This window comes from Papio anubis, chromosome 2, assembly GCF_008728515.1.
Source record: "Papio anubis isolate 15944 chromosome 2, Panubis1.0, whole genome shotgun sequence".
In the NCBI taxonomy this organism is placed as follows: domain Eukaryota; kingdom Metazoa; phylum Chordata; class Mammalia; order Primates; family Cercopithecidae; genus Papio; species Papio anubis.
Genome location: NC_044977.1, coordinates 77851279 through 79004711, shown reverse-complemented (window position 1 = coordinate 79004711; position 1153433 = coordinate 77851279). Strand labels below are relative to the sequence as shown.

At 40.7% G+C, this 1153433-nt stretch overlaps 5 protein-coding genes, 4 long non-coding RNA genes and 1 pseudogene across 15 annotated transcripts in view; 5 read left to right on the top strand and 5 right to left on the bottom strand.

Annotated features, from left to right (window-relative positions):
* Positions 1 to 147207: 147207 nt before the first annotated feature.
* LOC103882019 lies at positions 147208 to 148961 on the top strand. The gene is made up of 3 exons (XR_643684.3): positions 147208 to 147623; positions 147751 to 148037; positions 148324 to 148961. It is a non-coding gene; the product is annotated as an uncharacterized LOC103882019 (long non-coding RNA).
* Positions 148962 to 232740: 83779 nt separating this feature from the next.
* LOC101005903 lies at positions 232741 to 233267 on the bottom strand (annotated as a pseudogene). Its single transcript, XR_643685.2, has one exon. The product of XR_643685.2 is annotated as a 40S ribosomal protein S24 pseudogene (transcript).
* Positions 233268 to 286475: 53208 nt separating this feature from the next.
* On the top strand, positions 286476 to 1015759 carry PTPRG (protein tyrosine phosphatase receptor type G). The gene is made up of 26 exons (XM_031662790.1): positions 286476 to 287283; positions 475878 to 475982; positions 723474 to 723653; positions 737207 to 737355; positions 815462 to 815557; positions 868769 to 868835; positions 893325 to 893482; positions 904175 to 904367; positions 926778 to 926962; positions 930075 to 930183; positions 936208 to 936257; positions 937842 to 938619; positions 953465 to 953597; positions 965876 to 965962; positions 978421 to 978512; positions 990004 to 990095; positions 997924 to 998020; positions 1002502 to 1002584; positions 1002777 to 1002911; positions 1004087 to 1004221; positions 1006447 to 1006619; positions 1007996 to 1008131; positions 1008748 to 1008894; positions 1011234 to 1011327; positions 1012340 to 1012416; positions 1012901 to 1015759. Exons 1-26 carry the CDS (start codon positions 287199 to 287201, stop codon positions 1013081 to 1013083), a joined length of 3819 nt encoding a protein of 1272 aa, XP_031518650.1. The 5' UTR covers positions 286476 to 287198; the 3' UTR covers positions 1013084 to 1015759.
* LOC110742336 lies at positions 496636 to 521932 on the top strand. Its single transcript, XR_002519973.2, has 3 exons — positions 496636 to 498011; positions 520049 to 520086; positions 521433 to 521932. It is a non-coding gene; the product is annotated as an uncharacterized LOC110742336 (long non-coding RNA).
* LOC116273647 lies at positions 995729 to 1032661 on the bottom strand. Its single transcript, XR_004181949.1, has 3 exons — positions 1028435 to 1032661; positions 997891 to 997957; positions 995729 to 995958 (listed from the first exon to the last, which is right to left on the bottom strand). It is a non-coding gene; the product is annotated as an uncharacterized LOC116273647 (long non-coding RNA).
* Positions 1016470 to 1027753, top strand: LOC116273646 (receptor-type tyrosine-protein phosphatase gamma-like). Its single transcript, XM_031662791.1, has 3 exons — positions 1016470 to 1016645; positions 1026185 to 1026320; positions 1026872 to 1027753. The coding sequence occupies exons 1-3, from the start codon at positions 1016485 to 1016487 to the stop codon at positions 1027016 to 1027018; spliced, it is 444 nt and encodes a 147-aa protein (XP_031518651.1). The 5' UTR covers positions 1016470 to 1016484; the 3' UTR covers positions 1027019 to 1027753.
* A 16016-nt stretch (positions 1032662 to 1048677) lies between the features above and the next one.
* LOC103882016 lies at positions 1048678 to 1052319 on the bottom strand. The gene is made up of 3 exons (XR_001899760.2): positions 1051633 to 1052319; positions 1050554 to 1050640; positions 1048678 to 1049336 (listed from the first exon to the last, which is right to left on the bottom strand). It is a non-coding gene; the product is annotated as an uncharacterized LOC103882016 (long non-coding RNA).
* A 91-nt stretch (positions 1052320 to 1052410) lies between these two features.
* On the top strand, positions 1052411 to 1067162 carry C2H3orf14 (chromosome 2 C3orf14 homolog). 4 transcript variants are annotated; one of them, XM_003894231.4, is made up of 6 exons: positions 1052411 to 1052515; positions 1053178 to 1053289; positions 1053923 to 1053987; positions 1055390 to 1055513; positions 1064812 to 1064886; positions 1066771 to 1067162. In XM_003894231.4, exons 3-6 carry the CDS (start codon positions 1053935 to 1053937, stop codon positions 1066897 to 1066899), a joined length of 381 nt encoding a protein of 126 aa, XP_003894280.1. In that variant the 5' UTR covers positions 1052411 to 1052515; positions 1053178 to 1053289; positions 1053923 to 1053934; the 3' UTR covers positions 1066900 to 1067162. The 4 variants fall into 4 exon arrangements, with proteins under 4 accessions (XP_003894280.1, XP_003894281.1, XP_009198695.1 ...); XM_003894232.2 differs by having other exon boundaries at positions 1052503 to 1052692; XM_009200431.3 differs by lacking the exon at positions 1052411 to 1052515 and adding an exon at positions 1052522 to 1052615.
* A 35678-nt stretch (positions 1067163 to 1102840) lies between these two features.
* Positions 1102841 to 1106728, bottom strand: FEZF2 (FEZ family zinc finger 2). The gene is made up of 5 exons (XM_021934276.2): positions 1106453 to 1106728; positions 1105198 to 1106101; positions 1104719 to 1104853; positions 1104389 to 1104521; positions 1102841 to 1103514 (listed from the first exon to the last, which is right to left on the bottom strand). Exons 2-5 carry the CDS (start codon positions 1106041 to 1106043, stop codon positions 1103255 to 1103257), a joined length of 1374 nt encoding a protein of 457 aa, XP_021789968.1. The 5' UTR covers positions 1106044 to 1106101; positions 1106453 to 1106728; the 3' UTR covers positions 1102841 to 1103254.
* Positions 1106729 to 1132293: 25565 nt separating this feature from the next.
* CADPS (calcium dependent secretion activator) overlaps positions 1132294 to 1153433 on the bottom strand; it is a 494204-nt gene continuing 473064 nt past the window's right edge. For 2 of the 3 annotated variants that reach the window (XM_009200423.4, XM_009200406.4), the window contains 2 exons: positions 1137043 to 1137147; positions 1132294 to 1133535 (listed from right to left, as the gene is read on the bottom strand). In XM_009200423.4, the coding sequence (XP_009198687.3) occupies positions 1133356 to 1133535; positions 1137043 to 1137147 (285 nt within the window). In that variant the 3' untranslated portion in view covers positions 1132294 to 1133355. The remainder of the gene's footprint in view (positions 1133536 to 1137042; positions 1137148 to 1153433) is intronic. The other variant, XM_009200417.4, reaches the window with a different exon arrangement.

The window sequence follows — 1153433 nt, the reverse complement described above, 5'->3', positions numbered from 1 at the left end:
TGGCCTCTCCATGTGGCTACTTGGGCTTCCTAACTGAATGATGTCTGGATTCTAAGAGAGAGCCACCTAAAGAGAACCAAGTGAAAGTTTCAACACCTTTTTATGACATAGCCTCAAAAGTCAACCAGGGTCCCTCTACTGCTCACAAACCTGCCCAAATTCAGAAGGGTCATAAACCTCACCTCTCAATAGGTGGAGTGTCAAAGTCACAATGTAAACAAAATAATGTGGGATGGAAGATTGTAGGAGTTATTTCTGGAAAGTGTAATCTGTGTGAATTTCACCTGATTGATATAGCAACTTCGTTGTAGGAGTTATTTGTTCAGTCATACTTGGAGCAGATATTTTTTGAGTGTTATAATATGCTAGGCACCATTCTAGGCTCTAGGGATACAGTAGTGGGAAAAACAAAGTCCCTGCCCTCATCACAATTGTATTCTAGTAGGGGAGACAGACAATAAATAAATGTTACATACGCCACTGGGTAGTGATGAATGCTGTGAAGAAATTCAAGCAGAGTAAGGGTGCAGAAAATGACACAGTGTAGATGTTATTTAGATAGCATGGCAAAAAACAAACAAACAAACAAAAAAGGCTTTTCTAAGGAGGTGACATACGAACAGAGACCTCAGTGGTTACATGGACCAGCCATGCAGGAACTGAAATAAGAGCATGATAGGCAGAGGGAACTGCTCAAGCAAAGATGTGAGATGGAATAGGTTTGGGTTGTTCATAGCACAGCAATAAAACACATGTGACCAAGGATGGGTGCCGTGGCTCATGCCTGTAATCCTAGAACTTTGGAAGACCCAGCCAGGCAGATCACCTGAGGTCAGGAGCTGGAGACCTGTCTGGTCAACTTGGTGAAACCCCATCCCTACTAAAAATACAAAAATTAGCTGGGCATGGTGGCAGGTGCCTCTAATCCCAGCTACTTGGGAGGCTGAGGCAGGAGAATTCTTGAACCTGAGAGGTGGAAGTTGTGGTGAGCCGAGATTATGCTGCTACACTCCAGCTTGGGTGACAGAGTGAGACCCTGTCTCAAAAAACAAACAAACAAAAATGTGACTGGAGTAGAAAGATCCTGTAAGCGAGTCAGAGCCTACTCACAGGAACATTAGGCCAAGATAATGAGTCTTTATTTTTTTTTTCAAGGAATTTTTAAAGCAGTGAAAGTGATAAAGCATATATATATATATATGTTTGTTCTGGTCACTATGTGGAAAACAGATTGTGTAAGAGGGTAAGAATGAAAGTAGAGGTTATTCCCATATCCAGGCAAAAGGTAACAATAACTCAAATAGGAGAGTCACCCTGGAGATGGGAGGCAGTGGCCAGATCTGGAATCTGTTTGAAAGGTAGGATCAACAGGACCTGCTGATGGATTGGATGTGTAGTGTGAAAGAAAGAGGGCATAGAAGATGACTGTTAGGCTTGAGGATCTTGTTTGCATTGGAAGTTTCCTCAGCACCCCAAAGCTAGAGGCAATATGGTGCAGTGGTCCATATCCCTTGACAGAGACTCAGGGTCAAAGCATAAAGACTGAGACACTCTAGCAGTGACCTTGAGCTCCTCCCCTACCCACAGTCCGAGGGCAGAACTGGCCCCATACGCTGAAGTTTAGCTGGCAGGGGAGGATTAAGCTTCTGGGATGAGGAGAGAGGAAGGAAGCAGGTGGGTGGGAAGCAGGAGTGTTGAAGGTTATTTTTGCAGTAGCAGTGGCACAAGGGAATCAGGCACTCCCAGAGCAAAGCACAATGGAGTCCTGAGGAAATCAGGCCTGGTAATTCCCTCAGAATCACAGCTTTTGCCTCTTTTATGCTAGGCACCCAGTGGGCACTCCCTAAACACCATTAACCACAAAAATGATGTTGTTGACTGGGCAGTACTGCCACTCATTTGACCAATTATTTATGATCGTTCAGCTGATTTCCCACTCTTGCTAATAGTCTTCAATTTTACTGTAAACACAATTAGGGCACGCCAAGGCCAATGGTTTACCACCACAAAATTAGATCTCATCTACCACTGGATGCCTTTGTGCACTAAATTTATGGCTAACAGACCCACTAACAAAGTTCCAGGCAGGGTTCCCCTGCCTGCAGATGCAGACAGTTGTAAGAAAAGTCAATAGACTGTAGTCGGCTCTACCAGTGAAGGATGGAGTTGACATCCTCTTTCTTAGCAACTTTAGTCCACTGGCTCCTTCCTCCCCATTGTATTATAACCTTCATATATATGTGTGTGTGTATATATATACACACATATATATATGTGTATATACATGTGTGTATGTATGTATATATATGCACACACAGACACATATGATCAGCTTGCATTATAACCTTTATATATATGTATGTTTATATATATATACACACACATATATATATGTGTGTATGATATAGTTTGAATATATGTCCCCACCACATCTCATGGTGAATTGGAGATGTTGGAGGTGGGGCCTGGTAGGAGGTATTTGAGTCATGGGGGCAGGTCTTTCAAATACCTGGTAGGAGGCATTTGAGTCATAGGTGCTGTCTTCCCGATTGTGAGGCCATTCTCATAAGATCTGGTCATTTAAAGTGTGTGGCACCTCCCCCTCAACTCTCATGCTTTTGCCGTGTGAAGTGCCTGGCCCTACTTCGATTTCCGCCATGAGTAAAGGCTCCTGAGGCCTCCCAAGAAGCTGAGTAGATGCTGGCACCATGCATGTATATTCTGCAGAACCATGAGCCAATTAAACCTCTTTTCTTTATAAATTACCCACCCTCAGGTATTTTGTTATAGCAATGCAAGAATGGCCTAACACCACACACACATGCACACACACACACATTTCTTTTCAAATCTCAGTTCATTCAGAAGGGCAGTCTTCTTCCTATTTTTGCTCTCTCTCTTTCTCCCATCACCTTATGTTTCATACTCAAGTCAAATTGAGAAAAAAGGTTTGAAATTACATCCTTTTCCAAAGTCATATGATTGAACTTTTCCTCTTCAGGTCTATTTTTTACTTTCTGGATTTTCCCCTAGGGTTTAGTTCTTCAGTATAGTTATGGAACGTTTTTTCTTGATATCAAAATATTTTCCAACTTAGAGCCTATACATGTAACTATCCTTCTCCACCAACCCCAACAGATAGAAAACAAAACCATGGCAAGTACAAATCCAAAGTGAATATTAAGGACAGGCTGGCTTCCCTTTGTATCACACTGCACCCACTCACCTCCACTCCAAACTCCTTAACTCATGCATAACCTGGGAAAGCAATCTCCTGGTAATAATTCCAGAACACATTTAGAGCAAGAAAAGAATGGTGAATTCTCTAAATAATAATATCCAGAGCCAAGTGGAAAAATATTTTGGATAACTCAAACACCCTTGATTAGTACAGCTGATCAATATTTGACTTATATTTCTTTGAGACATTTAACCTATAGATTTTCTTTCCTACCTTAACGACCTGTCAAACACAATTTTGTAAAACCATCCAATATGTGACAGATAATCTCAGAACTTTCTCCTAGATGTGATGCTCTAAGCCTTTTTCCTAAGGCTTCGCTAGGCTTCATTTAACTGTTTCTGGTTTTATTTTTAAGTCATCAATGAAGGGACACTTTGTCTTATTAAAATGGATTTATTGTATATTTTGGAGTGAGTAAACAACTTGCTGATTCTCTAATCTTAGAGACTAAAGACTTGATTATTTAAACAAATGGAGACTCTAGTCCTCACTCTCTTCTTACTTCCCTGCTACCTAAGAAGTACCTCTTATCAACTCTACTAAACTCTCACAGCCTTTTAGACCCTAAGTCTCACTTTATTTGTCAATTGCATGTCAAAATAACAGTAAACTGAAGGAAAAAACACACAACATCAAATCATACTTTCTGCAGACTGATTGTTGTGGTTTTAAAATGTGTCCACAATTTTTATATTTTTTATATTCCTCCTTTGAGTGTAGACTGGACTTAGTGACTTGGTTCTTCTGCAGATAAAATATGCAAAAGTACCTGCATGTGACTTTCAGGATCAGGTCATAAAATTCATTGCAGTCTCCCCTTTACTCTCTCATGAAACACTTCCTCTGGGGTGTGGGAGACCAGAAATGCCTCCCTAAAATATGAAAGACTGTTGAGCTGAAGATTATTAGGAAGAAATAGATGCAAGAGAGCTCTTACCCTCCCTCTATTTGTCTGAAAGCAGGACATACATTTACATAGATTTCCCTGCTTTCTACCAGGGAGAACAAAGGTTAACCACTGACATCAGCTTTAGATACCCAACAGCCAGATGATACCAGAGGAAGATAACAGCCAGATGATACCAGAGGAATTAATACTAACAAGCATTATTAACAAACTTTTATCTGCCATTTGTTTGCCTTCCTTCCAAGCTGCTACCTGTTAAGAGTCAGAGTCCTCTGCCTTGTTACTTCTCTACAAATTTACTGTTTTGTTGAAGATGCTATAGAAGCTGGAATTCGAAGCCACCTCTTTAAGAACTATTCATTCCCTGGATGTCTCCCATACATTTGTGAAATATATACGTTAAGAAACTTGTCCTTGTTTTTCTCTTGTTAATCTCTTTTGTAACAGAGGTCCATTCCAGTTATGAACCTATGGGTATTATTATTTTCCCCCACAAAGGAACAAGCTATCATGTTATGAAGACACTCAAGCACCCCACTGGAGAGGTCCACATGATGAGGAACCGAGGCCTCCTGCGAAAAACCATGTAAACAAACTATTTTGGAAGTGGATCTTCCAGCCCCAGTCAAGATTTTAAATGACTGCAACCCTGGCCAATGTCTTGATCACAACATCATGAGAGACTGTAAACCAGAGCCACCCAGTTAAGCTGCTCCATAATCTTGCACCCACAGAAACTGAGATAACACACGTTTGTTGTTTTAAGCTGATAAATTTTGGGATAATTATTTTATTGTCAGGAGTTCAAGACCAGCCTGGCCAACATGGTGAAACTCTGTCTCTAATAAAACTACAAAAATTAGCCGGGTGTGGTGGTACAAGCCTGTAGTCCCAGCTGCTCAAGAGGCTGAGGCTGGAGAATTGCTGGAACCCGGGAGGCACAGGCTACAGTGCGCCGAGATTGAGCCACTGCACTCCAGCCTAGGCAACGGAATGAGACTCTGTCTCAAAAAAAATAAAATAAAATAAAAATTATTATGCAGCAATAGATAACTAATACAGTGATGGCTTCACAGATGTATTAACCTTTTCTCTATTTGGTAAATATATCTTATACTTACATTTTTTGTAAGCCCCTGTAATCAGGGCAGTTGACTATTACACAGAAAACATGTGCAACACTTAATTGACTCAAAAGGTAGTCTGTATTTTTTAAGTAAAAAAAAGTTTCTGCCAGGTACAGTGGCTGACACCTATAATCCCAATACTTTTGGAGGCTGATGTGGGAGGATCACTTGAGCCCAGGAGTTCAAAATCAGCCTGGGCAACATAGGGAGACCCCGTCTCTATAAAAATTTTAAAAATCAGCGGCGGGTGGTGGTACATACCTGTTGTCCCAGTTACTCCAGAGGCTGAGGTAGAAGGATTGCTTGAGATCAGGAGGTCAAGGATCCAGCAAGCTATGATCACACCACTGCACTCCAGCATGGGCAACAGAGTGAGACCCTGTCTCAAAAAACAGAAAAAATGTTTTAAAGTGTCATGTTTCTGATGGAAAATTGTTATAATAATATCATTTATTTAATACTCTTGTATGTGGGGCAATTATTATATTACATTCATAGATAACATATTATAAAAATATATGTTTATATATTACATAATCTGTAATCATATTATATTGTAAAATTATCTCATTTCAATCTTATTACAACTTTTGCAGTTGATATTATTATCACAATTTATGGAGTAGAAAAGTAAGTCACAGAGAAGATGAGTAACTCATTAATAAATGGCAAAGTTAGAACTCAAAACCATGTTTAGAAGACTATTTTCTGCTCTTTCTGTGACCACAAAAGATTCATTTTTAAAAACTTTTCCACCAGAAAATCATCCAATAAACATGTGTGACTTTGCCTTAAATTGTGTCTTATCAGACAAAGTATCTCACAATCTTCCCACAGTAATCAAGATCCTAAAATATTGTATTATTGTCTTCATCCATTTCGGTTGTTTTTGCATCCTTTTTAACACATTAGAACATATCAAATTGATGTGGAAACTGTTAACTCAGCTGCACCCTGAATTTTCCTCCTGTGGTGAAATTCTTTTACATTATAATGAGTTTACTGGTACCACTGCTTACCAATCTCATTCTGTATTACTCTCACATAGGCTATAAAAATCTTAGCAAGTTGTTGGGAAAAATTAATTCAAATATCTATACCATTAAAGTTAAGACAATGTTTCTATAAAAATCTGTCTCAATTTTTGAAATAAGCTATATGGAAATACACTTAATCTCAGTCTCAATAGAGGTTTTTTCACCATCAAAATGATCTTTCAGATAATTTAGGTCAAAATAATGCAATACAAGTGAGATAATTGTTAAAATTTTTTTCTCAAGCTGTTATTTTTTTTCATATCAAAAATAACTAACAATGGTTTCCTACATTCACAGGTGAATGATTTTCTCCAATTTCTAAAATAAATGACCTGAGATGAATTCTTTCCAGAGTGCTATATTATATTGTGTTTGTTTCTCTAACTACACATTTTCTTAATTCAAAGACTAAAAGGATTTTAAAATTTCTTAACAATAGGTCTCATTGTCTTAAATTTTTATTGGTATGATTCTTCATAGAAGCAGATTTTTTTCGTTTCTCATTTTCGATTTGACAGTCCAGACTGTTCAATTTGTTGAAAGACAGAAGGCCTAAGAAACACATTAATCTGTTTTTCCAAAACTGTGGAGCTCCTACAGGCTCCTCTTAACATTTGCATAATAAAAAGTACATCTGTGGTGTTTCTGGGAAATAAAAATGTTTCCCAGTTTAGCTATTAGGAAATCTTTTTCTATATTTTTCATTTCAAAAGAACTTAGTAACTGGGAGACCAAGCAAAGAAAATCCAATTATTACATAGTTTTCTCTACCCTTTTACTTACAATTGGTCTTTGAAGGACATCTTTTATCTTACATCTTGCTATGGAATTGTTTGTGTAAATGCCTTATTTTCTTCCTCAGTAGATTATAACCAGTGATAAGCAGATGTGTTTCATCAGATGTTTGGCTCTTCTTTAGGTCCTAACTGAATCTCTTAATGTAAATATCTCTCAAATTAAAAAGGCCTTTTATGAGACTTTTAGCCACCTAAGACTTCAGACACAGTGTTAACAACAACAACAAAAAAATGACTTTGGTCTCCATATGAAAACTGAAATTTGTCCCTTATCCTTTCTTCAAAGGTATTTATGATAGATCATATTTATTAGTTCCAATTCTTCTCTCTCCTGGGATAGAATATAAGCAATTTTACGATTCTCTCTCAGTATAAGTGAAACACATTTTCTCTGCCTTGTTGATATAAAACTTGTTTTCTGACATGCTTGCTTTGGCCAATGAAATGTCAATGGAGGCCTTAAATGTACTTGCACAGTTTGATTTGCCTCTTACATTCCTGCTGTTCACATGAGAGGAGCATGCTGCAAATAGCTGTTAGTTCAAATGGGAATGAGAGAAATGTGGAATACATTTGGATCCAACATGTGGGGTTGATTCAAGTTCAGCTGGTGCTAGCCAAGCACAACAGAATCTTAGCCAAATGTAGATTTATGAGCAAAACGAAATTAAATTCTTGTTATTGTAAGACATTGATGTTTGGGGATAGTTTGTTACACAGCATTATTGCAGTAATGGCTGTCTATTACAGTGTCCCTTACCCCGTTAGTTCTCCTATCTTTGTTGAATAACTTAAATGAGTTAATACATTTCAGGCACTCAGTGTTGATTGTTGTTATTCTGCTGTCTTATGAATATAGGCTGTAAATTGAAAGATACAAGACTCCAACTGTCCAAAACCATGCTGCCCCCTACTCTGTCATAGTAGTGCCATCCACTCATGCTTACAGTATGGTATAGTACATGGCACAGTTGATTTCAGAGACAAATGAATTTCATTACAGGAAAATTGGTTTCTAGTGCATAAAAAAATCTGAGTCCAACCTCTACTGCAGAGAAGTAGATTTCTTGAAATCACAGGCAAGCACTTTCTATAGGGGAAACAGGAAGGTTAAAAGGTATACCAATAATATGACTATTTAATTATTAATTTGGCTTCAAAAATCTATGTACAAAAACCAAAGAGTTCATTTCTATCCTAGCTATGCACAAAGACTTATCTCTATAGCTATCTCAGCATTATTTTGGAAGTAAAAATGTTGGAAACAACATAAATGCACAGTAGGGAATTAAGTAAATTTTGACACAGATATGCAATGGGATAGTATGGAGCCATATTACTTTCCTGTTATAGAAAAATATTAAATAATAGGGAAAGATGTCCACTATATGTTGCTTAAATGGAAAAAATCAAGTTATAAAATGATATTTGCTGTTTGATCCCATCTTTTTAAAGAAAATATGTATTTAACAATGTGAAAAGATATTCAACCACACATATTTAATGGAAATGCATATTAAAACCACGTCCAGAACCGTTTTCATGTATTAGATTGTAACAGATCCAGAGTTTGATAACATTGTTGGGTGAAATGCTGAGGAAAAAGACATGCTCATCCATTGCTCATGAGAACTGTAAATTCATATAACTTGCATGGAGAATGATAGGGCAATATCTATCAAAATTGCATACACATATTTTTTTGACTCAGCAATTCTAGATTCAAATTCTAGAATTTCAAATTTCTAATTCTACAAATATAGCCCCAAATACACTTATTATGTGTAAAACACTAGGTGTTTTAGGTTGCATTGCATCCCTTCAAAATTATATGTTGAAATCCTAAGCCATGGTACCTCAGAATGTGAACTTATTTGGAGATAACATCTTTACAGAGGTAGTCAAGGTAAAATGAGGTCATTAGGGTGGACCCTAATCCATTATGACTGGTGTCCTTGTAAATACAGGAAATTTGGACACAGAAACATAGTCATAGAAAGAAGATGATGTGAGAAGACAGAGCAGAAAGATGGTTATCTATAAGCCAATGAGAGAGACCTGGAACTAGAAACTTCTAGCTCTGAGACTTCTAGCCTCAGAACTATTATACAATAAATGTCTGTGGTTATAGCCACTTAGACTAAGGAACTTCGTTGGGACAGCCCTATCCAACTAATACACAATTCCCTCATCACAGAATTGTGAAAAGAGAAGATTGGAAACAACCTAAATAACCATTAATGGGGAACTGGTTAAGTAAATTAAAGGTATAATGAATTTATGTGTGTGTGTGTGTGTGTACATATATATTCATTTATTGAATACCATACATCATTTTAAAAAGAAAATACTTTTTGTATTAATATATAAATAGCTCCAACACAGATAGTTAAATGAAAAAACAAGACACAGAACAATATGAAGGCCCGGTGTGGTGGCTCACTCCTGTAATCTTAGCACTTTGGAGGCTGAGGCAGGTGGATCACTTGAGGTCAAGAGTTCAAGATCACCCTGGCTAACATGGTGAAACTGTCGTCTCTACTAAAAATACAAAAATTAGCCAGGCATGGTGGTGGGTGCCTATAGTCCCAGCTACTTGGGAGGCTGAGGCAAGGGAATAGCTCGAACCTGGAAGCCAGAGCCTGCAGTGAGCTGAGATCGTGCCGCTGCACTCCAACCTGGGCAATAGAGTGAGACTCTGTTCTAAAAAAAAAAAAAAGAACAATGTGAAAATTATGCCGCCATTTAGGTGGCAGGGGAATAAAAATATACACACATAATTATTTGAATCTACTTAGAACTAGAACATCTCTGCAAGATCACAGAACTTTGAAATCTCTGGAGAGAACTGGACAGTTAAGGTTCTGAAGAAGGAATATTTTTCACTTTATAACCTTTTACTTTTTGAATTTTGAACCATAAGACTGCATTACTTATTCAAGAATAATTTGTGTTTATGTGGATATGTATATACATATAGTAGAGAAATTAACTGAAAAGAATATAAACACATAATCTTAGGGCAGTAAGATAACAGGTTATTTTTTATTCTTACCTCCTTTTTGCTTAAAGTATTACCTTTGCAATTAGAAAAACCACTACACTTTTAAACATATTATATACCATTTAAGGATAGGAACATAGAGACAATAAAAAGAGAATTGTCTTGTTTTGCTTTGCTTTTTAATCAACATGGTAGGAAGTACATTAATAGAAGGACCTTAGAAGCTTCCAGCTGAGAACCAGAAAATAAAAGCAATATTAAGTAATTTTCATGGTTATCTTAACTTCCACATACTAAGTCAAGGAGAATTACTTTATTTCAACAGACGCAAATGCAACAGCCTATTTTAATTCACTAGCTTGAAATATAGAACTCATCATTCATTGGGATGCCATTAAAATAAAGCCTACATGTGTCTACCCTGAGATTCAGTCTTCAGTAATAGTCCACCACTATAATTGTGAAGAATCAGGTGCCTTACCTTCATATGTAGACTATCATTAACTACATTATATCTGAAAGACTCTCTCGCAGAGGAGAAAAATAAAATTGAGGATAGGTATTTGAGCCATTATACACTCCTGTGTATAATGGATAACACCGTAGGACTGACTGAGCTAAAGACAGCAATGATACTATTGTATGTGGAGCAAAACCACTCCCATAGGCATGCTCGAAGATAAACCATGAAAAAGAGAGCCCTGAATAATGTGAATTTTAATGCTGACTTTGAAAAGATTCATTTTTCTATAGGATAATCTGGGTCAGCAATAGACCTTTACAGATTTGCTAGTACTAAAGGTCTATGGAAAGAAATTGCTTATTAAAAGGGCTGAACAATTTGTATTCACTTGAGTTTACAAAGCAGACAACATATCATTCATAGCCCCATATTTATCTTTAATATGTGGCTATTCAAGAATGAGGTAGTTCAAATGGGTTTTTTATTTGCTGGGCTAAAAATAAAATCTTGTCAAACTCAGTAGAGAATTTACAAAGCATTGGGTAAGAATGGTTTTGCATTACAGGTGGATTTAAAATCCCAATTTTTTGAGTCAGATCCAAACACTTCTCAGTTTTTATTCTTCTCCCCATATAGCAGTTGGGATAAAATTCTTGGCTCTGCTTCAGAAGAGAAATAATACATTAGTATTTTACGATGGGCCTTAAAGAGGAATACTGAAGTAAAATCATGTCTCCATAATTTTCATCATTATGAAAAATGTTAAAGTATCTCAATGGTGGATACTCCCAGAAATTACCTTGGGCAACAGGAGGAAGGTATTCCCAACTACCCACTGCTGACTCCTTTGATAATTTTAAAATATGAGTACAACTTCTTTAACACTTCTCCCAGGATAAGTGAGGTCTATGTCCCCTCCCTTGAATCTGGACTGGTCTTAGTGACCAGTAACCAAGGGAATGCAGTGGAAGCGATGCTGCATAATTCTGAGGCTAAGTGAGAAAAGTTCATGCAGCCTCTTCTTTGTTTTCTTGGCATGCTCAGCATAGGGGGATGGCTAAGCTCCATATAACACATCTGATTACCCAAAGACCAACATGCTGGAAATGCCATGGTAGTCACATCCGCTGCAACCATGTGGGTAAGCCATCCTCATATGAGGATGCCCTGCCTAGTCAAGCTTCCAAATGACTGCAGCCCTGGATGACACCTGGCCCCATGAGAGATCCCAAATGAGAGCAGGTTAGCTAAGCCCTTTCCTAATTCCTGACCATCTAAATAATGAGCGAAAGAAAATGGTTATTTTAAGCTAATCAATTTGGGTAATTTTTACATAACAGTAATCAATACTCATAATCATAAAAGAGATAGATAATGTTTTAGCCTTTTAATGTCTCTAAAATCTAGGATCACAACCAACCTTTATTCCTTAAAAAGTAGCATCTTTCCAACCTGCTCTGATACTTCCAGGTTCTCAATATTACATTGATAGTCAAACAGAGTTTAGACTAAGCTAGTAAAGATTGGCCCGAGATGCCAATAACTTCAAGAACAATTGTTGGTCTCATATACCATCCCATACAATGGATCATTCATGAAAGCTGAACAAATGCTACCTTAGCAGAAAATCGGCACAGAGGAAGCCGTTGTTCAGGACATGCCGAAGGATCTGAGACTATTGACTACATAGAAACACTTCCCTTGAGCACATACGTTATACTCATGTCTTTCCTTATCCCTAAACATTTTTCATTCTCTGTATTATTCAAGCGCAGGACACAGTTTTGTTTTTTTGTATTGTCACCAAAGCACAGCCATGTCTAAGGCTAGTAACACAGGACACATCTAAAGATGGCAGAGTTTATGATAAAACTTAGTGAACGGTCCACAATTCATCACATAACTGATTGTTGCAGGACAGTTAAAGCCCCAAACCTAAATTTATTCTACATAAAAGTGGGATGATTCAATAGATTCACTGAGCTTCAGTTCTCACTTGGTTTGCCAATGAAGCCAAGAACTTCCTGAGATGGGTGAGCATTTTCAAATGATAAATGACAGAGCACCTTGACCACCACATCCATTTAGATAACCTCCATGTGGCGTTAGGATGAACTCGAGCAAAACAGACTGACTGAATTTTGCAGTTCTGGGTCCAATTCACTCATGACACTTGTCTTATCATGATGATAAATTCTCAAGCAGATAAGCAGGGGAGCCATACCTGTACCTCGGCTAAGGAGTGATTTTAAAAATCTTTCCTGAGTTGTAATATTCTATATGAATAATGTGATGTTCTGTTGCAAAGAAAATTCAAATTTCTTCCTTACAGACATTTTAATGATTTTCAATCACTTAACCTCTTTCTACATCACTTTCTCTATATATCAAGTGAAATTCAAGTTATTGCTTATAAGCAATTATTCAAAATTATTCAAAAGAAGAAATTTAATCAAAATTATAAATTAGTTTTAGTAATTGGAGGCATTTAAATAAAGAGCCCTGTATGATATCAATTGCATGCCCCATACCCTCTGAATGGTATTGATATAAGATGGGCATCCACTGTGTTTTCTTGACCAGCATCCACTCCCCCTTATTCTGGAAACTGAAACCTTATTTTCCTTGGAGAAACTTACCCTTTCCTCACCTTCAGGCCCTACATTTTGTGACGGCTTTAGGCAGGGAAGATATAAGACTATTTTTGTTTTTTGTTTTTTGTTTTTTTTGAGACGGAGTCTCGCTCTGTCCCCCAGGCTGGAGTGCAGTGGTGCGATCTCGGCTCACTGCAAGCTCCGTCTCCTGGGTTCGCGTCATTCTCCTGCCTCAGCCTCCCGAGTAGCTGGGACTACAGGCACCCGCCACCGCGCCCGGCTAGTTTTTTGTATTTTTAGTAGAGACGGGGTTTCACCGTGGTCTCAATCCCCTGACCTTGTGATCCGCCCGCCTCGGCCTCCCAAAGTGCTGGGTTGTATTTTTATAAAGTAAGTTGGTCTACATTGTGGAGAATGAGCTTTAGAGGCCCCAAGATGGAATCAGGAATATCAGTTGAGGGGATAGTTGTAGAAATCCCAGCATGTGATAATTATGTCCTGAACCAAAGTGGTAGTAATGAAGATGGAGAGAAGAAGTAGGATGAAGGTTAAAGTTATTGCAGATTGACTGGAGAGATAAGTAAAGAGAAGGAAGAGGGAGACATAGGTTGCTTGTTTGCAAATCTTGTGTTCTGTTGCAAACATCTTGAGGATAGAACCCATTTCTGGTTCATTCCAGTATCTCTCACTTAAGGAGGCCTTGGTTGAATCCAGCCTAGTGTGATGGTTAAGAGCTCAGATTCCAAAGCCAAACAGCCTGAGTCTGTCTTGGCTCTGAAACTTACTTAGCTGTATGACTTAAGCAATTTATCTAGTTCATTTGTGCCTCAGTTTCCTAATCGGCAAGATGAAGGAAATAATTAGACCTACTTCACTGGGTTGTCGTGAACATTAAATGAGCTATTCTATGAATAATACCCAGAATAGTTCTGGAGAATAGCAAGAACTATGTAAGTGGTTGATGGTATATTATAATATTCAACTAACACTATTTTTTAGTTTTATAATATTCAACTAACAAATATTATAATATTCAACTAACACTCCCCCCAAAAACATATATTTCAGGGGAAAATAAAAGGATCTTTTGACATAATTTATCTTGGTTATTTGCTTCTTGGTGCTGAAATGGAGAAAAGTTACAAGCTACTTTCTGTTAAAAATATTACAACAATATTTTAACAAGAATTCCCCCCACCAAAAAAAACCCTGACAGAATGAAAAATAACTGTTAACAGGCCAGAATCAAATTGGGAAAAGCAGGATGCCAGAAGGCAAAATCTGAAGCACATGCTATTTAATATCCTTATTAATGATCTGAAGCACAAAATAAATTGTACATTATTCTTATTTGCAGAAAATCATAAACAGTGAAAAATAGATCAACAGTACAGAATAATCCAGAGACCTTGGAGAGGCACACCAGTTTAAGTGTGATGAGTTCAATTTACAAGAACATAAAACAATACACTTTGGGAAAAATACTATGAGGCACAGACATAAACTGAGAATTCTAAAGAGCAAAAAGGCTTAAGAGGATTTGGGGTGATAGTCTACAACAAATTCACGAGAGCTTCCAATGTTATGCTAGTAGGAAAAAAAAGGCAGGGAGGTAAATATTCTAGAAGAGGAGCAATATGAAATTACTGGTACTGAGAGCTGAACACTACATGTAGTAATGGAAGTTATTCCAAGTCACTTTATGATTTTCCCATTTTTGCTTTAGAGAAGTACCTAATGAAAGCAGTGTGGCCATTCTTCAAAGAGGTAAAAACAGAAATACCATTCGACCCAGCAATCCCATTACTGGGTATATAACCAAAGGAATATAAGCCATTCTACCATAAAGACATATGCACATATTATGTTAATTGCAGCACTATTCACTATAGTAAAGACATGGAATAAACCTAAATGCCCATCAATGGTAGACTGGATAAAGCAAATGTGGTACATATACACCACGGAATACTATGCAGCCATAAAAAGAATGAGATCATGTCCTTTGCAGGAACATGGATGGAGCTGGAAGCCATAATCCTTAGCAAACTAACGCAGAAAACCAAATACCACATGTTCTCACTTATAAGTGGGAGCTAAACGATGAGACTGCAAGGACACAAAAAGGGGAACAACAGACACTGAGGTCTACTTGAGGATGGAGGGTGGGTGAAGGGAGAGGATCAGAAAAAATAACTATTGAGTACTAAGTTTAGTACTCAAGTGACAAAATAATCTGTATAACAAACCCTCATGACACAGGTTTACCTATATAACCAACCTGCACATGTACCTTTGAACCTAAAATAAAAGTTTAAAAAAGAAAGAAAAGTACCTAGCAATATTTCCCTCACTATGAAAATGTGTATCTTCATCTCTGTACCTCTGAATAGCAAGGAAACATAAAAAATAAGCCTGGGAAAACATAAACCAGGGTTTTTTTCCACAGCAGAAATAGGCTCCCAAGTGAGGAATTCCTTTAAGGAATTTAGATGAACAATAATACATCGTTGGAAGCTAGTTAGCTTCCCAAAAGATGATAGTTATTATAGACATCAGGTTTTGCCATAGTTATCTGTAAAGGAACATCAAGGATAAACACATTGCATTCATTAAATTACTCATTAAGCAAAAATTTATTGAGCAAAATGTGAATAATAAAGGCAGGTGGTGTGTAATGTCTAGAGATACAAAAATGAGTGAGATATAATTCTCCTGCATGAAACAGGCCCTTCAGCAGATCATTATAACCTGGTATGGTAAATACAGCGATGGACAAACACAGAGCAGGAACCCAGAAAGTGTAAGCTCTAACCCCAAGCGGTGGGGATAGCGGTGCAGAGCAGAGATGGGAGATGCCCTAAGCAGTTTTAGAGGCTGGAGGTGCAGGATGAGAAAGGTGAGAAGTGACACCAAAAAAAAAAAAAAAATCACTGAGTCCTTAAGGAGTCACTGACAAGTGTTAAGTCAAGAAGGGTGAGAGTCAATTTGAGGCTTTATAAGGATCACTCTGGCAGCCAGTTTGGAGGCTAAATTTGAAAGAAGTTTAGAAAGAAATGGCACCTAAGAGTCCAGGTGAGCAATGCTGTAAGTGATATCTGGCTTTTTCTCCTGGGCTGCATCCACAGGCGGCCTCATTTCTATGGAAAGAGCACCCTGCATTGGCCTTGGGGAAGACCCTTTTTGCAGGGTCTACACTGCACTGGCTGCATCCTTGGTTTAGAAAGAAATAGGCAAGAGACCCAAGCTAGGCTAATTATAATCATATCATCCTTTCTCTCTCCCTGGAACTTAAATCATGTGCCAAGAAACTAACAGACTGAAAGGGATGAAGCTACTTTACCACTATGGCAGTGTCCTTAGGAGACCACACTATTGTCTGTCACCAACAATCCCTGAACCCCCTTCTTGTCCTTCTATATCCCTTCTTGCCCCTCCTGAGGCCTCAGCTTTTTGCTTGGATTCTGAAACCCGCTCCTGCCCCCTCGCCTTTCTTTTTTTTTCTTAAGTTAGCCAAATCCCATTCTGTTACTTGCAACTACAGAAGTCAAACTAATAAAGGACTGAGTAATCCTTAGGAGGTTAAGTAAGTTTCTATACACAGAATAAATACATATTTATTAATAATATATAAAATAAAATTGTTTCTATATATTGAACCATTTTTTATTGAAGTATGGCTAGGAATACAATCATGTTCATACATACAAGTTTTTCTAAAGCAATATGTACCAAATTACAAATATTTTAAAGTCCTGAAACTGGCAAAAAAAAAAAAAAAAAAAGAGCAAGCATTTACAACTACAGTTGATCCTTGAACAACATGGGGGTTAGGAGCACAGACTCCTGCACAGTCAAACATCGACTTATAACTTTTGATTCCTCCAAAACTTAACTACTAATGTCCTACTATTGACCAGAAGCCTTACCAATAACATGAAGAGTAAACACATATTTTGTATGTTATATACTGTATTCTTACAATAAGATAAACTAGAAAAAAGAAAATGTTATTAAGAAAATCTTACAGAAGAGAAAATGTACTTACTATCCATTAAGTCAAAGTGGATCATCATAAAGGTCTTCATCCCATTGTCTTCACATTGAGGCTGGAGAAGAGGATGGAGGGGAGGGACTTGTCTTACTATCTCAGGGGCGACAGAGGTAGAAGAAAATTCATGTATAAGTGGACCCATGCAGTTCAAACCTGTATTGTTTGAGGGTCAACTGTATTTCAAATTAAACTTTTTTTTAAGTTTAATTGTAAAATTTATGTTTTTAACACACAAGTAATTTTACTTTCCAAAACACAATTAGTATTAGAAAATGTTTAAAGTTCTACTCCAAATCCCTTAAAAACTTATTGAAGAGGCACTAAAATCAAGTCATGACATCAAGAGAACTATTGAACGGTAGGCTCCCCAGGCATCTCCCCTCAGGGAAAATGGGTAGAGTACTTAAAATAATTTTTTCCATTAGGTATAGCAATGAATCAATTTAAAATTATTGCGTGGCCGACATTGTAACACAGAGGAATAATGTTCTGGAAGTCTCACTTAAATTACTGACATCAGATATTTGAAAATGAATGACTATGGAATCTGCCCACAGGTAAGACACCGTGTCTGCAATTATTCTTTCAATTTCAACTAGGGAGACATGCTTTTAAAAGCTTAAAATGAAAGGGGATTTTTTTTTAATTACATTGCCCATTGTATGTATAATTGTACAATCATAGACACAGACAGGGCCCTTCTCTTTCTCTAATAATTGGAGATTTTATAGTGAGGGCCACCTTCACCCAGGAGTTAAGTACTAGCTAGATACAGAAGGTCAGGTCACACTCCTGCTCAACAATCTTTAAGGGTTTTCCATTTCTCTCAGAACAGGTACACACTGATATGTAGCTATCAGGGACATCTCATCCTTTCTAGTTTCAAGCTGAGGCACTGACAAAAATATGCTCAATCTCTTGCCCATGGATCCCTTCCTGATGTATTCTCTCCCCACTGCCACCATTTCTGTTTGTCCGTCTATCTGTCTGTCTAAATCCAGCCAATGCTTAAAGATCACCTCCAAGTTTATCTCCTCTGTGAAGATCACTGCAGCCACATAGACCACTCTGGTTTATTCCTTTTCCAAATTCCTCCGAAACTTACATCCTTACCAGTCACTGGCAATCATCAAATATCATCTAGTATCATGACTTTTCTGGTTATCATGTTCACTACTATTTCCACGACTAGGACATTCATTCATCCATCAAATATTCCCTGAATTCCTGCTAAATGCAGACATGGTCCTCTGTACAGAGAATCCAACTACAAGCAAAGCAGACATAGATATAGTTTAGTTGAGACACTTTTTTAATTAGTATTCAATTAATCATTCAGTTGAGAATGAAATTGTGTCCACTAAGATAACTCCCGCTTTAAGTAATAGAAAATCTTCACTTCAAATTGACAAAAACAGTATGAACATTTGCCACCTCTCGAAGGAAGTTTGGTAGTAAGGTGACTCCACCTGCTTGCTGGTATCTCAGAGCTGCCCTCCTCTTTCTGTGGGCTCCATCTTCAGGCTGGCATCAGCATGACTGCAGCTGTTCCAGGCAACTGTTCCATGACTGAGGCCTCATCCTGGTCAGCAGACACAGAAATGGACTGTTTCCTTCTGAATCCTCTTCCTTTTTTTTTTTTTTTTTTTTTTGACAGAGTCTCGCACTGTCGCCCAGGTTGAAGTGCAGTGGTGTGATCTGGGTTCACTGCAAGCTCCGCCACCTAGGTTCACGCCATTCTCCTGCCTTAGCCTGCCCAGTAGCTGGGACTACAGGCACCTGCCACCACGCCCGGCTAATTTTTTTGTATTTTTAGTAGAGACAGGGTTTCACCATGTTAGCCAGGATGGTCTCGATCTCCCAACCTTGTGATCCGCCCGCCTCGGCCTCCCAAAGTGCTGGGATTGCAGGCATGAGGTCCGTGCCCAGCCTGCATCCTCTTCTTAACAGCAAGAAATACCATCTCTAAAGTCACCTAGCACATATTCCCTTTTGTGTCATTGGCCCAAAATGGGTTATGTGCCCACGTCTTAACCAATCATTGTCAATGGGATTTACAAGGAGATGAAAATAAGGTGATCCACCCCTGAGTCGTGCAGGAAGGAGCAGATACTGGAGCAAAATTTAGATTTGGTTATTACAGGAAAAGGTAGGAATGTGTGATGAGCAGGCAACTAGCTGTGCCTGATGCAATTACCTAACAACAAATTAGGGGCAATAAGGGGAAGAAACGTGATCTCTTGAGAGTAAGTACAAAGGAACTTACATAACAAAGGACACAGACTGGTGTACAATGGAGAGATGTGGTCACCTTTGCCAGATATTTAGGAGGTTAAGCTTCTAGGCCTTGACAGTGAAGGGTATAGCACGGTGAGAAGGATGGCAGCATTGGAGATGACCTCCAGTTTTCTGGCTTGCATCTGCCTTGAATCAGTCCACTAATTGTTAGGACCATTTTCTGAGCTAGGAAACTTTGGAAAGAGACTAAGTGGGGAAGGAAATTCAATCACAATCCCAGTTTTGTGCGTGCACGTGTATGTGTGTTTGATCCTTTGAGACATTCAAGAAGCAATGTCAATGCGGCAGTTGGGTGTATGGTTCTGGAACTAGAGGAGCTATCTGGGCTGAAAGTGCAAATTTGTGAAACATCTGTTTATTGAAGCCATGGGAATGGATGAGATTTTCCAGATGGAGAAAGTAAAGACTCAGAAAAGGAGATGGCTCTGGACTGAATCTTGAGAAACTCCAGTATTTAATGCCAAGAGAAAAAAAGATAGCTGAAAAGGGGGTGGAGACAAAGTTGCCAGAAGGTAGTAGATTGCAAACTAACTGGGGCAAGAACTTTTGTGTACTCCATCTGCCCCTCCAATAATAGCTAGCACATGCCGTACTCATTGCAAGCACTCCTATCATATTTCTTAATTGGCTACAAGTACTCCTTTCATTTAAACTCCTTTAACTAATAATGTTCATAATTCATACCCTTAAAAATACCATTATTACCAAATTGTATTTAATATACAAGGTAGCACTTCATTTGACCCATATGGATTACAGCCATGAGAACTGTACTTCTTCACATACTTCTGTGTGTTTCCCCAGGCACATAGTAAACTCCTCATTGGCAATGACCAGCTCTTATATTCTTTTTGTTCTCAAGGTCATAGCACAGTATTTTTGACAGTAGTCCTTCAGCAGATGCTTCTTGAAGGTACTTAAATTTATTCTGACATTTTCCATATATTTATAATGTCCATTATTCTAGGCAATGGAATAGCCTTACTGTTCTTGTATTGAGTTTACAGCCAGGCATACCTTATGTTTCAATAAAAAGATCTAAGATGAGGAACCAACTAGTCTATTTCTAATCCAAACCCATCACAGTTCCAAGGTCAAAATTCTCAAAAGGCTTTTTTTTTACTTAACTGTGCCTTTGCCATTTAATCTGCAGCTCCTCATTATTTTTCTAATAGAATGGTTAATAATTTACCAAGTACAAAAATGAAGATTGTGCCTTTGAAGAAACATGCCCCCCTCCCTTTTTTAACCAGATAATTGCTAGTAACATTAGACTGCTGTCAATCAAGCAACACCATTCTAATTTTATGCTTCTAAAATGCATTAGGATTCATTTATTCTCTGTCCCTTTAATAGCCAACATTTCCAATTAATTTTAGAAACTCAATAGATAATGACTGTAGGCTGTCCCACTTTTAAGAAGCTGGGTCTTAAACTCAACCTGTGGTCATTCAATGGACATCTGTTCACCTTGGGATCTCCAACAGAGACATGCCAAAGCCATTGTCTTGTGTGCCTCTAGAATCATTTTAAGTAAAGGAGCAAATAAATGCCTGTCTGTATAGGTAACATAAAAATATCACTGCATGCATTTTAAGGGAGAAATCCATCTCCAAGAAAACAAAAGCATGGCATGGTCAATAATGAAGAAGAGAGCTGGTGAACACCGATATTTAAGTCTTACCATGAAAACAGCCAAACCAGAAATTTCAGAATAGTTATCTCCAAAACTATTGGAATTTCACAGTACATCAATGACATTTTCAATAGGAAAACACCCAGCTCACATTTTTACCATTTGTGAGGACCCAAAACGAAAGAGCTGGATATAAGGTGCTTTGGTGCCAACCTGTATAATTTACCTGCTTTGTATCCTAAAGCTTTGTGTCTAACAGGTCATCAGTTAAGCTGTCAATAAGGCAGTAAAACCCATATCGAGAACCTTCTGCAAGTGCATGTGGAGAGGAAGCAAGTTTGCATCAGTGAGCTTTCCAATCCGGCGACTTTCATTAAATTCTAAAGTCACTTGTCTTTGTTTCTGTATTAAAAGAAATAATTTCATGTCCAGTCCCTCCTTTAAAAAGTGACAGAACTCAACCATTCAATATTCATTAGTTCTTCTTGGCAACCCCATTTAGCTAATGGAAAATCAGGTACATTCATGTGCAATTATTAGATATTGAAAAATTATAAAATGTCCAACTTCTCTTTTTACAGCACACACACTCTCCCAAGTTTTACTCTACAGTTATGAAATAAACACATGCAGCTGCAACATCTCAATAGACCTTCATATAATTGGCAAGTTCGCAGTTTGCTGCATCTACATGTAGCTTGAAAAGCAGCCAGGGATTAGAACTTCTTTATCAATTTAACTCTGCTGTACTTTTTCTTGCAAAGCTATATGCCTAGTTCTCACAATTGTACTCGAACTAGGTGAAAGCTTAGGAGAGTGGGCAGAGGTGGGGAACTGAAGTATCACTTCAACACTCTGATGGTTAATTTCAGGTGTCAACTTGATGGATTCAGGAATACCCTGATAGCTGATAAAGCATTATTTTAGGCCATGTCTGTGACGGTGTTTCCGGAAGAGACTGGCATTTAAATCAGTGGACTGAATAAATAAAAACCACTTTCATCCAGTGTGGGTGGGCACTATTCAATGTTGAGGGGCTTGTATAGAACAAAAAAGCAAAGGAAAGGTGAACTGGAGTGCTCTCTCTCTCTTTCTCGAGCTAAGACACGTTTCTTCTCTCGCCCTTATACCTCAGAACTCCAGATTCTTGGGTCTTTGGAGTCTGGGACTGACATCAGCGGCCCCCCAAATTCTCAGGCCTTTCAGCTTTGGACTCAGAGTTACACCATCTCCTGAGCCACACTGCTGGCTTCCCTGGCTTTCCAGTGTGCAGACAACATATCGTGGGACTTCTCAGTCTTCATAATCATGTGAGCCAATTCCCCTAATAAATGTCCTCTCATTTATCCATCTACCAACCTACCTACCTATATCCTATCAGTTCTGTTTCTCTGGAGAGTTCTAACTAATGCACACACTATCTTGACATAGCCACTAAAAGGCCAGTGACTGGGAAAGAGGTCCACATTGGGGGTTGATGTCATTCACTCTGGAGTCTCTGGGGTCACCTATGTGATTTCGAGCAATCTGCCTCATGTGTCTCAGACTCAGCTCTTTCGTCTGGAAGATGGAGATAATACTAAGACCAGGGCCTGGGCTAGGGTGAGGCAAGTGGGGCACTTGCCTCAGTAGCAAAATATAAGAGAGTGCCAAAAACTTAGTAGTCAAGATTAATAATATTGTCATGCAATATTTCTTTTGAAGTCAAATTCGTCATCTACAGCAACCTATTTTCATAAAGAAAGGTTCACTGGAGCCAGGGCCAGTATTAAGGTGATGCAAATGAAGTAGAGTCATGCAAGTACAAGGCTGGATCCTGTCTTTAGTTAAAATGTTGATTTTTTTTTTTTTTAGCATGAATCACTTTTGGATTAATTTTGAGTTTTTAAAGTGTTGTGTGAAAATATTATTTATCTTGGCCGGGCGTGGTGGCTCAAGCCTGTAATCCCAGCACTTTAGGAGGCCGAGACGGGCGGATCACGAGTTCAGGAGATCGAGACCATCCTGGCTAACACGGTGAAACCCCGTCTCTACTAAAATACAAAAAAAATTAGCTGGGCGAGGTGGCGGGCGCCTGTAGTCCCAGCTACTCGGGAGGCTGAGGCAGGAGAATGGAGTGAACCCGGGAGGCGGGGCTTGCAGTGAGCTGAGATCCAGCCACTGCACTCCAGCCTGGGCAACAGAGCCAGACTCCATCTCAAAAAAAAAAAGAAAATATTATTTATCTCCATGGCTCAGTCTTTTGGTGCTCACTCACCTCACTCTAGCCCTGACTCTGATGAGCACCTGGCATTACTAGAAAGATGCAATGAAATGGTGCATCCAAATCTTGGCCCCTTGGTGTCTCCTCACTCCATATCCTCTTGGCCCCCCTCGGCTGAGTGCACAGTCTCCATGCGTGCTTCCAACCTCATATACCCAGCGTCTCTCTATCTCTTCTTCAAAAATGCCAGGAATTTAATGCCTCCAGGGGGAACCCTCAACCACAGAGGACAGTAGTTGAATAATCAATTCCTGCATTCAACATGTGAAGCTTTCTTCTAAAAGGCTGCTGACAAGCAGGAAAATAGCGGGACTAGGATGAGGCAAGCAAGGTGCTTACCTTTGGGGAAAAAGTTCAGGAGGTGCCAAAACCTAAGTCACAAAACATACAGTGTTTTAATGCAATATGTTCATAAATAATGGGCCATCAAGCTTAAAAATAATGTGAAGACCCGCTTTGAACCCCAGAGTTGGTATACAGATTGTTCTAAGTTGAAGACATTTGAGATTCAACAGATGCAGAAAGAAGCCTTCTTGGAGCGTCCCTTATCTGACTAAAAGCAGAAACTTCTGGGAAATGAAGCTGCCATAAATTCCCTCTTCAGGGCAGCTTTTATTCCCAGGAAGGAGACCAAGAGTAAACCTATGACAAATCCCTTCTTGGGGGAGTTTTATGACAATGAAGAAAATGAAAAGACCACTCAAACTTGCATAAACAAGTATACTACAAACTTTCTTCTCTCCCATTTTTTTTTCTAGAAATCTATTTGTCTTTCCTAAAGACCCTCACCTCGTCCTCCCATAGAGGCCTTTCCTCCCTCCTCCCTTTTCCCTACTAAGTTAGATCTGCAAATCTCTAACCTTAACCATTAATCATCTATCCAGCTACTGCTTTTTTAAGATCATGTGTGCATATGAATAAACTCTTCTTTCTTCTGTTAATCTGTCTTTTGTCAGTTTAATTCACAGGCCCACGGGTAATGAACCTCAGAAGGTAGAGGAAACGTTTTTTTCTGCCCCAATCATTAGAAATTACGATGGTTTGATTTGAGAAAAGTCTTATGTTCCATGTCATTTCATCTCTATCTGAGAGTAGGGCTAGAAACATAAGAGTCTTTGAATTTAGCAGAAGAAAAGGGTAGGGAGAGATAATGAGAGTAAAAGTCCTGTCTAATGTTCAAATGAACAGAAACTTTCAACTTGCCAGGGACTCTCTTCATTTTCCATTTTCAACATCGTAACACTTTCCCCCAACAACAGGTTACTTATTACATATGAAAGTTATAGCTATGATGTTTTTTGCAAAGCAGACAATGAGACAAATGTAGACAAACACATTTGGCCCCAACATACTTTTTTCCCATTAGCCAAAAATCACTTTTTACTTTCTCATTAAGAGGAGAAAACAAATCCAAATATGTGAAGCAAAGAAAGGATCTATATGCATGTTTTAATTAATTTGTTTCTCCCATCAACCTCGTTTTTAGAAGAAAGCCAAGTAGAGTCTGTCAAGAGCATGTATGGTATGTATGTCTAGTTCAGAGTCTGTTGGAAGAACTCTCTTTCCTGTTTATACTCAATACCCTACAATGTAGTAAACCTAAACATAAGATTTTTCTCTGCATAATCTCACAGCGGCACAAGATTTTAAAATCTCTTGTCTTTGCCAGTTTTACCTCACTGTTTCACTGAGCCAAGTGCTCAGGAAAATGAGTATTCACTGCCAAGGGGGATTGGAGAGGCTGTCTGGGACAGAGGTGCATGGGAACTGTAGTTTGTTTTGTATTTAGCTCCCAGGCTTCCATAAGAAGCATGTTACCCTAAAACAAATAATCCTGGAAGGTTGGGAACATGAAACACATGTCTTTGCTCTATCAGAAGTACATCTTCCCTTCCTTTTTGATTTCGTGCTATTTCCTAGAAGAACCTATATTCCCTTGAGTAGCATCTCACTGAGCTGCTTCTGTTCAACATGGGACATAATCTTCCTCTTCCCTCTTGATTTTCACCATTGCTGCCTCTGTGATTATACCATACACCAGCCAGCACTTTTTCTCACCTCTGCACATAGCCACCAGTCAAGCAGGCATTAGCTTCATCCTATTTGCATCTAAAATCTAGAGACCCATTCCCAGAAGAGCCCATGCAGAAAATACTGATGAAAGTCAATAATAAGTAAGAGTAGTAGTGACAGCCCACTAAATTCAGCAACACTCTGGTAACCTTCCTGGAAATAAATGCAGGCTGTAAGGGGGTGTTTTTTCTTCAAATATATTTCAACATATTTTATTGAAACTACATGCACAGCTCAATAAGAAATTAAAAGATGAGCAAGATTTCTTTTTCCCCTCAGCAAATACCATATCCTATTAAGTTACATTAGCTTAATGTAAAATGAATTCTATTTTAATCTAAATTAGACATCAAAAATACATACTTTTTCCTAAGGAGCTAGGAAATATCTTAGTCAAAGTGTTAACCACACCATGTAACACCCAAGTAAGAGGATGTTGGGTAGTTAAAATGCCTAAAATTCAACAAGCTTAGCCAAGCATAAATGTTGCCTCAGAAGAATATATTCAACCATTCTACACACCTTGAAATGCAAGTCATTCCAATGTAGTTTAAGTCAGTTGTGGGGAAAAAAAAAACAGTTGGAAAATTAGTCTTAAAAACAAGTGATAAATTAGTGCTAGTAGAATAAAATCTGCAATGGAAGAAACTGGCTAGATTTTTACAAAATTGTATAAACAGAGTCATAATGTAAAACTTGTGTCTATTACTTAGCTCTTGTGCTTTCAAAAGTTGAATTTCTTTTCAACAGTCTCGAAGCCCTTAGGAATATTTTTCAAAATACATTCAGAGATGGATGAACCAGATTGCTCCAGGAATGACACTTTCTGGTTAATTTAATTAACCATCCCCGTATGCCAGCCCTTATTACTGAAATTCTTCCTAGATTGCCTTTTTAGGGAGCATGTACTGGACTTCATCTTCCCTGGAGAATCTAACATGCTGGATGATTGAGCATCATAACATTTTGCTTCTGAAAATGAAGCAAAGGTTTGGTTACATGGGTACAGAAATAAGGCCCTATTTGAAGGCATAGGGGGAAATATAGGCCATACTCATATCCTTCTTCTCCCTTGCCCTGTTGAGATGTAAAAGCCTACCTAAGTTGGTTGGGATCAGGCTTTTAAAATTGGGGGATAGGATGGTTTATTAGTCAGGGTTTTCCAGAGAAACAGAACCATAGGGCATGTACAGAGAGAGATTTATTCTAAAGAATCGGCTCATGTAATTGCAGGGACTGGAAAGTTTAAAATCTGCAAGGTAAGCCCACAGACTGGAGACCCAGGGAAGAGGTGATGTTACAGAGTCCAAGGGCAATGTGGAGGCAGAATTGTCTTGGGGATGTCAATCTCTTTTTCTCTTAAGACCTTCAATTGATTGAGTGAGGCCAACCCACATTGCGGAAGGTAATCTGCTTTTCTCAAGGTCTACTGATTTGAATGTCAAATCTTACTAAAAAATACCTTCTCAGCAACATTTAGACTATATTTGACCACATATCTGAGTACTGTGGCCTAGTCAAATTGACACACAAAATTAACCATCCCAGGTGGGGTGAGGCATTGTTGAAGAAGTCACAAAATCCTCAACAAGCATGAAAAATATGTGGATGAGAATCAGAGAGCGAGTTCATCTGCTTTACCCTAATAGGTCAAAGCAAGAGAAGGGAAGGGCAGAAAGGTTGATTTTATTCCTATTAGTCGAGGTATTTTTTCTTTTAATCACTAGCTGGTTTAAATATCTACTTTTGTTCTCAAAGTGTCAGGGTCCATGTTAATTGTTCTAATGTTCCATAGCTTTGCTCCAAGAAACTTGTGAAATGTCAGGGAGGTGGTAGAAAGATACCATAATGGATAATAATAGCGAATAATGATTGAGTACTAGATATTTTCTATGCATTAGTTTATTTTATCCTCATAACAACCCTCTGAAGTAGGTACCAATGTGTTATCGTTTCACACATGAGGAAACTGAGGACTAGAAAGCTAAAGTGACCAGCTAAGATCACCCAGCAATGAAAAGTCAGAATAGTGACTCACATGTCTATAGAATCCCAAAGCCCATGTTCTTACACAGCATATTAAACTGCATCCCTGTTTTCTTTTATTAACGCTCCAGTACATATCAACTGTGTGCTACAAATAAATTGTGTGCTGTTTGGGCTACAAATAAATAGGAAATGATAAGCTGGAGATGGTTGCTGGTCTGTTCCCTGCCTGTCTCTTTTGTCTTCCCACTTAAGGAACCAAGCCATGCCACCTACTGCATGCCAACAGTGGGAATCACTTCCTTATATATTTCCTTGAAGCGTTACTGAAAAATAAAATGAAATCAGCACTGAGGCACAGAAAGGCAATTTAGGTATAAACAGCCAAAACAGGCAAGGGAGCTAAATGTAACAAGTACAACGTGAGATACGATACATGAAAGAGTATTAAAAAATTGCCATCGCCCAAAGTCTGCCTTGCAAACAAATGCAAATAATTCTATTTATTAAGTATTCATGTAAGGATACAATGCAGTCTCCATCCTCAAGAAGCTCAGACTCAGAAAAACAAAATTCCAAAGTAAGGGCAAAAAAATTATTCAAACATAATTAAGCACCAATAATAAGTGTTTCAGGCACCTCTGAGAGGTAAGAAAAAAAAAATGCTGGCAAATAATTGGCTTCTGTCTTCTAGCTCCTCCAAGAAAACTCAAAGAAAATTGGGATACCTGCCAAGAGGCAGCGAAAATCAGTCAGTGCCACCTTTCAAAAGTGGTATACTTGAACGAGGAACTTCCAGCTCAATAAAGTCCTCAAAACAACTGGCTATGACTTTCCAAATGTTTCATCTTCACAAGCTTTGCTTACATAAGTTGCACTCAAGGAAATAGGAACAACCATGAGTTTTGACAACATTAAGTAATAATAGGGCCCAGTTGGCAGGAGCTGCTGCCTCTGGTCTCCAGCACAGGTGGGATTTCAACACAGCCTGGGGTATCCTGCCTCTGTTTCTAGATGTCCTGCAATGGCAGAGCCTGTGCCTGGCTCACTCCTGTTCCCTCAGCACCCCGTGTCTTGTCTGGCTTATAGTGGGTGCCCAATAAATAAGCAAATGAATGAAGTCAACAATCAGATGAGAAATTGCAGGGTAATTTGGGGATGGTATTCCCTTCCGTGGGTTCCTTCTCTAATTTTATGACGCTCATTTCAAACAGAGAAGCAGACTTTGGCTTTCTTTGTTTCAGAAGAGGTCTGAAGTCAGTTGTAATGACTGTCTTGTATGGAAATCCTGAGTCACTGAAATGACTATTATGGATCTTCCAGAGCTGACATAGAGAGGGAAGGGTAACTTTAAGGGCTGGAGGAGGAAAGAGGGAAATGTGTCTCAGGAAAGATGGTAAAGAAGACAGAGGTTGGGGGATCTGCTAAATAGCTAAGACTTAAGGCCCATTGTGACAGCACTCTGGGGGCACTCAAGTTCCACCTCAGCCCCAATTCCAGCACCTCAAGCTCAAGAAAGTCTGCAGGCTGACAAAATGGGGGTCTGCACTTTACCTCCATGCACTCCTTGAGACCATTTGAGATCCAGGAGACCTTTGCACGGCACCCTAGGTAGGGGACAAGAGCAGGAAACATAGAGAAGAAATGTATCCCAATAATGGCCAAGGTTGAAATTAAACCCACCTTTGCAGGATGAGAAAACTTAAGGCAAGATTTAAGAAAATTAAGAAAGGCAATTATTCTTCTGACTATGAGATTATAGATAGAGGGTCACACCTGCTACAGCAGTTTACAAATTGCAAACAAGTGTAAAGCACTCAACTGGTGATGCATTTATCATCCAGTGAAGGCTGATGAGTTAGCAAATATTGTTTTGCATAAAGTACATCCATGCAAAGTCATGCTAGGGTGTGTGGATGCCAACATCACATCCACACACCTGTCAAACATGGGGCTCCAATTTGGAAGGCAGGATCCACATGTGGCCCTATCCAGCAGTTTCTTTAGCCTGACTACTCAAATTACATGTCAATTCCCCAGGATTTATAAATTCATCCTAGTATGAGGATTTATCGTTCATCTTTTTGGCCATCCCACTGTCTAACTATTGGCACTCAACTAGTGCTGTTAACTAGTGCTATTAACCAACAATAATAATGATGAAAATAACAAAACTGAAAATATTGCTATTGTTATAGAGTTTTTTTGTTTGTTTGTTTGTTTTTGTTTTTTTGAGATGGAGTCTTGCTCTGTTGCCCAGGCTGGAGTGCAGTGGCCGGATCTCGGCTCACTGCAAGCTCCGCCTCCCAGGTTTACGCCATTCTCCTGCCTCAGCCTCCTGAGTAGCTGGGACTACAGGCGCCCGCCACCTCGCCCAGCTAGTTTTTTTGTATTTTTTAGTAGAGACGGAGTTTCACCGTGTTAGCCAGGATGGTCTCGATCTCCTGACCTCGTGATCCACCCATCTCGGCCTCCCAAAGTGCTGGGATTACAGGCTTGAGCCACCGCGCCCGGCCCGTTGTAGAGTTCTTACTCTCTGCCAGGAAATGTACTGACCTCTTTACGTGGATCAGTGAGGTGAAAAACAGGAAAAAAAAACTTCTTATTTTGTCATTTTACAGATAAGAGGATTGGTGTTATCTTCATTTTACAGAAGAGGAAACAGACTTAGAATGGTTTTTAACTTGCCCATGCTTATGGTAAAGGCGGGATTGAAACCCAGGCAATGTGACTGCAGAGCCCAGGATTTTTACATGAAATTTTACTGTGGTAAGACCACTTGACATGAGATCTACCCTCTTAACAGATTTTAAAGTCCACAATGCAGTATTACTACCTATAGGCAGTATTGTACAGCAAATCTCCGGAACTTATTCACCTTGCATAAGTAAAATTTTTTACCCATTGATTAGCAACTCACTGTTTCTACCTCTTCCCAGCTCTCTGGCAACCACAATTCTACTCTTTACTTCCACAAATTTCACTATTTTACATGCCTCCTATGAGTAAAATTATGCATTATTTATTCTTCTGTGACTAGAATATTTCACTTAGCATAACGTCCTCCAAGTTTATCCATGTTATCACACATGGCAGGATTTCTTTCTTTTTGAAGGCTGAATAATATTCCATGATATGTATACCACATTTTAAAAAATCTATTTGTCTGTTGATGGACAGTTAGGTTGTTGCCATATTTTAGCTACTGTGAATAGTGCTGCAATGAACATCAAGTACTGATATATCTTTGAGATCCTGATTTCAACACCCAGCAGTGGGATTGCTGGATCATATGGTAATTTTATTTTTACATTTTTAAGGAACTTTCACAGTGTTTTCCAGAGCAGCTGTATTCCCACCAACAGTGTGCAAGGATTCCAGTTTCTTCACATTCTCACCAATGCACGTCTTTTGGCTTTTTCATAATAACCCTCCTAAGTGATGTGAGGTGATATCTCATTGTGGTTTTGATTTGCATTTTTCTGACGATTTGTGGCATTGAATATATTTTCACATAACTTTTGTAGGTCTTCTTTCGAGAAATATCTACTCAAGTCCTTTGGCCATTTTTAAATCTGTTGTTTGGCGGGGGGGTTGCTATTGAGTCATAGGGAGGAATCCATGCTTTTAACTATTACAAAATATTGCCTCAATATGCAGTTATTAACAAACAAATAAGTGCTAAGTGTTCAAAGATGATTCCATGAAATATACTGTCCAAGCCACAAAGATCCAGAAGTTCCCAACCTCACTATGTCTCTTAATGTCCCAGTCTTCCCACCACTGGAGAAACAGCAACCATGACCTACCTTGTATTCCAGCATTCAGATAAACACCCTTCCAGCTAAACATTATTCCCTGTCCAGGCATACTCCCCTGTATAACGATGAAGGCAGCATTCTTCCTGCTAAACCCAAAGAACTCTGCCTTACTGATTTCCAAGGGGCTGGGATCAGAGACACTCCCTGGGGAAGAGATATTACATCTACAGGAGCAGTAGTTTGAAATAAACATGCACACACATGTGCACACACGCATGTGTATATATGTATATGCATATATATACACATATCTGTACATACACTATATATAATATTTTTATTTGGAGAAGTATAAATTACATATTATTCTATAATATAAACAACCACATTCATATATGGTTTATAAACCATATCAACCATATTCATATATGGTGTATAAACCATATCAACCATATATAAACCAAATTTGGTTTTTTATTCGTATTTTACTATGTGAAATATAATAAAATCATCTTGGATGGTGGGGAAGTCAACAAGATTGATGATTTTCAAAGATGAGAGGAGTAAGTTTTGATACTGGGAGCTAACTTACTTTATCTTCAGAACACCTCTCTGAGGAGAGCCCTTGTTTTAGTTTGGGCTCCCAAACTAAGAATTTGATTGGAAGTGTTAGGAAGTGTTCCCATGACTGGTGGTGGTGGGGAAGGAAGTGAGAAAGTACACCGGGTAAGGGTGTACTGCTTAGTACTGCTCAGTCCCTCAGGGAACTCTGGAGACAGTGTAGGCAGTGATTCTCAAAGTGGGGTCCCCAGACCAGCAGCATCAGCATTAACTGGGAATTTGCTAGAAGGGCAAATTCTCAGGTACCTACCCCAGACTTGCTGAATAAGAAACTCTGGGGTGGAGCCCAGCACCTTGTATTTTAACAAGCCCCGCTGGGATTCTGATGCACATGGGAGTGTGCAGGTAGCACACCTCCAGCTTGTCATAATTAGGAAAAGGAGCCAGAGTATTTAACCCACAGCTATCATTGGTTAAGTGCTAATGGGAGGGAAAGTGCACCAGCAGCTGGCATTTATGACAATTTTAGAGATCCACAGGGTCTGGAGAGGCACTGACTGTGTCTGCTAGAGAACTCTTACTCTTTCTTTTCCAAAGAGGTCAGTGAGGCCGGTGTGACTTGCCCAAGGCCACACAGCTGATCAGTGTCAGAATCAAAATTCAAATCTAGATCTGTCTGACTCCAGAACCAATCTTTTAACCAAAATGCTATACTGCTTCAAGATGGGCATTGGTGAAAAAAAATTGTAACACCTACACTTCTACAACAGCTCAAGGCCCCTTCCTCTTGCCTTCTCTGGCTTCTTTTGCTCAAGTAAACATTTTCACTGAATGAACCAATCACTTAGGTTTAAATATCAATGGCTTGTTTGCATAACAATCATTTTGTCGATAACAAATCTACCTCCTTCATTTAGAAAGCTTCAACACCACTAACCTAAAAGATCAGTTGAGGGCAGAATTATTTCCTTCTTAGAATTTTATGGGAATAGTGCATTCTACAGGGAGTATCCAAAATAGAAAAGCTTGCCTTCTAGTCTAGTCTGTAGTGATATCTATTTATATTTTGATGAAAGGAAGCATATATAATAAAGATTGTATAAATTTGTTTTGCAAGTAATCCAAAATAACTGCTTGGAAAGAATCATGATTAATGGAAAAATTTCTAAGTAATAGCCTTTCTTTTCACCAATGTAGCAACAACCAGCAAAACTTGGAGAATAGCTATTTCATAAGTGTGATGATTCAATGCAACTGATTTACAAACTGCTATGTAACATGTAGTATACTGTTCCTCAATTTGGGTTTCATTGACCCCCAAGACTTTATAGACTGTGCATTGCCTTTCACGAGTTGTACAAGTGTTTTATTATTGTCACTTAAATTATAATCTTAAAAAAAAATTTAACAGTCATAACAAGAAAACTGCTGTGATACTTTCTAGTTGAAAAAGAGTCTAATTATATTAAACTACATCATCACTGGTGTTTCTGCAATTAAAGTCTTCAAATGTATTTCAAGGAGTTCACCCAGTTTTTCCTATAAAAAATAGTCCATATAATACTCAAGTTTGAGAACCATTATATAGTAGATTGGACCCTTGCTACTCAAAAGTATGGTCCCTGGATCAGCAGCAGCAGCATCTCTCGGGAGATTATTAGAAAGGTATAATCTCAGGCTCCATCTACATCTACTGAATCAGAATCTGCACTGGATTCCAGCACAAGAAGCTCTGAGACTGGATCCCAACACTTACCAAATGTGTTTTTTAACCTTTCTGAATTTCAGGGTTCTCATCTGTAAATGAAGATGATAATGTAAATTCCTACCTCCTAGGTTTTCCATGGGGATTAAAGAATGCACATAATGTAATCCCAGCACTTTGGGAGGCCGAGGCGGGTGGATCACGAGGTCAGGAGATCGAGACCATCCTGGCTAACATGGTGAAACCCCGTCTCTACTAAAAATACAAAAAAAAAAAACCTAGCCGGGCGTGGTGGCGGGCGCCTGTAGTCTCAGCTACTCGGGATGAGGCCGAGGAGAATAAGCGTGAACCAGGTTGAACTGCAGTGAGCTGAGATCCGCCCTGCCTCCAGCCACCAGGAGCACAAGCGAGACTCCATCTCAAAAAAAAAAAAAAAAAGAATGCACATAAAAGATGTCAATCATATAGTGTAACACAAAGCACTCAATAAATATTAGCTATTACAGTATTTTCCTCAAAACAGCAAGAATTAAAATATAATATAGGTGGTTTTCTATTTTAGCCAATAAAATGATGCATCTTCAAAATGCTCATGGCTGACATTGCCTTTGACATTTGGGGAATATACACTCGGATTTCTTACTAATTTGTTAGTGAATGAAAGACCTAATATTGATTTGTTTAATGGCAATGTGTAACCTGATAGTTTGTCAAATTCTCTGTGCAGTACAAGTAGATTTCCAGAAACAGCATTTAAACTCCACTTGAGAGAAAAATACTTGTTTGCTGCAGAAATTAGGAGAGTAAATTGGAAACTCTCCTACTGAGAGACTTGCATTGAGAAGACTCAGTCCATACAATTCATATTTACATCTTTTCTTCAAAGCCCCTAAAATATTGACTCATATTTTAAAACACAACATCGAGCCCAATTCAATGTGACTGAAATTAAGACACACAGACAGCCTCATCATGTCGTTATGGCAACTTCTCACAAAACTGTCCTTTTAGTCATTGAACAATTGCTAATTTTCTTGCTTTGCAAGGAAGCCCCAGTTGCTTCCTCAGAAGGCTCAGCTGGGTATCAAAAGAAATTGTATATGATGGTGATAGAAGCATTCACAATGGTCACTTTTGGGAATATAACATTTTATTATTAGTCACGCTTTGCATTTCAACTTGTTTTCCTCTTCAGCATGCCATTTGTGGTGTCTCTGATTTCTGACAGTTTAGCAGACTGTCACAATAAAGAGACTGGTTGAAACTTTGCTTTTTTTCTAAATCCCAGGATGGTACAAAACCCCAAAATCATCTAAAACTGAGAGGGATTCTCAGATGGAAACTCTCTCATCTCTGTGTCCTTCGAGTCTAACTAACAGACCTACTGGATGAACAGCAGAGAATCACTGAAGTTCTAACATGTATTTTAAAGTTATTTACATATTTTCCAAAGTGCATAAGAATTATTTTAGTATTTTACTTTTGCAGGACTAACCTGGAATAATTTATGAAACAAATCAGGTAGTGGTTGTAACTAGAACCATGCTTGGAACTCAATGAAAGTGTTTAAAACAAAGATCTTTATTCATGAAACATTAAAAATTCAGAGAAACTGTTCTATATTAAAGGAAACTAAATAGATACAATAACTAAATAAAATGTGGTATCCTCAACTGAATACTGGAGTGAATAAAAAAAAGCAGTTTAAGGATACTCCTGGGACAATTGGAGAAATTTGAATATGAGCAGTATGTTAGATAATGATCTTAAGGTTAAATGCCCAAATATAATCACTGTACTGTGATTATGTAGGATAATTTCCTTGTTCTTAGAAGTTGATTGCTGAAATATTTGCTACAATGTCTGCAATTAATTTTCTTTTTTTTTTTTTTTTTTTTTTGAGACGGAGTCTCGCTCTGTCGCCCAGGCTGGAGTGCTGTGGCCGGATCTCAGCTCACTGCAAGCTCCGCCTCCCGGGTTCCCGCCATTCTCCTGCCTCAGCCTCCCGAGTAGCTGGGACTACAGGTGCCCGCCACCTCGCCCGGCTAGTTTTTTGTATTTTTTAGTAGAGACGGGGTTTCACCGTGTTAGCCAGGATGGTCTCGATCTCCTGACCTCGTGATCCACCCGTCTCGTCCTCCCAAAGTGCTGGGATTACAGGCTTGAGCCACCGCGCCCGGCCTTGCAATTAATTTTCAAATGGTTTAAAACATATATACACATACATACATACATATACACACACTATAAATAGATTAAAAAAGCAAATGTGGTAAATGTTAACAACTGACAAATCCAGGTGAAAAAATGTAAGATTTATCATCGTGCTATTCTTAGTAATAAAAAGTGGGGATGGAGAAGTCTTTTTTGATTAAAGGATTCAAATCTGATGGGAGGGAAATAGAAAAAAATAAAGATTCACGTAACAAGGGAATATGATAATCTGATAGTGTATGAAATTTTACAATAATTCTTTTAGGATCAAAAGCATCCATATAAGAGTCGTCTCCATAGAGATAATATTTGACCCGAAATACATGAATATATTTTGTTACACATAAGAAAATACCTTTAAAATAACACAACTAGAGTGAAATGATCCAAGACAGCTACAGAAGTGCCAGAAATAGTCATGAAAGCAAGCAAGAAAGAGGACTAGATATCTTAGACATGTCCTCTCAGATGACAAGTCTGTAGACAGATGACGGACAGAGCCCGGAACCTCAGCTTTCAACCACATGTGTAAGCATTGCGGCCATTGCATGGCCTCTTTCAAAATGTCTAAAACCACACAATCACTGAACTCATTAGCTCATAAGCTTTTGAAACAGCAGAAAAGATCCAATAAACAGTATAGTTTCTCAAATTCATCTTAATAATGGGTATAAATCTGACAAATATTCCTTTTATTCACGTCTATTTTTCTTATAAATTGTTTTCATATTTTAAAAAACTGATCAATCTAATTCTTCTTTCAGTCACATCCTTCAAATATCATTACACACACAGCATATGGACTAGTAAAGTGTGTGAGCTCTGAAGTCAGCTTGCCAGAGGTTGAAATTTACTAGCTATCCACTCTTAACCTTTTGGAGTCTCAGAGTCCTTATCTGTAAAGTGGGGCAAATAAACATCTTTTTTAGCTCACAGATTTCCTGTGCTGGTCAAATTAGGTATGCTTTTGAGATCGAGCCAGACAATATTATTTGTAACTCATTTCAATGTATCTATATCCACTTATTTCTTTAAAAAAAGAGATAGGAATATTTGAAAGCTACACATAGCACAACACCTTGCCTACAGTAAAAAGACTAGTAAAAATACTAACACATAATCATGTAGGGTTCCTGGGAACCCCATAGAGAGGAAGAAAGTATATCATAGACTTTGGTGTTTTTAAAACCTGAGTTTACATCTCTAATTTCTTCTCTTTAACTGTGTATTCTTTGAGACATTTGAGATCTTTCTGGTTCGTGCCCTCATCTGGAAAATGGAAATAATAACATCTCTGCATGGAGATGACAAAGTGTGGGTACAATGCCTACCACACTGTAGCTACTCAAGAAATGGAAGTCAATCATTCTAATGCCACCAGCCTACTGTGCAAGTAAGTTTGTCCAATAACATAAATGTATATACCAAATTTTAAAAATAATAATATTTCAGATAGCTTCAGACATAGTCCATAGCCATCGAAATGTTTACCACTTCTAGCAACTGGTTTGTAGACACATTGATTGAGTTTTCCTTTGGTTTACTTTTTAACTGAGGTATAATACATGCAGTAAATGAGTTACTTTTTTTTTTTTTTTTTGAGACAGAATCTCGCACTGTCACCCAGGCTGGGGTGCAATGGCGCGATCTCGGTTCATTGCAACCTCCACCTCCCGGGTTCCAGCGATTCTCCTGTCTCAGCCTCCCAAGTAGCTGGGATTACAGGCACACACTGCCACGCCCAACTAATTTTTTATATTTTAGTAGAGACAGGGTTTCACCGCGTTGCCCAGGCTGGTCTCAAACTCCTGAGCTCAGGCAATCTAACTGCCTCGGCCTCCCAAATGTTACATTTTTAAAGCGCACTAATCACGAGGCACAGCTTGATGAACCTGCATATATATACATATGTACACTCCCATGTACCACCACCTTGATCAAGATGTAAAGCATTTCCAGCATCTTCAGGCTGCTTGCAGTAAGTACTCATCCCTGGAGGGAACCACTCTTCTGACTTCTGCTACTATAATTTCGTTTTGCCTATTCTTGAACTTTGAATAAATGCAATGATATTGCATGTACTCTTTTCTTTCTTTCTCTCTCTTTCTCCCTTTCTTTCTCTCTCTCTTGCTCTGTGTGTGTGTGTGTGTGTGTGTGTGTGTGTGTGTGTGTGTGTAGGTGTCTAGTATACAGTATGTTTTCTTTTGAAAACACATTAAAATTTCCAGTGTTAACTGGGCACAGGGGCTCAAGCCTATAATCCCAGTGTATTGGGAGGCAGAAGTGGGAGGACTGCTTGAGGCCAGGAGTTCAAGACCAGCCTGGACAATAGAGCAAGACCTCCATCTCTACAAAAAAAAAAAGTGTGTTTCTGATGAGGCAGATTCCTGGACTCTTCCAGGAATTTTTTTCTTATTAATTTTTTGTTTTTATTGGAAGTCCTTTGTCTTGCTTTTATATTCATTTGTTGTTTGTTTGAGATCAATGTTCTGGTCACGTTCTGCATCCAAACCATCTTTCAAGAACTGAATGGTTACTACTTGCGTTGTTCTACTGAAAGAAAAAACATGGGTGTGGGCATTCAAGTATAGCCTCTAAAAAAAGAACACACAAGTGGTTGCTGGGTGCTGTTATATAATCACACATATTCTGACATACAAGGCTTAAAGCATGAATGTTTCCTTTTTGAAGGGGAAGAAAAGGAAAAATCCAATTGTGTAGAGTTTTAGGACAAGAATATTATATGAAGAAACTGTAGCTCCAAGAGATAGTGGCTGAAAGGACAGAATTAGAGAAGCAGAAGCAGCAAGAAATTACGGCAAAGTCTTCTAAAAATAAAATAGGATGATAAGCCCAAGAAAACAAAGGCTACTTTTGCTAAGTCAGGGGTGAGAGAAAATAATGAAAGATGCAAAGAAGAATGATTATGGAGCTACTATTTTGTCTCAGCCTTTAGCACAAAGAATGAAGGAAGCAGGAGCTCAGTAAGATAAATATTAATGAGTCTCTGGGAATATCAAGAAACAGAATTAATAAGAGGCAGGTAAAAGAATACTTATACAATTTAAATATTTATAAATCAGGAGAGCTGGGTGAGATTCATTTGAACATATTCAAAGAACCAGCTAAGGCAGGACATACCTACAATACTAGTGTTTGTCATAGAGACTTATGTACCAGGGAAATTTAAGCAGGCTGATTTAGTGTTGGAGATAAAGCAGCCAAAAGCAGATACGGGAAAAGGTGGGCTAGTTAGCGTATCCAAACTACCAGTCAAAATTCTAAATGAAATAATAAATCAGTCCATGAGCATCTTGAGAAAAATAACATAGTAAGTCATAGCCAAAGAGGTTCATAAAAAACAGAGCCTGTCAAAGCAACTTAATCCATTTTTGGATATGCTAAGAAATGTGGGTTGTAGACATAGTTTACAGAGGCCCTGCAGATGCCACCAGACAATTCAATTTGAACCCGTCTTGGTGATGGAATGGCTATTACTCCCACTGTTTCCAGCAGAGAAGGGCAATTTCACCTGCACATTTAATATGCAGGGATAGGGTTCTCTGTTCATTCCCCATCATAGCCCAGAATGGAGTTAATTTGGTTATTAGCTAAATAGAGTCAGTGCCCAGAAGTATCCAAATGAGAATGAAATATATTGACAATTCTGTTATCCAAATGAGAATGAAAGATAATGATAATTCTGGAGCAAACTGGACTGACATCTTTCAGAAAAACAATATATATGTGTATGTGTATGTCTGCAATTATCAGGATAATTCAAGGAAAACAAATACTATTGCTCGAATTGATCATATAATTATGGAAAATATAAGAAGACGTGAAAACAAAGCCCCTTTTATAAAATACAAAGACCTGATCGTGTCACCAGGCTCTGCTGAAACTGTTCAACGACTTCCCAGGGTTCTTAGGCCAGAACCCTCAGCCTCCCCTCCAGGCCTGTCTAGTCCGTCTGTGCTCTTCTCTGCAGCATCACTGGCACCACACCCCTCCTTGCTCTAGGTAAGCCAGCTCCTCTGGCCTTCTTTCAGCTCTTGTTCTTGCCACTGAGACTTTGTATGTGCTGCCCTTGCTTTTACTTACCCTAGCTACTCATTCTACAGTTTCCTCCTCAAATCCCACTTTGGGAGGTAAACCTCCTTTTACATCCCAGAACATAATATTTTCATTGTATTTGGCTCTAATAAAACCAATTTTCTTCCCAGAAACACTTATTTTAGAATGTAATTTTATACTCATTTTAAAATATTAGTGTAGTCCTCCTCCACTAGACTGCACACTCCATCAGAAAAGGACTGAGTATGAGTATTTCACAATTGTATGTCCAGGATGTAGCACAGTCCCTACTTACAATAAATATTTGTGATCAGATAAAAAAATAACTAGGAGTATGTGTGTATATATATATATGTGTGTGTGTGTGTGTGTGTATATACTGTATATATATAACTGTATATATATATACAAAAAACTGTGTGTGTGTATGTGTGTGTATGTGTGTGTGTGTATGTGTGTGTGTGTGTGTGTGTATATATACACACATATATATATACACATATGTATATATATATATATACACACACACAGTTGGGCTCCCTTAAGGTTAGATGGAAAGGACATCTCTCTATCCAGAATACTATTCTCTTCAGTTTCCCTTTCAAGTACAATAATAGGAAAAAAAAATTAATGAGGGTCCTGTTGACAGAGGTGTAAAAACATGAGGCAGCTAAAACTTGAATTGTTGAATTCTACATTTGCACATTATATTTACCTGTGATGTGTTCCAAAATTTCATTTCATGGTGATAATCAATCTGTGGGAAATTAGCATTCTATCACTCTTCACATGAGAGTGTTAGTGAAGGTTTTCCAAGCCATGTATCCTGCATAAAATGAAACATTTTTCAGGTAACCAACTTTGTAGCACACTCTTTCTATCTCAACAGTGTTCATCTTTACACCTCGGAAGGACCTAAGCCTAGAATTAGAGACAGCCATGAAGTTAGAGAATAATATTTTATTCTAAGGTCAATCACTGACAGGGAATTTTCTCCCATGATGCTTGGATGTTTATATTTTTAATAGGAATTTGTAAGTTAATAAGTAACCAGCCCCCTGCAAGCAAGGTTTTGACATATCCAAGGTCACACCAAAATTTGTGACCCACCTGGGACTAGAACTCAGACTTCTAGTTTCAGTCCACTGATCTTTTGTTAGTTCCTTCATTTATTGAGCAAATAAAACCTGAATGGCCCCCATGAGTCTGCCACTGTGTTGGTCACTGGGGAAACAAAGATGGAGACACTGCCCCTGTCCTTGTGGAATTTATTATTTGATGAAGGAGACCAAAGAAGAACGAATAAATACAACTGTGGCAAATGCTATTTGTAGCCACCACTCTTGGTGCCCCAGGTTGCATTTCCTCGGTTTGCCTCTGATTTCAGCTGCAGCTGTGGTGGACAGCTCCCGTGCCTGCTGACAGCTTCCCTCCTGCCCAGAGATGGCCCCTGCAGGATTTGGCTCAGACTCTGGCAGAGCAGCCCAAAGAGTGGTGTGACCCTCCCTGAGAGCAACCTTCAATCAGAATGGGATGCGATTAGGTAGATAAATATTCCATCCTTCCATCATTCAGAAGAACCATACAAGTTGTGTTCTACATGGTTCCTGAGAGGATCCCCTCATGATTGAGCCCCAGTGTCCACAGAAAGAACCAGCTCACTAATGTACCTATAGAGGCTTTTTCTACTTCCCAGTCTCTCTCTTCCCCACTTCCTCACTCCTGCTTCCTAATAATCACCTCTGCCCAAATAAACTTCCTGCTCCTAAACCCTCGTTTCAGGTGCTGCTTGTAGAGGAAGTCACACCAATACACAATATCAGTGAATGAATATTAATGCAGAGAAGGTACTGGAACCACAGTTGCAAACTGGAGTCTCTTTTGTTGGCTATCTACAAGGTCATTGTCTATAGTGCAATAGTTGTTTTTGTTTTACCTACTTGAAGATCATGTTGTTAAGTGTTGGGTGTGGGGGTGCAGGAGTGGAGTTTCCAGGTCAGAGCTGAATTGCTTCTCTAAAGAAACATAAATATATGTGTGGGAAGAAGGAAAACATTCAGGAGCAGAGAAGGCCAAGCTGGCACACCTAAGAGGAGAAAAGGTGAGCAGGAGAGAGGGTGGAAAAGATCTGAGTGTTGCAGATCTGAGTCAAAAAGATCTGAGTGTTGCTTTTGGAAAATGGAATGCTGGGGAGGTGTGATCTAAAATCCCCTGAGCTTTCCCCAGGCTTACACTGGGCCCTGTGTACCTTGAAGTTCTTGGGACCATACACAAAGGAGATAGCTTCAGAGTCAGTTCTGTGACTTCAGTCTGAGCGTCTACTCCTGGGAACTGATGCTGCTCACAAAGATTCCCACCAAACAAAGGACAGTGAACAAGAAGTCGAACAGCAAAGATGTAATGAAATGTCTAGCTAGGGCGAGCATTCCTTAGGCTTTTCTATGAAAACCACTACTTATTTACAAGTCATGCCTTACAGGGCAGGAAAAAAGATTCATAATGAGGAAAATATTCTCAACCATCATAAATCAGATCCAGTCACTCTCCTGTGATGCTTCCCACCGTATTGCAATGATGTCTGGGTTACAGCCCCAGCTCCCAGCCTAGTGCCTGGCATGCAGTGGCACACGGTACATACTTATGAGAAAAAACCAGGGAGAAAGAAAAGAAGGGAGAGAATTAGATAGCTGGCTATTCAATCAATGAGTCATTAATCAAAAGATTTTAACAGTGATGTAAATTCAAGATCAGTGCACCGAACCCAGTACATTAAATCTTCATGAGGATGAAAACAATAACATAAATCAGAATCTTCTTGGATCCTTTGGGTTAGGGATGGTTATGAAGGACTGGGGAGTGGGTGGATAGAACACTATGTAGCCATGGAGGAAGTGGGAAAAGGTTTTCTTTTTTTTCCTTTCATTTGAAAACATCAGTGGGTAAGAGGATGCTCTCTTATTAGTAATGAGATATGGGCTTCCTTCCAGAAAGTGACAGAGATTTTTCCAGCAAATCCATAGCCTTTGATGTGAGCACTACTGAGAAAATATCTTCAGCTGTGCAAGCATGGAAGAGAAATTTGAAGAAGGCATTTCATGTTCTCCTCTGTTGTATCTTTGATGTACACAAAGGATTTAGTCCTAGAAGATGAAGACCCTACCCGTTTTCTTTCCCCTTGAGGAGAGCTTTGTTCCACATTTTCCTGTGGGGGCATGATCCTGGTGAGTAGGTGGCACATAATTATTGGATGTTTTCATTATCCAAGTATTTGTTATCCAAGTCCCTGTAGACAACAGGTTGCAAAAAAAGCAAAAGTCATCATAACAGCAAAATATTTACCAATGAACTTACCACTTATTATCCCGACTTTAAAATTCCTTGCCAATTACAAATTATAATTACAAATTATATTACAGTACAAATCTAAAGCAAATCGACTGCTAAGACAAGTGCAAATCTTTTAAAGGATACAGAGTTTCATACAGACAATCAAAGTGATCTGGGAGAAATGCTCTATATATAAGAAAAGCCTTTGACAAATGACAGTATTGCCTAGTTATACTACTTAACAGCTGAAAAAGAAAAAGAACTCATAAAGGCGATGACATAATAGCACTTATCAAGAAAATGTTGTGTATACTGAAGGAAGAAACTCAGGGAAATTGACCAATACTGATTTTTTTCTCAAAATGACCTTTATTATGAACTTGCTGCTAAACTTAAACATGAAGTGAAAGATGCCATTAACATGCTACCATAAAATTTGTGTGGAAAGATTATACCCCCCAAACTCCTATTCATTCTTCATCTTCAACATTAGTTCATGATTGTAATTATAACCTGTATAATTATGGATTATATTAAAATAGGGGTTAAAAACTAAATTTAGTTTAATTTTTTAAGCCGAGTTCTAATCAAGTCTTTTGCCCCACTATTTACTTGAACAAGTGGCCCCTGTATCAAATGGCTTCACTCTCAGTGACCTCTGCATAAAGAAGACTTCTCCTCCTGAATCCGTCGATTTCTCCCACCAGCTCTGTCACTGCCTTAATTCAGACCACCATCCTTTCTCACTTAGATTACTACTACAAGGGCCTCCCATTGCCCCATCTCCTCATTTACCTTCTACAGTTCTTCCTCCCCACCGTAGCCAGATGGGATCTTCTCAAATGCCAAAATAGCAATGTCACTCTCCTACTTTCAATCCTTTCATGAGGTCCATCTTCCTTCATTGTGTATACTTCTTAGCACACCTTACAAAGTCCTTCATGACTGAACCCCTTTCTATGTTCAACTGGTTCTCTCTCCAACATCCTCAGCTCCAGCTCCTATACAGCTGTCCTCTTCATTCCAGTTTCTCATCATTCCCCAGTGCACTATTGTCTCACAGCTCTGGCTGTTGCGCCAGCCTAATGCCTGCTCAGCTTTCAGTTCTCAACTTAAAAAACTTCATCTAGGAAGCTTTCCCAGATTACCCAGGTTAGGTGCCCCTCCTTAATGGTCCCATAGCATCCTGTACAACTGACTATACTGAAGCACTTAATTTTATATTTATGGTTAGGGGTGAAGGCAAGGACTAAGCCTGACATATCAAGAGTCTGCAGCACCTTGCTTAGTCCTTGGCCCAGAGCAGATGATCTAGTAAGTGCCTAATCAAGAAATAAGTGGATGGATGGAGGCAACACCAAGCAAACCAAAGCGAAATAAATATTATGTCACAAAAGGAATGACACCAAGCAATTAAGCTGAGGCATCTTGAAGTCTTGTGGGTAAGAAATCGGAAAGACATCAAAACTGTTCACAGCGATAATTTCTGGGGAGTAAGATTGAGGGAGTGCAAGAAGGAATTTCTTCTTTTATTTTATTTTATACACCTAGTAAGTGTTAGACATTTCCATAAGTATGAATTACCACTATAATTTTTTTTTTTTTGAGACAGAGTTTCGCTCTTGTTTCCCAGGCTGGAGCACAATGGCACTATCTCGGCTCGCCACAACCTCTGCCTCCTGGGTTCAAGCAATTCTCCTGCCTCAGCCTCCCGAGTAGCTGGGATTACAGGCATGTGCCACCATGTCCAGCTAATTTTGTATTTTTAGTAGAGACAGTGTTTCTCCATGTTGGTCAGGCTGGTGTCAAACTCGCGACCTCAGGTGGTCCACCTGCCTTGGCCTCCCAAGGTCCTGGGATTACAGGCGTGAGCCACTTGGCCCAGCCAAGATTTCTCTGGAAGTATTACTTTCAACAGCAAAAACAGCAACTAGTTTTGCACCAACCTAATGTCATGCCTTTGAGTGCACGATTTCAGGTGCCTGCCTTTCAACCAACACTCAGTCAAGGAGCAGGAGAAACATTATAAATGCTTGTCCTGCCATGGCCCCCACTGTCGTGGCTCCTGCTCTGCTCTCCTGCTGCCACTGCAAGGAGGCATCAACTGTGAGTTTTAAATTAGAGGCGATTCGCCTCTGACACCTGCTCCCATGTCTTCATTTGAAAGTTTCTATTTTCAATTTTTTTTTTCCCTAAAATACCTGCAAATAGAGAAACTTAAAAATAAAAGCCATCAAAGAAATAAAATGTTCTGGCATTTTAGCTTACTTGTTAGGTTATGTTTATATCTCAAGGAGTTTTGACTGTCATGGAATAACGTATCCTGAGAATTTGATATATTTTCTTCAGGAAAGTGAGACTGATTTGGGGGGAAGGATGGGGTACCTGTGGAGGGAAGGGAATTTTTACTTTTTACTGTGTACCCTTCTGTACTGATCCAAAAAGTTTACAAAAAAAGCTCATATTACTTTTATAATAAAACAAAAGCTAATTAAAAATGCAAAAGCAAATATTGGCAAGCACTTCGTGAGGCTTTTAAAAAATACATTAACACTCCTGGCAACTCCGCAAGGTAGATATTATCTTCATTTTTAAAGATGAAGAAACTGAGACTCCAAGAAGTTCTAGGACTTGTCCAAGGTCATAAAGTTAATAAGCAGCCAACTGAGGACCAAAACACAAATCTTATTTGAAGGCTAAGGTATAGCTCCTTTAAAATGTAATACACAATGTTTTGTTTTATTAAACAAGCTGATAGTGGTTTGCTTGGAAGATAAGTGTGTTACTTTAGGAATAGAGTTTTTTTTTCTTAGTTTAGAGCAGTAATAAAGCTTAGGGATACAAAATAAATGCCTTTCTGGAATAAGGTATCCAAATAGGAATTATTTTAGCTGCCAAATTGAAAACAAATTTCCTTCTAACACTATTATTAGTATCTTAAGCATGATCATATTTCCTAAATATTATCTCTCACGTTTGGCAACAACAAAGCCTTAGACATAGAGCCTTGCATAGAGAAAACAATCAATACTTATTTTAAATTTGTTAAAGCATGAATATGTCTGTATTTAAATGCATGTGTGTGTGTGTTTTCATGTATGTATTTGCATATTCTAGAAAAATATACATTCAAATTTTAACTGTTGTTGTACTCCAATGATGAGATTAGAAAAACTTTTAATGCTCTGGAATTTTGTAGACTTTTTCAATTCTCTCTCTCTTTTTTTTTTTTTTTTTTTTTTTTCCTTTTTTTGAGATGGAGTATTGCTCTATCACCCAGGCTGGAGTACAGTGGCACGATCTCGGCTCACTGCAACCTCTGCCTCCCAGGTTCAAGTGATTGCCCTACTTCAGCCTCCCAAGTAGCTGGGACTACAGGCACATGCCACTACACCCAGTTAATTTTTGTATTTTTAGTAGAGATGGAGTTCTGCCATGTTGGCCAGGCTAGTCTCGAACTCCTGACCTCAGGTGATCCACCTGCCTCAGCCTCCCAAAGTGCTGGGATTACAGGTGTGAGCCACCATGCCTGGTCGACTTTTTCAATTCTCTAAAATGGCTATTTGTTACTTTTATAAGCAAAAGGAAAAGAGTGGGAATTGTGCTCCAAGATAAGGAAACATTATAAAACCATAGCAGTCATGTGTATTGGTTTAAGGATAGACAAACTGACCAATGGAACAGAACAGAGAACCCAGAAATACATATGAATATTTGATGCCTGACAGGTAATAGCAGCAGTGTGTGCTGGGGCAGGGTTGGGTAGAGGACAGGGAGAGGAAATTCAATAGATGAGCTGGCAAAAACAGCCTTCCATCATAGAAAAACATTATATTGGACGCCTACCTCAAATCATATTCAAAAGTCAATTATAGATATATAAAGGACTTAAGTGTCACAAATAAAACTTTAAATTTAAACTTTCAAAAGAAATTAAAGGAGATTGAGAGAAATTTGTTAAACAAGATACAAAGAGTGCTAATCGTTAAAGAGGAGATTGATAAGTCAATGCCATTAAAACCAAGAACTTATGCTAATAATACTTTAAAGAAATTTTTAAAAAACCAAGTCACATGCAGGAAGAAGATATTTGCAATTATATAACGACCTACAGATTAGTACACAAAATATAAAGAACTCCTACAAATCAACAAGATAAAGCAAACAACTCAATAGGAAACTGGTAAAAGACATGAACAGACATCTCACAGAAAAGGAGACACATGTGGCCAATTAATATAAAAAGAGATTATCCACCTTGTTAGTAATCAGAGAAATACACATCAAGCCAAAATGCTATTTTGCACCAATTAGCTTAAGAAAAATAAGAACCAAATGTAGGATAGGATGTGGCTCAATGAGTAGGCTTACACATTCTGGCGGGAGGATAAATTATTCCAGTCACTTTGGAAAATAATTTTGCAATGCTGGTAAAGTTGAACATTCACATACCTTCTCCTCAGCAGTTTTACTCCTGAGTGTATTCCCAAGAGAAAATCTTGTTCATGTGCCCATGAAGACAATGTTCAAGAAGGTCTATGCAGCACTCCCTATAATAGCAAAAAACTGGAAACAACTGAAATGCTGACTGACAAGAAAATTAATCAAATTGCCTAAGATAGTGCCTGGTATACAATAAACACTCAATAAATGGTAGCTGCTGTGGTTTGAATATTCATTCCCTCCAAAACTCATGTTGAAATTTAACCCCCAATGTGGCAGTATTGAGAGGTAGAACTTTTAAGAAGTGTTGGGTCCTGAGGGCTCTGCCCTTGTGCATGGGTTACTCCATTCATAGATTAATGGATTAATGGGTTATCATGGGAGTGGGACTGGTGCTTTGCAAGAAGAGGAAGAGAGACCTAAGCAAGCACACTCAGCCCCTCACCATGTAATGCCTTGAGCTACCTTTGGACTTTTCATAGAGTCCCCACCAGATGGGGCCCCTTGATCTTGGACTTCTCAGCCTCCATAACTGTAAAACATAAACGTCTTCGTCATAAATTACCTAGTTTCTGATATTCTATTATAAGAAACAGAAAATGAACTAAGAGAGTAGCCATTATCTTTAGTCCTGAGCATCAATTTCTTCATGTATAATATGGAAACAACAATACATATTTTATGGAAATGTGTAAAGAATTAAGTGAGAAATATATGCAAGCCCTGGGAATGTAAGAGATGTTTGATAAGTGTTACTGGTTCCTCACAAATCAGAGTGAGGGCTGGGAGTGAGCCACTGGGCTGACTCACTGGAGCCACACATACAATGGAAAAGTGTATATAATGCAATATTGCCAGTTAAGGCCCACCCTTGGCAGGTTTCCAAGGCTACTCATTTTGTTTTGAGTCAACATTTTAATGTTCACTCTATGCCAGGAAAACACCTTCTGAAGTGGTGATACTATTATATCCATTTTATGTATATGGAAACTGAGCCCTTGAGATTTGAGATGACCCCCAGGTCACCCACCTCCTAAGGAGTAGCTCTGGGTTTGAGCTCAAGTTGTCTGCTCCAGGGCCCACTCCCAAAACCATCACCCTCTTCTAAGCAAAGTAACTCAGGAATGGAAATCCAAACATTGGATGTTCTCACTTATAAGTGGGAGTTAAGCTGTGAGGAGGCAAAAGCATAAGAATGATATGATGGACTTTGGGGACTTGGCTGGGGGGAAGATTGGGAGGGGGTGAGGAATAAAATACTGCATATTGGGTAGAGTGTATACTGCTTGGGTGACAGATACACTAAAATCTCAGAAATCATCACTAAAGAACTTATCCATGTAACCAAAAATCACTTGTACCCTAAAAACTATTGAAATTAAAACAATAATAATAAAACGACTGCCTTCTACTGCTTTCCTAATGCCACCAGAGCCTACTGCCACCAGGACTAAACATCAACTCTAACAGAAAGTTGAACAAAATCTCAACTGGCAGAAACTCCAGGATCCTCCTTCTGTTCTCTAACCCCAACCAAGGTGTGGGTGTGGGTGTGTGTGTGTGTGTGTGTGTGTGTGTACTGAGGAGTGGGCCCAGTCTTGACGGCCAATGGGAGACCTTGAAGCAAATGTGAGCTCTGAGGAGCAGAAGCTGCAAATGGTTAAAAGTATTATTCCCAGAAGGGCACCAAAAAGTCAAGTAAGCAATTCTTGACCTTTCAGAAGCGATTATGAGGAAAACATAAAGAAACAATTCTGCAGGCTTAATGAAGGAAAGCTGTGAAAAGTGTAATGGGCTATTTGTACACATCTCAAAAGCATCATATAATTTGGCACAATTGGCAGTCTACTCTCCAGCATGGCCAAGCGGGGTGTTGCTGTTCAGGCCCAAATGGCTTTGGCAAAGCCAGGTCCCCACCTCTATCCCTTCTCTAAAACCCAGGGTGTCTATGATTTAATTTCCGAGGCTTAAACATCACTTGCTGAAATGAGATGTGGCACAGGCTCAGCCATTTTCCCCAACTGCAAAAATACGTTTTAGCTTCAAAATATGAGCCCTATTTTCGTTTGGTTTGGGGTTTTTTTCCTGCTACAATTACAGAAGTTTGTTTTTTTTTTTTTTTTTTTTTTAAATTACATTTTCAGGCAAATTGTTCATTAGGTCGACTCAGCTCTTCATGATTTTGGTGGAGGCTGGTGGAAGAGTGAGGTGGTAGGGTACTTCATTATTTTTAAAAATGGTTATTGGCCATGTTCGGCTCCCATATTTCATTCCCAACTTCATAAGGTCATTTAGTATGCAGCTCTGTGCATAAGCTCATCAGCTGCTACATTACCACAATGGCTCTTCTGGAGCCATAATAGTCTACTATGGAAATGATCCGTGGATTATTTAAGTTTATAAGGTCTAATACACTTACAAACAAAGAGGTTTTTTTTTTTTTCACCATGTTTCCATTATTTATTCCTCATTAGTCTCCCCACCATCACCACCACCACTTTTTTTTCTGCTTTTTAATACACATGCAAAAATAACAACCCAACCCAGGAAGAAATAGTCCCAAGTATGTTTAACTAAAGCTAAGAGAAAGCCGAGAAAATGATTCCACCAAAGCAATGATTTTCAGTTAATCCTGGGCTTCAGTCTATGTTTTGCTCCTGCACATTTTCTGTTCAGAGTCCATATTGGCTTCCAAATAAATAAATACATGTATGACTTTGGGGACCATGGTTTTCTACTTTTAGTGGTATTCCCACAATTTCCAGGACCGTTGTATGACTTCTCTATAGGGTTGCTGTGTTTGCCATAAATGATTTGAGTCTATCTCAGGTTCTTGACCATTCTCAAATGGAGTGATAAAAGTAGAAAGCAAAACTGGTGATCATGTATTTAATACAAGCATTTTTAATTAACTTACTTAAAAGATAGAAAACTTTGTCTCAGGCTGACAGAGATCACTAGGCAGAGAGCAAACTGAAATATCTCCAGCGGGCCAAGCAATGCTGGGATTAGAGCCCATGTTTGCGAGAGCAATAAAAAAAAGCAGCAGTGAAGTGAATTTAATGATAACAAAAACATGCCCTGGACAACCGTCACTGCTCATATTTGATTTAGATAATTCTTTGCCAGCAGTACAGCTTTGCCCTTCACTTCTGACACCAGAGAATAGATTGTTTTCTTAGAAATGGAATATTCAACTGAAAGGTATTTTTAGACATCTGTAGAAGAGCATCCACTGGGAAAAGAGGACTGACCGCAAGCATTTATCATCTCTCCCTGTCAAGACCCAATAAATGGTAGTAGGAGAAAAAACCCATAACAAAGACAAGCACAAATGGAGGACCATCAATGAATACCATCACACAATTTCTAATAGATGGGTAGAGAGTGGAAGTCAGTTGGTGGATGAAAAAGAGGGAGTCAGGAAGTGGGCGGTGATTACAAAGAAGGAAGGAGACAATTGCTAGGAAAGCCCTAGAGAACCTACAGAGTCACGATGGGCAGAGTCAATAAAGGGTAAGAATAAAAAAGAGGCGAATTGAATTTATCTTTAGAAGGTCTTTTTCCACTAGCTCCCTCCCTCTCTTGACTCCCCCATTCTCAATTCTGTTTCAAGCAGGGCAGCACTTGGTTGATGGGGCAACTGTGGCTCCCACACTCCCCTCGCAGTTCCCCCACCCCAAGTAAGCAAAGCTAGGTTTCACCCTACTGCCGCCACCTTCCCTCCCCAGCATTTTACCTCCAGGTTGAAAACCCAGATAAACCTTGTGTTTAAAAAGCTGAAGCAATTTCCTGGAGAGGAGGGAAGGCTAAGGAGGAGGCAGGCTCTGCCACAGCACAGGCGCCAACTTTCTGGCATTTGAGAGGCTCCAGTCTAGAAAGTGGCTCTCTGCCTGCTAACCCTGCAGTGAAACCAGCTGAGAAATCAGAGCTTGAATCCTCAGAGCTCCCAGACAGCCTTCCCATTCATGGGCTGATGGTACAGAGGCCTACGTGGACCGGTGTTGTCATCCCTGTTGTTGCCATTGTCATTATCATCATCACCATCATTAAACACTCATTGAGCACTATCTGACATCACTTCTTGGATCCTTAAAGGCACTGCAAACTTTTGCCCCACACTGGGCTCATCACATTCTCTCCCAATTTCCTCCCTAAATTGCTCCTTTTCCAATATCATACCAACCATCATAATTAAAATTTATAGAGCACTTACTCTATGCCAGGCATTGATCTAAGCACATTACATATAATAACTCATTTAAACGTAACAACAGCCCTTGGTGAGGGGAGAGGCTAGGCTGAAATCAACAAGGACACTCTCGTTAGCACGTGAGGTCAACCAGTTAAAGAGGTCTCTGAAAAAAGAGACTTGAATCTCTAAGACTCCAATTATTTGTTGTGATTTTTTTCTCTGATTCTAAATAAATTTCATATCAAATTTTTGATGAGTTTCTGTGTGTCTGTGAGTGTGTGTGTATGTGTGTGTGTGTGTGTGGGTGTCTAGTTTTATGATCTTTTCTATAAAAATTTTAGGCCTCCAAATCTTGAATTCAGCCCTGGGTTACCTACATAGAACAAAAATCAGACCTATTTGAGAGCTCTCATTAGTAACACTGATATCTGACAAGCGTATAATAGAACCCAGTGTATAGACAGTACTCAGAATCTGCAGACACTGCTCACAGTGCTTCATGTATCAGTCAGGGTTCTCCAGAGAAACAGAACCATTTATTATGGAATCTGGCTCATACAAGTTTGGAGGCTGTGAAGCTCCATGATCTGCTGTCTGCAAGGTGGAGAAGCAGAAAGCTGGTGGTGTAATTCAGTCAAGGACCAAAGGCCTGAGAACCTGGTGGAGGCTGGGAAGCACACTCAGACCCTGAAGGCCTGAGAACCAGGAAAGCTGATGTCCAAGGACAGGAGATGGGTGGTGCAGCTTAAGAAGAGAGAGAATTTGCCTGTCCTTCACTTTTTTATCCTGTTCTGGCCCTCAACAAATTAAATAATGCCCACCCACATTGGTGAGGGCAGATCTTCTCACTCAATCCACTGATCCACAAGCAATGTGAATCTCTTCCGGAAAGACACCCAGAAACACACAGCCTTATAGACACACCCAGAAATAAGGTTTTCCAGCTACCTAGTCATTTCTCAGTCTAGTCATGTTGACACATAAAATCAACCATCACTCTCAATCCACTTCCCCTGTTTTATAGATGAGGATACTGAGACACAGGATATTTCAGTGATCCGCCCAGATAAGCAGGTACAGTGGTTCAGCTGTTAACCACTACAGTACTGTCTCTTGGGTAATTATAAAGCCTACAGGGCTAAAAAATTACTATTAAAGTTTCATATGTACAACAAAACTGTTTTTTTTTTTAAATATGTGCTTTCCTCCAAAAATTAAACATAGAATTACCCTATGATCCACTTCTGGGTACATACCCCTAATAATTAAAAGCAGGAACTCAAGCAGACACTTGTACACCTATGTTCATAGTAGTGAAACGGGAGAGTTCCCTGGTCCCCCTCACAGGATGTGCGACAGGGGTGTGGCTCACCTGTTCGGTGGCCACTGCTGCTCAAACCCCCGAGGGGAGGAGGGCACACAAACAGATAGGTGCAGGAGCCCAAGTGGGCATGTGTTACGGTATCCCCTTTTAGCCCTCCTGTCCACAGACGGCTTGAGTGTTAACCAGCACAATGGACCCTCTGCCTTTCTACAAGGGCAGAGGGCCAGTGTGACAGCTTTCTGTATCCTAACTCTTGCCCAGCGTCTTGAAAGAATCAGGTCACTCAAGGATGAATGTGGAGTTTTGTTGAGTGGTGGAGATGGCTCTCAGTGGAATGGACAGGAAGTCAGAAGCAGGGGATGGAGTGGGAAAATGAGCTGATCTTCTCCTGGAGTTTGGCCTTCCAGCAGCTGAACTATTCTCCAACCACCTCCAGCTGCACTCCTCTCAGTGCCCAGACGTTCTTCCTCTTCTCTCTTTCTCTGCCACGTTGTTCCATTGTCCATCTGCTTGTCTGCTTGTTTCCTTGCCTACTCTTCTGCTTCTGGAGCCTGGGGTTTAGGGTTTATATGAGTTCAGGATGGGGGCCCTTTGCCAGGGAACCGTCCTCTTCTACCCAGTGTTTCCCTGTCTCCTGTGCACATCAGCAGTATACTTCACAATCGCCAAAAGGTGAAAGACACCCAAGTGTCCATTGATGGATGAATGGATAAACAAAATGTGGTATACGTATATAGTGAAATATTATTCAGCCTTAAAAAGGAAGGATATTTGGACACATGCTACAACATCGATGAACCGTGAACACACTATGCTGAGTTAAATAAGCCAGTCACAAAAGGACTCTATTGTGTGATTCTACTAATATGAGGTACCTAGAGTACTGAAATTCATAGAGACCAAATGTAGGGTGACTGAAAGATGGAGGGAATGTGAAGTTATTGCTTAATGGGTACAGAATTTCAGTTTTGGAAGACAGAAGTTCTGGAGATAGATGGGGGCAATGGTTGTACAACAATGTGAACGTATCTAATGCCACTGGATTGAGCACTTAAAAATGGTTAAAATAGCAAATTTTGTTATGTATATTTTGCCACAATAAATAAATAAATAAACAGCAAACCAACCCACCAAAAATAAACAAGTAAATGTAATAATTGGTAAAGGTGTGCTTATCTGTTATAAATAAGATCTGAAATATTCATAGATGAAAGAATATGCAATCTGAGATTTGCTTTAAAATAATCTGGTAAAAACAATTGCTATTTAGAGATTAAAAATAAAATTTTAAAAAACAAAAAAAACTTAAAAAGTTTTTAAAATAATAATCTGGTGAGGGGAGGGGTTGAGGAATGTAAGGATAATTGTGGAGCAGGCTGGAGATGAAACAAGATAGTTCAAATGCAGATAATTGTTGAAGCTCGGTGATGGTACACTGGAGTGCATGATACGATTCTCCCTCCTCTGTGTATGTTTAAAGGTTCTCATGAAAGAAAAAGAGTTTTAAAATATCTCATCCCAGTAGAGAATAAGACAGCAGCTGCTCTCATATTTATTAACCCTTCAGATAGGCACAGGGCCATGGAGAGAAGCTGCCCACTCTGCCCATTCCATGAAGTTCCCGAACACACCCCTCCTTCCTGCATCCCACTGCCCACTGTAGTGTTCTGAGCACTCACCAAGTCCTTACTACTAGCAGCTGCCCATCCGTGGTGATCTCAAGGGCTGGGAGAAATGAAAAGTAGCTCTTTCTGGACTACTATGTGCAGACAACTGGGCTTTTTCCTGTAAGACAAAAAGAAAAATGCCAGAGAAGGCCCACATATTCAAGCATCTTACCACTGAGCTACATTTGCATCAAGTCATGGGACTTACCAACTCTCCAACAAAAGAAACATGTATTTTAAATTATAAAATGAAGGCAACCTTTTCCTCTGGAGCATTGTGAATACCTTTGTTAGGGCTTTGACATAGACAACAATAATCTCCTCTTCATGTCACCCACTACACGTGCACACACTTCTACCTGGGACAAGCAATCACAATGGATTATTGGTCACCTAAGTAATTTCTCTACTGTTTCATTAATTCATATTCCAATGAATACTTGTTGAGTACTTACTATGCGTCAGGCATAGTACTTGGTGCTGGGATATGAAGATGCACTCAAACCCCCAGAGTTAATATGAAGATTATTTTGAACTAAAGACATTTGAGATTTGACAGATATAGAAAGAAGACTTTTTGGAGCTTCTCTTATCTGACTAAAGGCAGAAACATCTAGAAATGAGGCTACTGTAAATCTCCTCTTTTGGGGCAGCTTCACTTCATGAAGGAGACTGAGAGTGAAACTACCATCAACAAGATAATGTCTCACATCAGTCAGAATGGCTATTATTAAAAAGTCCAAAAATAACACATGCTGGCAAGGTTGTCAAGATAAAGGGATGCTTATGCACTGTTGGTGGGAGTGAAAATTAGTTCAACTATTGTGGAAGACAGTGTGGCAATTCCTCAAAGACTTGAAAACAGAAATACCATAGGACACAGCAATCTCATTACTGGGTATATACTCAAAGGAATATAAATCATTCTATCATAAAGACATTCGTATGCGTATGTTCATTGCAGCATTATTCACAATAGGAAAGACATGGAATCAATCTAAACGCCCATCAGTAACAGACTGGATAAAGAAAATGTGGTGCATGGAATACCATGCAGACATAAAAAAGAATGAGATCATGTCCTTTGCAGGGCCATGGATGGAGCTGGAGGCCATTATACTTAGCAAACTAATACAGGAAAAGAAAACCAAATACTGCGTGCTCTCACTTATAAGTAAGAGCTAAATGACAAGAACACATAGACACAAAAAGGGGAACAGACACCGGGTCTATTTGAGAGGAGAAGGTGGGAGGAGGTAGAGGAACAGGAGAAATAACTAATGGGTACTAGGCTTAATACCTGGGTGACAAAAGGATCCATGCAACAAACCCCCATGACACAGATTTACCTATATAGCAAATCAGCACAGGTACCCCTGAATTTAAACGTTAAAAAAAGAAGAAACTACTGTAAGTCCTCTCTCCAGAGGACTGTATACTGACCGGAAAGAAGAAGAAGACCACTTGCACCTGCATAAACAGACATTGCCACAAACTTTCCTATCTCCCATTTTTTCTCCTAAAAGCCCATTAATCTTTCCTAACAAAATGTCTTCCCATAGAAGTTTTTCCTCCCCTCATGCCTTTTACCTTATTAAGTGGTTACAAATCCCGTATCTTTGGCTGCTTGAGAGTCATCTTTTTCCATGAACTCCAGTGCACATCCATGAATAAAAATCTGTTTTTCCTCTTGCTAATCTGTCTTTTGTCAGTTTAATTCACAGACTCCCGAACACCGAACGTAAGAGGACAGAGGAAATGTCTGTCTTCCCAACAGTGACCAAGACACAAACGTGTTACTCTCATGGAAACTACTGGGGAATATATTCAGAAAGAACAAATAAACAAATAATAAATATTTACAGATTGTAACTATTGCCATAAATCAAACAACCAGATGGATCAGCAGGAGCTGGTATTCACACAGTTAGCCCCAGTTAGCCCCAGTTCAGGGAGGCTGTTTTTAAATATGTGAGTATGTTCTTATTGCCTGGTGCATATGCCCGAGGACAGTTAAATACAGCATCACTTCCAGTGGTCCAGGAAGGCCTCTTCAAAGAGGTAACAGTTAAGGCTGAGTCTAAAAGCATAAGAAACAACCACTACTGAGGAGCAGCACTGAGGAAACAACCGGCGGAGAGAGGAGCACATACCAATTGCCGCTGCACATCTGAGCTTAAAATGCTCAAGTGTGAGTACAGCAGAGGCAGTCAAGGTGGCAGCATTGGTAAGGTCTTGCCACACAGGACACAGCAACACCTCTGTTTGTTCAGGATTTCAGAATTTGCAAGGGTTCCACTGGAAGCATTGTCCTCCGCAATGGACGTGGGAAAGAAACTAGTGCTTGCAGACAAGAAAAAGGAGATTTCGAGTGTCCACTGAAGAACCACAAGGTTCATTAATTTGGAGAAGTGAGCTTTATTTCTTATAAAGGGTTGTAGCCTGCAGGCTGGCCAAGCAGGCACTCCGAAGAGGGAAGGAGAGACAGCAACTTTTGCAGAATCCATTGGCTAAGTATACATATTCAATAGGCTATAGGAGAAGCTATGAGTATTCATGAATGAGGGTGTGCACATGCATAGTAAGTTAACATTTGTGTTACATATGTCCCATGGTCACTTTGGGGTGGAGACTTTAACATTTAGATGTATTACAATTAGGCCCTGTACATCAAAAGGTGAAGCAGAGGACACAAAGCTGCTCCATGCACAACCTCCATAAACTAACCAGAACTATCCCATGGTCAGTGGTCTCTCATCAGAAAGGAATGCTTGTCAGTTGTTATGTTGAAACCGCAAAAGAGAGGGGAGTCTGATGAAATCAGTGGTGGAGACTTTCAAAGGGGCTGGTTTCTGTTTAATCCCTAGGAAAGAAAACCTAATCGTGGTTAGCAAGGTAGGGGGTACAATGAGGCATGTCTGCACTCCCATCCATCATGATCGGGAACTCGGTTTTTAAGGTTTCTCTGGGGTCAGGTAGGAAACTTCGGATTTTATTTTTATATCTTACAAGTTACAAGAGACACGGGACATCGCAGGTCAGGAGATCCAGTAAGTATTAGACAAGCCATTGAAGAGCAAGAACCTGGTGCTTAGGACATCACTTAGAAAATAGAAGCTATGTAACCCTTCAGAGACTTGGTGGAGGAGTAAACCTGATCATTGTTTTGGCCACTTCATCCCAGAACCTTACTTTCATGCGCGTCCGTGTGAAGAGACGACCAAACAGGCTTTAATAAAGCAATAAAGCTTTTTAAACAGGCTTTAAAAAAGCAATAAAGCTCTTTTCGGCTGAGTCCAAAAAGAGTCAGTGAAAGGAGACAGGGGTGGGGCCGTTTTATAGGATTTGGGTAGGTAGTAGAAAATTACAGTCAAAGGGGGTTGTTCTCTGGCGGGCAGGGGTGGGGGACGCAAGGTGCTCAGTAGGGGAGCTTTTGAGCCAAGATGAACCAAGAGAAGGAATTTCACAAGGTAATGTCATCAGTTAAGGTAGAAACAGGCCATTTTCACTTCTTTTGTGATTCTTCAGTTACTTCAGGCCATCTGGATGTATACATGCAGGTCACAGGGGATATGATGGCTTAACTTGGGCTCAGAGGTCTGACACCATTTTGTCACACATTAGAGTTGAATACTGGGGAAGGTGTGGATGAAGCTGAATTGAGAAGCAAAAAGAGAAAAATCAAGTGTATTTATCAACTCATGTAATCTACTTCCCAAACAGATCCAACCCTCCTGTGTGTTTCAGCTTTCTTTCATAGAAAGAGTATACAAAGCCAGGATCACACATTAACTTCTGGACCCAAGAGAAGTAATATTAGAAAGGTATTGTTAGCCCCCACCAAGCAAAGGATGTCCTGATATATGCCCTGAAGATAGACCCCAGCAGCTACCAGTTCCTAAAAGACAGGGGAGGCTACTTTAAAGCAGTATTTGACCAGGCACAGTGGCTCACACCTGTAATCCCAGCACTTTGAGAGGTAGAAGCGGGTGGATTGTTTGAGGTCAGGAGTTTGAGCCCACCCTGGCCAACGTGGCGAAATCCCATCTCTACTAAAAATACAAAAATTAGCCGGGTATGGTGGTGCATGTCTGTAATCCCAGCTACTAGGGAGGCTAAGGCAGGAGAATCGTTGCACCAGGGAGGCAAAGGTTGCAGTGAACTGAGATCACACCACTGCATTCCAGCCTGGGTGACAGAGAGAGACTGTCCAGAAAAAAAAAAAAAAAAAAAAACCAGCAATATTTATATGCAGCAACGAAGGGAGGAGCATTCAAAATTGCATGACTACAGTATTCCTAGAATTCTGTCTGGCATCATTTATTGAGAAACTTGGATTTATTTTCTGTAAAGCAGAGTGAATTTTATGTCATCCTCGAGGAAATGCAGTATTTAAAGTTAACCTTATTATAGGAGGAACTCCTGGAAAGATATAATAGAATCCAACAGTTGGTAGATTCAAACTGGAGGTCACTCTAATTAAGAAAGTGAAGAGTAAATGGAATGCAAACAATCCTATTTTACACTAAACAATTCAACATAAGGGAATGATTTTTACATAATGACTCAGGAGCAGATTACATTCTCAGATGCAGAGACAGAGCCCCCATTGACTTCTACCACAGACACTGATGCATATCTAGAAACAGTTTGGGGCCTAGAGGCTGGTGAAACAAATTGTGTGAATCAATTTAAAATGCAGCCAGATGTTTTTGACTCTGAAAATAAAAAGACACGGGATGAGAGGGGAAAAAAATCCACAGATAGCCCACAAAGCAGAGATGGGCAGAAGTTTTAGAAAGTCAGCTGTAGTTAGTTAACTCGACTTCTTTTCATATCTTACTATCTTTTTATTCCATTTAAGGAAGAATGTATACCAATAAACTCTTTCATTAAACAAACATTTTGGAAGGTTCCCTAATTTTGAAGTATTCTGAGAAAAACAAAGATGAATCAACCTGAATTTAAGCCTCAAGAAGCTCCAAGTTTGGTTAATAAAAGGAACAATCTGTGCACCTACAAGATTAAACAAGAAAGACATCAGAAGATAATCACAGGGGTGTGAAAAAAAGTTGCATGCGGAAATTTTATGAAAGCAGTATTGTAGCAAAAAAAAGTCCTAAATAGGGAATAGTTATGAATGATAATTTTTAAGCACTTACTAATAATGATGGAATCATTTGCAATCATTAAAAAAGGATTTGGAGAAAATATTTAAGAACTTGGAAAACTATTGATGAAATATTATTAAGTGAAAAAGCAGTTAGCTAAATATTATCTACAATGTGTTCCATTTTTGAAAGAAAAAATATTTCTACATTGGTTTGCTTGTATAAAGGAGAGAAGAAAAATATGTAACAAAATATTAACAACGCTTATCTTCTGGTGATATAATTATAAATGTTTGTTTTTCTTTACTATTTTTATATATTTTTGGCAAGTCTATATTTCCCCCAATAAACAGGCGTTATTGTTTATAACCAAAAAAAAAAAAAAACTAAATGAGGGTTTAAAAGAGGATAGAAATACAACACAGAGAAATTTAGAAGAGAAAAAGAATGTTAGTTAAAATGGATATGGAAATCAAGGAGTGACATTGCAAGCAGATAGGGAAGGTCTCCAGGGACTATAGAAATTTAATCAACTTGAGCAATCAGCCTATTTTACAGCCTCCTGCCTTGCAGCCTATTTTTTCCCAAACCCTACGTGGAGTGCGGTCACCTAGTCGGTTGGAATGAGTTTTTGAGAGACCTTGACAATTTATCTATGAACCCAAGTGGGCTTTCCTCATTACCATGCTAAACTCCCCACCCCAGTAGGAGCTATATAACTTCATTATCACAACATGTGACTTCTGTGCTTGCATAATGATTCACTGCATGCATGGAACCCTTCCTCTCCATGCAATGACACACCTCTTCCCTTTCCATTGCCCCATAAAAGCTTCCTATCACGCTTCTTTGGGGAGATACTGCTTTGGAGAATCCTCCCAGTGCTTTCCTTACTCGTGACAAGTAAGAAAATTCCTATTGATCAAAACCTACTTTCTAGTTGAGCATTGTTTGCTACTTGCCAGGTGATGGAACCCCAGTTTTTTTGGGTAACAGAATTGGAGACACTGGCAATAAAGGAGGAAGGAAACAGAGGCTAAAGAATCTAACATTGATTTCTGTCACCAAATTTTTGACCATTCATCTGTGTGGCCTTAGTATAGAAGTAAACACCCGGGGCCACCATGCTGCACCACGTTTAGGGGGCATCATCCTTGTAAATGGTGCCCCCGGGAGTTGTATAACCTGTAGCCTTGTAGGCAATGTTCTTTTCCTTATGGAACTTATGGTTCTTGCACGAAAGGAAGAAGGACAAGGAGAAGGATTATTTTGGATTTTACCAGCATGCCCTATGGACATCTAATAGAGGCGGCATCAGGCGTGGGATTCTGGACTTTTTTAGCCTTTCCCATCCAATTTCCATAGTGAGCTACATAATTTGCAGGGTCCAGCGCAAAATAAAATGTGGGGTCCCTTGTCATAAAAGTAAGGAAAACGTGCAAGATATTTGAAGGACTCCAGATTACACTACTGTGGCATAAAAATTATTTTGACCTGAAGACATTTTAAAATCAGCAGACACAGGAAGAGTCATTGTTTAAACTTACCTTTTCTGCCTAAAAACAGAGCCTCCCAAAAGCTGCCATAAATCCCACCCTTTAGGAAAGGCTTCCTGTACCAGAGGAAAAGAGTGACTCCTCTCATCAGAGATAAGAAGTTTATGTAGGGATGGAAAACTGCATAAACAGACTTTAGTAAAACAAAACTCACTTTCCATTAATTTCCCTCATATACGTCTCAATCATTTCCCACCACTGATTGTCACTTGAAATTCTACCCCCTTCCCTTGTAAGATGGTATTGAGGCCCCAGATTAAGCCACTTAAGTCACACTTTATTTACTTAGGTAAATACAAATCTCTTTTTGCTTGCTTATGAGTCTTTTGCCATTTCAATTTGCAGGCCCCCAAACACTGAACATAAGAGGGTAGAGGAAAAGGTTTTCCTTACTGACAGTATTAAAACAGAAAATTCTTTCCTTTGTTCTGTGGTTTCTCTCTCAACTTGTCATGATGTTTTTTATTCGGTTTTTTAATGTTATTCTAGGTAAAGAAAAATTAACAATTTAAATTATTAGTGTGAATTGTACCATTTATCTTTATACCATGCAATGAGTGCAGGTTTAAATGCAAATATAAAAGCACTTAACTCGTTGACAAAATCACTGAAATTGGGCAATTTATATTTTGTAGCTCATACATGCACATGTATTTTGTTTTTACAAGAACAATGGGGAATGCTACACAAAACTAATTCAACTTTTCTTTTTTTTTAATTTTTACTTCTTGATATGCACATATTCTACCAATACTCTCCACCACTGGCTTACAGATGAGTAAGGAAGGACTGCAAGGAAAAGGAGCTCCAGGTTGGTGTATTCTTTCTCTTTACTTGTTTCCATCATTTTCGGCATAAATGGTTGGCTGATACAGGGAAGTAACAGGAGTAAGGCAGAACATGATAGGACCTTGGCTATTTGTGTTTTTTAGCATTCTGTTGCCTTCTTTCCAGGTTAGAAGCCAGTTCTGGTTTGAATGAAGTGTGGCCTCTCAGCTCCTGCTTACTCAGTTGTAGACGGAAGATATCTTGTAATGGCTTTGAGTCTCTCTGGGCTCCCACACGAGGTGGGAGAACTAGAAAGCCATGCTTATGGGGCATCATCTCATCCTATATGCAAATGAGGCAGCAGGGAACAGACAACTCAGATACTGTGCCTAGTTTCTCTGCTCATGTGCATGCTCCATTGTCCCCCCCAGACCTCACTTCTAAAACATAAGTTCAAAAATAAAATTATTAAGAAGTTTAGGACGATGACAGCAGACGTTAAACCCAACGTGGAGCCCTTCCGAATGTGGGAGTCTGTGCCAAACTGCGTAATTCCCATATCCATGAAGACTGTCCCACCCACTTTCAGCAGAAGAGTTCCACATGGGGTTCCAGTTAAAATTTCATTTGAAAAAGAATTTTATATAATATTTAAAATAATAAATTTGCCAGGTATGGGATGGCACACACCTGTAGTCCTACCTAATTGAGAAGATGAGGCGGGAGGACCACTTAAGCCCAGGAGCTCAAGGTTAGAGTGAGCTACGATCACACCACTGCACTCCAGCCTGAGTGAGCCCCTGTCTCTAAACATTCTTTTTAATTAGTCTAGATTAAGAGACAAAGTCAAATACCAAAAGAGTTAGGAAGATAATGGAAAGGAGCCAAACAGATTTTCTCAGTCACTCTTTTCTCCACTATTGAGAATGTGGGGGGATTAGTGGGGGCAGGTCATTATTTCCTCTTAACTCTGCCATAAGAAAAACAGCAATGCTCATGCCATGATAAATAGCAACTGACCCTCAGCTTCAGTGTCAGGAGACACTGATGACCATTGGGGACTACTGGACAATAATGGGTTCCTGGCCCTCTGAAGGAACAGCCATTGCTCAGCCAGCTGTTGACTGCCATGTGGGAAAGGAAAGCAAGACCAGCACTCAGAGCTTCCAATTTTTCTCTCTTTCTTCTTTTTTTTTTTCTGAAACACAGTCCTGCTCCATCGCTCAGGCTGGAGTGCAGTGGTGCGATCTTGGCTCACTACAACCTCCGCCTCCCGGGTTTAAGCAATTATCCTGTCTCAGCCGCCCGAGTAGCTGGGATTACAGGTGCATGCCACCACACCCAGCTGATTTTTGTATTTTTAGTAGAGACAGTGTTTCGCCATGTTGGTCAGGCTGGTCTCGAACTCCTGACCCCAGGTGATCCACCCAACTCGGCCTCCCAAAGTGCTGGGATTACAGGTGTGAGCCACCGCGCCTGGCCGAGGTTACAATTTTTCAAGAGATGCTCAAAATCTGAACTCTTACCTGAAATCTCCCAACTTTTTAATGTTGTTATAGAACCAAACTGGGGACTGCTCACCAAGCACAGTAAAACCAGATACCTACACCAGGATTTTGCAGTGGCAGAAAGGAGGCATTTATTTGCACCAAGTAAGGAGGACCAGGTAGCTAACATGTAAATCCTCACTTCCTTGATGGCTTGCAGGTAAGAGTTTTTAAAAGCAGGGTAAATTTCAGGAAAGTGAGAGTTACAGGCAAACTCGTAAATCAGTACATGGAGGTTACACATTGGTTTTGGCTCAAAAGGGCAGGATCTCTTAAAGTGGGGGCATAACGGTCATAGGTACAATAGATTCAAAGATTTTCTGATTTGCAATTGGTTAAGCAAGAGAAGTTTGGTTTAAAATTTGGGGTCAGCAAAACAGAATGTCAGCTCAGACTCCCTTCAGGCCCCTTAGGAAGAAATTCAAAGTATGGTGACCAGAGTTCAGTCCTCAGTTCCCCCTTATCTGAGATCTATATGCCAGCAAATCCATTTGGTGGGAGGTCGGGTTTCTGAAAAACAACTCAGGGACATATGTTAAAATATTATATTTAGTCTCTGATACGGCTTGGATATTTGTCCCCTCCAAATCTTATGTTGAAACGTGATCCCCAGTGTTGGAGGTAGGGCCCAGTGGGAGGTGTGTGGGTCATGGGGCCAGATTCCTCTTGAATGGCTTGGTGTCCTCCCCATGGTAATGAGTGAGTTCTTACTCTGTTAGTTCACATGAGAGCTGGTTGTTTAAAAGAATCTGGCACTTCCTTCTCTCTCTCTTGCTGCCTGTCTCTCCTTGTGACACATCTGCTCCTCCTCCTTTGCCTTCCACCATAAGTAAAAGCTTCCCAAGGCTTCACAAGAAGCTGAGCCATGATTGTAAAACCTGCAGAACCGTGAGCCAAATAAACTCTTTTCTTTATAAATTACCCAGCCTCAGGTATTCCTTTATAGCAATGCAAAATGGACTAACATAGTTTCTAACAGGAAACTTTATTTACATCAATTTTCTCAACACTCAATTCCTGTAGAAACTATTTGCAAGATATTGTACATTTTTAAAATAATAAATCTTCATGTGTATTTTATGCTTCCAATATGTCTTAATTTATATTTAAAATATAAAACTCCACCAGGCACAGTGGCTCACGCCTGTAATCCCAACACTTTGGGAGGCTGAGGCAAATAGATCACAAGGTCAGGAGTTTGAGACCAGCCTGACCAACATGGTGAAACCCTGTCTCTACTAAAAATACAAAAATTAGCCTGGCATGGTGGCGTGCATCTGTAATCCCAGTTACTCAGGAGGCTGAGGCAGGAGAATCGCTTAAACCCGGGAGGTGGAGGTTGCAGTGAGCAGAGATTGCGCTACTGCACTCTAGCCTGGGTGACAGAGCAAGACTCTGTCTCAAAAAAATAAATAAATAACTAAATAAAACTCCACATGTATTCTGCACTTCCAGCATGTCTTAACTCAGACTAACCATATCTGAAGTGTTGGAAAGTCACATGTGGCTAGCAGTTACCATGTTGGACAGGACAAGTCTATAATACACAAGAAATTTCTTCAAATTAATAATAATAAACTTTGAATGTCAATTCCCATAAGAAAATGGGCAAAGGATATGAACAGGCAATTTACAATAGCAAAAATACTACTAAGATATGAAGAGGTGCTCAAAACCATTACTAATGAGGAAAACATCAAATTAATCCATTTATGCCTGGAAAAAAATCACAAAGTTGGATAATGCTAAGAGTTGGTGAGGATGTAGGTATAAAGAAGCCTCATTTGCCAATGGGAAGATAGACAGGTGCAGACATTATAAAGAGTGATTTCATCATGTTAAATGAATGACAGCAATTAATTCTGCTCCTAGGTTTTTATCCTAAAGAAATTCTTTTATTTTTTATTTTTTTGAGACATAGTCTCACTTTATTGCCCAGGCTGGAGTATAGTGGCATGACCTGTGCTCACTGGAAACTCAGCCTCCAAAGGTCAAGCGATTCTCCTGCCTCAGCCTCCCAAGTAGCTGGGATTACAGATGCCTGCCACCAAACCAGGCTAATTTTTGTATTTTTAGTAGAGATGGGGTTTCATCATGTTGGCCAGGCTAGTCTCAAACTCCTGACCTCAAGTGATCCACCTGTCTTAGCCTCTCAAAGTGCTGGGATTACAGTAGTGAGCCACTGTGCCCAGCCTATCCTAAAGAAATTCTTACACATCTTAGACATTTACTTTTCTGTTGATTGTCCTACCCCGGACTGTAAACTCTATGAAAGCAGGGATTTTTGTCTTGGCCTTCTCTGTATCTCCAATGTTGGGATCAGGGTTGGCACATAGTAATTGCTCAATAAATATTTGTAGACTGAATGGAGTATGCCATCTTCATCATAGAAACTCAGTGAGGCATGCATTTTATAGATGAGGAAAATGGACCTTAGAACAGCCATCTCTCCAGCATCACATGTCCAGTTGCCAGCAGAGATGGAGTTAGCACAAAGGCCAACAGCCCAGACTGACTCCCAGCCATTACCTATTCATTATTTTAACATTACTTGTTGAGCATCTCATAAAGAAAGCCAGCCTATAAGTAACTGGAAAGAGCAACTACATCACCACATTTTCAGGGTTTAAATTAGAGCATATCTAAACACAGAAAAGCTTTGCTTGATAAGGATTCCCTCTAAATTCCTACATATGTTCTTGGGTGATGCTTTTCCTGAGAGAGATTCTTTTTAAAGAAAAGAAGAAGAAAGAAAGAAAGGAATGGAAAGCAAGAAGACTATTTAATAGATTGAAAGCTTTTGTTCTCCTACACACATTTAGCCGTTCGGTAACAAAACAGGCAGTCTCAGAGAAACAAATCACAGCTTTATTTTACAGCTTTAATCTTAAAAGGGTTAACATCTCCCCACCAGCTTGCATGCTTTTTTGGTTTTTGCCTTTCCTTTTCTCTCCATAGCTTTGACGAGTTATCTTCAGAAGATCGTGTGAGTACTTGCTTCATTTTCTCAGTTCTTTTTGGCCATCCATTCCTTGGCAGGTTTCACCCTATTTGGGTATAAGCACCCACTCTACATCTCCTCTCCACCCGCTATTTCATGCATCAAGTGTTAACGAACTTTGTAGCAAAACAAATCCATCTGGAAATTGGCATTTCAACGATGTGTTTTTAAAACTGCTGTTCATCATTCCTAGCGTGTGTGCGCATGTGTGAAAAATTCAGAATACATTTAAGCAGGAAGCACTGGAAAGGCTGGGTGCACATTTTGAAGCCAAAATGCATTTCACAAGGTGGGAGGCACACGTAGACTTGAGAGCTCCGAGGGTTGACTATCGCTTGTATCAGGCATGCTAAATATTTGAGCATTTTGACTGAACTTTATTAGTCTGAACATGTTCCACATTCTCTATTTACTGAAAGATTATTTCCCAATTGCAAAAAGGATTACAGTTATACAAAGTCAAAAATACATATCCTTTTTTCTTCATTAGTTAATTTATTTATACCCATCCCCGCCTGTTGCAAAAAGGATTTGAGGTAGCTCATACAGGATTTGACGGGCTAGATTATTCGAGGGAGAACTCCTTTCCTACACTGATTTTTACTTCCAAATAAAGAATACCAGTAAAACTAATAACAAAGTAATGAATCAGAGTCACTGAAGTCCTTGAAGTGTCTGTTATGTGCCAGACTCTGTGCCAAATATTTCGCATTTAACCCTCACAACCACCCTTTGAGTAAACAGTATTTTTGTCCCCATTTCACAGATATGGAAAATTAAGTTTAGAGAAGTAGAGTGCAAAATAGTATATAACTAGAAAGGGATGAAGCTGGGATTGGAATCCAAACCTGTTTCAGAGACTCCGCTCCCTATCAACCCTTACCAGCTACTTTTCTGATGGGAGGTGTCCTGGCTGAAGAAAAAGTTCCTAGAGAGTCACCTGAGTCCAGGGAAGCCTTTGGTGATGAGCTGGAGCAGGCGGATAACCAAGACTGGAAGTGCAGAGATAAAATGTGTGATTGTCTCGAATTGCTCCTGTCCAGTGGGAGGAACAAAACATAGTGAGTTCCCACATACAGCTGTGCCCCAGGCAGTGACCATGCCCACTTTTCTTACCAGTCTATTCGCTACCCATTGCACATGCTTGGCACCCCGTAGGTGCTCATTGAATATCTGTCAATTGAATGACTATACTATTGGGCCCAACAACTCAGAAAAGAAACCTTCCATGGAAGCAAGAATGTCTGAAGAGATACTATCCTCCTCAGAAATTAGAGCACGGAGCAGGAAATCAAGCGAAGTTACCTGTGGGAGACATCCTCTAAGATGCCCGCAATGATCCTCCCTCCTGATGATCATGCCCTATATAACGCCTTCTCCTTCACTGTAGGCTAGGTTTATTGATTTGCTTCTAACAAACTGAATATGAAGCCAGGATGCGTGGCTCACACATGGAATCAGCACTTTGGGAAGCCGAGGCAGGAGGATTGTTTGAGCCCAGGAGTTTGAGGCTGCAGTGAGCTATGATGGCACCTCTGCCCTCCAGCCTGGATGACAGAGTGAGACCTTGTCTCAAAAAAAAAAAAAAAAAAACAACCAACAACAACAACAACAATAATAAAAAAACAAATGGAATATGATAGAAGTAATAGGACGTCGATAGAAGTAATAGGACGTCGCTTTTAAGATTATATAATAAAAATCTGTAGCTTCTGAGTTAGTGTCTTTCTGGTCTCTCTCTCTCTCTCTCTCTCTCTCTCTGTTTCATAACACCACTGTTATGTCACGTGAACACTCAGGCGGCCTATGGAGAAGTCTACATGGTGAAAAAATACTAAGGCCTGCCAGCAACCATGCAAGGAAGCTTAGAAGTGGAACTTCAGAGGCCTGTCAACAGCCATATAAGTAAGCTTGGAAATGGATTCTTCAGACGTCCAAAGGAGCCTTGAAATGACTACAGCCCCAGGTGTGGACAGACTGACTGCAACCTCATAAGAGGCCTGAGCCAAATGCACTCAGCTAATCTGTGCCCGTATTCCTGACCCACAGAAACTGTGAAACCACAAATAATAAATGTTTGTTGTTTTAAGCTGCTAGGTTTGGGGCATAAACATAGTAAATATCAAATTTGTTATGCACCAATAAACAACTAATACATTCCCCCATAACTTCCAAGAAAATGAACCAAGGCATATCCATGAGGACTTGTAGTTATGAAAATGGTATAAGAACACTTAATAACTGTCCTTTTAGTTATTTCTGACTGATTCTCCATGGTGATTAGCTATTAACATCCTTACAACAGAAAGGAATCGTGTGCAGGGACAGCAGAGGAGTGGGGAGGGCTGGGCCACTTGGTCTCATTCCACAGCCAGTCCTAGGAAGACGGGACCCTCAAGAAGTCGAACATGTCCTGAATTAACAGTTAGCCCTACAGAAAATTCATTTTTGGCTCCCCAACATCCATAACACTGAAGTTGGGTGATGTATCAAGTAGGATTAGATTCTGCTACGTGAAACAGGAAACCCCCAAGTAACAATGACTTGAAGGAAAAAGAACATATTTCCCTCTCATGTAGGAGGAATTTATGTGAGGGCTGCTTGGGCCTCTCTATTATGTCATCTGGAACCAGATATTTTGCATCCATCCTAGAGGACAAGCCTAGAGAGCAACCCCTACTTCCCAGTCTAACATGACCTCTGCACTTGTATCTTCATTCCAGCAGCAGGTGGAGGAAAAGGCAAAAAAGAGCACCCTCAGCCTTTTAAATAGACTTCCTGCAGTCCAGTGCAACCCTTTTGCTTATATCTCACTGACCAGCACTTACTCACATAGGCATACCCAGATGCAAGGGAGGCTATGAAATGTACCCAGCTAAAAAACAAAGTTCTATATTGAAAGGAAGGAGAAAACAGATACTGGAGAGACAACTGGTAACCTCTCTTCCAGGTAACAAGACTGATGGAGCACCAGAGGGTTTGTCATTCAAAGATCTCCATGATCTGACCAGCCTCACACTTTCAGAATTATTTCCAGCAAAGAGTATTAGACAACATCCTTTTATTTGGAGACAGAGTCTCACTCTATCATCCAGGCTGAAGTGCAGTGGCATGATTTCAGCTCACTGCAACCTCCACCTCCTGGGTTCAAGGGATTCTCCTGCCTCAGCCTCCCATAGACACCATCCTTTACGCCTTCCCATTCTCAAACTTTGGCCAGTGCTGGTGCTGCCACTGAAGTCCCAGCCCCTGCCGTCCTCACCTAGCTCCTATGCCACTTCCTCTGGGATTATTTTTTCAATCCTCGCCTTCCTCTGAAAACCCAAAGTACTGATTTGCACTTTTGTCCAATGGAAAAAAAAAAAATCATGCACTTCCAACTGCCAGACACTGCACTAGGAATGCAAATATGAGTAAGATAAGGACCCAGTCCTCAAAAATGTATAATGGTCCATTGATAAATCATTGTTGAATAATGATAGTTCATCCACTTTTGCAGTATCACATCAAGCTTTTATTATATATGGTTTTTATAATCATATGCATAACAAAAGATGGAATGTGGCCCACATACACTTAATTCAATAGGATTTTCTCACTAAGTCTCATGTGCTTGGCATTATGGTCTATACATGATCTTTCTCTGTCCTTCATTAGCACATTTATTTAATATCTACTATGTGCCTGACATTGCACATAGCACAAAAGAAAGGCCCAATCCTTTCCTCAGGGACTTGGGGGAGAGACAGAAAAGTAAATGGGATATTGCAATGAAGAACAATAAAGCACTAGGTTGGAGATGTATATAGAGTGATAAAAATACTAAATCTAGGCTGGAAGTGTTAGGAAAGCTTCCATGAGAAGCTGGCACTTAATAGTATTCCAGGGCAGAAAGAACATCATCTATAAAAGCCAAGAGGTGAAAAACAGAACATTGTGCTTTTACTGCACAGGAAGTATTTATAAATCAGTATGGCTTAGAATTGAGTACATGAAGTTGGGAAGGGAGAGGATGAGATTGGAGGTAGAGAGGTGTATCAAATCAGGAAGGAACTACATTATTAAATGAAAGTAAAAGATATCCCTGAAGAGTGCCTTACAAAATGAAAGTTTCTTTTTTTCTAATAAAACATTGACTTCCAGAGTAGGCAGTTGAGACTGAAACAAAGGCATCATGGTGCCATGACAGAGCTGGGGTCTGCTATTGATCTGCTCGGCCACCTTTAGTATGCACTGAACACTCATGGTCACAAGACAGCTACTATATCTTCAGCATCTCATCTGCACACCAGGTGGGAAGTAAAGGAAGTCAAAGGACAAAAGTCATGTACCGTCAAATCTGCCTAGCTTTCCTAGGAGTCCCATCTTACTACTGATTTTTATTTATTTATTTATTTTATTTATTTTTTGAGTCTTGCTCTGTCACCCACGCTGCAGTATAGTGGTGCAATGGAGTCTCGCTCTGTTGCCCAGGCTGGAGTGCAGTGGTACGATCTCCGCTCACTGCAAGCTCCACCTCCTGAGTTCACGTCATTCTCCTGCCTCAGCCTCCCGAGTAGCTGGGACTATAGGCATCCGCCACCATGCCAGGCTAATTTTTTTTGTTTGGTTGGTTTTTTTTGGTATTTTTAGTAGAGATGGGGTTTCACTATGTTCGCCAGGATGGTCTCGATCTCCTGACCTCATGATCCGCCCGCCTTGGTCTCCCAAAGTGCTGGGATTACAGGTGTGAACCACTGCACCCAGCCAAGCAATTCTGTTGCCTCAGCCTTCCAAGTAGCTAGGATTACCGGCATGCACCAACACACCCAGCTAATTTTTGTATTTTCAGTAGAGATGGTGTTTCACCGTGTTGGCCAGTCTGGTCTCAAACTACTGGGCTCAAGAGATCTGCCTGCCTTGGCCTCCCAAAGTGCTGGGATTACAGGCTTGAGCCACCATGCCCAGTCACTACTGATTTCTTATTGATCGGGACTATGCCACACATCCCTGACCAAAGCAACAACTGCTAGAGGGGCTGGTATATGGAGTTTCAGCTGGGCCCACTGCTGTCCTAACTATCAGGACTCTGCTCATAAGGAGGAAGGGGACAAGGGATGCTGGAAAGAGCCATCCATGTGCACTCCAGCAGGTCACGGAGAGCCAGCATGACCCAGTCGTAGCTTAAAGACCATTCCTCTGCCACTGGGGAAGGAGGAACCTGAAATAGTTTAAATAGGGGAGCAAGGAACTGACCAGATTTGCAATTTAGAAAGTCTTGAAAATGAAGTAAATGGTGGCTTGGGGATGGAAGGAAGACAAAGCTGGAGACAGAAAGATCACCGCCAGAAGGCTGTTGTGAGAAGGGCTAGAACTTAGCATGTGAAAACGGGATGAAAAGGTTTATAGTGGGCGAAATAGTGTCCCCCACCCCAAATTCATGTCTACCTGGAACCTCAAAAAGTAAACTTATTTGGAAATATGGGCTTTGCCAATGGAATTAAGGTAAGGATCCAGATGAGATCATCCTGAATTAAGGTGGGCCCTAAATCCAATGAGAGTATTATATCAGAAACATAAAAGGATACATACACAGAGACACAGAGAAGAGGCAATGTGAAGATGGAAGAAGAGATTGGAGCAATGCATCTACAAGCCAAGGAATGTCAAGGATGGCCAGCAACCACCAGAAACTAGGAGAGGCATGGAACACTGCTTCTTCAGAGCTGCCAGAAGGAACCAACCTTACTGACATCTTGATTTTGGACTTCTCGACTCATGAACCATGAGAAAATTAATTTCTATTGTTTGAAGCCCCTCAGATTGTGATAATTTGTTATAGCAGCTCCAGAAAACTAACACTTTTTTTAAAAAAACTAAGGTTTACAAAAACATTAAGGAGACAGAATCAACAGGCCTGAGTGGGCACAAGGGAAAATTCTTGGCCAACTGGGTAAAGGGTGGTGCTTTCGCAGAGTTGAGGAATACAAGAAGGAAAGGATGGGGAGAGAAAAAAAAATAGGTTCAGTTGCAGACAAGTTGCTTTGAAGGTGCCTGAGGGATATGCAGTGGATAAATCTGGGATGGAGATCAGATATAGGAGCACTTGAAACCATTAGAGTGGATGCTGCCAACAAGTTGTCTAATATTTTTATAGGTTTATGAGAATTTTTCTTTTCCAGAGACAGTCTCTCTCAGTCACCCATGCTGGAGTGCAGTGCTATGATCATACCTCACTGAAGCCTCAAACTCCTGGGATCAAGGGATTCTACCACCTCAGTCTCCTGAGTAGATGGGACTGCAGGTGCATGCCACCACAGCTGGCTAATTTTTAAAAAAACTTTTGTAGAGACAGGGTTGTAATGTTAATTACAATTACAATGCTATGTTGTAATGTTAATCTACAAAACATTTTAAAATTAAAAAAAAAATTTTTTTTAATGTTTTGTAGGGACTGTGTTGCCCAGGCTGGTTTCAAACCCTTGGCCTCTAGTGATCCTCCCACCTCAGCCTCCCAAAGTGTTAAGATTACAGGCGTGAGCCACTGTGCCTAGCCAGATGAGATTTTCACATAGCAGATGATTAAGGAACATTATAAGAAAGTAGATACTAAACTGCCAAATTGTGAAGCATAACAGTTTCAGGAAGCTTGAATTAGAGGAAATTAATATAAGGTGAAAAAAATGACCCACATCTCTATAGTAATTAGTAGGGTTGCTCCGTTTTTATTTTTAATTGGCACAAACCTGCATTAGCCTCTGACCAAAGAGGCTGTACCAACTCAGAGACTGGTTTGCACCACACGTGTGGAGGCTCACAGAATGCCAGAAAGGACATTAGCCTGTCCAACTTCCTCCCCTTACAGACAGAAAAGCAGAGGCTTGCAGGGAGAATAATTTGCCCAAAGTCAGTAAGAGGACCATGTGAGACCCCAGCATAGGCTTGGCTTCCAACCGGAAACTCACAGAATAAAGTGCATCACGAAATCCTCATGTGAGCAAAATGAAGTGTGGTTTGATCTATAAAAGTCAAATGATGAGGAAAATGAACAGATGAAAATGTTGTCAGTCTCTAGAGCCAGAAAGACTTGGTTTCAAACCCAAATGCCATCCAAGCATATCAGTAAGGATGATTTTGGTGAAAAAAAAGTCAACAGTAAGAAAGATATTGGTTGGCATAATTGAAAAAGGCCAGTAGCAGGAAGGGCTTTGATTGTGGTTGGAACAAAGCTCTAACTCTGTTTCTGCCATTTTCTGGGCTCTGCTCTTCTCTTTGTAGCCTCACCCATAGGCTGGTTTCCCCCAGCAGCCTTAAGTGGGTTCATCTTATCATCCAGAACACACAGCATTAGTACAGTGGTGTAACAAGACGGGTGAGGTGGGAGCCATCCACCCTGAGTGCAGACAATAAGGTGACACATTATTTGCAGAGAATGTGCAAACAAGAATAAAACAAAATGGGGTCAATGATTATCACCACCATGCAGTGGCAGTTCAAACAAGGTCAATGATAAAATGCTTCTCCCAGCCAGGCCAACTGCAACCACACCCAGTGCTTTGTATTATGCTCCAGAATTCCCAGCAAAAGTCCCAATAGCCACACTGTTAGGACTAAATAAAGTCATGTACCTACCCTTAAGCCAATCATGGCATGCAGGAGCGTGAAATACGCTGATTGGCTTAGCTTAAGTCACAATGTGAAAGGTGGAATTGACTTTTCCATACCCCTAGGGGCTCCCAACTGAAACCTAGGCTAGATGAGATGGGGAACGATGAACGGCTGCTGGTGAAGCAACCACCAGATGTTCCCTGATGACACCATATACCCTTGGGTAAATTTTTGACCCAAGTTTCAGTTTTGTGCCAGACACTCTCCTAAGCATTCTACTTGTATGTGAATTCATTTAATCCCCACACCAACCATAGATGGTAGCTACTCAGCCAGGACCCCAGCAGAAAACAAACAGCACACTCAAAATACTTTGAGGGGGGCTTGTTAGCAAAGAGGTTAGTTACAAAGGTGTAGACTGGGTGCAGGTAACAACAGGGGAAAGTCCAGAGCCTGAGCTATCATTATCCTTAGGCCTGCAGGGACATGGAGTGAGATGTCCTGACAGAAGGACATCTATCAAGTTCTAGGAACTTGATAGAAGCTGTGATGTTTGGCCAGGAGCAAAGTCAAACCAAGGCAACCTATCAGTGAGGGAAGCCAGGGAAAACTGGGAAATAAATACCCCACCCTCACTCTCCTCCCTCCCTCCCAGCTACAGCAGGAGCTTCCTATTGGCCAAGCTCATCAGGAAGAGGACATGGTAGCCTGCTGCTGATGCCCATACAGCTACCCTTTTGGAGAAGAAATCAGGGTATAAAGGGTGGAGAGTAGATTTGAAGGGTCAGAGAGAAGATATTCAACACACCCCATTTTACAGATGAAGAAACAGATTTGGAGAAGTTAAGTTACTTGTCTGGTCTAGAGCACATGCTCATAATCACTATACTATGCAACCTCTCAGAGCAAGTAATACACCAGACAGAGTTCCTTACATATAATGCATGCTTCACAGATGTTCTTGTTCTACATCATTGTAGCTTCCACTGACAAAGAGAACCCACTGATAAAATCAGTGTCCAGGCCTTCATCCGGTAGGGCGTTCCCCCCAGCAAATGAACTAAGGTGCCCCTCCATCCCCAGAGAGTCAACCCATACCTCCCAGTCCGTCCCTGTGGTTCCACAGCACCCAGAAGACCACACTATAAATGTCAAAGACATGCAGCTCTTCCTTTCTGCGTTTCTAAGCTAACTTGAATCGCTGGCTGCACCACGAAAATAAATCAAAATGTAAGTCTGTGAACAGTTTCCATTCAAGGTGCAATTGATTTGTTACACAATGCACACGGTAACCAAAGTCACAGACTAAGTAAACAGGGTGACTGACAATATGCACGTATTCTAGCAAGCAGTGCCTGCATATCCCCCCTCTCCAAGAAAATCAAAGTGTTCGACTGGCTTCTTAATCCAATTCATGCTCTCCTTGCTCTTGTCAGAAAGGTGGGTGGCAGATATTATTTATCATTCCAGTGTCACTAGTGGGCTCAGAAGGGTGACATGATTTACCTATTGTCAAACGAGTTTTCATAACAGCCTAACTCCGTTTGACACGTTTCTTTCAGCAAGCCAAATATGCTGTCGGTCCATACCCTGAATGTGTCAAAATAATTTGCAAGCGACACCCACATTCCCATCCCATTTGATAGAGTTGGGTTAGTCACTTGGGAGAGTTGCTAGGGAGGTTATTCAGAGAGGAAGAATGCTGGAAAATTAGTGCTACAGGGGCTTTGCCTCACATGGGTGAGGCTGATGATTAATTATAATACTGCTGCCTAGGGACACGGATTGAGGCAGGACACTGCTACTAAGCCCTGTGCTTGTGTGATCGCCTTTAATGCCCACAAGCACGGAATGAGGGGTACTAGCATTTTACCATTTTACAGAAGAGGAATTTGAGTTTAGAGAAATTAAGTAACTCGCCTGGAGGCAGGGCCATGAGATCTTGGAAAGGCCCAGCGCCTGGTTTAATGTTCTGCTGTCACCGTCTTGAATTTTTTAATAACTTTTGCACAAAGGGACCTGCATTTTCATTTTGCACTGGGCCTTGCAAATAATGTAGCCAGTCAGCCTGGGGGCATCTAGTCCACAAGCACTTACATGGAGTATGTCCTGGGCACTGTCTTACACAAAGGGGACCAACGATACAAGATGTTCAAGTTTCCACTCTCATGGAGCTGCCATTCCAATAGGGGAGAAAGATATCAATTAAGGGAACAGCAAGTTAATGACAGATCACGATGAATGCTATGAAAAAAGTAAACAGGGTGATGAGATAACGTAAATCGGGGTGGAGGTGCCACTTTACAGAGGATGGTCACATCCGAACAGGTGACACTTAAACGAGGTCTGAGGTGGAGAAGGAGCTGGCCTGGTAGGACCCTGGAGGGGTTCAGGCTGAGGGAGGATGAACAAGGGCTAAGGACTCCCACGGGGCATGAGCCTGATATGTTGAAAGGCCAGAAAGAAACCTCAGCGACTTCACCTAATTGATGGGCACTGAAGCAGACAGCGAGAGGAGAGATGCAAGGTGAAGGTGAGAATTAGAAACCAGATCGCACGGGGCCTTAGAAACCAGATCACACGGGGCCTCGTAGAGCACAGTTAGGAGCTTGGATTTGATGCTTCTGCCACGGGAGGCCAAGGAAGCATATTAAGCAAGGGAGTGACAGGCACTGATGCATATTTTAAGAAGATCACTCAGGCTACTACTGTGTGGAGAACAGATTAGAGGATGTCAAGAGACACAGGAGCATATCACAACTATAACCTGCCACCGCATGTCAGGACAAGCTGGAGAGTATGCAAGGATTCTATGAAGGCATCTAGAGGACCTGTACATAACTGGTTCACATTTTGTGTATCTGTGCATGTGCATATATATTTATACACAATATATGTACATAGATACATATGTCCATTCATAAGGCACCCAGATAATCCATACATAACTGATTCACATTTTATATGTGCGGATATAAATATACATATACACATATTTTAAATAAAATGTTAACAGAACAAAATGCACACACGAGTATATTCTACGTCAAATTTACATTGAATATGTTAATTTTGGGATTCAGATGAACTCATTTTGTGTAAATCTAAGATTTACAGTTCCCTTGCCATCTCCACTTAAAGAATCTCCAGAAACGGCAGGATGAGATGACTAACAACACCATCACCAATACCATTTCCAGGCTCTTCCTAACACCATTAAGTCAGAACAAAATAAGGTCATGCATCTCTCAACAAAGGGAACACTGAGCAACGTGTCATTAGACAATTTGTTAAGGTGATGCTTAACAAAGGGGATGCTCTGCGAAATGTGTCATTAGGCCATTTCGTCATCGTACAAACATTACAGAGTGTACTTACGTGAACCTAGATGGTATATAACCCACACTACACACCTGGCTGTATGCTATAGCCTGTTGTTCCCAGGCCACAAAACAGTACAGTAAGTTACTATCCTGGACACTGTAGGCAATCATGACACATATTTGCATATTTAAACATAGAAAAGGTACAGTAAAAACATAGAAGATAAAAATGGTAGCTCTGTATAGGGTACTTGCCACGATTGGAGCTTGCAGGACAGTAAGTTGTTCTAGGTGAGTCAGTCCATGATTGATGAGTGAATGTGAAGGCCTAGGACATTACCGTGTACTACTGTAGACTTTATAAACACTGCACACTTAGGCTACACTAAATTTATTTTAAATGTTTTTCTTTCTTCAATAATAAATTAACCGTATCTTACTATCAGTTTCTTATTTTATAAACTTCTTTTTAACTTTTTGACTCTTGCAATGACAATGTAAAACACAAACACATTGTATAGCTATACAAAAATATTTTCTCTCTTTATATTTCTATAAGCTCTTTTCAATTTTTTTTTTTTACTTTTTAAACTTTTTAATTAAAAACTAAGACACAAACACAGGCCTAGGCCTCCACAAGGTCAGGATCATCAGTATCACTGTCTTCCACCTCCACATCTTGTCCCACTGGAAGATATTCAGGGTCAATAATACATACAGAGCCCTCATCTCCTATGATAACAATGCCTTCTTCTGGAATATCTACTGAAGGACCTGCCTGAGGCTGTTTTACAGTTAACTTTTTATTTATATTTTATTTTTAGAGACAGAGTCTCTGTCATCCAGGCTGGAGTGCAGTGATACAATCACAGTTCACTCCAGCCTTGAACACCTGGACTCAAGCAATCCCCCCATCTCAGCCTCCTGAGTATCTAGGACTACAGGTGTACACCACCATGCCCAGTTAACTTAAAAAAAAAATGTTTTGTAGACACAGGGTCTTGCTTTGTTGCCCAGGCTGGTCTTGAACTCCTGGCCTCAAGCCATCCTCCTGCCTTGGCTTCCCAAAGTGCTGTGATTACAAGCATGAGCCATTGCAGCTGGCCAAACTTTTATTTTTTTAAATAAATAGATGTACACTCTAAAATAATAAAAGTATAGTATAGTAAATACATAAACCAGTAATATAGTAATTTATTATCAAATACTATGTGCTGTACATAACCATATGTGCTATACTTTTATCTGACTAACAGCACAGTAGGTTTGTTTACACCAGCATCACCACAAACATATAAGTAGCCAGGCACGATGGCACATGTCTGTAATCTCAGCACTTTGGGAGGTCAAAGCAGGTGGATCACTTGAGCTCTGGAGTTTGAGACCAGCCTGGGCAACATGGTGAAACCCTGGCTCTACAGAAAAAATACAAAAAATTGGCTGACACGCATCTGAAGTTCCCAGCAACTCAGGAAGCTGAGGTGGGAGGATGGTCGAAACCTGGGAAATGGAGACTGCAGTGAGCCAAGATCATGCCACTGCATGCCGGCCTAGGTGACAGAGCAAGACTCTGTCTTAATTTAAAAATAAAAATAAAAACCACATACACATGAGTAATGCATTGTGAGTGCTATGATGTTAAGAGGGCTACGACATCACTGGGCAATAGGAATTTTTTGGCTCCATTTTAATCTTATAGGACCACTGTCATGTGGATGGTCCATTATTGACCAAAATATTATTTCATAGTGCATGACTGTAAATAGGATGCTGGGACGAGTGAAAATTATAACATATATCCAAAGTCTGCATTTTCACATGTGTTGTTCCCCCAGCTTGTCACTGACTACTTTTAAAGAGAGTAAAATGTGGCTGAGTACGGTGGCTCACACCTGTAATCCCAGCACTTTGGGAGGTCAACGCGGGTGAATCACCTGAGGTCAGAAGTTCGAGGCCAGCCTGGCCAACATGGCAAAACCCCGTCTCTACTAAAAATACAAAAAAAAAAAAAAAAATTAGCTGGGCATGGTGGTGGGAGCCTATAATCCCAGCTACTTGGGAGGCTGAGGTAGGAGAATTGTTTGAGCCCGGGAGGCAGAAGTTGCAGTGAGCCAAGATCGCACCACTGCACTCCAGCCTGGGTGATAGAGAGAGACTCTGTCTCAAAAAGAAAAAAAAGAGAGAGTAAAATGCTATAGATTTAAAAGGTATCCTGTGTCTTGTATCCTTAAAGATTGATTTGTCCATCTGACGTCCATTCAGCAAAAATAATAATGAACACTGATATACAAGGCAGGTCCTTATCCTAAAGCTTCACACTATTCACTCATACAATCTTAACAACTATATCATAATATCTATCATGACCCCCTTTTTCATAGATAAGGAAACTGAGGCACAAAGAACTTAACAGCGGCCCATATTAATAACTTAATAACAAGATCACAGTGGTAGTGCCAGGATAAACACCTGGCAGACCAGGTGCACAGTTCATGTTTTAAACTACAGTCAGCAGATTGGATTGCTAAACTATGGCCCATGGGCAAAATCCAGTACTTTGCCTGTATTTTTGTCAATAAAGTTTTATTGGAACACGAAAATGCCCATTCACTTATGTGTTGTTAATGCCTGCTCTTACTACAACAGCACAGTTGAGTAGAGGTGGCAAAGACCATATGACCCACAAACCCTGAAATATTTACTACTTGGTACTTTATAGAAATACTATGCTAACCCCTGCTCTAAGCCACCATCCCGTACTGCTTCTACTATGTGCCAGCCGCTGTTCTAGGCACTAGGGGTGTGGTGGCAAATGGAGCTAACGAGGTTCCTGCTCTCATGGTGCTGCTCATTATATGATGGATTTGAAAAGATTTTGTGTATGTGTTTGTGCAGAGAAGGAATGTGCTGCTGCTAAAAAAAATTTTGACCATTCAAATGTAAATAACCCCTTACACCACAGTCTTTTGTTGAAAAAAAATTTAGTGGTAGCAGATCCATGGGTATCTTAAAACTGCTTTGGAAGGGAAACTGATATGATTCTAGGGGCTTCTGTCACCGGCAAGATACAAAGAGTGTGGCTTTGACCCAGCAGGGTAATTCTTATGTATAAAACATACCTGCCTACTAGAGTTGTACCACTTGCTCTTGTTCTTGACAAGTATGCCAATAAAAGCATAGTTAATAGAAACAAAGATTGCTAAAATTGATAAATGTTTGTAATAACCAAATCTGAGCTTGCAACTAGAAAGGAAACCTGGCTAACACCACAGAAAGTAAAATGTTCTTGAATCAAAACCCTACGTGCAATATTTGTTTTCCTCCTACACTCTCAGTAGTCTCTAGTAAGAGTTTATGAATGTCAACATTACCATGGCAACTTGTTTGAGAGGGGCTGCAAAATGATGCACCGCAGGCTTCCCTATAGCTGATGTTCACCAGTACTGCTCACCTTTGGCTAAATGAGTGAAGTACAAAGTCTTGATGTAACCAACATCCTATAACAAAGGGCTTGCTTTTGTTTTCTTTTGTTTGGGGGATTTTTTGCAAGTTATCAGATAATTAAGAAATTGCATTCCTAATACAAGTTGAATCCTAGCAAAATTTCACATTTGTAATCAAAACATGGTGAAAATCCATCAATAGAGAACATTTACTGATCATATTATCATAATTGTTGATTGAGTGATAGATGACATTAACAGTCGAAATGCAGATTTTCTTATTTTAAAAATTCACTCTTCATTCTAACTTGTGGCCTTACTTCATGAATTTTGAAGCCACTAATTTGGAATTTGTGATTCAAATTCAATCAGAATGTATTGAGTGTCTACCAGGTGCCTTCACATGCATCTTTCATTTAATTCTCTTAACTATACAACCATTGTAGGAAGTGGATATTATCACATCTGTTTTGCAGATGACTAAACAGAAGCTCAGAGTAAGTAATTTGCCCAAGATCACCCAACAAGAAAAGGGCTAAGCCAAGAGTCAAACACTAGACTGCTCATGACATTTCTAACTGCAAGCTGATATCTATCATTGCTTAGCAATATTTCTTTTATAGACTGTTGATTACATATAGTATGGTGGCGGGGATGGGGGTAGAGCAGGTATTAAAACAAAGGAAGAAATTATTTTCAAATATCTCTCTCTTTAAAATATAACATTCTATTCAAATTCCTACAAATTTGATCATTACAAATAGCTCTCAAATTGATTAAAGTAGTCCAGAGATTTTTCTAGAAAATATTTGGCTTACAATTGAAGTTATTTGCTAAACTCGAAAGAAATTGTGCTGAATATTCTCCATTTGTCTCTCCAAACCTACCCTCTACCCCTCTGCATCCTATTCTATGCTCTGGGAGGCCTCTCTGGATCAGCAAGTCTTCCCTGCCCTCTGGCTTCCTAATGCATTCAGTCAATGGGCAGCACTGTAGGATATCAGAGGGCACAAAGAGAGAGAAGCCACTGTGTTTATTCAATCCCTGGCTCCCTCCTTCCACATTGGCAGTGACTGCATTTCTCTAACACATACCAAGCTCCTGCCAGACTCTCTTATCCTAGAGCTACAGTTCACACCAGTTTTCAGCAAAAACTCCCCCTTCTTCTGCCTTCAGGCCTGAAGAGCACTAGCACTTTCTATTGCTGCTAAACTTGGATGCTTTGCCATCCTTTGCTGCCTTCTCTTAACACTGCCTTAAACCTTATCAACAGTCACTTCACTGAGCTCTGTTCCATCTAGGCTCTCAAAGTGGGAGTTTAGAATTTTTTTTTTTTTCTTTTTTTTTTTTGAGACAGGGTCTTGCTCTGTCACCCAGGCTGGAGTGCAGTGGTGAGATCATAGCTCAATGCAGCCTCCACCTCCTGGGCTCAAGTGATTCTTCCACTTCATCCTCTTAAGTAGGTGGGATGACAGGCTTGCACCACTACACCTGGAAAAAAATTTTTTTAAGACGGAGTCTCGCTCTGTTGCCAGGGTGGAGTGCAGTGGAGCGATCTCGGCTCACTGCAACCTCTGCCTCTCAGGTTCAAGTGATTCCCCTGCCTCAGCCTCCTGAATAGCTGGGAGTATAGGTGCACGCCACCATGCCCAGCTAATTTTCATATTTTTAGTAGAGACAGGGTTTCACCATGTTGGCCAGGATGATCTCGATCTCTTGACCTCATGATCTGCCCGCCTCAGCCTCCCAAAGTGCTGAGAATACAGGCGTGAGCCACTGCACCCGGCCAGCAATTTTTTTAAATTTTTGTAGAGACAAGGTCTCACTATGTTGCCCAGGCTGGCCTTGAACTCCTGGCCTCCAGCAGTCCTCCTGCCTCAGCCTCCCCAAGCGCTAGAATTGCAGGTGTGAGTGACCTCAGCTGGCCAGAGCTTAGATTACTGATCTGAGACTTCATCTCTTTTCTAATGTAAGCAGTAGCACTATAAATTTTCCTCTTAGCACTGCTTTTGCTGTGACCTACAAATTTTGATACGTTATATTTTCATTCAGTTCAATGTATTTTTTTTATTTCCCTTGAGACATCCTCTTTGACCGAAAAATAATTTAGAACTATGTTTACTTCCCAAAGTGTTGGGAAATTTTTGTGTCATCTTTCTCATGTTGGTCTGATTCTACTGTGATCAAAGATCACCTTCCATAGGGTTTCAGTTCTTTAAAATTTGTTGAGGTTTGCTTTGTGATTCATGATGTGGCTTGTCTTAGTATGTGTACTGTGGACACTTGAAAGGAATGTGTATTCTGCTGTTGCTGGGTATAGTGTTCTAGAAACTTCTGTTAGATTCTGTTAGTGGGTGATGTTAGAGTTCTTCTATATCTTTCTGGCTTTCTATCGAGTTATTCTATCAGTTGAGAGAGGGGTGTTGGCATTTTCAATCTAATTCTGGATTTGTCTATTTTATCTTGTAGCTCTATCATTTTTGCTTTACATATTTTGCAGCCCTGTCATTTGGCATCCCCATTACAGCCTGGCAAAGACGGGACCCAAAGTTTCCCACTCAGGCTTTGCCGGTGGGAGTAGGGGTAGAAATGGGACACTAATTTTTCTATGGGGTTTGGCTACTGTCAGGCAGTTATTTTCTAAAGTTTTATGTCTTGCAAGGCTGCCCATTTCGAGGTCCTTTGATTTGAGAGAGCAGGCTCTTGTTGGGGCTTGTTTATCTTCACCCATTATCAGCTCTGGGTTGCCAGTTTCTCCAGCATCCAGTCTCACATATATGAGGCAAAAAGGAAACCTGGAGACCCAGCACCATCACTGGGATCCTGACGTCCCTGGTCAGTCTGCCTTCTTCTCTCTACCTTTCAGAGTCTTCTTATGTGTTTTAAATATAATGTACAGGACTTTTAGTTCTACTTAGCAGAAAAAATATGGTAAAGTGTGTCTGTTCCATCTTCCTGGAAGCAGACATCTTTACGTCAGGCAGTTTTACAAACAAAATTTAATACAAGGAACTAGTTACAAAAGGTTGGATGAACGGAAAAGTCAAATGGCACAGTGAGGTAAAGCAAAAATTTAATAGCAGAAAGTGGCTATTACCTCAGGATCGGGGCAGACAAAGAGTGAGTGTTGGTAACAGACCCCAGAAGCTGGAGCTGCCCGACGAGAGATTGGACCAAATAGGGAGGACCCGTACCACTGAGAGCTTGAATCATGAAGGAGAAGCAGCCAATAATGGACTCCTACCCCTTTTCCCACGCCAGGTAGAAAGAAAGAGGAAAAAAAAAACCCCAGTTTCTCCCCTCTCTCTCCCTTCAGCCGCCTTCCAGTGCCTTTCAATGGCCAAACCAGTCAGAAGTAACTTGGGAAGGGAGCCAGGGAAATGTCATTGGCAGGGCCCAGCCTCCTGGCCACCAAGCAGAGCAAGGGGAGGTGGGGAACAGATCTGAGAGGAAACAGGGAGATCATGGGCACAGGATTAATAGTTATTTCAGAGTTGCTGTGGGTTTGGAGTCAGAAAGCCCTAACAAAACATGGGATAACAGCAAAAATATAGTAAAAAGGTCAGAGGCCACAGGAAAATAACATCATTAGCTGTCCCAGTGGGTGTCTGGAATAGAAGATCAGCCTGCCATACTCTAAAATACCCAAGTAACTTTCCTAAAATCCATCTGCTTTCCTCTAGCTATAACTACCTAGCTTGAAAGATAAGAAGCCCAAAATATTTGTTCTTGTAACTGTACTATCTTTAGACTCCAGTATTCTGATAATTGAGGGAAAAATAATCCTAAATGTATTGGGTGTGTTTCCCTTGGTAATTCTTCCTCATGGGGATGGATTCTTTGTGATGTGTCTTCACTCATTGGTGAAAGCAATTGCCTGCACAGTCGTTTCCATGTACAGTACTTGGGTGATCTGAGTAGAAGTTGGCCGTGCTTTCTCTTTTAGATGGAGAAACAAACTTGAATAGCGCACTACAAGCTGGGTGCGGTGGCTCACACCTGTAATCTCAGCGCTTTGGGATGCCAAGGCAGGAGGATTGCCTGAAGGAAGGAGACCTGCCTGGGAAACATAGTGAGACTCCATCTCTAAAAAATACTGTTTTTTTAAAAAATTAGCTGGGTGTGGTGTGCAAGCCTGTGGTCCCAGCCACGTGGGACGCTGAGGCGTGTGGATTCCTTGAGCCTTGAGCAGGACGAGGGAGGCTGCAATGATCTATGCTCACACCGCTACCCTCCAACCTGGGTGAAAAAAAAAAGCACTACAAAAATGTTATTTGAACAGGGGAAAAGGTCAACACTACTACAAATAGATGTTCCATGCCTAGAAGTCCCATGAATAGATGGATCCACAGAGAAGATCAACAGGCTTCAGAGCAACACTACACTGCATCAATGATGCTCATTTGGTGGCAACCCATGTGAAATTTCTGATACATTGGAAAGGGGCTGGGAGAAAGTTTCAGTTGGCAGAATCTGTGAAATTAACAACAAAGAACGATGAATGGAAGAACTTAAGTATTTTAAAGAATGCTTTCAAAGAATCCATTTTAATAAATAATCACTGTATTCATCAAAATTCTTATCCTTTTACAGTATTTTGGAAACCTATTTTTAAACCTGAGAGGACTAAATCAATATTTCTATAAAAATATTTTACAACTCAGCTTTGTTAGTGTACTTCTCTCAATAGTATAGGAAGTTAGCTCTACACTATATGAAGGAGTTTATGTATGAGACAAATGAAGCTATGTCTACTCTCTAAAGTGAATAACTTCTTTGATTGACAGTTTTTTCCTAATTAGCACAGCAAACTATAGCTGACCACACTGGTGTCGGAAGCCCAGCACAATAAATTATCCTTCAATTGTCATTCAAAACAAAGTTCAAGAAAGAACTAAACATCAGGCAGCAGGGAAAAAACACACATAGTACGCATGGTTTATTAATAATGTACGAGAATGGCCGGCACAGTACTTGAATGAGATGGGGGTGACAAAAGTCAATTAAAATCTTGAGACAGTTTTTTTGAGATATGGAATATTAATTAGAGAAAGCAACTGCAGAATTGCCTGGCAGAACCAGGCACACATTTGAAATCTTGTTTGTAGTTCAAGAAGCCATTTTTTAAAGAGCACTTTAGAGACTGAAAAGATGCATCTAGAAAAAAAAAGCAATTAAAATAATTCGGAGCGGGAAGACATTAGGTCAACTTGGCATGTGTAATGCAAAAGGATACAGTGGTCGGCACGGTGCTGCAGGAAACCTACCAGGACAGCTACTTCTGTGGGACTCTTTAGTGTTTTTATTTATATTTTTTTCTGACAAAGGCCACTTTAAAAACACAAATGTGACAAAGGCAGTTACGAGTGTGTAGTGTTGCGAACTATTATGAATCGCCTATTTCAAGCATAAGTGAAAGAAAAGCCATTTCTGCTCCAGTTAAACAAATCATATTTGTGTACAACAGGATTAGAGATGCAACAGACTCGGGAGTTTGGCTCTGTTTCTGGGAAAGGGTAGATATCCATCTACCCTTAAAAAAACAAAAAAAAAAAACTAACATCTTTTGAGAGCCTTCTGTACCAGACACTATATAGTATGCTTTCTAATGGTTTATTTCCTACAAAAAGTATGCTACATGAAGGCAGGGAAACTTGCTGGTTTTGAACACTATCATATCCTCCATGGCTGGCACACAGTAGGCACTCAACAAACATTTTACCGATGAAGGGCGCTTCTCTAACAGTTGGATTTGTTATGTCTGTTTTCCTCTTATAATCAAATATGATTTTAAAATTGGGGTTTACTTCCTCTTAGTATTCATGCTCTTGTGCCCTTCAGGGCAAACTAGACCTAGTGGCCCACTTCTAATGAATAAAATATAGGAAAATGATGGAATGTCACCACTGAGATTAAGTTAAAAAATGACTGGGAGTTCTGCCTGGCTGTCTGTTGCTCTCCCACTTGCTCATTCTGATGGAAGCCAGCTGACCTATGAAGATGCTCATGTGCCAGGAAACTGAAAGAGGCCTCTGGCCAATAGCCAGTGAGGAACTGAGAGCCTCGGTCTAACGGCCCATGAGGAACTGGACCCTGACAACAACCGTGCAAGAGAGGTCAGAAAACTCTCCAGCCCCAGTTGAGCCTTGAGATGACTATAGCCCTGGCCATGTAATCTTGTGAGAGATCCTAAGCCAGAATTACCCATCTAATCTGTTCCTAGATTTCAGACACACAGAAACTATGAGATAATAAATATTTGTTGTTTTAAACTGCTAAGCTTGAGGGTAATTTGTCATGCAGCCATAGATAACTAATACATACAGCTACGTAAAAGTCTTTATTTTTAAGTCGTTGGGGTAGTTTTTTTCCAAATGGCATTGTAATTTTCTACTTTCTGCTCTTACAGCGTGTACTAGTGTTTTTCAAAAAATAACCCTGCTTTGGCAGTGTGGTAACAGCTGCTTCTTCCGTGTCTAATGGATGGCAGTAACATTTCAACTGAAAATTTATTTTCCCATTCTAAGATGTTACCTTAGCATATTGACAGTAGGAGCCTTAAACAGTTCCAAGAAAATCGTAATTAAGTCAAAGTTCTAAAAAATACTTTAAAATCCATTAGATTTATTCAACACAGCATTCTACATGTCAAAACGATACTAAGTGCTAAAATTAATCTCTAGACACCTTCCTATTGAAGTTAAATGGGCTCTCTTTATCTGGTTCCATCTACAGCTCATGATATCTATAGGTTGGGTTTTTATAATATATAGTAGCCAGACAATAGTTATACAAATGAGTCCTGTGGATTCGTACTAATTCATCATTTCAATCTAAACACAGTTAACCCCTGGTTATCTGACCCCCAAATTCCAGTGATAGCTATACATTACAGCTTATTTTTGTACTACTAATGTATAAACTCTTAAATTCTGTAAGATACATCTAATGCTATCATGGAGCCAAAACAACTTATTCTTTGAATCTTGAAGGGTCTTATGAGTTACCATTATGTATAGCAAGTATTATTCTAACCAATTAATGTGGACTTCTTATCATGTAGCTTTATCCTGGCCCTTTTTCTTGTCTTCCCCCAGACTGTAGGTCTTCTGTTCTACCACTGAAGAGGACCTGACATACAATGAATACTCAGATATATATATGTCTGATAAATTAATACATAAATTCTACTCTTGTTTTTTTCACTCAAAGATACTTGAGCATGGTCTTAGCCCTCAAAGATGGATAAAGGAGAGGAAGAAATACACACGTAATCATAATGTTAGACAGTAATAGTAATCATAATTACTTCAGAAAGTATTCCAAATGATACTGGGTGTTTATTTTTAAATATGCAGATCCCTGGGCACCAGCCTTCAACTGAACATTTAATTTAACATTAAATGCTTACATTTAACTTGGCTTAAGAACCATAGAATAGATCAGAGGCTGTCAGACTTTTTCTATAAATGTCTAGGTAGAAAATGTTTTGGGCTTTGCAGGCCACATAATCTCTGTTGCAACTAAACTCTGCCATTGTAATACAAAAGTTGCTGTAGTTAATACATAAATAAATGGACATGACTGTGTTCCAATGAAACTTTACATATGGACACTGAAATTTTAAGTTTTTAATTTCTTATAATTTTCACACATCATGAAATACTATTCTTCTGATTTTTTTCTCAACTATTTAAAACTATAATAACCATTCTTGGCTTCTGAGGTGCACAAAACCAGACAGCTGGCCAGATTTGGCTGCAGGCCACAGCTGGCCAGTCTTTGGCATAAATGAAAGACCATGGACTCTGGAATCTTCTTGACCTGAGTTTGTATTCCAGCTCTGCTCTTTATTAGCTGGTGACTTGAGCAAGCTACTTAGCCTATGAGAGCCTGTTTCTTTTTCACCCAAGACAAGAGGGATTTCAGTTATACCTACCTCATGCTTGAGGTGGCAAGACACTTGAAGACAAAAAAAAAAAAAAAAAAAAAAAAAAGAGGGTGGGGGACAGGCTAAAACGCCTGTGTGCTAAAACAATAATCATGCTATTTCAACTATCATAGTAAACATGTTGTCTTTTTACATGCCAATCAGGGAACTAATTTGGACATGGGATTTAATTAAATGCAGTTGGCTGCATCACTAATATACTCTCTCTCCATCATATTCTATTACACAGTAGTCACTTCGTTTTGGCATTTGTTATTGTAATGTGATGAGACCTCACCATAACATGTCATGGAGTGTACCAGGCAGCATCTTTTATTTTTATATGACTAGGTTTTAATGGGATTTTACAATTTAGCTCTAGGACGTCTAGCCTGCCAAATCATTCAGCAAATGCTAAGAAAATTGTCTTAACTAGCATGCTGCAAGTAAATGGTTCAATTTAATACATCATAAAAATAATAAAAAGAGGAAAATAAAACAGGAAAAAGGGAAAAGATCATTTTAGAGAAAAGCCTGGCTTTCTCCTGAATTAAGATTTTAGGAAACAAAGTTTACCTTTTATTTTTGACAGATGTTGTAGCTACTGTGATTATGATTTCCCAACACCAGCACCCAAAAGAGGACACATTTTCAGTTTAATCACATTTACTTTATAGTATGCCTGACAAGTGTTCATTCATCCAGCCTCATTTCAGCAACCTGTCTCTGACAAAGGAAGGTCTTAAAAGAATAATGCTTTAACCCAAAAGAATGAACATCTAAATGATAGAATAAAATGCATTAAACTAGACACAAGTAAGTAGTGGTGGGGGCAGTGGAGCAGCAGAGTTATATGGACAGAAAACAAACACACCTCTCTTATTTGTGGGACCCAGAGAAAGAATATAAATTGTGACCACATAACTTGTCAAAATTTTTAGAAGTTAGAAATCAACTTAAATCCCATTCAAGGCCTTGCAGTCAACATCTGAAAATAGTCCTCCAGCCTGAATGTTAAAAGCCTGCTAGACTGTATGGTAGCACAAATATGCTGGGCAGGACAGGATGGAAGATGGACCTGGGCTCACGCCCAGGACTTCTGGGTAGCAACTACACTAAAAACTGTTAGAACTCATAATCAAGTTCAGCACAGTTGCAGGATGCAAGATCAATATACAAAACTCAATTGTATTTCTAGACATTAGTAATAATTCGAAACCAAAATTCAAGAAAACAACTGCATTTATAATAGCACCAAAAAGAGCAAAATACTTAGACACAAATTTAATGAAAGAAATCCAAAATGAAAACTCTGATTTTGAAAACATTTTTTTAAAGAACTCAAAGCCTAAACAAAGAGAAAAATATTCTATGTTCATGGATTGGAAGATTTAATATTACTAAGATGCCAATACTCCCCAAATTGATCTACATATTCAACACAATTTCTATGAGAATCCCAGCTAGCTTTTTTAGCAGAAATTTGCAAGTTGATCCTAAAATTCATGTGGAAGTGCAAGGGACCCCAGATAGCCAAAACAACCTTTAAAAAAAGAAGAGCAAATTTGAAGAATTCATACTTCCCAATTTCAAAACTAACTACAAAGTTAGTATAATCAAGACAACATAATATAAGTCTAGATGGATAGATATAGATCAATGGAATAGAATTGATAATTCAGAAACAAAACCTCAAATTTATAGCCAATTAATTTTCCACAGTAGTGCCAAGACAATTCAATGGGAAAACAGTAGTCTTTTCAGCAAATGATGCTAAGATATTCACATACAAAAAAAAAAATGAGGCTTATTCTCTACCACATTTAACTCAAATTGGATCATAGATCTAAATTTAAGAGGTAAAATTATAAAACTCTTAGAAGAAAACACAGGAGTAAATCTTCATGATCTTGAGGTATGCAGTCTTCTTAGATACAACACCAAAAGCACAAATAATGAAAGAAAAAGTAGGTGAAGTGGATTCATCAAAATTAAGACTTTTGTGCTCCAGAGGACACCATTAAGAACATGCAAAGACAGCCCACAGAATGAGAGAAAATATTTGCAACTGAAAGATAGAACTTTCCACCTCAAAATATGTCATTTGGGCACAAGGATTATTTTGAGCTGAAGGCAATTGAGAAGAAGCAGATCAAGAAATGCTCTCTTCCCTCTCCTTATGGCCTAAAAGCAGGACATAAATGTGGCAAACCTAGACCCTTATCAGCCCAGAGGTGGCACCACATGACTCTACATAACAAACTTATAATTAATTATTATCTTCTATTAGTTACTTACATATTCACCTTCCCATAATTTGTTGCCCTAGAAACTCAGTCCTTTTCCTGTTTTGTAACTTCTCTGAAAAGCTGTTGTTTATTGTTGCTAAGGTGCTATATAAGCCTAAGTTCTAGTCATCTCTTTGAGTTACTCAGCCCTGAGTTTCTCCTCTGTATATATGATACACACATGTGAATAAACTTCTGACCATTTTTCTCTTGTTAAGCTATCTTTTGTTACAGAGCCCCAGCTGAGAACCTAGAAGGGTAGAAGGAAAAAGATATTTTCCTCCCCTACACAATCATACATCTGATCAGGGATTTGTATCCAAAACACAAAAAGAAAAGCTTTTATAACTCGGTCATAAAAGACAAATAACCCAATTTTAAAATGGCAAAGAATTTGAATAGACATTTCTCCAAAGAAGGTATATAAATAGCCAATAAGATGCTCAACATGAAAAGGCACTCAACACCATGCGGGAAATATAAACCAAAACCACAATGAGATATCATTTCCCACCCGCTAGGATGGCTATAGTTGAAAAGACAGACAATAACCAGTGTTGACAAAGATGTAGAGAAACTAGAACCCTTATACATTTCTGGTGTGAATGCAAAACAATGCAGACACTTTGGAAAATAATTTGGCAATTCCTCAAAAAGTTAAACGTAGACTTATCACATGACCTAGCAGTTGTGCTCCTAGGTGCCCCAGGGAAGTGACAACACATGCCACACAAAAACTTGTACCTGAATGTTTATGGCAATAATACTCACCATAGCCCAAAATTGGAAACAACTCAAATGTCCATCAAGTGATGAGTGGACAATGGAATATCACTTGGCAATAATGAATGAGGTACTCATCCATGCTATAACATATATGAACCTTGAAAACATTATGCTAAATGAAAGAAGCCAGTCACAAAAGACCACACATCATATGAATTCATTTATATGAAATGTCTAGAATAGGTAAATCTAGAGAGATGGAAATTGGATTAGTGATTGCCTAGGGCTGATGGGGTTGGGAGGAAATGGACAGTGATTGCAAAGGGGTACTGGTTTTTTTCTGGTATGATAAAAATGTTCTAAAATGTATTGTGGTGATTGTTGCATAACTGTGAATGTACTAAGAACCAGAAGATTATACACTGTAAATGGGTGGATCATATGGTATATGAATATATCTCAATAAAGCTGTTAAAAAAAAAAAAAAAAAGACAAGAAACGGGGAGGTTCCAAGACAGCTGAATAGGAACAGCTCCAGTCTAAACCTCCCAGTGTGAGTGATGCAGAAGACAGGTGATTTCTGCATTTCCAACTGAAGTACCAGGTTCATCTCACTGGGGCTTGTCAGAGAGTGAGTGCAGCCAACGGAACAGGGCAGGGCATCACCTCACCTGGGAAGTGCAAGGGGTCAGGGAATCCCTTTCCTAGCCAAGGGAAGTCATGACAGATGGTACTTGGAAAATTGGGACACTTCCACCCTAATACTGCGCTTTTCCAATGGTCTTAGCAAACGGCACACCAGGAGATTATATCCCACGCCTGGCTCAGAGGGTCCCACACCCACAGAGCCTTGCTCACTGCTAGCACAGCAGTCTGAGATCGAACTGCAAGGCGGCAGTGAGGCTGGGGGAGGGGCATCTGCCACTGCTGAGGCTTGAGTAGATAAACAAATCGGTCAGGAAGCTCGAACTGGGTGGAGCCCACCACAGCTCAAGGAGGCCTGCCTGCCTCTGTAGACTCCACCTCTGGGCGCAGGGCATGGTTGAACAAAAGGCAGCAGAAACTTCTGCAGACTTAAACGTCCCTGTCTGACAGCTTTGAAGTGAGTAGTGGTTCTCCCAGCATAGAGTTTGAGATTTGAGAAATGACAGACTGCCCTCTCAAGTGGGTCCCTGACCCCCAAATAGCCTAACTGGTAAACACCACCCCGTAGGGGCCAACTGACACCTTATACAGCCAAGTGCCCCTCTGAGATGAAGCTTCCAGAGGAAGGATCAGGCAGCAACATTTACCGTTCTGCAACATTTGCTGTTCTGCAGCCTCCGCTGGTGATACCCAGGCAAACATGGTCTGGAGTGGACTTCCAGCAAACTCCAACAGACCTGCAGCTGAGGATCCTGACTGTTAGAAGGAAAACTAACAAACAGAAAGGACATCCACACCAAAACCCCATCTCTTTGTCATCATCATCAAAGACCAAATGTAGATAAAACCACAAAGATGGGGACAAACCAGAGCAGAAAAGCTGAAATTCTAAAAATCAGAGCACCTCTTCTCCTCCAAAGGGACGCAGTTCCTCACCAGCAATGGAACAAAGCTGGATGGAGAATGACTTTGATGAGCTGACAGAGAAGGCCTCAGAGGATCGGTAATAACAAACTTCTCCGAGCTAAAGGAGAATGTTCAAACCCATCGCAAAGGAGCTAAAAACCTTGAAAAAACATTAGGTGAATGGCTAACTATAATAAACACCATAGAGAAGACCTTAAATGACCTGATGGAGCTGAAAACCATGGCACGAGAACTACGTGACACATGCACAGGCTTCAGTAGCCAATTTGATCAAGTGGAAGAAAGGGTATCAGTGATTGAAGATCAAACTAATGAATGAGAAGAGAAGGTTAGAAAAAAAAAGAGTAAAAAGAAATGAACAAAGCCTCCAAGAAATATGGGACTATGTGAAAAGACCAAATCTATTTCTGATTGGTGTACCTGAAAGTGACAGGGAGAATGAAACCAAGCTGGAAAACACTCTTCAGGATATTATCCAGGAGAACTTCCCCAACCAAGCAAGGCAGGCCAGCAGTCAAATTCAGGAATGCCACAAAGATACTCCTCAAGAAGAGCAACTCCAAGACACATAACTGACATATTCACCAAAGCTAAATGAAGGAAAAAATATTAAGGGCAGCCAGAGAGAAAGGTCGGGTTACCCACAAAGAGAAGCCCATCAGACTAACAGTGGATTTCTTGGCAGAAACTCTACAAGCAAGAAGACAGTGGGGGCCAATAGTCAACATTCTTAAAGAAAAGAATTTTCAACCCAGAATTTCATATCCAGCCAAACTAAGCTTTACAAGTGAAGGAGAAATAAAATCCTTTACAGACAAACAAATGCTGACAGATTTTGTCACCACCAGGCCTGCCTTACAAGAGTTCCTGAAGGAAGCACTAAACATGGAAAGGAAAAACCGGTACCAGTCACTGCAGAATTGTAAAGACCATCAATGCTAGGAAGAAACTGCATCAACTAATGAGCAACATAACCAACTAACATCATAATGACAGGATCAAATTCACATATAACAATATTAACCTTAAATGTAAATGGGCTAAATACTCCAATTAGAAGACACAGACTGGCAAATTGGATAAAGAGCCGAGACCCATCAGTGTGCTGTATCCAGGAGACCCATCTCATGTGCATAGGCACACACAGGCTCAAAATAAGGGGATGCAGGAAGATCTACCAAGCAAATGGAAAACAAAAAAAAAGCAGGAGTTGCAATCCTAGTCTCTGATAAAACAGACTTTAAACCAACAAAGATCAAAAGAGACAAAGAAGGCCATTACACAATAGTAAAGGGACCAATTCAACAAGAGCTAACTATCCTCAATATATATGCGCCCAATACAGGAGCAGCCAGATTCATAAAGCAAGTCCTTAGAGACCTACAAAGAGACTTAGATTCACACACAATAATAATGAGAGACTTTAACACCCCACTGTCAACATTAGACAGATCAACGAGACAGAAAGTTAACAAGGATTTCCAGGAATTGAACTCAGCTCTGCACCAAGCAGACCTAATACATATCTACAGAACTCTCCACCCCAAATCAACAGAATATACATTCTTCTCAGCACCACATCACACTTATTCCAAAATTGACCACATAGTTGAAAGTAAAGCACCCCTCAGCAAATGTAAAAGAACATAAATTATAACAAACTGTGTCTCAGACCACAGTGCAATCAAACTAGAACTCAGGATTAAGAAACCCACTCAAAACTGCTCAACTACATGGAAACTGAACAACCTGCTGCTGAATGACTACTAGCTACATAACGAAATGAAGGCAGAAATAAAGATGTTCTTTGAAACCAATGAGAACAAAGACACAACATACCAGAATCTCTGGGACACATTTAAAGCAGTGTGTAGAGGGAAATTTATAGCACTAAATGCCCACAAGAGAAAGCAGGAAAGATCTAAAATTGACACCCTAACATCACAATTAAAAGAACTAGAGAAGCAAGAACAAACACATTCAAAAGCTAACAGAAGGCAAGAAATAACTAAGGTCAGAGCAGAAATGAAGGAGATAGACACACAGAAAACCCTTCAAAAAATCAATGAATCCAGGAGCTGGTTTTTTGAAAAGATTAACAAAATAGATAGACTGCTAGCAAGACTAATAAAGAAGAAAAGAGAGAAGAATCAAATAGACACAATAAAAAATGATAAAGGGTAATCACCACTGGTCCCACAGAAATACAAACTACCATCAGAGAATACTATAAACACCTCTACGCAAATAAACTAGAAAATCTAGAAGAAATGGATAAATTCCTGGATATATACACCCTCCCAAGACTAAACCAGGAAGAAGTCAAATCACTGAATAGACCAATAACAAATTCTGAAATTGAGGCAGTAATTAATAGCCTACCAACCAAAAAATGTCCAGGACCAGAAGAATTCACAGCCGAATTCTATGAGAGGTACAAAGAGGAGCTGCTACCATTCCTTCTGAAACTATTCCAAACAATAGAAAAAGAGGGACTCCTCCCTAACTCATTTTATGAGGCCAGCATCATCCTGATACCAAACCTGGCAGAGACACAACAAAAAAAGAAAATTTCAGGCCAATATCCCTGATAAGCATTGATGAGAACATCCTCAATAAAATACTGGCAAACCAAATCCAGCAGCACATCACAAAGCTTATCCACCATGATCAAGTCAGCTTCATCCCTGGGATGCAAGGCTGATTCAACATACACAAATCAATAAACATAATCCATCACATACACGGAACCAATGACAAAAACCACATGATTATCTCAATAGATGCAGAAAAGTCCTTTGATAAAATTTAACACCCCATCATGCTAAAAACTCTTAATAAACTCGGTATTGATGGAATGTATCTCAAAATAATAAGAGCTATTTATGACAAACCCACAGTCACTATCATGCTGAATGGGCAAAAGCTGAAAGTATTCCCTTTGAAAACCAGCACAAGACAAGGATGCCTTCTCTCATCACTCCTATTCAACATAGTATTGGAAGTTCTGGCCAGGGCAATCAGGCAAGAGATAGAAATAAAGGGTATTCAAATAGGAAGAGAGGAAGTCCAATTGTCTCTGTTTGCAGATGATATGATTGCATATTTAGAAAATCCCATTGTCTCAGCCCAAAATCTCCTTAAGTTGATAAGCAACTTCAGCAAAGTCTCAGTATACAAAATCAATGTGCAAAAATCACAAGCATTCCTGCATACTAATAATGGACAGAGAGTCAAATCATGAGTGAACTCCCATTCACAATCGCTACAAACAGAATAAAATACTGGGGAATACAACTTACAAGGGATGTGAAGGACCTCTTCAAGGAGAACTACAAACCACTGCTCAAGGGAGTAAGAGGGGACCCCAACAAATGGAAGAACATTCCATGCTCATGGATAGGAAAAGTCAATATCATGAAAATGGCCATACTGTCCAAGGTAATTTATAGATTCAATGCCATCCCCATTAAGCTACCAATGATTTTCTTCACAGAATTGGAAAAAACTACTGTAAAGTTCATATGGAACCAAAAAAGAGCCTGCATTGCCAAGACAATCCTACGCCAAAAGAACAAAGTTGGAGGCATCACACTACCCGACTTCAAACTATACTACAAGGCTACAGTAACCAAAACAGCATGGTACTGGTACCAAAACAGAGAGATAGACCAATGGAACAGAACAGAGCCCTCAGAAATAACACCACACATCTACAACCATCTGATCTTTGACAAACCTGACAAAAACAAGAAATGGGGAAAGGATTCCTTATTTAATAAATAGTGCTGGGAAAACTGGCTAGCCATATGTAGAAAGCTGAAACTGGATCCCTTCCTTACACCTTATACAAAAAATAATTCAAGATGGATTAAAGACTTAAATGTTAGACCTAAAACCACAAAAACCCTAGAAGAAAACCTAAGCAATACCATTCAGGACACAGGCATGGGCAAGGACTTCATGACTAAAACACCAAAAGCAATGGCAACAAAAGCCCAAATTGACAAATGGGATCTAATTAAACTAAAGAGCTTCTGCACAGCAAAAGAAACTACCATCGGAGTGAACAGGCAACCGACAGAATGGGAGAAAATTTTTACAATCTACCCATCTGACGAAGGGCTAATATCCAGAATCTACAAATAACTTAAACAAATTTACAAGAAAAAATCAAACAACCCCATCAAAAAGTTGGCAAAGGATATTAACAGACACATCTCAAAAGAAGACATTTATGCAGCTAACAGACACATGAAAAAATGCTAATCATCACTGGCCATCAAAGAAACGCAAATCAAAACCACAATGAGATACCATCTCACATCATTTAGAATGGTGATCATTAAAAAGTCAGGAAACAACAGGTGCTGGAGAGGATGTGGAGAAATAGGAATGTTTTTACACTGTTGGTGGGATTGTAAACTACTTCAACCATTGTGGAAGACAGGGCGATTCCTCAAGGATCTAGAACTAGAAATGCCATGTTCTCACTCACAGGTGGGAATTGAACAATGAGAACACTTGGACACAGGCTGGGGAACATCACACACCGGGGCATGTCGTGGGTTGGGGGCAGGGGGAAGGGATAGCATTAGGAGATATACCCAATGTAAATGACGGGTTAATGGATGCAGCACACCAACATAGCACGTGTATACATATGTAACAAACCTGCACGATGTGCACATGTACCCCAGAACTTAAAGTGTAATACAAATAAACAAACAAACAAAAAAATGATACCATCTAGTTATCTAAGGAACTCAGTCTATCTGGACATCTGCTTAGGGTGACTTGGGGCAGCCAACTTGAAAAAAGGCAGCTCTGTTTTCCCAGCACAGAGGCTGTAATTTTCTCCTCCCCTGTCACCCCTCCCCATACCACCACACTTACATGCCCCGGCCCTGCATCCTCAGGCTCTGGGGACTGGCCCAGTTAGGTTAAACACTCCTTCCTTCCTTGCTGTTTACTCAACTTTCTTTCAAGAGTGAAAAGAAAAACTACCTTTGTGTTTGGATATTTACAATACATGGGGTCCTTTAAAAGTTGGATTTTCTCTTGCCCATGTCTAAGGGCAGAACCTGAAGGAGTTTCTGGGAGGCCCACTACGGCACACAAGGAAGGCAGTGGGGATGTTTCTTGACTCAATTATTTGCCTTTCCTGCTCAGTTAACATGAAGGACCTGTCAATGTCATCCTGTTTGAAGGCTGAGCATCACAGAGTAGTTTCCTTGACCCCACACTACTCACCAATGCACATTTAATTTCAATGCACTTTAACTTAAATTCTAAGTCAACCTAAATGGTCTAAGCCAGGAATCAGCAAATATTTTTTTTTTTTTTGAGACGAAGATTTGCTCTGTCACCCAGGCTAGAGTACAGTGTCAAGATCTCAACTCACTGCAACCTCTGCCTCCTGGGTTCAAGCAATTCTTCTGCCTCAGCCTCCAGAGTAGCTGGGATTACAGTGCCCACCACTGTGCCTGGCTAAATTTTCTTGTATTTTCAGTAGAAAGGGGGTTTCACCATGTTGGCCAGACTGGTCTTGAACTCCTGACCTCCTGATCCACCCACCTCAGCCTCCCAAAGTTCTGGGATTACAGGCGTGGGTCACTGTGCCTGAACACATTTTCTTGAAGGAACAGCTATTAAGCATCTTAGGTTTGTGGGTCATACATAGATTTATATAGTATCAAGCTGATTTTAAGCCATGATAAAACTTAAACAGGTGTGGCTGTGTTCCAACAAAACTGTATTTGTAAAATCAGACAAGGGGCCCTGCAGGCTATAGTTTGCCAACTCCTGATCTAGGGCCCTGTACTGTCATAAAACCAAGGTTTCTAATACAACAGGGCAAACAGGTTGAGAAATCATCTACTTCTAACTTTCACTGTATTCTTCTCCTCTCCTCCTTAGAAAAGAGGCAAGGCTTTATGTCCTGGAGAACTGAGCTTCCCTTGCCCCAGGGAAAACTTGAAGACTTTGTTTTTAAAAACCTCAGATTAGGCCAGGCAGGTGGCTCAGCCTATAATCCCAGCACTTTGGGAGGCTGAGGCAGGCAGATTACCTGAGGTCAGGAGTTCGAGAACAGCCTGGCCAACGTGGTAAAAACCCGATGCGCACCTGAAGTCCTAGCTACTCAGGAGCCTGAGGAGGAAATCCCTTGAAGCCAGAGGGTGGAAGTTGCAATGAGCTGAGATCTTACCACTGCACTCCAGCCTGGGCTACAGCACAAGACTCCAGTCTAGGCTACAGTGCAAGACTCCAGCCTGGGCTACAGAGCGAGACTCTGTCTCAAACAAACAGTTCCTCAAATGACAGAGCAATATAATAATTATAAGAATAGTTGACCTTTACTGAAGGTTTACTAAGTACCAGGCATGGTGCAAAGAATGCCTCATGACAATTACATTATTTGTTCCTCACCACAACCTTATGCAGTAGGGATTTATTGTCATTCCCACTTGCCAGGAAACTGAGGCTTAGGGAGCTCCATGGCATAGAGAGCTCTGGGAAAAATGATGATTTCATCCCAAGAAGGCTGATAACAGAGTCTGTGGCCTTAACTGTCACAGGTATTAGAATGCTAGAACTGGTAGTGCCAGAGATGGAGGTTTTCAAAAATTGAAGGGAGGGAAAATAACCTGAATTCCCCCAAAACCAGGGAAATGAAAGGGCTTGGTGAAAATGAAGACGCATGCCTCATTACTTATGATTGACAAGAGCTCTGATGGAGCGAGTATGTGAATCCCTGGGGACTGAGCACTAAGCTTAATGTTAAAAGATGGTATGAAGTCCCAGCAACCACATCTGGCATGGAAGAGAAGAAAGAGGGGCTTCAGAACCATCCTCCCTCAAATGAACCCAGGTAAGAGAGAAACAAAAGAGTCACCACTAATTTATTTTTCTTTGTTATTTACTTATCAATTTGATTATTTATTTATTTCTTTTAACTTTTATTTTAGGTTTGGGGGTAATGTGAAAGTTTGTTGCATAAGTAAACACATGCCACAGAGGTTTGTCATCGATATTATTTCATCACCCAGGTATCAAGCCCAGTACCCTGATTTTTCTTAATACTCATTAAGTCCCTGGAACCATTTTCCAGCCCTGAGGCGAGGGGGTACCCAAAATAACTCTGATTAGACATCATGCCAAGTAGACTGATGAAGTCTGAGTTTGATGTTATTTAATTTGGCAAACTAAAGAAATATGAGTTTCCTTATCATCAAGAATCATAGGACAAATCCATCCTACAAAATTGGGGCTTGAGGGAAGGGATGGTAAAGAGATGCTACCTGTGGTGATGGAGCAAAAACTAGGAAGCTTAAGTTTCTGGTTTGCATGAGTAGAGTTGGTCATTGAAGGAAAGGGCTAGTTTTGAAGAATAAGAAGTGGGGTGGGGGTGGGCATAAATCATCTAATTCAAATTAGCAGGGCATTGTGGTGCATGCCTGTAGTCCCAGCTACTCAAGAGGCTGAGGTGGTGTATCACTTGAGCCCAGGAGTTTGCAGCTGCAGTAAGCTATGATTGTACTACTGTACTCCAGCCTGGGTGACAGAGCAAGACTCTGCCTCTAAAAAATAAATAACAATAACAATCTGATTCAATCTTCATGATCATAGCAAAAAGTTACTTAACACTGTCCTAGGAACCCATACTAAACCTGCCTTCTGTTTCTATGCTAAACAATGCTGGAACAAAGCAATAAATTACTGAGTTCTTTGCTCCAAAGAATAACTACTCCTGGAAGATTACACTGTGAACTAATTAAACAGCTTACTTATTAAAACATCAACATTTGGTTGAAAGTTTCACCTTTTTCCCACCAATCAAAAATTAGTATGCTGTAACCTCAGCCCAATTCCAATCAGTGTCTGCTTTGCAAGACTAGCCTGAAAATCACCCTAAACTCTACAAATATATTTCCTTGACCTCTTCCTTCTGAGACACGACTAGGAGTCTATGAAGGTGTTCTCCCTACTGGACTAAGTCTAAAAACTCAGCTGTGCTTAATCAACAGGCTTTTCTGATGGTCCTTCTGAGGAGTCAGCAGTTGACAATGCAATTGGAACAATTAAAAAATCGTAGGAAATGAGTATCATTTAGAGATACTAAGGTAATCACTTGAAAATAGAAATGGTTAAAAGGGTCTCCCTCTGGTGGTGGGGAGGGGACAGAGCAGGTGACAATTGCATTCATGACAAGTCTTTCTGTACAGCTTTTTAAACATGTGTGCATATTACTTCGATAAAAACATATCAAATGTTTTAAAGATAATAGTAATGCAGTGGCTGTTAGGTACTTTTCTCCAACCCAGAGAGCTAGCACTACTCCTTCTGGATTCAACCCTAAAAACAATATAATATGGAGGTAACAAAGAAACATTACGCGTTATGTCCATCCCTGTTGCACAGACAGAAAACTCATAGCATAATAGGTATGTTTTACAGGCACAGGGATGAGGCTGAGGGCATGGAAACATTGCCAGAGTCTGTGCTGTATGATTATCTTCCTTATTATGATTGTTTCAATGAATTGACCTAAGTGAGTTTGGAAGTGGGTCCTACTCCGTACCCCCACTCCCATCTGCTCAGGCTACACACATTCCCAGCCAACTTCTACTCTGAACTCACTTCCAACAAGAAAGTGTCACAAGGGAAGAAGTCATTTTTCTTATAGGACAGACTGTCCTCCTGGGCCTCAATTATTTTTTAATCTTAAATCTTAGAGACGAAATTACCTTTTCGAATTGGAAACCACTTTCTGCCTAGCGCCAGCTTGAGTTGACCTATGAGGCACTTTGCTATGAGGGTGCTGTGTTCTCAGTACTTGGAAAGCTGATGGAACATTGAGGGGAGGTTATGGAAGTAATTTGAGAGGTCTCAGCAGACCAAATGCAAATATACTTCTGTTCAAAACATAAATATGTATGTGAAGAGCTTCTTTGAAAGAACTTTTTTTTTTTTTGAGGCAGAGCCTCACTCTGTTGCCCAGCCTGGAGTACAGCAGTGTGATCTAAGCTCACTGCAGCCTCGACTTCCTGGGCTCAAGCCATCCTCCCATCTCAGCCTCCCAAGTAGGTAGGACTACAGGCATGTGCCACCAAGTCTGGTTAATTTGTTGTATTTTTAGTAGAGGCGATGTTTCTCCATGTTGCCCGGGCTGGTCTCAAATGCCTGAGCCTGAACTCAAGCAATCCGCCCTCCTTGGCTTCCCAAAGTGCTGAGGTAACAGGTATGTGCCACGGGGTCTGACCATGAAAGTACATTTTTATATACATCCATGGGCACACACACACACACACACACACACAAATACCATAGGCAAAGATCCTTTTTTCCCATAAAAACCATAAAACAAGTGGAGTCTGGATCTCCTTTCCCCCAGACATTGGAACAAAAAAAACCTATTCACTGAGTCAAGTTTGTCACCCCTACACTTCAGAATCCAACACAGAGTTGGCTCAGATACACTTGCATGACAGCAATGTGACTTTTTTAAAAACTTCACCCTAGTTGAGGTAAGGGATATACTAACAAGTGTTTACTCAATAGTCATTTGTTCAATAACATCTGCTGCACATCTCTACCTGCTAGGCACTGTACTAGAAACTGGAGATAGAGGTGGACATGATCAAAGTTCCTGTCCACAAAAAGTTCCGGTCTAGTGCTTTTTGTGTAGTGAGTGCATTATACAAATTTGATGACTAAGTGAATAAGTAAAAAATTAAGTCTAAAATATGATATAATCACACCTGAGTGGTAGACTTTTCTAACTCTCTTTAAAAATATTTTTCATGCCAATAAAAAGTAACTAAATTGGGAAAATATACTATGATAGGAGATATCTATGATACCACCTTAAGGAGAAAAGACAGATAACAAATCTCTATACACAGTTTTGCTTGTTAATGAGAAATGTATACATAATACATATATACATATTTCTTCCATGGAGTTTTATATATATATTTATATAAAAATATATATATTTAAAATATAAATATATATATGTATATATAAAACTCCATGGAAGAAAAAAGAAGTCTATAATGAAGCATCCAAAGTGTTAACTGTAATTTTCTTTAGAATTATAAATTACTTGTTTTCATATTTCTACTTTTCTGTTTTTTTCAATTTTTCTGTACTAAACACACATTCTATATATAGAAGGAAATTTTATTTTTAGTAGAGAAAAAAATCACTATGGTAATCCCGCACATAGTAATAGAACTAGAACGAAGAGATCTTCCGAAAACATACCAGACTGACAAGCTAACCTCATTTCTATCAACTTTTCCTCGGTATCACAAGACAGCTTTATTTTTGGTTCTCAAACCTTATCTCGGAGCGGTGTGGGAGTTGCTGATCTACAGAAAAGAAACTAGCAACTCTGGCTCTGGAAGAAAACAGAAGAAATCTTTACAGCAGCACAATCCAGGAAACAATAAGGCACTTGTTTAAGGCAGCATACACCTGGCACAGCAGAGCCCTTAAAATCACACAAGCCTAGAAATGTTGTTAAATGGCCTCTTGTTATTTATTTTTTTTCATAAGTTCCTGAACTCATGAAATTTGTAACACTACATTTCTTATTTAGTTTCTATTAAAGGAAGTTTTCGTTCAACATCAGTGGTAAGTATCATAGAAGAAATAAGACAATAGCAGTTACAATAATAGCTAATGATTTTTATATGCTTACTATGTTCCAGGCACCGTACTATCCACTGCACATGCAATTATTTCATGCAAAGGGGGTTCTGAGCCCCATGAAATAAGTCCCATTCTTATTACACTTAAGGAGGAGGAAACTGAAGAGAGATGATAAGGAACTCACCCAAGATCCTAATGCTCAGTAGAAAAGCTGGCCTCAAACCCGGGTCTGACTGCACTTCACATCCCTAACGACTCAGCCTCTTAATTATTTACTGTTGTTTTTCTGTCCCTGTACCAAGAAATTTTCAAATTTTCAATATTGTTTCTAAAAACTGAGTGGGGAGACAATGCAAGGTTTAAGCTTTAACAACCTCTTTTCACCCCTTTCCCATCTTCCTTTCATTTTTTTAAAGAAAGTAAGGCTTTGGAGAAGGAAACATTCTAATAACTTCCTTAAGGCTGAAAGAATCAGCTGTTACATATTATTTGATCGTTTTCACATCACTTTTTGTCTTCTATCTTTTACTGAAGAAACACATGCCACATCATATTTGGTATTTCCACCAGTCTCAAGGGGTTTGATACAGAGAACAGCGTAGGCAGAATAATGGTCCCTCTGATGAAAGTACTGCTTCAACTTAATATTTAGAATGTAGTGGAAAGAATCAATAGGCATATACTCTTCTTGGGAGTTACAAATGTTTATTTAAACAAACTCAATGTTTCCTTTGTGTATACTGCACACAACAACAGCTTGAAAATGGTTGGAAAAGTGTCTACACTCTTGAAAATCTCAGGTAAAATGCTAGTGAATGGGAGAGGAATTGTGTGCAACAACAACAGCATGTACACCCTTGAGGAGCATTATTCTCTTCTATTATTTGACTCTTGAGTAAACTTGGTACTTGCTAAGTTGGGTTTGAACAAAATGTCCCACTCTTATTCAAAACCATGACAGCAACGCGGTAGTGGTTTTTCTCAACCTTCAGAGCCCTTAAGAAACATGGAGACTCATAAGCTCCAACTTCAGAAATTCCAGCTGCACTGGACACCTGGGAATGAATACTTGACAAGATTCCCCCGCTATTTGGATGCAGGTAGCATAATTCATACTTCAAGAAATACTGCTGTGAATAGGAGTGAATAAAAGCATGGGATCTAGAGTTGGCCATATCTATATTTCAACAATGAACCCTCCACTCATGGACACAGTGTCCTGAGTTGAACAATATAATCTCTCTAAGCCTCAGCTTCTATATTCGTGAAATGGGAGGATAACAAGAGTATCTTTCAGAGTTGTGCGAGTGTGTGTGTGTGTGTGTGTGTGTGTAGAGAGAGAAAGAGAGAGAGAGAATGTTTGAATATATATATAATTATTATTTGAAAAGAGGAATCCTATAGGTTCTAAAATGCTTGCTGGCTTGCTGTATTTCTCACTCTTCTCTCAGGGATATTGATTCACCTTTGCATTTTTCTCTTACTTAATCTTCCATGAGTATTAATCGTAGTTTGCTTTGATCATGAAGTCCCAAAATTTGTAAAAGCCTTATTAGGCATTCAAACAGTTCCTTCTACACTTCAAAATATTAGAATATCAGGAGAGTCTACTGCCTAATTTGGTCTCAGTTTGTACAATAATTGTAACTGGTCTCCTTGGATCTGTTCATGCAGAGAATAAATCCCAAAGCATGGAAGACCAATTAATTAGTTATTAAAGTACAGTGCAGATGTTTTCTAATAAGTTATTAAAGTATAGTGCAGATGTTTTCTAACACACACACACACACATTCGCACAGCTCTGAAAGATACTTTTCTAAAAAGTATAGTGTAGATGTTTTCTAATCAATCTATGTATCTATTGATTTTTAAAGGATGCACACACACACATAAGTGAACACTAAAATCTTTCTATTGCTGGGCGCCATGGCTCACGCCCATAATCTCAACACTTTAGGAGGCCTAGGTGGGGGGATGACTTGAAGTCAGGAGTTCAAAACCAGCCTGACTAACATGGTGAAACCCCATCTCTACTAAAAATAGAAAAATTAGCCAGGTGTGGTGGCGCATGCCTGTACTCAGGAGGCTGAGGCACAAGAATCACTTAAACCCACAAGGAGAAGTTTGCAGTGAGCTGAGATTGCATCACTGCCCTCCAGCCTGGGTGACGGAGGGAGACTCTGTCACAAAAATAAGTAAATAAATAAATAAAATAAAATCTTTCTATTATCTTAGAATAATATATTAGTTGGAATTTCAGTTTCTACAACTTACAGAACTTTTACAAAAACATTATGCTATAGGCTAGGTGCAGTGGCTCACGCCTGTAATCCCAGCACTTTGGGAGGCCGAAGTGGGTGGATCCCTTGAGCCCAGGAGTTCAAGGCCATCATGGACAACATAGTGAAACCCCATCTCTAATAAAAATGCAAAAAAAAAAAAAAATAGCCAGCATGGTGGTGCGGGCCTGTAATCCCAGCTACTCAGAAGGCTGAGACATGAGAATCACTCGAACCGAGGAGGAGGAGGTTGCAGTGAGCCGAGATTGCACCACTGCACTCCAGCCTGGGCGATAGAGCAAGACTGTCCCCCACTCAAAAAATATGCTATAGTTTGTATCAATACTATAAAGCTGAGTGAAAACATGTTTTAATTTGAAATTCAGGTTTCCAGGGCATTGTGGGTTTGACTTTTTTATTAATATATAATAGTCATACAGTTAAGCACCTAAATCCTAAGGGCTTAATGAATCTTGACAAAGTGAACATACTCCTGTAACCACAAATGATATTGAGATATAGAACACCACCAGCACCACAGAAGGCTCCCTCTTGCCCCTCCTTGTCATTGCCTCCTCAACAAGTAACCACTATTCTAATCTTCATCACTGTTGATTAATTTTATTTACTTTCAAATAAATTGGATCATGAAGAATATACTCTTTTCTTTCTAGATGTTCCCCTCAACATTATGTCTGTAAGATTCATCCATATTTTTGTTTGTACAGCAGTTGCTTTTTTAAAAATTAATTTATAATATGCTATTGTATGCCAGTGTCACAAATTATTTACCCATCTATGGACATTTGGGTTGTTTCAGTTTGGGGCTATTAAGAGGAAAGTGATACTGAACATTCTTGTCCAGTTTTTTGTTGTTGATTTTTTTTCTTTCCTTTTTTTTTTTTTTTTTTTGAGACAGTCTTGCTCTGTCACCCAGCCTGGAGTGCAGTGGCACGATCTCAGCTCACTGGAACCTCTGCCTCCCGAGTTCAGGCGATTCTAGTGCCTCATCCTCCCCAGTAGCTGGGATTACAGGCATGCACCACCACTGCCTGGCTAATTTTTTTTATTTTTAGTAGAGACGAGGTTTCACCATGTTGCCCAGACTGGTCTCTAACTTCAGAGCTGAGACAGTCTGCCCACCTCAGTTTCCCAAAGTGCTGGGATTACAGGCATAAGTCACCACACCTGGCTCTTGTCCACATTTTTTAGCACACACGTGTACTTAGAGCAGGATTTCTGGATGGTAGTGTAGGCATTATGTTTAGCTTTAGTTAACACTGCCAAGGAAAATTTTAATACAATGATCTTATAAATTTACACTCCCATCAGTGGTGTATAAGTTCCAGTTATTCAACATCCTCAACAATCTTGGTATTCTGTCTTTTTCATGTAAGCCATGATGGAGGATGTGTGGTGATGATGCATTCAGGTTTTAATTTGCATTTTTTGGCTGGGTGCGGTGGCTCATGCCTGTAATCTCAGCACTTTGGGAGGCTGGGGCGGGTGGATCTCCTGAGGTCAGGAGTTCAAGACCAGCCTGGCCAACATGGTGAAACCTCGTCTCTACTAAAATACAAAAATTAGCCAGGCGTGGTGGCATACACCTGTAAACCCAGCTACTCAGGAGGCTGAGGCAGGAGAATCACTTGAACCCAGGAGGGGGAGATTGTGGTGAGCTGAGGTCGTGCCACTGCACTCCAGCCTGGGCGACAGAGTGAGACTCCATCTAAAAAATAAAATAAAAATAAAATAAAAAATTTTTTTAAATTGCATTTTTCTCATGATTAATGAAGTTGACCATCTTTTATTTATCTGTATTGGGCATTTGAATATTACCTTTTTTATGTCATTCTGAAGATTTTGCCCACTTTTCTAGAGTTATCACCTTTTCTTTTTATTTCTCATAAACTTTTTGGAAGAAATAATTTTAGATGTACAGAAAAATTGTAAAGATAATACAAGGCATTCCTATATATCCCTCAGCCACTTTCAGTTAATTTTAACATTTTACATTATCACAGTACATTTGTTAAAACTTAGAAATCCACATAGGTACTAAACACTCAATACTACTGTACTAAACTTCAGGCTTGATTTGGACTTCTGCAGTTGTTCCACTATAATGTCCTTTCTTCTTCCATATTTCAAACCAGATTACCACATTGTTTTCTATTTATCCCATCTCTTGTTTGTTCCTTTTTTCTCCTGTCTTGCATTCTATTTTATTAATCAAGTAATTATTTTACCATTACATTTTCTCCTTTTTATGACTAATAATCACATTATTAGTCATACTTTCTTTTTTGTTTATTTAGTAACATACATCCAGTTCTTATTAATCTACCTTAGATCAGAAAATGTTACCACTTCCCAGATAATGCAAGAATCAACTCCATTCACTCCCTTTCTGCCTTCCATACTGTTGTTGTCATGGGTTTTAATTCTACATATAGTTTCAGTCCACTAGACATTATGATTGCTATTTTAAAGAGTCAGTGTTTATTTAAACGTACCCACATATTTGTCTTTTTCATTGCTCTTCATTTCTTCCTGCATTTCTATGCTTCCATCTAAGATCATTAACTTCCTGATGAAAAAATCCCCTTGTGCTTAATTTTAACATGCATTTTCTGGCAACAATTTCTCTTCTGTTTTACTTGGATATGAAAGTGAGCTTATTTCATCTTCATTGTTTATTTCTTCATTTGCTATATTTCTTCATTTAAGGATGTCCAAATGAATATCTTCGTTTCATTTTCCTGTATCTGTTTATATTTCTTTTGAAAGGTCAACTGTCAGTTTATTGTAACTGTTTTAAAAGCGATTTGTCTTATTCTCTCTAAATATGACTCAGATTTTCTACTTATGAGTTTTTAGCTCTATTTGCCATGATATTTTGTATTTATTCTGTTTGGGGTTTGTAGAGTTTCAAGAACCTGCAGTTTGAGATCCTTCATTCATTTTTGAAATTATTTGGCCAGCACATCTTCAAATATTTCTTCTCCTCCATTTCCCTCTCCTCCCCTTCTGGAGCTTCAGATAAACATATATTCAACACTTGTGCCAATTTTTATATGTACCCTATGCTACTGTCTAGATTTTCCATTAATTTTCCCTCTCTGCACTTCAAACTTAATATTTTCTACTTACCTACTTTCAGCTTACTAATTCTCTATTCTGTTGTTTAATCTGCAGTTAGACTCATTTTTTGACTTCTTAATCCTTTCAGCTCTAGAATTTCCATGTGACTATGCTTTTATAGATTCTAATTTTCTGGTGATATTCTCTATTTTTAAAATCTACTTTTTAAATCTATTAATTATAGTTAGTTAAATAACCTCAATATCTACATCACCTGTAGACCTATTGCTGATTTTTTTTCCTTTTGCTTTTGTCATTTGGTCCAGTTCCCTGGCAAACCTGATAATTTTAGATTGAAGGCTGACAATACACATGAATGATTGGAGAGACTCTGGATGATATTATATTTCTCCAGAGAAGATTTTATTTTCTTCTGCCTAAAAGGCAGGAAATCCTGATCGAATCAGAGACTGAAATAATTGGAGGCTATTTTTAAGACTTTGTGAGGGCTGATCTATTACTGATTTATCCCTATCATCAGTCATAACACTTCAGAGGTCTCATTTAAAAGCCTGGGGAATTTACTGGGATCCTTGGCAGGCTCTAAATTATAATTTTTGTTTCTCCCCAGCACTGTGAGACTGCCAAGAGCTCTGATTAGTTTTTTAGCTAAAAGGCAACTACTTTTTTTTTCTGGGTTTCTTAGCCTCTCGTTCCACACATGCCCAGTTTAGGAATTAGCTAATGACTTGAAGGGAAATGGTATAGCAAAAGCTAGGATCACTTCTCTGAAGTTTCCATTTCTTCAGGATTTTGATGCCCTTGAGTTCTGGGTACTTAACTAGTCCTGAAGTTCAATTTTGGTCTCATCTTAGTGATACTGCTGCAAACTCTAGACCTCTGGTTTCTCTTCAGCCTCTATGTACCACAAGGCAAATTAGCAAAGATTCTAAAGGCAAAAGCATTGGCAAATTCAGGACTCACCCTCTGTTTTTCCTTTTTCTTTGAGATCCTGGCCTCTCAAGTTTCAGCTACCTTGGTTAATGTCTGATGGCTTCAAACAGCTTTTATTTTGTATTTTACTGAGAGTTTATATTTGGTCTCAGTGGGAGGGTTTGTCTAATTCTAGGGAATTTTGATTGAATTTATCCTACTATTTTCTTAGCCACTAAGGAAGTTGAAATCCACCTTCAAACAGGGCAATATCCTGTCCCAGTTTGCCTGGGGTGGTTCTGAGTTATATCTCTTAACCCAAAATAATTACTAATTATAACTGGTGCCCCCTTTCACTCTCAAAGGTGTCCAGTATGTGCAATAAAATACATGATTGTCCACCTCTAAAGATGATTGCACCTTCTCCCTGCTTCCATTAAAATAGCTATTAAATAATTACTTAATTTGTAAGACTAAAGAATGTTATATAACTAACCAACAAAAGAAAACAGGGTTTCATTTATTTTACCTGTGCATGCCTTAGAATTAGTATTTCTTGTACATACTTGAATATTATCTGGTGCATCATTCTGAATCCAACGAAACTTTTCAATTTTTAAAGATCAAGGATATTTTCACAGCGTCAAGTGGATAATCAATTCCAATGTTGAAAAATTCATCATATCATGCATGTAAACATGAATATACGTATGAGTACAATATGCCCATTCAAAAAAGTCACCTATTTTTCTACATGTATAATTTTCATAGTATCTTAGGACTAGAAGAAATCTTAAAGATGATTGAACTCAGTAAACGTATATATATAACAATTATAGCCGGGCGCGGTGGCTCAAGCCTGTAATCCCAGCACTTTGGGAGGCCGAGACGGGCGGATCACAAGGTCAGGAGATCGAGACCATCCTGGCTAACCCGGTGAAACCCCGTCTCTACTAAAAAATACAAAAAAAAACTAGCCGGGCGAGGTGGCGGGCGCCTGTAGTCCCAGCTACTCTGGAGGCTGAGGCAGGAGAATGGCGTGAACCCGGGAGGCGGAGCTTGCAGTGAGCTGAGATCCGGCCACTGCACTCCAGCCTGGGCGACAGAGCGAGACTCTGTCTCAAAAAAAAAAAAAAAAAAAAAAAAAACAATTATATATATTATATATACAATCTTCTACAGATAAAGAGACTGAGGTCAGCTTAGGGTGACCTAAGTAATTCATCCAACAGTTAGACAGTTATCACAGCTAGATCCTAAACTGTCTTGAGCCCCAGTACACTACAATTCCCTTACTACATACTGCCTAACCCAGATTTTTCCAATTGGTAAACTCCTCCTGCTTCTACAACAACAAACACTTCCTGTTTCTATATTCTAGTACACAATAATAAAAGGATTTGAGAATCCTTTCCTACTAGGATATAAAAGGCAAGATATCTCCTTCTCTGAATTTCATAAAGTAACCATGTATGTTTTTATTCATTAAACATTTGCTGGAATACCCATCGGGTAGCCCGCAAGGATTTGGAGATGCAGGTGGTTCATTAAGATTCTTTGTTTATTTCAACTGGAAGAATTTACAGAGTACATGATTTATTAGGTCGCTGTAGTAGATACATCTGGTGCCCTGAGTCATATCCACCCAGCCTTGTATCTGATTTTAACCAGGTTGGAATAGATAATTGAATGCATTCTCAGATCTGCTTCACCTGATGGCATCTTATCTCTAGGCCACACTGAGAATCTTTACTTTCTGCCCCATGGTCATGTTGGATTCCAGCAGGAGTTTTTTGGCTCATACATATGTGCAGCGAAAGAACAGGGAGCAACCTTAACCAATGGACAGGAGCTAATGAATAAGCACTCTTGCTGCTCTACCATTGTGTGGACAATTCTGGGAGGCATTCTTCATGCTGCTTAGGATGCTCCTGTAGAATTAAGCCGTGTTGCCCACAGCAGTAGTCTTGAAACATTATCCTCATGTTTCTCCATTTCTTCCTTTCCAGTTTTGTTCTTCTTACTCCCTTATTCCTATCCTCAAAATCATTTTATGTGGTTTGGAGATCATTTTATGTGTTTTATGTGGTTTGGGTTCCTCCAAACCACATAAAACTCAAACACTAAACTCTCCTATTTACAAAATGTCCCTATGTCAATGCCCTCTCATCTTCAGTTTCACACGTGGACGCTACACATCCTTAGCTCCTATTTCTATGGCATGTCTACCCAGACAGTAAAGCACAACTATGATGAATGTGTTCTATTATAGTGCCATCTAGTGGCAAGGATGAATCAAAGCTCATGGCATCTGAGTGACCATGGTATAAATATTAAACTTCAGCACTGGTAATTTCACATTACATGAGATAGATAGATGCATTCAAGAGCAGACAGACTTACCACAATTCCATTGAAGGTCAAAAAGATAAATGTTTGTGACAGGATATTAAAAGGTTGGGATAATTTTATGATATGTAGGTAACACAAGCTAAGACAATGATAAAGATAATCACATCTCACGCATGAAAAGGCAAAAGCTAATCGCCAACAAGGTCAGGTAGAGCTTTACCTCTGTGTTTTGATTTAGCTGAGCATACAGCCATATTAAACACACAAAGTTGGTTCTCACAGTACAGAAATCTGCCCCAATGGCCGGGCTAAAGAGATCTCGGAATAGAAAATATGAGTATTAACATGAAATAATAAAAGCAGCTACCATTCAATGAGTACTTACTATGTTCTGGGTGCTTTACTAAGCATTTTATCAACGTAATCTCATTTAATTTTCACAGCAACCCTATGAGGTGGGTACGACTGTTATCCTCATTTTTCAGACAAAGAAAGAAAGACTTAGAAAAATTGCTAAAGTTCCCAAGGTCACACACCCAGTAAAGAACAGGAAAAACATTCAAATGTAGGTTTATTTGGCTAAAAAGTCTGTTCTCTTATCCATTTCATATTTCATGCTGCATCATCAATCATGACTAATTTTATGCCAAGTATATTGTTAGTGATCAATGTTATCTATGAGGACCTTCCATTTTGGAGACAGAGTGCTGAAAACAGTCATGGCTAAATACCTTGCTTCAGGTCATCTAGAAATCAGTGGCCTGCCTGAATTAAGACTTCTTCTTGCTCACTGTACCCTAGTCAAAACATATAGTCTTTCTCTTGACTGACTTCTGCCAGCAATTACTTTATATCCTCAAGCAAAAGATGTGATTGCCTTATCTTAGATTGTATAACTGAAAATGCTATTATTAGATAAGATATTCTACAGAACTATTAAAACTATCTATTCCAGAGAATTAAACTTTGTGCCACCTTCTAACAGTGAGTTCAGCCAAGTTTTGGGTGAATCACAACCCAATCACCTTTGAATAAGAAAGAGGAAACATATATGGTCCTAGCAGTTCATACCAACACAAGAGATGGATTTACCATCACAGGGCAGAGGAGCCTGTCATAAGAGATAGAATCTCCCCAGGTACAAACATGTCCCTCTTCTTAAGAAAGAGGAAGGCCTGCTGGGCGCAGTGGCTCATGCCTGTAATCCCAGCACTTTGGGAGACTGAGGCAGGCAGATCACAAGGTCAGGAGATCGAGACCATCCTGGTTAACACGGTGATACCCTGTCTCTACTAAAATAATACCAAAAAAATAGCCCGGTGTGGTGGCGGGCACCTGTAGTCCCGGCTACTCAGGAGGCTGAGGCAGGAGAACGGCGTGAACCCGTGAGGCGGAGTTTGCAGTGAGCCGAGATCACACCACTGCACTCCAGCCTGGGCGACAGAGCGAGACTCCATCTCAACAACAACAAAAAAAACAAACAAACAAAAGAAAGAAAGAAGGCCAAATCTACCCATCTGACAAGGGGCTAATATCCAGAATCTACAAAGAACTTAAACAAATCTACAAGAAAAAACAACCCCATCAAAAAGTGGGCAAAATATACGAACAGACATTTCTCAAAAGAAGACATTTATGCAGCCAACAGACACATGAAAAAATGTTCACCATCCCTGGTCATCAGAGAAATGCAAATCAAAACCACAATGAGATACCATTTCATACCAGTTAGAATGGCAATCATTAAAAAGTCAGGAAACAACAGATGCTGGAGAGGATATGGAGAAATAGGAATGCTTTTAACCATTGTGGAAGACAGTGTGGTGATACCTCAAGGATCTAGAACTAGAAATACCACTTGACCCAGCCATCCCAGGTATATACCCAAAAGATTATAAATCATGCTACTATAAAGACACATGCACATATATATTTATTGTGGCACTATTCACAATAGCAAAGACTTAGAACCAACCCGAATGCCCACCAATGATAGACTGGATTAAGAAAATGTGGGACATATACACCATGGAATACTATGCAACCATAAAAAAGGATGAGTTCATGTCCTTTGCAGGGACATGGATGAAGCTGGAAACCATCATTCTCAGCAAACTATCACAAGAACAGAAAGCCAAACACCACATGTTCTCACTCATAGGTGGGAATTGAACAATGAGAACACTGGGACACAGGGTGGGGAACATCACATACTGGGGCCTGTCAGTGGGTGGGAGCTGGGGGAGGGATAGCATTAGGAGAAATACCTAATATAAATGACGAGTTAATGGGTGCAGAAAACCAACATGGCACATGTATACCTATGTAACAAACCTGCACATTGTGCACATGTACCCTAGAACTAAAAATATAATAAATAAATAAATAAATAAATAAATAAATAAATAAATAATAAAGAAAGAAGAAATCCCAGCATGGTAGTTCACACCTGTAATCCCAGCACTTTGGGAGACTGAGGTGGGTGGATCACCTGACGTCATGAGTTCGAGACCAGTCTAACCAACATGGAGAAACCCCATTTCTACTAAAAATACAAAATTAGCCAGGCATGTAATCCCAGCTAGTCGGGAGGCTGAGGCAGGAGAATCGCTTTAACTTGGGAGGCGGAGGTTGCAGTGAGCCAAGATGGCGCCATTGCACTCCAGCCCGGGCAACAAGAGCGAAGCTCCGTCTCAAAAAAAAAAGAAAAAAGAAAAAGAAAAAGAAAGAAAGAAAGAAAGAAAAAAAAAAGCTTCTAGACCCTGTTGAATAACCATTAGCACAATCTTGGATGAAATATATAACCTTTCTGAGAATTAGTTTTTCATCTTTGAATAAGAAAAAGGAAACTAACTTTACAGACTGGTGGTAAGGATTCATCTACATAAATAGCCAAGAATAATACATCATACATAGTAATGCTTGAATGTTTTCTATCTTCTTATATTTTTTTCTTTGTTTCATAAAGAATTTGAAGTTACTTATAAAAATAATTTCACAAAATGTTCCCTATCTTCCTCCTTCCTCTGGTCCAAAAAAGACAAATTTTTGCAGCAAGTTGAACACTGGAGACCTATAGGGCTCCAGAAATAAGTACTTTTGAAATATCTGGGCTTGCCAGTAGAGGACAATTTAGCAATATCTAACAACTTACAAATGCAAATGCTGTTTGATCTAGCAATTTCACCTGTGGGAATTTATTAGCGATAAATGATTTATGTATAAGCCTATTCATTGCAGCATTAACTTTAATAGGAAAAGATTTTTTTTACTCTAAATCAATATAGGATTGATTATATAAATTATGGTTCATGGTATTCCATATAAGGAAATAATATGCAGCTGGAAAAAAATTCCAGGATATATTTCTAAGTGAGAAAAGCACAGTATAGAACATTATGTATGATATATTACCATTATATGGAAAAAAGGGAGTAAACATTTGCTTGTGCATGCATAAAGAAACTCTAGAAAGACACCCCAAAAATGTGTGGTTTCTGGTGGGCAGGGGGAAAACTGGATCCATGGGTGAGAACAGTAGACAGGAGGTTTTTACTCTGTTTCACTTTCTGTTAAGCCAATGCAAAAATTTAAGAAAATAGGTGAATTTTTCAAATGTTTAACCTGGCTTTTATCTAAGTTAAAAATAAGATAAGAAGAGCATGAAGTATGCCGTCTTATCCCACATGGCTTCTCTAATAGACAAATAGAGGTACTGAGTCGTAAACTACTAGATTTGTCCGTGTAAAGATCTTCATCACATCCTGGGGGCACAGAGCTATCCATAACTATAACTATTTCTCACTGAGTTCATGCCAGAGATGGTTGTTGAAAAGTGTATGGCACCTCCCCCGCTTTTTTGCTTTCTCCATGCCTGATCCTCCTTCACCTTCTGCCATGACTGTAAGCTTCCTGAAGCCTTTGTGAGATGCCAAGGAGATGCTGATGTCATGCTTATATAGCCTGCAGAACTGTGAGCCAATTAAACCTCTTTTCTTTATAAATTACTTAGTCTCAGCCAGATGCGGTGACTCACGCCTGTAATCACAGCATTTTGGGAGGCTGAGGCAGGTGGGTCACTTGAGGTCAAGAGTTCAAAACCAGCCTGGCCAACATGGTGAAACTCCATTTCTACCAAAAATACAAAAAATGAGCAGGGCATGGTGGCAGGTGCCTGTAATCCCAGCTACTCGGGGAGCCAAGGCAGAATCGCTTGAACCCAGAAGGTGGAAGTTGCATTGCAGTGAGCCCAGATTGCACCACTGCATTCCAGTCTGGGTGACAGAGTGAGACTCTGTCTTAAAAAAAAAAAAAAAAAAAAAAAAAAACTTACTTGATCCCAGGTATTCCTTTATAGTAATGCAAAAACAGGTCAATACAATGAATAAGTGAATTTAGTAGGACTGCAGGACACAAGGTCAATATACAAAAATTAATTGCATTTATTCTAGCAACAAATAATCAGAAAATGAGATTTTGAAATATTTATAATAACATCAAAAATATAGACTGAGGAATTAATTTTGACAAAAAGGAGATTATTTACACTGAAAACACAACTCAGCTGAGAGAAATTAAAGAAAACAATAAATGGAGAGACATACCATCTTCAAATGAATCTATAGATTCAGCACAAATCCTATCAAAATTCTATCCAGATTTTTGTTTGGAGAAATTCACAAAGTAATTATAAAATGTATTTGCTGCCAAGAGTGGTGGCTCATGCCTATAATCCCAAGACTTTGGGAAGCCATGGCAGTTGGATCAGTTGAGGCCAGGAGTTCAAGAACAGCCTGGGCAACATGGTGAGACCCCTTCTCTACAAAAAATTGGCCGGGTGTGGTACACACACTTGTAATCCCAGCTACTCAGGAGGCTGAGGCACAAGAACTGCTTGAACCCAGGAAGCGGGGCTGGCAGTGAGCTGAGATAGCCCCACTGCACTCCAGTCTGGGTGACAGAGCAAGACTCCATCTCAAAAAAATAATAATATAAATAAATAAATGTATTTGAAATTCAAAAGGGTTTGGAGTAACCAAAACATTCTTTTTAAAAAAGGTAAAAAGAAAGAAAAGTTAAACTGGAAGGCTATATTGACTAATTTTAAGACTTACTATAAACCTACAGTAATTAAGACAAATGTAACAAAATAATTCAATGGGGAAAGAATTGGGTTTTTTTCAACAAATTGTCCTGGCGCAAACATATATTGTATGGAGAAAAGAAACAAAACTCAGCTTCTATGTCACATCATACACAAAAATTTACTTGAAATGAATCATAAACCTAAACATAAAACTAAATTCTGATACTTCTAGGAGAAAATATAGAATACCTTCACAACCCTGAGGTAGACAAAAATTTCTTAGACAAGACAAAAAAGCATTAGTCACAATTTAAAATTGACAAATTGGACTACAATAAAATTTAAAACATCAGCTCTTCAAAAGACCATGGGAAGAAATTAAAAGGGAAAGCCCCAGACTGGGTGAAAATATCTGAAAAAGATCTTGAATAAAGAGTATACAAAGCGGTTGGGTGCAGTGGCTCATGCCTGCAATCCTAACAATTTAGGAGGCCAAGGTGATAGGATTGCTTGAGGACAGAAGTTAGAGACCAGCCTGGGCAACATAGCAAGACACCATCTTTACAAAAAAAAATTAAAGAAAGAAATAAAAACTAAACAAAGTGCCACTGAACTGTACACTTAAAAAATGGTTGAATGGTCCAGGTTATGTCATGGATATTTTACTACAATAGAAAAGGCAAATATAGAAAGAGAAAGAGATGACTAGTTTTATTCACCACTGTATGCTCAAGGGCTACAGCAGTACCTGGAACATGGTAGACACTTTAATTACTTAATTGAATAAATATAAGTTGTGGCCAATCTTATTACTTTAGTTAATCTCTTTGTCTCCTTCTGGCCTTTATATGTATCTCCCTCTGACTAGAACGGTGGTTCTCAAAGTCTGCAGGCCCCTGGCAGTCCATAAGATCAAAAAGATTTTCATAATACTAAGATACGTGCTTTTTCACTGTGCTGACATTGGCACTAATGGTGCAACAGCAGTAGTAGGAAAAGCTATTTGTGCCACAGCATGAATCAAGGCTGTGACACCAAGCTGTACTCGAAGTTGTTGTATTCCTCATTGTCATGTAATTCCAAGGCTTTTTTTAAATGCCATTTTGACTTAAGAATGTCTTTGCTGATTGTAGGCTAGCTACCAAAGAAAAATAAAAATGAATGTCCTTGCTGAAGGACTATAAATGATTAGTTTTACTAAATTTTGACCCTTGAATACCTATCTTTTTAACATTCTGTGTGACAATATGGGAGATATGCATAAAGTAAGTATGTTGTGTAACAACATCCAATGGACGTGCCAGGATGGGGAGCATTTGTGTGGAGGTTTGAGTTGCAAGATGAACTATGTGCTTTTCTCATGGAATAAAATAAAGTATGTTATTTAGACGCGGGTGTTTGGCAGATATTTTGTTAAAACTTTCCTTTAAAGTGAACAAAATTAGCTCTTCTAAACAACTGACAGTATCTGTTGCCAATGGTAGAACTCAAGAGTTCCAGTAAAAATTAGAATTTTTGAAAACTTATATTCACTACTGTGAGCTTAACAATTTCCAGTACTTAAAAACTCTTCTGATAAGATTGGTGATAACGTTTATATATGTGATTTTTTTATTATTCAATGAAACATGTCAACGTTAGGAAGATCTGCAAAAGTCAAAGATCCACAATTTCCCAAATACTCAATGCACGATGTTGCAAAATTATCCACAAGTAAAAAAATACATTCAAAGTGCAGGAGAGATCAATGGATTGTAATTTAACAGCATACTTAATTGATATGTTTCAGATGCCACAGTGATACAAACTTTTAAAAAACTGTCACTTGTCCAGTTCTGATATAATATTAGAAAAGAATTTCCACAATTATCTGAAGAGGCCTTTATTGTTCAACTATATATATCTTTGAGGCTAGATTTTCTTATATTTCCACAAAAACAATATATCATAATACATTGAATGTAGAAGCAGATATCAGAATTCAGTTATCTTTTATCAAGCCCAGACATTAAAGAGATTTGCAAAAATATAAAGTAATACCACTCTTTTCATTATGTACTTGTTTTATAAAATATAATTATTTTCACAAAAGTGTTATTTATGTTAACATGCAATGGGTTTATTCTTTTATTTTTAAATGTAATAATAAATATTTTTTTAATTTTTCAATTTTACTTTTGAAATCAGCAAATACAGATAGATATAACTCATTAAGTAAAAAATCTCTGGGGTCCTCAATTACCTTTTTCAAAATTGTGATAAAACACACATAACATAAGATTTACTCTTTTAACCATTTTTAGGTGTACAGTTCAACGGCATTAAGTCCATTTGCAATGTTTTGCAACCATCACCACTATCCACTTCCAGAACTTTTAAATTATCTCAAGCTGAAGCTCTATACCCATTAAGCAGTAACTCCCCATTTCTCCCTCCTTCCAGCTTCTGGTAACCTCTAATCTACTTTCTGTCTCTACCCATTTTACTCACATTAGTGAAATCATACAATATTTATTGTGCCTCATATAAGGTACAATATAAGTGTCCTCATATAAGTGGAATCATACAATATTTGTCCTTTTGTGTCTGGGTTATTTCACTTAGAATAATGTTTTCAAGGTTCATCCACTGTTGTCACATGTATCAGGATTTCATTCCTTTTAAAGGCTGGAAATATTCCATTGCATGTATATGCTCCATTTTGTTGATCCATTGATCTGCTGATGGATATTTTTGTGATTAACGCCTTGTGAATATTGATGTACAAGTATCTATTTGAGTTTGTACTCTCAATTCTTTGGAATATATACCTACAAGTGGAATTGGGGGATTCTGTGTTTCACTTATTTTTCTTTTTACTTTTTCTTTTGTGTGTGTGTGTGTGTGAGACAAGAGTCCTGCTTTGTTACCCAGGCTGGAGTGCAATGTATGATCTCAGCTCACTGTAACCTCCGCCTTCTGGGCTCAGGTGATTCTCCTGCCTCAGCCTCCCAAGTAGCTGGGATTACAGGTATGCACCACCATGCCCGGCTAATTTTGTATTTTTAGTAGAGACGGGGTTTCACCATGTTGGCAACACTGGTCTCGAACTCCTGACCTCAAGTGATCTGCTCACCTCGGCCTCCCAAAGTGCTAGGATTACAGGCATGAGCCATCACGCCCAGCAGTGTTTTACTTTTTGAGATCCTTAACAACTCTCGAGAGTGCAAAAGGGTCTGAGACCAAAAACAAAACAAAACACCAAGTTGATGACTGTTAGTCTGGAACATCCCAGCTTTTCCTGGATAACTCCTGCTTGTTTTTCAAGACAAAGGCAGTCATCATCTATTAAGAAAAACATCAGGTCCAGCCCCCAGGCTGTGTTATGAGGCCCTCCTAAAGGTAGCCTATGCATATCCCCATCTTTGCTTTTAGTCCACTGTGTTTAATCATCCGTTACTTTCTCTGTTTCCCTCTTTAAACTGTTAAGTCTTTTGAGGGCAGGATTCAGATCTCTTCCATTTGGGTGTATGCCCAATGTCTGGAACATAATAGTGTGTGAGAAATATTTGTGACATGTTTTTACAATAAATTAAAGATGATTATTTGAAATGGTCTATAGGAGGATTAATAAAGAGTTCACTTGTATGTCACCTCTGAATGTCTATTAATTGCTGTCTAGAGCACCGTGTTGAGAATTCTGAGGTCACGTGGAGGCTTAGCAAAAAGGAGGTCAGGGACTAATTAGCAATACAAATGGAGTATAAAAAGATCTATTCCTAGACTGGATGATAAGTACTCTTGCAGGTCTAATAGTCCACGTAAGGAAATGCAATTAGTTTGGCCTTCAAATTTCATCCTTAATACTTTAGTCTGAAAATATGATACCTCTTTTATTAGTAAATTAAATGTGACTATGTTGCAGAATCTACTGGATAAAAAACACAAATATTCCCTCTTTGGTCTGTATTCCTACCCCTAGATCCTGCCAAAATCAAAAGTTCCTTATAGAATTCTTCATGGATTTTTACAAATACATCAATGCAATTTTATTTTAATATGAGGTTGTTAGATTTGAAATGACTCACATTATTTTCATCTGGGGACTTATTTCTTATCCAAGTAGCATTCAGAGACAAATATATACAGCCCACATATTCATTTTATTTCTAGCTTTGTGTCTTTGGTTTTATTTATAAAAAGCTATGCATTGTTCAAAAATGAAAACCATTTAAATATGTATTATTATATTATTTCTCCAATCTTCCTTTTACAAATGGACAGCTATTAGAGGTAAAGAAATTACTGGCTAGGCTAAAAAAAAAATTAATGATGCCTCAGAAGAAAGACTCTCAGGATACATTTGAATGGGGAGTGTAGAATCGGTACAGCCTACACTGCAGATAAAAAAGGAAGACATCTATAAATGAAGTGCAAGTATGTTATTATCCATGTGGGTGACATGATATGTTGGTATATGAGAGTGTTAATTTACCAAACCATTGATCCACAGGTGTTGAAAGCGGACTGGAGATGTTACTCCCAGAGAGATCCTTTCATTTGTGCTATTTAGATTTGTTCAAAAGATGACACGGCCTCAGAGAGTGAGCTATGTACTTTTCTTAAACTCACCCTGAAAGGTGGCAGAAACAATAAATGAAGAATTGAGAATTTTATTAAAATCTAGGTGATACTACCTTCATAGAGGAAGAGAAAAATAATTCCAACTTCTTGAGGATAAGAAAAGAGAATTATGAATACTTTTTTCATATGCATATACATGGAGAAGAGATAACGAATAGAATGGAAAACAATTTTTGCAACCAAGGCACAAAACAATACTACTTTGAATTTTATAACATTTTTTGCTTTTTAAAAACATGCTCACATCCCACTATTTCATTTTATCCTCCCAAGAAACCTGTGAGGTAGGTAAGGCAGGTTTCATTATCTTCGAGATTTATCGAACACTCTCACCACTACTATTTTATGATAGGGTTCATGGATCCAGAGAGAAGTATTACTTGTATTATGGCTATATCTGGTGACTCACAAGAACTGGAGAAGTGAATTAACCAGGATGTATTACGAAGGCCAGGAATACTCTTTCTTACCTTGGGACATAGATTTCCCTTATAAATATTTTACCAGATAAATGAGCAATAAACACATATCTTTTACTATATTGAAATCAGGATTTCCAGACAAAGCACTTTTGACCTTGCCAGGATGGGGGATAACTCTAAGAGGTGACCCAATGACTATGTGCAACCAAAGCTCTGGCCTGTCATTTCCATAGCCCCCTTCTCAACTGTTTCTTGTATTTAACCCTTTCTCTGTCCTCTAGAAGATCAAGTAGCAAAAGGACAGAATAGGAACAGCTTAAGTGAGACAATGAAAGCATTAGAAATTGCCCTGTGTAGACAGAGTTCATGTTTCTATTTAATTTAAAACTAATATATATGTATTATTTATTTCATGCCTTATTAGATATAGAAATAAAAAACATTTACTGAATACTAATAATGGACCAGGAAGAGTAAAGAAGTTTGCATATAAAAATACTACCTTAATCTCAACATCTGCTCTGCTGTTACAGTAGATAGAAACATTGCTCTGGGGGTGGGGGGAGGTGGGCAAGGCTCACAGCCAGCTCTGTTTATCCGTGTAGCCTGTGCACTTATTTTGGCTAACATTCTTCTGTCCGATGACTGGTATCTGTTAAATATTTTATATATCATCCCTGACATAAGTGTTTGCTATTTTATTCATTTTATCTTTCTATATGCTTGAAATTCCACATACACGTGTGTATACATGTATATATGAATATGTATATAGTATACATATGTTTATGCAAATACTGTGCATATATATGTATATGCAAATACTGTGCATATATATATATTTTAAACAAACAGGTATCAAGAAGCATTTCACCTTGGCTTGTAGAATGGAGGGAACTGCTGTATCAAGGAGTCTCTGCTCCAGGGCCAACTAGGTTCTGAACTCCCACCAAGTTCAGATGTTTTGGGCTAACATGGCTAACAGTCTGTCTATGCTGGGGCTTAGGAACAAATGCATTTCTTCCACTGATGGCTTACTTTTTTTGGAGGCAATAAAAATGTCATGTAATATTACATAATAAGACACACTAACTTAAATTTGACAATATTCCAGGATGCCCCTTTCAATAGTTTCACCTGAAGCTGAGCAAACCTGGCCAGAAGGTGTTCTTTCTCCCCTTTTCTCCAATCAGCTCAGTCTGGCTAGGCAGTTCGTTTTGGGGTCCATAGTACAGCAAGCATTGGGTTCCATTTATCAGCAATTTGCTGTTCAACAAGGAGAGGGGAAAGCCATCTCCCCGCCACTCTCTACCCCGATAGGCTTTATGGACTAGTGATTAAGAGCCTGGCTTCTGGAACCACATGAGCCTGGGAGTAAGTGTGTACTCAGCAGCATCTCCCGTTTCTCAGTGACCTTAGGAAAATAATTTACGTGAGCCTTAGTTTCCTGATTTGTAAAATGAAGGTACTAATGACCTTCCTCAGAGGGTAACTGTGAGAATTAAATGAGGTATGCTTAGGGTATGGTGCACAGCATGCAATAAGTTCTCAGTAAATGTTAGGAGGGCATATGTATTTTCTGTTCTAACATTGCTATGAAGAAATACCCGAGACTGGGTAATTCATAAAGGAAAGAGGTTTAATTGACTCACAGTTCTGCACGGCTGCAGAGGCCTCAGGAAACTTACAATCATGGCGGAAGGCAAGGGAGAAGCAGGCACCTTCTTCACAGGGCGGCAGGATGGAGTGAGTGCAAGCAGGGAAAATGTCAGATGCTTCTAAAACCATCAGATCTTGTGAGACTCACTCATTTATCATGAGAACAGCATGGGGGAAACCACCCCCATGATCCAATCACCTCTACCTGTTCCTACCCTTGACACATTATGGGACTTAGAATTCATGGCTAGATTTGCGTGGGGACAGAGAGCCAAGCCATATGAGCACATTTATACAGTTACAAAACTGTGTACCTGATCTTGACAGCAGGTAACTTTATGAGAGGTGAGACATACTAGTCTAAAAGCCTTATTTTCTGAGACCTTTACTAATGACCTTTACAGACAGAGCCCAAGGTGATTACATACCAATATTGACTTCTGACGCCACATTAAAATATAATGTTGCCCTTTTATACCTTATATAATTATTTCTTACCTCTATTCTACCATTGTACCTCACGTTCACCTGTGATTGTTTTGGCCTGTCCATCATTTTGCTCTGTCTCAGAGAAGGGACACCAGAGAACAATAATAATTTAATTAGTATTAGCTCCTGCTACTCTAGCTCCATATTTCATGGAAATGTTCTTCCACTGATGGCCTAGGACTTTCACAGTGCCAATAAAAAAAAAAAAAAATTTCAGTTCTGATTTTCCTGGTTCTTCCTTCAATCTTCTCCACTGAACCCAGTTGACTACTTATACCTTGTTGATACTTTCCCTTTCCACGATGCTGCTCATGGCTAATTTTCCTCCTATCTCTCTGAAGTTTTCTTCTTCTCCTTCTGCTCTGCCCAATCACCAAACATTGATATTCCCACTGGGCAGCAACTTAAAAGAAAGGAATTTCTCTATGTGTTGAGGTAGAAAGAGTTCCAAAATATCTAATGAAATTTTAAAAACAGGATGTTTTGACCTATAATTTGCTATCTGATATGGTTTGGTTCTGTGTCCCTACCCAAATCTCATCTTAAATTGTACTCCCATAATTCCCATGTGTTGTAGGAGGAACCTGGTGAGAGATAATTTGAATCATGGGGGTGGTTCACCCATACTATTCTCGTGGTAGTGAATGAGGCTCACGAGATCTGATGGTTTTATCAGGGGTTTCTGCTTTTACTTCCTCCTCATTTTCTCTTGCCGCCACCGTGTAAGAAGTGTTTTTGGCCTCCCATCATGATTCTGAGGCCTCCCCAGCCATGTGGAACTGTAAGTCCAATTAAACCTCTTTTTCTTCCCAGTCTCATATATGTCTTTTTCAGCAGCATGAAAATGGACTAATACACTATCTTTCTCTATTTTCAAGTATTCTTACAATGGATATGTGTATTAGTTTTCTAGGACTGCCATGGCGAAGTATTGAAAACTGGGTGGTTCGAAGCAGTAGAAATTTATTCTCTCATAGTTCTAGAGGCTAGAAATCCAAAATAAAGTTGTTGGCGGGGTTGGTTCCCTTTTGAAGGCTCTGTGGGAGAATCTGCCCCTTGCCTCTTTCTAGCTTCTTGTCCACACTGAAAATTCTTGGCATCCCTTGGTTTGTAGATACATCACTCCAGTTTCTGCCCCTGTTGTCACATGACATTCCTTCTATGTGTCTCTGTCCTTGCATGGTATCCTTCTCTCTGTGTCCAAATTTCCCTCCCTTTAATGAAGACACCAATCATCGAATTAGGACCAACCCTCTGTATTTCAGGATGATCTCATCTTAACTGGCTTATATCTGTAAAGACCCTATTTCCAAATAAGGTCACATTCACAGGATCCAGACATTAGAACTTCAACTTATCTTTTTGAGCAACACAATTTAACCCGTAACACTATGCTTTACTTTTTTTTCTTTGAAACAGGGTCTCACTCTGTGGCCCAGGCTGGAGTGCACTGGTGCAATCTCAGCTCACAGCAACCTCCATCTCCTGGGCTCAAGGGATCCTCCCACCTCAGCCTTCGAAGTAGTTGGGACTACAGTCTCATGCCACCATGCTTGACTAATTTTTGTATTTTTTTGTAGAGACAAGGTCTCGTCATGTTGCCTAGGCTGGTCTTGAGTGCCTGAGCTCAAGGGATCTGCCTACTCTGGCCTCCCAAAGTGCTGGGATTACAGGTATGAGCCACCACTTTACTTTTAATTATTTTTAAATGTTAAAAGAAATCTGAACAGTAGACTTTTTCTTTTTCTTTTTTTTTTTTTTTTTTTGAGACAGAGTCTTGCTTTGTCACCTAGGCTGGAGTGCAGTGGCACAATCATGGCACAATCGTAGCACACTGCAACCTCTGCCCTGGGTTCAAGCAATTCTCGTGCCTCAGCCTCCTGAATAGCTGGGACTACAGGCATGAACCACCACGACTGGCTAATTTTTGTAGTTTTTGGTAGAGACGGGGTTTCACCATGTTGGCCAAGCTGGTCTCGAACTCCTGGCCTCAAGTGATCTGTCTGCCTTAGCTTCCCAAAGTGTTGGGCTTACAGGCCCAGAGCAGTAGACTTCTATAAGCCATTTTCTTTTCTTCTCTATGCCTTATGTATTTATCTTAATCTAACAAATATTACACATGCACACAAATAGAGATAAGCTATATAGATACCAACACACAAACACATACATTTACATATTACATAATAATTAGTACCTTGTAACCTTCTGCCCTTGGGTCATCAGGGTCTCTACCCTGGAGTCATTGTTCCTCTCTATGCATTTTGTGTTATGAACCGAATCATGTCTTCCCCAAATTCGTATGCTAAAGCTCTAACCCCCTATGTGACTGGCTTAGTCAGTTCAGCCGCCTATAGCAGAATACTACAGACTGGATGGCTCAAACATTTATCTCTCATAATTCTGGAAGCTAGAAGTCTGAGATCAGGGTGCAGGCATGGTCAGGCGTTGGTGAGAGCCCTCTTCTGGATTGCAGATGGACAACTTCTCCTTGAACCCTCACATGGTGAAGGAGAGCAAGAGCACTCTGGGGTCTTTTCTATAAGGGCACTAATCCCATTCATGAGGGCTCCACTTCGATGACTTAATGTCTTTCCAAAGGCTCCACCTCCAAATACCATGACAATGTGGGTTAGGATTTCAACATATAAATTGGTGGGAGGTGGATATGACACAAATACTCTGTCCATTGCAGTGACTGTATTTGGCAATAGAGCCTTTAAGGAGGTAATTACATTTAAATGACCTAATCCAACATGACTGGTGTTCTTATAAGAAGAGAGAGAGAGACAGAGAGAGAGAGAGGATATGAGGGATGCTCATACACAAAGAAAAGGCATTGTGAGAACAAAGAGAGAAGGTAGCTGTCTGCAGGCCAAGGAGAGGGAACTCAGGAGAAACCAACCCTGCAGGCACCTTGATCTTCCAGCCTCCAAAAAAAAATACACTTCTGTTTAAGCCACTAACCCTGTACAATTTCATCATGGCAGCCCTAGCAGAGTTTCATTATTCTCATGAGTTTAGCTCCTTCCTCTGAAGAAGGATCTGAAGAATCCCAAATCAACATCTCTAATCCTGATCTTTCAACACCTTCAGATGTGCTTCCTGCTGAAGTATCACTTAATGTGCCCACAACAAAATTATCGCTGGCTTTTTCTACTCTGACCCCATCTTGCATTTAAATACCACTCTGGGCTGGGCGTGGTGGCTCACGCCTGTAATCCCAGCACTTTGGGAGGACGAGGTGGGTGGAATGCTTGAGGCCAGGAGTTTGAGACCAGCCTGGCCAACATGGTGAAACCCCGTCTCTACTAAAAATACAAAAATTAGCTGGGCATGGTGGCACCCATGTGTAATTCCAGCTGCTCAGGAGGTTGACGCATGAGAATCGCTTGAGCCTGGGAGACAGAGGTTATAGTGAGTCAAGATCGTGTCACCACACTCCAGTCTGGGCGACAGAGCAAGACTCCATCTCAAAAAATAAAAAATAAATACCACTCTATCCAGAGATGTTCAAGCCAGAAATCTGGGAGCGCCCCCTCTCCCTCAACCCTCACATCCAGTCAATCAGCACTCTGCTGAATCTGTCTCATTAATATCCCTCAATCCAAGTCCTCCTCTCCACCCTACTGCCATTGCTTTCATCCAGCCACTTCTTATTTCTTACCTGGGCCACTGGAATAGCCTGCTAATTGGTCCCCCTGCATCCAATCTTGACCCCTTAAATCCATTGCTTCCAAGGCGGCTAGAGTTATTTATATAAAAGACAAGTTGGATTATGTTGCTCTGCTGCTTAAAACCCTTGCCTCTCCTTCCCTCTAGTTTCTCAACCTGCACACAAGAACCCCCATCACCTGCCCTATCCATCCTTTCAGCTTTATGTCTTGCCTCTCCTTGCATTTAATGCTACACTACTAACATGAAACTGCTTGCAGATACTGTGTTCACACATCTGTTCCTCTGGTGCACCAGTCTTCCTGCCAGGAATGCCCTTTCTTCCCCTGCCTAACTTTTATCAACCTTCAAGATGCATTCCAGGTGTATCATGTCCTCCATAAAGTCTTGCTGAATCCCAGATGAGGTAAAGTGTTCTTTGTATGTGTGACCAGGATGCCCTGAACACACACATATATTAAATATCAAATTATGTGTCTGTCTCTCTGGCTGTAAGCACCTGCATGATAAATATCACGTACTTTAAACCATGTATCTATCTGTTGTGCCTAGCTCAGTCCCTGGCATAAAGTAGTAAAGAAAAGCTGGCAGTATGAACAAAGGAAGGCATATATCTTACTATTCAAGAATTTCCACAAACTGTTCTTTAACAAGGGAATAATAAATAACTAGTTGGCGGTAATTTAATACAATCTCAAAACACTTATTTTGCATAGACCGGGGTTTCTGAACCTTGGCACTACTGCTATTTGGGCTGGGCAGGTCTTTGTTGCAGGAGCTATCCTGCTCACCACAGACCTCTACCCACTAGATGCCAGTAGCTTCCCACCCCCTATTTGTGATAATAAAAAAGTCTCCAAACATTGCCAAATGTCCCTGGACAGGAAGGGGAGGGCTGTCGGGAGGTGGAGAGCTGTGAGACTGCCCACTGGTCTAGACAAACGCTCAATGTTGATTTTGAACTTCATAACACCTGTGAAGACAGGAACTCTCATAACATTTCATTTGGTCCCTCAGGATATCAATTATTCTTTCTGAGAACAAATCTGCCATAGTTTATCATGTTTTTAAAGGCATTTAGATCAACTGTGTATAAAACTTTTAAGAGTTTTTCTAACATAATTATCTTGTAAAAACATGAGATCATGTCACTTATTGTTCCATAAAAATATAGGGCTGTTTAAAAAAAAATACATATATATGCCAATTCTCATTTGGAAATGAAAGAGGCCTATAATTTAACTCAAAAGCTGCTCTCTGGCTGGGAGAGAGAGAGGGAGTGAAGACGCACAACGGAGGGAGACGGAAAAGGAAAAAGAAGGAGGGAGGTTGCTTTAAAATAAATTTGGGGGGCTTTTTATGTTAACTCCTCATTTCCTTTGCTCTCTGCATGATTCTAACCCACTGTTATTGATCAGCATGGTCAACATTAAACAAAGAACAGTGAACTCTATTACACAGCCTGGTCAGACAAAGGTCAATCCAATATTCTGGTTGACAGAGTTTCCAATATTCAAAGTACTCTACTATTAATAAATACACCAAACATAAAAAAACTATACTGAAATATTTTAGAAATTCTTTGAGGAAAAGGGAGCACCTCCTATGTGCTAGGAACTATACAGTTTTTTTAATGAGCCACACAGGCATCATCTCTAGTCTTTGAAAATATATGGTCTACTTGGGGGTTATAAAAAGGAACGAAATAGTCACACTGAAGGGAGTATAATTACAAATTGAATAAACGCTATGCAGAAAAGTAGTCAAAGAACATGACCTAGACTTGAGAAAATCACACTAGGGTTGAGATCTGAAGAAGGAATCTAAGGAACTGACTAAAGCAGAAAAAAGAGGGGCAGCTGCAGGTGGCAGGAACAGCGTGAGTAGATGCCCTGGGCTAGAGGGAACATACCTGGGAACTGAAGAAGAAAAGAGGGGCACTAAGGAACTGGGGAGGTGGAACAGGGCCTGAGGGGTCATGCTGACTTGGAAGGAAAGGCCATCCACTGACATACAGTTTAATAAACCATTCTGGGCTGGGCATGGTGGCTCACGCCTGTAATCCCAGCACTTTGGGAGGCTGAGGAGGGCAGATCACAAGGTCAGGAAATCGAGACCATCCTGGCTAACACAGTGAAACCCTGTCTCCATTAAAAATACCAAAAAAAAAATTAACCGGGTGTGGTGGCAGGTACCTGTAGTCCCAGCTACTTGGGAGGCTGAGGCAGGAGAATGGCGTGAACCCAGGAGTAGGAGGTGGAGCTTGCAGTGAGCCAAGATCATGCCACTGCACTCCAGCCTGGGCAACAAAGCAAGACTTTGTCTCAAAAAAAGAAATAAATAAATAAAAAGAAACCATTCTGGGCCAGGCACAGTGGCTCATGCCTATAATCCCAGCACTTTGGGAGGCTGAGGCAGGTGAATATTTTGAGCCCAGGAGATTGAGACCAGTCTGGGCAACATGGTGAAACTCCAGTTCTACCAGAGAAATACAAAAGTTAGCGTAGTGATGCATGCCTGTAGTCCCAGCTACTCAGAAGGCTGAAGTAGGAGGATTGCTTGAACCCAGAAGGTCGAGCCTGTAGTGAGCCATGATCATGCCACAGCACTCCAGCCTGGGCGACAGAGCAAGAACCTGTGAAAGAAATAAGGAAGGAAGGAAGGAAGGAAGGAAGGAAGGAAGGAAGGAAGGAAGGAAGAGAGAAGAAAAGAAAGAAAGAGAAAGAAAGAGGAGAGAAGAGAAAGAAAGAAAGGCAGAAAGGAAGCGAGGGAGAGAGAGAGAGAAAGAAAGAAAAGAAAGAAAAAGAAAGAAAGGAAAGAAGGAAGGAAGGAACGAAGGAAGGAAGGAAGGAAGGAGGAAACTATTCTGGCTATGTTGTGGAGAAGGAATTGATAAAGCAGGTCAGAGGGTGTATTAGTCTGTTTTCATCCTGCTGATAAAGACATACCTGAGACTGGGTGATTTACAAAAGAAAGAGAGGTTTAATGGACTTACAGTACCACATCGCTGGGGAGGTCTCACAATCATGGCAGAGGCAAGGAGGAGCAAGTCACATGTTATATGGAAGCCAGCAGGCAAAGAGAGAGCTTGTGCAGGGAAACTCCGCCTTATAAAACCATCAGATCTCATGACTTATTCACTATCATGAGAACAGCATGGGAAAGACCTGCCCCCATTATTCAATTACCTTCCACCAGGTCTCTCCCACAACATGTGGGAATTCAAGATGAGATGTGGATGGGGACACAGCCAAAGCATATCAGAGGGGATGCAGGAATACTTTAGCATCTTACTCATCAAGGTCCTCATTGTTCTTTTCAAGCACAGGCAAAAGATGTCCTGTTCTACAACATGAATCCTTGAAAACACTGTGTTAAGTCAAAGAAGCCAGCAACAAAAGACCACCTATTGTGTGATTTCATTGATATGAAGTATCCAAAGAGGCAAATCCTTGGAGACAGAAAGTAGATTAGTGGTTGCCAGGGGCTGAGATGAGAGGGGAAAGGGTAGTGAAGATGAAAATAATTCTAGAATTAGACAGTGGTGATGACTGCACAGCTTTGTTAATATTCTGAAAACCAATGAGTTGAACACTTTACAAGGGTGATATTTGCAACATGTGAATTACATCTCAATAAAGCTGTTACCAAAAAGGAAACACTCTTATTATAGAAGAAAATGAGTTCTAAATTTCCTAAGTAAATGCAAGGTTAAGAGCTGACTTCTAGAATTCTCATGTTTTTTAAAATGCTCCTTGCATTCTAAAATTTAATTAACTGAATTTTAAGAATATTGATATAGAGGCATTTTTTAAATTCTTATACTTTTAAATCCCCTATTCTGAGAAGCATGAAATTGAGGCATTTAAACAAGAACAGTTGATCGGTGATTGAGAGAGAGCTCCCTAATTTCCAAATCATAATTTTTGTTAAGAAAAGTAAAATCACTGGCCACTGGGAATTAGATCAATTGGAATTTTACTATTTTGTCAATTCAGTCAAATAGTGGACTTTAACTTCTAGCATGATTTTCATTTTCTACCCAGACAACCACTCAGCAGATATGTGATCTCAATCTTGATTTCTAACCTCAGCTTCCTGTATGAATTTAATGGGGAAGTAATTGTGCAAGAATGTGTTTTAAAACACAAATCTCAACTGTCTTGTTATTACATTTACAGCTGATTACCATATCAATTTCCTTTATGTTATGCTAGAACATAACTAACACTGTTCTTTCATGGAATACAGTATAGAACAGTACAGGATATATGGAACAGCCTCTAAGAACTATGACACTGCCTTAGATTTATTTCTAAACTCAGATTTGTATTAAAATTATTATCTACAACAAAAGAACTGTGTCTGGACTCTTTTTTGTGTAACAGAAAATCAAACACAACACAAATTAACTGAAAACAAAATTTTTTGGCCTACTTAACTACAAAATTTAGTGGTGGTGCTATCTTCAGGCACAACTGAAGACAGCACATTCAGAAGATCCCACATTCAGGGATCTCAGGTCTCTTTTCTGCTAGGTTGGTTTCATTTTCAGGCTCAAGATTATCCCTCTGGTTGGTAAAATGAAAGCATCAGCTCTTCTCTCCCTCTCCCTCTATTCTTAATGAGAGACTCACAGTGTCTCACGACTTCTAATTCAGCCATGTGCTTAATCATGAACCAATTACAATGGCCAGGAGAATAGGCCATGCTGACTGACTTGGGCCCTGGTCACATGTTCACCTTGGGGTACAAATCCCACTGGAGCAGACAGATTGAGAGTAGTGGGGGAATGAATCCCTATAAGAAAAGCAGATACTTTTGCTAGAAGAAAGGAGAGTGCAGGCTGGCAGAGAAAACAACAAATGTCCACAGAAACTTCTAGTTAAAATACAGGCCAATAGCCAGGGCAATGGAAGGCATACTAACAAGCAAGTTGGGGAAGTGTAGTGAACCCTTCTAGAGGTATCTTCCCAGCAAATTACCCTTCTCTGAGACTTTCTCCATTTGCCTCATGAGTTGAGACACATAACTTCCACTTATCTCTCTAGAGCCACTCTAGAAAAGCTGCTTTCTGTCCCAAGAGGCTGACTTGAATGGATGAAAGCAATAGGTTTTGGACCCTCTAGCATCTGGTCGGGTTTGGTGAGTGAGTAACACTGGCAGCAGAGGGAGGGAGGAATGAGGTCCCTTCCCCCTTTAACCAACCATCATGACTCTTCTCATGACCTCCCTCTCTATTGGAGCTTTCCTTCCTGGCTCTGGTAACTGCTCTGTTATAATACCTGGGGTGCTACACCATTCTTTGTGGGTTTCTCTAAACCTTGCCAACAGCTTTGAAAAGAATCCCTCCATTAAATCCTCTTTAAATTATTGTAATTTGAGTGCACCATCTGTTTCCTGCTGGGACTCTGACAGATATGTGTATTGACAGTGGCAGCCATAGTTTTATTGCATGGTCACACTTCATATATTATCTCTAATTCTCACATTTATCCTGTGAGATAGGTACTACCACTCCTTATCTCACAGATGAGGAAACAGAGACTCATCATCTCTGACCTGAACCATGACTTCTACCCTTGCCCTCTTACAGTTTTTCTCCACACAGCAGCCCAAATATTTGTTCTACAGATCTGCCAAGGCTATTCTGAAGAGCCAATGAAATAATAAGCAAAAGCACCTTAGTGGAGAACCTTACAAGCATAATATACTAGCTGTATTAATCCATTCTTACGCTGCAATCAAGAAGTACCCAAGACTGGGTAATTTATAAAGGAAAGAGGTTTAATTGACCCACAGTTCTGCAGGGCTGGGGAAGCCTCAGGAAACTTACAATCATGGTAGAAGGAGAAGCAAACAAGTCCTTCTTCACATGGTGGCAGCAAGGAGAAGTGCAGAGCAAAGGAGGGGAACATCCCCTCATAAAATCATCAGATCTTGTGAGAGCTCACTCATTATCAGAAGAACAGCATGGAGGTAACCACCCTCGTGATGCAATTACCTCCCACCGGGTGCCTCTCACAACACATGTGGATTATAGGAACTAGAATTCAAGATGAGATTTGGTTGGGGACACACCAAACCATATCACTAGCTCATTGAATAGATAAGTAGATTCTCTGGTCACTTTCAGAATTAGATTCCTTGGAGTTGGAAGATGTGGAGGAGATGCTAGATAAATTGAGTCTAGGGATTCAGTCCCTCTGGACTTGACTCAGCCATCATCTTCTCCAGAAAGTCTTTATGATACTTCAGGAGGGGTGAGGCACTCACTCTGTGTTCCCATAGTATTTATACCTACCATAGCACATAGCCCATACAGTGTTATTATATGCTTTCTCTTCCCAATCCCACATTCTACTCTATTATAATTGTTCATTTACTCCTACCTATTGCTAGACTACAAATTTCTAGAAGGCAAGAGCTATATCTATTATTTCTGTATTTCTAGTGACTGACATACATCTGTAGATAAGCGCCAGATACATGTCTATTGAATGAATAGCAATACTGTTCTTAACGAAAAATCATGCCAAAAAGTTACTTTTTTGGGGGAAGGGAAAATTTCCTAAAAAGATGGGCTCTCAAGAACAATAGCAAGAAGAGTCCCTCAACAGGAAAAGGATGGACTGTGATTGTAGACATTACATTCTTTGATTTTGGATAATAGGGGTTAAACTAATCAGGAAGTCAATTTCTCACAAGGGTATGTGTTAATAAATCTTAAACTACCATATGTAGTTTCTACTAGCAGTGATCAAATAACTAAACATATAATAGATAATAAGAACCAAATTTCTCACTGTTGGAATGAGACTTTAGTGAAAGACTTTAGTGAAAAAAATTGATACAATTCAAATAGGGTATTTAATTTAGCTAATAGTATCTCACCAATGTTAATTTCCTGGTTCTGATTATTGTACTATGGTCATGTAAGATGTTAACATTAAGGGAAGATGGGTGAGGGGTAATGAAATAGTCTTTTACTATTCTCAGAACTTGTCTGTAAATCTCCAATTAGTTCAAAACGAAAGTGTCCTATGGCACATTCTTTTAAGGCCATACTCTTAGAGTCTATAACATAGGTGATGAAATTTTACCAAGACGTTCACTGGGGTGTAACACCGTAATGCGTTACTCCAGATCACAGAATTTTAGAGTTTGGGTGTAATCTTGGCAGTCACAGTCCATCATGCTGCTCTTGATGGAATCCCCTTGGTATTGTACTTGACAGCCTAAGGCCTTTGCTGGGATATCTGCAGGGACAGCAGTGTACCACTGCCCCAAAAATGATTGCTGGAAGAAGAGCTTGAATTGCTGGAAACATCTTTCTCCACTCTCCATCAAGCTGAAATCTGCCTCTAGTTGATTCTCTGGGCCACTTGGTGACCTTTCAAATACATGAAGAGAGTTGGCACCATCCCTCCTGTGGTTTTTCTCCTTCAAGCAAAACAACCCAGTGCCTTTCTATATGACATCATGATGTTTTCTTTCCTTTTTTTTTTTAAGTTAAGATCATAGTTCAGGACATCATGATGTTTTTTAACAGAAGCTTCAATGCCTTGATGCAGCACTGTCCAAACTTTTTTCTTCAGCCACAGAACTCTTTGTCAAAGAAAGTCTCATGTGGAATCAGCATGTAAAACAGATAAAAATAAAACTTATCTACTGGAAGTGGCAGGTGAGGGGGCCCCAAGGACTATTTGATCCCCCCACCCATTCCCTTCTTTAGTGGTCCTTGAAATACAACCTTGGAACCTTCAAAATTTCCCAGAATATAATTAAACAAACTTTGATACCTTAAACCAAAAGTACAAAAGGACACGGGAACCTTATATCCCAAAGCAGGTTTGTGGCAGAAATGCTTTTCAGTACATGCCTTTACTGCCCCAAGTAATACTATGTGTGGATAATTCCTGATGTGGCCATTTGTCGGGCCATACATCTGATGTTTATAACAACTAAGAGGTAAGACTTGACTTTATATGTATCCATTCAAGAACCATATGATATTGACGTTAGGGTCATCTCATCTTACAGATGGGAAAACAGAGGCAGGGAGGTAAACCAAAGTCAATAGAAGTAGCAGAGCTGGGCTTTTAATCCTGATCTCTCTCACTGCAAAGCCATGTCCTTAACCACTGTGCTCTCCTGTCTTTTTTTTTTTTTAAACAGAGTCTTGCTGTGTTGCTCAGGTTGTAGTGCAGTGGTGTGATCTCAGCTCACTGCAACTTCTGCCTCCCAGATTCAAGCAATTCTCCTGCCTCAGCCTCCCGAGTAGCTGGGATTACAGGTGTGCACCAGCACACCCAGCTAATTTTTGTATTTTTAGTAGAGATGGGATTTCACCATGTTGACCAGGCTGGTCTCCACTCCTGACCTTAGGTGACCCACCTGCCTCTGCCTCCCAAAGTGCTGCGATTACAGGCATGAGCCACTGCACCCAGCCAATCTCCTGTGTTTTGAGAGTAGAAAAATACAAGGATTATGGAACCTCAGCCCTCTCACTTCACATTCTTACCTCTACACCTGGAAATCATCCCAGAACTGATTCATTAGGGAATTCATTGTGAACAGTCTGTCCATGACATCAATCCTCTACAAATACAGCACATATCCCTTCCCTCAGACACAGCTAAGTTTTCATTTCAACAATATGACCCTTAGCCAGGTGTGGTAGTGCATGCTTATAGTGTCAGCTACTTGCGAGGCTGAGGAAGGAAGATCACTTGAGCCCAGGAGTTCAGGGTTACAGTGAACTATATCACACAACTGCACTCCAGCCTGGGCAACAGAGGGAGACCTTGTCTTTAAAAAAATAAACAAATAAAAACAAAAAATTAAACAGCATCACCTGGAAACAAATTTCTCTGAGGTCCTGAGGATTAAACATTCTTAACATGGCATGCTTGCACATGGGGAAGGGTCATCTGCAAGCAGCCTCAGGCTAATGCCCAGTAGAGCAGAAGTTTGGACTAAGCCAGAGCTTCGCTGTGGCTCTGACCTATGGCTGCTCTTTCCCTTTATGCATGGCAGATGCTTGGTGAGCCTCAGTCAGCAGCCTCTCTCCTCTCCAACCAAAGGCTGGACTGGGGGTCATTTGTTGTGACTGCCTGTCCCGCACCTATCCTCCGTTTGCTAATAATAGCACATTTCCTATCTGTGGGATTCCGCCACCCCCCTTCACTCTCTATAATTTGGGTGAGCAGACCCCACTTTCCTAGCTCTCCCCCATGGGCAGACACCTAACTGAGCCTGGATCATCAGTGCATTCCCAGTTCCATATGATCCAAGCCAGACCAATGAGACGATGAGACTCAACATCAGGACATTTGTTGGAACCACTGGAGAAGATAATCTCTCTTTTCCCTAGGGCTTCTCAGTTGAGCTGTTGTAAATCTAGCAGCCATCTTGTCACTGGGAGAGAATCAGCTAGAGGTTGAAGCCAAGGAAAAGAAAGCAAAGCCAAAAGATGAGAAGAGATATTATAGATTTCAGAAAACTTCACTTTAAGCACTACATCCAGCTCTGCTAGGGGTGGATCCTTTACATTTATGTGAACTCATAAATTCCCTTTGTATTTTAAGTAGCTCAAGTTGAAAGCAAGGCCTCCAAATTCTGTATAGAGCTTCTCTTATTTATCCTCTATAAAATTATAACCCTCACCACACCCTGGCACTCCCTGAGTTCCTTCCCTCATTTATTATTTTTTTTTCAAAGCACTTATCCCATCTAACACATTATATATTTTTCTTATTTATCTTACTTTCTGTCTCGCCAAACTAAAATGTAAACTCCATAAAGGCAGAGATATTTTGTCTATTTGTTCATAGCAGTACCTGAAATGGTGCCTGGAACATAGTAGGTACTCAAGATATTTACAAAATGAGTAAATGAGATAACTTGCAACCGAAAGAGTTGTGACTAATTCACTTGGTTTACATGAAAATAATTCTTGCCCATTGTAGAAAGAGCCTGGCTAGAAAAGTCAGAATAGAAACTCATCCTGAACATGAAGCAATGTCTTCCCCAATTTCAAATATTCACTCAATAATCATGTATTGAGCACCCACCTTTGGTAGTTACTATGCTAAGCACAAAGATAAACAGAACACAGTCCCTGCCATCCAGTAGCTCTCAGTTTGGTACCACTGGTCTCATGCAACAGCAAGTAAACGTGCATGACAGAACAGCCAGCTTTGATATATAGATGTCAAAGGAAGCCAGGGAGTAGTCTGTGTGTGTGTGTGTGTGTGTGTGTGTGTGTGTCTGTCTGTCTGTCTGTCTCTCTCTCTCTCCCTTCTCTCTCCAAGTTTACAGGTTGACCTGCAAACTCAGAGTGAGGAGTCACAAATGTCTCAGTCTAGATACTGGCTAGACAAGCTAGAAAGATAGAGACACATCTCAGTTGAAAAGAGAGGGGTGAAAGGAAAAGCTAAATTTCAGTTTAGGTGGCAAATAAGCCCATGAAAGATGTGTTCATGTGAAAGCGATAAAGCAGACGGAATACCTGGTAAATCAGTCCCTCTGGACTGTACGGAAGCTATTTCTCGTAATTTGAGAAGGTGTGGGGATACACATGGCAGTGAGGGCAACAGAAATCTCGGGTAAAGATTAGTTAGCTTGATTGTCAGTCTTCACCAGCACTGAACTGTGGCTTATTCAGGATCCAAGGGGGATCTAGCCATCTGGTTGGTTATCCTGTGGCCTCCTCAAAGGGAATCACTTTTCTAGAGCTCTGCTGTTAGCATGACCCAGGTGCTCTTGGTCTCTGCTTCTCTTGGGTTCCTTCCCTTCCCTCCCACCTCCCTCCCTCCCTTTTTCCTTTCTGTCTTTCTTTCCTAACTTTGTTAAGGTATAACTGACATATTTTAAATTCAGTTTGAGGTTGGGCACAGTGTAATCCCAGCACTTTGGGAGGCCGAGGCAGGCAGATCACTTGAGGTCAAGAGTTTGAGACCAGCCTAGCCAACATGGCGAAACTCTGTCTCTACTGAAAACACAAAAATTAGTGGGGCATGGTGGTACACACCTGTAATCCCAGCTACTTGGGAGACTGAGACAGGAGCATTGCTTGAACCCGGGAGGCAGAGGTTGAAGTGAGCAAAAATAGTGCCACTGCACTCCAGCCTGGGCAACAGAGCAAGACTCTGTCTCTAAGTAAATAAATAAATAAATAAATAAAATTCAGTTTCATAGTTTGGACATATGTATATACCCACAAATCTATCATCACAATCAGAAGAATGAACGTATCTGTCACCCCCAAAATTTCCTGAACCCTTTTTAACCCACTCCTCTGCCCTTCCCCACCCCCATTCCCTGTACCCAGGCAATCGCTGATCTGTTTTTTGCTGCTAGAAATTAGGTTGCACTTCCTAGAATGTCTTATAAAAGGAATCATAAGTCACCTCTTTTCACTGTTTTTGTTTTCTTTACTCAGCATACTGATTTTGAGATTTATCTATGATGTTTCATATGTCCATTACTTTGTACAACTGAGTAGTATTCGATTGTGGGGATAAACATTTTTTCAGTCATCTACCTGTTTATGACTATTTAGATTGTTTTCAGTTTGGGGCTATTATGAATAAAACACTATGAATATTTGTTTACAATCTCCAGGTAGACATATCCTTTCATTTTGGTGCGTAGATACCTGAAGTGAGGCAGCTAAATCACTTAGTAAGTGCATATTTACATTTTGTAGAAACTGCCAAACTGATGAACCATTTTACATTCTCATCAGCCATGTGTGAGAGTTCCAGTTGTTCCACATCTCCACCAACACTTGCTATGTGAATACTTTTAGCTTTAGCCATGCTAATAGGTGTGATGGTATTTACTTGTGAACTTAATTTGCATCTTCCTAATGAATAATGATGATGAGCATCTTTTCAAGTGCTTATCTGCGTTCCACATATCTTTGGGGAGATACCTGTTCAAATCTTTTGTTCATTTTTATGTTGGATTGTTTTCTTATTAATGTGTTTTGAGATTTCTTTACATATTTTGGATATAAATCCTTTCTCAGAGATGTGATTTGCAAATATTTTTTCTAGTCTGTGGTTTATCTTTTCATTCTCATACCAATGTGTTTTAAAGAGCAGATGTTTTTAGTTTTGATAAAGTCCGGTTTTTCAGTTTTATTATGGCATGTGCTTTTGGTGTTATAGCTAAGACAGTTTGTTTAACTCAAGGCCACTTAGATTTTTGACGTTTTCTTATGCAATTTTTATAATTTTTGGTTTCATATTTAGGCTTATGTTTCATTTTGAGCTAATTTCTATGTATGGTATGAGTTATGGATTGGAGTCCATTTTGTCATATATGAATATACAACTGTTTCAGCACCATTAGTTGGAAAGACTATCCTTTGAATTGCTTTTATCAAAAATCGGTTAGCCAAATATGTGTAGGTCTATTTTTGCAATCTCTATTCTGTTCCATTGACCTATCTGTCTGTCTCGGTGCTAATTTCATACTATTTTGACTACTGTAGTTTAAAAATAATTTGTAACATTGGGTGTTGTTTGTCCTCCAACTCTGCTCCTCATTTTCAAAGTATTTTAGGCTGTTAAAACATTTTGTTGGGATTTTGGCTGGGATTGCATGGAACCTATAGATTAATTTGGAGAGAATTGTCATCTTAATAATACTGTCTTTCAATCCATGAAAGAATCCAGCTTTCCATTTATTTACATATTCTTACATTTCTCCCAGCAGTGTTTTATGAATTTCAGTATACAAGTTTTGAACTTCTTTTGTCAAATGTATGACTACGTATTTAATTTTTCTAATGTTGTTGTAGTCTTGTTTTTGTCATTTTGTTAAAGTTCCTTTTTGTTTCTTTGTTTTATTTCTATTTAAGGGTAGATTTTATAAAGCCAGGCTAGCTCTTAAAGTGCTAGCTTGAGTAGTTGTCCTAGGTCAGGAATCAGCCCAATCTAATCAGCTGTTGCTGAGTTCAGAGTTACATGGCATAGACCATGCTACTTGCCTGCCTCAAGAATCAGCCTGGGGTCACTGACCCTCAGTAGGGATAGCCCTTGACTAACCTGTTCCATACACAGGGTCAAATTATCACTAACAAATTGGTAAAAGGATTTAAACCAATTATTAATGTTGAGCTTTTAGATTTTACAGCAGGAAACATCTCTGTGGCTGTGGGGGAGGACCAGCAAAAAAGAATCTTGCACTAAAAGTCAAGTATTTATTTCTGCTGGCATCTCTAAATACAACCATATGGTCCTAGAGGCCAGGGTGTTACAAATTCCACCTACTACAGGAAAATCTCAATTCCTAGGAGACCATATGTCTAATGATGTATCCCAGTCCTTTAATTTACACTTTGGTCTGTCAACAACTCAGCTTTTAACTGGTCTGCTGAGCATAGAAGGCCATACAGTCCAAAGGACACTCAGAATAAATAGCAGGTATCTCTGGTGAGCACCTATCTTTGAGGAGAGTTGCAATTTTTTGACTAGGCCAGCACCTAGCAAAATGCAAGCACATCTGAAGCCCACAGCAATTTTAAAGACAGGCATTTAAAAGCCAAGTTTAATCCAAATGCCACATGTTCTCACTTATAAGTGGAAGCTAAACATTGAATACACAGGGACACAAAGATGGGAACAGTAGACACTGGGGACTGCTTGAGGGGGCAGGGTGGGAGGGGGCTGTGGGTTGGAAGGCTACCTGTTCAGTACTATGCCCACTATCTCAGTGACAGGATCATTTATACACCTAGCCTCAGAGACACACAATTTACTCATGTAACAAACCTGCACATGTGCCCCTGAACCTAAAATAAAAGTAGAAAAAAAAGCCAAGTTTACCTGGTTAATTATTATGTTTTTCAGCATAATTTCCTATTATTTGACTTGTCTTTTATTTTCATTCATTCATTCATTTATTCAAGAGATATCCATGAGACCCACTTTGGGTCTCAATGCTAGGGTGCCAGTAGGGGTGGGAAAGAATGCCAAGTTTGTAATACAGGATTCCTGCTCATAGGTAAAAGAAGCACACACTAATACAGAACAAATAAAGATACAAAGTGAAATATTTTACACTGTGATCTGTAAAATATAAGGCACTAGGCCGGAATTTTGTTATTTTATTTTATTCTTTCACGCTCTGTCGCCCAGGCTGGAGTGCAGTAGCGCGATCTCGGCTCACTGCAAGCTCCACCTCCCGGATTCATGCCATTTTCCTGCCTCAGCCTCCCAAGTAGCTGGGACTACAGGCACCTGCCACCACGCCCGGCTAATATGTGTATTTTTAGTAGAGACGGGGTTTCGCCGTGTTAGCCAGGATGGTCTTAATCTCCTGACCTCGTGATCCGCCCGCCTTGGCCTCCCAAAGTGCTGGGATTACAGGCCTGAGCCACCGCGCCCAGCAATTTTTTTATATTTTATAGCTCAGAAGAAGAAACAACACTATGGAGAGTTAAGGCAGGCCTCAGAGAGGATGGAGGGGCATTTGATCTGGCTTTACAGATGAACAGGCATTCCTTTGAGGTGAGAAGACACAGAGTCTCTATTGCCCATCCACTTTTCCAAAGAGCTTAGCTGTCATGTTGGAGGGAAACTGGAGACGAGTACCTAGTAGAGGGCTGTTACAGATTATATTTTCCAAAGATGGCCACATCCCCCATCAAGAAATGAAATCTACCCCCTCTTAAATATGGGCTAGGTTTTGTGACTGTTTTCAACCTATTGAGTACGGCAAACAAAACACTACTTGCAAGGTTAGGTCATAAAATTCTGTTTCCGCCTTTTTTACCAGAACACTGATGTGGGAGCCCCGGGCCCCCATGTAAGCACTTCCACTGCTTTGAGGATACCACATTGTGAGGAAGCCTAACCTAGCCCATAGACTGCACAGGAAAGCCATGAGACTACAGAGAGAGAAATGCGGGGTGAGTCCCCAGCTGCTCCATCTTTTGACTTAGCCGTCTTTTGACTTCAAATGCATGAGAGACCCCAATCCAGAACTTCTTACCTGAGCCCTTCCCAAAGTACTGACCCATAGAAAATATGAAAGACAAAATAATTATTGTTGCTTTAAGTTACTAGGTTTCAGGGTATTATGTCACACAGCAATAGATAACCAGCACGAGGAGAGAAGAATAACTTGGTTATTTCAGTTTTCTCATTTCACGTCAGACAGAGATGAGCCTGACCCGGGCGGTCAGGGTAAACCAAAGGGCAGGGGCAGGATCTAGGTAACTAGTTAAGGGGAGAGCACAGGACCAGACCCTACAAAGCCTAGGGGACAAGATAGAACCACCATCGAAACAGAGTTGCTCAACTGAGACCCAAAGCCATGACTCACATACAGCGGGCAGTCAGGAAGCTAGCAACTCAAATCAGGTGACAGAGTCACATGACAATAATCAAGAAGTAAAGTTTGAAGACGAACAAGAAGTGTGACTTGACATTCAGTTGTGAATCTTTGGCTATAGTGTTTCTCTCAACTAGAGAATCCAGAATGTTCTCAGTATCTAGAGTGGACGGGGCTATGATCTCACCTGTGTGGATTAGATGGTGACAGGATCAGTGTCTGATGCCAGACAGGTTATTTCCTTCTCTGCAGCTCTAATAACTACCCTCCACCTACCATCCAGCAAAGGGCAAAAAAGAAGAGTCCACAACAGATATCTAAAAGAAAATTGAGAGAAAGTAGAAGGGATCATGGATGATATCCTGAAATAGTTTGTATTCACTAAGAAATCAAATTAGGCATGCACCCCTAATCTGGCAACAGTTATCAAAACATCCCTGGAAATATTTTTCAAAAACAGAACAGTATGCAAACATGTAAGTAACATAGAAGAATAACCACTCCAATAATGTTCACAACAGCTACATTCACAGGTGAAAAGAGAACAACCAACAATCTAATTAAACAACAGATTAACTGAATTGCAGAATACTATGCAATCTGATTTGTCTGGTTTTGTTTTGTTTTGTTTGCTCTTAAGATGGGGTCTCACTCTGTCACCCAGGTTGGAGAGCAGTGGCATGATCAGAGCTCACTACAGCCTCTACCTCCCAGGCTCAAGCATCCTCTCACCTCAGCCTCTCGAGTAGCTGGAACTACAGGTATGCACCCCCACACCTCCCTGGCTGATTTTTTTTTTTTTTTTTTTAGAGATGAGCTCTCACTATGTTATCTAGGCTGATCTTGAATTCCTGAGCTCAGGTTATCCTTCCACCTGGGCTATGAAAAGTGCTGGGGTTACAGGCATGAGCCACCACACCCATGTTTGATGAAATGAATGAATATTCCTGAGATTTATTTTTACTTTAAAAAAAAGCTTCTTAAGAGCAAGGTTCTAGTTATCTGTATCTTTAAACATGTCTGTAACAATTCCTGTGCCAACAGAGCCTCAAGAATGTTGGTTGGATAAGTGAATTCTACAGTTCATTTTCAGTGCAGACATTTGTGCTAGGCATGATTTTAGGTTCTTTCTATAGGTAAATCTACAGGAGATAGCAACTAGTCTCATCTCTGTTTTGAAAAGGTGAAAACAGGGGCAGAGTGGTTAAGAAACTTGCCCAGTAAGTGGTAGTGCTGGGACAGGAAGGGACAGGCAGCCTGGCTGCATGCACTGTATAGCCTCTCATACTAGATGACTCTAAAAACAAGTGATCAGAAAAAACGTCATAAAACTTAAATTTAGTTTTTTCCTTACCAAGACCTTACCCACACACCATTAAGAAAAAAATGCTGCCTGTCCAACGTAGTGAAAACCCCTTCTCCACTAAAAATACAAAGATTAGCCAGGCCTGGTGGTGGGTGCCTGTAATCCCAGCTACTTGGGAGGCTGAGGCAGGAGAATCACTTGAACCCAGGAGACCGAGGTTGCAGTGAGCCAAGATCGCACCACCGCACTCCAGCCTGGGGGACAAGAGCAAAACTCTGTCTCAAAAAAAGAAAAGAAAAGAAAAGAGGAGAGAAGAGAAGAGAAGAGAAAAAAAGAAAAGGAAAGAAAAGAAAAGAAAAGTCGCTTGTTATATCTCATGATTATTGATAACAAACATTCCAGTACTACGGGCAAGGAGAATGGAAGCAGATTCCAGAATTAAGGGGGAGAGGGGAAGGACCCTAGGAATATTCTTTATTAACATTATTCATGTTTTCAGTGGCCAGAAATAAAGACAGCAAACAGGGAAAATAAAACGGGAGAAAAAAAGGAAAACAAATTTGTCATTAGGTAATTTGGAATCATACAGGAGAAAAGATATCTGTAAAATATAGTTTAATGTATTATTCCGAGGTCTTCTACTTCTGGATCTATTTCGTCTCCCTATCTTGTATGCATTTGTTTCAGCACCTATTACATGGGTATAATTCGTTTATAAATTAATGTAGGCCTGTTCAGGAAATTTTTAAAAAATTTTACCATCAAGAATTAAGATGAAATGAGAAGAGAGAAATAGCTGATCACCCCTTTCTCATGGGATTCTGCCTCATGCTGTTTCTCAGTTGTTTCTAGCCTCGAGTTAAGACCCCCAACTCTGATACAGGATTAATACTACATGCATTTACCATTTGAAATGGGACCGGTGCCAGCAAGCCCTTATTTCCCTCCCACACCTCCCCTTTTCTCTGACAGCACAGGAATTCGGACTGATTTGAAGTGTGGGCGGTGGGAGAGTGGGAAGTGTTAACCAAAATCTCTCCTCCCCCAACTCCTGCATGGCGCTATTGCATATATTATGCCCCCCTGCTGCTCACCATACCGTCCAAGCCAAGAGCATACGGAGCTTCTTGATGTGCTTTAATTCGTTTCTCCCTTCACTCTCACACTCAAAAGGAAACGGGTAAGGTTAGATAAAATTGCTGCTTAATAAGGGGTTACTGAGTGTGTAATTGCTCCCAGAGTGTTTTTAGAGTAATAGTCCGCTGGTAGGAGCCAAGCTTGCTGTAAAGAATCTTGCTAAACTGCCCAAAGATTGTAATTCCATTCACTGGTGGTTATTTGAGTAACGTACCAAAGATTAAGGAGCATCATTTATTAAAAGCCCTTTGCAGCTGGGCACAGTGGCTCACGCCTGTTATCTCAGCACTTTGGGAGGCTGAGGTGTGTGGATCACTTGAGGTCAGGAGTTCAAGACCAGCCTGGCCAACATGGTGAAACTCCATCTCTACTAAAAATACAAAAATTAGCTGGGCCTGGTCGGTGAGTACCTGTAATCCCCCTACTCGGGAGGCTGAGGCAGCAGAATCGCTTGAACCTGGGAGGCAGAGGTTGCAGTGAGCTGAGATTGCGCCACTGCACTCCAGCCTGAGCCACAGAGCAAGGCTCCGTCTCAAAAAAAAAAAAAAAAAAAAAAAAGGCCTTTTCTCTCACTTCATCTCAAACAGGTAAGCAAATTCAGACGTTCAAGGTTTCCATCTTTGAGTTGTAGAGTGATGGGTCCTGAAGTCAGTGCTGAGGTGCCTGTAGAACCCTTCCTTCCAGCTGTAGAATTTACTAGGAAGTAGATGCATTCTTTGTCAGCGTTTTTTAGACAGAATCACTGCATTATATTATTTTTTAGAGCTTAAGGGAGCTTAGGATCATGATTGCATTCGTGTGCCCTATGTCACAAACGACGTCAGCTAGCTGAGAGGACAGTTAGTTCGGCTGACTATTTGCCTACCGCTCTTACCATTTTCTCCCAAGACAGAGGCATGGCATAACCTGATCTGTAATGAGGTGGCCCAGGAGGGATGGGCACAGTCGGCCTTGACAGGTAAGCTTCTGTTCACGTTCTTACTTGGTATTCACGTTTCTCTTGGTGGAAACTCTGCCATTTTTCCATACTCCTAGAGTTGGTGTGAGGTTTTTTATTTATTTATTTATTTTCTCCCACCTTATAGCTTTCAAAGCTTTCCCTTCAAGGCTATGGCCCAAGTGTGCCAGGGGAAGATTGTCCCTACCTCCGTTTTCCCACAGAGGCTAGCGGAAGCCATGCAAGGCTGCCATTAAACTCCTTGAGCTGCGGTTAAATTACCTGAGGAACGGTGCCCACTCCAGAAGTGGATGCACTTAGACTTCCGTTTGTTTCCTCAAATCCGGTCACGGGATTTGTGTCTTCCTCGGAGAGGCATCCAGATCCGTTACTTCCAGTTCACCGCTTTCCCAGCACCGTTTCAAACGCGCTTTGGTAAGGAGAACAAAGACAATGAGACCTCTTGGTATGCCTGCGTCTCCAGGTTGGGGTGTCTGTGAAAAAATCTCGGGGTTCTGTGGACTCTCCAGTCAGTTTCTGTGCAGTCAGGGTTAGGGGTAACCCTCGCCCTGGATCTTTGCAATTAATCTAGAAACTTGGAGAGATTTTTTGCTTTTGGATTTTCCTTTTTTTTCCCTGGGGCCACCATTCTGGGAGTTTATTGCCTTCAATTAAGTCTCTCTGCTTGTTGTAGGTGAATTACTTTTGCTCATTTTTACAGTAATTTACTCCTCAGACCCTGGGGAAAGGATCGGCTCCAGGCAGCCATTTTCATCACAGCATCATTCACAAGAGAAATAACATCATCATGTGCCTGATAAAATACAATAATATCATCTCTTGTATCCATTTTGTGAACTATCCACAACATTTTTAATCCTTTTATGTAACTCACTGTGACTCAAGCTACCACCTAAGGAAATGTAAGCTCACTGGGGGCTCGCTGGGGACCTCCTCTTATTTGCCACTTTTTCCCAAGAGTATGTACAGTGCCTGCAATGTGTGGGCAGTTCACAAGTTTGTCGAATTAATTATAGTGAAGTATTCGGGTTACATTACTAATTATTTTTAAATCATATGGAGTATGAAATTTGAGAAGGAGTAGGTGGTCTGGTGATTTGGCTTACACATTTCACCACTTACCTTTACTAAGATGGAAAATAAAATGCTATCTGTAGGTCCACAGTCAGAAAGAAAAAAAATGATAAATAAGGGCAGGTTGGAAAGACTTATGAACTAGCATTATAATGGTTCTCTCAAAGCTCTTTTAAAGCACACACACACACACACACACACACACAGTTTTGCACTGTTGCCCATGCTGTAGTGTAGTGGCACCATCTCAGCTCACTGCAACCTGAGGCTCCCGGTTCAAGCAATTCTTGTGCCTCAGCCTCCATAGTAGCTGGGACTACAGGCAAGCGACACCACGCCCAGCTAATTTTTGTATTTTTAGTGGAGACGGGGTTTCACCCTGTTGGCCAGGCTGGTTGCAAACTCCTGGTTTCTGGTCTCAAGGGAACCACCGGTCTACACCTCTCAAAGTGCTGGGATTCCAGGCGTGAGCTCTTGGCTCACACTGAAGGCTCTTTTGATTATCAGCAGCACACCCTACTCAAAGTAGCTCAAGCGAAAATGGAAAGTGAGAGTTAGTTGTAATGCTACAGCAACCTCACAGACTCCAAAAAGAAGAAATGAAATTTAGTTGGACATTATGCAAACCAGAGCATGGCGAGCAGAATAACCAAGATTTCTCTGAGCAGAATAACCAAGATTTCTCTATGTGACTTTTCTCATTTATGCATCTCAGGGTCAGGTCCTTCATCTTTCTCTCACCTGGCTTCCTCTACCTACTCATTTTACACAACATAGAGCAGCAGTGATATCTTCACATCCTAGATTACATGACTTGTCTACTCTAGTGCCCATCTTCGATGATAACCTCTCTGCGTGAGCATCTAAGTAAACTTATTTGACTTTGGGAAGCACCTTAGAAGTCATAGGTAGGTGGCCAACCAATGCAGTGGTCACCTTTGAGTCGGGTGTCCATCTCCAGACCAACCTCCAGTGGCTGTGGTCATGGAAGGAGGTGGACATATTATTTAGAAAGCTTCAAGGGTATGGCCGACAATGAAATACATCAAGTACTTTTGTACTGCTGGTAGTCTATGAACTCCTTGGTGTTAAGGATGTTGTTTCATTCTTCTTTGTTATACGTGGTGCCTAGTATAGGGGCTGGTACATAATAGATATTCAGCAGTGATCTGAAGAACACGAGAATGATGCACGACTGAGAATGAACACCCACCAAACTCTTATGACATACCATGTCACACACACATGTAAGAATAATTATAAACAAAAAGACACAAATAACAAGTGTTGACAAGGATGTGGAGAAACTAGAACCCTCATACATTGCTAGCAAGTAGATAAAATAGTGCAGCCTCTTTGGAAAACAGTGTGGAAGTTTCTTAAAATGTTAAACATAAATTTACCATATGACAGTAAAAATCACTCCTAGGTATCTCACCAAGAGAACTGAAAACATACGTATACATAATGGCTTGCACACAAATGTTCATGCAAGCATTATTCATGACAGTTGAAAAGCGGAAGCAACTCAAACATCCATCAGTTGGTGAATGGATAAACAAAATGTGACATAGTTGTACAATGGAATACTATAAAAATGAACTAAGTATTGACAAATGCTAAAATGTGTGTGGACTCCAAAAATATTATGTTAAGTGAAAGAAGCCACATACAAAGATCACAGATTTTGTGATTCAATTTATATAAAATGTTCATAAAAGGCAAATCTACAGAATCAGAAAGTAGACTAATGGCTGCCTGAGGATGAGTGTGGAAACAAGGAGTAACTGCAAATTGGCATCTCCTTTGGGGGTAATAAAAATATTCAAAACTTAGAGTGTTGTAATGGTCACACAACTGTATATTACTAAAAATCATTAAATTATACACTTAAAATAAGTGAATTTTATGATTTGCAAAGTACACCTCGATAAAACTTTTTTTAAAAATCTATGGGATTGGCAGGGCACAGTGGCTCATGCCTGGTAATCCCAGCACTTTGGGAGGCCGAGGCAAGTGGATTTCTAGAGCCCAGGAGTTTGAGACCAGCCTGGGCAACATGGTGAAACCCTGTCTCTACTAAAAATACAAAAAAAATTAGCTAGGCGTGGTGGCACACGCCTGTAATCCCAGCTACTCGGGAGGCTGAGGCAGTCACTTAAAGCTGGGAGGCGGAGGTTTTGCAGTGAGCTGAGATTGCATCACTGCACTCCAGCCTGGGAGACGAACTGATACTCTGTCTCAAAACAAACAAACAAAAAACCCTTAGCCAATCTTTAAATTTACTTTCCCACTGTTTTCTGAGTATACCCAATCCACTGTTAGTTTCACATTCTCCATGCAATCTAGTTTGTGCCAAAATGATCCTAGCAAAATCAGAGTGGTCAACCTATTCATTTTGGTTGATAAAAAGCAAGTAAATTGTGTCCAATTATCACCAGCTGTAGCTAAGATAGTATTGATTGTGTTAGCCTCTTCTTTATCTTCATGGCCTAGATGACCAATAAGATGATTTCCCACAATAAACATAACTTATTTGTCTGTGGAGGTATTACATACTGTTATTATATGGGCCATTTGCTTGCCCAAGAAAATAGAGCCTGCTGGTCACTTTAGGCATCCATAAAAACTATAATGTCATTGCCCAATACAGGATGTACTATCAATGCATGGGAGTGCTTAATGTTATACATACTTCACCAATACATATTGTGATGCTTTTACAATCTCTTTAACATAAATATTATTTCCATGTGGTTAAGGCTAAAGATGACATACAGATACAAAACAGAAATGGTCAAAATATTTCTCAGCTACCAATATCCTTTTTCCTGAGTGGTAAAGAGAGGATGATGTTGAAGAAATAACCATTTTAAAAAATAACCATATCAGGGTCAGATCTTTATATTTTATTGACATTTTTCTAATTCAATAAAAAAATTACTCTTACACATTCAAGTGGCCCTAACTCCATCCTTGCCACTCACATGGTGCTTGAAAACATGTCTTGAAGTAAGGAATCACCCAACTACTCTCCCTTTCTACCCTTTTCCAAACAGACTTCTGCTCTAAAAAAAATTTTTGTAAGTTTTTTCCCAATCTCCTGAATGGATCATAAATTATGCCATGTATGATTTAAAGAAAACTAATGTCTTTCAAAAAAAAACCTATGGATTTTCTAGACAAGCTGAACAGTTAGCTAAAAAATAAATATTTTAATGTGTGTATGTGTGTGTGTGTAAATGTTTCTTTACACAACTGTTTTAGGTATTGTGATACGCTCTAAAGATTTTTTTTTCTCAAACTTAGCCAATAAATGTTTGATTAGTCCCTTTGGAGAACCCCTAGCACTATAAAATGTAGTTGTGGGACAAAGGATGGTGATAGTGATAGGAAGCTAGTTAAGGAGATGTTTTTAAGGTGATAGAGCGAGGCTTAGCATCAGATAGAAGACAAAAGAATAAGCACCAAAAGAGGGTGAAAACCCTGCCAAATACTAGCCATGGTCTCTGGAAATGCACAGCAAAAAATGAGTTAAGGATTCCTAAATAGAAAATCAAATGATAAAATGTTTCCTAATTAACCAGAGCACCTTGTAGGAACTGATAATAACTTAGGAAAATAATAAACTTGTGCATCATAAATCAAGCAGAATATATTCCTTAAGGCATGATGGATGGAAAACAATGGATTGAACTTATTAAAAGTTCACTGCAAACATAAAAAGATTTTGATTTAAAAAACTGTTTATATTTCCTGCTTATCGTACGATCTTCTTAAATGAAATAGATCTTGAAACACATTTTTCAAAGGCTAAGATACTGATTTTCCTGCACTAATAGAAAAATAAAGGAAAAGGAAGAAAAAAAAATTGGCCCAAAACATTACATGACTCAATGTCTTGGGGACATAATGGGATTGTAACTAATAAGAATATTTGATACCAAATTTTTTGGCTATAAACAGAATAAAGTCTGAAATTGAGGTGTTTGTCTTTATGAGTTGATATGCAAGGTATTTATCTTTATCATGATTCATTTAAAAGATACTTGAGCCTAAAATGGAAGAGCTGGAAATAATCACATTTTGGAAAACTAAACTAAGAAAATAGCTTTTGAATAGTGTGAGAACAAAAGAATAAGTATTCAAGAGTGTGTATGCTGTAATATTGCACTAATTTGGATCAGTAAAGATAATGCCAGTCTAACTTAGTAAAATATGAACAGGAAAATATTTCCAAAGAAAACAAATGTTATTTTTCTAGTACATGTGTCTGAAATGGAAAAACAAATGGCTAACAAAGTGCTGGACCTGATGTTAGAGCTGGTGTGAATTGATAAAGGAGATCCATTTGTAAATGTGCATTAATTGGGTTTTGTTTTGTTTTTTTTTTTTGCACCTAATCAACAAGTGTGTACATTCACTGAGCTCCTTGTTGCATGCCCACCAATGTGCAAAATACTGGGAAGGACACTAGAGAAACATAAGAGGACTTCATAAATCTGGCTTTCTTAAGGAATCAATGAATGTATTAAGTAGTCTATCCTAGTAGAGGGTCATATATTTCTAAAGTGGTCAGAGACTCCTCCGTCATTACAAAAGAACATATTTCCTGAAGAACCATTATTATGGGCATTTGTTGTTGCCCTGAACCATCATCCAATGATAACCTTCAAGAACTGTTCAGGAACAAACAGTCCTTGAAGTATTTTCAGTCACTTTTACTCAGCATACTCCAACTGCTGTTGGTATGTCATCAGTAACAATCCCAATTTCTTCGAATGTACCACTTATTCTCTCCTTTGTAATGGGATACCCGACCATTATTTTCATTTTAATCCTTTTGAAGTAATAATTGTAATAATAACAAACACTCTTTTTTTAACTTTTATTTTAGTTCCAAGGGTACGTGTGCAGGTTTATTATATAGGTAAATTTGTGTCACGGGAGTTTGTCGTAAAGATTATTTCATCACCCAGGTACTAAGCCTAGTACCCAATAGTATTTTTTCTGATCCACCCTCCATCCTCAAGTAGGCCTCAGTGTCTGTTGTTTCCCTCTGTGTGTACATGTGTTCTAATTATTTAGCTCCCACTAATAAGTGAGAACATGCAGTATTTGGTTTTCTGTTCCTGTGTTCGTTTGCCAAGGATAATGGCCTCCAGCTCCATCCATGTTTCTGCAAAGAACATGATCTCATTGTTTTTTATGGCTGCATAGCATTCTGCAGTGTATATGTATCACATTTTCTTTATCCAATCTGCCATTGATGGGCATTCTGATTAATTCCATGTCTTTGCTATTGTGAATAGTGATGCAATGAACATATATATTCATGTGTCTTTATGGTAGAATGATTTATATTCCTTTGGGTATATATCCAGTAATGGGATTGCTGGATTGAATGGTAGTTCTGTTTTTAGCTCTTTGAGGAATTACCACACTGCTTTCCACAATGTTTGAACTAATTTACACCTCCACCAGCATTCCCTCTATAACCTCACCAGCATCTGTTATTTTTTGACTTTTTAATAACAGCCATTCTGACTGGTGTGAGGTGGTAGCTCATTGTGGTTTTGATTTGCATTTCTCTAATGATCAATGATAGTGATCTTTTTTTGATATGTTTGTTGGCCGCATGTATGTCTTCTTTTGAAAAATGTCTGTTCATGTCCTTTGCCCACTTTTTAATAGGGTTGAACAAACATTTTTATATGACAGCTTTTATGATAATGTGCTCTGGTGGACACCAGATTTTTATCTGCTGGCATCCATTTCCCCTTCTTTTGGAAATAGAATCCAAATTTTATTTTGAGGAACTTCTCGTACTCTCACTACCACAAGCCCCTACCTCAAAACACACATACTTATAGTTCATATGGATTAGGTAACTTGTCATGTGACCCAGGCTGGACTTCTTGAAATATTCTGTCTCCCTGACCATAGTCATTGGCCAGGGATGACACATACTTATCCAAAATCCAAAAAAATACATACTAATCCAGTTTTTCCGCAACTACTGGGAAGGAGAAGATCGCTTTCTGCTGTGGTTACTAGCTATAAGGATAATCATGTAAACCTGGAGAAGCTGCTTGAGAATGAAACCAATAAAGAAAGCAAACTTGGAGATGGAAAAAGAGGCAGAATCTTGGTAACGTTAAGTCCCCTGGACTCAGCTATACCTGAAATCTACTCCTAGACCTGTAAATTATATTAGCCATCATAGCCTTTTTTTTTATTATGCCATTTTGAGTTCTGCATCTGACCCTTGCATCTAGAAATACCTGCTTAATAAATACACTCCACTTCATTTGATTTCTATAGCAATCCTCTGGACAAGATATTGGAGTTCTCTACCTTTTATGCATTGGAAATCTGAGGCTTGAAGAGATTAAGAATGTTTCCCAGGCCGGGCGCGGTGGCTCAAGCCTGTAATCCCAGCACTTTGGGAGGCCGAGACGGGCGGATCACGAGGTCAGGAGATCAAGACCATCCTGGCTAACACGATGAAACCCCGTCTCTACTAAAAATACAAAAAATTAGCCGGGCGAGGTGGCGGGCGCCTGTAGTCCCAGCTACTCGGGAGGCTGAGGCAGGAGAATGGCGTGAACCCGGGAGGCGGAGCTTGCAGTGAGCTGAGATCTGGCCACTGCACTCCAGCCTGGGCGACAGAGCAAGACTCTGTCTCAAAAAAAAAAAAAAAAAATGTTTCCCAGTGACACAGTCATTATGTGTTAGATTCAGGATTCAAACCCATGTTCATCTAACACCAAAGTTCATGTTCTTAACCCCCGCCATGATCTTTCCCTGTGCCTCATTCTCCGTGTGACCCAAGTGTTTTACAAAGCCTCTGACACATACTAGATACTCTGTCAATGTTATATGACTTAGTTGGCATTAGAAGAGAGAGGAAATGACTTTCCTGTCTAATGAACAAAGGTATATAATAAAATAGCATGAAGAAAATAAATTGGGGAGTGGGGGATTATAGGGGTAGGGAAGAAGAGTAAGACAGATTTGGCTAGAGTAAAGGATTTTGGAGAATTCCTGGAAACTGGCCCAGTCAAATCTTTTTAAAATATAGCTAATTGTCAAACATGGGTTAACCATTTACCTAGACTACCTTATTTATCTGATTCATTTACTTATAAAAGTAACCCACACTTCATAGATATCACAAAGGTAAACTTCAGAATGATTAAATTTGCCCAAATTCCTAATAAGTAAAGTCTGATCAATACATTCTTTTCCATATTTAAGACAAGCTTTTCCACTTTGCTACTATATCATGACACTAGATTTTTTTTTTTAACCCACACTAGTTAATGATCCCAAAAGGGCTCAGTTTCTGTTCATGTTCCAAGAGCTGGGATGCTTATCTAAGAACAAACCTCCTGCAGAGTTCAAAAGGAACTCTACCCTCAGATATGCTCTGTGGAATTGTGTAGCAAGATCAGAAACAGCCTCTTAAATGGAATGCAGAGACATCTGTCCTAATTAAATAATACCCCGTGCAGCCTCTGGCTTAATCATTTTACAAAACACCCCCCAAATATCATGAACCCCAGTGTACACAAAGACACATGAGGGCCAAGGCTGCAGTGTGCTCATGCTGGCAAGAACGTACAGTATAAAATTGGCTGCTAAATTATATCCATATCATGGATCTCTGCCAAGAATGGCTGACAAGCCTCACCTGTCTCGTTCACTCATCCTTTGCAGGTCTGAGTCCATTAGGCAGATGATGGGGGAGTGAGGCTAAAGCAAACTGAAGACTTTCAGACTCCACACGTCCATGAAAATGGATGATTGCACAGAGATTCCATCCCAAATGATAGCCCAGGAGGCAAAGAACTCATTGAGAAACTCCATAAATTGTCCTTATTATTTAGCATATGTAAAATACAGTAAATCATAATAGCTTTAACTCACCAAAGGCTTGCTTTAGTCCAAATACTTTGTTAAGTGTCTTTTTGCAATCCTTATCCTCATACCAACCCTATGGGGTTGTTGCAATTGTTATTATACCAATTCCAGAGCTAGGGAGAGTGAGGCTCAGTGAGGTCAGTGACCTGCCCAAGGTTACACACTCAAAAGTGACAAGCCTGGGTTCAATTTTATGGCTGATTGTCTTGGGAATGAGAGTATTTAACCCATTATGTTACACCACTACTCTAGAGACTACCCAGAGCACTAAAAATGTCTTCTAAAATGCAGTTAAGTTCAATTGCATTTCTTTTTATTTTTGTGTTGTGGTAAAATATGCATAACATAAAATTTATGCTTCTGTCATTTTCTTTTTTTTCTTTTTTTTTTTTTTGAGACGGAGTCTCGCTCTCTTGCCGCGGCTGGAGTGCAGTGGCCGGATCTCAGCCCACTGCAAGCTCCGCCTCGCGGGGTCACGCCATTCTCCTGCCTCAGCCTCCCGAGTAGCTGGGACTACAGGCGCCCGCCACCTCGCCCGGCTAATTTTTTGTATTTTTTAGTAGAGACGGGGTTTCACCGTGTTAGCCAGGATGGTCTCGATCTCCTGACCTCTTGATCTGCCCGTCTCGGCCTCCCAAAGTGCTGGGATTACAGGCTTGGGCCACCGCACCTGGCCGATTATGTCATTTTCAAGTGTATAGCTCTATGGCATTAGGTACATTCGCATTGCTGTGCAACAGTTACCACCCTCAATTCCAGAACTTTTCCATTCCTCTAAACTGAAACTCTATACACCCTTAGCAATCACTCTCCCATTCTGCTGGGGAAGATGGCTCATGCCTATAATCCCAACACATTGGGAGGCTCAGGTGGGCTGACTGCTTGACCCCAGGAGTTTGAGACCAGCCTGGACAACATAGCAAGGCCTCATCTCAACAAAAAATAAAAATTAAATTAAATTTTAAAATAACTCCACATTCCTTCCTTCCCCCAGCCACTGGTAATCACTATTCTACTTTCTGTCTCTATGAATTTGAATACTGTAGGTTCATCATGTAAGTACAAACATATAATATTTGTCCTTTTATGTCTGGCTTATTTCACCTAACATAGTATCTTCAAAGTTTATCTATGTTGTAGCACGTATCAGAATTCCTTTTTAAGGCAGAATAATATTCCATTATATGCATACACTATATTTTGCTTATCCATTCATCTGTTGGATAAATGCCTTCAATTCTTTTGGGCACACGCCCAGAAGTAGAATTGCTAGATCATCTGGTAATTCTATGTTTAATTTTTTGAGGACCACCATACTATTCTCCACAGTGGCTGCAGCATATTACATTCCCATCCGTAATGCACAAGGGTTCCATTTTTTCCACATCCTCACCAACGCTTACTATCTTCTGTCTTGGGTTTTTATTGCTTGTTTATTTTTTGTTTTTCAGTAATACTCATCCTAATGAGAGTGAAGCAGTATCTCATCGTGGTTTTGATTTGCACTTCCATAATTATTCATGATGTTGAGCATCTTCTCATGTGCTTATTTGCCGTCTACATATCGTCTTTGGAGGAATGTCATTTTGAGTTGTTTGCCCACTTTTGAATTGGGTTGTGTTTTGTTCTCGAGTTGTAGGAGTACTTTATATATCCTAGGTATTAATCCCATATTAGAAATATGATTTGCCAATATTTTCTGCCATTGTGTGGGTTGCCTTTCAATCTATTGTTATCTTTTCATGCATAAGAGTTTTTAAGTTCAATTGCATTTTATTGAAAAATGTTTATCATCTGTGTACACAGCACTTCGGTTACAAAAAGATGTTAAGACGATAACAAAGATCCTCATCATTAGAGAGTAAAGCACAGAGGAGACATCGTATGATTAAAGCCATGGGGGGACATATAAAAAGTGCTAGGGGCAAGAGACAGAAGAAGTGATGGTTCATATCAATAGCAGAGACCTGAAAAATCTTCCAAGAGTCATCTCATGTGGAATTATTGCCAAATAAGAGAGTCTGGAGAAGTTAGAGACCCTTTATGACCACCTGTAAATTCCCTATGAGACAAATAACAGGACCCAGCAGGGTTAGAGAGAAGGAAGGAAAATCCATTGATTGCTGTAAGATGTCGGTAGGTACATTAGGAAAAAAAAAAAAAAAGTCTTGATTTGGTGTCAAAAGACTAGCATTCAAGTCCCAGCTCTGCTAGGTGCCAAGAGTGGGGTCTGGAACAAGTCATTTAATGTTTCTGAATGTCAGTCTTCTCATCTTTAAAGTAGAGGCAGCAGGACCTGTCCTTTCTACATTCATATTTGCTGTAAAAATTAGGTGAGATCGTGTAATTGTCATAAACTGCAAGGCACCATCCTTATAGAATTATGAAAGCCAATAAAAGAGACATCAGTTGGAAGAGCATGTTCAGCTTTTTACAATTTGGCACAGTATGTAAGTTAAGACAGATCTGTGATGATCTGAAGGCCCTTGGTACCCCAGCAAACCTCTTTAGTGGCAGGGGAAGAATGGGGACCAGATTGCCATCAGTTGAAGAGTGACTGGGAGAGGAAGGAGCCAGGTTTACAAAACTAGAGAATATTTTCAAAATATTTGGATGTGGTAATTTGGAAAAGAAAGATGGTTATGGGAAAGTTGATTTTCCCCCCAGTAATGGATGGATCATTGCAAATCACTCCATACTTTGAATGATATAAAGTTATCCCAGTAAGACTCTCTTTTTAAAGAACAGCTTTCTTGAGATACAATTCACATACCATAAAAATAATCTTTTCTGAGTATGCTCCTGAAAGGGTCTTAAAGAATATTTTTTCCATCCTCCTTGTGGCAACCTTGTACTGTTTTTCTCAACATCCTTTGGCTCATACCTTTGAAGAGTGATCTCCTCTCTAAGACATCTGGCTCTGACGGGGCTGGAAAATGTATGGACTCTTTTCTCCAACAATGCCACAGGTGTTGGTGGCCACAAGAGTTTGGGCTGGTCAATCAGAATGTCCCGTTCCTTTACCCACAGTGGTTGACATCACATAAGCCATAAGCACATAAGTCAAATCAATCCAGTCATAGAGGATTTTATTTGCAGCCACTGGAAGACAGGAGAGGCACTCTTTCCTCCAAGTAACTGGGCTGGAATGGCAAGGCAGGAGTTCTCCCTGGCAATCTTGCTCCTCATCTCACTCCACTCATCTGGTCATGTGGAGGAAGTTTATCTGTAATGGAAAAGAATCAGATCAACAACAAAAGAGGACAGAGCCATGTGAGAAAGAAACACATAGAGAGACAACAATACCTAATGATGCTGATATGGTTTGGCTCTGTTTCTACCCAAATCTCAACTCGAATTGTATCTCCCAGAATTCCCACGTGTTGTGGGAGGGAACCAGGAGGAGGTAATTGAATCATGGAGGACTGATCTTTCCCGTGCTATTCTCATGGTAGTGAATAAGTCTCACGAGATCTGATGGGCTTATCAGGGGGTTCTGTTTTTGCTTCTTCCTCATTTTCTCTTGCCACCACCATGTAAGAAGTGTCTTTCGCCTCCCGCCATGACTCTGAGGCCTCCCCAGCCATGTGGAACTGTAAGTCCAAGTAAACCTCTTTTCCTTCCCAGTCTCAGGTATGTCTTTATCAGCAGTGTGAAAACAGATGAATACGGATGGCTTCTGTCTCTAGAATATGAGTCATCAAACCAACATCTACAGGTCCAATCCAGCCCTTTGCCTGTTTTTGTATGACCAGACAGCTACATAGGTGTTCACATTTTTATATGGTTGGGAAAAAAAATCAAACGAAGAATAACATTTCATGACATGTAAAAATAATATGAAACTCCTCTATAGTGTCCGTAAAGAAAGTTTTACTAGAGCATAATCATGCTCATTCATTTACATCTTATTTGTGGGTGTTTTTGTGCTACAACAGCAGAGCTGAATAGTTGCAACAGAGACCATAAGGCCCACAAAGTTGAATATATTTACTATCTGGCTATGGACAAAAAAAGTTCACCAGTCTCTACTCTAAAGTAAAGCCAATACCATGCCTGAACTGTTACATGAGCCCAGAAATCTCCCTTTGATGGCTTGCATTAGTGGGAGTTGGGTCTCTGTCACAACAAAGTGTTTCCTGAAAAAATATCCTCTTGGCTTTAAGGATGAGGAACATAAAGTTTAGGGAAAATACACAACTGGCTTGGTCACATAGTTGATGACACCACGGGACCAGAACCCTGGCATTACCAGACAGCCTGGCTTCATGGCTGTGCAACCTGAGCAGCCACACAAGGCCCCACACTTAGACAGGCTCTGCACTTGGTTTACTGCTCGGTTATCACAATCTTGAGATTCTTAATAAGTTTTGCACAGGGGGGCCTGAATTTTCATTCTTCACTGGACTCTGCAGTTAGGTAGCTGGTCTTGGTACCACCCACTCAGCCTCCCCAATTCTACAAACTTTACCCTTTTCTAATCACATTCTACTTCAGCATTGTAATTTCCAACCACCCTAGCACATTAATATTAGAGAAATTGATATTATAGCAACTTCTATGTTTTAATTCCAACATAATTTATAGTCAAAAGTACACACTTTCCCCACTTTATAACAGAACTACATTTCTCCAAGATTCAAGTAAAATAGCTATGATTTTATTTTTTATGTGTTTAATAATCCTCATCACCATAATTGTTCTGTATTTATTTTGTATTTCACTTGTACTCTGGGAGTGGTGTGGCACAGGGAATGGATTCAGTAATTCTACACATTCATAAATTGTGAACAGGATTTCAAAAATGGTTCCTGTTATTGAAGCATCTGGCTATGGTGATAATTGAAATGAAAACATTTATAAAGTGCTCATTAGATATCCCCATAGCACAGCAATGTTTGGGTCAAGTAATTTATAACACAGGGCAAACCACAAGGTCTAGTTGCCTAGTCAAATCTAAATCTCTCTGTCCAAAACAATTCAGTCTGCAAAAAATGAACATAAGAAATGCAAGAAGGAGGAAAAGTTTAATCACCAGGGATAATATTGTTCTCCATTTTTTGAAACGTTAACCTATTCAAGTTATATTAGATTTTTATGTTTCCTGGGCTCTTTATTTGTCTTAAAGCCCTTTAACTGGCTTTCCTTCTCCCTTCTGTTCTTCCCTCCCTCCTTCCCTTCTTCTCTCCCTCCACCCTGCTTTCTTTCCTTCCTTCCCTGCTTTCTTTCCCTCTCTTTTTTTGTGACTTTTGCTATTTTTATAAATTACCAAAGTAACCCATCTTTAGTGTAGGCTATGTTTTAAGTAAAGGTAGGGAAAAATAAGAACATAAAATTACCCATCGTTTCACCACCCAGTGATAAGCATGGTTAACATTAAGTTTTGTCATTGCTAACATTTAGAATATATCTTTTCTAATCAATTTTCTGTGCACATCTAAAACTTAAAAATACGGAATCTTGTTGAATATTGTGAGGAGTTTTCCTGTGAGCATTTCCCCACATCTTCATTAGTTTTCTGCATTGTCATTTTAATGACTACATGCTATATAATTTATTTTTAAAATTCCCTATTGGTGGATATTTGAGTTGTTTCTCATTTCCTGTCATTCAAAACAATACTAAAATGAACGTCCTTATAGCTATATTGATATGTACATCTGTATTTCTTTCTTTCATTTTACATTAAAGGCTAAGAGAAACAATCTTTAATCTCTGTGATTACACAACTTCTTATTTCCATAACACTGTTGGTGAAGGAGCTCGGATAAAAGTGTATATATAACTTCAAACAGTTGCATAACATAGTGCTGACATAGAATATTCTCAACAAATGATGGCTATTAACAGCTCCAAGAAAGCATAGCCTCCCTGACATCAGATTCAAATGGCAATTTTCCTTGGTTGTCATTTATAAACCTCAACACAGCCTTTTTAAAGAAATGTAAATATTTGTGTTGTACCGTCTTTTAGAATATGGGATTGTACAATATTCCATTAGTTTAGTACCAATGTGAAAAAAAATAGACTTATCTCTTTATCTCACTTATATCTAACTGTCCTCCTCATCTTAATATTTCAGGATAAATTCATCTTAAACAACTCAAAGTAGACATAATACTTACAAACTAATAGGAATATACTTGTATGCAAAACAGAGTTTGCTACTGGTCTTTTTTTAAAAATTTAATACCTTTAGAAACAAAGATTCAATTCAAACTCAATAAAAATTAATAAATGGGACTAAGGCTTTTTCATTTTTATGTTAAATATATCTAAAATATTTTATTATAACTGGCAGGTAATTTTCATTTTAAAAAATAGATTAAATACTACTAACAATAAGAGGGCTAAATTTCTTCTGTACTTGGTTTTATGATATCTACAAGGGACTTGTGTCTTTCAGACTTTTCAGTACCAAGCTTCCAACATGGTAAATGTTCATGTAGGTGTCAGCAGAGATATTTTCTATGAATGCCTAAAATAATCATCACTTTTTCCATGTAGATATTTTCTATGAATATCTAAAATAATCATCATTTTAGGCATATTAAATATTACCTTGGAGAGTGGTATAGCTTAGCACTCAACTAAAGGCTTAGAATGTAGGTTATAATAAAAATTTTATTAATAAATAAATAAATGAATCAATACCACCAGGTATTGCCTTTACTGTTAACATCCAGGACAACTTTTACTTCTCTTTATAATCTCCACTGATTCATAACTTCTCTTGGTTCCCTTATCTGTAAAATGGGAGTAGTAATAGTGCTTCATGATTGACTCAATGCCTCATTACTGAATTATTGTGAGGTATGGAATAGTGTATGGAAAGCACCTAACACCAAGCATGGCATTTGATAACCCCTCAACAAACATCAGCTATTACCATTAACAATAGCATAATCATCACCATCCTCATCATCATTGTCATCAGCAGCAGCAGCATTACCACCAGCATTATCATCATCATTATCATCATCATCATCCTTGAATGCAAATACCATCTGGCTTGTTCTCTTTTTAAGCAGGCGTGAGCCTTATTTTCTCCTTGAGGAGGAAATTATTTTACTATAGTTGAGTTTCCAATATATTCCCCACCCGAGGGTACCGTGTGGAAGGGGGTCAGGGAGGGAGAGCTGAGGGAGAGAGGGAACCTGTTAATTTGGAAAAAACAAGATGTTCCAGAAAAACTTGGCCTAGTGTATGAGAAAAATGGACTTAGCAATTACAGTTGTTATGAAACTTGTGTTTTATGAAGCCAGAGGCTGGAAATGTACAATAAAACAACTTTGAAATATCAAAAGATCACTTTGGGTGGCCTGCCAGTGGATTATAGACATGACTTTTATAGTGAGAGGGACTGTCTGGCATTGAATCAGAGGAACTATATGGTTTGAGCAGCAGGACATCGGTAGCTAGTTTGAGCTTAACTAAAAAATCAAAATGGCAAATCAGTACAGAATAAGAAAAACCTAAGAGATTTGTTTTGTGCAGTGTAAAGGAAGAGTGGGTTCTGTAAACATCAAACTCGGGAGAAAAATGCTGGGAGGTTTTCTTTCTACCATTTCTCTCAGTGCACTGAAGCTTTTCATGGACTTAATTGATTTTTAGGAAGATATTTAACATTGCAATCTGGATGGGAATATTCTCTGAGATAATTTAAGAACAAATTCATCATAAACGCTCATTTTTCTAATTATCGAGGGGAGAATTAAAAATTGCAAGTTGGAAAGAGACATGGCAGAGCCCAGAAAGAAAAAATTATCTCCAATTTCCTAACACAAAAGGAAAGGGGGAATGCAAAAACTGTCCTTAGTTGAAAATCACATCTACAAAAGTTAATGAGAGCATGGACTTGCTGTGTCTGTCAACCACCGATGGTTGATAAGCAGCTAGTCTTATAAACGTTACCAGTTCAAAATGGAAACGAAAGCATGCACAAGTTTTCATCTGTAATTGGTCAGAAAGACTGCATACTGCTTCCAGAACTCAGCTGCTTGCTGCTCTCTCTCTCTCTCAGACAGATTACTAATCCTCATGCTGTCCAAGTCCTATGTTCATTTTAGCAACAACAATAGCCATTTCTCATCCACTAGAAAGCAACCTACACAAAATGTACAAAGTGGCAAAAAGGAGTTATGTTTAGGAGCCAAGTCTTCTGTTAAAGCAGGTAAGTTATGAAATAGAAGAGAATACCAGTGCTAAAACTGAACACAAACAAGCCATCATTTCTCTCTGGAAACTTTCAAAATGATTTTGCCAATGAGTTACTCCAAGCTAACAGAGGAGACCTCTGGGCATTGTAAATGATGTTGTTATATCTGCAGAAGGCCATCTTCAAGAAATGGGTTCTTATAATATTAACACACATTAAATGGGTGTGATTGGAGTCTAGTCCACCTGCAGGGTTAAAAAGAGACAGCTTCTGTACATTACAATATTTTATGCTACAGTGTCCTAGCTGTTTGCCAGGAGATCCCACCGCTGGCCTTCTAGTCATTCTAGAGAGAATATCTGAATGATATCTTGATTGCAGGTAATTATCTCCATTCCCACCAGTATATTTATACGTATTTAACCCAGACTCTTTCATCAGTGCTGGAATTGTCTTGCTAAACACAGACTGATCTTGCTGTCATCAACCTGACCTCCTTCAATCAATCCTTCACAGTGCCATCAGAGATACCTTTCTAAAACATAAATCTGATATTGTCAGTATATAGTTGTTTGTTCGTGTTTTTCTCTTTTTTTCTTTTTTTAATTTTTTTATTATTAATTTTTTGTTTTTGTTTTTTTTTTTTGTGGGAGACTGAGTCTCACTCTGTCGCCAGGCTGGAGTGCAATGGCGCCATGTCAGCTCCCTGCAACCTCCATGTCCCAGGTTCAAGCGATTCTCCTGTCTCAACTGGGATTACAGGTGTGCGCCACCAGGCACAGCTAATTTTGTATTTTTAGTAGAGACGGGGTTTCATCATGTTGGCCAGGATGGTCTCTATCTCTTGACCTCGTGATCCGCCCACCTTGGCCTCCCAAAGTGCTGGGATTACAGGCATGAGCCACCGTGCCCAGCCCAGTATACTGTTTTAAAAATCAATAGTGGCAAACCTCTTCCTCCTGGTTTAAGTCCAAAATCCTTACAATAACCATATTTTTTAAAAATTATATGCTGGGCATTATGTAAATCTTCTATTTAGTAATATAACAATTATGATATTTTTAAATTAGGTTTAAACAAGGTTGTTTTTCAAATTTCCCTTAAATCATGTACCTTGTGGGTTTTCTTCTATTGAGTAAACAGTTTCCATTTTTCCCGAGTAGAGTAGATACACATTAGAGCAGTGGTTTTCAACCAGGGACAATTTGTCCTCTAGGAGATATTTGGCAATGTCTGGACATATTTCTGATGATCACACTGGGAAGAGATGACTGGCATCTAGTGGGTGGAGGCCAGGGAGGTACTAAACATCCTACAGTGGCACAGGACAGCCCCTCACAACAAGGAAATATCACAACAAAGCCCAAAATGTGAATAGTGCAAGGTTGAGAAACCCAGCAATAAAACAATAAAAAATATTGCTCAGCTATAACCATGAAATTGGGGTGTAGAGTCTTATACTGCAGGAGTGGCCCTCAAAGACTGATAGATGGGTGGTTGTGAGAACTTCACTTTGTTTAGGATTACAGTGAACACTAAAAAAGGAGATGGAACTATATTGTGCCTATATATATATAGAGAGAGCACACCTGGTAGGCCTGTCAGGCAGAGAAAGGGGTCAGGAGGTGTTAATAAAAATTAGAATGGTAGAGGAGCTTGTCATGCCTAACAGACTCCTCAGTCAGCCCAGGTAATATCATTCATTGCTGTAAGTTCCTGTGAAAAACTTGGGGGATCTGAGAAGCCCTCCTTCTGAGAGCAGCCTTGCTCAAATTCTGCTTGAGCTAACAGTCTGCTTCTATATCCTTAGCCGTATAGATTCCTGTATCCTCCAACTTCATCCATTGGTGTTTCCATTAATCATCACCCTTTAGGACAAAGACACGCCAGTGAAACAATGATCTTGGGAGCCAGAGTGAGATGAGCAAGAAAAAGGAATTCTAAAATCTGCCTTTCACTCATTGAAAGTAAAACTTTAAGATCTGAATGTATTTTTTTTTTTAACCACAAGCCAGAGGATAACCTGAATTTTCATAACCTGGAAAGCAGGATATGACATAAGGAAATTTTTCAGCTGCCCAGACAGGAAATGGGGTATATTTGCATGGTGGGGAGTCTGGGGGCGATGTGGAGGAAGAGGAAAGGAGGTCAGGCCCAAAGATACTGACTTCTATAGGCACAGAAGCCTGGGTGGGGCTGCATGAGAGACAGTAAAGATGCCAGAGAGCTTGACAGGGCAACTGGAAGCCTCAGGAATTTCAGACCAACTTCCCATTTGTACTCCTGGAAGGAGGACACTTTTCTCGGTGTCTTCAACAAATGTGCATCAGTGAAGGAAAAGGAAACATGGAATATTTTTGGAAAGGAGATGGCCTGGAGGAGTCCAGATGTTTCTACATGTGCACATCGAGGAATACAGAAGATTAGGTTGAGGGTCAGGAGTCCAGTGAGAGTTGACTTTAGAGTGAGGCTGGGTTGGCAACCACACCTTGAGTTCAGAGGGAAGATGTAGCTGAGATTCAGGGGATCTGCAGTCACAGCGCCCACATCAACACAGGAAGAAAGGAAACACACCCAAAAAAATAAAAGTTCTACTGTCTCTGAAATTCAGCAGCAGTTGCCAAGTGGGACCAAGCACATCTTCACGAGGTCAGCAAAGATAGAGATGAGCCTTGTGGCCCCGTGGGCCAGGCCCCAGTCCGTGACAAAACATATATTAATAATACATGTACACAGGCACCAGCTTATGAGGAAGAGGAGGAAGGGCAACCCTCTGAGAGAAGCAGAACTAAAGGTCTATTCAAATGTGTGAGCAAAGTTAAGGGAATCGACACTCATGAGGTTGAGGTAAGTTATGGGAAACAAAGAAGCTATACTTTTTTGCACATCTAAATCATAGCGTTTAAAGTGTTGGTGCTCATTTCAGTAGGAAACCCCTACTTACAGAGTGTAATTATGAGACAACTGAAGCACAGAAAAGTAACTTATCTCACCCAAGGTCACAGAGACAATAAGTGGGGGAGCCCTGGCTTCAAAGAGCATGATCTTTCCACTCTGCTTCTCCTTATAGCAACATTCCAGCCCACTCTTGATGGTCTGGCCCCACCCTAAATTACCAGCCTCATTTACCATTACCTCATACTCTTTTTGTTTCAATCACAAGATTAGTTCTCAAACATGCCATGCTTTTTCCTCCTTCATGGTTTTGAACACATTTCTCCTGCTGCTCCAATGCACTTCCGAGCCACCTTCTCTCTCCCCAAGTTGACTTTATATTCCACCCAACTTAACACCTTTGAGTAGACTGGAACCCTCTTTTTAGGTAGCAAAAGGTGAGAAATATTGAGGATCAAAGTGACAAAATTTAGTTACCCAAGCTAATTGCCAGAGAAAGAGCACTATTGTCTCTCCCAGTCTGGTTTTCCTCTAGACAGAGAGGCTACCTGGTTCAACATGCCTGACAGCATGGTTTTACAATCACACACTTGATTTTCACTGGCATAGTCACACCCGGAAGTTCTCAAGCTCAGAGACTTGGTTCAACCCTTCTGTTGACAGCCCACCAGCCACTTAGCATTCCATTATTTTTCCTCTGGCACACAACCTTCCTTAATTTCTCCCCAACTTTCCTGCACGATGAAACTAGCCAGGTCACTCACAATTCTCGTTTATCTGATTTGCATGTGGCTTTTCTCATTATCATGTCATTAGTATGAATTGAAAATTCCCTCTAACCAAGACAGTCAGAAGTGCCTCAGCTAATCCTCTGGTTCACTTGGTTTATTTCCAACTGGCTCATCTCACTCTTGTGTTCTCAAGAATCTAAACACCCTGCCGTCTCTTCCCTTACTGACCCTTACCAAGGTCTTTCTATATCTACAGATCAATTCATATTCTCCTAAAGCCAGTTAGGCTAGTACAGCACTTTCAAATAGAACTTTCTGCAGTAATGAAATATCGTATATCTGCACTGTCCAATATGGTATCCATTAGCCACTTGTGGCTATTGAGTCCTTAAAATGTGGTTAGTGTTACTGAGGAAGTGAAATTTTATTTAATTTAAATGTAAATGTATATTGCCTAATGGGGCTGGTGGTTATATGCTAAATAATGACAGAATTAGAACATTCTATTTAAATCAGTGTAGCATACAGATTATTTCCAAACATACTTTCCAAGCATACATGATATATTTGTATACCCACTAACCAAATTCATCTTATATACTTACTACTTAACCTAAAATATTTTCCTTCCTCCAGTACAGATTTCCCTCTTCTTAAACTATAGCCTCAGCTATTATAACCAAGACAAAAATTACTCCCTCAGCAAAGCTTTCCCTGTCGTCTCTACAGAAGCAGTCATGATTTCTTTTCTTTTTTTTTTTCTTTTTTTCTTTTGAGACACAATCTCACTCTCTCACCTAGGCTGGAGTGCAGTGGTGCAATCTCGTCTCACTGCAACCTCTGCTTCCTGGGTTCAAGTGATTCTCCTGCCTCAGCCTCTCGAGTAGCTGGGGTTACAGACACTCACCACCACACCAGCGTAATTTTTTGTGTTTTTAGTAGAGACGGGGTTTCACCATGTTGCCCAGGCTGGTCTCGAATTCCTGACCTCAAGTGATTGGCCCACTTCAGCCTCCAAAAGTGCTGGGATTACAGGCGTGAGCCACAGTGCCTGATGAATCATTACTTTTCTAAGACTCATATTTTTTTTAAATTTATCACTTATAGAATCAATCGCAGCATATTAGTTCACTATTTACATGTTGATCTCCCCTCCTGTTAGAATGTGCTCTCTCAGGAGAGAAGGGACTCTTTCATTCATCTTTGGTTCACCAACACCTAGAGCAAAAGTGGATGTAGCAGTTATCCAATTGTTGGATAAATAAGTGAATTAAAAATAACAATGGAGGACTGCTAGAAAGGATACAACTATTTTTATTAAATTAGCATGGGAAGGGTAAAATCTAGCTGGGGCGTAGATAAATGTACAGTCTTTTTCTTTCACATTTCTTTTTATGGAAATCTCTGTGATCTATTCGAGAGATGCCACAGAATTCTAATTGCTAATGACACCTCCGTAGAGGGCAGCATTAAAGACAGTATTTGAGCTGTCAGTTAGAAAATGTTGGTAATAGATGGGAGACAACATACCTGGTAGAACAGTTCTCTGTGTCATCTGCTACATGCAACAACACAGGACATATTTCTGCAGACTCCTGAGTCACAATTATTACACTGGGTGTTGCTGTCCCTGTAGCCTTCTCCAACACCTTTCCAAACTACTGCTTCATTCTCTTTTCAAATGCCAATGATGTTGGGTCATGTCCAAATCCATTGCTGACCAAACTCCTTAACATGGCCTACAGGACCCTGAATGATCTGACATCCAACCCAACTCTCCAGTCCCATCTCAGACCACACTCCCTGCTCCAGCCACACTGGCCTTTCCTCCGGTCCTCATGGTGTCCACCAAGTTCCTTCTGGCCTCAGAGCACATGCACTTTCAGCTCATGCTCCCTGGAACTCTTACTCTTTTTCTTGTTCTTTGTGTAATTCATGCCAACTCATCCTTCAGCTCTCAGCTCAGGCATCACTTGATGGGGGAAGACATTCCTGAAATCTGGACAAGGCAAGATCCTCCTTTTATAAACAACATGTGCCTCTTCCTAACACTCATCAGCGATGGTTTTACATATATTTGTGAGTATTTGATACATGTCTGTCTGTACCTCCGAATACTTAGTTTCATGTGGACCTGAGCTATGTTTACTCGTATTCACCATGTGACTCCTTGGCCCCTAGCACTGTCCCTGGCACAAAGTGGACACTCAATAAACATTTTTGGATAAATGAAAGAATGAATGAATGATTGATACAAATAATTTCTCTTAAGAGTATAGGTTCAGCAATTAAATATTATTGGGCAGAGATCCAATGAGACTGAAAATGGTTGATGCTCCATTCCATCTTTGGGACTGCATTCAGACCACACTCCTCTGGCTAGGCAACCATTTGAGACTTCCTTCTTAACATCCCATGCTCCCTTCACATCTATGAGCCCTGGATATCCTTCCAATAAGCTGTTTTTGCTACTAAGGCAATTTCTGTTGCTTACAACTCAAAACTAATAGTCACTGAAAAGATCACAAGACAGGTTGAGAAACAGGGTCATGAACAGCTAGAAAATGGTAGTAGGATTAGAACTCATGCAGTCTGACTCTAGAGCTCTCCTCACTGCTGAAAAAGGTTGTGACATGCCCGTGAGTACCATGGCTCATAGGGTGAATTCCAGCAGTTTCTGTGCTGTCCCACTTTGATCAAGGCTTTACTAATATGTCACCGTTAGACCAAAACATGTCCATGCTTCCCGCTCATTATTTAAAGGACTTCCCCAAGAAGAAACATGAAAGTTGGCTTCAAGGGTTGGTAGAGGTTTGTGCACAGAACCAGCCAGTCTCTGGGTCACCTACAACTATCAGTTCAAGCTGGACACACAGTGGCAGATGAGCTGGCCACTGGAAATTAATGGTTTTCCCAGGGTAGTGCCCCCAGATGACCTTGGAACTGAGTCAGCTTCCAGTTTGAATAATGCCCCCATCTCTTCTCCCCTCTTCCCTAGCCAGAGGCTTATCTAGTTCTGGAGAGTAGAATCACTCACGCTGCAAGCATACATCTAAAATCTTTGGGCCAGAAGCCTCTTTCCCTGAGTTTAAAGTCTCTGTTGTCACTTCCAAAGCAAATGACTCGATCTTGGGGGAAGAAAAAGGCCTCAAGAGAACAAGTTGGAAAGCACAGAGGGAGGGACACCATCCAGCTGGAGTTCTCATTGTGCCCTATGACCTTCCCACAAAGGAGCACAGCGATAAATTTTCCTTGTAAACCCACAAGAGAATGAAATGGGTATAAATATGTTGCTGGAGTCCAGCAAAGAATCCAAGAGAGTTTCTTTGACTGTGTTGGTTATGGATTTCTCACACATACAATAACAAGTTTCTGGCTTTCCTGGCACATATGTTTGAGCAATGTGTTGCTATATCTCTGACAGTTGGTGACATTTCCTTTGCAGTCAGCAAGATTCATACAGAGGCTGTGTGTCCAATGAAGAAATTAACATCCTGAGTCCCCATATTTGCTATTAGTCATCATTTATGCCTTTATACAAAAAATATTCCCCAAATACCTACTCTATGTTCAGCCCCAGCAGACACAAAGATGAATCCAAAGCAGTCCCTGCTCCCCAAAGGACAATACATGTATCTAAATAACTATATTACCCAGTAATATTATTAATTAGAACAATTGCAATTAACATGTATTTGAGGACTGATATCATGCCAGGGACTGTTCTCAATACTTTTTGTGGAAAATCTCTTCTATCTAATCCTTGCAGGAACTCTGTTATTATACCCATTTTACAGATAAGGACCATGAATAAGTTATATATTCACAAGATCGCAGTAGTACAGTAAGAATGGAGATCAAGTGCTTCTGGATTCCAGGAGAGAGATGTTAGTCCCACAGAGGGATGCCAGGAAGGTTTTGGAGTAGAGACAGTGTATGAGCTCATCCAGTTACTGTACAGTCTACTTAGCTGGTGTTAAGGAAATGTGAGCATACTTCTTTTGTGAGTCTCACCCTCACAAATCATTGTTAACCTACATCACTCATCTGAGAGTTGCTTATGCATCTGCAGGCACTGATAACAGACTTAACATGAAGACCTTAGGCTTATATTGATCTCTCTTCAAAGCTTGATAAAGTTTATTCTATTGGTCTGTTGTGTTTGAGATCTGAAAATTCAGTAAATCAATTAAACCCAAGGAGTGAATTGCCACAGAGTTAAAAGATCAGTTGAAGAAATGGATACCTTGACGAATTTACTTTTTTGCCCAAAGGCCCTTATACAATCAGAATTTTTCAAATGGATGAGACCTTAGACATAAACTGATCTATCACTTTCAACTTACAAATGAAACAATGAAGGTACATAGAAGTAAAAAGACTTGTCCAAGGGTACACCCTTATCTTGGCACCCTTATCTTCCAATTCCTAGTCCAATGTTCTTTTTATTAATATTTAAGAAAACAACTTGCCTGTAATTCCAGCACTTTAGGAGTCTGAGGCTGGAGGATGGCTTGAGCCCAGGAATTTGAGACCAGCCTGGGTAACACAGAGAGACCCTGTCTCTATAAATAGTAAAACAATTAGCCAGGTGTGATATCTCATGCCTGTAGTCCCAGCTGCTCAGGAAGCTGAGGCAGGAGGATCTCTTGAGCCCATGAGCTATGATCATGCCACTGCACTCCAGCCTGAGTGACAGAATGAAACCTTGTCTCAAAAAAATAAATGAATAAAATAAAATAAAGAAAAGTAAAAGAAAACACCTTTATCGAGGCAAATTAAAATACATTAAATCGCATATGTTTGAAGTGTACAGTCAGATCCGTTTTGACATGTGTATTCACCTGTGAAACTATCACAGTAAAGATAGGTATTTCCATAGCCTCAAAAAGTTTCCTTATGCCTTTTTATTCCTCCTTCTGCTTCCATTCCTGGCAACTAGTGGTCTGCTTTGATCACTCTAAATTTGCATTTTGACAATTTTATATAAAGAATAATATAGTATGTATTCTTTTTGCCTTGCTTCTTTCACTCACATAAATTATCTTGAGATCCGTTTGTGGTGGGTGTATCGATAGTTCATTCCTTTTTATTGCTGAATAGTAGTCCATTGTATAGATATAACACAACTTGTTTTGCCATTCATCCGTTAATGGACACTTGAATTGTTTCCAGGTTTGAGCTATTATAAACAAGCCCATAATAAACATTCCTGTTCAAGTGTTTGTGTGGGTGTGTGCTTCCATTTCTGTTGAGTAAATATTTAGGTGTAGACCAGCTGGATATGTGGTAGGTGTATGTTTATCCTTATAATAAACTGCCAACCCGTTTTCCAAAGTTGTTGTACCATTTTATATTCCCATCAGCTGTGTATGTGGGTTCTAGTTGCTCCACATCCTCTTCAACATTTAATACCAACTTTTGTTTCACTATTATTTTTATTAGCTAGTAACAATCCCCACTGCAACTAGTAAATTCTTTAATGCTGCACCGGTAGAGGAATGTCCATCAAGTGTCTTAGGCCTAACATGACTTTCTTTTTTTTTTTTTTGAAGTCGGAGTCTCGCTCTGTCGCCCGGGCTGGAGTGCAGTGGCGCGATCTCGGCTCACTGCAAGCTCCGCCTCCCGGGTTCACGCCATTCTCCTGCCTCAGCCTCCGGAGTAGCTGGGACTGCAGGTACCCGCTACCACGCCCGGCTAATTTTTTATGTATTTTCAGTAGAGATGGGGTTTCACCATGTTAGCCAGGATGTTCTCCATCTCCTGACTTAGTGATCCGCCCGCCTCAGCCTCCCGAAGTGCTGGGATTACAGTCGTGAGCCACCGCGCCCGGCCGCCTAACATGACTTTCTTACTCTCCACGCTTTTATTTACTCCACTCAATCGCTTTGGTGGAATATCACCTTTGGGAAAACACAGTAAAGACAGTAGGCATTTTTAGAGGAGAAGTCAACGTGAATGACAGAAAGGGCTGACTTCCTTGGAGGTGCTCCGGTTTGGTGAGTAGGAAGGAAGAGGAAGCTCCCTCACTCAAAGCACAAGAAGAATGTGCTATTACCACCAAGCCAGGGTTGGAAGTAGCACTCAGAAGCTGAAGGACCCGATACCAGGACCCTAGGGGCACCAATGAAGGGAGAGAAAAAGGAAGGAGACCAATGAGAAAGCTGTCCTGTCATCTATTCTGGGGGCTTTTCAGGGGCCACAAGGTGACTTTCCCTTTCTTGCCCAGAGTTTGAGACTGGACACCTTCTATTGGTCTTAGAGGGCCTGTAGAGCAATCCATATGTATCTGCTATTAGTTATATTGTCATAATAGATACTATTTAATTAGCACAGACCAGGTGTCAGGAATAGTGCTAAGAATTTTACATCTATTACTTTATTTTAATTCTCAGGACAACCATGTGAGGTTGGAATGACTAGTCCCATTTTACAGATGAGGAAAGTGAGACATAGAGATGTTAAGTAACTTGTTCATGGTCACCAAACTAACTGGCAGAGCCCAATTTGAACCCAGTTCAGTCTGATTTTAAAATCCAAGTAATTAGCCACTGAACTCCACTACCTTTTAAATGACTGAATATGAATGCTGTGAATGTGTGTGAATAGCAAATTTGTATGAAACTCCTTCCAAATCTAACCCTTCAATGAGTCTATTTTGTAATATCATGGATTGATTACAGGCATTGCATGCCAATTATTCAAGGAATTCCTGCAGTCTTTAAATGTTTGCCAAGAGTAGATCCTCCATGCCCCCCAGCAAATTCTGGAGGGAAGAGATAATCCATATTTAGAACTTTGGTTACTAATTGCACCAGTCTTTTATTTTTTGCCAACTTGTTCAAGCTCATGTTTCAGCAATTATAATTGTCCCTCTATATTTGCTGGGTATTGATTGCAGGACCTCCCTCAAATACCAAAATCCACGGATGCTCAAGTCCCTTATATAAAATGGGGTTGTGTTTTTCACATAACCTACAACACATCCTCCTGTATACTTTAAATCATCTCTAGATACTTATAATATATATAATGTAAATTGTTATTATACCGTATTGTTAGAAAATAACAAGAAAAAAGTCTATACATGCTCAATACAGATGCAGCCATCCATATTTTTTCCCAAATATTTTTGATTCACAGTTAGTTGAAACCACAGATACAAAAGGGCTGACTGTACTACAGTTGTTCAGATGTATGTATGTGCATGTACTCCTCCCACAATGTGCATAAGTCTTACTTGGAGAGCTTATTAAAAGCAGAAATGCTGCTGAGCACAGTGGCTCACACCTGTAATCCCAGCACTTTGGGAGGCCGAGGCGGTTGAATCACCTGAGGTCAGGAGTTCAAAACCAGCCTGGCCAACATGGCGAAACGCCGTCTCTACTAAAAACACAAAAATTAGCTGGGGGTGGTGGTAGGCACCTGTAATCCTAGCTACTCAGGCGGCTGAGGCACGAGAATCACTTGTACCCGAAGGCGGAGGTTGCAGTGAGCCAAGATTGTGCCACTGCACTCTAGCCTGGGCAACAGAGCAAGATTCCGTCTCAATAAATGAACAAATAAATAAATAAAAGCAAAAATGCCAAGGCCCCACATTCTGAGATTCTGATGCAGTAACATTGGTTTTCAGCCCAGCAGCTGTATCTTCAACATGCATGATAGATAAAGCATACAATTGTTATATAGTTATATAGTTGCCCATCATTCATTCCCTGATCTAAAATCAACCCAATTTTATTTGGAGAAATTGCTTCTCCCTGGCTTGGCTTGGTCCTGGTGGGAGGGATATTCCAGGCATTCACCTCCATAGAAGCCAAATCCCCTTTTCCATGCGTTGTTTTAACCAAGGATTTGGCATGTGACTTTCACTAGCCAATCATATTCCCTCTCTCAAGACTTTGAATTTTGAATAGAGGAACAAGCAGAGATGATGCAGCAGCTCAGCAGTGGTGTCCTGTTCCAATCATGAGAAAATTTGGTGTTTTCTGTTTTTTGAGTTTCCTTAGCACCTCCCTGGTATCTCAGACTCCCCTCAGTTCTATGAACCTCTATCCTACTTGTCCAAATATCTTTTCAGTAAGTGACTTTTTGCTCAAGTTACCCTGGTTGCTTTTTGATGCTTGCAACCAAAGCAATACTCCAGGATACCTCAGATGATTCCCTTGCGAGTGATGCAGAGGCAGTTTCTGAGAAACACTACCCTTAATTTTCAGTGCTTCCCTACTTGATCATTTGGAGAAAGAGCATGTTATTCCTCTTGACTAGTTATCTCTAGCCATCATTTTCACATAAGTAAACTTGTTAAGTATTTTCAAAAGCATGGGGAGATCCCATTTGTATAATATTTTTAATGCTTACAATCTCTGCATATAATACGGATTTTTTTTTTTTTTTTTGTCTTGTTCACTATTAAGTTAGAGCTCCAAAATGCTGTTCTTGTGCAGGCAAACCCAGAATTACCCTCACTAACTTTTCTTTATTGTGCACATCAGGAGCCTCTGTTAGTCTAAAAGTAGAGGAAGAGTTGGTAGAACCAAGTGGACATCTGACAAACCACTAATTAGCTGCCTGGTAGTGTGTTGATGTGGGCCATGACCTCAGGGAACTGATTACAATGTGAAGATCCCTAGGAAAGCATAGAAAACCAAAAGAGCACCATTTTTAGCAACTCCTGATGAAATGATGACATTCCAATGATAACAATAGATGCTAATTGTCCCCTCAAAGGAAGTTTCTATGGTAATAAGCCCTTGGTCACAGATTTCTGGCTAAAGAGTTAGTCATTGCAGAACAAATTATAGCAGAACAGAATAAGGACTGTAACCCTCTTTTCCCAGATAAAGCAATCTTATGTGCTTTGGTATTATATAGTGTTGTTAACAAGCTAGTTCTAGATGCAGCAGTTTGGTTGATCTTGGGGTGAATGGATGTCCAGTGGTCAGTGGACTTCAGAGGCCAGCATTCATTATTTCTTTCTCAGAGGATGGCATCTCAATATGCCCCTGGGAGACCTCCATTCCCCCATTGTATTCTATGTAATTTAGGTGGGGTTGATACCACCTCCTTAGCTCGAGGGGTGGCCACAGAATTTAGGCCTAGTTAGGGCATGCAGCTTCCCTGGGCACAATGATGGAGTCAAGATGAACATATGACACAAGCCAAATCAGTGAGACTCAGCTGGTCTTTTGCTACATTGAGAAGAAGCTACTTTCTGCTGAGTTTGTTGAGTTAGTTCAAGCCAGGCCGTGTTTACCACCATTGAATGAGAGTCCATTTAATAATCAAGTCAACTCAGAGGAAAGTCAAGCCACGAGACTGAGGAAGACAGATTCCTGATGTCACTATGCAAGCCCTTGAATGCCGCCATGACTGAGGTAGCACTACCTACTGGGCTTTTCAATTACATCAGCCAATAAAGTCCTTTTTGGTTTTGCTTCCGTTGTTTTTGAATTGGGTTTCTGTCACTTGCAACCACAAAACATTTGACTAATACACATAGGAAGCAATAGATTGACTTCTACAAAGGTTATTTGATGAGATCGTTAATCCATTAATCTGGAACTTCCTGAACTACTCTTTCTGATCTATGAGGGAAAAGTGATACAGGCATAAGAAAAGGACAGGAAGCTTTTATAATTGATTCCTCCTGCTACAAACACTTTCCCACACATTTCCCAAGCTATGTGGTAAAATCTTGTTTTCTTGCCTTCCTTCTGCACAATGTTTTCAAATTCGGAACATATGCTGAAACACTCCAAATGAACTTGACTTCTGTTGCTTCTCTTTCTTTGGGAAACCACCTCAGTTTTTGTGGTCTGGTTGGCCTCCCCTCTCATCTTGATGCCTTTCTCCAGTTGTGATTTCTTCAAGAAATCCTATCATGCCAAGGTCATTAGCTTTAGCACCACCATGTAATACCTTAAGCAAGTTCTCCATCAGAATGGATCAGAGGGAAGGCAGGTCAGGGTTGCCTCCTCAAACCCATCCTGGTGTTCCCACTCTGCTCCTTACTGCATTCACGCTCTAGTCTGTTAAGAACTCTAGTCTGTTAATATTGAATAGCCTTTCCCAAGTGATGGGATAGAGCTACTGAGCATCTCAACAAGCCTCACTAGTATCATATTATAAAGTCAATTTGCGGCTTATCACTATCCTGAGCAACGTATTGCCAAATGCTGTGATCTCTGTCCTCAAGGAGCTTAAAAATGAAATTCAGATTGGTTAAAAGAAAACACACAGGGGTTTTCAACACCATTGGCCCCGGGTGTGGATAACTCCAAGATCATCTACTTTAGATCTATAATAGAAAAATAAAGTCCAAAATCTTGAGGAGAATGGCTGTAGACAAAGAAGATTGAGAAAATGTAAAGGAAAAAATAGTAAAACCACTGGTCGTGTGACTACAAAGGAAAATCAAGTTGGAAATCATGCTGGAGTTTCTGGCTTAGGAAGTTAGACATAAAGTAGAAAATACAATAGCCATGGATAAGAGCTGATAAATTTGAAAAGTATTGCTTTTTTTTAACACAAATAATACTGACTCATTGTAAAGATAGAAATTACCTAAAATCACACTGCCCAAGTATAAACACAATTAAGTTTAACCTATTCATTTAAATGGAATACTTTATGATCATTCTTCCACATTACTAAAAATTCTAAATGACTTTTTCAAATTTATTTTTTCAGTTCATCGTTCAATATTTCAGACATACATACAGGTATAAAGAATAATGTAATGAACACCCAGTTTGAAAAATATATCATTACAAACACAGTTGAAGCTTTATGTATAGCCTTCTGTAGTAGCATTCCTCTTTCCCCAGCAGTAACCATTTGCTCACTAAAAATGACTTTTCCTGGTTGCATAATGTTCCATTATAGAAATGTAGCATAATCTATTTAACCAATTCCTTATTTTTGGGCAACTGGACTGTTTCAAATGTTTCATTATTATAAATAACAGTGTGATGAGCATCATTATATATTCTTGCACACGTATCTGTGATTATTTCCTGAAGACAAATTACTAGAAGTAAAATTGCTGTTCCCCAACGCTAAGGATATTGTGCTGCATGTTGCCAAATTTCCCTCCAGGAAAATTGTAACCAAGGACACCTTATCCCACCCCCACCCATTGTATGAAAGGACTTAGAAAATAGCTACACGTGAAACACTGGAGAAGCATCATAAATTATGTTTCTAATACACCTTTTCAACAGCCAGGCAGAGTGTTCCCTCCCGGGTGTAGGCTCTTGGCCTCTGAGGATACAGAGGCCACTAAGGCCCTGTTGATCTAGAAGAGAAGAATAGCACTGGAGTAGGGGGCAGGAGGTATGCATGCTAGTGGGCAACCAACCTTGTAAAGTGCTTTAGAGCAATGCTTCCAGGGACGGACCTCCACCTTGGGCAAATTATTTAACTTCTGTGTGCCCCAATTTTTCTTACTTGTAAAATAGGGGTCATCAAATTTAATCAGCATAATCCATAAATCAGTAGTTCAAAAGATACCATGGGCCATGCACCATAACTAACACATATAATCCCAGCATTTTGGGAGTCCAAGGCAGCAGGATCGCTGAAGGCCAGGAATTCAAGATAACTGTGAGCAACATAGTGAGACCCCATCTCTACAGACAAAAAGAAAAGTAAAGACATGAGGCACAGTGCCATTCACTTATTCACTTGGAGCATAGTGTTATTGACACTGCTGTATGCACAGCATCTTTGGAAAAGGCATGGGATAGAAAGGCAGGGCAGAGCAGCAAAACAAAAAACAGAGACAAGAGGCCGGGTGTGGTGGCTCACGCCTGTAATCCCAGCACTTTGGGAGGCCGAGGCGGGCGGATCACAAGGTCAGGAGATCCAGACCATCCTGGCTAACATGGTGAAACTCCATCTCTACTAAAAATACAAAAGAAAAAAAAAAGTAGCTGAGCGTGATGGCGGGTACCTGTAGTCCCAGCTACTCGGGAGGCTGAGGCAGGAGAATCCCTTGAAGCCGGGAGGCGGAGCTTGCAGTGAGCCAAGATCACACCACTGCACTCCAGCCTGGGTGACAGAGTGAGATTCCATCTCAAAAAGCAAAAAAGAGACAAGAAGGGAGGGTGGCAGGGAGGAGAGAGAGGTTTGTGCTCTTGGCACAAAAACACAATTACCCTCTTAAGTAAGAAGGAAATGCTCCACGCCAGTTTTCAGTGTCCCTGCCTATGTGTTGCCCCCAAAACGGATTAACAAAATGTTTCCCTACTGTGATCCACTCTGCTGGCCTAAGGCCACAGATGAGCCGTACAGAAGGCAAGTTACTAGAAGGGCCTTGGCTACTATGCAGAGGGATGTGTTTCCAGTTGCCAAGAAAGAAGGAAAACACTCTCTCATCACACATCCAATATAATCTATATGCATTGATATACTCTATATATCACTCATAGGAAAAGGCACACTGCAGAACAGTATGTTGCCAAAAATACCTTATATATGTAATACATATAATATATATGTATTTATACACATATACAAATAAACTATAGTTCATACACTCATACAATAATTAATATAAAAGTATTTCTTGATGGCCCACTATATGCCAGGTCCTATGCTAAATGCCAGGAGATACAATGAAAATAAGGTCCCTGCCCTCGGCAAGTTTCCATTCTAGTGGCAAGGACTAACAGGGGTCAGCAAACTTTTTCTGAAAAGGTCCAATAGTAAATATATTAGGCTTTGCAAGCCATTGGGTCTTCATCACAGCTATTCAACTCTGCCATTGCAGCATAAAAGCAGCCTGAGATAAGATGCTGATTAATAGCCAGGCTGTGTTAAAAAAAAAAAACAAAAAACAAAAAAAAAAAAAACCTGTATTTATGAAGGCAGGATTTTGAATTTCCTATAATTTTCACATGTTGTAAAGTATTCCTCTTTGAATTTTTTAAACCATTTAAAACTATAAAAATCATTCTTAACTCTTGGGATGGGTTTGGCCCGTGGGTCATAGATTGCCAACCCCTGATTTAAACAGCTACATAATAGCCCATTTCGTGGATATTCCAAAATACTTTTAAATAATCCCCCACTGGTGATATTTAGATTGTTTCCAGCTTCTTCCTATTCCACACAATGCTATGATGAGCATCCTTGTGTGTGCATCTTTGCATCCTGAGTATGTAAATGAGTACCTTCCACCTCTCTCTGAATCCACACTGATGTCACCAGCACCAGCTCATTTGAAAACAATGATATGGGAGGGGTTATGGGGACAGTCCCACTGAACTGCAAATGCAGAGGATCACGATGGCTCTTTTACTCACCAACTTAACAATTCTATTTTTAAAAGGCTGTCAAATTGCCTGACATGAGTTATTCCTTCTGAACCCTGCTGCTTGTTTTCAGTGATTCATTGTTCTCAATGTTTACTGAAAGGTTCTCAAGATGGCCTTCATGGTTTTCACCAGGAGGCTGTTAGAAACACTCTACAACCATTTGCCAGGCCGCCCTCTCCCAGCGTTTCTCACCAGGCTCCCTGCCCTATCTTTGTTTTAGATATTCAGTCAGTTTGATATAAGATTTCCTTCCTACCGCCACTGTAACTCACATACTTGGATGGGTGTTTCGTACATTTGTAGAATTTTTCCCAAGGATCCTCAACTTCTATTTATACACAGCTATCTCCATCCTGTCTACACAATTTCTATTTTTTCTGTTTGCATCGCTGAGAAATTTGAAAGAATAGGTTTATTTTAAAATTATTTTTGCAAAAGCAATACTTACTGCAAGAAAAACAAATACAAGCTCACTAAACACCATAAAATAGACTGTGAAGGTCCTCCCTTCTCTGACCCACCAGTAATCCTACCCCACCCTAGATGTTGCCATTATTCTCAGGCAGACTGGGACTTCAGATGCAGAACTGTGGATCTGTGTGACACTGGACAAGTCACTTAACTGGAGCCTTAGGTTCTTCATCTGTAAAAGGAGAATGATCATTCTTATTACTTTCAGATGGAAATTATGCTTATGAAGCACTTAACACTTACTACAGTGCCTGACCATACTAACCACTCAATGAACAATAGCTGCGTTAGAAATATTAAGAGATTTGTATTATCCTTCCTCTGTGCAAGTGTAGTCATAATTTTTTAACATAATGTATAATTTTTAACATAAATGGTTTCATTTTATGCCTAAGCTTTGATAATTTTCAGTTTATCTGGAATAACTATCTTGATCCTTTTAATGACTTTATAGAATCTCAATGCATTGGTGTCCCATTATTTGTTTAATCATTCCACTGTTGATGGTTATTTAGGTTTTCAATTCAAATTATCTTTTTTTTTTTTTCATTTTTTTAGAAACAAGGTCTCCCTCTGTTGCCCGTGCTGGAGTGCAGTGGTTCATTCATAGCAGCCTCAACCTTCTGGTCTCAAGCAATCCTCCTACCTCAGCCTCCAAAGTAGCTAGGACTACAGGCAAGCACCACCACACCCAGCTACTTTTTTAAAGTCTTTTTTGTAGAGATGGGGTCTCACTATGTTTCCCAGTGGTTTCAAACTTCTGGCCTCACAAGATCCTCCCAACTCAGCCTCCCAAAGTGCTGGGAATATAGACGTGAGCCATAATGTCCAGCCTCAATTCAGACGTTCAATGCTGGAGGGAAGATCCTTGAATATACATATTTGAGTATTTATGCCAGTATTTTCTTGGGACGAATTCTCCAAAATGGAATTGCTGTGTCAATGGATATAGACTTTTAAAAAAATTTTTAATAGCTCCCAGAATACTTCCAGCTCTTTGCCTTCCAGAGTCTCACAGGGCTGCAACCCCCTAGTCCTCTTGCCAGTAGAAAAGCCATGAGACCTGGCCAATAAGTTGTTGAGTGCAGGGTACATATGTCATCACCATTTTACTGCCAATTGAAACCTTCCAGGAGCTTCTTTATCTTCTGCCATGGTAATCAGCTATATTTCAGACAGACAGTGGCTGCTCCACCAGCCTGAGTTCTGTAGTGAGTTCCTTGTGAAAGAGAGCTTCAGCTGACCCGCCACAACCACAAAGCATGAATGAGCAATAAACATTTGTTGTTTTAAGCCACTGTCATTTGGGGGTTGCTGGTTACTATGGCATAACCTGATTGATAACACTGTGAAACTGCTCTCCAAAAAAGTTTCTATCAATTCACAATCCTACCAAAAGTAAGTGAAAGAGCTGTTTTACTACAGCCCTTCTGCCGTGTTTCCTCATTTTATAGATTTCTCCTTTCCATTAGTCTTATTAGACATGATCAGAAAAAAAGGTGTGTCATGCCTCAGCCACCTACCAAGGCTTTATTAATTTCACACACCTTCTTATTTATTAGCAAATCCCATTTCCTCAAATATGTGTTACTGTGCTAATATGCAAGTAAAAGGCCTTCTCATGCTCTTTAATTGCTTTTTCCTTAGCATTACCTAATTCCCTTTTTGCTCCCTCATTTTATGTCCAAGAGCCTTAACAAGTATACTGTAATCCCATCCATGTCTCTCTTCACCATCTTGGTATTCACAAAAGATCTTCCCCCTCATACAGAAATGAGCAGTCATTGTATTTTATATGTTACTATATTGAATGGCCCTTTTGAAAACCTCACATTAATACTTCTGCATATCTGTTACCTTTATTTGTAAGTACAAAGGGAAATAAGTGTAGATGTGCATCCAAACTCTAGCCACTCTTTAAGGAGCATCTCAAATGTCACCTCATCACCCTCTGCTTAAGGTAATTGTCTAAATTCCCATGTGCTTTTCTATACCTTTTTCACAACACTTGCTTTGTTGAATTGCAGTTCAAGGGGCCTACTTTGTGAACTCATGCTTCCTGTGTTCCCTTTGTAGTCAACATTGTTCATTTATATAGAGCATATTCTGCTATCACTGCGTTATGAAGTTATATCATGAGGTAGCAGCTCTCACTGAGAGCTCGGGAAGGCATGTGATCAGAGCACCAGTGTGAAAACAAGACCTTCCCATGAAGATTTGGGAAAAACCCAAAACCCTTAAAATATGAATGTTCAAACTCTTCAAACCCCAAGTGCATTCCTGTATTTTTTTCCTACAAGCTTAATGATTCTTCTACTGATGAAATCCAGGAAGAAGGGAAACAGCACATATTTGATGATAACCACTGGTAGATGTACAAACTCTCCACTGGGATGTATTTGTTTGTCTCCAGCTTGGAAAGTTGTAGTGGGACAATGTGAACTGACTGACTCAGGCCAGTTTGGTTAAGTACAACTACTAGGTTGCTTCTCTTGTAGAATATAGATTGCAAGAAGGCACAAAGTAGTTGCTAAATAATTGTTTAATACATAGTTAGAGGTAGGTCACTGTAAACTACCTCCCCCAAACTTGCTGCAATAAAAGTGAGTCTAGTACCAAATTCTGTCACACAAAAATTTATTAAATAAGCATTTATTAGCAAGCAGGCACAGAAACAGTCATATAACCTCCAAGCCCAATGAAATCCCAGTGCTCTATCCCTCTATGTGCTCCAACCATTCTTTGCATGAAACATTCTCTTGAGACAGACACAAAGACATTCTTGAAGCAGAATTCAGTTAACATCTTAGCCAGAATCAGGCAACCAGAATCATCTAAGTTAGTAGATGGAGGTAGGACCATATTAGAATCGAGCCTGAGGCACCACTTTGAAAGTCGAAGGGTGAAAAGCTCACTGGAGTTTTATGTGCTATTCGTGCAATATTGGGAAGTATCTGTAAAATATTTTAGCCAATCTACATATCTTGAACACTAGTCATTTTAGCATGAAACCTCACTTCTAATATTTATCATGCTAACTAACAAAACTTTTGGTACTAGTCACAGATAAATATAAAGTAGTTGAAACAATCGTGGTTAAATTTATCTAGAGTATGGCCTTATGAATAAATGCAAACTGATCATCTCCGGAGGATATTTCCAATCAGAGAGATTGTTGGTTCCTAGGGTGTAGCTTAAAACTAATCAACCACTTATTTAGATCACGCTCTCTCTGCTGGCATAATTTAAAATCAATTACAGACATCAAAACACAAGGGGTCACTCACGTAAGATTCTAAAGAACAAAAATTAGGGGGTTTAACTCAGCTCTGGAAATCTGGGGTGGTGGTGAACAATGGGTGCAGTAGGAACCTCTCTGTGTATTTCCAGTCACATTAACTTTTGTGACAGTGGAATAAAAAGGAGAATTTGATTCACCAAAGGGACATTTCTTCTGGTAAACTGCCTGTGTAGAATGGGAGCAGTTGCCAGGTGATTGCCAGGTGACCCTCACTCTCCAAATTTGTCAGGGAGACTACCCCACATGCCTCACCCGCCACCTCTACCGAACACCTCAGCACAAGCTTTGAAAGACAATTAACACACAACACTAAGATTGGAAAAAAAGAAATAGTAGATGCTTTATTCCTTCTTTTTTTAAGACTTTATTTTTTAGAGCAGTTTTAGGTTCATAGCAAAATTGAGTAGAATGTACCGTGATGTCCCAATATCCCCTGCCCTCACACAGGCACAGCCTCCCCAATTATCAACATCCTGCACTAGAGTGGTACATCTGTTGCAATTGATGAACGTACATGGACATATCATTATCCTCCAAAGCCCATAGTTTACATTAGGGTTTACTCTTGGTGTTGTATGTCTCCCCTATTATCAACATCCTGCACCAGAGCGCTACATCTGTTGCAACTGATGAACCTACATGGACACATCGTTATCCTCCAAAGCCCATAGTTTACATTAGGGTTTATTCTTGGTGTTGTATGTTCTATGGGTTTAGACAAATTTATAGTGACACGTGTCCATCATTATAGTATCACACGGAGTAGTTTCACTGCCCTAGAAATCCTCTGTGTTCTGCCTGTTTATCTCTCCCTTCCCCCATCCCCTAGCAACCACTGACCTTGTTACTGTTTCCATAGTCACCTTTTCAAGGATGTCATGTAGTTGGAATCATACAGTATATGGCCTTTTCAGGCTCACATACTGTGTTCCTTCTTTTGTCTTAAGACGGATATAAAGAAAGACAAACCTTCTCATAGAGCCTCATTAAATTTCTCCTTCTCACACCCAATCTGCCTCTCACCCCCTCAGTACCCACGTGGAGTTGATATAGATGCTGAGTTGAAAGAGGTGGCTCTGGACAATCCTTACTCTCCCCACCTCCTCTTCATTATCACTCCTCTCACTGAAGAATAGACTTTTTATGGTCATGGTATTTTGTACAACATCTTACTGTGTCCCCATAATTCCTCTACCAAGCCAAGGGTCAACATTTGAAGGTACAAATGATTGCATATGGCCTTTTATTATTTCTTTGGCATTTACATAATGCATTTAAGTGTTTTTGAAATGTGTTTTGGGTCAGTGTTAATGGATCAAAAGTGTTGAATGGTATGGCTCTGAGTATGTAGCTATATTTTTAAAAATAATTCTCATGGAAAAAAATTCCCATTATAAGTCTTTGAAATGTAAGTTGCATTTTTCCTGAGATATAGCCTTGACATGCAGTATGGACCCTGTGTAAGATATATGTACAAGCATATCCTGTCTCCCTCCTGGAGAGTCCAAACACAGGTCTGTGCCTCTTCAATGTCTGCAAGTCCAGCATCTAGCTCAGTGCAATGGAATGTAATAGGACTTTAAAATGTATTTATTGAGTAGATGTCACAGGTAACTGACAGCTATTTGTGCTTCGTTTGACTGTGATTCTCACCATATTTAGATTTGTCTTTCTTATGAAATTATGTTAACATTGCAGTGTACAGGCAATACCTTGGAGAAATTGTGGGTTAGGTTCTGGACTACTGCAATAAAGTGAGTCACACAAATTTTTTTGTTTCCCATTGCATGTAAAACTTATATCTAGGTGGGTGTGGTGGCTCACACCTGTAATCCCAGCAACTCTGGAGGCCGAGGCAGGAGGATTGCTTGAGCCCAGAAGTTTGAGACCAGTCTGGGTAACACAGTGAGACACCATCTCTGTTATAAAAAGATCTTTAGAAAGAGGAACTACTTTGCTCATTCATAAGAAGCAACCCCTCAAATGTAAAGTTTTATCACATCTTTAGGCTCCACTTCAAATTCTCTTTTTATTTCTATCACAGCTACAGTTACCTACTCCACTGAAGTACTGAACCCCTTAAAGTCATCCATGAGATTTGAAATCAACTTCTTTCAAATTACTCTTTATGTTGATATTTTGACCCTCTCCTGTGAATCACAAATGTTCTTCATGGCCTCTAGTATGGTTAATCGTTTCCAGAAGATGTTTAATTTACTTTGCCCATATCCATCACTATCTATGGCGGCTATAGTGTTATGAAATGTACTTCTTTCTTTCTTCTTTCTTTTTTTTTTTAGATGGTGTCTTGTTCTGTCACCCAGGCTGGAGTGCACTAGTGTAATCCTGGCTCACTGCAACCTCCGCCCCCCAGGTTCAAGCAATTCTCCCACCTCAGCCTCCTCAGTAGCTGAGATTACAGGTGCACACCACCAAGCCCGGATAATTTTTTATTTTTAGTAGAGATGGGGTTTCACCATGTTGGCCAGGCTGGTCTTAAACTCCTGACCTCAAGGTGATCCACCACCTCACTCTCCCAAACTGCTGGGATTACAGGCGTGAGCCACTGCGTCCGGCCTGAAATGTATTAAATAATAAGGCTTGAAAACTGAAATTATGGTCGGATGCAGTGGCTCATGCCTGTAATCCCAACACTTTGGAAGACCAAGGCAGGCAGATCACCTGAGGTCAGGAGTTTGATACCAGCCTGGCCAACATGGTAAAACCCAGTCTACACTAAATATACAAAAATTAGCTGGGCATGGTGGTGGGCACCTGTAGTCCCAGCTACTCAGGAGGCTGAGGTGGGAGAATTGCTTGAACCTGAGAGATGGAGGTTACAATGAGCTGAGATTGTGCCAGTGCACTCCAGCCTGGGCAATAGAGTGAGAACCTGTCCCTCACCCCAAAAAAAGAAAGTTGAAATTGCTCTTAGATCTGTGGGCTGCAGAATGATGTTGTGTTAGCAGGTATGAAAACAACATTCATCTCCATGTACATCTTTGTCAGAGCTCTTTGGCAACCAGGTGCATGGTCAACGAGCAGTAATATTTTGAAAGAAATCTTTTTTTCTGAGCAGTAGGTCTCAAAAGTGGGCTTAAAATATTCAGTAAATCATGCTTTACAGACTACAGACAGCATAACAGATGTGCTGTCATGCAGGTTTTGTTGTTCCATTTCTAGAGCAAAGGCAGGGTCAATTAAGCATAATTTTTAAGGGCCTAGGGTTGTTGGAATGGTCGATGAGCATTGATGTCAACTTGAAAGTCACATTAGCCCCTAATAAGAGAGTTAGCCTGTCCTTTCAAGTTTTGAAACAGGCCTTGACTTCTCTCTAGTTTGAAAAGTCCTGGATGACATCTTCTTCCAATAGAAGGCTGTTTCATCTACATTGAAAATCTGGGGTTTAGTGTACCTACCTTCATCAATGATCTTAGCCAGATCTTCTGAATAATTTGTTGCAGCTTCTCTATCAGCACTTGCTACTTCACCTTACATTTTTATGCTATGGAAACAGCTTTTGTCCTTAAACCTCATGAACCAACCTCTGCTAGCTTCGAACTTTTCTTCTGCAGCTTCCTTACCTCTCTCAGACTTCAGAGTATTAAAGAGAGTTAGGGCCTTGCCCTGAATTAGGCTTTGACTTAAGGGAGTGTTGTGGCTGGTTTTATCTTTTATCCAGGCCATTCAAATCTTCTTATCAGCGATAGGGCTGCTTTGCTTTCTTATCCTTTGTGTGTTCACTGCAGTAGCACTTTTAATTTCCTTCAAGAACTTTTCCTTTGCATTCCCAACTGGGAAAACTGTTTTGCACAAGGGATCTAACTTTTGGCCTATCTTCGCTTTTAATTTGCCTTCCTCACTAAATTAACCATTTCTAGCTTTTGATTTAAAGTGAGAGAAATGCCACTTTTCCTTTTACTTAAACAGAGGTCATTGTAGGGTTAATCATTGGCCTGATTTCAATATTGTTGTGTCCCCAGAAATAGATAGAGCGGAGGAGAAGGAGAAAGATGAGAATGGCCAGTCAGTGGAGACTTCAAAACACATACACCATTTACTGATTAAGTTTGCTACCTTATATGGGCATGATTTGTGGCACCCCAAAACAATTACAATAGTAATATCGAGGATCACTGATTATAGATCACCATCATAGAAATAATAATGAAAAAGTTTAAAATATTGCAAGAATTACCAAAATGTAACATAGAGAAATGAAATGAATTGTTGTTAAATGCTGTTGGAAAAAAAATGGTGTCGACAGACTTGCTCAACTCAGGGTTGTCACGAATCTTCAATTTGTAAAAAACAAATCTGTGAAGTACAATAAAATGAGGTATGCCTCTGTTTATTGTGTCCTGAATGCCCATAAAAGAAGTTTAGAGTGTGATTTATTTTATTTTTCTCTAGTACAGATTCTACTTTTTTACAGAAGGATGGTGGGTATTGCACCAACTCTACAGAATTTTTGCATAAAATAAAGTTAGTAGTTGCCATTTTTTAAAAAAGACTCTCAATTATGGGGAAAATTGGCAGCTAAGTAATTTTATAACTACAAGAAACCTCAGAGATTGTTTAATAATATGGTTAAAATGTTCATATACTTAGTATGTGCAAGGCTTTGTGCTAAGTACCTTACAAGCATGATCTCATTTAATCCTTTATTCTTTTTGCCTTAGCTTCCAATATGGCTTGGCACAGCACTGTTACTGATCATGTGTTTATTGAAAATGTTGATAGTTTTTTCATCATGAGTTTTTTTGCATTAATTTGGGTATTTTTTAAATGTGGTATTAAAATATTATTTATCTAAATTCCTGGTTTTCTCAGCACCTCCCTCAATTTTGTGCCCTATTTCAAGTAACAGCCTCAGGCAGTTGGGACTATTATTTTTCTCCCTTTTGAGATAAAGAAACAGAGGGTCAGAATAGTTGCATTTGCCCACAGTTTACAGGTGCCAGTAATGGTGGAATAAGGTCAGATTCCAGATGCCCTGACATATCAGCCCTCAGTTTACGCACATAATTTTACAGATGAGGAAACAGAGATGCAGACAGTTAAGAGGCTATGCACAGTCACCTAACAACTTGGAAACAGAACCAAACCAGAAACCCAGGATTCCTCATCTGTCTCAAAAATGCGGTGGTGTGAGCCATGCATTGTAGATGCATCATACTTGTTCCCCAGGCTGCACCAGGCTGCAGAGTTCATTCTTTCAATAACTATTTATTAAGCATCTCCTAGGAGCTGTACACTATGTAGTTGGTACAATGATGACTGACTTCCTTGGCAATGAAAAGCTGGGAAAATGTAGTAGAAAGCATTCGTTTCTTCATTCACTCTGCTAGGCTCTGGGATACACACCAGAATAAGATTCTGAAAAGTTCACTGACAAAGGGAGGACATAGATATGCAACTAAAAATTGAGATTAAGTATGCCAAGCTCAACCATAGAAGGGCCCAAAAGCTACAGAGCCTCTGTTTCAGGTTCTGAATGCTGAGTTGCTTTAGTTTAGTGAGCACCTTCAGTATTGAAAACACAAGTGTTACGGGCTGGCAGAAGAGGATTCAGAGAAATGTAAAGGAAGCTTCCTCTCCTTCAGTTTATATTCTACTTGAAGAAAAAGGTGATATACATATGACATATCCAGTATTTCTCTGACCTCCTAATTATTAATATTAGGTTGGTGCAAAAGTAATTGTGGTTTTTGCATGGGCTTATTTCCTTTTGTTCTCCAGGTTATTGTCAACACCCAGAATAGCAAATGGCACAGGATTGGTGCTCAGAGTTTTGAGAATCATGGAGAACAAGCAGAAATAAGTCTTTTAGGATTTGGGCCATTCTGGTTGGAATTTTGGACACATATTCCCTCTCTTAAAAGTTCATTTTTGCATATTTATTTTTAACATCTTTTTCTCACCTTGAAGGTGCCATCTTGTGCCTCTATGGGCAAAGGCTATAAAAGATGGATGGTGTCGGGATAAGAAGAGGTCTTCATGGAGAAGTTTGTCTTGGAATTTGACTTCAGTAAGGACAAATACGATACCCTTCCAATAGGAGGTTTTAAGAATCTGACAGATAATCAGTCCTTTGACTTAATCTAGTATAATGAGTCCCCAAGTCTGGGAAGTCAGTCAGACAAATATATACATATATGACAATCAATGGCTGTGTGTGTGTGTGTGTGTATTCTGTCTCCATTACCTGGACAATTTACCTAACCCTTCTAAGCCACAATTTCTTCATCTGAAAAATGGAGAGATTAACAACATCCAGCTCACAGAGCTGTGGTGCCAATTAAGTCTACACTATGGTGAATATGAATACACCACATCGCCTTCAAGGAAGAACTGGCTGACCAGCTGCAGGAGGGCAAGCAGCAGCTGCCATAGCTGATAATTCTCTCTGAGTTAGCCTCAGATGTAGAGAGCCTCCCTTAAGGTCAGGCCCTTCCTGGGGCAGCCTATACCCCACGGCTGAGTGAGGCAGAGTACAAGGGTGTGGCTATTCCAGTTTCACACAGGACCTCCTGGTAGTCAATACTCAGCTCACAACTCCCCAGCAAGCTGGCTGATAATTTTTCGAGCCTGAATCACAGTTTTTCTTCCTCTGCCCATTACTGCTTCCTCCTCCTTCCTTTCACTTCGTTAATCCCTAATAAACATCTTGCACCCCAAACTCCATTTCACCATCTGCTTCTGAAGAATCCAACCTGGAACATATGCCAACTGCTCAGAGCAGCACATGGATCTTAAGCATTCAAAAAAATTAGTCAGTATTACTATTATTATTATTATTAATGGGCCTCCTGATGACAAGAGCAAAACTTGCATGCCTGTTTTCAATATGTTTTCTGCAACTGTGTTGAGATTGTTACTTTTCAATGGAGTTTCCAGAACTTTTAAACCTAATCTTCTCTCTGGTTTTCTCTAGGGGCGAATGTGGATTCTTGCATTAATTTTATGTTGTGAGCAACAACTATGAGCCAGGCTCTGAGCTAAATGCTAGGAATGAGAATACACCTGGCCTTGCAAGAGCATTTTAACTGTTGTGAACTGAACACAAAAGTGAGGGTGAGATTTACTGCCCTGCCCACCAGGTGATATTGTCAATATGTAGCTGTTTATCCCTGAAACAGGGGTCCTGGTAAGGAATGTTAAGGATGAGACAGAGCATTTTATTATTTTATTGGCAGAAAGGGAAAAGTTACAGTCAGCCCAGAAGGTGCATCTTTTACTATTTCTATCAGTTTTCTCTCATGCTTATGATGATGGAAATGCATAGCTCACTGAGTGGATGGAAATTCAGACTCCGACTATGGCCAAAACCAATGAGCAGCAACATGGAAGTAGTCAAGAATATACAAAACACAATGAAGAGACAGAAACACTTTAAAGCCACCAGTTATTTTATTCAGTAATTTCCTGAGCATGCTGGATGCAAAGCCCAGCTATGATGCTGCGGGTAAGAGACACAGAAATAATTAAAGCAGACCTTAGCCTCAACAACTAAAGGTCTGTGAGCAAAGACTAAGACCTGTGCAGACTAGTGATATAGAACATAGAGTATTCTGGCTGGGTGTCGTGGCTCACGCCTGTAATCCCAGTACTTTCGGAGACTAAAGTGGGAGGATTGCTTGAGCCCAGGCAATATAGCAAGACTTCATCTCTACAAAAAATATGCAAAAGTTAGCCAGACATGGTGGCATACACCTGTAGTCCCAACTGCTTGGGAGACTGAGGCAAGAGGATCACTTGAGCCCAGGAGATTCCACTCCACTCCAGCCTCAGTAACGGAGTGAGACTCCGTCTCTAAAAAAATATAGTAATAATAATAAAGAGTATTCTAAGAGTGATCATGTAAGAATACTATATATGCATGAATATAAGGTAAGTTTATATTTTCTCAAAAATTAATACAGAAATAAGGGATTTGCCTTATATTTTAGTTCTTACCAAGTCTCTCATCACAGGACATGCACTCAAATTTTTTAATTTGAAGAGTGAATTGCTGAACCAGACTAACTTCAACAATGCTGGTTTAGGATAATTACAAGGGTCACCTATTTTTTAAAAAAATAAAAAGTGAAAAAGATTTAAGACAGATTTAGAAACTATTACTGGGTGTATAACCTCACAAATCCAAGAGTCAGATTATTTGTAAACAAAACTTTGAAAGACCATTTTAGAAAGAAATTCAGAACTTTCATGTCAGCAGAGCGGACACTAGATAAACAACACTGCTGAATGAAGCAAGGAAAAAGCTGGATTAAAAACATAAAAATGTCTGTTTAAGTGCTTTGCTGGGTTACAGTAGAAAGAAGGACTCTCCAGAGGCCAAGAATAGAAAATCAAGGTTCCTGGGAAACATTTTTCCCAGACTGGAGACCTTGAACCTTGGCACACACAGCTGCTCAGAGTGCACGCCAGAGGGTCGGGGGTGCAGAGGGGTGCTAATTTCATATTCCCACGTAACATTGAAACTCAAACAGGCTATATCCTCCATGCAAGGAGCAAGAAGAAATAAATCTAATGTACTGATAGGAACCAGAAGAAAACTGCTCCGGACAAAGGCAGGAGAAAAAAAATAAAAAAACTCCCTGGAGAATTTGTAACCACAAACTAGACTTCACCTGCCTGGGTTTGCAGTCTGAATTCTACTTGTATGATCCCAAAATACTTCCAGAATAAAATTTAATATAAAGTAGATCAGGATAATTTAAAGTGTTTTTTCATACATGATACTACAATTTTAAAAAACCATTTATTTCTGTATTACACAGGTACACTTAGCTATCATATATGAAAATATATATATAAAAGACAAGACATATGGACAATTATCAATGAATTCTACATATCCATCTGAATTAATAAGAAATCATACACAGTTTTAAGGAGAGCCAACCAAGGACAGCTATGATAGCAAAATGTTAAAGGCAGGAAAATATTAAAAATGGCTTGTTTTGACTATTTGCTTAACTCTTTTACTTCAGTTTGGCTTTCACGTAAGAAAAATGAGATAAAGCTTTTAGGGCTATGTTGGAACAAGCTGATATGATGTTCCTTGTTAATTTGCTAAGTTAATGGCAATCAGTGACTTTCTATATTAATATTAATATGGAAACTGGTCAGGAATGATATTAGACTTCCCCTGGATGCCATGGGGCTAAATCAAGTATTTAACACTGGGAAGATCTCAAAAGCCTTTACAAAATAAATAGGCAAGTCCAGATGCAGTGGTTAACACCTGTAATTCCAGCACTTTGAGAAGTCAAGGTGGGAGGATTGCTTCAACCCAGGACTTTGAGACCAACCTGGCAATATAGAGAGACCCTGTCTCTACAAAACAACAACAACAACAAAAAGATTTAAAAATTAGCCACGTGTATGCACCTGTGGTCCCAGCTACTCAGGAGGCTGAGGTGGAAGGATCTCTTGATCCTGGGAGATCGAGGCTGCAGCAGTGAGCCATGATCACACCACTGCACTCCAGCCTGGATGACAGAGTGAGACTCTGTTTCAGAAGAAAAAAAAAAAGATAAATGCCAATAGGCAAGAGAAAAAGAAGTTAGATCCTGTTAAGTATTTAGGTCACCAGGGAAAAATAGTATAAAGGGAACGATTATCTTGACATATCCATGTTTCCCTCTGGCAATCAACCTCAGTCTTCCAGATGTTCAAATTTGCTTTATTTGTTCAAAGAGAACCAGTGAAAGCCACACAGCACATCATTTAAATAGCTGGGCTCCAAATTTCATCCAAATTGATCTTTTTCCTCTATTCCACTATTCGCCTGCCTTTCAACATTCCTTTTCTGTGGATGATCTTCCTACACATAATATCAAGTAATTCATGCATCACCACAAATGAAGCTATTGACAGAGGAGATGAGGGCAATGCTCACCAAAACCTAAATAATTAGTGGCTGTATGATGGGAACAGGGCTTGGGAGTCAGGCTGGGACTATCACAAATCCAAAATCAAGATGTCTCAGCATGATTCCCTTAAAACTATAACAGGTCTGCATAGTATTTCATTAAACATAAAGGCTCTTATTTGGCAAACCAAAACTAATCTCATTTTTCTGATGAATGTCTTCAATAGGAAAACCTAGAGCCCACTGTTTTAATTTATTTCTAAGGCAGTCTATAAAAAGCAGGATGATTGTTCTCTAACTAAAATCAGACACCTAGCCACACTCACCAAAAATTGGCAAAAAGATTATACTTCACTGAAATTTAGAGAAGAACATAAAAAGAGTGTTCCTCGGAATAGAAAAAGAAGCATTTGGAGAGAACATTTGTCTGACTTCTAGCCTTTTAGCTTTCTGCCTTCTTAATAGGACATCAAAGTTCTTAGTCATGAGGTTTGGCTGAAATTGAACCCTCCCAAAAATTTAAGGGTAGGCCCTAACTGGCTAATGTCAACCAGTATATCTTTCTCCCAACCACAGTGAATGGCTTTTTGGAGGAATTCTGGGAAAGGAGTGTTCTCTTTGGACCACAGAAGCTACCAAGAGAATACTTTCTCCTCTCAGCTAAAACAAAAGTGGGGCCCCTGTTCCTGCCACCAGCTTTGTGTGACCATGATGGATGCCAATCTTTAAATGAAATTTATAATGGGAAAAACAATATGGAGCAACAAAAAGAAACTGGGCCTCTAGTGATGTGGTTGAGCCACTAGATCAATCTATACCTGAAGTCGGCCCTACCACTTAACTTTTCAGTTAAGTAAGCAGAAAGTCCCTCTTATTGTTTAAGCTAGCCTAAGTTGATTTTTCTGCTACTAGTTAATTAATAATTGGGGTTGGAACCATGTAAAAAGATAGGCATCCTTTTTTAAAAAGACTTGATTAAAAGTATCCAGATTTCTCAGAGATTCTCAGCTTACACAGTGTAAGGTATCTTACTCAATAAGCAACTGTGGCCTGACTATTTAGTAAAGTTGAATCTGTTACAATAAAAAGATTTTTAACACTAACATGTAGAAAAATCTATTATTGCTAGCACAGTGGCAAATTTTAAAACACTTTGAAAAGAGAGCTAAGGCTAATACCTCAGTTCATTCTTATGCATAGGCTGTGAAGAAAAAGCAAAAAAGAACAAGTGTATAATTTCCTCCATCATCTCCATGGCAATTTTTAGTCTCCATCATGAAATGTTTAATCCAAGAACCTTGTTTGTTTGCTTGTTTGTTTTAAGGAAACAGATGGGAAATCACAGAGACAATCTTTGGACATCCAAGATAAAATAAATAACTTTTTTTCAGTTATCCGTTTTCCTGCTGAATGCCACAAAAAAAAAAAAATATATATATATATATATAAAAACAGGCTTTGTGGCCAGGTATGGTGGCTTACCTGTGCATTGGGAGGCCAAGGTGGGAGGATGGCTTGAGGCCAGGAGTTCAAGACCAGCCTGGGCAACATAGCGAGACCCTATCTCTAAAAAAAAAAAAATTTTAAATCAGCTGGGCATGGTGGCACACACCTGTAATCCCCGCTACTCAGAAGGGTGAGGTGGGAGGATCACTTGAGCCCAGGAGTTCAAGGTAAGCCATGATCGCACCACTGCACTCCAGCCTGTGCTACAGAGCAAGACCCAGTCTAAAAAAAAAAAAGAAAGAAAAAGAAAAGGAAAAGAGGCTTTTTTTGTGTATGGTTCGGTTCTCAGTGTGTCTAGCCGATGAATCTACTACCTGTCCTCCTTTCCTCCATCCATGTGATTATAACACTGGGTTCTTGGCAGCTAGTTAATAGGTCCCTGCTTACTGGCTTCAGTTTATTAGACCATGAATGAATGCCTATTCCATTAAGGCAAACAATCTCTTTTCTAGAAATCTGGATTTGGAACCAAGAGAGTGCCAAGTTCATTTGTCCCCTGTGACTGGACCAAGGACATTAAAAATCAGTAGGATTTAGTGGTCATTCTTAACCGTGGAGGTTGGAAATTTAAGAAAGAAAGTCTTCTTATTTCTTAATTATGGAGGTTATCGAGGGCTTACTGAATAGCAGGCTCAGTAAGGACGGGGATAAGTCCTTCATACGCAGTAACTGCTTAATGCTCAGAACCACCTATAAGGAAGCACTGTTATTATACTCGTTTTAGCATTGAGTATACTGAGTGGTTAAGCAACTTATCCAATGTCAGAGGACTAGTAAGTGTGACAGCAAAGATTCAAATCTAAACTATCTGACTTCAGCCCATTTGCTCTAAACCACCAACCCTCATCCCTGTTGCCATTCTGTGCCCAAGATTCAGATGTATCTCTCTCTTGGATCCTATAAAACCATCCAGTATTTCTATAATAAAATTTCCCTTTTAGCTTTATATAAGTTGATTTCTGTTTCTTGCAAGCAAATTGTCTTAAGGAGCACATTACTGACAACTAGGAATCAACATTTATAGATCCCAGGAACTCCATAAACAGTGAGTAAATAGATAAATGAACACCACCAAGTCCCCTCTACAGTGGGCTACTGGGCATCTTAATTCACAACAACCTCAGACTCAGAGTCGCTGAGCAATGCGTCTTATTTGTGCCCTGTATGCAGCAGATGCTCTGTTCCCGGGCATTTTTGTAGTAGGTGGATAATTTCCTGGAACTGGAACATGTTCTTGAGAGGAACAGCAAACAATGCCCTCCTCTGCAGTCTTGGCATTTTGAAGGACAGATGTAGGACTCAGTCAGTAATTAGAATCCAGGGGAAAATTGCATTGAGATTGAATTTTTGAAAAACAAAGCTATATTACTTATGGAAAGATTAACTCAAGGCTGCGAATCGCCATTTCAAAGTCAACCAAATCTGAATTTGAACACTAGCCACCTCCACCACTAGAATGGTTGTTACCAGAGGCTGTGAAGGGTAGTGGGGAAGGAATTATAAAGAGGAGTTGGTAATTGGGTACAAAAAATAAAGTGAAATAGAAAGAATAAGATATAATGTTCAGTAGCACAACAGCTAACACTATAGCTAACAATTGTATATTTTGAAATAAGGAAGTAGATTTGTAATGTTCTCAACACAAAGAAATAAATGATAAATATTTGAAGTGATATATACCCCAATTCCCCAGATTTGATTATTACATATTGTATGTTTGTATCAAAATATCACATAGACCCATAAATATGTAAAACTATTATGTATCCATGAAAATTAAAAATAAAATAAAATAAAGGCCAGGCGTGATGGCTCATGCCTGTAATCCCAGCACTTTGGGAGGCCAAGGCGGGCAGATCATGAAGTCAGGAGACCGAGACCATCCTGGCCAACACGGTAAAACCCCATCTCTACTAAAAACACAAAAATTAGCCAGGCGTGGTGGTGCACGTCTGTAATCCCAGCTACTGGGGAGGCTGAGGTCAGAGACTCGCTTGAACCCGGGAGGCAGAGATTGCAGTGAGCCAAGATCACGCCACTGCACTCCAGCCTGGGTGACAAAGCGAGACTCTGTCTTGAAAAAATAATAATAAAATAGGATACTAGTTTGGGAATTTTTAAAGCACCTCAAGAAAGTACAAAGAAGGGATGGGTGCAGGGACTCACACCTGTAATCCCAACCCTTTGTGAGGCCTCAGGGGAAGAATCACTTGAAGCCAGGAGTTCAAGACCTGCCTGGGCAACATAGTGAAACCCTCATCTCTACAGATTTTTTTTTAATTAGTCAGGCATAATGGTGCACACCTGTAGTGCCAGCTACTCCCAGAGGCTGAGGTGGAAGGACCACTTGAGCCCAGAAGTTCAAGGCTATGATTGTGCCACTGTACTCCAGCCTGGGTGATAGAGTGAGAGCTTGACTAGGAAAAAAAACAAAACAGAAAGAAAGTACAAAGAAGGAAATATCAATTAACTATGTTTTGCACAGAATTAATTATCATACCATCTTGGCTTGTTTGCTTGTTAGGCTAGTTGGTTCATATCTTTTAAAATCACACAATGATGTTCATAAAAATGACACACATTTATTATTTTTAAAAAATCGAACCAATTCAGAAAAGCAAGAGGAAAGCTTATTTTAATGACCCAAATTCCACCACCCAGAAATTACTAATATTTGTATTAGGCGAACATTAATATGGAAAGTTTCTATATACATACAGGTAGTTGGCTACATAAACTAATTTTTTGATACATAGATTAGATAGATGAATAGAAATATTTTACTAAAATCAGATCTATTTTAGATCATTTTTTAAAATATTGAATTTAATTCTACTTGACTTTAATTTTTAAAAAATAAGCTGAAGAGACACTAAGGGCATTATTTCTGAAATGTTTAACTCCTAATTTTCTTCACTTAAGTCCTAGCTGATGCTTATGCAAATATTCCCGTATACTCACCCAACATCAGTGTCTCCTATACTTCAGAAGAAGGGAGACCCTTCAGATCAACCCATATTTTGTGGTGGTGGTGGTGGTAAAATATACATAACATAAAATTCATCATTTTAACCATTTTAAAGTGTACAATTTAGTAGCATTTAGTACACTCAAAATGTTGTGCAACCACCTCTATCTAGGTCCAAAACATTTCGTGGCCTCAAAGGGAAATCCTATACCCATTAAGCATACATCCCCCCTTCCTCCTCCCTCCAGTCCCTGGCAACCACTAATCTGCCTTCAGTCTCCATGGATTTGCCTATTATGGGCATCTCATATCAATGGAATTCTACAATATGTAACCTTTTTTGTCTAGCTTCTTTTGCTTAGCATGCTTTTAAGGTTCATCCATGTGGTAGCATGTATCATACGTCATTCCTTTTTTGGCTACATAATATTCCATTGCATGGATACACCACATTTTGTTGATCCATCCGTCAGTTGATGGACATTTGCGTTGTTTCCACCTTTTAGTTATTGTGAATAATGCTGCTATGAATGAATTTTGTTGCTGTGAATTTTGTTGAAAGACCTGTTTTCAATTCTTTTGCTGTAGGCATATCTCAGAGATATTGCAGATTTGATTCCAGACCACCAAAGTAAAGAGAATATCATAATAAAGTGAATCACACACCTTTTTTTGTTTCCCAATATATATAAAAGTTATATTTATACTATCCTGGATTCTATTAAGTGTGCAATAGCACTGTGTCTAAAATAACAATACACACACCTTAATTTAAAAATACTTTGGCCGGGCCCGGTGGCTCACACCTGTAATCCCAGCACTTTGGGAGGCCAAAGTGGACAGATTACCTGAACTCAAGAGTTCGAGACCAGCATGGGCAACATGGCAAAACCCCATCTCTACAAAAAAGAGCTAGGCATGGTGGCACACACCTGTGGTCCCAGCTACTGAGGAGTGAGGAGACCCCAGAGGTCAAGGCTGCAGTGAGCTGAGATCACACCACTGCATTCCAGCCTGGGTGACAAAGTGAGACACTGTCTCAAAGAGAAAAAAAAAAGGCCAGGCATGGTGGCTCATGCCTGTAATCCCAACACTTTGGGAGGCTGAGGCAGGCAGATCACCTGAGGTCAGGAGTTCGAGACCAGCCTGGCCAACATGGTGAAACCCTTTCTCTACTAAATTTATAAAAATTAGCCAAGTGTGGTGGCATATGCCTGTAATCCCAGCTACTCGGGAGGCTGAGGCAGGAGAATCACTTGAACCCGGGAGGCGGAGGTTGCAGTGAGCCGAGATCGTGCCATTGCACTTCAGCCTGGGCAACAAGAGCGAAACTCCATCTCAAAAAAAGAAAAAAAAATTATTTCTAAAAAACGCTAACAAAAATCTGAGCCTTCAGGAAGCTGTAATCTTTTTGTTGGTGGAGTGTCTTGCCTCAGTGCTGATGGCTGCTGACTGATAAGGCTGGTGGTTGCTGAAGGTTGTCATGGTTATGGTAATGTCTTAAAATAAAACAACAGTGAAGTGGACTCCTCATGAAAGATTTCTCTATAGCATGTAACACTGTTTGATAGCATTTTACCCACAGCAGAACTTCTTTCAAATGTGGAGGAAATCCTCTCAAATCCTGTCACTTTCATCAACTATGTTTATGTAATACTCAAAATCCTTTGTTGTCATTTCAATGGTGTTCACAGTATCTTTACCAGGAGTCGATTCCATCTTAAGAAACCACTTTCTTTGCTCACCCAAGAAGCAACTCCTTGTCCGTTCAAATTTTATCATCAGATGGCAGCAATTCAATCACATCCTGAGGCTCCACTTCCAATTCTAATTCTCTTGCTATTTCCACCGTATCTGCAATTACTTCCTCCACTGAAGTCTTTATCCCCTCCAAATCGTTCATGAGAGTTGGTATCAACTTCTCCCAAACTCCTGTTCATGTTGATATTTTGACCTCCTCCCCCGAATCAGAAATGTTCTTAATGGCATCTAGTATGGTTACTCTTTTCCAGAAGGGTTTCAATTTACTCTGTCTAGATGCATCAAAGGAATCAGTATCTATGGAAGCTATAGTCTTACAAATGTATTTCTTAAATAATAAGACTTGAAATTTGAAATTATTTCTTGATCTATGGGCTGCAGAATGAATGTTGTGTTAGCAGACATGAGAACAACATTCATCTCCTTGTACATCTCCATCAGAGCTCCAGGTTCATTGTCAATGGGCAATAATATTTTGTAAGAAATCTTTTTTTCTTAGGTCTCAACAGTGGGCTTAAAATGTTCAGTAAATCATGCTGTAAACAGATGTGTGTCATCCAGGCTTTGATGTTCCATTTCTAGAGCACAAGCAGTTGATTACACATCATTCTGAAGGACCTAGGGTTTGGGGAATGGCCAATAAGCACTGGCTTCCACTTAAGTCATCAGCTGCATTAGTTGCTAACAAGAGAGACAGCCTGTCCTTTAAAGTTGGAAACCAGCCTTTGACTTCCCCTCTCTAAGTAGAAAAGTCCTAGCTGGGATCTTCTTCCAGTAGAAGGCTGTTTCAAATATATTGAAAATCTGAGGTTTAGTGTAGCCACCTTCATCAATGATCTTAGCTAGACCTTCTGGATAACTAGCTGCAGCTTCTCTATCAGCACTTTCTGCTTCACCTTGTACTTTTATGTTATGGAGACATCTGCTGTCCTTAAACCTTATGAATCAACCACTGCTTGCTTCATACTTTTCTTCTGCACCTTCCTAACCTATCTTAGCCTTCATAGAATTGAAGATAATTAGACCCAGTGCAGTGGCTCACACATGTAATCCCAGCACTTTGGGAGGCCAAGGCGGGTGGATCACTTGAAGCCAGGAATTTGAGACCAGCCTGGCTAACATAGCGGAACCCCGTATCTACTAAAAGACACAAAAAATTAGGCAGGCATGGGGGCATATGCCTGTAATCCCAGCCACTCAAGTGGCTGAGGCACGAGAATTGCTTAAACCCAGGAGGTAGAGGTTGCAGTGAGCCAAGATTGTGCCACTGCACTCCAGTCTGGGGCAAAAGAGTAGAACTGTGCCTCAAAATGAAAACAAAAAGAGGAAGAGGAAGAAGAAGAAGGAGGAGGAGGAGAAGGAGGAGAAGAAGGAGGAGAAGGAGAAGGAGAAGAAGGAGAAGAAGAAGGAGAAGGAGAAGAAGAAGGAGAAGGAGGAGGAGGAGAAGGAGGAGGAGGAGGAGGAGGAGAAGAAGGAGGAGAAGGAGAAGGAGAAGGAGAAGAAGGAGAAGAAGAAGGAGAAGAAGAAGGAGGAGGAGGAGGAGAAGGAGAAGAAGAAGGAGAAGGAGGAGGAGAAAGAGAAGGAGAAGGAGGAGAAGGAGGAGAAGGAGGAGGAGGAGGAGGAGGAGAAGAAGAAGAAAAGAAGAAGAAGAAGAAGAAGAAGAAGAAGAAGAAGAAGAAGAAAGAAGAAGAAGAAGAAGAAGAAGAAGAAAGAAGAAGAAGAAGGAGAAGGAGAAGGAGAAGGAGAAGGAGAAGAAGACGACGACGACTGGGGCCTTGCTCTGGATTAGGCTTTATCTTAAGGGAATGTCATGACTTTTTGATCTTCTATCCAGACCAAACTATCTCCCTGTCAGCACTGTTCACTGCAGTAGCACTTTTAATTTCCTTCAAGAATTTTTCCTTTGCAGTCTCACCTTGGCAAACTGTTTGGCACAAGAGGCCTAGCTTTTAACCTATCTCAGCTTTTTCTTTGTTTGTTTTTTGTTTTTGTTTTTGTTTTTTCCTTGAGACAGGGTCTCACTCTGTCACCCAGCCTAGAGTGCAGAGGTACGATCATAGTTCATTGCTGTCCTGAACTCATGGGCTCAAGTGACCCTCCTGCCTTGGACTCTAGTAGCTAGGACTGCAGGCACATGCCACCATATCCAGTTAATTTTTAAATTTTTTGTAGAGTTGGGATGTCACTATGTTGCCCAGGCTGGTCTCAAACTCTTGGCCACAAGTGATCCCCCCCACCTCGGCTTTCCAAAGCACTAGGATTACAGACATGAGCCACTGTGCTTGGCTTGTCTCAGCTTTTGACATATCTTCTTCACTAAGCTTAATCATTTCTAGCTTTTAATTCAAAGTAGGAGACATACAACTCTCCCTTTCACTTCGACACTTAGAGGCCATTATCAGGTTATTAACCGGCCTAATTTCAATATTGTTATGTCTCAGGGAATAGGGATATTCAAAGAGAGAGAGAGGGAGAGAGAAAGATGGAGGAATGGCCTGTTAGTGGAGTAGTCAGAACACACACATTTATTAAGTTTGCTGCCTGATGTGCGCAGCTTGTGGAACCCCAAAACAATTACAATAGTAACATCAAAGATGAATTGTCACTGAGCACCATAACAGATATAATAATAATGAAAAAGTTCAAAATAATGCTAGAATTACCAAAATGTGACACAGAGACACAAAGTGAGCACAGGCTGTTGAAAAAAATGGTGCTAACAGACTTGCTCAACATAGGGTTGCCACAAACTCTCAATCTGCAAAAAACAGAGTATCTGTGAGGAATGATAAAGGGAAGGGCAAAAAAAAAAAAAAAAAAACCCCAAGGTATGCATGTATATACCTCAGAGTGGAATTGCTAGGTATTATGGTAATTCTGTGTTTAACTTGTTTTCTGTAGCAGCTGCACCATTTTATACCTTGTTTTGATTTTCATTACTCATTCTACACAGGCAAGGGCCTTCTTCTGAAAGAGGTTAAAAACCCTAAGTCAATTCTATTACCCTTATAACCATATTCTGCCCATTGCTCTGTATTTTACTTAAATGGGTGTAGTCATAGTCATGTAGGCAATTCTTAATCAAACACATGACTCTCTACAACAGCCTGCCTGAGGCACACACTGCCAATTGATCAGCCTTCTCTCTAACCCAGAAACAGCTTCACAACTTCCAACTTAGTACACTACCAATCAATCCAAGAGCAAACATAAAAAATGAACCTTTTGGCTGGGCGTGGTGGCTCACGCCTTAATCTCAGCACTTTGGGAGGCCGGGGAGGGCGGATCGCCTGAGGTCAAGCATTTGAGACCAGCCTGGTCAACATGGCAAAACCCCGTCTCTACTAAAAATACAAAAAAAATTGCCAGGCGTGGTGGCGGGTGCCTGTAATCACAGCTACTCGGGAGGCTGAGTCAGGAGAATGGCTTGAACCCGGGAGGCAGAGGTTGCAGCGAGCGGAGATCGCGCCACTGCACTCCAGCCTGGGTGACAAGAATGAAACTCCATCTCAAAAAAAAAAAAATTGAATCTTTTGTCCTCCTTGCCTGCACGTCCTCTCATCCCTGTTTTGTTCAGCTCACCCTGCTTACTTGGACAACCCTATCCATTTCCTTGGAGTTTCTGATGGCTGTTGCCTTTAAGACCCAGATCAGACTTCACCATTTTCATGGGTACTCAAGTCCTCTTAATAGGAACCCCCAGAGCCACCATATTGTCTCTACCCCATAGTTTGTGCCCATTTCGTATCTCTTAGTGTTATACGTTTTGTTCCTGCAATATAGATATTCTTCCCACAACTCATATTCTTCTTGAGTTTAGTGAGTGGGAGGCAGGAGGGCAGAGTGAGCAGGAGCTGGGCCATATGAGTCAGATGCAGGCCTGAGTTCATACTCCATTTAGCCATGAGACAGCCCAGCTGCCTTGCCTCCCAGGGCTGTCTCCATTCCTCTTCTATGACATGGGGGAAAATTCTGACATTGCAGGTTATGATCATGAGAGATGAAACCTACAAAGCTCATAGGAGGTCACTGGTTAATTGCAAAGATGCAGAGCAACACAGTCTGCATTTTCACATCTCTTGTATATCTCATGCATCACTGACAAACACTGGACATATTCAGATAGTGTCTGAACAGGAGCTCAGACAATATCAGCAGATTGCTGTGTTCATTCCACACTTACCCATAAGCCTTGGGCAAAGGGTGAGAACCAGGCAGAGCCTCTTCTTTTCTTGTATTTGTTAGTATTTTGTGCATATGACATATTCATTTTCTTATCTATTTACACCCGCCACTTTCCAAAAAGTTGATGAGACATAAATATCCTCTTGTCTAGATAGGCTTTTCCCAAAAAAAGCCTCCTCAAAATAGTCATGGACGCAGAAAAAATGCTAGGAGGTCTGTTTTACAACCCAGTGGATTGATAGGTAATAATGCCACTGTACAAATATTAGTTCCCATGTACTAAGTGGGCACTGAATGGCAGGCACTGATTACATTTCACATGGTTCCCCTTGAATCCTCACCACAACCCTGAGTCGAGATACACTATTCTCCTCCATTTCCTGTGAGAAAACTGAGGGTTAGAGTTGGCCCTATGGCTTCTTGCAAGAGGCCAAGGCCGAGATGGAATTTGAGCCCACCGCCTGCCTGACTGCTGAGTCCATGCTCTTAACTCCTATACTATACTCTCTTCAGCCCACAACTGAACTTCCAGAAGGAGCCGTTTTGAAGCATTCAGGATTTTGCCTCATCAAGCACGATACAAAACCGAGTAAAGAGGAGAAGTTTCAGAGAAAACAACTTCAGCATAAGCTTCATAAGGAAGAGATGAAATGAAATGCCATAAACTCTAGTACACTGAAATCATGAGCATCACCAGAAGTTATGTGGTGCTGATCAAATCACATTATCCCTAAATATATAGCAAATGACTTAACAGCTTTTGGGCCCATCTCCTGCCAACGTATTTCAACATTAATAAAACCTAGTGTGACTGTACAGTCTTTTAGTTATTTAACCAATAATCATGGGCCACTACTGTGTGCCATGCACTGTGCTTGGGGTGTGATCCTTTTGAATTTGTTGGAAGAGGATTTATTCCATAGATATAACTGTCAGATGTGTCATATGTTTCAGGAGAACCGTTGAACTTGCTGTAGACATCACTCTACTCTTCTGGATGGACCTGGTAATTAGGCTCTAGGAATGAGGTTAAAGAGGAGCTTGAGTTTTTATTAAAAACTCTATCAGTACTCCATCAATATTATTATCATTTGATAAATTCTTGTCACTTTTCTAATGTAAAAATTAAATGTTATTTAAGCTTACATATTAAAAAAAAATCAAGTCCATGGAACAATTCAAGCATATTATGAGAATGAGACCACACACAGTGCACATTCCTTTTTTTTTTTTTTTAATGGAGTCTCACTCTGTCGCCCAGGCTGGAGTGCAGTGGTGCTGTCTCAGCTCACTGCAACCTCTGCCCCCTGGGCTCAAGCGATTTTCCTGCCTCAGCCTCCCAGGTAGCTGGGATTATAGGCACCTGCCACCACACCTGGCTAATTTTTTTTTTTTTTTTAATTACAGACAGCATTTCACCATGTTGGCCAGGCTGGTCTCGAACTCCTGACCTCAGGTGTTCTGCCAGCCTTGGCCTCCCAAAGTGCTGGGATTACAGGCATGAGCTACTGTGCCCAGTCACACTGCACATTCTTACACCCTTACTGTGGTAGTTAGAATAATGGCCCCCAAAGATATCAAAATCCTAATCCCTGGAACATATGAACATGTTACCTTACATGGCAAAAGGGACTTTGCAGATGTGATTAAGGATCTTAAGATCTTAAGATGAGAGATGATCCTGGATTATCCAGGTAGGCCCGATGTAATCACAAGTGTCCTTATTAAGAAAGAGGCAGGCAGGTGAAAGGGAGAGGGAGATGTGATGAGAGAAACAGACGTTGAAGTGATGCAAAGCCATAAGCTAAGGAATGCAGGCAGCCTCTAGAAGCTAGAAAAAGTAAGGAAATACAACCTCCTCTCTAAAGCCTCCAGAAGGAGTGCAGCCTCACCACACCTTGATTCTAGCTCACTAAGACTGGTTTGGACCTCCAGAACTGTGAGATAATGTTTATGTTTTTTAAGCCATTAAATTTGTGATAATTTATTACCACAGCAATAAGAAATGTACAGACAGACCTGATGGTCAGATGTTAAATTTCCTTTGAACTTAATCATTTTAACAATGAGGGGGTCGGGGTCAGGGGTAGGGGGTGGGGCCAGGGGCGTCTTTTCTTGCTAGTCTTTTTACAAGCTCAAGAAAGCTAAACTGGCCTGGTGCCATGGCTCACACCTGCAGTCCCAACACTTTGGGAAGCCAGTGCAGGAGGATCACTTGAGTTCAAGAATTTGAGACCAGCCTGGGCAATATACAGAGACCCTGTCCCTACACAAAAATTAAAAATTAGCTGGCTGTGGAGGCTCATGCCTGTAGACCCAGCTACTCAGGAGGCTGAGGTGAGAGAATTGCTTGAGCCCAGGAAGTCGAGGCTGCAGTGATCTGTGACTATAACACTGCACTCTAGCCTGGGCAACGGAGTGAGACCCTGTCTCAAAAAGAAAAAAAAAAAGAAAGAAAGAAAAGAAAGCTAAACATAGTTTGGCTCTTGTGAAAGTATATTTTTTTTAAAAGCAATGACAGAATGGTACAATATGCAATTTGACCCTTCTAAAAGGTCAGGATAACTTCTAGAAAATGTGGATAATACTAAGGAATGAGGTTAAAGAGGAACTTGAGCTTTCACTAAAAACTGTATCACTACTCCATCAGTGATTATCATTTCATTAATTCTTACCACTTTTCTAATAGGAAAATTAAACGTCATTTAAGCCTAAAGATTTTACAAAGAACTGTTGTAAGTATAACCCACAAAAAATCTACACACAACTCTACCATGTGGTCCAGTTTGGACACAACATCACGTTCAAAGAAACAGCAAACCAATAGAAAAGCACAGTTGAGAACAACTCAAATCTTGATGTAAATATTCAAGAAAATTGTGAGGGGGAATATTCACTGTTGATAGATAACTTCTTGAAAAGTATTTTGGGACTTCTGTCTTTCTGAATTGTTGCAGCAGCTCCCCGCAAAATTCCCCTTTCTTTCTCTCCCAAAAATGGTCCTAAACATCCAGCTCTATCACCTCTCCAGCCTCCAAGCCTCAATCCTTTAACATATAGATACACGATTCCCAAGTAGGGGCCGGGAATGCTGCTAAACATCCAACAATACACAGGCCAGCCCCAAGCCAACGTACTGTTTGTACAAAATGTCAAAATATTGAAATGTGGCTCAACTGAAGTTCTCTGTCTCTTGATTTTGTTTACAACAAAGGTAGTTCCCTGAGTAAGGAGTCAACAAGACTCCACCCTTAAAAATGAGAGGAGGGGGCTGGGCGCGGTGGCTCACGCCTGTAATCCCAGCACTTTGGGGGGCTGACGCGGGCAGATCACAAGGTCAGCAGATCGAGACCATCCTGGCTAACATGGTGAAACCCCGTCTCTACTAAAAATACAAAAAATTAGCTGGGCATGGTGGCAGGCGCCTGTAGTCCCAGCTACTTGGGAAACTGAGGCAGGAGAATGGCGTGAACCCGGGAGGCAGAGCTTGCAACGAGCTGAGATGGCGCCACTGCACTCCAGCCTGGGTGACAGAGCGAGACTCCATCTCAAAAAAAAAAAAAAAAAAAATGAGAGGAGGGAAAACACTTGCAATCTCTTATGATTTGACAAATTTTCTTTTACTCCTGTGCCATCAGAATTAAATACAAAAACATACACAAAGTGCCCAGCATGGTTGCTCAAACCATGGGTGCTAAAGGGTGCTCAAAAAATACTAGCTCTCATTCCTTTTTCTAGAAGGGAATGAAGAATCCAATTTAATCTTAATACAGTGTCCCTAAGATAATCACATCTCTCCCTGATGTCACCTCCCACCCCATAGCTGCCTCAAAGTTTTGAATATTTAAATTACAAAAACTGTTCACCTGCTGTAAGGGAGTAGTACATTCCCCAGGAGAATTAGATTCTGGAAATAAGAACATCACAGAAATGGCAAAGAGGATTATCGAAACCCAGCGTTTGACTGCTGAATACTGAAGGCCTCAATTAATATGTTTTCATACTCAAACCAAACAAACCTTTTGTCAAGTAGCATTCACAATGAGTAAGCAAGGAAATGACTTCTACCTGTTTTCAAAAATGCCTCATTTTTACTGTGATGATTGTGAGGCCCTTTGCATTTTGGTTGAATATACAAAATTTCAATTTCTCAGCACATATGTCTTTTAAATTGTAGTATAATATAAATAACAACATTTACCATTTTGACCATTTTTAGGTGTACAATTTGGTGGCATTAAATACATTCACGTTGTTGTACAACTGTCACCATCGTCAATCTCCAGAACCTTTTTCATCTTGCAAATCTGGAACTCTATACCCGCCAACCACGATAATTCCCCATTTCTCCCTTTCCCCAGTCCCTGGTAGCCACCATTCTACTTTCTGTTTCTGTAAATTTGACTACTCTAGGTATCTAATATAAAGGGAATTATAAACCATTTGTCCTTTTGTGACTGGCAGATTTCAAGATGTCTTCAGGGTTCACTCGTTTTGTAGCCTGCGTCAGGATTTATTTCCTTTTCAACACTGAATAACATTCTATTGTATGGATATAGCACATTTTGTTTTTCCCTTGTCAATGGACATTTGGGTTGCTTCTACTTTTTGGCTATTGTGAATAATAATGCTGCTATGAACATGGGTAGAGCATGTATCATTTTTAAATGCTCAAGTCACAATGTCAAAATATGAACTCGTCCATATTTACTTTAGTTTTGTACATGCATAACATGGAACTCAAATTTTACTTTTACTGGCCTATGAAAATATACAAGATTTCTGAAACAAAATTAAACAACAACAAATTACATTATTATGATAATTATTACTATATGGGTTAACAGCATGGTGCTCTTTAGTCAGCCTAGCAACGTACAACTCTAGGCAAGGAACTTCATCTTCCAACCATAGTTTTTATTATTTATGAGTATGTACGATGCACCAGATGTGGAAGTAGGCACTTCATATGTATTAACTCATGAAATGCTCATAGCAACTCTATGAGAGACATACCATTTTCATCCCCATTGTCCTTAGCCTAGCAGTTGAGGGTAGGTAGTTGAGCCAGATTGCCTAGCTCTTCCACTTAATAGCTATGGGACCTTAGTCAAGTTAATTAACTGTGTATTAATTTCCTCAAGTGTAAAATAGAAATGATAGTATCAACTTCTGAGTGCTGTTACAAGCATTAAGTGAGATGATGTATGTGAACTCTTAGGACCCCACATGTACTTAGTATTCATAAATATTGCATGTGGATGTTTGCATCTACTTTTCACTCAGTGCAATCCTGATGCATTTCTTCCCCATCCCTAATAGTCATATCTGAAGAGAAAAATCAGAATTTGCAAACTAATGTTATTATCAGCTTAAACCAAACAAAATGTATTAAGTCACCTTAACTTTCTGAATTATATAAAAATAGTATAATGGCTACATAAAAAATCACATTCCAAGTCTGAGTAAAATGATTCGATCTTACCATCCAGTTATTTTTCCTAGTATAGATAATGACTGAACTGAAATTTGAGGGACTTCAGTTTGAGATCAAGGTCTTCATCAACCTTGCAGGTTGGCTTGGACAAGTCACATTACTACTCTGAGGCTCATTTTTCTCCTGAACAGAGCAAGGGCATAGGACTCATATCTTTACATATGGATTGGAGTCTCCTGAGTGAGTAAGCTACTATTTGAGAAAGAGTATCTACTCCAGCAAATGAGTAATCCCTAGAAGGCTTCTGTCCAGGGTTAACTCTCTTTCTTTTTTTCAATCCTCCCACTCCCCGGACAGAGTCCCGCTCTGTCACCCAGGCTGGAGTGCGGTGGCAGGATCTTGGCTCACTGCAACCTCTGCCTGTTGGGTTCAAGTGATTCTCGTGCCTCAGCCTCCGAGTAGCTGAGATTACAGGCATGTGCCACCACGCCTGGCTAATTTTTCTATTTTTAGTAGAGATAGGGTTTCACCATGTTGGCCAGGCTGGCCTTGCACTCCTGACCCTAAAGTGATCTGCCTGCCCTGGCCTCCCAAATTATTGGGATTATAGGCGTGAGCCACTGCACCTGGCTCAGAGTTAGCTCTTGATCAAACCTATCAACTGCTTTCTATATCTTCACTCTTAGGAAGGAAGGAGCTGGAATACTGAAGTTTTGCTGACCAGAAGACCATGCACATAGCCTATGACTTTGCAACTTCTAGGTTTTTGCATGTGCCGTTTTATCCATGTGGCATATCCTCCCTTCCTGATGGAAATGTTATCCATACTTCAAGGCTCAGCTCAAATACCATGTTCTGTCATGAAATCTCCTAGGGTCTGGCCAATTGGAAGGTTTCTCCCTCTTCAGTTCCAACAGCATTACTTTATGCTTCTTCATTGATCTTTATTATATACTTCTTTGCCTGATTTGCATACCTAGGTCTAGAAACCTTATCTCTTTCATGTTTGGAATTCTCAGAGTGTTAACGTGGCATGCTCTAGATGCCCAACAAACACTGATTGGTTGGATGTAGACTCCAGCATCTACCTGTAGATGACACCTTTGAGATTAAGTCTGATAATTCAATGCATATGCCTTGTTTGTGTCACCCACACCAACCCTCAGAGAAGACAGTGTTGAATATATTTATCTAAGCAGATTATTTCTTTTGCCTCACTTTGACACTATCTAAATCTTCTTGGTCAGAAAATGTGAGAATGAGAAACCCAGAAAACGGAATTGGAGGACTTTAATTTTTTCTATATGGAACAAGCTTCTTTGTATACTTGATTTGATGCTGTCCTTAATGACCTAATGGAAGGGAAAACCAGCTTCAGCTGGAACGACTTCAGTAGCTTGCTGTGAAGTTTCCAGGAGATAAACAGTCAAAAAACAGATGATTTCAAAAGCCATGATGGATAATCTCAACGGGCACTAAACTGGACCAAATCTCATCACAAATAAACAACTTTGGGTAGGAATAATGGTTGGAAATACACAAACATGGACCAATACCAATTTGCAACTTCTGTTAAGATAAAGTGGATGGTCTTTTGGAATTATCAGAGCTATCTTTTAAAGGTCACAAGGCTATGAATTAAGAATAAAGTATTAAAGAATTGGCAAGATGTAAAATCCATGCGCTGGTGTTGTCTGGAACTAAGGAGCTTACTTTAAATGTTGAAAGGGGAAAGCCCTCGGCTCACCTTGGAGAACTGAGTGATGCATGATGTTAAAGGTAGAGAAGCCACATTCAATCAAAGACTAGAATCATCAGAGTCAATATAAACAAAGATGTTAATAGGTAAGCAATAACTGCCATGAATAATTAAATCCAGGATTGGCTGAAGCCAGACTCCAAGTAATTCCCTGATGTAAAACCAAACTCACTGAATAACCTCAAGGGATGTTCCCCATGTGTTAAATGGAAACCACAGTCCCAAGATTCTGGATCTTGATTTTGGAAAAAGAAAAAGATGGCTATATTTCTGAAGTGATTGCCAGAGAGTACTGCCCACTTGCTCAGTGATTGAGATGCCCAGTCTTTCCTTTATTCTCAAATAAAAATCATATGAATACAAAATTGTATTTACTTTTAAACTAATGCAACACATTTTACTGAAAACATTTGTGATTGTGTTAAGGGACACAGAGATGGTTTTAAGAGAGGTCCCTTACTTTAGTAATAATTACAGTAAAGCATGATGAATACAATAATAGAAAGAGAATAGATGTGCTCCAATCCAATGTACACTGAGGCCTCCAACTTCATTCTTCTTTGTTTTGGCAATTCTAGTTTATTTGCATCTACATGTAATTTTAAAATCTGTTTTGTCGGCATCGGCACATTTCAAAAGAAGAAATACATGCAGCCAACAAGCATATGAAAAAAAAAAAGCTCAACATCACCACTGATCATTAGAGAAATGCAAATCAAAACCACAATGAGAGATCATCTAAAACCAGTCAGAATGGTTACTATTAAAAAGTCAAAACATAACAGATGCTGGCACGGTTGTGGAGAAAGAAATGCTTATACACTGTTGGTGGAAATGTAAATTACTTCAGCCATTGTGGAAGACAGCGTGGTGATTCCTCCAAGACCTAAAGACAGAATGCCATTCAACCCAGCAATCCCATTTCAGGGTATATAGCCAAAGGAATATAAATCACTTTATTAAAAAGACACATGCACATGTGTGTTTATTGCAGCACTATTCACAATAGCAAAGACATGGAATCAACCTAAGTGCCCATCAACGATAGACTAGATAAAGAAAATATGGTACATATGCACCATGCCATAAAGAAGAATGAGATCATCTCTTTTGCAGGGACATGGATGCAGCTGGAGGCCACTATCCTTAGCAAACTAACACAGGAACAGAAAATCAAACACTGCATGTTCTCACTTATAAGTGGGAACTAAATGATGAGAACACATGGACACAGAAAGAGGAACAACACACACTGGGGCCTCTCAGAGAGCGGAGGGTGGGAGGAAGGAGAGGATCAGGGAAAATAACTAATGGATACTAGGCTTAATTCTTGGGTGATGAAATAATCTGTACAACAAACCCCCATGACACAAGTTTACCTATGTAACACACCAGCACATGTACTCCTGGACTTAAAAGTTAAAAGAAACTGTTTTGTCAATAAAAACTCAACATTTTTAATTTAATTTAAATTTTTTTTTGTTTTTTGAGATGGAGTCTCATTCTGTCATCCAGGCTGGAGTGCAGTGGCACAATCTCGGCTCACTGCAAGCTCTGCCTCCCAGGTTCAAGACATTGATGTGCAGTTGTCTCTTTTTCTATTATCTTCATCTAGTTTGGTATCAGGGTAATATTAACCTCAGAAAATAGGTTGAGAAGTATTTCCTTTTCTGTTTTCTGGGATACATTATATAAAATTGGGGTTAATTTTTCTTCAAGTGTTTCACAGAATTCTCCAATGAAGCCGTCTTGGCCTGAAGATTTATTTTACAAGACATTTTCAATTATGAACTCAATTTCTTTAATAATTATAGGGTTATTCAGATTGTCTGTTTCATATTGGTTGAGTTTTGGTAGTTTGTGGCTTCTGAGGATTTGGTTTATTTCCTCTGAGTTGCTGAATGTATGATGATAAAGTTGTTAATAGTATTCTCTTATTATGTTTTTAATGGCTACAAGATCTATAGTGATAGCTTTTCCATTTCTGACATTGGAGATTGCTTTCTCATCTGTTTTTATTTTGGTAAGTTTTACCAGAGGTTTGTCCATTTTGTTGATTTTTTTTCTTAAGGATTAGGTTTTCTTTTCACTGATTTTTCTCTATTATTTTCTATTTCATTGATGTCTGCTCTTTTCTTTGTTATTTTATTTCTTCTACTTGCTTTGAGTTTATTTTGCTCCTCTTTTTCTAATTTCTTGAAGTAGGAATGTAGTTTATTAATTTTCTTTTTCTTTTTCTTTTTCTTTTTTTTGAGATGGAGTATCGCTCTGTTGCCCAGGTTAGAGTGCAGTAGCGCGATCTCAGCTCACTGTAATCTGTACCTCTCAGGTTAAAGTGATTCTCCTGCCTCAGCCTCCCAAGTAGCTGAGATTACAGGCACCCACCACCACGCCCAGCTAATTTTTGAATTTTTAATAGAGGCGGGGTTTCACTATGTTGGCCAGGCTGGTCTCCAACTCCCAACCTCAAGTGATCTGCCTGCCTCGGTCTCCCAGAGTGCTCGGATTACAAGGCATAAGCCACCACACCTGGCCTGTAGTTCATTGATTTTAAACCCACCCATCTTGAACTGAGTTTCTTATATGCGGCGTACAATTGGGTCACATTTTCTTATACACTCTACCAGTCTGTCTTTTTATTAGTGTATTTAGACCACTTACATTTAAGATATTTGTGGTCACATAAATCGGCCATTTTATTGGGTTTTTAAAATGTGTTTCCTCTAGATTTCACTTCACTTTTTCTCTGTTTTGATCTTTCCTCATTTATAATATAAGCATTAGTGCTATAAATTTCCCTCTCAGCCCTGCTTTAAGCTGCATTCCACAAATTTTGATAAGTTGTGATTTCATTTTCATTGAGTTTAGTTTTAAATTTCCTTTGAGACTTTCTTTTTGATTGATGATTTAGAAGACTGTTAATTCCCACATTTTAGAGATTTTCCTATTGTTTTACTATAATTGATTTCTAGTTTGATTCCATTAAATTAAGATCAGATGATACACTTTGTATAATTTCAGTTATTTTACATTTGTTGAGGTTTGCTTTATAGCCAGGATATGGCCTATCTTGATCAATGTCCCATGTATGGTTGTTGTTTTCTATGTATGTCAATTAGGCCTTGTTGGTGATTGTGTTGTTTAAATAGCATGTATAGTATGTGCCAGGAGGGGACATAATCATGGATTCGTCTATTTCTCCTTTCAGCTCCATCAATTTTTATTTCATGTGTTTTGAGGCTCTGTTGTTAGATTCATACACATTTAGGACCATTATGTGTTCCTGATGAATTCATTCTGTTTTCACACTATAATGTCTCTCTTTGTCTCTAGTAATTTTCCTTTTCTGAAACCTACTTTATCAGATATTAATATAGACACTTCTACTATTACTGATTGTTTGCATGGTATAGCTTTTCCCATCCTTTTACTTTCAGTCTACCTATGTTGTTGATTTGAACTGAGTTGTTTTTTTTTAATTTAATTAACTTTTTTTGAGGTTGGGTCTTGCTATGTTGCTCAGGCTGATCTTGACCTCCTGGGTTCAAGCAATCCTCCGACCTTGGCATCCCAAAGTGCTGTGATTACAAGCCCAAGCCACCACACCTAGACTAAACTGAGTTTCTTATATGCAGCATACAGTTGGGTCACATTTTCTTATACACTCTACCAATCTGTCTTTTTATTAGTGTATGTAGACCATTTGTATTTAAGGCAATTGTTATGTTCTCGCATATATATGTCATTTTATTTTTTTAATTATTTAAAGTTAATTTTAAGTTCAGGGATACATGTGCAGGTTTGTTATATAGGTAAACGTATGTCATGGGGGAGTATTGTGCAGATTATTTCATCACCCAGGAATTAAGCCTAGTATCCATTAGTTACTTTTCCTGATCCTCTCTGTCCTCCCACCCTCCACCCTCTAAAGACCCCAATGTGTGTTATTCCCCTCTATGTGTCCATGTGTTCTCATCTTATAAGTGAGAACATGCAGTATTTGGTTTTCTGTTCCTGTGTTAGTTTGCTAAGGATAGTGGCCTCCAGCCGCATCCATGTCCCTGCAAAATACATGATCTTATTCTTTTTTAAGACTACATAGTATTCCATGGCATATGTACCACATTTTCTTTATCCAGCCTGTTATTGATGGGCACTTAGGTTGATTCCATATCTGTGCTATTGTAAATACTGCTGCAGTGAATATACACATGCATGTGTCTTTATATTAAAATGATTTCTGCTCCTTTGGGTATATACCCAGTAATGGTATTGCTGGGTTGAATGGCATTTCTGTCTTTAGGTCTTGGAGGAATCACCACACTGTCTTCCACAATGGCTGAAGGAATTTACATTCCCACCAGCAGTGTATAAGCATTTCTTTTTCTCCGTAACCTTGCCAGCATCTGGTATTTTTTGTTTGTTTGTTTTGTGTTTTTTTGACTTTTTAATAGTACCGATTCTGACCAGTGTTAGATAATCTCTCACTGTGGTTTTGATTTGCATTTCTCTAATGATCAGTAATGTTAAGCTTTTTTCCACATGCTTCTTAGCTGCATATATGTCTTCTTTTGGGAAGTGTCTCTTCATGTTCTTTGCCCACTTTTTAATGGGGTCATTTGTTTCTTATAAATTAAAGTTCCTTTAGATGCTGGAGATTAGACCTTTGTCAGATGCATAGTTTGCAAAAATTTTCTCCCATTCTGTAGATTGTCTGTTTATTCTCTTGGTAGTTTATTTTGCGGTGCAGAAGCTCTTTAGTTTAATTAAATCCCATTTGTCAATTTTTGCTTTTGTTGCAATTGCTTTTGTCATCTTCATCATGAAACCTTTGCCTATGCCTATGTCTTGAATGGAATTGCCTAGGTTGTCTCCAGGTTTTTATAGTTCAGGGTCTTACATTTTTATCTTTAATCCATCTCAAATAGATTTTTATATATGGTGTAAGGAAGGAGTCCAATTTCAATCCCCTGCATGTGGCTAGTCAGTTATCCCAGTATCATTTATTGAAAAGGGAATACTTTCCCCATTGCTTGTTTTCCTCAGGATTGTTGAAGATCAGATAGTTGTAGGTGTGCGATCTTATTTCTGGGTTCTCTATTCTGTTCCATTGGTCTATGTGTCTATTCTTGTACCAGTACCATGTGTTTTGGTTACAGTAGCCTTGTAGTATAGTTTGAAGTCAGGTAGTATGACGCCTCCAGCTTTGTTCTTTTTGCTTAAGATTTTCTTGGCTATTCAGGCTCTTTTTTGGTTCCATATGAATTTTAAAATAGTTTATTTCTAGTTCTGTGAAGAATGTCAAGGGTAGTTTAATGGGAATACAATTAATGGGACCTATAAATTGCTTTGGGCAGTATGGCCATTTTAACAATATTGAGTTTTCCTATTCATGAACATGGAATGTTTTTCCATTTGTTGGTATCATCTCTGATTTCTTTGAGCAGTGGTTTGTAGTTCTCCCTGTAGAAAACTTTCACCTCCCTGGTTGGGTGCACTTCTAGTTATTTTATTTGTTTTGTGGCAATTGTGAATGGGAGTTCATTCATGATTTTGCTGTCAGCTTGACTGTTGTTGGTATATAGGAATGCCAGCGATTTTTGCACATTTATTTTGTATCCTAAGACTTTGCTGAAGTTGCTCATCAGCTTAAGAGGTTTTTAGGTTGAGACAATGGGTTTTCTAGGTATAGGATCATGTCGTCTGCAAACAGGGATAGTTTGACTTCCTCTCTTCCTATTTGAATACCATTTCTTTCTTTCTCTTGTCTGATTGCCCTGGCCAGAACTTCCAATAATATGTTGAATAGGAGTGTGAAAGAGGGCATCCTTATCTTGTGCTGGTTTTCAAGGGGGAATGCATCCAGGTTTTACCCATTCAGTATGATGTTGGTTGTGAGTCTGTCATAGATGGATGTTACTGTTTTGAGGTATGGTACTTCAATACCTAGTTGATTGAGAGTTTTTAACATGAAGCAATGTTGAATTTTATTGAAGTCCTTTTCTCCATCTATTGAGATAATCATATGGTTTTTGTCTTTAGTTCTGTTTAAGTGATGAATCACATTTATTGGTTTGCATATGCTGAACCAACTTTTCATCCCAGGGATGAAGCTTACTTGGTGGATAAGCTTTTGGTTGTGCTGTTGGATTTGGTTTGCCAGTATTTTGTTGAGGATTTTTGCATTGATATTCATCAAGGATGTTGGCCTGAAGTTTTCTTTTCTTTTCTTTTCTTTTTTTTTTTTTTTTTTTTGTAGCTCTGCCAGGTTTTGGTATCAGGATAATGCTAGCATCATAGAATGAGTTAGGGACAAGTCTCTCCTTTTCAATTTTTTGGAATAGTTTCAGTAGGAATGGTACTAGCTTATTTTTGTACATCTGGTAGAATTCAGTTGTAAATCCACCTAGTCCTGGGCTTTTTTGGTTGGTAGGGTATTTATTACTGCCTCAATGTCAGAACTCATTATGGGTCTGTTCAGGGATTTAATTTCTTCCTGGTTCATTCTTGGGCAGGTGTACTTGTCCACAATTTATCAATTTCCCTAGATTTTCTAGTTCATGTGCATAGAGGTGTTTATAATATTCTCTGATGGGTTTATATTTCTGTGGCATCAGTGGTAATATACCCCTTATCATTTCTGATTGTGTTTATTTGAATCTTCTCCCTTTTCTTCTTTATTAGACTAGCTAGTGGTCTATTTTATTAATTTTTTCAAAAAATGAGCTCCTGGATTCATTCATCTTTTGAATGGCTTTTTTTAATGTCTCAACCCACTTCAGTTCAGCTCTGATTTTGGTTATTTCTTGTCTTCTGCTAGCTTTGGGATTTCTTTGCTCTTGTTTCTCTAGTTCTTTTAGTTGTCACGTTAGATTATTAACTTGAGATCTTTCTAACATTTTGATGTGGACATTTAATGCTATAAATTTTCCTATTAACACTGCCTTAGCTGTGTCCCAGAGATTCTGGAATGCTGTATCTTTGTTCTCGTTAGTTTCAAAGAGCTTTTCACTTTCTGCCTTAATTTTGTTATTTGTCCAAAAGTCATTCAGGAGCAGGTTATGCAATTTCCATGTAATTGTATGGCTTTGGATGAATTTCTTTATCTTGATTTCTAATTTGATTGCACAGTGGTCCAACAGAAACTAAGATTGCAACCTCTGCTTTTCTCTGTTTTCCATTTGCCTGGTAAATTTTCCTCCATCCCTTTATTTTGAGCCTATGTGTGTCATTGCATGTGACATGGGTCTCTTGAAGTCAGCACACCAATGGGTCTTTTTTTTTTTTTTTTTTTTTTTTGAGATGGAGTCTCGCTCTATCCCCCAGGCTGGAGTGCAGTGGCGCAATCTCAGCTCACTGCAACCTCTGCCTCCAAGCTTTAAGCAATTCTCTTGCCTCAGCCTCCTGAGTAGCTGGGACTACAGACAAATGCCACCATGGCCAGCTAATTTTTTGTATTTTTAGTAGAGACAGGATTTCACCCTGTTGGCCAGGCTGGTCTCAAATTCCTGACCTCAGGTGATCAGCACGCCTCGACCTCTCAAAATGCTGGGATTATAGGTGTGAACCACTGTGCCTAGCCAGGTCCTGGTTCTTTATCCAGCTCGCCATTCTGTGTCATTTAATTGGGGCATTTGGCCCATTTACATTTAAGGTTAGTATTGATATTTGCGGATTTGATCCTGCCATCATGATGTTAGCTGGTTATTTTGCAGACCTGTTTATGTGGTTGCTTTATAGTGTCACTGCTCTGTGTACTCAATGTGTTTTTGTAGTGGATGGTAACAATCTTTCCTACCATAATTAGTGCTGCCTTCAGAAGTCTTGTAAGTCAGGTCTGGTGGTACTGAATGTTCTCAACATTTACTTGTCAAAAAGGACCTTATTTCTTCTTTGTCTATGAAGCTTAATTTGACCAGATATGAAATTCTGGGTTGGAATTTCCTTTCTTTAAGAATGTTGAGGGGAGGTTCCAAGATGGCCAAATAGGAACACCTCCAGTCTGCAGCTCCCAGTGTGAGCGATGCAAAAGAGGGGTGATTACTGAGGTACCAGGTTCATTTCACTGGGGCTTGTGAGACAGAGGGTGCAGCCCATGGAGCAGGGCGGAGCATCACCTCACCTGGGAAACACAAGGGGTTGGGAAATTCCCTTTCCTAACAAAGGGAAGCTGTGACAGATGATCCCTGGAAAATCGGGACACTCCCAGTCTAATACTGAGCTTTTCCAATGGCCTTAGCAAATGGCACACCAGGAGATTATATCCTGCACCTGGCTTGGAGGGTCCCATGCCCATGGAGACTTGCTCACTGTTAGCACAGCAATCTGAGATCGAACTGCATGGTGGCAGTGAGGCTGGGAGAGGGGCGTCCACCATTGCTGAGTGTGAGTAGGTAAACAAAGCAGCCGGGAAGCTTGAACTGGGTGGAGCCCACTGCAGCTCAATGAGGCCTGCCTGCCTCTGTAGACTCCATCTCTGGGGGCAGGGCATAGCTGAACAAAAGGCAGCAGAAACTTCTGCAGACTTAAACATCCCCGTCTGACACCTTTGAAGAGAATAGTGCTTCTCCCAGCATGGAGTTTGAGATGTGAGAACGGACAGACTGCCTCCTCAAGTTGGTCCCTGACCCCCGAGTAGACTAACTGGGAGATACCTCCCAGTAGGGGCCGACTGACACCTCATACAGCTGGGTGCCCTTCTGAGACAAAGCTTCCAGAAGAAGGATCAGACAGCAACATTTGCCATTCTGCAATATTTGCTGTTCTGCAGCCTCTGCTGGTGATACCCAGGCAAACAGGGTGTGGAGTGGATATCCACCAAACTCCAATAGACCTGCAGCTGAGGGTCCTGACTGTTAGAAGGAAAACTAACAAACAGAAAGGACATCCACACCAAAATCCCATCTGTACATCACCATCATCAAAGACCAAAGGTAGATAAAACCACAAAGTTGGGGAGAAAACAGAGCAGAAAAGCTGAAAATTCTAAAACTCAGCAGATCTCTTCTCCTCCAAAGGAACGGAGCTCTTCACCAGCAACAGAACAAAGCTGGATGGAGAATGACTTTGACGAGTTGACAGAAGAAGGCTTCAGATGATCGGTAATAACAAACTTCTCCAAGCTAAAGGACGATGTTTGAACCCATCGCAAAGAAGCTAAAAACCTTGAAAAAAGAGTAGATGAATGGCTAACTATAATAAACAGTGTACAGAAGTCTTTAAATGACCTGATGGAGCTGAAAACCATGGCATGAGAACTACGTGACACATGCACAAGCTTCAGTAGCCGATTCGATCAAGTGGAAGAAAGGGTATCAGTGATTAAAGATCCAATGAATGAAATGAAGTGAGAAGAGAAGTGTAGAGAAAGAAGAGTAAAAAGAAATGAACAAAGCCTCCAAGAAATATGCAACTATCTGAAAAGATCAAACTATGTCTGATTGGTGTAACTGAAAGTGACAGGGAGAATGGAACCAAGTTGGAAAACACTCTTCAGAATATTATCCAGGAGAACTTCCCCAACCTAGGGAGGCAGGCCAACATTCAAATTCAGGAAATACAGAGAATGCCACAAAGATAATCCTTGAGAAGAGCAACTCCAAGACACAAAATTGTCAGATTCACCAAAGTTGAAATGAAGGAAAGATGTTAAGGGCAGCCAGAGAGAAAGGTCAGGTTACCCACAAAGGAAAGCCCATCAGACTAACAGCAGATCTCTGGGCAGAAACTCTACAAGCCAGAAGAGAGTGGGGGCCAATATTCAACATTCTTAAAGAAAAGAATTTTCAACCCAGAATTTCATATCCAGCCAAACTAAGCTTCATAAGTGAAGGAGAAATAAAATCCTTTACAGACAGACAAATGCTGAGAGATTTTGTCACCACCAGGTCTGCCTTACAGGAGCTACTGAAGGAAGCACTAAACATGGAAAGGACCAACTGGTACCAGTCACTGTAAAAACAAGCAAAATTGTAAAGACCATCAATGCTAGGAAGAAACTGCATTAACCAATGAGCAAAATAATCAGCTAACATCATAATGACAGGATCAAATTCACACATAACAATATTAACCTTAAATATAAATGGGCTAAATACTCCAATTAAAAGACACAGACTGGCAAATTGGATAGAGTCAAGACCCATCAATGTGCTGTATTCAGAAGATCTATCTCATATGCAGAGACACACATAGGCTCAAACTAAAGGGATGGAGGAAGATCTACCAAGCAAATGGAAAACAAAAAAAAAGCAAGGGTTGCAATCCTAGTCTCTGATAAAACAGACTTTAAACCAACAAAGATCAAAAGAGACAAAGAAGGCCATTACATAATGGTAAAGGGACCAATTCAACAAGAAGAGCTAATTATCCTAAATATATATGCACCCAATACAGGAGCAGCCAGATTCATAAAGCAAGTCCTTAGAGACCTACAAATAGACTTAGACTCCCATACAATAATAATGGGAGACTTTAACATCCCACTGTCAACATTAGACAGAACAATGAGACAGAAAGTTAACAAGGATTTCCAGGAATTGAACTCAGCTCCGCACCAAGCGGACCTAATAGACATCTATAGAACTCTCCACCCCAAAGCAACATAATATACATTCTTCTCAGCACCACATCACACTTATTCCAACATTGATGACATAATTGGAAGTAAAGCACTCCTTAGCAAATGTAAGAGAATAGAAATTATAACAAACTGTCTCTCAGACCACTGTGCAATCAAACTACAACTCAGGATTAAGAAACTCACTCAAAACTGCACAACTACATGGAAACTGAACAACCTGCTCCTGAATGACTACTGGGTACATAACAAAATGAAGGCAGATATAAAGATGTTCTTTGAAACCAATGAGAACAAAGATACAACATACCAGAATCTCTGGGACACATTTAAAGCAGTGTGTAGAGGGAAATTTATAGCACTAAATGCCCACAAGAGAAAGCAGGAAAGATCTAAAATTGACATCCTAACATCACAATTAAAAGAACTAGAGAAGCAAGAGCAAACACATTCAAAAGCTAGCAGAAGGCAAGAAATAACTAAGATCAGAGCAGAACTGAAGGAGACAGAGACACAAAAAAACCCTCCAAAAAAATCAATGAATCCAGGAGTTGGTTTTTGAAAAGATCAACAAAATTGATAGACCACTAACAAGACTAATAAAGAAGAAAAGAGAGAAGAATCAAATAGATGCAATAAAAAATGATAAAGGGGATATCACCACTGACCCCACAGAAATACAAACTACCATCAGAGAATACTATAAACACCTCTACGCAAATAAACTAGAAAATCTAGAAGAAATGGATAATTTCCTGGACACTTACACTCTCCCAAGACTAAACCAGGAGGAAGTTGAATCCCTGAATAGACCAATAACAGGCTCTGAAATTGAGGCAATAATTAGCAGCCTACCAGCCAAAAAAAGTCCAGGACCAGATGGATTAACAGCCGAATTCTACCAGAGGTACAAAGAGGAGCTGGTACCATTCCTTCTGAAACTATCCCAATCAATAGAAAAAGAGGGAATCCTCCCTAACTCATTTTATGAGGCCAGCATCATCCTGATACCAAAGCCTGGCAGAGACACAACAAAAAAAAGAGAATTTTAGACCAATATCCCTGATGAACATCGATGCTAAAATCCTCAATAAAATACTGACAAACCAAATCCAGCAGTACATCAAAAAGTTTACCTGCCACGATCAAGTTGGCTTCATCCCTGGGATGCAAGGCTGGTTCAACATATGCAAATCAATAAACGTAATCCGGCATATAAACAGAACAAAAGACAAAAACCACATGATTATCTCAATAGAAGTAGAAAAAGCCTTTGACAAAATTCAACAGCCCTTCATGCTAAAAACTCTCCATAAACTAGGTATTGATGGGACGTATCTCAAAATATTAAGAGCTATTTATGACAAACCCACAGCCGATATCATACTGAATGGGCAAAAACTGGAAGCATTCCCTTTGAAAACTGGCACAAGACAGGGGTGCTCTCTCTCTCACCACTCATATTCAACATAGTATTGGAAGTTCTGGCCAAGGCAATCAGGCAAGAGAAAGAAATAAAGGGTATTCAGTTAGGAAAAGAGGAAGTCCAATAGTCCCTGTTTGCAGATGACATGATTTTATATTTAGGAAACCCCATCATCTCAGTCCAAAATCTCCTTAAACTGATAAGCAACTTCAGTAAAGTATCAGGATACAAAATCAATGTGCAAAAATCTCAAGCATTCCTATACACCAATAACAGAGAAACAGAGAGCCAAATCATGAGTGAACTCCCATTCACAATTGCTTCAAAGAGAATAAAATACCTAGGAATCCAACTAACAAGGGATGTGAAGGACCTCTTCAAGGAGAACTACAAACCACTGCTCAGTGAAATGAAAGAGGGCACAAACAAATGGAAGAACATTCCATGCTCATGGCTAGGAAGAACCAATATCATGAAAAGGCCATACTACCCAAGGTAATTTATAGATTCAATGCCATCCCCATCAAGCTACCAATGACTTTCTTCACAGAATTGGAAAAAACTACTGTAAAGTTCATATGGAACCAAAAAAGAGCTCACATTGCCAAGACAATCCTAAGCCAAAAGAACAAAGCTGGGGGTATCATGCTACCTGACTTCAAACTATACTACAAGGCTACAGCAACCAAAACAGCATGGTACTGGTACCAAAACAGAGAGATAGACCAATGGAACAGAACAGAGCCCCTGGAAATAATACCACACATCTACAACCATCTGATCTTTGACAAACCTGACAAAAACAAGAAATGGGGAAAGGATTCCCTATTTAATAAATGATGCTGGGAAAACTGGCTAGCCATATGTAGAAAGCTGAAACTAGATCCCTTCCTTACACCTTATACAAAAAATAATTCAAGATGGATTAAAGACTTAAATGTTAGACCTAAAACCACAAAAACCCTAGAAGAAAACCTAAGCAATACCATTCAGGACACAGGCATGGGCAAGGACTTCATGACTAAAACACCAAAAGCAATGGCAACAAAAGCCAAAATTGACAAATGGGATCTAATTAAACTAAAGAGCTTCTGCACAGCAAAAGAAACTACCATCGGAGTGAACAGGCAACCTACAGAATGGGAGAAAATTTTTGCAAGCCATCTAACAAAGGGTTAATATCCAGAATCTACAAATAACTTAAACAAATTTACAAGAAAAAATCAAACAACCCCATCAAAAAGTGGGCAAAGGATATGAACAGACACTTCTCAAAAGAAGACATTCATACAGCCAACAGACACATGAAAAAATGCTCATGATTACTGGCCATCAGAGAAATGCAAATCAAAACCACAATGAGATACCATCTCACACCAGTTAGAATAGTGATCATTAAAAAGTCAGGAAACAACAGGTGCTGGAGAGGATCTGGAGAAATAGGAAGGCTTTTACACTGTTGGTGGGACTGTAAACTAGTTCAACCATTGTGGAAGATGGTGTGGGGATTCCTCAAGGATCTAGAACTAGAAATATCATTTGACCCAGTCATCCCATTACTGGGTACATACCCAAAGGATTATAAATCATGCTGCCATAAAGATTCATGCACACGTATGTTTATTGCGGCACTATTCACAATAGCAAAGACTTGGAACCAACCCAAACGTCCATCAATGATAGACTGGATTAAGAAAATGTGGCACATATACACCATGGAATACTATGCAACCATAAAAAAGGATGAGTTCATGCCCTTTTTAGGGACATGAATGAAGATGAAAACCATCATTCTGAGCAAACTATTGCAAGGACAGAAAACCAAACGCTGCATGTTCTCACTCATAGGTGGGAATTGAACAATTGTGAACACTTGGACACAGGGTGTGGAACATCACACACCGGGGCCTGTCGTGGGGTGGGGGGAGGGAAGAGGGAGGAGGGATAGCATTAGGAGATATACCTAATGTAAATGACGAGTTAACGGGTGCAGCACACCAACATGGCACATGTATACATAGGTAACAAAACTGCACGCTGTGCACATGTACCCTAGAACTTAATGTATAATAAAAAAATGAATAAATAAAAAATAAAATAAAGAATGTTTGATACTGGCCCTCAATCTCTTTTGACTCATAGGGATTCCACTGAGAAGCCCACTGTTAGTCTGTTGGGCTTTCCTTTGTAGGTGACCAGGCCTTTCTCTCTTGCTGCTCTTGACGTTTTTTCTTTCATTTCAACCTTGGAGAACCTGATGATTATGTGTCTCACGGCTGATCTTCTCACAGAATACCTTACTGGGGTTTTCTGCATTTCCTGAACTTGAATGTTGGCCTTTCTAGTGAGGTTGGGGATGTTCTCATGAATGATATCCTGAAATACATTTGCCAAATTAGTTCCATTCTCCCCATCTCTTTAGGTATACCAGTTAGTCATGGATTTGGTCTCTTTACATAATCCCATATTTCTTGGAGGTTTTATTCATTCCTTTTCATTCCTTTTTCTCTATTCTTGTTTGCCTGTCTTATTTCAGAAAAACTACTTTTTTTTTTTTTTTTTCCTGAGACTGAGCCTCACTCTGTCGCCCAGGCTGGAGTACAGTGGCGCAATCTCGGCTCACTGAAACCTCTGTCTCCCAGGTTCAAGCGATTCTCCTTCTTCAGCCTCCCAAGTAGCTGGGATTACAGGCACCCACCATCATGTTTGGCTAGTTTTTGTATTTTTTTGTAGAGACGAGGTTTCACCATGTTGGCCAGGCTGCTCATAAACTCCTGACCTCAAGTGATCTGCCCGCCTTGGCCTCCCAAAGTGCTGGGATTACAGGCATGAGCCACCACACCTAGCCAAGAAAAAGTCTTTAACTCTGATATTCTTTCCTCTGTTTGATTTGTTCTTCGATTAATACTTGTGATTGCATTGTGAAATTCTTGTATTGTGTTTTTCAACTCTATTGGGTTCATTATGTTCTTCTCTATATTGGCCATTTTGTCTGTCAGCTCCTGCAATGTTTTATTGTGATGTTTAGCTTCCTTTCATTGGTTACAACATATTCTTCTAGCTCAGTGAAGTTCATTTTTATCCATATTCTGAATTCTATTTCTGTCATTTCAGCCATCTCAGCCTCAGCCCTATTCCGATCCCTCGCTGGAGAGGTGATGCAGTCATTTGGAGGAAAGAGGGCACTCTGGCTTTTTCAGCATTCTTACTCTGATTCTTTCTCATCTTTGTGGACGTACCTACTTTCAATCTTTGAAGTTGCTGACCTCTGAATGGGTGTTTTCTTTTTCCTTTTAATAGTCTGGCCACTTATCTGTAGGGCTGCTGCGGTTTGGTGGGGTTCTGTTCCAGTCCCCAATCATCTCAGATTTTCCAGTACCTAGACACATCACCAGTGAAGACCGCAATACAGCAAAGACGGCAACTTGCCCCCTTCCTCTGGGAGCTCTGTCCCAGGGAGGTATGGACCCATTGCCAGCAAAAACGCAGCTGTAGGAGGTGCTGAAGGGCCCCATTTGGGAGGTCTCAACCAGTCAGGAGAAATGAGACAGGAGACCTGCTTATAGGAGCAGTCTGGCCATGCTTGTGTAGAGCGGCTGTGCTGTGCTGTGCTGTGTGCTGTGCTGTGCTGTGCTGTGCTGTGCTGTGCTGTGTGCTGTGCTGTGCTGTGCTGTGCTGTGCTGTGCTGTGCTGTGTGCTGTGCTGTGCTGTGCTGTGTGCTGTGCTGTGTGCTATGCTGTGTGCTGTGTGCTGTGCTGTGCTGTGTGCTGTGCTGTGTGCTGTGTGCTGTGCTGTGGTACCGCCTCTGCCCCTGGTTAGCCTAGGCTCTCCAAAGAAAGCGTGGAAGCTGGAACGGCGAAATCACCGAAACAGCAAAATGGCAGCCCGCCCCTCTCACCAAGAATTCTGTCCCAGAGAGAATTCAAATCGCGGTCTGCTGGAGAACACCAGCAGGGGTAGCCAGAGGGCCTGGTTGGGAAGCCCCGCCCAGTGAGGAGGAATGGATCAGGAACCAGCTTAAAGAAGCAGTCTGGTTATGTTTTGGTAGGGCAGCTGTGCTGTGCTGGGGCATTCTGTATGCCCCCAGTCAGTTTAGACTCTCCAAAGCCCTCAGGCTGGAACAGCTGAGTCGTCCAAACAACAAAAATGGCAGCCCACCCTTCCCCACGGGAACTCCATTCCAGGTAGGGACAACACTGTTGCTGGTGGTTGGCTGGAATTCCAAGCCATTGGGTCTTATCCTGTGAGGCACCATGGAAGTGGTGCCCACAGACCATTGCCGCTTGGCCCCCTGGATTCAGCCCCCTTCCTAGGAGTATGAACAGAGGTACAACCTCCCACCTTGCTGGAGTTGCAGTCACTTTTGCTGGGAAGCCCGGAGCCAGAGTATGTAAAGCTCCTGGGCCTCCACATGTGCCTGAGCGGCTGCTCGGCTGAGACTCCATGCAGCTGTAGGTGTCACACTGAAGGCCCTAGTGGAGTGGGTTCATGAGGGGATCTCCTGATGAGGGTTGCAAAGATCCCTGGGAGAAGCATGATTTCCCAGGGTCGCATGTTCACTCACCGCTTCCCTGGGTTGGGGAGGTTCCCCTGGCTCGGCGTTGCTGCTTGTAGGTGAGCCATTGTCCTGTCTTGCTTTTCTTCATTCTCCTGGGTTGAGCTGTTTCCTTGATTAGTCCCAGTGAGAGTACCTGGATGTTTCAGTTGAAGGTGCTGTGTTTCCTAACCCCTTTTGTTCCTCTTCCTGAGAGCCACACACTGTAACTGCCTCTAGTTGGCCATCTTGAGTTGTTTTTTTATTTTTTTCTTCTAGATCTCACTTCACTGTTTCTCTGTTTTGACTTCCTGTGCATTACTTGAACATTTTTTAGAATTCCATCCTGACTTATTCATAGCATTTTTCAAAAAAATTTCAAAAATTTAAACCTGTGTCAAACAACTATATTAAACACAGGTTTGAACCGTGTGGGTCTACTTATATGCAGATGCTATGGTTGTGATGTTTCTCTATTCTAAACCTCATGTTGAAATTTGATTTCCAGTGTTGGAGGTGGGACTAGTGGGAGCTGTTTGGGTAGTGGGGACAGGTCCCTCATGAATAGATTAATGCCCTCCTTTAGGGGTAATGAGTTCTCACTCTGTTAGTTCCTCTGAGAGCTGGTTGTTTAAAAGAGCCTGGCACCTCTCCACTCTTTCTTGCTTCCTACCTCACTATGTGAGCTCTGCACAGCCAATTCCCTTTCACCTTCTGTCATGAGTGGAAGTAGCCTGAAGCCCTCACCAGATGCAGATGAACAATCTTAAACATTACAGCCATCAGAATGGTGAGCCCAATAAACCTTTTTTTTTCTACGTAAGTTACCCAGCCTCAGGTATTCCTTTACAGCAACAATAAAGAGACCAAGACAGTAGATTTTCTTCTGCCTCTGCCATCCCTGAGACAGCAAGACTAACTCTTCTTCCTCCTCAACCTGCTTAATGTGAAGATGATAAGGATGAAGACCTTTATGATGATTCACTTTCACTTAATAAATAGTAGATATATTTTATCTTCCTTATGATTTTTAATAACATTTCCATTTTTCTAGCTTGATTATAAGAATACAGTATACAATACATATAATATACAAAATATATGTTAATCAACTGTTTATGTTATCAGTAATGCTTCCAGTCAACAGGAGGCTATTAGTAGTTAAGTTCTGGGCAAGTCAAAAGTTTTACATGGATTTTTGACTGCCTCTAACCCCATGTTGTATACATATCTTTGTATAGTGTTACTCTGGGTAGTTTAACATACACATGTGTCATAACACCTACCAGTATCATTTTACTTTATTTATTTATTTATTTATTTATTTATTTTTTGAGATGGAGTTTTGCCCCTGTTGCCCAAGCTGCAGCGCAATAGCGCGATATCGGCTCACTGCAACCTCCACCTCCTGGGTTCAAGCGATTCTCCTGCCTTGGCCTCCTGAGTCGCTAGGATTACTGGTGCCTGCCACCACGCCCAGCTAATTTTTGTTATTTTTAGTAGAGACGGGTTTCACCATGTTGGCCAGGCTGGTCTCAAACTCCTGACCTCAGGTAATCCACCCGCCTCGGCCTCCCAAAGTGCTGGAATTACAGGCATGAGCCACCGTGCCTGGCCCATTTTACCTTTTTAAGTATAGAATCCCAATTCCATTTAGGTCCCTTTACTTTCCTTGCTTTTAAATATCATTGCCTGCAGCATCAAATGGTGTTATAATTGTATTTCAATCATTGAATATAATTTATTAAACTGCTGAGGAAAAAGCCTACAGTATATATTTATGTTTCTGCTTTTTCTATTCTTTCCTTTTCATTCCTGATGCTCCAAGATTTATTTTTTATTATTTCCTTTCTGTTTTAAGAAATTCCTTTAGCCAATCTTTAATAGTAGCTCTACCAGCCACAAAGTTTTTTATTTTTTCTTGTCTGCCACTGTTTTCTTTTTTCTCTTTATTCCTGAACAATAGTTCCACCAGATACAGAATTTGTATGGTTGACAGCTGTTTTCTTTCAACACTTTAGAAATAATGTGATACTTCCTTTGGCCCCCTTGGTTTCAGATGAAAAATCTGCTGTTGTTCGAATTGGTGTCCCCTATAAATAATGCACTGTGTCTCTCTGGCTGCTTTCTTTTTTTTTTTTTGAGACGGAGTCTCGCTCTGCCACCCAGGCTGGAGTGCAGTGGCCAGATCTCAGCTCACTGCAAGCTCTGCCTCCCGGGTTTACGCCATTCTCCTGCCTCAGCCTCCCAAGTAGCTGGGACTACAGGCGCCCGCCACTTCGTCCGGCTAGTTTTTTGTATTTTTTAGTAGAGACGGGATTTCACCGTGTTAGCCAGGATGGTCTCAATCTCCTGACCTCGTGATCCGCCCGTCTTGGCCTCCCAAAGTGCTGGGATTACAGGCGTGAGCCACCGCGCCCGGCTGTCTCTGGCTGCTTTCAAGATTTTTCTTCTGTATCTTTAGTTTGCAAGTTTAATTATAATGTGTCTTGGCATGAATTTCCTTGGATTTCTCATGCTTGGGATTTGCTCAGCTTCTTGAATGTGTAAGATTGTGTCTTCTGCCATATTTGGGGAGTTTGCAATCAAATCTCTTCAAATATTCTTTCAGCCCCACTCTCTTTCTTCTCTACTTCTGGGACTCTGATGATACAAATGCTGGATTGTCATATTACTTTCTTCAGGCCCTGAAGTGCCTTTTTCTTCTGTGTGCTCTCTGTTGTTCAGATTGAGTGAATTCTATTGTTCTGTTCTCAAGTTCACTGATTCATTTTTTTTTTTTTTCCATACACACAAGGTCTCACTATGTTGCCCACGCTGGTCTTGAACTCCTGGCCTCAAGTGATCCTCCTATCTAAACCTCCCAAAGCACTGGGATTGCAGGTGTGAGCCACCACACCTGACCTCAAGTTCACTGATTCTATCTTCTCTCATCTCCATACTACTATAGACCCCATCAAGCAAGTTTTTAAAATTTTTATTATATTTTTCAGTTCTATGATTCCCATTTTCTTCTTTTTTAATCTACTTCTTTTTGACATTTTCTATTTTTTCACTTTCATTTGTTTCAAGAGAATTTGTAATTGATTGTTGAAAAATTTTTATGATGGATGCTTTAGAATCTTATTTATCTCAATGTTCATGTCAGTTGATTGTTTCTTATTAAATTGTGATTTTCTTGGTTCTTGGTTTTTAGAGTGATTTTTTTTTTTTCACATGAAAGTTTTTAGTTTATTAATCTGCTCGTGAAAAATCCAAAATGGACACAGGTAGCCTTTACTGCAGCACCTTTACTCTTTCGGCTGTGATCCAATCTCCAGCTCACTTTTTGCCAGCACCAACATTGGCCTTTGCAGTCCCCCTGACTTTCTTCATTCTGTTCTTGCGTTCCTTTCGTTGCTTTCTTGAGGTCTTTTTCTTCTCATACAGGCCATGTCTCGCAAGTCTATGTTTGGGTTCATTTTTCTTTGCATAATCCAGGGAGTCATAAATCATGCCAAAGCCAGTTGTCTTGCCACCACCAAAATGAGTTCTGAATCCAAATACAAAGATGACATCCGGTGTGGTCTTGTACATTTTGGCTAGTTTTTCACGAATTTCTGTCTTAGGCACTGTTGCCTTCCCGGGGTGAAGGACATCAATGACCATTTGTTTCCTCTGAAGTAGTCGGTTGGTCATGAACTTTCTAGTGCGGATAGTTACGGTGTCGTTCATGATGGCGGCCTATCCTAGAGTGATTTTTAACTGTATTCTGTACATTTTTCTATTTAATTAGGAAACTCTGGGTCCTATGTTAATCTTTTATTTTGTGAGTCACCATGTTTAGGTTTAGTATGTAAGTCTTGGCCCACTTTTGTGGAGTGTGGTTTCGATGGGAGTATAATTTTCAGAGAGTTTGGGGTGTTATTTTGATGTATTTGGTTTATCTGATGCCTCTGGTGCTGCTGAAGGGACAGATGAGTTTTATTCAGACCAGGCCACCAGATGTCTCTTGGTGAGACAGGGATGAGGTGCAATTTACCTACTGTTGTCCCCAGCTGCCGTGGCGTCTCTGGATGAGGAAGGAGAGTTTTGAGCTCGTGGGAATGAAGAAGTTTTCTAGACCAGGCAATGTGTTATAGTTGGGGCTCTCTTGTAAGTTCCATATGCCTACCTTGGTATCTCTTGGCAGAAATAAATAGTCTCAGGCCTGGCAGGAAAAAAGAGACATCCAGATTGAGTTTGTGGGGGTTCGTTTGGTTGTTTCGTTTTGTTTTTGATGGAGTTTTGCACTTGTTGCCCAGGCTGGAGTGCAGTGGTATGATCTTGGCTCACTGCAACCTCCACCTCCCAGGTTCAAGCAATTCTCTTGCCTCAGCCTCCCAAGTAGCTTCGACTACAGGCGCCCACCACCATGCCCAGCTAATTTTTGTGTTTTTAATATAGACAGGGTTTCACCATGTTGGCCAGACTGATCTTGAACTCCTGACCTCAGGTGATCTGCTCACCTCACAGATTGAGTTTTGAATCTTAAATCAATCTTGTATTCATAGAAGCTGGATTTGATTTGCTAATTTTATGCTAAGGATTTGGCATCAATGTTCCTGAGTGATACTTATCTGTGACCTTCTCTTTTGTAATGTCTTTCCTAGGTTTGAGGGTTAAGGTTATGCTTGCCTCATAAAAGGAGTGGGGAAGTATTCTCTCCTCTTTTTCCTGTTAAAGATTGTGTAATAGAGGTTTTACATCTTCCTTGGATGTTTGATAGAATTCACCAGTAAAACCACCTGGACCTGGAGGATGTTTTATTTGTAGAAAGGTTTTCGATAATGTATTTAATTTCTCTAATAGCTATGTGGCTATTGAGATTTTCTGTTTCATCCTGCTCAGTTTAAAGAAGTTGTATTTTTCAGAAAATGTGTTGGTTTCATCTAGCTTGTTGAATCTATTGGCATAAAATTGTTCATAATAGTATATTATTCTTTAAAGCCTATAAGATCTGTAACAAGAACATCTAATCCTTGGTATTGGTGATTTGTATTTAATTTTTCCCTTGATCATTCTAGCTAGGGGTTTGTCAATTTTGTTGATTGTTTCAAAGAATCAACTTTTTGACTGGTTAATTTTCCTTATTGTTCATGTGAGATTTTTTTCATTGATCTGCTCTTTGTTATTTTCTTCCTCCTCCTTATTTGGGTTTACTCTGTTCCTCTTATTCTATCTTCTTGTAAATGTACAACCTTTAGTCATTGATATAAAAATGTAAACTTTTATCTTTCATTCTAAATACTGTTCTAGCTTTATCCCACAAATTTCACCAAGTTATAAATTCTTTATCATATAGTTCAAAATATCTTCTGATTTCTTCTATGATTTCTTCTTTGACCCATGAGTTATTTAGAAAAATGTTTATTTCAAAATATTTAAGAGTTTTCTGAATATTGTATTGTTATTAATTTCTAATTTAATTGCTCTGCAGTCAGAAAAATAGCTTATATAATTTAATTTCTTTGAATTTATTGAGACTTGTTTTATGGCCTAGCTTATGGTCTATTTTTATCAGTGTATCCTAAGCCCTTGAAAAGGTATATTCAGCAGCTCCTGGTGTATAAATATCAATCACATCAAGATGGTTGATAGTGTTATTCAAATTTTCCAAGTCTTTACTGATTTTTTTGGTCTAGTTTTTCTATAAATTGTTGTGATAGAGTATTAAAATTCAGTACTACAGTTGTGGAATTGTCTTCTCCCCTTTAATTCTGTTGGTTTTGTTTTTCATGTAATTTGAAGCTTCAAAGTAAGAAACAAAAAGATGTACTCAGGAAACGTACATTGCTACTAATTCTCATCTTTATTAAATAATGATTGTGTAATAATAATATTGTCTTGCTGTTCAAGGTTTATATGGTAAGACTTTATTATAATAAAAACAGTTATCAGGATAATCTGCAGGTACTTCCAGAATAAAATATTATTAGATGGAGTTTAAATGAGATCATTTATAGAAAATTGTCTTAAAATGTATAAACACAAGTAGGAGGTATCAGAACTAGAGTCTTCTTCTACCCAGTTCCAAGATTGTGTTTTATCAAGATTTTAGTACTAATAAAGTTCATTAGAGCTGTTTTTAAAACTCCTTAAAGTAACTATAATAAAGGGGAGCTGTTTTCTATGAAAAAAAGAGGCAAGCAGGAGATAAAAATATTTTGAAAAGTGCAAAGGATACATTATATGAAATATAATATCATGATGAAAAGGATTAAATATATCTATACTTAATAGATATATTTAATATATTACATACATAGGAAAAGTTGAGCAAGATACATTATTAAATTAAAAATAAAATTACAGAATAATGTATAATGTGGTTTTTTAAAAAGCACACAACTCTCTAACTGCTTATGTATATATGCTTATTTGTACAGGCCTAGATCAAGAATAAAACTGTTAACTGTGGACAGCTCTGGGAGGGGGACTTCAGGATAAGGAATTAGATGGCAGGACCCTTGGAGAGGTGGGATGGAGAGGGAGGCATGGATGGAGAGTGGAGGGAATTTTACTTTTTACTATTGTTTTATATTATTTGTATTTTCTTTTATAACCAACATGCATTGTTAAACAAGAGCTTTTTTTTTTTTAAGTTTAAGCAAAAAGGGTGGGAAATAACTCTCCACTGCTAAATCTGACTGGATTTGAAAAATGATAAGTAAATCATTTTAAAAATAATAACAATAATAATACAACAGAAAATATGCACCGAAAAATAATTAAAGTTTCTAACATTAGGACAGAATAGAACGTGGGAGAAAGATAAAAGAGAACTCCCCAGCAAATTTACCTCTATAATGCAAGACTAGATAAGATTACTGGAGTGTTTTTTTTATAAATTCATGAAGATAATCTGTGCTGAGATTAATGATAATTATGCATTGTAACCTGTTTGTGCTATTGGATTTTTAATCAAACTTTAAAAAAATAAGCAAACACAAAGCTACCTCCTGAGCATTGCAGCACAATAGCAGCCTTCTCCCGTGCTGTCCTTTATTAGATTAATTAAATTAAATTGGTTCTTAGGGGATCACAAATTCTACAGAAGCCTAAAGGAAAAAGACACACAGGGCTCCCTAGCCACCACAATATTGAATCAGGACGCGGTTTGATGGGGTGGTCAATGGAAAGACAGAAGGATTTGCTTGCAGACAGTAACATCTTTAAGCAGATCTATTTAGTCCCAACAAGATTTGTTAGCCTGCTGAAGGGTGGTCATTTAGAATGTAAAACAATCATATAACAGAAAGTGATATTATCAATGTGTGGCAGACACTTTCAATTGCCAACCTAACAGTCATTTTCTTGTCTTTCTTTTTTTAAGAGACAGGGGTCTCACTATGTTTCCCAGTCTAGACTCGAACACCTGGACGCGAGTGATCCTCCTGCCTCAGCCTCCCAAGTAGCTAGGACTACAAACATATGCCATGCACCCAGCTTCTAGCAGCCATTTTCCTACCCTGCTTTTTTTTTTTTTTTTTTTGCCAGTAGAGCTCTCCTCATATTCCAAGAAGCTGAAAATCCAGATACTCAATTTCTGCACCTCTTTGAGTCAGTGCTTAGACATGTGATGAAGTACCGTCCAATGGTACTGCAAGATAACATTTTGTGAAATAAAGAGAGAAATAAACAACAGAAATAGTCTCTCACACCCTTCCTACTTTTGGACATTACTGGAGATTTTTTCTTTTTCTTTTTCTTTTTCTTCTTTTTTGCAGCTGCATCTTGCAGCTATGAAGAAACACAGGTCACTGATACACTGAAGATGATAGGGCAGCAAGAAACAATCTGGACTCATCAGTTAGCTGGGAACCGTACTTTGGATTCACCTACCTCTATACTTCTATTTGCTCTGCCCTGGGATGAGGAGGAGTCTTTGGTCTGCTCATGGGTAGAGCAGAAATTGTGAGCAAAGAGGAAGGGTCAAGTGTTGTCCATATTCTCGTCATAGTTAAGAGGACAACCACAGTGTTATAGCAGAAGTATTAGACATGTGAACAATGAAAGGTTTTGGCTGGGCATGGCGGCTCATGCCTGTAATTCCAGTGCTTTGGGAGGCCGAGGTGGGCAGATCACTTAAGGTCAGGAGTTTGAGACCAGCCTGGCCAACATGGCGAAACCCCATATCTACTAAAAATACAAAAATTAGCCGAGCTTGGTGGCACATGCCTGTAGTCCCAGCTACTCAGGAGGCTGAGGTACAAGAATTGCTTGAACCTTGGAGGTAGAGGATGCAGTGAGCCGAGATTGTGCCACTGCACTCCAGTCTGGGTGACAGACTCCATCTCAAAGAAAAACAAACAAAAAACTATGAAAGGTTTTGAGTTACTCTCTGTGGTCTAGGAAGATTCTGAGCCACTGCAGTAGGAAATAGAGGTTAAAATCCCTCTTGGGAGGCCTCTTGCCCCTCCCCTAGACAGAGCCTCATTTCCCACAAAGAACCTGCAACTTCTAGGCCAATCAGCAGTGACAGAAACTACCAGGCTTTTCAAAGCAGTTACTGAATCCATCCAATCTACTTCCTGTGCAAGTCACTTTTTATGCAGAATTGCTCATTGCTAGCATCAAGGCCGCGTGTCCTCTATGGATAACCCTTCTTCAGACACTTTGTCCTCAGAGCCCCTGAAAACTTCTGTACCTAAATAATACTCTGGGCCAGGCGTGGTGGCTCACGCCTGTAATCCCAGCACTTTGGGAGGCCGAGACGGGTGGATCACAAAGTCAGGAGTTCGAGACCATCCTGGCTAACACAGTGAAACCCTGTCTCTACTAAAAATACAAAAAATTATCCGGGTGTGGTGGTGTGCAAGTGTAATCCGAACTACTCGGGAGGCTGAGGCAGGAGAATTGCTTGAACCCAGGAGGTAGAGGTTGCAGTGAACTGAGATTGCGCCACTGCACTCCAGCCTGGGTGACAAGAGTGAGACCATGTCTTAAAAAGAAATTAATAATAATAATACTCCGGCTGAGGGCTGTAACTCCTGGGCAATAATAACAATAACATAACTATGAAATACCTAACATTTATTCAGCTCTCATTCTTTGCCACGTACTAGTTTAAATGTTTTCATGAACTAATTCACAATAATTCTATAAAGAAGACACTCTCGATCCCTCCCATTTTACAGATGAGAACACTAAGGCATAAAGTAATTTACTCAGCATCTCGCATCTAGTAGGTAGCAGAGCTGGGCTACAATCCCTGGCAGCTTGGCTTCAAAGACTGTGTGCCTAGCTTCTACACAAAACTTCTTAGAAATAAGCTTCCATTAGAATCTAAGGGGAGACCCAGAAGAAAGGAATTAACCTGAAGAACAGATTTGTGGAGGGACAATGCAGGGAAAGAGGGAGACCACAAGTGGACAAATGATTCCAATATGACTGAGTGACTTTCCCTGTGTCACCAAGTCATTCCAAGTCTAATCCCCTGTATTTCTTTTTTCTTTCTGCAAAAGTAGAGAAGGCATCACTGTAGTCAAGCTATCTCCACGAACTTGCCAAGGTTACTGATAAGGTTTGGATCTATGTCCCCACCCAAATCTCTTGTTCAATTGTAATCCCCAGTGTTGGAGATGGGGCCTGGTAGGAGGTGATTGGATCATGGGGGTGGATCCTTCATGGATGATTTAACACTATCCCCTTGGTGCTGTTTTGTGATAGAGGGTCTCATGAGATCTGCTTGTTTAAAAGTGTGTAAAACCTCCCACCACCCACCACCCTCTTGCTCCTTCTCCAGTCATGTGACATGCCTGCTTCCCTTTTTTGGCTTCAGCCATGATTGTAAGTTTCCTGAGGCCTCCCCAGAAGCAGAGGCCGCTATGCTTCCTGTACAGCCTATAGAAATGTGAGCCAATTAAACCTCTTCTCTTTTTAAATTACCCAGTCCCAGGTATTTCTTCATAGTAGTGGGAGAACAGACTAATATAGTTACTAACCTTTTCTTCCAAGGCGTCTACTTTTGCTCTATCCATTCCTTCATTACTTTTAGTTAGTTTGTTTAATAATATATTTTCCCCCTGCTAGACTTGAGCTTTAAGTTGCTGTTTTTCTTACCAATGTCTTGAAGGCAAAAGACCAAAAGACTGACAAAAGACTGTTACCCTTTTGATGAAAGGACTCAGTTTCAGCTTTCTTAAACAGAAAAGAGTCACAGGGTTGGTAAGATACACATAAGACAAATATCCCCTGTTCCTAGTGTTCCACTCGCCTATGAATGCTTACAGCCAATATTAGACTGGGCTCCCAACATTACATCTCTTCAGTGACACATACTCAAAGCCACTTTTCCCAGTGAGAATCCCATAGCCCCCATGAGACTGGATCAGAAGCAGCTTCATTAGAACTTCCTCTAAGACAGCAATTCTCACCTCTAGGTGCAATTAGAATCACCTGGGGAGCTTTAAGAAAAAAACCCAAAGCCCACATTATGCCCCTGACCAATTGTAGCAGAATTTCTGGATTTGCAACCTAAGCAATAGTGTGGTTTAAAGCTCTCCTACTGATTCTAAATTGGTTGAGAACCACTTTCCTAAATAATGTGTGACCTAATTGTTAAAATATCACTTTCAAAAAGTAAAATCATGACTCTTATGCAAATATAAAATATATATGCCAAATTTATTCAGCTCACAATAAGTGAGCCAGTGGTATGGCAAAAAACCCCTCAAAGAGCATTTCAGGAGCTAAATATTTATAAGCAATGGGCCGGGTGTGGTGGCTCATGCCTGTAATCCCAGTACTTTGAAAGCCGAAGCGGGCGGATCACAAGGTCAGGAGATCAAGACCATCCTGACTAACATGGTGAAAACCCATCTCTACTAAAAATACAAAAACTTAGCTGTACGTGGTGACAGGCGCCTGTAGTCCCAGCTACTTGGGAGATTGAGGCAGGAGAATGGTGTGAACCTGGGAGGCGGAGCTTGCAATGAGCCAAGATCGCGCCACTGCACTCCAGCCTGGGCAACAGAATGAGACTCCATTTCAAAAAAAAAAAATATATATATATATATATATTTATATTTATATGTATATATACATACATATGCTGGTTGGAATGTACAATGGTATAGTTGCTATGGAAAACTGTTTGGTGCATCCTCAAAAAATTAAGCATTAACTACATAACCCAGCAATTCCACTCCTAGGTAAATACCCAAAATAATTGGAAACAGGTATTCAAACACACACTTGAATGTTCATAGTATCACTGTTCACAACAGCCAAAAGGTAGAAAAAACCTAAATGTCCATCAACAGATGAATGCATAAACGCAATATATATATATGCAATATATATATATGTGCAATATATATATACACACACACATATATATATGCAATGTTAGCTTAAGGTGGTTGTTTTAGATATAAAACTAGTTAATGTCACTCTCCAAAGCAAGCCACAGATTCAGTGCAATTCCTATCAAAATCCCACTGGTAGTTTTTGAAGAAATGAAAAAGGTCAATGGAATTGCAGTGGATCCTGAACTGTGATTCATATGGAATTACAAGGGGCTCTGAATAGGCTAAATAATCTTTAAAAGCAGAACAAAGTTGCAGGACTCAAACTTGCTGATTTAAAATCTTACTATAAAGCTATAGTAATCAGAACAGTATGGGACTGGCGTAAGTGTAGACATATATATCAAGAGAATTGAATAGAGAGTCCAGAAATAAACCCATTCATCCATAGTCAATTGATTTTTTTACAAGTGTGCCAAGGCCGTTTAATGAGGTAAGAACAGTCTTTTCAACAAATGGTGCTGGGACAATTGATTATCCACATGCAAAAGAATGAAGTCGAACCCTTCTTACCACATGCCATATAAAAACACCTCAACATGGATCAAAGACCTAAATGTAAAAGCTAAAACTATAAAACTTAGAAATTATAGGAGTAAAACTTCATGATTTTGGATTTGGCAGTGGTTTCTTAGATATAACACCAAAAGCAAAAGCAACAAAATAAAAAATAGATAAATTTGACTTAATCAAGTGTGAGAAGACAACCAACAGAATGGGAGAAAATATTTGTGGATCATATATCTGATAATGGTTTAATATCTAGAATATAAAAAGAATTCCTACAATTCAAAAACAGAAAGACAAAAAACCCAATTTTAAAATGACAAAAGACTTAAATAAACATTTCTCCAACAAAGACATACAAATGGCCAACAAGCACATAAAAAGATGTTCAATGTCGTTAGTCATTAGAGAAAAGCAAATTACAACCACAACGAGATAATACTGCACACCCACAAAGTTGGTCATAACCAAAAAAAAGGGGGGTGAGAGAGTAAGTATTGACAAAGATGTAAAGAAATTGAAATCTCCATACGTACATTGCTGGTTGGAATGTACAATGGTATAGTTGCTATGGAAAACTGTTTGGTGCATCTTCAAAAAATTAAGCATTAACTACATGACCCAGCAATTCCACTCCTAGGTAAATACCCAAAAGAACTGGAAACAGGTATTCAAACACATACTTGAATGTTCATAGTATCACTGTTGACAATAGCCAAAAGATAGAAATAACCTAAATATCCATCAACAGATGAATGCATAAACGCAATGTAGTATACACATACAGTGGAATATTATTCAGCCCGAAAAATGAATAAAGAACTGATACATACTACAGCCAACACAGAGGAGCCTTGAAAACATTTTGCTAGATGAAAGAAGCCAAATACAAAAGGTCACATATTACATGATTCTATTTATATAAACCATCTAGAATAAGCAAATCCATAGAGACAGAAATCAGATTAGTGGTTTCCAAGGATTAAGTGGATGGTGGGATGGGGAGTGACTGCTTAATGGGTACAGGATTTCAGGATTTCCTTTTGGAGTGATGAAAATGTTTTAGAACTAGATACAGGTGGTGGTCAAACAACATCGCAAAAATGATGAAAATGTTTTAGAACCAGATACAGGTGGTGGTCAAACAACATCATGAAAATATGAAATGCCACTAAATTGCATACTTTAAAATTGTTCATGAGGCCAGACACGGTGTGTCACACCTATAATCCTAGCACTTTGAGAGGCAGAGGTGGGAGGATTGCTTGGGCCCAGGAGTTCGAGACCCACCTGCACAACAAAGGAAGCCCTTGAATCTACAAAACAAAAAAATTTTTTTTTCCAGATGGGGTCTCACTCTGTTGCCCAGGTTAGAATGGAATAGCGAGATCTCTTGGCTCACTGCAAGCTCCACTTCCCAGGTTCACACCATTCTCCTGCCTCAGCCTCCCAAGTAGCTGGGACTACAGGTGCCCGCCACCACGGCTGGCTAATTTTTTTGTATTTTTAGTAGAGACGGGGTTTCACCGTGTTAGTCAGGATGGTATTGATCTCCTGATCTCATGATCCGCCCGCCTCAGCCTCCCAAAGTGCTGGGATTACAGGCGTCAGCCATCGCGCCCGGCCAAAAAAAATTTTTTTTTAATTAACCAGGCATGGTGGTGAGTACCTGTGGTCCCAGTAGGAGGCTAAGGTGAGAAGATTGGGAGGTCAGGGCTGCAGTGAGTCATGATTGCACCACTGCACCCCAGCCTAGGGGACAGAGCAAGACCCTGTCTCTCAATTAATTAATAAATTAAATTTTCAAATGAAATAGTTAATGATTAATTTATGTTATATTAATTTTACTCCATTTTTTAAAAAGAACTGGTTAATGTCCAGCGAGGCCATAAATTGTAACCCTTAGGGTTATCTGTTCCACCTGATAGAAACTAATTTCATCTGGCTAAACCCTATCAGACAAAAAATCTACAAGTTTACCTTTGCCCCTATGAGTTGTGAAATAGCCTTGACAAAAAAAAAGTTAATCCAGCACTGTACTGAAAGAACACCCGGTAATCTCTTCCCTCTTTCCAAGTTTTAGGTACTTTTTCCAACATCATATAGAGTCCAAATTACTAGTTCAGATTTCACTCTTACTGAGCGTTACTTTCACCACGGAAGTGGGCTCCCTTTTGTTTTTGTTTTTAAAGTCAGTTGGTCTTATTCAGGGCTATCCCAGTCCATTAGAAATGTACTTAAACTAGAAAGGGAAAGTATTGGGATCTAGATTTCTTTATTCCCTGAAGATTTCTGGGACTATATGCAAATTTTCCCACCTTTTCCCTGCAATCAACAAGCCTTCTGTGTGTGGATCTATCTACTTATCTATAGCATTGTTTTAGTCTGTTCTCACATTGCTGATAAAGACATACTTGAGATTGGGTAATTTATACAGGAAAAAGGGTTTAATGGACTTACAGTTCCACGTGGCCGGGGAAGTCTCACAATCATACTGGAAGCCAATGAGGAGCAAGTCACATCTTATGCGGATGGCGGCAGGCAAAGAGAGAGAGCTTATACAGGGAAACTCCCATTTTTTTAAAACCATCAGATCTCGTGAGACTTATTCACCAACATGAGAACAGCACGGGAAAGACCCACCCCCAAGATTCAGTTATCTCCTACCGGGTCCCTCCCACATGTAGGAATTATGGGAGCTACAAGATGAGATTTGGGTGGGGACACAGAGCCAAACCATATCAAGCATGTATTTTTGTATGCAACAATGGGTAAGAAAGAAGTATCATTCAGTCTGCCTGCAGAGCTGGATTCTCAGCCCTTTACAAGTAAAGCAAATAGAAAGTCCTACGAAACGATTTCACCAAAAGATTGGGGAAGGAGGGTGTAAAGAAAGAGAGAGGCCGGGCGCAATGGCTCATGCCTGTAATCCCAGCACTTTGGGAAGCCAAGGCGGGTGGATTACCTGAGGTCAGGAGTTCAAGACCAGCCTGGCCAACATGGTGAAACCCTGTCTCTACTAAAAATACAAAAATTGACCAGATGTACTGGTGCCCACCCTTAATCCCAGCTACTCGGGAGGCTGAGGCAGGAGAATCACTTGAACCCAGGAGGTAGAGGTTGCAGTGAGCCGAGATCATGCCACTGCACTCCAGCCTAGGCGACAGAGTAAGACTCTGCCACAAAAAAAAAAAAAAAAAAAAAGCAAGGGGAGAGAGAGAGATGGAGAACTCACGAGAGCATGCAGACCCTGGAACACTTTTGTGTAGCACTTCATTTTTTTTTTTTTTCTCTTTTGCAACCCAGTCTTGCTCTGTCTCCCAGGCTGTAGTGCAATGGTACGATCTCAGCTGACTGCAACTTCTGCCTCACAGGTTGAAGCAATTCTCCTGCTTCAGCTTCCTGAGTAGCTGTAATTACAGGCCTGTGCCACCACACCCGGCTAATTTTTTTTGTATTTTTCGTAGAGACAGGGTTTCACCATGTTAGCCGGGATGGTCTCGAGCTCCTGACCTTGTGATCCGCCCACCTCAGCCTCCCAAAGTGCTGGGATTACAGGCGTGAGCCTTCCTCACAATCATGAGCCTCAGGAGGCTAAGGTGAGAGGATTGGGAGGTCAGGGCTGCAGTGAGTCATGATTGCACCACTGCAATTGAGACCAGTCTGGCCAACATGGTGAAACCCCATATCTACGCCCAGCTAGCACTTCAATTTTTACTAAATATTTTGGGGGAACAGAACCCTTTGAGAGTTTAAAGAAAGCTGGAGACGTCTTCTGCAGGAAAACACATAGATACATAAACGCAAAATGTTGCAGATAATTTCTAATGATTTTGTGCCTCCAGAAAGGTTTCCAGGTAAAGAATTCCTATTCTGTGTCCCCCAAAACTAGTAGAAATGGCCAGAGTAAACAGTTTTAAAATGTTCCATGGGATCTGACTAACCCGTGTGTAGACAAAGTCTCTAGCTTTCATCTTTTTGAAAAGAACCATAGAATATATAAAATTGCTCCCTTTCTTGGTAGGTTCCTGAAATGAGGAAATCAAATTGTGAACAGAGAAGAAAACATCAAAGAAGAAAAATTCTTCATAGAGCTGCTTTTTGGACTTCCGTTGTTTTAACTAATTAGCCAACCACTGTTAAAAGACATTCATTTTGGAAAACTTATTTATTTTGGTCTGCCACATTTATTTGCTTAGTGTCACTCTTATGTACATGGATTACTGGTTAATGAAGTCTAGAACAGCCATATTCAGTGTGCATTTCAGTATTAGGCTGAAAATGCAATAAATTTTCTCTATCAACTTCTAACTGAAATTAATCATCTTCACTTTCTTCTCAGCTTGAATACTTTTTATGGGCCTTTCTGCTCCTCCCACTCACAAACTCATTATTTTCAGCTGCTAATTTACTTTTTAATTATTTATCTCTGCCATACTGCCCCAATAGTATTCAGTGGTTCTTAGTAAACCTTGGACTATTTCAGAAAGAAAAAAAAAAACTGTCGGAATGGTTTTTTTTTTTTTTAGAGGAGTCTAAAGTTAAAAATAAGATTTACTTTGCATGCACCATTAAAGGTGATAAATCTTCAAGCTTCAGTTAAGAACATAACAGCATCAAATGTCAGGGAAATTCCTTTTTTATGCCACGTATTTTATAATGAAGTTTAACGTAGAATTAAGGTGTTTTTTTTTTTAAATGTCATAGAGTTGATGAGCAGTCAACTCTAGAAAGATGAAGAAAGAGCTGTGAAACCAGGACTTGTAATCAGTTGCTATGCATCAGTACCCAGTGTGGGGTTTTACATCAAACATCTCTTCTCTTTGGGCCAGGGTTCATTCTGACTGGTCAGGCCCCTTGTTCTGATTGGCTGAATGTCTGGGGTGACAACCGTATCCCTGTTTGCATGGGACTTCCCCAGTTTTAGCACTGAAAGTCTAGCCTCCCCTTTTAGTTCCAGGAAAAGTGAGACAATTACCTCTTCCAACAAAACTCTACGTTTACTAGTTTAAAAACACCATAAGTCCACATTTTGTAAATAGTTGTCTCTCTTCAGATTTGTAATACACTCCAGAAAAAACTTTTTTAATATGCTCAATTTAAAACACATTTAAGACCAGAATGGAAATTACATGAGTATTATGTCAGAAAAGTCTGGTAGCAGAAAGACTAATTTGCACTGGCATTTATAATAGAGAAAATTTACATATTGTGAAATTAAAAGTAAAGATTTTTTTTTAAAGTATATATGGAAATCTGCCTAAAATATGTTAATCTGCGAATAGTATAAAATAGAATTGCTTCTACAGCTGAGATTTGTTATTGTTTTTATATTTGAATTATATTTATTGGAATAAGTATATGAAGTACAAAAGTTCAAAAGAAGCAAAAAGTATACGTACAACAAAACGTCTCCCACATTTTCTAGCCAACCACACAGACAGTTGTTATTTCTAATATTTCTGTCCAGAAGTATTCTATGCAAATATAAGTAAATAAATGGAATTTTTACAGAGTAAAATGATAATTACTGAGATGAAGTCGGAGGAGGAGACCTACCTTGGTGTGACAGCTAGAAAAGGCCTCCCCTGTGGGCTGACTGTAGAGTTGAAGGGTAGGTGTTAGCCAAGCTAGAAAGACCAGAAAGAACAAAGGCACAGGGTAGAGGCAGCTTGGAGCGTTCAGCGAACTGTAAGCAGTTCAGAAGGGTCAGAGCTAAGGGGACAAAAACAGTGGGGACGGTGGGAGATTAATGTGGAGAGACAGGCAGGGCCAGCAAATATGCTTTCTTTCAGTATGAAAGCACAAGTTTCGTCTTAAATTAGTGTGAAGCAAAGAAAAGCAGATTAAGTCTCTACCAGGAGCCCCAAAATAAAAAAAAAAAACAAAAACAAACAAACAAAAAACAATAAAAGGCAGTTCTCTTGTTGCCAAGCCTAGTTTGGTCCAACTGCTGGATAATGTGTTAATGACACACTGTGGAGGAGGGGGAAGGTATCCACATCGAAGACCAAACTGAATATTCTCCAAGACTGATGTCCATCTCTATCAAGTGAACCATAAGCAAGGCTCTGACAAAGGTAGATATTAGGGGAAATTATTTTAGCAAGAATGCCTACTTCCCCCTAAACTGCCTTGACAAGCTCTGAAGGTCATTAGATCACTGGAAAGTGCTGCTTTTTAAAACACTCATCAGCCCTGCCTCCTGCAATCATAGTGCAGCGGATGTCATAGCTGTGAGCTTTTAGAAGGCTTTCTCTATGACTGAAACACTATGGGAGAACCTTAAGAAACACTGTCCTCACTAGTGCATTCCCTCTCCATGTCAATGGATTTCTGGCAACTGTAAACATGTTTCTGTTGCTGAGCCAGTAAATAGGAACTCCTTTTCTAGAGAGAATGACTTGCACCATTGCATAGTAATTTCTAAGAAATAAAAGAGAGAAATTTCAATCGGTACAAGACAGGAGTTCCCTTACCTCGCTCTGTATTAGAATCACCTTGAGAACTTAAAAGAGAAAAAAAAAAAAAAGATTCTGACCTTGACTTACCAAGTCAAAACCAGGGATTGATGATAAAGGAGTCATCTTAAAAAAAAAAAAAAAAAAAAAATCCTCTGGGATTATTTATACTGATCAAACAGATCTGGGAGATTTCATCTGCTCATCCAGAATGGGACAGAGTCCTCAAACAATCTTTTGTAATCATAAAACTCATATCAAATGAGCCTGACTGCATGGAGACTGTTGAAAGGTTTCTAATGATAGGTTGTAAGACTCTTTAACTCTCTGGCAATTTGTTAGTCTCCATAACAGAGGAAATGGCCAGTGGAGAAGAAAGTCCTTATAGAAACCCATTGGTGATGGGTCATTTAACCATATTGGTGTACCTTAATGCAGTAGATGTGTTCCAGAAAAAAGAGTGAATAAATCAAATTTTTATAAATGGAATTTTTTTAAGTATACGAACAGCCTTAGAGATTTAAAGGGTTCTTGAGGGGCATTTTTCTAACCAGTGCTTTATTTTAAATGTAATACATGCTCGGGGTTAAAAAAATAATTCACACATAATAGAGAAAAAAGCAATAAGATGTAATTGTCACTTCTCCTTCTTCCAACTCCTCCCACATAATCAACTTAACCCTTACTTGTTTCCCAGCCATTTTCATTGCACATTCCTTGATGATTTTATAAAACCTGTTTGTTATTTTTTCCCTATCAAAGCATTATAGACACCACCCATTAGGAAATAGAGAGCCCCCTCATTCTTGCAATTGCAGAATGGATGTACCATGATACGTAATATCTATGGTCTATGTAACTATTCCTCTACTTACAGAAATTTAGGTGACTTCTTCTCTGTCTCTTTCTCTCTCTCTGTCACCCACACACACACAGACACACACACCCCATCCTGGTAAATATATATCCTTAGAAATATACATTTATATAACTGTATTATATGTATATATCATATATAAATAATATACAATAACATATATAAATAAATATGTAAATGTATATGTCCATAGGATAATATATAGAATACCTATAGAATAATTTCCCAGGAGTAAAATTGCTGGGTAAGAGTATGTGCATGTCAAATTTGGCAGGCATTCTCAAAGGATATTCTCCAAAAAAGTATACCAACTTCCAATCCCAGCAACAGTGTATGACATTCCCTATATTCTCACTTCTTCATCCCCTCTGTATATCATCACATGCTTCATCTTGGTCAGTCTTATCAATGAAAATGGTATCTCAGCTGAGCATGGTGGCTCACGCCTGCAATCCCAGTACTTTGGGAGGCCAAGGTGGGAGGATCACTTAAGGCCAGGATTTTGAGACCAGCCTGGGCAACACAGGGAGACTCCTGTATGTTTGTTTGTTTGTTTGTTTTGAGACAGAGTTTTACTCTTGTCACCCAGGCTGGAGTGCAGTGGCGCAATCTTGGCTCACCGCAGCCTCCATCTCCCGGGTTCAAGCGAGTCTCCTGTCTCAGCCTCCCGAGTAGCTGGTATTACAGGCATGCGCCACCACGCCCGGCTAATTTTGTATTTTTAGTAGAGACAGGGTTTCTCCATGTTGGTCAGGCTGGTCTCGAACTCCCAACCTCAGGTGATCCGCCTGCCTCAACCTCCCAAAGTGCTGGGATTACAGGCGTGAGCCACCACGCCCGGCAAGACTCCTGTTTCTATAAAAATTTTAAAAATATTAGTCAGGTGTGGTGGTGCATGCCTGTGGTCCAAGCCACTTGGGAGGCTGAGGTGGGAGGATTGCTTGAGCCCAGGGAGTCGAGGCTGCAGTGGGCCGTGATTACACCACTGCACTCCATCCTAGGTGACAGAGTGAGACCCTGTCTCAAAAAAAAAGAAAAAAAGAAAAAAAAGGGAAAATGCATCTCATTCTTATTTTAACTGGTATTTATTTTTTGTGGAGGCTGGGTATATTTTCCTGTTTACTGGCCACTTGGGTTCTATTGAGAATTCTTTTGCAAAGCAGAGAGTCATTTTTCAACGTGATCCTTCAGCTGCCATGATTTATCCCTTTCTAAGTTTGGGTTATCACGAATCAGCCAAAACATAATTTCCAGTGGATAACCATGCACAGGTCATCCTGATTTTGAAAAAGCTATCATTTGGTTCTGCTCCAGTCCCATTTCTATCGTTTGCTTTGCTGCCAAGAGGTTGATTCTTATTTCCTCCCCGCCCACACCTTCCTCATTTCCCTGAGTTCTGGCATCTGTCCCCAGCACTCTAACAAACATGTGTTCTGGAAGGTCACCAAGGGTCTCTTTATTGCTAAACCCCTTGACCTCTGCTCTGTCCTCATTATCCTCCATTTGTCACAGGCACATACAGGGCCCTACTGCTCCCTAACCTCTCTGGGCCTCAGATACATCAAGAGATACTAAGAAGAATACCCTTTCTGTCTCATATTTGTTGGGAGTTTTAAGTGAAAAACATTAAAGTGCTTTGTAAACTGTTGAATCTACATAAGTACGACTTGTTATTGTTCATCTGGACCTCTGCTGTTCCCAGGACAGGATTAAGCTTAGAGAAGATACTTCTTACTGATCAACTACTGAGCTTAGTTCTTAGTTCTCTGTCTCTCTCTAAAGAGATTTTTATTGAATACCTACTGTGTGCCAAGCAGCATGAGGGGTGGAAAAAGCAGTAATCATTTTTGGGAAACCGCTATTGAGTGTTGACAATGCACCCAGACTATGCCTAGTAGCCCACAGGGATAAGGATGTTCAACCCTTGCATCAAGTCTCAGAGACAAGTATTATCTTTTACATCTGTTTTTTTGTTTGTTTTGTTTCAGAGACATGGTCTTGCTCTGTCACCGAGGCTGAAGTGCAGTGGTACTATCACAGCTCACTGCAGCCTCCAACTTCTGGGCTCGAGCAATCCTTCTGCCTCTGCCTCTGCCTCTTGAGTACCTGGGACTACAGGCTGTGCCAAAACGCCTGGCTAATTTTTTAATTTTTTGTAGAGATGGGGTCTCACTGTGTTGTCAGGCTGGTCTCAAAGTCCTGGGCTCAAGAGATCCTCCCACCTCACCCTTCCAAAGCACTGAGATTACAGGTGTGAGCCAACAAGCCCAGCCTACCTCTGTTTTAAAGATAGCAATCTGAGACCTAGAAAGGTGAAGTAATTTACCCAAAGTTACACAGCTAGTAAGGGTGGAAGCTGGGATTTGAACCCAAGTCTTTATGACTGTTCTATATAATGCTCATTACACGTTACAGCTGCCTGCCTTTCATGGCTGTAGGGAGACAAGGCTGGCTGTCCAAATCAGAACCGGATGAACTCCTTTTGAACAAATAAGTGAGAAAATGTAGATGCTTTATGTGAGCCTGTAGATGTAGATGAGATAAGCAGGTACTTAATAAAGGTAGACTCTTACTAACTGCAGGACTAAGAATGTCAAGATGTGTAACTCAGCTCCAAGGAGGCTCCTCGGCAGGATTGACATGAGCAGCTCATAGGCCTCAGGGGCACGTTGGTTTTCCAGGTGAGCACAACAGTGGGCAGTGCGTGCCACAACCAATTACCTATTTCCTCCTTCTGCCACAGGGGTCCGTAACCACTCCTGTTTTATTCACTGATTTTATGCCTCTGGCTGGAGGGAACAACAAGGGATCAGGTGTCATACTTCAGTCCTGAGCCAGAAGAAAGGTCCCTGCAGCCAGAGAGAGCAGTCTGCTTCCTTTGGAGAGGAACAGAAGAACTCCAGTATGTGGATCGCATTCTCTGGAAAAAGGCACCCAGAATTTGGAATCCCGAGTCATTCTGCAGATTGATCAGGTAAGTCAAAGAGACACCAAGTTCCTTGGTAAGTCAGCATTCCAGAAAATGAAAAAATTACCTACTCAGAGCTAAATGGTTCCATCAGAAAATACACATGAACCCACAGGACACAAATCTCAGTTCTATTATGACAGTTATGGCTGCTGCCATTTCTCACCCAACCTAAGACAACATCATTTGTGAAACATGCCACTTTTAATGTACTCCTAAGAAAAAGTGCTGCCAATTAAACTGTGCCATGCCACCATTTGTAAGATGCACTCTCATTTTGGAAGAGACTAACACATGAAAAGATAGGTGTGTCGAAATTGATAAAATTGGTAATAGTAAGAACAACTAAAATGTTACTGTCTGCTACCTACTGGACAGTCTTCCAGGTGCTTTGTACACCTTATCTTATTCAATCTTAAGAACTTGTGAGGGAGGCATGACTCTCCCTCTTTCACAAATGAGGACACAGAGGCCTAGAAACATCTGTGCCAGACACGCAAGATCACAGAAGTGTTCCTGGAATCCAGATCTGACCATCCACTCCCAAGTGCTCTCTCTGTCTCCCCCCCCCCCCCCCCCCCCTAGGTTTGGGAGAGGTCAGTGTGTTCTTTGGAATGTCCAGTGGGCAATGTGGAGTCACTGAGGCTGAGTCGGAGAGGGAGCGTCGGTGGGAAGGCTGCCCAGTGCTGCCACCTGCCAAACAAAGCTGGGACGTGGCGCAGAAGACATGTCTGGCTCCATGAATAGTTTCACCAAGGTCATCTAATATCAAAGAACGTGAGAAAAATTCCAGACAAGCTCTGGCATGTGGTTTACCAACAGGCCATTATTAACGTCAAGCAGTGAGCTGAGATACTGGAGGTGACAGCAAGCACAGTGGGTGGAGACGACTCCCTCAGCCAACCCCAGCTTTACAGAATGTGGCGTAATTCTGGGATCTAGGAGAATCCACAGGCCAAGGCTGGCTGGTCAAATCTGAACCAGAAGAGCACTTCTTGAGCACCTTCTCTGAGAAACCTCCAATGAATGCTCAAAAAACACTTGTTATAATCATATGCACTTCTATCATTAAATGCCTACGCTCAGGAAATGGACCCCAGCAGGAAGTCATAACAAGAAAGGGTCACAGTCAAATAGAAAAGTCAGTCCCCTGGCTGCCTCGTTCCATCCAAGCCAGTTTGTCTCAGAAGAAAACAGCTGGATGTTTTTACGAGGAAAAATAATTTTTGATTAGTAAGGGACAGCAGTGTCCTCTGGCAACACTCTCAATGGACATGTCTTAGGACTCACCTGAGGAATTGCATTAAAAATATGGATACCTGCACCCTCTTCCTCCATACCCAAATCATCTAATCCAGGAAGTTTGGAAAACCCTACCCTGCAAGCAGCTCCTGTTTTTTGTTTGTTTGTTTGTTTGTTTGTTTGTTTTTTGAGACAGAGTCTCACTCTGTTGCCAGGCTGGAGTGCAGTGGTGCAATCTTGGCTCACTGCAACCTCCATCTCCTGGGTTCAAGTGATTCTCCTGCCTCAGCCTCCCGAGTAGCTGGAACTACAGTTGCGTGCCACCATGCTCAGCTAATTGTTGTTTTTTTTTTGTTTGTTTGTTTTGAGGTGGAGTCTAGTTCTGTCACCCAGGCTGGAGTGCAGTGGCATGATCTTGGCTCACTGCCACCTCCACCTCCCATGTTCAAGTGATTCTCCTGCCTCAGCTTCCCGAGTAGTATGGGATTACAGGTGCCCACCACCACATCCAGCTACTTTTTGTATTTTTAGTAGAGACGGAGTTTCACTGTGTTGGCCAGACTGGTCTCGAACTCCTGACCTTGTGATCCACCCACCTCAGCCTCCCAAAGTGCTAGGATTACAAGTGAGAGCCACCACACCCAGCCAATTTTTGTATTTTTAGTAGAGTCGTGGTTTCACCATGTTGGCCAGGATGGTCTTGATCTCTTGACCTTGTGATCTGCCCGCCTCGGCCTCCCACAGTGCTGGGATTACAGGTGTGAGCCACTGCCCCCGGCCACAGTTCTTGTTTTAATGGAGAGCCTCTAAAGTAGTTGTCACCTGGATGGGCAAATTGCTTGAGTGCAAATTAACTTCTTGAAACAAATGGATAATTGAAAGGGTCCTGGTTCTTATTTATTATTTTATCTTAAAAAAAAAAATCTGGCCCAGTGGTGGCTTAGGCCTGTAATCTCAGCACTTAGGGAAGCCAAAGCAGTAGAACTGCTTGAGCTCAGGAGCCCAAGACCAGCCTGGGTAGCATAGGGAGACTCCCTCTCTACAAAAAGTAAATAAATTAGCCAAGCATGGTGGTGCCTGTTTACATTCCAGCTTCTTCTGTAATTTTATTTATTTATTTATTTATTTATTTATTTATTATTTATTTATTTATTTAATTTTGAGACGGAGTCTCACTCTGTCACCCAGGTTAGAGTGCAGTGGTGTGATCTCGGCTCACTGCAACCTCTGCCTCCCTGGTTCAAGTAATTCTCCTGCCTCAGCCTCTCAAGTAACTAGGATTACAGGCATGCATCACCACACCCAGCTAATTTTTGTAGTTTTACTAGAGATTGGGTTTCACCATGTTGGCCAGGTTGGTCTCGAACTCCTGACCTCAAGCGATCTGCCCCGCCTTGGCCTCCCAAAGTGCTGGGATTACAAGGGTGAGCCACCACACCTGGCCTTTCTTCTGTCATTTAAACTTAACCAAAAAGAGTTACCAGAACCCAAACATATCACAGCTGTCATCTGATGAGGTTTTTTTAATTGGTCCAATGTCTTATTAATAAAGATAGAAAAATATTCATTGTGTTTCAGCTGCACCCATTTGTGGTGCCAAGTGTAAAGGGTCAACTGTACAAGAAAGGCCTTTACCTTCTACACAAATCCAAACAAAATTACTCCATCTTTATGTTAGTAAAATAATTCCTTAGATCTGTTGATTAAACTTCAGTATGCAGAAGAACTCTCCTGACAGCTTGTTTAAAATGCAGATTCCTGGACATGAGATTAGGCCTGAGGTGAGGCCCAGAAATGTGCATTTTATTAGGTTGATGCAAAAGTAATGGCAAAAGCTGCCATTACTTTTAATGACAAATCCGCAATTACTTTGGCACCAACCTAATAAAAAACAGCTCAGTTGCATCTCCTAATGGGGACTCATTTATCAGACTCTGCACTAATAAAACTTATATGTAACTGCTTTCTCCTCTTACTGTATCTTCCACACCAAGAGAGCCTGTTTTTGTATTCAATACAGAATTGTCACAAAAAGCTGGAAGAAGTCTGAATTTCCAGAAAAACAGGTAAATTTCCAGCAAAGTGATACGTGAAGTGAAATAACTCATTCATTTAGGCAAATCGGCTCCCCCTTGTGGAATGTCTTCTATGGCAGGTATGGGCCTCTTAAATGAACCACACCGGTCTCGGTACTGAGCTGATCAACACAGTCAACCAAGAGTATTCTTGTGGTTGTTGGAGCTGAAATTCTGGGAAAGACATTTGGTTTCATGCATCCTACTACACTCTATTTCCTGCATCTGAACTGATGTTCTGAATTCCTGTCTTACTGATGTCATGAATAGAAATTAATTGAATTAGCCTGTCTCCAATTTTCATTTGCACAAACCAACTTAGAGTTTAATTCTGCAGTGTCTGCTTTCCTCACAGCCCTCTCTTTTTACAGGTAAAATCCCTAGATAAACAAACCACCAACAAAAGGACTTTTCCCTTGGCTATTTCCAAAGATAGATAAGCTAAATGAATTTTGTATAATAGGTTCCATCATCATTTCTAAAAAAAAATTTTTTTTAATCTCTTAATTCTGGGATAATCTCTTGTAATATGTGTTTGCTGTATTATTTAAGATTGTTCAATTCTGCAATGGAAAATAAGAGAAGCAAATAAGGAAAAGAGATGAAACTAACATAGAAGAAGTAAGTAGCTTATGAGACACATTAGACATAGGTAAGGTAAGCAGAGCAATGCATGTACTAAACATAGAAAGAGGTGGAAGGACCAAGAAACTCCAAATAGCCATGCTGCACAAGTTAGAGACAAGATTTTTTAAAGTCAGGTTGTGCAGAAAATCACATTAAGGCAATGGTTGCCTGCAAGTGCATGAAGCATTTAATATTCAATCTATGAGGTCTTAAATTGTCTCCTATTGATGACATCCATCCTGATACCCAAAGTATCTGCCCAAGAAACACCTATGGCTTCTTAACAGCTTTTGGGCAGGCTGCAGATGTCAGCCAGGAATACTTGCAAGTGTGTTTCTGATAGAGCACTTATGTATTATGGTCCCAGGTACCTTTTGTTTGTTGGGTGCCTTGCTCAAACCTCACCTCTGGTCCTCCTAAAGATACCAGACCATCACTGTGAAGACTGATGCCAGAAAAGAGATATTGAGGAGGGAGGAGAAGGGGAGGAGAAAAAGAGGGGAAGAGAGGGGAGGAGGGAGAGAGGGAATGTAAACATCCCCTGAACTCAGTGTGAACTTTTCACCCCATTGACATCCTATATTCAGTGTGTTAACCTATCCCATCTCTCCGCTGTTGCTTCACACTGGGAGTTTTAAATTGCTTCAATGAACCATACAATTTGAACATCTTAATTTGGTTTGTGAGCCTTTCAGTTAACTGACCTCTTAGTTATCTTGCCTGGTAGTGTGTTTGGAGCTATCATTCCACCAGGGAAATTTGCCATACAACATCTCTTATTCTTGTCTATAACATGTTCTAAAATATATAAGTAGACACATGTAATAGATGTGCAAGTTAACATTTCTCTAGCATCCTAAGTGTAGTGAATTAACTTTCAAAGTGCCCTGATCAAGAATCCACACTTGGTCAGCATCTGAAGGATCCTAATCAGGAATCCATACACCAGAGAAGCCCCCTCCCCCAAGAGCTTCAAATATCCCTATTGAATCAGCATGAGAAGTTTTAATAATTAGCATAAGAGATGTTAAAAATAAGTTTTCATGTATGAAATGTGAAGCTGGCAGGAAAATTTGTACAGGCATGCTCACTCTGACATGGATAAGGTCTAATTATCTGGTGAGCCCAGAAGCCTAATGCCTCCTGGGTGGTGCCTAAAGTTTATAACTCAGTTCACTTATGTGTCATCTCAACTTACTTACTGAAGAATCCTTCACCTGAAGGCGAAGTCACTTCAGGTGAAGTTACCTTCACCTGAAGGTGTAGTCAAGGTGACTCGAAAGTGGGGGATCCTGCCATCACCACATGATCGCATTTGTCTCAGGACAAACCACTCATGCAAAATGTTATCAAAGTGCCTAAAATGACAGAGAATAGCGACTTTTGGGAATTTACAAGACAAGATCTGTGATCACTTTGTGTCTGCTTGTTTGCTTACCAGAATTAAATCTGAAACTTGCCTCATTGTTTTCATTCAGTGATATTGTCAGGAAGAAGAACTAGAGCCCTCACCTACCCTAACTCTTAGAGGGTACTAATATCCATCAAAAAGAACACATGAATTAGGAACAACCAAATTTACTTAGGTTAATTTGAGGCGTGTATTAGTTATCTATTGCTTTGTAATAACCCCAAAACTTAATGGCTTGAAACAATAAACATTTATTATCTCACGGTTTCCATGGATCAGGAATTCAGACATGATCCATGGCTGGTCTGGCTCAGGGTCTTTCATGAGGTTGTAGTCAAGATGTGGGTCAGAGGTGCAGCCATCTGAAGGCTTGACTGGGGCTGGTGGATCAGCTCCCCAGGTGCATCACTTATGTGCTCTGCAAGATGGTGCTGGCTAGTGACAGGAGCTTTAGTTCCTTGCCACGAATCTCTCCGTAGGACTGCTTGAGTATCTTCAGGATATTGAAACTGGCTTTCCCCCAGAGTGACTGATCCAAACACGGTTAGGTGAAGGTGTCAATATGTCTTACAATACAGTTGGGTGCAGTGGCTCATGCCTATAATCCTAGCACTTTGGGAGGCCGAGGTGGGCAGATCACTTGAGGTCAGGAGTTCAAGACCAGCCTGGCCAACATAGTGAAACCCTGTCTCTACGTCTCTACTAAAAATACAAAAATTAGCTGGACATGGTGGCGCACACCTGTAATCCCAACTACTTGGGAGCCTGAGGCAGGAGAATCACTTGAGCCCAGGAGGTGGAGGTTGCAGTAAGCTGAGATCATGCCGCTGCACTCCAGCCTGGGTGACAGAGCAAGACTCCGTCTCAAAAAAAAAAAAAAAGTCTTACAATACAATCTCAAGAATCACACATATCATCATGGCCACATTCATTTACAGTGAGTGATTAAGTTTGTCCCACACTCAAGGGGAAGGAAATTAGTCTCCACCTTTTATAGGGTGAAATGCCAAATAATTTGTGGACATATTTTAAGACCTCCACAAGGCACTTACTTGATGCTCATTTTTGCATATCAAATGGAATTTATTCTCTCCTCTCCATATTCTTACAGTAAATATTTGTCAAGCACTTACTATGTGCTAGACCTTGCTGTAGGTGTTAGGAATACAGCTCTGAGCAAAGCAGGGGAGGTTAGGATTGAGCAGGATGGAGGAGACAGCTAGTTAACAACAAATTCAAGTGCAACTGAAGGGAGTTACCAAGTGTCAAGATATGGAATAGTGAGGACCATGGTGAAACGGTGAGTACCTTCCTAAGAAAGGCATTCACTGTCAAGTTCTGTGTAGGAATATGGGCCGCTCAGTATTTCCAGACTTTCTGATTTTTCAAGAGAAGGTGGAAATATATGCATGTATGTAAAATTTCCAGGATTTTAATGGTAGCAACTACTTCAAATGTTTATATAACACTATGAGGAAAAAATTTGGTGGGCCTAATTCAAGCAATAGACAAAAATATTCACATAAAATAATTAAAGCTTAGATAAAAGTTTAGATAAAAGCTCTGCTGTTATCTTAGTGATACTGATTAATTTTTCTATCTTAAAATGAGGTTGATGATTTTTTTTTAAAGATTAAAAACAAAAATCTCTGGGAAATAAGAGTAGGACAAAATGATGTTGTGGAAGAAATGGGACAGCCTGCATTTAAATAAAATGAATTTACAATCAAGTATGCAATACCCTAGATAATTTTCTGCCCTTTCCCCTCACAGAAAATAAAATATTTATGGTATGTAAAAAATAGACAGGTAGAAACAGACCCCACTTGTTGCATTTGGTGACTTAAAAATAAGAGCTTGTAATTTTTTTTTCTTTTTGAGACAGAGTCTCATTGTGTCACCCCGGCTGGAGTGTAGTGGCACGATCTCAGCTCACTGCAACATCCACTTCCCAGGTTCAAGCAATTCTTGTGCCTTAGCCACCCAGATAGCTGGGACTACAGGTGTGCACCACCACACCCAGCTAATTTTTTTTTAATTTAGTAGCAACAGGGTTTCACCATGTTGCCCAGGCTGGTCTTGAACTCCTGAGTTCAGGCAATCCACCTGCCTCAGCTTCCTAAAGTGCTAAGATTACAGGCATGAGCCACGGCATCCAGGCAAGAGCTAGTAATATTCTTAATTGATCATTTGTTTTTCTCCCAAATTATTTATTGTGTTATAAGTTCTGCAGTTTACAATTAAGAACTAGAAATGGTGATGCCACATCTCTTTCTTTAAAAATGTAAATGTTAGGCCGGGCATGGTGGCTCACGCCTATAATCCCAGCACTTTGGGAGGCCAAGGCAGATGGATCAGCTGAAGTCAGAAGTCTGAGACCAGCGTGGCCATCATGGTGAAACCCTGTCTCTACTAAAAATACAAAAAAAAAAAAAAAAAAAAAAAAAAAAAAAACATAGCCAGGCGTGGTGGTACAGGCCTGTAGTCCCAGCTACTCGGGAGGCTGAGGCACAAGTTCAATCACTTGAACCTGGGAGGAAGAGGCTGCAATGAGCCGAGATCACACCACTGCACTCCAGCCTGGGTGACAGAGCAAGTCTCCATCTCAAAAAAAAAAAAAAAAGTAAAGGTTGAAGTCAGTAAGATTTAATCTACCAGGCTTTCAGATTTAAATTAGAAATCATATGGTAACCTGGGCAACATAGCAAGACCCCATCTCCTCAAAACAATTTTTTAAAATAAGGTGTAGTGATATACACCTGTAGTCCCAGCTACTCAGGAGGTTTGAGCACAGAAGTTTGTGGCTGCAGTGAGGTATGACTGTGGCACTGCACTCCAGCGTAGGTGACAGAGTGAGACCCTGTCTCTAAAAATATAAATAAATAAACCATTCGACTGACTTTCTGTAATTGAGGCCGAGTGAGTGGTGTGGCAATTTGGTTTAAGAAGGTGAATGACTTCTGCAGTTATAAACACAGGATTTACATCGAGAGGGTATTGGTTGGAACATGGGTTTTTAGCTTCAGATTCTTGGTTCAAATTTTAGTCTTTGACCTTAGACAAGTTATTACATCTCTCTAGGCTTTTACTTTTTTAATTTGCAAAATGGTGATAATTAGACATGCACCTAAGTATTGGAGAGATAATGAGATTATGTAAGTCCTGTGCACATTCATTGTCAACGCTCAGTAAATGTCAATTATTGTTGTCACTGGGCCACATGCCTTCCATATGGCTGCCTCCTGGGAGGGAGAGAAGTCAGTCCACCTCATACAGATCTTTCTTACCCTTAAAATCCAAGGGGTTCTTTGTAGGCCACAATTTGGGCCAACAGCTGCTTTCTTCAAAGGTAGGTTAACATCACCAGGTGGGTATTTGTTAAGTCCCTGAAAAATTGCCTTAATGGCATTTGTACGGGTCCAAATCCTGGAATTCTGTTCATGACCTCCTCTTTCAGGAAGGGTAAATCACTTACACTCTCAGCTTGTTTGCCTGGAGAAAAAAATAAAAAGTCACTTTCTCAACTGTGATATTAATTAGTAGAAGTAGAGTGTTTTGGAAATCCAGAATATGGTTACTTTTTAAAGGGTAAAACATAAATGTTAAGTTCATTGTAGAGGGAATGTAACTGTTTTAATCCTCTTTTGCAGGAAAACATTAGACGGTAGTGGTGATGATTATCTTTCAGAGACCTGGGTTCATTTTGAGTAGATCTAAGAAGAGCCTTGGGAGAGGAGGCAAGTTTTTAAAAATTGGAGTACACACACACACACACACACACACACACACACGCAGGACTTTTATAAGACTGCTTTTTCTCTGAAATCCCTTTAGTAAAATGAATTTGTTTCCAGTTCCCCAACATTTCGACTATTGAATATCTCTAGTTTAAATATGGTCATAATAGCACTCAAGTTTTCTCTTTGTCACTAAGGGGCTCTCTGTTGAGTGTTAAATTGCTCATTTCACTTGTGGAAGTGAGGGTCCCTAAGTCACCAAATCAATGTAATAAATGTTATGAGCTGGTTTATATCAGTGAGGTGTTCTAGAATAATGACTTGCTTAAAGAACTATTTGACTTTTCAAAATGGAAGTATTATCCATTTAACCAGGAAAGTTTACATAGAAATCCCCAGCAGTAGCTGGGCATGGTGGCTGACACCTATAATCCCCACACTTTGGGAGGCTGACGAGGGAGGATCACTTGAGCTCAGGGGTTCAAGACTAGCCTGGGCAACATGGCAAAACCCCATCTCTACAAACAATACAAAAATTAGCTGGGTGTGGTGGTGTGCCTGTAATCCCAGGTATTCAGGAGGTGGGAGGATCACTTAAGCCCGGGAGGTCGAGGCTACAGTGAGCTATTATCTCTCCATTGCACTCCAGTCTTGGCGACAGAGCGAGACCCTGTCTGGAAAAAAAAAAAAAGAAGAGAAATCCCCAACGGGGGATAAACTGTCATGGCTCATGTTGAAGTAATAAGGATACTTGCTTGTCTTTATTTGTTAAGTGTTAATTTTTATTTATTTCTTTATCATAACTTTAAAAAATCTCCCATGGGGTAGAAGAGTGACATCATCTCCATTCACTGAAGGAAATCAGGACAGTCGGGCTTGGTGACTGACTTTTCCTGAGTTTGTAATGGAAGCTACTGAACGAGCCAAAATTAGAATCCCTAAGTTCCTCCCACTCTCCTTGCTCCACTGAACCCAGTTCATTCCAAGCAGAAGCCCTTCACTTTACCATTTCCTGTTTGCTCTCTGAGGGAGTTCAGCTCCTCCCTATTCCTTTTTCTTTGGTCTGACCTTCCAAAGACAGGAATATTTATCAAAGTCCTCTAAGTGCTCTGCCCAAGCACGAGCCATTTTCAGATTTTACATAAAGAACAGGCTGGTGACACCCCAGCGTTTAGTGAATTTGTTTGAGCGGGACAGCATGCCTTTGAAAAGGGATAAACCATGATTAGATGGGATGGGAAATGAGACCTATGCAATGAGTTAGAATTAACTTAGAAAAGGAAAAACAAAATCTAAAGATGGCCTGGAAAAGGAAATATTAAGGAAAGGAAAAATAGTCATTGGCGCTGCCGTAGTGAGAACAGAGCTGAAAACCAAAGATTTAAATTGTAGGAAAGAGGTTAAAAGAGGAGGAAATTTTCCGTTTCCTGGCTCTGAGCAGAAACGTGATTAACTTGATGATGATGATGATGATGATGATGATGATGATGATGTGCTTAGAAAGTTTGAATGCAATGCTGCCTAGGGCAGGAGAAAGGACTCAATGAGTCTGTTGGGCCTCGTGAGTCTCTGGATTTTAGATTTAGAGCCTGAGAAGTGGGCAGAAGCACAGAGATCTTGGTAAAAAGCAGATTCCAGTTCTAACAAGGGGGCAGGAATCTGCATTTCTAACAAGGTCCTACAGGATGGTGTTGGTGCTGGTCAGTGAACCACATTTTGATTAGCAAGGCTCAGAACTATGCTGTTAAATAGAAATATTGTGTGAGCCACATATATAATGAAAAATTTTCTAGCAACTACCTCACAAAAAAGAAACGAGGAAAAGTAAATATATTTTATGTAATGCACTATATCTAAAATATTATATTAAAATCCAAAATGCTATATATTTACCATATAATCAATATAAACAATATTTTCCATACTAAGTCTTTTTTCCATACTAAGTCTTAAAATCCAGTGTGTACGTGTGTATTTTACACTCACAAAAGATCTCAATTTGAACTAGACACATTTCAATAGCCACATGTTGATGGTGGCTTCCACACTGGATGTGCTGGTCTAGACAACCTTTACAAAAATTTAGCATCGTCCAAATGCCATTGGCAAGCTAAGAATAACTGTGCTTTTAGGACCAAAATCCACTTGGGTGAGATCCAAGAAAACCCAGGGCCGTAATGAATTCTGTGCCACTGAGCCAGAGTCCTCAATGTTTAATTCTTCAACAGGATCCCCTGAGGACAGGGTTAAATTGTAGATTCCTGGGCTTTACCCCCAGATACATATTTTTTAATCCCAAACTTTTTCTTGCTCTGTTGCTCAGGCTGGAGTGCAGTGGCGTGATCTCGGCTCACTGCAACCTCCACCTCCCGGGTTCAAGCAATTCTCTGCCTCAGCCTCCCGAGTAGCTGGGATTACAGGTGCCCGCCACCATGCCCGGCTAATTTCTGTATTTTTTTTAGTAGACACGGGGTTTCACCATTTTGGCCAGGGTGGTCTTGAACTCCTGATCTCTTGATCCACCAGCCTTGGCCTCTCAAAGTGCTGGGATTACAGGCATGAGCCACCCCACCCAGCCTTGTTTTTTGTTTGTTGGTTTGTTTTGTTTTGTTTGTTTGTTTGTTGAGACAGAGCCTCACCCAGGCTGGAGTCCAGTAGCACAATCTCAGCTTGCTGCAACCTCAATCTCCTGGTTCAAGCGATTGTTGTGCCTCAGCCTCCCAAGTAGCTGAGATTACAGTTGCCCGCCACCATCCTCAGCTAATTTTTTTGTATTTTTAGCAGAGATGGGGTTTTGCCATGTTGGCTAGGCTGGTCTGGTATCCCAAAGTATGGGGATTACAGGTGTGAGCCAATGCACCTGCCCCAAAACTTTTTATTATTAAAAATGCGAATATCTGTACACAGAGAAGAGAAAATAGAATATGAGACCTCTTCCCTTCCTTTCATGCCATTGATGTGGTTGTTAAAGAAACAATTATTTTGGGTGAATTGTCCCTCCTTCTTGATTTAGCTGATTGCTTCCCTATGGTGCTGTTTCACTTGTTCTTATATTCCCCATATTTCCTGCAAATTGGCATTTATTGCTGGAGAATTGATGAGATTCAGAGTCACAGAGATCCTGATTAAAGTAGGGGTTTAAACCCTGGATCCCCATGGGAAACACTTGGGAACTTTAAAAATTATTGATGGGCCATGCATTGTGGCTCATTCCTATAATCCTGGCCCTCTGGGAGACCGAGGCAGGAGGATGGCTTAAGGCCAGGAGTTCGAGAGCAGCCTGGGAAACATAAGGAGCCTTCCATCTCTATAGATAAATAAAAATAGCCAAGCATGGTGGCACACACCTGAGTCCCAGCTACTCGGGAGGCTGAAGTGAGAGGATTGCTTGACCCGGGAAGCTAAGGCCATGGTGAGCCATGATTGTGCCACTGCACCACAACTTGGGCAACAGAGCAAGGCTTTGTGTTAAAAAAAAAAAAAAAGAAAGAAAGAAAGAAAAGAAATTACGGATGCCTGGGTTCCTCCCCTAGAGCTTCTGATGTAATTGGTATGGGGTATGTTGTGCACAACAGGATTTTTTAAATCTTCTGGGTGGTTCTGGTGTGCAGCGAGGGTGGAGAACCACTGAATTAGACAAACTGTGCTTGAAACAAGGTACGTTTTCCCTAAAGGCTTCAAAGCAGGTCTTCTCCACCTTCTTATCACTCTGACTATTCCATCTCCTGTCTTGTTCTCCTCCTCCCACTTATTCCAACAGGAAGAGAAGTCACTGAAATGCTCCCAGAGCAAAGCCTAGAACACACTTGCAAGTCTTACTTGTAGAAAAAAAATATATTTTTCATTTTAGAATTAACTTTGCAAAGGAGCCTCAGAGACAGTGTCATGCTAAGAATGAAGAGTCACCTGGGGAGCTTAAAAAAATACCGACACCCACAGTTTTCCCCAGAGAATCTGATAGAATTGTTCTGGAGTGGGCCCCAGTGTGTTTGGTTTTAAAGGCTCCCTGGTGATTTTCAGTTATAGCAGGGATTGACATCTAGGACAGTACTTCTTGAATTTAAATAAATCATCTGGGCATCTTGTTAAAATGCAGATTCTGATTCTGCAGGTCTGGGTTAAGTCCCAGGTTCATCATTTTGTTGCACTTCCAGGTAACACTGGTATTGCTGGGACAACAATTTGAGCATCAAGGGTGTTGAGGGATAATATGCACTACAGCACTAGAAAGAACTGCCTTTTAATTCTGCTTTTGCAATTTACTGGCTTGTACGGCTTTCAGCAAGTCACTTCACTCCTTGGAGTCTTTTTCCTTACCCACAAACTAGTCAAAATAAGAATGCCTACCTTACCTTGGCCGGGTGCGGTGGCTCACGCCTGTAATCCCAGCACTTTGGGAGGCTAAGGCGGGCAGATTACAAGGTCGGGAGATCGAGACCATCCTGGCTAACACGGGAAAACCCCATCTCTACCAAAAATAAAAAAAATTAGCTGGGCATGGTGGTGGGCGCCTGTAGTCCCAGCTACTCAGGAGGCTGAGGCAGGAGAATGGAGTGAACCCGGGAAGCAGAGCTTGCAGTAAGCTGTGATTGCACCTCTGCACTCCAGGCTGGGCGGCAGAGCGATACTCCATCTCAAAAAAAAAAAAAAAAGGAATGCCTACCTTTACCCCATCCCACCGCCCTATCATTGCCTGATGTGAATAGCATAGGGAGGCTAGTTGGATGTGGAGTTTCTCTAAGACCTTCACCCATCGATGCTAGATCATTTCCAAGAAGTTTGTTTGGCTTTCTAGCAGACGCTTTGTTAAAAAGGACAGATCAAGAGTTTGTTTGTTTGTTTGTTTTTTGAGATGAACTCTTGCTCTTGTTGCCCAGGCTGAAGTGCAATGGCGTAATCATGACTCACTGCAACCTCCGCCTCCCGGGTTCAAGCAATTCTCCTGCCTTAGCCTCCCTAGTAACTGGGATTACAGGCACCCGCCACCACACCTGGCTAATTTTTGTATTTTTGTAGAAACAGGGTTTCACCATGTTGGCCAGGCTGGTCTCAAACTTCCGACTTCAAGTGAAACACCCGCCTTAGCCTCCCAAAGTGCTGAGATTACAGGCATGAGCCACTGTGCCCAGCCAGCTCAAAGGATTTAAATAAGTATTCTGAGGCCAGCATCACTACTACTCTGCATGGTGCCAGACTTTTTGGTTGGCAAAGCAGAATTTGAGGTGATTCATGATGTGCTCTGTCTCCTCGCCTCTCGTCCTCATTACCTCTGATCCCTTTCCCACCCACTTTGCTTCTCCTGGTGCTCTGGATTAATTGTCTTTATGTCGTAAATCACAGCCAGCACCGCGTGTTTCTATGACTATGTTGAAATAAAACCCCTCTTTTCTCACCATCTGCCTAGCTTACCCTCATGTCTGAATCTCAGCAGGTTCTTGATGCCCTTTCAGTGCTCAGAACAAACACCAAGAGGAGTTCATCTATTGTGAGGTTGAGAAAAGAAACTCTCCTGTTAACATAACTTATGAACTACAAGTTCAGATCCTCTATTTTTAGCCATATGGAATAATTTGGAAGGCTATAAATCACATGACTGTGTAAACCAAACCAAAACTACCTCCTTTTCACATTAAAAAGAACTTTATATTTTATTCTGTTTTCTAAGGTTGACAGACAAAAAAGTTTGCTGTGGTTTCTTGACTTCACAGATGTGCCTTCCGGGTGCTTTCAGCATTGTTCTGAGTGTTAACAGTTCACAGTGGAAACTGATTAACACCATTAATAGTTTTCCAGTTCAACAGCCCTCTCCTATCTGAATTACTTTTAATATTTGTTTCTTCCATGCGCTCCTCATTCAGGCACCTGACTCCCTCTCAATTTCAAGTTCCCATTGTGTCTTTCGAGGGATCAAATAAATTAAAAGACTTTTTATTTGTTTCCCTGTAGAGATGCCTTTATGCTAAGTAAAGTGACTGAAAATGTGTTTTCTATTCAAATTAGAGAAGGAAAAAAGATACAGCTTCTCCATATCAGTATTTTTAAAGTGAGCTATGTATTAACTGATTCAATAAGCAATTATTGGGTGTTTGGTTTGTGAAAAACGCCATGCTGAGTGTTAGGGAAGGAACCAACAGAGATGAAAGTAATGAGAATATAAAGTCTTTGTCTTCAAAGACCTGAAAACCTAGAAAGAGAGACAAATCTACATATATGAGCACCTATAATGTAAGCACATGTGAAAATGTCTAGCTGGGCGCTGTGGCTCACGCCTGTAGTACCAGCACTTGACAGATCACTTGAGCCCAGGAGTTTACAACCAGCCCTGGCAACATAGTGAGACCCCCATCTCTACAAAAAGTACAAAAATTAGCCAAGTGTGGAGGGATGCACCTGTGGTCCCAGCTATTTGAGAGGCTGAAGTGGGAGGATCACTTGAGCCTGGGAGGTTGAGACTGCAGTGAGCCTTGGTTGCACCACTGCACTCCAGCCTGGGCAGCAGAGCAAGACCCCATCTCAAAAAAAAGAAAAAATGATGTTTCTCAAAGCCTTCCCAGGTCCAATTGTCCTTGTATACTCTGTTCAAAATGCAAACACTTTCCATTGTGTTATTATTAGTTGCCTACTGTTTGTCTCTTTGGGAGGGCTATAACAACTCTGAGGTCAGAAACCTTTTCTCATAATTCTATGGTCTAAGCAGAGCCTGGTATACGAAGGTGTTTGATGAATAAATGAAAGGAAGGGAGGGAGGAGAAAGAGAGAGAGAAAGAGAGGCTAACTTGGGAGTGAGTTGACCTTAGAGCTACAAAATAGGCGGGGCCTGGTAGCTCACACTAGTAATCTCAGCACTTTGGGAGGTCAAGGCAGGAGGATTGCTTGAGGCCAGGAGCTTGAGACCAGCCTGGGCATAAAGCGAGACCCCTATCTCTACAAAAAAATAAGAAGAAGTAAAAAAAAATGGTGCCTGTGCTCCAGGCATTCAGAGCCTGTTGAAGGAAGTGAAATTTAAGTCTTCAAACCTGGTAAGACTTCTGTTGAGTAAAAACGAAGGCTCAAGAGATGCTACGAGGAGCAGAGTGGAGGCAGGTATGGCAGGACTAATCTGAGAAATAATTCGTGTATTTGCAGCTCCTACCTAGTCCAGGATAGAAACACTGAAAAATTTTGAGAGACAGCTTAAGAAGCAGAAACACTCTGCAGTAGAAATGCCAGTAACTAAGCTGGTGAAAGTCCTGGTGGCAAAGCCATCTTCTCTTGTTCACTAAGTCAACATATTTAATTGTATGTACTGGGCCCTAATTTTGTGGAGGCTCTGTTCCAGGTTCTGAGGGCCAGAATAATGAGGATATATGAGCCTCCTGTCTGTATGAGGCGCCTACTCCCCTGGGGAAAGGCAATAATTAAGTAAACCAGGAAGATCATCCACACACCCGATATGATAATTGATTGGGAAGGGAAGAGGGTGCTGTGATAGAAAGTGACCAGTTGAGCCAGGGGGGGGCGGGGCGGGGCGGGGAGGAGTAGTGGGGGTGGCTCACGCCTGCGATCCCAGCACTTTGGGAGGCTGAGGTGGACTGATCACTTGACGTCAGGAGTTCAAGACCAGACTGACCAACGTGGTGAAACCCCATCTCTACTAAAAGTACAAGGCGTGGTGGTGTGTGCCTGTAATCCAGGTGTGGTGGTGTGTGTGCCTGTAATCCCAGCTACTCCGGAGGCTGAGGCAGGAGAATCGCTTGAACTCAAGAGGCGGATATTGCAGCGAGCTGAAATCGCGCCCCTGCACTCCAGCCTGGGCGACAGAGCGAGACTCTGTCTCAAAAAAAAAAAAAAAAAAAAAGACTCAGTCTCGGCTTGGCGCGGTGGCTCATGCCTGTAATCCCAGCACTTTGGGAGGCTGAGGCGGGCGGATCACGAGATCAGGAGATTGAGACCATCTGGCTAACACGGTGAAACCCCGTCTCTACTAAAAATACAAAAAATTAGCAGGGCGTGGTGGCAGGCGCCTGTAGTTCCAGCTATTCGGGAGGCTGAGGCAGGAGAATGGCGTGAACCCAGGAGGTGGAGCTTGCAGTGAGCCGAGATAGCACCACTGCACTCCAGCCTGGGCTGTAACAGAGCGAGACTCCGTCTCAAAAAACAAACAAACAAACAAAAAGTGACCAGCTGGGGCCGGGTGTGGTGGCTCACATCTGTAATCCGAGTACTTTGGGAGGCCGAGGCGGGTGGATCACTTGAGGTCAGGAGTTTGAGACCAGCTTGGCCAATAGAGTGAAACCCTCATCTCTACTAAAAATACAATAAATTAGCCAGTTGTGGTGGTGGGCGCCTGTAATCCCAGCTACTTGGGAGGCTGAGGTGGGAGAACCACTTGAACCCAGGAGTCAAGGTGGAGGTTGCAGTGAGACGATATCGTGCCACAGCACTCCAGCCTGGGTGACAGAATTAAACTCCATTTCAAGAAAAAAAAAAAAAGAAAGAAAGCAAGAAAGAAAGAAAGAAAGAAAGAAAGAAAGAAAGAAAGAAAGAAAGAAAAAGATGAAAAAGGCTGGGCATGGTGCCCACTGTAATCCCAGCACTTTGGGAGGTGGGCGGATCACTTGAGGTCAAGAGTTTGAGACCAGCCTGGCCAACATGGCAAAACACTGTCTCTACTAAAAAATACAAAATTTAGCTGGGCATGGTGGCTTGCACCTGTAAACCCAGCTACTCAGGAGGCTGAGGCAGGAGAATCGCTTGAACGGGAGAGGCGGAGGTTGCAGTGAGCGGAGACTGTGGACATTGTGCCACTGCACTCCAGTCTGGGCGAAAGAGTGAGACCACATCTCAACAAATAAATTAATTAATTTTTAAAAAATGACCAGTTGGATAGGGTGGTCAGGGACAGCCTCTGTGAAGTCAAGCTGAGAAATGAGGAAAATGGCACAGCCAAACGTTAAGGAAAGTAACTCCAGCTAAAATAGTGGTCGCAGCTGGGAATTTGGCAATGTGTAGAAGGTATTTTGGGTTGTCACATCTTAGGGGAGGGGTTGCTACTGGCATCTAGTGGGTAGAGGCCAGTGATGCTGCTCAAGGTATTACAGTGCACAGGCCAGCCCCTCCACAACAAAAAATTATCTGGTCCCAAATGTCAATCGTGCCAAAGGTAAGAAACCCTGAGCAAGGGAAATGGACAACTGCAGAGACCCTGAAATGGGAGTTATGATAGTTGTTAAGTCTGAAAAACAGCAGGCAGGCTGATGTGGAGGGAACATTCTGAGTTCTGGGAGGAGTTGAAGGTGATGAGGGCGTTAGAGGTGCCGACAGAATCACTTGAGGCCATGTTGGCTGTGGCAATGAGTCCACCTAATTGTGTTACTTTAGAGCTATTAACCTGGCTCCCATAGCTGCTACAATTTATAATTTTAGATGGATAAGTTATTTCCTTTGAAGACTTTAAAATAAATCCATTTATGGTTGCTATTCCCAGTTCTCTCTGCAATTCCAATAGCAGACCAAAAAATGATTTCAGTACAATTTTCTTTGGAGATCTTGAAGGAAAGAACTTCTATACAATTGCCCCCTTCATCCTATGGATCAACAAAAATTCCTGCAGCCAAGAGGGACCCGGGAAATGGAATCTTATTTAACCTTGTTTAATCCAATTCTTCAGCGTTCTGTCATACATCTTTATGGCTCTTTCGCCCACCCAAATTGCTAATGTGGAAAGAAAGACACCTTCATTACTAAGAACTCAGACATGATGGATGATGATGTAATGATTGATTTGCCATTGTTGGAAAATGGAGCTGTACATGTTAAAACCTCAGTAGAGAGAAGCAAGATTGAACGGAAACGTGGCTATTAATGTGATTGTGGAGAAACATGAAATAATGTAGCTTCAGAGGCTTTTGATGTACTACAAATGTATAGTTTTATAAACATACCAGTAAATATTTAGTTATCTATCATGCATGGTACTCGTGTGCACCTACTTTGTAGAAGGAAACGTGTATGGTATTGGAAACCAAAAGGAAAAAGAAGGCAGAATCCTCAGTTTCATAGAGTTTGTAGTTTATAGGTAAGATGTTGCACAGTCAACAGAGTATAATATAATCCAGAATTAAAGAAATACCAAGTGGAAGCCAGAGACATCTATAGTTTCTGCTTGTCTAGTATGTCTTCTCTTTATTGTAGTAACAGCAACTTGATTTTTTTTGTGGGAACCACTCTCCTTCATCAGTCTAGGTGGATTGGATCAGTTTGACCCTCACTTATCCTCATGCCACTAGGACTGGGCACATATCCAGGCCCAGCCAACCAACTTATTCCATTCCTCTGGCCACAGGCTGGTGTATTTCAGGATTCCAGGATGGACACATGACCCATGTGGATCCAAGAAGAGTCAGCCCCATCAAAGAGAAAGAAGGCCTATCTGAGAATAAATCCAGCCTAGAGTAAGAGAGACAAGAATTGCAGAGAGAATAACTCTTGCTGACATTGTTTAAGCCCTGGATTTAACCATTCCTGACGGCAGTGTCCTATTGAAAAAAAAATTATTTTTAAGTTTACATGCAGTAAAACTGACATTTCTTGGTGCACAATTCCATGAGTTGTAGTACATACATATATTTGATTATAGTGGTGTACTTACCACTATAACTAAGATAAAGAACAATCCTATCGCCTCAAAAATCTCCCTCCTATCAGGGGCAGTTGCTCACTCTTGTAATCCCAGTGCTTTGGGAGGTCTAGATAGGAGGATTCCTTGAGCCCAGGACTTCAAGACCAGACTAGGCAACATAGTGAGACCTTTGTCTTCTGCGCGCACACACACACACACACACACACACACACACACACACACACACATACACACATCACATACCACATACAAGTTGGGCATGGTGTTGCACGCCTTTAATCCTAGCTACTTGGGAGACTGAGGCAGGATGATTGCTTGAGCCCCCGAACTTGGGGTTGCAATGAGTTATGATCGTGCCACTGCACTCCAGCCTAGATGACAGAGCAAGATCCTGTCTCTTAAAAAACAGAAACAAAAAAACGCCCTTCATCATGATGACTCTTTATGATCAAACCCTTTCTATACCCCTAACCACTAGCAACTACTGATCTGTTCTCTATCTCTATAATTTTATCTTTTCCAGAATGTTACACAAATGGAAGCATATGAATGTAATTTTTTGAGACTGGCTTCTTTCACTTAGGATAATACCTTTGAAATTCATCCAAGTTGTTGCATGTATGAGTCATTTATACCTTTTTTTTTTTTTTTTTTTTTTTTACCTTTTTACTGAGACAAGGTCTCACTGTGTCACCCAGGCTGGAGTGACAGAATAAGACCTCCTGAGCCTGAGAGGTCAAGGCTGCATGGGAGGTCGTGGCTCACTGCAGCCTTGACCTCCCTGGCTCAGGTGATCTTCCCATTTCAGCCTCCTGAGTAGCTGGGGCTACAGGTGCCCACCACCATGCCTTGATAATTTTTGTATTTTTTATAGAGTCGGGGTATCATAATGTTGCACAGGCTGGTCTTGAACTTCTGAGCTCAAGCAATCCACTCGCCTTGGCCTCCCAAAGTGCTAGGATTACATGCATGAGCCACCGCACCCGTCCCGTTTGTACCTTTGTATTGGTGATTAATAGTTCATTGTTTAAATGTACCACAGTTTATCCATTCTCTCTTTGAAGGGCATTTGGGTTGTTTCCAGTTTGAGGTGATTACAAAGAGAGCTGCTGTAAATATTTACATAGGGTTTTGTGTGAACATAGATTTTCATTTCTCTTGGGTAAATACCTAAAAACGGGATTGCTAAGTCATATGGTAAGTATATGTTTGACTTTATAGGAACCTGCCAAAATGTTTACTAGAATGGCTACACCATATTATATTCCCACCAGCAATTAATAAGATTTCTCTTTGCTGTGCATTCCAGCCAAGACTTGGTATTGCCATTCTTTTCTTAATCTATTTTAATGGCTGTGTAGTGATACCTTACTGATTTTAACTTGCATTTCCATAATGGATTATGATACCGAGCAACTTTTTTTTTTTTTTTTTTTGAGACGGAGTCTCACTCTGTTGCCCAGGCTGGAGTGCAGTGGCATGATCTCGGCTCACTGCAAGCTGGGCCTCCTGGGTTTACTTATGCCATTCTCCTGCCTCAGCCTCCCAAGTAGCTGGGACTACAGACGCTCGCCACCACGCCCGGCTAATTTTTTGTATTTTTAGTAGAGACAGGGTTTCGCCGTGTTAGCCAGGATGGTCTCCATCTCCTGACCACGTGATCTGCCCGCCTCGGCCTCCCAAAGTGCTGGGATTACAGGTGTGAGCCATCGTGCCCGGCCAATATTGAGCAACTTTTTATGTGCATATTTGTCATCCATATATTCTCTTTGGTAAAGTATCTGTTCCTATATTTTGCCCATTTTTTATTGTTTCCTTACTGTGGATTTCTGAGAGTTCTTTATTATTATTTTTAGAGGTGGGGTCTCACTCTGTCACCCAGGTTGGAGTGTAGTGAGTGATCACAGCTCACAGCTCACCACATCCTCGAACTACTGAGCTCAAGTGATCCTCTCACTTCAGCCTCCTGAGTAGCTAGGACTATAGCCACATGCCACCATGCCTGGCTAATTTTTTTTATTTTTTATTTTGTAGAGACAGGGTCTTGCTCTGTTGACCAGGCTGGTCCTGAACTCCTAGCTTCAAGCAACCCTCCCACCTTGGCCTCACAAAATGAGGCAATTACAAATGTGAGCCACTGTGCATGGCCGATATTTTCTTTTTCCTTTTTTTTTTTTTTTTAAACTTCTGGCCAATTATTTTTTTATTCCAATAGTTTTTGAGGTACAGGTGTTTTTTTGTTACAAGGATGAGTTCTTTAATGGTGAATTCTGAGATTTTAGTGCAGCTATCACCTGGGCAGTGTACACTGCACGCCATACGTTTTCTTTTATCCCTCACCTACCTCCTAACCTCCCTCCGAGTCCCCACATTTCATTATATTGCTTTGTATGTTTTTGTGTCCTCATAGCTTAGCTCCCACTTATAAGTGGGAACATACGATATTTGGTTTTCCATTTCTGAGTTACTTCACTTGGAATAACGGCCTCCAGTTCCATCTAAGTTGCTGCAAAAGATGTTACTTCATTCATTTTTATGGCTGGGTAGTATTCTATGGCGTATATATACCATATGTTCTTTTTCTACGTGTTGGTCAGTGGGCACTTAGGTTGGTTCCATATCCTTGCAATTGCAAATTGTGCTGCTACAAACATGCGTGTGCATGTGTCTTTTTCATATACTGACTTATTTTCCTTTGGGTAGATACCCAGTAACGGGATTGCTGGATCAAATGATAGATTTACCTTTAGTTTTTAAAGGAATCTCCATAGTGTTTTCCATAGTGGTTGTGCTAATTTACATTCCCACCAGCAGTGTAAATGTGTTCCCTTTTCACCATATCCATGCCATCATTTATGGTTTTTTGACTTTTTAATTAAGGCTATTCTTAGTCGGGTGCGGTGGCTCATGCCTGTAATTCTAGCACTTTGGGAGGCCAAGGCGGGCGGGTTGACTGTGAGACCAGCCTGGCCAACATGGCGAAACCCCGTCTGTACTAAAAATACAAAAAATTAGCCGGACATGGGGGCATGTACCTGTAGTCCCTGCTACTTGGGAGGCTCAGAGAGAAGAATTGCTTGAACCTGGGGGGCAGAGGTTGCAGTGAGCTGAGATCGCGCCACTGCACTGCACTCCAGCCTGGGGGATAGAGTGAGACTCTGTCTCCAAATAAAAAGTAAATTTTTAAAAATTAATAATGATGGCCATTCTTGCAAGAGTAGGGTGGTATCTCATTGTGGTTTTACCCTGATGATTAGTTGATCATTTTTTTCACGTTTGTTGGCTGTTTGTATATCTTTTGCGAAATGTCTTTTCATGTCCTTTGCCCACTTTTTGATGGGATTATTTATTTATTTATTTTTCTTGCTGATTTGTTTAGGTTCCTTGTGATTCTGGACACTAGTCCTTTGTCAGAAGCATAGTTTGCCAATATTTTCTTCCACTCTATGGGTTGTCTGTTTACTCTGCTGATTCTTTATTTTGTTGTACAGAAACTTTTTAGTTAGTTTAATTAGGTCTTATTCATTTATTTTTGGTTGTGTTGCATTTGTTTTTGTTTTGTTTTGTTTTTTTGAGGTGGAGTCTTGCTTTGTTGCCCAGGCTGGAGTGCAATGGCATGATCTTGGCTCACTGCAACCTCTGCCTTCTGGGTTCAAGCGATTCTCCTGCCTCAGCCTCCCGAGTAGCTGAGATTACAGACGCGTGCCATTATGCCCAGCTAATTTTTGTATTTTTAGTAGAGACGGGGTTTCACCATGTTGGCTAGGCTGGTCTCGAACTCCTGACCTCCTGATCCACCTGCCTCGGTTCCAAAGTGTTGGGATTATAGGTGTGAGCCACCGTGCCCGGCCTGTTTTTTGGGTTCTTAGTCATAAAGTCTTTGCCTAAGTCAGTGTCCAGAAGAGTTTTTCCAGTGTTATATTCTAGAATTTTTATGGTTTCAGGTCTTAGATTCAAGTCTTTAATCCATCTTAAGTTGATTTTTGTATAAGGTGAGAGATGAGGATCCGGTTTCATTCTTCTACATGTGGCTTACCAGTTTTCTTAGTACCATTTATTGAATAGGGTGTCCTTTCACCAATTTATGTTTTTGTATGCTTTGTGGAAGATCAGTTGGCTGTAAGTATTGGGTTTTATTTCTGCATTCCCTATTCTGTTCGATTGGTGTGCCTATTTTTATACCAGTACTATGCTGTTTTGGTAACTATAGCCTTGTAGTATAATTTGAAGTCCAATAACGTCATACCTCCAGATTTGTTCTTTTTGCTTAGTATTGCTTTGGCTATGTGGGCTCTTTTTTGGTTTCGTATTAATTTTAGGATTTTTTTTTCTAGTTCTGTGAAAAATGATGATGGTATTTTCATGGGAATTGCATTGAATCTGTAGACTGCTTTGAGCAGTATGGTCATTTTCACAATATTGATTCTTCCCATCCATGAGCATGGACTCTATTTCCATTTGTTTGTGTCATCTGTAATTTCTTTCAGCAGTGTTTTGTAGTTTCCCTTCTAGAGAACTTTCACCTCCTTGGTTAAATATATTCCTAGGTATTTTATTTTTACTTTTCTGCAGCTGTTACAAAAGGGATTGAGTTCTTAAGTTGATTCTCAACTTGGTCATTGTTGGTGTGTAGCAGTGCTACTGATGTATGTACATTGATTTTGTACCCTGAGACTTGACTTTAGAAACCTTTAGGATGAGTCTTTAGAGTTTTCTAGGTATGTGATCATATCATCAGTGAACAGTGACAGTTTGACTTCCTCTTTTCCAATTTGGATTCCCTTTATTTCTTTCTTTGGCCTGATTGCTCTGGCTAAGACTTCCAGTACTATGTTGAATAGAAGTGGTGAAAGTCGGCATCCTTGTCTTGTCCCAGTTCTCATGGGGAATGCTTTCAACTTTTCCCCATTCAGTATGTTGGCTATGGGTTTGTTAAATATGGCTTTTATTACTTTGAGGTAAGTCCCTTCTGTGCCTATTTTGTTGAGGGTTTTTTATCATAAAGGGATGCTGGATTTTATCAAATGCTTTTTCTGTTGTCTATTGAGATGATCATATGGTTTTTGCTTTTAATTCTGTTTATGTGATATATCATGTTTGTTGATTTGCATACATTAAACAACCCCTGCATCTCTGGGATGAAACCTGCTCAATCATAATGTATTATTTTTCTGATGTACTGTTGGATTCAGTTAGCTAGACTTTTGTTGAGGATTTTTGCATCTATGTTCATCAGGGACATGGGTCAGAAGTTTTCTTTTCTTTTTTTTTTTTAAATGTCCTTTCCTCATCTTGGTATTAGGATGATGAGTGGCTTTATAGAATGATTTAGGGAGAATTTCCTCTTTCTCTACCTTTTGAAATAGTTTCAGTATGATTGGTACCAATTCTTCTTTGAATATCTGAAGGAATTCAGCTGTGAATCCATCTGTTCCTGGACTTTTTTTGTTGGCAATTTGTTTATTACTGATTCAATTTCATTGCTTGTTATTGCTCTGTTCAAAGTTTCTATTTCCTCTTGATTTAATCTAGGAGGGTTGTATGTTACCAGGAATTTATCCTTCTCTAGATTTTCTAGTTTGTGCATGTAAAGGTGGACATAGTATCCTTGAATGATCTTTTGTATTTCTGTGGTATTGTTGGCAATATCTCCAGTTTCATTTATTTACTTATTTATTTAAGATGGAGTTTCGCTCTTGTTGCCCAGGCTGGAGTGCAATGGCGCGATCTTGGCTCACTGCCACTTCTGCCTCCCAGGTTCACGTGATTCTCCTCTCTCAGCCTGCCAACTAGCTAGGATTACAGCCATGAGCCACCACTTGAACCTGGGAGGCAGAGGTTGCAGTGAGTACGGCTAATTTTTGCATTTTTAATAGAGACAGTGTTTCTCCATGTTGGCCAAGCTAGTCTTGAACTGCTGACCTCAGGTGGTCCACCCGCCTCGGCTTCCCAAAGTGCTGGAATTACAGGCGTGAGCCACCATGCCTGGCGTCCAGTTTCATTTCTAATTGAGCTATTTGGATCTTCTCTCTTGTTTTTTAAGTTAATCTTGCTAATGGTCTATCATTTTTCTTTATCTTTTCAAAGAACCAGCTTTTTATTTATCTTTTGTATTTCTGTTTGCTTCAATTTCATTTAGTTCTGCTCTGACGTTTGTTATTTCTTTTCTGCTGGCTTTGGATTTGGTTTGTTCTTTTTTCTCTAGTTCCTTGAGTTGTGACATTTGTTTGTCAATTTGTGCTCTTTTAGAGATTTTTGTTTTTTTTTTTTCTCTCTCTCTTTTTGAGACAAAGTCTCACTCTGTCACCCAGGCTGGAGGTCAGTGACACCATCTCAGCTCACTGCAACATTTGCCTCCCAGGTTCAAGTGATTCTTGTGCCTTAACCTCTTGAGTACCTGAGATTACAGGTGTATGCCACCACATCCAGCTGAAGTTTGTATTTTTAGTAGAGACGGCAGGATTCCACCATGTTGGTCAGGCTGGTCTTGAACTTCTGAGCTCAAGTGGTCCATCTGCCTCTGCCTCCCAAAGTGCTGGGATTACAGGTGTGAGCCCCCACACTCAGCCTATTTTGACGAAGTCATATTTATCATATTTTTTCTTTTATGGATTGTGCTTTTGGTGTGTTATTGGAGAACTCTTTGCTAACTCAAGGACATAAAGATTTTCTCCTATGACTTATAAATTTTTTTGTAGTTTTATGTTTTACATTTAAACTTATATTCTATTTTTGTTAATTTTGCCACAATATGTGAGGTATAGGCTGAGGTTTTTTTTTTTTTTTTTGCATATGGATGTCCAATTGTTCTAATATGTGTTGTTGAAAAAAAAACTATCCTTACTATATTAAATTGCCTTTGCATCTTTGTAAAAATCAATTGGCAATATTATGTGGGCCTATTTGTGGGTTCTCTATTTTATTTCATTATTTCATGTATCTATAACTCCACCAATGCCATATTGGCTTGATTAATGAAGTTTTATAGTAAGTCTTACAATCAAGTAATGTGAGGCTTCTTTCTTCTTTCTCATAATTGCTTGGCTAGTCTATTTCCTTTGCTTTTCTATATAAATTTAGTATCAGCTTGTCTATATCTACAAAAAGTCCTGATGAAATTTTGATTGGAAATGCACAAATGTATAGATTTACTGAAAATATATATTTGACTATAATGTCATCCAATCCATGAACATGGTATATCTCTCATTTAATTAGTTTTTATTTGACTTATTTCATGAGCAGCTTATAGTCTTCTATATACTAATCCTACACATATGGTGCTTGGTTTATACTAAAGTATTTCATTTTTGGGGAGTTTCTTTGAATTTCAGTTTTCTTTTCTTTTCTTTTTTTTTTTTGAGACAGAGTCTCGCTCTGTTGCCCAGGCTGGAGTGCGGTGGCCGGATCTCAGCTCACTGCAAGCTCCGCCTCCTGGGTTTATGCCATTCTCCTGCCTCAGCCTCCCAAGTAGCTGGGACTACAGGCACCCGCCACCTCGCCCGGCTAGTTTTTTGTACTTTTTTAGTAGAGACAGGGTTTCACTGTGTTAGCCAGGCTGGTCTGGATCTCCTGACTTCGTGATCCGCCCGTCTCGGCCTCCCAAAGTGCTGGGATTACAGGCTTGAGCCACCGCGCCTGGCCCTGAATTTCAGTTTTCAATATTTTGCTGCTCATATATAGACACAAAAGTAATTTTTGTAGGTTGACCTTGCATTCTATAACCTTGCTAAACTCACTGGGAACCATGTAGACAATCATGTCATCTGTATAGGGGCAGTTTTATTTCTTGCTTTCTAATATATATAGTTTTTTTTTGTTTGTTTTGTTGTCTTATTGTACTGGCTAGGATTTCCAGAATAATGTTGAATAAGAGTGCTGAGAATGTATTATTTACCTTGAGTGAGGGGCACAAAAAGAAAACAGTGGTGAAAATGAATATCCTTGTCTTGTTTCCAGTTTTGAAAGCAAACAGTTCAGACTTGTATGAGTTTAGCTATGAGTTTTTTTTTTTAATAGATGTCCTTTACTATGTTAAGGAACCTCCTCTCTTCCTAGTTAACTGAGAGTTTTTATCAGAATGAATGTTGAATTTTGTCACATACCTTTTCTGCTTTAATTGATATGATCATGTAGTTTTCTTTAGTCTGTTATTATGATGGAATATATTGACTGATTTATTTTATATTGCTGAGGTCAACCATACTTTGTCATGGTGTACTGCTCTTGTTATATATCATGGACTCAATTTGCCCATGCTTTGTTGATGATTTTAAAGTCCCATTTCCTGTTTAAGCCAATTTGAGTTGTATTTCTGTCACTTAAGACTGTAAGAATACTAACTAGTATTTATAGGTCCAAGCAAGTAGTGTGACAGTTTAGAAGAAAGTACAGTAATTTCTCAATGTTATAATGAGGGAAGATTGCACAGAATAAATATATAAGATCTCTTTTATTTCACAAGTAGTAAAAATATAAATTATATAATTATATTATCACAGAGGTTCCTGTTAATTGTTCCAGTACTTATTCCTAGACTTACATCACAACAGCAAATTGTTTTGTTAAATTGAAAGAGCTTTGTTTTTTGAGATTGCATATATAGTATGTGAAACCCACAAATACACTAATATCATATATTGTATAATTTCATTTATAGAAAATATCCAGAATTGGCAAATCTATAGGACAGAAAGCAGAATGAGGGTTGCCCAGGGTTAGGGAAGGGGACAAAGAGGAGTGAATGATTAATGCGTAGAGTTTCTTCTGAGGGTGATGAAAATCTTCTGAAATTATATACTGCTGAGGGATGCACAATTCTGTGAATATACTAAAAGCCACTGAATTGTACTTTTTTTTTTTTTTTTTTGAGATGGAGTCTTGCTGTTGCCCAGGCTGGAGTGCAGTGATGTGATATCGGCTCACTGCAAGCTCCACCTCCTGGGTTCAGGCCATTCTCCTACCTCAGCCTCCTGAGTAGCTGGGATTACAGGCAGCTGCCCCCATGCCTGGCTAATTTTTGTATTTTTAGTAGAGACAGTGTTTCACCGTGTTAGCCAGGATGGTCTCAATCTCCTGACCTTGTGATCTGCCTGCCTCAGCCTCCCAAAGTACTGGGATTACAGGTGTGAGCTCATGCAGCCTTTTTTTTTGAGACAGTGTCTCACTCTGTCACCCAGGCTGGTTTGTAGTGGTGCAATCGCAGCTCACTGGAAGCTCAACCTCCCGGGCTTAATCTATCCTCCTACCTTAGTCGCCCTAGTAGCTGGGACTACAAGTGTGCACCATCCTGCCTGGCTAGTTTTTATTTTTATTTATTTTTTTGTAGAGACAGGATTTTGCCATGTTGTCCCAGCAGATCTCAAATTGCTTGGCTTGCCAAAGTCTGGGATTACAGGCATGAGCCACCTTGCCCAGCCTGAATTGTACTTTTTTTTTTTTTTTTTCTGAGACAATGTCTCACTCTACTGCCCAGGCTGGAGTGCAGTGGCTCGATCTAAAATCAAGGTGTCATCAGGGTTATGCTCCCTCTGAAACCTGTAGGGACAGTTTTTGCCTCTTCCTAGCTTTTGGTGTTTGCTGGCAATACTTGGTGTTCCTTGGCTTGTAGATGCATCACTCCAATCACACGGCTGTCTTCTTCCTGTGTCTTGCCCTCATCTTTCCTGTGTGCTTGTCTGTGTCTGTGTCCAAATTTCCCTTTTCTATAAAGACACCAGTCATATTCCATTAGGACCCACACTAAGGACCTCATTTTAACTAGATTACCTCTGGAATGACCATATTTCCAAATAAGGTCACATCCTGAGCTTCTAAGGGTTAGATATCTCCTTTCAACATAGCTTCACAACAATTCAGCCCGTAACAGGCACTACTCACTTTTAATAGTAGATGAAGTAGATTGTTTGTAAAGAAGGTCACAAAATTCCTCCTACCTTTCTATTCATGTCCTTTTGCTTCCTGACTTTGCTGTTTCTCCCATCAAGAACTTGAGTCCATTTCCACCTCCTCGTGAATCTGCCCTGGCCTTGTCTTGCTTTGACCAGTCAAATGAAATAGAAGTAATTTCATACAACTACTAAGTCTAGGTCTCCAGGTGCCTTGCAGTTTTCACTCTCACTCTCCTACCTGAGATCTTTTTGTAAATGTCTGAGACAGGCTGCCATAGAGATTAATGGGTGAAGTCTGAGGTGCTCCAACCAACAGCTAGCACGAATTGCCAGGCATTTGAGTCAGGGTGTCTTAGACTATGCAGCCCCAGCTGAGCATCAGGATTCTGGTGCTATAGCTGCATTAGTGATCTCATACAGAACCAGCAGAAGAACCACTCAGCTGAGCCCACCCCAAACTTCTGTCCTACTGTTTTCTGTCCTACTGTTTTCATGTTTTGAAGTGATTTGTTACACAACAATAAGATTGATACGGAAGAATGTTAAAAGCTTGAGTCTTCTGTTGTTTACAATCTGAATTGCCTCAACTAAATAACTTAATTCTAACAGCCCCTGCTTCCTTTTTTGTAAAATGTAGGTATTTCACTCATCTGTCACCATTGGTTCCAGGTTTTCAGTCTAAATGAATGAAAACGTAAGGGATAGGAATAAGAGGAAATTACTAGCTCAAGTAACTGACAAGTCAAGGAGTTGGTTTGGCTTCAGGTATGATTTGATTCAAGAACTCAAATGAAGATATCAGGGATTTGTTGGCCCCCACCTCTCTACTCTCCTTTCTTCTTGTGTCACATTCTCAGGTGGGCTCGCCCCAAGTGAGGGCCCTCCTTGCAGTTTGAGGTTTAAGTTCATCTGGCCTGGCAAACCTAAAAGGAAGTTTGACTTTCATTGGACCTACTAGAAACATGTTCCCATCCCTGAGCCAGTCAGGCCAGAGGGATGAAATGCTCCATTTGGTCAGGACTAGGGCACGTGTCCATCTGAGCCAGTGAGGTGGAGAGGTGGAGGTAGGGGTAGGGGAAGAAAGGGTTAGGTTCAACAAGACCATCTGGGGAGACTGGCACAAAGGAAAACTGGGCCACTATTACTAGAAGAAAAGAAATGGGCCGGGTGCAGTGGCTCAAGCCTGTAATCCCAGCACTTTGGGAGGCTGAGACGGGTGGATCATGAGGTCAGGAGATTGAGACCATCCTGGCTAACATGGTGAAACCTTGTCTCTACTAAAAAATACAAAAAACTAGCCGGGCGAGGTGGTGGGCACCTATAGTCCCAGCTACTTGGGAGGCTGAGGCAGGAGAATGGCATAAACCCAGGAGGTGGAGCTTGTAGTGAGCTGAGATCCGGCCATTGCACTCCAGCCTGGGCGACAAGCGAGACTCCGTCTCAAAAAAAGAAGAAAAAAAAAGAAAAAAGAAAATAACAGATGTTCACTTCTTATTACATAGGCTGGGTAAACAGATAACAGTAATAGCTTATATTTATTAAATGCCTATTAGGTGCCTAGCACTGCTCTGAATAGTTTATGTATATTAATTCCTCTTATTCTTCTCTATTTAGGAAGAAGTACGGTTATTATAGTATTCCTACTTTACAAATGAGGAAGCCAAGGCATAAAGTGATTAAGTTGCCTATGGTCATGAATACATGAGTAGCATCAGAATCTAACTAGACTGGCTTGAAAGCTACTGCCTTTAACCTGCAGTCTATATTCAAAACAGGTCACCAGCAGTATGGTAGGCAGGATTCTAACATGGTCCCCAAGATCACCAACGCTTGGTATATAATTCCTTCTTCTTGAAATGGGTGGGACCTGTGAACATGACAGGATAGCCACTCCCTTGACTAGGTTACATTATACAGCAAAAGTGATGAAACAGTCACTCTCTAGAATCCTGTAGGAGGATTCTCCTGCTGACTTTCAAGGAGTAAGCTGCCATGTTGTGAGGGGGCCGTGGGCTTAGACCACTAGTTGAAAGCAGCCCTTGGCCAACAGCCAACAAGAAAATAGTAATCTCAGTCCTACAACCACAAGGATCTGAATTCTGTCAGTAATCTGAATGTGCTTGAAGGAGGAGCCCGAGCTCCAGATGAGAAATCCTGGCCCACCCCTTGACTTCAGCCTGATGAAACCTTAAGCAGAGGACCCAGCCATGCCGTGCCCCAGCTGCTCGCCTCTAAAAGTGACAGGCAATAAGTATGTATTTTTTTAAGCTGCTAAATTTGAGGGTCATGTATTACTAATGTCAGCATCTTCTCTTTGTAGCCTTTTTATCTTCCATCAGGGTAGTTAGGCTCTCTCTCCTTTGGCACTCCCAGGGTTTTCACACCAACTTGCTCACTGTATCATAGAGCCCCCATATCACCTGGGTTAGGATTGTAATTAGCAGGCTGGAGCATGGCAGGGATACTGCTAGGTCATTATTGTGTGACTAGCACTTGAAAGTGTCTAATGTGTATGAATTGCTCTGTAACTGGTTGCAGAATAAATGAAAAGGCATCTGTGAGGTATGTTTGCAAAATGTTATCTTTTGTAGGAACTGGTGGGGCCTGGGTTGTGCTTCCAAGGGTAGTTTGGGGGTAAACTTCAGCCTGGGGTCCTAAGACAGTCACCAGTCCATACCGAATTTCATGTGAAGTTTTAGCATGGGGCCTCCTACACTACTAAGGTAGTGGTAATTCACTTTTCAAACCCATGTCAGGTTTTCCCCGACTCTGAAGCTCTTTCTTTACATTCCACATTTTGGTGCCTTCTGAAGGCATAATTCTGTTGCCTTTTCACTGCTGTGGAGGCAAACACATCTGGGTTGAGAATCTCAGCTCTGCTGCCCACTAGCTGAGGATCCATCATTGTACTCTTCTGAGCATGTTTCCTTGTGTATTAAATGGGGAAAATAATTCTCACAGCTGGCAGTACTGTAAGGACTCCATGAGAGAATGGAGCATGGACTTAGGAAGGTATGCTCCCATAAGGCCTGGGGGCTTGCCCTTTTTGTTCGAGGCTGTGTTCCCAGTGTGTCCCTCAAACAGTAGGTGCTCAATACATTTGTTGAATGAGTAAGCAGTTTATGGCATGAATGCAGCCCAATGCCTGGTAGACAGTAAGCATTCCACAAAGGAGAGTTTTTACTGTCCATTTCACAGAGGAGGAAAGTCACCTGAGGACGCTGACACAAGTGTTCCACGAGTTTTTCCCATTTTGTCACTCGACATTCAGAAGGTAGTCAGGGATGCTGGGGTAATCTAACTTGAGGAACGAATATCCCTCAATACAACACTTCCAAGAAAAATGGCCCTCGCCATCTTTTATAAAGAAGTCAGGATTCCAATAAAACCAGGAAGGACTACGTTCCAAAACAAACAAACTCCACTCATTCCCCACCCTGGGGGAGGGTGTTCACCCTTGTTCTGCTAAAGATAGAGCTAGGGCCCTCCCCAGGAACTTCCTGGCTTTTATTAGTTTGTAATCCCAAACGTAACTTTTCAAAGGTTTTTCTTTTGGAAGTGTGGGTGTGAAACCGCTTCCCTAATCACATCGAGCAGGAGGATCTCCAGCCATCTGTAGATTATTTGAAAACCTAGCATCCGGTTGGGATGTTTGGGTGGGTGGAGGACCCTGCCGTGTTGGGATAAAACAGCAGGGACACGTTTAAAACACGTCAAGAGCCGTGCGCGGTGGCTCACGCCTTAATCTCAGCACTTTGGGAGGCTGAGGCAGGCAGATCACAACGTCAGGAGTTCGAGACCAGCCTGGCCAATATGGTGAAACCCCGTCTCTACCAAAACAAACAAACCAACAAAACAACAACAACAAAAATAGTCGGGCGTGGTGGCGGGCGCCTGTAGTCCCAGCTACTCGGGAGGCTGAGGCAGGAGTGTCGCCTGAACCCGGGAGGCGAAGGTAGCAGTAACCCGAGATCGAGCCACTGGACTCCAACCTGGGCGACGGAGCGAGACTCCGTCAGAAAACAAAACAATCCCACGTCAAGATCGCTTTGAAACACGGGCAGAAAAATTAGGCAAAAATTTTCAAACGGCTAATTACCTTGGCTCAGTTACACATTTAATCAAAAGCCCGCCTCCCCCACTTTTAGCCCCAGCGTAAGAATGTAAAATAGGTCGCTTAGAAGTCTAAGCGATAAAGATCTTCTGACCGAGAGCGAAGGGACAAAACTCATTACAGATAAGCCTAGTCCTCCCATTTCCCCCGGACGCCTCTCCCGGATTGCTAAAGAAGCAGCAGCTCCCCGGGTGGCTGCCAGGAAATCAGTACGGCCCCGCGGCAATGCTTTCACCCTGCAGGGGGTAAGAGGCGCACTTCCTGCGCTCTCCCCGCGGCTAAGCCGGGGTGCGGGAACCTTCTCCAGAGAAGCTGCGAGTTGGGGAAACTCCGCCACCGATCCATCGTGGCGCGGAGAAAGATGTGGGGCTCGGAAGGGCTAGATTTCGCAATCCTGGGTTCGATTTTCCTCCCCTCCCCCACTTTCCCCAGCCTTGGACTGGGCCAATGAAAGCCCGAAAAGGAAAAAAAAAAAAAAAATTAAATCTCAACGTAGCAGGAGTGCAAAGGCCGCTCGGCTTTGTTTCCCGGCGGGGGAATGCGCTGTGTTGGAGGCGCGAACAGGGGCCGCGGACGGGTGAGCCCCACCGCGGCAACTGCCAGGAGGTGAAGCCGAACAGGAAACCCCATCGCTTTAAAAAGGCAGCTGTCCGCCCTCCGCCTTTCCCGGCGCCCGGGCCAGGGGCCCGGGATCCGCGAGCTACGCGGACGGGGGATCTCGCCAAACCCGAGCAACGTGCGGCGTCTTTTAAGAGCTCAAACAACGGGAATCCTGCAAAAGACACGCCGGCTCCAGACGGCAGCCTCCCTCCTCTCTCCGAGCACGGGCTACAATCGCCCCCAGTCCCCAAACTGTCCCAGTAGAGGCCGCAGCCACCGGTGCCGCGCGGAGAGAGCGGAGCCGAGGGACCCCGTGCTAGGCGGGAGCCGAGCGCGGCTGCTTTAAGAGCGCGGAGAGCGCGCGCCCGCCGCCAGCTGGCCCGGGCTGCGCGCCCCCGCCACCACCGCGCGCCCCCTGCTCGCTCGCTCGTTCGCTCGCCGGCTTTAAAGTCTCTGCCAGGATCCATGCTCACATGTTACTTCCTGTATGGAGGCATGGCCAGTTTCCAGCCCCGCGCTCTTCGTTCCTCCCCAGCCTGCGCCGGAGCCACAACTTTCAGGAGCATGGACTGAAGGCGCCCTCGCCCCAGCGCCCCTCTGAGATCCTTTGTGTTTTCCTCCGTTTCCTCCGGCCGTTTCTATTTTGGGGGGCTCTCCGCTCCCCCCGCCTCTCCCCTCCCCTTCCCCTCTCGCAAACATGCCTCCTTCCTTCCCGGGGCCCTGGAAGGAGCTGCCTGCCTGAAGCCCGGAGACGCCGCGCCGCGCTCAGCCCCGCCGCCGCCCGCCGGCTCTCGGGCTGTGCTGCGCTGCCGACTCAAGTTGGGGATCCTCGGCTGCTCGCCGCCGCCGCCGCCGCCGCCTGCGGTCCCTGCCTGCCCCGGGCCCGGGGCATCGCCGCCGGCCGCCGACTCCGCGCCCTGTCCGCTCGGCTCTCTCCTTTTTGAACGGAAAGCAGCCCTTCTCCGCCGAGAGGATCGTCCCCAGCGTGGCTCTGCGTTCCCGGTCACTTTTTGAGATTTTCCGGGGGGCGCTCGGCGGCTTCCCGGATTCCAAGGGGACTCGGGCCGCCGAGCGCGGGGGGCCCGTGGAGCGGGCGAGCCGGGGAAGCGCCCCGGCTTAGCGGAGGCTCGCACGGAGGCAAGAACTTATTCAACAAGTTTATCCCCCTGCTTTCCTCTTTTCGATGTGCGTTTTCGGACATGCGGAGGTTACTGGAACCGTGTTGGTGGATTTTGTTCCTGAAAATCACCAGTTCCGTGCTCCATTATGTCGTGTGCTTCCCCGGTGAGTGCCGGCCGCCGAGGGGACGCGGCCCCGGCCGGCGCGCGTTGGGGATGCAGAGTTGTCGCCTGGGCGCGGACCTCCGGCGCCCGTCCGGGAGACCCTGGAGAGGGTGGAGGGTGGCCCGGCGCCCGGGGAGTAGAGAAGGATCTGCTCCGCTGGCTTGGGCGCTGTTTAGGGAGGCTGGCTGGTGGTCGAGGAAGGTGGAGGCAGGGGCCGGCCGGGGAGGGGCTGGGGGACGCGGGGATCTGCTCCCGTTCTGTTTTGGGGGGCCTGGGGAGCTGGAATCGGGAGGAAGGGGTACTTGCTTTGCTGACTCGTCGCCGATCGGGAGAATTCGAGTTGTGGGGCGGTTGGGGAGACTGAGGCCATGGAAAGGATGCCTCTGTGGGTTTTGGGGGGCCCGGGATGAGCCCTCTCGCTCCGGCGGGTATTGAAGGAGCTCAGAAGGTGGGGGTTTGCTTTGCTGTTCTCCACCCCTTTGGGAAGGCTAGGTTTCGGGGAATGGAAGTCGGAGGCTGGCCGCGGAGGACTGAGGATGTGGGGAGCAGCCTGCGTTCTGGGGTCGGGGGCGCCCTCCCCCGTTCTCGGGGCTGGGGCGCGGGAAGCCCTTCGGTGCCGGCGTGAGGCAGCCTCCTTGGGTGCAGTGAGAGGGCAGGGCGCAGGCGACTAGGGGAGATCCGTGTCTCCCCTACCCCCGACCGTGGCCCCTTCCCTCCGCTGCTCTGCTTGATTGGATTGCCGGGGTCTGGACGCGGGGAGGGGGCGGGGGCGGGTCGGCGGCCGGGTTGCCGTTCGCGCCTGGGCGGATTTTTTCCTGTCTCGCGCGCCTTGCCTACCTTCATCTTTGCCCTTTTGCAGGCTGTTCGCGGCTGGCAGACCCAGAGCCGCCCCTTTCTGGCCAGGTTAAGACAGGAACAATATTGGCCATTGATAACGAGAATAAATCACCGCACGTAACGGTGTGAGGCTCGGCGACCCTCCACTTCCAGCCCTCAGCTGGCAAGCCCCCCTTCTCTGCTCTGGAGAGGGCAGAGGCCAGCTGCCTCCCTCTCCTCTCTTGCAGGTCCCCTGGGCAGCAGCCCCGAACTCCCTCGTAGCTGTCCTGCTCCCTCCCTGGGGGTGGAGGCCAAGTCCTGCCCTAGCCCGGGGAAGGTCTGGAAGAAAGGGGGCGATTGGCTTTTCATCCCTCGCTCCCCTAAGGACAGATAATTCCCCGTTTTTCTGTCCTCTCATTCGTCAGCTCCTGGATACCCGGAGGTGGAGGTTATCTGAATCAAGAAAAAGAGGAACGTGCCTCGAGGTCTCCGCTCTGCTTGGTTACAGCCGCCTGTTCCCGGGCGGCTGGAGCGCCCGTTATTGGTGCAGCGGGTTCCTTAGTCCCGTCGTGCGCCGTGGAGCAGGGCGCGGGAGCCCTCGTCGCTCTCGGGGATCCCTCTCGGGGGACTGGCAGCGAATGCCCCCTTTGCAGAGTCGGGGATGGCCTCGAGGGGCAGAAAGGCAAAGCACTGTCTTGTCTTCTGCACCCTCTTTTCTCTCTGCGCATCCTCCTGCCTGCGGAGCGGCACGGAGCTCCAGCCCAGAAACGCAGCCCGGAGGCCGAGGGAGGACTTGCGTCCACACTCACCCTGGGGCCTGGGGTTTGCCCACTGGAGTCCTCCCTCTACGGTAGTGTAGGCCATGGGGACATCTCCCATTAGAAACAGCTGCCTTCATTCACTTAAAGACTACTGCTCACTATTTGGGTTAATCATCTCCCCCTGCTAGTCTCCCCTGCTTTACCACGGACTTGCCGGTTGAGCGGGCTCAGGTGCACACGGGTTGAGCTTTGTGAGGGCCACTCTTTAATGGGTGCAATGGGAGGCCGTGGAGGACAGACTTGCAAATTAGAGGAATTTCCCATTCCACTTCTGTCCTTCTTGCGCTCGGGGATGCAGTCAGTGGGCTGACTGTGGTTTTCTTTTCCCTGGTGTTTGAGGAAGCTTGAGATCCAAAATGGGACTGCCAGGGAGCGTGCTTTCGTGGGGCTTGGACCATTTTCGTCTTCTCATTTTCTTTTCGCGCCCACGCTGCGAGGTAAATAGCCCCTTTCCTGGTCCGGGAGCCGAGGGGTGTCGGAAAGGGAAAGGACAGTGGTGGGAGGCGTAGGGAAGAGGGCGGTTTGGTTTGGAAAAGTGCAGCCCGAGAGAGGGAGCAGCAGGCTTTGGAGCACGGCAAAGTTAAAAAATATCAGAGCTTTGGGAGAAGCTGGCTTTCCGTTTTCCGAGGTTGCCGCGGCGCCGCTGGACCTCAGGGGGCGCCCCCGAGCCACTGGTGGGGCTCCTGCAACCTCCACACTGGTCGGCCTCGGCCACTTCCACGCCGCAGGGATGGGGAGCGCGTGCCCGGGTTCCGAGGCTCTGGGGCTGCTGACGCGCCTTGGCGAGAGGAGGCGGCCTCGGCCTGGCGATGCTGCCCCGGTCTTTCTCGAAACCCGGTGGGGGCTGGAGTTCGCCTTGGGACCCCCACTTCTTGCCTGCTATAACCTCGAAAGCCCTTATCTGTTTGACACGAGGGATAAAAATGCTTCTGTTTTGGAGTAGGGTCCTCCTTGTGAGGTCTTAGCCAAAATCCTTTGTTGCTTAGTATTTTTGTTTGTTTCCTCTCAGAATCATAACTCAGCATAACTCTTCAGTTGCATTTGAGTTTTCAGCTCCTGTTTAGGATGTACGGGTTAGTTGTAGTTGGGGCAGGGTTTTGGAAACACAGCCCTGGCATGAGCTTTTTCCCAGTGGATTGGAAACAGTGGATTTTAGTCTTTGAACAGCAGTGTGGCAGGTTTGGGATCCATTCAGCGTTAATAATGCTTCAAGCGATCCTTTCCAAGTGCAAAGCCAAGAGTGTTACCAAACATGGTATTACGCATATTACGTTTCTATATATCTTTATAAAGCACTGCAGAACTATTTACAAAAATAGCAAAATATAATGGATCCCCCACCCAACTTCAACACTCACAACTCAATCTTTCATGTCTTCCTCCCCAACACCTTATTATTTTAAAGCAAATCCTACACATAGTTCATTCAAACTGATACATATCTCCAATCACTGGGAATTTAATCGCCTCTGACACAATATAAAATGTGTTACTTGAGAGGGTTAACCTTTTATCTATTTTACGTTCTCAGGCTATTCAGCAGATTTTTTTTTTAAAATTGATTTTTGTCTTTCGGCCCTCAGAGTGAAACTCTGGTTTTGATATGTTTTGTATTGTAATTACATTACATCTAGGATGCTGTCATTGGAAACACTTCAGATGGCTAAGCTCAGCTGTGTACCTTGGATGTGTCAGAATTGGAGGCTCCGTCATTAACATCGGGTGAATCATGAATCTCCCTCTAAGCTGTCTCTTATTTGCATGCGCGGGCTTTAGTTCTGATGGGCATCCCTTGTGGACTTAGGAAAAGGCAAAAGTAATATTTGGAAGTCAGCAATCTTTCTCTTTACAGGGTGTGAGCTTGTACAGGGTTTTTTTCACTCTCCCTCATGTATCATGTTTGAAAATGAAGAATCTTTACCGAGTCTCTAAACTGGCTTCCTTTGACACAGTTATGGAATAAAATTTTTGATGTTTCCTTCTAAACAGTGTTCACATTTGAGGGTTGATGGAGTTACAGCACTAATAAAGATAGGCATACACAGGGCCTTTTGGAAATAGGGGAGGTTGCTGCTGTTGCTGGAAGAAGAAAGGTCATAGGAAAGGTTGGCTGATGTGGGAAAAGTCACTACTCCATAGTGAAGCTTTGAGCATTTCCCCTTAATTATGGATCTGTTTTCACTGAATAAAAGATTATGTTGTTGTTTACATGAAGCAATCCAGGGCATGCTGACGATTTAATGCAGCAAAACAAACAGCCCTATCAGATTTGCCTTTCTATTCTAAACTGCTCCCAAGTTAGCAAAGTAGAATCAGTTATATTCCTGTGTGCCGATTGAAAGTAATTTTCTTGGCATTCACCTGAGATCACTTAAAATGCCCTAGAGTAGTTACTCCCTTGCCTCCCTTCCTTTTCCTGGAGACTTCTTTGCTTTTTTTGAGGTGGAGTCTCACTCTGTCATCCAAGCTGGAGTGTAGTAGTGAGATCCTAGCTCATTGTAACCTCTGCTTCCCAGGTTCAAGTGATTCTCCTGCCTCAGCCTCCTGAGTAGCTGGATCTACAGGCACGTGCCACTATGCCCAGCTAATTTTTGTATTTTTGTAGAGACAGGGTTTCGCCATGTTGGCCAGGGTGGTCTTGAACTCGACCTCAGGTGATCTGCCCACCTTGGCCTCCCGAAGTGCTGGGATTACATTTCTACTGGGCTGTTGCTTTAACACTTTACTCTTACAGTGAAACGTTGTTTGTTCTTTTTAAATCTGGATTTCCATTCAGCATGTGACAATGAAATGCCATTTCTAGGCAGGATGAAGATTACAATATGTGTACATTCTGAATTAAGAGATTTAAACAATTGTAATTAATACTGTCATCCTGGGTTACATTTCATGTGGTCACATTCCATAACCCGGAGTTTATGGGAAGAATTTAGGGCATCTGAAGTTGCCTCTAAAGCACTTGATGCCCTGAAATTAGCCCTTTGTTTGCTTTGGTTCAAAGTTGACCTCTGTTAGATGTTGATGGTGGTCCCTCAAATTGTTTTTGGCTGTATCCTGTTTAGAGAATAAAATGGGCTGTTTTATTAATATGGAAGCCAAGAAGTACACTGCTCCCCACCTTTAGTTCTCCACCTGAGCTTGATCTAGGTTAAGCAGCCACTGATGAGGGAGTGGCTCAGGAGGGGCTGAGAAGAGCCTGCTCTGTGAGGGCTTCTTTTGGGATTTGGCAATAGTCACTGAATTTGTCCCAGAATGAGGTTGCCTGTGCAAATGATTAAAAGATAAGGCTGGGCACTGTGGCTCACTCCTATAATCACAGTGCTTTGGGAGGCAGTAGGGTCGCTTGAGCCCAGGAGTTCGAGACCAGCCAGGGCAACATAGGGAGACCCTGCCTCTACAAATAATAAAACACTAATTAGCTAGGGGCACTCTTTAGTCCGCACTACTTGGGAGACTAAGGTGGGAGGACTGCTTGAGCCCATGAGGTTGAGGCCGCAGTGTACTGTGATCATGCCACTGCACTGTAGCTTGAGTGAGACACAGTGAGACCCTGTCTCCAAAAAAAAAAAAAAAACCAAAGTCCATTTGCCAGTCTGAGAAATGGGCCCAACCATCTTGCTTGGAAACGAACTACATCCAGGACTAGGGCAACGTTCTGTGCACTTAAAAAATCAACTGTACTTGTGTAAAAAAGAGTTATCTGATACGGACTTTGCTTTGACTTATTTTTGGTATTGTGTTTATGTGGAGTTGTAACCAACAAAATCAATAAAAAGGATAAGTATATTCCAGAAACCTGTATTTACTTCCTGTTGCTTTTCCCTACAATTTGCCTGTTGCAAATTTCTAAGAACTCAGGATTCTTAATGGCTCTTTAAAAAATGTCTTAAAGTAATATAGGTAAATTTCACTTTCAGGAAAGTCTGTGATGATTGAGATGTAGAACAGATAAATTTGTGGTTTACTCAGTGCGAAAAGGATTGTTAGGCGTAAGTGATGGCTGTGCAAGATTGCTTTAAGTAGCTAGAGGGCTTCTTGAGTGATTGTCCTCTCCCATTGGGACAACTATAATTGGAGGGACCATTTTACCTGGTATCATTTGTAGCAAGATATTTGGTATTTTGACAGAAAAATATATTGTGTGAGATAGCTTGCTGGATCTATGCAGGCCCAAGGTTTTATGATTGCAGCCCTTAATACAACTATTAAAAAATTTTTGTTTTTGGTCAGGTGCAGTGGCTCATGCCTGTAATCCCAGCACTTTGGGAGGCTGAGGCGGGTGGAACATGAGGTCAAGAGATCAAGACCATCCTGGCCAACATAGTGAAACCCCGTCTCTACTACAAATACAAAAATTAGCTTGGCGTGGTGGTGTGTACCTGTAGTCACAGCTACTTGGGAGGCTGAGGTGGGAGAATTGCTTGAACCCAGGAGGCGGAGGTTGCAGTGAGTTGAGATGGCACTACTGCACTGCAGCCTGGGTGACAGAGCAAGACTCTGTCTCAAAAAAATATATATATATTTGTTTTAAGTGCTTCCAGAGATAGGAAGAGGAATGACAGATGATGAGGTTTCTATATGTGCCTGGTTTCTCTTTTGGAAACCTCCCAAACGGAATTGGGTTGTGTTTCACTTGTACTTGGGGTGGATGTGGGGAGGCAGGTAACTTACATATTGAATGAAAACTTTGATGTGTGTCAGCCAGTTGGTGAGAGTTAACCATACTGTTTTGTCAGCATGTAGCTGGAAGAAATCTTTTAGGATCCTGGAACTTGTTAATGCTTTTTTATTTGTTTTCTAAACTAGGTAGCTATTGAGAGTTATACAGAATATAGCAAAGTAGGTAAGAATATGGCCTCTGGAGCCAGCCTACCTCTGCCATTGCTAGCTGTGCTACCTTGGAAAAGTTACATACCCTCTCTGTGCCTAATTTTTTTCTTCCTCTGTGAAATGGGGTGGTGATAGAAGCCTGACTCCTAGAGTCTTTGTGAGGCTGGAATGAGAATGCATATAAGGACTTAGCGCTATGCATGGTAAATAGTAAGTGCTCAATAGCCATTTTTTTAAATCAAAAGTTTTATAGGTTTATTTTTGTAGAGACAGGGGCTCTCCCTGTGTTGCCCAGGCTGGTCTTAAACTCCTGACCTCAAGTGATCCTCCTACCTCAACTTCCCAAAGCGCTAGGATTACAGGCCTGAGCCATTGCTCGTGGCCGCCATTTTTATTTTATGTGTTCTTAAGAGATTTGGATAGGAGTGTATGGAAGGAGGACAGTGGAATTGAAAAGGACGACTGTATGTATAGACAACTTTTTAAAAAAATGGTGTAAACATATGTGATGGGTTTTTGTATCTGTCTTTGCTGTTGAGGGTGAGGAGGAGTGGGGATCAGCATGAGGACATCCTATGTAAGATTACTAACAGGTTACATTTTGAAGTTTAAAGAAATGAGAAAGCCCTCATGAAGTCTTGAGATTGCCCACATTGCAAAGGAGGTCTCTGCTTTCTCAGCTTAGAGTGGGAAAAATGCTTTCTGCGGGCTTCAAATGTGTCTGATGAATCTTCCAAATCCCTGTGTAGAAAGAATCGCCTGGTCCTGCATCCTGAGATGTTAATTCCTCTTCTCAGGCCTTATGGACGGTGTGGTAATGGAGGAAAATAGGTTACTCATTACTGGGATTCACTTTGGCTCCACTGATGGGAAGCAAACAGTAGTTGGGTGTTTGCTTTTGTTTTACACTTGTGTAACACTTGAACACATTCATGTCCTGTCTCTATATTTTCATGGATTCAGAGCTACAGAGCATATGAGAGAGAACCAAACACTCATGCACACCTCGTGCCCTCTAATCTTTTCTTTTTTCTTTTTGCAGACTGAAATCAGCATGATATTTTTCTGGCCAAACAACAAAATGTGATTTTAAACTACTCAGTTTAGCTATTTTTGGGGAGTAGCAAAGTGACACAGTTGGCTGCTGAATTCTAGCAACTAAAAAAGAAAAAAATGAAAGCATAGTTCATGGAATATGTAACACTTCCATGTAAGAAAATAGGACAACTGGTCTTATTTTTGGGTCTGTGATACTATCTTTCTAAGTGAGTGAAGCAGGGTGTTGTATAATGCAGTGGATATACTTTTGAGGAATTCATACTAGTTACAATATACATCTAAGAGGTATTTGAGTTATCATACAATTACTGCCTCATGAATCCTGCAGTGCACTTAAATCAGATCCGCTCATTAATTGGGAATGATTTGGGTAGGGGACACAGCCATAAGCAATTGACCAAGCATACAAGCATAGTCTAGATTAGTGAGGAAATATTACTGACTTTTTAAGGTTGTCTCGAGAACTTTTTAAGAATCGTGAAAAGGATTTATTTACAAAGCAGTGGTTATTTATGAGTTCTACCTGTTTTTTAAAATGACACCTTTCCAGAAGCGTTTCTCTAGTGAACGTGAAGGCTTAGCTCTGTCCGTGGGTAGCTAAGGGTGGTTACCCTTGGGTGGTTACCTAACATCTTGTGGAAGTGGGATTGGGTGGCGCTGGGGATCTGGGAGTTTCAGATATACATATCTCTTATTCAGAATCCACACCAAAACCCCAGAGACCTGGGTTGAAATTCTTAGTTCATTACACCATTTACCTTGGGCAAATGGGCTTCACCCTTTTAATCTATAAAATGGGAATAATAATTACAATAGCCTATGCTTACCAGGCACATGTGATCTCTGCCCCATACTTGAGCATTTTATATGCTTTTAATCATCCCTGGAAGTAGAAACCGTGATTATTTCCACTGTAGGGTGAAGAAACTAAAGTTGAAGAAGGTAGGCCCAAGGTCACCGGGCTAGTGAGGCGTAGGGGTGTTGGTGGGGGCGGTGGGGGGTTGGGGGGGCACGGCGGTGATTGTAATATGTTTCTCTAATCATTGCTCAGGGTTTTTTTTTTTTTTTCCCAGACAGAAAAAAGTTTTTTTTTTTTTTGAAGAGCGTATGGAAACTAATTTTCCTAATTGCACAGGAGGGCCAATTGAAAGATCTAGCTTTTTATGTATTTCACCCTATTTTCCCATATAAGCAAGTGCCATAAACACTGGGTGAAATACTGTACTTGTTACAATTAAATAAGTACGTAATGCAATTAGTATAGGATTTTATTTGGTTACGTTGAAGAGATGACCTTTCAGCAAATTACTTTAGCTTCTGAATAAGCTGATAATAACTGTAGATAGAGACTGAATTTGTTGGTGGTGAGTTTTTTTGACACTACTCCTCTTCCAAATTACCTAAATTGATTTGCTTTGTAATTTGAGAACTTTTGTTTGGGGCTTTGAATATGGTTACTTTGTAATAATGCGGTATTTTTACTGTCCCATGTATATCATCTAAGTGTGGGCAGCAGGCTGTGAATCATAACTTCAGGAAAGGTCTGAGGGTGTTGTGTTTGGCAAGAGATGGCTTGGATTCTGCATTTTTCCTCTGGAGTTTGGAACTAGCCATGGGAGCCAGCCAAACCACCTGTGGGATCTTGGGCAAGACCCTCAATTTCTTTGGGGTTGTTTTCCTCACCCTTCACTAAATGGCTTCTAAATTTTTTTTTCTGAAATTTTAGAGATTGTTGATTCTAGGCTAGGCAGTTTGGAAGGGTTATGGTCTTTTTGCAATATGCAAGTCAGATGCCCGGGACGCACTGTGATCTGTGAGGTGCACTTGTTGACTTTTTCCTGTGAGGGTTTGCTTCCTAAAGCATTGAGAACCCTTCCATTATCTTGCTAACCTTGCTACAGATTATCCTGAGGGAGTAGCAGACAAGGTGGTAAGTGGAACTTGGTTAATGGAATGCCTATAAGCTATTTTTTGTTGTTGTTTTTCAAACGTGAAACCTTATTTCTCCTGGAGACCCAAGTAAAAAAACAAAAAAAACAAAAAAAAACGGAGATTTGCTCATGCCAACAAAATTACGTGTAGCCTTTAAAACTATCTAATGTGATTTATGATTGGAGTGGTGGGGGCAGACGTCTTTGTCTAAAATGAGAAACAAAGCTACTTCCGGATCTTGTGTCTGGAAAGGAGAAATGGAGAAAGGACAGGCATTTGGGTTATCTGGAATTCTACAGATGTTCTTTTGGCCATACTGCGTTTAAAAGAAAAAAATAAATTAAAAATTAAGAATGTGTTAAAAATCAGTCATTTGGCATTCATGCCATCAACAAGTTTCTGTGTGCCTAGAGCATGCCAGGCACTGTTCTAGGCACTGGGGAGACAATGGTGACCAAAACAGATGGAAGCCCCGGCCCTCATGAGAGCTTCCCATGAAAGTCTGGGTTATTCTTGAAAAATAGGAAGGTCTAACAGCCTAGGGCCTATGCTCTTGCTAGGCAACAACATTAACCTGAAATTAAATAGTGCTACCCCTTGGGATGGGGCACACACCTGGCCCATAGTGGTTATTTACAATACTCAGCTGGTCCCTGGAGGTGTTTGCCACCCAAGCATAGGTGGATTTTCCTGAGGGACAGATTTTTTCTTTGGACTTGTTTGGGGTTTTGTATTGCCTGGATTGGTCACGTGTAACCAGGTGTGTGTGCACATGCACTAGTGCGCACAGGTGCATTGCTGCCTGATGACTTGACTTCTTTCCTATCAATCTCGCTTATGAAGCTGAAGCTCAGCTCTCCTGGCTGTGTCCTTTTCTGGCTTTACAAATGGCCTGCTGCTTGGATATTGCACAGTTATGTGTTGACTTCCCTGGTTGATCTGAATTTCTGTTAGCTTGTTCAGTTAAAACAAAAATGTGTTTTGAAAAATCGCTTATTTAAGAGCTGGTTCTCTTGATCACTTTCTTGTTATCAGATGGCCCAATAAGGGGTATGATGTGGGGGGACAAGGGGGGAAAGCCAGTGACTAATGGAGTAGGATCTGAGTACATTAATACTGGAGATGCCTTATTGGTGGGTCCCTTGCTGCTTAGTTTTTTTACACGATATTGCTGCCCTCCTAATTTTTGCACATGAATTTCCAATAAATGATAGAAATAGTGCACATTTTAATTTTTACAACAACAACATGTGAAAGCTTGAACTTTGTACACAATAGAGTGGCTAGCTTTTGACTATTACAGATGTATGATTTGAGGGGATGATTCCTTCACCCTTGTTTTAGTACATGTTCATTAAGTGGTCGCTGTAATATGTAATACATTTACATGAATTCCCCACATATGATTCAGAGCCAAATGAGACTATGTTCTTTGAGGGCAGGACCACATTCCTCCTTGTGCTGTATCTTTGGTGTGTTGGTAGCAGTAGTCATGTTTGAGGGCTGACAGAATGAGTAGATAATGTTCTTCAAATGGTTATAGAATGTTTTACAAGACACTGATGTCATTGCATGTATTTTCAATATATCTCATGTTTGTATATTGTGTCTTCTTACGAGATATGCTATCCAAGGTTAATACCTTCCTCAAGATAATTCTGAGTATATATATTGTCATGGTGGTTGAAGTTTATCTTTAAAAAGAGAAAAGCTAAATTCGTACCTTCTGTTGGCCACTAAGGTATCTATTGCTGAAAACAGGATTCTGTTCTAATTAGAGGACAAATGTGTCTGGGACCGCAGGGTTATGTTTTGATGGTTGCAATGGTAGTAAACCTTTTTTTTTTTTTTTCCCTCTCTTGTGGAATCATTTAAGCTAAATTCTGTGAATATGGTGCTCATTGTTTCAAAAGTGGCCTTGGATCTTAGGGTTGATTCAGGAGAAGGTAGCCTTCTTATTTCTGCTTTGTTTGTTCCAGAAACAGTGAATGAGGTATGCAGAGAGCAGCAGAGCTTGCCTCAGCTGACAGTAGAGCGTGAAAATGAATGCTGATCTGTTGCCCAGTAATGGCTTTGTGCAGGTTGGACTAGGAGAAGGGCTTGCCTGAGCTGATCATTTTTGCTTGGTTGACAAGTACTAGTTGATCACCAGATCTACTGCCCTTGATGAGACAGATGTTGGCTGGTGCATCATGGTGATTCCAGATGTGCGTAGGCAGAAGCTAAGTTTTCTAGAACACATTGCTAGTCAGTGCCTGCCCTGTTTTATCCCTCTTCCCACCAGTTGTTTTCTCTTCTACAACTAATCATTTTCTCTTATTTACATGTGTGTGAAGGTTATGAGTGGAGGGTGCAGAAAATCTCTTGACAGTTTTAGGCACTAGCTTCTCATTTTCCCAGTCAGTTTGGTCAGAAGCTGCTGAAATTATTTCATGTGATAGAGGTTTGCATGCTAGAGGTCTTAGTTCATTGTGGTTTGCTATAACATTACCTGAGACTGGGTGGTTTATAAAGAAAAGAGGTTTATTTAGCTTACAGTTTTACAGGCTGGGAAGTTCAAGGGCGTGGCCCTGGTGTCTGGTGAGGGCTTTTGTGCTGCATCATAACATGGCGGAGAAGGTGGAAGGGGAAGTGGACATGTGCAAAGAGAGGCAAAACCCAAGTGACGTCCTGGCTTCATAACAACCTCGCTCAAGGGAACTAATCCATTCCCACAAGAAATGACTCGGGCTTGCCAGAATGAGAACTCAGTCACTGCCTTGAGAATGGCACCAAGCCATTCATGAGGGATCCTCCCTCATGACTCAGACAACTTCCACTAGGCTCCACTTCGCAGCACCACCATGTTGAGGATCAAATTTCAACAAGATTTGGTGAGGACAGACTGAAACCATAGCAGTGCATAACTCTAGCGTTAGAGATCTTTCTGAACATATTTTAGGATGTGGTTTTTCAAAGAACAACTCAGTTGCTAGTGAAGTTTCTTAACTGAAATGAGGGAGTTGCTGGTTCTTGAAATTTCTGTTGCTCCTTATGATGCGAAGTGGGGGTAAAATTGATTTCTGGGGAGTCTAGGGGAAATGTAAGCACTCTGACCACATAAACAAAGGATTTTGTGAAAGTAAACCTTATATGCCTTGGAAACTTTAAGTGGGGTTGGAATGAGAGTTGAAGACAAGTGGATTCTGATGAAAGAGGCCAGTGGCAAGTGTGTATTTAAAAGAATACGCATTTTTTTGCAGGTACCAGAGTGAATCCCAGCTTTGTCCTTGGCTAACTTTGGCCAGTTACTTACCTTTATTGGTTTTCTTATCTTTAAAATGGGGATAATGAGAATTTCAACCTTCTTGAGTCCTTGTGAATATTAAATGAGATATGTGTGCAAAGCACCAGAAAAGCATTAGGCACACAAAACTTTTTTTTTTTTTTTTGAGGTGGAGTCTCACTTTGTCACCCAGGCTGTTCAGTGGCACCATTTCAGCTCGCTGAAACCTCTGCCTCTTGGGTTCAAGCAATTCTCCCTGCTTAAGCCTCCTGAGTAGCTGGAATTACAGGCGCCTGCCACCACGCCCAGCAAATTTTTGTATTACATAGAGATGAGGTTTCGCCATGTTGGCCAGGCTGGTCTTGAATTCCTGAACTCAGGTGATGTGCCTGCCTCGGCCTCCCTGGAGTTGGAGTTGATATTACAGACATGAGCCCCTGTGCCTGACTGGCACACACAATTTTATAAATGGTAACTGTTTTTAAAAGCCAGTGCTTACGATTCATGAAACAAAAGTGTGCGTAAACATGCTCTCAATGAATGCTGTGCAACTCTTGTGAAGACATGGGAGAGAGGCGGAGCTACCACAGCAGAGATCCCACAGCAAATAAAGTGGCAGAACCAGAATCTGAACTGGCTTTGGCTGCTGTCATGCCTTCTTCTGTGCAGAGCCAGAGTTCGATAAATTTAAGGCTCACATGGCTACCAGGAAGAATTTTTTTTTTTCATTGACAGAGGTTTAGCAAAGATGGCTTTTAGGGTTTAATTTGTCCTATATCCCCCACCTTGAAGAAAAAGGTTTATAGCTACTCTTCATATTCTCATTGCTGAAATTATCAGCACGAGTAGGGTACACATGCCTTGCTGTATATCTTTGTGTTAATATGGGGCCAGTCACACCCCCTAGGTGCATACAGATGGGGATATTGAATGAAAGTGAACAGCATATGTCTTTTTTCTGTCCCTGTGTGTTATTTTGCAGTTTTTCTACAGAGGAATTGGAGATTGGCATTTGAGCCGATGGTCCTCATTCCCATACCTGTGGCAGATGTTGCTAATTGATCACAGAGCTCTTTGCTACTGAAGCCTGAACTAGGTCTTAGAATCATTTTCAGTAGTTGGTCTGGGAGAGACTTTTGTGCCATCCCTGTGCAGATTAACCAGCCTTCGAAAATAGCATGAGAAAGAGAGGTGTATCCAAGTGGCTACTGTATTCTTGCAAATAGGTGTGCTGCTACATGGGCAATTTTTAAGGTTTGCTGGTCCATGAAATTGATTTGAACTTGTATTTGACTCACGTTTGTTTATTCAGAAAAAAAATCCAGTCTCTTGATGGTGGTTACATCATATTTTAATTGGTGAGGTCCACTAATGGAGGTTTAGGGATCTAAATTCACTTGCTTATTTTTCCTTCTTCAAAGCCCAGAGGTTTTGCATCAGATTATGGTGCTTGTAGGACTGTTTGTATTCCAAAGTGACACCTTTCTGAATTCTTAGCTATTTAAGTAAGTGTTAAGAATGGGCTTGATGACAGCAGTTTTTAAAACTGTGATTGACTTATTGGATCCTTTCCCCCGTTGTTTATACCTGACAAAGTGTCTTATGTTTGCTCTGAATAAGTTTATTGTTACCTTTAGGGTAGCTTGTTTCTCAAAATTTGAGTGGTCCTCTGATCAGTGTTATTTTTGATAAGGAAATTGAAGAGTAGGGATGAAAGGTGAAAGGAATTCATTTGCGAAGGTGACATCAGATAAATTTTGGGTGCTTGGTAACATGCCAAGTACTCGGATGACATCAGGTAATCCTGTATTTGTTTCCTGTATATGAGTTTTTCCACCTCAAGATTCCTTTTGATGTTGAGCCTTTGCTTAGTTAGTGTGAAATGTCTATAGAGCTCTCTGTTCAATATGGTAGCCACCAGCCACATGTGGCTAGTAAACACTTCAAGTGTGGCATGTCTAAATTGAGATATGCTCTAAGTGTAAAATATACACCAGATTTCAAAGACAAGTGAAAAAAGAATGTGAAATATCTCATTAAAACTTTTCATTGACTGCCTATTAAAATGATATTTTAGATATATTAAGTAGAAAATGCCATTGAAATTACTGTCACTTGTTTCCTTTTACTGTTTCATGTGACTGCCATACAATTTTAAATTACACATGTGGCTCGCATTCGTGGCTCGCATTGTATTTTTATTGGACAGCCCTGGTCTGGAGAGCTCTTTCCAACCTTTTCTCACCTTCCAGAAGAGCATTTCACAGCTGTAAACCCCTGTGTGACACTGATTACCTGTTTTCTCTTCCCTGCCCCTTCAAAATGTAGGGTTAAGAGAAACTCTTGTAATTGATGGAGAAGGTTGTCTCCTGGAAGATAGTGCCTCTGGGATATTCCGGGTATGTCAGGATAGCAAGTTAGGGTCATTTAGCTTTGCGTGCTTGTTTACCCATCTGTGAAATGGGGTAACAGTCCCTGCTCCATGAGGTTGTTTGAGGAGTAAATGAGGTAAACCATGTAAGGCATTTGGCACAGGCCTTGGCATCTAGGGAGCACTTGAAAATAAAAGCTGTTGTTATTATTTTACCAGCTCATGAGTAGACATTTAGCAGAGTTCCTGGCATTGATTTCTCCCTCTCCTGGTTCCCGTTGGTGCTGCATCGTGGGACATGTGTGGGTTGCAGACTGTTCCCTGCTACCTAGGAAATCCAGGGACAGCATCTTGCTTGAGCTCCTGCTCAGCAATTTGAAAGGTAGAAGGGAACTTGGGGATTTTCAGAGATTGCACATGGCTTGCGGAAGCTCCTCGACAGACTGGTATAATCCATTGCAGCAATCAGCCCCTGGTGCCTGGTGAAAGAGGCTTTATAATCCTGGACCCTTGTGTTTGCTTTCCTGGGTATTTCATGAATAGCCAAGCTCATCTAGGATCCAAGCTCTGGACTCGAGGGTATTACCAGTGGTTCAAGCTTTAATACAGCTGTAGATTTATTTGACCAGTTGGATCGAGTGGTGGTCTCTGCATCTGAGTAGTGCAGAGACATGCAAAACCCCCTCTTGGGATGTTTGGTTCCTTTCTCCAACAGAATGTTAAAATGGGTGGCTTTTCCAAGTAAAGTAAATATTCGGTACTCTCCAGCCTGCTACTTAATTTGGAAATTAAAATGTGGAGAATGTGAGAGACAGGACATACCCATATGAGAAAACAGTTAGGTCTGCCTAGAAGGGCTTCTAGCTTGGGTCTCATTGTGTCCATGTGCATCCACAGGCCAAGGACGTGGGCAGTGGTGGCTACTGGCTAGGGAGGGAAGCAGAGGGACAGCTGGGAAAACCCCATCCCTGTTTAATTGTTTTGTTAGGTTCCCGATGGCAATGCCTCCTTCCCAGGGAGTGTTTGGCAGGGTGGACACATGCCCTTTGTTTGGTGCAGGTGATAAGAATCTGGGTTTCAGTGGTAAGTTCTTTTATGAGGGATAAACAAGGATGTTAAAGTCTTGCAGTTAGGGTGTTGAAGGGGTGCTAGAGGATCCTCAGGCCCCATCTGGAGCCTTGGAAACTCAGGGGAGGGCTTCTGAGAGCAGCCTGTGAGTCCCCACATGGGAATGGGAACAAAAGGAGTTCTGAGGACTACCTAATCCTCTCCAGCAGAGCCAGACTTCAGAGTGACTCTGGAAGAGACCAGTCCTCCAGACCTTTCTGTCCACACAGAACTTTGGCCGAGTTATCTCTTGCCACATTATCAAGGCATACCCTTTCTAGGGAGTGCTGTGATCACCTGCATCTGCCTCTAGTGACAGCTCCCTCTCCCCGTGTCCCTTCATGGGGTCTGGGAGTTTTACTCTTGTGTAGTATTTTTCACTGGAAGCCCCAAGGGAAGAACGTCTCCCTCACCGGGGGTGAGGGAGGGCCCTGAAATTCTGCTGTTACTCTGACAGGTGTTTTTTACAGTGTGGCTAACACAAACCATTTGTTGAGCACCTATTGTGAACATGAGCTGGTGAAATAAAATCACTTCGTCTTAGGGGCTGGACACACTTTATCCGTAATTCATCCTTGCATTTCTGAGGTGTGCGAGTAGAGGTTTTGCTAAGTTAAGGAATTTGCCCTGTATCATGTAACGTTGAAAGCAGCGAAAGCCGGCCTTCTGACTCCAAAGCCAGTGCTCTTCTTTCTAACAGTATGATGCTTCTGTTCATACGTGGATAACCGTCTATGCGCAGCTTGTGAATTGCACTTATTGGATTGAATTTTGGGTCCTTAAGAGCTGAGTTCTGAAAAGGAGAAAGGCCAGGTGAGCGAGGACAGAAGGCTAACTTAGACTGATGTCTTCATTTTTTGGCACTCGGCCACCGTAGGGATACATGGAGTAGGGTGAAGTCTTTGTATGTACAGTTGGTGCTCGAACAACATGGGTTTGAACTGTGTGGGTCCACTTATACGTGGGTTTTTTTTTTCTTTCAATAAATGTCTTGGAAGATATTTTGGAGATTTGTGACAATTTTTTAAAAATCACAGATCAACCATGTAGCTGAGAAATATTGAAAAAAATAAAAATATGTCATAAGTGCATAAAATACATGTACATACTAGTCTGTTAATATGTTAACTGATGGTTTCTGTTATCAGTAAGGCTTCTGGTCAACAGTAGGCGATTAGTAGAGCTTCTGGGGAGTCCAAAGTTGTACTCTGAGCCAGGCACGGTGGTACCTGTAATCCTAGCTACTCTGGAGGCTGAGGCAGGAGGATTGCCAGAGCCCAGGAGTTTGTGGCCAGTCTGGGCAACATAGCGAGACCCTATCTCAAACAAACAAAACAACAAAAACAAAAGTTATACTCGGATTTTCAACAGTGCGGGAATCAGAACCCTTAACCCTTGAGTTGTTCAAGGTTCAACTCTATTCTGATTTTTTTTTTTTTGAGACCAAGTCTCGCTCTGTTGCCAGACTGCAATGCAGTGGCGCGATTGATCTCAGCTCACTGTAACCTCTGCCTCCCGGGTTCAAGCGTCTCCTGCCTCAGCTAATTTTTGTTTTTTTAGTAGAGATGGCGTTTCACCATGTGGGCCAGGATGGGCTCGATCTCTTGACCTTGTGATCTGCCCTCCTGGGCCTCCCAAAGTGCTGGGACTATAGGCGTGAGCCACCGCACCCGGCCATCTGATTTATGGTTGATATAATACTAGAATGTATTTTAAACTTAGTGTTACATATGTTAATAAAAGTAAGGGGAAAAAACCTAACTGGATAAGTGTGTTTTATTCCTGTGGCTAAGAATAAAGTAAAAGGACTTAATGATTATTATTTTCTTTCGGCTGCAGAAACCCTTAAGTAGATCTTAAGTTACCTTGGGTAACAGGATATAATTATACCCTTGGTCTGCAGAGGGCATGTTCGCAAGGTACTGTGTGATTTGTACTGGTTTCTGGAGGTTTCCGAGTAGTTACAGGGAAGTAATATCTTTTGATGGAGAGAAAATATTTCTGTTTCCCTCACTGGCATATTAGTCCTCGAGCATAGCAGACATGTGTTCTTGCTTTCTGACTTTTCAAAGCCTGGGCTTGATCCATTCTAGGGTTTTTCTCAATGGTATTTTTGGTACCCATCTATATAGCCAAGGAAGCAGTCATATAGCCGAGGATGAATTTTAAGCTTTTCTGGAGGTGGATACTCTTTGAATAATGAATCCCATCTCATTGTGCTCTCAGTTAGTTCTAGCCTGGAGGACATGTCGTAAATCTAGTCGTTAATTCCCCGAGAGAAAGTTGCCCGAAAGTTGCCAGGGTTTGTTTTTGTCTTTCTTTCCTGCCACACCTGTTAATTAGTTCCAGACACTAGCTAATCAGACTCAAGTGTAAAAGCTCTGGGGTGAGGAGGAAGGTCAAATCAGCTGTCTTTCTCCACACACAACAGAAGCCCTGGTTTTAGTAGCAAGGTTTCATGGCATCCTTTTCCCCACCTTAGTTCCCAGACTCTGCATTTGATTCATTTCTGAGTGCAGGCTGTGCGTAGCCATGGGGCTTCTTGTCTCCTGTGGTGTTAGGTTTGTGTTTATCAGCTTTAGAGCATGTGGCCACGAGAATGTGAGAGGGGGAGCAGGGCAGAGTAAATGAGAGAACCCATGGTTGCTTCTTTTTTTCTTTTCTTTCTTTTTTTTTTTTTTGTGAGACAGAGTCTCGCTCTGTCCCCCAGGCTGGAGTGCAGTGACGCGATCTCAGCTCCCTGCAACCTCTGCTTCCCAGGTTCAAGCGATTCTCATGCCTCAGTCTCCCAAGTAGCTGGAATTAGAGGCACGCGCCACCACACCCAGCTAATTTTTATATTTTTAGTAGAGACAGGATTTCACCATGTTGGCCAGGCTGGTCTCGAACTCCTGACCTCAAGTGATCTGCCCGCCTCATCCTCCCAAAATGCTGGGATTACAGGTGTGAGCCACCGCACCTGGTCTATGGTTGCTTCTTTATCTTGGCACGTACTGTACCCTTATTTTGTTTTGTTTTGTTTTGTTTCATTTTATTTTTATTTTTTTGAGACGGGGTCTTGCTCTAATGCCCAGGCTGGAGTGCAGTGGCATGATCTCGCCTCATTGCAACCTCCTGCTACTGGGCTCGTCATCCTCCCATCTCAGCCTCCTGCATAGCTGGGACTACAGACATGTACCACCATGACAGGCTGATTTCTGTATTTTTTTGTAGAGACAGGGTTTTGCCATGTTGCCCAGGCTGGTCTCAAACTGCTGGTCTTAAGTGATCCACCCGCCTTGGCCTCCCGAAGTGCTGGGATTTCAGGTGTGAGCCACTGCACCTGGCCCTTGTTTTGTTTTATTTATTAATTTTTTGTGCTGGGAATGCTGAATATATCATATATTGATACACATCATTATATATAAATGATAAAAATCACAAGAGTAGCAACCACATGTAGCCAAAGTGGGAAGCTGTCCAGTACATTCTTTGTGGTCCTGGCACAACTCTGAGATTGATGCTATTTCTCTAGGAGGGAATGGGGACAGCATGAGATAGAATAATCTATCCGAAGTGGCGAGTGCAGCCAGGACGTAGCCTGATATGAACCCAGGAGCCTTTGCCTATGTTTAATAAGAGAGGGATTCATATTAAATTTAACCATGTATTCTGTGTTTGTTGGGATGCTGTGAAGGGAAGGATGACCAGGCTCATTCTTGGGTCCAGCCGTTGACTTCTGAACCTTCCTGTTTCCAGGCTGTAGATACAGAAGTGAATGCCTGAGATGTCCAGTGGGACGTTATGATTTTTAACTATTAGGGAGTTTCCTCTTGTACATTATTGCAAGGAAGGTAATGGATTCAAGACAACTGTTAGTGGAAATTCCATGTATTAGCACTTTGCTTGGGGTTTTGGGGGTTCAAAAAATGTGTGCAAAAAGTCCCTCAAGCAATGTGTGTTGCAGTGTAAGGCTGAAGCTAATAACATGCTGAAATACTGATTCAGATCCCAAGTGTTCAGGAGCACTAGAGTAATGAGGGAAGACACCTTCCTGCGGGTATCCTGGCTGGTACTTTATGTACGCAATGAAGTGAACGCAATAAAGTGAACAGAGGCGATAATGAGCATAAGGTGGTTGACCAGGAGGAAAATAGGCTTATTCCTAGAGCTGAATCATGCATTTCTGGGACTTGGACCCATGTCTGCCTTGTATCTTAGGTGCTTCCTCATGGTATAAAGCCATTAGTGACTGCCAGCTGGCAGATGGGCCCTGCAGAGATTTGAGAGACTTGGGAACCAATGTTGAGAGGCATGGGAGCCAATGCTGGATGCATTGACTGGCCGCTAAATGCAAGGCTGAGGCATTCAGACTTGGTTTTGTTGTCCATGGAGATGGAGCACAGGGAAGGGCTCAGTGGCTTACAGTCGTCTTGTAAAATGTAGTGTCTCTGTTCTTGGTCATGGACTAGCTTTGTTAGGCCCCAGTACATCTGTAAGATGGGATAATGGTCCCTGTCTCATAGAGCTGATGGAAGAGTTAGATGAGGATGTAAGCAAAGCACTGGTCCCTAGCAAACACATGATTATTGTTGTTCTTAGTGGACTGCTATTATTTTTGCCTGCCTAGCATCTCTGTAACATTTTTTGCTAATAGCACCTTTGCTACTCTTTGGGTATTGATCTTTTCTCTTCTCTGTGTTCTTCATGGGATCATCTGCTGATTGAGAAGCTCTGTCCACACCTTTTTGAGGGTGGTACAAAACTCAGGCTAGGCTGGATACGCCTTTTCTTCCTCGAATTGGCGGCTTGAGCCACGTGACATGAAGACATTCTCCTCTTTCTCAATTCCTGTTCCCTGAAGCTCAGAGCCACTCCGATCCTTGCCCTTTCTAAAGCTGGATTGTTTGGCTCTTGATTGGTGTCTTTGAGATGTCCGAGGTTCTTTCAATACATTCTTTTAATGCTTACGTTACAAGGGTTGATATGGGTCATTTTCAATGAAAGGGCACAAATATCAGCTGGAGGTACACAAAAGGATAGATAACTAGATGTGTTGAGAAGGACAGGAACCTTCTCCCTTGCCTGCCAAAAATAATCCTTTAATAGTGGTTTCATTTCTCTGCTTGGTTTTTCGAGTTCATTCATTTTGAGCTTTTTATCTTTGGGAATCTGAGGACTTTTATTTTGGTGCTAGGGACAGCCTCTCTGGAGGAGACATGCTGATAACACTTAGCCTTAACTGCTTCTCTTGATTTTATTTGTAAATTAGAATCCTAAGGATCTGTAAGGAAATGAGTAAAACTTAATTGAACAACATTTAGAGCCTGAATTAAAAATAATAATAAAAAGAGTCTATAATGGTAAGAGGCCCTTGAGGATGTGATGAATGCAGAGCTGTGTGTCTGGGTGTGTATTTTGTCCACACCAAATCCTTCCTGTCGTGTTTTAACTACTGCTTAGAGTGGAGGTCAGCAGAGTGTCTGATTACCTCCAGAGTTCCTCTCTCTTATCATATCTTGTCCCTTGCTCAGTTTCCTTTTCTGGCATTATTGGACAGCAAGTGTTCTAACTTAAAACCAATATGAAGCAATTTCATTTGTTTTTAACTGTGAAGACGAGTGCTTCCAGCAGAGCACTGTACTTTCAAGTAAAGTTCAGTTTTTTTTTTCCACTTTTTCTGGCTGGTGCCCAAAATGCATTAATTTTTCATTGTGCGAGTTTGCTTATGTTACCCTGCTTTGATCTAAGGCCTTGTTACCATCATCATCTCTTTAAAACTGGGATTGTTGGCATCTGAATCATTTTTGTGTTTTATAGGTCCTTAGTAATCACAGCTTCATTGAGTTTGTCCAACCCTCACGCAGAATCTTATTAAAAATGCAGCATCTCCACCCGCCCCAGACCAATGGAATCAGAATTTGTGTTCCAGCAAGATCGCCAGGTGACTTGGTACATGTTGGAGTTTGAAGACTACTCTCTGTTTGAATGGGAATGTCATTCTAGTCTCCACAATTTTCCACAATTTTTTCATTAATTATTGAAGTGTAACAAATGTTCATTATAGGAAATAGGGGAATTCAGCTGAATGTGGTGGTTCACGCCTGTAATCCCAGCACTTTGGGAGGCTGAGGTGGGCAGATCACTTGAGCTCAGGAGTTCCAGACCAGGCTGGCCAACATGGCAAAACCCCATCTCTACTAAAAATACAAAAATTAGGCATGGTGTCTGGCACCTGTAGTCCCAGCTACTTGGGAGGCTGAGGCAGGAGGATCATTTGAACCTGGGAGGCAGAGGTGTCAGTGAGCCAAGATTACACCACTGCACTCCAGCCTGGGCGACAGAGGGAGACCGTGTCTAAAAAAAAAAAAAAAAAAAGAAAAGAAAATAGGGGAATAATTCATATAGGTACATGGAGGAAAATGGAAATCTTCTGTAAATCATCTGTAACCTCAACACCCAGTCTTAACTTACGACTTGCCATTTGGTCTATAGCCATTGGGTGGGTTGTTGATGCATTTTAAAAAACAATATTAGAGGCTGGTGTGGTGGCTCCCACCTAAATCCCAGCACTTTGGGAGGCCGAGGAGGGCAGATCGCTTGAGCTCGAGTGTTGGGAGACCAGCCTGGGCAACATGGCAAAACCCTGTCTCTACAAAAAAAGTACAAAAATTAGCCAGGTGTGGTTCCATGGCCTATAGTCCCAGCTACTTGGGAGGCTGAGGTGGGAGGATGACTTGAGCCCAGGAGGCAAAGGTTGCAGGCAGCTGAGATTGTGCTACCGCACTCCAGCCTGGGCAACAGAGCCAGACTCTGTCTCAGAAAAAGAGAAAACAATATTAGGACACTATTACGAATATTAAAACATCTTTTATTCAGCATGCAGTTTGATTCTTAGGAGATGAATGATGAAGATCTAGTTCTGTTTTGATCAATGGCACAAAATTCTCGAAGAAGCCTTCTTTTCTGTCAAACCTGTTTCATTTGCTGGGGACCTACTGTGTGCCAGATGCTGCTGCCTTCCTTGTGGAACCATCTAGTTGGTAATCACAGTGGAAAATGAAAGGACACTGATTGGGCTATTGGATTATAACATTAATTTTTAGTGAAGCCTCTGGACAGTTGAGACAAAGGAAATTATTTAATGTAGTTTGCTTTCTGCTTACTTTTTCTTCTTTTTATTTTTTGCCTTGTTTTGCTACTATGGATTTTGATTTAATTGCTACTTTAATTGCTTTCATTAGGTGATAGATTCCTCTGATTGAGTAGACCTTTTCCATCCCAGAATATCTAGGATTTGAAACTTAAGGTCAGGAAGGACAAGTTCTTCAGTGGAGAAGGGGGATAAAAAAAAAGGTGGTTGTCTTGGCAGCGGAAGCTTGCTAATTACACTGCCAGTTGTAGCATCTATTTATGATGGAGGCACTGGGGACCCAATTAGCAGGTCATTTTCATGTAAGAGTTTTGGGATTGGACTCTGATGTATGAAGATGATATGGCAACCAGTGAGCACCTTCCCAGTGCAGGGGAATTGGAGGTGGTTTTAGATCTTGTTGCCTTGGATCTCCACAGGTCACTGATAGGAAACTAAAGCTTGACTGTTCCTTCTGTTCGTTTGCACCACCGGTTTCTAAAGTTATCTTGTCTGCAGGGCCAACATTACTGAAAAGTTGCTACTTTTGAGAGCCTGGCTTCCTGGGAAGGGACTGGCCAGATTCTTACAATAGGGTTGTGAGAATCTGCAAACTGGAAACATAGGGATGGGAAAGGCACCAGGGACCAGGAGGGCACTGATACATCCCTTTGGTCTGCATCTCTCATTTGTCTTGGTGCTGCCTCCCGGAAAGAATCTACTTGGCTTCTTTGACTAACATTGATGTGGAAATGCTAGAGTATCATTAGCCAGACTGGGCTACCGTGTTCTCTCCCTGTTTATTCCTTATCATTTGTAGACTACGTGTTACCCAGATATTTCTGTGCCTAGATATATGTGTCTGCTCCCAGCTCTCTGCCCAAATGTAGGACACAGAGCAGGTGTGACTCACCTGGTGGATGCCAAGAACAGAGGGGTCTGTGATGGCCCATTGCAGGGGCCACTGTTATGGGGGATGGGGGCAGTGTTCTGACTCCTTTTTATGTTACTCATAGCAGAAATTAAGGGCCTATGGTTGTGGTGACAGTATACACAGTCTTGATGTTAGCTTATTTGTAGCACTGATGGCAAGTATCTCCCTAAAATAGAAATGTAGAAAGCAAAGAGGCATGCTGAGTATAAAGGGCTTTTAACAGAACTTGTAGCTATCATTTATTCCTTGTCCTTACATTTTTAAATTTTGAAATAATTTCAGATTTCTAGAAAAGTTGCAAAATTGTACAGAGGATTTCTGTGTGCCCTTCTCAGGTTCTCCAAATGTTAAGTTGATTGCATTTGTTTTTTCTGTACACAAAAACACTCCCTCTCTCAGACTCATTTTCTCTCAAACACACACTTTTTTTTCCTGAGCAGTTTAAGTTGCAGACGTGATGTTTCTTTACCTTTAAATACTTCAAGATGTGTTTCCTCAAAACAGGGACTTTCTCTTGCTTAAGTATAATACAGTCATCAACATCAGAAAACCCACTCAGATACATTCTGTTATGTAATTACAGACCTTAGTCAAATTTAGTTAATTATCCCACTGATGTCTTATTCTTTTATAGGAAACAATAAAGTTTTTTATTTTATGTTCTTTTTTGAGACAGGGTCTTACTTTGTCATTGAGGCTGGAGTACAGTGGCACAATCATAGCTCACTGCAGCCTCAACCACCTTGGCTCAAGCAATCCTCCCACCTCAGCCTCTTGAGTAGTTAGGACTACAGGTGCACACCACCATGCCCAACAAGTTTTTAAAATTTATGTTTGTAGAGACGGCCTTGCTGTGTTGCCCAGGCTGGTCTCAGACTCCTGGGCTTAAGTGATCCTCCCACCATATGGCCTCACAAAGTGTTGGGATTCCAGGCATGAGCCACTGCAGCTGGTCTTTTTTTTTTTTTTTTTTTTTAAACTTTTTTTCTGGTCCAAGATCCAAATCCATGATCACACATTACATTGGGTTGTCTTGTCGCTTTAAAAAGTCTTCTTAAATCAGGCACTTTCTCTTTCATGGCCCTGCCCCTTCAAGAGTACAGGCCACTTAATTTTGTGGAATCTCCCTCACTTTGGATTTGTGTGATGCTTCCTGCGGTTAGATTCAGGTTATTATTTGCTTTTTGTTACAATTATGTGTCCTGTTTCTGAAAGGAGGCATGGAGAGCTCGTTTCAACTCTTTTTGATCTGGTACTCTTACTGCAGGGAGAAAATTTTGAACATACACCCCTATTATACATGCCTTCCTAAATTACAGCTGTACTCTTATACTGATGTTATGTCTATCATAAAACATTCCAGAAATACAAAATTTAGGGATTTTTTTTTTTTTTTTTTTTTTGAGACAGAGTCTTGCTCTGTCGCCCAGGCTGGAGTACAGTGGTGTGATGTTGGCTTACTGCAACCTCCACCTCCTGAATTCAGGCAATTCTTATGCCTCAGCCTCTGGAGCAGCTGAGACTACAGATTCATACCACCACTCCCTGCTAGTTTTTTGTATTTTAGTAGACACAAGGTTTCACTATGTTGTCCAGGCTGGTCTCAGACTCCTGAGCTCAGATAGTCCACCTGCCTTGGCCTCCCAAAGTGCTAGGATTATAGGTATGAGCCACTGCGCCCGGACCTAGGAGGGATAAATGTTTATTAACATTTCATATATATGAAAAAAATACATACACACACATACTCATATATGCATCCGTGCATATGTATGCATAGATGTTCTGTTGTTTTCTTCAAGTAGCACGGTGCTGGAGACTTCTGCAACAAACAGCAGTTGTAGTAAGCTCTCTACAGGGAGGAAAAATTCATAGCATGCTAAGTTGGGATTTCTTGATCTCTCCATAGCTTATAGGATTTCCTGTAAAACAGGGGTCAGCAAACCATAGCCTGGGACCACCCAATCTGGCCCACTGCTTATTTTGTACAGCTAGCAAGCTAAGAATATTTTGCTACATTTTTAATTGTTGAAAATAATCAAAAATAATATTATTTTGAGACAGACGTAATTTTATGACATTCACATTTCAGGTCCATAAGTAAAGTTTTCTTGAAATACCCTTGCCCATATTTTATTGAAATAGCCATGTCTGTTTTTTGTAAACAGCACCACAGTGGTAGAGTGTGCTGTGTGGCCCGCATGCCTCAAATATTTTATTATATGGCCTGTTACAGAAAAACCTGCTAGCTCTTACTCTAATACCATCTCATTAAGGAAACTATCACTTGTTGAATGATATGTTCCAGGTCCTGAACTTAGCACTTTGCGTATATTAATTTAATCTTCACCCCAAACCCATGAGATACGAGGGTCTTCTCAGATATCTGCTTCTAAGATACTGTCTCTGCCATAGAAATGAGAAAACTTTGATGCTCACAGAAAAAATTTCCCCCAGTTCCACAACTGGCCAGTGGCAGGGCTAGGATTTGAGAGCAGTTCTTTTGCATTTTGGTTGTTGGTGACTCAAAGTCATTCTGAACTTTCAGAATTCAGGTGGCTGATGGGGTGGGGTGGGGCTGTCAGTGTGCGTAGCTCAGGCCACTAGACTGGTCTGAGTGTCAGGATGGCCTTGTCCATTGCTATGTGCTTAGCACATGGGGCATGTGGCAGCTGCTTAGTGAACAGTTGTAGGGTGGATGGATGGGTGGACGGGTGGATGGATGGATAGATGGCATCATCTATCCTCACCATGGAAAATGAAAGTCGAATATGGGTGTGTAGTCAGGGTCACTTGCTAGACTAGATTTATAGAAAATAGCAGCTTCCAGTTGGCTAGAGCAAGAAACCCACAGTTGTAGGGAATCTGTGGTGAGAAGTTGAGGACTTAGGCCAGAGATGATGCTAGGAGCCAGAGGGTTTCAGACTGATGCTTTCCGAGACACGTGGTAAGTGGTGAGTGAGCATGACACAGCTCTTTGGAAATGCCTAGACCTTGTGTCCATGTACCATTGGGCAGAATCCTTCTCAGGATGGCATCATCTTCTATTTCAGATTGAGATGGATGGGCCGGGAGCATGGCAGCATCTACTCCTGGAGTAGACATTGTTGGCATTTATTTTTTTCTTTAATAAAAACGAACAAAACAACAACAACAACAACAACAACAACAACAACAAAACAGGCTGGGTGCGGTGACTCACACCTGTAATTTCAGCACTTTGGGAGGCTGAGGTGGGCGGATCACCTGAGGTCAGGAGTTCAAGACCAGCTGGCCAACATGGCCAAATCCCATCTCTATTTATAAAAAATACAAAAATTAGCTGGGCACAGTGGCGCGTACCTGTGATCCCAGCTACTTGGGAGGCTGAGGCAGGAGAATTGCTTGAACCTGGGAGGTGGAGATTGTGGTGAGCCAGGATCACACCACTGCACTCCAGCCTGGGCAACAGAGCAAGACTCCATCTCAAAAAAAAAAAAAAAAAAGTATATAATACATAAATATGTTTTTTTCTTAGAACATTTAAACTAAGGCTTACACCTGTTGACTACTTCCTCTCGTCCTGCTGCCCTTGAGTATGAATAGACTTACAAAAGTATATTTATAGAAATATATAGATTATTTCTACATGAATAATATGCTGTATTTATCATTTTTTGCTTGCTTTTTTCATTTGGTAATAGTTTAAAAAATACTTCATTGTTGATCCCTAATACATTTAACATAGTCTTTTTAGTTACAGTATAGTATTCTATTGTTAAAAATATGTTGCAGAGGTACCAGGTGCAGTGGCTCATGCCTGTTATCCCAGCACTTTGGGAGGCCAAGGCAGGCAGATCACTCGAGGTCAGGAGTTCAAGACCAGCCTGGCCAACATAGTGAAACACTGTGTCTACTACAAATATAAAAATTAGCCAGGTGTGGTGGTGCATCCCTGTAATCCCAGCTACTTGAGAGGCTGAGGTGAGAGAATCACTTGAGCCTATGGGAAGTGGAGGTTTCAGTGAGCCGTGTTTATGCCACAGCATTGCAGTCTGGGCAACAGAGCAAGACCCTGTCCCAAAAAAAGAAATGCTGCAAACATAATTCTCCTGCTGATGGCCATTAAGGCCACTTCACAGGAAACAGCCTTTATATGTACCTCCTTGTGCACATTTGCCAGTATTTGTTTAGGGTCAATACAGAGATTTGGAACTGTTTGATCAGGATAATAGAAATGAGGATCTTGGCTAGCCCTCCCCTTCCTGTGGTACTGGATACCCAAGGGCAAGATTCAGTCTCCACTAGCTGGTCCTCTTAGCTTTCCTTCTTGTGGATACTATTTGTTTTTCTTTCTTTTTTTTTTGGAGGTTGAGAGGGCACAGGGATGAGCTCGATGTGATAATTGCAGGCCAAGTTTATGTGAATCCAGGGCATCCTATCTGCTGTGTCACTGGGCCTGCAGTGGGTTTTCTTCCCTCAGTTGTTGAGGGACAGATAAGATGTCTTTGTCTTAACGCTGAAATGCCTTTCAGCAGGAGGGGAAAGGGACCAGTGGCTTCTCCTTCTCTAGGCCAGTGGCATGGAAAGGAGATGGAGAAGGAGTAGGAAGAGGAGAGGGCAGTGAGGTGTGTAGAGGAACTAGAGAGAATCCTGTGGACCTCAGGTTTTGAACTTGGTGGTGGAAGCATGATATGCTCTGGCTTAAAAATATTCACTGAAGCACCATATATAGTGGTTGGGGTTGGGGACATGGGCTTTGGAACTGGGTAAACGGTGACAAGGGCTTTGGAACTGGTAGGTAGATTTGGTTCAATTCCTGTTTCTAGGCATAATCAGCTAAGTTAGTCAACCTACTCGGAACTTGATTTCCCCAAGGATCCTTAAGAATTGTTCCTCAAAGGGGTAGCAGGGAATGTTCCAGAAGATAACAGATATGAAGTGCTCCTCCACACGTGGAGTGCTAATTGTTAATTCTCTGCCATATGTCAGTTCCTGAGTTTTGTGCAGAGACTGGAAGGGATAACGAAGACGTGTTCCCGCCTTCAGAGCAAGCATGGCCTAGAAACTGCTGTGTAAGTCAATCAGCATGAATACAACGTTGGATGAGCCCAAACTGCTTGGAGTTTCTCTCAGTAAGAGGCACTGGGGGAAGAAAAGATGACTGAATTTTCCCTTTCTCTGAAGCTTAAACTGTACCAGGGTAAATGGATATTGCAACATGTAATTTTTGTTTTTATATAAAGTTTAGCCTAATCAGAATAGTTGCATATTATTTTCTTAGTAGTCATTGTAGGAAACACCAATTTTTTGTTCTTTTCTCTCTTTCTTTCTTTCTTTCTTTCTTTCTTTTTTTTTTTTTTTTAAGAAAGGGGGTGATCTATCTAGCTTGTGGACTCTCTCAATATTCACCCTGTCTCTGAAAATCACCCTCCCACCTCCTTGAATTCTGATGAAGGCAGTCCCACAAGTTTGTGTTCCACAGGTTGAATAGTCCTGTTAGGAAGACATCCAGTTCCCCCCTACAAGTTCCCGCAAAAGCCATGGGGCTGACTCTTACTGGCCTCCACTTGGGGCATTGTCCCATCCTTGACCTAAGTATGCCACAGGAGGCTGTGCTGAAAGTGGTTCCTTAGAGAGAATAAATACTGGACAGGCAAAAACAATATAGGTCCTGACTGGGCCTAGGGTATTCTAGGAGATTCTATGTCTTACCACTCCGGGTATCATGCTCTGGTCAGCAGCATCACCATTACCTGGAAGCTTGTTGGAAATGCAGACTCATAGACTTTTAGGCCCCACTGTGGGATCTCATGGGTCAGAATCTGTTATTAACAAGATTCTTGAAGCAATTCCTGTGCACGTTGGAATTTGGGATGTGTGCAGGGCTGAAGCAAATCAGGGAACCCTGGCCCACATCCATCTCTTGTTCATGCATATCCCTGTATTGTATACACACTGGGCACTTCCATCCCCCATCAGGGCACACACCTTTGAAACCCTAAAGCAGTGTGTGTCAAGAGAGGCCCCACCATGATGAATTGCTTTTAGGTGTTCCTATAGTTTCCTTTAAGTCCAGGAATCAGCATTTCCTTTGTTAGCGAGGTAAAAATAATGAGATGAAAAAAAAAAACCAAAAAACAAAAAACACAAAAGATGGTCCAGATTTCCGCACAGTCAAAATAACTGTGGTTACATGGGTGGGAATTGCTGCTTAAAGGCTTAAATCTATTCCTTAAAAACAAGCTGTGTATACAGTTCTCCTTTTCTTAGCTAAACAAAATGAACTGGGTTTCAAAAAAATTGGAGATGAATGAGGTTCTTATAATAATCACTTGCATTTACTCATCAGTTCTTGTTCCTGTTCTCTTCATTTCCTTTCAGATTGAGGCATTTTTAATGAGGAGAGAAGTTAGGAAAGGGGGTCAGGAAAACTGGAAAAAAAAAAAAAGAAAGAAAGAAAAACCAGAAAAATTCTGCTGAGCTCTGTAGCTGTTCTCAGTTCTTTAAAGTGCTTGAAAAGTAATATTTTGTTGCTACTAAATCTAATTAATAGCTAGCTGGTACTCATCAAGACCTCATTTCTTTCAACCTTGAAGGCAATTGGAAAGATACACAGATCTGTGTATTATCACAGCAAACGAATTCTCTTTTTTCCTTAATCACTTAGAGCTGGGTAAAGCAATGTAGGCAGCAGACGGACAGCTGTGTTTAAAAAATAAAACGCATCTCAGGATGTTCACTGTGGCTCGTAATGAATGTGTATTGATTTTTAGAATTACTTTTGAAAAAAAAAATACAATTTTGAAAGCAGAATCTAAACTATATATTAGGCATGGTTCTTAACAGAATAGCCTACCTGTTCCTGAATGTTTGGATTGAGTGAGTAAGTATTTGGAAGCGTGTCCTCTGCCCAGCACGGACTAATCAGAATGCTGTGGGCCAAAATGGATTTAAACACAAAGAGGGGATGAAAATACTCGTTTGGGAGGAGGGTGCTGCATGGATTACAATGCAGAGCCCTGCATCTCTGCCTGTGTAGGGTGCAGCTGTGGGTTGTTAAGTTACATGGGCATTTCTTCCATTCTGAGTGGACCAAGTGTGAATTGACTTGGTGCCTGAGGTGCAGATAGGCTGGAGGAAAGTAGGTCAGGCCTTAATTGTGGCCGTTAGACGTTGGGAGTGCAAGCAGAAGAGAGGTGGTGATTACAAATGCTGCCTATTTAGAGGACAAGAGCAACTTCAGAAGGTTGGAGGAGCACCCCCTCTGCATACCACCTCCTCCAGGCAATCAGTTATTTCTGCTGAAGCACACCCAGGACTGATATTTTGTGTTTGTTAGGTACAATGTTACTCATTTGGCACATATTTATTAGGTGTCTATTTTGTGCAAGGTCCTTGGTTTGAGCCTCAAACCTGCCTTGGGTTGGTTGTGCCAGTGGCACCGACATCCATCACCACTTTGCATGTTGGTAATTTATATACTACACTAATAATCTGGCAGCTCTGCTTTCAAGCCTGACTCTTATCAATAAAGCGTGACTGAGAAATGTGCACTGTATGTTTGGGGAAATAGTTTACAGGAAGAAACACGATGTTACGATAAAATTGGCCTGATCTAAGCATAGCTAAGGTCTGAAATCGACAGGGAATTGTTACAATTAGTGCACTGATTTTTTTTTCTCTTTTAACCATTTCTTGTCTCTTGTGGGAAAATGAAAGTTTTTCCTCTCCGGATGAAAAGCGAGAAAACTGGTCTGTTTATTTACAGATGTTAGTCATTTTGTCAAAACACACAGATGACCATAGTCTACGTTTTTTGGTTTCTGTCTGGACATGCTGCATGCGTCTGTATAATGAGAGCAGCAGTAATCTCTCACTTCCCTGGACAAAACCAAGTAAGATGTGTTTGTTTTTTCCCCTGTGTATTCTGAATGTAGGAACTTCATTGTCTGTGTTTGCTGGTGAACCCTTTATTTCTATGCTAGGTGCTAGTACGTATTAACGTGTGCTGCTTTTGCAGAAGGGGGAAAAATCTGATTATATAGTGTTACTTAGCTGCTCAAAGTTAATTGAAATTGACTGAAATAAGATTGTGGGGACTCCAAGATGTCTCTTCTTACAGCTGGGAATGTGTCCTCGAAGTTTGTATATTCTCCAAGATGGGTCAATAGTGTTGCAATTCCAACAAAGGGACTAGATGTCAGAACCTGGGCAAAGGAGGGATTTCCTGTGACTTCTTGAGAGAAGGTGGTAGAGAATTTCATTTTGGTAACTTTAGTAGTTTGGCCCTAGGCCTTGACCCTTCTCCTAATTGAAAAGACATTATATTCACAGGCTAGTGGCTGGAATATCATTTAGACACAGCATCTGTCAAGCTTAGTGGGACTGTCTGATATTTACACGTAAAACTGGATTGGGGTCTTGGAGTCTTTTATTGGTTTTATAGGTTTAGGTAACTGATGCATATAATAGCCAAGAAATCTATCTCGTGTTCACTCCAAGGGAAAAGATTAGATAATTTATGTGTTGTATTTCTTTTTATACTTGTTTCTCTCAGTAAACAAAGTGTTTAAAGAATAAGCAGCTATAGCCTGAAGTGTTAGTACCATTGTGTTTTTTAGCAAGACTTGGAAAAATTGAAGGTATTTTTGAAAAGAAAGCTCCACCACCTCATGTAATTTATATACATACCCTACGTTCAAGGCAAAAATCCATTTAGGCAGAAGGACAATTCATCTTGAAAACAAATTTGCACAATCTCAATTTGTATTTGGTTTTAGAAATGGAACATGTATTCTTCTTAGTCAGTTTTCAGTAACTTTTGGCCAAAGGATATTTTAGGACAGAGTATTCTTGAAAAGTTGCTTATCTGTGAAATGCTTAGGTTAATGTAGAAATTTTATCTGTGGTCACCCCCTCATTCTTGAACCCCACAGTCTCAACTTGTTTTCCATTGTAAGAAGACAGTGGATATGTACATTTTGCTTAAATTAAGTGGAATTGTATAGTAGTTTCACATTGCTTTTACTGTGTATGAGACAACATACATATTCATTTATACAAACAACAGGAATTTTTTGCAAGAGGGAAAAAAACAGATTTCACTAGTGGTTTTCAAAACACAGAATCTGTTTCAACTCGGATGGATTTGTTGTTGTTGTTGTTGAAGCACAGTATATGAAACACATAGCATGACCTTTATCTGACAAATAACTGGGCAGTGTAGGGCAAGACACTTGCTCTCTGAGGCTTTAAAGCGAGCTTATTTGTTTTTTATCTAGTGTAACACTTCTCTCATTCCTGATGAGGAAACTGAGATTCAGAATGTCTGAGGCCCATTCACAGTCACTGTGAGTTGCTGGCAGAAGTGAGTTTGAATCCAAGTCTCCTCTTTGCTCGTTTGTAATTGTTTCCTTTTTGACAAGTAGAAAAGACAATGCACAAAAATGACAATTGCATGAATATGAGTTTAGAGTCTCAGTTTTTATTTATTTATTATTATTATTATTTTTACTCTTATTCCCTAGTGAGACACAATTACTTTTTAGAAGTGAATAATTTTCTCAAGATTTTTATGCAGCTTAACCTACATTTTAGTAGCATATGTCTTAGTCCATTTTGTGCTGTTCAAACAGAATACCTAAGACTAGGTATTTAGAATGAAGAGCAATTTATTAGTGCAGGCTTTTGGAGGCTGGGAAGTCCAACATTAAGGAGCCAGCATGTGGTGAGGGTCTTCTCGCTGTGTCATCCCATTGTGGAAAGGCAAAGAGAAGGCGAGGTAGGGAAGGGGCAAACTAGTCCTTTCGTAAGGAACTTACTCTCCCAGTAACAAACCCACTCCCTCCTTAATGACATTAATCCATTCATGAGGGTAGTGCTCCCGTGAACCAAACACCTCCCATTATGCTCCACCCAACACTGCTGAATCAGGGAGCAGGTTTCCAGCACATGACCTTTGGGCGACAGATTCAGACCATACTGTATTATCCGCCCTCCGTATCTGCTCAGTATTGATTCTAGGACTCCCTGTGGATACCAAAATTTGCAGATGCTCAAGTCTCTTATCGTTGGCCCTCTAGATCCTTGGATTTTGATCGGCTGTTGATTGAATTCAAGGATGTGGAACCTGCTGTTATGGAGGCCTGACTGCATATTTGATTGAAATAAATGGTATAGAACATTTAATGTTGAGTTTTACTTTCCCTGGTCTGTTAGCTTAGAATACCACCAGCTGCCCACATTGTCTAGGGCATCTAAGTCCATTTATTAAAGGGTCTGATTTAATCTTTTTACCATGTAGGATTTGGTGTTAGGTCATTGTCCTGAACTCAGTAAATTGGTTTGAATTTCCTGTGTGCTGTCGGCTTATGTCATCTTTAATTTATTAAAATGGATAAATCTGCAAGGATGTTGAAGACCCTGTATTTCTTTAACAGATTTCTGTGAGCCATTTAATAACTTTATTTTTGCTAAGTATTGATATTTATGTGAAAATGGATAGAGTTATTTGTGTTAGTTGTCATTAGGGACATTTTACTGATAAGAAATTTATCCTCTTAAAGCATTTTGGAGCTATTGTCATGGAGTATAAGACAAAGCGAAACATTATTCTAGCATGAAGAATCCACTTAAAGGGTACAGTGGTTGCCACAGTTTGTTTTTCTTTACCAACCAAGATACGGCTTTGAAACTGAGGGGCACTGGCTATGAGAAGGAGCCATTGGCACAGAATGAATAGAAATTTTGAACATGCTTGTTTTGAAACTCGGCTACTTCTGTTCAGGGTTGACTGGTCTCAGTGGTAACAAGCTTAAAATGAAATAATGCCTTTTTGCCAACATCATCTTGATTCTTCTTGTATGGACTGCTTGAGCCAATGTAACACATAATGTAGAGCAAAACAAGTAATCGATAAAGCCATTAAGCAGCTCACTGTCTGGCTAGGAATGTTGATGAATGGGTCCGCATTTCCCCTTGGGTGTTTTTATTCACCATGGGAAGAAAAGGAGTAGGCCAACAAAGTAGAAAAATTGAGAAGAATGGCTTTTCTTGCTTCAGTGAGGCAGTGCAGCTAGTGTCTGTCCTTTTACCCTGGAGATTCCTTTTCTTATCTCTGAACTAGGATGTGAGGTTGAGCGTCCTGTGCTGTCCCCATTCTGTCTGTTGTTTTGGGGGTTTATTACTTGATGATAGAGTGAAGAGCTGTAAGACAGGTCTTAGAGCTCATTAAACTCGGCCATCAGTTAAGGTGTGACTCCGCTTAGAGTCGGGGACCAGTGCCCAAGAACTCAGATGGGATGACGTTGAGTGGGGCCACAGGAGAAGATGTGAGCTTGGATGGTATATTCGTTGCTAGGGCCCCTGTAACAAAGTACAGCAGAAATACAACAGTCTGGGTGGCTTTAACAACAGCAATGTATTGTTTCATAGTTTTGGAGGGCAGAAATCTGAGAGTGTAGGCGGAGTTGGTTCCTTCTGAGGGCCATGAGGGAGAATCTGTTCTGTGCCTCTCTCCTGGCTTCTGGTGGTTTTTTGACATTCTTTGGCCCACAGAAGCACCACATGGACGTAATGCCTTCATGTTCACATGGCGTTCTCCCTGGATGTGTGTGTCCATGTCCAAGTTTCTCCTGGCTGTAAGGATACCAGTTGTATTGGAAGAAGGCCCACCCTAATGACCTCATCTTAATTAATGATATCTGCAGTGACCTGATTTCAATTCAACACATACAGATGGATAGGAAGATAGCTAGTTTTGTGTCTCTAAAATCTTAGTTAAGAGTGGCTGCCATCAAGCAACCTACAGATTTGGAATTAGTGAGCACCTACTGTGCATTAAACCATTAATTAATTAATTATAATCTTGCCCTGTCACCCAGGCTGGAGTGCAGTGCAGTGACTCGATCTCAGCTCACTGTACCCTCCGCCTCCCAGGTTCAAGCGATTCTCCTGCCTCAGCCTCCCAAGTAGCTGGGATTACAGGTACATCACCACGCCTGGCTAATTTTTGTATGTTTAGTAGAGACAGGATTTCACAATGTTGGCCAAGACTGGTCTTGAACTCCTGACATCAAGTGATGTGCCTGCCCTGGCTTCCCTAAGTGTTGACATTACAGGCGTGACCCATTGTGCTTGGCCACTGAAACTTTTTTCTAGGTGCTTTCACATATCCTGCATTTTTTTTTTTTTTTTTTTTTGAGACAGGATCTAGCTCTGTTGTCCAGGCTGCAGTGCAGAGGCATGATCTTGGTTCACTGCAATCTCCGTTTCCTGGGCTCAAGCAGTCCTCCCAACTTAGGCTCCCAAGTAGCTGGGACTACAGGTGCACGCCACCATGCCCAGCTAATTTTTTTGTTTTTTGTAGAGACGGGGTTTTGCTATGTCACCCAGGCCGGTCTTGAACTCCTGTACTCAAGCAATCTGCATGCCTTGGCTTCCCAAAGCGCTAGGAGAATAGGCGTAAATTACCACAGCTGGCTGATCATGCATTCTTTACCACAGCAAACAAGTGCATTAATGTCTCTGAAAGTTATTAAGGCTTTATAATAGAATAGAACAGAATAGAATGCTGGGCAGGGCGGCCCACGCCTGTAATCTCAGCACTTTGGGAAGCTGAGGCAGGCCGAGCACTTGAGGCCAGGAGTTTGAGACCAGCCTGGCCAACTAGGCAAAACCCCACTTCTACCAAAAAATACAACAATTACCTGGGTGTGGTGGTGTACACCTGTAGTCCCAGCTACTCAAGAGGCTGAGACAGGAGAATCACTTGAGCCCAGGAGGCAGAGGTTGCAGTGAGCCGAGAGCAAGCCACTGTACTCCAGCCTGGGTGACAGAGTGAGACCTTGTCTCAAATATGTGTGTGTGTGTGTGTGTGTGTAAAATAGAATGAAATTCATAGACAAGCAGGCACACTTTAGAATCTTCTCATCTTTTGTTCGTTTCTGGGTACTGAAAAGCATAGTGAATCTAATTCCCAGTCACCTGCATGAAGACTTTGATTTCAGTCAAGCTCAGTGGGCGGCAAATGTTGACATTACACAAAACATGTACTGTATCATTACGTAAGACATGAACTGTACTTTTTGAGTGATTCACGAGATTTGTCAAGGGTAATTTTGACTGGATGAAACATTTTACTTTGTCTTTTGAACTTATTATTAAAGTTTGGTGATGATGTGGTTTTGGTTCTTTTGGTTTTTATTTTTGTTTTCATTTTTTTTTTTTTTTTGAGACAGGGTCTTGTTCTGTCACCCAGGCTGGAGTGCAGCAGCACAGTGACAGCCCACTGCAACCTTAATCTCTCAGGCTCAAGCGATTCTCCCACCTCAGCCTCCCAAGTAGCTGGTACCACAGGTGTGCACTACCATGCCTGGCTCATTTTTTGTTTTTAGTGGAGATGGGGTTTTCCCGGTGTTGCCGAGGCTGGTCTCAAACTCCTAAGCTCAAGCAGTCCTCCTACCTTGGTGTCCCAGAGTGCTGGGATTACAGGCTTGAGCCACTGCACCAGGCCTGTTTTTGTTTTTTAAAATGTCTTTAAGTTGGGTATTTTCAAGCCTGCCTTTAGCAATGGAACCTGTTTTGCAAATAAAATCTTACTTCAAATCTCAGCGTATAAAACAGATTTTTAAAAGAGCTTTTTTTGGGCCGCATGTGGTGGCTCACGCCTGTGACCCCAGCACTCTGGGAGGTCGAAGCGGGCAGATCACTTGAGCTCAGGAGTTCGAGACTAGCCTGGCCTACATGGCATAACCCTGTCTCTACCAGAAAATGGAAAAATTAGCCAGATGTGATGGCACACACCTGTAGTCCCATCTACTTGGGAGGCTGAGGTGGGAAAATCACTTGAACCCTGGAGGCGGAGGTTGCAGTGAGCTGAGATTGCACCATGGCACTCCAGCCTGGGTGACAGAGGGGGACTCTGTCTCAAACAGCAAAACAAAACAAAACAAAAAGAGCTTTTCTGAATCAGGGTATCGGCTTCTATTTAATGCCTCCCTCCCACCTTTCTGAGTTGAGTTAACTCATCCAGAACACACTTTGGGAAGACACTGAAACACTGTAGAATGCGGGCATGTTGGCCTCTGCTATTTGATGTGAGTTTTATTAACTAGAGAAAAATTGCAACATATACTTTGGGTAGTCTCCAGTATTTATGGGCTCAAATCAGTGTTCATGGTGTATTCTTTTGTTCACTTATTCAACAGAAACAAAAACAATGTTGGAGGTCGAAGGATCAGTGAGTCTCTTCCATGAGAGTTCTTGGTTTCTCTTTATCCATCCATCTCTCATATTTATTGAGTACCTCCTATGTGTCATACCTTATTTTAGGTATTTGGAAAAGTGACAAAACCGACAAATAATATCAGCCTTTATGGAGCTTGTATTTTAGTGGGGGGGAGCAGACTAACATGATAGAAGGTGACAAGTGTCAGTAAAAAGGAAAGAAGAATCATGGAAATCAGGAATTGGTGGAGATGGGAGTTGGGTGGATTGCCACCTATCTTAAATAGACCTCGAACTCCTGACAGAAATGTGAGGGAGGTAAAGTTGAAAGTTAAGGAGCAGAGGGAACAGACTACTCACTCTCATGCATGGTCTCATTTGAACCTTACAACAACGCTGTGAGAGCGTTGCTATCAGCCTTCAGCCAATGCTGAAGTTGTCCAGGATGAAGTGGTTAGGAAACAGTGCTGGAATTCCCAATGTGGGTGGCTTTAGGCAAGACACAGCTGGCTAATTGGACAAATGTATCTATGTGACTGTGTTAATGGAAGTCTTCTTGGGCTTCTGTTTCAGGCTTTTCTAGCCTTTTTTTTTTTTTTTTTTTTTTGAATAATTTCTATGGGACCTTCTAGCTTTTTGGCTGGCTGTCTTAGTCATTAGGGTTGAGACTGTACCTGTCTTGCTCACTTGGGTTTCCAGAGTGTCTCATTCATAGCTTACATGTGTTTATTGAACAAGAAGGATAAAATATGCCCCCTGTCCCCTTGTAATTAAAAGAGAAGTTCAAACATCTAACCCAGTGTACACAATCCAGAGGGAAATGAGACCAGCGTCCTCACGGTGAGACCAGTCCAGCTGGGGCTCCAGGTAGCTGCCTCACACATGGGCTTCTAATTTTCTCTGTGGATCACACTAAAGAGTCCATTGTTCATCAAGGCGAGAGGAAATTGATTTCAAATTACTCCTGTATTGGTTAAAAACTGAACTGCCATGAATGCTTTATGGGATCAGGGAGAAGATAGGCCCAGGGTTTTAGCTGCAGTAAAACCTGCTTAATTAACCAGACACTGTCTATTACCATCTGACAGTCAGCAGGACCCCTCTTCGGCACAGGGCCTTGGTTTTGCAGCCCATGCTCGCAGGGCCAGGCATAGTTTACACCTATGAGGGTGGAGGGTTTGGGCTTCTCATCTGTTGTCTACTTTCCTGGGTCACTGCTTGGGCCAGCTCACGAGAACTGATTGTTACACTTTCAGGAATTTTGAGAGCCGATTATTAAACACAGTCTTTCGAAACATAGACTTATGTAAACTTACAATTAAATTACATTTAAGAAGTGACAAATACCTCAAGCTCATCACTTCCTAATGATTTCCCTACATTTTACTCCGATCTGTGCTCTGGAGGTTGTATCTGTGGTGTGTGTGGTAGTATTACTGTATAATGGTTTGCTACTGCACATTTTCCTTCACATTTAGTGATGTTACTTCACTTTGGCGCTTTGAAATTGGTCATCATGGGAATATTTACACTGTGGAAATCAGCAAACACTATAAATCAGCCACCCTCCTGGAACTGGATGGTAAGTGTTTACCAAACTACCACTGACTTGGGGCATCCTCTGTTTTGAGTTTCCTAGGGCTACTGAATCGTAAGTCAACATGCTGGAGGTGGGGCCTGGCGGGAGGAGTCTGGATAATAGGGGTAGAGCTCTTGTGGCTTGGCGCTGTCTATGCCATAGTGAGTTCCTGTGAGATCTGGTCATTTACAATTGTGTGGCATCCCCCACCTACCTACTTGCTTCTGCTTTGCCTTCTTCCTTGATTGAAAGCTCCTTGAGGCTTCACCGGAAGCCAAGTAGATACCTGCACTGTTCTTTCTGTATAGCCTGAAAAACTGAGCCAATTAAAATTCTTTTCTTTATAAATTACCCAATCTCAGGTATTTATAGCAATGCAATAATGGCCTAATATAGCTACCATTACAAAATGCTACAAACTGGTGAGTTAAAAAAAGGAAATTTATTGCCTCACAGTTCTGTAGTCCAGGTGGTCCAAAATCAAGGTGTTGGTAAGGTTGCTTTCATTTTGGAGGCTCTGAGGGAGAATCTGTCCCTTGCCACTTTGTAACCGCTGGTCCTTGCTGGCAATCCTTGGCATTCCTTGGCTTGCAGATGCAGCTCCAATCTCTGCCTCCATCTTCACATGGCACTCTACCTGTATCTGTGTGTTCACACGGTCATCCTCCATCAGTGTCTCTCTCCCCTTACTATAAGGACACCAGTCGTATTGGATTAAGGGCCCATTTTACTCTAATATGACTTCACCTTAACCAATTATATCCACAATGACCCTGTTTCCAAATCATGTCACATTCTGAGGTACTGGGCATTAGAACTTTAACATGGCTGGGCACGGTTTTATTGACATATAATTGTCAATATATGCCTGTAATCCCAGCTCATGCCTGTAATCCCAGAACTTTGGCAGGCTGAGGTGGCAGATTGCTTGAGACCAGGAGTATGAGACCTGTCTGGCCAACATGGCAAAACCTTGTCTCTACTATAAAATACAAAAATTAGCTGGGCATAATGGTGGGCACCTGTATTCCCAGGTACTTGGGAGGCTGAGGCAGGAGAATCGCTTGGACCTGGGAGGTGGAGGTTGCAGTGAGCAGAGATTGTACTACTGCACTCTAGCCTGGGTGACAGAGTGAGACTCCATCTCAAAAAAAAAAAAAATAAAAAATAGAACTTTAACATATCTTGTTCTTTGATGGTGGCGGGAGGTTGTAATAATTCAACTTTTAACTTCTGTCCGTGGTTTCAAGTTGCGCCCATGTGTCTAAGAACTTTAGTGGCTTACTGTGCATCAGGTATTATTTCTTTGTCACATCAGTTCTCCTTTAACCCTCTTAACCAGCCTGTAATGTAAGTACCATTATTTCCATTTACCAAATTAGGAATTTGGTAAACCGAGTAAGCTGGTATAACTGTCCAGGCTAACAAGTGGCATATTTGGTAGTCGAGTGCAGGCCTGTGACCCCTGTATTGTAACACTGCCATTCATCAGCTTACTTGCCATGAGTTTTTTTTTTCCCCTAGAACCCCATTAGCTGTGCCACGGCCACATGCAGCGTTCATTGTGGCAAAGTAGGAGAGAAGGAGGATCTGTTTTTCAATAAAACTCCTTGTAGATTCAGCGTCCAGGCAGGGTGCCCTGATATATATTACCTAATTTGATCTTCATGACAACTTTATAAGTCACTCGGTCTGCTAGGTGAGAAAATGGAACTGGAGGGGAATAAAATGAACTTTGTTCACTGGCCTGGATCACAGAGCTGGTAAAGGGGATAACTGACGTGGTAGCCCAGGTCTCTCTGGACCCAAAGGCCTTTCTTGTTGGATCGTGCCACACTCTGTCCTTCAGCAAATCCAACATCTGGTAAGCTGGCATCTCCCATTCCTATCCTTCTCTTTGTTGGAGGATTTAGTCACACGTCTGTTTATTTTCTCATTCAGTTAGTAAGTACTGAGAGAACCCTAATGATATGTGCTGAGGGCTGTGTTAGGGGTGGGTTGTGACTTGTAAATAAGCATTTATTTTAATTAATTTTTTTCTTTTTTTTCTTTTGAGACGGAGTCTTGCTCTTGTCACCCAGGCGGGAGTGCAATGGCATGATCTCGACTCACTGCAACCTCTGCCTCCCAGGTTCAAGTGATTCTCCTGCCTCAGCCTCCTGAGTAGCCGGAATTACAGGTGCCTGCCACCACACCCAGCTAATTTTTGTGTTTTTAGTAGAGACGGGGTTTTGCCATGTTGACTGGGCTGGTCTTCAACTCCTGACCTCAGGTGATCTGCCCATCTCGGCTTCCCAAAGTGCTGGGATTACAGGTGTGAGCCACCACACCGAGCCAAGTTTTTTTGTTTGTTTTGAGAAAGAGTCTTGCTCTGTCACCCAGACTGGAATGCAGTGCAGTGATCATAGCTTACTGCTGCCTTGAACTCCTGGGCTCAAACGATCCTTCCACCTCAGCCTCCCAAGTAGCTGAGACTACAGACACATGCCACCATGCTTGGCTAAGTTTTCTAGTTTTATATTTGTAGAGATGGTGTCTTGCTGCATTGCCCAGGCTGGTCTTGAACTCCTGACCTCAAGCAATCTTCCTGCCTTGCCTCTCAAAGCACTGGGACTACAAATGTGAGTCATCACACGCAGTCTGACTTGTAAATAAATATGAACAGCTTGGCTGCCAGAACTAGAAGGCTTTGGCATCTCCCAATACTATGCTTCCTTAAAAGGGCATGAGGTCCCACCTCTGTCTTTTTCATTTTCCTGGTTGATGACACCCCTCACTCCATCTGGTGTATCCATTTTCTATTGCTGTATAACAAATTACCATAAACTCAACAATCTAAAACAACACACGTTTATCATCTTGCAGTTTCCATGGGTCGTGAGTCTGGGAATTAGCTGGGTCCTCTGCTCAGGCTGAAATTAGGGTGTCAGCCAAGGGCTGTGATATCATCGGAGGCTCATTCTCTCCCAGGCTCGCTGGTTGTTGGCAGAACATAGCGCTTCGTGTTTGTAGGACTGAGGCCTCAGCTCCTGAAGGATGCCTGCCTTTGCCTGCCACGTGGCTATCTCCACAATGTAGACGTTTGCTTCGCCAAGGCCAGCACGTGGGGGTGGGTGTCAGGGTGTCTCCGCTATTTGTAGTCTCTTTTAAAAGACTCACCTGATGAGGTCAGGCCCACGCAGAATAAATGCTCTATTTATTAAATTAAAGTCAGCTGATTAGGGCCATTGATTTACGTCTGCAGTATCCCTAGCTCCTGCGGAGCTATATACAGAACTCCTTATTTCTAAGGAGAGAAGTTCTTCCAGCGTCCCAATATCTTAGTCCATGTATGTTGTTATAACAAAATATCTGCAACCAGGTAACTTATAAAGAAGAGAAATTACTTTTCTTACCCTTCTGGAGGCTGGGAAGCCCAGTATCAAGGCACTGGAAGCGTTTCTTGCCTGGCAAGGGCTATGTCTTCCAGCGGGGAGGAACACTGTCCTGACAGGGTGGAAGGAAGAAGGGCAGCTTCCCTGGGGGCGCTGTGGGTCCTCTTTGGTAAGGGCCTTAATTTTATTCACCAGGGAGGAGCCTTCAGGGCCTCATCACCTCTTAAGGGCCCTAACTATTATTACTATCACATTGGCAACCCCTGGATTTTGGAGGGCGGCCACTCTAACCATACCACCAGATATCGTGCCTTACTCTTAATGATTAAGATTTGGATCACATTCAGCTGGAGCAATAACTAAACAGGCTCAGATGATGTCCCCACCTACGTGATTGAAGTGAGTATGAAAGCCCCCATTTCAGCCTCGCAGAATAGCATTCTTTTAGGAAAGAGGAATCTCTGCCAAGAGGTGAGAGAAGGAGCTTTGGGCAGGTAAGGATAATACATGCCCACTTTGGAACTTAGAGTGACCAGCACATCCTATACGGATCAACTTGGTTATCATTCTAGGGGTCCAGAATTGGTGTTCTGTGTACCTCCTTCCTTGACACTGTAGTGGGATGGACAGCCACTTGGGAAATACAAGCTGTGGGTACAGAGCAGTCCCTGTTAGGTTTTCATTTTGGTGTGACTCTTCTGTCTCTTTGACATGGGTATCCTTTAAATACTTAGAATACTGTCCCGAGAAAATGCCACATGAATTTGGAAATCGGATCAAACTGTATTCTTTGAGATCCATTAAAACCGAAATGCTTGGGGCTGAAACACTTACCGGATGCATCAAACACTACCATCAGTCTGAGACTGCGCCGAGCACATCACTACCGCTGTCATTTCATAGGCGTTTTCTTTCCCACAGAAAGGCAGTTCCACAAACTCTTTAAACCTTACTCTTTTTTGGTTTTCACAGTGGTAGAGGGAAGGTCTGAGCAAAGATAACAGAATGGCTACAAATTTGATTATTAACCTGACTCTTCCCTCCTGCTTCTCTTTAGAAGTGACATTCTCTGTGGAGAGGCTGGGAGGGGGAAGTTCTAGCATTCGGGTTTTATCAGTTTGAGGGCCCAGTTTCTTCAGTGGGTCTCTGTGATGGCTGAAACGGGTTGCAAACAAATAAATGGCATGTGGGCTCAGGAAGCTGAAGTGAAAGAGTGAGGTGCAGAGCCACAGCGAGGGGCTGGACTGTGGAGAACTGGACGCGACTTGCCTCTTTTCCAGGCCTGGCGGAATTGGGCTTGGGGTGAGGATTTCCCTTTTGGAATTTGAGCCAGCGTTGTTAGATCATTCTAATATTTCCAGAGAAACTAGGCATCTTAAACTTTACCTAATTACTTCCGATTTTTATGTTTTGTTAATTCAGCTTTTATTACTGCATGACAGTTGAAATAACTGTCTTTTGGCTAGACTTGTCCTGTGGGTGGCCAGTTTTGATCTCTGGTCTGCATCTTGCCAGGGCAGAGGGCTTATTGGGGATGCTGTTCGATACCTTGTCAGCCTCCATTTCTATCTTCTTCCTCAGAGCCTCAGTTTTGTATAGGTGTCTGTCGTCCTCCATAAAGCCGAGCAGCTAGGGAGAAGCTGAGCAGCTAGGGAGAAGGTGAGCAACTAGGGAGAAGCCCAGCAGCTGGGTAGAAGCCAGACCCTAGCTCCAGGTTGGCTATATTTGGTTCACAGCCATCATTAATGATTGGTTCCGGACCAACTATGTGATTTCACCACGTGTCCAATGGAATGGGAGGATGTGTGTTCACCATGTGTCCAATGGAATGGGAGGATGTGTGTGCTGGGCCCTTCCGTGGAGAGCTGCATCTTTCCTTGAAGCCTGGGAAGCTGTGTTCTGTCTGCTGTGAGTGTTGCCAGGATGTGCCACCCACAACTACATGTGACAGCCATCCTCCTGCCAGCCTGAGGGTACAAGGTTGAGGAGAGCCGACGTGGAAGGGAAGGGAAGCACCTGGATTCTTGTCTGACTTTTTTGAGCTGCTGAATCAGCTGACTCTGGAAGCCTGCCTTTCCTCTGGACTCATATTTATGTGAAACAATAAATGCTTTATTGTTTAAGGCAGCATGAGTCGGCCTGGAAGCAGACTAGGGAAGAGACCTCAGTCCATTTCTAGACTTCATGAACTATTGGTGATAAAGGATGCCTTCCCTGATGGCAGGCTGAGCTGCCACTAATTCAGGGACAGATGATGGAAGGATTTCGTCATCTTTACGCTGAGCCCTTGCTATTGGCCATTTAGGGGTTTATCCAAGATAATACTCCATCTGAGGTCTGGGCTCAGTGGGGAAGAGCATGATCACTTACATCTGCCATGGGGTCTCAGCATGAGCCGTGGCAGGACTACCGGTGTTTGCCGTCGATGGTTTGGGGTTGGGTCAGCCTGAATATGATACGGAAGGCTTTCCTCTCTGGAGAGGGTTAGGTATGGATTGATAATAAACTATGACCTTTTCCATTTGTGAAAATTATTCTTCAGGACGATATACCTTCATCAAGGTATAGGAAGTTATTGAACTTCCCTTGGTCTCTGTCTCTTTATGTGTAAAATGGGGCTAACCATCCCTCTGTACCTTGCTGTGTGGGTCAAATGAAGTTATGTATGTAAAGTGTTGAACACAGTGCCTTTCTCATCATTTTAATTTTATCTTTTCCCATTCCATTTCTAACCACCATCTTGGCTACCAAGTCAGAAACCTTGAAAGCTTTTTGGGGAACTTTATATATGTTGTGCTGTTTGCTGATTTTTCTAGTGGAGTTTTCTGAGAAGGGAGCTTTGCCTTTCAGGGAAAAGCTGAGTTGTATGTGGTATCATCCAGTTTCAGGTTCTTAGAGGGGTACAAACAGAAAAGCGTTGTTCACCAATAACTGGAAGCACCCTACATCTCTTAGCATTCCAGATGTTTCTTTTTTAATAATAAAAGATAAGACTGAGTGTGGTGGTTCATGCCTGTAATCCTTGCACTTTGTGAGGCTGAGCTGGGTGGATTGCTTGAGCCTAGGAGTTTGAGACTAGCCTGGACAATGTGGCAAAGCCCCCCGCCCCACCCCTACACAAAATACCAAAAAAATTAACTGGGCATGGTGGCGTGCACCTCTATTCCTAGCTACTCAGGAGGCCGAGGTGGGAGGATTGCTTGAGTCTAGGAATCCTAGCCTAGGTTGCCGTGACTGCACTCTAGCCTGGGCAACAGAGTGAGACCCTATTTCAGAATAAATAAAATAAGAAATAGCATTGCGTTTTGTTTTTTTATTTCTATCAATTTACACAGATTATTCTTTCGAACTTTTTTCCAACAAGTTAACAATTAAAGACAGCCCTTCTATTAATAATGCAGATAAGTTTTGATTATACACAATTTATTTTTACACTTTAAAATATTTTTATTTGTATCTAGTATGGAGAAGCAGCGAGGCATGTGATGTAAGGAGTGTGAACTCCTATACGACACTGCCTGGGTTTGAATTCCAGCATGGCTACCTAGTGCATATGAGACTTTTGTAAATCACTTAATCTTGTTGTGCCTCAGTTTCCTAATCTGTAAAATGACAGCAATTACAGTACAATTTTGTAGGGATTTGAGGATTAACAATTTAATACATTTGATGTGGTTGGAATAGTACCTGGCACACTCTAAGTGCTGTGTGTTCACTTCTATACATAAGTCAAAAATAACAGTAATAAAATCTGCAGTACTACTACTGGCTCTATCATCAGTCTTTGCCAAGAGATTTTGGAAGACCCGAATCATTCGGTAGATGTATTGTTACTGTCTCTTAGATTACAAGTGATTTACTGCTGAATATAAAAAAATTGCCCAGGGAGGTAAGCTTGGGAAAAGGAGCCTCCATGGGGCAAGGATGCCGGTCTATAGCCAGCAGTCTTCCCTAGCAGATGGATAAAGAGATTATATCGTATGTTTGCCTACATGGATTTGGCTGTACTCAGGGTGACAGAACAGGAACTGAATGTTACTTAACAGCTCAACACTAACGCATATGCAGCATTTAATAAGACAAATATTTCTCTGTTAAATGACCATTCCTTTCACAGGTAGGTGGTTATTTTCATGTCACTCACTTGAATATTACTTATTCTTTCATTGTATTCTTCTTTCTTTCTTTTATTTTTTTTTTTTTGAGATGGAGTTTCTTGTTGCCCAGGCTGGAGTGCAATGGCACGATCTTGGCTCACTGCAGTCTCCGCCTTCTGGGTTCCAGTGATTCTCCTACCTCAGCCTCCCAAGTAGCTGGCACTACAGACTTGTGCCACCATACCCAGCTCATTTTAAAACTATTTTTAGTAGAGATGGGGCTTCACCATGTTGGCCAGGCTGGTCCTGAACTCTTGAACTCAAGTGATCCTCCTGCCTTGGCCTTCCAAAGTGCTGCGATTACAGGCTGAGCCCCCGAGCCCTGTGTATTCTCTCTTTTTCTAAATGGCAAAAGCAAGTTTTTGAACAGGGTTCCTAATCATCCTGTAATAGTTGAAAGTATGAGACTTAGAGCCGGTAAAACTTGGGCTTGAGCTCTGAAGGTGTATACCACTGTGACTTTATCAGGACGTTATTCAGCAACTTTTGGGCTCAGTCTCCTTACCTGGAATAAGGTGGATAACTATCCCTCAGAACTTTGCTGTGCGGATCAAATGGAAAGATGTACAGAAAGTGACAAGCACAGTGCCTTTCTCATCGTTTTAATTTTCATTTTTTTCCCGCTCAATGTTAACTACCATCTTGACTAGTAAGTAAAAAAACTTGAATGCTTTTTTGGGGACTTTATGTATGTTGTGCCATTTACTGATTTTTCTAGTAGACTTTTGAGAAAGGAGCCTGTTTAGAAGGAAAAGAGCGATTTTTCTTGCACTAGTAAGTACGTTTTTCTAGTGGGACTTCAGTTTATCTGGAGCTGGTTTCCCAAAATTTGTGGGTCAATTAAGACAGGCGTTAGTGAACATTTTCTGTAAAGAGCCCGGTAGACATTTTCAGTTTTGCAGGCCATATACCTCGGTTGGACATGCTCACTGCATTGTAGTGCAGAAGTAGCCACAGACAGTACATCAGCGAATGGGCGTGGTAGTGTTCCAATAAAACTTTATTTATAGACTCTGACGTTGAATTTCATATCCTTTTCATGTGTCAGGAAATATTATTCTTTTGATTTTTAAAAATACAAAAATCATTCTTTACATGAGGACTATTCAAAAGGAAGCAGCAGGTCAGAGTTTGTTAACCCCTGCTGTAAGGGTTTTTTGTTTTTTTTTTGAGACGGAGTCCTGCTCTATCACCCAGGCTGGAGTGCAGTGGCACTATCTCGACTCACTGCAACCTCCGCCTCCCAGGTTCAAGGAATTCTGTCTCAGCCTCCCGAGTGGCTGGGACAACAGGCGCCTGCCACTATGCCTGGCTGATTTTTGTATTTTTGGTAGGGACGGAGTTTCACCTTGTTGGTCAGGCTGATCTTGAACTCCTGACCTCAGGCGATCCACCCGTCTTGGCCTAATCCCAAAGTGCTGGGATTATAGGTGTGAGCCACCATGCCTGGCTGCCATAAGAGTTTTGATAAGCTCTGTTACAATCTGTGCAGTTGAGCAGGCTCTCATTTAAAGAGCTTGTCTAGTGAGCATCTTGGAATGTGAAGCATCTTTCTGTAACCTTTGTCATGATTCTGCAATTCCATCCAGTTGAGAAACTGTTCTCTTGGATGGCCTTTGCCTAAAGTGAGATGCACACGTGCCTCCAGTTCCGTTGCAGGTGGTTCTCAGCAGTACTGCATGTGGCCTATTTCCAGTTAGAAATGTCAACACTGTGAGCCCAGGTAGCTGCTGGGCACGAATTGCTTGATTGACTCCCTGAAAAGCTGTTAACTTCTCCACTGCTTTTGAAAGGATCTTCAGCTTTATGCATTCTCCAGCCTGTTTTGTTCCTCTGGTCTTTTTTTTTTCCTGTCTTCTCTACATTAAAGGTGCATTAGTGTATTCTCAGTGCAACACTTTAGAGTTCTTGGAATGGGCAGAGAGCAGTTATATCCCATAATAGCAGGATAATCAATGGAAAGAGATAGATTGCCAGGTTGTAAATCATGTGAGAGAATTTGATGATATCACCTTCGGGGGAATGGGATCCTATTACTCGTTCTGAATTCTCTGGTTCCTGGAATTAATTTGTGTGAGAGAGAGAGAGAGAGAGTGTGTGTGTGTGTGTGCACGCGCACGCGCTTGTGATCATTTGGTAGAACAGCCTTTGCTGTGAACCAGAGGATGACAAAGGACAGGTCAGCTTTGTCTCAGTCTCTCCCTCCATTCCTTACTCTCTCTGCTCACCTTTGACGGGAAATGCTTTCCATAAAGCCACCAATAGCGCAGCAGAGTGGCTTACACTTAGACTGTCAGAGTCAAAAGAACATTTATTTCTCCATATTCGAGGGAAATCACACCCTTTAGACTAGGACACTCAAAAGCCTAGCAGAATCCTAGCAAATGCATTTGCTGGCAATAGAAAGCAAAGGGCTTTTTCTATTTTTAAGAGGAATAAACTGTGCCTTTTACTTTCTGACTTAATGCAGAGAGATGAAAATATGCTAAAATCATGTTTTTTTTAAAGGCATAGACCAGAGACATTTTGGAAGCTTTTCATCTAGTAAAGCCAGCGTTCCTTTAAGCAAAGCATCAGGATTGCTTCAATATTTAGGTATTAATATTCCCTTGTGGCTCAATCAGCTCTTTGAAGATGAATTTCTCAGCACTGCTGTCACAATTAAAGAAAGACATGCTGGGGTGAAAGGGAATTTGTGTGTTTCTTAGATTGGAAGGATGTGTTGAGTCAAATGAACATTCTCTCAAGGTTAAATTATCTATTTAAAACCCACCCAATTACATTGCCAGGTACAATCTTTGATGAGATTCAGGGAAAACAAATTAATCTGTGTGGGAGAGATTCTCTTTGTATGAAGGCAAGCTATGAAATCAGGATGAACTGGGCATTGTTTATTATGGGGGGAAATGGTTACATAAATTGAAGATGGTGTAGTCTCAAAAACCATGATCCATTGTTAGGTCATCAAGGGCCTCCTAACAGAAGAGGGTAGCGGTGGTTTATTGCTGTTGTGCTTTTGTATTTTGTTGAAAGAACTGTGAGGTGACCACAACACAAAACCATGAGCAATATACTGTGACCTCTGTGTGTGGGGAGACTAATCCAAGGAATTTAGAGGTGCATATAGTTTTACTTAAGTCATCTCAGGGCATGGCTTTATGGAATGATCCCCACATCCTGTTGGCTTTACCTCCCAAATCTTGAATCTCCCTGATCAGTGCTCTCTCACTTCACTGCTGTTGACTTGGTGAGCTACCATCCTGCCTGGGTTAAAATATGGTGATAGCCCTCTAACTGATAATCCTTTTACAAACATCTTCCTAGTACACATGAAAAAATCCAAACTCTCACCCATGGGTCTGCCTCCACCTCTCACCTCTTCCCCTGTTGTTCCTCACTCACTAGCTCCAGCCTTCAGGGCTGGGATGGTTCAACAGGCCTGGCTCCATTGTGCCTCCCCATCCTTCTGTTAGTTGCTTGGGGTTGCCACAATGGCAGAGTAATTAAGTATAGACTCTGGAGTCAAACTGGTAGATTCCAGTCCTGGCTGTGCTACAACCCAACCCCATGACCTTGGGTGATTCACTAAAACCTTACTGTGTGCCAGTTTCCTCATCTTTAAGTTGGGTGTAATAATAATTTGACTTCAATAATACCCTTTTTTTTTTTTTTTTTTTTTTTTTAAGAGAGGATCTTGCCCAGGCTCTGGAGTGCAGTGGCATGATCTCAGCTCACTGCAGCCTCTGCCTCCGGGGCTCAAGTGATCCTCCCACCTCAGCTTCCCAAGTAGCTGGGACCACAGGTGTGCATCACCACGCCCAGCTAATTTTTTTGGTATATTTTGTGAGATGAGGTTTTACCATGTTGGTCAGGCTGGTCTTGAACTCCTGGATTCAAGCAATCCACCCACTTTGGCCTCCCAAAGTGCTGAGATTGGAGGTGTGAGCCACTGTGACCAGCCTACTTTAATAATACTTTATAATTCTAATTAGGTTTGTGTTGAGGAATATGTGAATTAAAATACGGAAGGAATTGTAGACCATTGCTTTGAGCTCAGTAGCACTCTATAGATGGTGGCACTGTTTGGTTATAAAATTAGCATCATCATCATTATCTCTGCCCTTTGGATTTGTATGTGGCAGTTCTTTGTACATCTCAGCTCCAGTGTCTTCTTTCAGAGCGACTTTCCCACCTAGCTTCCGAAAGAACCTACCACTTCCAAACACAACATGCGCTTCACCCATTAGAGTTTTAAAAAGATGGAAAAAATTGTAACAACAACATAAAAGAACTTTCCCCCACTGAACTACTTGGATTCATTGCCAGCCTGGCATCCTGTCCCCTCTGGACACTTGAATGTGTATTTCCTACAAACAACAGTCCTGTATCACAATACAGACATCAATATTTGAAAATTAACTTGATACCACACTACTGTCTAATCCTCAGACCCCATTCAAATATGCCCTGATTGTCCCAAAGACAGCAGGAACCATTTAGAATCATGTGTCAGTTCTTAGTCTCTTTCAGGTCTGGAACAGTTTCTCGGAATTTCCTTGACCTCTATGACCTCAATACTTTTGAAGATAACACACCAGTTATTTAGTTAGACTGTCACTCGGTTTGTCTGAGGTTTCCTCGTGATTACGTTCAGTTTATGCGCTGGGACAGAAACACCAGTGGAGCGGTGCTCTGTGCCTTTCAGTCCTATCAGGTGATTTGATTTGTCCCATTGCTGGTGGTGTTAACCTTGATCACCTGATAAAGGCAGCATCTGCCAGGCTTCCCCACTTAAACTTATTATTCTTTTTCCCGTTGTAATAAGTGTGTTTTGAGCGTGCTTTCCATAAACTTTCAACTTACTCTTTATTTGACTTAATCCATAAATCCTCATCAGTTTGGACGATGGGTTTTTATTTCATTTGGGTTATAGTCTGTTACCATCATAATTTTGATGCTCAGATCTCTCCACATTTAGATAGTGGGAGTTCTTGCCAGCTGGTTCCTGTGTCCTTTTGACATGTCCTCATCATTATTTGAGTAATTCCTTACTGTCTAGAACAAGAAGTTCCAGGTTCGTCTTGTACTTTGCTGGTCCCGGCTCTGGATTTGGCCAAGAAGCTGAGGAGCCAAAGAGCTCTGATTTCTTTTAAAGGAGAGTGGTATTTATTCGTTTGTTTGAGATGGAGTCTCGCTCTGTTCCCCGGCTGGAGTGCAGTGGCACAATCTCGGCTCACTGCAGCCTCTGCCTTCTGGGTTCAAGCAATTCTCCCGCCTCAGCCTCCCAAGTAGCTGGAATTACAGTCCTGTGTCACCATGCCCGGCTAATTTTTGTATTTTTAGTAGAGACGAGGGTTTCACTATGTTGGCTACGTTGGTCTTGAATTCCTGACCTCAGGTCATCTGCCTGCCTTGGCCTCCCAAAGTGTTGGGATTACAGGCGTGAGCCACCGCGCCCAGCTGAGAATGGTATTTAGAAACCAACATCTGAGCATATCTTGGGATATTGCAGCCCCTAGACCCTTTTAGTGGACAAATCTATGGGTTAAATATGTATATGCATGTCCGTACACACACATTTACATCTGTATTTCTGTGTTTTTATGTGTTAAATTCACAAGTTTGACAGCACATGCTTCATTTTTAGTTTTCTCTTTCATAGATTTTTGACTCCTGTGGCGGGATGAAACTGGGCTCCGACTGTGTTGAGTATGTTTATTTACTCAGCCCATCCCACTGCGTGTTGGAATACTCTTCCGTGTAGACGCTTTTCTCAACTCTCTCAAACACCAACCTCCACGCCAAGCGCTTCTCCCTGTCATGTAGACACTCTCCTCGTCCCACTTGGTTACCCCTTCTGGACAGATGGTACTCTTCTGCAGAATAAGGCATGTCTTCCTCCCGGTGGAGGGCAGCCCCAAGGCAAAGTACTTGGCTTGGCAAGCAGGGTGTGTTGGCTAGATTTCATTCTCTCAATTGACCGGACACCTTTGTGTTAGTACGCAACTTTATGTGGCAACCCTGAGGACTCTGCCCCACCCCAGCTCTGCACCCACCTTGGGATTGAGGCACTACTGCTGCAGTGCAGGGGTGCTGCTCTGTTAAATCTAGGAATAGAATGGGTGTGGTTGGTAGTTGACCTTCCACCGTCGATGCCGGAAGATAACATAAAACTCAGTAAGAGGGGAATAAAGTGGGTAGAGAAGATAGCGAAAGAAGACTGCCGGAGTTTTCGTAAAAGGATTGTGTGCCTGATCCTGGTTTGTGTCTGAGGCTAGCTGCAGCCCTGCCTTTGGTATTTGAGGGACACTGTTATAAGATATTTCACTCTTGAAGTTAAGCTACCAACTGAAACAAGTCACATGGTCAAGCTCCAAGTCAAGGGACAAGAGAATTACACTATGTGGGAGGAACTGCAAAGTTGCCTGTAGAAAGACCCGGATACAGACAGGGCCAATTACCCAGTCTACTATAGAGAGGTCAACTTGTTTGCCAAAGGCTAACTCGTTAATAAGTGGTAGAATCTAAAGGAGGTCTGTCCAGCCAGGGTGTGTCGGCATTTAATGGCTCTTCTATTGCTTCTGGTTAAAATAGTCAGGGACTTGTTCGGGATGTGGGTTGCTCAGGGTATACAGGCCGTTTACAAGGGTGTTCCTTTCTTTCTGCTTTCTCTTGCCTCCTTGTACGTAGGAAGTATACTTTCAAGAAAATAGTGTTAATCAGATACAGAACTTCCAAGAACCAGATGGCCTTCATTTCTTTCTTCCTGATTAGCTTTATAGAACTAATTGTCCAACTGAGAAAGGCTTAATTTACCGGCTTACCGGAGAGGCAAGCTTATTGTTTACAGCTTTCAACCTCCCTCTTGCCTTCCTTGCCAGAGGCTTGGCTCCAGCAAGGGAACTGGAATCTAACACAAAGAATTTTGGAAGAAGTTGAATTTTTACAAGGAGTCCTCACACAGTGGATAGATATGAAAACAGTCTCTTTAGTTCTATGAGTTAAAGGTGTGCCTGTGTTGTTCTTAGAGCCTGCCTTCTATGTCGTCTTTGTTGTCTCATATTTTAAACGGCAAATGACATTGACTGACAGGGCTTGTATCGCATTTTTCAGATAATATCTGCATTAATGTCCTGTAGGAAAACGTCTGATAATGCTGGAGACCATTTTAAGGAATTGAAATCTAAAAATTTTGCTGAATTATAAATGTGCAGGGACACTATATAACTAATTACTAAGCTTACAAAGAGGCCAGGTGGTACTTGGAAAATCTTATTATTTAGTGTGGTGGAAGAACTATTCTTTCATCAGTGGAAATACTACACTGAAGCCGTGTAATACAGGATCAGCCATGTGCTATGTGAAAGATGGCAGGCTTAAAAAAATCCATTCGTATTTCTGGCAAATTGTCTTAACATAATCCACATGCCTTTCTAATTTAAAATATAAAAAGTTAAATAAAGTTTATACTGAAGTTATATCCATTAAGAAACTGGTAAATTAGTTAAATCTCACAAGCTTAAACTCCAGCATGAGAAGCGGGGGGTGTGTGCCTGTGTGTGTGTCCTGCTAACATTTGAATTGTGAATTCACATTGCATTCCCTTGCAAGGATGTGCCATTTTTAATTAAGACTAAAGCATGGTGGGGTATTCTAAATTGGGCCTGATTATAATTGCAGATGGCAATTGAGCTTTTGGAAGCTGGTTTCTTTAACTGTTAAATAAAAATTGTCTTTTTTAGTATTGGTTTGCAGAAGTTCAGCAGTGGTTGTTGAGGGGAAAAAAAAAACGGTCACCTCTTTATTTCCTTGAAACTAAATGTCACAGCATATCCATATTCTGTTAAAGGGGTTTGGCTCTGAAGACATTTTTCTTAAGGTCTTTTTAAACAATTGATCAGATAAAAAAATTTTGGCTCATAAAGCTGAACTTTCTGGAGGCTTTCTGTTGATGAGAGTCAATGCAGTAAAAAATGACAGTATTCGTTTTTATTATAAAGAGTACTTTTGACCATCAGACTTTTAGTGATCATAATTAGTACCTTAGGCTGGGCTCAGTGGCTCACGCCTGTAATCCCGGCACTTTGGGAGCCCGAGGCAGGAGGATCATTTGAGCCCAGGAGTTTGAGAGCAGCCTGAGCAGTATAGTGAGACCCTGTCTCTTAAAAAAAAAACCCAAACAAACAAACAAAAAAGTTAAAAAATTACCCTGGTGTGTGGTGTGCACCTGTGATCCCAGCGCTTGGGAGGCTGAGGTGGGAGGATTGCCTGAGCCTGGGAAATCAAGGCTACAGTGAACTGTGATGATGCCACTGTATTCCAGCCTGGGCAGCACAGTAAGACCCTGTCTCAAAAAGAAAAAAAAATAGGTACCTTAGCATACAGAGCCTTCTTCTGTTTGGTAGGCAAACATGGCTTTGTTCTGTGTTCCAGAAAGGATGGGCATGACAGTCTGGGTTTTTAATGAATTTCTGTATGAAGTTCTATATTCATACAATTTCTGCCTGTTGATGAGACCAGTGGTTTGTAACTGAGGGAAGGTTAATAGTTTTGCTCTCCTCCAAGGGGACGTCTGGCAATTCCTGGAAGTATTTTCGACTGTCAGGACTGGGAGGATGATGCTACTGGCATTTGGTAGGTGGAGGCCAGGAATGCCACTGGGCATCCAGTAGTGCACAGGACAGCCACCACGGGGAAGAAGTATCCAGTCCAAGATGTCAGCAGTGCAACCTTTGAGAAACTCAGCACTGAACAATGAGCCTCTAGTGCCTCCTTTTGTCTCACCGCAAAAAATGGGCTTGGATTCAACGTGGACTTCCTATATTTTATCTTCCCATATAGTACTGGTGGGTGTATTAAACATCAATTAATAGGAAATGGTGTTTTCTGGAAGAAGTCAACAAGGAAGGTGAGCTATGAATTAGTGGTATAGCAGGTCAGTGGTGTTGTGGACAGAGCCAGAAGTTTACAACAGACCTGGTAGTGGATTTGTTGATGGGCTTTGGGGAAATGGACTGCTTTGACCCCTAGGAAGTCTAGCTGCTTTAGGGTAAATGTCACCCCTTAAATGTTAACTCTTCTAAGCGATGGATTCTTAAACAGGTGCTGATGAAAGCGTCTTAATAAAACACATCACACAATTGTGTTATTCCTTCACGCTGAGCTCTGCCTAATGAAGGTTGGCTGTGTAGAGCCAGTACTGCTTCTTTTTGTTGCATTTTGTATACACAGTTCAGAAAATTAAGAGACCAGGGAACTAGTTATTGAGTAGAATAATAAAAGGACTTTCTTGAATGGTGGCACTTTTGATTTTTTTTTGTTTTGTTTTTCCTGCCCTACGTGATTGGACGAATAAGGGAGGAAGATAAGCAGCTGATAACAACAGGCTTCATTTACATTTTGTAGCTCGTGTATCCCCCCTCCTTCAAGCACATGCGTAGGGAATTGAAATTGCAGTTTGCCTATTATGTGTTGGCAGTAATCTTTCAAAAAAAAATTTTATGTTTCAAAATCAGGCAGCCAACAGCAGTAGCCAGTGATATATGGGGCTATTGATGCGGATTGAATTTGCAGAGGGAAAATGGGATTTGGTTGCCATATTAACTCATAATGAGGTGGCCTCACAGATTTGTAATGGTCAGCCATTATTTGCACCCAGAATCTGCCAGGAATCAAATACCTCTAAAGGAGAGACTGAAATGAAACTTGAGGGGTTTTTTTGTTACCCGTCCAGTGAATGGAGTGGTTCTAAAGTAATGTCATTTGGTTTGTCAATTGAAGATGCTTGAAGTTAGCAGTTACTCTTTTTTTTTTTTTTCTTTTTTGAAATGGAGTTACGCTCTTGTCGCCCAGGCTGGGGTGCAATGGTGCGATTTTGGCTCACTGCACCCTCCGCCTCCCAGGTTCAAGCAGTTCTCCTGCCTCAGCCTCCTGAGTAGATGGGATTACAGGTGTGTGCCATCATGCCTAGCTAATTTTTGTGTTTTTACTAGAGATGGGGTTTCACTAAATTGGCCAGGCAGGTCTTGAACTCCTGACCTCAGGTGATCCTCCCACCTCAGACTCCCAAAGTGCTGGGATTACAGGTGTGAGCCACTGCGGCCAGGCTTAGTTACTCTTTTAATAAGTGTAGTGTGGATCATTAGTCTTCACTGATCCCATTGTCTTATCAGAAAAAAAAAATTTGGACCCATGCCCCCAAAATATATATATATGTGTGTGTGTGTATTTATTTATCTGTTCTTATACTAAAATCTTATGTAAATTATAAAACCTTAGAAATCTAAAGCATGAGATCAAAACTATTCTGGATATAGAAGGTTAAATATTTTTTCCCTCATCCCCTTTGAATTGTCTTATGCACCCCTGGATACTCAGTGCTGGAGATGACTGGCAGGAATCCTGCCTTAGGTGATGAGGCTGGCACTGGAGAATGTTGGGCCGTCCTTCCTTCCATCCTGCAGGGATTTTGCTAAATAAGGGATTTAACCTTGAACCTTTACTGATTACATGGTATGTGCTGTAGATGGGATTGGATTAATACTGAACATTTCAGCAGCACTTCTTCTCCCCAGGTGTGGGGTGTAGGCATGAAAAAGATTAAGTCAACTAAAGCTCACCTCTTATGTTTTACCTGGATACTGTGCTTTGAAGTTTAGTTTCCGATTCATATCAGCAATTTTGTTTTTTTCCCTTCCTCCCCCCTTCTCTGTCTTCCTTAACTCCTTCACTCTTTCTCTTCCTTTCTTCATGCCAGGGGAGATTGGGACACAGTTATTTTCCAAATATATTTATCCTCTGAGGTCAGTCGGAGTTTGTGGGCTAAGAGTATGAGATTTGAAGTTAGGATAATTATAGTATTTGGATGAGTGAATGAATGAAGCAATGGATATATCCCTTCATCCAAACTATGCTGGTTAGGTGATTGGTGGGCAAGCTGGCAAGTTCCTCTGATTCTCTGTTTTCTTATTTGTGAAGTGGAGATCGTTGCTAATGTATGTGGTTCTCTGTAGAATTAAATAGAGAACATGGGAAATAACCAGCACATGGTCGGGCATTGTGTACATGCCCATTTAATTTTGGGGTAATTATTCTCTCCACAGTCCCTGTCCTTCTTGGAAGTCCTGAAAGTGTTTCTTGAAAGTCTTCACTCAACTTCAGAGCATCTTAGATACCTAAATGACAGATGGCGCAGTATTTGCTGGGCATACATCTTTCACTTAGGTGTTCTTTTACTTTCCTTTGCCCGAGTAAGTTAACTTTCTTGAGGGAGGAAACCAAATCTTCACTTAATTTTGTGGTTGACTTTTCTTGCCTCCCTCCCCAACACTTTGCTCAACAGGTAATCAAATAACTAATTTTTAGTTGTCAGGTAAAAAGTCATTTTTTTGTTTTAAGTTCCTCAAACTTTAGCTTTTGGTTGAATCCGAAGACTTGCTTTGAAATTACAGAAGGTAAAGAAGGGGGAGCTGGAAGAATTTCAGGAAGGAGAGTTTGCTATTTGTAATTAGTGCCTAACAGAAGTTGGTACATTTCTGTAGTTTTCCGTTGTCAATCACTTTGGATGATAATTTTTTTTTGCTATTATTTTTACGTGACAGATTGCAGTACGTATTTTAGGACCTGCCACCCATTTTGATTTGAAAGATTATGTTGTTGGAATTTCAGACACTGCAGGTAAAGATCTAATTTTACTAAATAGCAGGGACTTACGAATCTTGTAAATTACTTTCCTCTTGCAGTGGAAAGTGCTTTTCTCTGATTTATTATACAAATAATTGCAAATCTCTATAACTGAACAAGGTAAAACTTTTCATGTCTTTTGGAATCTGTTTTCTGGGTTTGTGCCTTCAGTAATAGTCTTACCTTAGTAGGCAATGTGTATAAATTGTGTAAATTACTAAGCAAAGGTGAAGGGAAATATATTTTGGTTATTTCCAGTTAGTAACCACCTCTTAATGCATCACATTAAGTGCCATAGTCACTTCTTTTTCTCCCAAATTGTCTTTAAGAAGGTACACTTGCGACTGGGTGCAGTGGCTCACACCTGTAATCCCAGCACTTTGAGAGGCCAAGGCGGGTAGATCACGAGGTCAGGAGATCAAGATCATCCTGGCTAACATAGTGAAACCCCGTCTCTACTAAAAATGCAAAAATTTAGCCGGGTGTGGCGGGCGCCTGTGGTCCCAGCTACTCAGGAGTCTGAGGCAGGAGAATGGAGTGAACCCGGGAGGCGGAGCTTGCAGTGAGCCGAGATCACGCTACTGCACTCCAGCCTGGGAGACAGCGAGACTCCGTCTCAAAAAAAAAAAAAAAAAGAAAGATACATTTGCACCCTAAGTATAAAAAAGGGACAGTATTATTTTGTTGCTTTTAGTAAAAGTAATGATGTCATGTTCTGGAATTTCAGGCATCACCTCCTGGAGCTGATGGAGAGACTGGTATTCCACTGGGTATCTTAATATCAGGGAAATATCTCACAGGCACATCAAGCCGATATCACAGCGTTTCCTTGTTTGTAAACAATAGAATGGATGATGACTGACATGAGCCAACACTTGGATTTGGAAGGGTATGATAGATTTTATGCTCAGGGTGTAAGAATCGTGAGATACCAAACCTTGGAAGGGGCAGGAATGAGGACACTGGGAGCTAATGGCAAATTGGTGGTGGATTACATTGGCTCTACCATGTTCTGTTTTTAGAGATGGCATTTCCAAGACTCAGATCCCTCCTTGGACGAGGTTCGGATCTGCATGGCTAGGGAGGACAGAACAACTGCATGGTTGAGGCAGAGGAAAGTTGAGGGACTAGAACATGGACAAGTCTGGGGGAAAGGACCTTGAGGTTAATTACAACTAGGCCTTGCTTTCTTTAAGGTTATCCAGTGCAGGGCTTTGATCATAGACTGGATTTTCAAACATTGGAGCAGGAAGAGGCTCCCAGCTCTCACCAAAGCCCTGGGAAGTGAGTGACTTATTCAGGAGGTAGGTATAGCTTTACCTTTGCAACAGACTAGAGAATTTGGTTCTTAAGTGATATTATCTAAAATTAGGAAAGAAAATCTCTTTCAGTTAGCAGAGATAAAATATTGACAATGCTGTGGAGGGGATGCCTGTAAATAGGACTTCTCTAATGGAAAAGGAGCAATTAAAGAAGACACAAAACCTTCAGTTGCTGTTTGTAGAAGTCACATACAGGGCTACCTGTGAAAGGCTTCTCCTGTTTGAGGATTATAAATATCACTTGAAGAAACAAAACATCTGAGGAGACAAGAGCAGACAGGATGAGTCTATTCCTAAATTTTATTGCCAAGCACCAAATGAAGCCTCTGGTGTTTATTCGGGAATGCTACTGTTTGGAGGCATATCCAAAGTTCTTCTAGCCTCACTGCCTCCTTGCATTCAGGTGCTCAGTTTACCTTGAAATCCCTAAAGAGCAGCCACTGAACTCAGGAGCAGATCGAAACCCTCTCTAATTCTTTATACTTGGGACCCACCCCTTGATAAAGGTTTTGGGTTTGCTGAGAGTACAGTATCTCATGGTAATCCCCATGGTTGGGGATTAAGATAATCCCATGAATTTAAATCCCGACTCTCCCACTTAATAGCTGTGAACTGGGGCAAGCTTTTAACTTCCCTGGGCCTCTCTAGATACGCTGAATTAAAATCTACCCCCTCCTTCTTCCTTTTGAGTCCTTGTATTAGTTGGCATGGCAGTGAACCCAATTAAACTGCATTTCCCAACTTCCCATGCCAGCAGGGATGGTCAGTGAGTTCCAAGTAAAAGTTGTTGTTTTGGGCTTCCAGGAACACTGGAAGGTGGGAAATATGCTCTTGATTTCTCACATTTTACATTTTAGATATGAAATATAGATGTGGTGGTTTGAGCTACAACATCCATTTTGAGACCATGAGGGAAAGCCCAAGGGCATTGCAAAGACATGGGCTTTTTTGGGGTGCTGAGTTCTGTTAATACCTGCAGACTTCTTGTTATATGAAAGAAAATTAACCCTTATATGTTTACGCCTCTGATAGCCGCAGCAGAATGCAGTTCCTGGTACTCAACCTCAGATTCTGCATCTGCAAAATGAACATCATAGTACTCACCTTCTAGGGTCATTCTAAGGATTCAGTGATAGTGCATACACAGTACTTACCATTGTGACTGGTAGCTGCTACTTTTCTTTTTAAATGACTGTTACCATTATCAGATATAGGGATGTGTATTAATTAGCTAGGGTTGTCATAACAAAGTACCACAAACTGGGAGGCTTAGATAACGGACATTTACTGTCTCACAGTTCTGGAGGCTGGAAGTCTGAGGTCAAGGTGTCAGCAGGGTTAATTCCTTCTGAAACTGGAAGGGATAGATCTGTCCAAGTTTCTTTTCTTTGGCTTGCGGATGGCCGTCTTCTCCCTGCGTCACTTTGTGTCATCTTCCCTCTACTCATGTCCCTGTGTTCATATTTTCTCTCTTTTCAAGAACATCAGCCATATTCGATTAGGGTCCAACCTAATACCTCATTTTAACTTGATTACCTCTGTAAGGACCCTATCTCTAAGTAAGGTCACATTCTGAGGTACTGGATGGGGATTAGGACTTCAACATACCTTTTTTAGCGGGAGGATACCATCCGACCCGTAACAGTACATACGTAACATTATCAGCCAAACTTTAGTCTCTCACCCTTTTTCTGATTACAGAAACTCTTTATAAAAAAATCAAATACTACTTAATGAAAAATTGCTTCCCTCCCCTGCCCAAAATTGTCCTGTTGTATAAATGACTTTTAACTTACATCTCTTATATTTTAATCCCATCAACCAAACCCAACTTCTAGAATCTAAGGGCTTGTAAAGGGTTAGTTTTAGGGTGGTAATGATCAGCTCTTAGGACACTCTTGGATTTGAGTATTCACTTGGGTGTGTTTCAAGCCCATGACTGGGAAATATAAGGGTCTTGTGTTTATTATTCCATACTCTTTGGAGTAGTATCGACATGGTCATAGTCATACACGTCATGGGATGTTTGGTGCTCTTGATGAATTTACTGGCCATTGGTGCCCTGGAGTGCAAGACAGGCTGCCTGGGGATATTTAATGTGTCCAAGAACACTCTTAAGCATTTCAGCCTCCAACATAAGCTCACTAAGGCGGGACTTGCTTAAGTCACATTCCGTGTATAAAAATGTTAAAATGCTGAAGACTTTACTGTTGCAGAACTTACTCCATTTAAACTTGAAACCCGGTGTTCCTACAGCTGCTTTCCTTTTCTAGGCAAATATTTCAGGCACTGAGACCATTACCTCCTGAGCAAAGCAGAGTCATTTATGCATTAAATAAATAACTTTCCTGTCCCAACAGGTTTCTTTTTTTGGGAGATCACTTTTAGGCGACATTATGTGTTTGTAGGGGCTTGTCTTCAAATAAAAGGCATAATTGAAATACAGCTGAATAGGAATCAAGAGTGTGATTCAAGTGTAAGGTAAAATTGATGGCATCTCTTATTGCTTCATAGATGAATTACTTTATGGCAGCTTTTTCCCGATAAAGCTTTTTTAAAAACTAAAAATGCATTATTCTAGTCTCTAATTGTCCATCCTGACAGCAGCAAAAAAGAAAGGCTGTGTTTTGCTTTTTGTTTTCCTCCCTTAGCAATGATAGTAGAAATTGCTTATTGCTGGAAAATCTGTATTTGCCTGCTGGTATGCCATTAAAAAAGGGATTTGGTAGCCTGAATTCCATTTTTTCTTTAATGCAAAACATAAGGGGTTGCATTTTCCATATTGGCAGAGTGTGGAATGGGTAGGTGACTTGAATTTTCGTCTTTTCCACTTCGTATTACCCTTCAAAACCCACATACACTGAGGAATTGGAATATTCGAATGTGAGACAGAAAGATGACATTGCGGTTAGCACTGTCTGTATCCACCGAATCGTGAACCTTCTCAGAGTCATCGTCCCAGCCAGGGAAGTAAGAGTGTCGCTCTTCACTGTTGCTGCACACATCCTGCTGCTGGGTGCCAAAATGGGGCAGATGCTCAACTTCGCAGCAATGTCAGGAGTAAAGGCTGGTGAGGGAGAAGGCTGGTTGGCAGATTATTAGATGTATTTTACATTTGCCATCCAGTTTCATTTCCATGGCCCACATGGCCACCTAGAATATAGTCTTAGAAAAAGGAATAGTAACTCAAATCAAGATCAAGCTACTGATCAAATGCTGGGGATACAGCCTGATGTAAAATGGGACACCTGGATGCAATCAGCAAAACCCACCATGAGGGGAATTCTACACTACAGATGATCCTGTTATATCCAATTTAGTATTGAACGGCTTAAAGAGGCAGAGAAAAACCTTTGGATTAAAAGAGACTTGGGAGACCTATCACCCACATGCAGTATGTGGACTTTGAATTTGAAGAAAATCAATATTAAAAACACATTTTTTTTTTGAAGTAGGGAAATTTGAGTACTGGATGTTACCTGATTTATGGAATTATTGTCACTTTTAAGATATAGGCAAAATAATAGTGTTGGAATTAACTTTTTAAAAGAGTCCTTATCTTTTAGTGACAGATGCTGAATTACTTATAAAGGAAATTATGATGTCTGGAACTTGCTTTAGGATAATTCCGTTGGAGCAGGGTGTGGTTTGGGGTAAAAAAACATAAAATTTGCCTGATATAATAATTGTTGAGGGTAAGGGAATGGTTATGTGGGGACTCTTCTATCTCTGAATGTTGGAAATATTCATAGTAGAAAGTTAAAACATAATGACTTACCTGTGTTTTATTCTTTATGATGGCTGCTGGCTTTATCAGGCCTACTTCTTTTTAAGTATTCGTGGGGTAATGAATATTTAAATATATAACCTTTTTACCTCAAAGTAATCTAAGTATAAATATGGTCACTAACTGCACAAGTCTCGCAGAATTGACAGGTTTTATTTAATGACCCATTTTCCTTTATTTGAACTCAGCCCCGTGGAATAAAGGGAATGTTTTATTCATCAGACTGTTCACTTTTTTAAATTGTAGAATGCTTTTGTAGGAATTAGCAGGTGCTTAATTATCAATGGGAGGATTCTTTATTTGCTGAATGCAGTAGAAAGTCGTTAAAATAAGTTTAAAATATGAAAGAATCAAGTAGTAAGAGAACTTGGGGAGGGAAATGAATAAATCTATTCTCTTGTGTCCTAGGTTTGTTAAGGTCAAGTGAGGTGTGGTTTAATGTTTTGCAGCTTCATTGTAAACCAAGCCAAAGGAAAATCTTTCTGCCCTTTGGTCAAACATTCCTGAGTGAAGAGAGCACTGGCTGACATGGAGGAATGCCAAGGTTTTTGGGTCATACCTTAGACCTTAAGTTTAGATAATTGAGATAAGCCACGATTTATGGGCAGACAGATATATCCCTAGTCTCAACATTAAGCTATTATTTCCATATTGCATTTTCTTTCATACTCTTAAGTATATGTTGGCGTGCTGACTGTGGATTTAGCTGTGTGCTAGGCACTGGGGAATAAGACAAACAAGAATTAGATATATGTGGCTCTTTTGTTTAACTTTAACATAAATGTTTCTTATCCTTCCCTTTGCTTGTTATTTTTCTCTTTTTCTAGCAACATTGCCCTGTCAACTTCTTACCTATTTATTTATTTTTTCTTTTTAAATTATTATTATTTTTGAGATGGAATCTCACTCTGTCGCCCAGGCTGGAGTGTAGTGGTGTGGTCTTGGCTCACTGCAGCCTCTGTCTCTTGGTTCAAGTGATTTTCCTGCCTCAGCCTCCCGAGTAGCTGGGACTACAGGCGTGTACCACCACACCCAGCTAATTTTTTTTTTTTTGGTAGAGACAGGGTTTCGGTTTCACTGTGTTGGCCAGGCTAGTCTTGAACTCCTGACTTCAGGTGATCTGCCTGCCTCGGCCTCCCAGAGTACTGGGATTACAGGCGTGAGCCACTGCACCCGGCCCTGTCAAATTCTGATGATACAATGTTGATAGTGATGGTAAATTATTTGGATTTGGGGAAAAGGTGTGGTTAACGTGAAGCAATTTGGAGGTGGGGTAAAGTAGGGGGAGGTGAACAGCTACCACTCATCCAGCTCTGACCCTGTGCCATACTGCTCATTTATTCATCCCCACACCCTGCAAGGGAAGAATCACCCCCTCTTTTACAAGGAAGGAAAGGAAACTGAGCTTGAGTAACTTGATCACAGTCTCATGGCTCATAAGCATCTTTGTTGGTAAACACCCAGGTCTGTTTAAAGCTGTGCTTGTAAAAAACATGCCGCATATGTTCTCCAAGACGGTAGGTAATGTGGGCTGTTTTTCAATGAAACGTCTGCCATGCATTTTCACCATGATGTTGCTTTTTATTGATTTCATTTGGGAAGTTTAGGGGCCGGTAGGAGGGACTCAACTTGGGAAATAGAGGCATTTGTGCCTTCAAGCAGTTCACTCAAGGCACCTGCATGAACTTCCAGATGTCCTAAGTTAGATTTATTTATTTATTTATTTTGAGACGGAGTCTCGCTCTGTCATCCAGGCTGGAGTGCAGTGGCGTGATTTTGGCTCACTGCAACCTCTGCCTCCTGGGTTCAAGTGATTCTCCTGCCTCAGCCTCCTGAGTAGCTGGCATTACAGGCACACACCACCATGCCTGGCTAATTTTTGTGTTTTTAGTAGAGATGAGATTTCACCATGTTGGCCAGGCTGGTCTTGAAACTCCTGACCTTGTGATCTGCCCGCCTTGGCTTCCTAAAGTGCTGAGATTACAGGTGTAAACTACTGTACCAGGCCCCTAAGTTAGATTTATACCTCAAATATTTTCTGGGTAAAAGAGGGTCCTAGGAAGGACAGACAGACCGACACTGTTAGGTTTAATTGCTGTGAAATTACTTTCCTAGCTCTTTATCTGCACTGCTGCTTTGTTTTAACATCAAAGTTGAGAAAGTCTCCATGGTGTAGTAGAGAGAGATCGTTGTGAAGAAAGGTCCTTGCCAGCTGTGGGCATTGACAGGAAGGCACTCTTTTCCTAAACCTTATAACTGATGCTGCTTTTGTGGTCTCAGGTGAGAAGGAGAAAAAAGGGGTAAAAGTTTACTGTAGATTCTTTAGAAGGCATGTGGCATTTGTGAAGTCATAATAAAAGATAGATCCAGTGGATCTCCTACAGGCTCTCTATGTTAACCAGCGTTGTAAGGGTAACATGTCTTCAGCTTTAGGCTCTTTGTCAAGGGCCTGTCTGTCAAACTGATGGGCCACCATGCCAGAAATGAAGTCTGATGTTAAAATATTTGTTCAACAGAAAGTGGATGGAGAGCAGCATTTTCAAGGAATGGACAATAAACCATAGAATTGGAGAAGTTACTCAAATTTTGGTAATGTGCCCAAAGACCCTGGACATGGCCTCATGACTGAGACATGCATTTAAGTGGTGTTTCTTGGCCTTAGGATGCTAGGAATTGGTTGGCTGGATGTGTGCTTTAAATAGATATTATTGGTTCAAAATAAAATGATAGGGTAAGAACTGTAAATGCCTCCTAGACCATATTCTGAGTCTTTTTTATGGAGTTGTAGATAGAGCAGATTTTGAGATAGGTATTCATTAAGAGAGATTGTCATGAAATTCCTTCTCATGGAATTGACTTGAGCTAACTTGCATAATGTTAACAAATTCCACTATTCTGGCTTTCCACCTTCCTGTATGAATATGGAAGTTACACAGAAATAATTAAGTTTTCTTAGTGTTTTAAGCGCTAAACTGTAACATATCTGTTAATACTTTAGTATTGTGTGCTTTCCTATTAATATGGCTTTTTCCCAAGTAAAAGATGTTGTTTCCTGTCATCCTTCCTGATCAGGGAAAAGAAAACAGTTTCTGTTTCTTTGGAGAGCTCTTTAGGGGATCTTTTTAAAGATTGACTCAACTTAAGGAATTTTTCAGTTGAACTGACATTCATTGCAATGGGTTTGTGGTTTAGCATGGTTCAAAGTATTTATCATCTCAAGTCTCTTTTACCACAAAAGAAATAAATATTCGCACACTTGCCCCAAAGTGCTATAGTGATTGTCAGCTACTTAAAAAATGTATTTTTAGCCAGGCGCGGTGGCTCACACCTGCAATCCCAACACTTTGGGAGGCCAACGTGGGCGGTTCATGAGGTCAGGAGTTCGAGACCAGCCTGGCCAATGTGGTGAAACCCCATCTGTAATAAAATACAAAAATTAGCCGGATGTGGTGGCACGCGCCTGTAGTCCCAGCTACTCAGGAGGCTGAGGCAGAAGAATTGCTTGAACCCAGGAGGCAGAGGTTGCAGTGAGCCAAGATCGGGTGACTGCACTCCAGCCTGGGCGACAGAGCAAGACTCTGTCTCAAAAAATATATATATATATATATAAGATAAATGAAAATTCAAATCTTCAGACTATTGGAAGCAGGTAATTGTTATCATAAGCGAGGAAGCAGGGCTGACCATTAAAGTTTTTTATTACTATCTTGAAATTGTATGGTAAGATTAAAAAAAAAAAAAGATGGGTAGCAACCTTTTGCCAGGTGTAAAAATTTCTACCAGATTTGTTAAATTAGTATGGTAGTCTGCCCTTATCTGCGGTTTTGCTTTCTGTGGTTTCAGTTATCTGCAGTTGACTGCATTCTGAAAATAGGTGAATATAGTATGATAGTATATTTTGAGAGAGAGACACCAAGACTATATTCACATAACTTTTATTACTGTTCGCTGCTATACCTGTTCTGTCTTGGTAGTTACTGTTAGTCTCTTACTGTGCCTACTTTATAAATGAAACTTTATCATGGGTATAGTTGTATAGAAAAACCACGGTGTATATAGAACTCAGTTCCATCCAGGGTTTCAGGCATCCACTAGGGGTCTCGGAATGTATCCCCCTCGGATAAGGAGTGGGTGTGTTGTATATTATTTTCTAAAAACTGCATTTGTTATATACAAATCCATAGTGCCAAAGTTTTTAAGCTCTGCATTTTCAAAAGTAGTTTAAATACTATAAAAGTGCTTATTCTACTCAGTTGTTGGGGAGACTATTTCTGGATCAGTAAGAGAAAAGGGAAATTGCAAGTACATGAAACGTTTCCCCGTGTTTTTTTTGTGTGTGTGTGATGTAGGCACTGGAGGTACAGATATAAACAAGATACGGAACCTCCCTTCAAGGAATTTATAATCCAGTGACAAAGAGGGAAACGTAAATAATCAGTTGCAATAAAATGATGCAGATGCTCTAATGGTAGCCTGGATTGGAGGCAGTGGGAACCACACATAGGGAGTGATCAGTTCCGCAAAGATGAGATTTGGGTCAAGAATCTATAGTCAGCTGGGTGCCATGGCTCACCCCTATAATCCTAACACTTTGGGAGGCTGAGTTGGGCAGATTGCTGAAGCCCAGGAGTTCGAGACCAGCCTGGGCAACATGGCTAAACCTCATCTGTACAAAAATACCAAAAAAATTAGCTGGGCATGGTGGCGTGCGTCTCTAGTCCTAGCTACTTTGCAGGGTGAGGCAGGAGGATCACTTGAGCCTGGGTAGGTCAAGGCTGCAGTGAACCATGATTGTGCCATTGCACTCCAGTCTGGGCGACAGAGTGAGACCCTGTTACACACACACACACACACACACACACACACGAATCTGTAGTCTAGAGGAAGGTATAAGGCACATAGGTAATGCTTATAATTGATAGGAAGTGATGAGTATGAAAGGAGGATGACAGATAAAGTGCTCTTTGTTTCTAGAGAAATAAATCACTTCTGTTCTAGGATATTAGGGAAGGTGTCAGGGAGGAGGATGATCATTTTGCTATATGTTCAGCAGTCATTTGCAGATGAGATCAGGCACGTTCAGGGTGGCATGGCCATAGACATAGCAGCCATTGGCAGTTTGCAAAGAGCTTTCAAGTACATCATCTGCTAGTTATTTGGAAACCCTAGGAGGCAGTTGTGATAATTTAGATAAGGACCCAGAGAGGTGGGGCAACATACCAAGGGCCACCCAGCAAGTCATGATGTAAGCATGTAGTTAAGTTGAACATTTCTGACCAATTATTTCACAAAAAACTAGAGTCATTACATCACTTTCCTTCATCCCCTTGATCCCCCTCCCCTCCCTGCCCATGGCATCACATTACATGTAGGGTAAAGCTTTCACTCTGGACAATGTTCTGCAAGATTCCACATGATCCAGTTTCTGCTTTCCTCCAGGACTAGCCCTCTTGCTTACCTTGCATGCCGGCTGTTGCCAGAATTTATGAAACTTGTTTCCACCCCAGGGTTCTCACACATGCTGTTCCAGTTACATAGAAAGAGTCATCCCCACCATCCTTCTTCTTGATTGGGCACATTGTTAGAATGTCACCTCCTCAGGGAGACTTCCCTGATCTTTGTATCTAAAGCACATCCCATCCTCCCATGAGTTTGCATCTCACTTCTCTGTTTTATGTTTGTTATGGCACTTAGCACTATCAGAAGTTGTCCTTATTGTTCATTTGTGTGTTGTCTTGTATTCCCAACTGGAGTGTGAGTTTCATGATGGGAGTGGCAGGGATTCTTTGTTCACTGCTGTTTCCCCCAGCACTTGAAATATAGGAAGCACTTGGTAAGCATTTGTTAATCAAATAAATGAATCTGTAGTGGCTTAGGGTACAATGACAAGTAGTTTTCCAAGAGCCGGAAATGAAAGTCATTGGGATGAGTTATAGATGTAGCTTATAGATTAGAAATTTGGAATTTATTTGGGACAAAATTATGTGAAACACAGCTTTTAATTTCATTTTTGAATTGTTCATTCATTGCTAATGTATAAAAATACGGGGTTTTTTTGTATATTTATCTTGTATCCTACAACATTGATGAACTCCTTTATGATCTCTGATAGTATTTTTTGTGGATTCCTTAAGATTTTCTGTATACAAGATTATGTCATTTGAAAATAGAAATAGTTTTACTTCTTCTTTTCCAATCGGGATGCCTTTTATTTCTTTTCTGGCCTAATTGCTCTGGCTAGAACCTCAGTGTAGAAGTGAGGTGGCCTCCAGAATAGAAGTGGTGAGATCAGACATCCTTATCTTGTACCTTATCTTAGGAGGAAAAATAAATAATCTTTTACTATTTAGTATGATGTTAGCTGTGAGTTTTTAATAGATGCCCTTTTTCAGGTTGAGGAAGTTCTCTGTTATTCTAGTTTGTTAAGTGGTTTTTTTTTTTGGTGGTGGTGTTTTTAAGAAAGGGTCTCACTCTGTCACCCAGGCTGGAGTGCAGTGGTGTGATCTCAGCTCACTGCAACCTCCACGTCCTGGGTTCAAGCAATTCTTATGCCTCAGCTTCCCAAGTAGCTGGAATTACAGTTGTGTGCTACCACATGCACCATATGATCTATATACATAAATTTCTTACTGAAGCAAAAATACCTAAAGTGCCAGTATTACAGGTGTGAGCCACCATACCCCTGCGTGTGTTTTTTTTTTTTGGAGATAGTCTTGCACTGTCACCTGGCTGGAGTGCAGTGGTGCAATCTCAGCTCACTGCAGCCTCCACCTCCCAGGTTCAAGTGATTCTTCTTGCCTCAGCCTCCCAAGTAGCTGGGATTACAGGTGCCCACCACCACGCCTGGCTAATTTTTTTGTATTTTTAGTAGAGATGGGGTTTCACTCTGTTGGCCAGGCTGGTCTTGAACTCCTGACCTTGTGATCTGCCGCTTTGACCTCCCAAAGTGTTGGGATTACAGGCGTAAGCCACCGTGCCCAGCACTGTATTTTTTGTTTTTTAAACCATGAAGTTGTGTTGGATTTTATACATTCTTTTTCTGTGGAAATCTAAACTTTTAGGCTAGAGTTCTTTTTAAAGCAGATAGCAGGACAAAACTTCTTGACCACTACTCAGCAGAGGTTTGAAAGTTTCCCCTCTTCTCCTGTGAGGTCACTAAGCATTTGTTGCAGAGTTAACTGAGGAGAATGCCTGTGCTTATCCTCTGGGAACAACTGTAATGATGGGATGTTTCTCTATAAGTCAGAGAAATAAACTGCTGGAATGTGATGCCGTATCTGATATGCTGTGTTTGTTTTGCCAGTGTAATACTGTCACAACACTGTTGAGTGAGCTGATTTCAAGCTGTTGATACAGTTCAGACCTTGGCAGTTCTCTAATCTCCTTGACACTTTAGTGTTTGATTGCATTCGTTTGCCCTGCAAATAGTCGACAGTGTAAGTGATCTCAAAGTGAGAATATATCTAAAGTCTGTATTTGTAATAGACAAGGTTCGAAGGAGAGCTGAGACCTTGTAAAATTCACATACGGACTTCCTGAGCGTGCAATAAAGACTTGACTTCTGCTTGATGGAGCCTGTCAAACAGCCGTATTACAGGCATGATTTGGTTGCATAGGACTTCTATTCTTAACGTTAAAATAAAATCCAATAAAATGAGTTGGCGAAAATCAAGCTGTCAGGGATGCTAAAAATCTTGTTTCAATGAAATGCTATGAGAAGGGCTTATCATTATGTTGTTTTGTTTTTACCAATTACCCTATAAAGTATTAATTTATATATATATGTTATATATATAAATGATTATTATTAGAGACAGAGTCTCACTCTATCACCCAGGTTGGAGTGCAGTGGCATGATCTCAGCTCACTGCAACCTTGGCCTCCCAGGTTTAAGTGATCCTCCCATCTCAGCCTCCTGAGTAGCTGGGACTACAGGCATGTGCCACCACACCTGGCTAATTTTTGTATTTTTTTATAGAGATGGGTTTTCACCATGTTACCTAGACTGGTTTCAAACTCTTGAGCTCAAGCGATCTGCCCTCTTTGGCCTCCCAAAGTGCTGGGATTATACATGTGAACCACTGCACTTAGCCTATATTATTAATACTACTATTATTATTATTGACTTCATTTTACAAAACAGAAAACTTGAGTCTTAGGCTGATTGCTTCTCTAAGGCTAAGGTGGCCTATGGGTTTGATTCCAGGTATCCTATCTCCACATTTTGTACTCTTGAACATATTCTAATTTATTTACTAATTCCTCAGTCCTTAAATGTCATCCATGACAAATATTAGAGTTTTGGTATCTCAGAGATGGTTCCTTAGAGCTCTCAGCCCTAAATGGAAATACATCTTTTTGATAGTGTATTTTACTTTATTTTCCAAATCCCAAGCATCTGTGAAATTAGTAGTGTTCTTGACCAACAGTTAGATAGCCTCTGCTTGAATGCTTCTAATACTTGAGAGCTCACTACTTCATAGTGACAACCTTTTTGATTCTTACATAAATTCTTCCTAACTTTGAGCCATCCTGAAGGTCAGTTTAGCTTTCCTATCATCTAAAGTACTGTATATTGCTGTCTGAAAACACACAGACAACTAAATGCTGCAGTTGCTTTTTTTCCTTTTTGGTAGCAGCTTTATTGAGATAGAATTCATACAGTATACAATTTACTCATTTAAAGTATTCTGCGTATTTTCAAAGAGTTGTATAATGATATTATTTTAGAACATTTTTATTATACCCCAAAGAAATCTTATACCCATTAGCAGTTACCTATTTTCGTTGAACACCTCTAGCCCTAAGCATATACTAATTACTATCTGATTTTATAAATTTGCCTGTTTTGGACATTTCATTTAATAGGTGGTCTTTTGTGTCTGACTTCTTTCACTTGGCAAAATATTTTCAAGGTTCATCTATCTTGTTGTATTATATCTTCTTGTATTAGTATTTTTTTTTTTTTTTGAGACAGTCTCGCTCTGTCGCTTAGGCTGGAGTGCAGTGGCACAATCTTAGCTAAGTGCGACTTCTGCCTCCCGGATTCAAGCAATTCTCCTGCCTCAGCCTCCTGAGTAGCTGGGATTATAGGCATGCGCCACCACGCCCGGCTAATTTTTGTATTTTTAGTAGAGAAGGGATTTTACCATGTTGGTCAGGCTGGTCTCAAACTCCTGACCTTGTGATCCATCTGCCTCGGACTCCCAAAGTGCTGGGGTTACAGGTGTGAGCCACTGCGCCCAGCGTATCAGTACTTTTTTTGTTGTATTTTTAGTAGAGACCAGGTTTCACCATGTTGGTCAGGCTGGTCTCAAACTCCCGGCCTCAAGTGATCTGCCTGCCGTGGCCTCCCAAAGTGCTGGGATTACAGGCGTGAGCTACTGCGCCCAGCCTTGTTGTATCAATACTTCATTTCTTTTATGGACAAATAAAAGTCCACTGTATGGATACACCACATTTTGTTTATATCCTCATTTCTTTATGGGTATTTGGGTAGTTTCCACTTTTGACTATTATGAATAGTGCTGGTCTAAACATTTGTTTCAAATGCTTTTTTTTGTATGAAATGCTGCTCTTTCTGCTCCTGCACTGTAGTGATGTTTTGGTTAATCTGAATGTAGTATTTTACTTTGTAAAATCTCATACTGTTGGTATTAGTCTGGTTCCGCCTTGCTGGAAGTTTGAAATTTTGAATCTTTGATCATATGATTTGTTCATTTCAACCTTGGGTACTATGCCAGTTGGTTAAATCTCCATTCTCCGTCCTCATCCATATCAGTGATCAATATACTGATTGCTGAGTGGGGTGGCCTCTCGACCACATAGCTTATTACTGTGGAGGAAGGAGAGTCTTCTCTTAGCCATTGTTCTGTGTGAAATTGGCGGACTAAAACATTTTTATATTCATATGCAATACTTTCAATTCTAAACATCCTTATGTTTGTACCGGAACTAAGATGTCCTGGCATTATGGGATTATTCATGTCAGTTGCTTATCTCTGGTCAGGTAGTTGTTTCATCCAGCAGCTCAAACCAGAATTTGAATTCTGGCTCTTGTCCTACTTATTATCAGAATGACCTTGGGCAAGTGACTTGAAGGTTAACTTGGGTTAGTGCGGATAGTAGAAGGACTTAACCTCACAAAGTTTTTGAGAGGACCAAGCGAAGCAGTCCACAAAACGCACTCATCATGTGCTGGGCACGTTGGTAAGGGCTGGATTTCAAGGATGAAAACGGAGGCCAGAGAACTTTCTGTGGCTTTCTGAATGTCAAAACTGAGACTGTGCAGATCAAGCAGAGCACTTTCTGTTCCTTCCGAGCCGCGTTCCCTTCAGGTTTCAGTTTCAGAAGGAAACGAAGTTGTTTGTGATGCCGGAGCACACACCTGCGGAACTTTAGACTTCTTAGGAGTTGACTGGGGTTGCTTCTCATTGCTTCCACGCCTCAGTCCTCACCAGTGTTGCCAACTGTGGATTTGTGTGTGTGTGTTTATCACTGTTGGCCATGCACCACGAACGGAGGTATCAGTCACATTTAAACCCTGCTGCCCAGGAAACTCCTGCCCACAAACCCAGCCCAGCCCTTTGAGAACCTCACCGACCAAGTGAGTGATATGTTGAGAGATGAGGATAGCCATCTTACCATTCACGTCTGTGAATTATTATTTATTCAGACTGGAATAATCTTGTTAAGAGAACCGTGTGTAATCTTAGCATGCTAATCGGATTCCACTTGTCACTTGGAACTGTGACTCAGTCTTGGAATTTTAAGGACATCATTACAAAAAAAATTATTTGTTACCTTTTCAAAAGGAGTTTGTTGTCCTTAGATTTGTTAACTCTTCAACCCCTGTGTTCCAAGTCGTGGTACAAAGTTATTATTTGCAGGTATTCACAAGGGTCTTATAAAAACCAAAAGTCTTATTGCTAATTCTCTCAGATGCTGATATAGAAATGACACTGATTTTTTTTTTTGTTTTAGTATTTAAGAGCACCCACTAGAAGGATATTTAATATTTGTATATAGTTATTTTTTTTTTCTGTTATGTTAAGCAGAATTTCAGGACTTTGCTGTAGAGCAGCATCTCTCCATTTAAGTAATGTGTAGACCCCTTATCAAAGGGGAAAGCACCTTGCAAGAACCCTGTGAATTGTTCCAAACCCAACAAACATAAGGTGAACCTAAGGTTTTACATGCAAGTCTCTTTTGATTGCCAGTTATCTGGGTTCTTGCCTGGCTTGTTCATAAATGGAAATATTTTATTTTTAGATTATCATAGAATTGAAAAAAATTCTTTAAATTTTTTGACTCCTGGGAATACCCTGGTGGACTTCCAACACCATTTTAAGAAACTCTCGCCCAGAGATGAACCCCAGGTAGAAAATGAAGGCTCTGATGGTTTCCAGGAGGTAGGAGGTTGTACATTCATGAAACTTGGGATCAGACTACAGATCATGATCTTTTCTTCTTGGATTTTGTAAAGTAGAGGAGGTTGCAAAATTGCAGGGTAATTTTAAGAAAATTTGTGTGTGTGTGTGTGTGTGTGTGTCTGTGTGCATGTAATTCAAATATATATTTGATTCATCAGCTGCAAATATCAGGTGTGCTGATACGCAGCTGAAGTCCTCTGTTCCTTTAGCACCTGATAATTGTGTTCTGCCTTCCCTGCATTCTTGTCTTGCCTCATCTGCCTTGAGCTGTACACAGCTGCTTTGTTACTTTATGACAAAGGTGGGTACCTGCCTGGTTTAATTTGTGAATCCTGGAGGAGGCGGTGACCCCTGAAATTTGTTACATGCACATGGTCTTGCATGTGAGGTGAGGTAACTGTATTCACTTCCTGGGGTGCACAACACATTACCACAAACAGACTAGCTTCAGACTGTGGAAATTTATTCTCGCCCAGTGATGGAGACCTGAAGCTAGGAATCACATTGTAGGCAGGGCCTTGCCCTCTGGAGGCTCTAAAGCTGAATCTGTTAATTGCCCCTTCCAGCTTCTGGTGGCTCTTGGCATTCCTTGACTTGTGGCTCCATCTCTTTCTCCATGGTCCCACGACCCCTTCCTCTTCTGCCTGTCAAATGTCCCTTGGCTATACTCTCTCATAAGGATACTTGTCATTGGATTTAGGGCTTACCTGGATAATCCAGGATAAACTCCTCTCAAAACCCTTAACTTAATCACATCTCTTCTCATATAAGGTAATAGAGTTGGCCCTCTGTGTCTGTGGGTTCTACATTCATGGATTCAACCAGCTTTGGACTGAAAATATACCAGAAGTATGGTTCACGCCTGTAATCCCAGCACTTTGGGAGGCCAAGGTGGGCGGAACACAAGGTCAAGAGATCGAGACGATACTGGCTAACATGGTGAAACCCCGTCTCTACTAAAAATACAAAAAAAAAATTAGCCGGGCATGGTGGCGGGCACCTGTAGTCCTAGCTACCCAGGAGGCTGAGGCAGGAGAATGGCGTGAACCCCAGAGGCAGAGCTTGCAGTGAGCTGAGATCACGCCACTGCACTCCAGCCTGGGAGACAGAACGAGACTCGTCTAAAAAAAAATAAAAAGAAAAATAAAAATGAAAAAATAAAAAATGCCATGAGTAAAAACAATAAAAAAATACAATATAGCAATAAAAATGAAAAAAAAAGCAGTATAACAATTTACATACATTTACATTGTATTAGGTATGATAAGTAATCTAGAGATGATTTAAAGTATACAGGAGGATGTGCATAGCTTATATGCAAATGCTATGCCATTTTGTATCAGGGGCTTGAACATCTGGGGATTTAGGTATCTGTAGGGTTCCTGGAATCAATTCAGACTGAAGTATTACTGGAAAAGGGTCCAGATCCAGACCCCAAGAGGGAGGGTTCTTGGATCTCATGCAAGAAAGAATTCAGGGCAAGTCCATAGAGTAAAGTGAAAGCAAGTTTATTAGGAAAGTGAAGGAATAAAAGAATGTCTGCTCCATAGACCAGGCCTGAGGACTGCTGGTTGCCCATTTTTATGGTTATTTCTTGATGATATGCTAAACAAAGGGGGCATTATTCATGCCTCCCTGCCTCCCCCTTTTAGACCATATAGGGTAACTTCCTGATGTTGCCATGGCATTTGTAAACTGTCATGGCACTGGTGGGAGTGTAGCAGTGAGGACGACCAGAGGACTCTCTCATTACCATCTTGGTTTTGGTGGGTTTTGGCCAGCTTCTTTACTGCAGTCTGTTTTATGAGCAAGGTCTTTATGACCTGTGTCTCGTGCTGACCTCCTATCTCATCCTGTGACTTAGAATGCCTGTCTGGGAATGCAGCCCAGTAGGTTCAGCCTTATTTTACCAGCTCCTATTCAAGATAGAATTGCTGTGGTTCAAATGTCTCTCACAGAAGGACAACTGTGTTTACTCTTTTACCATATAAGGTGATACCCACAGGTTCCTAGGTTTTTATTCTGTGTGAGATTTATCTTTGTTGTGGGGGAGTGAAGGGGTTACTATTTAGCCCAGTACTGTAACCGAAACCATTAGATTGCTGCTAGTTGGCAAAAGCATAAATATGGAATGCTGGATGCTTCTGGAGCAGAAGAATATTTTCCACTTGCAAGAACTGCCACTTTTCTTTCTAGGGAAGTGGGTGATATGTTGGGCTTGTTTCGCATTGGTCTATTTTTTGTCTTTATTTTTGTTGGTTACCTTCATTATTTATTTATTTTTTAAATAATTTCAACTTTTATTTTAGATTCATGGAGTACATGTGCAAATTTCTTAACTGGATATATTACATTATGCTGAGGTTTGGGATATGAATGATCCCGTCACCTAGCTAGTGAGCATAATACCCCACAACTTTGCAGCCCTTGTCCCTGTCCCTCTCTCTCTACTCCAATAGTCGCCAGTATCAGTCATTGCCATCTTGATGTCCATGAGTACTCAATGTTTAGCTCCCACTTATAAGTGAGAACACACAGTATGTGGTAGTCTGTTTCTGTGTTAATTTATTTAGGAACATGTCCTCTAGCTGCATCTGTGTTGTTGCAAAAGGACATGATTTTGTTACTTTTTTTTATGGCTGCATAGTATTCTATGGTGTATGTGCATCACATTTTCTGTAAATTGCCACTCATGAGCACCTAGGTTGATTCCATGTCTTTGCTATTGTGAATAGTACTGTGATGAACATACGAGTGTATGAGTCTTTTTGGTAGAACAATTGGATATATACCTAGTAATGGGATTGCTGGATTGAGTGGTAGTTCTGTTTTAAGTTCTTTGTGACATCTCCAAATTGCTTTCTGCAGTGGCTGAAGTACCTTCTCACCAACAGTATATAAACATTCCCTTTTCTCTGCCAATATCTTTCATTTTTTGACTTTTTAATAATAGCCATTGTGACTGGTGTGAGATGATATCTCGTTGTGGTTTTGATTTGCATTCCTCTGTTGATTAGTGATGTGGAGCATTTTTTCATATGTATGTTAACTGCTCATATGTCTGTTCATGTGTTTTGCCCACTTTTATTTTTTATTTTTTATTTTTTGAGATGGAGTCTCACTCTGTCACCCAGGCTGGAGTGCAGTGGCAGGATCTCAGCTCACTGCAACCTCCATCTCCGAGGTTCAAGCAGTTCTCCGGCTTCAGCCTCCCAAGTAACTGGGATTACGGGTGCAGGCTACCACGCCCAGCTACTTGTTTTGTATTTTAGTAGAGATGGGGTTTCACTGTGTAGCCAAGGCTGGTCTTAACCTCCTGAGCTCCGGCAATCCACCTGCCTCAGCCTCCCAAAGTGTTAGGATTACAGGAGTGAGCCACCGTGCCTGGCTTTTTTGTTTGTTTGTTTTTTTGAGACAGAGTCTCAGTCTATCACTGAGGTTGGAGCTGGAGTGCAGTGGCATGATCTCGGCTCACTACAGCCTCTGCCTCCTGGGTTCAAGCCATCTTCCCATCTTCCCACCTCAGCCTCCCAGGTAGCTGGGACTACAGGCACACGCCAGCCACCATGCCTGGCTAGTTTCTTTTTTGTTTTGGTAGAGGGATTTCCCCATGTTAAACAGGCTAGTCTTGAACTCCTAGCCTCAAGTGATCTGCCTGTCTTGACCTCCCTAAGTGCTGGGATTACAGGCGTGAGCCACTGTGCCCGGCTTTGCCCTGCCTACTTTTTAATAAGGTTGTTTCTTGCTTGTTCAGTTGTTTAAGTTCCTTATAGATTCTGTATATTAGATCTTGGTCAGATGCATATTTGCAAATATTGTCTCCCATTCTGAAGGTTGTCTGTTTACTCTGTTGATATTTTCTTTTGCTGTGCAGAGCCCTTTATTTTAATTAGGTCCAGATGCCTGTACTTGTTTTTATTGCAATTGTTTTTGAGGACTTAGTCATAAATTCTTTTCGAAGGCTGATGTTTATAATGGTGTTTCCTAGGTTTTCTTCTAGGATTCTTACAGTTTGTGATCTTACATTTAACTCTTTAGTCCATCTTTTTATATGCGGTAAAAGGTAGGGGTTCACTTTCATTCCTCTGCATATGGCTAGCCAGTTATCCCAGTATCATTAATTGAATAGGGAATCCTTTCCCCATTGCTTATTTTTGTGGACTTTGTTGAAGATCAGATGACTGTCAATGTATGGCTTTATTTCTGGGTTCTCTATTCTGTTCTATTGGTGTATGTGTTGGTTTTTGTAACAGTAACATGCTGTTTTTGTCACTGTTGCCTTATAGTATAGTTTAAAATTAAGTCATGTGATGCATCCAACTGTGTTCTTTTTGCTTAAGATTGCTTTGGCTATTCGGGCTCTTTCTTGGTTCCATATGAATTTTTTTTTTTTTTTAATTTGTGAAAAATGACATTGGTAGTTTGATAGGAATAGTGTTGAATCTTTACATGTTTTGGGCAGTATGGATGTTGTAATGATCTTGATTCTTCCAATCCCTGAGCATGGGAGGTTTTTCCATTTGTTTGTGTCATTTGTGATTTTTTTTCAGCAGTATTTTGTACTTCTTGTAGCGATCGTTCACCTGCTTGAACCTGTATTCCTGTATTCCTAGGTATTTTCTTTTCTGTGGCTATTGTAAATGTGATTGTGTTCTTGATTTGGCTCTCAGCTTGAACATTATTGTTGTATAGAAATGCTACTGGTTTTTGTAAATTAATTTTGTATCTTGAAACTTTACTGAAGTTGTTTATCAGTTCCAGGGGTGTTTTGGTGGAGTCTTTAGGGTTTTCTAGGTATAGAGTCATATCAGTGAAGAGAGATAGTTTGACTTCTTCTTTTCCTATTTGGATGCCTTTTCTTTCTTTCTCTTGTTCTGGCTAGGACTTTCAGTACTATATTGAATAGGAGTGGTGAAAGTGGGCATCCTTGTCTTTTTCCCATTCTGTTTTTCATTCAGTAAAAACTCGGCACATACTAAGCATGGAGTGGGAGTGGTGTATAGCCTTGGAAGCATGAAAGACATTACTTTTCTCTTCAACTGGGTTTGCATTCCACTGGAGACCTTCATTGCTTTGCCTCTTGCTTTGAACTCTTACCAGCCAGATGTTTTCTGTGCTTGATCTACCCTCTTAAGAGTCCTGCCCATTGTGCATGATTGACAGCCCAGTTTCCTGATTGAGTGCTTTATGCATGATTGACAGCCCAGTTTCCTGATTGAGTGCTTTATGTGAACATGAAAATTCGTAGCATCCTTAAGGGAGAAAGGAATCTGCGGTTGGTGGGCAAAGAACAGACGACAGTCTTTTCCCAAAATGAAAGCCGCCCTCTGGAGCCATCAGCTTAGGACCTGGGGTATACATTTGGGGCCATTTCCAACACTACAATGGGCTTTCTCTCTAGTGTATATGTGTTGATCCTCCTCCTCCTCCTCCTCCTCTTCTTTCTCCTGATGAACACAACTTGTAGAACATACACGAAGGATCAGGCTGTATACCAGGTGCTTTTTGCACATTACCATATTTAATCCTCGTAAGACCCCAAAAGGGAGCTACTCTTACCCATTTAACAGATGAAGCAAATGTCTTAAAGGAAAGATGTTAGCTGTTTTAAAAGTCTTATGGCTAGCAAGGGTATGAGCTGTCTGATCAGAGCCTGATGGTTGCCATTAAGCAATCTTCACCCTTTTCATGATGCAAAATGGGCTTTCAGGTTGTGAGGAAACAAAGTCTAACAGAAACTGCAGTTATTTAAAAGGCAATGTAGTGATTTAATCAAGATCCACTTGCTTTTGGATATTTCACGTTTCTGCTTCTGGTTTCTTCTTGGATCACTTTCTGAATATAATGGATCTGGAGTACAGGGCCATAGCCTTTACAGTTTCTTTTCTCTTCCCTCAGTGTTTTAAGTGGGAAGGTGTTTGCCCATCAGAAGAGAAACTGTTGGATTGCATGGTGCCCCTTGCTGTTTGAGGTGCCTCTGAGGAACTTGGTGTGGAGATAGGAGGAGATCAGGGGAAGATTCTTCGAGTTTCGACTAGAGGATGTCCAGGCAGGTTATTTTCTAATTACATGTAACTAGAGGCATGTTTACAGAGAATAATCTGAAGCTTGACTCTTTGATCATCATCTCCTTGGAGTAGCCTGTTAGCTCTTAAATACTCTCAGTTCTAGTGAAACAAATAAAATTTCTACGTCCCCCTCCACCATTCCTTCCTCCTCCTCTCTCCAGATTTCCTCCTCCTCTCTCCCTGAAGTATGTATAGAATACCCACCATCGAGCATTGTTCTTGGCTCTGGGGATATAGCAGTGAATGGAAACAGATGAAAGCCCCTGTCCTTACGGGATGTTTCTATTGGGGAACAAAGTAGAAACCTCGAGGGCAAGACGCCCAGCACATGGTTATCCTGTGGACTGCAGCAATAGTGAAGAGTTTGTTAAGCAATCATTATTTTTATTCACTTGGAGGAGAGAACGTTTTCACATGTTTATTGCTCCGTGCCTTCGCTCCGTGCCTTCTCTCCGTGCCACCCAGTTTACTGATGTGTTTTTAAGGAAGTATCACCGAGCTAATGCTGACTCTCATTTAGGTAAATGTTTCCAATTCATTTAAGGCTTATCGGCTTCTGTGTTTTGTCCCACTACAGATGGGCTTGCGGTTCTGTTTAAAAGATGGGTCATCATTACATATAGAGAAACTTAATCCAGGTTTAGGAGTGTCAACAGATGTCTTCATGAAATCTGATTTTAAAAAATCAATTTCTTTGCTTGATTTGGGAGGAGTGGGCCCAAATCTAGAAGCACAGTCACGGGCTATCATTTCAGTGCCCTTTAGAAAAATTGCAAAGCAGGAAGTAAACCTTGCTTGCTGGGGTTTAGGATGGATGGGTCTAATTTTGTTTTGCATTTATATTTAATGGCCTGAGTGCCTTTCCTGTGGGCTGATGCACAGTTAGCTAATGAATGCCTTCTGAGGAGACCTTGTTGGTTATATATAGGGCACGCCCAGCCTCCTCATCTGGAAGCCCAGAGAGAAACCTGGTGCCGTTGCCACTGCAGGGCTCACCTGCAGAGTTGCTTTTGTGTTGCGCACTCGCCTGGATTGTTAGTTTGTAAAAATTAAAGGACCAAGACAGAAACCCTGATGCCGACCCCGAGTTATTAAATCGGCTCCTCCGGCCATTTTTCTCAGCCACAGAGCTGCCTACTAGCCACGGGCCCTGACCCCGGGCTGTGGCGTGTGCCTCTCTCTGCTTGGGGCTGTCAGCCTTGCAATGTGTAAAGCCGTCATTCAGTTGAGTTCAGGCTGTTGGTTCTATTTTTCTCAAGTACAGTTTGTCATTTTGCTCTGCTTTGCTGCCCGTATGTGAGGACCTTTCTTGGCCAGCCTCTAGAGATCTTCTTTTCTGGTGATAGATGCTTGCTTCGGGTTTAGAGAGCAGCTCGGTGTCCTCAGATGGTTCTGGGAAAGCAACTGAAGAGTGATCTGGTTCTATGAGCTGATGACTGGACCCACAATACCCAGAAGAGCTCTGCATTGTGCCCCTGGGCACCGCAGAGTAAAAGGAAGGCCAGAGTTCTCTGCAGACTCCACCTGTTCTCGTTACTGCCCTTTGTAGTGAATGGACATTGACTCAAGTTTATCTGTCTACACTCTTTGGGGAACCCCTTGAAACCCGGATTTGACTTGGAAATGATGCTTTTGGTTATGGCTTCTGATCATACTATATGTAGTAGAAGCTTGGATGTGCAGTATGTCTGTATTTTAAAAATTCAGACTAGCTTTTAATACCGGGTAACTCAGTCATAGATGAGGGGAAGTTGATGGAGTGATGGAAATAGAGGATTGCTGTTTTGCAGCCCATCAGTGAATTGATGGATTCTGGGCATGAGACATCAACACTTGGTAATATCCTCCAGAGACAATGAGCTGTTGTTTGCCCCTGACAGTAGAATACTTTACCTCCAAGGAAGTAGTCTTACAAAAGCAAATATACCTGATCTGTTCAAGCAACAATTTGCAGTAACTACAGAGGACAGGAAAACATGGTAAACAATGTTGTTAGGGATACCATCGGCGTATTCTAGACTGACCAAAGATCTGCTTTCTTTAACAAATAAATTACAAGAAAGGAAAACGTGATGGAATGGAAAACCTACAGATTAAAGAATTTGAGACATATCCACAAAAGTCTGTAGTCTCAGCTGCCTGGGAGGCTGAAAAGGGAAGTTCAGTTGACCCCAGAAGTTCAATTCTAGCCTGGGAAACATAGCAAGACCCCATTGAGAGAGAGAGAGAGAGAGAGACAGACAGAGACAGACATACCAACTGATCTCCATATGTGCCTTATTTAGATCCTAATTCAAATGAATTAACTAGTAAAAACTGGGCATTTGGAGATTTGAACCCTGATTGGAAATGGGGCAAAATTAGGGGAGAGTTGTTAAATTTTTGTAGGTGTAATAATAACTTTTTGTTTTTATTTTAAAAGCACCTATTGGCCGGGTGCTGTGGCTCACGCCTGTGATCCCAGCACTTTGGGAGGCCGAGGTGGGTGGATCACGAGGTCAGGAGATCAAGACCATCCTGGCTAATACGGTGAAACCCCATCTCTACTAAAAATACAAAAAAATTAGTTGGGCGTGGTGACGGGCGCCTGTAGTCCCAGCTACTTGGGAGGCTGAGGCAGGAGAATGGCGTGAACCCAGGAGGCGGAGCTTGCAGTGAGTCGAGATCGTGCGCCACTGCACTCCAGCCTGGGCGACAGAGCGAGACTCCGTCTCAAAAAAAAAAAACACCTACCTTAAGTATTTATGGATAGAAAGATATACCTCTGATTTGTTTCAAATAATATGGGAGAATGTGGGTGGCCATAAAACAGGGTTGGCCGTGTGCTCATAATCTGCGAGGCTGGGTGGCCAGTCCATGGGAGTCGACTTCTTTATTCTGTTTATCTTAATGTTTTTGGACATTTTCCATAATTGAAAATGAAAAAGGAGATGTAGTAAGGTATTGCCAGAAAAGCTTTTATTGTTTTCCTAATATAAAAGCCACATGTGTTCACTGTAATAAATATAAGTAAAATAAATCTGAGTTACTTTGAACACCTTAATATATTTGTGTACACATGCACATCAGTTTTTAAAAACTGAAGATGAATACTATTGTGAACTCTTGTAATGTGCCTTTCTCATTGAACTGTTGGAGTGTTGTCCTAAGCCATTAAATACTCTTCTAAAACCTTTAGAATCAACTGTATAAAAATGTTTAATACATATGCATATACCCTGATTTTATCTATTTCCTTATTGTAACAATAATTGGTGCTTACTAATTTGGAGTGCTGTGATGAAAATCCTCCTAACTAAATCTCTCACATATCCTTCTTGCCTTAAAATAAATTCCTGGCCGGGTGCTATGGCTAATGCCTGTAATCCCAGTTCTTTGGGAGGCAAAGGCAGGAGGATTGTGTAAGGCTAGGACTTGGAGACGAGCCTCAGCAACATAGCAAGAGCCTCTACAAAAAATAAAAAGAAATTCCTTGGAGATGCTGAGGCACTATTTACCCACCAGCATTTTGAGTAGCTTTTGCTTGTGTGCTTTGCTTAGGAAATATTCTGAACTTTTCTTTCGAGAGGATTTCTCTTTCCTTCCAGAACTGTAAGCTTCTTGAAGCCAGACCTCGTATTTTCAATATTCTTTGTGCTTCACGAACCTGTCTAGATGTTCACAGACGTTCGTACGGCTGCTGCTTCTTTACTTCATCTTCAGAAGAAACATTATTCTCACTGGAGATTGACATTAAGATGCTGTGCTTATGCCTTGGGTGGGGCTAGGTAGCCTCTGTAAATTAAAATGAATAGTCAACATTTTTTTAAAGCTAAGAAAAAAAGAGCCCCATCCTATGCTCTGACTTTTTTTTGTATGAAGGTAAAATTTCCTTGTAAGTATAGAACACTGAAAATATAGCTGGGTGCGGTGGCTCATGCCTGTAATCCCAGCACTTTGGGCGGGCTGATCACTTGAGGTTAGGAGTTCGAGATCAGCTTGGCCAATGTGGCGAAACCTTGTCTCTACTAAAAATACAAACAAACAGGAGGCTGAGGCAGGAGAATCACTTAAACCTGGGAGGCAGAGGTTGCAGTGAGCTGAGATCTTGCCACTGTACTCTAGTCTGGGTGACAGAATGAGACCCTGTCTCCAAAACCAAAAAAGAACACTGAAAATAAGCTAGCAAAGAGATGATTCTGCAGTGCTTAATATTCCGTGGAGGTTTGGAAAAAGACCTTTTTATAAAGTACCCTCACCATTGTTTTAAATGCTTTGGTTTGGGTGGGTTGCGTGTGGCCGGGTACTGTGGCTATTTAGGTACCGCATAGAAACATGGTAACAAACCTGCACGTTGTGCACATGTACCCTAGAACATAAAGTATAAAAAAGAAAGAAAGAAAGAAAGAAAGAAACATGTATTTTGTGATCAGAGGGTGGGCTCTGTGCCTCCCATATTCCTGTGCTGTTACTCTCTTTTCCTCATCCTGGCGTTGTGAGACTGGACCGTCCCTGAAAGATCGATGTGGACTGGGTGCCTTGTGTTTCCAAATTCCACATGAGCGTCCATCCATTTCTTATCTCTATGGACAAGGGAAATTTAGTAATTACAGAGTGAGTTGTTTGGTTTGCCAGTTGGGTAGGTGGTTTTGTGCCTATGGAAAACGAAAGTAGTAGTTCCATTTAAAAAACGATAAATAATATGATAACAGAGATGAAATAGCACATCTAGAATCACAGAGTTCATGTTGAAAGTAAGATCACAACCAAGCCTTGCCTGACATAGTCAGGACCCTTCCCTAGCCTTGCGTAAACCCACTCAGGTGAAGTTTTATAAAAAGCCTGAGAGGAAAGAGGTTAACTTTAGCTGTGTGTTTAAAAGCAAAGGCTGTAGTATAGACAGAACTGGGTTTGAGTCCTGGCTATGCCATACCTAGGTTTGTTGTCTTTGGCAAATTAGATGAACTTGTGCCTCAGTTTCCCCATTTGTAAAATGGTGGATAATAATAGGATCTACCTCACAGGGTGTGTGTGAGGAGTAAATAAAATAATAAATGAACTAATACATATTTTTTAAATGATTGGAACAGCACAGGGCAAGTAACAGGCTTTATAAATTATTATTGCTATCTTGGCTTTATTAGAAGTATGTTAAAGCATCCACTCTAGGCTGGGCGCAGTGGCTCATGCCTGTAATCCCAGTACTTTGGGACGCTGAGGTGGTGAATCACTTGAGGTCAGGAGTTTGAGACCAGCCTGGTCAACATGATGAAACCCCCATCTCTACTAAAAATACAAAAATTAGCTGGACATGTTGGTACATGCCTGTAATCCCGGCTACTCAGGAGGCTGACACAGGAGAATTGCTTGAACCAGGGAGGCAGAGGTTGCAGGTGAGCTGAAATTGCGTCAGTGCACTCCAGCCTGGGTAACAGAATGAAACTCCATCTCAAAAAAAAAAAAAAAAAGCAAAAAAGCACCCATTCTAACACAGTAAATGCATGTAGAAGACAGTCAGCAAATGCTTATTGAATGGCCAGTTTGATGATACATTATAATATTTAAGTTTAATTGTATTCTTGTAGATGAACTAGGATACCCTTTTCATTCTGAGTTGACTATTTGTACCCTGTAGGAAGGAACAACAGGTGAGGCTTCCAAGTTTGTCCTTCTTCCTGCTCTGTGGAACCAAATCCATTATGTACACAGCACCTACCCTAACAGAGACGATCACAATCACATTTAAATTATACAGTGCACCTACAGAGTTTCAGCAGATGTGTGAATATTAAGTTATTAATAACTAATTGGGTGCTAATTATGTGCCCTGGAGTTCTTGGAGCTGATAAAGAAGTGTCACCTTCTGTGTCAGGCCTCTGTCTTTTCAGCTTTGGAAAATCATTTTTGGCAGATGTGCCAAAGTTAACTTTGGAGCTTTAGGTTTTGAATATCATTTCTCACAAGTCTTATTTTATTTTTTTTATGCCTTGTGAAAACTTACTGTGAAACTGATGTGACTTCCCATAAGTAAAAATTGCATGTACCGTTTTCCAAAGAGGGGGTGGCCTGTATGTGATCATAGTGTTTCATCTCTGGGGAGATGGAAGAACTAAGATTAATCCCAGGGGAGAATTTAAAGCTGCTCAAGGGAATTCAGAAGTGATTCTGAAGCCCAGTGGGTTTTTGGTATATTTTGGGAGATAACTAGTTTTGGAAGGGCTTTGAACTTGGATCTTGCAAGACTTAGCTCCATCACGAAGGATATGCATCTCGTATTTGTGCACACACGCCCCTGCTGCGCCCGTTTTGTTTCATCTCTATCCCAAATAGGACTAGTTTGGCTTTTGTTAACTGGAAGAAATCATTGAGTTAGAAATCCTGGATACCAGGTTAGGATGCTAGGAATGTGATCCATAGTATCTAAGATTCATAGAATCCTGTTAAATTTAAAAGAAAGGTTTTAATGAGATAATCATTGAAAGACTACACTCTCCCCTGTCTGTCTCTAGTTGCTTGTAAGCTTTAGATTGCTGGAACTTCGTGCCTCCTACCCTGAACAGGCAACGTACTCATTTGTCTTAAAGTCAAATCCAACGAGAAAAGAAGGTGTTGCTTTATGGTCCACTTAAGCCATTTGCTGCTGGAAAGTTGTTAGGACATTAGAGCTGCCTGATTTGCTTTGTCTTTTAAAATTAGCTTCATAAATGCAAACAATTGAAGAGGCTCCTGATCTCAGATACCACTTTTCCTTCTCCCACACTAAGAACATTTAAAAAATCTCAGTATTTCCAACCCAGGGATAAAAATATAATATAAAAGGTAGAAGGGAAAACTAAAGATGAAAGTAAACAAATAGAATCCCAGGGTTAGCAAATATTGACAGTGATTAACACCTGTTTGTTACTGGTCAAGGTGGCCAAAAACCCAGTGTTTACATTTAGCCACAAAAGTAAAAGGTTTCCCAACTGGATTGTGGTTAATAGCTTTGTCCACTCCCCGCATTCCTTTTCTATGCTGTGTGTTTGCCCACCTGTTGTTTGAAACCCCTTTCTAGGTTTTGGCCTTAACTGATATATGAGTCCTGGTGGGATCCAGAGTCTGTCTGAGGTTCAGGTTTCCAGCCTCCCTTGCAGCTAGTGTGTGGGGATGTGACCTGGGCTCCACCAGTCACATGCATCTGTCCCAGACTTTGGGTTTGCTGCTAGTTTTGCCAACACAGACGGAAGAAAAGACATTTTGGCGGTTGCTACAACATCTTGCTGACAAGAATAGCAGTGGTGGTGGAGAAGCCTTGTTGCCTTAACAGGGCTGGTTCCTGAGCTCCATTATCTAGCCCAAGGGTTGGCAAATATTTTCTGTAAAATATTTGGCCTGATAGTAGATGCTTTAGGTCCTATGGATCATATAATCTTTGTTGGAATTACTCATCTTTGCTGTGGTATTGTGAAAGCAGCCATAGACAATATGTGAGCAAATGAGCATGGCTATGTTCCAGCAAAACTTTATGTACAAGAACAGGCAGTTGCCTGTTTTGACTGTAGTTTGCCAAGACCTGATCTAGCCTAACCAGTGATCCTGGGAGCCGAGCTACTCAATACTTTCAGTAAATGTTGTTTCTTAGATCAGGTAGACTTGGTTTATGTTCCTTGCCACTAGGGTATTCATTCCTATTTCCAGACTTCATAGTCTAACTTACTATGTGCAGAAGCCATAAAATCTTACCTGCTTTATACAGACACAAATAAGGACTGCTCCATTCAGAAAGAGTAGCTCTTTTGGATAAAATATGGTTCATTTTTGATTCTCTGCAGTAGATCATCTTTTTTTAAAAATTTTTTTTGAGATGGGGTCTCACTCTGTCACCCAGGCTGGAGTGCAGTGGCACAATCTTGGCTCACCGCAACCTCCACCTCCTGAACTCAAGCAATCCTCCCACCTCAGCCTCCTGAGTAGCTGGGAACATGGGTCCCGCCACGCCACCACGCTCAGCTAATTTTGTGTATTTTTGGTAGAGATGGGGTTTTGCCATGTTGTCCAGGTTGGTCTCAAACTCCTGAGCTCAAGTGATACGCCTGCCTTGACCTCCCAAAGTACTGGGATTAAAGGCATGAGCCACCGCTCCCGGCCAGATCACCTAATTATTAATTGAACTACCTTCTTTGTCCAAAATTCTTCTGGAATTACACATCCAGAAATGCTTCCATTCAAAGCCTTCTTCCGCTAGAGGAGTTCTTTGTACCCCTTCCCCAGCCTCCCCCAATGATACATTCTACATAACTATAGTGTAATATCAAAACCAAGAAACTGACATTATCAATTCACAGACTTTATTTATTTCACCAGTTTTACATGCACTCATTTGTATTTACTCAGTGGTGTTTGTGGTGTGTATGTCTATGTATAGTTTTATGCATTTTTGTCATATGTGTAGATTTGTGTGACCACAATCACAATCTAGATACAGGACAGTTCCATCACTGCAAAGATCTCATATGCTACCCCTTGATAGCCGCCCCCACATCCCTAACCTCTTGCAGTTACTAACCCATTGTTACTTTGAGAATGTCATTATATAAAGGAAATCATACAGTACATAACCTTTTGGTGCTGGCTTGCTTTACTCAGTGTAGCTCCCCAGACCCATCCAAGTTGTTTGTTCCTTTTTATTGCTGAGCAGTATTCCATGGCAGGGATGTGGCGGTTTGTTTTTCCGTTCATCTGTTGAAGGACATCTGGGCTTTTCCTAGTTTGGGGCTATTACAAATAAAGCTGCTTATGAGCATTTGTGTACATGGTTTTTTTTCAGTGAACCTAAGTTTTTATTTCTCTGAGATAAATGCTCAAGGGTGGCATTGCTGGGTCATACAGTATGTACATATTTAGTTTTATGGGAAACTGCCAGACTATTCTCCTTTACTAAGCACATGACAGCTGGAATTGGCAGTGTTTGAACTGATCTTACTGTCTTTCATTGGTGTTAACCGTCTTTCACACCATTATCTGGATTAATTTTTAAACAAAACAGGAATTGCAGTTTTCTTACATGCCAGATACTGTGCTAAGCACCGTACACGTACTATCTAATTTAAGCCTCTTAACAACTCCTTAAAGGAGAGTCAATACCATTGTTTCTCTAAAGAAGGAAACTGAGCCACATGGTGTGTGCAATTAATGAGCTAGATGATCCTGTAATTGTTCAGGTTCATCCAGCTCATGAAGAGTTAGCAATTCAAACTCTGACCTTGGAGCTGGGGCTGCTTTTCTGAAACCACTGAATGTTTGGTGCCCTTGATGCCTTGAGATGTTCCCTTACAAAGCATCCTGATTGTGATTGTGGCCTGTGAGGCCCATTATGGCTTGCCCATCTACTGACACTCCCTTTTACCCATCCATGAATCCTCTGCCATCTTGGGTTTTATTTTTCTATCTTGCTTTTGATATGCCTGAAACCCAAGACTTGCTGCAACTTCATGATAAGTGGAGGCTTCATGTTTGATTAAACCAACCCTATGCATTGTCACCTGAGAAGATCCTAACAGTGAAATTAGTAAAGGAGACTACTGCAGGGTGTTGTGGAACCCCCTGGGGATGAAGGCACTCTGAGGTTAAAATAACCTCTTTGGAGATTCATTAACATAGTTGTCCATTCGTTACCCAGGCAATCCTTGTTTCATTCATAAGGTCTCCTGACTGCATCTTAGCTGGACTTAGCAGCACCGAACTTCTGTGGATTCCCTGGCATCCCCCCAGGACCCCATTCTTTCCTGCCTTGAATGCCTTCCTGTGTTTCACACATAGGCACCAAGGATCCAGGTGGAAGACACCTAGCTTGCCCCTATCAGGCTACACATTTTCACCCAAAGGGAAATGAAAACTGGGCAGCAAAAGAGAGGTTTTCTTCTGGAATTACACATCTTGAAATACCTCAGTTCCTCCGTCCTGAGACAGAGGCATTTCATTTTTTGTTGGCAGCTAAATGCAGGGTGTTTGAGTGGGGTGACCCCAGGCTGATGCACCAAGGGAACGTCTAATGCCTGCACCTCCCAGGCTTTCTGCTGCAGAACACACACTCATTTGGCTGCCATCTGTAATACAGTCAAAGAGAGGGGGCAGACATTTTTCTATTAGGTTCTATTACCTTGTATTGGAAGAATAATGGCATATTGCTTGAATGTTTCCCAAGAGAATGTTTTTGTGTGCTCCGTGTATATTTCAAACTCCAAATAAGAAAAGTAATATGGTTGGGGGTGCTGGTGAGGGAATCTCCAGTTTAAAGATTCTGATCTTTGTTGAAGCAATTATTTACATGAAAAAGTAAAGAATGCCTTTTCCTTAAGCTGTCTCAGGTAATTCAAAAGTGAAGAAGCAAATAGACGTTTCATATAGTATAGCAGCGTCAAAGAACAGTCATATGTGAGTTTATTACCAAGGTTAAAAAACCTAGTGTTAACTTTGGGCTTGTCTACGTTTGTTTTTTGTTGTTATAAGAGTATGCCTGAGACTGGGTAATTTATTTTACTTCCTCCTTCCCTCCCTTTTTCCCTTTTTCCTTCCCTCCCTCTCTTCTTTCCCTTCCTTTTTTCCCTCCCTCCTTCCTTCCTTTTCTATTTTCTTTTAAGAGATGAGGTCTTACAATGTTGCCTAGGCTGGTCCTGAACTCCTGGGCTTAAGTGATCCTCCCACCTCAGCCTCCTAAAGTACTAGGATTACAGGCATGAGCCCCTGTGCCTGGCTTTGGTAATTTATAAACAATAGAAATTTATTTCTCACAGTTCTGGAGGCTGGGAAGTGTAACATTTAGGTGCCAGCAGGTTCGGCTAGCTGGTGAGGGTTTTTCTCTGCTTCCAAGATGGCAACTTATTGGTACATCCTCTGTAAGGAAGATACCCTATGACCTTTCATGCAGAAGTGGAAGGACAAGTGAACCAAACCCTATCTGAAGACTCTTTTATACGGGTCTTAATCTCATTAACAAGGGAAGAGCCCTCATGGCCTAACTGCCTCGTAAAGATCCTACTTCTTAATACTATCACATTGACAACACCTACGTTTTGGAGGAGACATGTAGGGTTCAAATCACAGCAGGGCTCAATCAGCATAATATGACAACTTGGATTTATTGTGATGAGTATAATGCAAGACACTTTGCTTATATTACATTGGCTCCTCTTAGAAATAGATTGTCGTAGAGATGCACAGACTGACACTTTAAGTTTTAGTTATTTGCTCAAGATCATGTGGCTGATGACAGGGCTTGAAATTGGTAAAGCCTTGGTTTGGGGTTTGCATCCTGCTTTATGTCCCTGAGCTCATTATTTCAACAGACTTGCTATGATCTGCTCATCAAAAGCATACCGTCAGGAACACCTTTTACAGATGGTAGCCTGAAGGTCCTAATAAACACAGCACTGAGTTTTACTGCTAAACTTAATAAGGGGAGTCTCTGGTTTCTCTCAATTTATCCTTGTCCTTAATTCTTTCACCTTTTCTTCCCAAAAGGAAAAATAAAACCCATAAGTACCAGGGATTAAAACGCCTGGTACTTTTTTTCCCCTGTACAAATGCAGTGATACATAATGAATGTGTGAAAACCAGAGCTGTACACAGCTGCTGAGAAATTATCTTTTAATACATAAGGGTTACAAAACTGAATCAAGGAAGCCAAGGGTGGGGGCTCCATGTACCATAATCCTAAAAACGTTGAATGCCAGCAAAGTATTACAGAATCGTCCATTGCCGCTCACCCAGGGACACCAGTGGGAATGTGTAATACAAAATTTTTGTGGAATGAGACTCATGTTCGAAGAACACAGTGGCGAGTTCTGCACAAAACTGTTGAGAAGCAGCCAAAAAAGAGCACATAAGAGATTGAGCCCTGGCCAGGAGAAGGGAAACTTGGCACCTGATTTTATTAGGATGCAATAGTTATCCAACCATTGAATGTGCCTGCGGTTTTCACAGGGAAGACGGTAGACCTCGGGGTGATAACTGAGTAAGAAAGAAGTTTTGTGTTTGAGCCCATGTGTTTCTAACCAGAGTACTCTTTTCCATGGAATAAATGTTGCCTAACATCCGTGTGAGGATTTAATCAAATACACATTTCCTCATCGAACGCACAGCTTTTATCTTAAAATTTATTAATGTGTTCGTTTTCATTTTCAAATGTAATCATTTTCAAACACTTAATTGTTTAACTCTTGATCTGCAAAATGAATTTTTTGGTGAAATGTGCCATTTGAGGGTCTTTTACCACCATTTGGCTTTATAGCTTGCTTTTCTTGTTTACTTTATGTTGTAAACTAATTTTTACTACCAATAAAAGTTTTAGGAATCCTATTTACATCTGAACAATGATTCAGCAATTTGAACCTGTATTTTTTGCTGTGGAGTTGTCTAGTAAAAAGTTTATATGACTCTGCTGACTCTAATGGCTCCGATAAATTACACATTTCTCTGTGTGTATGTTTATATTTCTTTCCTCATTGCCTACACTTTTAGAACCCTATTCATCAACCTCAATTACATGGTGTATTTGGACACTTTCTCTCTCTCTTTTTTTTTTTTTAAAGGAAAAACATAATTTCTGTATACTACCAGATGGGTGTGTTGGCTGTAAGATAAAAATCCCAAAATACTTAAGAGACCATCTGGTATCTTGGTAGGGTTTAGTTGATTAAGTTCTTGTGTATTGATTTCAGTCTCAGCAGAGGTAATCTTACCCCCTTTGGATCTCTACTTAAAAAAAAAAAGTTGTCGTTTACGTTTTGTCCCCCAAAAAATCTTTTTTTTTTTTTTTTTTAGAAGTTTCACAAGAAAATACTGATGATAGATGATAGCAGCCACTGATTTATATGCTCACACAGTTGCTCATGACTAATGGTCGTTTATCCTGAACAGGCCTGATGAAGCCAGGGGACTAGACTTAGTTCATGAGACACAGATTTCTTTAGAAGATGATAATGGGTCCATGTGGGAATTAGCCTGGATTCATTGGCATTGAGCTTGAAGCTCAGCAATTTCCATGCACCATGCTGGAAGTTTTCTGAGTGTTACTTGGTAGGCCACCAGTGAATACTGCACCTCTGGTGTACCTTGGAGAGTGTCAGAAGCTTTATATATATTGATCTGTGTCATATAAGAATCAAACAACCAGGTGTGGTGGCTCATGCCTGGAATCCCAGCACTTTGGGAGGCCGAGGCAGGTGGATCACTTGAGGTCAGAGTTTAAGACCAGCCTAGCCAACCTGGCGAAACCCCGTCTCTACTAAAAATACAAAACTTAGCTGGGCGTGGTGACACACACCTGTAGTACCAGTTATTTGGGAGCCTGAGGCAGGAGAATCACTTGAACCTGGGAGGCTGAGGTAATGAGCAGAGATCACACCACTGCACTCCAGCTTGGACTACAGACTGAGACTTCATCTCAATATATGTATATAAAAGTAGGCCAGGCACGGTGGCTCACACCTGTAATCCCAGCACTTTGGGAGGCTGAGGCAGGTTGATCACGAGGTCAGGAGTTCAAGACCAGCCTGGCCAAGAAGGTGAAATCCCGTCTCTACTAAAAATAGAAAAATTAGCGAGGCATGGTAGCAGATGCCTATAATCCCATCTACTTGAGAAGGTGAGGCAAAGAATTGCTTGAACCCGGGAGGCGGAAGTTGCGCTGAGCTCAGCTCGCCACTGCATTCCAACCTGGGGGACAGAGCGAGACTCTGTGTCAAAATAAATAACTAAAAATAAAATGAAGAATCAAATAAATAGCACTGTATTCCTCATTCTGCAGACGTGCAGTGTGTTAGCCGTTGGCAGGGCTGATCTTCAAGTCTATCTCTACCTGACAATGAAATTAGAATTTTCTCTGTGGTGCAATCTGTGTTCCCTGATAGACAGGACACTTGCTGAGCTCACTCTTTGGGTCATGGACTGCGCTAGGGTTAAGGGAACGAATGTTCCCCTTCCCTACCCTTCTAGAACCTTGTTCCTCTAGTTACAGTGTTTTAAGTATTGTTAATAATAATGTTCTCTTATTTATATTTAAGATGCATCTTCAGGCTCTTCCTTTTAAACAGGAATTCTCAACCTTAGCACTAGTGGCATTTTTGGGCCTGATAATTCTATGTTGCTGGAGCTCTTCTGTGCATTGCAGGATGTATAGTCATATTCCTGGCCTCTACTCACTAGATTCCACTAGCATCCTCCTAAGTTGCAACATCCAGTGGTTGTCACATGCCTTCTGGCAGGTGGAGGAGTCTCCCTAATAGAGAACCATTCTTCTAATGTAACTGCCAGCTATTTGTCACTGGGTGAAGGGTCAGAAGCCTGTTTGGCAGCTGCAGAATCTTCCTATCAAAGTGCTGTGGAGTGGAGATTTACACTACAACCAGCAGATATCATGGGGGTAGAGATTATGCCACACAACAGATTTGTATTCATTGCAGAACATTTTATAAGTCCATATAAGATAAGGGAAAGGTAATTTTTTTCAAAAGTATGTGTAAGCAAAAGAAGAGACAATGTAAAAAATCATCTTACAATATAGAGATGAATGTGACTTAATGTCACTACATCCTGATGGTTTTTTTTCCTTTCTATGCATATTACGCATAGGAAAGATGTGTTGTACTTATAGGGATAGTCAAGACATCCTGTCTGTGACTGATGTTATGCAGTCTACTTTTTCATTTTATATTGTGAACATTTCCCCATTTCTTTAAATTCTCCCCTTTTTTTTTTCCAGCATGGTTCATAATGGGTGGCATATTTGTCCCGTTCCTTGTCATTTTTAGCAGCTGCAATCGTGATCCTCAACAAATGGGCCAGTGTCTACTTTTCTGTCATTTTAATGTTGGACATTTTATTTGTTTTCATTTTTTTTTGTTTCTAAATAATGCTTTTAGTCTTTGCGTATTTATGTACATGAGACTATGTGTCAGGCACCCCTGTTTCAGGTACCTCAGATAGAACATTGAACAAGGCCGATCCCTGTCCTCATAGATCTTACAGTCCAGCCGTATATGTGTAGCTAAACCAATGCATATGTCTTTGTTGTGTTAGGATTCGTCGTGCCCTGCCATTTTCTCAGATGTGTTGTGCCCTACCCTTTCAACCTTCTTTGCTCATCAGGGCAACCTCTTCCTGTATAAGGGTCCAGCCTCTATGAAAGGGAAGCTCTAGAATCTGCTTGCCTGTGAGATTAGAATTCACCTTGGCCCACACTGTTGCCAGTTATCTAGTGAAATCAGCATGAGTCAGAATCTACTAGAAGCAGCATGTGTGCGGGTTGTTAAGCGGGGGGAACTGTAAGGGAACATGTAAGGCTAATTAAGGTACATAATCTGTTAGGTGTCTTTCTTGTCCTGTTTTTCATGGATGGCTCCAGGGGAAGCCCAATGCCACACCTGAGATGCATAGAGGGAACATGAGGTACATGCCCTTCCGGGGCACTTTGACTTTGACAAATTACCTAATCTCTTCGGACCTCAGTTTACTCTTGTGCCTTATAGTGTTGTGGTGAGAAATGAATCATATGTGTGAATAGCATTTACCATGGAGTCTGGGATGTGGGAGTCATTCAAGAGAATGGGACTGCTCTTGCTCTTTAACCAACACCCGCCTCCCACCCCCTGTACCCATATGCTAGATAATTGACATACGTTCTCAAGTCTTGATAGCACATTTAGGAGATACAGGTGGAATTTTGTTAGTTTTTGCTTCATATGCTTTGAGGCTCTATTGTTAGGTGAATATATATTTATAATGTCATTATTATTATTATTATTATTTTTTGAGACAGAGTCTTACTCTGTCCCCCAGGGCAGAGTGCAGTGGTGCAGTCTCAGCTGATTGCAACCTCTGCCTCCCAGGGCCAAGCAATTCTCGTGCCTCAGCCTCCCGAGTAGCTGGGACTACAGGCGTGTGCCACCACGCTCAGCCAGTTTTTTATATTTTTAGTAGAGATGAGGTTTTACCATATTGTCCAGTCTGGTCTCGAACTCCTGAGGTCAGGCAGTCCGCCCGCCTCAGCCTCCCAAAGTGCTGGGATTACAGGCATGAGCCACCATGCCTGGCCTATACTATCATTCTATCCTGCGTTCTTGTATGCAGCCCAAGGCTTAATGGGTTGACCTTCTATGCTGCTGACAAAGGAAGGCTACCTGCACTTTCTTTCTTTCTTTCTTTTTTTTTTTTTTTCCTGAGACAAAGTCTCACTCTGTGGCCCAGGCTGGAGTGTAGTGGTGGGGTCTTGGCTCACTGCAAGCTCCGCCTCCCGGGTTCAAGAGATTCTTGTGCCTCAGCCTCCCGAGTAGCTAGGATTATAGGCGCCTGCCATCACACCCAGCTAATTTTTGTAGTTTTTTTTTTTTAGTAGAAGTGGGGTTCCACCATGTTGGCCAGGCTGGTCTCAGACGCCTGACCTCAGGTGATCCACTCACCTTGGCCTCTGAAAGTGTTGGGATTACAGGCGTGAGCCACCGTGCCTGGCCACCTGCACTTCTTATCAGCTTATTGAGGTGTGTGGCAGCAGTCCTGGTTGCCTAGTGAGTCATCCTGCAGGTGGAATGGTTGAGTGGCTGAGTCCCCTGCCAGATCGTCCAGAGGTGTACAAGGGCACAGTGCTGCCTCTCAGTGACAGGAAAGAGATATGATCTCCTCTCTCTTCTTTGTCCTTATTTCATCACTGATTATTGTCTTCCCAGCATTTAACCACATTTGCAAGTTATGTTTTTCCCTTATTTGTTGACCTGTTCGTGATATTCATTAATCCTATAGATTAAGATCTTCAGGGATTGTTATCAGTTTTATTTATTCTTGTATCATATGGTCCTAGGATAGTGCCTGGCACATAGTAGGTGTTCAGAAATATGGACTAAATGAGTATTATAATTGACACATCTCAGTCAAGAAGGAGTGGCAGTTTTACTCAGTTGTAACTTTTTCTTGAAGATATATATCTTCAAGTTACTTGTACTGATGGATGGTTACGCATTTTGGCTCTTTTACTTCGTAATTTTTTAGAAACAGGATCTTACTTTGTCACCCAGGTTGGAGTGTGGTAGCACGATCACGGCTCACCACAGCTCACTCCTGCCTCACTTCTGTGCTCAGGTGATCCTCCTGCCGCAGCCTTCCCTGTAGCCAGGACAACAGGCATGCGCCATCATGCCTGGCTAATTTTTAAAATTTTTTGTAGATACAGGATCTCCCAGTGTTGCACAGAGTGATCTTGAATTCCTGGTCTCAAGCCATTCTCCCGTCTTGGCCAACCAATTGTGAAACTGTGTCTGGCCTGTTTAACTCTTAAATGTAGATATAATTTATTTCATGAAAGAGTCAGTGGCTCACACCTGTAATCCTAGCCCTTTGTGGGAAGCTGAGGTAGTGGGAGGATTGCTTGAGGCCCTGAGTTTGATACCAATGTGGGCAACATAGCAAGACCCCCCCATCTCTAAAGAAAATAAAATGAAAAAATAAGCTGGGCATAGTGGCGAGCTCCTGTAGTCCCACTTCTCAGGAGGGTGAGGAGGGAGGATCAGTTGAACCCAGGAGTTTGAGGCTGCAATGAGCTATGATTGCCCCACTGTACTCCAGCCTGGGCAACAGAACCTGACCCTGTCTCTTAAAAAAATAAATAAATAAATACGAAAAACAAGAAAGGGTTTCTTTCCTTCTGAGTGTGTGAGCATCACTCATTTGATGCAGAAGGTGAGGTGACACAGAAGTGGTCTTTGTGTCAGGGATTAGCAAATTTAGAAGGGAAATGCTTCTATAGCCCCCAATTTACATGTGAATACTTAAAAACGGACCGTTTCATATAATAAGCCGTAACCAGGAATGCATTTTAAGGGAATACGCTTGTGATGAGTGGATTTCCAGAGGAAAGAAGAGACACAGTCTGAGTTACCGGTGCCAATTACCTGGTACCACTGCAAATCATTCCCTTTCGGCAACATTATTTTTTAAATTACCTTTTAGGAATTTCTTCTGCAAGTGTATTTTTGGTTCGGCATTCTAACAGTTCATTTACTGATTGCATATGATGGGCCTGTTGGGATTCTGGAATGTCAATTTTACTTTTTAGGAGATAGGTTGTCTGGGCCGTGTCCAACATTCTTGGAGATTGAAGATATTTTCCTTAGTTTCTTGTTCTTTGCTTTCTGTGCTCACATCCTTTAGTTGTTTTTAATTTGGGGCTACTATGAAAAATGTTTTCACTTGTTCCTCAGATATTTACTTCCAGTTATATGCCGTGCGCCTTTGTTTCAGGCACCCAGGATAGAGTGGTGAACAAATTCCTGGCCGCACAGAGCTTACATTCTAGAACCTGTGTAGGGGAGAGAAGATTCCTTTCCCTTACACATCGAAAAGTTCATGGCTGAGGCCCCCATAACAGATTAACAAGAGAAAAGCAAACACATTTATTGAATATAATTTTTCTGTGACACAGGAGCTTTCAGAAATGAAGACCCAAAGCAACGGGGAAAACTGTATTTTTATGGACAGTGGTGCCGAAGTATGATTGGAGGACAAAGGGGTATTATTGTCTACTGGTAATCAACTGTGGGGGTGGGAGTGGAGGGGCCCCAGCAAGGCTTGTTTTGTTCAATTTCTTCTTGGTGTCTCACAGAGATAAGTATGTTCCTTTCCTCTGGGCATATGGAGGACCCCTCTAGAATGAGGGTGAGACTGTGACCTACTTTCAAGGGAAGGTCAGTTAAGTTTTATAACCAGTTTCAGGGGGAGAAGGGATGAGAGAGTTTCCTGCTTTTGATGTTCTCCCAAAGGCAAGGTGCCCCATTTTGAGGCCAGGAGTTTGATACCAGCTTGGGCAACATAGCAAGAGCCCCCATCTCTACACAAAATAAAATTAAAAAAATAAGCTGGGCATGATGACGAGCTCCTGTAGTCCCACTACTCAGGAGGCTGAGGAGGGAGGATCAGTTGAACCCAGGAGGTGTTCTCAACTCTGGCTAAATTATTGACGATGCCTTTGATTTGTTTTCTTGGGATTCATTGTGCCCTAGTGTCTCCCGTATGTGCCGTCCCTCATGCCTCCAACTTTCTTTGCTCAGAATGAAACCAATTGATTATAAATGAAAGGATCAGGAGGCTTTAAAGCAGTTATTTACAACTGAGCATTTAGAGTTCCCACCCTTAAAAAGTGCTGTTCCCATGGCTGCTGAGAGTGCTGCGGAAGCTGGTTCTCTTTGTCCTTAAGTTGATCGATAGCAGGCATCAGCGGGGAAGATGCTTTGTACTTTGCTTGTTAAACAGAGGGCTGCTAAGCAGCTGTGGCAGTAGGACCCTGGTTGTGCTGCTGTGGGTGACATGAGTGTGCATGTGGACAGTGGTTATGGTGCTTTCCTACACACTGGGCACCCACCCTATGGACAGACACACTCCATGAAAATGTTTGGGAAGTATAAGAGCTCCAGGCCATGGGATGAGATGAGAAGGACCTAACTCTGATTTCTAGGTTTGGGATTGAATCTGCATGCACTGTTCATCTCGAACCACATCACTGTTCTGGCACGTATTTGGCGGTTTGGTCGGCTTCAAGCTCAGGGCCTGTGAAAGTTGCCAGAATAGGAATGTTCTGGCCTGATGCAAGCAGGCACCCAGTGCCTGTGGATTCAGGACTGGTCACACTGCAGCTGGACATGATGCATTCAGATGTCCCTGATGAGACAGTGTCCTAAGAGTGGCTAGGCGAGGTCTCAGGATCTCAAGTACAAGGTTAGAGAAGGCAATGTGGAGTCAGATGTCCCTGATGAGACAGTGTCCTGGGACAGTGGCCAGGTGAGGTCTCAGGATCACAGGTACAAGGTTACAGAAGGCAACGTGGAGTAACAATGGAGAGCTTGGTTGGTCCTACAGCCAGGTAGCTACAGGTTCAAATACCAGCTCTGCCTTCAACTATTATTTGTGACCTTGGGAAAGTTAGAGCACAATTTGAGCTCCTTTTTCTATCTTTAAAATAGGGATCTAATGTCTAACTTAGCTCCCTGGTTTTTATTCTCCCCATCTCATCCACATCACACTTTTATTTTCAAGTCTTGTTTTCTTTCTGTCATTTATTCCTGAGATAAGTGTATGTTTGTTTCGTTGTTTATTTTCCCAGCTAGGATACAAGTTCTTTGCGAGTTAGGGATTTGATTAGACTTGTGTTCACTGCTCTGTCTTAGCACCCAGCACCTACTAGGTGAAGTATTTATAAAATGAAAGGATGAGTTTGTTAGACACTCATGGCCATGATCGAGTGCTTCCACGTCCATATTTTTTGGCCAAAGCCAGAAAAAGACCATCTTCAAGTAGAAATGTAGTATATGCCTGTAAAAATTTGACACATTATAGATTCTGGCCACCATGCCCTTGGAACTTCACTTCTGAATCTGTGTTCAGACTAGGAATGTAGCACTGGTTCTCATGGCTTGCTTCGGAGGAAGTCTTTGGAAATTTTTGCCGATAGCCTACTACCTAGGAGCATGAGCTCTGCTGTGTTTTCTCCTGCCCCTGCCCCTGCCCCTGTTCCCCTTTTTGAACAGTGCCCAAGACCTAGCAGACACACCTTGGGGGCCCCTCCAGCCTGAAAGCCTTTGGTAATCCCTGCTTTTAAGGGCTTTTTGTCATGGCCTGATGAACGTCAGATAGGATGCTGACAGTTTTATTCTTGTAGCTCCAAAGCCGACAGCCTGAATAGATGTTCTCAGGGCTTCATATAGGCCTATACAAGGGATGTTTTCTTTCGTCGACAAAGGCACTGATGGTGCAAGTCCAAACAGTGCTGCTCAGTTGAGGATTTTCTTGCTCAATTTTCGGGAGCTCTTGACTGACTGCATTCTGCTTCACTGGAGAAGAAGATAGTTTGATGAGGCTGTGTACACCTCTTAAAAGTGAAAAAGCCTTTGCATGTTTGTCCAGACAGTGGGATGAGCAGGAAGGAGAGTCAGAAGAGAACGTAGGGGTCTGGATCCTGATTTTGAGTGTTCATTTCCCAAAAAATCTTAGGAAGATAAATACTGTCTTGTTAACCTTTGAGTGTCATGTTCCTTCTTTGTCTGAAGAGTGTATTAGATTCCATGTGGTATACCCAGTAGATTGCATTTTGAGTGTCATTGATGATTAATGGGGAGAGACTGCTTAGAACACTGTATGGAGAAGGATTCTGAAGTCATGTCTGGGCACAGTGGGAGAGTGTCTTGATACATTGATTATTACTTTTGGTAACCAATTTACCTAAACCAAATAATACTAGTTTTTAAATTCCTGGATGTGATACACACTTTTCTTTAAAAATAAATTTATTTAATTAGAAGAAATGAATGGATTTTTTAAAAATAAGGAAAACTAGGGTTTTTCAGGGGGCATGTGGCTATGATGGAAACTTTGAACATAGTATGAGGAAGAATGAAATTTTGGCTGGACGTGTTGGCTCACGCCTGTAATCCCAGTACTTTGGGAGGCCAAGGCGGGCGGATCATGAGGTCAGGAGATCAAGACCATCCTGGCCAACATGATGAAACTCTGTCTCTACTAAAAATATAAAAATTAGCTGGGCGTGGTGGTTTGTGCCTATAATCCCAGCTACTTGGGAGGCTGAGGCAGGAGAATCGCTTGAACCTGGGAGGTAGAGGTTGTAGTGAGCTAAGATCGTGCCACTGCACTCCGGCCTGGTGACATAGTGAGACTCCGTCTCAAACACACACACACACACACACACATACACACACACACACACACACAGAATGAAATTCTGGAAACACTAAGGAGATGAATGTTCACCTACTTGACAGAATTGTTTTGGGGGTTTTAATGCAGGTGGCAGCTTGCTGTGACTTCTAAAGGCTGTACAGAAGTATCACCTTGTGGTTAAACTTCTTTTTTTGACCAGGAGGTAAACTCTGAACTCAAAGTCCCCCAAAGTTCTCTCTGAACAAGAGAATAGAATAGTGGTCAAGAATTTGGATACTGAGGCTGGACTGTCTGGGTTTGAGCCCCCTCTTGCCTCTGTTCACATAATTAGTGAGTGGTACATGGATTTAACTTCCCTGAGCCTCAGTTTCTCAGTTATTAAAATAAAGGTAATACCTCATGGTGTTGGTGTCAGGATTAAAGGGCCATTTCAGAGTATGCTTCTAGAGCAGCACCTGGTTCAGTATAACACAGTGTCCACGTGTTGACAATGATAATGGTGATTGGATATTAAAAAAACCTGACCGGGTACGGTGGCTCATGCCTGTAATCCCAGCACTTTGGGAGGCCAAGGTGGGCTGATCACCTGAGGTCAGGAGTTCAAGACCAGCCTGGCCAACATGGTGAAACCCCATCTCTACTAAGAATACAAAAATTAGCTGGGCGTGGTGGTGCACACCTTGTAATCCCAGCTAGTTGGGAGGCTGCAGCATGAGAATCGCTTGAACCTTGGAGGCGGAGGTTACAGTGGGCCCGGATTGTGCCACTTGCACTCCAGCCTGGGCCATAGAGTGAGACCCTATCTCAAAAAACAAAACCTTATACAATTTAATGCATTAAACAGGTTTGGACACTTTTTTCCCCTAATGAAAAATTTTTTTTTTTCTTAAAGAGACAGAGTCTTGCTCAGTTGTCCAGGCTCAGTGCAGTGGCATGGTCCTAGACCACTGCAGCCTCAAACTCCTGGACTCAAGTGATTCTTTAACCTCAGCCTCCCGAGTAGCTAGGACTTGCAAGTGCATGCCACTAGGCCAGGCTCCCCTCACTTAAAAAAATGGGTGGTTGGCCTTACAAATTGCTGAGATTACTCTGTCATCTTACTATTTTTATAAAAGTTTCCTTAAAAAATTTTTTTTTTTAATTTTTAAGAGAGAAGTGATTTCTGAGTAGAGGAATAGCTAACCTTGACTGTGGTGAATATCTTATTTCTCCTTTAGTGTCTATATGCCTGTTTTTATCTTATTTATCTGGCTTCCTAGGCAGTTTAGAATATGTAAAGCATTTATGCAACTGAATGTTTCTTAGAATTATAGCATCTTTAGTGAATGACTGTACCTATGCTGAGCCATTTTATCATGCTATAAATACCAAAAAACACTAGAAATTAAAGAACAAGTTTATTTCATTTTTGTATATAAATCCTATTCCTTTTATTTTTACCTTGGATAAAGAGCTTTGTTTGTTTCTTAATCATTTCTCTTTTCTTTGTAGTGAGTAAAGAGGAGATATCAATTTGTGCGTAGATACTAGCATTCTTTTTTTTGAGGCGGAGTCTTCACTTTGTCGCCCAGGCTGGAGTGCAGTGGCACCATCTCGGCTCACTGCAAGCTCCGCCTCCCGGCTTCGCGCCATTCTCCTTCCTCAGCCTCCCGAGTAGCTGGGACTACAGGCGCCTGCCACCACGCCCGGCTAATTTTTTGTATTTTAGTAGAGATGGGGTTTCACCGTGTTAGCCAGGATGGTCTCGATCTCCTGACCTTGTGATCCGCCCGCCTCGGCCTTCCAAAGTGCAGGGATTACAGGCGTGAGCCACCGCGCCCGGTGATACTACTAGCATTCTTATGTAACGGACTCAGCCCTAGACACATAAACTGCCAGCACCTACTAGCTGGTGTTGAAATGTGATTGTGGCAAAGAGAATAATGATTTTAGTTTGCAAATACTTACTTGTCAAGAAAAAGCATCACCACCCAATCACTTACTGTTTCTTTTCAGATATTAATAATTTAAATTTTAATAAGCACCAAGCTTAATGCTTCATCAAATATTATTTTCTTTCCTTATTATACACGTTGGTGTAGCTAGCCTGTTGACTAGTTCTGGTTAGCACACTAACAAATAGAAACCAAAGTATCCTCACCTTCTAGGTTCTGGGTTTATAGTTAATTAACTCAAGTTCTCCCAAAGACCAGATTTCTTCTTATCTTGGAAGGGGTTAGAAAGTAATAGGCATTTAAACATATGTCCACAAAATCTTTTTTCAGAAACTGAGGTTTAATTCTCCTCCTATTGACTATGAGCTAGACTTAGTGTCTCCTGATGAGCATAATAAGGTTGAAGTGATAGTGACTTTAGAGACGAGATCTCTAAAGAGACTTGTTCCCTTGGATCACTCACTTTGAGGAAAGCCACCTGCCATGTTGTGAGGACACTCAAGCAGCCCTGTGGAGAGACCTGTGTTGTAAGGAATGGAGGCCTCCTACTGATAGACATATGAGGAAGCCTGGAAGTGGATCCTCTATCCCAGATTAAATATTCAGCTGACTGCAGTGCAGCCAACACTTGACTTGTAACCTCATGAGAGGACCTGAGCCAGAACCAAGCCAAGTAAACTACTCTTACATCCCTGCCCCACAGAGTCTATGAGATGATGAATGTTTGTTGTTAGAAGCCATTACATTGTGGGATAATTTGTTACACAGTAATAGATCACTAATGCAAGATAATGGTGGGGGTCAGATACACGGGAACAATCATCACTGAATCCATAAGAAGATTACTGTCCTTGGCATGCCCTTGGAATGGGGTCCAATGATGTTGGAGACCTGGGTAAGGCCTTTCTAGGGGCAGAAAAGGAAATGTTTTGGGGTCAGATTTGGTACTTAGCATGAACAAGGAAGATCTGTTCCAGTAGCATTTTAAAAGGCCTCCCAACCAAGACTTATTGATGGTGATAGTGCGTATGTCTGCCAGTCCACAGAAATGCAGGTGAGCAAGGGAGATTCAGAGTACACACGTAGGCTTCTGATGCAGGTTCAAGTCGAGTAAATTCTGATATGACTCATTAGTTTTCACAGCCATTGAAAAGAGCAGGCCAGGTGTGGTGGCTCACACCTGTAATCTCAGCACTTTGGAAGGCTGAGGTGGGCAGATCACTTGTGCACAAGGGTTTGAGACCAGCCTGGGCAACGTGGCGAAACGGTCTGTACCAAAAATACAAAAATTAGCCAGTGTCATAACCCGGTCTCAAAATAAATAAAAAATAAATAAAATTAAAATTAAAAATAAACTAAAAAAGAGCAAGGTCGTTGGCATCCCACTCAATGTTTGGGTATGGAATCTGGCTTTGCCACTTAGAAGATTGTAATCTCCATGAAGGTAGGGACATATGTATATTGTTTTCTCCTGAATGCCTGTGTCACAGAACATGGAAGGTTCTCAGTAGGTATTTGTTGAAAGAATAAATGAACATCATTGTATAGTTTTGAACAGATGATATAATCTTTTTAAGCCTCAATATCCTGCTCTGTACAATGGGGATAAATAACCCCTACCTTACAATGTTATTGTAAGGCTTGGAGATAGTGTATTCAAAGCAGTAGTCCCCAGCCTTTTTGGCATCAGGGATCAGTTTTGTGGAAGACAATTTTTCCATGGGGTTGGGGGGAATGGTTTTGGGATGAGTCAAGTATATTTCATTTATTGTGCACTTTATTTCTATTATTATTATATTGTAATATATAATGAAATAATTATACAAGTCATCAAACCGTGGAATCAGTGGGAGCCCTGAACTTGCTTTCCTGCAACTAAACGGTCCCCTCTGAGGGTAATGGGAGACAGTGACAGATCATTAGGCATTAGAGTCTCATAAGGAGCGGGCAGCCTAAATCCCTCATATGCACAGCTCACAATAGAATTTTTGCTCCTATGAGAATCTAATGCCACTGATCTGACAGGAGGCAGAGCTCAGGCAGTGACGCTCTCTTGCCCTCCACTTACCTCCTGCTGTGCAGCTCGGTTCCTGACAGGGCATGGACTGGTTATGGTCTGTGTCCTGGGGTTTGAAGACCCCTGATTTAAAGCACTAACTACAGTAGGCGGGCATGTATTTCTCAGAATCCTCAGAATGAATTCTTGTTACAATGGTCAGAGAACAAATGTGAAGTTTTGATCATGTTGTACTTTCTGTTTTGACAGAATTAGCCTTGGTAATTCAGTTCCTTAAGTTATGAGTGATGAATTCAGAAAGTGAACTGTTGGATTTAGCTCCACATCTGGATTGTATTAAGTGGATTATTGCCAAGTTCCCACTCTACATGCTTCTTGTAGTCAAGCTAGTGTCACGCCCCTCGCATTTTTAAGAAGGTAACATTACAGTTGTGAGTCATAGTTATCCAGAAGGAAGCCACATTCCTGGGACTCATGGGGTGACCGAGCCCAGAGCTCTTGGTCAGATGGGCCATCACTCCGTGTCTTACAATCCTCAGTCCAAGAGCATGGCAAAATTATTTCTTTCTGTCACAGATTGTTGCAGTCAAGTAACCTAGTATAAATCTGGATATTCTGTAAAAACAATTCACTTCTACCTTTGTGCTGTAAATAATTATGAGCATTACTTTTGGCATTTAAAAATGCATTATAAAGGCCTGGCGCGGTGGCTCACACATGTAATCCCAGCACTTTGGGAGGCCAAGGCTGGTGGGTCACTTTGAGCCCAGGAGTTCCAGATCAGCCCGGGCAACATGGTGACAACCCCATCTGTACAGAAAATACAAAAATCAGTCAGGTGTGGTTGTACGCGCCTATAATCCCAGCTACTAGGGAGGCTGGGGTGGGAGGATCCCTTGAGCCCGGGAGACGGAGGTTGTGGTGAGCTGAGATCGCACCATTGCACTCCAACCTGGGCGACAGAGCCAGACCTTGTCTCAATAAATAAATAAATAAATAAATAAAGCATTTAGGAAGATATTGAGTAATAGGAAGTTTTTGTCTGAAGGGTTTTGTGAAATTGAAGGAACTGGACATCCCCCGTTTTTGTTCAGAAGTTTTTTTTGGAACCACGAGCAGGTGGAGTTTTCTGATGAATCTTAGTGTCTCTGTCAGTGTCACCCCTGTTTGAACAGGAACTCTCACAAGAGGATCCATGTTTATGTCAGATTTTATTCTGTCCCATTTTGTGTTGCTGGGCTGTGATCCAAGGTGAAATTCTTAGGAAAGCAAATCTTGTGTAGTAGGCAGGGGCTAATCTTCACCACACAAGCTTTTGCCTTTCTGCCATTCAGAACTAGAGACCTAGAAGAGAGAAGAAATGGGGAGCTAAGAAATACATCGCTGGCCTCCTGCAGTTCTCGCCTATCGGTATTTTCACTGTCCTCTTCCTGGAAGTATGGTTTTAAATCCATTGCACAAAGTCAGACAAATAGGTTTGTTTGAGTCAATGATTCTTTTATAGAGATATGTCTGTGTTTTATGGAGGCTCACAGTTATCTTGCAAGTCTGGGCCAAGTTGTAACTTGAAAACCCAAAGCTAAGAGAGTGAATTTTAAATACATACACACACAAATATATATTAAAGACTTTGTTTTTCTAGGCTGGATTCAGGTACAAGGGTTCATGCTTGTAATTCCTGCAGTTTGGGAGGCTGAGGCGGGAAGATCATTAGATTCCTGGAGTTCAAGACCAGCCTAGGCAACCTAGTGAGACCTTGTCTGTATTTCAAAAAGAAAAGAAAATTAACTGGGTGTGGTGGCATGCACCTGTAGTCCCAGCCACAGGGGATGCTGAGGTGGGAGGATCGCTTGAACCCAGGAGTTTGAGGTTGCAGTGAACTATGGTCATGCCACTGTACTCCAGTCTGAGCAACAGAATTATACTCCATCTCTTAAAAAGAAAAGATTTTGTTTTCAAAAAATGAATTATGGATATGAAACTCTTTTAGTTGGAATTTTCTATATGAATTTGAGAGGTCCAGAAAATGAAATAAAATTAGACTTATATTGGAAAGGATTAGAATTCTAGCTCTTAACGCCTTACTTTTTACTTTCCTTTTTTTTTTTTTGCCAAGTAAAATGGCTAATTATACTGGGAACTAGAAACAGGTGGCTGTGTATCTTATTCAGTAAATAAAGAATGATGTTAACCTCTCCAGAATGCTGGTGACTATTGAATTTGGCCAGAAAATCCTATAAAGGAGAAAGAGCTGCAGAGTGTAATAAACTCCCAGATGCTCAATAAAAACCTCTGTTTCTCTTATGCCGGCTGGTGAAGATCAAGGGCGCCGCTGCAGAGCTGCTGAAGGCTCCTTACTGGTGTGAAGGTGATGAGATTTCTCTTCTGCTATCTGTCTGAATTACTTCTGGGCTTGACAGAGATGGGAACTCTCATTTGATAGCCGTTCACAGACTTTGGATATCTTATTTCCCTGAAGTTAAACTTACCAGTCTTCATTTGCCAAATAATTTCCACTTCTGGGAAGGGTGTGTGGCAAATCTGACAAGCTTGTGTTCAGTTATCTGCTGTTACTTTGAGGCAAGAAGACTTGGAGCATGCAGCCTAGCCTCTCCTCTCTGTGCCATCTTTTCTTGCATCTAGCAGTGGAAGAAAGGAAAACCAGCCTTTGCAGGGTCGTGATGAAGGTGAAATGAGATGATAAACACCAAGTACCTGGCAGGTGATTTTACTGTCGCTGGTTTTCTCAAAACCTAAGGCAGGGTTTCTGAAACTCAGCACTATTGATATTTTGGGCTGGATAATTATTTGTTATTATCCAAAGGTTATTATCCAGGATCTGGGAGGACCATCCTGTTCATTGTAGGGTGTTTAGTAACATCTATCCTAGATGCCAGTAGCACACTTGTCCTCTTTGTGATACCAGAGATGTCTCAAGACTAATTTGTTTCTGACCACTGACAGAAGTCTGCTTAAGAGAAGCTGACGGCTGATGTCAGGTGTTTTTTTTTTGTTGTTCAAAAATGGTATAGAACAGTACTTGGAATGAATAGGTGACTTCAATTTAATAATTGCTTTTACATTTAGTAAAGAAATTATGTAATGGTAGTTTCTCCCCTCCCTTACCCCCCCAATTTATTTGAATTAATAATTTAAAAAGTACTTTTAAAACTTAGACCCAGCCATCTGTTCCTTCCTGTTGCTTTACAGCAGCAGTAATTGCTTTAGGATGGGCTTGGAAACAAGAGCTGAAATGGTCTCCAGTGACCCCAAATCATAATAGAACTTAAATCCTAAGAAGAACTACAAGTGGCTTATGAATAAGCTCAAAACTTAAATGCCTCCTCAACAATTTAAATTTGAATTGCATAGTTTATGGATTTGATGTGACATTCTAACCTCTATGTATCTTTAACATTTTCTGCTTCTAAGATGCAAAGGCATTAACATAGAGATGGAAAGAAAACTTCCTTCTGACTTTTCCTAGAAAGTCTGGCATCTTTAACATAGCTATAACAGAAAAAAAAATATGTATTTGGTACTGGTTCTAGATAATGACATTAATTAGATTTAAAATGATGCTTATAGCAAGCATATGTACAACGTAGTATGTTCCAGCTACGACTCTAAGCACTTTTCCCATTTTAATTCACTTGCTTCTCAGAACAGTTCTGTGAGGGAGGCTCTATTAGGCCTGCCTCGCCCTTGGTATTTTGTACGCAAGGAAAGTAAAGCAAGGCAAAGTCGATTGTCCAGAATTACCAGTTAATAAATGTCAGTCTTGCACTTAGGAGGCTGAGGTGGGAGGATCTGTTGAGCCCAGGAGTTTGAATCTAACCTAGGAAACATAGCGAGATTTTTCTCTCTTTAAAAAAATTTTTTTTCATTAAAAAAAAAAAAAGCCGGGCGCGGTGGCTCAAGCGTGTAATCCCAGCACTTTGGGAGGCCGAGACGGGTGGATCACCAGCTCAGGAGATCAAGACCATCCTGGCTAACGCGGTGAAACCCCGTCTCTACTAAAATAAATATATAAAAAACGAGCCCGGTGAGGTGGCGGGCGCCTGTAGTCCCAGCTACTCGGGAGGCTGAGCCAGGAGAATGGTGTGAACCCGGGAGGTGGAGCTTGCAGTGAGCCGAGATCGCACCACTGCACTCCAGCCTGGGCGACAGAGCGAGACTCCGTCTCAAAAAAAAAAAAAAAAAAAAAAAGTCAGTCTGGCTACTAGTCTTTAACTTCATTCTGCTGATTCTAAGACTTGATCCACAAGACGAGGGATTGGCAAACCACGGCCCATGGGCAAACGTCTGTCCCACTGCCTTTTTTTTTTTGTTAATAGTTTTATTGGTAAAGGTGTAGGGGTGGGAAAAAAGTTTTATTGGAATAGAGCCCCTACTATTTGTTGACTTATTGTCTCTGGCTGTTTTCTTGCTATAACAGTGGAATTGAGTGGTTGCAACAGAGACCATATGGCTTGCCAAGCCTAAAATATTTACTGTCTGGCTCTTTACAGAAAGTCTGCCTACCCATACACAAGACCATTCTCATCCATATGTATAGTCCAGAAAGGTAGGAACAAATTTTTAAAAATCTTAATTCCATATAATTTCAAATAAGATTGAGTTAAAACTCTCGTACATTGAAGGTCCAAGCATTTGGTGCCATTCTCCAGTGTTATGATGAATGTTAAATCATTTACAGGACACCCCCCTTTATCAGGCATTTGGGAGAAGTGAAAGGAACAGATACACATGTGAAAAATGGGAGAGTGTGTGAACTCTCTCTAGTACTCTAGAAAGCCGGGCTTTAACTCTGCAAAATTTGAAAATAGCACTTAAACTTTCCGTTTTTCTCGCTGCTTTTCTGCAACAGCTTCAGAATAGAAGCTGACAGGCCCATTTTTATAGAAAGCAAATGGCAGTGTGTGGGTGGCGCCTTATAACACAGCGACTCAAGGTTAGGTGGGGGGAGACCCAGAATTGAGTTTCTTTTGTTAAATCAGAAATTATGCAAATTTTACAAAAAGTATTAGAGGAAATGTGTAAGGCTTTAATTGGTTTTATGGGTTTATTGCTTTTTTAAAAAAGGTTACTTTGTGAACATTACCCTCTGCTGAACATGTAGACACTTCCTGAAGTTTAATGAGATCTCAGAGTGGAATCACAACAAATGTGACTCTCAGATATTTTCAAGAGATGGTATTATCTTGGGAAAGCATGTTACACTAAGGCTGTCATTTCTTAGGAGGATTTACCCTACCACACAAGCTCCTCTGGCTGAAATTATGATAAGCCCTAACGTAGAGCTTTTTGCTTATACCAAATTCAAAGAATACTTAGTTAGTATTTGCTAAATCAGTGGTGGCCTACTTTTGTAAACTCATTTATTACCCTGAACTTTAGATAATATAGAAATGCTTTCTATTTACAGTTTTGTCCCCTGGTAAAACTAACACTGTGCATTGCATTTGTATTATTGACATTACCTTCCAGGCCCTTGAGTGAAGGATGCTGAGCTGCTGCTTTCTAGGATTGGTTATTTTAAACTTTGATTCTTGCTTTAGAGTGGACTAAGCTAGTGTAGTTAAATAAAAAGTATGAGCAGAAGTGAGTGAGTGTTTCAGGCAAGATTTTTTCAGGGCCTCATTTCCAGTGGGGTTGATGGATGATTTTTGTGGCTTAGAGCTTGAGACATTATGAGTTGTTCACTGAGACTCAGAATCAGGTCAGAGGACTGACTCCAAATACTGTAATGTGCTTGGATGCTGGTACCGGTATCAAGAGGCTCAGAGGAACATTGGATGTATCCCTAGTAATGACAGCACAATCACAGCTGGCCTGTGGCTTACAGTGTCTGCAGGGGCATCCATTCCCATCCCTCTTACTCTTTCTTACTTCTCTTCCTAGACTTTACCGTCTCTGTTAATTACAGTTCTGTTTCAGATAGTTAATTGATTTAAGTTTATTATTGGACCCCAGTGCCTACAGTATATTGTTGAATGAAGGGATGTTTTGATTTTTTTCTTCTCCTTTGAAGCAAGGAATTTACTGCTTGGAACTATGCTGCACAGGTTTTTCTTAACGTTCTGCAGGACACACATTACTTTTTCTACTATGTGTCTTTTATTGCTGCAAAAATCAGTTGTACTTGAGACAGTTGGGCACTGATTGAGAGGGGAATGTGACATATCTTGGCGCTGTGGACAACTGATTGGGCGTTGATGTGGTGACAGGTAGGAGGGAAGGACTCATAGACCAGACATGTGCTGCCTTTGAATGCAGGTGGTGATCAGTGCACATAGTCATGTAGGGCTACTCTTCGTGAAAGAGGTAACTTGGTAGGGTGGTTGAGTTTCAGTACTGGAGTCGGCAGATCTACACTTCTTTCACCATCCTGGCTCACTGGCTGTTTGACATTGGACACCTTGGTTCAATCCCTTTGAACATTAGTCTCCTTGTCTCTTTGATGGGGATAAATATCTGCTTTACACATAGCCTTGTGGGAAGATGTGAAAAGCCCAGTTCTGGGTATATTAGGGACAAATAAATGCTGAGTGTTAGCTTTCCTTTAGCTAAATCTGAACTGATTGAATTGCATTGGGACTCAGTTTGTAGTCAGTGGCTTATGTTCAAAAACTTGGGAAGACCCAGGAGGGGGTTGACTTATCCTGAAAAATCAGGTTCTTTTTGAAAATGTGCTAATTCTTTCAGGCCAGCAAAGTGTCATCTAAGAATGTCTGCAAATTAACGAGTTCTCAGGGGGTCTTAAAAATGTCATTGTAGTTTTCAGACATACCTGAGTTACTCTTAGGAGCACCTTGCCTTGTAGGAATCCATTTTGTGATATTTGTTTAAATTACGTTACAGCGCATTGCAGACTTGTAATCTGTTTTCAAAATGGTATTATCTGCCCCCATATTGATCAGCGCCACATCTTTTACTTGCTTATCTCTGCTTTCCATATGGTCGTATTCCAAAGCTAGACCTAGAGCAGACCCACTAACTCATTAACCTCTCTGACACGAAACAGAAACCTTCTAGAAGGGGACCAGCTATGGGAGGCAGAGTGTTTAAAATCTCTCGCGGCCCACTGCGTTTTCCTGGGCCTCCGGTCGTAGGTATTAGACTAGGCAGGAATTTTCACAACACGGGGGAATTTGTCGGGGTTGAGTCTGCTGTCGTTTGAAAATTACTGCTTAGTTCTTTGAGATATAATTAGTAGAATCACAGAAAAGAGACCTTCGTTGGCATCTTTTGTTTGTGTTGTGGCTATCCAAATCCCTGCTCTCCGGAGGCTTGCCCTGACTTGGGGTGGGGAGTGTGTGAGGTAGAGACGATCAGGTTAGGTGAGGCCATGCTTAAGTTGGATTCAGTTGAAAACATGATTCAATTTGAGAACACGGTGGTACCCATTTCCAAGCTGTCACGGAGTCGAGGAGATGGGGAATAAAAAATCTTAGGCATCTATTGGGGAAGATTTTTCTGTGGCTTCTTTATTTTGTTTGAGGTCTTAGGAGTTCTCCTGATACTGGGTGAATGTATTGCAGAGAAAACTTTCTTAAGGGTCCATCATGTTTTAGAGTCTAAAAAGTTATAAGTTGGGACCAGGTGTGGTCCCACCTGCAATCCCAGCACTTTGGGAGGCCAAGGCAGGAGGATTCTTGATTGGCTCAGGAGTTTGGGACCAGCCTGTGTAACATGGCGAGACTCGGTCTCTGCAAAACATAAAAAATTAGCTGGGTGTGGTGGTGCGTGGCTGTAGTTCTAGCTACTCAGAGAGACTGAGGTGGAGGATATCACCTAAGTGTGGGAAGTTGAGGCTGTAGTAAGCCGTGATCGTGGCACCTGCAGTCCAACCTAGGCAACAGAGTGAGAGTTTGTCTCAAAATAAAATGAGAAAAAAACAAAACAAAAAAACAAATAAATAACAAGTTATAAGTTGTCCCTGCATGTAAAACAAAAATTGTCCCTGCATTATAATCACGGTCTTTGCGCTTTCTGGAAAGTAATAGAAATTTCTGTGGATGGGCCACTTGGCAAAGGTTATTTCTAAAACTCTGAGTTAGAGATTTTTGGTAAATAACAAAGAGCCCGAATGATCCCATGGGATAAAACACCAGCTCAAGACTTTACAAAGTGGGGCTCCCATTGAGGTAGTTCTCAGTCTGCAAAATGAAGATGACACACCCTACATGGTATATTTCAATGCTGTTATTATTGAGAGCCAATCTGGCATTAGGCATCAGACTGAGTAGAAAATATAAATACGTGTTCTTCTTTTAAAATATGGAATTCTTTTATTATTGTTTGTGCTAGTTTATTATTACTGTTTGTATAAATCTATGCAAGTACAAGTGCAATTTTGTTACATGCATAGATTATGGAGTGATCAACTTGGGGCTTTTAGGGTATCCACCACCTAAATAATGTACCTTATATACCCAGTAAGTGATTTCTTATCCTCTAACCCCCATTCTAAATATCAAACTCTGAGCAACACTTGATTGGATTGGGAGGATTGGAGTAAGGAGAATGTATATTCCTTATGTTAAGATGTGGTAGGAAATAGAAACGTGGCTTTGTCCATAAAAACGGATGAGTTCATGTCCTTTTCAGGAACATGGATGAAGCTGGAAACTATCATTCTCAGCAAACTAACTCAGGAACGGAAAACCAAACACCGCATATTGTCATAAGTGGGAGTTGAACAAAGAGAACACATGGACACAGGGAGGGGAACATCACACACCGGCGTCTTTTGTGGGGTGGGGGTCTAGGGGAGGGAGAGTATTAGGACTAACACCTACTGTAGATGATGGGATGATGGGTGCAGCAAACCATCATGGCACATGTATACCTGTGTAACAAACCTGCACGTTCTGCATATGTATCCCAGAACTTAAAGTAGAACTAAAAAAAAAAAAAAAAGTAACATGGCTTTGCATGAGAAAAGCTATTGAATGTCTCAGAGACGGACATGTTAATGTTGTCTTGAGTAGAAAGATCTGGATACTGATCTCCAGCTCCCTGCTCTCTCTGTTTTGGATTTTACCGTTGCCTATGTGTTTAAAGCCATATTGCTTAGCTGGGAGTGATGACAGGTACCTATAATCCCAGCTACTCAGGAGGCTGAGGTGGGAGGAGTGCTTGAGCCCAGGAGGTGGAGGCTGCAGTCAGCTGAGATCGCCCCACTGCCCTCCAGCCTGGGGGATAGAGTGAGACTTCATCTCAAAAAGAAAAAAAAAAAAAATAGAAAAAAGCCATAGTAATACTCTATAAATACTCCATTAAAAAAAAGATAGGAGGTAGGAGACAATTTCCCAGTTGTCCAAAAAAATTCGATCGATGTGCTGCTGACTTCTGTTTGGTTTAGCAAATGTTTGTTGAGCAGCTGTTTGTTGAATTGGTTGAAAATGAATTAAAAATAATTTTATCTTGACCTTTCTCTTTGTAACTTTAACATCACCTCATGAGGTAGCTGGAAAAGTCCTGGAATGTCTTTCAGACTCTTGGTGGGAATTACTGTTTACAAGTTGTCAGCCAGTGTCACTAGGTGATAATTCCCCTCTGTGTGAGTGTCATGGTTACAGTCTGCTTTTTTGCCTCTAAAAGAACAATTATATTCAAGAAATTTCCTAGTGCATTTAAAAACAGCTGGGTGAAAGTCATTTTAAATCCCCAAATCCAACACATTAGTTCTTTTATGCATTTAATTAAGCAGAAGTTAAAATAAATTAGAACAGGAGACATTCAGTGCTGATTGTTGAATCAACAAAGCAAGAAACAGCCTAGCATTACCCTACCGCAGATGTCTGTCACTCAGCGCCGTTGCCCTATAAATTTGCATCAACTCTTAACATTTTTTGAATAACAATTTCTTTTCTAGTAAAAATTGGCATGTGATGTATAGCAAGCAATATTCTTTATACAAATGATATTTCCATGTATCTCTCTCTGTCTAAATTTTTCCCCTTAATGATACACTTATGTTGGTGGCTTGGATAACTTTTCTGGAGGATGGGGGATGTGAGATGAGTTAGGGTAGAATGGTACAGTTTAGGAAAATGTAGAAAAATAAGATTTAGCAGTAAATTTGGGTATTTTCAGTGCAAGTCGTGGTTGAGACTGTTTCATTTATGGTACTAAATTATTCTTAAGGACATGTTAAGTTTAATTTGTCTTTATAATGCAAGTAATATATGGTTCATGATAGAAAAAGTTGATTAAAAACGTATCTGCTGCCGGACGCGGTGGCTCAAGCCTGTAATCCCAGCACTTTGGGAGGCCGAGACGGGCGGATCACGAGGTCAGGAGATCGAGACCATCCTGGCTAACCCGGTGAAACCCCGTCTCTACTAAAAAATACAAAAAACTAGCCGGGCGAGGTGGCGGGCGCCTGTAGTCCCAGCTGCTCGGGAGACTGAGGCAAGAGAATGGCATAAACCCGGGAGGGGGAGTTTGCACTGAGCTGAGATCCGGCCACTGCACTCCAGCCTGGGCGACAGAGCGAGACTCGGTTTCAAAAACAAACAAATAAACAAAAGTATCTGTCAGAAACTGAGTCCCGTATTTTTCTCACCCACAGGTATCACTGTTAGCATTTGTAGGTAAAGTCTTTTCACCCCGTAGTATGTATGTACTTCTGGCTATATTTTAAAAACAGGATTATGCTTTCTAGGCAGTTTTATGTCTTTTTTTTTTTTTTTTTTGCCGTTTAATAGAGTATCATAACTGATACGGTATTTGGTATTGGCTTCTAAATAACCAAGGGGAGAGGTGAGGCTTATGGCTAATGTTTCAGCTGAAAACAAGGTTAGCCCTAAGTTTAGAATAGTTTTTGTAGCTGAGTAATGAGGGTTTATTAGACTGTTGCTTTTGCATACATTTTGAATTGTCTTTCAGAATTTTTTTTAAGTGCTCAGTAAGCGATAAACATCTCCCCAGATCTGCACATTGACATCAATGCCACTCTTAAGAGCCACGTGTCATTCCGTGGTAGCATGGATCATATTAATAATTTAACCAGTACCCTATTGTTTGGTACGTCTGTTCTCAGTTTTTTCGACCATTCTTGCAAATAGAGGAAAAATTTTTCCGTCATTTATTTAAGAAGACATTTGTAAGTTAAATTTTTATTTATTTTTCACTACCCAACAAGGAATCTGGAGTTACGGTAACAGAATAGACTGGCTAGTATTTTGCAAAACAATCATGAAAAATCTTCATTTAGATAAAGTTACTAAAGTCTGTGAAATTAGTACATTTTCTGAATACTTCATTGTAATTCAAGTGAATATTTTACTTTCACACACACACACACACACACACACACACAATTTAGTGTATCAAGTAATTTTTATTGCCGGATGTCTTGGTGCCTTGCTTGATTTTAACATGTTGTGGATGCATGTGACTTCCAAAGACATCTGTCGGGAAATGGATAGTTAATGCATGGTCGGTATCTCTGTTGTTTATTTACTGTAAGTTACTAATTCCCATTTCTCAGCTGAGAGCTATTATAGGCCTTCTTCTCATCAGGGACAGTTGGAGCCAGATAGGATAGAGATTGGGTAACTCTTGGAACGTGGACCACCAATTTCTTTCACATTGGCTTCCACAGCTAGTTAGATGGAGAACCCTGACCTGAGTGAGGAGTATTATCTGTCCTATGAGCCTCCAGTTAGCCTAGGCAAAAATAATACATCAAGAATCACTACCTCTTCTTAGCCAGGCATAGTGGCTCAGGCCTGTAATCCCAGCACTTTGGGAGGCCGAGGCGGGTGGTGGATCACAAGGTTAGGAGTTCGAGACCAGCCTGGCTAATATGGTGAAACCTGTCTCTACTAAAAATGCAAAAATTAGCTGGGCACGGTGGTGGGCACCTGTAGTCCCAGCTACTCGAGAGGCTGAGGCAGGAGAACCGTTTGAACCCGGGAGGCAGAGGTTGCAGTGAGTCCAGATCGCCACTGCACTCCAGCTTGACCACATAGCAAGACTCCTTCTCAAAAAAAAAAAAAGAATCACTACCTTTTCTTATGTGTATTTAGTATGGGGCAAGTGCTGTGTTATACCTGACACCTACCTTAAAGAACTGAATCTTTATGACAGCCATCAAAGGCAGTCTCTCTTATTCTTCCCACTTTACATGTGAAGAAACGAGGCCTAGACAATGAGAGAAACTAACTTGCTCAGTTAAGGTTGCACAGCTAGATACAGACTTTTTGGACAATTAACCCTTTCGGTGGCTGGGATCAAGATCCTAATAAATCAGTGACGAATTTTTGGTAGATGTGTATTTACTTACTAATTGTAATGTATGCATATAAAAGTCATAGACCCAGGCCTATGATTAAAATCTGCCCGTTGCTTATGTGTCTAAAAGTTTCTTTTTTGTCTGTGCCGCAGTATCTTCATTTTGCCGATTTTCTATTTTCTGTTCTTTCTTTGATTTGGAACAAACCAAGCTCCAAATGCACAGGGTTCCAGCGTGGTAGAGTGGCTTGCTTATTTGATAGATTTCTTGAGCTAGTGATTTCTGGAAATCGGCAGCCCCTCTTGATGTGGCATACCTAGACCATAAGTCAGTTATAAAGAGTCCTTACGAATGCTGGGCCATGGATGGGAGGGGACGGGAAATGACTGGTAGAGTTTCAAAAGGTAGCTTGTGTACAGCCCTTCCTCATGAATTACAATTTATGAAAGCTGTTAGGGAAATTCGATACCCAGAGGTACAGACACCGCATTTGGTAACACAACATGCTGTGTGCAGAGCCAGAGCAGAGTCCTGATGATGGGCAGATTAGGATGCTTTATCATCATTAAACAAACAGTGCCGTGAATGAGGGGCTGTGGCTGGGATCATCCAGCTCAGCTCGTGCTGTTTCCAGTCCCATAAGCAAACCAAAGGCATGCGTGTGGCTGCCCTCCCGCAAGCCAAAGGAAGACAGAAGATGAATGGAAAATGACTGTCGTTCTAAAAGACACTTGAAAACCAACAGTTGGGAAAGCTGTTCCGAATACTTGAAGGGGTAGCCTGATGGGTTTAAAAGAATGAAGGAATGTGTTGTCCAGGGAAGAAATAGTCAACAAGTGTTTTACAATGTCTGGCGGGGTTTTCTAGTTTTTACAGGTAGAGTTGTCTGAATACACAGCAGGGGAGTCAAGAATTCGGAGGAGTCGGGTGGGATTGGAATCGACGGGAACAACCTGATGGTACCTCCCCACATTCCCTTCTTATTTGGAAAGAAGTGCAGTTCATTGTAGCTTTACCCTCTGTCTTTGCATCTTTGATTTCTCCAGCTGGGAGCATCCCCAGACAAGATGGCCTCATCCCTGGTAGAAAGTTCCCTAGCTGAGAGCTCAATGTGAATTTGCCGTCCTGGCTTCCAGGTGTCTCTGCTTGGCATCCCACTTTCTAGAAAAAGAGTACCCAAGCTACTTCCCAGACCTGTCATAACCTTGTCCCATTTTGATACTTTTTAAAAATAACCCCAAACACGTGTACTCTTTCTATTGGTTGGTTGTCTAAAACTTTGTGTTCTCCAAAAGTAAATGCCCATTGTCATACCCAGTAGGCTCTTTGAATTTGCATCCCCCATACCTAAGTTTTGGGACGCCTCCCAGTGCTCACCCCTCCCAATGCTCAGCCCTCTGTATTAGATACAGTCATGGCTTTTTTTTTTTTTTTTTTCTCAAGTGGCGACAGTCATCCTAAGTTTATTTGACTAGGAGAGGGAAGAATATTCAGAAAGGGCACTGGTCCTCATGTGGTTGAGATGCTGATAGAAACATGGCAAGATTGGGCCTCAGTCAAATCAAAGAGTCTGGAAAGCTTGCTGCCTCAGGGATGGCTGTACATACAAACTCCCAAATGGTACATTAATTGATTTTGATTGTATGACTCCAAAGCTTGAACATTTCAAACTGTTTTCAAACTAATGGCCATTGCATTTGGCAAGGAGCCCAACTGCGCATTGGGTTCATTATAAAAGGAGATCTTGACAGCCCATCAGGAGGACAGAATGCATGCTAGGGTTTTGAGAAGTTGCTGTTTCAGAGGACTTGGTGCTGTTTTTCATTGAAAGGTACCAGAAATTGAGCAGCCCGACCAAGAGCCAGGCTTGTAAGTCACAGAATGACCCTGGTCAGTACATACAGAACTTTAACAGTATGATCTTAAGATATCTCATTAGATTCCAGTGAATAAGGCCAGGTACAGTGGCTCACGCCTGTAATTCCAGTGCTTTGGGAGGTCAAGGCAGGTGGATCACTTGAGTCCAGAAGTTTGAGAACGGCCACCACAGTGAAACCCTGTTTCTACTAAAAATGCAAAAAATTAGCTGGGTGTGGTGGTGCACACAACTACTCAGGAAGCTGAGGCACAAGAATCTCTTGAACCCTGGAGGCAGAGGTGGCAGTGAGCTGAGATCACGCCATTGCACTCCATCCTGGGTGACAACAGTGAAATTCCATCTCCAGAAAAAAAAAAAAAAAAGAAAAAAAGAATCTGGAGAGTAAGACCTCAGCTGGTCAGAGGTTCATAGGGTTTAAATGGAATGCGGTGGGAAGTGAAGGGTGATCCCAAGGAGAAGTGTAATTCTTGACACCTTACCCCTTTCAGCTTGTCCCATTTTTCCTCAACTGCCCTGCTACTGGAACATTTTCTCTTTCTCAATTTCAATTGTCCCCTTAAGCAATTTTACTAATTAGACATTAAAACTTCCTATTCTCTCAATCCCAAAGCAAAACTGATGAGCAGAGCAAACCAGAGCAGTTGGGCCAGAACAGAACAAAGACATACCTGATGCAGGGAACTGAAGCCAGACGCAAAACGGGCAACCCAATAGGGTGGCCATCTGCCCCATTAATGCCAGCTTGTCCAAGTGTAATTATTAGCAGTGCCCCCTTTCACTCTCCAAAGAGTCCCTGTCCAGATAGTTAATTGTGAAGTTGCCTTCACATGACTGGCGGTAAGGGAAGTAGGGTGAGGGAAGCAGGATAGGTGGAGGTGTGAATGGGAGAGGGCCTCATCTCTGGGTGGCTGAACCTGCACCAGCATTGTCCTGCATGAATATGCTCCTAGTCTTGCCCAGGCTGAGTATCAAGAGAAGCAAGAAATCTGGATAAAAATCCAAATCCAGAAACATCAATGTTTTGAGGTTAACATGTTGGCAATTATTCAGCTTTATAACAAAACAAAACACAAAACGAAACAAAAAACAGCATGGGAGCCTGGCAAAATATGTGGGTGACCCTTGGCTGCTTTTGAATGAAGTTCTCCATTCTGTCCTTCAAAAAAAAAAAATCATACCAAAAAAAAAAAAAAAAAAAACAAGGGGGAAAAAAAAAAAGAGGGCATGGAAAAACCAGCCTCTGATATAGGCTTTCAGGGTACATTGGTGAGCAAACTTTTCCTAGACCTGTTTCTGGTTATCAGGTGTGGTACAGCTTGCAGGGAGGTGGGGATGGGGATGACTAGGGGCACAGCAGGTAATAAAATAGTTACTGGCATCCAGTTGGTGTTTGGTGCCTGCTGTGTAACTTGCTGGGCGTTGGGAATCTGTATATGGCATATGCCATGTGCACAGTGGGATGTGTTTAAAATGTGGGAGACAGGAGCTGTATGGAAATCATTATTTTCAAATGTGGTCATGGCTTTTAGGTGGTGAATTTTTGTTCCTTTCCAAAACCGGTTTAGATGAGCAGCTTTGGTTTTGAGTGAGATTGAGTTAATCTTACATTTTTATGTTCTAAAAAAAAAAAAAAAAAAAAAAAAGAAAAAAAAAAGAAAGTAACAATGTCCAAGTTTCCCTGGAGCCATTTCTGTCTCTGTGAAATAGGCAATTTAAGGTCCATCCCATCCTAGAAGCTTTTAGCTTGTGAAAAGCTGCTTTTCTTGCTTTTAAAACCTTCACTCTGTGTTTAGAATAAATGGCATTCCTGGATCTGTTAAATAGGCAGTTAATAATGCCGCAGAAACTACCCACTGCACACCCAACCATAAAACTTGCTCAGAGAGCAGGATGTGTATTGGAATATTCTGTAATGATCTGATGCTGAAACATTACAATCAGCCTTGACCCTGCAATCTGCATTCTTAATTGCAGCCTTCATTTGCAGGGGGTATTGATCTGCTTTCAGTTTGTCCTGAAGGTGGACTGGATCTCCGTCATCTATTCATGTCAGACTGCCTGCTAGGACCAGCATGAATTCAGCTCTTCAGAGGAAGCATTGTCATACAGAGAGGACTCGGCTGTTTGTTTCACCTTGATATATTTCCCGATATATGCTTCATTCTCTGGGACAGTTTATATTCCTCTTCTATAAAATGTGGATTATAAGGACTCATGCCTCATGTAATTTCTACAGGGTTTAGATGAGATAATACATGTAAAGTGTTTGATATGGGCATGTAGGAAGCACCAGATAAATGGTAGCCATTGTGATTTTTCTTGTTCTGGATTTAAATTTTTTAAGATCCTGAATTTTGGATTAGTAATGTTGACTATGGGGGAAAACTGAAAAAAGATGTTGGCTTCATTTTCTTGATGATTGAAAAGTGAACTAGTGGCCGGGCGCAGTGGCTCACTCCTGTAATCCCAGCACTTTGGGAGACCGAAGCTGGTGGGATCACTTAAGGTCAAGAGTTCGCAACCAGCCTGGCCAACATAGTGAAACCCTGTCGCTACTAAAAATACAAAAATTAGCCAGACATGGTGGTGCACACCTGTAATCCCAACTGTCTTAGAGGCTGAGGCAGGAGAATCACTGAACCTGGGAGGCAGAGGTTGCAGTGAGCCAAGATTGTGTGACTGCACTCAGGCCTGGGCCATATAGACCGAGACTCTGTCTCCAAAAAAAAAAGAATAGTGAACTAGTAATGAGAAGTGAATTTTGGAAATAATGGTGAACTGCAAACATGGACTATAAATTAGATCTTATTATATCAGTATTAAATTCTCTGAATTTGGTAATTCTACTATGATTATATACGAGAGTGTCTTTGTCTTAAGAAATTCACTCAAGTATTTGGGGTCGAAGGGACATGATATCTTCAAGCTATTCTCCAATGGTTGAGGAATGAATATGTGCATAGAGACTTATACAGCAGATGCTGCTAAATGTTGACAGTAATGGGTTTGGGTGATAGGGACATAGGCATTTGTTGTAAAGTTAAACATAAAAAAGTTTTTAATAAAATGGGCCAATGAGGAAAAAGGTAGCTGGTAACTTCGTTCTGTGTTTTTTCACTAGGTCAAAACTACTGGTTCATTTATCATTTCTGTCCAAAGGTGGATTTTTCCCAATTAGTTTCTCCAGCCTGTTCTTCTTTCCCACCCTTCAATTCTTGATTCCGGGGGATGGTTATTTGAAAAGAACTTCCTTGCCCAGCTTTCAGTGACCCTGCTGTTTTGTTTCCAACTCCCAGTCATAATCCTTTGCTCCTGACATTATAATCATCACCACAAGTGGCTAATTGTGATGTCACAAATGGAGGATTATGACTCAAATGAGGAATAAACAGCAGGGGCAGATTAATTCCTAAGCAACGAAGAAGATTCTGTTTTGTGCAAATGCCCCAGGGTAATAAAATTTAAAACCAGAAAAAGGCAAGAGGAAGACAAAGCTGAACATATGTGATCTATTAGCTAAATTGTCTTTAAGTGGAAAGCTTTTCTCTCTCTCTTTCTTCCTTCCTTAATTTTCCACGTGGTATGAATAGCTCCTCTATGGTAGATAAATGGATTTGTTTTTAGGCCTACCAAAGCTCAAGGTGTCTTACCGACTAATTACAGGGATGTCGCACCTGGGCTCAAAAGTGAGTCATTATGGAACCTTTTGAGGTGTTTTTATTTTTCATAAAGTTGAATTGCTCTTTGCAGTCAGCATTGCAAAAGTCAGGCTATGAAGATCAGCATGATGGCTGAAGACAGCTGGGCTGATAATTGACAGCGGTCCCAACCTGGAAACCCTGGGTAAGGCCAGCAGAGCCTAATGGCATCAGTCACTCAGGACACTTTTCTGAATGGGTTACATGTAAATGAGGCAGTGGTAACAGCTGTTGCTGTGGATTGGCCTAGAAATAGTAGTCAATTCTCTGTGGCGCGTCAATTTTCAATTCTAAGTCAAGGATGTGTTATTTTTCCCTTTTAGGAAATATGTGGTTCCCATACTATTCAGTTAACCAAGCAGCCAAATCCCTGTCTACACTTAACAGCTCCCTCATCCTTGGGGTTACTTGGCCGTCTCAGGAACAGTTTTGAGTTTGTGGCCTTTTCTAAAACCATGGTTGCAGTAGCCAAACTAAACTGGAAATCCCTTTGAATTGTTTTCCTTTTCTTGGGACATAGTGTTCCTTTCTTCCGTTTGATATATTTAGTTCTCTGTCGTGCTTGAGCTCTCTCTCGACATATGACTTCACCCTCACTTGAATATTGAAAGCCTTCTTGAAAAACATTGGTGAAAGACTTGAGGCTACAGTTTGGCATCAGCAGCAGAGCAAATAAAACCACATTTTAAAAACTTGGTAAATTTAGTTATAAAGGAGACTTCCCATTCGAGTCTAGGCATTTAATAATAGCCTTTATGCACAAAGTAGAAATTATGTGATTATTATCTTGGGGCTGTGATTAGAATGTGTTGCTATATATTGGTAACATTTAGAAATGTGTAACTTCTTCCCAGCTCCATGGTACTGTAGGGCAAGCATGACATAAATATGGCCTTGCAGTTGTACACTAGATTGAGATTCCCTGGAGACTAAACAGCTATGAGAGAGTCATGCCTCTGTTTGCCACTGTTGTCTCCTTTGTCTCCTATAGGCGATCAGAGATGTTTCCTGGACCTTTAAGAGTAGCTCAGACAGAAGTTTTGCCTTCTGAGTAGTAAGGTGGTCATGACTTGTCCTGTTTCCCCTATGGGAGTGTGTATGCTGCTGGTGGTGGTCGGGGATCTTACCCCTGTTTCCACGTCAGCATGCTGCTGCCAGCTCTTCTCCAGGCTGTGCTGTCTGGACACATCTGTGTGCCTGTATGTGGCCCATTAGGGAGTAGTTGCCTGTTCTTTTTTCGAGGTGAGCATACATTTTGATTTTTCTTTTGGCATCTTTTGGTTTGGAACATTTACAGCCCTTTTTAAAACTGCAGTCATTTCTGTGTGGGTTTTCTCCGAGCCAGTATTTGCCACACTCCAGTGATATTGGGAGAAACAAAGGGAACATGTCCAAGCCCAGAGGGGCCCTGTCTTAACATGTGACAGGAGCTTCCAAGCCCAGTGTGGTTGTTACTGTGGGAAGTCCATTACCCAGGGCTGTGGGAAACACAGGTCATAAAAGCGGAGGCCTCTGATCCTGGGGCATTTACAGCTTAGTTTGGGAGCCAAAACTGGACCATGTGAAACAGCTTAGAACAATTGCAGAACCAAGAATTAGCAAACATGGATTAATGTAGATTAAAACTTGCCTGTAAGATTCCAAGGGACTTAGAAATCTGAGTTTTACAGTTGACTGGGAAAGGCTTCCTGGAGTAGTTGAGTTTGGGAACCAGGTTTTAAATGAACCAATATGGGGTGGTGAAGATGATCGTAATATCTGTCACCAGAGACACCTCTGTGTGAATCCCTTCCCTGCCATTGACTGACCTTGGGACAAATTATTTAACCCAAGTCTAGTCTCCTGAAGATGAGTCTTTGTCTCTTTCTCCCCATCTCCCTCCCTCTCTCTGTTACTCTTCCTCCCTCTCTCCTCCTTTCTTTATGCGCTCCTCTGCCTCTCTCTTATTCTCTTTCTTAAATACGAGACTGCCTACCTCCCTCATCTGGTGGTTATGAGGATTAAATGAGATAGTACATTTAAAAAATTGGGCAATGTGCGTGCACTTACTATGTTGAGAATTTGGAATTAACCGTGGAGGCAGGAAGAGTACTAGACAGGGAAACCGGCATGTGCAAACAGGCGCACTGATGGAGAAGGAAGACATCAAGTACCTTATTGTGGAGGGCAGGCTAGTTTGGTTAGAAAGGAAGGTCTGACCAGGGAGAAGAGGATTGGTTAAGAGTGTCCTTGATGGTCCCAATGGCATCTGACTACTTCAGGGATACAGACACTGAGTTAGCACTGCAAGGAATTGATTAGGGGTTAGTGCCTGTAGCAGAAGTAAAGGGCAGAAGCAGGATTGGACAGAGATAATCTCAGAATGGGCTGCAGATCTGCCATAGTGGGCAGAAACAGGCAGACCCCGGGAGTACCCCGGACTCCCTGCACCCCTTGGCTGGGGAAGAGCTTTGCCTTGACACAAAAGCTGCTTGGATTCTGAAGGCTCTTTGCCGCTGAGTAGCAAGGTCTTTGCTGAAGGGAGCTCCAAGTTGTGCCCCTGCTAAGGCTCGCTAGAGATCCCTCCACTATCTATGTTCGGGTCCCTATTCTGTCTTATTTCAGTCACATCTAGTTTATTTCCTATGCAGCATTTTATCATCAACTGTAATAAAAAGGTAATAAAAATGTATCCTGTTAGTCTCTGCCCCTAGAGTGTGGAATTTGTCAGTGTAATTGACTGCTGGCACATTGAGGGGCACAGGAGAGGGCATTTCCTGGCAGCCTGGCATATAATGGTGTCAGGTTTCTTATTGCCATATCCTCTTTTGAGCTTGGAAAGATTAGTTACCGCTTGTTGGGGTATGTGTGGGAGCGCCGTGCTTCTGAACATTTGTAAAGCATCTGCCAGGACCGTGCACTGTGGGGAGCGCTTGGTGCTTGTTACCTCATTCCCGTGTTCTTGTGTGGGGAGGGACTTGTTTACATTTATTTTAATACAGAGATGCATGGATGTCCACTTGATGGGTAAGGAAACTGAGTTCTAGAGAACTTAAATGTTAAGGTTCTCCAGGGCCACTCATCGCAGGAGTGGCAGAGATGGGACCTCAGCTCTTTCTGCCCACCAAGCCTGTCAACTTAATGACTCTGCTGTCATGTGGCAGATGGAACTGGGAGCTAGGGAATAAATGAAAGGAGAATTTGGCCCACACTAGCCCTCTGATACTTACCATTGTTCTCTGTGCCAGGGTTCATGTTAGAACTGGCCTGTGCCTTGAGTAGTTGGTGAGACTGTGGGGGAAATGAGTGGTCTTAGACATCACTATTGGGGACTTCAAATGAGCACAGCATCTATGAAGGTGACTGGGCCATGTCTATCACAATTAGATTTGCCTATGCCCTTGGATCCGGAAACTCTGCCCCCAGGTGTGTGCCCCACAGATGTACTTGGCTGCAGTGCAAAATGACTCATGTCAAGGTTATTCCTTGCATCAATGTTTGGATTTTGAAAGGATTGGAAATAACCTGACAGCCCATTAATAGGGGCTGTTTTAATAAATTATGCTATGCTAAATAATGGCATATGTGCAGCTGTTACAATCAGAGAAGCATCGCCCTATGAACAGATACATATGTTTGTCTATATATCTAAATCTCTATTTCCCTAGATAGCCTGTTAATCAGGTGGGGGAAAAGCAGGGCGTACAACAGTATTTAGTTGAAGCTATTTTTTTTATGGGACACATACAGGATTATCTTTAGCATCATGGTATTAATAGTTGGTGTTGTCTTGAGAGGTATGGGGAAGAGGTGAGATAAGGAGTCCATGTTTTTGTACATTTGATTTTGATTTATAGAATATATACATACATGCCGGTCATGGTGGCTCACGCTTGTAATCTCAGCACTTTGGGAGGCCGAGACGGACGGATCATGAGGTCAAGAGATCGAGACCATCCTGGCCAACATGGTGAAACCCCATCTCTACTAAAAATACAAAAATTAGCTGGGCGTGGTGGTGCACGCCTATTCCAGCTGCTCAGGAGGCTGAGGCCGCAGAATTGCTGGAACCCGGGAGGCAGATTGCAGTGAGTGGAGAACGTGCCACTGTACTGCAGCCTGGCAAAAGAGCAAGACTCAGTCTAAAAAAAAAAGAATATATGCATACATTATCAGTTCAGAAAATTATATTTAATAAAGAAACCCCCAAAACCAGTCAACCAAAAATGCATCAAGCATTGGCCAGTGGGACTAGCAAAGAGATCAGGTAAAGCTTACCAGTTAGACAATACCTACCCTGAAATGAAACCAAGTATCTGTTTATTTCCAGTTGACAGGAAAACGCCTAGGAAATCTTCACCAGATTTGGAGGAAATGTTGGGAATGGTTTGACTTAACCGTCTTATTATCTGGCTTATTTGGAATTTGCTTTAGGGGGCCTTCAGTGGCACCTCAAGTTGGTCTTTAGCCATCCATCCTGGTGGGTGCCCATAGACTCTCATAAGTAGTAGAGAGCATGTGTGCTGCCCTAGCCCTGTTCAGGGTAACAGCCAGCGTGTATTCATATAACACTGGTTAATGATTCTTCCAGGCAGTCCTACTAGGGACTTCACCTTTGTCAAGGCTGTAAATGGACTTTGGAGCTGTACAGTAAGAGACCTGGCCTGGTTTGATCTGGCTAAACATGGCTTTGGGACCTTCTTGGAAGTTTCTAGTTGGTATTTTTTATTCTTTTCAAACCAAATCACTACAGTGAAAAGAAAACAAAACTGTTAACTATTACATGTTTGTAAAACTATGAAAAAGAAGGAGTTTTTAAATGTATACAAAAGGATGAAAAAGAATGAGAAGTTAGGAAAGCGTGAATTATTTTTTAAGTAAGACTTTGTGGCTTTGTTGATCATGGAAATCTTTTTATTAACACATTAGACAAATTCTTTACACGCCAATTTGCATTCACTTAAAGAAACATTTGTGGGGGTGGTGTGTAAAATGTGCAGCAATACCTGCTCCTTTTCGGGAAATCCATTTGTTAAATAGCCCTCAGAATGTGACAGTTTTATGGTAGGATTATGACTTTTTTTTGTTTCCATGTCTGCTAAAAAGGCTAACAGAATAAGACAATTTAGTCATGTGCCATTATGTTCATAGGGGTGTGGGAAGCTCAGACATGTTTCTAGAAGAGGATTCGGGTACCCAGCTTTTCCAAGCTTCTTAGCAAAATTGGATAATTACTTGATTCCGAGATGTCCCCATTCAGCCTCTTCTTCTGAGGGCATCTTGCCTTCCCGAGTGTGGCTGACGTCACTTTCATGATCTTGGCTCTATTGAGGTGGTTGTCAGGGAAGGTGTGTTGCCAGAACTGTCATGTCTCTCTTCAGTAGAGAGACAGAGAGACCTTTCCTGGAGTAATCCATGTTTCCAGCCAGATTTATATTATTTACAGGGTATTAGGCAGGGAGCAAGATTTACCCAGGTGTTGCCCTGGAAAATTGTACTGGACCTCAAGTCAAAAAAAGGCTGCATGCTGACTAGCCAAGGAAACAGCTCCCCACGGGGCAGCCTAGACTCTGTATCCTGGCATTTGTCATCCCAGCTGGAGTTTTTTTGAGGAATCGGAGCTCATCAGAGGCTCTCTTTTCTCAGTCGCCTCCATCTTTCCAGAGACTCAGAGGCTACCAGCTGTGGCAGCAGGTCTCAAGCTTTGTCGGTGATTAGCTGCACGGCGGGGAAGGCTCTTCGCATTTTCCTCTGTTCTGGGGCTCTCCGGTGGATTGGAGCAGGCTAATCGGGCTCCTCACTGAGCAGGATGCAGGCAAGTCAGAGTGAAAGAAAGGAGCCAGGATCCCCACCACCCGCTTGTGTTTTCCATACCAAAGGACTTAACGCTTATGTTTGCAAAATTCAATTGTCAGTGCCCTTGTCAGCTGCTACTTTACATTCTGTGTCCTTTGCCTGTTTCTGGGTCATTGCCTAGTAAATGGTAAACATTGCCATATCCCAGCTTCCTTTTTCTCGGTTGTCTTGTGTGAGCCTTGTCGGTAGCAGAAGCTTAGATAGGGCGGCTTGACCTTGGCTGACTTGCCATATTCTTGAACTGTCCTGCCCTTCTTCTCAATTCTTCAGGGAAAATATCCTAACATGTCTGGCCTGCCCTTTAACTTGACGGAGAGGGCGGAGGCTGAGGAAGTTTGGCGGTGCACCTGCACTTGGTTAAGGAGCCAGTGCTGGTGAAACAGTCCTTACTTAGCCTAGGCATTCTGACTGCCATTTGAGGACTATTTTTACTGTAGTAATCCATCACTCTGGACTTTATGCCCTAGGAATGAAAATTGTATTTACTGTTGGCCTAAGAAAAACATTTTGCAATTCATATTTGAGGCTGCTTTAACAAAGATCCCTAACACCAGCCAGAAGTGATTTGGCTATTGGAATTACCTATTTTGGAGAGTGATTCCTATAACTGCTTCCCTATCATCATCTGTAATGGTTGAAGCTATGTGTATACGTTCGCACGTTTATACACAAACAAGATAATTTCTTTACTGGGTCTTAGCAAAAAGTCTAGAAGGATTTTCAATAAAACTGGATGCATATTTATGATTGTCTGACTTAAAATGTAGACTGTGTGGCATGTAAGAAATTCACTCTGGAGGGAACAGAGTCTTGTGCGAGCACCTCAAATAAATATATAGGCAATCAGTCTCTACTAGGGCAGCTGAAACTGAGAAATAGTGAGAGGGCTATGTGGCTGCTTATGTGGGAAGATTTAATTTCTGTTATAGGATGCTGAGGACCTTGGAAATTGAGGCACTGAGGCTGAAGTGGCAAGGGCAAGTGTGAATTGCATCAAATCTTTTTCTTTCAGGGCCAGTTCTTTGTAGCCCAGGTAAAGTAGCATTTGGAGTTCTAGTCTTTATATTTATTGGTGGTGAGTAATTCTCCCCAAAAACGGAGGGGGAGAAACTAGTATGCAAATGATGACAAATAGAAGAACTCTATCTCATTTTACAGTGTTCTTATCCCATCATTAAAATTAGTTGATCAGAGAAATTGAGGTTTTAACCAGATTCTATTTCCTACTAGACGCATTTTGGAAATCTCAGTTTGCGTTCTGAAGACTTTCTAGCTAGAAAGCTTTAGTGGGGTTAGAAATAGTGTTCTTTGGTGATGCCAGACTTCCTTCTGGCATTATCCGCAACCGGCAATGGACTTTACTTGTGACAATATCATCAGCTCTCATTGCATGCAGCATACGGCATGCAATGCGGTTTGTCACTATCATTTCTTGGAAACACAGGTGCCTTCTGGTTCTTCAAGGCGACTAAACCTAAGAAGAGATTGAGTGTGAGATGGCAAATACCCCTTAAAGAACAGCATCAGATCCCTTCTTGAGTGTTAGTTGCAGGGTGGCTCATTTGCTGCTTTTCTCCGGGACAAACGGCAATTACTTAGTGCTTGATAGGGACATATGAAATACAACAGCTGTCTCAGGACCGTGTCTGCCTTGTTTTTCCATCTCCTGGACATGGGATACATGCAAAGTGGAGGAAGTATTGCAAAGAGTAGAAGACAGGTTAAACACACATGCAACAAAGTTAAAGCTTGAGTCATTAAAACACTCATTGTGTTTTTGCTCTGAAGGCCCATGAAGGGATAGATTCGTCTATCCTCCTTCCCCGTCATCACACATCAAGGCCAGGATTGTGCCATTTACAGATTCCACCTGCTAAGAGAAAACTATTCACTCAGATGGTTTCTGGTAGTGACTCCTCTTCTCTTTGAAATGCCCTTCAAAGTATTTAGCCAGAAACAAAGCTTTTTGGTTTTTGAGCTTGTGTCGGTCTTTTGCTAGAGAGTGATTTTTTTCAAGGAAATTAATAGATGATACACTCAATGCTAGACAGTTTTAGATCTCAGAGCTGTTTTCCTTGAAAGGTACATTACTGTGTCTTTACATCTCTCAGATGAAACTGCTCAGAGAATGATTGATTTTTGGGGGTGAATTGCTATGTTTTTACATAGACAAAATAAAACCACAGAATCTGTCAATAGAAGAAATAAAATATGGCATGCCATCAATGTGGAATATTGGGCACCCTCAAATGTAAGTCTATGTATATATGACATGGAAAAATGTTGGGCGACGTAAAAACAAGTTGAAGTTTGGGCAGAGTGGCTCATGCCTGTAATCCCAGCACTTTGAGAGGCTGAAGTGGGAGGGTTACTTGAACCCAGGAGTTTGAGACCAGCCTGGGCAACATAGAGAGACCCCATCTCTACAAAAATAATTAGTTGAGTGTGGTGGCACATACCTGTAGTCCCAGCTACTCTGGAGGCTGATACAAGAGGATCGCTTAAGGCCAGGAGATCAAGGTTACAGTGAGTCATGATCACACCACTGCACTCCAGGCTGGGAGACAGAGGGAGACCCTGTCTCAAACAAACGAACGAACAAGTTGCAGAACAATGTGCAAAATGGAGTGTGATCCTATTTGTGCTTCATATATATGAGGACCAGGACCATCCTAAATAGGTATGTATATCTCTGTGTGTGTCTGTGTAATTGCTTAGAAAAATGACTAGAAAGATATGAATCAGGCTGTGTTCCTTTAGGCAACACTGGGTAGAAGTGGACAAAGGGTGACCATACAGTTTTCTTTACATCTGTGTGTCGTCCTGATCTCATACGATGAGAAATATGTATGCACTACAGATAAGCAAATTCTGGAAAATATTCCAACAACGTTAGTAATGCAACAGTGCTTTCCCTGGAGCCACCATTTTGGTTTTCACCAAGAACAGATGGTAGCATGAAGTATTTCAGTAAAATTTTAATACCAAACAAAGCATATGGGGGTTTCCTAAGGTCTGATAGGTACCATATAGTCATGTTAAATAAAGAGGACTTATGTTTAAACCTTTGATTCATTAACAGTTTATTTCTGGGAGGATAAAAAGGGGATTTTTACATAATACACAGATAGAAGACCAATACATTTTAGGTCGCAGAGGATACATAAGGTAAGTAGAATGAAGAATGAGTATTTCATGATATATTTTTTACTTTTATTAATTTTTGAGTACATTCCAGGGCTAAGCAGTGAATAATATATGATACATAATGAATTTTCTTCTGCTCCTATGCAGAGTTTTCTCCTTAAGGATTCAGCTACCCTTCAATAGGTGTGGTGTTACTGGTTTGATGAAGAGTTTTATGTTGCGCATAAATTGCAGATAGCATTCCTTTTATTTGGATGCCCAGTAGAATTGGACAAACCAGGGTTCAAGTCTCCATGGCACAACTTAGTAGCAATACATCCTTGCATTCAACTTCCAGCTGGGGTTTTTCATCTATAAAATGGGAATAATAAAATTACTTAAGTCCATAGAGCTGAAGTATTAAATGAAATATGTACAAAATTGATGTAAGTTACAGGTTGTGGCACGTGTCGTTTGGTAGATATTAGCTGCCATTACTACATTTTAGAGTTTGGAAATGAGCAGAATTGAAAGATTCATGACAAAAGTTGGCTACTTCTGTGCAAGCACATATTAAGGTTTTTTTGGTATGTTGTACGTTTTCTTCTTCAGGATCTTCCCAGCCCTGTTAGTAACGGTTGTTTTTATAGCAATTGGATATGATATGAAACTAAGAACTTTATTATTAATTGGTTGCTATTCCTTGGAATGAAAATGAAAAAAAGATTAACAATGGAAGAATATTAAAAGTACAATTTGCCCATTCATTACATCAGATGTCTCGGTTTTATGGCGAGGTAGGCATCATATTAAGGTCCAGCTATTTAGCGAGATGTATAAATGATTAATATGTGAGAAATTATGAATTTAATACCCGTCCAAAACTTGTTAGAATAAATGATTTTTATGTTCCCATTAGGTTTTGTGATGGGAAATAATATATTTTATGTAAGAGAAAATTCAAATGCTTCTGCTTATTACCCATGAGGTGTCCGTGAACTTGGCACGATATTCCTTTTTTCTAATGTATTCTGAACTCTCATGGTTAAATTTGTAGGTAATGTGTCATTATTGAATACATGTTCATAACAATAGTGTCTGTCAGCCAGCTTCCAGTAGATTCAGCAGACATTTTCTGCCTATTAGGGGGCTGGACTTGCTGCTGAGGAGTACTCAGGGAGGGTTAAGTTCTTGCCCTAGAAAGGTGTGCCTAGATACTCTGGTAAGAGGCAGGCATAATTTGCTACAGAATAAAGGTGCAAAAGGTGTGTGTGTTCAGGGGTGGGAAGGGAGAAGATGAAGACATTGAAATCTGACTCCAGGCTTGTTTGTGGAGAGGAATTAAGAGAAGCAAGACTTTAGGCCGGGTGCAGCAGCTCACGCCTGTAATCCCAGCACGTTGGGAGGCTGAGGTGGGCGGAAGCCTGAGCTCAGGAGTTCGAGACCAGCCTGGGCAACACGGTGACACCCCATCTCTACTAAAAATACAAAAAAATTAGCCGGGCATGGTGGTAGGTGCTTGTAGTCCCAGCTACTTGGGAGGCTGAGGCAGGAGAACCACTTGAACCCAGGAGGCGGAGGTTGCAGTGAGCCGAGATCGCCACACTGCACTCCAGCCTGGGCGACAGAGCGAGACTCTGTCTCCAAAAAAAAAAAAAAAAAAAAAAAGTAGTGAGGCAAGGCTTTAAAAAGTAAAGTAGACGATGTTAATGAGTTGAGTAGGGGATGAACCAACTGGGCTTGAGGATCTACCATGCCATTTCAGAGATAGGGAACAGCATTTTGAATAGAGGGAGGAATGCATGCTAAGACATGGGCACAAAAATGCCAATTAATTCTTTAGGAAATCACTAACTCTCTCAGAGACAAAACTGGGATAAGGTAGACAGGCACAAGGCCAGCTCCTGAAGGACCTTGGGAGTCTTTTAAAGACATTAAGAAAAAGGTTTTTAAAAAGTCCCTTACATAGTAATAGTAAAACCACAGTGAGGTAACACTCTCTCATGTTGATTGGCGAAGATCAAAATGTTTGATAAAACACCAAATTGGTAAGGGTATGAATAAAAGTACTCTATTACCTACCTACTCTTAGACTACAACTGTGTCAGAACGAACATACATCTGGTTGAGAATCTGTCGGTTTCCACAGAAAGTAAAAATAAGCATACTTTCTGACTCAGTGATCCCACTTCTGAGAAATTATCCCATGGAAAAACTGCATATCCCTACCAAGGTTTATGTACTAAGATAGTTATTGCAGCAACTATTGGAATAGCACGAAACTTAAAATACCCTAGATAGCCATAATTAGGGAATTTCAAATTGTGATATATTTGTGCAGTGGGGCACTATGTAGCCATTTATAAGAAAGGAGACTCTGCATGTATTGATTTAGAATGATTTTCCATCTATATACTAAGTGAAAAGAGGCTGTGTGCAGAATTTGTACGGTATTCTGTTTAAAACTGTGGGAGTGAGGAACATGCTATTCATTCTCATTCTCTCACACTCTCTCTCTCTCTCTCTCACTCACTCTCACCCTCGCTCTCTCTCATTCACTCACACATACTGTCTTTGGAAGGGTATGGAAGAACTGTTACCACAAGTAGCTTCTGGGGAGGAGACCTGCTTTTCGCTTCATACTCTTTTGAACTGTTTGGCTTTTTTTCTTTTTCTTTTTCTTTTTTTTTGAGACAGAGTTTTGCTCTTGTCATCCAGGCTGGAGTGCAATGGTGAGATCTTGGCTCGCTGCAACCTCCGCCTCCCGGGCTCAAGCGATTCTCCTGCCTCAGCCTCCTGAGTAGCTAGGATTACAGGCGCCCACTACCACACCCAGCTAATTTTTGTGGTTTTAGTAGAGACGGGGTTTCACCATGTTGGCCAGGCTGGTCTTGAACTCCTGACCTTAGGTGATCCACCGAAGTTGGCCTCCCGAAGTGCTAGGATTACAAGCGTGAGCCACCACGCCTGGCGTCTGTTTGGCTTTTTGTTACAAGGTCCTCCATTGTTTCAAAATTTAGAAATAAGAGTTCCTGCATTGGCTTGAGGCTCCTGATGTATTAAGAGCATTGAAATGGGTGGACCGCCATTGGTTAGGGTTATGGGTAGGGTCGCCAAAGACTTAATTTAGTAGTTTCTAGGTCTCAATTTTCTCTCTCTGAGAACAAATTCCTTTGACTGAAGGATTTCTGTCCCCTTTCTACCTCTGATATCCAGTCCCTTGTGGGGTCCCACTTTATACACCTCTGCATTTTAGGCATTAATCCGAGATTTTACAGTTTGGCTTGATTTGGTTTTGTTTTGTTGTTTTTTGATTTTTGACTATTCACAAGATTTTTAAAAATGTCGTGCATTTCCATTGAAGATATGATGAGTTCTACAGCTACTATGACATGTTCCAGGTTGCATTGGTGTGATTGAAGTTTTATAGTTGTTTTGTTTTAATTTTATTGTTTTTGCCAAGTGAACAATAATTCAAATCGAAGATGCTAATTATATGATGTACAGAATCAATCAATTTTGAGATTAAAACACTACTGTGTATTATATACTAAATGTACACTAATGTTAATAAATACATCCCTAGTTCAAAAATGTCAGAATGAGTGAGTGAGTGTGTTGGCAGGAGGGATGGAGTGAGACAGGGATTTAAGGATGCGTTTTGAGAACATTCTGTGGCACAGTCAACATGGGGTTGAGCTGATTGGGATATAACTACATGTTCTTAAGACGAAGACTCTGAGGGTGTTGCTATGAGAACAAACCAGAAATGGGGTTCTTCCATGCACTTGTAATGCCCCAGAGTTCCCCCTAATGCTTGTATGATTGTGCTATTTTGTTGTTGTAAATTGGCTTGAGTACGTATCTATTAAAAAATTCTAGGCCGGGTGCAGTGGTTCATGCCTGTAATCCCAGCACTTTGGGAGGCCGAGGCAGGTGGATCATGAGGTCAGGAGTTCGAGACCAGCCTGGCCAAGATGGTGAAACCCCGTCTCTACTAAAAATACAAAAAAAATTGGCTGAGCGTGGTGGTGCACGCCTGTAGTCCCAGCTACTTAGGAGGCTGAGGCAGGAGAATCACTTGAACCTGGGAGTCAGAGGTTGCAGTGAGTCAGGATCGTGCCATTGCATTCCATCCTGGGTGACAAGAGTGAAACTCCATCTGAAAAATAAAATTCTAGCCAGGCCGGGCGCGGTGACTCACACCTGTAATCCTAGCACTCTGAGAGGCCGAGGTGGGCGGATTGCCTGAAGTCAGGAGTTCTAGACCAATCTGACCAACATGCTGAAAACACATCTCTACTAAAAATACAAAAATTAGCCAGGCATGGTGGCAGGCGCCTCTAATCCCACCTACTTGGGAGGCTGAGGCAAGAGAATTGCTTGAACCCAGGAGACGGAGGTTGCCGTGAGCCGAGATCGCACCATTGCACTCCATCCTGGATGACAAGAGCGGGACTCTGTCTCAAAAAAAAAAAAAAAAGCAAATTCTAGCCACATGCTTATTTGCAATGTGAGCCCACATTTGGTTTTATAATCTTTCTCACTGGACTGATAGACTACATGAATACACTTTCTTTTATTTTCATACTTAGGTGGGTAGGTGCATGGAGGAGCAGGTAACTGGATGTGAGAATTAGACTTTGCCAGGGAAGCGACTAGAGCCCTAGCTTTCTTCAATGGAGAAATCCCTTTTCTGGCTTTGGCCAGTGTAGGGTAGACTGCGAGAAGCTGCTATGAAAACGTACCATATGTATTTTTCATGCTTCAATCTGGTAAATGGTTGATCTTGGTGTCCGACTGGGATTTGAATATTGCCTTCTCCACTGATACGGTCTTGTGACCTGAAAGTCTTTTAAACTTTCTGAGCTTTAAATTTTACCTCTATTCAGTGGGGATGATGACAGAGTCTGTCTCCTGGAGTTAGTTATTGGGAAGATTGATTTTGATGGGATTCAGGACATACTACTGCAAAATATGGCACCTTGGAATTTGAGAAAACAGCAGAAGCAGAAAGGTCACTTTTACCTTCCCTCACCCTTCTCCCATGAGGCCGGTTATAAAACCTAGGAAGGCCACTCTCTGGCTTTCCCCTGCTGTTCTTCACTGAAGTAGGTCTTAAGACCTCCATTCCAGAGGCGCCTCCCTCTACCCAGAGGAAAAGGGCATCCTTATCACTGAGGACAGAGAGATACTGTTGGGGCTCAGAGAACAATACTCCGAAGTCTCATGCTTTGGCATGCTGAGTACTTTTGAATTAAAGGAAATTGGAAGGGCTTCAAAACTGCCCCAGAAGCAAGGATTTTGGAACTCTCTCTTGTACTCCCTTCCCTCCCCCATGGTCTCTCTGGAATTCCCCATATCTGACTTAGAAAGCTTCTTAAAAAATAAATGCAATGGTCTTAAAACCCCCTCCTTAGAAGTCTCATTAAATAACCAGGCAAGATTAACCATCAGAGAAGAGAAAAGACTAAAAGTAGTCACCAGGCCCAGACATGTTTTTCATCTCTTCTTCTGAGGGCAGCTTTGAGGGATTACCTCGAAGACTTTATCTGCATAATAAGATAACCTTTGGTAACAGTGCAGTTCTGCTCCTCACCTTCCAGTATTCAGTCCCATTCAGTTTCCAAAGAATCACAAGCTATTGTCTATCCTTTGGGCTCATTCATTCCCCCCTAAAAATCATTTATTGCTCCTTCAGAGTTGCCCACAGCCCCCCACTTTCCTCTCCCCTATGAAGAAGGGTAGTTACGCCTCAACCATTTGGTCCTTCTTTGAGTCTCATCTTTTGCATGACTCCTGTACTTATGCCTGTTATTCTGTCTGTTGTCAGTTTGAGCACACTTAACCTTCAGAGGGAGAGGGAAAATTCTTCTCACCCCTACAACACCAAGAAGAATTTGAACAAACAGGCCTTGCTAATTTCCCTTGCATTTATTCCCATTAGACCATATTCTTTTATCCTCTAAAGACTCTTCACTCTTCATTGAACACGGGCATAAAAATGCGTAAGTTTACCTATTTATCTTAGAGTCTTCATTTCCATATGAAGGTTCCCTTGTCACATAAAACTTGTATTAAATAAATATCTATGCTTTTCTCTTGTTAGTCTGCCTTTTGTTATAGGGGCCTCAACCATGAACTTAGGATGGGAAGGAAAGAAATTTCTCTTTCCCTACAATTTGATGTAAAGTCTCCATGGCACAGTGCTTGGCTCATAAGAGATAGTTAATGTTGTTTATCATCATCATCTTTTTCCGTAAAGGGCCAGATAGAAAATGTTTTAGGCTTTGCAGGTCATACCTTTTCTGTTAAAACTGTTCAACACTGCCCTTGTAGCAGGAAAGCAGACATAGAGAATACGTAAATGAATTGATATGGCTTTGTTCCAGTAATACTTTATTTACATAAACAGGCAGGCTGGATTTGGCCTGAAAACAGTATGTGAACCACTGTAGCTGTGTCTGTCAATACAACCTTACTTACAAAACCAGGCAGGATAGATTTGGCCCATGGGACATAGTTGGCTAATCCTTACGTAGTAGTGGTTCTGAAACCTTTTAATTTCAAATCTCCTTTATACTCTTTAAGAATTATTGAATAGGACTTGAAAGAGCTTTTGTTTATGTGGGTCATATCTGTGGATATTTACTGTTCTAAAAAATTTAACTGACAAATTAAAAAACTGTTAATTCATTTAAAATAACTAATAGAAACATAGCACATTAACATAAATAACACATTTTTATAAAACGGAATTATTTTTCAAAACAGCAAATTGTAGTTGGAAGAGTGGTAATGATTTACATTTTTGCAAATCTTTTTAATGTCTGCCTCAGCAGAAGACAGCTGGATTCTCCTAACTGCTTTTGCATTCAATCTGTTGTGATATTGTAAGTCATATTGTCTCCTGAAAATTCCCTTGCACCTCCTGAAAGTATCTTGGGGGACCCACAGGGGTCTTTGGACCACAGTTTAAGAATCTATGTCCTATAGACATCATTAAGGGAAATTAAGTTAGGTATTACCTTGTGAATGGCAGCTGCTTTTACCTACTATTTCAGAGTTTCTTTGTCATCTTTTTTTCTGAGCTAAAAGTGAACATTTCAGTGTCTGTTGCTTCCCCCTGCTATAGAAGGCATATTTAGTCATGTGGTAGGTGTTTATGAAAGCAGGTTTGCTTTATTTTCTGAAATGATTGTCACCTTGGCTTAAATTGTCTGCTGCTGCATCACAATAGAGTTTTACTACTGTGGAGAAACAATAGCCAGGAGATAGTCTGAATTCATTGGAGTAAAAGGGAACAAAAGAAGCTAGCTTCAGAACAGGAAAATGCCTGTGATGACAAAGAAGCCTAAAAGAATGATTTGCATAAAACTGAAACACTTGAAAAGCTCCAAGAAAATAAGGTTAAATACAAAAGGAGACTCAACCTTAGAGGGGCTGCTTTTGAAATAACTTTTCTAGAGGGTTTTCAAGAACAAATATTTCATACTTAAGTTCTGAGGGCCCTTGAACTTTACGTCAGTGATAGCTGGGATTCTGGGTTCTTGGCAGTGGTGAGGGGGTCTGTGTGGTCCTCTCAGAATTGATCTTTATATAGTGAACGGGTGGCTCTGAAAATCTGAGGAGTTTTCATACCCAAAGTCTCCTTATTCTTCTCTCTACCCCCCAAGGATTTCCATATGCTGCTAAAACTTGGCTTTTCAACCAAGAAATAAGTCAACTCTCACATTGCTAGAACGATGCTGTGGGAGCCTCATATGAACCTATATATGTGAGATTTTTCTCATAAAGGCAAAATTATTTCATCCAGATCTGTTTTCTTCTTTGATACCTGCAGGTAAATAGATTGGGGGATAAAGCTGCAAATAAGCTGAGAATGTTCCACAGTAAGATTTCTCACAGTCCTGACTAGATAGAAATGAATATTAAAGTAATTCAGCACAGTACTAAAAGCTTGTACCTAATTGCCTTTTCTTTATATTTAGCTTAACTTTAAAGGAAATTTATAACTAAATTGGGCTCAATGAATTCCCTCGTTGCCTACTTTTATTACCCATTATAACATATTTGTGTTTAATTTACCTCTTCCAGCCGTGATACTTCAGTGAGGATATGAGTATGTATTAGGAAGATGGTGAAGTGAACTTGACTGTTTTGGGAGGCTCAACTCCAGGGCTTCTCAAAAACAACAACAACAATGTCAAGGAAACAATTTTAGCCTTGTTCCAGAATGTTCACATTTTGGGGTTTTGTCTTCTGAATGTAGAAGAAAAAATCCCCCTATTTTTTTCAGACTCATGTTCAGCTGCGTCATTTTCATTCTGGGTATACATCCCTTTCCCATTTATTACATCTGTTACTTTTATACTCCACAGGAAATACATGTAAAACATCCTACCCACTCGGATAGAAACAAATGTGCATCCCTGTCATTAAAGCTACAGCTGTAAGCTTTGCCCCTATCCGGGTCAAAAGGCCCTACCATATAAGGAATCCCAGCAAAATTAGCAAGGAAGTGAAGACAGTCTAGGAGGGAAAGACTCTTGGTTTTCTGGAAACCTATGCAGTGGGAGCTTTACCCTCAATCTCCCTGCCCTCCTTGCTTGCTCCTTTGTTCTGTTTAAGGCTGGCTGCGTATTTCTTCTTGTGTTTTCACGGAGCAGTCCACCATCACACCATATGGGCTTTTTCCTCTGGTGATTAATCAGGTTGCACGCTGAGCTGTCTGATTCTTTGGGGACTGTGTTTCCTCATGGTCTTGTCAGAACATGCAGAATAGCAGTGTGATACTTCTCACATTTGCACCCACTGCTAACAAGGTATCTGACAACTCCTCAATATCACGTTGGATGCAAGGAACAGGATACTGCTGGGCTAGTGCTGTTTAATTTTCAGATCTCTGGTAGCTATGAGTTTGAGGAGGCTCAGGTCACATTTTCTTATTTATGTTCCATCTCTGCTTTCATATGATTATAATAGTAATATTTGAAAACTTTTTGCATAAAGGCAGAAGAGGAAAAGCCCCGTATTTAGTGGCTAATTCTTCTACAGTATAATAATGAAAAGAATTGTTATCATAATAATGATGGTGATAGAAATAATTGAAGGCTGGGCACAGTGGCTCACACCTGTGATCCCAGTACTTTGGGAGGTCAAGGTGGGTGGATCCCTTTAGCCCGGGAGTTCAAGACCAACCTTGGCAACGTGACGAAACCTCACCTCTACTAAAAATATAAAAATTATCCAGGTGTGGTGGCACGTGACTGTTGTCTGAGCTACTCAGGAGGCTGAGGTGGGAGGATCAACTGAGCTCCCAGGAGGTCGAGGCTGAAGTAAGTGCCACTGTACTCCAGTCTGGGCGACAGAGCCAAACCCTGTCTAAAAGAGAGAGAAAGAGAGAGAGAGAGAGAAAGGGAAGACAGAGAGAGAGGAAGGGGAGGGAGGAAGGAGGAAGGAAGGAAAGAAAAAAGTAGCCTATGTGCCTGCCTCCCTCCCTCCCTCCCTCCCTCCCTTCCTTCCTTCCTTCCTTCCTTCTTTCCTTCCTTCCTTCCTTCTTCCCTCGAGACAGGGTCTCACTCTGTTACCCAGGCAGCAGTGCAGTGGCGGGATCTCGGCTCACTGCAACCTCAGCCTCCTGGGTTCAAGTGATTCTCCTGCCTCAGCCTACAGAGTAGCTAGGAGTACAGGCAAGTGCCACCACACCTGGATAATTTTTGTACTTTTAGTAGAGACAGGGTTTCCCCATGTTGGCCAGGCTGGTCTTGAGCTACTGGCCTCAAGTGATCTGCCTATCTCAGCCTCCCAAAGTGCTGGGATTACAAGTGTGAGCCACCGTGCCTGGCCATGAATAGTAGTCTGAGTGCTCTGGTACATCCTGCTAAGACTTCATCCCATCCTTATCTTTTTAAATATTGACCCTAACGTGCTGAGAATAGGAACTGTTACTTTCTTCATTTTAGAGAAGAGGAATTTGAGGCCCAGGAAATAAAGTAACTGGCGTTAAATCCCTCTTATGGAGAGTTACATTTTTACAAAACTTTTCATTAAACAATTTAAAAAATGTAATTTGAGTTAAAACGTTTATACACGCATGCACACACACACACACACACAGAGTAAATTGTACAAATCTTAAGTACGTGGCTCAGTGTGTTTCTATAGGTGTGTTACTGCTTTCACATGAGTGACTGCCTTGCAGATCAAGATAGAATACTTTTCCAGCATTCCAGGCACATTTGGAACCCCCACCAGGTAACCACTATTGTGTTTCCACTCACCATATAGGTAGATTTGCCCACATAACTTATGGAACTCTTTTGGGTCTGTCTGCTTTTGCTCAACATAATGTCTATGAAATTCACACGTGATGTTGTGAGGCACTTACTCTTTAGTTACTGATTATACAACTATACAACAGTTTGCCAGTTTTCTTCTTGTTAGACCTTTTGAGTTCTTTCCAGTTTTAAGCTTTCATGAATAAAGCTGTACAGAGCGATCTTGTAAATGCCTGTTGGTGCACGTTTGTATGCAGTTCCCTCTGGTGCCTACCATAAGGGATAAGGTTAAATGTAATTCATATGGTGGGTGCTGAACTTGCATTTGAACCTTGATTCTCTATAGGCAGAGCCTTGGCTCTTTACCACTACCCTCTGCTGCTGCCTGTAATTTAAAAACCTGTATTTCTTCCCAGGTAAGGAAGTTGAATCTTTTAAAATTTTTTTTTCCCCATATGAAAGTTCAGTGGACTGGCACTTTAAGATGGTTCTTAGCAGCTTGTGTTTGCCCCACTTACATAGGTGCCACACCATTAAACTGCCTATCATTTCAGACTGATGCCATTCTGGAAAATAAAGACACCAGAAGAATGCATCTTATCAGTATTGCTTTACCCGAAAGGGTTGTGAAGAAATCAGTTATAGTAATGTCAAATTCCTCAAGATTGGTGTTGAGAGAGTAGCTATGTTAACCAGACTGACACTTTTTCTCTTTGGGCTTTATTTGGTAGTATTGGCATTAATGGTGGAGTGATCCAGATTTGGAAACCAAAAACGGTATTTCTAAGGCATTCCACAGGGCTGGGGGACTTGATGCTATCTCTTTTCATGCTCCCTTGGTGCTAATTGGCTGTATAGCCTTGGGAAGGCCACTTAGTTTCTCCTGCCTCGCTCATTTGTAAAGTGGGGGGCATAGGATTGTATCAGTGAAGCTTCACCTTTTCTTGGTAATCTGATGGATGACCATCTCCTTTGAAAAACAAATACAAATCTGTGTAAATTTCAAACCCATTTCATATGGGCTTGTTGATACCTATTAGCTCGGGATTTCTTAATTATAAAGGATATTCCCAATTCTATTATTAATGAAAGTTCAGCTCTCTGCATTTTGGAGAAGTCTTTTATTACACCAGGTTTATTGTTCCGGACAGCAATATATAGCGTTATAGTTAAAATGAAAATGACACTCCATGGTCTACTTGCAACAAAAGCGAGCTGGATATACTATTGATCACACTTTAAATAACTTATCTTTGTGGACTTCCTCTCTGAGGAAGGCTTGTGCTGTGAGGGTGGAGAGGTAAACAAGTCACATTTCAGCTCTTCCCCCATGGGATTTCCAGTAGGGATAGGATCTGATTTGGTGAATTGCTATGGAGAGGAGAGGTACAAACTGGTTGTCTGCAAGACCAGGTAGTATATAAGGAGAGACACAAATTGGTTGTCTGGGAAGCCAGGTTCAGGAGGTAGACGGCCAGGTTTTCATGGGCCAGTTACTAAAAACTGTACTTCAGTTTGTCCTGTTGTAAAAAGGGTATAGTGACTGTACCTACCATTTAGGATTGTTGGGGCTTTGAATGAGTCCATGCAGGATTTCTTGGCTTGGGCACTGTTGGACACTTTGGGCCAGATAACTGCTGTGCATTATAAGGTGTTAAGCATTTGTAAAATGGGGGGCATAGGATTACATCAAGGATTTTTCACCTTTTCTTGGTAATCTGTTGGATGACCCTCTTCTTTGAAAAACAAATGCAAGTTTGTGTCAATTTGGCCTCTGTTCACTAGATAGCTCCAGTGTGGCAACAAAAAATGTCTCCAGGTATTGCCGAATGTCCCCTGGAGTGGCAAAATCACCACCCCCTGCCCCCACCCACTTTGACTTTGAGAACCACTAGTGTTATGTTAAATTCTCTTCTAAATGCTACAGTGAAAAAAACCTGGTGGCTGTTGACTTAAAGAAAAACTGGCCGGGCAGAGTGGCCTGTAATCCCAGCACTTTGGGAGGCCGAGGTGGGCGGATCACGAGGTCAGGAGATCGAGACCATCCTGGCTAACACGGTGAAACCCCATCTCTACTAAAAATACAAAAAATTAACTGGGCATGGGGGCAGGCGCCTGTAGTCCCAGCTACTCGGGAGGGTGAGGCAGGAGAATGGTGTGAATTCAGCAGGCGGAGCTTGCAGTGAGCCGAGATTGCGCCACTGCACTCCAGCCTGGGAAACAGAGGGAGACTCCATCTCAGAAAGAAAAAAGAAAAACTCCTCTGAGAAAGCCATAATTCCCTGCCTAGTGCTCCATTGATGGAAACAAAAATAGAAAGCTAACAAAGCCCCGTTAGCAAAGGTCTGTTTGTTCCCATTCCCCTGCTTACTGAATTACTGATACACTTTCTGAGATGAACTGCGTTTATTCAGGTAGGATGAATAGCCACCACCTTCTTGAAGAGCAGTAGCTTCTGCCTGGCCCCTGCCCCGGCCCTTGCAATTTGACAGTTTCTGCTACCTGCTCATTTGCAGCTCAGCTTCCCTGGCTTCCTGCAAATAGATCCTTGCTGAGAGCAGACCTGTTAAATCATGTTAAAGCCAGGCAGCTTGGGAGAACCCCAGCCTGCTGGCGGTGTAAGCACAGGTGCTGGACAGTGACCTTAGCTGCCTGGGATGAAAAAAAAAACACATGCATTGAAGATCTTTGGGTGGCTGAGCCCCAGGTATTTGCTCATCACCTATTAATGACCACAAAGCCCATAGGCATCCGCTAAGAAGGGGCCCTTGGGGCACCTGACAGTTGAAGTTAAGTTAGTGAAGATGCCTGCACTGGGTGTGAAGAACAGGTGGAAATTACAGTTCTGAAAAGGCACTTGGAAAGCAGGGAGCAGAACAGCAGTATCTGATGGATTTTGTTTGTTGGGAGAGGAAGTTGGAGGGTGGGAGAATGGGTAGATTCTGATTCTTCTTTTATTCTCCATTATTTGCTCAAGGTTGCTATTTTGTCGAGGGTTTCAGGCTTTGGATTTTGTGGACTAGTTTAAAATAAAACTGGAGGCCTACTGTAAAGTTAAATAACTTTTAAGTTTGTCCAATAGAGATGTTTAAAGAAAATAAAATATACTATTTACTGTCGTTTCTGTCACCAGAGGAGTAGGAGGAGCATAACTGTGGAATAAAGAAGAGTTGTTTATGTTAAATGAATCAGGTGTAATGGGCCTTATTCTTGGTAATTTTACCAGGACCCTGGAACGATGTCATCATAGGCTGCTCCATTTGTTTCACTGCACATAGTAGGGATTAAATGTTTATTATTGCTAGGATGACTGAATAAATGAACAGTGGTACCCCGTGTTCATCATTCTTGGGGAGGACTGATGCTTGAGCAGAGGCCATGAGGTGCCCTCTTCAATGCATTCGTCTTCCATTCTTCCTGCTCTCCTCTTTTTTATCTTTTGCTTTTGAGCTTCCTGAAGTGGTGGCAAGATTGTAGCAATACACAAGCATATTCCTGTTTTCCGTAAGATGTTGTACCTCCCATCTGCTTATTGTTTCATATTGTTCTGTTTGCATGTGCCGTAAGGGACAGTTATGTTGTAAAAAGAGCAAGTCCCCCAAGTGTCCTCCCCACTTCAGGTCTGCAGAAAAATGGTTGATTATGAGGAATGTGATTTCAGTAATGCAGGCAAGATTAAATGCTTGCCATCTGTTGACACTTTGCAGTGCCTTAAAGAGAGCTTTTAAAATTGTGGGCTAACTATCATTAAAAAAAAAAAAAAGAAGAAGAAGAAGAAAAAGAAAAACCCAGAAACACCTTGTTGGGGGGGGGGGGGGAAGAACCTGGGAAAATGTACAGAATATAGCTGGGAGCTGTTCCATTGAGTAAGTGACCAGTATGAGCTGCACCTGCAACTTAAAACAACATCCTGACCTATTTCTCTTACTAATAATTGGAACATATATAGTGAGATAATATCTATAAAGGAAGCATTTTTTTTTTTTAATAGCATGTATAAATCTAACAGTCCAAATTCCTTGCTTTGGAGAATGCAGAAATGACATTAACTCATTTTCTTTCTTTGATTTTTATCTGAATGTGCAAGTATATTATTTATTTATTTATTTATTTATTTTTGAGAAGTTTTGCTCTTGTCCCCCAGCTGGAGTGCAGTGGCGCTATCTTGGCTCACTGCCACCTCCCCCTCCCGGGTTCAAGCGATTCTCCTGCCTCAGCCTCCCGAGTAGCTGGGATTACAGGCTCCTGCCACCAAGCCCGGCTAATTTTTGTATTTTTAGTAGAGACGGGGTTTCATCATGTTGGCCAGGCTGGTCTCAAATTCCTGACCTCAGGTGATCACCTGCCTCGGCCTCCCAAAGTACTGGGATTACAGGCGCAAGCCACTGCGCCCGGCCAATATTATTATTATTATTATTATTATTATTATTTTGAACTGGAAAGCAAAATACATTGAAGTTTGACAAAATTTAAAAATACATGAAGCATACTTAACCTACCCCTCCTAGTTCCAGATTCCTTTCAGAGATAACTGCTGTGAATTTTACACATTTACTGTGCATTTACATATGGGGAAATACCTAATTTTCATGTTCCATGTATGATATATTCGTATTGTTAGCCTATTCTTTTTCTACTTCATATCTCTTAGTAGTCTATACAGGTCATTCCATAGATAGTATCTTTATTGTTGTTATAATAACAGCTGCATAGTTTTCTGTAGTATAGATATTTCATAGTTCATGGAGTATGTAGCTGTTCATGGTTGTGTTCTATTACAAATAATGCTGACGTGAAAAAAATAAAAATAACACATGCGTCTTCATGCACATATGCGTTTTTACCTATGATTAAATGCACAGAAGTTTAGTTAGTATTTGTATCCGTCAGTGTTCTCCAGAGAAATAGAACCAATGGGATCTATGTGGAAAGAAAGATTTGTTATAACAATAGGCTCATTGGTTTATGGACGGTGACGAGTTCCAAGATCTGCCTGTGGACCAGCTGGAGACCCAGGAGAGCCATTGATGTAGTTCCAGTTCAAGGCCAGCAGGTTCAAGACCCAGAACAAGCTGATGTTTTTTATTTCAGTCCGAAGGCAAGAAACAAATGTGGCCCCAGCTTTAAGTCAAGTCAGCCAGGAGGAATTACCTCTCATTAGGGGGAAAGGTTAGACTTTCTTTTCTGTTCAGGCCTTCAGCTGATTAGGTGATCCCACCCACATTAGGGAGGGCAATGTGCTTTTTACTCAGTCTGTCAATTCAAACGTTAAGCTCATCCAAAACACCCTCCAGGACATCCCCAGAATAATGAAGTGACCAAATATCTGGGGACCTTGGCCCAGTCAGGTTGACACATCAACTTTACTGTCATAGTATTTAAGGATATTTTTATTTTTTATTTTTTGAGATGGAGTCTCGCTCTGTCGCCCAGGCTGGAGTGCAGTGGCGTGATCTCGGCTCACTGCAGGCTGTGCCTCCCAGGTTCACGCCATTCTCCTACCTCAGCCTCCCGAGTAGCTGGGACTACAGGCACCCACCACCATGCCCGGCTAATTTTTTGTGTTTTTAGTAGAGACAGGGTTTCACCGTGTTAGTCAGGATGGTCTCGATCTCCTAACCTCGTGATCCACCTGCCTTGGCCTCCCAAAGTGCTGGGATTACAGGTGTGAGCCACTGCACCTGGCCAGATATTTTCATTTTTTAATGCCTATTTTATTATTATTTTTGAGACAGGGTCTCACTTTGTTGCCTAGGCTGGAGTGCAGTGGTGTGAACATGGTTCACTGCAGCCTTGACCTCCCTGGTTCCTTCTACCTCAGCCTCCTGAGTACCTGGGACTACAGGTGCACACCAGCATGACCAGATAATTTTTGTATTTTTTGTAGAGATGGGGTTTTGCCATGTTGTTCAGGCTGGTCCTGAACTCTTGAGCTGAAGGGATCCACTCACCTTGGCCTCCCAAAGTGCTGGGATTACAGGCGTGAGCCACCGCGCCCAGTGGTTATTTTTATTTTCTATGGATACTTTGCCTCCGCAGAATGCTGTGTCACTTTGTGCTGCTCCTACTAACAAAGTATGAAAGGACTGTCCTTCTTTCTGCACATCCCAGCCAACTGGTGATCTAAGTTCATTAAAAAACATTCAGTCACTATGTCAGGGCAACTTAGAATAGTTAGTCTTCTGTACTGGTGAAGACAGCATGATGTCTTAGAGTCATGATGGAAGCAGTGACCTGCCTCCAGGAGTGTCTCAGGAGCCTCAGGACACTGGGCATCTTTCACAGCCTAACTCGGGTATCATTAGCTCACCAAAGCTTTGACTTCTTAGTTCTTCCCTAATGAACTGGGCTCTCTGCAAATGTTAAATTGAGCAATGCATAAACTTTTTTTTCTGAATGGACAATACTAGTCTGGATTTCTGAAAAATATTTTGGAAACTTATTTTTCATGTGACTGGGAAGGTGGGTTAGAGCCTTTCAAGGGGACTTGCCCTAAACCAAAATCAAACAGGTTAATTTGTAAAATGTCACAAGGTTTGGACAGTTTTGATTCTACATCTGTCGGAAGGAAGCAAACACTGGTAGTAAGATTACAGTAAAAACAATGCAACCAGCTGCAGGCATGTTAATTTCAGCACTATGCATGTCTGTGCTGGAGCATTTTGTGCTTCAAGTTCATTTGGTGTTTTCATCCTTCCCACAGTGCCACTGAGTCAGAGCTATTGTTATCTCCATTTTGCAGATGAGGCCACTGAGGTAGAGCTTGCCTGCTGGGGATATAGCTGATAGCAGTATAAGCCAGATAATGCAGGTAACATGTCAGTCTGACCCAAAACTCTTGGCCATATGGCTCATTGGCTTCGAATGGGTTTCATATTTTTAAATGGTTGTATTTTATTTTTAATTTTATTTATTTTTTGTTCATTTATTTTTTTGAGATGGGGTCTTGCTCTGTCGCCCAGGCTAGAGTGCAGTGATGCAATCTCAATTCACTGTGACCTCCACCTCCTGGGTTCAAGCGATTCTCCTGCCTCACCCTTCCGAATAGTTGGGATTACAGGCATGCACCACCATGCCCAGCTAATTTTTGTATTTTTAGTAGAGAGAGTGTTTCGCCATGTTGGCCAGGCTGGTCTCAAACTCCTGACCTCAGGTGATCTGCCCGCTTTGGCCTCCCAAAGTGTTAGGATTACAGGCGTGAGCCACTGTGCCTGGCCTTAAATGGTTGCATTTTAAATGGCTCCATAAACTCCTACCTGATCTTGACTTCTTGCCTAAGATATTTACTATCTAGCCCTGTAAGGAAAAATTTTACAGTGCCTCCTCTTGACTATTACTCCTTCATTTCCTAAGACTGAAAAGAAGTCTTTTCACTGTGCGAGTTAGCTAGGCCAGTGGTTCTCAAACTTGAGCAGGGCCCTGAATCACCTGGAGGGCTGGATGCAACGTAGATTGCTGGGCCTCATTCCCAAGGTCTGGGTTGGGGCCTGAGAATTGGCATTTCTGGGTGCCGCTGATGCTGCTGTTCCTGGAACCACACTAGAAGTAACATTGAGCTAGAAGGATGAGCCAGGACTTGTGGGTGTTTGCGAAGGAACTGTGATAGTGTCTCACTCCAGATATTGGTAGTCGTAGCATCCCCTTCGAGTTTGAGCCATAGGTTTGTTGCATGACAAAATCATGCACTAAGCACAGAAAGCTTTTGTTTTGATAATGAAGAAATTTAAAGTATGACGGAAATGGCTGTCTGAAAATGGAAACAGCTAGTATGAAAGAACTTCAGCCTTTTCTACTTTTATGTTTTAATCTTAAGTGTGGTTAGATCTATATTTAAATCTCTTCCTTATTTAAATGATAATTAGCATCAATTACTGATATTTCACTATGTGCCAGGCTTTGTGCTAGACCCTTTCCACGTTGAATCTCATGTAGTACATACAATAGTCCTATGAGGTTAGATAATAGTAGCCCCGTTTTAAAAGTAAGTAAACGAAGGCTTAGATGTAAGAAGAAACTTCTGTTAGTCTTTTGACTAATAAGTGGCCCCAGGTCATTCGAAGCTTGTCCAACCCGTGGCCCATGGCAGCATGTACCCTAGGACGGCTTTGAATGAGGCCCAACACAAATTCGTAAACTTTCTTAAAACATTATGAGATTGTTTTGCATTTTTTAAGCTCATCAGCTATAGTTAGGGTTAGTGTCTTTTATGTGTGGCCCAAGACAGTCCTTCTTCTTCCAGTGTGTCCCAGGGAAACTAGAAGATTGGACACCTCTCTTTTAGACCCTTGTTCATATAGTTTTCTCTTTACTTTTTATTATTATTGTTGTACTTTCAGTTCTGGAATACATGTGCAGAATGTGCAGGTTTATTACATAGGTATACATGTGCCATGGTGGTTTGCTGTACCCATCAACCCATCATCTACGTTTTATCCTAATGCTATCCCTCCCCTAACCCCCCACCCCTAGAGAGGCCCTAGTGTGTGTTGTTCCCCTCCCTGTGTCCGTGTCTTCTCATTGTTCAACTCCCACTTATGACTCAGAACATGCAGTGTTTGGTTTTCTGTTCCTGTGTTAATTTGCTGAGAATGATGGTTGCCAGCTTCATCCATGTCCCTGCAAAGGACATGAACTCATCCTTTTTTATGGCTGCATAGTATTCCATTGTGCCACATTTTCTTTATCCAGTCTGTCATTGATGGACATTTGGGTTGGTTCCAAGTCTTTGCCATTGTGAATAGTGCTGCAAGAGACATAGGTGTGCATGTGTCTTTATAGTAGAATGATTTTTAATCCTTTGGGAATATACTCAGTAATAGGATTGCTGGGTCAAATGGTATTTCTGGTTCTAGATCCTTGAGGCATAGCCACACTATATTCCACAATGGTTGAGCTAATTTACACTCCCACAACAGTGTAAAAGCCTTCCTATTTCTCCACATCCTCTCCAGCATCTGTTGTTTCCTGATTTTTTAATGATTGCCATTCTAACTGGTGTGAGATGGTATCTCATTGTGGTTTTGATTTGCATTTCTCTAATGACCAGTGATGATAGACTTTCTTTCTTACGTTTGTTGGCTGCATAAATGTCTTCTTTTGAGAAGTATCTGTTCATATCCTTCGCCCACTTTTTAAAGAGCTTCTGCACAGCAAAAGAAACTATCATCAGAATGAATGGGCAACATACGGAATGGGAGAAAATTTTTGCAATATGTACATCTGACAAAGGGCTGATATCTAGAATCTAGAAGGAACAAATTTACAAGTTTTCTCTTTAGTTTCTTATCACTCACCTTTCACCTTCCCCCATTGCTACCGCATGAATTGACATTTGTCTGTCTCTAAAACATTAGAAAAGTTTTACTCTGGAGAAAGATACGGCCCATCAGATACAAAGTTAGTGATGTTATTATATTCTTTTTTTTTTTTTAAGAGGAAGTCTCACTCTGTCGCCAGACTGGAGTGCAATGGTGCGATCTCGGCTCACCGCAGCCTCCAACTCCCTGGTTCAAGTGATTTTCCTGCCTCAGCTTCCCGCATAGCTGGGATTACAGACACATGTCACCACGCCCAGCTAGGTTTTTTTTTTTTTTTTTTTGTATTTTTAGTAGAGACGGGGTTTCACCATGTTGGCCAGGATGGTCTCAAACTCCTGACTTTGTGATCCACCCGCCTTGGCTTCCCAAAGTGCTGGGATTATGAGCATGAGCTGCCGCGCCTGACCTGAAACATCGAATATTTTTAAGCCTCTATATATATTGTAACCTGCTTTGTTAGGCAAGAGGATTATAGTAGAGAATGAGGCAGAAAAATACCCTTCCCCTTCCCCATGGACCTTAAATTCAGGTTATTCCAATTTTTATTAGCCCTCCCTCAAATTTAATATTATATGATTTTTCTAAAGGTAATACTTGTTAAATAGAGTCCCAGATTTTACATGCTGGCCGCAGCGTTCAGCAGTTACCATCATCCTGTGTACGGCAGGCAGCGTGTCCCATTTTTGGTTTGTAGAAGGTGGTCACCTTATCTATTATGTGGCAATGAGGCATCCACACTCTTATTAAATGGCCTGCAAAAGTTATGTGCCCATTTCCATTTGTTATTAGACATTGTGCTAATTGCATGGGTGATTTAAATGTTAAAAAGGCATTAAAGCATTTGTTGTAATAATTAACAAAGAGATTGCTAGGTTACAAATGAATGATAATGCCATATTTTAAAAATACAGCATTACGTATCTGTGGAAGGTGATATATGTTATGAAACATTAATATCCAAATGAGATATTTGAACTGAATGATCTCCAAAATCCCTTCTAATATGTCTTTTCTGGCTTTCTAAAATATGAGCTCTACGACTATTAATATATTTTGTGAGATGTCAACTGTGCCACGTTTCTGCAAACCTCAAGCAGAGGCCACAGCCTATCTTTAGTCTTATGCCAGTATATTAACTGAACCTTGGATAGTGGACTAGAGGTTGCTGATTGTCTTCTATTATTTCTCCATAACAGAAGCCATGTTTTTCTAGGTGGACCCATCGCTGCAAGGAGTAACGACAAACCTTCATCGTCCCTTGTAGTTAGTGGTGGTTTAAGTGTGCAACCTCAAGGATGTTTCCTCAGTGGAAGACGGTCATGTCCTTAGTCTCTTCTTCCTCCTTGATAGCTGGAATGTGAATACGATGGCTGGGTCTTAAGCATCCATGATGGGACCACAAGATTGGTACTATGTGCCGAAGATGGGAGAGCCACAAGATAGAAGCAGCCTGGCAGCTGTGGATACTTAGTTGTGCAGAGTATTTCTTGCAGAGAGGTCTGCTACTGGGGGAGGGAGTTACGGGGTGAGATTCAATCCAGGCTCTGTTTCTCAAGTTGTGTTCTTAGAGAAAGGTTGGGCCTTTTACTTTCCACAAAAGGATGATATGTTTGCTAAACCATATACTTGCAGGGCTCCTTCCACCAGGAGGGCTACCTTTCTGTCCTTTGTTCAGAGGTGCCACGTGAACCTTGATACGGTGAAATGTCCCACCATCCCAGACTTCCCTACTTCTGAACTGTATTAGTGGTAGAGAGAAGTTACAAGTTACAAGAAGTATCTTGTTTTAGCTACTCCTGTTTTGATAATTTCCATCACTGGTACCTGAGTCTAATCCTGACAGATATATCACTGTGTTTTTCTTTGTAAGGGTGACTTTGGATTTTTTGTTCACAAAGAGAAATCAAATCTGAGTAACTCAGTTGAAGTGTTTTGGAAGGTTACAGAAGCTCCTAGAACAGAGAGACAAACTGAAGAAACATTGCTGGTCACGGGCAAGGAATTCCAGAGGCTGGGAAGCCAGTGCTAGAGGACAGCATACTTAAAGCCGGGAAGGTCTGGTCATAGGTACAGCTTCTGCTACAGAGAGAATCATCTCCTGCTTGTTTTTTTTTTTTTTCCCCTGAAGGAGCTCATTCTTTTTTGTTTGCTTCTTTGTTTGTTTTTGAGTCAGGGTTGCCCTTTTTCCAGGCTGGAATATAGTGGCATGATCATGGCTCCCTGTAACCTCCACCTCCCAGACTTAAGCCATCCTCCCACGTCAGCCTCCCTAGTAGCTGGGACTACAGGTATGAGCCACCACATCTGGCTAATTTTTGTATTTTTTTTTCTGTAGAGACCAGGTTTTGCCATGTTACCCAGGCTGGTCTCAAACTCCTGGGCTCAAGACATCCACCTACCTTGGCCTTCCAAAGTGCTGGGATTACTGGCATGAGCCACTGCGACTGGTCTTCAGGAAGGTGTCTGTCCAGTTGGCGAGGCTCAGATCATAGGTCTTGCCCCCTCACTCTACTGGGTTGGGTGGAGGAAGGCCCTGGGTTCTTGGCCGCTGGTTCCTGGAGCAGGAGTGAGTGCAGCTGGGTTGACAGCCTAACTGCTTGCAGTGGAGGGGACACAGGTTTCCAAAAAAGAAATGAAGCTGCTGGTAGGATGAGGGATGAATTCTGAGCAACCAAAATAGAGAAAACAGGAAAGAAGTAAAAGAAGACAACGATGATGACACATGATCACACGCCTCTGTGCTCTCCAGATTAGAAATGGAATAGGGTGCATGCTGGTTTCCCACCAACTGCCTTTTTTTTTTTCTTTTTGATCTTTAAATCTCTGCTATCCAAGAAGCGAGTGCTAACTCTGTATTTATTAGTCCCCGGATAGTTAAGCAGAGTCAGTACCCACTGCTTTGTGTAGGGTACACTCCTAAACATAAGAGGAGCATAATGACATACTGGATGGAGAGGGTGTCCCGTGGTGAGGGTGCTGACAGCACTGAAATGCATCCAGTGTGACGGCATCCAGAATCACAGGGAGGCTTCAGAAATGGCTGTAAGCTCTCAGCTGTCTGCCACCGCCACTCCCTTTTCCTTTATAACTCTTTAGGGAATAGTTTGTTTGCTTTTTTCCCAGAATTGGGGATCACATCTCAACCCTGAGGTTCCTCTAACATCATCTTGAACTCTGCAGAAGTATGTTTCTGCCTCTGAAGTGCTATTTTGTGGTAATTTAATGTTTTTTCTTTTTCATGAATAATTTACCCGTAGAGTCCTAATATCTTGTTAAGACAGTGAATTTTGTTGTTTATCAAAGATGTATCTCAACTAGGAGAGAGAAATCAATTTCTTATTACAAAGCAAAGACAAAACAAAAGATTGTCTACCCTATGGGATAACAGTCTGTTTTAGAAGCATTTTGGATTATTATTTAAGTCAAGAACACATGGATAAAGAAATTATTGTCCCTTTTCATAAAGAAAGTGGTAAATTTATTACTCATTTTATGTGTCCCCGTTGCATACTCTTTTTTCTCTCATTATCTGTTCTTATTGTTGGGTTATGATGTGTCCTGAATTCACAGCATTTTAGGGCTAAAAGACAAACTCTAGTAAACTACCTGGTAAAAATACTTGCTTACTTTTTAAATAAAAACTCCCAGCTGGGCATGTTGGCTCACGCCTGTAATCCCAGCACTCTGGGAGGCCAAGGTGGGTGGATCACGAGCTCAGGAGTTCAAGACCAGCCTGGCCAAGATGGTGAAACCCCATCTCTGCCAAAAACTACAAAAATTAGCTGGGCACAGTGGCAGGCGCCTGTAATTCCAGCTACGCGGGAGGCAGGAGAATCACTTGAACACAGGCGGCAGAGGTTGCAGTGAGCCGAGATCGTGCCACTGCACTCCAGCCTGGGCAACACAGTGAGACTCCATCTTAATAAAAAATAAAAACTCCCAGGGATATGGGCTTCATAACCAATTATGGTGACTTGTTTCTTTGTCTTAAACTTTTATTGCAAAAGATATACTGATGCTCTTGTTTAATTTTTATATAATTGTTTCTTGGATTCACATGTTGTAAATTTTTTTTTTTTGAGACGAAGTCTTACTATGTCGCCCAAGCTGGAGTGCAGGCCTGGACCTTGGCTCTCTGCAAGCTCCACCTCCCAGGTTCATGCCATTCTCCTGCCTCTAGCCTCCCAGTAGCTGGGACTACAGGCTACCCGCCACTGCACTTTTTAGTAGAGATGGGTTTCAATTGTGGTTAGCCAGGATGGTCTCGATCTCTGTAAAGATTCTTATGTTTTTAAAGTCAAATAGTCCATACGAGCCATTTTTGTCTGCCTTTTGTGGTTAGTCTCTGAATGCCCACAGGAAAGAAAAATAGTAGCAATAATAGTAATGGTTACAGTTTATTCATGCTTCCTATATGCAATGAGTGCATCATCCTGACCATAACCCTTTGAGGTACATATTGTTATTATTCCCATTTTACAGATGAGGAAACTAAGGACTGAGTTTTCATGGCCAAAGGCAATAGACTCAGAACTTGAGAGGTCTCTGCCTCAAAATCACTCTTGTGTTTTCCCACAAGTAAACTGATACACATATACTTTTTTTACTTGAAGGAGAACTAGTAGGTGTTACTATAAAGAATGATGTGTGGGCCAGGCGTGGTGGCTTATGCCTGTAATCCCAGCACTTTGGGAGGCTGAGGCAGGCGGATCATGAGGTCAAGAGATCGAGACCATCCTTGTCAACATGGTGAAACCCCATCTCTACCAAAAATACAAAAAAAGTTAGCTGCGCGTGGTGGTGTGTGCCTGTAATCCCAGCTACTTGGGAAGCTGAGGCAGGAGAATCGTTTGAACCTGGGAGGTGGAGGTTGCAGTGAGCCGAGATGGAGCCACTGCACTCCAGCCTGGCGACAGAGCCAGACCCTGTCTCAAAAAAATAAGGAAAAAAAAATTTTGTGTTTTATTGTAGGTATTAGAACATATTAAGCTACTGTTTGACCCAGACGTATAGCTTTGTAAACAAAGACTCGGCTGGGTGTGGTGACTCACGCCTATAATCCCAACACTTTGGAGGCCAAGATGGGTGGATCACTTGAGGTCAGGAGATTGAGACCAGCCTGGCCAACATGGTGAAACCCTGTCTCTACTAAAAATAAAAAAAATTAGCCGGGCATGGTGGAACGGGCACCTGTAGTCCCAGCTACTTGGGAGGCTGAGGCAGGAGAGTTGCTTGACTGGGAGGTGGAGGTTGCAGGGAGCCAAGATCATGCCACTGCACTGTAGCCTGGGTGACTGACAGAGACTTTGTCTCCAAAAAAAACCAAAACAAAACCAAAAAACTAAGACTCAGAAAACTAAGACAGATTTGGAAACTTCATTCAGGGAATAATTTGTTAGATCATTGACATTGCTTTAGTTTTAAAAATTCATTTTATATTCTTAGCTACTTTTCATTTTAGCAAGCTGTAGTGGTCCATAGAAATGAATGGAAAAATGCCAGGTTGATTAAAACTGTATGCTGGAGAAGGTGTGGACCCCCTTTAACACATATCTGGTTTTAGCGGGTTAAAAGAGTACACAATCTTGTGACAAAACCGTCCTTTAGTTTTAAAATCTGAGACTGGTTTATAGTAGTTATGGGAGTAAGCAGAAAGCACAGAAGGTGGAATTTTCGCCTGTGTCTCTGTTGCTTTGAAACAAAATCAGGAAAAGGGTATCTCCAAAAGCAGCCTGTGTTCTGTCTTCTGTGCTACAGTAACTTAGTAACTTTTTTAAAGCAATTAGAACCCAGGGACTTGCGAAGGCAGTGGGCATTGAAGTGGCCCAGAGACTCATAAGACAGGCTGATAATTTCGCTGGATAGAAATGGACTTTGCAGAAAGGTTTTGATAACCTTTTTGGCCTGGTGCCCTGCCCTCATCTAGTCCTTTTCCATTTGTAATAGAAGCATGGAATTCAATGCTATTGACTTCCCAGCAGTCACTGAATTGCAACACACACAGTGAATTTGGATTTTGGTTGTTAAGTTGAAAGGGGATAAACAATCGACATTGAATTCGTACCTGTTATAGCTTTGTTGACTTAATGGATTGTCCCCAACAATCCATCAAGAATGGTACAGATGCCAGCCATCATCTGGCTCACTAAAATCCAATAGAAATTCCCAAACCTCATTTTAGGCAAGGATTTCCACTTCTCTTGCAGAAGCTTTCCCAAACAACAAGGATTCCAGACACGAGACATTGTGTTGTTTTGCCTGCTACGGAACTATATGATCTTAAAATGGAGAGAGAAGAATGGCAATTGGGTATGAATTGTAGAAATTTGGGAGAAGGAATTTGTTCGCTGACTTATGTTTTCTATGAAGATGTAATCGAGGAAAGGTCCTGGGCTTAATTTCTTTAATTAAAAGAGAATACTGCACATGTTCTCAATTATTTATCAAGCCCCTGCAGACTTGGGCCTCTAACTGGGAGTTGTGGGGATGACTGGTGTCGAGGCCTTTTCTTGCTAAGGTGTGTGGGGAGTGCATAGTCACGGTACGTGCCCCTCTTCTCTGTCCTTTGTAGTGACTCTTGGCTCTCCCGGGTCTCCGCACTGCCAGTTTTCCTCTATGATACAGCCTTCGGTGGTGTCCTTGTCAGCAGGCTTGGCAGTGGCAGAGAAAGGGAACAGGGAGGTGAAATAAACCTGACTGGTGACTGGCCCTTTCCTGTCGTGATTACTTACCCTCCCTTTTCCCTTTTCTCAATCCTTCATCCTGTTTCTTCCTCCCAGCAGTTATGTTAATCAATTCTGAAGTCTTCTGTCTAAATTGAGGCCATGTGTGTTTGGGGTTTGGAAAAGCAGGGCTTACAGATAGGTTGAGTCTGATCATCACTCATTCACTGTGCTCCAGCAACCCTGGCCTTCCTCCTGTTCTTCACACTTCCCAGATACCCTTGTGCCTCACTGTTTTGTAATTGCTCTCCCCTTTCCTGGAACGTTCTTTTCTGAGACCCGACTTACTCTTGACTGCTTCTGTGAGTCTTCGCTCAAATGTCACATTTTCCTAAGGCTTTCGCTGGCCGCTCTCGCTCACTTTACAGCGCAGTCCTGACTTGTCCTGTGTCCTCTCCCTGTTTTTTTTCTCCTGGGCACCATTTGTCATTCTATATGTTTTACTTTGTCTTGTTCATTATTTATCCCTCCTCTGTCCTGCTTTAGGAGGTAAACACCATGATGACAAGGGATTTTTTTTTTTTTTTTTAAAGACAGATTCTTGCACTGTCCCCCGCTGGGGCTGGAGTGCAGTGGTAGGATCTTGGCTCACTATAGCTTCCACCTCCCGGGTTCAAGCAATTCTCCTGCCTCAGCCTCCCGAGTAGCTGGGATTACAGCACGCACCACCATGTCCAGCTGATTTTTGTATTTTTGGGAGAGGTAGGGTTTCACCATGTTGACCAGGCTGGTTTTGAACTCCTGACCTCAAGTGATCCACCTGCCTCAGCCTCCCAAAGTGCTGGGATTCCAGGTGTGAGCCACCACACCTGGCCAACAGGGGAATTTTTAAACTCGAATTGTAACATGCATGTGGAAGAATGCACACATTATATATGTGTGCATTATATATTATGTGCTCAATGAATAATCACAATATTTGAATACAGCCATGTAACCAACTCCCATATAAAAAAACAGTATCACTAATACTCCCCAAGGCCTCCCTATGTTCCCCTCTTCCTACTTCAAGGGCTGCTACTGTCCTGACTTCTGACATCATAGATGAGGTTTGGATGGCAAGAATTTCTTCAGTTTCTTTCACTGCTGTATGTCCAGGACGTGGTTGGTGCAAAGTACACAATGATTGAGTATATTAAAATAATGCTGGAAGAGAGACCTGTATTTCTGATGTAGCTAGATTTCTAAAGCTGACCTCCATTGATGGATTAATCCCCATCAATGGAAAATGCAGTTAGAGGCTTTAGAAATATTATCCGGTGGCAAGACACTGGCCATTATAACTTAGACGATTAGATTTGTCACTTGTTTCTGCTGTGATGGCCTTGATTATTTAAGTATTTTAGCTGTGATGTCTTTAAGTCCACTCTTCTTGCTTGTAATTTTAAGTTATTGTCTATTCTATTTGCTGGCACTTAATCACACATCTCTCTGGTGATTGTCTTACAGGATTATTTAACTTCTTCTTGCCTTTCAACTGCATTGTAAATTTAACCAAGCATAATAAATTTGCACCAAATTTTACCCTTCAGTGTTGATTCTTCCCTAGCTGGAATTATTGTACATTTCTGTTTCTGGTCACTGGCCACTCTCTGAAACTACTTGAGAATTGATTACTGTTCCAGATGGATGCCTACATTAGAATTGCACCCTGAACTATTTTAGTGCTTTAAATAATATAGTGTCATCAGTTTTGATTGTGTTGCTAACCATTTAATATTTGATGATGAGTTCAAGGATACAGTGGCTTCCTAGAAGTTTGGGTTAGAGGTGCCTCCAGTTGGAGGTATCATTCACTACAGAGACACTATGCAATTGAGTGCAGTTTTTGGGCCTTTATCCTAGAAGATCGTAGAGACTTGTCTAGACAAGGTGGTACGTTTTCTAACTCACACAAAGTCACATCAGCCGACTGCGAGGTTTGACCATCTATAAGATGGAATATTATATAATAATTTAACAATCAAGAACAACATTATATTTTTGGATAACTTTGTGTCCTGTTTTTCATATTTATCACCCATGTCCTGCATATTTTCCTAAGTCAAGAAATTCCTGGAGAACTTTGTTTTTCCTTAAAATCCATAGAGGTCACCCCCTGGCTAGGGCTGCCATGTAAGCACAATCCATGTGTCACCTGGGATGCTCTCAGTTCAAGTAAGGGAAGACCCAACTCAGAACAATGAGAAAATAAAGAAATAAGTTAGTATATGTACTGGAGATCCAGAGTAGTGTATTTCCAGACAATCAGTGACCAGTGAACTTCACTGGAACCTCAGATTGTTTCTGAGTTTCTGCTCTGTCATCTGTGGATCAGATTTAGCTTTAGAGTGATTCTCCTTAGTATGACAAGACGTGGCAACATGAAGTGTTGTGTCGAGACCAGCAGAAAAAGGAGTAGACCAATTCGGGCCCTTTAGCTTGTCTTAATCTATGTTGTGCTGCTATAACAGATTACTACAGACTGAGTATTTATAAGGCACAGAAATTTATTGGCTTATGGTTTTGGAGGCTGGGAAGTCAAAGATTGAGGAGCTGGAATCCGGTGAGGGCTTTCTTGCTGTGTCCTTCCATAGCAAATGGTGGAAGGGCAAAGAGAGGGCAACACACACACACACACACACACACACACGGCCAGACTAGTTAGTCTTTTTATAATGAACTCCCTCCCTTTGTAATCCATTCATGAAGGGCAAAGAGAGGGCAAGACACAGACACACACAGACACACACAGACACACACACACACACACAGCCAAACTAGTCTTTTTATAATGAACTCCCTCCCTTCGTAATCCATTCATGAGGCCAATGCCCCCGTGGGCCAAATACATTCATTAGGCTCTACCTTTCAACACCACTGCTTTGGGGATCAAGTTTCTAACACCTGAACTTTGGGGGATGCATTCAAACCATAGCAAAATTTGCAGCTGAGCTGAAGGGAAATTTGGACACTAAATTGATTTTGATGTAGCAAAGGAAGCAGTCTGGATAAGGGAGGGGATCAGATACAGACGGGGCATCCAGCCCACTTGCTAGAATTAGAATTGGGCTTTTGGAACTCTGTTTATGCATAAGTCTCCCTGTAAGGCTTACATTTAAAGCAACTATATAAAATATGAAAGTCAATATCAAATTTCTAGTCCTGTTTTCCTTTAATTTCAGTACTATAACTTCAAAGTGAAATTGTAATTTTTGTTAGGAAATGAGTAACGGTGAATTTTATGTTATGTCTGTTTATTTTGGTTAAATTTTTAAACTGCTTTTTAAATTTTCCTTAATATGGGGTGTACTATCTGGCACACAGGATGCCTAATACACAGTTATTCAATCATGGAAATGTATTTTCTGTTCTTCAGAACTGTATAAAGGTGCCAACTCATGTTGGAGTTCTGAAAGTAATGTTTTAATTTGAATGATTTGAGAGATACAAGTGGAACTTAAAAAATTATTTGGGGAGTGGGTTTGTCAGGGTGAGCAGAGGTTGATGATAAATTTAGAGGAGTTGGTTTTGTGACCCAACCCTAGGTTAGAACTATGCAGTATTCGGCCTAAGTCAAATATTTAGGACTATTCTGATTTCCTGTCTCCTTTATTTTCAGGAAATGTCTTTGTTACAGAATTTATATAATCCATCCTTTAATTGGCACATTGTTCAAAGGCCAGGTAATGTGTGAATAAACTTTTGTTTTATTTCCCAGTATTTTATTGGATGATCGACAGGAAGTTACAGATTTAAAGGCACGGTGACTTTTCTACTTTTTTTTTTTCCTTTTTACTGTCACAACAGCATTAATTTTCATGGCCTGATTATCCGTGGAGATATCTTTCTAAGAAGTTGCTAAGTTTTATCTGCCCTCATCTTCCTCTTTCCCTCGCCCTTGGTATTACCATTATAAATAGGATACATGTGCACATTTTTGGTGAAACAAGAAAAGGGAAACCCCCATGGTCTCATTGTCTTTAAATATATATTTTCTCATGTTATGAGGTCCTTGTTTTTATCAAAAAGGGTTGGATAGAAAGTAAAAGTGATGGCTAATGTTATCGTTAGAAGAGATATATATTATTGAAAATATCATTAACTTTTAATTTTGAAATAATTACAGATTAACAGGAAGGTGCCAAGATAGTACAGAGCAGTCCCATATACCCCCTTTTTTTGTTTTCGCTAGTGGTTCCATCTTACAGGATTACAGTGCAGTATCAAAACCAGGAGTTATTGGCACAATATATGTTTGTAGTTCATGAACATTTTATCTCATGTGTTGTGTAACCACTGCTGAAGTCAACATACCGGATGATGCCCATGTCACAAAGATTTCCCTCATTCTACCCCTTTATAATCGCACACATCCTTCCCTCTACTATCTCCAAATCATGGCATCCACTAATGTGCCTTACATCTCTCATTTTGTCATTCTGAGAATATTGGGCTGGGCCCTGTGGCTCATCCCTATAATCCCAGCACTTTGGGAGGCTGAGGCGGGCGGATCACTTGAGGTCAAGAGTTTGAGACCAGTCTGACCAATACGGTGAAACCCCGTCTCTACTAAAAATATGAAAATTAGCCTGGGCATGGCGGTTGACATCTGTAACCCCATCTACTTGGGAGGCCAAGGCACGGGAGGCGGAGGTTGCAGTGAGCTGAATTAATGCCACTGTACTCCACCCTGGGTGACAGAGTGAGACTCCCATCTCCCAAAAAAAAAAAAAAAAAAAAAAAAGAGGTATATACATAGAATCATATAATATGTATATAGTATGTGACTTTCATAGTGCCCCTGATCTCCATCCAAGTCATAGTGTGCCAATAGTTTTGCTTGGCCTTATTGTAAAGTAGTATTCTATGTCGTGGATGCACCACAGTTGGTTTAACCTTTTCACCTTTTGAGGGAGATTTTGGTTGTTTTCACTTCCTAGCTGCTACAAAGTCGAATATTAACAGTGTGTACACGTTTTTGGATGATCATAAGTTTTCACTTCCCTGGAATAAACACCCCGGAATACAGTTGCTGGAGTGTATGGTAAATGTATATTTAGGTTTTTTTTTTTTACTGCCAAGCTCTTCCAGAGTACCTTTCCCACTCCACACTCCCAATAGCAATGCATGAGAGATCCAGTTTTTGTGCATTCACCCCTCGCAGCTTTTGGTATTACTATTATTTTTTTGTTTTAGCGATTCTGATAGGTATGCAGTGATATCTCAGTGTGGTCCCAATTTGCATTTTCCTGATGGCTAATGATACTGAATATCCTTTCATGTGCTCATTTGCTGTCCTCTCTTTGTGTCTTTTGCCCACTTTCTTACTGGATTTCTTTTTATCGTTGAGTTTTGAGAGTTCTACACACATTCTAGATAGTAGTCCCCCATCAGATTTGTGGTTTGCAAATATTTTTATCAGTATAGAGCCTGTTCCCACTTCCTGTCACCAAGGCTCTTTATAGTGCAAACATTCTTACTTTGAATGAAATCTAATTGATTAATTTCTTCCCTCTGGCTGATGCTTTTGTTGTCATATCTGAAAACTCTTCACCAAGCGCCAGGTACAGAAGATTTTCTTTTCTCCTTTTTTACCACTTATAAGTTTCATACTTTACATTTAAATGTACAATCCATTTTGAGTTAATTTTTGTGTAAGCTGTGTGATTTAGGTTGAGATACACTTTTTTTTTTTTTTTTTTGACGAAGTCTTGCTCTGTTGTCCAGCCTGGAGTGCAGTGGCGTGATCTGGGCTCACTGCAACCTCCACCTCCTGAGTTCAAGTGATTTCTGGCTAATTTTTGTATTTTTAATAGAGACAGGGTTTCACCACGTTGGCCAGGCTGATCTGGAACTCCTGACCTCAAGTGGTCCACCCACCTCGGCCTCCCAAAGTGTGAGGTACACTTTTTTTTTCCGCCTGTGGATATCCAATTACTCCAGCGCCATTTGTTGAAAAGACTCTCTTTCCTCCATTGAATTGCCTTTGCACCTTTTTCAGAAATTAGTTGGCCGTACTCTGTGGGTCTCCTTCTGGGTTCTCTATTCTGTTCCATTGATCTTTATGCCTGAATCTCTGCCTATACCACATCGTCTTGATAACTTCAGATATAGAACAAGTCTTGAATTTGGATAGAGTGATTCTACCCACTCTGTTCTTCTCTTTTTTGAAGACTTGATTCCCTGCCTACCTCCAGCACTTCCCCTACCATTTTTTTATTTTTTATTTTGGCTTGGAATGGTTACTGTGTTCACTGCAAATGACCACAGCACTCCTTGAGAAATCTTCCCTTTCATGTGGCATGTTTAATCCTGAGGGCCAGTTCTAACGGATTGGTGATGTCTTATCATCTGTTTTATTCCTTTTCTGGAATCCAATTTTGAGTCAGATGGAGAGAACGAGGCCTGGCCCAGCAGGAGAGTTCTCTGATCCTTCAGTCCTTTCTAACTTGGGTATGATAGGTATGTGGTATCAACAAAGCTGGGGTTTTGCCTCACTGGTATCAAATAAGGCACTGTTGAGTGTTAGTTGGAGAAGAGCCAGAAGCTTATGACTGGCTGGGATGAGTGGTAGAGAACAGGCCTTCCTCACACGTTTAATCTAACCTCTCTAGTTTAAATATTTCCAATGAATCATCATACTCTATGACCTCGTGACATCAATCTGCACAGAGCGGCAGTTCTTATCTTCAGACTTCAGTCAAGTTTCATTACTGTGGTTTATGTGTAGTGGCTTTGCTTTGGGGCTTCCGCTTATCCTGCTGTCTGCTTTACCATCTCTCTCAAGTGAAAGGGTCTTTTGATTTATGACTTGCTGGGATCCTTTTCAGCATTGATAGAGCTATGTATGGGTTAATGGTTGAAAATATATAGGATTTGGTTGTTAGAGTGTACCTAGAGAAATTGAGCTAATTTGAGGGTAATAAATCTCACTTGTACTCAGAATTTGTATAATGGAAATACACTACCATTAAATGGATAACACACAAAAAACTGCTAAATATAATTGTAAGTAGGTGCTTTCCTACCTAGGACATATAAGATACCCACAAAGCCATTTAATAATCCATTAAACACTGCTGATAGAATTGTATCTTCTCCAATGCATGTCCCCTAAATTGCCTGTTTTGATGCCTGCAATTTTGTCATTAAGGATTATTATTGTTGTATTTTTGCATCCCCAGAAATCTTCTTTGTTAGATTGACAGTTCCCTTGAGTTTATGATTTGTTTAGCTGTTCCAACTTACTCAGATTGAGCTGTTGATTTTCTGTGGCATTTTTCTGAGTGCTGTAGTTTTGAAAGCAGGAGGGGAGAGGGATAGGCCTGGAGCCCAAGTTGTTTGGGAAAGTGGTTTAAGTCATTGCAGTGTAAAATCATAATTTTCTTCTTCTTCTTCTTCTTCTTCTTCTTTTTTTTTTTTTTTGAGATGGAGTAGTGCAGTAGTGTGATCTCATCTCACTGCAACCTCTGCCTCCCAGATTCAAGAGAGTCTTGTGCCTCAGCCTCCCAAGTAGCTGGGATTACAGATGCTTGCCACCATACCCAGCTAATTTTTTTTTGTATTTTTAGTAGAAATAGGGTTTTGGACTGTTGGCCAGGCTGGTCTTAAACTCCTGACCTCAGGTGATCTGCCTGGCTCAGCCTCCCAAAGTGCTGGGATTATGGGCATGAGCCACTGTTCCCGGCTCATATCAAAAAGTTAAAACCATGGCTTTTATACAAACAAAATGAATACATGTCAAATGCAAATCATTAATAAGGCAAACAATCAAGTAAAGTTGGTTTAAAGGACATTTTGAGGAACTGTATATTAATAAGTTACAAAGGCATGCCAGAATATGATTGCTAGGTTACAGCCAACACTGGTTAATGTCCTACAGGGTAATACAACTGCTGACTGGTTTTCTTTCTTTAAACTGCATATAAATCTACAGGTTAATGTGTAAGGTCACCAAGTCTTACCTTTAATCACAGTAATATCAAGTCAAACAATGGTATGTTCTAGGTAACTACATAATTTGAGGTGAGCTTGTTAAATTCTTCACCTACCATGACATTGAAAGGTCATGATGTCTTCTCATTATTTCCAACTTTGGAGAATTTTTCTCCTCAGCAGTTTGCGAAGCTTCTTGGCTACTGATAATGCCTGGGTTTTATCACTTTACGGTGTTGCTTTGGTGTGGTGTGGAAGGCTGGTCTACCTGTTTGTGAGGCGAAGCACTTTACCAGCTGGTAGCTGAAGCATTTGTGATATTTTCATTGTTTTTCTTCTTCTCTGTTGACATTTGCCACTTTCAGTCCCATTTCCATCTCCATGTCTTTCTTTTGTCTTGTTAGAGTGCATTTATGCCCCTCAAATTTGCCTAGCATGCTGGCAAAGAGGAACAGGCTATTGGAGAGGAGTGAATTACAGAGTCCCGAATGATTTACTTTCTTTGCTGTCTTGAACTTGAGTTAGGTGGATATGCCTCAGCACACACCTGTGCGACCTCGAGCAAGTCTGGTGCTTACTTTAAAAGGATACCATGAGGAGTAAAGGGTTAAAATAAAGGATTTAAAGCTATGCATGGTGGTGCACATTTGTGATCCCAACACTTTGGGAGGGAGGCTGAGGCAGGAGATCACTTGAGACTAGGAGCTCAAGACCAGCCTGGTCAACATAGCATGACACCATCGCTACAAAAAAATTAAATTATTAGCTGGGTGTGGTCGCGTGTGCCTGTAGTCCCAGCTACGCGGGAGGTTGAGGCAAGAGGATCATTTCAGCCTAGGAGTTAGAGGCTGCAGTGATCTCTGATTGCACCACTGCCCTTCAGCCTGGAAGACAGAGCAAGACCCTCTCTCAAGAAAACAAGTTAAAAAAAAAAAAAAGATTTAAAAATGGTGTCTAGCACGCACACAGTAAGTTTTCAATTAAGATGATCTAGCTAAGAGCTATGTATTTTTTGCATCTTATTATTTTATATCTTAGGTGCTCTAACATATTTGAAAACCCATATGCTTAAAAGGACCAGGGAGCAGGCCTGGTGGCTCATGCCTGTAATTCCAACACTTTGTGAAGCTGAGATGGAAGGCTTGCTTGAGCCCAGGAGTTTGAGCCCAGTCCGGGCATCATAGTGAGACGTAATCTGTACCAAAAAAAAAAAAAAAAAATTAGCTGGACATGGTGGCATGTACCTGTAATCCTGGTTACTTGAGAGTCTGAGATGGGAGGATCACTTGAGCTTGGGAGGTTGAGGCTGCAGTGGGATGAGATTGCACCATTGCACTCCAGTCTGGGCCGCAGAGAGAGACCCTGTCTCAAAAAAAAAAAAAAAAAAAAAAAAAGGACCAGAGAGGCTCCCTGCAAGTCACTAAAGGGGCTTACAGAATTAAATACAGGAGCAAGGGTAACTGGCAGCTGACATCTGGCATTCCAGCGGAGGGGAGAGTAGTGATTAGTAGGGGCAGTGGTGAAGGGGAGAACATATGTACTAAGTGAAGATGGCCCACAACTGTGCATCCGGGCCAGTTGTTGTCATATGTTTCAGGATGGCTTGATATCAACATTTTTAAAGGAAACAGTAAAGTCTGATTGTCCTGTGTCCTTTCCCCTTTGTAAAGGTTGGCAACTGATTGACATTTAAAAACTGCTATATTTTTGGGTTTCATAGAGTAGGCTATCAGTTTGCCGTGTTTGCTCTGGGTCGATTTAGATTACTCAATGATAAAGGTAAATAGTTAATTTAGACCTTGTAAGATCTTTTGACCATAGCAATCATTTTCCCAGTCCTCTGCTTTCACAGACAAGGGAGTAGGTTTGGGCAAAGTTACACGGCCTGTTAGTGGCAGTACTTTTAATTTTTATGGAAATGAGCTTTACTTTTACACATTCTTTCATTTGGGGAGTTATATGGTTTAACATGCTCGTTTTTTAACAATTCACCATGCATTTAAAACATGAGTGTAGTGATGTTTAGAACAAAGGAGGGAAGTACACTGAAATTGGAACAGTGGTTATGGTTATTTTTATTTTCTTGTTTATGCTTTTTAGGTACTCTCTTGCCTGTTTAATGTACTCTGCTCATTAATGTACTTTGCCTAATGTGCTTCTATAGTGAATATTTATTGCTTTTATTATCAGAAAAAGCAATAAATGCTATTAAAAAAAGAATTTATCATGGAAATGCCTTGATCTGTGATAATATAATGATTGATTAGTTTCATGGCTCCCAAGATTGTTGCCTGTAACGTGGTGGTTCATTTCATTTGCTCCATGAAAATGATAGTGTGTCTTATTTTGCACCTGAGATATGTTGAGATGGGTCTTCCTTAGGTCTGCTGCGATTTCTTTGACTGAAGGGGTTTGTGACCACCACGGGGCATGTAAGTTGCTGGTGCCACTCCTGGGCAGCTTGCCTGTAAGGGATACCTACGTCTGTGTTGGCAGAACCAGGGGCTTGTCCTGCTGGGCTGTAGCCCACCAACTGTTGCAGCTACAGTGCCTCAGCTGTCGTGCTTTTACACTAACTGTCATTAGCCATACAGACCTTTATGGCTCAAACCAGGCCACATCTGTTGTGAGTCCTGTGACCTTCAAAACCCACACCAGGAAGAAATGCAAAACATTTTTATCTCCAGGCTTTCTGCAAATGCATCATTGTAGAGGGCTTATTTAAGAATGTTTTTCTAAACTTATTTTATAAAATATTTTCGTTTTTCTTGTCTTCCGTTGACAGTGGAGTTTCATTGTGAATGATTTGAGCAAATTAGTGTTGCTCAGAAAGTGGTTTGTTGACCACTTGCATCTGATCACAGGAGTTTGTTAAAAATATTCTTCTCAAGCCTCACAATAGTCCAATGGAATCATGATCTGAGGGGTGTGTTTGTCCATCCACATTTTAAACCAGTGATTTGGGCATTAAGGACTATGTGCCCTAAGGGACACTGTCTTTTAGAGAGGTAGCCATGAAGTTAGAAAGGTGACTCTAAGATGAGTGGTCATGTGGTGACTTGGGCACCCCCAGGAGTGCCTAGACTTATTAGAAAGTTTGCTTTTGTTCACTTATCACATTACTGAAAAAGGGAGAGTTAACTTTAGGGAAGGGGGTTCCAAAGCCATGCTACTTGCAGAGTGTTTGTGGCTATTGAAAGTTTGGGAACTGGATTTCTAGGTTACAACATTGATTCACTTGGTTCTGCTTTTCAGAAATAGTAATGACTATAATGAAATTGTCCTATTTTCTGTATTTGCTGTGGGCCCCTTTAACTCAGTTCCCTCTGAAAACCTGCTGAACACTGTTCTACTGTTTCTGCATTATTCAATGCCAAGCCAAGGTGTTAGGCTTCCTGATGGATTTATGAGCCTCACATTTCCATTGCTAAAGCAATGAATAGACCAAGGAACGATTTGGCTCCATAAAAATACTTTTTACCCCCATTGAGTTAGCACTCTCTTGAATAGAAAAAAGGAAAAGAGAAGAAGTAGAGTTCCCCTAAATTGTGGGAATGGGATAGGTAGAGAATTGAAAGACAGAGGGTTTGACTAGTTTTGTGCTTGGGGGCAGGAGCATTAGTAGGATGTATGCCATGAAGGAGACACAGAAGCTCACTTCCTTTTTTTTTTTTTTGAGACAGAGTCTTGCTCTGTTGCTAGGCTGGAGTGCTGTGGCACGATCTTGGCCTACTGTAATCCTCCACTCCCGGGTTCGGCGTGATTCCCTTTGCCTTTGCCATCTGAGTACAGGCATGTACCACCTTACCGCCCATTAATTCTTTTGTATTTTGCATTTGCTCACCTTATGGTCTGATGGTCTCTCAATCTCCTGACCTCGTGATCTGCCTACCTTATTCCTGTTGATTGCCGAGCCACCAGCTTCGAAGCTCCCTTTCAGGTTTAAAGCCATGCCAGACATTCTAGATGGAGATTTCTTCACTTTCCAGCTTTTTCTGTTCCCTCACCGTCCGCAGGTCTGAATGAACTGTAATTTCTGAGCTCCTTCCCCTCTTCCTTCCTTTTCCTTTTCCTTCCCTCTTCCTTCCTTCTCCTCCCTCCTCCTGCCTCCTCCTCCCTCCTTCTCTCCTTTCCTTTCCTTTCTTTTCTTGACATAGTGTATGGCTCTATTACCCAGCCTATAGGCACTTTGGCTCATCAAAACTTTTTACCTCCCAAGTTCAAGTAATTCTCCTGTTTCAGCCACCTGAATAGCTGGGATTGCAGGCACTCCATTAACATGTCCAGCTAATTTTTGTATTTTCAATAGAGATTTGGGGATTTCTTACAAGGCCAGGCTGGTGTTGAAACTCCTGACCTCAAAGGATCCACCTGCCTGGCCTCCCAAAGTGCTGGGATTGGCAGTGGTGAGCCACTGTGCCTGCCCCATGTAGGTACTTTCATTTTTTTTTTTTTTTTTTGAGACGAGCCCTGCCCCAGGCTGGAAGTGCAGTGGCCTGGATCTCTGTGCCTCACTGCAAGTCTGGCCTCCCGGTTTTACGCATTCCTCCTGCTCTCTCTCAGCCTCCTGAGCTGGGACTACAGGTGCCTCCACCACCCGCCCGCTAGTTTTTGCATTTTAGAGACGGGTTTCACCTGCGGTTAGCCAGGATGGTCTGATCCTGACCTTGTGATCCCGCCCGCCGCCTCTGCCTCCCAAAGCTGGGATTTCATGCTTTTCTATTTCACTGTACTTCCGGCTGTACTTTTAAGTTTTATAGCAGCAAACATAAAAAGTAAAAAGAAACAGGTGAAATTAATTAGAATAATTTATATAACCCAGTATATCTAAAATGTCATTTTGACATGTAATCAGAATTTTAAAAATGTTGATGAGATATTTTGCCTTTTTGTTTCTTGCTAAGCGTTTGAAGTCCTGTATTAGCTAGGGGCGACTGTGTCGGACAGCGCAATTCAGAAGGCTGCTTCTTATCCCCACTGCTCAGTTAAAATGCGAACATATGCCTGTGTGGAACGTTCCCTTTTTCTGTTTTAAGGAAAGTGAATTGTTTTCGCAGCAGTTAGTTGGTGTTAGCATAATGCCTTCCTGTGTAGGCTGTAGTGTTAGAATTCTCTTTGCAAGCCTTGTAATAATTTTCAGGAATGATCACTTTTATTATAGTATTTTTAGTGCAACTAGAGGGTTTTTACAGTGTGAAATCTCTTAAAAGGACAGTAAAAAACATATTGTGTTTCTTGTGGGACACAGGGTTGGGCATTTAAGTACGTAGTAGTGTTCTTGAGACAAATTCTATGAAATTTGAATTGTCCAGGAGAAACCCCAGTCAAAGGTCACTTTGTATTAGTTCAAACATTTTCTATATTGGTATTTCATGTTTGGGTCTTTATACTTTCTATATTTTGTGAAATAACTAAATCCACACCATTCATTTCTATGTTGTAGCCCCTCACACTTGATTAGGGGGTCCAGTGGAGCTTCCTTTCCCTTTCTCTATCTGTTTAGAGTGTCTGGGTGTGTATTCCTTTCTCTGTCATGTGCAATGTGACTTTGGCAAGGTCCTTAACCATTCTGTGCCTAGGTTGCCTGGTTTTTAAAATGGGAATAATGGGAGCATTTATCCCAGAAAGCTCTGGTGAGAATTAAATGAGATATTTCAGTTGAATAAATCAGCACAGTGCCTCCTGGTACATGGTAAGTGCTAAAGAAGCATTACCTATCACCAGCACCATTACTCATTTTCTTTGTGAATTTTAGCAACTAAAGCAGAGCAGGAGAAATTTTGGGAATAGATTTATTTCTTTGACATTGAGATGGAGCTTTAAAAAACATTCCTGACTTCTTCCCAAAACATAAATTAAAAATCTTTGTTTCTGCCACAATATCTTTAGTCTCATTTCCCTATTCCCTCCGCTATTTCATCCTGCGATTGATCATCTCTTCACTTTGTTTTATTTTATTTTATTTTACGAGACAAAGTCTTGCCCTGTACCCAGGCTGGAATACAGTGGCAAAATATCGGCTCACTGCAACCTCTGCCTCCCAGGCTCAAGTGATTTTCCCACCTCAGCCTCCCAAGTAGCTAGGATTACAGGTGCACATCACCTTACCTGGCTAATTTTTGTATTTTTTGTAGAGATGGGTCTTACTGTGTCTCCTAAGCTGAGCTCAAGCGATCCGCCTGCCTTGGCCTCCCAAAATACTGCGATTACAGGCATAAGCTACCAGGCCCGGCCAACATCTGTTCACTTTGGGTAAATTATTTTAATAAGAACTCTCTGGTTAGAGCATGACTATTAAAGAGAAACCTCCTAAATGTATTTTACAAAGTGCTTTTTCTCTTTCTTGCTTTTACTGAAACACTGGTTCTTGAATAAACCTCAGATATCATGTATGATTTCTGAAATACTTAAATCTGCAGACTTTTTTCTCCTCTACTGTTTGGTTCCATTATGTTAAATATCAACGAATAGATTAACCAGAATATGAATGGACAGGCATGCAAGAAAAACTCAAGGTTTCCACTTGCTTCTAATACCATCTATTTCTCTCACCTTTTCACTTAATACTCACTCACTGATTATGCAGAGGTGATATTTAAGAGCAAATCCGTTTAATAAGCCTTTGTAAGTAATATTTAAAGGAGTGTTTATTTTTCAGAATTCACCCAGGATTTCTGTGATCTGCGGTTCTTTGGCTTTGGCACCTGGTTGTCCCAATTTGTTCCAGAGTATTTTACTGCATATGCTATATCTTTCTCGTTTGCTGTCTATAAATCAAGGGAACAGTTTGTTTCATTCAGTTTTGCCTGTTAGCGAAGCCCCCAAAGATACAAAATTCCTCTTCAACATTAGTGTATTTATTTAAAAAAAAAAAAAAAAGGAAACTGTCTTTTTATTCTCCTTCCTATCCCAAGTTTGATTGTATTGCAGAGTCATAAAAGGATTTAAATTCAGAGTTGAAAAGTGTTCTTGAAATTGATTTCACTCAGCTTCTTGTATACAAATAGATATTGAGGGGGGCGGGGGAATACTGAACTGAAACTTTCAATTTTGGATGTGAGCTTTCCAAAGTCATCAAACTGCTTTTCTGTCTGACTCTTCAGATTGATCTTACAGCATAATTGGTCAGAGAGCCAGAGGAGGTTTTTGAAAAAGCATAGCCAAAAAAGAGAAAGGAAACAAACCCCACTTTTTTAATAGCTGCAGTTTCTTCATCAGGAAAGGACTTTGGTTAAATAGCTCTTCTTCCCAAAAAGGCAAAAACATTTTCCCCTGTATAATTAATTTAAGAAATTGCTTTTAGAGCTATTTAAACAGACCTGGAGATAAGTGCTTTAGCCATCTTGATGTGCTCTAGCGAAAATTTTTATGTGGTTAGAATTTTTTTAATTAAATCACTTTATTTAAGATTGTAATAGCCCTTTTAAATTATTTTCCTTGAAACTCGTATTGTGTTATTTCAAGTTAATAACTCCTCTTCAAGCAAAGCAAAATGCAAGATACTTCTTCTGATGATTTCTTTCTGCAGTTGAAGAGAACAAAGCCAGCCTCATTCTTGCTGGAAAAGAAGCAAATCTAACACCTAATAAAAATGGAGATAACAAAAATGGACCTGTAGCCCTGGGATATTCTGACTAACAACATTAAAGTGGTTGCCTGGGCAATACTAACCCCAATTCCTTGAGTTTTTTTTTTTTTTTTTCCTTTGAAATGCCAGGGACAGGCCTGCATTGATTGAATCAAACAAAGCCGATGAGAGGCCTGTGTTTGAGGGGGAAGAAATTGTCCTACAGACTTGGAGTGAGGAAGAGAGCAGTATATTTGGTATTTTTTTCTACCTATTAGCCCAAAAGCATATTTGTCTCTGAATACACATGCTTGATTATAGAGCCATCCTGAACAGGTGCTAAAGACAAAATCTTTCTCATTGTGCAGAGACAACTTACCATAGATTTAATGTATGAATTAGCCTTTACTTAGGTGTGCTCACACTGACTTATGGAAGAGTTCTTTTAAGGATTGTTTTGGGAGGCAGAGTTGAGGTTGAGGCCATGCTCACACCCATGTTAAAACAATGATTTTTTTTTTTTTTTTTTGAGACGGAGTCTCGCTCTGTTACCCAGGCTGGAGTGCAGTGGCGTGATCTCGATCTCGACTCACTGCAAGCTCCGCCTCCCGGGCTCAAGTGGTTCTCCTGCCTCAGCCTCCCAAGTAGCTGGGACTACAGGCGCATGCCAATTTTAGTAGAGAAGAGGTTTCACCATGTTACCGAGGCTGGTCTCAAACTCCTGAGCTCAAGCAATCCGCCAGCCTCAGCCTCCCAAAGTGCTAGGATTACAGGTGTGAGCCACTGTGCCCAGCTATTTTTTTTAAAAAAACTTCTAATCATCACTAATATAAGGTTCCTCTGAAATCAATAGTAGAGCCTTCTGTACCTCTACAAGTATCACACAGGCAGGAAGTTTTTTTTCTTGTATGATATCAAGGGTGTAGTTTTATGTACTATATAGCTAAGGGAAAATTTAGTAATAATGTGTATTCTTTCCTTCTTTTCCTTATTTTCTTTGTGAATACTTGTATTTGGCTTGATTCTCATTAACTGTTATCTTTTTTTTTTCCCCATTGTTCTGTCTAAGCAGTTCATTTTGTGATCAATCCTAATCCAGATGAAGAAGGGCAAAGGTGAAGTTTGTAAAAATAATATCAAAAGAAATCTAAAAACATGTTTATTAGGCATTTGGCTAAGTAATTATAAATATATGAGCTGAATATTTGTTTTGCTTTCCAAACCTTTTCTTCCAGGAGCAGTCCCACCCCAGTCCCCTGTGCACAGGTGCAAGTACACACTTAACAATGATTCGTCTTGACTCACCCTGGGGATCGGGGTGAGGAGCCACTGCTCTTGCCCGCCTGCCTCCAATCTGTTCCCTGCCCAGCAGAGTCGTTTTTACAAAGCATATATTGGTAAAAATGTTCTAAAATTAGATTACAGTAATGGTTATGCAAGTCTGTAATTATACTAAAAACTGTTATATCTCAATAACGCTGCTTTAAAGGAAGGCATATATCAGACCATATTGACTGCCACGTTGGTCCTTCATTGCCTTCCCAAGTTCCTTTAAGGTCCTGAAGGATCCTGACTTGGTGCATCTTCAGCCTCCCACTTCTCCCCAACATCACTTCATCAAGATTTACCAGGGAGGCCTCCTCATGCCACCCTTTTTCCTGCCTCAACATCCTTGTGTGTGCCATTCCCATCTTCGAACCCTATCATCTCTCCCTGTCAATGCCCTCAACTAAAATGATGTCTCTTTTCTCCAAATGATGTTTCTTTCTCCGCCTCCTCTCTCTCTCTCTCAAGTACATTCTTTCCCCGCTTGTATTCTCTGTGGCTGTATCATGTGTGTTTCACTTCATTTTCATGTTGTTCAACCATGTATACAACTTTTGCTTTATGTGTTTATTGATTGCCTTATTGATTGCCTTCCTCATGGACTGGAAGCTCCTAGAGGGCAGGAACGGTGTAGAGTATACACTGTTGAATGCCGTGGCAGCATCCTGTCATGAAAACTTGCCTAAATCTTACCAAACTCCCTAGAAATTATCTTTTTGATAAGAAGGAGTTAGGAGCTACTTAAGCAGATGGTGAGTGCTGGAGGTGGAGTAGATAATTTGCTGACCAGAAGCATGAAGCTCGGGGAATAGACGACGATGGGCTATTGAGTGGCTGACCAGCCAGTGTTCAAGTGGTTTCTTCAACCTAGCTCTGGAAGTCGGAGATCTTTGGGTTTACTCGGGGGAAAGTTTTGGAATCAGGTCTACCCCTTTCATGATACGATGTTTTAAGCAAAGGAGTGTCAAATTGTTCGAGTGTCCCCTGTATTTGATCCCCAGACGCAGGCCCTAAGGCTTGTGCGTTCAGGGTGTTTGTTACCATCTACCAGGTTTGGGGATATCTTGGTGGATATTTTTGTTATTGTGAAGCTTACTCATTTCCAAGTTCTGGATTTATTAATCACCTGCTTGCTGCTGGCACATTTTGCTAGAGGTGGTGGATATGCTGAGGTGTTAAAATGGGTACCCAACCACATTTAAATAGGGCTTTTGTCCATTTTTATTAAAAAAAAAAACTCATTTCGACGTTTCACATGGAATATGTATGTAAAAATGACTCAACTGTATAAAAGGCCTATGTTATAAAGCTTATTTTTCATGGATGAAAATGTGTTAGGCAGTCACAATTACACATTTTAAACGAAAGATAACATGAATCAAGATAATTTATTAATCAACATGTCACTTTCTTATTTGCTTCCTTAACTCAAGTTGTAACTTAATGCATGCTTCTTCATTTTTATTTTATTTTTGAGACAAGGGTCTGTGGCCCAGGCTAGAGTGCAGTGGTGCTATCACGGCTCATGGCAACCTCAGACTCCTGGGCACAAGTGATCCTCCCGCCTCAGCCTCCTGAATAGCTGGAACCACCTTGCCTGGCTAATTTTTATTTTTAGTTTTGTAGAGATGGGGTCTTGCTTTTTTTTTTTGTAGCGATGGGGTCTTGCTTTGTTGCCTAGACTGGTCACAAACTCCTGGGATCAAGCTATCCTCCCTGCTTGGCCTTCCCAAGTAATGGGACTTGGCCTGTTTTAAAAAAAAGGTTTTTTTTTTTTTGTTTTTTTAAGGCTAGTCAAGTGAAGCAGTGGGAGTGGAGAAAGAACAAAGAAATCTGTTACTGGTTGTGATCAATTTGATACATATTTCTGGTTGGCTTGGAAGTGACTTTCTTATTTATAGACAATAACCAAAGTTTGTGTAGTTGTAATTGGAAGTTAGAAAAATCACACTATATTTTACTGTTAATAATATTGGGAACATGATTTTATCTTAGACAATTGCCAATAGTGGTGGAAAGACTAACCTAGACAACTACTTTCTTTTGGAATTGTTACATTTTTAGTTTTATGAGGCTCATGTAGAAATTTTTCACTTGTGATGTTTATTTACCTTTGAGCAAGTGGAGTAGCTATTCATATTAACTCACAGATATTTTTATGATGCCTAAAATTCAATTTTGTGAAGAACAGTTGTAGTATAGTGTCAGTTATAGAGGATTGAGAGTAATACTGGTTCAGACCTATGTGTTCTTGTGTAAGTAACATCCCTTTTCTGAATAATTGTATCTAAGCTACAGGACTATTGGGAGAATTACATGAGCTTGTGTATTGATGGTAATTTTAATGATGCCTTCCTCATAGGCAATAATTGACTTGACTTAGTAAATAACTTATTGGGCCAGGCCATGGGTGCAAACTCAGATGGCCCTAGGGACTCTTTAAGAAATAGAAATGAACAAGTGGAACTGGGTGGAGAAGGCAGCTAGCTGGATATTCATGACTCTTCTCTAAAGAGCTACTTGCTATTCACATAGCATATTGTTGCCATTTGGGAACATGACCCAACTCTCCCATTAAAAAAAAAATGAAAATACAGATACTGGTGTTCTCTCCTGGAGTTTTCCCTACTGGCAACTAATGAAATACACGTACACCCATGCATACATGTACAGTGGGTGAAACAAAAGTTCAGATGGGTGGCCGCATTCAGCATGGTGGCCACCAGCGTGCTCTCTCTCTGCTGTTTGCCATTTCTGTTGGCCATTAAAGATTTAAAGAGATGCCCCAACCGTAAAATGGAAAGTACAGGTTTGTGGCATTTGATATTACCCCAACACTGTCCGTCACTAATCTTCATTATCCTGATAATACTATAGAATCAGGAGACTTGATTCCTTCAGAATCAAACAGTAGTAAAATGATCTAAAAGAATGGTCTTTTTATTTCTGTCTGATATTTGATGCTATGAGCCCAATTTTTTTTAGGAAGGTGCCTCCGAGAAAGAGTGAACCGTGGTATTTTTCCAATTTTCATCACAAATGTATAATGAGTTCCATTATAAATCAGTTTTATAAGTGTATCTTTTCTGAGATCTGTTGGAAGATGTGTATTTTTTAATTTCTGAAGTTTTAAAACTGTGACAGAGTTAATGGCAGAGGAATGACTCCAGTGTTTTCTCCCTTTTAGCCCTTATTTATTTATTTTTAAAATAGATTCTGCCTTTTGTAACTGGCATTATTTAAGAGTAAAATAACAGAGGACTTCAGTATTTTGCTCTCTGCCTGGCTTAGCTCATTTTTACAATGCTGTTTTCTGTTTCTTTTTCCCTCTAGGATAGAGCATTGCTGTGTGATTCCTCTTTCCCTTGAATTGCCTCTGAGTTTTAGTAATTTATTTTACTTAAAAAACATCATGGCTCTATATTAGTTCTTTTTATTCCTGTAAGATGATGGAAAAAACTTTTTGTAGTTGAAACAGTAAGTATATTTGAATATGATAAAATAGGTAATCTACTGTAATATAACCTATTGTATTTGAGGTTAGCTCAGTATCACAAACAACTAGAAGGACCATTTGTAATGCAGTACTTACAAAGGAACATACTTTTTGATTCTACTTTTTGGGACACTCACTGAGCACATTTTACTACAACTGATTGAAATACAGGCACAAAGGAAATGAGAGACTGATCAGAATATTTAATTACTTTTAACTATAATTTGATACTTTTGCCCATTGTAGGTACAAAAAAGATAAAGATTTATTCATTTTAGGCTATTGTGTGGGATTTAATGTTCTTAAATGCTCTTTAGAATTTAGAGAAAATTGCACTCGATGGAGATTTCACCATCCTTGAGGGATCTTTAATTTGTTTGTTGTATGTGCCATTAAAATAGATATAAAGAGCCTGCTTAACTACTTATCTGCCATTTTGGATATCTTCTTTCTAGATTGGAAAATGTGAGTACCTGTTGCTTATTTTTTGTGGGCTTATTTTTTGACAGTATCTCTGGGAGAAGAACTAGGACTCCGCATATGAGAGCGATCCACCCATCACCCTGAGTAGTTTTCATTTTGGCGCTGGAGAACCAGAATTTCTTTGTTCTGATGTTTCCAATTTTAGATGGAAGCTGACCTATTCTCCCAGACTTCTAAGTCCTTTGGAATGACCTAGAATTGGACATACAGTTAAGGAGAAATACCCTTATGTGTTACTACACTGTTTTGCTTTGATTACAGGATGTGCAGCCGTATTGCAGATGGAACTTGGGGATGTTCTCATCACAGACTCACTCTGCTTTCACCTTTGTGTAACCTTTGTCATATAATCACTTTTCCCTGTAGGAGATAATGACATAGCAGAAGTCAAGTGGACATGGCTGGTTCAATACAGTAAGGTGAACCAGTGTTGTGGACGAATGCCGGGGTTATTTTGGAATCCTTTGTGGCCACATATCTTCCTTTCTTGGTGGACACCTCAGACTTTCATTCACATTCATATATACAAATGCATATGTAAATGGTCCACCTTTGTCAAAAACAGACATTCGTTGTACTCTAATTTCAATCATGCATTTGCAATCTTGCAGGAAAAATATTCTCTATGGATATATTATGTAACAACATTTATTCATAGTCAGTATAGACTCAGTGACCCTTTCATCTCTCTGAGAGTAAAACTTAAGAAAAAAACATCTATGTTAAGAATGCTGTTTCATGTGGTATTCAGAGGAGCCGGGCTGTTTGTATGAAAAATGTTGAGCCTGCAAATTAACACAGAAGAGTTAACACAGCTTGCAAGTCTTTTTTTCCCCGCAAGTCAATATTTCTGTGAAACACTGAGAGTAAGGATTACACAGAATCCTCCTGAAGACACAGTTAAGGCAGATGGGATACACATCTGCTTTTTTATTCTAGAATAAAAACATTTATTCTTATAAACTATGTCCGGTGGCTCTGGGAAATTAAAGAAGGCACATAGGAAACAGTTGCGTTGATATCTTCAGTAGTAGGCGACTCTTAGGATATTTTTATAGGAAGAAATTGGGCCTTTGGGTCTGGAAAAATTTTTATCTTTTTTTGCTTCGGGCTGGAAATGAAGTAGGCTCAGCAGAAGTTCTGAGAAGAGATAGAGTTTATGGAAACTCCCTGATGAAAATACCTGTCACTCATTTAGCTCTCTGCCTAGCAACCAACTTGACTTAAGATTCCTCCTGCTGAGTGAGACATAAGCATCATTGGCTAGTTAATACTATTGGTTTTGAAATCTCCACTTTTATCTTGTCAAAATTGAGAGACTTAAGTTTTCCTGTGTGATGGGAGTCACTGTATTCTTCCTTTCTAAACCCATTTCATTATTACACTATTCAGACTACTTAGATTTGATATTCCTGATGCCCAGGTCTGTCAGCCCATGGGGGGGGTCTGTGTGTGTGTATGTGTGTGTGTGTGTGTGTGTGTGTGTGTGTTGGTTAAAATGTCACTAGAGATGACCTCTTTTGAGGAGGAGAATGCAGCAATATACAGCATATACTGTTGGGCTTCCCTGTGTCTTACATAACTAATATTCCAATTTTTTGCTGTGCTGTAACATGACTAAAAGTCCTCCTAGGCTTTTCACTGAAAAATGACTTCCCCTCCATAAACCATAGTGGGCTTGGTGCTGTAGCACTTGGTAGAATATATGTTTGCATAACACCATGTCCTCCCTCTTGTTATTCACATGATAACCATAGGCAGATTTACACTTATTGTCTAATCTGAAGAGTGAAACTACGTATTTTCATAAGCATGCTCCATTTTTAATTGTGTAATTAAGTTGCTGACATAAGCAAGTATGCAATTTCACATTAAGGTGAGGATCTGTAAAGGCATTCATTTGCATAATTTAATTTTCTGCACAGAAGATACTGAAAATCAATAGCATGATTCATAGGCATACCATATCATTGCCACGCCGCCTTTGGTTGTCTGTTTGAGCTTAGAAGAGTACAAAGAGTATTAAAATTGATTAAATTTTGGTGTGCTGACTCTGTGTCTTTACTTGGGAACCACAGACTGTTTCTATTTGCAAATCACTGCTCCTTGCCAATAAAATATTAAGTTGTTTAATATACTCTATATATACTTTTTGACTGCTGTTCAAATAATAGTTTTAAAACTTGGTTTTTAAAAAAGATCACCTCATCATCGATTAAAATACATTTGAGGAGAGGACTTAAAATGTTGTCTTAGTTTAAATTATGTGAGTGCCAGTAAGAATGATAATTAGTCCTCAGACATTTTTGTTGTGTGAACATCATAGAGTGTACTTAACAAACCTAGATGGAATAGCCAGCCCACTACACACCTAGACCATATGGTATAGCCTAATGCTGCTAGGTTACAAACCTGTACAACATGTTACTGTCCTGGATACTGTAGGTAATTGTAGCACATTGGTAAGTATCTGTGTATGTAAACAAACATACCGGAACACATAAAAGGTACCGTAGACCAGGCGTGGTGGGTCATGCCTGTAATCCCAGCACTTTGTGAGGCCGAGGAGGGCGGATCACAAGGTCAGGAGTTCAAGATCAGCCTGGCCAATATAGTGAAACCCTGTCTCTACTAAAAATAAAAAAAATTAGCTGGGCATGGTGGTACGCAGCTGTGATCCCAGCTACTCGGGAGGCTGAGGCAGGAGAATTCTCTGGCTTGAACCTGGGAGGCAGAGGTTGTGGTGAGCTGAGATCCTGCTACTGCATTCCAGCCTGGATGACAAAGTAAGACTCCGTCTGGAAAAAAAAAAAAAAAAAAGTACAGTAGAAAATACCTTTATAGTCTTATGGGACCAGCATCATATATGTAGTTTTTCATTGACTGAAATTTTATCACGTGGCACATGACTTTACTTGATTATGCTCTTACAGATAGGGGAGGGGGAGAGGTCACACATTATTGACATAGATGGAATAAAAAGGAAAAAATATATAGTCACCTTTAGTGAGCAGTTAAAAAATAAAATACGGTATGAGGGTTAAAAGTCCTGCCCTGTTCATTTCTGAACAATTGCCTCCCTAAAGAATTGCTTATTTGTCACTCAGGGCCATCTCCTTTTTGCTTCATGTATTAAGTGCTGTTTCTGATAGGTGGTCAGTGGCTAGAGAGAGTCAGTGAGGTTCTGGGTGGTGGTTTTGCCTGTGGCTTATGTAAACACACACACAACATGCATAGATAACACATTTTCTTACCATCACTACCCTCTAGAACACAGAAACCATCAGCTTTTTTATCTTTTATGTATTCATTCAATCCCTCACTTTTTTTTTTTTTTTTTTTTTTTTGGAGATGGAGTCTTGCTCTGTCGCCAGGCTTGAGTGCAGTGGCACAATCTCGGCTCACTGCAACCTCCACCTCCCGGGTTCAAGCGATTGTCCTGCCTCAGCCTCCCGAGTAGCTGGGACTACAGGCGCGTCACCATGTCCAGCTAATTTTTGTATTTTTAGTAGAGACGGATGGTCTCGATCTGTTGACCTCGTGATCCGCCCACCTCGGCCTCCCAAAGTGCTGGGATTACAGGCATGAGCCTCGCACCTGGCTGCCATTCCCTCGCTGTTGATGAACACATACCATGCGCTGAGTTCCATTGTGAGTAGTAGGTTGACAGTAATAGTTCAGGAATATGCCTGTGCCCTATTTCCAGGGAGCTTAGAGCCCTTCATACACCATGCAGCATGCCCTTGAGAAGCCAGTTTTCCTGCCCATTCTGACCTCGCTGTGGAAAACCCACATTGTACCTCAGTACTTTGGGTAGTGTGAGGAAGACAATATTAACTTACCTTCCTTGGGATGGCTCTGTCCCTTCTGTTACCTCTTGTCGTATGTAGCAGAACCGTACCTTTTACTTCTGTCTTAAGTGAATTACCTTTAGACAGGCAGTCCTGCTGCTCAAGTCCAATTCCTTATACCACAGTGTGATGTATATGTGTGTCTGGGGTGAAGTCCAAAGCATAGGGTTGGTTGGTTTGTTTTAAAGTAGCCCAGGGTTAAGAGTCAGAGCTCTAGTACAACAATGGCCTTTTATGGGTAGAGAAATTGACCAGGAGTTCAAGTGATGGTTTAAAGCACACCATTGGTGGCCGGGCGCGGTGGCTCAAGCCTGTAATCCCAGCACTTTGGGAGGCCGAGACGGGCGGATCACGAGGTCGGGAGATCGAGACCATCCTGGCTAACACGGTGAAACCCCGTCTCTACTAAAAAAATACAAAAAACTAGCCGGGCGAGGTGGCGGGCGCCTGTAGTCCCAGCTACTCGGGAGGCTGAGGCAGGAGAATGGCGTGAACCCGGGAGGCGGAGCTTGCAGTGAGCTGAGATCCGGCCACTGCACTCCAGCCTGGGCGACAGAGCGAGACTCCGTCTCAAAAAAAAAAAAAAAAAAAAAAAAAAATCACACCATTGGTGTCATTTGAGGATCTTTTTTTGGTACAAAAGACAGAAAAATGTGCTTTAGCGGGTAAATCTGGTCCCTGTAACTATAGACCCGAAGAGAGGGCTAGCTTCAAATCATCTTTGTCTAGCGTTTAAATATTTTATTTTAGTTATTTTATTTAACTTTTTTTTGTTTTGTTTTGTTTTTGAGATAGGGTCTCACTCTGTTGCCCAGGCTGGAGTGGAGTGGCACAGTCACGGCTCACTTGAGCCTCCCTGGTTCATGCTGTTGTCCTACCTTAACCAGCCAAGTAGCTGGAACTACAGACGTGTGCCACCACACATACTAATTTTTTTATTTTTTGTAGTGACAGGGTTTAAATTTTGTCAACAGAATTGATTTTTTGGTCGTCCTGGCTTGGTTCTATTTTTAAGGTCCTCTGTTAATCCCTGACTTGGTCGTTAGCCACCCCCGCTGAGGCTTGCACCTTGTCTGATACCTTCAGGAAGAAAGAAGAATCTCTGTCATTGGCCAGTGTGCCCATACCTGAATGCATCACTGGGGCCACAAGAATGGTTGAAAGTGACTGACTGGCTTAAAGTGAACAAGGCTCACTCCTAGAGCTAACATTGGTGGTGACAGGGATTAGCTGTCCAACGTGTGACACACAGATAGCTAGAGTGGGGATATGATTACTACAAAACAGATCATCTACAGCAAATTTCCACTATGTTGTCAGGCACTAAAAAGCACTAGGGCTTCGTGCAGCGGCTCATGCCTGCCATTCCAGCACTTTGGGAGGACCAGGTGAGAAGATTGCATGAGCCCGGGAGTTTGAGATCAGCCTGGGCAACACAGGGAGACCCTGTCTCTACAAAACTAAAAAACCAGCTGAGCATGGTGGCGTGTGCCTATGGTCCCAGCTAGTCAAGAGGCTACATTGGGAGGATTGCTTAAGCCCGGGGGTTAAGGCTGCAGTCAACCATGATCTTGCTGCTGCACTCCAGCCTGTTTGACAGAGCAAGACCCTGTTTCAAAAAACAAAAACAAAAACAAAAGCAGTATATGTCCAATGCTGAGTTAGGTGCTCTGCTCACCATAGCTTGTGTTATCTTTATAACAGTCTTAGAAGGCTGGTATTTTTAGGTTCATTTTACAGTCAAGGAAATTGAGGCTCAACCACTTACCCTAATGGAAGCCACATTTATTACTAACATAGTCAAGACATGTTTTACTTACGGTTTTGATGGACAGAGGAAGGATTAATGGGGAATAATTATTTGTAGAATGGTTTGGATGGAAGGCATCTAAACCTTCCTTGGACTTGAAAAATGAGTGGAAGCTTAGAATTTGACACGAATTCTTTGAGGAGCAATGAGCAGACATAAACGACATCAGGTTTACTTTTTAGGTGTGTATTGAGAATTTGTAGGATTCTTACTTCCCTCTAAAGGGCTCATCTCTGTGGAATACCTTTGTTCAAGCATTACATCTTTTAATGCTAGTCTTTTTAATTGAAGTATAAGCATAAAGTACTTTACAGGTTTCTTAATTTTTCTTCATGACTTTCACATTGTCAGAAAGGCTAATGCTGTCATAGCGATGATATTCCATTGGCTAATTTGGAATACAGAATGTGTTGTATTTTCCTGGTCCCATCATTGTCTTCAATTGAATATACAGCTTCCCAAAACTTTCTTAAACATTTTTTTTTTTTGTCTTTGAAAGCACGCTTGCTTTTGTTTAGGTGCATTTAAATGTTATCATAGTCAGCTGGGGTATATTGTTTGCATATAATTCCATTTCATTTTGGATTTTGGGTACCTGTGATATTTGTCTTCTTACCCATCAGTGTTTTCAGGTGTGGGCTCACAACACAAGAAACCCGCATCCATGTGGTAGCTGGGAAGAGAGGGCTTGACGACTATAGCAGGCAGATGGAAGCTCTCCTGTGAGAGGAGTAGTTTTGCTGTTGCTTGGTGGATTGAACTGATGTTGAGATTTCAAATATACATTACTAATCACTGTTTCTTTTCTGGGCATTGTGGGCCTTGGAGGCTTTCTTGTTTCGTATCTTCTGGCACCACAGGTGACTGTTAGTGGCCGGAAGGATGTGGAAGACTGGTACTAATCACAAGGAGTCACCTAGGTTTCAGATTGTGCTGTGTTTGGGTGGCAGAAGCCCTGGCTTTGATGCAGGGATGCTTGAGTCTGGTTTTCTCATCTACTGCATACCTACTGTGTGACCTGGGGCCACTTCCTTCGTGCCTCTGCTCCTTAGTTTCTCCATCTGTAAAAGAGGCAGAATGACCCCGGCTCTGTAAAGTTCAAATGGGGCCCGAGGGTCTTTACACACGGGTTATAAACTTATACATGCAGTTGGAACCGAAGTCTACCGTTAGTTGTATGTGTGACCTTGGTCAAGTTCAAGTTCTTTCCGTTGTTGAAGCTTCAGTTTGCTTATCCATAAAAGGGCCCCATTATTGGGACCACTGTTTGTACTGCTTCGTGGTGTTTTGCAGATCAAAGAAGATAACGTATATAAAGTGCTTAGTGTACTGCACTTCTTGGCACAAAGTAAAGGTTCCTCGTCAACGATTCCTAATATGTATAATAATAGTTTGTCTGGATTTTCCTATAGTTTTGTTTTTTTGTAAAATAAGTTGGTTCTAGTCAGTCATCCTAAGGACTATGATTCTACTCAGTCACCCAATGGTGTTCATTTGACCCCCTTCCTGTGTCCAGTGGGGTGCTGCCTTTGTCTCATTGCGGGTCTCCCTCTCTTCCAGCGTTGACAGAAGGCTACGTTGGGGCCCTGCACGAGAATAGACACGGCAGCGCGGTGCAGATCCGCAGACGCAAGGCTTCAGGCGACCCGTACTGGGCCTACTCTGGTAAGTCCAGTTGTTCTGATGGAGGTCACACAGGCCAGTTAACATCCCATGCAACTCACTTGAAAGCACACTTTGAATCACTTTTACGCCTGAGTTCTGTTTGCTCAAATCTTTCGTAGTTCACTAGAAGTTGAAATATTCGGTTCTGTTTGCTCAAATCTTTCGTAGTTCACTAGAAGTTGAAATATTCGAGCCTGTTTTCCCTCAAGGTTATAAGTACCTTAATTTAGCTCTGCCACCTGTTTCCTCAACCTGTTTTCCCCTCAATTTGCATTTATTTCTGAACTTTACTGTTAATGAGTTATTGTACCAAACTTATAATTTTCTAAAAGATGTAGTCTTGTCTTTTCTGTTTTTTCAGGGGCTGTGATTTCAGAGAGCAGAAAATATATGGCTAGTCTTGAGCTGCTAAATGTCTGCTAAACATTACAAACATCAGATATCAGAATGCTCTATTAGGCTCTAAGCCAAGAAATGCAACTTTATTTTTAAATCACATCTTGTTCTTTGAATACATTTTAGCTGTCTACTCGATGGTAATCTGCAGTCCTTTTCATTTTTATTTTTACTTTTACCCTTTGAGCCAGTGAAGGGAAAGAGCATTGTTCTAACTATGTTGAATGTTACATTGGAAATAATTTTCTTACATTTTAAGGGAACAAAGATGAAGACCTAAAACTAGGTACAGACTTTTCTGGATTAGGCTTCCCACAACTCCCAAAATATGAGAGGTGGATTGTTACTTCTAGAAGAGATTTTTGATGCTCAAAAATGTATGGAAAATGTATTACAGCTAATTAAGGAGGAATGCTTGAGTAAGATAGACCACTTTGGAAATTACTTTGGCACTGAATAATTCAAACTCCTTGTGTGAAAGAGCTTGGAGGCATGGAGTATTAGTCTTAATAATAAATCTATGTATTATGCAATGTTGTTGCATATAGAACTGAAAGTATTCTTTTCATAATGATGCTCGGGTTTAAATCCTCAATTTCTCCCAGCAAATCCTGTTAAATTTATGTCAGTGTAAAATTTATAGGTCTGATCTTTAATTACACCTTATCTATTGGCTTTTTGCATCGTTTTGTCTATTGATAAATCTCCTGCCCCTGCAGGGAGAATAGCCTATCTGTTTTGTTTTGCAGTGAACAGATAGTGATTCTGAAGTCTTCCATCACACACAGTACCTTGTGATTAGAATTATCTAATTAGAGGCTTTTTGTCACCATTTCTGATAAATGAAGGAAATTGGGAGATGAAAGCCAGAATTACATATATATAGCATCTTGCCAAGAAACCCAAAGAAAATTTATCATTTTGTACTCTGTGACTCTGACATCAGTCAGGAGGAGGCACAAAGTGGCCTGCTATTTACAGTTCATCAATTTAGAATAATAATGCTGTTAGTCAGGAAATTGGAAGTTATATCCCATTAGCATGTCCAATTGCAAATGGCAGTGAAGAGATGAAAGCCCTTAAACTTTTCCCATTATGTAGTTAAGAATGACCATAAGTGGTGCCGTCTTTGTGATGGAGTGATTGTTGATGTCTTTAACTTTGGTAGACTTCAGAAGTCTCCATTTTGTATTTCTGGAATGCATTGTGTCTGAATTTGGGTATTGCCTCCAGAAGTAGGAAGGGCTTATTAGTTCAATTTCAAGAGTTGGCACGCTTTTTCTGAAAAGAGCCAGGTAATAAACACCAAAAGCCTTATCGTCTTTGTTGCAACTACCCAACTCTGCCATTGTAGTTTAAAAGTACCCACTGACAATTCTGGACAGACTGGCTGTGCTCTGATAAAAATTTACTTATGAATACGGGAATTTGAATTTTATAATTTTCATGTGTCCAGAAATATTCTTCTTTTGATTTTTTTTCATTCATTAAAAAATATACAAACCATTCTTGCTTTGCAGACTGTGCAAAAAAGGGTGGCTGGTTGGATAGGGTCCACAGGTTATAGTTTGTGAACCCTTGTTCTAGTTGATTTTTTTCCTAGAAATTAGATTAGGAGAGTCATTTGAGGAATCGCTTGGAAGGATGTGGACTGGTTTGGAAGAATGAATGAAGTCATTTGTTAGGCGTAAAGGACAAAATAAGAGTAAAAGAAGAATAGAATGGGACGGATATCAACTGATGGTATACAGTTCTTATGCTTGCAATAGTTCTTCCTGACAAATCGACAGTATCTATGGTTGGCTCATGCTGACGTGGTGCAGTATTGGTTCTCATGTCAAGAAGGCTTGGAGTTCATCACAGACATTCCTTAGCATTTGACCAATGTGTAAAAAAGGCCAGGAAGGAGTAAGAGTTGGGGCCTGTTACTTTGGGTGCATCAGACCAGCACCTTAAAACCACAGTAAATGAGAGCTGGGACTATTAGCTGCAGGCATAGTCCTCTAGATAAAAATGCTGCTTGAAAAGTGGGACTGACAAAAAAAAAGGCTCATTTTTTATGAGGGAAGTGTTTCTAAATTTAGCAAAATGAAGCAAGCAGTTCCTGAAAGATTGCTTTGATACTCTAGATTTTAATCTCAGGCCTCAAATTCTCTGATCTGTCTTCTTTCCTCCTAAAATAATGCCATGGGTGCTTTAGGGGTGCAGTGTGTGAGTGTATGAGTTTTGAAGTCACATAGACAAACCATAGTTCAAAGCGAAGGTTTGTTAATATCTTGATGATATTGGAAAACTGTGATGTGGGAATGATTAATAGCACTTCCCACATAGGATTGTTACAGGGATTCAGTGAGATGACGTTTGTGAAAATGTTAACATAGTCTCTGGCATGAAGTAAGTAGTTAATATTACTTCTTGCTTATTTTTGAGACTGTTATTATTACTTTTGCTGCAATTAATGTTGTTTTTGGAATTCACAAGTGTTACAATTGACAGTGGGTGATGGCTGGATAGTTCTGAGAGCTGAACAAGTTAGATTCTCTCAGCCATAATTCTCAAGGGGTGCCTATTTGGGATTTGAGAATGAGGGTTAAGCAGACTATCCTCAAGTTCAGCGGTCGGCAAACTACAAACTGCAGCTGTTTTGTAAAATAAATTCTATTGGAACACAAGCACACCCATCATGTTGCATATTATTTATGGCTGCTTTTGTGCTACATTTGCAGAACTGAGTGGTTGTGAAAGAGACCTAGAATATTACTATTCCAGTAATATTGAAGATCTAGTAATATTAAATATTAAATATCTAGTAATGGTGAAAAGCCTAGAATATTACTATATCTGGCCTCTTACAGAAAAAGTTTGCTGGCCGGGCGCGGTGGCTAACGCCTGTAATCCCAGCACTTTGGGAGGCCGAGGCGGGCAAATCATGAGGTCAGGAGTTCGAGACCAGCCTAGCCAACATGGTGAAACCCCATCTCGCTAAAAATACAAAAATTAGCCTGGTGTGGTGGCGGGCACCTATAATCCCATCTACTTGGGAGGCTGAGGCAAGAGAATTGCTTGAACTCGGGAGGTGGAGGTTGCAGTGGGCCAAGATGGTGCCACTGTGTTCCAGCCTGGGTGACAGGGAAAGACTCTGTCTTAAAACAAACAAACGAAACAAACAAAAAAACTAAACAAACAAAAAAGGAAAATGTTTGTCAACTCCTACTTATAGTAATATAGCTTGGGGTTTTAGCAGATGTTAGTCTGACTTACATTCAGAACTGTTTCAGAAATTTGGAAGTGTTTTTTTTTTTGCCTTGCATTTCCCTTGAGCTGGAATATCCTCAGCATGTCTTCTAGGTAGCATCTTAGTTTTTCTGAGATCCTGCTTTTGGAAAGGACTTGGGAGGGGCAAAGATGAGTTTATTTTGGTGGTGTTGGTTGTTTCTGAGACAGTGTCTCGCTCTGTCGCCGAGGCTGGGGTACAGTGGTGCCATTTCGGCTCACTGCAACCTCTGCCTGCAGGGTTCAAGCGATTCTCCCATCTCAGCCTCACAAGCAGCTGGGACTACAGACATTCCCTACCACGCCCAGCTAATTTTTGTGTTTTTAGTAGAGATGGGGTTTCACCATGTTGGCCAGGCTGGTCTCGAAACTCCTGACCTCAGGTGATCCGCCCACCTCAGCCTCCCAAAGTGCTAGGATTACAGGTGTGAGCCACTGTGACCAGCCAAAGATGAGTTTAGAGGTCAGTGCTGCAGGAAATGCATCAGGGAGATGAGTGGGTGTTGGATGTTCTGGGGTGACTGTGTCCTGTTCCTTAGGTTGCCGTTGTGTGAGTGGGTCTGGTGAACAGTGCTGATCCTGTCATTCTCATGACATTCCCTTTTGGTCACTAAGGAGAGACATGAACTTTTCAACTGTGGATAGCTTGCTTTTAGAATATTTGTCATGACATTTTTTTAGGATATTGTCATGATAGTAGTTCATTAATATTAGTATAACTTTTCACTTCTCACTTTAAGACTAGCCTACTTTATTTCCATTTCACTGCATCACCTTGGAAAATGCAAACACCTTATTTATGTTTGAAATCTTAAACTTTACCTTTATAGGCCTATCAAACAATGCCTTTGTGAATACCTGTAATTTTAGCATAGAGAACTATTTATTGAGGAAGCTGGAGGTATGTATTAGCGTTCTCTTGTGGACGTTGGAAGATGCATTGTTTCTCTGGATCTTAATTTCATCTGCTAGTAAAAAAGGGGGACATAATATCTGATTCTGACATGAAAACATCATAGAAGGTATGAAATGGAACACAAATATAAGTTATTGTTGACATAATAATAGCAACGTAATTTGATGATTGCTTTATATCTTTGGATTTCTTTTTCCTTGTACCAACGTAGTAGGCAAAAATGGGAATGAGTTATGTTTCATATAGAATTGTACTGAAAAAATGCAGTAGTTTAATAGTATCTTATTGGAGATAATAAAACAATTTCTTTTCTATTAATTTTACTCAACTAGAGTATATATTTCTGTCTTTCTTGGGGTGATGGTAGCTCATGAATTTTGGAGCCCAGAACTTCTATAATTGTTGCACAAAGAGTAACACATGCTAGGCAGGTCGTCAATGCAGGAAAGAGAAATGAAAAATAAATCATAAAACTAGAGTAAGTTCAAGTAGAAATTTGAGACAGGCTTTCTTTTCTTTCTTTCTTTCTGTCTGTCTGTCTTTCTGTCTTTCTTTCTTTTTCGGAGATAGGATCTTGCTGTGTCGCCCAGGCTGGAGTGCAGTGGCGCAATCTCGGCTCACTGCAATACCCCAACCCCCACTTCCTGAGTTCAAGCAATTCTCACCCCTCAGCCTCTCAAGTGGCTGGGATTATAGGTGTTCGCCAACACTCCCAGCTAATTTGTGTATTTTTAGTAGAGATGGGGTTTCACCATGTTGGCCAGGCTGGTCTTGAACTCCTGACCTCAGGTGATCTACCTGCCTCGGCCTCCGAAAGTGCTGGGATTACAAGCGTGAGCCACCACACGTGAACAGAGGCATTTTAATATATAAAGTTATTTTCTCTCTTGCCTCTCAAAGACTGGAGAAAAATAGGTGGTAGTTTCTTCCCTTCCTCTACTTTTTTTTAAAAAAAAAACTTAATTGTTTGGTTTTTCACATTTTTAATAATCTCTATCTCATTTTTCCCTGTGTAGAAATACCTTCTCAGAATTGGTACAAGGGGACCATTTTTCATTGTTAGAGAAATCCAAAATTGAAATAGTCAGTGACCAAAATTCCCATAAGACATTTCTGGCACTGGGCTGGGTGAAGGTCAAGTAGGATTATTCTAAGAGGTATTCCTGCCATAGTGAGGGGCATCCATGGTCCTCTCTGACTGTCTTGGGATTTGATGACTTGCTCAGCTGCAAAATGGAGATACAAGTGTGCATACCTGGCAGGATGACTTTGAGGATTAAAGGTAATATATATTGGCACCTGCAGTATGTACTTTTTGGCCTCCACCCTGGAGTAGAGTAGGTGTTACCTGTTTGGCTCTTCATTATAGGCCATCTCATTACACTGTTCATATAAACATCTTGTTTTATAACACGCATATGTGTGTCTGGGCTTGTGTCTCATTTCCCCGGCTAAATGTAGAATCCTTGAAGACAAGGATTACTGCTTACAATTCCTTGTTTCTCCTGCAACATGCCAGTTTATCTTGTTTTGTGCAGATTTGGTGCATGTTTTTCAAGTGGGCAAGTGGATAGATGGATAAATTAACTCAAGCCAGAGTCTGTCCTTGGGAATTTACTAAGGGGAGCCCTGCCACGAAATTCAGATAAATTAGTGGGTGATTTGCAGAAGGTTTCACTGTTGGATCCCTTTAAATAACAAGCTCCCCTGGTGAACTTAAGATATAATTAAATTCCTAAAATTACATTTTCATGCCTATTTTTAAGAATGTCTGTACAGGATAAAGCAAAATATACATGCCTGCAGAAGTCAGCTTTTGTCATTAGAAGAATGGAAGGCTCTGTAGGACCTCAAAGTTGAATGTTAATATTGTCGTGTTATTTGCCTCTCTCCTAAAGCTGCCTCCAAAATCTCTTAAGGGAATCATTTCCTTAGAGACATTCTCTTCCTAATAGAGACCTTCTTCTTCTTCTTTTTTTTGTTTTGAGACGGAGTCTCGCCCTGTTGCCCAGATCTCAGCTCATTGCAACCTCTGCCTCCTGGGTTCAAGCTATTCTCCTGCCTCTACCTCCTGAGTGTCTGGGATTACAGGCGTGTGCCACCACGCCCGACTAATTTTTGTATTTTTAGTAGAGTTGGGGTTTTGCCATGTTAGCCAGACTGGTCTTGAACTCCTGACCTCAAGTGATCCACCCGTCTCGGCCTCCTATAGTGCTGGGATTACAGGCGTGAGCCACCGTGCCCAGCCCCAACAGAGACCTTCTGATCGGAGGGAACCACAACACTGAGGAGGAGTCAGCCTTGAGAGTCTTCCTCCACATCTCAGCGCAGAGGCTCCCTCTGCCTTGGTGCTTAGCGTGACCTATTTCTGCCTAAACTCCTCAGTCTCCCCTTTATTTATTTATTTTTACAATTAATTTCTATCTTTTCTACATATCCCGATTAATCTAACAATTTTAAAGTAGAAATTCTTTACTTATTTGTTTACCGCACTTACTAATTGTCTACTGTGTGCCAGATGTTGTGCTAAATGCGAAGCGCCAGAGAAGCTGCCCATAGAATTGCTGTTGCCAGATTCCAGTCTTCAAAGATGGGCAGGTGTTTGCCAGGACACACATAGGCCTTGAGCATGGAGGACTCTGGCAGTGACTAGAGAACCAGAAGCAGCTCAGAAGCTCTAGAGCATGTGGTGGGATGGACAAAGTTAAGGGCATAATGAAGAGGATTTGAGTTAGACTATGGAGAGCCTTATGATATTATTCTACTAGTGAAGTAGAACTTCTTTCTAAGGGCGATAGGGAGTAATTAAAGAGCTCCACCTGGAATTGGAATACAGTTGGTTTTACGTGTAAGACCACTGTTTGTAGGGTTAAGGACTGGGCAGTGGGAGGAAGAGGGCAGGATGAAAAATGATGGGGCTGTATTACTGGGGATTGGAGAGGGAAAAGAAAAGAGCTCATGGGAATTCATTATCATTTGTAAAAGGAGGAGAAGGCAAAATGAATTGTGTAGGACTATCCCCAAGATGATTGAAGATGGCATTGTATTTGTTTTGAAATGAGTAAATGAGGAGTGGTGGGTTGGTTGAAAAGATAAAGATTTTTAACTAGAACCTATTAAGATGTGTTACAGTGTTTTGTCTGCATTTTTTATGCCCTTTAGAGTTCATGCTCTTTGAAAAGAACCTTTGTAATTAGTCATTGTATTTCTCTGTTTTTAACTAAATGTTTTTGGATAGGAGGGTCTCAAGGTAGGGAACAAATTATAGAATAAATTGTTTCTTCCTACAGGTACTCTTTTTCTTTGATAGTTGATATGTGATTCCAAGGATAGATGGGTGTAAGAAAAAACACATATGGTCACACACTAATCAGAACTTTATGTACGAAAGAGAAAAATGTGTTGCCATATGCTTAAGGTACCTTGAGAATTTTTCAGTACTTGGCCAAGTTTGGCGATTTTCTTTCCACTGTTTAAAAGACATTGTTTTCTCTACTTAGAGTTCTTATGTTTTTTTTTAAACTTTAATCCTTGGCACTGGAGTTCTAAAGTTACTTGGCATTTTCTCTCTTGAGGTGGTTTCACAAGTGTTTGTAAAGTTAATGGATGCTAATATATTAATATATTATCAGAGGATGTGAATACATTCCCTAGGGGCCCTGTGACCCTTGGAAAAGTCTAGCAGTAAGACGAAACACTGTTCAGTGCTGTGTTGGTATCAAGTGGTACATATCAGTGGTAACAATTTCAATTGTTGCTATGATGGGGCTTTTAAAACATGGGTAAATGGAATGCTGAGAGTTTGGGTTTTAAAGTGACTCTGAAGGTAGTGGGGTGATGGAGCCTTTTTGGAGGAGGGCTCTTGCACAATACCTGTGAAAACATTAAATATTGCTAGTCTTTCATCCAGCACTTCTGCTTTTCGGAATTTATCTTTCTGAAACATGTGTGCATGTCTCCAAAGTAACATTGTGTTTAACAGCCTAAGTGACCAAAATAGGGCATTGGGTAATTATAATACATGCTTACAAGGAAATGGTTACTTGAACATCCACCAAAATGAAGGAGGTTGAACTACAAGATGTATTAAAATAATATGGATAAAGTGGTCCCATTAATGAATAAAGCTGAAGAATCCAGAGACTACACCCAAAAGTTAATTGCAGTTATCATTGAGAAATGAGAGCGATTGCCTTTTAATACTTATATTTCTATAATATTTAAATGTTTTATAGAAGCATATCAGGAATATTTCAATTTCTTATACAAGTAGATTCATATTTTTTAAATAACCTTTTAATTTTAGAATAGATGGCTAAATGGTATCAAATTCAGGCAGTTTTCTTTGTAACAATCTTGAGGGGGAGAGAAAAAAAGAAATTCCTAAAAGGGAAACCAGAAGGAAAGCAAAAACCTTTTTGTGTCTTTAATTGGCTGTATCTAAATTTTTTAGGTGAAACGTTTTCAGTGGCATTTCAAATTCTTATAAAATGCTGATATGAGCCATGCAGAAATTAATGAACTGATATTGACTTAGTTTGAAATGAACATCAAGATTTATTGAGCAAAGTAGTAAATATTGACCCAGCCAAAAGATAAGGTCAATATTTACTTTGACATAACATAAATCCTAATATTCATCAATCTATAAATTTATTGCGTCAACACAAGGCATACAGAGAGTTGTATATAAATATATTTTTTTCATATCTGTGATGGATCAAAGTTAAACATCTTTTTTCCTGGTTATAAATTTGAAAGGACGATATTCTTTCCTTTGAAACTACCTTCTTTGGGGAGAAGGGTGTGCGTGTGGGTGGAAGGACATGATTAATTTAAAGGTTCAAAGGAAAAAATACACCTAGCTGAATACATGTATTATAATTGGAGCACAATGTTTCGCATGTGCTATGTGATTTACGTAAGGGCTACCCATTTTCCTTTCTAACCTAACAAACTGTTCTCTTTTATTACATCTAATTTGATTCATAAAGCCCACCCACTGTTTTTTTCTTTCTTTTTTTTGAGACAAGGTCTCACTCTGTCACCCAGGCTGAAGTGCCTGGGACTATAGGTGCGCACCACCACACCCGGCTAATTTTTGTAGAATTGGGGTTTCACCATGTTGGTCAGACGGATCTCAAACTCCCGGGCTCAAGCGGTATTCCCGATTTAGCCTCTCAAAGTGCTGGGATTACAGGCATGAGTCAGGGCACCCGGCTAAAACCCACCTTCTGATGATATAAAACAGGGGAACTTTCTGTCTTTCCCTCTGGATGCTGTTAAGCTACTTACTTAGAATTTTGTTTGGTAAATATATTGTTGGTGTATATCATACTTGATAATACTTTATTGGCTGAAATTTCTCATGTTGAAAGTATCTTATTTTATTGTTATCATTTTTGAGACAGAGTTTCACTCTGTTGCCCAGGCTAGAGTGAAATGGCACAATCTTGGATCACTGCAACCTCTGCCTCCTGGGTTCAAGCAATTCTCTTGCCTCGGCCTCCTGAGTAACTGGGACTACAGGCATGCGCCACCATGTTCGGCTAATTTTTGTATATTTTAGTGGAGACGGGGTTTCACCATGTTGGCCAGGCTGGTCTCGAACTCCCGACCTCAGCGCTTCCTGCCTCAGCCTCCCAAAGTGCCACCACGCTCGGCTTCATTTTGAAATTATGAACTTGAACTGAACTCTAATTCCTTGTCTTGTGCCTTCTCTTGGTGGGGTGGTCTTGGTAGCAGTAAGAAGAACGTAAGGAGGACCTGTTTCACTGGATTGTGAACTTTCAGAATTGCCAGTATGTAGTTAGAATAAGGGTCTAATATATGCTTAAAGACTGAATTTTCATAGGCCGGGCACAGTGTCTCAAGCCTGTAATCCCAGCACTTTGGGAGGCCGAGACGGGCGGATCACGAGGTCAGGAGATTGAGACCATCCTGGCTAACACGGTGAAACCCCATCTCTACTAAGAAATTAAAAAAAAAAAAAAAAAAAAAAAAACTAGCCGGGCGAGGTGGCGGGCGCCTGTAGTCCTAGCTACGCGGGAGGCTGAGGCAGAATGGCGTAAACCCGAGAGACGGAGCTTGCAGTGAGCTGAGATCCGGCCACTGCACTACAGCCTGGGTGACAGAGCGAGACTCCGTCTCAAAAAAAAAAAAAAAAAAAAAAAAAAAAAAGACTAAATTTTCTCGCTGTTCATTTAAGTGAAGAAAGTAACTTGGTCACAAGCATAAGTGTAATCTTGTCCCTATGCAATAGTCTTATATGATCCTGTTGTGCTCAGTCCACCTGGCATGTTCTTTGAGTGTGAAGTGGTGATGTTAGTTTCAGTGTTGTTTGATCTTGAAATGACCATCACTTCTCTCTCTCAGTTGGTAATCTCCCATGACCCTGTTTGAGGTCAACTGTATTAAGGGTGGTTATGTTCTTGGTTGTCTTTCTTGCTATTAAAACTTAACTGTCCTATGTTTCATTTACTTTAAGGCCCATTTTCGGTTATGTAACTGAGAACTTGTGTAGATTAAAAACATATCAGTGGTATGTATATAACATAGAACTTTGCCTCCTTGAGAAATGTTTTCTAATAGCTTCAGGAATTCTTACTTGTCATTCATGTCACTATAGTATATAATAATGTTTTCCACTGGGTGTAGTGGCTCACACCTGTAATCTCAACGCTTTGGGAGGCTGAGGTGGGAGGATCACTTGAGACCAGCCTAGGCAACAAAGTGAGGCCCTGTCTCTACAAAAAAAATAAAAAATTAGCTGGGCATGGTAGCTCACACCTGTAAGTCCCAGCTACTCGGAAGGCTGAGGTGGGAGGATCACCTGAGCCCAGTCAAGGCTGCGGTGAACCCTGATCACACCACTGCATTCCCAGCCTGGGTGACAGAGTGAGACCCTGTCTCAAAAAATAATAAGAAGAATACTAACAATGTATTCCTTGGGTTTAGTATTCATTGGGATTTTTATGTCATGTGAAAAATGACTCTATGACTCTACTGTGATACAGATATTTGACTTTCACATAATAAAGTTATTTCTTCTTGAGGTTTTTTTTTTTTTTTTAATCGAGAAAGTGAGTTTTGTACTAATAGGTCTTTGACATCTCTCTGTCACTTACTCTTATCTCTTTTTATCAAGAAGAGATAGGACTGGCCTCAGTCTGCTGGAAGAGTATCTAAGAATTTGATCTTGTGGATTTCATTATACCCTGGTACCCTTCATGTCTGGCAAGCCATGCTAGTTTTCTATTTTGATGTGTTACATTTCCTATTAAATTATATTTGAGATTTTATAAAAAGTGGGTTTAAAGAAAAATTTTATCTAAGCAGTAGTACAGCTGGCTTTCCAATATGGCAAAATAAGTCTTTTTCTGTAGGAGATACCACCATTTTGGCAGGATTGAAAAGCCTCTTGTTTTGTGCTATATAAGCAAACTATATATCTGTGATTTGAAAAATGACAAAGGGTATAATATTTCCTAGAACTGGTTTTAAAATGAAGGAAAATAGTATCCTAGTTCAAAAGTTATGGCTCATTGTAAGTGCTGGTCTGATACAGCCATACAAATTGTTTAAAATGCTTAAATACATAGTTGGCCCAACCCCTTTTGTTCCCCCTTTCTCGCTGCCCTGGAAACTCCTTCTCTTATTTTGGGACCTTGTAAAAATCCTACCTTAGACCTGTATACCCACTCTGTACCATCCGCTGTGACTGATTATTATCTCTGATTTGTTAAATGATTTCAGTATGATTTCTGCTTATCATGACTTGGAATTTCAGAGTGATAGGCCTGACTTGGTAGGGTTTTGGGATATGTATTATACTCTGCAACCCATTCCTTTCTTTTTTTAAATTTTATTTTAAGTTCAGGGGTACTTGTACAGGATGTGCAGGTTTGTTACATAGGTAAATGTGTGCCTGTTGATTTGCTGCACCTATCAACCCATCACCTAGGTATTAAGCCCAGCATGCATTAGCTACTCTTCCTGATGCTCTCCCTCAACCCTCCCTGCTCCTCAGGCTCCAGTGTGTGTTGTTCTTTGCCCTGTGTCCATGTGTTCTCTTTGTTCAACTTCCACTTATAAGTGAGAACATGCAGCGTTTGGTTTTCTGTTCCTGCCTTAGTTTGCTTTGGATGATGGCTTCCAGCTTCATTCAAGTCTCTGCAAAGGACATGAATGAAGGATCTCATTCCTTTGTATGGCTGCATAGTACTCCATGGTGTTTATGTACCACATTTTCTTTATCTAGTCTATCATTGATAGGCATTTGAGTTGATTCCATGTCTTTGCTATTGTGAATAGTGCTGCGATGAACATAGGCATGCATGTATCTTTATAACAGAATGATTTATATTCCTTTGGGTATATACCCAATAATAGGATTGCTGGGTCAAATGGTATTTCTGGTTCTAGGTCTTTGAGGAATCGTCACACCATCTTCCACAATGATTGAACTAATTTACATTCCCACCAACAGTGTAAAAACATTTGTTTCTCTGCAGCCTCTCCAGTATCTATTGTTTCTTGACTTTCTAATAATCATCATTCTGGCTGGGCATAGTGGCTCACGCCTGTAATCCCAGCACTTGGGGAGGCTGAGGTGGGCAAATCACTTGAAGTCAGGAGTTCAAAACAAGCCTGGCCAACATGGTGAAATCCCATCTCTACTAAAAATACAATAAAATTAGCCAGGCGTGGTGGTGGACACCTGTAACCCAGCTACTTAGGAGGCTGACGCAGGAGAATCGTTTGAACCCCGGAGGTGGAGGTTACAGTGAGCTGAGATTGTGCCATTGCACTCCAGCCTGGGCAACAGAGCAAGACTCTGCTTCAAAAAAAAAAAAAAAAAAAAAAATCATCATTCTGACTGGCATGACATGGTATCTCACTGTAATTTTAATTTCTACAACCCATTTCTTGAATTGAGTTGATCTTGAGAGTTTCCTTGGACTTGGGAAGCTGCTTAATCCAGATTTCCTGTTTATGTTGATCCACATTCTTCCAGCTTGAAGGCCTTTTTCTGGGGGAGGAAAACAAGCTTCTTCTTAAAGCTGCATGAAATTTTGCTGCTCCCAAAGGCATCATTTAGTAGCTCTGCCCCAATTATTGGCCACTTTTCCTCCTGGAAGCTGTTTTTCTCTGTCCCACCCTTCCCCCTAGTTCCAAGTGTTAGGATGATGTTCTTCTTTTTAGCAGGGTGTGCATGCCATTAGTACACTGAGTATTGATTGGTCATTAAGAGATTTTAGCAGGAAAATGAAATGTGAAGCTCTTGCCTGTTTGACTAGCATCTGCAAAGATGAGCGAAGGCATTTTTAGTGTGTTTGTGGTTCTGGGGCTCACTGTGATAATGGGAGGTATTTTCTTCTCACTGTTGATAAGTACATGGTCCACACTCTCCTCTTGGGGAGTGATTTTGACACTTTTTGATGGTCCTGTGGCTTTTACATTCTTACACTAGTTCCTAATGAGTTATCTTTTCTCTCACCATCTACTAGGGTGTGAAAAGGAAGTTTCAACACTCAAGGCCATTTGAGCTGCATACCTGCTGTGCCGGAAAGAACTACTTAAGATCTGCTTCTGGCTGGGTGTGGTGGCTCATGCCTATAATCCCAGCACTTTAGGAGGCTAAGGTGGATGGATCACCTGAGGTCAAGAGTTCAAGACCAGCCTGGCTAACATGGTGAAACCCGTCTCTACTAAAAATACAAAAATTAGCCGGGTGTAGTGGTGCGTGCCTGTAATCCTAGCTACTTGGGAGGCTGGGGGATGCTTGAATCCAGCAGGTGGAGATTGAAGTGAGCCGACATCGTGCCGCTGCACTCCAGCCTGGGCAGCAGAACAGCACTCTGTTGCTTCTCTTTATCAATATGAGTACACCATAGCTAGCAATATTACTAGGATTTTTCTCCTAAATTCCCATGGAAGTCATTTCTGAGAATATAACTGAGTATAAGGATTTTTTTTCTTTTTTTTTTTTGAAACAGAGTCTTGCTTTGTCACCCAGGCTCGAGTGTAGTGGCGTGATCTTGGCTCACTACAAGCCCCACCTCCTGGTTCACGCTGTTCTCCTGCCTCAGCCTCCTGAGTAGCTGGGACTACAGGTGCTCGCCACCACGCCCGGCTAATTTTTTTTTTTTTTTTTTCATTTTTGAGACAGAGTCTTACTCTGTTGTCCAGGCTGGAGTACAGTGGCACGATCTCGGCTCACTGCAACCTCCGACTTCCAGGTTTAAGCGATTCTCATGCCTCAGCCTCCCAAGTAGCTGGGATTACAGGCATGCACCACCACGCCTGGCTTATTTTTGTATTTTTAGTAGAGACGGGGTTTCCCATGTTGGCCAGGCTGGTCTCAAACTTCCTACCTCAGGTGATCTGCCCGCCTCGGCCTCCCAAAGTGCTGGGATTACAGGCATGAGCCACTGCGCCTGGCTGTTTTTTTTGTAATGTTTAGTAGAGATGGGGTTTCACTGTGTTAGCTAGGATGGTCTCGATCTCCTGACCTCATAATCTGCCCGCCTTGGCCTCCCAAAGTGCTGGGATTACAGGCTTGAGCCACTGTGCCTGGCCAAGGATTTGTTTTTGGATCAGTTTTGGCCACTAGAAAAGACCCCTTACTCTCCTAGCCTAAGCGTAAGGACAATTTATTGCCTTACGTAGCACACCTCGGGTAGGAGACCTCTGGGCAGCACCTTTGTACCCTGCCATCTTTAAGGTACATCCCATGTTGTTTAGACTTTGCCATCCTTAGTGGGTAGGCTTGGAATCACTTTCCTTGTAGTCTTAACATGGCTTCCAGAATTCTAGATGTCAACTTTGTGAGTACAAAGTTCAGAGGAGAAAGGGAAAGTGTCCCTTTCTTATGTCTCTTGAAGAACATGTAACATGTTCTTTGAAGTATCCCAACCCTGGTGAATCAGCCTTCATATTTTGTTGTCCAGACTTGGATTATGTGCTCATGCTTATACCAGTTATTGGCAACAGGAATGGGATTAGCACTGCTGCCTTAGACTGATGAGGATCTACCCCAGAAGTAGCAGAGGGAATGGGTCTTGGAAATATAGCCCGTGTGGCTGCTGCCTACCCTTGTCATTATTTTCAGGTGTGTGTTTGTTTTTGTTTGTTTGTTTATTTATTTATTTTGAGTCAGAGTCTCGCTCTGTTGCCCAGGCTGGAGTGCAGTGGCGTGATCTTGGCTCACTGCAACCTCCACCTCTCAGGTTCAAGCGATTTTCTTGCCTCAGCCTCCCGAGTAGCTGGTTTTATTAGAGACAGGGTTTCATTGTGTTGGCCAGGCTGCTCTTGAACTCCTGACCTCAGGTGATCGCCTTCCTCGGCCTCTCTAAGTGCTGGGATTACAGGCGTGAGCCTCTGTGCCCGGCCCATTTTCAGGTTTTAAAGGCTAAGCAACCCCGTGGCACTTTATAAAGGAAAACGTTCGAGGAAAGAAATGTATTTACTTTTGAAGTGAAAATTTGATTTCAAAATCCCGACATCATTGCAAATAAAATAATAAAGCTCCATGAATTTGAAGTCCTTTTTGGTATTCCTAGCTTCCCTGTACCCTTCTGTAGTTACTAGTTACATGTGGCTATTTAAATTTAAATTAATTAAAATGAAATAAAATTTAAGGTTCAGTTTCTCAGTCACACTAGCCAGATTTCAAGTTGTCAGGAGCCACACATAGCTAGTGATACCCTTTTGTATTGCACAGATATAGAACATTTCTATCCTTGTAGGAAGCTCTGTGGGACAGTGGTGTTCAGAGGATGTAGGCATTATAGAGGAACCAGGAGGCAACATATTATTGAGTACTGAAGATGTGGGTATAAGGCCTTTCTGAAAGGCTTGCATAATGCCCCAATTGTACAAGCTTCTAAATTCAGGTAGACCTCCCTCTTCCTTTTGGAGGTCTTGAGAAGTTGACCAAGGGTATATTTTCTGAGCCTTGTTTTTATCAAGGTTCTGAATCTTTGGAGAAATAAATCAGGGACTTACAGTGAGTGGAATGTAGAGGTGAGGAGGCGAGGGTATCTCCATACCAGTCTTCATTCATTAAGTCATTCAGTAGAAGAGTGTTTATCAAGCACAGGCCAGGTGGCAAGCTCAGTTTGAGACTAGGGCTAACTACAACAGACAACAAAACACATACAATTCTATTCCTACCTGGTGGAGGTGGACAGTGCAGCATATACAAAGTAACATGTAATATCATCACATCATTCTGTGAAATAAAGTGTAAAGTGAGGTGGTGCCTAGAGAGGGATGTAGGGGAGGGAGGTGTTGTTTTAGCCTGGGAAGACCTCTCTGATAAGGTGATATATTTGAGCAGACATCTGAACATAGAGGGACTGAGCCTTGTGGCTATGTGAGGTAATCTTTACAGGTAGAGGGAAGCGGGGGAGATAATAGCACTCGGAAAGGTTCAATGTTATACCTAAAACTACTATGTGAATTTTAATTAGGCCTCCTTCTAGAACCTTCTGGCCCTGTATTCTTGCTTAGGATAAATTTTCCATTGTTCTAGAGAAGTAGTTCTCAACTGGGGACTCTTTCCTTTTTGTGGAATATTTGACACGGTCTGGAGACATTTTTTTGGTTGTCACAATTGGAGATGGTTGGGTGGCCAACTGGCATTTAGTGGGTAGAGGAACAAGATGCTGTTGAACATCCTACAATGTACAGAACAGCCCCCACAAAAAAGAATTATCTGGCCTCAAATGCCAATAGTGCGAAGATTGACAAACCCTAAACTGAAGGCTCACCAGACTCCATCGTTTTTACACAGTTGGTCTCCATGCTGCTGTGAGGTTCTGCCTTTCTAGCCAGTCCTTAATTGAATGAGTACTGGGTGGCACAAACACAGCAAGGTGTGTTGTGCACAATGGCTAAGGTATTAGAGAATAAAGTGAGTGTCATGGTGTTCAGTCCTCTTTGGAGATTAAAGAGTAGAAATGGAAAGCTTGGCAAGTTGACCGTTTCAGAAATCTGTGCATGAAATCATAAAGGAATGAATCACACTTCTGGTGGTGGTGAAAGCCTACCTCGTAATGTCACATGGAGGTGATCAATGTTGATTGTGCTGCAGTAAAGAGGTGGTGAGATTGCTTTTATTATTATTGTTTTATTTTTGAGGTCTCCTGTGACTATGCCATGTGTCAACTCTTTGATCTAAGAGGCTGTTAGGAAATAATATTCATCTTAGTATTGCTAACCATGAAGGACCCTAAAGGATCAGCTGGCCAAGCCACTGCAGCACCCTCAGAAAATTTATAGTTACCCAGTTGTGAACCTTGACATGCCACTTCAGGGCTGGCAGGGAATAGCAGTTTCTTAAATGATCACTTTTCACTAAAGGAGTGGAAAGGAAACCAGAGCTGTGAATGGTGATTGACAGGCTACCATGATCCAGCTTTTTGTCAAGTGTCAGCGCCTTAATATTTGATAAGGGTTACATAAATGTTGTAATAATGGCCACAGATATCTTCCAGAATAGATTTCTCACTTTTTTGTATAAATTAAGCAAAAGCTACCTTGTGACAGGGTATAAATGCATGTATATTTATCTACACGTGTTATGGTGGCCTGAATTTTCTACAGAGCAGATGGCTGTTTGTACTCATTTGTTCTCAAACCCTCTTGTAGATATTTGAATATAAAGATAGATTTATGTGGTCACCGCTTCTATGGAACTCACAGGCTGTCTTTCTCTTTTCTCTATTGAAACCCAATTTTTATTAGCATTGATGGCCACCGACGTTGTAGGTTAAACATACCAACATCTCATCTATTTATCTCAATATTCCTATTGCAGGTCTACAAGGAATTTGAAAAGGTGTAAGATTATTTATACATCAGGGTGGCTCAGAAATACTTTTTCTTTAAATTGGAATGATAATATCTTACCGAAAGTATTGATATATCCATTTAAATTGTGAGCTGTGAATGTTATTCCAGCTTCCTTCATTCCTATACAGTTTCGAGCTCAAATTGGAGAAGGTCATGTGAGAACCACTTTTCTCCCCAAAGAAATGTTGGCATTATTTTAACATCTTTTTCCTACCCTAGATTCTTTCTCACATCCCAGAGTAATTCCAAAAGAGTTTCTTCAGTCACTGCTGTTGACAAGAGACTTTATTTTTGGAGATTTTTTTTTTTTTTTTAAGTTTTCTTTCTTAGATTTTGATTCTAACATCTCTCATTGATAATTACATTTTCCAGATTTCTATCTATATATTAAAGGAGTAGATCTGGAATTTCAGCTCTCTTTAGTAGACTGCATTATAGAAAGGAAACTTTGTTCCTATCACACATGTATTATTTAACACCATTATTATGTGAAAATGTTTTCTGTTTTTTTTTTTTTTTTTTTTTTTTGAGACAGAGTCTCACCCTCTCGCCCAGGCTGGAGTGTAGTGTCGTGATCTCTGGTCACTGCAACCTCCATCTCCTGAGTTTAATTAATTCTCCTGTCTCAGCCTCCCTAGTAGCTGGAATTGCAGGCATTTGCCACCACACCCAGCTAATTTTTTTGTATTTTTATAGAGATTGGTTTTCACCATGTTGGCCAGGCTGGTCTCAAACTCCTAACCTCAAATGATCTGCACACCTCAGCCTCCCAAAGTGCTGGGATTATGGGCATGAGATATCGCGCCCAGCCCAGCCATTGATTATTAAAACACGTTAGTTAGAAAGTAGAAGAATTAGGATGGGCGCACTGGCTCAGGCCTGCAATCCCAGCACTTTGGGAGGCCAAGGCAGGCAGATCACTTGAGGTCAGGAGTTTGAGACCATGCCACCTAACATGGTGAAACCCCGTCTCTACTAAAAATACAAAAATTAGCTGGGAGTGGTGGTGCACGCCTGTAGTCCCAGCTACTTGGGAGGCTGAGGCAGGATGCTCCCTTGAACCCCGGGAGGCCGAGGTTGCAGTGAGTCGAGATCGCGCCACTGCACTCCAGCCTTGTGACAGCAAGATTCCGTCTCAGAAAAAAAAAAAAGTTGAAGAATTACCAAACTCCATTTTTTTAACTAAATAATTTTTTATGGTAAGAAGGGCATACCATTTTCTTTTACTCTTATTTTGTTTTGGCTTATTCTAATACATGATGATTTCCTTGTAGTAAATAGTTTTTTCTAATTTTCCTGATGTAGACAACTCCAAAATGTATACATTCTCATTTAAATAATTTGTCTAGTGGTAACCTCAGCTGAGCGCTGCCCTTGGCAGAATATGTTTTATAGGATATTAAATGTGTGTAAAATATTCTTTCACATTAATTGGTTGGCATTTAGATGTTTGAAGTTGTTTTAATAAATTAGAGAAAGCTATATAGTGGAAAATATATACATTTTCAGTGTTCCAAGTCACTTTGGTGGACTCTACAATGCTTTAAATGCAAGTTAAGATGAATATTTTATATTTGGCTGGGCATCGTGGCTCATGCGTATAATCTCAGCACTTTGGGAAGCCAAGGTGGAGGATCGCTTGAGCCCAGGAGTTTAAGACCAGCCCAAGCAACGTAGTAGGATCCCGTTTCTACCAAAGGAAAAAAAAAATTAGCTAGATATGGTGGCACGCGCCTGTAGTTCCAGCTACTGTGGAGGCTTAGACAGGAGGATTGCTTGAGCCTGGGAGGTTGAGGCTACAGTGAGCTGTGATTGTACCAGTGCACTCCAGCCTGCGTGACAAAAACCAAGACCCTGTCTCCAAAAAAAAAAAAAAAAAAAAAAATCGTCGTATTAATTTTGAGCTCTCACTGCAGAACAGAATAGATTTATGCATTGTGAGGATAGGAAATATAATAATTAGAGATATATAGGCCGGGCGCGGTGGCTCAAGCCTGTAATCCCAGCACTTTGGGAGGCCGAGACCATCCTGGCTAACACGGTGAAACCCCGTCTCTACTAAAAAATACGAAAAACTAGCCGGGCGAGGTGGCGGGCGCCTGTAGTCCCGGCTACTCGGGAGGCTGAGGCAGGAGAATGGCGTAAAAACCCGGGAGGCGGAGCTTGCAGTGAGCTGAGATCCGGCCACTGCACTCCAGCCTGGGCGACACAGCGAGACTCCGTCTCAAAAAAAAAAAAAAAAATAATAATTAGAGATATATTAATTGATTTTAGATTTTTGTCTATAAAATACTAGTCATAAATGCAGTTACTAGAATCCATGTTTATGGTCTTTGAATTTGATCAAGACAGAGAGTTATTCATCAAAAAGCCGCTAGACCTACCATTTATCACAACTAACCTTGAATTTATCTCTCTCTAACTCACAAGTATGATGTATGTCTGTTTTGGGTGGGGATATTTACTACAGGAATTAATTTCAGACATTGGGAAACTTTTATAGCCATTTAACTGTTAGCTGCCTAGAGATTTAAATACTTTTACTGGTTTGTCTGTGTTAGCCTCTGGGAGTAGAGTTTCTCTGCACAAAAAGAATGTCATCAGTACAGAACTGTTGGAGTCTCTCTTTGCCAGCCTCAGTACTGAGTCTGTATAGGAAGTCCCTGGCAAGTAGGTGAGTACAGGTGGTTGCTCAGAGAACGTTTTCTCAAAATCTGTGTTGAGGAGGCTGTTCACAGGCTTTTTACGGCAGGAGGGTTCTGTGACCATGGAAGATTGGGAAAGGCCAAAGTAAAGATAGTAATGCAGGTTTCTTTGCTGCAGGACTTCTCAGATCCTTTCATAGTTCACTCTCAATAGAATTGGAAAGTTCTCCTTCACTGTGTACTTAGACATCCCATTAGAAAGTGAGGGCAAGAGGAAAATGGCTGTGTGGGGGAGGGTGTGTTTGCCCAGGGGAGAGGGATGTAGGGGAGGAGAAAGGTTGCTTCTCCTGAGCTGGCTCAGTGTCTGCTATCATAGTGATTTCCCCACAGCTTTATGAGGCTGTGCTGCTGTTATGAGGTGTGGTCACAGAGAAATTTCAGTCTGAAAAGATGAGTTCCACATGATTCACACACCTTCTATGAAGCAGTAAAAGGAAAAACTATGCCAATTTACATTAGAAGTATTTTCCTTTCTTCTTTATTTATTGGAAATGGGGCATTTGCGTATGAAAGAATTTCTTGGGGGATAAAATGCCATTTAGTTTAATGTAATGACAATATGTATTCAAGTCACCATATGAAAACGTTTACTAGAAACAATGACATTTAAATTTATGGACATGAATTTTGCATAATACCTTCCTTAAGAGGGTAATAATGTATGGGAGTGTGGGATGGTTTTCTTTCACTGAATTTGGGAATAATAGAATTGTTACCCACAAATGTTTGTTTTTTTTTGTTTTTATTTCCATATAGGGTTTTACTCTGTTGCTGAGGCTGGAGTGCAGTATACTTTGGCCCAGTCATAGCCCACTAAAGCCTCGACCTCCTGGGCTCCTGATTGTTCCACCTCAGCTTCCTGAGTAGCTGGGACTACAGGTGTGTGCCACCATGCCTGGCTAATTTGTTCTTTTTCATAGAGATGGAGTCTCACTATGTTGCCCAGGCTGGCCTCAAACTCCTGGCCTTAAGCGATCCTCCCACCTTAGCCTTGCAAAGTGGTGGGATTATAAATGTGTGGCAGCACACTTAGCTGCCCACCAGTGGTTTGGTGAAAGGACTACACCCCCTACGAACTGAATTTTCAGTACTAAGGAATTGAAGATTTTAGTCAAGCCAGAACACACATGACTGGACTTCAGCAGTGAGGGTACCAAGGAACATTACGTTTGGAATGAAATTTTAAGAGGGAGGAGGGAAAAACTGGGCGTAGAGAGTATGGGGAGAGAATAAAATTTGGTGAATATGGTGATGAGATTCTTGAACTGTCCTTTTGTTTTTTTCTGACTGTAAAGAGTGGAACATTCCCCAGTTAGACAGTCAAAAGTGTTTTCAGATGTTCCCACATATCCCCCGGCGGAGGCAGGGGCAGACTCCTTTTTGGTAGAGAACGCTCTGCTGTAGAACATGGAAGAAATAATAATAAATAGTAATAGTATGGAAGAGTGTAGAATTATTACATGGTAAATGTGGCTGTGATTTTTGACCTGATAAGCTTACGTAGGCTTTTCCAGAAGTTGCCTTATTGCAAAGTGGGCGGATTTTAAGTGTTCCCTACCATTTGTTAAATGTGGTGAGATGGATTTTATTTCCCTTTGATGCGTGCTATATCAGCCGTGGAAAGCATGGGTGGTGTTGATTGTAGCTCAGATTGAAAATGACAGCCTGGAGTTGCTTAGTTAATGGGGTATATGTTGGTCCTCAATTTGTGCAATTCATTGTTTAAGGTGAATGAATATTTAGGGATGGATGATTGGGTTCATTTTTAGACATTGGCTACCTTAACAGGATGATAGTTGACAGAGCTTCATGTTATATTTCCTCACGTGAAGAACTAAAGTTGTTGCCCAGGTTAAGTCAAAACATTAGACAAGGTCATAATGTTAATTATTTGATATGTTAAACTGCTGAATATACACAGGTTGGTGCAAAAGTAATTGCAGTCTTTTGCACCAACTTAATATATACACGTATATATATATTTGTATGGGAGTGGGACTAATGACTTAAATAATTTTTTTCAACTTTGCATATACTTTTTTCTTCCTGCATTTAATCTCGTCTCATTCAGATTATGTCTGGTTTTCTGTGGAAATGGCTTCATAAAGAATTTAAATGATCTTTGATTTGAGATTGACTCTTAAAAATGGAAATTGCATGTATATGGGTTAGAATTTTATCTAGGATTTTAATTAAATAGCTCTTATTGTTATTTTCAAATTCATATTTTAATACAATTAAAAGTTTTTTTTTTTTTTTTTTAATTTGGGGACATACAGCAAGCTGTTTTATTTTTGCCTGCCAAGGAATGTTTTCTTCCGTGACATGGAAAAGGGTGCTCTTTCATTTTCTGTTCTAGCTCTCCTGTGTCTTGGGCTTCTTAATTCTTTCTGGTGGGATTTTTCTCCCTTCCTTCTTTACCTTTCACTAGAAGATAGACTTATCCCTTCTTCTGGCTCTTGTTTCCCTCCCAAGACAGCTACATTTCACCGTTCGCCTTGGCCTCCTTTATTTCTCCTTCTATTCGTCTTTTGTACTTGGAGTGGTCTGCAAGGTGAGGAGAGTTGAGTTCAATGAAAAGAAGGTAGACTTTTGCCTTTTTTATGCAGAACAATGTCTTCAAAAAATCAGAACAGAAAAAAATAAGATGCATTCTAATGGATCTTTGACACTTTTGGTAATGAAGCTTTCAGTTCCCATAGAGTTGTGTGCAGGTCAGCAAATCTGCCAAGTTTCTTACTCTATGTTCAGCTCAGGTTTGCTCTCGCACCAAAGAGGAGAGAAACGGGGGGTTGCAGAAAAGTGAGAGCTTTATCTTTTTGTCCTTTACTTTCATCTTAAAAAAAAAAAAAACTTTCTATGGAAGTGAAAAGGCATACTAATTTTATATTTCAGTGTTTCTTTGAGTTTCATTTAGACCATACAAGCTGACCATGACATACGACTTCTATGTGTTTAGTCACATTTAAGATCATCAAATGCTTAGACTTTTTATGTGAATTCTTTGGCATCCCTTCTAACTTGTGTTTTGCAGTTAAATTACTTTGGAGATGAGATAGAAATTGGAACCAAAAATAATTATTGTAGCTATGCAACTCTTATTTCCTACCTTGGCTTAACGTGTTCCTATGTGAACTGTGTTTGTTTGGAGCAATTTAAAAATATATCTCCTCTCATCCTTTTTCTTTCCTGAACAATAGTAGCCTTTGGTGAGCAGATACGAAAATTGTGATGACCGGGCCGGGCACGGTGACTCATGTCTATAATCCCACCACTTTGGGAGCCGAGGTGGCGGATCACCTGAGGTCAGGAGTTCGAGACCAGCCTGGCCAACATGGTGAAAACCTTTCTCTACTAAAAATACAAAAATTAGCCAGGCGTGATGGTAGGCACGTGTAATCCCAGCTACTCAGGAGGCTGAGGTAGGAGAATCACTTGAATCCGAGAGGCGGAGGGTGCAGTGAGCCGAGATCATGCCACTGCACTCCGGCCTGGGTGACAGAGTAACACTCTGTTTCAAAAAGAAATAAAAAAATAAAAAGAATATTGTGATGATTTCTGAATCATCTTCATGTTCCTTCTTTGCCGATTCCCACTGGGGCCAACCAGGGACAAACTCAGGACTTCCTGGGAAATTATACAGTTGAGGGAGGGCGTTAAGCAGGGAGGCGTAAAATATGTTCTTGGAGACTACTTTGTCTACCAGAATCTGTGAATCACCTGTTTAGTGGTGAATGAGGAATTTAGGAATGATTGGCCTTCGTTGCTGCCAATCATGGTGATATATGTGTAGGATTATCAAAACGTGTTACAAATCAACCTGCTCATTCACATTACTTCTTTTCCATAATGTCTAATTTTTCTGTCATTAATATTTTTATATTTTATAAAGTATAAAATATTTATATTGATTTTATTATAGCTGATCAATCCGTGGAAAAAGGAATAATGTAACCTGCTATTCCTTTCCCCCAAGCCTACTTCCCTGAGATCATGATTGTAATCTTTGTACATACACTCTTTTCTTTTTTTAAGCTTTTGCTTTTGGTGACATCATTCTCTTCACAATGTAGAGTAGATATCCATCTGAGTCAATACATAAAAATCCATGTTTTTAAAAATAACTACATCTGTTCTGCCGTGTAGATAGACCATATGTTATTCAAACATTTTCTTCATGATGGACATTCACTTTGTATCCAGCTTTTTCACACTACCAAAGCACTGCAGTATCCATCCTCATGTGCTGGTGCGTTTATTTTTGTAGGAGAGATGGTCAAAAATAGGGTTGCTAGATCAAAGAATATGCTGTAACTTTTTCCCGTGTCCTTCAGTACGGGGATTTTCAGATTTGGTTATTTCTATCACAACGAATGGGAGAAATGAGTGGAACTCCATAATAATATAGACTGAAAATAAGTGAATTGATCAACCATGAAGGAATTGCTTTTAGAGACAACATTTGAAAGGCAAGAAAGACAAGGTAACATTTGAAACATTAAGTGTTGGTTTGCCAAACTTAAAACAAAACATGCAGGTGCCTATCTTAGAAAGTATATGTGTTACCAGCTGGTGAAGGGTAAGGTGGTGGTAGGTTTGCAGAGGGGTTGAATGTATGCAATAAATTATTTGGAAGAGTGTGTGATTGATGCAATCGGTGGAAATTGTTCAGGAAAAAAGTGACAAAGACCATACAATGATAGTTAATTACTAATTAGAAACTTAGAAGATGAAATTACCATGTAGAATATTTGAGAAATAAAAATGATCTGTTGCTTGAGCTGAAGAGGAAGAGGAAAGATAAACACCTAACTACGGACCATTGATAGCAATGTAATAATAATAAAAGATTCCAATTTGATAGAAAGAAATGGTGGAAAGTTTCAGGGATGCTGTGGATTTGGAAGATTGATACATGTAGCCAAAATAAAAGACTTTTGGGATTGAACATGGTTATTGGATAAATTATAATGTATGGAGCACTTCTTTTGTATAAAAGTGTTTTAGGTGAGTAAGGTCTTTTAATTTCTCCTATCAGTCATAAGAGGAGAGTGTGATTACTGCTGTTACCATATAGGTGTGAAAATTGAGGTTCATAAAGAACTTGTCCAAAACTTACTGCTGTATCCTGAGATCCCAAAAAAGAGCCTAGCATGCTGTGTATGCTTAGGGGAAAAAAATTGTCACATAAATAAAAAAAGGTAAAACCTTCTCCCCACTGACTTTTTTTTTTTTTTTTTTTTTTGAGACAGAGTCTCACTCTGTCACCCAGGCTGGAGTGCAGTGGTGTGTGATCTCCGCTCACTGCAACCTCCATCCCCCAGGTCCAAGCAATTCTCCTGCCTTAGCCTCCCGAGTAGCTGGGATTACAGGCGTGCATCACCAGGCCTGGCTAATTTTTGTATTTTTAATAGAGATGCGGTTTCACCATGTTGGGTAGGTTGGTCTCGAACTCCTGACCTCGGGTGATCTGACTGCCTCGGCCTCCTAAAGTGCTAGGATTACAAGTGTGAGCTACCGTGCCCAGCCAGACTTTTTCATTCATTCCAGGCTTAGAGAGTATCTAAGAGATTACAATCCTTTCCCAAAGTTGACCGCATAGAACACAGCAAAGCATGACATTGAAGGAAGATTTTGTCAAAAATCAAGTTAATTCTCAAGTACAAAGTACAGATGAGTTTGATGACTGAGGGGTTCCCAGAATGTGAGACATTCATGCTGGTCTGGCCAGCACACCGGGAATGTGTGCCTGGGACCAGGAGGAGTAGTTATTCATTTATATGCATTCAGCTAATCATTTTTGCAGATGATTGCATGAATATAAATACCCCATTTGGAGTTTGCTTGCTGGCACTTGAAAATTTGGCTGTATTATATATATGAAATGTGAGAGATGGTACTGGAGCTGTTGCATAAGAGTCCAAATAGTTTGCAAATGCAGTGAGATCAATTGCGGCCTAACCAGAGTATCACCAGAGGACAAGAAGTCCACACAGACTCTGGCAACTTCAGTTGGATGCAAATTTCAAGTCTGTTCCAGTTTGTTTTCTGTTTAAAAGGCTGGATGTGTCCTGCACACTCTCTTGGGAGATTGCAAAGTTAAAATCATTGTTTTATAATTAGCATCAATATAATCGCCACGAGAGGAATGTTGCATGGATTAGTGCATGCAGGCAGCAGGGAATGAAGGATGCTTGCTTACCGGTGTCTCTGCTTCATTCCCCATCCACGTATGGCTGTTGAGCAGCTTCTTGGGTTGTTAAGAAAACACAGCCTTAAAAAGGTTATTAGTGAAAACAAGATGGGAATGGACAACTGAGTGACCCAGAGATTGCACTGTGTTTGACCTTTTCCCAAAGTGGAGAATGTATACTTTTGTAATGCCCACTCTATCCACTTCAAGTTGCACCTCTTTTTCTGTGCTTTCCATACTTCTACATTCCCAACAGGTGACCTCCTGCCCAACCCCAATTAATTTTTTGTACCTGTGTGTGATGGTGTGTGACATTTTATCCCTTACAGAAAATTATTGTTGTTGTTGTTGAGACAGTCTTAGTCTGTCTCCCAGATTGGAGTGCGGCGGCACGATCTCGGCTCACTGCAACCTCCGCCTCCCAGATTCAACTGATTCTCCTGCCTCAGTCCCCTGAGTAGCTGGTATTACAGGTGTTTGCCACCACACCTGGATAATTTTTGTATTTTTAGTAGAGATGGGGTTTCATCATGGTGGCCAGGCTGGTCTCAAACTCCTGACCTCAAGTCATCTGCCTACCTTGGCCTCCAAAAGTGCTGGGATTATAGGCATGAAGCACTGCACCAGTTCCCTTAAATAAAATCCTTTCAATAACTTTAAGCTTGCAAGACTGTATGTAGCAAAACTGGCAATGCAACATGGCCTGCTTTATTTCCTGAATATTGGCAGATGTTTTTAATCGTATTAAAATAATGTTACGGGAGAAATACTAACCTCATAATGGAAATCTTCTTTTTGATAATTTGATTGATATTAAAAGACAAACTGAGTCTTAGGAAATGCTGAACAGTGCTAGAAATAGCTTCATGTAAATAGTTCGTTTCCATGTAAAACAAACACCAGAAGTCTTGGCTAAGAATTCAAGGTTCTGGTATAAGTCATTGCATTGGCCAGGTTGGTCTGATCACTCCACATCTCCCAAGTTTTTATCCAGAACGTTAGCATCAAGAGTGAGTTGGAGTGTAAAGAATACTATTTGCTAAAGGAATGGAACTGCCGGCCAATCCAAAAGTCTTTTGTCAGTTTTTTTTTTCTTTGGGGGAATGAAACCCATGAGCTTGTCTTACTTCCTCAAAGGTTAGATGATTTTTTTGACCCCAAGTTCTTATTATTGGAATAAAAAAATTAGTTGTATCGCATAGATTAAAATCAACACAGGCGCTTTCCCCTTCTGTGCCAAACACTCTTTGAAATCCCGGGTGTCACTTTATGCTTACGGTAAGAACCCGTTTGTGTCTGTTGTTAAGTATTTTTCCTTGGTCAGACCAGTTCCCCAGCCTCAGAAAATTTCAGAGGAGAAACTACGTCCATAGTGAACTGGGAAAGTACTTTCTATCCTAGACCTTGCTAGGGAGCACCCAGTTTACTACACAAAAAAATTCTGTCCTTTTAACTGGAGCGTCTTAAGTTTTTAATGTTCTCTGCTTGAGATTATCTGTAGCCTTATATTTTGCCATGGTCTCTCTTGTACTTCAGCACCAAGAATATTTGTCATTCTTGAACATTCTCCATCTGAATGCTGATTTGCACACGTTCTGTAATCGTGTGTAATTATGCTTCTTGTTGTCTGTTAAAGTCTTCCCTATCTTTAAGAGTAGCTTAAAAACCACTTCTTTGCCTAAATGTTGCCAGATTTTTTATTGTGCTACACCCCTTAATTTGAATTAATTATTGCATGCATGTATAACTTTATTTACTATTTCTGCACTGAATTGTAGCTAACTATTGACTGGTATGTTTTGCTTTGCATACTGGTTTGGGAAATTTGCTGGGGTCGAGGTTCAAGTCTCATTCCTCTTTGAATCCTTGCTGGGCCTAGCTCAGTACTGCATATGAAGTTCTCAAATAAACATTTGAAGCATTTCATTGAATTGTGTGTCTCTGGAATATCGGAAATGACGTTTCTCTTAGTCAATACATAATAAAATGTTTCCTCGGTAGCTTTATTTTTTAGAGATCCATACAAGTGCTGTCCAGTAGAAGTTTCCACAATGATGGAAATGTTCTATTCTGTGCTGTCTAACACAGCAGCTAGTTGCCACATGTGACCATGGAGTACTTGAAATATTGCCAATGTGGCTGAGAAACTGAATTTTGAATGAAATTAAATATAAATTTAAATAGCCACATGTGGCTAGTGGCTACCATATTGTGCAGCACAGGCAGAGAAATAAGCTTTCAATCTTGATCTTTTCCTCTTTCATTTCAGCAATCTTTATTAAGCACCTATTAGGTGGCAATACGTTTTCTAGGCCCTGGGAATATCAAGAAGCATTAGTTAATTCCAGGACTGAGACAACTGTCACGGTACTGCAGAGAGATCAACAGAATCCTATCATTCATTAACACAGGACAGTAAATGCAATGCCGTTAGGGTTAGCAGGGAATCGGAGACATTTAGAAAAGAGTGGTGTAAAGCCAGGGATCATTTGCAGCCCAAACCGTGGAAATCCGGGAAGACTTTTAAAGAGGTCAAGGAGGGTCTCACACAGGAGGATTACATGACATGAACATATTTTATGGGCCCTGAGTGGGGAGGCCACTCAGGGTTGATCTGTTTCTAGATAAGGTGAAACATGGCAGAGGGTCATCACATGATCTGTTCACCATATTTTTATTCAGAAGAAAGTCTCCCATAATAAAAGACAGTGAAGTCCTATTACTTTGTCCATTTATTTGACTTTAACCCTGACACTGTTAAATTTCCAGAGTTTCAGATACCAAGTGTATTTAGCTTACAGTTGGTTCTTCAGTGCCTAGTACAATACTTGTCATTCATTCATTCATTCATTCATTCATTCATTCATTCATATAACAAGATACTTGGAGGCCTGCTCCATGCCAAGCACTGTGGCTCCACTGGAGATTGTAACCCATTTTGTTACTGGTAGAGGGTCTCAACTGCAAGTTGTCGTGTTTTGATCAAAGAATTGGACAAAATGCTCAGCAAAGCGAGGAAAAGAATGAAACAATGAAAGCTGAGATTCATTGAAAATGAAAGGGGTGGGAGCGGCCTGAGCAGCGGCTCAGGGGTCCCTGTTATAGAATCTTCTGGGAGCCAAATGCCCCCTAGAGGTTTCCCATTGGCCACCTGGTGTTCACTCCATGTAAATTAAGTAGTGGCCCCCAGTCAGAGGCTGAACTGAAGGTACAAAGCTGCACTCCTATGCAAACATCTGATTGGGTGGGGAAAGCAACTAATCAGAGATACTTTCAATTTTCCATCTGCCACACAGAAAACTCGGGGTGGTGGCGGGTTTGCAAAGGGAGTAGCTTCTGGTCCTTCTGTTACTTAGGCCTGGAACCTTGGGGTTTTACTTTTGATTTTGTTCTAGGAAGTCAGTGTGAATCAGCCTTAGGTTCCCTGCCCCCAGACCCTATTCTCCTGCCTCAGTTTGGTCCCTGCTACTACCCTGAGACCCCTCTTAGTGGGCCTGTCAGGTGAGAAACTAGTGAACACATCAATAGATAGAACTGATCTACTGTAGCCTTGAGGGAAGTGAATGGATCTCAGATAGATAACAGCAGCAGGACTGATTTTAGGCAATGGTGAGGGGAAGGTCTCCCAGTCATGTGATGAGTCAGGGAAAGAATTCCGGGCAGAGGGACCAACAAGTATCAGGACCACGTGGTGGGAAAAGCACATGGTTTGTTCTAGCATCTGAGTGAAGACCCTGCAGGCAGAGCAAAGTGAGACAGGAATAGTGTGACAGTGAGGTCTGAGGGAGGGAAGGGGGAAGGAAGGAGCTGGATCCTGCAGTGTCATGTAGGATGCATTAAAGACAATAAAATCCTAAGGGTGATGAAAAATAATCATTTCAGGCGGATTTACACACACACACAAACACACACACATGTTCTAAGGGAGGGAAATTTGCAAAATTGTTGTTTACCTTCGAAGTTACTGAACACTTCTCATGGTCAGTCATGTTGCTCTTTTGAGATACCTCATTTTGGCCACAGATTAAAATGCATTAAGAAGCTGCACAGAGTTGTACATTCTCCTGAGAGTGCTTGAAGCCGAGCAAACTGGGGAAACATCGGATGAATCCTCGGGGAGACAAAAGTGGGAGATATAATGCTATACAAGTAGGTTTTGACTCCAAGTCTAATTTTAAGAGTGAGCCCCCCTGTGAGAGGCAGTAATTGGCTGGAGGAGTTTGATGGCTCCTAATTGCCTTCCTAATGACACATGGCAGTGTTGGGAGCTGCAGGCTTGGTGCCTTGCACTGTACATCACAGAGCACTTGACCCCAGGGAGATAGGGCTAAAATATCTCCCTAAGGTGAGCCTTTTTTTTGCAGCCCTCCAGCCAGTGAAGATGCAGGGATGTAGGTTATGTAAATGGTCCTTCAGGCATTTTAGGTAGGCATGCTCCACCTCAGAGGGTAGATCTCCTACCAAACGTTTTAGCTTTAGGAAGACTAGCTTCTCAAATTTTCTTGTTTTAGCTCTCGTTTAGTATCAGTGGAGTATTCCAAGAAGTTGATGTTGCATAGATGCTGTTAATATCCCACCCACATTTTCTTATTTTCAAGCACTTACATTTTTATTTTTTGCATGTTGACTTGCTGTCTGCCTGCTGGCACTTCCAACTCTTTCCCTAAAGGCTCTCTGGGGCCACAGGTACCTGCATGTTGCCATCCAGAAGGGCTGGGGGAATCTATGTCCAATAAAATCCTAAGGGTGATGAAAAATAATCATTTCAGGAGGATAGTCATCTGCATAGTTGTTCTTTAAGTTTCATATGCATAGTGAGCAGCTTGAGCCGATAATTGATCAGAATTAGATATTACCTTCCTTATCTTGTTTCCTACTCCTCTATTGTTTCCTGGGTCACTTCCCAAAGAAAGTGCTGGTACCTCAATCTTTGTCTTGGGACCTGTTTCCTGGGAAAGCCAGACTAAGACACTCTACCTTAAGAAAAGTTGATGTGAGAAGTTAATGGCCAAAAAGCTGCATTGCCAGACGTGGAAGTCACATATGAAACCCAAATGTGTTTCTCTGAATAAGACAAAGTCAGCGTTACTATATAAAGTTTAATCAAGTGATGACAAGTTACTTGAAATTAGTCATTTAATCAGCAGCTCTGGGTAATGACAATCAGACTTTGTTTTGTTGTTTTGTGGGAGGGATCACTTTATGAAGCTGGAAAATACCAGAAACTTGAGTGGGGGCGCAGGCAGCCACTTAGGCCCCCAGGAAGAAATTACAAGAATGCTTAATGAAGCATTATGAATTTCCTGCTTGTGACTAAATCACAGGCGAACTGGATTCGTCTCTGATTTGGGCTGCATTTAGTCTACAAATATTGTATTTGTTCACCCAGTGTTTTTAACATCCTTGGTTTCATTCCCAATATTTAAAAATTGGGGATTTTAATTTAAAAGGTCAATATTAATATCTTCCTTAAATCACAGTGCACACATTCTGAATTGAAACAGTAAAATCAGGAGTGGGGCAACAGGGAGCCTGCATTCCTTCCTGACAGCAGTGTTTCTTCCTAGTCAGTCCCTGCTGATGAATAATATTGTGAACTCAGCCATTTATATGATCTGCCTCACCCCATGAGACAGTTGAATTTGCATCCATGATCTAAGAATTTGTTTTCAGTTCATTAACCATTTGAAAAACTTAATTCTCAGGCACTCCTGCCAATGAGCTTTAAATAGGAAGATAAAATGTCCATGAAATTAAAATGTGTGCCTATGTCCATATTCTTTGTTTTTGAGGGTGATGTACTTGATGGCGTGATATTATAAGTTAATGGGATTTTGCTAACAAAAACATGATTAGCTTAGAGCTCTCCTACAACAGGCCTCCAGAGGTAATGGGGAGGAATTTTTGTAATTATGTAGCTCTTAGAGTATTTGACTTGGGTCTCTTTAGTTTTCTTAGCTAATTTCACATGACTTGAGAGTATCTGCCAAAAATTGAGGGAACACATGGATATATTAAAAGGATTTGGGTAGGAAAGCCTCAGTGATGTCCTCTGTAGGAGGAGGGATGCCTTGGGGCTGAATCTATTGGGAAATTTAGTATTGATTCCCATCTTTCCACCTGCATTAAAAAAAAATTGTAAACCTTTAGGAGTAGAAGAACCAATGAAATGGAATTTGCCTAGTGTTTCACATAAAATAGGTTTGGTTGTGTGTGCTTTTCAGATAAAACGTTGAGGGATGACTGGGTATATGAGCACTTAGGCTGTTTTTCTAGAAATAAATGATAGAGAAAAAACATAACTTCAGTTTGACAACTGTCCTTTGATTATTATTTATAATTTAATATATTTTTTGAAACGAATGAGGAATACTCTGTGTTGTGTGGATCAGTGAATTTGGGATACATGTCATCACTTCCTACATCCTGACCTTTCCACTGAATAAAAATTAGAGAATGCTTGATGAACCTATCATGAGTTTCCTACAAGAGGCAAAAATCACAGGCAAACCAGATTTGTCTGTGATTCTCTGATTTTGTCGACAAATATTTTGTTTTTATCAGTATGATGATACTATTCAGCTCTGAATGTAGACAAACAGTTGATTTTTCAATTGACTTATTATGAGATGTTGATTACTGAATTAACAGAATTTATTAATTTCTCTCTTTTTTATTTTTTTGGAGATAGGGTCTTACTCTCTCATGTAGGCTGGAGTGCAGTGGCAAGATCATAGCTCACTGTAGCCTCAGCCTCCAATGCTCAAGTGATCCTCCTCAGCCTCCCGAGTAGCTGGAACCACAGGCATGTACCACCATGCCCAGTTTTTTTTTTTTAAATGGTAGAGATGGGATACTACTATGTTTCCCAGGCTGGTCTTGAACTCCTAGGCTCAAGCAATTATCTTGCCTCAATGTTCCACCCATTTTTGTTAATAAACATGATTTAAATCTGTCATAGCTTCAGCTCAGCAGGACATGACCATTGCAACCTCACTGAATGGGTGTAATCCCTAGGTCTAAGCGGAGACACTTTGTGGGTTGTTATTTTGTGTAGCTACTTTAAACTATTGGGAAACACCACTGTAGAGCCGCACTGTGACTTTGAGACCTTGAAGGCCCAGGGGCAAGGTACTATATATTTCCATCTTCCTTTGGCTTGCATTAAACTTGTTTAAAGATGAGCTTACTCGAGTGTACTTATCTCTTCTACCGTCTCCTCAGTGTCAGATGTTGTTTATTTTCCAAGGTATCGCTTGGCTAATTTGACAAACCAATCAGTGCTAATTTAATAATAGATGAAGACAATGCTTTTATACATCAATTTAGTCGTGTGTTAAATCAGTCAGTAAATTGAGTGCGAACCATCAGCCAGGCTGATGAACCCTGCCTTCACAAAACTTGGTATGAAAGAACGACACTGGACATATAATTTCAGTCATCTTTGATTTTAAAATGTGATGTGTGTAAAGACGTTTGGTGTGCAGCTAAACAGAAGTGCTAGGTGAGCCAGAAACTGAAGTTTTAAGGACAAGAGTAATTGATGTTGTTAATTGAGGCAGAGTGCTCTGATAAAACAAGGGCTGAAAGAGAAAACTGAAGAGGAATATTTAACCTAGTTGACCTGGGGCATTTTAGAATCCTTCATTTTAAGCTGAAGGTTACGGTATGCTCTTTCATTCATGATAATAATTGCATGAGCCGGGCGCGGTGGCTCAAGCCTGTAATCCCAGCACTTTGGGAGGCCGAGACGGGCGGATCACGAGGTCAGGAGATCGAGACCATCCTGGCTAACACGGTGAAACCCCGTCTCTACTAAAAAGTACAAAAAACTAGCCGGGCGAGGTGGCGAGCGCCTGTAGTCCCAGCTACTCGGGAGGCTGAGCCAGGAGAATGGCGTAAACCCGGGAGCGGAGCTTGCAGTGAGCAGAGATCCGGCCACTGCACTCTAGCCTGGGTGACAGAGCGAGACTCCGTCTCAAAAAAAAAAAAAAAAAAATAATTGCATGAGTCTGGATAAGTATCGTGGTTTTTTTTTTGTTTTTTTTGTTTTGTTTTTTTTTTTTTAAATAGAGATAGGGTCTCATTCTGTTGCCCAGGTTGGAGTGCAGTGGTACAGTCATGGCTTACTGAAGGCTCAAACTTCTGGGCTCAAGTGATTCTCCTGCCTTAGCTTCCTAAGTAATTGGGACTACAGGTGTACACAACCATGCCTGGCTAATTAAAAACATTTTTTTTTTAAGAGATAGGGACTCACTATGTTGTCTAGGGTTGTCTAAAACTCCTTGCCTCAAGCAATCCTCCTGCTTCAGCCTCCTAAAGTAGTGGGATTACAGACATGAGCCACCACACCCAGCTCAGTTTGGTTGATTATTCTATTTGTATTTCACTTTTAAAAATATATTTCAACATGGCAAGACCCTGTCTCACCTAAAAATAAAAAAATTAGTTGGACATGGTAGCATGTGCCTATAGTCCTAGCTAATTGGAAGGCTGCGGTGGGAGGATAGCTTGAGCTCAGGAGGTTGAGGCAGCAATGAGCTGTGTTTGCGCCACTGCACTCCATCCTGGGTGACACAGAGCCTGTGTCAAAAGAAAAAAGTGTATTTATTGATTATTTGCTTCATGCCAAGCATTCCTAGGAACTAAAATTCTTAAAGAGTGTTCATTGTATTTAGGGTAGAGTAGATACAGGTGCCAGTTCACACAGTATCACCATGTGATAACTACAATAATGCAGAAATGCATTGGTTGCTATAGAAACCACCTACAATGTGTCCTAGGGTGTGGCTTGGTGGACAGGGAAGATTTCTGTGTGTCTGGGCTGATGTGTGTGCTATGGGTGAGGAGGGTTGAGATGGTGTGTGCTGAGGGTTGAGATTGACATTGAGTTGGGTTGGGAGTGGGGAGCTGGCAGCAGCATGTTTGGTGCAGTAGACAAAGTGTGAGCAAGGGGTGGAGGCCAGGACTAGCATAGCTCATGATGGGTGGGGGTCCACAGCGAGGTCCTGAGCCCTGGAAGAATGTGAAGGTAGGCACTGGAGACAGATGAACTTGGGTTGCATATCAGGGCCTCGTTGTGGAGAGCCTTCATGCCAAGTTTTGAACTCTGAAGTGGAGACATGACAGGGATCTGTGCAGTGATTGGCTGAGTTAATTGGAGGTGCTAGCTGGATGTACTGTTGGAAAAGTCCATCTGGCCATTGGCCATTTGAACCTGAGCATGGGATGGAGTCAGAGGTTTGGGATTAGCTTAGATGACTGAAGGAAAATTATACAGCAATATCCCCTGAGTAACACCAATATTAAAGAAGCTGAAAAGGCAAGAGGAACCTGCATAGAGAAGGCTAGGAATGGTGAAAAGTACACTGTGGACCTAAGAGCAGTGGGTGAGCCAGAAACTGCTGCAGAATTTGGAAGGAGGTGAATAATTGGTGATGTCAGCGGGGCCACACTTCCAGGAGCCTGCCATCCTATTCCCAGCAGCTTATCTGAAGGGCAGGGCTACATGCTGAGTGGCGGTGGGGTTGGGGGATGGGGTTAGGTGATGTTGGATTGAGCGAGAAGCGGCCGTCATTAACTAATGATTTTCCCTTCCTTCATTTTTTTCAGATACTTATTTCTTAATGCACACCATAATATGTAAATATTTTTGATTCTATAAAGACATAGTCTTAACCTAAGTGGGTGGGGGAGAGAGTTTGTATGAGTGAGTCCAATGAATCATAGAGTTTATTCCTGGGAGGGGTATGTACTGTGGTTGAGGATGCTGAGGCTGAGTTAGAAGCCGACATCTGTGTTTCACTTTAAGCTTCCACAAGACTTAATCCAGATCTAGTTAGTTGATCATCTGCATAGTTGTTCTTTAAGTTTCATATGCATAGCACTGGTAAATTAGGAGCTTGATAATTGCGTTCAGTGATCGTGATCTGTTTCTTCTGCCTTTCCATTTTTACATGTAGAAGCAAATACCATTAACAACCAAAATGACCCATTTGCTCTCATAATGAGTTACAATTCTTTTAAAGAATTTAGTATGCATATCCTTGACCTTTTTTGAAATTAAAAATTATCTTGAAAATTTACCTCTCCGTCTGTAATTTCTGTGGTGTGCTCAAGAACAGCTTAATAGTCTGAAAACGGATGAATTTAAAATTAGAGAGTTGAAGGTCGTAACCCAGCAGTGATAACTCAGCTAATGAAATATTCATTTCCAAGTACGAAGTGGCACTGTATATCAATATGTTGTCACTGTCTGTCATCATTACGTAGAGCACAGGTATATTTATGCATTTATAAATAGCTGAGGGAAAAAAGGGGCTAATTACATGCAGAAATGCTACAGAAATTTCCATGCTTGTGCTTCTAACAGGCAACTGCTAACCATTTTTCCAAGCCACGTTTGTGAATTAAATATAGGTTCTGCACATTAACCTCTGCCGTATTTGGGTTTTAGAATGATGCTCTTAGAGGGAGGACAATTCAGGAGATATACATACTTTTTTAGGTCATGTCCACACCAGTGGTTTGTTTTTACAAATGTAAAATGAAACGTGCAATTTAGCACCTATCTAGAAAAATTAAACCGAAAACTGTTTGGTTTTAAAAAAATCTAGAACATTGTAGAAGAGAGATATATTTATATAATTAGCATCACCAATTAAGAATGAATTGACTTTAGCAAAAATCAATGTAATTATCTAGATAATTCAGGCTAATTAAAGACCTTCCTAAATCCTTAGATCTTCATTAGCTGCATGCTTCTGGTAAAAGCAGATTTTTGGGGGGTCAAATTTAACTTTATATATTGAATCAGTCTTGCTCTATTTTGCTGTTGTAGACCTGGCTTCAAATGATAGTGCTCACTTGATAAACAGATGTTGTTCAGGGAGAAAGTAAAATAGGAAGTATAAAATATTCTGTGTCGAGTTGAAAGCATGAGGGTACTCATGTTGATAAATCTTCTTAATACAGTATAAAATCTTTAAATACAGATACACATTGACAACCATAGAGAACTCATAAGTAGTTACCTGAGGACGGGTTGAACATTTAGGTAGGGTCACGATGATAATACACTAATGAACAGCCTGCCTCACACACATGCCTCCAACACACAGACACATACACACTCAGCTAAGGGAAGTAGGGCCACTTCTCTCCTGTTTGTTCCTTTCCTTGGCTTCCTGTACTTTCCCGGGCCTGTCAGTAACCACCCTTTCTCCCCAGTCATACTTTTTCTGTAGTCCCCTCTCTAAACAGGAAGTGACAACTACTAATTAGACTTATAAATATAAGCCACCTTAAGTGAACATCATATGTAGGTTTCCCAAGTTATATACGTGCCTCTGGCTTTTTTCTAATCACTTACTATGGAAATAAAAACAAACATATTTTCCCCCATAATCTTTGGAGGGTAGAATAGGTAGTGTCAGATGTGCCTGTTACAGTGGTTGTTGAGAAATTAAAAGAAGGCGATTTGCATTGGTCAGTGGACATTTTAGCTTCTAAAAAATTCATTTTATTCTTCTTCCTTGATTGTTCCTAGCTTTGAATCTGAGAAAAGAATGTTCATAGCTTGTGGCTTGGGCTTACTTCATGGCATGGCAAGCACATGATATGAATAAACTTGACCTAGTACTGTATTTGGCCGTGGCTTGACTTGATACCTTGAGCCTCATGAGTTGTTTCATCAGTTGGTCACCAGTTATGGTTCTTTATCTTCAGAGGGCCTTAAGAAAAATGTTTAAACAGCCAGCTGGTTATCGTAACTATTATAGGAATTCAAGGGTGGTTGGAGAGTCAACATAGTGAAGAGTTAGAAAAGAGGAAAGAAATCCACCCTCAGACTGGGTATGTATCACTGATAGTGTCAGAAACAGGTAGGAGTATTATTTTTGGAGAAAAGACCTAATTTTACCTTTGTGGTTCTATTTTTATACTTATGTCTCATGATTTTTTAAAGACACCAGAAATGACATATGCCTATCAAGTTTTGAAACTAATGTATCTTTAAATGATCATTCTCTGATTACATCATGTAGATATAGAATATGCTAAATTTGAGGAAAGTTAGCATTGTGTCTTTGAAATGTCCCACTGGGGATAGAAGCCTTACGCACCGTAACTGCTTAAAGACAAGAGAAAACAGATGTCTTCTGAATTCTTTCTGAATTATCACCATGATCTCCCATGTTTCAATGCCAGTTTTTCTTTTTTTTTTTTTTGAGATGGAGTCTTGCTCTGTTGCCCAGGCTGGAGTGCAGTGGCCGGATCTCAGCTCACTGCAAGCTCCGCCTCCCGGGTTCACGCCATTCTCCTGCCTCAGCCTCCCGAGTAGCTGGGACTACAGGCGCCCGTCACCTCGCCCGGCTAGTTTTTTGTATTTTTTAGTAGAGATGGGGTTTCACCATGTTAGCCAGGATGGTCTCGATCTCCTGACCTTGTGATCCACCCGTCTCGGCCTCTCAAAGTGCTGGGATTACAGGCTTGAGCCACCACGCCCGGCCTCAATGCCAGTTTTTCTAAGCAAAACACAGTTTTGGTTTTTAACATATATCCCAAAAGGGGAAATAGTTAGTGATCTGGTATCCTTCTTCAAAAGCTCTTCATAACATAGGCTAAAAGAATCGCTTGTACTTCTCCAAAGCTGAATCCTTTGTGTGCAAAAAAATAGTTATTTAACCTAAGAAGCAAATATTAATACTTAATGTTGAGTTGAAAAATGTGTCTTTTCTTCTCTCCACCCCAACCCCAAATAAAGTGATTGATAAAGAAGGAATTATGGTGATGAATAATTCCTGATGGCCTTTTAATGTTCATTTGTATTTCCTGTAAATGATTAAGGAATAATTACTCTGGAAAGAATCCAGAAACAAGAAAAACTCCATAGCAGGAATTATTTAATTTATGCGGTTACTTCCTTTCCTGCCTTTTCCCTGAATGAATCTAAGGGAACTTTGGTAGCATCACATTGCCTATGTTTGAAAAACTTTGCTGTGCTTAGTTTTAGTGGATAGGTGATCTCATTGGCGTTTGAAATGGTAAAGATTCCTAGGGGTATCATTAGTTTCGCTTTTCAGTGATCTGTGAAGTAAAGAGCCCCTAAGTAATGCGGGACAGTACAGACAGTTACTGAATCACCATAGTCTGCTTTATTAGGTCCTTCTGGGAAGCCCATAAATGCTTGATCACTGACCCCCGACCTTAATGTTCATACCTTATTGGAAGCCTTTAATTTTGGTATGATGGACACAATTATCTCACAATGGTTCCTATGGAGTTGTTAAAGTCAATTTGTTCTTAAAAACTTCTTAAAAGGCCGATTTATTGACTTGATGGACTGTAAAACAGTTTCCGTTTATATGAGAATTACCTTCTTAGGTAGGCATTTGTGATCACGATGGCTTTAGTGATACCCCTCGTTACCCAGTGGAGTCCTGTTAAAATTCTTGAAATTAGGCCATTTATTCCCTCAAGGATATCGTCTCCACTGGTGTCCTTTTTTTTTTTTTTTTTCTTGAAGATAGCTCCCGCTGTCTCGGACAAACTTGTGAGTTTGTCTAAGGATAATAAAGGATTTGTAGCAGTATTCAAAGTGTTCCCACTTTGACAGTAGCTCCCAGTTTGACAGCCTCCTTTTGCTTGTGTCTTCCTGTCCTCAAAGGACAAATGGCCAACTTCTTTCTTTTTCCCAGTTTAATAGTGGTTTACTCCCATGGTTGAGACTTGTTTTCAGCATCAACGGGTGCTTCATGGCGTCTTCTAAGTGTTGAAGCAGAGATTCACTTTTCATTCCTGTGTATTTGGAAGACGATCAGGTGTCTAGGACTATTAGATATATAATAAATATGTTTCACTTCTCAACCAGAGTACACAGGGTTACAGAGGGAAATAATTTTATTGAGTTATCAAAATATTAAAATTTGTGATTGGCAATGCATGAACATTGTATTAACACGTTACAAGATCTAGTAGCAGGTATAACAACTATCATAATATTAAAGTTGTCATGAGTGCCTGTGACATTTTGAGATACCTGCAGCAACTGTAATGTGAGTGATTTCTCATGATGACAAATTCTCAAGTATTGCTAATAGTACTGTGGATTTTCCTACATTGGTAAATTGAAGGAATTGCTAAATGCTGGATTTAACAACCAGTTTGATATTGTTGAAAATAAAGATTATTTCTTTTTCAATGCAAGTTCACAGATCACTGTAGTTCTAGCTACTGTTTGTTCTAGACCAGAGGTTGCAAATGTTTTTGTCCTATAAAGAGACACATGGTTAATATTTTTTTTTTACTTCGTGAGTCTTGTAGTTTTTGTTGTAGCTGTTCAGCTCTGCCACATGAAAACATCCATAGACAATAACTAAACAGTTGATCACTTTTGAGTACCAATAAAACTTTATTTAGAAATAACAGAGGGCTGGATTTGGCTCTAGTTTGCTGAACCCTTTTCTAGATGAAGGCTCCTCTTACCAAGACTTGCTCCCTACCCTGGCTGACAAATTCTCACTTTGGGACTTAGTCATTGTTGCTGTTCTGTGTTATTTTGCATGTCTTTCCTTATGTTTAGGTGCTGTGTCTTAATACTTTTTTCTTACATTTAATTTAACAATCATAATTGAGCACTGGTATGTCTAGTTTCTTTTCTCCTTTTCTTTTCTTCTCTTTTTTTTTTTCTTTATTTGAAGGCTTTCAGTCTGTCAGCCACACTGGAGTGCAGTAGCAGGATCTCAGCTCACTGTAGCCTTGACATCTCGGGCTCAGGTGATCGTCCCACCTCAGCCTCTTGAGTAGCAGGAACCATGGGTGCATGCCACAATGCCCGGCTAACTTTTAAATTTTTTTGTACATACAGGGTCTCCCTATGTTGCCCAGGCTGGTCTCAAACTCCTGGTCCTGGTCTCGAGTGATCCTCCAGCCTCAGCCTCGCAAAGTGTTAGGATTACAGGCATGAGCGAGTGTGCCTAGCCTCTAGTTTCTCATAATACAGAGATGATTAAGATGTACTTCTTGCCCTTACAGAAATTCATACTAGTTGAATAGACCAACACACAAATGGGTAAGTATAAATATAGTGTTATAATTGCTACAGTAGTGCAGCATAAAGTGTTACTGGAACAATGAGGACAAAAATAACATATTCTTCCTTCATTGGACCCTTCAGTGCTTTGCATTCAGTCCTTTATATGGATAGTCTGTCTTTCTTTCTGTGACCTGATATATCTATAGATCAATGTATCTGTATTTAAGTAAGTATTTTATTTGAAAAGGATGAAGAGTTCTGAAACTCTTAAGTGTTTATATATGGTAATGGAAATTTACTCACAGGTAATGACAACTTCTTGCTTTGGAGGTGCTTTGTTTCACGAGTTGATTGTGATTTGAGGCTTCTGTTGTGAATGAGGTGAGATGAGAATAATCGCTAAAATCTAGTCCTCTAGTCTGGGGACAGTCAATTTTGTGCATGGAGTGAATTTCCACAACTGGCATATCCTGTCCTGGCTGAGATCTTGTGCATTACATGATTTAGTGCTTCATTTTCAGTGGCTGTTTCCTGGTACCATCAGGGTCAGCATGGCCGTGGGCTTCAGCTGATGTGCTTATTCCAATGGCTGGTTTCTCCCTGCCTTGCGGAGTTCACAGGCTGTACCTAGCTCGGTGGGGTAGACTGGTGTGATCACTTAGCCGTGTCTGTCGTGGGCAGTGGAGTACAGAGGGTGACCGCCCTCTCCCCATCTCACACTTGTACTGGAGAAACCCTGAGGCTAGATGGTTTTTCTGTTAATTTAGAAAGTCTTTGTCCCTAATGTTGCTGGACTTGCTGGCGTGGTGAACCATTCGAGTTGTTGCCTTCTCTTGTCCGTCTATCCCTTCCTTAAGCCCAGGGTACTTTAGGAACACCATCTTGCTTTCATCACTATCTTGGGCACCTATTTATTAGAAACTTGGAATTGAACAAAAATGTTTTAGTCCAGTGGTTTGGATTAAAATCAAAGTTCATGACAAAACTCAGACCATGTACTGTTTTACTGAAAACATCAATTGTGAGTTTATTAGAGCTTTTGGAGTTAGAAAAAGAACCCTGGGGCCGGGCATGGTGGCTCAAGCCTGTAATCCCAGCACTTTGGGAGGCCGAGACGGGCGGATCACAAGGTCAGGAGATCGAGACCATCCTGGCTAACCCGGTGAAACCTCATCTCTACTAAAAAATACAAAAGAAAAAACTAGCCGGGCAAGGTGGTGGGCGCCTGTAGTCCCAGCTACTCGGGAGGCCGAGGCAGGAGAATGGCGTAAACCCGGGAGGCGGAGCTTGCAGTGAGCTGAGATCCGGCCACTGCACTCCAGTTTCCTGCACTCCAGTTTGGGCAACAGAGCGAGACTCCGTCTCAAAAAAAGAAGAAGAAGAAAAAGAACCATGGAAAGCAGAGTTGCTGCTGATGTGTTTTGCTTCTTGGCTAAGTTCGTGTATAAGGTTATAGATGTATACTTTCCCTACATATACACATGAGGAAGTACTGAAGCAGAACTTTACAGCTATTTACTTTGCCCTTGGTTCCACAAATAGCTTCACCGAAGCATTACAAGATAACTTTTCAGTCTCAGAATCCCTTTCATCTCAAATTCTTTGGCTCCTGTGAATTTTTTTTGTTTGTTTGGTAATTTTTTCCCTGAAATTCAGTTATTCATATTGTGATTTAATTATTTCATCTAGGAAAATACGTCTGAACAAGTCATTCATCTCTGACATAGGTAGGTACAAGGGTTGATTTGTTGATACTTTTTTGAATATTGATAATATTAAAGTGTATATGAAATCTGAGTTTTTGATCTGTTGTATGTTAGCAATGATATTCATAGTTAAAATGAATTATCAGTCAGCACCTCCTTTTTCTTTTTACTGTGGTTAAGATAAAGGTGTTGGTTAACGGTTTAAAACAATAGTTTAATCAATGGTTGCCATGTTGCCAAATTATTAATGAAACGGGGAAAAAGTATGGTATAATTTTTATTATTTGACTTGACTTCTGCACATGTATTTATATATAATCGATCCTAAGCTATTAGAGCTGAAGCTTTAGAATAGTTTTGGGAAGCAAGAAACTGTCCTTTCTCAGTGGGCTGGAAGAACAAAGTCAGCATTTATCTCAGGTATTTACAATGTATTATTTCTTAGATTTGTCATTTAGACTTGCTTCCACAGAGTCTGGAAAATAATTTTCTGTTGCAAAGGTAAGTTTCTTGAGGCCTGTTTTCTTAGCCTTTGAGTCAAACTTACCAAGTGACTTTAGGAACCAAAATGATTCTTTTACTTAGATAAGCTGTTTGAGGCAAGAGTAGTTGGGTACGTATTTGTAACCGTTTCAGATGCTATATTTCTAATAACTTCATTTACTTACTTTTTTTGAGACGGAATCTTGCTCTGTTGCCCAGGCTGGAGTGCAGTGGCGGGATCTCAGGTAACTGCAACCTCTGCCTCCTGGGCTCAAGTGATTCTCCTGCCTCAGCCTCCTGAGTAGCTGGCATTACAGACATGTGTCACCATGCCTGGCTAATGTTTATATTTTCAGTAGACACGGGGTTTCACCATATTGGCCAGACTGGTCTCAAACTCCTGACCTCAGGTGATCCACCCAGCTCGGATTCCCAAAGTGCTGGGATTATAGGCATGAGCCATCGGGCCCAGCCTAGTTCTAATAAACTTATAATATTTATTCAATGACATCTATAAACTACAAGTGTCTGTGCTAGTTCGGATGTTGTTTAAGGTCCTCTTTGGCTTTCAGAGGTATCATTTATTAGTGAATTTATTTTAGATTTTGTTAATGATTTGCAGAGTTTTAAGAGAAATGGAAGGCAGAAAGGTACATGTTGAATGCATCTTCCTGTATAATAAATAAGTAGGATCTTTAGTTCTAGACACTGGAATGCCTCACTTGTTAGAGCTCCCCTTTTTGCTTGGGTTGCTGTGACCTCAGAGTACAGAAGTTTTTAGGGGAGCACGGAAGATGAGAGATCTGTAGTCTTATAGTTGGTGTAGTGTCACCAAAGGGGACTCTGGCCGGCACATGACTTTGTGTCTTTACTTCTTTCTTGAGGTGGGGAGTTGCGAGTGGGGGAAGGACCAGTTCTTCTGTCACCCAGGCTGAGTGCAGTGGTGCCATCACAACTCGTTGTAGCCTTGACTTCCCGGGCGTAAGTTATCCGTCCACCTCAGCTCCACAGGCACCTACCCCCGACACCCCTCCGTAGCTGGGACTACAGGTGTGTGCCACCATGCCCAGCTAATATTTTTAAGTTTTTTGTAGAGATAGGAACTCACTGTGTTGTCCAGGCTGGTGTCAGACCCCTGGGCTCAAGCAGTTTTCCCTCCTTGGCCTCCTAAATGGCTTTACTTCTCCCTTGAGCCTACACTTAGTGGGCTCACATTGACCTATGCCACATTCTTCTCAGCTCTTGGCCCATTCCATCAATGAATTCAGGAATTTGGGTTCAAGTCTCAGGTGTGCTTTGTCACGTTTTTCTTAATTCCGTTTCCCATGGAAAACAGAACTTTTTTTTTTTTTTTTTTGAGACAGAGTCTTGCTCTGTCGCCCAGGCTGGAGTGCAGTGGCTGGATCTCAGCTCACTGCAAGCTCCGCCTCCTGGGTTTACACCATTCTCCTGCCTTAGCCTCCCTAGTAGCTGGGACTACAGGCGCCCGCCACTGCGCCCAGCTAGTTTTTTGTATTTTTTAGTAGAGACAGGGTTTCACCGTTAGCCAGGATGGAGACACGATCTCCTGACCTTGTGATCCGCCTGTCTCAGCCTCCCAAAGTGCTGGGATTACAGGCTTGAGCCACTGCGCCCGGCTTTTTTTTTTTTCTTTTAATTTTCTTTTTTTTTTTTTTTTTGAGACAGAGTCTTGCTCTGTCGCCCAGGCTAGAGTACAGTGGCGCAATCTCGGCTCACTGCAAGCTCTGCCTCCCAGGTTCACGCCATTCTCCTGCCTCAGCCTCCCGAGTAACTGGGACTACAGGCGCCACCACCACGCCCGGCTAATTTTTTGTATTTTTAGTAGAGACGGGGTTTCACCGTGTTAGCCAGGATGGTCTCGATCTCCTGACCTCGTGATCCACCTGCCTCGGCCTCCCAAAGTGCTGGGATTACAGGTGTGAGCCACCGTGCCCAGCCTGTTTTAATTTTCTTTTTCTTTCTTTGAGATGGAGTCTCGCTCGGTCGCCAGGCTGGAGTGCAGGGGTGTGATCTCTGCAACCTCCGCCTCCTGGGTTCAAGTGATTCCCTTGCCTCAGCCTCCCAAGTAACTAGGACTACAAGTGTGCACTGCAATGCCCAGCTAATTGTTTGTATTCCAGTAGAGACGGGGTTTCACCATGTTGGCCAGGATGGTCTTGATCTCCTGACCTCATGATCTGCCCACTTTGGCCTCCCATAGTGCTGGGATTACAGGCGTGAGCCTGTAATCTTCTTCCAGCCCACAGCGTGGCATTCATTCTTAAATAGAAAACTAAATCAATAGAAAACTATCATTCTTAAATAGAAAGGCTTTGAGAGTGGCACAAGAAATATAAGATAGGAAATAAAAACATGTGGAGGAAAGGTCTCTAAGGTTCAGTGAATGATTGTGAATACTGGATGCATGTCAGGATTTGTCTCTTTATTGGTCCAGCCCATCGGTTCCTATCGTCCCTGCTTCTGGCAGTTCTAGTGCGGCTGTGTGTCACTGTGACCAGAATGGGAGTGGACCACTTACCCAGCCTGGTCTCTTTCACTTGAATGGATATGTCACCTGGGTTTGTGGTGTACTTAGCCAAAGTGGTGGTTTCAAGACTGGTTATGTGTCTCAAAGCAAGGTTAATGAGCATCTTTTCTGAGTTTGCTAGTCCCCTCCCAAACAGAATTTATCTTCTTTTGCATGCGTTTCTCATCCAAAGAAGAGTATGCTGCAGTTTTGGCTTTGCGAAGGCAACTTGTTGGCCTGGAAAGTAGAAAGAGAACCAGAGCTGTGACGATACCTGAACCAGCTGTATCTGGAGCTTTGTACCTTAAACTTTTGAATTATTTGAGTCAATTCCTTATTGTATTTATTTGACTTATATTTATGTTCCTTTCTATCAAAAAATACTCAATGCACTGGGGAAAGGGACACAAAAAGCTATTGATAAAAAAAGTAATAATAATAAGCTATTCTTACCAACCAAGGCCTTAACCTACAAATTGACAGAAGTCCTGTCCAGTACAGCTTTCTGGATACTATCTACTTGCTGTTTTTTTTCTGGCCACTGCCTCCACCCCTTGCCAGTTTCCTTGAACTAAAAGGACCAAAATTAATTCTAAGTTTGGCTAGGTGGTGAAAAAGACACTGTGAGGATCATCTGTTCTCTGTTTCTCCCTGCCATACAGAAATAAACATCTTTTTGATTATTCAATTAGAACTAGCCTGAAGTTTTTCCATGGCATATTGAAGTTGTTTCCACCAAATATCTTGTTGGAGCAAAGTGGTTTTTCTGTAGAGGAAGTGACATCCCTGGAAGTTAATGTCACAGATTTTGGCATGTCTGCTTAGTGTTGGAGAAAGGCTAACTTTTCTGTTTCGTTTGCCCAACTGCCTTGACTTGAGCACAGAAGGCCATTTTGCATGAATGCTTTTATCTAAATTCTCTCTTTCTCATTACTTTCATGGGTTCCCATCCTCATCTCCATTTTGCTTTAAAAAAAATCAGAATAGAATTTGTATAATGAATTATTATGGACTTGTGTGTGGGGCGGGGTATCTTTCTTTCTTAAGGGTGTGTTAGAATTACTATTATTTTAAAAATTCTTCTTGTCTTTATTTTTCTATTGCCATCTGTTCATTTAAATATTCTCAGATTGTTTATGGTTTTGGTTTTCCCTCCATATATTTTCTGGCATTTGGCTCTCCTTTTCTGACACAATAGGTCAGGCTTTCAAAAATCTGGCCCCTATGTAATTTGACTTTTTCAGAGTCAACATACCGCCCATGCCTTCCGAAGTCTTTCATCTCTTAGGTCTTTGAGCAGATGTTAACTGTTTAAATATTTTGTTGTTTTGGTGTAAAGAAAATTGAAATATAAGACGTCAGTGATAGCATGCTTTGCTTACACCAGAGCAGATTGCTGCTTACCAGTTGAATATGCAAACATCTTTCAAACATGAAACATTCCCTTATGCATTTTAACCATAATCTACAGGTTGTGTACTCTGAAAAATGAGTCAATTCATCAGGTTGTAGTGAAGATGTTCATTTAAAAGCTGGTGTTTTTGTTCCCTGAATTGGTCTTCAACTGTGGGAACTTACCTGTGGATAGAGTCAGTCTCCCGCCTGAGAATGAGAAAGGAATTAGGTGTATTTTGTACTCTATAACTTCTGGTTCATATTATATTAATGATGGTATTTGGACTTACTTAGTCATAATATGAGTGGTTAAAATAAATGAATACTAAGTTGTTGGTGGTGTAGAGTCAACTAGGAAAGTGACCTCACTGTTACTAGTAAGTAGCAGCAGAAGCAGCAGTATCAATGATCAGCATTCACTACATACTTAATATATTCCTGACACGGTGCCAAGTGTTTCATTTAATCCTCCTGCCAACCTTATCTGTTAATCTCTTTTAGTATCCCATTTTACAGATGAAGGAAGTGAGGCTTAGAATAAACAGCTTTTCAAAGGTCATACAACTAATAAGTAGTGGGGCTGGGATTTTGGTCATGGTCATCTGAGTCTGTTGCTCATGGACTTGAACACTGTGCTGCATTTCTTTGTTGTAGTATAGGGCTTAAGAGCACAGGCTGTGAAGGTCAAGAAGTAGTAACCTCACTAAATCTTACTTTTTTTTTCTGTAAAAAGTAGGCGGGAATAGTCTGGGCTTGATGGCTCACACCTGTAATCCCAGCACTTTGAGAGGCCGAGGCGGGCGGATCATCTGAGGTCAGGAGTTCAAGACCAGCCTGACAAACATAGTGAAACCCCATCTCTACTACAAATACAAAAATTAGCTGGGCATGGTGGCAGATACCTGTAATCCCAGCTGCTCAGGAGGCTGAGGCAGGAGAATCGCTTGAACCGGGCAGGCGGAGGTTGCAGTGAGCCGAGATCGCGCCACTGTACTCCAGCCTGGGTGACAGAGTGAGACTCCATCTCAAAAAAAAAAAAAGTAAGTGGGAGTAGTATCTACCTTCACATGTTGAGAGATTAAATGACAAAATCCAGACATGCCTGGTTGGCATAAGTGCTTAGTCTATACCAGCTGTTTTTGTTATTTTTAAGGCTATTGATTACTATTGTAATTTAGAACTTTGTATATATGGTGTCTCCCCACCCCCATTATGAAATGGCCTCTGTATAGTAAAAGTTCGTATGGCTTTGAGTATAATCATATCTTTGGGTAGATAATGCATCACTACCTTTGCCGTACATGATATATTAAATAATTGAACAGCAGCAGATACCTCTTTAACTTTATTAAGATTTTGTCCTTGGCCCGTTCCCCACCAGCCAAAATGGGGAGAAATTTGTAGCTCAGGCCCTCAAGTTGAAAGTGGGCATTAATATTAGCAAATTCTCTTTAATAATCATCCCATTAAATTTGATGACCAGAGGGGACGTCCTCATAGCTTCTAACGGAAAATAATGTCTCTAGGAGTCAAGAGAGCTTTTCCCAAATGTTATCTATTGAGCAAGATTAAAGAGACAGATGACCCGGGAGGCTGATGGTAGGTGCTGTTAATCCAATAGTCCAGACTCAGATAACTCGTTAGGTTTCCTGAGCATCCCCCTTAATCTTGGCTGCAGAGATAGAAAAGGAGATTGTAGAAACTTGCCCTGCAGCAAAGAATATTGATATGTTTTCCTCTTATATGACTCAAAACCAAAGAGGAATGTAATAAATAACAGCTGTGACTCCTGGGGTGATTAAAGGGCACTCAGGAGCCAGGAGAGCGGAGAGCTGCCAGCTCCAGAGCCTGAGTGGGCAGCACTTGGTTCCTCGAGACAGCAGCTGCCTAGGAAGGACAAAGTCTGCATGACGCTGTGTGGCACTCTGTGCAAGTTGACCATTGTGGCAAGGGCTATAGGACAGCATGGCCGGGAGGGCATTGCCCCTTTGTGTTTGTTGCCCACACCTTTACCCTTGTGTGCAGGATTCTCTTTGCTTCCTTTTGTGGATGAATCCTCCTGTCTTTTTAGGTCATAGATTTCCTGTCGATTCTTTAGTGTGGCCTCTCCAGAGGTTACTTGCCTTAATATGTTTATATTGTTGCTGTTAACTTTATTGTTTTTGTCTGTCTTACCAGACACAAGGCAAGATTTTGTTTCTCTCTTCACTGTCTTTTCTGGCTTAACCCAAGGCCTGGTGGTGGCACATACTAGACACCCCAAAATCTGTAGAGGCTGAATGGCAGTTATTGGCTTACTCCGTATGTTTTCATGAAACCATTGTGTTCATCTGTTTTCTCCCAAGTGAAGGGTTAGTTGTTGGATTCAGCTCTATGTATTTGGAAATAAGAAATCAAATGAGGGACTGTAGGAAAAGGTAGAGCTGCTCCCGGTTCTGCGAGGTTGTTAGAGGCCAGGAAACACAGAAATGTTCATGTTCCTCCCAGGAGCTGAGATGTTCATCATGAGCTCTTTGAGCCAGGTTTCCATCATCTGTGAAATATAGAAATGTTGCTTACTGTGTTGTAGCCCCCTTAAGGATTAAACCATTTAACAGGTCTCATTGATGCAGAAATTTCTTCTTCACATTTTAATATCCCTGAAATTGGAATATACTTTTCATTGAGTAATGTTTGAAAATTGTCGGGGTTTTTTCCCCCCATGTTTGAACACCGCTGAGATTGGGCTGAGTCTTAAAATCATTGGTGTCTGACTTCATGAAATAAGGTAATTATGGGAGGCACATTGGTCTTAGATGTATACTAAATGTTAGTAACCTTTTTCTTTAATAACAAAGAAAAAATTGTTGATACAAACATCACTCTGTGAAAGAAAGGCTCCTTTCTGTGGAGAGGCACAGGTGTGAGAAGAACAGGGAGGCTGGGTTCTTTCAGTTTTTGTGTTGTCACAAGCCTGGAGTCATTTATCCCCCTACCCCCGCCTTCCTTTGTAAATCAAGGTTTTTGGTTTTTCAGGTATGGAACTAGGTTTTCCATCTAGTGCCATTGATTACAAGTACCTCATTAGACCTCTGTGCTTAAGTCGAGTTGTAAAGCTGAGTCCTGAGGTTGTATGTTGGTGTTAGATAGTGCTGACTGCCCAGAGTGTGGTGTGGGGAAGGAGGCTTGACAGCACCCTCAGTTTCCCCTCCTGGGTTACCTGATCCTCAACTCTCATTTTTAATGTCAGAAAGAAGGAAAGATGAAGGAGGGATGGGAAGAGTGGGAGAGAGGGAGAAAAAAATGAAAAAAAGAAGGATGAGGATGAAAGTTTTGAAAAACCAGATCAATGGACCATTCTTCCCGGCATAAAATTAAAGAAGGCAGAGAGATATTTGAGTCTGTCTACTGAATCCAAGCATATAGTAATACTGTTGAGACAGTTATGGTTGAATAATTTTTTCTTCATTCTTAAAATGCTTGCCTGCATTTTAATACAGACAATTGCATAAATTATCTCTTATAGGAATAAACTGTCTTCCCACAAAGATTAACCCTGCCCAGTATCATGGGGAGCTTTTAAAGAGTTTATTAGCTGTGATGTAGGAAAGAAACACTTCAGATGATTGTGGAAAGAAAATAGATACAACTGTAGCTATAAATGCTAAAATATCCACTCAACATGTTAGGATCCCTTCCCCCCGACACACTTCACCGCTATATAGGTTCCTACCAAAAATGCCATATGTGACAGTAAATGACAACTAGTTAATGCTTTTGGTAGGTTAAGAAGGGCTTTTAGGGTATGGACAGTAATATCAGGCATGAAATTACTTTATCAGTGTAATGCGTATCAAATCAAAATCACTTGCCAACTCACTATGCTTCCTCTGAGACTTATATCCAAAACATTTCCCTGAAAGAAATAAAAATTTTTTCACAGTCACTTTGCATTTTAAAGAGCCTGTTCTTTACCACCCTCCTCAGGCATTCAAAGTGCTGTTGTTGTTGCTTTTTTTTTTTTTAAATCCCTTTCAGTTATTTTGAATCTTTTCACCTTTACCTTTGGAAAAGACCCTTAGTGAAGGTCTTGTCTTTTCATCTGTAGCATCTTCCCGTAAAAGCTGGCTCAAAAACAGCCAGTCTGATAACTCAAGAGTTGGAGACAAGGGCTTGACTAATGAATGAAATGTTCTGCTTTTGTGGATGAGCAGCAAGTAGAAAAGGAAGGGGAGAGAACAGACCAGAGGCATGGTGAGTCTTTGGGCTCCTGTTGATGGGTAGAGCTGTGCAGTACAGAGCCAGCCTTCTGTTCCTGAGCAGAGTTCTCGTCTTTACTAGAACTTGAAACCTTGAGGGTTCTTGGTCTTTTTTACCTTCTCTCCGCGTATTAGGGACATAAACATTTAAAAAAATTTTTTATTTTGAAATAATTTTGATTTACAGAACTCTACTATTTTCATAATATTGTGAAATACTATTATGATAATTGCATGAATTACCTCTTACAGGAATAAACTGTCTTTCCAATGGTATTATGAAATTCTATTATGAAAATAAAGAGTTCCCATATACCCCAAATCCAGTTTTTTCTATTGTTAACCATTTACATCAGGTTGGTGCATTTATCACCAGTAAAGAACCAAAATTGATACATTTTGATTAAAGTTCATAATCTATACAGTACCAAGCCAGCCTTCCGTTCCTGAGCAGAGTTCTCGTCATTACTAGAACCCGAAACCTTGGCTATTCAGATAGCCTTAGTTCTACCTAATGTCCTTTCTGTTCCAAGATCCCATACGGGATGCTACATTGCATCTAGTCATCATGTCTCCTTTGTTTCTGCTGGACTGCAACAGTTTCTCAGACTTTCCTTGTTCTTAATGACCTTGACAATGTTGAGTACTGGTCATATATTTCATAGAATGTCCTTCAATTTGGATTTACCTAATGTTTTCCTCATAATTACATGGGGCTTACAGGTTTTGAGGTAGAAGATAACACAGGTAAAGTGCCATTTTGATCACATCCTATCAAGGGTACTTGCTTTCAACACAATTGATGACCTTGATCTCCTGGACTGAGTTAATGTTTGTTAGATTTCTCCACTGTAAATTTGCCCCCCACCATACTGTAGTCCTTGTAGGAAAGTCACTATGTGCAGCTCACACTTTAGGAGTTGGGAGTTATTCACTACTCCCTTGAGAGTGTGGACATAACATTTTCCCCCAGAGCCGTAAGTGTATTTATTTTATTGTTCAAGGGGTTGAATTCTTAATTTGGGAGATGCTGCGCTGTCACAGTTAAGAGGATGGACACTAAAGCCAGACTGGGGTGGGTATGAATTCCAACCCTGCTAACTTCCTAGCTGTGTACCTGGAAGGTAATTTAAACTCTGTGCCTCAGTTTCCTCATCTATCTTATGGATCTAATAATGGAAATATAGTGAAAAATAAAGACTCTGTGGTACAATGCTTAGACCAGTGCCTGGAAAATTCTAATTGCTGAATAAATATTGTTGTGACTATATCTATCGGCTCGTTGTGGGGTGGGAGGGTAGGACGGTGACAGATGTATTACTGGTTTTAAGCTGATTTGGTGTGTTTTTTCATAGAGCCAGTTTTCTAGAAGGTGGTAGGTTTTCCAGATGAGTTGAAGACGGGTGACATGTTATTGCAGCTCCAATTTCAAAGATAAAGACAAAAAACAAACAAAAATTCTGTGGGTCAAAAATACCCTGAGCACTAGTAGAGGATGGGGAATTTTTATTTGAAGATTACTAGGTACAAGAACTTGGGGAGTTTCCCAAGGATGCTTCTCGGTGCCTTGGCTGGATTAGAGGTTGGTGCTAGTTCTTGATGGCGTCCAAGTTGCCTCCATGCCAGAGACTTCCCTGTGAGGTTGGCACAATCCCTAGTCTGATTTCTCAGGATTAGTGTTTCAAGTTGGGTGAAGAAAGTCATGTTTCCTGAGGAGTGGAGAAAGAAGGGTGTTCTGTGGTGGGGACAGAACTGTGCACAGTACCTTTATTTATTTATTTTTTTTGAGACAGAGTCGTGCTCTTGTCGCCCAGGCTAAAGTGCAATGGCGCGAGTTTGGCTTGCTGCAACCTCTGCTTCCTGGGTTCAAGTGATTCTCCTGCTTCAGCCTCCCGAGTAGCTGGAATTACAGGCACCCGCCACCGCGCCCGACTAATTTTTGTACTTTTAGTAGAGATGGGGTTTCGCCGTGTTGGCCAGGCTGGTCTCGAACTCTTGACTTCAGGTGATCCACCCCCCTCGGCCTCTCAAAGTGCTGGAATTACAGGCGTGAGCCACCGTGTCCGGCCAGAACTCTGCACAGTACCTTTAAGGAGGAAGAAAGGTGGAAGGAAGCAGAAATCTGCCGAAGCTTTGCAGTGCTCTCTGGTGAAGCCCCTGCCCTGGCACTGCCTGCTTTAGCTTCCCTCTGGGAAGTGACTTCCTGGTGAGGTAAAAAGTGTGTCACCAGCTGCTTCTGTGGAACAGATGCAGTGGCAGCCCAGGGGAGTGCTTGAGAGGTGGGAAATGGCTTCTGACTGCTTAATTTAGCTTCAAAAGCACACATATTTTCATGATTATCCCCCAGTGGTCTATACACACAGACCCCCTCAGGTGATCTCCAGGTACAGACCACTGGGGAGGGGGTGTGCGCACATGTGTATGTGTGTGTGTAATTTTTTTTTTTTTTTTTTTTTTTTTGAGACAGAGTCTTGCTCTGTCAGTCAAGCTGGAGAGCAGTGGTGCGATCATGGCTCACTGCAGCCTCAAACTCTAGGACTCAGGTAATCCTCCCACTTCAGCCCCCAAGTAGCTGGGATTACATAAATATAATTTTTTTACACACATACACGGAAGAGGGTCGGAGGCGGGAGGAAAGGGGAGGATGATAGGGTGATGTCTACACCAGTAACATGTATCAAGTGTAACAACAGAAACTCAAGTCAGCTTGTATCATAATGGAAAAAAATGGAAAAGGATAACGTTTGTGTTGACCTCAGTGAGGTTGGGTTCCTCTTCTCAAGACTGTCAGGGACTGTTTCTCTCTGTTTCTGGGCTCTGCCATCCAGATTGTTAGCATTATCCTAATTCTGCCTCTGCATTATGGTGGGCTCTTCACTGTCCACAGCAGGAAATATTTGGAAGAACTTTCTCAGAAGGCCCAGAGGGCTGGACGCGGTGGCTCACGCCCTTAATCCCAGCACTTTGGGAGGCTGAGGTGGGCAGATCACCTGAGGCCAGGAGTCTGAGACCAGTCTGGCCAACATGGTGAAACCCCGGCTCTACTAAAAATACACACACAAAAAGTTAGCTGGCTGTGGTGGCACGCGCCTGTAATCCCAGCTACTCCGGAGGCTGAGGCAGGAGAATCACTTGAACCCGGGATGTGGAGGTTGCAGTGAGCTGAGATTGCACCATTTCACTTCAGCCTGGGCAACAGAGCAAGACTCCATTTCAAAAAAAAAAAAAAAAAAGAGACGCAGAGTTTCAGGTTGTGTCAGTTGCATCCTAACTAGCTCCATTATTTGTGCAGCAGGTTATCTTAGCACCAAGATACATGCTGCACCCTACTCTACAGTCCCTACAGTCTGTATAGGACCTTAAATCAATTTTTTAAAATGGAAATTATCAGTAATATACAAAAGTAGGAGAAGTAGGAGAATGAGCCCTGGTGTACTCATTGCCAGCTTGGGTGGAACTTTTAAAAATCACCAGTCCATGATTTGAATAGGGAAGGTGTGAACACTGAGACGAAAACCAGCATTATTTTTGAGAGATGGCAAAATAGAGCTTGTGAAGCTGACCAAAGGGAAGATGAAATGAATGCTGGTTGCACAGTGTTCAGTATATAGACATCAAGGGATTCTGGCCCTGTTAGATATGTTAGAGGAAAGGTTTGTTTAACGTTAATACAATGTGCTACAGGGGAAGTGTTGTCAAACACTTAGTTGTTTATGTTGGTTTCTTAGGGAAAGTTGGCCAGTATTCTTCTTGCAGGCCTAGCTGCTTCATCAGTAGGATAACTGTATGCATTCTCATTGGAGCCTGTTATCCAGATATAACCGTTAATTATGTCCATAGTTTCATTCTCAAAATTGATTTGGTTTGGACCATTTATCAGTCCTGGGTAGAAACTCACATTTTCTGACTTTCTGTCTGTCTGTCTGTCTATCTGGAGAGCCTCTTTGTATGACAGCAGCTCTGCAGCAGGAGTGCTCGTGCACATGGCCATTATGAGAAGGCCAGTTAGATTTCAGGAGTCATGGGGACTGTGAGGACCTGGAATACCCATGCCCTGTATAAAGGGAATTCAAGTTCAGATTTGTGCAAAACCCACGCTGGATGCAAAAACACATTTGCTGGCCAAATTCAGATCACAGGCACCTGGTAGGTTCATCTTCCTCTTTATAGGGAACTGTTAATGTTCTAGACCCTTGGTAGGCAAACTAGGGCACACAGGCCAAATTCAGCTGTCTGATGAACTGATATTGGAACATAGCCACATACATTTGTTTACATATTATCCATGGCTGCTTTAGCACCATAGACAGAGCCAGAGCCTAAAATATTTCCTGTCAGGCACTTACAGAAAATTTGCTGTGAATAGAAATCTGTGAGCCATCAATGTCAGTCACACATGTAATTTAAAATTTTCTAATGGTCATACTAAAAAAGTAAGAAGAAAAAAGTGAAATTAAATTTAATAGTTTATTTTATTCAACCCATTATCTCCTCAATAGCATCATTTCAACCTGCAATCGATAAAAAATTATTAGTGAAATATTTTACATTCTTTTTTTTCCTGCGAAGTCTTTGAAATCCGATGTGTATTATACTCTGTAAGCCCATCCCAGTTCTTACTAAGGGACATTTCAGTTGCTTAATTGGCCACATGTGCCTGGTATCCATTGTTTTTGGACAACATGGTTCTTAGAAGGTAATGCCTCAAACATTCTGCTAAGCACACTGAAACCCACAGTACTATTTCAACTTATGTTCATGTTTTATTGCATACTTGATCAGTTATTTTTTCCCCCAAAGTATTTTTGTTGTTGTTGCTTCCTGAATGTTGCTCTTTTACAATAAAACAGTGTTGAAATGTGAATGTCTGGTGGTCGACTGGGCTCTCTCAGTGGCTGACACACCACTGTGTACTAGCTTTCAGGTGCTCAGAAGTAATTTCTTCCTCAAGAGATTGAAAAATACCGATTTGTCATGGGTCTTCTGGGTCTGTTAGAATAATCATCAAGCATTTGGATAGTTAAAAGTTGCAATGCCAGAGTCTTTTATACTTCCTCTAGGACATAGTTGTCAAGTATGAAAAATTTACCATGGCAAGATCCATTTGTTGTATTAATCACTACCTTTCCCTTAGAGTTGATTTATGGTTCAGAGGGATATTCTGGAAAATGCTTAGAGCAAACAAGACCACGTTCATTCATGGAGAAAGAGTGGAATGCAGGTTCAAAGTAAAGAAAAATAATTTCCAGGGCTTCTGGGAAGAAACTTTGGTCACTTAAATGCCCTTGGGCTTTCTGTAAGTAAACGTCTGCCATCCTCTCTATTGGTTTTCTAGCATATTCCACACAAAAGCAGGGGAGTGGAATAGTGTTAATTACCCTGAGCCAAGTCAGGATTAATCTCAGGTCTCCACTGTTGTTTAAGATTCATGGATAAAGATGTGACTGCCCAGAGCTACCTTTATTCTCTTACAGGAAAGATGTTGACTTGGAGGGGAAATCTGGGGTTAATAGTCAGAACTAGATATCGTCTTTCCTGGGATGTGAGCTCTGTCACCTGAGTAACCAATTTCTTCATAAAGGGATGTAATCTCAGGTCTTAGCTTTCAAGCTGCCAGGCTTGGTTTGCTTTTATATCCCCAAATGGAACTGGAACCTTCTTTATTCCAATGGTACATTGTGGTAGACTGTATTCGGAAACCTTTTCTGTGAAAGGGTTAAAATAGATTTGTTTCATCAGTGTCTTTTTGTTTAAGGATAGCAGAAAAGTGCTGATGGTTAACTTTATCCTATGCTCATTCTTTATTTTTACTGCAGGATTTACTTTTTCTTTTCCTGTCTCTTTCTCTCTTTCAAAAAAAAAAAAATCTTCATTCATATGTCAAAGAGATGAAAAAGATGTTATAAACATTAAACATACTTTGACTTTTCTGTTTCTTTGTGCCCCCGATCCCCCTTTGAAAAATAGGCCTCATAGCATCAGGCATTTGCCAGTGCAGCAGTTTTGAAGCATAGGATTTTTCCCCTTCCCAATGTATAAACGCCAACTCTCTTCCCCCCTTTGCAGACACAGGCATTTTCCTCTTTTGAGTTTTAGTTTTAAGATAGCACATTACAAAGAGTTTGGCAGATCCTTTAAGATAAAGATCTGTTGATTTGCTTCCTGTTTATGGTGGCTCCCAGCTTCACTGGTGATGAGGACACAGGCTTCTGAAACCCAGAGGCAGGGTGGATCTGTACCACTTCTCTGACCTTGCCAGGGCTGACCTTCATCATTCTAAGAGAACTTTTTTTCTTTTTTCCCCTCCCTAAGCAGTGGTTGTCAACTTGGGCGATTTTACTCCAGAAGGGGCATTTGGCAATGTCTAGAGACATTTTTGGTTGTTACAGCAGGACTTGGAGCTACCAGCCTCTAGTGGATAGAGACCAACGATGCTGCTAAACATTCTGCAATGCACTGGACTGTCCCCACAACAAAGAATGATCTGTCCTGAATTGTTGATAGTGCCAAGGTTAAGAAACCCTCCTATAAGGGATGTTTTCTAGGCTTAAACTGTGGCCTATGTATTTCTTTCTCTTTATTTTTTTTTATTTCAAAAAAAGAAGTATGCTGCCAAAGCAAAAGCCATGCAGTATATTCATAATAAATTACCTTTTAAAAGAAATCCCAGGCCTACTCTTCCCGAAAATGGGAAAGACAAAAAAAAAAAAAAAATCAAAGTGGCCCCATGGAACAAGTTATCCACTGATGACATTTCCCTCTGAGGACTGTTTTCTGGGTTAGGGTAATTAACACAACCCAGAAGGTCATGGAGTCTAAGTTAAAGGGCGACACTGATTCAGCTCCCAGATGAGCCACCCCACTGGGATGTATGACGGTATAAATTGCAGTTAAATCTTGTGCTGTATTTACTGTGTGATTGGAAGGACAAAAGGGAGATTTCCCTTTAGTCATTCTTACCTCGAGCAAAACTCATGTTTTTTAGTTTAATGTGATTTCTTGAGAAGGGTAGGTGTTAGTGAAGTGGCGCGGGGGGATGGATTTACAAATCTTGGAGTTTGCAAAATACGACTTGACCTTTTGTTTTTATGTTGTGGGCCGTGTTTTCTATTAAGCTGTCGATCATATTCTCTCTTTGCCATTTAAGAAAAAAACAGCACAAACCTCTTTTCAGATTTTAGTATATGGTGACATAATTTGGTGGGATGATTGCTAAAGTTCTGGAACAGGCCCTTTGTAGCTGGTTTTTGTTGAATTGACAAGCATCGAATATACTAAATATAATTTTTTGTGCCTAGGTCTCTTCCAAAACTTGCATACCATTTTTAGCCTGAACTCAGCGTTATCATTTTGGTCTTTTAGAGTGGAGGGAGGGGGAGACGGAGAATCCAATTATAGCAAGCCTAACTTGATTGAATGATCTTAGAATGAACTTTGTGGGAACTAATGTGTTGGCGAGAAACAAAGTTGAGTTTCTAAAGTTCAGAATCTGTAGATGTGTTAGCACAAGTGCATGTAGGTAAAGCCTCCCTGGAATGATTCAAAGGGTAGTTGTAATGGATGGGTTAAAGACTTCATTTCACCATCATCCTTATCCAGGTTCTAAACACACATGCCCTGTCTGCTCTGTGGCTCATTTTAGATGCAGTGAGTGGAAAATTGAATTTAATGATTAAGTTATTTTGGTTTCTGATATGTGGATTTTCTTGTGATTTTTTGTACTTCTGGATTTATATTGCATCTTAATGAATATCATTTTTTTCTTCTTAAATTATCTAAAATATGTGATAGGGTAGTTAGCAGGTTGTGCTGGTTATGCCTATTGGCAAATGAAGGGAGTTGACAGAAATAGGCCCTGATAGACCCGTGACTGAATTACAGGGTGGTAATTTTTCTTTAAATACTGAAATAAGAATTTTGCCTATTAGAAACCTCATAAAACCAGTGTCTACCATCTATCTGATTTTGCTGTTGATGTAATTTTAGGAAATCAAATGAACTGGGATGGCAATTAGGTTTCATACTCTGTGGCTTGTGTACCCCTCTAAGTTCTATTAGATTTTATAGGAGTTTTGCAGGTGGAAACACAGCAGGACCACAGCTTTTCTCACTTCAAAAAGCAGCCCTTTCATAAACAAGAGAATACAGAATCATGCCTTTTATCTTGCCATTTAAAAATTCTTCATTTTCTGCACCCAAGTTATTTATCACATGGACGAAGAGGACAATTCAGGATATTGTATTTCGAAAAAGGGAAAGAGAAGCCATTCAAATTCCTATTAAAATGAATTGCACTAGCTGTACATCATTTTCTAATTTCTGAGACGACTTGTAAATCACAAGTAGAGAGGACATTCTACCATTGGTCGGGGGAAAAATGGGAAATTTAATAGTTTGTCAAAGATTAATAAGAAAGGATTACCACTCGGAGAGACCCTAACTTGGTGAGCAAGTACATTTTGAAGTTCATCAGACTTAGAAGCAGTTGGAGAGTTTAATTAAAGTTACTTGTCATTACTCAAGTTTACATCCAGTCTGCCTCTGGGCCAGAGTGGATGGTATGCCAGTGACATTGTCAGAACTTAGATTTGACCCTGAGAGCTGTGTGTTGTTCTTTTACTCCCTCTTGATTCTTCTTTCATCATGTAGAAGCTGATGTGTATTTTAACATTGTGATCGATTCAGTGACACAGGTCTTGATCAGTGCAAGTTCCAGTAGTTAGCTGAATTTTTAAATTTTTCTTTGTTTTTTAGCTGATAATGATTCAAGTTGTTGGAATCATCTAAGACTGCTAGGAAATAACATATATACACACATATGAATATGTGTAAACCTCAAACACATATGTACATGTGTTTAAATGCCAGCGCGATAACAGAATCACGAATGTGTTCATATATAGGTGTGTGTGTGTACGTAAATATGTATTATTGAATCATATTGGGATGATTTTTTACCCTTTCAATGCCAATTTGGAGACTGTTTATTCCATTCTTATAAGCAAAGCCCCTTCTTTCCCTCTTCTTCCTGCAAAGAAGCTCAGAGAATGACTTTATCTGGATGACCGTATTTTTGATCTTGTGCAGAGCTAGGAGCACTCTGACATACGATTCAACAAAGGCTCGAAGACCAGGGCATCCAGTACTTGTGGTGCTTCTGTTAACGCCTGTTTATCAGATTATTGAAGGGCAAGCTGCTTTCCTCAGAATGTGCTTGCTCTCCCTGACTGTAATCCTGTCCAGGCACAGAGCTGATACTGTTATACAAACAAAACTCAACAGGCACTAACTGAAGTCCAGAGAGTGGATTCTTTAGGATCGGGCCTTTTGTGTGTGTAACCAAATATGAAGGAGACCTAAGAATCATCATCTGGAACTTTTTGAAATTGCAGTTATTGGAAACTAAAGCCAGAAACTAGGAGAAAACCCTCTGATGTTTTGTCTGGTTATTTTAAAGTGGAGAAGTTACAGAGGTGTTAGCTGTTAAGATGTGGAGTGAACTGGATTCCAGTGGCTCTCAAATCTTGTAGCTCATCAGAAACCTCGGGTGAGCTTTGTAAGTGGCACTCACCCCTATTCCTTAACTGTGAAATCTATATATATGTTTTTTATCCACCCCAGGTAAATCATATGTAGGTGGGCTCTTGGTCCTAAAATAGGTTATCAACCTCATTATAACCTTGCCAGGGAGGAATGAATTTCTTTGAGTGTAAGCCATTCAACTTCCATAGTATGATACTGGCTCTAAAGGCACATTTAATTATGTAGGACAGACCATCCTTTTTGCAAAATCGCACAAAGATTTCAACTTAGGCCTAAAATCTTTGGCACATACATTGCATTGGGTACTGATCCCTTGGCCTAGATAATACTGAATTAAACTCCTCCCTTTGCTGCCCTCCCACATAGAATTTGGCCAGAGAAGCTCAGTGAAGGTTATTCTTACACCCATCCCTGTTGTTCAAATCTGGCAGTGAAAAAGGCTTTAAAACTTGGGTCCACTCCTAATGGAGCCTTTTGATCCAAGTGCTTTAAAGTTTAGACCTTTTGTATCTTTGTTGATGAAAACTGAGATGTAGTATACCATTAAAAATTTTTTTAAAAATTATTTCTCCTGGACCTGTTGGATTTGAATCTGTTTTTCTATCTAGTAGGCTTGTGAGCTTGAGCAGATGACTCAACTTTGCCACATTTTTTTCTTTTCTTGTAAAATGAGGGTAATATAATCCATAGAGTTATCATAAGAATAAGTAAAAGAATGTGTAAAGTGTTAGTTCACTGCCTTCCACATAGTGAAGGCCCAATAATTGTTGTCTCTTATTATTATCATGGTGGGGGAGTTTAGTGGGGAGAAGTTATAAAATGAATAAGCAGCAGACTTCGCCTTAGTCAAGAGCTTGCATCCTCAAATTTGGACTAAGGTATAATTATATTACCATACTAGAAGTAGGAAGGATTAAAATAAGAAAAAAAAGGTGCACTTTTTTTCAGAGAAAAATGTGATAGCTGATGACTTTTTGCTGCATCCTGAGGGGGACACTGCCCATGAAACAGATTTCTGAGCTGATCCCGGAAGAATAACCTAAAGGGGTGGGATACACAGAAAATCCAACTGGAAGAGGAAGTGATATGGTGTACTAGTGTCTGGCACACAGAAGGTACTCAAGAAATAAGGGTTGAAAAGCCTGAGGCTTTGTGGAGAGAAACTTATATTTGAGTTCCGGTCCTGTTAATTTCTATAAACTAAGTATTATAACACTGACCACACAGGGGCCAGTGCAGACAGTGAATACTATATGTCATGTACCTAGCAGGTTATCTGGCACATTGTGAGCTTGAAAAGAAAATAATATAGTTATTCTCTATTCATATGAAGGGAAATAGAAAGACATAAACTTGAAACATAAATGTGGACCAGATACTGAAGGCGTTTGAATCCTTAACTAAGGAGTTGAGATTTTATTCACTGGACAGTTGAGAGCCACGGAAGCTTTTTGAGCAGGTGCACAGCTATTGAAGGTCTGTGCTGTCTTGATTTCAAGGTGATTCCGCGAAGAAGAACAGTTTCCCGCCAACTACTGTATCAGGGAGGCAGAGCTTTCCCAGAAGCCCCATTGCATACTTCACTTCAGGTGTGTGCTTGGAATTGTGGCCAGGCCCACCTTATAGCTGCAGAGAGAGGCTGGGAAAGTGTTCAGCCTGTTGAGCCTCTGTAGCTGGAAGTGGGCTGTGCCTGCACAGCCTAAATGGCTTTTGGTTTGTGGCCAGGCAGCCGGTGATACTTGCAACTATGAGCATCATAGCATGTTGGAAGCCAAAGTGTACTCTACAGGGAGTGCAGGAGAAAATAAGAACAATACCACTGGTACAAGAGAATAGAGGAAGGAGTAGAGGTTTGTATGAAAGCTGGCAAATTCAGTTTTAGACCAAAAATGAGTTTAGGGTGCAGGTAGGATATCCAGGAAGAAGTGATGCATAGGTAGGAGTAATTTAGGATTAGAGTGGAGGACTGAAAGTATTGATCAGTGAGTCATTGATTTGGAAGATGACGGTAAAACCCTAAGAATCTGAGGTAAGGAAAGATGAGAGAGGAATGGACAAGAACCAGATAACAAGCCTAAAGGGATGATTTCTTTTTAGGTGCCCTGTATAAGCAATGGCAGTGCCAAGGGATACCTTATTTAGCATTGTTTAAACCTCTTTATCTGCTCCATAGGCATATGACCTCAGTAAAGGCAGCAGTGTGTTTATGATGCAGACCCAGCTAGAAGACAAGTTTCCAGGTCTGGCTACCCACCCCTACTCATGGCTACCCAACTCCTGCCTCTTTTGGACCGACTTCTCAGCTCTGTCTGTGTAATGCAGTTGTCCCTACAGTGGCCTTTGACACAGAAGTCATGGAGATCCAAAGAAACTAATTCGAATGAATAGGCATTTGTGATAAGTAATTCAGGACAAATGAAGAATCTAGTCCTCAAGAAGGGTTGTAATGAGGGTAGCTCATTTGTGGGCTTTTACTTTAGTGTTCCACCATCAAGGTGACATCATATGATGTCAGAACGAGTATCTGATTGGCTACCTGCCAGCCAATGAGGGTTCCCTGTTGCCTACCTGTGGTGGGGAGTGCAAGGCTGTCACCAGGAGGGCAGGTTAGGGTGAATGTGGCAGCCCAGGTGATTGTTGAAATGTGACACTTTTTCCCTGTCATAGCCCAGCAGCCCCTTTAGTTTGTGACTCTGCTGTGCCTCCCGATTAGGCCTACTGTGGACATCTCACTTCCGGCTGAACTTTGGGCTTGGTTTTATGATGCTTTTTGGTCAGTGGAATGTCATGGAAGGCCCATGAATAGAGTGCTTGAACGTGCTTGCATGACTTTACTTGGCCTCTCTGTTCTGCTACGTACCATGAGAAAAGCCTGTCCTGGATTCCTGGCCCCAACCTGTTGCTTAACTCTCAGTCACGCAGTGTACCCAAACACCAGTGAGCAAGAAATCAATGCCTACTGTTGTTCAATACCGAAATTCTGTTTTCCCCTCTTCCTTTTGGTCCCACAGTATTGTTGCAGTAGAAATCTGACCAATACAGCAGACGAGTTGACTAATATATCTGCTCTTTGGCCAGAAACCAACAAGAGCCGGAATGGACAGTGATGTGGGAAATGAATTAGTTGCATCTAGGGCCATGTAACTTGCCCTGCATTTGACCAAAGCTGAATTTCAGTGAAGTGTCCATTCCATCAAGCCTGAGTTCAGTATTGGAAGATGATCTGCTTTTTCACAAAACACAACTTTAGCTTTCATATCCTGATGAACAAAGACAGTATGCATTATTAGACTTAATTTAAAGGTGTAATCAGCCATGTGAGTCAGATAAGGGAAAAAATAGTACCGTGGACCTTTTCCAAATTCCCACAGGCTTAAAATATAAAAATTCCCTCAAGAGTGCTGACAGCATACCTTGCCTGTTATTACAGCGAGTTTTGTTTTGTTCCTCTGCCAGTACCAGAATATCATTAGGTTACAAATCAGATCTAACGGTTTAGATTATTGTTCATCTTGAGCTCTGCGCTTTCTCTTCATTAGTTGTGGCATAACAGAAATAATTTAATTTATTAGTAGGCCTGTCTTCAAAAAAGGGTTTTATTTCAAAATGTGCTTGAGGACATAGCGGGGAGCACCATGAGTTAAGCCTTAGTTTTCCAGGAGGTAGAACTGCTGAGATATAAATGTGTGGTTTTGTAGGATAAAGAGATGCTTGTACCCCAATATAGCGCATCCTTGCTGCAAATAACAGTTTTTCTGGCAACTTCTTCCTGGTATCCACAGTCGATATTGTGTGTGTGTGTGTGTGTGTGTGTGTGTAAACCATGATTTTTAGATTTACTGTCTTGAGGGTGATTTAGCAATAGTCCTGACCATTCATTCATTCATTTTGTCAATCCATCGGCGAGCCATTCAACAAATATTTATTTTCCACCTTCTTTTCAGGATGTGATCATTTTTTCTTTTGTACATAATTATCTTTCACACTTTGAAGATCATTCAAAATGGATATGTACATTTTTGTGGTATGATGAAAATCCACCAATTTAAGCCCAGATTTTTCATTAAACTTCCCAAGTTTCTACATACTGCCTCTATTTGTTCCTATTTTGTAATAGAAGTTGAAGATTATTTGAAACAGAAATGTATGCCTTTGCTCACCGACTTAAAGTCAGATTCATCCTATCTAGGTTTCCAGATAACTCCTCATTAGCTGCTTTCCACAGTAGAGATTCTTAAGGGACAACAAGACCAGCAAAATGACTCTGAGTCTTTAAGAAGAATGTATGCCCTGAGGGCTCCTCAGATGTTCACCCTCAGTCTCCCTGCCTGTGTTGGTCTAGCTCTGAGATAAATTCTCTGAAGCAGTTAAGAGCAGAGGAAGTGATGGAGGGCATTGAGACAGAGAAAAAACACTGTGAACAACTGTTTTGCTGGTTTGATGAATATTTAATGTGCTCCTACTGGTTTAGGATGCTAGGTTCATCTAAATGTGCATAACTACCTTTAGGGTCTTAAATGCCCTCTTGCTTTATGGAGACATATAAAATTTTAAGTCCTGTAAACAGTTTTGTTACATGCAATGAATACTCTGTAGATCACCTGAAACTGATCCCCACCGACTGTGGTTTGGGAAAGACTGGTGTATTGAAATACTGGAACAGGTGAGTGAGGCAGAACATAGTACAGATTCTGTCTAGCATGAGGTTATGTGGGGCTCAGCTGAATGGTAGAGCATGGGGTCTGAGGCTGTAGAAAGAGTAACGTATTTTAGAATGAAAATCTTTGTGGGTATGGCTGAGCACAGTGGCTCACGCCTGTAATCCCAGCACTCTGGGAGGCTTAGGCGGGTGGGTCACCTGTGGTCAGGAGACCAGCCTGGTTAACATGGTGAAACCCCATCACTACTAAAAAAACCCAAAAATTAGTTGGGTGTGGTGGCATGCGCCTGTAATCCCAGCTACTTGGGAGGCTGAGGCGTGAGAACCACTTGAACCAGGGAGGCAGAGGTTGCATTGAGCCGAGATCATGCCACTGCACTCCAACCTGGGTGACACAGCAAGACTCCATCTCAAAAAAAAAAAAGAAAATGTGTGTGTGTGTGTAGATGCTTTTAATAACAGTAGTTGTAGTCATAATAATTTATTGAATGTATACTATGTTCTTGGGTCTTCCATGGAACATCTTGTTTGATTTATCTAACAAGCCTATGATGAAGGGGCTGTTAATATTCTCATATGACAAAAGAAGCAAGGTCTCGAAGTGGTTTGTTTATGTTCCAGACATTTGTGTAGTGCTATAATGTGTGCTTTTCACGTATTACATTAATTCTTACAGACATCTTATGAGATACTGTTTTTTTTTTTTTCTGAGATGGAATCTTGCTCTGTCACCCAGGCTGGAGTGCAGTGGTACGATCTTGGCTCACTGCAACCTCAGTCTCCTGGGCTCAAGCCATTTTCCTGCCTCAGCCTCCCGAGTAGCTGGGACTACAGGCGTGTGCCACGAGGCCCGGCTAATTTTTGTATTTTTAGTAGAGATGGAGTTTCACTGTGTTAGCCAGGCTGGTCTCGAACTCCTGACCTCAGGCAATCTGCCTGTCTCAGCCTCCCAAACTTCTGGGATTACAGGCGTGAGCCACCGCGCCCAGGTTTTTTTTTTTTTTTTGAGATGGAGTCTCGCTGTGTCGCCCAGGCTGGAGAGAGATACTATTTTTACAGTGAAGATATTGATGGGGAGAAAGCTAAGGTGCCTTTCCAAACTCACATCCCTAACAAGCGGGTGAGCAGGATTTGAGCCAGACCCTCTTGCTCTTGCACCATCTTACTAAAGAGCTTATAGTTTGTAACCACGGGGGTATTCCACTTCTTGTATACAAGAACAGATGCAAGGACAGACTTCGCTAGTTTTTTAACAGAGTGTAAAATCTGAAATCCACCTGCAGACCTATGTCTAGTGGTAACTTGCTTTGTTGATATCTGACTTACTATAGTTCAACTTCTGTCTAGTAGCCCTATATGTTTTCTGCTTGTTTTTTGTTTGTTTATACTTGAAGATCTGCTCTTAAGTTTTTCTCAGACCTCAGGAAACTGAGTTACATGGGAGGCTGCTTATAATTCTAAAATGTCAGTAGTAGCTACCTGGGGTCCTGCTTCTTTATTTCATGCATAAGCAAAAGGAGAAATAACCTATATAAAAACTTGTGTGCCCTGATAGGATATTGCTCTTGCTTTCTATCTTCATCTCACTTTTTTCTTCTTTGTATTCATCTGGGATGACTGGGAGGGGCTCAGAGAAATAAATGTCATTGCATGCCTGCTTTGTGCCAAGCATATTGTTAAGTGATTTGCATACCTGATATCATTTACCCCTGGCAGCAACTCTGTCAGGGAACTAGCAGTTTATATTGCTATTTCATAAATAAAGATGCTGAGGCTTAGAGTGGCCAGTGGTAGAGACAGGATTTAAACTCACATCTGCCTAGCGTCCTATCTAGTACATTTTCTCCTCTGCAGGGCTGCCTCAGACTCAGGTTTTTTTGTGACCTGCCTGCTAATTAGGTCGTTAGTGGCTGCTGCTTTCTCATGTTTAGTTTTGTTTATTATAAAAAGAAATCTAGCTGGGCGCAGTGGTTTGCACCTGTAATCGCAACACTTTGGGAGGCCAAGGTAGGTGGTTCTCTTGAGCTTATGAGTTTGAGACCAGCCTGGGCAACATGGTGAAACCCTGTGTCTACTAAAAATACAAAAAAATTAGCTGGGCGTGGTGATGTGCACCTGTAATCCCAGCTACTTGGGAGGCTGAGGAAGGAGAATCGCTTCAACCTGGGAGGTGGAGGTTGCAGTGACCCGACTGTCGCACTCCAGACTGGGCAACAGAGCGAGACTGTCTCAAAAAATTAAAATTAAAAATAAAAATAAAGTAAATCTTATGGTTTCATTTTACTGTCTTGATTGGCTTTAACCCTGTTTCCAATGCAGTCTTAGAGATGGAATACATTATAATGGGGATAACCATGTCTCAATGTCATCTCTCATTTGATCTAATCAGAGAATACGAGGTTATATATTGTCAAGATTGTAGGGACCCAGATGAGGGGGCTGCCTTGTTTTACTGTGCAAAAGTAGTTTATCCGTTTTTTATTGTGAGTGCTTATTGACAGCCACATTGCTCTGTGCTCTTAATCATTACTAAGCAAGGTGAAAGATACAGTGGCTGTTTATTAGGTTAAGGGAAGCCCACAGGTCTATCCAATAAATATCTGTAAAGCACCTGTTACATGCTGCACACTGTTACAGGCACTGGGGTTATAGGAATGAATACAGCAGAACAGTTTCCTGATTTGCCTTACAAACATAACCAGTATTTGGAAGTTCTAGAATGGACCTCTCATTATTTTCATTTTAGGCTCTTTTATTTCCTGAAATCATTGGTGACTGGACATCTTTAACGAAAATCTTACTGCAAGTGAAGATCTCTTGATAGCAAAACTGATGACTTTAGGTGTTCCCTGCCTGCTGTTGAATAATTCTTTTAAGTTTATTATGAAATCTGTAACATGACTTCAGTATCATCTAGGCAAGCACCTACATTTACCTGGTGAGGAAATTGAGATCCAGGGATGAAGTTCAAATAGCATGGCACCTCCATTCAAAGTAGGAATTGTGACATGCTGTTGTGTTGTGTCTTGGCATCCTTGAACAGAATTTCAAAAACCCAGAAAAAGACTAGGTGTGGTGGCTCACACCTGTAATCCCAGCACTTTGGGAAGATGAGGTGGGCAGGTCACTTGAGGTCAGGAGTTTGAGACCATCCTGGCCAACATAGTGAAACTCCGTCTCTACTAAAAATACAAAAAAATTGCTGGGCATGGTGGTGGGTGCCTGTAATCACAGCTACTTGAGAGGCTGAGGCAGGGGAATCACTTGAACCCTGGCGGCGGAGGTGCAGTGAGCCAGGATCGCACCACTGCACTCCAGCTTGGGTGACACAGCGAGATGGCATCTCAAAAAGACAAAACAAAACAAAACAAAACAAAAAATGTTGGAATGTTAACTCTATCCCATCCAGCTATCAGATGGTTGTGGCTCTACTGGTTCTTAAGGTTTTGAGGGCCTAGAATTCCTTGGACATCTTCTCCCACAGAAAAATCCCCATGGCTACATGTATTCAACTTGTTTATGCAGTTTTTGAAAATGGATTGGGGAGGCACATGGATGGCTGTTTTTGCAGCAGTCTTGATGAGATATGATGAAAGTTTGATCATCAGATGTTTGTTTGATTGAGGATGAAAGTTTGGTTGAGGATGATCGTGAGGGAGATAATGGAGAAGTGACCAGATTTGAAGACCTTGGTGAGATAAAAGTGATGTCTCACTGTGCTGATGAGAAGAGTTTCAGTTGGAAATTTGTATTGATGTGCAGCTTTTTGGTAGGGATAATTTACTGGTAAAATGAAATGAAATGTAATGCTATGAAGCTTGTTGGTAGTACCTGAGAGTTTCAGTAATTACTTCTTTTATATATACATATATTTTGTTTTTTGTGATGTATCTATAGAGAGCTATTGGTAAGCTCTATCAAAAGTAAGTGCTAAACCTTTTAAATCACTGAATTTTTTTTTAAATGGTTGATCAATTTTATGGAAAACATTGGTGGGGGAGATTTTTATTTTGTGGGAGTCGGTAATTTAATGTACCTTTTAATATTTCTAAGAAAAATGAAATATTTAGTTGATTGTTTTTGGCTTTAGAATCATTGTAGTTTGAGTTGTCAGTGAATTCTGAGAAGAAAACAACAAATTATGGCAGTTTTTAAATCCCAAATACTTCCATGGAAAAGTAAAGCAACTAGGAAAGCTAAACTATAAACTCACAAACAATATCTGGGTTATGAGGTAGGTTATGAGGTATCTCCATCAGTCTCAGAGTATGTGTGGATGGGACAGACCACCTACAGCTATGAGACCTGCGTGGAATTGGCCCCAGAGGGAAGAGACAGAGGACCTGAAGCCTCAAATCGGCTGCCTGTTGCAGATGCCCCTGGGAAAGTGTGCTAGGCCTACTTGGGATGTGCACTGAAGAGTAGGCATACTTTCATAGGATACCTAGTTCCTGGATGAGGGCAAGGAGACTGCAATGGAGCAAGATGTGGTGATTCTGGGACTCTGTCATTTTCCAAACTAATAATCTGAATCTCCCTTCTAAGGTAAAACTTGCAAGAGGAAGAACTGCTGGGGGTAGAAGTTAGAATGAACAAGATTGGGCAGTGAGACTCAAGTAAAGACAAGGTTCAGATAACAGTGTGGAAGTTGACAAGACAGGTCTGTAAAAGCAGAGGGTCACAGTGTTCGGAATCACTTTGTGAAGATAATAACAACGGGAGATCTACATGTTTACAACTAGAAGAGCTCCATCCTTCCCCCACCCTAACCCCATGATATTTGGGAATATTTATTTTACATTAAAATATGAGAAAAAGAAAAGGATTGCACTTGAACTCTATATAAAGTTATTCCAAAAAAAAGAAAATATGGAACAGCACTCATAAAAGAGTCGAACACTACCTGATATTTTAAAACAAGACTAAAATATGAGAAGGTGATAGATGATATGAAAGAATGTTATACATTAATTTTAGAGAAATTCAGAAATGCCAGATTTGAAAAGAAAGATGGCGAGATTTGGGGAAGAAGTAGAAATAAAACAATGTTTCAGAAATTAAGAGTAAATTAGAAAAAATGCAAGAGCAAGTAGAGGAGGAGAAGATGGAATGTTTTAACAATAAAAGAGAAATATAATAATGGGAAAGTCATATAAAATGTATAATGAAAAAGTTGTATAGGATGGGCGCTGTGGCTCATGCCTGTAATCCCAGCACTTTGAGAGGCTAAAGTGGGAGGATCACTTGAGCCTGCGAGTTTGAGGTTGCAGTGAGTCATGATCATGCCACTGTACTCCAGCCTAGGCAATAGAGCAAGACCCTGCCTCCAAAAAGAAAAAAGGGAGAAAAGAAAAAGTTGTATAGAGGCTGCCTAAAGGAGAACCAAAATATGTGTGATAGGAGTCCTGTAAGAAGAAATTGAAAGTAAAGAGAAAAATATTAAAAATCAGAAGAAAAATTTATTGAAATAGGGGTCCTTAAAGCGACATTTTTTAAAGGGCCACTATGTTCCTTAGAAAATCTCAAATCACCTCAGAGAAATAATATAAAGTAAGTATGGGTCATTCATGAAAAGGAATTTCATGAAAAACAAAAATCCTTTGAGCATCCCAGCAAAAAGACTCTGTTACTATAAGGGAAGGAAAACTGGATTCTTGAGAATCTGTTTTATTTTTTTTGACAGTAGTGTTATATGCCAAAAAGACAATGGAGTATCATATTGAAGATATTCAAGGATAGAAAATGTGAACCATGTATTTTATAACTCTCCAAACTGGTCTTCAACTATGAAGATCAAATGATTTGTGAGTGTGCCTGAAATCAGGCAATGTAACTCCCATGAGCTCTTTTTACAGGAACTAGTAGAGAACAAGCTTTAGACAACCTCAAAGCCTGAGGAAGCGTTGATGACAAAAGTAGAGGTCGGTAACCAAGTGATTGCTAATGGTTCTTTCTCTTTACAGAAGTATTTCATCTACTAAGGATACCATGTAGTGTTTCAGGTAATCATAACTGGAGTTTCCAGTGAATCTGGGGAAGATAGCACTGGAGGGGACACAGTTTTGTGGCCCTGAATAAATTTGTGTATCTAGGCAATAATTACAACAGCCACTAGCATCACAAAAGGGGGAGACACCTAGACTTTATATAATTCTCAATAGGAGTATACAGTACTACCTATTAAGTAGTTCTGCCAACAAAATATGGAACTTTAGTCTGATCAAGCTTCTAGATCTATCAATTTACAGAAATTAAACTGAGTAATATGTTAAATGACATCATGGGGATGCAATCAGCAAAACTGACAGAATTCATAACGTGGGAATCTTAATACAACAGAGGGTACAAAATATTTTTAGCACAAAAAGGGGTAAATGGAGATAAAAGGGGACCCTATAGATTAAATGAGATTAAGGAGTATATTGATTTATCTTAATGCGTATGGACCTTATTTGGATCCTGATTGAAGCAAACACATTGTAAAATGGAAAACATTTATAACTAGTTGAGAAAATATATGTGAATATTGGATTTTTAGGAATAAATCATTCATGTTTTTAAGCGTTTCCTGACATTTTGGTTGTTAACAATAATAAAGAATACATTGAAGAAAACGGGTTTGAGTCATCAATAAGCAAACATAGGACGCTGAATCACTCATTTGAAATTTTAGTAGATACATGAGTTTTGGGTTCTTCAGAGGAACGGAAAAAAGGAGATATATTTTTAAAATACATTTATTATAAGGAATTGGTGTGGCTGTGGAGGCTGAGAAGTCCCACATCTGCCATCTGTAAGCTAGAGACCCAGGAGAGCCAATGGTGTAAATTCCCATCTGTCTCGGAGGCCTGAAGAAACTGATGGCCCTGCTTAAGCTTAAACACTCAGGCAGAGAGAGGATGTTTTCCCTTCCTCTGCCTTTTTGTTCTATTCAGGCATTCAGGGTGCCCTGAATGGGTACCCGCCCACATTGAGGTACCCACTCATATTGAGTGGTGCCCACCCACACTGAGGAAGGCCATCTGCTTTAAACAGTCTATTGAATCAGTTGCTAAACACCTTCACAGACCCACTAAGAGATAATGTTTAACCAAATATCTGGGCACCCCACGGCCCAGTCAAGTTGACACATAGAAATATCCATCGTCATAGAAATACTCCCCTTTTTAATTTCTTGTTCCTGTCTCTCTCTCTCTCTCTTTTTTTTTCCTACAGCTGTAGGGATCAAACAGTAATTTATTGGTGTTGAATCACTGTGGTCGTTAAAATGGAGAAAGCTGGTTTTGCTGTTTGGTAAATAGAGGTTCCTGGCTGCTGGGGATTGTTGGAGTAACAGCTAGCTATAGCATTCATCTTCAGGGATTCCTGTTTTGCACTTCCTCTGTTACCGCAGTGGGAAATTATATATGAGTGAGACTTCCTCGGGTTCTTTGGCCACACTGGAGAACTTGATTACTTGTTACCTCTAACACCTTTATTGGACATGGTGTTTTTTTGATTCACTGTGAACATTTATGGGTTTATTTTATTTTTTTTCATTACACCAACCTTTTCAAATATTCCTTTCCTTATCCAGGATTGTGAAATGCTGTGTTTCTTATGGACTTTGTCTATATTTTGCAGTATCCTCCTCACCATAGATTTCCCCTATAATGACTACTTCTTCAACTTTATGAGTTTAACTTTTTCAGTAATAATTGATGACAACAACAACAGCACAAAATCCTATTAATCTTACTAGTTATGATCAGTTCTCATTTGTCTGCTCATCTTAAGTTGACAGAAAAGTAGTTTTACAGTTTTTCCATTTCTTAATCTTTTATGGGAAATAGTATTTCTTTCATTTTCCATGCCAGAGAACTGAGGTTTAAATGATAAGTAATGTGCTATGAGTTATAAAGCTAATGAGAGAAGGCTAGGATGACCCTAAGCATAGAAGACAGAGGCAAAGGAAGAGGGGAAATATGAAGGCTAAAGAGATATAAACAGTAGAGGGTAAGGGGTCATGAGGTGAGTGTATGAATAGCAGTATGAGCGACGACAATACTGAATGTGATAATGATTGAGAACATCCGCCCAAGATGCATGCTAAGCGCGTTACTAGTATTATATCACTGGATTTCACAGTGCCTTTATGTGGTAGTCACAATTATTTTCTCCATTTTACAGACGAGTAAACAGAGTTGTTAGAATATTATGTAATGTGCACTGGACAGGCTCGCCAAGTCAGTGCAGAAGCATGATCTAGCAATTTAACTGCCTTTCAAATGCATCATAGTAATCTATCTTCCTCCTTCATCTTCAGGGATTAAGTAACTGTACCACAGTCAAGCTAAGTAACTTGCCTAAGCAATTAGTTTCAGTCACTGGCACAGCCAAGTGGAGAATCTCTCTTTTCTGACCTGAAAGTGTTATGAGTTTGCTCAGTGAGTTTGTTTTTGGAAATGCTCCTCTATGGCAACATTCTTGCCTCTTCAGTACTGTTTCTTTGACTTCTGTGTCTGTTTTTAATTGTTCAGCTATTCTCTTTCCACCCACATCCCCAAATATGCAGTGAGTAGCTGTTGGGTTTCAGGTTGTAATTGGAAAAGGTAAAAGCCAGCCTGAAAATAATTCCGGCCTGTTGGGAATGTTGGCTTGATGTTTTGAGAATTTCTCTTGTGTCCCTGACTTTAGATTTAACTTTTTCTTTAATGAGGACTAACATGTTAATGTTGTCCCTGAACTTTATTTGCAGTAATTCACTAATGGAAGCTTTCATAGCCAACTCTGGTAATGAATGTAGAACAGTGACCTTCTGTAGAAAAGGAAAGAAAAAAAAATCCTTTCTGTCCTCAGAGGGATCTTTCCTGTTTGGAAAAACCAAATGGACAAGAAAAATAAATCAAGCACTTGAAGGAAAGGAGCTACATCCTTTAGAGTGTTATATTTGTGAAAATTCTCATAGCCTAGAGATTTTCTTTCCAATTTAAGCAAGGAGGAATTTTCCAATGTGAAGCTATTTTTACATGGCCATTAATGGGGTATTTTTGGTGCAAAAATAGTTTCTGGTCCTTAGTGTAGCAACCTTTACCCTTTTAGTCAAATGTTTTATTCTTCCAACCACACACAGTAGGAGAATTTCTTCTCTAACAGTCCTCATACCTTCCCCAAAAAAGGAGACACGGGAAAAGGCGATATTTGTTTTGAGACTGATTTGTTACACAGCCGATGGTGACTTGAAAACACCTCTCTGTGTGTGTTTTCAGGGAAAGAGAGGAACAAGTGAGTGCTCACTCTCTGCTCTGATTGGGGGCCAACATCCCTTGGATATTCATTGTGCTGCCTTTCCTAGTTAGGAGTTCTTTCGGCATTTAGTTACCCTGGGCTGAATATTTTTTACCATCTACTCCATCCCATCACGTGTAGTTTGCACTTGAAGTTTGGTTACTTTGGGAGATTGATGGAGTTGAAATTGATGAGCGAGTTGCACAGGTTTGATTGTTTTTTTTTGTTTTTGTTTTTGTTTTGAGACGGAGTCTTGCTCTGTTGCCCAGGCTAGAGTGCAGTGGCACCATCTCAGCTCACTGCAACCTCTGCCTCCCAGGTTCAAGCGATTCTCCTGCCTCAGCCTCCTAAGTAATTGAGACTACAGATGCACACCACCACAACCGGCTAATTTTGGTATTTTTAGTAGAGACGAGGTTTCACCATGTTGACCAGGATGGTCTCAATCTCCTGACCTTGTGATCCACCGCCTCAGCCTCCCAAAGTACTGGGATTACAGGCATGAGCCACCGCACCTGGCCACACAGGGGTTATTATTTAATGAAATCATATTGCTCATTGCAGAGGAGCAAGTAGAACTTAAATGTGTTATGCATTTGGGGTGTCAGAAATGTATGCATTTAGAATAGATGTTAATGTAACAGAAGTGATGAAAAACTTAAAGATTATTATGGTTATATATTTTTTTGTTTTGTAGACTAGCTATTAACAACTTGTTCTTCATGGAGTTTAAGTTCACATGGATTTATAGTACAAGTAGAAGTTAATAATGTAGAACAATGGAGAAATGCCTTCATTCTTGGATATGTCTGTCCAGCAAATGTATTGATGATAAATATCAGTGTTATAAATGATGATGAAAAATGAGTTGACAGTTGTGAGATTTGAGTGAGAGATTTTGAACAGTTTTCCAAACCAGACTAGACTATTCCTATTGAGTTAGTTCAAAATATTTTCTAGGCTTTCCTGCAGAAATGACTTGTCATATTTGTAGATGAGTATGTTAATTTTGACTGAGAAGCCAGCTTAAATTTGTATTTGTTTGTTTCCTTAGGTGCTTCGTAAGAATGTAAGCAACCTTCCCTCCCAAACCCTGCACAGTCTTCTGCCACCAGGTTACTCACGTAGGATAGGTGGACAGAAGAAAACCAAACTTTACATCTAAGAGGCCTCCCCTTGCAGCAGAGAAAACCATAGCTGCAAGTTAATTTTGCTTTGAGGATTTTCAATCTCAATGGAATCCTTAAGTGAAACTGATTTCTCAGCAAGTGTGGTGGCTCACGCTTATAATCCCAGCACTTTGAAAAGCCAAAGCAGGAGGATTGCCCGAGCCCAGGAGTTTGAGACCAGCTTGGGCAAACAAAAATTAACTAGGTGTGGTGGCACATGTCTGTGGTCCTAGATACTCAAGAGGCTGAGGCAGGAGGATCAGGCGAGCCCAGAAAGTCAAGGCTGCAGTGAGCGGTGACCTTGCCATCGTGCTCCAGCCTGGGCAACAGAGCAAGACCTCATCTCAAAACAAATTGTGATTTCTCCACAGTCATGAAAATTGTGTATGACATAAACTCTAATCCTTCAACTACTTGCTGGTCATGTTGATAAGTCCTACAAAGTGCAACTGGCTTCATTAGATTTAACAACCCACTTAGGACAGAGAACCCTTGTGGATATGTGTTCCTTGACATTCAGTTAATTTAACTAGGTATGGTCTTGAAGCTGCCATCAGATGTGGGCAGTGTGGAATGGGAAGCAAAAGGTGACATTCCAGAGTAGAGGTAAGGGATTGTCTTTTAACCCTGACTCCTGTCTGCTCTAGAGGTGATTTTTGAAAAGGGTAAAAATATTCGAGATGCATCAGTAGATGTACTCCTGAAGTCACAAAGGCTGAAGAAAGTTTTCGGGTTATTGGTCAGAATTCAGTAATTCTGCACATTCATGTGTCTCAACACTTTTAGGGATTACTAATTAAGGGAAACCCATTGGGCTTACCATTCTCCCATGTTTTATTTTAAAGACCAGTAAGTTAAATGCTTCAAGTGTAAGACTGGTCATACTGAACACAGATTAAACAGAAAAACTACAGAAAAACGCAAATAAGTGGTTGAGGTTGCTTCTGGTCATGATCCATAGAAATTATAAAGACCAGAACATAATACAAAGAGGGAAAAGTAGAAATATAAGAGTTTCATACCTATTGTTTTGATGGTTTTACAATGCGTATCATAGATTTTAAAAGCTGAACTAGCAGTTACTAGATTCTAGGTATGAAATGGGAGACATTGTTGCATGGTAGTTAAATAACTTTCACAAATTTGGAATAAGACCAAGATATGGTCTCAGTTCTACCACTTGGCTTATTCCATTATCTTAAGTTTTTTTTTGAGACAGGATCTCGCTGTCACCCAGCCTGGAGTGTAGAGGTACGATCACAGCTCACTGCAGCCTGAATCTCCTGGGCTCATGCCATTGTCCCTTCTTATCCTCCTAAGTAGCTGAGACTAGAGCTGTGCACTACCACATCCAGCTACCTTTTGTTGTTGTTGTTTTTTGGTAGAAATGAGGTTTCGCCATGTTGTCCAGGCTGGTCTCAAACTTCTAAACTCAAGTAATTTTCTTGCCTCAGCCTCCCAAAGTGCTGGGATTACAGGCATGAGCCACCACGCCCAGCCAATCTTGTTGGTAAATGATGATAATAGTAACAATTTTGTAAGACTCACGGCAGTAATGCATATGAATTACTTCGGAGTCTGCATGGCACATATAAAGTGCTCAAATATCCTTAACTCGCAGCTATCCTATTGTTTTAGGAGGGCAAAATACATTCTTAAGTTAAATTTTTTTTTTATTTGGTTCTGTGGTTTTGCATGGAATAGTAGGGAGAAGCCTCCTGATTTGTTTCTCTCATGGAGGTTTGATTTGTATTTGCTAAAAAATGTTTATCCCTTCTTCTGTCAAAGGGACTCTTTCCCTTATGGTGAGTGTATAGTGAATATCAGTGCAGATACATTTAAACTGTGGAGCCATCAGGGAACCAACCTGCAGTGATGCTAAGTGGAACTGACAAGATAATGACATGCAGGTTATTGGTGATTAATCCAGGTCACTGGAGAATCATTGGGAAATGCATTTGTCCTTTCACCTGACCCTCCCAACCTCACAAGAATGATCTGCAGTAATCTTGGAGTCACCCAGTCCTTTCTTCCACATCTTCCAGAACTTAACAAAAAATCTAATGTTTGTACAATTTCCCCTCTTCCCTACTTTTGATGACTGCCAATTTGTTAAAAATGTAAGAATGGCCAGATGTTTGGTGTTTGTGTTAGTGGCAGCCTGGAGCTAAGTATGATTTTTTACAGTGAGGTAAAATACTTCTTATTCTGCCTCTTGCTTTTTACACCTCCCTTTATAGTCCTTTTTGTAAGCAAAGATGCCTGACTCTTCTGTTTCTCATCTGTGAACTATCATAGGTCTAGAGTCTATTAGACATGATAGCCAAATATAACACGTTGTGAAAATGGAAAGGTTTTTTTTTTTTTTTTTTTTTGATTATGTGGTGGCAAAACCTAACCTGTCCAGAAATCATTTGGTGATTGAAGTAGAATTACTATGCTTCTAGAAATATTTTTAGCTTTCCATCTCTAGGCATATGGTAGCCTTACATATCCTGCCTTCTTCTAAGTTGAGCATGACTTTCAAACTCAATCAGGCAACTGGAATGAGAATATCGATGTGAATGAGGATATAGACGTTTGTTACCTTTAGGTGGAATCTCTTAGAGTAAGGGCATGCTTTGCTGTGTTTTTCTATCCTCTATAGTCAGAGAAGTGTGAAGGTGGAGCTGCCCTCTCAGCCTGGCTACCCCAGTAAGGGAGATGTTGGGCCTAGTCCCCTAAGTGGTGCATTTGCAGCATGAGCAAGAAAACACCTTGCTGTTGTAAGATTCTGTTTTGGCGGACTGGTTTGCAGCATAGCGTGGTTCACCCAGAGAAGTATGGGGTAAATATAGGGCTTTGATATTTAGTATTTCATGTAATTGAATGCACTTTTGGAGAAGGGTTTCAATCTCAGTTCCCACCTTTGTATACCTTGTTCCTAATCACACCCCATCATACTATAGGAAAGGTGGAAGGTGGACAGAAACTGGGATCCCAGCTTCACTCATGGACCCAAGATCAGCAATCTTCTCATTTCTTTCTACCAGTGAATGTCCTTCTCGTGACCTCGTGATATTTTGTGACATCCCTGATCTGTCCTTCAGTCCATGGAAATGCCCCTGGCTGTAGTCATATTTCTCTGTCTATATACCCATGTATCTATCTGTATTTTCATATTTATCTGACTGGAAGGCTATAGATAGATAGATAGATAGATAGATAGATAGATAGATAGATAGATCGATCTTTCAAATACTGGGAAGGCCGAATATTTTGCCTCATTAGGTTACACATGCATGATAAACAGCATGATATACATTTTAATATCAAGTAGATAAAATACAAGCTTTTCTATTCTAAGTTATAGGTCATCACTGGTGACCCTATCCTGATACAGTTACTTTAGAGATCTAAGGAGATAAGATACTATATTTTCTTATTATACAGTACCTTAAAAATGTCTATAACAGATAATAAAATAGTGCATTAGCTGATATATACTACCTAAACAGAGTCACTTAATCTTACTGTATTTATTTGGAAATTTTAGGTAATTTCTTACATTAAAATATTTTTCCTTAAATTAATTGCTGATTGTTAGATCAAGTCAGTTATTGTATTATGGACTTAAATTCCATGTACAATAGTTAGTTTTTGTTTTGCTGGTCATACTGAGTCATGCTATATTTCTCTGGCATATGATTTTAGTCTTCTACATGCCCTTTTTTCTCAGTCTATCAAGTACATTACATAGTTTCTTTATTCTAAGCATTTCTATGAAATATAATAATTGTGTGTCACTCACATTTTAAAGGTTTAAATTCCTAGGCTAGCAAAGGAGTAAGTTATTTTCCTATATGCAGTCAAACCTGGGTGATACAGTATGGAAGATGTTTAATATCCGTCCATACATCTGTTTATTCTTTCATATAGCAACACATATGTTGCACAATTATAACATACCAGGCATAGTCAGTAGCATCTGGGAATATTCAAGTGAAAAATCTAAGTTCTAGCTGTTCCATGGAGAAGATGCCTCTAGCCTAGAACAAGGTAGACTAGGTGTGTTTTGCACATAGCCTTTCGTTTTCACAGTGCCTGGCCCATGCTTAACACCAAGTAGGTAGAAAGTGAATGCATGGACTTGTAACTGACATGTGTCTCATCTGGCCTTTCAGGGAAGTGCTGTGTGAACCCAGAGGAGGGGTGACACACATGGTTGGCGTGGGATGCATTGGAAAGGCTTCAGATAGGATAGTATTGGACTTCAGCCAATGGGAATTGGCTTGGTGAAGACCTCCAGGGGACAGGGTGACAAGCCTTGCCTGCAGTGACAGCAGCTTGTGTGAAGGCACAGTGACAGGGATTATGTGAAAATAGGTGAGCTGTGGTTTTCATTTCCCTGAGGGATCTGTTTATTTGGGCCAATAACTTCTATATTTTCCATTTTTTCCCTTGGTCATGGGTATAAGATATTTACCTATGTGACTGACTCTGTACCTAGAAGAGGTCAAAGCCTAGAATGAATGATTTCTCCAGTATTTAAAGTGTACGTTTTGTCAGCATCTGCTCATGTTATATAGATACGTACCCTTAGCACGTGGTGTGTATGTGTGTGCATGAGCATCCAAGTACGTGCCTGTGAGTGAGAGAGAAGGAACTTACTTGGCAGGGGGTGTGAAGGAAGATACTCAGTATTTGTTGCGACTCATGCATCCCAACAAAGGTGAAGTAAATGTCTCTGTGGTGTCCCACATAAAACACAAAGCACTAAATAATATTGAGAGAGCCTCGCTGAGCCCTCCACAAATAGTACATTAATGTCAAGGAAGTGTTGAGGAATTCCCAGAGAGCGTTGTAGTTCAATAATGACCGTTATTTATCACAAACGTGCACTCTGTTTGTTCACATTGGGTAATGAATGACCTTTCTGTTTCTGCGGCCAGGGCCGAACAGGCCTCTGTCGAGGCGGGTGCAGGCTGGGGGCCATTTATCATGCCTCACTTAGCCCAATCACTGCCTTAAACGACACCACCAGGGACATACTTGGGCTTAAAGGTTCAGGCCCGAAGAAAGCCTTCGTGGGTTAACTACTCCAAAAGCAAATACTGGCCAACCCTTCCTGCCATCTCTTTCTCTCGGATTTGATGCTACTACAGTTTGGATGAAGTCACATGACAGGTTGTCAGGGAGAGTGTATTAATCCACAGGAAAAGTGTATTTCCAACATTGATGACTCTTGCAGGATTTTTTTGTTGTTGTTTTGTTGTTGTATGACACAGCTTCCTTCTGGTGTTTTTCATTGAAAATTTCTGTCATCCTTCAAGTGAGAGGCATACAGTCCAGAAAATCACCCTGTAGAGTAATTGAGCTGGTGTAACGTGGTCCTGAACTTGGCATGAAAGGAGACAGAGCGCCTGTGTATTCTGGAGGAAGAGGTTGTCTTGCTTGTGGTCTGGTTGGGGCTGTTGATTTGGTATGGAACTAAAGAAGACCACTTCATTTTAGTTTTTATAGTGCCGTGAGGTTGTTGTATCCTCCACATGGTGGATAGCTCGCAGAAAAGGAGAAACCTTTGCATGTGGTGATTTAAATACTGCAGTGTGAAGACAGCATCTCTGTTATACACAGTAGTTGTCCTTAAAAGTTAGATTTACATCAAACGCTGGTCAAATTTATTCACTTAAAAATGCATTTAAAAGCCAGCTCTGAGAAATGCTGTGATGTCATCTGGCATAACCCTGGGAATACTGCCAGTTCTGAAAACCTGTGTAGCAAATCAGAATTGCCATATTTTTGGAAACTTCACTGTGTGAATTTCAAGACTGCTATGCTTTGGAATCATACAGTGTGAACTGTCTTACTGTGTTGTCATGGAAGAATACTATCATCTTTTAGGTTGATAATGTTTAATTTAGTTGTGTAATTGTATTTCAACCATAAAACCCAGAAATCTATCAATCTATCCAACTGTCTGTCTATAGATATCTTTTAAATAGAAAACAAACTTTAGGGGCTTCTCCAGGTTTGCTGATTCTTGACAGATTTGTCCACAATGTTCTCATCTTCGACTTACTTAAAACTGGTGATGGTTCTTTTTTTTTTTTTTTTGGAGGTGAAATTTCGCTCTTGTTGCCCAGGCTGGAGTGCAGTGGCATGATCTCGGCTCACTGCAACCTCCCCCGCCCGGGTTCAAGCAATTCTCCTGCCTCAGCCTCCCAAGTAGCTGGGATTACAGGCACGCACCACCACGCCTGGCTAATTTTGTATTTTTAGTAGAGATGGGGTTTCTTCATGTTGGTTAGGTTGGTCTTGAACTCCTGACCTCAGGTGATCCACCTGCCTCGGCCTTCCAAAGTGCTGGGATCACAGGCATGGGCCACTGTGGCTAGCCGATGGATCTCTTTGTCAGGAGGTATAAACGTATCATAATTTGTGGAGCTAAAGTGAAATTTGTGCTTTGTTTTTACTTGGTGGCTCCTTTCTTTTTTTAAAGACCTAATGAGAATGTTTAGATAACAAACATCCTGGTTCAACATTTGAAGCCTTAACTTGTACAGTCTGATATTCTGAAGTTTTTGAGGAATATCGGGTCAGTGATGGACATTTAGCTGCAAAATATATTCCTTTAGTGATCCATCTATTTAATCTCACTGATGTGAGACCATGAATATCTTTCCTATTTTCGTTTTTTTTTTTTGAGACGGAGTCTCGCTCTGTCGCCCAGGCTGGAGTGCAGTGGCCGGATCTCAGCTCACTGCAAGCTCCGCCTCCCGGGTTCACGCCATTCTCCTGCCTCAGCCTCCCTAGTAGCTGGGACTACAGGCGCCCGCCATCTCGCCCGGCTAGTTTTTTGTATTTTTTTTTAGTAGAGACGAGGTTTCACCGGGTTAGCCAGGATGGTCTCGATCTCCTGACCTCGTGATCCGCCCGTCTCGGCCTCCCAAAGTGCTGGGATTACAGGCTTGAGCCACCGCGCCCGGCCATCTTTCCTATTTTCACGGAGGCATTATTCAGGCATACCCTAGGATACTCCTAGCTGCTGTTGCAGAATTTTTCACTGAAGTATAGAAATATGTGTATAAACATCTGTCTCACAACTTTTGTGAAAGAGCATAATACCTACTTGTGAATGGAAGGAATAAGCAGTTAAGAAGCAGTTAAGTGAATACTTTTGTCATTTGACTTGTATAAAATCATTGGGATAATTTTTACTTATAAATAAATATATACCACACACAGAAAGGACCTTTTGTTCCATTTTAAAAATTGCAGGTGACATCTGTTTTTTGTTTTTGTTTCTTTTTTTTTTTTTTCCACCTCATATTACTTCCCTTGCCTGATGTTCACCCCAGCTTAAAGTGAAAGCAGACTCAAGCCACCATTCATTCATTCTGTTGAGGACAGCATCCATCTGCTGTCTTCTTACTTTGTTAATACAGTTACTCTATCTACAATTTTTTCTCACATTAATGACTTAGGAATTTCAGGAATGGATGAGTTAGGAAAATGCCAATGGCCGTGGAAATGGAGAAAAAGCTGTACCAAATTTCGGGTGATTTTTGAGTTTTCTCTTTTATGGGGAAATGATATTTTTGTGCCTTTTTCTCCATTGAAAAAAAGAAATAGTTTTTCGTAAGAATTGCTGGTTCAAACTGTGTGTATAGATAAACACACACATAGGCTAGATATTGATGGGTGGTAAAAGTTTTCTAATTGGTTCAGATGAGAAGATTTAAAAATTACCTAAAAGAAAAGAGAATAAACAACATCTTAATTGTCTATAACTATTCTAGGTGGTTTGTTTTTCTAAAAATAATGTAATATTTTAAAAATGTTTCTAGATGAAGGATTTCATTTATACATTGATTTATACATTTGTATCTTATAAATATCCCAGAAAGAGTCAATCAAAAAATTATATCTGCCAAAATAAGTGTAATCATGTTGTTCAGCCTAACAAGAAGGGGGTGCTTTGCATGCACAATTCCATGCAAATGAATTCACATTTCCATTTAGCTGTAATGGGCACATTCTCCCCACAGCTGTGCTTTTGGTTGTGACATGGGGATAGAAGCTCCACTTTCAAAATTATTGGATTTGGAAATGGAGTTAGAATATTGAATTTGCTGCCTAAAATAATAACTATCTCTTTTTAAAAACATTATTATGTGCTCAGAACCCCTTCCCTGGACTAACTCATTTCATTCTCATAACCCTATGAGATAGGTACTGTGATCATCTTCAGAAGATAATTTTGGAGCATAGAGAAGGGGTACACATATGGGCCAGGGTCATGCAGCTGGGAAGAAACTGGCCTGGACTTGAACCCAGGCTTTCTGGCTTTGGAACTAGCTCTGTTAACTGCTGTGTGTACTACCCTCAGGGTAGCAGGTCCTTATCTGACATTATCTCACCCTCTTTCCCCAGTGGATCTTGTAGGGTAGATATCATTATCTTCATTTTATAGCTGAGAAAACTGAGATGCAGAATATGCTGCTCTGATCTTTGGTTTTTCCTTCCTTCTTTTTTTTTTTAAAAGTATTTATTATTTTTAGTTTGTATTTCAGTAGGTTTTTGGGGAACGGGGTATTTGGTTACATGAGTAAGTTCTTTAGTGGTGATTTGTGAGATTTTGGTGCACCCATCACTTCAGCAGTATACAGTGAACCCAATTTGTAGCCTTTTGTCCCTCGTGCTCTTCCCAGCCTTTCCCCGCTGAGTCCCCAAAGTCCATCGTATCATTCATGTCTTTGCATCCTCATAGCTTGGCTCCCACTTATGGTGAAAACATACGATGTTTGGTTTTCCATTCCTGAGTTATATCACTTAGAATAATAGTCTGCAGTTCCATCCAGGTTGCTGTGAATGCCATTAGTTCATCCCTTTTTATGTCTGAGTAGTATTCCATTGTGTGTGTGTGTATATATATGTACATTTTCTTTATACACTTGTTGATTTATGGGCATTACCTCCTCCTTTTTATTTGAAGGGTGGAGTAGAGTTAGCCTGAGTTGCAGGTAGAGTCTCTTGACTGAAAGTTATAAATTGAATTCTACATATGACCCTAAATATATACTATAGGACTTTTACTATAATGCCCACAATTTTGCAGGGCCATTTGCTACATCTGTCAAAATTCAGTGTGCACGTGCTTGATATAGCAAATCTGCTTAAAAATGTGCAGAAGAAATCTCTAGGGCTTTTACTGGCTTAATCTAGTTTATTTCAGAATGTCAGATCTTGCACTTGGGGTGGTGTTTGTGACAATTCCAGACCTAACCAAGAGACCCTGCGAGGACGTAGTGAACATGTGTGCCGATGCCCCAGGCACTTTGCTTGCTTTCCTCATTCCGGCAAAGTGTTTTCCTTTCTTTTCTTTTTCTTTCTTCCTTTTTTTGGAGACAGACAGAGTCTCGCTCTGTGGCCCAGGCTGGAGTGCAGTGGCGTGATCTCAGCTCACTGCATCCTCTGCCTCCCCGGTTCAAGCAATTCTCCTGCCTCAGCCTCCCAGTAGCTGGGCTAATTTGTTTTGTATTTTTAGTAGAGACAGGGTTTCACCGTGTTGCCCAGGCTGGTTTCAAACTCCTGAGCTCAGGCAATCCACCCGCCTTGGTCTCCGAAAGTGCTAGGATTACAGGCGTGAGCCACCACGCCCGGCCATGTTGAAGTGTTTTCTACGGAAGCTCATCTTTGAAAGAAGAGCTCTGTGTAAATGTTAAGTATTCTCATCCACAAGGTTATGGGTCTTCTGTATTTCTCATCTACTTTATTGCTTCAGTTAGTCACAGCACAGTAACTTAAAATGATTAATAAAATGGAGGTCAGCTTTAGGATTTCAGAAGATGCTTTTCTTGGGACGCAAACATAACGAATTGCTTATATATTCTTTTAGGTTATTTGTCAAAAAACACATTTGCCTTGGAAGGATATTATTTGTTATAGCATCTTCTTCTTTTCTTTGACATGTTGCCTTTCTTGAGTCATTTCGTCACAGAAAAGTCTCTTGTGGTTACAACTGTTAGATGGAGCTTTGATAAAAATTGATCTAAGAATCATCTAGAATATTTATATTGTTAAATTTTTTCATATACATTCTTTTATAGCCTTAAGATTTTTTTTTTTGTCAAAGATACTATCCTGGCAAGGGGTCAGTTTACAGTACTGAACTTTGTTTGCTGATGAGCTTAATTGATTTAAAAATGTGCTTCTAGCCAGGTATGGTGGCATGTACCTGTAGTCCCAGCTGCTCAGGAGGCTGAGGTAGGAGGATCGCTGGAGCCCAGGAGATCAAGACTAGCCTAGTGAGATCCTTTTTCTTTGAAACATGAGGCCAGCCACAGTGGCTCATGCCTGTAATCCCAACACTTTGGGAGGCTGAGGCGGGCGGATCAAAAGATCAGGAGATCGAGACCATCCTGGCCAACATGGTGAAACACTGTCTCTACTAAAAATACAAAAATTAGCTGGGCGTGGTGGCGTGCGCCTGTAGTTCCAGCTACTCAGGAGGCTGAGGCAGGAGAATTGCTTGAACCCAGGTGGTGGAGTTTGTAGTGAGCTGAGATCGTGCCACTTCACTCCAGCCTGGGCTGGAGTGAGACTCCGTTTCAAAAAAAAAAAAAAAAAGGAAACATGAACATTTTGGTTTTGATGTGAGCTGCTAATTTTTTCTCATCCTGGGAGTTTTGTAAGGTGAACATATTGGGAATCCAGGGCTCAGAAATTAGGCAATTGAATTATAGTTCAGCCAGGTTGCACACCCAAGCCAGTGAAAGCTTGGGTTTTGATTTTGGTTGTGTTTAATATTTACAGTCCTTTCGGCTATGTTTTCTATCTTAAATTCAGCTAGATACAGAAATAAAGTCCAAATATACTTAAGATTCAGCATCATAAATGTCAGGTTCATCAAAGGATTATTTATATTTGTATTCAGAATTACACTGTCAAATTTGGTAGTTTCCAGGTGTCTCTTTGTGGGAGAGGCAGGCTGCCTTCCTTTGGTCATCACTGTGCCTCTACCTCAATATTCTCTTGAGAGAAAAGAGCTTAGGTTATTCCATTAGCCTCTGGTCAACCCTTCCTGTTACTTTCTTCTCCTCCAGCCTCCTTCATAAATGTGGAAGTCAGTTTCCTATTCAGTGGGATCATGTCATTCCCACTCTCCCCCACCCCAGGCTGGAGTACAGTGGCATGGTCTCAGCTCACTGCAACCTCTGTCTCCTGGATTTAAGCAATTTTCATGCCTCAGCCTCCCGAGTAGCTGGGATTACAGGCACACGCCACCACACCTGGCTAATTTTTGTATTCCTAGTAGAGACGAGATTTCACCATGTTGGCCAGGCTGGTCTCGAACTCTTGACCTCGTGATCCGGCCACCTCAGCCTCCCAAAGTGTTGGGATTATAGGCCTGAGCCACCGCACCCGGCCCATTCCTACGATTTAAGTCCTTAATGGCCTGGCCTTGTTGGTAGTCTGAAGTGTCACATCAGTGGTTCTCAAACCAACTTTTTTATCAGGATTACTTTGGGGATATGTTAAAAATGTACATACCTGGACCGGGCGCAGTGGCTCACGCCTATAATCTCAGCACTTTGGGAGGCCGAGATGGGCGGATCACCTGAGGTCAGGAGATCGAGATCAGCCTGGGCAACACGTTGAAACCCCGTCTCTACTAAAAATACAAAATTAGCCAGGCGTGATGGTACATACCTGTAATTTCAGCTACTTGGGAGGTTGAGGCAGGAGAATCGTTTGAACCTGGGAGGTGGAGGATGTGGTGAGCTGAGATCGCACCATTGCACTCTAGCCTGGGCAACAAGAGTAAATCTCCGTCTCATTTAAAAAAAAAATATATATATATATAGAGAGAGAGACACACACACAGACACACACCTGCACGCGCACACACAAACACACACACCCCTAAACCCCACTGCAGATTAATGGCTCTTTGGATATTTGTGGGCATTGAATATTTGTAGGCCTGATCTTTGTTCTTACAGCTGTGTGTAGGAACCACTGGTAAGTCTTTACCTTCCCTGTCTCTTCTCCTCTTTCCAAACCATTGTTCTTTGTTTAGACCTTTGTTATAGAACATAGCCGTTGTCTGTTCATCCACTATTCTCTGACCTCTTTGATTCATGTACCCCTCTCCTTCTTCCTTGTTTTCCGAGTGTGTAGTACACAGTAAGTGCTTGAAAGTAGTTGAAGTAATGCAGTTTAAGGTTGTAACATTTTGAGGCCTGGTGTTGATGTACAAAGATGGTAGGCTCAGTTCCAAAGAAGACACTAGCCTCTCATGTCTCCTGGAGGCCAGCTTTATTTAGGGATAGTGATCATAAAATATAGCAGCTACTATTTACTATGCTCTTACTACCTTCCAGATACTTTGCATAATGCCTCTCAGACATTATTGACATCAAGGCCTGAACTAGGCATATCAGATAATAATATCTATTGCCATCACTTTGTAGTTGAGGAAATAGAAGTGCAGTGAGTTTTAATAATTTGCTTAAGATGATGCAGTTTGTAAATGGTTTCTGTTTGAAACCAGTGTTTTTTTTGTTGTTGTTGTTGTTGGGTTTTTTTTTTTTTTTTGAGACTGAGTCTCTCTCTGTCACCCTGGCTGTAGTGCAATGGTGCGATCTCGGCTCACTGTAACCTCTGCCTCCCCGGTTCAAGCAATTCTCCTGCCTCAGCCTCACTAGTATCTGGGACTACAGACACACGCCACCATGCCCAGCTAATTTTTTTTTCTTTTGAGATGGAGTCTTGCTCAGTCGCCTAGGCTGGAGTGCAATGGCATAATCTTGGTTCACCGCAGCCTTCGCCTCCTGGGTTCAAGTGATTCTCCTGTCTCAGCCCCCAGAGTAGCTGGGATTATAGGCAGGCACCCACCATCATGCCCGACCAATTTTTGTATTTTTGTAAAGATGGGGTTTTACCATATTGGCCACTCTGGTCTTGTACTCCTGACCTCAGGTGATCTGCCAGCCTTGGCCTCCCAAAGTGCTGGGATTATAGGCGTGAGCCACTTGTCCTGGTTAATTTTTGTATTTTTAGTAGAGACACGGTTCTGCCACGTTGGCCAGGCTGGTCTCAAACTCCTGACCTCAGGTGATCCGCCTGCCTCAGCCACCCAAAATGCTGGGATTACAGGTGTGAGCCACCACACCCGGCGTGAATCCAGCTTTTTTGTCTTTAGATCTTGACCTTTTGACAGTTACCCAGTCATATCTCCTAAAATGTGGGATAAAGTAACCCAAACTAGACAGGTTTATACAGTTTCTTTTCCCTTTGAAACGTCCATTTTGGATTTACTTTTAAAATAAGATTGCCAGATTTAACCCCCTTAAAGTTTCCGCCATACCTTGGAGTTTTTCGTGTCCGTGAATGGACAGAGTGCCTACAATGTGATATTCTGGCCCCACATGGTGATTAAAATCAGGCTTTTCCTTTAAAACTCTTAACAGTTTATGGCTAGGCATCCCTTAAATAAAACAATCTGGTAATTAAGTGATGGCGTAAATCTGCTTGTATTTGGACCTTTTGAACCAAATACCAGAGTGACTTTTAAAAAAGAGGTGACGAAGTTTTATTTCAATAACACTGTGATGTTCCATATCAAATGACTGGTCAAAGTGTGAGAAATTGGGTATTCTTACCACTCTCCCTGAGCTTTTTCTTCTTCATTTGCTTTCTCTTGCTAAAACTGTCATTTGGAATTAGTTCTTTTCTTATGTTTCTGTAAATAAAATTGATAGCATGTTATTAGTGTCTTTGTTTCCAGAATTCTGAGAGTTTGCATTTTAAAAGGAGCTATATAAAATCTAAGCTTTTCATGCTTAATAGGCTAGTCTTTAAGTGAACAATAGTGTGAAGTTAGCACATATTAATTAAAATGTCTGCAAAACCAAAGCTTTATGAATTCAATAAAGATTGAGAGGAGTTTGCAGGTTTCTGATTTATGTGTTCCTACCAGAAAAATTTTAAAATTGTAAGCAAATCTAAAAGCAACAAGGCGATAGATACATCCTTTCAGATAATAGATACACTTTCAATTATGGGCTTTAAAGAAGGTAACATCACTGAGAAAAGAAATTTCGCAGAAAATTACTTTTATTGGAGGCAGGAAAAGCTTATTTAATGTGTTAAATATATTTAAATAGCTCTTAAGTTGATTACACCTGAAAAATATTTACTGTTAGGTAGATTAGAGTTTGGCCTCTGTAGAATGAATCTTATTTTAGATGCACAGAAAGTAGTAGACACAAGAGACTGTTCTGTGATACTGTTCTGTTTCTTTAACAATATGTCCAGCTGCTCCTGGAAGCCCCAGATCAACAAGGAAGATAAATGCAAAAACAAACTAAAGTAAAATAGTAAATATTCTTCAGCTGCTAGAAGGCTGGAATTTCTAGGAAGGACCAGCTCCAAGAGCCACAGCCTAACACATTTTAAACTAAGCTTGTCAGAGTTGGGATTTGAACTGAAAAGATAGGAGTTTGCTTTAACATAGAACTATATAGCAACAGTACTTTGGTATTTGAAAAAAAAGGCCTTTAAAATGTTTTTGATGAAGTTTATTTTAAGGTTATAGAGTTAACACATGTTCCATATAGAGAATTTGGAAAATAAACATTTAGAGAAATAAAATGGCAATTAATTACATTAGGGAAAAAGAATTGCTTTTGACATTTTCTGAATTTTCTTTCTGTACTGTACCTGCTTCCCTTACCCCTCAACTCTCACCCCCTTCCACCTGCCTTGCCTACACATCATTTTTTGTTGTTATAAAGCTCACACCCCTCAATGCATTTGGTATTTATTTTGTAATCCTAATGCATCTTAGAGTTGTGTGTATTTTATGTGGTACTATTTCTTTTTCCTCCAAAAAAGCTGCTATTAAAATGACTACGTATTTCAGAATTCATGGAGTCTTGGAATTTAGGGAATATAGCACACATATATTTATGTATACACTTGTAGTTTATATGCACATATATATTTAGATGTGTGCCTGCATTTTCCCCTTGATATTACATCATAAACATTTCCTGGTAGTATTAGTGTCTAGGCACTTGTACTGTCTAAATCATATTACTTTATGTGATTATGACTTAATTGATATGATTTTGCTTTAGTCACTTAGGTTGCTTTTAGTTTTTTGACTAAGTATAGTTAACATTCTTAAGAATATTTTTTGCTAGTTTTCTGTCCGAATATCCAGGACCCATTTTGATCTATATTCTTTAGTTACTAAATCTTTAAAATTTAAAGTATTAGGGTTTTAAACCCATATAATTCAAGCAGTCAGTGTTTTATGTGTTGAATTATGATTTGGGCAAATGCTTCTTATTGTTTTAGGGCAAAAAAAGTAAGCTTTCATCTATTAAACAAAGTGATTTAATAAGCACTTTGTAAGTGTGTAATGAGGATGATTTGGGTTTTATTACAAATGATGTCAGTGTGAATTGTGTAATGATTTCTTTGTTCATGCTAATTTAAGCTCTAGGAATAAATATTCTTTCATCAAAAAATCATTGAATGACTGGGCACTCTGTGTGTGGGTACATGGGACAGAGAATGTATTTTACCTTTGGAGTTCATATTGGGGGAGGGACAGGTCGTGTGGAGACAAACAATACATCAGCAAACAAATATACAGGATATAATTTCAGATAGAGTTTTGTTTTGTTTTGTTTTTGAAATGAGGTCTTGCTCTGTACACCAGGCTGGAGTACAGTGGCAAGATCTCTACTCACTGCAACCTCCACCTCCTGGGTTCAAGCGATTCTTCTGCCTCAGCCTCCCGAGTAGCTGGGACTACAGGTGCCCACCACCACGCCTGGCTAATTTTTGTATTTTAGTAGAGGTGTGGTTTCACCCTGTTGGCCAGGCTGGTCTCGAACTCCTGACCTCAAGTGATTCACTGGCCTTGGCCTCCCAAAGTGCTGGGATTACAGATGTGAGCCACCGCACCTGGCCGATAGGTAGCTACCTTAATAATGCCCTTTTCCATCCACTGATTCTCTTACCAACTTTAACAATAAAAAATGCGTTGTCTTATATATTGGGACTGTTATAGAAGTTTAAGCCAAAAAGTTTAAAGATAGGTTTTATATATACTTGTCACAGTCATAGTGAGCAGGAAAGAACCTATTTAATATTTGTTGTCCCAAGTCGTGTGTTTGCTGAAAAGCCATGAGTTAAAGTGAGGAGGCCAGGTGCACTCTGTAGGTGGAAAAATTAAGAGCCTGTTGCTCTCTTTACAGTGATTTTAGTTTTGTGAGGTTTGTCCTTTCTTTTAAAGGAAAGAGAAAAAAATATCTTTGTCCTGTAGGTATAAAGTCATTATCCAGACTAATGGGGCATTGAACTAACCGGAGGTACAAGGCGGACTCTTTTCAAACCTTTTTATTGAATCCTTTTTACTGTCAGGTCAAACAAGATGTGATTAAACTTAGCCCTCATCCAACCCCACCCCCACCTTACCCCTCTGCCCTTAAGAAATGTTTTCATGCTTAGGAAATGGCACCACAAAAGAACAATCATGTGCTTCTGTCCACTGGCAATTTACTAAGTGAAATAAGCTAAAAGTAAGAGAAAAAGAGAGTACTGCTGGGGAATAGTAAAGCTTCTTGAGAAAAATGTGTAAATACAGGACGATAAAGGAGTGTGCCAGGGCGACAGAGCGAGACTCCATGTCAAAAACAAAAACAAATACAAAACAAAACAGACTTTTTGTACCAGAACTCTAAGAGTTAATAATTTCAGGCAAATTACCCATAAAAATCCTGATGGTGGAAGGGTGGAACAAGAGAACCTGGGTCACCACACAACTCCATGGCAGTCATTGTCGATGGTATGCACAGGGGTTGTTGTGACACAGCCACCCTGAGAAGTAAACAAGAAATGAAAGCCTTAAGTAAATGTTTCTTTATGGGATTGCAATTTCTAGTTTTATTTAATCAACACAGTTATAAGAACCAATGCAGCACTGAACAGGACAAGAGATAAATGAGCCTGTCTCTGAGTACGCATCACACCCTATACCACATTTAGTTCAGAACAGCCAAGGTTAGCAACCCGCTCTTTCAAACATCTGGCAATTCTATGTGTATCCATCACTCAGCAGCAATAACGTTTCTTATTGCTTCTAAAGGCAATACCATACACTTGGAAAGCTGTAATTTCACTGCAACACATACATGCACACTACACTCAAACACACTTATATGCGCTCCCACCAGTCTGGTGAGCAGCAGTCCTTGACTCAAGTCTTCAGTCTGCACCTTGGAAAGTACCAGAAATGTCCCCGTAGGAAGATGGTCCAGATTTACCTTCACTGCATGTGTCCCCCCCTTGTATTCCAGGGCAAGAGAGGAAAGATAATAGTACCTTTCTTCAGGGAGTATCCTGAGACAATTCAAGGTGGGCAAAATGAAACATTAATTGAAAAGTTTTGGTGACGAAGAAGTTAAAATGATGACTAGGGTTGTATGTCAAATATTTTAATAATGTTGGCAGTTCCTAGATTCTACAGTCTTTCTCAAATCGAAGAAGTTCATCCCTGAGGCAATTTTCTTCTCTTTTTTACTTCCAAAATTCTATCGGCAGGTTTCCATTGACTAGAAAAAGTTCCTTCTTTACAACTCTGAAATCTTAGCTTAAATCCTTTTCTAACAGAGTGAAAGTAAAACACATTATTAGTTGATGTCAACACCAGCAGAAAATCTCTTAAAACTGGACATTTCTTTAAAAAACAAAACAGTTCTCCAAGTTACCAATTCCATGCACTTAAAATGCTGCAAATTTCACGTGAAGTAAAATAACATTATAGTTTATGTTCATGTCATCGATAGCTTTGAAAATTCACATTTTACAACTCTTTTTTTTTTTTTTTGAGATGGAATCTTGTTCTGTCACCCAGGCTGGAGTACGGTGGTGCGATCTCGGCTCACTGCAACCTCTGCGTCCCGGGTTCAAGCGATTCTCGTGCCTCAGCCTCCCGAGTAGCTGGGATTACAGGCATGCGCCACCAGGCCCAGCTAATATTTATGTTTTTTAGTAGAGATGGGATTTCGCCATGTTGTCCAGGCTGGCCTCTAGCTCCTGACCTCAGGTGATCTGTCTGCCTTTGCCTCCCAAAGTGCTGGGATTATAGGCGTGAGCTACTGTGCCCAGCTGAAAAAGAAGTCTGTTTTTATATTTGTTTTGGAGGTTGATATTACTAATGAAATGGCATATTAGCCTTGCTCGATAAAATACAGGATGCCCACTTAAATTTGAATTTGATCTGAATTTGAGATAAATGACAAATAATTTTTTAGAATAAGTAAATCCCATTCAATATTTGTGATATACTTATCCTAGAATTTATTTGTCCTGTATCAGAAATTCAAATTTAAGTGGGCATCTGTTTTTCTTGTTGTTGTTACTGTGTTTTTAAGACTCAGAGTCTCGCCCTGTCACTCAGGCTGGAGTGCAGTCGTGTGATCATAGCCTCCTGCAGCCTTGAACTCCTGGGCTCAAGCAATCCTCCCAATTCAGCCTCCCAAGTTGCTGGGACTATAGGTATACACTGCCACGTCTGGCTTTTTTTTTTTCTATTTGGTAGAGATGGGTATCTTGCTGTATTGAACAGGGTGGTCTCTAACTCCTGGCCTCAAGCAGTCCTCCCGCCTTGGTCTCCCAAAGTGCTGGGATTACAGGCATGAGCCACCACACCTGACCAGCATCTGTATATTATTTGCTAAATCTGGCAACCCTAGTTTCTGGAACAATTTCATCAGACTTTAAAGGGATATTGAATGGTTGGATAGTAATAGGGATACCTACATCAAATAATTGGCAGTAGTTGAAAGGTTTTTTAACTATATAAACTAGGGCAAGGCTGTATCTGAGCCTTATTTGTTGTTTCTAATCTTATTACAGTGCTTGGCACATAGGCGCTAAATATTCATTTCTTACATGGTTGTTTATCAATAAAGGGAAAATTGATTCATTCATTTTGTCATTCTCTTTCTTTTGGGTTTGTCACACTTTCCCCGGCAACCTGTCTGAAGCATTTTATGAGTGGAGGTTGTTTCATGTTCTTCTTTTGTGTTTTTAAAGTAGTAGTGATTTAAAAGGCACCTGCTAAATACCTGGTAGGTGCTCGGTGAATGAACTGTCAAGGTTTTTAATGAGTGCAGAAAACTGAGGGAGGTGATGGGAGAGCAGTGTGTGGTTACCATGTTGAAATTTAACAGAAATAATTGTAAGTTATAGATGAGGACAAATAACTTAACAGTGAGGACGATTAAACCGTGGGGTGGCCTCTTGAGGCAAACAGCAAGAGACTGTTGCTTTAGGCAGCCAAAGGCAAATGTCTCCACTGGGAAGATGTCTATTGATCCTCTTATCCCGGGACTTGAAATAACATTTCCATTTTCCCCTTGAAAACCCATGATGCTGTTTTTAAAATCACATACTTCATCCTTAAACTCTCATGCAAAGCTATTACTTGAGTTAAACCTCTCTCACCAGAAATGTCTTCAAGGAGCATTCTCTGTGTAAAGGTGTATATTGTGGAAGATGAAAGAAGAAAGCTCTCTTTGGTTCTCTGTTACACAGGGAGGCTGCTTTGCAAGGTGAATCGCTTCGGAGACTGTGAAATATTTCATATCTTATCATGTATTTTCCATTATTTTTGGTTCATAAGCATATATACTAATAAGTTGTATGAAATCAAATGGCAGAGGTTCAGGGAGAAAGTTTTGAAATCCCAGCATTTTGTGAGTGGAGATTGTTTCATAGTCTTCTTTGTGTTTTTAAAGTATTTGTGATTTAAAAGGCACCTGCCGAATACCTGATAGGTGCTTGGTGAAATGAACTGTCGAGGTTTTTTAGTGGGTGCCGAAAACTGAGGGAGGGTCCCAGTTTGGGATGTGAATTTGGGTTCCAGATGTAACATTCATTTGCGCTGTCACCTGGAGCAAAGTGCTTAACCTTTGAAAGCCTCAGCTTGCTCATCCATTAAATAGGGCTAATAATAGTAATTATTGTGAAGATTAAAGAAGATCTGCCTAAAGCACTCACTACAGTGTCTAATCTCTGATAAATGCTCTAAGTATTTGATTTGCTATATTTTATTTAATTTAAAAGAGACAATTATTGTTACATTGTTAAGGTTCAAAGCTACAATAGCAAGTAATTAATTTGTACAATAGCAATTAATATCCGAGTGATGAATTGTCTTCCTGTAAGAAGCAGCTAGGAATGTAATCATCCATGTGACAGTTGCAGGTCCCAGGGCGGTTTCTTATTTAAATTGTAAAGGAAACAGCCACTGGGGCAGCTCAAGGAACAGGCTTTGGAGTCAAAAAACACCTATCTGGATTCCCTTCCTGACTCTGAGGCTCATTGACCTTGAATAAAGTACATTATTTACCCTCTCTGAACTTGGGCTACCTCCTTGGGTAACTAATGGCACCAGTGCCTTCTATGCATAGGGCTTGCCACAGTACCTAGAACACAGCAAGCTCTTGGTAAGCACAGTGAAAGAGAGACAATATTTTGATTGGGCATGGTGGCTCATGCTTGTAATCCCAGCACTGCGAGAGGTTGAGGTGGACAGATCACTTGAGCCCAGGAGCTCAAGACCAACCTGGGTAACATGGCAAAACCCCGTCTCTACTAAAAATAGAAAACTTAGCCAGAAAATTAGCCAGGTATGGTGGCACATGCCTATAGTCCCAGCTACTTAGGAGGCTGAGGTTGGAGGATTGCTTGAGTCCAGGAGGTGGAGGTTGCAGTGAGCTGAGATGGCACTCCAGTCTGAGTATCAGAGCTAGACCCTGTCTCAAAAAATAAAAAGAGAGAGAGAGGGACAATATTTTGGGACTGTGCTGTCTAGTACAGTAACCACTAGCCACATGTGGCTATTCAGATTCAAATAGAATGAAAAAATAAATTTAAAAATTCAGTTCTTTGGTGTTTTGACTGGAATTGTTCCCCCTTTCCATCAGTCATATGTTGAAGTCCTAACCCCTAGTACTTCAGAAAGTGACCTTCTGCAGATATATAATGAGTTAAGATGACACTATACAGGTGTAGGATGGGCCCCTAATCCAGTATAACAGGTGGCCTTATGTAAATGGGAAATTTGGATGGAGATACAAGCACACATGGGGAGAACACCAAATGAATGTTAAGGCATGGATCAGGGCAAGACATCTCACAGCCAAGGAAACCCCAAAGATGGCCATCAGCCTATGGGAAACTTCAAGAGGGACATGGAGTAGATCTTCCCCTCATGGCTCTCAAAAGGGCCCAGTGCTGCTGACACCTTGATCTTGGACTTCTGCCGTCCAGAGCTGTTGTTTTAGCCACCCAGTTCGTGGCATGTTGTTATTAGCACCCCAGGACACTCATGCACTCAGTCTCTCCGGCCGTATTTTGAGGGCTCAGGAGCCAATGTGGCTACCATCGTGGACAGTGAGGAAACTGAACATGGCCATCACTGCAGAAATTTCTAATAGAGCTCACTCTTTCGGGATTCCAGGTTGCTCATTGCTCCAAAAACTCAAACCAGAAAGATAGAAGAGTTGTATGAAGCATGTTCTTTGTCTGGAAGTCTAGAACAAAACAAATAAATGATCTTTGGGGAAAAAAACCAAAAACAAAAACAAAACCTCTGCCTTAAAGTTGGGCTGGTCAACATGTCCAGATATTCACAGAGACTTCCTGTTCTGGAAGAGATGGAGACACAGAGGCTTAAGACAGCCCTCTCTCCTGTGACAGATGAATTTCTGATTCTGCTTCCACTGTTAAATTCTTACATAATTGCATTCTATATAGAGAGCTTCCTTTTGGATCCAGCTTGCTTTTCCCCTTGTCTTCTTCTTCAGACTTTATGAAAGTATTTGCAGAAGACTCCTTGTCCCCTGCCATGAGCTGTAAATACTTATGCAGATGAAGGGTTTGTTACTCTAGCTGATGAGTGCTAGGGAGCCTGGAGCCTTTCCTGGTTTCGAGCTGTGGCTGAGGATGTAGGCAATTCTGATGCACCCTTTGCATTGGCTGAAGTGCACGTCCTGGAGTGCCTCATGCCACAGGGCTGGCAGTGAAAAGCCTCTTAGGCTTGGGGTAGAGGTGAAAACCTCCGTGCATGTTTGTGCTCTCTCCCCCGACGCCCGCACCTTCACTCTTGGTTGTGACTGCTGGGTGGGGCTGAAGTCACAGCCCTGCTGCAGTCTTTGCCCTAGGCGGGCTCTGTGTGATCTTTGGTTAAGGGAAAGTACTTTGTGTGCCTGACCTCTGAGCAGCCCCTTTTGGCTCTGAAATCCTCTGTTGGCAAACTTCACATTCAGTGAGTCAGCATTAAAGGAAAATGCCGAAGGAACATTTGCATTTTTTATCTTTTCCAAGTTAAGGCTGTTCTTTTTCAAAGTGGAGTTATACTTTAGAGTATCTTAATATATCTTTTATAGCAACTCATCAGGTCTTGAAAATGTATTTTATCTTTTCATATTAGAATTATTTCAGACTGTTTTTATTCATTATGCGTTTTGTTAAACCAAGTCGTTCCTATAATGAACATGGAACATAAAGAATTGCTCTTCTCTAAATTGCTCAGTATACTATATCTTGAGTCGTCTTTATGCTCAATCTAATGCTTTATTAAAGGAGAAGACACAGCATACACACATGTATACATGTGTAAAATATCTGTACTGTGCTCCTACTATGTGTCAGGCACTCTCCCAAGCACAATGCACTTGTTTTATTCCTTACAATAAATCTAAAGAGGCAGGTAATTCAGTTCATCTCCACATTGTGTTTGAGGAAACTGAGGTTCAGGGAAGTCAGGCCACCTGGCTGGAGAACAGTTTGATATCACAGCAAAGGTTCCCTCCCAGAGTGTTTGTGAAATAATGATTTCATTAAACATTGTTCAGACCTAACTTGTGTTTATTCTCGCAGTCTTTGGAGTACACTGGGCCTTTTGCAGTTGGGACAAACCCATTTCCTCTCTCAGTGGGAAACACTCCAAGTATTCCTCTTGAAACAAAACGTCAAGGATTATTTTTGCAGACTTCTGTGGAGTCATTTTTGGACAACACCCTGGAACAGGAAACCACAGTTTCTCCTAAATTTGTACAGGATGGAAATAGATAACATTCTTCATAAAACCAGGGCCACAATTAATGCTTTCAAATCAACATCATGGTGGATGGTTTGTTTTTTGCATTTCTTACCTGAATAGAGTATGGGAACCTGCAGCATGGGAAATTTCATGAATAATTTTACAGGGTTTTATTTTATAAACTGGAAGTGCAGTGAAAAGATATGTGTAGGTGATGAAAAAGAGTGCCATAGGATTCAAAGTAGCTCTCCCTGAAAAATGGATTTGAAATAAAACAGAGTCTCGCACCCTAAGTTATGGGAATGAGATTGACATTGGCTGGCTGAAGCCCAGGTGCTGCTAAAGGTTAATTAGTGAGAGAATGTGATGAACTTAATGAAATAGGTGATGATGCAGTGTGAGGGAAGCCAACACAGTCATCAGAAGCTAAATGCACTGAGACATTGTATTTTTTTTTTTTTTTTTTTTTTTTTTTTTGCTACAGAGGAGTAGCTACAACTACACATAGAGCAAATCCTGCGTATACCCACGGCAGATCCAAAAGGACTGGGGTGCTTAACTACTTAACCCCAGACTTTGCTGGGAGCCATCGTTCCATAACTGCTGAAACTCCTTTTATTTTAGGTCTGTTTCTGCAAAGTCCTGATAGCTGACTTGACTTAAGCAGAGTTTAACTAAACTTTTAAGGCTACTCTATGTTTATGATTGATTTTTAATTATTGTAAGCAATACGTAGTTATTTTCTCTGGGCAAAAAGTTGAAATGTTTCATACAAACCTCATTTCCTTGTTTCCTAACCCCAGACCTTTCTCCCCTTCTTCTCAAATAAAAGTTAGCACTGGTTTTGTGCATAGGCTACTAGTTTGCTTTTAACATATATGTATGTTTATATTTTCTTAGGAAATACTTAATATCCTTGTTCTTTTATTTATTTATTTTTATTTTTTATTTTTGAAACCGAGTCTTGTTCAGTCACCCATGCTGGAGTGCAATGGTGCAATCTCGGCTCAGTGCAACCCCCGCCTCCTGGGTTCAAGCGGTTCTGTCTGCCTCAGGCTCCTGAGTAGCTGGGATTACAGGCACCTGCCACCACACCAGGCAAATTTTTGTATTTTTTAGTAGAGATGGGGTTTCGGCATGTTGGCCAGGCTGGTCGTGAACTCCTGACCTCTGGTAATCCGCCCGCCTCGGCCTCCCAAAGTGCTTGGATTACAGGGGTGAGCCACTGCGTCCAACCCTTGTTCTTTTATTTCTAAACAGAGAAGGTATGGTATATAGGTTTTTGTGTGTATGTGTGTGTATATGAATTTTATACTTTAAAAAAATGACTGTGTCCTATTTGTACCTTGTATATGTTAATCTTCAATTTGTATATACTTCCTGTTTTAAACTGTTGCACAGTATTTTCATATTGTGACTATTCTATAGTTGTTTGCTTCTCCATTACTAGATGTTTAGATTGTTTATATTTTTATTGACATTAAGATGATAGTTTGCTAACATCTGTCTTCATGCATCCTTGTACACATATGCTACAGTTTATGATAGACCCATTTAAAATTTTAATAGACATGCAAAAATGAGAGCACCATCTTTAAGCAAATCTTAGAGATCCTTTTTGCAAAGCAGAACATGCCTTTGTATGAAATAGGATATATTTAAAGGTACATCTCAATTTTGCTTTCCTGTGATGTATCTGGCAAGAGGAAGCTTGCGTGGGCACCTGCAACTAGGTTTCTGAGAGGCTCCAGCACTATCCATAGGTGTCAGGTTAGGTAGGATTCTCAGAATGTTAACAGTAACTCTTCCTCTTTTTGCCTGTTCATCTATAGCAGAATGCCCTTGGTAGATGAGCGAACACTATATGGTACTAAGACTGAGCCCACAAATGATACAAAGTAACCCATGCTATCAGTCAGTGTTGCAAACAACGGAAGGCTGCTGTGGCTAAGTTTAAGCAAAAATGGACTTTATTGGAGAAAGGGGAGCTGGGGAAATCTCTAGCAGAGCTGAAAACCCCAGCTCAGAAAGGATTAGATTCAGGGAAGAATCTAATTGGAACTTTTTCACTGTATGTATTTCAAAGTCTCTTCATTGCAGGATGGGTCTATTTTATAGGAGGGTGAATACCCTGCTTGAATGGTTCCTCAAGAGAGGATCTAGTTTGGAAAACATTAACACAAAAGAAAACCCCGCTGCTTTTAGGAATACAGATGCTTGGTGACCAGAAAATACACAATACCTGCTGCCATCAAATAAACTGACCAATATATCTCATGGCATGCTTTATCTGTATAAACGTACCTAACATTTTCCAAATGTGCTTTTCACATCTAATACTAATTTATTTGCATGGTGGAGGAATGGGTTGTTTGAATTAGGTATCTATTTTTATAGAATTAGATTAGGGTGAAGTACACTTAACATTTAAAGCACATTTAAATTTTAAAATGCCTGAGAATTGTCATTAGGAGTCTTGGAATTATAATATTAGACTTTTCTTGATGGGTTTGTTGTTACTTATTGGTAATGAGAGAGGCATATTCTCATTGAGGTTCTAGTACAGCTGCTACAATCAGTTTCTTCTCTTTGCCTTCAGTAGCATAATTGTGGAGGTGAAAAATCAGAAGGGGTAGTTCAAAAAGTAGTTTTCATGTTAAATAGCCATTTTACATTGGAGCCACGTAATTTTCCAGTGCCTTATGATTATAGCTATCTAGATTGGCTGACCCTCAGAAACTGTGATGAGGTTCGTGTTAGTGGTTTTAGGCCGCTAGATTTTGAGGTAATCTGTTACGCAGCAATAGTATTTTTGGTTGATGGTAAAATATTTCGAGTTCTGTTGGAACTAGATTTTAGGGAGTTTAATAAACCCATTTTTGTTAATTTCTTTTTAAGGTGTTTGAATACAGTACTAGCTGATACTACTTTTCTCTCTCTCTGCCTCTGTCCTTCACTAAACATAATCTTTGAGAAGGAGGGCTTTTTGCTTATTTGCTTTGCTTTCCAAGAAGGATGGGGTCTGACTTTCTCTTTTTATGGTCAGTTATAAAGTTGTAATAAGGATTATTTTGACCTTTCTGGAGAATCTGTCATGGCAATTATATTTCAAGCATGTTATACAGTGATGATAAGGTGAGTCCAGTACTTGGGATAACAATTCAAAAATGGAATTTTACAGTAAGACACAGATCTATGATTAGACAAAGCTACTTGCATAATTCTGATTTTCTTACCTGAACAGTTTTTTTTAAAAACCATGGACATATACTGTTAGCATCCAGCTTCAGTGATGTTATAATTGGGATGAGGTCTTATTGATAAATACTGTGTTTCTTATGAACATGGAAGCTGAGTCCCAAAGCGCTGAATCAGTGAGTCTTTGGTTTAGAGGCGGAATCAAGATAGAATTGGAGACTCTGTATTTCCAGGTTACTTTGAGCTCTTTGTATTACTGTGCCTATGTCTTTGTCAAGTTCACGGTGGCTATGAAGATCCTGAGCTTTGAGGGCCATGTGTGAAAGCACTATGCAACACTTTACCTTATGAAAATTGCCTGATTTCTTCTTGTTTCCAGGGGCCTATTTTAGAAATGTTCTCGCAGTAAAGCATATGGACATACACGCATAGACTTGCAGAGGTCCTAAAAGCTGGACTTTGCTCAAAGACCTCACCTTTATGAGTACAGTAGACATCGACTGCTACTTCCTACCTGACATCCATGTCCCTTCCTCTTTGTATCTGTTCATCTAAATTCCATTTATTGAATGATTTCTTTTTAACAGCTGCTGTGTTACAGGCAGGGGATAGGATAGTGACCAAAACATACAAACATGCTTGTCCCTGGGGAGCTTACGTTCTCCTGTGGGAAACAGACAAAGGGTAAAGTATGTTGTATGATGATAAGTTCTAAATAGAAAACATTAAAGCAGGGAAGAGGGGTTTGAGAAAATGGAAATTTTAGAGAAGGTGTGTGCTAGGTTCAGAATGGCCCCCATAATCCCCACTTCCAGGTATTCACACCCATTTTTAGTCTTGTTAAACAAAGAGTGCTGGTTTGTGTGATCAGTTGATGACGGCAGAGGTGACAGTGTGTGACTTCTTAGACCAGGCCATAAAGGAATTGCGGCTTCTGCCTTGGGCTTACTATTGATTATTTCCTTTGGAACAAGCTCACTCCAGTATCATTAGAGCACTGGGGTAGAACTGAGGCTCCACCAACAGCTGGTACCATTTTGCTGGCCATGTGATTGAACCACTTAGGAAATGGATCCTCCAGTCCAAGTTAAGCCTCAGATAACTGCTGACCCAGCTGACATCTTGACTGCAATCTCATTTAGAAAACTTGATACAGAACTGCACAGCTAAGCCATTGCTATATTCCTGGCCTATAGAGATGGTGACAGATAATAAATGTTTATTGATGTTCTAACTTAGTGAGTTTTGGGGGATTTGGTTACACAGCATATGACAACTAAGATTTAGTGTGCCAGGAAAACGTTTACATAAAAGATTCCTTTTGGGGAATTCACCGTGACCCCTTCGTTTTCTCCTCCATGTCGATGTGTTCTGGGGTGAGCTGTTTTCCTTCCCTGGGCTCTAGGAATGGACACATGATCCAGGACTGGTCATTTAGGTTGTTAAGATTGTTTTGATTGGATCAGAAATGAACATGTGGCCATGGCCATCTAATGAAAGTCTCCTGTGCTTTACTTCAAACGGCCACATCAAAGTACTTTCTGTGCTGAGGTTTCTATGCTTTTCAGAACATTAGCTCAGAGGAACCAGTTGCCATTCAAAAGACAAAGGTCTGTTTGAGAGTACAGCCAGCACTGGAATGCAGAACTGAGTTGACAGCAAGAGAATGAGAAAATAGCAGCCCTGTGCTGCTAGAATTTAGCAGTGCTACACACATGCACACCAAATGTACCCCCTGAATAGTTATGTGAGACAATAACCTCCTTGCCCTTTGGTTTTCTTTTGTTTAGGCCACTTTGAGGTGGGATGGTTTCAGTTTAAACCCAGTGCCCTGAGTTTTTACCATAATTATAAAAACATTGAACCTCAGTTTCTTATCTGTAAAATAGGTCTGATTTCACCTATTCTCATCAATAGGCTGTGAGAAATTAGTAAGGGAAGACAAGTAAAGTACCTGGCAAAAAGTTGATTCCTCTGTCTTCTCTATTTACTCTGTTTCTCCTTCCTGCAACTATCTACCCCATTTTGTTTGTTCTCCTAAGGTCTCTTCCTGTTCAGTGTGTATACATATTCATGGACATATGAATACATGCTTTTTAAAGTGTGCCCTATTAGGGAAACTGTACTGGTGCACTGTAATATACATGCAGCATTGTCAATCTGCTGGCTTCTCAAGCACTGTGCTAGTGGACTAGACATAGATGAGACATAGAAAGGTCTTTTCCTGTAATAAGAGCAGTCTCATGTGAGTGGGCAATACTTACCTGAGGTTTAAACTAGGTATCAGGTAAGATTATAGCTATTTGAAGATCCACGTATCCTAAAAACCCATAATACGAGGGTTCTGGAGAAGGATAATGCTGATGGTGTGATAGAGAAGGTTTGTTTATATTGCTGGCTTATTAATGAAACTGCATATTACAATTTTGAATTTAAGATGCCAAATTCCATATGTTTTAGCATTTTTTTTTCTTTGCTGCCTAAATCACACATTTGCATCAATTTTTCCAGTAAAGGGAATGAATGCCACTGGTTTATAGTGGTATGAAGTATTTTTGGAGATGGCTGTGATTTAATTTCTTATTTTCACTTCATCAGAAGGTGAACGTAGTTACTGTGTGGTTCTCTTGTTTGACAACAAGTCTTTCCCTTGCCTGTTTTGTTCCCAGCCCTATGCTTAGGTCCCTAAAAGTGTTCCTAAGCTGTCTGGGCTTGCAGCTGCTGACCTTACGGCATGAGCCACCTGTAAGGTAAAAGTTATAGAAAGCTTTCATAACTGGGCTCTTGTCCTAGTTTAGCCGCTTTTCCTTTTCTTGTAGGAATTCTTCCTCAAGCAGTTCTCTCAGAACCATGGGTTTTGTAGTCATCTCATTGCAGAATGTACCTTCAGTGTTTTGTAATTAATCTCCTCTACACTTTCGTGGTGTAAAGATGTTCTCACACCCCTTCCGAAACAGCACGATTCTTGCCCAAGTCTGGTGGTTTTCAAAGTGTGTTCTGGAATTCTGTGGTTCCTTGGAGTCTTATGAAATTTTACTTTCTATATTTTGGTCTTCCATGTAAAACTTCAAAACTCAGTTTCAAGAAAGACTTCTAAAATAGTTTTAAAATGTTCATGTTAAAGTAGACTTTATAGTGCTGTTGTAGTGTTTTACTTGGTATAAAATAATACGAAAGGGTAGGCCTTTTTTTTTTTTAAGCAAAGCACTGATGTAATTATAGTAATTTCTTACTTTTATTTCTCTCTTAGTACTTCTCATACTCTTGGTTTACTGGTGCTTCGGGCCTCACATTAGGAAGCTTGCTGAGGTGTAAGCCTTGGGTAGTTTGATTGCTGTCTTGCTGGGGGGCTCTGGGACTTTGGAGGTTGGCATTAAACCAAGGAACTGTGGAGCAACAGCCACTGGATGTCAAGGTGTTGAGGAATCGGGAATAGGTTTCCCTTGAGTTAGGAAGAAACAGATATCTCTGTATCCCTCTGGCCACATAACTTAAAGTTTACTTCTTCCTATTCCCAGAAGAGCTTTCCCTTCCTCCCATCATGTTTTCCTTGTTGTCCTAATATTGATGAGTGGATGCTAGTGACAGTCAAGCGTGATGACCTCAGTCTCTTGTACTTACGTGGAATATTAAGACCAAGGGTCTTTTAAACTGTAAAATACACATAACATAAAATTTACCATTTTAACCAAAGTCTACTGCTCAGTGGCACTTAGTATATTCCCAGTGTGATGCACCCATCACCATTATCCCAGTTCCAGAATGTTTTAATCACCCCAAGTGGAAGCCTCATACCCATTCAGCAGTCACTCCCCATTTCCCACCGCCCCTGGCAAGCACTGATCTGCTTTCTAAGACCAAGAATTTTACAAGGTATTTTAGAAATTATAAAATTATCTTTTAAGCTATAGCATAAGAACAAGCCAAAAGAAACAGTTATATGGAAACAAAGCCCACAGTTTGCACCATGATTTCATTCTTCTTTTTATCATTTCTGATTTACCACCCCAACCTTGGTTCCAAAACATTTTGAAATATATCCTTCCATACTTTTTTTCTCATTGCATGCATACAAGTGTATTCCCATATTTTTGATTCATTTTCTGGATTGTTTATAAATATGGAACTATAGTGTACACCCCTCTGCAACTAGCTTTTTCTGAACAGGTTTTGTTAACATGTCTCCAGGTCATTACAAACAACTCTAACTTATTCACTCTGTAGCTATGTAATATTTCATAAGGTGGCTATTCCACAAATTACTCATTATGCGGCTCCTGGAGGTCCTTTGAAGAATTAGTAATTAGTGCATAGAAAGTCCTATGAGGAGGACTGGACAGGTAGAATTAGCCCCTTTTGTATGTTGGGGCACTGAACCTCAGAGGGTAAACCATTTAAATCACAGAAACAGTACTGCTATATGATGTCTTGACTGCTGTCACTCAAGTGACATATATGATGTCAAGACTTTCAAGTCTTCCACTGCATTTTCTCTACATGAGGCGCCTTTATTTTTAAAGAAAAAAAAAAAAAAAAGCCCTTTATGTTGGCCATTTCTTTTTCTGATCATTTCCCACCCTATTTTCCTATTTCTGTGTCTAGTGTCTTTTTTTTCCCCCCCTCTTTCCACATAGCCTCATTTAGTATTTGACAGTTTTGCAGTTGAGGTACCAATGCCTCATTACTCCAGAAATCTAATATTGTAAAATCTTGTTTAAAATGAGAATTAAAAAATCCTTATACAACTGAAGAAAATACAAGAGAGTTTCAGTGACTTGCTCAAGTTCATACAGCCCTCCAGTGGCCAAGGCAAGACTTGAACCCACCTCTATGAATTCATATCCCATCATAGATGACAGATAGACAACAGTTCCCACAGCAACATTCGACAACTGGTAGTGGCTCTCTACAGCACCATGTCTGAATACATCTGAGACTTTGATTGATTAATGATGTCTGCCGTGAATGGGATGGGCCAGGGAGTAGACTAGAGAGATAACTAAGTGGTGGTACATGTGCCATGGGTTGCCTTTGCCCCAGGACAGCGCATTGGCAGTGATGATTCTTGAGTGTGACTCAATAATTATTTTATTTCAAGGGTTTAACAGGTCAGCCTGGGGACCAATCACAAAGTCAGGGTTGAGATCCTATATATCTATATATCACAAGACTTTGAGACTACCTGACGAACAATGGCTTTAATTACTAATCCTGCAAAGACTAATATAGTTCCTAACGTTTTATCCACGTTTTGTTAGTATGCTGATGTTGAATGTTGGGTGTGTGTTGTTGGCTTCTTCATTTTTTTCTGCAATCAAATACGGCTTTTTTTCTCTTTTGGAAGAAATAATGTAAGGTGGGTGAAATTGGGCTATCACAGTCTCAGCATTATGGATGTTGGGGATAGGTAATTATTTGTTGTGGGGAGCTGTCCTCTGATATTTAGCAACATCCCTGCCTCTATCCACTGGAAGCCACTGACACCTCCCTCTTAACACCAGGTCTTTAATCGTGACAACAGGAAATTTCTCTAGACATTGCAGAGTCCCCCTGTATGAGAACCACTGGCTTAAACTGATACATATTTTCAATGGGTTGTAATAAGTTTTTTAAAAGGTAGTTTTCTCTATGACCCATTTGTATTGTGGGTGTTGGAATAGTGACAGAAAAGCATGAAAGAAAACAAAAGTTTATTATCTTTTGTAAGGCAGTGGGAAGCTTTTCTTCTCTATAGTACTGAATAGGAAAGCCACAAATACAGAAATACATTTTACAACAATAGGTGGCACACTACTACCAGAAGCCTAGTTCAGAAAGTAAATGGAGACAGTTTTATAAGTGAATGTATTTCAATTGTTTTTTATTAACAGTATTCCCAGCTTCTTCATTTTATTTCTCTTAAAAAAGCATATTCTGCTTTAACAGTCCTTCTAAAGCCAATTTTAGTTTTTAAAATGAGCACAAATTTGCCATTTGCTTTGCAAAACAAACTTGTAATCAATATAGTGTTTATAATAGAGATGTCATATAATTGTGAGATTAAACCAGATTAACTTTGATGTCAATTTTTTTTCAATGCTTTATAGAAAAAGGCATTTTTGGCCGGGCGCGGTGGCCCACGCCTGTAATCCCAGCACTTTGGGAGGCCGAGGCAGGCAGATCACAAGGTCAGGAGATCGAGACCATCCTGGCTAACACAGTGAAACCGCGTCTCCACTAAAAATACAAAAAATAGCCGGGCGTGGTGGCGGCCACCTGTAGTCCTAGCTACTTGGGAAGCTGAGGCAGGAGAATGGTGTGAACCCGGGAGGCGGAGCTTGCAGTGAGCCGAGATCGCCCACTGCACTCTAGCCTGGGTGACAGAGTGAGACTCCATCTCAAAAAAAAAAAAAAAAGACTCCCTTTTCTTCCTGTTTCAGTAAATAGGACTTCCAATGTTTTAAGTATGCAGAGCATGATAAAAGAATGAGGAGCTGGAGACAAAAAGTTGCTGAGTGAATATTTTTATTTTTGTGGCTGTGTCTCTGACTTGTTTAGGCATTGATGTTTTTTTTTAAGACTTTAAGTAAAATAAAGCTTAATCTAGTGGAGACTCTCAAAAGGAGTGATGTGTCACTCCTTTTCAAAATATGTGTGCTTTAACTATATAGTACTGTTTTAAAGCTTTTATTAATGCTGGGGTTCTTTATAATGAGAATACCATTGGTCATTTATTACAAACCTATTATGTGCTAGATACGAAAGACCTTAGGATGCTTTCTTTCTTTAATCCATAAAATGATTTATGGGAATTGGGACATTATATCCCAAGGAGGATTATTACATAGTTAATGTCACAGTGTTACTAAGTCACAGAGCTGAGAGTCAAACCCAGGTCTGATTTTGAATTACCCTTTATTTAAAATATGGAATATCACCACAAGGGAAAATCAGAGCCGTCATGAACTTTCTTCCCTCTATGCCTTTGTCCCTCTTTTGTTCCATCCTTTAGCTTGGGAAAAATTTGTTTAAGCAAAATTCTGTGAAAGCCTCCAAGGTAATTGACACAAGGAGAGTTTCTTATTTGAGATCTTGGTTTGATAGTTCATAGTTTTTTTCTTTTTTTGTCATTGTTGTTTGTTTGTTACTTATGAGCAAGGAACTTGAGTTATGGAAAGGCAAGCGAATGATCCCCACATTGAACTGCTGGAGAACTTATGACTTGAACCCAAGTCTTAGGAGAGACTCTTTCAAAATTACCTTTCTGTTGGCCTAATTTTAAGTAATATAATACTGCTACCCACAACATGTAAACTGTGTGTTAATTATTGTCTCTTTTCCTGTTTTTTTTTTCTGCATTACAACATAAACTCTTCCATCTACTGTATGTTTATAGCACCTAATACAATCCGTGGCACATAGATGCTCAGTAAACCAGTGTTGCATTATTCTTTCATAAGCAACTGCTCTTGTGACATCCTTGATTTTGATCAATAGAATATATCATTTATTAATTATATTTCCTTTATAATTTAGTAAACTCTAGGAAACCCTGAGGGATTCCTGTTTGTACACCAATCCATAAAATCACGTGTGATTGCTTAGTCCTGTTACTAAAGATGTTGAGACACAGAAGAGGAAATATTCTCTGTACATTTCAGAGTGAAAAGTAATTCCTCAGGGTAGGATGTGAAATTGAAACGGTTGATAGTAAGAGAAGGGAATCCTTCCCCTAAATTTTAATATGTCCCCTAGTCATGATATTCCATCTTATTGAGAGTTGATTTTGTCCTTTCACCTATCACAGACCCTTACATGATTCCTTCCCAGCCCTTGAAAGCCATTGTTTGATGAGAAAAAAATATATGACTTTTCTCCCCAGGCATAGAAGGAGAGCCATTTTTTTTTTTTTTTTTTTTTTTTTTTGAGACAAAGTCTCTCTTTGTAGCCCAGGCTGGAGTGCAGTGGCACGATCTCGGCTCACTGCAACCTCAGCCTCCGGAGTAGGTGGGATTACAGGCACACACCACCATGCTGGCTAATTTTTGTGTGTGTGTTTTTAATAGAGACAGGGTTTCAGCAGGTTGGCCAGACTGGTCTCGGAACTCAAGTGATCCACCCACCTCAGCCTCTCAAAGTGCTGGGATTATAGGTGTGAGCCACTGTGCCTGGCCCATTTTTTAAAATTAAAGCCTTTCAGGTAACTTGTTTCACATGCAGTTATATAAAATAATAAAGAGAGGTCCCTTGTATACTTTTCCCAGGGTGTGTGTGTGTATTAAGTGCTACACAGTTTTATCACTGGTGTAGATTCATGTATCCATCACCACAGTCAAGATTCTGAATAATTCCAGCACCACAGGCAGTGTTGCCACAGCCATCCCCCCTTCCCGTCCCCATCTCTGTCCCCAACTGGGGCAACCACTGATTTATCCTGCATTTCTAAAACTGTCATTTCAAGATGTTATATAAAAGGAATCATATAGTAAGTCACTTTTTAGGATTGGCTTTTTTAATTGTCTGGTTTTCTGGACAGTCATCCAGATTGTTGAAGATATCAATCATTGATTTCCTTTTATTGCCAATTTTAAAAAATATAGAATGTTACTTTAAGAAGATCCTTTAGAAAACTGAGCCTGTATTATGACAGTTTCAGTCACACAAGGTGTAAAGGGAGGTTGTTTGCTATGATTGTTGTTCTCCAGAGTCTCCACTGTGTAGCTTTTTCTAAAAAAAAAAAAAAAAAAAAAAAATTGGCACAGTCACTGCTCCTCAAAGCTTTTGTCAAGCTGGGGGCCAAAAACAAAATCCCATGAAGGCACTGATCAAAGATATCATTGTAGGAGGAAGTCCTAGAGGGCAGAAAGTGCTGTCTTCCTTTTACCATCTTGCCACAGTTCCCTGTTAGTATAGTCCTGTCCTTTGTCTTCAAAGCTTTGGAGAAATGCTTCACATAAAAGAAAATGAAGCAGGGGCCACCTAAGAGGCTTGTCTTTGTTGTTGTTTATGCAGAAAGTATTGTTCTCTGCTATTGGCAAAGTAATTTTCAGCTCTAGGTGAGCCCAGATCAGTCACAGTAGTTTTTGCAAGCCTGATCTGGAAGGCCTAGAGTGGTGTTAATTAGTCAGAGATGGGAGAAGGAAGACATGTGTTCGCATACTCAATCAATGCAGAGTTTCTTAAGTGGCATGAGGGCACCCCTCAGCAGTCACTGCTACAGTAGGGCACTTCATGCATGCCGATGCCCGTGGGTTTTATTGCACTATTTAAATTTTCTGCCACGCATCCCGATGGTAGAAACATACTGCTGTTTTAGAGATGCATTATGAGTTGTGAAATTAGATTGAAGGAACCTTCTGGGGGCAGAATTAAGATATGACACAAGCAGAGGCAAAAGGGGTAAACATTTTGTACTTTTAAAGTTGTATCATCATGTAATACAGGGGTCCCCAACTCCATGGACTGGTACCGGTCTGTGGCCTGTTAGGAACTGGGCTGCACAGTTGGAGGTGAGCAGCTGTGACTGAGCTCCTCCTCCTGTCATATCAGTGGTGGCATTAGATTCTGATAGGAGCGCAAACCCTATTGTGAACTGCTCATACCAGGGATCTAGGTTGCTTGCTCCTTATGAGATGCCAGTGCCTACTGGAAAATGTGTCTTCCACAAAACCAGGCCCTGGTACCAAAAAGGTGGGGCACCGCTGGTGTAATACATATATTGAAACTTTTGGAAACTGTCACGTAGTATAGTGGCCTCCTTTGGCCAAGGAACCATAACTAATATTGAAGATTATTTCTAATGTTACTCAAACTTTTTATTTATTTTTTTGAGATGGAGTTCTGTTGTTGCCCAGGCTGGAGTGCAATGCCGCGATCTCGGCTCACCGCAACCTCCGCCTCCCGGGTTCAAGCGATTCTCCTGCCTCAGCCTCCCGAGTAGCTGGGATTACAGGCATGTGCCACCATGCCCGGCTAATTTTGTATTTTTTTTTATTTTTATTTTTATTTATTTATTTATTTATTTATTTTTTTTTTTTTTTGAGACGGAGTCTCGCTCTGCCGCCCAGGCTGGAGTGCAGTGGCCGAATCTCAGCTCACTGCAAGCTCCGCCTCCCGGGTTCACGCCATTCTCCTGCCTCAGCCTCCCGAGTAGCTGGGACTACAGGCGCCCGCCACCTCGCCCGGCTAGTTTTCTGTATTTTTTTAGTAGAGACGGGGTTTCACCGTGTCGGCCAGGATGGTCTCGATCTGCTGACCTCGTGATCCGCCCGTCTCGGCCTCCCAAAGTGCTGGGATTACAGGCTTGAGCCACCGCGCCCGGCCAATTTTGTATTTTTAATAGAGGCGGAGTTTCTCCATGTTGGTCAGGCTGGTCTGGAACTCCTGATCTCAGGTGATCTGCCCTCCTCAGCCTCCCAAAGTGCTGACATTATAGGTGTGAGCCACCGCGTCCGGCCTGATGTTACTCAGACTTAAAGAGTAGCTGCATATAGTTGCGTTTCACTCATCTGGACTTTGTTTTCCAGACCTGCTTGTAAAAATCTATTTCAGGGAGTTCTCTCCTGTTTTCTTAGCGTCTGTCTGATGTCAGCCTACTTAGTATATCTGCAAAGACTCAGAGTGGTTTATTGGAAGGTTCCAAGTCCCTCCTACTATGTGACATTGGGCATGACATTTAACTTTGTGGGGTCTTAGTTGCCTCAAGTATAAAAGCAAATGATCAGATTTCACTAGATGACGCCTAAACTCTCATCTAGGTTTAACAGTCAATAAAATCTATGAGGGCAAACTGTAGGACATGGCACCTTTTTCTGAAGAGAGATTCATTGTGCAGTGCAGTTGTCTTGAATGCACTGCACAAGGATATGCAGACCCAGGAACTGCCTATCTAATGAGAGGAACCAGCGGAATGTCTCACTGGGCTGCCAGTGCTCAGGGCCTGACCCAGACGGGGCTTCCCCCTCTCTCAGCAATGAATTGTCATGGCCTGAGACAGTGAAATCTCCTTTCTTCACTCCTCTTCTTTAAGGAGGATCAGTGTCATCTGCCTCACCTGTATGCCTTCCTTGGAGATGTTCATGAGAGCATTTAGGTGGTGGGTAGGTATATAGGTATTGACTCTAAAATTATTTCAACTTTGTTTTATGTTTGAGCATTTCATAGTATTAGATAGGGGAAAAAAAAACTAGTGGAAATTTAATTGCTTAAACTTCGGGAGCAAGTCAATTAGAATGTGTGCTTAGCTGCAGATCCAAGTAACCTAGACTTAATTCCTGGCCTTCTCTCAGATGTCAAGTGTCAACAGGACAGGAATTTGTAATGGGTGAAGGATGCCTTCATTTTCCCCTTGCCTTATCTGCTTATTTGCTATGCAAAGCAATTATTCCAGATTTTCAGTGTGGGCCTCAGGAGCCCCTGTGTTACCTTGGGCAATGTGACTCTGAGTTCCTAAGACAGGGCTCTGCTCCCTGCTGCTCCTTGCAAGCCTTAGGTGACTTCAGTGTGTTTTCCAGGTTGTCATAGCATTCTGAACATACCATTTAAGCTGGTCAAAGGAAAGGCTACCTTTGAATGTACAGCTCAACCTTTTCCCACTTTCCGTAGAAAAGAGACAGTTCAGCAGGTTGAGGGAATGACCTTGTATGAACCTCAGTGTTGTCTTATGTATTTAGCAGAACTCTTTTAACAACATCAATTCTGAACAAGTTACCCAAGGTTAAGTTCATGCTGGTTGAGGAGAATAGTGCTGGAGCCAGATAGCTTTGAGTCCCAGCCCTGGATCTTATTCTCTCCTAAGTTAGGGAATTTTAGGCAAGTCACTTAACTTCTGAATCCACAGTTCTTCACATTTGTACAATGGGGAGGGTAAAAATACCTACCTCCTGGTTATTAGGAGAAAACAATAAAACAGTCCCTTCAAAATCCTCTCTTTGAACCTGTCGTGGATAATTCTCATTAAATGTCACCTAGGGTAATAAGAATTCTCCCTGCTGCAGAAGTAGAACCTTTTGTATCATTTTACCCCTTATTTACCCAGGATTTCTATTTGTACCCCAGGAGACACAAGTGTCCTAATATCTCACAGAAATGTCAAGACTTTGTCTTGTGGCACTGATCTCTAAAGATGCCCATGTGTGATAGATGGATAAGGGGATAATGCTTCCTGCTGTCCCCCAATCGCTGAGTATGGAGGATCCCGGTCTTCAAATTCTCTGTAACTGCAGGCAAAGTAATGGAGCGAGCATTCAAGGATTTTGGGAGAATTAAGGCAAATCCCAGGGGGATTAGGAAACCAGAGTCGTTTGCTTGTCCCTTGATCTTTCTTTAATAAACAATCAAGTTCAGCTTTGCATGGTGAACTGAATTTGTTTCAGCTCTTAATTTTTTACCTTGTAGCTATAATTCTCTGGCTGCTGTTGCTGTCTTTAAATCCGGTTCACCAGCCACCCGGAGCGTTCCAATAACCCAGGCATTTTAAGGTTTTTCACTTCAACATCTGTGCTTTGGAAATTGAGGAGAGACCACAATTTAGGAATATGCTGAGAAGGAGGCATGGAAGACCAGGGGTTCCATATCCTCGTAATGCGTAGTATCTGTTATCTCATTCTTCCCAGATTGCTCCACATGTTCCTCTCCACACTTCTATTTAAATGGTCCAGGGGAAGCTCTGTCATGATATTTCAATGTCTTAGGAAGACCCGCCATGCCAGCATGACACTGTCACGGGGTCACATTCAGTCATTCATTCGCTTGCTGACATGCTCAGAGACCATTTTATGTTTTGCCCCTTCCTAGGCTGCATGTTCAAGCATTTGGCTGTGTTTGGGTTTCTGGAGACTGGAAGTCATTTTTGCTGATTAATGGGGATGATGGTGTTTTTGTCCAGGGGCAAACTGAGGAGTTGCTTTAGGTATGTGGCCAGGAGAGAAATGCCTTGGATATTTGTGGGGTTAATACTAGGCTTATTAGAATGCTGACAGTCACTCCTTGCTCTCAACTCTAGCCATGCATGCCAAACCCCCACAACAATAGTGACAGCAACAGCAATAATAAGAGCGGCTACCAGTTAGAGAGCTACACGTGAGGCCTTGTTTGAGCATCTCGTTTAATTCTCCAAAAATCCCACAAGGAATGTATTGTTATTTTTTACTTGTTCTAGCTGAGGAAACTGGATATTAGAGTTCTGAGTCCAAAGTGTGTGTCTTGTAAATGGTGAAGCTAAGATTTGAACTCAGGTAACCTTGACCTAGTACCCAAGTTTATACTGACTGCACATCATTCCTTATCATCCTAAGGTAGGAAGTAGGTGGAATTAGGGGTACTACCCTCATATGGATGGCCTGATACCTGGTCATAATAAAATCATTCTTTCTTGGCCTTGGTCTCCCCACCTGCTGACAGGGCAGGTGGCAGCAAGCTGTTTACACCACATGAGCCTGACAGAGCCTCTCTGCCTTCTCACTGGCCAGGTTCTTCTTCCTCTCTTCATATACACCTTCAGATTTCCTAGCCCACTGCTCTAGAAAATGTATTTCCTCTGATGGCCACACAGCCGGAGCAGCCCCGGAAGGCCTGTGGTGGTGTGCTGCTCTTTATTTTCTGCCAGCTGCATCTGTACTCTTCTAGAAAATGCTGAGATTCAGCAGTTGCTCAAAAGGCACTGACATCTAATTATCATCCTATAGGCTGTTGCCGCAAGTCTCCATAGTGAAGTCAATGCTGAGACAGGCTTCCTTTGCCAGTCAGAGGGGCTCTGGCTTGTTTACAGATAGAATCTTTAACTCCTTTGAAGGGCCAGCATGAGGATACTGGGAAGGCTCCTGTAGGATAGTTTTATAATTGAACCAGGGAACTCCTCTGTGCCTGCTCATATATGGTGTGGATAAGTCATGCAGCACCGGTCCTCCTACATCCAGGAATGGGCTGACATTGATCTATTCACTCTTCAGGGATGCTGTCTCCAACTACTTGCCACAGGTATAATTTTATCAGATTACACTGCTTATTAAACACCTGCACTTCCCTTTTCCCCATCCTGATACAGATGATTTCATTTTGCCTGCAGTAACACATGCTTCCATTTGCACATGACCATGATCATTTTCTCTACCTCTAGCCTTACAGACGAGTCAGAGGTGGTGCTAATCAGGAACTGGAAGCTTCTGACCCCACTGTGCAGGCTGGAGTTGGGTTGAGGCTGTGGCTGAGAACCAGGAGAAAGCAGGGGCAGGTCCCCATTCTAGAATACCTGGCTAGGATTTGGGGGAGAGAGGTGAGCATAGCTCCTTTCTGTAAAAATAACACTTACACAGAGCTTCCCTGGCTTTGGAACTGTTTGCTCTTTTTTTTTTTTTGAGACAGAGTCTTGGTCTGTCGCCAGGCTGGAGTGCAGTGGTACAGTATCAGCTCACTGCAACTTTGCCTCCCGAGTTCAAACGATTCTCCTGCCTCAGCCTCCTGAGTAGCTGGGACTACAGACCTGTGCCACCAGGCCCGGCTAATTTTTGTATTTTTAGTAGAGGTGGCATTTCACCATATTGGCCTGAATGGTCTCGATCTCTTGAACTCGTGATCCACCTGCCTCGGCCTCCCAAAGTGCTGGGATTACAGGCATGAGCCACCGTGCCCGGCCAAACTGGTTGGCTCTTTTATTCTAACAAAGTCTGTGTTTGCAACGGAAGAGAGACCACAGGAGTGCTAGAGCCTGAGTTCAGGGAAGGGTTTGACAGGAGTTTCAAGGCTTTTTGTTGACTGGGTAGAGCATCATCCATCCAGCCAGGAGTAGCTCTTCATCAGATTGCCCGGGATTGGAAAGGGATCAGTACCAGATGGCCTCCTGGCCCCAGAAGTTCCTTCTGGAGCTGAACAGGGTTTTCTTGTCGCTATGATTCAGCAACAGCAGGCATTGATGGCGGCCCCACTGGGTGCCTGGCATGGCCTCATACCCCCTGCCTCCCAGAACCTGCGGCCCTCCTCCACGGCCAAGGAGCAATTGCATGTGGAGCCATAGCAGCAGCCCCCGTTGAGCTGACTTGGTTGCCTGAAGTGAGAATGGTTAAATGGGTAATTGATGGAAGCAAAAAGCCAAGGGAAGGAGGTACCCGCTGGGTAACTGGTTAGTGTAAGAGGCTCTGCGTGTATAGCTGAAGCTGATCACCATTCCAAGGCGAGTCTTTTCCCCTCTCTCCCCACTTTTTATTTAACAATAATAATAACTGTATTGATTCATTGGTTTTTTTGAGGCATGCATTAAGTCCTTCATATTTACTAACTTAACTTGATCCTTTCATAACTCTTACGTTCATATTAAGAATGGGGGAGTTGAGGGCCCAGAGGGGTAAAATGAAGTACCCAAAGTCACACATTTTAGTGAGTGGCAAAAAATGGAATCTCTGGGCATGGTTCCTGTCTCTTGACAGTCTAAGCTCTTCAACTGGTACCTCTTTTCCATCTCTGCAGCCCTCTCTCCCTCTCTTCTTTATAGATACTCTGAGCATCTATCTTGCATCCAGTTGGCAATGCAGTTTCAGAGATATAGGACATAGGACTTCCCTTACAGAACTCAAAATTGAGTTTGCAGAGACAACCTTAACCTTCGTAAGGTGAGGGAAGCCTAGAGTTGCATGTGGTGTGTGGGGCCCAGGGATGTGTTTGTAAAGCTTGGGTACAGTGGTCTTTCTTCCACAGGGAGTCTGAGACCTTGATCTGTGTACCTTTCTCTAGGGCACCCACGGCATGAGAACCTGGGGGTGTTCCCTACAACCTTGGCCATCCAGTAGATACCGTTCAACAAGTAAGATTTGTTCAGTCTGATACCTGTGGTCCCCTCTTTTACATTAGCCTCTCTCCACATTCTCCCTTACACACGTGAATAAGTGCAGAGGAGAAGGGAGAGGGCATGTCTTGAGACTCAGTTACGTGCAAGGATGTAAATTGAGAGTTTACAGTGTTAGTGATCTCTTGTCATCTTTCCAACAACTCGATGCAGTGGACCCTGTTAGATCTTATTTTGTGGAGAAAAAGCTCCAAGATCAGAGTTTCAGGTATCTTTTCTGTTTCATCTCTGCGTACAGTCTTCTCACAATTTCTTGCCTCTCTCAGAATTGATTCCGAAAACCCTGAGTGCTAGAAGAAAGGCATCATATCATCTTGCCCCTGGTTATCTCACTGAGTTCATTTTCCTGCCATCTGCCCCCAGCTCCCTGGCTTTTCTGCTGCCTGATGCACCGCATCCAACCTGCCTAGGGCCGGGGCATTCAACGCTCTGCCTTGTCTCCCTCTGCCTTTCCTGATTCACCTTCCCCCTTCCAATCTCTTTTCTTCCTCCTTTTAAATTTTCCTTGTGTGAGTTTGATTTTGAAGGTTTTGTTGGGCAAAGTGAACACACTTGGCTTATAGAATCACCCTGAGGCTAATTTGTTACAGAAAATTCTGTGTAACGGGACAGTTTTTTTGTTCGAGTAAGCACAAATAAAGCAAACTGTCCGGGGTTGTGGTCAAATGTTTCTTACAGTTCTCAAGGTTTCTAAGGCCAGGCTCTCTAGTTCTCATGTTATTTGGAGCTCCTTTGGGCATCGGTCTTTGTATCTAAAGTAGTCTCATGTTTAATTCAGCGTGCACATTTATAACAAAGTCTGATTTGATGACTTGTACAGAAGGGTTTTTTTTTTTTTTTTTTTTTTTTTAAGATTTTGGTAGAATTGTATGATTTTCTGGTGTTTGAACTGGTCACTTCTAAGAACCTTTTTTTTGGTGAGTCTGTTCTTCTCCATAGCTTCCCTGCTTCATAAAGCATTAGGAGGACAGCATTTCACTTGCCGGTCTCCATGGCCTAACCTCCTGCTGATTTTATTTTAACTTTGAGGGATCTAGTATTGGTCCAGCTTTACCATCAGTTGCATCTCCATCAATGAGGCTGACCTGGAGAGACTAGATTTAGACAGGGAGCAGCACCCAGTTCTCTCTCCATAGAGATTGCCAACTTCTCTGAAGCATTTCCATGAAATTCAGAATTTAATTTCTATTTTGGCACAAGAGCATCTTGGTACAAATCCTTGGGTGTGACTCTCTTTTTTGTCAGAAGCATAGAATGAAAGACCATCTTGCCTGCAAACTGTGTGCAGATCTTTGTGAGAAGTAAAGTCACGTTTCATTATTTTGGCTATATGACTAAAAAAATGTCATGACCCAGAATGAATATTGCTTTTTGGTCAGGTGGTTGCACATGTTGCAAGATGGCTCCAGTGGCTTCTTAAATGTGTTTACTCTGCAGACATCCCAAAGTTGTCTGTGCAATGTCCAGAATCCCTGGATGCCATTCTTTAACCTTCCCCTCCCCTCCCCTCCCTCTCTGTCTTTTTTTTTTTTTTTTTTACTTTAAGTTCTAGGGTACATGTGCACAATGTGCAGGTTTGTTACATATGTATACATGTGCCATGTTGATGTGCTGCACCCATTAACTCGTCATTTACATTAGGTATATCTCCTAATGCTATCCCTCCCCCTCCCCCCATGCCACGACAGGCCCTGGTGTGTGATGTTCCCCTTCCTGTGTCCAAGTGTTCTCATTGTTCAGTTCCCACCTATGAGTGAGAACATGCGGTGTTTGGTTTTTTGTCCTTGTCCTTGTGATAGTTTGCTGAGAATGATGGTTTCCAGTTTCATCCATGTCCCTACGAAGGACATGAATTCATCCTTTTTTATGGCTGCATAGTATTCCATGGTGTATATGTGCCACATTTTCTTGATCCAGTCTGTCATTGATGGACGTTTGGGTTGGTTCCAAGTCTTTGCTATTGTGAATAGTGCTGCAATAAACATTACATGTGCATGTGTCTTTATAGCAGCATGATTTATAATCCTTTGGGTATATACCCAGTGATGGGAAGGCTGCGTCGAATGGTATTTCTAGTTCTAGATCCTTGAGGAATCGCCACACTGTCTTCCACAATGGTTGAACTAGGTTACGGTCCCACCAACAGTGTAAAAGTGTTCCACAAAAAGTTTTCTCCACATCCTCTCAATCTCCTGTTGTTTCCTGACTTTTTAACGATCGCCATTCTAACTGGTGTGACATGGTATCTCATTGTGGTTTTGATTTGCATTCCTCTGATGGCCAGTGATGATGAACATTTTTTCATGTGGTCTGACAGAGTCTTACTTTGTCACCCAGGCGGGAGTGCAGTGGTGCGTTCATGGCTCACTGCAGCCTCAACCTCCTGGGCTTAACTGATCTTCCCACCTCAGCCTCCCGAGTATCTGGGACCATAGGTGCAAGCCACCATGCCTGGCTAATTTTTTTTTTTTTTTTTTTTTTGTAGAGATGAGGTTTTGCCATGTTTCCCAGGCTGGTCTCAACCTTCTCAGCTTAAGCGATCCACCCACCTAAGGCTCCCAATGTGTTGGGATCACAAATGTGAGCCACTGCACCTGGTCCTGGGTGCCATTCTTGACTACATCCCCTAAATGCTCCTTCTTGTGATTCTACTCTCCTCCTATATACCTAGTGCCACCATGACCCCATCACCCTTCTTCTCCTCCTGCTTCAACTTGTCCTCATCACTGCGTATTGAGCTTTCACTTGGGAAAGTCTTCACCTCCCAGTACCATCACCTTGGGGCTTAAGTTTCAAGATACGAATTTTGGGAGGACGCAAACATTTAGTCTATAGCGGTATGAAATGCCCAGCATTATTGTTTCTATGACCTTAGGACAAAAGGGTACATAGATGCTATTGCATAAAATACTCTATTTTCTAGCTTTTCTCTTGGGGAAATATATAAAAATAAGTTTTGGTACATAACATACTTTGCTGATGCTAATATTTCCATTGTCAACTAGGAAAAATAATTCTTTTTTTTTTTTGGAAGACGGAGTCTCACTTGTCCAGGAGTGCAATGGCGTGATCTCAGCTCCAGTGCAGCCTCTACCTCATGAGTTCAAGCGATTCTCCTCTCTCAGCCTCTCGAGTAGCTGGGACTACAGGCATGAACCACCACACCTGGCCTTTTTTTTTTTTTTTTTGGTAGAGATGGTTTATTTTTTATTTTTTATTTTTTTTAATTTTTATTTTATTTTTTACCATGTTGGCCAGGCTGGCCTCGAACTCCTGACCTCAGGTGATCCACCCGCCTCAGTCTCCCAAAGTGCTGGGATTACAGGCATGAGCCATCAAACTCAGCCTCAAGTAGGAAAAGTAATGATTACCTCCCAGTTTTGAGCATCAATTGATAATATAAATCTGTTTAAGTGTTGTCTGTATAAACGGTAAAGTTCTATGGAAATATTGGATAAAATAAAGGCAATCATAGTAATAATAACTGCATCATACTAGGCTTCTTTCTATGAGATAAATTAGGTCATTTACTAAAAGCTCAATTAATGAATATGACTAAGAAATTTTTAAAAAATCACTGCTTAGAAATCAGCAATGGGGTAGAGTGAGTTACAGATCAATATTCAAATCGGTTTCAGGAAAACTTGATGAGAATTGTTTCTTTAGACTGTCAGTCTCTCTGTGCTTCAGTCTCTTGTTTCTAGAATGAAGGGACAATCACCAGAGTGTCTCGAAGTTCCCATTCAGTATTCCATTTTCCCTGCATTCCATGTTACGTTACGTTACGTTACGTTACGTTACGTTAGTTTTGAGACAGGGTGTTGCTCTGTCACCCAGGCTGGAGTGCAGTGGTGCAGTCGCAGCTCACTGCAGCCTCAACCTCCTGGGCTCCGGTGATCCTCCTGCCTTAGCCTCCCAAGTAGATGGGACCAAGGCACATGCCACCACATCTTGTTAATTAAAGAAAAAAATTTTTTTTAGGGGTCTTACTGGGCTCAAGCAATCCTCCCACCTTGGCTTCTTAACATGCTGGGATTATAGGCATGAGCTACTGCACACGGCCCCTTTTACTGTTGAAAAACATGAAACTGCTGATTCTCCCTGAGTGTTTGATTCTAATAGGAAAAAGTTCATCCTTTGGGCCCTATTGGATCATGGTTGATGTAGTTTGACAGAATCTATAGTAGCTTCCATGGAAAAAAGAAAGTCTTTTTGATGTGAAGGTTTGTTTCTCTTTAGTTTTATATTTTAGAACTCATCTTGGGTTTCACTTCCCATTGATTTGGGGGTTGTAGCTTTGGTAGTCAGGGAAGCAGGACCTGGAAATCACAAGGCCTTTCAGAATTTCAGCTCTCAAGCAACATCGCCTGCTTGCCTTCCCTTTTGAAGGAGATCAATTGCTCCCCCTCTCTCTCTTTCTTAGCATTTCTCAGCAAGACTATTTAACTTTAAAGGCCATAGACATTAAGGATCCAGGGATCTGTGTTTGAGAGCTGAGTGTTCTGCTCCAACATTTCAGTAGCCAAGCTCAGAGCCAAACCTTTCCGAGCCAGAGCTCTCAACAGCTGAAATCCCAGCTTGCTCTATTCTTTTTAACCAGTGCAGCAATGCTTGCTTCTAGGATAACAGAGCTCTGCTCATATATTCCATTGATTCTTGAAATCTCAGTAAGGGAAACACTTTTCAAAATGTCTTGTTATGGAAAGGATTGGGCCAAATAAATATATTTCCTGTTGAAAGTAATGTGTGCTTGCACTGAAGGATAGCTTCTCTACTACAGCTACTGTTTGAAAGACAAAAATGTTGGTTCTGGCCAGGTGCAACATTGGGCACCTGTAGTTCTGGCAATTCAGGAGGCTGAGGCAGGGGATCACTTGAGTGTGCTGTGATCACACCTGTGGATAGTCACTTCACTCCAGTCTGGGCAACATAGTGAGACCTAGCCTCTTCACAAATGAAAAAGAGAAAGAACGTTGGTTCTGGAGTCAGAATGAATTAGTTCTAGTGTTTGGCTCTTAGGCTCAGTAACTTGTGGTCTTGGACAAGTTACTTATTTGGTCTGTCCGAACCCCAACTTCCCCATCTGTAAAGTGGGAATCATGACTCTGAGAATGCCTGGCCCTGAGTAAGTGCTCACTCAATATGAACCACAATTAATTTTTTCCGAGGCCGGGCGCGGTGGCTCAAGCCTGTAATCCCAGCACTTTGGGAGGCCGAGACGAGCGGATCATGAGGTCAGGAGATCGAGACCATCCTGGCTAACATGGTGAAACCCCGTCTCTACTAAAAATACAAAAAACCAGCCAGGCGAGGTGGTGAGCGCCTGTAGTCCCAGCTACTCAGGAGGCTGAGGCAGGAGAATGGCGTAAACCCGGGAGGCGGAGCTTGCAGTGAGCTGAGATCTGGCCACTGCACTCCAGCCTGGGCGACAGAGTGAGACTCCATCTCAAAAAAAAAAAAAAAAAATTTTTTTTTCCATGACCATTTGTGCAGTGTATTGTCATGTATATGGAAAAGGTTTCAGTTCTCTCTTAGGGATTTCTCATAGAAATCTCCAGCAATTTCTCTTACTGAGCTTTTGAAGCTATCTGCCTTAGTGAGCTGTGCTAGTGTGTTCTTCTTGAAAGGTGAGCAATCTGTGGGTCAGTTTGGATATGAATCTTTTACATGTCCAGTCCATATATTCCCAGAAAAATCCAGAAGTCATGGCCATCGAAGTAAAAACCACTGCATTTGGGTAGGAAGATGCTCTCCTTGAAATTACATTCTACCTTTGAGATCCATCTAGAAGACCATCTAAAGAATTGATTGTGGCTCAGGCCCATCAGAGTGAAAGAATGAATGAGAGCTGTAAAAAATGGGATTCTTTTTCTTTCTTTTGAAGAGCCATTGGGCAGGTGTAAATTGGTACAACCATTTTGGGGAGCTATATATATTCAGTATAGTTGAAGATTTCTATACATTAGGATCAGGTAATTTCATTTGTAACTGAGAGAAATTTTGGTACATATAACCTGGGTGACATGTACAAGAATATTTGTAACAGCAGGTTTGTAAGGGGAAAGCTGGCTACAACCTCAATGACATTCACCAGGCCATAGGTGAATTTGATGTTTTTTATTCATACCTTGGCAGACCATGCGACTGCTAAAATGAATGAATAGGACCAGCAGATCAATGTGGATACATTTTAGTTTTGCTTATAAGATGTCATATCTTAAATATTAAAACATCTGATACAGAAATAGAAAAATATGAAACCTTATTTTAAATATATAGTAGCAAAAAATACAGAAATCGCAAAATATGGAATCTGGCTATAGTAGTGACTGTTTGGCTGCTGGTTCTATTGTTTCTGGGCATTTGCAGCATTTCTTACTTTTAGATAGCTGTTGGAAAAGAAACATAGGATGGGTTATGGATTGCATTTGGCATTTATTTTTAATGTTATACAATATTGTATTTTTGAGGAAAATAAATTGATAATGTGTGGAATTGGGTTAATTGGGAGGAGGGGTAGTTTTTTCCCACTGTATTCTCTGCTTGTTTTGCATTTATTTGTTGCCATTAGCTCTCTAATATAAGAAAAACTGAATGATGGTTCAATTCACTTGATGCAGTATAAATGAGTTGCTAAGTGATCAGGGTGCTGAGGCTGCCTTTCTGGGTTTATGTCCCAGCTCTCATTCTTACTGGCTGTGAGATAGGAAGAAAGAGACTCAACCTCCTTCTACCCTGCTGCTTCCCCTGTAAAATTGTTCAGTAGAGTAGTGAGGATTGAATTGGATTATTCCTGTTGATTCAAGTACTGGACAGTGTTTGACACAGAATAAATGTTAGCTGTTTTGTATTATTATAATTTGATATGGAAGAAGGAACTGTAAAATGCAGTTAGTTACAGGATCCTGGTGAAAGATGCTCAAATCAGATTCTCAGGGCCACAAGAATCCAGAGTGCCTCCCATTTGCCTGCACCATTTCCTCGATCCTCGCTTTGTCTTTCCAAGTTGAGCCCTCCCCAGACAGTATAATCAGCGGGCACTGCCCCTGTTTTCTTTCTCTTTTTTACCTTGAGACTTTGGGGTGGCGGCCTAAAAGCATTTGCTGGATCCCCTCAACCTCCTTTGGGAAGCTCATGCTCTCATGGTTGACCACGTCTTACTAAATATGTTTATCCCCACAATTTAGCCATTGCAAATGTCTTTTCCGTGGAGCTGATAAATTGGGTATTTAAAGGCACCAGGATAATTTCAAATTTGTGACTTCCGCTGGAATGGGGGTACATTTTAAAGCAGAGAGGTAAATGTCTTTCTTTTCACTGAAATACCCACCATTCCTGTTTCTTTTCTCTCTCCTCCTCCTCCTCCCCCTCCTCTCTTCCCCCTCCTCCCCCTCCCCCTCCTCCTCCTCCACATAAACACAGATACTCAACCACTTTAAATTTGTAGAAATTGGTCTAGGACAGAGGTAGTTGATTCCCAACCAGGAATGGGTCTCCTTCTCCCTGGAAACATTTGGCAATGTTTGAAGGCAATTTTGATTGTTAGACTTTGGGACGGGGGAGTGTGCTGTTAACATTTAGTGGGAGGAGTCCAGCGACACCATAAACGTAAAGCACAGGACAGTCCTCTACAACAAAGAAACATCTAGCCCAAAATATTAACAGAGCTGCGGTTGAAAAGCCCTGCCCTGATTGTAACGAGAGAGATACAAGTCCATACCCATAACTGAAGTCCCAAGACTTCTTCACCATGGCGTTGCTCCAGTGTTGAGTAAATCTGGCATCACAAAATTAGTCTTATGTAGAGCTGGAGACAAACAGGGAAGAAGAGAAGCAAACCTGTTAAGTCCCACATAGTCTAGGATTCCATCAAGTATATGGGATGAGCAGCAACAGAAGGGTGTTTTCTTTAGAAAGTCTCCCTCTTCTCTTTCCTCTGCCGTGAGCGCCTATCTAAAGAAGGGAGATTCAGAGTGGATAAAGATCTCAGGAAATCTTTTGCTCTAGCTTTTGATCCCTCTTCTCAGTTTCTTCTGTTTTCAGTGTGTAGAAGTCATGTGTCAAAGCACAGACCTGTTCAGAATATCATAAGAGTTAATAGAGGCTTCAGCCTTCTTTTAGGCCACATTCTGGTTCTACAACTGACACTTGAGGAGGTATTTCCTGTTGATACCATTCAAGGAGCTGTTTCAGGAGGGCCCTGGTGCTGCCTGGGGATGGTGTTCTAAGTACTTGATTCCATCTGCAAGGCAAAACGTTTTGAGAGAGAGAGGATTCTCTTTTAAAGGAATCATAATGTTTTTAATGTTAATTATACAGGCTACTCGATTAATCAGCTAAGTGCCATCTTTATACATAAGGGAAACTGGGAAGTGTTTCAAAATGAAGAGTACCTAGCGGCTTGAAAGAGATGTTTGCTCTGTATTTATAGGGACTTGGGTAGCTGACGATTCAGACATCTATCAGATGGAGGGCTGTCTGCTTAGAGTCATGCCTCAGCTACACACACACATGCACACGCACACACACACAGAGCACACGCTTTATAGGCCATCTTCATGCCTTTGCCAAGGTCTTTCTGTTCCTTCTTTTAAGAGTGCCATCATTTCTCGCAGAGATATAACTGGAGAACAAAGTTTGCAGAGGCGGTTGGATATATATTCTTTTTACTCCCACCTTCTGCCTGGAATGAAGATGAGGTATAGGCTGCACTCCATTTCATTTTTGACCCACTTTGATAAGAACCCAAGGAGTGGGACCCAACGGAGCCTCACTGGTTTCCCCAGTGGGGAAACCTTATAACTGAAATCCAGTCTCTGCTTTTGAAAATCTTAATCATAACTGACTAAAGGCAGTCTTTCAGTAAATAAATAAATAAATAAATGCGTGTTACAAATAAAGACTTCAAGATTTGAGTTTTTGGTAGCCCAATGTCAGTCAATGAAAGAAGTGTTTACAATTAAAAATAGTGATTAGAAGGGACATGACTTCTGTGGTATTCTTGACAAAAATACATAACTGTACTCCAATCCTGGGATGACATCATACACCTTCAGATTGAGGGATATTCTACAGTAAGTGATCTGGACTCCTTTGTCAAGATCATGAGAGACAGGAGACTGAAGAACTTCTTATAGATTGGGGAGGGCTAAGGAGAAATAACAGCTAAATGTAATGTGGGATCCTGGATAAGATGCTGGAATTGAAAAAGGACATTAAGGGAAAATCTAGTGCAATTCAGATAAGATTTTTCATTCAGTTTATGGTGTCATACCAGTGTCAATGTCCTAGTTTTGATCTTTGTACTGTGGTTGTGGGCCACAGTCAACATTTGGGGAAGCTGGGTCAGGGATATATGGAAATTCTTTGTATTGTTTTAGCAGCAACTTCTCTATAAATCTAAACTTTGCTCAATACAAACTTTTTTTTTAAAGTAATAGTATACATAACAAAACTAGGTTAAACAATTTCTTTCTGGGCCAGGCGTGGTGGCTCACATCTGTAATCCCAGCACTTTGGGAGGCCGAGGCGGGAGGATCCCCTGAGTTCTGGAGTTCGAGACCAGCCTGGCCAATATGGTGAAACCCTGTCTCTACTAAAAATACAAAAAAATTAGCTGGGCATGATAGCGCATGCCTGTAATCCCAGCTATTTGGGAGGGTGAGGTGGGGGAACTGCTTGAACCTAGGAGGTGGAGGTTGCAGTGAGCCGGGACCATACCATTGCAGTCCAGCCTAGGCAAGAAGAATGAAACTCCGTCTCAGAAAAAACAAACAAACAAAAAATTTCTTTTCCCTTCTCATCCAGATAGCAATTTAAATAGCATTTCACGTAAATAGTTCACAAGTGTGTTAGTTTTATGAGGTACAAAATCAGAAAAGTGTTGGTTCTAAATATTAATGATAAATTAATTTTTTTTTTTTTTTTTGAGATAGAGTCTCGCTCTCTTGCCCAGGCTGGAGTGCAGTGTCATGATCTCCGCTCACTGCAAGCTCCGCCTCCCGGGTTCATGCCATTCTCCTGCCTCAGTCTCCCTAGTAGCTGAGACTACAGGCACGTGCCACCATACCCAGCTAATTTTTTGTATTTTTAGTAGAGATGGTGTTTCACTGTGTTAGCCAGGATGGTCTCAGTCTCCTGACCTTATGATCTGCCCGCCTTGGCCTCCCAAAGTGCTGGGATTACAGGTGTGAGCCACTGCACCTGGCCGATAAATTAATTTTTAAAATTGAGAGGATACATTAGTAAACTCTTTTGAGGTTATTAGTACGTGGCATTTTTAAGAATTCAAGTAATAGACATTGTGAAAATTTTAATAATGTAAAGTAGAAATGAGATTATCCTGCTCAATTTCTATCTTTACTCCCCCTCACATTATCACTGGACCACCTCCCAGTGTTAAGTTGGGTACAAAAGTTTCCAGAGTTTTTATTTCACAAACGAGACTATGTTATATATAACACAATGGGATCATATTGTATAAGGTATAAACCCTTCTATTAATATAACTAACTTCCTCCTCCTCCCCCACTACCACTTAATACTAATTCATGATTTTTTCCCCCAATATATATACTTCTACCTATTATCATTTATCTGCCTAACATATTAAATTTTTTGAATTTGTCATAACATATTTACTTAACTTCAATAGTCTGTAAGAGTGAGGTCATAAAATGTTGAACATTCTTGTTCTTGTACTTCTCCCTTTATTCCTTTTTTTTGTTTGTTTGTTTTTGACATTAAGAAATACCGCTTGTAATTCAGGCTTACATTTTTGTGTCAGGAGGATTTGAGGTCTTTGCCTTGTGCAATCTTTGCATTCCTTTTTAATTCTTTTGTTTCTAAAGTGTAGCACTCCAGACATTAAATGTCTGGGTCTAAATATAAGAATATTTTACATTTTAATTTGTAGAGAAGAAAAATTGTATTTTAAATTCCACAGTTTCTGGCTTTTATTTACATATTTTGGACTACTTTGGTTATGCAGGGAGCACAGAAGCATGCCTTAGCATTTGGAGATTTATTATTTTCTAGGTATTAAGAACGTGAATGTTCTGCGGCAGTGGAGAGATGTTTGAGAATGCTGGCCTGGCCTGGCCCTCAGAAGTTAATTTAGGGCTTTTAAACTCTGGTGCAAATGCTTAGGTTACCGGCAGGGGGTTAATAAGTAAACCACAGAGAAGCCACAAAGGTGCCTATATGTGGTGGTTGTGTAGTTTATCATTAGACCAGAAAGCGGAGGAAACAGCTGACCAACCAATTCACAGAAATTTATCATAATTGAGTGGTTAATACAAGCATACTAAACAGATTAAATCTCAATAGTTTTTGTGTATGCCTTGGTAGAAAAAGTAGTAACTGCTTACTTGCACATCAGAAACATGCTCTTGGGATGTTAACATGTTTGCATACAGAAGCTTATGCTGCAGTGAGACTGAAATAATGAAAATGATGACAGTAAAAAGGAGAAAATGTAAAATGCATGCTAGTTGGTAAAAGAAAAATGTCTCTTTGCTTCCAAAGTTTTTAAACTATGAACAAACTGTGTTGTGGGATATATTGGGTTAGCGGCCTTTTAGTATTAGGAAGAACAAGTTGTATTTTTGAATATAGAAGGCCAGCATAATTACTCAGAGTACAGTAAATGTCCCTATCATTCTTTGAGTTTAATCTTAACATAATTAGCTCCTTGCACAATAGAGTGTTTAATTTGAAATGCTGCCAAGGCTCATTAAGCGAGAGAAGTATTTCCTGAGATCTCTGTTGTTAAATTTGGGATTTTTTTGTATGAGATAATTTTCTCATGAAGTGTTAGGGTATCAGAATTGTTGTTCATATTCTGACATTTATCACCCAGACTCGCTGAAACACTTAACATTTTCTCTTTTATTGATGGAGCCTTTTATGCATATTGGGGAATTTGCTATGTCACATGGAAAGAAATTAATTTCAGAAGCCTTGACAAGCCTTCTGAGTGATAGGTCCATTTGCCCTGCAGTGCCTTCCCCACACAATAGCGATAGTAAATGTGAGCTGGTAGGATTTATATGAGCTGGTAGGATTAAATTCTTTTATCTCTTGTTTTGGGTTCTGTTTGATTATTGATTTCTGAGTCAGGATAAGCAATACAAAATGTGAACACCAGTTTTTGTTGTTGTTGTTTGTTTTTAGTTTGCATTTCTATTTTGGTTGTGACTTGACATCTCCCCATGTTGTTTTTGGTTTGTTTTTGTTTTTTGTTAAGACAGGTAGTGTATCACTCGCTCTGTCACCCAGGTTGCAGTGTAGTGGCATGATCAGGGCTCATTGTAGCCTCGACCTCCCAGGTCGAGGTCAAGCCATCCTCTTGCTTCTGTCTCCCAAGTAACTGGGACTACAGGTGTGTGCTACCATGCCTGATTAATCTTACTTTATTTTTTCATTTTTAGTAGAGATGAGGTCTTACTATGTTGCCCAGGCTGGTCTCGAACTCCTGGGCTCAAGCCATCCTACTTCTTCTGCCTCCCAAAGTGCTTGGATTTTAGGCATAAGCCACTGTGCCCGGCCCGCAGGTGTATAAAACACAATGGAACCATCCTTTTTTTTGGAATGAGAGTGCAAAATATTTTAATATACTTTGATAGTTTGTTACATGCATCAACTGACATGGTTTAACTAGTAAGGCGTCTTATTTTATGAGATCACTAACGTATGCATACTAGAATTCCTTGGTCTTTGTAAGTACTTCTATGTGTTAACAGGAAGGAAATCTAATGAAGAGTATAAACAACTGAACAGTAATGATTATTAAGAACCAATATAAATTCACCAGGAACAAATCCTATGACATTAACCTCATATCCTTTTTTTGATAAGTAATGAACCAGAGTTGTAAAAATTCCTCACAAATGTCATTGGGCAGTGTGAGCTGCAGGACTATAATGCTGTTCACTTTACATGGTGATCAGACACCTTGAGTGTTGATGGCTAAGACAATAAAAACCTAGAGAGACAGATTTCTTGCCATGCTTCCAGGCTGTGTTTTTCTCTGCGTCCTCACGATCAACTCAGACTGCAACATTAGAGCAGTTTTAAATCTTCTGATATAGGAACATGGGAGTCTTTTCCCATTTATTGAGGTCTTCTTTCTTTCCATGGTTTTCTGTAGTTTTCAGTGTATAATTCTTATGTTTTGGGGGATAAACTTATTCCTAAATATTTTATTCTTTTTGATGTTTTTTAAGCGAAATTGTTTTCTTAATCTCATTTTTGGGTTAAATGAGATTAATCCAACAACTGAATTTTATTGAGTCATATGTTATTTAATGACAGGGCTATGTTCTGAGAAATGCATCGTTAAGTGAGTTCCTTATTTTATATATCAGAGTGAACTTATATGAACTTAGATTGTGTAGCCTACTATACACTTAGGCTACATATCGCTTATTGCTCCCAGGCTATAACTTGTAAACTTTTACAGCAAGTTACTATACTGAATACTGTAGGCAATTGTAAGGCAGTGGTATTTGTATATCTAGACACATCTAAACACAGAAAAGGTACATTAAAAATACAATATCAGCCAGTTGCAGTGGCTCACGCCTGTAAGCTCAGCACTTTGGGAGGTCAAGGTGGGCATATCACCTGAGGTCAGGAGTTTGAGACCAGCCTGACCAACATGGTGAAACTGTGTCTCTACTAAAAATACAAAATTAGCTGGGTGTGGTGGCAGGTGCCTGTAATTTCAGCTACTTGGGAGGCTGAGGCAGGAGAATCAGTTGAACCCGGGAGGTGGAGGTTGCAGTCAGCTGAGATCGTGCCATTGCACTCCAGCCTGGGCGACAAGAGTGAAACTCCTTTTCAAAAACAAACAAACAAAACCAATATCATAATGTTATGCTACAACGTTGTATATGCAGTTTATTATTGACCAAAGCATTATTAGACGGCACATGACTGTGTGTTGATTCTGTATTCTGAAACTTTGCTCAATTAGTTTATTGAGTCTAATAGTTGTTTTGTAGATTTTCAGTAATTTTCTATATACAAGAGCACGTCATCTGTGAGCAGAGGTGGTTTTAATTCTTCCTTTGCAATCTATATGCCTTTTATTTTTTCTTGCCTGATTGCTGTAACTAGAACCTCCAGTGCGGTGTTGAATAGAATAGTGAGAGTGGACATTCTTGCTTTCCTAATGTATTTTAGGGTTTATGGTCTTCTACTATCTGTGTGTATATTTTTATCATAGCTCAGCTCAGTCTGTATATACAATCTTAATATGGTGTTTTTATAAGCCTTTACATTATAATGAAACAAATCAAAATTCCTTTTACAACTGAGAATGTAGAAAACTGAACCAAAGATTGTCTCCACTACAGCCTATGGTTTTTCACATGAAATAGTCACTTCAGAAATGACCTAGTGATGGTTCCTTGTACAGGTCCCTTTGGATGCAGCTTTGCTGCATTGTGGCGTGAGACACCACCACTAGTTTTTGGCTCCAGTAATACAGTTGTCATGTCTGGCAAACTAGCATGGATTTTCAAATTCATCTGTTCATCACATATTTATTGAGTGCTTATCAAATAGCGGGCACAATTGATGTTCTGGGGAAATAATAGTTAATAAGAAACTTAGAGTCTTATTGCTAGAGGCCGACAAATTAAGAAACTGACAAAAGTAAAATTTTTAGACTATCTCCCCACCGCTACCTTTTCTAGAATTTGTATTTTAAAATCGTTTAGCAATGGACCAGCCACGCACAATGGCTCATGCACTCATGCCATGCACAATGGCTCATCCCAGAACTTTGGGAGACCAAGGCAAGTGGATTGCTTGAGCTCAGGAGTTTGAGATCAGCCTGGGCAACATGGTGAAACTCCATCTCTACAAAAAATACAAAAATTAGCTGGACATGTTGATGTAGGCCTGTGGTCCCAGCTATTTGTTGGGGGCACTGAGGAAGGAAAATTGCTTGAGCCTGGAAAGTCGAAACTGCAGTCAGCTGTGTTTGCACCACTGCACTTCTGCCTGGGCGACAAAGCAAACCCTGTCTCAAAAAAAAAAAAAAAAGAGAGAGAGACCTATGGCCAGGTGATGAGGTATGAAGCCATTTCATGCAAAGAAGAGCTAAAAGAATGAGAAGTGATTGCATGAAATGTTTAGCCAGAAATCTTGGGATATAGGCTAAGAAGGGGAGACTTGATTGATTTGGTTGTAAATATTTGTCCTATAGACATGGTAATGTGGATTAGCATTCAGAGTAGTGAGCAGCAGTGGGAGTTGGAGTGATAGAGATTTGGGTCTCTCCATCCAGGAGATTTCCAATGGGGTCAGTTTCTACTGACCTTTTAGAGAGACCATGCTATGCTGTCTTTTTTTTTTTTTAATTTTAATTTCTGTTTTAGTCCCTATTGGTCTTCATTCCACTCATTTGTTGCCCTCCTGGCATTCTTATAACATTGTTGGCCCTGTCCTTATCATTTTATAAGGAGGTTTTTCTAGCCATTTGGGTTTTCCACGAGCAAGTTAGTAATATAGTGAATGTGATAAAAGCTTCTATGGAGTTGACTAAATTTATTTTAGGTACAGAACACTTTCCTCAAATACATTGACACAACACCTTTCCTCTCCTCTTTCTCCTATATGTAGAAACGAAGAGAGAACCTTAGCCCAGATACCTGTCCTCTTGGCTTCCTTTTCATTGTCTTAGGATGGCGCCTGATGAGCCTCTTCAGAACCATGGGACACAGCTGGAAAATCACAGGCTCTGATATACTTTGGAGATCTGTATTCTTCCATAATAGTGTTTCCCAACCTCAGTGCTATTGACATTTTGGTTCCCTTGACAGTCCTGCCCAACTCTTTCAGTTCCAGGCATCATGTATGTAACTACACCCATGTATAAAGGAGCTACTGCTTTTCCTTATGGAGTCTCATGCTGGGGGTAAGAGCTTGTGGGAAGGGAGTTCTACATTTGATTGACTCCTAGTTACATGCCATTACAACTGACAGTGTACCCCCTTTTTAAGAAAGTACATGTCAGATCTTTCATCTTCTGAGAACAAAAGCTGGGAACAACTTTCTGAATGGAAAAATCACTGGGCATGTTGAAATATAGTTAAAAGAGTATTTGGGTAACTTATAAATGGTGGGTCGGTCAACTGCGTGTGTTTACACAATTCCAGGGACTAGCTGGGAAGTTGTTTCCTCTGAAAAGGGACTTGCTCGGCTGGAGTTGCTTTCTAAAAGGCTAGGTTTGTTAAATAGATTTGTACTCTGTTTTGGGAAGCCAAAATGTCCCGGAAACTATACTGTTCTGAGATGACGTATTTTGAAATTAGGTGAAAGCATTTACTATGGAGTTGCTCTTAATTAAATTTGAAAGATGAGTCATTGATCTTGGAGATGATGATTTGTCTTAGTCCTGTCTTGGTGGCAGAGTTAGGATGAGGTACTAAGGACTTAATTATTTAAGCTGTGTGCCATTTCACTTATTTGTGTTTTTCTACAAAAGTCCTGCATACTTCCATGAATGTCAAAAGTGATGTCTTAGAATTCCATATCTAAATACCTTGCACACCATGTTAGTTGGCCTCTTAATTCAGAGTATTCGTCTCTGAATTCGAATCCCTGTGACTGTGTTGCCACTGCTTGTTCACCTGTCTGCCTTTCCCATTGGATTGAGTAGTCCAGAGTACATGTTTTCTTTTGTTTCTGTATCATACGTGTTTCTAAAAAGACTAGACCTACAGGACGTATTTGCTGATTAGATGGGTGTCCCAGTCTCCTCTGTTTTTCTTCTAAAATGTCCTTCAGTATTCAGCCTTCATTTTCTATTTTCTCTGCTGTCATCTCAGGCCTCTGCCATCTTGCCTGGGGATTCTAGTAGATGATTAATGGTTACCCCAGTGCCACTCTTCTCCTTAGCAGACAGAGCTCACTTTGCAACCTTCAACCCCTGTTTTAGCAGAACTTCTCATTATGGCTGGTGACATGCACAGGTGGTCACCAACAGCTCAGTACTGTGGCAGTTCACACAGGTGAGGTGTTCAAGGCTGGGCCTCCGGGGTGTCTGTCCTTGGGGACTTTTTCCTTTTAACTTTAATTATCGTTGTAAAGGTAAAACTTTACAGTGTAAACCTTGAAGAAGCGTAGAATAAGGATGAAAAAATTGCTGAACATCATGCCCTGTCTTCTGACCAAACCACCAGTCCACTTATGGTCTTACTAATATATCAGGCTGTTTGTCACCTGTGTACTGGTGAGGCTCCTGATGTTCCTTGTTTCTGTGTACCCTTCCCTGTGGTTCTCCACCTGGGGCCTACCAGTGCAAAAGTCCTGCCCTCCGGAAACCTTTCCTGGATTGTTCCAGGCGGAATAACCTCTCCTGCTAGGATGTCCTTTAAAAATACCTGTAAAGTAAGAGTCCCTATTTAGTAACTCAAAACTCCTCTCGTTCCAGGAAAGGAATTAAAATAGCCTACAGGAATATGTAAGAGTCAATAAGAATTCCATGGGGACAAAAAAATAGGATCTGTTTGTTAGGATATAAAACAGTGCCAGAAATGAGATTAATATAAAAATACGTGTCATAAAATTTGAGATAGCTTTTATGCGTTGAAAGAGTTACCTTGTCATAGTCGCTCTTTTTTTGGAAGACAGGGTGGAGTGGGGCCAGGTCTCACTCTGTCACCCAGGCTGGTAGTGCAGTGGCACAATCACAGCTCACTGTAGCCTCTACCTCTCAGGCTTAAGCAATCCTCCCACCTCAGCCTCCCAAGTAGTTGAGACTGTAGGCATGTGCCAGCATACCTAGCTAATTTTTGTTGTTGTTTTTTGTAGAGACAGGGTCTTACCATGTTGCTCAGGCTGTTCTTGAACTCTTGGCCTCAAGCAATCCTGACACTTGGCCTTCCGAAGTGTTGGGATTACAGGTGTACAACATTCTTAGTTGTTTGCTTGTTTTCTTTGCTTACAAGCTTTTGGTGGTTTAAAATGGCGGAAGACATTTGAAAATCCATGACATACTTAGGACATTTATAGTCACCTCTTTCTTCTTGACTCTGCTAAATTGTTTAGGGAGTTTTACATTTTTTCTCCTGAGCCGTTTCTTTATCCCCCTTTTGAAACCTAGCTATATGGTTGCTAAATTGATAATTATGTTACTGCAATCAAATGCTGTAAGTAGCAGTATAGTGATTTAGTAATTGGGTTAAAGTTAGTGTCATTCACTTAATATGAAGGCACATGGTATACCAGCTCAGTGAAATGAATATGAAGATTATAAGGTTATCTGAGCATATGTCGGGTCAGCCCTCAGGGAATTGAGTCTGTTGGGGAAGATAGCAAAACTTACATAAACAAACAAATGCATTAAATGATTAGAAATTGTGTCAAGTCACGTGGAGGAAAGTTTTGATAGAGTTGATCTGCCTAGAAGAAAGACTATGCAAGTTCCTTTCAAGATTGCATTTGAGGTGAATCAAGAAACGTGGGAAGATACAAGTTTTTTGCTTGTTTTGGTAGGATGTTGTCCCTGGTGAAGGAACAGTTTACACAGAGACTTCCGGGCTGGCAGTGGTTTGATGTGTTTAGAAAGGTGAAGAATGTCCACATAATTGGAATCATATTTTAACTTTTTTTCTTTGGAAAAGTTGAAATTCTCTTTAAGGGCATGAAGTTTATTTACCTTTCAAGGGCCTCGTCTCTTTTTGATGTGAAAAAGCAGGTACAAGGCTACATTGTGGTTCAAGTTTTCCACTTGCCATTACTACTAAACTCTAAGGGGAGTGATCTTCAAATTGGATTCCTGACAGATTTAAAATTCCCCTAGCAAAAGAAAACCCCAGGGGAAAAACATGGTTAAAGCTAAGGAGAAAGTGGGATGCCTCAAGTTTAATCAGAGTACCTGTTCTCCTGCCCAGAGCCACTTACAGTTCTGTCCTGCGTGTGCATTCAGTAAATAATCTTGACATGTGGTGTTTGCTTTCATTGTTGACTGTAGTAAAATGTCATTTATTTCACTCTGCCAATTTGAAAATCATGCTCTTTTATGAAAATACAAGTAGATGAAGTGTAGAGGTGAGGTTTTTGCTGTCTTTTCACTCAATTTGTAAATTTCATAGATCATATAACAGGGTAAACTATGACAGTTTGCTTAGAAGCAGACACTGGGCAAAATGTATTCTGAATGTTGACTGCAGATCTCTATTCTGCTGTTTGTTTCAAAAAACCACCTGTGTGGATTTCTTTTTTACTACTGTAGAATATTTGGAAAATATGCTGAAGACGACAGAGGCAAAAATGATTATCCATACTTCTGCCCCCCAAGAGCTAGCCACTGTTGGTGTTTACTTTTTTAATATCTTTTTCTGTATGTATCTATGCACATTAATTCACGTGAAGACTCGTGTATTCTACTTCATTGTTATCCTCTCACATTTAACCCCAATGTTTCTATACCACATGCAGTAAAAGCCAGATGCTAAAGATCAAAGTATCCATTTTATCAGTGGTAATGCTACATTGGACAACACAGTTTGGATCCACTGACACAGTGGAGCATTTGTAAACTCACTCTTTTCCTCCTTTCCTCCCCTTCTCCCCTTCCCCTTCCCCTTCCTCTTCCCCTTTCCCTTCCCCTTCCCCTTCCCATTCCCCTTCCCCTTCCTCTTCCCGTCCGACAGGGTCTTTTTTTTTTTTTTTTTTTTTTGAGACGGAGTCTCACTCTGTCGCCCAGGCTGGAGTGCAGTGGCACTATCATAGCTCCCTAGGGCCTTGAACTCCTGGACTCAAGTGATGTTCCCACCTCAGCCTGAGTAGCTAGGACTATAGGCATGTGTCACCACACCTTTCACCACCTTTTTGCTGAGTCTAAACCTTGGGACCTATTTATACAGAGCTGGAGTAGGTAGGGTAGATTCTTACTGAGCCAGCTACACTGATAGTCATTTTCTCACGCTATGGTGCCTTCAGAGTGGGCCACAGGTAGATGGAAGACACCACATGCACACACAGGGAGAGAGGGAAACCCTGCACACTGACCCAGACAACTCGAGCACCACCCTACAGTGACGTCTCACGTACTACTTGGAGAAAGAGAGAGGAGAACCTATCGTGGAAAAGTTATCCCACTGTTTAGAGAACTTGGAAGATAACTTCACTATTCCTACTCGATCCTTCCTCCCTATTTCAAATCAGAAGAACTGTCTTCCTTCTGAGGAAGAAAAGTGGGTAAGTGGATTCAGATGGAGAAATTATAACCCTCCTCTTACAGGAGATGGAGGATAAAACTATTAGTTTTTATGGCTATTTGAGGAGACACACAAAAGTAAACCTTTCTGCATTGAGTTTTCAAGTCTCAATGACTACCTACTAGTTCATTTACTTATCTATATTTGTGTATGCCTTTTTATTATAGAGAGTATTTTTGTTTTATTGAGTATCTTGGTTTGAGATCATGGGGAAATCATTGCAGCGATCCGTGACTAGGAGTCAGTAGGATACTGTTCAAGGATATTGATGTCTGATATTGGATGGTCTACAATTTGTCCTGTATGCCTTCCCCACCCTGCCCCTTGCCACCTCCACTGCTGTTAGGATCTGCAGAAGTCACAGGTGGAAAGACAGAAAGCTTGAATCAGGAAGATGGGGAGTTAACAGATAGGGCTGTTTGACGCAAGAACTGTTGCTGGGTATGTACCTCCTAGCTAGCCATGGCCCCAAACTATTTTGAACTACATTAACTAGCCTTTCCATTTTCTGTTTCTTTTCAAATTTGTGTTTTATAGATAATCTTCTTCCAAAGAGAAGGGTTTTATTTTCTGCTTAATTGGGTGTAAACAATTGATTACATGTTTGCTTCATAGACTCTGTGTATCCTGGAACTTTTCTCCTGTTGGAGAATTGATAAGAAGAGGACTGGACTTTTTTTTTTTTAAGTGAAGCTTTGATTAGGGATGAAGTCAAACAGTGCACAGTGTTCATGGACGATCAAGCAAACCAGTGAAGCATCTTGTGTGCGCTACTCATATCTCGTGTGTGCCACTAGTCAGGGGAAACATCTCTTATTTTCTGATTGTTTTCCACGTAAGCATAATCTCTGAAAACTGTTTTTAAAGTATAACCATAGCACCTTGTTTTTTTTTTTAATGCCATCATCAAAGACTCATTTCAGCCTAGTAAGACAATTTCAGCCCTTGGTGAGGAGAGGAAGGAAAGTTTAAAAAGAAAAATCACAAGACGATACTCTGCTGTGATTTCTAAGCCTCTGGCAATCATTTCTTTGCCCTAACTAAGAGCCATTAAACCAGTTTTAACAAGAGCTCTAGACATAGTGAAAAACACATGCTAAGAATAAAGAGTCCAGCAAAACTTTGAAGATTTTCTCACTTAGAGATTTCCCAGTGCACTGTTTACAAACATGTCCCCAGTCTTGAAGTGTATTCAGATTTCTTTAGGCTAGGAAAACAAAACAAAAAACCAAACCAAATACAGACACACACCAGAAAGGAAGTTCCTTTACCAATTCATGAAATTCTGGGAACTTTTTATGTGAGCCGCTGTTTAACCTTTTGATTGCTGTGTGGTAGTTTTGGACAGTAATCACATTATGTGGTTTGACTACTGTTGTTTTGCAGATTCTATGCCATATATTACCAGACCTTGATTATGGATGATGGCTTTCAGTAAGTTAAAAAAAAAAAAAAAAAGGCTGATGGTTAAATCATCCATATTTATTTAGGGCAAAAATGAAGACCTTAGAGTATCCTTGCATATATTTTTTATTCTTAAACCAAAATTAATACACCACTCATCTATATTGCTGAGGTCACATTCCTGGAAATGCAAAGATATTAGAGGAACATTACTTAAAATCTAATTTTTCATAGGGACAACATTATAGATTCAATCAGAGAGCTCTGGAGAATACCAAAATGGATTAAAGTAAGTTCAAGTAAAAAAACCAAAACACCAACAAACATAGAGCCAAAGTCAAAGATACAGAAGGTGCTAAGGTAAGTATTATGTGATGTCTTCCTCTACACTGTGAAGAGGTTTTGGAGTACCTTTGTATTATTTTATAATTTCAAACTTAGAGAAGAGTTGAAAGAAAAGTACAAAAACCATCTGTATACTTTTGATCTAGATTCACTGATTTTTAAATCTCTCTCTCTCTCTCTGTCTTTGTGTGTATATTTATTACTAAAGTTTTAGACATATTATGCCCCTTTACTTTTAAATAATTTTCTATTTCTGTTCTAGGAAAAAGGGTATTTTCTTACATAACAAAAGTATACTTACCTGAATTGAGAAGCTCAGTGTTGGTATGATTTTATTCTCTCAATCCTTATTCTAAGTTTCAATCCGAGCCTTTGTCTCTTTGTTCCTATTATGTCCTTTACAGGAGATATCTTCCCAAACCAGATCATACATTGCATTTTGTTGTCATGTCTTTTTAGTCTCCCTTAATCTGGAACCGTTCCTGAGTCTGTCTTTGAATCTTTCGAAATTGACATTTTGAAGAGTATATGGCAGTTATTTTGCAGATGTCTCTCAAATTAGGTTTCCCTGATACTTCTTTGTGATTTGATTTGGGTCATGCAGGAATAATTATTGGTGATAATTGTGTTTTTCTCAGTGCATATCAGGAGGCAGTGGATGCCAGTTTGTAAAATTTCTCAACTGTAAAGCCAATAATGTTTTCCCAAGTTAAAGTGATTTGTAAGGTGATAATTTGAATCTGTGTAAATACCCTATTTTTCATCAAACCTTTACCCATTAACTTGAATATACTTTGATAATTGTTGCTATTACTATGATGGTTGCCAAGTGGTAGTTTTCTAACTCTATGATTTCTATACATTTATTTATTTAACTTTGTTGTCATTCTACTGGAAAGAAGCGCTTTATTTCCAGTTATTTATTTATTTATTCGTTGAGTTTATCATTGGGGCTCATGTATTCTTGCCTTATTCAGTGAGTTATAATCTACTACTATCGTTATTTTGTTGTTCAAATTGATTGTCCCAGATTTGGCGAGTAGGCTCTCTTCAAACTGATTCTTGTATTATATATCCATGACCCTAACTTGTACATGTCTAACTTGATTAGCAAAGTTAAATTTTAACATGATAGCGACATGTTTATATACTCAGTAACGTGAAAACTTAACCATTAAAGTGTTGCCGTGTGATCTCCGTCAGTATTTTTACATTGCCCATATGAAAAGCTGTTGTTATTATTTCTGGTTTGTATGCTTGAGTTGCTAGCTGGTGTGAACATTATGGTCTCCTTAAAGCTAATTCATATTGTCTTAAAATGGAATCTTCCTGTAGGTGGATGGTTTTTAAGGAGGGATGGCATCACACTCTTCCCCAGAAATCAATCATGCCTTTTTAAACTATTTCCATAATAAACTGCAGATGTGATTTAGTATGTATTTTCTTCTTGTTATTTTAATATTTAGCTTATTTCCCTTGTCAGTTCTGGAGTAGGCCAATATTCATAATCTGGATTTAATTAAAAACACCAACTTATAATACAGAGACATACCTGCAAACAAGAATGTCAGAGAAACGGATGATGGGGGGGGATTCTCTCTGAAACACATGGAATTATTTTAGCAAGTATTCTGTTAAGGGGCCGCCAAATCATGAGATTTTGCACATAACTATTCTCATACTTTTTGTACGAAGATATTTTAAGTTTTTCCCACTTAAGCTTTTCTGCAGAGTATATGGGGACAGCTGTTGCATTCTTTTTAGTAACAGAGTGTGATTCATTTTGCAGTCTGAAAGTCAGACTTGAAACTCAATTATTATCCTTAAGGTATTTATTAGATGGAAAATTATCCATAACTTAGTATTTAAGGTTAACTGAATGGCCAGTTTTAACTAAAGGAACACTTTAGTGAAGGATGTTGTCATTCATTCTTTGGTTCTCCTTGTCTCCCTTTTCTGTGAAAATATCTTACTGTGTTTGATTAACCAAGCACAGCATTTTGCTGTGCAAGGCGATGGGCAGTGGAAATGTTTATGGGTTTTGGGCAGGTTTCTTGTTTCTTTGTTTTTGTTTTTTTTTTTTTAGGGTCAGGTTTTGTCAATTTTCCTTTCAGGTCCTAACTCAATAACTCCATAGTCTTTGAGCAGAGATGCCTGGAAGCTTTGCCGACAACAAAATAACAAACATTCCTTGAAGCAGCTATTTTTATATTAATGTTAATATTGTTACAGGTATTTTACTACCTTCTATCCATTTTTGTTCTAAACATGCAGTGACTTGAAATCATTTCCAACTCTAACTGCTGAATTTGAGAAAGAGTTTTCAGTATAAAAATTGACTTTTAAAAAAGGTCTAAACCCAACGTGAGTCCTGCTCCAGCCTTCAGGTTTGAAATCCATCTCAGTGCTTGTCCTTTGAGAGCATGAGTGCTTTCTACCTGCCATTCAATTTTTCAAAGAAGACATTGCTTACATAAGTGTGATAGAACGTGAAGCATTCTACAAATAGTGTTTTAATTGTTACTTTACATCCATATGAAAAGATAGCTTTTTGTTTTATCATTGGTAAGTACTTTTGCCAACTTTGATAAGTTTAATATTACATTTTATTCTGGAAAATTGGATGTTTTTACGGATGGCAGCTATTGTTTTTCAGATATTTGTGTTCTATGTTTAAACATTTTTAAGGCTAGGTGTGGTGGCTCATGCCTGTAATCCCAGCACTTTGGGAGGCCAAGGTGGATTTATCACAAGGTCAGGAGTTCGAGACCAGCCTGGTCAACATAGTGAAACCCCATCTCTACTAAAAATATAAAAGTTAGCCAGGCATGGTGGCATGTGCCCCTAATCCCAGCTACTCAGGAGGCCAAGGCAGGAGAATCACTTGAACCAGGGAGGTGGAGGTTGCCGTGAGCTGAGATCGTGCCATTGCACTCCAGTCTGGGTGACAGAGCGAGACTCCATTTCAAAAAAAAAAAAAAAGAATTAAACTTAATCTGAGTGACCTTTCTCATCCTCCATCCTACCCTGCATTTGATCCCAGCTGGCTTGACTCTATTCCTCAAAAGGCCAATTTTCTGAATCCCCCGAAAAACAATGTGGAGATTTTCTATGTGTAAACCATTTAATTTTAGTCTGTTCATGGAAACACAGCTCTACAGATTTAAAAGAATTGTTTCATTCATAGCCATTTTTTGGTGAATCAACCTGAGAATCACCTAATGATGGTGACTGGAGACAGAATGCAAAGAATGAACTTTAAGGTCAAGAATGTTCTTACAGATGCTTACCCTCTGGAAAGCACATGAGGTAGCCGAGAGCAGTGGAGATCATCAGAGGCTAGTTTTAAATTAGAAAACGCATTTTAATCTAAAGAGAGGCAAAGTGTTTTGTAAACCATTATACACAAAGCACTTCCTGAAATAGTTCTGATTCTCTATCATGGGAAGACTCAGTTTCTTTCTTTAATGGAGATAGTCTGTGTAAGATGTTCACCCACTTTTGTTTTGTTCCTTGTGGAAGTTAACATTATGCGAAAAATGTTTGTGTGATTTCACTAAGTTTTTTTTTCCTTTTTTTCTTCAGTAAATTAATACAAACTGATATTCATTTTCAGTGTAAATAAATTTAGCTAATCTTTAAAATAATTTTATAGCTGCCTTTATGAAAATAATAGTGCAAGTTTACTAACTGCTGGTAATGTGCTAGGCACTGGACTATTTTGAAGAAAGATTTTCATTCAATCTTCAGTGGCTCTGTGAAGTAGTTAATATTGTAATCTCCATTTTACAGATGAGAAAGTATATCTCACAGAGAGCTTACAGAACATTTTCCAATCCATTCAACTAGTTCAAGTAGTAGAAACCAGGTTTCCAGCCCACACCATGTGATTTTTTTTTCTTTTGAGACAGAGTCTTGCTTTGTTGCCCAGGCTGGAGTTGCAGTGGCATGATCATGGCCAACCGTAGTCTCAGCATCCTGGGCTCAAGTGATCTTCCTACCTCAGTGTCCTGTGTAGCTGCACACCACCATGCCAAGCTAACCTTTTGATTTTTTTCTAGGGATAGGGTCTTGCTTTGTTGCCCAGGCACATCTCAAACTCCTCAGCTCAAGTGATCCTCTCGCTTCAGCCTCCCAAAGTGCTGGGATTACAAGGCATGAGCCACCGTGTGGTTTCAATGCTGAAATAGGTACCTGGGTCAGGCGTGGTGGCTCATGCCTGTAATTCCAGCACTTTGGGAGGCTGAGGCGGGCAGATCACCTGAGGTGGGGAGTTCGAGACCAGCCGGACCAACATGGAGAAACCCCTTCTCTACTGAAAATACAAAATTAGTCGGGCATGGTGGCACATACCTGTAATCCCAGCTACTCGGGAGGCTAAGGCAGGAGAATTGCTTGAACCTGGGAGGTGGAGGTTGCAGTGAGCTAAGATCGCACCATTGCACTCCAGCCTGGACAACAAGAGCAAAACTCCGTCTCAAAAAAAAAAAAAAAAAAAAGAGAAAAAAAGTACCTGGGTCCCTTTAATTGATTATTGATATGTATGTATGTGTATTAATGAATGAAATAAAAATTGGAGCTCACTTTGTTCAGTTTTTAATAAGAGCATCTTAAGGGTTTAGGCTGGTTAATAACTAAAGAGTAAATATAACACAGCATAATAAGAATCAAACTCGATTCAAAACCTTCATTCCCAGTTTCTAATGCAGGGATGTAGCAGATGTTCTTACATTCAGACTGTTATCTTGATAGGTGGCACGTCATTATCGTCGACTGCTGATGAGGTGCAGATGAATGCTGCTGGGAGCCATGTGTGATAGTGGAGGAAGTTCTAATTGCAGTGCTCTGAGTACAGAATTTAAGAATTTATCAATGTTTTAGGAGGTAGCATATTTTGGGAAAGTGAGTGTGTCTGCAAGCTGCTGAAAGATGTTCTGGTAGACTTGTTGAAGAATGATGAACTGCAGGATGCCAGTTTTTGAAATCCCAATTTCTTTGGTAATAAGTATAAAAACAGCCACTATTAATTGAGCCCCAGGTACTGTTAAACTAACTGAATCCTCATAAGAGCCCCATAAGGTAGTTAATGTCAATATCTCTTTTTAGCATTTTGAGCAAAGTAGACCCAGAGTGATTACCCAGAGTGATTGATTATTGACTGTAGGCGGAAGAGCCCATAATCTACCATTCGTATCTGTAGATTATGGCGCAGCTGCCTCTGCAGTTTTGATGGCTCATACAAAAATCCACTTGAGGACTGGGTGATACTTTTTTTGGTAAGACAGGTTTTCTTTCATCTAACGAGGTATGTTTTGGAGTCTTTATGTAGAAATATTTTCTTCTAAACCATGACTTTATTAAGGGCAAGAGCTATGTCTGTGTATTCACCATTTTATCATCAGGCCTTCAGTGGTGTATAATAAATACTTGTTGATTGGACTTGGATTCTTAAGCAGGGGCATCCAGATGGTATGGTTAGGGGACTTCTAAGAGAAACATTTCGTTTATGCAAACGACTCTTAAAGGATGTGTCTTTCCGACATTTCTTTGGTGCTGGTCAGGTCCCTTACTGCTGGGATAATAGGAGTGGTGGTTTCCTCCTTGTTAAAGTTATCTGTTACCTGAGAGTATTTGGGACTGATAGAGAAGCTGGCGGTGGGAGTGTTATTTGCAGAGAAACCAGCTGGCACTAAGTTTACAGGCTAATTAGAAATGGTAACGCCTGTAATCCCAGCAGTGTGGGAGGCTGAGGTGGGTGGATCACTTGAGGTCAGGAGTTCGAGAGCAGCCCGGCCAACATGGCAAAACCCCGTCTCTACTAAAAATGCAAAAATCAGCTAGGTGTAGTGGTGCGCGCCTGTAATCCCAGCTACTGGGGAGGCTGAGGCCAAAGAATTATTTGAACCTGGAAAGTGGAGGCTGCAGTGAGCCAAGATTGTGCCACTGTACTCCAGCCCAGGCGACAGAGCAAAAAAAAAAAAAAAAAAAAAAAAGAAAGAAAGAAATGGTCAGCTTTTATTGGGTGCTGGAGGAGCAGAAATTATTTAAAGGAGTAAACAAATTTAATGTGAAAAAGATGGTTTACTCTGTTGACAGCAGAGAAATAAAAAGACTGGAGTCAAAATTGGAAATAGTTCATTAGTAATAACAAAACATTTATTTTTGGGATCCACGCTATGGTTTTTGACAGTTATCTCTTATTTTCATTTTTCTAACAGCTCTTAGGGTGAAGAACAGTCATTAATCCCCCTTTACAGATAATAGAGACTTACTAAAGGTAATTGCCTAACTTAATGTCACCCAGATATTAGATATTAAGTGTCAAAACTGGGATTTCAACTTGGGCTTTATGGCTGCGGAAATGAGACTCTTAAAACATGGTCACAAAGAAAACCTTCCTTGGGATGAATCAGATTTGAGAAGATCAAGGGAGTAACAGCTGCCTTTGCTCTTGGAGATCAGATCCACGTAGGAACTCTAAGTTATTAATCTTGCTCTCATTTTTTTTAATTGTATGTTAGTGATCCTTATGTTAAACCCAGTGCTAGTATCCCTCTCTGTCAGGAGTTTGAACCTCAGCACCATCGATATTTGGGGCCCCATAAGTCTTTGTTGTAGTGGGGGTATCTTATACATTGTGGAATGGTTAGCAGTATCCCTGGGCCCTCTGCCCCCATAACTGTGACAACCACAGCGTCTCCAGATGGACACTGCTAAATGTCCCCCAGGGGCAGAATGGATCCCTGATGAGAATCACTCTTCTACAGGAAGAAGATAGCAGTAAATTATAAACAGGTAAGTGTTCTAACAGGGCTTCTGAAACGCATGTGTATGAATCACTTGATAGCTTGTCATAGTGCTTTTTTCAAGCATTACTCTGACTTGGTCTGGCTGGGAGCCAAGCGATCTAGAAAGTGATTGATGCAGGGTGGTTCTTGACCATACTTTTAGGGGAGGTAGCTGCAAAGAGCTGAACCTCACACCCTTTCATGTAAGCTTCCTGCTTAGCAATGGAGTAGACTATCTTCATGGTTATTAAAATGCTTTTCTCCTTGTCCTTTTATTTTTTCTTAGGTCTGCTGGCCTATCTTGCTAGTGATTAAGTTTACAGTTCAGTTAATGATTTGCTCTAGGTTCCCCAGCTTGTAAAATCGCATGCTGTGCATATAAATGTACAGGATTTTGACCTTAAAAACTGAGGAGCAATTTTCCACAAGTCTTAAGACAGAGTAGGACACCTTTTGACTTTGAAAATATCACCAGGAGGGCATTTTATTTTCGGAAGTCAAGTTTCGTGTTTCAAAATATGTTTGTTGGGTTTCTTGATAACAGTTTAAGACAAAGCTTTATTGTGATTAGGGGCTGAAACAAGTGATAAAAAATGAAGTTTCCTATTTAGTGATGTGATGTCGCCTGTTGCTGCAGATGAGAGCTGGTTCTCTTTAAAAATTTGAAAGCAATACCATTGATATTTCAGGATTCTCACCATGTAATTTCTCTCTTCTGGTTATCAACCTGCGTGTTTTAAATTTAAATTTTTATTTTGATTGTAGCTTCACATACAGTTGTAAAAAAAATACAGTGAGATCGCTTATATACTTTGCCTAGTTTCCCCAAAGGTAGCATTCAGGTAAAACTATGGTATATCACAGGATATTGATATGGATACAGTCCACTGATCTTATTCAGATTTCCTGATTTTAATTTATACTTACTATGTGCATTATGTAGGTGTGTGCATGTGTGTATAAATTCTATATCATTTTATCCTTTTCATAGGTTCTTGTATCCACTATCCTAGTCAAGATACTGAACAGTTCCAACACCCTAAGGATCCCTCATGTTTCCCTTTTACAACCATGCCCACCTCCTCCCTCCTTCCATCTCTAACTCCTAGAAACCTCTAATCTGTCTTCATTTCTAAAGCTTTTGTCACTTCAGAAATGTTGTATTAGTGGAATCATACAATATTTAGTATTTCCAGATTGGTTTTCTTTCACTCAGAACAATTCTCGGGAACTCATCCATATTGCGTATATCAGTGTTTGTTCTTTTTTATTGCTGAGTAATATGCCAAGGTGTAGATGTGCCACAGTTTAACCTTTTACTGATTGAAGGATATCCGGACTGATTCCAGTTTTTAGCTATTACAGATAAAGTTGCTGGGAACATGTGCGTACAGGTTTTCCTATGAACCTATGTTTCTGTTTCTCTGGAATTAATACCCACGAGTCCAGTTGCTGGGTTGTATGGTAGTTACATGTGTAGTTTTTTGTTTGTTTGTTTTTGAGACGGAGTCTCGCTCTGTCGCCCAGGCTGCAGTGCAGTGGTGCGATCTTGGCTCACTGCAAGCTCCGCCTCCCGGGTTTACGCCATTCTCCTGTCTCAGTCTCCCGAGTACCTGGGGCTACAGGCGCCCACCACCTCGCTCGGCTAGTTTTTTGTATTTTTCAGTAGAGACAGGGTTTCACCACGTTAGCCAGGATGGTCTCGATCTCCTGACCTTGTGATCCACCCTCCTCGGCCTCCCAAAGTGCTGGGATACATGTGTAGTTTTTGTTTGTTTGTTTGTTTGTTTTTGAGACAGAGTCTCGCTCTGTCACCCAGGCTGGAGTGCAGTGGCCGGATCTCAGTTCACTGCAAGCTCCGCCTCCCGGGTTCAGGCCATTCTCCTGCTTCAGCCTCCCAAGTAGCTGGGACTACAGGCACCCGCCACCCCGCCCGGCTAATTTCCTTGTATTTCAGTAGAGGCGGGTTTTCACCGTGGTAGCCAGGATGGTCTCGGTCTCCTGACCTCATGATCCGCCCGTCTCGGCCTCCCAAAGTGCTGGGATTACAGGCTTGAGCCACCACCCTCGGCCCATGTGTAGTTTTATAAGAAATTGGCAAATGGTTTTCCAGAGTGGCTATACCATTTTACATTCCTGCAGCAGCATCTCTCTGCAGCCTTGGCAATTTTTGATATTACAATTTGATATTGATATTGATACCGATTTTTGATTTTTGATTTTAGCCTTTTGGATCACCAGTGTAGTGATATCTCATTGTCGTTTGAATCTGCATTTACCTGATGGGTAATGATGTTGAACAACTTTTCCCATGCTTATTTGCCATCTGTATACCCTCTTTGGTGAACTATTCATGTTGTCTACTGATTCTCTTTTCTAATTGTATTTTTTTCCTTCTTACTATTAAATTTTGAGAGTTTTCTTTATATATTCTGAATACTAGTCCTTTGTTGGATATGTGGTGTGCGAGTATTTTTCCCAGTCTTTAACTTGTGTGTTTATTCTCTGTTATTTTGTCTTTATGAGCTTTCTCAGCGGAAAAGTTTTTAGTTTTTATTAGGCTCAATTTGTCACATTTTCCTTTTATAGATCATGCTCTTAGTGTTCAGGTCTAAGAACTCTTGGCTTAGCCCTACATTACCAAGATTCTCTCCTATGTTTTTCTGAAAATTTTATAGTTTTACAGCTGAAATTTAAAAGATGATACATTTTGAGTTAATGTTTATATGAGGTGTGACGTTTAGGCTGATGTTCTTTTTTTTTTTTTTTTTACCTAAGGTTTTCCAGTTACTTCAGCACCATCTGTTGAAAAGGGTATTCTTCCATTAATTGTATATCTTCTTCAAAAATGAGTTGAGCATATTTATGTGAGTCTATTTCTGGATTCTGTCTTCTGTTCCATTGATTTATGTGCCTATCTCTCCAACAATATCACACTGTCTTGATTTCTATAGCTGTATAGTAAGTCAATATCAGATAGAAAGATTCTTCTCTCTTGATTCTTTTGTCAAGATTTTTGTAGCCATTCTAGGGCCTCTGCTATTCTATAGAAGTTTTATTATCTTGTGGATGTCTACAAAAACTTTCCTGGAATTTTAATAGGAATTGTATTAATAGTATAGATCAGTTTGGGGAGAACTGGCATTTTTACTACTTTGAGTCTAGGAACACAGTGTATCTCTCCATTGATTTAGGTTTTTGATTTCTTTTTGATATCACATTGTAATTTTAAGCATACAGATACTGTACATGTTTTGTGTATACCTACATATTTTCTCTAGAGTACAGTTAAAAATGGTATTTTTGTTCCATTTATTCCTTTTTTAGTATATAGAAATGTGATTGACTTTTGAAGTTGATCTTTTATTCTGTAACCTTACTGAACTCACTAGTTTTAGGAGGTTTTTTAAATGGATTCCTTGGAATTTTCCATATAGACAAGCTTGCCGTCTGCAAACAGATAGTTTTATTTCTTCGTTTTTTCTTTCTGTTTGACTTTACTTCTCTTTTATGACTTATTTTAGTGGCTAGAACTTTCAGTGCTGTGTTCAATAAGACTGGCGGGAGCACACATTCTTGCCTGGTTCCCAATCTTAGAAAGAACACATTCGGTCTTTCATCATTAAGTATGCCAGCTACAAATCTTTCTGTAGGTGCTCCTTATGATTCTTAGGTAATTCCTCTCTTTTGTCAGGAATGAATGTTGGATTTTGTCAAATGCTTTTTCTGTGTCAATCGATAGGATCATAATGATACTTTTTATTTACCTTGTTGATATGGAGGATTATGAAGGATTATATGGTCTATATTTTTTTTTTTGGGATAGAGACAAGGTCTCACTATATTGCCCAGGCTGATCTCGAACTCTGGGGCTCAAGAAATCCTCCCACCTCAGCCTTCCAAAGTGCTGGGGTTATAGGTGTGAGCCAGCACGCCTGGCTGTATACATCTTTTTAAACATTGCACAGAGTTGCTCTGGCCTCGTCGTTTGCCCTTAGGCTGCTGCCTTTTTTTCTGTCTTCCTCTTGTTCTGACTTTATCCTTGTTTCTCTTATTGTATCTCTAGAGGTTGTGCTTTAGATAATTCGGGAAAGAAAAGTTGAAGGAGGTTCTGTTAGATGATACATCAGAATCATCTGAGTTCATATTTAAACCCAGCTTTTCTGGTTTGGCAGTTGAAATAGGCATGATAGGTTACATTGCGTTGTTTTCCCCAGGCATTACCTCTCCTCATTGTATGATTTTGGAATGGAGTCTCTTTTCTTATTGACTAAAGCATATAGCAAAGGTCTTTAAATGGAAACAATCTTCTTTTGATGGTCTACTTACTGTTGAAGTGAAAAAATAGAGAAGAATGAAGAGCCAAAAGAGGAATTCAAAAAGAAACAAAATGGTTCTGTTGCTTCTGGGATAAGATTAATCTGACTTGAGTCTTGGTTCTGGGAATAAGTAATATTGTATCCCTGGACAACTTGCTTAAATCCTTGTTATTTATTTGTCAGTCTGTTTGTTTGTTTACAGACAGGGTTTCCCTCTGTGACCCAGGCTGGAGTACAGTGGCACCATCATGGGTCACTGCAGCCTTGACTTCTTCAACTCAAGCAATCCTCCCACCTCAGCCTCCCAAGTTTCTGGGACTATAGGCACATTCCACCATGCCTGGCTAATTTTTACTTTATTTTATTTTTTGTAGAGATGGAGTATTGCTCTGTTACCCAGGCTGTAAATTTTTTAAATTTGTGAAATGGAGACATCTCTCTGGGTGGATTAAATGGAGTAATACAAGTTACCTACTCTGCCCAGTGCCTAGGTTCCTTGTGCGCCCTCCATAAATGGTGGTTAGTTCTGATAATGGTGCGTTAGCTACACATGGAATGGGTGAATAATTCTGTCAGCAAAGAGGAGTGAAAAATAGGAGGTGGTTTTGGAATGATTGCTGAGACAGCATTACTAATATTTTTAGGTAAAAGGAACGTAAGGGAAATCTTTTCAGGAAAAAGTCCAAAATGCCAGAAACAGTTGTGTTTGAGAGTGAACATGGTGAATAGAAAGTGATTTCATATGGCCTTTTAAAAGGCCCCTTCAAGAGAGAGAGCTGTCAGTTTCTGCTTTGGTGTCATTTCAGTCTTGCTTGGAACATTGCAGTCTGTTGTAGTGCTGTCTATGGAAAAAAGGGTGAACCTCCAGAAGACTCACCAGTAACGGGTCCCAAACCATACTTCCCTGGAGACTCATCGGGGAACACCTGCTGCTGAATTTTCAGCACCTGTTTGTGAATTCCAATTCAGTAGATTTGTGGGCAGGGGGACAGGCGTCTGTATATAGTTTGAAACAGAGATCCTAGGAAATTCTGAAATGGGGCCAATGTGTCAGTGGGATTCATTGGGATGTTGTGGGATTTAGCAGCTGTAGTAACATCTTTGGTTCTGCTACCAACTTTGTGTGTAACCCCAGGAAAATCACTTAACCTTTTTGTACCTTCCTTGACTCAGCCTTCTGAAAGAGGAGGCATAAGGGATAATAACTCTGACCTACTTTACATGGTTGTTAAGAATTACTTTAAAAAATGACTGCAAAGCACTTTGCAAATAGAAATTGCTCTATAAATGTCTGTTTTTTTTAAAATGTAATTTTCTAACACAGTTTTAAACACAAATAGTCTTGTTGAGTGCATCAGCTCAAATTACAAGTATCAAATGACATAGTATGGTGGCTAGAAATAGTGTTTTTTTTTTTTAAATACCCAAAGTTAGAGGCAATAAGGAAACAACACAAGGTTGTAATGTCTTCGTTTATCAGTATCATCGTTAAAAAATAATGCTGACGCTAACCTCTCGCATCCACATTTTCCGGTTTGTTTTGTTTTGTATTTTTAATAGGCTACTCCCACGAATTTGAGAATTTAATTAGAAAAATAAATGACTTCTACCATTGCTGCTGTGCTGTTAATTCTCCCCCCCCCCCCCCCCGTCTCCCAGTCTCTCGATTAAAGGCCTGCTCCTCCTGTCACAGACACATCTGTGGATCTGTTAGAAGTCTGTAAATGGATGCACACCTGCAGAGTTGGCGAAGACTCTGTAAGTCCCCGTCCTCTGATGTAAGGTGTGTTCTTCTGTCATTCATCCATCCCTGCAGGAGCACCCCAAACACCTCCTCTTCAAATCTGCTGCAGTACAGCTCCCAAACCACCCTGTCTCCAAGGCTAAGACAACTGGAAGCCCATTAATGCCCAGGTCCATGAGTTGGGTTTGGGTTTTCTGGATTATAAGCTTACTTTCCACCTCCAGATTTGGTGGCAGGATGGTTGAGGTGCTAACAAATATCAGACAAGTTAGAAGAGAGAGTCCGTGCACATTCAGAACACATTATTTTAGGCACTTGTCACTACATGTGTGCACTGTCGTTAAAAAAAAAAAAATTGTAGTGGCAATATAGAATAGTTGCTCTGGAGTGTCACTGGCCAGGTAAAAATCCTGGTCCTGTTGTGGTTCTAGGCAAGGGATCTAACCTCACCAAGCCTCCATTACCTCATCTTTAACCTGGGGATGCTAACAGTAATAATCTCATAACAACACGGTGAAGGTCAGTGGAAATAACCGTAGAATCTTCTTAGTTCAGCGCCTGGAACATAGTAAGTGTTCAACATAGCTGAGCGCTCTTCATCTGCTGACAAAGGCAGTGGTGCCCTTGTGGGAATAGATGGCAAACCATATGGACTAATGTGGATTTCAGATGTTGTAGTAGTCTGCATTTAAATATTTTTAGGCTCGGCTACCAATAAACTTAGGGCTTATGTTTTGCTGGGTTTTCTCTTAAGTTATATTTTGCTACTATGTCTCTATATAGCTGTAGTTTTCATACAGATAAAACAACACGAGTAGTGATGCTTTGTGCATCCTTTAACAGTGTGTTCTTGGAAACAAGGAGTGTGAAGGTTGGGTTGGTAAGCAAACAACTGCCTCCATATTTGAGTTCTGTGATGTAAGAAAGCTACTGGACGGCTTTCAACTCTTAATTAATGTCTCTATTGACTGCTGATGCTAAGAAGGTGTTATCACTTGTTCCCTCTGGGTGGTATACACTGAGATGAGGTAGATAAGGACAACCTTGGGTGTACTGTTTCAGCTCCCTTGGAAACTAGAAATCCAAAGGTGAATTTACAGGCTATGTACAAGATGTATATGCTCCCTAATTTCAACTGCAGTTCCCTCAGTCCGCAGAGAAGTGTTCTTGTTTTGCACTGTCTGTTAAGACTGGGCTAAGCGTTAATAGCATCCCCGATTCTTCAATCCAGCAAGCTTTAGAGCCTTTTCACACTGCTTCTGAGATAAGCCAATTTGCCAACTGCTTTCCTAGGGTGACCACCTGCTCCTGGGGTCTGAACCATCTGATTTTAGATAAATTCAGGCTCCAAAATTTGTAGAATGCCTTTTCTTTTTCCTTTACTTTGTAACATTGATATCACTGTTAGATATCCGGACCTTTAAAAAAGTAAAAGAAACCTCTTTAATAAAAATGATGTTTTAAGATGATACTACCTGATAATTATGCTTGCCTATTTTTATACCTCTTCCCCCATTTTTCCTTGATGAAGGTTTTTGTCTTGTAATGAAATATGAAAATAAAGAGCATATTGGATGGGAAGGTACTCTATTATCCTACCAGCTTGGTATGGAGAAAATAAAATGTTAGGTATCCACTGAATTGCTGGTTATCACCCAGTATGGATTGTCCTGCTCACCATGGGGTGTACCATATGCAGACTGTTAGCCTGCTCTGGGGACCTGGAGAGATGCCACGTTCTTCTGTTTCCAGGCTGATTGGAATTGAAAGGGTTAGGCATGAATGCTAGGGTGGCCTAAGGTAGTCTTTCTGCCTGCTTGTTTGGAAAGAATTAGGTGGGAGAACATGCTAAGAGCTACTTTCCGTTGTATGGTTCTTAATACCTCAGGGCGGATTATAGCATTGGAGGGAGAAGCAGGTGCTTGGTAGACAGGTGCATCTAGGCCCAAGGGAACAAATGTAAATCATTGAGCCTTAGTTTCCATCACCTGTATATTAAGATTCATCAAATGGAAGATGCCATTGAATGTAAGACCTGCTGTCTTTTATATACCACTAAGGAAGAAAACTCACTACCAATTAAACTATGCTGTATTGCTAAGATACCATCAATAATAGGATCTGTCCTGATTTCAGAGATAAAAGATGTAAGTTGTAAAATATAAAAGCAATTACATCATACATTTCTAAGGACCACATTAGATAGTATACCTGTAAAATATCCGCAGTGTCTTAACATATGGTGAGCACTCAGTAATCATTAAATGTCTTCCCTCAGCCCTCTCTCCTTGTAGTATTGGTAAATACTTCACATTATTTTAGGCCCTTGACACTATGTGTGCACTGTAGTTTAAAAAAAAAATTGTGATGGCAGTATAGAATAGTTGCTCTGGTAAATCTACCTGGTAAATCTTTCTGGAGCACATAATATGTATCCATCATTGTTTTGTGTATCTGGCACGTATCAATGAACAAAATAGGACATAGATCCTAGCTCTGTTGCTTATTGTTGATATCAGGGATATAATGTGGACTTATGGACCTGCCATCTTGGTAAGTAGGAGAATTGCCCCTCAACTCAGCTCTCCTTTCCCACCAGAGGCTGCTTTACTTGGCCTTGCCTTTGGGGTTCAATGTGTGTGCCAGTAGCATAGGCACACGTAAGACCTGCCAAACTGCTTCCAGTCTCATTGCCTTCCAGTGTTTTCTGTGTCCCTTACCCTCTGTCTAAGCTGATGGCATACCTTGCCTCAAACAAACCATGCTCTGTCCCCTCTCCCTTTACCTATCCCGTGCTGTTCTCTCCATCTGGTATTTTGTGTCCGCCGCCATGAACATGCAGATTCCCCAGCGAATCCTATGAGCTACTTCTTTCCTGATGCCTTTCCTCGTCCTTTCATCTGAATGTAATTTACCACCTTAGGCTTTCTGCATGACACCGCTTTACATCTGCTCTTCCAGTGGTACTCACCGAATGCAGCACTGATACTGTAGTCACGTGGCTATTGGGTTCTTTTTTTTATTTTTATTTTTTGAGAAGGAGTCTTGTTCTGTTGCCCAGGTTGGAGTGCAGTGGCACAATCTCGGCTCACTACAACTTCTGCGTCTCGGGTTCAAGTGATTCTCATGTCTCAGCCTCCCAAGTAGCCTGGATTACAGGCGCCTACACCTAAGCCCAGCTAATTTTTGTAGTTTTAGTAGAGATAGTGTTTCACCATGTTGGCCAGGCTGGTCTGGAACTCCTGACCTCAGGTGATCAACCCACTTTGGCCTCCCAAAGTGCTGGGGTTACATGCTTGAGCCACCGCGCCCGGCCCTGGCTATTATTGGCTTCTTGAGGAAGCCCACTTAATAATTACAGACCAAAGATACATCTTTTTATTAATGCAAATCAGCATGTCATACTGAATTATATAAACGTATAGTCTGTATATTAAACAAATTAAGTCATGACCTTACAGTCAGGTCATATGGTGGTCTGTACTTAATTATTTCTATATTTTATTAACAGGAAGTGTATAATTAAGCACGATGGCTCTTCCCACCCCTTTCCGTTTTATACATGTCTGTTCTGTCTTCTCACATTTCTGGACTGACTTAAACTTGTCAGCCAGAAAGATGGATGTCATTCAGGTATTGGCAGGAAGAGATGCTTCTGTAAATAGTCTCTTTCACATCTGGGTGTTCAGTTTTCCTGCTGAGGCTGAGAGAATCTGATGAGCTTTGGGTATTTCTTTCCATAGCCGGGACTGATCCAGCCTGTGCTGCTCTGTGCCTCCGCTCTGGCATAACCTCATCCTGTCCTTCCTCATTTTTAACACCCAAGTGCAGCTGCAGGGGCCTTCATCCGCCTCAGACTTGCCAGTACCCACCACTTGAAACTGGGCCCTGCTGTGATTGTAAGTCTCCATCCAGAAGGAGCTGGGTTTTTTTCTCAGGACTCAAGAGACTGTGAAAGTCTGAAAAAACTTTGTGCCAAGAGAAAGAAGTGCAAACATCTTCTGTTTTCTGTCTCTAAAGCAGGGTCAGTGGTTTCCAGTGCTGTGTTTTTATGTCATTTGACTAACCATCTCCCCACAGACCCAAGCAAATGTGGGCAGTGCTGATCAAGCCTGCTTCCCAGGACTCTTTGACAGTGACGGTGGTCCAGTATTTCACTGTTTGTAGGGTGCCTATAGACTGCCGATTTACAGGATTTAAAACCTTCCTGGCAGATGCCCGCAGGCCTCTGGCTCATGTCTACCTAGTTTCGTGGTCGGCTTTCTAACTCTTACATAACAGCTGGGGTTTTTCACTATATTTAAATTGTTACTCAGAATTTAATGTAGTCTTTCGAAAACGCTGTCCCCTAGGTGGCTTAACAAAGGTGTAAATCCATCTGTAAAAGCCAAGAAAGGCATTGCATATGAGTATAGCTGGTATTTACATTTCACATATATATATTTTTTTCCAGTTGACAACAATCAGCCCAGTAATTTTACCCTGGCTTTTCATCCTAGTAAAGAAAATTGTTAAATATTACCAAACTATAAAGTGATCTTTGATTTTAATCGGACTTTTTTTTTTTTTTTTTTTTTTGATGCTCAGAAGTAACGTTGTAAATGGGTAGAAAATTGTCCATTTGGTTCCTGCTGTCTGTCTTTTCCTGCGCTTTGATGAAGGAAAGGCTTCTTTTTTCCCCCAGCCCCTAGAAGACCTCAAAGGAGCTGCTTTTTGAAGGAAGACACTTCATTCTCCCTGCTTGAAAGATTGCCACACTAGAGATATTTGAAAATCAGATGCGGTAATCAGAAAGCTATTCTGATAGTCCGACTGCTCTGACCGATATGGGTTTTATCACTCTCACACAGTATGTTACCACGTAAGGGCTGGGCAGGACATACATACTTCAGTGGGTAAACTGAGGTTAGGGACATAGGAAGCTTGACTGTGATTCCAAGTATGTGGTGAACCCACAACCCCCAAGATTCTTTTATCCTCTAAATGGTCTTGTCATGCCATTTTCAGGAATCACATTAGAATCTGCTTTCTAAGACCATTATCTAGTGGCTGGGCTGTTTTTTAATGGATCACTTCCCCTTCCATCTTTTGATACTGTTTATCCAATCCTCAGGATTCTTGGTCTTTCACAACTTCATGTGCTGTATTGAACTTTTCATTTTCTGAGATTAAAGGTGGTCTTTTACTTGCTTGTTCATCCATTTCTTTGTTAGACATGTAACACAAATTCAATCCCCAGGAGTATCTTAAAAGCATCTCCAGAACATTCTGTGTTTTGCTCCGTATTTCAGTGAAAGATCTACAAAATCAAGAGAGAACTTCGAACTCAAACCAAGCAGGTACAGATATCTTCCCTACTTTGTTGGTTTTCACTCTTTCTATGGTGGGATAAACAGGGAGAGCTGGGAGACGTTATTAGAAAACTTTCAACTGAGTCAAAAATAAAAGCAAGGGCCAAAGCTTCCTCACCCTTTATCTGTGTCCATTTAACTTCCCAAATACTTCTTCTCGATGAAATAGACCATTCAATATTTCAACACTAATTTTACAGGTATTATGTCTCCAGGAGTAAGATTCCTTGTACTTAGGAGAAAATATTCTCTTATGAAAGAATCATGTAAGTATTAATTTTTTCATTAGTGCGTTTTATTTCAGAGAGACATGAATACATTGAGTTTTATTTTTTAGGTTGTCATTTAGCTCTAAAACTACATGTGACATTATTAAAGTTGGAATTCTTCCTTTTTTTGCTGTGGAGAAAGTGAAGTCATATTTGAAGAAAACATTTTAAGACCTTGGATTTAGGCCGGGCGCGGTGGCTCAAGCCTGTAATCCCAGCACTTTGGGAGGCCGAGACGGGCGGATCACGAGGTCAGGAGATTGAGACCATCCTGGCTAACACGGTGAAACCCCGTCTCTATTAAGAAATACAAAAAAAAAACTAGCCGGGCGAGGTGGCGGGCGCCTGTAGTCCCAGCTACTCGGGAGGCTGAGGCCGGAGAATGGCGTAAACCCGGGAGGCGGAGCTTGCAGTGAGCTGAGATCCGGCCACTGCACTCCAGCCTGGGTGACAGAGCGAGACTCCGCCTCAAAAAAAAAAAAAAAAAAAAAGACCTTGGATTTAAAAATTATAGGGACTTGGGGCCGGGCATGGTGGCTCACGCCTGTAATCACAGCACTTTGAGAGGCCGAGGCAGGTGGATCACGAGGTCAGGAGTTCAAGACTAGTCTGGCCAGCATAATGAAATCCTGTCTCTACTAAAAATAAAAAAAATTAACTGGGTGTGATGGTGTGCACCTGTAATCCTAGCTATGTATATATATGTATATATTTATATGTATGTGTGTATATATATGTGTATATACATATATATGTGTATATATGTAGATTTGGTGTGGTGGCTCACACCTGTAATCTCAGCACTTTGGGAGGTCGAAGGGGGAGGATCACTTTAGCCCAGGAATTCGAGACCAGCCTGGACAACATAGGGAGACCCCATTTCTACAAAGTAAAAAATAAAAACCTAACCAAGGGTGGTAGCACAGGCCTGTAGTCCCAGCTACTCTAGATGTTGAGGTAGGAGGATCACTTGGGTCTGAGAGGTCAAGTCTGCAATGTGTTGCAATCACACCACTCCATTCTAGCTGGGCTGGGAGACAGAGTGAGACCCTGTAGGTAGGTAGGTAGGTAGGTAGGTAGAAATAATTGTATTCATATTGTAGAAATGTAATATATCTGAGTTAGGTTTTTAAAACGCTATCTGACTACTGTTGCTCCTGGCTACAACATTAAAAAATGTGTCCAGGTTTTCTTTTTGGGAAAGAGCAATATTTTAATTTTTTTCGTAGAAAACAGAATTAGTTAAACCAATAAGTGAAGTTATTGCACTTTTGAGTTGAACAAGTTAAAACACACAATGTTTGAAATTATAAAGCATTTTTGCAAGAAGTTGTTATTTGGGGTAACATATTCTGTCACAGTATGCTACTTATTCCTTCTCTTCCTCAACTTCCCCCACCCCTTCTTTTATATAAATGGTGTTTCATAGTAAATATTTGTTATAGAATATAATAGCTACTGGCCTGGTTCTTAATGCGTGGTTTATACTCTTGCTAAGAAAAGCTCAAGGGTGACTCTCAAATCTCAGGCTAATTCTAAAACCAACAGTGGAGAAGCCTTCTTTCTGGATGCAGAGGCACATGGTCTCTCTCCCCTGCCTCCATGATCAAGGAAGACATCACTAATTGATCAGGCCGTCTTCCCAGCAGAGCCCAGATGTGCCCTCCTGATTCTTCTCAGCGTTGCTCTGCAAGCTGCCTCCATCAGTCATGTCGAATTGGTACTCACGATGAAATCTCTTTGTCATCCTTGAATGAGAGTGTGTTTTTATGGAGGTCCTTTTATGAGCAAAACCCTGTGCTGAAGGGGGAGTGCAGAAAATCCTTTCTTCTGGGAATGCATAAGTCTAGTAAGGAAGATTATTGCAGCACCGGGTAGAACCATAAGCAAAATGCAGATAAAAGTTCCTGTAATTAAGGGAACAACGATGATCACGATTGGCCTGGAAGAATTCTTGCTTGCTTTGATCTTATCTGAAATCAGACAGTCAGTGGGACTTCTTTCTCAATTGCGGTAAAGCTAAAGAGTCGATTTCCTTTCTAACAGCTGAGCGGAGACCAACGTACAGGTCTCAAGGAACTTTTAAAGTCAGTATTTTTGGACTGGATGCGGTGGCTCATGCCTGTAATCCCAGCAATTTGGAGGCCATGGCGGGAAAATCACTTCAGGCCAGGAGTTTGGTGCCAGCCTGGGCAACATAGCGAGACCCCCGTCTCTGTGGAAAGTAAAACAATTAGCTGGGTGTAGTGGTGTGTGCTTGTAGTCTCAGCTACTCTGGAGGCTGAGGCAAGAGGATGGCTTTTGAGCCCAAGAGTTCAAAGCTATAGTGAGTTATGATTGTGCCGCTCCTCCAGCCTGGATGACAGAACAAGAGCCCCTCTCTTAAAAAAAAAAAAAAAAAAAAAAAATCGGTGGGGCATGGTGGCTCACGCCTGTAATCCCAACACTTTGGGAGGCCGAGGCAGGTGGATCACCTGAGATCAGGAGTCTGAGACCAGCCTGACCAACATGGTGAAATCCTGTCTCTACTAAAAATACAAAAATTAGCCAAGCATGGTGGCGCATGCCTGAAGTCCCAGCTACTCGGGAGGCTGAGGTGGAAGAATTGCTTGAACCTGGGAGGCGGAGGTTGCAGTGAGCAGAGATCATGCCACTGCACTCCAGCCTGGGCAATAGAGGAAAAAAAAAAAAAAAAATCAGCATTTTAGAAATGGAAATCTGGTTGTGAAATATATGTTGGGAGGTCACTGGCTGCATTTGGCCACAGTTCCACATGTAAGATTTGGAGGACATAGTTAGAGTTTGAGTAATTTAGGATCAACGGTTCAGTCCTGTATAATTTAGTGACTCAGTGCAGCAATAAACCCTGGAACCTTCTGCTTCTGTGTTTCTCCTCTGCAGGAATTAAGGGCAGATAGAAAGAAAGCAAACATGAATTAATTTGATTTTATGTGCTTAAGGAGACATAATGAGAATCTGTTGGTGAGGTAGAAGTTACCACCAATCTACATAAAAATGAATAATACTGACGTTAAAAGAAAGAACATCAATTATGTTGTGGTGATGGCAGATTTAAATCATGTTAGGGCTTAGGCTTACACATAAGAGTCTCCACTTCCCGAATTTGTGGGGCCTTACATGGAAGCTGAGATATGACAGAGGGGTCTGAAATATTGCCCCCTGTTCCAAGTGAGATTTCCTACTGTTCCTTTCACTGACTTGCCCTTTCACTAAATCATGTTATCTTTTCTCAGAAACACTAAAAAGGATTTTTGTGTTTGCAAAGAGTAGGAATGAAATGGAGTTTTTCTACCCCTTTTGATAACTGCGTACTTCTAATGGCAAGGCTATTCTTGGTTTCATTCCTTGGCCAATTTTGAGATAATTTTTTAAGCACATTGAAGCCCACATGCTCAGTGGTGGTTCTTCAGCAGAAAATTCAAAGATCAGCTACTGAGAATTTTAGATTTCCTGTTGCAAGAGGTCAAACAAATGGTACAAGTTACGTAAGTGTTTCTTGGATGATAAAGGAGCTGTTTTCTCTGGATAGGTGTACCGTTTTCAGCTAGCTAATGTGAATCTGTGTCAACACAGGTTTTAATTTTTTAATTTTTATGTATTTATTTTTTGAGATAGGGTTTCACTCTGTTGCCCAGGTTAGAGTGCAGTGGTGCATGGCTCACTGCAGCCTCAACTTCTTGGGGCCGAGCAATCCTCCCACATCAGTCCCCCAGTTAACCGGGACCACAAGTGCACCACCCCACCTGACTTAATTTAAAAAAAAAAATTTTTTTTGTAGCGATACAGTCTCACTGTTTCCCAGGCTGGTCTTGAACTCCTGGGCTCAAGCAGTTCTCTTACCTCAGCCTCCCAAAATGCTGGGATTACAGTTGTGAGCCATGGCATCTGACCTCAACTGAGGTTTTAAAATCTTTGGGACTATACAGTTTAAATGTCAGGGGTAGCAAAGTAATCATATAAAAACTACAGTATATGTATATGAAGTTTGTTAGAGAAATAGAATTGCTAATATTGCTGCCGTGGTATTTGTATACAATAATATACCAAGTGAGATTTTTATTGCTGATAAATATTAAAGTCTGTTCCAAAATCATTTAAACATTTTTAAAAATTTGGACATCAGGTTCAGAGAGTTTTCTGATCATACTCTTCATGTATACTGTCCTCCTTGGTTTGTGAAGGGGCTCCTTGTGCTTTGTTTGGCTTTACTTTATCATTTTTCTCCTTCACTCATATTCCATTCTTTTTTCCCCAAAGATGCTGATTAGTAGTATTTTTAATTCACTTATTTATTTTTGTGCGATATATCTCATTATGCTATTATGCATTTTAAATCAATGCCATGTTTCAAAGTCTGTTCACATGCTTTATGTATTTCTTCATTGCTTTTGATCGCTGTGTCCTATTTCATGTATTCATCCATCCCATTCTCACCCATTCCCTACAGAGAGACACTTTGGTTATCCTGATGAATTTTGCAAATTTAGTGAATTTGTTTGTTGCTGAATGTCACCAAAATGTGCTCCATCACTTCCTAGGATGACTTTACTGTTGTTCTGCACCATCTCGGTTTGAACATAAAGAGTCACGTGAGCTTACCAGTGATTCGCATTGCTTCATATGCTAATGTCGTCCAACCCAGTGGGTATGAAATGGTAACTCACTGTTTTACCTTGCCTTTCTCTTGTTGCTGGTGACGTTGAGCATCATTTTATGCCTTTAATCACTGGATTTTCCTCTACTGGATATTGCCTGTTCATATTTGTTCCTGTTCCTTTCCTTTCTATGCTGGTAGTTACTGTGTTTTCTTAACTATGTTTAAGAAATTGAGAGTGAAGACATCCTTGTAGTACCTGGTGCAGGCTTTGTGTCTGTGAGATACCTCCTGAGGTTACTCCTAGAATTTCTTTTTGTCCTTTAACAACCCAAAGCTGTGCTTTTCCCTGTGCTGTTGATTCTCACCTGCTTTCCCCACAGAACCCTCTGCCTCCCTTGGGTGCAGCCAGGAGGAAACCTGAGCAAGCCCCAGAGGGTCCCTGCTTTGCTTAAAACTGTCAGGGGCTTCCCTTGGCACTTAGCTGGAAGACCTAAATCTTTGCCGGGTCTCAACCCCACCTCCCATGATTCAATTCTTGACTCCTGTTGTTCCCCATTCTTTATGTTCTGGCCACGGAAGACCTCTGCCTTATTTTTCCAGCACCTTCTCTGGGCCCAGCACCTCTCGTTCCCTGTGCTCCTCCTGCTGTCCTCCCTCCGTCTTCCCTCCGTGCTCTTTCACCTGGATAACGTCTGCTCTTCCAGTTTCTCTTAGTGTCTTTAGGAAAGCCCCCCTTGACCTTCATGCTATATTGAGTGTCCCTGTGCTCCCCTCTCCCATGACAACCTCTATTTCCTTCTTTGAAGCTCTTTCTATACTTATAAACTGATATTTAATACATTTTTGGTTTCAAGACAAAGAAGGGAAGGGGGCAGAGGCATTTCCCTTGTGAACTTCATAATCATGAGGTCAGTACTTGTGCCTTTGTTTCTCCTTACTGCATTTTAAGCATCTGGCCAAGCACCAGAGACATAGAAGTACAATTAATATTTGTTGAGAGTGGGATAAAACTGTAGGCTCATTAAATGCTAATTCTATCACTTTGTCTTCCTATTTTATTTTTACTAAACATTTGAACCTATTTTTCTATTTGGGACCACTTTTGATTCTGCCTTTCATATTCACTATGAAAATATATTTAATTGCATTTTTCTTGTTGATTGAATAAATATACTTAAATACATATCTTTCTGTTAATATTGTCTACAAGTGTATTTTTAATAGGGGATGTATTGTACATGTCATTACCTTAAATGTCATTATATACCATGCTGCTGTGTCATGGTTTGTATAATTGTTTCCCTATTTTGAAGCATTAAGTTGTTTTCAATTTCATTATTTTATAATGAAATGTAATATTTCTTGGTATAAATTAATTTCTTTTTTCCCCGAGTTATTTCTTTGAAATTACTGCATTTGAACAGCTCTTATTAAAGGCTGCTAGATCATTTAGAAAGATTGAAGTTGGTTTCATTGCTAGCCGAGTGTACCTGTTTATCTAGAGCTCTACCAAAAATTGAATTTTATAATTTCATTGTATTTTAATGGCTCTGAAGTGTGACTTTAAAGTTGTTTCAATTTGCATTTCCTTCACTCCTGGTAAATCTTTGTATTTTTCACCAGGATGATTTATGCCCCCAATTTCTTCTATTTAAATTGTCAGTGTGCATCCTTTGATGTCCTTCTAATGTAATCAAATCTCTTCTTTTTGTGAGTGGTATAAGGTGCAAGTCTTCAGGATCTTATCTAGCTGCCTTTTATTTTTTGAAGTATGTTTGTAGCCTCATAGGATTTGCTTCTAAGAGTATTCCTTGGTACTCTTAGAAAATATGCAACAGTATAGAGTCAGCTTTAGAAATACCTCTTCTTTATATATAATTTCCATGGGAATGTAGTTATGGCCTCTTACCACTATTAAGACCAAAACAGTCAACAAACCAAACAATAACTCTTCTCTTTATTGGGTGAGAAATAGCCCACTGAGAAGGTAGGAGGAATTTGCATAATGAAGAGTGTGTTTTCTTGGTTCCCTTTTAAATTTAAAAGTTACTTACGGATTTGCATTCTGTAGTGTCTCAGCATCATTTAGAATTAGGCTTTGCTTACTGAAGTCAAACTGCAAAGCTTCACTTATGTATGACTTAATTACCCTTTAATGTTAAAAAGAGGAAAAAGTAAAGAAAAAAAATCCTTTGGAATTGGTCATCATGATTGATTTTTGTGCTCAGAAGACCGACAGTCTTTTCTAAAAGTTTTATAGCTGTTTTTTGATCTTTTGCCTTTTTGTTTGATATTCTTGAATAATCTGCATAGTTTTGATATTTAATTCCCCTTATTCTTGTCAATCGGGACCAAAATTTGGGAGGTTGGCATTTCTTTATTCTCCATGCAGTTACGAGTTTCTTCTAAAGCATTTGAATTATGCAGAGCCTGGAATAATTTTAAGAGTGGTTTGACATGGGTATTTTAGTTTACTGGGAAGAAACAGACTGTGGAAACAAGTCATTGATGTTAAGGTTTTATGTTTTTTCACCATTTTTTAGTATTTTTCTTCCAATTTCGTTTTGCTTTACTGGTTTTTCTCATGCTGAAAATAATATGAGCACGTGCATGTGAAGGACTGCAGGGGACAGCTGGGCAGCCTGCTCACTGTGTGAGAGCACCAGCCAAGGAGACCAATGACAGCTGCATAGCAGAGCAAAGGACACCTTTTTCTTTTCTTTTTATTTAAACTTTAGATTCAGGGGATACGTGTGCAATTATGTTATATGGATATATTGCATCATGTTGGAGTTTGGGCCTCTGTTGAACCTATCACCCAAATAGTGAACATAGTCCCCAGCAGGTACTTTTTCAACCCTTGAAGGACACCTTTTCTTTTTTTCTTTCTTTCTTCCTTTCTTCTTTTCCTTTTCTTTTTTCTTTTCTTTTCTTTTCTTTTCTTTTCCCTCCCTCCCTCCCTTCCTTTCTTCCTCCCTTCCTTCCTTTCTGTCTGTCTTTCTTTCTTTCTTTGATGGAGTCTTGCTCTGTTGCCCAGGCTGGAGTGCAGTGGCACGATCTTGGCTCACTGCAAGCTCCTTCTCCTGGGTTCGCACCATTCTCCTGCCTCAGCCTCCAAAGTAGCTGGGATTGCAGGTGCCCACCACCACATCCGGCTAATTTTTTGTATTTTTAGTATTGACGGGGTTTCACTGTGTTAGCCAGGATGGTCTCAATCTCCTGACCTCGTGATCAGTCTGCCTTGGCCTCCCAAAGTGCTGGGATTACAGGCATGAGCCACTGCACCGGACGAGAGGCACCTTTTTCTAATTCATGCAAATGTACTCTACGAGCTGGTAGCCCTCATATGGATGTGTGACTTCAGTAGTTGCTCAGAGTTTTCTAGATCTTATATTTCTATGTGAGTGTCTTTTTTTTTTTTTTTTTTTTTTTTGATACGGAGTCTGGCTCTGTCGCCCAGGCTGGATTGCAGTGGCGCGATCTCGGCTCACTGCAAGCTCCGCCTCCCGGGTTCCCGCCATTCTCCTGGCTCAGCCTCCCGAGTAGCTGGGACTATAGGCACCCGCCACCGCGCCTGGCTAATTTTTTGTATTTTTAGTAGAGACGGGGTTTCACCGTGGTCTCGATCTCCTGACCTTGTAATCCGCCCGCCTCGGCCTCCCAAAGTGCTGGGATTACAGGCGTGAGCCACCGCGCCTGGCATCTATGAGAGTTTCTTTATGTCTTTTTGTAACCTTGCTTTTGTGGTCTTCACAAAGAGATATCCAGTGGTCTGTGCCTTTTATTCCATTGAAAGCATATTCCTTACTAAGTCAGCACCCATGGCTGGATGAGCATTACCTCGTTCATTACACCTGAAGTGAACTTACTTGATTATGTGACTAATCTCTAAGGGAAAACTCCCCAGCTTTTAGTTGTGTATGCTGCTTTCTTCTCACCAGTATGAATGTCTGGGTTTTTAAAGCTGTGTAAACTGAGAGGCGTGGTCTTAGGGAAGAGCTCAGCTCTCAGAGATCAATCCAAATTTGCTAAAGAATCCTATTTTGTTTCTGTGTTATAAAAAAGGAAAACCTGCCCCCCTTTCCAGCCTAATTGAGTATATTTCACAGTGGGATCACAAAGGCTCTGGTTTATGTCCCATCTGAGTGGAAACCTTGGTTCATGGAGTTACTTTTCTTCTCCTCTACAGTTCAGTGGTCCTAGAATTGATGTCATGATTAGGTCAACGTTAAAGATTCCACTGATCTCTGGCTTTTTGACTTCTTTGACCTACGTTTCCTGTGTTGGAAAGGGTTTAATCACACTTGACTTAAGCGTTTCTTTTTGTGCTTCCATGTGGGGTGCTGGAATAAGGTAGAAAGTTGATTAATAGTCTTGGAGCTGGGTCTTCTACTTTAAGACCCGGTTCAAATCTGCCTTCCCCGTGGGGACTTTGAATTTCTGCTCCCTGCTCTTTTCTAGAGAAATGTTCCAGAGAAATGTGACTCCCGGCAATATTTGGTAGCTCCTTGCCATCTGCTAGTCATCATTGACTACGTCTCTTTCCTGCTATGAATACAGCAGTGTAGGAGGCAGATACTTGCCCATCTTCTTGTTTTCACGTTCCAAGTTTAAGCATCTGAAAGTATTTTTCGTAAATTAGTCAGAACGGTCTTGGCCTTTATGAATAAACATGCTGTTCTGAAATGATACTAGTTTTCCCCTTTTAGAGTCAAGTACCTTCCTGGTTTCATTAATTCAATCTTCTTCCTAGCTTATTTCCAAGGAATTACAATGTTGACCCATATCGAGGTATAATTACTTCAAAATATAAGTAGTTTTAACATGTAGAAACAGGTTAGGAAAGATACACACAAAACAAATAAATTGTCATTAACTCTCCTTTGATGAGGAGGATGGACATAGGCAGGGAGGAATACGTGGGCTTTATATGGGATGCATTTTATTTTTCTTCAAATGTTACCCTATTGTTTGAGTGTTTTTAAAGCACATCTATTACATACATAATAATTAAGTGGGCTAGGCGTGGTGACTCATGCCTCTAATCCCAGCACTTTGGGAGGTCAAGGTGGGTGGATCACGAGGTCAGGAGTTCCAGGCCAGCCTGACCAACATGGTGAAACCCTGTCTCTACTGAAAATACAAAAATTAGCCGGGCATGGTGGAGTGTGCCTGTAGTCCCAGCTACTCAGGAGGCTGAGGCAGGAGAATCGCTTGAACCCAGGTGGCGGAGGTTGCAGTGAGCTGAGATCACGCCATTGCACTCCAGCCTGGGCGACAGAGCGAGACTGCATCTCAAAAATAAATAAATGAATAAATAAAAATTAAGTGGGCAAGATTTTGAAAATTATCTTAAGATAAATAGCTCTGTCGGTTCTCCATTTCCTTTTCTTTGCATGTTTGGAAGCAGGGCAGTGTTTCTCACCCTATTTTTCTGTTGTGTGTTTTCTGAATTTTTCAGAACATCTCTCTCACTTCTTTTCTGTTGACTTCAATATGGCAGTGGCGGGGGAGTTGAGCTGAAATCCTGATTAATGTGGAAGTGTTCATGTTTCTTTACTCTTTTTAGCAAGAGACGGCATCAAGTTAGAGGAAGGCATTGTTGTTCTCTAATTAGAGCCGTGAAATGTATCTTATTTGTCATTATCTTATTATTCCTTGGCCTGTTTATTATTATTATTGTTATTATTATTATTATAATACTTTAGGTTCTAGGGTACATGTGCACAAGGTGCAGGTTTGTTACATATGTATACATGTGCCATGTTGGTGTGCTGCATCCTTGGCTTGTTTCTAGAGATCAGCACAATAAAGTTTGTAAATCCTTGTTCAGAAGCTGTAGTTTGAGCCTTTGCTGAATGAGGCCTTTTAGGAACATATTTTTTCTTTCTTTCTTTCTTTTTTTATTGTATGTTGTTTTGAGAAGTCCAGAAAGTGTCTGATGATGTTTCAGATGCTCTATGTAAGTGGAAATTAATTTTTCAGCAAGAAGATGAAATCACAGAGGGTAAGATTGGTGTTTGCAAAGCATCATATTATCACTTGATTTAAAGTCAAATACCTGAACCTGAGTAATACAGGAAATCCCAAGTAGTGACATTGAATTTAAGACAGCTTGAGTTGCATTTTATAACTCCTGGCTGAACAGCACAAATGATTGCAGCCCATTGCTGAATTAATGTGTCTGGGTGTGGGTCACTTTGCACAGATGAGGGAAAAGTAGTCAAGTAAACTATTCAACTGCTGTTAATTCTTACGCATAAAAATATACAGAGTGCTGTTAAATTAGATATGAATATTACAGCGCTTAAATCCCTTAGCCCAAATGCAGTCAGTTACATTTGCCATGTAAGACATTTTAATTTAAACTTTAGTCAGGAAGCTGAGGAAACAGTCTCCTCTTGAGCCATTAAAAGTTGGCTGCATGTTTTTCTTTGTTGGCATTTGTAAATTGAGTTTTTCACAGGATTCTAGACTTATTTTTGGCTGTGTGTATAGAGCCACACTATTTAATGAAAATACAGTTTGATTCAGACATAGGGCGGTGTTGTTGAAAATTATTTTAGTAATGACATTATCATAGTTATAAATTGATTTTGAAAATTCTAATTTTAGTGTTAGATGGTACCAAAGGGACTATTTTAACCTCCTACTCCCCACCTTGTGTGTTTTAAAATAAATGATTTCTAGAGGTTAAGCTGTGACAAAACTGTGCTGAGAATCTTACTGTCAAATTAGGCACCTTTCTGTGTGTGCTGTAACATGAGATCATGATAATTTAGATTGAAAATGGAGTTTCATAAATGCCTATTCAATTGTTTCTCTTTAAATCTGTTATTATTATATTTATCTTTTAATCATTATATATTTTTAATTGCTAGCATGTGTTAGGCTTCATACATGTACAAAATCTATTTTATCCTCATAACAGTCATGTAGCGTATAGGAACTATTACGATGTCCATTTTTCAAATGAAGACACTGAGGTATAGGAATATTAAATAATTTGCCTTGGGGTAAGCAAACTGGTATGTGGTGGCTCCATTTCCATTACAGATCTCAAGCTTTTAACCACTCTTTATAAAAATCCTACCCAGTGCCTTTTTAAGTTTAAACATTATAACATTCTGAAAATGTCAAAATAATAAGATGAAATGGATGGTGAATGATGCCTATTCTTATGGATAATTTTTCCTTGCACTGTGAGCTGTTTTCTTGTGAAGCCTTCGACCTCTCTTCATCCCAGCGATGTAGATGCTGGAATGCTATGGAATCGGCTCTACTGTCTGCTGGCAGATGCGTTTTGGGTCAAGGTGGCCGCCAATGCTTTTTGGGTCCCCTGCAGCTGTTGAGACAATATGAATCTGTACGGTGGAGGTCTGCCAAGTTAGATGCTCAGCTCCTCATTATGTTTCGGGAACTCACACGTTCCACAAACCCCCTGCCCTGCAGTGGCTCACATCAGTGCATTGCTATGTCAGGCTGAATAATTCGCAGCATTTAGCACTTAAATTGGCTCATTGCAGACAATCCAATTAGAATAAAGTCTATTATCGTTTTGGTACCTTGGAATGAAATGGAGTGTTTAAGCGGTGAACATGCCACGTTGCCTGGCAGTTGCTCCACGTCTAACTCATATTCGTCTTGCAGGTTCTTTGCGTGTTGCTAAAATCATACCCTACCTTAGTATGAGCCATGTATGAAGCTCAGTGACATACCTCTCACACAGGCTTTATTTTAATGTGTCAGTGTTTGGAGGGTCCCGAGAGCTAGACAAATACGTCTTAAAATCTTGATTATGTGTCCTGCTAACAATGTACATTTAATTAAGGTTGCTTTTCAGAAGAATCCAAGCAAAGGCGGGGCGTGGTGGCTCACACCTGTAATCCCAGCACTTTGGGAGACCAAGGCAGGCGGGTCACCTGAGGTCAGGAGTTCGAGACCAGCCTGGCTGACATGGTGAAACCCTGTCTCTCTGCTAAGAATACATTAGCCAAGTGTGGTGGCAGACACCTGTAATCCCAGCTACTCAGGAGGTTGCAGCAGCAGAATCACTTGAAGCCGAGAGGTGGAGGTTACAGTGAGCCGAGATCATACCACTGCACTCCAGCCTGGGCAACAAGAGCGAAACTCCGTCTCAAAAGAAAAAAAAAAATGAAGAAGAATCCAAGCAAGCATTGATAAAGGACAAGGCAGCATCCTGCAACTCATGAATCATGTAGCTTAGAGATCAGTAAAACAGAAGTTAGAAGAAACAGTTTATAGACTCCTGAATTTTTTCCCCTATAACTTGGTCAGTGATAAATGAGATGAGAAGGAAAATAAGGCAAGGGCAGGATGGTGGAGAGAAGTTCCAAGGAAGACACTAATCAAAAAAATCCTTGGATTGAGACCAGGATAGAATGATGGAAATGTTTGATGTCGGCGTGAAAGTGAGGCATTCTCAGGGGACTAACTCAGAAAGAAACGAGAATTAAGTACAAGTTGTTCCTAACACAGATACGTTTATACTCATCAGGCTTATAAATGTGAAAGGAAATCAGTTATTGAATGGGAAATATATACACACACACACACAGAGTATATATACATACATTGAATGTATGTGTATGTGTGTATTTAATTATCCTATGATGCATTGTGGTACTCTGAAAATACTGTTGGGTGTTTGAGATGCCAATTATTCTTTCGGAGCCACATGTAAAGATAAGAATAATATCTCCCTGTACAAATAGTGCTGAGGATAGGAAATAGTAGGAAAAAGCTCCTTACATTTAGTAAAACCCATAAATGTTGTCTAATTATTGTAACTTTAAGCTCGGAAATCACATGGACAAGAAAGGTGGCAAGAATGGCTTCCTTTACTCCTTTAAGGTTTTGATAGGGCTGTATTTGAATTAGATACCACAGATGGACAGGGGAGTGGTAATGGGACATGCCCTTACCATCCACTGAATATGGCAGGGACTTAAACCGTTTCTCTCTACCTCTCTCCTTTGTTTTTGTCTGACATACATTTTATATTGCCAGCCAACTTATCCTCATTGATTTATTTCACACTGTGAGTCAAAAGACTACCTCATTTCCTGATGGGAAATCGTGGTTCTGTAAATATTCTTTTATCCTTGTGTAAATGCTGCTGAAGGCTTCTTGAGGAGAATTCTGTGGTTGTGAGAGTGGGACTAGGCAATCTCTATAGTCCCTTCCCACACTGTAGTAAGGGAGTTGGTTTTGTATTTGGTTCCCTGTGCCTAAAATGTTCCCAAAAGTCGGGGCATTGATGCTTGTAATTCCTGTGTTCCTGCATTTCAAGTCAGAGACCTGAACTAGCATCCTTGGTAAGCATTGCTTTTGAACTGCCAAGGAGTACTGGTTTTTATATGGAGTCTAGCCATCAGATACTGGCTCATCTCCTGCTTCATTTCAGGTGCTGCGTTGAGGTTGGAGTTACAGATGTGGTTGGTCATGCACAGTTAAACAGGGGAGTGTTTTGGGTCTCTGCAAAGTAAGGATGTGGCAGAAATAGCAATACATCTAGAGAATGATCAAATGGTGAGTCTGTTTATTATGCAACAAATAGAAAGCAAATTAAAATGCAGACAATATCCATGTAGTCGTCCGCGATGTGTGCACCTCTGTGCTTTAGGTGAAATTCCAGGGTCTAAACAGCTTTGTCCCTCCCTCCAGGATGGAGTTTCCTACTTAATGATGAGCATGAATTGGAAGAGGGTTTTGCCCACAGCCGTCACAAGACAGTGGGGGTAACTGGTCCATTTGGGGAGTGAAGATGGACAAACGGGAATGGTCCTGAGCGGTCCTATTCAGCTCCCTAGGGAATCGTGGTTGCATCTAGTCATGGGAAGGGTTTTCTGTTTCATGTACCTCTTCTAAAGGAAGAGTTTTTCTCTGATTGATTTATCTGTGGACCTACTTATGTACTGTTCTACCTAGCCATAGGGTTTTTAAATAACAAAGCTTCTGGAATTACATAAAAAGTTGTTACATGTGCTTTCCCTCACCCTTACCTCTGCAGCTATGAAGGCTGTCCTTACAAGAGGTGAACAGTCCAGTTGTGGGCAGGGTTTATGTAATAGCAGTCACTAGTAGCTGCTGTCTTCTAATCCTATTGGTTACCCAAGAGAAGAAAAAAAATCATTACATGATGGTACCCAGGATTTCAGGTACTAATTAGGAAATTTTCTTGATTTCTTACCCATAACCAGCTACAGAAGTGCTTGAGACATACTATTGTGGAAGAGGAAGATGATCCCTGTATGAGATGTTTTTCTCCATAGGGAGATCGCACATGCCTGCACTTGTCCCCACATCTCAGTTCTAGAACAAACTCTCCCTCACTTGTCAAAGACCCAAAACACTCCCCTACTTAATACCAACCATATCTGTACCTCCAACCTCAACACAGTCCAGAGTCTTTCCAGCTCTGTGCCTCCTGGAGGCCATATCTAGAAATGCTCATCACTCTCAGGCTCCTCCCAAAATGCCATAGTTTGTACATGAATGAGCTTCTGCTGAGTGTTAGGATACTTGTAATTCTCCATTTTGAAGTAGATTTTTTTAAGAGTTTTTTTTTGTTTTTTTTTTTTGAGACGGAGTCTTGCTCTGTCGCCAGACTAGAGTGCGGTGGCACAATCTTGGCTCACTACAACCTCCACCTCCCAGGTTCAAGTAATTCTCCTCTCAGCCTCGCCAGTAGCTGGGACCATAGGCGCGCACCACCACCCCCAGCTCATTTTTGTATTTTTAGTTTACACGGGGTTTCACCATGTTGGCCAGGATGGTCTCTCTCTCCCGACCTCGTGATCCGCCAGCCTTGGCCTCCCACAGTGCTGGGATTACAGGCGTGAGCCACTGCACCTGGCCAAGACTTTAGTTTTTTAGAGCAATTTTAGGTCCACAGCAAAATTGAGAGGAAGGTACAGAGATATTCCTTATGTCCCCTGAAATACACATATTTTCATATTTTAGCATTTTAAAATGTATGTAATGTTTAAACACTGATATACTGTTCTTTAATGAATTGGAAATACTTTAAAAAAACTTAATGGGACATTTAATAAAGGTGAATTTTGAATTGATGGTATCTTAGATTTGGTGAAATATGATGTTTTTCTTGGTGTCTCCTATTAAATGGTAAGCTTTCTTTCACTGGATACCAGAGATCTTGGCTTATAATAGGTACTTTGTGTCACAGCAAACTGGGAGGGTCTCGTTATAATAAAATTAACAATTAATTCATTTCTTTTCTCCTTTCTTCTTGTCTTCCATCCATCTCCTTCCTTCCTTCCTTCCTTCCTTCCTTCCTTCCTTCCTTCCTTCCTTCCTACCTACCTACCTACCTACCTACCTACCTACCTACCTATCTATCTATCTACAGCTTAGGGAAAACGATTGGACAGATTACTATTTAGCTTTGGGAAAGTCTTATTTTCTTTTATTTTCATTTAATCTTTAAGATACTGGTAAAGATAAATCTTGATGAAGAGCTAACTGTTGAAAACAAAATGATGAGAGAATTAGAACATATCGAAGTAAGATGATGACAGAAAGCTGAGACGGAAAATAGTATGCTAAAATCTAGTAGGTAATGAGATGGATCTTTATCTCTTGGTGAGGGCTCAACATTACAGGTTGAGTGTCCCTAATCTGAAAATTGGAGCTCCAACAAATGACTTCAAAATGTACGACTTTTTGGATGCCAGCATGACATCAAAGTGGAAAATCCACACATGACTTCATGTGACGAGTTGCAGTCAAAATGTCACAATTTTGTTTCAGGCACAAACTTATTAAAAATATTGTTTAAAATTACCTTCATACTGTATGTGTATATAAGGTATATATGAAACTTAAATGAACTTCATGTTTAGACTTGGCTCTCACATTTAGACTCAAGATTTCTAAGATATCTCATTATTCATTTGAAAATATTCCAAAATTTGAAAAAATCCAAAATCTGAAATTTTGGATTTTTTGGAAAAGGTTACTCAACCTGTACTGGATTCTGTATTTAGAGGTTAGGAAATTGGTTTCTTTCTGTAACATCTTCATGTGAAGCAAAACGCAGAGTTTATGCATATTGAGCTTTATTAAACCATACCTTAACATTTGTACATGTCACTTTACTTGAGATTCTACAAACTCTGTTTGTTTAACATAATAAATTAAGCATCCAGATCTGTCTTTAATGTATCAGGCATGACCCTAGATTTCGTGTAAAGGAAGCTCTTCCAGAAATGTAAATTTTGCTCAATTAGTCAATGTTTTGCAGACTGTTGAGTTTCCTTCTGCAGGCATATCCTGCTTGTAAGTCCCGTACTTTTAAGTGAATGTGATCTGCCCTTGGGATTCCTTTTCCCCAGCAGCTTGCTATTTCTCAGCCAGAAGTAAGGTACTAAAATCACCTTAAGGAACTTGATTCATAGCTAAAAGATAATTCACAAGTAATTCTGGCAAGCACTCTTCTGGATATCTGCCCTGCATGTTCACTTAGAAAGATTGTTCAGTCATTCAACACACATTTCGTGAATGTTTGTGCTAAATGCTTGGCATGCAGGCTTCCTGCCTTCAAAAGATGTGTGGGCTGGATGGGGAGATGGACAGGAAAGTTGGCAATAGTAGCAGAGATGCACAAGGAGCGACAGGAGCATGGAGGTGCATACACTTGTGTAGGAATATGTCTGTGTGAGCGTGTGTGTGTGTGTGCGCGCTTGTATGCGTTGTTATTACTGCAGGACCTAAGGGGAACCCTTCTTTGGTACAGACTCAAGAGCCTGCATTTAACTATTTCTTGTCTGCAGCATGCTCTCCCTCTCCCTCAGCTGTCATATAACTTGCTCCTTAGCTCAGTTCAGGTCTTTTATCTTTTGAGACAGGCTCTTACTCTGTGGCCCAGGCTGGAGTACATTGGTGTGATCATGGCTCACTGCAGCCTCGACTTACTGGGCTCAGGCGATCCTCCTGCTTCAGCCTTCTGAATAGCTGGGATTACAGGTGCGTGCCACCACACCTGGCTAATTTTTGTATTTTTGGTAGAGACAGAGTTTCGCCATGCTGCCGAGGCTGGTCTTGAGCTCCTGGACTGAGGACTCCCAAAGGGTTGGGGTTACAAGCATGAGCCACCATACCCCACCCAAATTAACCTCTTTAAAACATTATGTCTATCCTGCTCTATTCCCTTATGCCCCACTGCACCTTCAATTTTCTTCATAAAGATTATTCTCACTAAATATTGTATCTTTGTTGTCTCACACTCTCCAGTAGAATTTAACTCATTTTACCCTGTTGTTTTCCCACTGTCTGAGCTTAGTAGGTGCTGATTAAAATGTATTAAGTTAATGCTGTGACATATCAGCTCTGACTTTTCCATAATTTGAGCCCATTAACTATTTGTGTCTTCCCCAAACTTCACAAAATTAATCATTATTTTGCACGTGTGTAGGTGGAGACCCTGGGCTGTGTGAAAATAAGTGATGGCTTTAGAAAAGTGCTAAGAATTGATTTAACCATACATCGTATTTGCTGTTCCTGTGCATATCTTTACTTGCTCAGTGAAACCGCCAGTGTTTTCCCAAAAGCAGACACTGTAAATGAAAGTGTCTGTTTCTTATTCATGATTCCTTGAGGAGAAATATGCAGAGACAGTCTGCAATAGATTGTTAATTGGCCAGCTTATATGTTACTTGTAATATCTTTTCAGGGATAGATAAATAATAGGGGGTGGGAGTGGAGAAAGAAAGGGAGGGGCAGGAGGGAGGGCATGAGATAAAGAAGAAGGAAGAGGATGGGAAGAGGGAATGGAATTTCCCTTCCATTTTGGAAATAACAGTAACGTCTTGCTACCATCTAGTAAGTATTTATCTCAGAAATGGAGAGATCATCATTATGCCTATTTTATGGATTAGAAAACCAAGGCTCTGAAAAGCTAAATAATTTACTCAGGCACCCAAGCAGGAACTCCAGCCAAGTTCTGACTCTCCAGCCTCTGTTGTTGTTTCGAGACAGGGTCTCACTGCATCCCCTGGGCTGGAATGCAGTGGCTCAATCATAGCTCACTGCAGCCTCAACCTCCTGGGCTCAGCCATTCTCCTACCCCAGCCTCCCGAGCAGTTGGAACTACAAGTGTGCACCACCATGGCCAGCTTATTTTTTGTATTTTTTTTTTTTTTTGTAGAGATAGGGTCTCACCATGTTGCACAGGCTTGTCTTGAACTGTTGGGCTCAAGCATTTTGGGAGGCCCACCTCAGCCTCCCAAAACACTGGGACTATAGGCGTGAGCCACTGTGCCTGGCCTTACTGTTTTTTCTATCACTATGCTATTATGCTATAAAATATAGTTAAAGGGGATGTGTTAACTATTAATTTTATCAAGTAAATGATTCATCTTTGAGAATAACTAGGAGAAACATCCATTTCCGTTATACTATTTGCTATAAGACAATTTCATAGACATATTTAGAGGTTTCTTTAAGATATCCTGTATTAGTTCTTATGCTATAGAAAGCTATGCTATTTTCCCATCATTGGATCTCCTACTGGATTTTTCTTCTTTTCTGCTACTCAAAATTTATGTTTCCTCTTGGGCTCACTTTCCTTTCCTCAAAGGTGAACTGCTGTAGCATGTTCTCTCTGTGCCATGGCTCCAGTTGGCTGGCAGTCAGGCGGCCTGCCCTTCTGTCTGCCAGAATGGTCCTATGACCATGCAGATCCTGACCTGCACTTGCAGGTCACAGGGTCAGCTGCTTCTGGATATGGCAAGTCCTAATTTGGAAACTGGATTCCGCCCTGCCTACCAGCAGCCCAGGAGGAAGGAAATGGAGTTTGTGGCGGAAGAAAACCGGGTATTGTTATTAACAGGAGGGTATATTAAGCACTGTCATTTTTAGCACATTCTAAATAAATGTCTTATATTGAAGAGCCAGAGAAGGAAACGGAAACTTTGAAGCACCTTGATTAAAAAGTATGAGTTTAATTACAATTGGCACAAATTGTTCAGCATCTCCCACGTGCCTGGCACTGCGCTAAGCACTCACATGTAGTAGTGAATAAGACAGCTATGGAAGAAATAATTGCTCCTGCTGAAAATACTGTGGCAGTGAAACAGAAGATGGGATGAAGTGTTTGAGTAGGTGATTTAATCCTCTGGTCCAGGGGTCAGTAACATTTTTCCGAAAAGGGCCAGATAGCAAATGTTTTAGGCTTTGAGGGTCATGTGGTCTCTGCTGCCAACTACTTGTCTTTGTCACTGTAGTGCAAAAGCAATTGCTGTGGACTGAATGTTTATGTTGCTCTGAAATTCATATACTGAAGCCTTGCTCCCCAGTGTGATAGTATTTGGAGGTGGGGCCTTTGGGAAGTAATTAGGTCATAAGCGTGGAGCTCTCATAAATGGGATTATTGCCTTTGTATGAAGAGTCAGAAGAGAGATGGTATCTTCAAGCCAGAAAGGTTATATTGAAACCTTTGTAAGAACCCCACAGAACACACTGGTGCTCGATTTTGGACTTCCCAGCCTCCAGAACTGTGAGAAATAAATTTCTGTTGGTTAAGCCACCTAGATTGTGGTATTTTGTCACAGTGGCTCAAGGTGACTTAAGACAGAATCATAAGTAGTACAGAAACAGGCATGGCTTCCTTCAGTAAAACTTTATTTATAAAAACAGATGGCAGTCTGGATTTGGCCCATGGGCTGCAGTTGGCTGACCCATCATCTCGGTGCTTCTCCTTCTTTTTCTCTGTTATCCTCTGTGTGTGTTCCTTTGTCCTCATCCTGTCACCTTGTGTGTCCAAAATGGTTCCCCTAGCCTCATGGAGTCCAATACAGGAGCTGAGAGAAAAGGAAAAACAATTTCTTCATCACAGGAAGCCCAGCCAACTTCTCTTTAAAAATCACTGGTCGGGGCTGGGTGTGGTGGCTCACACTTGTAATCCCAGCACTTTGGGAGGCCAAGACAGGCAGATCACCTGTGGTCAGGAGTTCGAGACCAGCCTGGCCAACATGATGAAACCTCATCTCTACTAAAAATAGAAAAATTAGTTGGGTGTGCTGGCATGTGCCTGCAATCCCAGCTACTCAGGAGGCTGAGGCAGGAGAATTGCATGAACCTGGGAGGCGGATGTTGCAGTGAGCCAAGATTGTGCCACCACATTCCAGCCTGGGTGACAGAGTGAGGCTCTGTCTCAAACAAACAAACAAACAAAATCAGTGGTCAAAGTTGCCGCACCTGCCAACCTATACATGAGTGTTCACCAGAGAGGATTAGGATTCTTTTGTTGTTGTTGTTGTTGTTGTTTTCTGACACAGAATAACTGGCTTGTCCCGATCATGAATTATCCCTTGGGATGAATACATTACTGTTCCAACAAAATCCCTGTTGAAGAAGTAACCAGCAGTGTTTCCGTAGGAACTCGAGCTCCTGGCTACTCCTAGCCTGGTCCTCTGACCAGCAGCACCAGTGTCGCCTGCCAGCTTATTAGAATGGCAGAACCTCAGACCCTTCCCAGAACTACTACATCAGAATAGAATCTGCATTTTAGCAAGATCTGCAGGCCATTCATAGACACAGTAAAGTTTTAGACATGCTGGTCTAGAGAGGTAACAGAGGGCTATTTTAAGGAAATCCATGGAAATAAACCTGGAGAAAGAGTAGCTTGAGTGGTTGGTAGCTGATATGGTTTGGATCTGTGTCTCCCCAACAAAATCTCACATTCAGCTGTAGTACTCAGTGTTGGAGTTGGGTCCTGGTGAGAGGTGATTGGTTCATGGGGGCAGCTTTTTGTGAATGGTTTAGCATCATCCCCTTGGTGCTGTTCTTGTGATAGTGAGATCCAGTTGTCCAAAAGTGTGTAGCACCTCCCGCTTCTCTCTCTTGCTCCTACTCCAGCCATGTGATATGTGTGCCTCCCCTTCACCTTCCTCCATGATTGTAAGTTTCCTGAGGCCTTCCCAGAAGCCAAGTAGATGGCAACACCATGCATCCTGTACAGCCTGCAAAGCTGTGAGCCAATTAAACCTCCTTTCTTTATAAATTACTCAGTCTCAGTCTTTCTTTCTTCCCTTCCCCCTCCCCTGCTCCCCTTCTCCTCCACTTCCCCTCCCCTTTCCCTCCCTCCCTCCCTCCCTTCCTTCCTTCCCCAACATCATAAAGTTTTTTTTTTTTATATCAGTGCAAGAACAGACTAATATGGTAGCCCAGCCTTGACTCCCATTTATATAAATGCCATTGTAATTCCAGTTTGTAATGATATCTCAGATTTAATCCACATCTTAGTACATTGTATGGTGTTTAGGGCACACAGTGGACCACGGTTATTTAGAGGATCCTCCTTACTCCCTTTTGCCTCCAGCAAGTCCTGGCAGTGTTCATAGTGTTAGGAGGTTGAATATTTAAAAAACAAAACAAAACAGAAAGACAGTTCAGTAGGGAAGAAAACAAAAATCTGTACATGTTGTCCTTTTCTACCTGTAATGTAGCACATGCAGAAGACAGGGCATTTCTTGTCTTTATTTTGAAAGTCATTTGCCATCGTTCATGATGTGCAACTGCATGAGTACATATGACTGTCAAGTGTCTGGATTCTATTTCTGAATACAGGAAACTCCAGAGTTAAGCAACCAAATTCCATTTCAGAATCCGCTTCTATTTTTGTTCTGTTCATTTGATCTTTTCCATCGGTAGGCACATTAGCTTACTAAGCATAAAGAACTTTTTTTCTCCCAGCTATATATTCTCCACAAAACACTAAGGGCTTCCCTGGGAAATAAATCCCTGGCTAGCGGGAAATGTGGTTGGTCTCATGGTGTATCCTCAGGTCTTGGACAATGGCTCTGTGCTTGCAGTCTTCTTTGTGTGACATTTGGAGGCTAAGCTCTCAAATGTCCCTTGAATTTCATTAACTGGTGTGCTGTTTTGAGTTAACTGTGGAGAGAGGCCTACTGGAGATGGTCCCTGCCAGTTGGGCAGGTCTCCCACTTGGCTGTTTTGAGAATTGTTATATCCTGTACTATGGAAACAGGATGAACTTGGCCATGAGTGTGGGCCAGAAGCCTTTATCCCATTTATATGGACTTGCTGGCTGAGTTTTGAGAAGTGCATGATTTCATTTGGGCTGTGGTTTGCTGCTAACCATGTGAGTCTGCAAAATGATCCTTTTTAAGCAGAACCAGGACAGAATAACCCTGGAGCTATATTTGGTGTGGTTTGTCTGCAAGGGTTAAAAGCTCACTATAGGATTTTGCTGCTTTATAAAATTGAGGCCTCCTTGAAAGTTGTGTTATTTCTATGCTTTATAAATCGGATTATCTTCTTCTTGCAATAGTCATTTGATGTTTAATAGAAGCTGAAGATACAGTGCCTCTGTAAAGATTTCATAATTGTTTGATTGGTAAAGGTGGACATTTTCCCCTCTCCAGGTGAGGTATACATGTGTTCAAAGAGGAATGGGGCAGGAAAGTGGTTGATGGTGGTCAGAAAGCCATCTGCAACTCAGGTGTCCTGCACCAGTCACCTAGCTGAATCTGAATGAGAGTTTTTTGTAAAGTTGTGGTAGAAGATAAATTAGCCTGATGATGGATTATGCACTATTTCTCTTCTGCTATAAGGGGTATGAGGCCAGAGGTTAGGAGACTCACACGCAGTCATGTCTGTCAGACAAAGGATGAAACTGAGAGTTGAGTGGCCTTCGAGCTCCCTCTGGTTGCTCATACCTTGTTTCTTTCTGCTTCTTCTGAGTTGGGAACGTGCCCAAGAAATCTTGTAAGTGTGAAATACAGCATGCCTAGTCTCTCCCGCAGAATAATGCGACCCCATATTTGTTAACCATACAGACCTTAGAATGTGACAGTTTTCTACCTTAAGTGAATTGGAATGAAACCCTATCACATTTTCCAAACCAAACTTACTTTGCCTGAGTCCATTTTTTTTAATCCCCTACTTTCTATTTGAAAAATGAAATTGCTTGAATTTACTGAAAGAAAAATCATAGATGGCAATTGTCAGACTACATGAGGAGGGTATTTATTCAGATTTCATGGATGGGGCCAGTATTTTCTGGAACATGATGCTCAAGTTTATGAGCATTTAAATTATAGGATGCTATTTGGGATTCTCCCTAAAACAAAAGCTTTTATAGTGTGATACTGTGCTTCTAAAATGACAAAGACACTTGTTTGATTTTTTTTTTTTTCATTTTAGTTTCTGTTTGAAAAGTTTAAATATATTTTCTAGAGATGTTGGAGATAAGGGGGATGAAAATGTCTTATCTCTTTTCAGGCTTGGTATATATTTATAGAAAGGTATCAGATGTATTGTGACAGTCTATAGATGTAATAAAATATTTCACTATAAAACAGTTGATTGGAGTAGTACAGTGGTTCTCAACTAAAGGTGATTTTTCTTTTCCCCTACTCCTGGGGACATTTGGCAGTGAATGGAGACATGTGTGGTTGTCACAACGGGAAGGATGTTGCTATTGGCAGTCTAGCAGGTAGAGGCCAGGGATGCCGCTGAACATCCTACAATGCACAAGGACAGCCCCCACCGCAAAGGAGTCTTCGGCCCCAAATGAGAAAACCTGGAGTGGCATAACCAAAACCAGATGCTTTAATAAATACCCAGCCCTAAGGTTTTGGTATTTAAAGTGACATTTAACATCACCAAAAACATGTCAAAAATGTATCAGCCATTTAACACATGCATAAAGCCTTCTTTTTTAAAATAACAGATGTGAGACTTCTGAGCCACATTTTTCCTAGAGGTTGTTCTCTCTCTGAGAATGAATACTGAGGTGCTATTTCACATTATAAAATTTTCAGCTACTGAAGAATCATGTTTAAATTTGAAAAAGAAATACTTTGCTTTTTACCAGATTGAGCGTTTCTTTAGTGGCATTCTCTTTTAATCCTGTGATTTTCAAGTGACCCTGTATTTAGTCCTAAAGTTCCTTTTCTTGACTAAACTCAACATTTAGTTGTAAAATGAGTAGCCCATTCTGGTTCCATATGCTTTTTATCATGGGCTTCCTTTGAGAAAAGCCCATGCATTGTACCTAACTGTCCTTTGGATGTGAATTTTTTCATTGTGGATTACTGCCCAAAAAAGTGATGGATTAAATTGTTAAACTCATTTTAGATGTGACCTGAGATGAATAGAGTGCACTTGAAAAGTGAAGCACAGGTTGTTTATGAGCCGTCGTGTCGGCCTCACATTTCAGAGTCAGTGTAGATATCTACCGCTCTAGCCTTATGGACGGCAGTGATTCAGGAGCAAGAGCGAGCAGTGGGTTCTTTTTAACATGACAACCTTTTGACCTTGAGCTACATTAAGGCTTTCACATGCGCAGTTGGTTAAGATTTTTATTTTCTTCCTTTATTTCATTTGTACAGTATGCATAGAGAGTCGTGGATAACAGTTTAGACTAAATAAAGGACATTGAATTGTCAGTAATGAAATAGCTTGTTTTAATTAAAATTATTAGCAATGCTCTTTCCTGTCCTGAATACTTGGATATTGACATACTTAATGATAGAATAACAGAGAATGCAGTATTTTTTTTCTTTTACTCCTACAAATTGCTTTTAAATTCTCTAAGATCTAGTTGACAATTACCAGTGTAAGTATTTATAGAGAAAGATAAAGATGGAGCTACCTACACTGTATCTATAAATACAGCTGTACATATAAAATTTGATGGTGACAGCCATCTTGCCTGTATCAGCTGTGCATGTTTTTATGAAGACTTGAATATAAAATATTTGTATTTATATAAATTTTTTTGTATTTTATGTGACTTCATATACTCAAGGGTGACTTTGAAAGACATCTTGACCCGGGGACACCAAAGAGTTTATTCCAACAATTCCATGTGGAAGAATGTCAGTGATTCCCTGGAGGTCAGAGTTCCATCTCCCCCTGTCTTCTGAGCAGTGTAATGAAGGGCTCCCAGCACACGGATGATCACTTCCATTCCCTTTGGGATGTAGACCTGCATCGTACGTGTTGCCTCTTACTTTTGACTTACTGTGAACAACTGTTTTCTTCATCTGCCAGTTAAAGACAAATTACACGGAGGAAAGGATGGAAAATACAGGAAAAGAGTGTGAAAGCACAAGACCTTAAAGCTCTGGATGTACACTTGTTCTTTGTGGAGCCAAGCTTCATTGTGGCATCATCTATGGGTGTTCCAAAATTACAATTATATTTAGAGAAATAATACAGGTAATTATGCTGTCGAACCACTGTAAAGGAGAGCATGTAAAGGAAGGCAGTGTGGCCAGGCGCAGTTGGCTCATGTCTGTAATCCTTCCACTTTGGGAGGCCGAGTCTGGTGGCTCATCACGAGGTCAGGAGTTTGAGACCAGCCCGGCCGATATGGTGAAACCCCATCTCTACTAAAAAATACAAAATACAAAAATTAGCCGGGCATGGTGGCGCACCTGTAGTCCCAGCTACTCAGGAGGCTGAAACAGAAGAATCGCTTGAACCTGGGAGGTGGAGGTTGCAGTGAGCCGAGATTGTGCCACTGCACTCCAGCCTGGGCGACAGAGTGCAGCCCCTAATGCATTGCTTAGAAGGGCCCAAAGGCCTTTCCTACCCGTGGGCCATGTGTTGTGGTTCCTGCAGCCTCCCCAGCCTGATCTTCTCTACTTGCTTTTGCTCATTATGCTCTGCGGCACTCACTGCTGGGCCTCTTTGCTCTGTTCTGATTTGCATTCTTGTTCTGTGCTCCCTGTGCCTGGAAGGCTCTGGAAGGTTTTGTAATGTTGAGCTCATTTTCACCCTCAACATTTCTGCTTAAAGGTTTATTACTTGTTGTGGCTAACTCCAAGTTACTTTGCTGCTGTTTTTCTGGAATTCTGCTTGATGATATTTGATGAATAGAATAATGTTGGCACAGACACACTGCTCTTCCATTTCGTGTGTGGTGGTGGTATATCCACAGCCTTTTTTGATTCTTCTCTTACTAAGTCGTGGCTACATTACCCGTGCTACTTCCAGAGCTTAGCTAACTTCACTGGATCTTCTGGTGAGGCACTGTGTGTCCCTGGGCCCAACTAGGTTATTGCTCTTACACTGGTCAAGCCCCCCGTGTCCTCTTAGAGCTGCCTTCCCACCCTCCTGTAACCTTGACTTTACTAATTTAAGTTTATGATCTAACACAATCAAACTCACAACTGAGTCAATGTTGTTTACTTTCTGGTGGCTTCAAAGAAAGAACATCCAACCACCTCCATTCCCCTCAAAAAAAGAAAAAAAAAAAAACACCAGGAGATTTGTTCAAGGATGATGACCATATTATCATTTTTCATTGTCTGATCCATGTTATTTGTTGGGTGGATTTTATAACAAACTCTCATATTTAATAACAAAATGGTGTTTCTGTTCTGACCAAAGCCAGACCTTTGGTCCTGAAGATTTTTAAGCTTCTGATTGAAACATTGCTCTTCTATGTTGTCTTCCTTTCTTATGGACGGTCAACCTTTATTGTACTCATGACATTCATCATTTGTAGTTTCATATTTTTACTTTTTTTTTTTTTTTTTACTATTTAAAACATGTCTTTTGCTAACAGTATTTTCCCCTGCCAAAATCTGTTTGCTTTTTAAAAATGAATAAGCTTAGATTTACTCTCCAGGTCTATTATATGTCTCCTGCTAAGTGTGTGTCAGATGGGGTCTGCAGGTGTGGGACCAACTAGGTCCTTTTAGAAGCCGATGGTTTGGTAAAGGTTTGTGACCTGAGAGCTGCATCTTTTGACCGGATATTACATAGATTCTTGTAATGCAGCACTGCATGGAATCATCCCAATGTGGGCATCGGTGTTGAACACAACAGACCATAAAATTCCATTTCATTTCTGTTGCATAAACATAGGATCACAAATAGTGTGATTATTTCTGGCAGCCTCAGGCGTCTTAGCCAGGAAGAAGATGTAGGAGACTATGAATACTTAAATATATTATAAACTTTTCCACATGAGCTGACCAAGTACCTTTGGCACTGGCCTTTAAAAGGGTCAAATATAAAAACGTCTAATACGATCACTTGCTGAGTTCTTACTGTGTGCAAGGCGCTGTTTTCATGCTTTCATTTGCATTATAGCAGCTAGTCTTCAAGCTAGCATTGTAGTGCCTTACAGTCTCACTTTACAGCTGAGGGTATGGAAACCCAGAGAGATCATGAGACTTGGCAGAATTGCACAGTAAGGGCAAAAGGTGGGTTATGAACCCATGTCTTTTGACTCAAAACTTGTAACCACCATCAGCAAAATCTTGGGCAGAAAAAATTCAGTTTCTCTCATGGTTCTCTCACAGTTCCTTTGATCTTGATTGGTTTTCCCTTGCAGGTTTTTCAGGCGCAGCATTCTCAGGTTCTCCTCGTCTCAGTATCTCATGGGAGGCAGGCAGGCAGTGCCACAGAGCCTTCAGAAAGACTAATCTGGACCAAGACTAGGGCTAGAATAAATGAATGAAACCCCCCACTTCCCACTTCACTTTTAGCTAAAAAGTCCAAAATGGTCAAATTGGCCATCTGGAGAAGGACTGCCAATTAGAAAACCCATATGGCTAAGAATTTGTGGTCAGACGAGCAACACTGAGCACAGCCTCTGCTGCGATCCTATGATTGGGGTTCCCAAAGCAAATGTCTGCTGGAGTTGGTCAGAAAGTATAAATATGCCAAACAAAGAGGTAAAAGACAGTAGGAAATAGTAGAGCCTGGGTCTTCGTGGAAAGGTACATTCTCTCTTCAGCTTCAGGTTAAAAAGTAGTAACAAAACCCTAAAAACCTGGTGTTGAATCAAAATGATGCTGAGATATGATTTTGTCCCCTCTGCAGTGAGAGTGCTGATCTGTGATGGCAGAGATATTTTTTATTCTTTTTTTGCTCTCAACTATTAATTGTACTGGGTACCTGAAGGGCACTCATTAAATATGCTATGAACGAATGAACAACTCACTGTAAGCCTTAGTTTCCTCATCTATAAAATAGTCATGATGAGAGTTCACAGCTCAGGGGATAAAATGAGATTCCCCACCAAGCACACTTTGTTTTTGGTGGCTGGTGAGTGTAAGTGATAATGGAAGTGTTGACTGTTAATAACAATTTCCACTAATTGATGAATTGATTATTACCATGTCACTCCTCCATGCTTTACCTGGTAACAGTGACCTTTTGCAAAGGATCAACTAAGACCATTAGAGTGTGACTCACATTGACCGTGGCCACTGATGCCCCCTTCCACTGCTCTCCAGTTCCATGGTTTCCTCTCCATTTTCTAGAGTGTTTTTTAGACACTGTATGTCACCAGTAGCCATAGGAAACGGTGAGATAATCAAACAGATTTCTGCCTTCTCTCCTCAATGATACCAGTTTTTTCTTTCTTTGGCATTTATATCAAACATATAATCAGTAGATCAGCTAGTTTGAAAATAGTCTCCACTGCAGAAATTCACCCCATTAGATATCTGTGCCATCAAGCCCAGGGAAAGCAAATTTTCTCTCTGCAAGTGAGCCACATGTGGGTCAGGCAGGCTCAGGCTTTCGCTCCTGCACCTGTGTTTTCACGCCTGAATATTTTATGGGCTTAAAGATGCAGCTACAATTTCCTCGCTTTGTGGGGACATTTAGCTTGTTCTACAGGGTGTTTAGACTTTCAGTGGTGTAGGGACCTGTATTCTAACAAGAACAAAAGAAAGATGCCAGTCTTAAGCATAGCTCTCATCACATTAAGTTTTATATATGCATATATAAAGATATATGTATATATTTTTTAATGTATGAATTAGAATCACTGACACTGCATATTCTGATGTATGTCAGAATGCCCTAGGAGATGGATACTTAAGTAATCTGTAGAGTGGATTATATCCTTGCATTTGCTCTAAAACTTGGATTTTCTAATACTGACTCTGCTATTCACAAAATTTAAATATCTTTTCTAGGAATATGCATATGCAGTCCTGTTTTTCTGCTGTAACAATAGTCCAAGTAACAGTGACTTTAACAATATGCTGAATGTTGTTCTCATCTAATAGTCTGCCCTCCAGCAATTTAGGGCTGATCGGGTGCGTTGAGCTTATCCTGACTACTCCTATCTTGTTCCTCTATTGTCCACCACCTGTCTCATGATCACAGGTGGGGACCCCAGTTCCTGCCATCATATTGGCACTGTGGCCAGCTGGAAGGCACAAAGTATAGAGTATGTCTCATTCTCTTTTAAGAGTATGTGCTGCTCCCACTCTTGTCCCATTGGTCAGAATTTATTCACATGTACATACCTAGCTGCAAGGGAAGCTGGGACGCACAGTCTTAAACTTGGGTGGCCAGTAGCCTGTGTAAAACTTGAGTGTTCTATTTCTTATTTTGTTGAAATAAATTTACATAATCTTCTAACCATGGGGAGCCTATCTGTCCCATTGTGTATCATGGCCCTGGTGCTCAAATCAGTGGCTGGCACATCATGATGCATGGGATGTATTGCTTAAATGAGTGAATGAAATGGAGTTCATCTCCTCTTTGGAAGTTCCTGAGTGTGGAGTTCCCAACAAGTCCCTTCCACCTCCCTTTCACAGCTCTTCTTTCCATTCTACCGGTTTATAGACATCCTCCTCTCCTTCCCACACATGTGCCTTTACTGGCTCTGAAGAGAGCTGCCACGTGTAGCACCCATCTCTGCCTCTCCCTACACCAGGCCCAGCACCCACATTCCCTTTAACTGTTGTGCATTTTCATAAACTGAGGTCCTTCCCCCATCCTTGTCTCTCACCTCAAAACACATTCCAGTTTGCTCATTTCTTCTTTAAAAGTGTGATCTACATAATGGAGCACAGCTTCTCAGTTTTGCAAGTAACAGATGGACAGAATGCGTCTTGCTTCGTGTGCTTTTGATGGACACCCTGTCTTCTCCACACTCTTGACTACAACTTCTTTCTGTGTGGCACAGAACGTGGCAAAAATATGCACGTGCACACATACCCACTCACAGACCCTGTCCCACCAAAAATTTGCATTAAACAAACTTCATGGCAGGGAGAAATGAACTTTCCTGATTTTTCTCCAGATACAAAAAGAAACACTACCGGAAGCAGTGTAGACAGTTTTGGCATAAGGGCAGCTGGTCAGTGGTACATTTTATACCACTCTTAGTATACTTGTGCCATGTAGGGTTTTTGACCACTGACTTTGCTGCTGATCTCTTTTTTTAATCTTATTCTCATTCTCAGAGGCCTTTACTTTTTTTTTTTTAAATATTGTAATTCCTGTATATTTGTAAGATGTCCCAAATTCAAGAAGTCATCGTATATATAAAGTATGTATATCTTAGAATTATATTAATATTAGCGAACCTCACCTAATCCTGTCTGTCCTGGGCATTGTTCTGAGCACTTCATATGGAATATTTAATTTAATAACTGCTGTGGTTTAAATGATGGTGTTTCCTTCAAAACGCGTGTTGAAACTTAATCCTCAGTGCAAAAGTATTAAGGTGTGGCCTTGGGTGGTGATGAGGTCATGAGGACTTTGCCCTCATGAATGGTATTACTACCCTTATAAAAGGGATTAAAGTTGAATGAAGTGCTGTCTTGCCCTTCTATTCCCTCTGCCACATGAGGAAACAGCGTTCCTCTTCTCTGGAGAATGCAATACAAGGTGCCATCTTGGAAGCAGAGAACAGCCCTCATCAGACATCAGTCCTGCTGGTGCCTTGACTTTGGACTTCCCATCTTCCAGAACCATGATAAATAGATTTCTGTTCCTTGTCAATTACTCATTTTCAGGAATTTTCTTATAGCAGCACAGATGGACTAAGACAAAATTACCCTGTAGGGTAGGTGCTAGTTCTATCCTCTTCAAGTGAGGTGAGTAACTTGCCCATGAATTCTTTTCAGAGAGGAAATTCAGTACCAGGTGACTTGAATCCAGAACTCATGCTCTTGAGTGATCATTAAGCTCTACTGTATTTATTTGTGACTTTGAAGCTCGGCTTTGACCAGGTGGACCATGAGCATCATCATAGTTTACTGTACATCAAATAAATACAAGCCAGAAAGTAAGTCACATTCAACCTCCTACCCGCCTCCTACTGTTCAAAACAGAGCTGTGCTCGGTCTGCTGGAGGTACAGATGAGGTCCAGAGCAAGAGCTGTGTTGAGATGGGCTAATTTTCATCGTAGCTGTGTAGCTCCAGTTTTTCCTTAACATGTCTACTATGAAAGGGCATCATCGCATTTTAGTTCTTCCTAACACTGTGAGGGCTTTAGGTTATGGCATCTCAAATCCTTCCATTCTGGATGTGGAAATTGTGTGTTATTTATAGCTGACACATGAAGAGAATTACCAGAAGTGATAATGGAGGAGGAATACCTTCTGTGATTTTACTTTATCAAAAGCAACCACTGCGAAAACATCCCCTTATAAAAGCCATATGAGGGAATAGGATGTTTGGCTTAGAAGCAAAACTTGATCCTTGAAGAAGTTCAGACAAGTGATGTGTACAGAAGAAATGCTTTTAATCCCCACAGGTATCTTGTGAATCAAATGACCAGGCAGAGGAGGCTTTCTTTGGAGACATCCCTAGGGGATGCTGTGAACTAAAATGGGAATCGTCGTCTCTAAATGTAGTGCACCGTCGCCCTGTCATTTAGATGAGATGTAGTATCAAAGGAAATTACTGGGGATATTCAGTTGCTAAAGTCTTTCCTTGAAAGATGCAAGCCTTCAAGGAGACCTAACCTGTGTGAGAGATTGCTTTCTGGAGAGTCAACCTAGGCAAGCAAAATACTTGAATATGCCCACCAGATTTGGCGTCCCTGGCCTTCCTTTTAATGTGAGAACTGCTGGACATTTCATTTTGACCCTGGTTTCACTGCTGTCGCAAAGTGTCCTTTTGAATCCCGTGGTAGCTTGTGCAAGGTTCCTCGTGCTCTGTCACATCCCAGACATGGAGTTCTCTTGTAAAACTAAACCCCGTTTCTGGGCAAGGCTGTCTCTAGATATTATCAGATCCCCAGTTTTAGAAGCCAGTTGAAATACCCTTCATTGAGGATTTAAGGCTGATCGTATTTTCACTATTCAGAACAAATGCTTAAAAATAATGTAAAACCAACTTGCCTCTGATGAAGGCAGCTGAAGCCATCATACTTCATAAGTTCGCTCTTCTTTTCTTTGAGGCCTGGAAACTTGGACACATTTTCACAGCTTCTTGCTTATTTTAGAGGCAAGAAACATGCAGTCAGAGTGATCACAGTTTCAGATTTATAACAGGTGACGGCAAAAGGAGAACATTGTGCTCATCGAACTGCTGTGCCACTTCCACCTCCCAGCTCCAGTATATTTATTAACATCTTTTGAGTAAAGTCTTAAAATTATCTATTAAGCACAATTTTTCACCCTTTCTGACAGATCACTGTTGCTGCCAAGAAGCTTTTAAGCTGTAAATGAAAAGGAAAAACAATCCTGCATTTGATCTTCGGTTTTTTTTTCCTTCAGTGAATTATCCTAGAATAGAATTTTGCCATGAGTGCTTTTATTGGAATTTAAAACTATAATACCGCCTTTTCCTTCTGTCTGGACTTAAGGTTTCCCACTGTTCTAAGACTGCATTTGACATTATCTATCATATCTTAGAGAAGGTTTAAAAAATACTCTCCTTTGCATTTAAATTTATTTTCTCTGTAGTTAACTAAATCTGAATGAGTCATTTTATCAAAGCTTTGATATGTATTTTTTTTCTGGGTGGCTTATCATCCCTTTTTCTTTGTCCTTTTCGGTTTTTTTACTTTAAAAGTTTTTTTTCTATTTAGTTGGATAACCACATGATACGGGTGTATAAACTTTTTTGTATGACCATAAACTTTGAAAATGGGTTTTAAGAAAGCATTTGCACCATCTTATCCTGCAAATTAGAAACTTTCTGATCTGGAAAAGGACTTTTGGTATGCCTCATATATTTTCCTGGAGTTTGATGTAAATTGAAATTTATTATGAATCAAATTCAATTTTAGGTGTTCTTGAGGAATCTGTAAATGCCAGTTGAGAAGGGAAATTGATTTCGCGTTCAGCAGTCTATGATGAATGTCCCCGTGTTTGACATGTATAAGTGTTCCACTTATATTAGTTATTTTTCCTAATAACCTTTCAGAAGTGTCTGCTAATGAAAGTTGTACCTGTTTTTTTTCATTTAAGGTGCGGTCAATGGAAATATTTGCTATTGCTCTATATTTTATGCAGAGTCTAATGCTTACACTACGTTATAAACTGAGTCTAAATGGAAAATGAAAATTTTCATTATAGTCGTCTCTTTTTCTAGGAGAAATTAACAGGTAGATCTTCTGGAATGAGAAGAAGTAATAGCATTGCTTAACATTTTCACCATTCAATATCCAGGTATAATTGGTTTCCAGATTTTTGCTTTGGGGGTGAAATATTTCATAAGTGGCCATTAATTTCTATAATAACTAATATAAAAACTGAGCTTTATGAATGGAAAAGGGGATTCAGACATCAATCATATTTGCTTGGGATCACCCCCTGCAGTTCAGCATAAATGTGTCATTTCCATTATAATACGTTTAAATTACTGCAGCAACTGGCAAAACCGGAACTGGATACAGGCACGATGTCCACACTCACCATTTTGACAGTTGTTTGGATCCCGTTCAAACTGGCAGTCACACTTGCAGTGTGTTTAGGAGCAGTTTTTGCACAAATTAAGGAAGCATTTAAAAATAAAACACTGTTTTCTGATAGAAAGCAGCTCTATATTTACTCACACACGGATTGCAAAGCTCAGTGGAATAATTTGACATGAAGTGCCTCTAAGCAGACCTCAAACAAGCTCCTTGCCTCCCATAAGCTTAGAAAGAGGATGCTTACATAGCAAAACTGAGTAAATATGCACAGGGCTCATAAAAAGTCAGAAGTGATGGAACCTAAAGAAAAAGCCAATGCTTAATAAAATCACAGTGTGAAGATAGATTGCTAAATCTATCGTCCTAGGAAAATGCCAGGCAAATACACAGAAACTGCTGAAGATTTTATAAGGTTGTTTAAGGTTTAGCCATGTAAAAGAAGTAACGTGCCGCATTTTGGGAGAAGATAATCCATACTCTATTTCTGAAATGATGGGCTTCTGGTTTTCAATAATAGTACATGAAATGATTTGAGAGTTATATTTAACTTTATTCTCCTGCATTGATCCAAAGGGTCCAATAAAATGTTAGATTTTATTAGTTAAGAAGTAATCATCTACTTTGCAAAGCTAAATAGGGAACTCTATTTTGCCCTTTCATGAAGAGATGGAGTTTCTGCAGCTGGAGCACCATGTGCAGCTCCATGGGCTGCCCCTGCCCACAGTGCCTTTGCAGTGTCCATTCATGTTTGATGGAGACAGAGAGTAACATTTTGGAGAACTTTTGAATTGAATGGAAAGAAGCATTGGTGGAGTCCATGTCTTGGCTTCCTTACTGACTTGTCTTTTATTTATTTATTTATTTAGAGACACTCTTGCTCTGTGGCTCAGGCTGGAGTGCAGTGGCACGATCTCAGCTCACTGCAACCTCCGCCTCCCAGGTTCAAGCAATTCTCCTGCCTCAGCCTCCTGAGTAGCTGGGATTACAGGTGCCTACCGCCACGCCTGGCTGATTTTTGTATTTTTAGTAGAGACAGGGTTTCACCACGTTGGCCAGGCTCATCTCGAATTCCTGACCTCAGGTGATCCACCCGCCTCACTGGGTGGATCAAGTGCTGGATTACAGTGCCCAGGCACTGACTTGTTTTTAATGTGGTTGCATTACTTTTCTTTTTCTGCACCTCCTCTAACTTTAAATGAAAAGTAACTTTTCCTAGGAAAATACTAAGTAAGTAATTAGTCAGTAGGTAGGTGAGATAGCAAAAGTCATGCATGAATGAATGAAACTTGAAAAATGCTGGACTTCAGAACACTTAATCTCATAGCAGTGAGGATACTCTGAAGGAAGTGCCAAGATTTTTTTTCTGCTTCACCGATTCCTCCTTTCTGCCCTGGTTGTTTTTGCATCTGATTTGGCATGTGCTCTGTGTGTCTTGTGATGATTTCTAGTTTTGTTCTCTTGGTAGAATTACTCATTTCTCAAGGGGATTTTATTCTGGTTTTTATTGATTTCTATGGATTCAATAGATGCTTTTTTTGTTTGAGACAGAGTCTTGCTCTGTCACCCAGGCTGGAATGCGGTGGCGTGATCTGGGCTCACTGCAAGCTCCACCTCCCAGGTTCATGCCATTCTCCTGCCTCTTCCTCCCGAGTAGCTGGGACTACAGTCACCCACCACCATGCCTGGCTAATTTTTTTGTATTTTTAATAGAGATGGGGTTTCACCATGTTAGCCAGGATGGTGTCGATCTCCTGACCTCATGATCCGCCTACCTTGGCCTCCCAAAGTGCTAGGACAGATGCTTCCTATATGGTGGTCAAACCATTGTGGTCTAGTGGAAGGAGTTCTGTAGTTGGGGTCAGCCAGATTGACATTCTGATCCCAACAGCAGCCGTTTCTTATTGATTTTCTTAGGCAAATTAATTTACAGCTCTGTGCACTCTTCTTCTTGTATTAAATAGAAAGAATAGTGCCATCTCACAAACTTGTGTGGATCCAAGGTGATAATCATTCATGAGTGCGATAATTGCCATACTTGACATAATGATGCAGGAACCATTGTCCTGCAGTCGTCCAACATGCTTCATCCATATAAAGGGCTTCGCCCAGTGCCTGAAATATATGACTCTCATTATTATGATTCTCTATCAGGAATAATCTCAGAGAGTCAGATGATCAGTTAAGAAGTCAGTGATTTAGGCCAGGCATGGTGGTGGCTCATGCCTGTAATCCCAGCACTTTGGGAGGCTGAGGTGGGCGGATCACAAGGTCAGGAGATCGAGACCAGCCTGGCCAACATGGTGAAACCCCGTCTCTACTAAAATACAAAAAATTAGCCATGCATGGTGGCGTGGACCTGAAGTCCCAGCTACTTGGGAGGCTGAGGTAGGGGAATCTCTTGAACCCAGGAGGCAGAGGTTCCAGTGAATCGAGATTGTGCCACTGCACTCCAGCCTGGGCGACAAGTGAAACTCCGTCTTAAAAAAAAACAAAAAACAAAAAACAGGTCGTGATTTTAGATGCCATAAAATATGACTTTGTGCTGAAGTAACCATTTAAATTTGACCAGTAGTCTCCCTCCATCCGCCCCTTTGTTTTGGTCTTTAAAAACAGTTTTTTCATTCTTAAAATGTTTGACTCACACTCTATTGGCTTATGCTTTGTTTTTAAAGAAATATTTGAGGCCGAGCGTGGTGCTCATGCCTGTAATCCCAGCACTTTGGGAGGCCAAGGCGGGTGGGTCATGAGCTCAGGAAATCGAGACCATCCTGGCTAACACGGTGAAACCCCATCTCTACTAAAAACACAAAAAATTAACTGGGCATGGTGGCGGGTGCCTATAGTCCCAGCTAAGTGGGAGGCTGAGGCAGGAGAATGGCGTTAAACTGGGAGGCGGAGCTTGCAGTAAGCCAAGATTGCGCCACTGCACTCCAGCCTGGGCGACAGAGCAAAAAAAAAAAAAAAAAAAAAAAAAAAAGAAGAAATATTTGATGTGCTAACCAGCATGTAAAAAAACAGATTTTTTTTTTTTTTTTTTTCCTTTAGAAAGTCAGAATGCTGGCCGGGTGCGGTGGCTCATGCCTGTAATCCCAATACTTTGGAAGGTTAAGGCGGGAGGATCGCCGAGGTCAGGAGTTGGAGACCAGTCTGGCCATCATGGTGAAACCTTGTCTCTACTAAAAATACAAAAAATTACCAGGGTATGGCGGCGGGCGCCATAATCCTAGGTACTTGGGAGGCTGAGGCAGGAGAGTTGCTTGAACCCTGGTGGTGGAGGTTGCAGTGTGCGGAGATCGCGCCACTGCACTCCAGCCTGGGCGACAGAGCGAGACTCTGTCTCAAAAAAAAAAGGAGGAAGTTAGTTTTGCATCATGAACAGAAACTGACCATGGCCATGTTGGGGCTGTTCCCTTTACCTGGGTGCTCTCCCAGGAGCCATGGTCCTCAACCATCTGTGCTACCTTCTAACTCAGAGGCAGTTTCCGTTTGTCACCACATCTGCTGTCATTTTCCAAACAGCAGAGTTAAGTGAAATGCCTGTTTTCTTCATATACCTGTTAAATAAGAGAAAACAAAAATTAGACCAAGCCCCATTCACTCATGTGAGTATACCCCATGGCCCTTTTTTTCATTTTGTCTATATTAATTTGAGTCAAATTTAGGCTCAACAAATATTTATTGTTCACTTCATAATGAGAACTGTGCTAGGCACATTTACATATCTTATTTATTTCTCCCAACCATTATTTGAGATAGATAATGATGATGACCATGAATTCAGTTTTTTTAAGAGACGAAGAAAGAAACAGACTCAGAGAGGTTTGTCAACACAGCTGTTACACAGCTTTAGCCAGAAGAGCTAAGTCTTAAACTCTGACCTGGACAATTCTGTTACATTTATGTTTACTGTAACGTAAAAACTTTGCCCCAAATCTCAAAAGTATTGCTTCTCTATTAAATGTATTTTTTTTAAATTGTCCCAGAGAATAGAAAATGTAATTTTTATATGACTCAGAGCAAACTTCCTTCCCAAACATGATAGGAAGAAACGAGTGAAATCTCCTTTAAATAGACATCTCAGTCTTTCTAAGTATTGTATGCCAGTGGGAAGAAGGGTAGTATTCTCCCTGGGATGTTGAGACAGTGTTTACAGATTTGTCTCATATCTGGATGCAGATCTCCTTGCCAGGTGCAGAATGAGGACTTTACGCCCGGTATGCTTGTTGGTTGTTATAAAGTTCAAGTGAATTGTATATAAGTCTTTGTGTTTCCATGACAACTTTTTTTTCCTGATGTTCAGGTACCAGATGCAGAAAAATCCTTATGTGAAAAACAGATACCGATTCTTATAGTAGGAAGGGAATTGCATTAGGGGTTGGAGTTCTGGAGTTCTTGGTCTAACCACATCCTCTCTTGGGAATTTTGCCATATAAGTTATGAACCTGTTTTCTAAAAGTGCTAACAAAAATACGTGTAATAGGCTGGACGTGGTGGCTTACGCCTATAATCCTAGCACTTTGGGAGGCCAGGTGGATCACCTGAGGTCAGGGGTTCGAGACCAGCCTGGCCAATGTGGCGCAACTCCGTCTCTACTAAAAAATATCAAAAGTAGCCAGGCCTTTAATCCCAGCTACCCAAGAGGCTGAGGCAGGAGAATCGCTTGAACCCTGGAGGCAGAGGTTTCAGTGAGCCAAGATTGCGCCACGGCACTCCAGCCTGGGCAACAGAGTGAGACTCTGTCTCAAAATAATGATGATAATAATTTTTACCTTGTAAGTTTACATTGCTTGTGCAATACTGAAGAACACATAGCAGTGAAAAAGTTCTTAATACAGGGGAGCTTTCATCATGTTACTGATTTACTTGCATCATGTTATTGATTTACTGTCATCATCATCATGCCCTAAAATATTACTCTCTTCTTCGGGTACCTTGAAATTTCTTGTACAAGTCGCTTAGTGTGGGTCCCTTTGAACAAAGCATGAATGAAATGGCAGGGCCTATGCTCCTGGAGGATTGGATCGAGATCATCACCCTCCCTAGTCTGAAGATCAGAGAAAACAGAGAAGCCAGAGTTTAGGTAGCAGTTTCAAATCTGGGTTATCTCCTTATACTTCCTTTAGTTCACTTACGCTAAAAGTTATTTAACTTTTTTTCCCATTTAATATATATTGAGAAGCTGCTATATGCCTTGGTTCCAGCAGCAAAGTACCACATTTCGTCAGTTACCTCAGGGTTTCTCAACCTCAACACTCTTGACATTTTGAGCTAATTTGTTGTTGTTGTTTTGGGGGCAGTCCTGTGCCTTTAAGGGAGTTCCACAGCATCCTGGGTCTCTACCCACTGGATACTGCTGTGACACCTCCCATTTGTGACAACCAAGCCTCCTTAAACATTGCCCAAAGGTTCATTGGTGCGCAGAAGCACCCTGGCTGAGAGCCACTGAGTTTTCACATATTGATGTCCCTGTGATCGGGGCACGTCTTACAACTGATGCTCTCCTGTTCTTAGGATTGGCAGAGGGGTTCTTCTTGGCTTGTGGCATTGCACAGCAGGTGGACACCGTGCTTCCATTGTCTTCCTCATTTCCCCTAGCCCCTTCTCAGAGCTGACCGTCAGCTGGCTGCAGTGGACGTCTGGGGATTAGATGAAGGTGAATGTAAGTCCCTCTCAGTTTGAAGCTCTCTGACTTTATCAGAGTCTGAAACTCCCCTTTTCACGGGGCTGGACAGCCTCGCGCTACATGCTCATCAATCTGTTTGTGAGTTCAAGATCGTTGGATTCATTAGGGAATGGTGAGGATAGTTGTCAGCCTCTGTTTTGCCAAAGTATAATGTTGAAAAAAATTTTTTTTTCAATTTTCATCTAGGCTTTCCCACTGGATTGTACTATCACTGGCAATAAACTGGCTCTGGTTCTTTTTAAAGAAATTACTCTTATGCTGTAGCGTTTATCTGTATAATTTTAGTTATTGAATTAAAATCTTTTGGGACCCCGACAGGATGAGACCATTGGACAGCTGGCCTCCTCCCACCTGCACCTGGACTGAAATGCCCCGTGGCATTAGAAGTGTTTCGTAAGGCGCTCCCTGCTGTCTGTGCTACAGATTGCAGTGGCTCTGCTGAAAAAGAACGGAATTCTGTGCAAGTCACGTGTGTCAGGAAGGGCTCTTCTTTTTCTTCTTTTCTCTGCTCTGCTCTTCTGTGAAATGTACCAGCAGTAGATAGCACAGGGGCAGAAGTGACTAGTGGTCATTGCACAGAATATCAGTATGTGTTGTAAGGTAGATAGTCTTGGCCAACGAATTGTAAGCAAAATACCAGGAACTTCCTAATCTAGTAGGAAATTTTGTGTGCTTTTGACAAACATCTGATCCTCTTGACACTGAAAGTCCTTAAAAGGAAAACCTTGACGCCAGGTGCTATGGCTCACGCCTATCTGTAGTCCCAGCACTTTGGGAGGCCAAGGCCGGCAGATCACCTGAGGTCAGGAGTTTGAGACATGCCTGGCCAACATGGCGAAACCCTTTCTCTACTAAAAATACAAAATTGGCTGGGCGTGATGGTAGGTGCCTGTAATCCCAGCTACTCGGGAGGCTGAGGAGGAGAATTGCTTGAACTCGGGAAGTGGAGGTTGCAGTGAACTGAGATGGTACCACTGCACTCCAGCCTGGGTGATAGGAATGAAATTCTGTCTCAAAAAAAATAATAATAATAAAGGTAAAAACGTAAATGGAGGTGTAGCTGGAAGATTGAGTGAACTCATCTGAGCCAAAAAGAATACATCTACAGATTTTTCTGGGAGAGTATAATGGCAGGCTGCAAACATAAATTTGTCATCTCTACTTAAGTAATTTTGCTAAATTAATAAGATCAACAATGGCTACCATTTATAGAACACATTGCATAACTAGGCACTGTCCTGAGAACTCTGAATATAAAGTGAACACTGACAGTGACTGTGAGGGGAGGCATGGCAGCAGACATGATTGCTATTTCTGTCCCATTAGGTGAGAAAAACGAAACACAGAGACATGATGTGGCTTGCCCAAGCTATATGTTCATTAAACATCACTGGTGAAATGAGATTTCCTCTGCTCAGCCAACTTTCTTATTGATTGATTCATTCATTTATTCATTCCTTTTTTTTTTCTATCATCTCTCTTTCTGTATCAGACTACAAATTGTTACAGTACTTGACTTATTTATACAGTTACTAATTATTTAAACAGCACAAAGTTAAAAACTTGGCCGCAATATTATTAACACACAGCTGGCGATTAATATTTTGTGTCTTCCTCATACAATCCTAAAGTCAACTCCACCTTCCCTAGCAATAAATAAAATCACACTGGATAATTTTAAAATTTTCTGTCTATCAAATGTGTGATAAAGTCTGTGCTCTGACAGCAACTCTACAATTGGCAGAAGCTGAGAAACAAAATATATTTCTTAAAGTAATAAATAAAAATGTTAATTCCTGCTATGCCTGTGAGGTTTGGAGCTGGGAACAGAGAAGGATTTAATTTAGGGAACAGAGAAAGATTTAATTTAGAAATGACTTCATAAAGACTTAGGTTCTAATTAAGAAGATTGAAGGAAGAACATCAAACCCCACAGCCCTACATTTTTCTGTGGGCCTGTTTGATAGGGAGCTCTCCCACCTTCAGAAGTGCCCTCTGTACTACATGAATTGTGCTGTGCATGGTTTCATTTACATGGGATGCTTATCTACAGGTAAACCAAGTACATGTATGATACTCCATTCCAGTGGATTTAGCTCCGTCTTGATTTTGTAAATGAGATGCCAAAAATACCTGGGCTCAGTAATTAGTGTCGCTTACTGCATCAGTGTGCTATTTTGGCATTGCTCTCTTCTGTTGCAGAAATTTGAAGACATCTGTTTACTTTCAACTCTCAGAGACCTTTTTAAGCACACTAAATTTGTAGAGCATGAGCTTGTTCTTATGTTAGAGCTCCTTGAGGTATCTTCCCTCTTCTAGAACTTTTTAACAAAATTATTGAAAATTAGCGAAAACATTTGAACAAATTTAGACATGGTATGATGAGAAATGACAGCTCTTATTAAAAGGAAGAGTGTTCTGCTAAAATCTCTTCTTGGGGGATGTATGTTTGGGGTTAAGTAAGGAAGAGTTTCAAAGGTTTCCAGCAGTGATTTAATCCTTTATAGAAAAGGCCCATGATTCTTTTAACAGTCACCAAAGTGGACCGACCAGAGTGACAGCGTTTTTATTAGCAATGATAATTAGTCCAGCTTAATCATGTGGGCATTTGAGCTTTTGATCCCATGCTAATTTGTGGGCCTGCAGAAGGAGATAAACCAAGTGGACTAAAGGTCAGTTTTGTGGTTGGCCTGTGTAATGAGCATCTGTTCAAAGTATATAAAAGACTTGTTTAAAAATTCACAACAATTTTTGAAACCAGTTACAACGTAAAGGATGGTACTTAATTTATACTTGAGGAATTATACGTACAAAATATGTGACTCAAGGAAGGGTTCATTTCAGCAGCAATGGTTCTGACTGGTGCCAGGGCAATATGGAATGATGAATTGAGACAAAGTGCACAGACTATGCAGTGAAGGAATGTCAGTGATGTATAGGAAATCTGAAGCTTTGGAGGTAGCCCAGATGAAGGTGACTTGTATCCATTAGGATTTATTCAGGCACGTGTAACAGAAAAGCCAGGACAAGTAGGGTAGAAGAAAAAATTGGAATTGATTGACTGAAGTAACTGAAAAGTCTGGGGCTGGTTCTGGCGTTCGACTTCCTGCCTCTACGTGCCTCTGCCTGGGTTGGCTTCCTTTCTAGGCAGGCCCTTTCTTCGTGGTGGTCGCTGGCATTATTGGGCTGAAATCATCTTATAGTTGCAATGCCAAAGGAACAAAATCTTCTCTCCCTAAAATGTCTTGCAAAAGTCTTATCCTTGGACTAGTCACTGCATCTAGAGGGAAAAACTTGTCTAATTGCCAAGTCTGAATGTCTGCTTGCCTCCTTTTTTAGAGGAGGCCCTGACCAGCCCCTGCTTGCCTTTCAGAAAGACTGAATATGGATTGAGGGAATAGTTTCTTAAAAGCAAGTCTGAGTGTGTCCTCAGAATGAGAAGAATTTATGCTTGCCAAGCAAGGAAAACACCTGTCCCATAGGAAATCAAGAAAGAAACTCTAAGGCTGGGCACGGTGGCTCATGGCTGTAATCCCAGCACTTTGGCGGGTGGATCACCTGAGGTCAGGAGTTCAAGACCAGCCTAACCAACATAGAGAAACCCCATCTCTACTAAAAATACAGAAAATTAGCCAGACGTGTTCGCCCATGCCTATAATCCCAGCTACTCGGGAGGCAGAGGCAGGAGAATTGCTTGAACCTGGGAGGTGGAGTTTGCAGTGAGCCGAGATCGCTGTATTGCACTCCAGTCTGGGCAACGAGAGGGAAACTCCATCTTAAAGAAAAAAAAAAAAAAAAAGGAAACTGTTGACTGCTCATTAATTCAGTCATTCCTTCCCTCATCCTTCCTACCAAGAATTACTGAGCACCTACTCTGGCCAGGCATTTTTCTAGGTGCTGGGAGTTCAGTAGTGCCCAAAACACCTTAAATTCCTTTCTTCATGAAGCTTATAACATTTTTCATGCTAGTGTTGTGGGGGGCGGTCAAGGGTGGGTTATGTCCTCCAGATATGGAGTGATTGGTTGCTATAGCTACAGTAAAAGGCAGAGGGGCTGACAGATTCTGTCGTGGGAAAAGTAATCAAGGGAACAGGAGATTCTATTAGAGAAAAAGAGGGGAGGGATGGAGAGAGGTTTGAATACCTCCAAAGTGGAGTCTGACTTTGGGTACCTGGAGTATTGTATCAAGCACAGAGGGATTTAGCATAGGTGTGTAAAGAGCCTTTTTGTTAATTGGGAGTGAGAGTTAATGTATTTACCTTTGAGAATGCAGTCATGATACCGTGTTATTTTAGATGCTTTGCCTGCCCTGGAAGAAGCACTGAGTTGATGATCTAATAGCTTGTTACCACTGTTAATGTCTATGATTATCTTTGTCACAGTGGGAATATAGCTGTCAGGGAAAGAGAAAGGCATTTCTTCTTCACTTTCAGTAATAGAGCTCAACCTGCTAACACTCCAAGGAAAAGAGAGAAGGTACTTAACAAAAAAGACAAGCAAAAAAAAAAAAAGCCATGGGACCTTAGCATGTGATGGCTTTTAATGGGACTGCTTAGATGGTCTTGCCAATGGCCTGGTTTTCCCCACCAAGGGATTAGTAGAGTATGACCTGATGGCTTAAAAAAAACAACTCAAAAAACCAAATCAACCAACCAAACAAAAAAACCAGGTGTGATGGCATATTTATAACTGAAGGAAAATGGATTTAAATGAACAGATGGAAAAATAAAAATAATGTAGTTTTTCTTGTTGATGGTAGCATAATGAGGATTAAATAAAAATGTAGCCTTTTATGTTTTGAGGGGTACAATATGAAGGAGAGGCTCTGATACAGGCTGATTACGGAAAGAAGCAACAAAAATTAAGTATGTAAAGGAGAATCAGGGTCTGAGCATTGCTGGTGGAAAAACTATCATTGAGGTGAGGCTTTGGGTAGCATTTACTATGTGCCACATGCCGCAGTGAGGGTCTAGAATATTTTACCTTTTATGCAACTCACCTTGCCTGAAAAACAGTATTGTCCTAATTTCACGTGGGAGGAGTTTGTAACAGATGGGGTTAAGCAACCAGGTGTCCACGACTGTCAAATGCCAGCTCAGGTGCTGAAGCCTAGGACATTTTTTCCCCTTCCTAAGTAAGCCTTTGGGTTTCTGTTTTGTTTTTAAAGCCTTTGGGTTTTTTGTTTGTTTGTTTGTTTGTTTGTTTTGGAGAAGCAGTCTCACTCTGTCACCCAGGCTGGAGTGCAGTGGCGTGATCTCAGCTCACTGCAACCTCCGCCTCCTGGGTTGAAGCAATTCTCCTGCCTCAGCCTCCTGAGTAGCTGGGACTACAGGCACCCGCCACCACGCCCCGCTAATTTTTGTATTTTTAGTAGAAACTGGGTTTCACCATGTTGGCCAAGATGGTCTCAATCTCTTGATCTGCCTGCCTCAGCCTCCCAAAGTTCTGGGATTATAGGTGTGAGCCACAGAGCCCGGGCCAAGCCTTTGGTTTTTAATCACTACCTTCAAGACCCCTCCTCCAAAAAACTCCCTGAATGGCCTTGCGTTGCTATTAATATAAAGTCTTAAAATACTTTGTGTGTCTTACAAGGTCCTTTTTAGCCTTCTCTGGGAGATAATTTCTAGGCCTGTACTGAATTATTTTGTCTCTCCTGACATTCTTTTCCCCCAGCTTTCTCCCATCTGACTTTCTGCCATCTTACTTACTTCCTCTTAAGCCCCTGCTTTTGCTTTTACCTGTGCTATGACAGCTATACCTCCAAATTATCTTTTTCTGAATGCTTGACTGTGAGTGCTTCTGGGAGTTCCAGTCTTGCGGAAGTTGTATCTTATGTTTTTTGCCTCCCATGATTTTAGACATAGTAGGTGTTCAATGAAGTAAATGCTGAAAGAAAACTGTAAATGGTAGATTTCAGAGGGTTAATTGTTCTTGATATTTCTTTCAGACAGAAGCCCAGAAGAACTTTAGGAGCAGCAAACATGCCTTAAATGGTTTTTATTAATACATTTTTTTAAGGCATTGGTTATAGGTTCTTTCTGTACAGTTGTGTTAGAGACAGATTACATTTACTTTCTTGCACCTCTGGTAACTGGATTAAAAAAACTCTTTGTTCACCTAAGAAGCCTTGCTTCATATTTGAACTGGCTGATTTGACCCCCTTAATTTTACCATGCTTATGCCTGCCACAGGAAATGTGAAAGTGGGTGTTTTTCGATCTTTATGTTTAAATTATCAAGGTAAAGTCAAAACTGGGAAGAGAACTCAGTTGCTGCATGGCATATTATATTCATAAATATTATCCTATTTGAAGAACGGAATTTCTGGGAAAACTCGTGGAGGCTTTGCAGTAGTCCTATGTCCTGTCGTGTGGACAAGTATTTTAACCCAGCTGTCTCCAAGACATGCCGTCTCTCCCTTTCAGCCCACTGGCTCTGTGGAATTTTCATTGCAGGAACATGGAACTGGTTAAAATATCATTTTCCTAAGTAGTACATGAAGCTGTAAATTGCCCCCTAGTTCTTAAAGGCAGTAAGTCATTCATTGTTAGCAGTGTTATTACATACCTATACAGATTTTAGGAGTGTTTCAGTAGAGTGTAACAGTTTTCATGTTAGAAAAGTCATCTCCCTTCCCAATTGAACTCTTTTTCCCAGTTACTAGAATTGGAAGTGGCAATCACTTCTATTCCAGCCTGTCCAGTGTTTGCTGCTGAAACGGTTTAGAAAGTGTGATGTCCTAATTGGACCTGGCTAACTTCTTGAACTGTAGCTTTTAATGTTCTTGGTTTTGTAATAATCTCATCCTTTCAAAATTTGCTTGAAATTTGTGTTTCTTTGACCTATGGTAGACTATACTTTGGTGCTCTTTGTAAAAAGAATTTCTTTGACTCAATATTGTAGATAGTTCAGGCAACCTTTTGAGGAAACATTCTTCTTTGTATGGTTCTAAGAATTCTTTACACATTTAGTTCTGGATTATTTTGTGGGAGGATGGCTCCCACTCTGCTCTCTCTAGTCTCCCTGAGGGCAGAGGACTCCCCTAATTTCCTGTGTATTTCCAGTGCCTGTTTCAGTGTCTGGTTCTGAGATCGTCTACACAAAGTGTTTTTTGGGGAATGTGCAAGGGTTTCTTCTTGGTAACAGTTGACTACTACTGTTTTACAAAGTACAGAGAGGCGTGCTCTGTTGCTGACGGGGTTGTTTGATTCTGTGAAGTACTCTATTCTGACTGGTATTAACAAGTAACGCAAACCCAAATTTTAAAAATGATAGAATCGGCAAGACGCGGTGACTCACGCCTGTAATCCCAGCACTTTGGGAGGCCAAGGCGGGCAGATCACAAGGTCAGGAGATCAAGACTATCCTGGCCAACATGGTGAAACCCCGTCTCTACTAAAAATACAAAAATTAGCTGGGCATGGTGGTGTACGCCTGTAATCCCAACTACTTGGGAGGCTGAGGCAGGAGAATCACTTGAACCAGGGAGTTGGAGGTTGCAGTGAGCTGAGATCACACCACTGTACTGCAGCCTGGCGACAGAGCGAGACTCCGCCTAAAAAAAAAAAAGAAAGATAGTATCAGAATCCCAGTCTTCCTCAGACCTCTTGTATGGAGGCAGTGCATGTTTAGCAAACTTGGGGCCCCGGGAGCTACCACTGACCATTAGGACCACTTTAGTGTCTGGGCTGTAAGCCAGGATTTTGAAGTTCTTGGGGGCAATTTTGCTTTAAGCAGTGTTAGGGAACTCTTTACAGGTTTGTGATCTGGGAGTGACAAGGCATTATTTTATCCACATCAAAGCTTTGAATGATAAAGGGATTGAACCATTGTCATTCATTAAATTCATTAACTGTTGGAATTCCTCTAAGGATCTATCTGCAGGCCCCTTCTTTTCTCACTCTGTACACCATCTCCCCAGGCAACCTCATAATGGCTAAAATTATCATCTATTCCAAGAGCACGCTCAAATTGATATTTCTGGCTGAAATCTCCCTTTTGAGATTAAAGCCTATATAACCTACTTCCTCCTTGACATCGGGGTTCTCAGGACACCTTAAAACCAAGTTCAGTGTCTCTGCCCACTTCTGCTTCCTTACTTTTAAACCTATTTCTCATTCAGTCCTTTCTGTCCCCACGAGTGGCAGAAACATAATCCATTTGCCCTATCCTCAAACTTGGGATGTCTCTCCTCCTCTGTCTACAATTAATCATTAGCCAGCTCCTGTCAGTGTCACTTGAATCCATATTTTCTCCCCTACTCACTGCCATCACTCAATAATAATCTCTTGCCTTTTGTGGAAACCGTAGAACATCTCTTCAAGTTTACCCTCTTGTGACCCACTGTTGTCTGCAAGAAAATCTGGAGGAACCTTTAAAAATATGAATATGAATGTATCACTCCTGTGTCAGGTAACTCTTCTGGGACCATTTCTGTGGCTTTCTAGGATCCAGCAATGGCTTTTCTTAATTTCTCGCCCTTTCTACTTATCCTGCCCCAGGTCAAGCCCACAATTTCCCCTACACCTACTGCTGTCTCTGCTCAGAAACCCTTTCCCTCCTCCCAACCTGCTTCACCTGGTTAAATTCTAGCTGCTATTTCAGAGGCTTAGATTTGATCACTTCCTTCAGGAGGCTTCTCTTGCCCCCAGCTAAGTCAGAGCCTTACTCTTCTCCCACCCACCCTTGCTCTGCTACTGACAATGAAAGATTGCTTGAAAGGGGCAAAATAGAGAGAAAGTAGTTACTGACACAGGCACGCAGGCAAAAGGAATGGTTAGAAAAAAGGAATTGCGGGTCAACTTCGCCATTATTGACTTTGTCCCTTGGTATTTAAAAACCTAGGCGGGTCCCCTGTATCAGCGCCTCTCTAGGAACATGAACACTTCTGCAGAGATGCCAGGCAGCACTTCTAAAGGTTACCTGCGGTCTCCCTAGTAAATTAAGGTTGGATATTGCAATGGCAATTAAGCAGTGTAATAAATGTGATTGTTGTGGTGGTTCTATCGGGCGGGGCGGGGGGGGGGGGGGGGGAACTCTTCCCACAGGCTGGGCTCCTTTTCTGCTGCTTGTCTAATTATCATAATATCTAGCCCCAAGGCTCACTCCTGCATTTTCTCCTGCAACTTAAAAGGGTGAAGGAGATGTACCTTCCATTCTTTCAGCACGTCATAGTAAACAACGCTCTGTGAGGGCCGGGGGAAGGAAACAAAAGCCCTTCCGTGTATGTAGGCTAAGAAGTTCTACTACTCTAAAGCACAAATGCCCCAGAGAAAATACAAGGGAGTGATGTCATCTGCTGTTCTCTCAGATGCTTCAACCTGTTCCTATAGTGACTTTGCCACATGATTCTGAGTTTAAGGATACATCTACTTCCTACATAAGACTAAGTTGCAAACCAGCTGCTAATATGTAGTACTCCTTTGGATGAAGAGTGTTGGATTGGAAATCTCGGGAGAGGACGGACTCATTGGTCTTCCAGTTTGTTTTCCTAGAGATTTCTTGAGAGTAATTTTGACGATGCTCTGCTTGGTTTCGTGTTTCTTGCTGACTTCAGCACCTAAATCCCTTCCCTGCCAAACTTCCCGCCCCCACCAAATATACTGGTTCGTTACTGAGGTTTGAACGTATGCATGGTTCCCTGTTAAACTTCCCTTGTTTGAGGTTCATTTGTTAATAACCCTTGGTGGTATGCTGGGAAATGTATTAGTGGTATTAGTGGTGATGTGCTGGGAAATGTATTGGTGGTGAATTTGTATATGTTTGTTTACAGGTAAGTGTAATGTTGAGAGAGGCTGGGCTGGCAATGGTGTTTGAAACACAGGATCTCAGACTTTTAGGGCTGGGGAAAGCTATCAATACCATCTGCTGTCATCACTTTGATGTTCTGCATAGGGCTGGCTTGTAGAGCCGTTCTATTTAATGAAGTCAGCAATAGGGACCTTCAGAGATTTCATGGGGAGACGTTTATTCTAGCCCTGAAAAAATGGCACAGTGTGAGCTGGCAGGATTGGAGAGAGGAGGCTAGACTCAAGCGAAGCCAGGGTGAGACTTTCAGATGAAGATTTGTCAGACACTGACACTTGTAAGATACTTCCCTTACAAAATCCAATACCACATCCATTATTTTTCCTTGAGTTCAGTTATAGCAGTGGTCCACTGGCAATGTTTTGTGGTGATATTATGGGGATTCTGCAGCAGAAGGATGAACAGATGAGAACATCTCAATGAGATGTGGAGTTCGAGGACTTAACACATCAGATGGGAAAGGACAAGCTTGAAGACAAATCAATTTAGGTAAAAGCAATTGCATGCATGTGAGTTTGATTGAACAGCACCAACATGTCCTGAGGAAGATGGGAAACTTTCCTAATAATCATCTGATGGAATCAAGTTGTGATAAATTGTTATCATCATAGTATTATTTCAATTTAACGGCCATATATAATGGCATCTCCCAGCAATTAATCTAACATTAACCTCCACCTTAGTTATTGAATATATACTATGGTTTAAGCTGAAAACATGATGGATAAGAATTACTGACTGCTTTGGATCTGTGTATGGTATGTCATAGCCTTGAACTTTATTCTGTTCTGCTTCAGTCTTTTTCAGACCTTCATCTACAAACCCGAGTCTTTAGTATTTGTGACCCAATATCATGGTAGATGTTTTTAACTGGAAAATGTTAACGGTCACTTTTTTTTTTCTCTTATGAGAAGTAAATGTTATGTAAATTGATTTTTAATGCTTTTATTGTCCCACAGGAAGATAAAAACCATTAGCTAATGACAATGGTAATGTTTAAGTTGTTTTTAATTTTAAAATAATATTTGTAACCTGCAATGCTATGCTATCTCATTTTGGACTTAGCGAAAATGTATGAGCATCTGTATGAATGTATGTGAATTAGGCTCCAGGAATAAAATTGCATAAAAGTACAACTATGGCTTAAATCTATTTATATGTATGCTCGGATCCTGAGCAATATAGCTATCTGGCTAGAAACCTGGCTGCTCCATTGTAGCTGAATGTCAAATTCCCCACAGTTAGCCATTATTAAAAATAGCCTTGTCTTAAATTTACTTTGGCATGGGAATGTTCTTGGTGATTATCATACCGTGTTACTCTAGGGAGTTAAAGATTTATATTATGTTTCAGTTCCACTGAAATAATAGCATTCGTAGGCACACACATATCTCTATGTGTATACTGATATACTTCAGAAAGTTCTCCTTAACAACAGGTGATTTTAATATTACCTGAAATAAAAAATACTTTGTTTCATATCACTGTGGAGTGTCCACAGAATTCTAATTTTTTTCTTTACTCCTAAAATAGGAGCGTAACACAACGTAATATGTTACACTCACTAAAGAACAGAATTTCAGTTTCAGAGATAAAATTGCCAAGTTCATTATTTCTGGAGAAAGGAACAAATATTAACCCCTTAGTTTAACCTGAAAATGAAAGAGCCTGTGGACTAAAGCAGAACAAAATAAAGTTTTATATATATATAAAAATTGACTTTTCTGTCTTTTAGTTGTATGCCTTTATCTCCAACAGGTATGTGATTGCCCTCCAAAGAGGACCATGAGAATTTATTTTTAATTTTCATTCCATTAATTATTTATGTAACATACGTATGTCCCCATAACACCCAGTGCTCGCTCGCTCGCTCTCGCTCTCTCACACATACACACATGCACACACAAACACACATGCTCCCTACATATTCATATATTTATTCTACAGGGAAGAAGAGACAGTTGGAGACACTAATATTCCAGCTGTCTGCAGCAGATTCATTTCACAACCTTTTTCCCAGAACTTTCCATCAGACTTACTATTCTTGCCCCTCAGCCTCACTACTCATTGAAAAAATATTTAATGTGGATCTAGTAAGTTCTAGGTTGGTTAGTTTAAAGAGATCCAGTGAAACTGACCAATCATTTACTTATCTGTAGTCTAAAAAACCTTCTCAACAATTAATAGATATGCCAGTCACCATATCTGGAGGTTAAATGCAGTCAAATTGAAAGGAAATAAGGAAAATGAAGCAGGGCAGATAGGACTGTTACTGATATGTTAAAATGAAATACTATACTAAGACTTCTCATATGCGTATATTGAGATTTTTCCTGCCGGCAGTGATCAAGTACAGTTACATACCTTTTGTAGTGACATTTCTGATTGGAAAAGTTATGTGACATGCAGGGAGGGGTCTTAGTTATTGGCTGTTTAGCTGTTTCCCTCTTTATCCTGGAATAGTACCACAGTGTTTTTCACTCCTTTAAAACATTCTTTAATGAAATTGCTTTGAGTCATGCCCATCTCTGTACTTTGCCTCTTGTATTCCACTGACTTGTTTAGGGGACATAGGAAATTAGATTGAAAACATGTTAGTATTCCACATTAATATTAACTTGAAGTCTCCCCCTTGTATCACTAAATCACTACAAATAAAAGCTGGTACTGTGAATGCATTGCTGCTTGTCTATAAATATCACCTGAAACAGAGAGCAAATAAAGCCATGTATGTTTAACTGAGAAGAGTTGAGAATTAATGCTAAATTAAAATAGTGTCACACAGATTAGGAGAGGCATACACACAAACAGTCAGTCTCTGATGCCTTTCTCTTTACTGTGAACACTGAATAATAATTATTTGACGAAGGTAGTGCATTGTAAATATTTATAAACAGAAATGTAAAACAGTGAGACCACAGTGAATAAATTATTCTGAAATATTTTAAAATCAGATTTTATATGCTTTTTAGTAAAAATTATTCATGGTGATCAATATTTCTTTCTCACTTGCCATCTGCTCCACTTCTTTGCCTGTGCAGTTCTAGATGAATGATGCACTATGCTGTATAATGTACTCCACAAATTTATTGACTTGGATGCAGCATTTTTATGGAGAGCATGCAAACATGTAATCACTAAACACAAGTCTTCTGCTATTGTAATTGCCAGCTCTTTCCTAACCACGGGAACAATTAGGTGATCATTAAATGGCTTCCAAGGGGTACCTTCCTCTCCTGTCTTAGTGCTGGTGTCATTCAGTAGCTTCTGCAGGAGAAGGTGGAAGAAGTCTATTCCACGTGGTCCTGGGGTGACTGGTTGAAAGGATTTCATCTTGTGTCTTACAGGCAATTTGTGAAGAGCCCCTATTTTCATGTGATTCCATTTTAATTGAGTTGCACCATCCAGTTTTGCACTGTTGAATCACCCCACTTGAAAGCCTCAGAGAGGGGCTTTTGGGCTGAAACAATGACACTTTGGTGGTTTGACCACCCCGTTCTTAGTCTGAAAGCAGATGTCTGTATCCAATTAATAACTTGTGACTCTTGTAAAATGTTCCTTTTGTTACCTGACTTGGAGCATTTGCTTTAATGAGGTTTATGTATTTTTCTGGTTTGTTAGTTATCCTTTTTATTCTTCCAAGTAAACCATGTTAGACTTTATTGTTATTATTACTTTAATTTCTGCCTGTTTCAGGGCTGGTTACAAATATTCAAGAAATCTTCCTTCCTTCCTTCCTTCCTTCCTTCCTTCCTTCCTTCCTTCCTTCCTTCCTTCCTTCCTTCCTCCCTCCCTCCCTCCCTCCCTCCCTCCCTCCCTCCCTCCTTCCCTCTCTCCCTCCCTTCCTTCCTTCCTTCCTTGACAGACTCTCGCTCTGTTGCCCAGGCTGAAGTGCAGCGGTGCCATCTCAGCTCACTGCATCCTCTGCCTCCCAAGTTCAAACGATTCTCCTGCCTCAGTCTCCCGGGTAGCTGGGACTATAGCCACGTGCCACCACACTTGGCTGATTTTTCTTTTTTGTATTTTTAATAGACATGGAGTTTCCGCATGTTGGCCAGGCCAGGCTGGTCTCAAACTACTGACATCAAGTTATCCATCCACTTCAGCCTCCCAAAGTGCAGAGATTGTAGGCCTGAGCCACCAAGCCTGGCTAGAATTTTCTTGAATCGGGTAAAATCATAACAACCTAGTAATGCTGCCTGTAATTTGAAGACATGTGAAGGTCAAGGGTTCTTAATGCTCCCTCTCCTATGAAGCCATCCCTGATTCTCTTAAATTAATTGCCCTCTTGTATTTTGTATGCCTGCGTAGTTACAGGTTTTTTCTTTAGTTGTTCTGTTTCATGAATCTGCCTTACATAAGTTCTCTTTATGATCATCTTGCCTGCTGAATGGCAAAGTCTTCAAGGTAGAAATTGAATCTTATCCATCTTTACTTTCTCCTGCTGAACACAGAATATACACTTGATAATTAACTGCTTGTTGAATTGGCGATAGTCACATTTTTCTAGCCTAATGCCCTCTAAAAGAACTCTCATTGTGTCATTCAAGGATCATTTAGTGACAAGAATGGAAATCCACGTGAACTTACTTCAGGCAAAGGCAGAAGGTTCTTTGGAGAATACAAGGATGTCTCTCACACTCAAGGCTAGGCAGTACATCTAGCCAGGACTCAGTGGGGAAAGGGGCCACTTCTGGGAAAGTCCTAGGAGCCCCACTCCTCTGCCCCACTTACTGTCTTTCTGTCTCTTGGACTGATGGTACTGCTGTACCATGGTACCAGCATCTGTCAGTCTGATTATCAAGCTTTTTGTTTTCTTTCATTAAGTAATGACTTATCAGGAATGCTGCTCCCTCCAGCCCCTGCAAATCCAAGGCCTCAATATAACTAGTTATGTGTTCCAATTTCAGATTCCCTGCAGAGAGACCATCATGGCCTTCTCTGGGTCATTAGTCCACCTGTGTTAGCTTAGCCAAGGCCCTGAAGAAAGGAGGGCATCTAAGAGAGGCTCACCTGATTTGGAGAACTATCCTGTCCTCAAGCAGGCAGGTTCTCTAAGCCAGCGGTCCCCAACCTCTTTGGCACCAGGGACTGGTTTCATGTTAGACAATTTTTCCATGGGGGTTGGGGCGATGGTTTGGGGATGAAACTGTTCCACCTCAGATCATCAGGCACGTGCAGCCTGGATCCCTTGCATGCGCAGTTCACAATAGGGTTCGCGCCCCTATGAGAATGTAAGGCTGCCCCTGACCTAACAGGAGGCGGAGCTCAGGCAGTAATGCTGCATCCTGCTGAGTGGCTTGGTTCCTAACACGAAGGGATGGGTTTGGAGGAGCAGAAATGATTGTTGGAAGCAAGTGATTGGTATCTGCAGTACAACTGTGCCACTCAAAGGTGCTGGAGAATGACTAATTTGGATGGAAGAAAATAGCCATATTGGTCCTGGTTTTCTTTTCAAGATTTCTTATGCTCACAACACTTGTGCTTTCTCCTCTGAAATTTACCCCCTACACCCTAATGCTTGATCAGTGTCCCTGCCTGTGTGAGAAACCCTCCTGGACCACTAAAGCCCAGTGTCATTTTGTTCTTCTTTGCCCTTTAAGAGAATGGTACATTCCATTCATTTCACATCTGCTTAGGCTGAGCTGTGTCCTGCCGCCTCACGTTCTGTGCTGTTCTCATCATTGTCTTCTCCTCTGCAGCTTTTGTTCATGCTGTTCCATGGGCCTGGAATGCCCCTCCCCTCATCTTTATATATCCATCAGGGCTCAGCTTATGTGCCACCTTCTCAGGAGTCACTGTATTTTGTAGGGTCTCCTTGATATTTTTATTTCACTTTCGGTTATCTTATGTTCTTTTTTCACAAGCTGCATTTACACAAGTTTGTGCTAGTTTATTTGCTTCATGCCTTTCTCCCCCATTGGAATGCAAACCCCTGAAGGCTGTTCTGCCTTGTGCACCTTGAATCTCGGTGCTTGGTATCCAGTAGGAGCCCCGTAAATGTCTCTTTAATGTGCAACTGTCTGACTGTCATGCATCTCCTGGAGTGGTGACATGGCCTCTTCTTCTTGAATGACTGAAATGGAACCCTTTGTTAGGCCATCTGTATCAGGGTGATAAATTCCCTGTTTGTGTAGTCAGCTGCCATGCCATGAACATGGCACTCTGTAATGTGCATAATATAATCATTTAGCTTTTGGGGTTGTTTTTCTGCATCATTTGATCAAGTCATAAACCTAAGTTATGAAGTCTACTCTGGAGACTGAGCCTAAGTAAAACTGATCAATGGGATCTGTCTCGGGAACAAGAAATTTAATAGACTCTGCTTGACAACCGACTAGAGTCATTGTTTTTCCCTCCTAAATGCAGATCTCATCATCCGGATATGCCAAGGGTGGGATTTTTTGATGAGTAAGTTAGGCAATTTTGTCCCCCTCGCTTCTGGATCAGAAGACATGATGGTTTTAGGCTGGTCGCTTTTGTCATTAAGTAATTATAGCTTTATAATGGGTCTTGGGGGGTATCCTGCATTCCTGTGTTCTGACCACTGTCCCTTGTACTCCCCTGCAGCTCAGCTTTTGAATTTCCTAAAATTAAGGCAGTGAGTGGTATGTATAAAAGCTTGCATAATAGAGACTGGGCTCAAATCCTAGACCCTTCACTGATCAGCTGTATTAACTTGGGCCAGTTACTCAATCCATTAGCCTGCATTCTTCATTTGTAAAATAGGGATAAAAATATATTGTCTTAGCAGGGATCTCATAAGACTTCGTTATGATGATATGTGTTCTTTGCACAAGGCCAAACAGGCAGTAAAGTGTTAAAAAAAACTTAGGCATCACCATCATTCCCATCATCATCATTATCTCCATCTCTCCAGGAGGCCCTTCAGAAGTGATGCTGATGTTACCTGGAAGGAGGGGCCAGGAAGGGGAAAGGGTGGAACTGATACCCACAAACATTATCTTGGGCAGCATAAGTTTCCAGAAACACGGATTCATTTATTATTCATTGGTTTCAATTTAGCTTTTCTTGTTGTTTCCAAATAATACCTTTAGGGTTGAAGTGTTAGGGACGGGTGTATGTTCATTATTTTCTCAGTAGTGGGGATAAACATGTGGTTGCAGGACACACAGGCATCTTAAAATTCAGACTTAATTAAATAAAGGAAAAATAAACCATTTCACATCATTTTTCTGCTCAGGTCAGATTGATGTCTGTTTTCTTAGGATAATTGTGGCTTGATGCTCTGTTTGGTCCCCTAAATAAGAAAGTTTAGGCACATCATTCCTCAAAGATCGGATATTCCTTGTCTTGAAGTCTTGTTTATTTGATCTTCAGAGTGTTTTAAAAATAGAAACAGACTGAGAAAATCCAGCCATGCTTGAAAAATCTTAAGGTTTCCATGGATCTACATTGCTCAGTCTCAACCAGAGACTAGAACTGAGTGGAAGCTGCTTTCTTTAGACCTGTCATTCTCAAATTGTGGTCCCTTGGACTAACAGCATCAGCATCAACCCAGGGGACTTGTAGGAAACGCCCATTTCTACAACCCATCCCAAGGCTTTTAAATGAGAAATTCTGGGGTGGTGCAACTGTGTTTATCAGGCCTTTCAGGTGATGCACATGTGGCTCAAGTTTGAGAAGCATTATTTCAGACAGAGCTCAGGCTCTGTCATCCCCAGTCTCTGCCCTTCTTTGCTGTCTTACACCCAGCTCCCTACACTGAGTTAACAATCGCCTCCCTGATGCCATGAAGTATTTTTTTGTCTAGGGACTGCTAAGGATTTTAGGGTTGGGTTGTAAATGTGTTGATTTCTCTTCTGCCTCAATACATCTGACACCTTAAGCTCACTTAAGTCCCTTAAGCTCCTCTAAGCCTAAGAAATACATGGTGAGAGGGATGTGTCTCGAAGAGTATGTTTAACATTGTGGAAGACTTTTGACAGCTGTGTTGACTCTCAAGACAAGATCAGGATAATAGACTGCCTAAAAGGAATGTGTTAATTTTATTGCTTAACGTATAAGTATATCAATTTTTCTTAAGTATGCTAGAAATGGTGGTGTTTTAAGTCAGGTGCACCTAGTTGTGAAATCTTTCCTTTGCTCCTGTAGTTGCATGGCTTGAGGGAACATGTTTAACCTCTTGAGCACAATGTCCTCATCTGTGAAATGGGAATTAGATAACCTATGGCAAAGCAAAATAGGGAGAGTTAAGTGTGGCATGTATAGGAAACTGTTTCTTTGCTATTAAGGCTTATTTTTTTTGTATCCACAGTCAAATTTATGAAGCTTTTCTGAAGAAAAACACACCCTTTGGGAAGTCTAGTCAAAAGTGGGAACGTATTTGTTGAGTAATCAATAAGCTGTATATGTTGTCATATATGAATTATATATGCATTATTTATAATACCTCACACATGAATCACACTTTCAGTCAGCATTTTTTTGAATGCTTAAGTATGTGTCAGGCACTGTTCTAGAAGCTGGGACACCAAAGAGAGCTGTTTAGACAAGATCTGTGTTTTTACAGTGCTCATATTCCGCTTTGGAGATGGAAAGGGAGAGACAATACACAAGTGTTATGTTTATTTTTTTGTTTAGTCATTTAGTTTTTGTAATTTAATGCTTTCATTTAGTTTTTGTAATTTAATGTTTATCATTTAGTTTTTGTAATTTAATGTTTAAAAATAGATAATACATGTACAGCATTTGAAAGTCAAAATAATCTAAAAATATATATTCAGAGAAGTCTTATTTCTACCATGTTGGTGAATTCTATATTCTGTCCCCACCCTATCTCCCCACAGGTAACCATATTTACTTGTTTTCGTTTATCCTTCCAGGGTTTCTTTATGCAAATATAATTAAACTACATATGTTCATAATGTCTGCCTTTTCTTAATAAAAGGTAACATACTGTACATGTTGTTCTGCACTTTTGAAGTAGGAGTTCTTAACCAGCATAAGACTTTAAGGGGTTATTGAACATATTCCCTCAAAATTTTAAGTACCATTTTATATGTATGTCATAACTTTCATCAGATTTTCAAAGTCATCTATGACCCCCAAAAAGGGTAAAAAATCATTATTTCATCAGAGTTTACAGATTACCGAATACCTGGATTTGTAACAAACCATGAACTGTGGTAAATGATGTATATGGCATCTAGAAAAAAGTCAGAAAAAGATGCCATATATAGAAAAATGCATCTGAATTAATATGCATTTAATGAATTAAATGTAATTTTATGCCTTTATAGTTGGGAATGCTAGAAAGAGAAAATATTTATGATTAATTCGTTATGAGACTACCAGTTAAGTACTTACAAGATACCAAATGAAATACATATTAATCCACATTAGAATTTAAAGACAGTGTTTTATTTTCATAGGTCTGTTGTATCAAGTATAAATGATGAAATTGTTAATAGTTGTTATAACTTGTGTAAGTGAATAATTTGAGCTGTAGAATATACTTTGTAGAGGATAGGTTTTTTGTTTGTTTGTTTTACTTAAATGAACATTTTCATGACAAGTTGAAGGCTTGATATGGACTTGTCCCTTGGGAGAAAATTCAATCTTACCCTAAACAATGGAAATACTAAAGGAATGCTTGTTGAAAATATGTGCAATATTAAAAAAAAAAAAAAAAAAGACCTCAGAAGGCAAGGGTATATTTAGAATTTGGTAGAAATGTTGGTATCTGTATTCTAAACATGTGGTTTCAGTGTACAGGTGTTATGTTTAAGTGAATGTAATTCAACAGTATTCTTTCAGATAGTATTCTATGCAGTACCTTAGCAGCAGTTGCTCATTTAATACATGCAGGGAACACATAAGTAGCTGGAAAACAAACTTTTATTAGTGTAAGTAGAATTGTATCATGTGGAATTTGCTTCAGAAGGTATAGAACACAATGGTTAATGTATTATCTTTTCGAAAACAGAGAGCTAAGTTGATGGGAAAGAGGGGACAATTTTATTCTGTAATCACTAAAGTGGTTTGGAGAGTTTCCCAGAGATACTGGCAGGATGACTTTATAACATAAACCATGACTTGGAGAGGATAAAATTAACCAGTAATCTTCACTGAAGTATAAGGTGTGAATGAGGTGGGAAACATCATGGGAAAGGAGATCTTTTCTTGTGGACTGGGGGACTTTCTTGGATGGTTCCCTCAGCACTGTCCACTCCTGGGAGGCATTGTCACATGCATTTATTTATTATGGGGTTCTGAGTTAATGACCCACCTCTATTGCTGCTGCCAGAGCAAAATGTTAGTTGGAGATCAAAACTCTCCATCAAACATTGTTGAATTCCAAATCGCTGAACTGCCCTTCACTACAAGGGAAAGTGATGTGACCTGTTCTGCCTTTCTCCAGGCACCTATAAAGCCAATAATTCTCCATTCATGTGAAGCTCCTCTTGTCTTTATTGCCTTAACCACTTTTTTCCACTCTTTATTATAGTTCCTTTGTCCGTCCTTGTGTCGTGGTTTTACACGCGTGGCTCAGCCTGAGCTTCAGGCTTTGTTCTCTTTGCTTTTTTATGGCCTTTTTGATGAGTCGCTGGGTAGTTCCAACCCACACTATTGTCATTTGATCGCATACTGTCTCATTGACCTAGAATTTTAGAAGGAAACACAGTCTAGATTAGTGTCTCTTTGAATTGTTTAGCCTTTAAACAAATCCAATCAAAATGAAATAATTTTGTAGTTAGTAAAGAATCCAGGGCTGGGCGCAGTGTCTCACGCCTGTAATTCCAGCGCTTTGGGAGGCCAAGGTGGGTGGATCACCTGAGGTCAGAAGTTCGAGACCAGCCTGACTAACATGGTGAAACCCTGTTTCTCCTAAAAACACAAAAAATTAGCCAGGCGTGGTGGCGTGTACCTGTAATCTCAGCAAATTAGGAGAATTGCTTGAACCTGGGGGACGGAGGTTGCAGTGAGCTGAGATCGCGCCATTGTACTCCAGCTTGGGCAGTAAGAGCGAAACTCCATCTCCAAAAAAAAAAAAAAAAAATTAATTAATCCGGGATGACTACAGTGTTAAGTTATGGTGGCTGACACCTGTAATCCCAGCACTTTGGGAAGCCCAGGTTGGGGAATCACAAGGTCAGGAGTTCAAGACCAGCCTGGCCAACATGGTGAAACCTGTCTCTACTAAAAATACAAAAATTAGCTGGGTGTGCTAGTGCACGCCTGTAATCTCAGCTACTGGGGAGCCTGAGGCAGGAGAATGGCTTGAAACCAGGAGGTGGAGGTTGCAATGAGCCAAGATTACGCCATTGTACTCCAGCCTGGGTGACGGAGGAAGACTCCATCTCAAAAAAAAAAAAAAGCTAAAGCCTTTAGGGTGACCTTATTTTAATGAGCAGAGAATGTGTGAGTTGTTCGAGAGTGTTCTTCTAAAGCACTTGCAAAAGTAGCTTTAGGTGTGCTCAGTCAGTCATTCATTCTTCTGCAAGTATTTATTGTGATCCGACTGTGTTTAGCCTTGGGTAATAATAATGGCTAATACTTAACACGTAACATGCTCACTATTTGCAAGACACTATTCAAGCACTTCACCTCATGTAGTTCTAAGAGTTAGGTACTGCAATTATTCTCATTTTGCAAACAAGGAAACAGATGGATAGTTTAGGTAACTTGCCCAGGACTACTTACACACCAAGTGGCAAAAGTGGGATTTTGTGGTCCGGTTCTAGAATTCATGGTCTTTATCACTGTGCTATGCATGATTTCTTTCTTTATTGAACTTGTCATCTAGTCAGATCTGACCCATGTGGTTTTGTTTTCAGGACTCCCAAAGCAAACTTTTCTTCCATGGCAAAAACAAGTCTATTGTAGCTCCATCTGTATTACCACAGAATCCAGATTAGTAGATTTCAAAGGAAGGAGATTTAACCATAGCTACTATACCTCCGCCCTCAACATGTGACTTGTATGTCAACAACATACAACTTGTATGTCTTCCATATTGACTGACATTTACATGTGATATTTGATTGTCGAGTTTAAAGAATCTACCTTGCATGCTTAACTATCTGCTGGTGAAATGTTTGATGCCATGGAATGTGTCAGAGCCAGTGGAGCATTATAAGTTATTTACCTGTGTGCACAGTGGGCAACACTCAAACAGGTGGCCTCTAGCAATACAAAGGTGAGACATTACTTGAGACACCTGAGATGTGGCTGTGAGTGAGTCATCCTGATGAGTGGGGATTGGGGAATGTCAAGAAGGCCAAGTATGGCTCTGTCCTGATGGAATGTTGGTTCAGATGGAATGTTGATGGATTGTGAACCAAACCATCGTTGTACCCTGGAGTGTGCAGATAGGAGGTTGCCTTCTGGTGACCCAAGTGGAATTATGTGATAGGGATTCAAGATTTTTAATTCCTCTTCAATAACATGCAAAACATGTAAAGATGACTAGGACCCACTGACTTAGTTTTCATTCATTAATTCGTGGTGTTTTTTTTTCTCATTTTCCTTATTCAAGAATGAATTACTGGGTGTTTATTATATGCCAACACTTTTTGCTACACTCTGTGGGAACAATGGAAAGCCAAATGGACAGGTGGCTCTAAAATTCCTATATAAGATTCTGCCCCTACAGAGTGGGTAGAAGTGGATCTGGTTGGATTTGTCTGGAAGCAACACTGGCATAGCAAGCACTTTGTTTTTGCTTAGTTTGTATGTTTATTAAGGCCACTTTGGCCAAAGTTCTCTCCTAGCCATTTCTGCCATGAAACTTAAAGTTGGGCTGGTGAGAAGTAGGACTTGTCACAAACAACATTAGCTCAATTTCTTTCTAGTGGATCAGTGAAACTCAGATTGGTGTTCCCAGAGAAAACCTGGTTTTCTGAAGTGTATGACAAAGTAAACTAATCTGCAATGGTGGGCTCAAGGAAAACTTCTTGAAGAAGTGACACTTCTGCTCAAATTTGAAAATGGGATACAAAGTCTAGGCCTGACCTGGACCATTATGAGATCACACATAGGGCCTACTGCAGTTATCACAGGCCTTACCTTTGTCCGCATTCCTGGGTGGGAGATGGGTCTGTCAGGGGGGCTTCTCATTGTGATTTGATCTCTTGGATTGAACTATAAAGGCTTTTTAATAGACTAGGCAGAGTCGAATGTTAAAAACCTCCATTAGAAACATTTTATTATTACTCATTTTATCAGCAAGACCTTCAGTTCATCTCAGCTTTTTCAACTCCTTAATCTCCATTCTACTTGTCAGAAGTAGTAAGAAATATTAACCCACCATAGGAATGGTCTCACGCCTCATTTCAAATGTTAGTAATGCATCAAAACCCTAAGACTTATATTAGCTGCATTTTAGATGTCTAAATTCATTCCCTTACTGGGAAGGAAGGGTATATAGTTAAAAGCAGAAAAGGGCTAATGGCATAATAATTTATAATCGTGGTGTTCTGATTAGAAATGAGTGACATTCTTCCAAATTTAGTGCATGTAACTGCCACTGAACACTGATTATAAATTTGCCTAATTTGAACAAAGCCTTTCCTTATTGGTTAAGATAGCTATGTCTATCTTTACTGTTGTTGCAGTAAAATATTTTAAGTGGAATTTCTGGGTCAAAGTGAATGGATGTTTTAAAAGATGTATATATAAACAAAAGCTTGTGTGTGTGTTTGTGAATATCTATGTATTTGTGTATACACAAATGACTTCTAGATTTTCTCTAGTAAACATGTAAAATAAGTATTTTTAATAATAATAACGGTATATGAGTAAGTTCAGGTGAAAAATTTTGGTCCTCCGTGGGGAAGATAAAGGAGGGGAATATGGATGTTAAAATATATCAAGCGTGTCTTATTGGAAGTTGAGAAAGAAGAGGAGAAATTCCTTACAATGACATGTTACTCTTCCATGAAATAATGCTTCTGACATTAAGCTAAATGGATGATGTCATTTAGGCCATAAACAAGTACTAAATTTGGCTAATACAATGGTCTGAACCATTCAATGTAAAGATTTTTATTTTGTCAAGTGTTTGTGGTGTGATGATTTATGCAATCATGGATATGTGATTTCATGTTCTGCTTTTTTTGCTTTTTTCATAATCCTTTCACTTACCAAATGGCTTCTATTTCAGAGCTATGTCATATTCCATCAGAGAGTATAGACTTGCACTGTTGGACAGGCAGTTTGTTCATCCCTTTTTGACACTAAGAATATGGGTATGAAGCCCATCTGTGCATAAATTTTCCTTTGCTGAGTTGGATTTTCTTAGGTTCTTAGATTCCCACATGTAGACTCATTACCCATTGGGTTTAAGTGTGAAAATTGATAAAGCTTTAATATATATTGTGAGAATTTCCCCTCAAACTATTTGTGGTAAATTTTAGTGCCTTTGGCATTATCCGAGAGTGCTTCTGCCATTGTATTCTTGCCACTGGTAGCTTTTTTTTTTTTTTTTTTAAATTATACTTTAAGTTCTAGGGTACATGTGCACAACATGCAGGTTTGTTACATATGTATACCTGTGCCATGTTGGTGTGCTGCACCCATCAACTCGTCATTTACATCAGATATAACTCCCAATGCCATCCCTCCCCCCTCCCCCCTCCCCATAATAGGCCCCGGTATGTGATGTTCCCCTTCCCGAGTCCAAGTGATCTCATTGTTCAGTTCCCACCTATGAGTGAGAACATGCGGTGTTTGGTTTTCTGTTCTTGTGATAGTTTGCTGAGAATGATGGTTTCCAGCTGCCTCCATGTCCCTACAAAGGACACGAATTCATCCTTTTTTATGGCTGCATAGTATTCCATGGTGTATATGTGCCACATTTTCTTAATCCAGTCTGTCACTGATGGACATTTGGGTTGATTCCAAGTCTTTGCTATTTTGAATAGTGCCGCAATAAACATACGTGTGCATGTGTCTTTATAGCAGCATGATTTATATTCCTTTGGGTATATACCCAGTAATGGGATGGCTGGGTCGTATGGTATTTCTAGTTCTAGATCCTTGAGGAATCGCCATACTGTTTTCCATAATGGTTGAACTAGTTTACAATCCCACCAACAGTGTAAAAGTGTTCCTATTTCTTCACATCCTCTCCAGCACCTGTTGTTTCCTGACTTTTTAATGATTGCCATTCTAACTGGTATGAGATGGTATCTCATTGTGGTTTTGATTTGCATTTCTCTGATGGCCAGTGATGATGAGCATTTTTTCATGTGTCTGTTGGCTGTATGCATGTCTTCTTTTGAGAAATGTCTGTTCATATCCTTTGCCCACTTTTTGATGGGGTTGTTTGTTTTTTTCTTGTAAATTTGTTTGAGTTCTTTGTAGGTTCTGGCTATTAGCCCCTTGTCAGATGAGTAGATTGCAAAAATTTTCTCCCAATCTGTAGATTGCCTGTTCACTCTGATGGTAGTTTCTTTTGCTGTGCAGAAGCTCTTTAGTTTAATTAGATCCCATTTGTCAATTTTGGCTTTTGTTGCCATTGCTTTTGGTGTTTTAGACATGAAGTCCTTGCCCATGCCTATGTCCTGAATGGTATTACCTAGGTTTTCTTCTAGGGTTTTTATGGTATTAAGTCTAACATTTAAGTCTCTAATCCATCTTGAATTAATTTTCGTATAAGGAGTAAGGAAAAGATCTAGTTTCAGCTTTCTACTTATGGCTAGCCAATTATCCCAGCACCATTTATTAAATAGGGAATCCTTTCCCCATTTCTTGTTTTTCTCAGGTTTGTCAAAGATCAGATGGCTGTAGATGTGTGGTATTATTTCTGAGGACTCTGTTCTGTTCCATTGGTCTATATCTCTGTTTTGGTACCAGTACCATGCTGTTTTGGTTACTGTAGCCTTGTAGTATAGTTTGAAGTCAGGTAGCGTGATGCCTCCAGCTTTGTTCTTTTGATTTAGGATTGTCTTGGCAATGCGGAGTCTTTTTTGGTTCCATGTGAACTTTAAAGCAGTTTTTTCCAATTCTGTGAAGAAAGTCATTGGTAGCTTGCACTGGTAGCTTTTTATAGATCTAGTTGATACAGATTTCAAACTAAAATTCCAGGTAAAATCAAGGTGCTACCATTTGGGGTTGGCTTTGGGTATTCATTTAAGCCCTCTCAACTTTACTTTCTTCATCTGTTAAATGGGAGATGGAGGAGGGGAGGGAATGGTATATGAGGATGATCATGATGATATCACCAGTATCGATGATGATACTTCATGGGACTATGCAAAGAAAATCTATGTTATGTCAGTTGGTCAACTTTAAAGAACATTTGTAGGGTAATGATTCTCATAGCTCACCTTTATTTAAACCTGTAAGTTCTTTGAGACATGGTGTTATCTGTACTCTGTACATTTTACTGAAAAGATGATGTCATGTATGATTAAAACTAAGAGCACAAACTTGAGTCTCAGATTCACCAGAATTTGTACTCCCACTCCACGTGAGTTAAGTCCTGCATGCATCAGTTTTCACATCCTTATCATGGGAATGTAGTACTATATTTGACACAGAATGAGGTGAGGAGTAAAATGAAACACTACAGGCCAACTGCCTGGCTCAATGAATGGTTCATTAATGATAGTAATGGTGACAGCAATAGTGGCAACAGATGTGCACATTACAGTGTACTCTCCACTGGGGCAGAGAACCTTGTCCCTCAACCATGTTCCAAGGTACACTGGATGCAGAGCTCAGTAAATGTAAGGCCTGGGGTACCTTGAGTGAATATTTGCATCAATGAATGTATAATAGGAGTAGTATAACAAATAATTTGTGAATGAATTAATTTTTCTTCTTGGGGAATTTTAATTAAAGACATGAAATAATAAAATTTTTTGGGTACACAGTAGTCCAGTACAGAATTGTATGATACACGTTACCCTTCTCAGCAAAAAGTATTAAAGAAGTTGGAGAAGAGGAAGTCTTCTTCAAGGGCAAGATGGTTAGTAGATGGTGAGCCAGGCGTAAAGTGAGGAGGTGAGGTGGGTCTGGGAGTTGGAACTGGCGCCTTTTAGAAAGTTTTTTCCACAAATAACCTGCAGACTCGGTCACCCTCAGTCCCTGCATCTTGCATGGACCCTGGTGTGCACATCTGGTTATTGGTACTAAAACATTTGGCATCTATCAGCTGCATATGTCCAACCCGGGGAGCGAATTCCCCAGCCCGGCATCCCTCAAGACATGATAGGGGAGGGGAGATACAGGGATAATGATTTTCACCTTGGAAAGCTGCATTGGGTAAATGGTATATACCCATGTCCTTTCTCAATCACATTGGTAGAATAGATTAATTTATATGGAAGTGCAATTTAATATGAAACCAGTGAGGCTGTTTTTTAGATTAATACGTTTCAAAATGATTTTGAGATAACTGTGAGGCAGATCAATCTTCAGCCATAGATAGATTCTTATCACTCCTTTTTAGCACAAATAATTGTTCATTTGACATCAGTCATAAATATTCTTAAGCAAGGTAATGAAATGCCACTTTTTTGAACCATGTGAGATATATCTTCTGATTGTGTTTCCAATGTCAACTCAAGTTAATATGATTTACCCAGAGTAGGGTACCTGGGTAGCTTTTTGGATAGCATGGAGAAACTCATGAGGAGAAGGAAAGAAGGCTTTTAATTTTTTTTGGTCATGTTCTGACTTCTGTCTATGTTTTAGTGTCAGGATAAAGACCATACTTAAGGAATTTTCCTTTCTTCTTTGTTTAGAAAAATCACTGTCAAAGAAATGCAGAAAACAGAGGGAAACATCTAAGGAGGGCTGAAGAAAACAGAGTTTCCTTATTTTCAAATTTGGTGTAAATGTTTGCTAGTTTTAGAAGCTAATTTAATAGCTTCATCTGCAAGTTATAAGTAGTACTTGAAAGGACAAATTTTCAATACGTGTTTTGCTTTGAGATTTTAGTTGTTAATGTGCAACACATTATCTATAAATATGCAAGGGGAAGAAACTCTCTGGGATTAGAAGGAGTTGTTTGGAATAATTAATAGTAAAGGTAGGTTAGTAGTCATGGCTTAACTGTGATTTTTTGTTTTTAAGTGGATGTTCAGAATTTATTTGAACTCTCAAAAAAATTCTAGGATCTAGATCTGCATCTTAAAGTCATATTTAATTCTTAGCTTTGAACTTGGTACATCTGCAATGGTAGGTTAGGAGAGAATCATCCAACAAAGGAATTTGAACCAAAGGAGTTCATACATGGAAACTTACACCTGCCACTTACTCCTGACACCATCTAAAATCCTGAGTTTATGAACCAAGTGAGTTCATATATGGAAAATTATACCTGCCACTTATTTCTGCAACTGTCTAAAATCCTGAATTTAAGAGTGTAATATTGCTTATTTATTCCCTGTTCTGTCATGATTTCATTGATGCCTCCGTGTGGTTTGAATATTAGTGAATGGTAGTAATTTCAGCAAGCACTTCATGTCTTTTTTCTTGTTTTGTTTTGTTTTGTTTTGTTTTGAGACGGAATGTCGCTGTCACCCAGGCAGGAGTGCAGTGGTGCAATCTCAGCCAACTGCAACCTCTGCCTCCTGGGTTCAAGTGATTCCCCTACCTCAGCCTCCTAAGTAGCTGAGATTAGAAGCACCTGCCAACCATGCCTGGCTAATTTTATTTGTATTTTTAGTAGAGATGGGGTTTCACCATGTTGGCCAGGCTGGTTTCGAACTCTGAAGGGAATAGATGTAGGCCCATCATCTTGGAGGTACTTACCTGGCCTTATCTGAGTGAAGGACAATTGAAGTACTTGGTCTCATTGGGACCATATTAAGTTATTCCATGAAGAAAATCCTTTTCTCATTTTGTCGAGGCAATACTAGGAAATCACTATTTGTATGGATATTCCATATTTTTGGTTAAAGGGCAGGAATCAAATTCTATTTATTTCCATTGCTCTTACAGTGCTGGGTACCATATTTGAACTAAAACTCATTATCTTGTAACTAAAGGAAATGAGAGGTTGATGAGTAACTAGTCCATGAGCAAGTTGCTTCAAAACTGTTCCTAGAAATTTGACTACATTTTATAACAAGAGAGGGGATGTCACGTAGGTATATTTCCAGTTAAAAATCCCTCTTCAGATCATTTGGTGTAATGGAAGTGTTCTGAAACTGGATTGTAGTGATGGTCGTACAAGTCTGTAAGTTTACTAAAAGTCATTGAATTGTACACATAAACCGGTTGAATTTAAGCATATATAAATTATACCTCAATAGAGTTGTTTAAAACCCACTATTTTAAAGTTAAACTAGAAGGAAGAAAAAACAAAATAATAAAAATAAAGTGAAACTGCATTGTTATTTGTGTTTTTTAGAATACTTATTGACCCTTGTGTATGCAGCAGTGCGTATAATGGGCCCATCCCTGTCCTTTTAAAATTTCCCTTGGGGCAGTGAGTGAATAATAGATAATATACGAAACAAATAAATGTGTACTGTATATTACAAGGTGGACGCTACAGAGGAAAAATTAAAAAGGGGAAGAAAGCACAATGGAAGGGGTTTTACGTTTGTGTGGCAGAGTATGTCTTATTGATAAAGTGACATATAAGGACCTCCAGAAGGTGACTGAGTTGCCTGTTAGTCTAGGTAGGCTGAGGACAGCAGAAAAATGCTGGTCATGTTCAAGGGACAGCAGGGTGGCCTGTTTGGCTTCTGTAGAGGGATCCATGGGGAGAGAAGTAGAAGCTGTGATCTGGGAGGTAAATTGGGGGCAAAGGCCAGATGTGTAGGGCCCTGTAGATGATTTTTCAGGTCTTTGTCTTTTACTCTGAATGATGTAGGGTGCTGTTGGGGGGGTTCATGCAGGTAAGTGACATGATCTGACAAGTTTTAACAGGATCCCTGGCTGATGTGTTGATAACAGACTGAAGCGGAGGGGAGGGCGGGTCAGGGAGTCAGGTTAGGAGACAATTGCAGTAATTTCTAGGAGAGGTGATGGCAGCGTGGGCCTCTGAGTTTCAGTAGTTAGAAAGGGCAAGAATGAGTAGCTTCTGGATCTCTTTCTCCCCTCCCCTCCCCTCGTCTTTCTTTTTCTTTTCTTTTTTTTTTGAGACACGGTCTCACTCTGTTGCCCAGGACCATGTTGCCCAGGACCATGGCTTACTGTAGCCTCGATCTCCCGGGCTCAAGTGATCCTCCCACGTAAGCCTCCTGAGTAGCTGGGACCGCTTGCATGTGCCACCATGCCCAGCTAATTTTTAATTTTTTTTTTTTTTTTTTTTGTAGAGACAGGGTCCTGCTCTGTTCCTCAAGCCGGTCTTAAACTTCTGGGCTCAAATGATCCTCCCACCCCAGCCTCCTAAAGTGTTGGGCTTATAGGCATGCATCTCTGTGCCTGGCCTGGGATTTTTGTGAATGTACAACCAAGAATTTGCTGTGCTATCTGGGAGGGAGTTAGGGAGAAAAATTAATGCTAATAAATGAAAACAAGCTCTCCTGCCTAGACACTCGAAAGGTCTAAATTTCCCCTTAAAAAGTAGTCCTGCAGTTGAGACCTGAGGATACAAAGAGAATGAAAGCTGATTACAGTGTACTTCATCCTCTTTGTCCGGCATCTTCTGAAAATGGTTATTTTATATTGAAGCTTTGTCTGCATTAGCAGTTTTATCTGCAAGGAAAGGACTTCTAAATTGCTAATTAGAGCACTTGTTTTTCACAACCAGTATCCAACTGTTTTGGAAATCACTAAGCATTTTCTCTGGAATGGGAGCTCCTGAACTAAAGTATTGCAGCTAAGTTCATCAATATGGTAGATGGGAATTGACATATGCTTGCATCATTCAGGTTTGGTTCTAGAATCTAAAAGGAAAAATGTATGTCCTGTCTCCTGCTTACTGGCAAGCTGTGGATCTTAACTTCAGTTTCCTATTAATCGTATTTTTTATGCATCTTGCCAAATAGCTCTTCATTGTGTTTAAGAAAATGATTTGGGTTCGGATGTGGTGGCTCATACCTGTAATCACAACACTTTCAGAGGCTGAGGGGGCAGATCACTTGAGGTCAGGAGTTTGAGAACAGTCTGGCCAACATGGCGAAACCCCATCTCTACTAAAAATATGAAAATTAGCTGGGCATGGTGGCAGGCACCTGTAATCCCAGCTACTCGGGAGGCTGAGGCAGGGAGAATTTCTTGAACCCGGGAGGTGGAGGTTGCAGTGAGCCAAGATGGATCCACTGCACTCCAGCCTGAGTGACAGAGCGAGACTCCATTTCAAAAAAAAAAAAAAAAAAAAAAAAGATTTGTTTCTTCTTTTCAAAAACAAAAACAAAAACAAAACCTCTCAGACATATAGGAGCCCACCACAAAGCTGTCAAATCATGCATTGCTTTGCCTTGCCTTTTTGATAACATACATAGACTACTGTCAGATTTTTTTTCCCCATGATATTAGTGATATTTAAACAGGTAGTTGAAGAACTGTGGAACCAACACCACACAGCCATACTCTAAGCCAAAGGTTTCCCTTTTCATTTCCAGTAAACAAGTGTTTACTGCAGTTACTGTGATGCCTCATGACTGTCTTAGAGTGTATTGGCATTGTTTTAAACTATTTTTTAATCTTTTGATACCTTAAATAGGGCAGACTGTCTTAGTACACAAAGCCCTATGGTTTTAATTAGTTGTACATGGAACTTTTTTTTTTTTTTTTACCAGTTTTTATTTCTATCTTAATCTTGCAATGTTTATGTCATTAATCTTCTCAAATTTAGTATGTCCTCTGGAAGGCTGAGGTGGGCAGATCACCTGAGGTCAGTAGTTCAAGACCAGCCTGGGCAACATGGTGAAACCCCATCTCTACAAAAATATAAAAATCAGCCAGGCATGATGGCCGGTGCCTGTAATCCCAGCTACTCAGGAGGCTGAGGCAGGAGAATCACTTGAACCCAGAAGGTGGAGGTTGCAGTGAGCCAAGATCATGCCATTGCACTCCAGCCTGGGCAACAGAGCAAGACTCCATCTTAAAAAAAATATTTTTTTAGTATGTCTTTTATGGAACACTGTGCATTTTCATGACTGTCTTGAGGCAACAAAAGCAATTGCTTACTCACTTCATTTCCTTTTATCCACCTACTTAGCTTTGTGCCCCACCTAAAAACATATGGTTCTATTGGAAATGTTGGTACTTTTGTTAATACATTGATAATGATAACTATTTTCTTTGCAGATTATGAAGAGACAAGGTCAAAGGTCCCAGTACTAGTAGTCTGTTCTCACCAGTGCATGTCCTTAGCTGAGAGATGCTGTCCTTTGTGGAGCAGCTGAACTCAGCTCTTGGACACAGACCTGAAATCTGAGTTGAAATTGTCCTTCAGATTTGCCTAACATCCTAACTGCCCACCAGTACCAACTATCTAAATATTGCTATAGCAAGAAGTTTAATGAGTGTCTTTGGAGCCATCTATCTGAGTTTGAATCTTGCTTTCACTACTTGCTTGATGGTGTGATCTAAATACCAAATAGCATAACCTTTCTTCGCTGCAGTTTCTTCATTCATAAAATGAGGGTAGTATTGTCCGGAGCAAATAAGGTTATCTGTGGACATTGGTCCATTGTCAGTGGCCTATAAATGTTAACTGTTAATAAAGAATAGGTACAAAGGGTTAAAAGCCATTTACTAGGGGAATGATCTTGGACAGGTTATTTAACCCTCTGACCCTCACATGCCTCATCTATAAAATGGGAATAACAGGGAAGTTTATGACCTACAGTGAATTTGAGAATTATGTGAGATGGCTCTTGGAAAGCAGTTAGCACAAATGTCTGGTAACAGCTAGTACTCTGTATCAGCCCGTAATATTGTTCTTGGCTATTTTCCTCATTCTCAAAACAGTTTCCTTATCTCACTCTTGGAGATGCTATATGGGGCCTCAGAAATATGTTTTATTTCTAATGTGGTTCTTCACTGCAAAACTCCCAGCACTAGTCTTTGGTTTAGCATTTGAGAAACATTGTCTTCATCATCCATGACCATTGTTAGTGAGCTGCCACATCTCACCATGTAAGTCCTAAAAGGAAACTGTGTTTCACTTAAAAATGGAATTCTAGGTATTTTTCTGAAGGATACTTTTTTTTTTTTTTTTTTTTATGGTGGCCACTTTGTTTGCTGTCAATGTAAACATATCCCTTCTGTAACTCTCACAGTTGCATGTGTTTCTCCTCCATCAATGATCTATTTAGCCCCTAAAATTACAATAATTCGTATGGTCTGTAAAGATTTTAATCAAACATTTTATGTTGATCACAAATTTAGACACAATGAAAAACAAAGCCAGCCATTTTTCTATTTTCACTGATTTGCTCTTTTATATATATATTCTCCTTGTATACCCCTATTTATTTGATGCAATTTTATTTACCAAATGCCTCCGCTGTCATATGTTGAGTCACAAAGGTGAAGTTCTATGTCTTACCCTTGAAGAACCATGTTCTAATATTCCCCAAGGGAGGTCCCTTGTTACCCACTGTTGAGGAACCCTGCGGTGTGCTGGAAAGCATTACTACATTTTCAAGTGCAACCGACATGGATGCATTTCAGCAAGATCCTTGACAGAATATCTCTTGATGTTCTCAGAGCTGACCTGGAGAAATGAAGATTCATAATAGATTGAAAAACCCTTCCCAGGGAATTCTAGATAATGCACTACTGTAATAATGGAGAGTTCTATCTTTAGCCCTGGCCTTTTGAGCATTTTTATCAAACAGCTTGACAAAGGAGATGGATTTATTAAATTTGTGAGTGTTGCCAGGAGGCGTAGGTCAGAAACTGGATGACAGTCAGGATCTCCCTAGTTCCCAGGAGGTCAGACTGATTGGTGAAATTTAAATATAATGCAGTAGAGAAGCAACAGGTAGTGCAGTGTAATGGAAGAGTTGTATAAACTTGGGTCTAAATCACAGCATCAGCTTAATTGTTTACTTGTACTAATGGGTATATTAGCAACTTACAGTGTTCTCATATGCGGTTAACATAAAATACAGTATTCCTTCTTAATAATAAATTGTCTCATTTTTAGTTTCAAATAAATTATTTGTTTTAATATGGATCTGATATGACATCACATGGAAAAGACTGTAGGGTCTTTTTAAAAAATTTTTTTTGAGAGGGAGTCTGGCTATCTCACCCAGGCTGGAGTCCAATGGCGCGATCTCAGCTCACAGCAACCTCTGCCTCCTGGGTTCAAGCAGTTCTCCCTGCCTCAGCCTCCCGAGTAGCTGGGTTTACAGGCTCCCCACCATCATGCCCGGCTAATTTTTGTATTTTTATATAGACGGGGCTTCAACCTGTTGGCCAGGCAGATCTTCAACTCCTGACCTCGGATGATCTGCCTGCCTCCGCCTCCCAAAGTGCTGCAGTTACATGCGTGAGCCACCGCGCATGGCTTGTAGGGATCTTTTTCTCCCACATAATGCCATAATGCGTTGTTTCTCAACCTTGTTTATTATTGCCCGTCCCCCAGGAGTCTTTTCAGACGTTTTCCCTTTAATCACCCCCTAGTCCCTGAGATTTTAATACCACAGAGAGATTGTGTATCTGATTATGTGCTCTATGTATATTTGTGCCTTGAAGGTAAAAAGAGTAAGATATTTCTGCCCTCCCCCACCCCCCAAACTCCAAGAACAAACTTTTACTTCACGGGGGCAAGACCACCCTACTAGAGGTAGTGTCACCCCCGTTGAGAATGCATGCTATGATGTGGTAAGACCTCAGGGGTTTCAGAGTTCATCGAGAATGTTCTAAGATCAAGGTCTCATGAGTTGGTGTGTCTAATTTTTTTAACATGTTTTTGGTTAATTATAGAAGTACTACATGTTTATCCAAAATAAGTATCTCCCTGGATTACGCATGTATGTTTTGACTTCCATTCCAGAAGTCATCATCATTAATGGTTTAGGAAGTTTCCTCTTAATTTTTGTGTACATACCATTGCTGGTTTTGATTTGTATTTATTTTTTCTTTACATGATGTGATGTATTTCTGTAATAATAGTTCTGCAACTAGCTTTTGTTTCACGGAATGGCATCAGATACTTCTACCTCCATTTGGAATTTCTATGGTTTGTTAAAAATTTAACTTTTAAATTGGTAAGATATTTATATGATTCAGTGTTCAAAGGGCATAAAATAATAAGTAGTAAAAAATTGCTCCTATTTCCTCTTCCTCTGTTAGTGTTATAGTGTCTTAAATATGTTTACAGAGATACTGTATGGATGTAAAAATGAATCTATACGGCCACTTTATTTCTCATATTGGAAACACAAATGGTGTAACATAATGCATGTTGGGTTTTTTAATTAAAAAATGTAACTTGGAGGTCTTCTCATTTGAGTTTAAAGAGGTTTATTTTTTCCCCCAACGAATTCCAGACTATTTCATTGTATTGATTTGCCATAGTTTAGTTAACTAGCCCTTGAGTGATGGATGTTTATTTTGTTTCCAGTGTTGGATATTACTAGCAGTGCTGCCATGAGTAACCTTGTAAAAATGCAAAGTGTGTCTGTAGGATTAGTGCTCGGTTCAAAGCAGTGCACATTTATAATTTTAATAGTGATTGCCAAATTTTCTTCCATAAGAATTATATCACTTTCTCAGTAGTGATAAAACAAAACATTGATTTGAATAAATCCTTGCTAACTGTGTGTAATCAAAAGTCTTGAATGTTTGCAAAGTTAGTAGGTGAAATCTCACCTATAGAGTTTTCGTTTGTGTTTCCCATTATTTTTGAGGAGCAGCAACTTCTACAGTAAGGAGCCATTTGTATTTCCTTTTATTTATTTATTTATTTTTTTTTGTGGGGACGGAATCTCGCTCTGTCGTCCAGGCTGGAGTCCAGAGGTGTGATCTAGGCTCATTTGCAGCAAGCAATTCTCATGCCTCACAGCCTGAGTAGCTGGGATTACAGGCACCTGCCACCACACTTAACTAATTTTTGTATTTTTAGTAGAGAGGAGGTTTTGCCGTGTTGGCTAGGCTGTTCTCAAACTCCTGACCTCAAGTGATCCACCCGCCTCGGCCTCCCGAAGTGCTGGGATTATAAGTGTAAGCCACCACACCTGGCTGACATTTAGAGCTGACTGATTTCTAGAATCTCTGTGTGCTAGAGAACTTTTATTTTTGCATTGTGGATTGCAAATGTGTTTTGCTGATCATTTGTTTTTTGATGTTTTTTACCATAGTTCTTCCAATGCAGAACATTAAGTATTCTTTATTGTATTTGATTTTATCAGTGTTTTTTGACTTCTAGTTAATATGTAGAAATGCTTTCCCTACTCTAATTCTTCCCACAACTGCTTCTTATACATTTATATATTTATTTTAAACATTTAAATCTTGGATTCATTTGAGGTTTGTCCTAGAGTAAGGTCATCTACTTTTGGACCGTTGCATAGTATTATGTAATAAAATATTTGAGTTTGTTTACCAAGTTTCTAGTGGTGGATATTTGCATTATTTCCAGTTATTTCGTATTATAAACATTGCTGAAATTTAATTTGCTTTCTTGTAAACATATGTATTAAGTTACTGGTACATAAGGTATGCAGATGTACATATTACCTATGTGCTGTATTTCTGCCAGGGAAGCAATATTTTGTGATTGAGAGCCAAGGTTAACAAACAGTTTCTGTAAGGGCAGATAATAAATATTTTAGACTTTGCTGTCTCTTTTAAAACTACTCAAATCTGCTCATTAGACAATATATGAATGAATGGATACGGCCAAGTTCCAATAAAACTGTTTATAAAAACAGGTGGTGGGCTGGATTTGACTCACCAGCCGTAGTTTCCAAACGCCTGTTTTGAAGCATGGTTTAGTCCCATAGATCTGGAATTGGCTGTTTGATCTTACACATACTACACGAGGGCAAGTTTTCTAGCTTCTGAGCCTCAGTTTCATTATCTGTAAAATGGGGAAGCTAGGGCATATTTAACACAAATTGTTGAAAGGATCAAAGAAGATAAAATGTAGAAAGTTTTCATTACAATGAATGTCGTGAATATTCTCTAAATGGATGATGAATTGTTGATGTTAGTCATTTGATAGCAGAGGTGGGACTTGGTTTTTAAACATAAAACATAAAAACTCAGCTATCAAGATAATTTAGATTTTGATGCAATATGGTTGATTATTGATTTTTCCTTTTGGTTCAGAGTCCATTAGTCTTTGCACAGCACTGTTACTGATAATATCTTTCTTTGTCTGCTCATCATAGATTTTTTGAGCTCATTTCAAATTTTACGACACTATTGAAATATTATTTATTTTGATAACTGAGTTTTTGGTGAGTGCCTTGTTTGCCTTACCCTAGTCCTATCCCTATTGAACAGATATGAAGATAGACAAGTCTCTGACATCATGGAGCTTATTTTCTCATCAACCTTGTACTGGGAAGAGAAATTAACAAAGCTAACGAAATAGAGAGTGGCTAGGGGTGTTATTTTAGATAATTAGGTCAGAAGGCCTCTCTGATTAGGTGATTTTTATGACTATTATTTCTGCTAAAATCCCTCTAGTTTTTTTCCTAGGTCCCATTTACTGGAAGTTACTTACACTACGAATTTATTGAAATAGAGAGAAGTACAAATTAAAGTCAACTATTCACAGTGTGACAGCGGGACACAGAATTCATCATGTTGTTTTGGCTTTATCTCATAAATATGGTGTTTTATGTCTAGGCATTTCCCCAGATAGCATTTAATAGTTAATATATTTTGGAGGAAACATTCCTCCTTTTATGGTTGTCACAGGAAGTGAGTTAGTCATCCTGTCTGCACCCTCTGAAGCATTTCCTAGTCCCACATCCCATCCACACCAGGCCCCTGTGCTGTTGAGTGAGTGCCTTGTAAAACCGTTTTTAATTTCTTTTTTCCTCTCAGTCTTTATGTCAGTGGGTTAGTATACAGACCCTCGGCCCTCCTAAACAGCAGACTCCCAAATTCTGTCTCTGGGAATTTTTCCCTTTTCCTACTTGTGATTGAAATTTCTCGTGAGCTTGAGCATCTTTTTAAATTTTAAACAAAATCTTATGGAGCATGATACTGAGTAATGGCGTGAAAAGCCCTTCCCTACAGAGACAGGAAATCCTGGCCATGTTTAAACCAGACCTTAACTGGCAGTTTTGTTTTGCTCTCTGGGTTGCATCTATGACTTTTCAGAATAAGGCATGCTCACCTCAGCAAGTCTTTCCCACATGATAACTTGAGTGGTGGCATGTCTCCGAGGCAGAACACTTCGGCAAGAGGCAACTATTCCCATTAAGTGCTTCATGGATTCTTATCCCATGACCACTGTGTTAACAGAGTAAAAATTTACAGCAATGGACTTCAGAGCTTGTTTCTTCTTCTTTTGTCTAAATGAGATCTTTAAAACCTTAGCCAAGTTCATCCTTCTCTTATAGGGAAAGAAGATAAGAAGAAATAGGGAGAAGGAGGAGGGAATTTAGGGTTGTTATTTTTATATATTCCATCCAAAATGCATTCCTGATTTTTATCTTTATAATTTGACATTTTTGTCTTAGTGAAAACATTGAATAATTTAAGTGTTGGTCTTCTTAAACCAGCATTTTGATTATATCCTATATTTATTAGTTACAAATAGCAGAAAGCGTACTCAGATGGGTTAAAATACAAAGGCAGTTAAAACTGAAAAGTCCAGAGATAAAATTTAAATTTCAGACATGGTTTGGTCAGATCTTCCTCTCTATTTTTCCCCCTTTCTCTTGTTACTGTCTTTTTACTTTTCAGCTCTGGCCTTCAGCTGCTTGCCTCCTGATTGCAGGTCATTCTGCTCCCTTCCTTCTTCATTCACTTTCAAGGAAGGAGGGCCTCTTCTCCCCCACAGACACTTAACAAAATTTTGGGCCTTGCCTTGTGAGTAGTACCAACCTAAACCAGTCCCTCTGTTGTTAGTCCGTTCTCATGCTGCTGTGAAGAAATGCTTGAGACTGGGTAATTTATAAAGAAAAGAGGTTCAACTGACTCATAGTTCCACATGGCTGGGGAGGCCTCAGGAAACTTACAGTCATGGCAGAAGGCATCTCTTCACTGGGCGGCAGGACAGAGAATGAGTGCCCAGAAAAGGGGGAAACCTCTTAGAAAACCCTCAGATCTCATGAGAACTCACTGAGTATCACTGGAACAGGGTGGGGGAAACTGCCCATGTGACTCACTTTTCTCCAGCTGGTTGCTTCCATGACACATGGGGATTACGGGAACTACAATTCATGGGGACATAGCCAAACCATATCACCTTCTGAAGTGAGACATCTTCCAGGCACTAATTGGCTTAGGCCTGGGTTAACACCCTTTCCTGATTCAGTCTCCTGTCAAGGAGGATGAGATGCCACTAATTGCCATATACTAGTCAGGTGCCATTTCTGAAGCTGGGTCAGGGTCATGCCATTTAGATATTAGTATTTGGATGTGTGTTCCTAGAGGAAAGTATGGATAATCGTGTTTAGTGAGTACTTGGTATGTGCCAAGTACTGTTGGATGTGCTCTTAGTGTAAATCATTTATTAAACCCTTATCACATCCTCGCAGTTACTTTTAGTAAGGTACTTGGTGGGGTTTGGAGGTCGGCTGGACTATCAACAAATACTTGGTGTCTATTTGATTCTTCCAGGTATTGCAGGATGTGCTCTGATTGAATTTAGAACTCTTAAGGGGCTTTAGAGGTGATCTAATGTAACCCTGTAATTTACATGTAACAAAACCGAATTTTTATAAAGCATCACCACTGCCATATTCGTGTCCACTCTCCAGAGATGAAACTAGAATGGAAAGAGCAAATATGTGACATGACTGTCCCCCTTGAAAGATATTGCTCATTAATCTTGTCTTTATGAGTAACTAATCATACAATTTGTGAGTTATTTGGAGCCAACATGCAAGGTAAAGCTTACTTGTTATCCTTGAACTAAACTCAAGTTGACAGTCACCTTGCCCGGTGCTCTTTGTACTCTGCTGTGTGACCTTTTGAATCCTTGGATGATTGTTTCCATTATGTCTTGATGGAAAGTCAGGATTCTAAAAGAACATATTAGTGTCAAAATGTTGACTGTTTGAGGGTGTACCTAACTTTAAGGTTGAAAACTTCAGGTCTGGAACCAACTCATCTCCATTTTATAAACACTTAAGATGTTTGGCATTGGCCAGTAAGAATTGTGATAACTTTGTTAGTATCTCAGATACTTGTTGAAACCAGTTCCATGTTGTATCTACGAGAAGCAGGAATAAAGTTGGTACAACTTGAAGTCAGACTAGTTAGGTTTTGGGTGAATAAATGATCCCAATTATTGGTAGAAATTTTTATTGAATGTTTGGATGTGGGGTAGATTCAACTTGAAAGATGTAACTTTTAAACCCCAGGTACACCTAAGCATGCATAGGTCAAAGACTTTTAAGTCTTTGAAGGACCTTCAGAATCTTGCAGTGTGTGGATGGCATGCATGTTTGTGGTTTGTACCCTAATAATGTCATATTATGCACCCATGCAGGCGTCACTAAATCAGTCAACTCCTTTTAAGCCTTTACTCAGCCTAGAGGTCTGTGGCTCAGAATTAAAAGGTAGCCATTATCGCCATCTTTATGCTTTTTAATACCCTCCTTTTCCAGAACAGTAAAATAGGCTCCATAGAAGCTTTTACCATCGGGATTAGAGTCTGGGACCTCCAGTTTAGGCTTTGGTGCTGAATGAAATTTTACCTGAAATAGTTTTAACATCCAGTCCTGAAATAGACACCCTGGGAAATTAGACAGATAATGGTATTAAAAAATGAACAAAGTAGTTTCTATTTCTGATGTTATTGTCTGCTATTACTTCTGTTATTATGGTTAGTTGTTGATAGTTTTCTTAAAGCACACCTTGATATGAAATGGAGCACTGCAGTTTTTACAACTAAAATTTAAAACCATGTGTTTCATTGTCTGCAAAGTAACTTTATATTTTCTTAACTGGCTTAAAATTTAGAATATTTCTATCAACAAAGTTGAACAGCTTTATAACTGAGTATGAATAAAGTAAAAATAGTGGCAAGCAGCAATATGCATGCCTTTTAAGACTTTTTCCATTTTTCATGTACACACAATAAATGCACAAGAAGTAATTAAGCTACCAGTACTGGAGAATGCAAAAGAATTGTAAGAAGAATCCCAGAAAGATTTTAATTAAAACATGGAATAATTTAAACATGTGTATTAGATTTGGGATAAAAAGCATTAATTATAATAGTAGGTAGTAAATGATACACATAATTTTGGATTGTTGCTGTTGGTTAAAAGTAGACAACAAGATGCAGAGTAATAATCCCGGATTCAGGTAATATTTTTAACATAAGTTTATTGAGGGAGGCATTAATAAGCATATTTGACTGGAAACAGCACATACATGTATATTAGTTTTGTTTTTAATTAGATTTAGACAGAATTCATTATTTTTAATGGCTTTTCATTAGTGAATAGAAACCATTATTTGGATCTATTGTGGTAAAATAAATTCAAGGTACATGCTTATTTTCAGCAAAGAACCTCTTATGTATTTAAAGAAACCACTGTTTGGAACATGAATCATAGATAGGTATGTGAAATTCCTTGCTTTTAGACAAAAGTATGATTTCTATGCTCATACAACTTTTATCTTAGGTCAGTTATTAACAGAGAACTATACTGAAGTGAGACAGTTTGCTTAAATTGTAGAAAATTCTTGTTGCTGACCAGTTTTATTTGTCCTTATTTGAACTTTTCAAGTAGTATGGCTGGGGGTGATGGTAGGGCCACATTAAGGTGTTTCTCTCAGATTTTTATTTGATATTTGTTTGAATAGAATTAACTAGCACTGATTTAAAATTTGTATGTGTCAACCAAGTCCTTTGGGCTAAATCTGCCTTAAAGAAACTGTGCATGAAGTGAGGTCTCAGACTCAAGCCCAGATTTACGGTATTTGTCATTATTTTCACGTGAGGAATTCTATCTGCCTTAAACAGGCCAGTTGGAATGAATCTCCAGTCGTGTGATTTATTCTCCCTACTGTAGAAGTATGTCTTCCTGATGCTAGTCTAATAAATTATAACATCTCAAAGTGAGAAACATACAGTGACTTGTGAGTGGCACACTAAGGAGGTAGAAGTGGGTTATTTTATTGCACAAATGAGCTATAGATTAAGCTAATGATGTTTTTCTTAATGACAGCTTTAAAAACTGAATTTCTCCAACTTTATATAAGGTTTCTGTATAAGCTTAAGTAATATCGCCCATGAACTTGATTATTTTCTTTACCCTAGTCTCGTTTCCTTTGTCTTTTGTGTGTGCAGGCTCCCTTTATCCAAAAAGGATGTGATAATCATCCCAGAATTACCCATAAATCAGTGCCCATCTCCCTCATATATCATGCCACAGACATGGCCTAAATGCATACTAGTAGATCCAGTAAAACCTGTATAGTAAAATTTAACTCATTTAGCACAACTTACATTTTACTTGTCTTCTATGCAGTTTCCTCCATAATGTCTTCATTTCTTTGGCAGAGTAGCCACAAAAGAATGACCTTTTGACAAGGACCTACTAGGAACCCAACATGGGTGTGTTTACTATTAACTGAACGCCAAACTTTACTCAGAGCTCATGAGTTTTTCCATTTATTTTTGTTTTTGATTCCACCATTCAATCTAGAACACCACGCTCTATTTATTGTCTGTGTCTCCTTAATCTTCTCTGGTCTCTGACAGCGTTTTAGTCTTTCTCATGACCTTGACACTTTTGAGGAGTGTTTGTCAGTTATATAGAATGTTCCCTATTTTGGGTTTGTCTGATATATTCCCCATCATTATACAAGGGTTTGAATTTTTGGAAAAGATACCACAGAGGTTGCCCTTCTTACCACTTCCTGTCAGACGTCCAAAGTAACCATGTGGTCTCAATGGGGATGTTAACCTACATCGCTTGACTGAGTTGATGTTTGCTAGGCTTCTCCACTGAGAACTTACTACATCTAGCCAAAGATGGGATTAAGCTCTTCTTCCAAGAGGGGCACACTCTACTTTTGACTGTTGGCCTCTGCCCAAATGGAAAATGCCTATTAGATGACCACAGGCTAGTAAACTTCTCTGCACTGCAGGAAGTGACTTCACTCAAGCATCATAAGTTCTCTCCTGGGGAAGTGGAGCCCCTCCTCTCCCTTTGCATGCCGTGAAATGCTTGCACCCACCTTCCTTAGCTACATGTCTGTTCCATCCATTGCCTAATCAGTTTCTTGACAGTCTGCTGTACATTTACAAGCCAGTAATAAAGGCAGTAATTATTGCAGGCAGCACTTACTGAACTTTTAGTGTTTGATAATGCTCTAAACACATGGATTATCTAATATAATCCTTTCAGCCACCCTTTGGTGTCTGGGCACCTCATTGTACAGAGGAGTGGCTGTGAGCCACAGGCAGCTTAAACTGTCCAAGGGAACTGGGGCAGCCCTGCTCCTTAGTTCCCGTTTCTCAGCACGGTGTCTAGGACTGAGCAAGTGTTGATTCTGTATTTAAATTGATACAGTGATGGATTGATCATTAAGACTCAATTTCCTATTTGATTGACCTTCTTTGATTACAGAGGTCTGTTAAAGCATAGAAAAAATAAGAGCGGTTTTAAAAATGAGGATGCTTCACAGAAGGCGTCGAAAGCGAGAGTGGCACACTCTTGCTTTCGAAAGTGCACCCTTTCTTTAAAAAGCCATAGTCACCTTTGCTGGGCTTGTTAAATGTGAACATGGATTCTTTCATAGACATCGCATATTTGCAGCTTATTTTACCTTGTAACAGTTCAAACTAATTTAATATATTATTGAAGAACAAAAGTAGTAACAACTCCTGAAGTTGACATCCTGACTCTGGAAACCAAGGGAGTGAGGAATACTTAGCAAGAAGTCAGTAGATAGATGTGTAAACTAAAACTAAAATAATGTGGAGAAAACATAGCAGTGTCATTAGAAAGTAGAACTCTGCCACTCTTTAATCTCTTCTTTCAGTTCTCTCTTCTTTCAATTCATTTATTTGTACCTAAAAATTCATTTTAAGGGCTTACTATATGTGAGCCCCTGTGATAGGCATTGGAATGAAGTTGTACAAGATATAGAAGGAACCAGTTCTCAGAGTTTACCACTAGTGGGGAAGATAGACATTTAGGTATAAATGGTACATTATACAATAGTGATAATGGGGTCCAAAGGAAACCAAGAACCGCCCCGTGTGTCCCTCACAAAGGGACATTTACCCTGAGATCAAACTTTCAGCCAGGGGTTTCAGGTGTGTTTATTGAATTCATTAAAAAGAATATATTTATCATCCCATGTTGAATGAGAAACACTATTACATTCCCTTGGAACTTAGAGGTTGGCAGTATGTCTCAATCAAAATCTCATTTCTTTAAGACTTTCAGCAGGTGAACAAGAAGTTACTTTTGGCAACTCAGACTGCCCTGTGGTTTTTACCCCTGCCCTTACCTCTCCCCTTTTAAGAACACAGACTTGTGTACTAGATTGACGTGTTGGAGTTGGTGAGCCGTTCAGAAGGGTCTTGCTGCCAAAATGCAGATGTCTTGTTACTTCTAAAAAAGAGTCAGTAAGAGGAAACTAAAGTGCAAGTGACTCTTACTATTATAGATGGGTAATATCATGTCTGAGAGAGGAAGGCTTCTTCTCAAGTGTTCATCTCTTCCCAAATAGCTTTAAGTTAACCATAGTTTTTATTTAGTATTTTTTTTTTTACATAAAAGCATTTATTCAAATTTGTGAAAAACAAAGCATTCAATACTATGAGTCTTGTGGAACTGCAAACGATTAATGGTATAATTCTCAGTCTTTTATAAAGAGTCTTAACACCAAAGAGATTAATACAGTGTGGAATGGCAATGGTGCTTCGATGTGAGAATAGATAATCAATACCTGCAAGCTTAGAAAAAGTGTTCTGTTTCCTCTGCTAATGACATAGGGGTTTTTGCAAGGCAAGGGTGTCTGAAGCATGAAGTACTCCAAAGAAGAATTAATTTGAAATCTGAAGTGGAAGATCAGTTTCAATTAAAATTGCACTTGAACGTATATTGGGTGGAAGTGTGAAAGCAAGCATGTAGTCGGCTTAAATCTTCAGATTGTTACCAGTGAATAAATGAATCCCACTGGTATGAACCCTGATTATATTTTTATAGAGTGATAAATTATATTTTACCCATGTCTGGAAGGTTATGAGAAATAATATGAATGGCAAGTACTTTTCTGACATTGCAGAGTATTTTTTAAATTGTTAGTAGTAGGAGGATAATTATCAGGTGTCTGTTTTTCCAAATGATGGCTTGCATCTATTATTTGAATCATAGGTATTTGGATTTATTTTACTGTGTCCTGTATCATTTTTCCTTGTTGAGTGTAATTTTATTGTAAGTTTTTAGAAGGCATGCATACATACACATACGATATTATGATATTAAAACATTAGTTTCCATAATTTGGATTTATAAGCTCAGTTGTGACTAAGTAAAATTCCTATTTTGGTCAGCCATCTGATAAATCAAGCATCACTTTATTTGGTTTTTCAATGAATTCTTTTGGCATCTGGAAGAAAATTTAAGCTGTAGACAGGATGATTGGAGCTCTTCCTTATGTCTCCTTCCCCTCTTTTTTTTTTTTTTTTCTTCAAATATACAGATGCAAGATGAAAATAAAGTTTGGCCAAAATAAAAGTTGGCTAAATATATGGCAAATGCATACTATCCCTTTGTGACTCATCACAGACATAGGGAATTTGACAAAGAGGTAAAAAAAAAGACATAAGTGAAAAGCCTATGACAATTTAGTTGGAATCATGCAGTGAAGAGAATGGTGATGTTAACTTTTTCCAGATTGTAGCGTAACACTTACAAATGACTTAAGAGTATCCCCGAGTTTGCTAGACCTTTGCCAATCAGCGAACATGTTCATTCGGATAGTCTGTTTTTATCTTACTCTTTGGGATGAGGATTAGGGAGAATGACTTAAGCTTTAGAGTGAGGCTGAGGTATTTTCCAGATAGCAAAAATATGCATCATTTTTAAGGAGCTGTATCCATTGCTCTTGCATGCTCTTTCCATGACGGAAAATACTTTCTGTGATTGTCTCATTTTTCTTGTACCCTTGTTTATATCTACTGTGAGCTGTTACCAGTTTTCGGGGAATGGGGAAAGCCGTGGCAAATGATTGGGTAGTGGCAGGATGGTCACTCATGTGGGCTCTTATTTAGTGGTAGGGAGATTTACCTACACTACTAAACTAACAAGTTGGACTTACCTACTAATAAACTAAATAAGATTTCTTTGTGTCTTCCATTGTACGAGGCTAGGTATACAGGAGGCATAAAAATTCCCACCCATCAGCTAGTATTTCTGTATATGAATGTATATACACTAAGTGTGTACATACACATTAAGCTTTCTGATTGGGAAGCCTGTGTTTTACCTGCTAAAAATTGTAAAGTTTATTCTTATCTAATTATCAATAAAGGATTCAATCTTAATCTTTCCAGCAAAAGTTGTTTCAGCAGGCTACGCCCGCTATGTTGTGTCAACAAGGTTAAAAGTAGGATGCGGAAAAGTCTTAAGAGCACGTAGTCAATGTAATAGAAACTGCTCCCATAAAATTTCATGTCCAAATAAGGCAAGGAGGCAAATGCAGTGTGTTTTCTGTGTTTATGCCTGATTGGTACCTATTAGAATTAGAATTATGCTTTATTGTTGTGCTTTCTTCCTTTATTTCTGTGGCATATGTCCCCCCAAAGTCTTTATTTTTTTTTTTTTTTTTTTTTTTTTTTTTTTTGAGACGGAGTCTCGCTGTGTCGCCCAGGCTGGAGTGCGGTGGCGCAATTCGGCTCACTGCAAGCTCCGCCTCCCGGGTTCACGCCATTCTCCCGCCTCAGCCTCCGAGTAGCTGGGACTACAGGCGCCCGCCACCTCGCCCGGCTAGTTTTTTGTATTTTTTAGTAGAGACGGGGTTTCACAATGTTAGCCAGGATGGTCTCGATCTCCTGACCTCGTGATCCACCCGCCTCGGCCTCCCAAAGTGCTGGGATTACAGGCTTGAGCCACCGCGCCCGGCCCAAAGTCTTTATTTATATGAGTGCAGAATCCAGTCTGAAGGTAACTTTATGACTGCATTTTCTATGAGAGAGAAGGATCGAAAAGGAGAGATGAGCGCCTTAACACTCAAGTGTACAAATGAAGGCCAAACTGAAAAATCTTTCACAATTAGCCAAAGGAAAAACCTGCCTTTATTGCCCCCGTCATTTGTAATGCCTCTCATCTAGTTTTCTGTTGCTTTTATTTTTTTTCCTCTTTCATGTTTGCAAACTTTCATGGGCTAAGAAGATAGTTGTATTTAGGATGTTGCTCACGATAGCAAAACATGCTAACTAGATCAAGGTGCTCTTTTTTGTGAATAAATGCTCTGCTTATTTTAGGAAATATTTAAAAATTTTCAGAAATATGAACAACCCTGACAGCCCTTCTACACAACTCTCTTAACCTGGTTAAAGGTAAAGTTAGCAAATGTTTGATTGTAAATCAAGAAGCAAAACTAACTCAGGTAACATCTTTTCTGAAATCTTCTTGCCACATCAGGCAAATGGCTTCGATTCATAGTTTTCAGTACATTCACCTCTTTGGATTAGGGACATGTTGAGAGATGCAGTGCTCAGCTTCCTAAGATTTATTCATTTCATCCCTGACCCTTGAACCGTGAGGATTGAAGTGTTGTCTTCTTTCAACAGGTGCCTATGGTCCTGAGCACTGGGTCACATCTAGTGTCAGCTGTGGGGGCCATCACCAGTCTCCTGTTGACATTTTAGACCAGCATGCGCGTGTCGGGGAAGAATACCAGGAACTGCAGCTCGATGGCTTCGACAATGAGTCTTCTAACAAAACCTGGATGAAAAACACAGGGAAAACAGGTAGACAATGTCTTCTTTATTTGTCCACAGAGCAACAGGAACTATTTTTGGATGCCTCTGGTGTTTACCTTAACCATGACTTGCTCCTTGAATAGTGTACATTGCTGTAGGGAGCCTAAATCAGTCCTTAGTTTCAGAACGAGCTGTGTGACTGGATACATCACTTTGTGGCTAATCACCCTGTCACTTCATTTTTTTGAAAAATATAAACTGTAGATAATAAAATATTATACGTCTAGACCTAGGGTTGTAGTGATTAAATGAGTTAACAGATGTAAGGTATGTAGAAGGACTTTCAGAAAGCTACCCAGTCTGGTAGCCACTAGCCACATATGGCTATTTCCATTTAAGTTTTAATTAAAAATTGAATAATATTAAAACAGTCCCTCAGTTGTACTAGGTACATTTCCAGTGCTTATTAGCCACATACGGCTAGTAACTACCCTATTGGGCAGCTCAGACAGAGGACATTCTATCATTGCAGAAAGTTCTGTCAGGTAACATGGTGCCAAATATGCAAATGAAATCAGAATTCTTATCTTTCTTGAGATTTGGTTTATTAATATTTTTTATTACTTCCGAGTACAGACGAACTGTCTCATCCCTTTGTGTATCAGACCAGCAATTTGATTCTTCCACTTGTCATTTTGGGATTTGTGAATATGCAGCATCGTCTTTTTACCATTGCTAATGCGAAGAGCTACCTCCCTCTCAATTACTGTTGTGCAAATATCAGTTTATAGATTGTCCTTATAAGTACCAGAGAATGCCTTGCTGTGCTTCGCTGTATGATCTGAAAATAAGCTCTGGGATATTATACTACATCTCTGCTTAGTGCTACCTGGGGTTCTGTTGATGCCTAAAGATATTTTTCACTCTTATTACTTAACTACTTGATAACTTTGGCCCATTAAAACAAGTTTTTTTCTCTCTTTCTCTTTTTAAAGTGAACCCTTTGTAACCAAGGATGTCACTGCGCACCACTGTTAGTAATCCCTTTCAGGAACCTTGGCTGCCAGAGCCCTCATGCTGGGCTAAAATGACTTCACTCCTAGCCCTTTGGTCCTATTCATGTTGTAGGTCACAAAGTTGGCTTTTTTTTTTTTTTTTTAAATAACCTAACTGGCTAAATGGGGAGCTTTAGGGATCACCAGAAAAAAAACTGGTGATCCAATAATGTTATTTGTATGTATTTTTTTTTCTTTTTCTTTTCTTTTTTTTTTTGAGATAGAGGCTCGCTCTGTTGCCCAGGCTGGAGTTCAGTGGCACGATCTTGGTTCACTGCAACCTCTGCCTCCTAGGTGCAAGAGATTCTCCTGCCTCAGCCTCCCAAGTAGGTGGGATTACAGGCATGTGCCACCACCCGCGGCTAGTTTTTGTGTTTTTAGTAGAGACGGAGTTTCGCCATGTTGGCCTGACTGGTCTCCAACTCCTGACCTCAGGTGATCTCCCCACCTCGACCTCCCAAAGTGCTGGGATTACAGGCATGAGCCACTGCACCTGGCCTGTATGTACCTTTTCATCCTCACCTCTCTACCACCGCAGCACAGATTGTGTGCTTATTGTTGCAATTCAGAATTTATCAGTTGCCCTACTTTATGTTTTAAATATAGTGTTCTTAGGATAACTGCAATGAGATTATTTCTCTTCAGAATATCTAAATGTAGTGGACGAGAGCTTTGCCACCCTGGGTGCAATCAGAGATTGGAACTGAGTACCACCTCAGCACCACATTCTGGAAGGCTGTCAGAGACAATCACTGCGCTCTCTGATACGGTTTTCTACTTGACTTGCAACGCTTGACAGCCTTCAGCAAAGATAACACGTTTCAGTGACAGCTTTCGGCTTGGTATCACCAATGACAGGGTTTAGACGTATGTAGGGTTCACTCAATTCAAGTTGATTCATGACCTTGGTCTTCCAGAAGCTGATTATCAATCTTTGTCACTCTCCTGGCTTCCTAGAGTGATCCACAACCTGTTGCATATCTGAGTGCATGTACTTGATTTTAGAGCAAAGCTATCCAAATACAAACCCATCGGTCTCAGAAATTTCAGAAGCACAGTGTTCTGAGAAGCAGAAATAAATCTTTGTTACTCTCATACAACTAATTACTGTAAAATTCATGACATAATACTAGATAGGCCAATATATCATAAATAAGATGATTCTGCCATAGGAAGGGTTTTTTAAAAGTGACAACCAGCTATATGCAATTTGAAACAAAGAACATGCAATTTTTTTTTTTTTAATCTCTTGAAAGAGTTTTAACTTATGGTGGTTTAGAAACTTGGGTGCAGAAATCAACTTGTGTTGTTTTAACACTAATATAAACTTCCTTCATTTGGTAGGTCTTTTTTTTGAGACGGTCTCACTCTGTTGCCCTGGCTGGAGTTCAATGGTGTAATCTCAGCTCATTGCAACCTCTGCCTCCCAGGTTCAAGTAGTTTTTGTGCCCCATCCACCTGAGTAACTGGGATTGCAGACACCCACCTCCATGCCCGGCTAATTTTTTTTTTTTTTTTTTTTTGAGGCTGGAGTGCAGTGGGACAATCTTGGCTCAGTGCAACCTCCACCTCCCGGGTTGAAGCAATTCTTCCACCTCAGCAACCTGAGTAGCTGGGACTACAGGAGTGCACCACCACCCCCGGCTAATTTTTGTATTTTTAGTAGAGACGGGGTTTCACCACGTTGGCCAGACTGCTCTGGAACTCCTGACCTCAAGTGATCTTCCCGTCTCAACCTCCCAAAGTGCTGGGATTATAGGCGTGAGCCACCGTGCCCTGCCAGGCCCGGCTAATTTTTATATTTTTAGTAGAGACAGGGTTTTGCCATGTTGGCCATACTGGTCTCGAACTCCTGGCTTCAAGTGATCTGCCTGCCTCAGCCTCTCAAAATGCTAGGATTATAGGCATGAGCCACCATGCTTGGCTATTCTATAGATCTTAACACACCATGAGTTAATAAATTTTTTAGAATTTGAAGAAATGAGTATTCATTTGATCTATTTTGTCTGGATCATATAAATTCAACTGAACAGTACATATTAGTGCAGGCTAAATTAGGGTGGGGTTTATAATTTCCACATTGAATAATATTGATAGGCAACCTTTCTTTTTTAAAGAAACCACCTATCACTGTACTACAGTGTTTTTGTTTGGTTGGTTGGTTTATTTATATATATTTTTGAGACAGAGTTTCGATCTTGTTGCCCAGGCTGGAGTACAATGGAGTGATCTCGGCTCACCACAACCTCCGCTTCCTGGGTTCAAGCAATTCTCCTGCCTCAGCCTCCCAAGTAGCTGGGATTACAGGCATGCGCCACCATGCCCGGCTAGTTTTTTGTATTTTTAGTAGAGACAGGGTTTCTCCATGTTGGTCAGGCTGGTCTTGAACTCCCGACCTCAGCAGGTGATCCACCCACCTTAGCCTCCCAAAGTTCTGGGATTACAGGCGTGAGCCTCCGTGCCCGGCCCACTGTACTAGTTTTGAAAGATGGTACAATTAAGAGAAATGGGTTAAAGGGGTCGTGGTATCTGCATTATTTCTTACAACTGCATGTGAATCTGCTATTCTGAGAAAAATTAAAAGTTTAAATTTAAAAAAATTCATGTATCATGAGCCACATGGTCTGCCTTTGTGCCATCCATTTTATATCTATCTTGCATACCTAGATGAACTTTCGTAAATCATTAATTTTTAAGCAACACATATTTTTCTTCTCTAAAATTATTTTAGAGTATTTTCTGGAACTTTATATTCCAGGAAATAAATTCAAGAGGGAGTATTTATTTTTTTCTGATGGAAATTTACAGATCACTTATCTGTAAAATAGACTCTGTCTTTTGTATATTAAAATATGAATATAGAAAGTTAATATTTAAAGCGGCCTATTACATACAGACAGTAACTCTTCCATAAAACAGCTTAAATGTTCAGATCTGTCTTAACCCCCTGAGAGTGCTATATATCCTATCCAGCATAATCAATAGAGCAACTTGGTTGTACCTAACCCACTTCTCGAAAGTTGTCTAAAATATCTTCACAAGACAGATAGCATCTCTCTGTTTCTTCCTGAGGAGCCGTAACTATCTATTGTGCCAGTTCCCACTTTATTTCATCTAAAGTTATTTCCCTTTCTTTCATTTTTGTAGAATGAAAAGATAATGCATTCATCAAGAACATTTCAAGACAATCTTGCTGTTCCTAGCATTAGCTTCTAGCAAAAAGATCAGAATTTAATACTTAGATGGTGCTTCTGATGTATGTTAATAAGACATGGTCTTCTATGAATTTTAACTATTGGGAGGAGTTTTTTTTTTTTTTTTTTTAAACTACTTTTTCTTACATCCCATACTGAGGACAAATAGTAAATGTGTTTACCACAAAGCATGCTACTTTCATCTTCTTTCATTATATTGGTTTATTATATTTTTTCTTTGCCGACATTCTTTCCTATTTGTCTGCATATGCCATAGTGCCTGACACAGATGGATTCAAAATATGGTTATTCAGTTCACACAAGAATCAATGGGAGGGAAACTATAGATGGGGAAGTCAAGAGTCATTTTCTAGTATGTTACTGTGCCCATAAAACTAAGGCAAGTATTTTACGACACTGTTGCATTGAGTTTATTTTACCTGGCTCTTAGAAGTTTTCAGTAGAGTAGCAACTTAAGAGCACACAGAGGCAAGCTAAGTAATGAACAAACTAATTGCTAGCTGGTAAAAAGAGAAAAATAAAATCTTAACAACCTTCGTCATTTCCACATGCTATTTCCCTAACTGCGCTTGTGATCCAAGCTAAGTGTTGGAGGAGGATGTGGCTCTGCTCAGACGCAGGCCAGGGGTAGCCACCCCTCCCCAAGGTCAAGCAAGTGTCTGGAGTTGAAAGATACTCTTTGCCCTATTGTTCATTGTAGAACCCCACTCAAGCTAACTGCTGCCTCTCTACAGCCCTGAAGAGCCACTTGTCTCTTCCAAGGTCAGTGGAGACAAGGATGTGTGAGCCTTACTGAGAGTCAGCACCAGGCTACCACTTTAGATGGGCACCTTACAGGGTTTTTCTTTTCTTTTCTTTTCTTTTTTTTTTTTGAGACAGAGTCTTGCTGTGTGGCCCAGGCTGGAGTGCAGTGTCACCATCTTGGTTCCCTGCAACCTCCGTCTCCCAGGTTCAGGTGATTCTTATGTCCCAGCCTCCCAAGTAGCTGGAGTTACAGGCGCATGCCACCACGCCAAGCTAATTTTTATATTTTTAGTAGAAACGGGGTTTCTCCATGTTGGCCAGGCCGGTCTTGAACTCCCAGCCTCAAGCAATCTGCCCCACCTCGGCCTCCCAAAGTGCTGGGATTACAGGCATGAGCCATCACGCCCGGCTCATTACAAGATTTTCAATAGCAGTCTTCATGATGTCTGATTTCCCTCCAAAACTGATGGACTTTTGTGCCTAGCCCTGATGCAAGATGTGATCCCACAGTGGCATGGTTGCTCAAGTGTAACACGGATGCCTTTAGTAATCAAGAGATTGGTTAGGAAGTTTCTAGGAAAAGTGTGTTTTTATGTGTGTAAGGGAGTTGTGGGTATGGGTATGTGTATGTGTGTGGTGTATGTGTGTGTCTTTGTATATTTCTGATAGTTTGGGCTTTCTGTTTTTTTCTTTCTTTCCTTCTTTTCTTTATTTTTTTGGAGTCTCACTCACTGTGTTGCTAGACTGGAGGGCAGTGGCGCAATCTTGGCTCACTGCAACCTCTGCCTATTCTTTGTATTCTGTTGGACTCACATGTCTTTCTCTATGGATCTCTCCATGAGCTTTTACCTTTTTTGTGGTTTCATTCTCTCCCACATTTCCTCCTGTGTCTTCTCCTTGCATTTGCCCCCGCTGGGGCATGTCTCTGTCTCTCTGCCTCATTGTGTCTGTTTTCACTGCCTGCTCCTACTGTTGTCCCCCTTCTCTCCTTCCTGTCTTCCTTCCTTAGAGCTGGCCATAGAAGAGAACTGAAGTTTAAAAAATATTTTCATTTATTGTATCTATGGAGTAGATTTTGATATTGACAGTAATAACCTAAATGTGTTCTCATTTCAATAAAACCTCTCTTATCTCTGATTAATATTGGATGAGGAGGGCCTGGATAAGTGAAATATATGAATGATTCCCCAAATGTATTTTTGGGAGGGTCTCAAACTCACCTGGTGCCAATCATTACTTTTATTTTTATTATAACACTTCCGCAGCCTCCTCAATGTAATGATCCTTAATAGGTGTAAATATGGGATGATGATGGTAGACCATTGTGGAGTCATCATTCCTTGATCAACAGTTGCTTTTTTACTCTGAGTTTTGTTTGTGTCACTAACAAATAGGTCATTTCACTTACAAAGAGGTTGACAAGCTTCTGATTAAGAGCAGAACATCAGCCAAGTAGACAGAGGTTTGGAAACATCTGGGCCCTTGGCATTGTTTATGTTGGGCGTGCCTAATATAAACAGTGTCTTTGTAGTACCCTGGGGCATCTCCGATTAGCTTGAGGTTGCCCGAAAAAAGAAAATGTAAGTTTAATTTTTAAAATCCATTAATTTGTTTGGGGAATGCTAGGTGTGCTTTTGCTCTGCTTTATAAATTTTCCTGTTTCAAAGGCCCACGTTCTTGGGTTCTTTCATTCTAATACTATCCAGCTTTACCTGAACCCTGGAATTGAGCTTGGAGCTATTTCACTGGGTCAGTCTTTGGCTAGGTACTCTGCAAGCTGTGTTTCCTGTCTGCTAAGCTCCATTTTCTTTGTTATGCCCACAGCCTCAGAACCCAAGTTCAGGTGGTAGGAACTAGTTTTTGTGTAGACAGAAGCCTGATTAACTAATTACCCTGAATGTTACCGGCCATTTTTTGAAGAACCGTTTCTTTTTTAGGGTACAGCGTTCTCTGCTAGACTCCTCCATCTTTCATGTCTTATATGGTTAAAGTGTTAACTAATCCACCTTGTTCATTTCACCCAGTTTAGCAGTGAGTTAACTGAGACCCAGGATATTCCTGTGGTTTATCATCTCTTGGATGTCTGAGGTTGCTCTGACTCAGCATGTCCAGGGACTCTTTACTGGATTACTGCTATCAGCTCCTCACATATTTCTACTGACCAACATTGCTTTCCTCCCAGGCCTTCTCCACAGAGTAGCCAGAGTAATCTTAGTTCCTTAATCTGATCTTGCCTGTCTCTCCCTTTTTCTTTGTTGTTCTCTCTCCCAATCATATCAAGGACTTCCCATTTCTCTTGGAACAGACAGACTGCTCACTGTCCCTGCCTCGTGCTCTGTCCTCGTGTCCCATCCTGCTCTCTGGATACCTGTCACCTTGGCTTTCTCTTACTCATTAGCACTACCACGGGGCCATTGATTCTTTCTTGATGTTCTCCCATCTTGTTGGCACTTCCCTGGGGTAGCTCCTTTAACTCTCAGCTCAGACCATGACACCCTCCCCTTCTCTCATCTAGGCTTGGATGCTCAGGTGCTACCCTTTGTCCCACTTGCAGGTTTGCTTCTGTTGTCTGTTTAGTTCTTGAGACCTGTCTTTCCCATTAGCCATAAGTTCCAGAAGGGCAAGAGTTGTGTCTGATTGACCCAACTTTTTCCGCCAGTGATTACTCAGTGAATATTTGTTGAGTATTTGAAAAACATAAATGTCAGTGTCTACAGGGAAATTAGTGGAAGGCTGTAACTACAGCCAGTGCATTCTGACCTTCAGACAAGAGCGTTTCTCTTTTACTGGGAGCCCCAGGGCATCCCTCTGATGTCACAGATATTGTGGAAAGTGGTCTAGGGATCCCATCATTAGGGTCCATAATGGTAGGCTTTTTTTTTCTACCTTATAGTCTTGGCGGTGTGTCAGGGTAGGAGGATATGATAGTAAACTGCTAGTTTTCCTCTCATCCATTTTTCTTTACTTTTTGGCACCTGCTGCTGTTTACTCAGATTTTAGTGTGAACATTTGCTTTAGCCTGTGTTATACACACATGTTGAATTTAATTTATAAACAGTTGGGGGATGTCCTGCAAAGAATGCTATGAATGCCAGGCACTTAGTCAACCCTTCCAGTTCAGGAGAAAACTAATTCCTTATTTAAGATGTGAACTGATCCTACTTTGCCCTGGCCGTTTGCATAGCCTGGAGGTCTTTACATCATGGGGAGCCCCAGACAAAGGGAGAATCTGGTGAAAGCTGTGGATCCTTTCCTAGGATAATAACCTTCCTAAAGGTTGCATAACACCAATGCTATTCTGTGATGTGTATGAACTGCTGCTGTGAGCATTCTTCATATATCAGCCCTTGTGAACCTCTTAACTTACCTGTGAAGTAGCTGCTATCTTATTCCAATTTTACAGAATAGGAACAAAGCCACCAAGAAGTGCATTAACTTTCTCGTAAGTGGACAGTGGCAGAACTAGGATTCAAGTTTGGACTTACTGGCTACAGAGTCCAGCTCCTAAGCTCCATGTGTGCACTGTGCTCAGAAATTTACTTCTTGTATCAGGAAGGTATAGACCTCCAGAGCCCATACATAGCCACAGCTGTGGACTTTTGGACTCTAGGTTAAGAAACCTTGAATTTGAAGCTTCCAGCTTCTTCTATTTTCTCCATCATTCTGCTTTTATTTCATCACAATCTACATTAATCACAATCAGGATAGTTCTAGAAACTTCGTTCACCACATAGACCTTTCCTGTCTTTCTCTCTTAGCCCAACTGTCTTAGTTAGTTCAGGCTACTATAACAAAATAACATAAACTGGGTGGCCTAAACAATAAAAATTTCTCAGCGTTCTGGAGGCTGGAGGTCCAAGATTAAGGCACCAGCAGATTCAGTGTCTGGTGAGGGCCTGCTTTCTGATTCATAGATGATAACTTCTCATATTCCATGGTAGAAGGGAAGGCAGCTGGCTGAGGGCCTCTTTTTTTTTTTTTGACAGAGTCTCATTCTGTCATCTAGGCTGGAGTGCAGTGGCATGATCTCGGTCACCGCAGCCTCCACCTCCCGGGTTCAAGCAATTTTCCTGCCTCAGCCTGTTGAGTAACTGAGATTACAGGTGCCTGCCACCACACTCGGCTAACTTTTTGTACTTTTAGTAGACACGGAGTTTCACTATGTTGGCCAGGCTGGTCTCAAACTCCTGACCTCAGGTGATCCGCCGCCCCTGGCCTCCCGAAGCACTGGGATTACAAGTGTGAGCCACTGTGCCTGGCCTGGGGATCTCTTTTTTAAGTGCACTAATCCCATTCATGAGGGTTCCACCCTCATAGCCTAATCACCTCCCAAAGGCCCTGACTCATCATACCATTACATGGGGGATTGGGGTTTCAATTTGTGAGTTTCCAGAGAGATAAACATTCGGTCTATAACACCATTCATTCTTCTCCTGTCTTTAGCTGTTAGCTTTGGCACCTTCCAGTTTGTGCCTTATCCAGATTCAGCTTTTCCTGCGGTTGTTTTAATTTTTAGATTAAATTTTATTTGTATTTATTATTATTATTATTATTATTATTATTATTATTTTGAGACAGAGTCTCGCTCTGTCACCCAGGCTGGAGTGCAGTGGCACAATCTCAGCTCACTGCAAGCTCCACCTCCCAGGTTCACACCGTTCTCTTGCCTCAGCCTCCCGAGTAGCTGGGACTACAGGTACCCACCACCACGCCCAGCTAATTTTTTGTATTTTTAGTAGAGACGGGGTTTCACCATGTTAGCCAGGATGGTCTCTGTCTCCTTACCTCATGATCTGCCTGCCTTGGCCTCCCAAAGTGCTGAGATTATAGGCGTGAGCCACCGTGCCCGGCCATATTTATTATTTTTATAGTGGCATTTTCTTCTAATTTACTTACTTCATTTTGATTACATGAATTGATTTTAAAAGAAAACTCTTTATCAACACCATTATTGGAAAAACCAGTTCTGTTTGACTGGTAGAGACTTAATGCTAGAAATATGTCCATAATCTACAAAAATAAATCAACCTTGCTCATGTTATTAAATTTTAGCGTTATGCTTACTCTTGAGTAAAAATGGGAAATGAATGAGTATCAGGGAACTATACGGGTTATATTAGCACCCAACTATGATTTTATTTTCTTTGATATGATCAAAAAGATAGAAATAATTCAGAAAAGGCAGTATCTTTTTTATTCTGGGTTTTAGTGAACTAAAAGCATCTACCTAGTACTTAAGATCTCTCCTCCAGGCCCAGTCTGGGCACAGTGACTCACACCTGTGTAATTCCGGCACTGGGAGGCCAAGGTGGGTGAATCTCTTGAGGTCAGGAGTTCGAGACCAGCCTGGCTAACATGGTGAAACCCTGTCTCTACTAAAAATACAAAAATTAGCCAGGCATGGTGGCGCATGCCTATAATCCCAGCTACTCAGAACACTGAGGCAGGAGAATCACTTGAACCCAGGAGGCTGAGGTTGCAGTGAGCAGTGATCATGCCATTACACTCCAGCCTGGGCAACAGAGCGAGACTCTGTCTCAAAAAAAAAAAAAAAAAACCTTACCAATTTGATAGACTCCAAATGGTATCTTATTGCTGTTTCTGACCGTATATTCTTACCCAGGGCAGACTTGAGTGCCAAATTACAGAGAACTTAGAATGTAGAAAGAACGGTGCAGACCTAGGTAACAGAAAAGAGGAAGACGTGGGAAAAGACATCCAGAGAGAAGCATCCAGAGAAAAAAGACCAGTGTCACATCCTTTTTGGCATGCAGATGTTTCCATATTGCTTTAGGTTTTGAACATTCTCTTGAGAAGCTTTCTCACTTCCCTGCTCTTCAGAACTGACAGAGGTAGACGCCATCTCAAAAAATAAAATAAAATAAAAGATCTCCTCCCAAATAATATTTGAGCCATCCCTGCTCTTGCTATTGTCCCTGCCTCTAATGACACTTGTTATTGTGTGGGAAAGACAGTATTACTTTAAAGTATAACTTTCTCTGAAAACAGAGAGTTACACCTATGTGGCCAGTCTTCCATGCTGTCCAGGAGCTCCAGCCTTGATTCTAGAAATGAGTTTGAAAATAACCGCCACTGCATATGTGCTTGCTGGCTTCCTGGCCCTGGATCATCTGCTTTCCCAGTGTGATTTTTCTCCAGGTGTCAAAATAGCCCAGCCAGGTAGGCACTGCAGTAATTATCCCATTTGAACAGTTGTGGAAACTGAGGCACAGAGAAGTTGGGTAACCTGCCTGAGGTCCCACCACTGTTAAGTGGCAGAATGGAGTCCCAACGTGTCTTGAGCTCATATGCATGACATCTTGTGCTCTGCAGTGACTACCTTCAGTATATTCTGTTTCAAACAGTTCAGTGTTACACCCGTCATCAGAAAATGTGTTAGCTGGGAAAGTTCTCTCATTCCAGTTTCATGTGTAAACAAAAATATATGACATGTTTGAAAGGGGTGGGTGGACATGTAACATGCTGTGTGCTCTGGTGAGAAACACTGTAAAATGAAAAATGAGATTAATGTTTCAGATTGTACAGTTCCCTAATTATGCTTTTAATTATTCATATAAAACAAGTAAAATGACCCCTGACAGAGATATAAATGATTTAGGTAAAATCAAATATTTATAAGATGCTGCTGATTCCCTGGGTGTATTGTAACAGATGGAATCAAAATGTTTTGCCTTCGTCCTTTGGATGCATAATGTTATGTATGGAACTTACAACTGGCTGAGAAGGATCAACAGTGTTTGAAACACTACTGAGCTAATGCCTAAATGTTTTGATATCAGAACTAAAGGTATGTGGTTGGTATCATATAATATTTTAGAAGATATTTTCTAATATCTGTATATATAGATATATAAGATTTTAGATATTATCTTCTAAGATACTATATTTATGTCACACAATGATGAGTCTCTCATTTTTACAGTTTTAAATAATTATTTGAAAATCAAAGGTGGTAATATTTCATGACACATTGAAAATTTTGTCAAATTTAAATATTGGTGTGATTAAATAAAGGTTTATTGGAACATAGCCTCACCCATTCATTTAAGTATTATCTTTGGCTGCTTCTGTGCTATAAAGACAAGAGTGAGTAGTTACACTAGAGACCAGTTGGCCTGCAAAGCCTAAAATATTTACCAACTGGCCCTTTACAGGAAAAGTTTATGACCCCTGTTCTAAAACATGCCCAACACAGGGTGAAGGTGGCACAGTGCTGTAGCATGTTTAATTGGCACGAGAAACACTTGCTTTTACTTCATTTTATCCTTTAATTTGCTGTTCTTCTAATTGGGCATTCCTTGTATATTTTTTCAAAAGTTGGAGAAAAACTGCCTTTTGAATACAATAAAAAGGGATTTATATGAGAAAGTTCCTTCACTTGCTTTTAATGCTTCCTTTACATAGAGAAGTACTGAAACTAATTGCAGTATTCTAGAAGTGGGTCATTAGCCTAGTCCCTATCTTTTATGGAGACCTAATTTTCATGCAGGATTTCTCACTAAAGCCCTAACTAGGATCGCTTTAGGAAGAGGAGACAATGAGGATAAGCAATTTCCCATGGCTTACACAAGCTTGGCTTTCGATCACAAACCATTCGGTATATTGTTTGGCACCTTACATGTATTTAGCGGCCAATAAGTATTTATTGAATGAATGAATGAATGAATTCACTTCTAGAGAAACAAAAAAAGGGAATATATCACTTGAAAAGAATTTGTTTTTTATTTAGACATTATATTCCTTTTGGAAAAATATTTTTTTGTTAGTGTAAATCCAAGTTATTCTCAATTTCTCCTTCCTGTATTTCAAGAAAGAGCAGTATATTTTTGAAATTTAGGGTTGGAATTTAATTGAGGTTCCCTATGTTGTGGATGCTTCTCATGTATTCTTTGGATGGGTTAAGGGAAATTATTTTTTGCTTGGAACTAAAAGAAAAAATAAAGAAAACCAGTTATCTGCCAGTATTTGAGTGATTTCAAGAGTAGATTTTGCATTACACTTCCCTGGGTACTGTTATTAAATAACAGACTCCCAGCTCTCTTCCCACTTACTGTTGCCTTAATATTGGAAGCATCCACAAATTTTTGTTTCCTGATATCTTGCCTGCATTTTCTGACCAAAGAAACATGCCTATTGCATCTGGCTGATTATATATTTCCTATCTGGTTCCAGACCTTGAATCTTGGGGTAGCCCCATGAATCAGTGCTTAAAAAGAAGAATCTTGCTCTCTAGATGATTTTGACCATCAAGCAGTTTTAGGAGACACTGATTCAGAGTGACTTATTCTGTTATTGTCTCTATTTTTTTTAAATCTGTTAAATGGATAAGTAATTCTGAGATCATTCTCTGGAAAGTGTCATGATTTAGGGCCAACTGATGCTCTGAGAGCATTCTGCAGCTAGAATGAACTAATTTACTCAGGCGGGTGTGTTCGTATTTTTTCACAGGTACATGAGGACATAATTCACATCATAGTAGTCATGAACTTTATTAGAAGTAACAGGACAACTCCGTTTGATTTTGAAACTCAATTTGTTTTCCTCCCTTCTCATTCATTTCACACAGTTGCCATCCTTCTGAAAGACGACTATTTTGTCAGTGGAGCTGGTCTGCCTGGCAGATTCAAAGCCGAGAAGGTGGAATTTCATTGGGGCCACAGCAATGGCTCAGCGGGCTCTGAACACAGCATCGATGGCAGGAGGTTTCCTGTTGAGGTGAGAGAAAGTCAAGATCTCAACGTGTAGCTGTGCTTCAGTCTTTATGTTAATCAGATGCTATGTCCTTACCCTCAGTCATTTTGCAAATCACACCTGTACAGTACCTAACTTCATCTCTCTGGAAACCCTTTATCCGTAGTATGGCAGGTGGGTATCCGTCCTTGTTTCTTGCCTTTGTTTGACTGGAGAAACACAGAAGCCACAGGCATCGTGGTTTGAGTAGACTCACTGCTGGCTGATGATGTTCATCATGTGTTTCATTTGACACAGTTTCTTTTCACTGTCTGTTCCCATTTTTGAAAGATGACATTATGTATGAAACTGGGTTGACTTCATTTTCACCCTTAAGAAAATAGAAAAGTTGGCAACATGTAGAGGAGTCTCAGAACCTTCTCTTGGTAGCAAAGTTGTAAGGTTTTTTTTTGCTCCCAGTGGCTGTTGAAAAAGAGGCTGTGATGGTATGAGTCACTGTTAATTTTGTTAGGATTGATGGTGACATTTTGCTTCTGCTGTGTCGGTCTTCTCAGTGATCCATCCTGCTGGACAGTAGAAGGGTGTGGGTGCACTAGGTCAGATGCTGCTGTGTATCTGCTTAGAGCCAGGGTGAGGGAGGGAGCACGTCTCCAACTCCTTTATTAATGTTGGGTAGGGAGAAGCACATCTCTTCCAATGCCAACCTTATATATTTCCTTTAATCATGATTGTTGTGTGACTTTTCTTTTGTTGTGATGAACATGTTTGTTTCTTGGTAGGTCCCCCATGTGGTAAGCCTTAGAAGTGTGTGGAAGAACAAAATGAATATGGTTCTGAAACTTGCGCAATAGTCCCATAGACAGTTGTTTTGGATAAACATGGAAATTGGCCCTTCTGCTGTTAAAGTTTCACACTTGTATTTGTTTTATTTGAGTTCCTTCCTCAGGAAAGGACCTTCAGGCCTCTCAAAAAAGTATCAGAGGACTGAAGCTCACCAGACCATTGCACCAAATGCCTTCTTGCCCCTCCTTAGTTCTTGTTTTCTTACACATTGTTACATTTCCTCCATGCTATTTAAATCTCTAGTTTTAGTCAATCAGGGAGCTGGATTTGAGACTGAGCTCACATCTCCTCTCTCGGCTGCAGCACCCAATTAAAGCCTTCCTTGGCAATGCTTGTCATCTCAGTGATTGGCTTTCTGTGCAGCGAGCAGCCGGACCTAGTCTGAACCCCGGGTGTTTCAGTAACAGTTCTAGCCTATGGCTGTACTCAAACGTGGAGTGACTTTTCACTGGTAACATACGTTAATCAAAGGAGCCACATGGCCAAGGAAGGTTTTCAGCTGTTAGAATTTCATAGCTTCTAAGTCTTGTCCTGCTTTGATAATCTGATGAATTCTTGAGACCCCCTTCACAAAGAAGACACATGTATGTATCTACACATAGATTTACATGTAACTGATAGGATTTCATCATTCTCCCTAGCTCCTCAGGCCCATTTTTGAACCCTGTAAGTATCCGTGAAGCTCTGGTGAAGAACCCCTACACAATAAGAAAATAATATTTATTTTTCTATAGATGCTTATATGGCCATGCAGATTTGTTTCTTATCCACTGTTCCTGGAGAAACCAGAGATAACTACTCTGAGAAAATGCTTCATGTTTTTTCTTGTTTAGCTCAGAAATTGTCAGTATCAGAATTCTTCCTGCATTAGGACTCCTCTATCTGTGGAACTTCCTATCCTAGTCACAATAATGATATCTTTCATGAGTTGGGTTTCTACTTAATGGATTCTCTTCCACCCTTAAAATGGAATGAATCATTTCTTAGAAGTCTTAGCTTTATTTGTACTTGGAAAACTTGATTCCTAGAAGCAAAATTACATCATGTTCTTAAGTGTAGGATTTTCCTTCTGGTCTTGCTGACAGGTTCCCATTGGCAATATGAGTTGAAGGGGTAGCTTTGTGTCCAGCCAGCTTTGCTCTGAAGCTTCTTTGTCTTAGAATTGGGTTGCCGTTTGTTCATTTTGTGTTGTTTTGGACAAAAGACCTGTCCTGAAAGCTTAAAAACTCAATCAGATGGCTACCTTGGAAAAGAAGACCTCTAGAGCTGGGAACTGGGAACCTTGCCTCTGTGTAATTACATTTCCTCATGCCCAAAATGACCAGTTTCCTCTTTACATTTGACTCTGGGAATAATGTATCAAAGACATTAATACCGTTTTTTTTTTCCTTTCTTTTTTTTTTTTTTTTTTTTGAAATGGAGTCTCACTGTTGCCCAGGCACATGATCTCAGCTCACTGCAATCTCTGCCTTCTGGGTTCAAGCAATTCTCCTGCCCCAGCCTCCCAAGTGGCTGGGATTACAGGTGTGTGCCACCACGCCTGGGTAATTTTTGTATTTTTAGTAGAGACGAGGTTTCACCACGTTGGCCAGGCTGGTCTTGAATTCCTGACCTCAAATGATCCACCTTTCTCGGCCTCCCAAATTGTTGGGAGTACAGGCGTGAGCCACAGCGCCCGGCCAGAGGTTAATATTCTTTTGAAACACATGACTTTTGGTGAATATTTCAGTTTTACATTTCTCAGAGGGAGCCATTGAATTCAGAAGCTAATTAGAAATGGCAGCCACCATGCCCAGGCTTATTGTTTAACCAGGTTGTTTGGATATTTTTCTTTTAAATAATGTCAGATGATATGGCTGCCTATATCAATTGGGTTCCTCATTGAAGTCCATCTGATTCATAGCTTGTTTTCTAAAAATGTGATAAACATATTAACGGTGTATTTGGAGGAACTTGAATTTCAGAGATTAAGTAATTGCATTAAATTTACCTTTAAAATATGCACAAGAAAGTTGCTTGCTTTTGCCCAAAGTGTGTCTGTGATATTTCATGTTAAGTTGCTTTTTTCGAGTTCTTCATTAATACCCATCTGTCTTTACAGTTTTTATACCATTTGAGCATCTTACACTTGGTTTGTTTCTTTTCACATAACTACAATTGTTTTCCAAAAAACTAGAATGAAAGTAAGAAAATTTAATTTATCATGGAGTAATTAATCAGCATTGGGGACATTAATTATTTGTTTTGCATGCAGTATGTATGAGGGCTACAGAAGAATCATTGTTGAAGATTGTGCTAGGATTGGTAGAATATAGCTGTGGTTCTCAGCTGGGGACAGCGTCTCCCCCCTGCACCCTGGGGCATTGGGTCATGTCTGGAGACATTTCTGGTTATTGCCATTGTTGGAAGTGTTATGGTATTACTTTCTAGTTGGTAGAGGCCAGGGATACTGCTATACATCCCAGTGTAAAGGACAGCCCCCACTAAAAGGAATCATCCAACCCCAAAATGTCACTAGTGTCACTGTGGTGAGATTCTGGAGTGTAGAAAGCAGTGTGTTTAGTAGAATTAAGCATTTCTTTATCTAAGTAGCGTCATTTAAAATACATTTGAATAAAGAGGACTTGTTTCTTGGGAAGTCATTCCATCCTCTTTGGGTTTTAGAGAGTAAATGTACCTTGCCTTATGTGTAACAGCATTGCTGTTCCTGGTTTCTTTAGTATCTGCTTGAGATGCAGTCACGACCTTGGGAATTTTAACAGCTCCCTCTGTGCTGCGGCTCTGCAGGCTGAATTTTAAACATATGCCCCACAAGAAGCTGGATCTGCTCCCTGAGGGTAAATTGCAGCAAACTCAACTTTGTAGGTTTTGTTGCTTCCCAGGAATTCTTTGAGGTCATCTGAGACAACTTTGTAGGCATCCAGAAATTAAAGCTCTCTGAATTTTTCTGGCTGGAATCCTGGACTCAGTCTTGTAGTTCCTGCACTTAAAAACATCCAGTCTAATAGTTAACAAAGAAAGCCCTTGTACAAACAAAACAACAAAACAAGATGAAAGCTCTTCAGTAACCAGTGTTCTTTACAGCTCAGTTAAAGTTAGAAAAGAAAGTTGAAGTCACATTACAATGCCATGCCTTGGAGACTGAACCCAATTTGGATCCTCAGATGCCCTCGCCTCCTGTTACTGAGCATTATTCCTTGCCTAGCAGCACATTTTTCTTGAGTATCTTCTGTTGTACGTGGGCTGGTACACAAAGATAAGTCAGAAAGTCACAGTTCCTGCCTTCAAGGTATGTACACTCCAGTGGTGACACAGAAATTAAACATTGGTCATGTAACTAGCTATGTAATTTCATTTGTGTTATAGTCTCTGAAGTAGAGGGGTATTTTGATAGGGAGTGGAAGCTTTCAATGGAGACATTGATACTTATTAGAGGGAAAAGATGAATTGGAGCTTCCTAGTAGAATAAGGCTATGCAAAAGCCGTGGGGCAGGTGGTATTTGTTAAGTTTAAGGAATAAAGAGGCCAGTAGAGATTTTGGTAGGCAAGATAATGTCTCTTCTTCCAAATGTCTGCTGCAAATATGTTACTTTATGTGGCACAACAGACTTTGCAGATGTGATTAAGTGTCCTTAAAGTAAAAAAACTCAGAATATTCCAGTCATTAAAACAGGATGACCTGTTCCATTTCTTCTGTGGCTAGTCAGCTTTCTGTTGTCAGTCCAGCCAGTTATCTGTAACAGCTTCTGTCGTATCCTAAACTTTTTTTCCTATTCCACACTCATTCCTGTTCGGTGGTTGGTAACTTAAATAAAGGTTCATATAACACTAATAGAAATTTAATCATGCTGTATTTCCACTAATAACCAAAGTTGCAGTTAATACAAAGAGAAACCTCCAGATAAAACGTTCGAGAACTCCATTAAAGTGGGGAGTTCATTGCATGCTTGTTGTTTGAGGTAATTAAAATCTTATTTATGACAATAAAAGATCACGGGAGTTGTTGATTCAGACTTACTGGTGCTTTATGAGTTGAAGTCTTCAATAAGCTTAAATGATCCAAATTGATTGTATGTGCCCCTTCTGGTAAAAGTCACAGCTGGTTCATTTCAGCTCTGTTCAGAGCATTTTAGTGAATGAATAGAAGCAAAGGCATTTTTCCTAATGTATACCATGTACACATTACCATATGGTACAGGTCTGCAATCCCTTGTCTGAAACGCTTGAGGCCAGATGTTTTAGAATTCAGAATCTTTCTTAGAAAGGTATTATAGCCCAGCGGTCCCCAACCTTTTTGACATCAGGGACTGGTTTTGTGGAAGACAGTTTTTCCATGGACTGGGCAGGGTCGGGGGTTCAGAATGAAACTGTTCCACCTGAGATCATCAGGCATTAGTTGGATTCTCAAAAGGAGCATGCAACCTAGATCCCTCGCATGTGCGGTTCGCCATAGGATTTGTGCTCCTATGAGAATCTGATGCCGCTGATGTGACAGGAGGCAGAGCTTAGGCGGTAATGCTCCTTGCCCACCACTCACCTCCTGCTGTGAGGCCCATTTCCTAACAGGCCACGGACTAGTACTGGCCCTGTTAGAGCCCATGTGCCATGTATATTTCAGAAGGCAGCCAGTAAGGTCGGGAACTACATCCTTACATTCATTAATATTCCTATAACAAGCAAATGTACAGTGATACTAAGTGGAAATATCAGTAGTCTACATAGCTTCACATTTCTTCATCTCTGGTTTTACCACTAAATTAGTTTTGGTAGCAAATTCATAAATAACAACAACAAAACACCGTTTGGTCTTGAAAAAATATCCAGGGCCATTTTATGGGTCTTGTGTCTATTAAGTGACCTCAATGGCTTATGTCTAAAGAGCACTACTGGGTAGTTACAACCATGACACAAGCAGGTAAAATCATGTGTCTCCCTCTGGGGCGGATGTGTCCCGGTACTTCTGTCTTCCTCCTCCCGTCTTTGTCTTCATATTGTACAGCATTCTTGGGCACAGTTCAGGATTGTCCAGCCAGAAGTTGCTAGTTTTAGGCTGACCTTGTTCTGTGATCGATTCTCATTTGAACATTCTGTTTGGGCCTGCAATTGTCTTCAATATCCATGTCTTCAGGTGTGTTACCTTGACCTCCTACTGCACTCTCTCCTGTCTGCTCAAATCCTGCCTTCCTCCTGAGAGCCTTCCTATGCATTTTATGAAGTCGATCGGGGTTCTTCCCTGGAATACTTCTGTCACATTTTGGTTGAAGAGTTGTCTTGTAATGACCCCTAGGTTATGGCTCAGGTGAGAGAATGCGTTCCTTCTCTCTGGTAAGCACGTCCAGTTGTGTCATACACAAATGCCTTGCACGGCACCACCCTCTCCACACTGATGCAGGCACTCAGGTTCCTGCCTTACTCAGATGTGGACCAGCCCATCTAGGGTGTGAGGCCCACATGGATCCAGAGCTTCAGCAGCATGATATTCTAAAGCCTAGACTACGTATCAGGTTGGTGGATAGCACCCCTTAAATAATCCCTCCTTCACGGCTGGAATAAGTTTATGTGTACATGTTTGTATGTATATATGAATGACAAGGTCTTACTGTGTCACCCAGGCTTTAGGGCGGTGGCGTGATCACAGCTCACTGTAGCCTCAACCTCCTGGGCTCAAGCAGTTCTCTTGCCTCAACCTCCCAAGTAGCTGGGGCTACAACCACACACCACCATGCCCAGCTAATGTTTTTTATTTTTTGTAGAGACAAGGTCTTGCTATGTTGCCCACGCTGGTCTTGAACTCCTGATCTCAAGCAATCCTCCCTCTTCACCCTCCCAAAGCCTGGGATTTCAGGCATGAGCCACTATGCTTGGCCTGGAAATCAGTATGATGGATGAAATACTTTCTTGAAGATTTATTTGTACATTGGCGTATTAAGGGCTTTGACGAGTCCTCCACTGAAGAATCTGTTTACCTGTGTTTAACACAATGTTTCCTGAAACTTATATGACCTCTGTCCCTCTCTCTCTCTCTCTCTCTCTCTGTGTGTGTGTGTGTGTGTGTGTGTGTGTAAGTTCATAATATCACTGTTTTGGAAATGTAAGTTTATACTTTTCTCCTCTCAACCTTTAGTCCATATTCCTTTTAAGAAATGGGGTCCTGTTCAAATAAATTGTTGTTTTGGTTTCTTTTTTCTTTTCTATTTTGTTTTTGAGATGAAGTTTTGCTGTGTTGCCCAGGCTAGTAGTGCTGGCTACTCAGCAGCATCTCATGAGCCCAGGAGTTCAAGGCTAGCCTGGGTAACATAATGAGACTCCATCTCTAATAAAATAAAATAAAAAATAAAACTATAAAGACATCTTGGCTTGTTCAAGAAACAATTTTTTAGCATCTTTATGAACTTGATGCTATCTTGTTTTATCATTAGAATTGTCATCAGAGGGGATCTGAGATATTTTCTATTAAAAATAACATTCCAATATGATAGTTTTTCCCCCGTGTTGTGTACTTTCTGTCAGTTCCTGGAATTGTTACAGGTGATGCAGGATTTTTGCTCCTTTAGCTAAGCTAAGCGAGGTCCAGGTTCTTATCTCATGACCAGGAAAAATTAGGCACGCGGACACCAGCAAGTGAGTGCAGTAGAAGTTATTAAGTGAAAGGAAAGCCCTCAGCAAAGAGAAGGGTCCTGGAGAAAGGTTTCCAGTTGCCCCCTTCCCAGTTGAATACCCCGACTCCTATCTAAAAAACTGATGAGGCTGGGTTCCTTGTTTGTATATGGCGTGAATTCCTGGTGGCTCCACCCCATCCTTCCAGTGTGCATGTGGGCCATTAGACTGAGCTGCTTCATATTGATTTATTTCTCTCCTGTGCATGTGTTAAGGAATTGAATTTTCCACCGCTGGCATATTTAGGCAGGCTCCCTGTGTAGGTTCCCTTATCTGCACAAAATATCTGGTGTAAACACAGGAGGAGGGTCGGAGGTTCTACGGGAACCCTTCCCTTTCTCTTGGCCTATAGTAGGCTGGCTAACACCTTTCATAGGTTCTCTGAAACGTTTCTTTTTTCTCAGAGTCCTTTGTCATGAGGCTTAAGACAATACCTGTTTTCCCTGTCCTGCCCCTTCATGGAGCGTGGACGTGTTAGAAAGATCATCCTGTGGTTATCTGGTGTTTGCTATTCTGTGGTGTAGCCAATTATGTTTTGCCTTGTAGTGACTTCCATCAAATGGGAAAGGAATTGGTTGAAATTTAGTTAATGACTTTATTGAAATAAAGATTCCATTTTAGAGCAGAATGTTTCATCCTTTGCTAGTGAAATGTTTAATTTCCATCTGGCTGATCTTTTATGTGAATGTCCTGTGTTAATTAAGAGGAACATTTGAGGATGCCCTAGTACTTAGAGAATACTCAGTGGAGAAGTTAATGCTTGGCTGTGCAAAGCAAGCGTGCAGGTTTTGTGAGGTAAAACAGCTTTGGTCCCTGGCTTGGTAAATCTCCATGATGTCTGGCATTCCTCATCACAGTCATCCTTAGACATGAACTTGGCTCAGGGCTGTTTGATGGTGTGTCACCGATATGTGATGTGCTGATAGCTGTTTGAATCATACTGAGAATTACAGTTAAGGAGATGGCATGCTCTGAAAAGAAAACCTGGTTAAGTTGGAGATGTTCTCAGTGTAGAAACTTAGTGACCGTGGTGGCCCTCACAACCAGATAGAAGGCTTAGGGTAGTGGTGGTTGTGGTTGAAGTCACTGATACTGGTGTCGGTAGTGGTAATAGCGATGATATTGTAGACGCAATTTAATAGACACGACCTCTGTCAGGTACTTTCTAGATGTTTCTTCATGTCAGCCTTATAAAGAGGGACTCTTCTTATACCCATCTTAAAGATTGAAGGACTGAGTTTCTGCAATGGTAAGTGGCTTGGCTGAGACTTACTGTTAGTACTTCAGAATCTGGGCTCCAGTATCTCCGACACCTTAACCATAATTCGTTTTATCAGCTAATTTTGCTGTTTTTCGTTTCATTGTTTTAGGTTGTTTTCAGAACCACTGACGCAGTAGATAGAAGTCATTTTTTTAGAGTCTTAACTATTGTATTGTACAGGTTGAGTGTTCCTCATCTGAAATGTTTGGGACCAGAAATGTTCAGTTTTTTAATTTGTTTTATTTGGGAACATTTATTTATATATAATGAAATTTCTTGGGGATAGGATTCAAGTCTAAACACAAAATTCATTTATGTTTCATATGCCCCTTAAATACATAGCCTGAAGGTAATTTTATGTAATTTTAGAGTAATTTTATGGATGAAACAAAGTTGTGAATGCATTTTCATTGCAACCCATCACATAAGGTGAGGTGTGGAATTTTCCCCTTGTGGCATCATGTCAGAGCTCAAAAAGTGTCAGATTTTAGAGCATTGAAGATTTTAGATTTTTAAGATTTGGGATGCTCAACCTGTATCATAGGAAAGAAAATGAAAGAGCTTCAAATGTTCAGAGATGGCTGAACCTATAGTAAAACGTACAGAGAGATATGAGGGAATAGAAAATATAGTCAGCACTATGCCTAGAGCTATCTGTGCAAAATAGTATGCTTTTTATCTGGATTGACCACTTCAGTCTATTTTTAATCACTGAGAGCAATACTGTCTGGTAAAAATATAATGTGAACCACACATTGTCATTTTAAATTTTCAGAAGCCCCCTTAGAGGTAAAAAGGAAGATATTATTTTAACAAATGTTTTTATATTATAGAATAATACAATTTATATTATACAAGAATATTTATTATCAAAGAAATTCAATTTCAGTTGATTTTAATAATCTACATTTCCCCTGATACATTCCAAAATACTGTTTTAACATAAAATCAATATAAAAAGGTATCACTGAGACATAGTACATTCTATTTTTATACTATGTCCTTGAAATCCAGTTTGTATTTTACAGTTACTGCTATACTAAAACTTGCAAACCTTTTTATTCCAGACCACAATAATGGAATTTTGATAATAAACTATATGAGAGACTAACAAATTCTTTAGGAGGTGTTTTTATGTTGAATTTTTGGTATTTTTGACTTCTTCTCTTCTAACGACGACAACAAAAAAGGTGAAAGGATAGAAAGTAGCAGGTATGTACAGTGAACAAGTCTGAAGAACTAATGTATAGCAGAGGGACTATAGTTAATAAAAATGCATTGTATGCAGTATTCAGGATTTTTGCTAAATGTGTAGATTATCTCTGCTCTTACAGCAGGGCATGGGTAGCTATGGGAAATGATGGATATATTAATATGTTTCACCGTAGTAATCATCTTACTATCTAGATGTATGTATCTTGTAATGTATACCTTATAATCTGTTTTATATTGTTTTAATCGTAGTTCAGTTTTATATTGAGGTCTGACTTGTTGAAAAGGCTTCACTTAGATGCTGTACAGGGTTTTTTTTTTTCATCTTCTTCTTCTTTATAAGCTCCAAGTTTTTTCCTCTTATTCTTTTTTGCAACATTTGTTCCTGGAGCTTTGAACACTATTCTTCTCAGAATCCACTTCCAAGCTCAGGAACTCAAATAAAGCTGGCTGGGGAGACCTTTGTGCACTGAAGGTAGAGACTTCAGGCCGCCGGATCAGTTGTATTGTAAGTTCAGGTCAAGAGGATTTATGGGCCTGTGTATCAGCAACACCACCAACTGCCCTTTTTTTCTTGTCCTGTCAAAATTTGAGCAGGAAGGTTTCAAGCCATCTTAAATCTAAAGCCTTTAGCAAGTTCTTTAGTGCCACCGTCACTCAGAAGGGACAGTCAGAAAGATTTATAAGGAATAGAAAGGAGTCAAGTTTGAAAGAAAGTCTATTTCCTCTCTTCCCTTTAAATCCCTGGCATAGAATTTCATTTCGCCGCCCTTTAATGGAATGGGAAGAAAGTTTCAAAAGCTTCTCAGTCCGGATTGTTTGGCCTGGCGCTGTATTGAGCACAGATACTGCTCTGGATACATTACTGTGATGGACGGAGACCAGCTGGGCAAATTCACCAAAACTCTATCTTATTTAAAAATATGAAATTCATCTCTTGAGTGTTTGAGGATGTCTTAGCAAGACAGGGTACTTTAAAACTCAGGTTAATATGTGGAAGAGATTTGGGTTAATAGTAAAATAACATCTAAATCCCAGCTATTACCGTACAGATAGAGCTTCAACTCCTGAATCTCCCTATTAAAACCTTTACTCTGTTCATTTCTAAAATTCAGTATTTCAGGGAATGTTCTGAGTTCATGCCTCTGTGTTCAGCATTCCCTGATTAGGGAAGACTTGGAGTGAGAGAAACCTCATCCACTGCCCCTTGCTATTTCTTAGCCTGCCTCTGTGTTTGCTTCTTTGAATTTGTCATTGTCTCTGACTTTCTGCCTCTCTCTCTTTCATCATCATTCTTTGTGTCATTTATTGGAAGGGTGTAAGCAGGTACTGAAGTACCTAAGCATATATAATCAGCACCCATCGAAAAAGATGCCCCCAGCATATTTTCTGGATTCATGTTATTCTATCTAAATTCTCTGCATAAAAAGTGACTTAGGAAATGCTGCATAACAAGTCTTCCTCTTAGAGCTTGCTAATGGGTAACATAGTGCTGAGACATATTCCAGTAGGGAAACCCCAAATAGTTCAGTGGAGAGCTTTTCTCTCAGCCATGATAATACAGTATGTAGAATGTTTAAATTACTTCCTTACCGGCTTCTCTAGAGACAGTTCTAAATGATCCACAGTGTTTATTCATTGGGTTGATTAACAGAGCCTTCTCTGTGGAGGGCAGAGTGTCCTGGCCTCAAGAAACTTTTTTCTTCAGCAGGCAGTGAGGCCCTGAGGCAGGAGCCTGCCTGGCCTGTTTGAGGCAGAGACAGGAACCCAGGGCTGCTGGAGCAGCGGGAGAAAGGAGCAGAGTGATAGGAGGTGCGGTCAGCAGATAGGCAGTGTGATGGTGTGAGGTCTTGGAGACCGTGGGAAGCTTTGTGGCTTTTACTGCAGGCAAGATGGGAAATTGTTAGAATGTTTACAGCAGAGAATGTTCTCAGTCTGTTTCCTAACTTATATTTTTTAATATTTTATTTTAAACAATTTTTTTTTTTTGGAACAGCACAAGGTCTTGCTATGTTGCCCAGTCTGTCCTCAAACTCCTGGGCTAACGCAGTCGTTCCACCCCAGCCTTCTGAATAGCTGGGACTACAGGCACATACCATCACACCGGTCTATCTAGTTTATGTTTTAAGAAGGATCCCTCTGGCTACACTTGAGAATGAGGAAGACCTCTGGGTGCTGAGAGCAAGGCTAGAAGATGATCATAACATTTCAGGAGAAATGATGTTGGGTGGGCCACAGATGAGTGTTTTGAGAAAAATATCTGAATCCAATTTTTTTTTAAGGCAGAAGATGCTCATCAAGGGGATATGATGGTGATGTTATCTCAGGGCATGCTGTTTATACTTCTTGGTTTAAAGAAAGAATAATTTGAGGAGAGAAAATCATGGATAACTGACCAGTCAGTAATATTTTGAAACATTTCGTTTAGTTTTTTAAAAGTCTTTTCAAGCTTTGACTATCCAGTATTCAAATTTTGTGTAATACCTATTATAGATCAGTTTTCACTGCATAATATGTTATATACTAAAGAAGAACGTAACAGAGAAGTGATTATTAAGCGCATTATTAATAATACAAACCCCCTCCCTGTAGAGTAATTTTGAGTTAATAGACATAGAATGCTTTGAGCAGGACTTGGCATTCTTAGAGATTATTTATATTAACTATTTTTTCTTTTAAGACCTAGTCTCATTCTGTCACCCAGATTGGAGTGCAGTGGCACAATCTTGGCTCACTGCAACCTCCGCCTCCCGGGTTCAAGCAATTATCCTGCCTCTGCCTCCTGAGTAGCTGGGATTACAGGTGCTTCTACTACACCCAGCTAATTTTTTGTATTTTTAGTAGAGACAGGGTTTCATTGGCCAGGCTGGTCTCAAACTCCTGTCCTCATGATTCGCCTGCCTCAGCCTCCCAAAGTGCTGGGATTACAGGTGTGAGCCACTGCGCCCGGCCTATATTAACTATTAATATGAACTCAGTAGTCTTCTTGTCACATGAAGCAGTGTCATGCGCGTCTGTGTGAAGAGACCACCAAACAGGCTTTGTGTGAGCAATAAAGCTTTTTAATCACCTGGGTACAGGTGGACTGAGTCCGAAAAGAGAGTCAGCGAAGGGAGATAAGGGTGGGGCTGTTTTATAGGATTTGGGTAGGTAAGGGAAAATTACAGTCAAAGGGGGGTTGTTCTCTGGCGGGCATGAGTGGGAGTCACAAGGTGCTTAGTGGAGGAGCTTTTTGAGCCAGGATGAGCCAGGAAAAGGAATTTCACACGATAGTATCATCGCTTAAGGCAAGGACCGGCCATTTTCACTTCTTTTGTGGTGGAATGTCATCAGTTAAGGCGGGGCAGGACATTTTCACTTCTTTTGTGATTCTTCAGTTACTTCAGGTCATCTGGGCCTATACGTGCAAGTCACAGGGGATGTGATGGCTTGGCTTGGGCCCAGAGGCCTGACAAGCAGCAGATCCTCAATCTATCTATTTTGTTTCTTTTCCACTATTTCTACCATGGTTCAAGCCAACACCATTTCTGACTTCAACCGTTGCTATAGATTCTTAAAAAGGTCTCTCTTGCCCTTCATAATCCACTCTTTATCTAGTAACCAAAGCTTTTTTTTAAACTCTTGAATCATATTACATTTTTTCCCTCACTTAATATTTTCCAGTGGTTTCCAATCACATGTTGAGTAGGTCCAAAGATCTTACCTTGGCCTACAAGGCCCTAGTTGACGTGGCTTCTACTCTCCCTCATTCACCCCCACTCACACCCCCATACTTCTCTCCACCCTCTTTTCAATGGCTTTGTTCTTCTCCCTGATTATCCCTTACTCCTTTCCCAAGCCATCATATCATTTCATGCTCTCTCCTCTTCCAAAGTAATTCACTTTCTTTTCTATTACCCAGTTTTATTTTCTTCATAGCACTCATCACTTTTTTGAAGTTATTTACTTACTGATTTCTTTACTTATTTATTAACTCCCTTCCCTTTTCTCACCCCCATACACTGCATGTGAGCTTTTAGAGGAGGGGATCTGTCTGTCTGTCTGTCTGTCTGCTGTTGAATCTTGGCTGCTAATGAACATAGTCCCATAACAGCATAAGCAGTATTACCCATTAGGAAACCAGCATTCTTGTATTGTATCCTTATCTTCTGGGCCTGCTGGTTTAAAGGGTAACTCTAATTCCTGAGAATGAAAACTTTTAATTCATTCATAAAAAGAACATTTAAGAAAGCAAACCCTACCCCAAAAGTATGTCCTGTATTAAGAATGTGACAGAGCCCAGTAAATAGTTACTCCCAAATAAACACATTCATCCTCTTGCTTCCTACTGTGAGGCTAAGGGTTAATCGTTCAGTTCAGGAAAGATCTTTTTAAGGTCTGTTCTTCCAGAGTGTAGCTCTTATATTAACAACCATTACATCCACATATCAAGACAGATTGTTTCAATTAGTCAATGAGGTCCACGTTTTTGAGAGCTGTTAATATGTACATGAGCAATTACTGTAGCTGAGTTAAAAGGTGTGCCTTTGGGAATTTTAGATTGAGATTATCAGTTTCATTCATGAGCCAAGACAGAAGCCATGAGAATTGGATGCTGCATTTCTCTGCAGATTTGTTCGCTAGAAGCCTCTCCAGTGCCCACACACCAAAGGTTATGAAGTTGCCAGATTCCTTTCCTTGGTCCCATCCTCATACCATCTCAGAACAGTGCCTTCCTTTGTATTCGTTGAGAACCAGGCAATATGCTGAATGTTTGGGAATTCCATAGTGAACAAGACAAGCAAGCTCCTTGACCTCATAGAACCTGAGAGACCAGCAGAGTGAATCTTAACCCAAATGTACATCAGAATTAAGTGGGCACTTTTACATTTTTCAAAGCCAAATTTGAGTCATTTTTGTTCATTCCTTATTGCTGGTAAATGAAAAGAAAAACAAAAACCCTCGTCTGACAGTCTGCTTTTCCATGTTCAAATAAAAAGCCATGCATCTTTAATGTGGATATGATGCCTCTCCATGTGCTCTATCTCACCATTTCCCTTCCAAAGTTTGCTAGAATCCCACAATGCCAGCAGCAACTGGGGTCAAATAATAGATCATTTGTAGGCTTCAGGGGTGACACCCCTCTCTTTCCAGTTGTCCAATCTTCTAAATGATTCAGAGTCTCCAAGTTAGTCTCAAAAATGCCTGAAATTTCGTTATTTGAGTTAAGGTATTACCACCTCTTCAAATGGTAGTCTAAGGAAAGAGCAAAATGTGAGCACTTATGCTGCATTGAATATGTTAATAAAACTCATCAGGTAATGCCCCAGCAGTAGCATTACAAAGCTCAAGGCGTCCCTTAGAATAGGATGCATAGGAGGTCAGCTCTGATAGGACAAAATGCGGGCGGGCCTACATGAGCCACATCGCAGGGAAGCAGGTGGACCCACCCACAGATATGGTATGGATCAGTGTATAAATTGGGAGAGGAAGCATTAGGCATAGAAGGCACGCTGGATTTATGAAAGACAGTAAGTGAGCCTGTCCCAGTTCTAGAGGAAATGATTGGAACGGACAGTGCTGTGAGCCCAAGAGTGGGTCTCGAAGATGTTTTTGATGGGATGCTCTTAGAAGAAATCAACTTCTTTGGGGTCCCAGAATGGAATCAGAACCTGCAAAAGCTGACCTTACTGAAGAAACTGGTTACAGCTTGGGGCATAGCACCCAGGCTAACAGCAGGAGCTAATCAGGTGCTCGTTTGTTTCACATAATTCAGGGTAGATTTTCCAAAATCAAATTCCTGAGGTCCCTCTGCAACCTCCTGAATCAGATGTTGAACGATAAGAGATATTCCCCATACTTCTATCAACAACAATTCCTCGGGCCGGGTGTAGTAGCTCACAGTTGTCATCCAGCATTTTGAGAGGCCAAGGCGGGTGGATTGCTTGAGCTCAGGAGTTTGAGACCACCCTGGGCAACATGGGGAAACCCCATCTCTACCAAAAATACAAAAACTTAATTGGACATGGTGGCACGCATCTGTGGTCCCAGCTACTTGGGAGGCTGAGAAGGGAGGACTGCTTGAGTTCAGGGGGTAGAGGTTGCAGTGAGCTGAGATTGTGCCACTGTACTCCAGCCTGGGTGACAGAGTGAGACCCCGTCTCAATTTAAAAAAAAAAAAAAAAAGTCCCTGGAGGAAGAATAAGTTCAGGAGATCTGTTGTGTAATGTAACAGGGTGATTATAATGAATGTATACTTGAAAATTGCTAAGAGAATAGGTTTTAAAATATTTCTGCCACACACACACATACACACACAAATGGTAAGTATGGGAGGTGATGGGTATATTAATTAGCTTGACTGAGTCATACCACAGTATATTTTAAAACATCATGTTGTATGCCATGAATGTGTACAGTTTTTATTTGCCAACTTAAAAAAATTAAAAACAAAGAAAAACTCTGAGAATAATGATAGTTAACTTTTTGAAAACTACTTCCTGTGTATAGAGTACTTGCATGCATTGTGTCATTTAATCATCACTGACTAAAAACATTTTTCCACAAAAACCTGTATCTATTTTTCAGATAAAACTGAGGGAAGAGAGATCATCCTTATAGAAATCTCAGTGGAGTCTAACATCTTCTTGATAGAAATAATTTTAGGAATGTAGTAGTCTGAGTTTAGGTACCATTTTCTGTTGGTAACAGACTGATCTGTTGTCATTTTGACTCATTTCCTTCCAGTATTTGGCAGAGGGTGGGGGAGGATAAAAGCATAGTCAATATCAAAATGAATATGTTTGCAGCCTGCTTTATCACTTTGCATATTGCGAATATGTTCTATATTTTGTAATATCTCACAGTTCTTCAAAAATGAAATCTAATTTTCCTACTTGTACCTTGCTGCATTCTACAGATTTGTCACAATTAACACATTTTACTTTAAATTGAAGAAAAAAACCAGAACAATGAGTCTCATTTAATGTCATTTCTAAGACCTTATTTTTGTAAGCTAGAACAAGTATAGAGGCAGAATGGAAAAATAATTTTTTCTCAAAATGCAAATTGTTTATGGTCTTTTGATTATCAAAGTAATATATGTTCATTACAAAATAATTCACACAATATGTGAGATAAAGAAAGTGTGTGTTTCTCTTGCAAACAAGTAACACTCTTTAGAAATGCCAGTATGATTTTATAAACTCATTTCCCCTTAATAGGTACTGGGAGTCTTTTCATTGTCAGTAAGTAGCTATCTATACCTGTGACTCAGAGAGCAGCACCCAGGCCAACAGCAAGTGCTTAGCTGGAGCTTATTTCTGGTTTTGTTGTTGTTGTTTGTTTGTTTGTTTGTGTTCTGAGACAGGGTCTTGCTCTGTCTCCCAGGCTGGAATACAGTGGCACATCATAGCTCACTGCAGCCTCGAACTCCTGGGCTCAAACAGTCCTCCTACCTCAGCCTCCTAAGTAGCTGGGACTAAAGGAATGTGTCACCATGCACAGCCTTTTTTCTTTTTTCTTTTTTTTTTTTTTTTTTTTTTTTTTTGTAGATACAGGGTCTTGCTATATTGCCCAGGTTGGTCTTCAGCTCCTGGGCTCAAGCAATCCTTCCACCTTGGCCTTCCAAAGTGCTGGAATTATATGTGTGAGCCACGGCAGCTGGCCTCATCTCTGTTTTTTAATGCTGCATAGCTGAGGCCCTTGAGCCAGATCCCTGGGGTTCATATTTCATCACTGCCACTGTGTGAGTATGACTCTGGTCATCTGTTTAACTTGTTCCCTCATCAGTAAAATGACATTTAATATGAATATCTACCTGATAAGAGTTTTTGTGGGAATTAAATTGTAATACTTACAGACGTCTAGTTTAGTGTCACATATAGGTGATTGATAAATTTTTGCTTTTCTCCATGGTGTGGATGCAGTACATTGTTGGACTTTTTGGCTCTTTCTGTTGGTCTGTCTTATAAACATCACAGCTACATAGATCATGTATCTGGGATAAACTTAGGTTTAATAGGAGCCAGGTGTATATGACATGAAGATGAAAGGTAGGAGAGATGTCTCACATGTTATTTGACTTGTTGACATTTGAGAATATAAGCCAACATTAGTCGGAACATCTGACATTTTCAAAAGAAGCTAATATCTTGTTTGAAAAAGCCCAAAATACATGTTTATGTGTATACTATACCCTTTTTGTTAAAATATAATACATTGTCTCGGCCTTCATGATGTACTCATGGGCTAGAATTAGTGATCAGTAAGGGTTTTAAATCCAAAATGTTCAATCTCAAAGTGGAAGTTCTTTTTGTTACAGTGCACTGTGTCCACCTTTACCTTTGTGAATTGAGATGTTTGGGTTGCTATGCTAAAAGTTAATTCATTTGATATTATGTGATGTAGCTTTATATGTCAGCTCTGAAACTGTCTATAATAATAGTTATTTTATCTGACCAGGATGCAACATATGGGTTCCTAATAAAGGGCTAATACATTTCTTGAAATTGTATGTAAAATTTTGGCCATATAGGTCTTTTTCCTTTTCTTTTCATAATTGTTTTTGCATTTCATGTTTTGTTTATACTTTGTATTGTTTTCTGATTTCCTTTCTCCCTCCCCCCTGAAAAAAGAAAGTATCTGGAGAGAGAGGAACAGATTGTGTTTCTGTAGAACTAATTAGTTTTTTACTTTCCAATGTAGAGAATACATATATATGTATACAATTCACATTAAATTTTATTCATAACATCATTACTGGTCTCATGAATTTCTAGAGGTCTGAAAACTCACAGCTAAGACTGCTGTACGTGACTATTCTGCCAGCATCCTATGGGCAGGTACCATTACTGTCTCATTAATTTCTGTAACCTCAGTGCTTAGTGTAGTACTATGTATGTTATAGGTGACCTATTTACATTTTTTGTGGAATAAAAGAATGAATCCACTATTATTGTCTTAACTAATTTCAACATACGAGGAGTCTTCCCGCTTATGTTTGTAAGAACTAGATCATAACATGTCTGATCTTTTAATTAAATCTAGTTTTGGTGCTAGGACTTGGCAGAACAATACCAGTATCGATGGGCATTTTGTTTTGACATAACTGACTGACAGACATAGTGCTTATCACCTTCTCTTGGCTCAGGAGAGGGTGGAAAGTTCAACAGGTCTTACCCAACAGGCATTTTTCAATTTAAGTAGATTATGGTGTGAACGATGGAGGTAGAGATCAGAACTGGCAGGGAACTGGGATTTGAATAGGGCCTTCAATTTATTTGACGTGTCTAATGTTCTTATGAATGGTGATGGAACCCTGGTTTTTGGTGATAGGTGGAAAGATTGGCTCCAGGATTGATAGTCTCGGGTGGATTAGTAAATTGATTTGTTAAGAGCTGGAATTATACACCTTTTAGGTCTGAAATTTACCCAGCAACAGCGTAAGATAACAAACCTACTGCCCCATGCATTTCAAAAGTATTTTGTATAGAAGCTATAAGTGGCTTTTCTGTAGAACTATTATTTCTACAAAAATAAAAGCTATTATTTTACTAAATAAAAATTGGTAATTGATTTCTTAGTGATATATTGTTCATCTGAAGCCTTTTATTTTTCTTTTCTGTTCTTATTTTAAAATGTGTTCTTCAATTGTCTTATTGCATGTTTATTAAAACAGTATAATTAATATTCAAAACAAAATTAAGAAAATATATCACTAGTTAATTAAATTTAACCTCAAAAGGCTGTAGCTTACCTTTACAGCTATATATGTTATGATTAAATTACTTGTTCTAAATAATGTCATGAAAGAAAAAATAATAATGCTAACAATGGGTATTATCTTATGAGTAAATTATACTTCTGTATTATATTTAAACACAACCTTGAATCAACCTCAGATATAAATATATTAATGAACAGAGATTGTGGTTCTCTCCAACATGATACTAATGAAAACATCAGGAAACTACAACTTTTCCTTGACCAAAGATGGAATTAATAAAAAACAGACTAATGATGAAATTTACCTCAACTCTTCATTAGCAGTATTACTATGAATATATATCTTTCTGTGTATATTTGCAAATTTCAGCCAAAGACCCTGTTTTTTTCACTCCTCTTTTTACCTTCTTGCCGGGATTTCTCCAGTCATTTTTCTTCTGAAGTTGTAAGTGCTCCCTCTGGTTTGGAACCTTTCTCATTGCTATGCACTCCTCCAAGTATATTGTTGAGTATGCATTACTTTCCTCTCGAGCCATCATCCTTGTTTACTCCTTGACAAACAAAAACCTTTTTCATGCACAGTTACCAAAAATGGCTAAATTTAGATGTATCCAACATCTGCCTTTATTACGGATATGGAAACCTAGGGAGACTGTTCTGAGATTCCAAGACTAACTCTGGTAAAACCAAGTCTTAACTGCGAAGAGATTAAAACCTACTCTACTGTTTTGTGGTAAGCATTAAAGAAGGTACTAGTTGCAGCCATGTTTTGGAACATAGTAAACCCTCAGTAAATGTAAAGTTTTTCAAAAATACTCATGAGAACATGAGATGTTGTGCAGTCATCCTTCAATAAATGTGTTAGCTGTCCTGACTCCTCAATGCAAAGCTTATCTTAGGACATATCCTCATTCTTTTCTTAGACAAGAAGAGGTTCAAAAACAAGAAAGGGGGTCTAGCTTTCTGTCATTATTGGAAAGAGACATGAAATAAGGCTGTTTTGAGAGTGTCTGTTTAGTGTAGTTTTCTTTTTTAAATTTTAAATATTTTTTTAACTGACAACTATGTTTATGGTATACTACATGATGTTTTGATATGTGTGTATACTGTGGAATAGCTAAATCAAGGCAATTAACATATACATTGCCAACTATTTTCTACACATTCACTTCCAAGTCCTTTTTGTGTTAATTCAGTGCTTTGGTTTAACCCAACCTGGTAATAGAAAGGAATGAATTTCTCTTTTTATCAAGATACTGTTATGGAACCCCCACCTCCCCACTTGTCCGTGATATAATTATTTTGGCAATACTGATAATGAAAGGTCACTGCTTTGTGAGATTTTTGTTAGAGAAAAAGGAATAGAGCATCTGCTTTTTAATGCCAGGTAACTTCAAAAGCATATTTGACACTGTTACTGTGATTAAGCGATTTTAATTTTCTACTCCATCAAGCTTAGGCAGCCTGCACTTCCGGTGTTTAAGCAGAGATGGAATGGAAGTTAAGTCAAGTCAGAGTTGATCTGAGTTTCACTAGCTATGGGTAAACTTTCCAGTTTATTCCCTTCTCCATAGAATCTTTTTGGCCATTTCTTCATTTGTTACCCTTTCTACCAAGTGGGTTTTTAAAGAAAGTGAAAATTATTGTATGCAGGTTTTCCTTCTCCAACCCCTAATGTGTTATCTGATAGATAAGGATTGATTAATGAATGAATTTACTTAAACTCAGTAGATCTGATAAATGCTTTAGACTTGACTTCATCGTACTTGGGTTTAGGGACATAAATAGGGCTTTGTTTTGTGAATTTCGACATGAGATTTTCCAATTCCTCACTATTAGATAATGGGAAATTATTTACCACATTTTCAGTAATAATCTATCTTTCAAAGCAGGTTGCTGCCTCTGTTGTATCGACCTAACCCTAGCAATTTCTTGTTTGTTAGCATAAAAGTTATCTTCCAGGAGTATGAAAGTCATGCTTGTGACCCCAGTTAAAAGGGAGATCTTTATGTAATAGGCTGGGAGCTGGACCAGTTTTCATATGTGGGCAGTGAAGTCAGAGTTAGACACTGTAACAGGGAGTGGGATGAAACACTAAAAATTTTTAATATGTGGTGTCTTAGCTGTCACTACCCACCTCAGTGCTTAGGAAATGAACTAATTGTTAAAAAAAATTATAGGTCTGAATGCATGTATATATATAGCAACACATATTTTTGATGCAGATGTGTTAATGTTACTATGGGGAATTTTGCTTTACATTTTGCTTTCGTGTTAGAGATACCGGTTTTGTGACCTTGGCAAAAGGACTGGGAAGGACTCTGAGAAAGCTTAGTGTTTGTGTTCCTTTGTCTCCAATTATTTATTTGGAATTTTCAATTCAATATAATAGGAAAACCATTTTTTTCAGTTTTTTTTTTTTTTGATGACTACTTTTCTTATTTTACAGTAACCAAATTTTCATCTATTATTTTTTGAATTGCTTGATTAGGATTTCAAAGGGTTCTAAGGTTTTGTTTTGTTGACAGCTGTAAAATGTAACCATTATGGAATAATTTTTTTCCCTTTTAAGTCTTTTTTTTTTTTTTTATTTGAGACGGAGTCTTGCTCTGTCGCCCAGGCTGGAGTGCAGTGGCACGATCTTGGCTCACTACAAGCTCCACCTCCCGGGTTCACGCCATTCTCCCGCCTCAGCCTCCGAGTAGCTGGGACTACAGGCGCCCACCACCACGCCCGGCTAGTTTTTTGTATTTTTAGTAGAGACAGTGTTTCACCATGTTAGCCAGGATGGTCTCGATCTCCTGACCTCGTGATCCACCCGCCTCGGCCTCCCAAAGTGCTGGGATTACAGGCTTGAGCCACCGCGCCCGGCCCCTTTTAAGTCTTTTCATGTGACCTCAATTTTTCAAATGTTTTTTCCCTCCGGTATCTGTCTATCCTTAAAAATTGGCAAGTTTCAGAACAATTCTTTTATGAACTAATGTAAAAACTGTAAATGTTTTCACATGAAGGCACAATAAAAAATTATCTAGTTTGAAAAAATTGTTTAAGTAGGCTCTGTATAGTCTTCAGTGATTACCTAACTAATTTTTACTAGAGTTAGAAGAGAAAACCTCTAGCAGTAGCTTCCTTACATATTGGCTTTTAGAAGGCAAAACCATTTTTATATTCTTTCCCATATTTTACTGATACATTTCTAATCACAAGTTTTTGAAAAGGTTAATGGAAATTGCAATGCTTTATTGTCATGATGCTTAAATGATTTCTTTTTCAATAAAGAGTATGTTATTAAAGAGAAAAATGATTTTGCAACCCATGCATTAAAGTATGCAATGCCATCTGTCTTAAGTCTGGGTAATCAATGGTGTAAGTGAGGCCAGTTTATTTCTCATAGATTTACTAGCATCACTGCATAAATAGCCATAATGGAATTGATTTCTTAGGCTGAAGCAGCTTTTATCACATACAAGGGTTTGATGATGACTGTATTAAATGTTGGCCTTTGATTAGCCTTAGTCTTTCTTGGTTACAGGGGTCTTAGAAGCTTCATGCTTAAAGATTGAAAATGCAGTGTTCTTGACATTCAAGTGTTTTTTATATTAACTACTTGTTCTTATTTTTTACTTCCTAGACAAGCTCTTATGTTCCATGTATCTTGACTGTTCTGTATCTCAGTAAAGTTTTATGGCTACCATAGGCACCTCCCTTGTGATCACCTGAGAGGCACAAAGAATAACACAGTGAGTTAGAGCATGAGATTTGAACCCAGACATGTGTGCCCAGGTTTGAACGCCGGGTCCTTTACTGCTGCCTGCATGACCTAGACATGTAACTTTACTTATGCAAGCCTCAGTTTTCTCACCTTAAAAATAGGTATTAGAGGCCGGACACAGTGGCTCACGCCTGTAATCCCAGCACTTTGGGAGGCCGAGGTGGGCGGATCACAAGATCAGGAGATCAAGACCATCCTGGCTAACACGGTGAAACCCTGTCTCTACTAAAAATACAAAAAAATTAGCCAGGTGTGGTGGCACGTGCCTGCAGTCCCAGCTACTCAGAAGTCTGAGGCAGGAGAATCTCTTGAACCCGGGAGGCAGAGGTTGCAGTGAGCCGATATTGTACCACTGCACTCCAGCCTGGGCAACAGAGCGAGACTAAAAAAAAAAAAAAAAAAAAGACATAAGCAAATTCTTCTTAGATTGTTGTGTAAAACAAAACAAATAGTGTATTGATTGTATTTGGCAAGATGCCAGACATGTGGGCAAATGATGAGGAGCAATTATTATTGTCTGCTATTCCCATTGTTGTAACTACTACTGAGTCAAATCGTTTAAAGTCAGTATAGGTATTCTCTGTTTAAATTCTCTCCCCGCCCCCCCCTTTTTTTAAAATCATAGATCCCCCTTCTCCATGGCTAGTTAGTAGAACAAACTGGGGATGACACTTATTATATTAATGTAAAATGATTTTTCTGCAAATGATTTAAAAATCGCTAACTGATAGTGTGGAGAAGACCTACCTTCCAGGCTGATCTAGCTCCAAGGAACATCATGAGGGCAAGGAAGTCTTTGTCCCACCCAATGCCATGTCTCTAGAGCTGTGTCCCTTAAACTGACCTCCAGTCCCTATACATTATTCTGATCCTGGTCATAGAAGGTGACTGGCAGCTTCGTTTCTATTGCATTCCTCCTGCCACCCCTCCATTCCCTGAAAAATGTAGTGGGCTGTGTCAGTGTAAATCAGCTCCTCAGATACTCCATCCAGCAGCCCGTGTCTTCAGTGTTCGAGATCCTGGCTGAAAGCAAGTGTCTGCTTACAGATAATTTGTCGCTTACCTGAAAAAGCTTCTACACCCTGCAAAATCTAATTTTTCCAAATATTTTCGAATGCCGACTCATATTTTAAGCCAAGCAGCTGACAGACATTTACCTGTAGGCTAACTTAATCAGATTTTAGCCTAGTCAGAAGCCTAGCCAAGGAAATAAACTTCCTTTGTGAGCACAGATTTTTAAATCCATCGAAAAATATGCCCTAGAGCCAGTGTGATTTTTTTTTAAAAAAGGATTTGCTAAGTGATCACCCAGGAAATGTGTGTGTTCGTCTATAGGACAAGGCTGGGGGTTAGGAAGAGAGGCCCTTTTTGTGTGTTTCAGTAAGTAATTTTCCTGGTTATAATAAAAAATCACATCACTTGTTGGAAATCTGGTTGGTGCCCAACTGCTCCGGGCAAGTGTTTGCAACTCGTGATTATTTATTCCCCAGATCTTTTTAGATGTGCTATGTGTGAATCAGCCCAGCCTGCATTTAAGGCTTGAAAAATGTTCTTTAGGATTCCTTGGTATCAAAGCATCCATTAATTACTGAAAGGATAAGACAGTGGTTTACTGGAAGCCAGAATCTGCATGTTCTTTGTTCTTAAGAGGAGAAAAGAAGTCTTCGGTAGAAAGGAGAGCCACTTTTAAAGATGCCCTTTTAATATATTTTTGAAAGGTATGCATTTTTTATCATAAAGAGTTCTTCAAAATGATCTTTTTGTGGTGACATCTACATTACTCTGGAAAATATTCTTACGTTTCTGGCAGTGATACACTAATTACTGCCTATACATTTTTGAGAGTTGAATCTGTCATATTCTAGGAGAGGAGTGATTCTGATTCCAAACAAAACTGAAATGCATGACCAAACACATTATGAAATATGTGGTTTCATTAAATCCTGTTGTTAATTCAGTCAGAAGAAAATTGTTTAGTTCATATGAAGAACAAGAATGCTGAGGTATTATGATTTCATTTCCGAATATCCACAAACCTTTCCATTCATAGTCAAGCCTTACCATCATATTATGTTTTGTTGCATGTTGGCCATCAAGGAGGTCGGGTCACAGTTTGAAAGAACATTGTTGTATACCAAGGCTTTGTTAGCATTCCTGGGTTGCACATAACAGAAACACACTCAAGTCAGCTTAAACATACAAAGAATGTTTGTTTTTAAAATATAGGAGTGTCTCATGAAACTCAGTGGTACAAAAGTGGCTAGACAGGGGCTAGAAAGGAGACAGAAGTCTTTTATTGCATCTTTAGCTTCTGTTTGTGTCTTGGACGTTTCCTCCTCCTTCTGCTGTAGACAGCTTCTCTTAGTTGGTATCACGTAGTCTGGTTCCAAATGCTTGTCTGAATTTGCAGATTATGAGTTGATATTCACTTAGAGTTCTTTGGCCTAATGCCAAAGACCCAGGAACGACAACCTCATTGGTCCATCTTGGGTCAGGTGGTCATTACCTGGTCTGGTCCAATTGACTATGGCCATGGAATGTAGAACATACATGGCAGACATGGGCCTATACCTGTGATCCTGTTTCCAGAAAATGGGGCACTTAGCAGACTCCTTAAAATGTCTTCTCTCACACTACATTTCTCACTGTCCCAAGCATCAGATGTGCCTCCCAGAAAGGAAGAGAAAGCTGTCTATTATTTAAAGATGGGCTCATTATCGAAAGGTGACCAGAGGTATCTGCTTACAATTCACATTCCGAGCACGCCCTTAAAAACGCTAAAACACTAGATATTATTTATGAACAAGTCAGAATATCAGCATGTCCTCTGAAAGGATGCTTGGGTTATTTATTTATTAATTTATCCATTGGAAAACTTACCATCTGGATGCTGTCCACATTTTAAAAACACATAAATTAAAATCCAAGGCGAATTGACTACAACATGGGTGACCTTCAAACCTCTTTTATTCCAGTCAGTAATTTCCCATTCTGATTGTGCTAAAAGGAGGGAAGATGAAGGGAAAACATTCACACACATTAACACAACTGCATCTTTTCTTCAGTAAAATCAGGTCTTCCTCCATAAGACCTTGCATTTATTTTAAACTTTATATTATAAGTGATGATAAAATGTGAATTATGAATAATGTGCAAGAGTAATATTCCTAAAATAACACAGTGCATTTCATATTGCCTGGCCACCTTCCACCTGTCACAAGACGTTGTCCAATCTGATTTTCTAACTTGCATTTTCTGGCTCTGGTTGAATGACTTTATAAATTGCTTTCATGATTATCTTTACATTCTGTTAAAGGATAGGGGTTTGATGAATAAATATATTGTTTGCAATTTGCCTCTATCATTTGTGTATCCTGAGTTATTCAAGTTTTAAATTGCATGGGGCATTTAGTGAAATCTTGTATATCCAAACACAAGTTGAACTTTATGAAGATAGGTGTTTTACATATACACACAGTTCTAAAATTATGGAAAAATTTTCCCGGTTTTTTTTTTTTTTTTTTTAACTTAAGTTACTTCCTCTGTTTTTTGAACTAAGGCCATGTTGACACATTACTCCCCGACTCACCCAAAGCTTAATTCATTTTTCAAACTGATATTTATCGGGCATCCTAAAATCCACCTGCCAGATTCCTCATGAATTCATTGCTTATGTAAACAGTCTAATTGAAATACTGCTTTAAGGAACTTTTAGAGGTAGGGAGGAAGAAAAATATGTACATAAAACTAATTAGTATTTTTTAATGGATGCTACATTTCTATAAATTGAAAGTTTCAGCCTATGTATTTATTGTAGCATGTGGTTAAATGGGTATTAGTCAGCTTGGGCATGTTTCATGATTATGGGTAAAGGGAATTACACTTTTACTGGAGATGTCATCATTGATCAATCAGTTGACCAGCAAGTGAGCACTGGCGGAGGCATGGATCTTGGAGTGGTGGGAGAGTCATCAATCACAAAATCCAGTTTGGGAGGTGAGATGCACTCATGAACAGTTAACAAACAGCAAACAGTATGAAATGAAGAATGCTGAGTTGCAGATAAGTCAAGTATATGTGAGTCTCTGTAATGGAATTAATTGTTCAAAAAACTGAACAGGACAAGGAATTGTCATTGAATTTGGAATTGAAATTGTCATTGAATTTGTAATTGTCATTTGGAATGAAGACTGATTTGACTCTGGAATGGGGCAAGAACTTAGACTGACCCCCACTGCCTGGGTAAATCTAAAGGAGATGCTTTAGATTTAGTCAGTATGGATTTGAATAAAAATATCCAAGATACCATTTGTTGGTGTAAACCAATTGCAATATTGTAAGAATTCTGAAATTTCTACTGGCTAAACTGGCAACTCTAATCGAGGCTTTTTGGCTGGGAAAAGATGAAACAACTGGATTTTATTGAAAAGTATTTCAATTTTTTAACAAAAGTATTGAAGGAAGGATGAACAAATACCTAATCAACAAATAGGTGTTTAGCACTAACTGTATACCAGTCCATGTGTCAGGTGAATAAGATAGAACTAAATTTCTAATTACGATTATAATACAACAGGTGACCTGCAGGCTACATAGGAAGAAAATAAGATGAGTAGCTTACCTAGCCTAGAAGCAACAGGTTTACTTCTAGAGAACAGTGGTATATTCTCTGAAACAGAAAGAATGTAGAGGAGTTGGATAGGAGAATCTGGGTAAAGGTGTGTCCAGGGAAAACTGCAGCAAGCCCGGTTATGGACAAAGTGAAAGTAAGATTACCATGATATGGAGAGGTAGACAGGGGATATGACAGTAATGCATTTGGATTTTATTTTAAAGGAGTTGAGAATCCTTCTAAGCGTTCTGAAGAAGGAAGTAGCATAGTGAGCTACCTTATCCCGGTAGATGACCGGGAATGGGGAATGGATGGTGGGATGGAATGACCTGCAGTGTAAAATCACCTTGGGAGGCTCTTAAAGTAATACAGCTAAGTGATGGTGGTTACTGATCTAGATCTGACTGGAGGCAGGGGCCGGGTTAAGAAGTGGACTGATTTAAGGGATGTTTGGCAAATGAGGTTGACAATTCTTGGTGTTAGTTATGGAGAGAAGATAGAGACATTATTTCAAGGGTTTTGGTTTGTGCAACTAGGCCTAACGGCAGTGCTCCGCTGAGACAGTGAACTCTGTGGAAGTGGCGGGTGTAGGAGGAAGAGGATGAATTCTGTTTTAGATATATGTAGATATCTCCAGTTGGAAATGTCTGAGAAACCAATTGGTTAGATGGGTCTGCCACTCAGGACACAAGTCAGAACTGGAAATAAAGATTTGAGAGGCATTAGTATGCACATGGAAATTAATGCCTTAGGGCTGATGAGAGTGCCTGGGACAGGTGGATTGAGTGTGTACTGGTTCCCCTGAGCTGTGAGTTACACCAGCCTTCAGAAGACATCTCGGGGAAGGTAGGTGGGCCTGCAGAGCACACAGAGGTGGACTAGCCAGAGAAGTACAAGGAAAACCCATGTTCGCAGGAGCCAGTGGGCACATTTGCTTTGGGAAATATAGGATTAGTCAATAGTACCACATATTCCCTGAAAGTCATGTGGGGACAGGGACTGAAATGGAATTCAGCTACAAGAAAGCTTTTTAGTGACCTTTTCCCAAGCAATTGCTTTAGATTTAGTCAATATGGATTTGAGTAAAAATATCCAACACACCATTTGCTGAGCAAATTGAATACCAAATATACTATTATAGGAAATTCTGGAGTTTCCAGTGGTTAAACTGGCAACTCAGTAGAGCCTTTGTGGCTAGGAAGAGACAAAACAACTGGATTTTGTTGAAAAGCATTCCCTTTTTTTTTTTTTACAAAACTATTGAAGGAAAGAGGGAAGCAACAAATCTGATTTAGTGAAGACATTTTCCTTGACAGCAGGATTTACTCCTGAGTTATAAATTTGCCGTGATCGAGACTAAAATGCAGTGAAAGTTAAATTTCACCTATATCTCATTCAACGCCTAACATGATTTAAATGACAAGATTTCAGGAGTGACATGTAGCCTTGTATCTAAATATATTTTTTATGGTTGGAAATTTTAATTTCAGATCAGTGAAAAATCATGACGCCTCTTCATGTGTAAGAGACTTAAAGAGTGGAGTGTGAGGCCGGTGCAGACGGTTTTGTCAGGCAGAACTGTTAATGCTAAGGGGAATCAGATGGCAGAATTTGCACAGGCTTATCTATAAATGCGCGCCCGCAAGATAATATTGAAATGGTTGAATGACCGACCTAGTTCTAAGATAGTGACACGAAGAGTTCATCTTGTTTCAATCTCACATTGGATGTTCAATTTGCCTGTGATTGCTGGTATAGATGCCCTGTAAAAGTATTATATGTGCGTGACCCAGCTTTTTCCTCCCAGCCCAGTTGCATCTGGAAATACTCTTTCCCCTTTTCTCTCTGCTCCAGCTTTAATGACCTTCTTCAAAAGGCCTTGCCTCTTCCCACCTCATGACCTATGAACCTACTTTCCTGCTTTGTCCTATCTCTGAGAAGAGTCTTTCCAGACTCTTCTTATTAAAGCTTCAGTTCAAATGTCGCTTTCGGAGGAAGTCTTCTCTTGCTTCCTTGCTGAGATTTGGTATCCCTGGTACCTACTCTCAACTGCTCCCTATACTTCTTTTTTTTTTTTTTTTTTTTTTTTTTGAGACAGGGTCTCACTCTGTTGCCCAGGCTAGAGTGCAGTGGTGCCATCATGGCTCACTGCAGCCTTAACCTCCATGGCTCACTGCAGCCTTAACCTCCCAGGCCCCTAACGTAGCTAGGACCACAGGTGCACACACACCATGCCTATCTTTTTTCTTTCTTTCTTTTTTTCCAGAGATAGGGTCTCCCTGTGTTCCAAGCTGGTCTTGAGTTCCTCGGCTCAAGCAATCCTCCTTCCTTGGCCTCCCAAAGTGTTATGATGACAGGTATCAGCCACCATGCCTGGCTCCCCTGTACGTTTTGGAGTGGATGCAAATTAAAGAGGGAGACAGTTCAGTAACAACTGTCTTGACTACTCTTTTGAGGTTTCCAGCGACCCTCATTGTTGACTGATGATTCTTCTTTTTTGAGATGGAGTCTCACTCTCTCCCTCGGGCTGGAGTGCAGTGGCATAATCTCAGCTCACTGCAACCTCTGCCTCGCAGGTTCAAGCGATTCTCCTGTCTCAGCCTCCCCAGTAGCTGGGACAGGCACCCGCCACCATGCCCAGCTAATTTTTGTATTTTTGTTAGAGATGGGATTTCACCATGTTGGCCAGGCTGGTCTCAAACACCCGACCTCAGGTAATCCTCCTGCCTCGGCCTCCCAAATTGCTGGGATTACAGGCATGGGCCGCTGTGCTCAGCCAACTGATGATTCTTATGGAGAAAATGACAATACAAGCTAATACAGGGGATTGGTTCTGCAACCCCTGCATATGCCAAAATGCTCACATACTCAAATTCAAAGTCAGCCCTGTGGAACCCAAGTACACAAAAAGTCAGTCCTTCATATACACGTGTTTTGCGTCCTGAGAATACTTTATTTTCTATCTGCATTTGTTTGAAAAAAACAAACCCTGGCAGTTCAAACCCATGTTATTAAAGGGTCAACTGTATTTTAATTCTCACTGGAAACCCGTGGTGTTGGTATTATTTTCATACACATCATATCAGGAAACTGAAGTACAAAGAGATGAGGCTGCCAGCCTTGGGTCACTTAGCTAGTAAGTCCAGTGAGTGGTGTTGATGCAGTTCAGAACTTGCATGAGGTCTGATTGTGGGGTCTTTTGGAAAAGCAGCAAGCTGCTCAGAGCCATGTGTGAGTCTGTTGGTAGAATGTCTTTTAAACTCTTCTCTCTTGTAGTCTTCCTAGTTCATCAGTTACACTTAGAGGTAGATATCCATTAAAATTCTTAACAGCTGGTGTACATTTCTCTGTTCTGATGGTAACCTGTATAGTCAGATGATAAAGGCATTACAACAGTTCTAAGTCAGCATCCCTCCACTCAAAAGAAAATTTTTAAATGTCCATGCTGGCAGCGGACAAGGATGAATGATTAAAAAATAAATAAAATCAAAGCCATGGCTTTGATGAGTTTTCTGTATCTTTCTCCACAGTAGACTTGGCCACCCCCGCAGCCAGCTGCTGGAGGTGCTGGTTCAATAAATGTAATGGGAGCAATCTCACTCTATTACTTTTAAATTAACTTAGTCCATGTGGCCGTCCCTGTCCATGGCTCCTTCCTGGGGAGCAGGACTGCACCGTATTGGTTCAGGTGATGGATGAGAATATTAAATGTTCCGAGGCGGGACAGGAGTCCTATGCTGGGGGCTCCACCGAGGCAGACCCTCAGGCCTCTGAGCAAGTTAGCTCTGCTAGGTCAGGGAATGGCAAAACCCTCTAGTAAATTTAAAGTTAAAATCTGAACACCAAGGTTCTGTTTGGGGCTTGAAAATGGCACTGTTTTCATACTCTGAATTTGGAGACCATTTTCTCTTCCCCGAGTAAAAGCCAGAGCTAGAAGAAAGTAACATGAATTCATGGTCATCAGGCAGGACTGATATTTCAAAAACCTCAGCATCACCTGGAAATGGGAATAGCACTGTCAAATGTAAAAGCCAATCAGAAAGATTGCAGTTCAACTTTCTTGCTCTGAAAAATGGATGGGGTGGGGTGGGGTGAGAAGGTGTAAATAATCTTCCAGAACATTTCAGAGTAGTTCTACAATAATGCATTAAAGTGTCAGTAGATGAAATGATTAATTGAATTTGCCTTCATTTTACTCATTTATTTGCTTTTGGTCCTGTCGTCATTATCTCCTATTTAAGAAACACAAGTAGTCCTGTTCAGCCCAGTTCCTAGCACTGTCTCTGAAGTCCTTTATTATTGCAAAGTGACATATGTGAAACCTTGCCACTGACATTCATAGACTTATAATCCTACTCCTTCAATTGCTTTATTAATGCTTTGGCTTTCAGCATAAAAGCGAGCACATTGGAAACCACAGAAAATTTCTGATTATGACAGTGACATTTATCATTCTCTAATGGAGGAACTGTAGCTTCTAGGTGGAAAGTTGGCGAGTACATCCAATGCACAATTTCCTTATTTTAAATGCAGGCCTTGCTGCGAGGAGCTGTTCTCCCGGATGCTGGATAATACCTAAGCCTTAAATGGTTGTGGGCCTATGTCCAGCAATTGGTGGGAGCACTGTTAATTTTAACTGTAGGTTTTATGGATGAGGAATTGTTGTCGCATTAATTCATGGATGTACTCAACGTATTACCAAGTGCTTTCTATGTGCTAGACAGTGCTCTATGCACTTGGAATGTGTCAGTGACCAAAAAAAAAAAAAATTCCTGCCACCATGGAGCTTCTATTCTAGCAAGGGGTAGACAGATGCAAAAACATCATAAATAATTGCATATGTTAGAAGGTGAGAAGTACTTTGGAAAAATATAGTGTAGGTGAGGGGAAATCAGCCGGGCCAGAGATTGTTGGGGGTTGCGGGTTACAGCTTAATAGGCCTTATTAAGAAGGTGACTTTTAAGGAAAGCCTTGAAGGAGGTGAGTCTGGTTTGGAATATCTCAGAACTCCATAAGGAATTCCAGATGATGTGATGAAAAAGAAAACCACATTGGAGAATAAGAAGTCCTAGGTTATTGCACACTGAAAATGCATTCCTCTTTTTCTTCCAGCTTCTGAATCCTCTTTTCTTCTGTCCAAGTCCTGGCATTATTTGGGAGCAGGGGCCAACTCTCCTGCCACTCCACACTCTCATGAGAGAGAATTGGATGAGAGAATGCAGAATGTGACATTTGTGTGTGATGCTTACGGTTTGTCGTGAAATCCACTCAAGAGTTAAACAAGTCAAGGATGTTGGCTTTAGGCATGCTTTTACTTCACTTTTATTGGTGTTCAGTATGATTCACTGACCTGAATCAGTTCTAATGGTACACTTAGATATGCAACTCCTTGGGAAGGAAAAAGATAAAAATGTCCCTAGAGCAATTTTACTGAGATTTTGGTCCAAAAGGAAACAGTGTAAATAAACAGGAAGAAAAGCCATAGCTAAGGTAGTGTGCTTCGAAACAAGCTAGAAGACAAATGCTAGGGAATTTGTACCATCCTCTGATTAAATGGCCATGAGCAAATCATTGGGGCCTCCGGGGCACACTCCATTCCTCTTTGTTGTGGCTGTGGGATGACACATCTGTGCACAGCTCTGCACTCAGATAACTCAGGCTCAATTGCCACCACTTCCCCACCTCCCTCAGTGCTGCACGTGCACACAACACACACACACAGTGTTCCCCGATGTACAAAAGTCAGTAATAGTAATTATTTAATGATAATAATCTTTGTGTGCATTATCTCATCTCCCAATGACTTTATCAGAGAAGTACTTATTTTATCCTTAGTTTACAGATATGGAACCTGGAGCTAGGAGTGGTTAAATTACTGATGCCCAGCACACACAGCTAGTTCAGTGATAGGGTTAGGGTTAGGTTTGCGTGCATTATCTCATCTCCCAATGACTTTATCAGAGAAGTACTTATTTTATCCTTAGTTTACAGATACGGAAACTGGAGCTAGGAGTGGTTAAATTACTGATGCCCAGCACAGCACAGGCTAGTTCTAGCTGCATAGGTCATATAAGGATACATTTGCTCATATGGAAACAAGTCGTTTTTATTGACATGGTGCCAGATCACCGGGTTGGTGGAATTTGTCTCTTGATGTCATACTTCCTGATTGGCTCAATTGATATCTCTAATCTTCATTTCTTACCTTTAATCTACCTCTCCCTGCCCCTGTGTTCTTTGCATTATAGGATGTTTAGCAGCATCCCTGGCCTCTATCCAGGGATGGCCTGGATGGCCAGTAACAGGTAGCAGCCCCCTATAAGTTGTGACAATTGGAATGTCTGCAGGCATTAGCAAATATCCCCTGGGGGAGCAAAATGTCTCCATTTGAGAACTTCTGGTTCAAATGTTCAGGTTACATACACCTGCTCTTGTGTGCCAAAATCAAACTCTTCATCAATAGTCAAATTTCGAATCCATCTAGGAACTCTTTGACTGTGGCCGAGTGTATTAATCTGCTCCTACTGCCATGACAACATACTATAGATGGCTTAAATAAGAAATTAATTTCTCAGTTCTGAAGGCTGAAAAGGCCAAGGTCAAAATGCAGGCAAGGTTTCATTAGGCCTCACCTCTTCTTTGTGCATTCCTGGGGAGAGAGCAAGTTCTTTGGTGCCTTTTCTTATAAAGGCGCTAATCCCATCATGAGGGCCACACTGTCATGACCTCATCTAACCCTAATTACTTCCCGAAGGTCTCATCTTCAAATATCATTACACTGAGATGTAGGGCTTCAGTCTACAAATTTCAGGGGAGTAGGAGTGGGCAAACATTTAGTCCTTAACACTGAACCTTGATATGTTAGAAGGACATACAGAAGGAGTGTCAAGTCAAATAGGCCAGAGCTGGTTCATGTCCCAGCTCTATTATTTGGGCAAGTTACTTAACCTTTCTTCACCTATTTTCTGACCTACTAAAAGGGGAATAAAACTAGTTTGGTCTGGGGTTTTGGAAATTAAATGAAATGATTGATCCCAAGATGTGTAATTTTTATCAGGACACTCATTTTTGTTCTTTTTGTTCGCACAGTCTCTCCACATGTACCCTAAGTTGGTAATGCAGGCCCACTTTCAAAGTTGAAAAATCATAGTAAAATGAGAGTTTGTAGCTCCTGGTGTGGTCTTTGCAGAGCATTTGATTAAGCGTATTGTTGTTTCTCTAATGAATAGTTATGCTTTTTTTTTTTTCTTTCTTTCTTTTGGAGACAGGGTCTTGCTCTGTCATCCAGGCTGGAGTGCAGTGGTGCAGTCTCAGCTCACTGCCGCCTCAACCTCCCAGGCTCAAGCAATCCTCCCACCTCAGACTCTCCAGTAGCTGGGACCACAGGCCCATGCTACCAAACTCAGCTAGTTTTTATATTTTTGTAGAGAGAGGGTTTTGCCGTGTTGCCTAAGCTGGTCTTGACTCCTGGGCTCAAGTAATCTTCCTGACTTGGCCTTCCAAAGTGCTGGCATTACAGGTGTGAGCCACTGTGCCCGGCCATGCTTTGTTTCTTAATGACCACAGTTGTTATAGCCCACCCAAATGAGCCTACGTACATGTATGGAGATATATAGAGAGAGATTTTTTTCCAACTTCCTCTACTTTTAAATTTATTTTAACTTCAGGGGTACATGTGCAGGTTTGTTATATAGCTAAACTTGGATCCTGGTAGTTTGTTGTATAGATTATTTAGTCACTCAGGTATTAAGCCTAGTACCCATTAGTTATTTTTCCTGATTGGAGAGAGATTTATTTTTTGAGACAGAGTGTTGCTCTGTCACCCAGGCTGAAGTACAGTGGCATGATCTCGGTTCACTGCAACTTCTGCTTCCCAGGTTCAAGCAATTCTCTTGCTTCAGCCTCCGGAGTAGTCAGAACTACAGGCGCGTGCCACCACGCCTGACTAATTTTTGTATTTCTAGTAGAGACGGGGTTTCACTATGTAGGCCAGGCTGCTCTTGAACTCCTGATGTTAAGTGATTCGCCTGCCTTGGCCTCCCAGAGTGCTAGGGTTACAGACGTGAGCCACCACACCTAGCCAAGAGAGAGGTTTTTTTCATTTTTTATTTTATTTTATTTTTTCAAGAGAAGTGTTGTATATCTACCCTGCTAACACGTATGTACAACTTAAGTTAAAAAAAAAATTTATTTTAAGCTAGTAAGAAATTTCTGGGAAGTTCCTTACCATCTCTGGTAAGAATTAAGTGTTTTCATGCAACAGGGAAAAAAATCTCTCTTTTTCTAATAAAACTGTGGAAACAAGATGAGTAATTACTACACGAAAGCACAGAATGTTTTCCAAATACTCTGATGGGTGTTTATTCCACATTTCCCTTCTCTCAAGGCCAGTCATAGGCTTGTACCAAAATATGAACTTCAGGTCTCAATTTTTGGTAGATCTGAAGAGAGTCTATGTACAGAACTATTGTTTGCCATCCCGAGAAGTTAATTTCATAGATAGATCATTTAAACAAATGTGACTGTGTTTTAAATTTGATTTAAGAATGCATTTGGGGTGATTAGCGATGTAGCGACTCCTGCAGCTGGTGAGCCTTAAATATGCTTTATAAAGATTCCTGTCCGCTGCCAGCACAGCTGTAAACACTTGGCGCCTTTGCTTTGTAACAGTTACAGCACTTGCCTTTTTCCCCCCAGCCGTAGAGCAGTGCTAATCATTAAGTATGTTTAATAAAAAAATATCTTCTCAGCCTCCAAGTGACTCTATGTGTTAAATATTTTAAAAACTTATCCCACTCAGTGAGACACTCTTGACATTAAATAGATTTAATAAGAAATTGTTAGTTTCTGATGGTTTTCAGTGTTAAGTATTTTTTATAGGTACTTTTCCAGCCGACAACCAGCTCTAAGTCTTTAATATTTAAAAAGTTGCTTTTATAGCTGCCTGGTGCATCTGTGTATAAAATATAGCATGAGGGTTGCCTCTAAATTTCGAAAGACTCCTCCTAATGAACATAAGAAGAAAGCATTTTCATTTTCTAAGCATATTTATATTTCACATACCAAAGTACATTCCAAGTTTCACAAATTGGAGACAATTTCCGCCCAAATATCAGTTTTAACATCTTGTAAGATGCCAGAAACAAAGGCACACTTGAATGTACTTATCTGGCATTGAGCACCTACAGGAAAATGTGCTGTGGGTAATGATGAAGACATGTAATGTTTTCCACTGAAGTTCTCTAAGACAGTGCAGAAAATTTCGACTGTCTTCACAGAATTTATTCGAAGTTGCACGTGAGTCCAGCTTTTTTTTTTTTTTTTTTTTTTAAGACGGAGTCTCGCACTGTCACCAGACTGGAGTGCATTGGTGCGATCTCAGCTCACTGCAACCTCTGCCTCCAGAGTTCAAGCAATTCTCCTGCCTCAGCCTCCCAAGTAGCTGGGACTACAGGCGTGCACCACCATGCCCAGCTACTTTTTTTGTATTTTTAGTAGAGACGGAGTTTCACCATGTTGACCAGGATGGTCTCCATCTCTTGACCTCGTGATCTGCCCACCTTGGCCTCCCAAAGTGCTGGGATTACTGATATGAGCCACCGTGCCCAGCTGAGTCCAGCTTTTAAGTAGAAAATAGAGCACTGGAGTATAGGCACTTGTCAGAGCCTGGTCAGGGACGTTGGGGCTAGCTGGGAACACACTTTGATTTCTGTTTTGAGCCTGGGTGTGGCCTCTGCATATATAGAAGAGTTTCAGCAGTTTTGCCATCTTTGGGTGACTGACTTAGGCTATGCACTGGAGGCAACGCGGGAGACAGACATAGAGGTCAGGCCTCTGGGATGCAGTTGAACAGACCAAACTTTGAGTCCTGGCTCTGCCCACTTTTCTCTGTGAATCCGAGTCAAGACTTCACTGTTCAGTGTCTCAGTCTCTTCCTCTGTAAAATGTGGGTAGTAATACCTGATGTTTGTGGTGGTTGTGAGAATTAAAGGAGTTGATACATACTCAAGTTTTCTATTCTCAGCACTTACAATATATTCAGTGTTTATTGAACATTTACAGTTACTCTATTTTGTGTGTGTGTGTGTGTGTATGTAATTGACTAGCAGAGTAAATTCCTTGCAGCCCGTGCTTTAGAGAAGGATTGACTTGGAGACTTAGAAGCCTCTTCAAATGCCAAATTTGATCAATCCAGGAGATAGAACGTTGTTTCTTCCCTCATAGTACTTGAAGAATACTGGCATCCTTTTTCTTGGGTGAGCAGACTGTTGTCAAAAGGTTGAGATGATACCATCTAGGAATTCTAGAAACACACAGGACAAGACTTTTAGTCTGAAATTAACAAAGGATTGAGCATGTCCTTGGATGTCTCCTTTTTTGTAATGTGAGGAGATTCTGCCAAACCTCTGCCTTCACATACAACCTGCCACTCCTAATTCTGAATTTTAGATTTCTCCCATTATGCTTAGAAATCACCTTTTGGCCTCTCCACGACCCCTGCCCCCTTTCACATCTGACATTGTGGGAGATTATACAGGATTAAAGCGGTGACTAAAAGGAACTTCTCATTTTCACCTGCAAAATCTTCTGTTAGATGTCATATACCCAGATATGACGGTGGTAATGATGATTGTGATGGTGGTGATGGAGATGACAGTCATAGTGATGATGGTGCTGATACAGACTTTGATGATGGTGGTGGGGGTGGTTGTGGTGATGACAGTGACTATAATGCTAGTGGCTTCCTTGTATTGACTATGACCATGTGACTAACACAGTACTGAGTGCTGTGCCTGCATTATCTCATTTAACCCCATTGCCTCTGAATTCTGCATCATGATCATCCTTGTTTAATGGATGACTAAGCATCCATTAAACACCCAGGATTTGGTTTACCCAGGGTTATACCCAGGGAGTGGTGAAATGAGGTCAGAACCCAGACCTGCCTCACCTCTTAACTGCTTTGCATGTTGCCTTTCAGAAAATCTGGCACTGCTAGCATGCCAGTTGCTTCTGGAGCTCTAGGATGTGGGGCAAGCTCAGAGAGGCACAAGTATAACCTGGAGCTTCCACACCAGTTATGGAGTTAGAGATGTGAACAGTAGTATTTCCAGCCTCGCCCTGGCCCGTCATAAGGCTGTGCCCAGCGACAGGTATGGAATAGACCTGGGTTTCACTGGTAGGATCCAAGTGACCCCGTGCGTTTGGAGCAAGTCCCTGGGTGGCCCATTGTCCATATTTTAAAGACCAGAGATTTCTACAACGTGTCTTTGTTACGCCCCTTCTGAATTTAGATTTTCTGATCTTCCAACAGTCTCATTTCAGGTATTACTCTTCTCTGAATCCAGGCCTTACCTTTTCTTTCTGTATCATGTATTTTTAAACATGATGTTCTTTTGCCTGAAACTTTCTTCCTCTCGACCCCCACCCTGCATGACCATTTGTTATTGTCTCTTTTCCTTTGGGTCTCAGCTTAGCTGCTTCATCTTAGAAGGCTTCAGGGTCTCCTCCAACCTCCACTCCAGTTCCTCTACTAGGTGTTCCTGTGGCAGCTTCTCCTTTCATAGCTTCTATAATTCTGTGCTGTTAGTGCTTGCTTTCTTGGTTGTCTTTCTTGTGAGACTTTGAGATGCTAACTCTTTAGGCCCTACGAATCCCTGTGTGCTTAGCATTGGGTGTTCAGTAAAAATTAATTCCCTGCTTGAATGAATTCATTGAATTCATGTCATGTTTGTGTCCCAGAAACACATCAAGGAGCACAGGATAGGAATTAGGGTTGTGACCTTTATCCTTTGACCCACATCTTAAAAAGGGTCAAATCTTTTACTTATGTACAATTAAGCACACATAGTAAAAATAAATTTCCAACTGGAAGATACTGTTTAGGGTACAATTTTTTTGTTAAGTGACATGTGTTAAGATGATTGGGCTAAGTTGGGGTAAGTTCATCAGTTTAAAATTTTCATTTTTAACAGACAGAAGGCATAAGAAAGTCAAAACTCGTTTTCCTATGCTGTTTAATTTGATCATATAAAATTATCTCAACAAATACGAAGAAGCCAAATATGTTTTTTCCATTAGGTTTCTATATTTATCTTGTAGAATCAACTCTATAGATACACCTTTAGTGCTTTGTTCTCCAAAACGTAATTTTGTTTGTTTTCATATCCTATTTTCTCTCTCCAGCTGCACACATCAAGACTTTTTAAATCAACATTCAATTATCACTAAATGACTTTTCTGCCTATTTCAGAATGATTTTAATGCGGTCATGTTTATTTTATTAAAGAATTTTTATATTTCCCTTGGGATAATGCAATTAGAATTTTTTTTTTTTTTTTTTACCTTTCTGCGATCACTGTAGAGCCCTTCTCATAAGAGAATAAGCAAAGACAATAAGAAGGAAATATTTTTATTTTAAAAGGGCAGATAAAATATCTTCTGTTGCAAAAGGCCTTTTTTGGCTCTCTGTTGAATATCCGGCAATTCAGGGAAGTACATCATACACTTCGAAGTTAGGTCGTCTTGGTTTTAGATGTAGAACAAGAAGCTTCGGTCGTGGATTTAAGGTTGGTTTGTTTGTTTCTTTTTAGTTCTGCCAGGTTTATGATTGTTAAAGGATAGACTCTTGAGTTCCTAAACAGTAGACAACTCAACCCTTGTCTAAGGGGTGGTATAATCTAGTCAATTAGGAAGAAAATACATGAATGAAGAAGCAGAGTTGTCAATGGAAGAAAGTTTTGAAATCTTCATCAGAGGCCATTAGAAAACAGGACAGGTTATCAATATCATAGGGGCCTAGTGCAGATAGTTAGTATGTACAGGGAGCTAGAAGCAACATGAAAGACTCTGGTGAAAATTTTCAATTTTCTCAGTAGGGTATTTGGAGGATAATTTTTGCTCCCAGTGATAATGGAGTCAGCACCCTCTTTGGAGCCATGAGCACTCTCCCTTAACTTCTTTTCTCCTTCCTTTCTCTTCAGAACCTTTTCTCTGTACTACCACAATCAAATGTTTGGCATTGGCCAGAGGCTGGAGTGCAGGAATCTGATTAAGAGTGCAGCTTTTCAGCTTTGGCCTTTACTAGCTGAACACTACTGAACATGTCACTTAACCTCTCTCTGCTCAGGTTCTCTATCTTGAAAATGGCTTTTGGCCGGGTGTGGTGGCTCATGCCTGTAATCCCAGCACTTTGGGAGGCTGAGGCAGACGGATCACCTGAGGTCAGAAGTTCAAGACCAGCCTGACCAATATGGTGAAACCCCATCTCTACTAAAAATACAAAATTAGCCAGGCATGGTGGCATGTGCTTGTAGTCCCAGCTACTCAGGAGGCTGAGGCAGGAGAATCCGGAAGGCGGAGGTTGCGGTGAGCTGAGATCACGCCACTGCACTCTAACCTGGGTGATAGAGCCAGACTCTGTCTCAAAAAAAAAAGAAAAGAAAATGTCTTAGGAATGTTTACCTCATGAGATTATTGTAGGATTAAATGAGCTATTGTATTTAAAGCATTTAATACACACAGTAACTGCTCCTGAAATCTGAGCTGTGGCCATTAATAAAAATAAAAATAATCAATAACATATATTGTACAGCCATATTGTCATTATTATTAATATCCTTCTAATCTCAGATATGTCATTTCTCAGCCCAAATGCCAGCTCTTCCATTAAGCTTTCCCTTCTTACCCATTGGAATTAATTACCCTTCTGAATTCTTATTTACTTTGTCCTGTATGTTTATTATAGCCCTTAATACTTGATGGATTTTATTATGTATGTCCTGGAAACTTGGGAGCATTCCTTACCCATCCTTTTAATCAAGACTGAGCATAGTAATTGTTTTAAATTAAACAGCGTTGTGGTAGAGGAGAGGAGGAAAGAGTGTGACCTGGCTGAGTGTTTTAATTTGCATTCATTGTAAAAATGGGGAAAGGTTGTTGGTGTGGGGTGAGGCAGCCATTTCATGAAATTCTCAATAGTTGTCTCAGAATGCTACCTTGTTTTAGCTTTGCAATTGGAAGGTAGCTTAGATGTCAATTGTTGCTTTTCAGATGATGCAAACACTGTCTTAGGTTGAATATTCGCTCTTCAATTCAGAAAGAAGTTTCCCCAGATGGAAAGCCTTGAATTATTTATGCAGTGTTTATCTCTGAGTTTACTTCCCATCACAACCAATTAAGGCTATTTGGTTTCATTAAAAATAGCATTTTCTCATTTGGGAAAACATTTATCTGAAGGAAATTTAAATTTACCCACTTGGAGGCTACAAAGCTGGTGTCGAGTTAGCTGTACCGCCCTTAGCCAAGAAACAGAGAAGGAAACCAATGCAGTTTTCTCCTTGCTGTACATTCTTTTTTCCCTTTTAATTCTTTAACAGACTTGAATTATGTAGAGTCAAACCTCATTTTGTCCAGCTCTTAGATTTAAATCTCTGCAAATCAGAAGCTTATAAACAGCACAAGGAAGTAGATTTTCTTGCCCTCAAAGCTGCTGTTCTCTGTACCTGTCAAACGCCCTTAGTAATTTGTTAAAATAGTTGAATATACATAGAATGATGACAGTCACCAGTGCCAGTCAATACCTTGAATAAAATGTGTTAGGTCTTCTCTTAACAGGTAATGACCTGAACACAAGGCTCTGAGCGTCTCCTTCCCACTAATTGAAAATGGCACTCAAACTTTACCTTTTGTAATACAAGCTTTGCATTAATTCATAAACACCATATCTGAAATGAGACTAGTTATCTTTGCATGGGCAAAAGTGAGGCAAAGTGATAGGGCCAGACAGAACCCAGTGACCATTCAGCCAGGATGTCTCAATGGCAGTGCTCCAGCTGGGGCACCATGGTCTAGATTCATCAATATGAGGTGGTTGATCTCTCCAAGATGCGCTCTGTCCCTTCTCTTCCCCATGTGAGGTGGTCACATAAAGCAGCATTCCCCTCTCTTGGTTGTTATGTGAGGGCTGTGACTGGCAAACTTTGGGATGCTCTAGCTACCTTACCAGGGCACTCTCTCCCCTGTATACATCTTCCACAGAAGGCCAATTATAACCTGTTAGGCAAGAATGGAATTGGAGAAACACTGAAATGGCATGATGTTGATGATTTGATTGGTGATACCAGTTCATTTCCCCCAAAGCATATCCTTGCATTCTCTCATCCACTCCATCCATCCATACTTTGAAGTTATGTATGTGGGGATGGACCCTCCAGGATTTCTTCTGTTTTTCTCCCTTCTGTGTGACTGTCTACCTTTCATTGACCTTTTCTTTCTTTAGAGACGATAATAGCAGTGCATAATGGAGGTATGACAAGTACCTTATGTATATACTTCCTGAGCCTGTGCCAAACCTCACTAACTGATCATAGAATTTTTCCCAAGTGTGATAGAACTTCTTAATCCTTCTCAAAGAAGGGAGCCAAGCAGCCACCACCAGTTAGTCAGCATTAACAAGCTACATTAAACCTATTTGCTGCCTTCATTTTAAGTCAGAGCCTTTCTTTCCTGCCTTTAGTCTGGGGGACTTTCTCTTATCATTAGGTGCTGATTTTTTTTTTTTTTAAATCAAAGTTTCAGAATTTATATATTACCTACTATCCGAACTAGTCCCAAACAAAGATTTTTTTTTTTTTTTTTGAGACAGAGTCTCGCTCTGTCGCCCAGGCTGGAGTGCAGTGGCCGGATTACAGCTCACTGCAAGCTCCGCCTGCCGGGTTTACGCCATTCTCCTGCCTCAGCCTCCTGAGTAGCTGGGACTACAGGTGCCCGCCACCTCACCCAGCTAGTTTTTTGTATTTTTTTTTTTTAGTAGAGATGGGGTTTCATCATGTTAGCCAGGATGGTCTCGATCTCCTGACCTCGTGATCCGCCCGTCTCGGCCTCCCAAAGTGCTGGGATTACAGGCTTGAGCCACCACGCCCGGCCCAAACAAAGATTTTTGTATTGAAAAAGCCTTTGGGAAGACATCCTTAAGTTTAAAGGTAGATGTTTGTTATTTATCTGGATTGTTTCGACTCTTCCTTATGTGGAAAGATATTTTAGACCTGCAGTATGCGTGGAGAAAAGCATGCTAGTAAGAACTACTACCACTTATGGGGCACTTACAGGATGCAAGATTGTGTGCTGAGCTAATTATGAACATTATGCCATTCCCTGAATGTGCTAAGTAGGTAATATTATCATCCCATATTATGGATGACGTAAGTGGGGCTTAGAGAGGGTAATTTGCCCATGGGTATTAGTGCAGAGCAATAAGTGGAACCCAGAATTAGAACCCACGTTTTCTAAGTTTGCAAGCTTCATTTCAAATTTCAATCATAGTCTTTCTGGTTAAAACATGCTGTGTGACATAACCCCATTTATTTCAATATTCTTTCATTATGCTGTATTTGAAAGTAGCTTCTAGAATGCAGGGATTCTTTGGATTCTTTGGCTCACATGGCGAGCTTCCATTTATTTATTTATTTGTTTGTTTGTTTATATTGAGGCAGAGTCTTGCTCTGTCGCCCAGGCCGGAGTGCAGTGGCATGATCTCAGCTCGCTGCAACCTCCGCCGCCTGGGTTCAAGCAATTCTCGTGCTTCAGCCTCCCAAGTAGCTGAGACCACAAGCGTGTGCCACCGCGCCTGGCTAATTTTTTTGTATTTTTAGTAGAGATGGGGTTTCGTCATGTTGGCCAGGCTAGTTTTGAACTCCTGACCTCAGGTGATCTGCCTTCCCCAGCCTCCCAAAGTGCTAGGATCACAGGCGTGAGCCACCACACCCAGCACCAGCTTCCTATTATTTAAATAGTATCCTTGAATGCCTTGCTCACAGTTCCAGACTTGCATGAAGTTCAAATTTTATATAAGAGTTCTCTAACCCATTCAGCTGTCACCTTATGTAATATGCATTTTCCCCTCTCATTTAATGCTGGATGTCAATGCTGAGCTCCTCAGAGATAGTACATGCCTCAGGATGGTAGGACCTGTTCGTCCTAGATATAAATCATTCCAGCAGGGGCCTTTCAGTTCATAAATGCAATAAGCTTTTCCCTTCCTTTGCTTACCATTCCCTCCCCCAGCCTTTTAAAAACTGATTTCAGGTTTAGATTTACAGGATCGCAAAAAAGCCAGCACAGTTATTTAGCTCCAGTCTGCAGTTAAAACAGTGGGATGCTTAGCTAATTTCACTCATATTTTTTTAATGTGCATTAGTAACCTGGCACTCCATTAATTACAATATTTCATATTGGGAAGCTAAACTTGCTTTTCTTGGAAACCTGCTGAAAGTCAGACAATTACCTCTGCAAGCTACCTCTGAGTGTTTCATATTTAATATAACATGTTAACATAATAATGCTGTTTTATGGAGAAAAGAGGATGAATTGTGTACTGATCATAAAAAGCCCACTTAAAAAAAAAAGAAAGAAAACAAGGAGGTAATGAATGTTGCTCTTTCCTAGAATTAGAGAAAATATATCCACATGAGGCAGTGTCTACACAAGCCCAAAACAGGTCCAGGTGGGTAATTGGTATTGTAACCTGCTTGCTTGGCGGTTTATAACTTTCCTCCTACTTGCTGTTGAGTCTTTGGGGTGGAAGAAAAAACAAAACAGTTTAGAGTATATCTTTATTTCTCCCAAGATAGGTATTTTGTGACCTCTAAGTATAGACAAAAATGGATAGAAAGTAAATCTTTCTGTCTGGGCAGTGGAAAACTGCAATCGCTATGTGTAATACCTTTACCTCTTGTAAAATCAGGATGTAGGAAAATGTTGTAGGGTTATCCCCCGGAAGGGCAACCTTTTTTATGTAAACTTATGTCTTCTTACTACCTTTTTAATATATCTCCCAGTTGTTTTCAGTGCCTGGGAGTCCCCATGAACTTTTGTATGTAGAGATTGGAGTAAATGGTGCTATTAGCAAACTATTACTGTCTTCAGAAAATCCTAGTGGTCCTTTATTCTCCATCTAGAATCATACAAGTTTCCTGCATTACGTAATTGCTGTGTCATCACATTTCATTTGATCTGTAAAGGTGAACATGTTTTTTCCCCTCCTGTGAGGAACAAAGCCGGAGAATATGTATAATTCAAAAATTGGTCCAGTGGAGGCACATAACTTTCATTTAATTTAAAGGTGCTGAGTAAAGGGAGTTTGAGATAAGCTTGAACAAGTAGACTGCTGCCTGTTTCTCTGGCCTTTTCAAAAGGGATACAATATATAACTGAATATTTTGTGAATGGAATGAGGAAATATAAAATAGAAGAAATGACTTTGACACAAATTTGAAGTTGATAACCTTGGAATGGAGTAAGAAGGTGAAGATCCTAAAAAGTAAAAGAAAGAAAAAACAAACAGAAGCCAGGGGAGAAACATATCTCATGGTCCCTCTTTCGTATCCTTCGGCTGACTCAGTAGTCAAGCTGTTCCCTGTCCACGTGAGATCTGTGTCATGCGAGCAGCATGTTCACTGTTTGAAGGTTGCACCACAGATGATGCCTGCCACTTTTCTCTGGGAAAATGGGTTTTAGTTTGTAGGAATCTCCAGTTTCTAGTAAGTTAATGAGATGTTTAGCCACTTGGTGTACTGGGTAGAGAAGGGTTTATTCAGAAGTAATTTTGAAAATCTCAGTCTCAAAGTGTCTTTCCCGTTGGAAACATTTCAGTCGCATTGTGCATATAATGAAAGTTTGCTCTGAATGATGCTCGCTGTTTCACGTAACCAAATGCATCTTTTACTCAGTAACTTTCCAAGTGGTGGGTAGGATTTTCATTATCTTGCACCCAGTGAAATCATCAACTGGAGTGGAATGGCTAGATAAGTCACAAAAGATGCTGGGAGGTAATTTGTTTTTGAACTTGCATAGGTCCAAATACCATGATATGTTGATGGGAACATTTCTGGGGAAACTTACATATGCATCTTATGAGTTCTGCAGTACTCACCCTGCGTGGTAGGTCGAAGGGAATTCAGAGTAGGGAAGGAAGATGTTACTGAGCTGTTGAGCTACATTCGGGAGTACACTAAAACTACTTGGTTGAAATAAAGCAGTGTTAGGAAGTAATTTTCACGTGGCTTTCTGTAGACTTTCTCATACTCCGTTGTTTTTGCTAGACTTTGAAAAACATGAAAAAATGGTGTTAAATTGGAGAAATATTAGAAATAATTGAATGTATGATTAAAGTGATGCCAAGGAAGTTCTTAAAAGCTACCAGTGGATTGGAAAATTAAGCTTGTTGAGTATTTCAGTGGATGTTAGCAGTATCAGAAAAAGGATAGTGTCTCTAAGTAGAGAAATTGTTAAAAGAGGTGTAGTAGGTAAAACAGAATACTGTAAATCCATTATATGAAAGAAAATAGGATATAGAGACTCTTGACTGGTGTGGAGAATAATAGAAATACAGTTCTACACCACATAACAATGTTTTGGTCAACAGTGGATCACATATATTACAGTGGTTTCAGAAGATTATATTACTGTGTTTTTACTATACCTGTTATGTCTAGATATGTTTAGATACCGAAATACTTACCATCATGTTACAGTTGCCTACAGTATTCAATATGGTCATATAGTTTTACAGATTTGTAACCTAGGAGCAGTAGGCTATCCCACATAGCTTAGGTGGATAGCGGGCTATAGCGTCTAGGTTTATGTAAGTACACTCTGATGTATTCAGCAACAATGAAATCGCATAACGGTGCACTTCTCAGAGCATATCCCTGTTGTTAAGTGACACTTGACCGTCTAGATTTGAAAGGGGCTTGAGAGATGGCCGAGTGGCCATGTTTTTTAAATAAGGAAGTTGAGAAACAGGGATATCTAGTGCCTGGTACAGTTTTGTTCATTGTATGATTTTGGTTGTAAACTATCTAATCTATCCCAATCTAGCTGAAGAAAAATGCGAGAATTTAATGACTCACATAACTGAAAAGTCCGGAGGTATCATTGGTTTCTGGCCATAAAGACAAGGTATCAGGAATCTGTTTTTCTAGAGGGCTCCTGTTTTCCTGGATGACCTTCATTCTCAAGCAAGCTATCTTCTTAGGGTTACGTAAAACAGCTCCATCTTACATCCCGCTAGGTTCAAATTCAGTGGAAAAGAGAATACCTCTCTAAATATTTCTGGAAAGTTCTTATTTTAATACTCCGATTTTGTCTAAATGGATCCCATTTCCATCCCTGTACTCCAAGGCTCTACAGGAAGCTTTTCTTCTAAGGGAGGGGAAGGAATTATTATCCGAAGGAAATCAGAAGTTGGTTACTAGGTGGGGGTCAAGTCAACAGATGTCTCTTACAGAGTGCAGAAAGCCACTTTGGGGCATAGGTGAGGCATATCTCCAGGTTTCCTGGTCTACCTCATCAGGCTGCTATTCTTCCCACTGGGACCATCAATCCAACAAACAGATATTGAGTGTCATCCATGAGCAAAATATAGAAAGTAATAAGAGTCTCGCTGTCAAATTGATTTCAGTTTGGATTGCTCTGGTTACTAATTTCAAAGCCAGCTGCTATGAGCATCATTTGGCACAACTGCCCTGGACCCACTGGATCAGCATTCCTGGCATGGGAACCCAGAAATCTGCTCTTTCAACAAGCCTCCCAGTGACACAGTTGTGCAGCAAGGTTGAGGAGCTACTGTGCTAGAAAAGAGTGCTTTGAACATGTATAAATGTCTTTATAAAAGCCATTTGCAGCTTATTTCTATCATAGTTGGAGTTTCTCAAAGCTTAGGAGGCATGAAGTTCCTAATTTGGAATAATTATGTTAAATTCAGATTCCAGGGCCCCCCTTGAGACCTATTCAGATTTCTAATCTTGTTCCTAGGAATCTACATTTTCTTTAATCTATCCAGGTGAATTCTGATACATGATAACATTATTCTCCAAAGTGGGATATAAAATGTTGAATCATGGTGGCTCAGAGGAAGGTGTTAGAATACTAGTTTTATGTTTTGTCAAGTAAAAGAAAGCTTTATTAATATTTGATATGTATGTTGCAGCCGGCACCCTCATGTGGTCTGTGTGCCAGGTGGTTACATGTCTTATTTGGCAGGTATCCAGTGGAAAGAATGGGAATACCAGTGTACATGAGAATTCAATTGCTTTCAACATATTGCAATCAATTGCATTTTATGTGTTAATATACCTTTGGAACTAAACCGCCTCTCCCAGAATAGACAAATGGCTTAATCAACATGTTCTCTGTCGCCCATCTTCTGAGTTAAAAAAGGATCTAATCAGATCTGACATGAAGCTGGGCATGGAAATTATAAATTATCAAGACAATTTGGTTATGCTTTTTTGATATATGCTTTTATACATGTCTTCTCTCATTAACCATAAGCCTCATCTGCAATAATTTTGTGAATTATTTCCAAATGTTAAAGATTAGCATGATATTTTAAAATAATGTTTCTTTCATTTTTACCACATCAATTTTTTTCTTCTTTTGTGATTGTTTTAGGATGACTATATTGTGTTAGCACAATAATCCGGGTGTATAGTTTACGGGTAAACAAAATAGTGGGAACTTATCCACATACACAAAAGTTGTATCAGTTGGGTAGTACATGATCTAAAAAATGCAGTGACCACTGCTGTGTCAAAAATGGGGTCAGGCATAGTGGCTGATGCCTGTTATCCCAGTGCTTTGGGAAGCCAAGGCAGGAGGATCAGGAGGCCAGGAGTTCAAAACAGGCCTGGGCAAGATAGCTGAGTTTACATCTCTACAAAAAATTTTAAAACGTAGCTAGGCATGGTGGCATACACCTGTGGTCCCAGCTACTCAGGAGGCTGAGACAAGGAGATCACCTGATCCCGGGAGTTCCAGGCTGCAGTGAGCTGTGATTATATCACTGCACTCCAGCCTGGGTGACAGTGATACCCTGTATCTTTAAAAAAAAAAAAAAAAGAAAGAAAACAGAAATGGCCAGTCCTTGGAGCTCTCTTGCTCACATTCTGGTGCATTTGGTTAGCCTTTCATTTCCTTGTTACTTGACTTTAAAAAGACAAAAGAGAAGAAGAAAAAAATAAACTGCCATTTATTGTTAGATTTCAACTATAAGGAAAACACCTTATCTGTATTTGTTTACATGTTGATAATTGCCTTCTTTCCATGAGATACATATGCATATCGCTTTGTTGATAGAAAAGAGGGAGATACCCAGAATAGCCAGGAAGCACAGCCCACACCATGCATTGATTTTTAAACCATTCGTTAGATCACAGAGTTTCTTGAATCCATTCGCTTTTCCAGTTTCAATAGTGTTTGACAAAAGGAATGCGTTCGTGTGCATTCCTCTGGCTTTGATTTTTTTGTTCCTAAGGATACATCAAATTCTTGACAGATATTTGAGTTTCATTTTTTTATGGTTTAATATAGACTGTATTTATATTTATAAATGTAATTGCTCTCCAAAGGAAATCAGTAATTTGTAAGCAATTATCTGTATTTTGAACTTCACTGCCTTGCCTTTTTTTTTTTTTTTTTTGAGACAAAGTCTCTGTTGCCCAGGCTGGAGTGCAGTGGCGCTATCTCAGCTCACTGCAACCTCCACCTCCCAGGCTCAAGCGATTCTCCTGCCTCAGCCTCCCGAATAGCTGGGATTACAGGCATCTGCCATCACACCTGACTAATTTTTGTATTTTTAGTAGAGACGGGGTTTCTCCACGTTGGCCAGACTGGTCTTGAACTCCTGACCTCAGATAATCCACCCGCCCCTCGGCCTCCCAAAGTTCTGGGATTACAGGCATGAGCCACCATGTCCGCCTTGCTTTTAATACATTTGAAACTTCTCTAGTTAGTGCTAAATATTCTGAAGGGATGAATTTGTTTGCTGTAAGAAAGATAAGCATGGCATCTGCTTCACACCTGTGGTGTTGGGGATAAAGGGTATGCAGTAAGTTATATTGAGGAACCGTTGCAGGATCTTCAGGGAATGGCCTCAGTTCTGGGATTTTTTTCTCATCTAAATGTAAACTAAAATATAGATTTCCTCTCCCCATGAGAGCTTTTAGAGTTACGAGGCTCAAACTGGTGGTTAGATAATTTGACTTCCTAGCTTTGCCAAGCCCAGCTGTTTATGCAGTGCAAAATTTTTTAAACTTTCTATTGAGGTATAGCCTACATACAATGAAATGTTCAGATATTAAGAGTGCTGCATGATGGGCTGTACATGTGTACACACTCTGTAGCCACTGTCTGGGTCAGGATATGGAACATGTCCATCACTCTGAAAGGCTTCCTAGTGGACCTTCTCAGTCTTAACCTCACCCTCACTGCACATCTATGACCGTGCTGACTTCAGGCCTCTTCTGTCCCTTTTTGTCTATTTGTGACCAACAATGATTGCTGCTGCTATTGTAGTGCTGATTGTTAGACTCAGAGTTATTCTTGGGACTCTTACAGGACAATTCTAAAATTTCTGTAGCTCCAATAGGAGGAAAAGGGCTGTCTGCCTCCAGAATCTCCTGGTAGGCCTTACGTAATATACAAGGTGTTCATTATTTGTTAGCTACTATTTTGAATAATGATTTTTTTCTTCTATTTGGTCTTCTTTCCAGTTGGTCTTTAATGTGTATGTCACCTGTTTGGAATAACTGGTTATTTTAGTGTCTATAGATCCATTTGTAAGGATCAATTGGTCTGAGTAGCTTGCTGTTTTCTAACACTGGATGGAGCCTCCAGGGAGAGAAACATGGGCCAGGTAATTTGACAGGGAAATAATCAGGAAAGTCAGTGGTTCTTCTGAGTGTCATCTGACTTCACCTGGTTGCCAGAGCAGGCTGTAAGGAACAAGAGGCAAGTTAGCAATAGAGGTTGAGGCAGCTGCCTAATCATGTGTCTCTTTGGGACATTTGAATTCTTCCAGGTATTTGGATATGGAAGCAGAAGTGGAAATGTTTGTTTTTGTACCTTTTTTGAGTTATGTTTTGCAGTCTTCAAAGAACTGCACTGTTCCTTCATTTATGAAGTGTACGGTAGTGTGTGACAGGGAATTCAAAGATGTGGTTTCACACTATACAGTACTTATGTGAGAGGCATGTATTCTGCTGAATGAGTTTATGAATGAAGTATAAAGATGAAATTATAGGCTCTATTGGGAGCAAAAAGTAGACACCACTTTCAGGGTTCCATGGGGAAATGGGTCAGGGGAGTGATTGCTCATTGGAATCAGGAAATAATTCATGTAGCAGGTAGCACTTAATTTGAATCTTGAGAGATGATGAGTAGGAGTTTTTTGGGTAGAATTATATCTCAAGCTTTCCTGCTTCTGGTTGTTTTGAATTGATACACTCACATCATAAATTGCTATTGTAGTTAATATTGTAATTAAGGTCCAATTATGTTTCAAGTATCAGTGGAATTGAGTCCACGCTTTCACTGCATTGCAAAATTTAAAGCAGTAATTAATATAGGACTATTATTATACCATTATAATTTTTATACCATCATTTTAAAGGTGATACCATACTTAGTTTTCTTCGTTTTGGATTAAAGTTGCAAAATGTGTCAGAAAAAAAGGTAAAGGCATCACAGAAATATTGCTAATAAGGCTTAAATCATTGAGGCTGGGCATGCTAATGAGAGAACAGCTACTGTTTGTTGAGCTTGTAACACAGACTAGTCACTCTGCTTTATTTTATCACAATTGCTTTTCATAGCAACCTCAATAACTAGGTGCTTGTTAGATCCAATCCTGTTTTTCAGATATAGAAAACCTAGACATAGGTGAAGTTCCCTGTATTCATTTTCTAGGGTTGCCTTGACAAATGATCACAAGCTGGGTGGCTTAGAACAGCAGATATTTGTTGTCTTATAGTTCTGGAGGCTACAAGTCTGAGATCAAGGTGTCAGTAGGGTTGGTTCCTTCTGAGGGCTGTGGGAAGGAATCTCATTTGTGCTTTTGCTCTTAGTTTCTGGTGGTTTGCAGGCAATCTTGGACATTTCTTGGCTTGTAGATGCATCACTTGCCTTCATCTTTGTGTGGCATTCTCCCTGTCTTTCTCTGCATCCACATTTCCTCATTTTTAAAGAATATAGTCATGTTGGATTGGGATTCATTCTAATGGCCTCATCTTAATTTGATCATCTGCATCAAGACCCTGTTTCTAAATTTTTCAAATAAGGTGACAGTCATAGGTATACAGAGGATAAAGACTTCAAAGTCTTTTGGGAAGATACAGTTCAAACCATAACATTGCCCAAGCTCACTCAGCTAGTAAGCAGTAGAGAGAATTCAAATCCAAGTACATGTGACTCTATAGCCCAAGGCTCTGACAACTGTGCCATTATACATTAGGGAAATGCGTTCATATCCAAGAATATTGTACGTTTTTAAATTCAGCAGTGAGGAGGCAAATATCAGGATATGAACATCTCATCCAGACAGGATTGACTTCGAATATGTCCTGGTAAGAAGCGTTAGTCCAGTTGTCACGGAATTGTAGGTGTTTGCTGTCCACTGAGATATGTGTTATGTGCCTCATTCTGTGTACAAAGGGTACAGGAGTGGTCTTCTATTTAGTCTAAATCAAGTTTGTCCAGTCTGTGGCCCACGGACCACATGCAGCCCATGAGAGCTTTGAATGTGGCCCAACACAAGTTCATAAACTTTCTTAACACATTATGAGATTTTTTGTGATTTTTTTTGTTTTTTTTTAGCACATCATTAGCACTGGCCCAAGACAGTTCTTTGAACATTGTGGCCTAGGGAAGCCAAAAGATTGGACACCCCTGGTCTCAATACAAAACATTGTATCTCAACCTCAGCATTTTGGGCTTAATAAGCCTTCGTTATGTCATGTACATTGTAGGATGTAAAATAGTATTCTTGGCCTAAAATATCTAAGATGTAATAGATGCCAGTGGCACCCTGACACAGTTGTGACAACCAGAAATATTCCGCGACATTACCAAATGTCCCCTGGGGTAATTACGATCGCTGCAGTTTGAAAACCACTGGTTTAGAAAGGGAGAAATGGCATGTGGCTAAACTGTGCCAGCCTGGCACTTGCTGTGCTTTGCCTAGACTTTGTGTCTGTTTAGGGTGGTTGCTGGCAAAGTGTGAGGAAGACAAACTGTTTTTGTTGAACTTCCCTTGAGGCTCTGTGTCATTCATGGACGCGAGAAGGAGGTCCACAGATGGAATGGAGAGTTGAAGACTGAAAGTGCATTATGCATGCTGTCTGCGTAACTTGACTTCTACAAAGCAAGATAGTGGCTTTGGAATAAACATGAGATAAAAGTAAAGATCTTTCATCTGAACAACAAGGATTATCCGTGTTTCCAGAGAAAGGCAAATGACTCTGATGGCAGACTGAAAGTCAATGTTTTGACTTAACTATTTTGGGAGGCATTTGCAATTGAAATTAGAGTTTTAATGGGACTTACCTGAGAAGGAAAGGCAGGGATAGTTAACCCTGGCTACACCTTTGGGTTTTTAACCCTGGTGCTTATGGTGGGAAGCCACAGCCAATCTCAGCCAACCATTGAACATTGTCTGGAAATTCTGACTTAAGACTTACCTACATCCATTCTTCATCTTCCAGTTTACACTCTTTTCTGTTGTCCACAAAGATGGAAAAGTACATCTTTTTTTATTTCAAAAGAAGTGCTTTTCTGTAGGCTGCCTTGTGGGACTCCCAAAAGATGCCATTTCCCGAGGCACGTCAAGTATCTGCATCTTAAGACCGTGGTGTTATCATGTCCACACATCAGTCAGTTCATTTTCTCTTGGCCCCAGGCCAGTAATGTGGTTGTGTACACTGGTCACAGCTCAAAAAACTGAAAAATGAACTCTGAGCTTTACTGCAAAGAATGCCAGCTGACAAAAATAACTCTGCCAAAGCAGTGCCCTGGACAGGTTTGCAGCTCTGAGAGCTACAGTGCTGATGTCTGGGAGTCCGGTAGAATGCTTAAAAAGAAAGAAAAAAATAGAAAAAAATCTATCTGCCGTGCCGTTAACATTCCAAAAAGGTAATGCCCAAGAACTCCAAATGGGTCCTAATGTGCTATTTAAGACTCAGAAATCTCAGAGAGCTCTAAGTTCTACACCACTCTCTACTCCCAGACTGGGAACAAAAACAGGGTATTTCCGTGAAGTACAAATAGATGATTGTATGGAGGAATCAGTGGGTAGGAATTATTGGGCTAGCATGTTAAAAATACTTCAGGTGTAGGCATTTCAAGAAATAAGAAAGCCCAATACTCTAACCCTTAGACGAGAACTTGGGGCTACAGATGGAATACAATGCTCTGAATAAAACTATAACCCCTACCAGAGACCTCTTTGAAAACACAGCAATGCATGTATGGATGTGTTTCCTCTAGCATGCAATTGCCCATGGATCCAACCTTATTGCGTTTCTCTGTACAATTCAGAAAGCAGGATAGAAAATTGTGTGTACCTAGCCCAAGCTATCTTTATTGTGTGGTGTCTAATACAACCTAATTCCTAACCTCGCCTCAATAATCTTATAAGGGAACATAAATTGCCTTACGGTGGGAAAGAAACTTGCTGGTGTGATGACATTTGGATGCTTATTTATTTATTTATTTATTTGTTTGTTTATTTAGAGACTGGGTTTTGCTATGTTGACCAGGGTTGTCTGAAACTCCTAACCTCAAGTGATCTTTCCACCTCAGTCTCTGTAAGTGTTGGGATTACAGGCGTGAGCCACCGCGCCCAGCTGGATGTTCATTTTAAGTGCATCAGTCCTTTTATGCTAAAGCTTGTCATCCGCCTCCCCTGCATACACACCTTTTTGTCGGTATCTACAGAAAGTCGCCTATGGATCCTGCCAGCCTTCATTCTTGCCTTGTGTTTATGGGTCTGGGGAGTTTATGTCCTGAGTATGTAGGCTGTGGGTCTGTCCCGGGAAGCAGTGCATGTATAGGTGCTGTTGTTAGCATAACCCGAGTAGGCAGTAAGGACCGGGTTGAATTCAGTGTTGATAACAGCATCCGGCAGATAGGACTAGGCTTAAAATCTGATCAAGGCAGTTGTTGAGTCAAACTAGGTCCAAGAAGAAAGAAAACAGAGCCCCAGTGATCTGAACCCACTGAAATTGAGCTCTAATCCCAAGGGAAGGGCTTTTTTCTTCCCTAAACTGCATTACGATCCCCGCTGTGTCTTGCCCTTTGCTTATGAGCAATTGTTACACCAGTAGGAGATGGGGACTCTACCACAGAACTCTGCTTTTGGTAGGCAGAAGGGAATGATCCTCCAGTGTCTGGCCTGATGGAGCGCCAGCCCCAAGTGTCCGGTCTGCTGTGAAGGGGCATAGATTGTAGAGTCACTGGGTCCCTAACTGCATACCAGCTATGTTCTTGAAGCAGTTTCTTAACCTTCCTAAAATTCCCTTTCTCAGTCTTTAAAATGGGGATCATAGTAACACCCACTATGTAGAATTGTCATGAAGATAAAATTTCCTAATCTTCACAAATCATGTGTCCCAGGGGACTCCTTCATAAGTGGAACTCACAAAATAATAGATGATTCTTAGACTTGGACGCTCTCCAATTCTGGTTCCTCAGAACCCCATTCCATTCCCCTACTAGCAGTCAAGTTGAAAACACCTCTAAAGCTTGCCCTCTGAAGACTCTGATCTCATTACCACAAACCCTCATTGTGCATAAAACAGATCAGGAATGAGAATTCAGCTTTTGATCTTACCTTGTAAGAAACGTGGACCAATGCCTGGTATGAAAGAGATTTGTTTTAAAGCATCATAGAATCTCATGTTTAGAATAAGCTTAAAAACCATGTAGTCAGGAACACAGATCTCTGCTGTTGAAAGTCAGGAGTTGGCTGGGTGCAGTGGCTCACACCTGTAATCCCAGCTTTCTGGGAGGCCAAGGTGGACAGATTGCATGAACCCAGGAGTTCAAGACTGGCCTGGGCAACATGGCAAAACCCCATGATATGGTTTGACGTATCCCCACCCAAATCTCATCTTGAATTGTAGTTCCCATAATCTCCACGTGTTGTGGGAGGAATCTGGTAGGAGGTAGTTGAATTATGGGGGCGGTTACCCCCATGCTGCTGTTCTCGTGATAGTGAATGAGTTTTCACGAGATCTGGTTTCATAAGGGACTTTTCTCACTTTTGCTTGGCACTTCTTGCTGCTGCCATGTGAAGAAGGACATGTTTGCTTCCCACTCCACCATGATTGTAAGTTTCCTGAGGCCTCCCCAGCCAGGCTGAACTGTGAGTCAATTAAACCTCTTTCCTTTATAAATTACCAGTCTTGGGTATGTCTTTATTAGCAGCATGAGGACAGATTAATACACACCATCTCTACAAAAAATACAAAAATTAGCTGGGCATGATGGCACAAGCCTGTAGCCCCAGCTATTCCCCAGGCAGGAGGATCGTTTGAGCCCAGGAGGTCGAGGCTGCAGTGAGCCATGGTCACACCACGACACTCCAGCCTGGGCAACAGAGTAAGACCCTATCTCAAAACAAAAGAAAAAAAAAAAAAAGAAGGAAATAAAACGCTTCCTGCTGATTTCCTGGATCTTGATGAGAATGAGTTGCACCCTTAGTGGCTGTAGCCTAAGAAGGAAACTGAAGAACTATAATTTGATGGCTACTGGCTGCTGTTACACTTCCCGCAAGCAGTAATAGGTAAATAGAAAGTCAGTAGATGGTTACTCTTGGTTGGAGGGTAATGACCAGATGAGATTGCACAGGGCTTCTGGAGGAGCAAGAAGCGTTCTGTTTCCTCATCGGGATGCCAGTTACATGGATGTGCTCACTCTGAGACTTCATTGAGATCACTCACAACTGCACTTACAGCTATGCACTGTTTTGTCTGCATATCAGTATTCAGTAAAGTTTGAAAGGAAATCTTGTCATCCTGTGCTGTTTAGTTCTTGTTTTAGTCTTTCTTTGTTGTTGTTGTCTTGTACTTGTTGTTTCAAATATTTACAAAAGAAATTCTTCTCCCTGATAAATCTTTAAACAATACTGAAGACATGGAGTAGAAATTGAAGTCACTGTTTTATCTCTATTCTTGCCTGCATTTTCAATTCTCAGAGGTAACCAAAGTTAACTATTTTACAGATTGTTTAAGGTTTTCCCCCTCTGTATGTGTTTGTCTGATTTTTCCTTTACCTGAAATATGGGATGATTATATATCAGAGTTCCGTGACTTGCCCTATCATTCCTTTATCTGAAATATGGGATGATTATATATGGAGTTCCATAACTTGCCTTATCATTGGCTTTTTTGCATATCAGATACAGAATCAACATAGTTCTTTCTAATACCTGCATAATATTTCATAGTATGGATACACCCTAATTTATGTTGTTATTCTCCTAAATTGTCAATGAATGTGTCTGCATCCTTCTGCTATTATAAATAATGCTTCTTGAAATCCCTGAATCTCCCTTGTAGCATTTGTGACATTGATCAAATCCCAACTAAGGTAGCCTGTTTTAGCATCCTTTGATTTAAAATACCTTCTCTGAAATTAAGCTTTTGTCCTGGAGTTTTTAATGGGCACAACTCTCTATTGTGGCTGAAATCTCAAATTTGGGAATTACAAACCAGACTTCCTGGGCAGACTTCTGAGTGTGTTCACTGTTATGTATTATAAATTCAAGACAAATAAGAAAAACAAATGTTTGGCCGGGCGCGGTGGCTCAAGCCTGTAATCCCAGCACTTTGGGAGGCCGAGGTGGGTGGATCACGAGGTCAGGAGATCGAGACCATCCTGGCTAACATGGTGAAACCCCGTCTTTACTAAAAATACAAAAAACTAGCCGGGCGAGGTGGCGGGCGCCTGTAGTCCCAGCTACTCGGAGGCTGAGGCAGGAGAATGGCGTGAACCTGGGAGGCGGAGCTTGCAGTGAGCCGAGATCGCGCCACTGCACTCCAGCCTGGGTGACACAGCGCGAGACTCCGTCTCAAAAAAAAAAAAAAAAAAAAAAAAAGAAAAACAAATGTTTGAGCAGGATTGTAAAGTATAGTCGCTCTGGATGTTTTCTGTATCTACTAACAAGATAGGTCATGAACGGAGCCACTCTGTAACCTGATTATTGGTTGATACTATCTCCGATAGACTCTTGGCTTCATAAAGTCATGGTTTTGATATTTTGCTGTTTTTATCCCCTCCTTTAAACTCTATTTTTATTCCAAATTACTAACAGTTCCCTGCTGAGATTTATCTATCAGAGTCTCAAGATGCTCTCATTAATAAAGTTATTAACCCTTTTGCAAACCAGCAGGACCCAAAGCCTGGAAAACATTGCTTGGCTTTCTTTTTCCTTCTCTTCCCTTCTCTTCCCTTCTCTTCCTTTCCTTTCCCTCCCTCCCTCCCTTCCTTCCTTCCTTCCTTCCTTCCTTCCTTCCTTCCTTCCTTCCTCCTTCCTTCCTTCCTTCCTTTCTTTCTTTCTTTCTCTTTCCTTCTTTCCTTCCTTGCTTCCTTCCTTTCTTCCTTTCTTCCTTCTTTCTTTCCTTCCTTCCTTCCTTCTTTCTCTCTCTTTCTCTCTTTCTTTCTCTTTCTCTTTCTCTCTCTTTCTCTTTCGATGGAGTCTCTCTCTATTGCCCAGACCAGAGGAAGAAGAGCCATCTCAGCTCACTGCAACCTGTGCCTCCGGGTTTCAGCGATTCTCCTGCCTCAGCCTCCTGGGTAGCTGGGATTATAGGTGCACGCTACCACACCCAGTTAATTTTTGTATTTTTAGTAGAGACGGGGTTTCACCATGTTGGCCAGGCTGGTCTGGAACTCATGACCTCAGGTGATGTGTCCACCTTGGCCTCCCAAAGTGTTAGGATTACAGGCATGAGCCACTGTGTCCAGCTACCTGGCTTTCTCTTGATGCCAAAGTTAACTGTTTTTACAATGGCTGGCTGTTGGAGAGTGCTGATGGCATTTTTTATTAAAATTTAGGATGGAGGCTGTACATGGTGGCTCACACCTGTGATCCCAGCACTTTGGGAGGCCGAGGCGGGTGAATAACCTGAGGTCAGGTGTTTGAGACCAGCCTGACCAACATGGAGAAACCCTGTCTCTACTAAAAATACAAAAGTAGCCGGGCGTGGTGGTGCGTGCCTATAATCCCAGCTACTCAGGAGGCTGAGGCAGGAGAATCGCTTGAACCTGGGAGGCAAAGGTTGCTGTGAGCTGAGATTGCGCCATTGCACTCCAGCCCAGGCAACAAGAGTGAAACTCCGTCTCAAAAAAAAAAAAAAGAAAAGAAAAGAAAATGTAGTATGGGATTAAATGAATGGATAGCAGGATGAACTGTTGTTTGATAAAGCAGGTACATTTAACTGTTAAGGGAGGTATCTAGGTGGGTTGTATACAGGTGTTCACAGCAAAGTTCTTTCAGCTTTGCTGATATGTTTAATACTTTTTCATAATAAAACGTTGGGGGGGGGGGAAGCATATGAAACGGAATAAGAAAATGGGAAAATCTAATTAACAAGGGACTTGATCTGAGTCATGCAGTAAATGAATTCCCTATCAAGTGAGCAATTCAACAGAGACATCTATTTTTTGAAAAGAAGTTTTATAGAAATTATAATTATACTAATAATGAGTAAGAAGCTAATGTTGATCTCATCTCATAGATTTTATGGCATTTTTTTTTTTTAAAGACAGGATCTCATTGTGTTACTTAGGCTGGTGTGCAATCATGGCTCACTGCAGCCTGACTTCCTGCTGGGCCCAAGTGATCCCGCCTACTTCAGCTTCCCAAGTAGCATGGACCACAGGCATGTGCCACCATGCCCAGTTAATTTTTGTAGAAATAAGGTTTCACCATGTTGCTCAGGCTGGTCTCGAACTTCTGAACTCAAGCTATCCGCCCGCCTCAGCCTCCCAAAGTGCTGGGATTACAGGCATGAGCCACCCAGCCCAACCAATTTTGTGGCATTCTTATTTGCTCTGTGGTGTTAAATACTAATCCCAAACCAGTGTAAGGTTATATTCAGTCATCAAACTTCGTTTTAAGTCATCACCATTCAAATATATTTAAAAGCATCATCTCAATTTTGCATATTTGGAAATGGGGACCCTGAATAATTAAATGATTTACCCCTGATCTTAGCACCAGATGAGGCAGAAATGAACTTGAACGTTCATTTTCTAATTATTATCGTTTCCACTCCATCATATGTTTTCTCTGATTGTGAGATTCTGAAACCCACATTTTCCAGAGAATTGATAGAAAGATCATTAAGCCAAGGATTTTGAACTATGATCAAAGCTACAATGGTGGCAGCCCACCATTCTTTTTTACTGCTAAAGCCTTTAACCAGTTCCTAAAATGCCTCTCTCTAAATCATTCCTGTTGGGTTTTAACCAATATATCAGGAAGACTGGTGCTTTGCCGAGCTGTGGGCAGCCTTGTTTTGCTCTCTGATTCTCTGGTGTCCTTCTCACCAAAGATACGGTCTGAGAGAATTAATATTAATACTTTGTGTTTATATAAAGTAAAATTATAGTGTGCACTGTAATTGTATGGCTAGGTAGCTGGGAAATTATTAGTCTAAACAAATACACTTTTTAGTAGACCAGCTGTGTTAAGTAAATTAAATTCTGCATAAATCTGAAACAGTACCTTGATTTTCATTTTTATTTATTTATATTTTTTGTAGAGAACTAGTATTGCTATGTTGCCCAGGCTGGGCCCTTGAACTGCTGGCCTCGAGCAATCCTCCTGCCTCATCCTCCCAAAATGCTGGGATTCTAGGTGTGAGTCACCTCACACAGCCTCAATCTTTTCTTTATTTCTTTGTTGCCTTTGGAATGTAGGCTTGAGTAGTTGTGCGTTTCATTGTGGTAAAAACTACATGAAGAGTGAATTGTGTTACAGGGGGATCAGGAATAAAGGAAGATTACACCCTGCGTGATGTGGAGCTGTCTGTTGCTAGGGGCTGATGGATGCATTCTTTTCGAGCACTTTGCTGATGAGGCTGTCTTCTGAGTTGGGTCCCTAAATGGATCTGTTAGATTCACCCTCTTCTTCTTTTTTTTTTTTTTTTTTTTTTTTTTTTTTTTGAGGCGGAGTCTGGCGCTGTGTCTGGGCTGGAGTGCAGTGGCTGGCGATCTGGAAGCTCACTGCAAGCCTCCGCCTCCCAGGTTCAGGCCAGTCTCACCTCCCAGCCTCGAGTAGCTGGGGACTACAGGCCAGCCACCCGCCCGGCTAGTTTTGTATTTTAGTAGAGAGCGGGGGTTTCACCATGTTAGCCAGGATGGTCTCGATCTCCTGATCTGCGTGATCCATGCTTTCGGCCTCCCAAAGAGATGGGATTACAGGCTTGAGCCACCGCGCCCGGCCCACCCTCTTCTTCTTATAGCATCGGTGGAGTTTGGGTTTTGTTCTTTTCTTTCTTGATTTTTCTTTTTCTGTGCATTTCAAGGAAGACGTTTTTCCAGATGAGCTATATTTTTAGAGCCAGCAAGTGTTTTAAACAGTTGTGATAAACCACCTTTATTGGCCCCAAATCAATACAAGTCTTCTCCCCAGAGAAAACTACTATTTGTTTGTGTTATTTTTCCAGACATGAGCTTTCCTTTGCCTTAGATCTATATATTTGTGCATATACACACAGAACACATACACTACTGAGTTATATGACATTTTTAAAGTCAAATGTGATCACAGTGTATTTGTTTTGCAACTTGATTTTCTCCTCTAACAATATATCTGAGAACTTTCAAGGCTGGTCTTGAACTCCTGGCCTGAAGCAATCCTCCTGCCTCAGCCTCCCAAATTAGTGCCTAATTTCTTCCTTCCCCCTCCATAGGTTCTTTTACCATTCTATGTATTACGCATATCAAGTTTTTCTTCCCCTGATACCATCAGTGGTGGGGCAAAGATATATATATAGATAGATAGATAGATAGATATAGATATATGTATATAGATATTTGTATTTGTATTTGCAGCACTTGTGGCAAAGTGTTAATATTCTGAATAAAGAATGCCTTAAATAATAAAACAGGAAATCATTAGGAAAAAACTAGGTAAAGATTCTTATTCTTACTGGTTATTTGGATTTTTTTTTTTTTTTTTTTTTTTTTGAGACAGAGTTTCACTCTTCTTGCCCAGGCTGGAGTGTAATGGTGCGATCTCGGCTCACTGCAACATCCGGCTCCCCTGTTCAAGCGATTCTTCTGCCTCAGCCTCCCGAGTAGTGAGATTACAGGCGCGTGCCACTGCACCCAGCTAATTTTTTGTATTTTTTAGCAAAGATGGGCTTTCACCGTGTTAGCCAGGGTGGCCTTGATTTCCTAACCTCCTGATCCTCCCAACTTGGCCTCCCAAAGTGCTGGGATTATAGGTGTGAACCACCACACCCAGCCTTGTTTGAAAATTTTTAAATGAGAACAGAAGTATCCATCCAATGGTAAAAAATAAGAAGGATCCATAAATCCAGTGTTACGAATAGTATAGGAAAATTGGTTTTCTCCTGCACTGTTGATTAGAGTAAAAAAATGTGTGTAATCTTTTCAGGGGATGGTTTGGCTTGGACTGCTTCTAGATACCTGTCTTAGAGAAGGGACTTTTTGCTCATTGAGGCATGTTTACATATTTTTTTAGAGGTAGTGATTTTTAACCTTTCTGGCTTGTGGAGCCCTCGAAGATTCCAGTGAAGTCTGTGGTTGTGTACCGCATGAGACCAGGGCTGAAAATGGGTCTTTCAGCACGTGATTGTAGATGGAACCATAGAAGTCTGTCTGATCTATGAATTGTTGAAATGTGATGGACACTGTTCAGTGAATACATGTACCACCCTCAGCAGTCTTTCAGGGGGCTTGCAGCCCTGCTGGAAGCCAGATTCATGGTTCCATAAATTTGTTTTTCCCCTTTCATCAGTCATCTGACCAAAGCTGTTGATTATTTTAAGGGATACTGAATAATAAGAAAAAAAAAAAATCCCAGTGGAGCAATGCAACATCTTTTCCTGTGTGAGAAACGACTCATTCATTCCACAGTTGTTTAATGAGTGCCTACTATGTGCTTAGCTCTGTAAGGACCCTCCCAGTGGGAGAGGTCATGATACAATATCCAGAAGAGCCTCTTGTAAGGGGATCTCCATCAGAAATGATAAGATGACCTTAGGAACAGAAGAGCTGTTTCAAAGAACAGATGTTCTAGACCAGTTGATCCAGCTAACCTTAAAAATACTTTACTGCAGAGGTTCTCCCAAGGACACTAAAGGGTGTGGTTTGGATTTATAGAACTCAGAAGCATTTGGAAGCCTCCAGTTGTCTTCAGATGTGTGGTCTCAGAAATGTTTTGCACCAGCCTTTTTCTTATGGAGAAGCATGATGTGGCAACATTCAGCTGTATAGTGCAAACTGCAGTTTTCCAGATAAAAGAGCATAACTTGTTTTTGTGACAAGCTTTCTTGGAGGTCTCTGGCTGGGAGAAGCGGAGGGAATACAACCAACTCTACACCTGTGTTAATTTTGTTTAGCTTAATTGTAAATTCATGACATCATCATTTCCCCCAAAACTTATGACAATATCAGAAATGAGGAAAGAACTCTAATGTGAACTTTGGTTGAGTAAGTAACAAACTATATTTCAGGTTTCTTGTTTTAAAATGGGAGACATATTGCTGATTCCTAGTTGGTTTTGAATGATTTATAACCTTTTATTTGTGGCTGAGTGTTGCAGTCTATGTTGTCATGGAAATTCTATTGAATTTATAGGTCCATTTATCCAAAATGATTTTCCAGACTTCATTTCATGGTGAATCATGTGGCTGTTACTCCCAAGTACAAAGCAATTTCTAAAAAGTTTCATATTACAAAGAGCACAAACACCGTGGTAGTGATTTTTGTGTTTTTGAAATACAAATGAGTTCCAGATGCACCTAGGGACCCCTCCCCCTCCACTATGTCCAAGGTGTTAAGCTCCACTGCATTTCAGAACCAGCTTTGTGTATAAAATAGCCATGCAAGCAAGGAAACGTCGTTTCATTATTTAAAAAAAAAAAAAAAAAAAAGCCATTTCAGTCACCTCAAGAGTAGTTGAAGTTACTGGTTTATGCATAGGGACAAAAGTGCTCTCCCGGCTGGGCGCAGTGGCTCACGCCTGTAATCCCAGCACTTTGGGAGGCCAAGGTGGGCAGTTCATGAGGTCAGGAGATCGAGACCATCCTGCTCCACGTGGTGAAACCCCATCTCTACTAAAAATTACTATAATTAGCTGGGCGTGATGGCGCATTCCTGTAATCCCAGCTAGTCAGGAGGCAGAGGCAGGAGAATCACTTGGACTCAGGAGGTGGAGGTTGCAGTGAGCTGAGATCATGCCGCTGCACTCCAGCTTGGTGACAGAGCGAGACTCTGGCTCAAAAAAAAAAAAAAAAAAAAAAAAAATCAGCTGCTCTTCCAGTTTCAAGCTCCCTCACAGCAGACTTGATCCTCCCCCTCAAAGTTCAGTAGTAGTGTGAAAGGGAAAGAAAAACAAAGTGCTTTACCATGCCCACTGATAATGTTTCATGTTGACAGTGGGTGTGGGACAGGGTTTCTACATCTCAGCACTATGGACATTTTGGGCGGATAATTCTTTTTTTTTTTTTTTCTGTCAACCTCCAGAGCCTGAGTAGGCGCAGAGAAATTCCCATGATGTGGGGCACTTTTCTATGCATTTTGGGGTGTTTAGGCGCACCCCTGGCCTCTACCTGCTAGATCAGTGGTCCCCAACCTTTTTGGCACGAGGGACTGGTTTTGTGGAAGACAGTTTTTCCACGGACCATGTTGGGGGTGGCGATGGTTTCAGGATGAGTCAGTTGCATTATATTTATTGTGCACTTTATTTATATTATTATTACATTGTAATATACAATGAAATAATTTTACAATGTATAGTTGTATAATGTAGAATCAATGGTAGCCCCGAGTGTGTTTTCTTGCAACTAGATGGTCCCAGCCAGGGGTGATGGGAGACAGTGACAGATCATCAGGCATTAGATTCTCATTAGGAGTGTGCAGCCTGGATTCCTCGCATGCGCAGTTCATAATAGGGTTTATGCTCCTATGAGAATCTAATGGCGCCACTGATCTGACAGGAGGCAGAACTCAGTCAGTAATGTAAGCTATGAGGAGCAGCTGTAAATACAGATGAGGGAGTTGGGGACCTCTGCACTAGATGCCTATCACCCCCTCAAAGAGTGACAACCAAAAATGTCTCTGAACGTGGCCATATTTCCACTGGGGTACAGAATCACCCCAGCTTAAGAACACTGCTCTGGAAGCTTTGTACTAGGACCCTAGAGAGAACTAACAGGTAGAGTTCATTGCTGATGGGAATTCTGGTCAGGATGTTGTATGGTAGAACAGCTTTAAGTATATGGGCTCTACAAGCAAATGCCTAGATTTGAGTTCCAGAGTTAACTACTTCTTAGACAAGACCTACTATCTCAGCCTTAATTTCCTTTTGTATAAAATAGGAGAAATAAGAGTATCGTCCCTAGAAAATAGTAGTATTGATTTAAGGAATTAATTGATGTAAAGTGTTCAGAATCGGGTACATTTAAGCCACCCTCCTGAGTGCTTTATGCTTGAGGCTGCCTTGGGAAAGGGTAGGCAGGGGCAGTGCTTGGCTCTTGTAATAGTTATTGGGTCTTAGGCTGGAGGGATTCTCTATATTAAGGCCAGTCACTGGAACTTGCTCCATCGAGCAGATAAGTTCAATCTGACCATAATGTCAGGTTTAAGGTTAGCTTATAGTCAATGGAATGAGTGCAAAACAGGGCAGTAAACTTGGCCCTGCTCTGTTTTGGCTTGTTTGTTTGTTTTTAACTGAAGCAGAGTCTCACTGTGTCACCCAGGTTGGAGTGCAGTGATGCAATCATAGCTCACTGCAGCCTTGAACTCCTGGGCTCAAGCGATCCTCCTGCCTCAGCCTCCCAAGTAGCCAGAACTGCGGGTATATGCCATCATGCCCAGCTAATTTTTTATTTTTTTATTTTTTGAGATAAGGTCTCACTATGTTTCTCAGGCTGGTCTCAAACTCCTTGGTTCCAGCAATCCTCCTCCTTCAGCCCTGTTACTATGTGAGGTTATACTTTTGTTCCTCTTGGTTTCAACAGCACAGGTATTTTGCTATTTCTGTTTATTCATTGTTGAAGTACCATATGTAAAGGAGAAAAATCACAAAAAAATAAGTGTACAGCTGACGAATTTTCATTTGCTTGTAACCAGTACCCACATTTGCAAGATAATGTATTAGCACCTGCAGATGTCCTTGTCCAGTTACTGCTGCCTCTGGGTAACCACTGTGCTGGCTTCTAAGTGCTTTAGTTTTTCTTGGTTTTGTACATTCCAGTGGAATCGCACTGGTTTTTTTGTTTGTTTGTTTGAATCTGGTTTACTTGGTTCAGCTTCGTTTGTGAGATTTGCCTATATTGTTATCTGTGGTTGTAGTGCATTCCACTAGGTATTTCATTTTATGTGTCACAATTTGCCTATCCATTCCATTATTGATTAGTGTTTAGGCAGGTTCCAATCTGGGGATATTGCAAATAGCCCTTTCACTAATTTATGTGGTGTTTTTTCTTTCTTGTTTTCCCCCTTTAATATTTAGACGTGTAAGTAAATCAGTGGTTCTGACTGCGCCAGACATAGTGGAAGGTCCTTTACTCAAGTTATTTTATTTAATCCTCAGTGTAACCCAGTGACATATTTTTAATTCAGTTTACTCATGGAGATGTTAAGGCTCAGTGAGGGGATAACTGACTTCAATCAGGTCACATAACTATTAAATAAGAAAGCTATAGCTTACTGCCTTCCTTCCTGAGTACATGGCGAAGGTACCCGGACAAGCTATAGCCAGACTTGGCCTACTTCATTTGTGCCCAAACTTATGCTGAGCTGTAAGAAATAACTCATGAATCATGCATAGTAAATCACTGAAAAACTTAGCTTACTACTGCAACCAAGAGCCTGAACTCTTCCCTATCAAGGGAAAAGTGCAAACATTTAACATTTATTTGATTAATCAGATGCATCACTGAACCAGAAATCCTGAAAATCAGCTAATAAATAGACATATAACAGAATAAACAAGTTACACACAGAGACTTTTAAGAGAGATCTCAAAAACATCCTGGCACCCGAGTATATGCCTCATAGCCCTAGTGTGCACTTTAGTTTCTTCTGCTCCAAAACTGGGGATTCCTGCTGTAAAGTAGTTGAAGATAATTCCCTGTTACAGGGCAAATGAAAACAGGAAATAATTAAGGATTTGTGTACTCTGTGATTAATGATATTATATAAAGGAAATGTTTCAGAATGTTTATTTAAATGCCACCTTGCCTGCAAAGATACCCACTACCTATTCTTCTTCAGAGCTTGGTTCTTCTAAAAATATTCTTCCAATGAACGCCACACACTGGTTTCTTTGCCACACCCTGTGGCATGACTTACTGGGATGTTGGCTGGCCTGTGGAAATGGTTTATTTGAACCTTACTTTAAGTATCCCTTCTGGTCATAAAGAAAGTCATCAGGATATACTGTAAGAGAAAAATGAGAGTGTTTCATCAGTTTTTACTTTTGCAAAGCAAGCGCTTAGTGAAAATGTGTTACAACAGCCCTGTGAGGCGTGAGTATTACCTCTGTTTCACAGACGGGGACACTGGGCCTTAGAGATCTCCAGGCTCTTCAATATACAAATCCGTTCTTATTCTATAGCAAATACTCTTAGATCTTCATCTTATACTGCCAACTTTATGGATATTTTTCCGTATGCTGTAAGAGTGTGAAGTGGTTTGTAACATGGGCTACATTCTCCGGGGTAGAAGCTTGTTAGGAAGAAGTGAGAAAAGATGATAGAGTTCAGAGCTCAAAGAAGCCCAAAAAGTAACCGAGCTGCAAAATGGTTTTATAACATGATACACAGACACACATACCTGTGTATGTTTGCTTAAAACCAGTAATGATTTTAGGGGGTGTATTAGTCACAGTTCTCCAGAGAAAGACCCCATAGGATCGATGTCTCTCTTTCTTTCTCTCTCTCTCTCATACACACACACACACACACACACACACACACACTCTCTCTCTCTCTCTCTAGGATCGATGTCTCTCTTTCTTTCTCTCTCTCTCTCTCTTTCTCTCTCATACACACACACACACACACACACACACACTCTCTCTCGGATCGATGTCTTTCTCTCTCTCTCTTTCACACACACACACACACATACACACACATACACACACACACACACACTCTGGCCTATAGTTCATTAATTTTAGCTAAGTTACTCTAGCTGAGTTGATACTGCAGTCTTGAGTTCAAAGGCTGGAAACCTGAGCCTAATCTGTGTTGCAGTGTAGAGGAAGAATTCTTTCCTCTTAAAAAGACCTCAGGTCTTCAGCTGATTGCATGAGACCCACCCACATTATAGAGGGTAATCAGCTTTAGTTCTAAGGTCTACTGATTTAAATGTTAATCACGTGTAAAAAATACTTTCACAAAAAATAACAAGGATCCTTTTAAAAAGTAACTAGGAATAAAAACTTTGTTCAATAGGAGAAAACAAAATACCCAGAGTGTTTGTGTTATATATTTTAATGTAATATATACAATGTATATTTATCATTTTTCTCCATAATTTAAATGAATAGATCTCCTTTTGTTGGAGTATTAACATTTTAGGCCAGAGTTACTTAGACAATGGTTTGACTTTCTTGTAGATTAAAGAGAAAGTAATATAATCTGTATTTAGCAGAACCATACCTGGAGTCACTTGGCCATTTCACAGTGATTTTGGCTTGTATTTGCACCTTTCTGAGCATTTACGCCAGCAGTTTAAATTCCTTCATTCTTTCAATATCTTGAGCCTCCTTGCCACTGATTTTGTTATTTATTCCAAGAGATGGCATGGACTCTGTTAGTGTTTGTGGCTTTATCACTTGGCTGTCCTTGCTTCAAGCCACTTAGAGCTCCCACTCATCTTATTCATTCCAGAAATAAATTACTGGTATTTACAATGGGCAGCACTGTGCTAGGGACACAGCCTTGCACTGCACAGACTTATGTCCTGCGCGCATACATCTTTCTGTCTACAGGCAATAGCAGAATTAGAGTTAGAGTGCAGTGGGTTGAGTGTGTGCCTCCTGGCCTCCTTAATACTATCCGTTACGAAATAATTTTAAAATCATGTTAGATTGGCCGGGCGCGGTGGCTCAAGCCTGTAATCCCAGCACTTTGGGAGGCCGAGACGGGCGGATCACGAGGTCAGGAGATCAAGACCATCCTGGCTAACACGGTGAAACCCCGTCTCTACTAAAAATACAAAAAAATTAGCCGGGCGTGGTAGCGGCGCCTGTAGTCCCAGCTACTCGGGAGGCGGAGGCAGGAGAATGGCGTGAACCCGGGAGGCGGAGCTTGCAGTGAGCTGAGATCCGGCCACTGCACTCCAGCCTGGGCGACAGAGCAAGACTCCGTCTAAAAAAAAAAAAAAAAAAAAAAAAAAAAAAAATCATGTTAGATTAAGAGCTTATTTTACAAAAACCTTAACTCTGTCATCATACTATGCATATTGTCAAAAAAGCAGAACTGGCAGATTCACTATGTTTGGATGTTTACTTTGCCTTCACTTCACATCTTTATTCTTAGGCAGCTGTTTCTTGTCCACTACCACGTTCCCAACTGGCAGATTAACACCAAGCTTGATTAGAAAAATACATTTCCACCTCGTCAGTTCTGTTGTCTGCTGCCTCCTATGTGATTTTTAATTCTGCTGTTGCCTTTTTGGTTACCCTCCTTATCTCGTCCTGTTTACGTCTCATCTCCATCTGTTCTTTTCTGTAGCTTTTGCCTGTGTGTTCTTCCACTTTAATAAAAATCCCCAGCAGTATCCTGGAAATATCTACTGAGTCTTTCAGTAGATTGCCTTCCCCTGAGCTATCTGCGTGCTGTTTCCTTCCTTACTCCATCATGATTTTTTTTCTTGGGCCATGTGTAGGGGACATGTGGGAGAAATAGCTTTTTGAGAGGAAATAAAACGTAGAGCTTTCTAAATCTGCATGGAAGTTACTGTTGGGTTTTCTACTCTCATGTTGGGATCATTTCCTTTTGCTTCCGTGATCACAGCAACCAGGCTCACAACTCTAATATTAGACAATAAAAAGTTCACCTTCTGGAAAATGCCCCCTCCTGCCCATTGCCTGTATAAATGTAGGATTTGTTTAATAGATGCCTCACTTGACCATGAGCCATTCATTGCCTTATGCTTTTATTTCGTGATACACTCCCTCAACTTTGGCACTCAGAAATAAAGTTAACCTTGTCTCATTAATGATATTTTAGTCTTCCTAAGTACAGACTGTATCTTCATCCGTCATGGTGCCGTACAGAGAACAGGCATTAAGCAATACTCCTGCCAACTGGAAGGAAGCACAGTGATTAAGACCTTGAACTCTGAGATTGGAAAGACAATTGTGAAAGATAATTTTTCTGTCCCAACCCCACTTTCCTTCCTTAGGAGCTTTGTACATTTGAAATTATGAATTTTGTAAATCTTTGGCTTCCTTGCCTATAAAATGAGAATCGTACTAGTACCTACCTCACTGAGTGTCAATGAATCGTAGTACAGTACCTGGCAGATAGTAAGCACTTACTAAAAGTTTGAAAAACATTAATAATGTTTCAATATGATTAAAAATTAATATTTGAACAACAATAATAGTATCAAAGGCTCAGGATTTCAGATTTGTTGCTTTCTGTTCATTCAACTTAACATGGACAGTGATACATATTGGAAACCAGAGATACGCACATTTGTAAAGTCAAATTGCAACTGGAGTTATTTTAAATATAAGGGAAAAGTTGCACAAGGCAGGAAAAAAGGGAAGCTAGGTGGGCATTTTGTTGTGACTTTGTATGTATTACACTAGTACCCTACGACAGTGGAGCATTGACTGTTGTCAATCCTGTACTCACAATGTCCTTTTCACCTCCCTCCCATTACTTGGTAGTATTGGGATTCATGCAGGCATTTGCCATATATGTATTTCAGAACATGCTTCCTGGTCGATGATGATGCTTTTAATGTGATTTGTTTTGCCCCTGTAAAATTCTATTTTCCAAATGTCAAGTTATGCTATATGATACTCTAGGTTATCCATCACCTTGATCTGGCTAGAAAAACGCCTGGAGGGTTTTGCAGTCAAGCCATTCCACAGGTAGAGTTGAATGATCCATTTGGGCTAATGACTCTCACTTACGACTTTGAAAAATTTAGCAGAACTGGTCCCATGATTGTGCCCTGGTGCAAGCAGTCTATCAGTGTCTTTTTAATTGAGTTTCATATAGTTTGCTTCTGTGCTTGAGCATATATATGTGTGTGTGTGTGTGTGTGTGTGCGTGTATTATATATATAATATATATTATCTCCTATCCCATGGAACTCTACATGATGAAGGAATGTCTGCTTATAGAGGGTTGATTCAACTTTCCTTCCCTTGCAAAAGAGAGGCCTGATTGGAATAGATTCATCGACCTTTAAGCTATATAGTTTTCTTAAAGAATCACGCCCAAAGTATTCTATTTCAACTGTGTTTGGAAAATACTGAGTTAAAGTTATTAAATCTTCAAATAACCTTTGAACCAGGACTTAAATGGCCAACTCTAGGGCTAGGGTAGGGAAAATACAGGATGAGCCCAAAACATCTGTGCCTGATAGGAAGTGCTAAAAAATAAAAAACGTGGCAGACTGACAGGGATATTCTTTTGAAGGGTCTCCTACTGGGCAAATCTGGGACAATCTGAGCATCAAAATACATAATGTTAGTAATGGAATCTGATAATGGATTGAATAAATAGAAACAAAAATAAACAAGTCCATATGGGTGTAAATCAATGCATGAATAAGTGAATAAACCGCAGTGCAGGGAAAGCGATTCCTTACTCTAGAATGCCATTAATGAATATAGAAGGAATGGTGGAGTTAGAAAGTCACAAAGGATACCAAACTAGTGAGTCAACTTTAAATGAGGAGCAGGATTTTTATCTCATGTTAAAGTATCTCTCTACAAAGTACTTTTTAATTATGAAAGGAAAATTAATAACTTTATAGTGGAGAAACTCAATAGATAGCACCTTAGCTACATGATCAAGATAAATACCTCCAATAGCGGGATAAACCCATATAAACGTGCTGCTGATATAATGCACTGAGAAGATACAATTTTTTTTTTTTTTTGAGACAGAGTCTCGCTCTGTTGCCCAGACTGAAGTGCAGTGGCACAATCTCGGTTCATTGCAACCTCCGCCTTCTGGGTTCAAGTGATTCTCCTGCCTCAGCCTCCCAAGTAGCTGGGATTACAGGTACCTGCCACCACACCTAGCTAATTTTTGTATTTTTATAGAGACGGGGTTTCACCATGTTGGCCAGGCTGGTCTCAAACTCCTGACCTCAAGTGATCCACCCACCTTGGCCCCACAAAGTGCTGGGATTACAGGCGTGAGCCACCACGCCCGGCCAAGAGACCTCAATTCTATGAATTTTCTGCTCTGTACACTTCAAATTGTCAGAGTAAAGAAAGAGGCTGAGTAACTGTTCCAGATGAAGATGGGGTTGGAAGAGGTCAATATAAAAAAGACATGACAACTAAATACAGAGTTTGATCCTAGATTGAATTCTGGACTGAGAACCAGAAAATGATCTGTAATGGACTTTATTTGGGCACCTGCCAAAACTTGAAAATGGTCTGTGAATTGGATAATAGTATTGTATTAATGTGAAGTTTGCTAATTCTAATGATTATTCTGTGATTATGTAAGAGAATGTCCTTATTCTTAGAAATTACACACTTAAGTATTTAGTGGTAAAGGGGGCTATTATCTCCCATTTGCTCCCAAATGATTGAGGAAAAAAATGTGTGTGTGTGTGTGTACAGAAAGAGAGAAAATGAGGTATAGTATAAATAATTGGTGATACTGGGTAAAGGAGATAGGGAACAGTTAATAGATCCCTTTATTGCTGGATTTTCCAGATTTTTTTTTTTCTTGTTTCTTTTTTCTTTTTCTTTTCTTTTTTTTTTTTTTGAGACAGGATCTTGCTCTGTTGCTCAGGCTGGAGTTCAGTGGAGCCATCAGTAGCCTCAATAGCCTCAGCCTCCTGGGCTCTAGCAATCCTCTCACCTCAGTCTCCTGAATAGCTGGGACTACAGTTACCACTCCTGGCTAACTTTTTGTAGAGATGAGGTCTCACTTTGTTGCCCAGGCTGGCCTCAAACACCTGTTCTCAAGCAGTCCTCCCACTTGGACCTCCCAAAGTGCTGGGATTACATGCATGAGCCACACTGCGCCTGGCCCCAGATCTTTTCTTCAGCTTATGTACACCACGTTTCTTCATAAAAGGATTGCTGTAGAGTGGGCATCATTTAGATTAACATTACTAGAAAGAACACACGTGGGGGAATATTGAAGGGAGGGCTCTGGGATCTAGAGCCCAGAATGTTGAAGGGAGGGCTGTGGCCACAGCTCATTTTGAGGGTAAAGTTGATGGTAACTACCCCAAATACCTTCCAAGATGTTTCCAGCCTCTGTCCAAACTTAGCCATCACCACCGCTGACAAAATATGTTTCAGTTCACGCAAGTCCAATTCATTCAGCAAAACCTCATCTACTTACTCTTATATTTTAGACAGCTTCAGATATTACCATAATTTAGTAGGCTACAACTTGAGAAAAATAGTAAGAAAAATAGATATTTCAGACCTGTGCTGCTGTCCTTTTTATGAGACATTTTATTATCCAGATGGGTGGAGCCATGACTCAAACACATTTTCTAAAATTGCATTTTTTTTACCCACTTGTAAATGAAAATGCCCTTGAAGAGGTCTTAAAGTATTTTGTATCACACATTATTCAGGTGATGCATTAAACAATGCTGCCCCTGCACGTGGGCTGAAGTATAAGAAAGCCTTCTGTGAACCTACTTAATTTGAGAGCCTGAGTTTTAAAAAGCAAGTGAAGTGTAATTTTCTGAATACACCTGTGTGAAGTTTCTTTCTTGGGTTAGTAGTATTGTACCCAAAGCAATTCACCTAATATTAAACCATTCTAATCTGCACCTTATTGAATGGATTTTTCTCTAAAAATTAATGATGTCTAAAGCTGTCCAAACCGTAAGACAACACATTTGTAAGAAACTGCCAGAATTTGTGCGAATTCACAGTCTTAAGAAAAAGAATTATCTTTAAGAAAGGAAATTCTCCGAAAGAAACTGTCCATCCTTCTCCCATGTACTTAGGTATCAGAATTTTTCTAGGAGGTGTCCTGATTTGGGCTACCTGATTTCCCTCTTCACAAAAGAAATGCCGTTTGTATGCTTAGCATTTGAGTTAATTCAGTCGTCAGAACTCTGTTTACCTTTGACCTATACTTAGCTTTTCCTGCTGGGACTTTATTGTTCAATGTCAAATCTCTCAGTCTCCCTGGGGTGTGATTGTTCAGTCTATTGCAGAAAATAGCATCATGCCTTTTGGAAAAGTGGGGAAATAGAGGTCATGAAAGAACTAATTATATAGAAGATAGAATTTTCTGTAAGGAGTAGCATCATTCTAGATGATTCAGTGGAATCATACTCTTACTAGAAATTTTAAGATGTTTGCCAAATGTTAATCTTAACATATGATGATGATGATGATGACGACGACGACCAGGCGCAGTGGTTCATGCCTGTAATCTCAACACTTTGGGAGGCCAAGGTGGGCGGATTGCTTGAGCTCAGTTGTTCTAGACCAGCCTGGGCAGCATAGTGAGACCCCGCCTCTAAAAATATGTATAAAAATTAGCCCGATATGGTAGTGTACACCCGTAGTCTTAGCCTCTTAGGAGGCTGAGGTGGGAGGATCGTTTGAGCCCTTGAGGTCAAGGCTGCAGTGAGCCATGATCATGCCACTGCACTCCAGCCTGGGTAACAAAATGAGACCCTATCTCAGAAAAAAATATATATGGTGATGATGATGGTGATTTGTTGAGCATTAATAAGGTCTAACCATGCTGCTTCATGTTACACACCACGTTAACTTATTTGAGCCTCAGAATTACCCCAGTAAGTGAAAATACTTGACTTTATGCCCAAGAAAGAAAACTGGTACTTGCAAGTAAATGAGGAAGCTGGAATAGGAACCCAGGTCGTTTTTTTTTTTTTTTTTTTCTTATCAGTATGGAGGCTTTTGGGGATACCCAATGGTTCATTTTTGTTGTCTATATCTTTTTTTTTTTTTTGAGACAGAGTTTCACTCTTGTTGCTCAGGCTGGAGTGCAATGGCGCAACCTCATCTCACCGCAACCTCTGCCTCACAGGTTCAAGTGATTCTCCTGCCTCAGCCTCCCGAGTAGCTGGGATTACAGGCATGCACCACCATGCCCGGCTAATTTTGTATTTTTAGTTGAGACGGAGTTTCTCCATGTTGGTCAGGCTGGTCTCAAACTCCCGACCTCAGGTGATCCGCCCGCCTCGGCCTCCCAAAAGTGCTGGGATTACAGGTGTGAGCCACCGCACCCAACTGTTCTCTGCATCTTGTTAAATGTCAAAGTGTGTGCAAGCATTAAAGTTGTATAATGATCCTGAGTTGACTTACCTGTGTTCTGCTTTTCACATAAGAAATTCTAGTCAGGCGCAGTGGCTCACACTTGTAATCCCAGTGCTTTGGGAGGCTGAGGCATGCAGACTGCTTGAGGCCAGGAGTTTGAAACCAGCCTGGACACCAACGCAAAACCGTGTCCTTACAGCAAATACACACATTAGCTGGGTATTGTTGCATGCACCTGTAGTCCCAGCTACTCAGGGGGCTGAGGTGGGAGGATCTATTGAGCCTAGGAGATGGAGGCCACTCCATTCCAGCCTCGGCCACAGAGTGAGAGTGAGAGTGAGTTTTTTTGTTTGTCTCAAAAAAAAAAAAAAAAAAAAGTAATGCTAGCCAAATGTAAGAGAAGATATTTAAGGTTGAGATGAAAGCACATGGATTTTGGATTCTCTCTGATGTATAATATTAGGTAAATTAACATCAAATTTCTGAAGCACTATTTTCTCATCTATAGCTGAGTATAGTAATTTCTGCCCTAATTTTTTTTTTTTTTTTTTTTTTTTTGAGACAGAGTCTTGCTCTGTTGCCCAGGCTGGAGTGCAGTGGCGCGATCTCAGCTCACTGCAAGCTCGGCCTCCTGGGTTCACGCCATTTTCCTGCCTCAGCCTCCCAAGTAGCTGGGACTACAGGTGCCCCCCACCACGCCCGGCTAATTTTTTGTATTTTTAGTAGAGACAGGGTTTCACTGTGTGAGCCGGGATGGTTTCGATCTCCTGACCTTGTGATCCGCCCACCTCGGCCTCCCAAAGTGCTGGGATTACAGGCGTGAGCCACCACACCTGGCCACTGCCCTAATTTTTTTACAGGGCTTGATAAGAGGATTAAGCAAAATAATGTGTGGGTTAGCTTTTTACAAAAAGGTGGTTAACTCCATTAAAATTTTGCTTCTTAATTGGGAAATTACACCATGACCTGGGTATTAGAAAATTAGAAGGCATTGGTTTTACTTATTTTGGGTGGCATGAATGCATTGTAGTTATGTGAAAAGATGGGATACATTCTGAAGTATCTAGGGGTAAAATGACATGATGTCTAGGTTCATTCTAAAATATTTTAGCAAAGGGCCAGGTGTGGTGGCTCACGCCTGTAAGCCCAACACTTTGGGAGGCCAAAGCGGGCAGATCACTTTAGGTTAAGAGTTCAAGACCAGCCTGGCCAACATGGTGAAAGCCTATCTCTACAAAAATACAAAAATTAGCTGAGCATGATGGCAGGTGCCTGTAATCCCAGCTACTCAGCTGAGGCAGGAGAATTGCTTGAATCTGGGAGGCAGAGGTTGTTGTGAGCTGAGATCGCATCACTGCAGTCCAGCCTGGGCAACAGAGCGATACTTTATCTTAAAAAAAAAAAAAAAAAGTTAGCAAAGGAAAAATATGGATAGGTGAATATATTTGGCAAAATCTTAGCAACTGGGGAATATACATTTATGGTACTATTCTCTCAACTTTTTATGTTTGAAAATTTTCCTAATACATTTTTTAATTGTTCTTACAGATGCAGATTTTCTTTTACAATCCAGATGACTTTGACAGCTTTCAAACCGCAATTTCTGAGAACAGAATAATCGGAGCCATGGCCATATTTTTTCAAGTAAGTTAACAGTGGCTGAAGTACTTCAACCAAAGAATTCTTTGAGTATTTTTTTTTTAATTCATCGAATTGTACCATGTTTAATGAATGCATCTGTTTTCTAGTTCACACCTGTCCAAATGAAAGATATTTCATATTGTCTAATGTGTGATTTAAAATGTAAATAAGTATGTTTAGAAACATAATGAAAATTTTTGCATGAATTATTCTGATTTTATTGCTACTTGACTGGTGCACAGATTGAAGAACACATTTATCATCTAAGTTACTTTGCCGCTGAAGCATTTTGAACAGGTTCTTTCAGCATATTAAGAGACTGATATAAAAAAACGTGGTTTTTTTGAGCAACTTTAAAAGTTGACATTACTTGCAAGTAGGTTAATAAATAGCATCAGTCACTTTTCTAAAGAGACCCTCTCTCTTTCCCTCTGAGAAATCCCCATAGTAACTAAAGTGTTTGTTGCAACTATCTCTGTGTTGGTACATTTATGAACTCTTATCCTTCCATCCTCTCTTTTAATATGACTGTGTTAATGAATGCTCATAACTCAGTGTTGATTCTGCACCTAGAATCCCAGCGTTGCATCCTTCGATAAAATAATGCTGTTCAGGCTTTTTAATAAGTCAAATTAAAGTAGTGTTGATCAGTGAGTGCCTTGACCAACTTGCCTGTAGGAGACCTTGGTGCTTTTTAGTGTGGAAGGTAGTCTGAGTAGTAGGCATCTGAGTTGTCTTTCAATCTCAAAGTTGACCTAGCGACTACATAAAGGTATTCATTTCATCAATGAGTCTCTGTTGGTTGTTGGATGTCTTTTTGACAACTAAAGGAATGTTAAAGACATAAGAGCCTTCTCCAACACATCTTTAACATCTGCCTTTTTGAGCAAGTTTGTCATTGAGGTGGAGCCATTCTTGTTTGGAGTATGTTAATTTCACCACCCTTTTCAATGGGTGACACATGAGTGACAGTTTTCTCCCTTTTAACTACCTTTCTCCCTTTTCTCAAGAGAGGTAAAGGCTCAAGTGAGAGATCAGATATGAAAATTTGAAAAGCTTGATATTCTACCTAGAATAAGAACAATGGTTGTCATTGTTGATTATGGCACTGCTTTTCAAACAGTGGGTTCTATCTTACTGTTGAGCCATGAAATGATTTCAGTAAGTTCTGATCAGCATTTTAAAAACAATGACATAGAATAATATAGAATAGGAAATAAGTCAGAAAATATCAGTAAAATATAGTACAGGTAAATATATTTATAGAATTTGTTTATGCACAGTAAGCATACTGGATGTGTGCTGGATCATGATATAATGTGTATTGCTTACTGTGCATCGTGGTCAAGTATTTTGGAAGTTGTCTGTTTGTGCTATGTATTGGCCTAATTTGACCATTGTTCTCCAGCACATACCTTTTTCCTGATTACTTTTCATGAACACAATAGAGCATAGTGTTTTAAGCGCTTATTCAGAGTCCAGATACTTGCTTTTGAATTCCACATTTCTACTGCATAATGGTGATGTAGTTATTTAAACTTTTCAATCTCAGCATCCTTATCTGTGAAGTAGAGCAAACAGCTAATACATCATGCAGATTGTAGTGGTAATTAGGGGAGTTCCTAGTATGCTCCTGGAACGTAGCGGACACTTGGAAATTGCCAAATAATATGCATCTACAGCCCTCCATGTTTCTGTGGGATGGAGACCCCGGTATACATACTATCTTTTTATGAACAGACGTATGTTCTGGACACTGCCCTGTTGGCAGATGACTTGAGTTCTGTCTGGACCTCTTCTGTTCCTTTTTTTTTTTTTTGAGATAGAGTTTTGCTCTTGTTGTGCCCAGGCTGAAGTGCAATGGCGCGATCTCAGCTCACCGCAACCTCCGCCTCCCAGGTTCAAGCATTTCTCCTGCCTCAGCCTCCCGAGTAGCTGGGATTACAGGTACGTGCTACCATGCCCAGCTAATTTTTCTTTTTTTTTTTTTTTGTATTTTCAGTAGAGGCAGGGTTTCTCCATGTTGGTCAGGCTGATCTTATACTCCCAACCTCATGTGATCCACCTGCCTCGGCCTCCCAAAGTGCTGGGATTACAGGTGTGAGCCACTGTGCCCAACCCGCTTCTGTTCTTAAACTGTGATTGGTTTGCATTTGGTAGCACTGGGACCACACATACTGCTCTTAAACAATTCCCACTTGCCTGGCCAACACCTGGTTTTCTGTCATTGTTCCCTTGGTATGCTGCTTTTCATGCAGCTGGACCTCTCTGCTCCTGTGGCCCTGCCATCAGATCCACCCTCGCTTCCTTCTGTGTTGCGCCCACCTATGCCCAGACCGACAAGATTCTACTTCATCGGGAACCTTTCTTAAAAGAAAATTTTAAAAAAACCTTTTTAACATTTTTATGAGTACTGTATGGACAGTTTACAGCATGCTCTACCCAAACACTTTCTATTTTTTTCAGCTCTATAAACTCTTGTTAAATATAAGACCAATTAGAATTTTAGGCAGGCAAGACACATTGGTGTGCAAATCAACAAAATACCTCACTGTGAAATCTAGGTTTTGAATTTTTAAAGTATTTCGAGGACACGACTACTAGTTTGCATATAAAGATATTTAATGTGCACTTCATTTCTTAGGTCCTTTTCTACATTTGGCTTGCTATCCTAGAGACACAAATTGGAGGTCAGATGATAAAAAACAGAACATAATTTTACATAGATAGCAGCTGTATTAAGCTGCTTCCTTTGTCTTTCTTATTTATTTAGAGACAAGTCTCTCTGTTGCCCAGGCAGAAGTATAGTGGTACAATTGTGGCTCACTACAGCCTCCAACTCCTGGGCTCAAGGGGATCCTCCTGCAAGAGCCTCTTGAGTAGCTGGGATTACAAGTGCAGACCACCACGTCTGGCTAATTTTCTCATTTTTTTGTGGAGACGAGGTCTTGCTTTGTAGCCCAGCCTAGTCTGGAACTCCTGGGCTCAAGTGATCCTCCTGCCTCAGCTTTCTAAAGTGCTGGGATTATAGGCGTCAGCCACTGCGCCTGGCCCCTTTTCTTTCTTGTAAGCATGCATGTGCTTTTATATGCTTGAATTCTCACTATGTCATGCAATGCAAAAAAAAAAAAAAAAATTGTTATTTGAATTTGGCATTCTAGTTAGATTTCATTTTTTGATTTTTTTGCTTTCTATAAGAATGATAAATTTGAGAATTTGATATTTCTTCCCAAAATAGAGAAATCTTGGTATATATTTCCAAATTCAAACCTGGCATCTTACATTTTGGTATTGAAGAAGGGTTTGTCATCTATCTATTCAACATCTATTTGATGCCAGGAATGGTACTAGTTGCTATGTTAAACGTAATAAACAAAGTCTTCTCCTGTGCGCTAGAACCTCAGTGTCGTGGTCCCACAAGTAACAGCCAAAAAGAGTTGAACTCCTCTACTTGTAAAAAAGCTATACTCTGACTTGGTGCTTATGAACCCACATATTCATTATTCAGAGTGACACAAAGAGAATGACCCAAAAGCCCAGGCCTAGGCAAGGCCAAGTTCTGCAGAAATACCAGTAGTCCGGATGCTGATTTACTTCATATACTAGAATAATTTTTTTTTTTTACCATTTCAATTTTTCACTATCTGTGCTTCTTTTTTTGTTCTCAACATGTGCCCATTATTCCTGGTAATTTTGGCTTTCTCTCTGCCTTTGCTGTGCTTAGATATGATGAAGTTCATAATGTTGCCCTCTAAAAAGCACCCAAATAGGCACAAACCTAGCAGACATATGGTTGTCCAATGAACCCTTACATTGGCCTAGACTGGGGGTTAATTGCACTTTGCCCTATTGTGGCTTACAGGCATGATTTGTTGAATCTACACAGTGTTTATGATTCTTTTATTCAGTTAAGTATGGAAGGTTTTACACAAAATGTCTTGATGATGTCGCAGTAATCGAGATCTGTGTAGTGGCTACTTTGGAGGGAGTGCGCATTCCCATTGCAACAAAGTCATCAAGCAGTCTTATTCACATGTTCACATCAACATGATCTTAAGATCATGATGCCTGGCCTGGATCCCAGTAACTCTGAATGGCAGCTAATATGTTTTGGTAACAGATAAGAGTTGAACGTCAGTCTCAGTACTGAAAGATGGTGAGCTAGGTCTGCCCTTGAGCACGGGTGAAGGAAGGAAGAACCACCTCCATGTGTGGAAGACGGTGAATCAGGGCAGCCGCATCTTGGCCCAGACGGCTCTAGAAGGTGTGCTCCCTTTGTAGCCACTGGTATGTGGAATATTGTAACTTTCCAACACGTGGTAGTAATGTGTCTGGAGGAAGGATCACCTTTTTCTAGATCACGCGGATAACCTTTGGGCTTGTTCCCTATCGAAAGCACAGGGGAACAGGCAAGAGTGAAATTCACTTTTAAAGGATTTAAAACATAAATTTAAAATTTAAAAAATTGTCAAGGGGTAGAGGTATTTGTTGTTAAAACACTCGAGAATAAATACTTGTTTAGTTAATTTATATAAGTACAAAAACTAAAATAATTATTTTTTATTTGTTAAAGTAAAACTTCTCTACTGTTAACCTAATATTAATGCCTGTGAAAATATAAAATATCAGAAGTTATTATTTCATTGGTGCAATAGTAATCGTGGTTTTTGCCATTACTTTTTTGTTTTTTTTTTTTCCTTTTTGTGGAGAATGGGGTCTCACTATATTGCCCAGGCAGGTCTTGAACTCCTGGGCTCAAGCTATCCTCCTGCCTCTGCCTCCCTAAGAGCTGGGATTATAGGCATGAGCCACCATGCCCGGCTTTGCCATTACTTTTAAAGGCAAAAACCACAATTACTTTTGCAACAACCTAAAATACTCTTTCAAAATATTGTATTATTCTGATAACACCCTACATGGTTTATCTGGTGAAACAAATAAATATAAGAACTCAGGTTTACATGAAATAGAATCAGTGGAATGATTAGGCAATTTGTGGAAGGATACTTTGCTTTTAAAAAACTGTAATTCACAGAACGATTTCATTGGTTTCTTTTTAAGTTGATAGAAGAGAGAGTACCTAATACTCAGAATGACCTTATCTTTAAGTAGTCCTATTTTTTTGAGGCCAAGAATCTTTTATCGTCACCCTCAGAATTGGGTTCTGGTGTTTTTCCCTTGGCTTCCATCTGTTTCTTCACCATTAAATGCTTTCATCTACTTTCTCACTAGGACCGACTTGTCTTTTAACCATGTAACCTTATTAATAGATTTCAGTCAGATGCCCATAGAAGTTTGGTATTCCTGTTCTTTAGCTTTGATTAATTGTGTTTTTTCATGAAATATATTGTTACTGAATTTATTATCTTGAGGGGAACGTATCATTCATTACCCAGTTGCCATTGTCATATGAATGCTTGAAATTTCATTTATATTTCATTAATTCCATTGAACTTTGGAATCATAAACACATGATTCTTCAAGAGTGTCGGCATTTAGAAACGTTTCTTATGTGACACTGTTTCCAGCCTCCTTTATGGCTGTGGTCAGTTCTGAAACTTTGCATCAGAAACAAAGATATAAAATTATTGTCTTGTCTGTATCCAGAGATCTAGTCAATAGGTATACATTTAAGAAATAAGTGAATTGCATCTGATTTATTCATCATTCTTAAAGTATTTCTTTTTGACAAACTATTGTCACCAACTCTACTGCAGTTTCCTCATTTAATGTTCTGCTTCTACTGGGAGAGTTGCGTTGCCTTCCTTTGTACCGGTATTTTTTCATTTTTATTTAAATTCTACCCAGAATATGACTGTAGTCTTTTGGTTTTTCCCTAAGCTCTGTAGAGTCATTTGCCCCCTTTTCATTTCTGCCCTTCTTTCATAGTTGAAAGGAAACTTCAGAACTCAAATACTTTGCAAGTTGCTAACCCATTCTTTATATCATGTCGGTGTTACAGACTGCTTAATTATTTTTCTCCATCTGGAGAGGCTTAGTAATTAAATGAAATGCAGCACCTGGGATTATTTATAGACGTTGAGAAGGCAGGAGGAGTTCTTGATGACTCATCCATCCAGGGCTGGCGAGGAAGCCTTTCTCTCCACTTCCCTGCGTTTCACCTTCCCCCTCCTTCCCCGCCACGGGTAGATATGATCTGTCCTTCGTTTGACCCGCTGTGGCTCGTAGCATTCCATCTTGTATTAAAGCTGTTATTTTACTTGCTTTCTTCTGCCTTAATACTGTGAGATCATTGAGGCCTGAGAGTCTTTATTCATCATTATGTCTCTTGCACAAGGCTAATACTGTGGCTTGATTGTGTAAATACTTAGCTGAATTTCATGGAAACACATTTAGGCTCCATTGTCTAGATTGGAAAGGGAAAGCCTAATAGCTTATTAGCTACCAATTATAAAAAATAGGTGTTAGGGGGTGTAGAACCTGAGACTACTAGAGTATAAACTCTTTGAAGTTGAAGTCTGTGTCTTGTTCCTCTTTTTTTTGTATACCACCCACCCACCTTTCCCTAGCCCTCACAGCAGTGCCTTGACCTCAATTATTGCTCAGGAAATATATACTAAGTAAAACTAAGTTAAAGGAAACCTTTGTGTTTTATCACATTATTAATTATTTGGGTTTTTGAAAAGCATATATCTAGATGGCTGTGTAAGCTTCACCCAAAAAGGATGTTGTTTATGTCAGAAGTGTAAGATTCTTGAGCTGGTCAAGGACATTGAACATGAAGACTGTGTGACGATTCATTGAGGATGGTAATTGTCTTATCTGGGCTCCACTGGGTCAAACATGTTAAAGGGATGCATCTCCATTCCATAGTGCGTTCAGAGACCTTAAAGGAGTGTTTTACTGTAAAGAGTTTCTGGATGTATCTTTTATAAGGTTTCCCACCAAAATGCATTTATCTCAGTAGGTGATGAGTGAAGAAGGTTTTTTGGATTATTTAGCTAATTTTCTTTCCCGTTGTCTCTGCTTCTTTCTTGCGTTTTTCTTTACTAGGGTTCGTCTGTGATAGTTGATGAGTTAGCTTCTGTGTGTTTCAGTACATCTGTTTACTTTTTCTTGCTCTTGCTATTCTTTACACGTCTGTGTTTTTCTGCCTCTTTCCCCCCTTCTCCTTCAGATTTTCTAAGCAAACAGAATGTAAGATTTTCTTGCTTATGTATTCATTCTTGCATTCATTTGCTAACTCATTTGTTCACTCTGCAATATTTGTTAAGCACCTTCTCTGTGCCATGCTCCATGGAAATCATGAGGTATCCTTAGAATTGTGGCCTGCCCTCAAAGTAATTGAGGGATGGACAATAAGTTTTCAGAAGGGCCTTAGAATTCTTTCCTCACAAGTAGCCTCATTTTATCATTGGGAGCTAGGAGAGGACAGATCAAGTCAGGCAGATAAAATCTCAAGAGGATAATACAAGAATTATATCTTGTGTATATTTTTAAAATGATAAATATTTCATTTTGAGAGTATGAAGTTTCTAGTAGTAAATTTTAGAATTGGACTCTTTTTTCTCCATTTTTCTTCTATTCTGGTATAAAGCAGAACACTGTTAAAGTATAATTCATTCCTTTTATTTATGGTGACCTAAATTGATCTTTTTATTCTTTTTAACTATCCGCAAAGAGTCTTTTTCTTTTTTTGACGAAGAATAAATTTTCTATCGTGTTTTAGTTTTAATTTTTTTTTTTCTTTTCATGGTTCTGATGGCAGTGTGAAACAAGGGCCTTTAACTCTGGACAGAGAGAGAGAGAGAGAGAAGAGGGATAAATTAGTAATTTTACCCATCTGCCAAATTCCTGCCCTCACTCCCGACCCCTCCCAAAAAAAATACAATAACTATTTTTGAGTCTGACAAAATTGAGTTTGTGTTGGAGAATGGTGGTAGATTATTTAGAACTTCCTTCTTACACTGCTTTACAGGATAATGGCAGTAAACTAATATGATTCCTAATTTATTCCTTTCCAGTTGCTGCTGTTTGAATATTGTCCTTCTGACATTTTCCACATCCTTGGTTTTATCCAGATAGAAGTTCAATTCTTTCACTACATTACCTAGAAGTGCAATTTCAGAATGTTTTGGGTTGATTAAGAAGACTTTTTTGAATACACACACAAAAATTAAAATACATATGTTCCAATTAAACTATTTTAACAGCTAATTGATTTCATAGGACTTACCATTAAGTGAAGGCCAGAGTCATTCTTAATGTTCAATTGCAATTTTGGAATAGATTTGTGGATGTACAACATTGAATTTATAGCCTATCAGGTGTTTTCAGCACATCTCTTGTCTGCAAATGGCCTGTAATTCAAATTTCCTCTTAGTGGACATTACAGAGGACTATTTAATTATTGGCGAAGCATTACATAATTAAGAGACTTCGAATCCTTTGAATGTGACCATGTGAAAATCTATTTTAATTAAATCATTGCACTTCAAGGACGTTACCAAGTACTTTGCTTTTGTACATCATTGAATGATAGTTTAAAATTGTTTTGGCCATTAGTTGTAATATAAGTCACAGAATCTGATTTTCATAAACTCAGAGAAGATCTTAGGCACTCTGTAGTAACCTTCCTATGACGGATGACAGGCCTGGCCCTTTGAAAGGTTAAGTGATTGACCATGGTCCCCTAGCTCTATGCAGTCTGCCAAGCCGAGAATTTGAGTTGTGTGACTCCCAATCCAGCCACTTTGTTTTTTCCTAGATTTGGTCTTCCTGGAATATGACCTAGTAGGAGGCTTTAGCTGATTAGATTTATCGGGAGAACTCCTGACATAAAGCACATTATATTCACAACCGTTCTTACCTCTCTCTTCTCCCCCAGATAAATTAGTTGCAAGATGTTTCTAAATAGAATACAAACACCACTAATAAAAGTTAACATTTGCCGAGGACTTCACTCATGTAAAATGCTAATGACAACTACTGTACAATATCTCACGTAATCTTCACTGGGGCCCCTCAAGGTATTATTACCTCCATTTTATAGATGGGGAAGCTGAGACAAGGAGCTTTTTTCGGTATAAGTTATTCAAAATTACACAGGCCAATAAGTGTTGGAGCCAGCATTTCAACAGCAACCGTGTATCTCCAGGGTCTATGCTCTCAGTAAAGAACTGAATGGGAAAAGTTGGGCTTTCTGTTGAAGAGGGTGGTAGAGGGAGAAGTATATACTATTTGTCCCAGTTATTGTCATGTGCATATAATTGCTTTCAGGCCTCTCAGTTTTGCTGATAGCTGAAGAGGTATTTTCTTGTAACTTAAAATTATGTTCTTCTTTTTGTCCATGGTTAAAACCTTTGATCCTAAATTATCTTAGGCTCTGTGTCTATAATTATTTTATAGATTTGATGCCAACTTTTTTCTTTAGTTTCCTCCCTTTTATAAAAAGGCTACAAAGAGTATAGAATAAATGCTGTGGTTATGTGTAAGCATAGCGTGAGTGAATGGGGTAAAGATTTGAACTTTGAATTGAATGTATTAATTTTTTAATGGCAGCAGTTCTGAAGTGGGGAGGGAAGGAATGGGGATTTTGTCCCACGGGCTATGTAGCCATGTCTGGAAACGCTTTAGGTGTGTCAGGGCAGAGGCACTACTGGCATCTCACGGATAGTGCCCGGGGATGCTGCTGAGTATCCTGCAATGCACAGGAGAGTCCTCCACAACCAACAGTTAGCAGCCCAAAATGTCTGTGCTAGCTGAGGTCAAGAAACTCAGCTTTATGGTCATCAATTAACTAAGTGACCGAAGATACCAGAATGTCTTCATTTTGGTAGAGGGGGTCAGTTAGGGCTGTTTAGGTTATTTTCTGCAGGCCAAAGTCCATACGAATAACTAATAATCCCAGTCCCAAGAACTCCAACAGTCCCTGGCTACCCGAGACTTGGACAACTGGGATTCCAACATAAGGTGCAAAACTTGCATGCAAAAATATTTGAATCTGCCCTATTCCTACATATCCTAGGTTTACCTCTGCCTTGTTAAATTAAAGCACCCACAGGGGTATATTTATATCCAGACACTGCAGTGATTTTCAAAACAAGCACCAATTTAATAGAACATTGACTTAGATATAGAAAAGTAAACAGAGGTAAGAAGGTAAGAGCATGTACAAATGCTTTTGAACTTGAAATCAGTGAGAGCTAGTTTAAAAAACTCATAGGAAGATCAATGAAACTCGCTTGCGGAGGTTGTAGGAGAACCTGCTTCTGTAAATTACAGCACTACACAGTTTCCTTAGCATTATAGAAGGATTTTCCCAGGACAGGGTTTTAAAATGATTAGTGCTGGCTTATTTTAGAGGGTTACTATTGTCTCTTGTGAAATCTTTTTACTATATGGCCATCTAGGCATTGAGGGCTAGGATTATTAACTATCTTGAACTGTATGTATCCAGATGCTACTCACCTGTGCCCATTTGAGAAGAACCTTGCATTTCTCTTTTGATTTTGTTGTTCAGGGTTTACACTGAAGCTACTCTTTTCTCTATCTACAGCATCTTAACATTTATGATATGTCTGAACCCATCCGAAGCCCAGAACTTTTGTTCTTTGTCTTTTCTGGATAATGCCTGCCTGTCTCTTGAGTGTCCCTGTGACCCACATTCCCAAAGCAGATGTCATGTACATCACATAGATTATATTTTAAGACAGACCAGTCTGCACAGATCTTTCTGATTTTATGGAAATACATTCAACCATTTTTACATGATGTGATGGCAAACTTGGAAGAAACTTAATTTTATTTATCCATGTGAGACTTTTTATGATTTTCCCCATGTTCCTCTTTTTCTGTTAATATCTTGATCTTGGTAACACTGTTTTGCTGATTGTGATATTTTTCAAGAACGCAATTCCAGTGGTTTGTAAAGGATTAGGCGACGGTCTATTGCAAGAACGTCCATTATAGAAATATTTTATCCTTCCTGCCTTTTAACTTGCCATAGGTCACAATCTCAATGTGATATAGTAAAAGACACAGTAGTTGGTGCTCATATCATCTCTTTATTATGATTGCACAGGTGTCTTTTGAGAAAATTTTTAGCATCAAATCCCCGTTTGGGGTCTGTTAGGAGCTATGAGCATACCTGTGGATTGACTCACCTCGACACACTGGTACAGCAAATTCTATTTTTCTTAGCTCATTGTGTTCTCTGAGTATGTATTAAGTTATATGATTTTTTTGTGTCTGTGCAAATTCCTAGGTAGCTGTATAAAAATGATAGAAGAGAGCTAATTTAGGTGTTGCTTATTTAGAATTTGGATTTGTCCAAATAAGCCAAGAATTACTTACACATTTTTAAGAAGGCATTTTATTAGAGACATCAGGACTGTAAATAAAATTGCAATGGGAGGAGTTGCTTACTCCATATATCAACTGGCCATTGTCAACCCATTTTATGTGGGTATATTCATTTAATATAGCCCTTTGGTTATAACAGAGGACTCTTACATGTTCACACAAATGGATTTGGTGAGAAATACTTCTAAAATTACGGTATCGGTAATTTGTTTGCACCACATATAATAAAATGTTCTGTATATGAAACAATACTCAATTCTGACTCTGATAATTCACTTCCAGGGACTTCTCCATCCATATTACTGAGGTCTTACTCAACACTGTACAGCATATTCCCTGGTAGCTTGGCATCCCTGAACACCATTCTAATGAGGTTTCAGTGAATTATTTCTATTTTTAGGCACTCTTCAAAGGTGGCTGCCAGACACTAGTTCTAGTTGTTTTTTTTTTTAAACTGAACCGATTATAGGGTTTAGTGCCAGATGCTTCAGAAATGCAAGCAGCTAACTAACACAAAGCCAATTCCTAAATCTTTTAGGAAAAGAGATGAATGTTTAGGGTCATATCTGAACTTAGTAGCTCAGCTACTCCCCCGCTGCCCTTTTTAATAGCTGTCAGACCAAAGTTTTGTGGTTTCTCTCTATTTTGAATTTTATAAGTGAAAAATGTCCTCATCCCACTAAAACAGGTCAGACAGGTAAAATCCCAAGTCTTCTGAAAAGAGACTTACAGTGTCTGATTCTCTTCAAATATTAACAATAGTAAAAATAACAGTAGGTGATATTTATGGACTCTGCTCATGTGTCAGCTCTTCTTATATTTCTACCAAGCATTCTACGTGCATTATCCCATTTCATGCTCATAACAGCCCTCTGAGAAGGAGATTCTGATTCTAGAACCTTCCCCAGATGCTAAGAGTCCCTTTGATTCTGAAATCCATGTCTAAGGTTTTGGAGTGAGGCATCTATGTATAAATTCCAACTTGCCACTTACTGGCTTGTTCCTTTGGACAAATCTATTTAATCCCTTGCTACTTCAATCCCTTTGTCCATAAAATGAAAATAACCAGTATCTGATTGATTTGCTATGAACTTCAAATGAGATAATGTCTATGAAACTCTTGTGGAGAGGTCTTTGACCCAAAAAAATTTTGATGATAAGAATAGTTAAAATAACAATGTTGATGATGATAATTAGCAATGATTAGGTTAAAAATGCCAAAATAGAAGGAAATACTTTGAACCATTACTTCCCCATACCCTGTAGTCTGTCCCAGGACATATATTACTTCAGTATGTCAGATATACACATCCTCCTAGCCTACTTGCATGTTCGTGGAGGGTGCTTCAGATCTGATTGCAGTTGGCTGTGAGACAAAGTCTTAAGTAGTTGTTATTGGTGCTATAACTCAGTAATTCAGGAGGAGGTAACCAAATTCAAATTTCCTCAAGGAGCATCTGCATGTCTCTCTTACTACTTTAAAGAGGAGCTAAAGTCATTAGTCTTAACACCTTGGATGGTAAAAGAAATAGATATTTAATTGGAGCAGCCACGTTGGCTGAGAGAGAGACAAGTCATACATTGATATGGACCCAGATGCCTCCAGATGGTGATGAGGCCATTAGAAGGTGAAAGGGCCCCATAAGATTTTCCCCTGGACCCCAAGGAACTGCTTAATTCCCAGCAGTGATTTCCGCTTCAGGGTCAAAGTCATAAAACGGGGATCCTTTATGTGGCCCTATCTGTGCTGGAAATGTATCCTTTCCTGTGAGCTTCCTTATTCGTGTCTATTTGGTTAGAGACAATGCCAGCAATAAGGATGTGATCGTTGGAGATTTTAGAATACTAGGGCATGTGAATTATTACCTGTTCTGGCAATTTATTTCATTAGTCCCAGTGTTTGCCCTGGAGGGGAGGTGGGAGTTGAGTGGGAGATGCCATGCTCTTCTTTATGGGGCAGTTTTGACTCTTGAGTTCCCCATGGTCTAAAGGGACGAGATCACCACCATACAGCATCCCACCTACCTTCTCTCTTGTGTACCTTCTCTTGCCTTCTTTGTTCATTTCCTTTGCAATGTTGTGGACTCACTATGGTGTCCCATATATGATGGTTCAGCTGCTGTTCAGAGAACTGAATAAAATGTGGTCCCTATCATTAGGGAGGTTACCCCTTATACATGGGGTAACACACACGCACACACACATACACACACACACACACACACAAAATCTGTAAATTCCTTAAGACAAGGACCGGCCGGGCACAGCGGCTCATGCCTGTAATCCCAGCACTTTGGGAGGCCAAGGCAGGTGGATCACCTGAGGTCATGAGTTCGTGACCAGCCCGGCCAATATGGTGAAACCCCATCTCTACTAAAAATACAAAATTTAGCCGGGCGTGGTGGTGGGCACCTGTAATCCCCACTACTCGGGAGGCTGAGGCAGCAGAATCGCTTGAACCCAGGAGGCAGAGGTTTCAGTGAGCCAAGATTGTGCCACTGCACTCCAGCCTGGGCAACAGAGCAAGATTCCATCTGAAAAAAAAAGAAAAAGACAGGGACTTTCGCTTGTTTGGGGTTAATATCCTCAATGCCTATCACAGAGAGATAATGAATGAAAATAAGACATTATTTGAGAGTTAGCTTGATGAAGAAAATGAACTCTAAATCCACATTACTCAATTAAATCTCAGTTCTGCCCATTAGTAGGAGTAAAATTCAGTCAAGTCCACTTAACCTTTCTGTGTCTCAGTTTCCTCATTTGGAAAATAGGACCAGTAATAAGAGACCTACCTGGGAGGGTCATTGTGAGGTTTGTATTAGTTAATACAGGTGAAATCGATGTGTGACTGGTACATAGTAAGTCCTCAGTAAATACTAGCTCTCATCATAATTTAAACAGTGGCATGTGCCTGTCATATGTGTAGTGATAAACACGAGTTACCATGTACAACAGTTGTGCAGTGGGAAGGGTCGTTAACCTGCATGTGTGAGAGAGGAAAGGCATTCTCACCTAACAGATTTGTGATGTGTTAACTATTTTCTGTTTCTTCCTCTCCAAACTCAGTGGGCCAAGAAAGTGTAAAACAGCTTTCCTCAATCGTGGCTGCACACTGGAATTACTGAGCAAGCTTTAAATAATGCCAATACTCGGGTTCCACCCCTGGGATTTAGATGTAATTAGTCCAGGAGATGGCCTGAACATCAGGATTTTTAATAGCTGCTTGTGTAATTCTAAATAGTGCGCACAGGTTGAGAACTAGCAGAGCTCATCAGAGATCCCTTGGGTTCCCTTAATTGCCCTCCACCCCGGCTCCTGTCATGCCAGCTTGCCGCTTAGGCAGTTGATGATTCATCTAGGCCATACTCTGGGACTCTAGTCTTCTTAAAGAGCATGTTCTCAACTCCTGAATTCATGATCCTCCCGCCCTCCACTTCCCAGAGTCGCACCAGTCCGACTTGAATTCTCTTCTCATTTCATAGTGAACGGCGGAAGCCAAGTGATCAGACATGCCATTGTCTGTTGGTTTCCCCCCTTGGTTTATTATAAAAAGTAGGAGTGAACCTGTGAGAACAGGTGGAGGGAAGCATGGTCATTTGTCCCACCTCATTGGAGCCAAAAGAAACCCAGGTATGAGATTTGCTCATGATAAGGTGGATTGGAGGATATGATGCACCAGAGGATGGTATACATCTTCATGCTTCCTCCCTTGGAGATGAGCGTGTGGAACAAGGCCTGCCTGGCCTATCGACTCAGGTATAAGGGATTAGGAGCAGGGGCATGGTTGGCCCATGGACCTGCATATATTGGTGACTGGAAGTAAGATCATCCTCTCTGGCTGGTGCCTGGGAAGACAGGTCCACAGGAAAGGGCTGAGCTTGCTTTTCCTTTGAGTGGCCCTGCATTAAGATGGACCTATCCTTACCTTGGGGAGAGGTAGCTGGGGGTAGAGAGTTGGAGGGAAGAGAGACAGCTTTTTTCCAAGCACTTTGGAATAAATCAGTTTTGCTACAAATTCCCACTTCTGGTGAGAGTGGAAGGGCAAGTTCTTACCTTCTCTCTTCCTTTTCCTCCTGCTTCTCCTATTACCAATAATATTCAGGAAGAAAACTTTGTTTCTGTGTGCCAGTTCATATCCATTATCTGCTTTGACACCTCAGACCTTTAAAGTAGGAACTTCTATCCCCAATTGACAAATGAAACCAAGCAACAGAGATATTCAATGATTTGCCCAAGGCCACTCAACTAGAAAATGGTAGGATTTGAAGCCATGTCTTTCTTACTCTGGAGGCTCTTTCCCTCTTCTCAACCTCAACATTAGGCTGCCTCCTACCCTCCTGGAAACTCCCTACCCACCTTTTCCTTCCAAGGAGTGTAGATCTAGGGTAGGGTCAGCCACTCTAGAATGTGTCTGATCATCCCTTGGTGCGGGTGCCCTTGTGACAATACTTAGGACCAAATTAGGACTTTGAGGAAAAGTCTTTTTTTCAGCAGAGATCTTGTCTTTTGGAACCACTTCTTCTGCAGGTTGCTCTCTCCTGAAATTTGGATGGTGCTATGGTTTGAGAGCTTCGCGTTCTCCACTAGTCTGCCTCCAGACATTCCAGTGAGTACCTATGGAATCTCACTTCAAGCTCATACAAATTGGTTTTTGACGGTTATTGCCATGCAGCTCCCCTGGTCCCATTGCTTCCGTAAAATATTTTGGATGTTCTGTGCTAGGATGTTCCAGGCACTGGCAGCACCTGCTGAGTTGCTCGGTACCCAGAGCCAAGTCTCTTCCAGTCCAACATCCCCACTGAGGCTATCCAGGGCCTGTGCTGAGAATTTATTTCTGCACTGGACCAGGAAAGATGCTCGTCTTATGAGACTGGGGAGGCTGGGGAGGCTGATGGACCCCTCAGCTGCTGCTGAAACTTTTTAGAAGCCCCGAAGCAGTTCTGCTCATGCCTGGCTGTGTTCTGCCAAGAGGCACTTTCAGACTTTCCCACATCAGGAAGGCTGCAACCTGCCGCAAAGGAGCCGTTGTATCCACGAGCCAACTGTGCCATGCAGAATGGTAATCTACCTTCTGTGCCTTTATCTTCCAGGGCAGCAACATCCTAATCTTCTCTCTGGCTTTATAAATGATGAAATGTTGCACAGGGCTTTCTGTCAGGCAAACATGTAAAATCAGCCTGGATACCCAGCAAAGTACCATGCCTTCCATTACATCCTTGTTATGAAAGCTTCATTTAAAAATTCTTGGATCATAAAGCGAAGAGAGAGCACGGTGTACCATCACCAGTTGTTAAGCAGACAGTCTTGATGTCAGAGGGGACTCTTTTACGCAGTGATGCTATCAGTTATGGAGAATGTCAAAGCTGCATCCCCGTGTGACCTTTAGTGAGGCAAAGGAAGAATGTCTACAAGGAGATTTTTGTGACTTGGTGTGGTTGCAGCCTCGCTGTGGACTCAGGAGGCTCTCTGGGATATAAATGACAGCAGTTAGAGATTACACCAGTACAGGAGATCACGTACCATCCTGGGTTCTCAATGAAAGAAGAGTGTTACTGTCTCGGCCTGTCTAGCTTATACATATATAGTATAACCTGGCCTCCTTCAGTATTCATTCATCAGATATTTCTTGTAGACAACTGTATGCTAGGCACTGTGCTAGGCACTGAGGCTGCCCTGATTAGAAAATACCTGTGTAGTCTTGATCTTTGTGGACATCACAGGCTGTTGGGGGAATAGAAGTTTATCATGTAAATGTGCCAATGGACGTGTGATTCAATATGTGAAGTCTAGTGAAGGAAAAAGACATTGATTGCTTTGAGAGCATGTGATGAGGATCAGGTCCAGATTTGGGGATCAAGAAAGGCTCTCTGGGAGAAGACAGGATTCAGCTGAAGTTAACTAGAGTGGGAATTAGAGGCTGAGCAGAGGAGATTCTCAGCTGCTAGCAGTAGCATGAGCAATGGCCCCAAGCAGGAGAACTGAGTGCTCAAGGACCAGAGAGAAAGCCCCCAGGGCTCAAGCTAGAGCACTGACTTCACTAGACCGCAAAGAGTCTTGAAGGCCATCAGCCCTGGACTTTCCTTGGAAAGCCAATGAAAAACTGACAGAGCAAGGGGACTAACTTGGTTGGCATTTTGAGCAGATCAGGAGCACTACTGAGAGAGCTGAGCTGGAGAGGAGCAGGGGAGGACACATGGGCACCCCTTTGTCAAAAAAAGGAGAGATGGTGGTGGCTGAGACCTCGGGAAAAATGATATCTTTCTATTACCAAGATTGTAAGGATTTTATGTTCTTATGTAGGAGGAAGGAAATTAGTTTCAGGCTCTGGGAGCATGCATTTGAACCAACTTGGTTACTCATGAAAAGAACACTTCTGGAGGATGAAAGCAGGTCAGAAGGGGCTTTAGAAATGCTGCTCACGATCAGGTTTATAGAAACATTCTTACTGTTGTTTTGATACTGGCAATTTTTCTGAGCTCACTTTTTGCTGCTTTTCTCATTTGATATTTTCTCCTGTTGTCTTTATTTCTTGTTTTATGTGTGTTATGTGAGTGTATTGAATCAGCTTTCTGCTTTCTTCTGGTTCTATTTTAATTTTGGAGAGCTGGACAAGGGCGTGATTATGATGATCAGCTTGTGTGTATGTTTTGCCATGTGTTATTTCTGCAAATACAACTAACTGCTTTCCATCGTAAATGTTAATTTTGCAGCCATATTGCAAAACCTGTAAATCCATAGATTGAACTTCTTGGGGGATTTCGTTAGTGTATTTCTGCAAATAGTTCATAGATGTCTAATATATAAAAATGACAGTCAGCATTCATATAGTATCATATGATTCTCTCCACCCTCAGAGTTTCAGGACAGATTGATGACCAGGCTGAAACCTGATTATAATTATCCAAATAAAAGAACAAATTAGGCGGATGGTTCCTAGCTGCATTGGGCTTTAATGTCAATCACATTTTATACTCAGTTATAATTTGCAGTTCTAAAGACCTCCCATTTAGGTTTCATTTGTAGTACAGAAGGATTTTTACATGTACACAGTTTACTAGCCCATCTTAGAAACACAAAGCAAAAATCCACCCATCTTAAGAGTGAAATTATGAGCTAAGCTGGCTTAAGTTGACAACATTAGCAACCCACTTTCAGAAACACAAAGACGCCCCCAGCCAGCCATTACTATTATCACGCGCTTAAGCAAAGAGCAAACTCAGAGTCTCTTTGGAACCGATTGCCTTTGTTCCACTTAGTATCATAAAGGAGATATTGGCCGTAAAACCTAATGGTATAAGATAGGCTTGGTAAAGGACGGCCTTTTCAGTTCTTTCAGATCTTGCTCATGTAATCTTCCAGCTGAGAAGTGAGAATATGACTCCTATTAAGTGCAGTTCAGGATGTTCTGCCAAGGGCAATATTACTCCAGCCCTGTGTCCGTTCCAGCAAATGCAAACCTAAATAAGCCCCACAGCAGCACTGAGTGTTCTCTAAAGGACTGTGCGCTGACATTTTCACGTAAAATAAACTAACACTCGTAAGTAATGGTGCATTTTCAACATGATCATGTGACAGGTATATGAACACAATTGGTGGTGGGGGGCATATTTTGGGGGGCAAGAGAGGACTCCTCATTCACCCTTCCCCGAGTTACAAAATGCCATAGCATAATGGGAATCTGTTCAAAAAACAAATTTCTAGATGATATCCTGCATATGAAATAAACTTCACTCAGTCTTTTGTACCATCTGTATCTAGCATACTTATAAAATACAACAAAGTATGCATTTTTAATAAAGAGGCATGGTGTTGATTTTCTTCTTCAGTCCTCTTTTTCTTTTTTTTTTTATTTAAGTTCTAGGGTACATGTGCACAACGTGCAGGTTTGTTACGTATATATACATGTGTCATGTTGGTGTGCTGCACCCATTGACTCATCATTTACATTAGGTATATCTCCTAATGCTATCCCTCCCCTCTACCCCCTCCCCACAATAGGACCCGGTGTGTGATGCTCCCCTTCCTGTGTCCAAGTGATCTCATTGTTCAATTCCCACCTATGCAGTCCTCTTTTTCTTTTCTATTATTTTATAAGGTACACAAAGTATATTATTTGTATTTAGGAATATTTTAGTGGGACAACAAGCATGGCCAAACATGATCTCGTGAAGCACTTTTTAGAAGAGGAAGCATTTGAGATTCTCAAAAGCACTTTCAGTGAAATGTTTTTAAATGCACAATGTAATGTTAAGAAATTAGCTTCAGTTATTAAAGCAAAGCAGCAAGTATGTTAGAGTAACAACTACTGCCATCATACTTTCCCAGGTTTGAATAGCTGCTATCACAGAGATTTAATAATTCTAATTTGAGGTTATCTGCATTGAATACTAAGCTTTTGAATGATTGCATGACTAATAAAAGAATTAGAAAAAATAGTTTAATATCAATTTATTTTCCTGTAGGGCTTGACATTTTATCTAGTGCCTTTACCTATATTATATGATTTGATCCTTAAGAGAAATACAAGCCCTCCATATCCTTGGGTCCTAGATTTATAAATTCAGTCTGGGAATTGAAATTATTTGAAAAAAATTTAAAAAAAAATGAAATCATACAAATGAAAAAATAATACAACTGTTTGCGTATCATTTATATTGTATTAGGTATTATAAGTAATCTAGAGATGAGTTAAAGTAAGCAAGAAGATGAGTATAGGCTATATGGAAATACTACACCATCTTATGTAAGGGACTTACGCATCTGTAGATTTGGGTATCTGTGGGGTCCCTGGAACCAATCCCCTGTGGGTACCGGGGATAACTGTAGGCAAATAAGGCATTGTCAATTTTATCCCACCCTCCACCTTGGCTCCAGCTTTTATTCTGGCCGTTAAAAAAAATACTGCCAGGCGTGGTGGCTCACGCCTGTAATCCCAGCACTTTGGGAGGCCCGAGGCGGGCAGATCGCGAGGTCAGGAGATCGAGACCATCCTGGCTAACACGGTGAAACCCCATCTCTACTAAAAATACAAAAAAATTAGCAGGGCGTGGTGGCGGGCCCCTGTAGTTCCAGCTACTCGGGAGGCTGAGGCAGGAGAATGGCGTGAACCTGGGAGGCGGAGCTTGCAGTGAGCCGAGATCGCCCACTGCACTCCAGCCTGGGCGACAGAGCGAGACTCTGTCTCCAAAAAAAAAAAAAAAAAAAATAGAGTTAGAGGAAAAGATGAGAGGTTAAGTAACTTGCCCAAGGTCGCATGGCTGCAACTAGCACCCAGACCCTGTAGCTTTTATTCCTGTATTCTTTACTGCCTTCCAGGAAACCTGGTTTTTCTGTAGTAATTGGCCTTTTCTTAGTTTTTATGAGTGTACAGGTTCTGTGAATATTCTAGAAGACATGCTAAGTATGTTTATATTTTCTCTTAGAAAGCTAGCAGAATCTGGTGTCTTCCAACCTTTCATACTTACTTACATCTCCTTGTTAACAGATGGTAGAACTGAAGAGAATCCATAAACTTGAAGGGTTGTGGCCACAGAATATGTTCTGACTCCAGAGATAGGGGTGTGAAGTGTAGGATGTCTTAGAAACAAAAAGCATATCCTAGTGCCACTAGACAGACACATTGTGAGATGATGCATTTTTGTTATAATTTAGAATTTAGAGTTGTTTGAAACAGGACGTGTCCCTGATGCCCACCTGCCTACACATATAGCTGCATTTCTTATTTGCTCTTGAAATTCCCATGTTTAGGAATTTTCACCATTGGCACTAAAACTGGGGCCCTTGTCCGGGATTTGATGGTATGAGGAAAATTTGCCTGAATTTGTGACTCAGAGTAAAGCACTAAAATCCGGCGGTCCAGTAGTTGAAGATTCTTATAATCATCTATTTCTGCTTCACCATTAATTCTGGTGTAAGCAAGCCCTTACTGTGGAATGTCATTTTTTGATTCCTTACTAACCATCACTACTTCCTAGTCTTTCAAAATGGTATTTTAGGCCTGAAAATTAATTCCAAGAAAATAATTCAAATATTAGAAAAGTTGTGGCCACAAAAGTGTTGATTCCACTAATATGATAGTGAAAATTGTTAGGAAAAAAACACAAATGCCCAACATTTCAGAAATTATTAAATAAATTAGGTCCATCCTGAAGTTGGAATTATATGACTGTTAAAAATTACACTTTATGTTCTTACACAGAAAGGTGGATGGGAAAAAGAAGAAAAAATTATGTTTTATAGAGACTTTTAATGACATGAGCCATGTTATTAATTAATACTGTTACTGATAAAATGTTAATACCGTAAGCAAACACTGCAATTAAGAATAGCAAACACGTATATGGTTCTTATTACAAGGCACTCATCAAAACATTTAATATATATATCAAGTGACTTTGAGGTAAGTAGTCATAGTACTTAAGTGATAAATCTTTTTTTTTTTTGAGGCAGAGTCTCACTCTGTTGCCCAGGCTGGAGTGCAGTGGCGTGATCTCGACTCACCACAGCCTTCGCCTCCCAGGTTCAAGAGATTCTCTTGCCTCAGCCTCCAGAGTAGCTGGGACTACAGGCGGGCACCACCATGCCCGGCTAATTTTTGTATTTTTAGTAGAGATGGGGTTTCACCGTGTTGGCCAGGATGGTCTTGATCTCCTGATCTCATGATCTTCCTGCCTTGGCCTCCCAAAATGGATAAATCTTTTAATAATGTAATTTTTAGATGAGGAAACTGGAATCTAGCTAGTAGTTCACATACCTAGTAAGTAGAGGATCAGGAATTTGAACCCCTGAACTCAGCCATGACTGCTGTTTTGCCTAAATAAGGTCCACAAATCATGACACAAAATGCGTTTTTGTGTATGAAAAATGTGGAAGGGTCTTTGACCCAATTCCCATCACTGGTGACCTGTGTGGTGGAAATTTGGGTGACTTATTCCTGTTCTAGTCGCTTTTATATGTCAAACAGAAAACCAACACTTTGGTTATTACAGCATAATGCATTTTTACGTAAATAAGCAGGAACCGTCTTTACACCTCCTGGGATTTCCTTGTTGCCGAGTGAAAACCCATCCCTACACTGTCATTTTATGTCTTTCAGTTTCTGTGCAGTCAGACCACAGAGAGGGGCTTTCTTCGCCATGGATCTGGCATCCCTTCAGTTAGAGAGTGGATCTGGACACATGCCGGATTTGCCTGGATGTTTTTCTGCTTTCCAATCATAAGCCAAAAAAACAAAAAACAAAAACAAGAAGCACACAGGAATGTATGATTCAAATTCTGAATCTCTCAGTTCCCATCTCTTAATTTTTTCGTTGGTTGGCTAAATGTGTGGGCATTTTAGCCGTGGAATAAATACTAGTAAAGACTTTATGGAGTAAGTAGCGGGAAGCATTTTTAAATGGTGCACTCTTTGCACTGAGCTGTGGACAGATAGGTTGTTTATAGGCTGTTTCATATCCAGCCTCCTTTTTTGTTTTGTTTCATTTTATTTTGTTTTGGTCTTTTGCTGGTGAGAAGTAGAACCACGCTTCTTTTGTTCTTTCTCTACCTCTCTGCTAAATCTTCTTTTATATGTAATATTCTGTAAAGTATAACTTGCAATGATAAAGTGGCATCCAAAATCCTAAAGGAACATGTTAAAACATTTGAGGAATCTCTTTCTTCTAGAAATATGTGTGAAAATATTTGTTAATAAAACATGATTGAGAGTTTGCTTCAGCATAATTGGAGGAGTGTGAGGATGTAGATGGAAGAAGACTGGTCATGAAGCTGAGTGATGGGTACCTAGGAGTTCATTACACTTACTCTTTCTACTTTTGTTTATGTTGAACAGTTATCATCATTAAAAAAAATGAAGCAGTCACTTAACTAGTATCTCAACAATTCTATTGCATCATGAGATGCAGCAAATTTAATTTGGAAGGGTAATTTTCAGGAAAGCAACATAGAACTTTAGTCTGTAAAAACCAAAACAAACAATTGAAATGTGGAAAATTCCAACAGGCAATCACATTATGTGCATACAGGATCTGTACCATGGCAAAGAATAACTGATTCTTCGTTTCAACTTAACTAACTTTATGATAATATTATTAATCAGTTTTAATATGCTTAATTATGACTTTTGAGCTTTAAGCCCTTTGTACACACTTCACTGTCTTACCCTTTACTACTACACAAGTATCTGAAATGTTCACTTTGACTGCAGACTCTCAGCCTTCCAGGCCATCCTGCAGGCTCCCTTGATGCTAACTAGGAGCACTTTTCTTTCATCGTTATCCTCATGTAGAACTTGGCAGTGGCCTCCAGTGGCCTGTGAATAAAATCCAGATGTTTTAGTTTGGCCCAAACCTACCCCTGCTGATTGATTTCTTCTCCTGTGAACCACTTCCTGGGAATGGAACCACATAGAGCAAAAATAATGAACTATTTAAAAACTCTTGATACTTCCTTCGAAAGTCTTCAAAAACTATTGTACCAATTTGCACTCCCATCAAGTATGTAACTCTGCCCGTTTTGCCGAACACAAACAAACAGCAGGCATTGTTATCTTTCAAAAAATCTCTCCTGATATAAGCCAAAGAAAAGGTATCACTTTTTTTTTAAGTTATCAGTGAGAATGGACTTTTTTTTCCTACTTTGATTGGCATTCCTCTTTCCTATTTAAAATGTATTTGCTCATATCTTCCCCTATTATTATCATGTTCTTTAGTAATATTTTGGTAGCAGGATAGAGGCTCACTGTGTGTTCTCACATGTAAGCTTCCTGAGGGTCTTGTTTCTTACCCATTTTTGCATCCTTAGTGCCTGATCTAGAGCTTAGTGCCATGTGGATGTTTAAGGTAACTGTTGACGTGTTTGAACATCTTTTTTTTGAGATGGAGTCTCATCTGTCGCCCAGGCTGGAGTGTGGTGGTGCAATCTCGGCTCACTGCAACCTCTGCCTCCTGGGTTCAAGCAATTCTTCTGCCTCAGCCTCCCAAGTAGCTGGGACTACAGTATAGGTGCATGCCTCCATGCCCGGCTAATTTTTGTATTTTTAGTAGAGATGGGGTTTCACCATATTGGCCAGGCTGGTCTCGAACTCCTGACCTCATGATCTGCCTGTCTCAGCCTCCCCAAGTGCTGGGATTACAGGCATGAGCCAACGCATCCAGCCTGCAAACCTCTCTTTGAAAAATGAAAATGAATAGAGTGGTGTCCATTTTGAGTGGGAATTTCTATAATACTGGTTGCTAGGAAATCTGTGTTTTCCCCCCACCACCCCCTGCAGAATAAATCATCACTACTTTGCCGGTGACCTCTGGAGAGGTCTGAGAGGTCAGTGGCTACAACACAGGAATAATTGTTCTTCTGATTTGTAAGCTTTGTTCCCCATATCAGGAGCATTGGTTAGGAAAAAGAAGTGTATTATGCTGAAATTTAGAAGTTGCTCATATTACAGGGCACCTACCAGTAATTTCTCTTGCATTCATGCCATCATCTAAATTGAAGACTTGGTATTGTTAACAAGTTTTGAAAAGGCATTTTTTAGCTTGTTCCTCTAGATTATTTAGTGGCATTTTCCCCCACTGTTACTAAAAATCAGGAGCTAAATCACAAGTCTTTTTGTTATATCCTACCAGCCCATCTTTTATGGCATCCTGCTTCTCTTCTTTTCTTCCTGTGAAAGAAGATTTTTGAACCTATAAAATCACTTTTTTAAATAGACATTTTTTTTCCTAACCCTCAGCTGTTCCTCATCAAGTTTTTTTTTTTATTTTGTGTTTCCAGCTATTGGAACATTCAGCCTCAAGATTGTGATCTTTCTGTGGCATGCTTGGACTCATAGCATGCGGAAGCCTGTCTTTTGCATTGTTCTAGGAAAAAGTCCATTAAGTGAAGGTCTTAATAAAATATTGAAGGTCTTAATGAAATACTCTCAACCCTCACCAGCTCCCCACCAGTGCTAAGCAGGATTTTGCCTTCTTTTCCCACATGGCTAACTAGAATTCTTCTGAAAGAATAAACTAGGAGCAAAATAAAAGTTACCATCTCCAGTGCCTGGGATTCCGGTCTCACGGTTTTTAAAACTTTTTCCTGTTTCCATTGTCTGAGGTGTGCCTAGAAAAGAATACATAATTATCTTCTAATTTGCTCCATCTCGTTGGTTCCCATGAAGAAATTTCAAGCCTATGATGCCTTCTCCTACAGATAGATCCTCTTTTCATTCTGATATCATTTTGTGACAGATGGTGAATAAAAGCAGCAAGCCCAGGCCAGGTGGCAGAGTATCTGTGTCTGCATTTTGATGACACCTGTCATCAGAGAATCTAGGCATACAGACTGGGGCACCATCCATGGACGAGGCAGAGGAGGTGGGTAGCCTAGAAACCCCACCAGCTGAGGAGTTGTTTCATGGTCTCAACAGCTTATAGAGTGTTGTTGTAATTTTGCAGGTAGACCCAAACCTTTAAGCAACCTGCATTTTACTAAGAGTTGCTCATCATTTCAACCTCTCACTCACATTCTCACCATCAGGTGCAGAATCCTGTTGCAATAAAATCATAAATGAGATAAAAGCACAGTCAACACTGCGGCATCCCTCTGATTAACCAAAGTTGTTAACTCAGGGTCTGGAGTATCAGGTATATTTTTGTTACTTTATGGAGCCCAAGCTTGCTGCTACGTGGGAGGGAGCTCTACTTGCTTTACTTCCTGCCAAAACACAAGATGCGTTTATGGCAATACTGCTTTGGAACCTTCTAGGGACTTTTTTGTTTTAATTGCCAATGGCAGAAGGACACGGTTATGGTACTGTTTTATACGACTCATGGACTCGGGCACAGTGTCATGGTGAAATGATTGTGTATAGCCCTGCTGGCTTCCATCTTGTACTCCTTCCATGATTTGTGGTTATTGTCTTCCTTTGCTTTGTTTTGTCAGCCAAATATGAGATTTGGGCATGAAATCCTACAGTTTTAGAAATTCCAGAATACTTTTTTAATCCCTGAAAGTCAGTACAATTCTACCTAATACTGAGACATCTGACCTAAAGGGCTTTCAGCCTTTGCCTTCTTACCTGGAAACTGTCCTTCTCTGGATAATTATCTTGGCTTTATTTACTTGTTCATTCAGTCATCCACTTAGTAAATTATGGTGAAGTACCTTGTATGCAACAGGCACTAATAGGCTATTTCATAGCAATTTCAATGTCCAGTGGAGAAATGTAGACTAGTATTTGTGTTTACGCCAGTTAAGGACCTTTTTAAATAGCAGACTTGAGCTTAATTCTCTGCTTCTTCATTAGACTTGCTTTTGATGAGGAACAGAACTCACTTACACATTTCACTGGGAAAAGACCTTCCCATGTACATTCCTACTAGCAGGAACAAAAACTGGAATTGATGGTCTGCAAGGTCATATGTCATCATATGTGAGAAACTTCAGAGCTTTGCAGATTTTTTTAACCTTGCGTTATGCTGGGATTATTGCATTGTTCTGGGACTATTGCACTGAAAAAAAGACTAGAAGTCTGGTAATCAAAACAATAACATTGCTTATATCTAGGTAATAAGATACATTTTTATTTTTAGTTTGCCTATTCATCTTTCCTAATTTCTTGCAGTTTATTATACAATAAAGAAATCATCACTACTTAAACAATATAGTTCAGGGGAGAAACACCTCAGTTAGAGAGCTATGGTCATTTTGGAATGGTGAATTGCTTTTTTTTTATTAATGGATCTGGAAACTTCATTGCTATAGCGTGATGTTGGGGGAATGGAACAGTTGTTCACAGATATTTATGGATGGAGCTACACAAAGACAAATAACATGTTTTAGTCATTGTCACTGGGAAAATTCATTGTATTTCCAGGGCATCTGTATTAGCAGCAGTAGCCAAATAGCTGTATTAATGTTCTGGTGTGTGATTTGAGTTAATTACTGCCATAGTTTTGTTAGACGTTGACATGATTTCTTTTCCAGCAAATAAAACTTGAGAAAATTCAAGATTGGTATTAATTATGTTGCTGCAAATGAATTTCTAATGTAGACAACTAAAATCAACAACTGTAAAGCCATACTATCAATGGGAGAGTGAAGATCTCGTAGTATAGACATAGCATAGAAAACCTCATTTTGATTTTCACCTCCTTTCAGATAAGATTAGTTTACTTGTCCAGAGAGGCATTTAAGAATAGAAGGTTTCCTGAAGACTTTCTGGAGGAGAGGCTGATGGAATTGCCTCTGGGTGCATAAGAAATTAGCTTAAATGGAACATATGCTAGAGCCGCAATATGGGTGGATTTGATATTATTCAGTTTGGGCAGTTGAGGTTCTACAAATCACAGATTCTTCAATTTGTAGAGATAACACGGAGTCTCTGAGGTATAATTTGGGAGTCAGGAGCTAGTCAGTTGCCCAGCATTCATGAATCAACCTGGATCTCTTGGTGTCTTCTCAAGGTGATTAAATAAATGTTTAATGAACATTATACTATGCGCCTAGGGAACAACAATGAATATGACAGATGCAATCTCTGCTTTAAGGATGTCTGGTGGAATTATTTTTGTAGAAACATTAACACATTTAGGGATTTTTTTCTATCTCTCTTATAAATATCAAGACTGGATCACAGTAACTGATTATTATAGTCATCATCTAAAAATGAAGTTCCTAAATTTTATTTTCATGGTGACCTTACTAATCTATATATGTGTGTCTCCCAGATAAAACTTTTATCTATAGCAAAAATGAAAAGAAGGTGATATGGGCAGGTTTTCTAAATCTATAGTTTTGCCATCATGGAAACAGAGGTAGAACTTAGAGAAGGTCGGGGAGGGCATCACCAATTCACAGTGAGTGATTTTTCTTTGTTACTGGACTCTAATATCACAGTTGGGTAGCATGTTTGTGGAATATCTCAGCAGACACCATAAACCAAGCAGGGCATTGCTGAAAGTCATAACTCAGGAAAGTGAAATAGAGTGAGGGATCTCTTCTCAGATATCCAACAGCCCAACAGCTAAATGTTGTCTGTCCTGGGGCATTAATAGATAATTGTCTTTTAGTCCTGGTCCTGAATTTCTCTGGTCTCCTGCAAACTTTTAAAGGCTTGCTTGCTTTTTTTTTTTTTTTTTTTTTTGCAGGCTCTCACTCTGTTGCCCAGGCTGGGGTGCAGTGGCGCAATCACGGTTCACCGCAGCCTTGACCTCCTCCAGGCTCTAGCAATCCTCCTACCCCAGCCTCCCCAGTAGCTGGGACTACAGGCGTGTGCCACCACGCCTTGCTAACTTTTGTATATGTTGTAGAGATGGGGTTTCACTAAGTCCTCTTGATATCTTTGGTGAAACTGTGCACACATCTAGGAACAGAAATAGACAGTCGTGTGTTTCGTCTGGCCTGGCTTCCTCTGATGGAAGTCATATACCTAAGAGTATTTTAATTGTATCTGTTTCTGTAGCACTATCTTCGGATGTATAACTTATATCCAGTCTCCTTTCTAAGGAATCATATGGTTTCCGTAGCAAGAATATAATGATTGATATTGATACAGGAGCCTTATTGAAGAGGAAAATGATAACTGCCTTTTCTGGATTACCTTCACTGGCAATATCTGTGTCAGGCTACTCTCAGCATTAAGAACTTGATTTCCTATTTTGAACCAGGATCTCTCTCACCTGTGAGTTAGAGGTGTTCCAATTAAGAGAAATGTGAAACAGTTATAGAAATAGAAATGACAGTCATATGGTTGGTTATATCTCACTTTTCACAGTTGGCATCCCTGTTAAGAATTATGTTTCCATCCAAATCTTGTCAATAGAATCAGATTCGTAGTTACATCATGGGAGCCAACTGTTCCAGTGATCTATATGGCAAATACTCGTACCATGAAGCATACTTCTATAATATGATTAGTCACCTCCTAATTTGAGATTTTTGTGTCCCCAAGTTTTCGTTAAAAGGAAGCTTCTGGGTTATTAAAGATGCATTGATATGCATACAGCATAATAAATGTACATGAAATACTGCTATAACAGGTAACACAAAGAAGATAGCTTTTTATAACTCAAACAAAATATTTCTAAGTCCCAGGCAATAACCTGCTAACTTGAAGACATGTTTATTTCTGCTATAAATACCAGTGTATAAAATGGATTAAGACCTCTCTGGAGATTTTTTTCCATGTGAATTGAGTTTTGAACAATATATGTTACATACTACAGTGAAAGTTTCTTAACTGATCTTATAACAAAGAAAATGTACAAAATACATATTTTGGTGTCTGAATACTGATACTCTTTTCTCAAACTGGAAAACTAACCAGAGTCACAGTCAAAGATAAAACAGTAAAAACTCGTATTTGTTTATTAATCCATTCATTCATTACATATTTATTGAGCACCTACTTGTGCTAGCCAATGTACTAACTTCTTACTAAATTCCCATTCTTCTGTTACTGAGAGAAAAAGGTTTTAATCAATGCCTTACAGACTTTTTAGCATCTGCTGATGATAAATCCATGAAAATCTCTGCGCTGTCACTCAGACTCTCTAATGGAAAGTATGCCGGTTAATCATTTATTAACCCTCAGTTACAAGTTTGCCTTTTCTTACCCAGCTTTGTAATCCTGGTGTAGAACCCTGGAAACATTTCTCTCTCTCTCTGTCTTCTTCTTTTTTTTTTTTTTTTAAATTATACTTTAAGTTCTCAGTTACATGTGCAGAATATGCAGGTTTGTTACATAGGTATACGGGTGCCCTGGTGGTTTGCTACACCAGTCAATCCATCACCTACATTAGATATTTCTCCTAATGTTATCCCTCCCCCAGACCCCCACCCCCCAACAGGCCCTGGTGTGTGATATTCCCTCGCTGTGTCCATGTGTCCTCATTGTTCAGCTCCTACTTATGAATGAGAACATGCAGTGTTTGGTTTTCTGTCCTTGTGATAGTTTGCTGAGAATGATGGTTTCCAGCTTCATCCATGTCCCTGCAAAGGACATGAACTCATGCTTTTTAATGGCTGCATAGTATACCATGGTGTATATGTGCCACATTTTCTAAATCCAGTCTATCATTGATGGACATTTAGGTTGGTTCCAAGTCTTTGCCATTGTGAATAGTGCCTCAATAAACTATGTGTGCATGTGTCTTTATTGTAGAATGAGTTATAATCCTTTGAGTATGTGCCCAGTAATGGAATTGCTGGGTTAAATGGTATTTCTAGTTCTAGATCCTTGAGGAATTGCCACACTGTCTTCCACAATGGTTGAACTAATTTGCACTCCCACCAACAGTGTAAAAGTATTCCTATTTCTGCACATCCTCTCCAGCATCTGTTGTTTCCTGACTTTGTAATGATCACCATTCTAACTGGCATGAGATAATATCTCATGGTGGTTTTGATTTGCATTTCTCTAATGACCAGTGATGATGAGCTTTTTTTCATATGTCTCTTGGCTGCATAAATGTCTTCTTTTGAGAAGTGTCTGTTCATATCCCTTGCCCATTTTTTGATGGGGTTGTTTTTTTCTTGTGAATTTAATTTCTTTGTAGATTCTGGATATTAGCCCTTTGTCAGATGGGTAGATTGCAAAAATTTTCTCCCATTCTGTAGGTTGCCTGTTCACCCTGATGATAGTTTCTTTTGCTGTGCAGAAGCTCTTTAGTATAATTAGATCCCATCTGTCAATTTTGGCTTTTGTTGCCATTGCTTTTGATGTTTTATACATGAAGTCTTTGCTTATGCCTATGTCCTGAATGGTATTGCCAAAGTTTTCTTCTAGGATTTTTATGGTCCTAGGTCTTACATTGAAGTCTTTGATCCATCTTGAGTTGATTTTTGTGTAAGGTGTAAGGAAGGGGTCCAGTTTCAGTTCTCTGCATATGGCTAGCCAGTTTTCCCAACACCGTGTATTAAATAGGGAATCTTTTCCCCATTGCTTATGTATGTCAGGTTTGTCAAAGATCAGATGATTGTAGCTGTGTGGTGTTATTTATGAAGGCTCCATTCAGTTCTATTGGACTATATATCTGTTTTGGTACCAGTACCATGCTGTTTTGGTTACCGTAGCCTTGTAGTGTAGTTTGAAGTCAGGTAGTGTGATGTCTCCAGCTTTGTTCTTCTTGCCCAGGATTGTCTTGGCTGTGCAGGCTCTTTTTTGGTTCCATATGAAGTTTAAAGTAGTTTTTTTCCACATTCTTCCTTTAATAGCTGGTGCAGCAGTAGGTTGTGTCTATAGATGACACTGGGGGCACTGCAGAGGGAAGCAGAAGTGGGGCTTTCCCTCCTGCTTTCTTTGCTGCTTAAGGGCCCTGTAGGCAGCTGATCAGCAAGAGGGAGGCCCAGCCAGTGCCACTCATCTCAGCAGCTCTCAAAACAGCTGCAGCCCACACCCCCCAGCAGATGTCTTTCTGGTCTGCTCCTTCTGACCTATGCTTTTTGGTAAATTTTTCCACAACCCAGTGAGCCACTCTTCTGAGTATACTCTGGTCAGCTCTCACTCCAGAGAGTTTCTTTATCACCTAGTGGGCCATTCCTATAAAACATCACCAACACACCCTCTGGCAGTTTCTTTGCCACAAATTCCATGTTCCTGTGACATTCATGCCCTCTCAAGTTCTAAATATCAGCCTTTGCACAGAGAGCCCTCTTCTGAGTGCTTAGTTTCTTCCTTGTTCAGTAGCGCCCTATTCTAGAAATAATGGCTTTTTTTTTTTTTTTTTTTTTTTTGCAGTAGCTTTTCCTGTACCCCTTAGAGACCTCCCTCCCCATTTTTGGTAGTTAACTATCTTTTACTTGTCAGCAATTCTTTATATATTAAATTTTTCCTGCTCAAATTACTGACATGGTTTCTGTCTCCTGACAGGACCCTAACTGAAAGAGATGTGCTAAGAGAGAAGCCACCTGCAAAAAGAATTGCCACCAAACTACAAACTTGTGACCAACAGCTATTTTGTTCAGCATGCTCAGTAATTGATTTTAGTCTGATTACATCAGACGTTCCATAATCAGGTGCTGAATATTTTCCCCAGCATGACTTTATTGAGTACACAATAAGTAAATGCTCTCTTACGCTTCCATAATATGAAGGCATTTATCCACTCAGCAGAGATTTATTCAGTAACGTCTGCAGGTTTGGCATTGGAGTAGATGCTTTAAAAAAAAAAGAAGAAGAACGATTTTCGTGCTCTACCTTGCAAGTTTTTCAGAGAGACAGGACTTGTGTGTGTGAAAAGTTAACCAACAATGCAATAGAGTTTGCAAGGCAGCATACAGTCCCATTAGCATTTGTATTGCTTCATATTTCTAGGCTAAGTAATGTTGCAGAACACTAGTATTCTATTCTATACAATCCGTTCACATTTCTAAGAGTATGGGCGTTCATTTGTCTTTTCAATTGTTTCTCATTTTCTCTGCATACACAATACTTGCTGGTGGAAATTGCGAGGACTGTGAGTTGGTAGGTTCTCTGTAATCAGTGAAAATAAATAGTTTCTGACACTAGATCTTTGAAATGGTGTCTGAATATGCACACTTTGGGGCTTTAGGAGGCATCTCTTTGGCTGTATAAATTCCTGGAAGCAAGCTGTGTGGGATGAAGCAGGAGAGCTTGTGGAAAGTCATTGTTTTTAGAGATTGTTGGGCTCTGTGTGAAGTGATTCTAGCTTTGGAAGCTTTACACAGCCAAGATTCTTGGAGTCAGACGTAGGGAGTCTGGTTTCTCTTCATACATGTACACTATGTGGAATAATATTTAGGATGTTATTATGTCAGAATTGTTCTAGTGAGTTCCTTGAGTGGAACTATGTCTCCTTCTCTGTGTAGTTCTTGTGGAGAAGTTAAGTCAAATCAACAGGCAGTGTCTGCGGAGCTCAGAAACTGATGCTGAAGGTGGTACTGGAATCCACGAGGCCAGCCTTTCCCAGAACATCCTTTGAGGAGCACTACTCCTGGAAGATGCTTGACCTCAATCCAGTCCTGGAAAGTGCTGTCTAGTCTAGCAGAGCCTCCTCTTAGAGATGGACAGTGTGCTTTAACATAAGAAAGACTCTCTGATAAGGACTGAAGTAAAAAGAATCTGTGGTTTTCTTTTCTTTTCTTTTTAGAGACAAGGTCTTTCTCTGTCACCCAGGCTGGAGTGCGGTGTCATGATCATAGCTCACTGCAGCCTGGAACCTCCCAGGCTCAAGGAATTCTCTCATCTTAGCCTCCAAGTAGCTGGGACAAGTAGCTGGGGAATATTATATTCATGTTGGTCTTGAACTCCTGGCCTCAGGTGACCCTCTCTGGCCTTGGCTTCCCAGAGGCTGGGATTATAGGCATGAGCCATCGCCTGGCCCATTTTCTAACATAGTATTCCGGAAATATCATTGTCACCCTGGATCCTTTTTTCCTTTAAATGTCAGTTGTCCCACAGAAACATTGTTTTCTGTATGCAAATTGAGGATGTTGATTTTGCATATCTGTCCTCAAAGCCCTCATCTACGTGTATGTATGTATGAATCTGTAGGACTTACAAAATTTTGTTTTGGTGTTCCCTGCCGTTCTTAAGGATTTGAAGGATTCAATAAGTGAGGCCTAAAGAGGAAACCATGCATGTGAGTTATAGGAATTATGATGAGTAGGCAGTGGCTTGGGTTGTACCCAAGAAACACCATGGCCCCAGGTTTAAACCCAGTCACTACCACTTTTTTTCTTCTTCTTCTTCTTTTTTTTTTTTTTTTTTTTGAGATGGAGTATCACTCTGTCACCCAGGCTAGAGTGCAGTGGTGTGATCTTGGCTCACCGACTGCAACCTCTGCCTCCCGAATTCAAGTGATTCTCCTGCCTCAGCCTCCTGAGTAGCTGGGATGGCAGGTGTGCACCACCATGCCCAGCTAATTTTTGTATTTTTAGTAGAGGCGGGTTTCACTGTGTTGTCCAGGCTGGTCTTAAACTCCTGACCTCAAGCAATCCACCCACATCAGTCTCCCAAAGTGCTGGGATTACAGGCGTGAGCCACCCCGCCCTGCCAGTTACTACCACTTTCTAGCTATGCCTTTAGGCAAACATTTGTTCTCTCAAAGTCTTAATTGCCAGAGCTGTTATATGAGAATGATTGTTTGCTCTAACTCTCAAGGCTGTTGTAGATAAGGAGAAATAATGAATGTAAAGCACTGGTATAGTGAATGCTCCTTTATAAGCTCCTAGTAGATATTAACTATTATTATTTGAGGAACAGATTGCTTCTAGCATTTGAGGTAGACCTTTGTGAGTCCTACCTGGTCATTAGAGGCAGGGACTGCAGTCACTTTTGCTAAGTTTTCAGAGGTTCCGTTGGTGAAATGAAAGAGATCACAACTGATAACAGGGTAACACCTGGAAAACATTACCATGTCCCTAAGATGAGATGTATGTGCATTCATGTCTGTGAGTAGGGGTCCTGAAGAAATGGGAAAGAAAAACAGCGACTCAAACCTGAGGTGACTTCTCCAGTTTGGTGTCAGATGTCCATGCTTGATTCTTCTTCTGTGACGCTTTCTTTGGAGGTCACTTTGGGGCATATGTCTTTAGGTCTTTTTCACCTTTCAGAGCAGACAATGTCACCTGAAGTTCTATTGATTATAGAGAATCGTATGTATCACAATTCATGGGGGAAAAATGATTCAAGTCTGAGAGTTGATTTAACTTTGGTCCTATTTGGGAAACCAGCTTCTTAGGTTTAGTTCAACATCTTCTTGTGCTCCTTAACCCAGGTCAGGATGAGACCAGGCTCCCAGAAGTTTGCTGAGAAATTCCATATTGGCATCTCCTGACCCCATCCAGCTTCACATGGGAGGAGAAGTAGATTAAAGATTAGCTGTGTAAGAATATGGCCTGTTCCTGTTACCCGCCACAGAGGAGTCCAGCTGTGGTCTGACAGCATCTGACACTGTGTCAGAAACACAGCAGCCAGCTGGAAACCGATCAGCACAAATCCAGTTCCTGCCACTCACCCTGTGTTGCTCTTTGCTGAAATGCTTACTATGATATATATAAATCCTTATTTATAGTTTAATCATTTATATATCTGATACAAATATGCCAAATTTGATATATACACAGATCCAAATCATAAAATACACATACCAAATTATATATAAATATATCAAAATTGACATATGCAATATATCAACATTTGAATACAATGTGTTTTCAAAATGCAGATCACTTTTTCTGGTTCTAAAAATAATCATGCTTGTACAAATGTCAAGCAACACGAGGGTCTGTTAAGGAAAAGGGGATCCTACCGTCTGGAGGGAACCACTAAAGTTTGCCTTTCTGCTGTCAGAAGTTTTAAAAACACATGTAAATATGTTACCTGAATAAAACGAAACTACTATAAAGTGATTTTGACCCTAGTCATACGTAATAATCATGTCTTGATGTTAGAAGATACAGATTTTCCTTAACCTTTTTAACTACTTCATAGTGTGACACTAAATGGTGATGCCATAATTTAAGTAGGTAACTATTCATGGATTTATTAGAATAACTTCAGATGGTCATCCTCTGATAAACAATACTGATACGTTGTATTGATATGTTTATGCCCATATCCACTTATTCACATTATTGTTTAAAAGTCTTAGAAGTGGATTTCTGACCGGGTGCGGTGGCTCACACCCATAATGCCACCACTTTGGGAGGCTGAGGTGGACAGATCACCTGAGGTCAGGAGTTCGAGACCAGCCTGGCCAATATGGTGAAACTCCATCTCTACTAAAAATACTTGGATGTAGTGGCACGTGCCCATAATATCAGCTACTTAGGAGGCTGAGGCAGGAGAATCACTTGAACTTGCGAGGCAGAGGTTGCAGTGAGCTGAGATCGCACCACTGCACTCCAGCCTGGGTAACCAAGTGAGACTTTGTCTCAAAAGAGGAAAAAAAAAAAAAAGCATAGATTTTGTTGGTTAACAAGTATACTCAGTTTTAATTTTGAAAGACTGTTGTTCATGTAACTCCCTTAACCAAGTATACAGGTAATCAGTTGACCATATTCTCATTAACACAGGGCATTTTGTTGTTGTTGTTTAGGAGTTATTATTTTAACTCACAAGTTTCTTGTGCTTTTATGATATTCTTTCTCTTTCCTACATGTAGTAGCCAAAGTACTTCATGTACGTCAGCTGTTTGAGTTCTGTGACAGAGTCAGTGAAAAGCAGAGTAAAGAATGTTAACCTCTAAACATACTAACATAATTTTTAAAATGTGTTTACTTGTTTATTTGATACAGGATCTTGCTCTGTCTCTGAGGCTGGAGTGCATTAGTGCAATCATAAGTCACTGCAGCCTCGAACTCCTGAGCTGAGGCAATCCTCCCATCTCAACCTCCTGAGCAGCTAGGACAGGTACATGCCACCTTGCCCTACTAATTTTTAATTTTTATAGAGACAGGGTCTCACTATGTTGTCCAGGCTGGTCTTGAACTCCTGGCCTCAAGCAATCCTCCCACCTCAGCCTCCCAATGTGCTGGGATTACAGGCAGAAGCCACCACACCCAGCCATAAAAGTATTAATAACTATTTTTTAAAGTCCCAAACAAATATGATAATTTACATTCTTGGGCCAGTATTTATTGACATAGTTTTGCTAAACTGGGATTCAGCTGACTGTTGCAATTGTACAGAGGCACAGTTAAAGCCTATAGATTTTCAGGTCATCAGAAAAATAGAGATTTTCAGGGCCTCATCACGTTTTTCTCATCTCTTATCTTCCTACCTCTTGATCCATACCCGAGTGACCTGACTACCAACCAGACAGAGTTTTCATCTCCCTCAGGTTTCATGGTGTACAGAGTATCTAAAATTCATAGATAACCTTCCTATTGGTTTATCTTCTCAACATTAATGCAGATGACTAGAAATCACACATGAAAAAATCTCTTTCCCTTGGGTGATTTAAAGAGTGTTTATCTTTGGTGCAGACTCTCAACTAAAATTTTTTCTGGTAACATGTATCAAGAGGTTTTCAAGGGTTGGGGAATATAAGCAGGTAGGTTACCACTCTGAAAAGTGATTGATAATGGAGAAAAGACTGTGAAACTCATGTTTGCTCTTTACTGACAGCCAAACCCAAAGAAAATTAATATGTCACTTCTATATCTGCTTGAAGTTAGTATTATTAATTTCTATTATCTCAGAATTTCAACTTATAGAGTATAACTATGCCAGGCACCATATAGATTGATCCAAGGCACATTCTTTTTTTTTTTTTTTTTTTTGAGACAGGGTCTCACCCTCTCATCTAAGCTGGAGTACAGTGGCACTAATTTTTGCATTTTTTGCAGAGACAAGAGTTTGCCATTTTGCCCAGGCAGGTCTTGAACTCTTGGGCTCAAGGGATCCACCTGCCTTGGCCTCCCAAAGTGCTAGGATTACAGGGGTAAGCCACCACTCCTGGCCCCAAAGCACATTCTAATAGTGGGAAAGAATATAATTACAAGGGTTGCTCAAAAAATAAGTTTACTATGATGTTTTTAATTTGCCAGTGAAGGTTTCAGTATATTGAAAGCAACTTTTTCAATTACAGTAATAACCAGGTTTTGGGGGTGTTTATTCGATAAGTGGATTATTGTAGCAACTCTCATGACAGCTGTAAGAGCTTTATTGTCAGTGTTGTCTTGATTTCAGAATTGGGGGGAATTGAGTCTCAAGGAGGTGAAGTTACTTGCCCAATGTCAGCCAGCTAGCCAGAGCCCAGAACCCAAACCGGAAGGTCTGCCCAACTCTTAAAGTCCTTGCACTTGTCGATGAGGTTCTGCTGACTCCCATTGTCATAGGACAGATTGAAAATCCATCTAGTATCAGGTAGGCCTTTTAGTATCCTTTGGAGAAAGTTAAAATTCAACACGATTGCTGTGGTGCCTCCTTTCCTGAAATGTTACACCCTACTCTGATGTGCTTTATTGGCTGAAAATCTTCTTTCCATAAACTGCATCAAGTTGGTGATGCTTTATGCAACAGAAAGAGAAATAATTTACCATAAACACAGCAAATCATTGGATAAATCAATCTGGATATTGTCACATAATGATATTCTCTACAGTAATGAAAATGAACTCCTACTACTTGGACAAACATGGGTGAATCTCACAGATATGACGAGTGAAAGAAGGTGAGACAAGATTCTGGTGTATGTTTCCATTAATACATATGGAATATGGGGCTATCAACTGAAGGGTCTTAAGGAAGCCTTCTAGAGTTCTGGAAATTTTTGTCTTCATCTGGCTGAGGTCGCATGGGTGTATACAGATGTGAAAATGCTTCTAACTATATACTTAACATTTGTGTAGCTTAGTGGTTTACGTTACACCTCAATGAAAAATTAAGATAACAAGCAAATCACAACATGCATTTCATCTGGGACCTCCATGTCTCATGGGAAGACCATTTTAAACTAAGGACCTATGAGTTTTAGAATTGTTTCCTAGTGAGACTTCTTACACGTCACCCAGCTTACAAGTGGGTCAGTTACCTGACAGTCTTGAGGAGCTAATGCACAGGCAATCATTTAAAAATAATTTTAAAGTTCACAGGCACCAATTTATATGTCACCATATCCATACGCTAAAACACATATACTGCATTCACTAGAGAGTTCTTCAGGGCTCTGTGTCTTTACTTTCCGTGACACTTGCATGAGAACACGTCCCCTGAGACTTCTGCGTTATTAGAACCTGGTCACCCAATTATTATTCAAAAGGACCATCTTTAGTCATTAGAGAGGCTTAAATTATGTTTAAGGAGGCAATGAAGCATGCAATATATTTCACAAAGGTTTCACCTGAAAATGTATGAATAAAGTTTGAGAATTTAAAGGGGACTTTTCCCAGTTAGCTCACAAACTGCTTTAATTCTGTATTTTGTTCTGCCAACAGAATCATAAGGCACTGTGCCTTATATAAATGTTGAACTTTGCATATTTAACATTCTAAAGTAACTCTCACGTTTCTCAGAGCATGCTTAGTCTTTGAAATTATATTTGCAGGGATACCAAGATCTGATTAACACAACACCTGTAAAAAGCTGTTTCTAAATGTTTGGCGACTTTCGTGTGACGTTTACAGGTGTGGTTCATTTACTATGCCATAAAACTTGTGCAGTTTTTCATCATTAGAAGCCTCTCTGGTTGGTAACAACTGTCAATCTATCAGTCATTCCGCAAAGATATTTTGAAGGCTTACTGAGGAAGAGGCATCGGGTTTCCTATTGCAGTATGTCTTCAAACAAAACAAAACTCATAGTCTGGTTGATATAGTATTAGAACTGTGTCTACTAATATCAAAATTACACAATTCACAGGGTTTGAGCACCTGATTGGCAGAAAAAAATCATTTTCTTTTCTCTGTGCTTTTGTTTGTCTAATAGATACATTTGCAGTACAATACATCCCAGTGTAATTGTTGGCACTTATTAGGTGCTTAGTAAGTATTTGTTGAATGTATGAATTAGTGGTTGAATTAATGAATAGGTGGATGGATGGAGTTTAGCACTGATCATTTTAACAGTAATGTTTACTGTTCAGTAATTTCATCATTGAATTCTTCCCATGTGCCTGGCATTGTGTGAATTATTTTACGTGGATTGTCCCACTGGCCTCTCTCAGCCCTCTGAGGAAAGTACAGCCCTAAGAGGGAAGTATTGTTACTATCTCCATGTTCCAGACTGAAGAATCTGAGGCTTAGGACAGTTAAGTAATTTGTTTGTGTAAAACTGGAATTGGCAAACTTTTTCTATAAAGGGCCAAAGGGCCAGATCATAATATTTTCGGCTTTGCAGGCCACGAGATCTCTGTTCCAACTGCTTGATTGTGGTTTTGTAACACAAAAACAGCCACCAATGATACGTAAATGAGTGGACCTGGCTGTGTTCCAATAAATGTTTATTTACAGATGCAGTCTGTGGGTGGGATTTGCCTTGGTGGTCATGGCATGCTGGCCCTTGTCACACCTCATCCGTGGTAGAAGTGTAATTTGAACCAAGGCAACCTGACTTGGAAGACCGAGTGTTTAACCAGTTAGGAGCAAATTCTGCACTTGATCTTAGCCAAAAGGCCGAGAATTGATACGAGCAAATTCTGAGCTAGAAAAAGGAAAAAGGCTAGAAACTTGCTTTAGAAGTTCTCGTTAATAATGATAACTATTATTTTTTAAATTTTATATTTCTTGATTTTGCCTTTTCCTCCTAATTCCATACCACTTTTCAGTCATGGATTAAAAGAAAATAAAAACAAATCCCACTACAATGTGATAATCCCCTGGTCTGTATACAGTGGAAAAATAATGCCTGTGTCACAGGCATCTTTTCATTTTACCCCTGCAGAATCACCCAGGAAGTGTGCGTCATTGTCCACTTGCCCATAGTGATTAAAGTCACTTACCTCAGGTCATACAACCAAGACTTGGATCACAGTTTTTGGACATAAATCCCAGAACTCTTTGAACTCTCTAGATACCCTGGTTAAAGTCTTCTTTTAGCTTCGTCCCCCTTACGTCTTTTCCCTGCTTCACCTCTTTAATAGCTACCTCCTATTCTTCTGGGAAGCAAACATCTTGTTAGCACCAGCTCTCTGTTGGCACTAAGGCGGAGCTGGGAATATGAAACAAACTAAATAAAGTGCAAGCCCTGCCCTCAGGGAGCTTCTGGTCCAGTCAAGGGAGCAGATGTCTAAACAGTTAATTACAATGAAGGGTAGGAAGTGCTGGAGAAAGGATATGTTATTCCCATGATACCCAGAGGGTGTGAGGATTTCTGACCTGCTTAAACTTCAAGGACTCTCCAGCCTGGATTTCCTCAGCTGACGCAACCAATTGGGCTGTACCCTGAGCTTCAGGAATTGACAAACTGAGACTGGTGCCAGGAAGGAACTAAGTGGAGTACTGAGTTAGCAAACATTTGGAATGAGCCAGGGAAGGCCTCCTGTAGGAGCCACATTGAGCTGAGCTCTGACGACTGAGAACTTGCCCTGCAAAGAGCTAAGGAATCAGCAGCCTAGTCAGTGGGAACAACGGGGGCAAAGGCCTGGAGGCAGTGAAATGCTCAGAGTATTTGAGGAAGAGGAAGGAGGCCCAGGAGTCCTGTAGGGAACCATGGAAATCCTGGAAGAATCTAGAGGTCTGCTGGGCCCAGATCTGGGAGAGCTTTTACGCTGTCATGGGTTGTGATTAGTTTTATTTATTTTTATTTTTTATTTATTTTTTAAATTTTATTTATTTATTTATTTTTGAGACAGAGTCTTGCTTTGTCACCCAGGCTGCAGTGCAGTGGTGCAATCTTGGCTTATTGCAAACTCCACCTCCCGGTTCAAGCAATTCTCCTGCCTCAGCCTCCCGAGTAGCTGGGACTACAGGCATGCACCACCATGCCTGGCTAATTTTTTTTTTTTTTTTTTTTTTTGGATTTTAGTAGAGGCGGGGTTTCACCGTGTTGGCCAGAATGGTCTCGATCTCCTGACCTTGTGATCTGCCCACCTTGGCCTCCCAAAGTGCTGGGATTACAGGTGTGAGCCACCGTGCCCAGCCAGATTTATTTTTAAAAGCTCATTCTGACTCAGTGGTTCTCATCCCTACGTGCACATCAGAATCATCCAGGGAGCTTTTCAGCATCCAGATGCCCAGGCCACACCCTCAGGTCAATCAGAATAGTGTTTCGTCATTGTTGTAGTCTACTTTTGTTTTTAGTTTTTTGGGTTTTTTTTTTTTTTTAAGCTGATTAAAGATGATTCCAGTGGGCAGCCAGGGTAAAACAAATACTGGTCTATTAGGCAGAGAAGGAATTGGAGGGTACAGCAGAGAAAGCAGGCAACCCAGTTAGGTCAGGCTTCTGGAAGTGGTTTAGGTACAAGATGGTGTTGATCCAGGATACGGTTAGACCAGAGGAACTGCAGAGAAGTGGTGGTCAGATTCAAGATGCGTTTAGGAGGTAGAATCTTCCAGACTTCCTGGGCGGCAAGAAAGGAAGTGAGTGGGTCAAGAAAGGAGTGGAATCAAAATAATTCCTAGGTTTGGAATTTAGTCTGCTGAATGGAAAAATGTTAAAATTGTATTAAAATAAAAGATTGAAGGCCAGGGGCAGTGGCTCACACCTGTAATCGCAGTGCTTTGGGAGGCCAAGGCGGGTGGATCACTTGAGGTCAAGAGTTCGAGACTAGCCTGGCCAACATGGCGAAACCCCGTCCCTACTAAAAATACAAAAATTAGCCAAGTGTGGTGGCATGCACCTGTAATCCCAGCTACTGGGGAGGCTGAGGCAGGAGAATGGCTTGAACCCACAGGTGGAGGTTGTAGTGAGCCAAGATCGCGCCACTGCACTCTAGCCTGGGTGACAGCAAGACTCGGTCTCGAAAGATTGGAAGATGAAAGATTGGGGTGTGGGTAGAGGATTGTGATTGGCTGAATTTAGTTCAGGACTCCAAAATGATTGATCTGTCTGTAACCAGAAGTGGGAGTATTTTTGGAACTTTGTGTGTTCCTGGTTGGGTACCAGCAGGGCATGCCTGCCTCTTTGGGGGAAAGAATGGCTTATATCTTCAGTTTTTAAGGATCTTGGATGTGTTAGGAACTGTGCTAAATACTCATTTAATCCTCTTAACAACCCTATGAGGTTTTTTAGGGGGGTGATCTCAACATTACATATGAGGAAGTTGAGTCACAACTAGATTGTAATTCACTTTGCTGTGACCAAACAACTGCTAAGTAGAAGAGCTGGGCTGTGAATTGGGTTTCAGAAACCCTGTACTTAACCACAACACTTGTCTTACGTACCCAGCTTGCAGTTTAAAATGAGCTCGTCGTGTTCACCTACAGGGGATCCATCTGCGCGTTTTCTATGGAGTTACTTATTCCCAGGTTACTGTCAATGGCAGTTTTCATAAGATAAGCCTCTTCCTGGCTAAATGTTACCTACACCACCCTCTCCCCTACTGGGACCATTTTTTCCCAACCGAACTGCTGGAAGAATTGAAAGATCCTGAGCACAGTTGCTTAAATAAGTAGACTACATGCTCTATGAAGAAATCATATTATTTTCTCAGAGGAGAGAGAGTTGGCCCAGTGAGGCAATGATTGCTGGGAACAAACTTTCTGGTTTTCCATTTTGTTCTGCTACAAATGGCACGTTCTATCAATCAAGGCCTGCTGGGAAAGATTTTGTCTTTCCTCGTTGCAGTTTAATTTTATCCTCCATTGAACTCAGGTGCATGTTAAATACAAAGCCGAACTCTTCAGTTAGCATTAATCTATGTCCTCCTCGACACGGGGCTGGATTTTGTTTAGACTGCCTCTTACTAGAAAGGAATTTCCCTAATTTGTGGATTTTGAAAAGTTTGTCCACTTAAACAAGCTATCCGTAACCCCCTACCCAGAAAAAACATGGCTTAACTGAGACCCTTAAATCATGCTCCGACGGCTTTAACAGTAGCCCCCTAAACACAATTTTCACTGGTTTGTCTGTGAATTAAGTACAATGTTAGATGAGTTAGCTGGTTTATTTCATTGAGGATGATGGCAAGGAGCTTAAGTTTCTCTTGTAGTATCAGGCAGCAAACCCCTTCCAAGAGCCCATGGTTTAGAAGGGAAAGACCTGTGAGGTATTACTTAGGAGAGTGAATTGATGCTTAATCAGTCTTCAGAGACTACATTATGAGAGCAATCATTCAGTGCTTCTAAGGAAGCACAGAGTAAAACTACCCCCTCTTAAAAGAAAAAAAAAAAAAAACAGTGGGGTATGTAATTAGTTTGCACTTAATTGCTGTGGATTTGAAACAGCAGCTGCCCATGCCACTGCATTACGCCCTGTGCCTTGTTCAGTGGCACCTTTCACTTAGGTTCTGTGCTGCAATTAATTGGTTTTCTATATTTGTTTAAACATAAAAGCTACCGAAAATTCTATATCCCAGAATTGATTATCGATGTTTATTTGCTCCATTTGGGGTTTGCTTATTCTTTTTGCCAAGTTTTCTTGGTTGGAACTTGGATTCTAAACAAACTGCTTCTTTTCAAACTCTAGAAACAGTGACATAGCAGCTGAGGTCCATGAGAGGCAAGAACTCATCTAGAAGAAGGGGAACTGCCTTTTGATAGTTGATGCAGCAGTGTAAGGAAAATGGTGATGTGTGGGTTCCTTACAGAAGCCAGGGCCCCCAACCCCTCTGTGGGAGGTAGAACTAGATCATCAGCTCTATGAGGGCAGAGCACTGGGATTTGTTCAATGACATATTCTATTCTGCTACTCAGTTCTTGGCATATGGTTATCCACTGCTATGGAGCAAATTACTACAAACTCAGCAGCTTAGAACAACACACATTTACCATCTCGCAGTTTCTGTGTGTCCTCAGATTCAAGGTTTCTCACAAAGCTGCAATCAAGGTGTCAACTGGGACTATGATCTCATCTGAAAGTTCAACTGGGGAATGATTCACTTCTGATTTTACTTAGATTGTTGGCAGAACCCAGTTCCTCAAGGGCTGTTTGACTGAGGAGCTTCTTAGCTGTTGGCCAAAGGCCACCGTCAGTTCCTTTTGGCATTATCGTAGCTCGCTGTAACCACTAACTCCCGGGCTCAAGCTATCCTCCCATCTCAGCCTCTGGGGTAGCTAGAACTACAGGTGTGCACCACCAAACACTGGCTAATTTTTTAAATTCTTTTCTAGAGATGTTGTGTTGCCCAGCTGGTCTCAAACTCCTGGCCTCAAATGATCCTCCTGCCTCAGCCTCCCAAAGTGCTGGAATTACAGGCGTGAGCCACTTCGCATGGCCAGAATCTTTCATAACATTGCTTTTGCCTTATTCTACTGAATAAAACTAAGCCACTAGATCTAGCCCACCCTCAAGGGAAGGTGATTACATAAGGGTCTGAATACCTGGAGTCAGGGGTCTTTGGAGGATCATCTTAGAGTGAGCCCATCACAGCCTGCAGTAGACACTCAGTACATACTGGTTGAATCAATGAGCTTAAGGAGCCAGTGCTTATAATTTGGGCTGAGGGCCCATAACATTGCCCCCGCCCCGTCACCTTTTTAATGACTATAAAGGAGTATTTAAGGTCACTTAGGTCATTTTAACATTCTACATATGATACCTACATGATATTTACATGGTCTTCCCCCATTCCTAATAATGCAAAATGATAATCTTACCTACTCCTATGGAGGGACATTTTTTCAACAGAAGGATCAACCTGGCAACCTCTTTGATCCAATGTGCCTTGTCTCTTATATTTTTCATGCTGCATACATGATAGGAAATTAAAGGCATCCCCACTCAGTGTTTTCTGGATTTCGAGTCTTTTGTAAATGGAGTACCCCTGAGCAGCTTTTTGCTTCCAGGGAATGAAAAAACAAGGGTAAGAGTTCACATCTAATGTGTTTTGGTTGAAGTAACTTGCTACATGTGAAAACAGCTGGCTCTGCCTTCTCCACTAAGCCTTTGATATTGTTGGGGCTTTTCAGTGCATGGCGAGATTATTAACAAGGGAAAGTCAAAGTTGTCCAGCACTGCCACACAAAATCAGGAGAAACTTGCAGGCAAGTCACTGAACCTGAAATAAGCTGCTTTTGCCCCAGGCTTCCCCAGATCTCATACCTTTTACTTTATTTTATTTTATTTTATTTTATTTTTTTAAATTCAAGGGTCATGACAATATCTGTGTGAAATAGTGTGCATTGTAGCTTAAGACTCTAGGTCATGCTTTGCAAAGCTGGAATTTCTGTTTTGCTTCTCTCCAGTTCAGGAGCAGCCTACACTTTGAGAAGACTGGAAAGGGTAGGACAGACAGGTTCTGGGACCCTGGCTTGGAATGTTGTAAAGCCTTTCCCAACACCTTCTTGACTCTGAAACACAGTGCATCAAAAAGACAGAAGGACAAAAATCACCATGCAGCCCCTATGGGAGTACCATTTGCCAAGCACCCCAGCCATCCCACTTCCTCCCTCTCTTCTGCTCTGGCTTTGAAATGGTGTGTTGGGTGAATCTGAAGCCAGAGGAAATGGAATTGTATGCCCACCCCAGGACAGTTTGATCCTCATGAAAATGAGAAATCGCCTGTATTGACAATCTGCAAGACTACGCCTGGCAAGATCTGCCATTTTATACGGATTTGCTACCAGCCTTGCTGTCGCCCTACGGGGATTGGTTTTTCCAGTAATGCACTCTTCCAAGCCAAGTCTGACAATGAGATGGCAAACACTCTGGTGGGTTTTGGAGGCAGGGTCAGGGGGCCAGAGAATGGTCAGTTTAAGTAGATCAAAAGCACAAAATTCATTTCCTCAAGTGGCCTTCTCTGACCACAAATCTCAATTCTCTGGAGATGAATAACCTGTGAATTAACTAGTTTCCATTAATATTATGAATTAACAGTAAGTAAACCGTGTCCGTGCTCAAGCTGCATTTGAAGGGGGGAGGGTGAATCCTATTAGCATTTATAATTGTGTTTCCTTTTCATATTAATCCCTTCCCAAGCCTGAGGAATTAGGAGTTTTCTCATCTGCCAATGGAAACCAGTCCCAGGAGTGTGTCCCTGTCAAATCCTGGAAAATAGATGATGATACAGGGCCATACCTTTCGCTTCAGACAGTGGCTCTTCTGTGAGAAGCCTCGGTTATATTTTGCATATCTGTTAGATTAGGCTTAATGTATGATCCTGGAATTTAGTAGTTGCATTTAAAGCAATTCTCTAGACCAGGAATCCACACTTGTTTACTCATCTTTATCGGAATTTCATGAAAAGTCCTAAAGGTTTACAGAGCTCCTTTTTCCCTTGCCATGCATCACTCTGAATTGTGTCTCTGTATTCCTCTCCGACTTATTTCATGGCAGTTTGGGATGCCACATGTGCCAACACCTCTGATTCCGCTTTTTGTAATATCCCATTGCAGCAGTGATAGTTAGGAGACACTAGAAAATGATGTTGGAATGTCAAAAGGGAAAAACTACATTTCTGTATCAGAAACTAAGACCATTGGCTATACAAGAAGGAAAGTAATATTTGTGAAGACTAAAAAGAAAAGTCAGGAAAAGAAAAATGTTTTCAATATAGCTCACTGGTTAGTGCTTTCATGCTAAAATTGTCTTCTTGAACATAGCCACATTTCCTAAATTATTGCCAAGTGTTTAACTTACTAATAAAGGAAGCCGGGCAGTGACCTCTCTCTGGGTAAGGGCTAACCAAAATGCAGGGATGCAAAATAATGAAGTTATAAATGCTTTGTGACAGCAACATGAACAAAAATCTGGTTAGTGGTCACTAGGATGTTGAAGTCAGAATGAGAGAAACTACAGCATCCTTGCCACAAGGCTCTTTAGGTAAGAGCCACGGAAGGAGGGGAGATTCAGATGTGAAACCAAACATCCTGAGAAGTGCTTGCCCTTGTGCTAATACAACAATTAGCTTCTGAAGACACAGTTACCTGCTAACTGCTGGGGTGGGTGAGTCCTCTTCTCCGCAATTCAGGAAGGCCATGTGGGGTTTCTGGTCCTGCCGTTTGTCACTATCCTCTGCAGCCATGGTTAATGGTGTAGCCATTCACCCTCAGCATGCATAAATCCTTTTTCCCACAAGAGGATATTGGCTGGGTGTAATGTTTATGGTACTGAAGGAGCAGCTGGTGGTATCGGATTCAAGGCAAGTAGGTTGTCTTGATCATCCTATTTAGCAGATGGCTAGGACTTGACAGAGAGAAAATTATTAGGATCCAACTCAAGGGCCAAATGGCATGGGGGCAGTAGAAGTAAATGGCAGCACGTATCTGAACGCAGGCACATGTCATCTGATGGGGTCTCTCTGCTTCCTTTTCATTACTTCAAGCAAGAGTAAACACAGGCCCTCCTGTAGAGCCTCCAGATAAACATATCTCTAGAGATTATTGATAGCGTGGCTACTAATTTGATAATTACGTGGATCCTTATGGTGAGCTATTAATTGGAAAGAAAATGTTACGAAGTTTAGATTCCATGAGCATTTGTATGAATTTGACCTTTAGCCCAAACCTACGTTTCACGGTTTTCTGTATTGTCAGTGTCTCTATATACTTTGGTTATATCTAAAGACACTGAAAAGCTTTAATTCAGAGCCCTCTGTCGAGTTTGTGTGCCATCCTTTTGAAGATGACTAATGCCACGAAAGCTGCTCTGAAGTGGAAGTGCCAGGAGCGAAGTTTTGCAATGAGAGTATGAACTCTGCAGGGAAAGGGGGTGGGTGTCTGTTTCTTCTAGTCCATTTTAAGCTCATTTGTGCAATTGCTGCCTTCTCCATATTACTGCATAACTCCTTTGATCTTAAAGTGGAAGGAAGCAAATTTCAAGAGCCAGGATCACTTCTCATGTGGCTTTAAAAGGAACAGCATATTACAAAATTGAGTGGATGTCAAATAAAACATAAATTTGGATCTTTTGAAATTTGAACTCAGAGAGGTATTACTTTCAGAGCCAAGCACGTTGACAAGCTCAGGGATAAATTTCATTTGTTTGTCATTCATTTAAATTCGAGTGTTTAGGTCAACTTGTTGCCCAGTGTTATTCGTCCTTTATTGGATGTGGCATTTGTATCCAGCATTATACTATAAGCTTTAAACGTTTAATCCTCATGACATTATAAGACTGTATCCCCATTTCACAGACAAGGACACTAAAGCTCAAATCATCCATACCTGACTCAGAATTCCATATTTTCCCCATGCCTGGCCTCCTCCATCCTAGACGAAGAATAAAATGTAAACACAGGTTGCTAATACAGCCCTCTTCACTGTTGTCATATTTAAAAACTGCCAAAATTGCTTAGCTTATGCCCATGAATTTTTTTTAAGTGGGAAATTGATTGAAACAGTGAGTGAAAGAGATTATTTCAGTTAGGGTTATGCCTTACTGGAACAAATTCACTTATTAGCATGCTCTTTGGATTCCCCATCCTGAGTTTTGGAACCAAGACATAGACCAGAGGATGAGCTCAGTATTATTAGTAAGTTACTTTGACCAGCTAATAATCTTAATTTTCTCTCCTTTTCTCCTCGTTCATCTTCTCAACGCCAGCCATATTAACCACCAATGAAGACAATGGGAGCTGAATGGTTGTTGTCGAAGGCTTGACATTTATGCAGTTGTTTAGAATCTGGGGTCAGGTTCCTGAGCTCAGATGAGGTGAGGTCTGAGTATCAGACAGGGAGAAGCTGTAATCAGAAGTGACCAAAAATTGAACCTGGACTAAGTTGACTGGTTGTTTTCCTTTTCCATAGCCTACAAATATTATTGGTGTGTGTCAGTCATGGAAGATTAGAAACACTGTGTTTGAGCCTTCATATTATCAGATGAGACTAAATGCATTAAAAAGTTCCTGTCCTAGTCTTTTTTGTGCTGCTATCACAGAATACCACACTGGGTAATTTATAATGAACAGAAATTTATTTGGGTAATGGTTCTGGAGGCTGAGAAGTCCAAGAGAATGGCCCTGACATCTGGCAAGGCTTTCTTGCCACATCATAACCATGGCAATGCGTATCACATGAACAAGAGAGAGAATGTGAGAGAGCAGGAGGGGATTGCAAGGGGGCCAAACTCACTTTTATAACAAATTTCCTCTGGCAGTAATGATGATAATCTATTCATGAGGGCAGAACCCTCATGACCTAGTCACCTCTTGAAGGTCCTGCTTCTCAACACTATTGCACTGGGAATTAAGTTTCCAACACATGAAATGTTGGGGATGCATTCAAACCATAGTGGTCCCCCGAGTGTAAAATATTCCCTCTCATTCAGGATCCAAGATCAGAGTATCTGATAAATGTTGCCATGGTAGAGAAGGGATAACACCTTTTTGGAGGAGCACATGAGTTGATCAGGTGGCCAGCAAATGCTTTATCTTGTGATGTGGAATATTACTGGGAAACTTTTAAGACATACCATAAGCAAGATACATTGTTTTAAAAAATTGTTGTTATCATAGCCTATTTCCTATTTTTTATTATTGCATACAACTCATAGAAACTCTAATGGCTAAATTTTGCTGTGTACCAAATGATTCCAGTTAGTTAAATCGTTTTATGGGTCAGTAGGTTGGCTGGTCAGTTCTGGGTATGGCCAGTTCAGCCCATCTCTGTGGACTGCAGATGGTTCCACTGAGGGTGGATGGTCTCAAACGGACTCACTCACCTGTCTGGTGGTGGTAGGCTGGTGAGTCTAGAAGAACGTTAGCTAGAACTACCTATGTCTACTCCTTGTAATCGCTCATCCTTTAATAGGCTAACTTGGAATTCTTCACTTGATGTCAGGATTCCAAAGAATCCAAGTGTTTTATGAGCTTGTGTCTGCATCATGTTCACTAAAATTCACTAAAGCAAGACATATGGACAAGCCCAATTTCAAATAATGGAGTAATTGGTGTACACACTTTTCTTTTTTTTTTTTTTTTTTTTTTTTGAGACGGAGTCTCGCGCTGTGTCACCCAGGCTGGAGTGCAGTGGCGATCTCGGCTCACTGCAAGCTCCGCCTCCCAGGTTCACGCCATTCTCCTGCCTCAGCCTCCGAGTAGCTGGGACTACAGGCGCCCGCCACCACGCCCGGCTAGTTTTTTGTATTTTTAGTAGAGACGGGGTTTCACCATGTTAGCCAGGATGGTCTCGATCTCCTGACCTCGTGATCCGCCCGTCTCGGCCTCCCAAAGTGCTGGGATTACAGGCTTGAGCCACCGCGCCCGGCCTGGTGTACACTTTTCATAGAGGAGGGCAAAGTCAAGTTATAAAGGTGCATGTAACAGGGATAGAGGGAATTTGTGGCCATTTTGTCATTTCTCACAGATATTAGAGTAACTGCAGGTAGTTAAGCTGGCATCTCCATACTGAATCAAAGGGACCATCTTTTTGTCTATAGCTTGAATTTGATATGGAATCATTCTCTAGGATCCTTATTTTATTCTATTCTGGCCTCTTGAAACTTGACCACATTTACTGGTTAGGTTCTCCTCTCTTGTATTCCTGAGCTGTAATTCCATTTTTGACCAGGTTTTAAAATTTTGATCAATTACTTGCTATGGTACAAATACGATGTTTCTTCTAATGCAGGTTTAATTTGGTGTATTCTGTGCATGGTTACCTTTCAAGAATGTTTCATGCTTCAGTCCCTGGCTTGAGCAGCTTCTCAGGCAATTTGGAGGCACACTTATGCCAACTCCCAGAATTCCACCTTTATGATCTGATACACTGGGTTCCTATTCACTGATTGTGTTTTGTTTTTTTTTTTTTTTTTTTTTTGGTATCTGTAGTGTTTACAATGCAGTAGCAAACTCCACATATTTTATTAGTCTATAAACACAATCCTGTACTTAATAGCACCTGTATTCTGAATTGAGGCTCTAGACATGAAGATGTAATCACTATTAACTCATAGAGCATCTAATGAGGGCTTCTAACCGTCAACCTCTGCACCATTGACATCTTAGCCAGATAAGATGTTGTAGAGAGCTATTCTGAGCATTATAGGATGTTTAGCAGCAGCCCTGGCCTCTACCTTGATGTCAGTAGCCCCTCCCCTTGTCATTCCCCTCCCACTGCTATGTGACAACCAAAATTGTCTCCAGACATGGTCACATGTCCCCCTGGTAGGGCAATATCTCCCCCATTTGAGAACCACTGCTCTCTTCTGGAGACGCTGAGGCTTAGGAGAGCTGGAAGTGTGTGGAGTGTGTGTTACTGTCAGAGAGGACACACGAGGAACAGCAACCCAACAGGGAAAATTTGTAAGAGTAGAAAGGAATGTGGAAAATTTTCAGTCACCTTAAAATTCATTCTAGGGGTGTCTCTTGATTCCTCTGAATTGACCTGAAAGCATCAAATTGGATTGTGCTACAGAGTGAAAGTTTCATCAATATCTCAACTTCATTATGTGAGAAGTGGATTATATATAAATACTATCAATGAGGGATGGGGGGAGCTATGCTGGCCATAGATAATAGATTTTTGAAAAACTATTTATTTTGGAAAGACTTAAATATACATAAAAGTGAAGAAAATTGTATAATGACCCATCCTATACCCACCACCCAAGGTCATAAATGATTGATTTAGGTCAATCCTGTGGCATGTATACCCCACTCACTCCCCCTGCTGTTCACTCTTGGATTATTTTTGAAACAAATTCAAGATGTCATTTCATTTCATTTGTAAAAATCTCTGTATGTCTAAAAGAAAGTATTTGAAAGCCAAAATTGTAATATGCTGCTAGAATTTTAATCTTCTAGAATGGGCAAGAATGAGGAGTTCTGCTGAGTAGTATTACAAAGTTAAGGGAAAGAAGAGATGGGAGGAAGACTGAAGAGGCTTGACTTTTGAGGGGGATTAAAAACCCCAGGAGGAAATGAGGGTGGGAGACACTGTCTCTTCAAGCTTCTTTCTCCTCTTCTTTTGCTTTCCATAAATTTTAGAATATGTGATTTTTCACAAGGGACTGGGATCCTTACGAAGGAGAATAGGCTGGTAGGAAACAGATTCATTTTCTAAAAAGAAGGGAAAAACATAATCACCAGAAAATGTTGAAATCTTCCCTCAATGATGAATTGCTCTCTTATGACTTTCAATGACTTTTTAGCCGATTGGACCTACTTTTAATAAAACAAGGCAAGAAGAAAATCTTGCAGTTGCTTTTTAAGATTTCCCTTGGACTATAGTATTTGTCTCCTGTTATAATGTATTCTGAGAAGTTTCTTTTGATTTAGACTTCCTCACTTGATTTTATGATGTCATAAATCTCCTGAATTTGGTGAGAGCCATGTTGTATGTGAGAACTAAGCAGCTTGCTAGATAACATGTACTCCCCCCTCCCTTCTCTTTAGAAGATTAAACTGAGACTGTTGTGCCTGATGCCAGAATAGATTTAACCAATCATGTTTCCTTTACATGTAGGTCAGTCCGAGGGACAATTCTGCACTGGATCCTATTATCCATGGGTTGAAGGGTGTTGTACATCATGGTAAGTATGCCACATACACTTCCTTTTGCTGGGATGTGAAGGGCTCAGATCTCTACCTAAAGGAACCAGGTTATCTTGCAGAGGACAGAGGGTGACACCCATTCCTCATCCCCTGATGTTGAAGGGCATTAGAGCCATTATTTGATGGGTAAAGAGCACGCCCATTTATTACCTGCAAATGGGTCTGGGTTAACAGTAAGCAATTTGTTTCTTTTCAGGTACCAGTTTGAATGCATAGGTTATAAATCAAAACACCCTAAGATGTACTGTTCTTATGTGTTGAACTTGCCATTTGTTTCATATCTCTCCTAAAAATATTCTTTCAGTTGTCTTTTCACCTATAAATGTTTGGTTTGCGTCTCAGATCTAGGGAAGCATTTTAAGTAGCCAGACAAGTTATTAAACTTTGCAGCATGTGAGCAAGCGTCATGCCGCTACTAGAATGGAAAAGGCCAGGCTACTATTCTGTGCTGCAGACCTCTTATCCTCAGGCATAAAACCAGGAGAGAAAGTAAGATAAATGGGTTCTGTCTTTTCCAACTGGTTTTTATTGGAAGAATTTCCCTGCAACTTTATTATCAGCACTGCTGATATCAAGATCCTCTAATTTCAAAAGTACCCTTGTCGCAGTGAGGTGTGCAGTCTAGATGTAATGTAATGATTTGCAAAGTTTTAATAATCTAATTAGAATTCCAGAGACGTTGACAGAAATAGCATTAGTAACCATAATAAATCTCCCCTTCACCTCCACAGCTGTGATAAAACATCTTCACACCTTTTTGGGAGGATTGTCTTTAGACATTAGCCAACTCCATAGAGCTTAACAAACATCTTCCCCCTCTCTTTCAGTGAAACTAACACCAGTTGTCAGGGGTCAGTTGGAGCAAGTAGGATTTTGGATTAATTGTTCTGTTCTCAAAATTGGTCAGTCATGCAGCAGGTAACAATAATAAACCTACTCAATATAGAAAAATAGGGTTACTAAAAATACCACATAGAAGCTTTCATTTTAAGATAGTTCTGGGCCAGGCGTGGTGGCTTATGCCTGTAATCACAGCACTTTGGGAGCCAAGGTGGGTGGATCACCTGAAGTCAGGGGTTTGAGACCAGCCTGATCAACATGGTGAAACCCTGTCTCTACTAAATACAAAAATTAGCTGAGCATGGTGGTAGGCGCCTGTAATCCCAGTTACTTGGGAGGCTGAGGCAGGAGAATCACTTGAACGCACGAGGCGGAGGTTGCCGTGAGCCAAAATTGCGCCATTACACTTCAGCCTGGATGACAGAGACTCTGTCTCAAAAAAAAAAAAAAAAAAAGATATGTATTTCCATTGCTTCTTCCCAGTTCTCAGTTTCTGGAAGGGCACTAATCCCATCCTCCATTCTTGAGGGCTCTTACCTCCCAAAGACTCCACCTCATATCATAAACTTGGGGATTAGGATTTCAACATAGGAATTTGGTTAGGGGACACAAACCTTCAGGCGACAGCAGAGGCTGTTACATACGGAAAAACGATATCTGGCTCTGGGAGGGTTGCCAGGATGCCCAGGGTGTGGTTTCAACCCTACCCTCTAACTGGGAAGTCAGACAAGACCTGTAAAATACACTGACCTACAGAGGAAGTTCACTTATTCATTCAGCAGAAATATATTGCATGCCCACGCTGTGCAAACCCAGATTTGGAACACTGATTAAGACAGACACAGGCCAGCTCTCATGGACCTAGAAGGGAAGTGAAGTGCTGCCTTCCTCTCCCACCAGTCTGCCTGGTATGCAGCCCCTCCCAGCTTATGCATTTGCTGTTTCCTCTGTCGGGAGAGTTCTTCCTTTGCTTGTGCCAAGGGTGTCTCCTTCTTATGCCTTCAGGTCTCAGCTCCCATATTGCCTTAGTTGTTTCTTAAGTATCCTATCAAATTATTCATCCCACCCCACTCCCATCACTCTCTGTTACACCATCCCAGGTTTCTTTCTTCAAAGCACTTACATGTATCTGAAATAACTGTTTGTGTATTTGCTCATATCTCAGATACTTGGTTATCAATTTCCTGAGGGCAGAAAACCATGTTAGTGTGGCATGCTGTGTCTGGCAAATAGTAGGTGCTCAGTATCTTAGCCAAATGACTGAATCAAGTAAGCATACAAATAAATAAGTGAAAATTTCAAAATGTAAAATGGGATGAAGGGAAGGAAGAACTAAAGCCCATTTGGGTTGTGCCTTGATTGGGAAGAAAAAGGAGTAGGAGTATGTCGTTCTTCCAAAAGGGAGTGGAGGACATTAGAAATAGTTTTAAAAAAACAAAAATAATGTTTGTTGGAGGCCAGGTGCAGTGGGTCATGCCTGTAGTCCCAGCACTTTGGGAGGCTGAGGTGGGTGAATCGCTTGAGCCCAGGAGTTCAAGACCTGTCTGGGCAACATGGCAAAACCTTGTCTCTGAAAAAAAAAATACAAAATTTAACCAGGCATAATGGTACATGCCTGTAGTCCCAGCTACTTGGGAGGCTGAGGGGGGAGGATCACCTGAGCCCGGGAGATTGAGGCTGTAGTGAGCCTTGATCATGCCAGCCTCCAGCCTGGGTGACAGAATGAGACTCTGTCCCCCTCCCCCCAAAAAAAGCTTTTGTTGGAGCTAGAAGCATTTCAGTTGAAGGTCCTGTGAGGGATTTGAATGATCTATTAATTTGAAGGAACATAAATAATCATGTCCTTCACAGTCTCTGGCTTGGGAACAATGATAGAGATATGTAAAGAGAAAAATCAATATGGATTTCTGTTGCAGTTCAGAAATGACTTTTATTCAGCTCTGGGAGTCATATATTAGAATGTTAATTTCTCATTAATTTTTTTTAAACAAGAAGCATCTTAAGTGTTTCTTCAGCTGAAATGTGAAGGAATAACCTGATAATATCAGCCAACTGTATTTGACAGTTGGTCATTAGGGTCCTCTGTTAAGCAGACACCAAGGTGGAATTTGAAGTGCAGGAAAGATTTTTGGCAAGGAAGGACTGCCTGGGAAGGATCAAATGGAGAAGGACCAGGGGTTGGTGGGGAGAGCGTTTGGGCCATGCATGGTGCAGGTCTGACACCTCTGCAAGAAGAAAGGTGAGCTAGGAGGACTAGCTGAAGGCAGCTCTAAGGAAGTCTTTGCCAAGCTATCAGAGAGCCCCAGAGCAAAGACTGCCCCTGAAAGGAGTCCTGTGTTGGCAGGAATGGCCCAGCTCTTGTTCCCCACCATGTGTTGTCATTGGCTGGAGCCTCCCAGCAAGAATAGCCTGATTGTAGATGCTGGGCAGATCCTGGAGGTGCAGCTGCTGCAGGCTGTCAGCTCAACAAGCTCCTCACAGCAGCTTGTCTCTGGAAGGGGGATCTCAGGGGTGCATGCTTAGGAGTGGCACAGAGCTTCACATCTTCTTCCAGAGGCACCTTCCTAATCACACTCCCATAGTGCTTGCTCAGAGATTCTTACAAACAGTCCTGGCTCATTTTGTCCATAGTTACTGAGTACCTAATCTCAGTACACCATGAAGCTAGGCATTGAGACATGGACCTACCCTCACCACATTTGCATATGCTTGGTAGAGGTGTACAATTAAGTATGTAATGATGTTAAAGTCTGGGAAGCAGCTCGCTAAACTCAAACTTGGGTGATTGGAAGTGTCTCAAACCAACTGAACATTAAGACTTAAAGAGTGCGTGGAGATTGTCCAGGCAGAGAAGTGATGCAAGCAGGACCAGTATAGATGAAGGTGTCTGTTGGTAAGAGAGGATGTAGTATCTTTGAGGCTTGGAGAATGGTGACTGACATGGTTTGATTGTGTCCCACCTAAATCTCATCTTGAATTCCCACGTGTTGTAGGAGGGACCCAGTGGGAGGTACTTGAATCATGGGGGCAGGTCTGTCCTCCACTGTTCTTGTGATAGTGACTAACTCTCACAAGATCTGATAGTTTTAAAAAGGGGAGTTTCCCTGCACAAGCTCTCTTCTCTTGTCTGCCGCCATGTGAGACATGCCTTTCACCTTCCACTATGATTGTGAGGCCTCCCCAGTCACGTGGAACTGTGAGTCCATTAAATCTCTTTCTTTTGTAAATTGCCCAGTCTTGGGTATGTCTTTATCTGCAGCGTGAAAATGGACTAATACAGTAACATTGCTTCTCTAATGCTTTTCTAGGGAGAGACAGCCTAGAAACCTCTTGACCACATGAAGTGCTGTGTCTTATGTGTTCATTTTTCTAGGCAAATTTTGATTTTTACAAACTCAAGAGCCATGAGGAAATATAAATAGAATGGAGTGAGGTGATTTGCCATTGATTCTGGTCCCATCTATCTACTCATGGAGTGATAGATGGAAGCACTAAAATGTATCTAAATCAAGTATTTTATTTGCCCTATTATCAACATCCACTGGAGAAGAAAGACTTAGGGGAAGATTGTAAATCCTATTCACTGTATTGGTTCAGTCATTAGCAGCACTTTTTGTATATAAGAACCAGCAGTTGCAAGTGGCTGTTTCTGATAAAAACTACTGGTTGCTAAGAACTTAGTCTAGTTCTGATGGTTTAAAATCCATTTTTCAAAAAAATCCTGTTTGTGAATCAGTGTAAAAATGTAGTCTTCTAAGTGAGAGGCATGAGGTCAGGTGAATATGGCAGATGAGGCAAAACTTTGCAGCCCAATTTGTTCAACTTTTAAAGCCTTAGGTTGTGCAACGTGTGGTCAGGTGTGGTGGTAGAGAAGAATTGGGCCCTTTCTATTGACCAAAGCTGGCTGCAGTTTTCAATGCATCTTATCAAATTGCTAAGCATACTTCTCAGTTGTCATGGTTTTGCCAGGATTCAGAAAGCTGTAGTGGATCAGACCAGCAGGAGATCACCAAACAGTGACCATGATCTTTTTCTGGCACATGTTCGACTTTGGGAAGTGCTTTGGAGCTTCTTCTCAGTCCAGCCACAGAGCTGGTCATCGCCCGTTGTCATATAAAATCCACTCTTTGTCACATGTCACAGTCTGATCGAGAAATGATTCATTGTTGTTATGTAGAATAAGAGAAGACGACACTTCAAAATGACATTTTTTTTTTAATTTTTGCTCAACTCATGAGGCACCCACTTTTCGAGCATTTTTACTGTTCCAATTTGCCTCAAATGTCAAACTACTATAGAATGGTTAACACTGAGTTCTTTGGTAACTTCCTTTATAGTTGTAAGAGGATCAGCTTCAATGAATTGCTCTCAATTGGTTGTTGTCAACTTACGCTTCTCATCTTCAAGGCTCTTGTCTCTTCTGCAGAACTTCTTGGACTACTGCTGCACTGTACGTTCATTAGCAGTTCCTGGGCCAAATGCGTTGATGATGTTGTGAATTATCTCCACCGTTTTATGGCCCATTTTGAACTCGAATAAGAAAATTGCTCAAATTTGCTTTTTGTCTAACATCATTTCCATAGTCTAAAATAAATATAAAATAAACAGCAAGTGCTAAGTCATTAGCAAAAACACAAAGCAAGAAATAGGTGCATTAAAATGATGTATAGCATAACCATATTTATTGAAGAATGCATTCCAATATCATTGTTGCAAATTTGAACAGTACAAAACTGCAGTTCCTTTTGCACCAACTTATTTGCATCAACGGTTTTACCTAACTGATCCATGTTAAGAAATATGTGTGGGGCAGGCACGGTGGCTCATGCCTATAATCTCAGTACTTTGGGAGGCTGAGGCAGGTGGATCACCTGAGGTCAGGAGTTTGAGAATAGGCTGGCAAACATGGTGAAACTCCGTCTCTACTAAAAATACAAAACTTAGCCAGACATGGTGGCACGCATCTGTAATCCCAGCTACTTGGGAGGCTGAGGCAGGAGAATCGCTTGAACCCGAGAGGTAGAGGTTGCAGTTAGCTGAGGCCACGCCATTGTACTCCAGCCTGGGTGACAAGAGCAAAACACTGTCTCAGAAAAAAAAAAAAAAAAAAGGTATGCGCATTATACGTCGCTTCTCGTCCTTTCGGCTAAGATCGAGTGTATGTGCATTATGTCCTGTGTCAGTTAAAAGGCATCTGTTTTTTCTTTTCATGTTGCTGGAATACATAATTTCTCTTCCTTTTTATAGTACTCACCCTAGGAAAATTCAGCAGGCTATTTGTGTACATACGCATATACTGTCAAAAGGCCTCAAAACACCATCCTCTTGTGTCAGTCCTCTGAAACGGACCACTTTTGTATTCCTGATAGGAAACTTGCCTCTGGTGATTGCTTGGTATTTTATCTGCTTGTCCTCTTTTCCCACCCCTCCCCCACTGTCACTTTCCTCTCCTGGAGAATGTATCATCTTAGTGAGGTGTAATAGGCTTCGTTTTCTTTTTGTTGTTGTTGTTTTTTGAGACGGAGTCACTCTGTCGCCTAGGCTGGAGTGCAGTGGCGCGATCTCTGCTCACTGCAAGCTCCACCTCCTGGGTTCACGCCGTTCCCCTGCCTCAGCCTCCCCAGCAGCTGGGACTACAGGCGTACACCGCCACGCCTGGCTAATTTTTCGTAATTTTAGTAGAGACGGGGTTTCACTGTGTTAGCCAGGATGGTCTCGATCTCCTGACCTCGTGATCCACCCACCTCAGCCTCCCACAGTGCTGGGATTGCAGGCGTGAGCCGCTGTGCCCAGCCTAGGCTTCGTTTTCTTTCATAGGAAATGTGAGGGGGATAGTCAGAAATTGCCACAGACAGCTGGGTACAGTGGCTCACACTCATAATCCCAGTACTTTGGGAGGCTGAGGTGGGTGGATCACCTGAGGTCAGGAGTTCGAGACCAGCCTGGTCAACATGTTGAAACCCCGTCTCTACTAAAACTACAAAAATTAGCCAGGCATGGTGGCGGGCACCTATAATCGTAGCTACTCAGGAGGCTGAGGCAGGAGAATCACTTGAACCTGGGAGGCGAAGGTTCCAGTGAACCGAGATCGCACCACTGCACTCCAGCCTGGGCAACAGAGGGAAATTCTGTCCCCACCCTCCCCCAAACCCCCTGCCAAAAAAAAAAAAAGAAAGAAAAAGAAATTGCCACAGACACAACAAAATCTTCTGCTGGTCAGAGCTAGACAGCTGCTCTCTCTCTGTCTGTCTTCCCTTCCCTGGCTCTTCCAAGAAAGGTATCAGTGAAAGGACAAATAAATTATCACCTGAGAACTCGCTTCTATTAGTATCACAAAATGAGGCTTTTGCAAGCTTTTCTTGTCAAAACACGGCACTGGCAGTTGTGGCTATGACAAGATTAAAACTTTCCTTGCCAGACCAGCTTTCTCATGTGACTAGTTTGTTCACTCGACTCACCTTTGGGGGTCTCCTTCCACCTTTTTGCCCCTGCCCTGGGACACTCATCATCTCCTCACCAAATCTAAGGACAAAGTCCTAGAATAGCTATTGTCACTCTCAGCCTCTAGCAAAAAGGGAAGAAATAACAGTGAATTTGAAAATATGCATTGACTGCCCTGCCAAGCATTTCCAGAGAGTGGTGAAAGCTGTCTAAGAAACTCCACATCGTTCATCTTTCCATATTCCACCTGCTAGGACTGAGGTTTCTATAGTGAAGAGTAACAGAGCGTCATCTTCAGACCAGTCCTCTGAATTCCTTCTAGAATAGTGGGTCGGCTTCATCTTCTACAATTGCTGTTGCATCACCAGCCACACATTCACTGTTTTAAAAGAAACCAGCCCCAGGGTATGGTGCTGCCTGCACTGTTCCCCTGCTGGGGATGCACTTGGTTCCACCCCTTCAGAAAACCGTGTGCCTGTTTCTGCTGAGGTTACACATGTACCCCGCCCTCTGAGCCAGAAATGCCACACTTAAGTATATCCCCAAGAAAAATATCAACAAAAGACTTGTGCATATGAGCCTTAGTCATAATAGCCACAAACTGGAAACAGCTTAAATGTCCATCAGTGGGAACACAGATAGAGAAGTTGTAGACTATTCATACAGTGGAATATTATGCAGCACTTACAGATAATGAACTATGGAGTCACTCAAAAGCAAAACAGTGCATAGTGCATGATTCCATTTATGTAAAGTGTGAGAACAGGTCCATCCACAAAATTAATCCATGGTGATGAAAGCCAGAATAGTGGGGAGGAGGGGCCAGGTGCAGTGGTTCATGCCTATAATCCCAGCACTTTGGGAGGCCAAGGCAGGCAGATCACCTGAGATCGGAGTTCAAGACCAGCCTGACCAACATGGTGAAACCCCGTTTCTACTAAAAATACAAAAATTAGCCAGGTGTGGTGTTACGCACCTGTAGCGGGAGACTGAGGCAGGAGAATCACTTGAACCCGGGAGGTGGGGGTTGCAGTGAGCTGAGATTGCGCCACTGTACTCCAGCTTGGGTGAAAGAATGAGACTCAGTCTCAAAGAACAGTGGAGTGGAGGAATATATTGAATAAAAAGGAACCTGAGGAAATTTTCTTGGGTGATAAAAATATTTCTCTATCTTGATCTATAGGATGATTGTACAGGTATAATATAAAAATTTGCGATGCTGTCCCCTTAGATTTCTTCATTTGACTGTTTGAAAATTAAAGAATAACCCATATATATTACACATTAATTTCCCAAATATATTGCATCCACAAAGCTTAAAAAAATTAGCAGCATGTACCAAATAGTCAAATATTAAAAATCTTGACAGTGTCAAGTGTTGGCAAGGATGTGAATACAGGAACTCTCATGTTGTTGGTAAGAGGATAACTAGTATGATCACTCTTCAGAAAATAGTTCGGCAGTATCTAGTAAAATTAAGAGATTCCATTTCTATCTATGTCCCCTAGAGAAACTCATATATGTGTCCCAAGAGATGTATAGACCAGGCGCAGTGTCTCACAGCTGTGATCCCAGCACTTTGGAAGCCGAGGCAGGCAGATCACTTGAGCCCAGGAGTTTGAGACCAGCCATGGCAACATGGTGAAACCTTGTCTCTACAAAAAGTAAACAAAATTAGCCAGGCATGGTGGCACCCACCTGTAGTCCCAGCTATTTTGGGGACTGAGGTGGGTGGATCACTTGAGCCCAGGAGGCAGAGGTTCAGTGAGCCAAGATTGTGCCACTGCACTCTAGTCTGGGTGACAGAGCGAAACCTGGTCTTCAAAAAAAGAAGACATGTGGCTGGCCACAGTGGCTCACGCCTGTAACCCCAACACTGTGGGAAGGCGTGGTGGGTGGATTGCTTCAGGTCAGGAGTTTGAGACCAGCCTGGCTAACATGGCGAAACCCTGCCTCTACTAAAAAAATATACAGAAATTAGCTGAGTCTGGTGGTATGGACCTATAATCCCAGCTACTTGGGAGGCTGATGCATGAGAATCGCTTGAACCCGGGAGGTCGAGGCTGCAGTGAGTCAAGATTGCACCACTGCACTCCAGCCTGGGTGACACAGCAAGACTCTATCTGAAAAAGAAAAAAAAAAAAAAAAGAAGAAGACGTGGGCAAGAATGTTTGCGTTGGTGTTTTTCCTAATTACCCAAACCTAGTAATGCCTCAGGTGCCCATCATTGGCAGGCTGTGTAAAGATGACCTGGTGCGGTCGTAGAATAGAACATTTCACCATGATGGGAAGGAATGGCCCACTCAACAATATGGGTGCATCCGAGATTAGTAAAGTTAAGCAAAGGAAGCAAGATTCTGAAGAAAACATTGTGCGTTCCCAAAGATAAACTTCAAAACATGAGAAAACCTAACCGTTATTGCTTCGGAGTGCATATGTAGGTGTTAAAACTAAATAGGAAACCCAAGTGATTATTTCAAAATGGGGATGGTGGTGACTTCCCAGGGGTGGATGAGAGAGTGACAAGGGGCTGGCCGGGTAGGGGGAGGCAAGGTCTTCTCGTGTTCTGAGTGTTGGTCACATACCCACACACCAGGGCTCACTTCAGGATCATTTTTCGACAGTACATTGATGTTTTGCACACCTTTCTGCATGGGTGTTATATTTCACAATCAAAGAAGACAATGATTAACATTAGAAAGGAAGAGATTCAGACATTGCTTTCCTCTGGGACGCATCAAGTTCCAAGCGGCCTCACAACAAGCAAAAGAGAGTGACAGCACTTTTTAAAAAAACTTTTTACCGTAACTACCCCTGACAGGCTGTGTGTTCTCTCCACAAATTGATTACAGGCCAATGAAAGAACTGTGCCTGCTTGGAATTGTATCATTAAGAGGTGACTCTGAAAGCAAACATCTCCTTGTGGAGATTAGAAACAGGAAATCAGAAACAAAGGGGATGGGGTGTCAAGTGACAAGTTTAAACATAAAGGGTGCCTCACTGCTGCTGTGCCGGTCATGCTTGCCCTGTCTGCTTAGCCCAGCAGGCATCACTACATACTCCAGAAACCCTCTGAGATACAACCAGCACGGTCCCCATCATATAGAAAGGCAAGCAAAGCAGTCAGAGGCTGGGCGACTTGCCCCAGGGTCACATCATGAGAAGTGACCCAGCCCCGAGTCTAACCAAGGTCTTCCTGACTTCAGATTGGCTCTCCTGACTCCAGGTCCTCTCCCGCTCAGATCCCTGTGAGGCTCCCCACCTACCTTTTTCCATCTTGATTGAAACTCCTCATATGGGTTTTGTTGAAGGGGGCAAGTGAAGACATACTGAACAGGGCCATAATCTGTCACTGTCACTCTGACATCATTGTGACTATCCCTGTGGTCCAAAAGCTTGAAATAAGCCATCTGAGGCCAAATGGCTGAAGTTGCTGAAAATATCTTTTGTGGACTTTGGAAGAAGAGGACAAATGCTAGAACAAGGGACTTTTGGGAAAAATGACTCCTGAGGCAGAAATGTCACTATAATCCAGTAGCAAGAAAATGGAGCAGAACTGAGTTGCTGTGAGGGGTTCTTGCCTGTTTTTGTGTGTGTGAACCACCAAGCTCCCTGAATCATAGCATCCACCCATCCTTCCATCAACTGACTGCCTAACGTGCTGAGGGTAAAATGAACAAGATTTCCCTTGTCCTTGGAAAAATTTTAGTCTCATGAAGAATTTTTTTTTTTTTTTTTTTGGTCTTGACTTTATTGGTGCAAAGACTAATGTTACTTGCATGCAGAGTAATCTCACGTTGAACCTTCGGAATGAACTTTATTAAAGGTCTCCATTATGGAATACTTTTAAAGAAATGGAATTTTGTTGTTTTTCACTTGAAGTTGGACTCTTAGGAACACAACTGAACAAGGTTTCTAGAGCAGTACTTCAGAATTCGGGCTGGCCTGGGTTTGAATTCTGGCTCTCCAACTTGGGAGCTGTGTGACCCCAGTACAAATTACTGAGCCTCTCTGTCCCCGAGTTTCTGCCTTGTAAAGTGAGGATAATGAAAGTGCTTATCTCATGAGTATTATTGCTAAATGCGTTCAGACAGGGACAGCACAGGGAAGAAGGCATGCCTGGTATGTGTTCAGCGCCCTCTAAATCAGTGATCAGCAAACTCTAATCTGCAGACCAAATCCAGCCCGCTGCTTGTTTCTGTAAAGTTTCATTGGAACACAGCTGCACTCATTTGTTTACATATCATGGATGGCTACTTTTGCACAACAATGGCAAACTTGAGTAGTCGTGACAGACACACTGGCCTGCACCGCCTTATGTATTTAATCTCTGGCCCTTTAAAGAAAATGTTTGTCAATCCTACCTCATCTAAACGGTAGCTATTACAGCAGCTCTACTAATAATGTTGCCTTCACCCAGTAATTTGTTTATGTTGGGACAATGTAAATACCCACTCAGGTCATTACTTACCACTTGCTAGGCTTTACAGACATAGATTTCAGTTTTCATTTTGCTGATATCATCACATTTCAACTGAATTAATGAGGATTCTGTTTTAATGTTTAACTTAAAGAAATCCTCCAAATTATTTTCTCCCTTTTGAACGGGAAAACCAATGCTGTATTATCTATAGCTCACTGATCATTTTGAACATCTTAACATGCGACAGAGTTTCCCGTTTGAAGTTTGTGTTTCCAGCATTTAATTACATGGAACTTTCCTGAAATGTGCTATAAATATGCAGTGCCCTGATCTTGGCTAATTGGCTCATGTCTATTAAGGATCTAGGAAGGACTGATGCTTATCAGAACATGTTTGATCTCAAAATCTTCTAGAAACAGGCACACTTAAGCCATTTCCACCGTTTCCTGGATTTCAGTGCATCAAAACCACCACCATAGATGTAAGTTATTTCCACTTCTTTTCTTAGCCAGGAAATGAGATGCTGTGCAACTTCTATTTTATCACTAATAGTATTGTTAACAATAATGTTAAGACGTAAAAAGACTTCAAAAGTGATTCCTTTTAGATTAGGTTTGAATGTGAGGCCAGTTCTCATTCAGCCTGCCTTGTTTGTCAATATTTTATCATTTGAACAGGATTATGGAAATCCAGGGAAATGCCCTTTTCCTGCTTGTTTCAGTGGGATGTGAAGAGCAAAGAGAGCTCTTAAAAAGATACCTCCATTTGCCTGCTGCAAAAGTGCCTGCTAAAGTGCTTGCGACTACCGTGTGTGATTTTCTTACCCTGCTTGCATGCTCTATGTATGCTACCTCGGTGTAGGAGAGACAGACACTATTGCATAGTGGGTTTGAAATCCAGTTGTGTTACAACCTGAACAAATCACTTCACCTCTTTGTGGCTCAGTTTTCTCAACTGCATCATGAGGTAATACTAATACCAGTCTTACTGGTTTATCCTGAGGATTCAGTGACTTACTGTATATAACTATGCCTGGCATATGGTAAGCACTCAGTGATAGCTGTCACCACTGCCACCAACCCCCCCCCACCCCACCCCGCCCATCATCATCATTATTGTTGTCACTTGTGGACTTGAATATGGAAACCACGTGATGACAGGAAATGACTGCAGAGCTCTGGGTTCTGCCACCATCACTACCCAGCTAGTAAAATAGAATGCATATTGCTCGGTTTAGTTGGGCCACACAAAATAAAAATGATGAAGATGAAGATGATGATGATGACGATGATTTGGGTAGCCAGTTTCTTTTGAGGTCAGGGGAAAAGGTAGTGGACAAAGAACCAGGAAGTGGGTGAAAGGAAGAAGCAGTAGCCTCTCTGCTTCTGCAACTGTTAACCTCTGTCTGTGTACCTAACCCTACCTGGACGTTCTATAAATACAATGTTACTGAATCCCAGTGGCACCACAGTGAGGTAAGAATTCTTAATCCCATTTTATAAATAGGTAAAGTGAGGTTTTAGAGAGACGAGCGAATGTATCCTGGCCATGCAATGGAATAGTGATTTGAACCCAGTTGTGTTAAACTCTGAATCACATTTCTTTCTGCTCTGCTGGGCCAGCTTCTAAGTCCCAGCATTGACTAACTTTCTGATTATTGTCAAAAGCACTTAACTCTTGTATATCGTGGTTTTCCTTTGTGAATTAGGTCATTGACTGAGCATCAAAAGGAAACTAAAAGAATGTACACGTCGTGTCAGTTACGGCCACCAGAACCCTGTAGGGAAGAAAGGCAATCAATGAAACTGTTCGATGATAATATTGGGTTTTTGTCACCATATGACTCTATATAATTTAAATGTCATGTTCATTTCCTTAATTGTTGACAAGACTGCAATCTTTATGTGCTTTCTCTTTGGAAATATTAAGGTCAACATACATTTTATTTAAACATCAACTCGTAAATCAAAATGCTGCCCTTGGTCAACTGAAACCTCTAATAAAGTTGGAGGAGGCTAGATGTCTTTGAACCCAGTGAGGTGGCTGTTTCATGACCTTGGATTGATCTTCTCCGGGTGCTTGAAGATAGGGATCTGATTAATAAGGTGGGCTCTCTCCCTCCCAGGCCACCTGGTTCAGACCCCACAGCACTAATTATTCATGCCATAGTATAGGCCCCTGGGATTTTCTCTGGACTGTGCCTGTAGGGAAGGCCATGAGGCATGCATTTAATCCTCTGCCTACTGATGGAGAGTTTCACAGGCAAAAGTAAATTCCACACCTCCACCACTGCATGGAGTTGACCCTGTTCATGCTCACATGTATTGCCTGTTGCTTTTTTTAAAAAATACCCTGCCCTCATGTAGGAGTGCAGGGGTTGGCAAAATTTCTCTGTAAGGGGACTGATAGCAAGTATTTTAAGCTTCGTCAGCCATATATTCTCTGTTGTAACTACTCAGCTCTGCAGTGGTAGCCTGAAAGCAGCCGTAGACAATGCATAAGCAAATGAGCACACTATGTACCAACAGAACTTCATTTACAAAAGTAGACACTAGGCCAGATTTGGCCCGTGTACCGTAGTTTGCCCACTTTTGACTTGGAGATACGTCGTGACTTAGTTTGGTCAATTTCTTTTCGCCAGTATAAAGGACCTACTTTATGAAGTGCTGCATTGGGTGCTGGGGATAAGGCCAGGAGGCATGATCTTGCTGTAACAGAGCCTACAACCTGTCAAAGAGACCATGTTAGCCAATCACACAGATTGAGACCCAGGTCTTAACAACCTGTGACCTTGGGTAAGTTCTCAGCCCTCACTAGGATGTTGATTCCTACTTCACAGGGTTATGAAGCTTCACTTAGAGAAAGGCCACACCAGGGCCTGGCACCCAGTTTCTGAACCATAAGTGTGAACTGGGAAAAGGAAGCAAACTGAGGCAAATTCCACAGTGTGGAATGGAGTCTTGGGTTGCAGGTCAGTGAAGGGTAAACTGAGGCTAGAGAACCCAGTTAGTGTAAACAGATGAGAGTCAATGCTGCTGCTACCTGGCCCTATGCGCACCTTTACTGTGGTCACATAAAACAACAAGCTCTGGACCTGGCTTCTACTAGACTCAGAAAGTTGACAGGGCTCTTTGTTGTGAGTCCTACTGAATAATGTCAGTATCTTAGTCAATCAGTTCTGCGACTCTCATGTCTTCATATTTTAACAACTCTCAAATTGGGATGCATCTTTGAGTTCATATCAAATCATTGTTTAATTAGCAACATGTAACCTTTACTAGTGGTATTGGAATAATGATGCATCTTACGATTGAAGATGACTTAGAGATGAGGAAGACAGTATCTAGGACTTATTGGTTATTTAAAATATATCAACTGCTACTGTGCTTGTTTCTTCATTCCCTTTTCACATAATTATTAGGCACCTACTGTGTTCTGGGGAAGTGTTTTAGCTGTTGGATATATGTACAGGCAAGGTCTTTGCTCTTGTGGAATAATCAAGCTGTTGCAGGAGACAGTAAACAAAGGAATGCTGGAAAGGAAATGAAGGTGTGATGCAGAAAGTTAATAGCAGGCTGGGCGTGGTGGCTCATACCTGTAATCCTAACACTTTGGGAGGCTGAGGCGGGCAGATTGCCTGCGGTCAGGAGTTCAAGACCAGCCTGACTAACACGGTGAAACCCCGTCTCTACTAAAAACACAAAAAAATTAGCCAGGCGTGGTGGCGCACGCCTGTAGTCCCAGCTACTCGGGAGGCTGAGGCAGGAGAATCGCCTCAACCCGGGAGGCAGAGGTTGCAGTGAGCCGAGATCGTGCCACTGTACTCCAGCCTGGGTGACAGAACGAGACTCCGTCTCAAAAATAAATAAAATAAATAAATAAATAACAGAGAAAACATACTGAGATGGGGGGCTCAGGCAGTGGCATTTGAGCCCAGACATGAAGGATGAAAAGGAATCATCTCTATGGAGGGTGGTGGGAGGGGAAGCATTCCAGGCAGAGGGAACAGCAAGGTGAGGAGGCAGGTAGGTGGTCAGCAAGGGAGAGAGAGGAAAATACAGGCTGCAGAGGTAGACAGGTCATGTGGGGCCCCATGGCCACCATGAGGAGTTTGGATTTTATTCGAAATGAAGCAAGAAGCCACTGGAAAAGTTTAAGCTGGGCAGTGTCAGGATTAGTTTTACGTTTAAAAAACTAAAAGAGGCTGGGCGTGAGGACCCACACCTGTAATCCTAGCACTTTGGGAGGCCGAGGCAGACAGATTGCCTGAGCTGACTCAGGAGTTTGAGACCAGCCTGGGCAACGTGGTGAAACCCTGTCTCTGCTAAAAATACAAAAAATTAGCCAGGCGTGGTGGCTCGCCTGTAGTCCCAGCTACTCAGGAGGCTGAGACACACAATCACTTGAACTCAGAAGGTGGAGGTGGCAGTGAGCTGAGGTCACGCCACTGCGCTCCAGCCTGGGAGACAGAGCAAGACTCCGTCTCCACAAAAAATAAAATATAAAGCTAAAAGAGTTGCCTAGTCTAGTCTTCAGTGAGATTTCCTCACCTGATCCTGCAGATGAGGACCCCAGAGCCCAGGGATCCAGAATGAGGGTGGTAGAAAGATGGGCATGGGGAGATCCAGATACCCTTCCCATGTCACACACGGTGCGGCTGTGGTCCAGCCTCTTTCCTTGTAAACCTTGTTTTCCTCTCATGTATGAGATGAAAAACTAGTGTCTTTGAGACCTCGATTTCCCTATCACCCAATCATAACTTCAGTCTTGTGCCTGTTCCTTAAAGTCATTTATGTGAAGCCTTGCAGATGGCCTTGCTTTGCAAACAGGACAGCCCTATTCCCACGCTGTCATTCCCATTTCATCCTCCTTATTGATGACAGAACGATGACATGCTTTGATAATCAACACCCTGTTATAGAGAGCAAGTATTTTTGCTTGTATTTGAATCATAAAATTAACTCTCTCTGGGCTCCCCCTAGGGAGGCCTCTGCTATCATCTTTTTTTGTTTTTTTTTTTTGGAGGCAGAGTCTCACTGTGTCGCCCAAGCTGGAGTGCAATGGTGCGATCTTGGCTCACTGCAACCTCCGTCTGCCCGGTTCAAGCGATTTTCCTGCCCCAGCCTCCCGACTAGCTGGGACTACAGGAGCACGCCACCATACCTGGCTAATTTTTGTATCTTTAGATGGAGTTTGCCATGTTGGCCAGGGTGGTCTCAAACTCCTGACCTCAGGTGACCCACCCACCTCGTTCTCCCCCAAAGTACTGGGAATACAGGCATGAGCCACTGCGCCCGGCTGTCTTTGTTCTAATCTAATACCTTCTCACCTCCCTGATGCCTTCTGGATTCTCACCCTCAGCCTCTTTATTTCCTCCCAACTTGCTGTTTCTCACCCCTGTGTTTGGCAGGCCCTCCTGTCACACCTAAGACTCCTCCCAGGTTACACACTACATTCATGGCCGGTCTAGACTTAACCCAGAGCTGCTGATTCCATGTCTAGTGTTTTACTCAGTTGTGTCACCTCTTCTGAATTCTGAGTGTAACTATCAATTGTACTTACCCAACAGCTGATTGTTTCCCCCTCAGACCTGGGAAGTTTTGGACTGTTGATCTTTTCCTTCTGTTTTCCCTCCTGCTTACTTCACTCTAACCATTTCTTTATAAACCAGGCAGAGTCCCTCTGCACTGACTTTTCTCCCTTCCCGGAGTGTTCTTCTCCCCATGTAGCCACGTCGCTCACTTCCTCACTGCCTTCAGGCTTTCAATCAAATGTTTCCTTCTCAGTGATCCTGCCCTTGAAATTGCTATCTGCAAAACAGTGGTCAGGGTAGACCTCATTTAGAAATGGTGATTCAAATATGATGAAGTTGCTAACAGCTGCAGGATATTTGGTCCAAAACCAGCCATGAATGGAGTAATGAAGAAATGTTCTGGACGGAGTGAAAAGCCCGTGCAAAGGCCCTGGAGCAGTGCGCTCATGGGACAGCAAGGAGGCCAGTGTGGCTATACCTAAAAATCAGAAAGTAGAAGTGAACAAGGCTGCACAGGATGTAGGAACCCTTTGATACAGTCCTTGTAGAAAGTGGCTAGTCAGGTGTGGTCCTGAGACCAGCAGCATCTGTTTTATTAAAAATATAGAATCTCAGCTCTCACCCCAGATCTACTGGATCAGAATCTGCATTTTAACAAGCTTCGCAGATGATTTGCATGCACATTGACGTTTGAGTGGCACTGTCATAAATCATCTTTCATTTCTAATGACTTAATGCCCAGTTCTTTCCACTATCCACTCCTTCCTTCCCTCCTTACATAACACCAAGCAGAGGCTAGCACTGCCCCAGTGATCTTAGGCATTTAAGGAAAAGTTAATTGCTTTTCCTCTTAAAAAAAAAAAAAAATGTTGTGGGAAACCCTGAAGAAACCAAATAATCATTGGGCTAAAAACAGAAGCTTGAGCTTTCATACACTTTCCTAAAATTAATTGGTCCTTTGTTTAGGGAATGCTTCAGGTTTTCTTCCCTTATAAACTACCACATCCTGTCCAAGTACCTTCCAATCTTCCAGTGTAATACATTGTTTATTGGGGTGTGTGTGAGTGGGTGTTCAGTGCATTTCCACAGTTCCCAATGACTGCACAGGTCTCTTCTATACATTAATTGTTCATCATATTTTATAAAGAGCTTTCTTTTTTTCCTATATAACCAAAGCATTGAAACTATTAGGCTATTAACACACCAAGAAATGCAATCAATCAGCTGATTATCATCTAATGTTTTAATGATCACATTTTTAATCCAATTATACATGTTTGAATCTTTTAAATTTTCTTTAATTAAAAATTGCCTCCTGGCACTGCTATCAGAAATAAGAAATTGAACAGAATCAGCCAGCTATAATTTAATGTTGAAAGGAAACTGCAAGGATAACTGGGCCGCACTGGGCTTAATGGTTGACCATGACTTTAAAGCCCTCATACAGAATTTCCTAATTGATAAGAAAAATTTAATCATCTTCAGCTATAAACCTTTTGCATTCAAATAAGGTTATTTCTTTTTCCAAATAAACCTCCCCTAACTGATTATTCATATTGTCATTCAAAATACTTAAAAATGAAAGAAAGGGTTGGGTGAAATGTAGACTACTTAATACAGTGTGTATTTAATATAAAAGTCATACATTATTCATTTTTGCAATTTGAATAACTTTGAATTTAGCATCCCTGTTCCTCATCTTTTTCTTGGATGAACAATTAATTATTAAAATATAATATTGTCTGCATATAGCACCCGGGATCCTTGAAAGTGGAATACAAGATTCATTTCTTTTCAATTCTTTTATCTAGTAATGCACAGTACCTGCCTATTAGGGTATAATGGAATGAATGGTGGTATAAATAGTTTTTCAAATATTTTTCTCAACTAGTAAGTGGCTGGGACATGAATGTTTTGAATTCAAATGACTAATTATGATAAAAGTTGGAGGCAGAATGCACTGATCAGGATGGGCATAGAATCACACTGCCCTTTTATAACAAGACTTATTTAACAAGCACTTACGCATGCTTACTGTGTCGAGCGCTCCCCTAAGCCCTCACCTGATGTTAACTCATTTGATTCATACTGAGAACCTCCTTATAATGTCAGTGTTATTATCCCATTTTACAGATGAGGAAACAGTTACACAAAGGTTAAATAACTCTTCTCAAGTCAAACCTTAAAGTAGACTGGTTAGGATTCATATCCAGGGGACCTAGCTCTAGCACTTCTCCCCATTTTATGATATCTACATGTATTAAGATTTTATTAGCCAGGCATATAGGCTCACAGCTGTAATTTCAGCACTTTGGGAGGCTGGGGCAGGAGAATTGCTTGAGGCCAGAAGTTTGAAACCAGCTTGGGCAATACAGCCCAAGAACCTCATGTCTACTAGTTTTTTGTTTTGTTTTGTTTTGTTTTAATTAGGCAGGCATGGTGGTACAAGCCTGTAGTCCTAGCTACTCAGGAAGCTGAGAGGGGAGGACTGCTTGAGCCCAGGAGTTCAACGCTGCAGTACCACCACAGCCTAGTCAACAGAGTGAGAATCTGTCTCTAATTTATACAAAGAAAAAAAGAGATTTCATAAACAGAAGAGTTTACATTTTCAGCTGAAAAGTGCTTTATTTCTTCTTCCCAGTGGCTATACTCAGGAACCACGTCTTGAGTCTGGCCAGTTGAGCCCCTATGGCTTAAGCTGGCATCGGTGGACAGTACTAGAAATATAGAGCTACCATTTCTAAAATTGATTCTAATTTGTACTTAAGCATTGCGAGCACCCCATTTATCAGTAGAGCACTGTCTGTGGGACTGAGCAGGCAATGCAATTTTCAGAAAGATGGCTGCAAACTGATGTTCAACTTGAACTGAGACAGGGAGAAAAGAGTGAATTCTGTAATGTATTGTTCGTGTTAATTCTGTAATGCACTGTCATTTAGTAATGGGGGCACCTGAACATATAGCATAATTCCCCCCACCCCACAAGTCAGGCTATGGGTATCAAGATGACTTTCTGATATTTGGGAATCTTTTCCCACCCCCAACGCTTATGTGAAAATAGGGGCAGGCAGAATAGGACCGAAGGCCAAATCCATTCTACTCTCTATTTTTGTATGGCCCCTGAGCTAAGAATGGTTTTTACGTTCAGTCCCTACTTAAGTGAAATGTTATTCCCCTAAAAAGGAATCGTATTATTCTCATTAGGTAGACAAATATTTTGAATATTGTTCTCAGTTATTAATCGCATTTCAAATACAGTTAATAAGGTTGTGAAAGTTTGCTTATTATTTAAGTACCTACATAACATCTTCAAATTCACCTCTTGGCCTGCAAAACCTAAAATATTTACTCTTTAGTACTTTACTAAAAACTGTTGCTCATTCCTAGCTTAAAACCCAAAATGAGGCAGCCTGTACCTCTGCTGGGCTTGTGCTCAGCCACATGCTTGCCTTGTTAAATCTGGGCTTACAGTGCGCCAGGAACTATGCCAAGCCCCTTTTGTCTGTTAACTTGCTTAATTGTCACAGCAACCCTGAGAGTAAATATTCTCATTATTCCCATTTTACAGATGATGGAAGTAGCTCAGAGAGGTTAAGGCCTTCGCCTAAGGTCACACAGCCATCAAATATCAGTTAATTCAAAGCCCATGCTAGACTGCTCATGCTGATGGACAATGTATCTAACATGGTATGCCTTTAAGGGCACAAGCAGTAATCCAGTTTAAAAAAAAAAATAGATATGCACAAAGCATTAAAGAAAACAAATGACAAAACATTGGTAGCTTAGAGGAATAATAATAGTAAAAGTAGTAACAATTAGAGTAAGAATAATATGTATCACGTATGCAATGTTTACTGTGTTCCGAGCTCTTTCTGAACCCCTTTCTTGTATTGACTTATTTATAATCTTCACTACTATAGCCTAAGAAGGTTTCATAACTTGCCTAAGCTCACACAGCTGACAGCGGAGTTGGGATTTGAACCTGGGCAGGCTGAAAATCTGCTCTCCTCAGCCACCCTTGAAGAAATGCACAAGTGCTGGGGGTGCTGATGCAGGCAGTGGTTAGATCTCAGTTTTCAGCACTGAGTGATGTTTCCTGCTCTCCAGGCATACTGTTTCAGATTCCCTGAATAAAGAATCCCGTGTGAGTCTCTGTATTCTTCACGTTTTTGACCTTGTGTCTGTTACTTCACCCTGGTCTTCTATTTAGCCAGCCCTAAAGTCAAAGAAATGGACTAAATAGATGGTTTTCCAAGTGTCCCTGGGTCCCCTACTCAGCTTCAGCCACCAGAGCTGACTTAACTATTTGAGTTGCTGGGCTCTTGGGCAAGATTTTGTTTGAAGAGATCATTCTTTGGCCTCCAAAGCCACTGAACTAAGCCGCTGAACTGTCCAAGTCCCTTCCAGATCACACAGTCCTAAGATTCAATGGCAGCAATAGTGGTGGAATGAATAAGCAGTGAAGCCAGGCCCTCCTCCCCTGTCCCTTGTACCAAGTCTACCCACCTCGCCACCGATCTGACTGCACGTGCTGATCAACGAAAGCCAGAACTTGCCTCTGAAGCCCTGGTGTTGGTCAAGAACAGAGAGGCCCTTTGGAGTTTGCAGCAGGGGTCACACGCACTTTCCATTATGCCTGCTCAATCCATCAGCCCATCGGAGAACTTACACAAGAGCCCGGCCCTGTCCAGTGTTCCCCCTTTGAAATCTAATCTCCTCCTGTTGGTGTGGCAGGTGCTTTTGCTTTAACTTTTGATGCTCTTTAAAGCCGTGGCCTCTCCCTAGAGTGTGTTTAGATGGGGACTTGGCTGCCAGGGATTTGCCGGGGTTGTCTTGTCACTTCCTGTCAGCATTCCGCATGCTTAACTGCAACCCTAATGTTGGATTGGGCCCCGAGAGGAAAGCTCTTCTGATTCTGTAGCCATTCGGCCTGGATTCCTTGATCCTAAGGCAGGTTGGTGTGCAGCGGTGTGACCCCAGGTTCACCTACAACATGAGGGAGACATGAAGGTGGCAGTTTTGCAGTTGGTGGTGCCAAGCCCTACCCACCCTTCTATCACTTGGGGCTTTGTGTTGACTGTTTACACAGCCCAGGAAGCTCAGAGGCGGCAAGCAAAGGCCAAAATATTTTCTCCTCCTGGCCAAACCAGTCCTCGCCAAGCGTGCTTGCAGAGATTTCCCCTGTCATTAGGCTGCTGGTAACCAGGTTTAAATTAAAGCCCAGACTTGCCAGTGGGCGGAGGGGCAATTCCGTTATTTCTAGCCTTTTGTACAACAGAAATTGTTTTTGTAATTTTGATTATAGAACCCTATGATTTGAAGAGTTTTGCATTTATTGGTTAATACTAAATTTTTCTTTTAGAAAAAGACGAATTGAACACCTCTCTGAGAATCAGCCAAGGTTTCTGAGCCTCACGAATAACTGCTGTTACTTCGCTGTTCACTAGTGCTTGGGCTTGGTTATTTAACCTCTCTGTGCCTTGATTTCCACACCTGTAAAACGAGTATTAGAAAGCACATACTTCATAGAGTTGTGAACTAAGAGAGCATAGTGATGTGAGTAATAAAATCCTGGATTCTAAACCCAGCTACCTGTTTCTGCATCCCGCCTCTGCAAACTGGGGATGATAATAGGACTAACTTCTTGGAGTTATTTTAAGCATTAAATAAATGTATCCTTATAAAGCTGTTAGAACAGGGCCTGTTGCATATAGTAAGTGCTGTTTAAGTGTTTGCAACATGTAAATACTCAGAATAGTGCCTGGCATATAGGCGAAGCTAAATCAATGTTAAGTCTTCTTCAACTAATCTTTTCCAAAAGGAAATTGCAATTTTAATTATAATATAGTTGATTTCTGTTGGGTTTTTGCATTATGCCCTAGTTACACAGACTTCTCGCGTCTGGGGATGCACAGTTGCCCAAATGCCTGCACTAGTTGTTCTGCATAAAAATGAGAAGAGGAAGGAAGGAGGGGAGGTATGAGGCTTGGGAATAATATTCCTGTAGGCACAGGTGTGTCTATGAGGTCACCTGGAACCCTGTTCCCAGGGCCCATGGTGGAAGCCATGAAGGAGCTAAGGGACCTCATGAGCAGAACTCCAGTAGTCTTATTGCATCTCTAACAGGAAAGAGGAGAGAATCCCAGATGTAAATTCAAGACTAGATGTCTGGAGATGTATGTAGAGACTAGAACCTTCTCTGACTCATGAAAGAAGCTAGATAGTTTCCTGGGTGTGCTTGGGAGAATTACAAGACATTTTCCTCATCTTCTCTGCGACACTGTTCCTTCCTGTCCTGGAGCCTTTGCTCATGCTGTTTCTACTGCTTACAATGGTTTTCTTCACCTTGTTTGCCCCCACCCTTGCATTTTCACATAGCTAACCTCAGTGCCTTCTTCCGCTAAGTCAGAGGTGTGTGGTGTCTCTGGTGTCAAGACATCTGGATTCACATCTTGGCTTTGCTTCTTAGGAGCTGTGTGACCTTGAGCAGACACTAACCCATTACATGCCTTGCTTTCCTCATAGATTAATCATATTTTCATTGTTGGATCTGAACTTAAATGTCATTTCTTCTGTTTAAGGGAAGATACCTCCATGTTTGTAAAAAGAATGCTGGTTCCTGGGGCCATTCTTTTTAAGTTTCTAGTTGTGCCTTGGTTGGACTTCACTTTGATTTGGAGACGACTTGGGTGAAACCATAATGAAATGTAGCCAGCTTTGGAATTGCACATTACTGGTGGCTTACAGTTTTCTTTTCATAATGAGTCTCTCTATGTGTCCCAAAGTTTGTTGCACTGATTATCTATCTGTTCATAGATAATTGGATATCTGTTCATAGATAATTCTATGATGAAACAAGATTGGGAAGGGGTGGGTTAAACGAAGTCAAGCCCATTTCTTTTCTGCAAGACTTCTCAGAGATTTTAGTATGCTAGAGTGTTTTGTCTATTTCCTGGGGAAGGGGAGGGACTTTAATGTGGCCCAACCGTGTTCATCATGGAACCTGTTTTTTACTGAAATATACTGTGGTGCTGGTGTCCTCAGAACACACCCTGGGAAATGCTGCTTTGTTTACTGAGGCTCTCCCACCACCAAATGCTAGTGCTTCTCAGGATATAAACAAACATAAGGCTTGTGATGTGGCACCAGCATGCCGAGGGTGTTGACTGTCTGTGGCGCGGAATGGCATGACTTACCATTGTGCTTTTCTTTTCCCTTTTCCCCTAACAGAGAAGGAGACCTTTCTGGATCCTTTTGTCCTCCGGGACCTCCTGCCTGCATCCCTGGGCAGCTATTATCGGTACACAGGTTCCTTGACCACACCACCGTGTAGTGAAATAGTGGAGTGGATAGTCTTCCGGAGACCCGTCCCCATCTCTTACCATCAGGTAGATATTCTGCCTCAAGTGGGGCTTCTGTGTTTACTTGTTTTGTATTGACTTAACAGTCCAGCATGGCTAGAGTATACCAGTAAGGAATTTGTTCTTGATCTTGTGCACGTCATTGATTCCTGCAGTCTTTCCCACAAACATGTTTCTGAACCCAAGAACTGCAAGCTATGGAACGTGGTTTCTTAGCCGCAAATGAAATTAACTCCCTAAAGAGAATTGCAGGCAGGAAATCTGAGTATTGTTTAAGTATTCAATCTTGAGGAGGTAATAATAGCTATCCTCGGTGATGATGACCTTTTGTGCCAGAAACTCTTCTAAGCTCTTTATAAATGTTGACCCATTTCATCTTCATGAACAACACACTCATGAGGTAGATGCTATTGGTACCCCCATTCCGCAGTCTTAACGAGGAATGTGCTGTGCACACCCCATTTTATAGAGGAGATCAAGCCACACAAAAGGTTACTTGCCCACAATCACACAACTGGTAACCATGCCATGGTGTCTGATTCCAAAGATCATGCTCTGACCACTAAGCCTACCCACAGTTCAGAAAAGAAAGAGATTTGTGGACATGGAGAAATGAAATAAAACATACCATTGATTGAGTTCTTTCTGTGTGCTATGCGCTTTACTCAGCACTTTACACATGTCAACTTAATCAGTGGCAACACAAATATAGAGAGATGGGTATTCACATAGAACATATTGGCATGGAGAGATTGGGTAACATGCCCAAAAGTTCATGGTTAATGAATGATGAAACCAAAAACTAAGCCTGGGTTTGCCTGATTCCAAAACCCATGTTTCTGATCACTATACTGTATTGCTTCCTTCTGAGTGTGGCCTGGGCACATTTCATGGGAAGGCATGATTTAGGCTGAGCAGTAAATGTGGGTAGGAACTGATGAATTGGAGATAGGATTGAGGCAATGTCAGAGGTAGGGGAACCATCCGGGGAATGAGAGGTCTTTAAATCACCTCATGAGGTCTGAATGTATGGTTGAGGATGATTCTTAGAAGGGACATGTTAGTTGTGCAAAATTCAGCATGGATTGAATTAACAAAAGTGTCAAATTTCTTCTGCATTATTCCCGAAAATAGAGCCTGGAAAAATGGATAGGATTTGTAAGGAAGTGGATTTGAGCCATTAACCAGGACTGTCCAAAATTGAAAGGTACTTAGGACGTCTTTCATAGAAATGACCACCTCCACCAGTCTGATTGTTCTAGTACCAGTTGACCTTCTGGGTCTTAGGTCAAGTATTCCAGTAGGTGGGTCTGAATAGACATTGACCAACCAACTACTTGGCTGGCCTTAGGTCACATGTCCATCTTTGAATGAGCCCACCAGAGGTGCCAGATAGCATCCTGAAACATCCAGTGTTACCTCTTAGTGGGTAAATGGGGCAGGTTCCCTGGAAGAAGGTAAGGGCAGTAGAGACACTACTCCCCTAACCAAGTTAGGTCGTGTAAGGCCAGGCTGAACAAATTTATTTGGCCTCACTGCTGTTTTGGCAATCATTTTACTTTCAGATATTTTTTCCTTTTAATCTGACCCTGACAATAAAGAAAGGACTGGTGATTTGGTTTCAGAACAGGATCTGCCAGCCTTTAGGAGATAATGAAATAAGAAATGAGTTTTCTTCCTAATGGTGATGCCAACATTGTTTCATTAAAAAAAAAATAATAAAGTTACAGCCCAAATATTTATATGTGCAGGGTTGGCGGAAGGGACTTTTTTTTCAAGCTCCTTTTTTGTCAATTAATAAATACTTTTGTCTTGAAAGATTGAAAGGTTTGCAGCTGGGCTCAGTGGCTCGTGCCTCTAATCTCAGCACTTTGGGAGGGTGAAGCAGGAAGAACCCTTGAGCCCAGCAGTTCGAGACCAGCCTGGGCAACATGGCAAGACCCCCATCTCTACCAAAAAAAAAAAATTAAAAATTATCCAGGCATGGTGGCACATGTCTGGTGATCCCAGCTGCTTGTGAGGCTGAGGTGGGAGCATCACTTGAGTCTGGAAGGTCAAGGCTGCAGTGAACTGTGATCGCGCCACTGCGCTCCAGTGTGGATGACAGAGTGAGACTCTGTCTCAGAAAAAAAAAAGAGAGAGAGAGAAAGGTTTGAGATAATGAAGTTAAGAAATACTGATTTGGCTACTTTTCATGGAGAATTCCATGTAAGGAGAGGCAGAGAGTCGCTGATTAGCTGGAGAGAAATAAGACTATTAACATATGCTGGGTTTCATTACAGCTCCAGATTTGAAACAAAAGACAGAGTTTGGGGCTTGGATGTTTTGCCAAGTGTTTGTCTTTTAGAAGCATTTTGATCATTTTTGTAACTGGGGCTCTGAGAAAGTGCTTTTTAAATATCTGCTCACTATTCCACTCTCTGCCACCCATACGCTCAAAGAGAAGAAATAATGTAAGATCTGTGTTTGCCTTCCAATATATAACTTCTCTCTAGGTATTGTGTTTCAGGGAAACAGAAAAGAAATTAATCATATTTGCTTTCCAGGTTCTTTGCTACAAACCATCTTAAGATAATACTTTACTTTTATCAGACACTGCTTCATGTGTCCCTCTCTCTCTCCCAAGGGAGGAAAACAGCTCATATTCATGTGGCCAAACTGGATCCTTGCTGGCTGGCTTTGTGGAGGTCACAGCTGTGTCAGCCCCTGGAAAAGAAAGCATTCACCATCCAAGTATTATCGCTTCAGACCTTCCCACCCTGACCCTGCCAACATTCTTTCTGAAGTTAGCACAGAATGTTCATTTCAGAAAGGCGAACAGCCAATTCGGAAAAGCCAAGTAGTCAGGAATTCCATGTCTGCCTCTGACAGAAAGAAAACATTCCTAGTCCCTCGTTCTTCTACCTCTCTACAGTCTCTGTATTCTCTCTTTTCTTCCGTCTCATCCAGCATGGGTGCCTGCACTCGAGTAAAATTTGAGGATATTCACCATAAAATATAACGGTTAGCACAAAGTGTTGACTTGTATGATGTGGATTTCTTTGAAGCCTTTCAGAGCACGTGCAGGCAAACACGAATCTTTCCTCTTTTGTTCCCTTTTGTGATTGTAGTTGGGCATTCAAATCAGCCTTGCCAGCCAGCGCACTTGTACCTCTGGCTTGTGTGATAATCTAGATTCAAATACAGCATTGCTAACTGAACCTTACATTGACTCGGGATTCCCCACATAGTCAGCATGGCTTACGTGGCTCCTCTAAACATCTTCTGAAAATATCAGGCCGAAATCATGCCACCCAAACAAAATGGGTCACCCCAACAAAATGGCAGCACTCTCGGCCCTTGTGTGGGATGTCAGAGAAGCCAGACAACACATGGAGATGGCTGCAGGCAATGTGTCCATGATCAGTCATAGAAGATGATTAGCTTTCGGTGCAGTTAACTAAGATTTGTTTTCTTCTAGAATAGTGCTTCTCAGATGATGGTTCTTTGCCTATAGGCAACTAACCCAACCCTTCCTTTCCAGGACTGTTTGCATCTTGTTGGTTAAAATAAGGCATTGCCTATGATTTTCCCCAGCATGAATTTTACTTAAGTGCTTGTAGGGGGTGCTATCAAAAAGGCAATAAATAAGTGTGACTGCGTCTACTTTGTTTACCTTTAGATATGTGATTTTTTTTTTTCCTGATAGTAAACTGGGGTAGACAGAAAAGTTTTAATCTCATGACTCTTTTTTAACCAAAGGTATCTGTCAGAAAGAGTAGAGCAGCTCTTTGAAGTTAAGACTGTGTGCTTTGGAGGCGAACTGCCTGGGTTCCATGTATGACTTTATTCTTCGGCCAAATTACTCAAGTACTCTACTATTTGGTGCCTCGGTTTTCTCATCTGTAACATGATGATAATAATCCCCACCTCATGGAGTCACAGTAAAGATTAAATGATGGAATATGTATAAAATGCTTAGACTAGGACCTGGCATCACAGGAAGTGCTTGGGAGATACTAGGCGTTTTTGTTGTTGTTGCGGTATTAAATGATCACCAAACCTCTAAAGCAGGACTGTCTGGTAGAAAGAAAACCACGTCATTTAAAATGTTGTAGTAATCATGTTAAAAAATGTAAAGAGAAACAAATGAAATTAATTTTAATAGTATAGTTTATTTAATAGAATATGTATCCAAAATATTATCACTGCAAATGTAGGGCTAGCCATATTTCTAATGGAATAGCCACATGGCTACTGGCTGTCACAGCTGTAAGGTTTATCTCAAGGCCACGACAACTGGTGAGTCACTTAATTCAGAACGTTTCTATTTCAACACATGACGTGCAGTGCATGTGAATGAAGGAGGTTTTTAAATAATGGGGTGAAGATGCCATCATTAATCCAAGAGAGATGGCTTTCTTTGTTAATTATGGTTAAGTCCTTTCCTTTCTATAAAGCCCTTTCTATAATCACCTTCATGCAAAACTGACTGTAGCCACAGGAGGGGCATGGCCCTGCATTTAGCTAGCTGTTCTTAGATTTTATGTTTGCAGCTGTGGTTCAGTAAGTAAAATTTTGGATGCTCCAGGCTACTGGGAATTTAATATTCCATTATCATTGTCTTGTTTAATAATGAGACAACAAATAGGACCTGCCCTGTCATACCTCAAATGTATGGTGAAGCTAAAATAATCTCCATGACTTTAGGTGAGATTTTTCCAGTTCCTAGTTAGTATCCTTGGTTTCCTTACTGTGCTAATAATGGATTCTGGTTTTGTTTAATTGCCATTATATGCCCATCCCTTAAACTGTTGTGCATATCAGCCTTTTAATGGCTCATAATTATATTACTTTTGGTTTTCTCTCATTTCTCCCTTTCATCCACAATGATGCCCTGCCCAAGTCTTGTGGACAGGAGCTCTTGCTACACACGAATGGCATGAATAGATTTCAACTTGCCTTTGATTCGAACCGACAGATTAAAAACTAATTATTCTCTGTAATACTTTTATAATAAAAACTAAGTTGAAATGATTTATATACACTTCCAGCCAACACATTTGCAATTCAAGGTTAAAATTGTTCTTGAAATGGCACCAGTTAAACTGCAATTACAAATCCCCAAGCAGGGATAAAAGAAAGAAATGTTTTACACATTCACTTCAAAAGTTTAAGAGTCAATTTAATATTATAGAAATAAAAACTTTCATTTATTTTTACTAAATGATAAAGACTTCATTAGTTGTATTAAAGTCAAGATAATTCCAAGTGTGTTTATTACCCTGCTGTGGCAGGATCAGCCAAGAAAAGTGAGGGCTTTGGGAGGTGGACAGGATTTTCTCCTGGGGCCTGCTGTCTTGTTCATGCCTCCCAGGTCTTTCTGTGTTGGGCCATTGGCAGTTTCTATTCAGAGTGCAGAAGGGTGAAGATAGATAGATTTATGTTGCTGATGCAGGGTGCCCTGTGTGGAATGGCCCTGGGGTTAGCTAAAGGGAATTGTTTCAGGACTTCTAAAACTGCATCCATTTCTCCACTGCAGTGTGACTCTTTCAGTGGATAATGTTAAGGCCTCTTATGCCTGTGGCATGAAGTAGCTGAGAGCATACAAAATAGAGTCAAACAGACCTGCTATTCTAAGCCTCACTTCACCTCTTGGTTCCCGTGCCTGCATTAGTCCATTTTCACATTGCTGTAAAGAACTACCTGAGACTGGGTAATGTATTAGAAGAGAGGTTTAATTGGCCGTACAGGAGTCATGACTGGGAAGGCCTCAGGAAACTTACAGTTGTGGCAGACGGGAAGCAGGCATGCGTTACATGGCTAGAGAAGGAAGAACAGAGAGAAAGGGGAGGCGCTACACACTTTTAAACAACCAGATCTTGTGAGAACTCACTCACTGTCATGGGAACAGCAAGGGGGAATTCCGCTCCCATGATCCAATCACCTCCCGCCAGGCCCCTCCTCCAGCACTGAGGATTACAATTCCACATGAGATTTAGGTGGGGACACGGATCCAAACCATATCGGTGATCTTGGGCAAGTTACTCAATGCCTCTAAGCCCAATTTCCTTACTAGTCAGTAACATTAATACTAATACTGCTATTAATCATAATATTACCAGCAGCCTTATGGGATTTCTGTGGATTAAGTGAGAGAAAGCACATACCAGTCTCAGCACAATGCCTTGCGTGTAATAAGCACCCAGTAAATATTGCCTGCTAGTGTTCATGATATAAGAGTGTTCTTGTAATGCTACTCTAATGTCGTTACTTTAAGCTAAAAAGAAGTTGGAGACGAAAATAATGTCTATAAAGTACTTAAAGAAGTACCTGGCATGTAGTAGGTTTGATAAATACAAGGGGGATAAGGAAGGGAAGGTTGATAGCATTTTACAGTTGTCATAAGCTTAGACTACAATTGTAGTTACCACAGTCCTCATAAAATAATAATTACAGTAGTGATAGTACTTACCGAGTACCTGCTGTGTGCCAGGAATTATTCCAGATACTTTATATATCACAACTCATTGAATAGTTACAAAAACCACAAGAAGGAGGTAGTGCTGTTACCTCCATTGTACAAATAAAGACACTGAGGCACAGAAAGATTAAATAATTTGACCAAGGTCACACATTTAGCAAGTAGGGTTTAAAAACAGGATTTTGTACCCAGGTAGCAGGGGTAAGGGTTTTGAATTTGGAGAATTAGGCATAGGCCGGATTAAAAGGGCCCCACCATTAAGGATGGGAGGCTGTTAAAAAGTATTGAACAAAGGCATGACGTGATCTCATATATATTTTTCAAGGATCACTGTTTCGCTGTTAACCAGATCTAGAAAAGTAGAACAGATTACGCACCAAACATATGGACCAGTCAAAGGCCCAGAAAGACACAACTTTGTCTGTATGGTTTGTTCTATGGCTCCAGCATGACTTCCATGTTGCACAACTCAAAGGGACACTTTCTCATGGTGGCCTTATGGCACCTTTTGGAATCAAACAAAGTGGAGGTCCAAGGCAAGAGTTGGGGTCCAGAGACAGACTGAAGTTGCCGTGTAATGATGTATCGGTAGATTTCATCACAGCCCACTTTCCAAAGTGAGAAATGTAGACTCCTCTCACCAATCCAAGACTCCTGGAGGTTTTTAACTCATTGGCCAAGCATGCCAGTTACCAAAGAGACAGGCCACTGGTGAATTTCATTTAACTTAGAAAAATGACAGGGTTTTAGTGAATGCCGCCAACCCACGGAAGGACATTTGATGAGTATGCTAAGCTTGTGCTCCTTTCCCTCTTTTGTATGACTGTCAAGAGCAACTGTGATCCGGTTGACAATATAATATCGTTCAGGTCATCAGTTCACTCCCAGAACCATCACATCCTTTCTTCAAAATCTTGGGGCAAGTTAAGTTAATAACAAGGAAGCCGCCATGCTTTTAAACCATAGCATGTCATTAAGCTGTAAGAGCAATTTAAGTGAAAGCATTTTTGTGTTAAATTCAGAACCTGCCTCATTTTTACAGTTATGTGACTTGTTCTTTCCTGAGGCTTCAGAAATAAACTTTTTAGGAGAATTTAATGCTGGCTATGAAAGAAGCAAGTATTCTGGAGAATAAACAAACTTCAGAGTCATATTGCTGAGACAGTTTTCCAGGCCATTCTTTTCTGGCATCTCAGAGATTAAACTATTTTGGGACAGATGGCTGTCTCTTCCGGAAAATTTCCGGTCTAATTCACGATGTATGGCAGCCCAGTCCGTTTCTCTAAAAAGTCATCCTGAAAGTTAAGGAATGTCTCTCTCTATTAAACTCACATCTCTAAGCCTTTAATTTAAGCCAATTTCCTTTTATTTGGTCTTCTCTGGACACGGAGAAGAGCTGGTCAGCTTCTTCCACATATGAGGGGCTTTATGAAATTACTCCTTGCTCACCTTTTCTTCAGGCTAAACAATTCCACTTCCTTTAACCTTTCCTCACAGGATTTATTCTCCATCTTTTTAATCATTTTGATTGGTCTTTTTCTGGGCTGTCTCCAGAGGGTCTTTGTTAATACTTCTCATATAATTTTAAGAAGTTATTTTCTCTGAGAAAATCGGAAACCTGCTCTCACATTTGATGCATTCAGTTCTGACTTTGGTAGTCCTATCAAGAGAGTTCATGTCACGAGGTGGAGGTGATTTTTCAGCATCTTCAGTTGTCTTCATTTGAGTGACTCACATTTGGACAAAGTAATCAATCCACTTTTCCTAATTTTTCTGGCATGTCTTGCCTTTCCTTTGCTGTAAATAAAGAAGGAATAGCAGAAAGAATGGGAAGGCAGGCAGATTCTACCTAGAGACACTATGAGTTTTTATGAGAAGGTAAAGTCACTCACAGAGAATTGAAGTAATACAAGAGTCATAGGCTGCTTTGGCTTTTAGGCTGATCGTGAATCCGTCCTGGTTCTATGTAGAAGGCAGAAAAAATTCCGTGGTTTACTATCATTTTACATAAGCTGTGGAATTGGAGGGGAGGTAGAATGATAGGTGAATTCATATACTTAAATGATTTTTGCATGGCTAATATCATTACCTCAATTCTTCGCTTTCTCATGCAAAGAGAGGGCAGACTATTTGGAAGCAGGTCATTTTCTGTGTCATTCTCTGAGGCTGCTTGAGAAATAGTGGGGGTTAGTTCCAGGCTTCAGGATGACCACCTAGAATTTGCCGAAACCCAGATAGCGATTTCCCTTTTTTATTTTCCACATTAGTGTTAACTGCCTTCTGGTTCCCCGAAGCCTAGACAGTCACTCAGTGCACGGAGAGCATCTTTCTAGCACCATTGGGCCATTTCTCCCGCAGAAAGCAGTCTTATTTGGCACCGGAGGATCCAGATGGGCCAGAAACAGTTCATTCAGTTTTTCTCTTCATTCTATTTTCTTCTCCTATTAGTATTTTTGGTGGCTGCATATTTCAAATTACAGTTTTTTGTTTTTGTTTTTGTTTTTCGGTGACAAGAATAACTTTGTGGCCTGTTGAGGACAAGTCTCTGTCACTCAGTCGCTGTTCCATTCCTCATATGTAATAGAATTACCTTTTTTATTTTTTTAAAAAAATGTTATTATTTTTTTGAGACAGAGTCTCATTCCATCACCCAGGCTGGAGTGCAGTGGCACGATCTCGGCTCACTGCAGCCTCCACCTCCCAGGTTCAAGCAATTCTTGTGCCTCAGCCTCCCGAGTAGCTGGAATTACAGGCGTGCACCATTATGCCTGGCTAATTTTTGTATTTTTAGTAGAGACAGGGTTTCACCATGTTGGCCAGGCTGGTCTTGAACTCCTGACCTCAAGTGATCCATCCACCTTGGCCTCCCAAAGGGCTGGGATTTCAGGCATGAGCCACCGGGCCTGGCCAGAATTACTGTTTTTGATGATCACAGTGTTGAAGGCCACACACACACACAAAAATCCCTTTTTTGTTTTTTCTATTTTTGAGACAGGGTGTTACTCTGTCACCCAGGCTGGAGTGCAGTGGGGCAATCATAGCGCATTGCAGCCTGCAACTCCCAGCCTCAAGCAACCCTCTCACCTCAGCCTCCCAAGAAGCTGTGACTACAGGCATGCACCCCCACGCCCAGCTGATTTTTGTATTTTTTGTACAGGCAGGGTCTCATTGTCCCAGCTACTCTTGAACTCCTGGGTTCAAGTGATCTTCCACCTCAGCCTCCCAAAGTGTTGGAACTATAGGTATCAGTCACCACACCTGGCCAAAGAATCCCTTTTGATAATAGAAATAGGATTTGGGCACCCTGATTTTTTTCTTTTACTTTCCATAAAAGTTAGATTGGCAGTCTTGTAAGTGATGTTTCTTAATAATAATAATAATAATGATGATAGCAGCTAACCTTAATTGAGGACTTAACTGTGTACTAAGCAATTTACATATATTTTAATACTTCTAACAACTTTATAAGGTAAGTATTATTATGTGTTTTACAGTTGTGGATACTTGAGTTACAGAAAACTTAAACAGTTTGTCCCTGATTACCCATCTGGTAAATGTTGAACTTAGGCAGTTTGACTTGCAAGTCACACATTTAGTGACTTAGTGACTTTGCCAAACTTGATCACTAGTATGTCGGAAGATGCCAAGAATTAAATCCCTAATATTTATGAAGCTCTTACGATATGCTAGGAACTGGTTAAGCACTGTACTTGGATTAAATATTTTGTCAGCACTTAATGTTGACAAAAATCCTTTTGGGTAAATATTATTATGATTATCACCATTTTATTGAGGAAAAATAGTGGCTCAGGTTAAGCAGCTTGTTCAGGTCACAGAGTGGGTAGGTGATGGAGTTAGTATTCATACCCCGGCAGTCTGGCTCCGGGACATAACAGTATCACTGTGACCCTATGCTTCTTCCTAGAATGCTGAAGGCCTTTCCAGCAGGGCACTGCAGAAAGACTAGGACTCTCTCATGGGAGGCACAAACTCAGAGTGTGGTACAGCCCTCAAATGAAGTGTTTTCCTGGTTAGTTGGCAGGACAGAAACCACAGCCAGATGAGCCTGTTGGCAGTGCTTCCAGCATGCAACCCAAGTCCTGCTGGGTTTAGCAACCCCGGCATCGGGCACTTCCTACCGTTTCGTGCTCTTATCACCTCCACCTGCTTTGGACCAAATCGCTTTTCTAATTGATGGTTTTTGTTTTGTTTTGTTTTGTTTTGTTTTTTCCTCCCCTCTCTGGTTCTCCGTTCAGCTTGAGGCTTTTTATTCCATCTTCACCACGGAGCAGCAAGACCATGTCAAGTCAGTGGAGTATCTGAGAAATAACTTTCGACCACAGCAGCGTCTGCATGACAGGGTCGTGTCCAAGTCCGCCGTCCGTGATGCCTGGAACCACGACGTGACAGACTTCTTAGAAAACCCACTGGGGACAGAAGCCTCTAAAGGTATATTTGGATTAAGTGCCTTACCCAGAGGAAGATTCCTTATCATAAATTACTTTAAATTAAAAGGAATTCAAAGCCAGGCAGGAATTGGGACTTGGTGTTAAGTGCATATGTTTCTCTGCTAAAGGGAGCTTGTCTGGCTGAAAAATAGGAGCAGGTGTGGGAATAACTTCTGTTAAATAGGTATGATAGAAGGCGCCCTTTTGACCAATAATAGATAATTCTGTCTGCATTTCTGCCTGGTAGCTTCAAAACTTATAGCAATGTCTAGAGAAAGCTTTTTGAAAGTGTCTTACTTTTTACGTGTTTCCCTGTTGATCAGGAGTTTATCTCTGAGCTCAGATATCAGTGAAACAGGAGAGTTCCCTGACCTCTCCCCCCACCTTTGAAGGACATGCCCCCCGCCACCTTTGAAGGACATGCAACAGGAACGTGGCTCATCTGTTCGGTCACCATTCGCTTCTCAGACACCTTATGGGAGGGGGAGCACACAGACGGGCAGGTACAGGAGCCAGGGCAAGTTCCTTGGGGCTCTGGCACTAGGGTTGTTGTCTGTGACTCCTGAAGCCCAAGTGGGCATGTGTTACAGCGGGCTCTTGCAGCCTTGCTGTCTGTGGACAGCTTAAGTGTTAACCAGCTCAATGACCTCTTGGTACCCAGGTCCTTGTCCAGCATCCAGGAAGAATCAGGTCACACATGGACTTGAAGAGTGAATGTGGTGGAGGTGGCTCTCAGCAGGATGTATCAGGAGCTAGAAGGGGTATTGAGTGAGAAGATGATGGAGTTTGGCCATTCAGTGGCCAATCTCCTCTCTGATTGTCCCTTGACATTCAGATGCTCCTTCTCTTCTCCCTACCATGCCATTCTGCTATTCTTCTCTCTTCTGTTCATTCCCCTTGTCTGCTTCTGGAGCCTGGGGTCTGGGGTTTATATGGGTACAGGATAGCGGGGTATGGTGGGCCAAAAGGCAACTTTTGGTCATGAAGACAGGAATGTCTGTTTTCACTTAGGGCCAAGGGTCTCCAGGCTTGAGGGTGGGACCTTTGCTGGGGAACTGCCCTCTTCTGGTCAGTATTTCTCTGTCTCCTGTCCATATCATCAGGACCTTTGAATTGCTCCCAACACCCCAGTATATAGTAGTCTTACTACCATCCACCCCAGGCAAGAACTCCCACACCAGCCTCACCCCCTACTGGAAATCACTTGCTAATTTTTTTAACCTTTATTCAACAGTTTAACCCCCATATCTGATACGCATAAGTTTATCATTTTCAGGCATCTCAGTCTTTTCCATGTCTACGTACTCATGTGAAATGAATATGAATTTCTCTCCCAGGAAATTAGAATGTCTGATTCTACCCTCACACCTCTCCTCTCAGGTGTAACACATTGTGTGACAGAGCTCCGGAAATGCTGAGGGGAGCAAGGCTGATCAAAGCCCTATTACTTGGAATGGAGGAAGGAAAAAGAAGGAATTTTCTTTTGGTGCGAAAAGGGATATTTCCCAACCCAGTGCTCTCCTTCTTCAAAATTATGAGCTTGGGCAATAAAGGGAGAGCTTGTGTCATTTGTCAACACTGGAAGTAGACTGGGCTATTGTTAGTGTGGTACGTTATGTAGAAAGGTTTTCTTTCAAGAGTGCCCCCACCCCTCACAAAAGGGAACAGTTTATTGGCATATGGACTTTGTAGGAACAGGGGGAGTGGGATTCTATTCCACAGGTAACTGCAGTGGCATGCACTTTCATGATAATCATGAGCCCATTTTCTAGGCTCCTGTTTCTGAAAAGGAGCTAAGAGGAGAAGGAGTTTAAGAATGTGAGCATTTCCTTCCTGTCTGTGTGATTTTGTTTGAGGTTAGTGAGGAGAAGTGAGTCAGACCAGGTTCCCTGAGAAAGGCTTGAGATTCAAGTAATTTGGGGACAATAGATTGTCGAGGGCATCATTCTCCGGGAACAATGGGAGAATTAAGAAGCTCACAAACCTGTGAAATATCTTAGGTTGGGCTACCATGGAAAACCTCACATGAACTAATTTTTTTTTTAACCTAGCTAAAAAAAATAAAGAAAATAACCCAACTAGAAAGCTTTCTCCCAAGAGAACTTGACTGAGAAAAGCAGGTCTCCTGGGGATTTTGTGAGCGTTATATGCAGAGGACATGGATTGTGGGGGTGAGGAATTCATATCACAAGTGAGTGCACGATCTGGTAGCTCAGAACTGCTGAGATGGTGACAGATAAGCTCTTTCCTGAAAAATGGGCCGAGCATATGATATATCAGCTGTACAGAGAAAATGCATGGCCTTTATTATCCAAGAAAGCTAGGGAAGATAATGGTTTCCATTGTGTTAAATTGTCGAAGTGGGCAGAATCTTCCACTGAACAGGCCTTCTCTGAATTTGACCACAACGACAGAACCGTCCTTAAATATGGCAGATTCATTCGTCATTCTACTAGGTTTATTTGAATTATCATAGTGCTCATCGCTGACTCTTTAAGACATGGGAGTATTAAAATGTTTTCTGATATTTTTAGAGCCAAAGGAGAGCGGGATCTAGGTGCAGTCCTATTTGTGTGTTTAACATATTATTGGAGAGCTACATATACAGGAAAGTGCAGTACCTGTAACATGTGCACAGCTTGATGAATTTCCACAACCTGAGCACACCTGAGTAACAAGCACCCAGATCAAGAAACTACCATCTAGGATCTCATGACTCCCCACTCATTCCCCTTCCTAATCACTCTCTGTTCCCAAGGGTAACCTCTTCCAGAAATTCACTTTGCCTGTTTAATAAATTTCATAAAGATGGAATCATTCAGTATGTCCTCTTTGGTATCCTGCTTCTGTTGTTCTACAGTGATTTTAAGCGTCCTCTCTGTTGATGCCTGTACTTGTAGTTTGTTCTTCTGTATTGCTAAATCCCATTGTGTGATTATACCTGAATATGTTTATCCATTTCAGTATACATGAATATGTAGATTATTTTCAAGTCGGGGTGATTACGAAAATTCTTGAACCTGCCTTTTAATGAATATGTGGACATATCTCTATTGGGCATACACCCAGGAGTAAAATGGCAGCATCCTAGAGTACACATATTTTCAGGTTTGGTTAGAGACTGCCAAATGGCTCCCCAAAGTGATTGTATGTACCACTTTACACTTCTGCCAGCAGTTGAGGAAATTTTCCTATTTTTACAGCATTTTTTAAAGGCATAATTTACATACCATAATATACAGCTATGGTAAATGTATAATTTGATAATTTTAGTAAATTTATACTTGCACAGCCATCACTGCAGTCCAGTTTTAGAACATTTTCATCACCACAGAAAGTTCCTTCCTGCCCATTTGCAGTCAATTATTTCTCCTGCCCTCAACCCCAGGCAACCTCAGGTCTGGTTTTGTCTTTCACTTGGTGTTAATGATTTTAACATTTATCCATGTTTGGCATGTATCGGTAGGTCATTTTTTTGTTATTGCTGAATAGTGTCCCTATTTTTTTAAATAACAGCTTTATTGAGATTTAATTCACATACCATGAAATTCATTCTTTAAAGTGTACACATCAGTAGTTTTTACTGTAGTCACAAAGTCATGCAACCATTTCTACCATTTATTTCTGGAACATTTTCATCACCCCAAAAAGAAACTCCATCTGTAGCAACCACTCCCATTCTCCTTCTCTTCTTCTGCTCTGTATCTCCCTCCCTCCAGGGCTAGGCAACCACTAACGTACCTTTTGTCTCTATGAATTTGTCTATTCTGGACATTTTATGTAAATGGATCATATATGACTTTTTTCACTTAGCATAGCACTTTCAAGGTTCATCTGTATTGGGGGGTTATGTATCAGAATTTAATTCTATGTTATAGCCAAGTAATATAGCACATAATATGTGGAGGTGCCATATTTTGTTTATCCATTTATCAATTAATGGACATTGAGTTTCTTCCCCCTGTTGGCTGTTATGAATAATGCTTTTGTGAACATCCGTATCCAAGTTTTTGTGTAAATATACATTTTCAAGTCTTTTAGATGTAAACCTAGGAATAGCATTGTTGGGTCATATGGTAACTTTCTGTTTACGGTTTTGAGGAACTATCAAACTATTTTCCAAAGTGGTGGCATCAGTTTACATTCCCATCAACAGTGTATGAGCGTTTCAATTTCTCCATGCCCTCACCAACACTTGTTATTGTGCATCTCTTTTATTTTCACCAACCTAGTGAATATGAGGTTGTATCTCTTTATAGTTCTGATTTCCATCTCCCTAATGACTGATGATCTCCCTGTTTGTTTTTAAATGCACATGTCATGGAACCAGAGCCCACATGACCAAATGTTCCTCCTTTTTTTTCCCTAACAAGACTCAGGTAACTCAGCGGCACTATAGGCCAAAAGATGGCCTACACATCATCAGACAGCCTGGAAGACTTAGATTATTGACCTTAGAGATGTAAGCAGGAAAGAGCCAAAGCACGGAACAAGTCCTTTTCCTTCCTCCACTCTTCTGTGAAAAAAAGTTTTAAAAAGAGAAGGAGTGGTATTCTGTAATCTTCAGGTAATTCAAAAACAGCAAAGCCTGCCTGATTGGTATTCTCTATCTGATAATTATTGGAAGCTTTCAATGCCCAGGAAAGCTATGATGTTTTATGCATTTGTCAGGCTATTGTCACAGAAGAAGGAAAAATAAATTAATTACATAAGGCAGGAGTCATTTACCTTTTTTGGTTAAGAGCCAGATAGTAAATGTTTTTGGCTTTGTGGGCCATATGGTCTCTGTTGAATCCTGGGTATTTGTGGGACATTGGTTCCAGGACCCCTACGGACACCAATATCCTTGGATGCTCAAGTCCCTTATATAAAATGGTGTTATATTTGCATATAACCTAAACACATCCTCCAGTATACTTTAAAATATTTCTAGAGTACTTATAATATTAATGCAATGTAAATGCCATTTAAATAGTTGTTATACTCTACTGGTTTTTGTTTGTACTGTTTTTTATTGTTATATTGCTGTTTTTTTTTTTTTTCCTTCCAAATATTTTTTATCTGTGGTTGGTTGAACCCATGCATGCAGAAACCGTGGATATAAGTGCCGACTGTACTCAATTCTACCAGTATAGCAGGAAGGCACCTGCGGATGATATGTAAATGAGTGTAGAAAATGTCTTGCAGTAAACCTTTATTTCCAAAACGATGGCAGACCAGAGTTGGCCTTGGGACTGTAGTTTACTAACCCCCACTTTAGGGAGTAGCTTAAACTGAGTTTGAGAAACCTAAACTGGTTAATCATAGACTTGTTGTAAGATACATATTTTCTGTCTTCAAGATACTGTGAATGTGTTGGATCTGTGTTTCCATTCCACTGAAAGACCCTAGGACCAACCAGAGATTCATTAACTTGGTAACCGCCCACTTACCAATTCACTTTAACACCCAGTCACCTTTCACATCAGAGGGGTAACCAGAGCCTCAATTGACTGAATATAGCTCCCCTCCTCCCCTGTTCCGCTGGCTATGATTTTGAACTTGAGGCAGCCAGTGGTGGGGGCCTGTGTTCATGCACTCATTTTGTCAGGATGATTGGACATCCTGGAATAGAGAATACAGAATCCAGCCTTTCAGTGCCAAGCACAAGAGGCAGGGCCCCTTAAGAAAGGAATGGGGGAAAAGTCATCTTAATATTGTATTGTTGCTGAAGAAAGACTTCTATATGGATGTCGTCCATAAAAAATAATAAAGCTTTCGTTCCAGTAAATGGAAACAATGTTTAGGCTCGGTAGATTGTTCAAGGGACATCCGATTTGCCACTCTGCCCTTTGTCGGTAAATAACTTGGACAGACTTTAGGATTTAATGGGCTGTCATTTCAGTTATTCTGCAACACATCCTGGGCACATGGGAGAGCGTTCAGTGATTAAGTGCTGAATACTGTCTATTGTGAAGACTTTTGGAACAGTGAACAGAGAAAAATAACTTTCCTTCCAACAACATGAAACATATGGTTTATTAATTTAACCAAACCTGTTCAAACCACAGTGGAGTCAAAACCACTTGATCTGATCATTTGATTTGATGGCTTAATTAAAATGACACTGTATAACGTAATAAAAGCAAAGGAAATGGAGAGGACACCGGACTGCGTGCATACCCTCTGGGCTCCTAAGCCAATGTCGTGGTTTTTTGGTGAATGTTTTTTTGCCTGTGCTGATGGAGAGATCTCTTTTTTAGCTATGTTTTCAATGCAAACATTGCTTCCTGTTTTGGTTAAAAGCAGTTTTAAAGGACATATACCACTGTGCAAGGAAGCCTGAATAACTAGCCTATTTAAAATCAGTACATTGAGAAAGAGGGTCACATTTTCTATCCAAATTAGCAAACAAAGAAGTAAATCCATGATTGCTTTAAAAAAGAGTTTGACATTGAAATTATGGTTTTCTGCTATTTTGGGAGAAAATATTAATGTTGTTCTATTTTCAGTTTAATCATTTCTACTCACCAGATTAATGAGCTTGAATTACTTATCTTATTAAAAGAAGCTCTGATATGAACACTTAATGCCTTTGCAGGCAGCTGCCCGCCCAGAAACAATTCCAGAAAGTTATCTTGTTACAGCCAGAAGCTTTTAGCATAGGAAAGTGTTAAGAAAAACACGTTTTCCAGGCAGCCCCTGTGGAGAGTTTTTAACCCCCTTCTTTAAAAAATAATTTTCAATTGTCATTCTTTTTTAACCTTGAGTGTTTAAGAAAGAAGACAAAAAAAAGCAGGTCTGTTTCAAGACCCTTGGAACATCCTAGACTCTCATATTTTGAAGGTCCTGCCATGTTATATCCAACGTTTTTAAATGCTCAGACATTTCATAATTACTCTTAAGTTTATGTAAATATATGAGTTGGTGTTAAGTTGCGTTTGATTGGTTGACATAATGTTGATATTTTATAGACTTTTAATGTAGCATTAAATATTTTGTTTCAATTGTTATAGCCAGTAAATGTCTTTTCATATGTCAGACATTTTTGTCCAGCTTTGAAAAGCTTCTTGACTCTAAGAGTGGTGCCTGAAACACCTGTGGTTAGAAAGGCTAGCAAGAGAGCCGGGTGCTGTGGCACACGCCAGTAGTCCCAGCTTCTTGGGAGGTAGAGGCGAGCAGATCGCTTGAGCCCAGGAGTTTGAGGCCAGCCTGGGCAACATAGTAAGCCTACATCTCTTAAAAATAAAAGAGAAAGTCTGGGAAGAGGTTTTTGTGCGCCAGATGCTGTGCTATCGTTTTCTATTCATAGTTGTTTTATTTAATCCTCAAAACAACCGCTGCCAGGATTCGCTTTTCATCCATTAAATATTTATTGACCATCTACTATAAACAAGTTCTAGGCAGTAGAAGTAAAGTTGAACAAGGGATGGTCCCTCATCGTGGAGTGTACATTCTAGAAGGGAGAAATAAATAAACACGTCCACTGATGATAGGCTTCAATGTTGTCCCAAAGGGAATCAAATCAAGTCGTGCGCTAAGAGTGGTGGAGTGTGGTGAGGTCGTGGGGAGGAGCCCGTCTTGGGATAAGGCAGGTGAGGACAGGGAGCCAGCCCTGTAGAGATCTGTGAAGCAGGTCATTTGCAAGGACCTTGAAGCACGGGATCCAACCCAGAGCAAGGTAAACAAAGGGGAAGCAAGATCAGAGAGAAGAGGCTGGAGAAGTAGGCAAGAGCAACTCTGACAAAGACTTCTTTTGGTAGAGTTAAGATTGTTAGGATTTAAGATCTTACAGCAATGGGAAGCCTCTGCAGGGTTTATTCCAGGACTCTGGAATAATCACAACAGTCTATAAACTTATCACTCTGGCTGTTGTGTGAAGAATGCTTGCAGAGGACTTGCATTGGAGTCTGCAGGACCTGCAAGAGACTGATAGAAATATCGCAGGTTGGATGAGGATGATCATAGTAAAGATATAAGTGATCATTAGGGATGGACTTTGGAGGAGAACTTTGGGGATTTACTAACAGTTTGGATAGAGGGATGGGTAGGGTGAGCAAAGAGAGAAATGGAGTAGTATTGTTTCTCTGTAACAAGTGAGGGGTCTAACGTTCAGAGAGGGTAAGTAAATCATTCAAAGCCTCAGCCAGGAAGTGGTAGACCTCAGATGTGAACCAAGATCCCCTTATGTCCACACACAGTGTTCTTTCCATCGTCCAAGGGACCGCCATCTTCCATAAGAACCTGCAAGTGGTGCCTCTGTGTTCTCAGTGTCGTCAGGTGACTTGAACAACACAGCTTATTACTCCTTCCCTGAATGAAGGAGCTTTAAAATTAAACATACTTGTGGGAATCGGGTGCTCTTACTTTCCTGAAAGTAATCACTGGGCTCAGTCTTTATCTGCTTGGCTTTTATCTATTTTGTCAGGTTATCTTGGGTGCTCAGGGCATAGGTTACTGGTCACAGGGTTAGTCCTGAGAGTCCTGCACCCACTTGATCTACACCGTGGGGCCATATAGGCAAAAGATCTTGTGCATCCTTGGATCAGAAGGGCCTAACACAGTACCTGGCACATAGTAGGTGCACGGTCATTGCTAAGTGAATGAATGAATAAATAATAAGACAGGATAAGGCAGTGTTACAAGACAGACTTGGGATTCAAGCAAACCTAGACTCAAATCCTAAAAACCATTCGCTCCTTTGTGACCTCATTCAAGCTAATATCTAAGCTTCTATTTCCTTGCCTCTAAAATAGAGATAATAAGGCAGAGCCCAGTGGCTCACGCCTGTAATCCCAACACTTTGGGAGGCCAAGGTGGGAGGATCACTTGAGACCAGCAGTTCCTGACCAGTTTGGGCAACAGTGAGACCCCATCTCTACCAAGAATAAACAAATAAAAAAAATTTTTTTTTTAATTTTTTTTTTAGCTGAGCTTGGTAGCACACACCTGTAGTCCCTAAGCTACTCAAGAGGCTAAGGCAGAAAGATCACTTGAGCCCAGGGGGTTTGAAGCTGTAGTGAGCCGTGATCATGCCCACTGCACTCCAGCCTGGGTGACACAGTGAGACCCTGTCTCAAAAAATAATAGTAATAAAATATAATAATCACACACTCTCTTCCTCAGCCAGTGGCCTTTTAAATGAGACTTACAGTGCGGGATCTTGGACATGGAAATTACTCTGCAAATAATTGTATCTTCTTATCTGTAGGTCAGCAGTAGCTTCTTTGTATGCCCAGGACAACCTGTTACATGTGACATGATCATTGGAGAATGTATTTTGGAATAAGGGTGCCATGCCTTCTTCCTGTTAGAAATGTGAAGCCAGGCTGTTTGAATTTGTTGAAACCTTTCTAATGAAATGGATAGTCCTTAAGGTGGTCCACACACCAAGTCCTGTCCCCCTCCCCAGCCCCATCTTGTACTTTCCTTCCCTTGGCATCCTACACTTCAGTCCAGCAGCCATTCTGTTCCCTCTACCTGGAAGGCCCTTGTCCCACCTCAGTACCTAACTGACCCCTCCTCAGCCTTCATAACACAGCTCAAGGGTCCCTTCCCCAAGGAAGTTTCCTGACTGCCTTGCCCCAGCCACTTGTTTTAGGGCACCAGTACCTTTCCGTTATAGTACTTACCACAGTTGGATTTTTACATCTGATTATGTCATATGTGATTTTTTTCCCTAATATCCAGCTCTCTCACTACCCCATAAGCTCCATGAGGGTTGAGACTGTTTTCCTTTTCTCTGTTTTTATTATGGTCACCATTGACTCCTCAGTAAATACTGGATTGGATATGTTGGGTGGGTGGGTGGGTGGGTGGATGGATGGATGGATGGATGGATGGATGGATGGATGGATGGGTGGATGGATGGAAACGTGGATCCATGGATGGATAGGAGGATGGATGGATGGATAAATGCATGGATCCATGGATGGATGGGAAGACGGAGGGATGGATAGATGGATCCATGGATGGAGGGATGCATGGATGGATTAAGCTAACGTATACATACCAGGTGGCCAGGAATAAAAAATTCTTACCAAAAGAGTTGGCACAATTGGGACATGTATGATGTAGCCCAGGCTGGGTGCTCCTATTGGGGAGCATTGCCAGGCATCTGAAGCAGGATGTCATGCCAGTGCTACTTCCTGAAATCAGAGAGGCTCCTGGGATTGGGGAAGCCACCTTTTACTCTGACCAAAAGCCACCTTGGATGGAAGCATACATTTCAACAAAACATGGAGCGAGGGCTTTTCTGTCTGCCTCAAGGAACAGCCTAAAAGCGGAGAATGGAGCCACTTAAAGTGTCAGGCACTGGTGTCAGGATGTTCTCAGGCAGAATCGGCTGTTATGGCTTGGGAGCGGTAGAGCTGATATTGGTAGCAGACTCCAGGGGCCATCTAGCATTTTCACACTTTATAAATATTACCTAATTACTTAATCCTCTCCATCTCTAGGCAGGTAGACAGAGTTTGATCTTCAACTTAGCAGCCCTCCTCTGTCTTCTGCTTTTCTTTGCTCACTAGAAAAATCTTCTCTGACATGGGGTTTACTTGTGTGGGCACCATGGTGCTTCCGAACAGCAATTTGGAAATTAATAAAGGCCAATAGCTTCCTTACTCCCAGAGCAGCACACTTCCCCTTTTTCACTAACTAGCATTTACAGCCTATGAAACATGAGGCTGTGAGACATTGGTGTGCCTCTCGTTGGAGCCATAGGAGGTATCTAGCTGGGAGACAGACTGTTTATCTTCCCCATTCATCCCACTCATTATTCCTCAAACAAACACGGGTTGGTTGAAGCTGTTTTTCCTCAGGTATCTGTCCAGGAATATGGACAGAATCCTTGCTTTCCTAGGGCATAAGAAACAGTCTCATCTCCCTGCCCCTGAAGCCTGAAAATCAAAGAACAACTGTTAAGACCCAGAAGCGGGAGCCCCGCGTGGTGTCCTCTTGAGTCAGGCTTTTCTTATTCCTTCTCAGCACAGCCAGTGGTCGTTACGGTTGCTGGCTTCACTCCTGGGCAGCTCTCTTGACTGGTTTTGCGATTCCTAAGCACTGGCTTGGACCGAAATGAGTATCTTGGCTGTCACATTTCAAATCTCTGCCTGTGCTGAGAAGGCACTGCCTATATGTCTAAGACTAAATGCTGTCAGGTATTATCAAGTGCACAGAGCTATGCAATTCTTTGCTTCCAGGCTGGCACCAGGAAAGGCTTGCCAGAAGAGAAGAGCCTTCTCGGTGAGGAGTGTGCTGACTGTTTAAAACTTGGTTTTCAGCCACCAGCTGCGAAGCCCAAGCTCTTCAGAGTGTATGGACCCATTTGCCAGGGGCAGCCAAGAGACTCAGGTGGCTCAGTCCCTGCCATGTGCTGAATCGATGATTCCACTTGGGCCCACTATCGGGCAGTGCCTGCCCATAGCCTGGTCTCTCCATGCAACTGACAGGCTCCCTGGTTCCTTCTTGGGTCCCTTTGACCAAGTCTTGGCCTGAGGGCAGTACCCAGGTGTGGGAGACCCTGAAACCATACCAGATAGGGCCATCCTTACCAAATGACCAGTTGGTTCAGATACCACATCTGGGGATTGAAATGAGATTGGAATCCAAACATTGGAGTTCATCCTACCACTCCACCCACACTCAGCCAGAACAGAGAGCAAGTAAGAGTAGCAAGTGGCCAGGAAGTAGCGGAGATCCAGAGTTAACAGGTGAATGCCGTGCATGAGCCAGGACACTACTTTTAAGCATAGTAGGTACCAAGTCGAGCAGATTACCTGTTTCCAAGAGAAATTATTTTAAGGCTCAGATGGAAAACAAATGAGGGCATCTTAGCCATTTGCATAATAATCTAGAATCAATTATTTCCATAAAATCCCAGCTAACGCCATCTGTATGGGTCACTGGTTGATTTCCTGACATGGCTGTTGGAATCACTAATAAAAACGGCTCATGGGATCTTAGATCTTGGATGGTGTTTGGATACCAGTCTTGCGTTGCTAAGGGCACTTTTAGAGCTCTATTTTAGGTGACCCAGCCATTTCTTCATAGTAAAGGGGACTACAACATTATCTCAGCAGTGGGAAACAGGAGAAAAACATCGTTATAAAGGAAGGACACTGGGCATTTACCATCCTAGCTCCGCAGCCGGGTCTGTGGTTCAGACCCTCAGTTGGAGCCCTTCACTAGGGCTAGGGCAAGATATGGGGAGAAGGTGGAAGGTCAGAAGCACCATGTGGGAAGGATGCTGTGCTCAGTTAAAATGGGATAAGTCCACTTTGCTCTCTTAGTAGGAAATCACAGCATCATGAAGTTGAAAGGGAGGGAAGGACCCCAGGGTGCATGGAATCCAGCCTTCCACCCAGTGTCCAAGATGCACGCAGCTGTTATCAAGTGAGGCTGGGAAGATGCATCATCCTGAACTTTGTCACCTCCCTTAGCGCTGAGCTGAACAATGCTTTTCCTGCACAGGACATGGACACCTCCCTTGGCCTTTAGCTCTCAGAGGAAGAGGGATATCATGTAGAAAAAAGAATCCAAGGAGGTACGAGAGGTCAGTGAGAACATAATGTAGGAAGTCGAAACCAATGCTTAAACTGGAGAATTGAATTTCTGCCTCTGCTTTCCCAGATACTGCCTGTTTCTGTTTTCTGAGCATGTAGCTCTGTTACATGCACAGCAGAGACAGCCAACAGGATAAGAACAAGTTTTCAAATTTGCTTTCTTCCATGGTAATTGCAACACAGAGCATCTAATACTCATTTGTTTGCTGAGAAACTGAATTGTAATTCAGGACTTGTTCATGGAAAGGGAGATGTCATTGTATTATAGTGTAGAAGAAAAGTCCACAGGTAACAGGTGGCATCAGTGGAGACACCATGGATTTAGAACTTGAAAGCAGTTGTCCTAGCACTTAGGAGAATCTGGGGACAACTCTGCACCAGGGTCCCACATCAGAAGAAGGTGGCGGGCTAGCCAGCAAATTCTGACCTTGGCAGCCAGATCCACCCCGGGATGAACCCCAGCTCCAGTGCTTCCTAGCTTTGAGACCTAGTCTTGGGCCACTATCCTCCTCATTCCCTGCTCACCAGCCACACTAGTTTCCTTCCCAGTTTGCTTATCACAGGGCCTTTGTACACACTGTTTTTTTTCTCTCTGACATACCCAAGCCTCCTTTTTTCCTCTTTCCTCTATAAACACCTACTCATTGTTCAGATTTCAGTTCAAACTATGCTCAGTAAGTTCTCTAAGCAACTCCCCAAGTTTAGGTCAGGGTTCCTTATTAAACCTTTATACAGAACTACTATAACGTTTTCCTTAAAAAGCATGTAATTATATATTCCTTAGTGCTGGATGGGTTTAACCACTTTGGTGCCATGGACTCCTTTAGCTTATTTTCTCATATTGATGGTTTTAGATGCTTAAAATATAATAGATTACAGAGGAAGCCAATTATCCTCAGATATTTTTGAAGTATCTTTAAAATTGTACTAATTTATCTGCTTCTTGATGAGGGCATTTAATTATAAGATCCAGCCACAGATCTAAAAATCATTATGATGTTGAAATAATGATGAACATGAAGGAAATTTTGAAATACAACTGAGTCCTGAATACCGTGGAGATTGGGGTGTCCCCACAATCAGATATCCAGTATAAATTTCAACTCTCCGAAAAGTTAATACTAAAGCCTTACCAGTAACATACACAGTCGAGTAACACATATTTTATATGTAATATGTATTATATGCTATATTCTCACAATGAAGTAGGCTAGAGGAAAGAAAATGTTATTAAGAATATTATAAGGAAGAGAAAATGTGTTTACTGTTCATTAAGTGGGAGTGGATCATCACAAAGGTCTTCATCCTTGTCATCTTCATGTTGAGTAGACTGAGGAGGAGAAAGAAGAGGAGGAGTTGGTTGCCCTGTCTCAGGGGTGGAAATTCACTTATAAATTGACCCATGTGGTTCAAACCTGTGTTGTTCAAGGGTCACCTGTATTGGTAATCACTGTAATCTGGCAGGAATAGCTTTGTGATTTCTTTTGGTGATTATCACACAAGTCTTGTAACACTACTGTAGTTTGTTGCCAACATTTAAAATGTAAGGAAATGCTACATTTTAGTTAGAGATTAGTGAAAATAAAAGTGGACTTTTTTGCTACCTAAGTTCACAGACTTCGGTGAACTCTATCCAGATCTCCTAAGGACACTCAAGTTAAAACGGGAAGGAAGTTTTTTACCTGTTGGGACAGCTTTCCCCTTTTAAGCTCTTGGAGTAATGCTCCTGACATCTTTATTAGCATCTTGAAGATAGGAAAACAGTTATGGGACGGGTATGGGGCAAGTACATACATGACTGCTCCATGGAGTCCCCTGCCAACTCTGGTTCAGATTCAGGCAGATTGGGTTTCAGTTGTCCATTCTCTTCTCAGTCTGGTTCCTTGGCCCAGCCCAGTAACTTGGTGTCTCTGAAGCCCGCTCATCTTTCATGGGGAGAATGGAGGACAGCTCTTGGATTCAGTTACGCATTGTGTGCGGGGGATGATCCCAGATGAATGCACAGAGCCAGGCCCAGGGCATGGGCGTGGCAGCCGCAGCTCTAGCTAGAAACGATGCAGACGGAAATGCACATTACACTGGAGCTGGGGTCCTGCTTTGACTCCGTCGTTCCCAGTTCCTTCCTCCATGTGGTTTGCCCGTCTTGAGCTCTTGGGCAGGGATGGGGGAGGCAACACCCCAGGCACCAAGATTCCAGGTTTGACGTCCTATGAGGGCTGCCGAGGAGGATTCTGTGTTTACCTAGACCTCTTTGATACAGCCCTTCAAAAACAGAATCACTCCCTGGGGCCATTTCTCTGGAAATTTCCCCTAAAGGATTCCATATTTGAAGGTGGTAAAGAAATGACAGGCATTGAAGCAGTCTAAGGCAAGGCTTGGGCTCTGTTCCTCCTGACTGGTTCCCTCCTGCTTTTAAGAGGAGACACCTCCTGATCTTTCTCCCCGCCAGGGCCAGGCAGTCCCCGAGGAAGAGGCATCTCCCCCACGGTCCTCTGCTGGCTTAAGCCAAGCTGTTCCCTCTGACACCGCCTCTGTGTGGCATATGATGTCGCAACACCTCCCACTCAGGAAGCGGCAGTTTCGTCTGTGTTAACAGGCACTGTGAAATAGTGAATCTGCACCGAATTGCTTTGTTTGAGTAGTGCTGTCTCTTTGACTCCTGATCAATATTTGGCTAGTTGCCTCAGGTGTGAAACTCCGAGGGGGCAGGTGCTGGGAGAAGGCCCCTGGAGGAACCTTTAACTCCAGATAGTTTAAGGCACTTGGAAATGACGCTGACTTTCAGACAGAGCATATCACATTAGGTTATCTAAAGGCCCAAATGAAGAGGATGGAGTGGGGGAGGAGAGCCTACTATTTACTTGTGGAACCACTGAGAAAATATCCTTGATATTGATTTAGAATCAGAGGACCTTGGGTGCTCTGCTAGAAGCCTCTTGATTACTAAACGAAGCCTGGGATCATAATTAAAGGTGGTTCAGAGTGAAGGCAGAAATTCTCAGAGCTGGTGACGAGCAGCACCTAGATGCCTGTGAGAAACAATCAGACCCCAGTGGGAACATAATCAGACCCCTGAGAGGGGAAAGGCTGGTGTCAGGAGGCCTCACAGGGGATATTTGTTTAGAAATCCGGGTGTGGCACCTCCCGCATGAAAGGCTTCAATTTGGTACAAAAGGACATATCAAGAGGCTTCAATTTGGTACAAAAGGACATATCAAGAGGTCTGTCAGACTCCCTTTGTTAGGTGCAGTTCACAAGGACCATTGAGAAGAGATAGAAAAGTACAAGTATTGGGCATCTGTGGTGTGCCCTCGAGAGTGCTCCTGGTGTTCGTTTCAGACCAGTAGAAAACTCACCTCGCCTTGCGGGCCAGAGAGCTGCCGGGGAAGTGGGCTGGGCAGAGGCAATGGGGAGTGTTGGGGACTATGGCAAAAAAAAATTGAGTACACACCCCCATCTAAAGGAAATTATTGCTTTCCTGCTCTGGCTCACCACTGCCATGTATGGATGCAGGCCTAATTTTAAAGCCCATATTTATATGTAAAATATACCATTTTTTTAACACTGTGTGGGACATACAGTGTGTCCATATACTCACCATTAGGCCTGAGGCCTACGACTTTGGGTTTACCCACAGCGTTCCCTCGTAATCCTCACCGCAACCTTGTGAGGAAGAGAATTGCTAGACCCTAGTCACCCATTTTACAGATGAGGGCACAGGATTTGTACGGGTCTGGCTCCAAAGCCCACACTTTCTATTATACCAGCTCTTCCAGACTGATCTATAAAATTCTCTTTTGCTGTGTGTGCCTGTTTCCTATTTGGACTTTGGAGGGAGGTGTTGTTTGAAAGAAGGGTTTCCATCACTTAAAGAGCACGCAGAACTTTGGAAGCACAAGGCACAGTGGTGTCCGCCTGCTCGCTTGCCTGAGTTCTTTGACGGGTGTCTGGTTCTATTGTTGCTCCAGCCGCCAAGCATCAGTGGTTTTTGTTCCCTCTGTAGACTGAATGCTTTTCTTATTAGCAGAAGGCATGAGTTAAAGACCAGAGGCAAGATCCTCAACAAATTTGAGACTTCTGGCAGTGACCTCAGGAATGAATTGTGTGGCACTGATTTTATACATGGAATCCTCTTCACTGGAGGACACTCAAAACAGCGTCCCTCATTCCGTCAGAGAAATGCGAGCCCCTGCCAAGGGTACCAATGATAAGGAGCTTGGTCCCTGCCTGGGAGATGCTTGCAGCTCAGTCAGAGGGACACAGAGGCGGGCAGGTGATGAGGGCATAGGGTGATGGGCACCGTGAGGAGGGAAGCAGTGAGAGTACAGGAGGACACAGGTGGCCCATCGGCCTCAGAGGGGAAGCAGGGTGTTGAAGCTGGAATTTTTTATTTTCCCTTTTTAAATTTTTTTTGAGATAGGGTCTTACTCGGTCACCCAGGCTGGAAGCACAGTGGCATGATCAAAGCTCACGGCAACCTCCGCTTCCTGGGTTAAGGTGATCTTCCAACCTTAGCCTCCTGAGTAGCTGGGACTATAGGTGTGCGCCACCAGACCTGGCTAATTTTTCTACTTTTTGTAGAGCCGGGGTTTCGCCATATTATCCAGGTTGCTCTCGAACTCCTGGCCTCAAGCGATGCACCCACCATGGCCTCCCAAAATGTTAGGATTACAGGAGTGAGCCACCACGCCCAGCCTTGAAGCCGGATCTTTAAGGGGACTGGGGTGGGGGCTGGCCAGAGATGAGTCCATGAGGAGGAAGATGGCAAGCCATGAGGTTGACGATGTGGAAGGGGATCATGTCACACAGGACCTAAGGACCAGGGGAAAGACTAAGGATGTTATTCCATGTACAACCAACTTTTTGTTCATTCAGCAAATATTGATTGAGAGCCCTCTACATGCCAGGCACTGTCTTAGACGCAAGGTAATTAACCAGACAAGACAGAAAAGGTGCCAGCCTTGTGGAACTTCCATCTAGTGGGGGAGATAGATAATTACAGATCGTCGATGAAGTCAATAATACAACTCCACGTACTAGTAAGTGCTAGGAAGAATCTAAGCTCTGTGAAGGAGCAGGCCTGTCAGCCTGTACTGAGGGACAGAATTCAGTGCCAAGAATACAGTGCAGCTGATAATTGTGTTTCAAAAAAGGGCTTGGCCTCTCCTTACTGTCTCAGTCCAGGATCAGCACTGATCCACAGGCCTAAACTTACTCCCCACCACCTTTTGTGTAGCCATGAGCTAAGAATGGTTTCTATATTTTTAAACAGTTGTAAAAAAATCAAAAGAATATTTTGCAACACAAAAAAATTCTATGAAGTTGAACTTGTGTCCATAGATAAAGTTTTGTTGGAGCACAGCCACACTCATTCATGTTTACATATTACCTGTGCTGCTTTGTGCTTCAAAGGCAGAATCAGTAATGGCTACGAGAGACCATGTGGCCTGCAAAGCCGAAAATATTTACTCTCTGGCCCTTTACAGAAAAAAGTTTGCCATCCTCTATTCTAGGCCCTGCTAGTACTCTGCAAATGCCTCCTCCAAATTTGGCCCAGTATACCTAGAAAAAGCCACTACCCAGGATGGCGAGTAGAGAGCAGAAGAGACACCTCTCATCAGACTGCTGTTCCTATAGCTCCTCAGCCTGCAAAGCCCTGGCCTCATGCTCCTCCTCTGATGTGTGATCAGGGACAAGCATGGATCTTTGGAGGCCGTTAAGTTACAGAATTCCCTTCCTGGTGGATGATCCCGTTAGAGTGAGGCCAGATCTACCTCCTTTGAGAGTTTAACTCAGTATTTTTTTAATACATTGAGACAGTGAGATTCTGTACCATCATTCAAGACAATGACACTAAGCTCTACTTATTGATGAGGAAATATATCCATGAGTTGTTGAGTAAAACACAACAACAAAAAATTCTAGGGCCAGGCATGGTGGCTCATGTCTGTAATTCGAGTACTTTGGGAGGCCAAAGGGAGAGGATCACTTGAGCGCAGAAGTTCAAGACCAGCATGGGCAACATAGTGAGACCCTGTCTCTATTTTAAAAATTTAAAATTAGCCAAGTGTGGTGGTACGAACCTGTAGTCCTAGCTACTTAGGAGGCTGAGGTGGGAGGATCACTTGAGCTCGTGAGGTTGAAGCTGCAGTGAGCCATGATCCAGCCACTGCACTCCAGCCTGGGTGACAGAGTGAGACACCACCTCAAAACCAAACATTCCATTCTAGTGCCATCCACATCCTATTCTGTTTCCATCAAATTGTGCGTATGTACTTTCACATGTATATAAAGCGATAACTGCATGTTGGAGTCCCAGAATGTTCACAGTCGTTTTCTTTGGGCACTGAGATTTGGGGTGAATTTTTTTCTTTTAACTTTCTTTTTACTTTTTTGTACTACTTGGGTTCCTTTTTAAAAAATATTAACATGAATCATCTTAATGCACACAGAAAAACCCATCTATTTTAATTTCAAAAAATAAGAAGAATGGTTGCATCTGTATGTGGGTGACAGAATTATTTATGGGGGTATGATGTAACTGCCAGAGAGGGATGCTTCCCTGTACAGCATTCATTGCTATTTGGAGCAGGGGAATGAATGGTTGCAGAATAAGGAAGATAAATAAGAACATGGTGGGAGGTGAGAAAAGATAGAGAAGTTAGGAAATCTGACATGGTCATCATTATGGGATATAGAAGTTTCCCAATATGTACATCTCGGTTCGTTATTAGTATTTGGAACACTGAGGGTGTAGCTATTTCCTGATCTTTCCCCCGCCTCCTCCATGTTCTGTCTTGAAAAACTATGAAGCCGCTTAGAAGCTGGAGTATTTAAAAACAGTAGGTTGGCGCCACCTAGTGCCCACGTTCTGTCACTCCGCCCTCACATCTCCGTGGAAGCCTCCCTTCAGATTCTTTGTTTGATGTCCCTGCTCTGGTGGCATTTGCGCAACAGACAGCCTGATGCCTCCCAGGGGTTCTGCGGGGCAGTGGGAATGCCTCACTAATTTATTCCCTCCCTCCTTCCTTCCTTCCTGTCTCTGTCGCACAAAGTGAACCTCACCTTTGGCAGTTGAAGAACAAAAGGTGGCCTCCCTGTCAAAACCAATCTACTTTTCTCCACCAGCCAGGTCCTCAAAGCTGGGCCGTGCGTCTCTGGCAGGAAAGCCATCCTGTTCCCCAGGGCTACCTTGGGATTGGGGCTCTTGGGTAGAAAATACGGGAGTCTGGCTCCTGGTGGGCTACAGGGCATGTGTGTGGGTGGTCTTTGGAAGATGCCAGCAGGTCAGAACCAAGCTGCGGTCCCCTGGCCTGTCTCTGCCAGCATGCCCACCTACTTCTTACCTGGTTCCTGCACCCAAACCAGAAGGTTCTCCTCACTGCCTCTCCCTCTCCCCTGCCCTCCTTACCCGTCACATCACCAGGCCTCTGCATTTTACCTCCTAACTGTAAGCTCTAGAACCGGCCATTCCTCCCTGGTCTTCCAGCAATTGGCCATTGCAGCCCCTCCCTCACAGGCCCCCTCCTCCACACTTGGCTTCTCTGGGGCCTTCTCCACTCAGCCGAAGCTCAGGGGATCTTTGTGAAGCATCCACCTGATTGTGTCATTCTGGGGCTCAGTTCTTTCCAGGGGCGTCCAAGGACTCGTGGGAGAAAGGCCAGAGCTCGAATCTGGCTCCGAGGCTTCTCCCTACAGCTGCACCTGTGCCCTGCCTGCCTGTCTTCTCTGTGCCTTGCTCCAGCCCCTCAGACCTTCGTGCCAGGTCCCTTTACAGCTCCCACCCCCTTCATCTCCATAAGCTCTCAGCTCTCAGTTACGTGAACCTTCCGCAAGGGCATCTTCCCTGGGTGCCAAAGCCTGAGCCACCTCTTCCTCTTCCTCCTCTCCCTCCATCTTTTCCTGGAGTGCAGTATTGGCTCTGCACGTGGGAGTTTTTGGTGAGCCTCCATCTCTTACAGTGCAGCTTCTCAGCTGAAGGTGATTGGCCCCCGCAAGCAACCTTTGGCAATACCTGGAGACATTTTTGGTTGTCACAAGTTGAGGACGGGGAGCAGGGCTACTGGCATCTAGCAGGTGGAGGCCAGGGATACTGCTACACAGGGTACAGGACAGCCATCACGAGCAAGGCATTGTCTGGCTCAAGAGGTCATGGGTGGCCGGGCGTGGTGGCTCAAGCCTGTAATCCCAGCACTTTGGGAGGCCGAGACGGGCGGATCACGAGGTCAGGAGATCGAGACCATCCTGGCTGACACGGTGAAACCCCGTCTCTACTAAAAAAATACAAAAAACTAGCCGGGCGAGGTGGCGGGCGCCTGTAGTCCCAGCTACTCGGGAGGCTGAGGCAGGAGAATGGCGTGAACCCGGGAAGCGGAGCTTGCAGTGAGCTGAGATCCGGCCACTGCACTCCAGCCTGGGCGACAGAGCGAGACTCCGTCTGGAAAAAAAAAAAAAAAGAGGTCATGGGTGCTGAGGGTAAGAACGCCTGCCCTGGACCATTAGCTCCATCGAGGCAGGGAACACGGCCACAGGGGCCTGGACACCTCTGAGAAAGTACACGTTTCCAGCTGACTAGATCAGACCTGTTGAGCATTTGTATAACTCATTTAGACCTGTCAAGGTCTCAACACTTTCATAGGTTTGTCTGTAAACAGATTTGGATCCACCGTGTCCCTTAAACCTCTCAGCCCCAAGGAATAAGATGAATTAGCCTGACTTTTCCTTACACCCCACATCAGGATAATTACACGGGGTTCTGCTGTTCCAGAGAAAGTCATCCTTGTGTTATGTGACTTTGCTTTAAAATTACTTAAAGTCTCATTATAAATTTATTTATTTACACTCGGACCTGTTTACAATAAGATTTTGTCTACAGTTTTAGTTAGCACACTCCACCAGTCCAACGGCCTGGCTTCTTCAAAACGGCCTTCATGAAAAGAAAGGCTGATGACCATGAGGCTGAAGGGGACACAGTGATTAAGGATCTTTTGGAGGCCGGGCGCGGTGGCTCAAGCCTGTAATCCCAGCACTTTGGGAGGCCGAGACGGGCGGATCACGAGGTCAGGAGATCGAGACCATCCTGGCGAACCGCAAGTCCTGCCTCTAACAAAAAAATACAAAACTAGCCGTGGCGGCGCTTGTAGTCCCAGCTACTCGGGAAGGCTGAGGCGCGAGAATGGCGCAACCTGGGAGGCGGGAGCTTGCAGTGAGCTGAGAACCAGCCACTGCACTCCAGCCTGGCTACAGCCGCAGACCCGCCTCAAAAAAAAAAAAAAAAAAAAAAAAAAGGATCTTTTGGAGACAGTCAGAGATTTCGAATGGCATCATATATGAGATATTAAAAAAATGAATTCAAGTGCCAGTTCTCTTTGATATGAACTAGCCATATGGTTACCTAGGAAAGTGTCCTCAATCTTGGGAGATGCAAGACAGAGTATCTAGGGTACAAGCATCAGAATGTTGCAGTGTTTACTGACCTAGCAGAAAAACAGCTCTGTGTGTGTGTGCACATGTGCATCTGTGTCCCGTGCACGTGTGTGCGTGCATCTGTATTCCGTGCACGTGTGTGCGTGCATCTGTGTCCCGTGCACGTGTGTGCGTGCATCTGTGTCCCGTGCATGTGTGTGTGTGCATCTGTATTCCGTGCACGTGTGTGTGTGCATCTGTGTCCCATGCATATGCGTGTGTGTGTGTGTGTGTACAATGTTCTCCCCCTCTTTCTACACACACAGTGTTAAGAGGACCCAGGAGAAGGGAGCATGGGTGCTTCCTGTATTACTCTTTCAACTTTTTGAGGCTGCAGTCCTTAGGGGCACGGATTGAATGGCACATTGTTCTGAAAGCTCCCTGAGCTGAGCCCTGTGTATCTTTAGTTTGCAGCTCTCCACCCATCCACATGAAGGTGCAGCCTCTGAACCAGACGGCACTGCAGGTGTCCTGGAGCCAGCCGGAGACCATCTACCACCCACCCATCATGAACTACATGATCTCCTACAGCTGGACCAAGAATGAGGACGAGAAGGAGAAGACGTTTACAAAGGACAGCGACAAAGACTTGGTATGAAGCCCCTGCTCTGATTCGGGGTACATGCTGCAGAGAGAGACTCCTGCTGCATCTCTCTGCCAGGCACTGCACAGTGTGCCAGCTCTGTGTCATCTGTCCTTACACTGTCTGGTGAACATGGGCACTGCCATTGCTGCGCTGCTCGAGAGTGCCAGGGAGGACAGCAGACGGAGCCTGCCTGGGTGCCATCCCGACCTCACACTTAACAGCTACGCAACCTGGAGAGCCGGTTCATTTCTTTAGATTGGGTCCTTTAGAACTTGACTGCTTTTCCTTTCATTGTTAATGAACAGCCTCAATTAGGCCCTTTTCATCTGATGGGATTATCAGTGGGATTATCATAAATACTAAATGAGCTATACAAGTATTCAACAGGTCCTATATAACTATCTCAATATTAGCTATTTTTTATTGCAATCATTCTCCTCTTCCTTTTCCCCTACTAAAGCTACTGCTGCTCACATCACCACCACCACTGTCCACAGTTGCTGCCCTTTGTCACAGTTGTTCTGCCTTACACATCTGCAATACCTGCCAAACCCCTGCAGCTGTGTAATATTTTCTCTCTTTTCTCAGATACTCAAATACTATACTATCCGACCTCACTTTGAGCTACACGTGCCAAATTCAGCATCTCCTCTTAAAATTTACCTAAATGTTTAGTGTCCAACACACAAGGCCCTTCAGAACAGATGTTTGCAGAAGCCATCTCCTTCCCTATGAAAGCAAACTCTCCACAACTACTGTCTTTAAGTCTTTGCCTACAAACTCAGAGTGACATATTTGGTTTGAAAGCCTTGTGTTTATTGTTAATCAAAGGAAGGCTGTGGAATAACGAAACCCGTAATTGTACATGCACATGAAAAATGCAATAGCACCAAGTGGGATTCCTAATGACTGTTATCACTTTTTTCCTCCCTATACAGAGTCCTCCGGGCCCATTCCATCAGTTATAGAATAATACTTTTCATAGTTCTTTAGATGAAGATTCTTTTACTTCATTTCCATTTATATTTTCAATTTCCCCACTAGACATTGTTATCTGGGTCACATTAGGGAATGATGAGCTTCGTGAAATCAGAGAGGAATCTATTGAAAGGCACCCAAGGTTATGATGTATTTTAACCTTTCTCTTGTCACAACTGGAAGTCCATAAGGGATTTTTCTCTTTCTGAAGTGAGGATGGCTTGCATTAATCAGCAGAAACCATCTAGGTGCTTATGCAGTTTCTTGTTCTAAGTGGAAAATAATTAAACATGCAAAGATGAATAGATACCGTCTTGGAGTGAATTCTAATAAATCCCTGCATAGATAGAGTGAAGATTTCGCTCTGAGCAGAAGATGGGGTCAGAGGTTTAGAGAATGAAACATAAATTAGTTTCAGAGAAAGAGAGAGATGTAGAGAAAAACATGCATTGACAGCAACTTCTTTCTTACAAGAATTTCTAGGGCTGGTTATTTTCTTTGGGGACACACAAAATTAATTTTTCTAATTCCTCAACGAGTGAAGAGTGCTGACTTAGTGGCAACAAATCTATTCTCTAACTCATGGTTATTGTGGCCCAGAAACCTGAAAGTAATGCATATCATTTGAGCAGCATTTTCTAGTGGGCATCCGCCTTCCACGTCCTCACCACAAACCTGTGGGCAGGTGTTACTGCCTACCTTTTCCAAACGAGACAAATGAGGCGTAAAGTTAAATACCACGGCCCTAGCCTACCCCTCTCACTAAGAAGCTGCTTTCAAGGCAACATCAGCAGGTATGGCCACAATAACATGTTAATACCAGTTCAGAGGTTTTCAGTAGCTGCATCGGGAAAACCCACTCCCACTCGGTGGTTAAGCTCACAGAGCTGCTTCTATACTTGGCTCAGAATACATGCTTTGATGATAAGACAACTCATCTATTGGAAGAGTCTTTGAAAATCAGTTGCTTTTCTTGTTTGTTTCTTTAGGAGGTAAGTACTGCCTGCTTTTTGGGTAGTTTACATTTTCTCATTTTTAAAGGTTGTCAGAATGAAACTGTGAGGAAGAGGGACCTGGATTTGGCTGATGTTTGACCAGAGGTTGGCAAACTTTTTTTCTGGAAAGGGCCAGATTGTAAATACCTGAGGCTTTATAGGTCATGCAGTCTCTGGCATAACTACTCAATTCTGCCACTGTAGAGTGAAGGCAGCCATAGACCTACATAAACAAATGGCCATGGCTGTTTGCCAATAAAACTTTATTTATAAAAACAGACAGTGGGCCACAGCTTGCCAACACCCCTGTGTTAGCCAGGTGGCATTCTTTCTGTTGCTTGGTGTGTTCTACCTCTGAGCAAGGTTTGCTGGGCCTATGTTACATACTTCTCAGAAGAACCTATGAAGTAACTCTTCCTCTCCCCATTTTATAGAAATAGCAGAGGCTGAAAGAACTGGCTCAGAACCCCACAGCTTGCGAGTGGTATGAGGAGGCCATGTCCTCTGCCTTCTAGCCTGGTGTTCTTCCTTGCATCATGCCCTGTACTCTGCGTAATACAAAGACAGTGAGGCCTTTAAACTGTAAAGAAACAGACATGGGCGGGCAGGGTGGCTCACGCCTGTAATCCCAGCACTTTGGGAGGCTGATGCGGGCAGATGATCTGAGGTCAGGAGTTCGAGACCAGGCTGGCCAACATGGCAAAACACTGTCTCTACTAAAAATACAAAAATTAGCTGGGCTTGGTGGCGGGCTCCTATAATCCCAGCTACTCGGGAGGCTGAGGCAGGAGAATCATTTGAACCTGGGAGACGGAAGTTGCAGTGAGCTGAGATTTCACCATTGAACTCCAACTTAGGTGACAGAGCGAGACTTCATCTCAAAAAAAAAAAAAAAAAAAAAAAAGAATAGTGTTACTCTTTCCTGTGTCCTGCACATTTCAGTGTGGAAAACAGTTCCCAAGGAAGTTCATAAAAAGATTCCCAGGCAGGGTCCAAACAGTCTTTCCTTCCAAAGTGAGCCTTTGGTCAGCAGGGAAGCATCACGTCTGTCAGGCTTTGCCAGGGCACTCAGGTTTGGCTTTAGAATGCAAAGTGTGCCCTGGCCTTCAAAACTAACTCACTGCCTTTTCCTTCTTTACCTACAGAAAGCCACCATTAGCCATGTCTCACCCGATAGCCTTTACCTGTTCCGAGTCCAGGCCGTGTGTCGGAACGACATGCGCAGCGACTTCAGCCAGACGATGCTGTTTCAAGGTGAGGCTGGCTTCCCCTCCTGTGGCCTGGGGCGCTCCTGAGACTACCTCCCGATGCTTTCTGCTTCTTCCTGCTCAGGTGCTGGGGAAGAATACAAGTCTGGCCAAAGAATCAGTGTAGGGTTTTAAAGTCTATGTGGGAAGCCCTAGTAATTTAGGTCTTTTAGGCTGGAGGTTTTATAGGCAGAAGAGGGGAGAAAAAACAAAGCACTTTTGATTGATTGTTTTATTGTTATTTTCCAACTGTGGGGAACCAAGTACTAGGGCCTTTCTCTCAGTCATTGTCCAGCACTGTGACAGATCACAAAATCACCTCCAAGTTGTACCGTCGAATATCTTCTTTGTCTTTCTAACGTGATTCAGTTAGCTGTTCTCTCAAAAACTGCAGCCCAAAACAGGTATGCCTCACCCTTCTGACTTGCAAGCCGCACAAACAAGCCCCTGCATGCAGGATCCTTGAGATTCCTGGATCTAGATAGATGGTCCTGATGATTTAGGGACTAACAGAAAGGTCCAGGGTCAGAACTAAAAGCAAGTGGGACATTTGCCTTCACTCAATAGTTTAAGGGGCACCAAAAAATTGAGTGATCAAGAGACATAACATTTTAATGGGATGTTTTTTAAAAGAAAATTAGGCCAGGTGTGGTGGCTCACGCCTGTTATCCCAGCACTTTGGGAGGCTGAGGTGGGTGGATCACGAGGTCAGGAGTTCGAGACCAGCCTAGCCAACATGGTGAAAACCCCATCTCTACTTAAAAAACAAAAATTAGCTGGACGTTGTGGTGGGCACCTGTAATCCCAGCTACTCGGATGGCTGAGGCAGGAGAATCGCTTGAACCTGGAAGGCGGAGATTGCAGTGAGCCGAGATCGCTCTACTGTACTCCAGGCTGGGCAACAAGAGTGAAACTCCATCTCGAAAAAATGAAAATAAAATAAAATAAATACAAAAATAAAAATAAAAGCAAAATTAATGTAAAAATCTCATGAATAAAATATCTGAATTTTAAGTAGAGATAGATAGGATACACTATCTCCTACTTGCCCCAACCTAATCCCAGTCCTGGTTCCAGTATTATTTAGGCAGCTACAGGCTATAGCCATGGGCCGTAGTTTGCTGATTTGGTTTGATGACAGGCCTTAAGACCAGCATGGAAGGAGGGACCGGGGTGCTGGACTCTGCTCTGCCAGCCTGAGGTCCTCTTGAAGCATGTCCTTGACTTCTCAGGTATCTGTCAAATAAGAAACCCATACCAGGTTAACCAGCCCAGTGGTGAACCCTTTTTGAGTTATGGATCTGATGAAGGTTTGGATATTTTCCCTACAAAGTGCCAGAATTTTGCATACAACTTTGGGGGCCCAGTAAGGCATGTGAGTTGTGGACCAACAGCAGCAGCAGCAGCAGCAAGATCTCCTGGAAGCCTCATTTGAGAAGTGCACATTCACGGGCCCCTCCCAGACCAACTGCATCAGAATCTTACCTGGGGCGGAGGCCATTTTCCAGGAATCTGAGCTTTCACAAGTTAGCCCTGATGGCCCTAGGAACTGGCAGGCACTGTAAGGGGTTCTGGAGTAAGGACCTCTGGTCTGAGTCCTGGCTGCCTCTTAGAAGCTGCACAACTTTGAGAATGTTTCTTAACTGCTTGAACCTATAGTTTCCCAATCCAAAAAGTGGCAGTATCCGTAGTACCTACCCCACAGGGTCTTTGTAGAATGATGCGGGGTAATGCATGTTAACTCATTCACATAGTGCTAGTTACTGGCACCATGTATAAATCTGCCCCTTAGTATTAGTATATAAAAATAATAAATAATAAACCTAGGATTAGAAGCCCTCCAGCCTAGATTTCCTCCAAGGGTCCCTTCTGGCTTGAACATTTTCCATTTAGTATTTAAATATTCTTTGCTAATGTTCACATTGATCTCATCCTTCCATTTAAACTAATGGAAATGAGCATAGCTGCATTTATTTCATAAATAAATCATGCTCCCTGTGTCCACCTTTACCATGAACATATTGGTCTCTTTCCCTGTGTTGAGGAAGGACTGCAGGCCACGGCCAGGTCTGTGCTGGCCTAGGGGAGAAAGAAGGAAGCCAGACTGGGAGCTTGCTGAGGCCGGGGCCCTGGAACTTCGGACACATAAATCATGATTAGGCCTCCCCTGTGCTCCTTCCAAGAGCCTAGAATCTGCAGAACTGCCTTACCTGATTAATAGGCCCCAGAGCTCCCTGGCTTCTGCATGGACTTTGAAAAATTAAATGTTTATAATATAATGTAATTCAAAAAGGCCCTGTCAGCTAGTAAGTTCAAAGCATGGAATAGTTTAAATGTCTGATCACAATGACTTGCTGAAAATGGCCAGTGTCTCCTTGTCTGCAGTCTTTCTTTGCTCAGAGGTGGACATGAGTTTACTCATTACATATATTTGCGTTTATCCCTCTATGTTGATAAGGGGGCAAGTTTTAAAATGGAAAGAATAAAGATACCTCCTTTTTCAGAATAATTAGGTTTCTCAATAATAAATTTAATCTGGCTTAGGAGCATTAGGAAGCCACATGGAATATTTACCATATTATGGTAAACATAACACTATTTAGGTTATATGTAACATTACAATAAATATGTTTACCTTACTGTGGAAGATATAGCAATAATAATAGCAAGCAATATTTGTAGAACGGTTCACAGCGACAGAGCATTTTTACGTAAGTTATTTCATCTGAACCTCACTTTATGGCAGCTGGTGCAGTAGGGGTTATTTTACAAACAGGGAAATGATGGCTTGGGTACAGGTGACTTCAGAAAATCTCTGCTGCTAAGCTGAGTTGGGTTTTCTTATCGCAAAGCCCAGTCACTAACACACAGCAATGGCCTACCCCAAAGAGTAAAAATTACCAAACACCCACAGTCTTCAACAAAATGATGAAAATATTGATTAGATAGTCAAAGACTTTTTGCAGTTCTCAACAGTCATGGAAAATGGGGATTTAGAAGCTGCTTCTTTGAGCCACAGACCCATCTGTGGCAAAGCCCATGGATTCTCTCTCAGAATGGTTTTAGATAAATAAGTGCAATACATAGGAAAGGAACTAATTATATTCAATACAGTTGCCAAAATATTTTAAACACATTCGGGATATAATAATATGTGTGCTTTTTAAAATTAAGGTATTAAATGACAAGTGGTTGGTCTGTTAGCTCCAGTGATTTCTGAGTAGTGATGAACATCAATGATATTCCAAAATAGCTACAAAAACTCTAAGGTAGTATGAAAATATCTGAGATTTCAGTCAGAGACAAAGCTGCAGGTCCTGTGAATGCAGTTGATATTGGCTGCCTACATGCATAGTGGAAAAAAGGGCACCATTAGCAGTGAGAGCTTAGAAAAATCCCATTAGGCCCATGGACCCTAGGTTAAACTAAACTCCTGATATGAAAGGTCCTGTAGAAGCTTCTAGTCACCAGGGCTGTCACTGACCCCAGTGGATATTGACCCCAGTGGAGATTGTTCAAGGCCAGTGGAAAGCCACATGCTGATGGAGTGGCTGTTCAGTTTGTTGGCCTTAAGTAGAGCCCCTTTAAAAGGGCAGGTAAAGTAGTTCCTCCTGGGAACCTTTTTTCCTGTCTCAACTAGGGGAGGCATGCACGCCTGTCTGAAGCATACAGTATTGATCTTTGAGCAGCTCAGTGATCATGGAAGGCTATATTTAGGCTGGGTGAGACCCCCGTTATTTGCTTTCTTTGCTGCCTTATTTGACCTGGGACCTAAAGGGTTATTTTATTTAGATGGGTCTATTCCTCACATTTGTCTCTACACACATATGACTTTCCAACTATGCAAAATGGATATATCATCAGGTCAAGGTTGCAAACTCCAGCGCCCATGGGGCCAGGCAGGGGGCATGTACACATGAGGGGAGTGCCGTCAGTGGGAAATCGGAGACCATGTGGCCACCTAAAGGGGGTGATAGACACTCAGTCCCAGCTGAAAGGTGCCCTGCTGGAAGATGAGCCTAGTTTTGCCATTATTGTGAGTTTTCAGATAAGCAAGAGATTGAGAGCTTTAGAGAAAGCTACCATCTACAATTTTGGTGGCAAATTCTGTTTTGTTTTGTTTTGTCTTTATAAAAGTTTGCAGGCCAAACAAAAATATATGTGGGTCACTTGCCATTTCTAGTTTTGGTAAATATCATAGCAGGTACAAGTGTTGTTATTTTGGTAATTAGCATTTTCACTAATCTCTCAGTGTATGTAGGAAGCAGCTTTTCAGTTTACATAGCACTTTTGGTTTTTGAAAGAACCACATAGAAGCAGTTTGACGAAGTTTTTTTAAAAGTCGTGTTGTTTAGCATTATTTGCAGAAGCCAAAAGGTGAAAGCAACCCAAGTGTGCATTGACTGATGCAGGCATAAACAAAACGTGCTATATACATACAATGGAATATTATTCACCCTCAAAAACGAAGGGCATTCTGACACATGCTGCAAGGTGGATCAAGCTTGAGGATGTTACGCTGAGTAAAATAAGTGAGACACAAAAGGACAAATATGTATGATTCCACTTATATGAAGTATCCAGAGCAGTCAGATTCATAGAGAAAGTACCGTGGTGGTTGCCAGAGTTGGGGGAAGGAAGAAACAGGTTCTTTAATGCAGATAGAGTTTCCGTTTTGCAAGATGACAAAGTTCTGGAGAGGGATAGAAGTAATGGTTATACAACTGTGTGAACAACCTTAACACTACTCAACCATACACTTAAACATGGTTAAGATAGTAATTTTTTTTAATTTAATTTTTATTTATTTATTTATTTGTTTTTGAGATGAAGTCTTGCTCTGTCGCCAGGCTGGAGTGCAGTGGCACTATCTCGGCTCACTGCAACCTCCGCCTCCCAGGTTCAAGCGATTGCCTCAGCCTCCCAAGTAACTGGGACTACAGGTGCGCGCTACCACGCCTGGCTAATTTTTTGTATTTTAGTAGAGACGAGGTTTCACCATGTTGGCCAGGATGGTCTCGATCTCCTGACCTCGTGATCTGCCCACCTCGGCCTCCCAAAGTGCTGGGATTACAGGCCTGAGCCACTGTGCCTGGCCATTTTTTTTTTAAATTTTAAGATGATAAATTCTGTCATGTATTTTACCATAATCTTAAAAAATTGTTTTCTAAGTTATATTGTTTAATAACACATAGGAGAACAGAGCTACAGGAAGAAATAAACACCAACAAGGGTAATGTATGGTTAATATAAAATCATTGGACCATTTAAAACAATTGGCAGTAGCTTACAGGATTTTAAAATATAGGTAGGAATAGAAATATAACAGTACACAAAAGGTAAGGTGGGCAAATAGAATTAAATTATCATACAGTTCTTACATTTTTAACAAGTGGTGAAAGTACCAATTTAAGGTAAACAGTAATAAGTTAAGGATGGATAATTAGAATCACAAAAAGGATAAGAAATCATGACCAAAAAGATAGTAGAGGAGGAACAATGGTGTAATACGATAATTTAAATCAAGTTCAGATACAGGTAAAACTGACAGAGTCCAAATAGTGGCTAGCTTTGGGGGTAGAGGTGGATATTAACTAGATGCCAACACAGGTACACCTTTTCTCCAGCAAAGCACTGGCGAATGTCTTTATCTTACTATGGGGAGTGGTTACACAGGTGTTTACATATGTAAAATTCATTTAAGTATACACCTGTATCTTATGCATTTTACTAAATTTTTACCTCAATAAAACAGAAAACAATAAAAATTGAAAAATGATTTTTTAACTAATAGCTTAAGACAGGGGTCAGCATGCTACTATCCACAAACCAAATCTAGCTCTCTGCATGTTTTTGTATGACTCATAAGCCAAGAAGGGTTTTACATTTTTGAATGGTTGGAAAAAATCTACAGAATAGTATTTTGACATGTGAAAATTATATGTAATTCAGATTTGTGTTCATGAGGAATGTCTTGTTAGAGCCACAAAAAAAAGTTTCATTGCTTAAATGTAATTTCTTTGTTTCTCAGCTAATACCACTCGAATATTCCAAGGGACCAGAATAGTGAAAACAGGAGTGGTAAGTAGAGAATGGGAAATTGATTTGTCGTGGCTGTTAATTTGCTTGCAGTTAAAACTGTCACCACGAGGTGGCAGTATAATGTTGTTAAACTGCTCAATGTAAAGCGGTTATAGTAGAGAAAAAATTACATTATTCACTTTTTATAATTCAATACCTTACAAGCTGTGCAACAGTGTTAGGTGGTTATATTGTATAATTTTGTGAAGGTAAAAATTCTTCATATTTTTAGTTACGATTTGTGGGATCAGACAATGCAGGACCATAAAGGGGTTAAATCTGTTCCAACCCTTTCATTTGACATATACTCAAATTCAGAGGTTGTCATTTGCCTAAAGTTATATGGATCTGAAAATTTCTGGAACCAGAATTAATATCTTAGTTTCCCCAGCTCTGGCTGGTATAATGAATAATTAAAATACTAATCACAGCCGTGGTGATAATAATAATAACCTAAAATTCACTAAACTCTTCCTGGGTTTCAGGCACAGATTATTTTATTTACTTCTCCAGGCAGCCCACAAGGTCAGTGTTACTGTTATTCCCGTTTTACAGATTAGGAAACCGAGGCTCAGTGAGTTAAAGTAATGCGTCCAGCATCACCCAGAAGGCAAGCTAAAATTAGACTAATCGCTCAGAGCAGCACTTCTTGTTTTCCTGAGATACCTTATGTGAGTCAAACCCCCAGATTTGAGCCCCAAGTTAGTATGGTGCTAAGAACGAGCCGAGTCTTGGACCCAGGCCGCCCTGCATTTGTGCCTTCTTAACATCTCCGTGTCTCCGTTTCCTAACCTGCAAAATGGGGTGATGATCATGCCTGCCTCCAGAGTAGCATGGGAAGCCCTGGCACACAGTTGGCATTTGTTAATTGGAATTCTTGTTATTGTTGTTGATGTTGTTGTCATCTGTATGGGCTCAGATTTTCCCATGGATAAACTTAGAAGCTGAAAGGTACAGTGACTCTGCAGTGCCCAACATGGAGATGCAGAGATGTCAACCAGTGCCCAGAGCATACAGTGCAGAGCATGGCTCCTGCCTCTGACCCTGTCATTGCAGACCTGGGCAGGCTGCTTTCCCTCCTTGTCCACCCACTTCCTCACTGGGAGACAGTGGGGTTCGACTGGATCACCCAGTATCTTTCTAGACCTAGAGCTGAGTATCTCCTCAAGTGTCGGTGATACACATAAAATCAAAGGTCTTCTGCCTCTCATCACCCCAAAAACAGATGGACATCTGATTTTTCCAATTCATGACTTCTTTGTTGTGTAAGTCAGCTTTAACACTACTTGCTTTTTTTGTCACTCAGCCTCATCTTGGGTAGTAGCAGTGAAAAGCTGAGTCTGATTCACTAGTTATGCTTTTTCACATGTTCACAGTTATTATAAAACCATGAAAATAAAAGTTGATTACCCATGGACCACCTAATGTCAACTTTATGCCATACATTGGAAAACTCCATAGCATAGATGAGTAAAATCCTCAGAGGATGACAACCAGGGCCTCATTCCCAATCTTAATTACTGATGCTTCTCTGCTTTTTCTTCTTTTGCCTCTTTTCCACCCTTGCCGGGTGATCCTTCCCAGCCTACAGCGTCTCCTGCCTCTTCAGCCGACATGGCCCCCATCAGCTCGGGGTCTTCTACCTGGACGTCCTCTGGCATCCCGTTCTCATTTGTTTCCATGGCAACTGGGATGGGCCCCTCCTCCAGCGGCAGCCAGGCCACAGTGGCCTCGGTGGTCACCAGCACGCTCCTCGCCGGCCTGGGGTTTGGCGGTGGTGGCATCTCCTCTTTCCCCAGCACCGTGTGGCCCACACGCCTCCCGACAGCCGCCTCAGCCAGCAAGCAGGCGGCTAGGCCAGTCCTCGCCACTACAGAGGCCTTGGCTTCTCCAGGGCCAGATGGTGATTCATCACCAACCAAGGACAGCGAGGGCACGGAGGAAGGAGAGAAGGATGAGAAAAGTGAGAGTGAGGATGGGGAGCGGGAGCACGAGGAGGATGGAGAGAAGGACTCCGAAAAGAAGGAGAAGAGTGGGGTGACCCACGCTGCCGAGGAGCGGAACCAGACGGAGCCCAGCCCCACACCCTCATCTCCCAACAGGACTGCCGAGGGGGGACATCATACTATACCTGGGCATGAGCAGGACCACACTGCCATCCCCACAGACCAGACAGGTGGAAGGAGGGATGCCGGCCCAGGCCCGGACCCCGATGCGGTCACCTCCACCCAAGTGCCCCCCACCGCCACAGAGGAGCAGTATGCAGGGAGTGATCCCAAGAGGCCCGAAATGCCATCTAAAAAGCCTGTGTCCCGTGGGGACCGATTTTCTGAAGACAGCAGATTTATCACTGTTAATCCAGGTAAGTGACGCAGGTCCTCTTTGAGGGTTTCTGCTGCTGTGAACAGTCATACCGTTTTCACAAAATTGAGAGTAGAAGGTGAAGCTTCAGAAAGTACTTAATATTCTTAGAATCACGTATGTCTATCATAGAAAAGGTGCGCACGTGTGAATGTGTGAATGTGTGTCCCTATTTTACTCCAAAAGCCTACTGTCTTATGCTGGAGAAAGTCTTTCTTTGATGTTTGTTTTCTTGCCTCAGAATAACTCCAGGGACTTCAACCAGGCAATGATATAAATGAATTTAAAAAGCCATCGATCTTAAGAAGTTTATTAAGATTTCATTCCATATTCATTATATAATGTATCTATAAATGGCTAGTTTGGTGCCAGGGACTGGGCAGGGTGCTGTCCCAGGGGAGCCTGGTCCCTGACTAGAAAGTTTAAAGGGGAAGGCAGACAGATGACAGACAGCAGCTAGCTGGAGCGCGTGCCCGGAAGTTAGGTAACAGGAACGTTAGAAAGCCAGCAAGCTAGATGGTGATTAATCGGCAAGCTAGATGGTTAACAGGCAAGCTAGATGGTTAACTGGCAACCTGGAAAACTAGCTAACTGAAGTTTTCAATTGTGAAATGGTAATAGAAGAAATAAACAGGATGCTGTCCAAGAGAATTACGGAGAGGATAGGGACCTACCCTAACTAAGAAAGGCCACTGTGGAGAAGTGACATGTTCATGGAAATCTACAGAATGAAAGGCTTCAGCTTGGGGAGAGCCCATGGTCCTTGCCCAAGAAATACAGCCCTCTCTCCCCAGAGCTCCCATTGCTGTGGGAATGAGCCAGTGTATAGACGGTGAGGCCAGGGCATGAGATCCTCATCTTACCCCTCCTGGTGGCAATTCTGTTGCTCTGTCATATGCTCAAATCTTAATGAACCATCCTGATAGTTTCTGCAAGGGAGCCATAAGCATGAGGAGTTGTTATTGTTGTGAGGGCTTTTCTTAATAAGAAATTCTTCATTTTGCCAGACTACAAGATGTTTAGCAACAATTTTTTTTGCGTCTAAGCTGTTGTGGAGTTATAAGAGTGCAAAAAAAAAGCAACTGGTAAATATTTATTTGCTTTTGCACTTGTAAACATTAAAATTCATCTAAAGCTGAGATCTCGTATGTTAAGATACAACTTAGAATAAATTTTCATGTTTTGAATTACTTTCCTCTTAAAGCTAGTATGAACTAATTTTTTGAAGTGGAGGTCTCCTGTGGGTATTGCTCACTTTTGCTGTGATTTGGGGAAAGGTGCAGAGTAGCCTTTTGTGGAACTGAGTGAAGGAAATATGGGGCCACTTGGGAAGCTGTTTCTGTATGAACAGTGACATTCCCTCTAGGAATTACTTTGAAAAAGTTGAATTTCTTGCATTTGAAGATACTGAAGAAACATGTATGGAATGCCCACTATATAAGAGGCACCAAGCTAGGCTTTGGGAGTAGAACATAGGTCAACACAGACTTCTGTTCTCTTGGGGTTTGCGTTCTGGTAGGGGAGCTTGAGAATATGCCAGTAAACAAATACATACCCTTAAGTAGCCTTAACTGCTGCGGTTGGGGAGCGGAGGGACAGTGTAGCTTTGAGTGGTCAAGGATGACCTCTGAGCAGAGATCCAAGTGGTAAGAAGGAGCTAGCCATGCAAAGATCCAGGGAGGGGAATTCTGAGCTGCAGGAACAGCAGGTCCAGAGACCCTACAGTGGGGAATTAATTTGGATTAGTTGAGGAGCTATCAGGCCAGTGTGGTTAAACCAGGGAGAGTGAGGGGGAGAGAAGGAGATGGATTTAGAGATTGATGGAGGTGCTCTGGAAAGGTACTCGTTGACCACGCTGAGGATTTCGTTCAACTAGAAATGAGCCACCAGTGGTAGATTTCGGCTGCAGCATTACTTGATTGATTTTTTGAAAGACCACTCAGGCCTCTGCGTGGAGATGATATAGGAAGGCAGGAATGGATGAAAGGAGCCCATTTAGGAGGCAGTAGTAATGGTGGCTTGGACCAGTGTGTTTTCTACAAAGACAGGTGGTGGACTTGGAATTGATTTTCAAGCTTGAGTGTTCAGCCTCTGGACTATGGACTCTGGCAAAGTAGCATTCTCAGCCTGCTCCTCTTAAATATTTGTTTGACCACATTCCTGAAAAATATGGCTGCTGAGAGTTTAGGCTGGGAGTATTTACAGTTTGAGAGATGGGAGAGAGGCAGGGACTGGGACCGCCCCAGGTAAGTAGAAATGAGTTCTTGCCATTGGAGTCAGGTTCCAGATTCCAGAGACAGGGGAGAAGAAACGGATGGTAAACTTTGGGGGCTCCCTACTCCAGGTATGAGGTGTGTTGGTCCTCAGCTTCCACCCTACAGAAATCTGAGAACATCTACAATCATGGCAGAGTGGCTTTGGGAGTCACATCAACCCAGTCGGCTCTGTGCCTTATTCACTCGGGGTCCTCAGGTAAGTCTCAGTCCCATGTACTCATTTGCCAAATGGAGCTAATGATCATGCTTAATGCTGAAGGTGGTGTGGTTGTGGAGACCCCCTCACTGTCACTGACAAATAAGAGCTGTCAGCAGCCCAGTTGCCACACAATGATGGTGACTGTGAGGAGGCCCCCCATAGCCCTTTCCTTTGCTCTCGTCTGTGGACATTAAAGCTATTGGTCCCCAAGTAGCTGCCATTAAAAATGACCTCCAGATGGCCGGGTGCCGTGGCTCACTCCTGTAGTCCCAGGACTTTAGGAGGCCAAAGAGGGTGGATCGCTTAAATCCAGAAGTTCATGATCAGCCTGGGCAACATGGTGAAACTGCGTCTCTAGAAAAAATACAACAATTAGTAAGGCATAGTGGCTTATGCCTGTAGTCCAGCCACTCAGGAGGCTGAGGTGGGAGATCACTTGAGCCTAGAAGGCAGAGGATGCAGTGAGAGGATCATGCCACTGCACTGCAGCCTGGATGACAGAGCAAGACTGTCTCCAAAAAAAAATTTAAAAAAAGACCTCCTCCTGAAACTCAACACTGGTAAATCAGAGCTTTGCCTTATCACTTTCAGCTCAGTAAGAAGGTCCGCTTCTTCTGAAAGTAAAAAACCTTCCTTCAGAACTTCAAGCAATTCAAATCTAAAAATGGTGGTGATGATTGTTTAAGCCAGAGATCAGCAAACTTTGTCAGCTAAGGGCCAGAGAGTAAATATTTTTCAGTTTTGCAGGCCACAGGTCTCTGTTGCAGCTACTTAATTCTGCCTTGTAGCACAAAAGCCACCATAGACAATACACAGCTGAGAGGATGTGATAGTATTTCAATTAAAACTTTGTTTGCAGAAACAGGCAGTTGGTCTGATATGGTCCACAATCTGTCATTTGCCAATCCCTGGTTTACGCAGAAGTATGCATGTGCCTGTCGATTAGTAAAGGATGTGAGTGACCTGAGGGTAAAACAAGCAAACCCATCAGTCAATGATCCTTAAGGTCTTGCTTCACTTCCATTCACCTTGTCCTTTGTTCTGTCTGCCTTCTCCAGTATGGTATTTATTTTTTAATGAAATCACCATCATTTTAATGTTAGTGATTTATTTTTAAGGACTTTGTGTGTACATTTGCTTTAAATCTGTTCCACATTTATTTTTTCTTCATATTAAGAAAAAACAATTTCATTAATCAATACCTGGTCTCTGAAAAGAGTGATAATGTGTAAAGTTATGCACTGTTATATTTTTATGAGTGTCTCCAAAAGGCTTGTTTAAATTCCTTTGGTGTTTCATAACATCTTTTTAAGTCCTGTGAGTACTGGCTTTAATATATTATCTCCCAGGGAAGAAGAAGGGGATCCTTCCATAGAAGAAGTGGCAAACCCAGACACCTACAGAAACCAGTTAATACTGATGAGAAACAAGGACCAGGTGTTAGACATTAGGGAGTGGTAAGGACCACAGCATATTAAAGAGCACATGACCTTTCTAAAGAGGGCCAACTCACTCAGCTCCCACAGATTACTGCCAGTGAGAATGCCTAATGAGCCAGAAATCCAGGTTTTTGTGCCGAACCACCCAACTTTCAAGTAAGCTCAAATTTTTAAAACAGTTTCTCCTTTTAAAAAATGTAGGCCAAACTAAACCCATCCCTGGGCCAGGTAGGAACCGCTGGTGCTCAACCTGTACTATAGTGTTGATTGCTAGAGTTTCAACTTCCCTGGAAGCCTTTCAGAAGGCTTGAAGGCTTACGTGTACTCCCTCCCTCTCATCAGGCTTTTTTCTAGCGTTTCTTTAGTGCAAAGCCCTCAGCTGGATGTCTGCTACATGGAAATCCAGCATGTGGTCCCACCCTCAGGAGCCACAGCCTGAACCCAGAAGCCAGTTGATGCAATGAAATGTTCTTGGGGGCACTGTGCAGTACAGCATACCCTACAAACACATTTCAGAGTGGGCATCATCTACAAATTCATCATTTCGTGCTGGGATTTTCCATTTTTGTTTCCTTAAATTAGGGAAACTTTTTTCAGATTGAATCTTGCTCAGAACCCCAGTGTGTGAACACTCACTGCTGAAGGTTTACTAACTGCCTCTTCTGGCTCAGCCCTGAGTCAGGTGCCAAGGGGACAGTCCACTTCAGGGGTCGGCATACCACAGCCAGCAGGCCACATCCATCCCCTGGCCTGCATTTGCACGGCCCATGAGCTAAGAATGGACACAGTTGGGCAGTGGCTCTGGGCTGCTGTTCTGCTTTGAGACAGAGTGGAGGGTGCAAAGCTGCAGCCACTCTGCTCCTTTGGGCAAACCATGAGGCGCCTCTTTGGAACTCTCAAGCACTAAGGAACCCAATGTGAAAACCTTTAATTACAGAAATAATAACAGCATCACCAGTGAACATTTGTGCTAGCTCTGCCTGTGCAGAAGGCCAGCTGAGTATGTCACTGATCCTAGAGTACTCCCATGAATGTCATGCTTTGTTGCCATCATGCCAGTGAGGGAAGGAGGCTCAGATGAAGGAACGTGCCCAGAGCCACACGGCCCATGGCAAGACAAAGCCCAAACATGGGCTCTGACTCTATAGTCCCGGGGGATCCTCCCCACGTGGTGCTGGCTTTGGCACTGGTTCCCAGAATTAGCAATGCCAGATGATTTCAGATGCAGTATTAATTATTAAGTGAATATTTTAATGTGTGCTTTTAAAAAGAGACCAACTTCCATTTGTGACAGTGGTTCTCAACCGGAGGCAATTCTGTCCTTCTCCCTAGGAATATTTGGGAGCATCTGGAGACATTTTTAGTTGTCATAACTGGCGCTGGGGTGCTACTTGGTGTCTCGTGGGTAGAGGCCAGGGCTGTTGCTAAACGTCATATGGTGCACAGGACAGCTCCACAACAAGGAACCATCTGGTCAAAATGTCATTAATACCAAGGCCGAGAACCCCTGATTTATAGTATTCATGTAAAGTTTCCTTTTTGAAGAAGTTTACTTGAGGACAAATAGAGTAGTAATTTAAAGACAAAGTACCAGTACAGGTTCATGCAGATTGGGCAGAAATCATGACTGCAGTACCCAGCTGTCTAGGGATTGGGAGCAGTGCAGCATGCTTTATTTAAAATTAGTTGTATCAGGCACTTGTACGGACTATCAGAAGTAGTTTTCAGCCAGGGCTAGTTTTGCTGATCAGGTTTCTTTCTAGAGAAGTGTTTTCTTTATAATTCTGCCCACCCCCGTCCTGATCTGTCATCTTCCTGGCATGTCCACGGGAATGAGCTCAGGGTAGGCTGAAGGGGTTATTCAGCTGCCAATACGGTTTAGTTTCTTCTCAGAAAGTATCTGGGTCCTTGGAGTTTCTATTGCCCACTGAACGATCTTTGAATTAAGACAGATGGTAAATCTCATGGTATGGAAAACCAGACCCCACTAAGAACAGTTAGATTTCCAGAGAGGTTGGAGTCAAGAATTCAGGTTGCAGCAGGTGGCATAGTTGGTGTAAGATTGGTGTACAGCTTCTGTCTGTGACCGATTTCAAAACCACGTACTTTTGCAATCAACTGTCAGTGGTGGCCGTCTGGTAGGTTAGGACTTGCCATCTTTTAGGGGCTTGGAATTAAATTAGGATTTATCAAATGCCTCCCCACTTTCGCAACAACTAATTGAAATAGAGATGACAGACCATCATTTTGATTGTTTGAGTCTAGTGAATTAAGCTCTGCATGAAATGGTAAGGGAGCACTTATTCACAGGAACTCTTGGCAGTGATATAAATGGAAACGAATGATGCTCTAATCCTGCCCACACGTGTTAACACAGAGCCAGTGTCCTGTTGCAGGAGAACATATTTATTTGTAACTGATGAACAATCATTTCTCTGCAGCAGTGGTTTGGGTAACGTCAGGGCTCCAGAAAAATAAAAGGCCAATTTTGTGGCCCTGTAAAAATAGCAGCCACCTTATCATTTCACATCCGTTAGAATGGTTTCTATCAAAAATACAGAAAATAAGTGTTGGCAGAAATGTGGAAAGAAGGGAACCCTTTGTGCACTGTTGGTGGGAATGTAAAATGTGCAGCCACTGTGGAAAATAGTATGATAGTTCCTTAAAAAAGTAAAAACAGAATTATCATATGATTTAGCAATTCTACTTCTGGGTATACAGTTGACCCTTGAAAAACAGTCTCGAACTGCTTGTATCCACTTATACATGAGTTTTCATCTGTTTCTGCCACCCCTGAGAGAGGAAGACCAACCCCTCCTCATTCTCCCCTCGTCAGCCTGCTCAAAGTGAAGATGACGGGAATGAAGACCTTTATGATGACCCACTTCCACTTAATGAATAGTAAATATAAATATTTTCTCTTCCTTACGATTTTCTTTATAGCATTTTCTTTTTTCTAGCTTACCTTATTGTAAGAATATAGCATATAATACAAATAATGTACAAATATGTGTTAATTGACTATTTATGTTATTGGTGAGGCTTCCGGTCAACAGTAGGCTATTAGCAGGAAAGTTTTTGGAGACTCAAAAGTTATACATGAATTTCTGACTATTCAGGGATTAGCACCCCTAACACCTATGTTGTTGATGGGTTAACTCTATGGCCAAAGGATTGAAAGCAGGATCTCAAAGAGATATTTGTAGACCCATGTTCATGGCAACATCATAGACAATAGCCAAGAGGTGGAAGCACCCCAAGTGTTCATCAATGGGTGAATGGATAAAATGTGGCATAGAGTACATACAGTGAAATAACTGTTCAGCCTTTAAAAGGAATGAAATCCTGTCACATGCTACAGCATGGATGAACCTTGAGGACATTATGCTAAGTGCAATGAGCTAGTCATAAAAAGATGAATTCCACCTATCTAAGATACCTAGCATAGTGAAACTCAAAGAAACAAAGGAGAATGGTGGTTGCCAGAGGCTGACGAAAGGGGAAATGGGGAGTTGTTTAATGGATCTAGAGTTTCTGTTTTGCAAGAGGAAAAAGTTCTGGAGATCAGTTGCACAACAGTGTGAATATACTCAACATCACTGAATGGGACACTTAGAAATGGTTAAGATGGTAAATTTTGTGTTATGTGTTTTTTACCACTTTTTTTTTTTTAAGCAGCCACCTTAATTCACAGATGTTGGGAGGTTTTTAATGAGTGGTATGGTTCAGAACAAATATGGTGAAATTCCCCACGATGGAAACAGGCTATCAATTTATGAGTATGCAGGTCGTCCTTCTCTTTATCTTCCTTGCAAATTAAAGAATCTTGCTCTTCCCTACTCCTGATAGAGGCCTCTTGGATCCAAGCTAGTTTTAGTCTTGACACCAGAGGGGTTCTTGTCCTGTAGCAGAAGTTGAGCCCTTACTGGAGGGTAGGAGGCATTTCAGATGGGTCCATCTGATGTATTGCTGCCGGTAGCATTTATAGTACATTGTACTCCGTTTTTATTTGCTTCTACTGGGATGAGAGCCAAGCCAGTAAAAGGCAAACAGCATTAATTCAGTGATGACATATGCCACTGAAAACTGTTTTTCTTTTCTTTTTTTTTTTTTTTTCTTTTTTTTTAAAAAGCAGAATGGAGGCACTTTACTCAGATTCTGCTGGGTGCTGAAATAAAGACGTAGAGAAAGAAAGGCTGTGGGGAGGTTGTTAACCTTACCTTCCTCCTGCATATGCTCAGAGAGGGTTCATTAGCATTTTGCTCCAAGTTTCACGGGGAAGACACTTTGGGAGCAGGCTCATTCTTTGAGTCTGGGCTCTAGCTGGCCTCACATCACCCTCTGAGTAGCTGTTCACCTGCACATCACATCCACTGGGGGAGTACTGGGTATCAGTTGATACTCCTTTCCTCATTGTCATCTTCTACACAGATCCAAATGCACTGAGAATGGACTATGTTATATGGGCAGAGCAACAGCATGGTTAGTTTCTAATTGGCCTAAAAATAAAATCTCTTCAAAAATAAACAGAATTGGAGAAAGCTGCTTTGTACAGAAAGAGCCTCTTCTCTTGAGCCAGGTTAGTGGTATCAGGTTCGTGGTAAGTTTATTAAACCATGATTTTTACTTTTGATTTTGAGGCCTTTTTAAAAGACCTGAGTTAGTGTTGTTCTGCAGACTCACTGGGTCAGAGTGCCGTCTTGCAAACTGAAACTAGGCTGGCCAGAGTGAGCTGGCAATGGGAATTGGGGTGAGGAAAGCTGGTCCGGTGTGATGTTAGGGAGTAGTCACGACTGTGGCAAACCAGTGAGACATACCCTGTCAGAAGGGAGTGTGCTGCTTGATTCCAACTGACGTTTGCCGTGTAGGAGTTCAGGCTTTTGTTGCCAACCTTGAACATTTCCAGTGGAAGCTACCATTGCTGATTTTTATCTGAATTTCTTTGCTTATTAAATGTTGGTAGCTACCTCCCAATTAAAAAATAATTACTGGGAAGGGGTGTCAAACCAGAGTTGCCAGTTCATAACCCATGTCAGGCAGGAATCGAAGGGCTAGTCCTTCTGGGAAAACTGCATCATCTGGATGAACCAGAGATGGAGGTGAGGAGGAGCTCTGTTAACGCAGAGGTCCTGCCCTTATCTTGGTGTCACAATTTAGGCATCATGGAAGGAAGCAAACCCCCAGTAACTGGGCAGCTCAGTTCCGTTGGACCCTTCAGGAGGCAGCTAGGTCACCAGCAAAGCTCTGCATAAAAGTGTACTGCTCCTGACAGATGGGAGTGTCTAGTGTTACTATATTGTCAGCATTGTTGCTTGGCTCCATTGAAGGAAAGAAAAGAATGAACATTTCTTGGGCATCTCCTCTGTGTCAGGCACTGTGCTTGGTGCCTGACTGATCCAGAGCAGCTTCGTGAGCAGGCAGCCTGTGCACTCACACAGGCCCTGTGCTCAGAAGGGCCTATGCTCGCCTTCATACTCTCTCATACTCTACTGTCACCTTCTCAAACCTCTTTAATAACTTTTGAATGGGCCCCATGATTTCATTTTGCATTTGGTCCTGTAAGTTATGTAGCCATAACTTACAGTCTGTTTTCACACAGACAATCTTTTTTCATCCTCAGGACTCCCGAGAGGTGAGTGTTATCATTTGTCTCCCTTTGATACAGGAGTGAACAGACACTCAGAGATGGGCAGTCATTTACCCAAAGCCACACAGCTGGAAAGGCCTAAGTCAGAATTTGTACTCAGGTCTGCCTGAGTCTGGGGTGCAGAATTGCCACCTTGTGGCATGCTGCTGTGGTTGTACTGAAAGGCCTACAGCATGTTCTGGTCTCTGGAGGCCTAGGCATGGGGAATTTTAGCCTCATGGATTGTCGGTGTCTGAGGGCCTATTATGAGATGGGTGTATACTCAGTGCCACACTTTGTGTGTTCTAGTAGTCCTGGCAGCTTGCTGTTTTATTAGGGCCACAAATTGAGTCAGGGAGCAGGACGGGTATTTCTTCTGAAGGACACAGCAAGAAGTACAGGGGCCATGCACAGTGTCTCATACCTATAATCCCAGCACTTTGAGTGGGGGCTGAGGCAGGAGGATCCCTTGAGCCCAGAAGTTTGAGACCAGCCTGGGCAACATATCAAGAAAATGTCTCTACCAAAAAAAAAAGGGGGAAGAAAAGAAGTATGATACAGTCTAGTCTCAGGGCAAACTGAGATTCTAGCTCTTTACTAGCAATCTCATCATAGGCAGCCCTTTGTGCTGATACCCAGCACATCTGAAGCTCTGTAGGACTGCCACTTATACACTCAGATGTTACAGAGAGGAGTCAGATTCAGCAAACACCAGTGTGCACTCACCATCTCCTGCTATGGTGTGAGGGTGCTGAGGAAGAGAGTGGTGGTGATGATAAGTAATGATGCTGCTGCTAGGATGGTGGCTGGTGATGGTGTTGCCGAAGTTGGGGTGGTGGTGATGACAGTAATCACAATAGTTAACATTAAACAGGTGCCAAGCAACATTCTAAGTGTTTTGTATGCAAAACTCAATCTTCATCCCACCACAATGCCGTATGCAACATTATTACTTCCATTTACAGAGGAGGAGACTGAGGCACAGCGAGGTTAGGTCAGTTGCCCAAAGTTGCAAAGCTAGTAGGAGGCAGAGCTTTGTAACTGTTCTTCCATACATAGATGGAAATCAGCCCTGCCTTTGGGGACCTAGAGTCACAAAAGAGCGATTATAATTGAGTGTGATGTGTGCAGTAAGAGTAACACAAGATGATGATGGTGGGGTGGCACTTGGCATTTGCTTGATGCCAGGCACACCTCTAGGTGCTTACATGTACCTTCTCATTGGATTCCCCAACAGTCCTATGAAGTAGGCTCTTTTTATCCTGTTTTATAGATGAAGAACTCCAGGCCCAAAGTGGTTTAAGTTATTGGCTAAAGGTTACACAGAAAATGGCAGAGCCAGGATTTGAACCTATAATCTCTGCTCTGCCCTTAAGAGATAGTGCAAACTGGCGGCTTCTGGAAGCCTCACAGAGAAGGCAGCATTTGAACCAGGATCGAAGGATCACTAAGATGAATTCTGGCATCAGGAAAGGAAAGGCACTCCCTACAGTAGGAATGGGAGGGGCAAAGACAGAGAGGTGGGACCATGGCCCAGCATGGTCACTGACTGGGTGAGTGTAGCTGGAACAGCAGGAGATGATGCTGGTTTGGGGATGGAAGGCCCTGCTCCTGAAAAGCCTTGCTTTCCCCACTCAGGGGTATCCTGAGGGCCATGATAGGAAAGTGACAGGAGCAGATTTCACTTGATCACCTGGAGACGGAATCCAATTCTAGGTTCCTGGCACCAGGAAGACAAAGCAGTACTGTGAATTTGAAAATGAAATCAACTTTATCATGCCCCACGTGGAAATTCAGTCGCATTCTTATTTTTGCTTGGCTTTTATGTAAAAGACCCAAGCCAATGAAACTGCCTGCCGTTAGTCAAGGTCAGAGTGAAACTTGTCAGAAAAACTTCCTTAAGTCTCTCACTGACACTACAAGTTATTGCCAACCTGAGAGTTCCTCCATAGAAACTGCCATTTGGAGACTGTCCACAGTGGGATTTCAGACAGGCTCCAACCCCCTACGGGAATCCCCCCTCCAACCCTGTCCCCCGGCCAGTTATTACACACTTTCACGAAATGTTAGAGGGAGAAATGACTCCATTGTGGAAATCAAGTTTGAGGCCAGTTCTGACCTGGGCTGTGACTCAAGAGCCTTGTCTTCTGGACTTTTATTCTCTATGCTGTTGGTTCTCACTTTTTCTGGGTCCCGGACCCCTCTCAGAATCCAATGAAAACTGAACACTCACCCCGTAGAGGAGGAGAGGGGGACAGACATTATCACCAACGGAGAGATACCCCTGAGGCTTCAGGGACAATATAACATGCCATTGATCCACACAACCAGATGGTCACTCCCGAACCCCTTCCCAAGGCCAAGAAATTCTGGAGTGGTCATTTTTCACTGGTTTTAGAATGGCTGAAATATGCCAGGTGTGGTGGCTCACGCCTATAATCCCAGCACTTTGGGAGGCTGAGGTGGAAGGATCACTTGAGGTCAGGAGTTCAAGGGCAGCTGGGCAACATGGTGAAACCTTGTCTCTACTAAAAATACAAAAATTGGTTGGGCGTGGTGGCGCATGCCTGTAATTCCAGGTACTTGGAGGGCTACAGTGGGAGGATCGCTTGAGCCTGGGAGGCGGAGGTTGCAGTGAGCTGAGATCATGCACTCCAGCCTGAGTGACAGAGTGAGACCCTGTTTCAAAAAAGGAAAAAAAAAAAAATGATAGAAATACCACAGAGGTGGTATTGCCAGTGATTGTTTAGGGATATAAGTGTGAGGGACTATTTTGGCCAAGAGTTCCTTTCTGTGGTTTGGGATGAATAGGACATGGAGTTTTCATTCTTTGTAGCAGCACAGGCAAGAATCCTGTTCTGTAAGGAGCGAGGAGAGGAACAAGACACTGAGAGTCCCTCCTGTACCCAAGGACTTCCCAGAGTGGATACTGATTTTAACTGAACATGTGACCTATAGCGTCAACCCTCCCAACATTGTTTTCCATTAACAGGACTTCCAGGTCTTTGAGATCCCCCCACCACCAGCCAGATAATTGCCTGGCTGGGCTGCCCCCTTCTGGGGGCCCCACAAAATTCTTATTTGCAACTCTGGTTTCTCTGGCCAGCCACCAGAGCTTTGCAATAAAAGCATTATGTTGATGGAGAGAAGGCATGCCTGATCTTTGTCTGCTTCAGCTTAAAACCCTGCAGTAGTATCTACTGCCCTTAGGACTAAAATCAGTTTCTTTATTTTAGCCTAAAAAGCCCTGGCTTCATCTGCCTTCCAATTCCCCATCTGGGTCCCCTTTCCTCTCATTCTTGTACTCCCACTGATTTGATGGTCTCCGTCCAGAACACCCTTCTTCCCCAACTCTCTGCCTAACTAACTCCCCTTCATCCTTCAACACTTGCCTTCGTTGGGGAGCTCATGGAGACCTGGGCTTGGAGAGCTATTCCCCTATGGCCCCCTGTGCATCCCCTGGTGCCACATTCATTGTATTATTACTTGTGGTTGTGCCCGCCTCTCCCCATTTAAGATTCCTCCCCATGGGCACAGCAGTGCTACTGTCTGATGTACTGCTGTGTCCCCCTCCCCTTGCACCAGGCCTGCGCATAGTAGGGGCTTGGTAAGAATCTATCCTATCTAATGAAAAAATGGAGCAGGGGGTTAAGAAAATGGACAGGCACAGCTAGGAAGGCACTTTATAAATGGCAAAGTGCTCTGCGGTGGTTTTTAATCAGAGTGTGCTGCACCTACTTGACTCTGTCTTCTTCTACCTGTGAGCTGGGGATACATCAGGTCCTGCCTGCGTCACAGGCCTGTGCCTGAAACAAAGGAGGTGGTCAACATAAAATGCATTGGAGGAAATCCAGTGAAACGCATCGTAACACACTTCTTCCTGACTCGAGAGTCTCGCCTCTTTAAAAATCTGCTCCCACAGCCAATTCTTCCCTACTCAGCCTACCTTCTCTCACCTGGAAACTCAACCTGATTAGCTCTGCATTTAGTCCATCCTGCAGAGGGACACTCCGGGCTGGCTGAACGCTGGCCTCGTTTTTGCAGTGCAGGAGGAATCCTTGCTGGGCTCGAGTCAGCCTGCAGCCAGTGTTAGATTTTTTTAAGGGGCTTCTCCCTGTGGTCACAGACGACCTTTGCTTTTTCGCTGCTTGCCTCTGTGCACCTGTGCTCTTCCCAGCCCCAGCATCCCAACCGGGGCTTCATTTGGGCCACCTGGCATGTTCCAGGCATCTTCTCCACAGTGGAAGGGAAGATAGGATCTTCTGCTGAGGCTCCCGGGGACTTCTGAAGATATTCAGGGCCTGGAGAGGTGGAGGAAGGAGCTGCCTGGTTAACAGGTATTGGCTGACCAGCGAGAATCCTGAACTATTTGGCAAGCTTTCCCTGCTAACCTCTAGATTGTGGCTGCTGGTTACAGACGTGCTCTGGGAATAGGGTGTGGTATGGCTTCCTGTCTTCAGGAAAGAAAATAGGAGCTTTTGGAAGGATCTGGGGTAGGTGATAGGATCAAAGGACAAACTAGAGAAGCATTTTAGGAAAAACAGGATCTCTGGGGATCTGGATGGTAGGAGCCTGCACACAAAAGCACCTAGGTGCTCCTGCTGGGATGTGCTGTTGTTCAGTCTTAGAGTCAGTGGTGAGATTCTAGGGCAAGACGTAATTGTCCTGGCTTGAGTGCTACATCGTTGACCAGAGCAGGGAACCGCACACTCTGATGATTGTCCCATCATGACTATATCTGTTAGGGAAAGGTGGTTTCCCAAAGCAGAATCGGGGTGTAGTTGTTCCTACAGCAAAGAGTAAGGGATGCTGAGCAGCAAAGAATAGATGGTCGTCATAGTCACAGCCAGTTCTAGTTATCCTAGTGAAACCCCTCATGCCAGCCCTCCTGCCCTTGCACTAGAGAACCTGAGAGGCTCTTGGACAGCCATTCCACCCTTGCTTCTTTGAGACTTGAGCACACGTCCTCAGCACCTTCAAAGGCTCTTCTGGGTCGGTCATGTTCTTGGGGTAAGGCTGGAATGTCTGTGTCTTCTGTACGGCTGTCTAAAAACACCTTCAGCTCTATCTGTAAGTCCATATAACTGCCGATTACAGAATGCACCCCACAGAAGAGGCCCTGTGTGGGTTGGGATGGGACAGGAGATGGTGAGGGCTGCAGATTGCCCCTCCTGTCATGGGGCAGCCCAGAGCAAGTGGCCCAGTTCTCCAGAAACCACACAAAACTGGAACAAAACTCTGCTTCACATTCTGGCTCCCACCTCCACTAACCTCTGTTCTCTAACTGGGATGATTTCTCTTGGCAGCGGAAAAAAACACCTCTGGAATGATAAGCCGCCCTGCTCCAGGGAGGATGGAGTGGATCATCCCTCTGATTGTGGTATCAGCCTTGACCTTCGTGTGCCTCATCCTTCTCATTGCTGTGCTCGTTTACTGGAGGTAAGCCAGGCAGCACCTACAGCGTAGATATGGGGGCCAGATGCTGGCCAGGTTTTGCTCATGGGAGGGGAATCCCACGGCCTCTGCATTCAGGAAGGTGAGGTAGCTTAAGTGTTTCTGGTCTTGCCACCTGGGAGACCCTCTTGTCTCTGTTAGGCAGGACAATGGCAGGGCCAGATCCACTTTGGAGGTCAAGGCACTTATGGTGAGCTTCTGGGATTTAGTACCAAAGAGGTTTTTGTTTGAGAACCAAGGAGATCCAAGTTCAAATCCCAGCTCTGCTACTTGCTAGATAGATCCAAATCCCATGTCCACTTTGAATGTTAGTTTCAGAACCAGCAAAATGAGTTAACAAGTCATAGCATTTGCAGTTTTTCTGAGATGATGCTTTACTTTGTTGTAGTCACATAACTCCTCTTTACCTTAGAATTTTTTTTTCATAGTCTTTCACTGAAAATTAAATTGGGCTATAAGAAAAAATTTAGCATATTATGTGGTATTTAATACATGTAAGATTAAAATGGCAGATTGTAAGCTATCCGGACTCTCACTGCTTCCCATGGGAAGCCAGGTTGCAGCCTCTCTTTAGAAGTTGTGTTTTTTCAGCCGGACCATCTCAGCCAATTCAGCTGAGCAACTCCATCAAGCCCATTCAGTTGGCCTGGGTGCCTTCACCTCTCAGACCGATGTAGGCGGCTTCTGCCCTTCATCTGACAGGCTTCACCAGTGAGAAACAGGTGTCATATTTTCATCTCTCCCTCCCTTCTTTCCATTCACTCAATTTTGAGCCCATAATGTGTGCCAGTCTTCTAGGCACAAGTGATTTCTGAAAAAGTGAGTAAAACAGATAAGAATCCTTACTATCATGGAGCTTACATTTTAGTGGAGGAGGCAGGCAATAAACAAAGCAAATAACTAAAACATGTAATTTCTAAGATGGTGGTAACTGGATAATGGAGAAAACTAAATCTGGAAAGGGGAGGGGCCCATGGGGGCCTAGCAGGAGTGTTCAGAGTGGTCAAGGAGATGATACCTGAGCAAGGACCTAAAGGAGGAGGGAACCAAATGGGCTCCACCTGGGGCAAGTTCCAAGTAGCGGAAACAGCACATGCAAAGGCCCTGAGGCAAGGGCATGCCTGGTGTGTACCAGGAAGAGCCAGAGGTCAGTGGGGCTGAGACACGAGTACAGGGGTAAGGTGGCAGAAAAGGGTATCGGAAAGAAACAGGGTAGAGCAGGATCGGGTCATGCTGCACAGTCTTGTGGGCCGTTGTTAATGCACTGCCTTTCACTCGAAGATGAGTAGGGTTTGGTGCAGAAGAATGTTGTGATTTAACTTCAAGACTACTTGGCTGCTGTGTTGAATACAGACTGAAGAGGAGCGGGGGCAGAAACACAGACCATTGGGGAGACCACTGGACTAGTTCAAGAAGGACACAATTGTGTCTCAGATGAGGGTAGCGGTGTAGGTGGTGATAATTCATTGCGTAGACATCTATTTTGAAGGTGGGAGCAACAGAATCTGCTGGCAGATTGGGTCTGTTCCTAATTGGCTGGAACAGGAGAATAAGGAAGGAGGTCATCTCAGGTTTCCTCAGGCGTCTGACGGTAACCATAAGCCCTTTAGTGCTGCAGATCAGCAAGATTATGAAGTATGTTGTATTTTGGGGCGAGCATAGGAACACTAGACTCACCTCCATGTCATCCCTTCTCCAGGAAAAAGTGTTGTGCAAATATGTTTGAAGCCCATTGGTAAATTAGAAGCCACCTAGTGTGAGTTTAACTAATCAGGTGAGGTTAACAAGGTCAGCATGCCTGTCTCATGGCTCTGCTCAGTCAGCACTGTTTGGTTTTAGTCTCAGGCTGTCACCACAGGGGAGCAGAGAAGTCCCACAGCTGCCACAGCATAAAGAAACACCTTGTACCTGGCAATTCTAGCAAAACCCTCCGGATTGTTTCTGACTGGCCCACCTTGGATCCTCTACCCCCTCCCAAAATGGATCACTGTGACCAAGAAGGACCATGGGGCCAAACAGGCATCCATACCCAGCCGGCCAAAACATGAGTATTTACTTCAGGTTTCTTATAGGGAAGGGCTGTGTCATGTAGTAAACAGCTTTAAAATCCTTCCATTCAAAATGTATTTTCCCTTTAGAAAATGACAACTGTTTATACTTCTGAAAAACTCAGTGAGTCCAAATGGAAAATATGAATTGAATAATATCTTAATATTTCCTGTCTGAAATGTTTTTATGATGTTTATTATACATGTATGCATATATTTCTTCAAAAGCTTCATTTAAAGTAACCAGAGCTTTAAACTTCATCCAACAGAGTCTGGACTTGAGCTTTTACCAGATTCCTAATCCCAGTAGCACAAAAAATGAGTGTGAAGAAGAAAATTCTTATAGAGCAAGGAAAGTAAAATTAAATTAGTGTTAGGATGAATGAGTTGGCTAAGCATACAGCCTAGAGGGGACAAGGACCTTTTTTCTGTCCAACTTTTTACAAATTATTAATGTGAAAGAAGGAAGCATTGGGGGGCTCACATAGAAAATTGGTAAATACAGAGGAGCTGTGTGTTTCCCTTTGGCAATGCAGTTTTTTAGCTAGAACAACAGTGCTTCTCTTCTGCCTTTTGAGGCACAGTAAGACTGGATGATTGGCAAACAGACTTGTCATAAGTAGAGCATTGAGGCAGATCAAAACCACCTGGATCATTTCTTCAGGAGGCAGGCCTGGCACCGGGGGGTTCAAACCTGCTCACTGTGGCAGCAGTTTCTACCACAACCAAGGACTGGCCCTTTGCAGTTATTCTGATTTTTGAGTGTGTTTTCTCCGAGTTGTTGATACTACAACTTAATAGGTTCATGAAATAGTGGAAAACTACACTCAAGGTCTCTGAAGTCTGTCTCTTCCAAGTCTCCCACTGTACAGTGGTGTTAGTGCTAATGTTTTCAGTGAGTCCTTTTTGAGTGCCAGGCGCTGTGCCAAGCACTCGGGTGGCACCATCTCATGTGATTCTCACAACAGAGCTGTATGGTAGGTACTATCACTGTCCTTTCTTTTTGAGCCACATTCTTTGACCAAGGAAGAGCATGAGAACTCACATTTGTTGAAAGCCTGCTGTGGGCCAAATAGTTGGCAATATCATCACCCACTGTGTTGCTCAGAACCCTTTTCTGTTGCAGTTGACAAAAATCCATTTCAAAATGCCTTAAGCTCAAGGAAAAAAAAAAAAGTTTGATTCATGGAATTGAGAAGTTCAGGAGCATTGGGGCTGGCTGGCTTTGTAAGATGGAACATCAGGACTTAGCTGGGTTGGTCTGTGTGTTTCTCTTGCCCTCAGTCTCTGGGATCTGCTCTCTGTGTGGTCTTCTTGCTTAGGCAGGCCCTCTGCCTGTTCCACAGAGCAACCTCTGGCCATGTTAGACTGATATGCCTCCACCCCAGTGGAAAGGGAATATTTCTCCTCTAATAGTTCCACTTAAGTCCCAACATGGCATCTCTTATTATTGACTTACATCATTTATCCATACCCTGGAGTCGTTTGGTGGTCAAAAGGATGGAACACTCTTGTCAGGCCTAGGTCTTATATTTAACTCTGGAGTCTAGAAGTAGGATCAGTGTCACTGCCATCAAAACCTTGGACTGAAGCCGAACAAGGGATGGTTGTCCAAAGGACCATCAAGACCTAAAAAAGTGAGTAGAAGGTTCAGCTAGGTATTCTGTTACTTAAAAAATTATAAAGCTATTTCTATTGCATGTGCACTGGAGCCATTTTCAGCTTCCTGTTATTTATGCAATGCTTACAGAGTTCCTGCCATGCATCCTGGTGAGCCTAGAGAGTTAGAGATGAGGCCATTAGAGATGGCCCTCACAGTCTATTGGAAGAGGCAGATGAATAAGTATAATAGAGTATGGGGAGTATTTGGAGAAGGGTAAATCCAAGTTGCTATAACAGCATATAGGAAGGGCTTCAACCCAACCTGGAATGGGGGTTGAGGTCAGGGAAAGCTCCCTGGAGGACCTGGGCCAAGCTTGAAGCCCAAGCAGCGGTCAGCCAGGTGAAGAGGGTGGAAGAATGAAGCTGGGGAGGAAAAGCCTGGCCTACTGCAAGCAGATACATGTGGCTCGGTGTTGTTGGAGCAGAGTGTGGGGACAGCAAGGGCCAGATCATGAGGGCCTCATCGAAGGGAGATGTGCCATATCCTGAGGATGATGGGAAGGTATTTAAGGAGCCAAAACTGCAGGAGGGCAAGATCATAAAGAAACATTACTGTGTCTAGAGACTGTAACATGGGCCTATAGTCATGTAGCCTGGATTCTGAGCCACACTCTACCACACTGTCTTACCTGTGCAGCTGTGGAGCGTGTGTTCGTACCAGCAGTGCTGTCCTCTCTCAAGGTGTGAATTTGTTTTGGGGAGATTTTTATAAACTTATTTTGTGTATAAAGCACAGATTTACATATATGAAAACAGCATTGTGCATTCATGGTATTAAAATTGGCACTGGGCAATTACGGGGGAAAAGAGTCTAAAAGGGCCCCTTAGAGGAGGTGCCAATGAAAAACAGGTCAAGACACACTGCCTTAGACAAAGGCTTCTCCACCAACTTCAGTTTCCTCATCTGCAAAATGTAGTTAAGAAATGGGCCACAAGTTCACGTGAGGATTCAGTGCAAGCTGTGGAACATGCTTGTCCTGGTGCCTGGCACGTGGTGCATGTGCAGGCATTAGTTGTAGTGTTATACCAGATCTGACTTTAGGGAAAAATGGAAAATATAACTTGGGTCCTGGTATGCCTCAAATGAAGTTGTTTTTTTTAATAAAGAAAATCAAATGTACAGATCTAAATGAATTTTGTCCTTTAAATGTCATCACATTGTATAGCTGTACACAGTTTCCAATATGTCCATTGCATACAACATGCTTGAAAATAACTTTTGGAATTTCTTTCTAGAGTTCATTCTTTTGAAGGATCTCAGTTGTGCAAAGTATTTATCCTAGAAATAGATAAAACTCATCTGTTTGGAGCTAAATATAGCATAAATGTAGGTTAACCAACTGAGCAGAACCACTTTGGGCCAAAAAAGGAAAGGGGTGACTATAATGTTAATGAAATTGGTTTGGGTGATGCTCCTAATAGGCCTTAAAGGCAATTCCATAGGAGGACATTCCTAAATAACTGGGTTAAAGACATGACCCCACTCCCACCCCCAACCCCAGGAAACGACTCTGAAGCCCAGTGGCCAGCCTCATTAATTCCAGGTTGGCTGTATTAGAGTAAGCTTCATTGCTGTTGCAGCAGACATACCCCAGCACCCCAGAGGCTTAATAACACACGAAGGTTTATTTCTCACCCACATGAGGTCTGACAGGGTTGAGCAGCCGTCCTCCGCTAGTGGTTTCTCTTTCTGGAACACATATCTCCCAAATTGGTGTAGCAGGGATATAGAAGTTGAGGAGGCACCGAGCTCTCAATGGCTTGGCCTAGAAGTGGAACCCTTCACTCCTTCATTCACCACTGGCCACAGATGGTCACACAGCCCCAAGGACATAGATGAGGTAGGGGAAACACATGGGTATTTGTTAAGAATACTGCCACAGTATTCTTAAATATTTAAACCCATTGGCATCATTGAGCTAGGTATGTTTCCTGTAAGGGAGAACTTTGGAGAGCAGTCATTAAACTGTACTTAAAATTTGGCCAAAACTAAAAACCACGAGCAGAAACCTCAGATACCTGTATGTCTGGGAGACCTCAGACATCAGTCTCATCGGGGACTATTTGAGCAGTGTTTTCATAGGCAGCAACAAGGGTCAGTGGGGAGACATTTATTCTAAAATGTTTTTAGCTGAGATGTTTCAGGTAGGATGCTGTAGTTCTCCCTTGAATGTCCCTTGCAAAGGTCTGCCTTGAAGAGTGGTAGGAACCAGAATCTGTAATAACACAGAAGTTGCTATAAAACTAGGAAGAAATGTTCGCAAAGTGATTTTGGACAAGGGGTAGGGTTGTGAGGCAGATAATAAAAATAAAATCAACTAACAGTTACAGCTTTAATGGGACCCTATTGTGTGCCTTATAAATAGTGCAATGCATATCAACCATGCAGTGGTTCAGAGCTATTGGAAATAAGGGAAAAGAAATCAATTCAAAAGTTTTCGAAGTATGCCATTGTGGTCTTATTACTTTAAGATAGTAGTAAAACATACCTTTTGAATTGCAACAGTCAGATATTGCATTCCAAGAGCTCCCCATCCCCTGCCTTACCAAGACAAGCTGTTTATATGGCACTAATGTGCTGACATTCCTGAAAAGACTTGGAGCAGCACAGCTGCTGCCACTCAGAGAGAAGAGGAAAATTTTTGGAAGGTTTCTTTTTGATTTACATAATTTGAGGTTAATGCTGGGAGAGGAGCTATGTGCCCAGTGTCCAGTCAGTGTGCTGGGGGTACAACTTATTTATTAGTTGTGCTGTAAAAGGGCATAGCTATTACAAGCTAGACATTTCTGTCTGCTTAGAATTGTGAGTATTACAAAGATATTTTGGGGTTTTTTTTTTTCTGTAATCCTGAGGGATGTTGCGTAGAAGGTAGTTCTGATTGCTCTGATGAGCAATATCTCACCCCTGAAATAGCTTTGTATATCTGAAAAGGCTTTGTATATCTAAAGGTTCTTAAGCAAAAAACCTTTTTTTCTTTTTGAGATGGAGTTTCACTTTTGTCACCCAGGCTGTAGTGCAATGGCATGATCTCAGCTCACTGCACCTCTGCCTCCTGGGTTCAAGCGATTCTCCTGCCTCAGCCTCTCGCATAGCTGGGATTACAGGCACCCACCACCACACCCAGCTAATTTTTGTATTTTTAGTAGAGATGGATTTTGCCATGTTGGCCAGGCTGGTCTCAAACTCCTGACCTCAGGTGATCCACCTGCCTCCGTCTCCCAAAGTGCTGGGATTACAGGCGTGAGCCACCATGCCTGGCCAAGCAAAGAACCTTTTATGACTATGTACCATACTAAACATGTGCTCAGCAGATTACACCTCCACCTAATTAGTATATGAATCCTGGGAAATAATTAGTATTGTTATGTTCATTTTGCAGATCAGAAAACAGAGGCTTAGTAAGATCATGTGACATACCCAAGTCACAGTGTTAATTTTTGGTGGATCATGGATTTGAACCCCGACAATTTGATTTCATAGCCCACTGTGTTAACCAGTACATTATCTTGTCCAGAGGAGGAGTAGCATGCCTGGTGGCATATATTGCCCTCCACAGCCTACTTTTGTAGTGCATGTTTGTGTGTCAAAAAGACACACAAAAAGGGGGATGTCTCCGCTGCTGGACATGGTGGGAGTAAACTGGTTTGGAAGGCCAGACAGAAATCATCCTTTGTTTTGGATTTGCCAAAATCATGTGGAAGAAAACTTCAGAAACCAGTTATATTTTCAGGTGTTCTGGAAGCCGACTAGTGGTATTCACTCAGTTACATCTCCATCATTTGAGATTTTGATGTTGAATAATATAACCTATTTGGTCTGTCTCAGTCCAGCTGATCATTGCTAGTTTTCTTGATATTAAATGTTTAATATCTTATTGACCATAATTCTAGCCTAGAAAAAGACTTCCAAAAGTATAGAGCAGCTTTACTTCTCAAATTCAGATAGGGTTGAGCTAACTTCTGATTCTGGAACAGAAAACTGGATACTCTCTAAGTGGGAATTGTAACATCTGACCCAGGTTTGTTAAAATTTGGTATGAGAAGGATTTCACACTCTGATCTGGTAGATTCACTTCAGCACATGACCGAGCCATCTGTAAATTCTGTGGTAAATCAGTCAACACCAATTTAGCCACATATGCAAATACGAAAAGGTCTCTCTTTTACTCTAAGTCCCATCTTTAGATTTTCAGAAATTTTGCCATGTGTTGGTGCCTCCTCATTAAGAATGCTGTTCATGAAAACAAGTGAGTTTTGTTGACATTGCAATTTTTTTTCTTCCCTGGATGTTCAGTGGGAGACAGAGTGTAATAAATATGAAGGGATGCAAACCGCAAATGTGTGGGGGATTTGTGTTGGCATAATGGAGGCTCAGGCAAACAAACAGATGCATGCGAGAGTCGAGAGTGGCATGTGGTAACACCCCTCTCTTGCTTGAGGGATGACTGACCACATGTGCCTCACTGGAACGCAGATCCCTCCTGTACTGCCACAGAAGCAACAATGACACCAGAGCTGCTGTGAGCCCAGGCACATGCTCTTCACCCATCTGCTCTAGCAGCCAACACTTCCAGGTCTACTTGATGATGACTGTATTTTGGTATAGGTGTTTGTCCCCTTTTCACCCCAACAAAGTCACAAAGGAGACAGGTGTCATAAGAATGACTCCTCCCATGCAGGTAACTGTGAAGACGTAGGAAAGGGGAAACACCCCTGTTAACCAGCAATAATGGCTGAATTAATACAAAGGACACCTTATGTTATTTAATCCTCCAGCAGCCATGCGTGGTAGGCAAGGCATCAGGGACTGCATCATCCTTGTCCCAAGAGAGGAAACAGTTTCCAGAAGGGGGAATGACTTGTCCAGGATCATACAGCTTGTAAGTTTTTTAATTTCTCAGACTTAGCATTTTGGGTTTTTTGTTGACCTAAGACCCTTTATGGCTGGCCTAGTTACTCCTTTGTTAGTTCATTCAACATTTCTTAAGCATCTAGTTAGTTCCAGGCACTGGAGAGCCATTGAGGGGACAGAGTTCCTGCATTTAAGGGACTCATACCTTAGAGGAAGACAGGAGCAGGTAAACCAAGGTAATCCCAAATAGAGTCGAAAACTGGTGGTCTCCAGACCAGTTTTATTTAGCTGGCATGTTTTTATAAAATCTTGAATTATTTAGAAAATAGAAGGATGTGACAAAAAAACCCGAGTTGTCTGGCTTCTTGTGATAAACTGGACAATTTAGCAACATTATTCTCAGATTCCTTTGTGTCGGTGGATGGCGCCATGGTGGCCATTTTTGAGAAGCTCTCCCTTGCCAGTTTGCCAGTCTCTGCCCTCCCCACTGTTCCCTGCCTATTTGGCCTCTGTGGGTGGTTAAATTTGCATTCCCCTGGGTTGCAATAGTGATCAAGGAAACTTGATCTGAGAGGGACTCTGACCACAGCCAGGGTTAGGTGAGAAGGAGAGGGAGCCAAGAAAGATTTCTCGGAGGAGAGACTCTGACCACAGCCAGGGTTAGGTGAGAAGAGGGAGCCAAGAAGGATTTCTCGGAGGAGAGAATGTTTGGGCTGTATTTTTTACAAAACAAAGAAAAAGGAGGCTCGGCACAGTGGCTCATGCTGGTAATCCTAGCACTTTGGGAGGCCAAGGCGGGTGGATCACAAGGTCAGGAGTTCAAGATCAGCCTGGCCAAAATGGTGAAACCCTGTTCCTACTAAAAACACAAAAACAATTAGCCGGGCATGGTGGTGGGTGCCTGTAATCCCAGCTACTCGGGAGGCTTAGCAGAGAATTGCTTAAAATCGGAGGATGCAGTGAGCCAAGATCACGCCACTGAACTCCAGCCTGGGCAATAGAGCAAAACTCCATCTCAAAAGAAAAAAAAGAAAAGTAAAGTAAAAGGAGAAGTGCTCCAGGCAGAGGTCACTGTGTAGGAGATGACCCAGAAGCACTGGATCATGGCACATTCATTGTTTGTTAGGGCAAACTCTGCCAAACTGCCCTTTCTTTATGCAAAGCAAAGTCCACTGTTATGGGTAGAATCAGATTCTTTTCTGAAAGATTCTACATGTACAAAGGCACTGGGTCAGTCCTAGTTGCTCAGTGTCCTCTTATGCTGAGGGACAGAGTGAGAATCAAAAGGTAGGTTTATATAAAACTTTGTCTAGTCTGGAAAACTCTGAGCTTCCAAGTCATTATTTTTGGTGGGTTTGTGTGGTCACCATCTTTTCTACCAACAGACCATTTACTGGACCACAGGTATTCTGGCATCTTTTTTTTTTTTAAACTGGTGAGTGTGCCATTCTTTTCTTTTTGGAACCATATCTATGGCCATATTTCAAGACTTTTTAATCATTAGGAATAATTTTTACAATTCAGCTTTCAAAGCCTGACAATGTGTCAAGCCATTGGGGAGAGCTCAAGCACATTTTGTGGTGCCAAAATATGGCTTGCCTCAGAGGGTTTGAGTTTTTGATGACACCGTGGTGTTAAACTACCTTGCTCTGAGATGCTGAAAGGGATGGGGGAAGGGAGTCTTTTGAGGTCCCCAACTGTTCCTGGAGGTGGTCACCTCTTTTCTTTCTCCATGTGCCTGTGCTGGGAGATCTGGGTCACATGGCAGCTAATGCTGCCGATCCCAGGCAACTTTTTGCTCAATAACTGTTTCCCAAATGGCTACTCAGGGGCCTTTCAGAATTCACGAGAGCTGTCAGTTGTTATAGTAACCGGCCCCCTGCTGTCGAGTTGGCCCTGAGATGCCAGTGGAAGCTCTTGGAACAAGCTAACACATAGTCATTAGACAAAAGCAGATAGAGATTCACTGCTAAAGGTTGCCAGTTAAACATGCTCCATGATACTTAAAAAGCTGGACTGATTCTGTAAGGGAAGCGGTGGGTGGGTAAATTTTTAAACCAAGCTCACTTTTCAGGAAAGGGAAACTCCTTGTATGTTCAGTCTATTCTAGGTAACAACCATCTTTCTTTGGATTTCTCAGAATTAACTGTCTTCTCTCTCCCCCCAGGGTTGATTATGTCTGTTCTGCTGGTTTGCTCAGGTAGCCTCAAATATCTCAGTTATTCAAGATATTAGTTATTGATTGTGTGGCATTTGCTTCTCAGCAAAAGTGTTGTCAGTTTACGGGTGGTAGTTTTAAGCGCCTGTGATTGTGTGTGAGGAAAAACTGCGGAGATAGCCGGCTCTGCTCCAAAATTCCTGAAAGAGTGAATCTGGCAGAATTCAGAGTAGGGCTAAGGGTTGAGAAAAAGTCTAAATATTTTAGGAAGCTGCAAATTTCAAGTTTTTATGAGAATTTGTAAAAACATTCCAACACACTCATGATTTCTTCAGATTAATGTTCGTAGCCACACTGAGTATATCCATGATGTTTGTAGGACAGTTGTTGTAGTTCCAGGATGTACTCAATAGAGGGAGACAAGAAGTTCTGTGTTACAGCAGTCCCTCCCCCCTTGTAATCGTATTTCCAAGTTTGACTTCTCCAAGTTTTGGTTCCTGTGCCAAGCACTTTTACCTAATATGAAGTCTAGTAATTAACACAATAATTGAAAGCTTGTATTAAGGGTGAAGAAAACGTAACACTCAAGAATTAGAGGATGTTCATTCCTAGAAGTAAAAAACCACCAGCTGACTCAATAGTTAAGATGTTAATTCCTTTGGAATTACATACCTGGCTTCAGAATTCTTTGTGGGACTCAATAGAGCTTCCAAAAAAGAAAACTTCCATATATCTGAGTTTGTCATTGCTGTTTTATCGACAGAGTTTGGAAAAAGAATAGGAATCATTTCAGTGTGAAATCTTATAGCCCAGCTGGTTTGAGAGACTAAATATAATTAAATAAATACTTTCAAGTGTTCTTGTGTGACAGAAGTGCATCTTTCAAATTCTGTAGCCAAGTCTCAGATGCTACAGTTATTTAAGTTTTAAGGGGAAACTAAATATAGGACTTAATATATAGTAATAACTTGCCAACTGCTGTTCCCATCTCCCTGAGGTGCCTCTCCTATTTATTCTCCAATCTGTATTGTGAATTAAGAAAATGTTTGTTCTGAGATGAAAGCATGGGGTAAAAGACAAAACCCCAAATGTGTCTAATGGCACCAAATTCAGAGACATTTGTCACAGAAGGGAGGACCAAATGATCTCCAAGTTAACTTTACTCCAATGATATTTTAAGCCATTCTGTTTGCCAGGGCAGTGTGTCAAAGGTGGAAGAGTGGGTATATGCATGACAAGGGTCATCACTGTGTGATATCCTAACCTTCCATTAACACCAGGGTAATAGAGGCTGCGACTATGTAAAGATGACTTACAAGAGTAAAGTTCTGACTGGGTATTTCTTACCTCAGCATAAAAGCTCCTCATAAAGTCCAGACACCTTTGTGCCTCAGCATCCTCTTTTGAAAATGCCACAGATGAGGCCTGATGACGGGGTCTGTCTGTGTTAGACGGGAGGGGAGGGCATTTGTATGGAACTCTTGGTGGCCAATTGAAAATACTGTATTCTACACCTGTTCTCTTTTGTTTTTTGTCCATTTAGAGGGTGTAACAAAATAAAGTCCAAGGGCTTTCCCAGACGTTTCCGTGAAGTGCCTTCTTCTGGGGAGAGAGGAGAGAAGGGGAGCAGGTGAGGGGCGGTCAAGCTTAAGTGGGGGGTGTCTTGATGGCCGGGACTGGCTTGCCAAATTTTTGTTTTGTTGCCATGGGGATTAAAGTCTTGTAGATGGCACAGTGGTGAAACTCACCTGCTTTACCTGAATTCCCAAAAGTAAGACTTGCAAATGTCAATTCAGCTTGTGGGTAGCTGGTACCAATTAAAGTATGTCCTGTGTGTGCTTGCTTTGCTTTATTTTGCAGTTTTGGGGGTGTTACTTGTTTCTGGGTTTGTATGTACTGGGGGTGCTCTATGTTTGTGTGTCTGTATGTGTGTTGCATCCATTTTCTTTACAAATTTTCAGATATTTGCATGGTTTTGAGCTTTTAAAAAAACATATAATGCATGCATTTAGCCTTATGTGAAAAATATCTCTTAGAAACCTAAATTTGTAGATAAGTTAGGGATGAAGAGTAGGAAGGGGAGACAGAAGTGAGCAAACGTGGATGTACTGTGTGTTTTTCCTTAAGAATGGTGAATTTTTTTTTTTTTTAAAGGAAACGCATATGAGTTCTGGATAGTTTGAATACTTGGAAAAATTATTGTCCTGGAAAGATTTATAATAAATGTTTGGAACTCATGATTGTGCAGTTTTAATCACCACACTTGAATCTCTTGATAATATTTCTGTAAGGCCTGTCTTAGGCAAACTCTATTTAATATTAAGATCTTTTAATATTAAATGGCTAATTAGACTAATTCACTAATCCATATTATGTCAGAAGCAGTCCCTTTTTACTTTCAATGAACCAATTTATAGAATTTATGTTAGAATTCTTACATGGAATGATTCATCTCCATTGGTTGTGGGTAAATCAGATTACTGAGATGAAATTTTAGATATCCAACTATTTTAATCAGATAAACCTATGAAATCTGAGACGGTATAGTTTAGGAGTTGTGACACATTAATGAGAAAGTATATGATCTATTTTCTTTTACACTGTACTGTGTAATTTTGGCCTTATAGGGAAAGCAATAACTGCTAACACCGGTAACTAAATTATTCTGTGATCTCTTTTTGCTTATTAATGTCTTTAATACATTTTCAAAGTTAAGGATAGAAACTGAAATAGAAACTTCTCTATAGTTTTGGAGTCAAAGATTAATCTTAAGAGAGGAAGACGCTGGACATTATTTAAATGCCTGTCATACCCAGTCCATTATAAATATAATGTGTTTTTTACTATAACACTTGAAAGAGCCAGCATCACCTTATGAACATCATAAGGATAAATGCACATCCAGTTTCAAGTCCTCCCCAGAAGTGATGCTGTAGCCTGCCAGACTATTTCTTTTATGTACCTGGACCCCCACATGTCAGTGGGCCCATTATAGATATATTTTAGATCCTAACAGAAATGCCCCAGTCTCTCTGGTATCTTCTCTGCTGCTCAGTGAGGGAAGCACAATCAGTGTCATCCAGGTCTAGGAGTTGGGAACCATCTTGTGAAACTACAGGTATTTATAGAATCCGTCTGATTGTGAATCATATTCACTTTTTAAAATAGTGTAGCAGCTTAAAAGACAAACTTTGGCTCAGGGAGGTATGTGTTCTAACTGCAACTCTGCCACTTCCTGGCCCTGCGACTAGGAAGGGCCCATAGAGCCTCCGTTTACTTATCTAGAAAATAAGTCTAATGATAGCAACTTTTCATGAGGTTGTTGTGAAGATTAAATGGGGGTAGTATATGTAAAATGCTTAGTGTGTGAAATGTATTAACCCATCGAGAAATTGAGTAAATTGAGGCTCTGAGAAGTTGTCACTTGGCTAGGTCACCCTGCTTAGTGGCTGCCTTGGGACTCCACTGCCATGGTGTGGTACTCCTGAGGAGTACGCCTTCTCACAGCTACGTGTGCTATGCTAAGTACTCCATGAAAACGATATGGGCCAGATATAGATCCTGTCCTCAAGGGGTGCCATGTCTGTGCTCTTCCTTATGCTAGCAGCCCTGCCATACTGTACAATTCCTCATTCTGGCCCACTGTCCCCTCTCCTTCCCGATGCTCTCTCCGCAGGCACTTTTGCCACCTCCTTTCCTGACCTGTGTCCATCCTGCTGCTGCTCTATAAAAGGGCTTTGAAAGACAGGGTGCCCCCTTCCTCTGCCAGGCTTCTGCAGGAGGCTAGAATCAGGCTCTCTCTCACCTTTGCCTTTTTCAGTCCACTCTCATTTTCTCATCTCCACCCAAAATGTGGCCAGGAATCAGGAGAAGAGCCCCCAGTGATGCCTAAATTGCAACCCTCCAAACAGCTACAAGAGCTGTTACAGAGTCCCTACACATTAATTTCATGTGGCATTACTCTTCTGCCCCTGTCATCTCCCAGTCCCACAGCAGGAAGGAAGGGGGACTGTGCCACTAAGACACGTTGCACAGAGAATTGCTAAAAGCAGGACAATGGCTGTGAGAGGTGATTATCCTCCCAGAAAGGAGAGGAAAAAAACACTGAAAATCAGACCCAAGTATATTTAATTTCTTAATAAAGCTGATTTAAGTTTTGAGTAGGTAATACTTGACATGATTCAAAATCAAAAAGTTTAAAATTATATGTACCCCTAAATTGCCATCCCATCACTCACCCACTCTGTTCCCTACCTCCTCACAAATAGGTAGCCCCTATTGCTAGTTTGTTGTCTATTCTTCCAGGGATTGTTACACATATATAAGCAAATAATGAATATCCTTTTATCCCCTTGTACACAATGGAATACAACATATGCGATCATGTGTCTTGCTATTCTCACTTAACACAGGTTTTCCCTATGCCTATATAATTTCTTCATTCTTTTACACAGAAGCATGGTATTCCTTTGTATAGATGTGTCATGATTTAGTTAACCAGTCCCCTGTGGCTGTCATTTTGATTGTTCTCCGTCTTTTGTTATTGCAAACAATTGTGTGATTAATAAGTTTATGTGTCACTTTGCAAGTGGATAAGCATGTCTGTAGGAAAATTTTCAGAGGAAAATTTATTGGCTGTATCACAGGGTACATACTATTGTGCATGTATGGTGCCAAATTGCCCTCCATAATGGGGTACCAAGGTGGGTTTCTCTCGACAGTCTATGAGCATGCCTGTTTCCCTACGGCCAACCCAGCACACTGCATTGTCAAACGTTGGCTTTTTTACTAACCTCATAGGTGAAAAAGAAACGGTGTCTCAGTGTAGTTTTAATGTGTTGTCTCTTACTATAAGTGGGATTGAACCATTTGTGTTTCTGTAAACTGTTTTTATCTTTTGCTTATTTTTTCTTTCAGTTATTGATCTTTTTCTAATGAAGAGAGATATCCCTTGGTAGCAATACGGGTTGCAAATATTTTTTCCCAATTCGTAGTTTACTTCTTAATTGTATTTATGGTTCTTCTTTGATGTTTATATAATCAGATTTATCTATATTTTCTGTTGTTTTCTAGATTTCGAGTTTTCTTTTAAAAGTCTCTCCATTCTGAGGTTACTCTTTTTAAAATTACTTTTATGGTTTCAAATTTTAATAGTAAATTCATTTGGAATTTAACCTGGTTGATCGTGTGATGTCTGAATCTACTTCTTTTTTTCCCCATATGGTCTCAAGTATTTAAAAAATATACTGCAATCTGGGGCTTAGTGAAGAGTCATATAATACCTTCTTAGATCCTTAAAATATCACTCACAGCAAAATACAGTCAATCAGTATATTAACAAAATAAGGAGTTGCCAAAAGGCTTTTACCCAGACATTTTAGATTGTAAATACTGAAAAATATGTGCAGCAAATAAAATGTGAATTTCATTTCTTACCTCCTCCCCAAAATGAGTTGGACTATCATATCACCATTGACCTTCCCAAATCAGTGGGATAATGTGTCAGTGCCTTAAAAGTGTGGCACATGAGGTGGAGAGCCCCTCAAACCTCAGTCCAGATGTTCAGAATATTCCAGTCTAGGGTCTGAAGGGTGAGACAGCCACCTTAAAGCCCCTGACTTCAAGCCTTCTTTTCTAGGTAATAGCTGGAAGCCTTGGGAAGTACTGTCCAGGGCTCACTTTCTCAAAGCCAGCTATAATATAGGAACTGTCACGGCCTCATCAAAATGTGGTTTCTGAAGAGACGTTTTCTCTCTTACCTTCTGGAAAGTATTACCAGTACTTCAGTCAGACCTAGGCATCTGCAAGGATTTCTTGGCAAACTTAATGCCTAGCTAAGAGTTTTGAGACCACTTTTGTGCCTATAATTTATCATTTTCTCCCACCTTCCTAAAGATATTAATTGCAGGCAATTTGAATCATCCAATAAAATTCTCACCATGGGAATCAGATTTTTGTCACTTCTAACTGTACCAAAAGTCGACTAGGCCATCTCTCCTATTCATGTGAAATCCAAAATATTTTTGAAACATTCTCTCCTCATTTTAGTGTCTGTTTGCTCTTTCACACCCCATCCATCATTGCATGATTTTGTTCTCTTTTCTCTTCCCTTTTCCCTTTCTCTCTCCTCATATCTTTAAGCCCTGCTTATCTAAGGTATGACAGCCATATGCCCTGGGACTTCCACAGCCCTCATGTGAAACTTGCCATTTGATTATCCCCCAAAGCACATTGACATTTGTCAAATTTCACGCCCCCTTTTATGATTTGGAAAATATGGCCACCAGAAACATATTTTGGTTTGAGTTTTTCTTTTGAGAAGATCCCTTCCGGAAGAGATACTACAAGTGTAAACTGAGTTTTATAAACTGAATCACTTAACATGCCATAAAGGAAACTTAACAGCAAGTGAGTTGTTGTATATGAAAAATCTCAACTTAGAACTTACATTGGGCTCCTTTCCAAGTGGAATCCCGGAGTTATTTCAGACACTTCTCTTTGAGGAAAAGCCCAACAACGCCTACAGCCTTTTTCTTTTATTGTTGTATTTGTCACTTCAATTTATTGAAACATTTTGCCCTAATAAATCAATCCATGCCTTTTTAATACAGCCCTCAATCATCTTCCTTGAAGGCATGTGAATATTTTCAAACTTTCTATTTGTAAGTGGCTCTTATTTATGCAGGGTTTACTACAACAGATCCATTTACAAAAGTAAATATTAATGTGATTTATTTTCTTGACAGCATGAAAATAAATGGGATTATTAGCGGGTGTGCCACTGTAAATTTAAATGAGGGCAGTGTGTAAATCAGTTAAGATTATATAATTAATATTCAGCAGCAGCTCAGCTAACTGCCCTCTCTAGTCTGCAATTAGAATTTTGAGCTACACACTGCTAATAATCTCTTTGTCACCCTGATGTGATTATAGAACCATTGAGTTTAATTTGAAGACAGTGACTTGGTTTCTAATTCCTATATACCGACATTCGGTTAGTTCATGATTCTGGGTTTTCATACGAGTCTGGAGGCCATATTGTGGTCCTCCACCATGCCCATGTCCAGCAGTCATGGTGTTGTTCAGGGCAGTGTTGTAATAAACGGAGGACCCTGGATGAGAACAATGTGACATCCCAAGCTTGTCAAAGTGGATGTACATGTTGACCCAGATGTCTGTAGATGGCAGGAACCCCTTTTTCCTGTAAGCAGGTTTGGAGACCTGCCTTTTAAGGAGGTTTTTTATTTGTTTGTTTTTTAATATGGCAGTGTTGTGTGGAATTCCAGACATTTCTAATGTTCAGTCTTTCTGCACTTAAGTTCAGTACTTTGCTTCTGAAAAATATTGGTCACTAAATTATTTCCAGGTTCTTGTCAGAAGGGCAGAAAGAGACAAGAAAATTGTTAGCTCATATCAGAGGTTATCTAAACAGGTAGCTGGAAGAACAGAAGCCACAGAAAAAAAGGCCTTTATGCAGAAATTTGGTCATTCTGGGTATTCTTCCTTAAGAATGTATCAAATTCCTGGGTAGCAATGGGGGTCAGAAGTCTAGAGGGTTTTTTTGTTTGTTTGTTTGTTTTGGTTATTTTGCTACATTTTGTTTGGATAGTAAGTCTCTATAACTGGAATTTTATTAATACTTACAAAGGACTGTCAGAGCAGCTGGGTGTGTGTGTGTTTCATTAGTCAAGAAGGCCAATTAAACATACTGGAACCTGTCATGTGCTGACAGTGTGTATTTTTCAGCAGGGAGCTCAGGGACTTGACGTTGACAGCTGATACTGGCCGATGTGTTTCACATCCTGACTAAAAGATGTACTCTGCAGGTGTGTGTGCTCTGCTTTCCCAAGAGTAGACTTTATTTTTAAAGAGGTCTTTATCCTTAAAATATGTCCCTTATTTGAAAGCATGGCAGGTTATTTTTAAAAATTTCAGTCCAAGAGAAAATATTCCTAATCATAAGCTTCATGTGTCCCATGTGGGCTTTTAAGAAGCTGTGCATACTCGCACACTCCTACCATCAGGGCTTCAAACACTGTACAGATCTGGACCACAGGTGTGGGTTGTGGGCTTGAGACCCAGAAAACTGCCAACCAGACTCCATACAGATTTGATCAGCTACTATCACACATTACCCTCTGGACTTCCAATCAAACCTTTCTTAGAAATCTTTTGAAGACATATGACCCCATGTTTGGTTTTCTAAAAAGGGATGAATGAGTGGAGAGTAACAGAGGAAGCTTGCTTCCACTCTGCTACTTGGAACTTTCTATAGAGATATGCATAGATCTAATATGTTAGTCATCTTTGGTCAAGCACCAGAAGCACTTAGGTAGCATTTAGGGCTATGCTGTAAGAAAAGTGCATTCTTTTGAACAGGGACTCTCATTCGGTGTGGCAAAACGCTTACTCTGTGAGAGGCATGTGAGAAATGGGACCAACTTAGGGACCAACAGATTTACATCTCCCATTTCACTTTCATTCTGTCTCACATACCCACTGAGTTCAAATTGAGGAAATACCTTGTGCAAACTGAGCTCTTTCTCGTACCCATCTGGGAGCATTCAGTGAATGTTTCATGTAAGTCCCTCTATCTTGGGTACCTTGTTGATGGGGGTGGGCTTTAGAAAGCCATCTAAAACAGTGGTTTTCCAGTTTGTTTAAGTGGCAGGAAACTTGGAATTCAGGATGTCAGAACATCATTATTATTAATAATATTGAAGTAAATATTCACAACTTCAATGTCTTCATAGAAACTGAAATTAATTTTCCTACCAGACAAGTATAGCAGTCCACAAGGGTGGACTCTCAGGAACCATTTTCCCTTCCTCAGAGTGGTTCATAATTGGACATAGTACATACCAGAATCCCTAGAGGCAGTCTTCACAATACGCAGAGCTATACCCTACCCTGCACCTGCTCTGTTAGAATCATCATTAATGGGGCTTACCCTGCCTGGGTATTCTAAAAGCTCCCTAAGCCAAAGAGCTATGCACTGCTTATTAATAACCACCATTTGACAATACTTTACTGATAAGAGAGAGAGAGACTGAGAGACTGACTGACTGTTCAGGCCTGGCCCTCCAAAATTAAGGCATACCTAAATCAGAGAACTTAAAGTGTCAGAAAGATAAATGCTGCAAATGTACAATAGGGGGAAGTATAAGATAACTTATACTTACTAGGTCATTACTAGGCCTGTCAGGGTCAGTGAAAATAATGTTACCTGGCCTCAGTTTCTTAAAGGGGACAGACAGCACTCAGGGGTTGGGGAGGGGATGGGAAGTAAAAGGGCAGAGGTAGAAACATGAAATATATGGCAGGGAATCATTGGATTATATTTTGTAGTTAAATTTGTCAATATATTTTTTCATTACAAACATGATCTATTTCATTGATTTCCCTTTTTAGGGTACTATCATATACAGATGTTCACTATAGAGAAATTAGGATTTTGGAAAATGGCTCTCTGTGATCCTAGAAATCTGATTCATTCAGGGAGGGTCTGTAAGGGTAAGTTAGTTGAAAGATAATTAGACCTAGATAGAAAATTGAAATTGCACGCTCAGTGACACACGTAAGCACTTTGAGAAATTTTTGTTTTGTTTTGTTTTGTTTTTTTGAGACCAAGTCTCACTCTGTTGCCCAGGCTGGAGTGCAGTGGTGTGATCTCAGCTCACTGCAACCTCCGCCTCCCGGGTTCCAGCGTTTCTTCTGCCTCAGCCTCCCGAGTAGCTGGAACTACAGGTGCACCCCACCACGCCCAGCTAATTTTTGTATTTTTAGTAGAGATGGGATTTCACCATCTTGGCCAGGCTGGTCTCAAACTCCTGACCTTGTGATCCACCCACCTCGGCCTCCCAAAGTGCTGGGATTGCAAGCATGAGTCACCGTGCCTGTCCAGCACTTTGAGAAATTCTATCTCCATTCCCCTGAGCTCAAAACTAGAGACAATACTGCCTCCTTAAGTAGATCACAGTTCAGAGGTTTAGAGGCATTAAAACTTGTGTTTTTCTTTCCTTTTCTCCAAAATCCCTGCTTTTGTTTTTTTATTCCTGGATACCTCTGAAGGTCAAGAAGCACAATTTTTCATGGGAATTCACTGAAATGAGCAAGTTAAAATACAATGCCTTGTGATATGCAGCTGCTTTTCTTAGGTATTAAACACAGTGTAGAATTTGTACATGCAAAGGGACCATCTTCATATTGTTAAGGATCATGAAAAGTTGACAACAGACTGACCACCTCCATCAGTCCCTGGCCCAGAGTAGACCCCCCAATAGATAGTTATTAAAGGAATAAATTAAATACCAGCATTGTAATGCCTCCATGAAATGGAAGATTAAGTAAACATTAATAAAGAGGATGCCAGTCTATGTTTGTTATCAAGAAGAGATGCATATAGAATGATCTCATTTCGTTTTTTAAAAATAAAACCCCCCATGTAGTCCCAGCTACTCGGGAGGCTGAGGCACAAAAGGCATGAGAATCACCCAAACCTGGGAGGCAGAGATTGCAGTGAGCTGAGATCGCGCCACTGCACTCCAGCCTGGACGACAGAGCAAGACTCCGTCTCAAAATAAGATACATACTCCCCCTACACCCAGAATAATAATAAATTTAAAAAAAAGAAAAAAACAGAAAACAGCCCATCTGTCTATATTTGGGTGAGATTATAATAATAGCCCACAGATTGATTTCCTTGTTCCATTTCTGCTGCCCTCTAATCCATTCATCATGTAGCAGCCAAAATGAGCTTTCTGAAAGAAGCAAATCAGACGGTGCCTCTCCATGGATTAAAGCCTTTCATTGACTTTCCCCTGCTCCTAGACACCAACGAAGGTTCTTTGTGATCTGCTGGATCCTGCATGATCTGGCTCTGGCCTGCCTCTCCAACCTTGCTTTCCACAGCCTTTCCCTTGCCTCTGGCTTCCTTCCAGTTTCCTAAAATGCGCCAAGCTCCCTCTGCTCTAAGGCTCAACTAGCTGCTTGACCTGCCTAAAATGGTCTTCATCCTGAGTTTCACAGGGTTAGACCTCCTTAATCAGGCCTCAGCTTAAATGCCACCTCCTCAGTGAAGTCCCTTCCTTCAGCTGACTTCATTTACCACCACATCATTCTTATTTTCTTCATTGCTCTTGACTGTTTGAAGCAATTTGTTTGCTTGTTGTGGATTTTTCCCATGAAGACATAAATACTGAGGGTAGGTACCTTGTGTGTCTTGTTTATCATTGTGCTCCCAGCTCCTCACTGCAGATGATCAAGGAATAGTCAATAAATGAGGAAAAGTATACAGGGTTAGACCTCAAAATATTAATAGCGATCACCACTAGGAGGAAGATTTGGGGTGTTTTTAATTTCTTTTCTTTTCGTTCATTTTTATTGCCTAATTTTTCTGCAAAAATCATCTGTTGCTTATATAATACTTTATCAGTTACTCCAGTGCTTAGCCAGGCTTAAGGAAGTAGTTTGAAGGATTGCAGACAGCGGCAGAGAATGCGTTGTCTGCATACTTGATGCTGTGCAGTGGGTGCTGAATAAACATTTGCCAAATCCATTGAAATCTTTATTCTATGGGAAGATATTCCCCACAAAGTTCTGTAGTTAGTTGCCCACCCATATATTTGTGTGGGAGGCAAGTGCATGATGTGCAGCAAGGTACAGATGCGGAGCTCTGTCTCCCAGGTTTCTGATCCTTATCCCCAGTCGTGTACTTTTCTCTGGCAATCATGGAGTTATTTTGCTCCGGGGAAAATCCATTATAAACAGCAGCACATGGGGCACTAGAGTGTGATTTGCTTCAGTACACACTGCTTTTTTCAAAGATAATGTGGAGCCTGTAGTTCCACATATAACTGAGAGACTGGCTGAACTGTCTGCCTGTCTTGTGGGGAAAAAAAAATCTACAATATAGTATATATATCCTTTTTTCCAAGTCACTTTAACAGTAACTTGGCCAATAACAATTCTATTTATTAATAGCTTTACATTTTAGAAGTCCAACAGCAATAATAATTATGGTCTTAAAAGCAAAGTTATTTCTTGCATGTATTTTTTTTTTTTTCAAGTTAAAGGCTAACCCAGTAAATTGCATCCCATTCATCTTAGTGACTTAGAGCACTTATTTGGGCTATTAAGCAGTTGAATAGCTGTCTTCTAACTCAACAAAAGCAGGTTTTCCTTAGCTATGATACTGGATGGTTAAGGCTTTCATTCATTTCTAAAGTCCATAACCTGTGTTTTAACTTTAATGTTACATTCTGGAAATCTGTGCAAATTGGGGAAGGTGGGGGAGGAAAGGAAGTAATCCAAGAGTAGAAAACATAATAACTAATTTAGAGAGAGAGAGAAGTTATTTTAAACATCAAAATAATTTTTTTTCACTTAGATTTCTATTGGTTTACATTGAGAAGATTTGGTTAGCACCAGAGCCCTGTAATATTATGTGCATTTCATATCCATGTAGCTTAAGTCTGACTAACTTATGTTCTTCACAAATTTAGGTAAAGGCAGCTAAGCAAAGAGTGAGGAAAACTTGTTTTATTATTTATATTACAAATGCTGAGCAATTCATAGGGGAAAAAAAAAAAAACCACTCATTTTTCTTCAGTGCTCTGTTAGAGTAGTCCTGGGAGGCATGTGTCAAGAGTTGTAGTAACTGACGTTCAAAATCTCCTAATGGAATGGTGCAGCAGACTAGATTGATTCTAGAGCACTATCCAAATGGAAACTGCTTAGCTACTGTCCATCTGAAAATAGGCACTGCTTAAAGAACAGCACTTCATACTATGACATGTGAACATTTCTGATTGCGTGTGGTTATAATAGCTTGTATAAAAGCTGAGATGGAAACATCTTTGTAACCATGTGGTCTCTTCACTCCCACGGAGATCTTATTTTTTATAGTTTCTTGATTTTTCTCTAACCTTCCCAACCCTAGCCCCTTCTTTGGCCTCACAGAAACAGGGTACGCCCAGTGGAATCATCCCAGGATATTTTTGATTAGATGAGCAAAGACAACTGTGAAGAAAAGTTGACTTATCTGGTAGTTGGAATACGGGCCCCAGAAAAAGCAAAGTTGTAATGTGTGTAAATGTTGTTTGGTGTGCGACGCCAGAGGAGGAGGACAGATCCCAGTGACACTGTGCACCAGAAGGATGCCGCCTGCTTGGCTAAAAGACCCAGCAGTAGGGCCAGCTATTGTAAAGCCCCTCCGCCAAATGAACAGGGACCCTTCTCTGGTCACAATAGCCATTCACGCTGAGCAGCTTCATTAAATATTCAGCCTGTGCTTCCGGCAGCTCATTAGGGCCGCAATGAGCAGTGACGTGGATGCAGGAAAGCTGAGGGCCAGCCAGCATCGGAGGCAGAGGCTGAGTGAGCTGCTGATGGCTTCTCTCTTCATTGCCTGTCCTATGATGACCAGTGTGTGCTCTCTGCTTTGCTTGAAATACAGGTAAAAAAAAAAAAACAAAAACAAGCAGATGACACTTAAGGGCTTCAAGACCTTGTCTCAGATATTGTCTGGCAAGGGCCTCTGATTCTGAGTGCTTGCCTTCCTGAAGCCCTCTGACCCCTTTAAAGAGCTGTCTGAGGCTTTGGGGGCCTTTGCTAAGCATGAACAATGTGGTGCTATTGTGTACTTGGGCTGTTTGATGACGATGTTGGAAGGGGATACAAGGTGTGGTTTTGAACTTGGTGTTGGGGATTTAGAATAGCAAATTACTCCTCTGTAACATATCAAATTTAGAAATATTGTGAGATAACCCTAGCAGTCTGTGTGGTAGGTTTACTCTCTACCATGTTTTCACATATTTGAGTAGTTAAATACTAAGCCTTTCCCTTTGAACTATCAGGTTGGATACAGTGATGATAAAAAAAAAAAAAAAAAAAGGATATTCTTTAGCAATTTGGGGCCCCTCCAACAGGCTGAATGTTGTCCTTGTATGTTGTTACTTTTACATGAGTTCACCCTCAGTGCTGTGTGATGTTTAAAGCTGGGAAGGTCTGTAAAATAAGAATTAAAAGATGATGAACTCAGATAGCGCATATCCTATTATTGACATGGTTTTTCTCTTTTCTACACAGAAAATGTTTTCAGACTGCTCATTTCTATGTGGAAGACAGCAATTCACCTCGAGTGGTCCCTAATGAAAGTATTCCTATTATTCCTATTCCGGGTAAGTAAGACACTGCTCTTATTTCCAGTGGGCTAATTGTTTTTCTCTTTTCTCAGTTTTGTTTGATAAAACAAGAAAATATTATTTTACAGCCTTTTAAAGCTTGCCCAGTATAAGATATCCTTAACTAAGAGTAATTTAATGAATACTCCTTTACATATCTGCAAAGTAATAAAACTCTCTTTAGAGGAACAAATAACTGAGTTAATGTAGTATACAGTCATATGCAGGAAAGGAAAGTACAATAGAAAAAAGGGAAAAACCATACAAAAAACATTCTTAGTATCTACTTGAACTAAATTTCATTTGCATAGGCAATTTGTGCTTATATTTTTAAATCACAATTTGTGACACATTTTTTTAAAGGTGATATTTTTCTAAGATTCTTTCCTCTGAAAATCATGTATCTTAATGTTGAAAGTTTTGGTTCTTATGGTGGTTGTGTGGAAATAGAGGGGTACATTACTAGTCTGGTGAATATTTCACTTTTCCTCTGGTAAAAAGATAAAACACTTGGTTAGTGTTGGGGTAGGGAATGGTGGAGTGTACACTGTAGTGAATCCTAGCAAATGCCTTAGACATTTAGAAGTTCAGCAGTGGGTTAGGTGTAATAGGATGTGGGATTTGAAGATCTCACCCACCATTTCTATTTGGCATCCCTTCTCGTTTGCCAGATTTTAACTTTCTACATCCTGGTTTCATTATGTGCTTCCAAATACGTATCTTCAGATATTTTAGATACATCTATCCTCTTGACATTACTCTTTTGCAAACAGAAGCATCACTTTGATTATAATGCCACCCATTCTCCACACCTGAAGCTCCCCCATCCTGCTGATCTGCCCTATTCTCCATAACGCTTTCCACCAACTAATGTGCTATTTATTTTACTTTTTTTTTGCTCTCTTCCCACTACAATGAGAGCTTTGTAAGGGCACGTGGCTATATTCTCAGTGCTAAAATAATTCTTGGCACACAGTAGGTATTCTTTAAGTACTTAAATGAGTGAACGTTAGAAAAATTTCCTTAAAGTTCTTAAAAGGTCTTGGCTGTGAAACTCAGAGGTACAGTCATTCTTTGGGTAGCATGGAGAAATACTTCTATTGTTTGCAGATTGTCACTACGTGTGGTTATGGTTGTAGACTGAATTGCCCTGTTATGTGTCTGTATATTGCTTAGTCATCAGATATTACTGGGATTGTCCATGTTTTGTACATTCTAATCAGTTTTCTCACTAAAACTTGTCGCACAGAAACAAGAAGATTAACAGAAGGTCTCTGATTAAGTTCCTGTTGGATCCTTTTGTGGCTGCTAAACTAATTCCCATAAAGATGGGATAAGTTTTGTGTTACTGTGTGTTCTCCACTAACCCTGTGCTTTTATCCTTGCTGAAGGAAACTACTTTTCCTTTGAGAGTAGAGAAGGCAGACAGCAATCATCAGTCTTCATCAGCATGAAATAGTTTCATTGAATCTACTGGATTTGCACAATAGTATGCATATACTTTTTCCTCTTGCTTTACCTACAGTATGTGTTGACCACTGGAAAATTCATGGCAGTCTTTCTCCCCTCTGACCTGATTAGTCTGACAGACTCAGTTGTTTCATAGCTGTGTAATTGAAACCCATTTTTAATGCGTTAAATGGTGAAATACTTACTGGGCTGTTTTTCCATTTCTATTTTCTTTTACCACTGGATTAGGAACCAGAAAACCTAGGTCCACCCTGAAATCTTTGTTCAGTGCCTTAACCTCTCTGAGCCTTAGTTTCCAGAATCTGTAAATTAAATAGGATGCCTGTTCTCCTTGCCTTTTGAGGTAACTGTTAAGACCACAGTAGATGATATGTGTAAAAGCACTTTGGAAACCATACATTAAGCCAGAAGTGTAAGCTGCTGCAACTTTCCTTCCAAAATCATGGTACTCCTAATCCCAGCAGTCATGGAGAGAGAGCATTTGCATGACTCTCATGTTAAAATTGTGTCCCTAACACCGAACTACATCCACTAGGTGTGCTCCACCTTGAATCACTCTTCTTTGATATAGGCTTTAGAACTTTTAATTCACTAGGATCCTCTGAATATGCCTTGCCACACCTTTGAGAAGGTGTCTTAGACCAGAAATTGCTTTTGAATGTTTTCTGTTTCATTCCCATTACCTATTTAATTAAGAAGTTAAATACTCCACTTACATTTTAAATGTAAGGCAGTGTGATGTTAAAGGGCTTACCTAGTGAAATGATGAGGGAGGCTAATCTGCTTTCTCAGGTCTTCATAGCTAACATAGCCTTACTAGGAGCATGCCTAAACAAATGAACTTACTTCACCCTTAATTGAGAGTTACCCTAAATGACCTTTCCTTAAAGAGCTTTCAGCTTGATCATAATCTCTTAGCTTGGTAAATAAAACCCCACAGTCCTATTTAATAGTTACATTTGGAAAATATTTTAATTCACAAAGCACTTTTTAAACAACTCATTGTTCCATTCTTTAGGATTTCTTCTAGTTACAGCAGTACAACTGTGTCTCATATAAGAAAAACACAATTCGGCCGGGCGCGGTGGCTCAAGCCTGTAATCCCAGCACTTTGGGAGGCCGAGACGGGCAGATCACGAGGTCAGGAGATCGAGACCATCCTGGCTAACCTGGTGAAACCCCGTCTCTACTAAAAAATACAAAAAAAAACTAGCCGGGCAAGGTGGCGGGCACCTGTAGTCCGAACTCGGGAGGCTGAGGCAGGAGAATGGCGTGAACCCGGGAGGCAGAGCTTGCAGTGAGCTGAGATCCGGCCACTGCACTCCAGCCTGGGCGACAAAGCGAGACTCTGTCTCAAAAAAAAAAAAAAAAAAACATAATTCAATTTTTAACAAATTTGTAAGTTACTTTCACTCTACTAAAGCTTTTATCACAACTTTTCTTTAATGGAAGCCTCCATGGAATCATTTTAAAGGATTTATCTTAGAAATTATCTAATTGTTCTTATTTCTAAAAATAATGAGACTTATAAAGCTCCTATGAAGTATTTATTCTACCCAATCAATCTCAGTTGTATTTTATCCCTGCTCAAAACCTAAATAACAATAATACTGGGCCCCAGATCTGTCAAATTATTTTACCACTTGGGCTCTTCACACTCTATAATTGATTTTTTTAAAAAGATATTTGCAGACAACAGACATAACGAGTAAACTGAATCATTATACTAGCTAAAAATATGTGCAACAGGGTGAAGTTGAAAATTTAAGTACCAAGCTGTTGTAAAAATAGAGCTCCAGGGTCGTCACTGTGGAATATGCAATACACTGTGTTCCCAGAGCCAATTTTACAGTTAGCCTCTTAAAAAATCATTATCTAATAATTATTGAGCATTTACCAACAAAGTATATTATGTTTATTTTCACTACAGTCCTATAGAGACAGGTACAGGTTGATGCCCCCATTTTCTGGATGAAGAAACTGAGGTTCAGAGACATTTTTTTAATTGTCCAAGGTTACAGAGCTAAGCAGTGGAGCTAACACTGGAATTATCTTTGTGACTTCAAAGCACAGATGCTTATAAATGGCTCTGCCACCTCTTGGCATACGACTGTGACAGTTTTGATATCTCAAGACTTCAGACTCCTCATTCGGATATTGCTTCATTAAGTCCAGGCATTTTCAAATATATGTGAATATTCTCTTTAGTTTTTTCTGAGTTCTTGATCATTAACTTCTCTCACTAGCACTGACCATTTGGTTTTCCATTAGATTCTCTTTCATCCTCCTGGAGGGAAATTCATAATTCTTGGGTTGACATTTTCCCCATATTAAAAAATCTCCCCTCATCTCTGTTCTCTACTTATTTTTATTCTTTTCCTTCCTGAAAGACTCAACTCAGCAAAACATCCATTCCCTGCACAAAAATAGGTCTGTATGATTTAAATGACTTAGGAAACAAGTCACAGCCATGTTGAATGTTGAACAAATTTAGACACTAACTCAGCAACTTTGGTTGATTCTGCTGTGGCTAAAATTCATAAATAAATAGCTTGTATCTTTAAATCCCAAAGCATACATGGAATCGGTAAGTTATACTAACTTTTGGAAACTATTATAAAATAAAATAGGTAAATGATTAAGGAAAGCTTTGCTAACCCTTTGATACTCATCCCTTTGAGAGAGCAGTTTATAGGAATTTTTGAAGAATTTTGAATGATCAATTTTATTAATTCTAACAGGAATTTAGGATATTCAGTGTGTTCTTCTGATTTAGTATAGCAAAGACAGTCTTTTAAGAATGAGGACTTTTTTCCCCCCCCCCGGTCTCACCTAACACTTACGCAAAATGTGGAAATGCTAGACAGAGACTGAATATATATGGTGGCTGAGGTTAATTAGCCATGTTAGAAAAAACTCAAAATGCAAGAGTATTTATCCAGCTTGAAAGAAGTGCTTTTGAGGTTGGCTTCCAATCACTATAAAGGTAGTATCAATTCTTTTATCAGATAGATTTTGAATGGTTAGTGCCTGTTCCATGCATGACATATGGGAAAAGCAGGAGCAGGAGAGAGAAGTTAAACTGTGACTTCTGCAGGAGAATGAAAGGGGCTCAGACTCAATATATTTCACTGAGGGTTTTTCAAAAGAAAATGTTCCCTGGTTACTGGTTTCCCATTGTTTTGGTGTGAGGATAAAGCATAACTGAATGCAGTAACCCAGCTGTCAGTCCCCTCATATGCTTTCCATCTTCTAAAATACTGAAGTGGTCACAAAATGCTGTCTTTAAGATCCATAATATTCTTAACACTGACAAGTATTTATAAAAATCTAGTGACTCAGGAATATTCTTTTGAAAAAAACGAATAATATCGCAGTTATTAATGAAGCATTCACTACATTATATTATTCTTTTAGACTTTCATTATATATAAACTTTAAAAAATCAGAACTTAGCTCATGAAATTAACCTGTTACAGAGCATATTGAAAGGGCTTTTCTAAATACGCGCACTGTCAGACACAAATGTCCTTACAAATGCTTTTCTCTGGAAATTAGAAAATCTAACTTTCTAATAAGAGCATTACAAAACAAAATGTTGCTGCTAACCAGTAGCTTAGAAATTCAGAAATGATTCATGCCTTTCCAGCAGTTAAAATACATCTTAATAATTTGAAGGTCACTGGCTTCAGCAGGGTGCCAGAATATAAAGGGGTTTTAAACATGCAGTTTAAAACCCTTGGGATTAAACCAACCTTGTTGGCATATTTTATTTATACAGAGATTATCTCCAAAGGAGATTCATTGGTCTTTTGACTATAATGAAGCCCTTTCTTTATTGACTGCATTGTGTCATAAATGAAAAGAGATTTCTTTTTATGGCAGGAAATAAAATGTTCCAACCTCCACAACACTCCATGCATCCTAAGAGTGTGATTTAGACAAAAATCTTTTTGTTGTGTCCTAACTCAGGAAATCTTGATAATGTCCTTTTATTTCATATTTGCTTTATCTCCCTAAGTTGACACAAAGGTATTACCAAACACCGTGAAAGGCCTGAACTTGGCCTCTGAGAGACTGAGAGGGCATACAGGAGGGGCAGGGGGCTGAATTCCTGAAAATGAGGTCTGTCCACTAGAGGTATGGTTAACACTACCTGATAACAGGCCAGTTGTTGGAGCAGGGTGAAGGGAAGGGGGTGGGTAAGGTCTGAGCTGCACTGATTTGAGCCAAGTACTATGCTAGGGCTCTGTATGTTTTCTCTGCCCATGGAGATTTGGTTGCAATTCAGGATAGGGTTGAGAGATCTGCCAAGGGTTAAATGAACTTTACAGGGATTGCTCATAGAGTGGGTGACTTAAGGACCTCTGGAATCTTAATGGTATTTATATAAATACCCACACACTTCCAGAGTAAGCAAGAAGGGATATTTTATTAAATAGACCTTAAGTCAATCAACTGCAGCAGCTAAGCATCTTGTCAGGAAGGTAAATGCCATAACACTTTATCTACCTGGCATCATCAAGGTGACCAGTCTACCAGTGTGAATTTTCCAGGTAACTGAAGCTTACCCTCAAAGCCAAAGAATATCATTTCAATACTTTTTTTGAAAAGTTTCTTTTAAATGTAAGCTCTAGGGAGGTAATATAATAAGGAAGAACCCAGGCTTTGGAGTCAGCCTGGCCCTATTACTTGATAATGACAGTAGCCTTGGGCAAGCTCCTTGGTCTCTTTTAGCCAGTTTCCTCACCTAGAAAATTAGAGTAATCGGCCGGGCGCGGTGGCTCACGCCTGTAATCCCAACACTTTGGGAGGCGGAGGCGGACGGATCACGAGGTTGGGAGATCGAGGCCACGGTGAAACCCTGTCTCTACTAAAACTACAAAAAAAAAAAAAATTAGCCAGTCGCGGTGGCGGGTGCCGGTAGTCCCAGCTACTCGGGAGGCTGAGGCAGGAGAATGGCGTGAACCCAGGAGACAGAGCTTGCAATAAGCCAAGATCGCACCACTGCACTCCAGCCTGGGTGACAGAGCTATACTCCGTCTCAAAAAAAAAAAAAAGAAAATTAGAGTAATCACAGCCCCTAGAACATAGGGTTGTGCATGTAAAGCAAGTAGCACCTAACAATAAATCATAGATATGAAATGTTTACTAAATGCCAGGCACTCTTATAAGTACTTGTGTTACCTTGTTTACTTTTCATAATAATCTATGAATTAAGTACTGTTATTCCCATTTTACAGATGAGGAAAGGGAATCAGAGAAGTGGAGTCTTGCAGTCTGGCTCTGGCTTTTCCACTCATACCATTGCCTCTGGTTTCCTGATTGACAGGAAGCATCCCATCACTGGTGGCTGATAAGAATCACAGATACTCAGTTTTACTGAGTTACATGCTAATGGTCTTACCAGGAGCAGTGTACTCAGGCTGGGCCTCTGTGTGGCTCCTCCCTATGGTGTATGTTCAGGGACAGCTTTGGCTGCTGTTTTTTCCTTTCTAACATCAAATAAAAAAACTATGGGCAAGAAAGCTAACTGTTTCTCTTTTTATTGATCTGTTATTCCTTAAGATTAAGAGAAAGCAAATTTAGCATATATGAGTAGGTTAGAGGCATAAAGTATTGGTGATTTCCCTCTAACAGTTCTGAAGATAGATGCAAGTACAGCAGATACATAACTGTAGATTTTGGAAACAGCTTTATGTTCGAATGCATTGTTCTTTATTGCCTACAGTGCTGCATTTGAGGTCAGCGTTATCTCAGCTTTCGTGTTTTCTTCTCAGTAGAAGTTGCCCTCATCAGTTCACTCTCTTCTGAGGCTCTGCTTTTGGTACCTACAGACCTAATTTCAAGCTTCATCAAAAGTACATAAGAAGGTTTTGTTGTGAATTTAACAAAATAAAAGACCAGTTATGTACATAATTTAATTCTAACCATCAAAAGCTAAAATCTGGGAACTTAAGGGTAAATAATATTTAATAACAATAAGCCCACCTCTTCAGGTACTGATTCTCTATGTCAGTCATTTTATAATTGAGTGATTTAGTGATAATGGTAGTGGTCCCACTTTTGCCTAGTTTAAACCTTTGGTATCTTAAAATTTTGTAAGTACAAATAGCAGCTGAGTACAGTGGTTCATGCCTATAATCTCAGTGCTTTGGGAGGCAGAGGCAGAAGGATCACTCGAGCCCAAGAGTTTGAGACCAGCCTGGGGAACATAGCGAGACCTCATCTCTACAAAAAATATAAGCCAGGTGTGGTGGCATGGGCCTGTAGTCTTAGCTACTCAGGAGGCTGAGGTGGAAGGATTGCTTGAGGCTAGGAGTTCAAGACCAGCCTGGACAACACAGCAAGACTCCATCTCTTTAAATTAGCCAGGCATGGTGGGATGGAACTATACCTAGCTACTTAGGAGGCTGGGGTGAGAGGATTACTTGAGCTCAGGAGTTTGAGGCTGCAGTGAGCTACAATTGAGCAACTGCACTCCAGCCAGCCTGGGTGACAGAGTGAGACCATGTCTACAAAAAAAAAAAAGAAAAAATTAACACGAAATTATCAAGTGATATTTACCAGATTAACCAAGATACTAAGGATTAAAAAGTTTAATTTCTTGTTATTCCTTGAACTTGTAGTGCTTTGAGAATGAAGACAAATAGTATATTACAGTACACAGGAATACAGTCTTTGGGTTCAGTGGACCTGGGTTCAGATCTTAGCTCTGCCACTTAACTGAGTCTTTGGACAAGTTGCCTTGGTTTCCTTATGTGTACTGTGAGAATAATCACGTTCCCTTCATCTGGTTCTTACAAAGATAAATGTGTGAAAAACATTTAGCACAGTCCCTGGTAACCAGTAAGGGCTTAATAAATAGTGGTTTTCCTGTCATTCTACCAACTTTATCATTATCCTGCTTTTATTATACCATAATAATCTCCCATTTAATCTTTAGTCACTGAAAACATCTTCACTTTGATTCCAGCCCCTTTTTTCCTTTATGCTTCTCCCACCACTACCACTACCTTAGTGACATTTATTCTCACTGAAGTCATCAAACCTATCCTTTTAATGGCACTTGTAGTCTTTACCACATAATTACACTGTTCTTGCGCTCCCTTGTGTTTATCTCTTCACCAACACAAATGTCCTTGAGCAGAAACCATCTCTCTAATATCTGGCTGAGTACTAGGTGCTCAGAAACGGCTTCATCCAGGGGTTTCCCATTCTCTGAGCCAGAGCAGTTTTATCTAGGGTCTGCAGCCAGCTTCTGCCATTCTAAACTTTTTTCAAGTGCAAGATGCATATGAAAAGAGTACCCATTTCTTGGCGTACATGTTAATACATATAAAGTACACAGAAAGTGCCTGGCCTAGTTAGTGCTGCTAATATTCTCTGCAATCTTTAATGAAACTCAAGACACTTAGGTGGAGATAACATGTTTTGGATGAATGTCTTCTTAAAACACACAGGGCCTTTCCAGATAAAAATTGAGCAGATTAGGCCTCTGATGCTGTCCTAATTGCTTGGCCTTCTGCTAGTTACATTGATTTTATAATCATCTGGCTCATGTTGAGAGAATGTAATAGAAAAATTATGACAGGAGAATGATTAGAATAATTAGTCATAGCCTTATATTCATCTCAATATAAAGAACAGAGATTTATGACTCCTCAGCTATTTATCTTGATTGCAGGGCAAATGCTGTATTATCTGGGTAGCTGACAGTGGTCAGTACGGCATGCATCTGTATGTATATCCGCCTGTCTGGTACTTTTGTGACATTACTGGTGGTGCCTGGAAACCCAGAGGGTGTGGTTAGGCATCCTTGGATAAAGATGCAAATTGGAGAGACTAGTGAGTCATATATTTCCATGATTATCATACTGAGCTCTGCTGGATTTTTGCTGCTTCTAGCCACAGTGGCAGCAGGCATACTGATTTCTGGCCATGTGTGTGTGACATTAGCTTGGATATTACAGTTGAGCACTTTGCAGGAAAAAACAATAAGCAGTTAACCTGAAAGCATTTCTTTTAATGATGTGAGGTGGGCTACGCCTTTAAAATGCTGTGGTTTTTACCTTACAGAGTAAAACAGTTATAAAGCTGACATATTTTTTCTTATTTTGAACTAGAGTCCGTGTTCTTAATCACAACACTGTAAGTTCTTGGGAATCTAAAATTCTAAACTATCATTATCGTATAAATGTTGCCTTCAACCTATTACTCTACTAAATATGTCACTCTGCCCTTGAAAACAGTGTTGTATCTGTCATTTCTAAGTAAATGAAAGTCCTATATACTAGAGTGATTCTGCGGTTAGGTTGTGTCCCATCTCACCCATTTTGCCTCTTGTTTGAAAATGAGTTTATTCTTGGGCTAATCATTTAGAGACTCTCCAGCTTTGTACATAGTAACCCTTTTGTCAACTTGAGATCATTTTCATTGCCACTGATCATTATTGTAGAATTTGCTTACTTCTAAACATTTTAAATGAAGTGATCAGATAATTTTGGAAATTTTTCTTGAACTGTGCATTCTGCTAAATATTCTGGAGAAACATTTTGGCTCCGCTTACTCTGTTAATGCTGGTTACATCATGAGAGCTATAGATTTGTTGGGCATGCAAAATGATTGCATATTCATGAACATCTTCAATTCTGAAATATTTGTAAATAACTTGGCAATTTTTTTCATAAGGTTGCCTATTAACACGATTAGGACTTTAATTGTTCACACAGAAAGAATTTGTACTTACAGAGCACCACCTATTTGATAAGTAACATTTCTATGCTAAGCAACTTGGATTATGAACATATAAGTCACCTTCCTAAAACAAAGTATAAGAGATGCTATTTTCCGCTTAAGAATGATTCAAGTTTGAAAATGTCAATAGATGCAAAAAGCCACCCTAGAGCTTTGCTCTCTCGAAAGAAAGAAGAGAAGGAATGACATAGTCAATGTTAACTGTCACCAGATGAAGAGAAATCAGATTGTCAGGCCTGGATCTATAAAATTCTTGCCAAAGTAGGACCTCATTTACACATACAGATCTTCATACCCTTTGCTAAGAAAAGCATCTGTGGCAGTTTAGATGTTTGTGCGTTTGCCAAAGATCTTTCACTCTGAATAAAGTAAATGTCATGTCTGTTGTTTATCTCAAATTCAGCAGAGTATTTTTAAAAGGAAATATTTGTGGGGGAGGGTCGAGGGAGAAGGGAAGAAGGAGGTTGGGGAGCTCCAGTTAGCTGGGTGTGGCTATTTTATAGCAGTACTCAAGTATCATGATAAATAAGCTTAAAACATACTTTGGGTTTATGAACTGAAAGTCTCCTTTTGAAGTGACAACACAAAATAAATGGGAATGTGGAGTCTTCCTGAATGTATACCTAGTCTGTCAACACCAAAAAAATCCAGTTAATTCAGTCAAACTGATTATTTGGCATCATGTAGACACAGCTGTCTTGAGCTAAAATTTTGAACACTTAAAGATAGATGGCATTGTACCCAGAGCCAGCTGGTACAATGGCATCTATCTATAATTGTGTATAAATGATTGCTTAAAAGTTAAAAGATTGGAAATAGAACTTAATCGCTCAAAGTTCAAGCTGGACCCCATTGAACAGCAATAAAAAAAAAAAAACAAACAACAAACAAAGAAAACCCCTGGTGTGATAAAATTTCTTGGCAAATGGGTACCCTTGATAAATTCACACTTCGGGTTAAGAGTATGCTGTGGTAATTTAACTATGTAAATTGCCTTGAATATAAAAAGTAAAGGGAATTCTCTATGTACCTTTTTTTTAAAAACTGTATTTAACCTGGCTTGTCGGCATTTGGAGTCATAATGAGATCCTAATGTAAAATAAATCCTGAGACTTTTCTTCAGGACATCTATTTTGTGTGATACAATTATTTTGCGCTTTGCAGAAATCAACTATTTGTCTTAAGGATGCTTTGCTTTATCAGTGTAATTTGTTTTATGGAAGTATTCTATGTAATTTTGAATATTATTTTATTCCCCCAGATGACATGGAAGCCATTCCTGTCAAACAGTTTGTCAAACACATCGGTGAGCTCTATTCTAATAACCAGCATGGGTTCTCTGAGGATTTTGAGGTATGTTTCATAGCTGGAAGTTAACTTCCAGAAACTTAACTTTTACTTTACACAGATTTTTGTAAGCTTGAACTGAATTCATTCCAAGCATAACAAAACAATAACTGTGGAAAGTGGAGTTTTTTCTTTTCATCTATAATTTTAATAGGCATTCTTTTCCAAATAAAATTTAGGTGAAAGGGGAGTTGATTGTACCTGTCCTGAACATGCACTTCTACAAAAGAACTAACTTAGTGATAGAAAAGCAAACTGGTAGGGATTGCTTTCCAGGTTCTTGCTTCATCTAATTCTAACTGGGAACAGCAATCATAATACAAGGCTCCCTAATTCCACGTCTTTTCTGCAATGCACATGGTGTAGTGAAGATAGCAGGTTTGGTGTCTGAGAAACTGGATGCTGGATTCATCAGTAGTGAGCTTCATAATCCTCGGGCCAATCACCTCATCTCGGGTTCCCAGTTTTCCCATTTTTAAAAAATGGCACCAATGTCACCTACATTGTAAAGTCGTTGGAGAAAATAAATGATTAACATCTTTGAAAGTGCTGAGTTGATTGTTAAGAACCATGCAAAGGTTGACTGTTGTTGTTTTCATGATTATTAATCCTTGGAGAGAAGACTTGGGTTAACACAGCCTTCTGATTTTAAGAACTGGTGTGTAGGAAACAAGGTAGAGAGAGGCATGTACCACCCTGCCAACTCTGGGTTCTGTGCCAGTTCAGCAGTGACAGGGTGTCAATGAGGAGCTATTAAACAGACTGCCCTTTTCTTCACTGAGGCGCTTAACTAAGGCACATCTCTGGCAGCAAGAGTTGTGTCGAGGAGGCCAAGTTTTCATGGCAGCTCAGCTGTCTTCTAGCTTTGTGGGTAAGTCGGTTCCTTTCTCTGTCTCATTTCTACTTTAAAATGGAAATAATGATGATGATGCTAACCTACCCATCTCTTTCAACAAAATTGGTTGCAGGGCAAAATGAAGTAATGGAAGGTAAGCACTTTAAGATCATCTAGGAATCATACAGCTGGAAGGTGCAGTTACCTTGAATGAACAATGAGAAATAAAAACAGGATGAAAAGCCACTGTCTATGCAAATTTGGAATCCCAAAAGGCTATCATAAAGGCAATTATATTGATGACTTGTTTTAAATTAAGTCTTTCTCTTAGTTTTTGGTTAGTTTTTGTTGTTTTGAGCAGAATGAAAACAAAGGTGGTAGAAAGAACCTCTGATTTATTCTGTGAAGTCATATGTTTTATGGAACCAACAAAAGCATGTCAAGTATTTAATGCCATTAGATGCTTGCTAAAAAAGGTGCCTATTCAACTACAAAGAACATGGTTTAAGTCAAACATTTTGTATTCATGAGGACAGCAAATGTGTGTGGTGTTAAAGTGATTTAGTTCAATTGACTGTTGGCTGGATGACTGAGCAAGAATATTGAGGCATTTAACAATGTTGATGGTATTCAGGACAAACATTTATCCTCTAGAGAGCCGAATTTGATCAGGATGATCAAATGCAACTCCAGTTTCTCAATTATTTATGATTTGAGACCCCAGTGCTATTCATCACAGCTGGTTTTGACACCATTTAATTATTCAAAATAATCAGCTACACCTCTGTAAACTTGATCTGACTTAAAATGGGCTTTGCTGCATCAAAATCAAGCTTCCTAACAAATCCTGGGCATCTGTACCCTATTTCTGTCCTAAAAAACATATACTGCAGCTAAAAGCTTTAATCACCTACATTGAACTTTATAGCTTAAATAGTATTAGCTGATACTTATGGGAGTGGAATGGGGAGGGCAGGCAGGAAGGTGAAATGACTGTTGTCATTTCACAATCTGTTCAGGTTTGAAAGGTTTAAAATCAGCTGTTCAGAGTAGGAAGAAAATGCTTTCTTCTAAAAAGAACAGCAATGCAGCAACATAAAGGGGAGAATAAGAAAATAGAAAAAGCTCACCAATATTACTGTAACCTTATAATTAGGTGAAAATTTGAAGTATTTTAAAAGAGTAGTATTCCTTTTGGGTAACTGCTAAAAGGGAAAACTGGTAATAGGCTACATAAGAAGCTATTATGACTATTTTATAATCAGATAGTAACAGGCTTTATAAGAAAGGATAGAAAAAGATTTTGTGTAATTAAAAACAAAATTTTATTATGGTAAGAGAGTTAAGGTAATCCCAGTCTCAGATTTCCAGACCCATTTACCTGGAATAATGATAGCTAGCATTTAGTAGTTAGCACTGTGCATGGATCATTCTATTTCCTGACGTAGGTGCTATCTTATTGTCCCCATTTTACTGATGACAAAACTACCCATGAGAAAACTGAGGCTGTGGGTGGCTACATTTTGAAATGGCAGCAGCAGGGTTTAAGACCAGGGTATCCGACTTGAACTCACATGGTTCACCTTGACACCATCCAGACTCTCATTAAAGTAGTGTCCTGGGCCACAGTGGCTCACATCTGTAATCCCAATACTTTGGGAGACCAAGGCGGGAGGATCACTTGAGACCAGGAGTTCCCAACCAGCCTGGACAACACAGCAAGACTCCGTCTCTACAAAAAAAAATTTTTTTTTAATTAGCCAGGTGTGGTGATGCACAACTGTCGTCCTAGCTCTTCAGAGGCTGAGGCAGGAGGATCATTTGAGCCCAGGATATTGAGGCTGCAGTGAGCTATGACTGCACCACTGCACTCCAGCCTGAGCGACAAAGCAAGATCCTGTCTCAGGGAAAAAAAACACCAAAAAGCCAGAGTAATGTCCTGTAATGAGCCAAGGTCAGAAGGAGAAATAAGCAAGCTTGCAAGTGACTAGCACTGATAGTGCCACAGTGCCTTAACAATACAAAAAGGTGGGGAGAGCAGCCAAATTACGAACCACCCCCCAACTAGGAGTATTAGCTGCCCATTACATGATCTTTATGGTCTCAAGCCTTCTAAGATAGCTGAGAGTGTGACTTATAAAAATCGTATCCAACATGCAGGCCTAAAATTAGTCTTAAAATGCTGAAAAATACAATTGAAAAGTTAACAACTGGACATTAAGAGGAGCTAAAACAACCCATCTAACAGTTACTGATGATCTGCCATTCTCTGGACATAATATAAGATACAAATATGAATTAGAGTCCTTGCCCTCAAAGAGTTCAATCTGGTATTAGGGGAGGCCAGAGTGTACACAACCAAAACAGAAACAGGACAAAGCAAAATAAGTGCTATTGTACAGGCATAAAGTTCTGAAGAAGTGCAAAGGAGAAAGGCACCTATGTATTTTCATTGGAGATTTCAGCAAAAATTCTCTCCCATCATGTTTAAACATCTCGGAAGTAAAAAGTTGGTGAATAACTATCATAGTTTCAGAACTTTACTGCTTGGCGAATGAGAAAAACAATTCACTGCTAATTTTGACTCTGTCTAGAAGTGTTGCTGTAATGTAAGCCAGCTTTTTGTTCTTGTCAGATAAATTCTAGAGACCGTGAAAAGTGGCATCATACAGTATTTGCAGTCACTAGAAACAACGTCAGTCTTTTTCTTGTGATAGCATTGGATGACACCATTCCCTTGGCTACCTGAGCTAACTTTAACCTCACTGTCCTTCCCAGGGAGTTGTTTCCCAGAGTAGTATTAAAAGATTGACAGACTCTTCTTCAGCCCCCACAAACATAATGCAGAAGGCTTCCAAAAGACCAGTGCTAGCATACTGTTTCAAAAGGAAGGCACTCCAAAGCTCCATGAGTCAGAAAAATTAACAGGCAGGGACTGGGAGAATCAGAAGTCTAAAGGAGTGCAGGATGAGGCCAAAGGTCCACAGCCCCTTGACAAGATCCTTTGGGGGACTGCCTCTATTACAGTTAACCTGTTGTGCTAAATTTAGGCTAGTTCATCTTAAATCAAAAGAACAAAGCTTTGTCCACCTGAGCCCATGCTCTGAGGGACCAGTGGCCACAATCACTTTAGGGAATGAAGGGAGATGTCCAGGGCTGCTGATGACATATAATAGGGAAGTCTCTGGTCAGAGGTGTAATGCTGCACCGACTGCTGCCTGCAAGAGGTCAGAAAATGAGCCTGTAGGCAGGGCTGTCCATTCTTTTGGCTTCCCTGGGCCACATTGTAAGAAATGTCTTGGGCCACACATAAAATACACTAATGACAGCTGATGAGCTAAAAAAATTGCAACAAACAAAACTCAATGTTTTAAGAAAGTTTACAAATTTGTGTTGGGCTGCTTTCAAAGCCATCCTGGGCCGCATGTGGCCCGTGGGCCATGGGTTGGATAAGCTTGTTGTAGAGTTAGTTTCCTGAGCCTTTTCGACAAAAATGCCAGTTTGAGTCTTAAATATCTTAAGAAAAACATTTTTAAATGGTTATGAGATCTCACACTTGTTTAAGATTTTGGTGAAGAGGGAGATAAAAGGGAGATAGCCAGATTTCATGAAAAATAATTCTTATGTTAGAGACCAGCTACAGGATAATAATGCTGTGTTATACTCTCCAAAGATGGGTTAGTTTTCTGGGGGGCAAATGCAGTCATTTTAGATAAAGATACATGGATTTGGATAGAGGAAGAGAACAGGCATTCTTACCAAGGTAAATGGCAATAAAGCAAAGAGCAGGAAATCAAATGGTCTTTTCAAAGGGTATGGAGTTAATATTGTCTGGGATTGGGAAGGGAGGGGAAGATAAGATGGGACCTTGAAAGCCTGGCTAAGGGAATGTGGAATCTCTCCACACATTTCTGAGGAAGGGAATAATAAAGTCAGCACAGCGTTCGAAGAAAATCAGTCTGGCAGCAATTTAAACCCTGAGCAGAAGAGAGTAGGGGCTGAAAGTTGCAGTGTAACCAGCACCTGTCAAAGGCCAGTTCTGTGTCCAACACTGTACATGCACTGGGTCACTCCATGACCTAAACCCATGAGTCTTCTGTAGAACAGTCTCTTTACCACAATTGTAGGCTGCCTGAACTCAGGCACTAAGAATGTTACCCCTACTTGGTCTAATATTTAGTAACCAGATCCAAATAATTTATTCTCAGCTACCTTTTTGGAACTGAGAAATCTGAAAGATTTCTAGATGTTTTATTGCATTATTTTTTTGAATTGAGCCACAGTATAGTAGGACAGTAGGTCTTTAAGTGCTCTTTAAACAGCCTCTTGCATCAATGACTCTAGGTAGGAAGTGATTTAGCCTACGTCACCTCCCTAAAATTCTCGGTATATCAAATTTTAGGGTTTGTTCAGTCTTCGATTTTTTGCTTTATTTTAAACCTGTTTTCTGTTGGCCTTCTCCTATGCTTATGTGCCTGTAAAGATTCAAACTGTTCTTTTTGAGAATTCTAGCTTTGTTATATAGAGAGTAAAATATAAACAAGCTTAAACTATCAGAGTTCTGAATAGGTAAATTTACAATGCCTACTCCATTGGCCAGTGTCTCTTTAAAGGGTTTTTAACACCTATTAAAATCATGTTAATGTTGAAATGGCAGTTCTGATGGAGAAAAGCCACTCCAGGATCAGATGATATTATCAGCATCTAAATGAGCCAGGCAGTACTGCAAGGAATTATAGATCACATAATTATCTACATGACAAAATTAGAAGACCTCAGGCAAACCCCATGGGTTCTAATAAAATCAGATTTGACAATATTTATTACAATTTTTTGTTTCTGTCATTCATATAATTGGAAAAGTGAAATAGAGGCAACAGATCAGATAAAGGGTTTTAGATAACAAAAAGTTTGATTGGCCATATTGAATGACAGCTTTAAACAATACTGACAGCTGCTCCCAAGCAGTCTTGCTCAATTGCATTATATTAGAAAAGAGGCTCCAACTTCAGTCCGTAGCTAGGGTGGTCAGATCTATACAACAGGAAAAAAACATCAATAAACAAAGTAAATCTCAGACTAAGGTACTAAAAGCCACAATCTCTCAGCATAAGATAGCTGAACAACTCAACCCTGAAGAAGTACATGCCAAAGGTGTGACCTTCAGAATCTGAAAACAAAAGAATAACTTGTTTCAGCTGGGCGCGGTGGCTGAAGCCTGTAATCCCAGCACTTTGGGAGGCCGAGACGGGCGGATCACAAGGTCAGGAGATCGAGACCATCCTGGCTAACACGGTGAAACCCCGTCTCTACTAAAAAATACCAAAAAAAACTAGCCGGGTGAGGTGGCGGGCGCCTGTAGTCCCAGCTACTCGGGAGGCTGAGGCAGGAGAATGGCATAAACCCGGGAGGCAGAGCTTGCAGTGAGCTGAGATCCGGCCACTGCACTCCAGCCCGGGCGACAGAGCGAGACTCCGTCTCAAAAAAAAAAAAAGAAAGAAAAAAAACTTGTTTCAAATCCATTTTCAAAAGTTATCTGCCTTGAAACTCTTCAAAAGAGCATGCCTCAGGTCTTATAAGGCAGTTTCAAAAGGCAGGTCCCAATATTCTAAGTTTGGCTGGCATTGCTCATTTCTTATGTAGACTGATTTGTGATCACACTTTATTATCTCATTTTAGGGAAGAGCCAAAGGATGGCCTTAAAGCTCCTTAAACCAATGTTTTCCAAACCATAGGTTATAAACTATGTTAGAACAGAAAATATTGGAGTTTAGTAAGAGTAGGGAATGGGTAAAAACTGTCATGAAACACACTTTCCCCGAAAGGTGGATTGAATTAATGCCTGTGGGGCTTTTTTTTTTTTTTTTTTTTTAAATGGACAGCTGGGAAGGACTATAATTATGGAAACTTCAATTTACAGTGTCCAACAATTGGAAAGTCATTGAATACTGTTTCTTTCAACAGATAGAAACTCTTTGCTTTTATACCTTAAATTCTTTGAGTACAGTAACTTCCTCCTTCTAGAGAAGAAGTGTACTTCTCCCTAGGCCGTACTTTGTGAAAATAAAAGACAACCCAGTTCATTGTTTTCATTATGTTTAATGTAAATACTATGGAAAACATCCATAATTGCTAGGCAACTCCTTTGTGAAAAAAAGTCTGTATGCTTCTAAACTCTGCTACATCTGTTCTGTGTAAAACATTTCTCCTGATAATGTTGTGTTACTTTGCTCAGGCTCCGTGTAGCAGCTGTGCACTGCTAATGACTTCCTTATTAGTTAGCTCCAGTACTTTCTTGGGTTTGAAGCATATAGTATAGAAAAATTTGGCTTTTCAGCAATGTTGTATTAGGCTAATAGATGATGTTTATATCCACGGCCAAGGTAGGATAACAGCATTATTTCTGCTACTGCTATTTTTCCAAAGAAGGATAACTTTTAAAATATTAGAGTTCACAAATAATTTGTCAAGACTGTATATATGAGATATAACCATTAGTTGGGGTATTATTAGGGTTATTTCACCACTGAGTCTTTAAAGTCAGTGCACCCTCACAATGATAAAATGAGGCTGTAAGGCCTCTAAGCATATTGCAAATCATGGTAGAGATTATACTTCTTAGAAATTCCCTTTCTTTCTTTAAGACTCGGGTAAATTTTTTCAACTGTCTAAAGCCTTCCTCTGTTCTGTGCTCCCATCAGAGCTTTATCAGACCTCTTTTCTGTTCATCATGGTTGACTATTTTTTTGAATATTTTTCTCACCCATAGACTGGATGAAATAAGTAGATGATTGATGAAATAGTAAAGAATGAAATCTTTATACCTTCACATTCTTCATAAACTTGTTATAAATATATTAATAATTATATCCAAAGCTGGGATTGGGGAGGTAATGGTGGCTGTGGCTAGGGAGTAAGTAAATACTTTATGCCTTTAAATATATATGGTGTTCCTTTGTTTCTAACCTGTGTCTATAATCTTGCTGTTTTCTTCACTAGGAAGTCCAGCGCTGTACTGCTGATATGAACATCACTGCAGAACATTCCAATCATCCAGAAAACAAGCACAAAAACAGATACATCAACATTTTAGCATGTGAGTAATAAACTTTAAACTATCTTCAACTGCGAGGAAATTAAATTTTCATGCTGGGTATAAGCTGAAAGCCAAGCAATCAGAAGCAGGATGCCAAGAAAGAATGATACTTGCAAGCTAACCTCTCATTAGCCCATCTTCAACAGTGTAGAAGTAGGGACATTTTCTTCCCCCTTAGCCGTTCATTAGGCTGTCAGAGCTCAGAGAGCTTAATAAGGTGACTGCAAGAAAATGTTTGGAGCTTCACTATTTTCACATGAAGTGATGTCATATCAGATGTTGGGAGCCAAAATTTGAATGTCACTTGGTTATATTGACATTGTCTGTAAGGGCCTAATTTTTTCCCCCCCACTTAAAAGACCGGTGTGATAGTAAGGGGCCAAATATTTTAATATGAATGAAAATATTGGGAATTGAATCAAGCAAGCTGAATTTCAAAGCATTCTTTCAAAAACTACATAATTGGTTTGTACCTTAAATGATGAGCCTCCAGGCCTTTTGGTCCATGTGCTTACCCCTATCTATCACATTTCCATGGTCAGGAATATTCTGTAGGTTAGGGACTCAAACAAATGGACATTCTTCATACAGAGCCTCAAGGAATACCCTAGGAGCACAAGCTACTTCTATGGCTAGAAGACCACACGTGGGGCTTGGCTCACTGGCATATAATATATGCTTTGATACTAAGGGTAGGGGCATAGATATTTATAGTTAACATATATTATGGTAAGGACTACATTGCATAGAATTGTATATAATAGTGCATTTAAATTGGACCACTTAAAACTTGAACAGTACTGTATAATGTTTTCTTAAAGTTTTAGTGAAATATAATTCACATACCATATGAAATTTACCCATTTAAGGCCGGGCACAGTGGCTCGCGCCTGTTTAATCCCAGCACTTTCGGAGGCCGAGGCAGGTGGACCACTTGAGGCCAGGAGTGCAAGACCAGCCTGGCCAACATGGCAAAACCCTGTCTACAAAAAATACTAAAGTTGGCCAGGCACGGTGGCTCACGCCTGTAATCCCAGCACTTTGGGAGGCCGAGGCGGGCGGATCACGAGGTCAAGAGATCGAGACCATCCTGGCTAACACGATGAAACCCTGTCTCTACTAAAAATACAAAAAATTAGCCAGGTGTGATGGTGGGCGCCTGTAGTCCCAGCTACTCGGGAGGCTGAGGCAGGAGAATGACGTGAACCCAGGAGGCGGAGCTTGCAGTGAGCAGAGATCGTGCCACTGCACTCCAGCCTGGGCGACAGAGAGAGACTCTGGAAAAAAAAAATACTAAAGTTAATGCGGTGTGGTGGCATGCGCCTGTAGTCCCAGCTACTGGAGAGGCACAAGAACACAAGAATCACTTGAACCCAGGAGGTAGAGGTTGCTGTGAGCCAAGATTGTGCCACTGCACTCCAGCCTGGGGAACAGAGCAAGACCTTGTCTCAAAAAAAAGAAAAAAAAATTACCTAAAGAATACAACTCAGTGAGGTTTTAGTATATTCATTCACAGAGTTGTATGATCATCACCACAATCTAATTTTAGAACATTTTTTGCACCTCAGCAAGAAACCTGTTAGCAGGCACTCCCAATTCTTCCTTCTCTCCAGCACTTAAAAACCCTATATCTACTTTCTGTCTGTGGTTTTGCATATTCTGGACATTTCATATAAATAGATTCATACTATATGTGACCTTTTGTGTCTGGCTTCTTTAATTTAGCATAATGATTTCAACATTCATCCATGTTGTACCATATATCAGTACTTCATTCCCTTTTATGGCTGAATAATACTCTAACGTGTGGATATACAGGATTTTGTCTGTTCATCATTTGATGGACATTTGTTTATTTTCTGCTTCTCAGCTAGTATGAATGATACTGCTATGAACATTCATGTACAAGTCTTTATGTAGACAGATATTTTCAGTTCTTTTTTGTGTATACCTAGGAGTACAATTGCTAGATTATATGATAATTCTATGTTTAAAATTTTGAGGAACTATCAAACTCTTTTCCAAAGTGGCTATTCATTTTACATTCCCACCAACAATATATAAAGGGTCCAATGTTTCCACATCCTCACCAACTTTTACTGTTTAAAAAAAAAAGAATAACAGCCTTCCTAACGGGTATGAAGTGGTATCCTATTATAGTTTTGATTTGCATCTCCCCAGTTATTAGTGATGTTGAGCATCTTTTCATGCTTATTGGTCATGTGTATAACTTGTTTGGAGAAATATCTAATCAGATCCTGTACCATTTTTTAACTGGCTTACTTTTGTCTTTCGTTAAGTTGTAAGACTTCTTTACATATTCTGGATACAGATCATTTATTGAATATACAGTTTGCAACTATTTTCTCATTCTGTGCATTGTCTTTTCACTTTCTTAATGTGAGTTATCTAAATTTGTTCCTCTTTTTCAAGATTGTTTTGGCTATTCTTTCCACAGTTGTTTCTGAATTGTACTATTGTGCTGCTTTTGTTAAATTTATTCCTAAGTATTTTATTCCATTTGATGCTAATGTAAATGAAATTGTTTACTTAGTTTTATTTTTGAATTGCTCATTGCTAGTGTATATAAATACAATTGTAGGTTGTATCCTAAAACCTTGCTGAATCCATCGTTTCTAGTAGTTATTTTTGGTTGATTCCTTGAATTTCTATATACACGATGTCCTCTATAAACAAAGATAGTTTTACTTCTAAATGAAATGTTACAAAAACTCCAGCTTACTTTTGAATAGGATTGATTGTTCTACTTTTCTGAAAAAATGAACTGGTTTAAAAAGGCAGGGGCGAACAAGGAAGAAAGTCAAACCTCTTCCCAGTCTTTGGATTGACTTTGGCAGTATTTGTCGGCCAACTCACTCAATCAAGGCTCACCACTGCTGTGACTATGAGGATTTGTCTATCCAGATATACCTCCTTTCTAACCAGAGAAATCAGGCAAGGATATATATACATCTGTGCCTTATACATACATACACACACACACACCATTCTCTCCACCACAGTATCCTTTACTTCGAATGGCAAACATTACTTACTGCCTTGGTAAAAGTATTGTGGCAGAAAAGGAGGAGAAAATCAAAGCAACTAATGTGTGATGTGCCCAAAGGTCATGGTGTTTTGCTAGAAAACCATCATCTGTGGTTAAATGTGAACTGCACTTCCACAACTTCATTTGTGATTTTACTTTCACAATTTCAAATTAGATGTAATTTTATTTTTAAACATTCAGGGAGTTAGGTTTTGGTGTTCTCTTGGCCACTCAGATTCTGGGCACATTGCCTGCCTTCATCTACCCCTATATTAATGCCTTTATATAGCTAAGAATAGCATAGAAATATAATAGAAACAAGTAAAATCAGACTGTGAATGAGCCAGACACATGATTCATCACAACTTTCAAGGTATATGTGGGTGTCACCAAATCACCTCCAAAATTGATCTATTAATGTCTTATTTGTCAGTCTAAGAAATAACAATATACAGTTAATGGCTACTAAGGCATAACAGTTTGGATCCAGATGCCTTAGGAGAAATTTTTCCTTTGGGGCCTGTTTATATCAAGCAACACCTGTTTCATGTCAACTCTAAACTGAAAGTTTGTCAGAACAACAAAAGCAGTTCACAGTTCCAAAAACATAGAGGGCTCTCAAAAATTGCTTGATATATTCTGAGGTCAGTAATGCCTATGCTGATCCACTCATTGGACTTCTTTTTCAACTAGACTTTTATGATAATGACTATAAACAGAAACATAAATTGGGTTTTGCCCATTCTGTTTCTACCTAGGGAAAATTATGACCTCAGCTTCCTTCTACTTATTTTGCTATCCTTAAAAAAGCAAGCTCACTCTATTGGGCAACTAGATACACATATCATGCATCACCTCCCTACCAACTTTTGTTCATTAACTGAGGTTGAGTGGATCCTAAAATCTGAACATTAACTTCAGATTCCTATAATGAGATTACTCTTAACAAAAGCTCTGGTTTCCTCAATTACTTAGGTTCTGTTAGGGTAGCAGGGAATCCAAGTGAATTAGCAATGGAATTGCCTGAAACTATTAATACATGTTTTGGACTTAATAGATCAGTCACCCTTTTATATTTGTATTAATGGGGAGGGAACACGGGCACAGGGCATAATCAAAGCCCTTTGAACTTGGCTTTAAAATACAGAACAAGCAAGTACCTTTGAACTTGGCTTTAAAATATAGAATAAGGAAATTTTGGAGGACTACAATTTGAAATGGTTTTACATGAGTTTGCATCCTAAGAGCAGGAGATGTAGGAGTGGCTCTATATTTTGGGATGGGTTTGCTCTATTTAGTTGTTCTGCCAAAAGTTTTCTCAGACTACCTTGGGAGATGTCATGTTACCTGATTGCCTTGTGTTGTGCTTGAGAATGGTGCTAGTCTCTGAATTACACATTTTATTTCTGCTTTTTTTTCTTATCTTCTATAGATGATCACAGTAGGGTGAAGTTAAGACCTTTACCAGGAAAAGACTCTAAGCACAGCGACTACATTAATGCAAACTATGTTGACGTAAGTCAGAACTGTTATTATAAACCTGTTTCTGGAAATTGAAGACTGCAGCAGAAACTGTTTAATGTATTTTAATACTGTACAGAGCTTTCACTAAAAACAAAGCCCATTCAATATGGAAAGCATTTGAATTATTTACTGGTCTTCTGTGATAACAGCTTTCATCTTACTTTGTGCTGTGTCATTTTGAAGGGTTACAACAAAGCAAAAGCCTACATTGCCACCCAAGGACCTTTGAAGTCTACATTTGAAGATTTCTGGAGGATGATTTGGGAACAAAACACTGGAATCATTGTGATGATTACGAACCTTGTGGAAAAAGGAAGAGTAAGAGCCTCTTGACTCACTACCTTAATAATGCACCTTCATTCAAACAATACTTGTGGAATACTTGCTTTAGGGTAGGAACTTAACAAGGTATAAAGAGCTACGGAAATTAAAAGTGTTCTTTCTGCTCTACCTTGCTTATGATTCAGTAGGAAAGAGAGCTTAAGGCATTATAAGAGTAAATGTGATGATAGAGATGAGTGGAATGCTACAAAATGAATCAATGTATCCTCTGTATATTCCTCTGTACAGAGATTTTTTAAAGGAGCTAATACTTGAACAATGATTAGGAGGAATTACACGGGCTAAAAAGAGAAGGAAAGGGTGTTCTAAGTACAGGGGACAGACAGAACAGTAAACAGGGAAGTTGAAAGAAGCATGGTGTAAACAAGGAACTACTAATAGTTAAGATTGGCAGAAGCAAAAATTGCCTAAACAGTTTGACCATCATTAAGAGGATCTTTTTAAAAAATGATTAATGCTGTAGAATTTATTGGATTATGAGTTTACATTAGATGATGCTAATTTAGGCTGGAATAAAAGCTACACTTCAAGGAATCACCACACTGGGTTGACAGGTGCAGCCAACCACTATGGCACACGATTACCTATGTAACAAACCTGTACATCTTGCACATGTACCCCAAAACTAAAAATTAAAAAATAAAAACAAAAAAATAAATAAGTAAAAGAAGCTACGCTTCAGGTTCCCTGCTCAAAATCACCACTGCTTCATGTTGTAGAGTCCGTTTTATTTTTGGTGATCCAAGTTACAACTAGAAGAGTCTCACAGTTAGAAGAGAACCTTCCATGAATCCAACCCAGCCTTCCAGCCTTCCAAATGATACTTAAGCTCCCTTTATAACAAACCCTACCCACATTTCTTACAGGTCAGACATAGAGGTTTCTTTCTTGGTCCCTTTTAAAAATGCATTATATATTGAAAGGTGATCATAAATACTACGCCCATTTCTCACGTGGTCTTACACAAACTTATCCCAAGCCATCAGCCTTGTCAGAGGTCACACCTGCCTTTAAGCAGTTCAACTCATGTATTCCTTTTTCAGTCAAATGGCAATCTCACCTGTGTTTTAACATTGTCGTTTGAAATTACATTATCAATAGAATTGTGACATAGATTGCAGTTATACTTTACAACTTTTTTCTTTCTGCAGCGAAAATGTGATCAGTATTGGCCAACAGAGAATAGTGAGGAGTATGGAAACATTATTGTCACGCTGAAGAGCACAAAAGTACATGCCTGCTACACTGTTCGTCGTTTTTCAGTCAGAAATACAAAAGTGAAAAAGGTATGGAATGAATTGGGTAGGCTGCCAGGACATCTCCTTTTTATGCTTGTATGAAAATTACTGTACAACCAAGGCCAAATCTCATAACCAACTTTGTTTCTAAAAAGTATTTTTAAAACATTTTTTCATAACTCTTTTGATTGACATCGGTGTATGGTGTGAAAGGTATTGGCAAAGCATATAATAGAATTTAACTGGCCTGATTGAGCTCTTTAATCTCTACATGAACAGCCTTCATTTTAAAAAAAAATCATACTCTTAGGTTTTGGTAATACTCAGCATATATGGCAGCATCTGTTTGATTTAGCTTTTTTATTCCAATTTTCTGACAGATATAAAGCATTGTTTCCCAAAGTGTGTTCCAAGGAATACTTGTCCTGTAAGATTCTTGTAAACAGCAGATTCTGCTGTTCAAGAATGGGAAATGAATGCTACATAATATATATCTCCCCACCATTTTAGAAATTTACAGTGAACATAAGTGACCAGAGCACTGATGTTAACAATAATACCCTTTTCTATAGAATTACTAATACCCTGAGAATCACATTTTGTGGAAATACTGTTTTCAGGTTATCTCAGTTTCTTTTTCAAAATCCACTGTGACAACAAATATCCTAGATCGATCATCACAGCAGTACAGCAATCCCCCTTAATTGTGGAAGGTATGTTTTAAGACCCCCCAGTGGATGCTTGAAACCTCAGGTAGTACTGAAGCCTATTTATACAATGTATTTTCCTATACATACATATCTATGATAAAATTTAATTTATAAATTAGGCACAGCAAGATATTAACAATAATACTGAAACAGAACATTAATAATATTCTGTAATAAAAGTTACATGAATATATACTGTTTCTCTTAAAATACTGTAATATTTTTGGACTGTGACTGACCTCAGGAATGTGAAACTGCATCAAAGGAGGAACTACTGTATTAAGAACTATAAATAGATGTTCATTAAAAATGTAGTTATTCCTCAGAACGTAGGTATGGCAGTTGTTTGCAGCAATGGGATAATTTTTTTTTTCTTGGTGTCTTGGACATTTTGGAAAATGTGATAAAACTGTAGCCTCCTTGCCCCATTTATATTCACACTTACTCACATTTTTATATAAAATTTCAGTGGCTCCAAAGCCCATCTGTTATCCCAGGTTAACAGTCCTTTCTATGTATATTTATTTCCCAAAATGGCAGAAATAACATGAATATCAGTAGCATAGCAATACATCTGTATTCTCTATTATGAAATAGAGCTGCTGGCTGGCTCAAGATGATCAATAACAGCATAAAACTAATAAAGCCCAACTGATGGGAATATTTCAGGTATTTAAACAGGGCCCACTTACTCTTGTTTTAGAAACAGCTTAAGTCAGAGGAAGAAGTCAAATAGGAACTTTAGGTGTTTTACAAACTAACAGGAAAAAGTAGAAAAATGAGAGTTAACAGAAGAATTAAATTAAAGCTATCATGGGCCTTTGTACAACAGCACAGGACCAGACACCCTTCAAGCTTCAATGTTGATTAATGACCCTGAGTCATCCAAAATTTAGAAATTATAGAGGTATTGATAATAAATCGTATCATAGCAAGTAATCTATTTATTTGGGGAAATATTTCATCTAAAGTAGTTAAAATGTAAAAAGTTCAGACAAAGGAAAACTACTCTGAAAAAGTCATTTATGAAAGTGACACATAAATGAGACACTGCCTCTGACTCTAAAGACAGAAGTATTTGACACTTAAAATCTTCCCATCGCTTCCTGGATAGTTTACAGCATCAATCAGCACTCTGGCTCCTGAAGGTCCAGCCTGGACAGTGGAGAAGGAATCAAAATCATAGCCTACAGAGACATGAAAGCAAAGTACTAAGATCTGAACTTGGGGGCAGAAAATCAGGAAATGGAGGCCTTGCAGGAAAATTAAAAGTGCTTTGGATAGTTTTAAATCCAAAAAAACCTGATACTAAATACTAAATATTCATTCTTAGTACAATCTTAAACAGTCTTCTCTTCTAAGTGATAGTGACACTTCATATCCAGCTTGGTAAAGTCTCCATTTAATGGCATGAAAGTTGGCTACAAGAGGGAATAAACTAGCCTGGGAACAGTGATTAGGGTGAATGTGATCAGTGGTCATGTATCCTGACACCCTTACATTATTTTTTTCCAGAATGTCCACCCCTCACCTTAAAGACATCTTTTTTCACTTTTCTCATAGGGTCAGAAGGGAAATCCCAAGGGTCGTCAGAATGAAAGGATAGTGATCCAGTATCACTATACGCAGTGGCCTGACATGGGAGTTCCCGAGTATGCCCTTCCAGTACTGACTTTCGTGAGGAGATCCTCAGCAGCTCGGATGCCAGAAATGGGCCCTGTATTGGTGCACTGCAGGTAGGGCCTGGGATTCAACATGTGAAACAGATGGGGCAGGGGACTTAGGCCTCAGTGACCTTGGACCACAATGACTGCTACTGTTTTCACTTAGAAGCTGAATCTTTCCACTGGAAACTGGGATGGATAAGACCTGCCATAGTCTTAAAGAGGCTGTATTCCTATAACATTAAGAAATCATCTGCTGCTTCTGTGATTTTTTAAAAACTAGATCTCTAGTTTTTATAAAATCATCTTATTAATAATATCAGCCAGGCGTGGAGGCCAACACCTGTAATTCCAGCACTTTGGGAGGCTGAGGTGGGAGGATCGCTTGAGCCCAGGAATTTGAGACCAGCCTGGGCAACAAAGTGAGACCCCATTTTTACAAAAAATAAAAATAAAAAAATTAGCCAGCATGGTGGCACACACCTGTGGTCCCAGCTGCATGGGAGGCTGAGATAGAAGGATCCCTTGAGCCCAGTAGGTCAAGGCTGCAGTGAGCTGTGTTCATGTAACTGCACTCCAGCCTGGGTGATAGAGCAAGACCCTGACCCAAAAAAAAAAAATTACAAAATCCCCATTGTTTATAGGAAAAGTGTAGCCTGATCCTAATAAATAAAAATAATTACCTTAAGCACAAGAACGTTCCACACTACAATAGACATTGTGTTTTTGTAAATGGCTTTTCTGAAAGGTTCTTCTAAGTAACAATATTTATAGTATATATGAAAAGATTTCATTTTTAAATTTTTAGTTTATATGTTCCATATAAAATACCTTTTCAAAAGCACTGGGAAATCCTTGTATAAAGCTTGTTTTCTGTCAGCTATACTAAATGACTTTAGTTGGTTGTTTAAAAATACTTTTATTCTATTTCATTTGCAAATGCATTCTTGCCTCTTTTTTGTTTGTTTTAAACTTTGGTACTCAAATAGATGTCGCTTGTTAGGTGATTTACGTTGCAATGCTAAATGAATAACATGTCACCTATACTAGGTTATCTAAGTGGGGTTTAGGCTGGGCATGGTGGCTCACACCTGTAATCCCAGCAGTTTGGGAGGCCAAAGTGGGCGGATCACCTGAGGTTAGGCGTTCGATACCAGCCTGGCCAACATGGTGAAACCTCTACTAAAGATAAAAAATTAGTCGGGTGTAGTGGTACACATCTGTAATCCCAGCTACTCGGGAGGCCGAGGCTCAAGAATTGCTTGAACCGGGAGGCAGAGGTTGCAGTGAACCGAGATTGCACCACTGCACTCCAGCCTGGGCAACAGAGTGAGACTCTGTCTCAAAAAAATTATAAAATAAATGGGGTTTAGATGGTAATTTTTCGAATCCAAAGTTAACAGTATGATAAAACAAAAGTGCCAGTTGAGTGTCTTCATTTCTTACAGCGCTGGTGTGGGCAGAACAGGCACCTATATTGTAATAGACAGCATGCTGCAACAGATAAAAGACAAAAGCACAGTTAATGTCCTGGGATTCCTGAAGCATATCAGGACACAGCGTAACTACCTCGTCCAGACTGAGGTAAGGAGTAGCTGCCAACGTCCTCATGAGATTCTGGCAAATGCTGTAACTGAAATTTGTTAAATGATAGTGAAGAGACAGATTCATTCTTTTAGGGCTTGCAGTAATTTACAGGTTTGTATTAGAAGACATTCTGACCATGATACTATTCTATGGATCATAGTTTTCTATTTCTGTATGGATCTTAACATTGGGATTCCTAAATAACTACACAAGTACTTATGAAACAGGTACAGTTGTTTCAAGAGCTGTGTTAGATGGTAGGGGAAGTTAAACATGTTGTCTGGCCTGAGAAATACATAGGAGAGGATGGTTCTAAAACCATTCATTGAACACAATTTCTTGATTGCTTATTGAGTAGAAGCAATAAGCACAGTATAGAATACCGTGATCCAGGCACAGTATAGAATACAGAGCTAAACTTAACACAGTCTCTACTGTAAAGTAAGTTTGGATTGATACAGTGAGTATTGGAGCAAATCACCTAGCTGTAAGTTCTTGAAGGAATTCACTGGGAGGTCCCTGTTAGGGGCAGAATTAAACAAAGGTACACTTCATGAATGACTGGCTAAACCTTAACTCTCCCTCAGTGACTACCATGTATTGTACCTCTTAGGAGCAGTACATTTTCATCCATGATGCCTTGTTGGAAGCCATTCTTGGAAAGGAGACTGAAGTATCTTCAAATCAGCTGCACAGCTATGTTAACAGCATCCTTATACCAGGAGTAGGAGGAAAGACACGACTGGAAAAGCAATTCAAGGTAGTGCTTTGAATAAGTTTCTTTGGCATAAAGCAAGGAAATGTTTTAAATGCCTTGAGTTTGGGGGTTATGTCTTCTTTGCATTAATCTATACACTGAAATGGATTACTGTTTGTACTCCTTGTACTCCTTAAATGTGATGCAAAAGAAAATACGATTTTGACCATGTATGAATTGTTGGTGTTCAAGTAGATATACAGTGTTGTATTTTCTTCTGAGCAATTTATTACTTTATCTGAACATAAACATCAGCCCCTGGCCATAATAACATAGTACTTTAGAGTCACTCATTTAGTCCAAAAAATATCCTCTGTATTTTTTCTGAACTAATCTATCTTACCTTAATTATTAAGAATGATTACTTGTAGACATATTGTCCTAAAAATATGCCTATTTCAAAAACTATTTCAGAAGATAATTTAGAAATTTCAAAAGAATTACTAAACAATACTAGAGAAAAGTTAACTTTTCCTAAATGGTTGTTCTTTTTCTTTGATAGGGACATGAAGAAGCTTAAAAGCTGTTAAGGTTTATATGGAATTGACTGAAGTGAAGGTGAAAAAGAGAGATTATAAAGACTATTAAAATAATTAAGGCTCAGTCATCTGATAAACAAATCAAAGTTGCTTCTAACTTTGAAACATTGCCTCTACAGTTACCAAGTGCTTTCCTATTTATCTTTGTCTTTTAAATTCTATTTTGCACATTGTCCTGTATGTAAATAGTTTCTCCCTTTGTATCAAGATTCAAAGAATGAATCTACAGTTTTAGTTTTCATGGTAAAACTTTCCATAGACTCTGAAACTTTCATCTGAATCTCAGCTGAAGAAATGAGACTGCCAAGCAAATTATACCAAGTGATATGAAATGAAAAATAGTTTAATTTCACTGAGTTCAATCATAAAAGTAATTTAACATTTTTAGCTCCCAATTAACATTCTAACTACTATAAAACCATGAGGTAATTAATAATGAGGACACAGTGTATCATTGTAAATGTTTAACATGAATTCTTACAAAATATTAAGTACCAACATTTCTTACATTCTGCCTTTTTCATTTCTTCAATTTTTTTTATACATACTTTAAAACTTCATTTAAGAAATGCGGCTGGGCATGGTGGCTCACGCCTGTAATCCCAGCACTTTGGGAGGCCGAGGTGGGCGGATCAGGAGGTCAGGAGATTGAGACCATCCTGGCTAACACGGTGAAACCCCATCTCTACTAAAAATATAATAAATTAGCTGGGCGTGGTGGTGGGCGTCTGTAGTCTCAGCTACTCGGGAGGCTGAGGCAGGAGAATGGCGTGAACCTGGTAGGCGGAGCTTGCAGTGAGCCAAGATCACGATACTGCACTCCAGCCTGGGCAACAGAGCAAGACTCCATCTTAAAAAAAAAAAAAAAGAAATGCGACCAGGTAGTTGGTTCTTTTACAGGCACTAACCATTTTAGAGCTCAAGATGAAGAAGAAAAGAGTCAAATTTGAAAATGAAAATTATATCCAGGGACCATGAGTTTTACTAAAGCATCTGGAGGAGAACACTGATCTCATGTACTCCATTAAGATGGATGCCAGCCCCCCAAAAAATAGGGTTGACAAAATAGTTCAACCAAGCTACATAAACAGGAATAATAACCAAACTACTGGGCTGGTTACTTATAACAGCCTCAGAACAATGTTAGTTCAGTTCAACAGAAATGCACTGAGAACTAGTTAAGTACTCCTTTATCTTCAAGAAACATGATTAGCTCATAATAAATAGCATTAGGCAATCTTTTTTAATGTAGACTCACTTGGGTCTTTTATGCCAGTGAGGAATCACAGAAAAAAATTCACAGCAGCAGTGACATCATATAACAGAAGAATCCACATAGTTCTATAAATATCTATTGCACACAGCACCTGTTTAGGGCCTGATAGTAGAAATAAGAAAGATGCAATCAAGGTCACTGAGAGAAGTACCACTAGGAAAGCACAAGAGTGTTCTCTGGGGCTGGGCATGGTAGATTACACCTGTACTCCCAGAGCAGCCTGGGCAACACAGGAAGACCCCAATTCTATAAGCAATTTTAAAAATTAGCTGGTTGTGCTGATGATGCACCTGTGGTCCTAGCTACTCAGGAAGCTGAGGTGGGAGGATCACAGTTACAGTGAGCTACGATCATGCCACTGCACTCCAGCCTGGGCAAGAGAGCAAGACCCTGTGTCTTAAAAGGTTCTTTGTGGCACAAAAATGGTCTTGTTTATCAGTAATCTGCTTGGGATTTTTGCCAAAGCATCAAGCAAATGCTATCAATTGTATCTTTGAATGAAGACTAAAATGTTTTTTCTTTTTCAGTTGGTCACACAATGTAATGCAAAATATGTGGAATGTTTTAGTGCTCAGAAAGAGTGTAACAAAGAAAAGAACAGAAACTCTTCAGTTGTGCCATGTAAGCCTTTAAAATCAGTTTGTTAGTGATCTTTTATACTGGATTGTATGTTATGTACAGAGACAGCCACTACTCTGATGCTATTGTGATAGCACCCTGCAATTGTACTGTACGTGGCTATATGGTAGAAGGTTTTGAAAATGTCCTTTTAGTAACCTCATTAATATATGACTTTATACCAGCCTCTTACCTGGTACTACCAAAAGGGAAAATGTTATGCTTATTCAACTAAGGTAGTTTAATGAAACTGGGAGAGGTGGCTATCAGTGTCAGCAAGTTGCTGCATCTATCTGACATAGAATACAGCTTCATTTCACCTTGGAATGTAAGAATTGGGTCACTTCTACAATATTATAACATAAAAAATAATAATAAAGCTGTAATTGCTGTGGCATTAACATTCCTTTACAACTTAGAATCCTGGATTAATCTATACAACTAGAACCACATTATTCAGTTACTGTGGCTATTGAGATCAAGGCACTGTTGACTGGGGGTGACCTTTGTATAAATAACTAAGGACACAGCTGTCTGCGTGCCATAGACATAGACATGGGTGATCATTGGGGAGATTTATCTCTAATGAAAAAGGCCTCTAAGACCATTGTGGGCAGAAAGGGGTAGACATCGTAGGCAGACATGGAGAAAGGGGTTGGTAAAAGGGCAGAGTATATGTTGGTATAATTGTAGGAATAACAAATTAGAGTCAAAAGTTATCTAAAACCCTATGTCATGTCCATATAAAGTATTCTGTTACTGATCTGCTGTAAAAATCTCTCCCACAGTAAAACTGTATTCCTACAATGCCTGGGTCCTTCTGGGTATGTGCAGCAAAATTTCATTTTACATTCTGCCTCAGCTGATAACACTTGAGCTTGTTTAAAAATATAGATAAGTCTTAGAAAGGGAAGCCAGGAGGATATGTTATTCATCAAGCAAATCTCAGAAAGAGCTGTTGGTTCTGTGTGTATAATAAGGCAAATGTGGTGTTTTTGTTTTTTCCATATGATAGCTGAACGTGCTCGAGTGGGTCTTGCACCATTGCCTGGAATGAAAGGAACAGATTACATTAATGCTTCTTATATCATGGTGAGAGTCAACAGTTAATTATAAATAAAGTCAATTAAACTGAAAGGTGTTAAAGAGCAGATACCACCTGTGTGACTGATGTCATTTTTGAAATAATTTCTCCATGTGTAATACGAAAAGTAGAGAGGTTTCTGTATCTGGAAACTTTTTGGGGGTACAAAAATGCTTAAATTAAGCAGAATGCTTCTTCAGGAATTAATTTTATTGTTAATTTCACACATCTAGTCTTTGAATAAATGTTGAAATTTCTGTTAAGTGAAAACAGCAGGGGTAACTAGAAGTGAACTGCACATGGAGAGAAATTTGTCTGCACAATGCTAGCAGAAGTACATCTAAAAATTAGCCAAATGTACTGAATGCCTTTCTCAATTATTTTAGTGTAGTCAAAACAATGCTATCTTATTTCACGAATATATTTTACTACCACAAAGTTAAAATAAAACATTCATATTCACTGATTTTTTTTTTGTCTTCCCAACTGAAGGGCTATTATAGGAGCAATGAATTTATTATAACTCAGCATCCTCTGCCACATACTACGAAAGATTTCTGGCGAATGATTTGGGATCATAACGCACAGATCATTGTCATGCTGCCAGACAACCAGAGCTTGGTAAGTAAAGCACATCTGCTATATATTAATGAGCCCATGAGGCTACAAGCATAAATTACTCTGATACTTTGCCATAGGGCTATAGTAACCATATATGCTAGGGAGGGAATTTAAAATTTTTAAATTCTCATCTTGAAGTCTATAGAGATTCCTTTCATATTCTCACAATACTGTCCCTATCAGTATCCCATTACTTGATTCTCTGATGCTACTGATATCACCCTTCAATTATACTGTCTGTGGTGGTATGGTAGAAGGTTTTGAAAATGTTTTTAGTAACCTCATTAATGTATGACTACACTAACCTCTTACCTGCTGTATGTCACTTTTGAAAAGTAAATAATTGTAGCTTACAGGTACTGAGTATGTAACTGTGTTTACATGTATTAACTTGTTTAATCCTCAACAATCTTAAGACATACATACTATTATTATCTCACATAATAGCTGAGAAAACTGAGGGAACAAACTTGCTCAAGAGCACACACAAGTAAATGGAGCCAGGATTTCAACCTGAGTCATCTGTCTCCAGAGACCATGCTTATAATCATTTTGCTGTATATCCTACCCCAAAATATTGTGTCAAAAGTACTAATAATGTATCTTTTTTTCCCATTCCATAGGCAAGTCAGATCTACTGCAGGGATAGGCTATTTTGTTCCAACTTAAAAGTCTTTAAGACTAAGCTGCTACCACTTTCCCCTCCCGTAGTCCTTCTCTATTTCAGTCTCTAAACTATACAGAAGGGTGAGCAAGTTTGTAAAACAGACTTAAACGTTTCTGCTTTGATCTTGTGGATACTTAAGTTTCAGAATTAGCTGGGTCTATAAAAGTTACTATGTGGACATGTGAACCCATAAGGTAAAAACAGAAAACATTGAGGATCTGCCTTTATGATAGTCAGATTAATGAGTTTTTTAATCAAAGAAGAACAGCATGTGACTGAACCCCCAGTCTTGGTGACATGCATTTGACTGTGTGCCCAGTCAGTAGGAACTTCTTCACTTTGTCGCATTTTGCTCCAGCTTCAGGATACCAAAACTGCTTCTGTATGATGGAATGGCAACAAAGTTGAGAATCTTAAACTAAAAGCTGGAGTGTAAATTTTCAAATTAGCTGGCAATAGGGTCTATTCTGTTTGGCATGTGGAAATTGGAGGCACTTAGGGTTGTTAAAACGTTCATTTGTTGGATGAATCAGTATTTTGTTATTGTCACTTAACAGAGGGCAATCACCATAAAGCATCTACTCAGCAGCTCATTTGTATGGGGAGGCTGGGAGAAGACTGGACCAAATAAGTGGATACATGTTCTGCAGACACTGAGGATATAGGAACATGCCATCTCAGTGTCTCTCTGAGGCCTCGGAAGGCTAGATTAGAATCATATACAACTGACCTCTCAGTTCTGAGATGGAGAGTTTCATCATTGCACAGTTTTTCCTAAAGACTGATATCTCTGAGTTCTTTTTGTTTGTTGTATTATTACTGCTATACCTTTACCAGATCATAATTCTGTAAGGAGCCCAAAAGTCACTGCTTTCTAACTCACAAAGTACAAAGATGCCCAGATATCTTTGACCTATAAATATAGTTGTAAGCAAAACAGTCATGAGACCAGTGTGCCTGCTAAATTAAGAAGTAGCATTTATTTTTCTTAGACTTTCAAGATGAAACATTTTTTCTACCTTTCTTCTACCATAACTCAAATCCCTTTAGTAGCCTTTAAGCTAGTTAATTTACTATTCATGTTACCATCATAGTATTTCTTTAAGGTAAGTAGTTTTTATTCCCACTTTCCAGATATGGAAATTAAGGTTCAGATTAATTTACCCAGGATCACATCCACTAATAAATCCTGTGCTTAATCTGTGCATATGTGTTACATTTAGATGCCCTGTTCATTACCTTATATCTTTAATATCAGTGTCCTTGGACAAAACCTGTTAAAACCCACGACAGTTACAGACTTCTTTTGTATAGACTAAACCCAGTTGCTAATCTGTTTCCCCTTATGCTGAGCTTTAAAAATAAAAATGTACTTGGCAATAAGCTATATTGAAACTTGAAAGGGTGATAAGTCTTATTGGACTGTTGGCTCATTTCTAATGCAACAATGTAAGATTAAACAAAGCCTTCTTTGTTTTGAACATTATTCAGAATTATTTCTGACTTCAATGATAGTAGGTAGGCATCTTCAGGAAAATGCCCCATAGGAACCTATATACTACAGGAAAACTACAGTTTGCTATTTGAGCTGATTAGGATACGTGGTGTACATCATAATCATATTTCTCACAGTCTCCAACCTATGCAACAATTAACTTTCTCTTAGGCACCCATAGTTTTCAGGGACAGAATTCAAGTACCAAGCCTGCATATCTATTTTTAATCTTAAAATGGATGAACATTTAAAGCATGCCTGATTCAAGGCTGAAAGACTTTCTATGTTATCCCCTCTTGAAATATAACATTGACAGATTTACTTTTCTTTTAAAACTGCCTTGTACATACAGCCAACCTACTTACTCACACACAATGTTCCAAAAAAGTTCTATCCCTTGCCATTTATTAGCAGTGTGATTTTAGATAATTTATGGACCCTCTCCCCAAAGCCTTGTGTCTTCATCTGTAAAGACAGATGATAAAAAATCTCCTCAGGGTTAATATACAAAATTTGTAGAGAACTCATACAACTCAATCATGAAATACCTGATTTTAAAATGGGCAAAAGACCTGAATAGACATTTCTCCAAAGAAGACATAAAGATGGTTCCAACTGGTATATGAAAAGGTGCTCAACCTCATTAACTTTCAGGGAAATGCAAATCAAAATACCTCACACCCACTAGGATAGTTTTTTAAAAAAATCAAAAGATACCAAAAGCTGGTGAGGGTAACAAAGAAAACTCTCACACACTGTTGATGGGATTGTAGATTGGTAGAGCCATGATGGAAAACTGTCTGGAGGTTTCTAAATAAGTTAAAAATAGAACTACCATAAGATCCAGCAGTCCTTCTTGTGGGCATGTACCCAAAGGAAGTGAAATCAACACCTTGTAAAGATATTTGCACTCCCCTGTTCCCTGCAGCCTTATTAGCAATCGCCAAGCTATGGAAACAACCTAAGTTTCCATCAACAGATAAATGGATAAAGAAATTGTGGGGTAGGGAGGAAATGGGAAGATGTAAAATAAATCAAGAGGATACAAAACAACAGATGAGGAAGAACAAGTTTAGAGATCTCATGTCCAACATGAGGACACCAGGTTTTTTTTTTAAAAAAAAAAAAAAAAAAAGCAAGCAAGCAAGCAAACCTTCTTGGCATTTTTCTTCTTTCCAACTGTGGTTTGGTCAACACAACATTGTTGAGAGGTACCTATAACACATGCTTTCTCAGGAGCAAGTTCTAGTCATTAGATTGTAGATATGTGAAATAAAGGAAGGGATTTGACTCATGTTGTATTGGTTACAGGATGACTATGTCTTAGAAGTTCGGCACTTTCAGTGTCCCAAATGGCCTAACCCAGATGCCCCCATAAGCAGTACCTTTGAACTTATCAACGTCATCAAGGAAGAGGCCTTAACAAGGGATGGTCCCACCATTGTTCATGATGAGTATGTATCTGTTTCTTAATTTTAAAATGTAGACAGTTTTTTTTGTTTAAGTTCTTGTTGAAAGCAGTAGAAAAGGAAGCCGGAATTTTAAAACCTATCTATCACCTCAGCTTGTGACAACTCCATGTTATTTCTAATGTGGACATGTACAAAGTGTTGTTGCTCTGTTTACACTGTAATATGTCAAACTCTTCCAAGACTCCCAGGTTCTTCTAGAGTAGATGGTCGAGAAAGGGGAGAGTATTATAGCTTAGCCTACAGAAGTAGACCTGCATGCATTTAGAGGTTTTATGTGTTAGTAACAAATCAGTAAATTAATAACTGTTTACATTAATTAAATAATTTTTTAAAATCCTTACACTGAATTTCAAACACTTGTTAGGGAAATAACCTTTTAAAATATGACTTAGTTGATGAGTAGAGATAAAACTAGTAGTTTTATATTAATGATAATATTTAAAGTTCATGATGTGTTTTAAAGTCTACAGTACTGTCTTTTGGAATTTAAAGATAAGGAATATGAATTCTCAAAGAGAAAAATAACTTGCACCTGGTCTCAGAGCTTCTAAGTGTCCGAATGGTATCCCAGCCCAGCACCTTTCCACTTTAATAAGAAGGAAAGGGTCATAGATATATCTTATTGTTTATGGATATTTGGAGCCAAACTTCATGGCCTGTAAGTTGGTTATATAATTGGGTCATTTCAGATCTCACAAACCTTTAGCCAATATTACACATTCCCATTTTTATTTTAGTTCCAAGGTAGCTCTTGGTCAGCAGCATCCATTATGTTCATTAAATTACCAACTAGCATAAAGTATTAATAAATTTGAAAGTGAAGCTTATTGTGAAGGCTTTTTTTCCTTGCACTAATGCTGTAACATGAAGTACACAAGGGCTCAGCACCTTCATTCACCTCAAATCACAGTACTCTCCTACTTGAAGTAATGTGTACTAGCTGCTTCCAAAAAATGTTATAGTCTTTCAAAACATTGGCCTGACTCTTAATTAGTAAGATGAAAACTTAAGATTTGAAAAGCATTACAGTTGAAACATTAATTAAATAGCACACTAAGTAAGATCACCGGAAATGTGACAACCATCAACAGTGGTTAAATAGCACAGACAGCCTCAAAATAACTGGGGAGTTGCTACTGAACTAAAATTTTGTGGTATGCAGTTATAGCGTAAAGTTAGGGCATTTTCTAGAATTCCTGAGTTTTACCAGCTCTTATCATCTCTTGTCATCAAATTCTAATGTTACTGCCCAATTACATGACTGATTTTGCTGTTATGGTAGTACTCCGAGGTGTTTTGTCCTGAAGTCAGTAATGCACCTAATCTTATATTTTAGGGTAAGGAAAGAGGAAAAGAAAAATAACCACCAGTTAAATACTAAACAGAAGTGTTTGATTCACTTATCTGTATTCAACTTTTGAGTATTTTTGTCTTATTCAGTGATTTTTATGTCACATGCTGAATATATATCCCCTCTGGAATTAATCAAATGTATACAGGCCTCATTCTTAGGCCTATATACAAAAAGAGCAAATTAATCCTAAACCAGTAGATCTGCAAATATCATATAGGTGAGATGCATTAAAAGCCACCAGTAGAAATGTATTAATTCATTTATCTACTCTCTGCAGGGAATAAGTTAATTCCATTGAAATTATTGAAGAGAAACTTTAAAATTTTTAACACTTGCTAGCTCTAGTGAAATACTCTGAACATCAGTTCCTTTTCAGTTTCCATCTTACCTACTTTTTGTACCTCTAAACATCACTTCCTGATGGCCTACAAACACCTCAAATTCAGCATAGCTACAACCAAACTCATCTTCCCTGCCTGCCCCTAATCAACTTAGTTGTACAGACCAGAAACATATCAGAGTTCTTTTTGAGTCTCCCTCATCTCCAGGTCTAATTGGCCACCACCAAGTCTTCTTGGTGCCATCCATTCTTTCAGTAGACTTTTCAAAATCTTTTACAATCTGGTGTAAGTTTACATTTCCACCTATCATCCCAATCTGCCACTGAAGTACTTCCTGCATACCACCTTGCCCCTGCAAATCCTCTTTCCTCTAAGCGCCCTTTCATTCAACACAGTTCAAAAGTCACTCTCTGAGACTCTAACTCATCCCAGAAGTGCTAAGTGAAATCATTAACATGACATCTTTACCAATGCATACCAGCTAAATGTCATTCCTTCTTATCATGTCACACCATAATTATTTGTGTACATGACTGTCACTCTCACATTGCTAAGGCCAGCAATGGTAATTTATTCATCCCAGTTTCCACAGGGTGAAACCCAGTGCCTGGGACAGCGTGGGTGCTAGATAAGTATTTGCATGAAATGGGTATGTGTTGTAAATTGTGATGACTTACAAACTATTAAGCCTATGTACCCCTATACAAATTGTCCCCAGAAAGCCTTGCTTTTTGTCTCATTTATTGCTCAAAGTTATTTTGGCTGCTTAAATTCTTCTTTTCAAAGTGTTTTTAACCTCTGTCAAAGGCAGCAGTGAACAGGCTTGGGGAGAAGGCCTGCACGCATTTGATATGTGAGGCAAAGAGTTGAACTTTTAGTGTGCAAACACTGTGACATCTATTTAGTCTTCATAGAGATCTTTTTAACACCTACTTTTGGGGGCGGCAGGTGGTGGTGGTGGTGGTGGTGGCGGCGGTGGCGGTCTCAGGTGTGTCCCAGGTGGATGACATGTCTAGATAAGTGAGCTAAGAATAAAATTCCTAACCAAAAAGTAAACTGCTTCTATTTGAGGACAGGCACAGCTTAAAGGCAGACGGCTTCATTCTCAGCATTCTATAGTCAACTGTTCAAGATTATTCTGCTCAGAGGCTGATCTGCATCATTACTGTTGATTTTAAAAACAGCCTGTGTTCCCACAGAAGATGTTTAGAACATAAGCATGGTTCTCACATAGTCTTATAAGACAGCTGTAGATCAGACCTCACCCAAATTACTCCATTTACTCACAGACTGAAGAAGAGTTCCCTGTGCAAATACTTAATTACTCACTCTGGAGATACGTGTATCACCCTACTGGATAGCATAATAATATAAAAATACTATCTGCCTTATTCACACCCATTCTGTCATGAGTGGACAATAAATAACAGTTTCCCAGAGGTACATGACATGTGATAACATCACTTTTAGGGCTAATAGTATTTTAACATTTTCTCAGTTTTAATTTCTAATACAGTAAATATTGACATATACAGCCCAAATAAACCCCTTGAAGGTCCTCAATAATTTTTTATTTTAATTTGGCCCTGAGATCAAAGAGTCTGAAGACTGCTAAGATGGACTGTTTTCTATAGCAAAGGCTGCAAAGACACCCACAAATCATAATTAATTCCAGTATTTTCACTTTCATTGAGAGCCTTATGGAAGGCTTTCATGTTGTCATTCTTCCCTAAGATTGATACTTATTCAAGCTTCAATTTTTTTGTTTTCCTTTCCGCCCTACCGATTTCAAAGGGAAGCTCCATGTCTTCACAGTGTCAGGGTTATAACTCTGGATTTCTATCTTGGTTATGATTTTAAAAACAAAGTATTAAAAACTACAATAATTATAAGTAAATATATGAAATAGTGAAAAATGGTTAAATGCCCACAGGTACCATCCTGACTATACAAGGAACCACAATGTGTTTGTTTTAAAATGAATATAGACAGAGCACTTAAAAAACATCACTGTACATCAGGAACTTAAAGTACTTTCATTTCTTTTGTAATGTCTTTGAAGTAAAGGCAGGGAAAGATGAGAAAAAATCAGGTTTCTTTCTTAACATCACTAGTTAAATAAGCATTACTTTTAATGGAGCCCTTAGAGGAAGTGGCAAACAAAATATCAAAGCCAGTGAATTTATATACTACTCTCATTTTATCTAGGTTACAGATTACTTATATCACTTTTGCACCAAGTCCCTGTAGTTTTAAATGCAAATCCATGGAACTCGATGAACATTCTTTAATCCCACTTAGTTCCTAAACTTCTGAAAGAGAATGGCCCTTACTTTTTGTCTTTCTTCTGTCATTACGTTTGGTATGCAGAAGGTATTTAAAAGTATCTGTATATTTGATTGATCTGACTTGCTAGTTTCTTGTCATATTTAAGCCATATTGTATAAATACTTCCTTCATTTTGCTGCTTATTTAAGTGTGGCTAAATACAGGAAAGGCAACCCATGGAAAGGTGAGAGTAATCTCACATGGAGGGCATGCATACTCCGTAACAAACATACATGTTACCTGACTTTTCTATCTGACTGGCCACAGATAGCTTTGAAAGAGCTAAGAAAAAAGGGGGGATCTTAAGGGTAACCATTTCACTAGAACAGATTAAACAAATGTTAAATTCTTTCCCTCCCAAACAAAATCAGTACAAATGATTTTTTAATACCATGCTAAAATGATGTCAACTCAGTACAATTTAGAATCTGAGGGAAGGCAACATGCTGAACAAAAACCAAAAACCACAATAAATCAGAGTTAATAGGGTATTAAAATACATCCTCAGAGATCTAAAGGAAGATTTTATGAAATGCAGAATATTTATTATGAAATAGGAACAACTTAAGCCTAACAATGAGAAAAATACATTAATTCATGAAACTAAAAACTTAAAAGATGGGACACTACTGGAGTGCAGAACTGAAATAAAACTAGAATATGGAAGCCACATACAGAAGTTCTAACATATGTCTAAAAAGTTATCCATAGGGCAATAAAAGACAGGTTAAAGAGGAAGAAATAGCAGCTGAGGATTTCCAAAAACAGAATAAAGTATTAAGTTCTTAAAGTGAGTGACCAGGATACATTTGATCAGTAGCATTCAGAGAGATTTCAATACCACAATTAACAAGCCTGATCTAATAGTGATATAGAGAAGTTTGCGCCCAAGAGAGACTATATAGAGAAACCTAGAGTCTCTTCAAACACAAACGGTTTATTTATATACATTAGCCATAAATGGAATTTCAATACATTCCCCCACAACAGATACCATACAAGGCCACATTCATTGATTACAACCCACTTATATTAGAAACCAACAGTGAAATAAGATCTCAAATCCTTATAACTAGAAACTGAAATCCTTACATCTAGGATTGCTTATAAATAATTCATGGATTGAAGATGTAACCAAAATAGACATTGCAAAGTACTTAAGACTAAATGATGATAAAGGCACTGCATTTTAAAACCTGGTGAAATGGAGCCAAACTGTACTAAAAAAAAAAAAAAAACACAAAAAGCCAGTGTAAACTCTACATATTACAAAGGTTAAAAATAAATCAAGCATTCAGCTCAAGCCAGAAAAAGCACCAGATAAATCAACAAAAAGTACAAGGAATTAAAAGCAAATAGTAATGAAAATGGGGGCTGGAAAGAGATAGTAAAATTTAAGCAATAAATAGTCTAATAAGAGATACAGTTTTGGAAATATGATGAAGGAAAAATTCTACCATTTATCTGTAGCTACATTAAAAACATTCAAGAGTTGGCCAGGCACGGTGACTCACATCTATAATCCCAGCACTTTGGGAGGCCAAGATGGACAGATTACCAGGTCAGGAGTTTGAGACCAGCCTGGCCAACATGGTGAAACCCCATCTCTACTAAAAGTACAAAAATTAGCTGGACATGGTGGCAGGCACCAGTAATCCTAGCTACTCGGGAGACTGAGGCAGGAGAATAGTTTGGACCTGGGGAGGCAGAGGTTGCAGTGAACCAAGATCGCGCCATTGCACTCCGCCTGGGCGACAGGGCGATACTTCGTCACACACACACAAAAAAATTTGAAAGTTGTTAATTTGCTTAGGTGCGATAGTATGTTTTCTTTAAGTGCTTATCTTTTAGAGTTTGATACTAAATTATGACTAAAACACCTAAGATTTGCTTCAAAATATATTGGGGAAGAAACAGAAATGAAATGAGAATGGCCATGAGCTATTGATCATTATAACTGAATGATGACTACATGAAGGTTACTGTACTATTATGCTTTGGTGTCTGTTTAACATTTTCTATAATAAAAAGCTAAAAATAATACATATTTTAAAAGAAAATAAGCATTTAAGATTTTATAACTCTATACTAATAAATGTTTAAGCCTAGAAATAAGCATAGTAAAATAACACTTAGTGAACACATGGTATGTGGTGTGTGCCAGTCTCTGTTCTGAGCCATTTACATGTATCAGTTCAATTTTAAACTCTAGTCTCACTATGCGATCTTGGCCAGTTACTTCACCTAAATGTGCCTTATTTATTCAACCTCAAACGGAGATAATACTGGTACCCATACCATAGGGTTACTGTGAGGACTAAGTCGGTACATGTAAATACCTATAAGAGAACATGGCACATAAAGCACAACACATGTTAGTGATCACTAAGAACTGAATAAGAGAATGAGTTTTCCACTTGTTAGGGCCCATAAGTCCTGACCAAGGCTACATATGAACAGTAACATACAGAAGATTTAATGCAACATTGATTTAAACAAAAAAGGCTTAGCACCAGAATGGAAATGTATAGGCCAAGCTTACTTATTTGAACTCTGATGCAAAAATGCCAATAAAAACTGTCTAATAAAACCTAGTATATTAAAAGAATTAATTACACATCATGAAAAACTTATCCTAGTAATGCAGAGCTGGTTTAGTTAAGCTTTTGATATATTACCAAAAGTTTATCAGTAAATTCAGGACATTTTTAGAGACATTTAAAAAAAAAAATCAATAGATACTGAAAAGCGTACAATAAAACAACACCCATTCATGACCCCCCTCCTCCAAAAAAAACCACTTAGAGTAAAAATAGAAAGCATCCTCTTTACCTTTATAATTGTTATTTACCAGATGCATATTAGCAAACATTTTAGTATTAAAAACTTAGAAGCTTGAACATTTAAGATACATGATACTTGCTTTCAGTGCTAGTATGTAAGCCTATGTAGGTGCTAGCCAACACAGTAAAAGCAGAAGATAGAAGAAGCATAAAAGTTGAACAGAGGGAATATTCTCATTATTGGCAGATAAAGATGTCAACTACCTAGAGAATCCACAAACTATTCAAACTTAAGCCGGGTTCTTCTGTTTGACCGGATACAATTTCACCATGTGAAAATCAGTAACTTTCCCATGTATGAAGTGAAACTAAACAGAAAATGTTGTCACAAAAGGAGGCCATTAATAGGAGTAACAAACTCTAAAGTACCTAAAAATTTACCAAAAATGAAATTGGCAAAGACTATAAAGAAAACTATAAAACCTAGTTAAAAGCTATAAAAGGCCTGAATAAATGGAGAAAAGACATCATGCTCATGAAGAGAAAAACTCAAGATTGAAAAGATGGTAATTTCCTCAGATCCATCAATATATTCAGTGCAACCTAATCAAAATCCCAACAAAAATGTTTGTGTTCCTTAACAATCTGGTTTCAAAATTACTATGAAACAGGATGGAGTCGGGTGGAAGGTTAGAGTTATTTGGACATAAGTGTACCAGTAAAAAATGAAAATTGTATGTTTGAATCGCTAAAAACAATATGAAGTAAATGTAGAGACAGCCAAGACTATTACAGAAACTTGCTTTATCGGATATCAAGACTTATTAAGGAACTGGGATACACATGGGGAGGTACAAAAAATAGACAAACAGAATAAAAGGTCAAAATAGAGTTCAGAAATAGGCTTGCATATAGAAGAATGTAGTACATGCAAAAAAGGAAGCTGATGTCAATGAGAAAAGATCACAATGTAAAATAAGAAATGCTGGGACAACTGGTTATCCAATGGAAAAATAACTATAATCAGACCCCTTCCTTACATCAAAGCAAGAATAAGACTCAGATGAATTAGACAATTAAATGTAAAAAAGTAAAATTAGAACATGTAGGAAAGTATCTTTAAAAAAAAGGTTAGAGAAAGCATTCTCTAACAAGATTCCAATAAAAGACAAAAATAAAAGATTTATCAACTTGATTACATCTAAACTATACTTCCGTATAACAAAATGACCACAAACAATGTTAAGAGAAATAGATTGGGGGGGGAAAAAACTCACAAGTACTACAGACACTGTAAAAATAACTCCTATATAAATCATTTTGAAAGAGGCAAACTTACTAGAAAAGTGTTAATTAGGCAATTTCAGAAGAGAAAATATAGATGGTCAATATTCAAAAAAAGACATTCAGCTTCCCTGGTAATCAAGGAAATGTAAATTAAAACCCTAGTAAGATACAGTCTTCCACTCATCAGACTGGCAAAAGTGTTTCAAGTTTAAAACAATGAGGAGAAGCAAGTATTCTCATGCTGGGAATAGTATGAACAGGTAACAACCACTTGGGAAAGAAATACAGTAGTATCTTTAAAAGTAAAAATGGGCATACCTGGGACTCTAGCCCTTCTACTCAGTACCTATGCTAAAGTGCACAAATTCAAACAAGCTAAATGTCCATCTAGAAGGTAAACTTCGTATGCATGTAGCAGACGAAATAATGATGAAATAATGAGTTGAACTGAAATGTAGTGATATACCTAAATCTGGAAGGCTGTATCTACATGTGTAATAATTTTTACCTCTGGAGAGGTTACCTCTAAAGTTGGGGAGTGGTGGCTAAGGGGGACTTTGGTCTTATTTGTATTAAAGATGTAAAACATGTAATATTTTAATGTTATGTAACAATTTAGAAATGACATTTAAATTTTTCAAAAAACAATGGGCACAGGGCATCTGAACTCCAGTCTCATCTCTGTCACCAGCCAGCAACAGCATCTTGAACAATTCATTTAATCCATCTGTTTTCTCATCACTAATGTGGAAACTATGTTCCATCACAGATTCCTGTGAAAAGTGGAGTTACCAACCTGGCCTGATGGAAATTTACTACCTTTCTAAGACTTTTTTGTGAAGCAAAGAGAACCATATTTATCTTTCCAAGGATTTCATAGAAAGTGCTCTCATTAGGAAAGTTCCACTTCAGTGCCAAAAATAATTACTTCATATGAAATTAATTTTGGAAATTGTCTGTTTGGAGCCATATATTTCCATTTTTTAATTTTTCATATTCTGTAAGTTCAATTTAACTATTTGGAACAGTTTAAAAAAAATTCAGAGCCCTTCATCACTGGCTGTTTGTCCAATAACCTCTAGTTAAGAGGTTCTCTTTATTGTTTTTTCTATTGTACCACTCAACTCATCACCAATACCAAATCATCTTTAAGCTCTCCCAAGTCTACTTTTGAACCTCTCATTTCCTATTAGATATCAAGCTAAACGTCTAATGAACCAATTTGGGATATTCCACTTCATAAACAAATCTCACCTTTATGCTAGCTTCCAAATCCCTCCCCCATCCAGCATTTCATTCATTCGTGTCTTTAGAATAAACGTCAAAACAGACTACTTAGTTTCTATGAAAATACATGACAGTAATTTCGTTTAAATATATTTGGTCCCTTTATACATCTGAAATCATATCTTTTTTTTTCTCCCCCAGGTATGGAGCAGTTTCAGCAGGAATGTTATGTGCCCTTACCACCCTGTCCCAGCAACTGGAGAATGAAAACGCTGTGGATGTTTTCCAGGTTGCAAAAATGATCAATCTTATGAGGCCTGGAGTATTCACAGACATTGTAAGTAGTGTGCTTCTGTGTAAAACCTGTACTACATCAGTTGAAACTCAGACTCACAGTTTAGAGCAGTTGTTCTCAACTGGGGGTGATTTTCCCCCACCCAGGGGACATTTGGCCATGTCTGGAGATTTTTTTGCTTGTCACAACTGCAAATGGATGGCATCTAGAGGATACAGGCCAGAGATGCTGCTAAGCAAACCACAGAGCACAAGACAGCCCTCAATACCATAGAATTATCTGGCTCAAAATGTCAGTAGTGCTCAGGTTGAGAAGCCCTGCTTTAGAGGATAGTATTTTCCGGTTATCTTAATGAACTATCAACATTGAGAATTGGTTCCAAGCTAACAGAGATCAAAAGAACATGAAGAAGGTATAGGTCTTGACTATAATGGATTCTCAAATGATTTTTTTTAAAGTTTCTTAGATAACATTTATGATATTTCTGTTTCTCCAGTATGTTTTTCACAATTACCATTTTAATCGGTATTTCTAGCTTACATGAAATGACTAAGCTGTTCTTTAGCTCAAACTGTCTTCCTCTTGTTTTTCAGGAACAATACCAGTTCGTCTATAAAGCAATGCTCAGCTTGGTCAGCACTAAAGAAAATGGAAATGGTCCCATGACAGTGGACAAAAATGGTGCTGTTCTCATTGCAGATGAATCAGACCCTGCCGAGAGCATGGAGTCCCTAGTGTGACTGGAATCCTGAAAGGGCACTTAATTTGTAAACTTCTGAAGACTGAGAACTTTTTTGAGGCCTTTTTTGCCAGACTCTAGGTTATACAATAACCCAGTTACTTTTTTACACTGATAAAAGTTTTGATATTTATTTTTTGCCATTTTATGTCTTACTGGTATCCTACTGAGCATTTGCACCTGTGTTCATTTCACACATGGAAACGCAATGTTACCTAGTTTGCACTATATGATCAGTGTTACTGCCTATAATCTTACACAACAGCAAACCCTGATGTGACATTCCATCACAACGTACATGCTACTTTTTTTTAGTTCGATACAGTGAAGGTCTTTGTTACGACAGTGAATATTGCTTTTATTATTATTATTATTACTATTATTATTATTATTGCTAAAGCAGTTGCATTCTACTAGCAGGCAATGCTGTACTTTTCTTCAGTACTCCTCTCCTTTTTTTTAGGCACTGTTCAATACTGTATGCCTTCTGTATTTTAATGGAGTGGATAGCATTGTTTTCTTTTACAGACTAGCAGGCTATTGGGAGCTAAAAAGGTCTGCTAATGTCGTGGCCTTGAAACAGTTCCATTTATGCTGGTTAAGAGATCCCTTAAGAAGTTAGAAGGCTTAAGAACTGCTTCATGTGACCATCCCTTATTAGTTACAAAGTTATATTCACAGTTTTTAAAAAATGTGTCAAAATAAAGGATAACTCTGTATTACAGCTTTCACAGTAGCTATGTGGACAATGTGTGTTATTTCCATTTTGACTCTCTGAAATAGCTACATCCTAAAATCAGGGCTATCTTTAACAATAGCAAGAGGGCAATATTATATACAACTCAGTTAGGAGACCCTTTAGTTACTCTCCATTAATGCTTCTCAGTTTATAATACCATACCTCACAGTAGGTAGAAGAATGAAAACTACTGCAGGTGTGTAATTTTGAAACTAGCCCTCTAAAAATTCCCTATTACTCATATAGCAATCTAATAAAAACTACCTACATAGTTACTATTCTTTTCTTCTTTGCCAAATGTTTTATAATAAATCTCTTAATTATATACATTCTTCTACTTAAGATTAAATTGGAAATACTTTATTAGCAAAAGTCTTGGGACTATCTAAACTCCCACACATAGATAAATCTGATATGGAGAGAGAATTAAAATATTTAATTAAAGATGATACCCACATTTTCAAGTTTTTAAAAGAGGGAGATGGCTTTGTATGCTTTTGTATAGTTTAGTGTCAAGAACAGATACACATCAGTAAAAGACACCAATAATCATTAGAGCTCAAGGAAGTTATTTAGTGCAGCCTCTGGAGCCATATTCACCCTGCAGTGCATAATGGGAAAATTGGGAGCATTAATAAGAAATTTCAGTAGTGTTCGTTAGAAAAATAAGCTACTTACTGAGATCTGTTTCTTCTATTGCATGTTTGCTTTTGAGGGACAGCTTCTGTCAAAAGTGAAATCATCACCAGAACTGGGCCTGTTAAGAAGAATAGGGTTTTGTTTACTTTTTATGTCAATTAACTTCAACAAAAAGGCCACGCTGGCTGCTGTCATGCCATCTGGGTAGGCATTAAACATTAATGATGATCAGCACTGAGGTTCTATTTATCTTGAGTTGGCTTTCATAAAGTTTGTCAGAATGGTGCTGGAGGACAAGAATTGCTAAGGAGAAAGAAGCTATGGGCCAAGTTAAAGAATTTGAATGCAAAGGCTAGGTCAATGGAGTTTTTGTAAACTACATAACTTACCAGGGTTTATCTCATCTTCTCAATACACATGGAATACTCTGCTTTTCAAGAGGTGTATAAGCTAGTCTTAAGATAAGATGTTCAAGAGAGCATGCTAAGTTGCATGTGCTATAGATGACAGACACCTTTACAGCCCCTCCGTTCCCACCAGAGGTGACATAGGAAGCTCTGTAAAGTTCAAGTAAAGCTTGAACACAGGAACAGTACAACTGCCAGATGCTGAGGAGAATCAGGAAAGCAATGAGCTAGACTTTTCTTTTAGTCAATTAAGTGGGTTATTTTAGTTGCATCGAGTATTGATATGTGTTAACTCTTTTTAGTAGATGGCAAAGTGGGCTTGATGTTCAAAAATAATGTTCAAGTTAGGGTACATGGTCCCTTTCTCAGTGATTTTTTTAATAAAAGTAAACATTGGTTCAAAGACAAATAGCAAGTATTCCCCCCTGTGCTATTTATAGAGGGCTCAATTCATGGAAAGGCAGACCCTCCAATGCAATTCTGTGGCTATCTCTTACAGTGGTTTCAGAATCACAATAAAACAGCTAGTAAATAGGATATAAACAACAAAAGAGTTTAGAAGTTCCCTGTGAGCAATCTGTGTGTCTCCAGCAAGCTTGAACCAAAGTCTCCATATCCTGACCCACTGAATTATAAGCAGTTCCTACTTGCCCATCTTGCCAAAGTGGTCCACACACACTTCGATGAGGACAGTTATATTTAGCAGGTCCTTATCCCTGCAAGAGACAGGGATGTCCTTGCAGACATCCCTGCAAGATCCTCACTATTATTATTCATGTGTTATTGGCAAAAACATAGCTTGCATCTTTCCAGAGGCAGAGTTTCAAAGACAGGGTTTTCTTTGAGACATAAGCACATTGCTTACATACATAACAAGGTTATTAACACTTGCACTCAGGGGAAAGGAAATAGCTATTGCAAATTAATGTGTGCTACTTTATAAAATAAGCTGTTTGTGTATATGAATTTAGGTAAGCAAAATGCACACATCATATAAAAATAAATTGCAATGATCAGACCAAATGGCTGTGCTGGACATCAAAGAAAAGACACGTTGCCATCAGGAGAACTCTTTCTTACATGCGATAGCCAAGATATCTTCTTTAATATGAAAAAAGTTAATTTCTGAATTTCAAAAAGAATAAGATTAGCTAATTGGTCATCCTAATTTTTATGCCTTTAGAGTTTTTAGTCTATTCAAGTAGAAGAGTCCAGCGAGGCCAAAGAAGGATTATGGTGTTCAAGTTCTGGTTGCTGGAGTTTTTAGCCCAGAGTGACATATTGAAATCAGTAAATAGTTATTTTATAATGACACAGCACAACAGCCTTGTTATGAATTTTTCTTAAATGCATATATACTGTATTTAAAATTAAAATATAGATACCAATTTACCAAAGATACATATTACTAATTCTAAGCAAAAATTTAAAAAAAAAAAAACCCAACTCATCATAATTTAAGAATCAAAATGTAGTTTTGTCTTAAGAATTTAGCGGTTATACTGGAAATGCATTTTCAACTCCTATGTTCTAAAGTTTATGTTCAAATGGTGCCAGTGAATTTTTATATGAAGGGAAAATGCCTGCTTTTTTTTTTTTAACAGATGTAATTTCACTTAATCCTTTGCGCTTTCCCTTAGTTGCCATTTAACACACAATCCTGGCTTTACTTATCTCTTGAAAGAAGGCATGCTACAAATAGGAAGGAATTGTAATAATGATATTTGGCCTCTACTTTGTCTTAGCTGTTAAACTCTTTTTAGTATTTTTGTTAAATATTTGCAAAGGGAAGCATTTTCTACAGAGGATAATTAATTTCAAGAAAAATATCTTGAGTTTTAAGAAATAAACATCTCCAGAAAAGGAGACAGTCAATTTTATAAAATGTCGCAACTCTCCAACATTTGGGGTAGTGACTCCTTTTTTTTGTTAGGACATTTGAAACTAGCAAGCAGCCATTGTTTCTAAAGAATTCTGCCTTCATGTTGACTCATGTTTCTTTCACTTCATTTTGAAATAGCTAAAAATCATTAAAACTGTAAATATTTTGTTGCTTGGGTAAGCATCTTCTGGGAACTTTGTATCTATGGTATATAATCATAGAATTTTATATTTTCATATAAAGCTAATTTTTTTCTAGTTTCACCTCCGTCATAGTTTTTTTTTTTTTTCCTTTTTGTGGTGGATATGTGAATTCAACTTTCTGTGTATTGAAGTAGCAAAAACCATCTTTACATTCCAAAAGAATCCAACATGTGTTATTTCTTTGAGGCAGTGATTGTGAAAGTTGGGTTTTCTTTTTAATTCCATTGACCATTTGTGCAATAGGAATTAGACATAATTAGTCACTGAATACATTCGTCACATTGACCCATTTGGAAAAAGTGGTTTTTTTTGGTGTTTTTTTTTTGTTGTTGTTGTTGTTTTTAATATTTGTTCAGGGGGAGGGATTTTGTAACCTGAAAATTTTCCCTTTTTCTTCTGTTTAAACTATATCAAATCATTCTATTATAGTGTTATTTAATATGTAAATTGTATTGCTATACATAAAATAAAGTATGGTTTTTGATGTATTCAGTAGTGTTGAGCATTTCTATGAAAATGTCTCTATCCAATAAAATCAGGTTACTAGTCTCCCTTAACAGATCACATTAATACCCACCAACCCTCTGGTCTAAGTTTTCATGGTAGTAAAATGAACATTGGTTGTCATCTTTACACAGGCAGCAAACCAAAAAGAATGGTCTTTGCTGGGTTGATTTATCAATGTTCTTTCTCCTTTAAAGAGTAAACAATGACATTTTTACCTGCTTATCTAAGGAATCAAACTTTATTCTGTTTATGACTCTGCTGCTAAGTTGTGAACAGAATTACTATTTTCTCTAGTGTATCAACTAGATTTGTAACAGCTCTCTTAATACTTACTATGTAGGATGAAGGATATATCCTGGTAAGACTTCTGAAAAATCTGTATGTGTAGGATTAGTACAATTGCTTCTACTTAACAAGGACTTTTGACATTTCCAAACAGGTATACAAGTCCCAAACTTGGCAGCTTTGGCCTACCATTCTGTCTTAACTTTTAGTGGCTCCACATCGGGTGCTCAACTCTTCCTACCCAAGGCCCCAGTTTTTCTTCCCATAGAGATAAGAGCTGATACTTCACTCTCGCCAAGTCATGAGGAATTTAAGAAACTGTGTGTGAAGAGTATAGGGAAGAATGACTCTAGCACAAAAGAATGAAATCTCTTAGGATATAATCCTAGTCTTCCTCAAATTATACCCATGGGGAAACTACTACCCTATATCATAGGATACACCAGAGGTCCACAAATTGATGGCTTGTAGATTGCATTCAGTCCACAGATACATTGTATTTGGCTCATAATTTTAAAATTTGTATTAGTTACCAATATTTAAAAAATGAAAACTTTTGCATTAAGATTCAGGTTTCAAGCTCCTTTAAAAAATTTGGGTGTTGTAACAGGCTCACACTCTCCCATGACAGTAACAAGATGGAAATGAACAGCAGTTTTCACACTTAGGTGGAATATATGCTCTCTAGTTCACCAAAGTCTACATTGCTCCCTATCACCTTATGTCTAGCCATCATCGGTCATTTAATTAACCTGCTTGGATCCTGTGAGCAGTTGCCTCTGAGATATCCTATAAGAATTATGACACCATCTTGCATCTCAGGCTAGTAAACCACCAACCAAGAGTGGCAGTAGAACTATCTCTAAGTCTTTCATCATGAAAATCCTAGACAACCAGCACGCAGCACACATTACTAACTACCTCTAAGTTCACCCAAGATGATTCCATTAAGCAGCAGTTATGACTATTCAAAATCATTTTAAAAAATCAATTTTCTACTCCATGGTTTTTACTGCCCAGGACATAACCCTAGACAAGGAAGCTTCATTTATGCTACTACAAATGGCAGAAATAAACCAGAATACAAAAAGCTACTGGTCCAAAACTCTATTTTTAAACAGCTAATTGTGGAACTTTGAGATTTAGAAACAAATCACTACTGACCATGCCTGGATTCAGAAACAGGATTGAAGACAATGGCTTTAAATTCCTGCCTATGTTAGTAAAATCACATAAAGGCACTAGAAGATGGGAACCAGAAGTTGGTTACTAGCAAGTTAAAATTGGCTTTTGTGATTATGAAGTTTGGCAGAGAAGGATAATTACACCAGCAGTTTATCTGAATATAACAATTATGTTGCTCAAAAGTTGAAAAGAAGAAATTAACTTTATCTAATTTGTGGTAATTTCAAATCATTTGACTTGTAGTTACTGGCCTATAAACTATTTTCCGTTTCCCACACCCTACACTTGCAGGGTGTAAAGGCAGGCTTTGCAGCAATATCCAGTGGGCCTTGCAAAGCTTAGAAGAGCATTCTAAACCAGAGACATCTTTAGCACTATGTTAGGATCCATTCCATAAGCATTTCCTGCATGTCTACTACAGACCACATGTTAGTTATACTCTATATAGAAAGTAAAGTTGTTGGCAGAGGCATTTCAAGTTAGTTGAGACAAAGATGATAATTTAGTCTTAAAAAAATTAGTTCTTCAATTTATTCCAAAATATTTAGTTGGCACTATAGTAGAGATGGTTTTTAGGGAAAGAATAAAAAAGACTATTGTGCACCAATGTGAGCAAACAAGTAAAACCTGTAATCACAGACACTATTACATAGTATGCTGACAAAATTCTGTTTTTTCTATATTAGTTACTAGAACTCAGAAAACATTTTTCCATACAGTAAAAAATATTCAAGGATGAGGACTACTGGGTCAAAAAGCCAAGGGTGCCAGTCAATTCTGCCACTTACGGTGTTATGAGGCAAGTTACTTCACCTTCCTAAGTGCCATTTTCTTCATCTAAAATACAGAAACTAATGTTTACCTCATAGACTGCTCTGAGGAGTAAATGAGATGATGCATGCAAAGATCTTGGGATAGTAGATAGTAAGTACTCAATTAATACTAGCCATTTTAAGTATCACATAACCCTGCTTTATTTAATTGCTTGGCAGACCTTTTATCAGTAATGAGTCAACCTACCTAAGCTTGCCCAGTTAAATAGAAATACTGAGAAATTTCTGTCACTAATGAAGAAGTTCACAAAGTCAAATAAAGGCCGGGCATGGTGGCTCATGCCTGCAATCCCAGCACTTTGGGAGGCCGAGGTGGGCGGATCATTTGAGGTCAGGAGTTTGAGACCAGCGTGGCCAACATGGTGAAACTCTGTCTCTACTAAAAATACAAAAATTAGCTGGACATGGTGGCACACACCTATAATCCCAGCTACTCACGAGGCTGAGGCAGGAGACACTTGACCCCAGGAGGAGGAGTTTGCAGTGAGCCAAGATCATGCCACTGCACTCCAGCCCTGGTGACAAAGCGAGACTCCGTCTCAAAACAAAACAAAACAAAGCCAAGTAAGATCCAAGAGAGGTGAATGGGGCTGAAGGTAGGTAGTGAAAGCAACACATATGTCCTACTGTCCAGAAACAAGAGTGGCAGAAGCAGGGAATGGATAAATATACATGATGCCCCAAAGCTTGAATATTTCTCTTCTAACCATTTAAGTCACTCTGTGCCTTCTAGGAAAGTTTTGTGGGTTTTTTTGTTGTTGTTGTTGTTTTTTCAAAAAAAAAAAAAAAAGCTCCATAATTTCAGAAAAGTGCAACAGAAGGCTTAATAATATTTGTTAATGTCAAGGACCAGGCACAGAACACTGCACAATACTATGAAAATGGTGAATGTTATTTCCATCACTAGCAGCAGTGCTCTCTCTCTGCCCCAAAACTCTATAAGGCAATACAAACAATGATAATTCCTTTCTCCTCAGCCAATTTTTATCTCCTATATCTCTCGCTACTTTCAGTAGATCACTGTCATTATCACAACCATCATCATCCCTTAACGTAGCCTTACCTGGCCTCATTAGACATTCATTATTGTATTATGAAGAAGTGGCCATAAATTACAGGCACTTCATGTTTTGGTATTTATATGGTGAAAGTATCTCACTACATACATAATATTATCTGTTCCTTGTGTCAACACTATTGACTTATTAAATAAGTTATGATTATTTTTCTTTTAACACTTGGTGTTTAAACAGTAGATTTAAAATTATATGCCAATATTTAACATTTTCATGACTCAGGAATCCTGACAATGTTTCAAAATTGACCACTTAAAAATAGCTATATGGGATTGGCTCTTATAATAGATTATTAGATATGAAACATTTTCCATGGAAGGATGGACAATCATGAGAACTTAAACAGAATTTATCATTAATATTCGTTATTAAGATAACTTTTGCTTAAGACACATTGCTTAAGAATATGTGAACTGGATTTTGTGTCAGAACATTCCAACATGGTTAGCAGTTCTTTTCTGAGATTTTCTTGTAATATTTCTCTAATGTTTCTCTTATCTTACTGGTTAGGAACATGCTAAGAACAACCTGGGGTCCAAAAAATTCAACTCCCTTAGGTGCTTTTGCAGAGTGAAAATTACTCAAAAAGTTTGATGGGATTTTTCACTACCTCAATATTTGCTACTTTTCAAATCTCCATTATTATTGGATTTACATCTAAATGCTGGCATGCCCCAAGCTTCTGTTGAAGTAGACCTTAAGGTAATTCCATCCAGATCCATGGAATTATGTACTTTCTATATGCCAATGACTCCCAAAGTATATATCTTGTCCAAACCTATGCCCTGAACTCCAAATTTATATCCAGCTGAACATTTATCATCTCCATTTGTATATCTAATCAGCATCCCAAACTTAACATGACAAAAGCAGAACTGGAATTTTGCCCCTAACCTGTTCTTCCCCTAGTCTTCTAACAGTAGTAACATCTACTCAGGTAATCAAACTAAAAATCTAGCGGTCTTCCTTGACTTATCTTTATTTCCTGCCATTTAATAAGAGGAAACAATCCAATTTTTTAACACAGGAAAAATAGCTGAACAGATACTTCATCAAAGATACACAGCTGGCAGGTAACACATAAAAATATACTCAATATCTTTAGTCATTAAGTAAATGCAAAATGAAACCACAATGTAATACACTTATTAGAATCAGTGAACTTGAAGACAGGTCAATATGTATAACCCAAAATAAAAAAAGGAGAGGAAAAGAAAGAAAACAGTGTAAAGAATCCAAACACCGTGGAATAATATCAAATGATGTACATATTGTATAACTGGAGAAGAAAGAGATAAGGAGACAGAAGAAATTCTTGAGGAAATGATGACTTAGGTTTTCCTGTATTCGTGACATCAAGCCACAGATCCAAGGATATTAGAGAACACCAAGCAGGATGACTACCCCTCCTACCCCCCAAAAAAATCACATCTAGGCATATTATATTCAAATTGTAAAAACCAAAGACAAAAAAAAAAAATCTTGAAAGCAGCCACAGTTTAAAAAACACATTATCTAAAAGTAAATAAGAAGAACTTATCTTCTTGTCATAAACCATGCATGCCAGAAGACAACAGAGCGACATATTTGTGTTAAATTCTATCAACTCAGAATACTATACCCAGTGAATAGGAGGTTATTCTTCCAAATGATTTGTGTGAACAGGTAAAAATGTTTTCTATTTACAGCCATATTCTTACAGACTATTTTTGTTTTCCAAATGAAAGTCAATACTTGAGTAGATATATTTTTGTACTCAAGGTGATGTTCCACAAATATGGTTTAATGATAGCCTAATTAGTTGTCATTAAGGTATTTATTTAGGATAAAGCTTAGGCAATCAGCACAATCCCTATGTATTGAGCTAGAATTAGCAGAAGGAATGCTTATGTTGCTTTGTTAACAAAGCTCAAATGAAGACAGAAACAAACACTCAGATTCACATCTACATTATGGAAGCAGGAAAACAAATCAAAAAGACAAGACTAAAGCCACTTTAGGGAATAACCAGTGTGCTTCAAAAAACACTTTGGCAGAGAGTGAAGAAACTAAAGTACATTGTTGAGTTTGCATCATGCAGGCTATTTGTAAGCCACATGAGATATAGAGCAAAAGGGATAAAAGCCAATATGTTTAATGGATGCATTTGAAAAACATTTTTTAAATGCAAATAAAAAGTTCTGTTAATTAATCTCCCTTAAAAACTAATTTAATCGTGTCAATCCTGCTTAGAGCATTCAATAGTTCTTTAATATCAACATTCCTCTCTTTACTAGTACCATTTATACAACTTTGCATTTCCTCCTTTCTTCAACTCACACTCATTTTCTAGCCAAGTCCAATCTATTCGTTGATTCACATACTGTTTCATTCCTATACTGAGGTGTTTACCTGTCACACCCCTCACTTGAAATGCTATCCCCTTCACTCCAATGCTCAGATGATGACCTTCTCCTTGAAACTATTTCTGACTTGTTAACCTGTAACTATTTTTAGTAAGATGAACCACTTGGTTTTATACTCCTGCTATGACAAATTATCCCAAGTCTATTCTTCATCTTGTTATGCAGGAGTTGTCTCTGAGAAACAAAAGGTGATGGGTGAATAAGGACATGAGATATGAAACCACCACTAAAGACAAAATGCCCAATACTCCCAAAAAGCCTTGGGATGGGGTGGTATTCTTTTAGCATTATAAGTTGACAGGGATGGTGACTTCCTAATTATGACTATGTGAGGTAAAGGCCTTCAATAATTGAGACCTATATAAAGAGAATATATAATGAGTAAATATTGTTCACTTTCCTAAATAATCTTGTAAACACTTTAAGTTTTTCTAAAATAAGAGTACTGTTCTTCAGAGATAGAAATCTTATGCTAAGAGTCCATGCCTTAGTTTCTAGGAATGGATTGGGGTCACCTCATCTTTAAATGTTAAAGCAGTCTTCCAACCAAGAACTACAATAGTTGGGAAGATAACTATTACAACCACGTTAACATTTATTGAACATATTTTATATACCTATCTCTACATATTCCAAGCCCTGTAGAAGATAGGAACAATGTTAAATAATATGTAGTCTCTATACAAACATACACACATACACATACACACACACACACAAAGTGTATAAAGACCTTGGCTGGGCGTGGTGGCTCATGCCTGTAATCCCAGCACTTTGGGAGGCTGAGGTGAGTAGATCACTTGAGGCCAGGAATTCGAAACCACCCTGGCCAACATGGCAAAACCCCATCTCTACTAAAAATACAAAAATTAGCCAGGTGTGGTGGCACACACCTGTAGTCCCAGCTGCTTGGGAGGCTGAGGCATGAGACTTGCTTAAACCCAGGAGGTGAAGGTCGCAATGAACAGAGATCACACCACTGCACTCCAGCCTTGGTGACAGATCGAGACTCTGTCTCAAAAATAAATAACATAAAATATATACAGACCTGAAAAGTTAAATAACACTACATGACAATTTATCATTAGGTTCCAAACAGATTAGTATTACATAAATTAGAAATAGATTAGTATTATTAACATACATGAGTGCCACAGGAGTTCAGAGGTAAAGCTTCATGAAGGATGTGATACTTCAGCTGGACCTTAGAAAACAGATAACTCTTGAGTGAAAAAACAGGTAATGAAGGACATTCTATTCATTTGAATGTTGGAGAAAGACTTGCATAAACAAAACTTTTTGTCTTAATAAATAAGATGAAGTTGGAAAAGCAAGATAAAGTTTATACCATGGAAGGCCTTAAATATCAACCTAAAGAGTTTGGACTTGACTTTGCCTGAAGGTGACAACCAAGGAAGATATATCAATAATATTACTGTCAAAGAAAGACTATAAACAACTTCAGCAAAGTCTCACAATGTGCAAAAATCACAAGCATTCCTATACACCAATAACAGACAAGCAGAGAGCCAAATCATGAGTGAATTCCCATTCACAATTGTTACAAAGAAAATAAAATACCTAGGAATACAACTTACAAGGGATGTGAAGGACCTCTTCAAGGAGAACTAGAAACCACTGCTCAAGGAAATAAGAGGACACAAACAAATGGAAAAAAAAATTTCATGCTCATGGATAGGAAGAATCAGTATCGTGAAAATGGCCATACTGCCCAGAGTAATTTATAGATTCAATGTTATTCCCATCAAGCTACCACTGACATTCTTCACAGGGCTAGAAGAAACTACTTTAAATTTCATATGGAACCAAAAAAGAGCCTGTATATAGCCAAGACAATCCTAAGAAAGAAGAACAAAGCTGGAAGCATTACGCTACCTGACTTCAAACTATACTACAAGGCTACAGTAACCAAAACAGCAGGGTACTGGTACCAAAACAGATATATAGACAAATGGAACAGAACAGAGGCCTCAGAAATAACACCACACATCTACAACCATTTGATCTTTGACAAACCTGACAAAAACAAGCAATGGGGAAAGGATTCCCTATTTAATAAATGGTGCTGGGAAACTGGCTAGCCATATGCAGAAAACAGAAACTGGATCCCTTCCTTACACCTTATACAAAAAACAACTCAAGATGGATTAAAGACTTAAAACCTAAAACCATAAAAACCCTAGAAGAAACCCTAGGCAACACCATTTAGGACATAGGCATGGGCAAAGACTTCATGACTAAAACACCAAAAGCAATGGCAACAAAAGCCACAATTGACGAATGGGGTCTAATTAAACTAAAGAGCTTCTGCACAGCAAAAGAAAGCATCATCAAAGTGAACAGGTAACCTACAGAATGAGAGAAAATTTTTGCAATCTATCCATCTGACAAAGGTTTACTATCCAGAATCTACAATGAACTTAAACAAATTTACAAGAAAAAAACAACCCCATCAAAAACTGGGCAAAGGATATGAACAGACACTTCTCAAAAGAAGGCATTTATGCGGCCAACAAACATATGAAAAAAAGCTCATCGTTACTGGTCATTAAAGAAATGCAAATCAAAACCACAATAAGACACCATCTCATGCCAGTTAGAATGTGATCATTAAGAAGATCGGAAACGCCAGGAGCGGTGGCTCACGCCTGTAATCCCAGCACTTTGGGAGGCCGAGACGGGCGGATTGCCTGTAGTTCCAGCTACTTGGGAGGCTGAGGCAGGAGAATGGCGTGAACCCGGGAGGCGGGGCTTTCAGTGAGCCAAGATCATGCCACTGCACTCCAGCCTGGGCGACAGAACGAGACTCCGTCTCAAAAAAAAAAAAGAAGTCTGGAAAAAACGGATGCTGGAGGATGCAGAGAAACAGCAACGCTTTTACACTGTTGGTGGGAGTGTAAATTAATTCAACCATTGTGGAAGACAGTGTGGCGATTCCTCAAGAATCTAGAACCAGAAATACCATTTGACCCAGCAATCCCACTACTGGGTATATGAGCAAAGGATTATAAATCATTCTACTATAAAGACATGCACACGTATGCTTATTGCAACACTATTTACAATAGCAAAGACTTGGAACCAACCCAAATGCCCATCAATGATAGACTGGATAAAGAAAACGTGGCACATATACACCATGGAATATTATGCAGCCATAAAAAATGAGTTAATGTCCTTTGCAGGGACGTGGATGAAGCTGGAAACCATCATCCTCAGCAAACTAACACAGGAGCAGAAAACCAAACACTGCATGTTCTCACTCATAAGTGGGAGCTGAACAATGAGAACACATGGACACAGGGAACGGAATATCACACAATGGGGTGTCGGGGGGTGGGAGGAAATGGGAGGGAGAGCATTAGGACAAATACCTAATGCATGCAGGGCTTAAAACCCAGATGATGTGTTGACAGGTGCAGCAAACCACCATGGCACATGTATACCTATGTAACAAACCTGCACACTCAGCACATGTATCCCAGAACCTAAAGTAAAATTTAAAAAAAATAAAGACTATAAAACAGACCATTTGAGTCAGTACAGTTTTTTTACATTTTCCTTGAAAACACTGCTTCTCAAAGATCAGAATCTTCTTGTACAGCTTTAAATACGGTCACTCTACTTAAAAGTGTCCCTAAGAACATGAAATTTAAATCCAAATAGTACAGCTCTCTTTTAAGCAACAGGTAAAAAATAATGAAATTCTGTTCCATACATGTGGAGATAAAATAGTATTATAATTTTGTGCTTTCAAAATTTACCTCAAAATCCAACAGATCCGTTAATTCTACTCTTCTGGGAAGCTTTGCTCTGTGAGTTTAAAACGTTTTAAAATTAAGTTTAAATTATTTACTTGTCAATGACTTTTGAGAATTCATGTGTGTAAGTTCCAGTATGAAAAATGAATACCAAGTAATTTTGAGTCTAAAAGACATGGGAAAATTAGTTAACAAAGCTGAATAAAAAATATAAATAAAGTTAAGAACACTATTGCAAGATTTACAGTAAAAAAAAAATTATTTGCATGTCAAATCAATGTACAAATACCTTTATTCACCTGCTAAGTAAACTTTAGAGCTTATCAGTCTTTTCAGCTCACATTATTACAAAGATGAGAGAAAATATTATCTTTGAAAACATAAGGGCTGGAAATTCACAGAATAAATCAGGACTAAAATACACCACAGTCTTGCTATCAAGGAAAACCCAGTCCACAAGATAGATCCACATACTAAGTTAAACAATGTATAAGGTTTTTATACCACCTTAGTAAGAAGACTACGTGTGATACGGTCTAAGAAAATAGATCTAGTTTACTGTTGATGCCACTCCAAAATGAAAATCTTACACTTTATAGTGTCTTTCAATTCCAGAAGCACTTTCATATCCATTATCTCACAAGTATCCTGTAACGTAGAGAAAGAAGGTAATTTTTGCCTTTCTTACCAAAGATGAAACAGTTTTGTCAGTAGCAAATCTAGAGCTGGAATCTACATGTTCTCATTTGATAAGATGACTATTCAACATACTGCCTCTCTAGCAAATATAAGTCTAAGGGCTCAGCGCATTTCAGTTGTAAAAGTCAAACTCCCTAGTTCTATTCACAGCATAAACTGCGTTATTTTTATTATGCCTGGGATATGAAGTTTACTGATTTTTTTATTTCTTTTCCCATATATACTTTGCTTAAGGGTGCGCTACCCTTACCCAATGAAGGCAGAAATTTGATAGGGATATATTTACATGCAGCAAAGTTGGCAGAGAGGTAAATTTATATAAATCATTTTTTTCCACAAACCTTCCCATAAAGTCACATAAGTAGTCTCAACAGACTGTATTTTAAAATATCAATAAAAAGTGGTGATCTTAAAAGGAATTAGAAAGCATTCACAGCTGTCAGAAATTCATCTGAACCATAAAGTTATATAGTTTTGAGAGATAAATAATTGTTTGGGCACATGAAATAAGTGAATGTTCCATCATCATATCCCTAAATCATCTTTTGTAGAGAATTTTCTCACACACATAGATAAAATGTTTACATGCAAAACAAACTGATAACAAAAACTATTCAAAAAAATATTTCAGCAATGCTAAAATATTTTAACTATATAACATATTTTCTGTGCTGTGTCTACTGTGAATTACTTCTCTACCAAGAACTTACTCATACTAAGGATATATAAAGCAAAGCAAATACCATACAAATAATTATTTAATCTTATTTCTCAGAATCCTTAGTTATCTGATAGCAATTCAAAGTACAGTCATGCATTATATTAATGATGGGAATATGTTCTGCGAAATTCATTGTTACACAATTTCATTATTATGTGAACATCACAGAGTTACTTACACAAACCCAGATGGCATAGCCTACTATATACCTAGGCAATATGGTATAGCCTATTGCTTCTGGGTTATGAACCTGTACAAAATGTTACCATACTGAATACTGTAGACAACTGTAACACAATAGTAAGTGTGTGTGTATCTAAACATATCTAAACATTAAAAAGGTACAGTAAAAATATGGTGTTATAATCTTATGGGACCATCTTCTGGGAAGTAATCTCATCTCATTGACAGAAACTTTGTTATGCAGTGCATGACTGTATCATTTAAAACATATCCCTAGGATTTACTGTGACCTTCAAATGTCAACACTATGTTGATTCAGAAAGGATAACTTTCTAATATATTTCATATTATTATAGTAGTCCACACGTAAAAATCACACTTTATGCATTTAGTAAGTCATTTATGTGAATGTAGTTCTAGAAAGCAGGTTTAAAATACCAGTTTTTAATTATATCATATAGAAAGTCAAATTTCTAAAACTGAAAAAAGCTATTGTGAGATGGGTTACATGATGGGTAACTATGGCAAATGTACAGCATTGAGGTACCAGCATCATACTTACAGTATCTTCACAGGTTTGCTTCTGCAGACCTTTCCAATTTGAGGTCTGTCTTCTACCATTCAGTGTCACTGTGGTTACCTAGACTTTATTTATTTATTTATTTTACACTTCTGTTCAGCTGAATAGGGCTAGGCTCTCTTCTAGGTATTGAGGATACAGCAATTAGCAAGACAGACAAGGTTCTTGTCTTCATGAAATATATGTATATGCCAGTGAGAGGAAAGACAAACAAGTAGGCAAATATGTATCAGACAGAGGTTAAGTATTACTTCAAATAAAGAAAGCAAGGTAAGAAGACAGAAAATGATGGTGAAAGGAATTTTGGCAGGGTAGGCAGGAAAGCCTCACTCAGGAAGTGACTAGCAAAGAATATATAAAGCTCTGCGGAAGATATTCCAGGCAAAGGGAACATCAGGTGAAAAAGTCTTTGAAACGGGACTAAGCTTGGTGTACATCAACAAGGTAAGAGTGAAGAAAGGGGAACCTTGTAAGAAATGAGTTTAGAGAGGTAAGCCAGGATCTGATTAAGCAGGGCCTTAGAGGCCATGCGTGTATTTTATTGTAAGGAAAATGGAAAGCCACTATAGGGTTTAAGGAGGGAGTTACAAATTCCGATTTATGTTTTTAAAAAAATCACTAAGACCACAGAGAAGACTGTAGAAGGCAAAATGTAGGATAAAGAAAACTAAAGATGAAGGTATCACGTTTCTTTAGTACCTGCATGTTTGGACACCAGGTAGGTAGCACACAGTACCTATAACAACATACTCCTAAAACTTAATTTATTCTTTGATCATGAAATTAGGAAGAAAAATGTAAAGGATAGGATCAGATATCCAAAGATATTACTCAAGACACTGATGGTGGATACAAAATATAAGTATTTTAGAAAGACTCCAAAATCTGATTTTAAAATAACTAAAGTATAACCTCAAAAATCACCGGATTGTATCCAATAACTAAAGGATTTTAAGCAATCAATTTTACAATATATGTTATTTTTTAAATGACCTAAAAAATGAGTGTGCTATACATTAAAGATTACAAACTCTCAGTCTGCTGGTATGTTTTAAGTTTTTTGCTTTTTAGTTTTTTACTTGAATAAGTTGCTAACACTGAGAAGATGATTTCACATGAAAATCCAGGTTTCTGTCTTCACCTCAAAAATCAGCAGCTCCAGGCTGGGTGCGGTGGCTCAAGCCTGTAATCCCAGCACTTTGGGAGGCCGAGGAGGGCGGATCAGGAGGTCAGGAGACAGAGACCATCCTGGCTAACACGGTGAAACCCCGTCTCTACTAAAAATACCAAAAAATTAGCCGGGAGAGGTGGCGGGCGCCTGTAGTCCCCGCTACTCGGGAGGCTGAGGCAGGAGAACGGCGTGAACCCGGGAGGCGGAGCTTGCAGTGAGCCAAGATCGCGCCACTGCACTCCAGCCTGAGCGACAGTGCAAGGCTCCATCTCAAAAAAAAAAAAAAAAAAAAAATCAGCAACTCCAGCACCTTTTATTCTTGCAAGGCAACAATCTTGGAGGTGAGCAACTCTATTTGTTCTTATAAAATTCTACTAGAAGCTTCTCTAAAAATAAATTCTTTTATGTTACTTTTTGAATAACATGGGACTTTTTATGTTGCTTTAAAAAGAAAAGAAAGTGTATATCCTTTTGCGAACTTAAATATATTCCACTAGCATCCATGAAGAACCCATTAGGAAACAACAACTGCCATGAAGAGTTTGGAGTACAGGTAAATAATTCTAAAGGCACAGGAACTCTTGGAGATTCTAGTGAACATTTACTCCACAACCAACCCCAAAGGCAAAAACCCCAAAGTGAAAATTTACTCCACAACCAACCCCAAAGTATTTGCCCATGGGGTTGGTTGTGGAGTAAATGTTCACTAGAATCTAGATCTGAGGTGTCCAATAAGTCACTAGACTCCAAGATCTGAGGTGTCCAATAAGGTCCTACTTTCTAGTAGGGTGACCTGCACCTCCACACCTTTATGCATGAGAGCAACATTTCTTACAACTTCACAGGGCTTACAAAAGTGGCAAGCAAGTCCCTTCACCCAGGGCATCAGCTGCCATCTATGAGCTAATCTACTAATCAGACAGATACTCAGAGCAAAACTTGCTATATATAGGAAATGAGAATCAAATCAACTAGTCCTCTCAAAAGGATTATGTTATTTCATATAAAATCTACAATAAAGCATTGTTAAAACATATCACATCCCTTCCTTTTTTAAGCTATCTGACAAGTCAGATGAGACTCCTTAGATACACTGTAAGTTATTTTTGTACTCTTTGCTAGATACCACATCAATGTGTTCACAAACAAGAAACAGTTGCACTCTACAAGTCTATAGAAATGACAGTACACAACGAGCTAAGATCAGGAGATGAGAACAAAGTATAATCAAACAAGCTTTTCTTTTCCCTCATAAATACTATCAGAAACATAATTTTAGCACCCCTGAAAGCAACAAGCTAAAATTGTGAATTAAATAGATGTAAAATATATTTTTATTACAAAGCAAAGGAAAGAAAAATGCGATCTCAAAGGTACATGCATGGATATCTATGGCAGATTTTGGAGTCTACTTTTATGGAACACACTTCACGAAAATAAGCTTTGCTTCTACTTAAACATTTCAAAACATTAAATGTGTAATAGTTTTCCCAATGGCATATGGTTTGAATTGATACTGGTAAATAATTGTACATAAAATGAAACTACACTGAACTAAATGTTAGTAAAAGTGACAAAATAAAATACTAGCAATATAAACCATTGCATTGGGTGTATGCCACATTACCAGGTGAAAAAAATTTATTGCAATTACAGGCTTTCATTATTTATTTCACTTGTACGTAATTACATCTTATACATGTCTATTTAGTTATATCAATCTGAGACATCATTTTGAGAATATAATTAACCGGATAGTAAAACAGAACGTGTGTCTGTTTTACTATTTTTCTCTTTATTTCAAAAAAGTTGGTCTTTGTTAGTTGTGTTTAACTGCCATCTAGAGTTAAAATGAATCCATTTCTTTTCCCCTCTACTACTTCTCTTCAAAATTTTAGGCATACAGGCATACATGTTTTACTTCTATTTCACATCAAACAAATATTCATCAGACAACAAAACTGTAAAAGGGTAACTTTACCCAATTTGTCAAACTACTGTTAGCAATTACACCCACTGCAAATATTTAAAGTTGACTAAAAATTGAGACTTACATTTACACTAGTCAAAACGCTATTTTTGACTATATAAACAAGCCAATGAACAACCTAATACACATTTGGACTTTGGGAAATACATTGAAAACTTCAAGCTAATTTACAGTCTATTTCATAGCCTACAATTTGGGTTGTTTTTTTTTTAAGAGTCCAAGAAAAGCAGACCCAAAGAAAAAGACACTCAGTAGTTACTTCATTTTTTTCACATATGAAAAATATGATTATGAAAAATTAGCTAAATCCCAAGTGCATATTCAACTAACTAAACTTTTTACTATTCTTATGGTAAAAGTGGCATTCAAATCCCAATTTCAGCAGGGAGTTTGTAAGAATAAGCCATCAGTACAATTACTCAACTTTCAATTTAAGAAAGTCATTATTAAAAATCCATTTTAAAAAGGGATACCGAAGAGAAAGATAAAATTAGATTTGAAAGTAAGACTTGATGCCCTAGCACAGAAGAAATGTATTCACATGAAGTGTTCCAAAAATTAGGTACAATATTACTGTTCTTATATAAATAAAGGGTATAGGTCTTTTTAAAATTAACTATCCCAAATGCATTAAACCACAACAGATTTTTCTAACAATATTTTTACACATCATTAGATCCTGAAACAAAGAAGTTGCAATCCAGTAAAACTGCAACTCTTGTTCTTTCAAAGGAAATTATATGCAAGTTTTCAAGTGGATGCACACAGCAAACAATGATGATGAAAAACTGGCTGGTGCAAAGAGCCTTGAATGTTTTCAATAAACACAACTGTAGAGCATTACAAAAAGATGGGAATGGCAGAATACAATACTTATCACGTACAGTACTCAAGTACGCATTTAAGAAGGTTCTTAATTGCTTGCTCAATTGTGGACCAATAAAGTTATTACAGGATTATAAGAATCAAAGAGGAACAAATGGTGAGAAAAAAAAAAATAAACAAGCCTGAAGGCCATGAATGAGAAAATGCCTACCTCAAGAAAAGCCTGGGTTAAACAGTCATAGAGAGACTAGTGAATGTACTGAGAGCCACCAGAAAATCAGGGAAACAGGATTGAAAAAATAATTTAAAAAATTCTATAAATTACATACATCTGGAAAAGTGTCCGTTTAAGACAAAGGATTTGTGTGAGCTCTAAATTACTGAAATTTGTGAAGTAAAAAGTACAGATGGTCCCTGACTTACAACAGTTTGAGTTATAATTTCTTGACTTTACAATGGGTTTATAAGGTATTAAATGCATTTTTAACTTACAATATTTTTGACTTACAATAAGTTTATCAGGATATAACCTCATCATACATTAAGGAGCATGTTCATACACATTTACTGTGTATACTGTTGGGGTTTAAAAAAACAACACTGCAAAATGAATGGTGTTTTGGCATGCTGAACACTTCCAACCATAATAGGAAGGCCTTATAAATTACCTCAGAATCAAGGACTTTCTTATTTTTTTTCTTTTGAGATCAGAGTCTCGCTTTGTCACCCAGTCTGGTCTCAAACTCCTGGCCTCAAGCGATCTCCCACCTCAGCCTCCCAAAGTGCTGGGATTATAGCCATGAGCCACAGCACACCTATAATCCCAGAATCAAGGATTTTCTAATCTCTCCTGAACTCCCTTCTCTCCACCCCTAGAACAGGGTGAAATTTAACGCCTAATATTCCTTTAGCTGCCTTAAGACCTGGCCCACCAAAGAGAACATAATTGCCTTCCATCCTATCCTTGAAATTTTAGTACCAGGAAAGAAGACTGAGGCATGTAACCATACCTGAAGGGATTTTGTTCTGCCTGTTGGGCTCGAATTACAAAGAAAATCATTTACAAGCTAGTATTTCTACCTCCCAGGTCCATTCATCTTCCCTAAAGTATTGTATTATCTAAAAATTGCCTACAGCACCCCCTTCAACATTTCCCTCTCCGCACTGGAGTATTTAAGCCTCAACTATCTGGCTCCTCTTTGAGTCCCATATTTTACATGGCTCCTGTGTTTATGCACATTAAGTATATTTGTATTCTGTATTAGCCCATTCTCACACTGCTAATAAAGACATACCCAAGCCTGGGTAATTTATAAAGAAAAGAGGTTTAATTGACTCACAGTTCAGCATGGCTGGGGAGGCCTCAGGAAACAAACAATCATGGTGGAAGGCACTTCTTCACAGGGCAGCAGCAAAGAGGATGAGTGCACAAGCCAAGGGGGAAACCCCTTATAAAACCATCAGATCTCTTGAGAACTCACTATCATGAGGACAGTATAGGGGAAACCACCCCCATGATTCAATTATCTCTACTTGGTCTCACCCTTGATGCATGGGGATTATTACAATGCAAGGTGAGATTTGGGTGAGGACACAGAGCCAAACCATATCATATCCCTTTTTCTCTTATTAATTTGTTTATTGTCAGTCATTTCCACAAAGGTTCAAAGAGAGTAGAAGGGAAGCTTTCCCTCTCCCACTGTAATACAACAAACAAATGACTTCCTAAGAATCATCATGCGTGCTTTCAGTTTAAAATTTCTAATGTTTTCTCAAGTGCATTTTATAACTACTGAGGTTTTTGTTTTTCCAAGGAAGGAAGAGGCATATGCAAATTCCCACTGGCAATCTCTAGGATTGAACATAGTTTTATCAGCAAGATGTTATCTCTGCAGAGAATGTCTAGAACATAAACATCAACTGTGAGAATGATTTCTCTATTGAAGCATTTTATCTGATTGAACCTAAATTGATACCTGGTTCACTAACAAAAGCTCTAAAGAAGTATCTGCTTATAAATTCTCTCTACTCAATATCCATCAAGGGCCAATTTAAAGCATTTCAGATATATTTTGAGTACAGAATATTTTACCATAATAAAATGAACAGACTACAATTATTGAACAAGGTAAATTTCTGATGATTTTATTTCAAAGTAAAGTACACAGGCAATTGGACCCACTTTACCAAATTTCATCCAGGATTTCCTGAAATAGGAAGAAAAACTAACTATGTCAGTCATAAGCTCTTTATTTTTTTAGTACTTGTCTACCTAGAGTAAACTCAAAGGGGGTCTAAAAAGATGGCCTTTATATAAACTATAACAGAATTTACTGTTAATAACTTGGAGTATTTGAAATAGTCAAGGATTTTGCAATTTTTTTATTTCTTACTCTTCAAAGTTTGTCCTTCCTTTTCCATCCTCAAGCTTTCCTTTTCTGTCTTCATTTCTATTCTCTACTCAACAGTCTTACCTCCTCCAATAATTTCCTTTGTTACTATCAAACCTCCATTTTCAAAGTATCTGGCATCAGAAATGAAATCTTCAAAATTAAGGAAAATGAGGAGAAAACATTCTTCCCAATGCTTCCTTTCCGCTAGGGCTCACACCAGATGTACTCACATGCACACATTTCTATGCAAGTTGCTTCCCTCACTTAGAACACTCCACACCACACTCTCCTGCCACTTGATACACCCAATCACAAAAAGACTTCCAAATCAGCCCATTTTTCAAGGTCCACCTCAGTCCTTCAAAATGTTGTCTATACTATTCCAGCTCATGGTGCTCTTTCCTTTCTTATCCTCATAATCGGCATACTTTTTAATTACATAATCTCAAGATAACATACAGAATTATTGAGAATACTAACATCAAACAGTTTGGAGTTCATTTACTAGCACTGTGATCTTAAGTAAATCATTTCTCTAAGTCTCAATTTTCTCAGCTATAAAAATGAGGATAGTAAGACTTTGGCACACTTGCTCATAGGGTTTTTATGAGAATAAGGTAATTCATGGAAAGTGCCTGGTACAGAATAAACATTCAATAAAAACCATTTTTATGTTGTCAGCCATCATCCTCCAGCTTTTTGTGTATACTTTAAAAGCCCAGCCAGCTTCTAGGCTCTTAAGGGCAGATTACATCTTACAGATGTTTAATACATACATCTTTATAGAATTTATGACTAAATGATACAATGTTTTATAAATAATGAAGGTAGGGGGCAATTAGAGAAGATTATATGAGGCTAAGGAGATAATCATAGCATGCTGGTGCACAGAACTAGTCCAGGGGTTAGGAAACAATAATTTCACAACACCTTGCAGACTGTCTCATTATGGGTCAGTTGTTACTTAGTAGGTTGCAATAATTTTCATGGCAGGCTGCGAATACCTCACTCCAGAAAGTATCCAAACTTACCTGATAAACACAGAAGCTATATATTAATAGATACACTGTTGCCAGAGATTCTTCCTCACCAGCCTGGTGACTCACAGAAAGGATCAGCTGTGGGCAATATGATGAGAAACGCAGCTATCACAGTAGATCTTTAAGTAGAAATTAACCACTTTTATTGGATGCTATAAAACAAATAATCAAAGTCTATCTAGATAACCTCCAAGTGTCTGTGATATATTCCTGATTACTGTTCTTAAAAACTGCAAGAAAACTCCCAAGGTATTCCTCAGTTCACAGCTAAGGCGGATGGTGACCTACAAAAGTTGGGTTCAACGTTGAAAGAGCTGGATTTGTCCCAACTGTGTTACTATGCAAACTTACACAAGCAGGGAGGTTAGCAGTTTGTCAAGCAACAAACAAATGCTATAATGAGCCTACAGTTATTATTTTCACACAACCCATTACCAACTTAAGAAAAATCCTTATTTGTAAATGTACACAAAAAATAAACAAGAATTCCATGTAACCGTGCAAAAGCTTTATTTTATTCCTAGAACACAGGACCACTCAAGGGTCTACTTTTCATCTTTCCTAAGTGGTAAGGGTATGGAACAGCAAAACCAAAGCTCCTATCAAGTGAAGATAGAGTACTCTGAAATTATGATGAATGTTAACGGGAGGAATTATTTCATCCGTCCATTCAAAAATATTTACTGAGCACCTGTATGTCAGGCAGTTCCGGTTGCTGAGGATACATCAGCAAAGCAGAGACAAAAATACTTGCTCTTAGGATGTTCAAATTCTAGTGGTGGGTGCACTGGCAAACAAATAAATGAGTGATTACACAATATATGGATTGTTACTGTGTTATGGAAAAAATAAAGCAGCTGGAGGATACGGAGCCAGGAGGTGGGGATCTTCTTATATTGGAGATGAGAGGAATGGTTCTGTGAGGAGGTAGATTGAAAGATACAAGGAATCGAATCTATAAATGTCTGAAGAAGGGGCTTTCCAGGCAAAGGAAACATTAAGTGCAGAGGTCCTGACGCAAGAGCTACGTTTTACGTAAATATTCTGGAAGGAGAAAATTAAAAATATACCTTGGATTTTGGAGTCCTTAGCTCTTTGTGTTTTACCAGCAGAGCATCCTTTACAAAGAAAACAACTTTACCTCTCTTGAACCTTTTCTTCCTCTGCATATTAGAGAACTGACACTACCACGTACTTCAGTTATTTCAAGAACAAAAATTAAGAAATGCAATTTACAGCAACGAGATATTATTACAAAGAGCGCTAAATTAACAACCACGCTTGTCTCCTTGGCTGTCAAATTAAGCTAATGGTGCCCATTTCACAGGGCGTTGCGGGGACTCAACGAGATAACCAATGTAAATATGGCGACTGACACTCAGAAACCACTCAAGGCGTAATCCAGCAATACTACTGTCAACGCGGGGTCTACCAACAATGAGCGGGCAGGGGCTCTCGTTGCTCTGCTCAGTATGAGACGTCCAGGACGAAGCACCTCGAAGCTGCTTCATATGCACTCGCTGAATAAACCGACTGTAAATTCCACTCACTTTAGAGTACTTTGCCGAATTTTTCGCACTTCTACATTCTGCTGGGACATTCCAGCTTCTAAGGACCCAGCTTCGCTCTCTAAAACTCTTTCAACATATGCAGGTCTCACTTTAAAAGGTCTTGAAATGGACTTACTACCAGACCGCCTTTCCCTAGGGTTCGTAAAGACCCTTCCAGGTCACCCTCCCGCGCGCCGCGTGCCACACGCCCACCTTCTGGTTGCCGCGACTACACCTCACGAACCTTTCGCGCCCCAAGGCAGCCCTTTATAAAGATGCGGTGACGTCACCGCGCGCCGCGCGTGCGCAAATATGGCAACGTGACCACGCCCTGGCCTGCGCTGAGGCCCCGGCGTCGGCGCAGTAGCTGGTGCCTTCCCGGAAGGGCTCAGAGGCGGGCTCGGTGAGTGGAGTCGGACCGTGGGTGGATGCCCTGACTGCCTGACGGTTGCGCAGGGGCCTGCAGGACCGCTGGGGAGGATGTTGTTAACGTAAAGAGCCAGGTTGATGAGGAAGGTTCATGAGTCCTTTGGGTATAAGCGGGAGTTGGGGCGGCCGGAGGGCAGATGACTCTGAGAAGGTGCGGATCTTCGGTTCTAGGGGAGAATTTGATTTGGTTTTGTCTGAAGTGCTGATAGCGGGCCTCACAGAAAAGTTACCATGAACCGACTTTCCGGGATTCCCTTGGCGCTGCGTTAATTGGCCTTGTTGCAAAAGGAAACCGAGAGGAGGGCGGCGAGGATTGGCCTGCGGTGATGTTAGCTGAAAATATCTGTAATTAGACCCTGGAGGGCGGGCCTGTGAGCGATTGCTGTCCGCGGTGCTGAAGGAAAGGCAGCCATGCCTAGAGGAGGAAACCTAATGAGGGCAGGGCGGTGTTTCCGTTTTCCTTGACCGGGTTCAGCGCCCTACACTCAATAGGCGTGGGCTTTCTAGCAGGGCTGGACACTCGGGCGATGTGTCCATCTTTAGACAATCTTTATAGAGTGCATAGATGTTTAATTTCATAAAATTTAGGAAAGCTTCATTTCAGGAAGGAATTTTATTCCTCTTTTTCTCCCTTAGGGCAAGCACTTTCAGCTTATAAGCCCAACCAGATGAGTTGTCTGCAGTTTTGGAGGCCTTCAAAGCATTTCACTAGACCTCTGTCTGTATCGGTCCAATGTCTTTAGCCAAGGTGAGCTTGCTCGTTGTGTAAAGTGTGCCATGAAAATGGGCTTTCCTACACTCCACAAATGAGAGTGCTGAGCAGCCAGGGGAAGGGGAAGGTATCTATCTAATTGTGCTTTTCCTCACAGTTAATGCATGAAAAGTAATTTCCTATTTAGAAGAGAGATGGTAGAACTGGGCACTCTTCCAATAAAGGAAAGACCTTGAATTTCCAGTTGGTTCTCATACTTGTTTGCCTGCCTTTCTGTCTATGTGTGTTTGCACATGCATAAGCGATGGTGTTCCTGTGTTGAATTTTACAGAGCGGATTTTTTTTCTGTTGATGCAATAAAACGTTTACTAGTCTTAGTACCAGCTGCTTGTTTGTTTTTAATTCTGATTGAGGTTAGAGTCTAGAAAGAAAAGAGGAGACAATACGAAATATGTTGGGTTTACCTAATTCATGGTGTTCTTAGATAAAACTGGCATGCTGAATAAAAATGTGTTTAATCGCGTCCTTTCATTTTATACATTATTACATCTTAAGTTTTCTTTTCTCTTCTGAGAGAACCAATGGATTAAGCTACTAAAATAATCAAATGTTGCAAAGCTGAGGACATGTGGTAGAAGTAACTTTAAATGTTTTTATTCTTTATGACAGCTTTGATTAAAGATGACTTCCTTGTTTGCTCAAGAAATTCGCCTTTCTAAAAGACATGAAGAAATGTAAGTTTTTTTTAAAAGGATGATTCAGATATAGAAATTGAACTAGCTTTGTTAGTGAAATTTTGTATGCACAGGATGACTTAAAAATTTGAAAGCATGTCATTTTAATTTTCTGACACTTAAGAGGTCTTAGTGTTAGGGAATGTCCTTGTTTCTTATGAATAAGCAAGATTAAAAGATATGTTCTATGTATTTTTACTCTTTGTAAGTAATATATAGATAAATTTGCCCCTCCTCCCACCCCTTCTAGGCTCCACATTGGTATTTAATGGGCTTCTCTAAACCTCTTACCCAGGACTGGCTTCATGGGTATATGACTTATATACAGTCATAGGTCTTGCATTTGGTTTAATGCTCTCATGCCATTGTTTTGCATCATTTTAGACTGGACCCTCAAATTGTGTAGCCAGTCCTGCTCTTTGTTTTGTATTTTTCACTCTTTTCCTCCTCTCTCTGTGGGCTTTCAGGTTTTCCTTTTCTTTAATTAATTACCAGACGTTCTTTCCTTGGCTCATAAGATACTTTCCTTACCAAAAAATTTACTATTCATAGACTTGGGATTTTAATTCCACCTTTAAGACAGCCCGATGAAACACAGTGTTTCTTGAGAACCTCCACAACTATTTGGGAAACAGTTTGACTGTTGTGTATACCAACTTATGTATCTTTTAATCATCTTACATATTGTCTTAAAAAGAACAAAAATGTATAAAATAAGCATTTGACCAGCAAGAAACTTTTAAAGTATATTATATGTAACAAAGTAGTTTGAAGATATTTACTTGTAATTTTTTACATCTTTCTTCAATTACTGTTTTACCTTGTTGTGAGTATGCATACATACACACAGCCTCTCACTCATATATCAAACCATCATCTTTCTCTTGGAAAAAGAGGGAAAAAATATTTTTATTGCTTCTTCAAACATATGGAAGTTTAGCACAATTCTAAATGTGTAACATGAGATTCAGGGGTACTGAAGTGTTAAGCAGAAGGTTTCATATAGCAAGTTATATCAATGTATGTGTGTCGGGAGGTATATATAACTATGTGTACAAAGGGATATGTATTACAGTTTGCATTTTCACCAAAAATTAAAACATATCTTCAACATTCTAAAATAATTTCAAAAGACCAGAGAGGCTAAAAAAACAGAAGCATGTACTTATGGCATATATAAAGAATATGTTAATGAAAATAAAAATGATTTTAACCAGATTGACTTAAGACTTATTGAACTACCTCAGATTTTTCACTGTCTTATTAGTTGACATAGTAATTGACTTTTAGAATAGGTTAGAGTTGAAGTGAGGTGTTATTAAGAAATGAATTTTTTATATTGGTCAAGCGGTAAAATGTTTGCTTTTAATTTTTTAACTCTATAATCTTCATTTTTTTCTAGAGTATCACAAAGATTAATGTTACTTCAACAAATGGAGAATAAATTGGGTGATCAACATACAGAAAAGGCATCTCAACTCCAAACAGTTGAGACTGCTTTTAAAAGGAACCTTAGTCTTTTAAAGGTAAGTTTCCATGACTTGAATATAGAAATTTATCCCACCTCCTCAAAAATCTTTTAGGTAAGTTTCGTAATATTGATTTATATAATTTATTGGTTCTGAGTAATAAGTAGAATTACTAAAGCAGCATCTTTTTTAAAAGCCCATGTCAGTTAGATAAGTAACATATGTATCCTCATTTTTTTAAATTAAAAAAAAATTGAACTCTGTTTGCAATCAACTAGAAAATCAATGACTACAGAAGGAATTGTAAGGTCACCCTTTTGCAAGAAGTAAGAAATAGAAGATGTACCTTTCCATCTTTCATCTTCTTTTATTTGAAAGGAAATCCTGAAAGGCCATAAAGTACCTATAAGCTATTGAGAGCCAACTCACAACTATCAAACATCATAAAAACAAGAACAATTTGATTTTGCCTGACTAGGCAAACACACAGAATTCATATCTATGATAACAGATTTCCCAGCTCCCTCTTGATGGATATGGAGGAGTGGTCAAAGTGTATGATTGTGCGGGGCCTCACCATTTGGCCAATGTGCCCATTTGGAGTAGAATCATATGTGTAACATTTTTGGCTGCTTGTTATACTTTGCTTCCAGAATTGTATGGCTTCATCCATAATTAAAACCCTAAAGTTTGCTTCCATTCAAGCTTCCAAGAGATCCTATGACTAAAACATTTGGTAGTAAGACTATATTATTTAAGTTATAAAGCAGTGTTTTCAGTTTTTTATTGTTAAATATTTTCATCGATAGGCATGATATAGTTATCTTCTGTCCTCACTAGAGGATAAAGGAAGAGGAAAATTCAGTTATCTTCTCAGCTTCTGGCAGTTTGATCCACAGTAATTTAAGTCACAGCCATAGTGCTACCAAAGCATTCTATATTGCCATATGTCTTACTTGCCCAATGGTGTTAGCAATATTTATTTTTAAATGGAAATATATAGGATAATCTGGAATTTGCTCTGAAAAGTTAGAAAAACTAAATTAGAAGGCTTAATTGCTACCTACCTGCAGCACGTGATATGATATTTAGTTTTCAAGCATTTTCCTTTTAATGAGCAAGTATTTGATGAATGCTTAGAGGGTCCTTACTGTTGAGCTAGTTCTGGGCAGAAAGTAGGGACAACAAAATAAGTATAAATCAGAGCTCTTGATATCAAGAACCCAGAGACTGTGTGTGATCAAACATTAAATTACATGGAATAGAGTCAGGACTACAGAAATAAGAATTTAAAAAATCTTTGAGAGCTAGAATATTCAAAAAGGTCTCAAAGAAGAAGCTAAGCCTAGCCTGTATTTGAATAGGCAGAAGGCAAGGCATACTGTTGGATTCTTACAAAAGAGCCAAGACCAGAAGACTGAATGACCCTGTTAATGATCCTGAGAGTGTGACTAACTAGCTTAGAAATTCACAGGAAACAAGGTTGGATATGTGTTATCGGACCAAAGAAGTTGAGACTTGATGTATAGACATAATTCAGTACTGAAAATGACTAAGCAAAAGAAAAATATAGACTTATATAAGAAATAAATGAGTGGGTATTTAAGGAAGATTCATTTGCTATTTAGATGCAAGATGATTTCAAAAATGGAGAGAATAGAGTTCAGAAGGGTAGCTAAGAAATCATAGTCATACATATATAAGGAACATAATGAACCTGGTTTCACAGTTATGAGAAACTTCAATTTGGTCTGATATTTTTCCCCTGATTATCAAAGTGAAATATTCCCACTGTAAAAAAAAAAAAAAAAAAATTAAAGGGTAAAGAAGACGAAATAGCATACCTTCCATATCATCCCGCTGATCTAAAATTAATATATTTTTGTATATTTTCTTTGAGTACTTCAGTAAACATTTATGAGTACCTATTATATCACAAACACAGTGCTTGCTGCTAGAGATGCTGCCTCTTCTCTTTTTTTGCATTCTTTGAGTCATTGCATATGCAATTTTTAAAATCCTACTTTCCCTCATATGTTTTTAAACTTTCAAAAGAATTTTAGTGGCTCTACCATAGAAGTCATTATGAAAGTAAAATAAATGAGACTTATCCAGGCACAGTGGCTCATGCCTATAATCTTTGGATTATCCTTGGGGAGGCCAAGGCAGGAGGATCACTTGAGTCCAGGAGTTCAGGTCCAGCCTGAGCAACACAGCAAGACCCTGTCTCTAAAAAAGAGTTAAAAAATTAGCTGGACATGGTGGTGCATGCCTGTAGTCCCAGCTGCTTGGGAGGCTGTGGCAGGAGGTTCCCTGGAGCCCAGGAATTCAAGGTTACAGTGAGCTATGATCATGCACCGTAGTCACTGTACTTGCAGCCTGAGTGACAGAGTGAGACTCTGTGTCTGGGGAAAAATAAATAAATAAGACTTGATTGCAGAATTTTGAGTTGGTAGACACTTTAAAAATATGTATATTAGATTCGATTCTCATCTAAAGGTATTCAATTTTTTTGCATTAAAACTTGTTTTCCTGTTAAAATAGATAGAAGTGGACCTGCTTTGGGTCAAAGCACCACCTGTTCAGTCTTTCCTTGACTGCCCAGCTGTGGCTTTAAGGAACTGTGAAAAACCACTGATCTGGGCTAATTCCTTAATTTAAAGATGAGGAAACCATAGGGCAATTACTCCTGATACCACTTGTTCAGGACAGGTTAAGTTACATCTAGGATAGGTACTTTAGAACTACAGCCTACACTTTAAAAATGGTTCCAATAAAACTTGAAAGCATTTCTGTAATAAGAGTACAAAATATGGATGACGTCTATTAACATCCATTATTTGACCTTATTTAGATCTTCTGACCAATATAATGAACATTAAAAAGGAATGAGCTTTCACTTTTGAAAAGGACAGTATAACACTAGCATTTTGGAATGATATGGTTATATACTTTAAAAAGCCAAATTTGTTCTGAAAGTAGTATAATATGAGTTAAGTAAAATTGGTGGATAAAAGATACAAAAATCAATAGTAATTCTAGGTATACAACTGGAAAATATAAGAAATCACATTCACATTAGCAATAAAATTCTAAAGTACTTGGGAATGATCTTAACAAGGGGTTTGCATGATTGGTGTAGAGACAGTTATTACTCTGAAATGGAAGATTTAAAAGAAAACTTACAAGGAAACATGTGCCTTAATCCTGACTAGGGAGACTATTGTTTTTTTAAAGTCAGCTGTTACACATACCCTCTGAATTGAGTCTTTGTAAAAATTACACATAAAATTAAAAAACACAAAATTATTTTTAGATTTAAATAAGTTCCAACAGAATTCACCTTGAACTCAATGTCTGTAAATTCCTTTGGAAAACAGCAGGAATATAAAATACCAAAGAATGTATTTTATAAAGGAGCAGTGAAGAAGCGACCAATTCCATCAAATATTTGCACATATTAGTAAATGAATAGATATGAATGTAGGTAGTGAAGAATAGGCTTCAGTCAGTAACTATCATAAAAGATAGTGAACTTTGAAAACACAGGGTGGGTGATTTTTCCCTGTTAGTATTAGTAAAATGGAATTTATCTGCCTTTTAAGAACATAACAGAATTGGTATAGATTTGGAAGAGAAAGAGAAAATTGTGTTTCTATAAATACTGCCACAATGTAAGCTGACATCTCTCCCCATGTACCTACCATAAAATTTAGTTTTATCTAGAAAGGCTATTCTATAAGTAGGGCCGGGTGCGGTGGCTCAACCTGTAATCCCACCACTTTGGGAGGCTGAGGCAGGCGGATCATGAGATCAAGACCATCCTGGCCAACATGGTGAAACCCCGTCTCTACTAAAAATACAAAAAATTAGCTGGGTGTGGTGGTGTGTGCCTGTAGTCCCAGCTACTCAGGAAGCTGAGGCAGGAGAATTGCTTGAACCCGGGAAGCTGGGGGGTTGCAGTGAGCGAGATCGTGCCACTGCACTCCAGCCTGACGACAGAGTGAGACTCCATCTCAAAAAAAAAAAAAAAAGGCAATTCTGTAAGTCAACATCATCTCAAGAGTAAGCTCATGAGTAAGCTGGACAAACACTCCGGGGTGAGAAAGAATGAGAAAGTGCTGCAGCCGGTGAGAGAATGCTTCCACTGAAGAACACCCTGGAAGCCTTCATGGGGCAGTTGGCAGTTAAACAGGGACTTCAACAAACTGCCACCCAAGATGGTTGGTGACTTATAGGACCCTTTCTCTCTTCTTTCCTTCTTACCTTTCTCACCTCCAATTCCTTGAAGAATACATTTAATAAATGCTTGCATGTTCCTGTACCAATGACCCTGTATCTCGTGCTTTAGTATCTTATTTTTCATATCCCAGAAATTGGCCCTCCAGCAGCTTAAAAGATTAAAACCAGCCTGGCCATAGCTAGGTTCACTGTATACATTTATAGTGAGGTATTAGATTTCAAGTTTTGGAGGAAGTGGCATGTATAGGGATAGGGAGAAAAAGAGATCTCAGCATGTGACTTTCTGTGCTCATATTTTACCTTTCCTAATCATGAATCAACTCATTTAAACATAGCCTTCTCAGTTCTGCCATAGAGTAACATTTATACCATCATCCACACTGGGAACTTGTTTTTTAATTGTTATGAAGAATTTCAAGCCTATATAGAAAAGGGAATGGAAGAATGTACTTACATGTGCTTATTACCCAGATTCAATAATTATCGAAACATGGCCAATCTTGCTTCATCTATATACCTCATCCCCTTCCCCAACCACTGAGTTTATTTTGAAGGTATTCTCCAGAAATCGTATTGTTTCACCTTTAGCTATTTCTGAATATATCTGTATTTTTTCAGTGTATATCATTAAATGATAAGGACTATTTTACTATTTTAAGCAAAATCACAATACTATTATCAATAAGAAATTACCACTAATTCCTCAAATATTCAGAGTTCACATTTCTCTGATAAATCTGTAGGCATGTCTACATTTGTTTGGATGAGAATCCAAATAAAATCCAACATTGTAATTGATTGATACGTCTCTAAAAGTACCCCCTGACCTTTTCATCCACTTTTTAATTTATGTGTTAAAGGAATTAGGTCATTTGTCCTATGTGTTTCTCAGTTTGGATATTGCTAATTACATCTCTGACGTATCATTTTTCATGTTCCTGTATTTTCTGTAATTCCTATAAATTGATCTAGAGCTGTGCTGTCCAACAGAAATATACTGTGAGCACATATGTAATTAAAATTTTCTAGTAACCACTTTTAACAAAGTCAAAAGAAACAGATGAAATTAATGTTAATAACATTTTCATGAGGTATATACAAAATATTATTTCAAATGTTTCTACCAAAAAATTTGTAATTAAATATCCCATATTCTTTTTCTTACTAAGCCTTCCGAATTCAGTATATGTTTTGCACTTACAGCACATCTTAATTTGGACTTACCACATTTTAAGTGCTCAATAGTCACATGAGGCTAATGGCTATCATATGAGCAGTGAAGTTCTAGAGGCTGGATCAGATTCAGGTTCATTGTTTGGGGGAAGAACATTTCCATAATTCCTGGCTGTCTCATTTTGGAATGTTGGCAGTCATTGATGATCATTGCCTAGATATATTCATTAGAGGTTGCAAAAAGAATATTCAAATTCTTTTATTCCTTCTCTTTCAATTGCTTGTTATTTATATGAAAGAGAATCTTCCCCTCATCACTTATTTGGTTACACTGAAGTACAGTTCATGTAGGAAAAGGTATGACTTCTGGACACTTTCTCTATAGCTTTCAAAATCATAGTTTGGTTCTCTGGCATCCTCTAATGGTGACGAATAAGGTGGTATTTTGTTTTTAGTTTATCTGGGATTTGAAATGTTTCGATCCCTTGCAATTTTTATTCTTATTTATGCCTTATGTGTCCCATTTTTACTGTGGTGAAGCCTCTTCAAGTTAACTCCTGAATGTCTTTGACATTATCCTAACAGTCTTTGATAGTTTCCTTTCTTTATGATGTAATGAGTTATTCCAGGCTCATTATGTGCTTTTGCTGCCCAGACCTGGAATTGGCCATTGCTCCAAGAAGCCCTGGTTCCTTTTGGCAGGAAATATATTTAGAGCCCTCAATCTGGGTACTAAGAATGCTTATTGCAACTTGTTTTGTTATTGTTTAAAATAAAATACATCAAGAGCTTATAACAGTATCTCCAATTCAATTACACGATTGAAGATTTAACTTAAAATCGCTGATCTTACGCATCTACCTTCTTTTTCTAACACCGAAAATCTGTTTCCAAAGAATTATTCTATGATACAGACATGGCTATCACCAATAATATGATTACTGAGAATGGTTTTCAGTAAGATAACTTTTACAATTTCTTTTTGTCCCCAGGGTATACCCCCACAAAGGGTGTCCAGTGAATACTGTGTTCTAAGAATACTTGATGTAGCTCTTCTCTATGTGGTTATACCACAAACTACATAATAGTTAGATTTGTCACATTTAGTTTCCAATTCGGAGGGAATTGCTTATTTATTTGTCCTATAACTATATAAAATTTTAAATGTTCTAGTGGCAAGTCTATAAGACAAGGGAACAATGTATAGTCAGGTAAGTGTCACCTCCCTTTTCACCCCCCTTTTTCCTTTCCCTCTGCCTGCTTCGGGTACCTTTTGAAAAAAAAAAAGTTTTGGTTTATAATCAGGAAACTTTTACATCTTATATATTCATTTAATGAATATTTAATGCCTAGTACACGCCCTGCACTTTGTGAGATACTCAGATGCATAAAGGTTGTATGGGACACAGTCCTTACCTTGTGGTAGTATATAATCAAAGGAAAGGTTCTTATGTGGAAGTATTAGGGTATAACTGGCTACAGAAGGCTAGGATCAAATTGCAAAGTTGTTTGTTTGTTTGTTTGTTTGTTTTCAGTCAGGCTAAGGAATTCACACTTCATCCTCTATGTAGTGGGTACTGATGATTTTTTAAGTCTAGGGAAAGACATATGCAAAGTAGTTCTTTAGAAAAATGAATTGATCCCCTCTTAGGTATGGATGGAAGTAAAACAAGACATACTGTAGGCCTGCATCATACAGTAAGTACTCCTCAAGTATTTGTCGAATGAATAAGTGTAATAATAAGGCCATAGCATTGGGAGTGAAATGGAAAGGCTAGGAGAGATATCCTGAAAGAACAATTTATAGACTTTTGAAAATTTAAATGGCAGGTATAAGAAGAGTTAAAGATAGAGTATAGAGCATAGGTATCTGAGGGAAGAGAATTCCTACTATTGTTCATTCATTATATCCTGTAGGAATAAGATGAGCTTAGTTTCATTTGGTTGAGAAATAAGGGCTAGGAAGAAAGGTTAGCCATGCCTCTACAGTAAAAGTTACTGAAGCTAGATAGGACACAGTCTTGAGAGAGAGAAGATAAAAAATATGAGAACAGCTGCCACAGATCTTAAGAAAGCTCACACTTAGGAACAAGGGGAGAAAAATTAGACAGCCAAAGGGAAAGAAAAGTAGGAATCAGAGGTGAGCATGTCTTCTAAGAAAGCAAATATCTCTTAAGCTAAGAAATAAGTTTTTCAGAGGCCTGATAATTTATAGTCAGAATACTGCAGAGATAACAGTCAAGTGTTTAACCATAGGCCTGCTTTACCAGGCCATATGTCTCCTACTTGTATCTGCTTTCCCATTTAGAAATCTGCTCTCCTATAAGAGATATTAAATATCCTTATTTTCTGGTCTTCAAGAAAAATGTTTATAATATTGTCTACAATGCTAGTGGCACCAAGATCTGCCATTAACAATAATCTTATAACTTCTTCGAGTAAGGACCATAATTGGACTTGTGATTATTTTATTTGTGTTTATTTGATTTATAAAGGTAAAAAACATTTTTCCAGGACCTTGTAACGTCTCAATGTAATCACACAAAAGTTATTAGGCTTCTGTATCCGTCATAGCATCAGCATCAAAAGCTCTTTAGCATGCATCTTAGCTATAAACTTCTGGTATGGGATAGACATGCTAAAAATCAGCTTTTTTCCCTAAATTCATGGCTTTTTTCCTTCAAATCACCTTCCTCCAGACAGCAGGTGCATTAATGGTTGTGCAACTTTGGGGAGTCCCTTTAGGGAATTTCCTGTTTTTCCCTTTTACATTTCACACCCATTCCTTGCTCCCGCCGCTACCATCTGCTATCTCTTTTCTCCTGTTCAGCATTGGCTTCTTCACACCCCACTCCCACGCCCTTTTCCATCTCTCTCCGTCTGTCCAACAGCCCTCTACTTAGACTGCTCCAGTGCTTGTACAGGAATCAGATAACTTTCTCTTTTCTATCAACTCACTAAGCTCAACAGAGAGACAAAATTTATATGGCCTGTGACCAAGGCCACATTGTGAACTTGACAGACATAAGTGGGCACAAGACAACATGGGTGCTGATTTTGGGAGCGTTTATTAGACAATGCTCAAGTGTTCCACTAAAAATTTGTGGAATCCTGCATTTCTGGGCGTTTACTTCATGTATATATAAAGATAAGAATATTTACCAGGGTATGAATTAAGTTTAGTTACCTTGGTGTTTTTACAACTATAAGAGAAAAATACACATATTTACAAGTAAAACTACACATTAAAGCATGGTGCTTGAATGCTTTCAGCTGAATGACATACTAGCTAGCAATAAAACTTGCCATTGAAATTAGCTTAGAAAGCTAGTACTAAAAAGATCTAGATAGTATAATGAAAAGGTTCTTGTCACTAAGTACTGAGGTACCTCACTGAGCTTCCATTAAATATATGGAATATTTGCATACATATAATTTCTTTAATTGAACATTGAACAAATGAAATGTGTGCCATTGATATGCTATTTACATCTTCTAGAGAGACTAGAACTCTTCACTTTTAAGATTAGCACAGGGTGGGTCTGAGTATCTGACTGTTTTTGTATCTGAATATTTTATTATTTTATCCTTCTGGCTGTTTTTTAGTGATGTAAGAGCTAAATTAATGCGCTGAACACTATTATAAGACACTCTTTTTGCATGAATTACTGACATTGACTAGCTATTCAAAAGTGAAAAGGCAGAACCTAGAAGTACCACCTCCCCCACCTCTATTTCAAAATAAGAAATGCTGTATTCTTTATCTGAAATGGATTAATTGAACAATGATCAGTTTTCCTACCGCGGTGTGCCACCATCCATTCAAACTATATCCAGAGAAGAGTGGAGGTGAGAGATTCGGGATATAGATATTGCTTGTACAGGTGCCATTTGTTTTATGTAAATCCACTTTAATATAAAATGCCGATATCTGTTACAGGATATAGAAGCAGCAGAAAAGTCACTACAGACCAGGATTCACCCACTTCCACGGCCTGAGGTGGTTTCTCTTGAGGTGAGCATCTTAAGGAACAAACGTAAAAAGAGAGACTCTATCTATCAGTAGCACACTACAAGTTAAACAATGGTTATATATATTTTCCAGATATATTTATTCAGTACATTAAAGAAGATATGCCTATTTGATCTTTTTATGTCCACAGTACTGTGCTTTATACATAGGAGGTAACTGAGAAGTATCTTGATTTTTAAAAGTTTAGCAATTGGAAATTTTATAAAGATGGGGATCTTTTCACCTTGTCACTTAGAAACAACTATCCTGTTAAACCATAACAGACAATATGCGCTAAATCATGAGATGACAACACACCTAACTCAAATGCTTTTGCTGCTTGCTGATGTTAGAAGTAGCAGTTTAGTCCCTTCACCAAAAATTTAACCAGAGCTAATTAAATGCATATTATCACACAATATAGTATGGCTTTTGTCTGCTTTATTTTGTTCAGTTCAAGAACAGATTGGGAAGATGGTTGGCAAAAATAAACTATATTTGGTATATGAATACGTTTGTGATGAATGGGAATTTACTACATATAGAATAGTTTCATTTTGTATTTTTAATGACCTTTCTCAAATACAGGTTTTGCTTTCTCCCCACCTGGGGATTAATAGACTCAAAATTAGAGGCTGAGAATTTTCCCCTCAATTTTCTGTGTCATCTAGGGTAACAAAACAAGGCAGTGATCAAGGATACAAAAAACTCTGGTACAAAGTTGTATCCTGGACATGTCTTTTTCTTTGTCTGATTCTCCAATACCTTACTCTGGCCTATACAGGACCCACACAATGGGAGTTACCCCAGCTGCGAATGTCAGGGAAACTCCCAACAACGGGCCTCAGATGGTATTTTTCTTAACTAGTCTTGCACAGCAGGATGACCTTTACTTTAAGTATGTCAGGCTGTTTCTGAGACCACATGCATAGATATATAGACATATAGAATCCCTCGCCATTTTCAACTTGCAGAACTGCTGTATTTAATGCTTGGAGTGAATATTTTTGTGTTTCTAGTGCTGAATTGGCTGAAATTGTGTTTCTAGTGCTGAATTGGCTGAAATTGGCTGAATTTCCAAAAATGAGATTGCTAGTGATGATCTAATATCAGTTGCCCTCCTATGACACAGGGCTTTGGGCAGTTTAGTTCTCTTTGACCTCCTTAGGGCAGTCACCCAAGAAATCAGAGCTAGACACAACACGCAATGTTGCATGAACTTCTAAAGCCTATAGACTTCTACAGTCAGATCAATAATACAACATCTCAACTTCCAAGCTGTTTGTATTAAAAATTATTAAATTATATTGACATTTTGTCATCATAAAAATGGGGAAAAAGTATAGTGGATATATATTTCCTACACAAGGGTCCAATGTATCTGATTCCTGTGCTATAACACACTAGTTGTATTTCAGTTCCTGATCTCATCCCAGGTCAAATCTTTTGATGTTAATCCTGAAGCATGATTTATGTTTAATAATTTCATTGTAATAATTTCAGTATGGGGTAATCATTTGGTATGGGATTTGGAATACTAAACAAAAACATTTAATGGTTATATCACCATAAATGATACTATTGGCAATAATCATGAAGTTGGCCACAAGAGGGCGTGTAAAATCACAATAAAATTCTAAAACCTGTAATTCTGCCAGACTCTGGTTTTACTGAGAAATTTGAAAATTAACACTAGTAAGTAGCCAGATTTTTTTCTAAAATTAACATAAAATATTCTGTAGAGGAAATGCATTCTACGTATATGTGTGTGTGTGTGTGTGTATATACACGCACACACACACTTAAGTGAATAAACATTTAGACTATTATGAAGAGCCAAGTTCAATTGCTTGATATGCTTTTTTACTTTTGAATTTTTTTTTCCAGACTCGTTACTGGGCATCAGTAGAAGAATATATTCCCAAATGGGAACAGTTTCTTTTAGGAAGAGCACCATATCCTTTTGCTGTTGAAAATCAAAATGAAGCAGAAAATACCATTCAAAATGAGGCATAGCGATGACTTCTTCACGTGCTATTTCAAAAAGCCTGTTTAATAAAGCTGAATGTTAAGGTGTATGTAGGTTATTGCAGGAACTTTAGGAATTAAATATGTTTATATTCTTCCATTATCTCCTAAGTGACAGTGAAGATATGAGAATTTACTGGCAAGTCTCATGTTATCACCTACTACTATTTCAAGGTCATGAATTTGCTTTCCTCCAAACCCATAGACGTGTTAAACACTAATATTAAAAGGTGGATTCTTTATTAATTAAATTATTGTCAGTGTTGTGTGTGTGTTGTTTAAAAAAAAAAACACAATTTACAATCATTCTCCTCTAAGCAGGTATCTTGGCTCTGGTTTTAAGTTTTTTAGAATCCTTACTTTTAGGGACAACGTATAGGATCAACATGGTTCTTTTTTTTTTTTTAACCATTATTGTTTCTTTTAACAAATTAAAAGACAGTAACACCTAAAATAAACTGCTTTAGTAAAATAACGTATGAGAAAATAAATTCATAAGATTTTATCCCTCACAGATAACCAAACTTCTAAAAGTTCTGGAGACAGAAAGAACTGAACTATAAAACAGTCAATAAGTAGCCAGTTTCAGGAAGACTCAGACTTGGTTTGAAAAAGGATGCCTTTTAGAGCTGGGAATGGTTATTGGATTTTGACTTGGTTATTTAAGGATTGCCAACCTTGTGAATGCACATAACCCCACTCTTGTCTTTTCATCTTTAAACTTTCCCTTCCTGCTTCCTTCTATTTTCATTATTCCTGAAAAAACTGTCAGTCAGAAAGCGTTAGGTCACAACCCTAAACAGCTTTGAGATTCCTCAGTCCACCACTGCTTGATCACCAAAAAAAAAAAAAAAAAAAAAAACTTATAACTTTCCAACTGTAGAGGCAACCTCTGCTGGTAAAGGGTACCTATGCTATATTACAATGAAATGTTTGTTTTAAATTTCAAACTGGTTTGTGTCTTTAAAAGAAGACAATAGGAAAAGCTAAATACACAACAACAACAACTATATTGAAATGTCCATTGTGCCGATAAGTTCCTTTAAACTACCATCTTGGAAATACCCTGTTGAGTGGGTGTTGGTGTGGGTAACAATAATGTTGTTTTCATAATATGTGCTGGCAGATTAGCACGCTTCTCTACAGTGTTAACAGTTGTAATTAAGGAATAAACAGCACAGGGTGTCAGTCCGATGACAATTTCATCTATAGTGTCACAATACAAAATGTCACAAAATATTAGAACTGTTATATAACTATAAAAAGTATCAGCTTAAAAGCTAAAAGCCTTTGAAAAAAGAAGACAGAGGAAGGAAGAAAAAAGAAAACTGGCATAGCAACCAGAACAATTTTATACCTTCTCAAGAATGTTCTGTCATGAAAATAAATTGATAATTTTTTTCTCTTACATTACAGTTTGGTTTCTAGCCATCCAGTTGATTTAGCAGGAGAATGCAGGTTTTTTTAGCAGCTTTGAATTGGTAAACAGATTTAGATGTAGTAGAAAGGAACATGAGGAAGTTTTTTTTTTTTTTTAACATCCAATCTTTCCCAGCATATGCACATAAGAAGGTGAATGAAGCAATGTGAAACTTATTTCTCTTTAGTCAAGTGAAAAAAAGGCTAAACATTTGTTAGATGGTAAAATATTGTGTCAAGCGAGTAGGCACATTCCAAAATTACACAGTGGTTGATACATTAACATCCTCAAATATTTGAGCGTACACTTCCTTTGAGATCTGTAAATTAAATCACCAGTAGGTTAGATTAAAATACAAAACAAATGGCAATCTAACCATCTCAAAAAAGGTTCAGGTTTTTTTCTCCCCAAAATTGAGGACTTGCTAAATAATTTTTGAAAAGCGTAAACATAATACACCCTGGGTTACAATCGAGGGCAGAAGGGAAGGTATTTCCAAGGCTCCTGCTGTAGTGTTTTTCCCATTTTTGTTAATACCTCAAAAACTCCCAGAGATGACTTTATTCCTGGCCCCTCCAGAGCTCCCCTCCCCACCCCCACCTTGTAGACTGTAACAGATTGCACCACATGGTGTCTGTTTAAAAAAAAAAAAAAAAATTCCCATAGGGACCTGGATATCCCATTAATGGGCTTTATATTCGTCATGGCAAATTAGCTTTACACAGGAATTTCCAAACATTGTTTTCTGTTAAGAAGAGAGGAATACCACATATAATGTATATTTTTTCTATAATGAGTAGGAATCAGACAAGGAAAAGGAAATGTCATCTACTCATACCTTTCTCTCCAATTCAGTGTTCTTTCCATATGCTCCATTGTACTCCACCACTCTTCTCCATGAAAACTATGAATTTATGTTTTTTTTAGAAAAATGGAGTTTTCAAAATGAAAGTCAAATAATTTTTTCCAAAGCCATTCGTGGACTGTTGCAAATGCATAAATATTCAAAGCTCATTTTCTGCAGAAACACTTCTGCTATATGAAATTATTAAACTGTAAAATGCTAAAGATCAGAAGGAGCTACAGTTTTTCTTTAAGCTTGAAAAAAAATAAAATTTAAGTACTAAGGAAAAAGCCTAATACTCTGGAAACCAGACATCTGGTCTTTCTCATGCGTAGGGAGCAGTGTGAATGAAAGTGAAGTCAAACGGACAGTTTTTTTCTGCATTATGCACAAGGTGTTTTAAATTGTCAGCTTAAGGTTTAGATGAAGATAATCTCTAACTCTGTTTACAATTTTTGCTATTTTGCATTATCCCCTTTTTCCATAAAAAATAAAGTGAATATGTGTGCATGTTTATTTTGAATCAATATTAAACTTATTTTGAGATTATTTTGTCACTTCTGAGATAATTGAAGACACACAGTGTATTCGTGTGTGCGTGTGAGACAGAGACAGAGAAACCAAGGGTTGCTATCACCAATTCAAGAGGAAGATATTAAGCTTTAAAAACAGTGGGAAGTAGGTTTTTAGTGTGTAAAGTTAATGCACAAGCCCATAAATCTGGCTTATCTACAAAATACAGTCTCCCCTCTCCTTTCATTAGTGTATTAATTTATCTTTTTTACTCTAAGCCAATTCACATCTTTTTCTTTTTAAGCTAGTCTTTTATTTAAAACACAATAAAGTTTTCAGTCCCGCTAAGGAGTTCCCCACCTCCTTTTCACGTGCCGCCCAAACATAAAGTTAATAGCTACACGGTTTTAAACACTATACATTTCAATAGTCACCTATTTTTTTAAACCTATTTCACTGTAATTAGTATAAAGAGATATCTTTTTTAAAGAGTTGCTGTCCAAAACCTATTCTTCAGAGAAGGTAATAACCAGGTGATGAGTTCAAGCAGAAAAAAACAAGTATGTGGAAAATATGTAGGAGAAAGAGAAGAGGAGAGTACTTTGGGAAACCTTCAAGTTGGAACAAGGGTCCCTCCCACCCCCATCCCACCCCATGTGTTTCTAAACACATGTTTCTCTTATAATTTAGAAGTTAATTTGTCTACATGGGAAATTTAATTCCCCATTGTTAATAAAAGGGCATTTAGAGTTTTCTGGGACAAACATGGGGATGTATCAAACTTTGGCAATTAAGAAGAGGATTGATTTGTGGATTTGACACATTGTGATCTCCCTTTCTAACTGGATCTGAGATTATATCCTTACTAAAATCCAAGAAAAGGAAAATGACTCCAACAAAACCAGAGGCTCAAAATGCTTCCAGACATCACTTTACCTCACAGAGTCAAGTGTCCCTGCTTACAAAGAAAAGGGAGCCAGTCCCCTAAGTTATAGCAATGTTTTAAAGTTCTTGCTATTTTAAAAACTGAAATTCATGTCTCAACAAAGAGACTGAGAGTCTGCAAAGTAGTATCTAGATTGACTACAGTAAAAACCAATAAATAGTTGCACTGAGAGGAGACAATGAAATGTTCTCACTTTAGAAAGTGATGACTTAGTTTCTTTTTTATGTAACTGGTCATGCAGACTCCACTGTAAAAATCAAAGCATTTTTTGTTATTTCTCCCCAAATCTAGGTTATCAAAGTAGAAATTTTTCTGATGTTTTATACAATATCACTTTGGGACCAATGCAGTCAAATTAGAGGGAGAAAAAATTCCTTTCATATATTTTGTCTAGAACATCTCTAGCTTCTTTCCTCTCCCAATACCACTTAATTGTTTTTCATACCTTGTTCCAGACATTTTTAAGGTCTGTAGAACTTACAAGCATTTCCTTGTACTAGAATACTCTGGCCTAGTAAAAACAATACTAAGATGTTCAAAAGAAGCCAAATCTAGAGCCCTTTAAAATGATACCCAGTAAACACAGAGGTAGAGAACACTTGGACACCATCGATTCATTCATTCATTAACAGATCTTACTGACTGCTTTCTGTGTAGCAGGCACAGTTCTAAGCACCAAGAATACAGCAATGAAGAAAACAAAGCAAAAAAAAAAATCTGTGTCCTCATAGAATTTACATTCTGGTAGAGGCAGCAAGTAGACGGGGCTAATGGCAGACATTAACAACAGAAAAGTAATATGTGGTATATCAGATGGTGAGAAGGGCTAATATAGTATGAACATCTAAAATGTCTTAGTACAAGAAAATAAAGCAGACTTTGTAATTTTTCAGTAATATGATAGAACTGAGAGTCTCTTTTCCTATTCAAGGATCTTGAGTTGGGGTTTTCCAGTGAAGCAGCATTTCCACTGCTTCTTATTTGTAAGTTGTGCAAGCTTAATGAATAGGTTTATGATAAAAGATGAAAAAAAAATTCTCAGTACTTCCAACAGATATTTATATACAAACGTTCATAGCGGCATTATTCACAATAGCCAAAAGGTGCAAACAACCCAAATGTCCACTGATGGATGAATGGATAAAATGTGGTGCCTATATATATGGCGGGACATTATTCATCCTTTTAAAGGAAGAGAATTCTGACACATGCTACAACATGGATGAACTTTGAAGACATATGCTAAGTGAAATAAGCCAGACACCAAAGGGCAAATATTGTATAATTTCACTGATACGAAGTACCTAGAATAATCAAATTCATAAAGTGGTAGTTGCTAGAGGCTGGGCAGGGAGGAAGAATAGGGAGTTAGCATTTAATGGGCATAGAGTTTCAGTTTGGGAATATAAAAAATATCCAGAGATAGATGGTGGTAATGGTTGTACAGCAATGTGAATATCCTTAATGCCAGTGAACTATATGCTTTAAAAGGGCTAAAATTTTTTATATTCTGTGTATTTTACCATGATAAAGAAGTCCCTCACTAAACTAAACATAACCTGAAAACTTCCATATTGTAAGCTGTTTGATTTAAATCTTATTTGTGATCATATATAAGAACACATACAAGCAAAGTTAATTCCTTCTAGAAAACTTCTATAAACATTGTCCTCCATGTTTTCAAAATCAATTGAATGTCTGCCTTTAGAAAGGTTGGTGTTCTGGGTTTTTGCTTGGTTTGTTTTTGTTTTGTCTATGAAACTCCTTACAAACAAGCTTCTTGTCCTCGTTCTGTCATTAATTGCTGCTCAGTTTCTTCAGTGAATTGAATTGGATCTCAATTGTCTAACAGAATTTTCTGCAGTGGCGGAAATGTTCTATATCTGTGCTATCCAATATGGCAGCCACTACCCAAAGGTGGCTATTAAGCACTTGAGATGAAGCCAGTGCAACTGAGAAATTTAAATTTTATTTAATTTCAATTATTGGAAAAATTTTAAGTATGCTTGGAACAACTTGGGCATGTGAATCTACTTTTTCAACTTTAAATTTTATAAAATCTCAAAAGAGATCAAGTATTTCCAATGAAAATTTAGCATCCCAAATGGAGGTATGCTGTAAGTGCAAAATACACACTGGATTTCAAAGAGTGATACAGTTTGGCTGTGTCTCCACCCAAATCTTATATTGAATTGTAGTTCCCATAATCCCCATGTGTCATGGGAGGGACCCAGTGGGAGGTAACTGAATCATGGGGGTGGTTTCCCCCATGCTATTCGGGTGATAATAAGTCCTCACGAGATCTGATGGTTTTATAAGGGGCTTCCCCCTTCACTTGATTCTCATTCTTCTCCCTGCTGCCATGTGAAGAAGGATGTGTTTGCTTCCCCTTTTCACATCATTGTAAGTTCCCTGAGGCCTCTCAGTCATGGTGAACTGTGAGTCAATTAAACCTCTTTCCTTTATAAATTACCCAGTCTTGGGTATATCTTTATTAGCAGCATGAGAATTGACTAACACAGACAATAAACAAAGACATATTATTATAATTAATTTTACCTGTTTCTTTTTATGAAGTAGCTACTAGAAAATTGAATCTTACATATGTAACTTAAATTATATTTTCTTGAACAGCATTAAACTAGAGAATTCCTAAGAGTCCTTGCAATTCTCTGAGTCAATATCTTTTTTGTTTGTTTGGTTTTTGGTGGTTTTGTTTTGTTTTGTTTGAGACAGAGTCTCACCCTGTCACCCAGGCTGGAGTACAATGGCACGATCTCAGCTCACTGCATCCTCCGCCTCCCAGATTCAAGTGATTCTCCTGCCTCAGCCTTCTGAGTAGCTGGGACTACAGGCGTGCACTGCCACACCTGGCTAATTTTGTATTTTTAGCACAGATGAGGTTTCACCATGTTGGCCAGGCTGGTCTCGAACTCCTGACCTCAGGTGATCCACCTGCCTCAGCCTCCCAAAGTTCTGGGATTACAGGCATGAGTGCACCTGGCCTGAGTCAATATCTTTATAAGCATTTTTTTTTAAAAGCATCCTAATATTTGACTAGAAGCCCATAATTGCTGAATTTGGGGGAAACCTTAAGGTTAAATATTTAATTAATATTTGTATGCTTCCAACAGAATGCAAAAGAAGAATGAAAGTAAATGAAAGTTTATAAAGCCAGAGCAACCTGAGCATGGTGGCTCACACTTGTAATCCCAGCACTTTGGGACCAAAGCAGGAAGATTACTTGAGCCCAGGAGTTCAATACCACCATGGTCAATAGAGCAAAACCTCATCTCTATTATCATTATTATTATTATTATTATTATTATTACTACTACTTAAAAAGCAGAGCGTCATTTTGTTCTCAGTTATATTCGAATGTGTGCTCATTTTTAGAATCCCAAGTCCAAGTGGAAAGCCTAGAAGACATTAAATGCTCAAGAAGTATTTTGGGTTGGCCGGGCGTGGTGGCTCACGCCTGTAATCCCACCACTTTGGGAGGCCGAGGCAAGCGGATCACGAGGTCAGGAGATGGAGACCATCCTGGCTAACACGGTGAAATCCCGTCTCTACTGAAAATACAAAACATTAGCCTGGCGTGGTGGCGGGTGCCTGTAGTTCCAGCTACTCGGGAGGCTGAGACAGGAGAATGGCGTGAACCCGGGAGGCGGAGCTTGCAGTGAGCTGAGATCGCGCCACTGCACTCCAGCCTGGGCGACAGAGCGAGACTCTGTCTCAAAAAACAAACAAACAAAAAAGTATTTTTGGTGAATATTAAAACCAGGATTTGCATTTTGACCAGACTCTTAATTAAAGTACATTTGATGAGAACATTTATTAAAGATGAAACAGCATGAGGCTGCAAGCCAGAGAAAATAATTTGGCTTTGGTTTTCATATGGTACAAGATAAAAAGAAGTTAGATACTGAAAGCAAAGGTTTGTCTTTGCTCGGAGGACCTTGATAATCAATGGAAGTAATGTTAATACTCGGTGATAACAAAGCATCTTTTATAGGAAAAGTACATTATAGATGAATACTATTAATCATCAAATTATAGATGGTGAAATGGAAGCAGTATGACATTAAATGACTGTCAAAGTCACACTAGGGATTCGCCTCTTATACCTGGGGTCTCAGCATTCTTAGTTTCTCCTTCTCCCCTATTTCCACTACCACACTGACAGGTTCTCCAGAGGAACCGTAGAGAAGCAATTACCAGTTAAAATTAGGTTGAAAGGAAACACTGGTTTCACAAAGCATGTATTTTAACTTTATAAACTTAACAGACTGAGAGTCCAAAATGGAATTAACATCATTGTCACTAACTAGTTGAAGACTCTGAGCAAAGACCTTTGTATGTATTAACCTTCAATCAAAATTACCGTTTTTGGTTTTTGTTGTTGTTGTTGTTTTTTGTTTTTTTACAGATACACCAGGTCCTCAAAGTGCCCTGACATGCTGCCATTAGCAACACCAATAACCTGAGAAATGGTGCTGTTTTTGCAATTAGGCGATTACTTGCTCATCTAACAGACTTTTTCTTTATTGACTTCCTTACATGTTTGTCAATTTCAGAAATACTTGTAACTAGAAAAAAGCTTCCTTTTACCACATTCTCCCTTTTTAAATTGAACCAGAAATGAAGTTCAACTGAACAAATATTTATTACTTAGACCCAGAGTGGACTAGAAATTACAAGTGGAGTAAACAATATGCCTACTCGGAACTTTTTGTCTCTGGGGAGTCAGCTGGATATACAGAAAAAGTAGAGCGTTATAGAAAGACCAACGTCGGGCTTCTAACACGGCCTGGGGAATGGAGAGGAACGGGGTGGGGAGGTAAAGGAGCTGGGAGGGAAAGAGAAGAAATCTGTACTACAGAAACTAGCCAAGAGACTTCCGGCATCAATACGGCAAGTAAGCAATACTAACATATCCTCCTCTGCAACCCTTATACACGAGGGACATGTCCACTTTCTCACCTCTGATTTTCTCCCTAACTCTCCACTGACTCTACTCTAGTTTGAGGTATTTAGTACCTTTGATCTTACTAAATCCAGTGTTTGTCCTAAGCACTCATCTTTCTAAATCCCTTGGCAGCATTTGACACAATTTTGCACACTTTTTTTTTTTTTTTAAGGCAGAGTTGCCCAGGCTTGAGTGCAGTGGTGCAATCATAGCTAACAGCAGCCTCAAATTTCCAGGCTCAAATTGCCTCAGCCTCCCAAGTAGCTGGGACCACAGTTGTGTGCCACCACACCCGGCCAATTTTTTTTTTAAATTTTTTTGTAGACATGGGTTCTCCCTATATTGCCTAGACTGGTCTGGAAATCCTGGGCTCAAGTGATCCTCCTGCCTTAGCCTCCCAAAGTATTGGGATGACAGGTGTGAACCACCTCACCCAGCACTCCCTCCTTCTTGAAATGATTCTTTATTTGTGTTGCCCAGCACCAACAGCTCCTCAGTCTACTGGCTCCTTTCCCTATTCCCTGTCTCCTAAATATTGGAATACCTCACAGCTCAGTCTTTGACCCTCTTCCCCTTTCTAGGTATTCCCTCGGTGATATTTACCCATCCATAATTTTAAATATACCCACTAAGGGGACAACTCCCAAGTAAATATTTTCAGCTCTGATTTTTCCCTTGAGCTGAATCAACACTTGACACTTGGGTATCTAATAAGCATCTCAGATTTAACATGTCCAAAACAGCTCTAGATTTCTCCCCTCAAACCTACTCCTCCCACAGTCTTCTCCCTCTTGGCAAATGCTGTCATTACCCCTCCAGAAGCTCAGATCAAAAGCTTGGAATCCTCAACTCTTCCTTTTTCCCCTCCCACCATACTTATGATCCATCAGCAAATCATGTTGGTGCCACCTTCAAAATATGTCCCAAATCTGACTATTCCTCACCACCCTGATCCCCACTATCCTGGACACCCTTGCCTGGATGACTGTAGTATCCACTTGACCCTTCTCCACACTTGCCTCTCTTTTCACACAGAGTCATCTAAATGACACTGTCCTGCCCACAAACCTCGAAGGCTTCCTGTTATCCTTGAAATAAAATACAGTTTTTATCATGGCCTAGAAAATCCTACATGACCTGGATCCTGATTATGTTTGCAACATTCTTTCCTACCATTCTACCCCTGACCTCTGAGCTCCAACCATACTGACTTTCTGCCCATCACTTACCCCTACCTCCGTGCTTTTGCACTTGCTCATGTGTCTGCTTGGAAGGTTCTTCTCTCTCTCATTTCATTCAGGTCTCTGCTCAAAATCTCACCTCTTGGAAGAGATCTTCCCTGACCACCGTCTCTAACATAAGATACCAACTCCACATGCCCCATAAATTTCTATCATCTGACCTACTTTATCTTCATGATTGATGTGGTTTGGATTTGTATCCCTGCCCAAATCTCATGTCAAATTGTAATCTCCAATGTTGGAGGAGAGGCCTGGTGGGAGGTGATTGGATCATGGGTGCAGACTTCCCTATTGCTGTTCTCATGATACTGAGTGAGTTCTCATGATATTTGGTTGTTTAAAAGTGTGTAGCACCTTCCCCTGCACTCTCTTCCTCCTTCTCCAGACATCTAAGATGTGACTGCTTCCCCTTTGCCTTCCACCATGATTGTAAGTTTCCTGAGGCCTCCCCAGTCATGCTTCTTGTACAGCCTGTGGAACTCTGAGTGAACTAAACCTCTTTTCTTTATAAATTACGCAGTCTCAGATAGTTCTTTATAACAATGCAAGAATGAACTAATACAATGATACAATGACATTGTATCATGTACCCATTTATTAATATGTTGTATATGTCTGCTACTGAAATGTAAGCTTCATGATGACAGAAACTGTCTTGTCACCACCATATCATCAGCCCCATCACAGTGTCTGGCACCTACAAGGCACTCTATGAATACATTTTGAATAAATTAAAAGAAAAAGAAGTAAATACCTATATAACCCTGTTTAAAAACAAGAAAAGAAACATCAAAGAACCAGAAACAGTGAGAGCAGAGAAGCCACAGTAGCCATAGCCTAAACAAGAAGCAGTCAGAGAGGGTGGCCAGAAGCAAAGAATTCACAGAAAAGGAATGACAACAGCCAATAAAGGCAAGAAAAGGTGCTAAATCTCAAATATAAATGGAGAAATGTGAATTTGCCCAACATACCATTTCTCACTCATCACATTGGAAAAATTAACAAAGTTTGATAGTATTAACTGTTGCTAAAGATGGAAGAAAATGTCCTTTCATATGATGCTGGTATGAGTGTAACTAGGTAGAGCCACTTTGAAGGGCGATTTTGCAGTGTCTACAAAACCTGAAAATGCACCCCCAATAACCCAATATTTTCATTTATATGCTAGAGAAACTTTAACACAGTTGGACAATGATGCATATATAAGAATGCTTTGGTAAGCATTTAAATTTAAATGTCTAGTTTAAAAAATTAGAAACGAATATCCTCAGCACAAAAATGAATAAAATCCCCATTATCAAGAATATACTTTCATTGATCGTTTCTTTTTTAAAATCTGGCCTATTGAGTCAAAGGGATCATTTCTATAGGTCATTTCTGGAGAAGTTTCTCTGAATGTGTAAAGAACTAAAAAATAAGAATAAACTTAAAAACTGCAAAAACCCATTGTCCAGCCATACAATGGAACACCATGTAGTAGTTATAAGGCATGAAGTACATCTATACATGGGAATATGGACCTCCATATTACCAAGACATATGTCTTTCCAAGACATACTTTTAAGCAAAACAGGCAATTTGCAGAATGATTCAATATATTATTTCTATTAAAAATATGTATGTACAGTATGACCATGTGTCTTCCAAAGAGATAATCTATTTTTATGTTAGAGAGTACAAAAGGAGGTGGATTGTCAAAGGAGACCTCACCTTTCTCTGTAACACTTTACTCTTTCACAGGTAATACATGAATATATGTGCGTATTTTTTTTTTAGTATAAGGAAATTAACTGAGAAAATTGGAATAGGGTTGGTCTTTGGAACAGAGCTAACAGTAAGAAACCACGAAATAGTTCAGCATGTGCAAAGAACAAATAGGTCTATATTGTTGGAGCATCAAAATTGAAGTAAGGAGTGGCAGAAATTGAGACTGGAGAGGCTGTCTGAGCCAGACTGTGGATGGCCTTGTGTGCCAGCTTAAGGTTTATGGACTTTATCCAATGATTCCACACCATTCATCCATGTCTCTAATATAAATCATAGCTCTGAGAATGATGAGAAGTTTCTCAGTAGTTTACCCATTTTTAAAAATACATCTTTGTTAGTTTGTTTGTTTTGTTTGTTTGAGAGAGTCTCGCTCTGTCACCCAGGCTGGAATGCAGTGGTGCGATCTCAGCTCACTGCAACCTCTGCCTCCCACATTCAAGTGATTCTTGTGCCTCAGCCTCCCAAGTAGCTGGGACTACAGACACAAGCCAACATGCCCGGCTAATTTTTTGTATTTTTAGTAGAGACAAGGTTTCACCATTTTGGCCAGGCTGGTCCCAAACTCCTGGCCTCAAGTGATCTGCCCGCCTCAGCCTCCCAAAGTGCTGGGATTACAGGTGTGAGCCACTGCTCCTGGCCTAAAACACATCTTAAACCATTGAGTTCTCTTGTAGCCTTGCAAAACAGTCATTATTTATAAGTTCCATTCACAATTTATAAAACTTGCCCCACTAAAGCCATATTATTTTAAACATCATAAAAAAACAACAGACTATCGTATGTAATAAATTATTCATGATCTACTTCTTTGGAATCTTGGGATTAAAAAATTAAATGGAAAGAAAGACTGATGGCTAATTATAAAGATACTGTCACCGGGATTGGTGGCTCACGCCTGTAATCCCGGCACTTTGGGAGGCCAAGGTGGGCGGATCATTTGAGGTCAGGAGTTCGGGACCAGCCTGGCCAACATGGTGAAACCATGTCTCTACTAAAAATACAAAAATTAGCTGGGCATGGTGGTGGGAGCCTGTAATCCAGCTCCACGGGAGGCTGAGGCAGGGGAATTGTTTGAGCCTGGGAGGTGGAGCTTGCAGTGAGCAGAAATTTTGCCATTGCACTCCAGCCTGGGCAACAGACAGAGCAAGACTCTGTCTCAAAATAAATAAATAAAATAAATAAATAAATAAAGATATTGTCAGGCAAGGCATGGTGGCTCACTCACTCCTGTAATCCCAGCACTTTGGGAGGCCAAGGTGGGCAGATCACTTGAGGTCAGGAGCTCGAGACCAGCCTGAACAACATGGTGAAACCCTGTCTACTAAAACATACAAAAAGTAGCCGAGTGTGGTGGCATACACCTGTAGTCCCAGCTACTTGGGAGGCTGAGGCAGGAGAATTGTTTGAGGCCGGGAGGTGGAAGTTGCAGTGAGCAGAGATTGGCCACTGTACTCCAGCCTGGGTGACAGAGTACTGACTTGGTCTCGAAAAAGAAAGAAGAAAAGAAAAAGAAAAAGATATTGTCAACCTGCATATTTAACTGCTTTACAAGTGACAGCATTCAGTCCACTAGTCAGCACCTCATTAATTCATCAAATATGCGTTGAGTTCAACTGTGTTAGGTGCTGAGGCTGGATGATAAGAAAAGACAATCCCCACTCTCATGGAGCTTACAATGTAAGGGAAATAGATATTAGTTGAATTACTGCAACAGAGAAATGTAAAAATGCAACACCAATAAGTTTTATAAAGGAGTGGCCCATGATGGTTGAAGCACATAATGGGGGAATATGACTTAGGGAGGTTAGGGAAAGTTTTGCTGGGGAAGGGGCGATTGAGGTTTAAAGGAAGAAAAGGAAAAACTTAGAGAAGTGGCAGTGGGTAAGGAAGTTAATTATTGACAGGTGGAAAAGGATATGCAAAGGTCCTGTGGCTGAAAATGCACAATGCTGATATGTTAATAGACCCTTAAAAACACAGTTTCTAGGCCAGGCACAGGGCTCGCAGCTGTGATCCCCTCACTTTGGGAGGCTTAGGCCAGCAAATCACCTGAGGTCAGGAGTTCGAGACTAGCCTGGCCAACATGGTGAAACCCTGTCTCTACTAAAAACACAAAAATTAGCTGGGTGTGGTGGTGGGCACCTGTAATCCCAGTTACTTGGGAGGCTGACGCAGGAGAATCGCTTGAGCCTGGGAGGTGGAGGTTGCAGTGAGACAAAACTGCACCACTGAGGTGATAGAGTGAGACTGCATCTCAAAAAACAGAACAAAACACAGTTCCTAAAAAAAACTTTTTAAAATTTCTTGCTGTTCTCTAATTTATTGACCTGGAGGAAGATGGAAAGAATATTAATCGAGCACATACCTGAACACTTGACCTTGACATTTTGCCCCACATAATGCTATTTTAGTGGCAGACAAAGCTCTAAATCCATTCTGTTTGAAGATGACATTCTTAAAATTGAGACTGCATCTTCTCTTAGAGTGCCTAGTCTTGAGTCACTTAATAAAGTACCACAAATAGTCAAATTAGTAGGCACTAAGAAAGAAGAGCTAGGTATTCACAACATAAGAAAATTCTAATTAAAAAAAATGTCAAAGCATTTCTTTAGCCCCACATAAAAGAAAACAAGCAGTTGATTGCTGAAATTCATACCTTATTGTATCTTTTTTGACATCAGTAGAAGCTGTGTATCTATAAGAGGAAAAGTTTGTTCCCAACTCCTGAACCAAAATTTGTCAATGCCTTCAGCAATGACTTCCTAAAATGTTTTTGACTACAACCCACATTAAGAAATCTATTTCAACTGTGACTTGCCACAAACAGACATATAGAAAGATATATAAATAAAACAAGTTTTGTCTTTCAAATAGAACAACTGGGCCAGGCATGGTGGCTCACGCCTGTAATCCCAGCACTTTGTAATCCTAGCACTTTGGAAGGCTGAGGCAGGCAGATCACCGGAGCTCAGGATTTCGTGACCATCCTGGCCGACATGGTGAAACCCCATCTCTACTAAAAATACAAAAATTAGACGGGCGTGGTGGCATGCGCCTGTAATCCCAACTACTCGGGAAGCTGAGGTGGGAGAATAGCATGAACCTGGGAGGTGGAGGTTTCAGTGAGCCAAGATTGCACCACTGCAGCAAGACTCCATCTCAAAAACAAAAACAAACAAACAGAAAAAAACAAAACAAAAACCTGTAAAAAGATTTTTAAGAAGAATCAATTTGGGAAAGTGGAATACAGATTGGATATTACATTAAATCAAATAATAATTATTAATTTTTTAAAATGGGGTCTCACTCTGTTGCCCAGGCTAGAGTGCAGTGGGAAGATCATGGCTCACTGCAATCTCCAACTCCTGGGCTCATGCAATCCTCCTGCCTCAGCCTCCTGAGAGCCGGGACTCCAGGCATGTACCACCAAGCCTGTGAATTTTTAAAATCTTTTTGTAGAGACAGGGTCTCACTATGTTGCCCAGGGTGGCCTCAGACTCCTGGCCTCAAGCAATCCTCCCAAAGTGCTGGGATTACAGGTGTGAGCCACTGTACACCTGGCCTATTATTTTCACTAGTGATCATAATCATTACACTGTGGTTATTTTTTTTTAATGTTTATACTTTTTAAAGATACATACGAAGTCTATGGTGAAAAATGATTTCATACTTGGGATTCCCTTTAAAATATATTTCATAAAAGAAAAAAACAACAAGCTAATGTGAAAAAGCTAATGTGGGAAAAACTTAGTTATTTGATCTGAGTGATGGATACGTGGGAGTTCATTAAACTATTCTCTCTAATTCTGTATATGCTTGAAATTTTTATAATATAAAATTAAGTTTGGCCGGGTTTGGTGGCTCACACCTGTAATCCCAGCACTTTGGGAGGCTTAGGTAGGTGGATCACTTGAGGCCCAGGAGTTCAAGACCAGCCTGGCCAACATGCGGAAACCCCATCTCTACTAAAAATACAAAAAATTAACCGAGTGTGGTGGGGTGTGCCTGTAATCTCAGCTACTTGGGAGGCTGAGGTGGGAGAATCGCTTGAACCCGGAAGGTGGAGCTCACAGTGAGCTGAGAACACGCCACTGCACTCCAGCCTGAGTGACGGAGTGAGATCCTGTCTCAAAAAAAAAAAAAAATTAAGTTCACAGCCGGGCATGGTGGCTCATGCTTGTAATACCAGCACTTTGGGAGACCGAGGCAGGTGGAATCACATTAGGTCAGGAGTTTGTGACCAGCGTGGCCAACATGGTGAAACCTCGCCTCTGTTAAAAATACAAAATTAGCCAGGCGTGGTGGTGCCTGTCTGTAATCTTAGCTACTTAGGAGGCTGAGGCAGGAGAATCACTTGGACCCGGGAGGTGGAGGTTGCAGTTAGCCGAGATCTCACCATTGCACTCCAGCCTGGGTGACAAGAGCAAAACTCCGTCTCAAAAAATCAAAAATAAATAAATAAAATTAATTTCAAATGAAATGAACCTACTCTATGTACAATGCCCTCTGATATTTTATGTTTCTTTTTAAACTAAATAATAGAAGAAAAAAGAATGTTAATAATGAGCCCAGGTTGATTTCATTATGCACTAAAGCCTTGTGATGTACGGTTTGAGATGCTAGCTACCTCTGTCTCTGCTCTGCTCATACAAAATCACTGTAACACAAAAGACACTTTTTGGTCACTTGAATGCAAATTCAAAACAGAAAGCCTAATTCTGTTTCCAACTTCCAAAAATGTAATGCTTCTTGACATTTCCATAGTTGTCTATTTAAGTTCAATGTAAATAGCTGCTGCTACTTTGGGAGTGCCTGATAATGTCTATCACAGTACAAGGATGTATGTCTCTCTGGTGACATCTAAATGTTGATCTTGTAAATTCTGCAGCAACACATAATGTAGTACAAAGATATGCCAAGCAGCATCAAAGACATTTTTTTTTCAAAATCTGAGTTTAATCTAAATGTCAAATTAAATTTAGAGGAAAACAAATTACAAAATGTATGTAGATGACTTCAGCTAATTAATTCTCCCCATTGATAATATTTTGAACTTTGGACACAAAGGTTGTTAAATGCTTTATTTCTGTTGTTACTTATAGTTGCTAATTTACAAAGCAAGTTAACTGTATAACCCAAAATTTTTTAAAAGGCAAATTCTATTTTTACACTAAGTGGGAATTTCCAACATTAAATCAATCTATCTATACCCAGTGTTTTTATTGTGCTGAGATTTACATTTTAAAAAGAACCCTCTAGTTCAAACAATAAATATATCACTCTCTACCTTTCTTTTGCTAATGGGGGAAACGTGTCCATCGGTTCTAAAATGTCACTCTGATTTTGTGACTACCTTTCTCGCCCTCTTTCCTAAAACCCTATGTAGCAGAAACCATTGGCTGGTTATCTAACATCCGTACTACTCAACTTCCCCTTACTTAACTGCAACTAAATTTTATTTACATGTCATCTTTTTCCAAGACATTGAGTGCTCCAGGGAAGCCGCTCCATCCTAATTGATAGTTACAGGGGCTGCACACCAACTGATCTAAACCAGTCATGCTAATCCCCTTCTCCTTGCCATTGATTGATTTAGGACTAAACATGTGATAAAATTCTGGACAATGAAACAGAAGAGTAAGTTGTCAAAGAGGGTTTCTGGAAAACGTTTTCTTGCTCCAAAAAAAAAGAATACTTTATTCACCTGGACATTCTCAGAGCTGCACACGAGGCCAGAACTCCTGCAGTGTCTTTCTATCAGCCTCGAGGAAAACCCCACACAGAGGATGACCAGTCTAAGAGAACACAGAAACAGACTTGAAGCCCCTACTTCTGGGTTTCTTGTAACATGAAATGGTCAGTTTCCTTATTGTTAAGCCACTTGCATGTTACTTGCAGCTAAGAGTTCTAAATGATACATTCACTTTGTAGAACTTCAGGCAAAACTTCGAATCCATTATTTGTTAAGCAATTTGTGATATTAAACAGAGAGTGGATCTGCGTAACTCCCAAACAGCTGGTCATTTCAATTCAAAAACAAAAAAATGGCCAGGCACAGTGGCTTCCTCCTGTAATCCCAGCACTTTGGGAGGCCGAGGTGGGCGGATCACTTGAGGTCAGGAGATCGAGACCAGCCTGACCAACATGGTGAAACCCTGTCTCTACTAAAAATACAAAAATTAGCCAGGTGCAGTAGTCCGTGCCTGTAGTCTCAGCTACACGGGAGGCTGAGGTAGAAGAATAGCTTGAACCTGGGAGGTGGAGGTTGCAGTGAGCTGAGATTACGCCATTGCACTCCAGCCTGGGAGACACAGGGAGACTCCATCTCAAAAACAAACAAATAACTGTATGAGTTGATAAAGTATCAAGGAAAGATCATAATGCTACAGGTCTCCGAAAAGTTTAGGGGTACTTTGGCAAATGAAGTGAATAGAAAGAGCAAAAAAGATAGACAAGTAGAATGATGACTAAGTTAACCCTATTAGAACAACGGGGAGGGAAAAAAACCCTCACACATCTGAATTTCACTCTTCATTATCCTCAGTGCGTTTGAAGGCATGTCTATAAGATTGTCAGCTACTACTGAGAAAGAGTTTAGCATTCTGGCCAATTATGAGACAAGCTATACTCTTAAAAGGATGTCCAAATGGTTAAAGTTCTGAACACATACACAAGATGGGTTGACCTACATATTTCATTACATGGTACTGCACAGTATGTATAAGTAGGCAATTTCTGAACGTAAGTATCAGCAGAGAGAGATGCTGCTCTAATGCCTGGAGAGACAGGATAAAAAGAAAATTGAATATTGACAACAGATCTTTTTATGGTAAAGGAGAGACTAGGCCACTCTCATTCTGCAACTGATGAGCAATTACTGGGCAAAGAACTAGCAGAATTGCTGTATCACTCTGTCTTCACCAAGGACTGTATAATTACTCCTTTCCATTTCTAATTTTTAGAAAAGCATGCCTGGTGGAAGAAAAGGTAGGTAGGACTTGGTTTCCATTTTCAGGGGGATAATGTGAAGATAATGTGTTTTGACTCTAGAAACATCTTGAGCTCCTTGAAAGAAAGGAACTATGTAATTTTAAAATGAGAATAATTATATATTTTATGTAAAAGAGTTATATGCTTGGCTTATGATATTTAAAGCAAAATGATCACAGCATATGTTTGTTTTATATGATTTGGGAAGTGACATTCAATTTTAGAACATTGGCTGGCACATAGTAGGCACACAGCTATTAGTTGAAGGAATATTTGTTAACTAATTGCCAGAAAAAAAGTTTAAAAGGATAAAAATACGTTGTTTATTCATCTGAATAGGGAGGAAAAGCCTTTTTTAACTTCTAAAACTTCTAAATAAGTTTAAAGTCTTTTTTTGCATGATATAACTTTAGAATAAATTATTTCTATTATTACCTTTGGGTTTTTTTTAAGCTGACAATTTTTAAAACTAGCAAATATATTTTTAAACAGTTTCTAAAACTAAATTAAGCTTGATAATTAGGTGTAAATTGAGATGTGAGTGGCAATTCTATTTAAACTCTTTAAAAATCCATTCTATACTTGTCAGTATTCTTAATAGAACATTTGAATTTTAGAAGAATTTGAAAGGAGATAATGTTTAGGCATATCTGCCTGCTTATGGAGGCTTCCATGGATTTATTTCAAAAGGCTTTTGCTTTATTTTTAAAAATCCCATAAAAAAGTTTAATAATTCAATAGGATTTTCATTAATGTGGCAGGACATTATAAACCACATTTGAAACCATACACAGTACATTTAATTCTAATCTGACCCATACGTGTACTATTTCTTAAAAGCTTATCAAATCCAGACCTTTGAAAATGCATACACTGTAACAGATTTTTTAAAAACATGATGGAAAATATATACCACCCAGCTAAACACTCTCTTGATTTAGAATCGAGGCCTATATGTTTCTATTTCCATAGTGACTATTGCTGTGGAATCGACATGTTTTAATTTAGATATGAGATTATAAACATCATTTGGAGGCAGAATTTATTTTTTTCTCCTACAATTTCTGAAAATTGATCAGTCTAACTGCTGAACAGAAGCAAATTCTGGAGCAGGATTTAGAAATTATTTGGCTTTTGGGGCATTTGTGACTAACAAAAGATGAGTTTTCACAGAAACTCATGGCTTTTAAATCTTTAATCCTTAAAAAAATGTAACTTTTCATACTTTATAAAACAAAGAAGAAATTCTTTATCAGGACTCCTTCAGAAGCATTTAAATTGTGCTAACATATTGTTTCAAAAAGGAAAAAATCAGGGCAATTAGATAAGTACAGATTCTGCTTGTATTTTTGTCTAAAAATATCCCAAAAAGTTGAAATGAGACATTCTACGGTCATCAATTACCTAAGAAGAGTAGTTAGGGTGTGACACACATTTAGGTCAAACAAAAGTTAGCAACCCTAATCATTCATGAAAGAAAAAGAAGGAAAAAAAAATATTCATTAACTTTTTTCCAAGAATTTTTTTGAACCCCTACCATTTCTGGTTAAGTAGCTCATAGATGAGGGTGGGCCATGAAGAGGAAACAGGCAAGTGTAGCGGAGGCTCGTGAGTGCTCCCGTGGAGAGAAGCTGAAGGTGTTGGCAGAGCACACAGGAAGAATGCAAAGGGTGGAGGAAAGGGTCCTGAGTGCTCTACAAAAGAAAAAGTTGTAGACACTAAAAGAGACTCCTTCTTTAAAAGAAAAAAAAAATAATAATAATAATAAAGACGAAACACTCAGACAACTCTGCCTGATATGGTGGAATCACAGAGCCCAGCTGGCACATAAGCAGACACCATTCCATTCCTTATGACCGGAAGTTATTAAAAGCCATACTATTTCAATAACCCTTGAAATGCAGCTTTTGGATTTGGATGAATGAAGTTGGAAAAGGCCTTCATAAATTCATTCTATACTTGTCACTCTTCTTATTATAACATTTAAATTTTAAAAGAATTTGAAAGGAGATTTTTTAAACATCTCCAACTCTTTCTGGTCACTTTTTGTTTTCCCTCGTAAGGGTAGAGCAAATCCAAAAGTTTACACAACTCAAGGATTGCTAGAATTGCCCAGCCTTCAGAAGCCAGCTCCTTAGCCCAGGGATAATCTATAACAAAAAGAAACTGTGGGTCTGCAGAGGGGAAATCACGATAGACGTCAGCCATGAGGGGAGAAAAAAAGATGGCAAGAGAAGACATTATTTTGTTTAACTGATGATCAGTCAGACTCATCAATGACAACAGAAAGCAAAAAGCTAAAGCTTTCACAGCATTATTTCAGGCTTGAATTTTCTCTGAAAGTCCTGCAGGTGTTTGCTGAAGATCTTCTCCAGTTTAATGAAGTGTATCTAGTATGCTCTTTGAAAAGATCATATGTAGGTCAGACATAGTGGTTCATTCCTGTAATCCCAGCACTCTGGGAGGCCAAGGCAGATGCATCACTTGAGGTCAGGAGTTCGAGACCAGCCTGGCCAACATGGTTAAACTCCATCTCTACTAAAAATACAAAAAATTAGCCAGGCATAGTGGTGCATTCCTGTAATCCCAGTTACTTGAGAGGCTGAGACAGGAGAATTGCTTGAACTCAGGAGATGGACGTTGCAGAGAGCAGAGATCGTGCCATTGCACTCCAGCCTAGGCAGCAGAGCAAGACTCCATCTCAAAATAAAATAAAATGAAAATACCATATTTAATATATATTGTCAGGCTTTCTTACTCTTTGAAATGAAATTAAATGAAGACTTGCTGGGACTCTGGAGGCTATGAAAAGCAATGGGGCAGATCAGAAGGGACAAGACAGTCGTTCATGAAATATTTACTGAACACCCACTATGTGTTGGGTACTATTCTGGGATCTGAGGAATGCAGAAGTGAAGAGAATGTATAAAGATCCCTGCCTTCATGAAGCTTACACTCTAGTAACTGGATAAAGATAATCAATAAAGCAGGGAAGGGGGACAGGTAGTGTGTGTGTGGGAGGGGAGAGAGAGAGAAAGAACGTGCCATCAGGGTAGATTTCATATTTCAAACAGATCTGTAGAGGAGTAGATTGGTAGAGGAAAGCCTGCCAATATCTCAAAGGGCAAGATCTGAGCAAAGACATGAAGGAAGAGAAGGATGACCCGTGGGGAAAAGGGTTCCAAAGAAGGCACAGCAAATGCAAAGGTCCTGAGGCAGGAATGTGGTTGGCATGTGAGAAGAACATAAGGAAGCCAGCATAACTGTAGTGGAGGAGAGGAAGAAAGTAGGCGAGCTCAGAGACATTCATTTGAAGGGATGGGGGTGAGGGCCTTGCAAGTCACAATAAGCCTTTTACTCTGAGTGGTAAATGGTAAAGCATTGGAGAGTTTTGAATGGAAGAATGACATGATCCAATATGTTTCAACAAAGATTGTCTGCACATCTACTGTAAGTCAAGTACTGTGCTGAGCCACAAACTTAGGTGCTAAGAATATACTAATAATCATGACAGACACAATCCTGGTCCTCATTGACCTTATATCCCAGTGGGAAAGAAAGAAAGAAAGAAAGAAAAAGTAAAACAACACACACAAAAAAATTTCTACTTGTGATAAGGCTACAAAAAACAAAAACAAAAACCCAGGCACTTGAATAATGAGAGATGGGGTGAGAGGAGTGTACGGGGAAGTTTACTTTGTGTAGGAGCATCAAATAAAACTTCCCTGAGGAGGTGATATTTGAGGTGAGTCTTAAGAGATGAAGAGGAGTTAGCTCTAGCTAAATACAAAGTTGGGGAGAAGTATATCAAAGAGAGGGAACTGGATGTTCAAGGGCCCCAGGAAATAAAAGGATGTTTGTTCAAGGGCCCCAGGAAACAAAAGGTGGCTTGTTACAAGGAGAGAAAGAAACCAGTACAGCTGGTCTGCAGAACATGCGGAGAGAGATGAAGATAGGATAAGACTGTCGCTATAGGTTGGAGCTCGGCCAGGATAGTAAAGGGACCTGAATATGAAACTGATGACCCAAGGTAGACAAAATGTCAGACATCATAAGAGAGCTATAGATTTTTTTTTAAAAAGTAAGTTTTGAAGAAAAACAGCTGTCATGGGGCATTTGGAAGGAAGTAGTGTTGAACTCTACCTTGTGGATGCATAGAATCTGGCCATGTTCAGAAGGGAAGACGACATTATGAGAAGAAAACATGGGGGTGGGTCGGACTTGCCTTCAAATGCCTACTCAGCCAGTAACAGCTGTGGCTAAACTGACACTTTGAGAGCCTCTGTTTTCCCCCACCTGAAATGATGACATGTGCCTTGCAGGTGTGGGAGAATTAAAAATAGCATTCATAAAACTCCTCATGTATTGTAAGTGCCAAATAAACGATAGTTATGATAGAATATGAGTTCTGTTGATTTGAGTTTCTACTCCCCAGCTTGAGTGAAAGCACAGAGCCAGTGACAGCCACCATCTGAACCTTGCAAATCATTTTCAACACATCACTTTATTTGTACCTCCAGCCTAGATTTGTTAAGTGCCTACAAGGTGCCAGGCATGAGCTTGGCATTGGAAATACACTGCTGACAACAAGCCCCTGCCCTGTGGTACTTCCAATGTACTTGGGAAGCAAACAAAGGAATAAGGAAATATATGACTTGTGATAAGTACTGTGAAGGAAAAGAATGAAAGAAATGTGGAATCAGTGGATAAGGATGGAGGAAGAAGAAAGGAAATCTAGGAAAATGATGTGAAGTAAGGGGAGACAAAGGCTCTTTCTAAAGCAAGCCTCTTTGTAAAATAAGCTATCCCAAGTGTTACTACAATTGGTATTATTTAACTCCCTCCTTTTCAGGAAAAGCTCTTCTGAGTACCCTATACTCTGAGGAGGAGAGAGAGCCAGCCAGCCACAGGAAAAGTGAGGTAGAGGAGGGAGAAGGATTCTCACTCCTTGGGCTCACCTCAAAACACTAGAGGTGGGAAACAAACTAAGGAGGAAATCAGCCTCCATTAAAGGGCTCATAGGGAAAACTGAAAACTCCCAAAGCTCTTTTCTCTAGCAGACACTTTGGCATTTATTTTCCCAGAGGACAGAATATATAACACTGACTTCCAAAGCCATTGATTTCCCATGATCTAACCAGAAGTGATGTGATGAGTACTTTAAGCTTAGAGCAGCCACTTGTGAGTTCTACAAAGCACCCCTCGAGGGATGCAATGGCAAACATCAGTACGTTCTTTTACAACACAATATTCCTTTGCAGTAGATAGTTGTCTTATGTCACTTTTATAGATATGACAGAAAAACCGTAGAGACCTTGTGCGTCTTCTTCAAATTAATCCTAGACCTACAGCTTAAATCCCATGTTTATGCTGGCTCAGGCAGAACCTCCAACTCTGCTCTGCCTTCATCCCCAGAGAAATCCTGCAAATTTGATCATAGATGTATAAGATATGAGAAATTTATATGAGAGAAAATTTTGGCCAAGAGGGCAATTTTACTAAAAGTCATGCATTTTTATGAATCAGTCACAATAATCAGGGAGCTTGATTTCCTTCATTTCTTTTTCCACAAACTGTGTCATGACTGAAGTTGTCTGGCAGCTTCTAGCGTTATTGGGCAACACAATTGGTGCTAGCCTATAAGAACTTCATCTTACAGGTTAAGGCTTATGAGCCTATATGAGGGCTTATGAACACATACTTCACAATATTTAAGGTTGAAGAGGTAACTTGAAAGAAAATCTGATCAAGGAAGCTGTTGTATTTGTTTTCTGATGTCTCTTAAAGATCAGCAGTACAATATAATCCATTGTCCTTTCCTTTTTCATCTTAGGCCTTAGGAGATTCAATGTCTATTGAACCAGCCTTCTTTCTCAGTAATCTTTGTAGCTACTGTATTTTTCTCTTATTTGTAACCTTGTTTTCTATTTATACTAACAACTTTATTGAATATATGGGATCCTTATTTGAATATATGGAATCTTGTTGAATATGTAGGACAACCTTATTGAAATATGTATTCATTTTTGGAAAGGAACAAAGGATAGATACAGAAAACTTCTTCCCCAAATGTACAAGGTTTTAGGATCTGTGTTCAGTTAACAAAGCACAGACTTCTAAACTCAGACTCTAGAAGCTAGTCTTCCTCCCATCTCACTGCTTGGCCTCAGGCAACTATCTTTCTAAAGTCTGGGTTGAGATGTTCTCTTTTTCAATAGACAACATTTAGCAACTTGTTCCTACATCACAGGAGTGCTGGGGTGGGGGGAAATAAACAAGTTATTTCCTAAGAACTCTTTCTAAGCAAAACAATCCTAACTCCCATTATTGTTGTGCTATATTTTTAACTTCTCTCTTTCCTAAGCTGTTTGACCCAGTATCAGCCCATCTTACCCTAAAGACATTTTTATTCTGAATATAAATATGGGGTGTGAATAGTGTTTTCTTCCTCCAAAATTTTTTTTCAAGAAGCAAAGCAGAGCACTGAATGTGTAAGCGTGTAAGCCACACTGCCTGAAAGACCCTCGGGAGTATAAGGAGGGATTCAGGTAGACAATAAAAATCCTGGAAAGGGAAATTCAATCTTGACTGTGAGATGTTCTGGTTCCAGGACCTGAAAGAGAAGGCGGGTCATGGAAGGAAGATGACTATACTCATCTGCATCTTTGGTGGCAAGCCATAGAGGACAACACTGTCCGATTTATGTGAAAAAGGAATTCACTGGAATGTTATTGGGCAGCTAATAGAACAAAACAAAGGTTGTAATGCCAGATTTGGAAAGGCAAAAATTAGAGCAACTCAGGATGTGTAACTAACAGGTCCACAGTCTTCTTAAAATAAATTGATTCACAGTCTCCTTGGAATGAATGAGCATCAGTTATTTATAGTCTTATCCCTCTGCTCATGGGTCAAATTCCAGAGAAAGCATCTGTATGACCTAGCTTGGATCCCATGTCTGTTCCTTGACCAGTGGATATGGCATGGGGGGAAGGACAGATTGCTTCACAACAGTTCCAGTGGTCTGTGTTCAGTGAAGAAGAGCAGCTATCCCAAAGCAAATTAGAATGCTGATAACCAGAAGAAGGGAAAGTGGATGCTGCTCAGGCAAAAACAAACAATAAATAAATCATCCTTGTGTTTAGGAATTGTTCATTAGTGACAGTCATTGGCACTAAGACATCCTACAAACCTCATCATTCTATGAGCTTGTGTAACAGTTCACTCTGTCGTTCCCTTCTCCTGACACTACAGCTAGGTCTCCGACTTCTGTGACTTCAGGAAGTGTGAGAGAAAGAGTGGTATCCTGGAAAGCTCTCACCCAAAAGTCTGTTAAGAGTCTCAAGTTCCTAAGACAAGCAACCACCTCCTTGTGGAAAAATATGGCCTACCCAATATAACTGTTAAACAGTCACATTTAAGTCAAGGATGTGTTGCTTCGGTGATTCCATCTGGAGACTTGGCTGGGAAATGCACGGTTTAAAAACATGGCAGCAGTATCTCTTTCTATAAATTTTTTTACTTTGATCAATTACCATTCCATTCAGTGGGAAAATGGTATGTGGGTCAATGGCCTACTCCACCCACTGGCCAGGAATGCTCTTTGTTTTCTGTTGCATACCCTCAAAAACTCCTTTTCTGAGTCCTAAAGCAGATTTGAGCTGGATCAACCAATGGGCAATTTGGAGCTCTGGGGGAAGGGAGGCTTTTTTATTAAATCCAAGTGGATTAATTTGAGGGGCCAACTGGAGTTGTACTGATGCTTCTCTTAGTTCCTGGGTGCATCAGAGACTTAAATTGCACCAAAACTGGTACTGGCCACCTGTTTTAAAGTAGCCTTCTCCCAGATATGTCCTATCTGGTCACTCTCTTTTATTTCCTTCCTGGTGTTTACTATCATCTGAAATTACTTCATGTTACTTGGCATGTTTATCATGTGTCTCCCACCATTAAGATGTGAGCTCCACAAGGTCAATCTGTCTTCTTTACAGTTGTGTCCCTACCGCAATGCCCAGCACAGACCAAGCCTTCAATAAATATTTGTTTTATGACTAAAGTGCTGCAGAATGGAGTGCAACATGGCTATTCATAACACTAGGTTTGGTAACCTCCCCACCCATGGGGAGGAGTGAAAGCTGATATCCACCGCTTAAATGTAGTATACCCACTAAATGCCAAATACAGGACAAAACATAGCCAACAAAGCAGGCACAGTCCCTGCCCTTATAGTTCTTATAGCATTTTATTTGCTAAAGAACACTGGAGTCCTATTTGCTCTGCCAACCAAGTATCCCAAGATTAGAGTGGTAATAACATTAGCAGTAGTAATTAATCATAAGAGTAAATAGCTATAATTTATTCAACATCTATGTGCCAGGTACTCTGCACATTTTATGTCATTTAAATCCTTCTAACAAGACACTGGGGACGCCAAAAAGTGGGAGGATGGGAGAGGAGCAAGAATCGAAAAATTGCCTATCAGGCACAACATTCACTATTTGGGTAATGCGTATATTAGAGCCCCATTCCCACCAGAGCAGTATGCAATATATGCATGTAACACACAAGCACATGTACCCCCCAAATATAAAACAAAATGAAATATCTGGAAAAAAAATCTTTCTAACAAGTACCCTATTAATATTTAAGATTTCAAAGATGAGACAACTGTGTCTCAGAATGTTAAGAGGAATCACCTACGGTCATGCAGCTGGTAAGTGTTGAAATCAGTTGGTTTATGTGACTCCAAAGCCCATGACGTTTCGCCTACCTCCTACTGCTTCACTCAGAAACAGGCAGGCCTCAGCAATTGTTCTCTCTGCCCTAAGACATCTCTAGCTCCAGAAGTCAACTCCATTGGATTACTCAGGAAATGTAGAATGCTGTCCAGTCACTCTCTCGTAAGGTCCCTCACCTTCCAGCAATAATAATTGCAGTCATTTAGCTAAATGCCGGCAATGGATCAGGTGTTAGACTTGTCCTATTGCATTAGATCATCGTAACAGTCCTGTGCAGCAGATGTTATTGTGCTCATTTTGCAGATAAGGGACTTGAGGCTTAAAGAGGGCAAACCTCTAGCCCAGTGTCCCACAGCTACTCAGAAGCAGAGCAAAGTTTCAGAGTCAGATCTGTTAGTACTAAATCCAGCCAGGTCAAACCGCATCTAGTTGCCATCAACTTCCTTTTTTTTTTTTTTTTTTTTTTTTTTTTTTTGCTTCTGTGCTTTCACTTAGGTTGTCAGAGATATCTCTTCCTCCGTTCCTCCATAGCGAACACCTGCTGCTCTTTGAAATCTCAATGTAAGCATCACTTCCTCAGGAGAAGTATCTTAGACTTCCCTGTCTTCTGCCCAGTATCAGTCAGGAATCTTAGGGTTAGAGCAGAGAGACTGCATTTAAGCAAACACGTAAGTCAACATGTGCATTTGGCTTCAGTGATACCAGGATCCAATGAGGTCAAGGACCAGGTCTCAACTCTTCTCATGCTCTACCTCTAACATTCTCAGCACAGGAAGGTCTTTCCTAACATTGTAGCACACCAGATCCCCAGACTAACATCTAACTATAACCTACTTATCAACCCAGAAGAAAGACTTCTGCTCTGGCAAAGTCCTGGGTAGAAATCTCATTGGCCCTATTTGGGTCAGGTGCCCAGTTCTGGGCCATTCGCTTGACCAGGAAGGTGCTGAGCTCTGATTGGCCAGGCCTGGGTCACATGCCCATGTGGAGGGCTGGAACAGCTTCCACCTTAACCGTAAGGAGTGGGGAGAAATTGATTTTGCCAAAGGGAAATGTTAGATTATTGTTACAGACAGGAGGAATGATGGTCTTAGGCCAAGAATAACAGATGTCCACTACACGCACCAACCCAGACTAGACTGAATGCAGTTTCATCTTCTTAACCACACACTGTATGGGGATTTTTATTGTATGTGTTTTTCTCCTCCACTAAACTATAAACCTCTCCAGGGCAGAGGCTATGTTCTCTTTTTTTTTTTTTTTTTTTTTTTTGGACAGGTCTCACTCTGTAGCCGGGCTGGAGTGCAGTGGCCAGCGATCTCCTGCTCACTGGCTCCATGCCTCCGGGTTCCATTCCTCTGCCTCAGCCTCCAGGTAGGCTGGGACTACAGAAACCCAGCCACCCATGGGCCTAATTTTTTGTATTTTTTAGTAGAGGCAGGGTTTCACGTGTGTAGGATGGTCTCCATCTCCTGACCTCATGATCCCACCCGTCTCGGACTCCCAAAGCGCTGGGATTACAGGCTTGAGCCACCGCGCCCAGCCCGTGCTCTTCTTCTTTGTAACTCCAGCACCCAACAGACTGCCTGACACATAAGAGATGTTCAAGCCATATTTGTAGAGTGAATGTCAACTGTATTAATTTAAGAAGAGCTGATGATATTTCATCTTATGTCTTTCAAAGGCAGCACCATGGTGAAGTAGAAAGAACACAGATGCCAAATCAGTGTTTTTCAAAGTATAGTTTTGGGAACCACCTGCATCAGATCAAATGCAGATTCCTGGGCCGTAAACCAGATCTGTTGACTTCGCATCTCATGAAACGATAAGTTTCATGGGGTCCAGAAATCTCCATTTTTAGCAAAATCTTTATGTGATTCTTACGTACATTCCTGCTAGAACCGTGGCACCACTATCAGACAATCATCTGAGTGTGAGTCCCAGCTTTATTGTGTTTATTGTGTCAGTTATGTGAACTAAAGGGAGTCATACCCTCTCAGCAACTCAGTTTGCTCCCTTTTAAAATAGGGCTAAGAAAACTACCTCATAAATATGTAGTAAGCCGGCTGCAGTGGCTCAGGCCTTTAATCCCAACACATTGAGAAGCTGAGGAGGGAGGATTGCCTGAACCCAGGAGTTCGAGGCCAGCCTGGGCAATGTAGCAAGACACGGTCTACAAAAATTTTAAAAATTAGCTGAGCACGGTGGCGCATGGTGGCACATGGTGACGCAGGCCGGCACATGCCTGTGGTCCCAGCTACTCAGGAAATTGAGGTGGGAGGATCACTTGGCTGCAGTGAGCTGTGATCAAGCAACCACATTCCAGCCCAGATGACAGAGCAAGACACTGTCTCAAAAAAAAAAAAAAAAAAAAAAAAGAGTAATGAGGAATCAACAAGATAACACTGGTAGTTTCTTTATAAAGTGTTGTATAAAAGTTTTAATACTTGAGTTTTTCTAATAATAATGGCCTCTGGAATGCTTAGTATATACACACCAGTTGTTGTTCTACAGTTCTAATTGTATGTGTTAACTCATTTAACTCTCACAACAACCCTGAGAGATAGGTATCCTTAATATTTCTGTTTTGCAGATGAAGACACAGAGATACAAGCTGTTTTCTGGCAAGTGGCTGAGACGAGATTTGAACTCAGCTTGCTCTTATGCCAGACCTCAGGCTCCTAACCACTCACCACTTTCTTCTTAAAGATAACATGCCATCCTTCCTTAGGCAATTAAGCACCAGCCACTTCAGTGGCAAAGTGAGGACATTTGGAAACTCTGGGGATACCACTGAAACTTTTTGAGGCAAAATAACTCCAAATAAAACCTAGGACTGAAAAACACTGAAGAAAGGAGAGAAACAATGACAGTCATGTTGGGCCATGTAGCTTTAACAGGATGTCTTGGTGAAGAATTAACTGTATCAGATTCTGGTCTCTCTGCAGTAGAAAAGTCTCATTTTCACCTCCCTTTCCTGAAACACACCTTCTTGATTCTGTAACACTTCTGTGCTTTGAAAACCAGAGCTAGTCTCTAATCTTAGATGACTGTTTTTATTTTGAATTTGGTATACTTCTTCTTCCTCTTTTCTAACTTCTAGACACTAATATATTTTTTTTTCCGTGAAGCATGAGCAAAGCCTGGAAGTGCAAGCCAAGCCCTCAGAAATGTGATAGCTGTTACCAAGGATTTGAGAGTAAGAATACAAAACCTAGAATCAAGATTTAAATGCTGCACTCTAGTATCTGAGATGGCACCCATCCACCTCAATGATGGAATCAACAAGGCATTAAGAAACCAGAGAATTTGTTCTGGGTTGCTTAACTGATGGACTAAACTTAAAAACCCTGTCACACCTCTAGGTTCTGTTTACCTGGCTCTGCTGAACACCGAGTGTAAAAGAACTTCTTTAACACTTCTGCTGTTGGGATGCCTGGACGTTTATGTTTAATTAAAATGTAATATGTGTCTCATATAGACATATACTGTTGACCTACTTTGTTCAAAAAAGGAAACATTAAAATGAGGTAGTTTCTTAAAGCCAGAGGAACAGCTATAATAATTTAAATGCTTCATGACCTATTCCACAAAGCGGTGGCAGGATCAATGTCTTCATTTCCTTGCCATCTCTGCTCCATGCAGAATTAGGAAGGCAATCACCTAAGGGTGAGGGTTTTGAATGGTCACTAGGACAAAGGAGGGTAGAAAAACTGCATGTGAGCTGGTAACATATGGTGCCCTTGGGAGGCCTATGGGTCTAGAAGAGAGGGGGGTGGCTTGCTGATTGCCAGCAGCTAATTACCAAATTATCAGAACTTTTGGGGAACCCTCGAATGCTAGCCTGATACATTCATTTTTCACTCATGAAAGAAACATCCAGAGGGTGGGGGATGGGCACCAAGAGCTTCAAATCAGCACCTCCAAAGGCCTGGGGCTGGTGGCTGGAGTTTGCTCTGCCACGGAGAGTCAGTCTACCCTTCTGCTTATTTCCTAACTCTTGGCCTGTTGAGTTCTTCACACTATCTGTCCACTGTCCACCAAGGGGCCTGGCCGTGGTTCCCTTTTCTTGGGCTATGTACTTTCAACCAGTTTTGAGCAGCCCCATTTCAGATTGGCCTTTTTATGTTTGATATAAAGAATAGTTGTTGGCCAATTTCATCTTTTCATCGCTGTTCTCTAGGCCTGAATCCAAGCAGTTTGTCAGATGCTCATTAACTCCCCCTTTGGCTCTTTCTAGTGTGTCTCCTAAGCTCATTGTGCCAAGAACTAACGCTTTCTTTTACACGATTCTCTTTCTCTGCTCCATCAGGGAGACAAATTACTTTCCAAAAGGGATCGCCAGGGATGGTTTAATGAGAATTTCTTTGGGGCTAGGCATGGAACGCAATGTAGTTAACATTCGGTGGACTTAATTGGACTTTTCTTTTCTGCCTCTTTTAAAAAAAATCTGAAGCTATCCTGTTAATCTCTCATTTGTAATCAATTGTGTTGACTAAACAAAAGTCTAGGTCGTCTTTTCTTCCTGTCCCAGACAATCCTTTGTTGCCTCTAAATGCCTCATTCTTGAGTGATCCTGGTCGCGTAGATGGGCCCGATTGTTGACAGTTCATTATTGCGCTTTTGTCCATTTAATCTTTCTTGCTGTGTTTTGCATGTGCATGCCTTAATGAGCTCCGTTGGCAATTAACATGTTTCTAGGAGCAAACTGGTTGCTCAGACGTTTGAGAGGGAAGTGCAGGGAAAAGGGCAACGCAGCTGCCTTGAGGTTGTTTATTTCCCAGCGTTTTCTCAAGACTCCTGTCCTCTCTTTGGCAGCCCCCCCACCCTCCCTCTTATCACCTCTTTCCCTCCCCCGGCCCACTCACCACCAGCACACCTGGACGCCTCACTGCTGTAACTCTTGGGCCTGGCTCAAGCAGCCCCCTACTCGCTTGTGAGCCGAACAGCAAAATGGGGACCATCTAGACCCACTTCTGCGGCTAAGCAAGAACGAGCACAGTGCCCCCCAAAATGTGTCTGGGATGTTGGCAACTTTTCTGTGTCACTCTTTGCAGAGAGGAACCTCTAACCCGCCTAAGGCAATAGGACTGTACAATCTGTTATGTACGAGGCTGTGGCTTTGGAAGGTTTTTTTTTTTTTTTTTTTTTTTTTTTTGAGTCTTGCTGGCAAGATTGCTGAAGTGTGAGCAGTCATGGACAGAACAAACATCTTGTAGGGGAAAAGATAATTGGAGTCTTTTTTGTGTCTGTGACAGGATTCCCCTCCCCCGCAATTTGATTTTTTAAAAATATTTTTTAAGGGCAGCCTCTTCAATTTAATCAAGGTTAGAATATTAATATGCAGCTGATGACTACCTTGTTTAAGTCATTTATTAATATTGTAAACTACAAGTCATGCAAACAGTTTAATTTTAAGAGAGAGAAAAATCAGAAAACAGAGCCTTTCACCCATCAATTCCGATGCATGGTGAATAACTAAGAAGGATGAATAGCTAAGATGGTTACTGAAAGGGCTTAGTGTTGGCTTTAGAACTTGTGCTGGCTGTGAAAGGTGTTTTGTAATTCAGGCAGAAGGTTCCCTTTCTCCTCGTACTACTTTTCAGGTGAAGGAATCCTTTCCTGAATCCCACACCTGAAGGAAGCCGACATCTTAAATCTGGGAGTGACTTCAAACTTGTGGAAAGTAGAACTAAGCCCTATAGATAACAGAGAACTCTGTTTATCTACAATTAGCGCCAGATGTGAAACAACACCTTCTCAGGTGAGAGCGATTGACAGAAGCTGGTGTGGAGGTTAAGTAACAATCAACTTATGAGGAAACAACCTCAAGGATGTTGAAGTGTGCAAGAAACTCTACTCAGTTATACCCCTGAGCTACAGTTAATGTTCCTCCCCCCACCACTGCAGAGATGAGCAGTCCATGCGAGAAATGCCTCCATCTCTACGCATGAGTTTTTTATTATTTGCTGCCTAGTTTGCAAGCAAGCACGCCCCCACCCCTCTTCAGAATTGTAAGCCTGGAAGCAAATTTCTCCAGTTTTACGAGATGGGGGACCCTTGGAGTCTCTCTCCGTGAAAACTTCAAGGAATGTTCTCTCACTTGTAGGTTAGGAAGTTGTATCCCTGGGCGGTGGTGGGGAGGGCAGGCGTTCCCTCTTTTATTTATCTTTCCTTCTTAAAGAGAACTTGACCCTGATTTCCACATGCAGGCCAACTTTTCCCATAACTTTTAAAAGAGAAGACTTTGCATTAAATTTTGTGGTATCTGTCCCTCACCCAAAGTTTTTGGAGCTATTTAAGAAAAAGGTGAGCTTGCCCTGGTCATTGTCTGGTCTTCAAGAACCACGTTTGCAAAGGATCCTCTCCAGAGGAAGGAAAAGATTTTGGTTGACATGGCTGTCATAGGGCACTGTCACAGAACACCCAAGATCTCCCATACATAATGGGGGGGAGAGCGCTAATAAAACACTATTGTACTATATGAGGACAAGGAAAGGGAGCTGACTCCTTAAACCGGCCTGCAATCTCCCTAGGGATAGATGTCTGGGAACAGCAAGGCGATATTTTCATATCCTTAGCCGCCAAGTCCTCCTCGCCCATCCTGGGGTTTCCTGGGGTTTGTGGCATCCACCGAGATTTCGGAGTTAAATCTGCATATTCCTCTGGGTCCCAATCTCCCCTCAGCGAACTGCAGCCAGAACGAGCTAACATTTAAATTCCCCCTCGCTTCCTCTTCCCCCCTCCCCTGGCTGCGTCTTCCTAGACTTGAGGGGAGGAGGGGAGGAATACAAAAAAACGAGGACGCTCTCCTTTCAGGAAATGGAATTCTAATGTACGCGTTCCTATTTCTGAATCGGAGGTACTAAAAATACCCCCGCGACAGCCTGAGGAAGCTGTCGCCGTCCTCTGTGCAAACAAAATCGACAATTCTCCTTCCCCGCGCAATGGGTCCGCGAATTGGGCGGCGGGCGGGGACAGAACCGTTGGCTGACCGGGACAAAACCTCCACCCTGCCCCAGAGCGTCTTTCTCCGAGCCCCAACCCCGAGATTCTTCCTCCATTGAAGCGTAGGCCTCCTAAAACCCCCGGAGTTCGAATCCTTGCTCTACCAAGCCTGGTGACCCCAGGCATGTCACATAGTTCGTCTCTGCCTCTATTTCTCCGTCTGTAGAGTGGGAATAATCACGCCCAGCTTGAGGGTTATAGTCACCGTTGGAGAGGATGTGTGTTAAGTTCCTGACATAGAGCAAGCCCCCGGGAGATGACAGGGTTTTCGCTCGTGGAAACCACTGGCACGCTCAGCACTGAGCGCCTACTGTATACCAGGTGTTTGGGAAACCCGCACTCGAATCACTTTCCGAGTTACTTGGGGGAGTGAGGGGGTGCCCTTTGCGTTAAGCATCTTTCCCTCCAGATAGTCGCCTCCCGCAGTGGAAATCCGCGTGGGGTCAGCTCCCAGTCATACTCGCCCCCTCAATGGGGAGGTTGCGTGGAAGCGCACTCCCGGGCCCCGCGCCGCACTTCCTCCTGGCGCTGGGGAACATTGTTCCAAAAGACGTGGGCTGAATCGCCGCGCGGATATTAAAAGTGTGTGTGGGGGGAGGCCCGGCGCGACGCGCCAGTAATCCGAGCTCTTGATTATCCAGATTCGGATCAAACGGGGCGGCGGCGGCCGGCCCCCTCCTGGGAATGATTAGATGATTAATGTAATGCTGTTTGAAGGGTCTCTGTTTTCTCTCTTAATTTGGGTCATTACTTAGAAAGCAAGCGTGAGATCATTTCATCAGCGTGCTCGGCGGCAGAGATAGCTATTCAGGAAATGGGCTAACGGAGCGGTAATCAGGACCCAGGAGGCGGCGGCGGCGGCGGCGGCGGCGGCGGCGGCGGCGGCTGCGGCAGCGAGCTCTGGGAGCCAGGGCGCGCCCTCCGGCGGCAGGGCTCTCGGCACCGGGAGACCCGCCCCAGACCGAGAGCGCAGGCCAGTGAGCCCCGAGGCTCTGGCTGGGCTGGGGGACCCTTACCCTCCAGTTCTTGCCGCCACGGGAGATTGGGAGCGGTGGTTGCCCTCCTTAGGTCTCCGGGAGAAGGGGACGTGCCCAGAAGCGCTCCGGTGGGGTAGGGCGTAGACCACTTACCCTCACAGGGCGTGGCGCTTTGCTCAAGGACGTTCCCAAAAGCTGCTCCCTAACACCCAGTCGCTTTTAACCCTTTTCTTTGAATTTGCTTACCCAAATAAGGCAACACCCAGAATCCCAAGCGTCTGAACAGTCACCAAATAAAAACTTGGCACCTGCTGTAGGCCGACGTAGGCCTGCTCGCCCTCACTCCTGGGGGCCTTAGCACACAAGCGCAGCAAGAACACCGGTTTGGCCTCAACCCTGGCCCCAGCGCCCCAAAGTTGGTGCAGTTAGGAAGGAAATGCTATAAATGCCTAATTCCTTTTCGTTCTTTGGGGTTGCTGAGCTGACCTCGCCGCGAGGGGAGAGGGGGAAAAAAACGCGCACTAATGATTCTGTTTATTGAGTTATATACGTATATATTCCGTGTTCGCTTGTACAGGAGGATTTACATGGCTGTATAAAGATGGTTAGGGGCGCCGCGCTCTTCTGGGGCGCTCACGGTGACAGGCTGGGGTTAAAACTGGCTGCCCCAGGAGAAGCGGAGGCCTGGAATTAAATACGTTTCGGCGCACTGAATTTAAATAAGTTTCCTGAATATACAAAGGTGGGGGCCACGAGTTTGCTGCCAGTCATCGAGGAAACATTTAGCTTTCCAAAAATATGCTGGTTTCGATAAATAGATTTTAGCCTCTCTGCTATAGTTTTTTTTTTTTCTTTTAATTTTAGAAATAAGTTTATATGTGTGATCTGTTTTCAGGTGGTACAGGGAGGGAAGGGAGGGCAAGGCAGTAGCTCTCAGCTCTGCACTGTCCTAGTCAGGTCCTTTGCGGAGGGGGCAGCAGGGCCCACGCTGTCGTGGAGTTTGCGCACATGTTTCTTTAAGTCAAAGTTTCTGCAAAACCCTTTGCCGCAAGTGGCGCACGTGAAAGGCTTCTTGTCGTTGTGGGTGTGCATATGGAAGGTTAGGTTGTAGACCTGGTGGAAGGCCTTGTTGCAGATGGTACATTTGTACTGCTTCTCGCCGCTGTGGGTCAGCTTGTGGTTCTTGTAGTTCCCTACAAGAGATCAAGAACAAAAAACGTGGGGGTATGGAGTAGAATGGTGGGGAGGAAGAGGCGGGCGTCCCAGGGGCAGCCCAGGTGCCTGCTCAAAAAAGGCGACGCTTGGCTAGGCGGGCGCGACCTCTTTGAGTGCAGAAGTTGTCAAACTTCGTAAGCGTCAAGCCGGGTGCTCTCCCGACAAGACCGAGACTGAGTCCCGCAGAGCCGCTCTGCGCTCCTGCTCTGCGGGCCACAGAGGCTGGTGCAGCGTCCCTCCCGCAGCGCTCCGCCGGCCGGGAAACTTTTGCGTAGCCCAGAGACGCACCGAGTCCTTCTCCTGGCTGATGCCTCGCTAGAAGAAATTCGCACGAACCCGGGCTTCGTCCTTTTTTTTTTTTCCTCTTCTTATTTTTAAAGTTACTTCTTTCTCGCCCCCCAACTACCACCTGGAGATCCAAAAGTGCCTTGGAAAATCCGAGCCGGGGCAAGGATCATACCGGTTTCCCCCAGTCTTAAATTGTTCCCGGGAGGGTTATTTTGCCTCCAATATTTTTTCATTTGAAAGGGAAGTCCCAGATACAAACGGAACCCTTTTCTATAGGGCAATACCCTCTCCTTTTCCTACATCCCTTCCCACTGTCTCCGTACTTCCTTCCCACCTCTCGAATTCAAGTCTCTCTGTGCACCCAGCCTGCCTACAGCGTGGTCTACTAACCCCGCTAGGAGAGCTTCCCCCTACACCAGGCACAACCCGATTCTAAAGAAATGCTGCACCCGCGCCTGCAGCTTTCGCCTTCTCTCTCCAGATCCCTCTTTGCCTTCCTGCCAGCCAGCCGCGACCCAAGTCTTGAGGTGAGGTGAGAAGAGATGGCCTCGCCCGGCACGTTACCTTTTTGGTGAAAGCCTTTGCCGCAAAATTCGCAGACGAAGGGCTTGTAGCCCGCGTGGATGCGGATATGCGTGTTGAGCGTGGAGCTGCGGTTGAAGGCTTTGCCGCACTGGTTGCATTTATGCGGCTTTTCCTGCGGAGAGGGGCGAGCACACAGTAAGGCCAAGACCCTGGCCCAGAGGCCACCTCGGGAACACCTGGAAGGGACACCCCCTCCCCCCACTCAACCCTAGAGGGTAAGGGATAATCTTTGGCCATCCTATCCCCAGTGTTATCACTAAGATTCTGGGGGTTGCGCGAGGGCTGGGCCCGACCCCGGGGGCCACGTACCTGGGTGTGGATAATTTTGTGCCTGCAGAGCGTGCTGGCCTGGCGAAAGCCTTTGCCGCAGACTTTGCACACGAACGGTCTGGCTCCGGTGTGGACCGGCATGTGGCGGGTGAGGTTATAGTGAGCATTAAACACCTATGGGAAGACATGGGGGGCCTATGTGGTGCGTCTGTCCGAGGGCCTACAATCAGTCCCGGGGGGACCACAGCCTACCTCCCCCAACCAATACTCCCTTCAGAAACCAGAGCTTTTTTCAGTTTGGAAAGTGCTTCCCAAACTCCTGCTTACACCGATACTGTGTGACCGCTGACAAGGGCATCCCCATTTTACAGAATAGGAAACTGAGGCCCAACTAGGCTCCCGATTTGGGTAGTCAACTACTGGGGGGCTCCTCAGCTTGAAGAAGGGCATTCCAGGCTGCCCCAAGGAAGCCGCCGCCGCCGGTCACCCGTCCCGGCTCCCCGAACCCTGGGCCTCACCTTGCCGCACACCTCGCAGGTGAAGTTTTTGGGCTTGCCATCTGCGGAGCCCCCTGGCAGCTTGCTGTGGCCCTTGACGCCTCCGCGCTCGGCAGTCAGGGCCGAGTTCTCCTTCAGTACCTGCTCCAGTGGCGCCGGCAAGCGCTCCTTATGGGGATAGGGAGCCGGATGGGGGAACTTGTCCGCAGCCAAGCCGGCCAGCTTGGCGTTCTCCAGCAGAAAGAGCTTGGGGTGAGCAGCCAGGGCGGCGGGGGCCTGCGCATTGAGGAGGCCAGACGGGAAGAGGTGGCCGCTGAGGAGCTCAGACGGCGGGTACGCGGTCGAGTCCAGGTAGTTGAAGTAGTAGAGCGAGCCGCTGGCCGGCAGCCCCACAGCCTGGTTGATGACCTGCGGCTTGATGACCCTGCCCGCGGGCAGCGCAGACGGCGCCAGGCCCAGCTCGGCCTTGCAGCACACGCCACAGTTGGTTTTGCACAAGCCGCTGGCGCCACACACTGGGGCCCCCCCGCCGCCGCCGCCACCGCCGCCGCCTCCGCCGCCGCCCGCCCGGAGGCTGCTTTTCCAGAGCTCGGAGTAACTGAGCAGTGTCTTTGACGGCACCTCGTAGCCTAGGGGCTGGAGGGGGATCATACAGGGCAGCGGCGAGCAGAGGTTGAGCAGTTTCTTGCCCTGGCTGCCGTCCGCCTCTAGCGCTCCAGGCCGGGGCTCAAAGGGCGCGCGGGGCTCCGACGTCTTGGCCATGATGCGCTCGATGGAAAAGGCCAGTGTCTTGGAAGTGGCAGGCGACGCTCCGGCGCGCGGGCAGGCCGGGGGCACCATGGTCTCCAGGGAAGCCGAGCTTGCCATGGCGCGCGGAGCTGAGCCGAGCCAGGCTGGGCCAGGGCGCAGCCTCTCTCCTCTAAGTCTGCATTCCGGAAAAGGCAGGGGGGAAAACTGCAATTTAATAAGCACCTAGTCGGGCCCGGGTCACCCATTTGCATTCAAATGAACGAGGGCAAAACAAAGTGCACCCAAGGGTACCAAATTACCGCCCATTAACCCGGCGCGCAAAGGAACCCACCAGCCCCTGCCCTGGGACTTTGAAAAGGGGAAGAAGGGGGAGGGTTTACAAAAGAAAAGGGGGGGGCGGTGAGAAAAGAGTCTCAAATTAACCCCCCTGAGCCCTTCCCTGGACCCAGGCCTCTGCCACGCGTGCTGGGAGCTGGACAGTGAAGGGGCAAAGTTAAAGAGGACCGGAGAGCCACCTCGCATTTACCTCTTTCCCCCACCACCAAGGAGATGCGTTCCGAGCCATGCAGCGTGTCTCTTCTGTCACATTTTGATGGCAAACATCTTCCCCTCCGCGTGAGATCACTGTCTTTTACATTCAGCTGACATCACATGAAGTCACTTGAAGTGGAATGACATGGGCGGCGGCGCGGCTCCCGTAGCGGCCCCTGTGTTCCCCCGCTCCTGCCGGCCGCCGCCACCACCGCCCCTCAAACTTTAAAAGGAGGCAACTGGCGCCCGCGCTCCCCTCGGGAAAGTGCGAGCGGTTTGCGAATCGGGAAAGAGGGAAGAGACGGGAGGGGGAGGGGGAGGAATCGTGATGGTTTTGCCGGTGGAAGGAAAGGGGGGGGGGGGACCCAAACCCAAACCTAGGCAGAGTTCCGTGCGTGATTCACAACTTTGGAGGCCTGCAGGTTTGGGGGACGCGGGGAGGGCGGAGGGTCCCGGACGCGGCGCCCCCAAAGGGCCCCTGGGTGTCAGTCTAGTAGCCGAAGTATCCCTTAGCCCTCCGCAGCCGAGCTGGGCATCGTGCTAATAAACTGCCATTTACCCACGGAACCGGCGCCAGCCCCGAACACGCGCAAATGATAATTACCTCATTAGGATGTGGCGCATGGACGCGGGCGCCGCGTTTGGAGGGGGGAACTTGTTAATGGGGAAATATTAATTTATGCAAAAGCAATGAGCTCGCCTTGGCTGGCGTCGGAGGTCGGGAGAGAGCTCCTACTGCCTAACTACGACCCCGAAGCGTCACGGAGAGCAAGGCCGCGCGCAGGGATCTCGGGGGCCTCCGCGCAGCGCAGGTGCGCCTCCGGCTTTGTGGCCGGCTCTGAGTCTGAGGCTGGGGAAGACTAAACCAAGAGGTGGAAGACTTTTGGAGATCCTAATAGATCAGAATTGTTGATTTATGATCGGGTTTCTGAGGCAAAGCCGGGTTCTGCTTCTGGTTTAGGGCTGCATGCGGGAAGGATTCGGAGGGCAGCTCTCCCAGCTGATGGGTACTTACTGTTTGTATAATTGAGAACGTCCAATCTCCACCTGTTTAAGGAGCAGATTGAAACAGCAGAACCTCCCCTGGATCCTATTAAAACGTTTTTCCTCCTAAGGCCATTCAGTCGAACCAATTTTCCGAAGTGATTCATAGAGCTGAATTCTGCCAAGGCAGCTCTTTCACTTTTAGCCACTAAAGCACCGCGTGGAACCGGGTTTTGTGTTTTTCTAAAATAAAGAGAAGGATTATCAGAGAGGAGAGGGAGGGGGCCTGAAGGGGGGCGGGCAGAGACTTAGTGTGGCCAGAGGTACAAGCAGAGGGAAGAAAAGACCCTTTTCCAGACAGGCCCCAAGTAAGTTCGGAGGAATTCAGCGTTTTGTGCCTGGCGCACAAAAGCAGCGCGCTCCGCGCTTGGTTTGGAGGGGCTGAATTCATCTGTTTGCAGACCATTCCACCTGCGTATCACAACAAACTGCTCAAAGACGCTCCAGCACTTTCAACAGGCCGGGTGCTCTTGGCGACAACAAAAGTGGTCGAGGCTGAGGGTTCTTATGGAGGGGGATGGTGGTGGCTAGCAAGAGAGCGAGCGAGAGAATTAGGTTTAGGAAAGGGGGAGGAGGGGTGCAGGGGTTTTTTGAAAAGTTTTGGCCGGTTTTGTTCGCGGGACAATTATATCTTGCTAGCCAGCTTTTGCAAGACCACGAGCTTTGTAGCCTCAACCACAGTTTAAGAGGATTACGGAGGGTATAATATGAGCAAACAGGGTTTGATAGTGAATTCCATCTCCAAAGACACACGATCATGTGAAGCCAGAGAAAGTGGTGGTAGAGGTAAACCCTCTGTTTCTTCACCAGGAACAAGTCTTGAGGGGGCTGAGTATCCCGTCCTAGGGCCCTCCGTGCTGCGAAACATCCCTGGAGAACGTTAAGGGACGGGGCAGAAAAGCTCTAGTTTTAACTTCAGGCAAATCACTCCCTTTTTCCCTTCAAAACGTCTCTTTCCTTCTACTCACCCATGCAGTTGCCGCTCCTTTGAGGTGTAATTTTAGACAGGATTTGGACATAGCAGGTAAGGAAAAGGAAAGATGTACTTGGAAAGAAAAGAGAGGGAACAGAGAGAGGTCCCTGAGAGAAAGTGGCTTGGAGGTGGACTGCAATAGGCTAATGCTCTCACCCTGCCAAACTCTGAAACTGCCCCTAAATTCCACAATCCTAAGTCTGTTCCCGTAACATCACCCTCCCACCCCCTCCCCAAACTACCAGATTTCTAAGCCAAGAGCCTTGCTCCTCTGGAGGAGATCATTTCCATATAGCCCATTTAATTTAGAAGATGTTCAGAGAGACAGAATTCCAGACCCAGTGTACCCCCATCCCTATGTTAATGTGAACACAAGAGCACAGATTACTCCCTCCTCCCACCAAACATGAAACAAACCAACTCACCCCAACATTGAAACAATATCAATACACCTGCAGCATCTCAAGACCCGATTTTCTATCCCGACTCTCCTGTGGATCCCGTTTGCCACAAGTACTGCACCCCAACCCTTTTGCCAAATTGGGTAATTGTTGCTCTCTGCAGCAGCTCGAAAGATCTGCTGGTTTGAAAGCTTCATCAGGCTGAAAGGCTTCCAAGGGCTTCCCATGAACCTGCCTTGCCATTTCTATCGCTTTTTGTGGCTGCATAAGCCATCTTTCTCTCTCTCTCCAGCATCACAAAGGAGTGCTACCTCCACAGAAAGAAAACATTTGGGTAAAAACAAGTTGCCCCTAATGTGCCTCTCTTTCCAAATGTTGGGTGAATACACTGGCTTTTATGAAAGTATTTAATTAGCTTCCACAAACTTCTCCTTCCCTCGCCTGCAGATTATATTGAAGTGGAGGGTTGGAAACTATTTTACACCTTGCCACTCACATGTTAATTAATCTCTATCTAACCCTAATTGCAGTTTATTCAAGCACCGCTCAACAGCTCACCCACACAATAAACACTGATCCTACTTTTATACATATTACTTCACGTTAACACATTGAGTAATTAACTCCAGTACCAACTAATAGTGCAAACAAATATTTTCTGTAAACGAGATGATTTCAGGCAGAATAATAGAGGACTGGGGAAATGTGGCGCATGGTGGAGGGAGTGCTGAGATTTCCGTTCGCTGTCCCCAAATCCTCCAAATTCATTCTTATATACAGCATCTTTTTTTGTTTGTTTGCTTTAAGGCTGGGCTTTCTTTTTCTTTTCTTTTTTTCTTTTTCTTTCCTTTTTTTTTTTTTAAGAGGGACAACTACAGAAATTAAAAGTTCACAGTTTTAGGGAGTTGGTGGAAGGGTTCTGTGGGATTTGGGGTGACATTTTTTCCACCTACACATTTTCAGTAAAGGAAAATCCAAAATAACTCGACATGAAGGGCAACTTGGGGCTCCAGGGCTAAGCAGATGTTTCAGGGATGTGCATTCATTTACGGAAAATAAAGTCATCTTATCCCTCCCTCCCCAAGAAGTCTGTCCCTCAAAGCACGATTTTCCAGTAGAAGTGGGCTGAGGCTATGGTGACATTCTGGAAGTCCCAGTCTCTTTCCCAACGCAACAGGTACACAAGCTCCACGTTGGAGGTGTTGATGCCTTCGGGTCAAGAGTAGGACCCAGCAAACCGCCTGACCGGGAGGCACGCGGTGGCGGCCCAAGCGAGGCCTACTAGGCCGCAGCACGCGCTCCGCTCCAGGGCAGGAGTCCTAGGATGCCCTGTGTAATCCCCGGGCACCCAAGCCTGTGGCCGTCCGATTCGTGGGCTGCAGCCTGTCACGCACGGCCGCCGGACCCGAATCCACCTTGGCGCCTTCCCCAGCACGAGGCCTCAGCCCCAGGCCTATTTCATTCGGAGCGCCTCAGCCGAGAGCTGGATGCTTTGGCTTCTTCGCCATCTGGCCCTAGGTTGGGCCTCAAACTCCCGGCGGCGGTAGGGAAACACACCATCAGAGTTAGGCCCGAGGCCCCTCGGCGGCCTCTGTCCTTCACACGCCGAAGAGCAGGACACCGAGGCCCGGCGCATCCGCGGCTCTGCGGGGTCTGACCCGGTAGGCGACCTCTGGAATCCGCGGCAGTGCGACGCCGAGCCCTGGCCAAGCAACCCGCACACCACTGACTGGGGATCCGGGCCCAACCTCAAGGACTGGAGAGCAGTGTTTTAATTGAAATCGCAGGTTTAAGCACAGCTGGCGGCTGTCTATTGATTTTACAGGAGCTTCTCTTATGGGAAGCATATTAAATATGACTGGCGCGGCTAGAGCTGAGCCTCTCCTCCCGCCCCTTCCCTCTGGCCATTTTATGGTCACTAACCCGAAGCACTGTAATGATGACTTTTATTTAAAAAACATTTTTTAAAAAATGCCAGAAATCGCCCTCACTTTAGGACAAATTAGCAGATGCCTTCTTGCGGTGTAGACAACCTCAGAAGAAAATCCCTTTATTGCGCAAAAAGCTCACACGTTTGCACCACGGAAGAAAAAGGCAAGCATTTCCACTCCAAAAAGGTGTTCCAATTTCAGCCCCGGTGGCATGCATATCTTGGTTCTGGATGACAAGGAGCACTATTATTTTAAAACCCGTTATTAGTTTCTCATCTGGTTGCAATACATAACACATCGCCCTATGTATGCCATCTCCCCAGGAAGCAGAGCAGCTTGGAGGGAGAAGGCTTGCTCGCGGCTCCCGAGTTTGGGGAAACACAGGCACTGGGAACTCCGCTCCTTCCTGACATTTTTTTTTGGGGGGGGGGGGGGGGGAAAAACCAACCCTGAAACAAACAAACTTTATGGTTTAAGGGATATCTTTTCCTGTTCCCTCCCTCCCTCCCTCCTTCTTCCCTCCAGCTCTCCTTCCTTCCTCCCTTCCTTTTCTTCCTTCTTTCCAAAGGAACATTTAGAATCTGATTTACTTGGTGCCGCGCTTAACTGCTGCTGAAAATAGATTAACTTCTGAAGAGAAATTCTTTTGCTATCCTCTCTTTTTTCCCCAGGAAGCATTTTATTGAAAACATTCGAACTGGCTTGCCCGTGGCGGGCTTGTCCAAAGCACCGGGGCCTCCGCCTTCGGTGCGCCTTGTTCTCAGGATTAGTGCTGTCGGGAGACAAAGAGCCCCAGATACCGGAGGCCGGGAGCGCCGGAGAGCTCCCAGGTTTCGGGTACCCTCGCGGAGCACGCGAGCACAGTCCCAGGCCTTTAGGGACAGATGGGCCAGAGCCGTCTGCATCTGCCCGCATCCTTTGGGAGGCTGCGATGATCGCAGCCAGGGTGGCCGAGCGCCCGGCCCACTGCACCCGGCGGCTGTTTTGCAGCGCCCCTGGCATTCAGGGACTGGTTTGCAAATCTCAATGCACCACAGACTAGTTTTCACCCTGGAGCAGGAAAGGCGCCTATTAGCCAGGGGCAACCGGCTTTGCAGCCCGGGGCGGGGGCGTAGGGGGAGGGGCGGTGGTGCAAACCTATCATGATTTCCAGGATCCTCCCAACTCCCTCCGCGATCACATCAGAGGACATTCGCTGAGTCTTCGGAAATCTGGGCAGCGTATACACTTCTAGGCCAGAAGAACTCTCCTAAAAGAGCAGATCTGCAGTCTATCCGTGCAAGCTTAGTGCTCTCCTCTCTGCCCTGGATGCATATATATTCACAAACATATATATGCAAATCATATATATGCATATTGTTTATATGTATGTACGTATGTATATACTTGTATACTATCGACAACTCATCGCTAGAAATGCTATTTAATTAGGAATCTGATCCAATACCCGCGTGCAGCAATTTGCCAGCAGACGTGTCATTTTGTAAGGCGCAGTGAGGGAAGGAAGTCGTCTCGCCTACCTGGGTTTTCCACTTGCTACGCGATTTTGGTGTGCAACCCAAAGGAAATAATCGTTTAAAGAGAACGATGATGATATATTTTTATATATGATATAACACACACACACGTGTATGCATGTTTGAAATTAAAAGGCGTTTTGGTGACTGACTGGCCCTGCGTAGTTGAGAGATGTCGGTTTCCGACTCCCTGGGAAGACGGCTTAGGATCCTCCGCGTTATTTAACTTGGCAGCTGGTTAAACTCCGCGGTGGAGCCTGCCCAAAGGTATTAGCGTTAAGTGCTGAGAGCAGGAGTTAAGCCGGCAGGGAAAAGGGACCGGAAGGGGTACAGGGGTGAGGGAAACCGATTTCAGACTTCCCCCAACTTCTGTAAGTTTGCCAGGCAATGTGGATCTGAGTTGGATGGTGCATTGAATAAGAACCTGAAGCGTGTGATCGCTTTGCAAGCGAATCTCTCAGCTCTGTTTTGTTTGTTTGTTTTGTTTGGCTTTGATAAGAACTTCTCGTGTGTACCGGCAAACGGAAAAGTTCTCTCTTGCCCGCATCTCTGGAGCTCTCAGTCGAATCCCATCTTTTCTTTACCTGGGTAAAGATCCCTGACGCTCCACCGGGGAGTTTATAGTCTGACTTAGGTGAAGACAAAATGAGAACTCTAAAATACTGCGAAGAGCCCATCAATCAATCAAAAAAGGAATCAATCTCTTCTTTCTGCTTCCATTGCTGCCTTCATCACACACACAGACTCTCCCTCTTTGGGGATGAATCTAGGATAGCAATTAGTAGATGGTTACTTATTACTGAGGGCCTATTGCATGTCACAGCACTAAGTTTAATACCCACCCTAGTCAGTCCTCAACATCATCCTGTGAAGCCAGTGTATATAATAGATATCTCCATCATACAAATGTGAAAATTGAGGCTCTTGGAAGCTGGGTAGCAAGTCAAAGCTCGTGTAACTGGTAAGAGGTTTTCAGAGGTGTACTCCTAAGCACCATGCTAAAAACCCAAAACTAAACAACTGGCTTGTGCTGCTGGTGGAATGGAAATAGGGACAAACGCTTTGGAAAACTGCATGGCGGTATCTACTATGGTTGAGTGTTTGCATTATTTATGACCCAGCAACACCACTCTTAAGTATATACCAAACAGAAATGAGTACCCGTATTCACCAAAAGACATGTACTAGAATGTTTACAGAAGCACTATTTGTAATAGCCCTAAATTGGAAATTGACTGAATAACCGTCAAGAGTGGAACCCATAAATAGTGGTATTCTCACAAAATTAAATACTATACATCAATAAGAATCAACAAACTACTGCTACACTCAACTTCATGAATGAGTTTCAAAAATAATGTTGAGCAAAAGCAGCCAGATCCAAATACTTGGTACTGCATGATTCCATTCAAAATAGGCAACATTTGGGGACAGAAGAGAGGGAATTCTGGGGTACTGAGAAAGGTGTGTTTCCCGATCTGGGTTCTGGTTTGTGAATGTTCATCAAACTGTGTACACTTATTATTTGTATACTTTTCTAACTATCTGTTAAATGTACTTATGTATGTTTCTATATACATATTATAATATCTATATATCTGTTAAATTAGCGGCGTTAGTTTGACTTGCTCCCATCCCTCAATTCCCCAAAGAGACACTACTCCTCACCTGCCTCTTGAGTTATGCTCTTTTAATTTCTTTCTCTGGACCAGACAACCACATCAATTAATTGGCCTCTCATCTAGACTTTTAAAAACAAGCTGCATCCAGACTTCTAACACAGTTGTCTTTGGAGCCAGGCAGTTAATCCAGCTTCTCAGGGAACCTGCAATAAGCTCAAGAATGCTTAATCAAGGGAGCTCATTTGCAGCATTCTTCTCACCCACAACCTCAGCAGAGGAGTGGCAGCTGTGAATTTGAATATGTACCCCTTGCCCCGGGGTTCTAGGTGAATGACTTCAGGCTAGAGACTGCCTCAAACTTTCCAGAGACACTAGCAGGTTGCCTTTGGAGGTGGAGGATCTGGTTGAGGTCAGGAGGACAGGGTCTGGGATGTTTGTAGGAACTGGCATTAATAGAAAGCCTTGGCAAGTCCTTAGAGCTCAACTCACTGGGTCTTGGCCCTAGACAAGACCAGGGGAAAAAAGACAAAATCTTGGCTCCTTGGCAAGTGACCCAGTTAGCAGAACTGGCAATTTTGCTCTGGGAGAGGGTGGGGAAGTTTATTTTAGCAAGAAAAAGCCTTGGAACACAGAAACCAAACCAAATACTTGACAATCCCTTTGTGCAAACCCATGGTGAATCCTGCCAGGGACATAGGTTACAAACCCGACTTCCGCACTTCAAGAAAGATACCAAGAACCTACAGCTAAAGCAATTAAGGTGGGGGAAAGCTAAAGGTAAGAGCTGGGCCGGGCGCGGTGGCTCAAGCCTGTAATCCCAGCACTTTGGGAGGTCGGTGATCGGCGGATCATGAGGTCAGGAGATCGAGACTATCCTGGCTAACACGGTGAAACCCCACCCTACTAAAAAAAATACAAACTAGCCGGGCTGGCTGGCGGGCGCCTCTGTGGTCCCAGCAGATCTCGAGGCTGAGGCAGGAGAATGGCTGCAAACCCTCGGGAGGCTGAGGCTGCAGTGAGCTGAGATCCGCCACTGCACTCCAGCCTGGGCGCACAGAGCCAGACTCAGTCTCAAAAAAAAAAAAAAAAAAAAAAAAGGTAAGAGCTGGTGTTCACCCACATAAATGAAAAAAAGATAATTCTTTTATCCTGCAAAAAATTGAGAGGAGATAGGACCTAAGGCAACATAATTCATTCATTAGTTAGCCATCTTGAGCCTTTAGCTATCTTAAGCCTTTCTATACTGGGCACCATCTAGATGCCATACAAAACAGTGCTTCCTGAGATAGACACAATCCCTGCCCTCATGGAACTTACATTCCATCATTCAACCAATAGGAATGCATAAGTATCCTCTGTAAACCAGCTATTTGCTGTTATTGGAGTATTGGAGAATGGATGATGGGCATGGTGGGGTGATATAAGACTCTCAAAAAGGGTGGAGTTAAAAAAAGTACAAGCAACCAGAAATAAACCCAAAGAATTCCCTGGCAGTAAGGTTAACAAATTTTCAAAACTTCTCACTCCAGCAGAAGTTACAGGCTAAAATCACAAATAATGACTTTCTGCAGGCATTTCCATCATGTGTGGGTAGATTCACCCTTTGGCAGCTCATTGCTTGGTGCTTTTTCTAGAGACAGATTTCTGGCCTGGGTGGAACTTGGGTCTCCTGGGAGCAGGGCATTTCTTAAAACGTTATGACACAACATAAAACTCCTTTCTGGGCTTTGTAGGGCTAAGTGTCTTTGAGGCAGTGTGGCTTCTGCAATCAGATCAAGATAGAAGCCTGGCTTGTCTGTTCTGTGTGTTCACAGGCAAGTTAGTAAACCTCTCTGCAAGGCTGAGTTTCACATCTTTGACAGGAGAGAAATATCTGCTTCATCATAGGTGAGGACTAAAAGAAAATGCACAGAAGGATCTTAGCACTTGTAGCTGGCCAATACAAAACAGAGTATTCACTGTTGTGGTTATAACAACTATTTTTGATAACAATGGTTGTTCAGGCTGACTAGAGGAGAAGAGGAAAGAAGAGGGCAAACAAATTCTTATTCTGTTCTTTACTTTTATTTGATTTTGTAAATAAGGTGGGTTTTTTTCTGATTTAAAAAGTAATCGATGGAGAAATTTTGGGAAAAGTAGAGAATTACAAAGAAGAGAAATTAAAATTGCACAAATCCTACCACCCAGAAACCACAGACAAGTCTTTGGTGTATATTCTTTCTATGCATTTACAAGATGACATCATATGATACATGCTGCTTTATAATCTGCTTTTCCATTTAATACAGCAATATAGAATATTTTCTCATGCTTTAAATATGCTACTAAGACATTATTTTAATGTCTCTATAGCACTTCACTATATGTCTTTCATGTGAGTTAGTCCTTTGTCATTAGATATTTAAGCTGTTTACAATTTTTTTGCAAGAGTTCCATCAGGAACATTCTCACACATGAATTTTGTGCATAGCTAATCCTGTAGGACAAATTCCCAGAAGCAGAATTACTATGGTAAAAGATATGCACATTTTTAAAGCTTTAGATACCAACTGACAAACTGCCCTTCAGAAAGGGGATACATATTTAGTCCCGCTCCAGTCAGCAGGACGTGACAATTCCCTGTTCCCAGTACCTTCACAAATACTAGGTATAATCTTTTAAAAAATCCTTCCCATTGCTTGAGCCTGGGAGGTGGTGGTTGCTGTGAGCAAAGATTGCGCCACCGCAATCCAGCCTGGGTGTCAGAGAAGACCCTGTCTAAAAACCAAAACAAAACAGAAGACTGGGCTCAATGGCTCACATCTGTAATCCCAGCACTTTGGGAGGCGGAAGTGGGCAGATCACCTGAGGTTGGGAGTTCGAGACCGGCCTGGCCAACATGGCGAAACCTACTAAAAATACAACTGGTGAAACTCTACTAAGAATACAAAAAATTAGCTGGGCATGGTGGCGGTCACCTGTAATCCCACTTACTCAGGAGGCTGAGACAGGAGAATTGCTTGAACCCAGGAGGCAGAGGTTGTAGTGAGCCAAGATCACACCACTGCACTCCAGCCTGGGTAACAGAGCGAGACTCTGTATTTAAAAAAAAAAAAAAAAAACCTTGCCAATTTGATAGACTACAAATGGTTTCTTATTGCTGTTTCTGCCCGTATATTCCTACCCAGGGCAGACTTGGGTGCCAAATTACAGAGAACTTAGAATGTAGAAAGAACAGTGCACACCTAGGTAACAGAAAAGAGGAAGACATGTGGGAAAAGACATCCAGAGAGAGAAGCATCCAGAGAAAAAGGAGACCAGTGTCACATCCCTTTTGGCATGCAGATGGTTACAGATTGCTTTAGGCTTTGAACATTTTCTTGAGAAGCCTTCTCACTTCCCTGCTCTTGAGAACCCCCTAGTCAAAAAATGGGCTGCTGACTCTCTACCCTTCCTTCCTCCTTTCCTCCCTCCCTCCTTCCCTTCCCTTCCTTCCTTCCTTCCTTCCTTCCTTCCTTCCTTCCTTCCTTCCTTCCTTCCTTCCTCTTCCTTCCTTCCTTCTTTTCTTTTCTTCTTATTTTGTTCTTTTCTTCTGACAGAGTCTGCCTCTGTTGCCCAGACCCGGGAGTGGCATGATCCCAACTCCACTGCAACCTCCCGCCTCCCCAGGTTCAAGCAATTCTCCTGCCTCAGCCTGGCTAATAACTGATTACAGGTGTGTGCCACCACACCCAGCTAATTTTTTGTATTTTTAGTAGAAATGGGTTTCACCATGTTGGCCAGGCTGGTCTCAAACTCCTGACCTCAAGTGATCCCCTGCCTTGGCCTCCCAAAGTGCTAGGGATTACAGGCATGAGCCACCATGTCTGGCTCCCACTTTTCTTTCTTTTTTTTTTTTTGAGATCGGAGTCTCTCACTTTGTCAGCCTGTGGCTGAGTGCAGTGGGTCGGATCTCAGCTCACCGCGCTCCACCTCCTGGGTTTACGCCATTCTCCTGCCTCAGCTCTCCCGCAGCTGGGACTACAGGCACCCGCCACTCCCCAGCTGCTTTTAGACATTTTTTAGTAGAGACGGGGTTTCACCGTGTCAGCCAGGGTGGTCTCTGACTTCCTGATGTGATCCGCCTCGGCCTCCCAAAGTGCTGGGATTACAGGCTTGAGCCACCGCTACTCGCTCCTCCACACTTTCTAGACCTTCTGTTCTTACATCTTGCTCGTGGGTGCTCATCTGGCCACCTGAACTTGAGCCCAGTGAGCAGGGAGCCCGGGGCTAATGAGGCCATGGTGGTCTGTGTCTCTTCCAAAGGGCTCCCAAATTGGGTTCTGGCCTTTGGCCAGATGTTTTACAAATGCAGCCTGACTGGCCAAAAGGGAGACACTCATGAGAACAGTTGGGCCAGTGCAAACCTCTCACCATGACTACCAAGCTCAGAAAAGAATGAGGATTTAGCCAAAGGAAGTACTAAATGAGAAGAGGGATCCTGCCCATACCCCCACAAATAGAAGAGAAGGTACAAACAGGAGGATTATTTACCCAGACTTAGCTAGACTTTTTGTGCTGAATTTGAGCTCCCATGTAACCAGAGAACTGCATGCTTGTTGTTGCTAATTTGATTTCATGTATCTCTTGTTGTGATTTAAAAAATAATCAAATTCTATTATGAGGAATTTCAAATATATACAAAAGAAGACAGACTAATATCATGAACCCGTGATACCATCAATGAGCCCCAATAAGATCAATCCATGGCCAATCCTGATTCATTTACATATCTATCTATTTCCTCCTCATATTATTTTAAAGCAAGCCCCAGACATAATAATTTTGTTATCCATACATTATTTAAAGCATCCATCACCTAAAAATACAATAATTCTTTAACATCATCAAGTGTCTACATTTCCACTTTTAAAATAAATGTCATAATTTAAAAATCCTTTGTGATATGAACAGACATTTCTCAAAAGAAGACATTCATATGACACATGAAAAAATGTCACCATCACAGCCATCAGAGAAATGCAAATCAAACTAATAATGATACCATCTCACACCAGTTAGAAATGGCAATCATTAAAAGTCAGGAAACAACACGTGCTGGAGAGGATGTGGAGAAATAGGAACACTTTTACACTGTTGGTGTAATTGTAAACTAGTTCAACCATTATGGAAAAACAGTATACATTCCTCAAGGATCTAGAACTAGAAGCACCATATGACCCAGCCATTCCATTACCGGGTATACACCCAAAGGATTATAAATCATGCTGCTATAAAGACACATGCACACATGTGTTTATTGTGGCACTATTCACAATAGCAAAGACTTGAATCAACCCAAAATGTCCATCAGTACAGACTGATTAAGAAATGTAGCACATATACACCAAGGAATACTATGCAGCCATAAAAGATGAGTTTCAGGTCCTTTGTAGGGACATGGATGCAGCTGGAAACCATCATTCTCAGCAACTATCGCAAGAACAGAAAACCAAACAATCGCGATGCTCTCACTCATAGGTGGGAACTGAACGATGAGATCAGTTGGACTCGGGAAGGGGAACATCACACACCGGGGCCTATCATGGGGACGGGGGAGGGAGGAGGGATTGCATTGGGAGTTATACCTGATGTAAAGGACGAGTTGATGGGTGCTGACGAGTTAATGGGTGCAGCACACCAACATGGCACAACTATACATATGTAACAAACCTGCACGTTATGCACATGTACCCTAGAACTTAAAGTATTAAAAAAAAAATCCTTTGTTTAGATTATGGTGCAGATAAGATTCACATATTATGATTTGTTGTTCTGCCTTTTAAGTCTCTTTTAATTTATAGATTTCTCTCTCCATTTATTTATTTTATTTTTTATTTTTATTTTTTATCCTTGCAATTTACTTCTTGAGAAAATCAGGATGTTTGTCATATAGAGTTTCCCACAGTCTATATTTTGCTGACAGCATCCATGTGGTGTTGGCAATTTTAAAGACTCATTTCTTAGGATGCTGTCCTTCTTTCCACCACCCCTTTTGAACATTCCTTTGCAAATAAAACTTTGCCATTTAAGCCCCCTGGCCTGTGAACTCCGGAGAACAGGGGTCTGTCTGGTTCAGCTTTGGTCCTTGCAGTGTCATTCATCACCTGGGCCGTAGTTATGCTTGGTTTCTTGATGCATCAAATGACTCAAAGAATTTTGCTCTCTTTTCTTTATGTTTCTAGCACGTACACCCTTGCACTCAGCTTATAGCAGTGTATTTTGTACAACTGCTTTTCTCCCCATATGTGTGTTCAGTGTTGAAGGACAGGACAAACTTCATGTTAGTTTAAATACATAGACCTTTTCCCCACAGTCCTGTAGACAATGCTCAGTGCAAATCAAAATTTTTAGTCACTGTTGGTAACTAACAGGCTGACTGACTTTCCATTTTCTTCAGTTCCAGAATGTTGTATGCTGGTGCTTTCATTCTCCTTACTAATATTTTATTTTTTACTTTTATTTTTTTCCTTTTCCTTTTTTGAGATGGAGTCTCACTCTGTTGCCCAGGCTGGAATACAGTGGTGCGACTAGCTGGGACTACAGGTGCCCGCCACCATGCTCGGCTAATTTTTGTATTTTTAGTAGAGACAGGGTTTCACCACGTTGGCCAGGCTGGTCTCTGAACTCAAGTGATTCACCTGCCTCGGCCTCCCAAAGTGCTGGGATTACAGGTGTGAGCCACTGCATCTGGCCCTTACTAATATTTTAAAAGGTGCTAAGTTTTTAACTGAAGAGAAGGAAGTCTTCCCAGACTGTCCCACCCACACCTCCATAGGTTCCTTGGGAGTGGAAGTGGTACAAAGTAATGTACAGGAGGAACTTAACATTCTATGAATAAGGGCTTGCTAGGAGAATCAAAGGAAAGCCGATCAAGACCTTATTGTTTAATTAACTTTGAGCATCGGCTTATTTAACAGAGTTTGCTGTGGTAGGTATTCTCTTTTGATTTCTGTTTGTAGATGAAATTAAGTTTTCACTTAGCATAAAGAGTAAATAAATGAATACTGATTAACTATGGGACTATTAGTAGATTAAAGTTTTGTGTTTCCTCACTTTTTCTTGGATGCAATAATAATAATCGCTAACTCTAATTGAATTCAAACAATGTAATATAATATGTAGTGAAAATCAGGTCTCCCTTCCACCTCAAATCTCTAGTCTCTTTTTCCCCAGAGGCAATCACTGTTACTGGTTTCTGCACCTGTGGGTATGGTAATCATGTGCAATGATTGTTATTATTGTATCAACAATGTAACCCTATAAAGCAAGTGAACTGGTTATCCTCTTCTTCAGACTAAGTAAGTGAGGTTTGGTGGGTATTAGTGATTAGTCTAAGGCCACATGTTTATTTGAATGGCAGAGTGGAAACTCATAGCTAGCCAGTTGAGACCACCCTGTCCCTCTCCTTGCTCATAACCACTAATTTCATGCATTCACAGTTTCATCCTTCCAAGAAACACAAAAATATGACCTATTAATATCCTCAAACAATAAACCAGAGACTATCATTTGTTGAATTGTTACGGCCAGTTTGATGGTTTGACTTTCTTTCAAAAATGTCAAAGTAGGCCAGACACAGTGAATACACCTGTAATCCTAGCTATTCAGGAGGCTGAGATGGGAGGATCTCTTGAGCCCAGAGTTCGAGGCTTCAGTCAGCTATGGTTGCACTGCTGCACTCCAGCCTGGGTGACAGAGTGAGACCTGTTGCTAAAAACAAACAAAGAAAGTAAAAGCATGCAGCTTATGTGCTTTGTACAAAAAAAAAAAAAAAAAAGAAAGAAAGAAAGAAAGAAGAAGAAAAGGACACTGTTGCTACTTTATAGGTAAATAAATTAGGATAAGAGTCAATGGATAAAGCAAAAAGTGAGATGAGGAAGAGAAAGATGAAGAGCTTTGGCAGATGCTCTCAAGTTTTCTGTGTGTGTGCACACAGGCACTACACCATGGACCCCACTGGCAGTCCAGTAAGCCTGCGGACCCCTTCTCAGAATAATGCTTTCATTTTTAAAAATTTTGTTATTATCATTTTAGAGATAGGGTCTCCCTCCGTGGCTCAGTGCAATGATGCAATCTTAGCTTGTTGCAGCCTCAAACTCCTGGGCTCAAGCAATCTTCCCACCTCAGCCTCCTACATAGCTGAGACTACAGGTGTATACCACCACGCCAGGCTAATTTTAAATTTTTTTTGTAGAAATGGGGTCATGCTATGCTGACCAGGGTGGTCTTGAACTCCTGGCCTCAAGTGATCCTCCTGTCTCAGCCTCCGAAAGTAATGGAATTACAGGTGTGAGCCACCATGCCTTGCCCAGAATAATGCTTTTAAATGAATAAGATAAAATATATAGGCTTTTAAAAGATATCAATCATATTAATAATGTAGCTATCAAAATCTTAAAAAATAAATGTGTGATACTGTGATATATATGCTTCTTTCTTTTTTTTTTTTTAATTAGATTTTAAACTTATTCTTATTGCCTAACTGAAACTTTGTACCCTTTGAAGAATATCTGTCTGCATTCCCTACCCCTTGTTCCTGGTAACCATTGCTCTACTCTCTGCTTCCATGAATTTGAGTTTTTTAGATTCCACACATAAGTGAGATCACACAGTATTTGTCTTTCTGTGCCTGGCTTATTTCATTTAGCATAATATCCTCTGAGTTCATCCATGCTGTTACAAATGACAGAATTTCCTTTTTCTCAAAGGCTAAGGAGTCTTCCATTTATATAGACACCAATTTTCTTTATCCATATATCTATTTCTGGGCACTAAGGTGGATTCCATACCTTAGTTTTTGTGAATAATGCTACAATAAACAAGGGAGTGCAGATAGCTCTTTGGTATGCTTCTTTCCTAATGCATGAAATAAGATCTAGTGGCAGATCTAATAATTAAGGTAATTTAGAAGCACTGACCACTCAGAAATCATAACAACTGTAATGTGATAGAGATTTCCATTGGTCACAGAGTCACAAATACTACAAATGCTACTGTAGTTTGCTGCCTCCTGTCTCCACCCCCATTGAACTTCATGAACCTCTTGAGTCCTAGCCAAACTCTCCAGGTTAAGAAGCTCTTCTTTGTAAGAGGACCTGAGCAGAGGTTAGAGGGTGATACTTAACCTTCCATCCTGTGTCTGCTGCTAGGACTACACTTTAATTCTACATTTTTCTTGTCCAGGTACCGCCTTTATTGGTACACTTTTTTTTTTTTCCCTTGAAACGGCGTCTCACACTGTCACCTGTGCTAGATTGCAGTGGCACGATCTCGGCTCACTGCAACCTCTGCCTCCAGGGTTCACACGATTCTCCTGCCTCAGCCTCCCGAGTAGCTGGGATTACAGGTGCCTGCCACCATGCCCAGCTAATTTTTTTTTTTTGTATTTTTAGTAGAGATGGGGTTTCACTATGTTGTCCAGGCTGGTCTCGAACTCCTGATCCTGTCATCCGCCCGCCTCAGCCACCCAAAGTGGTGGAATTACAGGCATGAGCTACTGCACCCGACCAGGACACTTTTTAAAAGCAAAGCTCTTTAAAGTGCAATCTTTTAAAATGTTTTAAATTTGAAAGAATGGTAAATGCACGGGGTTGAAATAATCAAACAATAATAACATTAAACACAAATTGAACTGAAAAATAAATCTCCTTTCCATCTGAAGTTTGCCATCCCCTTTCCCAGAGATAACCACTCTTATTAGTTTCTTCTAATTTCCTACATCAGCCATTGCTCTCAGTTCCCAACAGTAGAACTTGACAGCAGAAAAGGAGTTTACACAGTAGCTCCCAGAATTGGCTGAAGGCCGGGACATAGGCTCCATCAGGAACCAATGGACCAGTGAGGTGAGGCACAGCCAAAAGCAACCACAAGGCAACTCTGCGTGGGCTGCTGCTGCTGGGCCCACTCACCAGTTCCTGGATGCCCCTCAATGATCCCGAGGCCCAGGGAGAGTTATTCAATGCTGCCATGCCTTTTGGTCCTTCTCTCAAGAGTCAAGATTCTGAGCTAGAGCATCTGGTTATTAGGCACATTCTAGTTGTCAGGGGCAGGGAGAGGGAACATCCCTTCCCCTTCAGTTTCCATGGATTTGATTCTGGGAAGCCAAAATGATAACTGTTCATTTGATTTATTGAAAAAAAATACACACACATAAATAGATTTGCTTATTTTTTTTTAAACAAATGGGAGAGTTCTTTAAATGCTGGTCTGCCTCTTGATATTTTTTTAACTTAATAAAATATCAGCAATATATCTTGAACATTTTTCAGTACCAGTGTTTATAGATCTACTTTGTTCTTTTTCCTGGCTCCATTGTATTCCACTGTATTGAAGGCTGGAATTTATTTCACCACCCTTGAGAGCCTTCCAAATCTAGCCTAGCCAGGCAATGCTTCTGGCAGGAGAACTGCTAATTCTGTCTTGCTGTTCTTAGACCAACATTGACCACAGACTGTCCTGGATTGCAGGGATGATTGTAGCAGATAATGTTGGTGTCCTGCCCACCTCTCTTACCGCTTCATTGCAACTGGGCTTGACTTCTCATTGCTGTTCTTGTACTTATTTGTCTTAGGGCTTTCTGTGATGATCAGAGTCTGCTTTGCCCATCAACCCTGCATGTCTGAAATGCTGGAGAATTAACATTGCCTACTCTCCCCTAAGCTGTCCTCGACCAATAATGAAAAAACAGTTGGAGTATAAATACCCCAGCTCTCTTACTCCTCAGGAGGAATAATTGAAAAGTATGTTCTACACTGGCTCCCAGATTTTCCCAGAGAAATCAAACTTCAGTTACCCATAGTGGCTGCATTTCTTCTCAATCTTTTTCCCCCATTCCTCTATTAGTGTTTCCTGGATCACCTCCCAAGTAAACCACTTGCACTAGAATTCTTGTCTTGGGGTCTATTTCTAGGGAAACAAATTAAATCAGTGATGATGAAGAAGGGGAGACATGGAAAGAAATTCATTTATTTATTCATTCCTTTAATAATTATTTACTGAGATCCATAGTCAAAGACAAGTGAAGGAGAATGTGAAGAAATGTAGACAAGGGGAACAAATCCTTCCCTTTCAAGGCATAAAAGCAAATGCTAAAAAAAGAAATGGGTAGCAAGAATACCTTTCTTGACGCTGCTTAACACATTGCTGCCCAATCTACCGCTGATCATGCGCTGTTCTTTTGGGAAGAATTGGAATAAGAACAGTGAGTAGCAGAATTGAGCTTTCTAAGGGTAGTGACTTGGCCAGATCTATGATCTGTTCAAAGCCTGAAACATGTGGCAGGCTCTTAAATCCTTAAGAAATTAACAGTAGGCCAGGTGCAGTGGCTCACGCCTGTAATCCCAACACTTTGGGAGTCAGGTAGGTGGATCACTTGAGGTCAGGAGTTTGAGACCAGCCTGATCAACATGGTGAAACCCTATCTCTACTGAAAACAGAAAATTAGACAAGCATGGTGGAGGATGCCTGTAATCACAGCTACTCGGGAGGCTGAGGCAGGAGAATCACTTAAATCTGGGAGGCAGAGGTTATGGTGAGCTGAGATCATGCCACTGCACTCCAGCCTGGGCAACAGAGTGAGACTCTGTCTCAAGAAAAAAAAAAAAAAAAAAAAGAAAGAAGCTAACAGTAAAATATCAGCTAACATTTGTTGAGCACTTAGAATGTATGCCTTTTTTTTTTTTTTTTTTTTTTTACCACTTCACACATGGAAATACATTTAATCTTGATGACAACCCAATGAGCTTATAACAATGGGCAATACCTAGGGTATGATTCTGACTATTTATATCTTACAGATGAGATAACCAAGGCCTAGGGAAATGAAGTAATTTTCCCAAGGTCACGTGGCTAATGATTACCGCTGATCATCTGAAATCTGGATCAAGGTCATCCTGACCCCAGAACCTATCAGAACCTATGCTCACAACCTCTTCCTTCTATTCGCTCCTGTGATACCTGTTGCCCAATGGTCTACAAATCCTGCGGTCTCTTGCTTTCATCTTTACTTCAATATTTAAATAGAATGGTTTGAGCTCCATCATTTGTAATAACAAGATCTAGCCCTCCTTATTCTCAGAGGTCATTTTTCTCTAATTTACTGGGAGAGAAATGAGTGCTTGTTTCAAGATCAACTCCTAAGTCTCTAGTTCCACCTCTGCCCTCAGTTTGCTTTGCGAAAGTTTCTTCCCTAGGACAGCACCAACTTTTCCTTGTGCTCTCCAAGAGCATATTAACCCAAGACTGTGTGTATAGCAGCCTTGTTATGGAAGTTTGGAGATGACAAAGAGTAGATGCAACCTGAAGTTTATTGATTGTCATTTAATTAGAGCTCTGAAGAGTTCAGATTTTCCAAATACATTGTGATGTCAGTATCCTTCATATGCCTTGGAATTTTTAATCTATAATCTTGATGTCTGATTTTTAAAATTTTATTCAAAATTAGACTAATCAAACCAAAAAATACTGTGGAAGAATTTATCATGCTGAAAGCCCTATTCCAGGAGGTGTAGGAGATGACTGAGTGAGGTGCATAGTTCAGTGGTCCTGTTTACAATAATATAGTGACATTAGAATTTGAAACCTAGCCATAGCTTCCACATAAACTGTACTTTTCTTTGCACCAAATACCACCAGTATTTGTCTTCTTATGTTGTCTTTTATTTTCTTTTAAACACATTCCAAAATTTCTGACACTTTCTCTGAAATTTGTACTATCTTTAATCACATGTTTCCTGCTTTAAGCAAAACCTTGTTTATTCTTTGCAATTGTATTTGCTGCCCAGGAAACAAGCCAACTTGTTTTTGATGAACAGAGGGAAATATGCCAACTTAACCATGTTTACAATTGCTTTTGGCCATCTCACCATCAATTCTTAGGAAATAAGAAAAATTTTATTTGTGTACTTTTTGCTTGTTGTTGCCTTTGCATTCCTCTTAATTTGTACTTGTGTGTATGTATTAATTGTAATCGTTTTATCCCTCTGTTAGCTAGTGGCTGTGATTAATTTGTTGTTCAGTGTTTTTCTTTGACCTTCAATGTACTGTCAGGGTAGAGAACTCTGCTGGCAGATTGCACCATCGTCAGCCCTTTTCTCATGTTTTGCTTAGTTACAACAAATGCAGATTTACAACTTTAGATGAAATGCATGGTTTCATAAGAAGGAAAACAGATGATAATTTTAGTATTTAGATGAAGAAGCAAAACAACCTTGAATAAAAGATGAATATTGATTTTTAAAAATTTTGTTTACCAAGAATTACAGAATTGTGCCTAATTTGACTTAATTTCAGATTTGTTAATTATGTGTCTGATATAAATTAGCCACAAAGAGAACACACTTAAATTTTAAAATTTAAAGGACATGAACTTATTCAATTTCATGCTTAAACACTAGTCATACAACTCTTGTTGTTTTGTTGATTTCCTAAAATTTTTATAGAAATTCAAATTTATGACAGTGTGGCTGTTCATACCTGCACTGAAAATTGAGGTGAGGTGGATAGATTTTCTAAAGCCATCATGATTCCCCACCTTCTTTTGTAATTCCTTCTTTAGTAATTCCTTCCTTATTGACAGAATATATTGCAATAAATTTAGTTTATGTTTTCTTGGTCATGATCATACTCAGGTGTACATTGCTGACGTGCACGCGTTCAATTCAACCAACATTTATTGAGTGCCTACTACATCCCAGGCACCAGACTGGCATACAGAAATGGATACACAGTCCCTGACCTCAACTAGTTGGCAGTAGTCTAGCAGGGAGACAGACACATAAACAGATAACTGTGATATAGTGCAGTTAGACTGGGATTGGATTTGGGGTGTTTCAGAAATTCTTTAGTCACACATTTTCAAACAGTCTTTTGGGTCACTTCCACAGATGGCTCATTTCCTCCATTATGTTTTGATCCATCCTAATTTCATCCTAGATTTTCAGTTTATCTTATTTTGCTCCTGTTTCTTCTTTGACCAGAAAATCTCCTTAAATACATTACATCCATTACCAAAGTACTGGTCTATATGTGGTCTATATGGTCTATATGGAAAGTCTATATGTGCAGAGGTACAAATGATCCTATCTATACTGATAAATGGAAAATGTGATTTGCCAAATAGTAGGCTCAGGATGATTCTCATTTATATATTGGGATCATTTATATATATATATAAAATCTCCAATATACTTGTATATGATTTGAACATATTTGGAAGAATATATGCCCATCTGTTAGCAATGGCTACTTTGGGGAAATGGGTGTTGGGGGGGGGGAGGCTTGAACGTTTTGTTTCATATAATTCTGTTCTATTTGATTTTTTTTAACTTAAAAAATTTCTTTAAATGTTTTGAAAAAATTAAAAATAGTAGTTAGTTCTTGGCTATGCAGACCAACAAACCCAAACTAAGTGGAACTAAATGTCCTCCTTTGACACTTCAATCTACTCTTCCCATGATAATCTCTCCCAACCTCTTGCCTAAGCTTTCCCATGAAGCAGGCTCTCTTAACACACTGGGCATATTCATTAATGTCTTAAGTTAACATGTATATGTTGAGTGCTTACTGTGTGCACTGGGAATCCACCAGAGAAGAGAATAGTTTCCCATTTCTATGGTGTTCCAGTCAAGTGGCACGTCCCCTGGCCTCCATCTGGTCTTGTTCTTGTCCTTCCCAGTCTTCTCTATGGGCTCTTTAAGGCCTACCTCCTCAAGGAAGGCTTCCTTTCCTTCTCCCTCCTCTGAATCTTATAATATTTAGTCTGTGTCTTTGGAAGATTCACACTACCTATACTATAAGTTCTACAAGAAGAGCAACAGATCATCTCCATCCTTGTACTTTCAGCCTTCGTTATTTGTCATCTATTTATTGAGTACCTTGGGGACAGGGTGGAGAAGTTGGTATAGACTGTACCCTCCTGAAGTAGAGAAAAGAGATATGAAACATGTAACAATGTACATAACCCATTCATGAGTAGTGTGAATACTAAGAGAAGTAGATACTGTCATGAGGATATATACTAAGGAAATAGATGCTGAACTGAGGGTGGTGTTTGGAAAGGCTTCCTTGGGGAGATCCAGTTTAGTGGGGATTTGATGGATGAGATGAGGTCGTTTGGAGGCGGGCCCCGGGTGGGAAGAACTATGGTGCACACCAGGAAGTTGAAGGTGGTGGGTGTGGATGAACCCTGGGAGTAAGAGGAGTAGGGTTAACAGAAGAGGCTGGAGAAGTAGGCAAGGGTTGGATTGTTCATGGCCTTGAATGCCACCTTAAGGAGTTTGGGTTTCATTCTAAGGGGAGGGAAAGAATTGGAGGCTTTTAATTAGGGGAGGAATGGGATCATACTTGCCTTTAGAAAGGTCTCTCTGACTGATGAAGCGAATGGAATAGAAAGAGTCCAGGTGTTCCTAGCACAGTGCCTGCCTGACCAGTATGTACTCAAGTATTTGTGGACCAATTGTTCATAAAGTGAACGCCTTTCTATCAGGTTCACAATTTCCTTGATATCTCCTACATCTAACTGGCACTTTTTCCTGTGGTCTCTTCCTTATCAGCCTTCAAATAGCTCTAAATTTTTCCTCTTATTAAAAAAAAAAAAAAGGAATAAAAGGGTTAAACATGCACTTCACAAAAGAGGCTATCCAAATAAAAAATGTACTTAGCTCTCCTCCAGGGCTCCTGAACATTTTCCTACTTTTGCTAACTTTTATACACTGGACAGATGCTCCCTCTTTTACTTTGCATGTTTTAAAAAGACTTAAACTGGCACTTCACAAAAGAGGCTATCGAAGTTCCCAATACACAAGTTCAAAGGCAATCAACTTCATTTGGTAGAGAACTACAATTATAAACCACCACAGCACTTACCAGAATGGCAAAAATTAGAGTGACAACACTTAATGTTGTCAAAAATGTGGAACAACGGAGACTTTAATTTGCTGCTGGTGAGACAATAACTTTGTTCATCCTCTGTGGAAAACTGGCCACATCCTCTGAAAAGGAAAATACCTTTACTCCAGGACCCAGCAATTGCACCAAAACATACATACAAGGAAATTCATGGCAGCATTATTGATAATAGCCCAAAATGTAAAACAATATTTTTATATGGCTAAATCAATTATGGTCTATTTATACCTTGGACTACTATACACCAATGAAAATAAATGAACCACAACTACACCAACTATGTAATGTAGAGCAAAAGAATCCAGACACAAAAGAATATGTACTGTGATTGCAATGACAAAAAGGTTAAACTAAGCAAGTTGATCTATTCTATGCCATTAGAAATCAGATAGTTGTTACCTTTGGGGTGTAAGGAGTGGGTAGAGTTTGGGAAAGAGCATGGACACGGGGTCCTCGGGGGTCTTCGGTATGTTCTATTTCTCTGCTAGGTAGTTGTTCCGCGAGTGTGTTCACTTTATGATAAATCATTGAGCTGTAGGCTTAGGATTCATGCACTTTTTGTATGTATAATAAAAAACTAAAAAAGAAAAAAGAAGATCACTCAAGATACCATCCCAAAGAAACAAAAAGTAATATCAAAACTGTCTTCTTGGCTTTGCATCTGTGGTCAGAATAAACTGAGGCCAGCAGTGGTCAAGGATAACGTGGTCAGTGCTTTCTGATGTGTTCTGATGTCATTTCCTTCCCCATACCCCCTTTCCCAGGGTTGCTGGGGGTGCTATTTAACAGGATCCTCAGTGCAAGGCAGAGGAATCTTTTTTTGAAGGAAGTTTTTAATTTAACCTTGGTTTTGGAGACCAAGTCTTTTCTGGCTTAGTTTTCCTAATGACTTTTACATCGTGCCCTTTGGTTAGTTATCTAACCCATTCACTTAGCCTTCCTGCAGGGCTCCTGAACATTTTCCTCCTTTTGCTTTCATACACTGGACAGACATTCCCTCTTTACTTTGCATGTTTTAACATTGTAGGCTGGGTGCAGTGGCTCACACCTGTAATCTCAGCACTTTGGGAGGCTGATGTGGGCTGGTCACAAGGTCAGGAGTTCGAGACCAGTCTGGCTAACATAGTGAAACCCCGTCTCTACTAAAAATACACAAATTAGCTGGGCATGGTGGCACATGCCTGTAGTTTCAGCTACTTGGGAGGCTAAAGCAAGATAATCGCTTGAACCTGGGAGGCAGAGGTTGCAGTGAGCGGAGATCGCGCCACTGCACTCTAGCCTGGCCGACAGAAAGAGACTCCATCTCAAAAAAAAATGATAAAAAAATTTTAATTGTTACAAGATATATGATCTCATTTTGCAACTCAAAATATAATGAAAATATGTTTTCAAAAATCTTGGCTGTGCCATTCTGACTTAACTATGTGCCCCTGGGCAATGAAAGTTTTGTCATACCTGAAAGACATATCCCCACCATTTGTATTAATAGTTTTACGCTCTTATCTCTGGATTAATGCTTCTGCATAGAGTTAACTATTGGGCAAGTTAGCATAACCCTTTTGAACTTAATTTCCTAATCTATAATGAGGATAACAATAGTTCTCTCCTCTTATGGTTGTTGTGAGATTTAAATGAGGTAATATATGCAGAATGCCTGGCATAGCATAGTTGTTCAATAAATAGGACCTCTTTTTGTAAGCCCACAACGGCAGGAAGTACTGTTGCCTTGTACCTGCAGACCTCAAGTAAACAGAGCAAGACATGTTGTCTAAAGTGGTTATTTTGTAGAGAACACCTGGTGACCATTCTACCTGGTTCTGTTGGAAAAGTAGCTGTTTCCCTAAAGCCTCAGTCAGCTTCCAGGAAGGATCAGCCTGGTTTAGTGACAGATGCAAATAAAGCAAACAAGGCTACAAATGTTTAATTTCTTACAAACTTAGGTGACTATATTGCTGACAGGGCCTGAGGAGTGAGTAGAGTACTCCATGTCTTAGAGAATCTTGTAAAATGCTTTAACAAATATATAAGAATCATATATAATTGGCACACACTTTGTTTGAATGCAAACACTGCTGTTAAAGTGGTGCTTAAAAACAGTTTGTTGGCCTTCTCTTCGTACAGGAGAAACATTTCTCTCGTTTACACTACTTACTTGCTTAGCAAACCCTTATTTATCCTATAATGCAAGCGTAATCTGTCCAACATGTCCAAATGCCCACGGATTCTGAATTAGTGGAGTCTGAATTAGCGGAATTTTAGGCAGTCTCTCATGGAGAACTACGAGCATTTGAAAACGACCCACTCCAACAGCTTCAAGAACACTCTATGAAAATTACCTCTTCCCTCCCTTTCCTATTTCTTCTTGTTGTGTTTCAGTTCTGGCATTCAAAGAAGACAGAGAAAAACAGACCCAAACGTATATTCTTAGGACATTTGAATATTTATTGAGAAGCCACAGTTTTCCACACTTCCATAACTGTAGGCTTTATATAAGGCAAAAGCAAGATGGATCCACTACTTTACATGGAAAGAAATAGCTCTGCAGCAAACCCCAGGGTTGTGCAGTTACAGATCAAAATGCAATGTACATGACAGATATAAAAAACAGTGTGGAACAAAATAATTTAAATTATGGTTACAATCTACTGAAGGAAATATCCACATCTTATTATAAACACATTTTTTAGTCTAGGGTTGTAATTTAAATATTCTTTTTTTTTTTTTTTTAACATACGCAGTTGAGACATAAAAGCAAAATAACATTTAAGAGGAGAAAACTTTGACAGAAGACAGTAGTTTTGAACTGTGTGCTTGATGTTAAGTCATGATAGGATTGCCCACTTGCCATGGCAATTAAGAGAATCAATCCATTGGTATGTAGCCATCCTTTTTTGGCTAATTATTTGAGTAAATGAAAGGATGGGTTAACAAGGACACAAGGGGTTCATTTTTTAGTTTTAGGGGAACAGAAAGAATCAAAAGTTGATCGTTGGAGACTTGCCTTTTGTTTTTCAAAAAATAAAAATAAAAACACAAAGCAGATCTATGTGTTTTAATTAATTTATTTATGTACTCATTTAATTAACTGGCATCCACATACGTGAAACACAGTGAATGTACTTGGTATACTTGCCCTCACATCCATTTACCACCAATGCATACACAGTACATGAATGAAGCATCATTGATCTTTGCTGATAACAGGGACACGCCTAGTGGTAAGACTATGTATTCTCCATGAACAGTATTTAAAGAATGGTGCTCCATATTGCTTGTAAACATATAGACATGGACATCAGGAAATCAGTGGATATGAAGGTCATTTGCTAATCTTGGTACCACATAGCTAAAATGGCAGTTGTATTGATAAACATCTCATGGGCATGGTAGTTGACAGAAAATTCCCTAATGGGTTTAACTAACAGACTAAGGACATGCACTGATTACAGGACTCTGTCCCAGCGGACTCTAGGACCAAACGGTCTAATCGTCTTCTTCGTCTTCCTCATCGCTGTCCTTCATGCTAATCCCCTGCAGTCCCCCACCTTCGCTCACTGATGCTGTGGCTTCCTCCACAGTGAGACGGTTTCGGATTGTTTCATAGGTCTTGCTGTTTAAGGTGGAGTCCAGGACCCCTTGCAATCGGAAATCTCTGTAGGTTTTCTAAGGAGGGAAAAGATACAGTGATAAGAGAGATCTCATCTCCATGATGGGGATGGAGAAGGTAAAAGCAGGTGTGGGTGTGAGAGCACTGACCTTCAGCTAAACATCACACTTTATGCATTGTCAAATAAAAAGCCACTGTGCTTAGATTTCACTTGTATTGAAAACTGAGATCCTTTGAATGACAGAAAATGAGAAATAGTGACAGGATAAACTATATTAGATGAGACAAAGCAAAGAACATAAGCTTGTGTTTATTCAGTTCCATAAAGGGAAATGTTCCATAATTGTTTTGGTTCCTTTTGTGGACTGGTTCTTTCTCTTAGGTTAGTGTAATGTAATATGATAGACACAGGAAAGGGCTATAACATATAAATAATGGATTGAGCGATTATGGTATTTTGTGATTTCTGTTGCAGTCTGGTTTTAGTATTTTTGAGTCTTGTAACTGCATGAGCTGTACTGATATCCCTCTGTCTCATTCACAAGACAGACATATGTATGTTGGTATATGAAACCTACCACAGGCAGCAGCAATTATGAGAAAGATGGAGCGCTAATGCCTCATCAATATGTTGCAGGCATGTGACTCATTTCTTATCTCCTTGGGAAAGAACTGTATCTATTCCGTTCACAACTTTATGGTCTCAGGGAAGAAATTTGGCTCTTTTTCAAGAACAATGGCTTGGTATTACCGCATCACAAGTTCTTTCTTTGTTCCTTCAGGCGGTTTCTCTCAGATTTCCTTAGGTATCTCAAGGACTGTTTTTCTAGAAATCCTTCAGTGTTAATTGAATATGACCAGAATCATCTGGCTGTTGTCTACTTCGTAATTTTTTTTTTTTTAAAGGTCTCTCTCTAACTACAACTCTCCTCATCACACTGCATATCATTTCAGCTACTGATTCTGCTGTTTGTTTCTCCTATTGATATAGGAAACTTGCTAAAGGGGCAAGACAAGGAATGCTAACAGACATCAACACCACTCCCATCATTATTTCTTTTTTCTTTTTCTTTTCTTTTTTTCTTTCTTTCTTTCTTTTTTTTTTTTTTTTTTGAGATGGAATCTTGCTCTGTAGCCCAGACTGGAGTGCAATGGCACCATCTTGGCTCACTGCAACCTCCGCCTCCCGGGTTCAAACAATTCTCCTGCCTCAGCCTCCTGAGTAGCTGGGATTATAGGCACCGGCCACCATGCCCAGCTAATTTTTGTGTTTTTAGTAGAGACGGGGTTTCACCATGTTGGCCAGGATGGTCTCGATCTCCTGACCTTGTGATCTGCCCACCTCAGCCTCCCAAAGTGCTGGGATTACAGGCGTGAGCCATCGCGCCCGGCCCATTATTTCTATTTTTAATAGTCCATCTAATGCAGTCATGATAGTAACAATCATAATGTCAACCCCTCTTAAAGGTCACATGTTGTAATGACTATAGAGTTAACGAGTGAACCCAGTTCAGCTTAGTGAAGTCCAATAACATAAAAGTAATCTGGTTTAGACATTAAATTACAAGGTTATCCTCAATCATGCATCAACCTGCAAGGCTTGCCGAGAAGAGGAAGCTAGACAGCTACCTGAACTGTGTTTTCACTTTGATGGGGACAGGTAAGAGACTGAGTAAATGTTAGGCATGGTGTGGACCAGATATCCAGACAATTAACTTAAATTTTTATACTTTTCAATCATTTGTTCTGTTGCCACTCAGAATAACATAATTGTTGCCAGAATATGATGGGGAAAATAAAGGTAAAAGCATTTGAGTATTCTCTTTTTTATTCAAACTCCATAGCAATGTGTATACCAACTAGACTCTCAATGCCTAAGTGCAGAGACCACATCTAGTCATTTTTGAATCCTCCATTGGTAATATACAAGTAGAGGCTCACCTAATATTTATCCAATGTTGAATGAATAAATAAATGCTTGCTGAATAATGAATGAATGGATGAATAAATGAAGTGGCTGTTGATGCAAGAAAGAAAACCAATTATCCTTGGAAATTTGCCCTGGAGGAGGAGGCCTCTGGGTGATGTTCTTGGTTTAAAGGTTGTGAATTCTGCTTCATAGCTCTGAGTTGTGGCATTAGTTAAGCGGAACCCACTTTTTGCTAAAGTGAAGGGGTTCCCTTGGCAGTGACATTTCTGTATCCCTTCTCTGTGGTTCATATCAATTTTTTTTTTTTATGGCAAAAGGCTAAGATTAAACCTCTCCTCTGACTTATATTTTTCCTTCGTAAAATATTGTTAATTTCCAATACCAATCTGGAAATAGAAATAATGGGTATACAATTTTTAAGTATTAAAATTATATCTTCTTTTCACGTCTACCCAATAAGGGTCAAACAGAAAAATTTCCCAAAGTGTATTTATGCACAGAAAATGGAATTCAAGTGGTCAGGCGACCACTTGACTATTGAGCTGGTCCTAAGGAACTGAAATAAAAAAATGTGAAAAGGAGGCTGGGTCCATAGTCTGAGTGTATACATTCCTTTTTTAAGAGCTGTAATATACTGCTGTCTATAACTTTTCCCGGGCGGATGCTTTGTGAGATCAAATGCAGATAATAATAATTCTCCTTAATTACACACAACGGAACAGCAATTGGTTGTCCGTAAGCTCTGGGGTAAAGTGAAATGGTACTGATCCAAAAGAGACTAAGAAATGGGGTGGGGGTGGGGTGCCCAGGAGTGGGTGTTGCAGGGACTTTTGGTAAACTGTTAAGAAATAAGACATTCAGCTACGTTTATTGTTAAAATATTTTAAAGGACTTTGTGCTTTGAATGAGATTTTTGCATACGAATGTTTTAAAACCCTCTATGGTGAAGCATCAAATGGAAACTGAAATGATCAAAAATGTATTTACCCCCTTCTGTGATCTTATTATTTCATGTAAACCACTGAGATTTCACGCTGAAATAATTATCATTAGTCCAAGGCGCACACACAAGAACAAGGGAAAAAGCTACTTTCAGGGTATGTTATCTCACCTTTGCGATCCTTTACATTTGATTGTATACACGCATTGTAAGAGGAACTACTTCAATTAACTATGAGAACAATATTGATTTGCATTCTGATAATGATCACAGGACATATTTAGAAATAGCTGGGGGTAAATATTTCTATTAAATTAGTAGTGGCAAAATTTTATTTAATTAAACTATAAACGAAACTGGTAATGGATGTGATTCACAGAATGGCACCAAAAGCCAGTTTTTGAAAGTCTAATGCAAAGACACGATGGCCTCTGCAGTACTTTTGCACGGCAAAAACAAAGTATTTTTCCTCTCTGGAAAATGATATCAAATTCATTTGTATTAAATTTCCCTCTGCTGTCTGAGTAACACGTTTATCATGCTTCACAAAACAATTGCATAGGTTTTTCTTGTATGAGATACTATTTTATATGTAAACTAATATTCTTTGTGTTAAGCAAGCTCTGCAGCTTGCCAATGAAATGTATTTCAGTAAGCTATTTGCAAAGAAGAATAATTATTTTTTTCTTTTACCTTTACCATCCTAATTAGTGTTTTCAACTGATAAATGTGAAGCTGTAAGTCCATCCGGTCCGTCAACCAGGTGCAGATCACGTTCATGGAGCTGTTGTACCATTGCTGAAAAAAGAGACAAAAGTTCTCCAGCCAACACATCATGGAGCATTTATAGGGCAGAGAGAGAGCAGGCAATGTTTGAGTACCCCACTCTGTTCCAGGAGGAAACAAAATGGTTAAAGAGAATTTGAGAGCATAGAGATTAATGAATGTTAGTTTATACAAAATTACAAGGTACTGGATACTGGACCAATCTAAGAGAGACCAGTTTGGACTCTGAATCTAATTGAACTCTTCCACGATAGACATTTCTTATGTTTCAATTCGTAAAGACCATCTTTCACTCTTCTGATTCTCTTTTTTTTATTGGTCAATTTTACACCATTTAGATTCAAGACACGAATTATTTCCTAATGTCACTGTCTTTGGTGCCAGAGAGATGAGGCTTCTCCACTGGATTAACTGATGTTCCTTGCCACTTACCATTTGAAAATTCCACATCCTGTCTGCTAAGTACAATACTGGAAATTGGGCTGACAGCCTTAGGAATTTAGGGGCAAGTTTATCTTCATTTACCTGATTGAGGAGTGCTGATAAAGACAATGAATGAAGATTTCTCTTTAAGGGCCAAACTGTACTCTGGGCAGCTTATGTGCCCTTACATTGGCTGTGCAATCTGTTTTAATCTTAACACCAAAAAATTATGGAAGATGAGAGAAAAAAAACCATCTACAAATGAGCTCATTTCAAGCTGTTGAAATCATACTTCCCCTTAAGGGGGTTAAATTTTGCTTCTTGTCTGTGAAAAATGCTTGAAGCTGTGTCACTTTAGACTGCCACCCCTGTGGTGCAGGAAGTCTCTGGTGCAGTATAATTTTGCAGTACTGCTCATATATTCATAAATCTCACTCGGAGACATATGAACAGTGTTATGAAGTGTCAGTATGAAAAAAAATCTAATCTTTTAAACTTCACCAGGTTTCATTACGCTCTGCCGCTTATACCAAACAATTTACAAATAAAATGAAAAGGTGTGGATGGACCTATATATTTATTTATAGGGGCTCTATATGAACTGTGCACAGAAAAGATGCAAAAAAGAAAGATTGGTTAGAGAATTGAGATGATGCATACTCTCATGCTAACCAATACACACGCACATGCACGCGCGCGCACACACACACATCGCACACCAGTGGGGATTCGTAAAGCATAAATAAAAACATGTTTCTGATGGTAACTCCACCCTTTCTCACCTAAAGATCATCCAAAATCAGTTTATGCCTAACACTCACAGTTTTTCCGAAGCCTTGTTTCTGACTTAATTTCTTTTAAAAAAAATTAATTTAGGTTTTTACTTGCAAGGTAGAACTGCCAAGTTTCACCTTGCAAGAAACGACACAGTCTCAGCCATGGTGTACAGAAGCCCTCTTTGCAATCTTTCATTTCTAGGCTCCTTCCTCATCAGAGCCAATTGTGGCTCTCCTTGGAGCCCAGCCGCAGCAGAGACCACACTACCCCAATCGAGGCAGCACTGCAGCCTCACAGCCAACTTCTGCTCTTTTAAAGATCATGGAGGCGAAACTGTCAGTTTTAGGAACCTTCTGTCCCTCCCCAGGGAGCAGGAGGGGTAGGAAGTACTTTTTTTTTTTTTTTTTTGAGATTTGCAGTTCACTCCATGGAGGCAGGGTGTTTGCTGGGGTCAAGCTGCTTCAGGCATGGACAGGTTTTCCCCTCTAGGGGTGAGAACATTTTACTGAAAAAAATTGTTTGGTAGTGGTTGTTGGGGGGTGTTTTTGGCACCTCCTGCCTTGGGATTCTGGAGCTTTTGCTGTTACTGCATCTGGGTTTGTTAAGAAGGGGCCCAGGGACAGGGTGATCACTGGGTCACTGGTATTCCTGCAGCCCTACCTTACTCCTGGCACCTGGGGGGCTCTCTTGTGCTAACCCAAGGCCTCAAATTCCACATTTACTAGCTGTAGCTGACATGTAATCTGGGGGACTCAAAAGATCTATTTTGAGAACTATGATCAACCTCCCCTTACCCCCAGCCTCCTGGGACTGGAAGATGACCTTCGAGCAATCCTGGCAACCTCCTGGCCAAACCTACAATTCCAGGGCCTCATCGTGGGTACATCTCAGGGACACAAAAGAGGAGTGTGGCACTCTGGCTTCTAGGCAGAGGTGGCATTTTGCTTTGGCTGTGACAACAGGCAAACCGGCGCTGGCTTATATCACTGCCAGCAAGCCTTGTGCAACATGCCTTTTTCTCTTTGCTGAGAGACGTGCCACCTTTCAGGAAAAAAAAAAAAAATAACACAACCCCCTGCCGCCCCTCCATTTTATGTAAGCAGTTCCCACTCTTGTAAATGGCTTCCGGATAGTAAAAAATAAAAATAAAAATAAAAAGGTAGGAGACTATCAACAATCTTGCTCGGCTGCCGAAAGGGTAGAGAGGTAGAAATTGCATACAGCAATGGCTCAGTGCATCACACGCAGCCTGCCACCCCAGGAGAACAAGAAAGCCCTGGAACATCCATGCTTTCCTTCCTGGATCTCACATCTAGCAAAAGAAGTGTAAAAAATGTATGATGCCCCATTGGCTACACATTTAAAGAGGCAAAAGGGAGTAAGTCACTCCTTTCCAAACCTTATGCTCAGGAGATGAAATTGGAGGCACTTTTGGATGCAGCACAGTGCTAACTTGGTTTTCCAGAGAGGCGCTTCAAGGCATTTGGATGTCGGAAAAAGCAGGAGGCATTGCCTTCTAGAACTTTAAAATGTTAGAGGTACAGGGGATCTTCCACATTATCTGTTGTAGAGGAGGAAACAAAGGCCCAGAGAGGTGAAGTGACTTGCCCGGGGTCACACAGTGAGTGCCTCCAGAAGCAGGAGCTCTCCACGATAGCCACTGCATTGAAAGAGCGGACTGTCTTCCATTCCTTCTCCGTAAGGGATGGAGTAGTGTGTTTGCTGGTCATGACAGCCGATCTTGCACATCTCTTCCCAACTCCGCATTTAGGGATATCACATTGATAGCTAGAAATAGGCCTTCGTGGGGATTTTATCATCATGGGAACTGGCAAATGCCACAAACCAGGGCTTTTTCCCTCCCAGAAAGCCAGTCATTAAACATTTATCAGCACAATCTTGGTGTCTGGGTTGTTCTGCTCTTCCTCACGGGGCTTACAGTGCTTATTAACTGGATTTGCTTTATTTGAGATGGATGGGAATGCAGCAGATTTGTTATGATTCTTCAAAAGAGGAAATTAATAAAATATTGTAAGTCCTCCCCATTTTGTTTAGTCCTTGGTTCAGATATGCCTTTTCCAGAGCTACCCTAACACCTGGGCACTAACTTTTCGGTAAAATGTACTCTAAGTCTGTAGAGGTAAGAACTGTGGGCTGACGACATGTACTAAGTATTTAAGTATAATTTCTACTCCTTTACTGCCTTCCCTTAATTCAAGTATATTAATTTGAAACTTGCTAAATAAAGCTACTTTAATCCTAAAAAACACCACTAAAGAAATAAAGCCCCCAACAGCGTGTACTCCTTTAAAATATGCCCTCTGGGGAAAATTCTGTGAAGGTTTTGTACTTGTCACTCAAAAGGATGCCCATCATAGACAACAAGGCTCTTGGAAAGGTGGGAACTTCTTCAATAGCTGAACTGGATCTGAAGGCTCTATTTAAAAGAAGCTGGAAGGCTGATCTAAAAATTTGCCACTTAATTCTTCTTTCTTTCTACAGTGTAGAGGTTAGGAGCACAGGCCCTAACATCCACCTGGGTTTGTGATCTTGGGCAAGTTACTTACATTCTTAGAGACTCAGTTTCCTGATGAAAATGGGGACTAACTAGCCTTTTATAGGCTTTTTCTGATGGGTAAATGAAATCACGCTCACAAAGCACTCACAACAGCATTTGGCACATAAGGCCTCAATAAATGTTAGCTACCACCACTTCCACCACTGCAATCAACATCATCATCATCATCGTCATCGTCATCATCATCATCGTCTTTCTTCTCTTTTTTCTCTCCCTCTCTCAACCTAAAAGATCCCCCAAAACAAGGGAGAAAGCGGAACACGTTACCAGGGAAAGTCATGTGGTGGTGAAGAAAATTATTCCCACTGGAATATTTCTGGAATTGTATGCATGCCTTATAGGACACACAAGTAGCTCCTTAACCGTGCAATTGTGTTGTAAAGTTGTTTTCTGGTAGATCATAACCCAAATTTTGGGTTCATAAAGCACATTTTAAACTATAATGACCTATATGTAAGTCTTGAATTAAAAAGATTCAGACACAGAATGAGTGATTTCTCAACCCCTGTAGAGTGAGTTACAGCTTCAGCCTACATTGGCTACTTATTAGCTGGGTAACCTCAAGGAAATTACTTAATTTTCTGACCCTCAGTCTCCTCTGGGAGTTAATACCAGTACTCTCTTCACGGGATTACTGTGAGCATTAAAAGAAATCATTTATGTGGGGTGCCTAGCAGAGTGAGTGTCACATAGCAAGGACTCAATAAAATTTACCCACTTTGTTATTCCTCTCAGAAGCATCATGGACATACTTTCTTTTTGTCTGTTTTTCTTTTTTTGAGACAGAGTCTCACTCTGTGTTCAGGGTGGAGAGCAGTGGCATGATCTTGGCTCACTGCAACCTCCGTCTCCCAGGTTCAAGTGATTCTCCTGCCTCAGCCTCCTGAGTAGCTGGGACTACAGGCACAGGCCACCAAGTCCAGCTAAGTTTTTGTATTTTTAGTAGAGTTGGGGTTTTGCCACGTTCACCAGGCTGGTCTCGAACCCCTGACCTCAGGTGATCTGCCCATTTTGGCCTCCCAGAGTGCTGGGATTACAGGTGTGAGCCACTGCACCCGGCCCATGGAAATACTCTCTCTTTTTTTTTTTTTTTTGAGACAAAGTCTTGCTTAGTCGCCTAGGCTGGAGTGTAGTGGCGGGATCTTGGCTCATTGCAAGCTCCGCCTCCTGGGTTCACGCCATTCTCCTGCCTCAGCCTCCTCAGTAGCTGGGACTATAGGCACCCACCACCACACCCGGCTATTTTTGTTTTGTATTTTTAGTAGAGATGGGGTTTCACCATGTTAGCCAGGATGGTCTCGATCTCCTGACCTCATGATTCACCCAACTTGGCCTCCCAAAGTGCTGGGATTGCAGGCATAAACCACTGCGCCTAGCTGGACATATTTTCCATATGTGACAGAAAGACATTTTTTTTGATCCTCCCTTTCTAGTAGAAGCGTAGATCATTAATATACAGATACACTTGGGTCACCCATTCTGCCCTGCAAACATACTGACTTCGTGTAGAGAAATCCTTAAACATAAAATGTTTCTTCTTTAACATTCGGGTTCACTATGGCCAGCGTTAGGGTGAGGGAATAGGGCAGGGTTGTACAAGCGCAGGATCAGCTCCTGTCTTTAATTAAAATTTTGATATTTCAGTCATCATAGACTTTTTGCACTAATTTTGATTTTATAAAAATGTTGTATTAAAATGTTATTTATCTTTATTACTACATTTTTTTGGTTCTCCCTTAAATTTTGTGATCGAAAAGTTGCTCATTTACCTCTTCCTAGCCCTGCTCTTGGGTTCACTGTTCCCCTGGAAACTTTACCCCCTGGAAGGGATGTGGGCTTGAGAGACAAGATGAGTAATTAACACCTTATTGGACATTATAGGATTCACAGAAAATGGGCTTTCATTTAGCTCTGGATAATATCTAATCAGCTATATAGAGTGTTGCCACAATGACTGCTACTGCAGTTATGTCTTCTGTCATGATAGCCACCCTCATTTACATGAGTCTTAATTCCTGACCCCCAACATCTTGATGTTAATTTGATATCCTAAAAAGACATTACTGTTAATGGTACATTTGTTTTCAGAGCAAGCTACATATCACAGATGAGTGGCAGTGGAAACAAGGAGTAGTGGCTGCGAGGAGATGGAACCACTGACTGTATTTTCATACTCACTTGTCACAAGGGTAATTTATCCCTTTAACTTACACAAACCCCTGTCAGACCAGACCATTCCATAGGACTTTAGAGTCTACTGTTTTTAGCAAAGTACTATTTTGTAAGGATTCCTAATACACACCCACATGCACTCACGTGCATGTACAGTTCATAAAAATAGTTGCCTACTCATTGAACATGGAGTTCTTATAATGTTCAGGCACTGCACAAAATATACTACAAGCATTATATAGTTGAATCATTGAATTGAACTCAAGATGTTGACACTATTAACAGCCTTGCTCTGTAGATGAGAGAAAAGGGCATAGATAGGTTACATAAGCAGCCTATGGTCACACAACTAGTAAGTGGTGGGACAAGTTTTAAGTTCGTTATTTGCCACTAAATCTGTATAAGTTGTTTGCATTCAACTTGGTACTTTATAGAAGTAATGGATTGGTTACACAGAAACAGCTCTAGTCCTAGGTGTCCCTAGAGCAAATTCATTCAGCTCTGAAGTTCTCAAAGAAGTGTGTGGGTAGGACAATGCTGTTGAAAGTGTTTCTCTCAGAGCCTGAGCTTGGCATGGTGTTGAAAAGATTCTACATTTTATGAGCATAGGAAGTTGCTAAGCAGAGTGTGGGGACTCAGGGGCATCCCCATGGAAAACCACTCAACAGCCTTAAGAATTGATGGATGAGAGACAATCATTGCTGACTCTTAAGGGAAATGATTAGAAAAAGGTGAACGAGGCTGAAGGCTACTATTTCTTAACTAACATCAACACAATTTTTCTTCTCCCCTATCATTCTACCTCGTCTTCTTGTTTTATTTTAGGTTGGTAACTCATCAATTGCTAGTGGGAGAAACTAGAAAAGTTGCCTTCATCACAATGATTGAATATTCCTAACAGTTTCAGAGATAGAAAAGCTATAACATTGATCAAAATTTCTGAAAAATTATATATCGTAGGCTTTAAAATTTTTAGTGAATAAGGGGAGCAAAACGGTAGAGCCTTTTCAGGTCAAGGGAAAAAATTGTCTCATGTGAAATTAAAAATGTCATCAGGAAGTACTAGAAGAGAAGAGTTTTAGGCAAAGTCACAAATCCAGTCAAAATAGTCTAATCCAAACTCAGTTCTTCCTGTGTTGCTTTTTTCTTCACAGGAAAATTTTACTGAAGTATAAAACACATACATACTGTAGTAAATCACTTTTAGCAACACACACACACATACATATACACACACACATACTCCCAACAAGATATGTTGCCCCATGCCTATAAGCGAGGGAAATATTTAGCCCAATAACATAAAAATGAGCTCTTTAAAAAATAATAGTGTTTGGCCTAAGAACAAATAACCATACCATGCAGAAATGGTATGGTTCACACCTTCACACACCTTCTTTGATTGAAAACTTGTGACTCAGTCCAATATATCTCCATCCTGAGTGATAGTTGAAATTCACTAGGAACTGAGTTCTCTTGTTAGCTCATTTCTAAACATGTATTTCCTTTGAAAGTGGCATGTTCGAGCCATCTATATTAGGAAAGCAAAGCATTAAATGCCTGGGCAGTTCATGTCTAAATTCTAAACGGTGCTGTAGCTGAATCTTTACCATCATCCATAGTTTCACTTCACAGATGAGGAAACCAAGACCCAAAAGTAAAGCGGTCTAGCAGCTAGCAAGAGATGGAGCATCGATTCAAAATTCTGAAAGGCAGTGTAACCTGTGGCTAAGAAAATGCACTTGACTCAGACGACTTGTGTTTGGATCCTGACAAATTCCTAACACCACTGTGCTTCAGTTTTCTCATCTGGTAAGTGGAGATAATAATAAAACGTACTTAGGATTAAATGAGTGATTTAGGTGCTGAGTGCTTATTACAGTGCCAGGCACATACTAAGTAGTGGGTATTATTATCTGAGCCATGCTGTCCTACCCCACTTCCCAAATAAGAAATCACATCTCCTTAAGTGTGAGCTACTCATGGTTGTACAAAACTTTCTGAGCAGCAGGCCAAACACAGTGGCTCATGCCTGTAATCCCAGCACTTTAAGAGGCTAAAAAGGGAGGATCACCTGAGGCCAGGAGTTTGAGACCAGCCTGAGCAACACAGTGAGACACCGTCTCTACAAAAAATTAAAAATTAGCCAAGTATGGTGGTGTGTGCCTGTAGTCCTAGCTACTCAGGAGGCTGAGGTGGGGGGATTGCTTGAGCCCAGGGGTTTGGGGTTCCAGTGCTATGATTGTGCCACTGTACTCCAGCCTGGGGAAAAGAGCAAAGCCCTGTCTCTGAGAAAACACACAAACAAACAAACAAACCCCACCTTTCTGAGCAGCTTCTGTTTTTCTAAAAATGCCTGAACAAGCAGGTAATTTGGTAACTGTTTGGTAACCAACCGGTGTTTTTGAACTGAATGCTGGAGGATTTTTATATTTTCTCTGGAAAGTTTCCTTTCTCTAACCCAACACAGCCGCACCTCAGAGAGACTGGCACAGCATCTTGCCTAGAGGGGCTAATGAAATAACATTTTGTTTGTTGGCAAGGAGTCAAAAAGGAAGATAATACTTTGACCACACCCATGTGACTCAGTTCTTCATTTTGTTTTTGGTGACAAAGTGAACTATTATTTGTTAAGGGAAAAAAACCCTACAACCTATTTCAATTGCTATATTGAAATACTGTAATGAAATATTTTATGTTTGAAGCTTTCAATGCGTATTTCTTCCTTACAATTTGGGCAATTTAAGAACATGTGAAAAGCATCATTCAGGGTTTCTTTACACTTCCACCAAAGTCCCTGTAGCTTCGTTAGCCTAAGTCAAAATTCCACAGCCCCCTGGATCTCTCAGGTCTAATGATCACCAGGGATCTGGTTGTATTTGGTGTTCTAATCAAAGATTCACAGAGGGTCTGACAAAGAAACCCTGGCACGTTCAAGCCATCTATGCCAAGTGGGCAAAGCACTAAAGGACGGCACGCAGTTCATAGCAAGTTTCCAGATTTGTCAAAGCTCCCCAAGGGCTGAAGAAATACTTTCTAAAAGGGCATATCATCCACGTGCGTTCAAAAACCAGTATGCCGTTGAAAGATACAATCTTCTGCCTTACTTGCGTGTTGCTGTAATTCAGGATTTCATCCTTCAAAACAACTGCTCTTAGAAATGGGTATTTCCCAGTCACAGCTTCAGGACGCGCAGCTAACAGCACAAAGCTATAATCAGACACCAAAGCTATAATCAGACACCGAAACTCTAAACAGACACCAAAATCAGAGGGTACAGATAATCAGAATGACCTTCTCAGCTGCCCTAAGTGTCATTTTTAGTTGAGGGTAGGAATTTTTTTTTTTTTTTTACATACGTAATTCTTTGGATACCTAAAAACCCATGCCACTGAAGTCTTTACAAAGCTATCAGTGCTGTGGCTCTTCAGGATGGCCAGGTCCTAAAGTTTGGATGGCAGCTCCCTGAGGACTCACTGATGGAGGAACCTGAGACAACGTGCTACAACCACAGCTTCAGATACTATGGCTTTCCATAACCTGCTGCCGAGAGAATTCAGCTCCTCCTTTGCCTTTAGCCTTTTCTCATTAGGAAGAGATAATGCAAAAGACATAATAATTTAAAAGATATATTTAAATTGTTACTGCTTAAAATATTTGCTGCTTCTGTAGGAAGGTATAAGGGATTTAGCATTTGGGATCATTATTTTAACCTCCTTAGGAAGGTCCTAAGTATCTTGCTTTTTTATTAAGATAAGCAGTTACCTATTCATGACCAAATTTCAACTCTGTAAAATGTGTAATAAGTAATTCTTTAGCATCAAAATTTCAAACGAATGATTAAAGGGATGAATCCACATGTAGACTCCTGACTTAATGCATTTCAGCCTTCTAACCCAAGTCAGTCCTGTTGCATGGGGGAAATTTCAAGGGGGACGTAAGAGTCCAGAAAGATCCTTTCTAAAAGCAAATCAAGCAGGGGAGTTTAATCCAAAGCTTAGCTTCTCTGAACTGTCTAGGGGTCTCTCTCTGGAAGACACATCTTGTGGGGAATTTTTAGCTAGCCAAAGCCAGAATACAAATAACTATGTTGCTTCTGCATCAATCTGATTGTCTAAAACCCAACAAGTCACAAAATCCCCCTTTATTCTACCCAATCCCACTTTTCAATATGGCAAGTGGTCATCAGTGAGGAGGTGTGATGGTCTCAGAAAGGCTATCTTTCCTAATAATCATAAGATATTGCTGGAAATGGTGTACCACCTTCAAATGAGAAAACTAAGCCAAAGTTCAACTCACTGATACTGACTTAAAGACACAAAGGCATAAGATGGGAAAGCAGAGGCACAGATGTGAATTTTCAATTAGGAATACTGCCACCAACCCAAAAGCAAATAACACTCTTCCAGTTCCCACCACCTGAGTAAGTACCTTTATTCTTACTCAAAAGTGGAACTTTTGAGTATAGATGCAAAAACATTGAAAGTAGGATCTAAGGCCGGGCGCGGTGGCTCAAGCCTGTAATCCCAGCACTTTGGGAGGCCGAGACGGGCGGATCACGAGGTCAGGAGATCGAGACCATCCTGACTAACACGGTGAAACCCCATCTCTACTAAAAAATACAAAAAACTAGCCGGGCGTGGTGGCGGGCGCCTGTAGTCCCAGCTACTCAGGAGGCTGAGGCAGGAGAATGGCGTCAACCCGGGAGGCGGAGCTTGCAGTGAGCTGAGATCCGGCCACTGCACTCCAGCCTGAACGGCAGAGCGAGACTCCGTCTCAAAAAAAAAAAAAAAAAAAAAAAAAGAAAGTAGGATCTAGAAGAGATATTCCTGCATTCATGTTCGTAGCAGCTTTACTCACAATAGCCGGAAGCTAGAAGCAACCCAGGTGTCCATCTGAGGATAAGTGGGTAAACAAAATGTGGTATACACATACAATGGAATATTACTCCGCCTTAAAAAGGAAGGAAATCCTGTCACATGCTACGATATAGATAACCCTTGAAGACATTATGCTAAATGAAATAAGCCAGTCACGAAAAGATAAAAACTGTATGATTTATATGAGATATCTAGAACAGTCAAGTTCATGGAAACAGAAAGTAGAACAGTGTTGCCAGGGGCTAAGGCGAGGGGGAAAGGGAGTTGTTTAATGGGTAGAGAGTTTCAGTTTTGCAAGATGAAACGACGTCTACAGATCGGTTGCGCAACACTGTGAATCTATATAATATTATTGAACTGTACACTTAGAGATGGTTAAGACAGCATATTTTTTGTTACGTGCTTTTATGACAATTAAAAGAAAGATGGTAAATAAAAATCACTTCCCATACTTAAAATGAAACTTTGCCTAAGAAAGAACAGATATGTAGCAATGTACATAGTCTCATCTGGCACACCCAACTATACTTTAAAAAAGCAATTCAAAAAATGTCTTTGTAAGATGAGTTTGGTCATTTCATTTAATCCCAGGACCAAGGCAATTTCTCAAACTCTCAAGGCTCCACGGAATTTTGAGATTATGAAGAACAAAGAACAAATCTGGTAGCATTTGCTCAGTCATTTATTTGGTTTATTTAAAACATGCCACAGGGCCAACATTTCTAAATCTGTGAAATAGAATTAAATGAAGCCCAGAGATGAGAACTGAGAATCCTCATAGAGGATTGGGTCCAAACAACAAGAAAAGGATGCTTTTTTTTACACTGTGTACCACGTCACCTCATATGTTTTCACAGAGACTCCCCTGCCCCTTATCGACCAGCCCCCGCTCCAATTTTTCAAGCACAGATCTGCTCAAGCAATAAGCCCTGAGACCCCAGTTGCCCAAAAGGGCAACAGCTCTCCATCCAGAATCACTCCCACCACAACAGACTTACTAAGGTTTGGAATGTGTGTTCAGGAAGCCCTTATTTTAGGAAACAATTACGTAGAATTAGGCTAATAATGCAAGGCAGGCAAAGCTTTTGCCCTTTGCTGAAAAATAACTCCTACGTGGAACAGTTATACTAATAAAAATCATGTATTTCTTAAATGCCTCAAAATGATCTTTGCACCAAGCTCAGCAATTAACACTGTCCCACTGAGGAGCATTTATTCCCCAGGCTTGGGAGGATTAATCTCCCTGTTCGCCCAACCAATGTCTTCTGTTGGTGAAAATACAGTGTGAGGCTTTGGGGTCTGGGAATAGAAATTTCTGCAAGCGGGAATTTTGCAGGAGGCTTAATTCCCTTCTCATCTCAGAGGGTGGCAAGGTGGGAAGGAAGGGCTGGGAGCCCCCCACTAGGCCCAAATAGAGGCCACACCAAAACTCTTCTCGGGCCTACCTGTTCTTGACCTCCAGGGAGGACAGGAAGGCCTTTCTTCAAGTGGTCTGGGCCTTGTCTACTGGGAGATTGTTCCCAACCCCACCATACCCACTCTCCTCTCAAAGTAGCCATTCATGGGCCCTCCTCTGGGCCAGAAGCAATAGATATCCCAGCTCCAAGTCTGGGCAGGAAGTGACCGCTGGGCAAAAGCGGGACACAGACCCTCCCGTCTGATGCTTTGTCTCCTTGACAACACCCCAGCTGGTGGCCTGAGGCACAGGCTTAATTTCTTTTCTTTCTCTGCCCACCCTCCCCGCCCCATACTTCTTTCCCTCTTTCTCTACACGCAAACGTACGACATCCAACATAAAGTTGCCGAAATAGCAATCTTGTCTCTGAATATATAAATTGCAAAAATTGATATGAATAAATCTGCAAGTAGCACACTGATTGTGGCACATTTTATCAAAAAACGGCGCTCGGTTGCTCGGTGGCTGGGGAGGGGGGTGGTGTCATTACACATACAGAAAAACATCTGCAAACTCCCAGTTTCTTTACTTAGAACTGAATGGAGGCATGACCTCCTGTTCCTTGCCATGAACCCTGAGTTCACACTCATATTTTACATGTTACAGGAAGCCACAGCTCGCCCCAGGGGTGCTGCAAACAGACACGCAGAAGCCAGATGTAGCCCCCCCACTCCTTAATGCACCTGAAGAAGCCGGCAACTCCACATTCAAAAGCTGACATGCTCGTAGCTTAAGGTCACTTCAGATTTTGTAAAGAAGAGGACAAAACCAGGAATGCTTCTAGGGCTGGGCTGTCAGCGGGGAGGCAGAGGGATTACAAGAAACCTGTGACTCTGCCTCTTTCTGCCTTTGCTGGTAGTTTTTTTGTGTGTGAACAAGTGCCATACAACAGATTGAGCCTCGTATAAAGGCCTGAGACTGTGCAAGGGTTCCCCGCTGGGCCTCAGCTGTGCTTGCAATTAGCAATAGGCACGGAGTGATTATTGTTGGGGTAGCGGATGGCAATGCGAAGTGACAAGTTTTATGGGGGAAGTTGGGAGTGGGGATGCTCTGCAAGTTTCTCTTTCTTTCTTTTTTCTTTCCTTTTTTCTTGTTCTGCAAAATACCCTTCCTTGGGAGGTTGCAACCTCCTGTTTCGGTGAAAGCTATTTTTCTTTTTCCCTCGTCATTCAAAAGAGTCTTAACAAAATTGTTGAAAGAATATTTTTCTCAGTGCTTCAGAATGCGGGTTTTCTAGGTCAGAGCTTCCTTGCTGCCCTATTTAATGTCAGAAATACCCATTTGCCTCAAATTAGCAGAGAGCTTGGAGTTGAGGGCAGGAGATTAAGCATACAAAATTACTCAGCAGGTGACGGTGGGGTGGATTTGGGGGTTGAGAAGTCTTTAAAACTGACTACAAGACATTATATACTTCTGACAAAAGAACATAGTAATCCTACCTGCTTGCTTTAACCACTGTTGTTTGCCTATTATTATGTGCTTTAATGCTCATGAGAGCAAAACTATTGCTGATACTACTCAATTACCATAGTAACTCACACCAGTGACCTCTTATCACAGGGCTCCCAGCCCAGCTGAACCAATCCAGAGAGTTTGTGTCTTTTTATTTATTTAAACGGTGACATATACTTGGACCGGAAAGCTCCAAGTATATGAAAATAGAGACGACTCCTTTCTTTGTCTAGGATAAGAACTTGTTTTGAAATTTTGAGTAAGGGCCTTTCGCCTTTTGAATCTGAGGTGGTTCTGAAGTTTATGGATTTGAGGCTGTGGAACGTCTTCAAAAACATGAAGACACCGAACAATGCCCAATAAAAAGAAAAGAACATGTGTGCATCAGAGACCAGCAGCCTCCCAGCTGCAGGAAAAGTCATATTTCCCACCCAGATCTCCAGCTATAGTCTCTCAAAGTTTGGTAGGAGGAAAACTGGAGGTTCTTCCTGGGGGACCATTGCTATTTTATCGTATCAGTGGGCTAAACACAGACAGGACAAAATGACTACTCAGAGGGATTTAACTCTAAGTTTTAAAAAGGAATTAAAAGTGACATTAGTATACATTTTTCTTCTTTTTTTGAGACAGGGTCTTACTCTGTCATCACCCAGGCTGCTATTACCCAGGCTGGAGTAGAGTGGCACGATCACAGCTCACTGCAGCCTCAACCTCCCTGGGCTCAGGTGATCCTCCCACTTCAGCCTCCCAAGCAGCTGGGACCACAGGCGTGCATCACCATGCCCAGCTAAACATACATTTTTCTAGCTTCGAATTTTTCACTGGCCTGTGAATGTATGTGTGAATACATGTGTGCATACTATATGCTGTAGTCTGTCTGAACACTATTGGTGATTCTGATTTGTTGTGCCACATTAGCATATTAAACACTCTGAGAAGTCCTGTAGTAGCGAAGTCCACTTAACTTTGTGTTTTTCCAAATGTATTTAACGAAATAACTATTTTTCTTTTATTCTTTTTTTTTTTTTGAGACTGTTCTGCTCTGACGCCCAGGCTGGAGTGCAGTGGTGCGATCTCGGCTCACTGCAACCTCCGCCTCCCAGGTTCAAGCGATTCTCATGCTTCAGCCTCCTGAGTTGCTGGGATTATAGGTGTGTGCCACCCCACCTGGCTAATTTTTGTTATTTTTAGTAGAGATGGGGTTTCACTATGTTGGCCGGGCTGGTCTTGTACTCCTGGCCTCAAGTGATTCACCTGCCTTGGCCTCCCAAAGTATTGGGATTACAGGCATGAGCCACTGCACTTGGCCAGAACAGAAGAACTATTCTTCATGAGCCACCCATTAAATTCTCTCAGGATGTTTATGTCTCATTGAATTTGATTTGGAAAAAAGTTCTATAGTGACATTAAATAATATTGCAATGACTCACACCTGTGATCCCAGCACTTTGGGAGACTGAGGCAGGAGGTTCACTATAGGTCAGGAGTTCCAAGGCTGCGGTGAGCTATGATTGCACCACTGCACTCCAGCCTGGGTGACAAAGTGAAACTCTGTCTCTAAAAAAAAAAAAAAACAATAAAAATAACTAGCAATAATAATAATAAAAGTATGCAGAGAACAATGACATGTGCCCATAGTCTCAGCTACTTGGGAGTTTGAGGTGAGAGGATCACTAAAACCCAGGAATTTAAGGCCCACCTGGGCAACAAGTGAGATCCTAGTATCTTAAAAAAAAAAAAAAGGAAAGTATTTAGTGAGCACTTATTATGTATCAGGCACAATTCTAAGCAGTTTAAATGACTTAAACTCATTTACTTCTCCTAACAACCTTAAGGAGTAATGACTTGTTAAGTCCTATTTTACATTTCTATAGTATATACTATGTATATGAATTTGTTCTCTATGAAAAAGGAAGAAAAGGAAATGTGATCTCATGTCATCAATTGGCTTTTAATTTTTATTGTATTTTTCCTACTTCTGAGCCTTCAGAGATTGTGAAGCCTGTGAGTTCCATGCTTTCTTTTTCTTTTTTTTCCTTTCCTTTTCTTTCCTTTTTTACTTTTTTTTTTTTGATACAGGGTCTTACTTTGTCACTCAGGCTGGAGTGCAGTGGCAATCTCAGCCCACTGCAGCCTTGACCTCCCAGGCTCAAGTGATCCTCCTGCCTCAGCACCCTAAGTAGCTGGGACTACAGGTGTGTAACACCATGCCCTAATTTATTTATTTTTTTTGTGTGTGGTAGTTTTTGGTATTTTTTGTAGAGATGGGATTTCTCCATGTTGCCTGGGCTGGTCTCAAACTTCTGAGCTCAAGTGATCCACCAGCCTCAGCCTCCCAAAGTGCTGGCATTATAGGTGTGAGCCACCAAGCCCGGCTGAGAAATAATGTTTTCTATGACTACATGAATGCCCTATTAATATCAAGTTAAATGAAGAGCAAGGCAAAAACCTTCAAAACCCTCCCACCTTCAACTCAATGTACCCAAATCTCAAAATATACCTTCCCTCCTCTATCTCTTTTGATTATCCTCCAAGGCCCTGCTGCCTTGAAAGAAAGAAT

Bases quoted from the DNA above. Each gene is read 5' to 3' on its own strand.
- LOC116273646 (XM_031662791.1), top strand. From the start codon at position 1,016,485: ATGTTGTATTGGTTACAGGATGACTATGTCTTAGAAGTTCGGCACTTT. The intron at 1,016,646-1,026,184 runs GTATGTATCTGT...TTTCTCCCCCAG, and splicing joins CCCACCATTGTTCATGATGA to GTATGGAGCAGTTTCAGCAG. The intron at 1,026,321-1,026,871 runs GTAAGTAGTGTG...CTTGTTTTTCAG, and splicing joins CTGGAGTATTCACAGACATT to GAACAATACCAGTTCGTCTA.
- FEZF2 (XM_021934276.2), bottom strand. From the start codon at position 1,106,043: ATGGCAAGCTCGGCTTCCCTGGAGACCATGGTGCCCCCGGCCTGCCCG. The intron at 1,104,854-1,105,197 runs GTGAGGCCCAGG...GTCTTCCCATAG, and splicing joins CCTGCGAGGTGTGCGGCAAG to GTGTTTAATGCTCACTATAA. The intron at 1,103,515-1,104,388 runs GTAACGTGCCGG...GATCTCTTGTAG, and splicing joins CAAAGGCTTTCACCAAAAAG to GGAACTACAAGAACCACAAG.
- C2H3orf14 (XM_003894231.4), top strand. From the start codon at position 1,053,935: ATGACTTCCTTGTTTGCTCAAGAAATTCGCCTTTCTAAAAGACATGAA. The intron at 1,053,988-1,055,389 runs GTAAGTTTTTTT...ATTTTTTTCTAG, and splicing joins TCTAAAAGACATGAAGAAAT to AGTATCACAAAGATTAATGT. The intron at 1,055,514-1,064,811 runs GTAAGTTTCCAT...TATCTGTTACAG, and splicing joins GGAACCTTAGTCTTTTAAAG to GATATAGAAGCAGCAGAAAA.
- PTPRG (XM_031662790.1), top strand. From the start codon at position 287,199: ATGCGGAGGTTACTGGAACCGTGTTGGTGGATTTTGTTCCTGAAAATC. The intron at 930,184-936,207 runs GTGAGGCTGGCT...TTTGTTTCTCAG, and splicing joins CCAGACGATGCTGTTTCAAG to CTAATACCACTCGAATATTC. The intron at 1,012,417-1,012,900 runs GTGAGAGTCAAC...TCCCAACTGAAG, and splicing joins TTAATGCTTCTTATATCATG to GGCTATTATAGGAGCAATGA.